The following is a 1,153,433-nucleotide window of genomic DNA, read 5'->3' as shown; positions in this document are numbered from 1 at the left end:
CCTTTCTCCTTCTCCTCCTCTCTTCCTCCTTCTCTTACCCTCCCTCCTACTCTAATTTCCCTTCCCTTCCTTCATCCCTCTCTATTGCTGTATCCTTTTATGCATATGGACTACTCAGAGGGCTGAAAAAGTTATTTCTGACTGGTCCTCGCACTTTTGACCAGTCCTCGAACTTACGACTGTCCTCAAATTTTATGTTTTTGCCCTATCTTGTCACCATGGTGAAGAGAAGAAGTTGTGAAATGAGTGACATGGTTGTTAAGAAAGCTGCATGGGCATAAATGTGAGGATAGTCATAAGTGTGAGGACCGGTCAAAAGTGCGAGGCCCAGTCAGAAATCACTTTTTTCAGCCCTCTGGGTAGTCCTTTTGTGCATATGGACTACTCAGAGGGCTGAAAAAGTTATTTTTGACTGGTCCTCACACTTTTGACCAGTCCTCGAACTTACGACTGTTCTCACATTTTATGTTTTTGCCCTATCTTGTCACCATGATGAAGAGAAGCAGTTGTGAAATGAGTGACACGGTTGTTAAGAATGCCGCAACGGGCATAAATGTGAGGATGGTCATAAGTGCGAGGACCGGTCAAAAGTGCGAGGACCAGTCAGAAATGATTTTTTTCAGCCCTCTGTAGTCCCTATGCAGATAGCCACGCCCACCGGTCACATGACCAGCTAGCCACGCCCACCCAGTCACATGACCACCAAGCCACACCCCAACTAAGCCACACCCACAGAATCGGTTGTTAAAAAAAATGAATCCCACCACTGGATATTGTATACTGTTTAACTTACATAGGCTCAGCTCTGGTTTCAGAGCAATTTCCACAGGAGGAATTGCTCATTCTAGGAAGCCTGATGCCCAAATACAGGACATTGCTGCATCTAGGATTGACACCATGGATGTGGGAGATCTTGTGTGCATGTAGATTACGAAAGAAGCAAAAAAAAAAAAGATCTTTATGATTCATGTTTAGGTAAAAACAAGATGACTTTTCATTGATAAAAAAAAAAAAATGGCTTGCAATTTTGAAAGCAGGTTGCATCCCAAAAGACAAACAGGACGATCAGGCATATGCACAAACCTATGTGTCAATATTTTTCTTCCAACATGTACTTCCAAGGGTTGCAAAAAGGATTGATGATGTCCAGAAGCTCCAACAACAATCTTGATTAGATTTAGGAGCAGTCGGTTTGGTCACCACGGAATGTGTGGCATCAGTATCCATAAGAAAACAAATACTTTCACCTCTCACTATAATAGATATTAAAGGCTTGGGAAGCACTAGGGTCATTTGAAGAGCCCGCCCCTGGCTGCTTCATTCCTGTTCTTCTAGCATAAGTAAGTTGAGATGGGAGATGTACACTGGCTACCCGCAGCCTGAATAAATCCACCTTGGGAATTCAATGGGCATATTTGCTGACAAATAGCACATTGATGGTTTTTATGAGGCACTCTGTGTCCTTGCCATACAGACACAGCAGGGGTGAAATCCAGCAGGTTCTGACAGGTTCTGGAGAACCGGTAGCAGAAATTTTGAGTAGTTCGCAGAACTGGCAAATACCACCTCTGACTGGCCCCAGAGTGGGGTGGGAATGGAGATTTTGCAGTATCCTTCCCCTGGAGTACGGTGGGAATTAAGATTTTGCAGTATCCTTCCCCTGCCATGCCCACCAAGCCACGCCCACCAAGCCACACCATGTCCACCAAGCCACGCCCACAGAAACAATAGTAAAAAAAATTGGATTTCACCACTGAGACACAGATGTAACATTCCTGGTACTGCTACCTTAACTCCTTGTCCCACCCCTTCCATGAAAATTACTTCCCCTACCTCATCTTTTTAAGGCTTATGCCAAAAATACAGTGCTCAGTCTGGCATCTACAGTAGATAGCAATAGCACTTAGAATTATATACCACTTCATGTCAGAATTCCAAGTAATAAATCCATAGCAAGCAAAACTCTGAGGCATGTAGATTCCCTAAAGAATACTTTTATTTGGAATTATCATATTGGCACATATCTGGTGAAAACCGACTCTGAGGTCTCCTGTGGTTTTCACCTAATTAAAAGTAAAAGTTTTCCCACTTTCCCAAAACAATCAGTCACATGGTCCAATCACAAAATGGGCTGGCAGCTGAGTGGCATCACTCCTCCTTCCTCTGACCAGGTGTGAGAATGTCATTGGTTCCCAAGATAAAATATGTTGTTTTGTCTATATGTTCCCCTCTATCTCAATTCCTCCCTCCCTATCCCTCAGCTCCACTATGGCAACACTGAAGCGGTCAAAAATGGCTTCAGTCAGGTCAGCTTTAGGGCTGACACTTCACAGTGCTTTACAGCCTTCTCTAAGCAGTCTACAGAGTCAGCATATTGCCTCCAACAATCTGGGTCCTCATTTTACTGACCTCGGAAGGATGGAAGGCTGGGTTAACCTTGAGTTGGTCAGGGCTGAACACCTGGCAGTGGGCAGAGTTAGCTTGCAATACTGCACCATGGTTGTTAATGCTCTTAGATACGCATGGAGGCTGTGTTAAGACTGAGAGGAAGATCAGTGGATCCACTTCAACTCTCCAGAAATAGTTAGCAGTCAGTTACAATGACAGGGCAAGAAGGATGTTTGAATTCACTTTTACTCAAAGATGCTTTTGTTCTCTATCTCAGAATTGTGGGGCAGGGAGGAAATAAAACCCCAAGGGACCTTAATGTGCTGAAGGGCAATCAGAAGTGAGGTGGGCTTGGGCTAGGCCTTTGTTTATATCCTCAAAGCAGTAAAAAATGTTTTTAAAACAACTTTCTATTCTTCATGATATATCTTCTTTTTCAAAAAGTAGTAGATGATTTAAAATGTACCAGAAAGCACTGAGCGTTGAGGGCATTCCAAATATATTTAATTCCCCACAGTAACCTTTATCTGTAGCCCTATTTTTGGTGACAATGGAATTCCATTCTTTCTTTAATTCATATGTGAGCTAGAGAGTGGAGCGTGTGTGACTGTATATATAGATACATACAGGTATAGTTATACTGTATAATATTTTATAACATTAAATAAAACAGTTTGGCTAATATAAGGTAACAATTCCCCCCCCAAAAATAAAGAAAGCAGGGCAATCACAAACCATGTAGATAGATGGCAGAAATGAAGAGAGAAAATAAAAACTGCCTGATAAAAAGCATGTACAGATCTAAATATTTGTTTTAAAGTAGTATTACCAGGCATACTGCAGTGAACAACATCTTTTGATAGACTTGGGCACCTAATGTGCAAATCAATCCTTCAAGTCAGTCTCCTTATTTTTAGCTGTGGAAGGGGAAAAAAATGCATGTTATCAATCTGCACAGCCTTTTCTTTTACCCCATAATGTAGGGACAAGAGAACTGGCAGGTGATGTATTGGATGATGAGCTTATGTTAACTAATGTGCTGGCTCAGGTAGACAGAAAGAAGAACTGTCCGTGGCATTATGCTTTCTTGCTTAATATTTACAAGGGTCTGCAGTTGTCATCAGAGAGTTGTGAAGGTTGTATATTGAATGCAAGGTTGAACAGAATTGCTAATGTGCAAAAATCAGGATGTTTATGACTCTGGCTTGCAAAAATTATTGTAGGAGAAATAATACTCTTCAACTCCCAGTTCCTCCATATCCAAGATGTTGGCTTACAGTGTTGGAGGGATATTAGTCTGAGTTGAAAGGAACATTACTCTAGAAGAAGATTGATAGAGAGGGTTAGTTTGACTGAAGTAATGAAGGAAGATGGATGATTGCACACCCATCTGAAGCCACATTAGTGTATTTCATGCCCTTATCCATGCCAGTAGAGACATGCATTAAATTTTGGAGGCACAACCACATCTTCAAACCATAAAATATTTCAGAGAGCTTCTACGTGGTTAGGCCACCAAAATTCAAGGGTTATTTCAAAAGTGAATGCACTGCATTCAGGAATACAATTTGAAGTTGGCAATAAAGGGCAGTATTTTCTTTCTTACAGCTAGAATTTTTTTAAAAGGATGTGTGTGGGCATTGTTAAATTATCCCCCCTCCTTTTAAATAATCTCTTTCCAATATGATTTTGAAACCCAAGGGTGTTTTTTAGCCAGTTCAGTCCAATTCATACAACTGAATTACTAAAAACATTTGGTAAAATATAGAATGCAAGTGGGAGACATGAGTTGAAAAAGATAACTGAAGCTCAGTGATTCCAGGAAGGGAGAGCAACACATACAGTTGCAAGACATTGGCAAGAATTGATGTTGAATTCCTCCAGAGATACAATGAGAATGTGGGTTCCATTCACTCAGAGAACAGCTGGAACTCAAATGAAGATCAGAATATGCATTGTTCCTTTATCCTGCTTCTGTGTTCCAGGAAGCAGATACACATTGGTCCTGGTTTTATTTTGCTAAGCTTCTTGAGTGGGTGAGGTATCAAAACTGTAACTGCAACTCTGGAGCAAGAGAAAGGACAATGAAGGCCTGCAGGGGACATACAGGAGAGAAAAGTGGTTGTAGGAAGCCTGAGCACCAAGGCATCTGATAGGCGACAAAGTGGGCACTTTTCACCTTTGCAAATAGAAGAAGAGTTATTTTTAGTTTGAAATTCTATATATATTTTCCCAGGGAGAAGTCCCATGGCATCTTATGTGGTTCTTCTCCTGACAAGGCTTTCACAGGTTGGAGTTACTGTCAAATCAATTTTTGCTTATATTGATGATACCACTATTGCAACCTTTTTGTTCCACAATAGAAACTTTGACCATAAGAACTACAAGAAGTATGGCTCTTGGGACTAAGAGCTTGCCTTTTTCTTACATAAAGACATTTCTGAAGACATTTCTTCATAGTTTGCTAAATCCTTCCAGGTAAATGGAAAGCCTTGTCAACATCAAGGTTTCATATGAAGATTCCAAATGAAGAGCATATAGGAGATATAGCCAAGAAAAACATATACATGTAGAACAGACAAGAAATAATCCAAAGTCATATTGATATTTCTACTGAGATTGACCTAAAAGATGACACTAATATGACAAGACAAAATTATATGAACTAACGTTCCACCTCTTAAATTTGATCCTCAGTAGCAGGGTGACTGTAACCTTATTGAACCTTTTCTAAGATGTCCAATATACATGAAACAATTTTAGTGTATTAATCCAATTTAAGATGTAAGAAGTGACCTTAATTGGTTTACAAAAACAGGACATTCAAATTCATTATTTCAAAGGAAATGTAAATAACTAATATCGGTTTTATCCCCCAAAACATGATTATTGGCTTAGGAAATATGACAAATTCCTCCAAGATCTCTAACCACTGTAGAACATCAGTAGTAGCAATAGCATGTGGACCAAATAACAAAGCTAAAGTTTATAAATAAATCACCAAAAAGCATTATGAAGAAAATTAAACTCATATTTCTTTGCAAGTGAAATGAGTGGCACATTAAAATGAATGAGCACAGAACTCAGCCTACCATTATCCATTCTGCAATAATTCTTAACTTTAAAAATCATATAGAAAAATACATTCTGGAATCCTGAAGAAATTGGGTTGTATATAAGTCTGTGTAATAAAAAAAATATGCAGAAGTACGGTATTTTGAAACAGAAGTTTTGAGACAGCCAGCTTTTTACAGTTCATGTTCAGCCTCTGCTGCTATACATTTTGAAAGCTTGATAAATAACATATAGATATTATTAGCAAGTATGATATAGAGATTAATCTACGTATCCCTATTCCAAATAGCCAATTTATCATTTTCATAAGGATCAAGTACTGTTGTTATGTATGTTTCAACACCCACTTAGAAAACTATATATGTAGACACAAGCTGGTTTAAAATAGCTTACTTTTTTTTTCCTTTTTCCTTTAATGATTTGCAAAACAGTATTTGCTCATCTCTCAGTCTAAAGTCCACTGCCATAACTGTTCCCATCTTATGAAACCTCAGAGGTGTGCCTACTCGATGGGACACTAGTCCTTAGTAACATCTCCCCACTTGAAATCCAAGGAACTCCTGTCATTTCAGCCTTCTGAAGGACCATAAAGACCTGGATTTTGCCTCAGATATTGGACTAGGATGTGAGGGATTTGCTGCAAGGATGATTGGTCTGATGCCAATGGATTCTTGTGAGCCATCTAGATCAGAGGTCTTCAAACTTGGCAGCTTGTGGACTTCAACTCCCAGAATTCTCCAGCCAGCATAGATTAGCTGGCTGGAGAATTCTGGGAGTTGAAGTCCACAAGTCTTAAAGCTGCCAAGTTTGAAGACCTCTGATCTAGAGTCATAATATGAGATGGGACCATATGACTCCCATAAAGAAACAAATAGGTGATTGCTATTTACCCTCACCTGCCTCCATAAAGATGGCATTTCCTTTTTTCCTTCCCCAGAAGTCCACTGAAGTCTGAACTTTTTAAATTTAGATTTCCCAATTTTGGGATGGGGGGGAGGTAATTAGTGATAGGGTTTTTAGTGGATTTTAAATTTAATTTCTCACAAGGGATGGGTTGCTTAAGAAAACCAACTGCAATGATTCATTTCACAACTGTGCCAAAACAGGTCACAAAGTCAGGTGTGACTCACTTAACACCTTGCTTAGTTACAGAAATTCTGGTCTTAATTATGATCTTACATTGAGAACTCCCTGCATTCTCTTTTTTATGCTCTACAGGAATAGAGAACAGCTGCCACTTCAGAACACTACTATAGAAAGTGGAATGGGACAACTCTCCACCGCCAACTCACCATGGCCAACTCACTGCCGCCATCTCACCATGGCTAACTCATCATAAGACAACTCGCTGCCAGTCAACTCAACACAAGATAACAATAATATTAGTAATAATATTAATAATAATGTTACTAATAATACTAAGAGAGGAATGGGTCTACAGTACAGTTATATCATATTAAGTTGGCCCGTGGCAAGTTGGCCATGGAGACTTGGCCATGGAGACTTGTCCTAGACCCTATAGAAAGTTGTTATGAACATGCTATGACTAGTCCATTTCTTCAGTTTCACAATTGTGCCATCTAACGTGTGAGACAGTATCATTATCTTCAGATCCTTTTGGTGGCTGGAGAGATTTTGAAAACAAACAAGGTGAACCTGTTTGATCTGCCATTAAATTTTGCAGGCTGCTAGCCATAGATGAGTGCTTTATAGAGCACTTAGGCAACTATTGACCTTTTACAGTACATTTGCATTTAAAGAAAGTATTCATGTCTTCTCAAAAAACCCAGAGTTTTCTTTTTCAGCCACCTAGGAGCCTGATTTGTCTTCTAAACAATTCATAGCATTTACATCCACAGCAAATTAGCCAATCACTAATTGAACTTCAGAAACCCAAGGGGTAATATTTGAAGATTATCTTCTGGACAAAGTCCATTTCTAAGTCCTGTGATAGGCCCACATGTCTCTGATTGTCTAATATATCTCTAAATCTCCTAGGCAATTTGTAATAGGGTTTCATTAAAATGCGTTCATTTCTAATCTGTTTAAACCCCCTCATTTAGGCCTTCGTGGCAAACATACACAAGCTTTTAAACAGAATGGATTCCAGGTATCAGATGTGTTCTTGCCCACAAACACTGTAATCTTCATGAAAATGCCTTACAGTATATCCACCCAGATTTTGACCTGTTATTTTTGAATTGGTACCTTTTTGTCAGGAGTGCAGATAAATTTGGGGCCTTTTTGAAATACGTATTTTTCTTCATGGTGTCAGACCTGGAAGCCATCTTTATATCTTTGCGCCTTCAGGCTTCAGGCCTGCCACAAATTCTACTGTGGGAAATTGGGTATAGAGTGAAGAGGATATGTAGTCAAAATAAAATTCTTTCTAGAAAGTCAAGGCCGTTGTGCCCTGCAGCTGTGCTGAGAAGAATGAGGAGGTATCTTCTGTTCTGGACGGTACCTGATTGGTTTGTGTGGTTGACATATGGATGAAGGGCAAGGGCTTGAACTTTCTTTTGGGTAAAGAAAACCTGGAAGCTTTCAGATTTGGGTTTTCCCAGATGTGCCAATATGACATCTCTAATAAAAATTTGCTTTGAGGAAACTCAAGCTTTGGAGTTTGATTTCGTTGGGGGTGTTACTTGGAACCCTGACACATGGTACATTATGAATATAGGCAAGTTTATATAAAAGCATGCTCAGTGGCAAATTAATAGCAAGACAATGCTGAGCTCTGAGAGTGAAAGATGATAATGACTAAATGAGCAGTGGGAGATTCATTAACTCAACTGCACTGAAATGAATACAGTGCTCCGATATGGGCATAATTCAATTAGATTTTCATTAGAGTGTACCCAAATTTCATTTCATTTCACAGAAATTACTGTTCCATATCGCAAATATTTCTATGTGAGAATCAATGCAGATATTCAATATTTAGCATTTGTGCCACAGTGAAAGAGATTAACTGCCTAGCTAAAGGGCTGAGTTTTTCTCTCCCCCCCTCCCCTTCCTCTTCACAGAATTTATTTCTCACACTATCATTTGATTTAACTCATCACAGTATACAAATCTTATGTACAAAGCAAGACTGGCCTAACTTGATGACTGCTTCTTTCTGTTTGGATTTCATTTTGGCTTTGGAAATTTACTTCAGAAACCTTCTACTGAGTGCCTGATTTTCTTGATCCCAAGATATACGCTAAACAATAAATTCAATATCTAAACATTCTTTTTGGTCTCCTTATTAATTAGTCAGAGATGGGTTAATCTTAACTAAATGACTAAACCATCAAGTGTGATGGTTAGTCTTTGAAGTTAAGAGTTTTTTTGTTTGTTTGTTTTGGGTGCTTTCCAGTCAGTATTGATTCCTGGCAATGGCCTTTTCTCAGGAAGAGTTTAGTAATGATTTGCCATTGTCTTCTTCCCAGGACTGAAAGAGAGTGAATGGCCCAAAGTCATTTAGATTGCTTTGTATCTAAGGTAGAACTAGAACTCACAATCATCCAGTCTCTAGTCTGGCATTTTAACCACTCTTCAAACTGACTCTCTGAATAATTTGGGTTGCAAGACTTTGAGGGAACATTCATAATTTGGGTTGCAAGACTTTGAGGGAACATTCATTGAAGAAGCTATCCAACATTGAAGAGAAGTTTCCATCTGTTTGATAACCTCAAAACGCTGTTCCCCATATGAGCTAGAAATCTTTAAGAATCATAATTCTAGCACCATAGCAGGATGCCAATCTGGAAAAAGACAATTTATAGTTTGGATACTGTCCATGCCATTGGCTTCTCTGCCTTACCCTTTCCATTCCAATCTGTAAGGTGCTTTTTCAGGAGCAACTGGACTTTCTTGTTTTTTCTTTGAAGACGTTTTATTTCTCATCGAAGAAACTTCTTCAGCTCTGACTGAAGATCCTTCCATTCCCTACCATCCCGTCAGAGCTGAAGAAGCTTCTTGGATGAGAAGTGAAACATCTTGAAAGAAAAAAACAAGAAAATCCAGTCGCCTCCTGAAAAAACACCTCTGGGACAACCATATCCTGGATGACTGAGAATCTCCATAGACTCATTCCAATCTCTTAAATTACTTTAACTTTAAATATAAATTACTTTAGAACATTTTGGTAAAAACATAAGAAGACTTCATTTACCTGTTCGCCTTTGAACTTTTTGATAATCTCATACATAGTGTAAAACAAATGCTACTGCACACCCAGGAGACACATCTGCTTTGCTATTTATTTATTTATTTATTTATTTATTTATTTATTTATTTATTTATTTATTACGTTTGTTTGCCATTCATCTCGCCACAAGGCAGCTCTGGGCAGCTTACAGTATATTATGCATAATATGTTTTAAGTCAATTATAAGCTCTCATCTGGCTACACTAAGGACTGTGACCTGTGGGCTACACTATGTAGCAAATGTGAGTGTAGAGTCTACAAGAAATGGTCTTATTCTCTGGGTTTCAATCCTTATATAGCCAAAGGAACATCATCTATCTTCCAGGACTCGGCATTACCAACTCCACCTGGGTTCAAGCCCATCTGTCCCCAGAAAAGCATGTTGTGCTAAGACATATTATTGACTGAAAACCTTTCTGCAAAGATTTTGTTTTCTTTATATACCATATCATGGAACTCATAAAGCCCTGGAGAGCACATTGGTTATCGTTTGACAATGTTCACTTTGGGTTTGTAGATTCTGAACGCTGTTAATTTACTCAGCAAAAATAGGTTCTCTTGTCTAGATGCTTCCTTGCTTCCTGTTTTTTTTTTTCCTTTCTTTTTCTTCTGATAAGTAAAGAAAGGGAGTATGATATTTTTTTACAGAGCAAGAACTTCACTTCTACGGAGTGAATGTACAAACATACCTATTCAATTCCCACTGAAATGGAAAATGTTAATTGCTTCTTCTTTTATAGGTGCTATTCACCCATTAGCAAGTCATGGTCAAGTCAAATTGAAATTAAACAGAAAAATATAGCGAATAGACTGTAAGCTCCCAAGGACAATGTTTCTCTGTGTTACATATTTATATGGTGCTGCAGTATAGTCAGATGATCAGAGAAAAAAAGGATGCTTACTCACAAAAAGTAACTACAGTATTAATAAATAATAACCAATTATATGATACATTTTATGCAGAGTAAAGGCAGCCCAAATGACAAGTTAATGTATATTTTTTGTTATCTCCATATTATTTACAGTGAATAAAATTTTATCTGATGCCATTTTCCATCTCTTATAAGCTCAAGGTGATTAATACTACCTGCTGCTCAAATAATTACTAAGTTATCCACATGGCCAAAGCAGATGCATCTATGGGTTAGAAAATATTTTGCCATATTTCCAAAGAATATTTAATTTATTTATTATTTATTTTATTTGTTTAAATTTCTATACCGCCCTTCTCCAAAATAGGACTCAGGGCGGTGAACAGCCAAAGTAAAAAACAATACATACAAAATTTAAAAGCAGTTTAAAATAATTAAATATTTTGGCCGTAAATTAAAACAACCCAATTTAAAATCAGTTTAAAATTAACTCAAGCCAGCCCAGCTAGTTGAAATAAATGGGTTTTCAGGGCCCGACAAAAAATCCGGAGGTCTGTTATTGTACGTATCTCTGGGGGGAGGTTGTTCCAGAGGGTGGGCGCCGCCACAGAGAAGGCTCTCCCCCTGGGGGTCGCCAGCCGACATTGTCTGGCAGACGGCACCCTGAGGAGGCCCACTCTGTGCGAGCGTACTGGCCGGTGGGAGGCTATTGGTGGCAGAAGGTGGTCTCGTAAGTACCCCGGCCCAAAGCCCTGATTAAGCAATTCATGTGGTCTGTGGCATTGTGAAAATAATGAAATGACTTTCATTATTCATACCATACCATTCATTCATACCATGAAGATGGTATCACAAAGACAAGCCGGGTTTCAATTCTGACAGCAAATATTTGGAAATCTTGAAGGAAAACCGTGACTTTCCCCAAGAAATGAGAGCAAATTGTAAAATATATGTAAAAGAATCATACAGTTTACTAATTTACAAGACATTTACAAGACAGCTGGTTTACTAAAATGAAATATATTTAACACTTCAAAATTTGGCATATTTCGGGCCAGAGCCGAGGTGGCGCAGTGGTTAGAGTGCAGTACTGCAACTACTTCATAGAAGAAACACATAAAAAACAACAACAAAAAAAACCCCTCTCCCTCTCTCTTTGTCTCTCAATAGTTAAAATCAATTGACAATATGATTCTAGATTTATTATTTTGCTTATCTTTTTCTTTGATTTGGCAATGTTATTTGCAGAAAAGGGAGTGATTTTCATTATCTCGTGACATTGCCAACACTGGGTGAGAAAGAGCAGCTTCCAGCTAGGCAGGTGTCAAATGAATGAAGGATGTGTTATAAAACACCCAGAATTTTTTGGGAATTGGGTGGTCTTCAAATCTAATATTGTAATAAAGAAATAAATGAAAAGGAAACAAAGAAACATACCACTCTCAAGACTATGAATTTACTTTTTTAAGATGCTCTTTAATTTTGGGTAGCCATCTGGTCTCTTCTGTGGGGCTTTTAATTGTTTGCATATCTCTTTCTAGCTCAACCAGTGCTTCTCCCATTATCTTTGTTCTTCATATACCTTCACTTTTGTATTTAGTGTTCTGGATTCTAAGTCTTGAAGTTCAAGTTAAAACAGGGCCAGACCCTTTCATTTTTTTTTAAAATTTGATTTATATGCCGCCCTTCTCCGGAGACTCAGGTTGGCTTACAATGCATTAAGCAATAAAAAATTTAAGTGCATAGTGCTTTATCTTCCATAGATATTCTAAATCTTTTTTGTCTACTACATATAACCAAGTTCCTTTGTTTGCCTGACAGAGTTGCTTCCATGCTACCCTCTGCTGATCAAACCTGTCAGAAGAATGGTTGGATGGTTGTTGTTGTTTTTTTTTTGCTTTGTTTTTTATTTTTATTTTTATTTTATTTTTTTCAATTCAACAGTGAGCTTTGCTTCTTTAACAAAACTATTCCTAGGTATTTTAATATTTTATTAATTCATCCTCTGCCAAACACTATCTTTCCGCTTTCTTTCTTTCTTTTCATCTATATGGACTTTAAGGCATACTTCTCACATGTGATACTCCTCAGATTTCTTTTGATACCAGCTCTATGAAGCTGTCTTGATATTTTAAGCTATCATGTCCCGCACGATCTAAACAGTACCAGTTCTTCTGTGTTCTCTGAATAAAGACTGACATTCTCTGTCTCTGTCTCTCTCTCTCTCTCTCTCTCTCTCTCTCTCTCTCTCTCTCTCTCTCTCTCTCTCTCTCACTCTCTGCCAGTCTCTTGCTCTCTCTGGTGTGTGTGTGTGTGTGTGTGTGTGTGTGTGTGTGTGTCTATGATTTATAGAAGACTTTGGAAAAGATAATCAAATGCCATGATAAGATCAGCATTCCCTGTGATTCGGTATGGAAGTGAAAGTTGAACTTTGAAGAAACATTTACACCTTGACTTTGAATATGCTCTTCACAAATTTCTGCATGTCCTTGCTATGTCAACTACAAACTTATAAACCTAGGCTGGCTCAGTCAAAATTTAGTATTTTAAGCTAGGGCAGGGTGTTTTTAAGAATAAATGGTTGCAACTTCTAACATAAGCTTATCATCCCACTTCATGACAAGCTCCTAAAACACCTTGGGGCCTTATAAATATGTTTCAAGTACTGTTGCAGATAAAAAGAAAAAGAACACTGAGCATTTCTTTAAACACTCTCCAAGTATTGAAATAACACACACACACACACACACACACACACACACACACACGCACATGCACACAAACAGACAAATAATTATTAATTCTATGTCATCCCTGCAAGGTACACCAATATTTTGTCTGTATTTTAGAGGAAGGGGTGCAGACTCCTATGTTTGAAACTAAGACGATTTGGATATCATAGATTTATGAGACTCTAACTCATTTCAAAGTTTGATAATGCCTACTGCTCCTATTATTAATTCTAGTGGGAATAGAAAATCAAGTCGGGATTGGAAAACTTTCATCTATCTCTAGTGAAAAGTACGTGTTCAGCGGAAACTATTTTAATTTAAATTGTTCTGTGATTTGTTTCTCTTAGAATGTATTGGGGAATGCTGAGATGTCATTAATGTTAGAATACCTAAACATTATTCATTGCAAAATACTGTTTGCCAACTGGGCAGCTCCATTTTTCCAGTGGTCATTTAATTAATGGATGTCTAATAGACCCATCTGCAAATCTTACAATGCAATATTTCCACCAACTGAAATAGAGCTTGCCACTGCAAAAATGAAACAGAAGGAGGAGGGAGGAAGACGGGGGTTCCAATTAATGATACAGAGACATACTTGATCTTAGGAGCCTTAAGGGTAATCAATAATGAGTTTCCTTTCTGAGAACATAATGTAGTTATAAGCACAAGATGATAGGCTTGAATTACTTGCATTCTGATGACCTTTTGCTATGTTTTCAGCTTCTTAATAAGTAAGAAATCTAGGCAAAGTTTGGTATACAATGAAATTATAAGACAACTCTAGATTTAAACCAAAAAACCTCAGCCGGCTAGGTTATAAAGCATTGCCCAGTCTGTGTAAAAATTAATAAGTACAATATTAATAAAACAACATGGGTGCTGGCTGAAATATATCTTCTGTCTTTTAGTTCCATGTACACAGAGCCAAAATATTTCATTGCTTGAGATATTATAAGGCTGACAGAAGCAATGGAACAGTTTCATTGGCTAATAAGAATTCTGAGCTGTGCTCCAGACTAGTTCCCGCCTCGGAATTTACGAGTTTCATCATTACATTAGCAGGAATTTCAAGTTCAGTGATTATAATCAGCACAATTTGTGAAAAAGAGGAATTTATGAGCCTCATCAATTTAGCAAGAGAGGCTGGGAGAAATGGAATGACCTGATTGGTTAAAAAGAAATGCAAGAGTAACAACTTCATTTCAGCCCCACGCTCGGGGATCTAACAACTGAATAAATATATGTTCCATATGGATGAAAAATACAAAGAAGGCAAGGATATGTTTCGATGGATTCTTTTTCCATGCATGAAAAATGGTATACTAAGGGAAATAGATGAAGAAAAATGTAATGTGGGCAGTATGAGGAATTCAGCTGTTCAGAAATGTTTCAACTTGTGGAAGAAACATAAGAAATTGTTTTTGCTTCATCACCCTCAGACCCAATATCTTTGTTAATGGTGCAGGTTTGCAAGGAAAGCGGAGTTCAAACACTTTGAACAATTGGACACCTGATCACTATAACAGTATTCAATAAAATATTGCTGGATTTGCTCTGAAGACTTTTCCCCTGAGGAAAACTGGAGAGGATGACTCTCCTATACTATGGTGTACACTCAAAGAAGCAGTCATGAACACAGGTTACCCTAGTTTGCTATTGATGAATTTGTTTTTTTACATTAGCTGCTGTTTTTTTTAAAGAGTGTCATCTTTTTGTTTTTTTTAAGTTTTATTGGTGTTTTTTTTTTTTAAAAAAAATATTGTCAGCTGCCCAGTATCATGAATTTGAGATGGACAGCTATACAAATTGAAATAATTTATTAGTTAATTTGGGGTATCCCATCTCTCCTCCTAATTCATAATATCTAGTCAAGCTAAAAGTTTATGAATAACTTATTCACAGTTGGAAAAGTAAAATATGGATAAATCAAAAGGATATATACGCTGATCCAGCGTGATTTTTCTTAGATCTCAGAAAAAAAAATGTGACCTAATATAGACTATTTTTCCACAGCACAGATGTCATTCTATGGGAGCCTAATCCTGTCCTTTAAAGTGTATTTGTTACTTATCTTGTTGGTTGCTTTAGTGAGATGGATGGCTATGTAAATCTGAATAATGGAATAAATAAAATAAAAGTGCAAAGAATACTCTTGACTCTCATTCTAGCCTCTATTGCTCCCTTATAAGCAGTATGTCATGTGCTCCAAAGAAGCAATAGAGGGTAGAGAGAAAGTCAAGAGTATCCTTTGTGCCCCGTCTTGGTTTATCACTCCGTCTAAGAGATTGCCAGTTTAAGGCATAGTGACCATATTTTCTTCAAAAACTTCAGTTCAAAAACTGAAAATAGATTTAAAAAAATATATTTTTTGCTTTAAATGACAATTTAAGAGCAAAAACCAAGTGATAATTTACAAAAGAGCATATTGTAATAAAAATATCTAAAAAGTATGAAAAGTTATGAAGTTATAAGAAGCAAGTATTTCTAAAATCAAACTGTGGATTAAGTGGCAACATTTGTACAGAAAAAATGACCAAAGCAAAAGGGAAAAATTGAGTTTTTGAAAAATAAATTAATCTAAAGGACAGCTTTCTGAAATAAAGGGTTTTGAAGAATGTATTTTTATAATAATATATTATAAATTATAAGGTTTAAGATTATTTCTTTCTGACTTTTTTCACATGGCCATGCCTTTTGATTCTCCTCATAGGAGAATAAAAATCATTTCCTTCTGTCTTTCTATTTGTCTATCCCGAATCACGTATTTTCTGTAAATAAATCTCCTTTCTATTATAGCTAAAAAACCTACTTTACTAAACTGTTCTTGTTAGAGTCCTGTCCCCAAAAATGCTCAATTACAGAATGCTTCAACCTCCAATAGATTTTTATTTAAAACATTATGGAATAGCTAATTCGATTGCATGACCATCCAAGTTTATCAACTATACCTTCTTTTAAGACAACGTAAATTAGTGGCTTCTAAATATGATAAATAAATAATAATTCCTAGTGCTTTTGGCTTCTTGTCAAACAAAGCTGAGCAAGGCTGAAATCCCAAGGGGAAGTGAATTGTCTAATGTCTACTGAATCTATTTGTTCTGAGCAATGAACACGAGAAAGCAGAAATATTCAATGCTAGAAATATTGCAGAAATTTCTTGAGAGCAATTTTTGGTATTTATTTAACACATGCAGTAATTTCTGCTGCTCTTCACACAAAACACTACAGACTCTTATATGCAATATAGTCCTTATTCTACAGGGTGCCCTTATTATATTGTATTCACAGTTACAATCTGGAAGACAGATCATTTCAGAGAACAGGAAAAATCTAGGGTGTATTTTTTCCCTGTCAAATACAGATTTGATTTATCTGAAAATGTGAATGTGAATTATAGATCTATTCAGGGATTATATTTATTATTTAGTAGAATATAGACCAGGCTTGGCACAACACGGGTCTGTCTTTGACTTCTTATGCTCCTCACTTTACATTGCATATAGAATATGGATAACTGCTAAGAGGGAACATTTCCTGTAATAGATGTACGCATACACTTACTTAAGAAAACTTACTTATACAATGAGGAAATATACTCTGGTCATGTAAGCCCTTTTGAGTCAACTAGATGCAACAGGACAGAGATTTATGCCTTGGGATTATGTATGCTTTAAAGATGAACTGAAAGAAGCATTTAGGCCTCACACAAACATGAGTGCAACACCTCACTGCTATTCATTAAACCAATATATCTTTTATTCAGGCTCTTATATTTACCTGAAAAAAGGGGGACACTATTTTATGAGTCATAAAGTGATTTTTTTAAAAATAGTTTCATCTTTTAGGGATAACAGAGATATGTTGCACTTTTCCTTATGCAGGGGCTGAAATACCTTTTCTGAATCACTTTTTAAACACATAAGACCCTGCTTCATTCTTTTAAAACAGAATAGCTACCCTTATCAGCCCAGATGAGAAATGATGCTTCATAAATAAATCAAACAAACTTGTGAGCTACTTGTCAAGCCCCATGCATCTGAGCAAGGAAGCAAGGAGTATACATATTTCAGTAAGGTATATTTAATGCTTGAAGAGCCAGTTTGGTTAAGGTGTCAGGCCAGAAACCAGAAAACCATGAGTTCTAGTCCTTCTAGGCACGGATCCAGCTGGATGACCTTGGATCAGTCATTCTCTCTCATCCCTAAGAAGCAGGAAATGATAAACCACTTCCAAAATTCTGGTCAAGAGAACTGCGGGAGATAGCCCAGGCAATTTCCGCCAGGATTCAACCCTGACTTAAGGCATTTCCCATCCTTCCCAAGAAAAGTCACCTTAATATTAGTCTGAGGGAAATACACAATCTTGGAAACTATGAGATTTATTTTATTTTATTTATTTATTTTATTTAATTTATATACCGCCCTACTCCCGAAGGACTCAGGGTGGTGAACAGCCACAAGATAAAAATACATCATACAAAAGTTAAAAACCATTTAAAAGTACATTAAATAATTTTGGCTCAAAAAACGAATTTAAAAACACCCAATTTGTATAAAACTTAAAAGCAAATTAAAAGGGAGAGTCAAGCCAGACCAGCCTGCTGGAATAAAAATGTTTTGAGGTCGCGGCGGAAAGTGCGTAAATCTGGGATCCTCCGTATCTCCGGTGGGAGCTCATTCCAGATGGCAGGTGCCCCCACAGAGAAGGCTCTCCCCCGGGGGCCGCCAGTCGACACTGTTTGGCCGATGGCACCCTGAGAAGCCCCTCTCTATGGGAGCATACTGGTCGATGAGAGGCTACTGGTGGCAGAAGGCGGTCTCATAAGTACAGTGGTCCTAAGGCATGGAGCGCTCTAAAGGTGGTGACCAAAACCTTGAAGCGCACCCGGAAGACCACCGGGAACCAGTGCAGCTCGCGCAGAGGGGAGTCACATGGGAGCGCCACATCGCTCCCATAACCACCCGCACGGCTGCATTCTGGACCAGCTGGAGCCTCCGGGCGCTCCTCAAGGGGAGCCCCATGTAGAGAGCATTACAATAGTCCAGGCATGAGGTGACGAGGGCATGAGTGACCATACGTAATGAGTCCCAATCCAGAAAGGGACGCAACTGGCGAATCAGGCGGACCTGATAAAAAGTCCTGCCGGCCATAGCTGTCAAGTGCTCTTCTAAAGACAGCCGTGAGTCCAGGAGGACACCCAACTTGCGAGCCCCATCCGTGGGGACCAACAACTTGCCCCCAATAGTCAGTGATGGCACCAACTGACTATATCGGGATGTCGGAAACCACAGCCACTTGGTCTTGGATGGGTTGAGTCTGAGTCTGTTTCTCCCCATCCAGATCCACAATAGCCTCCAGGCACCGGGACATCACTTCAAGGGCATCATTGGGGTGATCCGGGGTGGAGATGTACAGCTGAGTGTCATCAGCGTACTGGTGGTACTTCACCCCGAAACCACGGATGATCTCGCCCAGCGGCTTCACATAAATGTTGAACAGAAGGGGCGAGAGGACCGATCCTTGTGGCACCCCACATACAAGGGGCCTCAGGGTTGACCTCTACCCCCCTGTCAACACAGACTGCAACCAGTCAGAGAGAAAGGAGGAGAACCACTGCAACACGGTGCCTCCCACCCCCAATCCTTCCAACCGGTGCAGCATGATATCATGGTCGATGGTATCAAAAGCCGCTGAGAGGTCTAACAGGGCCAGGACAGAGGAGCAACCCCTCTGATAAATTTATAGTGAGTTCATCAAGGCAGAGTCTCTTTAACAATTTTGAAAAAAAATATTTCTAAGATTCTTACAATCTAGGCTAAGTTGCCATTTATAAGTTAAGCTGCACTTGTCCACTCTCTTCCCTTTTAGCCTAAGTAGACACTTTCCCATTAAGATATCCTGATGATGCTAAGACCTGTTGTTGCTAAAGGGCTGCAGGGTGCCCATTTTTCCCTTCCAGGGATGTGTACTAAGGACACTGGGAGGTTCCCAGTCCCAGGTCTTAGGGGTCTTGGTTTAGGAGATGGGGCTGTTATTGGGGTGGTGGAGGTGGGCCATAATATTATGATGGTGTTGGGCAGGAGGAGATATAGTAGGAGGCAGGGAGTGGACCATCCTTGGGGACTTCAGATCTGTTGTCTCTTAATGGTTCCATGCTCCTGCTCTTTAATCTCAGCCCCAATACTTTATCAGCAGACCTTTATGACCCTGGCCTCTGGCTGCTTCAACTGAACACCAGATCTGTCTGTACTAAGGGCCCCCTCCAGGGGTGAAATCCAGCAGGTTCTGACAGGTTCTGGAGAACTGGTAGCGGAAATTTTGAGTAGTTCAGAGAACTGGCAAATACCACCTCTGGCTGGCCCCAGAGTAGGGTGGGAATGAGATTTTGCAGTATATTTCCCCTGCCACACCCACCCAAACCACCCAACCAAGCCATGCCCACAGAACCGGTAGTAAAAAAAATTGGATTTCATCACTGCCCATCCATGATCCAATGCTCATCCATGATTTGATTGTTGATGAGAGGATTGACTTGGCATGTTTATTCTCCCTTTCCATTCTTTTTTCCAGTCTCCTTATAATCACTTCTACATCTAATTGACCAGCTTGCAAATTGTGAAGAAGTGCTATCATCTAAGCTCATAAAAAGAACAATTATGCTTTGTAGTGTTTCCATTAATGGATAGTGTTGGGTTCATGTTCATTTGGTATGGTTTCGATTGTATGTTTACTTTACTGACTTAAGCGTTTGTGTGAGGATTTCTACCTTTAATGGCTGCCTAAAACTACTTTGAAGAAACCAACTTGTTGAGTCGTGGGAATGAAGAGGCAGGAGCAAGGTAGTGACAACAGCTCTTTAATGTAGAGTGAGACTTCAGCAAAAGCTACAGGCAAACAGCTCCCTTTATATACCTTGCCGGCCAGGGAGCTGACCAATCACAAGTGACTGTTGTTGTTTAAATCTCCCGCCAAAACTGTATACATAACATCACTGATAAACAAAATGTGTGGTATCCAAACTGGAGGTTGCTTTTCTTCAAGATACTCCTGTAACTCAATCTGAAGACCTTTTATAAAAAATTGCAAAGGTCGTCTTAACTTCCATATTACATTAAAGAAACTTTTTGCAGCAATAATTTATAGCATCTTCATCGCATCTTTGCACTGAAGTGATTTAACATCTGTCTGCATTACTGTTATTTTTACAAAATGAAAGTTGGATGATTCTTGAAGACGCTTTAAATTGCTAATGCAGAAATGACCTTAAAATGCGTATGGAGAGATACAGGAACAATTATGCCCCAGGCCCCAGAGCTGAAATGGGGGGCAATGCGGATGTTGAGGGGCATGCAGAAACTGATTCCCCTCTTGAACTATCAAGTGCCTAGGGAAGGTACAGTCTGATATAGGGTTGCTGGACCACTGTGAGGATGTCCTGGGATGAGTGTGTATCTGAGATGAGTATTTGGAAATGAATTAAGTGGGTGAATTAATGAACATTAATGAATGAATGAACCCCTAGGGCTAGGAGATGAGAGTGAGGGGTAGGAGGGAACCTGGATTATATGGGAAGGCAAACTGGAAGATTGATGGACCATATTGGGATTGATAGCAGTGTCCTGGAAGAAGGCTGCTCTGGAGGATGCTAGGCAATGAGGTGGCACGCAGAGCCCTCCCACTGCCAGCTGGTCTTCGGGTCTCTGCCACGCATATGCGGGAGGCAGGGTGCATGTGGGGAACAGGCACGGACATGTGCCGGGGGGCAGGGGGCATGCACAGGGGTGCTAACATTGCATTTTGGGGGTTTGTGTGCACACGCCCCCCTGTATCCTGTTTTGGGCCTGAAAGGCCTCCTGCACCAACTCGGAAGCCAAAATAGGGCACGGGGATGGAAGAGCATGTGCGGTGGACATGCATACATGCATGGGGGGGGCCGCTCACATTGCATTTTGGGGGGTTGTGCATGTGCGTGTACATTGGCGTGCACACACACACACTTTGGGCACTCATCACTCTGCTAGGCTCACTGTTTGAGTGTACAGCAACACAATCTCTGCTTGGAGCCAAGTTATCAGAGCCCTGTTGCTGTTGACTGTAAGTGTGCCTGTAATAAACCTGACCTCATCCATGGTCTGATGGTGGATTCAGCCGTTAACCTGGCTTGCAACTCTTAAATCTGGGTGGGCCAAGGAAAGGTTTCTCCTCCTGGAGAGGTGCCCACCTGAGTTTTGGGTTTACCAGCTGTGACTCTGAGAAAAGGAGATGGGAGGTTGCAATTGTCATCCATGAATTGTTATTGGTTTTTAAAGTCTCTACATAATTAGATGTGAGACTCTCTGGCTGAAACTGGGCTCTAAGGAAAAGATGGGATTGTTATTGTTGTACTGCTCTCCCAGTTGCATTGCATCTTTTCTGCCTGAGCTGCTGGATTTTATTGCTGGGCTGATGGTTTAGACCCTGAGACTTATGGTTTTCAGGATTTCAATCTGCTGTCCAGTGACACTGATTCTAGAGCAGGAATTTATAGCCACCATGGCAACCTGGGATTATGGTTATGGTTAACCATAACCATAATCCCAGGTTATTAGGGGCCAATGCATATCAGTGATCTACATTAGGCCTAATCAGCTGAGATATGATCTGGTTTTGGAAGACAGTTTTTATCCCATTACAATTTTTGGCTCACTGTAGTGCACTCTTTCCCCAAAAGAACATCACTGGACCCAATGATCCTGGATAGCTAATTTCCAGTTTGCAATCTTCTCTTTTAGGGGAAAGTGATGGAGACAATAGTCAGGCTTCAATTCTAGAGAAGTCTGGAGGAACCAGATTATTTGGGCCCTTTTCAATTAAGCTTTAGGTCAGGATTCAATGTAAAGATTGACTTTTTTAATCTGCATTTTTATTTTATTCAATACAAAATGCAAAACTCCAAACAAAAAATCCCAGAGAAAACAAAAAGAAAAAAAAAACAAGCCAAAAACAATCATAAACTTTAAAAGGTACATCAAAGCAACAACAACACATATACACATACTATCCCCTCTAGTTGAAGACTGATTAAGACATGACTACAACATTAGTTCCCACCCCTTGTGAAACAGGCCCTCCCAAAATAAGATTGTACTGTTTATGCTAATTGATGACCTATGGCAGAACTGGGATGAGCAAGATGTATCCACTTTGTGCTCAATGACCTCTCAATGACTTTCAGTACGTTTGGCCATAGTATCCTCTTCAATCAGTTTTGGGGATTAGGGGAGGGGAGGTACTGTTTTACAGAAGTTCTCATTCTTTTCTTGTGGCTTCAATCAGTCTTGACAGTTGAGGGATCACATCAATGGCCCCTCACTTTTGAAGTTTTGCAAACTGTGACCATCTCTCCCCTCTTGTTTAACAATTACATGAAACTGCTGGGTGAGATAACCTGTGGGTTTGGGGCATTGTCAATAGGCAGAGGATATCTGATTGCATGTCTTAATCACTTATCTCCAACTTCCTCTGCCTGTCTTATTCAATCTAGTAGGGAGGTACACTCTGGGTCAATTAAGGAATGTCATCTTCCCAAATCCAGGATGTGTGTCTACTCTGTTGTAATACCTGCTCTCTCAAACTATCTTCCCTGCAGAGATTTATGTGTCTCCCACCCTTATGTTATTCAGGAAAATTCTGAAGTCTTGATTGTTCTCCCAATCAATCAAGAATGTTTGTGGAGTCCCTTTCTTGTTTTTGTTTTTGTTTTTGCTTTGTTTTAATTTGGTTTTAGTCTTCTTTTTCTATTTTGCTCTTCTGTTTGGAGACAAGATACTATATTATTTGTTTGTTTGTTTATGAGATAGAGATAGAGATGATAGAGATAGAAATAGAGAGGGGGGGAAGGAGGGAAGGAGGGAGAGAGAGAAGGCGGGGGTAGAGGGAGAGAATCTTAGCTGTAAATTGGCCAGAATCAGTTAAGAGTCAGGTGCCCTGTGAAGGGAGGAAGGAAAGGAGTGAAGGAGAGTATGATTCAGTATTTTAAATAGTCAGGTGAATTGATATGTTTAGTTCAAGCAATTCTCAAATCAGTTAAATGACAGGTCATAGTTATTTCGATATTCCAGGTATTTTACTCAGTTCTTTTTACTGTGCCACTAATTTCAATGCACAAAAAATACTAGTAAAAGAACTACATTGAGTGAGGATGTGTAAGAAGGATGGAAGAGATTAATTAATGTACTGATCCCAGCCTTTCAGAATCTTGAAAAGGTCTTATGATAATAGTGTTTGATCAGAGTCTTGTTTACTAAATTATGATACACTATGTCTATACATTTCAGAACAAGGGTAAAAAGCAGATGAAAAATTAGGATACTCCTGATATTTCAGAACATTCTTATTATCTCTATGTGCTTTTCTTAACTATCTTGGCATTGCAATTACCGTACATTTTGGATAATCTGAAGTTTTGAATGCCAATTCTCTTGTGCTGGTTAATGACTGCAATAAAGTTAAGTAAGTATAATCTCCAAGAAATAATATCTGTGATGAATCTAAGCAAAGTCGGAGAAGGCTTGAGTCAGAATGCCAAAGCTTTGTCTAGGCGTGGCTATAAAGCTTGCTTTCTAAGCTTTGCATTCCCACACTGGCATGATAAATGAAATAAGTAGCTTTATTGCAACGAATTAGGAAGCTATAGATAAAAGGAGGTTCTGTATGGCAGCACACAGAAACTTTGTCCTAACGAAATGTATATCACTTCCATCCTGGCCTACTCCTCTTATTGCTTTTTCAAGTGTAGATTTTTGACTGTTCTTTCATCAGCTGTAAAGCTCTCTACTCTCTGTCCATTGCTTATATAATGGCTGTCTCTAGCATGAGGCATTCCCCTTGTTAGCTTTATCAGCCTTTATACCTGGAGAGACCAAGGCATTGCAAGTAACACTTGGAGAAGGGGTTTAGCCTACTCACCTCATTGTGGTCCCTGAATGTACTCAACAAATAGTCCCAAAGGTGCTTTTTAAAGAGGCAGCTGGACTTTCTTGTTTTTCTCTGAAGACGTTTCGCTTCTCATCCAAGAAGCTTCTTCAGTTCTGACTGGATGGTGAGGAATGGAAGGATTTATATTCCTTGCAGACAGCTGGTCATTTGCATTCTTTTAGAGAGTTGATGAAGCCACTTGAAGGTTTAGCTGTGTTCTCAGGGTCACCTGAATAGTGCAAATGGGTGTGGAACATTCTTGGAACTGCTGAATGATCTGTGTTGTAGAGCTGTGCTTTCTGTAGGATGTTTTCTGCCCTGTGTCCCTTCACTGTTGAACACAGGCCCAGGCTGTTGGGGTAAAGTCTGTGTTGTCTGCATCTCAAACGGAAGTGCAAATAGTTCCTATAGTCTGCAATTTTTTTCTGGAAATCCATTTGTACTCCCGCACCATTCGAAGGATGTTCATCCCAAAGTGCATAGCTAAATGTTTACGGAGATTCTCAGTCATCCAGATCATAGCTGTCCCAAAGGTGCTTTTTCAAGAGGCAACTGGACTTAGAATAGAATAGAATAGAATAACAGAGTTGGAAGGGACCTTGGAGATCTTCTAGTCCACCCCCCTGCCCAGGCAGGAAACCCTACACCACTTCAGACAAATGGTTATCCAACATCTTCTTAAAAATTTCCAGTATTGGAGCATTCACAACTTCTGCAGGCAAGTTGTTTCACTTATTAGTTGTTCTAACTGTCAGGAAATTTCTCCTTAGTTCTAAATTGCTTCTCTCCTTGATTAGTTTCCACCCATTGCTTCTTGTTCTATCCTCAGGTGCTTTGGAGAATAGCTTGACTCCCTCTTCTTTGTGGCAACCCCTGAGATATTGGAACACTGCTATCATGTCTCCCCTAGTCCTTCTTTTCATTAAACTAGGCATACCCAGTTCCTTGTTTTTCTTTGAAGACATTTCACTTCTTATCAAAGAAGGGACAACAAAGGGACAGAAAGCCCAGCTCCACAACACAGTCCTTTCAGCAGTTCCAAAAAATCACCATACCCATTTGTACTACTCAGGTGATACAAGGACACAGACAGATCTCCAAGTGGCCTCAACGATTCTCTAAAATAATGCAAATGACCAGCTGTCTGTAAGGAATATAAATCCTTCCATTCCCCACCATCCATCAGAGCTGAAGAAGCTTCTTGGATGAGAAGCAAAATGTCTTCAAAGAAGAACAAGAAAGTCCAGTTGCCTTTTAAAAAAGCACCTTTGGGACAACCATGACCTGGATGACTATGAATTTCAATAGACACTTACCCAACAAATAAGCAGTTTTCTCTCACGTATTTGGAAAAACTAAAGGTCTGTACCTGGGAACATTGTCATGGGTATCTGGGAATTTTGTGCATGGAAACATTGTTGACAATTAACATCTGTTGGCAGATACTCAGAGTCTCATTGTCATAGCAGTATGGAGAGATTAGGAGTACAATATATCTCTGTGCGCATGGATTAACAATGAACAGATTGGTAGTTTATAATAACATTAATATAATTAAAAGCCTGTTTGGACAATTGTGAAAGAAGGGAGGAAGAGGAAAAATATAACATAAGACAGCAACCCCACAAAATTGTTATGTGGTTATAATCATCAGAAGGGAACTAAGTGCTGGTAATATTCATTATACAGTGGCAAAGTAGTTTTGAATAAGTCCTCGGGGGGGGGGGGGGCGCAATTATTTACTTTTTTCATATTTCAATGGTTCTCAATGGTTCGCATGTTAGTTATGGTATGGTCCCTGCTGCGACTCAATATGAAAGGTAGCCAAGCTTATCTTTTCCGAGGAAGTGATTTTTACTCTTTTAATGCCTTGTCTTAAAGAGTCGACTCTAAAGCTTTCCTCAGTTGTGTCTTTGCATTCAGGTGTGGTTCTCTTTGGATGATATGCGGCATCTGACATTGAAAACTTGCAGAAATATTTTGTCAGGGAGAGATTTACTTCAGAACTAATACTCAAAGTAGAAAGGGGGGGGAAGTAAACTGGAGAGATGGAGAAAAACATCTGTATTTAGATATTCAGTTCACAGCCGCAAAGAAACATACTTGTTTCTCATCTAACAGACTTGGCATTACAAAGACGCTTATGAAGAAAGTTAATATTACAGTAGGTGGGGTGGGGGGTGGGGGGTGGGGAATCTCAAACTGACATTGTCCTTCATGGAATGTCCTTTATGCAACTGAGAGGCAAAACAACAACTGCCAATAAAGCTTTTAATACCACATATGCTCAAATTGTGCTGGTTGTCTTAGATAGATTTGCTATCGATGTGACAGGTCACAATGCAATTTAGAAGCAATTAAAAGGTAATGAATGTGCTGAATGGAAACCTCGGCCTGGGAGGGTTTTTTTTTTTCCCTGTGTACTGCAGAAAGCAGATAGATCTATGCCCTTCAGTAATTTGGCCTGGTGGTGAAACAGCAAGAATGCTTGACTGAGAGGGCTTTGTAATGCTGGAAGGGCTTTTTGCAGATACTTTGCTGAGGCTGCATCATCAGTGGGTTGGAAAGAAGAGCTGATATTGACCCTGATGTTGGGAAGCTGCAGGCTCAGGTACACAGGTGAGGCAAAATGAATGAAACAGGGAATGTCAATTGCAGTTTGGAGATTATATCCAGATATGGAGCTCAACTGTACATGTCCTCTTCAATTACATCTGTACTTCTTGATTCATTTGTTCCCAAGCAGAAACTGAAGAGGCCACCTTAAGCCTAGGCCGAGGGAACTGATATAGGATTCCATTAAGAAATTCAGCAGGAGGTCTACATATGACCCTTTTAAAATAAAATATGTTATTGTTAGTCATGTGATTATCATGTGTGGGAAGCCACTCCCCCTAGAAGAATGAAATATTTTGAGGAATATTAAAAAAAGGAATATTAAATTTTCCTGAATGAGAAATGGAGAAACATGTTTTTTAGAGGCAGGAAGCAGACTCAGTCTTTCTTAATAGCCCCCAGCAGATGTTCTGTGCCCATTAAGAAAGATTGGGCCAGCCTATTCAGAAGCCACAATACACAATACGCAATACACGAGCACATAATAGATACAAACTTATGGTAAACTGCGCCAAACTTGATTGCAGAAAATATTACTTCAGTAACAGAGTTGTTAATGCCTGGAATGCACTCCCTGACTGTGATTTCTTCCCCAAACCCCCAAAACTTTACCCTTAGACTGTCTACTGTCAACCTCGCCCCATTCCTAAGAGGTCTTTAAGGGGCATGCATAATTGCACCAGCGTGCCTACCATCCCTGTCCTAATATTCCCTTTTATTCGTATCCATTTCATGTACTGTATTCATAGTTATGTTTATATTATATCTGTTATCTAATAAATGCTTGATGAAAATAAATAAATAAATAAATAAATAAATAAATAAATAAATAAATAAATAAATAACAAAAAAACAAAAACAAAAAACAAATAAATAAAACAGCCCCAGTCTCCCTGCCCCCAAGCAGAAACTGAGGAGGTCACCTTTTGGAAATGCAGATTTGGTAATCCATTCAAAACAGGATATTTGAAACAAAGGCAGAATGATAGGATTAGAAGCAGCCCAGAGCAGTCCAAAGCCTCTTCATTGCACCATCCCAGAGCAGTCCAAACTTCAACCAAATTAGCTCAGACAAGCACCTAGGATTTGCATTTCCTCTTTTGCCTATAGAGCCAGCTATGACCCCTACATGACCCCATAGGAATCTGACAACAGCCAATAGGATATATGTTCTTGCACAGGAACAGGAAGCTCAAATACAAAGCCCAAAGTAGGTATAAAACCCCTCATTCTCAACTCCATTTTGTCAGCTGCACCAGAACCATAAACGCTGGTGATTCTGTTCATTATTAAACCATCTTTCCAATCAGCCTCCATGTTTCCAGTATCTTTCTCCCAGCTTGGAAATGAACCAAATGGATATTTTTTCCAACATGTATTTGAACCTTAAGAGCTTTAAGAAATACTAAAGTTTTTTCTCCAGAGTTTTGAACTGGCCAATTCACACTTCAGGGAGTTCTTTTAGCATGCATGCATGTGCATATTCATTTATCCGAAACTCGACATAGCACTTCCTCGAAAAAGGCACTAGACAAGGATGTCCACTGTCCCCATTATTGTTTATATTGACATTGGAAGTTTTAAATAGAAATATTAGAGAAGAAAAAGAGATAAAAGGTATGATAATTCGGAAAGAAGAATATAAATTGCAAGCTTTTGCAGATGACCTGGTCTTTATTATTGAAGAACCATTAATGTCAATAAATAAATTGTTAGAAAGCATTGGAGAGTTTGGGGAAGTAGCTGGTTTGAAAATTAATAAAGAGAAGACAAAAATAATGACTAAAAATATGTTAAAAAAGCAAAAAGAAGAATTGATGGAGATTTCAAATATGCAGGTCATGAATAAGGTAAAATATTTGGGGATACAATTGACAGCAAGGTGTAGCTCTCTTAAGGAAAATAATTACAATAAGGTTAAGCGACAGAAAGATAGGACAAGATTTGGAAAAATGGGGAAACTTGCAACTATCTTTAATTGGGACAATTGCAACTATTAAGATGAATATTTTGCCTAGAATTTTGTATTTATTTCAGATGATTCCGATAAAGTTGAACAAGGATTTTTTTTACAGATTTGAATAAAATGATATTGAAATATATTTGGCAAGGGAAAAAGGCAAGAATAAAAATTAAGTTGTTACAAGATGCTAAAATGAGGGGTGGTTTTTTACCTAACTTTGAATTATATTACCAAACAGCTAGTTTAATGTGGATTAAAGAATGGGTAACATTGAAAAACGCTAGATTACTGAATTTGGAGGGACATGATTTATTGATGGGGTGACATGCCTTTTTATGGTACAAAGGAACTAAAACACAGGGGTATTTTAGAAGACATCAGATACGTGAAGCCTTGTTTTTGAACTGGGAGAGGATTAAAAAATATCATTATTTGAAGATTCCAGTCTGAGTATCTACAGTTGAAGCTTTTTCATATCCAGTGATATTCAAAGGGGAACAAATTGTTAGATATAGTGAATTATTGGATGAAAAGGGTGAACTTAAATTAAAACAAGACTTAGAAGATCAGGGATTTAAGATGGATTGGTTTTCATATATGCAAATATTTTCTAGATATCGTAAAGATCTCAAACAAGAAGGCTTTTATAATGTTTTGACTATTTTAGATAAGATATTAATGGGTTCTGATGACCATGTAATTAAAAAGTTATATGGATATTTGTTAGAGGTAAAATTGGAAGAAGAACAAGTTAAAGAATCAATGATAGCGTGGGGGAAAAATTTTGGTTATGGAGAGAAATGGCAAAAATTGTGGTCACATAATTATAAAATGACAATGTCTACAGCATATAAGGAGAATTTGTATAAGATGTTTTACAGGTGGCATTTACCTCTGACGAGGATAGCCAGAATGTTCAAGAACAAATTGGAGAAGTGTTGGAAGTGTCATCAGACCCCAGGATCTTATTACCATATGTGGTGGACATGCGTAGAAGCAAGGAGATTTTGGACTAAGATACACACGTGGTTGGAAAAAATGACAAAGAGACATATTGACTTTAAACCAGAGACATTTTTATTAGGGATCTTACCAGAGACATTTAATAAAGAATTGCAATATTTAATTGTTAATATTTTAATAGCGGCTAGAATTGTATTTGCAAAAAATTGGAAAGGAGAGAAGATAATTGTTATGTATTGATACTTTTAAGTGGGAGTTTCAAACCTGCCTATGTTTCTGATTGGCTGACAGTCCCTCCAGGATTGTATATAAGGAGGGCTGCAGCCTCTGAGTTTTCGCTGAAGTCTCACTGTAAATTAAAGAGCTGTTGTCACTTGCTTGGTTGTGCCTCTCGTTATTCCCGAACCACTTCATTGGCGACGAAGGTGGGATAGAGGTCACAAGAAGCGAACCAGTGAGACCACGAGCTTCAGCTAGGCGACGAGGCGAACTACACGAGGCATACCAAACATGTCTGCCTACGTTCCGCCCAAGCCTTTTGATCCGACCCGCGAAAAATGGGTCTCGTACCTGACGAGGTTCGAATGCTTGCTCGAAGCCAGCGACATGCAAGGGCTCTCCACTAATTGGAAGAGGGCCCTCTTCCTAAGCCACTGCGGACCGGACGTGTTCGAGATGGCAGAGTCACTGTGTGAGCCAACACCGGTCCAGACCGTCTCCTGGGACACCCTGATGGCCACGCTCCGGGCTCACTATGCTCCCGTGCCCTCCAAGTTCGTGCAACGATACCAACTCAGACAGCGCATTCAGCGAGAGGGAGAATCGGTCAGCGCATACATGGCCAGCCTGAGAAAAGCCGCAACCCATTGTGACTATAGAGACTTGGACGATGCGTTGCTTGAGCAACTTATCTGTGGTGTTCGGGACATTAGGCTGCAACGGCGCCTGCTCGCCAAGCCTGATTTGACACTTGCTGGAGCCCTAGACGAGGCCAGGGCTCATGAAGCCTCCACAAAAGCCGCAGAAACGCTGCAGTATCCGCTGACCAGCAAAGACAACCCCAAGTCTGCCCCGGTGCACAGAGAAGACGCCGGATCCAGCTCGGAGTCCGAGTCGGATGAGGACGTCTTCCGAACGGAGCACCAGAGAAAAGACACAGGCAGCCCGTGGCGAAGCTGCCCCAGCTGTGGAGGGCACCATGATAGACTGTCCTGCAAATACAGGGAGGCTATCTGCAGACGTTGCGAGAAAAAAGGGCACTTGGCGTGAGTCTGTAGAGCCATTCTGCCCAGAAAACACCAACCACGTGAGCGCCGCAGCCAACCAGAATCAACGCGCCAGAAACAGCCAACGAGAGAAGGCGGCGTGAAAAAACGGCGCAAATTTGAACCTCGAGATGGCCGCAGCATTCACATAGACCAGGCCAGCGCGGAAATCGAGGACAAAGTCAGCACGGTGGTCGAAATCAACGGCAAGCCATGCTCGATGGAGATCGACACCGGATCAGCTCTCTCCATAATGTCATGGGCGACCCTAAAGACCCTCCTGCTGTCGTTCCGGAAGGACCAGCTCTCCAAACAGAGACTGCGCATCCTAGACTACCAGGGGAACCGAGTCCCCCTCGAGGGCGTGGGCACGGTCCAAGTCACCTACGGAGACTACGAAAGAGACCTGCCACTGACCATCGTCACGAAGCAGCTTCCCAGCCTTCTCGGCATGGGGTGGTTCCGAGCCCTCGGCATGGGCTTCACCGGCGTCCACCAGATGCTCAAGTCATCGTTAAAAGACAGTCTCCTGACCGAGTTCCAGGATGTTTTCGGGGACACGTTGGGCAACTAACTCAAGCCCGGGTTCGCGAGAATACTTAGCTGACAAGCCCTGGTTCCAGCGCTGCCCCAGCGAGTCGCCACTCCCAACCGGGGATAACCACACCCCGGACAAAATCCAGGAGGTTCCATTGGCGGAGCCGGGAGAGACAGAAAGTCCCTCTGACCAGCTCGACGCCCCACCAAACACTGAACTGCGCAGGTCAACTAGGACGAGAACTCGGCCTGGGCACCTGCGAGATTTTGTGTGTACTTATGTAAATATTTGAATGTTAGTGCCTTCTGGGAAGGGAGGGGTGTTATGTATTGATACTTTTAAGCGGGAGTTTCAAACCTGCCTATGTTTCTGATTGGCTGACAGTCCCTCCAGGATTGTATATAAGGAGGGCTGCAGCCTCTGAGTTTTCGCTGAAGTCTCACTGTAAATTAAAGAGCTGTTGTCACTTGCTTGGTTGTGCCTCTCGTTATTCCCGAACCACTTCAATAATTACTGATGAAGAAATTATTAAGAAAATGTTGGATTGTGCTGAAATGAGTAGATTGACACTTGAAATAAGAGAACAGGAAGATAAACAATATTATTTGATATGGGAGCTATTTTATCAATGGATAGATAATAAAGCATGGAGATGAAATATTATATATGAAATGAAATTTGGATAAAATGTTTAAACACTTGTTTTTTGTTAGAGGAAAGAACATTTGTCATATAATGAGATTTTGAAAATTTTGAGAGTACAAAATGATTTTAACCGATTGAAATACTGTCTGTAATTGTTTGGAAGGATGATGTTTTTATGTTGTTTTTGTTTAAAAAATAAAAAACTTTTTGCAAAAAAACAAAACAAAAAACATAGCACTTCCTTCTTCAAATTTTCTCCATAGGAACCTTCTGAGGTAAATTGGGCTGAGAGAGTGTGAATAATTTATACTTACTCAGCAAGCTGAGGGTGGATCTGAACTGGAATCTCTCCAATCCTAGACCTCACTCATAATATCAAATTGCCAACTCGGTGCACTAATTCAACATGAAATGATCCAGATGAAACTACAAAACACTTTAAAATGAGCACTTTCTATTAAATAAAAAGAAAGAAGCAACCGTTAGATGAGACTGAGAATGGTGTCCCATGGAAACCATGTTTTGAATGATAGAAACAGCCAGCAGGCAATCCTGGGCCCAAAAGATAGCACAGTGACTTTGGGCCAGTCACTCTTTCTTAGTCCTAGCCTATGAAGTGGAACAACATCTATCTCCTAACCTGCACTGGACCAGCACTGTAGATTATGGTTCATATCCTTTGATGAAAAGCATCTGGCTGGCTTTGAAAGTTTGAACCATATAAATTTCTCTTGGCTTAAATTTTGTAGGGAATAGTGAAGGCAGTGAAAATTAAAATCTGCTTCCATTTTGGGAAATGGAAACAGATAACGTTATTTGTAATAAATTGTAGAGATGTAAGGCCAGTTTTATTTTATGTGCTCATCTTGGAAGCCACCATCCATACACACATCCATTGGTGTGTGCATACCAATATTTTTTTTAAAAAAAATTTAAATTTTGATTTATATGCTGCCCTTCTCCGGAGACTCAGGGCGGCTTACAAGGCGTTTCATGGAGAACATGGGGAAACATTTATGGATAACAATATGTTAGTTCCATTAGCCCAATTTTACTCCTTTACATTCATGACTAAACCATGACTTGGTTTAAATCCTTTTAGGGAAGAAAAGAGTGTATATGCACAAGGAATCTTCCAATATTTGAGGGTCTATCACAGAAAAGAGGGAGTCAACCTATTCTTCAAAGCATCTGAGGAATAGAAACGAAGCAATGAATGGATATTTATCAAGGAGAGATCCAGCTTAGAACTAAGGAGAAATTTCCTGAAAGTGAGAACAATTAATCAGCAAAACAGCTTGCTTCCAGAAGTTGTGGGTACTCCATTACTTTTTAAGAAGAGATTGGACAGCCATTTGTCCAGAATGTTATAGGGTCTACTGCTTGGTTAGGGGGTTGGACTAGAAGACCTCCAAGGTCCCTTCCAACTGTATTAGTCTGTTATTCTATTATTATTCTGTTAGTTTTATCCTGAACATCAAAAATATGTCTTGAAGAATAGGAGTACATAATGTTTGAATGCTTAAATATCCTAATACAGATAATAAGAATTAGGGAACTGGAGTGGAGAATTTGTACACAGAGACAGAAACAACATTTATGTTTTCTAATATCTTTATACTAAGTGATGATGTTAATTCATGTTTTCTGAAGACTGTATCAGTTGTGGGTCACCCACACAATTTGTACAGGCTACTGCATTGCTTCCGACAGAATTAATGGCCTGGTAAATGAGGCAGAACTGCCTGCACAGTTAATTAATGATAGTATATGTCAAATACTGATAAGATCAAAATGATGGATAATACATGAAGGCATGAACTTCAGACTCAGATTTATTTCAGACTGAATAGGTTAAGGCTACAATAGTCTCAAAGCAATTATAAACAGCCATTTGCTAATGCAATTTGAACCTATGTTATGGAGTCCATTAGGCCCAATTTTATATTAATTTCTTTTATGACCTAACTATAGGTCATAAAAGATACTGTTATCAGCATCTTAAATGTATCCTAATGAAACCTTATTGGAGCTCTCTAGTGAAAACATTTACAATGAAAACACCTATATTTCTGCCTTGCTGATGGATATTTGGATAAGGATTTTTAGTCAGCAAAGTTGACTAGGATGGCTACAAAATGAATGTTCAAATAGAATGAGAGTTTGAGATGGACACAGCAGTACTTTGCAACAAAAACACTGATCTCATATAGTCAGGGGTGGGCTGAAAAATTTTTAGCAAGGCATTCTCTGCCTGGTTGCTGGGTGGGCGGGGCTATGGTAGGCATGGCCTAGTCAGCCTCATGCACCACAGTGGGGGGAGGGGGGCATTTTTGCCCTCCCCGGGCTCCGGAGACTTTCCTTGAGCTTCCGGGAGGACGAAAATGGCCTCTCCAGGCTCCAGAGGCCCTCTGAAGGCTAGAAACGGGCCTGTTTCTGGCCTTCCTGAACTTCTGGTAAGCCCGTTTTTCACCCTTCCTGAGCCTCCATGCGCGCCCTGTACTTACCTGTATCCAAAACCGGCCGTGTGGGGACTCCTGGGAGGGGTGGGATGGGTGGGGCCAGCCAGGAGTGGGATTTGGGGGTTCTTCGAACTGCACAGAATCTTAGCTAGAGGTTGTCCCGAACCCCTGTGAACCCCCAGCAGCCCACCCTGGATATAGAGTTGACAAGACTGTGCAAACCCTCAGAAGCAAATGAAGTACCTGTTTGACTCCTTTCAAAGACTTGACAATGCTATTTCAAGAGCTTCCCCCATTGACTGATCCATGCATCAAAAATAGTCCTTCCAAAAGTTTACACAGCCTCATTATTAAGCTGTCTCTTAGTTGGTGATCAATTCTTGCTGGTGGTGCTATTATCTTCTGAAGGCCAGAGATCTAATTCTGATTTTAAATTACTCACTTTTATAACATATTTCTTCAACTCTCTTTTTCCATTTGAAACCTTTGGGAAGGAGAAGAGACCATGATAAAAATAGAGCACCTTCTCCTGTTATTGCTAACAGTAAGAGATTGATCCTCAATTTCTCGGAGCCCTATTCTTAGGTTTCACATTATGGATCCAGAAAAAAAACCCATAGAACTATCCATATGAGCAGTGTACTGTCCCAGTGTAAGTTATAGTCTTTATTTGCCAAGCCTTAGATAATCAGATCTTTTTATATACCTCATCAGGTATATAATTGATACTACAAATGCTTATTTTTTCGCTCCGTTCGTAGCTGAATGGATGTCAGACATAGTTTATTGGAACCATTTTCAATAAACTATGTCTGACATCCATTCAGCTACGAATGGTTCCAATAGCTTCCCTTTTTCCTAGTTCTTCTTTTTAATTTATTGGAGGATTTTGATGGACTGTTGATATTCCATCCCTTTTGCTGAAAAAAAAAAACCCTTTAAAAAGCTGAGCTATAATGAAGTGCAAATAACACGCACCTGGTTTTTCTCTTTAAACAAACATTCACATTTTCATTGTATTTACTTGGCTCTGGCAGCTCATGATCATTTTCATTGGTTACCAGTTTACACAGATTTACAATCTCATGCATAATAATAGTCATGCAAATTCAAAACCAATTCTGAATGTGCCGAGAAATAGGTTGAATGCTGTGACCCTGTGAACTCGATCCATTTATATTCTTTTTTCCCTGATTAGCTCCATGTTGTGAATCATTTCAATTTTGTTTATGTATAATTTTATTTCTTAATGATAGGTTGCATCCCAGAAATGTGTTCAAATGTTAAATAGAATCAGGGATTAAGCTTGACTGTTTTCAATGTGTGATCTGCAATTTGGGTCAGTAGTACTGTATGTATCATCTGACAAATGCAGTGTTTGTCTCCTGAACTAGTTTGAAAAGGGATGGGCCATTTAAAGGGCACACTAATCTTTACAGAGAGTCAATATTCTGAAAGACCCCAAACAATATTTGAAGTCCGCCCTTCAACTTTCTTCTCCATACTTTACATTTTATTTCAGTGTATTTTTTTTTCTCCATTTGTTTTTGGTCTTTTAAACACCAGTGGCCTTGTACACAATGGAAGCTGTCCAATATTAAACAGATTCCTGGGATGGTTGTTTAATTTTACTGCCATTCATGAAAACAATTGCTCCATTTAATCATTTCATATTTCAAACTGTACTTTAGATGAGCAATATCCTCATCTCCCAAACTGTGCAAGACCCAAGGTAATTTGTTCACTGCCTTCTTTAAACAATCATTGTTTAATAAACACTGCCTTCTTTATAAAAGATCTTCAGGATGATCTTAAACTCTTCTTTTTCCTATGCATTCCTCCTTGCAGTTGGTTATATGTTTTGTACAGGCTGTACTTTTACAAAATGTCTTTACTATAAAGTGATTTTAAAATAAATTGCAATGGTCAGAGCTTAGGTAGCAATAATCACTCTTTCCATGAGACAGATTGCTTATTGGTCACTAATTTGATATGCCATGCAGTTCTTCTCATGTTAGGCTCCTTCAAGTCATCAAAATTAGTGCCCTTCAGAAAGCTATACATTTGCTCCTTGTTTAGTGACTGAGTTATGTAACAACCAGGGGTGAAATGCTACTGGTTTTCACCGGTTCGGATGAACCGGTAGCAGCAGCGGCGGGTGGTCTGGAGAACTGGTAGCGGCAGCAGTGCAAGGGTCCACTCACCTGCCCGGACATCATTACTTCCTGTTTTAAACAGGAAGTAACCTGCTTTTTACTCTCTGCGCATGCACAGAGGGTCCAAGCGTGCACATGACTTCCCCGGTAGGGAAGGTAAGTAGATTTCACTTCTGGTTCCAACTACCAAGTCATTAAGTGAAATAATCACTAAGTGAATATGAGAGAGGGAGAGAGGGAGAGAGGGAGAGATGCTGGGAAGATCACTGGTTGTTGGCATCACATTCAGACAAAGCTCTCTTATAGCAATAGCACTTAGACGTATGTATATATACCGCTTCATAGTGCTTTACAGCCCTCTCTAAGCGGTTTACAGAGACAGCATATTGCCCCCAACAATCTGGGTCCTCATTTTACTGACCTTCGAAGGATGGAAGGCTGAGTCAACCTTGAGCCTGGTGAGATTCGATCTGCTAAACTGCTGGCAGCCAGTGATCAGCAGAAGTAGCCTGCAGTATTGCAGTCTTATACAGCTATATACAGCTCTTGTAGTAGTCTCAATCTGGTGTCACTTATCAGTAACATGAAATTTAGTCATAAATATCTGCATTATTAGAAAATGATTTTTTAAATTATTCCATTGTACATGTGAATGGTCACTAACTAACTTAGTTGCTAAATGAAGAGTGGGTATATACACATTTGCTTTGAAATATGTCGCTAACAACCTAGCTCCAACACCTTCAGCATTAATGTGATCTGAAATTCAGAACAGAATCATGCAATCTGTGACCAATACAGTGCTAGGCATATAAATATATAGCAAATTCTTGCTATGGCAGTTTTGCAGTGCAAGCACATCTTGACTTCCAGGTGAATGAACCAACGATGAACTTTTCCATGCAGACATGTAGTGCAACTTTCTGAGATCTTTTCACAACACACAAGAACTTTTTCCATGTTTGGTTTCTTTCTTATTTTATACAATATAAAAACAAAGGCTGTACCCAACGTTTATTCTGGTTGTTGTTTTTTTTTTATTCTCAGTGAAGCTGATGGAGGAAAAAATCAAGTTGGGCTTCTTTTTTAAGCAGGAAAAATTGGGAAATTCTTATTGGTGGGTGCAAGATTTTTCACTTGCTTCATCAAGATGGCCGACCTCAGAGCACAATATTCTTTTCAGCAGTTTAAAGACTTGCTGGTTTTTCAAATGTTGAGGAAATTATTCAATTGGTCCTTTTCAAACAAGGAATGTGGAAAGTCAAGTAGGCTACAAAACGATGGAAAACTATATAACTATAACCGAACAACATAACCAATAAAAGAATTTCTAAAGTCCTCTGTGAACAGGACTAGAACAATGGAAGACCATTTTTATAAGAAAAAAACCTATGGAAAGTAGATAACACTTCAGCAAATTTGAATACAGATGAAGCACAATTGGGCCAGCATTCCATCTCTCGAGAAGCTTTTTCAAGAGCTTATATTGAAGTCTTTCCAAGAGCTTTTATTGATGGATAACAACTGTTTCTTAGGATCCTTTTAATTCAGAAAATGCAGCAACCACACCATGACATTCATAATCAATAAAGCCACCGAATTATTTTGATCTTCAAATTCACCCTGGTTTAAATGAAAAAAAAAAGCTGTCTTCTTTCTTTCTGCCCATTTTTAATATCTTGACTCAGAGGGCAAAATGCAAAACATTCATTTGGATTGCTTTCTTTGCACTGCATTGCCAGGTTTGCAAAAACATTAGAAATCAGTCTTTGATGAAAAAAGCTGATTCTGATTTCTTCAGAAAAGGTCAAGGCCATGGCTTCTGGGTAAATTTTATCCCTATCTCTACAAAGAAAGAAAGAAAGAAAGAAAGGCTGCAGGCATTCTCCAACTCATATCTTGTTTCTACATTATGTTATGTGTCATAGAGTAATATCATATAACCCCATTTAATGGGATGTGTCATCAATTTTTTATTAAAACAATTTATTTCTACTGCCTCTGGAAACATTCTAAATGGAAAAAAGAATCAGAGCTACCTGTTGTAGAACATTTATGAATCGAGGTATCTTAGAGTGAGCTTTCCCCCCAAAAAAGATTGTCTCCATTGTTCAAGAAGAGATACTTGTCAATCACCAATCGTATAAGTACAAACCCGGGAAAAAAATAAATTTATCACCTGGGACACCGTCATTTCAAAAGAATGAGAGGTCTGAGCAGGGCATAGTAGAGTCCAACTACAGTCTGATGAATGGAAGAGGTTGATTGACTCAAATGATAAAGCTTGCCCATATTGTACTACTTCAGATTGAAAATATATAGGTGTCAAGGAGAAGAGGTGCTGCTGAAACAGCCTCTTGACAAATCCAGGGAAACGGCATTCAGGTTTTCTTTAAAAACAAAACAAAACTGGGTAATCAGCTAATATGTCTTAGAATCTCCTCTTGTGAACCTGCCACCCTTTCAGAGTTCAGAGAGTAGGTCAAGCTCATATGCACTATGACAGCTTTTACCTGTGAGCTGAGTTGAAAATGACCCGACAGGAAGTAGTTACCATGACAATTTATTGAGAAAAATATTCTTTTATAAATGGAAATACAACCCCCCCCCAAACAATTAGCATATCAGCCTTGTTAGCTTCAAAAAATGCTAATCTCTTTTGTCGTTGTTTATGATTTTCCTCTCTTTTTTTCTGCAAATCATACATTCAGTGGTAAGTCCTTACTCCCTAAAAAATAAATAAAAATTGGGAGAAAATGTTTAAAGGTTCTTTGAGGTTTAATTTTACTATGAACATATCTCCTTGGCTTCAGATAAAGGCCTTGTATTGTCTAAGGTTGTATACATTTTACAAGGAAACAATCTTGTGATATAATTTTGACTTGATTCAAGGAACTTTTCCAGGCAGGTATCCACCTCATGTGCCAGAATACACGATAGTTTAGACTTTTCTTCTATGACCTAAACTGATAAATGATGTCCACTTATCATGATCCAGAAAAAAAATCTGAGCATAACTGTTCCTGTCCCCCTCACTCCAATCTATACTGGCAGTCTCTGTGGGGAATCATAAATATAGGCTTCAACATATAGAAACAGGCCCAGGAGTGGGCTGCTGGAGGTTCGCAAGGGTTCAGGAGAACCTCTAGCTAAGATTCTGTGCAGTTCGGAGAACCCCCAAATCCCACTCCTGGCTGGTCCCATCCACCCCACCCTGCCCCTCCCAGGAGTCTCCATGCAGCCCATTTTGGATGCAGGTAAGTGCAGGGCACATATGGAGGCTCAGAGAGGGCAAAAAACAGGCCTACCGGAAGTGCGGGAAGGCCGGAAACAGTTCCGTTTCCAGCGTCCAGAGGGCGTCTAGAGCCTGGGAAGGCCGTTTTCGCCCTCCCGAAGGCTCAAGGAAAGTCTCCGGAGTCCGGGGAGGACAAAAACACACCCGCCCCCCCCCCCCCCCCCCCGCTGTGGTGCAGGAAGCCGACTAGGTCACGTCCACCATGGCCATGCCCACCCAGCAACTGGGAAGAGAACCCCTTGCTAAAATTTTTGAAGCCCACCCTTGAATAGGCCTCATACTCATACTTAAGGCATTTTTAGGTTTGTGGTGAAGGTTGAGCATACTCATGAACTCCATACAAACAGATTTGTGGAACTGGAAAGGAGTCACATATGTTAACTAGTCCAATTTTTTGCAATGTTCAGGAAAACCAATTAAGCCATCCTTGAGATGTGAGCCCAGAGATGAAGAATCTGTACTTCTGAAAGTACACTGTTGTATTGATCACGTCATCATTAATTTTTTCTTTATATTTAAACATAATATAGATAGCTGGAAATTATGCCCATTATTGATGGTCCAAATTTATATGGCAATGGAAAACAGTTGCTGGCCATCTTTTCTGTGACTTTCTGTTATTGACCTTGATATAATGTTTCTTTTCTGCCTTTTTTTTCCCCCCAGCCGGAACATTCCTTCAACCTGTCCTTATGGAACATTTAGGGCAGGGGTGTCAAAGGCCCGTGGGCAGGATCCAGTCCACAGTTTGCTTAGATCTGGCCCACGGGGCCACTCTGGAAACAGTGAAGGACCACTCCGTGTTGCCTCTGCCAGTGAAAATGGATCTCTGAGGGAGCCACATGCACCCCCTAGGTCCCATTTTCGGCCACAACAGCCTGCTGCAGCAAAAACAGAGCTCAAGAGGCCACATACTCCATTTTTGCTGGCAGAGGGCTGCAGGAGGATGTCATGGCCAAAAATAGAGCTCAGGAGCCCGTTTTCGCTAGCAGAGTATTTGGGCCACCACAGACGCTCCTGACACGAGCGATGTCAAGCTGGCCATGCCCACCCTGGCCACGCCCACCCCAACCCCCCGAGGTCAAACACAACCCTGATGCGGCCTCAGTGAAATTGAGTTTGACGCCCCTGACTTAGGGTCTTTAAACACATGTTATCATATCATTTGTTTTATTTTTATTTATTTATTAAATGTATATGCTGCCCATCTCCCTCCCTGATAATGTGACTGTGGGTGGCTCATCTTCATTGTATTACCTGCACATTATATTTTAAGCTCTGAACAATTTGAGGCCAGTGTATGCTAAAGTATATTTGCTTCTGTATGATTTTCCTACAGACTTCAGTTATCTGTTGGGCTTTTCCTCAAGATACTCCAGAAGGGGAAGTAGTGATGCCTCCTCAATTTAAGAGCCCTCTTGCTAAAACTCCCCCTAAGAGGACTGCCAGGCTAAGATATTCCTCTTTTGCCAGGGGTTTTTGTAACTTTGTCCTCATTCTAAACACTCTAAACTAGAATAGAGGATTTTATATGTTGTATATATGTTGGATGATATTCATTTTCATCTCATTGTCTTTCTTATTTTCTGTTTTTTAAAAAATGTTTGTACATATAGTCCTCAACTTACAACAGTTCATTTAGAGACTGTTTGAAGTTACAACGGCACTAAAAAAAAAACTTATGACCATTTTTCACACTTATGACCATGGCAGTATCCCGATGATTAAATGATTTACATTTGGATGCTTGACAACTGATTCATATTTATGACGGTTGCAGTGTCCTGGGGTCATGTGATCATATTTTGCAACCTTCTAACAAACAAAGTCAATGGGGAAGCCAGATTCACTTAACAACCGTGTTACTAACTTATCAACTGCAGTGATTCACTTAACAACCGTGGCAAGAAAAGTTGTAAAAAGGGGCACAAGTCACTTAACAAATTTTTCACATAATAACATAAATTTTGGGCTCAATTGTGGTCATAAGGTGAGGACTACCCATAGTAACTTACAATATTTTTTTAGTAACTTTGCAATTCACTGAGACCCTTTCAGTTGTTGTGTAGGTTAGAAGTATCATAAAGTTACATGTTGATATTTTGAAGGTAACCTTTGAAAGGTCGATCAAAGTTTCCTACTGAGGGGGTCAGTAAGAATCAATCCCATCAATATATGCCCACTCAAGCCTTCCCTTCTAGCCTTCTACATTCAGGGGTCTTCCCCAATAGATTTGTATGTGTCAAGCATAGATGTAGTCATAACTCACTTGTGCAAAGATAAAAGAATAGATCTTTCTCCATGATGCATATAAATAGGAATGCTGAAGCAAATAATATTTAGGGATAATAATACAAAATAGACAGCTCTTGGATTCATGGGTAGACTGAAATTTTATTTCCATAGTTCTGTTCTTCTTCAGACATTTTAGTGTAGTTATCCGGATGTAAGTATATTACAATATGCATTTAAACATGTATTTATTATATTATTAAATATCTGTCTTTGACAGCACATATTTAGGTTTTCTTTTCCTTTTTACATCATGTGTGTACCGTATTTTTTGGAATGTAAGACGCACCAGAGTATAAGATGCAGCTTAATTTTTGAGGAGGAAAATAGGGGAAAAAAATTCTGCCTACCAGGTATGCAGTGGTGGGTTGCCCCCGATTCGCACCAGTTCTATAGAACCAGTAGTAAAACCGGCAGGAGGCTCCACCCACCGACCTTGACGTCACCAAAATGCTTCTGCGCATGCGCAGAAGAGCGCGCTTGCACACGTCCCCATTGCAAACCGGTAGTAAATGTAAGTAGAACCCACCCCTGCAGGTATTCATCTGGCTAGCATCCTTAGTCTGGTCAGCTTCAGCACATTAGTTTGTTGTTTTTTATCCCCTGCTTGGGGATAAAAAACAGCTTCTAAAGCACAACTGATCTTTGGAGAGAGAAGCAATGAGAAAAGCAGGCAAACCATGGAGATCGGCTTCACTTGTTAGGGCAGAAAAAAAACTTCACAGCTGAAAGTCAGAGGGACCAGGCAAAGCAGGGAAGATCCTTCACTGAAAAAAACCTTAGCATGGCAATCGCTTCACTCGCTAGCGCCTCGCTAGGGCTAAAAAAAAGCTTCAAAAAAGCTACATTCGAAGTATAAGATGCACCCAAATTTTCAGCCTCTTTTAGGAGGGAAAAAGGTACATCTTATACTCTGAAAAATACAGTATTTTAATTGTGACAACAGAACGACAGTGAGAATTCAAATAAATGTGTCCATTTTGGATACGGCAGTTTTTCACTAAGCTAAACATTTCTCTTTATTCTTCTAGGCACTTGGTTTTTATATATGTGTCAGTTCATCCAGAGTTTTGTTTTCCTATACGACTTCAAAAGGATCAGGTAGAGAAGAATGACGGTGTCCCTGGCAACGCTACAGATTTTTCAGGGTCGTTTCCAAGGCTTATATGGTCCTATAAACATCAACATATGCAGCAATCATTTAGATGCACTAGGATGTGAATTTGCCATCTTCATCTCTAGTGGCTATATGATCAGAAAAATCTATGGCTGGTTGCCTGAAAGTAGAATGGCAGAATGCTTTTCTTGAAAATGATAATGATAGCTCTTTTTGATTCGTGCACAGACTTTTTTCTTTTCCTGACAAGTTTCTGTTTGATGTTCACTCCTTTAGTTTGTAATAGAGTGTATCCAATTCCTTCCAATGCACCATATTGTACAATCAGCTGCTTTTCCTGACAGATAGCATCCGATCAAGTGCTAACATCACTCATATGCTAATTGTAGTGTTTATTTTTTGTCCAGAGCTGCTTAAGCAGCCTAGCTTGCGTGTTGACAAAAAGGCACTCCTTCTCTTATTGAAAGCAGGTAGAATATAGAACGTAGAATAACAGAGTTGGAAGGGATCTTGGAAGTAATCTAGTCCAACTCCCTTCAGGAGACCCTATATCCGTGATGCGAACCTATGGCACGCGTGGCACAAGTGACACTCAGAGCCCTCTCTGCGGGCATGCCAGCCTTCGCCCCAGCCCGGCTCCACCACGCATGCATGTGCGCCTCCCGCCAGCCAGCTGGTCTTCAGATCTCTGCCGCACATGCGGGGGAGGGCACATATGGGGGATGCGCATATGCATGCAGTGCTCACATTGCATTTTGGGAGTTTTGTGCACCCCCCATGCCCTGTTTTGGACCTGGAAGGCCTCCTGCACCAGCCTGGAGGCCAAAATTGGGTGTGGAGGATGCATGCGTGGGGGGGGGGTCCATGTGCGGGAGACACACATGCATGCACAGGGGGTGCTCGCATTGCATTTTGGAGGTTCAGGCATTCGCGCACATGCGCGCTTTGGCCACTCGGCACCAAAAAGGTTAACCATCACTGCCCTATACCATTTCAGACAAGTGGCTGTTCAGTTTCTTCTTGAAAACTTCCAGTGGTTGGGTACCCACTACTTCTGAAGGGAAGGTATTCCACTGGTTGATGGTAATCAGGTGATGTTTAAGAATTTTTTTTTCATTTTCATGGGCCCTGTCCCTCTGTGGTAACTCTTGTTTTTCCATAAACTTCACAAATCATCTTCATAAATTTAGATTTGACAAAAACTGATACAGAATTATACATACAGAGCTGAATTTGGCTACTTAGGACATTGAGTCCAACTTTCTATTCAGGACAAGAATCCAAACACATGATTGTGTAGCCTGTGTTTGTACACATTCAATGAAGGGAAGTACAGCATCTCCTGCAATAAATCCTACTGTGAAGAAAGCAAGTAACCTTAATTTTGGGGCCTCCATAGATCTATCAGCCCCCAAGTTCAGGATGGAACAGGAATGGATATATGGAGATGTGCACTAAAACCTGACAATCAACTATCTGGCTATATTTTTCTCTTGAACACTATTGCTTTTTTTAAAGGAATACATTAGTACAACTCTTGCTTTGGACTTGAAGAAAGCTTGTATATTTCATTTCAAATGTCTGAATTTTCTTCTGTGCAGTTTAGTTTAGTTGCCCACTTGGAGAAATTTATTTCTTTAGTGGAGTTAAAAGACTTGCCCAATTCAAACAATGTGACTCTAGGTGGCAGATGACAACAACAATAACAAACAAACAAACAAACAAACAAACAAACAAACCTGAATAGCCTCCCCAAACAAACTCCACATAATATTAAAACAGGAACAATATATAAAAATGGAATACAAAATATAAAAAGATGACCAAAAGCAATATTAATAACAAGCAAAAGGTGACTGAGCTCAGCTGGACCCAAATCCCTGGAGGAAACATCAGGTCTTGATCGCTTTATTAAAGATAAGTAGAGTTGGGGCTTATATTGTTAGGAATTCTTTCTAGAGCACAGGGGCAATCATCAGAAAGACATGCTTCCTAGATCCCATAAGATGTAAAGTTTACAAAAGGGAATCTGGAACATACCTCCCTATGCGAGCGTGTTGGAAAGGCTGATGTTTTAGGAGAAGGCAGTCCCACAGGTAACCTGGTTTTATGCCATGTAGTGCTTTAAAGAGTATACCCAACATCTAGACCCCAAAGTCTATTGGAAGCCAGTGCAGCTCACAGAGTGGCTATGTTATATGGGTGTAATAAGATGCTCCCATAGCTATCCACACCACTGCATTCTGGACCAAATGAAGCTTCCAGATGATCTACAAGGGCAGCCCAATGTAAAGTGTGTTGAAATAGTCTAATCAGAAGGTGACTAAGAGTGAAAGATCATGAGCAGGACCTCCTGATCTAGGTGTGACTGCAGTTAGTACACAAGATAAAGTTATGCAAAGGGCCCCACAGACTGCAGCTGTTAACCTGGTCTTCAAGTAGGTGTTATGAATCCAAAAGAACCCCACATTGCATTCCAAGTCTGAGTAGGGCAACATCCTGCTATCAAGCACAAAAATGGAAACACTCCAATTTCGGAATCCAGAGGACCCAAAACTCATTCTTTTGACATAGTTGGTCTGTTATTCTCAATCCAGATCCTTACATCTTTCAGACGCTGGGGCAGAACCTCTACAACTTCCCTTGGAAGCTGGGAGCAAAGAAGTATAACTGGTATCATTTGCAGATTGGTGCTATGTTACCCTGTGTGGATGGGGAGCTTATGGCCTTCCAGACATAGTGGAAGTGATGACCCAAACCAACAGGGTTAATGACAAGGGATGGTAACAACTATAGTTCAGCAATATGTGGTGGGCACAACTACTCTACCTCTACTTGTGAAGATACTACATATGTTGAATATTTAAACACTGATGGAAAACTAATGTGTTTCTTCTCATTTTTTTTTTTTTGTGTGTGTCACATAATATTCCAGCCTTAAAAAAATTATATCTGTAAAAGATGACCTCTCTTTTAGGCTTTTAAAATCCACTTAATTAAGAGTCATCATTTCCAAATCTGGGAATATGCATCAAGCTCTTTTTTTTAAAAGGAGTTTATTTCCAGCACAGTATTTCCTAGAGCATGACATCTCTGTAACATCCTTCGATAATCAATTAAGCCTGAAATGAAGCCTGAGATGGACTTGATGCTTTTAAATCCTACTCACATCTTTTGAGTGAGGAAGGACCAAAATGAGGACATGTAGAAAACAATAGGAACAATATTAGACAGTTTAAAAGTTACACTAATCTAAATTCTTTTCTCAATACAGCAGCTTGATTTCATTTATTTTAGGAGAGAGAGGAAGAGAAGGAGAGAGGTAGAATTTGTATTACATATATTTATTTTAATTGTCAAAATAGCAACAAAAATATCTCATTCTAATCAACATAAGAAAACTAAACTATAATCAAGCAAATCCCAGAGGATTCTGTTGACAGGTTTGTCAATGGAAAGACTGCATTTGCTTTATCTGATGGGCCTGGACAGCTGATTGGCAGAGGCATTAATAAATGAAAATGCTGTGATATTTACAGTTGTTTTCTGTAAGGACTGATCTATCTTGATGGGGCCAAAGTGATGGAGAAAGAATATTATTATACATTGTTTTAACCTGAAATAGCAAAACAATAATTTTGAACAAAGAGACAATTTCCTATATGGAACAGACATGTAGAAAGTTGGCATCCATCCCTCTCCTAAAAGAATGAAATATTTTGGGAAATATTAAAAAAGGCAGAATATTATATTTCCTTAAATGTAAAATAGAAAAACAGGTTTTTTTAGAGAAAGAAAGCAGACTCAGTCTCCTTGCCCCCAGTAGATATTTTGTGCCCATTAAGAAAGACTGGGCCATCCTATTTACAAAACAAAAGTCCTTCAGCTTCAGGGTGATGGGATTAAGACATGACCCTTCAGGACATAATAGGATTAACCCACTACCATTTAGCAGAAGACACAGAGCTCACTACATTGCACAATCTCTTAAGGACATTGCATCACCCTCAGAAACTTCAACCAAACTTAGCTCATACAAACACCTAGGATTTGTACTTTGCCTATAGAGCCAGCTATAGAGCCAGCTATGACCCCTACATAACCTCTACATGGCCCCATGGAAGTATGACAACAGCCAATAGAATGCACAGGAACAGGAAGCTCAAATACAGAGCCCAGGGAGGGTATAAAAACTACCCACTCTCAACTCCATGTGGTCAGCTGTCCAGGATCACATGCTTGGTGGTTCTGGTTCATCCAATCATCCAATCAGCCTCCAGCCTCCATTTTGTCTCCATTGCCTTTCTCTCGGCTTGGACCTGGACCTGGAAATGTCTTTCAACAGACGTTATGTCATTTATAACACAAGTGTCAGTTAATCACTTTGGTAATAATGAAGGGAAATACTCTGATCACTTGAGCTGATAAGCAGATTAAAGATATGGTACAGTAGGTTCTTATTACCTGGATAAAAGCAGATGTTGGAGTGCTAGGACACATTTAAGATCAGCATCAATCACTGTCTTCTAAAACAAAATATATTACAAGAAATGAAGATTCCTCCAAAGGGCCTGTTTTAAATAATTGATCAAGGCATCAGCTGCATTTCTGTTGGTGGCTGTACAGAGTTTTCGGCATGCCCTCTCCCTGGTCATTTTCCTCTGTAGCTGATTTCAGGATATTGGCTTCTAAGGGAGGAACATGTGAATGTAATGTCTAAATCCTATTCAGTTTCATGAGGAGGAGCTTACTCCATTCTCTATCTCTGACCAGAGGTGTCCTGAATCATTGGTTCCTCAGTTCCTCTATGGTCCCATCAACCAATAGTCTGTTTAAGAATATCAGTGAACTACTGTTTCCTGCCCCTGTAGATGGACTGGTGCTTTAAAAAAAGATTCATCTGTGTACCAGTAAAAACTGAACTTTTCTTCTTTTCTGGAAAAGGAAATTGACAAGTGTTCTGCTAGTTCCTCTATAAGACCAAGAGATAAGAAGATGGCTCAACCATGGTTGTTTTCCTCCAATCTACCACCAGATGTGACAAATGGAAAAGTGTCAACTACAACGGCGAATCAGTGGAGATTCTCATATACAAAACAAGGAAATTGTATGTTCTCAAAGACACACCCACCTTCATGTTCTTAAGACATGAACCTGATGTGATTTGCTTTCCTGAGGACTGATAGTATCATTATTTACCTGATCAAAACTTTTGTATAAACTTGAAGCCTTGTCTGACAGTTTCCTGAACTGAAGAAGCTTCTGAACATATATTTAATGTGCAGAAATTTCTTTTGCCTCAAAAATCAAGGTGGTAAAATGTAGTAAAATGCTTTGCAGAGCAGTTTTGAAGGCTTGGTTCATTTTCTGAGCATATGAACTGTCAATCAGTGGAACAGGCTATCACGTGAACTAATGAATATTCCTTCTCTAAAAATCTCCAAACAGGCATGATGGTTAGTTGCGTTTGGAGGATGGATTAGGATGAGCTCTAAACATTTGCAACTGATAAATCTATGATTTATGCAAAGTTCCATTTTGAAGCTTTGAGCAATCCTAATTTCTTTCCTTCCTCCCTCCCCTCCCTCCCTCCCTCCCTATTGAATGATATAATGATTCTCATATTTTAAATCCCATAAAGTGTGACTGAAGGAAAACTGCCTTGAAATTCAGTATAAAAGCAAATTCTCTCACAACATTGCTCATTCAACTGTTGCAGTGTTCTGGTGCTCTGTGTTGAAAAAAGATGTGAAATTGGTTTGCATATACTTTGACCTCTTTTCTCTTGAAATCATCATTCTTCCTGGTGTTAAATGATTGTAAAATGTTTTATACTACAGCATGTGAAGGGGAGCCACACGAAATAATTTGCAATTGTAAAACACTACAGTTGGCCAAACTGCTAGCGATAATAGAAGGAAGGCCAATTATTGGACTGTAATGAAAGGGAACACCTTGCTCAAAAGGATATTAGCTTTTGGAGGAAGGGTCTCCACCCTTTAATAAAAAGAGAAAGACAAGCAATTCAAAATGGGAAACCAAGAGCTGTTACGATGCATTTGTCATCATGACAGAAAGAAAATGATTTTAGAATCAACATTACCGATGCAAAGCTTTCATCACAAAGGATCTGCAAAGCATGTGGGGTGCACATAAGGCAATCATCCAAACTTTAAACTTTGTTCTCTCTAGCAATACTTCTCATTCAAAAAAGTAACAGCCACAAACACACACTGGAATGACCCCCCGGGCAGCTCTTTTGCGGTGGTATCAATCAATGTCTCTTCAAAATAATCATAGAGCTAGAAGGCTAGAAGGCATACGCTGGAGAAGAGTGTGGAGCAATAATCAAAGCAAATCAACACCACTTCTGTCTTAACACCAGCAATAAGTGACCAGTTTCAAAAGATCTCCTACTAGCTGGTAGTTACAAGTATGAGAGGTATATTTCTCCCCACAAATAAGGCCCACAGAAGGGTCTCTTTTTATAGGGCCAGGCAAGGCAACACATCTTGAATATGAGGTTTTGAAGTGTAGGAAGAAATATCCTTCTGGGTTCAGCTCCAAGTGGGGAAAAAGACACTGGAAACATGGAGACTGCTTGGAAAGATGGTTTAATGGTGGACAGGATCACACGGCTTTAGTTTCTGAACAGAAAAGGGGTGAGACACAATGAGTCCTTGGGTTTTATGCCCTGTCTGGCTTTGAACTTCTGGGGCCCAGAAAGAGTATCCTGATTGGTTGTCAGACTCCCAGGGGGCGGGGGTCTTAGCTAGCCTTGCTGGCTGATGTAATCTTCCCAGGTGCCATGTAGTGAGTTTCTGTTGCTAAATGAGTCCCATTGTGTTGCAGATGATGGTCCTTTGAGAAAGATTGAATTTCTGCCTCTGGCCCCTTGACAAAGGGTGGGGGCAGGAAGATGGGAGCTGCTTCGTCCTTAAAACATGCTTCTTCATTTCTCATCCAGGGAAACATAATATTCTGCCTTTTTAATATTTCCCAAAATATTTCATTCCTCTAGAAAAGGGGTGGGTGCTAACTTCTTACAGAAGTTCTGAGTAATGTGTGTATAAGACTTAACATAAAACGAGCCAAAGGAACATAATGCCCTCTTTGATCTGCGGTTGCCATATTTATTCATTTGATTCTCCAGTTGAAGCAACAAGGATGGGAAAAATAAGCAGGGGAAGTCTGATTTAAAAGGCAGTGTACTGTATAGCAGGTGGCAAGTAACCTATTACAGTTTTGCAGGGAAATAAATGTATGTTTTTCACAGTCTGCTTAAAGAGTTTATGTCCAAGTACTTATACAAAACATGTCAACTGTAAAATATTTCTTCTTACATCCATTTTGTCAGTTTTCTTAAGGACATAGATTTTTGAAGGAGCATGATTACCCTTCAGATCTCTAAAGTGCCCCTATTTCACCATTTAAGCTCTTTTCAGAATAAGTGATTCAATATATTATCTCTTTGCAGGGAGATGAACAAGAGGATTCATTTTCCTTCAGAATTTCTATATAGTTACATTCCTTACAATATTAGGAGCTAAGATTAAATAAAACAACAGAATGGTTCAATAAGCTGTATGAAAATTTCTGAGGGAAAACTGCAGTTCTAGAAAATTCTGTAATTTCTTAAATTATAAGGTACACAAGGATCTTTTAAGAAATGGAAAATAAAGATATTTGTACTGCATTTAAACACAATAAAGATGGATGGTTATTGAGAGCCTCTAGAGAAATTCCTTCCCTCTCTTTCAAAAGTTGAGATTCAAGACAAGCAGAGAAAAATGGCAATGTATTTCTGAGTTTTAATATAATTTTGGAATCTACAGAATCGAAGTGCCCAACTGAATGATGCAAATATTTACAAATGCATACAATCATGAACTGAATAAATACTTTTGGATCTATGCAATTGGAGAAATCTTCTAAATTCAAGAGTTAATCCCTCTGTTTAGACTCACCATTGAAACCATCTTATTTGGGCAAACCAGCTTCCAAATTGTTTAAAAGTCTATCAGGAAATAACCGATATACAGATATGTTTACAAGGAAGAAGCACCTTTTCCCAATCATGGAAAAAAATCATGGAAAAAAATCAATTTTGACATCTGATGGAATGGTCACATATCTACATTTTCCATTATAACATAATTTGTTATTCATTGGTCACATCCCTAATAATCCTGAAAGCATGTACAAGATTATTTATTGACAAATTACATTCATAATCTATTCAAATGGCTTCCTTTATTCTCTATAGTATACTGATTATGTAGTAAGTATAACTAGTGGTGGGATTCAATTTTCTTTTACTACCGGTTCTGTGGGCGTGGCTTGGTGGGCGTGGCTTGGTGGGTATGGCAGGGGAGCGATGCTGTAAAATCTCCATTCCCACCCCACTCCACAGGAAGGTTACTGCAAAATCCCCATTTCCTCCCTATCAGCTGGGACTCGGGAGGCAGAGAATAGATGGGGGCAGAGCCAGTTAGAGGTGATATTTACAGGTTCTCCAAACTACTCAAAATTTCCACTACCAGTTCTCCAGAACTAGTCAGAACCTGCTGAATACCACCTGTGAGTATAACTGGTACTTACATGCATGAAATGAAACCAATCATGTGATTTGTATGAAAATATTATTTTCAGACTTGGGAAATGATTACTGAAGTGAAAAACGTGCTTCAATTTAAGCAACTATAAATTGATATATACCAAAACAAGGAATTTGAACATCAAGTACATATACTGATGGGCCTGAGGTGGCAGTGATGAGATAAAAAAAGATTTGGAGATTGCAGGGTGAGCAGCTCAGTAGAACTATTGACTTAGTAGTTGCTGTTGTGTGAAAAGCAAATTCCACAATAAAATTGCCATAACCCTAAAACATTTAAAAACTGTATAATGGCACCACAGTTGGAGAACTCTTTTGCAGTCCCTCCCCCTCCGTTATTCCAGGGTGAATAGATGAGAAACAGAAAGTTAAAATTGCCTTTGAAAATGGAAATATTTCTTCAGTTTAAAAATCAGTTGAATAAGGGCCTCCTGATGTTCTCACAAAGCTCAAGATATTTTATTTATTTACACAGCTAAGACATTTCTAGGTCCAGGATAATCACAACAGCTCACTGGCTCTTTTGTAGAGTACTGAGCCAAAGAGTAGCTCTAGCTCTAGTAACTTTTAGACCCTCCTGTTACAAGATTGTAATCTAGCCCGTTTCATAATTGTGGGAAGACACACACACACACACACACACACACACACACACACACACACACACACACACACAGAGAATGAAATGTTTTGGGGAATATTAAGAGGCAGAATATTATATTTCCCCAAAGGAGAAATGGAGAAACATGCTCTTAAAAGGCAGAAAGTAGCCCCAATTTCCTGCATAGTGAAACAGCCTCCAGCAGATGCCTGAAATCTTTACAGATTGATTTTTTGTGCCCATTAAGAAATCCAGACAGCCTATTCACAAACAAAACACCTTCAGCCACAGCTCCCCCAGGCTGGGATTAAAGTTTACATTCTCCACCCAAATTCTAAGAACAGGACATGACCTTTAGGACATAATAGGATTAACCCACCACCATTAGAATAGCAAAAGACACCAGGCTCACTACATTGCATAACCCCTGCAGCATTTCAGAAACTGTATAAAGCTCCTTGCACTCATCAAGATAATTTGTCAACTGTCCCAGAATTGCATGCTGTGGTTCTGCTCATCAATAAATGGAATCCTTCTTCCCAATCAGCCTCCATTTTATTTCCAGTGCCTTTCTCCTGGCTTGGAACTGAAGCAAATGGATTTTTCATCCAACATAATCCAGAGGTTAGTGTTTCAAATCCCAACAGGACCTTTTTATTATTATTGTTCTGTTTTCTGAGCTTCTCCTTCAGTTGGCTTGTTCATTGAAATTCCATTGCTACACCTATTGTCCAATCATCTAACTTAAAAAGTTTTGAGGTCCAAAACAGGTTTTTAGCCTGTTTGGAAAGCCAGTGGTGTTGCACAGACCAGTTCTGACCTCTGCAGCTGTAGGAAGAAATATCCTTCTGGGTTCAGCTCCAAGTGGGGAAAAAGACACTGGAAACATGGAGATTGCTTGGAAAGATGGTTTAATGGTGGACAAGATCACATGGCATGAGTTCCTGAACAGAAAAAAGGGCAGATACAGCGAGTCTCCGGGTTTTATGCTCTCTCTGGCTTTGAACTTCCTGGGGCCCAGAAAGATTATCCTGATTGGTTGTCAGACTTCCAGGGGGTGGGGGTCTTAGCTAGCCCTGCTGGCTGATGTAATCTTCCCAGGTGCCATGTGGTGAGTTTCTGTCCTAGATGGGTCCCATTGTCTTGCAGATGAGGTCCATTGACAAAGTTTCTCCCTCTGGCCCATTAACAAAAGGGTGGGGGCAGGAAGGTGGGAACTGCTTTGTCTTTAAAACATGCTTCTCCATTTCTCATCCAGGGAAACATAATATTCTGCCTTTTTAATATTTCCCAAAATATTTCATTCTTCTAGGAAAGGGGTGGGTGCTAACTTCCTACACAGCCAACAAAAAAAATGAGCAAAGACAATTATCTAAGAAAGCCAGTCCCAGCCATTCTGTGTGCAAATTCCCACTCATAACATTCAGAACATGCAAAGGCAAATTCACAAAGGTTTTAAGCAAAGTACTGGCTAAAGAAGATTTTTTTCAGCTCCCCTGTTGTTGAAGGCAAGCCTGTTTTGATAACAGGATTCAATATGGCACAGACTGCTTTACCTCGAAACATTTCCTGTTTATATACATACCTATTATAGCTTTATGGCAGCCTGCTAATTGTGTTGTAAATAAGAGCTGCCTGTGTTCCCAATGGAAGAAGCTGCATTTATTTTATCTGGAAAGAGTGTGTGCGAAAGGGGGGGAAAATATAACAACCCAGCACATTTACCAAAATGATATCACATTTGTTAGAAGCCTGGGGCTTTTCATTATATTTGACTTCATAAAACAGAAGGATTAGCCTTCTGCCAGAATTAGCTGCATGATATACACACCGTAGTAAGTCTGCAGTGCTCAGCTTCTTCATCCTGGAAAGCTAGCAAATTAGACAATTTATGAGTAGGTCGTATCCTATGATATTTTCACCTCTCTCTCTCTCTCTCTCTTCCCCTCCCTCCCTTGCTCTCTTATTTTAATTCAAAACATCTTCTGGGCTACTGGACAGCCTTTGCCACTTCTTCTGGATACCAACCTTTATTCCCTTATTCAAAGTTTGTCCATGTGAATCATCTGGATATATGCATAGTTCTAAAAGATTTAAGATCTGGATTTGTCTTCTGACTTTGGAAATGTCATTCTTTGCTATTTGTTATTCGTTATTAATTACTAGTATTTGCATATTCTGTTTTTCTTCCAAGCAGGCTAAGCCAATGCACAAGCATTCTATTCTGTATGCTGACCTCAGGAGTTAGATTGAGTTTTCATGACCAAAGCAAGAATTTGAATCCAGGGTGGCAGATCAAATGAAAATATGTCATGCTGGTTCTTGGATTTATCATCACTTCTCCTCCTGTGAGATGAAGAATGTGAGATATTAATTTAACCTTTGAATACAATGTCAGCTACTGATGTATGTATCAGAAGTACTGATCTTTTCAAGCAGACTAAATCCATTTAAGGAACAAGCTGCTGCACTCCTTATCTGAATCAGGCCTACTGTTCTATCCCTTATCACACTTGTCAGGATCCAGGACTTGTGTCTACATGTGGATCAGTTGAAAGGCTCTTTATGGTGACCCCTAGGAAGTTCACTGCACTGCTATTCAAGTGTATCAACCTCTGTTGAATTCAATAACATTCAATTCAATATTTTATTTGTGATTTATCAGTCATTAGTAGCTGAACAATATTAATGATAAGAGTACAGAAACTGAAATGAGAGGATGTTGGAAACAGTGTTTTAGTGATTTCTGAAGGAATGATAAAAGTATATGTTAAATACTATAATGTAAAATAAATAGGATTTGATTTATAGAATGCTTTGCACAGATATGTAACAGAATTTTTTTTAAATGAATGTAATGGAAATGCTTAGTGAATGGTATAATATTGAACTGGGAGTAAGCTAAGGTTGTGTGATGATCCTTTGCTTCTTTAATGTATTTATAAGCAGATATGTAAGGAATACTTGTGGATATATTAGTGGTATACTGGTAGGAGTCACAATTGTGCACATACTTTGAATGCAGATAATGCAGTATTGCTAGCCAGGAATTTGAATAATTTACGAAAAATATTACTGCTTGTAGAATGTAGCAAGATATATACATCTGAAAAATATCCAATATAAATATAGATGTATTTGGGTGGAGAAATTTTAGGTTATGCAAAATTTGGTTGAAAGGTAGAAAATAGGTACGTGGTATGTTGAGAAGAATGAACGATGGAAAGAATGAAGAAAAAATAGCCCTGAATGAAAATTTTCTCCTTGGTTCGTTATGTAGACATGAGATTTGGATATGTCAGGAGAAATGGGATACTAAAGAAATGTGTGTGATAAAGAAAAAGGAGAGAAGGTCAAGACTGAATGGATGCTGAATAAATGTGAACTGGCTATGAAAGAGAGAGATTGGTATGCAACAAGTATATTAAAGAGGAGAGAACAAATGAGGACTGAATTTTAAAATAGCAATAGCACTTAGACTTATATACCATTTCATAGTGCTTTACAGTCCTCTCTAAGCAATTTACAACATTAGCATATTACCCCCAATAATCTAGGTCCTCATTTTACTGACCTCAGATGGATGGAAGGCTAAGTCAATCTTGAGCCGGTCAGGATTGAACTCCTGGCAGTGGGAATGCAGAGTTAGCCTACAATACTGCATTCTAACCACTGCACCACCATGGCTTTGCACAGTTGAAATACAACAAAATCATACCTGGATGGACTTGATGAGATAACTGAAAAAGAAGAAAATAAATTAAAAAGTGATATATGCATATGGATGAAACAAGTATGTTTTAAAATGCTAAAAAGGTTTACAGTTGTAGTGAATATTGTTCATCAAAAACCGCTATCTGCACGCACTCTCACACCACCACCCAGCACAGATCAACTCCATAGCCAAGACACTTATCTCCAGAACAAAACACTTAGGTGACGAACAACACCTAAAAACCGAACTACACACTCTCATCCAACGGATTCCAAAGAAATAAGATTACCAACCTAATCCAAAAAGAAACCCCCACTAAAATCCAAGACAGAGAACAAGAAAACGGCAAAGCCCTCCTCCCATACATAAAAGGCACCACAGACAGAATCAGCAAGATCCTCCACAAACACAACATCAAGACAGCATTCTGCACAAACCAAAAAATATCCACCATCCTAAGAAACCCCAAAGACAAAATTGAGTTAGAAAATCAAGGAGTATATGAAATCCCATGCACCGCCTGCCCCACCACATACATCGGACAAACCAACTGAAGAATAAGTGCATGCATTGAAGAACACAAGAACTCAGTCAGAAAAGAGGAACCAACTTCTTCCCTGGTCCAACACCTTAAAGCCACAGGACATGAAATTGACTTTAAAAAGACTAGAACTATTGCCAAAACTGAACACTTTAACAACAGAATAATCAGAGAAGCCATCGAGATAGAAAAATGCCCACACAGCATGAATAAACGAGATGATACCTCCCGCCTACTAGCCATTTGGAAACCCGCCCTTATTAACAAACGAGTCCCTAACACAAAGAATGACACCAGACCCACACTCACGAAAACCACACAGGATGTCACCACCACACATCCACGCAAAAAGCAAACCCAAACCCACACCGATGAGACACGACCACATACCAGAAGCCAGACCACAGCTGCATCATTAGCCACTTTAAACCTCTCCAATCCATACATGAAGCAAACTGACACCCACCATGAAGATGTGGCACAACCACGAATACGAAGCCAAACAGCAGCAATACAGCTCACCAGCTTAAATCCCACTGCAAATCAGACTAACCCGAGCACAACCAAGCCCCCACCCAAACAGAACACCCCTCCATCCAATCAGAGCACAGCCAACCCCCCATCCAATCAGAGCACAGCCAAGCCCCAACCAATCAGAACACACCTCCACCCAATCAGAATACAGCCAAGCTCCCACCCAATCAGTTCACACCCCCACTGGCAGTTAAAAGGAAGAAACAGCTGCAATTACACATTGCTCCTAGAAGCATGAAGCCGAAGACACCAGCCTGAAGATGACAAATGGGACTTCATCGAAACATCGCCAAGACACTTCCAATTTTACACGGGAGAAAACCTGAATAACCAAAGACCTACATACAAACACCCACGAAAACCTCAGAAAACATATATCTCTATCTCTATCTCTATCTCTATCTCTATCTCTATCTCTATCTCTATCTCTATCTCTATCTCTATCTCTATCTCTATCTATCTATCTATCTATCTATCTATCTATCTATCTATCTATCTATCTATCTATCTAATCTGTGTGTTTTCTTTTCTTTTCGTAGGCCTTTATGTGTATTTCTCTTTAGCCAGGTTCTTCCTATGTAAACCAAGATTTTTATGCAGCCCTAGTTCAGTGAAATCCCAATCCACTAGTTTCTAGGCTTTTTTTCCAGCAGCCAGCAAGCGCCCTGCTGCCCATTGGGAGACTAAGGAGACTAAGATAGATCTATTTCAGATTTATCAGCCCTCATCAGTTAGCCACACCTTCATCCCATGTATCCTCCCTGTAAAGGTACAGTATTTGTTTTCTTTTCTTTTCGTGGGCCTTTATGTGTATTTCTCTTTAGCCAGGGAGCTTGCTGGCTGCTGGAAAAAAAGTCTAGAAACTAGTGGATTGGGATTTCAGTGAACTAGGGCTGCATAAAAATCTTGGTTTACGTAGGAAGAAACTGGCTAAAGAGAAATACATACATACATACATACATACATACATACATACATACATACATATGAACATATATATATGTTGTATAAACAGAATCAAAATCATGTGAAGTACTACTTTATAAAGTAGTAAGGCCACACCTAGAATACTGCATCCAGTTTTGGTCACCACAATACAAAAAAGTTGTTGAGACTTTGGAAAAAGTGCAAAGAAGAGCAACTAAGATGATTAAAGGCCTGGAGACTAAAACATATGAAGAACGGCTATAGGATTTGGGTTTGGCTAGTCTAGAGAAAAGAAGGACTAGGGGTGACATGATAGCAGCATTCCAGTATTTGAGAGGCTGCCACAAAGAGGAGGGGGTCAACTTATTTACCAAAGCACCGTAGGCAGGACAAGAAACAATGGATGGAAACTAACCAAGGAGAGAAGCAACCTGGAACTAAGGAGAAATTTCCTAACAGTGAGGACAGCTTGCCATCAGAAGTTGTAGGTGTTTCATCACTGAAGGTTTTTAAGAAGAGACTGGACAATCACTTGTCTGAAATGGTATAGGGTCTCCTGCTTGAGCAGGGAGTTAGACTAGAAGACCTCCAAGGTTCCTTCCAGCTCTATTCTGATTGAATTTATAAACTTTATTAAAACATATATAAAACACATAAAACACACATAAGAAAAACAAAAAAACACATATAAAAATACATTATACAATGAACAATTTATGAGTAAATCAATCATTTGGAGCATTTGTTTCGTATTGGTCTTTCAAGTAATACGGTTGTACTTATTCCCCTAAATCTTAACTTAATAATTTCATTTTACCATTTCTCCCTCCCCTCTCTTCTTTTCTCTAAGACTTCTACTTTAGTAATTTATATATCATACATTTAAAATTGTATCTTTACCTTTAGAGTTTCTCTCTGTAAGTTTATCTGCCCGTAAGAAATTATTTGTATGCGCAATTGTATTTCTATTCTATCTTACTTCTAGTTGTGATTCTTCAGTAGTAACATTATGCTATTGATATCATTTATTCCGAACTTTATAAAATTCTGTCTCTTCCTTTTCCTTTAGCTCTTTTGTTAACCTATCCATTTCAGCACACTGTGTAATTTTATCTATTATTTCTTCTTCCATTGGGATTTTTTCCAGTTTCCAATTTTTAGCATATATTATCCTCACTGCCGTTAGAATATGTATTAACAGGTATTTTATTTCTTTAGGATATGGTTTCGTGAAAATTCCTAACAGGAAGGTTTCGGGTCTCTTGTCTATCTGTAATTTGATAATTTGATCTAGCCATTTCTTGATGTTGGACCAAAATTTCTTCGCCGCTGGGCATGTCCACCATAGATGGTAAAAGGTGCCTTGTGGGTTTTTACATTTCCAGCACACTGAGGTATTTTTCAGATTAATTCTGGCCAATCTTGTAGGCGACATATGCCACCTATAGAACATTTTTAGCTGGTTCTCCTTGTATGCCACCGCCAATGTTGTTTTTATGTTCAGTCGCCAGAGTTCTTCCCATTTCTCCAATTCTATTGAATATTTAAAATTTTGCATCCATTTAATCATCGTGTTTTTAACTATTTCCTCCTCTATCTTATATCGCAATAAGAATTTGTAGATTTTACTGATTAGTTTCTCTTCGGAGTCTAATATAATTTTATCTAATTCCTGCATCTCTCTACATATTTCATACTTTTTTATATATTCCTTATGTTTTGATTGAATCTGTGAGAAAGTCCACCAATCAATTTCTCTATTCAAATCTGTTTCCAATTGTTGCTTGGTTTTCAATTTTCCTTGTTGATCAATTAAATCTTTATATCTAATTATATTTTTGGGTTCTGTAAGGTTAGGGTGTTTTAATGCTTCTGAGGGTGAAAGCCAAATCGGGATTTTTGTATACTGTTGTTTTTTAGTTTTTAGCCAAATTAGTAATAAAGCATTCCTAACTGTGTGTCTTTTAAAATAAGTATGTGATTTATACCTTTCATCCCATAAAAAAGAGTGCCAGCCCATTTGTAGGCCATGCCCTTCAATGGATAATATTCTGCTATTATTCAATTCCATCCAGTCTTTGACCCATACAAGACCCACCGCTTGGTGATAAAGTTCCCAATCCGGGAGTGCTGTTCCTCCTCTATCTTTTGAGTCCTGGAGTAGTTTTAATTTTATTTGTGGTCGTTTCCCCTGCCATATAAATTTAGAAATCACCTTATTTAGACTTTCAAAAAAAAATTTCTCTAATTTTATTGGAGCAACTTGGAACAGGTACAACAAGGTAATTGGACTTCCTTTATTTTTCCTTGAAGACATTTCACTTCTCATCCCCAAGAAGCATCTTCAGTTCTGACTGAATGGTGGAGAATTTATATTCCCAGCAGTCATCTGGTCATTAGCACTCTTTCTGAGAGTCTGTGCCCTCAGGGTCACCTGAATAGTACAAATGGGTGTGGAACCTTCTTGGAACTGCTGAAAGGACTGTGTTGTAAACATGAGATAGATGGTGTAGTATCCCTTCCCTGTCTCTGTTTTGGACAAGATCCACAATTCTTAATATTAAGAATTCTTAATATTCGAACTAAATGAAACTGAATTCAAAGACATATGAGCCATGGTGGCGCAATGGTTAGAATGCAGTACTGCAGGCTACGTCTGCTGACTGCCAGCTGATTGCAATTTGGCAGTTCAAATCTCACCAGGCTCAAGGTTGACTCCATCCTTCCGAGGTCAGTAAAATGAAGACCCAGATTGTTGGGGGCAATATGCTGACTCTGTAAACCACTTAGAGTGGGCTGTAAAACGTTGTGAAGCAATTTGTAAGTCTAAGTGCTATTGCTATTGCTATTGCTATATGTCTTGACATCAGGTTGCCTATGTCTTCTCTGTCTAGCTTAACTTTCTTTTTCTAACAGTTATGCATTATAAAACTATGTAACTCATAAAACTCATGGAAAAGATGTGAAACCCTTATGTTTTTCTGGCCCTTGTTTCTTAGCAACTGGCATTAAGCAGCAGCCCACTGCTTTGTTCCTTGAGGGTAATATATACAGTAGCTTAATGATCAGTTGCAATTGATAAAGTTACCCAACCCATTTTTAGAACAGTACAACGTAATGGCCTTTCTATTTGTGGCTAAATTCTGCCCCAATTTCCTCTCTTTTTATTAGCTTATATCTCTCTATAGTTAATACCTTTCCCAGCAATTTACAATAAATAAAAGAAAAGGTACATACCTCCAAGTAAGGATAAATCAGTGAACAATGAGAAATAATCCAGACATTTAAAACAGGAAAGTCTAACAATTATCCTGTAGATAAAAAAAGGCAACATAATAGCAGAAAAATACAAGGACAGAAGATGTACAAGAATAAAAAAGATCTCCAAGATGAAGAGGTAAGAAAGGCAGAAAGAAGAGCAATTACCTGAGCAGAATTGCATTAGCAATTCTACTCTGGTATCAGAATTTTGGTGTCCTTAAAAGATCTACAGTCTTATCATCTTTCCTAAAAGGAGATTAATGTCTTCATGTGATGTTTTTAAAAAGGTTTCCTGAACTGTTGGGCAGTTTTAATCAATATTGGCCCTATGTATGAATTCTAAATATCTCACACATATGAAAGTACTAGCTGGACGTGCATGATTTGCTACGAAACTATGTGATCAGGCGTGATAAATTGATACTTGAAGCCTGAAACTTAATGTAGAATGTGTAACTCCGTAGCATCAGAGCGTGTTAATATAAGGCAACTGGCAGTTGGGACAAGGTTCCTTTCAGGTGGGGAGAGGGAGTAGAACATCTAACTCCTTAGTATCAGAGCATGTGAATATAATACTGTATATGAAGTACTAATGATCTGATGGTCATTTCAAAAAATCCTTTCTTAGTGAGCATCTAGAAGCCAGTAGGAACATAGGTGCCAAATTTCAAGTTTGTAGGCTTTGACGTTCTGGAGATTTTGTGATGAGTGAGTGGTATTTGGCTTATATATATATAGATTGGCCCTATGTATGAATTCTAAATATCTCACGGATATGAAAGACCACAGAGAAACTTAATGTCTCTTTGTGCATTGACAGATCTAGTAATGTCCATGCTGTAAATCGTATTTTCCAAAAATTGAAGATCATACATTTATGATATACACATGTATTGTCAGACATGCACAAAAATTATGCAATTACATGCCCACATACTGTACATTCCCACACAAACATGTTGCTTTTGTGGCCATTATTTATTCAATAGTAATTACATAATAGATAACTATTTGAATATTAAATAGTTGGAATACTATTTAATTGGAATACTTTTAATGTGAACTGACCTTTGATATTGATTGCCATCCTTTCTGATCCTTACTTTTTAAAAAACTCCAACTTTTAATGAGTTCCCATAGACCATGCTGGATGTTTCTGGTATTATGGATCTCTTATAGTTCTGCAGGGGTTCATACTATGCTTTTCTAAGAAATGAATAAAATTAAAGCCAAGTTTTCACTGAAGTTATAAACCTATGCATCAATAAGTTCCTGCATTGTGTCATATTGCAGGTGAGATTTTGCTTAATGCACTCCAATAGGAAAACAGAGTATCTGGTATTTAGATATGGTATCTAATGTGCCATTATTCCTATCACCTTAAGTTTGGTGACCTTTTAGACAATCATTTAGTTGATTGGAGATATGGGTTGTTACATATTCTGGATGCTGTTATAATTACGAAAAGTATTAATAAGTTAATTTGTCATCTTTTGGGTACAAATATGTTAAATGTATATTACATTTTTCCTCCAGGAACTTAGTGTAGGAAATAGATCAGCTTTATGTCAATAATCATGTGAGATAGGGTGGACTGAAAGATGCCAATATCTAGCTTTCCCAACATCTAGCTTTCATATCACAGAACGACAAATTACAGTTTCCCCTAGTCCTACCACATTAATAGCGTAACAAGAATGTGATAAACAGCCAGAAAATTTGATGCAGGTAGTACTTGAGTTACCTCTATAATGGAGCCTGCTCATTACAGTTGCAAGTTGTGATAGTCATTAAGCAAGGTTCCCACCTGATCATCTATTTAATGATACCCAATCTCTGTTCTCCCTGATGCAAGTATGAGGTGCCTCAGGAGTGGGGAGGCCCTGGGAGGCCTAGCACAGGTCTAGACCAGGGGTGACATGTACTTACCTTTCCTACCAGTTCAGAAGTGTGAGCACCGTGCACATTCCATGCTCCGTGCCATCTTCACGGAGCAGGAAGTGCCATCTTCATGTCTAAAACCAGGAAGTAACAATGTCCGGGTGGGTGGGCGGAGCCTTGTGTTGCCAACACTACCGGTTCGCCAAACCATGCGCCGACGCCACTACCAGTTCGCCTGAACCGGAGCGAATCGGTAGCATTTCACCCCTGGTCTAGACTCATACTGTAGCAACTTCCCAGCTCATAATGTGGCCTGCCCTGGGTCTCCCAAGGCTTCCCCCCGAGGCACCCTGTGCTCCTCTGCCCTCAGGGTCCCCTTTGGGCTTGCTTTCTATCCCACTGGATACCACAACCTCTTTCTCACCATGGATTGATTACTTACCTTTTGGGTAGATCTCCTTCTAGAAAAATCTGCTCTACCACACAGCCTTCCTACACAATGGAGACTGAATAAGTCAATTCCAGAAGCAGATGCCACTTTGGGAGCAGCCACAGTGAATTGTGGCTATTCTGAAATGGTACTGACTTCCAGGATGGCACCACATGGCCTCCACTGTAAAGGAAGGCCATGGGACCTGCTCTTATTCCTGAACACAATCTCTGGAGCTTTGAGGTACCACTAATTTTTTTTCCATAAATTTTCACTGGCTTCACCATGTAAATGAAGATATGCTACTATATTCAAGGTTCACTCAGCCTTCCATCCTTCCAAGGTGGGTAAAATGAGGACCCAGATTGTTGGGGGCAATATGCTGACTCTGTAAACCACTTAGAAAGGGCTGTAAAAATCACTATGAAGCGGTATATATGTCTAAGTGCTATTGCTATTGTCCATTAAATTTTACTGGGTTTTTAAAATTAATACTGCACATCAAAAACACAGACAGATTTCACGTTGCCCTTATCACCATTTATTGACACTCACCTACTTTTTTATACCTCTTTTGTTTATTCAACAATATTTGTTGAACAATATTTGGAAAATGTTTCTAGACAGATAACAGTGATGCCTTAAGAGATATAATGTTCCAGAAGGGACCACTATGGGCAGGCAGCTATAATTTGCTCCCAGCAACATGTTATAGTACCCTTTCCATTTTCCCCCTACAATGAGTATCAACATTCTAATCTATCTTGTTCATACTTTACTCTTGAAAAAGCACTTTTGGGACAACCATGACCTGGATGACCGAGAATCTCCACAGACATTCATATTTTACAGTATGTACATACAGAGCTCCTGCTTTGGGATAATTTATTCTGTCCCAGATATAAAATATTTTTGCAAAACACAGATACATCCATCATACTTCCGGGATGTTTAGAAAGCATGAAAAAAATCACATTTCTCATTTAATATTTGCATGCCATACTTTGAAATTGTTCAATGCTTGAAAGTGCATGCATGCAGTTGAATATGGATTTATATTAGTTTCATTGAGTTTGACTGCATACATTTGTTTTCAAGTTGCAGTACCTTATTTTCTTGTCTGGAGTGGAAGACAGGCAGAACATAGTCTGAATTGTATAGGTGTCAGAAACGGAGGAAGAATACAGCTGCTATCCAACAATGCACAGAACCAGAAATTTATCAATATATCAAAGTTGTTTTGACTTTTCATAGACTTTCCATAGAAGCAGTGTACACTTGGATTTTACCACTTCTAAATATGATCCAACCAAAAGTAAGGATTTTAATTCTTCTTTATTTCAGTATTAAGATAATTAAGTACCTAATGCTGCAACCATATACCAACTTTCTTGGGGAAATGCTTCATTTATTTCAGTGGTACTCATATATCTTTTTTTAAAAAACAATCATATATTTTAGCATAAAAATGTCCCAGTTTTCACGGCTACTTTTCTTCTTCACCAATATTAAAATTCAGTTCTAAAGATATACATCGAAAAGAGTAAATGCATACTCATTGCAATACACGTCCAAATTATAACAGTTTATCCAGAATGATTTTTCCCTCTGGGTAAATATTCTACCAACTGAAAATTACAGGAAAATAATAGTTTGCAAATGCAACTTTGGATCAGTGATTTATTGATTTTCATGTAGTAACTGCTCATTTCTGGAACACTATTGTCCACTATTGGTTTAAATTGAAATGCCAGATTGTACATCTAATCCACTGTATGTTGTAGAGAGATGACATAGTATTAGTAAACATTTTGTTTGGGATATTTATCTGAAAACTGGCAGATAAATGTAAGAAAGCAGAAAACAAAGAAATCCAAACCATCTATGAATTTCTACCACAATAGAGGCAAATCAGGCTTCATCTACCCTTTTTCCCCGAAAATAAGACATCCACTGATAATAAGCCCAATTGGGCTTTTGAGTGCATGCGCTAAAATAAGCCTCCTCGTGAAAAAAAGCTCTCCCCAAAAATATTTAAACACAGAGCTGGAAATCAGGTAAGATGGCAGGAGGAGCCCCATCTTGCTCCATGTGCCCCAAAATAATAAGACCTCCCCAGAAAGAAAGCCATGCTCTTATTTCGGGGTTCAAAAAAAATATAAGACAGGGTCTTATTTTCAGGGAAACACGGTATCATTTTTGTTAAACTCTGACAGATCTCCATACTGAATTAAAGGAGCATAACACTTAAATTTGGGGCATCTGCAGTCATTTCACCATTGCTTAAAAAGCAAAAGAAATGAACACGTGGCATTTTCATGTGAGGGGTAAACTTCCTGTCTTCTTCTACAGGGAAGAATCATGACTCAGCTGAAAGGCTAATCCATTTCTACTTTATCTTAAACAACAGCTTGTAAGCGGTGACATAAGACAGGTAGTGCTTCTAAAAATGTGGCATTTTGTTTCATGATATTTCACAACAGAGACTTCTTTTTTTGAAAAATTGGAACTGTATATGCAATGATTGATATTTCATATGCATGGGATATGCTTAGATTGTTTATAGCTTTATTCTCTCGTTTGCTATAGTTTACTGACAGGCCTTTTTTGTACTGTTTTGGTATCCTTGTGAATTCTTGTTTCAAACAGTTTATGATTGATCTACCAGATAAATAAATGACCATATTTTGTAAAAAAAAAAAAAAAATGAAATAAAAATCAAATGAGCTCTATTAATCTTTAAAATTAAAAATACAAAGAGTCATGAGGCATATGATAATGAAGCAAAGAATCACTTTGGCCTAACAAAATGGACTCAGACAAAATAGCAGCTTGTGGAAAAGATAAAGGGAACTTAAGGAACAGTTGCTAGAACAGAGAAGCAGAACCTTAATAGCAGAATGGGATAACTTGCCATGGCCAACTCACCATGGCCAACCCTAACCCTGTAAAAAGCTTGCCAAATAATAGAATTAAAGCAAATGATTAAAAAAAAGAAGAAATTAAGTTACCAGGGAGGGGGATTTAGTTCCTAAGGGGTTCTGCCTTTGCTCAAGTAAAAAAGATCACTACATAAGCTTTTGCTTTGTCCATTATTAGTGAGCAGAACTCTCTATTCTCCCCTTGGGCACTTACAATATAAGTGACTTAAAGTAGGGGATATGGACTCCACTTATTCAAAAGGATGAGGGATTTGTTTTTCACCTGCAATAACTATAGACTTTTTCAGGCATACACCTAAATGTTGAAAAACCCAGAGTTTGGAGGTAGGTCAAGGCTCAATTATGCTTCCTCAACTTTACAACTTCAGGTGTTGAACAGGGAAGTTAGAAATGGTATACTAGAAACATTCAATTGAATGTGAGTCAAAGTCTTCACATGATTACAGTGCTGAACATTTGAATCCACTCTTATTATCAAATCAGACTGAAAATGATCAAAGCAGAACACAGGAGTGGAGGAACTAGGAAAGTGAGTTTGTGTATCAGATAACTCTAAGAAGTGAGTCTGAAAGAAAATACTCAACGGTAGGAGTTTTTGCGGCAATATCTTTGATTTTCAGCAGACATTTGAAAGGTTTTAATTGCAGCTTGCAATTTACAAGTCATCATTACCGCTGCACATTAACCAAGTCAGAGAACATTGAAAATGTGTTGAAAAGGCAGGAGGGAGGGGGTGGGAAGAAAAACCTCAAGCGGCATGTGGCTGAACAATGAACGTTAAACAGACATAATTTGTTTTAATCTTTGTACAGCTGAAAATGTGTTACGGAGAGTGAATATCAGCTCCTTTAATGGGTACTTGATTCAACATAGAGTTTATAAGCCTAGACCAAAGTAGAAACTACGAATAACTTGAATAACTTTATAAAACAGTCTAAATTGTGATATTCTCAAAATGCCCAGGCAAAAATGGTATATAAGTGGCAATTTTATTGAGCAAATGAGACAATACAAATATCTGGGCATAATATTTCAGGATTCAGGGACATGGTATACTCAAATCCAACAACAATTGCCCAAGATCTTTATTTTTTAAAAATAACTTTTATTAAACAGTTTGTCTTTAAAAACAACACAAAAAACAATCACACGTATATAAAAACAAAACATGTCAAAACATAAAGTATTGGACATTACATAACATTAATGGTAATTTTACAGCATTTCGTATCAACTTGCGTACTTTGCTTTTGTAGTTCTCTACTCTATCATTTCTATTTACTACTCAATAGTAGAATAATCGCATTACTCCAACATATATATACTGTATATACACATTATAATATTCATTTGTTCTTATCTACATATTTATATTCGTTTATATTTACCTCTCTTTATTTAATGTTGTTCAGTTACTTTAAGTTTCATCAATATTAAGTTTATTTTTATTTTTTTATTTTAATTTGATTTATATGCCGCCCTTCTCTGGAGACTCAGGGCGGCTTACAATGCGTTAAGCAATAGCCTTCATACTTTTGTATATTTATACAAAGTCAGCTTATTGCCCCCACAAACTGGGTCCTCAATTTACCTACCTTAGAAAGGATGGAAGGCTGAGTCAACCTTGAGCCTGGTGAGATTCGAACTTACAGTAATTGCAGACAGCTGGTGTTAATCACAATGCTATCAGTCTGCTGAGCCACCAGGCTCAGTTAAACACTTCTTGTTCTGATTTCTATTTTCGAGCCAACTGTACATTTTATTCCATATTTCATAATAGTCCAAACCCTCAAGATCTTTATGGCAAACAAACTTGCCCCTATAAACACAAAATCTTCCATCATTTTAAAAAAAGTACAATCTAAATTCCTAAGTGTGATTTTTAGTATTCCCTGTTTGGTATTCCCAAATGATGTTCTATGGACATTATTTTCAAAGAGTTGGCAAGGCAGACCTGTACATGAGCTTCAGATTAAACTGATACAGCATATTGTTCAGAAGACCTAGCCTTCTTAATTTGCATGATCAACATCATTCCATATGGATAATTTCATTAGAATCAAAACTAAGGAGTTGTAGTCTTTCTCAATTCTTATGGCGTCCACTGGACAAGCAAAAGCCAAACTAACATAAAATGGGATAGGATGTTAACAAACAAAACAAGTTTAGTAGAACCATCTAAGTACAGTTAGAAATCCAATTATGTTCTTTCCCCAACCATCTTTTTTACTGATAATTTTCCAAGGCACTAATATACTTTTTTTTTTTTTTTCGGGGGGGGGGGGGGGCTTTTCAATGTCTTTTAAAAAATATCAGTGCCTTTGAGTCAGTGATTCTGGTAATTGCAAGGACAAGTTCCTGCAGTTCTCTGGGGCAAGATTTTGGAAATAATTTGACATTGCCTTCTTGTTAGGACTGAGAGAGAGTCTCTGGTCCAAAGTCACCCAGGTGGCTTTCATGTCTAAGGCAGGACTAGAACTCACAGTATGCCATTTTGTAGCCCAGTGCCTTAACCAGTAGCTCAAACTGGTTCTCATTTCAAGGGCATTACTCTCTGCAATTATGTAATGTATCCTGTACAGTATCCTGCTGATATCCTGTATGATAAATGTACATTTCTTTTCCCCCCCTGGGATCTGCTAAATCAGTGACATACAGGGACATCCAACATCTATCCTAAGGAAATATCCAGCCAGATATTTTTCATGTCAACCTCCTTTTACCAGATTTAATCCCTTATTCTGTCTTTAAAGTGGCAACATTTGTCTCTGGCTTTTTGGCTATTAGAGAATAACAAAGGTGTAAAAGTGATATTTTTGCTTAGGTTCAACTTTTCTCTTGTTGCCTATATTCCAAACTTGACTTGGCTTGTTGTTTGCTCTTTATGCCTTCTTTTCCCTTATGGATCTTTGTTAAATTAAGTTGTTAAATTGTTAAATTAAATAAACCAAATCTACACTTTCATATTAGAGATGTAAATTCTAATTATTAGAATTTGTTATACTTGCTGATCTAGATTGTTTGATCTGCTGATAGCTTATAATCTTTAGTTTCATTTTATTCATCTTGGTTACTGTGTTTTATCAGTACCTTGCATTGTTCTTAGTATATAGTATATCTATGATTCATTTGGAGGGAGGATCAGTTAAAGTCAGCTATGTATTGCCATTATCTGAATACTGTTTTAGTAGTTCAGGCTAGTTACTACTTCTCTTTATCATTCTAAATTTAAAGGAGTGTGTACATTCCTGAATTACTGTAAATCAGATGGGTGTTTTGCTGAAACTATGGTGTATCCATTATAATAATCCACTAAAGCCAATGAGCATTTCGCCCAATACATATCTACTGTACTGAAAATCGCTAAAGAAGGGATGTGTTACTTATTTGATCTTCATCTAAGATTCCATTACTTGAAATAGTGGCTTTGGCAGAAAGATCCATCTTCTCATTTTAGTCTAAAGAATATTACCATAAGGGAATTATTTTCTTGCAGGTACTCTGATCAAAACTGTGATGCAGCCCATTAGAATCAGAACACTGCATAACATTTAGAAATTCCTGACAGGGAAAGTCGAAAGCTTTCATCAGTACAATTGCCATCACAGCATTTAACCAGGTAAAAGAAATACATGATTTTGATTTCCCAGGAATCAAGCCTAAATGCAATCTATAATCCCTATCATGTAAACTTACATTTCAGCTTAGTATTTCCTTAATGCAAACAGCACCATAGCTTTGTTTCTTGTATATTTAAAGAGACATATGTTGGATTTCTCAGGATTATATACATAGTATATTCAATAATATGTTTGCTTAGATTTGTCCCCATTTATTTATTTAATTAAAGTGGGGGGGGAAGGACATAAAGCAATAAAGTGAGGGGGGAGAAGAGTAGAACTAAATACAAATGATAGCATCTCATGCATTAATATACCTACATAAAGTTCAAACAACTGTTTTAATAAAGATGCTAATTTACAATTTCATTATATATTAATTCCAGTCAATTTGTTGAGGAGACATATCTTTTTCCTCCTGTTGATCTTTCATAGCAAAAGCTGCCATTTTTTGGGAAGTTCTGTTTCGCACAATAAGATTTGCACATGTACAGTATTCTACAACTATCCCTAATGTGTGAATGGGCTGGTAGTTTGTCCCTTGGCTGATAACTGATCACAACTTGTCTGAAAGGAAGTCATTTCAATGTTTGTTCATGCATCTCTCTCCCTCCTCCCCTCTTCTTTGGTCCCTCTCTCTCCCTCCCTCTCTCTCCCTCATTTTCTTTTTCTATCCATTTATCCATCCATCGTTCAAAGTTTGAAGGGAGACTCTGATCCCACAATTTTAATAGAGGATTCATGCATACCTATGCACCAGTGGTGGGTTTCAAATTTTTTTACTACCGGTTCTGTGGTGTGGCTTGGTGGGCATGGCATGGCTTGGTGGGCATGGCTTGGTAGGCTTGGCAGGGGAAGGATACTTTAAAATCTCCATTCTCTCCCCACTCCAGGGGAAAATTACTGCAAAATCGCCATTTCCTCCCGATCAGCTGGGACTTGGGAGGCAGAGAATAGATGGAGGCGGGGCCTGTCAGAATTTTTACTATCAGTTCTCCGAAGTACTCAAAATTTCCGCTACCGGTTCTCCAGAACTGGTCAGAACCTGCTGAAACCCACCTCTGCTGTGCACTGTTTCGTTATGTATAAAATGGAGAAAAACAAGTAAATATAGATACACAGTTTTAGTTGCATCAGCTCATTGCATTCTTCAGCAGAGTATCTCCTTTAAACACCAGGATATGTAATATATACTGAAATCATTTTAGAAAATATATAAACATCCCAGGGTAGATGAGCATGTGGGTCGATAGCAATGAAAAAGAAAGGTATTTTGAAAAGGCATTCCTAATGATCTTTCTGGATTTTCCTGACATTCTTTTAGCCCCAACATAGATGCCATTAATCCAGTGGAAAGGTAATTTGAGTTAAGGAAAGTGGTAATGAATTTTTTCCTCTCTCATTGAATTATTGACCCAGGACTTTATTACGGAAAATGAAGGATGGAAATCACATGACTTTCTTGTTTACTTGAAGAGCGCCCTGATTCTACTTATAGGAAAAACATTTAAAAATACACTCGGTGCCAAGCTTACAACTGTTCAGAACTGCATTCCATATTTATGCTGGGCGCTGAGTTTGAAAGCGAGAGAAAGAAAAAAAAAAAGGAAACCATTCTACTCCTGGGAAAGAATAGAAAAAGGGTTGGTGGTAAGAAGTGCTCCATTGTAAGCTTCTCGTTCTATTTTAACTCCAAACAATATGTTGCACAGAAGTGAGCTGAAGCTTTGACCAACAGATTATTTTTTTTTAAAGCCAGGAAAGGAGAGGGATAAATGATGCAAAGCATTTTCTTCCTTTCATTTTCCTGGTCTAAATAGTCCCACCCCGTAGTTGCCTTCATGTGAGTTTAAGGGAAGCTGTGTGATTTCCATTATTGAGGGTTTTTTTTCCCTCTTAAGTTTACTTCCATTGCAAAAGAAACTTCTGTGACTCTGCCTTGTTTTCAGAGAGATTGAGAATTTCTTTTTAAATTTCTGCAAGTGGTATTTTTGTTCTTTTTTTTTTTAATTTGATTTATATGCCACCCTTCTCTGGAGACTCAGGGCGGCTTACAATGCGTTAAGCAATAGCCTTCATACTTTTGTATATTTATACAAAGTCAGCTTATTGCCCCCACAACTAGGTCCTCAATTTACCTACCTTAGAAAGGATGGAAGGCTGATTCAACCTAGAACCTGGTGAGATTCAAACTTACAGTAATTGCAGACAGCTGGTGTTAATCACAATGCTATCAGTCTGCTGAGCCACCAGGCCCGTTTTCTTAATGTGTTATTGGAGGTAGCTGCTACAGCTAATGCAATTTTCTCTGTTGCAGTTTTCCATCGCTCTGAAAGCTTCCAGTCTGAAGAAGCGCAATGGAAAGAGAAGCCCTTGGGGATTGGATTGAAGCATAAGAAGACAATAAGGTTGCAAAGTACTGAAAATATGATTATACAATCAGAGAAACAGCATCCATGCATACCCTTTTGGTGCCTTGTTTTATAAAAGTTCAAGAATATTATACTGTACCTGTCATCAGACACCTGTCATTTCTCATCAATTCGCTTCCCCTATGAAATATTTTCTAAAGCAAATCCTCTTTCACCGAATTGGAAAAAAAAATGGCAGCAAAAATACAGACTTTTCTCTCTTGATGAGCAGTTTTAATGACAGAAACATCAAACTATTTGTTGGAATTTTGGAATTTAGACAATACCAAATTTACAATGAATTATCACATCCTTTCTCAAAATTTACAGTAGATTTGTTATAGGATTGAGTACATGCTTAATACATGGATTTTTTTTTATAAAAAAATACGTTTCTCAGAATCCTCTGCAGATCATATAAACCCAAACTTTGGAATTTGAAAGCCTCCTAAGTTCATAAGTACTTGAGAGACATCTGCTACTGGTAGTATTTCATCACAACAATCTGTAGGCAAGGGATCATCAACTAAACAGGCATTGTGAACAGAAAATATTCATATAATTCCAGATCCAGAAATTGGACATTGAATGTGAATTCTATGTACCCGAACATACCTACAATGTAATCTTGTATTAGATGAAAGTTTATTCTTGAAAATTGTCCAGAGGTAATATACACAGTGAAACACTATGGACCAAAGAGATAAAAGTGAAACTTGTTGAACCAGGACTTCAAAAAGAGTTCATGGACTTTAGCCCACCTCAAAGAAATATCTATGTTTACTGAAGCTCAGACAAAATACAAACTAGGGAATATATGTTTGTTCTTTAGGTTCACCATTGTAGAAGAAGATGAGCAAAGTCAGGTAGGGATTATGAAGGATTGGGCAGTCAAACCTGACATTACTTTGTCCATCTAAATCCTCATAAAGAGAGAAGAGCAAAGCTCAAAAGATCCATTTCAATTTACTAGCCACTTTGGCTGGGCAATCCTCTGAGTTAGTGCAATTTTCTGTGGATTTTTTTTTAAATGGACATTTGTCCATTTATTCATCTCATTCTCCTCCCACTTTTTAGAAGTTTGAATTTGATTACAATTAGATTTTTTTTAAAAAACACACACCGTATACCCTACAGGACCCACTGGTTTATGTAATATATGCAGCATGCACAATTCTGTAATAGATGCAGTTCAAAAACAATTTTTCACAATTTTAATATATTTGTGTTAAGTATTTTCATTACATTCATGAATGTATGCATTTTGTGTATACTTCCTGCTGGTATATGCATCTTTCTTTAGTTTTTGATTATGGAATTGCATTGTAAAAATATTTTAAAATTCATACCTTAAATTATAGCCTTTTCTGTTTGCCTAGAGAATAACTTCAAAGTGCAAAATTTAGGTAAGTTTGCATCAAAAAATGAACTGAATATTCTCTATTTTTGCACAAATTTAGCAGCAATGTTAATCCCAAGTGTTAATACTGATTTGCTTAGGATTTCTTTTTCTTTCTGACTAAATGAACCACACTTTTAAAAATAAAATACTTGGTCTTGCTAGAACAACCCACTGAATTTTATAAACTCTTTTTATAATATCTTATATCTTATGTTATGAGTTAGCAATATAAGATCTCTCAATTCTGTGAAATTCAGAAGGTTCAGTATTGAGGGAGTAGAGATGAAAAGAAATAAAGATATAATGACTAGAATAGCATGGGTAATTTTGTCTCACCTACATTATCTATATTTCATTAATTATGTTCCTTGAATACAATTGAACCATTTATTTGGTTTGGAGCCAATATACAAAATACCAATTAGCTTTGACTCTTCTTACCAACAGATTCTAAGGAGTCTTTAATTGGGTAGATGTAGTTGAGATGAGATAGTCCTTAATTTAAAATTAATGTTTTATACCGTTTCCATGTTCCAACTCTCTGAATTGGTAACTCCTGTTTGAAGAGTAGTTATGACTTGCACAGCTTCGTGTTGTGTGACAGTTTATTGTATTGCTGGACCAGATGGGTTTCCTGACAGTTATTAATTCTCTGGTCACTTCCCAGTTAGATTATTGCAACATGCTACACATGGGGCTATCTTGAAGAGTATTTGGAAACTTCAGCTGAAACAAAAGATGGCAATGCAACCTATTATGTGTATCTTTAGAATGGCACATGTTATACCTCTGCTCCATTAGCTGCATTGGTTGCCACTTTGTTTCTGGATCCAATTCAGTTTTGATCTTTATGGCATGGGGATGGATTACTTGAGGGATCATCTCCATATAATTATATCTGCCCATGTCATGAGCCTTGAAGAACTCAAGGAAGTAGTGAATTTATGCAAAGGCTGAATTGCCTGCCATGGTAGCATTCTGTGCTACTCTGTCATTGATAACCTTGACTGGTGTTTTTAATTGTTGAATGCTTTTTTGTTAGTTTTGAATGATGCCTTTTTATTGTATGCCACTCAGAGTCATGTTCCTTGAGAGGGGCAGCTATATAAATTGTGATAAATAAATAAATTTAGAAAATTTGGTTTTCTTCCAGAAAACTAAAGCGCTACTCATATGCAAAAAAATAAATAAAACAATAAACTGAAGGAGTTACCTTACTTGATATCTTAATCTTAAATACTAGATAGGTAAATTAATGTGTGTATTGTTGGCATTCATCTTAGTAGGATCAACTATCAAAGGAGTTAAAAACAATGCCAGTAGAGTTGCCACAAAGGCCTTGGAAAATATATTCATAGGGTGGAATGTGTCTATACCTTCAAAAATCAAAACTATGTTAGCAATGGTTTTCCTTGTGATGCTCTACAGAAGCAAAACTGAAGAAACAAGTTTGCAAGAGTATTGATACTTTTGACCTTTGAACAATGGATCATTGAACAAATCAACCCAGATTATTCACTCTAGGGACATATGACCAGTCTCAATTTACCAAACTTAGGATACAATGTGAAGATTTAGCTCTCTGAATCTGTATTTATATCTGAATCTGTAATTGTGGGAAAACTGGAAGAAAGAGAAGAAGATCAGCAACAAGATGGATGGACTGAATTATAGTAACAATGGGTAACAATGGGTAAACCATTGGAAGACTTGAAGGACCAGGTTAGATTTTCCTCGATAGAATCCATCTATGTGGTAATATCAGTAAACAGTGAGTTAACGTTACATAATCAATGATTCAATCAAACTAATTTGAGGCATAAATACCAAGAACATTGGAGTTTAGTGCTAACCTTGTTAAACCTATGTGGTTTACAGAAATAATTTTAAAAGGCACATAAACTTGTAATAAGTGAATTGCTACCCGACATTGAATCTTAGAAAAATAACCTTTAAATTATGGAGGAAAAGATATATAATGAAATATAATAAAAAAATTGAGAGGAGAAATATTGTTATGGATAATATTTCTGTTACAAGCTATTAAAGAATCCAATAAATTCATGACTAGGAATTATATCAAATCAAGAATTTTTGACTGATCATTATACTCAACACCTGGGTAATTCTCTCTCTCTCTTTGTTTAATTAGGAAAGAGAAAACATCAGAAATTCAAATCTGCCTTTATTGTTTGCAAAGCAAAATTGTTTTCACCTGCATTTCTCCCAATTAAGGAAATGTTAATATCATTTTTCTATAAAACTTTAACTTAAATGTTTTGAATAGCCAAATCTGTTTGAATGATTATAAGATATAATCATTTGTGCCTTTGATAACATTTGCATAATGATCAGGTGCAAACTGATGGGAATGAGACAGGGTAGTTCCTAATATTTGCATTGAACAGGAATAGTTTTCCTCATTCCTAGGTGGCACTGCATTTGTTCAATTTTTCTTGCTATAGTTTTTATTATTATTATTGATATTTGTTATAAGACAAATTCTTTGCGTTTTCAATCACAGTTGGCCAATAAAAATTCTATTCTATTCTGTTCTGTTCTGTTCTGTTCTGTTCTGTTCTATTCTATTCTATTCTATTCTGTTTATTTATTTCTTTTATTTATTTATTTGTTCAGCTTGTATGCCGCCTTTCTTCGAAGACTCAAGGCTATTGAATATTCTATTCTATTCTATTCTATTCTATTCTATTCTATTCTATTCTATTCTATTCTATTCTATTCTATTCTATTCTATTCTATTCTATTCTATTCTATTCATTGTTCTTTTAACTGGGTGAACTTCAGAAGACTTCTGCCAATTTCCCCTTTCCAGTTCAAGTGACAGGAAGAACAATAAACCTTTCCCCTCCCCACATCAGCCCTCCAAAAATAAACCCATAGGAGAAAAAACAATTGGCTTTTGTTCTTCATGGCCCAGGTAGGGAGGAAAACCAAGTAGATGGATCCATCAGTTGAAGGCAGTCTCAACATACATGTATGTACAGAACATCTCGCCATGTGTCTAAAATGAAAGAACGGCCTGAAATCCCAAAACCGATTTGATAAGCCAGCTTCAATAAATCAAATAAAATGTATTGATGGTCTAAGACCTAACAGGATAAAAAGATAAGCAATACAAGTCACTCTTTCTCAACTCTAGGAAGGAGGCAATGGCGAACCACTTCAAAAATGTTGACTAGAAAACTGCAGAGACTAATCCAAGCAGTTGGTAGGAGTCAACACTGGAAAGCAGAATAAAGCACAAAAAAAAAAAAAAAGTCTATAAGCTTTCATACTCTTTGGGATCAGGAATTTCAAGGCCAGCTTAATTTGTAGACAGTTTATGTATTGGAGACAAATGTAGAAGATCCCAGAATCCTAGCCTTTTGCGAATGGTTGTAGTTTTGGTAGGAAAAGGTCAGATCAAACCAGGGGTAGTATTCACTTACCTTTGCTACCAGTTCGCAAATGTGAGCGTGTGTGCTTGCGTGTTTGCTTCGCTCGCATGCCCTACCTCCACACATGCGCAGAGCCTTCCGTGCATGCACAGAGGGTCAAAACCAGGAAGTGATGACATCTGGGTGGGTAGGTGGAGCCTCCCGCAGCTGCCACTACTGGTTCACCCGAACTGGATAGAACCAGCTGAATACCACCACTGGATCAAACCAGTGGTGAAATCCAAATGTTTTTACTACTGGTTCTGTGGGCATGGCTTGGTGGGCGTAACTTAACAAACAAGTTACTAACTTAATATCTGCAGTGTTTCACTTAACAACTGTGGCAAGAAAGGTTGTAAAATGGGTTAAACTCACTTGACAAATGTCTTGCTTAGCAACAGAAATTTTGGGCTCAATCATGGTCATAAATCAGGGGCTACCTGTGTAGTAATTCCTCATCTTCTTAAAGATACCTCTGATATTCATCTATTTTCTTTCCACCTAATGCTCCTTCTCCCTCTCCAATCCCTCTAATCATCTAATATTCCATTGGTGACCAGCCTACCCTTCTCTAGTACTATCATATATCTTGAATTACAAGGCAAGGAAAAAAGATAAAAATTGGACCTGGACTGAAATAAAATCTTATGACCCTAACATTCATGGAGGACCACAAGATGAGGAAGATTCATTTTGTGCTATCTCTGAGAACTCGAATTAGTTGATTTCTTCTGAGATAGCTTTATTATCTTATTACTTTGTCAAATCATGTTAACATGTATCTTTGGCACCAAGCTGGGCTGTTTCTGAAAAGATAAAGATAATATTTGTACTTCTCCCTTCCATTTTTCTGGCCCAAAGAAGCCACAATTAAATTGTGGTCCACATATTATTATTATTATGGTCTGTCACCAAGTTAGCCAGATGTTCAGACTGGATTGCACATTTTTGTCCATCTTTTGAGTCCTTCCCAAGGACCTGGGATGTTATTATTATTATGGTTTGTTGGACAGTCAGCCAGATGTTAAAACTGGATTTGTCATGTTAACTATGTTATCTAATTTTAGGTTCTATTTAATTGGGCCAAACTATGTTATAATAATAATTTTAATTAGAAATTTTATGATGTTTGTGTATCTATATTTTTCTTGACTCTACACCACCTTGAGTCCTACGGGAGAAAGGCGGTATAGAAATATAATAAATAAATAGATAAATAAACTACCTATTGAGTGCTTCCCAAGAAATGGGATAGGCAGATGTTGTTTTTGATAGTGTTAAAGGTATTGTTGCAAGATGTAAGCTGTTACAAATAAAGCTGCCTTTTGCATTTGATTGATGGTTAGTTTGTCAATGCCGATGGTGTTCAAGTACTTGAGATGTTTTTCTGTTTTCAATTGTTGTATATTTGTGATGGGAAAACATTTTTTTCTGAAGTTGTCCTACAGCTGCTGACCCTGGTTGTTCAGCTAACAGTCCTGAATTTGTCACCAGATATCTAGAACTCCAAAACCTAGTTGGAGTTACTTGTTGATTTGAACAAAAACTGTTGTCAAATTCCGAACCTCCAGCACCAGGAAACAGCAAGCAACACAGTTTGTTTGATGCATTTAATGTAGGTTTAGACACTCGGCACAAAATGACTGCAATCAAAGTCAGCACTAACCACTGCTGCTTTCCCACTGCTTTAAACCCGTACGTGTGCCCTCCTCGCTCTACAGCTTCTGGATGCCAAGAAAAGCTGAGAAGCTTCAGCCGCATCTAATCCGTCTTTCTGCTGGCTTGCCTGCTGTCTAGCTAGCTCATCAGTAGATCGGTACTCTGAGCTTCCAGCTGATTGGCTCTCCAGCTCTCCAGCTGATCAGCTCCGATTCAGCCTGGTTCCTCTGCCACTGGTTGCCTCCCACGCCATATGAGTCCATATTAAACTGGCCTCCCCCTCCATGCCTTCTCCCCTATGAATGGAAATCTCCCCGCCCCCTAGAAGAGTACAAACTGCTTGCCTTCGCAGACGATGTAATTTTTATTCTGGAAAATCCAAGACTATCTGGACCCAGGCTGATGGCAATGATAGAGGAATACGGAGACGTTGCGGGCCTTAAAACAAACAAACAAAAAACGAAAGTACTGACGAAAAATATGATTCAGACACAGAGGTTGAAATTAGAAGAAGAATTAGGAATTCAAATAGTAAAGAAGATAAAATACTTAGGTATCTAGTTGACGGCAAAGGCTATTACGATCAAAGAAGATAATTATACTAAATTATTAAAAGAAATTAAAAAAAAATTGGAAATTTGGAACAGACTACAACTGTCACTGATGGGCAGAATTGCCTCTATAAAAATGAATATACTGCCAAGAGTATTATACCTATACCAGGTATAGCAGGTACAGCCAGGAAGAGACTTTTTTAAGAACCATAACAAGTCAATAATGACGTACTTATGGCAGAGAAAGAAGGCTAGAATTAAGATCAAAGGATTACAAGACTCACGAGATAAAGGAGGCCTGGCACTACCAGATTGGGAACTCTATTACAAGGCTGCAGCACTGACCTGGATCAAAGAATGGATGAAATTGGACGATAAAAGAATTCTATATTTAGAAGGCTTCTATCTAACGCGAGGATGACATGCCTTCATATGGGACGGACCGGACAAACGACATATGTATTTCCAAAGACATATAATTAGGGCTTCATTATTTAAGATTTGGCAGGAAATCAAGAAAAATCATTATACCAGAATTCCAAAATGGTGGTCCCCGATGGAGGCATTGATACACCCAAATACCCTCGAGATAGGAAAGATGATGCAGTATCAAGATCTATTAAATCAGGAAGGCGAATTTATCCCAAGACATCAACTCCAAAACGGTGGCATAGATATTGATTGATGGCCCTATACCCAAATGCAATCAAGATGTACAGCAGACAAAAAACATTATGGAATCGCGAACAACTTAAACGAACTGGACAAGATCTTACAAGGACCAGAACAAAAGATGATAACCAAAACATACAACTACCTTCTTAGATATAAATTATTAGAAGAAACAGTTAAAGAAAACATGATAACGTGAGCCAGGGATATAGGCCACAACATTCAATTGGCAGATTGGGAGAAATTATGGAAACAAAATATTAAAATGACAAGGGCCACAACATATAAAGAGAATCTCATCAAAATGTTTTATAGATGGCACCTACCACCGGCTCGACTAGCTAAAATGCACCCAAACGCCCCCTCATCTTTTTGGAAGTGTAAAACCAAAAAAGGGACGTATTTTCATGCTTGGTGGAAATGTAAAAAGGCCCAACAATATTGGCAAGACATCAAAAAAATTATTGAGGAAATAACAAATATACCAGTAGAAGACAGTCCAGAATTTTTTATATTTGGCATGACAACAGCACAATACAACAAAGAGACGAAATACCTCATTATACATATCCTGACAGCAGCACGATTACTGTTCGCTCAAAACTGGAAATCAGATCAACTCCTAACCAAAGATAAAATCATCTCAAAAATAACAGAATGTGCCGAGATGGACAGATTGACGCTGGAACTCCAGGACAAGGAAGAAAGTGACTATTAGCGTGTATGGCACCAATGGTACCAATGGCTGGAAAGAAGAACAAACACAACCGTAGACGATAAAAACTAGGGTGAAAGATTATTAGCAATAAGGAGAGGATGTAAATTTATCATAAGTCTTAAGTAGTTGAATCAAGAATCAAATATTATTTTCTTATGAATAGGTAATGGAAAACACTAGATGTACTGTTGATGACAAAAAGTATATATGTAGAATGTTGTGTGGGTGCTGTGGGTGGTGGGAGTTTTGTTTGTTTTGTATTGTCTTTGTATTTTTGTTTATATCTTAATAATAATAATAATAAAATAATAAAAGGAAATCTCCCCGCCCCCAAATGGCAACCCTGAAATGGCCCACTGGATGTTTACCATTTTGGGAGTTGACAACTGATTTAGTATGGATTTCTGTAAATTACATCCCACCATGTTATTTTTAAGAGTATTAAAGTTTGTGATAATAAATCTGACTCTCAATGAGATGTACAAACATGTCATTTTGGGACAATTCACTTTTGTCACTTTTAGAATGTTCTGGAATCTTCTCCACGTGACTTTCTGTTCACTGTAGTAATCAAACAGCCTTTGATTACTACAGTGCTTGAGAAACTATACAGTCCTAATGCTTCAATGATTTTCTGCAGGCCACACAAAATAAATCTAGAAACAAATGAAAGAATATGTCTGTGTCTTTAAATGGAAGGCAAACATTGATTCAGAGAATTAAATTCATTCCATCCACTTCACATTTTTAATTCCAAAGAAACCAGCAACAGTCCTTGTTTTCAAAAATCTGTCTGTGTGAAAAAGTTCAAATGGCATCCCTAAAGATTAGAGTCACTTTGGTAAAATGGCCAATGTAAAAATTGGATGGACTGATAGATGGATGAATAGATATATGATGGATGGATGGATGGATGATATAATCTGCACACATAGCTCTCATTTAATGTACACTTAGGATAAATAAAAAATAAAGTCTTGACTCATTTCTAGTGAAAAAAGTCAAAAGAAAAGATATGCACACAGTAATATAGCTGACATACAGTCTCTGATGCAATGCTGGAAATGTTGTAAAGGAAGATTTAGCTTTTTGAACACCTTTAATAGGCTTCCTCAGAGTTTTAATTAGTCAAAGTTCCAAGCAGTAGCTGACAGCTGGCAGAATCTCCCGTCTCCAGTTAAAGTCAAGCTAATTAAGATTCTAAGAAGAAAACATATTCTGTCCAGCACTCTTAATCAGTCAGCTTTGGTTAGAAAAGCAATATGGAATCTTTTGCCTTGACAACTTCATAACCTTGGAAATGTGGACCTTCTAAATAATAATGAACCAATTTCTCAACATGGTCACTGCAGGTATCTTATCTGATGTATTAGCTGTTTTCCCCACCTGCTATTTAATTTTCTAGTATTGAGTTTGTTTAGGATCTAATTTTGAATGAGAAACTTTTGAAAGAGAAGTTTTTGCGCAATAACCCAGACATACTGGACTGTTTCCCCATCTATTCATTCTCTGTCTAGGTTTATGGTCTACTTTGGGATTTGGCAAACTGTTGTTAAAGTCTATCTTGAAAGGAATCTGGGCTGAATTTTGCAGATCTTCTTAGGGAAGATTAACATTAGTAAACCCATTAGATATTAACATAAATAAAATATTTTCCTTAAAAAAACTGGTTCTTAACAAATAAAAAAAATAGAAATACATAAAAATAGAAACCAGATGACTATGAGTTCTAGTTTCACCTTAGGCATGAAAGCAGGCTGGGTGATTTTGGTCCAGTCATTCCCTCTCTGCCCAATTCACCTCACAAGGTTGTTGTGAGGGAAAAACAGGGGAAGGAAGCAGGGGTGGGTTCTAAATTTTTTTACTACCGGTTCTGTGGGCGTGGCTTATTTTGTGGGTGTGGCTCAGAGGTCATGTGACTAGGTGGTCGTGGCTAGCTGGTCAGAGTCATTTCTGGAAGGTCCTCGCACTTACGACCCGACTCATTTGTTTGCTTTTAACACTGATCAGCTGTAGGACGGCCCTTTGAAGCACCGCGGCAAGAGTTTAAACAGTTTTTTCCCCTCTAGCCATCAGCTGGGACTCAGGAGGCAGCAATAGATTGGGGGTGGGACCAAATAAAAGGTAAGAATAACGTGGGTGGGGGAGGTGGGGGGTGGGAGGGCGGGGGGGGAGAACCGGTTTGGTGACGTCATATCGTCACCGCTACCGGCTCTGCCGAACCGGACCGAACCGGGAGGAACCCACCACTGGAAGGAAGCAGCATCAGTATGTTCACTGCCATGAGTTCTTTATAAAATAATAAGGGCAGGATATAAGTAAATAAATAAATAATAAAACGAAGAATGAGAAGAATAAGAAGAATGACATTGTTTTAAATTTTTGCAAGTATTTTCAAAATCTGGCAAATAATTTTAATTTGGCAGATCCTAAAAGGAACTTGAAGGATCCCCAGGTGTTCTCAGATCACACTTTGAGAAATATTGCTCTAACAGCTGGGCTGTGAATTATATGGCTCTGGGGGTGGTATGCACAAATATACCTGCAGTCTCAGCCTCTGTAGAAAATTCCTTATTGTGTTATGTTTGGAAAATCTAAGGGGAAGAAAAACTTTTTTTTTTTAAAGTCTTTGGAAAATCTAAGGGGAAGAAAAACTTTTTTTTTAAAGTCTTTTGAAGAGAAGGACTAGAGGTGACATGATAGCAGTCTTCCAATATTTGAGGGGCTGTCACAGAGAAGAGGGGTCAACTTATTATCCAAAGCACTGGAGGTCAAGACAAGAAGTAACAGATGGAATCTTATCAAAGAGAGGTCCAACTTAAAACTAAGGAGTAATTTCCTGCCAGTGAGAACAATTAATCAGCAAAACAACTTGCTTACAGAAGTTGTGGGTGCTCCATCACTGGAGGTTTTTAAGAAGAGATTGGACAGATTATTTGTCTGGAATGGTATAGGGTCTCCTGCTCGAGCAGGGGGTTGGACTAGAAGACCTCCAAGGTCTCTTCCAACTCTGTTATTCTGTATTCTGAAAGAATGAAGCAGAAGGCGGTACTTTCAAACCATGTCAGGAAGTTTCTGGAGACTTGGATCCACTTCTTGAAGTTGGGAATAAGAGATCATACTGAACATGAGAAACAAATAGAGCATTTAAAACTATAATAACGAGAGCCAGTTTGGTGCAGTAGTGAAGGCTAGAAACCAGGAGATGTGATTTCTAGTTTTGTTTTAGGCACAAAGCCAGCTGACTGACCTTGGGCCAGGCACTCTCTCTCAGCCCTAGGAAGGAGGCAATGGCAAACCACTTCCAAAAATGCTGACAAGAAAACTGCAAGGACAAGTTCAGGCAGTTGCCAGGAGTCAACAATGAGTAAAAAAAAAAAAAATGGGGAAAGAGCCATTAGCCCTTCAGTTTCTCCTTCTGGAAAAAAGAGGTTCAGAAAAACCACAAAGATTCTCCTCTTTTTTAAAAAAAAAAAAAAATCACTCATGCAAATCAAGGGGGGAGTTTTGTTTATTCATTTTTCCAGATTTGATATCTTTATTCTTTATTTCTTGACTTAGGAAATGAAATTGTGTGTCTTGTTTCCCTCGTCATGCTTTGCTGTTAGGGGAGGTTGACCAGAGGTTTCCACTCATCCTAGAAAGACTCATCAATAATTTTGAAATGCAATGAAATTCAGATCAAAGTGGCTTTTTATTAAAAGGAAAGGACACACATGGCACTGGCAAGCTGAACCACTGACAGCATGGATGGGCCAGGCCATTGTCTGTGGAAATCTATACCCTGCTGTGAAAGTAATGGATGACATTTGAGTTTCAAACATCTCTTTCATCTAAAATAATGTTGGACATTTTTATGTCAAGGACCATGTTCACTCGTAGGTAACCTGTTGGGGGAAATATAATAGGCATGCTGAAGCCAGCTGTGGATTGGACCACAGCCAAATGAGATAAAGGATACTGATTTTTTCCCCCTTTATCTTTTTTGATATTCTCCTCCAATCAGGAGGCTGTGTGGAAAGTACAAATAACCAAAGGTCTAAATTAAGCTGTTGTTTAAATGAGCAAAAGTTAATGGGTAGGGACGTGCAAAGCAGTTCATCAGCACAACATTCTGATCTGGCTTTATAAGCCCTGAAACAAAATGTTATGTATGTATCTTGGGTTTTTTTGTGTGGCTTTCGGTGGCTTTTTGAAATCCAAAATGGCTATCTATCTAGTCTGAATCAATTATTTCTGAGTTGCTATTGGTTTCAATTGAATGGGATAATATGGCAGCACAGTGTTTAGGAGAAGACAGCCATTAAATAGACAGGCAGAATACTCACCACTGTACGCCTTTAGATTCTAAGTCATTTCCTGTTCTTTCTTTTTAATTCTACATGGAGTCAAAGGTAGATAAATATGTTCACTGCACGCTTGCATGCATTTGTGTGCATGTGCACCAGTAGTGGGATTCAAATCCCGTCGCTACTGGTTTGCTTGTGGGCGTGCTCACACTTATGGGCGCGCGTGCCGCCTCTGCACATGTGCCGAGACAACCGGGCGGGTGGGCAGAGCCTCCCACTGCTAACGGTTTGCCTGATCCGGGGTGAACCGGTAGCAACCCACCACTGGTCTGCACGGTGTGTGTGTGTGTGTGTGTGTGTGTGTATCTCCCTTTCACCCTCTGTCGCTTTATCATCTCTCTACATAGAGAGAGAGAGAGAGAGAGAGAAAGAGAGAGAGAGAGATAAAGAGAGAGAGAGAGAGAGAGAGAGAGAGAGAGAGAGCACTATGGTTTAATCTGCAGGAAGGTGATGCAAAGATATCTCTACATGTGCTACAATTCATGCTAATGCATGCATCTGCTAAAGATTACCAGAATGCGTTGGTTTGGTCAGTTGTTTTCTCTCATAAGTCTTGCGAAGCTAAATTCAAATTCATGCATTTTAAAATGTAAAGATGTTGTATTCATTTGGGGAAATTAGTTGAACTTTGCTATGTGTTTAACATCTTGTCTTTTATCGTTGGTAATAGTACTATTATTCATGCAATTAAAAAGCATTAGCCGTCTTTCTTTTTCAACCTTCAGCAATCCATCTGTACAAGCAAAACATTACTGTAGAACAATTACACTTGCTTTTTCTGCCCTTGCATCTGTCAGAGAGGCTAGAAACAAACATGCTAAATGTGTTGCTTGAACTTCCTTAAGCATTAGGAAAAAAATGGATAAGGGGATTTTTCTATCCTTGTACAGGTAGGTGCTAACTGAAGGAAAAGTTAAAGAGAAATTGCTTTGTTTTGTAATCTATTATCTCTGTGATTTGGAGATTTACTGAAATTTGGGATAACATTGAGAAGACAGTCAAAAATAAATCAGATTGATTCCCATGGTTTCCCATAGGAATGTATTTTAATACTTAAAAGCTGACGGTTCTTTCTCTGAACCTGTGGGTTGGTTTCCGAATGTTTCATTACCAGGCTAGATAACATCTTTAATGGAATTTAAAGCCCTTTTAAGCAGAAGAACACTGACACTGACATCCCCTAAATTCCCCTGAAGATGTTACCTAACCTGGTAATGAAACGTTCAGAATCCAACTCACAAGCTCTGAGAACGAACATCTATCCTCATCCTACACCCGAGCTACAGATATTCACCACTATCACATACTTAAAAGTTCTTTAAAATTAAACTTTCAGATAATTTTTTATAATATAGATGGCAAGTAGCATTTGACGTGGATTACAAGCCACTCTTGTGGTCCTGTTATGAAAACCAAAGGAGCAGAAGTTAATCCTGAGTCTCTGCTGCTGGAACACGGAATTTTTTTTGACTTTGCTTAGAACATTTAAGCTGTTTTGAATTTGTTTTATTTATTATTGGTTTTCCCCAGTGGTGGGGTTCAGGTGGTTCAGGCCAGTTCAGGTGAACCAGTTGCTGTTAAATTGCTGACTGGCCCCTCCACTCCCCTTCCAGAAGTCCCCACGTGGCCGGTTTTGGCTCCCAGTTAAGTGCAGGGAGACCTACTAGGCCCAAAACGGGGTGAGGGGGGGATGTGGTGCGGCCCCCCCATGGCCTCTTTTTGCTCCCAGGAGGCTGCAGGGAGGCCTACTAGGCCCAAAATGGAGTGTGGGGTGGAGGCACAACCCCCGTGACCCATTTTTGCTCCCAGGAGACTGCAGGGAGGTCTACTAGGGCCAAAACGGGGCGCGGGGGAGGCGCTGCCATCCCAAGGCCCATTTTTGCTCCCAGGAAGCTGCAGGAGGCCGAGTGCTGCTTGTCACAACCCCTGGCCACCATGGCCCCACCCACTTAGCTGGTAATTAGCGCAGAGAACCAGTTGTTAAATTATTTTAATTCCACCACTGGTTTTCCCCCCTAGAGCTCAACACAAAACAAGCTGATGGGTTCTAGATACAAATCACAGAGTATACAAATGTAAACATTCAGAAGACAGGGTAATAGAGTTGTGCAGTAGAGATGATGCAGTAGTTAGAATACAATATTGCAGGTTAATTCTGCCACAACCAGGAGTTCGATCCTGACTGACTCAAGGTTGACTGGGCCTTCTGTTCTTCTGAGTTCAGTAAAACGAGGACCCAGAGTGTTGGGGGCAATATGCTGACTCTGTAAACCACTGTAAAGCGCTATGAAGCGGTATATAAGTTTAAGTGATTTTGCTTATTGCTGTGACCATTATGCCGCACATACCACTTTTCTACATGGCATCTTGTTACATCATTTTAAGCAAGTATGTGGCAACATGATTGTAATGTTGCATTACCCCACAGCAGCAATTAGAAATTCAGGCACTCAGATTTAGTTTCTGACTGATATACATCTCTCCATGTTGTAGAGGTGGGAGAATTTAGGAAAAGGTCCTTCAAAAGCTAAAGTTTAATGCAGACAAATCGAAGACTGAAATCAAATGAAGTCAAATATCTTTATTACAGTCTTTGACCAGCCTTCGGAGCACAATAAAATGAGAAATAGTTTAATACAGCAATTTGTTTTAGGGAAGGGAAAAATAATAATAGACTAAAACAGCATACCTAATTAAAGGTTTTGCACAGTTGTATAACCTGGTGAAGATATTTGGCTACCAGATATGTGAGTGTAGAGTTAGCATCCTTTAAAAAATAATGAATATAAAATTTATCTGTATGGAACTCATATTTGGAAATGATTGGAGGGGGGTCAGAGCACATCTTGGGGCATCATAGAAAGGGCATTGTATGATGATATGACCTAGAGTTTCTACCTCCCTAGATCCACAAGGACAAAGTCTCTACAGATAAGGAGTTCCATGAAATCTTCCCATCAGTAGAGATAAGGGGAGGGCATCAAAGCAAGCTCTTCTATATTTGCTTTGGGTTAAATTGTAGATACCTCACAACAGAGGGCTTGTGGTCATCTAATAGAAATCAGGAGCACTGGTGAGGTTATTTGGGCAACCTATGTCCCTGATTCTCTCTTTTGCTCTTTTGCTCTTTTGCTCTTTTGCTCTTTTACTCTTTACTGTTAGGGATGGTTTAAGATGCTGGGCTTGTCAGCTGGAAAAGTGGGCAGCCTAGTTTTGAGACCCGAGTTCCACGTAAAGGGGTGAGTTCCCGTCTGTACACCAGTTCCTGCCAACCTAGCAGTTTGAAAGCATGCAAATGCAAGTAGATAAATAGGTACCACTTCAGTGGGAAAGTAACAGCGCTCTGTGATGTCATGCTGGTCACATGACTGCAGAAATATCTTTGGACAGCCCTGGCTCAATGGCTTTGAAATGGAAGTGAGCACTGCCCCCTATAGTTGGCAATGACTAGCAGAGTGAAATCTGCAAAGATTATTTCCCTTTCCCTTTTACTATTTACTATTCATCCTTCTCATGGTTAATTGGCCTAAATATTCAGGAGAGAGGCCAAGATTACAAAGTTCTGTTATATAGGTGTGATGCCCATGAGATTAGTAATTGTCTGACAGCAGCAGAGGCATCAGACCTGTAGGATCAAACATGAATTTAAATCCTAAAAATTAGAATCCTAATGCAGGCCTGAGCTTCAAGCCTCAATACTGCATTGGAGGTGCATTTTTAAGATGCCAAACAAGTTCCCGAGTTCGAAGATTCAACAATGAATATGTTGAATATAGTGCTGTATCAATCCAGTGGTCATCCAGGGAATCAGAAATAGCATAAAGTCAAGAAGCTGGGATGAATGTTTCATAGTTGTTTTCCAAAAATAGTCTGACTCTCAAGACTTTCTTTTTATAGCATTGACTCAGATATGTCTATTTTCCTGAGTCATACCTCTCTTTTGAACATCTCTTTTGATTCACTTGATCTTCCTGTATAAGGGCAAAGGATCTTTCTAGGTCAGGTGACTCAGCTTTCTACAGTGCTTCTGCAGCTGGTGGCTTACAAACCTGCCTGTTGCAGTCCCAAAGGTGCTTCTTCAAGAGACAACTGGACTTTCTTTTTAAAACAAGAAAGTCCAGTTTCCTCTTGAAAAAGCACTTTTGGGACAGCCATGACCTGGATGACTGAGAATCTCCATAGTCATCTACCTTGTAGGACTGCAGGCTCATTTTCCCACAACTTCTTCCTGTACACCATCTACAGATGTTTGAGAGCCTTCTGCAAGATCAGAGCCTGTCAAGGCTCATTCTTCCAATTCAGAATTTGACTCATCAAACTGGTCCATAACATATATTTTCGTTGGTTCATTTCTCACAGGAATTTGGCATATTACTCTTTTTCAATTAGTTCTAAGCACCGGCATATAATATGATTTTATTTGCTTTGAGGAAAAACTCCCAAAAGGACAACAACAAAAATCAACAACTAAGACTAAAGTAAAGTCTAAAGTAAATATATATTATTTGTAATGTAGAGGTAATCATGGATGATCATGAAACCCAATTTAGGTTTTTGAGAAACATTGAGATTATAGGAATGTTTTGTTTAGTTTGCTTTTAAAAATCAATATTTACTAAATATACAAAGATAATGCAATAATATACAGAGAAATAAGGGATCTCAAAGTGGAGGAAACTTAGTCTGTATTCTGGGAACTTTTCTGCTAGTCATTGATATGGGAGTTTTCTATAAATCAGTTCACACTTATGTTAAACAACTGCTTGGTATACTTAAGTATAACTATGTGTTTTTGTAAACCTCTCCTTACATTGCCTACCTTAAAAAAAACCACTTTTCTATGAATTGACACAATATGTAATTTAAAGCCTACCATTCTCAGAATTATATACAAACAAAAATGCAAAGAAATATATACTAAAAGAAATTTTGCGAAAAATTCATTTGAGATTATGCTGTTATCTTATCATCTGAAGTAACAAGGCAGTTAATTTTTGCTTTGCACAGCAATTTTAAAATTAATATTTTGAAGAGTAAAATCACAAATTACGATTTATACTTTCACATAGAATGGTAAATGATTCTTTGCTGCAAATCACTGTACATTTAATTAAGTATACATTTATTAAGTATGCAAGAAAAAAGGCGTAGATTTGTTCCTGCACCATTAAATTGTAATTTTATATATTATAATTAATCATACAAAGAGAAACATTTTATTTTGATTTCTATATTGGCATTTACAGTATTCTGATTGTTCCAAAGTTGAGTTCTGATATTGAAACCAGATATCCATGCTAATTCTGGAATGTATTAAATTAAAATTTGGAAGACTATTCCATAAGACATTTTTAGCATTTCTTAGGAATTAGTTCAAAGTTTGATAAAAAAAAAAGGGGGGACAAAGATAATAATGGAAGATACTACATAATAATGGGTTCAATAATGGAAGATACTAGAGAAAAATCTATCAGCAAAACTACTGATGATTAGTAAAATGGCATTTCTACCTCTTCTTTACTCAATTTATCCTTGAGATGAGAATCCTGGATAATAAATTTACATTTCACTCATTCAATTAATCTATGAAATGAATCCCTTTTTGAAGTCTGAAAACAGCCTGAGGCACAATTTGCAAACTCTTCCAAGCTCTGGGAAATATCTGTTCATAGCACATAAGAGGAAACTCTTTTCCAAAGCACAGCTCTGTAGGGAATACTTTTGGCCCTTTTAGGTCCAATTCACAAAATCCAAAAGCCTTAATGCTGGAAGTCTATTTAAGTAAGATTTGGATATTAATTTAGCCAGCTTTGGAAGTTCTCGGGGGGGGGGGGGGCAAAGGGAGGGAGGGAGGGAGGGAGAGAGAGAGAGAGAGAGATACTGTCCTGAAAATGTTGTAGCTTTACTTATGACTACAAAGGAACCCAAAAGTTCTCTTGCTAAGTAAAACTCTTGTTAAGTGAGTTGTGCCCATTTTTTACCACAGTTGTAAAGCAAATCATTGCAGTTAAATGAATTAATAATAATAATAACTTTATTGTCATTTACGTGTATACACAGTATACCCATACAACGAAATTCACTTAACACCCAAAGACCAGGTCCAACACACATAACAATCCCCAAGCAACTCCCACCCACTACAATTCCCCACCCCTAAACCACCCAAACACAACAGACCAAGTAATACTGTCCAACAGCTCACTGATGGTGCCCTTTAGTTCATTGTTGAGTGCAATTATAGCTCTGGGATAAAAACTGTTCAGAAAATGTGTGGTCCAAGTTTTAATTGTTCTGTATCTTCTGCCAGAAGGCAACAGTCCAAAAAGATTGTAAGCAGGATGGGAAGAGTCTCTGAGAAAGTTATGCATTTTTCTCCAACAGCGAGATTCAAAGATGTCATCCAGGGCTGGTAGGTGGAGTCTGATGATATTCTGGGCAGTTTTAATGATTCTCTGTAGAGCATTTTTGTCTGCTACAGAGCTGCTCCCATACCATGCAAGAATGCCGTATGTCAGGACACTCTCAATGGTGCTGCGATAGTAGGACAGAAGTAGATGCTGAGATAGATTTAGCTTCCTGAGCATTCTCAGGAAGTACAGCCTCTTCTGTGCCTTCTTCACAAGCATGTTAGCATTCATAATCCATGAGAGGTCCTTCGAGATATAAATGCCCAGAAATTTAAAATTACCCACCCTCTCCGCCTCCTCACCATTTATGTACAATGGTAGATGTACATCTCTCTTCCTCCTGAAGTCAATTATAAGTTCTTTAGTTTTTGTGGTGTTGGGTGTGAGATTATTTTCAATACACCACAATGTCAGCCCTTGTACTTCCTTCCTCTAAGCAGACTCATTGTTCTTATTAATGAGCCCCACCACTGTTGTGTCATCCACAAATGTAATAATTGTGTTGGTGTTATACAATGGGGTGCAATCATGTGTGTACAAGGAATAAAGGAAAGGGCTTAGCACACAACCCTGGGCGGCTCCTGTGCTTAGAATTATGTAGTCATTAAGCGAATCTGGTTTCCCCCATTGATTTTGCTTTATTTGAAGCCAGCTGGGAAGGTTATAAATAGTGATCACATGACTCTGAGACAGTGCAACTGTCATCAATACATGTCAATTGTCAAGCGCTCGAATTCTGATCATATGATGCTGCAGCTTTCATGTGAATTTTTTTTTTTTAAATTTTGATTTATATGCCGCCCTTCTCCGGAGACTCAGGGCGGCTTACAATGCGTTAAGCAATAGCCTTCATACTTCTGTATATTTATACAAAGTCAGCTTATTGCCCCCACAAACTGGGTCCTCATTTTACCTACCTTAGAAAGGATGGAAGGCTGAGTCAACCTTGAGCCTGGTGAGATTCGAACTTACAGTAATTGCAGACAGCTGGTGTTAATCACAATGCTTTTAGTCTGCTGAGCCACCAGGCCCTTGTCATAAGTCATAAGTCACTTTTCTTAGTGCCATTATAACTTCGAACTGTCACTAATGGTTGTAGGTTGTAGGTTGTAGGTTGACGACGACCTGTATAGTGGCCATCAATATCTTGAATTGTACCCAGAAGTCCACTAATAATCAGTGTAGCTCATGCCCAAAGACCAGGTCCAACACACATAACAATCCCCAAACAACTCCCACCCCTACAGTGTTACGTGACTTTACTATTTGCATTGCCGCATTCTGAACCAACCATAGTGTCCAAGTAGACTTCAAGGGCAGCCCCATGGAGAGTGCATTCCAACCATCCAGATAAGAGGTAATGAGACGGGCGTAAGTAACTATAACCAATCCAGGAATGCATATACGTGGCACACAGGACGGTCCTAAACCATGCTAACTGCTGTTCAAGCAGGAACTGAAGATCTAAAAAACCCTAAAATTACTCATTAGTTTTGTCTGGGAAAATGTAGCATCATCCAGGATCAGAGAGGAGAAGCCTTCAGATCCTAAGTACATTTACAAACAACGAACAACTACAACAGTTTAATATTTTTCTAGGTGATACATCAGTGTTCTCTTTCTGCTCTTATTTTTAGAGGAATAACCATCATTTTAGGCACTTTATTCCATTTTTTTATCCCTCGTTACCATTTCTGCTTACTAAACATTTTAGACTAACTTGCTGTGGTTTCTTCCTTAAGGTTTACTTATTTCTGTTAATCCTAGAATTCCCCAATGCTTATTGTACTCTCTCTGTATGTTCTGTACATCTCCCTCTGTTGTTTAATTAGTAGTTGCTTTGACTAAAAAGAATATACACTTAAAAAAGAAATTTACCAATATACAACACAGGGCTTACATAAAAATAGAATTACTTGAGATTCTAGAATTACCTCAGACAGAATTATCTGAGTGCTTCTTCCCACCTGTTATCTTTCACCAGTTGTTTTTTGCATCATCTTCTCTTCAAAATGCTATAGTTGTTTGGCTGTTTTTCATCTATTTATTATCTTTATTCAGAAACCTTTCTTTATATACTTAGCAGTTTTTAAGCTTATATTGTTTTTGTTGAAAAAAAAGAAACAGAAAAGAATAGTAATCTCCCTTTATGCTTTCACACATTCATGAAGTACCAGGTAATTGGAATTGTTTCTCTTTCTGTCCCTACTTTCACATATTTCCAATAATATTGGCCTGATATCCTTTTATAGATATATTTTAATGTCTTTTTATTTATTTACATTTATATAAATAAATAAATATATTTGCATATTCCTTTAATGACCTTGTCATCCTTTTATTTGGGGTGGAGTTGGGGTGACTGAACAGAGCTCAGCGTTTACTGGCCAGATGCCCTTCCTGATGCTAATGTGGAGTTCACAGCAGATACTTTCTCTTTGAGTCCTGAAACAGAAACATCTTTGCAATAGTGGTGAATATCTGTCACTGACTAGGATTGAACTCTCAATCTTCTTAGTGAGAGGCAAGCGTCATCACCATGCCACTCATTATATTATTAATATATATAAGGTAAAGGTAAAAGTTCCCCTTGCACATATGTGCTAGTCGTTCCCGACTCTAGGAGGCGGTGCTCATCTCCGTTTCAAAGCCAAAGAGCCAACGCTGACCGAAGACGACTCCATGGTCATGTGGCCAGCATGACTAAATGCCAAAGGCACACAGAATGCTGTTACCTTCCCACCAAAGGTGGTCCCTATTTTTCTACTTGCATTTTTTATGTGCTTTCGAACTGCTAGGTTGGCAGAAGCTGGGACAAGTAACGGGAGCTCACCCTTTGGCACTAGGGATTCAAACCACTGAACTGCCGACCTTTCGATCGACAAGCTCAGTGTCTGAGCCACTGAGCCACCACGTCCTATTTATATATATATTCATACATTAATATATACATGTATATAAATATATTATATATTTATATTTTATTATATTATAAATTTACTTTGGTCTCTTCATTCAAGAATTCCATGCATATTTTCTTTGACTGGCTTAGTTTTAGAGCAGGGGTGTCAAACTCATGTCATCAAGGTGGCATCTCATGATGTATCAGGACTTTTTCCCCCTTCAATAAACTAGGCATGGGCATGACCAGCTCATGACACATCTGGCCCACGGGCCCACAGTTTGATAGCCCTGTTTTAGAGGATTTACATACAGTATGTCATCTCCTTTCAATGGAAAGAAGAGAAAAATTGCACATTTTGATGCAAGAACCATTATTCTAAATTTGTAGGTTACACATTTAATTGCATTTGTTCCATAACCGCAAAGTTATTTATTATCTAAACTTAGTTATTTTTTTAACTATTTATCTTAAGTACATTAATTATATTCCCTACACGATTTACATTAAGAAAATATGATCTTCAAATTGTAGCCCTCATTTACATTAAAGACATTATAACTTTAATATGAATATGGCCCAGGGCTAGAAACAATGTGTGGAAAAACATATTAGGAAAATTGTTTGCAAAAATGAAATCTTTATTTCTGGAATGCATACACTGCCTTTCTAAACAGACTTCACCAACCTGACATGCAGCTAAATACATTAAAAAAAAATTAAACTGACATTTAAATTATAAATTTAAAATAGTGGACTAATGAGACTATAGACAAAGAAAACAAGTAAATTATCTTCAAAGACACTGAAAAAAAATCCATTAAAATTATCACCTACGGTATCTACTAAACATTTACAATGGTAAATATATGATTTATCTGAAGACCATCCTGCTGCTCATCTGTGGCAATTTGAATAAAAGGGCCTTAGAGAATAAAAATGTCTCAATCTGATGCTGAAAAGGCAGCTGAGAAGGGAACCAGATGCATTTCTCCAAGCTCTATTACCTTTTCCATTGACAAGGATCACTCCCAAGTGGTATGACCTGCCATAGTTCAAATGGGAGATACAGAGCTTTGAAAATAAACCTAGGATGCAGTATCTGGGAACACTCTGCTTCAAATACTGTCATCCTTTTGTGATAGAACCTGGAGAATCAGTGGATGGAGGTTTTGGCCACACAGAGCTTTGCCAGGGAGGAGGCAGTAAAGCTCATCAGAGAGAGGCCCAGATTTAGAGACTGCACAGTCCCGAGTTGGATGGGTGAAGGGGAAAGAGATTCAGAGTGTCCACACCTTAAAATATCTCAGGATATATCTAGGAGGTTAGGTTGTAGCTTTACTTTGGCAAGATTCTGTCCATTTGCTGTAAGCAAATAAAGGAATGGACTTGACTGGATTTTGCTGTGTCGTCTTTGGGCTTGAGCCTGAGAGCTTTATAGTCTAACAACTTAGATATGGACTTGGAAACTATGCTGTGATGCCTACTGTAATCATAATTTCCAGCTCAAATCAGTGCTCCAGTTGCCATATTTTCTACTAACATCGTTTCCTGAACTGAAGATCTAGCTGTGCAGTTCAGTAGTTGGTATATGAACCTAAACTGGTGAAAAGCAGTGAAACTTCTGACAATGCATTTGCCTTAATGGGCAAAGATGAATCTATGAGTAGCTATGAGCTATGAATTTGATCCTTTTATGATGAGTTGCAACCCTTTCTCAAACAGGATGAATGTCATTCATCAATCATAGGCATCATCTATTTACAGATCTTTTGTTTTCTCTGGATTGGATTTAGGAAAAGTATATAAAAATGCAAGCAGTGGAAGGGCAAACAAAATTATGCATTTTTTTTTTTTTTTTGGTGGAGGCTTTAAAAAAAATCATTCCAAACTCCAAAAACTCAAGACAGTGGAATAAACCTAATAGTTTTAAAAAAAAAAAATTAGAAGCTTTTGAAATCAAAACTGACAGTTCCAGCAGTTCCTGGGAATGACATTGCCTAGCAGAGCTGGATAGACCCTGGTAGTTTTGAATGACATATCATGCTCACTTCAGGCAGAGCAAGGCAATCAATTCTCATGAATACCCAATGCTTTTCAATATAAACAGAGGAAAAGAAGAAGGAAAAGTAGGACTCCCAGTCCCCCCTTAGAAGCATTTCCTGAATACAAAGAAACAACTGATGAAACCACATAATTTACATTGACAATTTATCATTAAATGCTAAGATAAATTAATAAACAGCACTTTCGGGTGCAGCCATTGCATTCAGTTTCTGCCATGGCTGATTACAATATCTGACTAAGCTGCAGTAAATTGCTGAATGTATATTAATATAAGATAGTTACTCTTTGTTTAGTAAGTGCCGAATAATTACTATTTATTCCTTCCACCAATCACCATTTTCTCATAAACACTGAATGTTTCTTTCTCTTGCTTCAACGTGGAAATAAAAAGGGTCATCATTCACATTTTATGGTTGCCCTGAATCTTTATGCTATTGTGAAATATAAGCATTATGTAAATTGTAATAAGTGACAAAGTTGCTTAACTAATCAGGTTTGCTCAAGAATGTATGATTAGCAAGGTCAGGTGAAAGCTGTACGCACAGACATCCTGTAAATTTAATTCCGGCATGCTCACCCACTAATTGTAGGAATAGCCCAAAAAGACATTTGTCACATCATTCTTTTTCATCAAACAAGAGAAAAAAAACCCCACTTGTGATTGATCAATGTACTATGCTACCACTGCTGCCCTTTTCAAAATAAGTTTAGGTCAAGCTAATTTGATTTCTCGGTTGTTGAGTTCCTTGAAAATAAAAGTTGATTTTCAAAGAGTGGTCTCCATTTTTTATAATTTACTGGGATATTGGCTGTTTCTTTTCCAAGTCTCCTTTTATACGTGCTAATGCAGTTTTGTTTTAGGATGCATGAGCGCCTCCATATATTAGTCTTCTGATCACTTCAGTCAAAAGATTTTCTTCTACATAGAATAGTGGTTTATTGCTATTCTCTGATCATGGGTTTATAATAGCAGTCTCTATTAAATATGCACTCCCCCAAGTCAGAAGATATCCAATCTAGTACCAGCAAACAGGGCAAATACTAATAGAACTGATAGCTTATGATGTGGCAACATTAAAGTCAAAAGGATATCAAGCTGCTGATGTGCCCCAGTGGCAAAACAAAAATTTAAAACTAGAAAGATAAATATGAAACGTCAGAACCACAAAAGATGGCAAGCATATTTCAGAGCTGTGATGGAAAGTACAAGAATGTGGTTTCCTAGGAGGGAGGGAGTGAATTCCAGAGGAGTAAGAGGCAACTCAGTCCAGAGAGATCTGTGGTGGCACAGTGGTTAGAATGCAGTACTGCAGACTAATTCTGCATTCCACTGCCAGCAGTTTGATCCTGACTGACTCAAAATTGACTCAGGCTTCCATCCTTCTGAGGTCGGCAAAATGAGGACCCAGATTGTTGGGGGAAATTGTTCTGACCTAGGCTTCCTGAGACAGTAAAAAGCACACAATTAGTCCCAAAAACCCTCTTTTTATTTCAATGGCTGTGAATTCTATTCCTTCCCAGCCCGTGATGAGTCACAAATAGTTTGTAAAGAGTATGACAAACATCTGCCACAGTCCTTCAGGATAAGGCTGATAAGCACCCACCTTTAATTCCCTTGACACGCTGCCAAAGACCTAATTGGCAATTAGCTTTGCAAGGCCACATGGAGCACAGTGTCAAAATGTAGCTTCAGAATTTAAACTGACCACAACAAACAAAGTTGCTTCCTGCAAAGGCTCATGTGCCTTTGCTCCTTCTTTATGTCTTATGGGAGGGGCCAATCATCTCCAAACTTTACTCCCGAGTCGCCCCTTTTGTCTTAACTGTTTTTGCCTTCTGGCAGCTCTCCGCATGTGCGCACTGAAAACAGGCTCCACCTGTTCCTCTGTATCGCTGACATCAGACTCTGGAGGTCCAGCGTCAGCACATAACTCCCAGATGGTCCTGGCCCCATCTCTGCCTCCGATGCAGAGTCCTCATCCGAGCCTTCCCCAGACTCCAGGACTGGCCCATATTCCTCCCCAGCCTCCTCACTGTCAACTCTGCTGCCAGCTCCACAGGTTGGAGGACCACAACAGCAATATGCTGACTCTATAAACTGCTTAGAGAGGGCTGTAAAGCACTGTGGTATATAAGTGCTATTGCTATTTATATGATGGAAAGAGGATTGTTGCGATATTTTCAGGATCAGACTCAATAAATAATTTGAGAATTAAGAGTTCAAATATATCTCTCTTTATTTACATAAGGCATTCTATATTCACTGAATATTCACAGATAGAAGCAAAGAAGAGATGTATGCAGCTCCTTATATATACAATGGGTGGAGCTAGATATGGGAGTGGTGAAGTATGAATACATTAAGAAGTGAAGAATAAGTTAACCCCTGATATCCTGTTCATGTACTATTTACATAATGGAGAATAAGGAATTTACTTGTGACAAATCCCCCTCTAAATGCCGATTCGATATACTACACCAATTACATTCAGATTCGGAACAATATAAAACATATAATTTAGAAGTCAAGTATTTATGTTGCTTAGAAGGCAAAGGCTTTGTTAATATGTCAGCTATTTGCTCTGATGTTTCGCAATGAACTGCTTTGATAAATCCATCTTGAGATAACTGTCTCACATGTTTAAATTTTATATCTATATGTCTGGACCTTTGTCCAATAGCATCAGATCTAGATATTTCGATAGCAGCTTTGTTATCTTCATGCATGATAAATGGCAAAGTGGGTTTTTTCCAAATGTCAGAAAGTAAATCATTAAACCATACAAGGTTATTTGCTGCTTTAGATAGACAAACATATTCTGCCTCTGTTGTTGAAGTAGCTACTAAATCTTGTTTGCCAGTGTACCAGTAAACTGGACAACCGTTAAGGAGGAATATATAACCAGATGTACTTTTTCTACATGAAGTATCGCCAGCCCAATCCGCATCGGCGTAACATGTGAGGATGGGCTCCTTGACATTATTAGGTTCCAATAACAAACAAAAGTCTAAACTATTCTTTAAATATCTTAATATCCTTTTGACAGCTTCCCAATGGTATAGTGTTGGTTTGCTGACATGTCTGGACAATAAGTTGAGAGGCAAGGCAATATCAGGTCTAGTCCAATTGGAAATGTAAAGAAGGGAACCTATGACTGACCTATAAAATGTATTATCTTTGAATTCAGGGGATGATTCGTCTGTATTCTTTAGAAAATCAGTTTGCATGGGAGTGTCACAGGGCTTAGCATCACTTAAATTACATTTATTCAAGAGTTCTATGATCTTATCTCTTTGGGAAAGTTTGAATCCCCTTCTGGTTTTACTGATTTGAACACCAAGATACTTATTTACTTTGCCCAAAGATTTCAGTGAGAAATGTTCATTTAGTTTTGTTACAAATGTTTCTCTCCTCTCTTTATGTTTACCTATGTACAAAATATCATCCACATAGATCAATACAAATTCTATGGAATCATCATCCTTTTTTACAAAGAAACAGTTATCAGCAGTAGTGGCACTGAAATCCATAGTTTTAAGTACTTTTACTAAACAATCATACCATCGTTTACCAGATTGTTTTAACCCGTATAAACTTTTGTTTAATAACCAAGTCTCATTTTTGTTTGTGTATTGACTGTGAGGTGCTCTTACATATATTTCCTTATCTAATTTTGCGTGTAAATACGCAGTCTGTATGTCATATTGGAACACATCGAGATTGAGTGCTGATGCTATAACTAGAGCTGTTTTGACACTCTCAGTTCTTACTGTGGGAGAGTATGTGTCTGTATAATCCTCGGGATATTTCTGTGCATAACCTTGTGCAACTAATCTAGCTTTGTATAGGGTATTGCCTCCCTCTAAATTTTTAATTTTATATATCCACCTAGTGCCAATAATGGTTTTGTCCTTTGGTGCAATTGCAGGTGTAAATACATTTAGCCCTCGTAAACTATCCATCTCTTTAGTCATTGCTGATTCCCATTTTTCCTTTTCTTTAGGAGGAAGTTTTAACACTTCCTCATATGTATTAGGTGTTGTTGACTCTCCATCCATATGCATTACATAATCCTTGTATTTGTTTGGCATTTGATTTCTGGTACTTCTGATTGTTTTTTCAGGCTTACTATCATTGTCATGTAAATACCTTGCTTCCTTTTTTGTTAATGAATCTGTCTTTATTTTGTGTTGACTGTTTGTCCATGTTTTGGTTTTGTTTCTATGCATGTTGTTACTGTGTTCTTCTATAGTCCTTCTTCCTTGGAGTTTGGTATCTGTGTTGGTGTTTGGGAATATTTCATTAAAATGTATTTTAGACCAGTTGGCCTGTTCATGGAACACAGCCGTTCTGGAAACTATAAATTTGTTATTATTATCGATGAATCTGTATCCTTTTGTACCTGTCTCGTATCCCATAAATCTAAGTCTTCTGGATACGTTTTCTCCTTTTCGCCTCAATTGTTTAGGTATGTGTACGTCTGCAGTGACTCCAAATATGTGCATGTGTGCTAATTTTGGTTTCCTATTATACATTACTTCATATGGTGTCTTATTTACAATGCTGGACCAAGTTCTATTTTGTGTGTAATTGGAATATTGTAGGGCTTCTGACCAGAATTGTTTGCCTAAGCCAGCATCTTCTAATGTGCATCTAATCATGGTTTGTAATGTTGAGTTCTTTCTCTCTACCACTCCATTCTGGAATGCGGAAAATGGGCTAGATGTGTAATGTAACATTCCTTTGTCCTTTAGCCATTGGGAGAATTCCTTAGACATGAATTCACATCCCCTATCTGTCATGATTTGCTTTATTTTAATATTGTGCTGTGTTTCTATACGTTTGTAAAACTCTTTAAATTTCTGAAAGGTTTCATCTTTATGTTTTAATGTGTAAACAAATCCATAACGACTATAATCATCCACAATTGTTAGAAAGTAACGTTTTTTATAAGTAATTGATGGTGTTAGTGGACCAACTAGATCCATATGTACCAAATCAAAAATTTTGTTGGTTGACCTTGTTGATTTTCTAGGTCTGGGACTAGTTTTGAGCTTTGTAGACTTACATACTGAGCATTCCAAATAGTTTTCACAATTTTTTATTTTAACACCTTCTGCGTGTTCAGTCATCTTTTGTACTACAGGAAAACTGGCATGTCCTAACTTCCTATGTAAAACATGAGCACACTCATCATGAATTGGCTTACCTATTTTAGGTTTTTTTTCATTATGTGTATCTTTGTGATTATGAGTTACTTTACATTCATCATTGTCACTGTTACTATTGTTTCCATTATCTATTTCAATGCTATCTTCCATATTTGAATCAATGTTGTGTAACCATTTCTCCTTTGTTATTAAATAAGGTAGGCCTCCTTTGATTATTACTGTACCTATATCTATTCTATTTTTCTCTAATGTTGCCTTTCCCTTTGAGAACACAATGTTAATATCAGAATCTCTGCTTAGCTTTATGGCACTAAGTATGTTATGAGGTATTTCAGGTATTAGTAATACCCCCTCTATTTTTCCTAGGCCAGGTAAGGTTACATTCCCTCTACCTATTACTTGGACTTTTTCTTGGTTAGCTACTTTTATTACAAATTTATCCTCTACAAATGAAGACAATATATTTCTATTATTTGTAGTGTGATTAGTTGCTCCAGAATCAATAAGCCAATTATTGTTCTCTGGTTGTTGTATGTTAGTGTTGTCTTGTTTGTTTAGTCCATTCAGTGAACCAGATTTTCTATCCTTTGAATTATCTCTGCCCCCTCTATGTTCTTTATAGTTGGGTGGACTTCTATACCTATGTCTATCAATGGAAGACTGTCTGTTGTTGTACTTATTTCTATATTCTGACCTATGTCTTTCTTTTGGAATTTTAGGGCAATCCCTCCTATTATGTTCTGTGGACCCACAATTGTGGCATCTAAATGTTTCATGATATCTTTCTTGAAATGCTACCTTTCTATATAGTTTGTGTTCTATGTGATTGTTAGAGCGACTCCTCCTTGAATTGTCTTCAGCTATTAACTTATTGGATAGACTTTCTATGGATAAGTATCCTAGATTGATTGTGTCTAAATGTGACATATAATTATCCCATGATGGGTCAAGTGAGTTGATGATAACACTTTTCATCGTTTGATCTGAAATCACCTCCCCCCTTAAATGCAGTTCTGCTCTAATTTTGTTTAAGGATATTAAATGTTCACTTATGGTAACCCCTGGTTTTATCCTAGAAGAGAAGAAATCTTTAGACATTCTTGTGGTAGTAGCTACACTATCACTGTGAAACAAAATGAACATGCATTGAATAATTTCTGAGACAGTCAGATTTTGCTTAATGCTGTGATACATTGCAGGAGATACACTGGAAATTAATAAGAAAAACGCTCTATGGTGTAAGCAATCTAACTTTAGAGTCCAAGGTCTTTTTGGGGGATTAGTGATAAAAAACAGTAAGTTTTCTTTCATAAAGACAACCTGGAGCTGCTGATACCACTCTTGCAAATTAATGCCATCTATTCTCAGCTTTGGGAAGTCACTGGGTAAATTTCCAACATTGTTGGGTCCATTACTTACAACCGGGGGTAGTCCGTGGTCTCGTAAATGCTGGAAGTTACAAAACGGCGTGGGAATGCTCACAACGAGTCTGCATGATTCTCTCCGCGTCTCATGTCTTCCTGGGCCGTCCGCGTAGTCTTGCGCATGCGCGTTGCTCATTTCGTTCCTGGAGTCGTCGTGAGAGGTTCTCGTCGCTGCGGCTCGTTCGCTTTGTTCTTCTTCCAATGAATCGGTCTCCGGCTCGATCTTGGGAGTCCTGGTGGTAGCGGGTGCTCGTTTTCTTCTGTTGAAAGCGCTAGTCCTTGGATCGGTCTGCGGCGTGGGGTGGTATCTGCAGGGCTCTCTGGGTTCAGGTGTCGGTGCTCTCGTCGTCTGGATAGGAGCGGGTAGATTTTGAGGCGTTGGCTTGCTTGCTTGTTTTTTGGTTGATTTTTTAGTAATCTTCAGTTTCGGTCCAAATGCAGCAAAAAGTGTTTTCATTGCTGACTTTATTTGCATGTCTGTTGAATCTTCTTCGTTCTCTGATTCTGATTCTTCTGAGGTATATATTTTTTCTTTTTCATTTTCTTTGTCGAGTAATGCCTTTCGCGCCAGAAATTTTGAATCAAGCTTTCTGATTGGCTCTGCTTCGCTCACCTTGGAGGTCTGTTGAAACCAAGATGGCTGCCATTCGAAATTTTGCGCGGGATCGTTGTTTTTCTTCTTCACTGCGTTTTTGTCTGTAAGCGTATCACTCACTATTTTTGAATCTTTTGGCTTTTCAGTAGCGATGTGCTTCTCTCTCGCTGCTCCGTTGTTTTTTAGCATATCTTGGAGGTTCGCGATGAGGCTTTCATCGCTCTTTTGGCTTTTTAAAAGTTTTAGTATCTCTGACCTGAGTTCGTTGTTTTCTATTTCGTTTTCCTCTAGGTCATCATTTTCATTTATTATTTCTTCGTCTTCTGTGGTGTATTCTTCAGATTCTCTCGAAATCGTGGACTCATCGATTATTTCTTTATCCGTTTCCATTTCTTTGCTGTATGCCCTGGTGTTGGGCCTATCTCTTTTAGACATATTTAAGTTTTTATTGAGTCAATTCAACCATCCTCTGCTACCAGATTGTTGCGATATTTTCAGGATCAGACTCAATAAATAATTTGAGAATTAAGAGTTCAAATATATCTCTCTTTATTTACATAAGGCATTCTATATTCACTGAATATTCACAGATAGAAGCAAAGAAGAGATGTATGCAGCTCCTTATATATACAATGGGTGGAGCTAGATATGGGAGTGGTGAAGTATGAATACATTAAGAAGTGAAGAATAAGTTAACCCCTGATATCCTGTTCATGTACTATTTACATAATGGAGAATAAGGCATTTACTTGTGACAAGGATAAAGACAGCCCCTCCCTAATAGTTCAGCCCTTCCCTAATAGTTCACGGTGGTATATAATACATTGTAGTATATCGTAGATATAAATAGTAGAGTGCTCAGTATGGCAAAGATTTGTTTATAGATGTGAAACAATAAAGAATTCACTGTGAAAAAATCACCATGTGTCATTCTTGGTTTTGGGCCTGACAAGTGCAGAAATCTCAAGACTGAACACTGACATTCAGAGAATCAGTGAAATGAAATGAATGGATCACTTCACAATGAAAAAGCATCAGATGTGCTATTGCTAAAAAAGAAAATCATGGAAGGAATGGAGCCAGCATCATTAGTAAGAAGGTGTTCAAATATCTCTCTCCAAAATTATAGTCTTAATCTGAGATCAATTATGCTATCATAGTCATCCATGTCTATGTTATCACAAAGTCACAGAAAAAAGTATAATATTTCCAGCAATATCTTGATGACAAAATGTCAAAAGATATCATTTTCATTAACAGGCAACAAAAATGATAAAGTTTCATATAAAATAGCCTACTGGATTAATAAGGAAATTTGATTTCAGTGTATAAAATGAAGTGGGAGACAGTTTTTATAGAAATATATCAAAAATAGAGTGTGTACAGCAATTATCTTCTTTCTAAAATCTAAAAGTTGATTCTACTGTAAACAAGGACATCACTGGATGGACGATATCAAAAAATCAGATTGACTAGACTGTATCATTGGCAAACAAAAACGGAGAAGCACTATTCAGTGAGCAAAAAAACCAAAGACAAAGAAAACAGCAATAGCAATACACTTAGACCTCTTTACCGCTTCACAGTGCTTTTACAGCTCCTATCTAAGAGGTTTACAGAGTCAACATATTGTCCCCCACTATCCGGGTCCTCATTGTGCTTAAAAATACTTTGCACCGTTATGGACTGTTAGGGACTATGAAGTAATAATGTTGATGGGAAAGCATAATGAAGCTAAATTGCAGAAGTTTAGGCAATCTAAGTTAAACATTATACAAGATGCAAGCCTAATCTTGGAACAGTCTAGAGGATTTAGTCAAAGAAATGAATCAGTTATTAAGAAAATAAAGGTTGTGGACTTAACAATTGGAACGAACATTTGTCTTTGAAATATATAAACACAATCAAAATGCTTTTTTTTTTTTTTTGCTTAAAAAGTAAATGAAAATGGGAGTTTTAAAACAGGCTAGGAAACAGCTACTGCCCAAGTGGAAGCAAGGCTTATCTAGGATACGTATTTTGCATTTCCCAGGCTTGTAGTAAGCTTTTGTGGGGAAATACAATGTTTTACCCAATTGCTAGTAGTGGCTGCAGTTGCCCATGCTTGGAGGAATCACTTTGCCAAGGGCTTCTCAATCTGGAACTGCAGCATGTCAGCCTCTCTTCCCTTTTCAATCATATTCATTGCAGCAACAGAATTCAAATTCTTAAAAGATGGAATGTGGGTTTGTATGTGTAAGGAGTGGGGGAAGATGTGGAGAATTTTGCAGATGTCTTTGTCTCTATGTTAGCTTTGTAGTGGTAAACTACCCCTTGACATAAGAAGGTTTATTCACTATCAATACCCCTTCTCCGCACCCCCACCCCTAATATTGTATTGTATGCATGCTCCTATACTTATTTTGTATCTTCGAAGTGATTTGTTTCCTTTAAGTGAGGCAGATTTTGGCTGCCACAGACCCCTTCCTCCAACTTTCTGCAAGTCTGTGTCAGACCCAGATTTTAGTAGGTAGTTCTGCCACCATTATCTGTTGATTGATATTGTTAAAAATGGGGACACTTCCACAGAGAGAATTTTAAAAAAAATGTCTGTGCGGCTCTGTTCTATTTGAAAACCAGCCACCTTTTATGCTTAAAATGTAATATGTCTGTGGAATAATGAGTACCATGATGATGCTTATGTTTCCTAAAATTCACAGAAAACTATAGAAACATCACTTTTTTTTTTTTTTGTTAAAAGGAGCACAAAGAAAGAAAGATCTTTCAAGTGAATTGAAAATTATAAGAGTATAATGGGGGCATACAGTCTTGAAGATTTTCCTAGGCTTGGTGATTAGGCCTGCTCTGTGTTCTCCCTGGTATCTGTAGTTTGGATGAGATATTTTCACGACATTTCTGTAAGTCTCAACGTAATGTATTAAATCCGTTCCTGGGGAGAAAAGTGGGATATTTTCTGAAAGGAGAAGAGACTAAACTAAGAAGGGATTTAGCTTTGCAAATGTGATTTGAGTAAATAGGACAGGAGGAAGATATCCAATACAGTAGAATATAAATAAGTGAAAAGGAGAAGCGTACTATTTTAAATAACTAGACTGAAAATTTATATAATTTAGTGCTGTCTTTTCAAAATACAGTCTGTTTAAGATTAGACAAGATTAGGATTTTTGCTCTGCTGAAGAAAGGCTGTGGCAAATATGGATATAACTTAAATAACTTCCAACATGTTTACTAATAATTTTGCAGGGTATTGGTTGGGAGTTTGAAAGTACAATTCAACAGTAGCTGCATTTGAGAATGCCTTGTAATATTCCTCTAAATTAGAGATGGGCAGTGTTTTAAAAATTAGTGCTTCCAATTTGCAAATGTTACAATTGAAATGATGGTTAGAACTTTTTTTTTTTTTTTTAAATTGGATGATAGAAAAAGCAAAACTCGTGGACACATTGATCAAGGTGGAAAGTTTTGAATGACGGGCTCTTGCCAACCTGGTTTGATTATTCAGCCATTAAGCTTCCCATTTATTTTCTGTAGTCTCCACATCTTTTAAGAATTATGTGGCAAATAGTACAAATTGACTTTCCTGATGTTTAGAAACCTCCTTAATTGGCTGCTGTAGATGGGTGGTGTGGTTGTTCAGCTCTTAAAAAGAAAAAAATAGAACATAAGAAAACTTGAACAAATCTTTGCAAGTAGCCCAGAACGAACTAGAAGAAATTAAACTAAATGGGGAGATGGAAAGTCACAGACCTTTCTACGTTGAAATGATGTGGCTTCAAAGAAGAGTGCTGCTGAGATTTAAATTCAGTTGCCACAGATTGAAGCAAAAAATATGGGTGAAATCATTTTTGGGGAATCACTATAGACACTAGTCTCTAGCATCTTTATTTATAAGAATGCCTCTAGATTCCATATAGCCTCACGAGTAGTGGGGAATCACATTTAGCCTCTGTGGGAAAGTAGGGAGGTTTGTGCCGTTTTATTTGAGCAGATAGCACAGTAGAGATCAGGAATTGCATAGTGCATATTTTTTCCAATATTCATATTTTCTTGACTTCATTTGTATCTGAGTAGGGAGTTACTTGACACCTACCTTGTAACTGATAATCTGTGATTTGAGTCTCTTTATTCCTGTACTGTGAGTACAGTGCAGTTTGTAGCTGGTGGTGGGAAAGGAGTCCTTCAACTTGGGAGTTTTGTTATGTTCTTTGTGTGAGCGACCAGGCTCTGAAGACTCTTCCAAATAAACTATTCTGGAGACTGAATATTGGGTCTTTGGTCTTCACTGAGTAGAAGGATGGACCTCTCTATTGAAGGGAGAGACAGCTGTAATGTTCTTGAGTTTTCTCCCATTTCTCCCAAACTTTATATAATAGGATGCCCCATGGAACTCTTATCTGTCTCAATTAATCAATGAATTTAAAAGATTGATGTGGATGGATGCAACTGATGTCTACAAATAGCTTTCTTTTCCAAGTAATTTAGCAGCGACTCAAACTTCATATCTTAATTCTACCTACTGACCCTATTTCTCTTCTCTGTGTCTGCATATCTGTATTTAAAGTTGCATTTATTTAACTTCTTTGAAGAGAAAAGTATGTCTGATCAGAACATATTCTGTTGTGAAATATGTACTAAATGTTTCTACCTTGTTATAATTGATAGGAAGATTTTCTGATACGTAGATTTGCTACATAAATTATTCATTTATTTTATTTATTATCAAATTTATATACCACCCTTCTCCCGAAGGACTCAGGGCAGTGCACAGCCAAAGTAAAAACATAAATACAAACATTAAAATATAGTTAAAAAGATGTATATGCATTTGGCCCCAAAGTTAAAAAATAGTAACAAACCCATTAAAAACATTTAAAAAAAATGTGTTAAACCAGCCCGGCTTGCTGAAAAAGAAAGGTCTTAAGGGCATGGCGGAAGGCACCGAGGTCTTGAATTCTTCGTATCCCTGGGGGCAGCTGATTCCAGAGGGCAGGTGCCCCCACAGAAAAGGCCCTCCCCCTGGGGGCCACCAGTCTACATTGCTTGGCCGATGGCACCCTGAGGAGGCCCTCTCTGTGGGAGCTCACAGGTCGGTGGGAGGGCATTGGTAGCAGCAGGCGGTCTCGAAGATATCCAGGTCCTATGCCATGGAGCGCTTTAAAGATGATAACCAACACCTTGAAGCGCACCCGGAAGACCACTGGAAGCCAGTGCAGCTCACACAGGAGAGGTGTTATGTGGGAGCGCCATGCGGCTTGTGGCCTGGTTTCAGATGGTGATAATGGGGCCACAAAGATAACAAATATATTCTTTTTAGAGGCCAGGATCTATAGTGTGAAACAATTTGCAGGTGTATGCCAATGGCCTACACACTTTATCCTGATTAAGCAGGATTAAGAGGACATATGAGGTAAACTACTTAGTATTGTTACATTAGCTCCTTGTCCACAAAGAGAAAAAGGGCAGTGAGGTATGTACAGGAGTTAAATCACTGCTGACCTATCCAGCAATTCAGCATTTACACACAATCAACTTTATACCTTCCAGTGAACTAGATATTTTATGGGGAGGCCAAAGTACAGCAAATATTATTTAAGCAAGCTGCATAATAATTCAATAGAGGAATCCCTTTTCCCACTATCATTTTTTATTGCCTATCACTGCTTAAAATGGATGGCCTGTACCCACAGTAACATTTCTCAGTTCAGCAACCTCAATATGTGTGTTGCTGAAGACGAATGGAGAAGGTGTTTAGAGTTAATGATCTGTATCATATTGCTTCCGTTTAGCTAAAGATATATAATCCCACACGGTTTGGTTTATATTGACTCTCATTCAAAGAGCCACGTTTGCAAAGGCCATCATGCTTCCCTGACAGGTTTGGAAGATTAAAATAAATAAGTCAGGAAAGTCGCTTTATTTATTTATTTTTTTTTTTGTTTTAGATCAACTCTCTGGAGAATTTGATACTTCTTTGCTCCTTCATGTTTTACATGGATATTAGAATTACCTATTGCCAAATTGCTGTCACAATGTGTTTTGTCATTTCAGCTGCGTTACTAGGGGGATAAAGGCGCGTGAGCATATTTCTGCTATCCAAATGTGTTTTATTCTCCTACCGTGATTCCAGGAAGATGCCACTGAACATGAACATATAAAGCTTTTATATCTCCAAGGGGATTTTGTAACCTAGGCACGGGCACTACAAGTAAAGTCAAAGTAATGGGGGATGCAGAACATGGATACGTCACATAAGAACTTCAAGGTCTTGCGTTCTTTTGTCCTCACTAAAGCAGATTTCTGTTTGGGCTTTTCAGTGTCAGAATGATCCTTCCTCAACCATTTTGTTCTTCACATCTTAAACTGAATGAACATTAACAATGGTTTCTGTTCCAAATCCAGAAGCTTCAGATTGTTCAAGGAAGAAACTTGCCAGAGTTGATCAACTTACTGCGCAATGTTCTCCTGTCTCAGAAAATTCAGAAAATAGTTGATATTGGACCAAAAGGGTGCCCCAGTTTATAAATGTAGAGCTAATTAGAAGCTGAGCTTAAGCCTCCCCTTCTGCTGTGTTAAACAATATTCCACTCCTCTTTCCTGATGGCACTTAAAGTGTATAACAAATTTTTTAAAAAACATATAAAATCTGATGAAAACATTTCGTTAAAAATCATTACTAATTAACAATTCACCCAAAAGACCCAGCTAAAGCTCATAAAGTATCATTTATATCTTTGGATATAATTTAAAACAGCTATTGGAAGGGAAGAACATTTTCACAGCAGTGATGAAGAACCTGACATATCTTATGTATATGACAGGATATCACCATTATTTTTCTAGATGTGAAGATTATGAGTATTGAAAAAGAAATAGCTCTTTCAATGTGTGTGTGATTGTGTAATATATAAAACTACGAAAACATATATATATGTGTGTGTGTGTGTGTGTGTGTGTGTGTGTGTGTGTATGTATATATATATGCATTACTGTTCTAGCCAGGGTTTTTCCTACGTAAATCAAGATGTTTGTATTGCCATAGTTAAGTGACATCCCAAATCACTTAACTATGGCAATACAAATATCTTGATTTACGTAGGAAAAACCCTGGCTAGAACAGTAATGCATATATAGACCTACGAAAAAAGAACACTATATATATATATATGTGTGTGTGTGTGTGTGTGTGTGTTTGTGTGTTTGTGTGTGTGTGTGTGTGTGTGTGTGTGTGTGTGTATTCTTTTCTTTTCGTAGGCCTTTATGTGTATTTCTCTTTAGCCAGGTTCTTCCTACGTAAACCAAGATTTTTATGCAGTCCTAGTTCACTTCTCCCAATGGGCAGCAGGGTGCTTGCTGCTGCCTGAAGAAAAAAAGCCTAGAAACTAGTGGATTGGGATTTCACTGAACTAGGCCTGCATAAAAATCTTGGTTTACGTAGGAAGAACCTGACTAAAGAGAAATACATACATACATACATACATACATACATACATACATACATACATACATTCTGTCTTTCCACAATAATTGACGCAGAAGGTTCAAAAATTAAAGCTCATTAAAAATGAAAAAAACAACTTCTCCCCCATATTTCACCCATAAAAAACACCCATCTTCATGTTAAATTCAGAGACCAAAGCCGCAGAATGAAGGTTTTGAGAGAATTTTCTTTAGAATAAACACACACTGTCTCAGTAATGTTGTAGCTTCATGTAAATGTTTATTCCTGTCAAAGCAGCCCCTTTGCTTATTTTTGAACTACCATTCAGTCATGCTGACCTCCCTGCAAGCATTCAGAGGTTGACTATGTCCAATTTAGAAGAGCTTTTGCCATGGGTTTATTTTGTGGACCACAGCAAGCCCTGGGAATATATAGAAAAGAAACCAGATTAAATTGCAGGGATAAGAAAGTAAAGGACAAAAATCAACAATTGCTCCAAATTAACCATATAGTAAGATAAAACAAAATCAGGCCTATTTCTGTTAAGTGGGCCTCATTTTAAATAATTTCAAGATGAGTGTGCCTAGCTTGCTCTGCCTCAGAATGGAAGTATTTTTTATTTCTCTTGGGAGATTTCTGCCCCACACGCTTCAGTTTGCTTATGAATGCTGTCTTCGTCATGTCATTTATTTATTTATTAACACTATGATGCCATCCAAAATTATCATCAAAAGCAGATTTTATGGCTTATCGGATGCACATCTGCTTCAGAATTTATTTCACCCTCACCCTATTCATAGCTATAATTTTGACAGGTTTATTGAATATATATATATATATATATAGAATTTTGAGTATGGAGTTACCAGATATTGCTGCTGTAGGCATAACCATCTGAGGAATGGAGTATTAATCCAGTGCCAGCCAACCCAGAATAACAGCCTGGCCCAAAGTTTGGGGAAGAATCAGGTCTTTGATGTACATTAAAAGGTCAGCAGGATTAGAGCCATTGAAATCTCAGCAAGTATATTGTTCTATTAGGGAGTTGTTTCCTGGGGCAAATTAAATGACATTGATTAATAGAAGAGACTCAGAATATGTCTAACCTCATGAAATGAGCAGAAATGATTACAGTAGAGACAGGGACTCTTGCAGACAACCTAGTCCTGTGTCATAAAGGGCTTTATATGTGATACCCTTGAATTGTATCCAGAAGCCCTTAGGGGGACCCAAGGTGAAGTGGAAGAACTTCTGCCCTATCTGTAGCTTCCATGTGCTTTTGGCTTCTGCTGTAATAATCCATGTGGGAGGTGTTCAAAGCATGATTGACAAGGAACACAGCCTCCCAGTTGGGAATGGGCCAGCAGTGGTATTCAGCCTGTTCGGACTGGTTCGGGCAAACTGGTAGCAGCGACTGCAGGTTGGCCTGCCACATTTTTGAGGCCGAGCGCATGCACAGAAGGCTGGGTGCATGCGCGGAAGGCAGGTGTTTGGCGAACCGATGGTAAGATTATGTGAAACCAGGGGTGAAATCCAGCAGGTTCTGACAGGTTCTGGAGAACTGGTAGCAGAAATTTTGAGTAGTTCAGAGAACTGGCACATACTACCTGTGACTGATCCCAGAGTGGGGTGGGAATGGAGATTTTGCAATATCCTTCCCCCAGGAATGGGGAGGGGATGGGGATTTTGCAGTATCCTTCCCCTGCCATGCCCACCAAGCCATGCCCACCAAGCCACACCACACCACGCCTACCAATCCATGCCTACAGAACCGGTACTAAAAAAATTTGGATTTCACTACTGTGTGAAACCCACCATTGGAATGGACACAAAAGGGGGGATCAGTGCAGATGCCCTCCTAGCCAAAGTGCTTCTTGAGCAGGAACTGGATACCTGAGAAACTCCTGAATTGCATAACAACTCTGTATGGATAAGTACTGACCCATTCAACATCATAAATGGTGCCTCCACATACCATTTCTGCATTCTTCAGGACAGAGTCCCTAGTATCATCTTTATATGCAAGACCTCACTTAAATGCCATGAAGAAAAAGAATAGTTTAAAAGAAAACAAAATTTAAATGTGGCCTTCTGCTGCTTTATACCATCTAAGATGACCTTTGCCTTTTTGGGGGGAACGGAAGGTAAATAGACACACAAAGCACTGGGACTGCAGCCATTTTATTTACTACCCATGAGGCTATATGGAATCTAGAGGCATTCTTATAAATAAAGATGCTAGAGACTAGTGTCTATCTCTGACCTGAACAATGTAGTTTTTTTTTTTCTGAGTGTGAATAGGCAGATGGCTCTCCACCATTGAAATCAGTTTGTTGGAATGATCATGACAGGGTATCTACCAAGTTGGGTAAAGAAAAGATGGCATGTGTTCAATGCATGCAATGCAGGGGTGAAATGCTCCCGGTTCGGACCGAATCGCCCTATTTGGTAGCGATAGTGGCGGGTGGTTTGGAGAACCGGTAGCAAAAATCCCTGTATCCCCCCACCCCCCATGCCCAGCTGAGCAGCATGATCATCAGAGGCTTTTTTTTTTTACTTTTAAAAGCATTTTTTCAACAACCTCTTTGGCCGAATAAATGTTTTTAAAAGTAAAATAAAAAGCCTCTGATGATCACACGGCTCAGCTGGGATTGTCAGAGCCTTTTAAATGCATTTTTTTTAATAATGCTTTTTAATTAAAAATGCTTTTAAAAGGCTCTGACGATCTCAGCTGAGTTGTCTGATCGTCAGAGGCTTTTTTTTGTTTCTTTTAAAAGCAAAAAAATGCTTTTAAAGAAAACAAAAGCCTCTGACAATAAGGAAATCAGCTGGGATCATCAGAGCCTTTTAAAAGCATTTTTTAACAACCTCTTCAGCTGAAGAGGTTGTTGAAAAAATGCTTTTCAAAATTAAAAAAAAAAGTTGACCACGCCCACCCAGTCACATTACCCCCCCAAGCCACGCCCACAGAACTGGTAGTAACAAATTTTACATTTCACCACTGATGCAATATATGGGACTTTGATTGCATGCTTGTGACCATTAGTTTGTCTTTTTTAACCCTCCCTGTTTTGGAACATGCTCTCCAAATGCAAAACCAAATGCCTAATGCCTAATGGGATCTGTGGCTGATTCTTCCATTTGCCCAAAGCATTGTACCATCCCTGTGTCCGTCAGGCATCAGGATGAGCTAATGTTTTGTCAACATTATGCAACATTAATTATGTAAACCTGCGCTTTAGCTCAAGAAAAATATAGATATGTATATAAAAATGCCCCTCTGTATGCTCATAACACCATTAGAAACCATGTCCTTTTAGTGCTAATGTTTAATTGTAATGCAAATTGCATGTGCAATTATGTTTATGTGAACAGCAGCTTTCGCCCCCCCCCAAACATCAAGGAATATCATAAAATGTTATGAGGTTTGGCTTCTATCATTTGACCAGAGGGGTTTATTAAAAGCTTATATATTTCAATACACATTACGTAGGGAATGAGAAACTTTCTTTGTTTTAATTAATATTTGTAGTTAAAAGAAAACCATGGCAGCTATCAAAGGAAGATCTTTTCAAAATTAAGCACTCTAGGACAGTGCCCTCCCCACCCCAATCTTTTGGGCACCAGGGACTGGTTCCATGGAGAGAGGTTTTTCCATGGACCAGAGGGGGCATGGTTTCATGTGCTGCCTGTATCCCAGGCTTCACTTGTTTATGTGGCTGGGCCAGTTGGCATGCCACAGACTAGTGCCAGTCCATGGACCAGGGGTTGGGGGACCCCTGCTCCAGGAGATCTTTTGAGTTCAATAGTGTTCCAATAATGGAGGGGCTGCCACGAAGAAGAAGGGGTCAACCTATTTTCCAAAGCACCAGAAGGCAAGGCAAGAAATAATGTATGGAAACTAATCATGCAGAGAGACAACCTAGAACTAAAGAGAAATTTCCTAAGAATGAGAACAATTAACCAATGGAACAGCTTGCCTCCAGAAGTTGTGGGAGCTCCATCACTGGAGGCTTTTAAGAACAGACTGGATAGCTACTTGTCTTGAATGGTGTAGAAAACCTTCACCTTCCAACTCTGTTATTCTGTTAATAAAAGTCTCAGGGTTTTTCCCACTGAAATTAGCAGGAAAACAAATGTAAAGACACCCCAGTCTAGTTCAGCTCATTTGTGGACAAGTCTATAGTTTCCTTGTCCAACCCTTTGGATATAGCTTGAAACTGCCTCTGTTAGGGATTTTTTTTTTCAATTTAGTCTACAGTGGCATGATGCTCTCTCATCTAAATACTGAACAGGTCCTACTTGCTGTTCTTTCAAAATTAGCCAGTCACTTCCATGTCACTACCTAAATTGAAGAAAATGATTTTAAAATCAGGGGTTTATTTAAGTAGACAGGTACAAGATTTCAACATGATGCTGCACTTCTTCATACCTTTTTACCCTACTGAATTTTAGCAGAACATTTTTCTGGATAGACATGAAAAAAAATTGCACTGTAAATTTTTGCAGGATTGCGCTGCACCTAACTGTAAAGTTTGGAATTAAGCCATGCATGTGACATACTTCAAAAGTGTATGTGTTCACTATGCAAATACTATCATTGTTGTTATGGTTGATTGCATTTAGACGGAATTTGGCATTTTGTATCTACCCATCAAGTCCTTTCCAAAGATCTTGGAAAAACGTATGTTTTTGTATTGTTGCAGGGTTTCAGCTGTTCCAAGTAAAATAATAATTATTACTGTTGCTAGGAGGCACTTTCTAAAGGTCAATTTGTAATTTTAAACAACCTCCTGAATATCATGTAGCACTTTGAACCAGAGAAAATCCTGAAAACATCAGAAATCAGGAATCATTATATAGTCTTCCCATGTCTAGAATGGAGCTACTGAAGCTCTTCATCTGGGATGAACCATCTCAGTAGATCATCATTTTATAAAACTAACAAGCTTTTGGAGAATTCAGAGGACCAATTTGTCCTAAAGATCTTCATTAAGCTGAAGCAGAGTCTTTATGTGGTAAGCAAATGTGGTTGATCCCATTCAAGCTTTCATCCTTAAACCCAGATGGATTGGCTTCAGAGACCAGTAAGAGGGTTATTCTTAGATTCTCTACAAATGAACTAGAGTATTATCCTAAATTGGAACAGGTGGTAGATTATGATACCCCAATATTCACTGTAATATTGCATGGTAAATTCTGAATATATTTCTTATGCCACCATTCCATTAACCTGATCCTGGTTTACAATTATAAGAGAGCAAAAATTCTCAAATATTGTTTCCTAGCTAATCACTCCTTACTTGCACAAAGTTAAATATTGCTAAATTCAAGTCAGATTAATAATTTTTTAAATTTTTTCAGTGTAATTTTTCAGTATGAAGATCCGTGGTTAAATTTGGGCCTGAAGACATATGGAATATTCATGGTTTTTTTGCATTCCTAATCATTTTCAAGCATTAGATCTGAGGTTTTTTTAGGAGGTTATGCCCTATATAAGATGGCTCTAATATTTAAAAGTCCATTAGAAAGTTAGAAGAATGAGATAGTCCTTATCAAATTGTGTCCCAAGTTTGGAACACAGCTGGACATGCATCTTTTCTGGAGCCAATCTATTTTACTTGCTTTAAGAAGGTTAAATTACTTTTACTTTCACTCTCTGAATTCTTTCTTCCTGTTAAGAAGTGGGGACAGAAAAAGTGCATACTTCTAAGGGAGATGACTTTTAAAATCTTAACGTAGGAGTTCACCTCATTGCAAAGTGGATATAGTTTCTAATCAGAGTTATACATTTTGGAGTTTCAGAATTACATCAGCTCAAATTTTCACAGCGGTAAGGGAAAATGTTGTAGAGTTCCAAACAATCTTTTTTTATCTAGCTATGACACCTGAGAGTGTTAAATTACAAAATAATTTTGAAGTTGTATGTCACACAAGGAGGGGGAAAATATTTTTTCTGAAAAGGAGGGAATGGGGCTTACCTACAAATAAGGTGAATTTTTAGCATAGTTACTGATAACTATGACAATTAAAAATATTCTTTCTTATATTAGAATTTATTTTTATTCTTATATAGGTAGCATCTTTAAAATTAAAAACATCAAAGAGGAAAAGACTCTGGGAATCAGAGAAAACATCACTGTGAATCAGACTTATTAGACTAAACTGGGATTGGATCCAGGTATTAGTTGTGTTCAGATTAAATCCAATGAAATGACTTAGACTTTAAAAATCTAAATTAAGGTTAATTTCATTAATTTCCAAGAGTTCTCACTAATCCACTTCTTCAAGGTTTAGAATAGAGGAGAAGAATCAAAAGGTTATTTACAGTATTTGATTTTATCCCACCTTTACTTTTAGGGATAAAACTCAAGGCAGCATACATATCTAATGATTCTGCCTCCTATTTCCCCCACAACAATATCTCTGTGAAGTGGATTGGAATTAGAGAAAATAACTAACCAAAGTCACCCAGCCAATTTTCATACATAAGGAAGGACTAGAACTCACTATCTCCTGGTTTCTAGTCCAGTACTTCAGCTACTACACCAATTTGGCTCCCAATAAATGAAAGATATGACGTTATAGATTCGTGATGGCAAACCTATGGCACGCGTAGCCATATCAGTTGGCGCGCCAGCTCAGCTCTGGGGTGCATGCGTGCGCCGGCCAGCTGATTTTCGGGCCTTCTGGGCCCACCAGAAGTAGGGAAACAGGCTGTTTCCTCCTCCAGAGGGCCTGGGGGTGCACGGGGGGGGGGGAAGGCCCGTTTTTCTTTCTTACCTGGCTCCAGATCCTCTCTAAACATCTGTGGAGGGTGAAAACAGCCTTTCCCACTCCCTTGGAGGCCCTCCAAAGGCCTGAAAGAGCCCATTTCCCAACTCCCGGTGGGACAGGAAGTGACGTTTCTTGCTGTCCCCAGCCTAGAGACGCTCTGGAGGCTGGGGACAGCAAAAAACATCACTTCCTGTCCCACCAGGAGTTGGGAAATGGGCCCTTTCAGGCCTCCGAGGGAGGGGGAATGCCTTCCCAGAGGCATAGAGAGGGTCTGGAGCCAGATAAGAAAGAAAAATGGGCCTACCTGGCCATTGCATGCCAGGAGAGGGGGAGGGGGTTGTGTGTGCATGTGCAGGGCTGGGCGCATAGAATTTGGGTGTGGGCACGTGCGCACCCGAACCTCCCCCACTCTCTTTCTCCTGGCACACAATGGCAAAAAGGTTAGCCATCACTGTTATAGATGATCTGGATTACATCAGCTATTGCCTTACCAAAATTGATTTTGCTCACTTTCATGCTCTAGTATATAGTTATCTTGGTTTTATGTATAGTGTTCTGCCTACTTGTGTCTCAGAAGGTGACGAAAATGCTTTTACTCCAGTGGAAGAACACACAATTCAGAAAATTTTAGAATGTGCCGAGATGAGCAAACTAACGTATGAGATAAATGAGAAAGAGGATTTGGAATACTATACAGTGCGGGGACTTTGGTAGTGTGGGGACTTTTGGATGGAAGATCGCATAAAGGAGGGATAAGAGATAGTGTAAATATTAGAATAAATGGGTAAATTAGGAGACACTATAATAAAAGAATGTATCCAATCTGTATATAAACTACCACTGTCTAACCGATTTCACTTGTATTGTACTACAATGTAACTCAATAAAAATTTATTTAAAAAAAAGAAAAGAAAATGCTTTTACTCAGTTGTGTCTTTGGACTTAAATAAGTGTTTCTTAATACAGTTTCCTCCAAATGCTTTGGGCTACAATTCCTATGAGCTCCAGTCAGTGAGGTCAATGATCAAGAATTAAGAGAGTCACAATGAAGAGCACACCAGATTTAGACCAGCCATGGGGTTCTGACCCAGCCTTAGTAGAAGCAAGAAACAGACTCCTTGTCACGAAAAACCCCTCTTTATTTACTTCTTGTGGCTTAATGGCATTCACCCACCAAAAAGTCCAAGCAAGAGTCCTGCAAAGAGTTAGATGCAGCAACAGACCCTATCAGTTCCTTGCGATAATTCCAAGGCCATGAGCTCCCAGCCAAAAAGCTGTAAATTAAGTTGTGGCAAGCAGTCTTTGATTCACAAAACACAATGAGCAAAATCTTCAGAAATACGAACTGTTGTCTCCTATGACAACCACTCCCCTTTCCTTCTATTTATTCCCCAGCCAGGGAGGGGCCATTCAGCGTCTGCATTTGCTTTGCTTCCCGAGTTGACTCCTTGTCCTCCGTCATTCTCCTCTCCTAACTGCTCTGCGCATACGTGCATCTGGAACAGGCCCCAGCTGTTCTTCCTCCTCACTTATCTCAGCCTCCAAAGGCAGCTGCCTCTCAGGTGGCTAGGAAATGTCAGATGGCCCTGGCTCTATCTCTGCGTCTAATGCAGAATATCCATCAGAGCCTTCCCCAGGTTCCAGAACTGGCCCAAGTTCCTCCCCAACCTTGTCCTCATCTGAGTCTGCCACGAGCTCCACTGGCAGTGTTGTGACTCCAACCCCTGAGCCCATTTTATTGGAGGGAGAAGACTCCGAAAGTGAAGGAGAGGAGTTGGCAAGGCCTCCCTCTCCAGGACCCTCCTCTCTGGCAATGCCTCAGGTGTCTTCCGAGGGAGAAGAGATAGGCCAGGAGCCAGGCACTTCCGAGCAGCCGCAGTTAGACAGCGACGGAGATAAGTCTTAACTGGATCACCGACAGTGTCAGAAAGACAAGTGCATGCAGCAGAGAAGGAGGCATGCCAGAGATTAAGCTGAGTCACTGGACCACACCCCACAGGGGATAAAAGGGGGTGTGGTGGCCATTCAGGCTTTGTGATGGACAAAACTGAAAGCTAGCAAGTCATTCTGCATTTCTGGAACTTTGTTATATGCTCTGCTTGGATTGATTTTTGGACTGGACTTGACTATTCTTTGGCTTTTGTGGACTTTGATGTTTCGGTCGGAGGAGATAAACCTCCCTTTGTAAGTAAAAACTTTTGGCAAGCAGCCATTGGGTTGCTGCCAATTCTATTATCAAAGTAAATTCTTGTCTGCTGGTTTATTTTAACTCTTGGTCGACTGCTGATGTGCGTGTGTGAGACGGGGACAGAACAGGCAGCTGGCGGGCCACAACACATAGAACATCACACATACACTCCCGATTTTGAGTACTTCTCATTAGCACCATCATATCGGTTGTAAAAGGTCAAAATGTGAAAGTAACAGTTCTTTGATTGTAATCAATCCATTTCAACAGCCAGCTAGACCAATCTGTCCAACACTGAACCACATTCAGGTGTTTTGTCAGAAAGTTTCATTGTTCGGTTAGACTTTACTGTGCTTTAAGGTTGTCTGAGGTTCAGTTCATTTGCATTTCAGGCATTTCTGTAAGATTCTCCTGGCAGAGTTAAAAAGTGTTTATGCGTCACCAAGTCAGAACAGTACTCATGGATGTGGCATTCAAATTTATTTGATTAGAGCCCTGCAGGCCTTTCCTTTCTGTTCATCATAACTGATGGCCAATGCAATAGGGAGACCTTAGAGGCTGAGAGCACATCAACTGATGCGATGCAATGAGGGAGATAAAATTCAAGTAAGCTTTTTACAAGGACAAGGATCTGTCTGGCCCTGTCTGTCGACTCCTACTAAATCTTGATTTAAACCTCTTCTGAAAGCTTTTGGAGTCAACATTACCCTTTTCGTTTCCATTTCTAAAAGTGGATTTCATTTCAAAGGGAGCTAAGGAAGGTTGAAAATAAAGGTTAACTGAATGCACTAAAGGCTTGATACGACTCTAAATGCAAATGTATCTAAGGTGCTGGTTTCCCAAACATTAGAAATGAGTTTAACTCTGCCAGGAAAGGAAGGAAGGAAGGAGGGAAGGAAGGAAGGAAGGAAGGAAGGAAGGAAGGAAGGAAGGAAGGAAGGGAGGGAGGGAGGGAGGGAGGGAGGGAGGGAGGGCAATTATTCTACTCAGCAATCTAAAATAGAGTGTTCATGAGAAATGTAGGGTTAATGAGACTTTTGAGAGAGATAATAATATTTTTTAAGTGTGCTTCAAGATATGCAGAAAGAAAGATGGATACCAAGCAATTTGCCCTTTTCCCACCCCATTGATTTATTATTAGACTAGCTGTACCCGGCCACGCACTGCTGTGGCCCAGTCTGGTGCTTCTGCTGGGCTAAAAGAGCGAGGCTGAAGTTCCAAACTCTCCACAAACATTTGGTGGGCGTGGCCAACTCAACGTCACTCACTTTCATCAGTCATATGACAGCCCCCGAGCCACGCCTATGCAGCTGGTGATTAGGGCAGAGAACCGGTTGCTAAAAAACAATGGGAACCACAAAATCGTCCCTCTCTGTCTCCCCCTCTCTTTTTGTATCTCTCTATGTCTCTCTCTCTCCCCCTGTATCTCTCTATGTCTCTCTCTCTCCCTCCTGTATCTCTCCATGTCTCTCTCTCTCTCCCCCCTGTATCTCTCTATGTCTCTTTCTCCCCTCTCTGTATCTCTCTATGTGTCTCTCTCTCCCCCTCTCTCTGTATCTCTCTATGTCTCTCTCTCCCCTGTATCTCTCTATGTCTCTCTCTCTCCCCCCTCTCTCTGTATCTCTCTCTGTCTCTCTCTCTCCCACCCTTTCTCTCTGTATCTCTGTATGTCTCTCTCTCTCCCCCCCGTCTCTCTGTATTTCTCTTTGTATCTCTCTCCCCCTCTCTCTGTTTATCTCTGTCTCTGGCCCGGCCTCTTCTGTATCCCCCGCCATCGCCCTTACCTTTTCAGGCCAGGCCTTCACAGCTGTCCGCACCACAGCATGTTATGTTAACAATATATTTGTTTCTACTCTCCTATCTATCTTAAGCTAGAGCCCATTACTTTAATTTACAACTATTTATATTTTATAGAATTATGAATTTCTATATCTAAGTTTCTATTGCTATGTTTGTAGCACTATATTTTTCTTATCTGGTTTTGAGCTCTTTAAATCTTTCCAATCGAATCCAATCAATCTTTAATACAGGTAGTCCTTAATTTACAACCACAACTGAAACCAAAATTTACGTTGCTAAGTGAGAAATTTCTTAAGTGAGTTTTGCCCCATTTTACCACTTTTTTTTGTTGCCACATTTGTTAAGTGAACCACAGCAGTTGTTAAATTAGTAACCCTGTTGTTAAGTGAATCTGGTTTCTCCATTGACTTTGCTTGTCAGAAGGTTGCAAAAAGTGATCACATGACACAGGAACAGTGCAACTGTCATAAATGTAAGTCAGTTGTCAAGCAGCTGAATGTAAATCACATAACCATGGGGATACTGCAATGGTCATAAGCATGAAAAATGGTAATAAGTCACTTTTTTCAGTACTGTTGTAACTTCGAATGGTCAGTAAGTGAATTGTTGCAAGTCAAGGACTACCTGAGTCTTCTGTATCTGGACTGCTGATATTGTTTTGTTGATATGTTTTGGAATTATACCTAGTGAAAAATTTGTGATTTAATTTTCAAAATTCATGTGGTAAAATGTTCATTTTCTTTCATGGCATTGCCAAGATTTGTTACTAAGTGATTTATCTATCCTGGAAATTATTGATGGAGTGACATTTCATAACCAGTCTGCTTTCCCCCAAAATTCCCTTCATCTGTGCTTCCTATAAGTATTCAGGTATATATGTGCAAATGCCCATTTTTAGACATTTCACTCAGTAAAAACACAACTGCAGCTGTGGTGTAGTATGTTTCCTCAGAGAACAGAGCAACAATTTTTATAGCATTTTTAAACATGTAAATGTATGTGCTACCTGAGTCTTCTGTATCTGGACTGCTGATATTGTTTTGTTGAATTATACCTAGTGAAAAATTTGTGATTTAATTTTCAAAAGTCATGTGGTAAAATGTTCGTGTGTTGGTTTTACGTCCAGCAGGTGGCGCTGTTTTTCAATGTTTTTCAATGTTTGTCAATGTCTTTCAATGTTTTCCAATGTTTTTCATGTTTTTACCTGTCACAGGTGTGACATGTATATAATATAGGTATATAAAAACACACCCGTAGTCGAATGCAACGTTGTGTCAAATTTTGAAAGCAATTGGTGAAGAACTTTCAGAGATGTGCAGTTATGTACAAACAGACATTCACATTTTTATTTATTCATTTATTTATTTTTAAATTTATATACTGCCCTTCTCCCTGAGGACTCAGGGCGGTGTACAGCCAGAATTAAAAAACATGGAATACAAATATTAAAAAGCAATTAAAATATATATAAATTTGGCCCAAAATTAAAAATACAAACCAATTAAAACATTTAAAAATTTCTTCTTAAGCCAGCCCAGCTTGCTGGAAAAAGTGGGTTTTAAGGGCACGGCGGAAGGCACTAAGGTCTTGGATTCTCCTTATCTCTGGGGGCAACTGATTCCAGAGGGTAGGTGCCCCCACAGAGAAGGCCCTCCCCCTGGGGGTCACCAGCCTACATTGATTGGCTGATGGCACCCTGAGGAGGCCCTCTCTGTGGGAGCGCACGGGAGCGCACGGGACGATGGGAGGTCGTCGGTAGCAGCAGCAGCAGGCGGTCTCGAAGATAGCTAGGCCCGATGCCATGGAGCGCTTTAAAGGTGATAACCAACACCTTAAGATCAACAATTAATACCAACAATTAAACACTTGTTTTAAAAGATGTTGTTTTGGAGCTTTTTAAAGAGTAAAGAGGATAAGAGTTCCGGCTGAGCAAGGGATGCCTTCTAAAGAACCAGAGAAGGATGGCTTCCAGGCTTGAGATAGCCAGTGGCAATTGTAGCTAAAGCTTACATGATTTCAGTGAAAAGGGGACAAAAAGAAGAATCCTATAGAAAAAGGCATCCTCTCAAGTTTGGAACTAAGCCATATAGATTTCTTATTTTTCTGCAAAAGATTAATAGAGCTGAGATGTTATAAATCAATACCACCATCTTCTGCCAAGAGAGTTGGGTGATTATCCAACTGGACCCAGCTGGTCCAATGTTTTCTTCATATCTCATCAACTTAGATCTTGCTAATGTGTGAACATTTGGCAGTCTTCTTCAGAATCAAATCCTGTACGGTGGGATTATTACTATTTTTTTTACCAGTCATTAATCTGTTATTGATCAACATCTCATAAAGCAGCTGCTTGTCATTTAGAATTTAAAACCAGGCATAGAACAGTTTTTATTCTTCATTAATAGAAGGTCTACAAAATGTATTCTTAAATGCCAGATCCAGAAATGGTCACTGCTTGGGAATCTTTTCATATGTTTGGAGATGATAAACAATAGTAGTAATTTGATTTAAAAAAGACAAAGATTATTTACAAAATATTTATCTAATTTCTCCTTTATCTCAATAAAGTTGAGATAAACTTCTCTTGATTAGCGATATAAAAAGAGAGATAGTAATAGATTGATACAAGATAATAGATTGATACAAGGCTTTGATATCCTCAACAGATTGCACAGTATCTTGTTTAATATAGGAGATTTTGGAAAAATAACCGGTAAAATTGTTTGCTCATCCATTTATATCGGCATTCAATTTCCAAAGCAACTTTAAGCTGGTAGAATAAAAATTTAAAAAGTAACAATAATTAATAATTTCAAAGATTGATTATTGCAAATTCAGCATTCATTGCCCAAGATCGGAATTTGTAGTAGGTTATAAAGCAATTCTAAAGTACTGAAAAGAAATTCCAAAATATGATATTAGAAATGTAAAATATGAACTGAAATCTCAACTATTTCTATTTGTAATTGTTCTAGAATAATTAATGAACAGTTTCTATAAACAAATATGTTGACAGCTATAGGGATAAATCTGGCACAACACTGGAAAAAGGACACTGCCAAAAATATCAGGAAAACTAAACTTGGAAACAGGCAGCAAGGGCTAAATTAACTAAATATTCATAAGCTTATCTAAATTCAAGCAAAAATGGCTACCTTACATGTCACATATTATTCAACACAAAGCCAAACCTAGACATTTAAAGTAGCCTTTCTAAAGAAAAAAGGCAAATTAAAATAGAAGATAGGATTCAAGGAGAACTGAGACATTTCTTTATTACATTGGTTACAATCAACAGCCATGATATAATCGGAGAAAGAGTACAATTAATAACAATTTGGTTCTTAGCTCTGCTAGGCTGCCGGTGCAGACTCCCGGGAAATACAAACAGCTGACACTCAGTAAAGCAAACCCGGTTTATTTTCATGCTACACGATAGCTTCTAGTCAACACTGGATTGATAAAATGAACAAAGTCGGCGCTGAGGGTTTCCACCACTCAGCGCCTCTTTATAGTTCCGCCCTGCTCTAATTGCTGGTTGTGCAGTTTCCTAAGCATATCCAGCTGATGGTCGTTTGTTTCGAATATGCCACCAATGCAGTCAGCGTGGTCGTGGGATAGTGACGTCACCGGCCTGCCATACATTAATCAGAGGTGCCTGCTATGCCTCCGATATTCGCTACCCTACACCCAACATGAGTCCTTCTATTCCCACCATTAGTGAGTTCATGGCCTACTTGTAATTATCCTATCCCCATCACTTTCACCAGTGCCCATCAACCCCCCTCCCGCATCGTTTGTTTGCTTGTGACATGATGGCTTTCCGTCAGGTCATCGAGGTGTCAAGGATTGCTTGACACTCGACTTTGGTTTTATAATATTTTTTTTAATTTTTATTGCATATCAATAAAATTGTGCCTGTTTGTAAATTTTATAATGGCTAATCAAAAACACATATAAGAATTGCATCAATTCCTATTGACACCAGATGAACTTTAAGAAAGACCATTACCCATGCTCCTTTAAAGTAATTCTTTCACTAGTGGTTCTCTAGGAATTTATTAAAATATAATTTATTTCATTTTATTCTATTTTATATATTTATGTATTAAATTATATTGTATCTTATTCCATAACTATTGTATTTTACCCTACTCTTATTTTAAATTGTTTTTATCAGATTTTAGTAATAATTTGTGTCTGGAACTCTACACTTTGATATGGCCCAAGGGCTAATCAATAAAGTAAAGTAAGAATTTATTTATTAAATGTTTATGTTACCTGTCAACCCTATAAGGAGATTCTGAGCAGAGCCCTACTGATGCAGTGGTTAGAATGCCGTATTGTAGTCTAACTTTGCCCACAGCCTGGAGTTCGATCCTGATGGGGCTCAAGGTTGACTCACCCTTCAATCCTTCCGAGATCAGTAAAATGAGGACCCAGATTGTTGGGGAAATATTCTGACTCTGTAAACCACTCATAAGAGTGCTGTAAAGCACTATGCGGTGGTATATAAATCTAAGTGTTATCGGTATTGGTATAAGGAATTTCTTCTGCTTCATTCACTGAAGTCTGTAGAGATTCTCTGTCATCCAGGTCATGGTTGTCCCAAAGTTGCTTTTTCAGGAGACAACTGGACTTTCTTGTTTTTCATTCACCAAAGATCCTCTGAACCAAAATAATAATAATAAAAGTGTAGGGAGGGAGGCTGGTACAACAGCAGCAATCCTATTCTGATCCTGAGAGCCCAAGTTCACAAAAAATGCCCTACATCCATGCATGGAGTGGTGGGTGGGACACACCTCAAACCTGCATAAGCCTGTAAACTGCTTTGCTCTATGCCCAGACAGATTTCAATTATATATGACAGGTGAACCCTTTCATCCATTTTCGACTCATGGATGAAATAACTTTATTATAGACCAATCTGGTGTTAAGTAGCAATAGCTGAAGTCCAGGTCTGCCTGAAGGAATTTGAATGGGAATTGAAGCAGAGAACTGGGGGCTGAAATACAGAATTGGTATAAGGCACCGAGATCAATTGTGAAATCCATTTTTTTTTTACTACCGGTTCTGTGGGCATGGTTTGGTGGGCGTGGTGTGGCTTGGTGGGCATGGCAGGGGAAGGATACTACAAAATCCCCATTCCCACCCCAGTCCTGGGGGAAGGATATTGCAAAAACTTCATTCCCACCCCACTCTGGAGCCAGCCAGAGGTGGTATTTGCCAGTTCTCTGAACTGCTCAAAATTTCCGCTACCAGTTCTCCAGAACCTGTCAGAACCTTCTGTATTTCACCCCTGACCAAGACCCCATTCCCTGAGGGTGGCCTGTCTTGTACCATAAGTCCTTTAAGCCATGGTGGGGCAGTGGATAGAATACAGTATTGCAGGCTATTTCTCCTGTCTGCCGGCTGCCTGCAATTTGGCAGTTCGAATCTCACCAGGTTCAAGGTTGACTCAGCTTTCCATCCTTCTGAGGTCAGTAAAATGAGGACCCAGATTGTTGAGAGGCAATATGCTGACTCTGTAAACTGCTTAGAGAGGGCTGTAAAGCACTATAAAGCAATATATAAGTCTAAGTGCTATTGCTATTGCTATTGGTGTTGCTACTGTCACCAATGATGTTACCCACTCCCTCAGTTTGGTTACTCTCAATATCATTTAATACCAATAACATTTAAATAATACTCAGAAGTGATTCAGACAGGCATCTCCCTAATTCACTGAACTATAAGGAGGAAGAGCAACATAATCAGACTTGCATGATTTTGTTATTATTGCCATTCTCAATAAATTCTCTCATGTAAATGGATCTGGAAATAATTGGTTACGAACAATTAGCCATATATACTGTAAATTATTAACTGGAAAAATAAATTGGCCTGGTATTAGATAGAAGAATAATACTCCACTTATGTTAGAACACGGATGTCAAACTGGCGGCCCGCGGGCCAGATGTGTCATGTGCCGGCCACAGCCACCCCAGCTCCATGAAGGGGAAAAATGTCACAAAACATCATGTGACAGCAATGTGATGCAGCGAGTTTGACACCCATGTGTTAGAGCAATCCAAATCTATCACTTCTGAAAGTTATAGGCAGTGAAAATGACACTTAATACATGGGCTGCAACCAATTAGATGATAACGCCTAGTTAAGTCTAGCTGGTTGGAAAAAGTTAACCACAGCAACAGATGTGCTTATTCTTTGGATGGGAAGCTGAAAGTGGATCTCAGGACTGCAGGCTAAAGTGAGGGGGTCAAAAACATTCTAAACATGCTACATTTTAATTTAGTCATGTTTCTGAAAATAGCACTCCTTCCTGCTCACCAACTTTGGTTGATTTTGCACAAAATAATGCAGTCAATGAAACTGGCTACTCCATAGAATTCAGTTTTTCAGGCCTATTCAGTTCTATCATGCAACAAACAGCTGATACCTAAAGCAGTGGTACTTAAACTTTTCTTCACCATCGACACCTTTTGTGGCCATGGACCATGGCCTTGGACCACCAAGTCTTAACTCCAGATTTAAAACATTAGACTGCATCAAGCCTTTGTGGACTCCCTGTGATGACATCCCAGCCCCTCCACAGGCCACAGGTTGAGAACCACTGATCTAAAAAGTAATAGATGTGCTGTTTTTTCACAAAGCAATGGAGAAATTTGGAAACCTCATGGGTTTTTTGCCCCCCTTCAATTAGACACACAGAGAAAAGCTTTACTCTTGATTGCTCTGCGTTTTGGCTTGCTATCAGGCCAAGGCAGTCCCTCCAAGCCCTTTCTGCTGGAGAAAAACAACCAATCCATCTGTTCTTCCCCCACCCTTAGAACACAGCTGTCCTAGTTCAGAAATACAGTAAAACATATGGACCAGCCCAGTGGTGAAATCCAAATTCTTTTACTACCGGTTCTGTGTGCATGGCTTGGTGGGCGTGGTGTGGCTTAGTGGGCGTGGCTTGATGGGCGTGGCAGGGGAAGGATACTGCAAAATCTCCATTCCCACCCCACTCCAGGGGAAGGATATTGCAAAATCTCCATTCCCACCCCACTCTGGGGCCAGCCAGAGGTGGCATTTGCCGGTTCTCTGAATTACTCAAAATTTCCACTACCGGTTCTCCAGAACCTGTCAGAAATTGATGGATTTCACCCCTGGACCAGGCTTACCTTTCCTGCATTTAATTAGCTTTCCTAATTGACCACACCCTACCTTTTAGAGGTATCACGGTATCTCTAGCTAGCTATAACCATCCCTGGCCTTTTTCAAAAATGCCCATATCTGATCTGGTTAACTTACCTCACTCCACCCAAGCCCTCAGTATAAGGGCAGTTTTCTGCCATAGATTTGTGGGAGGGGAATTGGATGGAGCTGCAGAAATTATGAGAAAGCATAGCTATTGTACTATATGACAGCAAGACAGAAACATCTAATACCCAGATCAAGAATTGTGGTGAGCAGCAATAACTTGGCTCTTTTCTCCAGGAGAGCTCAGCATGATGTTCAGCAGACACCCTGTTTAGGATTAATCTTGGACTTCATAGAGACACTGCCACACAACTTGAAGGCAGCTAACTCTGACACAAAAATCTTGATAGCACCCAAGCAAAGACTGGGACTGAATCTCATTTTAATCTTTGAGAATTTAAAGAGCCAGAAATATCTTGAGTAACTCAAAACTCAAGGCCTAGCCAAAATGGCTAGTTGAAATTTCAGAGGGTAAAGTTATTTCTGTGTGAACCCACAGGGGACAATGTGGAAAAGGGAGTTAGAGATTTGTATGGGAGGAAATCTGAAAATTAGAAAAAATTCTAGCCATTGTGAGTCCCCTGCACCCACCTCTCTAGCTATAGCCAAAAGAATCCCCTGCACCCACCTCTCTAGCTAAAGTTTGCATGGGATTAGGTGAGTGGCATTTCATCTGATGTTTCAAAAATATTTGTACAATACAACCCTCTGCAATATACTAATATTTCAGTAGAAATGAATGTAGTAAATATTAAGAGTAGGTTACAACACCTCAAAGTTTACCATGTACAAATTGGGTCTAAGTGTATTGTGAGTTGGGAAGCATAACTAAACTTCCCCTGTAATTTTATGTAAACTGAGAAGTAGTCTATTCTGAATTGTCCTTTTCATTAATTAGTTATTTAGAAATTCCATTTACTATCAGTCTAGGCAAAAGATATATAGAGTTATAATTGAATAATATAAGGAATTATAACTACCAACTGAAATAATTGAGGATTTTTATTTATATATCAAATTTAGATATATAAAGGTCCATCTCCCTCACAGAAGGACTCTGGGTGATGTAAAATGTATTTTTTTAAAAAAAAAATTGTACACTTTAATTTACTTGGACTTCAGTAAGGCATTTGACAAAATAGACCATAACCTACTACTTGGTAAAATAGAAAAATGTGGGTTAGGCAGCACACACCACCAGATGGATTCATAACTGGATGACCAACCACACTCAACATGTAGTCCTCAATGGAACTGCATCTATATGGGAGGAGGCATGCAGTGGAGTACCCCAGGCAGGGCTGAAATCCAACAGGTTCTGCCAAGTTCTGGAGAACCAGTAATGGAAATTTTGAGAACTGGTAGTGGAAATTTTGAGCAGTTCGGAGAAATGGTAGGGGAAATTTTGAGTAGTTTGGAGAACCGGCAAATACCACCTCTGGCTGGTCCCAGAGTGGGGTGGGAATGGAGATTTTGCAATATCCTCCTCCCAGAAGTGGGGAGGGACTCAGACTTAACCCAAACAAGACTGTGGCTGTGGGTATTGCCTCCTAAAGACTATGTTGATTGTCCATCCTTGGTTCAGTGGGGGGGAGATAAATTGTCCCCCTCAGAACGGGCTCACAATTTGGGTGTCCTCCTAGACTCACAGCTAAGATTAGAGCAACATCTGTCAGCTGTGGCTAGGGGGACCTTTGCACAGGTTTGCCTGGTGCACCAATTGCGACCCTACTTGGATCAGGAGGCTCTCCTCACAGTCACTCATGCCCTTGTCACCTCATGGTTAGATTATTGCAATGCGCTCTACATGGGGCTACCCTTGAAAAGTGTTCGGAGACTACAGTTGGTCCAGAATGCAGCCATGTGAGCTGTCGTGGGTGCACCTAGGTACACCCACATTACACCAATTCTCCGCAAGCTGCACTGGCTCCCTATTGGTCTCTGGTCACAATTCAAGGTGTTGGTTATTACCTTTAAAGCCTTACATGGCTCAGGGCCAGGTTATCTTTGAGACCGCCTTCTACCGCATAGCTCCCAGCGACTGGTAAGATCCCACAGAGTTGGTCTCCTCTGGGTCCCATCAGCTAAACAATGCCGGCTGGTGGGCCCATGGGGGAGGGCCTTCTCTGTGGCTGCCCCAGTTCTCTGGAACCAGTTACCTCCTGAGATCCGGACCATCCCCACCCTAATGGCCTTCCGAAAAGCGGTGAAGACCTGGCTTTTCTGGCAGGCCTGGGGCCGTTGATCTCGCTGTTGTGATCTGGCGAGATCCGGCCATGAATGGTGTGAATGGGTTTTAATTGTTTTTAATGTTTTAATTTTTAATGTTCTTATATATGGTTTTTAAATGCATTGTAAACCACCTTGAGTCTTCGGAGAAAGGCAGCATACAAGTTGAACAAATAATAATAATAATAATAATAATAATAATAATAATAATAATAGGATGGAATAGAACTAGAGAATGAAGAAATGATAAAGGCAGTAAAATCAGAAGAAGGCTACAAGTACTTGGGGATTTTAGAAGCCTCTGACTTAATGCATAATAAAGTCAAGGAATTAACTTCAGCCAAGTACATTCGGCAAATTCGTAAGATATTAATGTCCAAATTGAGTGGAGGAAACATCATAAAAGCCATAAATACCTGGGCTATACCTGTGATTAGATACTCTGCAGGAATAATTGACTGGACCCAGATGGAGTTAGACAATTTGGACAGAAAAACAAGGAAGCTTATGACAATGAATCATGCCTTGCACCCTAAAAGTGATATTGACCGATTATATTTACCAAGAGCAGAGGGTGGTCGAGGACTCCTACAAGTAAAGCAGACTGTGGAAGAAGAAAAATGCAGCTTGAATGATTACATCCAGAAAAGTGAAGAACCAATGATTAAGGAAGTAAATAAAGGAGGCCTTTTAAAGACAACTAAAACAAAAGCAGAATATAAGAAAGAAGTAACTGAGCAGCGAGCTGAAAATTGGAAACACAAAGCTCTGCATGGCCAATACTTGAAAAGTATTGAAGGCAAAGCTGACCAGAAACTAACTTGGAACTGGTTAAGATCAGGAGTACTGAAAAAAGAAACTGAAAGCTTTATTTTGGCAGCTCAAGAACAAGCCCTAGCCACAAACTGTATGAAGGCAAAAATTCAACATGTTACCACCAACAGCAAATGCCGCCTCTGCAATGAGAAAGATGAGACAGTCGACCACCTGATCAGTAGGTGCAGCAAAATTTCACAAACTGACTACCTACAACGCCATGACCATGTTGCTAAAATCATTCACTGGAAATTGTGCCAGAAGTTTGGATTTGAGTACAGCAAAAACCACTGGGAACATCAGGTTGAGAAAGTTTTAGAGAATGAGAAACTCAAGATCTTGTGGGACTTTAGGATTCAGACTGACAGGCACTTGGTCCACAACACACCTGACATAACAATAGTTGAAAAGAAAAAAGTATGGTTCATTGACATTGCAATACCTGGTGATGCACGAATTGAAGATAAGCAGCAAGAAAAAATCACAAAGTACCGGGACTTACAAATTGAAGTTGAGTGACTGTGGAAAAAGAAATTGTGTGTTGTCCCGATTGTAATTGGAGCCCTCGGAGCAATACCCAAAGGGCTACCCCGCTATTTAGAAATCCTAAATTTGCCGGACTTGAACATTTTGACTCTACAAAAAACCACCTTACTCGGAACAGCTTACATCCTCCGACGATACCTTAAAAGTTCCTAGGTCCTTGGTTAGGACTCAAGCTGCTGAGCTATTAACCAGCCTCAAAGGCTGTGAATCTCACTAAAGATTAACCAATAAATAATAATAATAATAATAATAATAAGGATTTTGCAGTATCATTCCCCTGTCATGCCCACCAAGCCACACCACACCACGCCCACCAAACCATGACCACAGAATCGGTAGTAAAAAAATTTGGATTTCACCACTGACCCCAGGGCTCTGTTTTAGGCCCAGTGCTCTTCAACATATTCATCAATGATTTGGACGAGGAGATAGATGGGGAACTCATCAAATTTGCAGACGACACCAAGCTAGCAGGAATAGCCAACATTCTGGAAGATAGGCGTTAGATACAGAAGGATCTTGACAGACTTGAACATTGGGGTGCTATCTACAAAATGAAATTCAGTGGTGAAAAAAGTAAGGTTCTACATTTTGGCAAGAAAAACAAAATGCACAGGTACCTTGCTCAATAGTGGTGACTGTGAAAGGGATCTTGGAGTCCTAGTGGACAATCACTTAAATATGAGCCAGCAGTATGCTGCAGCTGCTTTAAAAAAAATCCTACACAGTTCTAGACTGCATTAACAGAGGGATAGAATCAAGATCACGTGAAGTGTTAATACCACTTTATAATACCTTGGTAAGGCCACATTTGGAATACTGCATCCAATTTTGGTCGCCACGATGTAAAAAAGATGTTGAGACTCTAGAAAGAGTGCAGAGAAGAGCAACAAAGATGATTAAGGGACTGGAGGCTAAAACATATAAAGAATGGTTGCTGGAACTAGATATGTCTAGTCTTATGAAAAGAAGGACTAGGGAAGACATGATAGCAGTGTTCTGATATCTCAGGGGTTGCCACAAAAAGAGGGAATCAAACTATTCTCCAAAGCACCTGAGGGTAGAACAAGAAGCAGTGGGTGGAAACTAATCAAGGAGAGAAGCAACAAAGGAGAAATTTCCTGACAGTTAGAACAATTAATCAGTGGAACAACTTGCCTCCAGAAGTTGTAAATATTCCAACACTGGAAGTTTTTAAGAAGAGATTAGATAATTATTTATCTGAAGTGGTGTAGGGTTTCCTGCCTAAGCAGGGGGTTGGACTAGAAGACCTCCAAAGTCCCTTCCAACTCTGTTATTCTATTCCACATGGCATGCTAAGTATTATATGGTTTCCTAGCATTTCAATTCACAATTATTAAAGAGATCCAACATTTTTCAATAAAAAATACAGTAAAAAGTAAAAAGTCAAGATCACATCTTTCTTAAGGTGATTCCTTAAGTTGGTTCATATGATCTACTTGTCTCTCTTTCCAACTCAATTGTCCATCTATGGATATTTGCCAAGTTTATTTACTTATTCTCCTTTAACTTCCACTATAGGTATGTTTACAGTGTGTGTGTGTGGGGGGGGGCGGCATATTCAGCATGAGCATTCATAGAATTTAATTGTACAGCATGGAGGTACAATATGAGTTGGTGACTTGGCTTGGTTTTAGAGGATGTTCTCTGATTCTTTAAGCTTCCATACTTGTACCAAGTAGAGTAAACAGAAGCCACCGAAGGCTTCTATGTCATCAATGAATGAACAATAATGTAAGAAGCACAAGCTTCTGTGCAAACAAGCAAAGAGCTATTATTTTACCATTTGCCAAATATACTTCTGGCAGGTATAAAAGTACCCAGCAAGACTACTCCCTAAGCTGATACATTATGCAGACAGCAAGGCATAATGTTTAAAAAATCTCCTCAACATTATTATAGTAGCTAAAGACCATGCCAAACCTTCCTTCACAGAAGCCTAGGAAATTTAGCATCAGTAAGGAAATTCAATCTGAAAAGTTTGCTCTAACTTGACAGGTTCAATACAATCTAGATGAGGTGAATTAATTTTTTTTTAACATAATGAGCCCTTTCTTGAGTGTCATCTTCCTGGTCACACCATATCAAGATAACATTGACTGTTTGAGACTCGTGTCTTTCCCAGCCATAGCCATTAATGGCTTCTTAGCAATTCTGATTTAGAATATCTTTCTTACTTTTCAGTTCTTCACATTGTATTTGGGTGACTGCTGTGCATGCAACTTAAAAAAAGCAATAGTCCATATGGCTTTCAACCACAACTTTGCAGCCTGTTAAGGAATTCACAGAGCAACCCTTGAGTAGCAAGGGTGTGCACATGAAAAGCGATTGAGAGTAGTTAGGAAATAACACAGCCAACACACAGATACACTGAGTTGTGTTTACTTTCAGGAAATAGTAATAAGGCACAGTCCAATAAACAGTCCAGGTCATACACAGATAAAGCAGTAGATAGTAAAACAATAGTCCAGGGATAATGCAATAACAAAGTCTTCTTACCAGTCGTCATAGTCATACACATTAACAGTTGCAAACAGTAGCAAACACAGCAAACAGCAAAGAGCATCAAAGAGAAAACAAACCATGTTTCTAACTCCCTCTTAAGGACATTGGCTACAGAGCTAGCCAATCAGGACACAGTATGATGCAATGCAACAGTCTTAAAGCTATATTGATGGTTTAAATATTTCCGACCCAACAAGTTAGATAATAATCATTTCCTAACACAGCCTCTTGAAATAACAGTAACAGAGTTGGAAGGAACCTCGGAGGTCATCTAATCCAACCCCCCTGTTCACGCAGTAGACCTATACGAGGGATTCGCAGGTAGCTCTTGCGTTGTTGTTTTTTCAGTTTGAAAGTAATTATCTTGCTTTGGATGCCACAATTGTTTGCTTATTATTTTATCTGTAGCCAAAAATGTAGATTTTTATTTCCATTTCTTTAAAAAAGAAGCTTCATTCTTGATGTCATCCAGAAAAATCACAGACAGCCGATGCCTGTTTCTTTGTGTTAGCAAAAATGGAAATGCACTTGTGCTGACATATATATTAGGCAGAGTGAAATTAAGGTCTTATTAACTTCAGGTTTATGCATGCAAAGCTACTTGAAGCTGTCATTTTTCTTTCTTTCAATGATCTTGTTGCAAAAATTTTTGTGTGTGATCTTGACTGGGAAAAAGTCATCTAAGAAAGTGGGTCAAAGTGAATTCCAAGGTTAAACAAGCAAGTTACTAGTTCTATTTAAAGGACCAGGATTTTAAAGTGATCATCTAGAAATGGACAATTATAAATCTTCATTCTCCAGGTTTGTAAAGTGGTCTGAAGAAAGCAGACTTCTGAAATTTGATAATAAAAGGGGGGGAAAAAAATCAAAGGCTTTTATTTTGACACATGTGCTCACAATTTGCTTCAGTAGGCTGAATATTAATAAAAGGCTTCACTCTTAATTATTTTTCTTATAAAAGCCTATTGACTATAAAAGTGGGATTCTCTTTTGCCTCCAAGAATATATTATCTTGGATGGATGGATGGATGGATGGATGGATGGATGGATGGATGGGTAGATGGATAGATGGATGAATGAATATATGGATCCCACTTGATAAAAAGCGGCCACAAAAGAGACCTAAAACAAGATGGATTGATGACATCAACAAGTATTGCAGGCCCAATTGGCAAAACATGCGGAAGAGGCCCTCATCCCGTAGGGGATAGACAATGGCTAAAATGATGATGATGATGAAATGATTTTATTTATATATAAACTGGCCAGATGTCCTTCCTAATAACACATTACACACAACACACAATGCAACACACAGCACAAATAATCTTTACCTTTCATATTTCAGAAAGCTCTTGGAGAAAAATAGTATGAAGGCCAAATTAGATGGCGCACAAGATAGCCATGTTCTGTATCTCTCGTGAAGCATGGTTCATTTGCTGTAGAGCAGGGGTGTCAAGCTTGCAGCATCACGTTGTTGTCACATGACATATCATGACTTCCCCCCCTTTGCTAAAATAGAGGTGCTAGCGAAGCGAGCATGCACGCGGCGATCACGAGCAAAGTGCATGCGCGAAGAGAACTGGTGGTAACACCAGTTGGAACACATCACTGAACAGTTAGTAGACTTTATGCAATTGAGACTGGCAAGCAACAAAGCAAACTAAATGGATTTACTCTTCTATGAGCAATATAATAATAGCAAAAATATTGGCTTAAGGTTTCTTCCTAAGACATGCATAATACGCATTTGTTTTCACTTGGCAATCTGTCAGCAAAGCTCAACAAACAAATCAATCAATATGTTTTTTGCATTTGTAAACCAGAAAATTCAACATTAGTACATCTGTAATTTCGTATTTTTGGGGAAACAGGATATTAAAATGGTACTGAGACACTGAACCATTAATTTCTTAGTTAATTCAACTTTCCACCTGTTCTGCTTCTTCATTCCTATGCAGCAAATACTCGATGAAAAACCTCAAGGAGGGAAAATATTAATTGGTGGATTAAATCAAATAGTTCTACTGAAAAGTAAGCATTATAAAGCTATAACTGAGTTGTTGGATCTGCACTTAACAATAGTTATGTGAAAGTATCACCCATTTAAGGTAGACCAGAGTAGGAAACCAAAATTGCAAATGCTAATATTACGTTTATTATAAAGTTGCAGTAACTTTCAAAGGTCAATCTTGAGACATTTTTTCAAATTAGATGTCTGCCTTGGACTCAACATTTCTTTTTTTTTTTCTGACTGTTGTCTTGGTGGTTGCTGTTCCTCCAGGTAATGAAGATTACTCTTATAGCCCATTACTATGTTTTGCACTATCTATGACAAAGCCATAATTAAGGATGAGTTTCAATTGGGAGGGAGCGTTGCCTAGCAACCCCAAGAGTATAACCTGACTTCATTGTGTTGACCTTACTGTCTATTTAAAACTAAGCTTTGGAGTATTTATCATGTGCAAAAATGCTGATGTAATCTTTATGCTTTATTCTAGCAATAAAGCATTTATTTTACCATAGATATCTGTTAGATTTTAATAAAGTCTTATTTTGTTAGTGATGTTGTTTTGAAACTGTCAACACAGAAGTCAGCCCCATAAGGGGGTCTAAGTTATCAATAGGATAAAGAATGTCAATGTTCTGACTGATGAACCCAATCCAAGCAAGCACGGCTGAGATGATCCAATCTCTAAATGCAAAACTTTATTGAGTACATCATTTCGGTACAGATGAGAGAAAAAACAGATCTGGCTAATTCCTGCGCAAACCCACATAATTAAAATCTAAATTCTCCCTCCCCTTATTAGTCCAGCTCACATTGTCCAATTGAGACTCATTGTATTGTTATGGGAAAAAGTCTTTGACTTTGGCGAACACCTGCCAAAGTGTCCTTGGTTCTCACGGCTGTCTTCTTGATGTCTGGAGTCTACATTCCGTCTCTCCTTTCCCCTCCCCCAGTTCGTTGGCAACTGAGAAGCGAGAATGATTGCAACAGCAAAACCATACTTCAAAACTTGACAGGAAGTTCAGGCAGAACACACTAGACTTCATTCAAGACAGAGAAGCTGGATAACTGAGCTTTGGAGTTGCTGTGTTCAGGTAGACAAACTGAGGGCAATTGTAGGAGATTACTGGCAACTAACCTCCACAACAGCTACCAAGAATTTATAGTTAACCTTTGACTTTTTTCTAACTATTCCTAGATCCTTTACTTTCTGGAAATAAAAGCTTGATATGCTTGTTTGCTCACAATGTATATCTCATTATAGGTGCAAAGTCCAATTTTAAAGCTTTCTTCCTATCTTGTACAGAAATTCCACCCATATGCTAACCATATGCTAGCCAATATGTCTGTTATATAAACTAATACCTACTCCATGGAAGAGGTTGTTTGTATAGTTATCTGGAGTCATGTATTTGATAGATGAAGTAAATAAAGACTATAAGCCAGTCAAAAGAGAGTGGGATATATGAAACTGTGTAGAACACAACCTGCCATATTTTGTTCTGAGCTCAGAAGAAATAAAGGGATTGTTATCTTCCAAACTTTAAGTTGTACTTTCTCAGCCTGGAAGAATAATGCTGAGCCAAATGGATCAGATGGATGAGCCATGGTGGTGCAGTGGTTAGAGCAGTGGTGGGTTGCTACCGGTTCGCACCGGTTCGGGAGGACCGGTAGCAATAAATTGGTGAGAGTCACAGAACTGGTATTAATTGCTGACTGGCCATGCCCCCGAACCGGTCCCCACTCCACCCAGTCACTTTCTTTTCCTCCTTACCACCCGGGGCTTGCCTGCCTAAGCTGCCTTCCCACATGGTGCCTGCCCTGCACCCCAACTGAGCTGCCGCCTCCTACCTATAGGTAAGTCGCGCTACCCCCCCAGCATGCTGCGCCACCTCCACTGGGCTCACGACCTTACCTTCCCCGCCCCTTACAGGAGTCCCTCCCATGCCCTGTTTTGGCTCCCAGGGGCTGCAGGGAGGCTTGCTAAGGCCAAAACGGGGCATGAGGGGAGTGCCTAGCAAGACTCCCTGCAGCCCCCTGGCAGCAAAAATGGGCTGCGGGGGAGGGGGGGCTTCAAGGGAGAAAAAAACAAAGAAATCCTCACTGTTTAGGGAGATCCCCAGGTGCATTGAGCTTGAGTTGAGAGCTTATTGTAAGTCCTGCACTAGCTATCTTTGCTCAGGCTAAACTAATCAATAGTGGAGCTCTAAGAATGCCAGATTATCAATGGGCATGTTCTGAGTTTCAAAACGTCTGGCTTTTCTTCCTCCTACCAAAGACCTTCTGGGGTTCTTCACAGGAAGGGAGAAAGGAGAAAGGGAGGGAGAAAGAAAGAAAGAAAGAGAGAGAGAAAGAGAGAGAAGAAAGAAAGAGACAAAGAAAGATAAAGAAGAAGAAAAAGGAAGGGAGATAGAGAGAATGCAGGTATCTCTTAACAGAGGCTTGAATTTGCCTGAAATTATATCAAGCCCTACATCACTTAACCCAATGTATCAGATTAAATTGTTATTTAATTATTTTTGGTATATATACTACATTCTCTTGTGTAATTTAGTTATAGTGTAAAACTAGTCTATTATGTCTCAAAATAAAAGGGAGATCAAAAATCCAATTAGCGCCATGTAAATTCTGGAATCCCCAAAGACCTTTCCCATTGTATTTATTAAACAAATTTATATAGGTACCCAACTCATATACAGTGACTTTATCACTTTTGTGTTCTTTTCATGTAGTTCTCAATGTGTCAATCTCCTTGCTACTCTATTTCCTCCACCAAAATTCTATTATAAATAATATTACCACACATTACAGCTCTAATTTTGTGTATTTGCGCCAGTAATTTTCAGAAAAGGATTTATTCCTCTCTTACATAGTTATTTAGAAGTAGCTTCATATGTCAGTTTACTTTTACCATTAAAAAAATGTTTTGTTGCATTATATGACTGCAAAAGCCTTTTAGCAGTTTCATGTAACAGGAAATATCCAGTAACAATTTTGAAAGTAGTTGTCATAGCCACAAACACCCCCTCCCCAAAAAGACAGAGAAAGAGAGAGGAAGAGAGAAAGAAAGAGGAAGGAAGGGAGAGAGAGAGAAAAAAACCCCCTCTGTGCTATTATTTTTAATTGTTCCATTATTTATCACGTGTTAATATTTTACACTGTCCCTACACCTAGAATGATTTTACTGCCTTTCTATTGCCCAGGGCTACCACATATTTTTCAGGGATTTACATGCATTCAATGTCTATAGTCCAGAGCATAAATATGTGTGTGTTTATTTTGTACATCAGGTTGCATAAGTCCATCTTAATATGCTATTCCTGGTATGTGATGTTTTGTATACATACAGAGAAAGAAGCACACTTGTGATCTTTGACTTTTACGCTTGCTGTCAAACATCAGCCATAATACTAATTACTGTTTTGAAAAATATGCACGAATGGCTATTTTATATGTGAAATTATGACTGAAATATTTCTGCACCTATATTGGTTCTCACTGTCAGGAAGTTTCTCCTTAGTTTTAGGAGAAAAATTAACTTCTCTCTTTGTTCAGTTTCCATCCATTGCTTCTTGTTTTGCCTTCTGGTGCTTTGGAAAATACATTGCCTATACATTCTTTCTGGCAGCCCCCTAAAAACCTGTTGCCCATCACACTCTTGGGCAAAGCATGTGAGCCATTTCCTCCTTTCAGTGGTCCATGAAAGTACATCTATAGTATGTAGATAATAAAGTTGAAAAAAGGTGAACAACATTTTTACAGAACTATAGATACGTTGAGGCTGTGTGTGACAAGGAATGGCTGGGAGGGGAGGGGCCAGGTGAGGGACCCCTTGACGTGAGTGACATTGAGTTGGCCATGCCCATCCAGTCACATGACAATGAAGCCACTTCCACCATCACATGACAAAGCCACACCCACAAAATAAGCCATGCCCACAGGACCGGGAGTAAAAAAATTTAGAACCCATCCCTGGGTTAAAGTGCAGTACTGCAGGCTACTTCTGCTGACTGCCCGGCTGCCTGCAATTTGGAAGTTCAAATGTCACCAGGCTCAAGGTTGACTCAACCTTCCATCCTTCTGAGGTGGGTAAAATTAGAACCCAGATTTCTGGGAGCAATATGCTGACTCTGTAAACCGCTTAGTGCTGTAAACAACTGTGAAGTAGTATATAAGTCTAAGTGCTATTGCTATTGCTATCAAAATTCTAAGTATTTCTTATAGTTTTATGTATCTTCTGAATTATAGTATTTAAAAGATGCCGGGTAGAAATTTTTTAATATTTAATATTATAATTTATATGTTGTTAAACTCATGAATGATGATCTGGTTAATAGTTCTGGAATTTTGATATTAAAATGATTTGTTCTTTCAAAATTTTACAATAGCAGAGGAAGAGATCTTGATTGTAGGCAGGGCTGCTTCAGAACATGGATAAGATGTCACAAATGCATCGATTTCTTTGAGCAATGTAATTGGGTCTCTTCATGAGACAATTTACATGAAACATATGTAAAATTTATATTAACATATGTAAAAAGATTGGGGATTGTAGACTTTACAATTAGAATTTGTCAAACATGTCAGTTTTCATTTCTCTGTTTCCATTTTTCCCATCTTAAGTTTATAGATTTTTTTCATAAATGTTATATTTTTGATTCTAAGTTTGCCAGTAAGTTTCCAAATACAAACCTTTTTTTTTTCATTAATGTGCACATATTTTAGAATCACAGTTTGGTTCATTTCAGGTTTCTTTATTTAATATTCCTACAACCCCAGCAAAAACCATATTCTTTCTTTTTATATGATTGTTTGCCACAAATCAACATTTTGAGTAGGAGAGCTATTCATTCTAAATAGCTGCACTGACAATGTGAAACATCACTGTACTTTGAAGAGTTTAGTGACATTTTTTGATTTTTTCTAAAGAAAAGTTTAAAAGTTTAAAAATTCATTCTGAGCTCACCTGTTTGTTTTTCACTCTTGCTTGTTGAATAAAGGAACAGGGGCGGAGGGGAAACCTTCACATAGCTGCAAGCTTTTTCTATCTATGAAAGTCTCAGGTTTTGATTCCCATCCCAGAGTCCAGTGGTGGAATTCAAATTTTTTTACTACCGGTTCTGTGGGCATGGCTTGGTGGGTGTGGCATGGCTTGGTGGGCGTAGCAGGGGAAGGACTGTAAAATCTCCATTCCCACCCCCCTGCAGGGGGAAGGTTACTGCAAAATCCCCATTTCCTCCTGATCAGCTGGGACTCAGGAGGCAGAGAATAGATGGGGGCGGGGCCAGTCAGAGGTGGTTTTTACCGGTTCTCTTCTCTGAACTACTCAAAATTTCTGCTACTGGTTCTCCAGAACTGGTTAGAACCTACTGAATACCACCTCTGCCAGAGTTATGTGCCATTTGGTCAAGATCAGGTCTTCCAGTCTCATGATAATAGCACTGGAGCCATGAAATCAAGGTGCTAGCTTTTTATAAAAACCCTAGTACTGGCTTTAAGCTGGGAGCTTCTGCACAGAACCTAGCACTGGCCGCCTTTTGAAATATCTCAGCTGTCATTATTAAAGAGCTATTGACCACTTGTAAGGGTACCATTTTGCTTGGTGTGTATGCTTCTTATATTTTTCTTTTAAATCTGCTTGCTTAAGTTAATAATCAAGCATAAAAACTCTTTATTCACTAGTGTGCTTATAGTTTTCATAAGGGTCCAAAAGAACTAACTGTCTGGGCACCTGAACACTGCCCTGACATTTTGGCAAAACAATAGCTTGGAAATGCTGCTTTAGCATGAGGTAGCATTGTTTTGGAGACACAGTGGCTGAAGAAATGACTTGACTTATAAAAGAAGGTAGTAAGAAAGTCAAGCCCCAGGAAAAAAAAGTACCACAAAAAACTCCAGGGTGGGGGTGGGGGACTCTGGAGAAGCTCAGTCTACAGACAGAAAGTCTGGGCATAAGGCTTACAATGTAACACGCTTAACCCAGAGGCAGTTTCTGAAAACACTTAAAGCAGCAGGGCAATTAAGATAAGGATTAGGCTAGAAATACAGGCATACCAGAATGTTTCCTTCCTCCCTCCCTTGCAGGATTAGCCCTATAAAGTGGGAAAAGATTTCTTCCAACAATTGTTTTTTCCGAACTGCTCAGAAAATTAACATCCGGTTCGGGAGAACCGGTGCAAACCAGTAGCAGCCCACCTCCGGCAATCTCTCTCTAAGCTGAATTAATTAATTTTGAGTCATAGTGACTCCAAAATGAGGCTGGAACAGACCAGTTTGGTTCAGAAGAAAGGATACATGCTCAGGCTGTTCTAACCCAGGTTAATGTAAATTCCATTTGAGGTCTGAAGGGTTTAAGAGTTGATATTTTAGGACACATTTACTAAGAATTAAATGACAGCATGTTCAGTGGGGCTGACTGCCTAGCAACTGTATATAGAGCAGCAGTGTCATTACCCACAAGGATAGAAGCTTAGGTTTTACCATAGTATTTTTTTTCTCTTGCTTGAGACTAACTTTGCCCAATTGAGTTTAGTGAAAATTTGTCAAGATTGGCATTTGCTGGGTTGTGCCTAGTTCATATTTAATTAACTTAAGATTGTTTAAAATAAAAGGCTTCAGACTCCTTCAATTTCAAATTTAAAAGGACATTAAGCATTCTACAATTTTGTGTACTTTGGTGGAACTGTCACCTGGTATAAATATTTAACTAACCCCTTTACAATTTGTAGAGCAATAGGAAACAATTTATTTCTATTCTCAATTATTCTGAAGTTCAGAAATTAACACTGGAAGTTTTCAGCTTGCAAGTAAGTTACTATAACAATAGAGATTTTAAAGCCCCATGGAAAAATATGTTGGAAATTGCCTGTTCAAAGAAATTTATGATTTTATTATAGCTGCATATTGACTATTCCTGCAATATCCTGAAGGCAGAACGAAACAGTTTATTTATTCAAACTGCAAATGAAATTGGGCAAGAAAAGTAATTAGCAAGCAACAAAAAATAATGGAAAAGCACCATAAAAGCAGCTTGGAATTTATGTAAGTTGTCAGATTGTTAGAAAAGAACAGCTTAAAATTTAAAAGATCAACTTTTTTATATGCATACCAACTGCATACAGCATATATAGATTTATCCCAAAGTTCACTCAAAGAAAAATTCTACATCCTTGTTGAGGCAAAGATCCTGTTTCAACGTTGGGAGTACAAAGATCAGTTGTACTCCTGCACAATGAGATTCCCATGTACATTTGATCTGTCCCAATGCTTCATTTAATATTTGAGGTATCCCATATTCTCTTCTGATTGGATGGGGTGGACCAGCTCTGTGTGTATCAAGGGTGTATCACATGGGTACGTATGAGATGGGAACTGCCGGAGTGGAAGAGCACAGCAGGCAAATGAAAATATGATAGCAATCATGGAATTTATGTAATTATATCATTGTTTCAACATCAGTATTGTTTGCTGCAGATACCATTGGCATGAATATATTTCTGGGTGCATGAAGTTTTTCTATGGGAGAAATATGACACTCTGTGTGTGTGTGTGATGTGTGTGTGCGCGTGTGTGTGTGCCCTGTTTTCCCCAAAATAAGACCTATCCCCAAAATAAGTCCTAGCATGTTTTTACCCGTGCACCTAATATAAACCCTACCCCCAAAATAAGCCCTACTTAAGAGCCTGCACAGAAGGCCAGCCACCCATTCTGTCTGGTTGCTCATGATGCCATGGCCATGAGGCAAGGTGGGGTGGTGGTGAAGCTGCCTCACACACCCAACATTGACTTACCTCAGGGCCCTGCAGCCAGGCCATCCACGCCCCGACACCTGCCTCGCAGTGGCAGCACCAGCTGCCAGGTGCAGCAGGAGCCCACATGGCAGCTGGCCCACCTCTTCTGCTTGCTCGTGGCCACAACAGAGCAGGAGGCTAAGTAGTGTGGTGGTGCTGCAGCCACAAGGTGAGGCAGGTGTCAGGGCAGATGTCGGGGCATGGGTGGCATAGCTGAAGGGACCCTGAGGTAAGCCAGAACAGGGTGCATGGGGCAGCTCCACCCCCTGCCTCACAGTGGCAGCCCTGGCATGCCATGCAACTTCCTGCCCCGCCGCAAGCAAGCAGAAGTGGGCCCCCCATACATGGGGGAAAAAATAAGATATCCCCCAAAATAAGCCCTAGTGCTTATTTTGGAGCCCTCCCAAAAATAAGACTTCTTGAAGTAACAGTAACAGACTTGGAAGGCACCTTGGAACCCCTGCTGGTCTTATTTTTGGGGAAACACTGGTATTTTAAACACTCTTATCACTCTTATTGTTCTTTCATATGCGTTATCAGAGATGTTTTCAAAGTCTTATTGGGGCTGATAAAAAGATCATGGCAAGTCAACATTATCTTATCTGGACTTGTAGTTCTCAATGTCCAGAGCAACCAATTGGTCACTTATTAGTAAAGTTACTTCCAAGGACTTCCTTCACCAAACTATTATGTTTTGATTAAAGACATAATAAAGGTTTACCTACCAACCTATCATGCTAACATCTCTTCTGCTTCTATTTTCACCCAATAGTTGACATATTTCACAAACACAGTTATTAGCATACTTTTAAACCATAGCCATCAGAGTATTTATGGCAACCATGGTACTGAAGTCACATAAAGGTAATGATCCATACAACCAGATGTAACCATACCCATATAACCATATCAATACCAAGAGCATTGGCTATCTGCTCATATCAGGCATATTTTCATGAGGTTCAAAATGCAGGCAGTATCCTGACTGAAATCTAGCCATCTTCGCCATCAGAGTTATTTTTTTATGAGTGCCTTACCTTTAAAGGCAATAGTGTTAGGATAACAACTATAACAAATAGTGTTAAACCATTATCATATTTCTTTTCTGCATTCTTCAGAATGCCCTGATCCCTTTCTTTTTTAAATGCACATATTTGCCATTCTAAATATTTTCAAATGGGTCTTTTAAATAATGGTTTTAAAAGTATTTGGGACCAAGAATTTTAAAAATAGTTGTGGGTGTCTCTGGCAGTTCTCTTTTTGTATAAATACCTTGTTCTTATGGAGAAAATGATGATTATTAATATTCTAATGAGTTAGCCTTCACTACTGCTCAAAATGTAAGCAGATAGCCTGTGTTTTCTGAACAAAAGGGTCAAATCCTATACTTATTTCATTCATGCATTCATAAATCTTGGTATTCATTCACTTTGTACTATCAGTCTAATATATTATTTGTCCATACTTCTGTCCAAATTTGTAGTTGTATATGTCTTAATGATATGTATATCCAAATCTACTTTCCATCTTATTTTTCTGAACTGAATAGAAAAATGAAAAATTTAAGAACTGCAGGATTGATTTCCAACACAAGATCCCTATATCTTTTAAACACGGTAATTGAAATAATTTACCTTTTTCTTATTCCTCCTCATTTCAGCACAGTGCCAATTTGATTAGGATGAAAACTAAATAAAAAAAATCATATTCTACCTATTGATTTTTTTTTTTTTTGTACAGCTAGGACCATTTTTTAACAAGTAAGATCAATAGCGTTTGGAGCAAATATTTGGATGCTTTCAGTTTATCCCTGAGCTCTTTCCTTGATGGTTTTATTTTTCATTTTGGTAGAGGAGTAACTCAACAAAGGAAAAAAATGCAAGGCAAAGAGCAATTAACTAAAGAAACATCACCTTCTGTAATAGATAACGACTTTACCTCTATTGGTTTCTGTGGAATATATATGGGTCCAGAGCTAGACAACCTAGTACACTATGCACAATCAATTTTAAGGTGGTTAAATGTGTCTAATAGCCAGAATGATAAAATCAGTCATGAGTGCTTCAATAGTTATCATAAAGAAAGAAGCAGAGGAATCCGTTTATCTAACAAATAGAAGTACTGGATAATCCATTTAGAAGAGTAAAGGGAAACTTGTGTGGAAAAAAAAGTTGCAAATGAATATAAAAGACATAAAAATGGCTTAAATATCAATTGGAAATGATTTTCCGACTAAACATGGTGTTTCAAAAGATCAAACAACTGCTGAAAGAGAAGCCATGACTGAAGATGAATGAATCATGAGACCCATTTTACAGAGAGGGGGCTGCAACATTTTACTGGTTTGTTTAGATTTTTTAAAAATCCTATCTTTTTTATTTTCATAAATAACTCAAGGTAGTAAACCAGGGGTGAAATCCAGCAGGTTCTGACAGGTTCTGGAGAACCGGTAGTGGAAATTTTGAGCAGTTCAGAGAACCAGTAGTGGAAATTTTGAGCAGTTTGGAGAATAAGCAAATACCACTTCTGGCTGACCCCAGAGTGGGGTGGAAATGGAGATTTTGCAATATCCTTCCCCTGGAATGGGGTAAAAATGGAGATTTTGCAGTATCCTTCTCCTGCCATGCCCACCAAGCCATGCCCACTAAGCCACACCACGCCCACCAAGCCACACCCACAGAACCGGTTGTAAAAAAATTTGGATTTCATCACTGCAGCAAACATAGGTAATACTCCCTCTCCTCCTATTTTTCCCACAACAACATTATGAGATGGGTTGGACTGAGAGATAGTGACTAGTCCAAAGTCATCCAGCCAATGTTCATGCCTAAGGAAGGATGAGAATTCACAGTTTCCTGCTTCCTAGGCCATCACTGCTTTCTTAACCACTACACCAAAGTAGTTCATTACTACTACTATACCTTTCTACTACTACTACTAAATGGTGGTCACATGTTACTTTTTGAGCACGGAAAGGTTGCTCTGGGTAGCTAGTATTTTGAAGGGGCCTGAAAACCAAAACACATCCATCAAGATAGGAGACACAACAACTTGAAGATAACATTCTCTCCTTGCTACATGAAACCTTTTACAGATGTGAAAGAAAATTATTTCAATGACAAACTTTTGAATGATGAAGGCAGCTGAGATGTAGCTCCAGGGAGATCAGAAAAGAGCATGTAGTTTTAAAAGGAGATATTTGTCACCTTGAAACATTTGGGTTTACTTCATTTTCATTGGCAGATTCCACAGAAGTATTTGCTCTCATGTTTGTTGGCACTGACCTAAACATCGCAGAGAAAAAAAAAATGTAAGTACTACAGTAAATCTTCATTGTACTTCATTGATGACTAGAGCAGGGGATGTCCATTATGAAAAATGTCTGGTAAATTCTAGAGAACATTGTCAAATCCCAGAGATTTATACCTCCCCTGCTCCCGTAGTGGTATTCTGCCAGTTCTAATTGGTTTGGGTGAACCGGTAGCGGCGGTGGCGAGAGGCTCCCACCCAGATGTCATCACTCTTGCTCTGCGCATGCACAGAAGGCATGTGCGCACTCACATTTGCGAACCGGTAGTGAAGGTAAGTGAATACCACCACTGCCCTGCTCCATACATTCCCCCCTCCCGGTTTCCCACAGCACTAAATGTGGAAGGCTTGAAGATCCAATGCAAAGATGGCTTCCAGGCCTGACACTTATATTTGTCAAGAATGCATACTTGCTGTTGAGAACAAGAACATGGGTTAGAAGTGCAAGCGACTGTATATATCCTTGCTAAAAACATGGATTAATGTGAAAGCTAGCTACTCAGGGGCAAGGAATTGGACTTTTTCCTAATTGGCTGAATATAATACCTGTTTTCTGGAACGCTGACGATGCCTTATTTTGGAAAATCTGACAAGGCTGTTTTTTCGTGTATGTTATCTCTTGCCTTGTTTTCCAAGTGTTTTTCAGTTCCTTTTTAATTCTCTATCCAGCAAAGCAATCCTTTTCCTATTACTTAAAACCCAAAGTGGTTAATATCGTTGCTGTTGTTATTTGTGCCGAAAGGAGTAGGGTATGTTTTTTTTTTTTTTTTTTTTTTTTTTGTGAGGGTGCTATTTTATTGTGCTGTGTGGGAGGATGGTTTGTATGTGAAAGATGCTAGTGTCTCTCACACACATCTTAGGAATTGATTGAGGATCAATTAATTGTGGAAATGGACACTTGATTTTTAGGCAATTAGTTTTCATTTACTGATTCATTTATTTATGTGAGACAGAGCAGGGAAAAGCTAGAGTTTTATATTTTTTTACCTTGGCTTAGCAATATGTAGGATATTTTATTATGTTTTTTCCCCTTGTCTTTCCTTTATTTTGGGAGGGGAAGCGAAAAGTAGTCAATTAATTTGTTATGATAATAGGGCCACAGCATGTTTCCTAATTGACTAAAGTTAAATAAATGCAACATTTCCTACACAATTTTGCAACAAAACTTAACATTAGCATTTGAAACAACTGGGGAACAATAATAGGGCTGGTATGCATCCTTCTATGCATTATTTATTTTGATGGCTTTTCAGACAATAATGCTAAGTAACGCTTTTGCAAGTCAAATCAATTTATTTATTGATCTGTTGTCTACAATCTATTTCTACCTACCTATTGTAGAATAAAATGTAGAAGTCCAAGTCAGGTATATGGTAAGATTGGTAATTATTCTCCCACTTTATAAGTAAAGCAACAAAAGTCATTTCTGCTTGTGTGGGAAACTATATTGGACTTAAATGGCAGTGCCCATTTTCCTGAAATAAAAAATCTTCACCTATGGCTATTTTCTCTCAGTGACATGCTAGGAAGGGGATATAATTTAACTCTCTTCCCCATCACAGCAGTACATTCTGATTACGCCCTATTTTACATTTCACATCACTATTCTTGAGTGCTTCTGCAGTGGAACTGAGCCTTCCCTGGATGCAAGTTTGAAGGAGGAGGAAGAGCATGAGTCAAGAGGATCGGGGATTAGTGGGCTTGAGCCCGATGGAGCAGCCACATCTGATTGAACAAGCAATAGGCTGATCCAGGGGTGAAATTCACTTACCTTCCCTACTGGTTGGCAAATATGCACGCACCGTCATCTGCGCATGCACAGAGGCTTAAAATGTTGCAAAAAACAACATCATGATGTCTGTGCGGGTGGGTGGAGCCTCCCACAGCCGCTGCTACTGGTTTGCCAGAGCCGGATACAACTGGCTAAATTTCACCCCTGAGTTGATCCCAAGTGGAGAAAACCACAGCTGCAGTGAGTTGTTCAGGAGGCGCCAGGCTAGGATTGAGAGCAGCTGCCAGCAGTTAGTAATGAGGGAGGAGATGGAATCTACACCACCTTGATCCGAGGATGCACAGGTTGGAGAGGAGACAAACACAATGCTGGTAGCCTGACTACTTGCAAGGAGCATTTTGTCCCTATTGCCTATTTAATCCTGCTCTGAGGAATTGAGCATCGCTGGGATGTGTCGAGTTTCCAGCTGTGTGTTTTTGCATATTTTAACCTGTGACTTCCTGCTTTGACTTTTGGATTGCTCTCTTGGATTTAGATTGTGCCTTTTGGACTGGACTTGCCTAGTGCCTCTTGTTATGCCAGGTTTTTGGGACCAGACCAGTGGTGGGTTGCCCCCGGTTCAGACCAGTTCTATAGAACCGGTAGTAAAACCAGCGGGAGACTCCGCCCACTGACCCTGACATCATCAGAACTGATCTGCGCATGTGCAGAAGCTTCTGCGCATGCAAAGAAGCAAGACATGTGCACGAGGAAGCAAGCATGCACGCGCGATCCCATTGCGAACTGGTAGTAAAGGTAAGTAGAACCCACCTCTGGACCAGATCTGTTCAAGGTGTATGCCACCTGAAGACCTGTTGGGGGTCTTGAATAAAGAACTTAGAATTCTTCATGGTGTGTGTGAACGTGTGGGAGCAGGGCAGCACAACTTCCCATGAAATCATTCAAGTTCCATTGGCAAGAAAAATCCTCTTACTGTCTATAAATCTTATACTATCTCCATCTGGAAATCTCAGAACTGCAGGATTTAAAATGTAATGATCAATTAACATTTAATCAATCAGTTCAGCTCCCCTGGGTCAATCAGTGGAACACCCACCATTTTATTTGTAGTTCTTATGCATGAAAACACCATTTTGGCAATCATTTTGATTTTAATAGGCCAATATCATAGAATCATGTAATTGGAAGAGACAGTTTGGCTTTCAAATTCAATGCCGCATTTTGTGCAGTAAACCACATTAAAGCATCCATTACATCTGCTGATTCAGCCTTTCTTTGAGCTCATTCAGGGAAAGGAAGCTCTTCCTGGGTAATTGGGACCATTGTTGAATAGTATTCTTCCTATTAGAACATTTCCTAACAATTCACTGGAATTTGTTCCATAACATCTTTTGGAGGAAAGAGAAAGTTATGCCCTTTTTCTGTGACATTCTTTCAGATACTTTAAAATTATGATTGTATCTGTCCTCTTCTTGGGCAGAAATAGCCCAAGGTCTGTTTCTGTCTCTATTCCTCTGATTATGTTTACTGATCATTGAACTCCTTATGGTCTTCTGAATCCTTATTAAAGCATAGTATCTAGAACTGGATAGAATGCTTGATTGACTATGCAGAATAAAATGGGACATTTTATGGATAAAGCCTAACTTGGAATTGCCCTTCTTAGCAGCAAGTTAAGGCTATTGACTCATATTCAATTTACAACTATGTCAGCCTATTTCTCACAATTACCTAGCGAAACATTTATCTTCTTGTTGGAAAAAACCTGACCCAAAATAGGAACTGAGTTTTTTTTTCCCCTCTGTCTCCTTTTTATTACTTGTTAACGTTTTGCTATCCCCACTGATCTGGTCCTGAATGATGAACTGGTTCTCGTTTTTGAACATAATTGAAGAAGCTCTTTCCATTCTTAGCATCCTTTGTCACCTTGGCTTTGAGCTTTAATGTTTCTGATTCTGTGTGTAATGTATAATTATAGATAATCTCTGTGTCACTCCCTCTTTCCTCTTTCTGTGCTTTTTTTTTTATTGTTTGTAGATCTTCACAAAATTTCTTTACCATTTTTTCCCCTTGCTATCTTCCTTTTCATACTATTACGAACTATTCCTCATTGGAATAGTTTGCAATTATCCCTTTAGTATCTTTTCAAAGAGGAACTCTCACCATCATGAGCTACATTTTCCACTGACTCTACTTCTACAGAGCCCCACTTACTGTTCTCAGGTTATTAAAATCATTTTTTGAAGTTGAAGATACATGTTAGACTACCATTAATAGCAATAGCACTTAGACTTATATACCGCTTCACAGTGCTTTACAGCCTTCTCTAAGCAGTTTACAGAGTCAGCATATTGCCCCCAACAATCTGGGTCCTCTGCCCCCAACAATCTGGATATAAATTGTGGAAAGGAAACTAGGTACCTGTTTATGTTAAATGTAAATAAAATATTTAGATTAAGAGAATATATATATATGATATGCTAGAACTATATGTATAAGAGATAGATTAAGATAAGAAAGAGAAAATGTATAAATATAGATTACTGATGCGAAGATGTTGAAAAGAAGATGTAAATATCTATTTTTGTTTGTTTTTGTTTGTTGGTTGGTTTGTTTGTTTGTATTAAAAAAAAGTTCATTAAAAATATTTAAAAAAAAAAACAATCTGGGTCCTTATTTTACCCACCTCAGAAGGATGGAAAGCTGAGTCAACCTTGAGCAGCTGAGATTCAAATGGCTGAACTGCTGCAATTGGCAGTCAGCAGAATTAGCTTGCAATACTGCACTCTAACCAGTGCGCCACCACTAATTTCTAGGTAAGTTCACATTAAGAACTCCAGCAATATGTAGTTCATATTCTTGCTGCCTCCTCTTCCTTTTCTTCCTCATCTTTTGATGGTGATGAATGGGAATGTGTGTATAAGTCTTCTTTTTATGCACATTGTCCTTGGGTTACCTCATAAATCCCATGGTGTATGTAATTTTCATCTATGCCAGTTACATCTAATTCTACATCTGTGGTCCAGTATGTCTTCCTCCAGTGACGTATTTCTAGTGGCATCTAATCTCTTATCTTCAAGCCTGGGTCAAAACTCAATATATCAAAAACAAAATGTCTCATTTTCCTCTCAAATCCTCCTCCCGTTGTCAAACACTCCTGATGAGAGGAAAAGATCACCAATCACCCTCTTGAACTGACACAAAATCTTTTATTTTTTTTATATCCTTTCTCTCTCTCTCTCTCTCTCTCCTTTGTTCCCCATATTGAGTCATGTCACTTCTCCTTTACAACATTATAAAAATATGTTCTTTCCTCTCTAGCTCTTCAATGAAAGTTCTCATTCATGCCCTTGTCATCACTCACTTTTTCTGCTGTAGCCTTCTACTGTCTCACTTCATACTGTTAACTTTTCTCTACTGCTTGGCTGTCAACACTATTCTTCGCTTTTTTCTGATCACATATTGTCCCTCTGTAAATGCAAGGGCTGCCATTTTATCTTATTGTATCTCTGTCCTTCATGTTTATATTGCTTCATCCTCCCCAGGGGTCATTTCTTTCAACCAACTCTACCTTAGCCTCCTGAAATGAATGTATTTTACCTCTATTACTTCTGCCCTTAAAGTTCACTTGTTCTGTGAAGTCTTTTATTCAACTTCATAAGGTTCATTTCCACTCCAATTGATGCACATCTCAGACAGTTTATAATTATAAACTTTTCTACATAATGGTAGGTGGAAAGGGAAAACAAAATGCCCACAACTAAATATAATAGATTGAAAGACATAAGTTGGATTAGAAAATGGGAAAGAAATGGCCCAAGTGAATGCTCAGGGCTGGGAAGGGAGAAGGGAAAGAAAGAAACTCATTAAGATAAAATTAAAATCAGTGGGGAAAGAATAGCCTGAATAAAATAGATTTAATCACAGAGCTGATTGAGATGTCCATGAAAGCTCATAATGAGAGGCAATAAGATTTATAAGTAAATTAGGTATAATAAAAAGGTGTTAATTTTTAATGAGATGAGTTCTTCTTGTTAATGACTGAAAAGAAAGTCAGACATTTAAAGTTTTTTTTTTCATTTTTTTTTCCTAAAAAGAACTGAATTTGGCTGCCAGTATACTGTATATCAATTCCCTTAACACCTTTATTGCCATCTCAGGAAACTGCAAAATGTTTGTTTTTTTGTTTTTAATTGAATGCTTACACATCTACTGATAGCTTTATAAGGAATTTGTGAGCTATGAGCTATTGGATACAATTTTCAATTTCTACCTCATGGTATATACATGGCAGAAATTCCTTTTGTTTTGATTGCTTGCTTATTCATGTCAGTTAGCTTCATCTACCCCATATTACAGTAATGAAATTTCAACTGACCTTGTGAACATCTCATAGCTTCTCATAATGCTGAGGGAAGGAGTGAGTGAGAAAAAAAAATCTATTTTTTCTCAGAGATCGCAGTTTGGGTCTTAGCTCAATTAATCTGGAGAGAGACCACACATCCAGGGGAGCAATGAACTACTGGATGATGCTAGAGTTAGTCTTAAGAAAATACTGTCCAGGGATCATGCAACAATTACAAAAGGAATGGAAGAATATTCTCCTTCTCCTTCTCCTTCTCCTTCTCCTTCTCCTTCTCCTTCTCCTTCTCCTTCTCCTTCTCCTTCTCCTTCTCCTTCTCCTTCTCCTTCTCCTCCTTCTTCTTCTTCTTCTTCTTCTTCTTCTGCCATGTCCAGGGGTGAAATGCTCCCAGTTTGGACTGGATCGCCTGATCCTGTAGCAATGGAGGTGGGTGGTTCGGAGAACCGGTAGCAAAAATCCCTGCCCCCACCCCCATACCCAGCTGAGCCACACAATCATCAGAGGCTTTTTTCTTTTTACTTATAAAAGCATTTTTTCTACAACCTCTTTGGCCAAAAAAATACTTTTAAAAGTAAAAAAAAAGCCTCTGATGATCACGCGGCTCATCTGGGATCCTCAAAGGCTTTTAAAAGCATTTTTTTCTACAACCTCTTCAGAGGTTGTAGAAAAAATGCTTTTAAATGCCTCTGAGGATCCCAGCTGAGTTGCCTGATCGGCAAAGGCTTTTTTTCTTTTAAATTCCTCTGACGATCCAAGCTGAGTTGCCTGATCGTCAGAGGCATTTAAAAAAAAAAAGCCTCTGCCGATCAGGCAACTCAGCTGGGATCGTCAGAGCCTTTTGAAAGCATTTTTTTTACAACCTCTTCGCTGAAGAGATTGTAGAAAAAATGGCTTTAAAAGTAACAAAAAAAAAATTGGCCATGCCCACCCAGTCACATTACTCCCCCCCACCAAGCCACACCCACAGAACCGGGCGTTAGATTTCACCACTGGCCATGTCCATCATCAGACATTGGCGATCATGTTGGCAATCATATTTTTGTCAACAGGCATATGAAAAAGTGCTGCTGAGTTTTGTCCAAACCAGTCCCTTAGGTTTTGAAGCCATGATGTTCTTCTTCTGCCTGGACCTCATTTGCCTTCAATTTTTCCCTGGAGGATTAAGTGAAGGATGCTGTATTTTTCTGGGTGTTGCATCACATGTCCAAAATACTCTAACTTTCACTTTTTAATGGCTTTGATTATTTCCCTTTGCTTTCCCAGGTGGCTTATCACCTCCTCATTTGTGATTTTGTTAACCCAGCTTATACGTAACAGCCGTCTGTAAATCCACATTTCAAATGCAAAATATTATTTCAAAAGTTTCTTTAAGTGGTTTTCTGTCAGAGACCAATTCTCCACTCCGTAGAGCAGGATAGAAAAGATGTAACATCTGACAAGCCTCATTTTCAGTCTTAGGCTTGTGTCGTGACTGCAGAAAACCTTTTTCATTTTGGAGAATGCTGTTCGAGCTTTCTCCATCCTTGTCTTTACTTCACTGATCATGTCCCAGCAGGGAGAATATTACAAATCCAAATACAAGAAAGTAAGCATATTTTCAGGAATTAAGAAATTTGATGTAGAGGATAGAAAAAAAAATCCTCATTGAATTTACCAGTATTCATTCAGTACCATGTGTTCAAAAAAGGTTGAAGAGAGTTATGGAGTTTTCTTTTTGATTCTAATATATATAATAGTAGCCTGGCTAGTTCACCCTCCATATGGTTCAGGGATGTCAGAAGGAACTTTATAGATGGGCAATCTTAAAAGTTTTCCATGAAATAAATACACTGCTGCAATTGGGGGCCTTCTTCACGTTGAGTTCTATCCACCTAGATGGGCAAATAAAGGCTGACGCTTTCACCTTATCTTGAATATGGATGAAGAAGCTAGTTGCATTAGCAGAAAAAGTTTGACAGAAAGCTCTTGAAGTCTCATGCTTTCTTGCATTATTTCAGTATATTAGATTTATTTATTTGATTTATTCTGCCTCCAGTTTTTGGGAGTTCAAAGCAGTGCACATACCAAATGCTGCCACCTCTTATTCCCTTCTCCCCCCCCCAACAACAACCTTTAAGGCAGTGGTGAAATCCAATTTTTTTTACTACTGGTTCTGTGGGTGTGGCTTGGTGGGTGTGGTGTGGCTTGGTGGGCATGGCTTAATGGACGTGGCAGGGGAAGGATACTGGAAAATCCCCATTCCCACCCCACTCCAGGGAAAGGATATTACAAAATCTCCATTCCCACCCCATTCTGGGACCAGCCAGAGGTGGTATTTGCCGGTTCTCTGAACAGCTCAAAATTTCCACTACAGGTTCTCCAGAACCTGTCAGAACCTGCTGGATTTCACCCTTGCTTTAAGGTGAATTGGGCTGAGAGAAAGAGACAGAGCACCAAACTACATTCAATTTGGCCAATAAAAAAATCTATTCTATTCTATTCTACTCTACTCTACTCTACTCTACTCTACTCTACTCTACTCTACTCTACTCTATTCTATTCTATTCTATTCTATTGTTCCGTTCCGTTCCGTTCCATTCCATTCTATTCTATTCAGTTGGTTGACAAACTTCTTACAGCATATAAGACCATGAAGGGCACCATGTCACTGAAGATTTGTTTTCTGCATTCATCCTTGGACATCTTTCCCGAAAATCTAGAGGCAGTCAGTGACAAATGTGTGAAAGTTTTCATTAGGACATTGCCACTATGGAAAAATGGCATCTCAGGGCAACTGGAACCCATCAGTTGCTGGGTAACTATTGTTGGACCCTGCAGCAAGATGCATCAGACACTTAGCACAAATAAAAATCAGCAGGAAAAAAAAAGTTTTAGCTCCTTTGAACTCATGCAGCATGTCAAAAACATTATGCGATTAAATACATTAGTCATTAAATGTTACTTTCATATTTTTCAAATTTCCTCAGTGATTCTGAAACTATATTTGTGTTCGGTTCATAATCACCAAAATCTTTTCAGGAAGCAATTTTTTTTTTTAAGAAATGGTTGTTCAGGGATATGCAGCAATAGAAAAGTCTGTCACTATTGGTTTTTATCCTTTGCTAGATTTGAAATCTACTTGGTTCCTTTTCAGGATTAAGTCAAGGTGACTTTCGATACAACACTTTGCAAAGAGCCATGGCAATCAAACCCAGTGATGCAAAGCAGAACTTTTCTCTTTTCCCTTGTTCTCTACAGTAAATAGTATTGGCCTCTATGTATTCATGGTATTGATCGTTTTTAATGATATGCACAGAAAAGTAATTCCCAAATGTTTAGGCTGTCACTGTGACTAATCTCCCCTGCCCCCCATCTGGATATCACACCTTGAGAAACAGCTGTGTCAATGATGCTTTCCATTAAAGTGTCCTGCCGATGTCAAGAGAAACACATTAATGGCTAAAGAAACCTTATAAATGGCCAGTGTGCCATTTTAATGCTAAATAAAAGCAATAATCAATAGCAGGGGTAGCTGCAGGATATAAATTTGCCTTGTTTTTTAAATAATTTCCTGCAGTCACGTAAGATGAAAGTGCTGACTTTAATTCTCCTCTTCCCAAACTTTTCCAATAAAAACTTGTTTATAGTCTGCCTGTTTTATTTATTCACTTATTTATTTAGCAGAGCGCATGAGGCTCTTCTTACTTATGGAACATATTTAAAATAGTTCAATGATTTCAGTTATAAATAACAGTTATGGCTACAGGAGGAATTTGATATTAGTAATTAGTGAAAAAGTATTATACCACCGTGATAAAGTGTAATGATACTGGGGAAATTCACTTTCTGCTGAAGAATTTTTATTGAATGTTAAATCAGCATCATAACCTGTTTAACTGTGAGTTCAGTATTTACTATAGAAATAAAATCTCTATCTTTTGAAAGGTGACCAGTGATTTTATTATAGGAAACTTCTTAATATATTTACTATGTGTATTGATCTACTCAAACTGCAGAGAATCTGTTTTAGTCCTCATTTTGAAAAAGAGACAAGCAGTGCTATAGTCATTATTTGCACATATCCACAGAAAAGATAACTGGGAAAAAAAACCTGAGCCCTGGGGATATCAAAAATGGGGAGTCCATGTGAAAGCTGACTCTTAATTCAAATTCTGTCCCAGAAATACTCTTGAACACATGCATTCAGGTCAGTGGTGGAATTCAATTTTTTTTACTACCGGTTCTGTGGGCGTGGCTTGGTGGGCGTGGTGTAGCTTGGTGGGCATGGCTTGGTGGGCATGGCAGGGGAAGGATACTGCAAAATATCCATTCCCATCCCACTGTGGGGCCAGCCAGAGGTGGTATTTACCGGTTCTCCAAACTACTCCAAATTTCTGCTACCAGTTCTCCAGAACCTGTTAGAACCTGCTGCATAGCACCCCTGAGTCAGGTGCACATTTTATGACTGGAGCCTTATGAGCAGATCCTGATCACCTTGGAGCCCCAGGCATGACAACATAGCCAAGACTTAGGGGCTTTTGGATATACCAAAATGGAGTTAGTTCAAATTTGATGAGAAGAATGCTCCATAGATTAGGGCCCCATGCTGCATAGAATATAACCCAGCCCATGTTTGGTAATCTCTTTATTCCTACTGACAGCAAATCAGCAGGAGATAGAGATTGAGAAAGATTTGTAAACTTTGTCCAAAAATAAACTATATTCCACTGCTTGAAGAAGAAGAGGAATTCATTTAGATCAGCTCTTTCACCTCAATCACTTTGGGAAACAATGCAGGTTGGGTGGGGCAGGAGGCATTGCAATTCCCTTTCTAGCCTTTTAAGCATCAGGAAGAGCCAAGTTTAAATTCTGTAAGGGGTGATGGAAAGAAAATGCAATATTGTGCTAAGAGGTTGAGATCTTCTTTCCAACACTTTGTCCAAGAAGTTATTACACCCAACTTTTGAATCTAATGCCGTGTGGTCATAGAGGATCTAAAGCACTGCCTTTCCGTATAATAACTTGTGTGACTTCTAATATTTTAAGCATTTTATTTATTTTATTGCTGTAATATAGAGAAAGTAAGCAAAAAGGGAGAAAGGGGAAAAGTCTACAAAATATAATTTACACACAAACACAGAGGCAAGAACCAAAATTGAGCAAGAACAAAAAGACAAATAGAACATCCTGAGGAAATAAAACCCACAGATATGCACAGACATATATTGCAGTAGGTATACTGTATAAAAGAAATTCAATGTTTAAACATCAAATTAAAGTTTGACTGCACAGAATCATAATGAGCAGGCTTTCCATTATGCCAGTAGAGATCCAGTTCAGACTGAGAGTAAACACATTTCTTCTGGCCAGGATTTTAAGTATAGGGTAGTAATTTCTCTCCAACAGCACAAAATTATCTTTTTGGCTGTACTCCAGGCTCAATAAATCCAACCTTCTTCAGAGATGCACACTTGCTAAGATGTTCAATGGAGGCCCATGTTTTATGTCCCACCACTAGTAGATGCTGCTTTTGCAGCAATGGCAAAGTTGTCAAATGGTCTTGACCAGTAGTGGGATTCAATTTTTTTTACTACCGGTTCTGTGGGCGTGGCTTGGTGGGTGTGGCATGGCTTGGTGGGTATGGTTTGGTGGGCATGGCAGGGGAAGGATACTGTAAAATCTCCATTCCCTCCCCACTCCAGGGGAAGGTTACTGCAAAATTCCCATTTCCTCCCGATCAGTGGGGACTCGGGAGGCAGAGAATACATGGGGGTGGGGCCAGTCAGTGGTGGTATTTACCGGTTCTCCAGAACTGGTCAGAGCCTGCTAAATACCACATCTGGTCTTGACCCCCAAGATTAATGCTGCCCCTCTGTTAAAATTGTCATTCCATAGAATATTAGTACTTTATAAGCTTGGCAACCCTGAAGTTAAGCTAATAAGAGAAGCAGGGAGACAAATTCAGTTACATTCAGAGACAAAGTGGCTCATATACAATAGTGGCCAAAATTGTGGAAACCTTTTGGGAAAAGTGTATTTTCTAAAACTAGCTAATAACACCACATTTTTTTGGAGTAGTACCATAAAATTATGTATATAATGAAAATTTAATCAAGAATGTAATGCAATAACTTTTATGAAGGATTTGCTATTAGAATAGCAGTTACAGTATAAAGAAGAAAAGTGAAACACGTAGAAAAAACGAGATATACAAAAATCATCACCATGTCAGTTAATACTTAGTTGGGTAACCTTTAGCATGAATTACGGCCTTACAACGTCTTCCCATGGAGTGAACCAAGTCTTTTAGTTTTGCAGCTGTTATAATGTGAAACCAAGATTGAATGATTGCTTCTATTAACTGGGTTTTATTGCTGGTCGCTTCTGACTAACATGTTTCTTTAGTTGGCTCCATAGATTTTCAATTGGGTTAAGGTCTGGGCTATTCCCAGGCCATTCCAGCAGTGGAATATGTTTATCTTGAAACTCCAAAAAAAAAGTGGTGTTATTAGCCATCAAATCTCAAAAATACACTTTTCCCAAAACGTTTCCACAATTTTGGAAACTCATTTTCCAAAAAATGAGTAACTCAGTTACTCATTACTGTAACTCAACTAGACTTTGTGGTTAGTTTTTGTTTTAATGCAGATAGCATGGAATTGCTCGTTGATTTATTTATTTTTTTAATTGTTTTCTCTTACACCTATGTTTATATGCTGGCTGTAGGCTGCTGAAAGCAAGGGGCTGAAAATCAGCTTTGCTGAGCTCAAGATAATAAAGCATTTTCAGATTCTGTGGAAGCAACACTTTCCCAGGAGATCTTGCTTGGGGGTTGTAAGGCTACCATCAGAGGAGAGGGCTAAGATTTGGGGACAAGTAAGTGCTTATGGGGGGGGGAGAAGCACTGTTCTTACTTGAGGCTCTTCTCTTTGTTGAGACTGCATAGGACCCCTTCATTCACATTTAGCACTCTTAAAAGACCAGCATTAAGAGAATGAAAATGTGCTGAAAATATATATTTCCTGGGTGTTTTCTTTATCTCCTGGGTGTGGAGATGAGATTTCCTTGATTTTTGCTACAATTTATTGATTTGATTTGATCTCATTTCATATGATTTTTATGGCTGCTTATTTCAGCAAGAGATTCTGGGCAGTCATTCAGACAGAATAAATAAATAAATAAATAAATAACGCTGTTTATCATATCGATATGTATTTATGTGGTCTTAATGCTTTAAAATCACCATCACCATTACTATCACTGGAAGAATTCTACTGAAACATCTGAATTCCCCCTCTCCCCCTTTAGATTCCTCTCTAGCCCCAAAGACAAAGACAGATGAGATGAAATTTTCATTGGTTAAATATCTTAAGGTGTTTTTTTTCTTAGCTTCAGAATCACTTGTGTGTTTGTTGCCTTCCATATTTCAATCATCACTCCAGAAACGTGTAGTCTCCCAAGCTTTCTTTGCTTCCAAGGGAAGAGTTCATAAGGAAACTCCCAGTGGTGGGATTCAACTGGTGTAACAACCGGTTCACTGAGCATGCGCTTTGTGCGCTGCACGCATTGCATGTGCTCAGTGCATTAGAAAAGACCATTACAAGCAGTGTCAAAAGCACTAAAAACAGCTGAGACACAGCAATCTGCTCTGCCGCGCCAATCAGCTGGCTTCAAACAAATGAAATAAAGGTAGGTATAGCACAGGGGCCGGAGGGCCCAGCTGACAGTCGGAGTGAACCGATTTGCTCTCAGCTAATCATCAGAGCAATCGGCTTACCCGAACCGGACCGAATAGGCTGAATCCCACCCCTGGTCAAACTCCCCTGTTGAGTAATTTTGCAGAACAAAAAGCAGAGGAGGCTTGGGAGGCTTCAAAGTGTTGTTGGTGGTGGTGATGTTGGTGGTGATGATGATATGGTGGTTGGAGATGAAGGTCAAGCTGAGGTGGTATTTTCATGGGAGACCACCAGGAAATCCCAGCACCATAGATCAGGGAGAAGGAAAATAGTAATAGTGAACAATTTGATATTATTGCCGAGAAAACAATGGAGAACAAAGCAAGACTTTATCAAATGTCCTTGATACATATTACTTGAGAGTTTGGACTTTAAATGCCCATCTGTATATCTACTCCAATTAATTAGGCTTAATTTTACTTATGCATACTGTATATAAACCTGAATGAACTCAAGGATTCTGACCAGGATAACTGTGCTAAAAAGGGAGAAAAAACTAATTAGAAGCTTAGTTGTCTTGCAATGACAAGGCAGTCTTAAAATCATCACTAAAATAATTAAATGGATAAATTCTCTAAGATTGAAGTAAGAAGAAAGAAACCTCTAGGATTGGGGAAGAAAACCATTGACAGAATGAAAGACAAATTCCAGTACAATATTAATCGGCCCCACATCCATTAGAAGAGAGGTAGCATATTCCAAAGCATGCCAAAAATGGTGGGGGGGAACCCTGCCTTTTCCAATCAACCTGATGTTTTAAAGGGGAAAAATAGTTTTATCTGTTACTGCCCTGTGATTCACTGCCAACTGGAGAAATTCCATATGGGAGCTTTGTAAGCATAATTTGCCCACTAGTTGTCAGATCAGGTTTTCTAAAATCAGCGAAGCATTAAACAACAAAAGGTTTAAAATTTAATTTCGCCAAACTCACAACACTGAAGGGAAACCTTCACCAGTCACTTCTCTTATGAGAAAGCTAGATCAGCAGTGCAGAGTATTTCTAAGCATCACTTTGTATGTTCTGTTCCCCATAGGGTGACATGTGCTGAAGCCACATTTTAAATGTAAAGCGTTCCTAGCAGAATCACATAAACAACTTTTTAAATTTAAAAAAAGTACTCAGCTTGATGTGTGCCAACCTTCTCCCTAATCAACAAGCTCTTTCACAAATGTAAAATCTCAACAATTAGTGACTTGATGGAAGTAATGAAAGATTAAGCTCAATATTCCTTGCACTTTGCCATTCAGAAACTGCTGGTGATAATTCTGCAAAAAGGACCCTGGCTCTCCATGTATGTTTTACTGGATCCTGACCTTTAAGTTTTGACCAAGGCAGCCTATCATCTGAGCAGATAAAATCCTTTCATAAGAAAAATATATCTTTGGAAACTAAAGTTTTTCGTGTCTGAAAATTGAAATATATACCCTTAATGTCATATATAAATAGAATAGGATGATGGTCAAGTGGTGAATATGTTCGTCTCCTACTCGGAAGGTTGAGAGTTTAATACTAGATAGCAACAAATATTTTTTCTCTTAGGGCACAAAAAATATCTGCTATGAACTCTGCGTAGCATCAGGAAGGGTATTCGGCCAGTAAACACTCATCTCCATCCAGTTGTTCCAACTCTACCTCAAATTAAGGATCACAGGGTTGTAAAAAGTGAGTTATTTTTAATGTCATAGATAGATACATAAATAGAGATGATAGAAACATAGATAGATAGAGATATAGAGATATAGATTAGATTTAGATAGATACAGATATGTGTATACAGTATATTGCATATATAAATACATATACATATATTCATAGCAGTGGTGGGTTCCAACCAGTGTTACCACCAGTTCTCTTTGCACACGCACTTTGTGCATGATCGCTATGCACGTGCTCGCTTTGCTCACATGCGCGCCAAACTTGCGCTCTGCTCAAGCACATTAGATTTCTGCCCAGCTGAGGTGCAGCAATCCATTCTGCCGTGCCTATCAGCTAAAAAACGACAAATAAAGGTAGGTATAACGTGGGCAACCAGTCATAGAGAACCAGTTCGCTGATGTCACATCATCACCACGACCGGCTTGCCTGAACCGGACTAACCCGGGAGCAACCCACCACTGATACATAGGTAGTCCTCGACTCACACACATTCATTTAGTGACTGTTCAAAGTTACAACACCACTGAAAAAAATGATTTATGACTGTTTTTCATACTTATGACTGTTGCATCATCCCCCCTGGTCACATGATCAAAATTTGGGTGCTTGGTATTTGTGATGATTGCAGTGTCCTGGGGTCCTGCGATCATCTTTTGTGACCTTCTGACAAGGAAACTTAATGGGGAAACCAGATTCCCTTAACAACCTTGTTACTATTTTAACAACTTGAGTGATTCACTTAAAAAGTGTGGGAAGAAAGATTGTAAAATGGGACAAAATGCAACAACCAACTTGCTCAGCAATAGGAATGTTGGACTCATAAATTGAGGATTACCTGTTTATATGACATTGAAGAAGTTTCAATACAATAAAAAGCTTCTATATCAACCATTTATTGGCCACAAGATGAAGGTGATCATTTGATCTTCAATGGCACTTACAATACTGGGTAAACTTGGATAAACACTAGAATTGGAAATGCTTTTGTCAGATTCAAAAGGGAGGATAAAAGGAAGGAACTAAAAGGGAATTATCTGAATAGTGAAGGTGCATTACTACTATCTTTTATTAAAAGAACACATGTATATTCTATCCTCTGCAACACTGACAATACTCAGAATGACAGTTGTGTTTGATTTGGAAATATATATCAATCAAAGCTATAGAAAGAAGAATGGGTGAGACAGATAGACGTGTTTTGAAAATGGAGTATGCTTTGCTACATTATTTATATGTTTTAAAGGATGATAATGTGATATGGCACTGGACTGTTCCTTTTCCTGAAGCTATCTACACTTTTCTTTGATCTTAAAGCAAAAGCCAAAATATTGAACCTCCAGTTACTCGAGGGAATCTACAAACATTTCAGAAATGTTCCTAGATTAAATAAATTAATCTTCAGCACTCTGCTTCCCTTCATACTCATTCCTTCATCAGACTATTTAGCTAATCACTCTCTTCATTCCCAGCTAGAATAAGTCAGGCTATAATATTTTGGTATGATCAAAATTATTGCTCAAGATCCCTGAAACAGTGGTGGATTGCCCCTGGTTCGGACTGGTTCTATAGAACTAGTAGTAAAACCGGTGGGAGGCTCCACCCACTGACCCTGACATCATCAGAAGCAATCTGCGCATGTGCAGAAGCTTCTGTGCATGCACAGTAGCAAGGCGCGTGCGCGAGTGAAGCAAGCGTGCACAATCCCATTGCAAACCAGTAGTAAAGGTAAGTAGAACCCTCCCCTGCCCTGAAAGATATCAATTTGTAACTGAGTGCAAATTGGAATTTTATGTGCTTCAGATTTTGAGAGGCAGTTCTTGGTAGTTTAATTCCATTATAATGTTCACTTACCTGTGACTTTTTCAAAAAAACTTATGTACGGTGGTAGGTTGCTGCTGGTTCGGACCGGTTCAGGCAAACCGGTAATTCTGCCCAGCACCTGGGCCCATTCACCCACCCATGCACTATCACATCCTCTATGACAGTGATGGCTAACCTTTTTGCCATCGCATGCCAGGAGAGGGGGGCGGGGGAGGGTCGCATGCGCATGTGCCCATGTGCATATGTGTGCAACCCCCTCCTCCCTCCCCCCCCACTCCTGGCACATGATGGCCTGGTAGGCCCGTTTTTCTTTCTTACTTGGTTCCAAATCCTCTCTGTGTATCTGGGAATGGCGAAAACAGCCTTTCCCACTCCCTTGGAAGCCCTATGGGGGCTGAAAGGGCCCATTTCCCAACTCCTGGTGGGACAGGAAGTGACATTTTTTGCTGTCCCCAGCCTCCAGAACCTCTCTAGGAGTCTCTAGGAGCCTCTCTAGGAGTCTCTAGGAGCCTCTCTAGGAGTCTCTAGGAGCCTCTCTAGGAGTCTCTAGGAGCCTCTCTAGGAGTCTCTGGAGGCTGGGCACAGACGCCTAGAGAGGTTCTGGAGGCTGGGGACAGCAAAAAAATGTCACTTCCTGTCCCACCGGGAGTGGGGAAATGGGCCCTTTCAGCCTCCGTAGGGCCTCCAAGGGAGTGGGAAAGGCTGTTTTCACCATTCCCAGATACACAGAGAGGATCTGGAGCCAGGTAAGAAAGAAAAATGGGCCTTCCCCCCCCCAGGCCCTCCAGAGGCAGGAAACAGCCTGTTTCCCTACTTCTGGTGAGCCCAGAAGGCCCCAAAATCAGCTGGCCAGCGCGTGCATGTGCCCCAGAGCTGTGCTGGTGTGCCCACTAATATGGCTCCGTGTGCCACCTGTGGCATGCGTGCCATAGGTTCGCCATCACAGCTCTATGATCACCAGTTTTTTGATGCCGTATCATGCATAGAAGTCGAGTGCATGAGCCAAGCGAGTGTGCACATGCGTGAGCTCACATTTTCGGTTCCGGGCAAACCGATTGTCACAGTACATGATGCCCATCTCTGCTTATGTATTACATACATAATAGACTATTTTAAAAATCCAGAATAATACTACATAGATTCTTACTTTATAGTGAGGAAAGAACCTTCATGTCTATTGCTGGAATGAGCTATGCTTTTGGGAATGTGCACTCCTGTATGATCAGGCCATAATCAAGGGATTTGATTAAATATAATAAATTTCACTGGAGAAGAACATGACAACTAATTGCAGAATTCTTCCAAGTAAATCTAAAGGACATTCCAGCCAGGACAATGACAACATCATAATGAAAGATGAATCCCAATGATGGGAGGTACCCAGTCTGAAGAAGAGCAAAGCTCAAGGATGAGTAACATTGATGTTCCCAAAGGCAAAGGAAAATTCAGTGCTGCAATGATGAATCTGTTATGTGGAATATCACTTCCATGAACCAAACAAACTTTATGTTATCCAAGCAGAAATATCAAGATTAAAAACTGCCATTGGGAAATGGAAAACTGAAATGGACTAGAATGGGTCACTTCATATCAGAGGACATTAGATCTCCTGCAGACAAAAACAAAAACAAAACACAAAACATAGAACATATGAAGTAGTCACTAATATTAACCAAAGTGAACTTCAGTATTCAAAAACAACCCCAAATATGATAACATTATCTTGATTTGAGTTCAAGCAAGCAAATCAAATTAGAATGATCCAAGTCTATGGTCAAATCACAGATGCAAATTTGAATAATTCTGGATGAGTTGCAGCACCTTTTCAATACCACAGGTAAAAAAAAAAAGAATATCTTGCTCACTATATATATTACTGGAATGCTGAAATTAAAAGTAAAATAGCATTTGCCATAATAGAAAAATGTGCTGTTTTCAAAGAAAGCAGGAGATAAACTAATAAAGTTTTCCACAAGAAAACGAATGCCTTTTTCTGGAAACTTAAAGACAACTCTACACATGGATGGACAGTCCCAGAATCATGTTTACCATATATTCTGCAGGCAAAAATGGAGATTGATTTTTCCTTCACTTTTATTATTTTGATTTGCTTGTTGGGTTTTTTTTTTTTTAAGCAAGGAAAATAAATGAGAAGATGGGGTATATGTAATGGAAAAGTAAGGATTAGGCAGACTTAAATTAAAATTGAGTTCTGAGTTTTAGAAAGCTGTACTTCATAGCCCAAATCACAGTCATTGGGTCATACAATATGTCATCTAAAAGCCCTGTTGATTTAAAAGGTTGAAGACGAGAACCTCAAACCAGAATCACTGACCAAGTGGGTTTAATAAAAAAGCAATTTCCAGGGCAGGAGTTTGATTTGAACTTAGGAGATTGCCTTATAGCAAGTCAGGCAATCAATTCATCTAATTCAGTATTGTCTAGTAGTGTTGTGCAAAGCATTTGAAAGACGTATTAGTGCAAATGAAGCACATCTCTTCAGTGTTAAAAGAGTCATGCCCTTTGCCAGGTTTGCTCAGCTACTTCAAAAGCTCTCCCTGATTGTCTGCATCTCCCCTCGATATACAGATAACGTTTCCTCTGGGATCGTCAACAAACTGAATTAGCAGAGACAACTTTCGAGTCATGAGCCTTGAAAATGATGTAGCTGCTTTAACCTTTCAAGCAAAGGTACTTTGTTCATGTTAGCAGGATTTGCAAAGTACTTCGCTCAGATGATTCACAATACAGTTCTACTACTTACATTTGTGATAAGGTAAATTTCTGTGAGCTAGTGGCCTTCAGCTAGTGGCCTTTTCCAAGACTTAAAAAGGTAATGGTAAAGGTTTCCCTTACACATATGTGCTAGTCATTCCTGACTCTAGAGGGTGGTGCTCATCTCCTTTTCAAAACCAAAGAGCCAGTGCTGTCTGAAGACGTCTCCATGGTCATGTGGCTGGCATAACTAAATGCCAAAGGTGCATGGAACACTGTTACCTTCCCACCAAAGGTGGTCCCTGTTTTTCTACTTGCATTTTTACTTGCTTTCAAACTGCTAGGGTGGCAGAAGCTGGGACAAGTAACAAGAGCTCACCCCATTACATGGCAGTAGGGATTCAAACAGTTGAACTGCCGACCTTTTGATCAACAAGCTCAGCATCTTAGCCACTGAACCACCATGTTCCAAGACTTACCTTTAGTCATTTTCACATTTGTGACTTACAGTATTACCCAGTCTTTGTTGTACTCATGTAACAGTATTGAAGATAGGCTTTATGTTGCCTCAACCTTGGTTGGGTGTTATTACAAATCATTACAAGAAATGGCTGTTGACCATTGAGTCATTAAAGATATACAAGAAGTCTTCTTAGCTGCATTGCAAGAGGAGATGGACTGGAAGAATATCCAAAGACCACAGTGATTCAAGATGTCAATCCTCATTTTGTGAATGGCAAGGTAATTGTCTGTTTTCATAAAAAATGACCTCAGTCTGGTGCTGGAGGTATAAATTAGCATGTTGGTGCTTCAGATTTGGTTAAAATATAGAAAGAACAGAACTTTAATTGAAGGAGTTTCAGTAAGGAAAGAACGATAGAAGAATAATGTTCATTCACCTCTCATCTTTCATAATTTTCTATTGAAAATCACCATAATTTGAAGTTGGGTTTCCTCTAATGCATCTTTCCCTTTTCCCTTTTTTATGGGTGGATCATGGCCCTTTCCCTTTAGGTTGATAATCATCCCCTTGGCTCATAAGGGGAGGTGGAGATTTCTTGCAGAAGAAGAGCTGATTTGATTTCCCTTTATCCTCCTCAGTAATTTACATAGAGTTTAGCCCAATATGCTTTCACTTTTGTTGCTAACCAGATCTAGGATTCTCAGTGAATCAACCTAGGTATGACTTGTTTTTAACAAGTAGAGAAAATAATTTTATGATGTAAGCACTCTATTCCTCATTGCTAGTCTTTTTTTCTGTGTCCTCCTCTCATTTTTTTCCCCAATGAAGTCTAGCACAATACTTATGTCTGCTACCAGACTTAGTCTAATGACAGGAGGAGTGAGGGAGATTGACAGATCAAATGACTTATAGCCAACACTACATTGGCTATAGATCAACACTACAACACTGCAGTATCAAAACAACATCTAGATTTTTAATTTTAATTTCTACGGTAATTATTTATATATAAAGCTAACCTTTTGAGCTGCACTAATAAATGTAAACCTTTTTTGTTTTTGTTTGAATTTGATTTTAGACTTCTAGCCCTCTTCAGTACTTTGAGTGAGGAAAGGTAGGACACAAAGGGGAAATAACTGAATAAATCTTTCTTGCTTTATACTAAAAATAGGGTAGTTTTCCAAGAAGCGCATCTATCCCTATTGAAAATCAGAGAATATTACAGTTTCTGTATGTTGTAATATGTTCATTTCCCAATAATTTTGCACATCTGGATTTTGGATTGTTTCAGACTGTAGCACTGCTCTTCAACTTCCATGCTTTCTGGATAAAAAGCAGATAAGCAGTAACTTCATTAAAGAAAACATTATTTTTGCTTTTTACTACTGACCCTCTTATATAGCAAATATAACAAAGTAACATCCTAAATTAGTTGTTCTGGTAAATACTTATTTAGATATCCACAGTGAGATCAAGCATGGCTTGAGGTGACCCAGTTCTTCTAGATAATGTAAATCCCAAAAGCAGTTTCTTGCTTTCTTGCCCTAATTTGGTTTGGCTCATGCCCTCATCACATTTAAATTCAGAAAACAAAACAAAACAAAAAAAAGTTAAGTGCCATCAAGTTGGCTTAGATCTTAGTGATTCTACGGACAAATCCACATGAATGAACACTTGCTATCTCCACCTTTCCAATGTCATATTTTATGTTTTTTAAAGACATGTGTGTGTATGTGTATGTGTATGTGTGTGTGTGTATGCATTTGGGTACATGCAGAGAAAGACATCTTCCTTTTTCTTTCTTTTAACTTTGCCAAGCATATTAACTTTTCTTAGTCAAGAGGCACTTTTCAGAGTCAATGAATTTCTGCTTGAAGATCATTGCTTCAAGGGCTGACAAATTGGTTCTTCTTGTCGTCTATGGATTATTTGTTAGTAATCATCTCCAGATCCATAATTTGATGTCCTTTCTCTCACTCGTTCTTAGTGTCCACCTTTCAGAGCTGTGTTCTTTCAATATTCTTATTTTGTTGCTGACATGTCTTTACCCTTCCTCTTTTCTAAATTCGTCGCTCCCTTCCTGCTTCAGACTAATCTTCTCTTTACTTCCATAAAGTCATCTTCAGCTCTTCCTGAGTTCAAGAAAATAAAGGTGCTTACCAATTTCACTTCTCTGATAACTGCACACGTATGGAGATTGCAGGTTGATATTTTCTTTGATTTCTTAAATTTAATATTAACTGGGAATACTTATCTTCCACTTTTTTTTTTTTGCTTTCATAAGAACATGCAGGCTTGATAACATCAAATCCAATACAAAGCTGAACATCCAACAATTGAAAGGAGCTGTGCTTGACAGGGTAGCATGGAGAGCACTTGCCTATAAAGTTGTCAAGAGTCAGATACGACTAAATGGTGTCTGACTCTTGACAACAGTTATTTTAAGTCTTCTTGACTTTTTTGAATGGCTAGATCTTTCCAGACTATAGCAACCTGTCATATAAACATGTCTAATCACTCCAAGTCCACTACAAGCAAAATCATAGTATCTGTTGAAAAGGCAGAAAGAAACACCCAACACTTGTATCCTGAGAATAGACAAATATAAAACCTTTGATTTCTTTCCTCTGCAAAGGACAAAGCAGCTTTGTCTACAATAGCCTAATCTGACCAAATTGCAACTGTGACTCTTCTGCTGAGGAAGCCTATTCTTGAATAAGAGATTAAGTGTCAGGAGAGTCAAGATTTATTGGCCAGCTCTAGTGTGAAGCCTGACACTTTCAACTAATGAAATGATGTTATCTGCATATCTATAGTTAGTATTTTGACCTCCACTTTTGATTTCAGCTGTCATCTTGAATCCCATCCCTGTAATAAATACATTGGCTGTGTAAACATGCATGCTTTTCCATACCTTTTTAAAATTTTGAAGCACTTCTTAAAATTAAGTTCTTATAGCTGCTTTTGTTAAGTGTAAAAATTTCTCAGATGATGATAATCTCTTCTTATGGTAGTTTTACATTAACCATAATATGTTCCACAGTCTAGCATGATTTACACAAAGGTCTTGCTATGAATGAAGGAAGAATAAGCCACCTCCTATATCCAATTTTTGATCCATGCTAATGTTATTAAGTTAGTCCTGTGTTTTGTTATATTTATTTCAGCGGTGGTATTCAGCAGGTTCTGACCAGTTCTGGAGAACCAGTAGCAGAAATTTTGAGTAGTTCGGAGAACCAGTAGATACCACCTCTGACTGCCCCCCCATCTATTCTCTGCCTCCTGAGTCCCAGCTGATCTGGAGGAAATGGGGATTTTGCAGTATCCTTCCCCTGGAGTGGAGTGGGAATGGAGATTTTACAGTAACCTTTCTCTGGAGTGGGGTGGGAATGGAGATTTTACAGTATCCTTCCCCTGCCATGCCCACCAAGCCACACCCACCAAGCCATGCCATGCCCACCAAGGCATGCCCACAGGCACACCCACAGAACTGGTAGTAAATTTTTTTGAATCCCACCACTGATTTATTTATTTGACATCCATCTCAACAAGTGACTCTGGATGTCATTCATCATAAAAACAATTAAGAACAATGAAAACAATACAGAATACATATATTTGGTCACTGAGTAAAACTACTGCCATGAATGTTAATATAGCCAAGAAATGGCGACCTTAAAAACATACTTCTAACATTGATTTCTGAGCTATGTTGTTTGGAATCATAAATAAACAAACCAACAAATAAATGTATTATGTTAACTACCTGATCTCCTATACTTCTACCTTTCTGAAATCTGCCTGTTCATTTATCTCTCTAAGTATAACTTTATTCTCCCAGATAAGATCTTAAGCATCACTGTTCTTGCATGAGGAATTAATGCAGTGGTCTTGTTCTCTATTAATATGGCTAGTGTGCGTCGGTGATTATTTTCCCCTAATAAATATTATTTGTGTCATGTCCAACAATTCTAAATGAATAAATGAATCAATCAATCAATGAATGTCAGCATTCCAGTATATTCATTCTGATTGGACTTAGATTTGAGAAGTGGATTGGTAAATTCCTGCAACAAATTTATAGGTTGTATTGAACACTACCCAATATTACAATAGCTGTCAATTCCTTCATAATGAAGAATATAACTATCTTCAAATATAGTACAAATCAAAGATTGAAAATAAAAATATTTTTATAATCTGGTAGAGTTTAAATAATACAATAAATCGTGTTCTTTTGTTTGTCATTTTTTTTCATCTTCCAGACGTTTTCTGATGACAAGTACAACATGTGTAGCTGTGAGCCTTATGGATTATTTATTTATTTTATTTTTATTTTATATTGGATTTCTATACCGCCCTTCTCCCTGAGGACTCAGGGCGGTGTACAGCCAGATTAAAAAACATGCAGGACAAATATTAAAAACAATTAAAAGATATATAAATTTGGCCCAATTAAAACTCATTTACCAATTAAAAACGTTTAAAACATTTAAAAAACAGTTAACAGATTATATCTGTTTACTTTGCTTTTTTTCCTCCTTCTTTCTTCTTCTTCTTCTTCTTTACTTAACATCAATATGGAGAAAACAGAAGCATTATAGACTGGAGGACAAGGGGAACGAAGCATTTAATATTCACTCAGGCATCTTGCTCTGAGGAAAACTTACAAGCTCATAACTATTTTATCAGGTTTCATTTTATGAGTTCTCTGGGTGTCATCTAGCACTTTTGCAAGCTTTATGGTTGGAAGAGAGAGGATTATAGGCAACAGCAGCAAGAAAACCAACAGAGGTCTTTGATTTGATTCCAAAAAAAATTCTCTCCGCAGCATTCTTAATTCAAGCAACTGGCTATTGAGCATGTCTCATTTAGCAGTTTAGGTAGACCAGCCTAACCTGTATCTAAATAAAAATCTACACTCTCATCACAGCCAATATTTTATGACCTAAGCTGCTTAGTTTTCATTGACAACAGAATAAAGAAGTTATGATTAGAGTGCAGTGAAAATAGAGATTGGAAGTAATTCATTATGTTTAATCACTTGGAAACAAAGCCTTTTATGATCTATACTCAAGCCATGTTTTTGTCTTCCTGTATTGATATTACGTACATACAATGAAGTGAAATGGAGATCAATATTCATACAAATGGGGAAAGGTAATAAAAATTACTGAAATAGAAAGAGGTATTCTGTTCCTGCTGAAATAAATCTCTAGAATCTGCCTTTTACTGCAAGGTTAGCTGTTTTGGATGTAATCATAGATGGCTCTATTAATCCTTTGCAGGGATGTTGCTAGCAATGATTAAAAATGTATTTGATAATGATACGAATAAACATAAGAACACAATGGTTCATTGAAAGTTGAGTAGCTAAGAAGAAACAGCATATTTGTCAAAGCAGAAGGTCAAGGGACTAATAAGGTTTTATTTAAGCATTCAGTATTTATGGCTATTGAACACATGAAGAGGCCACCAGAAACTTTGCCTGTACTTGCTATGTCTTCCTGTTTGTCTGTCTGAGAGATCCCAATGCAGTGCAGTCTAAGGAGATGATATGGTCAGTACCTATACCATCAGATTAGGAAGCTACCCCACAGATACTGAACAAACAACTAAACTATGATGTATCCAATTTGGGATTACCATTCCTAACTATTGTTGCATTTGCTAACTAGGAATGTGGGAGTTCTAATCCTAACATATTGAGGGAAACCTTCTATAGCCATTCCATGACACCGGAATGACTGACATGCTGATCCTTACATGCATTCAGAACAAATTTATGGCAAGGTGTGTCTTACTATGTCCATGATACTACAGTATAGCAGGGTAGGCAATACTGTGACTGTGGACACCAAGCTATTAGATCGATTATTTTATTTTATTTTATTTTATTTTATTTTATTTTATTTTATTTTATTTTATTTTATTTTATTTTATTATTTTATTTATTTTATTTTATTTTATTTTATTTTATTTTATTTTATTTTATTTTATTTTATTATTTTAAAAAGTGCATTTTGCAAAACAAAATACCAGCCTCTACTGTCATATTTGGGCCTTACAAAAAGGATGGGAGAAATCATACAGAATAATAGAATTGGAAGAGACCTTGGAGGTTTTCTAGACCAACCCCTTGCTCAGACAGGAGACCCTATACCCGTGATGGCGAACCTATGGCACGGGTGCCACAGGCGGCACCCAGAGCCATATCTGCGGGCATGCGAGTGTTGCCCTAGCTCAGCTGCAGCGCGCATGTGCGCACTGGCCAGCTAATTTTCAGGCCTTCTGGGCCCAGTGGAGGGGCCTCCAGGGGTGTGTGGAGGGCCATTTTCACCCTCCCCAGGCTCCAAGAAAGCCTCTGGAGCTTGGGGAGGGTGAAAAACAGGCCTACCAGGCCCACCAGTAACCTTTTTGCCATTGCGTGCCAAAAGCGGGGTGGGGGGTCGGGGCATGGGGGCATTGAATTATGGGTGTGGGCACATGCACATGTGACTCCTCCCACGCTCCCCATGCTTTTGGCATGCGACGGCAAAAAGGTTAGCCATCACTGCCCTATACCATTCCAGACAAGTGGCTGTCCAGTCTCTTCTTAAAAGCCTCCAGTGATGAAGCACCCACAACTTCTGAAGGTAAACTGTTCCACTGCTTAATTGTTCTGTTGGTGATTAGTTAGTGTTCGTTGTTCTCACTCATCCTAAGAGGCTGTTTGAAATTTTGGTAAATTGTGTTTTGTCACTGGCAAGGTCGATGTTTTCTTGATGTGTGAACTCCTAGCATTCCCCAGCCAATGGGGTCATTACTGAGAACTTGAAGAATTTAAGTCCACACCTTTGGAAGGTCCACTATGGTTCCTTGACAGCTTTTTCTATAAGGAGAAGGTTCCTGATTTATTGGTGCATGCACTATATGCTTTGAAATTCCAAGTGAGAGGCTGAAATTGTCTATTTATCCCAGGAGAAAGGTCCCTCAATTGGGCACAAGAGTAAATGTAAATAAATCAGACTGAGCAAATAAATGTTTGCTCAAACTGTGCTAAAAAAAAGTGTCAGGGAAATATGTAAGCCTTTTTAAAGGACTGTCAAAGATATTTGCCATGAACCAGGTGTAGCTAAAGTGTCCTGTATGTTGTACACATTAATAACGGCAAAAACAACATTTTTTCTGTCCTTCACAATAAATTACCCAGATCTCTTGAGCTTCTTGCCTTCATAAAGGCATCAACAGGATGACAACAGGCTAGACAGCTGTGAGAGAACTAATGCCTGAAAGCTTGCTATGGTGATTTACAGTAAAAAAAAAATAAAAAAAAATGAGGAACATAGTGGCAAATTCTTTGTTTCTTGCAAGAACACCATCCTGCATTTGGGAGGAAAAGATGCAAACATCAAGAAGTAGAGATAATTATTGTAAAATGCTTCAGCTGAATTTACCCACAGTCCTCTCACCAGCTTTCTAGCAAGCAGTCCTCTGTGGTTCAGACAGCACTATTTCTGGAAATTATCACCCAATCCTGCTGTTCTATACTAAATCCAAGATTAGTAATTTGGGACATTGCTGAGTGACTGGGACAAAATATGGAATCATTTTACCAAGCAGCAAAACGAGGAAGCAAACATGAAAAGAAGAAGAGGAAGAAGAAAAACTTATGATAAATAACTAGGATCTCTCAACATGTATCTTCTAACGAGAATCAAGGGAGACTCACATAAATCAGTTTTGAGGATTATTTTTGGCATCAGAGGAAATGAGATATAGGTAGTTTCATTTGTAACCTTTGCCAAAAATGCCCTTGGTATGGGGTGAAAAGTAAATCTCAATAAATAGACTTTGGGTGGATTTAGACAATTGGGAATTGTACAATAGCTGCTTCAAAAGCCTCTGTTTTCAGACCATGAAATTAAGCTTAGAATTGAATGCAGCTGCTCAGATATCAAGGGAAAAAGAAAGAGATAGGTAAACCACATAGTTGAAGATAGAGGAATGATATCCAACATAGTACATTTTAAAAACCTGGGACTGAATTATCTTGTGCACTGTGAAGAACATTACACATGTTGTTTGAACTGTTAAAACTGAGAAGATAGGAATTAAACTTGACAACTGTGGCATTTCAGTTAAGATTGAGTTGTGATTCTTAAGATCATGATCCTGTGGACCACTTGAATGTTAATAATCATATAATTAAACAACCATCACATAAACAACAATAGTTGCTTATTAACAACAAGGTCATTTAGGCTTATTTAAATGATTTTAATAGTCCTGTTTCAATAGTCCTATTCTAGCATGGTTAAATCTTAATCAAACCAGTAAAACTGAAATAACCATAGTCAATAAGATTGTGAAAGAATGGTATATGGGGAATCATAGCAATTTATATAGCTAATTGGTGATTGATATAAGAGACAATGTTTTTTCTTCTTTTCTTTGCAACTGGAACATACATATAGATTGTATTAAAATCAGATGAGCCTATAGCTGAACAGAACTGTTCTTAAATATATTGAAACCAAAGATACTGCTTTTCGTTCTTTAAAAGAGCTGCGGTGGCGCAGTAGTTAGAATGCAGTATTGCAGGCTACTTCTGCTGCCTGCCGGCTGCCTGCAATTTAGCAGTTCAAATCTCACCAGGCTCAGGGCTGACTCAGCCTTCCATCCTTTTGAGGTCGGTAAAATGAGGACCCAGATCATTTGGGGCAATATGCTGACTCTGTAAATTGTTTAGAGAGGGAGGTAAAGCACTATGAAGTGGTATATAAGTCTAATTGCTATTGCTATCGCTTTCCTTGGACTTATTTCTGTATTTGTACTTTCTATATTTTTATTAATACTTGTTTCTATCAGTGGTGAAATGTAAAATTTGTTACTACTGGTTCTGTGGGCGTGGCTTGGTGGGGGGATCTAAAAGCCTCTGACAATCCCAGCTGAGTTGCCTGATCGGCAGAGGCTTTTTTTCTTTTAAATTGAACCACCCACCACCATCACTACTGGATCAGGTGATCCAGTCTGAACCGGGAGCATTTCACCCCTGGTTTCTATGTATTATAAGCTAGTGCGGAAATGCTGTTATTCCTGACCTGCAAGATTGGGAGTGTAATGTATTAGATTGACATGTTCATCTTCCTAAAACCCTACTGATTTTATTGCTGCTAATAGATATGGAATTTTGAAAAAAAAAAAAATCAGCAGTTCCTGATATCTTCTTTTCTATAGATTTGTCATACCCCTGTTGGAGCCTGAATCTGTGGAGGAGGATGAGCTGGAGCTGGAGCCGACGGAGATCGAGGGACAGCTTCGTTGGCTTCAGAGGAATGTGAGGAGGAGCAGGCTGAGTCAACCTAGGGCCCCTCAGGATTGAGACAGCTTGTTAGCAGGGAGGAAAGGGGTCAGGATGACCAAGAGAATTAAGCAGTGGACATGAGGAGCAATGGAGCTCAGGTGATGAGCAAGGACTTCCTCCTCTGATCCCCGAGCATGGAGAGTGGAGAGAAAGCAGGAACAGCGCAGGCCAACCCGACAACTCAGGAGGAAAACACCTCACCCCTCTTTGCAAGGCACACCTGGGACTGAGATTTAACAAAACGCTGTGGGGAGGGGCATTTGTCAGGAACAAATGCTGAATTGGTAGTTTGGTGTGCTGGTACAGATATTTAGAGTTTGCAGGACTGCTTGCTTCTTCCTTTATTCCTGTTCCTTTATTTTGCTGGACTGGGTGCAGCCAGATGCTTCCGTGTGTGTGTGTGTGCATGTGTGCGCACACACAAGTACACACAAACATGCTTTGCTCTGGAATTTGGGAGTGTTTGTGGGGAAATTTGGAGCACTAAAAGGGTGTTTGAACTCTCAGTTGGCTGTGTGACCTCCATGAAAGCTTCTCAGAGTTAACACATAGTTAAGGATTAGCAACATCATATCTATGGCATTCATATTTCCTTAGATGGCATCTGCGGGTAGATAAGTACAAATAGTCCTCACCATATGACCACTACTAAACCCAAAATTTATGTCGCTAAGCAAAACAGTTGTTGCGAGTTTTGCCCATGTTATGACCTTTCGTGTCACAGTTGTTAAGTGTAACACTGCTATTGTTAAGTTAGTAATGCAACTGTTAAGTGAATCTGGCTTCCCCATTGATTTTGCTTGTCGCAAAAAGTGATCATGGAACCCCTGGACACTGCAACCATCATAAATATGAGCTAAGCATCTGAATTTTTATCACATGGCCATGGGGATGCTGAAATGGTCATAAATTTGAAAAACAGCCATAAGTCACTTTTTTTCAGTACCATTGTAACTTTGAACAGACACTAAATGAAAGATTGTAAATTGAGGAGTACCTGTAGATAAGAATTATTTATAAAAATAAAAAGATTGAAATCCTGTAAGATTGACAGGTCTCATGAGATTTTGGTACTTCAGCTTATGATTTTAAAGAATTTAGGGTCTGAATTCCAAAATGTGACATTTGGAGATGACAGTTTATATATCTTACACTGATACATTAGTACCAGGGGTGAAATCCAGCAGGTCCTGACAGGTTCTGGAGAACCGGTAGCGGAAATTTTGAGCAGTTCAGAGAACCGGTAGCGGAAATTTTAAGCAGTTCAGAGAACCGGTAGCAGAAATTTTGAGTAGTTTGGAGAAGCGGCAAATATCACCTCTGGCTGGCCCCAGAGTGGGGTGGGAATGGAGATGTTGCAATATCCTTCCCCCAGGAGTGGGGAAGGAATGGGGATTTTGCAGTATCCTTCTCCTGCCATGCCCACCAAGCCACACCCACAGAACTGGTAGTAAAAAAAAATGGATTTCACCACTGATTAGTACCCAAAATATACACCTGGAGTTCACTGAGATAATTTACCATAACTCAAGTTTACTGTAATCCTAGGAAGGGTATAAAGTCCTAGAACAAAAAACTCAGCAAAAAACAATATGGGCAAAACATTTTCGATATGAAACACTAAGTAGACAGGTAAAATATCATTCATAGTCAGTAGGCAATCAGGAAAGGATTTCAACATTTTATATTTTCAGAATTTAAAATACAATACTGTCAATCCATCTGAACTGCCGAGGTAATATTAAAATCATTTAGATAAATGGAAATTTAGCTTAGAGGCAGATGGTTGCCGAAAGGTACAAACTGATCCAATTGTGAAATGTTAAGTTTGATTAGATATCTCCATGGTGTATTGCACATTCTCAATAGATTGCTTTATTTGCTAATCATCAAATTTAGTGCTTTAGCCATTGAAAATCTTTTTATCTTTTCAAAGCCATATTTGAATCTTGATTGTTCTCTCCTATTGATCGTAAACAGTGTAAGACCTATGGCACGAAAGCCCACAGGTAGAGAGAAAATATTCCTTGCAAATGCTGGCATTTTAATCAGCACATCTGTATGATCAGTAAGAATGACATAATATGGTGAAATAAAAATCTAATCAATACATTCTGTATTCTAGATGCCAATAGTGACATCTGTAAGTGACATCTGTAATTTCCTGCATTAAATAATTGTTTTTTTAAGTATATTTATTTTGTTTTATCATAAAAGGTAAAATACAAAACAGAAAAAAAACAAAAAACAAAACAAAAACATATGTCCAGCACGAACAACATTTGTACAAAAAAAGAAAAGAAAAAAAAGGTTATCCAAATACCAAATAAATTAACATTTAACATTTAGAACATATGGATTCATTTTATTTAATTTATTTTTAATGTTAATGTCTTGATTTTAATGCTTGATGTTCTAACTTTCTCACTTTTACTTGTTCATATTGTTTTAGGTTACTGCAGACCACCCAGAGTTTTCAATGGTGATATGCACAGTACGGTGGTGAGATTCAAAATATTTACTACTGGTTCTGTGGGCATGGCTTGGTGGGTGTGGCATGGCTTGGTAGGCATGGCTTGGTGGGCGTGGTAAAATCTCCATTCCCACCCCACTCCAGGGGAAGATACTATAAAATCTCCATCCCCTCTCCACTCCAGGGGAAGATTACTGCAAAATCCCCATTTCCTCCCGATCAGCTGGGGCTCGGGAAGCAGAGAATAGATTGGGGCAGGGCCAGTCAGAGGTGGTATTTACTGGTTCTCCAAACTACTCAAAATTTCTGCTACTGGTTCTTGAGAACTGGTCAGAACCTGCTGAATACCACCTCTGGCATATATAATCCAGAGAGTAGGGATAATAAATGTGAAGCAATGACTTTTGCAAGAAGTCTCTTGTTACAAAACACCATCAACATCTCCACATAAGATGCCTAGCAAGACATAGGCTGCATCTCACAAAATCTGGGAAGAATGTGCTCACAGTTCCATAGGCTTTATTATAAATCCATGTCCAGGAAATAGCATAATGCCAAGCATTGGAAAAAGAAGCAGCATGCAAGATTGTGTGGCATCCTATAATGAGCAAAAAAATATGGGAAGGAGTAGGTTAAGTCATACAACCTAAGATATCCATTGTCTCAATATATTTGAGGAGTATGGGAAAGAAACAGGAAGCCATTCTGATGCAAGCTAAGTAAATATAATTTAGTAGGTATTATTGAAACCTAGTGGCACAAAACTGTGCAAAGTTTAAAGGGTAATCCTATCCCTTATGCTAAAAAGAATAATTCAGACAAAAAGGGAGGATGACTGCCATTATTAGAAATATGAAGGGCGGGCAAACATGTACAGAAATATACTTGAATACAAATGTCCACTCAAGAGGATTTGGCTAAGAAATAGCAATTTATTAGCCAAACAAAGAAAACTGAAATAGCAATGATATAATTGTGTAGATCAGCTATAGTCTGTAGGCTAGACAGAAATTTTAGATAATGCAATCCTGGACATTACAGAAGTCACAGAAATTTCAGGGAGTAAAAAGAAAGCAAAACTTTATGAAATTTTCCAGGGAGGGTGGGGAGATTTTATTGAAATATGAACTCAGTCCAAACTGCAAAGTTCCCAAAATTTCTCATTGATCTTGTGGTTTTATTTTCCAGAACGTTTTGGAAGAGATAGGGATATCACCTAGGTCTAATCCCATCACAGCCTGAATATAACACAACTTTGTGACTTGGCTATAAAAACATACAAATATGATTCCAGGCTGACCAATAGAACTACAGTGTTTAGATGAAGAGATGTCATAATTCCCTCTTATTCTGCACTGTTCAGGCCATAGCAAACATTCTCATCCCACCATTTTGGATAAATATAGGAAAAGAATAACTGTAGACATTGGTTATGTTTAGAATAGAGAAGTCTATGAGAAGACAATGAAGCTGCCTTTAGGCATGAGAAGGGTTATCATAAAAAAGGTGGAAAACATTCTTCTGTGTTGTTCCAAAACACAAGACAATTGTTATCTTAAATTGCAGTAGTTTGCAACTAAGCATCAAGAAGCATCTCCCAACACAGAGCCATTCAACATTGGGACAAACTATCTTAAGAGCGGTGGACTTGCTTTCATAGGAAGCATTTTAACAGAGGTAAGAGAAACTATTAAGGATTCTGTGGTAGTAGATTCCTGCATGAGATGATGTTGTTCACTCCATTGTTGTTCAGAAGAACCATGAAGACCTGGATCTTGATCCAGGATTTTGGCAAGTGGAAAAGAGATCTCTGTTGCTTTTGCCATCTTTTATTGGTTTTACTGCAATTCTTTGATTGCTGCAAATTGTCCAAAGTCATTGGAAGTTGGGTGGCATACAAGTTTAATAAATTATGATCATCATCTCCAAGATCCCTGACAGCTCTTTCATTTTACAATTCAGTGATACAGAACAAAGAAAATGAGCAGAATTACTTTTTCTGACATGTACAAAAAGTAGTAGTGTTGCTAAGTGAAGCACAGAGCCTTGCTAGGGAAAAATGTGTACTTAATTTTCAGCATTATTATACCTAAAGTCTGATCTTCTTTGCACATTTTTTTTTGATGGTGTATGTTGTTAAGTCTGCCAGATTTTTATTCCTAGTGGAGGTTTTCTGCTTATAGCATCCACATGACATTTAACAGGATAGCTTTTCTTAGCATGGAGATTGTATAATGGAAGGAAATGTACTTGCTGATTTTTTTAAATATATAATTCAGTTGGTAAGTCAGTACAGGATCTGTTTGGATATGAAGAAAAGTGGTAATTTTAATATTGGGATTTTGAAAAAAAATTACTCAGTGATTGTTTGATATCTGTGCCTTTTATCCAGTATGGATGAAAGATTGGGTAATTCTGAGAAATTGGAATCAGATGGGCATGATTCCAGATTTGGGTGGAATGACTACGTATGGTATGACAATGTTAATGTAATACAGATTTTCAAAATAATTTTGCTAGGCATGCTAGGAAAACATGTTGGTCTGAAACACAGTGGTGGGATTCTACCAGTTTGGACCGGTTCGGGCAAACCGTTAGTTCCGACTCTCAGCCATGAGTGAACCGGTTCGCTCCAATTTTGAAGTGGGCCCGCCCACCCCTGCATTATACTCACATATATTTCTGTTTCCAAAGCCCAGCTGATAGGCGTGGTAGAGTGGATTGCCGGGCCTAAGCTGTTTTCCTTGCCGGCAGTAATGTGGAAAGTGAGTTTTCTCCAAACTGCGAAGTGCACGCTTAGCGAACCGGTTGTTAAACCAGTAGGATCCTACCCCTGCTGGAACATATATAACCAGGACTGACTCCAGTGGTGGGTTGCCCCTGGTTCGGACCAGTTCTATAGAACTGGTAGTAAAACCGGTGGGAGGCTCTGCCCACCGACCCCAACATCATCAGAATGCATGTGCAGAAGAGCATATGCGCGGCCCCATTGCGAACCAGTAGTAATGGTAGGTAGGACCCACCCCTATGTGGGTTATTCCCCATGTTATTCTACAATTGCCATCCCAAGAAGCCTTTTTTAGAATAAAATTGATAGTTAGACAAACTTAGTTGACTTATACTGACTTTTTCTGAAGAAAATCCTAAATTAAAAACAAAAGAAGGATTAAAAAAAATGAGAGTTTTACTTGTCAGTGGTTTGTTTATGCTCAGACTTAAATTGAAGCTATTAAGTTATTGTACGACATTACAAATGAGAAGATTGATTTTAAATTGGATTGGTGTATTAATTATGAACATGTTATTGCTAAGACTATAAACTTTTTATTGAAAATCAATACAGAAAATGAATAAGTTAAAGCAGGGGTGAAATCTAAAATTTGTTTCTACTGGTTCTGTGGGCTTGGCTTGGTGGGGGGGTGTAATGTGGGCGTGGCCATTTTTAAAAAACTTTTAAAACCATTTTTTCTACAACCTCTTCGGCAAAGAGGTTGTAAAAGAATGCTTTCAAAAGGCTCTGACGATCCAAACTGAGTTCCCTGATCGGCAGGGGCTTTTTTAAAAAATCAGGGAACTCAGCTGGGATTGTCAGAGCATTTAAAAGAAAAAAAACCTTTTTTTCTTTTAAATGCCTTTGACGAGCCGCGCGATCATCAGAGGCTTTTTTTTTTTTACTTTTAAAAGATTTTTTTCGGCCGAAGTTGTAGAAAAAATGCTTTTAAAAGTAAAAAAAAAAAAGCCTCAGATGATTGTGCAGCTCAGCTGGGTATGGGGGGGGGGGGGGGGCGGGAATTTTTGCTACTGGTTCTCCGAACCACCCGCCTCCATCGCTACCAGATCAGGCAATCCAGTCCAAACTGGGAGCATTTCACCCCTGTGTTAAAGACTGTATGATTCAATAGGCAATATTTTTGGGGTATAATATAATGCTTGATCAATGGGAAAATTTGTGGAGTAAAAGGTTGAAATTCACACCAAATTACAATTTGAAAGATAATTTTTATAAGATGATGTACCAATACCATTGATATTTAATACCTGATAAATTGGCACAGGTGTACAAGGGCGTATCAAATATATGCTGGAAATGCAATCAATCTGAAGGTACCTTTTAATCACCTTTGGTGGACATATAAGAAAGCTAAGTGATATTGAGATCAGATATGCTATGTCCTTATAAGGACATCCGCCCTGATTGGCTGCCAGCCATCGGGCGGGAGATTTGAATCCCTGTCTAGGGGCGGTGCGTCTGCCGGGAGCGAATATAAGGAGAGCTCCGGCAGCACACGAGCAGTCTTCTTTTACTTGTTACATTGTAAATAAAGCTGTTACATGTATCGAGCTGGTCACGTCTTCTGTTCCTGCGCCTGATCTAACACTGGCGACGAAGGACTAGAGAAGAGAACCTGAGAAAGACTCAAGGCACGATCGCCACAGAGCTGAAGTCACTACACCACAGCGACTTCCAGAATGGCTACCCCGCAAGCCCCGATGACCGCGCTGAACCCATTCGACCCATCCCAGGAGAAGTGGAGGTCATACATGGTCTGATTCCGGCAATTCCTGCGAGGTAATGGCTACCAGAACCTCGACGATGAGAGGAAAAGAGCCCTTTTCCTGGCTCATTGCGGATCAGACGTCCTAGAGATGGCGATTGACCTCGTGGCACCCAGGGACATTGAGGAGATGTCCTGGAACGACCTGCAGGAAGTCCTACAGGAGCACTACGCACCTACAGGCACCCCCATCGCAAACAGGTTCACCTTCCAGCAAAGAAATCAGCGGGAAGGTGAATCCATCAAGGAATTCGTGGCAGCGCTTCGCCAGATCGCTGCCAACTGCGAGTTCGACAACGTTGATAACGCAATCCGAGACCGCGTTGTGTTTGGGATGCGAGATGTGGGGCTGCAGAAGAAGTTCCTCAGCCGGAAGAGGATCCCGCTCAAAGACGTCCTCGACGAAGCAACAGCGGCTGAAACATCTGAGCAAGCAGCCGCCGCGATGGTAAAAGCAAGAGGGATCCATAAGATCCACAAGTCGGGCCTGACCTCATCAGACGAGGCAACCACCCAATCCGAGTCGGATGAGGAAATGGCCGTCCACAAGGTCTCCCGCCCCCCCAGGCGGGAAAACCCACAGCATGGCGACCGGGGAAAACGATGCGGCAGCTGCAGAGGCGACCACCCCAGGGCGACCTGCAGATGGAGGGACGCGACCTGCCGCCGATGCCTGAAGTGAGGGCACATTGCCGAGGCCTGCAGAGCCACAGATCCAGCCCCGGAACCATCCAGACCACGATTCCGGGAGAATCGCAAAGACAACCAGAGGACATCCAAACGGTCCTCAAACCAGTCCCGGCGCGGAGAGGAGGAATACCCCCGAAGTAGAACAGTGCACCAGACCACCATCGCTCACACAAGCGACGAGGGAACCACCAAGTTCCACGTGACGCTGCTGGCAGAGGGGTCACCGTGCAAGATGGAGGTAGACTCCGGATCCGCCTATTCCATCATGGACTGGCAGCACCTACAGCAGCTGAAGCCATCCTACAAAAAGGCACAGCTGAAAACCCCAAAGTCGAGGCTTGTGGACTTCAACGGGAACCCCATTGGAATCCTGGGCAGAGCCACCATCCACGTGAAGTACAACGACTTCAACGGAGAGCTGCCCATCACCATCGTGGAGCACAGCCGACCGAACCTGCTTGGTGTGGAGTGGTTTAAGCCGCTGGGGCTTTCCATCGAGGGCATCCACGAGATCCACAGGGACGAACTCGACACCATCATCGAAGAGTTCAAAGAAGTCTTCGATGGTAAGCTGGGGAAATTTGTGGGGAGGCCAATCTCTTTTAATCTGGATAAGGGAATCACCCCAATTAGGCTCAAGCCCCGCCGAGTTCCGTTTGCCCTGCGGCCTAAAGTAGACGAACAGCTGGATAAGCTGATCGCCCAGGGCGTCCTGGAACCGATCGATCATGCCTCATGGGAGACTCCCATTGTGACCCCACTGAAGCATGATGGATCTGTGCGCATCTGCGCCGACTACCGTTGTACCATCAACAAAGCATTGGCACAGAGCGCATACCCAGTCCCAGTGGTGCAACATCTGCTGCATTCCCTGGGAACTGGCTCAATTTTTGCGAAACTGGACCTGGCCCAGGCTTACCAGCAACTGCCAGTGGATGAAAAAACGGCGGAGGCACAAACAATTGTCACGCACAGGGGGGCATTCAAATGCAACCGCCTCCAATTTGGAGTCAGCGCTGCCCCCGGCATTTTCCAATCAATGATGGAACGCCTTCTCCAAGGCGTTCCAGGGGTGGTGCCATACTTCGATGATGTGCTCATCTCCGGTGGCTCAAGAGCTCAACTCCTTGAGCGGCTCAGGCTTGTCCTGCAGCGGTTCAAGGCCAAGGGCTTGAGGGTCAGGCGGGACAAGTGCAGCATAGGAGTACAGGAAGTCGAGTTCCTGGGCTACCTCATTGATAGCACTGGCATCCACCCCACCAAATCAAAAGTAGAAGCAATCCATGAAGCTCCAAGCCCAAAAAACAAAACGGAGCTCCAGGCTTTCCTTGGGTTGCTCAACTTCTACGCAATTTTCTTAAAACAGAAAGCCACAGTTGCTGAGCCACTTCACCGCCTGCTGGGGAAGTCGGCTGCCTGGAGGTGGGGCCAGGAAGAGGAGGCAGCATTCCGGGCCATCAAAGGACTATTGACGTCCAAGAGCGTACTCATTCAATACAGCGAGACGCTCCCCATCCAGCTGACCTGTGACGCATCGCCATACGGAGTGGGGGCAGTCCTCAGCCACAAACTGCCCAACGGCACGGAAGCCCCGATCGCCTACTTCTCTAAGACGATGTCCGGCGCAGAACGGAACTACAGTCAGCTGGACAAAGAAGCCCTGGCCATCGTGGCTGGAGTGAAGCGCTTCCATGAATACCTCTACGGAAGACGTTTCACAATAATCACCGACCACAAGCCACTCCTGGGACTCCTCGCAGGCGACCAACCCACCCCGACCTTCATGTCTCCTCAGATGACGAGATGGGCCATCTTCCTGGCCGGCTACTCCTATAGGCTCGTGCACCAGCCAGGCACAGCCATAGGAAACGCCGACGCGCTCAGCAGATGCCCATCTAAGAACCCAGTCGAAGACCCAGCCCCCCGCTCCACCTATTCCACATCGACGACGACGCCAGCTGCCCAGTCTCATCCGCAGATGTGGCCGTCCACACCCAGAAGGACCCCACACTCCGCCAAGTGAAGTCCTGGATCCTCAGGGGGTGGCCATCAGACAAGACGGAAGAGAAGTTCAGCCCGTTCGCCAGGAAACAGAAGGAGCTGTCCACCATAAAGGGCTGTCTCCTATGGGGAGACAGGGTGCTGATCCCAAGCACTCTGCAACGGCGGACTCTAGAGACATTGCACAAAGGACACCCGGGCATCGTCCGCATGAAGGCCCTGGCACAGAGTTACGTCTGGTGGCCCTCCATGGACAAAGACATTGAGCAATGGGTCTTCAGATGTGACCCGTGCCAAGAAGTCCGCCCAGCACCGCCGCAATCCGAAGTCGCGAGGTGGGAGACCCCCAGCAACCCCTGGTCGAGGATCCACATCGACTTCGCGGGTCCGATGCAGGGGCGACACCTCCTCATCGTGGTAGATGCCTTCTCCAAGTGGCTCGAGGTGGTACCCATGGCATCTACCACAACAGAAGCGACGATCCGAGCCCTGCGCCGCCTTTTCGCCACACACGGGCTACCGGACGTGCTGGTCTCGGACAACGGCCCCCAGCTCACATCCCTGGCCATGGAGTCCTTCCTGGCAGGACTGGGCATCCGCCACGCCCTGTCCGCCCCGTACAGGCCAGCCGGAAACGGACAAGCGGAACACATGGTCCGCCTCACAAAGGAAGCCCTTACCAAGATGGGCCCGGGGGACTGGTAAGACCGCATCGATAACTTCCTCCTCACCCAGCACATCACGCCGCATGCCACCACCCACAAGAGCCCGGCCGAACTGCTGATGGGCAGAAGACTGAGGTCACCCCTGGACCGGCTGCACCCCCAATACAGCCCGGAAGTGACTGCAACCGCCAGCCGCCCGCTTCGCGCCTTCAGCACAGGAGATTTGATTTTCGCGCTGAATTTCAACGGCTCTCCTAAGTGGCTGAAGGGGAAGATTGCCAGCACAACCGGCCCCAAATCCTACACCGTCGAGTTGGAAGATGGACAGGTCTGTAGACGTCACATCGACCAACTCCGGAAAAGGTGGGGGGGCACACGAAAACCGGCCTGACGAGGGAGGCCTACAACACCCAGACGAGGTAGGCCTACAACACCCCGGCGAGGTAGGCCTACCCCACCCAGACGAGGTAGGCCGACGACACCCCAACGAGGTAGGCCTACCACACCCCGACAAGGTAGGCCTACCACACCCTGGCAAGGTAGACCTACCACACCCCGACGAGGTAGGCCTACCACACCCCGGCGAGGCAGAGCAACGCCATCCCGACGAGGTCGGCCCAGCACACTACCAGGCACTGTCACGTCGGCAGTTCAGCGAGGTAGACCGGGGCCAACCACACGGGGGATGGCAACACCAACCCAGCCAGGTGGGCACCCGGCTCTTCAGGGCCAGGGACCCCCAACCCAGGCCGCAAGTAGACCGGGACCTACCCAAAGGAGGAGCGGCGCACCCCACCAGTGACGGCAGCCTACGCCAGCCCAGCCAAGGAGACCGCAGTTCCAGGCGAGTAGACCGGGACCCATCCAAGACGGGCACCCCGCAACCCATGGGCAAGGGTGGCACACGGCTCCCCGGCGAGAGGGACCCCCGCCCATCTCAAGAGGCAGCCAGAAAACAACACCCCGACCCGGATGACCCCAGGCACCACCCGACGGTAGACCAGGGACTAGGGGGAAGGGAAAGCCGACAACAACCCGGCCAGGTAGACCTGCACCACCCCGGCAGGGGAGACCTCCGCCGCCCCGCAGAGGTAGTGCCGCAACAACAGCCCGGCCAGGTCGACCACCATCAACCAGACGGGGTAGACCAACACCAGCCCAACCTAGCAGACCAACACCACCCCTGTGAGGTCGGACAACGCAACACAAGCCAGAACCACCCGCAGCCGGCGGGCCGGTCCAGAGGGCACCAAACAGAACCACCACCCACCCGGCACCAGGCCGAACCGCAACCGAACCGCAGCGCCCGGGAGACCAGGGAGGAGCAAACGATGGACTTACCGAGACTCAGACGCTCTTCCCGGGTCGGAACCGAGCCACCGAGACGAGGCGATAGATCCACAGGCCAGGAGGAAGACCATCAGAACCAGCCATCCAAGGTCTGCGGTCTGGCCGGAGGCGCTGGGGGTGACCCCGCTCACTCGACAGCCGAACCAAGCCCGGTTCCGGAGAGGGAGCCGGGAGACGACAGAGCCCCGTCCACCCAGGCCGGAGACGGAGAACAAGTGAGACTGCGCAGGTCAGCTAGGGTGCCGAGGCGTCCTACGTACCTGCGTGATTACGTGACTTTTGTGGACGAGATTTGACGGTCCAGACTAAGGGGGGAGGAGTGTTATGTCCTTATAAGGACATCCACCCTGATTGGCTGCCAGCCATCGGGCGGGAGATTTGAATCCCTGTCTAGGGGCGGTGCGTCTGCCGGGAGCGAATATAAGGAGAGCTCCAGCAGCACACGAGCAGTCTTCTTTTACTTGTTACATTGTAAATAAAGCTGTTACATGTATCGAGCTGGTCACGTCTTCTGTTCCTGCGCCTGATCTAACAAGATACGTATTCTAATTCAGAGAATTCTTGAAAGAAACTTACCATTGGAACTAAAGGTTTTTCTTTTAATTTGAATGGATAAGTAGCTTGGAAAAAATCCCATGGAACTCTGTTTTTACATATGATAAAATGCAGTGAGTTTTTGTATGCACAATTCTTCCACAATCGAAGAATAGTTGGTGAAACTGATGGAATTAGCTGAGATTGCAAAACTGTCTATGATGATTAAAGAAAACCTTGTTTTATTTTATTTCTACCTGGAAACCACTTTTGGACTTTTTGCTAGAAACTCAAAGGAATAAAACTTTAATTTGGAGATCTGGCAATTAGATCAGAGCCCAATAAAACAATTATGATTGTAGAAATACTGTGTACTATCTTGAATTATAGAGCAAGAGATCAATGTATGTTATATTTGTATTGAATCAAAAGATGGAAGTTACTCCTTTTTCACACATATACATACTCTTTTTATTTCCCAGACTTTTCACTTCTAATCTTTTTTGTTTTTATGCACTTTACTTTTTGTTGAAATTTAATAAAGTTTGGAAAAAAAAACAACCCTGAACTACTTTCTTCATTTTGCCTTTATAAATAATAAAAAAATTATAAATAAAATAAATATGTGTCTTCAAATAATAAAAATTATATATTCATTTCACTGTCATTCCATAGGTGTGTATGTGTATGTGTGTGTTTATCTCAACAAATCTAAAGCAAATATTTTGCTAAAACTATTTAATAATGGAGATATCATCAGTAGGAATTTCTTAGCGTTTTTCCAATTATGTTTCCAGAATTAAAATTCAATGTTGATAGGGTAATAAACTTCAACAGCTCTCGTGCTAGTTTTCTCCCAATTGCCAGTAGATGTCACTCATGCTAAGAGACAATCAAAGTGATTGTGTAGGATGGTAATCATCTGTTACAGTTATGGGCAGATTCTCTGCTTATGAAGAATTTTTAGCCTTGACCCTCTTCTCACCTTACCTCCCACTTTACTTGTTCTAATGACAACAGGGCTAGTAAATTAAACATGTCAGCTACCTTGCCTCCAGTCTTCCAAAATGCATGGGCTAAGTATAATTTATGGTCAATGCTTACATAAGAGTCATTGGCAACTCTCTGTCGTTATTACCGAGATATAACTAGACACAAAAATAAATGTTTCTACAAGTTTAAAAGAGCTCTGACATTGCCATAATTAGACCTATGATTCATGTCAGATGACTGCTTTCACAGGATCCCCTAACAGTTGCTGAAAGGAATTTTGTTCGGTTGATCGAGTAGAGTGGCAGAAGTTGTAAATGTATCTAGACTTTAGAAGTATAAGAAAAGAAAAAGAAAGCGGTGGGGGGGAATGCAGATATGATATTTGTGTGCAAGTTGCTTTGCACTGAACACGCATTTAGATTAGAATAGAATAACAGAGTTGGAAGGGACCTTGGAGGTCTTCTAGTCCAACCCCCTACTTAGGTGGGAAACCCTATAGCATTTCAGACAAATGGTTATCCAATCTCTCCTTAAAAACTTCCAGTGTTGGAGCATTTACAACTTCTGGAGGCAAGTTGTTCCACTGATTAATTGCTCTGTCAGGAAATTTCTCCTTAGTTCTAGGTTGCTTCTCTCCTTGATTAGTTTTCAGTCATTGCTTCTTGTCCTGCCTTTAGGTGCTTTGGAGAATAGGTTGACTCCCCCCCCTCTTCTTTGTGGCAGCCCCTCAGATATTGGAACACTGCTGTCATGTCACCCTATTCCTTCTTTTCATAAGACTAGACATATCTAGTTCCAGCAACCATTCTTTATATGTTTTAGCCTCCAGTCCCCTAATCATCTTTATTGCTCTTCTCTGCACTCTTTCTAGAGTCTCAACATCTTTTTTACATCATGGTGACCATGGTAATATCTGTGGTAATATAATGGTGACCATGGAAATATCATTATGGTAACATCTGTGTGCAAGTTGCTTTGCACTGAACATGCATTTAATACTTAATGCAGAGTCCTTCATGCATTGTGACATTCATAAAGGTGCCGAATGAGTGGTTTGAAATGTGAACAAAGACAGCAAATACCTCTCTGAAATTGTATGGAGTTTTAACCAAAATTAGAAGAAAGGCAAGGCCAGGCATTGATTTTGTGTGATTCTCTGCCTCCTGCTCCTTCCCACAACATTTAATAATGGCTTCTAATGAGCAAGTCATCCCCAAAAGAGACTGTCAGAAGACAAGGCGATTACTTGCTCTCATTGATCACACAAGTAGGAGGTTACAAGAGCTCAAAGAAGCAGCTGCTGAAAGGCAGTCCTGGTGAACTGAGATTTATAGCATCACAAAATGTCTGAAGCTATTAAATGGCCATAGCAATAAGCAAATCATGTTCACTTCATTCAAGATCATTTGAACTGCTCAGAGGTTGCAGGACAAGGTGTAGTCAGGAATAACAATGTAGCTGAAGGTCCGGGTCTACATATTGAAAAGTGATAAAAGCTTTGAAACAGGATAAAGTCTTTTCCATGCAATTCTGGGCCCCCAAAAAATAAATAAATCCGTAGATGACTGTGGAAATTCTTGGACATCTAGGTCATAGTTGTCCCAAAGGTGCTTTTTCAAAAGGCAACTGGACTGTTTCTTCCACAGGGAATATAAATCTTTAGCCACACAAACTGTCAACCATTTGAAATGTTCATAGACTATCCAATGAAAAGCTTGGTTGATTTGATCTGAAGGCAATAGGGGTGACAAAATCCTTGAATCATCAGTACAGATGCATGAAGAAAGGAGGGTAGCACTTTCATTGGCAAAGCTGGAGAAGGCATTGTGCTTCGTGGGTCATCTGACAGTGCTATTTTTGTGCATCATTCATGCTCAAATTGGTCCTTCTGTGATATTTTCCAGGTAGAACATGTGGCCTCTGATGTTTCACCAGCCAAAGCAGGACATATTAACTTTGATGGTTGAAGTGAGGTAATGTAACAAATTAAGCGGAAGGTGACAGTTGAATGGGGGTCCTTGATGTTCCCTGAACTTGGTTGTTTTCTTACAGATGTTTCATTACCCATAACAACTAGGTAACTTGGACTAGTATTGATGATGTTACCTAGTTTGGGTAATGAAACAACCAGGCTCAGAGAGCACCAAGGATGCCTCATTTTAGCCCTGAGCTACCAATATTCTCCTTTATCAGTCAGTTGGATACAGTGGTGGGATTCAAAAAATTTTTACTATCAGTTCTGTGGGCATGGCTTGATGGGTGTAGCTTGGTGAGTGTGGCAGGGGAAGGATACTGTAAAATCTCCATCCCCTCCCTACTCCAGGGGAAGGTTATTGCAAAATCCCCATTTTCTCCTGATCAGCTGGGACTCAGGAGGCAGAGAATAGATGGGGATGGGGCCAGTCAGAGGTGGTATTTACTGGTTCTCTGAACTACTCAAAATTTCCACTACCGGTTCTCCAGAACTGGTCAGAATCTACTGAAACCCACCTCTGGTTGGATACCTACCTTCAAAAAGGTGTCAATCCAGCTGTTGGGGTAGGTCTGAAAAAGCATTTTAGAGAGAATATGCCAAGCCACCATAAGACTAAGATATCCCTGTTACAGTTTTTAAGATTCAATATTACCCCAGACTAACATGAAAATAATCCTTCCTAAAATTTCATTTGGCTTTCCCTGGTCTTGGCAGCTACATGGGGATTTACAAGCCCCAACACAGGTTATGTCCAATTTGCACAATCTTAATGATACACATATGGATTTGGAAAGCATATTTTGAATGTGGAATGCTTTTTTTTTTCATGCAGAACTTCAATGGGAGGGAACAAATGTCAAAAAAAAAAAATCACATGAGGAAATGTTACAGGCCAGAAATCAATTAATTTTTCGTTATAGGCTGCTCCAGTCACAGTCAATTCCAAATTACATACAACTTTCCCAGTTTAAAACAAAATAAAAAATACAATGAACAAGTCACATTCACAAATGAACATATTTTTCTATCTTCCCAAAATAGCAGCACATTTGCTCTCTCTATTCATTAAGTACTTTAGCAAAGATTACTGTTAATGATATTATTTAGTAGAAGAAAAAAAAATTAAAAATTTCCTTCCTTCCCCCCACTCTCTCACTCCCTCTCTCCCTCCCTCCCTCCCTTCTTCCTTCCTTCCTTCCTTCCTCCCTCCCCCCTCCCCTCCCTCCCTCCCTCCCTCCCTCCCGCCTTCCTTCCTTCCTTCCTTCCTTCCTTCCTTCCTTCCTTCCTTCCTTCCTTCCTTCCTTCCTTCCTTCCTTCCTTCCTGCTTCTATCAAGTGTGGGAATTCCCTTGTTTAATTTTATCTTCGTCTTTTGATGGAAGTATGTTGAATCTTACATCAATTAGACTGGGAAGAACTGATTCATTCATTAATTCATTCAGGTAGACAAATGTGTGAATTTCATTTTATCCCATTAACATATATGTAATTTTAATTGTCAAATTCTTTCTGTGACTTTCATTACATTTTTTTTTTCCTGAATGTGGCTACATCCTCATTAAGAAAACTTTACTTCACCTCACCTCTTCAAGAAAGCCCAATCTAACAAAATAAAATCCTTAACCTGCTGCCCTGTCCAAAATCAATAGGCTTAACCGTATACCTGATGGAAGGATTCATGTTGTGTGTCATGTAGCTATTTAAAAATGAGGAGCCTACTAGAAAGCAAGAGATAGTAATTTAGCTGAATGAATAAGAATTCAAATGAAAACTCTGAAAAGCGTTAAGTCTCTATGCTGGATGGACAAATCTGCCACTGCCAATTTGCAATTAGTGACAGATGTACAAAAGAGAAAATGGAGCAGGGAACTAAGGCAGGCAACTGAGTTTTGAAAATTTTTCAGTCACATACTTTCAATAGTGGTTGGAATTTAGTCCCTAATTGTCTTAAATACACTTAAGCCAAAAAATGTTTTTGGAAAAACTTTCCTTTAAGCTGCAAGCCCTTGATAGAGAAGAATGTCTTTAATTTCAGAAATGGGCCAATAACATTTGTTGCAATATTCAGTGGTACACTTTCAGCAATTAAGCCAGTGTTTCTCAAAGTTGGCAATTTTCATATGCATGTATTTCGACTCCCAGAATTCCCCAGCCAGCATGGGGAATGGATGGGGAATTCTGGAAGCAGAAGTCCACACATCTTAAAGTTGCCAAGGTTGATTAAGCAAATGGAATGGGACTTGGAATATTCAAGGCTATCCTAATGATGGAAAACTCACTGGGTGATTAAGGGTTAGTTGCTATCTTTCAGCCCACAGGGTTATTACTGTGGCAAAAATTAGAGGCATGATAAAAATCAAAGAAACACATAAATAAATCTTGTCTCTCTATCTCTCCTTCCAGAGTAGCAAAGCATTCATTTATTTATTAATTAAAAGAGCTCTATTCCACTTTACATTTCATTAACCATCACAATCTCTGCAGCATTTTTCATTTTGCTAAAACCCCAGAACATTTTAACAGTAAGTTTATTAAAGATATAATCATGCGATACAATTCTGTCAAGCCATTCGGTCAGCAATTATTCAGGCTAGCTGGCAATAAAATAATTGGGGAAATGCCCAAGCATATAAACAAATGTTTAATTCTCAGTGACAGCTCCTGACACTTGTAGCCTTCCCCTCCCCCCCACACACAAAAAGAATTAATGGGAATATTATTACCTGTTGTAGCTGCCACAATGGAGAAATATCTTCTTCTGCACAGCAATCCAAGGATTTATTGACAAGTTGTGAAACAATAAGCAAGGCACAAGATGAAACATGTCCCCAAATGAACAGCCTTGAATCGGTTGTGCACATGAACTGCATTGTTTATTGTGTGTGCCATTTCTGTGGTGAAAAAAAAATATACTGATACAAATTAAAAAAAATTATAAGTTTTGATAAGCTCCAATGCATACAGTCTCATCATAAAAGGTATTTCTCTGTCTCTTCTGCCGACACAGAGACAGGGACAATCCACATTATTCTCCTTTGCCTGAGGTTACCACAATGTCTGGTTACAGCTTTGGTTCACATTCAGTGCCTTATAACAATTGAAAATTTGAAAACAGTCTTGAAGTCTTGGACTAGCGATCTCTAAAGTGAAAGGCAAAAGCGATCCTTCATAAAAAAAAATACACAGAGATAGCATTGAAAAATAAACATTACTTTAAAAAGTCATTTTAGAACTTCCTTTTGAATGAAGTTTGAAAGTGAAGAATTACTTGTTCTACCTTACATAGGCATTGTGACCATCAGAACCAGTCTGTTATCTGAACAACAGTAACAGGAGAAAGTTAAAACATATTTTAAATCTTTTTTATTTTACAACATATGCCATTTTGAGGACAGCTTTTTGGTGTGTTTCAAAGTTGTATAAGACGTACTTTTCCCACACCTTCATACGATTTATTTGGATAATTTGATTATGTCATTAAAGGCTGAAGGGAGGTACTTATTACATAGCTTTTAAACATACCTAGACTTTTAAAAATATTCCACCCACAAAAATGTCTTTTATTTTTAATTCCCCAGCCAGCATTTTTAATTCCCCAGCCAGCATAAACATGCTGGCTGGGGAATTCTGGGAGTTGAAGTCCGCAAGTCTTAAAGTTTTCAAGTTTGGAGATCTCTGATTTATAGCATTAAAACTTGATAACAACTTTTAATTATAAAATTAAATATAACTAAATTTAAAAATTCTACTTCATCCTCCAGAGCAGGGAGGCACGGAATGCTATGGGTTCCTTCTTTTAAAGAGGTCCATCTAGCAGGATCAAGAAGAGCCTCCTCTGCATCTCCCTCTCTGTGGAACATCATCCCTGCAGAGACAAGATTGCCCCACACTTTGACAAGTGTTTTGCAACACCCTGAAGACCTGGTTCTGCCAATGGGCCTGGGGAACCCAGGGTGATATGGAGCCCCTCAAGTGGCACCAGAGGGGTAGGAGTTATTTTGTACTGGGGATTTATCCTTGCAAGCTGCCTAGAGACACTGAAAGTGAGCTCAGTGCCCATATAAATTTTCTAAATAAATACAATTGGGAATAGACAATTGGGAATGACAGATAGAAAATGAAACTTGATTGATCCTGATCGATCAAATGGTCTACTGTTGGATTCTAATGTGGAGTGTCGCTGTAACACACACAAGTTAATATGGCAGCAGCTTCCATACTTCTATATTGTTTGGCCAGCTCTATCTGTTGTCCTATCCAATCACTCTTGAGGCAACAAAATATTTGGAGTTACTTCAGTAGTGAAATTCAAATTGTTTTACTACCGGTTCTGTGGGCATGGTGGGCTTGGCAGGGGAAGGATACTGCAAAATCTCCATTCCCACCCCACTCTGGGGCCAGCCAGAGGTGGTATTTGCTGGTTCTCCGAACTACTCAAAATTTCCACTACCAGTTCTCCAGAACCTGTCAGAACCTGCTGGATTTTACCCCTGGGTTGCTTAACAAGTATGAGCATTTCCATCCCTATGGCAGAAGCCCATAAAATGGTTTCTTTGAGCTCATCCCAGCTTCATAGTTTATGTTAGTACTTGTAAGTTAACAGCAGAAGTCAGTAAAATGAAGTCCTCCAAATATTAGTGAATACCAACTGCCATTGGGTTTAACACTTCAAGACAATATAGAAAGTCTTTGTGTTGCCCATCTGTGAGTAGTCAAGTCCAATTCATGCTTTCTTGAAAAAAAGGCTCTAATATTAATGATAATGATAATATTATTCACTCACCTTAATAATACCATCTTAGCTTATTTCTAAGTTGTGTCTCTTGTCTATAAACAATAAAATTGTTCATCGTGCCAAAATAGTAAAGATCACCAGAAGTAACAAAAGCACAAACAATAAAAACAAATACAAATGATAACATTTCTTTCTTCTAACACAATGTCTTTTACCTGCAGGGAATAGTGATATTACTATTTGATTGGAAATGACATACACGCTGAAAATGAGCATTGGGATTTTTTCCTCCTATTATTATTAACATTAATATAATAGCTTCACATCAGTCTTCCGACAATATTGTCAGTATGAGTTTGTCTGCCAATAATTCACTTCTGGAGCTTGGTTAGAAAAAGATGATCAGCTGACATTTTAATTAAAGGCAACAAAAGAAAGTGATGTGTTAGTGGAGTCCTGGAATAAAGATTCTTAAACCACAGTAATACAATGGAGAGTTTAGAATTTCCTGAATAAATAATCACTGGAATTTTCCTACCCTAATTGTCAATTATAAAACAGGTAAGAGGAAAAATTCAATCATGTGTATTTGGGGGATTGAATGATCCCTCCAATAATTTCTCAATAGTGGGCTCATCCTTAGTCCTGAACCAGAAGTGAAAAGGAGATAGGATTCCTTAGCATCTTCTCCCTCTACTCTCCATCCAACTCTTTTGGAGTTTCTCTGCAAGCTGTACCAATTTGCCATCTTAGATCCAGATTGCATTCTCCACTGTTCTGGGGCCTAAATTTATTTCAGATTATTGTGGCCAGAAAATAAGAACTGCTGTACAACAACAGTATCACTATCACATTTTGGAACACATTTTGTAAAGTTGCTGTGTTGTTGTTTTTTTGTAGTCAGAGAAGGGGAAAAAGCCTTGAGGAAATACAGTATTCAATTAGATTAGCTTTAGGGCATTTGTATAACCTTTCCTAGGATCAACCAGACAACACATCCAGACAAATAGCTATCTCTACATTGGGGTGGGTGGGATGTCATCTAATTGTCTGCTGCAGGATTCACTGCTTCCCCCCATTTTTCCCCTTCTTCTTCCTGGTCTTCAGCTTCATTGCAGCATTTCAACAGATAATAAATATTACCTGGCCACTGAGCTTGTTCATGCCTCACTTAACTTTTGGAAGGAAGGTTCCCTCTTCTTCCTCACATATTTCCCTTTAGATTTTATTTACGGGATCACCTTCTGCCATCAATAGCCTCCCACCGACCAGTTCGCTCCCACAGAGAGGGACTCCTCAGGGTGCCATCAGCCAAATTATGCCGGCGACACCCAGGGGGAGAGCCTTCTCAGTGGGAGCTCCTGCCCTTTGGAATGAACTGCCCCCAGAAATACGTACAATCTCTGACCTCCAGGTTTTTCGCTGTGCCCTTAAGACCCTACTGTTCCGACAGGCAGGGCTGTCTATTTAAGTGGTTTTAAATTAGAGTTTTAACTTGGGGTTTTAAATTTTGGCCGAAACATTTGATTTTAATTACTTTTAATGATGATGTCTGTATATTTATGTTTTTAAATTGGCTGTACACCGCCCCGAGTCCTTCGGGAGAAGGGCGGTATATAAATAAAATTAACATAACATAACATAAAATTTATTTGTTTATTTATTTAAGAAAATTTATAGGACTGCCCAACTCACTCTCCATGACTCTGAGTGCCTTACAAAGATTTTAGGTTTAGAAACAATGGACTTCAGCAAACGGAATGAGAGTATTTAAGTTAGGTAAAAGGGATAGCTGCAATATAGGATTAAAATGGAAGTCAATTAGTATATAATATTTTTTTTTGCTTTTGAATTTTCTGTGGGAATTTTTGTAGGTCTTAATACAAAAGTAGAATTCAATTTCATGAGCTAGTTTGGGGTAGTGGTTAAGGCACTACTAGGCTAGAAAACAGGAGAGTGTGAGTTCTAATCCTGCCACAGGCATAAAGCCAACTGGGTGGCCAGCAGGGCCAGTCATTTTCTTGTAGCCCTAGCAAGTAGACAATGACAAACCTCTTCCAAAAAAACTTGGCAAGAAAACTGCAGGGACTATCTATTCTCTAGGGGACAATATTCACAGAAAGGTATGCATGCACACACAAACACACACACACACACACACACACACACACACACAGAAAGATGATTTCATATTTTGCACTATTATTTTTTGTTATCATAGACACCTGGTTTTCTGGGTTTGAAAACAATTCCCTATCCCCGAAATAAAATACTGTATTATTTTCTTCAGTACATACTTACTCAAGTGTAAACTCTGTTGTGTTCAACATAATTTATTCTTAACATTTACAACTTTGGTAGTAAATCTCCTGCCTTACAATAATTTGGACTACAGTGTCATAAAATCCAGTCATGGCCAGTAGTCTGATATTAAGGAATAGTATCTTAAAACAAAGGGAAAACACAAAATTACCTATCCTTGGCAAACAATTTTTCACTTTCAGTATTACATCTTCCATGCACTACCCAGTACTTATTTGCAAAATATTAATATTAATATTATTATTATTATTATTATTATTATTATTATTAATAATAATAATAATAATAATAATAATAATAATAATAATAATAATATTGTATTATTCAGTGTAAAGCTGCATTTCTTTTCATGTTCCATCTCTTTCAATGAGCTTTGAGTGTTATATTTTGCATATAATTTGCTGCATTGCTGATGATAATAAAACCAGTTTTTCCATGAATTTTCAAAGAAAGTGACAGTAATAATAAAAGAAATCTGCTAAGGGTAAAGGCAGAAAACTACAAATTAAAACAAACAAAAGTGTTTAAAATAGACAAGAACGAAGGTAAGAGTATTTCACTCCTTTAACTGTTGGCGAAGAATATCATTGAGAAGAAACATAATTATTACATCCTTCTAATGATTTTACTATTCATTTATTGTAAAGCATTGCTAGTTGTGGAAAATATTCACTTTAAATAAGGAACCAAAGCATCTGAGGATAGATGCCACTAATACATCTTTGCTGCATTCTTGTTTATGCATTCTAAGATTTATGAACGCAAATAAATATATGCCATCTTATTCCATGACTTCATCATTAATTCTATAGCAATAGTAAGAGTATTTGAATTTATATACCACCCCATTGTGCTTTACAGCATTCTTTATAGCACTCAATGTTGGCATATTGCCACCAACAATCTGGGTCCTCATTTAACTGTCCTCAGAAGGACGGAAGGCTGAGTCAACCTTGAATCCATCAAGATCAAACTCCAGACTGTGGGCAGAATTAGCTTGCAACTTTAATTCTATTGTACTACCTTAACCGAACATAACTTTTAACTGCTTCCTGCATACCTGACTGTAGAATCAGATGAGAACATTGCATCTGTCGTCTCCTCTCCTATTTAGATTACTTCTTGAAATATCAGCTAGAAATATAAAACCCGATGAAAGAATTGTTAGAGTGAAAATTTTTAAAAGCAATTTGTAAGTTAAGGGCTGATGGCTTGGTGTTGATTCTGAAAAATCCACTAAAGGGAACAGATATATAAATGGGGAGAAAAATAAAATAATTTGGCACATTAGCAGGTTTTAAAGTTAATAATCAGAGGGCAAAGATGTTACCAAAAATACAAAAATAGAGGATCAAGCAGAATTGGTGAAGAACAGGTTTTAACATTGAGGAAGAAAGGAAAATATCCGGGTATCATTCTGACAAAAATTGTTAGGTTATTTCAATATAACGATGTTAAAACATGGAATGAAGCCAAAGTAAAATGATACGCTAAGACGGGAGAAATTACAATTGACCTTGTTGGGGAGAAATTCTGATAAAAATGAATGTTTTGCCTAGAATGATGTTTTCGTGTCACACAATATCCGTTATGACAAATGATGCCCCTTTTAAATAGTAGCAAAAGGATATATCTGTTGTGAACAAGGCCCAAGTAGTGATTACCAAACACAATTCAGTCCTGAACAAACTTATTTTATTAAAACAGCTGTTAATTAATTCATTCTCAGCTTAGTCCAAAACAAATTCTTCATAACCAGTAAGTCTTATGGGAGTGGCCAATCATCTTCTGGCCTTACTCTCGAGTTGTCCTTTTTGCTTCAGCTGCTCTTGCCTTCTGGCAGCTCTTTGCATATGTGCACTAGGAACAGGCTCCTATTGTTCCTCTGCCTCTCTGCTGTCCGACTCTGGAGACTCCGGAGTCTGCGCATCGCTCTCAGATGGCCCTGGTCCCATCACTGCCTCCGACGCAGAGCCCTCATCCGGGCCTTCCCCTGACTCCAGGACTGGCCATTGTCCTCCCCAGCCTCCTCACTGTCCGACTCCGCTGCCAGGCTGCTGGCAGACTACAACAATATCTAGGTTTGTATGGCAAGGCAAAAAAACAAACAAACAAAAAAAATCCCATGAGTTAAATATAAGGTGTTACAAGATGCAAAGGAAAGAGGAAGATTGGATTTACTTGATTTGAAAAAAATAACCACAGCAACTACTAAGGACATGCTACAGAGATCCCACCTGTGCTACATTCTCGTAACTTATCATGCTTATTAATAAAATAGCTGGAATATGACTTTAGTGGTCCCCCCCCCACTTCTTTCCTGTATTAACCTAATCTAATTATCCATATATCACGAAGTAAAATAATTTAATTTATACTTAAATATTATTGATAGCAATGCCTTACATCCTATGTAAAAGGCTAGCACTGTTTGCAATCTTACATTTAATTTTTAAATAATATTACCTGGCTTCTCATTTTCCCTTTAAGAAACATTGTAGAATTAAGCACATCACAGTATAGTAAGATTATCATTAGAAAAAATGAATACATTTTTTTTCTTAAAAATTGTAAAATAATTTAAACATTAAAAAAATCAATCCTCACTTAAGCTAGAAAATATTGCTGGAAAAATGGAATGGACAATCTGTTGGTACAAAAAATAGTGCAAGGATTCATATTGAAAGCTGAGCACCTTCTGTAAAACAACCATCTGTGTTTAACTGTAATTTAATTATAGGTTCATTCCTTTTGTGTGCATTGGAAAGAATCTCATAGGTCTTCTCCAGTTAGTCTGCAATCAACTTCTGGCATATTGCAAAAAGGAGCAAGCATATTTTTTTAGTAACACCTGCTAACTTCATTTCATTGCATTTTTGGTAAAGAACATATGGGATTTCACAATGATAGTGGCAGAATCTTTTTAAATTGATGGTATGTAATATAGTGTGTGTGGGTGTGTACACACATACACAGAAATCAAGCACTAGATTAATTAGTTGCAAGCGTTAAAAATAGTAGCACTGTGGACAAGATTCTTTTAATGAATTCACTCAAAGGTGGAGATAACAAAATGAGGCATATGTCTGTTCTATGGTAAACACTGGGGTTCAGATCCTGTCATTTGTGTGGATATTATCTCTGTGGTTGGAATTATATGAAGTAGTGGAGGCAACAGAGTTGGGGAGAGAGTAGTAGGCTTGTTATCACAACTCCTGGTATTTTACTTGATGATGCAGCAGAATTGAGTAAATGGTGTAATGGGCGATACATTACAGTCAGTGGTGGGATATATTTTTTTTTTACTACCAGTTCTGTGAGCGTGGCCTGGTGGGTGTGGCATGGCCTGGTGGGCATGGCTTGGTGGGCTTAGCAGGGAAGGATACTGTAAAATCAACATTCCCACCCCACTCCAGGGGAAGGTTACTGCAAAATGCCCATTTCCTCCTGATCAGCTGGGACTCGGGAGGCAGAGAATAGATGGGGGAAGGGCCAGTCAGAGGTGGTATTTACCGGTTCTTCGAACTACTCAAAATTTCCGCAAAATTTCTCCAGTACTGGTCAGAATCTGCTGAATACCACCTCTGATTACAATGCCATTACATAAGCCTTTTTCAATCATATTCTTATTCACTTCTAATCTGTCTCCATATTTCCTGAATTAATTTACTCACTAGTGAAAATATAACCTAAACATTCAGCTATTCTCCCCAACAGTTTCATGTACATATTCAAGAACATTTGAGTCCATAAATCAGATTATAAACATTAGCAAAATATTTATTTATTTTATTTATTTATATTTAAATTTATATACCGCCCTTCTCCCGAAGGACTCATGGCGGTGAACAGCCAAAAGTAAAAAACACAGAATACAAAGTTTAAAAACAATTTAAAAATATATTAAACAATTTGGCCCAACAATTAAAATACCCCATTTAAAATTCAAATTAAAATTAAACAATTGGAGAGTTAGGCTAGCCCAGCTTGTTGAAATAAAAAAGTTTTGAGGGCCCGGCGGAAAGTATGTAAATCCGGAATCGTCCATATCTCCAGGGGGAGCTCATTCCAGAGGGCAGGAGCTCCCACAGAGAAAGCTCTCCCCCTGGGGGCTGCCAGTCGACATTATTTGGCTGACGGCACTCCAAGGAGCCCCTCTCTGTGGGAGCATACTGGCCGGTGGGAGGCTCTTGGTGGCAGAAGGCGGTCTCATAAATATCCAGGTCCTAAGCCATGGAGCGCTCTAAAGGTGGTAACCAAAACCTTGAATCACACCCGGAGGACCACCGGGAGCCAATGCAGCTCGCGCAGGAGAGGTGTTACATGGGAGCGCCATGACACTCCCATAATCACCCGCATGGCCGCATTCTGGACCAGTTGGAGCCTCCGGGTGCTCTTCAAGGGGATCCCCATGTAGAGAGCATTACAGTAGTCCAGGCGGGAGGTGATGAGGGCATGAGTGACCGTGCACAAGGAGTCCCGATCCAGAAAGGGATGCAACTGGCGAATCAGGCGGACCTGATAGAAAGCCCCCCTGGCTTTAGGCTAATTCAGCTGACTGCTAGCTGCAGTTCGGCAATTCAAATCTCACCGGCTCAAGGTTGATTCAGCCTTCCATCCTTCTGAGGTGGATAAATTGAGGACCCAGATTGTTGGGGGGCAATATGTGGACTCTGTAAAACTGCTTGGAGAGGGCTGTAAAAGCACTATGAAGTGGTATATACTGTAAGTCTAAGTGCTATTACTATTGTTATATAAAAAGAAATACATTTAAACTTACAGGGTAAATCATTATATCTCAGAAAACTTTTTCATATGTAGGGTGACTGTATCCTCTCTCCTTAAATATGGGAGACTAACATGATGCCACTGTAACAAGCACAACCATACAGTAAAAAGTAAAAAAAAAAAAAAGGCTAGACATTTAGAACTTTGGAGAAAAATGTCAGCTTAACCATTAGGTACATTGATGAGAGTAAAATGTGTGCAATGCTCTCTGCCTGCTGATAACACTTGTGTAATTGCTGTCATCAACAAGGTTACACCAGATCTCAAGGGATCCTCAGGACTGTTGGAAAGACTTTAACTTTAGGAACTGTGCTACAGTCTGAGACTTTGATGTATCTTGACATTTAGCCAATTACATTTCCAAATCATTTGTATTTGTTTAGTTTGTTACCCATTTGCAAGTAGAGACTCTGATATGAAGTTACGGCACCAATGGGTTCTGTGTCAGGTACCCTACTGATAAAAAAAATAATTCAGTTACCAAACAGAATGATAGGTCACAAATGAAATATTAGGGTTGGCTGTGAAATGAACAAAGTTAACATAATAGCTTAATGTAAGGTATATTCCAATACCTTTGAAAATACTGGGCCACTGTTTTTATGAGATTAAAAGGCTTCCTATTCTCCCATATAAAATCAAATTCACTATACTTTTCCCAAAGTGAAGTTGTGATGAATGTAATATTCTTAACCATTGTCTATGCTAATTTGCAGAATTGGATTTGGTGCTGGGGATTGACAAAAGTGACCTTATTTATGGAACAGTGGTTCTCAACCTTTTCTTCACCATGGACCCCCTCCCCCCTTTAAATACCTTTTGTGGCTATGGAGCATGGCCATGAACCACAAAGACTTAACTCAAGATTAAAATAATAACATTTCTTCAAGCCTTTGTGGACCCACTGTGACGATATTGTGTTCTCCCAGGGATCCACAGACCACAAGTTGAGATCCACTGTTGTAGAGAATAACATTAGGTTATCATCAGGTTTGTATTCCCAGTGTGCTTTTTGTGTTTCTTTCTAAAAAGAGCAGAATTTCCATATATATTCCCTTGTCTTAAAGATGATGACCAAAGGAATCCTGTTTCTTCCTCGCTCTTATCCTCCTACTTTTAATTTGGATAACTTAAACTGATGACAAGCTTCCGTTGTGAAAAGTGCATGTTCTAAAACTCTGAAATATAATAGCAATATATATTTCATAATTATTTATGGTCTTGAATTAAGATGGACAAACTTTGTATCAAAGGATATGAGCAACCTGAGCTTGAATGTGGGATTAAACATATCATCAGTTTGGAAACATTGTGCAGCCATAAGAAACCCAAGCCCAAGCCCCAGTTAATTTTGACCTTTATCTAGCATCTATTAAGCTTTGACCATTAGTTGACATATGCTTGTGTATAGGTAGCAATAATGAATGGTTCAGTGCTTTGAACTCAGTGAGTATTCCTGATTCTTTGCACCTGACGTGTATGCTCTTATGTGCCAAAATGTACCACAGCAATTATTTTCTCCTAAATAGTTTTAGGGAAAGTTAAAATGCTCAAGATCAACTATTATAAGAGGCTCTAGCCTTACATAAACCTTTCATATAGTCTGGTCCTGTGATGGATGGTGTGTATGGAGAGGAAGGTGGTGATGGACTATAGAGAAACAGCAGTTTCCCAGGAAGGAGGGAGCACATTCCAAGGAAGGGACAAAGCAATAAAAACAATACTAGAATTTATTTTGATACTTTCTGAGGCAACATATGATTCTTCCAATGTGCCAAGCAGTGCTATAGATAGTCTGAGTGATACATCAATTTCCCTCTCCTGTCCTTAGAATCAGTCTAGTAAGATATATGTAGGGCACTAGACTTCCTTGGAAAAATAGAAAAAAGGTGGGGAGAGGGAAAAAAAGACTAGCAAAGAAGAATGGATTGCTTACATCAGGAAATTATCTTCTTCTCCTTGTTAAAGGAATCATACCTAGGTTGATTTACTGAGAAGCCTAGATTTGTCTGGCAATCAAAAATGAAACCATATCAGACTAAACTCTATGTAAACTCCTGAGGAGGATATTGGTGAATCAAATCAAGTCTTTTTTTTTCAAGAAATCTACCTCCCCCTATGAGCCAAGGGGATGATTTAAACAACCTAAAAATATTCCTGATTAATTTTTTTACAATAAAGGGCAGAAAGAAAGGAAGGAAGAAGGTAATAGCTCACTGCTATTTCTTGTCCCCAGTATATTCTAAAGAACTGAACTTTGGTTGGGTTATTGTATGTCATTTTTGAGTCTGACAGATCAACAGTTCAAATCAGAAAAAGTTCTACATGATCAATCTTGATCCAATATATATAGGGAAATAGCATTTCCATGTTCCCCAAATCCTGGATTTATGACAAATGTACAGTGTATATGGTACATGTTCTACAGACACACAAACACATATATTTCAATTATGTATTGAAATGCTTTTGCTGAACTTTATCCTTTGTCTTTCTCTTCACATGTACCAAGACAATATTTCTAGTTCTTGCAAACCTTGAATTTATTCTGTACACTTTATCTATCTCTACCTCTGTGTCTTCCTTTTCCCCATCAAATAATTTGTCAAAGCCTGCACGATTCTTTCTCTATTTTTTTCATCAGAGCTCTCTAGGATAGCTCCAAATCTCAGACCAATTTTTTTCTGTCTCAATTCCAATAGAATCAAATTATCCAACTCTCTCTCCATAATTCTCTATCTATAATTTCTGTTTTACTTTCCAAAATTTCTATTTTATGATTAATTTGTTTTATATCTCCAGGCATTTCTTATACATAATTTTCCATTTTATCAGGATTTTCATCTTTTTTTTAAAGCTATACATTTAATCTCAAATGAATCAGCCAAGCTATTATGAAGTTGATCAAATATTTTCTAATCTAATGGAATTGTCTTCTCTGTTCTAAGGATCCTCTTATTTCCTGCAATCATGCAGTCTTTGGTGTCACTAGGTTACAATCCAAAAGTGAAAGTGTTAAACAAGATAAAGAGAAAATCAAACTTCACTCCCTCTTTTCTTCTTTTATCATCCTATGCTTTTGATGCTGTAATTGCAGGCACAAAGCACATCTGCATTTCCATGGTCATAGTCAAATTTTATTTATTTATTTATTTATAATGCAATTTATATGCCGCCCTATCTCCAAGGACTCAGGGCAGCTCACAGTGGTAAAGATGCATAGTTCCTCATTAAAAGACAATATAAAATTAAAAATTCCAATTTATAACAATTTAAAATTCATTAAGAAACCCCCCCATCAGTCCAGGCTGCAGAACAACCAGGTCTTCAAATCGCGGCGGAACGAGCGAAGGTCAGGGGCCATCCAGAGCTCCAAAGGAAGTTGGTTCCAGAGGGTGGGTGCGCCCACAGAGAAAGCTCTCCCCCTGGGGGTCACCAGCCAACACTGTCTGGCTGATGGCACCCTGAGGAGGCCCTGTCTGTGGGAACGCACGGGGCAATTGGGAATTGTCGCTGGCTTCAGGGGGTCTGACAAATATCCCAGGCCTAGGCCATGAAGGGCTTTGTAGGTAATAACCAGCACCTTGCTCAGTGTACTGAAGTTATCTTTATGTTTTGTTTTGTAAATTCTACCAGTTATGTATATAGCCTTTAGTAAAAAAGAAAAAGAAAAAATAATATTCTCACAGAAGGGCCGAGTTAATTTCCTTATTCAATTATAGTTTTTTCAATTCAGGTTTGGAGAAAATTCACTGTATAAAAATAACATTCCCCTTTAACTATTTTAAATTTCATATATCATCCCTTGTTAAGCTTTTTGCCAAATATTCTTTATGCTTTAAGTCTCTAAATCTTCTTTTAATTTTGTAATCCAGAAAAAAATGAGACTTACCAAGAGGACTTCTTATCTCTTGGAAAATATAATTATTTTACAGCTTGAGAGAAATTATTTCCAAATGTGGCTAAGAAATCAGGCTTGGCTGATTTTATTGTCCATACAGGTGATACAAAAAAACCCTTCAAGTCCTGCAGTTTACTAATCGGATACAGTAGTCTGGAGAACATGATCTCACCTTTGTTCAGTGTTGTTCCTCTGGACTCCAGACTCCATTGTTGTGCATTTCTGCTCTTCCAAAGACAACTAGACCACCATTAATCCTAACCAAAAGACAAACTATGGCAATAATCTATCTCTATTAAACTTACTGCTTCAGACAGGAAGGTGGTACAGAGAGTGGTGAGGATGGCAGAAAAGATCATTGGTAGTCCACTTCCTTCTATCCAGGGCACAGCACATAAACAATGCTTGAGCAGAATCTACAGGATTGTCTGGGACATTACATAGCCTCTTCATGTCCTGTTTTCCTTGTTACCTTCTGGCAGGAGGCTTTGTGTTATCCAAAAGAGAATATCTAGATTCAGTCAAAGTTTTGTTCCATATAGCATCAACCTTATGAATTCTCAAGTTACCTCTTTCCGCTATGTGTTTAAAATGGATAGCAATATGTATGTATGTATGTATGTATGTATGTATGTATGTATGTATGTATATAGCATGGGTATATTTGTGTTATATATGTGTTTGGGTAGATATGCACTCTCTTGAGAGCAGGCAACAGAATTTCATTTTTAATGTGGGCCGGTGTGCTTGCAGTAAAAAAAAAATGACAATAAAAATTATCTTATCTTATCTATCTTACAAGTGCTCTTCCAAATGGCCAAGCATTGCTGTGATCATCATTATGCCAGGTCATAAATATTTTTGCAGAATGGTTGACTAAAGAATCAGAAATGGTAGGCCTGAACTACCATCAGAAATGGTAGCTCAGATCTGCTTCAGTGCCTCATCCAGACCTTGTATTTAGTCATATTCTTATTTGGTTTATGATCCATCCATTCAAGAAAGCCTAAAGTATTCTTATTTTAGGACTAACTTATCCAGAATGCAAAAAAATTGGATGGCCATTAGATGATGCTAAAGTACATCTAATGGTGGTTGGGATTTTTGTAGTGCTTGTCCTTGAATTGTCAGACCGCTGACCAATGGACTTTTTTAGTAGTATGGAAATTGATCCAGTACAATGTAATATGGGAAAATTCAATTAACACATGGGGACAATTGCCTAGATGTTGCAATACTGATTATATAGCAGTGTTTCTCAGTCTTAGCAACTTTCAGATATTTCAGGATGGGGAATTCTGGGACATACATCTGAAAGTTAGAATGGTTGAGAAACACTGTAATAGAGGATCTTACCTAACAGTTGTAAACTAAGAATTAATTTGTCCTTAGAATCTTAAAACAATATACTTATATCATATATACTTCAAAATTTCTCCTGCTTTGAATTTCTTTAGCTTGCTTAATTTGAAGCCTTGTAATTTTTTTAATCATTGAATTCTGTTTATTCAAGCCCTCTGATGACTGTGATATTATTCATGAATTTCCTATATAAATTTTATCTGAGTAAGAAGGTGATGTCAGAGTTAGAAATCTTGGCATTGCGCCTTTCTAAATTTCTGGAATAATGTAACGCGGCATAATATGTGCCTATATAGAATATAGAACAAAACATAATAGGGTTCTATTAGGGTCCTTGGAGATCTTCTAGTCCAACCTCCTGCTCTAACTGGAGACCCTATACCATTCTGGACAAATGGCTGTCCAGTTTGTTCTTGAAAACCTCCAGAGACTTCCGGAGGTAAATGAAAACTGGCCCTGAAGCTGGCAGACCCTATTTAGATCACTCTCCATATGAAGTATCTGATTACTTTTAGAGTATGTATGTGAAAATGGTGAATTTATTTCTTCATAGCTAACGAAGAACAATTCCTCAGACCCAAAAGACAATTTTGAAGGCAATGTCATACTTACACTACTTGTAGAAAACAATATACCTCAAAACATTGGCCCAAGAGATCAACATGTGATACATTTAGAACAATATTAACAAATTATGTATATAAAAAGGATTTTCTTCACCTTTGTAATTCTACCCCAATAATTTCCCTTTTGATCTTCATGCAACAACTGAAAGAAGTTATTTCTTCCATATTATTTGTTTGGCATTTTCACAATTTTTGGAAAGGAGAGGTATTTGAGAGAAAGAATTTTAATTACAGAAGCAATTAAGAAGATCCCAGGAAATTCTTATAATGAGCTAGAGTCATATGTTTTAGCATCACCCTAGAGCATTGAGGCACCTGCCATATGGTCTTCTAAAAATGGTATTTTGCTTTCAGAAGGACAGAAATGAAGCTATTAATCTATTAAAACTTTCTATAAAGTTAAAAAAAGTTAGTTTAATTCCATTTTCCTTATTAAATTTTAAATGAAAGCGAAATGTTTTATGTTCAGTATTTGGGCACATGCATTTGCATTTATGTGTTTGCATATACATGTTTGTGTGCATTGTGTGTCTATGTATAAAAAATGTTCAAATTTTCAACAATGCAGTTAGAAATTTTAGATTAGATGATCTAACATGAGTTGAATACTGAAAATTGTTTAAAACATGGTAATTTCAACCATGTGTTATTTAGTGACTACTTTCCTTAACAAACAAATTATCGGTCCTAATTGTGTATAAAAATGCACAAAATGGAGTATATACCTTAAAGCAAAAGGCAGTGGGACACATTCAATAATCCCACCGTCTTTTTCCTAGGTAACATCTCCTTTGGATTTCATTAATTCAGTGGTTATTGTCAAAGATCATATGTACCTTAAATATGTAGCCAATTAAAAATTAATTTGGCAGGGAAAAAAATCAAACAGAAAAAGAAAATTTGGGGATAGCATTAAATAGATAAACACTCTTCTTTTTATTCCTTTTCTTTCCATTGTTTTAGTGACTAACAGAATACATACAGTAGTTAAACCAATTATACAGATAGCTATTTTGATATTGTCCATAATACTGAGACTTGCACTGGAAGATTTCTGTTTGAATAGTATCATTGTGATAACTCAGTCAATGTCCTTTTGAAAACAATTTTATATATTTTCTAAATTCACAGGTTTCTCTGTAGTCCAAAATAAATACTGATTAACTGAATTCATAGATTAATGCAAAATATTAAAAGAATAACATAAGAAATATGCATATGCTTTTTTCCATTCTGACAATACAACAATTCAAGTAGTAAAGTTTAAATTAAGTTAATAAACTTAAATTTATGTAACGCTTAATTTTTTAAAAAAGTAGGATGTATATTTAGACTAACTAAAACATATTACTATTGTTTTAGAGTAACTATTAGACGATTAATTCATTTAAACTATTGTTTGCAGTAAACATTGGATGATTTAGAAGTTTTTTTTCTTTTTAAAATAATGTTTCTGAACAAAATAAAAAATGCTTAAAATGCATCAGATTCATTCAATTATAATTGGAAACGAGATGTACTGGCATAATTGCTGGTTAGTTTCTAAACTGGTACATAAAACTGACTTGCATTTCATGTAATTAAATATGCAATTTATCATTTACTTGTCACTAAAACTACCTCCCCAGAGAGCTTAGTCCTAAATGAACGTTATTAAGAAACTGTAATTCATTTTTACTTCATTAGCCAAGTCCTGAAAAAGAAGAGAAAAACAAATTCTAGCAAACACAGCCAATCAATCTCAGTTTTCATCATTTTGTTCTTAATGTTTGGGAGCCAACAGATAAATGATAAAAAGTCAGAGCAAAGATTAGACAGAACTGGTTATATAGACGAGAACTATACAGTTCTCTAACTAAACTCCAGTATCAAACTTCATTTTATCAAGAAAAGCACAAGCAAAGAAACTGATGGGAGATAAATAACACATGGGTAATATCTTAGCTCATGTCCTTCAAGAATATTTACGATCTCACTTATCTTTTAATCATTTTGACTAACCCCCCACCAAAAAAAAAGCTATTTGTATTTAGAGCTCTAAAAAGATGCTTAGGACAATAGTTCCTAGTTAGATTTTCTAGAATAATTTGTTGTAATGGGACCCCCAGCTACAATAAATGTGAAAGAAGAAAGCAGTTTGTTAGTTCTTCATAATTAATCTTCCCATATTTAGGATGACTCAGTTCTCATCTCCTAAATGTCTTTTGGACTTCTGCAATGAAGATTCTCAATCACAGCTTCTTGGATGAGAAGTGAAACGTTTTCAAAGAAAACACCAAGGAAGTCCAGTTGCCTTTTGGGGAAAAAAAGCAACACCTTTGGGATTTCATCTGCTAAATTCACATTTACTTTTGCTTTCCTTTGTTCTCTTATATTATTTACATACTAAAGTCACATACAGTATATGGAAGAAATGGCATTATTACTTTCAGACGAAGCACCAGTCTTCTTCCCCACTTAAAAGTCAGCTGAAAGGAAAGGAACATTCTATCAGCAAGGTCATCCAACATACTGTATGAAGGAAGATCCTACACTGTTTTGGGAATAATTTTGAATGAGGTCAATCATTCCAGGACAATCACCAATGGAATGTTCAAGTCAATTGAGTGGACGTCATCATTTCAAAGAGGAAGTGGAAATGCACATGATGAAATGCTGCCCAAAGGTGCTGCTTAAAGAGCACCAAAGCTTACTTTTCAGATAGTCCAAAGAGACAAATCTTCAATTCAGAAATGAACTCAGAGTGTTCAACTTCAAGTCCAAAGTTTAGCCAGATAATCTAAAGGAACCCAAAGGATGGAGATAAGGTCTCAGTGAGGAACAGAGGTGATGATAGAGCATTAGGAGCTGAAGACTGAAGGAGCTACTTGGATTGGCAGTGAAACGTTTCAAACCAAAAACAAAAGATGTACAGTCGCCACAACTCAACTTCCAAACATCAAGAGCAGTTTCTTTATGTAATCTGTTATTTCCTTTAGGTAGCCATGGCACCAGTGGTGGGTTCCTCCCGGTTCGGTCTGGTTCGGCCGAGCCGGTAGCGGTGACGATATGACATCACCGAACTGGTTCTCCCCCCCACCCTCCCACATTATTCTTACCTTTTATTTGATCCCACCCCCAATCTATTGCTGCCTCCTGAGTCCCAGCTGATGACTAGAGGGAAAAAACTGTTTAAACTCTTGCCGCGGGGCTTCAAAGGGCCATCCTACAGCTGATCAGTGTTAAAAGCAAACAAATGAGTCGGGTCGTAAGTGCGAGGACTGGTCGTAAGTGTGAGGACCTTCCAGAAATGACTCTGACCAGCTAGCCACGCCCACCTAGTCACATGACTCCAAGCCACACCCACAAAATAAGCCACGCCCACAGAACCGGTAGTAAAAAAATTTAGAACCCACCCCTGCATGGCACCCAGATTGCCTACTGGCTGCATGAGGCTTTCTTCTTTTAAGTGGAAGGCTTGACTTTTTACTTCTAAATTGGCAAGATGTTACTAGGCTTGGAATGCTCTCTAGCCCTGGTTCTGGATCAGCTGACCCTGACCTATGTCTCTGCAGATGCCCTCTCTTTGACTATTTTCTATGGTGCAGGCTGAAGCTCAATCTGATCAAGTCCTTCAGCTTCTCAATCTGAAAACACAGAATGATTCCTAAACTACACACTTAATCCAGGGTACTTAACCAACAATGCAGTTTGACTCTTACTGTAAATCTGATGCAAAGCAGGGGTCAGAAAGAAGAGAATCAGAAAAGTAAATTATCCCCTTTTTTGCTGGCTAAAATAAAAATGCTCAGACGAATCCTTCTGCAAGCAAAAGGGTAGCATCTTTATATTCTCCCAAGGTTCGCTGCATAGAGAGCAGATTTTTTATTATTATTGTTATATATTGTGGTATATTTTAATTTATTCTTTGAGCTTGGTGTCATATACGACTCTCCAATTTTCCAGGCTTTGGCACCTGCCCTCATTGCAAACCTTTTACCCAATGTTTTTATTAACTCAGTTTAATGGAACCTTTTTTTTCATGGTGACCTTAAGAATTTAATAACTCTTCAATGCAAGGACAGTACCACCTGCAGGCTCCCTGGGATTAGACTGCGGTAGCTCAATATGTGTGCAGGAACACATTAATGGGAAGCTCAAGAGGAGGGGGAGATCCCTCAGAAACTACATAAATAGGCCCCCTCAGCCCTGTGGGTGGATATTATGAGTGCTTATGATGTCTGCGCCAAGACGGAGAACATAAAACACTGAGTTCTGAGGCATGCAGTGGCTCACAGCTGCCTAATATTAATCTACCTTTGATCACGTCTATGTGCTCGCAAATTTTCCTTTCCACAGTTCCTCTCCCCTTCTCCCCTCTCTACCCGCAACAGACACTGACTGTCTTAAAAATTGAATCAATGCATTATTAGTCCACAAACTGACAGAGCCCCATAAATTAATCCCACTCTGTCAATGGACCTTCCCTGGTGAAACCTCATCCCTTGCAGAATGCAAGGAGGATCTTTTAATCCAATTATCAGGAGAATGGACTGCCCTCATCTCATTTCTCATCTTGAGAAGTTGCTATGAATGTGTTTTAAAGGGCAAGTGTGGCAGCATGGATAAAATAAGCCTTTGCTTGACTATTAAGAGCCAAGGTTATTTGCCTTGAATCAATACATAACTACATACACCTCTGGGAATGTAAAAATCTGTCAGTGTTGGCTTTTCTCCCATTTTTCAGTCTTAAAAAGGTTCTGTGCCTTTTTTTTTTTTTTGCAGCAGTCTGTAATTTGATTAAGACATCTGTATGACAATTTGGACATCCTTCTCATAGAATTTCTCCCAGTGCACACATTTTGTATATGCTTTAACTTTGTCTGCACATATTTCTCCAAGGTTTTTCCCTCAGATAAAGCACTTTGAACTTTGTTCTTATCCCATTCCATTTTATCCCCTGAAAGTGTACAGAACAGAAGTCTTCATCAGTCCTCAGAAAACTCACACACATATCACTCCTAAATTGAGTGATCCTTAAATCAGATAACTAATGATAGGATGCAATAAGACACAGGATTTGTTCAGAGGTCTTATTAGAGAACAAGAGTAATAATCAATTACTATATACTGTATATCGTTATCTGTTCAAACTATAACATTTAGTGGACATTGTTCCAGCTTAATCCTATTTTCCCACTTTAAAGGGATGTTAATTAAAGAGCTTGTTTTCATGGCTTTCTCTTTGCAAAGTGCCTTACTTGAGTTTAAAAAACAGTGATACTATTAAACAGTGCAGCAAAATTTTGATACCCTCTGCTTTTGGGAGAGCTCTTCTTCTTCTTTATTGCCTTTATTACTTTGAAAGTGTTTCTCATCTAAAACATATGGGATAAATGATGCAAAAGAGGTTGCACAAAGGTGCCTCAAGGAATTGTGCATTAGAGTTGATTTTCTTTTTTTATGGTTCATTGGAAACAAAATATCTGTGAACCAAAATATTTTTGTTTAATTGTGCATAAGTACAAGAGAATGAGAAGATGCTTAAAATGCATTTCTGATGCTAAAAGAAAGGTTGTTATTATAGTTTATTATTGTTGCCTTTTAAAAATGGGCCGCAGTATTATTAATCAAACTTCCAAAACCTATTTTCTGCACCTGGTTTTCATAACATATACACCCACATTACAGTAAAGTATAGAAGCTGCTACAGTATAATTTGGCAATGTCTTGTCCTGGAAGTTTGTAAAAGTTTACTTCACAGGCAGATACTTAATGGGCATGAAGTCCTTCCAAGCCCACTACCACACTTAGTGATTCTCAAAGAACTTTGGAAATGAGGGTATATTTCAGTGGCTCCAATAAAATAATTTGGAAAGGCAAATAACAGCCTAGACTTTTCTATCAGAAATGGATAAAAAATCCAAAAATGGATAAAATGGCCTAATAGTTATTTCTTGCCCTTTGTTGAAAAATTGAAGAAAAAAAAAGACTCACAAATTATATCTCTATATCTACTGTGAGCCATGGTGTCGCAGTGGTTAGAATGCAGTATTGCAGGCTACTTCTGCTGACTGCCAGCTGCCAGTTCGAATCTCACCAGGCTTAAGGTTGACTCAGCCTTCCATCCTTCCGAGGTTGGTAAAATGAGGACCCAGATTGTTGGAGGCAATATGATGACTCTGTAAACTGCTTAGAGAGAGCTGGAAAGCACCATGAAGCGGTATAGTTGTCTAAGTAAAGGGGTAAGCTCCCGTTACTCTGTTTGTATAAAAGAAGCACTTAATAACACTTATTAGACCTAAGAAGGAGATGTGGTGGCTCAGTGGCTAAGACACTGAGCTTGTCAATCGAAAGGTCGGCAGTTCAGTGGTTCAAATCCCTAGTGCCGTGTAACGAGGTGAGCTCCCATTTCTTGTCCCAGCTTCTGCCAACCTAGCAGTTCGAAAGCACGTAAAAAATGCAAGTAGAAAAATAGGGACCACCTTTGATGGGAAGGTAACAGCGTTCCATGTGCCTTTGGCATTTAGTCATGCCAGCCACATGACCACGGAGATGTCTTTGGACAGCACTGGCTCTTTGGCTTTGAAACAGAGAGGATCTCTGCCCCCTAGAGTTGGGAATGACTAGCACATATGTGCGAGGGGAACCTTTACCTTTACCTTTACTATTGCTATTGCTAGCCAGGTCTATCACTAACACACTGTGGTAGGCCAGTATAGAGCTATCTAGGCTAACTCATTTAGCCATTCCTCATGCCTCATAAATCCACAGGTCCTGATGGATTAATATTGGAAATAGTACTAAAAAGCATATATACTTGTTTGACATTCAATAATTAGTTTAAAATCACATTAACAGTCTAGTGGAATTCATTCCAAAATAGGTCCACAATTGTTGTGGCCCATCAGCGGCCTGTGTAGTTAGTAGCTGATTCTGACAGCAAGGAGGCTGGTGTGGTGCTGCGCCACAATGAGGAGGCTGGAGAAGAAGTGGTGCCAGAGTCGAGGATTCAGCCAGGGCCTTCAGAACTTCCAGAAGCTCCCATAAGTGAAGAGGAAGAAGAGGAGGAGCCTCTTCTCGATGCACGAGCACGCAGAGCTGTTAAAAGGCAGGAGTGGCTTCTCAGGAGGAGGTATCCTCGAGAATAGGGCTTGGGGCTAATTGGCCATTCTCTTAGCCTATTTAAGGAAGGACAACGACTGATGCAATTTGCAGGAAACAATTTCGTTCATATTCCTTCACGACTTGATTCCAGAAACGTTTGATTCGGCTCTTGTTTATGTCTTGTCAGTTTTCCTGCAAATTGCTTCTGGGCATTCTGCCAACTACAGTAAGATTACAGTTATCTGAAATACTGTGCCTCAGAATTGAGTTATTATTCTTTGGAATCTTGTCGGCTGTTGATGAAGTTAAATTAACAGCCCTTGTTCAGAAAAGACTGATTTAAACTGTACTTATGTTCGAACAACTACTAAGAAAGCTCATTAGTAGTCCTTAATTAGTAAACTAAGGTTTGTACGGACTTTGTGTGTGCTGCGTTCTTTGGGGTCCGTAGCTGGGGCAGAACAACAATAGTGGGATAAGCAAATGTGGCAATTAGGGATATGCAATAATTCATATCTAAACAACAACAACAACAAAAAAAAAGATGCTTTGGAGGGGACAAAGGCCCATGTGCTGCACTGGCAAGTGCCTTCTTAAAATACCTGGATGTTTCATCTGGATTTAAATGATACAGGAATATATACATCTGAGTCAGAGGTGGGTTTCAGCAGGTTCTGACCAGTTCTGGAGAACCAGTAGTGGAAATTTTGAGTAGTTCAGAGAACCAGTAGTAAAAATTCTGACTGGCCCCATCCCCATCTATTCTCTGCCTCCCAAGTCCCAGCTGATTGGGAGGAAATGGGGATTTTGCTATAACCTTCCCCTGGAGTGGGGTGGGAATGGAGATTTTACAGTATCCTTCTCCTACCATGCCCACCAAGCCACACCCACCAAGCCACACCCACCAAGCCATGCCCACAGAACTGGTAGTAAAAAATTTTGAAACCCACCACTGATCTGAGTTAAGGAGGCACCAGTAGTGCCTGATTAATTGTCACACATCACCTCCAAGGTCCCTTACAGCTCTATTCTGATTCTGATTCTGGACTGCCATCTGTCAGAAATGGTGTAGGGTCTTATGCTTGGGTGGGGGGGGTTGGACTAGATGACCTACAGGGTCCCTTCCAACTCTGTTAATCTGTTAAAAACCTCCTTAATACCTTCCTAACACAAATATGTGTTTCTCTGGGGCTACACAACTGTGTAAGTCCCAAAAATGTGCAGTCCATAGTCTCACTCAAAACACAATGCTGAAATATCCTAAATTGAATGTATTCTTAAGAAATAAAATCCTCATTGTTTGAACGTTTTCTGTTCTAACTTTTCAAATATTTGGATCACAAAAAACAACGAAAATTTGGCACAAGGCTCATCGTACGGCATTTTCATCCCAGATCTTATACAGGTATAATGTGGTTAATAAATCCCATGACAGGGTCACATTATTCAAATTTACACTATATAAAGTGATATTTCTGTGGAAAATATGTTAATTGATTCCAACTCCAAGCAATGAAAAATTGTAAACATAAATTTTATGGGTATATTAATGAAGTATTACAGTAAAGGATAAAAAGAATCTACTTATAATGTAAATTTATGGTTAACAAGGTAATAGAATAGTTATAGAAAGCAAAATAAAAATATAGACAATCTACCATACATTCAGGCATTCCAATATCTTGTCCTATTTTAGCATTGCTATGACTGTATTCATGCTATACAATTACATCAAGCATTTGTTCTAATGTTATAACAATCCTCTTCTTTTTTTTAACTAGTCCTGTTTTCTTATGGCAGAATCTTCCTTTTCTCCATTTTGCATATATAAAGATTAGCATTATCTAAAACCCTAGCTACAACTACATAGGTGCTAGCCACAATTGCACACATCTAGCCTCAAATTAGCTGCATTTTGGGTCGCATTAAACACAACCTGGTATCACTGTACAATTCACACTAAATCAACTATTGCATTATTTAAACTTGTATTACTTGTAATTTCAGAGATCATTCTATGATCTTTGAGTGGAGAATATAATTTCAAATATATTACAGATAAAAGGCAATGAAAGAGAAAAAAGGGAATTTTTAAATCTGTTTTGTTTTTCAGTTGAAATTTAATTAACAGAGTAAGCTTGTGCTTCTTTCCTAATCTCTTTCGTTTTGCACTTTTTTACCTGCGTATTTGATGCTAATCGTCTATGATCTTGAATCACAAGATTAGAAGATTTATAATACTGGTTGCTTGAATTGCACTTTTAGGTTGGACAACAAATATTTGGCTTTTGACTTTCTGGATCAAATTTTATAAAAGCTCTACCCAAAATGCTGTTAAGAAAAGGACAGGTTAATTTATTTCTTCATTACCAAAACTGTTGTGCTTGTGGGATTTTTATTTTATTTTATATCACAAGGCACTTTTGCTACATGTGTGTCACCAAACAGTGTCAAAAAAAATCACAAAAGTCTCAAAAAAGTAGGATTGTCAGTCACTTTTACTTGGGTCCTATAAATAAATCACCTTGTGCTAACAAAAAAGAAACTGAGAGCTACATCTGTATCCCAGCAGAGATAGTCTGACGATATAGCAGGAATCAGAAAGGGCAGCTGACAATGTACCATAACGTCATCACGGTACAATATGTCCTTCCTTCTACATGAACTACATCCTGATATCTTCCAACAAAAGAACTTTATACTATTCCCCTTATGGATGCGGTGACATTTGAGTTTTCATTAAAGGTTACAAAGATGATATTATTCTTTCTTCTCCTCCTAACCCCTCCCTCATGAATAGAGTTGCATGTGGGTGTTTCTAAGGCTGTTTTTTTTTTTTAAATTAAACATGAAAAAGATGTATATGTGTGTATATACAGCGTTAATTTTCTCAATTTGCCTGGGATGGGAAATTATTACTAGTCCCAAATGTGATAAAGTACAACAAGCAGTTTCTCTTCACTTTTGGCCATGCTAGTTGGGATTGCAGCAACAGATGAAGAGGAATAAGGTTCTCCATCTTTGTTAACAGCCACCGAGAGAATCAAATATCTGCCAAGATTTTCCAGCCTCTGAAATATTGAAAACATCTTGAAGATTTTGAAAATATTGAGAACTCTTACAATAGCAATGGTGGGTTCCTCCCAGTTCGGCCCAGTTCAGCCGAGCCGGTAGCAGTGATGATATGATGTCACCGAACTGGTTCTCTTTGTTCGGGAGGTGGGCCCTCCTGCCTGCCCCCGCATTATTCTTACCTTTTATTTGGCCCCACCCCCAATCTTTTGCTGCCTCCCAAGTCCCAGTTGATTGGCTAGAAGGAAAAAAATTGTTTAAACTCTTGCCATGGGGCTTCAAAGGGCCGCCCTACAGCTGATCAGTGTTAAAAGGCAGTGTGGTGGTAGACCGGTGCCTCCAAAAATGAATGAGTAGACCGGTGCCTCCAAAAACAAATGGGTAGACCGGTGCCTCCAAAAACAAATGAGTAGACCGGTGCCTCCAAAAACAAATGAGTAGACTGGTTCGGCTCTGAAAGCAGTTAAAAGCCTAGTAGACCAGTACCTCTGCTAAATCCTAAAGAATTGTCATGTGACCATCAAGCCACACCTACAAAATAAGCCACGCCCACAGAACCGGTAGTAAAAAAAATTTAGAACCCACCCCTGTACAATAGCAATAGTATTTAGGCTTATATACCGCCCCATAGCACTTTACAGCATTCTCTGGCAGGTTTAGAGTGTAAACATTAATTGCTTATTATCCCCAACAATCTGGTTCCTCATTGTACTGACCTCGGAAAGATGGAAGACTGAGACAACCTTGAGCCCTGTCAGGATCGAACTCCAGGCTGTAGGCAGAGTTTGCCTGCAATATTGCACTTTGACCACCAGGGCTCACCTTGTTTCTTCATATTCCAGCTTTTTAACCAAGTCGGGTCAACTCCCTTTCACTTCTTTATTATTGTTCATATTAGCAGCACAAGAAAACATTCTCTTTTCTCTGAAAGTAATGTTGAATTTGGATGTTAAGGATGACAAACTGGAGAAATCATTGAATGCTTGGATAGATGCCAGCTTGAATTTTGATCCTGACAATGAAAAGTTCATCATCCATTTCCCCCCACTTGCCTCAGAAGTACGGTAGCATTTCCAAATCATTTTTGGAAAAGGCTGGCAGACGTTTTTCTTTTTTTAACCCTTCTTTTTCCCCATAATGACATGGAATGTGGTACTGAGCCAAAATACTGTTCTTTAAAGTAGACTGTAGGAATGAGCAAGAGGCACTACTGATGGTCTATCAGGAAAGGGCCAGTGAACTACAAACTATCACAAAAAATACAGGAAAAAAGTGACTGTCTTCAGCAATTGTCTGCATGTGAATTGGTAGCAAATTTAAGGGAGGACTGTATACATTATACCTTTCTTAATGTATTTAAAGTATAAATGTTACACTCTGGTAAGAGAAAAATGGAGAATTTAGGAATACAGTTGTATTTCCATTTCTCATTTCCATTTTTCTTTATTTTATTTTTTTTCAGGTAGCTTTTTCCTAACCTTCATATCTGTAACCTTATCAAAGGGCATGTCTTTGATCTCTGCTATTAATCTTGGCCACTTTATGATATATTTTTCAAGGAATCAAATATAAAGTAGTGGTGCAGACTGAGTTACAGTACATGTAACTTTGATCAGTAGATTTTATACAGAATCTGATTGCAATGAAGTGGTGCAGGAATTTATGGTCAAAGCCCCAATAACAATATGTACATCGTGATATCATAAAATCCTAGAAAGGGAGACCCGAAAAATAATGACAATGAGGAGAAACTTCCTAACAGTAAGGACAATTAATCAGTGCAATAGCTTGATATCAAAAGTTGTAGGTGCTTCATCACTGGAGATGATGAAGAATCACTTGTCTGAAATGGTATAGGGTCTCCTGCTTGAGCAGGGGGTTGGACTAGAAGACCTCGAAGGTCCCTTCCAGCTCTATTCTGATTGATTGAGTCATTCATACAGCAGTATTGACAGACTTCACTTACCAAGGAATATAGGTAGAATGTTGTAAATACACCAGACAGTTGAAAAAGAAAAAAAAGACACTGGAGGAATACCTGGATAATGAAGAAGATGCGCTGAAGCTAGTATACCATGAAGACTTATTTGTCTGGGCCAAATTGTTTAATTCGATTTTATCCTGTTTTTAAATTTTGTATTTATGTATTTTACTGTTTGCTGTTCACCGCCCTGAGTCCTTCGGGAGTAGGGGGGTATACAAATCAAATCAAATAAAGATAAAGATAAAGAATACCAAAGATACCAAATTGGCCTACAAGAAAGTCCAAATCAAGAATAGAAAAGGAATATGGCAAGGCAAATTATTATATGGACAACATACACAGACACAGACAAAACGTAGCAGGCAAAGCAGGTAACAGCAAGATCTGGCAATGGTTGACAGCAGCAAAATTGAAGAAAACGACAGAGGGGCTAATTGCGGCTGCACAAGATCAAGCCTTAAGAACTACAAAACTAGAATTGAGAAGACAGCAACAGACTACAAATGCCATCTCTGCAAAGAAGCTGAAGAAACAATGGAGCAATAGTTACAAAGAAGATTGGACAGACTACCTACAAATAGTGTCATGACAAAATAGCAGCACTGGTGCACCGAAATATCTGTAAGAAATACCACAGGTCTAGCAATAACTGGTGAGACCATAAAATAGACAAAGTCAAAGAGAGTCAAGACTTTAGAATTTAAACAAATACCTGACATACAGGACTCCAGATTTAACAATAGTTGATAAGACCAAAAAAAAAAAAATCTGAATAGTGGACATTACATTGGACAATACTTTTAACCAATACTTTTAATCCAGTTCGGACCGGATCGCCTGATCTGGTAGCGATGGTCGTGGGTGGTTCGGAGAACCGGTAGCAAAAATCCCTGCCCGCCCCCATGCCCAGCTGAGCTGCACGATCATCAGAGGCTTTTTTTTTTTTTTACTTTTAAAGGGATTTTTTCTACAACTTCTTCTGCTGAAAAAATGCTTTTAAAAGTAAAAAAAAGAGCCTCTGATGATCGTGCGGCTCAGCTGGGATCGTCAGAGGCTTTTCAAAGCATTTTTTTCTGCAACCTCTTCCGGGGAAGAGGTGGTTAAAAAAATGCTTTGAAAAGCCTCTGACGATACCAGCTGAGTTGCCTGATCGTCAGAGAGACTTTTAAAATATTTTTTTCTGCAACCTCTTCAGCGGAAGAGGTGGTTAAAAAAATGCTTTGAAAAGGCTCTGAGATCCCAGCTGTGTTGCCTGATTGGCAGAGGCTTTTCAAAGCATTTTTTTGCATTTGCAGAAAAATACTTTGAAAAGTTAAAAAAAAAAAAATTGGCCACGCCCACCCAGTCATATTACCCCTCCCCCCACCATGCCCACAGAACTGGTAGTAACAAATTTTACATTTCACCCCTGCTTTTAACATCATTAAAAACATTACCTATCTCAGATCCTTGGGAAGGACTCAAAAGATGGATAAAAATGCCAGATCCAATCTTAACATCTGGCTCACTTTGTGATCAACCATAATAGTAAGGTATTAAATTTATATGCAGCCCAACTCCCAGCAACTAATCCAGTACTATGGATATAATTAGAATAATGTTACAGATTGCTTTAATACCACTAAAACATAGTGTTTGGTATAATAGTTAAGGCAATGGGTTAGAAGCTGAGAAATTGTGAGTTCTTGCACCACCTTAGGCACAAAGTCAGCTGGATGACCTTGGGCCAGTCCCTCTCTCAGGTCTAGGAAAAAGTAGGCAACAGCAAACCACTTCTGAAATGTTACCAAGAGAATGAAATGCTACAAATGAAAATAAAAAATAGTGGGAAAGGGGGAAAGAGAATAGGATGAAGGGGAAAAAATAAAAATAATAATAAAAACAAATAATATAAAATTATATTATATTGAAATCTTACCACGAAAACTTCAGGGACTGGTCCAGATAATCACCAAGAGTCAAAACTGACTTGAAGGAACAACAACAATAATAATATATGATAAAATGTATGATTAAAAATGCCAATTAGATTATGACAGTAATGTTGTTACTCACCTTCACCAACATATAAATTTTACTTCATTTTCAGCTATTCTTCAACTCAACCAAAATTGATTCCACAGTGGCTATAGTAAATATTATTTACACATCAATACTCTGTAGAGATGGACAGTACACATTTTTACCATTTCCATTTAGATCTTAGTGTTCTGAATGTATTTTAGCTATGACAAAGAAGAGCGAGAAAACAAATGTCTTTTGGGCTGCATTAATTTCTGGAGCTGTATTCAGTCAAGGCCCACAGAATGAGAGTTTAAAACTGACAATCCAATTTCTTAACTGTTTCTGTAAGAGACTTTAGCAAAGGTACCTGACAGATATAGAGAGAATATTTTTCAAAAGGGAAAGAAATAGATTTTCTGCTCAGAGCCAATAGGAGAGTTTAAAGTGATAGATTATCTGATTCATGGTTTCCTTGCCATTATTTTAAGAGGAGTTTTATATATTACCTTAACACCACTCCAAAGGTGTTTTTTTTTTTTTTTTAATATATCTTGCTATTTGCTACTGATGCCAGTGGAGACACAATTTCACTCAGTGGTTTTTATGTAGAATGTGATGTTCACTTGGGGATATTTTTAATTCTGTTTTGAATGTTTGATTCTCATTTTTCAGCCTCCTCTCATAAAAACCTAATACAAAATATGATTTTGATATATATTTATTAGACACCTGTGGGCCACAATACATGGCTAGCATAGTAGAAAAGTGCTAAGGAACACTAGTCTTGCTGGATTTTCAAATAAGGAAAGAAATATAGAAACTTGCTCCTCTGATTTTTATTTTGTTGAAATGCAAAAGGTTCCATTTTTTCTTTGCAGAATTTCAATTGCTGGCCAAATTTGAGATCTATCCATATGATTTTGGATGTTTGCTATCTGACCTAGTTGGAAGTCATTCACAGATTTACACAGTACACATTTCTATTTCTTCCTAAGAGACCAGCTGACAGGACGGAGTTGGAATCCAATACACAACCTTTATTTAACCGCAACAAGTACAACAGAATCAACATCCTGCGCTAAGCAGCTCCTTTTTATATCGCCGAGCTGTCAACTAACAACCAATGAAAGCCGAGGCTGCGAACGACCAATCAGAACACCCGGCAACTAAACTCAATATGTAACACCCCTTCCCACCAAGATGAGCGTGCACCAACATCAGGCGCATGCGTAATCACTTAAATAGGCTGGTCTTCTACAGATTCGCCCAGAACGCCAGATCTCCACCCCTTCCCCTGGAGCTGGCGGTGAATTTGAACTTTCCTTCTGGAATCGAGCGTCCTCTTGCAGTAGCCTATTGTCGCACCCAACCTCCCTGGCCCGGTCGCCCCTAACTGGTGATGGTAAGCCCTCTGACCCTACACACAGAACAACCACCCGGTGGCCCCAGATGAGGCAACCTGCTTGGGTGGACAATTCGAGGCGCCGCGTGGCATACGGTTGAAATTCCAGAGCGAACGGTCCCTGAGGCCAACCCCTGGCCATCCAGTCCATCACTTTAGTCAGGATAGCATCCTTTGCGGAGAATCGGGCGATGTCCGATGCGGTGATCAACAGGGGAGAGTCAGCCAGCAAGAAAACAGAGGAAACCGGAACTGGGTCCGCCAGAAGGTCTGGAACGGGGCAGCGGCTCAACGCGTCCGCATGAGCCAAGTCCTTGCCCGGATGGTGCACTAGTTTATAGGAGTAAGCGGCCAAAAAAACAGAGTAACGAGTCATTCAGGGAGACAGAATTTGGGGGGCTTGGCGATCCCCAGCCAATATACCTAACAAAGGCTTGTGATCAGTATATAAGACAAAAGGGCGGCCGTACAGGTAATGGTGGAATCGCTTGACCCCGGCCACCAAAGCGAGAGCCTCTTTATCCAGTTGCGAGTAGTTACGCTCTGCAGGAGCCAAGGTCTTAGAAAAGTATGCAACTGGGAGCTCGCGGCCCGAGGGCAAGACATGGCTTAGCACCGCCCCCACCCCATACGGAGAAGCATCACAAGCCAAGGTAATGGGGAGGTGGGTGGAAAATTGCGTGAGAACAGAATTGGAGATTAGGAGGCGTTTCATGGCCAGGAAAGCAGCCCCCTCCCTGGCACCCCAATGCCAAGTCGCAGTCCGGTGTAATAAACGGTGTAAGGGTTCGGCCACCAATGCTTTATGGGGAATAAAAACCGAATAAAAATCCCCAGGAAGGATTGAAGGTCAGCCTTACATTTAGGGGGTGGCGCATCCATAATGGCAGCGGTCTTTGCAGCCGTCGGATGAATCCCCGAACCATCTACTTGGAACCCTAGGAATTCTACCTGGCGTACAGCAACTTGACATTTATCTTTTTTGACCTTGAGTCCAGCAGTGTCAAACTTCCGGAGGACTTGCCTCAGCCGATCCATCAACTGTGATGTCGAGGTAGCCACGACGAGGATGTTGTCGAAGTAAGGAATGACCCTGGGGATTCCATGAAGCATACGTTCCATCATGCTCTGGAAAATCCCCGGGGCGACACTAACCCCAAACTGCCACTGGCGACACCTGAACGCCCCCCGGTGGGTCACAATTGTCTGTGCATCAGCAGTCTGATCGTCCACCTGTAATTGCTGATACGCTTGGGCCAGGTCCAGTTTTGCAAAGACGGACCCCTGGCCCAAGGAGTGCAGCAGATGTTGCACGATAGGTACAGGATAAGCATGACCCAAGAGGGCCTTATTTAGAGTTGCCCAATAGTCAGCGCAAATGCGGATTGAACCATCCGCTTTAACAGGTGTGACAATAGGCGTCTCCCAATTGGCAAATTCAACAGGTTCTAACACACTCTGGAGATTAATTTATCCAGTTCAGCGTCAACTCTCGCCCTCAAGGCAAAAGGAACCCAGTGAGGTTTTAGCTGGTAAGGGGGCACGCTAGGATCCAGGCTAAATGAAACTGGGGGTCCCTTATAACAGCCCAAACTGCCACCGAACACCGCCGGAAATTCTTGAATCAGTGAATCCAATTCGGATGAATGGATTGCATTTATCCCCTGAATTGTAAGCCCCAGAGCCTGGAACCAATTCAACCCTAATAAACTTGGTAGCGGGGCTTCCACGACCACTAACGGCAGGCGGCCAGAAAAGGACTTAAATTGGATCCGGAATTGTCCACATCCCAAAATGGCAATGGGGTTGCCCTGATAGTCCCAGAGTTGTAGATGACAGGGGTCCAGGCGGTGCTTAGACATGTGTGGTGCTAACCACTTAAGCATACTCCAGGAGACGATGGAATTGGCCGAACCAGTGTCCACCTCCATCAGACACGGACGGCCTTCAATGGAGACGGACACATCAATTTTTGGCCGGCCGGCAGCGCGCGGGGCGGGATACACCCCATTAACCCCCCAGGCTCACGTCCCCAACCCGTGTTTGTCCTCTGGCCCCCCTCCCTTCTTCGAGGCCCCCGGGAAGACCCTTGTGGGGGGGTGTCTTTTCCTTCAGCTTCTGAGAGCGGCATACTCGAGCAATATGTCCTTGGCGCCCACACCTGTGGCACGTAGCATCCTTGAAACGGCAGGTGGCTCTCATATGATTGCCCCCACAACTTCGGCAGTCTCCTAGTGCTTGTCTAGCCTGTCTCATAGGGCGCTGAGACTCCTTGATGCGATCCACATCACTATCCTCCACAGGGCAGTCCTCATCGCTATACTCCGTTTTGTTATAATGAACTGGCTCTGCATTACTTTTACTTCGACACTGTCCCCGGGGCAAATTTGCTAGCGACAGGGTGGCCAGTTCTGCGGCACAGGCTTCATCTACGGCTTCTTGGAACGAGAGCTCCGGCTTGGCTGTTAAACGTCGTTTGAGGTTCTCGTCATGCATCCCGCTGACTAATCTATCCAGTAGGTAATCATCTAAATCGGTGAACTGACAATGCCACGCCGCTTTACGTAATGCTGCAATATACTGACTTATTGACTCGCCCTCCGCTTGGTCCCGGTGATAAAAATGCTGGCGGCACGCTATTCGGGATGGTGCGGGGGCGTAATGCTTTTTCAACTTGGATATAAATTCCTCCCAAGTCCCCTCATGAACAGATAGTGGGGCCATGAGAGTCATTGCAGTTTCAAACATCTCTGGCCCGCATAAACTCAAGAAGTATGCTCATTTCCTTTCACTTGATAACTCACGGTAGTAATTGGCAATCAGGAAACACTCAAAACGGGTTATAAACGCTTCCCAAGACTCCGTGGCTGTGTTGAAAGGAGCAAAGCTCTGAGGCGACGCCATTTCTTCCCCTCAATGCTTCCCGATCCGCTACAGCTTGTGCCGGTCGGTGAGAATTTTATAGTCACGGGAACCCTTATAACCCAGTCCAACAGGGTTCCTACCGTGATCCCATCCTCGTCGCCACTATTTCATCCTAAGAGACCGGCTGACAGGACGGAGTCGGAATCCAATGCACAACCTTTATTTAACCATAACAAGTACAACATAATCAACATCCCGCGCTAAGCAGCTCCTTTTTATATCGCCGAGCTGTCAACTAACAACCAATGAAAGCTGAGGCTGCGAATGACCAATCAGAACACCCGGCAACTAAACTCAATATGTAACATATTCCTTCTCTTATTCCTTCCACATCCACAATCAATTGCTACACTGAATTCTTTTCATCAGTATCTTCACAAACAGAAATGGACAGATCAGCCAGATTCATCTAGTCTCTTCGCATAGATTCAGTTGTACATTTTTTTAATATCGCAGTACTATTATACAATCCTATTCTTACACATTCAATGGATTAAAAATATATTTCTCTAGGTAATTTTTCTTAAACCTTGTATACTAGTTTTGAGTTGTGATTTGCATCACAAAATATAGCATACGGACCATCCATTTAAAAATCCTGATGTACACATCTATGGTCTATTTGTATTAATATTATGAATTCACTCATACACAATCCAGCCAATATTTAAAAAGAGTGATATAAACTGAAAGATAGGAATTATTCATTAAATTATTATGGTCTGCAAAGATGACACTATTAATATCCTGAAAATATTTAACCATTCAAATAAGGTGAGAAAGAGAGAAAAAAATTAGTTTGTTTACAGGTATCTGTCTTGGTGTGATCTAGTTCAGGGTGCCTTTGAGAAGAGAGGTAACATAAATTAAGTGTCATAAGAGGGCCGAGCTTTAACAGCCTACGTTTTTTAATACACACACACACACACACACACACACACACACACACACACACACACTGACACTCTAATCCACAGGTGTCAAACTCGTGGTGTCACGTTGCAGTCACAAGATGTTACACAAGGTATAATGGTTCATTCTATATAATTTGTGGAAGGATGTTGCACAGAAATATTTGTACCCAGGTGACACACTGCTTAAGGAGAGATGAAATGTTTATATTTTTTAAAATGGAAAATAAATAAAAAACTTTATTTAAAAAAAAAGATGTATCACAACGTTTTTTCCCTTTACGGAGCCGGAGTGGGCATGGTCTCCGTGTGAGGCATCAGTTTGACACCCCTGCTCTAGTCTAACAATGTTCAGATAAAATTAAAGGATCCAAATTAACAGGAAAAACACCATAATAGTGGGCTTGAGTAATTTTCAACATAGCTCTCGGTTTTCAGTTGAGCGTGGAATTGGAAATTGGAATTGGAAAAATAGAAAATAGTAATCCAATGCTATTATATGGTTTTATCAGTGTGGTTTAAGGAATTAATAATCTCCCAGGCACTTTTTATAGCATCATAGCCAGTTTGATTTAAGTGCCTGCTCTTTACTGAGATAGTGGAGTTTACATGTTGTATATTTTCCTTGTGCTAGTTATTAATGGCATTTAATCATTTTCATTGTGATTCATATGTTCATACTATTTTTCAGTTTTTTGTAAAGGTTTTAATAACTTTTGATATTTTTGGTAACTTTGCAACCTACTCAGAGAACTTTGGTTCCATTTCAATTAGAAATGGAATAAATAATGAATATAATAATAAATAATATATCAGAAGAGATTAAATGATATCATAAATAAATGAATAGCATTGCAAGGATGTAGTGCTAAACATCATACATATTTGGAAATAATGTTCCACTCTTAATGGTTTTTTTTTTTTTTTTTGGCTAATGATGTATAAACATTATATTTTACAATTTTAAATTTCTGCAACCAACTTTGTATAATTGTCAAGGTAGGGTATATATCTCCCTTGTTACATTGGATTCATACATATGTCCTGAAACTGAATGCAACATAATATAGGTAGTTCTCAACTTACAACTATTTAATGACCATTCAAAGTTACAACGGCACTGAAAAAAGTGACCTATGACTATTTTTCACACTTACCACCTTAGCAGCATTCCCATGGTCATGTGATCAAATTTGAACTCTTGGCAACTGGTTCATATTTATGACGGTTGCAGTGTCCCAGGGTCATGTAAGCAGCGTTGGTGACCTTCTGAGAAGCAAAGTCAATGGGGTAGCTAGATTCATTTAACGACCGTGTTACTAATTTAACAACTGCAGTGATTTACTTAACAACTGTGGCAAGAACGGTCATAAAATGGGGCAAAATTCCACTTAACAAGCATCTCACGTAGCAACAGAATTTTTACTCTTAGTTGTGGTTTGTAAGTCAAGGACTTCCTGTAAACAGTCGTGATAATATACTAAGAGGAATTTTAAAAGTCTCATTAATAGAACTGATAACTTTGGTAAACAGCATTCTGGCATTTAAATGTGCAGAGCAAGAAATAGTCTGTGATGAAAAATCCATTGATTCAATGGATTCAAAGCACAGCCATGTGTGATTACTTGGTAAAATAGACAGTGATCTTGTTCTTAATATGGGATTCCAACTGAACATGAAGAGAGACACATTTGGATCTTAATGATAATTGAGGAAAACACTTTCATGTACATTGATAATATACCTGCATGATACAGACTATTAAGCAGTCAATGGTATTATTTCCTGAACAACAGAAACAAATGGAAATGATACCTATGCTCAAAGCACTGTCTTTTTTAGTGGTGTTCAATGCTGTTTGTAATAATTAATTTGCAGTAATGATTCCAAGATTTCAGTATCTGGCTGTCAGAATGCCTTGCTTGTCCCCTTTCCCATCCATTTTGATAATTATTTAAGCCAGTTCTACAGAGCATGAACAACTGTTCATGCATTCCTTAGAACCATAGTGTCAATTCTGAATCGAACCTGGCTGAAGCCATGTTGTGCTGCTTCATAATTGCCACGCACTATAGGGGAGGATGATGGGGAAATACCTAGACCGTCTCGAAGACAAAATAAAGAGCTCTCTTGTGGGAACCAAGGTCACCTCAACAGGTGGCAGTAGAAGGAGACAGAAGTGGTCAAGGGAGCCTGCCAACTGCTTTGATTGGACAATATGACCTGGGGGAGGGAAACATTTGCTCTTTTAATTACGTGGTAACCATGAGAAAATTTTAGAGTTGGTTTTCACTGGCTGTACCGATATGATGTGTCCAATACAATACAATTACTGCAATTCCCTCTACATGGGCCTGCCCCTGAGATGCACCCGGAAACTCCAGCTGATCCAGAATGCAGCTGCACGGGTTGTTATGGGAGCCCCTCATTAATCCCATATAACACCCCTCCTGCATGAGCTGCACTGGTTACCAGTGGTTCTCCGGGTCCGCTTCAAGGTGCTAGTCCTCACCTATAAGGCCCTTCATGACTTAGGTCCGGGATATTTGCATGACCTTCTCCTGCCTGCCTCTCACCATCCTGTTCGCTCACATAGGGCCGCTCTCCTCAGGGTTCTGATGGCGAGCTAATGTCACCTTGCTGTGCCCAGGGGTAGGGCGTTCTCTGTGGGTGCTCCCACCCTCTGGAATGAATTACCTACTGAGCTCCGGACGACTCCTGATCTCCGCTCCTTCTGTCGGGACTTGAAGACTTGGCTTTTCAAACAAATAGGCTGAGACTGATTCCGGGCTTTATTATTTACTACTAATTAATTATTTGGATTAAATTATGATTTTATTGTACTTGTTTATTAACTTGTGTTCGCCGCCCTGAGTCCTTCAGGAGAATGGCAGCATATAAATACATATAATTAATTAATTAATTAATTAATTGATTAATTAATTAATTAATTAATATGTTCTCTGAGGAACGTTCCTGCCTTGGAGTTCTGATTTCTTTGGATGTGTTACACAGAACACTGACACATGGAGACAAAGACATCTATTTCATGAGCAAATGGCAGCATTTAGTATTGGAACACCAGAATTATGTCCAGGGCTCCTATTTCCAAATCATATCAACCCAATGAAATAAAAAAAAAAGATGGGTTATGTTGCCATGATCATTATGATGATGATCATCATCATCATCCTGCAACAATATCTCTAACATCCTTAAACAACATCTGCCCCTCCCTTGGGAAGGACTTGTTGGGTAGATAGAAATGCCAAATCCAGTCTAAACACCTGGTTGAGTTACTGTCACGTTTAAATATCAAGATCTGAAAACTGAAGTTGAAAGATTATGGCATAAGCTAGCTGTGGTAGTCCACTGATTATTGACACACCAGATACCATACCAAAAAATGATGGACAGAATTGTCTATTGCAAAAGGTCATACTGTTCAGATCTACACATATACAATGCTGATACATTATGGCATTCTGGGCTCTTGGGAAGAACTTGATGAGTACGAAGACCAATGTCAACTAAATAATTGGCAACTCCAATTTCACCTTGCTATGTATAATAAACCATGGCGTGGCAAAGTAGCATCAATGGCACATTAGAATATCTTCAAGAAATGCCACTGACCTGCATGCAAGAACTGGTAAGACCTCAGAATAGGGAAAGTAACAGAAAATGAAGAAGTTAAAGTGTCCTGGGACTCAAACAGACAGGTGCCTGTCACACAACATTCCAGACTTAACAATTATTGACAAAAAAGCTGGATGTGGCAGTACCTGAAAACAACAGAACCTAAGAGAAAGAACTGGAGAAAATGTCAAGCTACAAAGACCTGCAAATAAAAGTAGAACAACTGCAAGAGAAAGCAAAGATAGTACCAATAGTAATAGGCACTTTGAGTGCAATCCCAAAACATCTGGAGCACCACTTGAACACCATTGGCAAAATCCCCTTCACTCAATTGCAGAAGGAAGCTTTCTGGGTACAGCTAACACCCTGAGACAATGATTTCGACACCATTTAACATCAAAGAGTTGCTATCCCAGATCTTTGGGGACTTGATAGGTGGATTAAAACTCCAAATCCAGTCTGTGTGACCAACCATAATAATGCTTTGGTTTCAAAAAGAGAGAAGGAGAAAGAGAGTCTAAATTCATCTTGTTACCAGTAACATATCTGGTAGCTAAAGAGAATGGAATTCTTTTGATATTTTCTGCTCACCTGCAAATGCCTTTAATAAATAATGAGATAGAAATCTGTGTCCTGGAGAGATTTGCTAAGTAGATACCAAGACATAATGACTGGTGGGTGGATAAATTCAGTTTGGTAGGTCTTAATTTGGTTTTTAGCCAGCAAAGATCAATGTTACCTTTAATGAGCAGATTCTGGCAATGGAAACCATCACTCTGAGAGCAATGAAAAGCTAGGAGAGCTTGATCACATGCCAGACATTTAAAAAAGCAGCAAATGAGAATGGTGGAACAAAGTCTACTTCTAAAGAGTAATGCTAGCCATTCTCTAGAGGTATTTTTTTAGTATGTTGTATGACATGAACAACCATTCATCAGTCACTAAGGAGAGTCACTAAAATCTTGAAATTGTTATAATTTCTGATCCTTCAGCTGGTCTATTTTTGACCTGTCTACTAATCTGATTTTGAATGCTGATCTTGAAATAGTTTACTATGGTCTGAATCAGAGCACACTAGCTAGGAATGCTGGGAGTTTTAGTTTACTCATTGTAGCAATGTCAAGGTTGAAAAGCTCTGATCTAGATATTGGCAATTCTCTGATTCCACTGATGATTTTAGACCAAGGCTTTCAAACTCACAGCCGACGGGCTGTGCTGGCCATGCCCACGTCCAGTTTAGCAAAGGGGAAAAAAGTCACGATACGTCACATGACGCTGCCATGATGATGCGAGTTTGACACCCCTGTTTTAGACTATGGCTTCAACTGTTGCACACTCCAGAAATCTTATGATTTACCATTTCTCATTTGATTCTCTTTTTTCTATTCACCATGATGTTTCAATCTTTGCTATCAGCTTTGGCTAACCTAAAATAAATGTTTGGTGTTTCTCCTGAATTAGACTCTGTCCCTCTGTCAGAAGACTCGCATACAGTGGTGGGCTGCTGCTGGTTCAGGCCAGTTCAGGTGAACCGGTAGTTCTGACCAGCGCCTGGCTCCGCCCACCCGCCCTGGTGCTATCATGTCCTATATAATAATTGGTTTTTCAATGCAACGCGCACTCACATTTTTAATTCCGGGAGAACAGGTTGTTACAACTGGCAGCAGCCCACCACTGCTCGCATATAACCTAATGATTATGTCACTGTATTTGCAAGATTGATATGTTCAATATTTAAGATATTATGGGTATTTCATTGATTTAAAAGAAACATTAAAAGTAATGAAATATAAACAGGCATGATCAAACATACCTGCAAAACACAAATGAGAGCTACAATAAGAGATAACACCAGCGTAAAGCCCTAAGACATTCTAAAATTTTAAAAATTGAAGAAATGAAATGGTCTTAATCTGACTGTGGAAAAACCATAATGGAAGCACTGGGGTGAACATTTTACACTGAGGTACTATCACTGAAAAGTCTTTTTCTTTAGGAGCTACGTACCACATCTCCCTTAACAGGGGTACTTTTGTTTTATTGTCACTGTTTCATCTATGCAATAACCTTCTTGCACTCTACCTTCCAACCCACTTGTTCCCACCTGTCTCGGAGGTCCTCATTCCATCCTCCCTGCTCTCTGTTTCATTGCTATCTTGTAATCATTTCTTGTAGGCATCTCATATTAAACTGTGGGGCTCCCAAGAACAGAATCTGCTTCCCACAGCTTTCCAATTAACTTTTATGGAAGAACGTTCTGTATCCAAGTGTGTCTCTCCCAAATCCACTTTAAAAAAATTGTGGGGACCTTCCTGAACAATGCAGAAAGGGCCATGGGTGTACTGTTGACGTTGGGGAAATTTCATATCTTTCCCTACAGTTCCATTCCATTCCATATTGTTGAGGGATTATTATAATATAGCTGGAAGACAAACCCAAATAACAACATACAATAACTATGCCGTAGAGGCTACTCTCCACACAGCAGGCTTGTAATGTGTGCAATCCCTAAATTCAATATTTATCTTGGAAACTTTTTCTTGTAATTCCTTGAATTTCATGCAATATTTTCCCCTAAGTCTGTCTTGAGAAAAAATTTTCTGCTTCTCCTGGGCCCCATTGAACATTTTCACTTAATCTGATGAAAATGATTCTTGCTTTTTCTCCTCCAAAGAAAAACTTTTGTGAAATTCTTATGGGTGGGACACAGCATCAGAGATGTGCGTGGAGTTGGAGGTGCATATGAACTGTCATTTTTAGATCAATCCCAAGGAAAATGTCATGAGGAACATCTCTTCTTTTAGACTGAAGATCACGGCCATCCAAGGAGGCTGCAAAGTGATGGAAAGATATTATCAGGCCTGCAATCTTCAGTATACTCCACTTTGCTGGGATCCTGCCATAAAATTCAAGGGAAGGGGAAGGCCATTAGGGAAGTAAGGAATGGGCAAGAAAAGGGATGGGGATGACAGGGAGACAGGAACCAGAGGTGCCAATCTGGAATAAACCAACAAATCAAGAATGGAGCCTGAGAACAGAATGTGAAACTACAGCAGAGAAGTGGCAAAGCTTAAAGTTGTTCCCGAAACATCAAAAACTAAGGTAATTGGACACTGATGGACTGGCCAAGGGGGAAAGAGCCAGGGAAAGGGGGGAAATGCAAAGTTTACATGGGAATACTCAGATCCAGCTTTGCTTACACTGCTGTAAACATTAATAAAAGAATCTTTCACTTCAAAGCTTGGAGTCGAGGGTCTCCTTTCCTAAATGTCTAAGTTGGGAACAGCCTGACAGATATCTAATAGAAAATGATAGCTGCATCTGCAACCCTAGAACAGTAAAGCTTTAAAAAAGAAAACAAATCCTCCTGAAGAAATAATAATGTAGACACACACACACACACACACACACACACACACACACACAAAGAAGTAAGAGCATATAGTGAAAACTTCCCCTCTTTTGCAGAAGATCAAAACTTTCACAACATTGGAGGACGGGTTTCAGAATGAATCTTTGTTCCAGGCTTCAGCAATGGATAGGACCTGTCCAGTCATCATTGGCTCCTTATTGATCTCTCTCTATCCAGCATGAACTGCTTGACTTGCTCCATTTCAGTTGCATTTTCATTGTTCAGCCCATCCAGCTGATTTTCTCCTCCTGCCAATGCCTTATTCATTCCTTTTCTGGCTTTTTTTTTTTTTTTGGTTGTTACTATCAAGAGTTGTTGCTGGTCCTCTTGGGCAAAGCTTGCCATTAATATGCAGAGCATATCACTTTGTAATCAGTAAATTCTGAAAGGCTGTTACTAATGTTCACCAAGGACTACTACAAATCATGAATAAAGAGAAAGCTTTAACCCATTTCAAATTAGTTCTCCATCTTATCTATTAAAACCTGCTTTATTTTTATTTATTTTTTTGCTTTCTGCCTTGTACACCTGTGGCCAAACCATACCCAAACTCAAGTGTGTGTGTGTGTGTGTGGTGTGTGTGTGTGTGTGTTTGTGTAATTTGTGATACTCCTGAATGTGAGTGTTATTGTCTTCTACAGTAGGTACGTTCATATATCCATAAGCCACCCCCCAAAAAAGGATACTTGCTTGCTTATTTACATGTTCTCCTTAGACACATTTCATTTTAAAAGCCCTTCTGGTGCAGTATCTTCTTTTATTATCTCTCCAAGGACACGTAAAAACAGTTTGATATGGTGACTTCTCTACTCTCTCTGACATAAATGCAGGAATCTTTAGTAATATTTAAAAACATCTCTTTCTATTTAAGCAAAGACCTTTAATGCTCTTCCAAGTCCTTCATCAAACATTAATGAGACTGTCTGGCAGAGTTTTGCAACGGGAGCCAAAAATAATGCAAACTATTGCCTGCCATGCCTATATTTTAGGCCTACAAGTTTTCTCTATGGGGGAAGTTTCTGAGGACTAGGAAAAAACCAATGCCTCTGATGCAAATTTCAAAGTATGTTGTTTTGTAGTTTTCGACCGAATTCTCTGATTTTACTTAAACATAAGCAGCTTTGTATTTCTGTGCCCCTGAAAGATCCAGCCCTCTGGATGCTGCCTTTTTAAAGCCAACCACTTCTGTTTAAGAGAATGGGTAGAGTTTGAAGTCATGGTACTTTAGAGATATTAGCATTGGCAATTCTAATTGTCTCAGCCACCTATCAATCAGCAACTGCTGTTCAATGACTTTACAAATGAGAGATTGCTTATCTTTGCCCAATTTGTCAGTTGTCACTATGATTGGGCTAGAGCAGTGATGGCAAACCTTTTCGGCATTGAGTGCCCAAACCAGAACGTGTGGGCATGCACATACATGTGTGTGCAATGGAGCACCGGAAACCCAAAGAGTAGCTGGCCGGCATGAGCATTCCTGTTTTTTGGCTGTTTTTTGGCCCGTTTTCAGACCATTTGGGGGGGGGGGGGGTTTCATGGCATTTTCCGGCACTCCAGCATTCATGAAGACCAACTGGCCGGCACACATGTGCACACTGGAGACCAGAAGAGCAGCTGGCGATGCTGCGTGTGCCCACAGAGAGGGCTCTGCATGCCACCTCTGGCACGTGTGCCATAGGTTCGCCATCACAGGGCTAGAGAGATGATGAGCATTGGGCTTAAGAGCAAGCATGCAAGGGAGATCCAGAGAAAGCCTACGATTCAATATGGCTGTTGCGTGAAAAAGAGAGTTGTCTTTTTGTCCTTTTTGGGTACAATCTAACAAAGGAATTTTAAGTAAATTCTATTGTGACATTCCTACTTAGATCCTGACCTTATTATGCAGGAGTTCATCCTGGATGAATGTGATGACCTGGCATGTTATAGACACTTGGCTGAGATAGATCTGGGAAGAACACGATCCACCATGATAATCTGTGATGCAACTGTTTATGTCTGGAGGATGAGTTGCTTGAATCTATGGGAACTCCATCCAACCAACTAGATGCTCCACCCAGAGATGCCAACTGCATGTTCACTATTGTGTTTAGGTGGCCAAATCACTGAAGGGATACCGTTAGTATATCATTTGCCATACTGCAAGGTAAGTAGTAACTCCTTCAGCTAACTGAGGTGATTTATTTATTTAGCATATGGTATAACATACATGGACTAGCAATATATATTAACATTTCACCTAGATTAGTGAAACACAATAAATTATAAATGTTAAGAAGATATATGTTCAAATATCAATGTCTAGGCCAGTGATGGCTAACCTTTTTGCCAGGAGTGAGGGGGGAGGGGGAGGTCACACACATGTGTGCCCACACCCATAATTCTATGTGCCCTGCCCCAATGCATGCACACGCAACCCCCCTGGTCTCCCCTGCTCCTAGCACATAATGGCCTGGTAGGCCTGGTAGGCCCATTTTTCTCTCTACCTGGGCTCCAGAGCCTTTCTAGGAGAGGGCAAAAACGGCCTTCCCCACCCCCCTGGAGGCCCTTCAGAGCTGGAAATGGCCTGTTTGCCAAGTTCCAGTCCCACCAGAAGTTGGCAAACAGGCCGGTTCCGGCCTCCAGAGGGCCTCCAGGGGGATAGGGAAGGCCATTTTCGCCCTCCCCAAGCTCCTAGAAAGACTCTGGAGCCTGGGGAGAGAGAAAAACAGGCCTTCCCCACCACCTCCCGAGGCCCTCTGGAGGCAGGAAACGGCCTGTTTCCCTACTTCCAGTGGACCCTGAAGCCCCAAAAATCAGCTGGTCAGCATGTGCATGTGTGCCGGAGCTGAGCTTGCATGCCCACCGATATGGCTATGCATGCCACCTCTGGCACACGTGCTATAGGTTAGCCATCACAGGTCTAGGGCATTCAATCAGCATTGTTTATATTTTTAAAAAATCAGATACTGGACCGGTATATTCCCTCAACTTAGAGCCAGTCACAATGTGATTTACAGTTTGTCATGGGACACTGCAGTCACACATAAGGGAGGATACTATGCCCCATTATACAGAGAATCCAGCAGATGCCTTATAAGGTGCAAATCCTATTTAGGATTGTCCATTGTTGACAATTGAGGTGATCATTGCTGATAATTGAGGTGGACATTTCTTTTATTGGGAGCTTTCAAGGTCCAGTTGATTAATCAAGAGTGGCTCTGGACAATTATTAACTATATACAATACTAGAATGTGTTGAAACTCTGATTTGCTGGTATTGATTATATGTGTCTTATTAATTAGTATTTACTTTATTACATGCATTTAAAACAATGTCACAACCATTAAAACACTTTTAAAAAATAAATAGAAACAAGATTACAGGAGACCGTTCATCCAAACACAGTATAAATATTAAAGGTTAGTCTGTTGTGACCTGCAGATCATTCTCTAGTTAGTTTTTGATTGGCAGTAGCTAGGTCTGCCAATCAAAAGCCCAGTTAAAATTAGTGCAATTAGCCCTGATGGATCTGGATGGTTCTTGGGGAATTTCCACCTTGTCTGTCTGCAATAATGCTGAAGTTCTAGACAATTTGGGAATCCAGAGATGGCCTGGGTAATCGGCATTATCACTCTCAAGTGTCCTCTTTACTCTAGTAGGCTCAATTGATGCATTTATAAGAGTGATAAATCAAATGATTTTTGTATGGAAAGCTCTGGCTACTGCTTGACACTGTTCAAGAAATTTGATACTGACATTTAAAGCTGTAGTTGGCTTAGGAGTTGACTATCTGTGAGATTCTTTCCCACTATGAACCTACCCAAATAGTCCAACCCACAGAAGAGGGGATTTTGAAGATGCCTCCATTACCTTATACGCCTCTATCCAGGTTATATGGGAAGAAGCCTTGACCTATATTGGGCTTCCAAGACAAAGGTATGTAGTATACACTGAAATGTTGTCAAAATCATGAAGCATGCATGATGACATCACAGTGCAAACACATTCCTTTTATTCTTACAGCTCAGACTCCTATGCTTCCAGATCGTGGAATATGCTCTTTCTTGAAGATATGTTTGGTTCACATTCTTTCAGTATATAGAAAGTTGTTTAAAAAGCCTTTTTTCCCCTCTAGGCTTATAACTGACAGTTTATTTTATTGTAACCTGATCATTTCAAGGGACAGCAGAGTTAACTGGGGGCTTCAGAAAGAGTGAAAAGACAGATCTTGTAACACCAATGATGGTGGGACTTGTTTTTATCCCATATACCAAATTCCAATACAAATACTTCTTCCATTTAAGTACCTTGAGAGAAAATACTTCAGAACTATGAATTTAAGTATGAAATTTCATATTAAAAATTATTGCAGATCACTGTAGAAATAGAGCAAATGAGGATGATGAATGAGTGAAAATAACTTAGGAAAGTAGTTCATTTATCTCAGATCAAAGACAATACTTTGGCGCAGACCACAACAAGATTAGGCATGTGCTTGGCCAACTTTTAATGTTGGCAATGATGTTTTCTAGATGAAATAGACTTTTTCTATAAATAAAAGTCTTGTTGAAACTCATTGTTCCCAGTACATTGATTTTTTTTTTTTGGAGCGGTATAATACTATTTAATTTGCACGATCAGTGATCATACATCAAATTAAGTACATTCTTAGAGGGAGAGTTAACTTCTGCTTCCCTCCCCCCTCAACAATTTCAGATAAAAGTCATAAATACTTCAGCCAATCCAGAGCAATTCATTACTGATAATGAAGTGGAATTGGATATTAATGTGCTTGAAAAGTTTGGAATGCTATCAATTAGCATAACCACCTAGCACATCTAATAATGATATCAGATGGAAAGAACATATTTGACATTTTTGAACACACTAAATTTTGTCAGGTCCAAAGAACACACTGAGTGACTGGCCTACAATTGTGATTAATGAATACATAAGGAAAGTAAAAAAGAAGAGGAAAATTATATCCTAAATGATGAGTAAATTACAAAACACTCTATTAAAAAGTAAGTTACAAAGCAATCTATTTCACCATAAATAAGAAGGTTCACCGGAAGCAGAAAGTACATTTTACTTCATTCAATTATGTGTTAGATATAATAGAATATAAAGGAGAACCAACTTGCACTAGAAATGTGGAGGAACCCTAATAGAACAGGCCAAGGCCTACCTTAAGTCACCATTTTTTTAATCTTAAAGAAGCCAGTCAAATGCTTCTACTGTGCTTATAAGCAGAAGCTAGAGATATCCTCTCCCCTGCCATTGTTCTCCCAGAACAATGGGTGTTAGGATATGGTTTGAGCCTAACTATGTTGTACAGGCAATATAAGTGTACTGTAACTTTAATCTGAAACTGTATAATGTGGCTTTAATGCTGAGTCATGCTGTAATTACATAATTACTGGTTGTGAGAATATTTAAGCAAGGTACTGCAACGTGTTCAGTTGCTGCTATGATATGCTGTTGAGAGGAAGCTGCAATGCTATGCTGCTATTGATAATGAAGCTGTGATGATAAGCTACCATTGAGAGGAGTTGTTATCTGCCAAGTATCATTGGATGGATCTGCAACCATTGTGGTTTGTGAACCAGAGTGAGTTTGTTATTCTAACCAACTACTGTTTGTTGAGTAAGAAGATTCTGTAACTACTGGACTGATTTACTGGCAAAGACTTGGAATTTGTTTAAAGACTATGAGACTGTTTTTCTGCTATAAAGTAAGCTTTTAATAAACCAGTTTGCATATCTCTTATTCATTGCTCTCAGCAACGTTTCTCTGTGCAATCTACTCTGCTGGTTGGTAACACAACAACAATAACCTTAACAATGGATATTACAGAGCTATTTTGGTCTAGTAGTTAAGGAACCAGGCTGAAAAGCAGGACACCATGAGATCTAGTCCTACCTTAAGCCATCAAAGTCATCTGGGTGACAGCTTGAGCCAGCTCTCTCAACCCAACCCACTTCAAAGCATTGTTGTGGGGATATTAGATGTATTGGAAATGTTCACCACCAGTAAAAACAATAAAGGTAGGATGGAAATAAATAAATGTGAGGGCACACTAGGCTCAATTCAGAGTAGCAATTAGTTTTGAATCTTCAAGACTAACGGCTCTCAATAGACTTGCTCTTCATGAATTTATTCAATCCTCCTGTAAAGCCAACCAAGTTAGTGATCTTCACTCTGTCTTGTAGTAGCAGGCTAATCATGCCTTGTGTAAACAAGTATTTTCTTTTGTCTATTCTAAATCTTCTTGCAACCAGTTACATCAAAGTTTCTAATGTTTTGTGAGACAAGAAAAAAAAAATTCCCTGGCAACTGCAGTGCACAGTTTTAGGTACTTCCATCATGTCACTTTTGATATAACACAATATTATATTACTGATTACTGTAGGTAGCTTAATACGTGATTTTTCTCTTTCCCTAACTTGTGTATTTTTCTTTTCTATATGTTTAGCATTTTACTGTGTATTTATGCTGGCTAAAACTGTACACTAAATAGTTGATAACAGCTTGTATTGTTCTAGTAACATATTTTTATATTATAATTTGAAAGAAAAAAAGGGGACAGGTGATAAATGCTTAGATGGCAGGAGACGCCACTCAGAGAAGCTAAGAAACAAACTGTTAGTCAAGAGAGGTCAAAAGGCAATGCCACTAATAATAAAAATATCTGAAGCAGTGAGTGATTGCATGATAATATAGAACATAGACCTCATCAACATACATCTAAAGGAAATGATGGAAACTGATCATACTTGACATTTATGGTTTCTTTATTTCTGAGTAGCATAAATCTAAGAAACAGAATGTCTTTATTTCTTTAAAATCAAACTACTTAGGTATTGCCTTTGATACACTGTTTCCCCCCTCATATTCATTTTCCTCCTCTGGCCCACCAAAGCCTTTTTTAAAAAAGGAACTGAATAAATGGATAAAGACAGTTATAAAAGGTTCAGTAGCAACGATCAAGAAAGATGTTGACTAACTTGCATTCAGCTCCACAGCAACAATATAGCACAGTTGCTGGATTTCAAATGCTCAACAGCCCCAGCAAGAGGGCTCACCTTGTCCGGAGTCTCCCAGATGTGTTTATCAGAAGCTGTATACATTTCTCATGACAAGATTGGGTTAGACAGTAGTCACGTTAAATTAGACTTAGGCGGGCATAGTTAAATACCTTTTCTTTACTGTCCCTCACATCTGGAAGCTAAGCTCCATTGTACTTCAGTGAAACTATGATTTGGGGCAATGGTGAAATCCACATTTTTTTTACTACCGGTTCTGTGGGCGTGGCTTGGTGGGCATGGCTTGGTGGGTGGCAGGGGAAGGATACTGAAAAATCTCCATTTCCACCCCACTCCTGGGGGAAGGATATTGCAAAATCTCCATTCCCACCCCACTCTGGGACCAGCCAGAGGTGGTATTTGCCAGTTTTCTGAACTACACAAAATTTCCACTACTGGTTCTCCAGAACCTATCAGAATCTGCTGGATTTCACCCCCGATTTTGGGGGGGTGGGGGGAAATTCAGGTGAAATTCTATTTTCAAGGGAAGTCTCTTAGAGTAATACTACATGGAAGCCATTAAGAATACTATTTAGCATTTTGCTAAATTCTTGCATACTACATCAACAACAGTGGGTTTAATGTTAACCCAACATGTGGCCACAAAGTAGAAGCAAACAAATATGGTTTCCCTGTGTGTACTGTATGTAGGGCTACAAGATCTGAATTTAAAAATGTGGATGATTACTAGATGGCAGCAAAGAGATACAGAAAATAATATTTCTTTGCTCCAAGCTAAAGGACATCTAGCTTTTTGAAGATTAGATGTGTTAACCTAAAGTGGGGGGGGAGGCATAGACATTCTATCTAAATGGGAGGATGGGGAATGGGAGAGAAGAGGAGAATTAGAATGGGAAATATGGAGAGGGATGACATCAAGAAGTGTAAGAATGAAGTTCCTATAGGATATCTAGAAAAGAATGTTCTCAACTAGCAATAGCCCAACCCTGAAAAATAGGAATTATGTTTCGGTGGAATTATAGGCCCTTTAATATTTGAAAGCCATAGCAAAAACCTAAATCTCATTCTGACTTGGTCTGGGCCCTTATTAGGGAAGGACAATTCTATCATATTTGTTTTCACTAAAATTTTCATTTGACTGAAGTTCTGTTCAGCCCAGTTGCTTGGAAAAAATGCCAGCATGAATAAAATGAAGTTCATATCTCAATTTCTTACACGATCAAACCCCTGCTTTACACTGAAATGTTCACCATTCGGTGGACAGATCCACCTAATTTATTCCAACCTTGACCCAGTTTCTCAGTCACTGGAGATTTATGGTCACATTAAACCTGTTGGAGTAACAGATCGCCATTTGCTATCTGACATATGAACATATTTCATTTATAGCTATAGCAACAGAAAATTAAAGAAGAGCATTCTTTAACCATTACCTATAAATTACTTCCTAATAGGAGTAGAGCTCAGTAATTAAAAATCTAAAGGGGATAGTAATATTCTGTTTTCTTAATCCTTTGAATTAAATAGATACTTATAAAAAATAAAAATAAAAGGATACTATTGAAATATTAATAGCCCCCTCATTCAGTGTGTACAGCAGGTGGCTCATAAAATCCATTTGCATTAACATTCTTAAATAACACTTTTTAATATTAGCATTAAAATGGACTAAATTTATTTTGAGAGCTTTTAACATTGAAATGGATAGTGACTTTAGACTGAGTTGACGGTAGAATAAACTTGGGATAAGTTTTAAATGAGATGCCTTTTATTTGTTTTCTTGGCTGCCACATAAGCAAGTTCAGCATATACATTTCAAGAACCCACTCTCACTACTGTGAAGTAGGAACTGTGGTTATGGATCAAGTACAGAGTGCTTCCTTAGCTCTCAAAGTAGTGAAGAGTATTTTTCAAATAGTTACAATAAAAATACTAGGCTAATTTTAGTTCTATATTTTAGAATTAGCCACGATAGCTACAGTACTGGCCAAACTTGTGGAAACCTTTCGGGAAAAGTATATTTTCGAGGTTTGGTGGCTAATAACACCACTTTTTTTGGAGTTTCAGGATAATCATATTCCACTGCTGGAATGGCCTGGGAATAGCCCACACCTTAACTCAATTGAAAATCTATGGAGCCGACTAAAGAAACTTGTTAGTCAGAAGCGATCCAGCAATAAAGTCCTTCGGGAGTAGGGCGGTATATAAATTTAATTAATTAATTAATTATTATTATTATTATTATTATTATTATTATTATTATTATTATTAATAATAATAATAATAATAATAATAATAAAAACACAGTTAATAGAAGCAATCATTCAATCTTGGTTTCACATTATAACAGCTGCAGAACTAAAAGACTTGGTTCACTCCATGGGAAGACATTGTAAAGCTGTAATTCATGCTAAAAGTTACCCAACTAAGTATTAACTGACATGGTGATGATTTTTGTGTAACTCGTTTTTTCTACATGTTTCACTTTTCTTCTTTATACTGTAACTGCTATTCTAATAGCAAATCCTTCATAAAAGTTATTGCATTACATTCTTGATTAAATTATCTTTCCATTGATATATAATTTTATGGTACTACTCCCCAAAAATGTGATGTTATTAGCTAGTTTTAGAAAATACACTTTTCCCAAAAGGTTTCCACAATTTTGGCCACTACTGGTGTAACTGGTACATATTACCCAAAGAACAATGCTGGATGTAGCTCAAAGTAGAGAAAACATTTCACCACAAGGGCTATGTTAGGTATGGTAGAGACATGCGTTCAAGAAAAAGTACATACATGCATATATCTAATTCTTCTTTCTACCTACAGTCACCCAAACACACACATCTTCCATATGTACAATGCATGTTCTGCACAAATTTCTCTCTCTCTCTCTCTTTTTCTCACATACTTCCACACAATGACATGCAGCCAGTCTACTATAGCATTTATGGGAAATTCATAAGCGCTTCCACCTCCACTGTTTTAAAATGGGGGGGGAGTGCTATTTTGACCCTTTTCAATGGGAGGACATGAAACAACTCACAAATGAAAAAGAACAAAATTGTTCCATTTTTTCTATCTTTTTCTGCAAAAATGGGATGTTTACTGCTGGTGGAGACAAACAGAAATAACTTAGTTTTGAAAACGGAGTACAATTGGCCTCAGTGTTGATAAAAGTCAACAAGTATAGCATTTTCTCTCCCGCCCCCCCGGCCCAGCTGATGATGGGCATATCATTCATTGCCTGGTGCTCATCCAGGTAAATTATAGGTAGATCTCACAAGGAATAAATAAATGAATTCAGGAGCATCTTCTTCATTCCAACTTGAAGAATGCAAAACACAAGCTTCAAAGAAGAGTGAATCAGGACTCCCAGGATCATTGAGGAGGGGGAGGAGGTATTGTGGGTTTTGTGGTTTAATGTAGGGAGAGGGACATGGTAACACATGAGAAGAATTTATCTTCTCTAGTTTCCTAGATAAAAAGAAATACAAATGAGTATTAATGATTCCAAGAACTGGATCAGATAAGAGTAAATTCTAGAGTAACACCCACTTCAGAAGGCTGATTATTACCTACAAAGCCTTGCATGGTGATACCTGGGATTGCTATGCTAAATATGGCTCTACCAGTTATCTTAGCTTGTCCAGTTCAGTTATCCAATTATATTAGCTTGTTGAGTGATTCATGTCCAAGGAAAGAACTGGCTGTTTCCATAGTAGACCCTGCACTTGGAACAAGCTGCCTCTGGAGGTATCCATTGCTCCCATCCTTCTGACATTTCAGAAGGCACTTAGCCCAAGAGAACAATTATCAGTGGCCATGTAGCTTTGTTATGTATTGTTAAGATGGGTTTCATTCTTCTTGTACACCACCCAAGATCTGTATTGAATAAGCAAACGAGCAGCAGACTGATGTCTATTTGGTGCTTAAATAAAGCCAGCCTTGGCATCAGAAACCAGGGTGCAACCAAGCTAGCCCCTTTTTCACATTTCCATTTAATATACTTATCTATAAGCGGGATACAGGAGAGCTTTCTTGGCAAGTCTAGAGAGAAGTAAGGAAAGATGTCCCCTGTTAAATTTTGGATGAAGAATGGAGGCGAGGCCATGATTCCTATTTCTAACAGCTCTTTATTCAATACTCCCTGTGAGGCAACTAACTCCCTGGCTGACACAGCTCCTTTTATATGAAACTGATCAACCAAACAACCAATCAGGAGAGAATGTTTTCCCGCTCCAACAGAGGACCAGAATGAGAACTTCAATGGACAACTATACACTATATACAATACATAACATTCCCTTAAATACACCTCCTTAAATTCTTTTCTATCATACAATAGCACTTTCCTCAGCAATTGAGTGGGAGGGGGAGAAGGAGGGAGGAAGCTTTTAAATCCCACCATTATTTGTTTGCATCAAGAACAGAAAACCCGGACAGGTTTTGAGTTGCGCAACGCAAGCCACAGAGGGAAGCCAAGTTGTTTTCCTCCACGCGCATCTGTTTTTGTGATACATCTTGAAAGTCATTACCGAAATGTAGCTGTCTTCATTCACTTCGATACCCTTCATGTGAAGTGCACTCCAGAGGATGCAATTAATGACTACAGTAGCTGTGCCAGAGTTAGCAAAGAAGGGCGTTTTTACAAGGAGCTGCGGTAGTCACCGGCAACAGCATGCTGCATAGAGTTCAGTCACAGAGCCCTCCAAGTACAGAGCTACAGAGAAAGACTCTTACCCTTGACCGCTACATCGGATGCGTTCTCCAAGTGAATGATGCACAATTGAAAGGGTGCTAAATAGCTAATGCTCAACACTAAAAAACAGGTATTCAGAAGTAGCGGAGCCTGCAATTTTCACTGACCTCAATTAGAGCTAGAAGTGCTTAGCAGCTGTAGAGAAATCAGAGCGACTTACCCTCTATTTTTATCTGAAGATTTAAGATACAGCAGAGCAAGAGATGAAAACTAGTTTTGTTGTAAAAGAACTGGCCAAAAAACAAAAACAAAAAAACAACAATCGAGGCAGAAGCAAAGCAAGTAAAAGCTAAGTGGAGTCTCTAATCGATGATGCCACAAGAATAATAATGGAGAAAGGACTGTAGAAATTTTGAGAATAGGTCAGTTATTGGGTTGGGGGGCAGAAGTGAAGAGGTCAATCTTTTCTTCACTATTTTCCTCCCACAATTCCCCTACTTATCTCCCCACATCAACCAATAGCAGTGTGCAAGAATGTGTTGCCTCTTAGTTTCTCATTGATTGAACCAGGAATGAAATCTAGCTGGTTCTGACAGGTTCTGGAGAACCGGTAGCGGAAATTTTGAGCAGTTCAGAGAACCGGCAGTGGAAATTTTGAGTAATTCAGAGAACCGGCAAATACCACCTTTGGCTGGCCCCAGAGTAGGGTGGGAATGGAGATTTTGAAGTATCCTTCCCCTGCCACACCCACCAAGCCACGCCCACCAACCCCACGCCCATAGAACCATAGTAAAAAAAAATTGGATTTCACCACTGGATTGAACTATACAGATTTCTACCTAGGAGTGATCAGGAGAGCATTTTCTGATTTCGTCTGTCCCTTTTCTGCTCCAATTAACAATGTCATTTACTATTTCTTATATTCCGCTTCAGGAAAAACAAGATCAGCCAGTAAGTTGCAAATCTGGTATTGAGAAAGAAATCCAGTTGGAGATAATTCCTTCAGGATTCCTACTATGACCTATTGTATGGAAGTTGAAAGATATCTGAATGCAGATGGTCACATTTTCTCCTGGCAGGCTTGACCTAGCCTTTCCTTCACATTTTAGCCATACAGTGGATAATTACAAGCCTCCTTTTGTAGCAGAGACAAAATGCAACTGAGAACAGGTTAGATATGTAAAGAGTGTCAAGAGCATGGGAGTAGACTGACTATTGATATGTAACAGGAGACCATATACACATCACCAATGAAGCCCCATTTGTCCCCAGGATTGACTTTTGTAAGTTAATTAGGCTCAGCACTATCCATGTTAGCTAAGAACATAATGTTGACTGTTAGATGCCTCCAGAAAGAAGAAAAGCTACTGGGTTTTATGGTGGAAAATATGCGCCCTATATTTCCCCTCCACCCTTTTTATGAAACATCTGATTTATTTCACTTAGTTAGGATGCTTCCACATGAAGGCTCTACACCATTGAGATGTCATCTATGTTCAGAAATTAAATTGATTAATTTCTGGCTTAGTAGTGGTACAACTATTTTTTTCTTTGAATGCCATGGCTCTTTCGATGGTGATGATGATGATTAGTGGGTGGGTGGTCTGTTTTCTCGCCTCCAGAAATTCTGCATCTGCTTTTCATCCACTGGGTTTTAGCTGCCCTAGGAGGTCTTTCCAGGGAAAGGAGGGCTTGATGGCTTTGCAGCTTCCCTTCAATGCAGCTGCTTGGACTTTTATTTTTTTTATTTTGCTTATAACCAAAAAAATATACCTAATTTGAGATAAGGAATTGGCAAAGGTGCAAGTAATTTATTTACCTAATACCCCTCAAATAAATAGGGTGGAGGTGAGAAAATGTTTGTGTCAGGCCTGGAAGCCATCTTTTGCATTGGGCCTTCAGGCCTGCCACATTTACTGCTGTGGGAAACTGGGAGTGGAGATTGTATGGAGCATGGGTGATATATAGTCATAATAACATTCCTTTCTCAGAGATTCAAGGACATCTTGCCCTGCACCTGGAGGGCTGGGCCTGGAAGGCATCTCCAGGTGGGACAGTGTCTTGATTGGACCATGTGATGGACATGTGGGTGCTGGGCAGGGACTTGGACTTTCAGTTGGATGGTGAAAACCTGGAAGCTTTCAGATTCGGGTTTTCCCAGATGTGCCAATATGACATCTCTAATAAAATGGAACTTTGATGAACTTCAAGCCTCGGAGTCTTCTTTCGTTGGGGGTGTTACTTGGAACCCTGACAGTTTGATTCTTCAGAATCTGAAGCAATTTGGAGCAGAATACATTATAGTTAAATCATCTGCTTTAACAGTACGAGGTTACTGAAACAGAAAATTCTTATAAGTGACTTTTGCAGAACTGGGGAGTAGAAAGAATGGCAGTGTTGAAAAACCATTTTGTTTGATATTTTATTATCAAGTGTATGAAGTTCGAAACCTAGATTTCCCCCCTGTTCTTTTAACTTCAGTTTGATTGCTTCCCTGTGCCATATCAAACTAACATTTCCTCATTTTAAATTAAGAATCGCTTCAGCAATGGAGCACTCATTCTAATTAGTTTTGTTCTTTTTTTAAAGAAAAAATATACATTTAATCCAGAAGCAAAGACGGTGTTAATTTTATCTTTGTATAGCACCTAGCCTTTTTGGATTCTTCACCAATGCACACTTCTTGTTAAGAAACAGCCTTTAAAAAAATTAAAACAATGTCAGGTTTCTTCAGAATTTACTCTGTGCCCCAGGGTAGCTAGCTGACCATTAAAACAAAAAACAAAACAAAAAGCTAGTTTTTTCCTTTTCCTTTAACATCAACTTGATTGCTTGCCTGTGCCATGTCAAACTAACATTTTTCTATTTTAAATTAAGAATGGCTGCAGCAATGGAGTTCTTAATGAGCAATCATAATTGCCCTCCCTGGATTTCTTTTATCAAGGAGCAGAGAATGAAATATGTGGAAGCAAATGCATAATAATTCCAGCAGCGATATAGAAAAGGAAATACTGAGTTGGTTATGTGGAAGATACAACTATAAATATAAACGTGGCCTCTACAGTATTATCAAGAATGGAAGCTCCTCAATTTTGTTCCCCTGTTTGGAATATTAAAATAGCAATATTTGATTCCTTGAGCTTCTGAAATGTTTTGTTAGAAGAATTTACTTGGTTTGATTTGCTGAGCCGGATTATGAATAAATATATAATACACAATCAACACAAATGGGCAGCTATTATTCATTCAGAGTTTATTCATTCAACCATGTACAATGGTTGAAGGTATCCCTCAATGTTAGGGGTCTACCAAAAGAGGTATATACAGAATAATGACAAGCAGGGTTTGATATTTAGATATGCAGATTGAGGAGCCTTGGGCTTTGATCTTGAGGTGCATGTTGAATGTGTGTGAAATCCGGAAAGGAAGATCATCCCTAGGGTATGGATTATTATGAAGGGATCTGGTGCCTTATCTTAAGGCTCCATTCTTTGATGGAGCCAGTGATTAGATCTAAGTGTTAGGATTATATGTTCATAGGGATGGACCAACTCAAAGACTGTTCTTTATCTATTTAAATTCAATCTATAAAGAGCCACTTTGACACAGTACTTAGAATGTAGTATTGCAGGCTAACTCTGCCAACTGCCAGCAGTTCGATCCTGACTGGCTCAAGGTTGACTCAGCCTTCCAGCCTTCCAAGGTCAGTGAAATGGGGAGCCAGATTGTTGGGGGAATATGCTGACTCTGTAAACTTCTTAGAGAGGGCTGTAAAGCACTGTGAACATACATTTAAGTGCTATTGCTATTGCTAATGCTATCTTACATACCATTTTTCTATTTAAATTCTATTCTATTTTAAATACTAACGGAAAAATCTGGGTCACTTACCCATATAAAGTAGTAATAATGAGATTGCAGGCAGGCAGGCAGGCAGGAAGGAAGGAAGGAAGGAAAGAAAGAAAGGTTTACATCTCTGCAATCAGAAAGATACCCTGAACCTTTTGTGCAAAATGTTGTGATTGTCTTATTGTTACATGGACTACAAATATTCTCTGCTGCTACATTGCAGAAACTTTACATCATGTAGGAATTTCTATATAGGTGATCCTCAACTTATAACCAGTCACTTAACCTCAGTTCAAAAGTTATGATGGACTCAAAAAAAGTTACTTATGATCTACACTCGAAGTTATGACTGCCACATCACACTCATGCTCGTGTGATCACATTTTGGGCACTGGGCAGCCAGCTTGCCTTTATGATCTGTTGCAGCATCCCGTAGTCATGTGATCATGTTTTGTGACATTTTTAGCTGTTTTCTGGTTTAAAAAAATCCATTGGATGAGCTGGATTCAAACTTACAACCACATGATTCACTTAATGATCATGTGTTCTCTTAACAGACACAGAGATTAGTTTAACAAGTATCATAAAAACAGTTGTAAAATTGGAGTTTGGTCATGTCGTAACTCGATTTATGATCACAACGACTTATAACCAGTGGTGGGTTCCTCCCGGTTCTGCTCGGTTCTGCCGAGCCGGTAGCGGTGATGATATGACATCACTGAACCAGTTCTGGACCCCCCACCCCGCGTTATTCTTACCTTTTATTTGGCCCCACCCCCAATCTATTGCTGCCTCCTGAATCCCAGTTGATGGCTAGAGAGAAAAAACCTGTTTAAACTCTTGTCGAGGGGCTTCAAAGGGCTTCCCTACAGCTGATCAGTGTTAAAAGAAAACAAATGAGTAGACCGGTGCCTGCAAAAATAAATGGGTAGACCAGTGCCTGCAAAAGTACAGGAGTAGATCAGTGCCTGCAAAAATAAATGGGTAGATCGGTACAGTTCTGCAAGCAGTTAAAAGCCTGGTAGACCAGTACCTCTGCTAAATCGTAAATAATTGTCACATGACCATCAAGCCATGCCCACAAAATAAGCCATGCCCACAGAACCGATAGTAAAAATTTTTAGAATCCACCCTGCTTATAACCAAAATTCTAGGCTCAACTATGGTTGTAAGTCAAAGACTACCTGAACAGTCACATGCACAGAACCCATTGTATAGATTATAACCGCTCAATTCATTGCCCCAATCCTAGCAGGGCCTCAAGAGATTTAGTATAGCATGTGCACCAGAGGTGGGTTTCAGCAGGTTCTGACCAGTTCTGGAGAACCGGTAGCAGAAATTTTGAGTAGTTCGGAGAACCGGTAGTAAAAATTTTGACTGGCCCCGCCCACATCTATTCTCTGCCTCCCAAGTCCCAGCTGATCAGGAGGAAATGGGGATTTTGCAGTAACCTTCCCCTGCCACGCCCACCAAGCCATGCCCACCAAGCCAGGCCATGCCACGCTCACCAAGCCACACCCACAGAACAGGTAGTAAAAAATTTTGAAACCCACCACTGATGTGCACCATGTTTTTTTAAGCATTAAAGCATGCTCAGTGAGACAGAGCGATACAAAAGCACATGTATTTGCACTATTACAGCATCTGTGCATTGTGTTGTTATAGTGAAAGTATTGGACCGGTGGGTCCCAGGTTTAAAGGCATACCAAAAGCTTTGACTTTGGCCCTGATATATTTTATCACCTAAACCTATCTTGCAGGCTTATTACAATAATATAATTAGAGGACAAAATGTTACCTACCTTGCCTTGAGTGCCAAAGGAAAGATAGGATAGACATCTAATAAATGAAGAAAATGAGCAAATGAGCAAACAGAACTCAGGTATGTGAACTCAATAGCTAAATGTCTATAGAGATTCTCAATCATCCAGGCCATCATTTTCCCAAAGATTTCCAAAACTGAAGAAGCAACTTATTTATTTATTATTTATTAGTCCAATTCATATGCCACCCTTCTCCGTAGACTCAGGGCAGCTTACAATGCATTATAGCAATAGCCTGCATATTTTTTTGTATATACCTGCTTATTAGGGCTTTCGCCCCCCCCCCCCAAGCTGTGTTGTTCTATACAAAGTCAGCTTATTGCCCCCACAATTCGGGTCCTCAATTTACCTACCTCAAAAGGATGGAAGGCTGAGTCAACCTTGAGCCTGGTGAGATTCGAACTTGCACTAATTGCAGGCAGCTGGCAGCTAAGTGCTAGCACTTAACAGCACTTTAGTCACCACTGAGGCTCTTGTGATGAGAAGTGAAATATTTCAAAGAAGAAATCAAGAAAGTCAAGTTGCCTTTTGGAAAAAGCATTTTTGGGTCAACAGTTAAACATCTTTTGGAAGCTATCCACAGCATGCCAGGCGAGAGAAATAGCAAACACAACCAGATCAAAGTCCCAGTGACCTCTTTGTTCCCCTCCATTGTGGATGCTTCTGCATCCAACTCCCAGCACCAAGGACAACTGTTCCTTCCCAGGTAAAAGAGAAAGGGAAGATAGGGGAAGGGGAAGGAAAAAGGGAGAGAGGAGAAATAATCTTTCACAGATAATGAAGAATTTCACAAACATGAGGACAGGAGAGGTTGGAAGCAATCTCATTAACAATCTGCCTCGTAGGATTCTTGTTGTGAGGAAAATAGAAGGGGGATCGTGTGTTGGATATGTTTGCTGCCTTGAGTTATCTGCAAAAGCAATTAAAAAGGTGGGATACAAATAAATAAATTAAATTAAATACTATCTCAGCTTCTTTCTCTCAAAGACCTTATGGTGAGATCATTTTGGAAGTGGACTACAGTGACATATATACATCTCAGCAATTTATATGGAGAGATTGGGAGAAAAGTTGCATTTTGGCAGGTGTACCCTAAAACTCTCCCTTTTTTCCCCCTAACTCACTGACAGCATTTGGAAATAGCGATACTGAACTTGGTTCACTAGGAATGATTCCAGAATCTGTCTGAATTTGTTTACTTTCATTAGGAATTTGGAATTCATTTTCAAACGATACACATCCTTATGTACATGCTCAAATGTCTTTGTCAATAACCTCATTTAAAAGAACATAACATTGTTTATTAATTCCAAAAAGGGCAGGGAATATTTGATTAAATTCAATGGTCAAATCAAAAGCTTGGAAAATAGCCCAGGTTGGTCTGGGTCACTATGAAGGTAGTTCAATCTGTTAAGACATCTTGATCCACAATCAGATTCAGAAACATGCATTTTTTACATTTAGATTTTAGATGTTTCTACTGTTATGGGTTAAATTTTTTAAAAATGCCACAATTGCTGCCAAAAATTAATTATGCTTTATTACAATATTCTTTTTAATGATTTTAACTGTGTTTTATAAAGTATATTGAGACATTCAGATATTGGGTGATACAGAAAAAATACCAAGATAAAGTTTAAGGATTTTAGACCAATGACATATGTTTTTCAGCACAACACTGTAGAAGTAAACTGAGAAATTTGTCACGTTGTGTTTGGTTTGATCCACTGTATTGTTATTATACTATTTCACATATGATAATATTACCTACAGGTATAAAAAAGAAAAAAATAGGCTGTATTTAGATTATTTACAGTTAAAAACAAATAGTACTGTATTAAAAGATAGTTATATTTCTTCCATTTCTTGTTAAAGAACCAAAATATTTCAAGAAGCAAATGAATGTGCCATGCAGTCACTGTCCCATTCATTAAAATTGATCTTCACCCATGAATCAAACAAGTTGATTAAAATGGGCAAGCCTTATAATTTTATATGTGCCATACTACTATTCAGCTCAGTTCTTCAGATCCCTTTTAGATAAAGCTTTTCTGACAGCATTTGGGTTACACACGATCTACCACACAACTGCCAGAGACAATAAATTACCATCCCTTCATTACTCTCTCTTTCTCCAAGGGATTTCTAAGACATCTATCACCCTAGTTTTGAAACAAAAAAAGCACATTAATAGCAGCATCAAGAGATGAAACAAGAAGGAAGGTCCGTCACATCAAAGAGGATACTATTTGAAAACAGACTTTTTAGCATTCCCTTGAGAAAGCAGAAGGAGAAATAAATTGCAAGGATGCTTTTCCTGAAACAGCTTTGATGCCCTTCCAACCCCATGTTAAAGAAAGGGCTCTGACAGTGATAGGTTTTCTTTGAGCTCATAGAATGCAATGATTCTCCGAATCATATCATCCACTTTAGGGAAAGGGCTAAGAATGATGCTGTATTAACCAGCAATGAAGTTAACACTGAGGGTAAAATGACTCCAAAAAATGAAAGAATGCATAAATATGAAGTGGCATGGCCAGCCTCAGATTTCCTATGTTCTCTGCCTTAATTAAGATGGTAAACTTCAGCTGAATCACATCCTGAAGATCCCCCTTATCCAAGATCTGTGCTTACTAAATGCTGAATATTTGATTCATCCTGATAGGTTTCAATTTGATCCAATGAGTGGTCGCTTCAAAAGCAGCATTCTGCCTTTATTAGTAGGTTCTGGATCTCATGAGGTCAAAGGAGTAAACAATAACAACACCAAACAAGTCATTTCTGAATTGATTGTAAGACAGACAATAGATGGAGAATCTAAGTGCAATACAGTTCAAATTTCAGAGACCTGAAGGCACACATTTCTTTTATATCTGCTGCAAAGGATTGTGGTGCGCCACCCAGGGATGTGGTGGGTTGGGTGTTTTGCCACAGTAAAATATGGGCAGGAGGTTTGTGCAATGAACAGATAAATGAGGCAGAAGCTGAAAGGAAAAGAAAGCAAAGCATTTTAGCTGTGAAATATAATATAGACAAGAAATATCCACAAACAATAGAATAAAATAAGCCATACAGGACAGAATAAGTCTGCACCTAGGAGTTAACAAAGGTTTATGTAGGATAGGACTATCTCATTTGTCACTTCCTTCCTACACAGATGGTTGGCCTTGGAAAGAAAAGAGAGCTAGCAGGCATGAGAAAAACCATTAATAGTGGAAATTATCTGAAGTGAGTGAACATAGAAGCTTATTTATTTTTTTTTTAGAAATCTAAGGTCTTACTCACACCACTCAGAGTCATTCATTTTGCAAGATGCATAGCTGTACAAATTTGAATAAATAAACATTCGGCTATGCTATGGACAAACAGAAGTCATTTTCTCTTTGTCCACAATACAGAGAGCAAGGTAAAAATGGATCATACTACATACCACCTTCCTGCCATTTCAAACACCTTCTACAATAGTTGGTCCTTCTGGTTCCCTCAAGCAAATATCTCTAAGTCTCCTTCAACATATAGACAATAATGTTCAATGTATCCAAAATTGCATGCAATTTATTTAAAACAAAATCAAGTAAAATTGTACCGGATGGATGGATGCAGGCAAAGAGGAAAGTGTATTTCAGACAAAAGGAAGGAAGGAAGGGAGAGGGGAGGGAAGGGGAGGGGAGGGGGGAGGGGAGGGGGTGGAAGGATGGGGGAAGGAGAGGGGAAGGAAGGAAGGGCGAGGGGAGGGGGAGGGAAGGGAGGAAGGAAAATTAAATTTATCAAGACACAGATTTGTCAAATTGCTGCTTGCAATAAGTCAACTTATTATTGGTAATAAAACATTTCAAACATAGCAGTATACTACTTAAATTAAAACTCGATGCATCAGCCATTGAAGTTTACATGTTGATTGGTACAATCTGTAGTTGCAAAGATTAAAATACAAAAATCTTATTTCCAAAACTTAACTGTTAATAAATAAATAATTTCTTTTCTGGATCAGATGGTCCCAACTAGTATGAAAATATTTAGATATAAACCAGTGGTGAAATCCAATTTTTTTTACTACCAGTTCTGTGGGCGTGACTTGGTGGGTGTGGTGTGGCTTGGTGGGCATGGCAGGGGAAGGATACTGCAAAATCCCCATTCCCTCCCCACTCTGGGGCCAGCCAGAGTTGGTATTTGCCAGTTCTCCGAATTGCTCAAAATTTCTGCTACCGGTTCTCCAAAACCTGTCAGAACCTGCTGGATTTCACCCCTGATATAAACATAGGAAAATAAAGTCTAATATATAAAATATATCATCAGGAAGGCTAGGAAAACGTTGGAACTCATTCACTGAAATCCCTATGATTTCTTTGTTGTCCCTTTCATACTGAGATTGGACCCATCAAAACAGTGACATTTGTTCGAAGATAACTTATTTCGTGATAAAAGAATGTTTTAGGAATCCCACAGGTGAAGCTATCTATGGTGAGCTTGTGTAAAATTGGTATGATCCTGGGTGTGGCCTTTGGATACCACTATAATACGAAGTGTGGTCCTTGGCTCAAAAAGGATTATACACTTCTCTCCTCTTGACATGATAATGTAATTAGAGGGTTTGGATTATTTAAGTGTGTTCTATCGGTTTAAAGTAATGAGTTTTATGCAGGGGTGAAATTCAGCTGGTTGTATCCGGATCGAGCAAAACGGTCGCGGTGACTGCAGGAGGCTCTGCCCACCTGCACGGATGTCACGATGTCACTTTTTTGTGATGATTTTAAGCCTCTGCGCATATGCAGAAGGCTTTGTGCATATACAGACAATGGTGCATGCAAGCGGAGCAAGCAAGCACGCGGTGTGCACACATTTGTGAACCAGTAGGGAAGGTAAGTGAATTTCATCTCTGGTTTTATGTAATGCCTTGAGGAGATCCAGCCCAGAATGAGAAGCAGTGATCAGAAAGGAACTTTTCCATTTCTTCTTTCTTGCCTGATAACCACTTTTCTTTCTGCATCCTGAAACTGGGTTTATGTATTTCCAAATTGCACTAAACTTTTATCTTACAAAGACTCATGCAAGAAGGGTTGATAAACCTACTTCAATTTCAATTTATTGTGATAAAAGACCAATACAGATAACAAACAAAATAAAATTTAAGACAGGGTTGAAATACATTTGTAAAACAACCAAACTAACATTTATAAATGTAATCCAGGATACAGCCTATATTAAGTTATAGTGTTAACGCTAAAATTATATTAAATATGACAACCCAATGAAAGGAATGATAACCCTATGATCCTATCTTATTGGACAATAAAAGGGTTATTTTTTTCAAGGAAACATAAAAAAACAGCTCCGACTAAATCCATGAAAGTTCCCATTCAGATCTGCCAACAATGTAAGAAATGTTAATGTAATTGCCACAGCAATATTATGCAGTTTTAGATGTAAGACTCATGATCAGAATTTGATTTACTATCCTTCTTTTCTAGTAAATGGGGAATTTATTCTTAAGTACCGTTTTAAAATTTCTGTTTGTACTATTTTTTAATCCTCTATAAAGTGTCATTTTCCTACTTGGTTTAGCAGCCGATTTCTTCGAAAATGCATTTTGAAATGTATGCAAGAGAATAAAAGGTCATTCTCCCATATACATTTTTCCCTGTGTGAAGCATCAGAAACCAAAGAAGGCCTGGAACATCTGATCAAGAAAATCAAAGAAGAAAATGAGAATGTTGGTCTCTTTCTGAACATCAAAAACAAAACAAAACAAAACAAAACAAAACAAAACAAAACAAAACAAAACAAAACAAAACAAAACAAAACAAAACAAAACAAAACAAAACAAAAACCCAAGCTCATGACCATTGCAAAGAAGGGAAGCATCAAAATAAAAATTGATGGTGAAGAGATAGAATGTGTAGGGGAAAAAAATCACTTTCCTAGCATCAGGGTGTTGTGGTCCGCCAGCAGCCTGCAGAGCTGGCAGTGGAGTTGGACAGTGAGGAGGCTGGGGAGGAACATGGGCCACTCCTGGAGTCTGGGGAAGGCCCGGACGAGGGCTCTGAATCAGAGGCAGAGATGGGGCCAGGGCCATCTGGGAGTTATGCACGGACTCTGGAGCCTCCAGAGTTGGACATAAAAGAGGCAGAGGAACAGGAGGAACCTGTTCCTAGTGCGCGCATGCGCAGGGCTGCCAGAAGACAAGAACAGTTAAAACAAAAGGGACGACTCAGGAGTAAGGCCGGGAGATGACTGACCCCTCCCATAAGGCTTAAAAGAGGAGCAAAGGCACGTAGGCCCTTTGCAGGAAAGCAATATTGTTAATTCTGTTCCCAGTTGGCGTCTCTGTTTGATTCTGGACTCCATGTGGTTTGCCAAGCAGGTCTTTGTTACGTATTCCTTGAACAGCAAAGGTGACTAACAAGCAAGTTCTGGAACATATAACACCAGATATGTCATTGGAAGGCGAAAATCACAAAGCTACGTTTCATTTATTTTGGCCATGTCTTGCGGGAGAATTCATTGTAGCAAGCAATTGTGTTTGGAAGAGTTAGGGATAAAAAAAAAAACAGTCTGTTAAAGAACATGGTGTTGTGACTCCGACCCCTGAGCCCGTCTTATCAGAGGGAGAAGACTTCGAAAGTGAAGGAGAGGAGTTGGCAAGATCTCCCTCTCCAGGACTCTCCTCTCTGGCAATGCCTCAGGTGTCCTCTAAAGGCCAAGAGATAGGCCAGGAGCCAGGCACTTCCAAGCAGCCGCAGTTAGACAGCGACAGAGTTGAATCTTGGCTGCATCCCCGACAGCGTTGGAAAGATAAGCGTGCGCAGCAGAGAAAGAGGCGTGCCAGAGATTAAGCTGAGTCACTGGACCACAGCCCACAGGGGATAAAAGGGGGTGTGGTGGCCATTCAGGCCTTGTGATGGACAAAACTGAAAAGTTAGCAAGTCATACTGCATTTCTGGAACTTCGTTATATGCCCTCCTTGGATTTATTATGGACTGGACTTGACAATTCTTTGGCTTTGTGGACTTATTTTGGTGTATCGGACGGAGGAGAAAAACCTCCCTTTGTGAGTAAAGTCTTTGGCAGGCAGCTACTGGGTTGCTGCCAATTCTGTTACCTCAAAGGAATTCCTGACTGTTGGTTTTATTAATTCCTGGCTGACTGTTTGTGTGCGTGTGTGAGATGGGGACAGAACACATGGTAGCTGGACACTATCAAAGCTGACATCAGCCAGAGGATAGAAAAACTCAAAGAAATAGTGCAAGGTTAGAAAATGTGGAGAGACCTGGCCCATAGAAACACCAAGAGTTGGGCTCGACTGAATGGATAACATCATTATGTGAAGTATACAAATAAATATGAGGCAGTTATTTCCTAACTTCTGTAGACCTTTTAATTATTTTAGATATTTTTAATCTAGCTCTTGCTTTCTAGCAGCTGATATTTACATTACGCTTGCTTGTGTTTCCAGAAACAGTAAACAGCAGTCAATACCAGTTGTCTTTGATAGACACTCTGCATGGTACAATAGTTAAGGTGCTGATTTCAGACAGGAAAAATGCAAGTTCACTTTTCTTTGGGCCAGTCATTCTTTCTCAAATTATTTATTTATTTATTTATTTTTGAATTTGTATACCGCCCTTCTCCCTGAGGACTCAGGGCGGTGAACAGCCAAATAAAAACATCAAATACAAATATTAAAACACAGTTAAAAAATATATATAGATTTGGCCCCATTAATTAAAACGATAAACAAAACAAAACAATTAAAAAACCCTTAAAAAGAAATTAAGCCAGCCCGGCTTGTTGAAAAAAGAAAGTTTTAAGGGCACGGCGGAAGGCACTGAGGTCATGGATTCTCCTTATCTCAGGGGGCAACTGATTCCAGAGGGTGGGTGCCCCCACAGAGATTAGAAATTAGCCCATTAGATTATTATGTTCTGCCAAAAGAATAGAGAAGGGAGTATTATGTATGCTGGCTTGAGTAATTGAAGGAAAAGCAGGATATAATCAATCAATCATTGGCAAATTGTATTTTTCCAGGGTTGAACTGTGCATTAATTAAGAGGCACCTTCATGCGACATGGTGTAAGAAATGAATATTTTCAAATCCACACCATTGTGGTATAATTTTCAACAATATTTATCAGATTGATGACATGTAGCGATGACACACAGCAAACATGTTGCGACTGAAAATTCCCCGCAGAAAGTCTTTTTTTGGGTTATGTGAATGAAGTTCTCAAGGTAGTTTGGCTGTCCTTGGAAGTTGTTTCCCATTCCGTGTACATGCCTTGCAAAGGCTACGTAGAATGTGGATCAGCATGTCCTCTGGCTTTGCATTTCAACTCGCTTTCCATTGAAGCCACAAATGGAACGCTTTTGAGTACCTCCACATTATCTGGAGACTTCGCCATTGGAAACCACTATCCTCTTCTTAAGGGTCATGCAGGGCAGCTTCAAACACATGCTTAGCTTTTTTAAAGTCTCTGTAAGAAAACATTATGCCAGCTTGAAAGTGATTTTGGACACATGCATAACAGAATACGAACGACAGTGATGTCCTTGTGACTTTGTACGGTGAGTTCACTGTAGCAATATGAAGGTATAATGTTATTCATTCTAATACCTGCTTAACAGAGGAGATGTTACTTGATGCATCTGTCATAATAATAGTGTTGTGTCAACAAGATGATTTAATGGAAGGAGGTTTGAGGAAATTAAAAAAAAAATCTGAAGGATTACATGCTTGATGCTTTAATAATGTGTGCCATCTAATATAAACCTCTAATAATTTTTAATCATCTCATGGCTTTGCATAATTCTAACTGAAGCTTAACTAGCTGAATTATGCTTAAAGATGAAGCAAAAAAAAAATGCAGCTATACCAAAGATTCATCACAACAGAATGGATTTATTTTTTTCATGTTTTGATTTTACTAGACTGGTTTTATTTTTGTTTGTTTATTTTTGAGAAGAGCGGAGGAATTGATTGCTAGGTTATGATTAATCATTGCACAGCATTACAATGCAAGAACAGTGTATCAGTTGTATAACGTTTGCCTGATGCTTGAATCAAGCAAACGTTGTGAATCACCTGAGCCCTGAAAGGATTCAACGTATAATTATAACATGCAATACTTAATATAATGTCTCAAAATAGAATCAACATTTCTTTTATCATTAGAATGGATCTTAATAACCATTTGTTTAAAATCATCTGATTATTTGAACTATCTACATAATAACTGACCTGTGTAACATCTGGAAATGTTCTGTCACATTATTGTGATTTTAATTCTAAACTGTAAGAAAAATTAAATTTATAGCAAGTAATCTGGTCTTTTCTTTAGAGTTCAAAGGCAATACCACATAAAGTTCTATGACTAATTTTATCCTTAAATAATCACCTTAGAGAATAGACTGATTATCTATTATCTATCTATCTATCTATCTATCTATCTATCTATCTATCTATCTATCTATCTATCATCTTTCTATCACCTCTCAGTAAACTTGAATAGGGATTTAAAATCTCCTCAGTCCCAGCCTTACCAATATAAAACTCTAGCTCAGCAATTAAGCACAATAAGCTACATCTATAAGTGGCAAGAAGAGAATGGCAGCAGAGTTATTGTAGGAGCTTCTGAACCTCCAGTATTCCATAGAGTGGTACACCAGCACAAACTAAATAGTGTAGCTCCAAGGGAACCATTATCCATAATAGACAGTGATGTATTGGCTGTGTACCACCTGGATGTCAATCTTGCCATTTTTCTCATAGTTCAGTAAATATGCCCAGAGTGATGGCTACATAGAGTGTTATGCCCTTAAACTTAAAAAATGAAGTGACTGGAGATCAGAAAGAAAGGTCTTATCAGGAAACAATGTGTCTGACAAGCTTAATTCAATTTTCTGCATTATAGCTTGGTAATTTTGAGTATTAGAACTCATTAGGATTCCATGAAAATGGAGCTTTCGTTTTCTACATTCCCCATTTTGATTTTGGTTCTTGGGTAGAACAGAATGCTCATTCTTATGAAAGGAAGGAAAATGGTGTGAAGATTTTTGCATTACAAGTAATTTGTGTGTGTGTGTGTGTGTGTGTGTGTGTGTGTGTGTGTGTGTGTTTGCCCTGGTGGCACAGTGGTTAAAGTGCAGTATTGCAGACAAACTCTGCCCACAGCCTGAAGTTCGATCCTGACAGGGCTCAAGATTGATTCAACCTTCCATCTTTCTGAAGTTGGTAAAATAAGGACCCAGATAATTAGGGGCAATATGGTGATATTGTAAATCGCCCAGAGGATGCTGTAAAGCACTATGGGACAGTCTAATCTAAGTCTAAATGCTATTGCTATGCCATTGTGTTTCTTGACACTCTGATCCTTGCTTGGGGTGAGAATCATCTCCTCCTTTTTAATTTATATTTATATACTGATCAAAACAGACCTCCAATCCTTTACAATCATTTAAAAGAAAACATGCAATAAAGTTCAGAATGATGAAAATAATATTCAGTGAAATATGACACAATATATATAACCCTAGATGTCATGCCTAACTGATCAGAAATGTGACATAATGACCCTATGGAAAATGACAGTCTTCACAACCTTCTGGAAGAATTTTTAGAGTAGATGCCAACCAACCTCTTGGGGTAGACTGTTTCTGAAGATGGGGTCACCACGGAAAAAAAGGAACATTGTTCCCAAAAGCCCATCTTTCTCATCTCATGTACATATGTGTGGAACTTTGAACCTTCCTTTGTGGATAAAACATACATGACAAACAATTTTCATGTGTTAGAGGTGGCCCTGTTAGAGATGGCCCTAAGATCTATGGGAGCCAAGCTGTATAAGGCTTTATAGATTTTTTAAAAATCTACCGTATTTGAATTACACCTTCAAATTTTTTCATAATAATGCCTTTGCTACCTTTGGAGCTGCGTCAGGTATTACCAACTATTTCCATTTCAATGCTGGAATTTCTTCATCCAGGCTTTGACTAATGTTGATTTTGAAGCATGGGATAAAATATTACCTTAGGTGTTTGTATTCTTTAAATTTACCATCCTTATTTTTAAACTACAGGTAGTCCTCAACTTGCAACAGTTTGTTCAGTGACTGTTTGAAGTTACAATGGCACTGAAACGAGTGACTTATTACCATTTTTTACACTTATGGCTGTTGCATTATTCCAATGGTCACATGATTTCCATTCAGATGCTTGACAGCTGGTTCATATTTATGATGGCTGCAGTGTCCTGGGGTCATGGGATCCCATTTTGGACATTTTAGTCTCAATTGTGGTCATAACTCAAAAACTACCTGTATACATTATATGGAAGTGTGAATTGGATATGTTAGGAAAAAGCTGAATGCAGTGAAAATAGGAAATGGAAGTGAAAACTCAAGAAATGTCAAGAATGAATAGGTCATGAACATCCATGAATGTGGATTAAATACAACAGTGAATGTTCAGAATGTAAGTAGACTCAGTTAGTTTGTTTGCATGAAGAGAATGAATAAAGATCAATAATAATCATAATGAGGATTGAACAAAGGATGAGCTGATGGGTCAAGAGGAAGAGGTAGATTGAAAGCATGGATAGAACCAATAAGTTCCAATAAGAGACAATATTATGAGAAATTGAAAGAACTAAAGTATAATTATGAAACGGTATTTGGACATGTTGAAAGTAAAAATGGGTTTGAAATAGAGAGAAGTATGGAGATGGGAGTATGATGAATAATGTCAATATACACTAGATTTACCTACAGTTTTTTTTTCCTTCTATCTTTAATTTCTTTGGCATATTGTTGTTGCTGTTGTTAGTTGCTAAGTCATGACCGACCCATCGCAACCCCATGGACAACGTTCCTCCAGGCCTTGCTGTCCTCTACCATCCTCTGGAGTCCATTTAAGCTCACACCTACTGCTTTAGTGACTCCATTCAGCCACCTCGTTTTCTGTCACCCCCTTCTTCTTTTGCCCTCAATCTTTCCCAGCATTAGGATCTTCTCCAGTGAGTCCTTCCTTCTCATTAGGTTACCAAAGTATTTGAGTTTCATCTTCTGGATCTGGCCTTCTAAAGAGCAGTCAGGCTTGATCAACTCTAGGACTGGCCGGTTTGTTCGTCTTGCAGACTAAGGGACTCTCAGGAGTCTTCTCCAGCTCCATAGTTCAAAGGTCTCAATTCTTTGGCGCTCAACCTTTCTTATGGTCCAACTTTCACAGCCATACATTTTATTTATTTATTTATTTATTTATTTATTTATTTATTTATTTATTTATTTATTTATTTATTATTTAACTTTGTATACCGCCCTTCTCCTGAAGGACTCAGGGCGGTGAACAGCCAAAATTAAAATACATACAATATAAAATTTAAAATAATTTAAAAACAGAATTAAATTGAATTGGCTTCCCAAAAAATTAAAACCCATTACCCTTAAAATAACCCATTAAAATTTTAGGCCAGCCCAGCTTGCTGAAATAGGAAGGTCTTCATAGCTCGACGGAAGGTCCGGAGGTCCGGGATCAGTCGTATTCCTGGGGGTAGCTCATTCCAGAGGGCGGGTGCCCCCACAGAGAAGGCTCTCCCATGGGGGTCGTCAGTCGACATTGCTTGACCGATGGCACCCTGAGGAGGCCCTCTCTGTGGGAGCGAATTGGCCATTGGGAGGTTATCGGTGGCAGAAGGTGGTCTCGTAAATAACCGGGCCCTAAGCCCCATTGCAATTGGGAAAACCGTAGCCTTGATAATACACACTTTTGTTGGCAGAGTGATGTCTCTGCTTTTTATGTGCATCCAGAGTTATTATAGCTATAATACTACCATAAGCATTTATTGCATATTTGTCCATAACCTCTTTGAACAGCAAATGGACATCACATTATCTTATTCCTTGCTCAGTGTTGAATCATTTCTAAGTCTTCTGTTTATTCTCATTCATGTTTAATTTCCCTCATGTTCTGCTCTTAGTGCAATCAGCAACCAAACGTCAGCTCCACATTTGTGCAAAATATTTCATTATCTAAAACTTTTATAATGTGCTTTTTCTAAATCAACACATTCAACTATGAACTCTTTTTTTCACATTCAATTATGCAATTAGAATCTTTTTAAACCAAGTTGTTAATACAATATTCTGAAAGTAAAGATGTCAGTACGTTCCCTTGAGCCATATCCTATCCTGCTAATATAAATTGATTGTCCTTGTTAGCTGAGCTAATAAGACAGCATCTTTTATATTTTAGAAAGAATTGCATGTTAAATGACTCTGTTATTTTCCTATAGAAACAAAATAGCCAAATCATTCAGCTTTATCATTACCATTAATTGAATCATTCTTCACATAACGAAATAAAGCGTTGCTCACTGCAATTTAGGGTCACGCGAGTAATTTTTGGCAAGTTACTATGTAGTTTTAATCTGGATGATAAGTAGATATTTTAAAACGCGTAACTTCATTCTGCCTCTAAAATTGCTAGGAGTGTTCCATGTGGTTAAATCCTGTGGTATCTCTTTACAAAAAGAATTCTTACGAGAAAGCTCTATCAGGGTAATAAAAAAAGAAGATGCTACATGGCAGAGAGAGCTATTTGTGATCAGTTAAGAAACATGTAATGACATGTCACCTGTCAACTGTTAAATGGGCAGGGAGAGGCTTAAATACATGTCTGGAAGACCAGCTGCTGAGACAAATGTAACTGATTGTTTTTGCCTAGTTGCACAAACAAGACTGAAGATACAAAAGAGAAAAAAAGTGCATGCCAAGAACAAGAAAAGGCAGATGTGTTCCAGAAACTGCTACCCAAGGGGCACCAGAAACAGGAGTTTAATCTGAAGCTTTGAAATATTGTTATAGAACTGGAAAAAATCCACAGACAATAGCTTAAAGTGAGAACTGAAGTAGGCCTGAGCCAAAAGGATATCTTCTTCCAAAGGAATCATTCATTTCCAACCAAAGAGAATAATTTGGGGACATATTCAGGAGGACATAATCAATCGCAGGTAATTTTCCACAAAGAACTGGAGAACTAATTATTTAGAGCAGGGGTGGGAAACTATGGCCCTTTTACGATGGCTGCCTGGCTCAAGAATTCTGGGAGTTGAAGTTCACGGATTGTAAAAGGGAACTATGACCCTTTTTGATCCGTGAACTTCAAATCCCAGAATTCCTGCATCAGCCACTCCCAGAATTCCTGAGCCAGCCTCAGGAATTCTGGAAGTTGAAGTTCACAGATCGTAAAAGGGCCATAGTTCCGCACCCCTGATTTAGAGGAAGAGACAAAAGTTTGTTTTTTCCCCACTTTCTCTCTCTTCCCTCCCCCTGTATTTTAGGAAACATGTATGTTACTATCTGAAATGACTGAATCTTCAGTGCTATAAAATGCCCCAGTGGGAATAAAGCTGTGTCCAGATGTTGTGCCGTTTCTTGGGGCACTGGATGGAGGAAGAAAAAAGATGGCTGTTCCCCCAGCTCAGTAGGGATGATCTATTTTTCCTTCAATGCCTCCAAGATATGACATTATATCACAATGTAGTCTCATTCCCTCTGGAACATTTTACAGGACTGAAGTCCTGGGAAGGCAGTTCATTACAACTCGGTCATTGCTTGAAGCATTTATTGGTCACCTTGCTATGATTTTTATTAGCTGCCGGTTGCTAACTAGACAAAAAGTGTGCTTAGTTCCCCCCTATCTTTGTAGAGTTTTTCATATGTTGGAACAAATGTTTGGCTCATTGATCCACTTGATCGTGGATACAGTAAAAAGATCCATAGCTTCCCAAAGCCATCCTAGTTGAAGGATAGGAATTTGTCTCATTCATAGTGGAAACTTTGGTATTAATAACCAGTGTATTTTACCATATGTGTTAAATTTTCCCCCATTTTATGAGCTGATAATCTACACTCTTTGACGAAATTCAAATTAGTGTGAGCTAGGGTTGAATAACCTTTTAATTGTATGTAAATACAATTGTTTGTAACTGTTTGTAAATACTTTGAAAAGAGTTGATGATACAAAGTAGGTAGCCCTGGGATTTTTTCCCCCTGTATTGAGAATTTGTATGTGTCTGTGTGAGAATGAGTGCACGTGTGTTGTGTTATTATGTATATATTTTGTATATATTTTGTGGGTGAGCTGTTTCAAAATGATGGGAAATCCAGTCAATTATTTTTTTAATTAGTCGCAGCAAAGGGGAAAGCTCTATTTATATATTTATAATCAATAAGGATGTCAGTGGTTTAACCCATTTACCATTTGAGTGTTGTACTTGCTTTCCTGAAACATATGAGGGTGTTTTTAATCCATATTCCACAGGGAGTCAGCTGGCAGCTCTGTTAAGGTGATCTAATCCCTTTTAAGTAAGGATGGTCTGGCGGAACATTTACAGGGTTACTGTGAGAATTATTCCAAGCATCTACTGAATAAAGTTGCTCAGATATCCTCAGAGTTGATTCTGTAGCTATACAAATCCTATGGAGATTGATTGATAATGTCAGTGAAATTTGGCAGACTCAGGATGGGTATAGGGGATCGATCCTGACCCTTCTTAACCTCTTGGCAGCATTTGATCTTGTCATTAATGATATCTTTCTGGACCAGCCTAAGGGATTTGGGAGTTGGAGGCACAGTGCTCTTTTATGATTCTTATATCGTTTGTAAATGTTTATATATATTTAAGGAAAAGTGGATTAATTTCTTTCATAGTAAGCTCGATAGTGGATTGATTGGGCTATTTGTCTGTGACTTCCTTGGGAGTGTTGATATTTTTCTCTTACAGACTTTGCACAGTTTATCATAGCTGCTAAAAAGTGTCACTGTTATCTTGCGACATCTCACTGGAAAAGTATATTTGGCAGGAAGGTTCCATTATATAATCACATTATCATTGCGTTTGACTAATTTTCCTCCTTAAAAGAAACGAATTATCGTACTGCACTCCATTAAGAATTTGGCAAAGTACCTTGGAAAGCACAAACCACACTGAGCTGCAGAAACGTTTGTCCATGTTGAGTTATGTACCGTATTCTGCTCTACAGTATTTATGAAGAAATCAGTAGGGATGAAACACAAGCAGGTGGTATAAATTCAAAATTTCTAAAATAGCAAATAGATAAGTATTATGGAATATTTTTTCAAAAAACCCGATATGCATATACATCTATTTTAGGATAATATGCCCCTGTATAGAAAGTCAGGAATGCTATCATTAAAAATACCTGATGATTGGGTTGATGGAAGATTCTATTTATATTGCTAATTTTATTAGCATCCCCCCCCCCAAAAAAATGCCTGTGTTGATTTCTACAGTTTGCTCTTATATGTTCAACAGGATAAAAATGCAAGGTTGATATAATAAAGAAAAAATATTGAATCAAATGCCTGTAACTGAAGCATAGCCAAAAATAAGCAGAAATACTTTTTATCACTCCACTGAAGTAGATGATCACTTCTGCTCTGTGTGAACTTTAGTTTCTGAATTCAGTTTTTTTTAAAGGCCTTGCAAAATGTTGAAGAAAATAATGTTATAAACAGAAGAGTTTTGAATACTGAATTCAATATTATATGCTATTAGAAGTGACTTGAGAATACCAAGAAGGAATTAAATCAGATGAATACTATATTTTGGTAGAAAATAATAGACATAATATAGAATCAATATTGTGGACACTTCTATAATTCAGGTGAAAGGCAATGGACCAGAAGTGGGTTTCAGCAGGTTATGACCAGTTCTGGAGAACTGGTAGCAGAAATTTTGAGTAGTTCAGAGAACCGGTAGTAAAAATTCTGACTGGCCCCGCCCCCATCTATTCTCTGCCTCCCAGGTCCCAGTTGATCAGGAGGAAATGGGGATTTTGTAGTAACCTTCCCCTGGAATGGGGAGGGAATGGAGATTTTATAGTATCTTTCTCCTGCCATGCCCACCAAGCCACCCATCAGGCCATGCCATGCCCACACTCACAGAACCGGTAGTAAAAATTTCTGAAACCTACCACTGCAATGGACATATCCATGACTATATCCATCTCTGGGCATCAACAAGTGAGGCAAGAGGACAAGTGAACTCATATGTGTCATGATGTTATCACACAAATGAAGCAAATTATTTCCATTCATTATTCATATCATGGCCTCATGACATGTTCCAAATTTCAGAATTCACATAAATGCCATGGCACATGTAATGTTGTTGTGCTTCTCCTGGACATCTGTTGATGCATCCAGATATTTGCTTCATTTAATGCATATGCTCATAATGAAATAATAAATGAAAAGTGTTACTCATCGGCAACCATGTAAACATTTCGTTATACCTTGGGCCGGGGTATCTACGAGACCGCCTTCTGCCACCAATAGCCTCCCACCGGCCAGTTCGCTCACACAGAGAGAACCTCCTCAGGGTGCCGTCGGCCAGACAATGTCGGCCGGCGACCCCCAGGGGGAGAGCCTTCTCTGTGGTGGCACCTGCCCTCTGGAACGACCTACCCCCAGAGATACGCACAATACCAGACCTCCGGACTTTTCGCTGGGCCCTGAAAACACATCTATTTCATCTAGCCAGGCTGGCTTGATCCCATCCTTTTCGGTTTTAATTTGAAATTGGTTTTAACTGGGTTGTTTTAAATTGAGGGCCGAAATTATTTAATGTCTTTTAAACTGTTTTTTAAATTTTATATGTTATGTTTTATCTCGGCTGTTCACCGCCCTGAGTCCTGTTGGAGAAGGGCAGTATAAAAATCAAATAAATAAATAAATAAATAAATAAATAAATAAATAAATAAATAAATACAGGTTATGAGATAAAACAGGCAGAGGGATATTGCATTAGACATCCAGTGAGGAATCAGTAGGGAATAATTTGATGACTTGAAGACCAGTGGTGGGTGGGTTTCAATTTTTTTTTACTACCGGTTCTGTGGGTGTGGCTTGGTGGGCATGGCAGGGGAAGGATACTGTAAAATCTCCATTCCCTTCCCACTCCAGGGGAAGGTTACTGCGAAATCCCCATTTCCTCCTGATCAGCTGGGACTCAGGAGGCAGAGAATAGATGGGGGTGGGGCCAGTCAGAGATGGTATTTACCGGTTCTCCGTACTACTCAAAATTTCTGTTACTAGTTCTCCAGAACTGGTCAGAACCTGCTGAAACCCACCTCTGTTGAAGACCAAGGTGGAACAGCACCACATACATAAAGGAGCATAGTAACAAGAGCTAATCTAGCTATCTTGGCACCTCTATCTGAAAACCTCTCCATAATGTCTACTTTTTGCAGGAAAATAGTAAAAAGCTAACAATTGGATGTCGTCTTATGACACCTTTCTTTACTCTGATGAATGAGGAATGAGGAAGATGGTAGAACAGTCATTTTTTTGTCAAACATTTTCTGAAGGAATATCCTCCAGGAAAGGGTTCTTCTTTCTCCTCTTCTGCTTCAGTACTTAATTACTGGAACAATGTATATTAAATTAATAAACACAAATGAGAAACCAAAATCAAATGAGAAAGCTACAAGACACAGGTAAGTTTAATTAAACACATGATTTTTTTTTTTGTCACCAAACAGCAAATATGTTGTGGAAAATGTATTTGAAAAAAAATATAAACTGTCTCCCTCATTGAGGCTCGGCCCCATGAAAATGTTATCATATGCTCCACTGAATATCTAAATCAGCTTTGAGGGTGGTTTTTTTTTTCTCTGTCTTTTCTTCACAATGTCACAACATTCTATGAGATTATTTTTATGGTTGAACAGGCAGTTACTTAAGTACCTGGCCTTTTCTTTACAGTGTACCATACTTCAGGAAAAAAAAAAATCAATTCCAAGTTTACAGACCTTTAATATAATCACACAAAACAAGTTCCCAGTATATCCTGAAGAATTAATGCATACATAGTCTCACTTACCATTACACTGAATGGACCTACTTAAAACTGTAGAAGGTCAGAGGCTGGTGGGAAATCATAACATTTTTAAATATAATGTGTACTGTAGGAATTTGTCATGGAAAAACAATATTGCCACCAAGTTTTCAAATTCCAGCTAAGTTGGTATTAATAAGATTAATCTTTTTGTTATTTGCAATTCAGTTGTTTTTCTATCCAAGTGCTAAAGCTGATAGAGAACAATTACACTGCAAATGTCTCAAAGATATTGCTTTTTATTTTTACTGAAAGCACTCACTAAATAATAAATGGCATGATGTTTCTACAGTGATTTATCTTTGAATATATTCCAAAATTCAAAATATTTTATAATACTGAAAAATATTTTATAATATTGAAAAATTAAAATCATATGGCCTTTCCCTTTTTTTCTATGTGGGAATGTATAATATTATAAAATATTTATAATTGGGATTACTATAGTTATTCTATAAAAGTTTTTGTTTAAGAATAGATTACAATAAATGCTTTGGATGGTATGTATGATTAAGTAATACTCATGTTTCAGAACTCTGTTACCAATCTCAGAGATAAGACTTATTTTGGAAATATTTAATTTGAAAAAATAAAATCAGCTAATCAACAGTCAAGATGTCAGTGTTCTGAGTAAATGCATCCAAAGAAATCAGAACTCCAAGGCAGGAATGTTTCTCAGAGAACATCATATCAGCACAGCCAAGTGAAAACCAATTCTAAAAGCTAGTTGAAATAAATGGGTTTTCAGGGCCCGACGAAAAATCCGGAGGTCTGTTATTGTACGTATCTCTGGGGGGAGGTTGTTCCAGAGGGTGGGCGCCGCCACAGAGAAGGCTCTCCCCCTGGGGGTCGTCAGCCGACATTGTCTGGCGGACGGCACCCTGAGGAGGCCCACTCTGTGCGAGCGTACTGGCCGGTGGGAGGCTATTGGTGGCAGAAGGCGGTCTCGTAAGTACCCCGGCCCTAAGCCATGGAGCGCTTTAAAGGTGGTCACCAACACCTTGAAGCGCACCTGGAAGACCACCGGGAGCCAGTGCAGCTCGCGCAGGAGAGGTGTTACGTGGGAGCGCCTCGTCGCCCCCATAATCCCCTGCGCGACCGCGTTCTGGACCAGCTGGAGCCTCCGGGTGCACCCCAGGGGGAGCCCCATGTAGAGAGCGTTGCAGTAGTTATCATATAATTAAAAGAGCAAATGTTTCCCTTCCCAGGTTTTACAGGTCACATTGTCCAATCAAAGCAGTTGGCAGGCTCCCTCTATCACTTCTGCCTCCTTCTACTGCCACCTGTTGGGATGACCTTGGTTACCACAGGACAGCTCTTTATTTTGTCTACGAGATGGTCTAGCTATTTCCCCCTCATCCTCTCCCCATACTGTGGGACAACTATGAAGCAGCACAAGATGGCTTCAGCCAGGTTCAATTCAGAGTCAACACAAGGTAGACAGGTACATAAGAATCCAGTTTGGTCGATCCAAAGATCCATCTGGTGCATTTGGTGTTATATACTGGCTAATCAAATGCATTCAGAAAGCTCACAGGGATACAACAGATAGCTATCCTAGCTTCTTGGCAGCTGATAACCAAGGAAGTTGCATGTAATCCAGGAAGTGGTAAACTATGAAAATTTCAGTCTAAATTGGTTGCCATCAGCACATCAGATAGCAGCAAATTCTGTAGTTCACCTGTGTGCTACATAAAGAAACATTTCTATTTATATCTCCTGATTCATCTCAAGTTATAGACACTGAGTTCTACCATGATCCAAGAGGAAGAAAGATATTATTTCCATCCACATTTTTGTACCATCTATCCTTTATATACTTTAACATGCCTCCCCTTGTTCATTTTTACTCCAATCTAAAAAGCCACAATAATCATTTCTTTCCTTTTGTGATATTTATGCTATCCCTCTAATAATTTCTATTGCCCCTGCTGATACTTCTTTTGTTCCACAGAATCCTTTTGAAATGTGGTGATCAGAACTCTACCCAAATGCAGTTGCACCACAGTTTTTGTAATAGCATTATTAAAATTGATAATTTTATTTTCAGTTCTCTTCCTGTTGATTTAAAGTATTTTTAAAGTATTTCTTTTTATATATATATATAGCAACCACACTTTGCCATGGCATCTTCACTAGAGCTACCCACTATGACTGCACAATCCCTTTTTGATCAATCACTGTTGGCTCTTTTTTTTTTTAAAAAAAAATGATTTATATGCCGCCCTTCTCCGGAGACTCAGGGCGGCTTACAATGCGTTAAGCAATAGCCTTCATACTTTTGTATATTTATACAAAGTCATCTTATTGCCCCCATAATCTGGGTCCTCATTTTACCTACCTTAGAAAGGATGGAAGGCTGAGTCAACCTTGAGCCTTGTGAGATTTGAACTTGCAGTAATCGCAGGCAGCAGATGTACGTGGATGTTAATTAGTCTGCTGAGCCACCAGAGCTCCTCATGCTGAGCCACCAGAGCTCATTAATGTTTGTCAAATTTATTTTTATGGCATTGACTCTTTGGGGAATTCCTTTCCTTAACTTGGCTTACAAAAAAAGACAGCATCATTTGCCAGCCTCATTACTATAGCAGAAGAGATTGGCAGTATGATAAAAAATAGCATGCCCCTGTTCTTTCACTTGATTTAAAGACTAATGACTAGCCTTTTCACTCCAATGTCAAAAAGAGACCAAAGCCATGATTTCAAGAGCCATGTCCTTTGTGACTATCCCATGATTATATTACCTAATCTGATGCATTCGTAACTGGGCGAGAAGTTTTTTTTGAGTTGGGTTGGGTTGGAGTAAATCCTGTGATGATCATAATGCACTCTCTTCTGATGACCTGGGAGAAGATGAGAAGATCAGACAGTGATTACTTATCAAATGAGAGAGCCGGTCAATCTTTGCTTTGGCAGAAGCCATGATGTGGAGATCAACATGGAAATTATTTATTTATTTATTTATTTATTTATTTATTTATTTATTTATTTATTTATTATTTATTTATTTATTTATTTATTTATTTGTTTGTTTGTTTGTTTGTTTGTTTGTTTGTTTATTTGTTTGTTTGTTCGATTTATATGCTGCCCTTCTCCGGACTCAGGGCGGTTTACAATGCATTAAGCAATAGCCTTCATACTTTTGTATATACCTGCTTAGTAGGGCTTTCGGCCCCCCCTAAGCAGTGTTCTTTTTTATACAAAGTCAGCTTATTGCCCCCACAATCCGGGTCCTCATTTTACCTACCTCGAAAAGATGGAAGGCTGAGTCAACCTTGAGCCTGGTGAGATTTGAACTCGCAGTAATTGCAGCTGGTGCTACTCTAATAGCACTTAATCAGCTGTACCATCAGGGCTCTTAGGATGAGCAAGGGGTCCATTTTTTATTTTTCCTGTAATACCTTATGTTATAAAATGGATGTCACTTCCAGGAAAATGTGGATGAAGTAGGACTAAGCAATTTATATGATTGTGATGGTTTCCAATGGCAGAGTCATTTTCCCAGACCATAATATCAACCATAATCTGTAACTTCTCAGTTGAAGCCAATGATTCTACAGGGACATTTTGCTCAAGACATGTGCTGTTAGCCACTATGTTGCATCAGCTCAAAGCAAATAAAGTGAAAATAGAAAGTGGGTCAAAATTCCAACCTCTGCTTGCCATATGGCCTAATTTTTAGTAGTTTTATGGAAACTAATTGGTATTTTAACAAATACCTTTGGTTGAATCCACACTAAATTAGATGCATTAGCAACTCCATCAAGATCCTATTTTGCAAAAGATTCTAGTTGCATTGAAGCAAAGATATTTGGGGAAATAGGATTTGTGGAGTTAGTAAATATGCTGAGGCATATTTACTAGATTTGTATCTAGGTTTGCATGTACCCCCTTCTGCTCCCACTGTTTTAGACCTCATTTGCAAATGTGACATGATATACTAGTCCAAATGTTAACATTTTGAGCAATGCACCCAATTAAATCAGGACTCTGACGCACAGATCAAACTCAAAAGTCCCTTTAATGAGAACATAGCATCGGCACTGAGTGAAGTAAAGCTAACTCTGCGGGATTACCGCACTTCAGCAACATAAGGTTTGGAACTCCCTGACCTCTCTGGGTGTTCCATGTCATGCAGGTTAATCATTGGAAACTCCTCCCACAGTCCGGTCTCAGCAGCTATTTGGCGTTATGCTCTTGATCCTCCTGCTGGTTCCGGCTGCTGTTAAATCCAGCTAGGTAAGGCATCATATCCCTCACTTCCCCCCTCTGTGGTTCATCCATCATTCCCCTCCATGCTGCCCCAATTCCCTCCCCCCCCCAATTGTGGCAACTCAGAAACAGAACGCAAGTCAGCATGGCTTTGACCAATGCCATTTTGGAATTTGACATGGAAATACATATCATGTCCCCCTTCTTTCTGCTTACAGATTGGGCTGACTAATGAAGCTTAGTTCTTGATCTAATACACTGAAACCATTTGGCTGTTTTTGCATGGTATGACAAGCAATGTGGAACAAACTAGTCTTACTACAACAGAAGGACTGTTGAAAGATTGCTTTCATTGATCCCTCCACACCAGACATCATTTGCTGCCTGTCTTCTTAGGACTAAGGCCAGCTCTGCTCAAGTATGCTACCTGAATGGCTGCATAGAGCTAAAATCAATGATTTGCTCAGGCAGATATTGATAATTTTGATGCAAAATGTCTTTCTAGAACTGTCATCTCTGTGGTTTTCAGTTTCTTTTCTGAGGCCTCTGCTCTTGTCCACTTAACTTGAGAGATGCTTTAGAATGGTTTGATAAATTGTTATTTAGAGATATATTTGGGAGAGAGCAGCCTCTGCAAAGACAATCAAGATAAGTACATACAAGTTTGAATTTGCAAGGGGACATCGAATCAAAGAGTTAATGTTCTACAATGTCAAAAGGATAGGTCTATGTGAATGAAGAACTGAGCTGAGGAAGTACAAGGACTTTCAAAAAAAGGACTGTATACAGAAATCATATGCTCATTCAAAAAGCAGCCCCAAGCCCCAATTTATCTAGCCATGTCTTCAGGCACTCACCTAATCATATAAGAGTTTAGACCTGATTTTGAAATTAGCAGTAGAGCCAGTCCTTCCTTGCTTTCATATCCATAAATGTACCATTGCCTATTTTCAAATACATTCTAAATAGGTAGGTTTTAAAAAGCTATTCTTATAAAAAATTAAGTAAGTCTCTTCCTAAAAAGTGGGGGGGGGGGCAGCCACGCAGAAAAACTGTGACGCAGCAATGGAGTGCTGGATTCAAATCATTTTCATCTATAAGTTGTGCAAATCAATTTTGTGGCTACTACCAACTATTGCAAGATTATTGTATTATATAGGAGAGAGGAAAGTGAAATATGCCACTCTAAGAAAAAAAAAGTGAAGTACATATAAGAGTCTCAGGTGAATGTCCTTGTACAGAAATTGTACAAGGACAAGAAGTAGGGATCTGCCTTTCATTGGCTGCTCTTCTGTGGCAACTACTGGTGTATGTATATATATATATATATATATATATATATATATATATATATATATATATATATATATGTGTGTGTGTGTGTGTGTGTGTGTGTGTGTGTGTGTGTGTGTGTGTGTGTGTGTGTATGTGTGTGTGTATGTGTATGTATATGTATATATGTGTGTGTGTGTGTGTGTGTGTGTGTATTGATTGCTGAAAATTTCAACCCACTGCTCTTTTATGCTTAACTTTTCAGAAACTGAATTGACTACCAACATTATTAACCATAAATACTAACTTAATATTATTAAATTATTAATGTTACTGGTGAGGGGGTTCTTCTCTTCTGCCTTAAAATGTATGAATGCAATTGCATTTTAGCACATCCAATATTACATTATTTAACCAATATAATTAGGGTGGCAGAATTCAAGGAGGCACAGCATATATTGATACAGAACCAGCTGTCCTTCTCTAACCTACCTGCAACTCTTCTCTAAGGTAACATTAAGTACTTCTGAGATATACTTTAAGTTCTCTGAACTGCTACTGAGTGAGGTGTCAAAGCCATTGTGAACGTCAAGTTCTCAACTTGACATGCACAGCAAGGAAAGGTAACCTTTAAAGCAGTTTCCCCAAGCAGGGGAGAACTTTGCTGTAACCTTGTACTATTTAGCGTGCAAACCAATTCACAGGCTAACAATTAGTTGCTTCAAATTTCAGTGTAGAACATTTGCAACATCAGTGCTTGCCACTACCAATCAAGGAAAGGTTTTTTCTCTGTCTAGCTGCATTACTGTTAACTGTTAGTTGACAATTTTCTTTGGAGAGCTCAATTCCACCATGCACAACCTTAATGTTGTAAGACTCTGGAAGTATGCCTTCTCTGCCACTGGCCACTGGAATGAGGAGTCTCCTCAGAGATTCAACCAGCTCCCACTCTTGTGGCCTGGTCAGTCCAACAAGACAGAACAGACTAAGAAACCAATGTCATATAGGTCAGGACTACTTTTATTGTAATAGCTATAGTAACAGAATGTGTGAGTTTGAACCTCCTTCTTCCCTTCCATTTATCTTAGGAACTAGAGAGGGGTCTGTCTGAGGTTACTCAATTACTCAAACTAATTTCCTGGCTCAAGCCTCATATATTGGACCATTGCCTGAGTAGAGGATCTTTCTCCTGTCCTTCAAGGCCATTCCTTCTTCCCTTTGTCGACATTTAGGGAACTGTTAAAAGCTTGGCTGTTCTCCCAGGCCTTACTATGTCTGCCAAATGGCTGGGTGTATTGTTTGTCCAGTCAACCAGGCTCCCATTTTACTTGTTTCCTTATATGCTTTGCTTTGCTATTTATACACCACCCAGAATCATTAAAGAGTCAGGTAGCCTCTAAACGTAGATGGATAGATAAATAAATAAACTCTTACATCTTTCCACAGACTGGCTGAAATGTAGACTAAGCATTCATAGTGAGGTCCTGGAAAGCCTGGATAGTGGACGTTGCAATATCTGAGACAGCAAGACAAGAGAAAGGATTGGGAAAAAAATATATCACAAAATACAAAGCCCTACAAATAACAATAGAATGGCCATGTCAAAAGAAAGCCAAGATAGTAGCAGCAGTAATAGGTACTTGGGTGCAATCCCAAAATATATGGAGCACCACTTGGGCACCATCACTATTGATTAAATCACCATCAGTCAGTTGCAAAAGGCAGCTTTACTTGGAGCAGCTTACATCCTGTGGTGATATATAGCATTATTATAGTATTATTATACAACAACATCTGCCTATCTCAGTCCTTAATAAGGACTTGATAGATGGATAAAAATGCCAAATATGGCCTAAACATCATTGTCGTCGTCATCATCATCATCATCATCATCATCATCATCATCATCATCTCAGATAGTTGAAAGGGCAAAATGTGACACAGAAGCTACTCTTGCCATTACCTCCTTGGTGTTGTTCTCCACCCCATAACTTTTGCAACTTGAAGCTGCTGTTTCATTTTTCCCAACAATAAAGACACCTTGTAGTCATATCCTCAGAAGCATCAGCATTTAAATGGACCTTTGAAATGCCTTTGCCAGCTTGTTTTTTTTTTCCTGAAAACTGCCTTTCATGTTGCTTGGGATAGTTTTTTTTTTTTTTTTAAAGATTGTGAACTATCGTACTATCATGACAAATCTTAAGAATCTGTAACTATAAGGTCTATATGGCAATCATTCTAAATTCAGGGCTGATGCTGCTTTGTGAGGGAATTTTAACCCCCTCCCCCAAAATAACATTATGTACAACAAAATCACAGGAAATTGAAGGTGCTAATAATAGTATGCACCATGCTGGTGGGCCAGTCTGCCAAATCACACAGGACTGCTCGAGATCCCAGCTGAATGTATTGGTGGGGGCACTTGGATCAGGAGGCAAACTTTCTCTGAGGGGATCCTGATGATCTGGAATACTATCCTCTCAGAGATATGCCTGGTGATGCCCAGGATATCCCCAAGGCATCCAAACTATTTTATTTGGAAGGGTTTCATCTGATCTACCAATCTGGAGTTTTGGTTTAGACTGTGAAGTTGCCTGTTTTAGATCATGTTCTATTCATTGTCTTGGAATTAGGAATGGTTTATAAATAATTGTCTCAAATCACCTCTCCAGTTCAAAAAGTGTATATGTGAAACTTGCCAAAAGTTATGTCTTCTTTCTTCAGTCTTCAATTTCAAGAAAAGCTTATTTGAAGGGGAAACTCAGTATTTGTTACTGGAAGTGTAACCCGAGACTGAAGCCTTTCAGATACTGCTGACCTGCAACTCTGGGCTGTAACTCCTGGCAGCTTTCATCATTGACTTAGCTGGCTGTAATTTTGGGAGTTCTACAACATCATTATCTGGAGACCACATTTTCCCATTTATCTAGATAGTAAGGACTAATAGAATATAGAATCAAAGAATTACAGGATGGGAAGAGACCTTAGATGTCTTCTAGTTCCAAGCCCAAGAAAGGAGTCTTTATACCAACATGGACCAATGGTTGTCCAATCTTTTATTGAAAACTTCCAGTGATGGAGCACCCACAATTCTGGGAGGCAAACTGTTCCATTGATTAATCATTTTCACTGTCAGGAAATTCCTCCTTTCCAGGTTGGATCTCCCTCTGATGAGTTTCCACCCATCACTTCCTGTCCTACCCTCAGGTGCTATGGTGAATAAATCAATGTTGTCTTCCTTGTGACAGCCCTTCAAGTATTTTTTTTTATAAAGTCTATTTTCATTTTTAAAAAACAATGCTTTACATATATACATACAAAATTATTGCTACTAACGTACACAAATTTGCACCTATACCACTAATACAGTCCATTTCATTTCCCTCTCTTTTTTTTCACCCAAATATACCATAAATTCCAACATTCGTAATAATCAGAATCTTTTTGGTTCCTAAGTAATTTCGTTAACTGGTCTGCCTCTGCGCATTCTGTAATTTTCCAAATCAATTTATTCTCTGGGTAATAGTTCATTTTTCCATTCTTGCGCATATAATATCCTACCTGCAGTAGTGATGTGGAGGATCAAGTACCATTTTTCCTTCGTTATTTTGTCTGGTTTCATTCCCAATAAAAAAATCTCTGGTTTCAGCTCTATATTATATCCTGTAATTTCCACTATCCAGTTCCGAACCTTAGACCAATATTTGCCTGCTTTGGGGCATGTCCACCATTGGTGGTAGTATGTCCCGCTACCATTCCCACACTTCCAACATGCCGGGAAGACTCCCGGGAACATTCTTGCAATTTTTGCCGGGGGGATATGCCAATGGTAAACCATTTTATATATATTTTCCTTGTAGGGGGTTGACAAAGTAAGTTTTATATTCCTATTCCATATCGCATCCCATTTATCTAGATTCGGGGGAAATCTGAGATTCCTCCCCCAAACGATCATGGTATCCTTAATCACTTCCTCACCAATCCATCATGATACCAAAAACTGGTAGCACCTTGAAAGTAATTTCTTTTCGGTTCCCAGTAAGATTTTATCTAGCTCCTGTAGTGACCTATAAATTCCCTCCTTTCCTTTGTCCCTTCTGACTTTCGATTGTATTTGGGCATACGCCCACCAGTCTACCATCTTGCCATGATTCATAAGCTCCTTACGAGTCTTCAACTTCCCTTGAGGGTCAAGCAAGTCCCTATAAGTCAGTAGTATTTCCTTATTATATAGTATTGAATGTGTTACCACCTCTAGTGGGGCAAACCAAATCGGAATCATTGAGAAATACCTATTCCTAACCCCCTCCCAGGATTCTAATAATATTCAACAAAATAGCCTTTTCTTCATTAGATTAAGCATACCTAGTCCGCTTAACCATTGATTGTACAATTTAGCCTCCAGAGCCCTTATCATCTTTGTTGTTCTTCTCTGCACTCTTACTGAGGCCTCAGCATCTTTTTTGTATCATGGTGACATATAAAGGTCTTCAACTGTAATTTTTTTTTAATGATACCTTAAATGTTTTCAAAGCTGTTTTTTAAAAAATCAAGGAATCATTTATGGTAGGAGATACTGTATGGGAAAAGGAGTGATGCAGTGGCCTATAGGTGGAGCTCTTGCATCACGATCAGGAGGCTGTGACTTCAATCCTAGGGAGCAGCAGATATTTCTCTCTCTGGACACAATGAGTTATTATTTGCTGCAAACTCTGCATTGGTGACAGGAAGGGCATCCGGCCAATAAACACTCAGCTCCATTCATTACCCCGACTCCACCCTGATGTAAGGGATTACAGGGTCATTAAAAGACCAAAAAAAAAAAAACCTGTATGTGAAAAGAATTTTTTTCTCTCCCTGATTCCTTTTCTTTTCTACTTTGCATTTATTTACCCAATTTATATGGTCATCCAATTTGCTGTGACTCTGAGTAGCCAACAGTAACCCAACCCCCCCCCCCCCAAAAAAAAACCCAACAAATAATTAGAAGCAATTACAGCTACAGTCAATATTCAATGCTCCAGAAATCCAATAACACCCTCCCATCTTAGGGTAAATAATAAACTGTAAGGGATGAAACTAAATCAGTTGGTTCTGATATGTAATAGCTATTGTCAATGGTATAAGTGATAATAAACTGACCTATGCATTAAAAGCTTCTCAAATCTTAACATCTCTTTAAAACAACAAAACAAACAGTGTTTGAAAAGTTTCCTAACTCAATAGCAGTTATATAAAGGTAATATTTGAATTTTACTTCTCTGTTTTACACTACATTAAACTTGATTTTTGCTAAAACTTGGTCAAAAATGCAGCACTTGGCATTATTTAATTAAAAAGTTAAATGTAGATTCAGACTACAGAAATGGGTGTTTCGGTTATCAGAATCTCACAATTCTATCCAATAAGTATACCCATGTTTCACCTTTAAATTTAATCAGAGCTTTCCACAGCTTTCCAGGTGACAGGATGTATAATAATGAAAGCACTGACAGAGTATTAAAAAGACAAAATCAAATATTCTTGTGACTATAGATTTACTAGAAGAAACTCTTGAGTGTTAAGCTGAATGTCATCATAAGATAAACCTTTCTTGAGTTATTATAATGGTTTTAGGCAATGATATTTACCAACTATGGTCATAATTGTCTTGTGCTCTCCATTTTATTGGATGAAAAATAATAATGCTTGAGGGGGGGAAAATCCTCACAGATATGAGTTCAAGTACTTTTTCTTTTTCTTTTTTGGTGGTGATAAAAAATTCATGGGGGAGAAATATAGATAAATCTCAGGGAAAAAATTGCTAACTAGAATGCTATTTGGGTATGGCGCCAAAATGAAATCTATTGCATTTTTCACCTACAACAGGTTGTGTTATTCTTTTCTTGAACATCTGGGTTCCCTAGAGAAATGAGTGCCTGCTTCATAAAAACAATGAGGTAAAATAACCACAGGTATCCAGTAAAATCTATCTAATGTCCCTTTCTTTTCTTTTAATCAAGTGGCATTGCAGATGCCTCTCCACTATCCACCTCTTTGCTCTCCTAGTAGCTCAGACTCATTATGAAATACATCAATTCTGAAGTGCTCCATAGTATAGAATTAGTAGTAAGTTGATAAGCACTGAGCCCTGGTGGTGCAGTGGTTAGATGCAATACCGCAGGCCAACTCTGCCCATAGCCTAGAGTTTGATCCTGATGGTGTTCCAGATTGATTCAGCCTTCCATTCTTCTGAGGTTTGTAAAATGAAGACCCAGATTGTTGGGGGCAATATGCTGACTTTGTAAGATGCTCAGAGACAGCTCTAAAGCACTATGTCTAAGTGCTATTGGTATTGTTAATTCCTTAAATTCTGAGTGCGACATTTTGTTGCATGTACCTCCTAATAGTGGGATATGGGCAAGAGACATTGATTTTTTTTCTAGATCACAGCTTGCATAGAATAGGTGAAGAAACCCGGGGCAAATTTAGCATTGTCTGAGCTTGTGACATATTGGCCAATGTGTGACAGAACTGACTAGTACTCTCCGTATAGTTAGAGATAATTTTAGTTTTGGAACAGGTACAACTGAAGTTAGTAACACAGAAGTGTTAGAATATCCTTCTCTATCTTAAAAAAAATAATATGGAAATGCCTGGATTGAAAAAGTTATGTTAAGAGATTATGGGAAGCGTAGGAGAATGTCAGAGTTCCAAGTAACACCCCCAACGAAAGAAAACTCCGAGGCTTGAAGTTCCTCAAAGTTCCATTTTATTAGAGATGTCATATTGGCACATATGGGAAAACCCGAATCTGAAAGCTTCCAAGTTTTTTCCACCCAAAGGAAAATCCAACTCCCTGCCCAGCACACACATGTCCATCACATGGTCCAATCAAGGCACCGTCCAAACTGGAGATGCCTCCCAGTCACACCCCTACAGGCCTCCCAGTCACACCCCTACAGGGCACGATGTCCTTGACTCTCTGAGAAAGGAATGTTATTATGACTATATATTACCACTGCTCCATACAATTCCCCCTCCCAGTTTTCCACAGCAGTAAATGTGGCAGGCCTGAAGGCCCAATGCAAAAGATGGCTTCCAGGCCTGACAGAGAGAGCTAGTTGAAAGAAATGGCAACTCAGTACAGGTATTGTGAGATCTGGCAAACCAAAGATTCTGTATTTATTCAGTGTAGGATTGAAGAGCCCTTTCTGAAATATATGCCAATTTTGCTTCCTTTGTCTTACCAGCTCTTTGAGGCTTGACAGCAATCTTAGTATCTAGTAATTTCTGAGCCTAGGTTATAGTGACTTAGTTAAGGTGGACTGTTGCTTCTGAGATAATCTTTCAATTGACTCTAGTACACATGTTTTCATAGTGTCTTACATCATGATGGATTGAAGAGGTGAATATCTAGGGTCTTATCATATCTTATGATTTCTTACTCCTTTTTTGTGTTTTACATAATGGTGCCTACACCCAAAAGGCCAGGTACATACAGTATATATGAAGTAGACAAAGATTTGTGGAAAATAAAATTATTTTTCAGTACATCAGAATTGATCAATTGCTATAGTCAGTCATATTTTTTCCCCACTCCTTGAATTCAATGCTCCATTGTCAAGAAGCAGCCCAGGGGGAGAGCCAAAAGTTTATGGAATGCAATTCTGGTCCCAATGTTATTTAGGTTTAAATGACAAGCAAATCCATGCTCGTTTCCCTGAGTGTTGTAGAGGGTAGAGGGAATGGCCTTGAATGATAGGAAGAAGAACCGCTAACAAAGCTACAATCAGATAAACAAGGCTTGAACCTGGGCCAAAAGAGTAACTTGAGCAAACACCTCAGACAAGCCCTACTTAGTTCACACAGATATAAAGGAAGGAAGAGGGAAGCACATTCAGACTTGCAAGATTCTGATACTAGAGTTGGGATAGTAAAAATGACACTGACTGACATGGCATTGGTTTCTTAGTTTGGTCTACTTTGTAGGGCTGACAGGCTTTTGGGGACTTCTCAAGGTCTTGCTGAATTGAGATTCTCCTGAATTTAATATGGAAATATAAGAACTGTTAGGATTATTGATTGATCCTAATTAATTAATTAGGGGATATTTAAAACACCAAGCAAAACAAATGATTAGTAGTCATGATTCACAAGAAGAATTCTGTTTCAGGAAGGAGTGGAAGACTTGGAGAGATTTGCAAGAAAATGCAGTATCCATACTACTGTACACATTCCAGAGAATTCATCCAAGAAGCCATCATATTTCATTGGCATTAACTAGTTCCTAGGCAACATCCATGCAGGCTCTAATGAGGTCTGCTCTCTGGAGAATTCTACTGCATTTTTTTTTTTTTTTGTTAAACCTTTAAGCAGAAATTAATTTTCACCTATTCCCCGGGGTATTCTACTCCAAATAATTAATCCAACAAGCAATTTCCTCTATGTAGGGAGAAGACAGAACTGCTCTACTCATGACCTACCATGAAAATAAGTGTACAATGTTTGGCCAGCAATATTTGGGCATGGTAAATACTTTTTTTTTCCTGTTCACTTTCTGGGCTGCCCATGTCCCAAGTGTTTTCCCTGTTCTCACTCATTTCTATTTTTATTTATTTATTTCTCAAGCATATATAAGATAACAGGTAAAAGTATAAACATAACTTGAATACATGAAAAGAGTAAGTAAAAAGGAATATTAGGACAGGGACGGTTGGCACGCTGGTGCACTTATGCATGCCCCTTACAGGCCTCTTAGGAAGGGGGTAAGGTCAACAGTAGACAGTTTAAGGTTAAAGTTTTGGGGGTTTGAGGAAGACACTACAGAGTCAGGTAGTGCATTCCAATCACTCTGTTACTGAAGTCATATTTTCTGCAATTGAGTTTGGAGCGGTTTACCTTGAGTTTGTATCTATTATTTGCTCATGTATTGTTGTGGTTGAAGCTGAAGTAGTCATTGACAGGAAGGACATTGTGGCAGATAATTTTATGTACTATGCTTAGGTCAGACTGAAGTCGGTGTAGTTCTAAGTTGTCTAAGCCCAAAATTTGGAGTCTGGTGGCATAAGGTATTTTATTGCGGTTAGAGGAATGGAGGACTCTTCTTGTAACATATCTCTGAACTCTCTTGATTGTATTTATGTCTGATATGCAGTGCGGGTTCCAGACAGGTGAGCTGTATTCAAGAATTGGTCTAGCAAATGTTTTGTGTGCTCTAGTTAGTAGTATAACATTACCAGAGAAGAAGCTATACAAGATTAGGTTAGCAACTCTTAATGCCTTTTTGGCAATGTTGTTACAGTGGGCTCTGGCACTTAGATCTTTAGAAATGAGTACTCCAAGGTCCTTGACAGAGTGAGGGTCATCTACAAGGTCATGTCCATTGAATTTTTATTTTATGTTTTTATTTATTTTTTTGCCAATGTGCAAGACAGAGCATTTGTTGGTTGAGATTTGAAGTTGCCACTTATTAGACCAATCTGACTCATAGTCAAGGTCTTTTTGAAGGGTAGTCTCTCCCACTTTTTATACTTGCCTTGAAACCTGGAGGAATATTTTCATCCCTTTCAACTACAATAGACTCCATTCCATACTTCTGATTGAGTTGCTTCTGTAGCACAGTGGAAGATTCTTTTTTTACCCATGTGTGATAGAAATGAGGAAATGACCAGGCTGAGCCTGAGGGATGACCAAACACAGCATTAGTCACGAGTCCCTTTTTGCCCACAAGAGATCTGAGTTCAGCCCACCATGAATTCACTATCTATCACCAAATTGTTTTGACTGTTAGTAGTTCAGATTCTTATAGAGAGCTTAAGCTTACAATAAATCTTTATTTGAACTACCTGGATTTCCTGATTTCCCTAGACAAGAACACAAATAAAGTAGGAGCTTAACAATTTTTTTCAGACTTATTTTGCTAATGATAGGCTTTGATCTAGTCTGCTGTTAATTTCAGATTAAATGAGAAATAAACACTGACTAAAAGTGACAATGGATTGCAGAGAACAATCACCAGCTATTTCTTTTACATGAAATATGAAGCATAAAACTAAGAGCATGAAGTATGGATGTATTAAAAATTGGATCACCATTTTGTTCTATTTGCTTACAAAAGTACATTATGTTGTTACTCTTTATGCATGAACTGCCAATCTAACAACAATAAGACACTGTTTCAATGAATACAAAATAATGTTTACCACTTAGCAATTCTTCTAAGTTCGCAAATTTACTCATTATTACGATCTCTACAAATGTCAACAAACATATATTAAAATTCATGCATCTTATAAAGCAAGGTGTTTATGTGATTTTTTTTTTTATTTTAGCCTAAAGTAAATTTATTTTATGTCTGCATCTGGGCATGAGTATATTGATCCCAGGTGTATAAATTAATGTAGCCAGAATAAATGATTAATTGAGGTAAGAAACGCCCAGTGAAGCCATGCCTTTTACACATTTTACTTTTAATTTGTTTACTTCTTTGAACCTTACTGCTCTTGATTTTTTCCCTAATTTTTCCCTGCCTGCAAAGTAGCGCTTCTGCTACTATATCAGAGTATCTGTTCTAAAATTTAGGTATGAATAAATTCCTTGCTTAGAGGATTAATCACATTTAGCTGGCAATCCCATGTGGCTAACAAAAACCTTCTTCTCTTCTCCCAGTACTCTGGGCATAGACATAATCCTTTGAAATTTGGACCACTTCTGTCTTTAGAGTTCTTCCCTTGGACCAGCACTCTTAGAATATTTTTGGTCTGCCCTGAAACCTGCAAACCTTTATCAGTTAAAACTCCCTATACAAGTACAACTTAGTTTCCAACCATGATCTATTTTGAAATCTCTTCAACTCTGGAACCTCAGTATAGCTATAGCTAATCCTCCTCAGCATATTTAAATTCTCTATCCCAAATTTACATGGCCACCGGTCAAGAACTCTAATGATGACATTTATACTCGAAAAAATAAAAAGTGTACAGAAATCGTGATTCTGTTTTGAATCAATAGGATGACCCGAAGAGCGGTGCCTATATTTAGATTGATACATTTTATATGCTTTGCTTCCTATTCAAATTCCAATTAACTTTTTTTTTAAAAAAAACCTATTGTTTTCTCCTAGGAACAGCAGTTTTATAACTTGCACAGAAGTTTTGAATAGTCTTGAACAGGAATTTGAACACAAATCGATCTTTCTGGTTGGCTTAAATATGGTCCAATCCTTGATTTTTAACACCATATCTAATTGCTTTAATGCACAGTACAGCAGGATGAATTTTCTGGGTCACCAAGTACATTATAGAAGGGATATGACTGCTGTAACTTCTGCTTGATGGTGGCGGAATGAATCACGGGAGGGGTTGAGTGAGCTCATTTGCTTCTCTTTGCAGATGGTGCAGGTTATAATCTAGCCTTCAGAGACACAATCTAGTATGCACAGATGGAAATCATCAAAAAGGTCATTTAATGACCCCTTTCCTCAAAAGTTAACTATTAACGTCCCGTAGCTAGTAAGAGTATTCCTTAAGAAAACGGCCAGGAAAACTATTAGAAAGGAATGCCTTCGATCTGACCATCAATAAGTAGCTTTAAAACAGGGTCCTATGCATACATGTCATCAGATGTTTTTCCAGATATCATGTTTACTGTTTGAATTGAAAGTACAGGCAGGTAGTTCATCACTTTAAGATGATGTACTTTGCAGGTAACCTCAAAATCAGGGGTGTTATTCAGCAGGTTCTTACAGGTTCTGGAGAACCGGTAGTGGAAATTTTGAATAGTTCAGAGAACCGGCAAATACTACCTCTGGCTGGCCCCAGAGTGGGGTGGGAATGGAGATTTTTGTAATATCCTTCCCCTTGGAGTGGGGAGGGAATGGGGATTTTGTAGTATCTTTCCCCTGGAGTGGGGTGGGAATGGAGATTTTGCAGTATCCTTCCCCTGCCATGCCCACCAAGCCACGCCTACCAAGCCACACCACAACCACCAAGCCACGCCCACAGAACTGGTAGTAAAAAACAATTTGAATTCCACCACTGCTCAAAATATAGTAAGGCTGTTATTTCATATTGAGCATAAATATTGAAGCTTTAAGTTAATGTCAGTTCACATTCTTACATCTGCTAATATTTAAGTGCTGATTCATACTATGTTGCTGAACTAATTTGGTGTATATATTTAAATAGTGTACAATAAAGGGGAATAAATCAGAAATAATATGAAAATAAAATAACCATCAATAAAAATATACTTCTAAAGAGGAATGCTTGCCTGACCCAACCTCTCTCCGTTGTTCAGTAACTTCAGCCATGGTATTCTGCTGCTATAAGAAATGGGAGATACCCTTTCAGAGTGCTTCTCCTACCTGATTGATAGGACCAGTCATTAGAGATGAGGGAAGAGGAGTTGAACTCTGGTGCAAGTTGACATACAGTTCAGCTCTCTCCTTTTCTTTTAACTCCTGAGACAGGGGGAACCATTGTTTTGTGATGAGTAATGAATTATTTATTACCAATCTGGGTCAGGTCAAGGATGTTGAGATGATAGAAAGTTTTCAATGGATCCAAAAGAAGCTCCTACTAAGTTCCTGGAGGGTGAAATGGTTTGTTCAACCTGGTTCAATCCCAATCCCTAAATTAGTTCTAGGTTTAGGTTGTCAATTAACTGAAAGACCAGGCCTGAGATTTGGGGGTCTTCTTGGACTCACAACTACTGGTCAAGCAACCAGTAGAAGCCAAAGCCAGGAGAGATTGTGTCCAATTTCACTTGATGTGCCAACTGTCTACACATTTTGGATAGGGGTGGGTTTTACTTACCTTTACTACCGGTTCGTAATGGGATCGTGTGCATGCACAAATTGCTGATGATGACATCCAGGGCAGTGGGTGGGGCCTCCCACTGGTTTTATTACCAGTTGTTGCGAACAGGTCCGAACTGGAGGCAACTGGTTTTGGACTGAAGTACTAATGCAGCACTCTTATCATCTCTCTTTGCAAGTAAATCATACAGGTTCAGCTAGAGGGAATAGTCTATTTTTTTTTTATGCAGACTTTTTTTTGGTCTTTTGGTTTCTTCTTATTTTCTTTTGGAGTTTGTATTTTAACTTTGGAAATAAAAAAAATGATGAGAGAAAATGTATGTATTACCAAATGCATCTTATTTTAGAAGTAATGCTCTGGAAAATGGTATATCCGCTTTTAAAAGTATTAACAAATTCATACAGTACTGGAAAGGAACTGTAGCAGTGGTGAGTTCTACTTACCTTTACTACCAGTTCGCAATGGGAGCTTGCACACACACTTCTGCGCATGTGCAGAAGCTTTTGTGCATGCGCGAATTGTCGTTTATGACATCCGGGTGGGTGGGCGGAGCCTCCTACCACTTTTACTGCCAGTTCCAAAGAACCGGACAGAACCGGGAGCAACCCACCACTGAACTGAAGGTGGGAAAATGAGAAACTGAACAAAATCGATTCAGACAGATTTGTCTATCCCAAGAACTGAACATGCCGATTAGATATTCTCTCGCTTCAGGGCTCTCTTGTCCCATAATCTGCTTTTAAATGTTGGCAGGAGCAACTGCACTTGGAGAAAAAGTCAATCATCCCAAGCAAGTTTTTTGCATGAAAATAAAATAATGTTGCCAGAAATATGTTTTTGTTTTTTTTTAAAAAAAAGAGACTTCACCTCCCATGAATGGGGGAAAAAAAAAATCTACATCTAAATGGAAGGATCTGCTTCCTTTATACTTGACTGTTGTAAGTATAGTTAAATTTGAATGTAGCTTATTAGACAGGTTTTATTTTATTTGCTAATCAACTGAATCTCACATCAGTGTGAAACAGTTTGAATGTAGAGAAATTGTCTTGTTTCTTCCCTAGATCTTTTCATGATATTTTTCCCCCTTTATTAAAAGTTCTTTTAAAAACAAAACAAAACCAAAACCCAAAGAGACTTTGTAAAATAGAAACTGAACCGGTTCAGATATGGCAATAGTTTATTTTCATCTTAGATGGAGTCAGAAATAGTAAAACTCAAGCACTTCTAAGTGGGTTTTTTTTTTCCCCTCTCCACTTCCCTAAAGATTCTTTAAAACTGTTTCGTGGATTCCTGGGCAGGCTAATGCCAAACCTCTTTCAGAGCATAGCCTCAGGCAGCAAATGCTCTGTGTCCTTAAATGTTACCCTTCAAATTGTTCAAAACTTGTCAAATGCTTGCTTTAGCCGCAGAGCGGGTTCTCACACTGCGAAGGGATTCAAGGCTAAATTGATCCAAATAGCTGGTCCCCAAATTCGTTCTCTAAAGAATCACCTACCAGTTTCTGTTTCAAACCATGGCTTCCTCTTTCCAATTGACAGCAAAGCCAGCCTGGCCTAATTTTCTCTCCTGTTTTAAAATTCTTTTACATCGAAATTTTAATTTGTTTTAAATTATTGGGATTTTTTTAATTGTCTTGGGCTAAATTGTTTAATCTGGTTTTAATTATATCTTTTAACTTTTGTATTTATGTATTTTATTTTGTGCCTGTTCACCGCCCTGGGAGTAGGGCGGTATATAAATCTAATAAAAGAAAGAAAAGAAAGAAAGAAAGAAATCCCAGTCAGAAAGACATTTAAAAAAAAATAAAAAAAAAAAGAACGGACTCCAGCTCAACTCCACATTTCAGGCTTCCTCAAGCCCAGAATATCTCTGAGTTTAGTATAAAAAAATAATGATAATATTGCTGCCATGTTTGGAGGAGGTCTAACCATTCTATCCAGTGGTGGGTTTCAAAATTTTTTACTACTGGTTCTGTGGGTGTGGCTTGGTGGGCATGGCAGGGGAAGGATGCTGTAAAATCTCCATTCCCTCCCCATGCCAGGGGAAGGTTACTGCAAAATCCCTATTTCCTCCTGATCAGCTGGGACCTGGAAGATAGAGAATAGATGGGGCCGGGGCCAGTCAGAATTTTTACTACCAGTTCTCCGAACTACTCAAAATTTCCACTACCGGTTCTCCAGAACTGGTCAGAAACTGCTGAAACTCACCTCTGATTCTATCTCCCGCTGTATCCTGGATTCTCTCCCTCCTTAAACCACGGTCCTGTCACCCTCAACAAAACTATGGTTTTTTTTTTTTACCCACAAGCCATTCTAGTTATTCCATATATCATTTTCTCCCATACCCCCATCTCTTCTTTGCTGTAACTATTTTGCTCTCCATTTTTTAGTTTTTCTCTACCCCCCTGCATAGGATTACCAGACAGTGAAAAAAAGTTCCAGTTTGGCCTAATGGTTCTAGTCCTGCCTTAGGGTGTCCAGTCACTATTTCTTGGCCCAACCAACCTCACAGGGTTGTTGTTGTGAAGAAAATAGGAGGAGGAAGACGTATTAGATAGGCCCAACATTTTGAGTTGTTGATAAAAATAATAAAGACAGAATATTACATCAATAATTTATTCTATTTTGTCTGATTACAGCATTTCACGCATTCTCACATAACCCCTGGCTGACATCTACTATTAATTCATGGAGAGTTGATACCATCAACACTATATCAGTCTAATTAACAATACCAGTAGTGACAATTATTATTCACCTTTACTGAGGCACATCACAGAAGAAAAGAAAAATAAAATGGATTTAAAAAATCAATAAAAGTTAATTTAATCACCAATCAGTTAAACAGCGTGCATATATGTATTTATGCATGTGCATATATGTATTTATGCATACCTAGATAGGTATAGGTACCCTGTTTTCCCCAAAATAATACATCCCCTGCAGTGGTGGGTTGCCCCCGGTTCACACCAGTTCTATAGAACTGTTACTGGTAGTAAAACCAGCAGGAGGCTTCACCCACCAACCTCTATGTCGTCAGAATGCTTCTGTGCATGTGCGTGGCCCCATTGTGAACCGGTAGTAAAGGTAAGTAGAACCCACCTGGATACCCTGATAATAAGCCCAATTGGGCTTTTGAGTGCATGGCAATAAGGCCAAGCGCTTATTTCAGGGTTCAAAAAAATATAAGACAGGGTCTTATTTTCGGGAAAACACAGTATATAGATATAGGTATATATATATATATATACATATACATATATATATGTATATGTAGCTATAAATGGACGTTGACTTACCTGAACGTCCCTTTTTGGAACACTGCATATACACTCCAGCATCGGGAAAATCCTCGTATCTGACAGCAACTGAGAGAACTTTTTTTTTCACTACTTAACTTCCTACTCTGTGCTCTCTCCACGCCCCTTTTGCACATGGATCCCCAGTCTTGAACGAAGACACAGTAGGTGAACCACAAAAAAACTTTATTAAAACAAGCAACCACAATCCCAAAACCCACAAAACGAACACAACAAAAGGGTGGGAAATGGAGTGTATACGCAGCGTTCCGAAAAAGGACGTTCAGGTAAGTCAACGTCCATTTTCCAGAACGCTGCTACTACACTCCAGCATTGGGACATACCCAAGCCTAACTTCCAGGGCCAGGCAAAACACTAGTCCCTTCAGCAGATCCAGAAACTACTGATTGCAAAACTCTCCGCCCAAAGGATGCCTCGGCCGAGGCGTAAGCATCAATCCAATAATGTCTTATGAACGGCGACAAAGAAGTCCAAGCAGCCGCCCTACAGATGTCCAACACCGAAGCCTGGGTAGCCCAGGCAGCCAAAGTAGCCGCACTCCGAGTTGAGTGAGGCAGAATCCTCTCTGGAACGGGACGACGCTGTTTCTCATATGCAGATGCAATACAAGTCTTAATCCAACGACCAATCATGGCTAACGACACCTTTTGACCCATGGAAGCGGGATGGAACAAAACAAAAAGGGCTTCCATCGTCCGAAACGACACCGTCCTACGCATGTAATGCCTCAAAGCCCTGCGCACATCCAGAGTGTGCCAAAGAACCTCACGGTGATGTCTCGGAGATGGACAGAAGTCTGGAAGAACTAATTCCTGCGCACGGTGAAACCATGAATTAACTTTGGGCATAAACACAGGGTCCAGCTGCAAGACCACAGTATTAGTGTGAAAAATGCACAAGTCCTTCCTGACTGATAAGGCAGTGAGCTCAGAAATGCGCCTAGCCGATGTGATCGCCAGCAGGAAAGCAACTTTGAACGACAGAAACTTAAGGGAGATAGAACCAAGTGGTTCAAACGGTGGCACCGTGAGGGCCTGCAAAACCAGAGATAAATCCCAAGAAGGATAACGATGAACAGTAGGCAGTCTCAGGTTCGTAGCTCCATGAAGGAACCCCTTCACCCACGGATGATGAGACGAGGAAGTGTATGGAGGAAAGGATAGCACAGTGGCCAGAGCCGCCACCCGACGTCTGAGAGTGGCAGGGGACAGACCTCTGTCCAATCCCGCTTGCAAAAAGACGAGAACATCCTGTATCGTCGCAGACGTTGGATCCACATGAGCAACCGCACACCAGCGGCAAAAGGCTCTCCATGAGGCTTCGTAGATCCTCGTCGTGGATGGCCTATGGGCCGATTGAATCATACCAATCACCATATCTTTCTTCAGGATGATGCGCTCAAATGCCAAACGGCCAACTGCAGCCACTGGGGCCCGGGATGGCGAATGGCCCCTTGACACAGCACGATCCGATGTGGAGGGATCACCCACGGATCTGTCACTGAAATCTCCACAAGATCCGCGAACCACAGCCTGCGCGGCCAATGTGGCGCTACCAGTAACATTTCCGCCCTCTCCGCTATCATCTTCCGGACCACCTGCTGAATCAACATGACGGGAGGGAAGGCGTACAGCAGACCGGTTGGCCAATGACACCGCAGAGCGTTTGTGTTCTCCGCCGATGGAGCCGGATACCGAGTGATGAACCGGGGAAGTTGGGCGTTGGCAGGACTGGCAAAGAGGTCTACCACCAGTCATCCGAAGCGAAGCAAAGCCTCCCGTAACAGACTGGGAAGCAGTTGCCACTTGGCCTGATCTATCACTTCCCTGCTGAGCCAATCCGCTTGGGTGTTGGCCTTCCTGGAAATGTGGTCTGCGAGAATCGATTCCAGATGTCTCTCCACCCAATTGAACAGATGTATACCGACTCTAGCATTAAAGACTGTGACCTCGTCCCCCCTTCCCGGTTTACGTGCGCCTTGGCGGATGTATTGTTCGTGAGTATCAGGACATGACGACCCCGAACCATCGGCCGGAAATGCAGAAGGGTGAGATGAATGGCTCGAAGTTCTAGAAGGTTGATACTCAGGACACGTTCCTCTGGAGTCCATTATCCCTGGCCCACCTGGGCACCTAGATGGGCTCCCCAGCCATGAAGACTGGCATCGGTGGTGATCACGACCCGGTCCAGTTCCAGAAAGTTGCATCCCCTCAGAATGGCTGGCGATCTCCACCAACGTAGCGACAGTCTGACTTGTGGAGGCACGAGCACCTTCTTCGCCGAGTTGGAACTGCCTTTCCTCTGGAAAGGGAGAAGTAGCCATTGCAGCGGGCGGGAGTGTCTGCGAGCCCACGGTACAATGCAGAAGCACGAAACCATCTTCCCCAACAATTGCGATAGTGTCAATAGAGGTACCGCCCTCTGGGTCAGGACTTGGTCTAAAAGCAACTTGATGCTCTTCACCCTTTCTGAAGACAGGAAAACCTGACCTTTCTCGAAGTCTATCAGGGTCCCGAGGTGTAAAATTGAAGTCGAGGAGATGAGCTGGCTCTTGTCCAAGTTGATGGTGAAGCCGTGCTCCCGGAAAGCCGAAAGCACTCTGTCCATGTCCCGCGCTGCTTGTAACTGGGATGAGGAAAGGACTAGAATGTCGTCCAGGTAACATAAAACTCTCACCGGAACGGCACTGAGAGTCGTGGCCACCACTGCTACCAACTTGGTGAAAGTCCTGGGAGCCGAGGAAAGACCGAACGGCATCGCACAATACTGGTAATGCCTGCCCGCATACTCGAATCATAGAAACTGCCGATGCGAAGGAAGCACTGGAACATGCAGATAGGCCTCTCGTAAATCTACCGACTGCATTAGGTCCCCCTGGCGAATTGATGCCAGAATTGACCGAAGAGAGTGCATCTTGAAACGACGGTAACGTACTGCTTGTTCAAATCCTTGAGGTTGAGAATTCCCCTGACCCCGCCAGAGTTTTTGGGCACCAAAAACAGGATCGAGTAGAAACCGATCCCCAGATGGTCTAACGGAACCGGTTCTATCGCTTTGATCTCCAGTAGGTGTGATATCTCCTCCACCATCAGGCTGCGAGAATCTGTCGACAGGGGAACAGGACACCGGATTAAACGTCATGGAGGCCGATCTGTGAACTCGATCGCGAGGCCCTCCGAAATCGTGTGATGCACCCACTCGTCCGGAGTGGACCGGGCCCACTGATGACGAAAGGCCTGGAGACGTCCACCCACGGGTCTCGGAGTCGGACCCATGATAGGGGCGCTTTGAAGCGATCTGAGGTCTGCCATGTTCTCTGAATCGCTGTCTGTCTGTGAAGCAGTCAGGAGGTTGGAACGACTGCCGGTAAGAAGAGGGGCCTCCCTGCCCCGAATAAGAACGAAAGGGCTGACGCTGCGTGTATGGAGTATAAGGTCTATCCTGTCTGCGGAAGGATGATGGCATAATTTTACGTTTGTCTTTGTCCTCTACAAGGACCGGCTCCAATGCAGCACCAAACAGGTTCGGGGCTTTATACGGGGCCGCCGCCAACTTCCACTTGGCTTTAACATTGGCCTTCCACAGCCGCAGCCAGAAAAGGCATTGCGATGTGACAGAAGTCGCCAGCGCCCAAGATGCAAACTTGACAGAGTTCAGTGAAGCGTCAGCCGAGTATTCTGTGGCTGCAATGATTTTATTAATATTGTGATGTAAACAGGTATCTTCCGGAGGGAGCCGTTGCTGAAGTTGACACAGCCAGATCAAGGAGGCCCGATTGAAGAACGAAGTGGCTGTGGCAGTTCTAACGGTCCAGGCCACGGCCTGATGTGATCTACGAAAGGCCAATTTGGTGCGTCTGTCCTCAGATTTTAGACCTTCAAGCGGGTCAGACGAAACCATCGATTGAGAAGTGAGGGCCACCACTGGTGCATCCACTGTGGGCAAGTCCAACATTGCCTCCAGCTCAGGCGCCGCACAGAACAGTTTCTTGTCTAGATTGCTTGGCGCAGTGGACAACCCTGGTTGGCCCCAAGGCACCTGCAGAACATCCGTGAACAGTTGAGGGCATCGAATAAAGTCCTTCTCCTGCTTGACTTGTTTAAATAAGGCATCGTGAGGACCGGTCTCAGACGGGGTTGTTGGAGGTTGGGCCCCCACAGACCCCAAATTAGTTGTCAGATGAGCCTTGTGAAGGAGAGACTTGAATAGTGCGGGACGAAACAAGCCCATGAAGGCCGGAGAGTCAGGTACAAGTCCTTCATCCTCGGAGAATTCGAGGTCTTCAGGGCCCTCCTTGTCATGGCCAGAACCCACAGACGAAATAGACTCTCGAGGAGAGGGGGAACGAGCCCTGTGTGACCCCGAAGTGGCCAACATGCCTGAAGAAGTTCCCGCCGAGGACGTCTGGGCTGCTGTTTGTGCTCCAGCCACCATTATAGAAGCTAATGCCGTAGACAGCATCATCTGGAAGTCGAACTGTGAAGGAGGTGGAGGATTGTCCATTGCTCGGAGGCCCGCTGCTGTGGGCGTGAAAGTGGCCGAAGGTTGGCGCCAAGGAGGTGGAAAAGATTCCAGACCCGCTATGGAAACATCAGGCATCGACTGGGACACACCCTTCTGCCAAGCCAAGGAAACTGGCCGGACCTCTCTCCGCTCCGAACAGGCGGGAACAGAAGCGGACTGCGGGGCAGATCCCGTATCTCGGCTAGATGATGAAGCCGACGCTTGTCTGGCTTTCTCACATTGTTTCTCCAATGCTTTATGACGTCTGAGAGCATCCTTATCGGCCGAAGTGGAGGCTTTAGAGTGGCGGGACTTGTGACCACCAGAGGCAGAGTGTTTGCCCGACTGTTTCTTGCGGGACTTAGTAGATCTGACAGGGCCGACCTCCTGATCACTATCGGAGGAGAACGAACAGTCCGCCATGCTGAGAACGTCTCAGGCAGGGCCAATTAGGCGGGTTATTTATTTATTTATTTATTTATTTATTTATTTATTTTAGCTCTGGGGCAGTGTTAATCTCCAATGTACCCAGCAAAACTGTGATGGCAATCCTTTCACGCCGAATAAGAGTGAGCCCTGCGCTCTGCCCAGGTGTGTGGGCAGGCTTTGCACCAGGAGGTGATAAAGGGGTGAGCGATAGCTTGAAAACGCCCCCCCCTTTCTTTTCTTATGGTGCTTATTTATTTATTTTATTTATTTATTTATTAAATTTTTATACCGCCCCCTCTCCCGAAGGACTCGGGGCGGTGAACAGCCAAAATTAAAAACACACAATACAAATATTAAAATACATTAAAACAGAATTAAATTATCTTAGGCTTCTCCAATTTAAAACCCCATTACCCATAAAATTCACCAATTAAAAATTTTTTAACCCAGCCCGGCTTGCTGAAATAAAAACGTCTTCAGGGCCCGGCGGAAGGTCCGGAGATCCGGGATTAGTCGTATCCCTGGGGGCAGCTCATTCCAGAGGGCGGGTGCCCCCACAGAGAAGGCTCTTCCCCGGGGGGTCGCCAGCCGACATTGCCTGACAGACGGCACCCTGAGGAGACCCTCTCTGTGGGAGCGTGTTGGCCGGTGGGAGGTTATCGGAGGCAGAAGGTGGTCTCGTAAATAACTGGGTCCTAAGCCATGGAGCGCTTTGAAGATGAGAACCAACACCTTGAAGCGCACTCGGAAGACCACCGGAAGCCAATGCAGCTCGCGCAGGAGAGGTGTCACGTGGGAGCGCCATGCCGCCCCCATAAGTACCCGCGCGGCCGCATTCTGCACCAGTTGGAGCCTCCGAGTGCTCCTCAAGGGGAGCCCCATGTAGAGAGCATTACAGTAGTCAAGGCGGGAAGTAACGAGGGCATGAGTGACCGTGCATAGGGAGTCCCGATCCAGAAAGGGGCGCAACTGGCGTATCAGGCGGACCTGATAGAAAGCCCCCCTGGCCACGGCCGTCAAATGCTCTTCTAAGGACAGCCGTGCGTCCAGGAGGACACCCAAGTTACGCACCCTCTCCGTGGGGGCCAATGTCTCGCCCCCAATAGTCAGCGATGGCACCAGCTGACTATATCGGGACGCCGGCAGCCACAGCCACTCAGTCTTGGAGGGATTGAGTCGGAGCCTGTTCCGCCCCATCCAGACCCGCACCGCCTCCAGGCACCGGGACATCACTTCAAGGGCATCGTTGGGGTGGTCTGGGGTGGAGATGTACAGCTGGGTGTCATCAGCGTACAGATGGCACTGCACCCCAAAACCACGGATGATCTCGCCCAGCGGCTTCACATAAATGTTGAACAGGAGAGGCGAGAGGACCGACCCTTGTGGCACCCCACAAACCAAGTGCCTTGAGGTCGACCTCTGCCCTCCAGCCAACACAGACTGCGACCTGTCGGAGAGATAGGAGGAGAACCACCGTAAAACAGTGCCTCCCACTCCCAACCCCTCCAACCGGCGCAGCATGATACCATGGTCGATGGTATCAAAAGCCGCTGAGAGGTCTAATAGGACCAGAACAGAGGAGCAACCTCTGTCCCGAGCCCTCCAGAGATCATCAACCAACGCGACCAATGCCGTTTCCGTGCTGTACCCGGGCCTGAAGCCGGACTGGAACGGATCTAGATAGACGGTTTCCTCCAGGTACTGGGGGAGCTGTCGCGCAACCACACTCTCAACAACCTTCGCCAGAAAGCGAAGGTTGGAAACTGGACGATAGTTTGCTAAAACAGCTGGGTCCAGAGAGGGCTTCTTGAGGAGGGGCCTCACCACCGCCTCTTTCAAGGCGGGAGGCAAGAACCCCTCACTCAAGGAAGCGTTTATAATCCTCTGGAGCCAGCCTCGTGTAACCTCCCGGGTAGCCAGCACCAACCAGGAGGGACACGGGTCCAATAAACATGTGGTTGCGTTCAACCTCCCCAGCATCCTGTCCACGTCCTCGGGAGTCACAGGGTCAAACTCATCCCAGATAACCGTCTCAAGACAGACCTCGGACAACCCGCCCGTACCTACCCAGTCGGAGTCCAAGCCTTCCCGAATCTGAGTGACTTTATCGTGCAGATAATGCGCAAAATCCTCAGCACGACCTTGCAAGGGGTCTTCCCGTGCTCCCAGATGGAGAAGGGAGCGAGTCACCCTAAACAAGGCAGCTGGGCGATTTTCTGCCGACGCGATAAGAGCGGAAAAGTAATTACACTTCGCCGCCTTTATCGCCACTAAGTAGGTCTTGATATAAGACCTCACTAGTGTACGGTCAGATTCGGAGCGACTGGCCCTCCAACTACTCTCTAGGCATCTTTTCCGGCGTTTCATCCCCCTCAGCTCCTCGGAGAACCAAGGAGCTGGGCAGATTCGGCGCCGGGTCAGAGGCCGCAAAGGCACGACCCGATCTAAAGCACCAGCGGCCGCCCTATCCCAGGCGGTCACCAGGTCCTCAGTCGAGTCGCGTGCCAGAGTCTCAGGAAATGGCCCAAGCTCCATTCGGAACCTATCAGGATCCATCAGGCGCCTGGGGCGGAACCACCTAATTGGTTCCGCCTCCCTGCGGTGGGGCATAGCGGTCAGGAAGTCAAGTCTAAGGAGAGAATGGTCTGACCATGACAAGGGTTCAATAACTATATCCCCTGTATCTAAGCCATTCAACCACTGACCAGAGACGAAAACCAAGTCCAGCGTGTTTCCTCCTATGTGAGTGGGGCCCTGAATTAACTGGGTCAGGTCCATGGCCGTCATGGAAGCCATGAACTCCCGAGCCGCCTCAAATGCTTCACCGATGGACGGCAGGTTGAAATCCCCCATGACTAAAAGCCTGGGGGTATCAACCACCACCCCGGCTATAACATTGAGGAGCTCGGGCAGGGCCGCTGCCACGCAGCAAGGAGCCAGGTATGTAACCAGCAGGCCCATCTGCCTCCCATGGCCCCACTTCACAAGGAGAGACTCACAACCGGCTATCTGAGGTACAGTGGCCTCCCTAGGATCAAGACCTTCCTTTACAATAACCGCCACCCCCCCCACCCCTACCCTGGGCCCTTGGCTGATGGAATGCGCGGAAACCCGGTGGGCACAATTCTACGAGGGGGACCCCCCCCTCCAGGCCCAACCAGGTCTCAGTAATACCCGCCAGGTCCGCTCCCCCCTCCTGAACCAGCTCACAGATGAGGGGGGCTTTATTAGACACGGACCTGGCATTGCACAGCATCAGCCTAAGACCCAGGCTCTGAGACTCCGGACAACCCAGGGAACGAGAAGAGCACTGGGGGCCGGAGCATGTCACCGCTTGAAGACAGCGGATACGTGCCCCCACAACATGATATGGCCCCCTGCTCCCACCATACCTGCCCCTCCCACCTATGGTCATGATGACATCGCCCTCCTCCCTACCAGCACCAACCCCCTCTGATCCCCGCTCCGCACCTCCCCTAGCGCGACCCTGTGCCGGGCCTGGTCCCCTCCCCAACAAATCACCCTCCCTATCCTTTGCCAAACAACCCTCCCCCCTCCCAAAACCCCTTAAAAGATTGGCAAATGACAATTTTAAAAAACCCCTCAACCCCCTCTTCGCCGCATGCCACTTCTCGGGATTCCAAAATCCGTCATCGAGGTAGGCCCTCGATAGAGTGGAGGGCCAATCCTGCGAGAGGGGGGAGTCTCGCAGAACAAGAAGGTCAGCTGCCGTATACATCTTGCCGTATACAGAGGATAAGTGCCCATGTCCCAAGGGTCAGATGGAAAATAAGAGGTCCAAAAGGGAGCAAATAAAGTGGGGGCATCCAGAATCCGAGGTCCAAAGTCCACTGTCCCCTCACCACAGTGGAAAGGATCTCTTGCCAAGTCGACACAGTTCAAGGGGGATACAATCCAACCACCCTCTCACGGTGATTGGTCTGATGGTCAGTCCCCTCTACTAGTGAGATGGAAGTAGTGAACCTTTGCAATATCAGTTCAGCAGGGGTTAAAGTCCATAGCCACCCTCTCACAGTGGCTGGTCTAATAGTCCGCAACCACCCTCTCACGGTGGTTGGTCTGATGGTCAATCCCCTCTGCTGGAGAAATGCAGATGATACCATACCGACACCGCTCGAGGGGCACAAAAAACCAAAAACCACCCTCTCATGGTGGCTGGTATGATGGACAGTCCCCTCTACCGATGGGATGGAAGAAATGAACCGGCTCCCATAAGCTCCCAACACAATTTACGGTCCCCCTCCACAGCCGGGGGAAGGGCTCTGATGAATATGAGCTGGATTTCAGTGCCAGCGAGTCCATAGACGGCAACCAGACCGAGACAGGTATAATGCCAAGGGGAACGATGGAAAAAGGGGAAATCTCCCAGCCCCCAAAAGACAGTGGAGGCCTCCCAACGACGTGAGGGGCTAACCCATCGACTGGGCCGCCCCCCCGCTGGTCATAGCCTGTCCCGGACGGACGATGATTATAGTTTGCCGTAAGTCCGTCAAGCACCACAGCAGGGTTGATGGCTGACGCTCTTCTTCCCACCGCCGCCAGACGGCCGCCATTGCAGCCGCAGCCGCCGCTGACGACTCTGGCAGCGTCCCTGGCCGGGCCTAAAGCACTGTAAGGGAGGCTCCCAGAGAAATGAGCTTTATGCCCTTTATGACAGGGCACGCGCTACCATAAGAAGGCCAAAATGGCGGCCGCCCCAACGTTCAAAATGGTGGCCGCGCGGTGGTGGTGTAGGGACAAAATGGCGGCCCACCCGCACTCTCCTGGATGACTCAGCGCTTCCCCTAGCGCCGCTTCCGCGGTCGCCCCTCAGGGAGGGTAGCCTGGCCAGCTGCTACACTGCGGGAGGGTGGCGAGCAACTGAGAGTCACGCCGCACCCCCCCCCAATGGCCACTTACGATGTACTCTTCAGGTGGAACAAGCCGATGGCCGCAGCACCGCCCGCAGACGCCTGACGGGATGGTCGCCGGATAAGCCTCCCGGAGGTAGAAAAGCCGCTGCTGCTGGCTCTTTTGAAACACCGCCGCTTTGCCTCGGAGCCAGAAAACGCGGCGGTCGGGGAGCAACTGCCCAGCCCCAACTCCACCGGCAGTAGAAATCCGGCCGGATCCGCCCCGCAGGGACAGAAGCCGGCGGTAGCAAGCGCAAGGGCACGAAAGTCGGAACGACCCGGATCCCCGGGCACGAAACCAACTGACAGCTGACTGGTGTGCAGCAGAAGAATAAAATCAACCTAGAAAGACGGCCACCTAATCCTCACCGAAAACCAAACAAGAAACAAAAAAAGGGGCTAATCAAAAATAACAAAAGGCCTAACGCAACACTCAGAGCACAGAGAAAACCCTCTCAGTCTGTCAGCAACTGAGAGAAAGACTGGGGATCCGTGTGCAAAAGGGGCATGGAGAGAGCACAGAGTAGGAAGTTAAGTAGTGAAAAAAAAAAGTTCTCTCAGTTGCTGTCAGATACGAGGATTTTCCCGATGCTGGAGTGTAGTAGCAGCGTTCTGGAAAATCAAACTTAACACTTAGATTTACAGTATTGCAGATTCAGAATCCATAATTAATATGAAACAAATAATCAGCTGAAAACTACCAATCTAAATGATATTAAACAGACCCTATTCATAGAGGAAGTATTTAAACCCCTTTTAGTGGCTTTTGGACTTTCACTAAAGTGATGCGAAGGAGGGAATTATCTCTGAGTTAGGGGTGCAGTTTCCTAATAGTCTGAACTGATGGTGGGTTGCCCCTGGTTCGGACCGGTTCTATAGAACCGGTAGTAAAACTGGTGGGAGGCTCCACCCACCGACCCCAACGTCATCAGGAAGCTTCTGCGCATGCCCCGTTGCAAACTGGTAAGTAGAACCCACCCCTGGTCTGAACCTGGAGAACATGATTTGGAAGAGAGAATTTAATGGTAACTCTTTTCAGGCTAACATATGAACTTTTAAACAATTTTTCCTAAACATTGCTTCTTCCATTCCTCTTCCTGCCACGCCCTGATTCCTTGTTCAAGAATCTCAGTATTACTTTACTGCTATGGCTGTGGTGCTTGCGGTACTGAGAGATAATACTTCCATCCTTTTTTCTTTTCTTTTCTTTCTTTTTTTTTTTTTGAGTACAAAGAAAACAGATCAGGTAAACTATCCTTCTGAGAACCTTTGTCAGGTTTTATGTGCATCACAAAACAGCTAGTGCTTAAAATTAATTACAAATAGTTGCCTAGGCTACAGCATCTTGTGCTTGGAAGTTTCACATTTTTTAAAAAAAAAATCTTAAAAGGTTCCACACCCATTTCAATCACTTGAGGGGGGAAAGAAGTCAAATGGGGAAGTGAGACTCAATGGGAAAAGCAAGCATTCTCCTTTTCATGAGTGCACTTCATGTTCCATGCTGAGTTTTCTTTTTAATTTGAACTTTAAACATCTACCTTAAAAGGGGGTATTCATCAAAGCCATGCTGTTCAAATCATAGATCAATTGGCCACTGCTAAGTTGATATTGATTTCATACATTCCATTAAAAGCACAGAGTAATACAACTTGCCTTGACAGGAGAGATGAACTGCACAGATGTTATTTGTGAGCACATGAGCGTGACAGCTAATCACCACTGATGTACTTCTACCCACATGGCATGATTTGTGCATCAAGCTATACCCAGCACATCTTTTGTTGCATTAATCGATTATTTAGACCAAAACAAGAATGATTTAGTTTTCCAAGAACTGGATGCTTGACACTGATTTTCATTAGGATCTGAACACTGGAGATTAACTCTTCTTTCTTACTTCAACATGCAAAATAGTTGTGGCATTTTACGAGGATACAAGACAGAAATGAGACTGTATATGGAGCTGAAGAAGCAAACAATGGATCTATAAGAATGTCAAGCTTTTCACATTTTGATATAAATCAATTCAATTTTCTTAGGCCAACACTTTGGTGTCTTCATTCACAAGGTTGCTCCATTCTTTAAACATTCGCATAAAATTAGTCACTACGTGTATATGAATATGTTTGGATATTGTGTTTTCTTTAGAGCTAAGAATAACATTCTGGGAATCTAGTCTTTCCATTCTGTGAAATGTGAATCAGAAGAATTTGCTTTGAAATGCTTCCAAAGTCACCAATGTTTTTTTTTTTTTTTTTTTTTTTTTTTTTTTAGGCATAGAGATCAGAAAAGTGGAGTCAGTAGAGATAGAGTTTAAATTTGGGTACCCTTTGTAACCATCTATACCAGTGGTTCTCAACCTTCCTAATGCCGTGACCCTTTAATACAGTTCCTCATGTTGTGGTGACCCCCAACCAAGGGTGGGTTCTAAATTTTTTTACTACCGGTTCTGTGGACGTGGCTTATTTTGTGGGTGTGGCTTGGAGGTCATGTGACTGGGTGGGTGTGGCTAGCTGGTCATGTGACCTGGTGGCCATGGCTATATGTATAGGGACTACTCAGAGGGCTGAAAAAAGTCATTTCTGACAGGTCCTCGCACTTTTGACTGGTCCTCACACTTATGACCATCCTCACATTTATCCCCTTGCAGCATTCTTAACAACCATGTCACTCATTTCACAACTGCTTCTCTTCACCATGGTGACAAGATAGGGCAAAAAACGTAAAATGTGAGGACAGTCATAAATTCGAGGACTGGTCAAAAGTGCGAGGACCAGTCAAAAATAACTTTTTCAGCCCTCTGAGTAGTCCCTGTGCACAAAAGGACTATCCAGAGGGCTGAAAAATGTGATTTCTGACAGGTCCTTGCACTTTTGACCGGTCTTCGCAGTTATGACTGGTCATCATTTATGCCCATTGTACCATTCTTAACAACTGTGTCACTCATTTCACAACTGCTTCTCTTCACCATGGTGACAAGTACCATGGCGCAAATACGTAAATTGTGAGGACAGTCGTAAGTTCGAGGACTGGTCAAAAGTGCGAGGACCAGTCAAAAATAACTTTTTCAGCCCTCTGAGTAGTCCATATGCATAAAAGGATACAGCAATAGAGAGGGATGAAGGAAAGGAAGGGAAATTAGAGTAGGAGTGAAGGTAAGAGAGGGAGGAAGAGAGGAGGAGAAAGAGAAAGAAAGAGGAAGTAGGGAGAAGAAGAAGAGGGGGGGAAGAGAAAGTAAGTAAGAAAGAAAAGACAGAGGTGGTAGGTTTGAGGAGAAAGATTGCTGTACAATAAAAAGATGAAAGGGAAGAAAGCCAACCCCAAACAAATATTAAGATATTAAAATAAAGAATGAATTGTTAAGCTTTAAAGAATAAAAGAGAACAAATAGCAATAAATAGCAATAATTAGAAACACACATACAAACATACAACGTATTTTCTTTGAACAGAGTATTTGGCCGGTTCACAAATTTAAACAGTTGTAGGAGGTTAGCACCCACCCCTTTCCTAGAAGAATGAAATATTTTGGGAAATATTAAAAAGGCAGAATATTATATTTCCCTACCTTGATGAGAAATGGAGAAGCATATTTTACAGACAAAGCAGCTCCCACCTTCCTGCCCCCCACCCTTTGTTAATGGGCCAGAGGCAGAAAGTCAATCCTTTGTCAAAGGACATTTGCAACACAATAGCAACAGAAACAAACACAATGGGCCCCATAAAGCCATGTGATCCTGTCCACCATTAAACCATCTTTCCAAGCAGTCTCCATGTTTCCAGTGGCTTTTTCCCCACTTGGAGCAGAACCCAGAAGGATATTTCTTCCAACACAGTATTTAGTCATTTCAATTAAATTTACAATTTCTATATTTCCTTTTTACCATATTTATTCCTCATCTATTTTTTTAAAAAAACAATATTACCCTTCATCCTCATCTCTAATCTTAATCAAATTCAATTTTTCCCTTCTATTCTATATTATACCCTTTCGCATTGTCATCTATTTTTATATCCATCCTCACATTGGTTAATTATGTAATACAGTTGTTTAATACAAATTCAACATTTTAATATAAATTTAAGATAAATATCAATTAGTTATATAACTATCTTTTTTGTATATTAATCAATATGAACATGAATATTCCAATTATTTCCATGCAATCCAATTTCTTACACATCAATTAATTATATTTACCAATAATAATAAACCAAATAATTTCCCCCAAATATTCCTCCAAACCACAACTTAACCAATTAATAGTATCTCAATTATTACAATTCCCTAGTTAAATAGAGCTTTTTTTCTTTTGTGTTTTAAAATCTTGGAACTCTCCTCTTTTGCCCTAAATTTCCCATTGTTTGCAGTTTTGCACTTACCTTTTTTGGTGAGGAAAAAGAAAAAGAAATTTCTCTGCCTCATTTTGTCATGTTGCAACCTGCTTACTTTCAATTTCGCTTTTTCAGCATAGCTAGAGGGAAAAAAATCTGCTCCAGGAATTTACCTCTTTGCAGCTAGCTCTTTGAAGCCCCGCGGCAAGAATTTAAAGTTTTTTTTTCCCTCTAGCCATCAGCTGGGACTCGGAGGCAGCAATAGATTGGGAGTGGGCGGGGTAAGCGAACGGCGACCGGGCGATCCAACAGAGGCAGAGGGTGAGGGTGAGTGAAGGCGTGGGGGGGGCGAGAGAGGGCTTTGGCGACCCCTGTGAAATGGCCATTCGACCCCCAAAGGGGTCGCGACCCCCAGGTTGAGAACCGCTGATCTATACTATAATGATTATGTGGGATGAGTTTGAAGAGAGAGGGCAATGAGGCAACCAAGGGAATAGTCAGATAAAAGGCAATTTAGCCCACAGCAGAAATATGAGTGATAAAAAGGGCGAGTAAGGGATCCTCCCTAACTGAGCTATAAATGGGAGGGTATGGGGACCCAAGTATCTTCACACGTATAAGATTCTGTTAATATAATCTAACAATAAAGCAGAATTAGCTCAACTAGTCATTTTTCTTGTCTGGTCTATCTCATAAAACCAACACAATCCCATCTCCACATATTATTGCACATGTATGGGGAACAGCACAGCAGCCTCTACAGTACTGTATAATTTTGAGCTTAAAATACAGCTTTTTTACTCAATCAATTACCTAGGTCAGAATAGTCTCTGATGATAACAAAGAACTGGAAACAACCCCTCTCAGTGCTAGTTTTTCCTTCCTTCCTTCCTTCCTTCCTTCCTTCCTTCCTTCCTTCCTTCCTTCCTTCCTTCCTTCCTTCCTCTCCCTCCCTTCCTCCCTCCCTTCCTTCCCAAGCTTTTATTTAGCTTGTCAATCTGTTTAGTATTCCAGAGTTCTTGTGATGCAGAATTTAATCAAGGAAGAATGATCATACATAAGTGATCCTGGGGTCACCTCAAAAAAGATGCAATATCTCATGGGAATTACATCAATTCACTTGCGTGGACCTGCTCCTTAAAATGAAGTTGTTTTTCACTTTTTCTCTCTCTGCAGAAAACTAGCTCCTTTTACTCTTTCTGCTGCAGAAACAAGAAGAGGAGATAAACTATTTGGTAACAGGCCAATCTTCCTTCCTTCCTTCCTTCCTTCCTTCCTTCCTTCCTTCCTTCCTTCCTTCCTTCCTCTCTCTCTTTCTCTCTCCTTTTTCTTTCTTTCTGAAAAACACATTATCATTCAAAGAACAAGAAGAGCTTTGTCTGCATTTTAAGCAGCTGCCTTCAGGTACCTTGTGCAATTTATGGATTGCTTTAACTTTAGAAACACACATGACAACCACAGAATCCCATTACTCTTACAAAGTTAACTAGCCAGACTTTAAATGTCATTTCATAATCTAAAATGGAATAAAAATAATTTCCACTATGAGTATTTACACAAGCGACTCTTCAATGAGAATTCTAAAAGCAATTATTCGCCGTGTATTTATATTCAACCACAAACCATTAGTGCCCACTGCTTTCTTTTCTCTGTAAAAAAAATTGCTTAAATGAGTCTCTTGGGGGGAGGGGGGGTGTATGTGTCGGTGTGCATATAGCACATTATCTCCCTGAGGGGAAATACAATAGGAAGTCATTCAGCCCATACATTTTCTTTCCTTGGGTTCTGTTTACAATGTCATTCTTGTATTTGTGAGAAACACTTGGTTTTCTCTTCAGGACAATGTGGGGTGAGTAGAAATTCAGGCTTCTGAAGGAGACAATTCAGCTGTTAAAATTCTGTCTCCTTTAGAAATTCCAGTTAAAAAACATGTTTAACTCTGCTGTTGACTTTATCTGTTAACTATGTTAACTAGATAGATATCAGGTTAAATGGGTTGGATAAACAGTGTTGCAGAAGTTTATAAATTGTGTGCCTGCTTTGCAAGGGGAGAGGGAAATTATTATTGTTGAAATATGCTTATTAGTATTCAATGGGGGGGGACAATTTATGTACATGCTAGTTTGATAACAAAACTAAGATTGATAGTGTAAAATGTTTAAGCAGATCTAGCAATTGGTGGACATAGACCAGGGGTCTGCAACTTTAAACACTCAAAGAGCCATTTGGACCCGTTTCCCACAGAAAAGAAAACACTGGGAGCCATGCCTGACTATTTCTTGAGCGTCCACAAAACTAGCATATGTAGTTGAATTAAACATTCTGTTTACATTCTGCACATTGGCAGTTGTGACAATATTTTGAGTGATAGGGAGCTGCAGCAGAGGGGTGAAAGAGCCACATACGGCTCCAGAGCCACAGGTTGCTGACCCCTGACATAGACTATAGGAAACTAAGTAGTGAACCAGTCAAATACAGATAGTTCTTGCCTTACAACAGTTCATTTAGTGACCCTTTGAAGTTACAACGGCACTGGAAAAAGTGTCTTATGACTGGTTTTCACACTTATGACCGCTGCAACATCCCCGTGGTTATGTGATCGAAATTCAGAGATTTGGCAACTGGCTCATATTTATGACAGTGGCAATGTCTTGGTGTCATGTGATCAACTTTTGCAACCTTCTGACAAGCAAAATGAGGAAGCCAGATTCACTCAACAAACTATGTTCCTAACCTATCAACTGCAGAGATTCACTTAGCAAATGTGGCAAGAAAGGTCATAAAATGGGACGAAACTCATTTAACAAATATGTCTTTTAGCAACAGAAATTTTGGGCTCAATTGTTGTTGTAAATCGAAGACTACCTGTAATATTTACCCTCTTTCCCCTAAAATAAGACATCCCCTGATAATAAGCCCAATCGGGCTTTTGAGCACATGCACTAAAATAAGCCCCCCCCCCCAAAAAATAAGCCCACCCCAAAAATATTTAAATGCATGCACAGCCGGTCTTCTGGTTAGGTTTAGGGAGACAGAGCTGGAAATCAGGTAAGTTTGCAAGATTGCTCCATGCGCCCCAAATAAGACTTACCCGAAAATAAGGCCAAGCACTTATTTCAGGGTTCAAAAAAATATAAGACAGGGTCTTATTTTTGGGGAAACACGGTATTTATATTCAAAGCCTTATACAAAGTAGGATGGAAGGTGAAAGAATTAACTATTACATGCTTCTGAATTTATTATTTGAGGTTAGTGAATGACTGAAATATGATATTTTCATTTCATTATTAAAATGACTTCACAAAAGTTGCTTCAAATAGCTTCAGTTTTGTAATGTAAAATCCCCCACAATTTTTCTTTCTTTTTTTTAAAAAAAACAACAACATATCAATTGAGCATGTCTGATGAGGAATTGCTGAACTACGGACTGATACATTGAGATATAATAATAAATTTGATGAGGCATCAGTGTGTGGTATTGTCACTCCTATAAGATATACCAGAAATCTGGAATAAGAAATCTGGAAACAATTGCTATAGGAATGATAATCCTCAACCATCCCCTGTGAAGAATTGGGGTTTTTAAAAACATGAACAGAGACCCAGTGTGATTCATAACCCTTTCATGGATATCAGAGGGAGCTGTGAATAATACAGTGTTTCTCAAACTTGGCAATTTTAAGGGCCAACGTCTCTGCTGGCTGGGGAATTCTGGGAATTGAAGTCCACATAGTTTAAAGATACTGAGGTTAAGAAACATTGCTCTAACAGACTGGGATAGAGTGGAACGTGTTATATCACCTCAAAGTTCTATGACAACTATAGGCAAAGGCTCAGAATTGTGAACCTTTCATTCTCTTTTAGGTGGCCCATCAATTCTCATACACAACTAGGCATACATGACTAGACAAAACGATCTCATTAAAAAGCTGTTGTCTCACATCATTCCAGCTGGCCAGTTCCCATTTTGCCTAAATACAAACTTTGGCACAAAGCAACATTGTACTCTAAATACCTCTTTCATTGAAATTCAATAAGAGTGAGAGGTATGCCATCTTTTTAAGCCACTAGATTCCAAAATATGTGGAGTGTGGCAAATTAAGCTACATTGGCACATGTTATTGATCTGGTACAATGCAGACACCACACAGCATATTAAGAAAAATGGAACAGTGGAACAGCTTGCCTTCCGAAGTTGTGGATGCTTCATCACTGGAGGTTTTTAAGAAGAAACTGGACAGCCACGTGTCTCAAATTGTATAGGGTCTCCTGTTTGAGCAGGGGGTTCGACTAGAACACCTCCAAGGTCCCTTCCAGCTCTATTCTGATTCTAATTTGATGTAACAATATTTTATCACTGGTAATAGATATTCGAAGTCCAAAATATATCATAGAGGTAGTCCTTGATTTATGATCATTCATTTAGCGACTGTTCAAAAAAGTGCTGAAAAAAGTGACTTGCAAACCAATCCTCACAATTATGACAATTACAGCATTCACCTCAGTCACCTAATCAGAATTCAGACACTTGACAATGGGCATATAATTATGATGGTTGAGGCATCCTGGAATCACCACTTATTCTCTTCCCAAATGGCTTCTGACAAGCAAACTCAATGGGGGAATCTGGATTTGCTTAACAACACGTGATTCACTTAATGACCACAGTGATTTGATTAATGATTGTGCCAAAAAAAGATTGTAAAATCGGTATGACTCATTTAACAATTGTCTTGTTCATGACAGAAATTCCAGTCCCAATTATGGTCATGTCGAAAACTATCTCTATCGCCTTAAACTGAGGGGCATCCCTTGTACTGATACCACCACATACTGATAATAAAATTATCCTACAAAGTGGACATGCTTATGTTTTATCTTTGAACTGAAAAAGTGGGATACCTTAAATCTAAATAATCAAATCTGAAAGTAAATCAGACTGTTAGGGTAATGACTTTTACATTGTGGTTCATTAAGCACACATATTAAACAATATGGCACATTATCCATTCTGTTTATGATGCCATCCAGTGTTACATACAAGTGTAGAACATAATAGCAGCAGGAGCAGAGATTGCTCATCTGTGTTTTATGATTTTTGCTAATGTAAAGGCACATGTTGCAGATTAAAATGAAGCACCCCAGTTATAGAGTAAGCCTCAGTACCTGCACGCAACTTCCAGCTGTGCTGGAATGCTGATTTATAAATAAAATGTGTGCTAATATACAATAGACTCCTAAAAGAACAACAAGGAAGCAACAGATTTCTTGCTTGCAAACTGCTCTTTTCTTGATGTGACTAAGGTCAAGACCTACTTCCAGTGTTGTTTAACTGGAACATAAATAAATAGTGATCAGTAAAATCAACATTTTCACTCATTACAATTTTTTTTTCATTTCTTCTTTTGAAAGGGCAAAAGTTTTTAGCTTGATCTGTCGTCTTTTCTAACGTTCATCCTAACCCCCTAATATCCTCCACTTTCTTGTTGCTCTATTTTAAATTTGACCCTTTGCCTTCAGATATGGAGAAAACTCAACAGAGAGAACTTTGACTACAGAGCTGTAAATAATTAGCATATAAAAAGCACCATAATTTTTTAAAAAATGTAGAGAATTATTAAACTTTTGAGCAGCATAAAGGATAGTTTTATCTAGTGGTTAAGACACTAGGCTAGTAAATGGGACAACACAAATTTCAAGTCCTACCTTAGCTAATTATGAAAACCAGATGGGTAACTTTGAGAGATGGGTCAATCTCTCTCAGCAAAACCCTCACAGGGTTGCTGTTGTGGGAAAACAGGAGGAGGGAAGGTGTGTTGGATATGTTCTCCACCTTGACTTATTTGTAAAAGTAATAAAGGTGGGATACAAATAAATTACTGTTTGAACTGCATGAGGGTCAAATATGCTTGCACCAGGGGTGAAATGTAAAATCTGTTACTACCGGTTCTGTGGGCGTGGCTCGGTGGTGGTGGGGTAATGTGACTGGGTGGGCGTGGCCAACTTTTTTTTAAAAAAAACTTTTCAAAGCATTTTTTCTAATGCTTTGAAAAGCCTCTTTGCCGATCAGGAACTCAGCTGGGATCGTCAGAGAGGCTCTTTTAAAAATACATCTCTGCCGATCAGGGAACTCAGCTGGGAGTTGCCAGAGACTTTTCAAAGCATTTTTTTTACCATCTCTTCAGCCAAGAGATTGCAGAAAAAAATGCTTTGAAAAGCCTCTGATGATCCCAGCTGAGCTGCGCGATCATCAGAGGCTTTTTTTTTTTTTTACTTTTAAAAGCATTTTTTCCATCGGAAGAGGTTGTAGAAAAAATGCTTTTAAAAGTAAAAAAAAAAAAGCCTCTGATGATCGTGCGACTCAGCTGGGCATGGGGGGGGCAGGGTTTTTGCTACCAGTTCTCCGAACCACCCACTGCCATCGCTACCGGATCGGGCGATCCGGACCAAACCGGGAGCATTTCACCCCTGGCTTGCACTGAGATAAAATGTTAGCCATGAAAACTGGCTGGGTAGCCTTGGGACAATCACTCTCAATTCAACTCACCTTACAAGGGGGTTGTTTGGGAAAAATAGGAGGATGGTGTACTGAATATGTTTCCCACCTTGAGTTATTCATAAAAATAGTTAAGGATAAATAGATGATAGATAGATAGATAGATAGATAGATAGATAGATAGATAGATAGATAGATGATAGATACTGTAGATGTTAGATGATAGATAGACAGAGAAATGATAGATAGATAGATAGATAGATAGATAGATGATAGATACTGTAGATGTTAGATGATAGATAGACAGAGAAATGATAGATAGATAGATAGATAGATAGATAGATAGATAGATAGATAGACAGAGAAATAAGAGATGAGAGATGAGAGAGAGAGAGATATAGAGAAATAATAGATGATAGATAATAGAGAGACAGACAGACAAGACAGACAGACAGAGAGTGTGTGTGTATGTGTATGTGTAATGCATAGGAGCATCTACAATCATTAAAGGTTTTGATGTAAGAGTGTACATGTGTAATTTCTTATATTAATTACTTTGATTAGAATGCATAATAAATAAAAAAAATTCTGTGAAAATGTAGATGTGTTAAAATGTCACTGGTGATGTGTCAGGTTTTGCTAGAAAACAGTTTCAATAGCAGCAGGTAGCTTGGAAACTAGGCAGGGGTTGGTCTGATGAGATATCACCAGGAAATCCCAAACTGCAACCTGGATTTGACATTTGGAAAAAAAAAATCTCAAAAAAGTCAATGGCACACTACTTGCATATTGTTGCCAAGAAAACAACACGGATGTGTCTGTGAATCAGCAGGAGGAAAAAGAACACACTTCAGAATGAAAAATGAGGCAAGCTAACCAGTTTCAAGGTTTTTTTCCCTTGGAAGTAGAGTTTAAAAAGTTACGAGGAATTTGTTGGACTTTCTGCTGGAGGCTATGAAAACTCGACAGCCCCTCTACAGACTGAGCTCACCACAACAGGTTTATCTGTGCCTGGGGTTACCAGATTTCTGAACAGGCAAAGAAGAATACAGATAATTTGGAGAGGAGGTTAAGAGGGTAAAGGAGTACACACTAATGGTTTAAACTTTCTTAGCATCCATGACTAAAAGTACAGTGAAAAACTGGGGGGAAATGTAACTTAGACCTGTGTGTGTGTGTGTGTGTGTGTGTGTGTGTGTGTGTGTGTGTTTGTGTGTGTGAGTGTGTATATATATGTGCCTTCTTTGGAAAATAAGTTGAACCCTTCTTCTTTCTGACAGCCCCTTAAATACTGAAATACTGCTATCATGTCACCCCTAGTCCTTCTTTTCTCTAGACTACCCATATCCAATTCCTGCAACACTTCTTCATATGTTTTTGTCTCCAGGTCTTTAATCATCTTAGTTGTTCTTCTTTGCACTTTTTCCAAAGTCTCAACATCTTTTTTTGTAATGTGGTGACCAAAACTGGATGCATTATTCCAGGTGTGGTCTTACTAAGGATTTATAAAGTGGCACTAATGATGTACTAATGATAACAACGTGCTTTTCAAATTTACCATGGAAGCCAACAAAGAGTCAATTGATCCTAGATTTGAAGCAGCTGGATGGAAGCTAATTGTTGGATTCAGGAAATAAATAAAATAAGGTACATCTTGGCTGCTGAGTTTGTCAATAGATGAAGGAAAGAAGGAAGCAGACAATTTATAAGATCACAGTAGACAGAATGACAACTATTGTGAAAACATGAAAATGATCCTTTTTTTTTTTTAAAGCAAGATGTCCAAAATGCTGGACAATATTTGATTTAAGCACTAAGGTGGCTGGCTGGGAGACATGAGGACCAAAAAAAAAAAAAAAAAAAGCGGGAATGTCCTCCTTTTGTAGGATTTCATAATCTTACCTGCACTCCTTATTAAAGACACTAAATCTTCAGAGACTTTTAACTGGTTTGTTATGTTTTCCATAGGAAAAAACTGGTATTTCAAATGGGCAGCTTTCTATAGATGCAATAAGGCAGGGGTGTCAAACTCAAGACCCGCAGGCCGTGGGGTGCTTAGATCTGCCCTGTGGGGCCACCCTGGAAACAGTGAAGGACCTGCCCATGGTGTCTCTGCAAGCAAAAAACAGAGTTCGGGAGGGCCATCTGCAGCCCCTCCCCCCCCCGAGCTTCGTTTTCGCTGGCACAGGGTTGCAGGAGACCGTTGCAGTCAAAAACTGCTCCAAGTGTCTCTTTTGGTTCTTCTGAGTATTCCTTAATAACCATTTTGCCTATATATACAAACTTGCACAAAGCAACATTATACTCTAAATGCCTCTTTTGTTGAAATTCAATAAGGTATGCCTTCCTTTTTGGAGCTCACTAGTGATTTGGAGTATGGCACATTAACATACATTGGCACATGCTGTAGAGTTGGTCCAATGTACAGTGCAAGCATCACATGGTACATTAAGAATAATTTGACGTAACAATGCTTTATCAGTGGTAATAGACCATAGATCATTGCAATTTCCCAAGCACCAGTGGTGAAATGCAGCCAGTTCTATCTGTCTCCGGCAAACTGGTAGTGCCAGTGGTGGGAGGCTCCGCCCACCCGCCCGGATGTCATCATGCACGTTTTTGATGCTCTGCACAAGCGCAGAAGATCCTGTGCATGCACAGAGGTGTTACATGTAAGCGCAGCGAGTGCGCACATGCACATGCTCCCATTTATGAACTGGTAGCGAAGGTAAGTGATTTCATCCCTGCCAAGCACCCATTACAAACTAATTGGATCCATAAAAATGCTTGGAGTTTAGTATTCCTATCAGCTCATCCTCCCTGTAGCAATTCACAGATTCAGTCTTCTTTGGCTACTTCAAAGAAAAAAAAAATTGGTCTACTTTAAAGATGAATACAATACCGCTTAGGCTAATTATCTCTGAGTAGGACCTACAAATGTAATCATTTGTTAGAACTGTCTTATACGCTCTTGATTTAGGAGCTGGCATTTTCTATGAAACTGATGAATTATCTTTGTGAATTAAAGTTGGGTTCCAGGTTTTTCAAGCTGGATTTTCTTGCATCCCTCTGCAAGGATTTATATCAGTTCCTCAGAACTAATGAGGGAGGGATCCTCTCAGTGAGAGATTAAATTATTTTTAAAATGGAAGCATTTAGCCAACTGCTTCTACTTCATTGCTTCTCTTCCCCTTTCACTTGCTATAGATTGCCATTCTTCCAAACCTACCATGCAGGACATGACTAATTGCCTTTCCCTTGCCTTGTGCATATTCACCAAACCTACCTCCTGGCCTTCCACAACCTTGAAAGTCATACAGTTTGAACTCTGCAAGAGCAATCCTTCCCTCTTCACTTTCCACTTTGCTCAAAGTGTATATGTGTATGCATGAGTGTGTGTGTGCCCTAGAGATCTGCTTAATGATCAAGGTTTATTAGACGTAAATGCCATTAAACTATGGGGGAGATGAATAAATTTAGGATTGCACCAAATACGTGAGACTTCAGTGGAATAAACATGTGAGAATCATTTTTGCAAAAGCAGCTAAGTAGGAGGAAGATGGCTGCTTAAGTGGCTTCAGCCAGGCATTCATTATGGGGGAAAATGTAATTTAATTTCACTATGTTAATCCACTACTTCTATCTATTCTGCATATTACAATTATGTACATCAGCATTCCTAAGTGAAGGATTTATTCTAAGTGACATCTCAAATGACAATTTTTTTTTTCATTTTCACAATATTAAACTGATGTACCCATCCTAGATATAGACCTTTTGATATATGTACATAATTTTTATTTTGTTTTGGATTAGGCCTAATAAATATTTATGTACACTAATGTGATTTCCCCCCCCTCCAGATATGGTTCATTCACTACGAGCTGCTGTAATTGCAGTCAGTACACAAATAGGTAAAAACAGAAAAAGCGAAACAAGTTTAAAACTGCTGTAATTGGGGCATCCATTATTGTGAAATTAAATAAGCACAATAAACACATTTCATAATTAAATTAAAACATGCACACGTTTTCTTTTATTGAATTTGATCACTAGTGATTTGCCTATTAATTAAGGTTTTTCTTTTTTTTTTTTTAATCAACAGATCTTCTGGCCAGAAAGTTTGAAAACCGTTGTTCTGGAAGGTTGGTGTTGATTCTCGTAGTCCCTTCCATTTCCACAATTCTATCATTCTTCATAAAGGAAATTATTTCTGGAGCTTCTCCTCTGCAAATGTTATTTTACCTCAATTTTTATCTTGGCTGCAAGCCTGGCATTGCTAATCAGATTTGTTTTGCCAAAAGTTCAGTTACACCTTAGGGCATCTTAAGGCAACCTCATCATTATAGTGAAATTCTGTTGCCCAATATAAACACTCATCTATTTAATCAAAAAAGTAGAGGGTTTTTTCCCCTTCCTTCTCCAAGTGCTTTTCTCATAATTTTGCCTGGTCATCATGATAGAAAGAATAACTAAAAATTAATAATACTGGAGAGAGAAAAGAAAGAGAAAATTAAAAAAAGGGAAGAAGTTATGTTTAAACAATTATTCTTATCTCAGCACTCATCTCTTTTCCAGATGTAGATGCTACGCTCTGCCATTTGATTAGTAGCCAAAGTACAGAAATATTTTATAATCATTAAAGAAATACTTGCACTTATATTAATGGGTAAAGTTTTCTACCCACAGAAAAGGGAGCTTGTAATATTTCACACTACAATTCAAACTTTTCCATATTCACACCAAATCTATTGTTCCAGAGGCTAGTATAATTTTCACTGTAATGAGATATTTCACTGGCTAGGTTTCCTAAGGTAATATGTCAGCATTGGACTGAAATGGCATTGGTTGTTTCAGAAATATTTGGAATACTCCCAAAGCATTGGACCGATTGGAAAAATTATTTATGAGGGTTCTTCCACTCTGGCCATTTTCTGTGTATTCTGATTTTTCCCAACATCTCAAAAACAAAACAAAAGCCAATCGCTTACAAAATGGGAATAAGGAAAGTGAAGATGCAACTTTCTTTTTTAAAAAAAAAATTATAAACTTTATTAAAACAGATATAAAACACATATAAAAACATATAAAAACATTTACACAACAAACAACATATAAATGAATTAATCTTTTGAAGCATTTGTTTCGTATTGGTCCTTCAATTAGTACAGTTGTACTTATTCCCCTTAGTCTTAATTTAATAATTTCCTTTTTCCATTTCCTCCTCCCCACTCTTCTATTCCCCTAAGAATCCCCACCTTATTAATCTATATACTATATATTTGGATTGTCCCTTTCTTTTTGAATTTCCCTCTACAGGTTTATCTGCCCGTAGGAAGTTATTTATATACATATTTACATTTTTCTTCTATCCTTCTTCTAACTGTATTTCTTTGGTAGTGGCATTATGCCATTGGTACCACTTGTTCCATACTTTGTAGTACTCTGTCTCTTCCTTTTCCTTTTCCTAACTCTTTTGTTAGCATATCCATTTTGGCACACTGTGTAATTTTGTCCATTACTTCTTCTTTCATTGGAATTTTTTCCTGTTTCCAGTTTTTGGCATACGTTATCCGCGCTGCCGTTAGAATATGTATCAACAAATATTTTATTTCTTTAGGATATGTTTTGGTGAAGATTCCTAACAACCAGAAAGTTTCTGGTTTCTTCTCTATTTTTAGCTTAGTAATTTGTTCCAGCCATTTCTTAATATTGGACCAAAATTTCTTTGCCGCTGGGCACGTCCACCATAGAGGATAAAAGGTGCCTTGTGAGTTTTTACATTTCTAACATAATGAACTGTTTTTCAGATGAATTTTAGCCAATCTTGTAGGCGACATATGCCACCTATAAAACATCTTCAGCTGGTTTTCCTTGTATGCCACGGCTAATGTTACTTTTGTGTTCAATTGCCAAAATTCTTCCCATTTCTCCAGAATCTATTGTATATTTGAAGTTTTGCATCAATTTAATCATAGTATTCTTAACTGTTTCCTCCTCCATCTTGTATCGCAACAGGAATTTGTAAATTTTACTAATTAGTTTGTCTTCTGAGTCTAGTATGATTTTATCTAATTCTCGTTTTTCTTTGTAAATTTCATACGTTTTTATGTATTCATTATGTTTCGATTCTCTTTTTAAATCTGTTTCCAATTGTTGTTTAGTTTTCAATTTCCCTTGATAATCAATTAAGTCTTTGTATCTAATTATATCTTTAGGTTCCATTAGGTTTGGATGCCTTAACGCTTCTGATGGTGAAAGCCAAATCGGGATTTTTATATACTGTTTTTTATATTTTTAATTTTGAGCCAGATTAATAGTAATGCATTCCTAATTGTGTGTCTTTTAAAGTAAGTATGAGTTTTATATTTTTCGTCCCATAGAAAGGAGTGCCAGCCCACTTGTAAATCATGACCTTCTATTGTTAATGTTCTGCTGTTTTCCAGTTCCATCCAATCTTTAACCCATGATAACACTGCCGCTTGATAGTAGAGTTCCCAGTCCGGGAGTGCTGTTCCTCCCCTGTCCTTAGTGTCTTGGAGTAATTTCAATTTTATTCGTGGTCGTTTCCCCTCCCATATGAATTTGGAAATCATCTTATTTAAAGTTTCAAAGAATTTTTTCTCTAATTTTATTGGCACAACCTGGAACAGGTATAACAGCTTTGGTAAAGTATTCATTTTAATAGTGGAAATTCTTCCCATTAAAGAGATTTGTAGGTTTTTCCAATTATCCAAATCTTTTTTTTATCTGTATCATTAATTTATCATAATTGTTTTCTCTTATTGATGAGGTTCTTGGTGACAGCCAGATCCCTAAATATTTTATTTTCTTCGTTGCTTGGATTTGTATCCTGTTCTCCAATTCTGTTTCTTGGATCTTCGTAAGGCTTTTTGTTATTAATTTCGATTAATTTCGATTTATTTTTAGACCGGCCACCTCTCCAAATTCTTCTATTTTCTTAAACAGCTTTGGTACTACTTCTAATGGTTCTTCTGCTATAAATACAAGATCATCAACAAAAGCCTGAGCCTTATACTCCTCTCGTCTTATTTTTAAGCCTTTAATTTCTTGGTCTTCCCTAATTTTTTTTTTTAGCAAAATCTACAATGTTAAAACATACAGTAGTGGAGAAAGTGGGCAACCTTGTCTAACCCCTTTTGTTATATCGAATTGATCAGTCGTGTCGTCATTCAAAATTACTTTTGCTGTTTGTTTAGTGTATATTTCTCCTATAATTTTTTCAAAGTTTGTTCCGAATTGCATACTCTCTAATTGCCCTTTTAAAAATTTCCAATTTAAATTGTTGAATGCTTTTTGGGCATCAATGAAAACCAGTGAAGTTTGTTTTTCCGGATGTGCTTCGTAATATTCAAGTGCATTTATTATTACTCTCATATTGTTCTTAATTTGGCGGCCCAGCAGAAATCCATTTTGGTCCATATGAATGTAATTATTCAGTACTTTTTTGATTCTTTCTGCTATGATTATTGCAAATATTTTATAATCTGTATTCAATAGAGATATTGGTCTATAGTTTTGAATTAATTGGTGATCAGTATCGTCTTTAGGTATGATTGTAATTATTGCTTCTGTCCAGGTTAGCGGGATTTTTGTCTTCTCTAAGGCCTCATTATATAGCTCCAGCATGTTCTCTCCTATTATTCCTTGTACAGTTTTATATAATTCCACCAGTAAACTGTCTGGTCCTGGAGTTTTGTTATTTTTTTGTTTTTTAAGTGCAGCCTCCAATTCCATCTTAGATATTGGCCTGTTTAACATTTCTCTTTGTTCGTCTGTAATTACTGGAATATCTGATCTTTTTATATATTGTTTTATCTTTTCATCTTCTACTTCTTCTTGTTTATATAAATTTGCATAAAATGTCTGGATAATTTCTTTTTTCGCTTTCCTGCTGTAATGGATTTCTCCATTTGCATCTCTAAGTTGGTGTATCATCCTTTCATCTTTATCTTTTTTCAGTCTATAGGCCAGCCATCTACCAGTTTTGTTCGCAAACTCGAAGTAATTCTGTTTGGCCATTTTTATTTTCTGAGCTAATTCTTTTTGATTTATCAAGTTTAAATTATGTTTAATTGTTTTCCATTTTTCTTTTATTTTTTTACTATGGGGATATTGTTGAAGTTTATGTTCTATATTTTTTAATTCTTGATACAATTTGTCTAACTGTTGTTTCTTTTCTTTATTCTTTTTCCCTATATATGCGATAGTCAGGCCCCTTATATATGCTTTGCAGTATCCCAGGTATCCCTAGTTAGTCCCTCGATTTTGTGCCCCCTCCTTCCTCGCTTCTCTGAACTGTTCGTCCCTTCTGGGGATTTTTCGCTCAACCACTCGAAACTGCAATCCACTCTTAGCTTCGCTCTAGGCAGCCGCCATCGCTCATGTCTGCCCTGAAGGCCGACTTCCTCTCCATCAGCTTAAAGACCCCTACAGGATCGGGAATGCTCATAAAAAGCTTCTAGTAGAAAGTTTTGGGTTCCAGAAACGGCAGCTCTGTTTCCTCACCCCGCTCACGATGTTGTCACCGCCGGAAGTCCGTGAAGATGCAACTTTCAAGCAGGAAATGACTTTCCAGAAGTTGCTCTGTGAGGGAGATGGGTGGTCTCTAAATTTGATATATAAATAAATAAATACATAAAATAAACATTTCAACAGAGGACCCACGCTGTAGAAACTGTACCAGAAATTGGCCAATGACCTCCTTCAGGCATTTTTTTCCTTCTAATTGCAGCAACATTATAAGAGTTCTTAAAGGATTTGAGTTTTTTGACATTTTTTTTTATCATGGAACTTGTGATTCATCATTCAAGGTCATTCTGCAAAACAAAACAACCCAAAAAGGGAATGCCAAATTCAGTTCCTTCTATCTTTTCTTAGATGATTATATTTAAGTTTACTGGTCACCCATTTCCAGTGGCCTCTTACAGATGTGAGAGCTTCTATACTTTGAATAAATGGACAGGAATAGAAGTCACAATGTTTTATGTTTTCCAAATTTACTTCCAAATTAATGAAAATTCAACTGATGCATCCCATTTTGCCTGAAATGAATGAACATTCTAGTTAGATACAGTGTGTTCATAGACAAAACATATTTTTTAGGCTTGGAGGGAGAGGAGTTATTTAAATATTACATTTTGCTGATAGTTTAGTAATTGTATGAGATAAATTTGTGCTTACATTTTGCAGAAAAGCAGAATTTGCATGATATTTTGGTCATGTCTGCCATTTTGCTTATTGAGAGGGGGTGAAAATGAAGACAGTTTATCAATGAAAGATGTGCCTTTGTAGAGTGTCTGCTAGTGATGCAGCTATTGAATTAGCAAATATTATAATAGAGTTGCTATAATATTTTCCTCACCAGCAATTTTATAACTAATGTTTGAAAGGGCAATTGCTTCACAGCTGTTGATTAGTCTAACACCTACCTTTCCCAATAAAGTTTAAATAATGCAACCACTGCCCAAGTTTTTATTGTGAACACTTAATAGTTAATTAATTTATAACTACTATTTTCCCTCCGTTTCTGTCTTTTTCTATCCTTTCTGTCATTTTTAAAGAACATCTTAAAATGTTTCTTCAAGTTAATAGAATTTCAAGAATATATAACCAAATTTTATTTTGAAATGTAAATACCTGAAACTTTATTATCTTAACTGGTTTGATTTAAAGTAGCAAAAAAAAAAAGTTTAGATTACAGGTATGGCAATTTAGTGCAGGCTCCCACACTAGTGAGCTTAATACTGATGTGTTTACATGAATATTTAATATTCTTAAATAACTCAGTATCCTAGATTAAATAAATATGACACATCAAATTAATTATAATTTAACCTCTAATCAGGTAAGATGCTTAATTAAATCATTACTCATAATTTGCCGTAATTCCAACAAGAATCCAGTGTTACACTGTAGGTATTTACCCAACAACACATTCAGCTGTGTAACATTATACAAATCTTTTCAACTCAGTACTTATTAATTATACTGCATGTGTAGGATTAACCCATACCAGTGAAAGTGGATTCGTCACTCTCTCCTGGTGTTCATTGCGGATTCCATTACCTACGGACTTTCTTCCTACCATCTAGGTGTATTAAAAAAAGCTTTAGGGTCACCAAGTTAATTCCTTTCTAAAACAGTCTGTGTTGTAAATTTAACTTTTACAGCATTCTAATTCTCAAGACCAATTAGCATTTTATGACTCCATTTGGAAAGTCTCCAAAGTTACATCCATATCACTATACTTCATAATTAGTCTGTTTAAACAGGGCAAGTTAGACCTTTGATACTCTTAGGTAATCTTCCACCAAGCTATGGAAGCACTTTATATATTAAACAGATGTCAGCCCCCGAGATTTTTAATTGCTGCTCTAATTCTATATACTGTTCACTTTGGTTCTTGAGACAGTCAGTGATAGACATACAGGACCGGAAAAACTATTTAAAAATATTTTAGAAATCTATTATACAGTACTATGAGAGTGGAGGAACAAAGTACATTGCTATTTGCATTCACAAGAGGTTCAAGGGATATTTGCTGGCTGTAGACAACCCATAATCCTATACCTTTTCTTTCTTTCTTTTTTTGTTAGAAAAACCTGCTTCTTTCCATAGACATTGCAAGCTCGCAGCTTTCATGCTCCTAGAGTAGGCATGACCAACATTTTCAGATTCATTTTTTTTTCTGTTTTGGGAAATTTGTGTAAGATTGAAAGACAAAAAAGAGTCTTCAGCACTGAAGCATCTTAAAGAAACTTAAAGCATCCATTGCACCTGAAGGTCTTCTCAATATTATGCTTGCATTTAACATCTTGGCAGAATAAAATGAGAACCCTACATCTAAATCTAAAATTTGTTACTACCAGTTCTGTGGGCGTAGCTTGGTGTGGGGGGGTAATGTGACTGGGTGGGCGTGGCCAATTTTTTCTTTTTACTTTTAAAACCATTTCTTCTACAACCTCTTTGGCGAAGAGGTTGTAAAAAAATGCTTTCAAAAGGCTCTGACGATCCCAGCTGAGTTGCCTGATCGGCAGAGGCTTTTTCTCTTTCAAATGCCTCTGCCGATCAGGCAACTCAGCTTGGATTGTCAGAGGCATTTAAAAGAAAAAAAGCTTCTACCAATCAAGCAACTCTGCAGATGCTGCAGAATTTCTGTAGAATTAAATGTGGTGGTGATTTGGATTTATTTGTTGTTGCAAAGTGGCAGAACTAATCCTGTTTTGTTTTAGCGTATTCTTTCTTAATTTCTTGCTGCAGTTTAGGAATCTTGCTGCTTTCTTGCTAATAGGAGAAATTTGTTCATTGGCTGTCCCCTTGGTATTAACAGAAGCGTAGGAAGTGAGGCAGCTGCAGAGAATAGACAGATAACTGTACACTGCAAGTTAGGAAATTGACACACAGCCTTTGGCCTCCTCAAAGATAAGACAGACGCAAGCAGTGATCACAGAAAATTGAATAAAGACAAAGCACCTGTTAGATTTAGTAAAACTTATCTCTGAGTAAACAGACACGGCATTCATTATTTATTTCCCTTTAGAAAACCATTCACACCAACTTCCACTAGGATCCGCTCTTAAGCAAAGAATATCCCCTCTCCAACCATATTTATTTGGTTTTATTTGTACAAATAAAATACAAATACATTTTTTAAAAATTAACTATAGGAATCCAGATCACTCCCCCCACTCTCATTTCTATCATCTATCTATCTATCTATCTATCTATCTATCTATCTATCTATCTATCTATCTATCATCTATCGGCAAGAAAATAAGAAAAATGCAGCTACATAGGATAAAAGCTTTAAAACCTAGAAATACCTTCCTAAGTAATATTCAGTTATTTGAATTACTTTTTAATTCATTAGATTTACAGCAGTACCAGGGGACATCCTTGTCTTGTACCCGCTTCCAATCTTATCTCTTCTGTCAGCCTTCCATTCACCTTCACTCTTGCACTACTTTTTTGATACAGTTTTGAAATAACATGTATAAACTTATTACCAAAACCTAGTACCTCAACAATTGTTTTAATAGTTTCCCATGTCGTAACTCGATTTATGATCACAACGACTTATAACCAGTGGTGGGTTCCTCCCGGTTCTGCTCGGTTCTGCCGAACCGGTAGCGGTGATGATATGACATCACTGAACCAGTTCTGGACCCCCCCACCCCGCGTTATTCTTACCTTTTATTTGGCCCCACCCCCAATCTATTGCTGCCTCCTGAATCCCAGTTGATGGCTAGAGAGAAAAAACCTGTTTAAACTCTTGTCGAGGGGCTTCAAAGGGCCGCCCTACAGCTGATCAGTGTTAAAAGAAAACAAATGAGTAGACCGGTGCCTGCAAAAATAAATGGGTAGACCAGTGCCTGCAAAAGTACAGGAGTAGATCAGTGCCTGCAAAAATAAATGGGTAGATCGGTACAGCTCTGCAAGAAGTTAAAAGCCTGGTAGACCAGTACCTCTGCTAAATCCTAAATAATTGTCACATGACCATCAAGCCACGCCCACAAAATAAGCTACGCCCACACAACCGGTAGTAAAAAAAATTAGAACCCACCCCTGAGCAGTACATACTATGCAATAGATAGTAGATGATAGATAGATAGATAGATAGATAGATAGATAGATAGATAGATAGATAGATAGATAGACAGACAGACAGACAGACAGACAGACAGACAGATAGATAGATAGATACCCATGACAAGGGAGCTACTGACTTGCAATCACTTAATGAATTTCTAGGGATTAATGAGAAACCAAAGTTGGACACCAATCTCACACTTCCTCCACTATGCTCTTGAAAACAAACTACCATTGGACTGCATGCTTGCAATCCGGGGGTGAAATTCAGCCGGTTCTATCTGGCTTGGGTAAACAGGTAGCGGCAGCTGTGGGAGGCTCCGCCCACCCATGCGGACATCATGACATCACTTTTTTGCAACATTTTAAGCCTCTGAGCATGCGCAGAAGGCTTTGTGCATGCACAGATGACGGCGTGAAAGGAAAGTGAATTTCACACCTGTTGCAATCCTAATATTGCTTATTAGTTTATTGCAATATAGTGGGGTCATTTTTTGATACGACTTGGTTTAGAGACGACTTATAAATAATATGTTTTGTGAAGAATGGATGTAATGTATTTCCAACATTTTTCGTCATAATTCTTTTCTTAATGAGACTATTAAAATTCACTTCTGCCAAAGTGGGTAGATGGCATACTTCTGCAAAATCTGCCTCCAGTATCATAAGCATGACACACTGCAGAAGGATGGACAAAGCTTTTCAAACCCAGCAACAGAAAACAATGTGAAATAGGTCCATTGGTTTGACTTAAAGTCAACGAGTTATTCAAGAGGTCATCAAGTAAATTGTATTTACTGGAAATAATTGCATTGGCCTTTGTGACAATAATGGTTTGTTTTATATATGGAAAGCTTATGTTCTTAAATCCTTACTGCGCTAAAAATGTTTCAGAATTACAGTACATTCATATTCATTGACAGATTTAGCCATTCATTAAGTTATAGGTGCACAATGTAACATTTTATAAGATAGCATTTTGGATAATACGTCTGACTTGTATCTGCTTGTCTAACTTGGGGTTTTTTTTTTTTTTTTTGTATTTTCTTCTCCTTGTTCCCCCCTTCCCAAAATTTCCTCCCTTGCAGGGGGCAGAGATTGCTTGAACAAACTCTCTCTTCTTAAACTTACAGGGCAGGTTGAGCTTCCCAGAAAGGTGTTAACCACCAATTAGCTTAGCTCTGCAACCTTGATTAGTTAATTAGCACCCAGGCCCAGCTTGCCTTGCTATCTGGAATTGTCATGATCTTAATCAATTTCACCCCAAAGGCTTCTTTTTGTATCTTAAGCAGCCAGGAGCACAGAGCCAAGGCATTCCTTTCAGCCTATCCCCCATTGGATGCTCGTTTACTCTCTTGTAATCTCATTCTCTTCAATGATTGTAAATACGAATATTGATTTCCCTTTGCTAATTATCACAGATAGGTGGGGATTTCCAAGGGTGGGGAAGTGGAGAAAAGAGCTATAAGATTTGTTCCTTTTTCCCCAAGTTCCTCCTGACTAGAGTTCAGGAACATGAACTTTCCCCCTGACACTGGAAATTTTTTATTTTATTTTATTTTATTTTATTTTATTTTATTTTATTTTATTTTATTTTATTTTATTTTATTTTATTTTATTTTATTTTATTTTATTTTATTTTATTTTATTTTATTTTATTTTATTTTATTTTATTTTATTTTATTTTATTATTTTATTTTATTTTATTTTATTATTTTATTTTAATTTCATCAAGCATGTATTAAATAACAGATATAAGTATAAACATGATTATGAATACATGAAATGGATACAAATAAATGGGGACATTAGGAGAGGGACGGTAGGCACACTGGTGCACTTATGCACGCCCCTTAAAGACCTCTTAGGAATGGGGTGAGGTCGACAGTAGACAGTCTAAGGTTAAAGTTTTGGGGGGTTGGGGAAGAAACCACAGAGTCAGGTAGTGCATTCCAGGCATTGACAACTCTTGTTACTGAAGTCATATTTTCTGCAATCAAGTTTGGAGCAGTTTATCATAAGATTGTATCTGTTGTGTGCTCTTGTATTGTTTTGGTTGAAGCTGAAGTATTCACTGATAGGTAGGACATTGTAGCAGATAATTTTATGTACTACTCTTAGGTCGGACCGAAGACGGCAAAGTTCTAAATTGTCTAAGCCCAAAATTTCAAGTCTAGTGACATAAGGTATTTTGTTGTGAGCAGAGGAGTGGAAGTGTCAGGTTATGTAAATTTAATAGCTGTAAACTGATGAGAGGTTGTAAGCAGAGGCAACTGAAAGCTGATGCAATGGGAATGAGGCAGCAGGGTTACTGCCACTTTAAGAAGCTGGGTAAGAAGCTGCCTATATAAGGGAAGCCATTAGAGGGCATTTCCCTTCTCCTCATGTTCTCTCTCGTCATGTATCTCATTGCTCTCCTTGTATCAGTAGCTATATTGTAAGGTATTTACCATGTATAAGTCTGTATATATTTAGCTGTAGATAAAACTACTGTTAATTATCTAAAGGCTCTGTGTACTGTGTGCTGTGTTTTGCTCCTGGATTTATCTCATAATACTAGTCATGCTGCCTAAACTCTGACAGGAAGACTCTTCTCGTGAAATATCTCTGGACTTGTTTGATTGTATTAATGTCTGGTATGCAGTGCAGGTTCGAGACAGATGAGCTGTATTCAATAATTGGTCTAGCAAAAGGGGAATATTTAGGGGAAATTTCTTAATAAACCTCTTTAAAGCTTTATTGAAGCTCCTGAATATCTCTTGGTGTTCTCCGTCTTTGGTATCCTTCCTGCAAATTCTAAATTACGTTCAACAGAGATTAACGGAAATGACATCATAAAATAAAAGAACCATATAAGGACCTGCAGGGCAGGGATCAGACAAAGATATACAGATTTTCTCCACCTTTCCCTATAACTTCTGTACACATTAACAACAATGCTGAAGCACTATAGGATCATCATAGGTAAAGTCACATAAAATGTTCCTTATCATTTTTTTCCCTTAATATAATATGCAGGGTATAATCTAAAGTAGAAAATGTGTTTGTTTGTTTTTAAGATGGGAAATCTTAAAAAGAAGGAACAGTATAAATGCAATTATGCTATTTTCCCCCCAATTAGTTTTCCTTAGGTAGATGGAAATCAGATTTAATTTGAACTAGTGTAATGTAGTGATTAAGATGCTGGACTGTCCCTTGAGAGACTATGTTCAAATCTACCCTCAACCATTAAACTTTACTGTCTGACCTTGGCCATTCACTCTCTCTAGGCCGAAATTACCTCACAGGGGTGTCATAGGAGAAAACCAAAAAGGAGGGGGAAATTTGGAATATGCAGCCTTGAGCTTTTGAATATATGGGATATAAATCTAATAAAAATGCACATTGTTTTCAATGGAAAAGAATCCCCCTCCCCATTTTGGGAGAAATATACAGGGTTTTCAAAAATGACTAGTATTCATAGTCACTGAGAAGAAAGGAAAAGAAGGAAAGGAGTCCTTGCAGATTTTACTCTGCTAATCATTGCTGACTATAGGGAGTGGCGCTCATCTCCAGCAAGAAAACAAACTCAAAAATTAAACCAGCAATTGTACCTTAAAGAAATGGGAAATTATTGCAAGAACAAGATAAAGGAACTGACTCTTCTTTTAGAAGGACAGATGACAGCCAGTATTAGTACATAGGATTTCCAAAAGTCTGCCTTTCACACATTGTCAAGATTCAGAAATAATTAATATGTGCCTCTAAACAATACCTTGAGACCAGCTGCAGAGTCTATGGTGTTTTGTCTAAACTACAGGTGTCAAACTTGCCGTGTCATGTTGCCATCACGTGATGTATCATGACCTTTTTTTCCCTTTCCCTTTTTTTCCCGGAGGCTCAAACTGGTCCAGAATGCGCTCCCATGTAACACCTCTCCTGAGCGAGCTGCACTGGCTCCCGGTGGTCTTCTGGGTGTGCTTCAAGGTATTGGTTACCACCTTTAGAGCGCTCCATGGCTTAGGACCTGGGTACCTACGAAACCGCCTTCTGCTACCGGTAGCCTCTCACCGGCCAGTATGCTCCCACAGAGAGGGGCTCCTCAGGGTGCCATTGGTCAAACAGTGTTGACTGGCGGCCCCCAGGGGGAGAGCCTTCTCTGTGGGGGCACCTGCCCTTTGGAACGAGCTCCCCCTGGAAATACGGAAGATCCCAGATTTACGCACTTTCCGCCGTGCCCTCAAGACTTTTTTATTCCAACAAGCTGGGCTGGCCTAACTCCTTTTAATTGCTTAATTTTAATTCGTTTTTTTAAAAAGGGGTGTTTTAATTAGTATGGGCCAAATTTGTTTAATATTTTTTAAATTGTTTTTAAATTTTATATTGTATGTGTTTTATCTTTGGCTGTTCACTGCCCTGAGTCCTTCGGGAGAAGGGTGGTATATAAATCCAAATAAACCTAAACCTAAATCTAAACCTTTGTGGAGCTGGGGTGGGCAGGGCCTGCATGTGACATATTTGGCCCATGGGCTGCCAATTTGACACCCTTGGTCTAAACAATTAAAGCATGTTGTTGCTGAATACATGGGAGAAATGTGTAAAACAAAGTGAGACAAAGGAGAATAAAATGAGTCAGCTTTCATTTGAAGACATCATTCAAAGGAGTAATGAATAAAGATTAATGTATAGATGCCATTGAGGGAAAGTCAAGGGAAAGAGGATTGGGATGAAGGCCACCAATGAGGTATAGTTATCCCCTTTCTCTGTGAGAAGGGGAACTGAAAAGGATCAAGCAGCACTTTAAGATGAATAGTAAAAGATCCAACCATAAAACACAATTAACCCCTTGGCAACAACAATAGGGATTTTCTGATGCCATCTGTAAGCGCTGGCCTTCAGGGGTTTGTAGGATCAAACAGTAATAACTCAAGTCCTGAATTATTGAAGGCTATTTTTAGGGGAAAGAATTTGAAGCACGGTCTGTTTTGCAGATTTCCAAACACAAGCACAGAAAATATTAAACGACAGAATGAGGAAAGTAAGTGGAGAATGCTCTACTGGAAAATTATTGTGTAAATATCTCCCTTCCCCTTCCCCTTCCCCTTCCTTCTTTCCTTCCTTCCTTTTTGTGTGTTCACAAAAAGCTGTACTGGTGATCAAAGGAGAAAAATCTTTTTTTTTCATTTTTCAGAAATGTATGGTTGGTTGCATAAGGATGGAGGCATTTTCAGAAAATTGCTGCTTGCAGATTTCTGTACAAAATGACCTGATGCTTGCCCTGATAAGGTGGTCAGAAATTACTATCCACTAGACTAGAGAATAGGTAATTCTCGACAACAAAGAAGGCATGCTATTTCATCTTTCTTCACAAACCTTCTGGTAATGAAGGGCTGCATAACAGATTCACAAAGGGGAAGAGTTGGTGTAATAGATAATGCTAAGATAAGGGACCTGGAATGCTACTTCATTGTTAGGATAATACAGAATCTTCAAACCCCTACAGAGTTTTTCTCTTTCTTTTCTAATACTAAAGAGCATCAAGGTGGGGTAATCTTGTTTGTTTGTTTTTTTATTTACCCCCTTCTGTTTATTTGGGCTAAGATGACATTTACATAATAATTACTGAATTTCTTCTTCAAGATGATCTCTGTACTCTACAATTCAATTTTACAGAAATGAAGTAGCAAAGTCTCACAATTTAAGATTAGATACACACGCACACATACACACACATACACACACACACATACACAGGAAACATATACTGTGAGCAAGGGCTGGGAAAGCAAAGAGAGCATGCTTTATGCAGCCTGGGCAGAAACTCAAAGGTTGCCAATTGGGAAATGTAAAGGCTTCTACCAGAAACTGGGGAACAACCAGAGGACTAGAAAAGAGCTGATGTAGTTCCCATCTTCAAAAAAGGAAAAAAATAGATCCAGGAAACTACAGACCTATCAGCCTGACCTCAATATCTGCAAAGATGCTAGAAAAGATAATTAAGCAATGAATCAGTGAACACCTACAGGCAAACAAAGTCATAACCAAAAGCCAACATGGGTTTGTTAGAAACAGATCATGCCAGACAAATCTTATTGCATTCTTTGACAAAGTGACAAAATTAGTGGACCAGAGGAATGATGTGGATATAATTTACTTGGACTTCGGTAAGGCATTTGATAAAGTGAACCACAACCTTCTATTTGATAAGATAGAAAAATGTGGGTTAGACAGCATCACCACCAGATGGATTTGTAACTGGATGGCCAACTGCACTCAACATGTAGTCCACAATGCATTTACTTGGAGGAAAGTATGCAGTGGGGCTTTGAGTATGAGGCTTTGTTTTAGGCCCAGTATTCTTCAACATCTTCATCAATGATGAGGGGATAGATGGGTAACTCATCAAATTTGCAGATGACACCAAGCTGGCAGAAATAGCCAACATTCTGGAAGATAGGCATTAGATACAGAAGGATCGTGACAGACTTGAACACTGGGCACTAGCTAACAAAATGAAATTTGATGGAGGGACTTTTAGTTGACGTCGCAGTGAGATCAGACACAAGGAGTGGGTCTCCACATTCCCGTGCTGAGTTCTCACCATTGGTGAGCTCCGAAAGGAGCCAAAGCCACCCTGAAGGGGTGGCGAAGCAAAGAGGGATACCCTGTGAGACCGTGGAGAGTCACAACTCTCCTGCTGGACCCTTGGGTTTTTTCCCCCTCTCAGCCAGAGGAGAAGAGGCAGCCTAAAGATAGCTGCCATGAAGCTGGGGCAGCTGAGGAACACCTAAGACTGGTGCTGGAGCGGAGTTAGTGAACAGCGTCTGGAACTGGGTGAGAGGATTCTTTCTTATTTAAAACCTAACCCCAAAAGGAAATAATCCAGGAAAAGAGAGGCTCACAATTATTTGCTAAAGCAGCGACTAAGCACTTTGAGAATTGAAAGAAAAGAATTAAGGGCAGAAAAGCAGAAAAATGCTGTTAAAAATACAGAAAAGTTGGACTTTTAAACTGAGCAGGCATTGTTCTGGAAAGGCATTTTAAAAATTATGGAACTATTTACCTTAAAAAGTAACTTTGTTTCCATATTTTGATTTATTAAACTGGTTAACATTGAAATCTAAACTGAGAGTGCCATCTGCTGACGAAAGGAATGTATAACATATTCTTAAATCCTGGAAAATTTTGACAAGGATACATTTTATCCATCTACATCTTGACTGCTGGAGATTTAAATATGAGAATAAGGAAGATTTTTTTTCATTAATGAGACCCCTGAATGCTATGATACAAGATTGAACACATAAAGGGGATTTAAGGAAATTCTGGAAAGCTTTTGGGATTACCTAAAGGAACAGATTGATTAACTATTGGATACAAAAATTGTGAACATTGAATTCTTTTTGGGGAGTGACTTTAGGCTTGAATATATATGGATTACTGGACAAGAGCAGGACTTATTAAAACAAGACGAGATGCTATATCAGGACAAAATGAGTGGAATTTGGAAAGAAATGGAATCAATGTTTCAAAACATCAAGGACATTCTGATAAGAAACCACAATGAGATTAAGGACTTAATACATGCCACAGATGAAAAACTGGGAAATATAATACAAAGGACAATGAGTGATCAAGACGCCCAGAAAAAGGAGGAGCCAATTGAAAGAGCAGATGAAAAAGCAGAACAGATTAACCAGCAAACAAAACAAGATGACAAAAAGGAGGCAATAACAAAAGCAACAATGACTGATAAAATAAACCAAGGGGAAAACATTTTAAGAGATTTAAAAAGGGAGACCTTGATAGTACAGGGGTTTAGTGCACCCTGTTATTACAGGGGTTTAGTGCACCCTGTTATTAACACAGCTGCCTGCAATTTCTGCTGGTTTGAATCTCTCCAAGGCTCAAGGTTGACTCAGCCTTCCATCCTTTCTAAGGTAGGTGAAATGAGGACCCAGTTTGTGAGGGCAATAAGCTGACTTTGTATAAAATATACAAAAGAATGAAGGCTATTGCTTAACGCATTGTAAGCTGCCCTGAGTCTCCGGAGAAGGGCGGCATATAAATCAAAAAAAAAAAAAAAAAGACCAGAAATGCAGGAAGACATTTTTGAAAGGGAGACAGGGGCAGGGGTAGATATTTTGAAGCTAGACAATAGAAAAGGGCAGAGATGGGAGAAATGTTTAAAATGAATAGTCAGGATTTAGATGCAGATAGAGATAAAGATCCAAAAGAGAAATATGGGAGGCAAGTTAAAAAATTAACAATTAAAGCTTTTAAAATGGACAAGAGATGATGGATAGAAAGGATTTGTTCTTAAATATATGAGGAATGTAACAAATATGATTAAAATCAGTATTTTTATTTGTACTAAAATGTATAGGTAGATAGGGATAAAGATTCAAGAGAGGAATATGGGAGGCAAGTTAAAAAAATGAACAATTAAAGCTTTAAGCGGGCAAGAGATGACGATAGAAAGGATTTGTTTTTAAATATAAAGGTGGCATGGTTAGAAGTTAGAAGAGGGATAGCAATAAGAGAGAGGTGTCTCTTATACAATAGGTGTTATTATACAATAAGACAAAAGTAATAATAAGAGGGAAGATTAGAAATTGAATGATGGTATTATTATGTATGTTTAAACAATATTGTGATTGGCAGTGGAATAACCTATTGAAACATTGAATAATTAAATAATGAAAGTTTATAATTTAATACAAATATGTGTATTAATACTAGAATTACATAAACTTGAGGAATGTAACAAATATAATTAATAGCACTATTTTTATTTGTACTAAAATGTATGATACCCAGATGCCACACTGTTCACACATTGATATGGATATATTGTAAAATAAAATAAAAAACTTGGGAAATTCAATGGTGAAAAAAGTAAGGTACTACATTTAGGCAAGAAAAACCAAATGCACCAGGTATAGTATAAGTGGTACCTGGCTCAATAGTAGTAATTGTGAGAGAGATCTTGGAGTCCTAGTTGGCAATCACTTAAATATGAGCCATCAGTGTGCTGCAGCTACTTTTTAAAAAGCCAACACAGTTTTTTTTTATTATTTTTAAATTTGATTTATATGCCGCCCTTCTCCGAAGACTCAGGGCGGCTTACAATGTGCTCAGCAATAGCCTTCATCCTTTTGTATATTTATACAAAGTCAGCTTATTGCCCGCACAACTGGGTCCTCAATTTACCTACCTTAGAAAGGATGGACGGCTGAGTCAACCTTGAGCCTTGGCGAGATTCGAACCCTGCAGTAATTGCAGGCAGCTGGTCTTAATAATCAGCTTAATAACAGGGTGCCTTAAACCCCTGTACTACCAAGGCTCTTGGTAGTCCTAGGCTGCATTAACAGAGGGATAGAATCAAGATCATGTGAAGTGTTCATACCACTTTATAATGCCTTGGTAAGACCACACTTGAAATACTGCATCCAGTTTTGGTCACCACAATGTAAAAAAGTTGTTGAGAATCTAGAAAGAGTGCAGACAAGAGCAACAGAGATAGTTAGGGGACTGGAGGCTAAAACATATAAAGAATGGTTGCTGGAATTGTGTATGTCTAGTCTAATAAAAAGACAAATCTTATTGCATTCTAGGGATGACATAACAGCAGTGTTCCAATATCTCAGGGGTTGCACAAAGAAGAGGGAGTCAAGCTATTCCCCAAAGCACATGAAGGTAGGACAAGAAGCTATGGATGGAAACTAATCAAGGAGAGAAGCAACCTAGAACTAAGGAGAAATGTCCTGCCAGTTAGAACAATCAGTGGAACAACTTGCTTCCTTAAATTGTGAATTCTCCCACACTGGAACTTTTAAAGAAGACATTGGACAATCATTTGTCTGAAATGGTATAGGATTTCCTGCCTGAGCAGGGGATCGGACTAGAAGACCTCCAAGGTCCCTTCCAACTCTTTTATTCTGTTCTGTACTAGAACAAATTATTCTAGTAAGGAAAATGATCATGATGAAGATAAGTAAACTCTGTTGCTGCCAAGGTGTATACAACAGCCAGGTAGCATTGGGAAGTTGTTTAGACAGACTTCTTATTTACTGAACTACAAGTCAGAATAAGAAGTACAACATAATCAAAGTTGGAGTAGTAGTTAGAGTAAATTTCAATAAGAGTAGCTTTAGCCTTCCTATGGAATTGATTTTTTTAAAATTTGGTTTGCCTAGTAGGGCTTACAGAAGAGGTCCAACAGCCCAGAATGAAATGGTTTCACTAAGCAGCAATCAGCTGTTGGAATGGTATGTGCGCACCAATTTCTGCAATTGTTCTGAATTGTGGCTACTAGCAGAACAGAATTAAACAATGGGGACTATCCCCTCTGAAAGGCATAAGAAGGCTTGGTGTTGAAGCTGGAAATCATGAATGTCAGGTGCATTTGTAATGTAGCATAATTTGTAATGTAACGGGAGGAAGATGATGTCATCTATTCTTGTTTTCAGTAAAGACATAAATGGCCAAGCAGGATCTGCCCTCAGGCTAGTGGTACCTAAACATGAGCCTTTTGAAAAGGGGAAATAATTTATTTCTGGGTTAGATTTATTTCACCTGTCTTCCACTATCAAGGTTACCATATATTTTGTCTCATGTTGGAAATTGGTATGAATTAGCCAATAGATTGCATATTTTAAAAGAGAAAGAAAACAAGGATTATTTGAGCTGCTTTTCACCCAAAAACCCTTAGAAAGTGAGAAATGTCACCTAACAACCACTCGTGCATCGCAGGGGGTTCATTTTTCACATCCAAGTTCACAAACCCGATCAGACTTGTGGATTTGGGATAAACATCAGCCATTTCTTGTCCTCCCTCTCTTGCTTCCATGCGCCACCTGACGAAAAGTTCTCAAGAATTCAAAAACTGCACAACATTTTGTGACCTTGAGTGTTTCTGTATAATTTTGGGTATACTGGCAGGATGTGAGAAACCTATAAATGCTTACCATTCAGAAAGTCTTTGCTTTAAGAAATTGCATGCTGGTTTTGCAGACAGATATGCCTAACCTACAATATCAATTTTTGGCTTAGAAATATCTATGGAAATCACATCCCAGGAATTGAAATTAGGATAGGAATGAATCCTGATCCTCTGTGGTAGCCTTCAACACGAGGAAGAAGCATACTTTGCTTTAGAAACCTGATGGGTTTGCATTTAACTGTTGTTATAATGTGATCTTTATTTGATTGTTAAATGGCTGGATGACCTTTTTTTTTTTTTTTTCCCAAAATCTTCATATAAATCCTTAGGGGTCCTTGTGTGCATTTGGCCTTCTCAAAACTGTCTTTGTTCTGTCATCTCACAATGACAAAATGTCCTGGTTAGTGATTTATGTGATGTTTCATATAAGGTTTATGTATATTCACATTCCACAGTTTTATTTTATAGCATATACTGACAATACAAGATAAACAATAAAGTCAATTTTAAAACAATTGCGCTTAAAATGCAGACACAAAAATTTCCCCCTGGAATTTATTTAGCCCTAATATGTTTTTATTCCAAGCTTCTCTGAATTGAAAGATTAAAAGAATTTATGAGATCACTTAAACCAAAATATGAATGGATTGCTTGTAATTTCCAGATCCTTTAAAATAATCACATCTCATCTCTCAGCAAGAGATATACTGTAGCTTGTGGTTTAGTAAAATGGAAACTAAACTAATTTCTAGGCTAAATAACTAGAGCATAGAAGTATCTGAAGAAAACAATTGCAGCCTACCCTAATGTTTAATGATGACAATATGATGAATCATGCATGGTTACTTAAGAAACCTCCTCCATTTGGATATGTCTCTGGTCAGCCCCACTAGCTAGACCAGATTAAGAAATCCCCTCCTCAGGAAACCTAAATCTGTGATAATACCAGAATCTTGCAAATCTGATTTTGCTGTACCTGTCAGGTGCAAGGAGTCAGAAGCCAAGGTAGAGTTCAAAAGTACTACAAGTATCATTCCTGGTAGGTCTACACAAGAGTCTGAACTACTACGGTCAAGGTGAATTAGCATCAGATAAGAGTCAGTGGACTTCAAAGAGAAGCTGGATATAGGTCTCTTATAGGAGCGTAGACTCTAAACTGATGACGTGTTTGACACCACCCTGGGGCTCAACCTGCTCATCTCTTACATCACAAATTCGTTCTCTTTCTTATACACCAGGGAATCAGTGAGTTGCCTGCCTGAGCTGCTTCTGAATGTTATCTTATTCTAGACAAGTATGTTCATCCCCTTTTGCAGGGGTGGGATTGAAAAATTTTAGCAACTGGTTCTCTGCCTGGTTGCTAGGTGGGTGTGGTCCTGGGGGCGTGGCCTACTTGGCCTCCTGCACCATTGGGGGGGGTGTTTTCACCCTCTCCAGGCTCCAGAGGCTTTCCTTGAGCCTCCCCCAGGCTCTGGAGGCCCTCTGGAGGCCAGAAACGGGCCTTTTTCTGGACCTATGGTACTTCCGGTGGCCTGTTTTTCGCCCTCCCCAGGTTCTGGAGGGTTTCTTTGAGCCTCTGAGAGGGCGAAAATGGCTTCCCCGGGCTCCAGAGGCCCTCCAGAGGCCGGAAACAGGCCCATTTGCGAACTTCCAGAACTTCCAGGAGACCAATTTTTCACTCTCCAAGAGGGTGGATCCAAGAGGATCCAAAATGGGCTGCGTGGAGGCTTCTTGGAGAGGCAGGAACCAGATGTAAAATTAGTATCCGGTTCACCTGAATCGGTCTGAACTGGCTGAATCCTACTCTTGCCCTTTTGCCTAGGCAACATCTGTCTATATCATTTTCCTTACTCCCTACATCCCAACCCCAGTCCTGAAACTCAGCAAAAAGGGTGAAAATTATACTGCCCTATTCACCATATCAGTGTCTGAAGATAAAAGCACAAGCCCTTTTAGGCCCAACTATTTTCTAACTAAATATAGTAGCTTTGAAGGATTTTCAATTGATCTTGAATCATAAATCACTTTTAACACTGTTTGACCAAATAGCTGTTACTAGACAATCCATGCACTATAGGGTCATTGTTTCAGAGATATTTCCTTACATAAACAGGAACATAATGACCAAGGGTGGGCAAAAAAGGAGTGGAAGCAGGAGTGACTTCTGACTTCCTGCTGGCATTCTTGTGGGAATCTGGCAGGGAGCCTCAGAAATCTCCTCTCCTCTCCTCTCCCCTTCCTTTTCCAATAGGTAGGTAAATGCCTGGGAAACTGTCATGGGACATTGAAAATGAAGGTCACATGACCCAGCTACAGCCCAGCAGAGTATCAGCAACTGTGTAGTACTGAACACAATACTAGTACTGTACTAGTACTAACTGTAGTAGTACTGAAGCAATCATAACTTCCTCAAATTTCATTCCCTCAGGAGTCTTAGATCTCAGATTCTGGACACATTCTGTAAGTTAGCTCATTTTTGACCTTGGCTCAAAAAATGTTGCCCTATAATGCACTGTTTTGCCAAGTTAAAGGTCATGACAATGAGATTTTTAATAGTATATGGATTACTGGGTGGGAAGAGGAATCACAGCTTCCTCCTTTGCAAAATCTTATTTTCCATATCCTAGTGTCAATGAAACATGTGTTTTGTTTCTAGTAGAAACTAATCATAGGAAATACAAGCAAGAAAACATGTATCAGAATGACATTAAGACACAGTGGAAGTTTAATAAGGTGCTATAAAGAGGTAGCATTCTATAGTTGTCGTATTCAGTTTAGTTTATGCCTTCCTTGGAAAAGGATAATGGCATTTGGAGACCTGAAGACTTTCAAATGTTGACCACCTGCTAAATTAACTATATTGGGGCTCCAGTAAAATCATAGATGAATTAAATATATTTCAGTAAGTCTCCCGTTATTGTAGATAGTCATGGAAATGACTTGGAGAAGCTTTGCAGAAATGGTTACACAAACAAAAGTATGCTTTAAATTCAGGAAATAAAGCATGAAAAAGAAAGTCACACTTGTGGTGCACACTATGGTATAATACAAGTGGGACAGAAAGGAAAACTCAGTCAACTTTCCAGACTCTGTTTCTAAGCTATGTCAGTAATGTACTGTTACATTCAAACTTGTGGAACCTGACTTGTCCTCCTCAAAGAGCTGAGAGTTACTTTGTTGGTAGATGTGGGAGCACTTGCTTTATTTGGTCTTAAATAAAGCTAAGTAACATTGGCCCTCATTAGATTTCTCATAGGACGTGACCCAAAAACTCCCTTGTCCAGTAATTATATTGGGAAACTGAAAAAAAAATATCAGAAAGAGACACAACTACTACTTTTTGTCTACTTCTACTTGTTCCTGTGGAAACATCGTGTGGTGGGTCTTGCTTCCTTCATCACTAATATTTTGGAGGGGATGGTTTGCAATGTTTTCACTAACTGCAGAGAAAAGATATCAAGAGGCAACATCATTGTTGGCTGCCGTGCCTGGAAGTGATAATTATTTGATGCCCTTTTTGCAAATTGAAATTTTCATAAAAAATCAACTCTGAAAAAGCCTGCATTTGCTTAAGCTTCTTGATGAAATTCTTGGCTGTCAATCACTGTGGAAGTAACATGAATGTGTTTCATGTTTCTCCTTATTTTCTTTCAAGCTTCAGATTTTGATTTCCCAAATGGATTCTAGCACATGCTTTCAATTTGGTCCATGCGAGGGGTGAAATCCAGCAGGTTCTGACAAGTTCTGGACAACCAGTAGTGGAAATTTTGAGTAGTTTGGAGAACCGGCAAATACCACCTCTGGCTGGCCCCAGAGTGGGGTGGGAATGGAGATTTTGCAATTTCCTTCCACTAGAAGTGGGGAGGGAATGGGGATTTTGCATTATCCTTCCCCTGGAGTGAGGTGGGACTGGAGATTTTGCAGTATCCTTCCCCTGCCATGCCCACCAAGCCACACCACACCCATCAAGCCACGCTCACAGAACCGGTAGTAAAAAATTTTGGATTTCACCACTGGTCCATGCTGAACAGAACTGCATTTTGGTTTTGGATCACTTAGTAACTACTTTGCCCTCTCTTTGTGTTTTGAAAAGATGTATGCTATTAATGAGAATTCCTTATGAATCTAGGCCTCTGTTCCTATTTTGCTGCTACAACACAATGTTTTTTTATCTGTAGCCCCAGGCTACAACTTTTAAATAGGTAAAAGTGAGAATATCAGCAAACCCAGGTTAATATGAATACAGAATAGAACTACAACTAATCAAAAGTAATATATTCATTTCAACATTACAACGCAAAAGGTGCTCTTATAAAATTAACCCAAGGTGCTGCAAATATTTTTGCAGTTAATATATTGTGGCATTGTAACACAAGAGAAGCTCTTCAATCAATAGGTGGTTAGAAAACAACTAAGCTCTTCTCTGTTGCCCCTTGATGCTATAAAGATCGCATGCCAAACATACGTCAAAAATTATTTGTGTGGTCTATCCCTGCATCTCTCTCACTTACCATTTGGAAACAATTACAAAGCTAAATAAATAAACTGTATAAGGAAATTAAAGCAGCATGTAGCTGGGAAAAATAACAGCTGTGTAGTCTCTGGAACCTATAGGTAACCAGATCCAAGCATTATTTTTATTATACAGCACCATCAGAGGAGCAGATGCTGAAGACAGCGGACAGAAATGATTGATGGAACTTTCTGCCACTGGTTTACACAGTGCTCCAAAACAGGAGGTGCAGAAGCAGTATTGGTAATTGAAGGAAATGAATGATGCTTAACCAATTGTGCCATGTTTAGCATATGCAAAAACACCATTACAAAATAATAGTTTACTGAAGTAAAATACGTTGTGGTGGGAGACACATAGCACAATGGAGCACTGCAGCATAGAATTTAGCTTAATATGTTAAGGGACTTATTTCTATTGACAGAGGAATAATGGGCAACATATAAATCAGCTAAGCTCAAAAAGATAAGGATAGGAAAGTAAATTTAAAGCAATACTTTTTTTGAGTGTAAATAATAATATCCGCCTTTTCCACTGGCTCTGGAATACTTAAAGTAGTTGGGGATGCAAAGAAATTGATAGGGTTTTCTATAATTAGAAACTCCACCATCTGCAGGCTTCATGAATTTCTTTCCTAGCTCCTTCAAGTGGCCAGCTAGGGCAGTTGGATCTGGGAGATAATTAGGTCTTCCCTGGAGAAAGATATAGAGCTGCCTGCCTTGAAGGATTTGTTGGCATTGCCTGAAAAAGTCCTTCCTTGTTGCAAATTTATTTTCACCCAGTCGCCGACCTTTTCAATAACTCCAAGGTTATTGAAAATGTGGTAGCTATTCAGCTACAATGTATTTTAAAAGAATGGGTTATTTGGATCCTGCCCAGGCAGGATTAAGACCCAGGGATGAACAAGGTGGCCTTCATCACTCTTTCAGATGATGATTTTGAGAACCAGATAGGAAGAATATGTCTGTTAGACTCTAGATAAAATCTAATGCCATGGATGCTGGTGTCCTTCTGGAATTGTGTCCAACATTTCCTGCTCCTGACTAAATGGAAGTCCCTGTCACTAGTTATGGGGGAAATGCTGACGAGTCCATGGTTACTCCAGTGTGGGTTTCTGCAAGGCTTGGCTTGGTGCTATCCCCATGGCATTCAATATCTACACAAAAGCACCTGGAAGTCTGTCAGAGTTAAAGTATGCATATTATATTGATATATATTAAGAGATATACTATATTGTTATCACCTGATTATACCTCACCAAGCCAGAAATGCCATGAAGTCCTGAAGCAGCCTGGAAGCTAGGAGGATATGGATCAGGAAAAGCAAGTTCAGATTATATCCTACCAAGATGAGTTGCTATAGAGTTGCAATTCCTCCAAAGAAGATGATCTCGGATTTCAGAATTTTCTTCTCTGAAGTAGCACTGGAAGCAAGATTAGCTATGTTCTGGAAATCAGTCTAGCTTGGCAATGTTTAAAATGTAAAACTTCAACTATCTAATCATAATATCAGACAAGAATGTCATCATGATGGCATTTGGTGAAGTGTTTATCTCCGCAGTGAATGCATCTGTAATTGAGAGATTGTAATTGGCACTGCATTTTGCATTTCATTTGACAGAGATCAATTAGAAAGTATTATAGGAATACGTATCATGCTCTTCCTAATTACATCTAATATTCACTCAATCATGTTGATACTATTTCTGCAAATGAACTAATGAAAACCTTTCCACAGAATTGTTGCAAAATACTGCAGAGTTTATAGAAAATATTTCCCTTTTTGTTTGCTAAAATTATTGGTGATGATATGAAAACATTACAAGCAGAATTAGTTAGGATTATACAGTTCCTCTAGGCAGAATCTGAAATTCAGGGACAAGAACAGATACACATTGGGCTCCTAAGGCAACTCTAGAAAAAGTGATTTGGAGGAAAAAAACTTATTGATGATGTGTACATTTTAGGTATGACTTTTTTTCTTCCTTAAAGCGATTATCTCCAAATTACATCAAAGGCTTCAAAAGTCAACAACCTTGCAATTTGTCAAGTATTTCAAAATACCTGATATAAATGCAAAATAGGCCGGTTAATCAAGGTATCCAGTCTCAATATAATTTCCATTAATCATCTGACCTATAATTGACTGGTCACATCGAGACTTTTCCAATAGCATCCAAGAACTATCCAAACCAGCTAGGTTGCCAGGAAAGAGATTTTTTAAAAAAAATCAAGTTTAAATTTAAAAAGAAGGAAGAAATTGTTTAAGGGAAAAAGAACTTCACTGTATATAAAAACTTAGAATGTCCTCTTGTTTGGTATTTTAAACAGAAAGTTTTCTACATAAAGGAATCAGTAGGACAAATCCCAATACAAAAAAGAAAGGAAGAAAAGAATAGAAAAACAAAGCTTTTTTTTTTTTAAAAAAAAAAAGCTTTTGAAAAGCTATACAGTTTCTACAAAGCAGCTTTTGCAGCAGTTTAAAAAGATAAACAGGGCTTTAAAGTGTAACTTTTAATATATTTTTTCCAACTCCATACCGCTCACTCAGATGACCTGTTGTTTTGAAAGTGACTGAGAAACAGTTCAGGAATCTGTCACTTCAACCATTAAGAAGTTAGTGGAAACCATTGAAGATGGAATAAGGAAATATCAGACTCCCTAAAATCGCCAGCTACATCATTTTTTAAAAAAAATAATCACATCATATTTTGGGTCAAACTATGTTAAAGGTCTCCTGAAGTCAACACAGTAGCAACTATGCCAATAAAATAGATTATCTGATCATTTATTTATTCATCACAGGTATGAGGCTGCCTGAGGCCATAACATTATGGATTATATATTATCTTTTGGAACTAAGGTTTAGTTGTAAGGCAGAAAGAGGGGAAAAAAATTCTCTCACTCTTTTCTGCACTCTTCTGGTGCAATGTTTTGCTTCATTCATTCATTTGACTTATAACCTACATTTATTTTCTTATATAACAAGTCAATGTCCAAATTATTCCTTTCTCTTACATTTTCCACAATGACAACACATGTGAAATGGGTTGGGACAAGTGTAAGTGATTAGACCAAAGTCATTTGGCTGACCTCTGTAAGGAAGGACTAGGAACTCCCAGTCTCTCATTTTGTATACATATAGCCTAACTTCTTCAGGGCAATGATAGAAGATTTTCCAAAGTATACATTTCAGTTAGGATAACTGAAAGTTTCTAGAAGCTGATAATAGTTAATGTTTTTTTTTAAAGAAAATTATCTCAAAATGCTTTATAGGCTTCCATAGCACAGTATTGAATCAAATACTGTTTTAAGTAAAATATAGAAAGTATTGGAAATAATGGAAGAACATTATTTGTCCAATTAGTCTGACTCTGAACCTCATTTATTTTCTCTCAAAATTTCTGGGAAGCATTTATTCTGACGGTCCCTCCAACTGAAGTTCACATTTTATATTCATATGAGACTTAATGATCAGTTGGAGAGGTGGGGAAACATTTGGAGAGTTGATAGCTAGCTCAAGTATTTCAAGGATTTTAACCCTCTTAAAAATCCTCAGAGTTGTAAATTGAGAATAAGCTCACCAAAATTCAGATCAAATTTTGCTTTAAGTGAATTCTTGGTGGCAATTTTCTGATTCTTTATTTCTTCCTACTACGTATATTTATGCCTCTCAGTCAGTCTTGTGACTGCCTGAACTAGTCCCTGCAGTTTCCTTGACAAGATTTTTGGAAGTGTTTTGCCATTGCATTCTTTCTAGAGCAGGGGTGTCAAACCAGTGATGAAATTCAAATTTTTTTTACTACCAATTCTGTGGGTGTGGCTTGGTGGGCATGGCAGGGGAAGGATATTACAAAATCTCCATTCCCACCCCACTCTGGGGTCAGTCAGAGGTGGTATTTGCCAGTTCTCCAAACTACTCAAAATTTCCACTACCAGTTCTCCAGAACCTGTCAGAACCTGCTGGATTTCACCTCTGTGTCAAACTTGCGGCCCATGGGCCAGATGCGTCATGCACTGTCCACCCCCACCTTCATTTTAACAAAGGGGTAAAAAGTTGTGATACATCATGTGATGACAATGTGACACAGTGAGTTTGACACCCCTGTTCTAGAGTCAAAAGTGATTGACTGGGCCAAGATCATTCAGCTGGCTTTGTGCCTAAGGTGGGAATTGAAATTATGGTTTTCCAGCTTCTAGCCTGTTGCCTTAGCCAGTACACCAAAATGGCTCTTTCTTAATCTATTAGGTCTTAGTCAATTTATTACAAGCTGGAAGAGATCATTCTAGAATAAGTCAATATTGTGACTTCTTATCACCGTCCACTTGACCTGTGCATTTGGAGAGTTGATTTCAGTCTTTTCAATCATTAAGCTACTCATGAACTTTGGAGATCCTGAACTGAAAATCAGTTCTGTAATTAAACCACTAATACCCTGTCACTTTATCACAATCTGTTATGCTGAAAATTAAAATGCTACACAGCTGACAGCCAGAAAGATGCAAAGAGGATATCCATAAGGTAAATGAAGACACTTTTAGAAAAGAAAAGAAGGAAAAGATTGTGAGAAAGTGACAAGTGAAGGAGCTTTGAATGATTGTGAGGATGCAGCTGTAGATAGGCTCTGCACTGAAGTTGGTTCCACCATAAGTAGAAAGCACTTGAGACCAGGGGTGTCAAACTGGCGGCCCACAGGCAGGATGCGTCACACACAGGCCACGCCCACCCCAGCTCCGCAAAGAGGGAAAATGTTGCGATACATCACTTTACCTGCATTTGAAGAGTTGATTTCAGTCTTTTCAATCATTAAGGCACCGTGACACCGTAAGTTTGACACCCGTGATTTGAGGCATTTGCTAATTATTCTCTAATTTACTCTTCCCTTGCAATCACCCCCCTACCAGGAAGAACGCATTAGAAACCACCAGAAGGATGCAGACAATATATGTCTGCAAAGCCTAGACTGTGTTTTGGGAGAGGCAACAAATTCAGCTATTGGCAAATTGGTAAAATAGACTGAAATGGTTGCAGTCTCTGCCCTCAATTATTGATGAGCCCAGGTGGAAAGAATGATTTAAAGATCTTTCTGCTGGTTCTAGACTTACAAGCATATAGACAACAACATATTGAATATGTCTTCCGTCAAAGTAGGGAAAATGTGGGTTGAATTTAATGTCTGTTAGGAATGATTTGCAGATGGAATGGATGGAGGTATGGCAAAACTCAGAAGACCGACAAATAACTGACTACTGTAACAGGAATCACACATATAATAATCCACATAATTATTACATTTATCTTTGTTTTGTTATTACTGCATAGAAATTGTGAAACTATGAAAACCACCTCCTCTCCTAGAACAATTGCATCATAATCTATAGAGAAAATAGCTAAAGTTGCCAATTTGTTTTGCAATAAGGCCCCAATGCTAAACAATTGCCTAAAAGGGATTTTAAAAACTTTCCCCCATCATCATTTCATGCCCAGGCTAACCCCCCCCCAAACCTACAAAACTATCTGCTAAATAGGTTTTGTTACCGATCAGAACTGAATTCCATAGAACAATGTTTCAGATATTACTGCCGGAAGCTACGTTTGAGAGAAAGTTTAACCATAGAGAATGAAAAATAAATACCGTATGCACAAAAGACTCCATTTCTCTTCCTGCTACAAACACTGAGCTGAAGGACTTTAAACAAAAAAATGTGATGCTAGAGATGATAGTTGAGAATTCCTAAGTCCTCCCTCATTTGGTTTGAAGTGTAAACCACTACAAGCAGCTATCTACTACTGCTTAAGAAAAGAGATGTTGAGACATCACTCCAGCATTATTATTCCAGCATATATGTAACTACATATTCTACAACAATGTTCAAAACAGACTTTGTCCAAAGATAGGCACAGTTAGAAAGCTAAGAGACAGTAGAAGAAAAGAGGTGGAGACTTTAGAAAACCTATAATATTTCATCAGGGATAGAACTACACTACACAATTATCTTGTTCTCTTAAAAATGTCAGTAAAGGAGACATGTTAATGCTCATGCTAAATTGCAATTATGATAGCATTATCTGACATAGCTTCCTTTGCTTTCTTCCCAAAATAAATTAAGAATATGAAAAAAAAAACAGAATTGTTCAATTTGTATTAGTCAGGAAGTTTTAAAACATGTTAAAAGTGCCTAAGTTTAACATTCTAAACCAGGGAAGGTTGACAATAATACTGCCCAATAACTCCCAGGATTCTTAAAGATTGCCCAATCTGGTTGGGAGGAATAGAGGTAGGCCTTGACTTAGTACAGGTTGTTTAGCCATGGTGATGCAGTGATTAGAATGCAGTATTGCAGGGTAATTTAACTCCGTCAGGAGTTCGATCCTCACCGGCTCAAGGTTGACTCAGCCTTCCATCCTTCCGAGGTCAGTAAAATGAGGATCCAGATAGTTGGGGGCGATATGTAAACCGATGTAAACAGCTTAGTGAGGCCTGTAAAGCACTATGAAGCGGTATATACGTTTACGTCTAATTGCTAGTGCTATTAGCAACTATTCAAATTTATGATGGATCTCTGAAAAACTACTTATGAACCAGTTTTGAAGTTTTAATGTTGGGGTCGTCTACACTCACATTTGGCCACTTGGCAATAAGTCTGCATTTACAACCATTTGCAGAGACCTGTAGGCATGTGACCAGAACTTGCAGTGTTTTTTTGGTGGAAATCAGCATTTAAGAGCCTCGGTGGTGCAGTTAGAGTGCAGTACTGCAGGCTACTTCTGCTGACTGCCAGCTGCCTGCAATTTGGCAGTTCAAATCCCACCAGACTCAAGGATGACTCAGCCTTCCATCCTTCCGAGGTCAGTAAAATGAGGACCCAGAATGTTGGGGGCAATATGCTGACTCTGGAAATTGCTTAGAGAGGGCTGTAAAACACAGTAAAGTGATTCATAAGTCTAAGTGCTATTGCTATTGCTACTTCTGGATTCCGTAACATCCTCTGTATGCTCTATATGGAGGCTGCCTTTCAGATGTGAAAGACCTGGTCCACACGTGAAATTTAATTAACTGATTTATTGCTAAAAGCCTATTTATAAGAATCTTTTCAATTAACGAGTGACACCTGCTTAGAATTAGCTAGGGTTAATGGCACTCAAGGGAGGTTGAATTTAGTTCTCTTATGCCTATGTAGGAATTCTAGGCTGATCTCCCTTTTCACACCACCTCCAGGTTTTGCCATACCTTCTCCTACATTGCCCCTAAAGAGTATTCAGAAGCTTCCACAAGTGCAAAATAACTGGTGCATGTGAGACCACTGTTCCACAAGCCACATTGGCTTCCAGTGTGCTTGTGGATTCAATTCAAGGTGCTGGTAGTCACTTTAAACCCCTCATGACTTGGAGCCAGGTTACATATGGACCACTTCTACCAAGTTGTTTCTACCCTTCCTGTCCAATCCAGCAGTAAGGATATGCTTTGGTCACCATCAGCTAAAAATTATTGGTTAGTGGATCCCAGAAGGAGATCCTTTTCTGCCATTGTCCATGCCCTTCAGAACATCATCGCTCTGGAAATCAAGTTAGCCTGGATCCTACTGGCCTTTTGCAAGACCTTGAAAAAATGATTTTGTGCCCAAGCCTGGGGCTCCAGATCTTAATAACCAGGAGATCTTAATACAATCTCCTGTTGTATTAAGAGTGATTTTTTAAAGAACACTTATCATTCTGCTTACATTTAAGTCCCACTTTCCCCCGCTGCTTTGATTCACATTTCTTCCTTCAGTTTCTTCAATAGTTCTTCTCTCTCTAAATTTAGGATAAGTAGAGGTATTATTCCTAATAAAAGAAAGAGGTTGGGTGGAACTGTCTTTGCCTATGTGCCAAAGGATATCTCTCCCTCTTACCCTCACAGTGGACAGAGAACATCTGAAAACTGATTGCAAATTCTGGTTTGCAGCTGATAGCCTGACATATTGATGAATGCGGCCTGATATTAACCATAGTATACATGTATACTCCTAAAAAAATGTGCATTTGTACTGTATATATAATCTTGCAAGCATAGAACTATCTACTTGTGCCCGAAGGAGAACTTATTTCAATTTGTTTTTGATACTTTTCAAGAAGGTAAATAGGAATCTGGTACATATAAACTTTATTATATGTAGTGTGTCCAATTTGCATGCCCCAAATTTGTCTAATAGATGTGTCTCTTCCTTTTTCAGGCTATTCAAAAGTTTGATTTCCCATGTACCCAAGTTCAAATCTCTGGATCTTGGAGAATTATCTTATCCCATGTCAACAGATCCATCAATGAAGTAAGAACAAGAAAGTCTATAACCAAGATAGTCTATAGATCTGGATATATATGTGAATCTTCTGAGTGTAAAACACAAAAGAATCAAAATACAGTCCCAGAATGCAGCAGTGATTGAAATGTGGGGAAACAATAGCAAGGAGACTTGCAAAAATGCCCGACCTAACTGATTTTGAGAATATAAAATGAAGCTGTGGTCAATTATAAGCCTCCCATATAATCTTCCAAGGTCATTGTACTAGCTCCATCAGGAATACATCTTCAGAGGCTTAATTCTAGGCTTGGTTTTGTCAACTCCATTAAAATAAAAAAAGGGCTTTGACTTCTCAAAACTGCAGAGACTCTTTCTTTTCTTTTTCGTCTTTGCTTAATCTTTCCTTTTCTTTTCCCCTTAAATCACTTGTGTGAAATCTTAATCAGATTCATACTGTTATTTAGAGCCATCTGCAGTTAATCCTAGAGATTAATTTAAAGTGGAAGCTGTCTCTAAGGAGACATCTTATTTTTATTTTATTACCAATCTTATTTTGATCTGTAATAAGCATCCTCCTTGAAGATTTGGTTGGGCACAGAGAATTATCTGCCATGCAACCTTCCTCACATATTTTGGCTTTTAAAAAGCTGCCAGGAAGGCTGAACCCATTTCTGAAAAAGCTAAACCCCTTGTCTGTGGGAATGATATTTTATTACTTCTACGTATTCACAATGCTCTTATACATACATATTCATATACATATCACAGTTATCCTGTAAAATAATGATCACAATTAAGTTCCTCTCTAAGCAGTCTGGCATGGGAAAATCACTCATTTTCATTTCATTTCCAGTTTGCATGTGTTCACCCATAAATTTGTTCTATCCTGTTCTGCATTAAGCAGGTTATTTTTAATTCTTAAACATAACACCCCCCCTCCCCCATTTAATACATATGTTTAAATACATTTGCCCTCCATGTATTTTGATACTGGATTTGGTCATTCGAAAACAAATAAAAAATTAGAAAGGGATTGAATGACTGATTCACAATTGATTGTGTGGATCAGGTTGATTTGTCTGACTATTCCAAAAATTAAATTTAACATTTTTAAAATAATCTGAACTGTGTCTCCATATGCAATAGAGAGATCAGCCAGACATTGAAGAATAATCATTTTGAAACCTCCTTTGGTTAAGCTTACCTCTTCACATAGAAATCCAGCACAATGAGGTATAAGCTTTCTTCTTACAGAATTTCTGGCATTATTATTTTTATTCTTTAGAATTAGCCAATATTCCATCTGAAGTGAAGTAGTATGTTTCACCAACTCTGGATTATTCTACATTATTCTGCCAGATAAAATGCTAGACCATTTTTTTCCCCTGTGAAAGTTGCTCTTAGCCTCATGCTTTAATTGGGTAGCATATAGTGAGAAAGTTAATTATTTTTATCCATTTATTGAATTCCAAACTGTGCATTGCTTTTACAAAATTACACCAAAAATACAAAATATTCTCCTGGGAAGATTAACTTCTTAGACTTCAAACTGAAGTATATTTTATTTTATTTATTAAATTTATATGCTGGCCATCCCTCAGTTTGAGACAAACTGGGCAGATTACAATATAATAAAAATAGTTATAAAAACAATTATAAACATAAAAGCAGTTTAAAAGTACAGAAGATTAAATACAGATTAAAGTCCAAGGATTTGGAGCAAAGCAGCAGTTGGTGCCTTCTCTGTCACTTCACCAACCATCTCCAGCCTTCAATATTTAGCTGGGAATATATACCACTGGTCTCCATTGGGTTTATGTTTGAGGAGACATTCATAATTTTGTTTTAATACAAAGAAGCATTATTAGAATCTCAGTCTCTTCTATATATATTTTCTTTCAATCTAAATTCCTGGACTTTGTGTGAAGTAGTAATTCTTTATAATGCTGTCTTCTCTCTATTTTGCCATTAATCAACTGAAAACAATCAATCATTGTGGCCCATGGCACTGGGCTTGCTGAGTGAGGGTAGTTCATAGGCTGAGTTCAAATTCTTCCTCAACTATACTCTTTACATGCACTTCATATCTCAGTAGGAGGACATTTACTAGAATCTTCCAGAGTTATTGGGTCATAGATTGCTTCAAAAATGTTAATCATTAAACAATTGCCCAGGTAATAAAATATGGTCCCATGGTCCTTGATGCTCGCTCTTCTTACAGGATTTCATAAGGAGTATCAAAGTGGCCAAGGAGTCACTTATTGAAAAAGATATTCATTTAAGTGCTGTCAAGAGAGCCCAATATTTCATTAACTTTGAGAGCAGAAACAGAGTCCCTGAATTATGCCATTTATATTCTTCCCCACCAAAAAGTCCTTAAAATGAGCAATCTCGAGTTAATCTGCAAAGCTCCTTTAAGCATTAATTTATTTTGATTCAGCTTCATTGTCAGATGAAGAACACATTAGACCTCAGAGGAGAGTGGATTCAGCTTTCGTACAACCGTCTAGAGAGTTCTCAATTACCTTTTAGAAGCACACATTTCAGGCAAAAATTATAAGGCCAAAACAGCAGCACAACATTATACGCAAATCACATGAACACTGAGGCAGATATGGCGTGTGAAAGCAATTTTTGAAATGATTCCTTGATGCAGTGGGTTTACTTGTGCTATCTGATTCCTGAAGGTAGCTCCTGCTATTATTATGGTTGCAGTCAGCCAGATGTTTAGACTGGATATGGTGTATTTGTTCACCTATTGACTCCTTCCCAAAGGCCTGGGAGAAGCAGACATTGTTGTTTGATGGTGTTAAAGGTATCAGCACAGAACATAAGGTGCTCCAAGCAGTGGTGGGATTCAAATTTTTTTACTACTGGTTCTGTGGGAATGGCTTGGTGGCTGTAGCAGGGAAAGGATACTGCAAAATCCCCATTTTCTCCTGATCAGCTGGAACTTGGGAGGCAGAGAATAGATGGGGGCGGGGCCAGTCAGAAGTGGTATTTACCGGTTCTCCGAACTACTCAAAATTTCCACTACCGGTTCTCCAGAACTGGTCAGAACCTACTGAATACCACCTCTGGTTCCAAGTAGAACTGTCTTTTGCAATTGATTGATATAGATAGTCCTCAATTTATGACCACAATTGACCCCAAAATTTCTGTTGTTAAGGAAAATATTTGTTAAGTAAGTTTTGCCCCATTTTAGACCTTTCTTGCCTCAGTTGTTAAGTGTATCACTGCAGTTGATAAGTTAGTAACCCAGTCGTTAAGTGTGATGACCTGGGGCGTGGCATGAAAACAACACAGCCAGAGAACAGGTCTAACTCCCCTTTATTGCTCCAACTTTGCCCCCTTTACATCCTCACATTTACTACAAGTCCTGGAGCAAAGCTCTCACATGCACCTTCAGCAGCCTCTGGCTGCAAGTAATCCAGTAAACCAGGTTAGCCAAACAGTAAACAGGGCCAGTAAGCAAGGTTTGCAAAACAGTAACCAGGGCCAGCAGTCCAGTAAACAAGTTTGCAAAACAGTAACCAGAGCAAGAAGTTCAGTGAAGCAGCAAAACTGGGCAAGACCCACAAAACAGAGCATAGTAATCTCCAGGTGACGGCAAGTGCACACGAGGCTCCACAGATTCAACGCTTGTTCCCGACAAATGTCCCTCCCACTGGCACCTTCTTACATCTTAGTTTACAGGTGTGCCTTGTGAAGGGGGGCAGGGCACTTTCCTCCCTCATAACTGGCTCAGTCTGCATTGTTCTCACCTTCTGTCTTCTCTTCGTGCTCTAGGATCAAGAGGGGGTGGTCCTTGCTCTTTGCCTGAGCTCTGTCTCTCCTGCTCCTCCCTGTCTGTAAACCTTTCTAATCCTGAAAAACCCTGCCTGGACTGACTCTGCCCTTCCCCAGTTTCCTCCAAAGCCAATGGAGCTGCCCTCTCAATCTCTGTTGGCTCTTGTTCTAGCTCATCTTCCCCCGACATGGGCATGACTGGCTTCCCCATTGACTTTGCTAGTCAGAAGCTCACATAAGGGGATCACATGACCTTGGAACAGTCATAAATATGAACAAGTTGCCAAGCATCTGAATTTTGATCACATGACCATGGGGATGCTGCAAAGGTCATAACTGTGAAAAACAGTCATGAGTCACTTTTTCCAGTGCCATTGTAACTTTGAACAGCTACTGAATTCCACTTGTGACTGCATGACTGTAATTTTGTTGCTTGTATCCTTGCGATTTATATTGATATTGATTGTTTCCTAGTATGATTTGATTGCTTATAGTACCATATGACTGTAACTGCGATTGTGATTCTTAACGAGTGTATCTTGTCTTTTTATGTACACTGAGAGCATATGGACCAAAGACAAATTCCTTGCGTATCCAATCAATTTGGCCAATAAAGAATTCTATTCTATTCTATTCTATTCTATTCTATTCTATTCTATTCTATTCTATTCTATTCTATTCTATTCTATTCTATTTTTTCTAAAAAATTAACGGTTGTAAGTCGAGGACTACCTGTGATGATTTTGTCAATGCTGATGATATTCAAGTCATGTTTCAGATGTTTGAGGATTGTGCCCAAGATGCTTATTAGTGTGGTTTTTGCTTTCTTTTGCCACATAGTAGTATCGTTCTACTACTATTTGCATATTGTTGTATTCTGTGATTTTTTTTACCAATTCCTTTTCTTCTATTCTGTTGTCTCTGGATACTACAACTTCCACTATCCAGACTTTTTTGTCTTCCTTATCAACAATTGTTAAGTTTGGCATGTTATGTGGCAGATGCGCACTCACTTATTTTTCTAGTAAGTAGAGTCTGTTAACATTGCTGCAGGAGTCAAGGGCATGATTCATTGTCATTGTTTTTCTGGTCTTCCTGCCTAGGACTCTCAGTCCTGCCTGAGCTCAGTCCACTATCCTAGCTGTGTATCCAATGACTAGAATTGCCCAGGTGTTGATTATCTTGATAGTATTTTCTCCACCAATTTTGGACTTTAAGATCTTCTTCATTATCATCTATTATATAATAATAATAATAATAATAATAATAATAATAATAATAACAACAACAACAACAACAACAACAACAACAACAACAACAACAACAACCATACTGGATTTCGTATCCCAAATCACTAGTTGAACACTTGGGAAGTGTTCAACTAGTGATCTGGGATACGAAATCCAGCATGGTCATCTCGTTTGCTGTGTATACTACGACTTCTACTTTCTATAATAATAATAATAATAATAATAATAATAATAATAATAATAATAATAATAATAATAATAATAATAATAATAATAATAATAATAATAATAATACCTTAACAGTTCCTAGGTCCTTGGTTAGGGCTTGAGCTGCTGAGCTATTAACCAGCCTCAAAGGCTGTGAATCTCACTAAAGATTAAATAATAATAATAATAATAATAATAATAATAATAATAATAATAATAATAATAATAATACTTGGTTGATACTAAGGACACTGGCAGCAACCCGTATCAACCATTAGCACTAGTCAATGGTATTTGTGACACATTTTTAAATGTCCAGTTTACTGAGTTTCATTTTTAATGAATAAAAGAGAATAATAATAATAATATTTCTGATGCATTTTTGAATGTTCAGTTGACTGAATTTCATATTTAATGAATGAATGAATGACGATGATGATGATGATAATAATAATAATAATAATAATAATAATAATAATAATAATAATAATAATAATTTTATTATGTTTAAGAGATAGTGACTGTCTCAAAGTCAACTAATTGGCTTTCAGCTTAAGAGGATTGCTTTATTGCAATAGAATAAGATTATGAAGCTTCCTGTACCTGGAAACATATGAGCCCAGTGTAAGAAAATTTACAATTGGCCTATTCATTAGCACAAAACATAAATCTACCAAATGCATATAGAAGCAGAAATTTGATCTGCTTTTGTACAATGTGGAAACATATTGAATGGCCTTTGTCAGAAGACGGTTCCTTCGGCCATTTGAATTTGAAAAGCCACTATGAACCTATGGACCTTTCTACTCCCAGATCAGAGATGGACATGGGTAACCTTTCATGATATGTTTGTGGACTCCACAGCTGGCACTTAACAACTTCCCTCCTCATTCAGTACTAAAGCAGCTGTTAATCTGAAAATTTTAATAAGAATTTTGCCCTGTAGAAGTGAAGATTCCTGTTCTGATCATCTGGATTCACAACTGAATGTGCCTTATCATTATAGGGCCTTGTAAGGAATTAAAATACTTCTTGTAAGGCTAAATCAGCATGCAGTTCTCCCATCATATAAGATGATGTATCCAATGATTTTCTTCAAGAAGAAAACATCTCTGTGTTTGGTGCAATTCACAGGAAGAGGGCTTCAGAAAACCAGAAGCCACGGGGAAGGAAAAGTTGGTTTGTCAGCCCCCCCCCACACACACACACATTTACTAGACTACAGATACAATGGATTGGATTACCCTCCAAGCACCCGTTCCCCTAAAATAATGGGTAAGTGTTTTGCATATGAAGCAATCAAAATAAATTTTATCTTAATTTTATGAATCTATGGTGAGTTCCATTATTTAGGTAAGAATATTACTGGTATCTAATTATGCATATGATGCCAATAATAGAAAGTGTATATTGTTAGCATTACACAAATGACATATATCACTGCATCGATATATCTTCATACTTCACGGGCATTTGGAAGTAATAAGACACCTTTCCCCTTAAATCACTGTATTTCCAGTAGGGGGCAGGAAAGCTGGGTGGGCCTTGGGGGGCTTTAATTTTCCCTTCCAGGTGGCATTACGATAGCTCACCAACTGCAGTATTTCTTCCTGAATATAACACTGCAGATTCAGAAAAAGAGCAATCAAGACCTCAAGTGGGTTAGAACAGAAACGGACATAAATTACTGTAATTTAAGGACTTATTCAGGAATCCATTAAACTTTTCTGCAGTGGGGAATTATCTGTTACATATATTGTTGTGATTGTAGTCATTTTCATAGCTTAAGTGAACGTATCATCTATCCAGCTGTCATAATGGAGGCAAACATGGTATCGCTATTATGATCCATACAATGTCCTCATGCAACAATAAACTCCCCACCTAGATCAAGTCACAAAGCTCTTTAATTTAACACATTAAACTACCTCCAGAAATGTATGCAGCCATTAGCATATCCACAGTGCCTTGGTTTTGTTGTCTCAGCAAACCTTCAGCTATTAGCTAGTCAAGAGTATCATAGCACATCCAATATTTGATATATGTGCAAATCTGCAGGATGCAATTTCGAAGCTAACATCCTCTGGGGACTTAAAAACATTTCTACTCTCCTGAGTTCTTTTCCAAACCTGAATAGCTTTTGCACTCCAAATTCTCCTGTGACTAAGAGCCTCCTTTTAGCTTCCTATCTCTCTCTTTTAAGCACATATTCAGAAGAGCCATAGGGCAATTTAACTCGTCTAATGGGACAGTTTGTCTCCTGTGTAATATTCATTTCAGAACCTGTCTACCTTTCAGCTGAAAGTAAAGTTACTATAAATCTAGTTGTCTTGATCAAGGTAAATCAACATTGCTCTTGTTTTAACAAAGGATTCCAATCTGAACTCAGTTTTACAGGACCAGCAAGGGTGAGATAATCCATAAATATCCCTGGACATATTTTTTAACTTGTAATGTAAATATCTTAATATCTTGCAGGCCCACTTTGGGAGGATCATAGTCATAATTCAAGGTAGGTGACAGACCCTAATAGCAATACTACAGGCCCAGTGTGGTGATGCTGACTCTTACAAATGACATCTCCATCTGCATGGTCTACAGTCAAGAGTTCATTAGTGTATTCCCCATTTGCAATCAATTTGATTCACTCTAATTATTTTCTCAGAGGTATTTCTAATAAGAATGTGAATGTTGTCATGCACTCTTTAGCTCTGTTCACCAAACCCCTTGTTCTCACAGGTAAGCTAGCATGACATACACAGACATACTGACAATTTCATTAAAGGAAAAATGGGATAATTATTCACTTATGAAGAGGAGCTCTCTAATCTTCTTATAAATTAAAATTAGTCAAGAAAGTGTCAGATGTTTCCCAGTCTCATCACTGATCTCCAGTCAACACTGGTACAAAAGGATTCTCACATTGTCCTGAATGTATAAAGGATATCACATCAACACGCACAGCATTTTTCAGGAATGAAGACTTCCATCCATACAATTTTGCTGCTCAAACATGTATTCAAAAACAATATTGGAGATAATATCTGAAGAGATATTTCATATTCCAAGCTTTGGACAAAAATGTAAAAAGAAACATAAAAATGATTTGGCTTATGTCTTCCCAAATTTGCAAAGGGCTGAACAAGCACTGTGCCAAAATTACATTCTGGAGAACAACCAGTTGCTCAAGGGCCAAATTGTCATCAAAGTCATCATCAATGCAGGTGCAGTTCTGTACATATATCTCAGTCTGAAGTAAAAGTGTCATATTCATCATTTAGTTTAAGAATCAGACTGCAGCAATAATGCTAAAAATGTTTCTTTGCTCTAAACATATAACAGCTGTCTGTCTTTTTGTGAGTTCCATTTTTGTCATGCAATGTATATATATCGGTTCACTTCAATGGATTCTACAGTAGGTTTTTTCCTTGTAGACAGAGTAATGTGATTCCAAGAGAGGATTGCACTGACTGATTTAAAATTATATAAAGTTTAGCTTTCCTTCTGCCAACATTGATTATCATCCAGGATTTAAAACTAGATTTTACAGAATTTGATAATCCAGATTGAAAAATTGCATAAAGAAAACTTTCTTTTCTTTTTTTCTTTACCTTACCTATTGCGTAGTAATGTTTAACAACCTGCTGTTAGATTTACTTGTACCATGCATTTTCTTAGATAATGGGATGGGTAAGAAATGACTCATTAAATAATTCTCAAAGAGTTGATATAAATGTATTGTTTGAAATACAGTGTATTTTATCATCTACTTAATGATTCTTTTAACACAGTGATTCTTGAAACTGATCAGAGTAGAAAAGTTGGATAAATAAATGTACCAGATATAGACCCAAATTTTCTAAAAATTGGGGCACGTAAGTTACCAAAGAGCTGTTCACATCTAACACTTGTGGGCTTTATATGCACTCAATGTACCACTGAGCCTAAGGAAACACAATATACATCTCAAATAGTTGCACAGCTGATATCCAACTGCTAAGTGTAATCATGTATTACTTATCTCCTAGCAACTTTGATTATTGATTGATATTTAAGGCAGAGATACTGTCAGGATTAAATTTTCTTTGATAAATTCAAGATGATTTATAACACAGATGGTAAATCTGTGGCCCTTCATATTCAATAGGCTGAAATTTTCATTAACCCTGGCTAACAGGCTTACTGGCCAGGACTAATAGGGGTTTGAGTCCAGCAGCCCCTGGAGAATCACAAGTTCCTTACTCAAATTGTGAGACCTGATGCAGTGAAGCCCTCTCCATTATCCTAGAATAGAATAGAATAACAGAATTGGAAGGGACCTTGGAGATCTTCTAGTCCAACCCCCTGCCCAGGCAGGAAACCCTACACCACTTCAGACAAATGATTATCCAACATCTTAAAAATTTCTAGTGTTGGAGCATTCACAACTTCTGCAGGCAAGTTGTTCCACTTATTAGTTGTTCTAACTGTCAGGAAATTTCTCCTTAGTTCTAAATTGCTTCTCTCCTTAATTAGTTTCTACCCATTGCTTCTTGTCCTACCCTCAGGTGCTTTGAAAAATAGTTTGACTCCCTCTTCTTTGTGGCAACCCCTGAGATATTGGAACACTGCTATCATCTCTCCCTTAGTCCTTCTCTTCATTAAACTAGACATACCCAGTTCCTGCAACCGTTCTTCATGTTTTAGCCTCCAGTCCCCTAATCATCTTTGTTGCTCTTCTCTGCACTCTTTCTAGAGTCTCAATACCTTTTCTACATCATGGCGACAAAAACTGAATGCAATAATCCAAGTGTGGCCTAACCAAGGCATTATAAAGTGGTATTAACACTTCACGTGATCTTGATTCTATCTCTCTGTTTATGCAGCCCAAAACTTTGTTGGCTTTTTTGGCAGCTGCTGCACACTGCTGGCTCATATCTAAATGGTTGTCCACTAGGACTCCAAGATCCCTCTCACAGTTACTACTATTGAGCAAGGTACCACATATACGGTACCTGTGCATTTTGTTTTTCTTCCCTAAATGTAGAACCTTGCTTTTTTCACTGTTGAATTTCATTTTGTTAGATAGCGCCCAATGTTCAAGTCTGTCAAGATCCTTCTGTATCTTGAGCTATCTTCTGGTTATTCCTGCCAGGTTGGTGTCATCTGCAAATTTGATGAGTTACCCATCTATCCCCTTGTCCAAGTCATTGATGAAGATGTTGAAGAGCACTGAGCCTAAAACAGAGTCCTGGGGTACTCCATTGTATACTTCCCTCCATGTAGATGCAGTTCCATTGAGGACTACACATTGAGTACAGTTGGTCAGCCAGTTACGAATCCATCTGGTGGTGATGCTGTCTAACCCACATTTTTCTACTTTATCAAGTAGTAGGTTATGGTCTGCTTTACTGAAGTCCAAGTAAATTATATTGACAGCATTCCTCTGGTCCACTAATTTTGTCACTTTGACAAAGAATGCAATAAGATTAGTCTGGCATGATCTGTTTTTGACAAACCCATGTTGGCTTTTGGTTATTACTTGGTTTGCTGCTAGGTGTTTGGTGATTGTTGTTTGATGATCTTTTCCAGAATCTTCCCTGGTATTGAGGTCAGGCTGACAGGTCTGTAGTTTCCTGGATCTATTTTTTTTCTCCTTTTTTGAAGATGGAAACTACATCAGTTCTTTTCCAATCCTCTGGCAGTTCCCCTGTGCTCCAGGATCTTTGAAAGATATAGTTCAGTGGTTCTGAGATCTCGTCTGCCAGTTCCTTCAGAAACTTGGGGTGTAATCCAGGGGTGGGTTCTACTTACCTTTACTACCAGTTTGCAGCGGGGCCGCGCGCTCGCTTTGCTCACGCGCGCATGCACAGAAGCATTTTGATGACATTGGGGTCAGTGGGCGGGGCCTCCTGCTGGTTTTACTACCGGTTCTATAGAACCAGTGTCTACCGGGTGCAACCCACCACTGGTGTAATTCATCTGGTCCTGGTGATTTGAACTCGTCTAGGGTAGACAGGTGTTCACTTTCCATTTTCTTCCCTATTTTAACTTGTGTTCCTAATCTGTTTTTTGTGGTGCTGTTTTTGATAGGTTAGACTGTTTTTTTTCCCCTTTTGTGTAAAGACAGATGCAAAAAAATGAGTTAAGTAGTTCTGCTTTCACCCTGTTGCTTGTCATCTTCTTGCCACTTTCTCCCAGCAATGGGCCAATTGTTTCCTTGACTTTTTTCTTGTTTTTAATATGTTGGAAGATGCTTTTTTTGTTATTTTTTTATCTTTCTCAAGGAATGTCTCTGTCTACATCCATACAAATTTGAAGTTATTGGAAGAAACTGCCATTCCCCTGTCTGCTTTATACCATTGCATTTAAATACTAAACCTTATGTCATTCATTATATACACAATGTTCAAACAACATACAGAGGAAAAACAAAGCAAGGCATATTATTCCTTAGCATATTGTGTGAAGCTAGGATAAAATTTCCCTTTTTCACCTAAATGCTTTAAAGCAGGGGTGTCAAGCTCACGGTGTCATATTGTTGTCACGTGATGTATCACAACTTTTTTCCCTTCGCTAAAATGGGTGGGTGTGGCCAGCGTGTGATGCTTCCGGCCCAATGGGCCGTGAGTTTGACACTCCTGCTGTAAATTAACTGAATTTATTTATTTTCACATTTCTGTTCCATGCATTCTATGAGATCTTCTGGTTTAAATTTTCATCCTGGTAATAACTTATTTTCCATTGTGCCTTACATAACAGCACACATTATGACTGCCATTATGAAGACCAGTTGCTTTTAATGAGGCTCAGATAAATGATTTTGAAAGCAGGTATAGCTTTGAATAGATGTGCAAGTGATCACCTGATTTGTTTGTTAACATTGATGCCTTAATTTTGAAGCTGACTTTGGCACATGAATTATATAGTAAATTACTTTTTATTGTTCTTCCTGTGCAATCTAGGTTTATCAAAGAGTGACAAGCCTCAGACTATAATAGGTTACTGATAGATATTTTAGATATAAATTAGCAGCAGTATATTCATTGGATATAGACAAAGCCCTTTGTTATGGAGCAAAAAAAAAATAATAATGATCAAATATGGATTTCCACCTTTTTATAAGGTGCAAGGGAATGCAAGAGATTATTTTAATCTTTTGATGAGGTTTATTATAAATGAAATATATATCAGGATGTGTTATGAAACTCATCAAAATGTGCTTCATCATCTCCTATATTTAATTGGGTATTAGAATATGGGCCGTGACATACCATGAAGTCAAATGACATGTTGGGCATAAATGTGGCTGCTGCTGAACAGAAATTATTATTATTATATGTTATTTTTTATTATTTGCTTGATTGATAATTGTGAACAGTGTTCACAATACATTATTAAGATAGTGTGTAAATGCTTGGTAAACTATCAGATTACACAATTACCTTGAATTTATCTCATATATACCCTCTACCTCTATCCCCAACTCTTCCAACTGGTGCAGCATGATACCATGGTCAATGGTATCAAAAGCCGCTGAGAGATCTAATAAGACTAGGATAGAGGAACAACCCCTGTCCCGAGCCCTCCAGAGATTATCAACCAATGTGACCAAGGCCGTTTCCATGCTGTACCCAGGCCTGAAGCCCGACTGGTACGGATCTAGATAGAAAGCTTAATCCAGGTACCGGGGAAGTTATCGCGCCACCACACTCTCAACAACCTTTGCCACAAAGCGAAGGTTGGAGACTGGACGATAGTTCACTAATATAGCCGGGTCCAGGGAGGGCTTCTTGAGGAGGGGCCTCACCACCGCCTCTTTCAAGGTGGAGGGGAAGAAACCCTCACTCAAAGAAGCATTAATAATCCTCTGGAGCCAGCCTCGTGTAACCTCCCGGGTGGCCAGCACCAACCAGGAGGGACATGGGTCCAATAAACATGTCCATATAACATATATATATTATTTCCCAATAAATTGCATTGTAGGTGCATTAGCAACAACCAACTCCTCAATTAGTATACAATAGATATTGAAATCCATTTTCTATTCTAAATTTTCAATATAAAATGAAATTCCAAAATTTCATTTTATATAGATAATTAAAGATATATTAAACATGAATGTTGGTGTTTGCAAATACTTTGCAATAAAGAATTGGGATATCTCACATTGACTAATCAATGGTTAAAAGTCTTATTCATATTATTATTTTAAACTAAATTTGCATTATCTTAAACTGAATCTAATTCAGCATTTTTTTCATTTGAATTGAGTAAATCACATTATGGTTATGAGGGATGGTAGCAATTTCTTTATTTTGGAAATCTGTCCCTTTAAACAACACAGCTGTTTCCTGTGAGTATGTTTTAATGTTTTCTTATCCCTCTCCTTTATTTTTAATTTTCAGAGGAGGGTTTTATATTGTTTAATGTTAAACTTGGGCTTCTGCCATTATTTGAATGTTCTCTAATATGCATACTAACCTAAATGTTATCCAGCTAAAAGTAATTGTTATATTTTATTCCAGTTCTGTTGATTTCAGCCAAAAATGTGGCAGGAATACTACAAATCCAAAGCATGGAGATGAATTTTCCAACTCCAATTCCATGTCGATAATATCCAGTCCATATTAAACTTTATTTGAGATGTCCAATCAAGATAAGTCTTGTTTGTTGTAATGGTTGTACTAGCTCCATGTTTGAGATAATAGGAAAATAATCTTTACCAGGATAAGCTACTCATGCTCAGTATTCTTGTGGCTGCAAAAATAACTACTATTATTACATCAACTTCTTTTGACTTGTTGTTTGAAAAAAAAAAAAGGATTACTGGCTGAAGAGCCACACTGGATTCTTTTATAGCCCTACATTGATATGGAACTTCAGAAGCAGCAATAGTACCTAGCTAAAATAGAACAGTTTACTCTGTGATGAAATTAATTGTTAATGAAATCTACCAAGGCTTATAAATCAGGTTGCAAAAATGATACTCAAACAAGTCAAACAGAGAACACAGCAGGTATGCAATTTAGCCCTTCAAGATTTTGACAACCAACCTGGGTCAATAAAAAGGTTTTTCAAATCTCATAAACCATCATATTAGGCTACGGGGAACACTATTTTGGAGACCTGTTATGGGCAACTTAATCTGCTACAGTTTATGCAATTATTGCTTTAATATAACCAAAGCAAAATTATGTAATGCTGTTCGCATGTAATTTCCCAGTGGTTTACAGTTTCAACACATCACATAATTAGCATAGATTTTAAAAAAGGAAAACAGGAAAAACAGTGGGCTTAGTTGTGTAAAGACTCCAAAGTGCAAAGTAGGTTTTTCCTTTTGCTAATAAGAAAACCGATTAGTGATTTAAATTGTGTTTCTGTAATATAACTTATTAAATCATAATCTAGTTTTCTTTAGCATCTAATAATAACTAATGTGCTGTCCACTTAATGTCTTTGCATATTGTATTTTATAGACAACAGAATGTTTCTGGACCACATGTTTCCTTCTACCATTAGAAATGGCTAAATAACGCCTGGAAGAATAAAATAAACATGGTTTTGTACTGTGATGAGCAAACAAGCCAGAGTTACAAGTTATTGCTTGTTCTTCCTGGATTGCCTAGTGAAGAAGCTAAGCAAGAAAGTTTGGAAGAATTCTTCTTTTCAATGATTCCAGAACATATCCACTTTTGACTATGTAATCATTATGGTACCTGTAATTCCTGAACCAAGATAAATCTTAGAAGACATTTTCTTCTTCAGTATGACTTCACGACAAGAAAATATTAAGAGCTGGATGCTATTTCAAGAATGTGACTCAGATGACATGTAATTCCATGGTTACAGTGAGTGTACAATCTTGGAATCCAGATGGTTTAGCCAAAATAAATAAATAATGATAAACAATAAATAAAATAATGAGTAAATAATAAAAAATGTACATGAGTACAACTCTTACATGGCAAATTGGATTGATAACATTACCTATCGTAGCAGGGCAATGTCTGTTGGCCCCAGTAACACAGTGTTTTGATATTTGGGAAGTGTGGTACATAATTATATTATGGAGCTATGAAAGATAAATGGATTTCAGTATGAATGAAATTTAAAAGCATAATGCTTATTGTTATCTAACTGGGGCTTTCGTTACAAAACAATGGAAATAATTATTGCTGAAATGAAGTACACACTGACAGATCTTTTTTTTTTTTTAATTTGATTTATATGCTGCCCTTCTCCAGAGACTCAGGGCGGCTTACAATGCGTTAAGCAATAGCCTTCATACTTTTGTATATTTATACAAAGTCAGCTTATTGCCCCCACAAACTGGGTCCTCAATTTACCCACCTTAGAAAGGTTGGAAGGCTGAGTCGACCTTGAGCCTGGGGAGAACTGAACTTGCAGTAATTGCAGGCAGCTGGATGTTAAATGCTGCCTTAGGAGGCATTAGCTTCCTACGCCACTCAGGCTCCTTTTTTTAAAAATCCTTTTTTTGAAGATATGTTGTTCTTTCCTCAGGCCCACCTAATTTATTCTGTTTCTAGATCTATAGTTCCACAAACTTAATCCTCTGCCCACAAAACATGCATTGATTTGTGCAAAGTGGTTGAGCAGATCTTCCAATCTCAGAGACATGTACCTGCTGAAGGAGATAAAATGGTATTCTTCTAAGAAAAGATACTTTGCTTTCTTCTAAAGCCCTCAATGTCCTAGGTGAACATCATGATCCTGACTTCACATTGCTAAATCATGCACTGACAGCATGGAAAAATAAAAGGATAACACTCTTCTGGGCCAGTGTTCAAAATAATATTTATTCTAAGAATAACCTTGAATTCTTGGCTCTGTAGACATTCTTAAAACATTAAAAGCCTGAGAACTGCAGTTTCATGCTTTGTTTCTAAATTTTTCCATCTACCCAGTAATAATGCAAAGTAAACCACAATATGATAATGGATATCCTGGAAGGCTAGAATGAACAACTGGGAATTTTGTCTTCTGCTATATTTTTTGTGATTGGCCTGTGGCAGCCATTTTGTGAATGATCAAGCTCTCTCTTGACAGTAATTTTCCTTAAGCACCCAAGAAATGTTCAGAAAATGTCAAACATGCCCACTGGGTTAAAAAGCATTGCACCACTGCCAGCAATGCACGCGATCTTTGGAGCCTTAACAACCACACTGTTTGTGAAAGAGAGGTCAGCATGGAACAGATTCAAGCTCTTTTGTTATTCAGTAGATATAACCCGAAGCTAAAAGAATAGGTTGGGATTAATTTGCAAATACACGGCCATCAATTGATCATGGCGCTATCAAATGATATCCTCACAAGTGAGTGAAGAATCCCTGATCAAACTCCATATTTTTAAGATAACCAATATTCCAACTATACACATACACCCCCCCCCACACACACACACACCTTTTTCAAATGAGAAAGGCATAAGTATTTTAGCATTACCTAATATGGAGAAATGAGAAAATACTGTGTATTTGATAATTGGAATGAAATCTCTGCTCTACAATGTTTATCAGGAAAATTTGCTCTATCAAATTATAAAACCTCCAGAGAGTTTGAGCAATTTAGTATGAGGAGAATGTGGTCTGGATGAAGACATGGCATCACGGAAGATTTTTCATTCTCTAATCTGCCATGAAAAGGATGAAAGAAACTGAAATTCAACACCACAGCTATGTAGTAGCTTTACATTTTCCACAAACTAGGACTAGCCAGAAGACATATTCTTTTATCTACAGAATAGCAGAAATCTGTATTTGTAATCTCTGCCTCACATTTAACTGAGGTTTTTAAAAAGATATCATTATTCTTATTTTATTTGATTAATTTTAAAAATATAACAGTATTAATTTTTTTAAAAGTCTGGGCTATCATATTTTGTTTTATGTTTTAATTATTTTAACTGCATATGTCAATATTTTAAGTTGCCTAGAATCTACTGGAGTGGGCAACCAAAAATTAATTTAAAATAATGATAATGTGATGATGTAATTGTAACACAGTGCCTATAAAGCTCACCATGACATTACCTGGAGATGGCAGAATAGAAAAGAAAGAACTTGGGGGGTTGGGGGGGAATCATAAAATACTCAGACCTGCAAATAGAAGTTGAACAACTGTGGCAAAGGAAAGCAAAATAATAGTAAGAGGTGCCTTGGGGGCAATCTCAAAACATCTGGAGCATCACTTGAACTGGATGCATATGAAGGCAAACACCAGTTAAAGAACTGACAGCTTTGACTTCATCTTGTTGTGAACAGATAATAATAATAAGGTGGATAAAAATGCCAACATCTGATTGACAGCACAACCTACCATAATAATATTAATAAGCTTGCAAACAAGAATTGGTGGAATCATAAAATAGAGAAAGTAATATGGAAAAAACGAAGTTAAATTGCTCTGGGACTTTAGAATTCAAAGAGACAGGCACCTGCCAGATAACACCCCCGACTTAACAATTGTCAATAAGAAAGACAAAAAAGTCTGGATAGCGGACATGTCAGTACTAGTTGAATGGCTGTGGCAAAAGAAAGCAAATGTATTACCAATATTAATAGGTGCCTTGGGTGCAATCCCAAAGCAACTGGATCATTACTTGAGCACCGTTGGCACTGACAAATTCAACATCAGTCAATTCCAGAAGGCAGCTTTACTTGGAACAGCTTACATCTTCCAATGATATCTTTAGCACCATCAAACACACACACTTGTCTATTCCAGGTCTTTGGAAGGACTCACTAGGTGGATAAAAATGCCACATCTAAACATCTGACAGAGTGTGAGAGCTATCTTCATAATAAATGGTATTGTATCACAAAAGCATTATAGATTTGTGTTTAAAAAATACAGCAAACCTGCAACCCTGGTTTATTTATGTTACAAAGTATTTTTTAAAAGTCCCTACATTGCTGAAATTTTGCAAATGTGAATAAACATTTTAGTCAGCTGAAAAAATAATTAGAGTTATCACATATTCTACCCTACATCCATCAATTGCAAGGAGACATGTCTACACAGGGTCTGTTTTAATTCACTGGGAAAGAACTGAGATGTGTGAATTTTCTGTGGTAACTAATTGATGGCTTCGTTTGCCATCAGGACTCATTCTTAAGTCAGAGCCTGACATTGCATTGATTTTTTGTCTCTTGCTGATTAGAAATTTGTTACCAATCAATTAAGGTATTGCTTGAGTAAGGTGAGCAAAATTGGGCTTGCTATGCATAAATAGTAGGTTCTCTCTTTCCTCTATGAATGCTGACTGAAGAGATCCAGGGAGTTGCGTGTGCAAATAGCAGACTTTCTGAAATTTAGGCCTACACCTTTGTTTATTATGCTTGGAAGATGACAGCAGAAAGGATAGTGCACAAACTGGTCTGGAAATCTTCAGGACACAGAGAATTTCCCTATGCTGCCTTTTTGGGAGGCATCTACAACTCCTTATCCTAGTTGTTGTGGTCCACATACTGTAGAGGAAAATATGAAGTGTGCTGGACTAGACATTCATTGTCCCTGCAACTTGAATTCTGGAGTGAATGCACACATAACTAGTACAGTACAAGAATCCTTTCAGTCAAGCTGAAAGAAATGACTGAAAACAAATCAATCTGAGGGAGGGACTCAGATTTTGGGGGAAAGAGAATACACCCTGGGTATTTGTAGCTCATTTAGTGCCAAATCAGACATGATCCTAATTGGTGATTAGGATTTCCTGCCATATTTGTTTTGCTAATTAGAGGTCTCCCAGGAGCCCTTGAAGGACCTGGCACACCAAGCTGTGAAAGTGGGTATTTTTATTTATTCTGTTTATTTGAGGTTTCATCAACATAAATGTCTCTTTCGCAGCTGCTATTAGTTCCTTGGGAGTAAAGGAACAGATACAAACTCTGTTTCTCCTCACATTATTACTAGCAAATTTGAGCAAAGGAATGTACAAGCAGAGAAGTACATGAGTGGAAATATTGGTCATCTTTTTTTAAAGCACCGTTGTACCAGTTCTCAAAACTGTCCTCCAAAGGCAACTGATTGCAATGCTGCAGCCACTTAGAGTCCTATCACCTGTGATGACAGTGTGGCCCCTAGGCCTTTGCTTGTAAAGGAAATCCAGAGTCAACTTCCACTGTAGATAGGCAGATAATACAAAGTGAGGTTGCCCCTCAATGGGAGAAAAATTATCTCCTCCTCATACCCATCTCAAGAGATCTGCCTAAATTCTTTCTGCTGGAATTCCTTCTCAAGTCCTAGCTGATTCATCTCCCCAAACAAGAAGATCGACTCTTGAATTGGATAGAAAACATTTCACAATACTATAAGGATGCTATAGATATCTCAACTGGTTTTGTTTCAATGCAAGTCAAAATAAAGAATATGGTAACTGTAGTTGTCTTGTGGGAAGCTAACTAAGGCACAGTAGCAGGAGTTACTATGAGTTTGAACTTTGTGTTCAAAGGAGGAGACAGGAAGAAGAGCTGCAGACTAGACTGGTGGCATCTTAATCCACAAAATAAACAAGGGGGTGGCAAACATCTCGGGAGGAACCCTCACTAGTTCCTTGGACTGTAAAGGTGGGGGTGGGGAGATGTACTTTCAGACTTGCAGGGTTCTCTTAATGTAATAAATTTAGAACCAGTACTTCTGGATGTGGAATGGGGCTACTTGCCACAGCCAACTCACTGTGGCCACCTCACCGCGGTCAACTCACCATGGCCAACTCACCGCAGCCAACTCACCATGGCCAACTTGCTGCAGGACAATTCATCGCAGGACAATTTATCAATTTAATTTAATTATTTAAAATATTTTTTTAAAAAAATTGTCATTCAGATTTCATTTTGTCCTTTTTGCATCCTTTCTTTAATGTTTCTATTCCACCATTTCTTTGATATCAATGTAACTCTTGTCCTGCAGTGAGTTGCCCCATAGTGAGTTGATAAGGGCAAGTTGTCCCATGGCAAATTAGCCACAGCAAGTTGCACCTGGTGAGTTGGCCATGGCGAGTTGGCTGTAGTGAAGTATCATAGACCCTTCTGGTTTGCTTCTTGTCTAGACTATTTAACAAAACTGGCAACTTCAGGTCACTAGGATGTTCTGGTAAATCTTCTGCCTATTTAAGAAGTAAAATACATCTCTCAGTTTTGTTGTGCCATTCTTGAAATAAGCATGAATTACTTTTTCTATTTAGGCACTTGCATCTCTTGCTATCTTAGAACCTGTGTTGCAAAAACATGAATGCATACAGAATTTTATTCCCCATGTGCAGAGACAACTGTACACCGACTTGGCAGACAGGGTTTAAATATAAACACATAAAATGGCAAAAGACTAGGAAATGTCTCTCTTTATTCTATATAAGCCCAAACAGTATAGCAGCAGTGGCTGCAAGAGACAGTCAAGAGGGATAGAATATTGAAAGCAGCAAAGCATCTTTGCAACAAAGCTCCATCTCTTTTGTAAGTATACAAAAGAGATGCACAAACATCAAAAGAGCAAACATGGTGGGCCTTTGCTGTTAGTATAGAAAACTGCCCCCTTCCATTCAAAGTGCATCATAAAGCTAGCTTTCATTATAATTGGATAGGTTGCCTTTAATCTTTCATAGAGACTTTAAGAATCCATGTTTAAATGACATTTTGTATCATGCTGAAATAGTATAGCTAAATATTACACTGGACGACGTACCCTTCTGAATTGGTTCAATGCCCTGTGGAAAATACACATTTCAAAATGTGTATCGCTAAAAGAGCCCTGCCTCTTTTATGACACCACACACACATCAAAAGGGCAAAAAGGACTTTGCTTTTTATCACTTTTTATCCTTTAGGTCGACCCATACAGAGAACAAGAAAGCCCCACCTCTTTTATAAGTGCAATATGACATCACACATACATCAAAAGCATAAACATAGCAGGCCATTTCTTTTATTACTTTATTTGGAGCCATACAAGGAGCCTGTATGGGTGTCCAACAGAGAAAGTTGTGTGAATGCATACTCAGAAATGTCTCCATGTAGATTAGATTTAATGAGCTCTCAAAAAAGCTACTCCAAAAAGCAATATACACAAAGTTAAGGGACATGTTTTTTTTTTCCTTTATGACATAGCTCCTATAATACACTAATGTTTAAAATATATTAACTATATGAAATCAGAGGCAGGTTCTTTTTCCCATTTTATCTTAAGTCTGACAAAGAAAGTCATGATTTTAATCATAACTGACTTTTGCTAGGTTGAATTCACAACCGAACCGTATATATTTTATTTCGAGTATTTTAGCAGTTATGAAATATTTATCTGTGAGACATTTTCAGCCCAGCAAATGAACATAAGATGATCTTCATATAAGGATAAGCAAAAAAAAAAAAAAAAAGATTGCGTAATATACATTTGAATATTTAAAATAAACATGCTCTCTGAGGAGGAAGTTAACAATCTAGTTGCTATTATTTTGCATTCCTTTATGCTGTTTACCATTTAGAAGACAATCTTTTAATTCCTGATTCATTTTTTCATTTCCTTTCATGAAATGAGACTGAAAACTGCGTTTTGGTGAGGTAAATACTATTTTGGAATCCCTTTCCAAATGTTGCAAAAATATATTCCCTCCTTCCTTTGTTGAAAGAAGAAAGTGGAAAGATTGGCAGGGAATATCATAGGACAATTTACAGCAGCCATGACTTAAATAGTTTTCTTTCTTGTGCTAATGGAGGAACTTCCTCAGGTACCAATGGTGGAAAGCTAAACAATTTTTTTGCTTGCTTTCTTTCTTATTGCACCTGCCAGTGTGGACTTGGGATTCAGGTACAATTTCTTTGTTAAATGTGCATTTTTCGCAGGGCATTGAACCGATCCAGAAGAGGGCCTCGTCCAATGTAATATTTAGCTATACTATTTCAGTATCATACAAAATGTCATTTAAACACGGATTCTTAAAGTCTCAGCAGCTGTGCAAAATTAAAGTCTACCTATCCAGTTATAATGAAAGCTAGATTTATTGAAGCCTGATGGACTTTGGATGGAAGGGAGCAGTTTTCTATACCAATTAATGCCATTTACGTAATAAAGCCATTATCCAAATAACACCAGTTGACACAAGTGGCTTAGTGTGAGACATTTGCATAATGATGTCATTATATAAATGGAACAAATTACTATGAATGATATACTCTCCAATTTAAAGGACATTAATAAATAATGGATATCCCTCCCTTTAGTTAGTCCATTAAATAAAGATTTTATAATGTTTTCATTTGAATCTCTCCAAATACCTGTTAGTTGATTGTTAATACTCAATTTTAAGTTTATTGTAAGGATTGCCTTTCCTTCCTACTTAAGAAAGTAAGAACTCTTGAAACCTGGTTGTTCAAAAGGATTCTTTTATTAAGCAGAAGTGAAAGCCATCCAGTTAAAGCACGATCTGAATACCCTTAGGCAAGACAAGTAGGATTAAAGCAGTAGAGGCCCCTCCCTTTAAGCCAGAATGCAGATTTTAACCAATACACAAGTGTGAAGGTGTTTTCTTTCCTAGCTTCCCTGAGAACCCGAACAACCATGCATTCACACTGTTATCCTTTAAAGTGAAACAACCCACATGGCTATCATAAAAATTCCTCCAGGTAAAGAGGATTTCAGGGCTCTTTGGCACCAGGATATAGGTTGTAAAATATCTGTTGACACAGGCAATGCTAATAAATCGAATCCAAGTCTCCCCCATCCTCCAATTGAATGGCAGTATCACTTTTAGGGATCTGACACTTATTGTCTTTGGACAATCCTTTTCTATTCACTGGATATTGTATTATGGAACCTCAGAACATCAAGTAGACAGGGCCGGATTTTCCTATAGGCTAACTAGGCTTCAGCCTAGGGCCTCAAGATCAAGAGGGGCCTACATTCAAATTGTTAGCAAAATTAAAATTACACTTTCACTATAGGTGAAAGGGCTTCATAAGTGGAATAGCCTAGGGCCTCTTTTCATCTAAATCTGGCCCTGCAAGTAGACCTTCTAAGAAAACCCACAAATTATCTACGACAGGGGTGTCAAACTCAGATTGGATGTGGCCACAGGGTGCTTAGTTCTGGCCCATGAGGCCACCCTGGAAACAACGAAGGACAGGCCCACAGCAATCCTGTGCTCCATTTTTGCTGGCAGAGAGTTGTAGGAGGCCCTAGCAGCTGAAAATGGAGCTCAGGAGTCCATTTTTGCTGGCAGATGCTCAGGCCACCCCCGGTGCCCCTGACACGAGTGACATAGAGCTGGCCCAGCCCACCCTGGCCACACCCATGAGATCAAACACAACCCTGATGTGGCCCTCAATGAAATTGAGTTTGACACTCCTCCTCTATAGGGTATAGGGCTGAGCCTGGACTAGAGGACCTCCAAGGTCTTTTCCAACTCAACTCTGTTATTTTGTTGTATTATTCTATGCATTTTCTGTGAACTGAGAGAATGAGAATGTGATTCAGAAAATGTCCTAGAAGATCAGTTATGAAAAATAGCATGGACACCATTAACAGTCTTCTGATTTTCTCAACAAAGAACCTAAAAAAGACTTCTAGTATTAAGCCACACATAGAGTTTTTATTGTTTTAGACTTTAACTGGTTCAACCTGATAGCCAGAAATCCAGTGCTTTAAGCCTTTCAAAATAATAACTGCTTCTCAGTGGAGTAAGCTCTCCCACTTTGACAAAAAAGACAACTTTTTTGTATAAGTAGTCTTTAAAATTTGACCTTAAAAATAAATCAACAACTTTCTTTATATATTTAATGGAATTGAATGAAAATTTCAAGCATAGGTCTTCCTGTTGAAAAATGAAGCATGCCCAATTTCAGGTAACTTTGTATAAGAAAGAACTCCCTTTATACGTGATTTTTTTTTAAACTGTTTTCCTATCCTCTACTCTCCACACTGTGGTGGGATATTTTTAAAGCCAATTTGGGGGTGGGTGGATGGGTGGAAACAATGCACATCACTTAGGAGAGAAACCCCTGGAAGAAACCTGCAAAGTTCAGAAGAATAGGTCTAGAGGTCAGGGCATTATGATGGAGGAAACAGTTCTTTCCTCCACTCAGTTGACTGCAGCAGAAGTCCTTGAAACTATGCACTTTGATAATTTGTTTGGATAATACTCTAGTGACAAAATATATAAACTATGCCATGTAGGGTTTATCCACTCTTAGTATGATAAAAGAGAACTAATGAAAGCTGCAGCATTTTTTTTAGAAAAAATGTATTCCCCCTTCATAAATATTATGCAGGCACAGTTTGTTTGTGGACTTTCTATGGTTCAGAAAGTGATTCTAGATTTTCCCTAATAATAAATAAATAAAACCACTGTGCTGCCAGTTATCTTTTCTTTCATTCTACTTTGCCAGTATTAGAGCTTTCTCTATAGAACTAGGCTCCCCCCCACCCCACCAATAATGTATCCAAAATAGGATAATTGGAGCATTATCATTTGTGCTTGAAATGAAAAATCTGGGTTGATTTGTTTGATTATCCATTGGTTTGGGATTTTTTTGGCTGTCCATTGTACTCTGAGGAAGTCTTATGTTATCTAAGACATAGACCATATTCCAGTAGTGATTTGTACAGCAACTTCAGATCATCAGCTAACAGTTAGTGAAATGAATTAGGTTACTGCTATTTTGGTATGACAATGATTGGGCTTCCATAAGATACCAGAAATTGTTAATACATAAACGATCATATAGCACGTAAGTATTTTCAGCCATAATACCACTCTCTTGCATATGCTATAAAATAGCATGATGTTGTGTTAGATTCAGCCTGAAGATAAATATTTGTAGATAATTACAGTTTTTGTTTGTTAGTTTTCCTTCAGTAACTAAAGTAACAAACTGTAAGGTTGTTTGTGTTTTGTTTTGTTTTGTTTTTGAATGTGTAAGTTATAACTTACGTAAGTTCTTCCAGGAGAAATGGTTACACTGAAAGATGCTAACAATAACATCATGGTGTTCTTACAACACATATACTCTATAGATTAATGTATAATCTTACACCATTTGTGCACTTCAACATCACCCTTACAGAATGAAATGAAAATGTAGATAATATCATTTGGAAAGAAAAGATTGTGTTGAATCTTCAATTTCATTTCTTGAAAAAATTCAGAAACCTTCAAATGAATGTGGAAATAAAACAGATTTAAGAATAGAAGTGAAGATAGAATTTGGCTGTCTGATATGTTTGTGCTTGTCTAAAGAGAGAAAAATAAAAATACAATCCAGAGCCTATGACTATGTATATATTATAATTTTGCTGATTCTTGTTTTTTTATTTTCTTTTAAATCTTCCAGTATAATAATCAGAACAAGATTGTTCATGTAATGATTTTATGTAGGGTTATTTGGATTCCTTTATAATTTCAGATAAACCCTGGTCATTTTCTGAAATTTGTTCCCAGATTCATTTTTTTAATGATAGGAAAACAATCCAATAAATTAACAGATCACTGAAATCAAGAACATTTAAATTAATTTCAATGGGGTAAGGCAATATTGTGTTTGTGAACATATACTTTTTGTTTGTCTACATGTGTTTAATTTTTAATTACTCTAGAATTTGAATTAATCCACTAAATATATAAATTTAATTGTAGTGCCACCAGGTGGCACTAATTTACATTAATATAGAAGGAAGAAGGTATAATAATGTATCGAAAATTGGCCTGAGGTATACATACTTATTTTCATAGTAGTTAAGATGAGATTTAAAATATACTTTTGTAAAGTAAAGTTTCCATGAAATCAAGTTCAAGTATGGTGACTATATGTTTTCTTGGCAATGATTTGAAACTTTATTTTTCTGGGATTCTTTAAAAAACTTCCCATTATAATATAGAACCATAGGATTTGCTGATAGTTTCCCATCCAAGTAGAAATTAAGTCAGCTTAGTTTTCCCAGGTCAGACAAAATCATCCAGATGCCATCAGGTAGTTGAAAATAGCTATCTATAAGCTTCTTCTATAAAAAGTATAGATCTAACCTCATGGTGTCATAAACAAGACAACTAAGACAACCAAGAATTCTATATTATATAAGCCCCTCCCCAAACCATATTAGAATGGCCAGATCATAGACCTTGGGTTTGTTAATACCTTCTTACCCCCCATTCCCCAAAGAAGCTAATTTGATTCATTATTATGTATGCAACAATACCAAACTATTTCCACAAGGGGAATTACTATCAGATTTACTTGCTGTCAGATCAAACACATAAAAATAAAACTGAACTAAATAGGAAAGTGGGAAGTGTCATGTTATCAGTAATTGTGAATGCAATATTACCTTGTGAATGTACAACTATTTAAAAAGGTATTCAGCTGGAAGAGATTAAATCAGAATATTATATTCTTAATTTAGACACTGAGTAGTATACTCCTGAGGAAGAATATTTGTGTGGAAGGAATTGGGACATTTAAAAATTGTCTTTCTTAATTAACCTTTCATATAGTACCCATTGGGTTTACCATCTCATCATTTTGCATCCATCATCGGCACATGACATGAAAGATTCATTGCAAATGGATCCCTCTGGGAAAACAAATTAAACCAATGCTAGCTCTATGGCACTGCTGTGACTTTCAGGGAAAAAAAGACAGGAAAAAACAAAACACAAGAGAGAATTCCTTTTTATTGTTTTTGATTGTTTACTTCACACACGCTCAGGTTGTCAGATGTAAATTGAGAATAAGACTGCAATTAATTCCTACCAAATGCATCTTGAAGTCACCGGAGCCATAATTTCTCAGACTGATGGTAGGCCACAATCATAACGTTTAAGATGGTTGAGACTAGTATGTATTGGGAAAGTAAAGCTTTGTTGGTCAAGGACCACAACCAATATTTTTATAGCAAAGAGGGCTAGAAAATGGATGGATGAAATTATATAAATATACCGTCCTTGATTTGGAGTAAATTCTTGGATCTCTAACTCTATTTTAAGAGTTAATCCACAATCTTGGAAAGTGTTGCTTTCCATTTTCATTGATCTTAGAATCATCCCTAAAGAATGCAAAGGATTCTTGCAGTTCACTTGCAGGTCAGGAATCAGGGAGTGTCCATTCCATATTTAACAGAATATTATATTAAAAGAGTTTTTCCAATTTTCTTTACATTTTCTTTGCATTAAAGAAGATCTCTATTTTCCTTTTATGGTGCTTCTTTCAATTTTTTCATGATGGTATTTCTGAGCACAACTTCTTGTTCAAGTATCGTATAAGTGTACAGTACTTGTTTTTCTGTTTTTCATCTTTTTATCCATGTCTTGGCTGCTCATGTACCCCGGTCTGGAAAATCCTGTATGAAGAGTTTCCTCATAAATAACTTCCCTTAGGAGGCTGCAGACTGTAGATGGCCTGTAGTAAAAGAAAGAGACCATTTACAAACATATGAAACACATTGTACCTAGGATAATTAGAAGAACCCCAACTTCACTGCTCATGAAAAATCTCACCTAGATTTCTCTTCTCCTACCAATAATATCAATTATATGAGAAGAATTTTGTTCGGTTTAGGACTTTATATAGCCAAATCCACACATTTCTTTACAAGTCAGAGGAAAGAATGTGGGAGGATTTTGTTGGTTTGCTTTTTTAAGTTGGCTTGCCATTTTACCTAAGACTTCTGGGAATTGTAGTTCAACACATCTGAATCACAAGGATAGCAGTCATTTTAGGATCAGCAGAATGGAGGAAGCTAGATTAGCCCAATCGATGGGTTGCTACTGGTCGCCCTGGATTGGGCAAACTAGTAGTGGAAACTCCGCCCACCTGCCTGGACACTTCTGTGCATGCGCAGAAGCTTCTGCGCGCACGGGCAAACCGGTAGCAATGGGATTGGGAACCTTCCGCTGGATTAGCCCCTCCTTAATGGTTGCTGCTGCCCCAATACAATGAATTATATAGTTAAACGTCATGTTTTCTATGCTTGACATGTTACAGAGTGTCAGTCCTTTGAGGCAGTCCAAAGCACAAACCATGAGTACAAATACTACCTTTATTATAAGGTTATAGTAATAGAATCTTGCAAGTCTGAAAGCACTTCTCTTCTTCTTTACTTTTACTTTCAATAAAACTAGGGAGGGTCCTTTCTAGATGCTTCCCATATCCCTTTTTCTTCTGTGGGAAAATGTACCTTTTGCATGACATTTGTCTAGGCTAAGACTCCATTTCATGTCTCCCAAGGTTATTCCCACATGATAATGTCAACAGGTTAATCAGTAAAATTTGTTATTTTCGTCAGCCCTGGAGGCCATCTTTTTCTTTGGATCTTCAGGACTGCCACATTTAGTGCTGTGGGAAACTGGGAGGGGGGATTGCATGGAGTGGTGGAAATATCTAGCCATAATAACATTCCTTTCTCTGAGTCAAGGACATTCGGCTTGCACCTGGAGTGGCGTGACTGGGAAGCATCTCCAGCGGGGATGGTGCATTTATTGGACCATGTGATGGACATGTGGATGCAGGGGAAGGAACTTGGACTTTCTTTTGGGTGGGGAAAACCTGGAAGCTTTCAGATTCAGGTTTTCCCAGATGTGTCAATATGACATCTCTAATAAAATGGACCTTTGAGGAACTTCTAGCCTCGGAGTCTTCTTTTGTTAGAGGTGTTACTTGGAACCCTGACAATTTTATTCTGAACTAGATAGACACCCCTAGCTGACTGGTTGGTCTTGAAAAACTAAGTAAAGTTATTTTTGATTAGCAGTTGGATAGAGAGCTCTAGAAAACACCATCTTTGTAGATGTAAGTTAGCTGAAAGTTAGACTCAGAATAGTCTAGACCTATCTATCTATCTATCTATCTATCTATCTATCTATCTATCTATCTGTTTCATAAAATCACCAGAGTTGAGCTTGACTTGATAGAGAGTCTTTATGTTATTCAAGACTATCAAGAAAACAACATATCTATGAACTTATTGGAATGAACCTCTACTGGAGGATTTCTTTTTTAATCTTTATTATTTTATATTAATTAAAGTGCCTTAGAACATGGGTCCCCAACTCCTGGGCCATGGCCCACTACCGGGCTGTGGCCTATTTGGAACCGGGCTGTATGAATGGTGAACTGCCACTTGTGCAGTCTGGTTTCCCTCTCCCTCCCAGGCCGCTAAGCCACAAAGGTTAGTGACCTTTGCCTTAGAGAGAGGGGGGGAGGGAGGGAGGGAAGGAGAGTTTGTCATGGATAAATGCCTTGCCTCAGATCCAGGGGTAGAGGCAGGGGGATGGACAGGCCAACCCCCAAGGTCCACCCTAACCCTATGACCCCTCCTTACCTTAGCCACGCCCTGGGGGTACTTAAGGTCCAGCCATGCGATCCTGTCTCAGTTCCAGATCTATACCTGCAATGATAAGATGCCTTGTGAATAAAGACCATTGATTTAAAGAATACTGGCGTGATGGAGTTATTGGGCTCGATCCTTGGACATCATTAACAAAATGGTAGCAGAGGATGGTTTAATAGCCCAATCCTAATACTCCAGGACATCCCAGGAGACTCCATGCAAAGGACCACGACGGACAGGGTGAATACCAGGGCATTCACCAAGAAGATGGCAGAACGGCCTGCCCCAACCTGAAGCCACGCAAGGAGAGGCACCCGAAATGAGCGGCCTACTCCACCATCCATGCACCCCAACCAGACGCAACGAGGGGTGGAAGGAACACGAGAGCCCAACGAGAGAGAAACACGATCTAAAAGAAAAACTCCTGAAGCTAATAGACTCGGCACAAAGCAACACCGACATCATCGTGGAACTCCGAAGCCTGGTCAAAGGCTGCGAAGCAGTGAGTGAGGAAGATGAAGACGAGTTGGACTACAGCGATGAAGACGCGGTAAGAAAGAAGAAGCCCACCGAAAAGGCCAAAAAAGAATTTGCGCCCTTTTCGTGGTGGCCATCTTGGGAGATGATGTCACCAAAGATGGCTGACCAACCACCAATAGACTCCCGAGATTTAAATCTCATGGCGGGAATCGGGGCCTACTCGAGAGTAACCACCCAAAACTACTGCGAGGAACAGGAAAACCCCAAGCCAAAACCTACGAGCTCGCCTACCGAGCCCGAGGTCAACAAAGCAATAGAGTTGATCACCGCGGCCCTAGGGGACAAGATGAGACTGCCGGACACACACCCCAGTGCCAGGCCAAAGCGCAGAGGGAACACTGACGCGAAGGGAACCAGCGCCGATGCCCACCCAGGGGAGCAGATCACTACCGTGCAGACCCAACACTACCCGAGACTCTCAGGAAGCCCACCCATGGGGATGGAACACCGAGGGCGATGGGACTACTCACCTGACCGGCGACCGGGATCAGATCCAGGATCCGCGGGACCGTCTGCAGGCAGGGGACGACCATCGGCGGGCAGGGGACTCGGCCCGACACCCGGAGGCAGCATCCACACGAGGCCGGGGCATCCGGGACCATTCACAGCCCCAGCGGGACTCCAGACCTTCACCGACGATCCTCACCGCTTCCCGGGGTTCCAGACGGCGATACGAGGCGACTTTGTCCAAGCGAGGCCGGCCAAAGAGGAACCGAAGGTCCATCCGGAAGATTGGGGCCTTCACCCGGGAGCTGCAGAGACGAGCTCCTCACTCCAAGGAGGCTGGGCTGGAATGAACTTCAGGCATGCGCAATGCCTTCCTGCAAGAGAAACGGAGCGAAACATAGAGCTAGACCGACGCAAGCACATAGAAGCAAGTCAGTTCAGACTTGCCACAGTCATCCCCCTGCCTTATTGCGAGTATCCTTACGTGAGAAACCATGGACAGCGACACAATGTAAGTAATTTAACTTACAATTCAGGGATTTTACCAAGTGACTTTCCCAAACTAAGACTAGATGGGGAGAATTTTCTGGACTGAAACCAGCAGCTCCAAGTCACCCTGCTGAAGGAAGACCTATTATCCCTAGTCACTGATCCCCCAGAAAAACCTTGGACTTTTGAATTAGATTGCACCCATCATAAGGCTTATTATATTGTTATTGCTAACATTACCCCCAGCATTTACTCTAGCATTAGCCACCACTTAACTGCTCTAGAGGTAATACAGAGGATGAACAAACTATTTTACTGCCAAAGCGTAACAAGCACCACCAGACTCTCCAGGGAGTTCTATGCCACCAAACTCAAGGCAGGGACCCCAATGAGCGAACATTTGTTATCCTTAAATGCCACCAGAGCCCAATTGACACAAAGGGGGGAGGTTATAAGTGAGAGAACCATGATAAGCATCATAGTGAACTCCCTGGACCCCAGCTGGGACACATTTATCACGCAGATAGATAACCTCGGCTGAGGGAAACTTACACTAGAATTACTAACCAGCAAACTCATAGCTGAAGATAGCATTAGGAAAGATCGCTCACTAGGCCGTAGAGAACAGAGACCCAGCAGGAAAATCGAACCACAGGGCAGGAACCACAGCAGCACAGAATGCTACATATGAGGGTCAAAGAACCACTACAAAAGGGACTGCCCTAGGAACGTTAGGGACAGGGACAGGCCACACCAGAGGGATAGGCCAGAACAAAGGGCGAGCTACAGCGACAGACACTCACCAGACGACAGGCACAGGCGCAGGGACTCCCCTAGCCCTAGGGACAGGAGGAATTACAGGGACAGCTCCAGAGAGAGCCAGACTGGGTCACTATATGGACTGGGGGACCAAGAACAACACACCAAACAGGACAGGAAAGAAGGCACATGGCTACTGAACTCGGGGGCCACCAACGACACCACATATGACCAGAACTCACTAACCTCATTCACGAAAGAAAACTTTATAATTAAAGTGGCTAACCAAAACAATGTGCAAGTAACAGGGAAAGGCAACACATACGTGCCAGGGATAGGAACAATACAGGGAGTGCTACTAGTGCCAAACATACCCTATAACATCCTTGCCACACTAAAACTGAGCAAGGACAACAACATTGAGGTGACATTCAAGGAAGGGAGGGCACACGTAACTAGAAGGGGCAAGAGCATAGGTGAAACAGTGATCAGTGGAGATTTGCCATTCTTCCACCCAGTCAGAGAAACACAACCCAAGGTAAACAACCATCGGAAGACGAAACCTGACAACTCAAGTAACACAAATAAGGAGAGCAACAATGAGGAAATAGAGGGGGTCAGTCATGCACGCACCACCAGTAACCCAAGAGAGCAGGGGCCACCCAGGGAGAGGAAGCCAGTGATAGGGAAGTTAATGCATGACAACTGCGCACACCTGTTACATAGGAAACTAAGGCATATCAGTTTTCCCGTGGTGCAGAAAATGATGGAATGCTCCAAAGGTGTAAAAATAAAAAAATGTGAGAACTATCTCGAGTGTTCTATTTGCAAGAGCTCCAAATTAAAAACCAAACCCAGGCCCAAAAAGTCAGTACGCACAACCAATTCAATTTTCCAACTCATACACATGGACCTAGTGGGGCCACTAAGACCCTCCATTAAATACAGGAAGAGGTTCTTCTTGACCATAGTGGACGATTTCAGCCACTATGGCTTCGTATACACCCTGAAACACAAAAATGAGGTATTCCAAAAATTTAAAGAATTCTATGCAAGGGTGGAAACACAACATAACACTAAGATCAGACAAATAATGACAGACCGAGGGTCTGAATTTTTGTCAAGCGATTTCTTGCGATGGCTGAAGGCACGCGGGATAGTCCATTACACATCTTCTCTGTTCTCCACCTTCCAAAATGGCATCGTAGAACGAAAGAATGGAACCCTACAGACCATGATGAGGTGCGCACTAGAGGATGCCGGTTTAGGGCAGCATTTCTGGTCAGAGGCACTCATCTATTCAAACTATACATTAAACAGGCTGTGGTCCAGTGTACTGAATAAAACTCCATATGAGTTGATGTACCAGAAGAAACCACAGGTGTCACACTTACATATATTCGGGGTCACAGCTGATGTGCACATCCCCAGGCAATTGAGACACAAGGGAGACAAAGTATCCAGAAGGTTGAGGTTCATGGGATACGAACCCGGGACGAAGGGATACAGATTCATAGACAGCAGTAACAGATTTGTGGTATCACGAACAGCTGTCTTCCACGAGAATGCCAACTGGTCCAAGATACACCTCAACGAGGTGTCCCTTAGCAAGGACGGACCAGAAGATAACCAAAAGGTGACAGGACAAAACACAGGAAAGACCACAGAACAGGAGAAGGGCAAACCCAAGAGGCAGGAAGTACCAGTGAAGGAATGGAAAGAGAACCACCCATGCATTAAAGTGGACTCACTCACAGAGAAAGAAGCTAAGTACCTACACAACACCGAGACACCCCCTGCCAGGCCAGTCAGGGCAAACAGGGGTAAAGCGCCAAAAAGATTAGAGGACTATGTTTTATCCCTCCACACTAACCAATTAACCCCCAACACATATGAGGATGTGCTGAAGTTACCAGAGGGAGAGAGAACAAAATGGGAACAAGCTATGGAGAGGGAAATGAACAGCCTAAGAGAACTTAATGTATACACCCCCTCCGAAGTCCCAGCAAATAAAACACCCATAGGCACCAGGTGGGTTTACAAAATTAAAACATTGGAGGGAAATAAAGCCCTCTACAAAGCTAGGCTGGTGACACAAGGGTTCTCCCAAAAATACCCAGATGATTATACTGAAACATATTCCTCCACAGTCAGGGCTGAAAGTGTGAAATGTGCACTGGTAATTGCATCACTACTTGGCCTAGAACTACACCAGTTTGATGTGCAGACCGCTTACCTGCATGCTGAGCTCGACAAGGAGATATATGTAAGTGCACCACCCAGCCAAAGCACTAGGAAGGGGGAAACCTGGGTCCTGAACAGAAGCCTGTATGGACTCAAACAATCAGGGAAACGCTGGTACGAGTGCCTGTCCAAGACCCTGAAATCCATGGGGTTCTCAGCCACCTCTGCTGACAACTGCTTCTTCGCTAAGAAGGTAGGCAACTCTGTTGAATATGTCTTAATATACGTGGACAACATATTGTACATCAGCGATCAGTCTAGCAAATGCAGTGACTTTGCCAACGAACTGGGGAGACACTTCTCACTGAAGATACTGGGTAAAGCGGATAAATATTTGGGGGTACAAATCACAAAGACTGACAAAGGCTTCCAACTATCACAGAAAGACAAAATATTGGAATTATTACATAAATGCAAATGACGAACGCCAAAACATGTGAGACACCAATGCAGCCAGATTTCATAAAGGACATGTACAATGAGGCTGAGGCGTTCAGGGACAATACATTATACAGATCTACCATAGGTTCCCTATTATACATTGCGGACTGGACAAGGCCCGACATAGCCCTGCCAGTTTACTTGCTATCTCAGCATGTAGGTAACCCCACTGTATACCACTGGGAAGCCATAAAAAGGGTATTGAGATACCTGAAGCATAGCGCCGACACCTGTCTATCACTAGAGCCCGAGAACGCCACAAGACCCACACTCACATGTTATGCTGTTGCTGACTGGACTGGGGACGTAAAAAGTAGGAAGAGCACCTCAGGTTACATATTCTTCCTCAACAATAGCCCAGTACATTGGTACACGGGCAAACAGGACCTGGTAGCCACATCCACAACAAAGGCCGAATACATATGTTTGTCCAAAGCTGCCAACAACCTGGTCTGGTTTGATGACCTGCTCACAAACATATGGGCGGAACCCAACTACCCAATTACCATACATGAGGACAATAAAGCTGCTGTGAAAATATCAAAAGCCGAAGCAGTTGGTCAGAGGTCAAGACATATCGACATAAAGTATAAACATGTTAGACAGTTCACAAACATAGGATTCATAAGGGTTATACACTGCGATACAGAAGAACAGACAGCAGACATTTTAACGAAACCATTGCAAAACAAACAGCATACATATCTGACATCCAAATTGGGTGTCCTCCCAAAAACAACATCCCAGGTGCACACAATCCAGGGCACCTCGGCCAGGCATTTAGAGGGGGTTTTGTCATGGATAAATGCCTTGCCTCAGATCCAGGGCTAGAGGCTGGGGGGCTGGACAGGCCAACCCCCAAGGTCCACCCTAACCCTATGACCCCTCCTTACCTTAGCCACACCCCGGGGGTACTTAAGGTCCAGCCATGCGGTCCTGGCTCAGCTCCAGATCTGTACCTGCAATGATAAGATGCCTTGTGAATAAAGACCATTGATTTAAAGAATACTGGCGTGATGGAGTTATTGGGCTCGATCCTTGGACATCATTAACAAAGTTAGAGATGCAAATCTTCTGCATTTTTACTATATATCTACTCTGCTCCACATACTGTATATGCTTCCAGACTGGGTATTCAAAGCAACCATCTTTTCCTTCACAAAACAGGTGCTGAATAAAAATGGGCAATAAGGCTATAAAACAAAGTAGATGAGGACATTTTTGTTTGCCGAAACTTAAAAGACGATCAAGCAGTATATTGCAATTTTAATAATAAATGAACAGAAAATATTAAAATGTGAGTTTCAGGCAAAGAGATAGATTGCAATTGCAGTGTAAAGGGTAAAGAAGAAAGGCAAACCTCTTGAAAAGAAATTAGAAGTACATTAGAGGATGAAACAATTGATGCAGTGAAAACTTAGAAGCTGCTGATTGCAAGTTGCAAATTAATTTGAGCTGTCAGTACAGATTTGGAATCTGCATCCATAAAACAAGAAAGTTTGGGCCTAATTAATTATTGGATTGGTGACCACCAGGAAATCATACAGCTAGAGGCTAGACCAGTAAATTAGAAAGGAACATTCAAAAATAATGCCATGGCTATTTCCATAAGGTTGACAAGAATGGCTATGTCAATGAATATGTCCCCAGGAAGAGAGCCAGTTTGATGGAATGGTAAAGCTGTTGCTCTCAAAACCTGGATAGTGTGAGTTCTAATCCTGCCTTAGGCATGAAAACCATCTAGTGATTTGGGGCCAGTCATTCTCTGTCAGCCCAACCCACCTCACAGGTTTGTTGCAGTGGGGAAAACAGGAGGAGGAAGGCATATGGATAGGTATGTTGGCTGTCTTGAGTTATTTATAAAATAATAAAGGTGGAATACAAACAAACAAATCAGGCTGAAGTTGAGGAAGACTCTATTCTGTTTTTTACACCAGGGGTGTGGGGAATTTCCTGAGTCCTCCCAGCTTAATGGCTACAGAATTGTCTTGTCTCCTATCTAATATACAGTTGGTTAGTAGGGAGATATCATTTTTCCCAATCTGGGGCTAACTCAAATCTCACATTTCTCTCTTTGTACTCACATTCAGAGTTTTCATCATTCAAATCTTCCTCTTTCAAACTAGCCAGAGGTCATTCAAGGATATTCTTACTTGTTTCCAAATCTGTAAGTCTGGGAGGAGCATCTTCTGCAAACAGGCTGGGCTTTGGGTTCCAGTCTCTGCAAAGGTAATTCTGGAGGGGAAAAAATCTTCTACTAAATATGAGATGGTTTGTCTCTACAGACTTAGACCAATTAGGACTCTGCAGAGAAACCACCTCGTGCTAAGTGAAAAAGTAATAGGCAACTTGCTCATCTTCTCCCATATTGTATAGGGGATATCCCTCCACTTACTGGCAAATTGATATTACCCTGACAGTCTCAAATTTTTAAGGAAAACAAGTTCTTTTTCTCTTACTTTTCTGTCATAGACTGCTTTATTCCTTTTCTGAAATCATGAAAGTCTCAATGGCTGAGTTATAGGTCTTTTCTTTCTTAGATTGTAATGGAAACTCATAGAAGTGCTCCATCAGCAGATATTCCAACTTGTAAGTCAATAGGTAGTCAAGTCTGTCTCTTTCTGTCTCTGTCTCTAGTTTAGTTCAGCAGGTATGGTGACATCACAATGTGTGTGCAATTGTACTCATTTTGATCCAGATTCTTTTTTAGACATTCTCAAAGTTCCTAGCACATGGAGCAAAATCCAGTTAAATCTTTAAAGTGGCGGTCTTCTTTGAGATGATAAGGAGGGGTGTAGGCCTTTTTCAAACCTGCTCCATTGAGCATCTCTCTTTTGATCTTGCTGTCAAAGTCCTGCCAAGGGCTAGTGCAGATCCTAGCTGGCAGGCCCTAATTTATAAATCTTATTTATTCATCCAGTCATTCAATTTCTGTAGCCATCCAACTCAACCAAATGACTCTAAGGAAGCTTTCAATTCTAAAATTCTAAAACAACCAAAACAATAAAACAGTAAAAATATTTGGAGAATGCCGCCATCATAACACATTTACAAAACAATTTCTGCTTTCTGGTCTTTCAGGTCTGTGTGTATTTAATGAAAATGGTAAAAGTAAGAGAGCATCTTCATCATCATCATCATCATCATCATCATCATCATCATCATCATCATCATCCATCATTTTTCTAATGTGAGAAAGTCCTTATGGCCCAAGGTCATAGAGAGACTGAGTATTCCAGTAGCCTTTTATGGCAACACAGTACTTTCCTTTTGATACATGTAGGACAAGTTTAACAATTGTTTTTAACATCTCTGGCTTCTCTAGAGGTCAGTTAAATCTATCTCTGTCTATAACACTTCACCTGTGTCCAGATATCCCATATTACCATGAAGGGCGTGTAAAGTATCTTGGAGCAAAACACTGAAGAAAACACTGTTATTCAGGGTGGACAGCAATTACATTTCTATGTCCTTTTTACAGTATCCCATTTCTTGCAAACAGCTTCTCCACTTTTTAATCATCAACTTATGTCAGGATGATTTTAGCAAAGAACATGGGGTTTTAATCTGTCTTTTTTCACCTCCTAACACTTCTCCAAATAGGAGATCTGACAGTTGGGCACATTTGATCTCTTGAGGGAAACAAAACTGCACGCCAGTAAATGATTGTAATAGGCAATAGGAATACTCTCCTGATATTCCAGCTTTTTCTGCAATAAATCTATCATTTTGCATCAGTACAATCAGCATTCCCAACTCCTTTGCATACAATGTCCTTTAACAATATAATTCTGATCAGATATCTCTATATGTCCAATTGTTTCTATTTACGTTATTTATTCTGCTGAAAAGAAATTACATTGTAAACTGCCTAGCAGAGTTGTTTTGTCCAATAAAAAGATAATATAAAACTTTTTTTAAAAAACCAAGTACATGTGGTTTAGAAATAAAGGTGTGTTTTTAATGTAAGGGGTGCAGATGTTCTACTTAACTAGCATAAACCATTAATTTTGCCAAATATTGGTTCTAGGTTTGTTATGAACTCAAGACCAATGGTAGCATCCAAGTACATAATCATATGTCCATTATATTAGATGGGGTCATTCATCACCATCAGAAATAATTTGTTTATGATGTAATCTATATCATGTGATAAATAGATCATTTGAATACCGGAAAGTGTAGACAACAACGTTATTGTGAGTTTTAGCAAAAAGAAAAAAAAATGAAGAGATTGACAAATGGAAAACAACTGTGTGACACCACAGCTTTTGGCTAAATTCTGTGATTTACATATCACACTCAGAATTGATGTGTATGACTTTTGTAATGCCGAATAAAAGGTTACAATTATTTCATAAGTTGCAGCATTGTTACCTTTAGGGTTTTCTGGTACTATATCAAAAAATTGTATAGGAGAGATGTCTTTGAAAGAAAAATGGAGCTATCCAGCAAACCTATGCTAAGCAAGCAGCGGAAACCTAGTTTTAAAGGCAAGTCTCGACTTTCATAGTGCATCTCTGTAATTGCCTGATGAATGGGGATTTTTATTTTGTGTGTCTACTTTAGAGGTGCTTAGAGTCAAATGCCAGAAGTGGCATAAAAGTACTATAAATGAATGGATGAATGAATGACTGAATGCCTTACAAATGCAGGACCCAGATGGGAACACAGCAAGTGATGGGACCACGAAAAGAAAGGCCAGTTCTCCACACAGGACTAACCAAAGGGGAACAACATCAGATGAGTAGCTGTCAAGCAAATGATGAAATACAAGTTGCATCATAAACAATGTGACTAATTACTAGGGTGCAATGCTGAGTGTACAAGTGGACATCTTTCATTTTTGCATCATTTTTCCAGACACCTCATCATCACCACGCCAGATGAAATCCTAGATCTTTGAGATCTAGGATTTTGAGATCTGTGATCTTTGCAGTTTAAGCTGGAAAAGGATAATAATAGAATGCTTTTATACATGTTTCCCCTGAAAGCAGAAATCTAGGTGACAAAGCACTGTTACAGGGCTTCACATGATTGACTTAGGTATACAGAAGCAAAAAGAGTCTGCTTGATTTTTTTTTTAATTTTGTAATGTCCAGATGCAATGAAATCTTTTTTTTAAAGCATAATATAGCATATTTACTCCTGCGCAAATTTTTGGAAAATGCATTCAGTTACATTTTAATTTGTTTTAGCATGAAACAAATTTCTTAGGGGCTTCCATTTATTAATCTGGCACTATCACTCCTTCAAGACTCAATATTGAATCTTTACCATCCCATCAGTAAAACACAATCTGAGTGCTATAGTTAAATCCTGGTTAAAAGATGGCAAAATGAATTTTGTTAAAAATTCCCAAGCCTTCTGCTGCCAACAGATTTAAGATGAAACATTGATTTTTCAGAATTATTTGATAATTATCATATGTTGCTCACTGATTGCATTCATGAAAGTCCATGAAAAGTTAGATTAGAAAAATATTGTTTTCTATTTTGAAGAAACTCTTTCATTTCCTGGCACAGTTTTTTTGGCTTATTTATTGGAGAAAATGAATGAAATATTTACAAAGTTCTATGAAATTCCATTAGAATTATTATGTTTATTTGATTGGATTTACATTCTGAATCTATTCTCTTCTCTTTTTTTATTCAGATGACCATATTAAATATAAAATGCACATGTCTCATGATGTATGGAAGTTTGAATACACATAAACAGTCCTCTCAAAATATAGCTAATGAAATACTGAATATATTAAACACTAATATTGAATATATTAAAAAACTGAAGTAGCTCTTTTCTGTGATGTACAAAATCTTCCCCATAAAATTCACTCATTAGTCCAAAAGATGTTGCTTATCAGGTAACTTCTGTGTAAGGATCCACAAATCTGAATACGTAGTCAATTTTTTGTTATTCACAGAGCACCGAAAGGTAAAAAAGAAAGATTTTTCTCAAGATAGAGGAAACATTCATTTCTGTATTGCTGGTTTTGATAGGCCTACTCAAGTGGTCTTCATAAAACTCTAATTACCATTATCAGGATTTCTGAAGATCAGTGGAACGACTTCCTCTAGAAGTTGTGGGTGCTCCAACAATGGAAGTTTTAAAGAAGAAATTGGACAACTATTTGTCTGAAATGGTATATGGTTTCATGCCTGACTAGGAAGTTGGACTAGAAGACTTCCAAGGTCCCTTCCAACTCGGTTATTCTGTTGGATGCTTGGCACGATTGTCCACTGTTGCTCATGTAGCCTCTTGTGGCTGTTGCAAAACCAGCAGAAATGTAGAATGATAATGAAGTAGCACTGCATTTTTTCTACAGGTAGTCTTTGACTTAAGACCAATCACTAAGTGATTGTTTGAAATTACAATGGACCCTGAAAATGGGACTTATGACCCAGTTTTTCAATGTCTGCCACCTCCCCTACAGTCACATGACCACATTTTGGGCACTAGCAACCAACCTGAATTTATGGCTCTGCGTAATGCCTACAATTTATTATATTTTTGCCACTTTTCAGCAAAAATCACCCCATAGTGAACAAAGGGTTTGTTTAATGACCGTAGCGTTTGCTTGATGACTGTAGAGTTCGCTTTCTGACCATGGCATTTGCTTAACAAACACTGCAAAAAAGTTATAAAATCAGGTCCAGTCATATGGTGATTCACTTTACAACCATCACAACTTACAACCATAATTGTGGGGCTCAATTGCGGTCAGAACTTAAGTACTATCTGCACAATATCATTACAATGTTATTGTAATTTTCTACTTTTTAATTATAGTTAATGAGAGGCACAGAGAGTCAGATTTCCTAATCAGTATTTATTGCCGAACTAAATTCAAACTGAATATTTTGGTCAGTGCTAGTTGCTAGGGAACATGAGCAGGTAAATGCTATTAGTTCAGTCTCATCCTTTTTGTGACTGACCTACAAACACCTTATTGGCTTCTGTGGTAGCAAGCTTTCAGCCTAGGGATTGTGATATTCTTGTTATGGTCTCTTTCAGATACCTTCTGCTTACAGTACAAGTTTCAACCTCGAGAACTGGGAAGGCAATCTATCAGAAAAACAAGATTTTTTAAAAAAATATTGTTTTAATTATAAGGATCTGCCAGGTACTTTTTTGGTGCTTATTTCATGTTCCTTACATCAGTTTATTCCCTTAAAAATGTAGAAGAAGGGAGCAAGTGTTAGAGATGCTGTTATGATTCAGTCGGCACCCAGATATCACCCAACACAGAGATTTGACAATAAGGTACTACCTTGTTACTGAGAGCCAATTAGATAAGGAACTGATGAAATGGAAGTAGTTATTTAATAAATCTCTGTTTTAAGCTACATTGTAATAATCCTCATTTTCTTTATTTTCAATTTTTTGGAGGCTGCTATATCCATCAATGAAAACATTTCAGTGGTGAGGGGCTAATTAACTAGTCTTTGTGTAGCACTTACTACAATTTGATTTTGAGTCCAAATAAAGTCATGGAACTTTATGGTACACCAATATCTTGGTAATGGACCAAGAACAATTCTCATCCTGAATTGTTTCCCTTATGACTGGAGGTTATAATAGTTAATATGTAAATCTCAGGGTTGTTGGGTTTTTGGCTAGTTTCTAGCTTTTATCTGCAGTTTTTCTTTCCAGTTCTTTCCCTCATTTATTTTGTGATGGATCATTTAGACTGCAAGACGAGAAGCAGAGATTTCCTCTTTGTTTTTGGCTTTTAGGTAGGGATATTGAGCTGAAGAGTGAGTTAAAAAATCCAAATAAGTAAATTGGAAATCCTGACCTGCAGATTATCTTTAGAAAGGTCATATGGTATCATCTCCTCCAAATAAAATGTCTTGAATAGAGACATTGCTTCAAAGCTTCAAATTCAATTCCCCCCCTCCCCCAGAAACATATATTAGAACCAGTGGTGAAATCCTCCACAGATTGTCACTGGTTTGCTGCCCGCGCATGCACAGTGCATGGCAAAGGCGTGCTGCTCACGTGCATGTGCAGTGCACAACAAAAACATCATGCGTGCACACACATCCACAGTGCACGCCAAAAGCACGCTGCATGCGCTTTTACAGTGTGCACCAAACGCGTTCTTTGCATGGAAAAAGGAGGCTTAACAGGGTAACTAGAACAGTGAGGAGGGGAACAGCTATGCCGCGTGATTTAGATTTGCTAGAAAGCAGGATTTTCTGCTTTCTAGTGAATATAAATCGTGTGGCACAGCTGATAGTCGGCAATACCAGTTTGGATGAACCAGTAGCTGTTATTTACTACTGGTTTGCCCAAACCGGTAGCTTTTAACACTACCGGTTCACCCGAACTGGTGCGAACCAGTAGCATTTCACCCCTGATTAGAACCTAAAAAAGTTGAAGGAAGGTCAAATGCCAAGGATAATTTATTCCTGGTTTTCAAAAAAAGAGATCCCTCATTATTGCTATTTTTATTATGAATACTAAACACGGCTGCATGAGTTTTAAAATGTGTCAGCCAATTTAAATTCAGTGGCAAGAACTGTTGCCAAAGTTGATGTCATTCTTTTATTTACCCTTCTCACTGTTAGGTGTGTACAGCTCTTGTTTAATATCCCTTGAGATTTTCCCAGTTGGCAGTCAAAGAGTAGCACAGAAAGATAGGGGAATTATTTGAACAATCTCTCCTTTTAAAAATAAAAAGAGTTTTAAAAGGGATTTTCAGGTGGAGCTCTTGTAGTTCAAACAAACTAAGGCACAGATGCTATAGTTTCCACTCTTGGAGGGGACTGAGAGCTGGCAGTGGGATATTTGCCACAAACCCAAAGGGTTCCTATTTAGCTAATCCTATTAGTTAGAGGATCATGCTGTGTACATCTGGCATATGGCATACCCTTATTGTTGGAAAAAAAACCCAGTCTCTCTTTTATTAACAAGCTCTGCATGTTATGTCCTAACCCTAACCTACCTACCTTCCTTCCTTCCTTCCTTCCTTCCTTCCTTCCTTCCTTCCTTCCTTCCTTCCTTCTTCCCTCCCTCCCTCCCTCCCTCCCTGTATACAAAATCCTCAAAATAGTATTTCATGAGTTTATGAGCATGGCAGTCAGATGGATGTTGGTAAAATTCACAATAGGGAGAATATTTGGGAAGAAAATTAAAAAAAATACAAGAGACACCAAGTTAGGAAAGAAATAGACTGGCCAAAAGTTCCAGAATCTTGGCCATTAGCTTCTAAGCGGAATGTATCATTTGTTTTTGGAATCCTTTAGCAGCTATAATAATGGCCACTGATTGGACATTTTTTAAAAGGTATCCACTAAGTTTCATCTGGAACCATGTTGATTTCTTTTGTTATTTCCCCCACTTACTGGCATTGTTTGCAAGAGAGGTGGGGAACTATGGCCCTTTTATGAATTGTGGACTTCAATTCCCAGAGTTTCTGAGCCACCATGGTGTACAACCATGCTTTTAGTATCTCATGGGGTGCTTAGATCTGGCCCGCAGGGCTGCCCTGGAAACAGCGAAGAATCGGCCCATGATGCCTCTGCCAGCAAAAATGTGCATGGCCCTTCTGGGCTCAGTTTTCGCTGGCAGAGGGCTGCAGTCCCAGCTGAAAATGGAGCTTGGGAGCCCATTTTTGCTAGCAGAGTGCTCAGGCCACCACAGGTGCCCCCAACATGAGTGACATTGAGCTGGCCATGCCCACCCAAGCCCTCAAAGGTCAAACACTACCCTGATGTGGCCCTCAATGAAATCGAGTTTGACATCCCTCCCTTGAAGAATATTTGGAAGCTAAAAATGGCACAGAATGCAATGCTGTGGATAGGCTTGACCTTCCCTAGGATGGGGCATGCAACACCACTGTTACACCAGCCGTATTGGGTGGCAGTTTGCTTCCAGTTCCAATTCAAGGTGTTGCTTATCACCTTCATGGCACAGGATCAGGTTGCCTTGTTATCTGAGGAACTGCCCTGCCCTAATAGTATCAGTCTGTACCACTTGATCCACCAGAAGAGGAATGCTGCAGGCCTCATCAGTTAGAGTTTTGGCTGGCGAGGTTTAGCAGGAGTCTCTCTCTCTCTCTTTTTTTTTTTGCTATGGCCCCTCCTCTTTGGAATATTTGCCACCTGAGGTGAGGTCTGCCTCCACTCTTTTGGCCTTCTGCAAGGGCATCAAAACATTCCTTTGCTAGTTGGCTTTGGGTTATAATGGGGTCACTTTATGTTGGAGGTGACTGGTAGACTAACACAGAAGATGCTACCACCATACTGATCTTGCCCTTTGTCCTGGTAATGTATTATGTAATGTTTTTAATATTTTAATATTTATCACTTTAACTGTAAGCCACCCTGTGTCACTTTTCAAGAGTGAATTGGGTGGCATATAAATTTAATAAATAAATAAATAAATAAATAAATAAATAAATGAATGAATGAATGAATGAATGAATGAATGAATAAATAAAATAAATAAATAAATAAATAAATAAATAAATAAATAAATAAATAAATAAATAAATAAATAAATAAATAAATAAATAATCAATCTCTTTTTAGGCACCCCACCAACGTCCAATTTTTCTCATCAGAGCCCATTGCTCCAGCCATGGGATTGTATTTATCATTGCTCTGAGTTCATTAAATTTGCTTTCGGGAAGTATAAGGAGACTTTGATAACTACAATCAGCTTTGACTTTATTTAAATTCAAGGACTCCAGCAACACATGGTAATTGTCCTCATTGTTCTACTACTTCCATTTTGTTGACAGTGTCTTAGTGGCTAATGTTTTAATCAAGGAGAGCTTATCCTCTTGTGTTTCCCTCCTTCCTCCGAAAGAGAACTTTATCAGAAACACAATTAGGAATTTCTTAGGAAGATTATCCTTGTCAGAACTTGTTTCCCAACAGATGTCAGGTTGATGCATGTCTCCCATCACAACTATTTTATACCTCTTTGAAAGATTTGCAATTTGCTCTTGGAAAGAATCATCCCATTCTATTCCTTGGGTGGATGTGCAAGAATAGACACCAACAATATTAGTCCTTTTATTTCTGCCGGCACTTAATTAAATGCAGATACTCACTGCAGCCACAATATTGCCAAGTTCATTCATTTGAATTTCAAATATTTCTAACTCATCTGCCCTTTCTATATATCTATTCTTTCTGAACAAATTGTGTTCAAGAATGGGAGTCACCCCACTGGGTGGATAAGCTTGTTAAATAAAATTTCACCTCCTGCATTAGTTTATTTAATAATAATCATATTTCCCTTTCTATACTAAAAGTTTATCTTGTTCAGTTTTCATATTATGAGTATTACTATAAATATTGTGAACTTTATGATGTCATGCTTTCCTTTTTTATTTTTAGTGGTTTTTATAAGAACCCGAGGTCCTTATCACATGGCTTTTATACCCACCAACAGAGCACTTAATTTAAAGCTTTTCCAGCTAGCTATTTTTATAAAATTTTGTGACTCTAACATCTTTTTATAAATCATGTGTCATGTCAATAGTTCAGAATGTGATCCTCAAATCCCATCTTTACCATCACATAGCCAGTTACTTAATCACTGTAGTCTTTTTTTTTTTTTTAAGGATTGAAAGACTGGCTGAGAAGACCCCATTTTATTCCTAGATCTTGAATATCTATGCCAAACCTGAATGGGCAATCAGCAGCTCTCAGAATAACCAAAGTCAGAGCGAAATTGAATATTGAAAATTAGTGTTATTCAGATGCATATGGGACTCTATGGCCATCATCCTCTTGATAAATTTTCTTCCCAAAATGAAACATTTAAAACTGGTTTTCCATGTCAAGAGATAATTTCTTCAATAAAGATATATTTGCTTCTTTTAGGCAAGAAGAAGCACATTTAATCTATAAAGTGGCTATCATTACTTTAATATAATCTCAACCCCACTGACAATGGTCAAGCAAACTGATGAAGGCCCAAATCTCTCCCCTAAGTCCAGATCTACACATTCAAGAGAATGTGGAAAAACACAATTATAGGTGCTAATCTTCTGGACTGAGGTTTCCACTGACAGCCTCATGGCTCCCAGCCTGATGGCATTTGAAAAGTTGTTTTTGCTTGTGTTGTTTGCTGGATTCACTGCCTATTTCTTATTTAGCTTTTGGATTATGTAGTATTTTTACCCTGTAAGTAACTTAAGTTTTCATCAGCATCAAGGTTGTAAACCTTTTTAAAGTCTCTGACTGAAATTGTTATTTTTCATTCCTATTTTAAAACAAGGTATCTTAAAAACTCAAAAGCAATTGGTTTTTTGTTTTGTTTTGTTTTTGGTAAGAAGCAAATGATTTTGCTTTTTGTTTTGCTTTTCCTTCCATTTTTTTCCTTCCTGATTTTAAAACAAAATTGCCTTAAATCATTCAATATTGAACAGAATGCATGAGTTAATTATTAGTTATGAGGGAGGGAGGGAGGGAGGGAGGGAGAGAGAGATCCTCAATATCTAGACTTATACTTATACTGCACTGGCTCCTGGTGGTCTTCCGGGTGCGATTCAAGGTCTTAGTTATCACCTTTAAAGCGCTCCATGGCTTAGGACCTGGGTACCCATGAGACTGTCTTTTGCCACCAATAGCCTCCCACCAACCAGTTCGTTCTCACAGGGAGGGACTACTCAGGGTACCGTCAGTCAAATTATGCCAACTGACGACTCCCAGGGGGAGGGCCTTCTCCGTGAGGGCTCCAACCCTTTGGAATGAACTGCCCCCGGAGATACGGAATATCCCTGATCTCCATGCTTTCCGCCGTGCCCTCAAGACCCTGATGTTCCAACAGGCAGGGCTAAACATATGAACATGTGAATGATTTTTTAAATGTTATCTAATTCTGGGTTTTATTTAATTGACCAAACTAAGTAATAATTTTAATTAGCAATTTTATGATGTTTGTGTGTCTATATTTTTCTTGACTGCACACTGCCTTGAGTCCTACAGAAGAAAGGCGGTATAGAAATATAATAAATAAATAAATAAATAAATAAATAAATAAATAAATAAATAAATACTTTGGATCAATTTCCCTAGACTGAAACTGAAGGAAGGTTAGACCTTACTTTATTAGTTCTGCCACTTAATTATTACACACACACACACACACACACACACACACACTGATCACTTCAACATTTGGAGATTTTTTCTCATTTATTACTACCCAATTTTTCATATTCCAGTTCAGAAGTTGTTTTTCCAAGTTGTCCACTTCCCCAGATGGTTTGAAGATGCCAGTCTCATGAGATGTATAAAATATGTAGTCTCTATTCCACTTGCTGTTTTTAATCTCACAAACCCCCCCCCCCCCCCCAACACACACACACATCAACTTCAGGATGACGGAGCACCAATTGGGATATTTTAGCAAATGCTTTTGAAAAATGGGGGCTTTCTGTCTGTTCTATTATGTCTATCTGTTAACACAGAGATTTTGCTAAAAGTATAAAGATAAGTAATTAACAGTTACTACATACATGAATCTTGTAATAACCAACTACAGTTTTAATCCCAGTGAACAATACAAGATATGAGTCCCTACAGTATAGCTGTTGGCTAGCTGCTATTAGGGTTTTAATGAGAATAAATTCTATCCAGTCCCCATTCCAAGCAGAAAATTCAATTAGCTTAAAATTGTGTTATAATGCCACAAGTAAATGGTACAAGTCAGCTTGCAACCATTCGCAGTTCTTTTCCTGCCACATTAAATAAGCAAGAAACAGAAATAAATGATTTTGAAAAGAACCTTTTCTTGTTAAATCATATAAAAGCCACATTTTAAAAATAATACTTTGTACTTCAAAAATTGCAAAGGTTTTTTTGTTTGTGTATGGGATTAGGCTGATGTGGTATTTGCAGATTCATGCTATATAGTCGTATTAGTAGAAGGAGTGACAAATAAACAAACGGGAAATTTGAAGAATTTTCCGCTAATTCATTTCAATCTTTTCCTCTTAGGAGAGCTAGAAAGTGATAGGATGGTCTAGACTGGTGGCATGAGAGTCACTTTAGAGGTGTAGCCTCACAATTCAATGATGTGAATTTGCTGAACTCTCAAAGAAAGAGTATAATAATAATAATAATAATAATAATAATAATAATAATAATAATAATAATAATAATTTTATTTATATACCGCCCATTCTCCCGAAGGACTCAGGGCGGTGTACAGCCAAAATTAAAATACAAATATACAAATATATAATATCTAGTTAAAATTAATTAAAATCATTAAATAGTTTTGGCCAAATTTTAAAACCCAAAATTAAAACCCAATTTAAAATCAATCAATTTGATAGCCCCGCCTGTCAGAACAGTAGGGTCTTGAGGGCGCAGCGAAAAACCCGGAGGTCAGAAATGTTACGAATATCCGGGGGCAATTCATTCCAGAGGGCAGGAGCTCCCACAGAGAAGGCTCTCCTCCTGGGTGTTGCCAGCCGACATAACTTGGCTGACGGCACCCTGAGGAGTCCCTTTCTGTGGGAGGCTGTTTGTGGCAGAAGGTGGTCCCGTAGATATCCTGGTCCTATGCCATGGAGCGCTTTAAAGGTGGTGACCAACACCTTGAATTGCACTCAGAAGACCACTGGGAGCCAGTGCAACTCGTGCAGGAGAGGTGTTACATGGGCATAATGAGGTGCGCCCATAACCACCCGCGCGGCCGCATTCTGGACAAGTTGGAGCCTCCAAGTGCTCTTCAAGGGAAGCCCCATGTAGAGAGTGTTACAATAGTCCAGACGGGAGGTGACAAGGGCGTGAGTGACCGTGTGCAAGGCATCCTGGTCCAGAAAAGGACGCAACTGGCGGATCAGGTGAACCTGATAAAAAGCCCCTCTGGCTACGGCTGTCATATGCTCTTCTAAAGACAGCCGTGAGTCCAGGAGGACACCCAGATTGCGAGCCCTCTCTGTGGGGGGCAGAGATTCACCCTCAATAGTCAGCGATGGCACCAGCTGACTATACCGGGATGCCGGGAGCCACAGTCACTCAGTCTTGGAAGGGTTGAGCTTGAGCCTATTTTTCCCCATCCAGACCCGCACGGCCTCCAGGCAGCGGGACATTACATCAAGGGCATCATTGGGGTGGTTTGGGGTGGAGATATACAGCTGGGTGTCATCAGCGTACTGCTGGACTCTCACCCCAAAACCACAGATGATCTCACCCAGCGGCTTCACATAAATGTTGAACAGAAGGGGTGAGAGGACCGACCCCTGTGGCACTCCCCAAGTGAGGCGCCTCGAGGTCGACCTCTGCCCCCCTGCCAACACAAACTGCGAGCGGTCAGAGAGGTAGGAGGAGAACCACCATAACACAATGCCTCCAATTCCTAACCCCCTCAACCGCTGCAGCAGGATACCATGGTCGATGGTATCAAAAGCTGCTGAGAGATCTAATAGGACCAGGACAGAGGAGCAACCCCTGTCCCGAGCCCTCCAGAGATCATCCACCAACGCGACCAATGCCGATTCTGTGCTGTACCCCCACCTGAAGCCCGACTGGTACGGGTCCAGATAGACCGCTTCCTCCAGGTACTGGGGTAGCTGTTGTGCCACCACACTCTCAACAACCTTCGCCACAAAACGAAGATTGGAGACTGGACGGCAATTTGCTAATAGAGCTGGGTCCAGGGATGGCTTCTTGAGGAGGGGCCTCACCACTGCCTCTTTCAAGACAGCGGGAAAGGCACCCTCACTTTATAATCCCCTGGAGCCAGCCTTGTGTAACCTCCCAGGAGGCCAGTACCAACCAGGAGGGACACGGGTCCAATAAACATGTGGCAGCACTAAGCCTCCCCAGAATCCTGTCCACATCCTCGGGAGCCACAGGGTCAAACTCTTCCCAGATAGAATTCTCCAAACTCACCTCTGCCTCCCTCCCCGGACTCACCCAGTTGGAGTCCAAGCCTTCCCGAATCTGAGCAACTTTATCATGCAGGAATTGCACAAAATCCTCAGCTCGACCCTGCAAGGGATCTTCCTGCACTTCCACCCGAAGGAGGGAGTGGGTCACCCTGAACAGAGAAGCTGGGCGGTTCTCTGCAGATGCGCTTTTATCACCACTAGGTAGGTCTTGATATAAGATCTCACCTGTGTCCAGTCAGATTCGGATTGACTAGTCCTCCAAACACTCTCTAGGCGTCTTTTCCGATGCTTCATCTCTCTCAGCTCCTCAGAGAACCAAGGCGCCAATTGAGATTGGCATCGGGTCAGAGGCCGCAAAGGCACGACCCGGTCCAAAGCCCCTGCGGCCGCACTATCCCAGGCGGCCACCAGGTCTTCAGTCAAGTCGTGTGCCAGAGTCTCTGGAAATGGGCCAAGCTCCATTTGGAACCTTTCAGGATCCATCAGGCGCCTGGGACGGAACCATCTAGTTGGTTCCATCTCCCTGCGGCGGGGGAAAGCGGCTTGAAAGTCTAAGTGAAGGAGCGAATGATCTGTCCATGACAAGGGTTTAATGTCTAGGTCCCCTCTACCAAGATCATTCAGCCACTGGCCAGAGATGAAAATCAAGTCCAGAGTGTGTCCTCCTGTGTGAGTGGGGCCTTGTACTAACTGGGTCAGGTCCATGGCCATCATGGAAGCCATGAACTCCCGAGCCACCTCTGACGTCTCACCGACGGATGGCAGGTTGAAATCCCCCATAACAATAAGTCTGGGGATATCAACCGCCACCCCGGCAATCACGTCGAGTAGCTCAGGCAGGGTCACCGCCACGTGGCAGGGAGCCAGGTACGTAATCAGCAAACCCATCTGCACCCCATGACCCCACTTCACAAAAAGGGACTCACATCCGGCTATCTGAGGAACAGTGGCCTCCCTCGGACAAAGACTTTCTCTAATAATTGCCGCTACTCCCCCATACATTGTATGTATGGCTCTCATACAAGTGGTCACCAACTGGTGGTCCATGGACCCCTGGTGATCCACAAGAAAATTTTGGTGGTCCACAGAAAAATTATTTGTATTTTTAGTGCAATATAAAAAATACAAATAATTTTTCTGCAGACCACCAAAATTTTCTTGTGGACACCAGTTGGTGACTGCTGCTGTAGACAGAGGATCCATAATAGTCTTCAAACTACAGCTCCTGGGACAGACCTCCATCGGGGTCTTTTTGTGCAGGTCAGAGAGGGGGAGAAATTCCAACTGGGAGTCTGCTTCAGCCTCCTGATGTGGAGCTTTGGGCGAAGGTTGAAGGGAAGTGCTGCTGGTGGCGAAGAGCTGGAGGGCCTTGTTCCAGTGGGATTGCATCATGGCCTGGAACTGGCTGACCATCTCAGCCCGCTGAGCCTCCAAGCGCCAGTACCTGGCCTTGCACTCCTGCAGGTCTTCCCTCTGCTTGGAAAGTCTGTGCTCATAGTCCTCAGTGAGGTGTTTCTGCTGAGCCTCCTTCTCAGCCAGATCCAATTTGAACTCTTTGTCATGGTGGCTGCTTAGCTCCAACAACTGCTTCCTGTTGAGGCCCTAAAGAGCCCGGGCGGGCAGGTGAGGAGTGGCTGGGAGGGGAGGGCAAGTATAGGCTGGCAAGGCACCCCTTGACATGAATGACATTGATTGGCCACACCCACCTAGTCAAATGACCACCTAGCCATACCCACCCAGCTGTTCATTAGGCAGATCGTATTAGTGGTCTGCGGGATTTAAAATTATGAATTTAGTGGTCCCTGAGGTCCAAAAGGTTGGTGACCTCTGCTTTAGAGGACATTTTCAGTCATGTTTTTCTCCTCCCATTTTTTTCTAAGTGAGTTACCTGTTCATTGCTGCTGTACAATAGCAAAGGTCAGTGATTGTATTGATCTATAAAATAAGGTTGTTGTACACTTGTGATCATTAAGACTCTCCAAGCTATTGTGCAAGTTTACAAATTGCTTACCCTGCTACCTTGGTAAAAGTTCTAAATTCTGAAATAATGATGGTCTACCTTCTTGAAACTTTTGCCATAGTTTCCATTGCTGAAGCATTCTTCATTTCTTGCCTTCCTGCACCAAGATAATGTAGATATACATAATGTAGCCATTAATCTATACAAAGCTTTCTATTGAAACTGAACCACAGAAACTGCATTGTCTTCAATTTAATTTATCAAAAGATAAATTAATTTTTATTTGACATGGAATTTTCCACTGATTGCCTCTGGATCTTCTTGAAAACTCAAATTATTTGAAGGGCACAGCATTGATGTGAAAAATAGGGGTAGGGCACACATCTATCTTTTTCTTTCTCTCTAATAATTGTCATCTATTCTGTATTGTTAACAAAGCCCATAAATAATAATGGTTAATGAGGGTTAAAAGCAGGTATATTTGGATGAGACAAAAATGTCATATAGAGCTAGAGGAGAAAAGGAACTATTTTGTTCATATCTGAAGTAGAGACTAGAGTGTCTTTTTTTAAAAAAAAATTATTCTGCCTTTTTTCCCATTTAAAACTCAAGGGATGAACCTACCAATATTCCTTCTCCTCCTCCCCAACAACAGTCCTGTGGGTGAGGTGAATTGGGCTCAGAGAGTGTGGCTGGCCCCAGATCACCCAAATGGTTTTTGATGCCTAAGGTGGGACTAGAACTCGCAGTATGCTGATTTCTAGGCCTGAACCTTCACTATTTGACCTCCTTAACCAGTTGTGAATTTAAACCTATGAAGCTGCCCTATGTTGAAGGATGGTAGTTCTTCAAAACCTGAGACAGAGATCTTTCCATCCTATCACTGTACATTGATAGTAACTGGGAAAGAATTCAAGCCTTTCAGAAGCAGCCAAAGTATGTCTCGCGACTTGCAATATGGACATTAATAAAGAAAGGACATGTGAAAGAGATAGTCAGACAGTGATAAGTTATGTATTAAAACTGAGAGGAGATGAAGAGAAGTTGATAAGAAATGAATTTGTGGAACATTATTTTAAATATTTAATATGTTGTTTCTAGTAACTCCTAAAGGAATTTTTCTTGATTAAGTTTGAATGATGAGGTTTTAAAGATTTGTTTATAGATATAAGGCATGCAGAAAAAAATTCATTTATATTTTTTTAAAAAAATGACGAATTTTGTGTACAGGAAATAAATATGAAATTGATTTGCTTGTTTAAGTTAATGTATATATATTGTTATTTCTGGTAGCTCTTAATGGATTTTTGCTGATTAAGATTGAATGATGAAGCTTTATAAAGATAAAGGATGACATATGAGATGAAGAGATCTTTGAAATATTGGAGAAGTTGTTAAATTACTGAAAATGTTTGTATTTGTATTTGTCTTAATAAAGGGGAATCATTTCTCTCTCTCTCTCTCTCTCTCTCTCTCTCTCTCTCTCTCTCTCTCTCTCTCTCTCTCTCTCTCTCTCTCTCTCTCACATACACACACACACACACACACACTTTTTGCCTTTTCTTTTTTTATATTTTTCTTAGTTTGTACTACCTTTTTTTTAACTTTGTATTTTTAAACTTCAATAAAAATTATTGTATAAACCAAGGAGTTAATACTGACTTAAAGGCACAAAAAATTGAAAAGCGAATGGGAAGAAATTCCAAGAGGATTGGCCACTCAAAGAATTAAAGGAAAACCTGATTTTTCCATCCTGGGAACATACTGTAGACAGAAATATCCAAAGCTACAATGACTTAACATTGAAGAGCCTATAAAGATGACCTCTTTCACAGAGTGGAGAACTCTCCATTATGCCTTTTGTCTTTCTTTCTATCACTGCTTTTCTCCAAGACTAAGATTAGGAGATATCTGCCCAAGGATGACATGCCCTTCTTATTGTTATTGTATCCCTCATCCAGCAAACATAGCTTTAAAATCTAATATTGTGTGGGGTTGGGGATTTTTTTGTGTGTGTGTGTCTTCTTTTTCTGGTATAGACTGTTTTCATAATAGTAAACACTGTAAGATTCACACATTGTGACCTTGTAAATTGTCAGTTTCTTTCTTTTTCTTGTCAGTTAACAGACTCAACAAGCTAAATTTAATTTATTTCTAGGTCTAGCAATAGACTTCAATCCGGCTCCTTCAGTTCTGTACATGATTTGTCCTATATTTCAATGGTGAAATTCGAAAAGTATGTCACTGTTGTTTTTATATTATTGTAGCATAAGTTCCTAAAAATAAAGATTTGTTGGAAAAATATTGCAATTGAAAAAGCCAATCTTTCTGAGGCTGGAAAAATAATTTCACATACATGCCAGCCTAAGTACATTTTTGCATTTTTGGCTATAATTTTTGTTTTAGAGTCCAAGGAAGTTAAATAGTATGTCCTCCTTTCCAATTTTACATGTCTTGCCTGTTCAGATATATGGTGTCCCTACTCAAGACTGAGTTTAAATAACATCCCGACACACAGAAATCAAGGTTGGAGGCTCGGGAATTATAGAGCAAACTACAAACTGGTGGAGCTAGATAAAGTATGGATTTAATGTAATTTCATTTTGTTAAAGGTTTGTGGTTGTTTAGTTCATGGATTGTAATGTGAGTTGTGAGACTGTTTTCTCTCCTTTTGTGTGAGTGTGAGCATGTGTGGATGTGTGAATATTGTGTGAGAATTTGGGCCTAAGGAAGCAGCTGACAGATTGTGTTGAAAAAAATATTGTGGGTGATTTCTACTTTAGTTTGTACAGAGCCCAGTCCTTATACCAGTGGTGAAATTCAGCTGGCTCTATCCGGATCGTGCGATCCGATAGTAGCGGCGGTGGGAGGCTCCGCCCACCCACCTGGATGTCATCATGTTCCGTTTTTGACCCTGTGTGCATGCCAATTTGTGAACCGGTTGCAAAGGTAAGTGAATACCACCCCTGCCTTTTACCGAGACTAGAGCAAGTGTACACACTCCTCGGTTCAGCTAGTAAAAACATAACTTAATGTTTTCTTTTAAAATTAATGATAATCAAGCCTCAGAAAAAATTAACTCACAAAATAGGACAAAAGACAAGTAAAAACAGGGAGAAAGATCCACAAAGAGGCAAGAATTTACATTTACCTGTATATTAAATATTTAAATCACAGAATTTTCCAATGCCATTGGAAGCCATACCAGAGGTGGTATTCAGCAGATTCTGAACAGTTCTGGAGAACCGGTAGTGGAAATTTTGAGTAGCTCGGAGAACTGGTAAATACCACTTCTGACTGGCCCCTCCCCCATCTATTCTCGCCTCCTAAATCCCAGCTGATTGAGAGGAAATGGGGATTTTGCAGTAACCTTCCCCTGGAGTGGGGAGGGAATGGAGATTTTACAGTATCCTTCCCCTGGAGTGGGGTGGGAATGGAGATTTTACAGTATCCTTCCCCTGCCATGCCCACCAAGCCATGCCCACCAAGTCATGTCCGCAGAACCAGTAGTAAAAATTTTTGAATCCCACCACTGAGCCGTACTGCACACAATTAGCATGGACAATTCCAAAAAAAGTGGCCTTTGAAAATTTCAGCCTTATTCTTTTTATGTACATAATGGCAGCCAAATAAAGATGGAGAGTAAGACACCAGGTGATCCCAACTTCTAGGGACAGAAATTATTTATCAAACAATTTGGGAATAGTTGTTCGTCTTGTTTCATTTCTTCTGCTTTTCATTCCTTTCAACCTTTTAAAATTCTGATAAAGGCCTTTATAGCACATATTTTTTATGTGCTATAAAGTTATGTGCTATATAACTTACCCATTTTTAAAATATGGGTATCTTAAATTATGGGTATTAATTCAGCCAAATTTATTTAATTCATTTTATTCGATTTTAAATTTTGTATATCTATGTGTTTTATTTCATGGCTGTGCACCGCCCTGAGTCCTTCGGGAGTAGGGCGGTATAGAAATTCAATAATAAATAAATAAATAAATAAATATTTCAGTCAATACCCTTGCCAGGTATCCACTATTTGAGCGGACAGTCCGCTTTTTTCACATTATGTTCACTATTTTTTTTCATAAAATAGTGGACATTTTTTTTATTCAAAAGCTTTATGATGAAATGGTACATAATCTAAAGCTGTACAGTCTAAGAGAATAAGGATAGGAGAATCACATTTTGTCTTTTTTTTTCATAAGTTAGAATGAGACAAAGATCGAATATCCATTGAACTCCATTCTCCAAAAAAATTAATGATGAGATTAAAATAAAAATATATTATAAAATTATGCACAGTTCACATTTTTAAAATGTATTGTAGCTTATGTTGACTGACCTAAAATGGCGTTGAGTGATAAGAGTGACAGCGGCGAGATTTCGAATTCTTTAAAATGAAAGAGAGGAGTGTGCAAATACACCAAAGACTGGGAAGCTACTTTTGCATGGATTACCAACAACAAAACCAACAGAACAAATACGACGGCCTACTGTAAATTGTGTCAGAAATCGTTCACAATTGAATATAATGGTATAAAAGCTTTCATACAGCATGCAAGCACAAAAAATCATTTAGATAAGGAGAAAATAGCTTCCAGCAACAAGCGAATCAATTCGTTTTTCATTGTTAAAGACTCCTCTTTCAGTAAGAAAGTGACTGTAGCTGAAATGGCTGAAACTTACCATGGGATCAAACACCATATTTCTTTCCTGGCTCAAGATTGCGGTATTAAGTTAATGAAGCAAATTTTTGATGATTCAGAAATTGTAAAAAAGATGTCTTGTGGAAGAACCAAATCATCAGCTATTGTCAATGAGGTTTTGTATCCTTTTTCTATTGAGTTGGTTCTCAATTATCTTAAAACTGGAATTCCATTTTCTCTCTCCACTGACACATCAAACAAGGGAAATCACAAAATGTATCCCGTTGTTGCACAATATTTTACTTGTGAAGGACTGTGTGTGAAAATTTTAGACTTTTATGAGGATTCTTTCGAAGATTCTACATCAATAAAAAAATCAGCTGTTTCGAGTTCTTAGTGATAACGAATTGGAAATAATGTTTCAGCTTACTCAGCAGATAATGCATCAGTCAATTATGGAGTGAACAAATTTGTTTACCAAAAATTATTGCTAGAAAATGACAATATTGTAGCTGCTCATTGCAATAATCACATTTTACACAACAGCGCAAAAAATGCATTAAAGCAGTTATCTTTTGATATCGAAAATGTAGTGCTGAAGGTTTTTGCCAAATTTTCGAATTCTGCGAAGAAACGAGAAGAGTTGAAATCATTTTTTGAGTTTTGCGAGTCAGAATTCCATGGAGTTTTGCGCCATGTTCCAACATGTTGGTTAAGTTTGTTTAAAGCGGTCAAAAGACTTCTTTTAAACTGGATACCTCTAAAATCGTATTTTATTTCTCTTGGATTTGATGAGTGCCATCAAGTTATCTGGAACCTTATTTCAGATCAGGAAAATGAACTCGCAAAGGATGATGAACCAACAATTTCAGAATTGTATTTATATTTCACGCACTTCTTCATGTCAATAATGCAAGACACCCTACTGAAGCTGGAAAGCAAGAAAATTATTGCATGTGATCTTCACATTATCATGTGTAAGCTGCGTGATTCTTTGCAAAAAAAATATGATGAGCAGTTTTTTGGAATGAAAGTTTTATTTGCCTTACGTAAAAAACATTTGCCTGAGAATGCCGTGCAAAAGTTCAAGAAAGAAGCCATCAACGTGTATCAAAGAGCCATTGCATACCTAGAAAAGTGGTATAATTTCACCGATTCAGTATATGAGACGCTAAATTGTTTCAATCTAATTGCTCGCAATAATCCTCCAACTTTAGAAGAAATGACAAACATCTGGTTATTATCACCATGGCGAGAAGAACTTCCACCCAACACTCTTTTCGATGAAATTTCTGCCTTAGAAGAAGTTTATGTTCATCTGCAGGGTGATTCATCCCTTGATAAGTGGACTTTTTCAAGAAAGAGCCAGTTCTGAGTTTACTGAAACTGTTCCAGTATTGTGCATCAATTCCGGTATCAAATGCAAACATTGAACGAATTTTCAGCGTCATGGGAAATTTGTGGACTGACGAACGTAACCGACTGCTTCTACCATCAGTTCGAAGTGAACTTTGTATATTTTTTAATATTTCTCAACGTTGTACTGAAATTAAAGAATTATTCCTTAAACACAAAGAATTGATCAAAGCTGCACAGTCAAATAAAAAATACACACGACAGCAAAGTAAAATGTAATTTAATATTTTACATATTATTGTAATATATTTGATGTTTTGAATTTTAAATCAAGTTTTGAAGTGATTATTTTAATACGTGTTAAAATGTTTGTAAGAAAATATATAATTTAATTGTAATTTTTTTTTATTTTTTTACTGCTTAACCCCCCCCCCCCCACTTGTCCGCTATTTTTTGGAAGCAGACCTGGCAACCCTATGACAGTCAAGCTACTGAAGGAAGATTGTTGCTTGTCCTCTCCTAAGTAAACCATGGCAGGCAGAAATTGTTCTGAAGTGGTTGGTGGTAGAATTATCAGAACAGATTTCCTGGAAGTCCTTAGAGGGGACAGAGTAGTAAGACAGAGAATGGAGGATCTGAAGATACACTCACACATGACTGAAGCCACCTCTTCCTATGCATTCATCCCTTGTTGTATGTTCCCAAATATTTTCCTCACAATTTCAGGTCATTAAGAGAGAGGGGGGGAAATCAGCTGATATTTCCAGTAACAGCAATACAAAAGATAAAAATAAAGAAATAAAAGTGATGCTATTCTCTAGTAAGGCCTCGAAATGTGTGAATAATTTTATTCTGTTTTTTGAGGTCTGTGAGATCAAGTGGCAGAGTGGATGGTGGGTAAGGATTCTTATTCTATTAATGAATATATAAACAAAGATTTTGGCAGCATGTCTTTTGCTTGTTTTTTTTTTAAAAAAATTTGTAGCAAAATAATGCAATTATATAGATTAGAGAGACGGATAGTGATGACAGAGATAGAGAGTCAGATGATAGAGAGTGATGGAAATGGAAATAGAGCTAATACAGAGATAGAGATATTGAAAGAAATAGAAATAGAGAAAGAGACACATGCATCATGAACATATTGTTCCTACAATAGCATAGTGGAATGTTAGTTGGTTTTAAACATTATAGAAATTGTTATGCTTCAGGTAATTATAATGAGATTTAATAAGGCAAGGAAGTCTTGCAGGCAGAGGATGATATAATACTATACCATTATTTGAAAATGGAGAACTTGTCATTATTTTTCTCCTTTTAAATTTTATTCCAATGCATCAGTTACTTTCTGACATTTATTTAATAAGTCTGCGATACTTCAATTGGGATTCCTGCAGTGAACATGGGGGTTGGACTTGATAGGTCTAAATGATGCCTTACAGCTGTGTGACTAGATTTTTTTGGGCCATCAAGTATCTTACATATCTGTACTCAAAGCATATATTAGAAAGGTGTATGAAAAGGCTTTATGGGAGATAGCTTCCTCAACGTTTGTCTGTTGCAGAAAACTATAGAACCATAAAAATTAGCAAACCTTTTATAGTACAGGCGATTAACAGCATCAGTGTCAGGTGCATGAAACCAGGAGATAGGCTAGAGTTCCAAAAACACTGGGAGTTTATTCCATACAACCTATATAAAAGAATCTGATCTATTGATGGTTAAGACAAATTGGCATCAGATAAGAATTTCAAGTGGAGCTGAACTTAGGTCTCTTTTGGAGGCATAGAAAATCTAGACTGATGATGCATTTCACCCCACTCTCAGGATCAACTTAGTCATCTCTTACATTCAGCTGTCATATAGATCACTTCACCAGAGATGAAAGGTTTTTTTCTGTATTTTTACATAACCTGACCAGAGTCACACTCTCTAAATATTATATAGACTGGAATACACACACACACACACACACGTTCGACGCTGCAAATGCCCACACTATATAGTCTGCATACTATAGCTGTCTATACTACATTTTGAAATATTCTCTCACTTTCTCTTTCTCCCATCTATCTGTCTGTCTGTCTGTCTGTCTCTTGTCTATCATCTATCTATCTATCTATCTATCTATCTATCTATCTATCTATCTATCTATCTATCTATCTCAGTCTACGTAGTGTGTGTATGTGTGTGTCTAGCTTCAAATTTATAAAACATCGGACATTTTAAGAAAAATAGTAAGTATGAGCTGGAGGAAAATGCATAGAGGAAATTTGATAAAGTTAGAGACAAGGTGATACAGACTTCTGAATGTTAAAATATGACTAGGAAGAGTCAGGTTCAAATCTCTTGCCATACTTCTTTTAGCCTAATTTATTTCACATAGTGATTGAAAGATAAGAAAAATAGTTCTGGCTGTGCATTCAAAATATTAATGTACTATTGAACCCCTAGTAGAAAGATAGAATACTTATTTAATTTTAATAGGACAAATAAATAACTAGTAATATCACATATGACAATTTACATGGTCCTGTTCTTGGATATCTCAACACAGTGTGGAAATATTGAATATATGGAAAATTGGAAATGGCCAGATTAATGCTGTCCCATCTCTTTCTTCTGCCCAACATAGGCAACTAAAATACTGCCCTATGAAGATAATCACATCCTTATTTGTTCTTAATAACCCAAGTTCCCTTAAGACAGGCATGAGCTACTTTGTTTTTTAAATTGATCGACTGAAGTGTGAAAATAGGATATTGTTGGGTCAAGAGTAAAAATAGGTGGGGTATCCATTCTAGATGTTCACCTCCTTTTCTTTCCCTGCCCTCAGTTTTCCCTTCTCTTTTCTGTCACAATTTTCTCTTATTTGATTCTTATCCAACCTTTATTTTGGGACAATGCAAGTAGGATACATACCTATACACACCTCCTATTTTCTCCACAACCACTTTATGGGGTGGGTTTGGCTAAGAGAAAGTAACTGGCCTGAAGTAACACAACTGGCTTTCATGTCTAAGGGTGGTCTAGAACTCACACTCTTCTGGTTTCTGAGCCAGCACCTTGATTACTACACCAAATTGGTTCGCTCCTCCTTCTACTTCTTCTCTGCCAATCCTGCTGAACTGACTGTTTCAGGAGCCCTATTCAATTAGACAGACAGCCTTGCATGGATGTAAGTTTGCAAGTTCCCCAAGCTTGCCTTAATATTTAGTGGCAATAGAGAGATGCATTTTACATTTTATTTCAAGTGCTTAACATGTGTAACATATATATTGATAACCCAGTGCAGGGATCTGCAACCTTAAACACTCAAAAAGCCATTTGGACCCATTTCCCACAGAAAAGAAAACACCGGGAACCACAAAACCCTTCCCGTGCCTGACTATTTCTTGAGTGGCCACAAAACTAGTATATGTAGTTGAATTAAACGTTCTGTATTCTTCTGAAACTTTTCTTTTCTTGGATTTATCCATGGTTGGTCTACTGGGTGTTGAAAAGCTCAATAAATTGCGTGCCGGCAGGTGTCACACATTGGTGGTTGTCACACATATTTTGAGTGACAGGGAGCCACAGCAGAAGGGTGAAAGAGCCACATGTGGCTCTAGAGCCACAGGTTGCTGACCCCTGACCCAGTGCAACATTATTAAAAACTGTTAGACCAGGATAGGTTACTTTCTAATTATGAAACTCTTTGGGCAATTTTGGGGCATCTATTATTTACTAGTGTATCCTTCAGAAGTGCTGTAAGGACAGTTTAAGAAATGTCAAATGTATACTAACTGGAGTATCTTGCAATACATTGATGATAAAATGGATTTCTATCTATCAATGCCAAAAATACACCTGATTTTTTTTTTTTTTACTACTGATCTGGATATATAAAGTTTTACTGTTTTTAGATATGTGATCTTAAATAAAGCCAGGAGAGGGAATTTCAAGGAGAGATTAAAAGTGAAGCAATAGTTACTGCTTGGGCTTTGCTTGTATCTGAAATGACACTGCGGATATGCTGTCTTCCTTTCAATGTAGTACTTGTCAATCAATGAAAAACCACTGAATAAAAGGAAGACAGATAGCCTTATATAGATGTGATAGCTTTTGTGAGAAAAGGAATTTCTTCTTAGCTAAAAAAAAGTGGAATATATAGATTGAGATGTGAAAGTTAATAGATTGAAAAAAGTAAGGTGCCAATCCTGATTTTCCCAAAGATTTAAGATGCAAACAGATCCCTTATTTTCTGTCAGGAAACTAGACCTCAAACTCTAGTTATGTTAAAAAAGGAGGAATCCAAATGTTCAAACCTTTTAAACTCAACAGAGATTTTTTTTTTATTATTCTTTAAATTGGAGATGGAAGTGATTTATAGCATCTATACATATGATCAAAGAATTCAAGTTAAATAATAATTGTAGCAATATATTACAACTATATAAAATCTAAGAAAAGCAAATGATTTGATTATAGGAATTTACTGAGTTATTGTAGTCCTTAAAAATTAATTTGCTAAAGAGCATCCAAGTTATACTAGAGCTAGCAGACCTGGTTGCAAAAATCAGAATGGCTGCTTGTTCTGTCACTTTTAGCTCTTAGACATCATTTTGCCAGGATTGTCTGCTAATAACTGCTTCTTCGAGTTCTTATAAGGTCATGCTTCCCATCATTAGTGACAGTAGCCAGCTGCCATGCTTCAGCCTCTTTTTCAATTGCCCTCCATTTTTCCAAATGATTCTTGCCTTCATATTATGTGTCCAAAATACCTAAGCTTTAGCTTCATTATAAGTGCTTTCACTGGGCAGATTGGTACTTCAACTAGTATTGAATGGTTTCAATGATTAGAGAATTCTGTATCTCTTTGCATCTAATGCTCATTCAGTTTTCTGTAGTCCAGTTGTGTAGTCATAAAATATATAATGTTACAAACAATTGAAGGGTTGAATTTGGATTTCTCATGCTGAAGCCTAAGCCGATAGATATTCCCTATCCCAATGGCCAATCTAGAAATCTTTACATGATAAAGGCAAACCTTTGCAAAGAGCTGTATCACACATTGGAGATGTTGATATACAGATAGGAGAAGTTTGGAGGTTTTAGTAAGTATAGTCTATGCAATGAATAGCAGCTCTGAACTGATTATTCTTTAGTATCTCAGATTACTGTAATTCCTATATAGCTTTATTCCACCCAAAGATTTACTATGGATAGACATTTTCACTTCTTAACTTTTTTTAAAATAACTGTTTAAAGGCCACAGACAATTTATCACCTTGTATTTCTGTGTATAGAGGACAAGGATATAAAATGAGCATTGATGTATCCTTATAATACTATTCATGAATACTACATCATTTAGCCTTATTCAATTCCTTCTTAATCTCCTGTACTTGCCTGATTCCCAATGAAATCTGTTTCTTAGATATTTCTGTTTCTCAAAGCTATATGCTTTGAGGAAAAAAAATGAAGCCGATACCTGTCTTTTTCTTTTAACAGCACTTAATGAATTGGTTGACTTCAACTGCATTTACAGTGATATCTAAGAAATTTAAATTCACATCACTAATTGTCAAAGATTGCTCTTTTATTAATATGTATATATCTAGTTGAGGTCACTCATCCAACTTAATTTCAAGCAACAATAGCCTTCCACTCAGTATTTTTAAAAGCTCTTTAGCCAAAATTTCAGATGCTCTAGTTTTTTGAGGTATGAATATGTTTGCTTTACTTCACCAGGAAATGTATTTCAAATAAAAACAGCAGCATTACTGTGCTGAGAAGAAAGTTAGTTAAATTGATAGGTCAGTTAAAGTTACCTTGTTTACATGGCTTTCTTCACTCAAGTAATAATCCTTAGCCAACACTTTGGATAAACACTTTGAAGTAATCAGACAAAAATTGAAAACCAGGAACAATTTGATTTGGAAAATCACAGCAACAGGCTGGGGAGCACAAGCAAAAACATTGTGTATAGAGATACAATCATTAGCATACTCTGTTGCTGAATACTGTGCACCAGTATGGGGAAGAAGTTGTCATACCAACAAGATTGATGTTTACCTTAATGACACAATGAGAATAATATTTGGAACTCTTAAATCCACACTGCTATCATGGCTCTATGTTCCTTCTAATATTGTCATTCTTGATCTCAGACAACAACAACAGACAGTTTGAGAGTGGAATAAGATAAACTCGCCATCAACTCATAGAGATCTTCCAATACATAAAATATTAGATTCTCTAACGCTCACCAGACTTAAATCTAGGAAACCAATTTGGAATAGCATGCCATAGTCTTACAATCTAGATGATGAATTTTGATTAAAATGGGCAGTTTTTAATAACCACAACAAAACAGATCTACCAGATCCAACAAAACCATTTCTAGGAATACAGCTGCCCTGAAAATATGAAACCAACTGAATAGAATCAGGACAGGTCATGCCAGAACTAAGGCAAAGCTCTTTAAGTGAGGAATGGCTGAGAGTCTACAATGTGACTATGATGCACCTGGATCAAACTATGATGGAACAAACTACAACATATATCATTCACAAATATCTCCTTGAGAAATTTCAAAGCGCCTGCGATGATCCCATCACACCCACACCACAACCAGTTAGCTAGTTAGCGTCTTTTGATATTGATTTATAACTTCTATCCAGTGGTGAAATCCAATTTTTTTTAATACCAGTTCTGTGACCGTGGCTTTGTGGGCATGGGCATGGCCTGGCAGGTGTGGCAGGGGAAGGATACTGCAAAATCTCCATTCCCACCCCACTCTGGGACCAGCCAGAGGTGGTATTTGCTGGTTCTCCGAACTACTCAAAATTTCTGCTACTGGTTCTCCGAACTACTCAAAATTTCCGCTACTGGTCCTCCAGAACCTGTCAGAAGCTACTGGATTTCACCCCTGCTTCTATCCCATTGCAGTTCAATGGTTCCATATTACAGTGATTTTATTATGGTTTCATCTTAATTTAATATTTTATCTCCTATATTGTATTATTCACATATCTTTTAAATATGTGTATATACAGTGTGTGTGTGTGTATGTATGCTTTATTTCAACGAAATTTGTATATCAGTAATTGCACGGACTCTGTAGATGCATACACTAAATAAATAAATAAATTCACCCAAGTCCCATTTAAATCTAGTTTATGTGTTGTAATAGAGTTCTCTCTCTCTCTCTCTCTCTCTCTCTCTCTCTCTCTCTCTCTCTCTCTATATATATATATATATATATATATATATATATATATATATATATATATATATATATATATATGTATATATATAAAAACATTATATATATATAATGTTTGTTTTCGTAGATTTTCACGGGTAGAGGTATGCAAGTTTTGGTGTATTCGGGGTCTTTTCCCGTGTAAGATTGAGAGTATCTTGGTGACGTTTTGACGAGGTCCCACTCGTCATCTTCAGGCTGCTGTCTTCGGCTTCGTGCTTGTGCGAGGAAAACGTAATCGGAGCTGCCGTCTCTCTATAAATACTGGTGGGGAGCTGTGGGGTGCTGGCTTTGTTGCTGTGAGCGGGTTGGTTGCCTGTGTTGTAACATCTTGATTGGTTGATGGAGTTGATGTTTGCAGATTAGTCATCTGTTTCGTAACATCCTGTGTGGGTGAGGTCCTTGATGTGTGCCCATTATTTTGTGTTGTAATGACCTGGGTAATGGGCTGTGTGTTAACATCCTGAGTTCTAGTTTGGGGATATCCTGAGTTTTTTGATGTAATGTCCTGAGCAGATGGCTGTGATGCTACATCCCAGGCTTTGGTTTGGTTCCGAGTTTGAGGTCTTGCCATGTGTTCATGGCATGTGTCAGTTTGCTTTGTGTGGGGATTGGAGAGGGGTGCAGCAGCTGGTGATGCTGCCATGGTCTGGCTTCTGGATCGTGATTGTATTTCGTCTATGGGATGGGTTTGGGTTTGAATTTGGTGAGGATGGTTGGTGGTGGTGTCATGTGTTATCTTGGGTCCGGTGTTAATCTTCGTGGCTGGGACTCTTCTGTTGACTAGGGCTAGTTTCCAGATGTCCGGTAGATGGGAGGTATTGTCGCGTTTATTCATGTTATGGGGGTGTTTCTCTATTTCGATAGCTTCCATGATTATTCTCTTGTTGAAGTGTTCCGTTTTGGATATTAATTTGGTTCCTTCAAAGTCAATTTCATGTCCTGTTGTTTTAAGGTGCTGGAAAAGGGAGGAAGTTTTTTCTTCTTTTCTGATAGCATTCTTGTGTTCTGCAATGCGTGCATTTATTCTCCTATTAGTTCATCCAATGTATGTGGCTGGGCAGATTTTGCAGATTTCGTAGACTCCTTGGTTTTCTACCTGGATCTTGTCTTTGGGGTTTCTTAAGATGTTGGCTATTTCTTGGTCAGTACAGAAGGCTGTCTTGATATTGTGTTTGTGGAGAATTTTGCTGATTTTATCTGTGGTGCCTTTGATGTAAGGGAGGAGGGCGATGCCATTGTCCTGTTCTGTGTCTTGGTTCTTGGGGGGTGTCTCCCTTTGGATTAGGTTGGTAATTGTGTTTCTTTGGAATCCGTTAGATTCCATTAGATTCCAGATGGCAAGACCTCAAACTCTAAGCCAAACCAAAGCCCAGAATGTGGCATCTCAGCCATCTGCTCAGGACATTACATCAAAAAACTCAGGCTATCACAACACTAGAACTCAGGATGTTAACACACAGCCCTTTACCCAGGTCATTACAACACAAAAGACTAATGGGCACACATCAAGGACCTCACCCACACAGATGTCAACTTGCAAAGCTTTCAAGTTGCCATGAGCAGGAGGGAGGGAGAACTGAAGTGAATTCCATACATTTTTCTGACCGCAATCAGAAGGAGGATGTTAGGTTTCACAGCCAGCCAAAGTGGTTAATTGGAGAATGTGATTTATGACCTAGCCAGGGGGGAGGGGAGAGAGAGGGTCATAGGGGAACGTAAATCTACATGGGATCAGTCCTGACTGCATCCGAGTATTGCCAAAATGTTGCTCCTAATAAATCACTATATTTCCTTTGAAGTTTGGATCATGGCTCATGAATTAATTAGGGCATCTTTTGGAAACTTGACAACAGGATGTTACAAAACAGCTGACTAATCTGCAAACATCAACATATATATATATATATATATATATATATATATATATATATATATATATAAAGAGAGAGAGAGAGAAAGAGAGAGAGAGAGAGAGAGAGAGAGAGAGAACTCACATATATATATATATATATGCGTGTGTGTGTGTGTGTGTGTGTGTGTGTGTGTAGTTAATATTTCGGGTTTCTTCCCATGTAATTGTGGATATATCCCTAAAAGGGTAGAAGCGATGTTTCGACAGAATCTCATCTGCCATCATCAGGCTTATGTGAGGAGTCTTTCTGCAATATATACATATATATATATGATGAAAAAAGAGGTAGCAATTCCAGTAAAAGGTAGAAGTAATTAAGAAAATGAACACTATAACATACAACTCAAATAGCATCTTAAAAAGCCAATTTGATCTAGTTTTTAAGGTACCTGAATAAAAATCAGAAGACTGTGATTTCAAGTCTCGCTTTAACCATGAAAGCTAGCTGGGTGTCTTTGGGCAGTTATTCTCTCGCAGTCCAATCTACCTCACAGGGTTGTTGTTGTGGGGAAAAATAGGAAGAGGGAGATGTTTTGGGTGAAGAGGAATGATAAAGGAATGATACAAATAAATAAACAACAACAGTGCGTCTAAAACTCATTCACTAATATTTTTTGCTTTTCTTCCAGATGGCCACTGTAAAATAGCAATCTATTTGCATTAATTTATTTAATTAGGCTCATTTATTTCTAGAGACATACTGGAAGAATGAAAAACATTTTTTTTAACAAAATAAATTATTAACAATAAAGATATTTGGCTAAACCATAAAAATACATTTTTATGGGCTTTCCTACTGACAAAGTTATCATTCCTTTGTGTCTATTTTTCTTTTAATTCAACATAGTCCCCTTAAACTAATAATAATAAAAACTTCATAAGGCCACATTATATAGCCTACAGTTATGTTTATTAGGAAGATAGCAATTTTGAATACCCAGACAATAGCAAAGAATTTGAAGTGATGAATTAAGAGATTTTTTTTCTAGATATTTATTTAAAAAGTTTTTACTCAGTATTTGAATAGGTAAGTGTAAGAAACAGGAAGACCCCTTTTATAAAAGTCTACTATAACTGTGATTTCATTAAAATGGGAGGAAGTAGGAAGCAAAGGGTAGATTTCTTTAAGGTTTATCACCCATCTTGTGGGATATACAGGTTCCAACCACCTATAATTGGTTATAATGTGGAAATGTGAAAATATATGGCTGTGAAAGTTGAACCATAAGAAAGGCTGAGCGCCAAAGAATTGAGGCCTTTGAACTATGGTACTGGAGAAGACTCCTGCGAGTCCCTTGGACTGCAAGGTAATCAAACCAGTCAGTCCTAGAGGAGATCAACCCTGACTGCTCTTTAGAAGGCCAGATCCTGAAGATGAAACTCAAATACTTTGGCCACCTAATGAGAAGGAAGGACTCACTGGAGAGGAGCCTAGTGCTGGGAAAGATTGAGGGCAAAAGAAGAAGGGGACGACAGAGAACGAGGTGGCTGGAGTCACTGAAGCAGTAGGCATGAGTTTAAATGGACTCCAGAGGATGGTAGTGGACAGGAAGGCCTGGAGGAACATTGTCCATGGGATCACAATGGGTCAGACATGACTTCGCAACAATAACAACTAATGTGAAAACAGATGTCATTTAACAAATATTCAGCACATCCAAATAGATCTAGTGAAGGCTGAAATATGAGTTTAACAGAGTAATAATACAACCTGACGCAACATAGTTTAGCATCTTCTTTCTATAACCAGTCAGTGATTGTGGCCATATTCTAACTGAGATGTAAGAGAGATAACCCAGTTAAAATTAAATTGTAGTGTGTAACTGATATAGATTGTGAATGAATGCAGGGTTAGAGTTAATAGTTAATCCATCATATTGTTTAGTAACAGATTTAATAGATTTAAAATCAACATGAAAGACTATTTTCCCATCAATTACAATTTTCTGAGAATTAAGTTCCATTAATTTCAGTTAAATTTATTTTCAGATAACTGAGTGAAGGTTTTTAACCTTAAACTTTTCCTTCGGGAATAAAGAACACCATACATACAGATATCCCCCCTTGTCCAGTGGTACAAATATGAACTTGTCCAGGGTGTAAATAAGAAATAGATCCAAATTTCTAATATTGTGGTATATATTTAATAGATTTCTGGTCAGACAACACCAGCTATTGCCTGCCTTTTCTCCAGTTCGAGTGGCTTGCAGGGACATTTCAGCCAAAAAAAGCAACTAGATGTGAGCTTCAAAGCCAAAATTTTCTTTGGAAGAAAGAGATATCTGGAGATTGCCCACAGGTACTTCAGATATCTGATTTTTGTAAGCAGCCAGTTCATTTTTTGTTGGTTTGTGTTGCAACTGTTTGCAATCAGCTGGTAGTCAGAGTTCCATTGTACTCTGAGCCATAAATGCAGCCTTCATGAACTCAAGACTTCACCCAACCTCATCTTTTTAATCATTTTGGAGTTTATTTTTTGAAAAAATATTTATAGGTACATACAGCCTATAAGTAACTGGGTGAGTTTCCTTTCAATCCATTTTTTTAAAAAAAGAAAACAATATCTTTCATTTTTTTTAAAAGATTGTGTTATTATTATTATTTCAATATACAGCAAAGGTGTGACTTTAGAGTTGTATCTAAAAAGTTTAAATGCTAAGGCTTTGTGAAACTGATTTAAAGAAAGATTTTGAAACTAGAAACAGCCTTTTATGTGGGAAGTCTGCTTTGTTTACATTTCAATGCAAAAGAAGACTTTGAAGGTTGATTTCTAAAGACATGATGGCTACTTTAAAGGAATTTTTTTATCTGTGGGTGGGAGAAGTGTTTGAACCTTTTAACTCTTTACTGGAACTAAATATTGTTACATAAGATGAACAAATTCCTTTAAACACAACTGAAATTGGATTCAAAGACTTAAAAATTTACAATTCACAAGAAAGAGATGGAAATACTGGATTTACAAATGGAATTGGATCATTTAAAAGCAAAAAAAAAAATGTACAAATAATGTACCCAAAGAGCAATATGGATTATCCTTTTAAAGTGAAATATATGAGATTTACTGAAGTTACAATCATGGAAAGTACAAATGTAATTGGATAAGGATTTCAAGAGAAGAGGCAAAGAAGCTAGGAGAAAACAGGAATTAAAATTTTATCTATGGGATTTAAGGAAGGCTAGGAAGAAAGAAGAAACCTACAAAATTGGTTTTTATGAAGGTGGTTAAATTATGATTTTATCTCTGGTGGTGTTAAATGGTTATCTGGATTGGATAGTTTCCCTTTTGGAAATGTTCAATGATGTAATGCATTTGTTTGGAATATTTACATTATTTTTTGATAACTAAATAAGGGATTATTGTTTCTGGTAATGTTTAATATCTTTCAATTTTTAATAGCATTTTTGTAATGTTTTATTATTTTGTAATGTTTAATTATCAAGAGAAGGATGAGGGAGATTTAGATTAAATGAAAAGGATTATATATTTATGCAGTTAGATATTTTTGTTAATTTTTATTGGACATTTGTTGATCAATAAGGCGAGTGGAAGATTTAGAGATGAGTTTAGGGAAATGGAGGAACAAAGAGATTCAAATTACAAACAGAATATTACAAGGAATTCCATACTTGGATACATCAGAAGTCATGGTAAGTTAAGCGTGCATATTAGAAAAATATGCGCTAAATACTTCCTTAGCTCTACTTTATATGCTAAGCTATACCAAATGTACAAACTTCCCTATTTTTCTACAACAGTGAGAGAAGCCAAAGAGTAGAAACCCTTTCAATCGTGAAAGAGGACAGGACAGAATGGAGAAATAGAAACACTGTTGGCCTTCCTGACATGTGGTTTCCCAGACATAAACATCATTTTTGTGCTTTGATAACTGCAAGGAAAGTGTTGAGCTGTGTAATTACACCTGTACATAAATTTTCCAGAGCAGTGTGTGAGTGTGTGTGGCAAGGAAAGAAGTGATGTGTTGGTAGGAAACAGAGAGGTGACTGAGATTGGGAATGGAAGATGAAGGCAGCTAAGAAAAAACTGTATGCTTTTTAGACAGTTTGGTTGTTGGTACTCAGAACAACCAAACTGAGGTGTTTCTGAAAGAATAGAAATCGAGCTGAACATGTGAGGCTCCATGAAAGGTAATGTTTAACAATTCTGTCTTTAGGATTTTATTTGAGAATTTATAGCATATATTTAGGATGCCATATCATTGCAATCTAATGAATTGCAGAAGTAAAAGAAGTAAATAATATAGAAATTAGAAGTATACTTGGAATAGTATTCCAGGGGTTCTGCACTGATTGTCATAATAAACCCTAATATTGATTGAGCACAGACCCTAAATGAGGATTTTTCACTAACTTCATAGCTAAAAGTTGATCAGAGCAGCAAATTTCATACTTCAGTTTTCATTACTTAACTGCATTCGAAGCAGAGCCAACTTAATTTTTATGTCCCCAAGGCGCACTAGGGTTGCTCCACTGGGGGTTTTCATAGCCCATTTTTTTCTTTTCTTTTTTTTAAATAAGACCCAAAATAGATTCAGTCATACTCTGGTAAACCTCATGTATCTATTCCGAGGCATTTAAAAAAAATAACAAAAAAAAAAAAAAACACCCTCCATTGCATTGCCCATCACACCCTCTTCATTCCTTGGAGGCTTAATTTTCTTCTATTTTATTTTTGCTCTGGCTTCATAAAAAAATGTCTCCCTATCTATACCAGTACTTTGAAATTAGTTTCTACTTGAAAACAAAGCTCTTGAAGTTTCTCCTCAGAATTCATCAGAAATCTGTCTCAACAGGAATATCCAATGAACTCCATAGACTTTGTTTCATGCCCATCTAAATTTATCCAATTCCCTTGCTAATATTACCCTACCCTCAGCCCAGGGGTGAAATCCAGCAGGTTCTGACAGGTTCTGGAGAACTGGTAGCAGAAATTTTGAGTTGCTCAGAGAACTGGCAAATACCACCTCTGGCTGACCCCAGAGTGGTGTGGGAATGGAGATTTTGCAATATCCTTAGCCCAAGAGTGAGGAGGGAATGGGGATTTTGCAGTATCCTTCCTCTGGAGTGGGGTAGGAATTGAGATTTTGCAATATCCTTCCCCTGCCATGCCCAAGCCACGCCCACCAAGCCACACACACAGAACCGGTAGTAAAAAAAATTGGATTTCACCACTGCCTCAGCTCTAGAAGAACTGAGGTATTTTTAACAGAAAAATTGTGTGTACATTCTCAGAGTGAAAGTACTCTTTTTAGTGGGAACTGATGGTAATGTTGCCTCAGTTCTTCAAACAAAACATACTTTAAGACTAATCATTCAGATCTCAATGCTGCCTCTTTCCACATTTTCAAATGGGAAAAAAAACCTATACAAATAATAAAATTGGACATCTAACACAATAGACTGGAGTGGGCATGTATTAGAGCCTCGCTGTTGGGGTGACAGGGACCTATTTCTTTCTCTTCAAATGCCCCATAAATCAAAACAATGGCACTGATGGTGTACCTTAATTGTCCTTGATATGGTGCAGCAACGGTAAGTTATGATTGCTTGTAAAATATGCTGTCAGAATGGCTGGCTGGTGAGGACCTTACTATTATTTATGGATTCCCCTACCGTTCTATCACCCTGTAGCCTAGTATGTATTTTTATTTGAACAAAAACACAAATTTACTGCGCTAACATCCCCAAATCATGTTTTACAATGCAGGCCCCAAACAGACAATAAGGTACCTTGTTATGTGATCTGCCACATAAATTAAATAAATAAAATTTGCCACCCGAGCGAAGAGGCTGACCTCTGTGATTTTGAATTCAGTTGGCATTCATCCCTTTCAATCATTTGGATGTTCAGCAGAGCTACTCACATCTCCATTTCCATCCTGTGAGCGGCTCCGTCAACTCACGCTACAAAGTACTTTTGAGAAAGGAGGGCTAGTTACAAAATAATTTGACATGAATTATTATTACTACAGGAAAATGACAATGCTGCTGCAAAAGAGAGAGAGATTGAAGCAGAGGGAGGGAGGGAAGGAGGGGGGAGATGGGAGAGAGAGGGAGGGAGAGAGGGAGGGAGGGAGGGAGGGAAAATATTTTAAAAAGGCAAACCTATTGGCTATGTTAGTGTACTTGACAGCTAAGAATATAAGTCCACAAGCCACACAAATATGGAAATTTTAAAATAGAAATTGGGTTTCCAAATAAGTGTGGTGGAATGGATAGAATACAGCTATTCTAAAGGAGTTGAGTTTCTTGACTTAAACAAATAGACCTCATTCTGGAAATCTTAGTGAAATAGGAAGATAATTGGAGTTGGTGACAATGGGGTAATCCATTAATTTCCGTAATGAAAGTGCTGATTTAACTCTGGTGGAAAAGTGAATCTACTCTCCTAATTTAATATTTATAAGATCACTCAAGGAATCTTCTCAGGAATTTATATTTCCTGTAATCAACAGCTTTTCCTTCATATTGATTAAGCCTTCTTCTAAGATAATTGATCATACAAGTACCACAAGCCTATATCATCAGCCTGACTTAATATTATAGAAATAAAGGTATAGAGAAGGTTTGAACAATCCTTTTTCTGTTAATAGTTGTATTTCTTTAAAGGTAATCTCTCAGAGGCTGTCTACCAGTGTGGGAAGAAACCATAGCCACCCCTGTTTCTCTTTCTGAATGACCCCCATGTCATATAATCTCTCTCAATAACTTTGGAGAGAAAAGAGAGGCAAAATGGAATCAGAGGTGGGTTTCAGCAGTTTCTGGAGAACTGGTAGTAGACGTTCTGAGTGGTTTAGAGAACCAGTAAATAGCACTTGTGACTGGCCCCACTCCTATCTATTCTCTGCCTCCCGAGTCCCAGCTGATTGGGAGGAAATGGAGATTTTGCAGTATTCTTCCTCTGCTATGCCCACCAAGCCACGCCCACCAAGCTACACCCACAGAACTGGTAGTAAAATTTTTTGAAACCCACCACTGTATGGAATGCTGTGGCAATGTAAGAGAAGAAAAACCAAGAGAGTATGGTAACCATTTCCTTCTTCCTCTTGTAAATTACATGGAATTTGATTGAGGAAATTAATGCTATTCTGGAATCACAGGATATCTGATTAAGGTGGGAACAAAAATTATTTGGAAACGCTTTTTGGACTTTTTGATGAAAAGGGACAAAAATAAATTGATGACTTACTGATTAAAAAGGATTGCTGAGGGGAAAATGGGAACCATGATATGTAATCTGTAAGGTAGTGAAAACAATTACTATGCTGAGAAGATCAGAATCAGAATGTAGATGTCATTTTTTTTTCTTTTGTTATCTTGTATTTTTTTAATTTTACTTTTATGTCTCCTTTTTAATTTTTTTTGCAGTTTTTAATTCTGTATGACATTTTTAATAAAAATACATATATCACTCACAGGATACCCCTTCTGTTAGTATGGATTTTCACAGGGAAGGTATATCCCAGTTGCAATATAGACTTTCCTGCTTATTGTTAGAGACTTAATTAAAAACTTGTCACTAGTTCTGTCTTGACAGGTTCCTTGATAGGATCAAAAGGTTTTGAAATAGGGCAGGAAAAACATGATTGAACCTCCTGAAAGAGGTTAGCCTAGTTATCCATTTCGGGGAAATCTCTTTTCCTTCTTTTGGAGGGCGGGCAAAAATATTGTCTTGGCAAATTTATTTTCTTCTTCTTTACCAAGAGTTTTTGAAATGCATCATTTATATATCTCGGTTGACACTCCTTTTTAAAAGTAGGTTAAACAAATTGCCTACACTTAGAAGCTGACAGACCGCCAGCCATACATTAATAGCTATTCTGTTCTCTAAAGTTTTCATTTAGCTACTGAGCATAGGCAGAAAGAGGAGGGGGTCCTGCAAGATAGATGGAGCTGTTTGATTTGTTACGTGTCATATCAGGAGCTGAAGAGCAATATTCATTTCTCAAGATGAGAGGGATATGAACTAAATGCTATAACAGTCTTTTGATTGTTGTGAATGGAAATATATTACCATAATAGTAAACATCATTTCTTTTAGAATTAACTGCAATAATAAAACAAAGTTAATAACTACCATAGGTTTATTTTGTCTTTTTAAACCTATTTGTTTTATTTGCTGATTTGCATGCAGCTCTCACTCAAGTCAGTATATATGATTTGTGATAAACAAACCATGTTCACTTAATAGGTAAAAAATAAGGAGGAACCAACAACATTTATTTCCCATATTTCTGGCATATTTTAAAAAGAGGTTAAGGCTTGTACAAATTCCAGAAATGAATTAAATATACATGCTGAAATACAAATCTAGCAGCTCTCATCTTAAAGATGTCTAGTCTTTTCCAGAAACAAAATGTAGGTTAATCTGATACAGTTGAAATTTAGATATTTATGCCAGAACATTTGCATAGCTAAGTATGAATATCAAAGAATTTATTCATAATAGATCTCAACTATGGTAAAAAAAGATTCCTCATTGGTAAGACATAGAGTGAGTGAATGTTTAAGGTCTCTGCACTTTCCCAGATATTGACTTTAATTAATGACAGGTAATTTTAATGCATTTTTTTCTGCCAGTTTCATTCATTATAAAGAAAGAAAAATTGCCTTGGAAGTATTTTGGAAAAAGAAGAAACTTTTGGAGAAATTCTCAGAGGTGAAATGTGTCAATGTTGCATTCCCAAATGCAAGTGATGTTCTCAACAATTATTCTTGCATTTATGTGGTGATCACTCTCCAGGAGCCTGGAGGATCACTGGATTGCTCAATTAAATCCCCAAAGAAGACATCATGAGGACATTTGTGTCTTGAGCTTTTTTCAGTATCTGCACAGCTATTGCCACTAAAGAGGAATCCAATCATTAAGAAATTGTTGGGGAAATATTTTTCAGATTTATAGGTCCAGAAAAATCTCTGGAGACAACAAGGTCTTGACAAGGTATATGACTCCCATAAAGGAAATGGGAGCTCGAGTAGGGCTTTCTCCCCCATCTTTCAGTTGGGGGTCATGGCCATAGGCATTCATTGCAAGTGTGTCAACATCTGCAAAGTGATGATTGTGGTCTCCCAATCCAAACCCAAATACCAAAAGAGTGGGCATGGGGAACCCACCATAACGCATTGTAAGCCGCCCTGAGTCTCCGGAGAAGGGCGGCATATAAATCAAATTAAAAAAAATAAAATAAAATTTGAAGATCTTGACACAAACCAGTGCAGACACATTGGTCATGGTGCAACAAGAGATATAAATATAAATGGCGTTGCTGAAAACAATTGTGACAATGGCTAATGCTATATTTAAAAATAACTAAGAAAGAAATGTTTTATAGACATCAGGCCAGATTCATCAAGAAATTGTTAAACTAGAATAATTTAAATTAGGAAGGTGAAAAAAAGAAAAGAACCAAAAAGGCAGCAAAAGACTGAGGCTCAGAATCATAATTTTTCAGGATACTGTAAAGGTAAGGCCAGTAAGCTGGACCTTTCAAACCTCAATTGTTTCTGCATCAAATGCACTGAATATAGAATATAAACAAGGAGAACTAGAGAGCCTGATTCAGAAAGTTTAATATTATATGACACAATTCAGTGATTAAAGCAGAGGTGGGGAATTATAGCCCCTTTATGACTTGTGGACTTCAACTCCCAGAATTCCTGAGCCAGCCATGGTGGTTCAGGAATTCTGGGAGTTGAAGTCCACAAGCCATAAAAGGCCTATAATTCCCCACCCCTGGATTAAGGCACCAAACTAGAAACCAGTGAGTTGAGTCCTGCCTTAGGCAAAAAAGCCAACTGGGTGACTTTGGGTCAGTCATTCTGTTTCAGCACAAACCACCGCACAAGATGGTTGTTATGGGGAAAAAAGAAGGAGGGAGGAGTATTGTGTGCTGTTTGAGTTATTTATAACATAATAAAGGCAGGATAAAGAAAATTTAAAAACATATTAGCACATAACATGGGAAAGCACTTATTAAAAAAAAAATCCAACAGAAATGGGAGGGAAGGCTGGACAGTACACACACACAAACGAACAATTACAAACACACTTGTCTAAAAGTTCAGAAATTGGAGCATGGAAATCCTGTTGAACATGTTAGGTTAATATAAAAGGAGATAGTAACAAAGGTATCAGGGGAGTCCACCTGGACAGATAGAAACTATGCCTGAGGCCTTTCTGAGTCAGATGATTGGATGTTCAGAGGGTTGCACAATAATAATAGTGGGAGATTTCAGTAATTTTGACCTCTGTTGGGGGTCTGCCTAAAGTCAGAGTTCCAACATACTCTAGTCCAGTTTGCTGACAACTTCATTTCTCAGAAGGTTTAAAACTATTCTGCATCTAATCTTCATCCACTGAGAAGAATTGGCTGAAAAAGTGAAGATGATGGGCACTTTACAAGAAGAAAGGATGGGACAAAGGTATTGATACATGCAGAGCTGTCTAAAAGACTGGAGAGGAAAAGAGACACTTATAGCAAATGGGAGGAGAACATAACCAAAGAAGAATGCAATTGCCAGAAAATGGATGAGGGTGTTGAGGAAGCAATTATCAACCTTCAAATGACAAAAGGTTGGAGGGGTGACAAATACTTTGGAGAAAAAAGGGAGGCATATCTGTTAAAATAGCAAAAGCTACCTTGAGGTGCATAACAGGAACATACAATCCAAATCATGGACTGGAATAGTTAATCTACTGTTCATAAAGGACTGGGACAAATTGAAAAACATTCAGAGGATGGCTACCAAGATGATGAAGAGTCTAAGCTCCATGAAGAAGGTTTGGGGTATGTTTTTTTGAGGGGGCTTCAAGTCAGTAATGGCTCCTGGACTGTATTGACAAGCAGCTTTCTTGGCAAGATTTTGAAATTGGTTGCCATTGCCTCCTTCCTAGAGTTGAGGAGGTGTGACTGGCTTTGCGCCTAAGGCATGACTAGAATTCACTCTTCCTGTTTCTGGCCCATTGCCTTAACCACTACACCAAGCTAGATATCTCTGGGTATGTTTAGTCTATAGAAAACATGAATGTGGAGAGGATAACAGACATATGTTGCTGACCAGTGGTGGGTTGCTACTGGTTCGCCCTGGATCCGTAGTGGAAGCAGCAGGAGGCTCCGCCCACCCACTAGGACGCTTCTGCGCATGTGCAGAAGCATCACGCACACACGAGCAAACTGGTAGCAACAGGTTTTGAAACCTGCCCCTGTTGCTGACATACTATATGTGAATCAATCTGAGCATTCAAAGGTGAAAGAAATTCTAAGTATTATTCCTATCAAACCCCAGAGCAACTTGCAAGAACAAAACCAAATTGTGAGTAAAAGAAGGATGCCATTTTCTTTTTCTTCACCCTCATGTTTTTCTGGCATACAATAACTCCTCAAATATATATTCTACTAAAGTTAGTCAATCACATAGTATTCTTGCATTAATATGAAGTCATAATTGCATGAAACCAGAAACCCTCCAATATCCAGACCTACTTAATTATGTTTTGGCCACTTGGTCTGTAAGACTACATGCCATCAATCCATGACTCTCTGTTTGCATCTGAAGACTGTATAACAGGAGATGAGAAGCAGCATTATGTCCAGGCACAACACCGCAGGAAATAGTGGTACTGGTAAAGGGATCAATTATAAAATAAATGTGCTGTTTTGGTGCAACCCAAACCCCCATTTGCAGGTGTTAAAATGCTAAAGACATGTGTGAAAGGGATTGAACTTGCATTACAACATTGTGATGCTCATTTCATCACTCTAATGAAACACATTCTATGACACTCTTAGTGTCCATCGGCAAGCTTTCTCATATCTTTGCTTTTCTTGTTTTCTATCATGAAGAATAGAATATAATTCTTTATTGGCCAAGTGTGATTGGACACCCAAAGAATTTGTTTTTGGTGCATATGCTCTCAATGTACATAAAAAGAAAAGATACATTCGTCAAGAATCATAAGGTACAACACTAAATGATAGTCATAGGGTACAAATAAGCAATCAAATCATACTGGGAAACAATCAATATAAATCATAAAGATATAGCAACAAGTTACAGTCATAAGTGGGAGGAGATGGGTGATAGGAATGATGAGAAGATTAATATTAATAGTAATGCAGACTTAGTGAATAGTTTGGCAGTGTTGAGGGAATTATTTGGTTAGCAGAGCGATGGCATTCAGGAAAAAACTGTCCTTGTGTCTAGTTGTTCTGGTGTGCAGTGCCCTAAAGCATCGTTTTGAGGGTAAGAGTTGAAACAATTTATGTCCAGGATGAGAGGGGTCTGTAAATATTTTCATATATTTTTTACTCGTGCAGTATACAGGTCCTCAATGGAAGGCAGGTTGGTAGTAATTGTTTTTTCTGCAGTTCTAATTATCCTCTGAAGTTTGTGTGAAGTCTGGGTGAAGCAGATACCCAGAAATGAAATAGTAGAAAAAAATAGGTCTTTGAAAACAAACTACATAATTTATATTCAAACAGACATTTCCCCATCAACACCTCCTAAAATGCATAAGCAGATATGCTTGAATCTGAATGACAGACACTACAGGGCAAGGAAATGTTTTCCTCAAGGATAGCAATTGAATGAGCCCATTCAAAAGTTAGCCTAATTTTTTTATACAGCCATTCACAACATGAAACCCATTTGCTAGTCAAAATGCTCTAGATAGTGTGGCTGATAAATAGATATTTTCTGTCTTGAACATCTGTAGTTGCAAAAAGAAATTAACCATCCTAACATGGCTAAACTCTTTGCTTTTTTCTTGTCTCACAGCTCATAAAAATATCACACCCTGGTAAGTACGTTTTAGGCCCAGTAAGGAGAAAAGCTGTAGCATGTGAAACAGATTTGAACAGAAAAATAATAGCAGATTGGTAAGGGTTAAAGAATCTCTCAGTTTGCTATTTCTTTTTTCATAAATCACCTTTTCTTTACCTGTTTCTATGGCATCAGGGTATATGAGTCGGTGTGCCGATATTTGCTCCTAGGCATAGGAGGCTACTGAGGAAATAAGGAGAATTCAAAATAGCTTCAAGTAGATTGTACCAGAGTGGTTTCTAGGAGTCAGTAATAAAATCAGGATTAATCTGAGCATTAAGGAGTCACAGACTCTTTTCAAGAAGGTGTTCCAATCAGACATAACTCCCCTGTCCAAATTGAACAATAAAGTCTACTACTAATTGAGAAGACTGATACTCCTTTCTCTCTTTTCTCTCCCTTTCTTTTCTTTTCCTCTCCTCACCCACCCCCTCCCCACACTTTATATCACCTCCTAATCATGCAGCTCAGCGTGTGGGCTTCATCTCTGCACAAGGACAAGCACAGTGAGATGCCTTATTAGCACCACACAGAAAACAGCAACAATTGTAAATCAACTGAATAGATTAGACTAGAGAATAAGCTTCCTCTGATTCAGGCACTCAAGACACTGCAACAGAAGACAAAGGAGTTTAGATTTCAGAGTATAGTAGAAGGGCTGCTAATGTTTACTTTCTTTCGTTTCTATTGGCAATACACAAAGCTGATTGTTTAATACAAAAGTTTAAAAAAAATAAAGCATGGGAGGATCTTAATACAACTAGTTGGGCTTCTATGCTCTTCATGATTCAGTGATAAAGGATCTTGTTTAATTCAAGAGCCTGGCCAATTATTTCTATTGTTTGAGAAATAAGGAAATTGTGTCTGATACAAATGACCAATCTGCTAGTGGTGCTGCTGAGGTTATAACTAATGCCATGTTGGGATGGCTTGGCTTGATTTTTCATGCTGTGTGAAATCTGTATGGGCATTTGTAGCCTAGCCAAATGGACTTTGAGGATGCATTTCTTTTTATTATTTATACACCACTTTCTATTATTGTAAATTTCGAACTTTATGTAAAAGGTTCTCCCTGGTAGTTCTGTGAATTGGCCATAACTGTAAAAATGAAGTCAGTCTTCTCATATCCTAGCAGGATTTCATACACCAAAATGAAAGCCTTGAATTTAATCCACAGCCAATACACATAACATTTGCCTGTTCAGGAGCTCCCCTCAAGAGCTGCACACAGAAGGTATCACAGTAATGTCTGGTCTTCATCTTCACTGAAAGTGTTACCTAGTTGGTCAATCAAACATCTGCCGGGAAACAACCAAGCTCAGAGAGCATCAAGGACCCCATAGTTCAACCCTGAGCTACAAATATTCTCTTCTCTATTACTCTGTCCTTCAGCTCATAAAGATAGTGCGAGTCAGGAAAGAAATATCTAATACACTGGTACTATTTGAATTCTGTTTTATTGTTACAGGATATAATAATATAAACTGCAAAACTCTTTCAAAGATTGCAAAGATAAATAGTATGTGCTCTGGGCTTTCAAGTTTTTCTATCCTAATGAAAACAACAATTCATTTCAATTTTAGTTACTTGATTGCTGTATAAGTTAAAGATATGTGACTTTCCTTCTCAACTCTAGGAAGTGGAGACACTTGGAGAAGGTTTCTTTGTTTCAGGCACATTTATTTATTTATTTATTTATTTATTAGATTTTTATACCGCCCCCTCTCCCGAAGGACTCGGGGCGGTGCACAGCCAAAGTTAAAAAACATACAATATAAACAATTAAAATACGTTTAAAACAGAATTAAATCTAAAATGGCTCCCCAATTTAAAATGCCTTACCCATACCCCTATAAAAAGACGAATTTAAAATTTAAAAATTTAAAATTTCCACATTTAAAAAGGGGGGAATATTGAATATTGAACATTGAATATTAACCAGCCTTTGTCTTTTAAAATTTGAGACAATAAGCCTTGATGCAAAACACATAACTTGGAGGTGGGTTTGGCAGGCCAACTCATAGATGCTTGCTCAGAAGTGGGTCTAGGACAGGCCTGTCAAATTGGCGGCCATAGGGCCATATACGGCCTGTGCAGGCCACACCTGCACCAGCTCCGCAAAGGCAAAAAATATTGTGATATATCATGATAGGGCCTGTGATGACCTGGGACAAGGCACAAAGGTCACACAGCCAGCTGAGAGCTCAAATTCCTCTCTAATGCTCCAAATTTCCCCTCAAACACTCCCACATTCTTGGCAAGTCCCAGAGCAAACTGCGCGCGCACACACACAGACATGGCAGCCTCTGGCTGCACCCAGTTCAGCAAAATAAAGGAACAGGGAAATGAGTTCATGAAACAAGGAACAAACAATGAATCCACAAAGTCAGGAACAAGGTACTGAGTCCACAAAGTCAGGAAGAAGGCACTGAGTCCATAAATAAGGAAGAAGCAAGTAGTCCTGCAAACTCCAAATGTCTGTACTGGCACACCAAACTCTACCAATTCAGCATTTGTTCCTGACAAATGCCCCTCCCTGCAGCATCTCCTTAAAACTCAGTCCCCAGGTGTTCCTTGTGAAGAGAGGCTAGGTGCTCTCCTCCCGAGTCATTGGGTTGGCCTGCACTGTTCCTGCCTTCCCTCCACTCTCCGTGCTTGGGGATCAGGAGGGGGAAGCCTTGCTCATCGCCTGAGCTCTGTCACTCCTCATGTCCACTGCTTGCCTTCTCTCAGTCATCCTGCCCCCATTCCTCCCTGCTAACAAGTCATCCCAATCCTGATTCAGCCTGTTCCTCCCCACATTCCTCTAAAGCCAATGAAGCCGCCCCCTCGATCTCCGTCGGCTCCAACTCTGACTCGTCTTCCTCCACATATTCAGGTTCCAACAGGGGCATGACACAGCCCATGATGCAAGTGAGTTTGACACCCCTGGTCTAGGATGTGGGGTGGGACACATGTTTCTCTCTGCCTCCTGTTATGCCAAAAAGAACCAAGGTGGGATAATCTTGAGTTTCTATCTCACTCTCTCCTTTTTCTTGGGGCTGAACTTATATAACTCATCTCCCATTTCTTCTTGAATGTTATCTCTGTTTTTTGTACACTGTCTATGAACAGCCCCTTTCAAGGAAGGGATGAATATTTGTGCTTGTTATTTAAAATAAATATTTGTTATTTATTTGTTTTTCAAAACTGAAAGAAAAACATTTCAACATTGTGTGACAACAGTGTATCATGGAATACACAATCTTATATGGATTTAACCTTAATTTCTTACCTTTAACTTTAATCTACCAGAGTAGCTTTATAGAAAACAAATCATGCTGAGTATCATCAATATTGATAAGAACCTCAAAGCTTTTTTTTTTTTCCTGGTGGTCCTCTGGTGAAAAAGGAGTAATAAGGAGATTTAATCCTACTTTTCATTTCTTTGGCTGAAATGCTGAAGTATTGCCAATTTGAGATATACAGTATAATGGGACATTTTGAGTAGAATTGGTTTGTTCCAAGTTTAAAAGACACATGTTTTGCCTTTACACCCATGCCTCTAAGTAAAAATGTTATTTACCAATAGCTTGGCCGCAAATAAGATGCTCATTGGGTCATTCTCTAAGGTTCAGCAACATGACCAGGCCATCACTGACTAGTAAAGAAAATAAGCTCCCCTATATAGAAACAGAGTCAATTATACTCCGATGTATTACAAGATTACTAAAATTGTAACTTTGTACCTTAAGACTCACTTCCCTCTTTTTCAAGTCTATCCAATGTTAACTAGGTGCTGCCACCTAGGATATTCTTGACCATTTTTTTCTGTAGATGAAGTGCTAGGTAACAACAAAATTTATCATACTTATTAAACAACTTCAGGCATGAGGATCTAGTTTTGATTTGTTTTTGCAGCTCAACTACTATAGGCATAAACACATAAAATCAATTAGAAGTATTTCTAATTTGTCTTCCTATATTTTGTGTCTATAAAACATGTTATAAATATAAAAACTATAAAAAATAATTTTACTCTTATGTAAATAACATTGCAGTTGAAATATGAATAACATTGAATTAAAATAACCAAAAGAAAAATTATATTCTTTTTCAGGCTGAAGAAACTAACAAAATCTGCATTTAAAATCATGTTGAAGCTTAATATCAGTACAAAAGTATGCATGCAGTATACAAAATCAATGCTTATGGAAGCAGACCAAACCAGCATCTAAGCCTTTGCAGCTTTTAATGTCTTGTAAAGCTATCTGTTTACAGAAAAGGCAGAACTTTACATATGCATGAAATCCAAATAATTTATAACAGAGGAGCAACTTACTTATCAGTTGGACAAACAGTCATGGAGCTCCAACCATGGAGCTAATTTTCACAGAAGTAACTCATTACAAACTCTACAATGGTTTTGCAGCCTTCAGCCATGATCTTAGTAACTGCAGCTTTCTCCAGCATCCTATCATTCACATAATTTGACCAAGAGAAGCAAGGGCATGACTGGTTTCTGCTATATATTCAATAAACAAGATTTAAAATATGCACACATAGACATATTAATTATGAGCCATAAAATAGAATCACAGTGCTCAGATTTTTTTTGTTTGTTTGTTTTTAACAGTCCTAAATCACAAAATTTATCAGGAGTTTTACACAACCAGAAAGTATCTTCCTACTATTGCAACAGATATTGCAAACATACAGCTACCTTGAGTACTTCTCTGAACATAATTTGATTAATTAATTTCTGGACCTTCAGTTCAGTCTTGACTCCTGGTGAATGCCTGGATAAAACGAGGTCATTATCGACAACATTTTCTTAAGTGGTTTGTAGTTGCATTCTTCTTAGAGCTGAAAGAGAGTGATTGGCTCAAGATCAGCCTCAGCCAGTTAACTTTGTGCCTAAAGCAACATTAGAACTCATGGTCTCCCTCCTTCTAGCTTGGTGCCTTAACCATTGCACCAAAGTGGTTCTCCTGTGAATAAGATTTTAGGTTATAAAATGAATGAACAAATGAAAGAAAGAATAAATGATAAAATTAGCATTGAAGCAAAGTTTATATCAAGTTGAACTTTGCCTACTGCCAGTATTTCTTTCCTAAGAATTTTAAATTCATTACCAAATTGCTTCAGATCACTTCTTTGGCATAATTTAATTTTATGGAGAATTACAGAGGGTTAAAAAAAAATCACACACACATTCACATGGCTAAGGAAGCACTTAAATGTTAATGGAAGTGCCTTAATATGTTCTTCTAAAGCTTTTGCTAATGCATTTATGATGTGTTTTTCTCTGGAGGTTCTTTCTTTCATTAAGAAATTCAAATAAAATGGTAGAGACTAAAGTGGTTAAAAAGAATGGAAAGGACTTGACACCAATCAGTCTAGTACATAATGCAACATGGAGATAGACTGTGATTGAGGCACAAAACAGAATCCTAAACCTTTGTAGAGTAAATGCTGTTTTTTCCCAGCAAAATGAAGTCCATAACAGCATTGCTTAATCTGAAAAACTAAAACATTAGCCTGAACATTCTATCCTTTGGAGAGAGCTAACCTCAAATGTGCTATTTTAACTATCTGTAAGTAACTGTAAGTATCTGTAAGTAACAGGGACTCGGTGGCTCAGTGGCTAAGACACTGAGCTTGTCGATTGAAAGGTTGACAGTTCAGTGGTTTGGATCCCTAGTGCCGCGTAATGAGGTGAGCTCCTGTTACTTGTCCCAGCTTCTGCCAAACTAGCAGTTCAAAAGCACATAAAAAATGCAAGTAGAAAAAATGGAGACCACCTTTGGTGGGGAGGTAACAGCGTTCCATGCACCTTTGGCATTTAGTCATGCCGGCCACATGACCATGGCATGGAGATGTCTTTGGACAGTGCTGGCTCTTCGGCTTTGAAACAGAGATGAGCACTGCCTCCTAGAGTCGGGAATGACTGGCACATATGTGCGATGGGAACCTTTACCTTAGTAACACCACCATGTTTTCCATTTGAAACCTTACTAAATTGAGTCTGAATAAAACCTTTGGCAAGGACTTATTTCAAAAATTCTTGCCATCTTTTTTGAGTTAGTCCATGGCTTAATTTTTGTATAATTTTGTATAATTGTATAATTTTGGGAAGAACTAGATTGCAAATGCAATATTTGAATAAAGCCAAAGTCCTAAATGCATTACCTATCTAATGCACAAACTCTTTGACTGATTTGAATTAGGTTTTATTGCATCAATGTCATTAATTTTAAGATGAAATAGTCTGAACCATACACTGCTCCATGTACAATCATTCTATTAATTTATGTAAAGTCATGATTATGTTCCATCTTTTTTTAAAAAATCTTTCTCACAGGTAATCTTTGTAAAGAATGTCTTTTTTTCTTTTCTGTACTACCACATAATGCTTCTTTCAAATATTTATAGCCCACCCGCTATCCAGAAGATTGCAAGGTGAATTTCAATGCTTTAAAGTAAGAAAATCCTGTAAAACTTGATAAAATAAATATAAATTAATGGAAAACCTATAGTTCTAAGTGATTGGGAGGAAGCTGAGAAAGTAACATAAACAACCAACAGATGGGAGAAGAGTTCATTAGTAGTTTATCTCCAGGCTGCCAAAAGCCCAGGAAGAAAAAAATCAAAATATTCAAAGAAATTCTGCCATAATTAACTCATTAATAGGAAAGAGAAATTATCACAGTTTCCAAAGTTCAGAATTTAACCCTAAATTTTTCATTAATGGTCATTTTTTTTTACTTTGACATGATTCTTGCTTACTTGAACATATCCTTTGATACACATATTGTATTTAACAATAGTATAGTAAATCCTAAATTTAACAAAACTTGCTTTTAGCAGCCCAGTGATCAAATTAAGGAACCCAAAAGGGGATCCAGCTGGCTAGAGGTATGACCAGTATATGAGATGTATACCCATCCTGTCCCTAAAGCTGAATTTAACACACAGGCACTTCTCACAAACAAGTTGTCCTATAAGATGAACATCATCTTCCCCCTCTAGTCTTAGCTTTTTGGTTGTTATAGGTACCAAAATCCAATCAGGCAGATTTCTGAAAAGACAATGTTACCACCTTTGTTCACACAGTTATTGATAGTACATGCCAGATCTATTTGCTTATCCACAAGCAGATTATGGATGAGAAGTGATTCTATTATGAATGAACTCATTTACCAGAAACACTAATAATCTAGCCACCAAAATTTAGGATTTAGATCCTCAAACTGGAAGTGAAGTTTAGCGCTATTACTTCTATTCTCTTTTGAGATAAATAGTGTTTTGTAAAGAATGAGAAAATTAAAGGGATGAGATAAGCCAAAAGGAAATAAAATGTATCTAATTCTGCTTTACATCAACACAATTTACTATACTCTTAATAGCTTTCTGCTTTTGCAAATTATCCTTACTTCTATCACATGCATACAACATTTCAAAACTTCATAAAATGCTTTTCATTCTTTAAATGTCTATGGAGATTCTCTTTGAAATCGTTGTACTTTCACTCTAATTTCATTCACTTATATCTTTTTTCCATGTCCATTTTCCCCCAGGATTCATACTTTATATTATCTATTAATTTATTTTATTTATTTATTTTTATTAAATTTAAATTTCTGTCCCATATTCAGAAACTTTTATCACTAAATGTCTAAATTGGTTATCATAAGCAATGGCATCTTACTTAGATTTGTTTCATAGAACAGAACAGAACAGAATTTTTTATTGGCCAAGTGTGATTGGATACACAAGGAATTTGTCTTTGGTGCATATGCTCTCAGTGTACATAAAAAATACATTCATCAAGAATCATAAGATACAACACTTAGTGATAGTCATAATCACTATCGTAATTATCAGATAGTAAATAATAAATCAAATCATACTAGGAAACTAAATAAAACAATATAAATCATAAAGATACAAGCAACAAGATTATAGTCGTAAGTGGGAGGAGAGAGGTAATAGGAAGGATGAGAATAATAATAATAATACAGTCTTAGTAAATAGTTTGACAGCGTTGTGGGAATTAGTGGTTTAGCAGAGTGATGGTATTCAGGAAAAAACTGTTCTGGTGTCTAGTAGTCTTGGTGTGCATGCCCTATAGCGTTGTTTTGAGGGTAGAAGTTGAAACAATTTATGTCCAGGATGTGAGGGGTCTGTAGATATTTTCATAGTCCTCTTTTTGACTCGTGCAGTTTACAGGTCCTCAAGGGAAGGTAGGTTGGTAGCAATTGTTTTTTCTGCAGTTCTAATTATCCTCTGAAGTCTGTGTCTGTTTTGTTTGGTTGCAGAGCCAAACCAGACAGTTGTAGAGGTGCAGATGACAGATTCAATAATTCCTCTGTAAAACTGAATCATAAGCTCCTTGGGCAGTTTGAACTTTCTGAGTTGGCGCAGAAAGAACATTCTTTGTTGTCCTTTTTTGATGACATTTTTGATGTTAGGTGTCCATTTTAAGTCTTGAGATATGAACAAACCTAGAAACCTGAAGGTCTCTACTGTTGATACTGTGTTGTCTAGTATTGTAAGAGGTGGTAGTATAGGAGAGTTTCTCCTAAAATCTACCACCATTTCTATGGTTTTGAGTGTGTTTAGTTCAAGAGCCTTGGTAGTACAGTGATCTAAGACACCCTGTTATTAAGACCAACTGCCTGAAATTACTGCAGGTTCGAATCTCGCCAAGGCTCAAGGTTGACTCAGCCTTCCATCCTTTCTAAGGTAGGTAAATTGAGGACCCAGTTGTGGGGGCAATAAGCTGACTTTGTATAAATATACAAAAGAATGAAGGCTATTGCTTAGCGCATTGTAAGCCGCCCTGAGTCTCCGGAGAAGGGTGGCATATACATCAAATTAAAAAAAAAATAAAGATTGTTCCAGTTGCACCACGAGGCTAGTTGTTCAACCTCCTGTCTGTATGCAAATTCATTGTTGTCTCAAATGAGACCAATCACTGTTGTATAATCTGCAAACTTCAGTACTTTAACAGAGGGATCTTTTGAGATGCAGTCATTGGTGTATATAGAGAGAAGAGAAGTGGAGAGAGCACACAGCCCTGGGGGGCTCCTGTGCTAATTGTGCAGGTATCTGATGTGATTTTGCCTAGCTTCACCTGCTGCTTCCTGTCTGTTAGGAAGCTTATGATCCATTTACAAGTGTGGTCAGGTACAGGTAGCTGATTTAGTTTAGTTAGAAGAATATCTGGAATGATGGTATTAAATATTGATTTGAAGTCTACAAAGAGAACTCTTGAAGTCTACAAAGAGAATCCTGTCTTTGGAAATTCAAAATGTTGTAGGATGTAGTGCAGAGCAGGGGTGAAATCTAAAATTTGTTACTACCAGTTCTGTGGGCGTGGCTTGGTGGTGGTTGGGGGTAATGTGACTGGGTGGGTGTGGCCAACTTTTTTTTTTTTACTTTTAAAATGCTTTTAGAAGCCTCTGATGATCCCAGCTGAGCCGCGTGATCATCAGAGGCTTTTTCTTTTTCTTTTAAAAGCATTTTTTCGGCCGAAGAGGTTGTAGAAAAAATGCTTTTAAAAGTAAAAAAAACAGCCTCTGATGATCGTGTGGCTCAGCTGGGCATGGTGGGGGGGGGGGGGGGGTGGAGCACAGGGATTTTTGCTACCGGTTCTCCGAACCACCTGCTGCCATCGCTACCAGATCAGGTGATTCGGTCTGAACCAGGAGCATTTCACCCCTGGTGCAGAGCCATATTAATAGCATCATCTGTCCATCTATTTGCTCAGTAGGCAAATTGCAAGAGGTCTTACAGCGGATCCGTGATGGTTTTTAGGTGGGCCAGCACAAACCTTTCAAAGTTTTTCACAACAACAGATGTTAGAGCAACCAGTCTGAAGTCATTCAGTTCCTTGATGGTTTCTTCGGGATGATAGTAGAGCATTTGAAGCAAGAAGGAACATAGCACATCTCTAGTGATTTATTAAAGATGCGGGGGAAGATGGGAGCCAGTTGGTCAGCACAAGCTTTTAAGCAAGAAGGAGTTATCTTGTCTGAGTCTGATGCTTTTCCTTGCTTTTGTCTGTGAAATAGACCTTGCACCTCATTTTCTGTAATCACCACAGGTGGTGGGCCCAATGGGATGGGGTCAGTTGTAGGAGGCTTGGCTATTATTGGTGTGTCTGAGATGGGGATTGTGGAGATAGGTGGCAGTAGTTTTCTCTCAAACCTACAGTAAAACTCATTCAGGTCATCTGCCAGTTGTTGAATTCCTTCAGCATGGGAAGGAGGTTTGCTGTAACTGATGATGTTTTTAAGAATTTTCCATATGTTTGCTGGTTCATTTGTTGAAAACTGATTCCTTAGCTTTTCAGAGTAGCTTTTTTTTTGCTACTCTCATCTCCCTTGTTAATACGTTTCTGGCCTGATTCTACAGCATTCTATCACCTTTTCTGTAGGCTTCCTCTCTGTAGTTGCTTATGTTTAGCTGTGAACCAAGGTTTGTGGTTACTGTATATTCACAGGTTTCTGGTCAGCACACATAAGTCTTCACAAAAACTGACATATGATATTGAAGCATCTGTGAGTTCTTCCAAGTCTGCAGAGGTATCTTCGAAAATAGAATTCTTTATTGGCCAAGTGTGATTTGACACACAAGGAATTTGTCTTTGGTGTATTCCAATCAGTGCAGTCAAGGCACGCCTGTAGCTTTAGCTTTACCCCATCAGTCCAAGTCCTCATTGATTTAATTGTTGGTTTTATGGTTTTAGGTCTTTGTCTATAAGCAGGTACAAGGTGAATCATGCAATGATCAGTGTTCCACAGTTGCTCATAATAAAGACTGATAAGCATCTTTTAATGTTCTGTAGCAATGATCTAAAGTATTCTTGCCTCTAGTGAGACAATTGACATGTGTACTTGATAAATAGACTTATGATGAAACCATGTATTTCAAACAAATGTTTATTTCTAAGTAAATATTCACCAAATTAAGTCTTAGGTCTCCAAAGTTTTTTTCATATTCTTTTCTCTTGTTCCCACATACCCTTTGATGTCCTCTAATAGAATGACCTTTTCCTCTAGATTCCATTTATTCCAAATGTCATACTTTTTTTTGCCCCCCCCCCAACATTCTTGGTTCTTTTGTTATCACCATGTAGTTAGCCGCAACCTATACATTCCTAGTTTCATATGCACAATAATCTAGATCAGCAGTCACCAATCGGTGGTCCGTGGACCGCTGGTGGTCCATGAGAAAATTTTGGTTGAGAGGAGGGGGAGTGCCTGAAGGACCCCATCCCATCACTGGGAGTCCAGGTGCTTCAGCAAGCAGCATGCTAGATTCATATTAGTGGTCCGTGTGATTTAAAATTATGAACTTGGTGGTCCCTGAGGTCCAAAAGATTGGGGACCCCTGATCTAGATGACACTGATTCATATGTTTTGACCAGTGGTAAAATCTGGCTGGATCTATCTGGCTCACGTGAATGGGTGGGAGGCTCTGCCCACGCACTGGGACTTCATTACGTCCCATTTTTGACCCTCTGTGTATGTGCAGAAGAGGCACCCATGCGTGTAGCACACATGCGCTCCCACATGTTCCTGTTTCCAAACTGGTAGCAAAGGTAAGTGGATTTCACCATTGGTTTTGACATACATTTTACCTCTTTCATTCACAATGAATCTACATCATCCTTCCATTCAGTTATTTACCAATTTCAACCCTTAAGGTCAGTCTGCTTTAATTCAAATCTGTTATAGCCTTCCATTTCATCTTTGTTTCATATCTATTGTACTGTATTTTATTTTATTTTATTTTTCATTCCTTTTGTTAATTCATGCTGTTTTATATACTCCACTTGCTTTTTAAATCATTGTCTTCCATATGTTATGGTTATCACCAATTGACCTATAATATTGAGTTTTTCACTATCCTTAACAGCTTTGGTCAATCAAATCTTTTAGTTCTTCCTCCCCTTCTTCAGCAATTTCAGAAACAACCCTTTTTATTCAAAAAACAATAATAAATTATATACAGTAATGCAGGTTGTTCTTTTTTCAATTTAAATATTGAAAGGACAAAAATCAACATAACACTCTGGCCTAACCAAGATAATACTGGTCAACTACAAAGAGAGAGAGAGAGGTCTAATATCTCTGTAAACAAGAGTTCTACTGTATTATGATAACATCTAAAAAAATAGTGAACACAACCTGAAATAGGGATTCAGGCTAAGATTTAAGAAAACCCATTCTATAATTTATATAGAGAAATTTCAATCTTAGACTTGCACAACACAGAAAAATGGTAAATTATTTAACACTAGTTCCTGACAAGACTTTTACCTCCCCCCCCCCAAAGTAGTAATTTTCTAGAGCAAATGTTCCTCTGCTTCTTTTATCTGCTGCTGTTATCTCTAACTTTTTGGGGAGACTCCATGTTAATAACAGTCTCTCTCTTCTCCAGTCTCTCTGTCAAGGCTTCCACCAAGCTATGCTATGATTTGTTCTTAAAAAGTGGTTTCTATTTCTAACACAGGGAATCTGATTTTGTGCATGAAAAAGAGCCTTCTCTCACTCATGGATAAGGCTGATTATCCAGCATGAAGCTGGCCAGCTGTGAATGTAATGGTTTGGAGTCTATGCATTCACAACAAATTGGAGTGGGCTTAAATTCTTATCCTCCCCCAAAGCCCACCTGCTGTTCCTCAGGAAGACTCAAAGAACAAAAGCATCCAGAATACCACTCCATATCTATTTAATCTCAAGGAGTGATATTAACCTTGTTATAAATAAGAGAAACCAGCCGACAGGCCATTGGCTGATCCAATAGGAATCTGTAAAGTTTCAGTACCAAAGCTTCCATATGATCTGGAGGATTAACACACTTGTTCTTCCTAATCTTTTTCTCAGAGCAAGATAATTTGTAAGAGCCACCATGGCAGTTTCAGAGTGAAACTTTAGACAGAAATCCTGGAATGAGTCCAAATAATTCCAATCCACTAAGAGCTAACGAAGTATCTCATCATACACCTTGCCCAAGGAATATTTGTGATACAGCTGTTGTTCTAAGTACCTCCAGAGTCATCCTTTGGGGAAGGCCTACCACTATATTGTTCCATGCTCATTAGAGCTCCACAATGGTTTTTTTTTTTTGGGGGGGGAAGCTGCTAAAATCAGAGTTTGTACACATAGTAAGAGAAACAATGAACAATACATATTAATGTGTTAATCTTCCTTTCTTGTATTTATGCACACCATGCTAAACATTATTCTCACACAGTGCCTTTTACCTTTGCAGGAAATGGAAATAGTTGGCTGAATTCAATTTTGTGAAGTTCCATTAAAATGCTAAATGCAGTTAAGGTTAGCTCAGTGGTGATGCTGATGCTGGTATTAAATAATTCAATCCATACAAGTCAATATGTCTGCCATATTTTGTATTTGAGCTTCCTGATCTTGTGGGAGGGATAAAATCTGGTAAATGAGTCAAGAGGTAATTTTGAGGGTCAGGATTATTCTACATGATCACGGTCAATGATACCAAGGGAAAAAGCAATGGGAAAACAAACGGTAAAGAAAATTCATCAGCTGCTTACTTAATTGTAAATCTTTCTTTACAATGACTTTACATTTTTTTAAAATGACTTTAATAAACAGACAAATCTAGCAAACCTTTTTATCTATTTGATTAGTCTGTCTGTGAGGGTTTTTATTTTATTCACAGAATCAACCCTTCGATATAAATACTGCAAACATGTGGATGCCATATGATGCAAGTCATCCCAACTCATACACACAGAGACAATTGTGGCCTGCTGTGGCCTTGAAGTGAATCAAATAAACTTCTTCTTGAAATATTGACAGGTAAAAAATTGGCATAAAATTTTATCTGCAAATATATAAAGATGCCTTCTTTTTTTTTTATTGCAAAAGTTTTACAATTACATTTTCACCCCTTTTCCCCCCCACCACCACCCACCCCAAACTTCCCAACCTCCCTAACCCTCCCTAACCCTCCCCTCCCCCCAGACTTCCACACAATATACTCATATCAAGTAAAAAACCCCCCTTAGTATAAAACTTGTATAAAACTTGAACCCCTCCCTCCCCCTTATAATTTTTCTTTTTATCTTCATTACATTAAAATATTTCTAATACATTATTTTCAAATAAAAGCTATTTGATACTTCCTAGTTTGATATTTGTTCTGAACATATTCTATCCACTTTTTCCATTCCCATTCATAAGTCTCTTGTGAACAATCTTTTAAGTATGCTGAAATCTTCGCCATCTCTGCAAAACTGGCCATCTTCAAAGTCCATTCCTCGATAGTGGGCAGAGCTTCATTCTTCCAGTATTTACCTATCAACAATCTTGCTGCTGTTATCATATACAATATCAATTTTGTTTCACCCAATGTAAAACCCTTAACTATACCCAATAAAAACAATTGTGGAGAGAATTGAATTTTTTTCTTCAAAACATTCTGCATGACCCACCAAATTTTTATCCAAAAAGCCTTAACTTTCCTACAGGTTCACCAAACATGATAATATGTAGCATCCAAACATTCACACATAAAGATGCCTTCTTGAACAAACCATATAAAATACATATATTAGAGGAGGGTTTTCAACCTCAGAATTTGAAGATGTGTGGATTTCAACTCCCAGAATTCCCCAGACAATTCTGGAAGTTGGCATCCACACATATCTAAATTCCTGAGGCTGAGAAGCACTATAGTAGAGAAAGTTACATGGTATATATACACACACGCACACAAACACAGAGGGAGATAGATTCCTGGCATTGTTTGTCTTATGCCAAGATAAGAAAATGTTGATATGAGGGGGCCATTTTTTAAAAAATCAATGAATAATTTTAATAGCATTACTTTAATAACTATTTTCACTTGGTGTCAAACTGTCTACTATTCTGTATCATTTTCTAATCCTTTGGTAGCCTTACCAATTTCATCATGGAGGTGGCAGATTTTTCAGAACCCTTTGATTAAGATGCAGGAAAACAAATTTCAGGTATTCCAAATTATAATACACATGGAGTTAACCATAGAGACTTACTGTATTTATTGATGGTAGAGTCTTCTAAACAATTGATCTGATGCGACTTTCTTTTGTAAACTGAAGGTAAGTTCTTATAAAGCTTTCCAGCAGGATGCAGGAGAAAGACATTAGACCAGGGGTGTCAAACTCGCGGCCTGCAGGCCAGATGCATCACATGCTAGCCACGCCTACCCTCGGTTTAGCGAAGGGGGGAAAGTTGCGATATATCATGTGATGACAATGTGTCATCACAAGTTCGACACCCTTGCATTAGACTGAAGCTGGCTTGATGTCATAGAAGCATTTTGCATCACTTTGAGCCTTTGATAAATTCAGTAGCCAGAAGAGACTTCTACACTTTCTTCTAGATTTACCTTTATAGGTAGAACATTTTTAACACATATTGTATCTGACACCATCTTAAAAAAGGTATACTGAGCCGTGGTTGCTCAGTGGTTAGAATGCAGTACTGAAAGGGTACTACTTCTGCTGATTACTGGCTGCAGTTTGGCAGTTCAATTCTTACCAGCTCAAGGTTGACTCAGCTTCCGTCCTTCCGAGGTGGGTAAAATGAGAACCCAGATTGTTGGGGACAATATGCTGACTCTGTAAACCACTTAGAGAGGGCTGTGAAGCACTGTGAAGCAGTATATAAGTCTAAGTGCTATTGCTACTTAGGGTTAAGTACTTACTTAAACTGCTTAGAACACTGTGAAGCTGTGTGTAATCAATTGCTATTGGTATTCTCTTCTGCATGAAGGACATTGGTCTCTAAGATGATACTTCCATCAATATAGAACTTTATATTTAAAATAATTAACAGTTTTAACATTGTTTTGAAATCTAATGTCATATCCTTAATTGTGCGATTTCCTTTTATTGACCAAAGGAACCAATCAATTAATAGCGGAATCACAAGTAAGCCTGGGAAGATCAATAAGAATTACTACTACAGCCACAGTTTGCAATCTTATGAATACTTTGCTGAGATATTTACAATAGAGTAGATGACAGAATTGCGGTAAAAGTACAGTTCAGATAATGTGCTTTGGAGAATATGTAATCTAGACTTGTTTCATAACAAAATAATAGAAATTAATCCATAGAAATAACAGTTGTACCTTTGTCTAATTATACAGTATATGTTTATTCTCTCCCCTCTCCCCTTTTAAAAACTTCTCTGGTTTGTTTTATCTCATAATGTCAATAATACAAAATGTGAAGAAATCAAGCCATTATTGATTTACAACCCAGATAATTATATGAATTCTGTCAATCATTTTCAAGCAAATCTTTTTCTTCATGTGTTTGCCAGAACTATATGATGGAATTCTTCTGATGACATTTGAGAGATGGTGACTTTGATTTCAAAGGAAATGTTTCAGGTTCATTTCATTTTCTTGGAAAAGTAAAAGCAAATTTGCCTTATAAAAAGCAATTACTTCTTGGCTGACCAGTACACAATAGCAATATAAAAAAGAGTTCTCATTCCACTATTCAAATCCTGAACTACCAAACTATTGTTTGATTTTGCTTTAAACCAATTTTACCTTGTTTGAATTGCAAAACCATTTAATCTTCATAAAGTATATTATTATAATAGAGATCATATTATATTGGTACATTATACTGACTATGGGACAAACAAAAAAACCACAGCTTTTTTTAATTGCTTCTCCTTCAGAAGCAGAGAAACATTATTAAATATGCAAGATTTATATTTACTTTGATTCTTATAAACAGTTGGGAAGTTTGTTAATCTTAGAATAAAAAAAAACACCATTAATTAGTCATAATTACTTAGCTAGTAAATTCTGGGGATAGATACAGTAACAGTTTGGGCTTCTATAGTTCAATCTTCAATACACAGCTGCTTCTCAAGTTTTGGAAAGAGCAAAATAAAAGAATGGGTCTACCTCAATTAATTGTTCACATAACTAGAGATGCTGATGTAGATGGGTGCTATAGTTTCATCAAATGTGATTACTAAGTTAACACAACAGGATGACAAAGCAAATCCCCAAATATTGTGAAACTGTGTAAATTGTGTTCAAATAACCATAAAAAGGATCACATATAAAAGGTATATAAATAACTATATTCAAATAACCATAAAAAGGTTATTTATAAAAGGTTTCTTGACTTGGGTATTTCAATGAAAGTCATATATATGTGAGTGTGTGTGTGTGTGTGTGTGTGTGTGTGTTTGTGTATATACACATACAAGTGCATATACAAACAAGCCCAATTGACACACATCTGGCCAAATTCAATAGCTATTCCAAGACTAGAGTGAATCATGCCATACCTATTGGCTTAAACAGTTGTTAAAATCATGCTAGTCTCTATGTGTTTGCATATATATCATGCTAGTCTCTATGTGTTTGCATATACATATATATACTGCTCAAAAAAATAAAGGGAACACAAGCAGAAGACATCCGAGATCTGAATGAATGAAATAGCCTTATTAAATATTTTGTTCGTTACATACAGTAGTTTATACACTGCTCAAACAACTAAAGGGAACACAAAACTACTGTATGTAACGAACAAAGTATTTAATAAGGCTATTTCATTCATTCAGATCTCAGATGTCTTCTGCTTGTGTTCCCTTTATTTTTTTGAGCAGTGTATATATAAAGTGTTTTTTTTTTCTATTGAGACACCTGGTCTACCCCAGCATGTGGGAGGGAGCATACTGCATCCCTTTCACCTTTCAGCTCCAATCCAGGAGCCCTCAAGCAGTTGCATTCACAACAAACCATTTTATACCAAATTTATATTTCACTGATAAAGAAATAAAGGGAGACTAGTATAGATCTATTTCAAGCTATTTAGCTCTCATCAGCTAGCCATAACCTTACTTGGATTTGAACTTGGGCTGCCTGCATGTTAGGTAGTTGAATTAACCTCTGAGTCACAAGTTCTCCTCCTTTCATCAGCTTGAGCCAGGGGAGAGATTAAGTGTTTTTCTATTGTGGTCCAACACCTTAAAGCCACAGGACATGATATTGACTTTAAAAAGACCAGAACTATCGCCAAAACTGAACACTTTAACAACAGAATAATCAGAGAAGCCATCGAGATAGAAAAATGCCCACACAGCATGAATAAACGAGATTATACCTCCCACTTACCAGCCATTTGGAAACCCGCCCTCATTGACAAACGAGTCCCTAACACAAAGAATGACACCAGACCCACATTCACGAAAACCACACAGGATGTCACCACCACACATCCACGCAAAAAGCAAACCCACACCGATGAAGCATGTCCACAAACCAGAAGCCAGACCACAGCTGCATCATTAGCCACTTTAAATCCCTCCAATCCATACATGAAGCAAACTGACACCCACCATGAAGATGTGGCACGACCACGAACGCGAAGCCAAACAACAGCAATGCAGCTCACCAGCTCAAATCCCCCTGCAACTCAGACTAACATGAGCACAACCAAGCCCCCACCTAAACAGAACACACCCCCATCCAATCAGAGCACAGCCAACCCCCCATCCAACCAGAGCACAGCCAAACCCCCAACCAATCAGAACACACCTCCACCCAATCAGAACACAGCCAAGCTCCGACCCAATCAGTCCACACCTCCACTAGCAGTTAAAAGGAAGAAACAGCTGCGATCTCACATTGCTCCTAGAAGCACGAAGCCAAAAACACCAGCCGGAAGATGACGAATGAGACTTCATCGAAACGTTGCCAAGACACTTCCAATTTTACGCGGGAGAAAACCCGAATAACCAAAGACCTACATACAAATACCCACGAAAACCTCAGAATATATATATATATATATATATATATATATATATATATATATATATATATATATATATGTATGTATGTATGTATGTATATATATATATATATATATATATATAGTGTTAATGTTATATTATATATATTATATATTAACTATATAGTGTTATATAGTGTTATATATAGAAAAACACTATACACACACACACGTGTGTGTGTGTGTGTGTGTGTGTGTGTGTGTGTGTGTTGGAGGTTGGGGGACTAGATGGAGAAAGACTCATAATTCTAATCAATATCACTAAGGTGATAATTTGTTTCTTTAATCCTAGCTTTATTTTATTCAATTATTATTTTGATATACCCAGACTTCTGAATCCTAAATATTCTATGTTTTCTGTTTAGATGGATGAACTATCAGTTTTGTTTCTTTCTGCTTTCATTTTTTTTTAAAAAATTCCAAGATTCCTTAATATTACATATCAATTCCATTCAGTTTTTTTTAAAGAATCAAACAAACTTAAATACTATACAGCCATTTATAGTTTAAGGTTCCAACAAAAAGACCAGTATTAGATAACAATTGTGAATTAAATTTCTTTGTTAGAATCTTCTGAAGTTAAAGATAGATTCAATGATGTTAAGTTGATTTTTTTCTATCTCAGTTATGAAGATTTGAGCTTCAAGAATTGTTAATTAATGATGGCTACTCAAAGACTTTGTGAATGTGAAAATCTTCAAACTATAAAGGAATAAGATGGGGCAGGAGTTTGAGTGAGAATTTTAACTGAGAACGAGTCATTTCTTCAGGTATTTGAATAGAGTATCTGAGACTTGGCTTGAAGGCAAAAAATAATATTTTTTTTTATTGTTTTCCTCCATTTAAAAAAAAAACCCAAGTATTTTCTCTTAATTCTTTCAGGTAAAGAGGCTTATCTTGATCTTGAACAATCACAATTTCTAAACACCCAGCAGTGTTTGTTGAATAAGTACATGTGTTTATTTCTAATGAGCTTTATATTACATATTTTCGTGAAAGTTAAGCCCCCAGTCTGGCTATGATAACTAACCAAAATTTCAAAATATCAGAAAACAGCAAGCAGTTTCTTTTCCTCAGTGGAAAGAGAAAACATATTCTAATTTGTGTGTGTGTGTGTGTGTGTGTGTGTGTGTGTGTGTGTGTTTTTCACCAGATAAACTATACAGTATCTATGGCAAAGTAATCCTTATAAGAAAACAAGAAATCTATAAAGATGGAAATTCAGTATGCTACAAGTTCTTCCTTATAGGATGTCTTCAGCTACAGTCTTTCTGCTAAATAATAACAGATGAGGATACCAAAGGAAAATCAACAGAAATATCAAATGCAGCTGTGTATAATTTACATAAAAAAAAGCAATAACTACAAATTGTATCACAGATTGTGCATATTTATAAATAAAAACCATGGGGCTCTATTTCAGAAATGGAGATTTCCCTGGTTTGATCTAATAAATCATCAAATTAGTCCAGAGAAGTTCATTTAAAAAAATGTAAAAATGACTATATGAAATATTAGAAAAACACAATTACTTTCTACATTATCATTTACGTATGATTGATCTGGCCAGGTTTTTGACACAGGACTGTTGAGAAGATGAATAGTGTCTATCTCATGAGTTAGGTACTTCATTATCCAGACTGGCAGGAATGACAGTCAAACTAAATTTTCCTTATACAAATAGTCATAGTAACACCATCTGTCTAACTTGGAGGAGGCAGAGAGAGACAATGATCAGTGAGATAACAGTAGAGTTTAACAACTTGGCAGATGCAGCCACCTTGTATCAAGTTAATCCATCTAGTTCAATGTTGCCTTCCAGCATGGTCAGGCAATCTGGAGTGAACCAGATGTTTTATACTTCACTTCTTGTAGTCTTTTGACCTGGTCATGTTGGCTGGTGCTCTAACACTTCTGGAAAGTATAAGAAAAATTATCGCTGGTCAAATTTGTAGTACATCCAAAGTTGGCTGTCTTTCTGAGTCCCGTAACATCATTTTTAAAAGCTTAAATTGTGTCTTTGAAAGCTGGAACTTTTTCTGAACAATGACAACAAAATGCTACAACTTTGAACAATGTTTGTTCTTTCCAGAACTGTCTGTCATTTGACTGCTGATAAATGTAACAAGCTGAAAATATTCATGACAGAGTGATCAGTAACTAGCAAAGAAGAGTATGAAGGTTCTAAGAATCATTCATACTTATAGCTGTCATGCAGGTCTATTTTGTCTTCATAGTAGCTTGTCACCAAATCTCCCAGGTGTGTAATTCACAAACATTATTCTTTGGATTTTCTTCCCATATCTTTGCTGAACCGCTAATAAGATTACATTGCTGAACAATCTTCTTTCATACTTTTTGCTATGAGAACAGTATAGAAATGTTTTTAAGTTAAAATATCTTGCACTAAGTTCCATTTTAAAGGGATCACATGTAACTCAATTTAAAAGCCCCCCCCCCACATTATGACAGAATGGCACATCTTTCCTACATATGAAGCTTTTTAAAAGAAATTCTTCCCTAAAACTATCTGATATCCTGGAATTTGGAGAACTTGTTTAAAAAGATATCTGTACTTTTATATTACTTTTACAGTAGTGGCCAAAATTGTGGAAACCTTTTGGGAAAAGTATATTTTCTAAAACTAGCTAATAACACTTTTTTTTTTTTTTGGTGTAAAATTTGGCGTTATATGATATATAATAAAATTATATATCAATGGAAAGATCAAGAATGTAATGCAATAACTTTTATGAAGGATTTGCTAGTAGAATAGCAGTTACAGTATAAAGAAGAAAAGTGAAACATGTAGAAAAAAATGAGAAATACAAAAATTATCACCATAGAAAAAACAAGATATACAAAAATTATCACCGTGTCAGTTAATATTTATTTGGGTAACCTTTAGCATGAATTATGGCCTTACAATGTCTTCCCATGGAGTGAACCAAGTCTTAGTTCTGCAGCTGTTATAATGTGAAACCAAGATTGAATGATTGCTTCTATTAACTGGGTTTTATTGCTGGTCGCTTCTGACTAACAAGTTTCTTTAGTTGGCTCCATAGATTTTCAATTGGGTTAAGGTCTGGGCTATTCCCAGGCCATTCCAGCAGTGGAATATGATTATCTTGAACAAAAAAAAAGTGGTGTTATTAGCCATCAAACCTCAAAAATACACTTTTTCCAAAAGGGTTCCACAATTTTGGCCACAACTGTATATAAGTGTCATTCCAGTAGAATAGAAATGAGAAACACTTTCTCTGTTTCCTTTTCCCCCAATAAATTTCTATTTAAACCATGAGAAGAAATTAATTTATGTTATTATCACAATTGGATCATTTCTCAATTTGTAGGTGGAATGGAGCAGCACTAATTTTGTGGTTAGATTTTGCTTCTCTGTTCCTTCCAACATAACAATCCAGCATAGATCTTGTGAATTTATAATATCATAATATTAATTTTCTTTAAAATTGTTACGAAAAAGTACAGTCCTTAAAAGAATCCCTCTAATACTTAGCCTTAGGGCAGCACTTACTTTTCTTCACTGACATCATCGGAAACAGAAATTCAATTTTACATGCAATAAGGATGTTTACTTAGAAGTCTGTGGCCCAGAATTTTATTCTAAAATATACTCACAGTTTACATAAGATAATTAGCAAGGCAATGTATCGCTTATGGATCAATTCTAAATTATATTGGGTAAATTTAGACTAATTATTTAGTTCTGTAATTAGAAGTAAGATTCTGAAGGACCAAATGAAATTGAACAGGGGTTACTAGAATGAGGCAAATAGCCACTTGGCAGTATTGATTATATTTTCCAGTATGAGGGGGATTAAATAGTACTGGAGTGGAATTGAATTGAGTGACTGATAGATGTATCGTCAGACTACAAGATGCTGTATCAAGGACTCTCAATTTACAATGCTTTAGGAGAGTGAAGTCTCGATTTCCTTAATAGCACACAACATTCAATTCTGTCTAAAATGCAAACATACCATTTCTGTTTTTTAATAAGTCACCATTTTAAAGGCACATTTAAAGGAATATTTAGAATGAATAGTGTTTAATTGTCAAATATTAACATGACTCTGTTACCTAGAACTTGGAATGTATTAAAATATACTAGAGAACAGCAAAGCAGAAAATTCACACATCACTAAACAGTAGCACTCATTCCTCATACAAGCAACATTTTATTATTTATTTATTTATTTATTTATTTATTTATTTATTTATTTATTTATTTCTCACTTTTATTATTTTTTACAAATAACTCAAGGTGGCAAACATATCCAACACATCTTTCTCTTCCTATTTTCCCTACAACCACTCAGTGAGGTGAGTTGGGCTAAGAGAAAATGACTGACCCAAGGCCACCCAGCTGGTTTTCATGCCCAAGGCAGGATTGGTACTCATGGTCTCCTGCTTTCTAGCCCAGTATCTTTACGACTAGGCCAAACTGTCTCTATTTTGCTTAAGAGCATGCAAAGAAGAAGATAAACATATATGAACATAAAGATATTTCATGAGAAACCAAGTGTCAGAAAACTTAAAGAGCTACAAGATTAGAGCTGGTGGGTAGTGTAAAGATCAAAAAAATAAAATGAGGAAGTTTGCCTTTGCTTCACTGACCACAACAGCCCTTGACTGTGTCAGAACATTGACTGATTGATTGATTGTGTCAGTTGTTGTTGACTTCATTAGGATGATCAGCTTCCAATGTACTCCTTCCAATGACGTACCCATTTCTATTGTAGTTGTGTCCATTTACCTTGCTCAGTGGTGGATTTCAAATTTTTTTACTACCGGTTCTGTGGGTGTGGCTTGGTGGGCGTAGCATGGCTTGGTGGGCGTGGCTTGGTGGACATGGCATTGGAGGGATACTGTAAAATCTCCATTCCCTCCCCAATCCAGGAGAAGGTTATTGCAAAATCCCCATTTCCTCCAGATCAGCTGGGACTTGGGAGGCAGAGAATAAATGGGGGCGGGGCCAGACAGAATTTTTACTACCGGTTCTCTGAACTACTCAAAATTTCCACTACTGGTTCTCTAGAACTGGTCAGAACCTGCTGCAACCCACCTCTGATCTTGCTACTGATACTCCTCTTCTCTTTCCTTCCCATTTTTCCAGTATTTGTGGACTTTTCAAGGAGATGAGCCTTCACTTTATTTTGAAAAAAGGTACATTATAGAAAGAAGGAAATTATGATGTAACCTTAGACAGAGAGAGGATAAAGTATAAGTACACTGTAACATCTGTTAAGATTAAAAGTCACTTTTTCTCCCTTTTTTGTACTTTTTTCTTTGTTTATTTTTTCACTTACTTATTTTTCTTACTTTGAACTTCAGATTTGTGCTCTTATTATTCTGTTTAAAACCTCTAATAAAAGTTATAAAAATAAATAAAATTCAGCCAAATTCGAGAGCTTTTTCAAATTAATACTGCAAAACAGCTGAGGCAGCAATGGTTGTTAAAATAGATTTTTTTTTTCACTGTTTGAGAAGAAGACATTAGATGCTCATTATTTTTTTTCTTTATTTTAAAAGTTCAAAGTAAAATATCTCATGAGACAAAGTATCCACAGGGAGAAAGCATTTTCAGAAGCGAAATGGAACTGTTCAGCTGATGGAAGAGAATAATAGAATCAGATAGTTTAAAAGGGGAGAAAAAAAAAACGGAAACTGTAAAAAAAAAATCTGTCAGCCACTTCCCACTCCAAATTCTCAATGAAAAGGATATTGCTGGGCCACCAAGAGGAGTGATGAGAAATAGTATATATAAAGGAAGAAAAGGGAACATCTTAGACATGCAATATAGTTTATTATGTACCTATTATGGACTCTTAACATTATGCCTAAATCTTATGGCAGTAAGTCTATTCTGTTCCAAAGTTCCCTTTTGCCTTCCCTGTTCAATCTGTCAGTAAGATATTAATGGACAATTCAGACTAACTTTAGTGTGCAATAGGAACACCTTTCTGCTATAAAATGGTCTCTGAAGGCCCACTCATTTTCAAAGTAATTGGACAGCCATCAGATGATAATTTACAACCAATGATGGTCAAGGTTATTTTCAAACTATTTTGTCAAAGGAAATCTGATTTACAGTGGTGGATTTTGGACCATAATTTAGTATGGCTATGCAAATCAGCATAATTTATTTGATTTGTGATTGGAAGTAGGCATGATTAGATTAAATACTGGAAATCTAAGAATCAGAGAGGGCATTTTATCTTTTATGTCAGAAGTGGCCGCTTTATGACTTGTGGATTTCTGGGAGTTGAAGTCCACAAGTCATAAAAGGGCCATCTTTCCCCACCCCTGTTTTATGTATTTATAGGTCTATACTTCTGGAATTCTAGAATTCTGGAATCTCCTTACATCAGGGGTGTCAAACAGGTGGCCCAGAGTTGTCCCATGGGGCTGTCCTGAAGACAGCGAGTGACTGGACCATGCTGCCCCAGCCCTGCCCCACCCTGGCCCCGCCCACCCAGTCAGCTGTGACAACCAGGCCACACCCACCCAGTCCCCCAAGGTCAAATAAAATCCTGATATGGCACACAATGGGATCAGATTTGACACCCCTGCCCTACAGCAATATTGAGAAGAAGGGGACACAGCCCCTAAATATTTTTATTTAGGACTGCAGAGTTTTGTTTGTTTGGTTTCAGTTTTTTGGCATTTTAGGGACTTTTGGAGAAAGAATACAAATTTGCCCTGGCAAGTGATTATGGGAAACCGAGAGGTATGTAGACCAATTCTTAGCACAACTAAGTAAGATATTCTGGCACATATTGAAATCACTTTTCTCTCTTTGTCTCTGGAGAGATCATCACTACCATATTTAGGAGATTTGCACTTCTCTACATCTGCCTGCTGTATAATGTAATGAATCTTTTCCTTTTGGTTTGTTAAATAATATTTGTGGGATGCACAGGAGAACTTTCTGGCAGTATAACAGTCTTTTCTATACAGCCTTTTAGCAACACTGCACTCTTCCAAATGTCACTGTAGACAGTTGTCTACTGTGAAAATACAAATGATTTTCTTCTCTTATAATTGTTCAGAGGGCACCATAATGAAATATAAGCATGGATTTAAACATGTTTCTGTGGTCACCAAATTACTCTTAGTTTATTTATTTATTTTATTTTATTTATTTATTAAATTTTTATACCGCCCCCTCTCCCGAAGGACTCGGGGCGGTGAACAGCCAGAATTAAAAACACACAATACGAATATTAAAATACATTAAAACAAAATTAAATTATCTTAGGCTTCTCCAATTTAAAACCCCGTTACCCATAAAATTCACCCAATTAAAAATTTTTAACCCAGCCCGGCTTGCTGAAATAAAAAAGTTTTCAGGGCCCGGCGGAAGGTCCGGAGGTCCGGGATTAGTCGTATCCCTGGGGGTAGCTCATTCCAGAGGGTGGGTGCCCCCACAGAGAAGGCTCTTCCCCGGGGGGTCACCAGCCGACATTGCCTGACAGACGGCACCCTGAGGAGACCCTCTCTGTGGGAGCGTGTTGGCCGGTGGGAGGTTATCGGAGGCAGAAGGTGGTCTCGTAAATAGCTGGGTCCTAAGCCATGGAGCGCTTTGAAGATGAGAACCAACACCTTGAAGCGCACTCGGAAGACCACCGGAAGCCAATGCAGCTCGCGCAGGAGAGGTGTCACGTTGAGCCAAGTTGAGCCAAGTTGCATTCAACCAGAGCTGTTATGACAATACTGTAAACATGGAATTACTATAGCAAATGGTGAGAATAAGAGTTGAATAACAAAGCTTTGGATGATGAACTTTTTAAGGAGCACAGCAGACTTTTCCCATGAACCTTTATTTGTACTGAATTCTAGCAGTTAATACTTTGTGATTAAATTTGCTTCCCTAGTTTGTTCATTTAAGGGTATATTTTTCTTATCCACCAAAGTTCACTCCTTTTGCTTCATGCTTTGTGTATATGTATTATCTTTTCATTTTTTTTCATTGCCAGGTTGGTATAAAAAATATGGCTGAAGGGTTAGCTCTATGCTTAGGAGTAGAACTAGAGAAAATCAACAGATGGAAACAGAGCTCTTTGTTCATGAGTTGCAATGAGGAACCTAAAAAAGGTAGACTGATTTCAGTTCTCTTCCAAGTCTAGAGGCCAGCCAAGCAGATGTCCCCATGCTGAAGATAGTAGCTTGAAAAATATAAAAAACATGGGTTCAGTTATTTTTTTTAATCAACAGAACAAAGGCAACAATTTCCTTTCCTCTTTTATTGACTACACCGATGAATTCAATGCTTATACTCTTTAGTAATATTATTAATAGTGTTGACCGATTGTTTATGTGCCATTGAGTCATTTCTGACTCATGGTGACCCCATAGATAGATTTTCTTCATGAGATCTATCCTACCCTTGTTTTTCAAGGCTGTCAACAGTGCACTTTAGTATAAGTAAGTCTATCCAAATTGCTTCTGGTTATCCTCTTCTTCTTTTTCCTTCCACCTTTCTGAATATTGGAGTCTTTTACAGAGAGCCAAATCTTTGCATTATGTATCCAAAGTAGGATATTTTCAGCCTGGTCATTTGTGCCTCAAGTGAGATCTCTGGATTCCTTTGTTTGATGTCCCATTTATTTGTTTTCTTGGTTATTCATGTCCATGGTATCTTTCCATGGTATTCTCCACATCAAAGTTCAAAAACATCAATATTCTTCCTGGCTTCTTTGACACAAGGACAGAATCCAGACATCATGAAAATGTGAGATGGTTTTAGATGGTTGCTGTTCTCCTGTAATCTTTTATTTATTTTATTATATCGATTATTTTATTTTATTTTATTTTATTATATTGATTGTTTTAAGTGTTTTAATAGTTGCAGCCATATATGTTTAATGGATGGATGGATGGATGAGAGAGAGGGGGAGGGAGGGAGACCTTAAAAACATCACAAGAAGTTGAGCCATCTGTATGTTTTAAACCTTGTCAAAGAGAATAGTTTTGGGTGAATCAGTAATCTCAGTTTATTTTTTACAGAGAAGATATTTGAAGCAAGATTATGTCTGAAGATCACAAGTTCTTCTAAGCCTAATTTGAAATGGGGAAACTAAAGCCTTTCACCTTCCCTCACCACCTAGGACCAAAATACCCCCGTATAGATTAGGGTGGAAACTTTTAAGATAGTTTAATTGCCTTCTTGTGATGTGGCGAGGTAGAGAGTCTTTTCACTGATAATAGGGAAATTTAACAGTCACCTGGACTATAATAGCTCTCCACCAGACAAGTTAAGGGGCTTCTGTAGTGAGGATTGACAGCTTACCCATTTTTCATAGCAATGGATTCTGTCCAATTTCAGAAATGAAGGGCAATGCTAAAGTGTGTCTCTCAATGTTTTGTAGTCAAAAGTGACAGCAAATGTCACTTTGCTAAAGATCTAGCAAATGCCACCTAGCCGCCACCTGAGCAGGCGATGAATTTCTATGAGCAGGATGAATGGGAGGGAAAAGTCATCACGGAAATGCTGAGTTTCAGGAACAGCCTAGAGGGAAAATATTCCCGGTCAGATCCTCTCTTAAGCTCCACCCCCCAAGAAATCATCACACTTGGTTAATTGGTTCTCAATATAGATTCTGGCTGCATTACAGCTAGAGGGTAACAGATTCCCCATTCTGCTATAAATGGAATCAGACCGCTATCTCCTGTCACCCATATTCCCATGAGGCATTGTCAAAAGAATGTTGCTGTTTTAGCAACATTTTGAAAAATGAATAATTGATTACGAAGTTCACTCAATCCCTTGTTCCATGCTAAACAAGGGGGGGGGGAAACATACCACAAACATGTCAGACATTCATTGATGCTGAACGGATGCCACAGCTCTGTCATTCATACACACAAACACACACATACATATATACAAATAAAGATGCCCACATACACACATGTACACAATATTCGGTATTTATCAATTTTTCATAGATACCCAATTATGTATATTTGCCTCCGATTTTTGTTCTTTAATTAAAACAAAAATGATCATGGTCAAATAATCATTCATTCTAGTGCTGTTATTTCAAAAACCTTTGCAATCCAAAGGCTTTGTCTGTGTGCATTTGTGAGTGATGGTAAAAGAAAAATCTTTAAATATTAAAGAGACCAGGAATGGATTATAGCAGACCCAGTTTCATAACCATAATGCACTATGCTTAGAGCTCAATAGCTTTCCCCCCGTTACGCATTTAAGCACCAGCTATCCAGAGGGTGCCTTGCATTTTAAAATAGACACAGTTTCATTACACTAGTTGTTTCTTCCCTTGTGAAAAAAAAATCAAAACAAAACCCTCACTCAGATATATATCTTTATTTTAATTTCCCAGATAGCAAAACCCCTGTGGGATAATCTCCTAGCAATCCATATGTGAAAGCAGGTTTTCAGTTCAGCAAATCCTCAAGTTATTTGATTTGATCTCAGAACAATTTAATTGAAACAACGGAAAGCCACAAAGTATAGTTCTTACATGCATCTCTTTAAGGTTAATGAAAGATAGTTTTAAAATAATGAAAACAACCTTATGGCCAATAGGTGAACTCATATTCATATTCATATTCAATAAATCCAGGATTTTCAATCCTCAAATAGCATATTAAATATAATCTTGGGAACTGGCTCACGTTGCATTGTGAACATTGAACTGATTGCATCTAGGCTGTTTTATAGGCAGCACATAAGCAAAATCCTTGGTACATTCAGAACAGCATGGTTAAAAAAATGTTTTCCAAGAACCTGATGGAAGGGCAGAATAGAAATTTCTGTCACTAAATAAACAGTAAAAATCAAATTATTAGCAGACCAGAAAAGATAATGTTGGTTGGTTTGAGACTGTGATATTGGAGTAGGCTCAAAGTTGAATGAATAGTTATTTCTATTTTACCTTATTTATTTATGCAATAGTTTATTCTCTACTTTTCCCCAGAAGCTCAAGGCAATATTCATCCACTTTATATTCACTGTGTTGTCCCATGAGTAGAACGTAGCTGAGAGAGAGAGAGAAAGATAGAGAAGGGGAGGGAGGGAGGGAGGGAGAGAGGGAGGGATGGATGGAAGGAGAGGGAAGGAGGAAGAGAGAGAGAAAAAGAAAGGGAGGGGGAGAGAGAGAGACCAGCCCCAAACCCAATTCACTTCCATGCCTAAAAATGGAATTGAACCTGAATCCCCCAAGTCCTAATGTAATACCTGGATTCAACATCACACTGCCTCTTCCTCTGTAATGAATTCAATGAAACTGAATTCCAAAAAGTAAAAGCAAATTCTGTGTGTTTATTTATTGCCGATGCCCAGTAGAGACTGAACAAAGCAAGTTGAAATAATGGCTATCACCTTGCTTCCTGCCACAGGCTCATTTGCCTCCCACAACAAGTCCTGCTTTCCATGGCAAGATCAGTGTGAAAATGCATCCCGCATCCTTACTGGAACTCCTTGCAAAACTTACTGAAAACATGACTGCATCACAATCCCTTGAGTCGATTTGCTGTAGTTGAGTTAACTGACCAGGGTTGCAGTCCTAGAGAGTATTGCTGGGTCGTTTCTACCTCTATTTCTTCTGCCAAAACCTTTATGTAATTAATCGCGCCAATCTTAACTAATTTGTTTAAGAATAATAAACTCATGCAGGTTCAGGATTCACAAACCTAAACCTTTGCCATGTTATATTAAATAACATGGATGACCAAGTGAATACTGTCCCTTCTCACGGTTATACATGATGTGGCCAAAAAGACAAAGAAATGGGAGTTTAAAAGATAACTGATTAAAAATTCCTCTATTTGGCCATTTACTAAGTTTATCTCGCCTTCAAATTATAAATGCTTTTCACTCATTGAATACTTGTATTGTAAGTGTTTAAAAATATTTGTGAACTACAGATGCATTCCCTTGAGCCCTTCCAATTAGGCATTATTTATTGAAGGTAAGTGTGTCTCACTTCTTAAATATACCACTCCATAAGGCAGCCAACAACCTAGCATCCCAATTTAATAAATAAATCAACCAGCCAAAGTAAAGCAAAGCAATTACCCAAAATAAAGCACTCTCCAGCTTCATTGATTCACTAAGAACCTCATGTTTCAGACTCTCTTATTGAAACCAATTGGATTCAAGAAGATGCAGCATCTTTCTCATTTGTAATGTTCTGCCAGGTAAATATTGCTTTTACAACATTTGGGAAAAGAGCAATATCTTCACAAAGTTCTGTAGGGATTTTGTTCTCATGAGCCATGAGAGAAAACAAATAGCGTCTGATTTATGAAAGACTTTAGAACTCATTGGAAGACAAAGCAACTTCTCATAACAGAGGTCCAAAGTTCAGTCCCTGGCATTCCCAGATAGAAGAATGGTCATTTCAGCTTAGAATATTTGCAGGTCACAGCAGACAGTGTGGGGCTAAGACGGCTTAAAGGTTTCTAAATATATTTCTTTTTTAAGCTTCACAAGTTAAGCTAATCATCCACTTTATTAACTTATCAAAGGAAAATTAACCAACCCCAAATATCGCTTCTAAATTCTACTCTTGCTAAATTTTTGAAAACAATTATTATTTTTTCTCCAGGCTGGCTTAAAATAATGGCTATTGTCCACATAACCAGGTTCTGCAACAATATCTTACATCTGGATATAATTCAGAGACATCCGTTAAACAAACACTTTATTATTGTTACTTTTCAAATAAAAGATGTTAAGCAACATTCAAGAATATTCAATATTTGGATAAAAATCCAAGGTTTAAATTCATGCTGAAATGATATGGCAATTGGCCACAGCCAATTTTTTTGGGGAAGAGGGGGCAGCAGGCCCTTCATAATCTGTATTACACAGATGAGAAAGTCCTCATATGCATATCAGGATGATATGCAGAACTTCTGCTAATCAGATACAGAGGACAATCCAGCTTTCATGTACTTATGTTTATGTGGATAAACAATGTTCAACACCTTTTGTCTGATATCTATGTTTGATTCCCTCTCCCCAAGCCATCCTCTCCTCCTCCTCCTCCTCCTCCCCCTCCTCCCCCTCCTCCTCCTCCTCCTCCTCCTCCATAGTAATTCAGCAGTGATGTTCCACTAAACTGCAATCAATTTATTTTATACAATATATTATTTCTTTATTTTGTAAGATTCCAAGCATGAACTCTGTCATCTGTCTGTTTGTTTGTCCATCCATCCATCCATCCATCCATCCATCCATCCATCCATCATATTTATATGGCCACCCATCTCATATACAATATATGACTTTGGGTGGTAGCAAGTAAAACAGAATAGAAATACTTTTGTACAAACAAAAGTAACACAATAGCTCCAACAGCACTCATACTATACCACAATCAATATAACCAAGTAAGAGGCTTATGCATACTACCAGGGCTCCAAACCTGATGGCAGAATTCTGGTTTTTAATTCCTTGCAAGTCAAAGCAAGTCTGATCTGGGGGGAATGATGTTTTTTAGAATGGGTACCATGCAGTGGTGGGATTCAAACTTTTTTTACTACCGGTTCTGTGAGTGTGGCTTGGTGGGCATGCATGGCTTGGTGGGTATGGCAGGGGAAGGATACTATAAAATCTCCATTCCCAACCCACTCCAGGGTTTACTGCAAAATCCCCATTTCCTCGGTTCTCTGGAGTACTCAAAATTTCTGCTGCTAGTTCTCCAGAACTGGTCAGAACCTGCTGAATACCACCTCTGGTACCATGGCAGAAAAGGCCCTCTTCTTGGATCCCACCAGATGGCACTCTCCTCATGGACCAAGATCATGTGTCTTCTGCAGATCTAGGAGTCCAGAAAATTTCTACAGTATGTGAATTATCTTCTACAAGATTCAAAATCTTTCACTACTTGCTCAGTAGCCAAATGTTGTGTTGCCACAAGGAAAATATAGTAAGGCATAAATAGTTACAGGAATAACCAGTGCTGACTTATGCACTATTTCAGATTAAATATACAGATTCTACAACTGTATTATTTTGTTTTAAGTGACATGTATTTTTGGCTTCATACATTATAGTATTTTAGATTTGTACTTGCAGAGTTTATTAAAATAGATTTTTACAATAATTTATATTACACTTTTTATTATAGAGACTTCTTGCTATGTTGTTATTTTACTTCATCTATTTCTTTGACTTTCATTGTATATTTTGTAAATTTTGCTGGTAACCTGCTGAATAAATTTTACTTACTACTAATCTACTTTTCAACTTTATTTGATGGGGAGGATTATCTTAACTTTAAGGTAATCTTCCTTCCATATGTAAAAATGTGTTTATTTCAGTTCCTTCTAGGTATGTAAAACTGAGAGTTTATCAAAGCTATTGAGTTTTTCCAAACTATAGATGCCCGTGGGATGATCACAGAAATTTATTCCCATAGAAGAACAGCAGATTCATTTGTGCCAATAGCAAGTGTGATTCACCATGCTGAAAAAACCCCACAAATATTTTCTATACCTATACAGAATAGGTAATAAAAATAAATGGTATTCAGAAAAACAATTGCCTTTTCTCCCACATAGATCCTGATTCTTTCCATCTAAAATCATAATCCTCTGTATGGAATGGTTGCTATAGACAGGATTAGAAAACTTCAAATCTGAAAATGATCATTTCAGAAGCAAATGATCTACTGCTTATAATATAAATAATACCCCTGCAACATATATTTGTATAACTTCTTGGTATATACAACAGTTCAGCTTTCAAAGTTTGGGATTTTTTTCCTGAGAATAATAATGTTACTTCTGGTTGAGTCTTGATTGTTTACAAACACAGAAAATTTTCATTTATCTCAAAGTGAGGTGGGATCCCATTGCTATCTGAGCAATGCCACCAATATCTGCAATCCATTCTATGGAAAGAGAATAGAACATCATTTGTGCTATCGTTTCATTGAGAGATTATGGAATTTCATTAATCATGTCATGAATTACACTGAATATTAGATAAAGAAGGAAAATGACAAAGCACGTGTGGTAATGCAATGGAAACCATGTGACTTACATTAGGTACTTGCAATAGACTTCAGAAGATTAAATGATTGGCATTTGTACCATTGTACCATGTGTAACATCATGGCACATGTTTGTCATGTTCATATATTTGGAATTTGGATACATTATATGTGACATCTTCACACTAGCGAGGACATACTCCTTGCTAAGTACACCCTATATATATAGTACAAAAATCTCTTAACAGGAAGAGATTGTTTACTATATATTGTTTTCAGAGTACTTTTTTAAGAGCTACCTTAGTAAAACTTGCTCATTGAGAAAATATATTCTTTTCACTACCTTTAAAAGTTTTGAATAAGCTTAAGCCCAGTGGTGAAATCCAAATTTTTTTACTACCAGTTCTGTGGGCGTGGCTTGGTGGGCATGGTGTGGCTTGGTGAGTGTGGCAGGGGAAGGATTCTGCAAAATCTCCATTCCCACCCCAATCTGGGGCCAGCCAAAGGTGGTATTTGCCGGTTCTCCGAACTATTCAAAATTTCTGCTACCGGTTCTCTGAACTGCTTAAAATTTCCACTACCGGTTCTTCAGAACCTGCTGGATTTCACCCCTGCTTAAGCCTGGATGGTCTTTGTATATTCAATGTTCCATTTTTCAAGGTTTCCTTCCTTCCTTCCTTCCTTCCTTCCTTCCTTCCTTCCTTCCTTCCTTCCTTCCTTCCTTCCTTCCTTCCCTTTCTTCTTGGAGTGTCTATGAGGTAGACACATATCTTTCTGACACCAACAAAAATACTGGTCATTTGTTCATCCTGTAACATTTATCTTCCAGTATTCTCCTTCTCCTCATCATGTATCTACTTATAAACAAATTGAGGATACAAAAAGAGGATGTGATTGGTGGAGACAAGTATTAAGTAATGATAAAAAAGAGGATGTAAATTCAGCTTTGTAAAGCATCTTACCCAACTCCCTTCCCAGTGCAGGAATCAGTTTTACAGCATCCTTGTCAACTGCCCATCTAGCCTCTGATTTCCAGTGAAGGAGAATTCATACTTCCTTGGGCAATATTTATTTAAAAAAAAGCTCTTACCACTCTTTTTCTTGAAGTCCAATTGAAATCTACTTCCTTATGGCTTCTTGTCCTATCTTCTAAAACAACAATGCTGCTCCATCTGCTACATAATAGCCCTCAAATGTCTAGAAGCAGAGGGGCGGCACAGAGAAAAAATGGTGATGGGAGAGGCAGGAATATGGCTGCCCATACTGAGGATGGGAAATATCAGTGTGCACAGAGGGACAGCAATGCAAAACTCTATGGAAGCATTACAGACAACATCCAAGCCACAGTGCCCCTCATCAGATTAGACATGGTTTGGAGGCTATATCTTTTATATCCCTAATTTAGGTATTACATAAAACCTTGGTTTTATTTCTAAAACTTTTATGGGACAACAACAATAACAACAAAAACATTTAAAAAGCTCCAACTCTACTTCTTGACAATTGCATTGATTTTACTGATGTGTTTTTATGTGCCCTGCTTTTAGATTTTTGATATTCTATGTTTCTATCCCTGGTATGGCTTCAGACTGACAATGGACACATGGATCCCACAAAGATCAATGGGAAAGTTAGACTTTGTTTAGTTTCTAGTCTGTGGATGTCAATTATCTAAAGTATATTTTGATGGAAACCTAAATAAATAAATAACCTCAACCATTTATAACACATCTTTTTCTTTCTAGTCCTGTGTTAGCTAGTTTTGTAAGACAAGTATATAAATGAATAATTAGATGGAAGAAAGCAATGATTTGGAAAACCAACACAGAGTTTCTAAAATGAATGAGATGAAAAGCCAGGGAGGGTGGGGGAATGAATATAGGGGATAAAGGAAGCCGGGGGGGGGGGGGAGGTACGATGACTAGTAAAACCATGCTGTTTTTGGGTTGGTTGGTTTTTTTAGCTTGGAGTGTGTAATTAAGTTAAAAGGTCTGGCAAGATTTCATTGGGCCTCTTCTTTTTAATCCTTTGTTTTTGAATACTAACATTTCATTTAAAAAAAAAAATCACCACATTCAATTAACAGTATAATAGTGTGCTTGACTGTTTTTTCAGCTGCATGAATTAACTACACCTGATATAACAACCTGGTCCTGTCTACAGACCAAAAATTTAAAAGCCCCACAGCTAATATTTTTTGCAGCTAGCATTTACAAAAGAGAGTTGCAATTTACATGTACAACAATTATCAGCTAGCAAGGTATCTATTTTTCTTTCATTGTATTTTATTTCCAGAAGGCAAACACAGTGAAAACCAATGCTGTTCATTCATGGACCATCAGACATCTTCACAACTGTTTAAATTACTGAGCCATTTGGAAATAATAGACACTATGGAATACATATAAGTAACTCTTAAGCTATAAATGATGTGACCTTTTCTCTGGGTCTAATAATGATTCCTCTTGAGATTCATTTCAGCTTTCTGCCTCAGGGAATCTGACACCAGTCACCTGCCAAAGGAACAAACTCTTCTTGACATATTTTAGCTTTCTATGAAGGTGTAGATTCCTGCGAAGGCCTCTGGTTATAACAATTCTGAAAGTGTCATGTGAATAGAGGCTGGTATGAAGGGTTCTGTAAGATTTGCACTCTCACTAATACTAGCATAGGGCTACTTTAAAAGTCTTACTTTTTCGACAAGGCACAGCCCGTTGTTTGGCCTTAAATGCCTTCGGTTCATTTTATGAGGAAAAAGTATAGATTTAAATTATACAACGAAGAAGCATATAAAAAAAAAAGCATGCATTTTAAATCAGAGTTAATGCTGTGCAGTTCTTAGTGGTCTCTGAGTTTGGTTGTTTTCTTGCAGATGTTTCATTACCCAAGTAGATAACATCTTCAATGCTAGAAAGGAACAGATTTGCTTCTGTTTATATATAGTGGCTTGTTGGTGGGAGTGTTGTTTCTTTCTTGGCAGTTCCTTGATTATAATGTTGGTTACTGTTTGATTATCAGCCTGGTATTAACCCCTGCATATCTGGTGTTGATTCATGGAAAGGAAGTTTTTTGCTCTTTTTGTTCCCTTTTGGCTTTTTAATTGACTCTTTTGAATCCTGTGTACATTTTGTTTATCTTGATGTGCCTGTTGATGGCTGATTTGTCTGAATGCTAGGCTTCCCGAAAACAATGATCAGTGAACGCCAAGGTCTCCATGATTCAACCTGAGCTACAAATACTCTCTTCTATTGGAGACAAAGTTTTCAGAGACTTTTATGTTTAGAATGGCATGAAGAAACTGTGATCCTGAAGAATGTTGAATTTTAATTCTCATCAGTCCTAGTCAGCATGGCCAATGAAGATCAGATTCCCCAACCTTAGATGCCTTTGATTGCTTCAGGATTTAAGCACATTTAATAATTTTAAGGTGTATTCATCACCTTCAAATGTAGCAGTGTAGTGCTTATTGGCTGATGCTAAGCCAATTTTGATTGCTATTATGTGGTGAAATATGAATCCTGAAACACATCATTCCCACAAAAGTGAATATCATGAATTGTCCAACATTTTACCTTTTGAAATGCTTGTGGTTTTATATGTTATTATTACAGTTCTTATAGAATTTTTTTTGTTTCAATTAGTTCTTCCTAGCCTCTCAAGATATACAAATCAGATTCATACAAAAGGAACTATCAACTCCCTCAACATGTTTTAGATTATTTGTCACTATTATCCCTTTTTGATGCAGAAGACCTATAAATATTCTGCACAGAAATAATACACTTAGTACTCTTCAGTTCACAAAACCTATACAATACTGGATATATGCTAGAATTTATAATTTATTGTTAACTAATCTTGTAGATATGGAAGTTATCAACCTTTCATATATACTGTAGATAATATTTTATGATGTGCAGCTGCTTTTTTTTAATACTATATATTTTATCTGTTTTTATCCATTTAATTGTAAGCCATCCAGAGTCATTTATGTGAGATAGGCAACTACAGAAATCAAATAAATAAATGACTCAATAATTGTAAGATTAAAAAGAAGATCCTCCTGCTTGAAGAAGTAATGACTTAACAAACTACTTTTACTGTTACAAGGGGACATTAAATTGAAGTGCCAACAGGAATTAAGCAGCTTTTTCCAAATCAATTTAACTTCTCATGTCTCTTTATCTACAATATGGGACTCTAGCAAAGCATTTATGAGAGGATTATTTCTCTCTCTCTGACATCAAACAGAAAGAAAACTATGCAAAAGAATGTTATAGGATGTACTAGTGAATGAGCTTAAGCAATTAGAATTAAGACATAAGCACAAGCCATTTTGAACTTGGAACTAAAGTTTAAAGTAATTTGCAACCAACTAGATTTAAGGGAAGTAAGAGACCTACTGGTATAGAAGTTGAAATTTGTCAGAGAGATACTTTTGAAAAAGGCCAAAATTAAGACAAACTGCTTGGTTATTAACTGCAAATGGAACCAGAAAAAAAGAATTATCATCTCTCTTTGGGATCAAGCGAGACATCTGTCTAAGTGAAGAATATAATAGAGCAATTTGTTAAAGGTTAAAACACTAATCAACATTATGTAGTACGTGACTATCTCACCTGAAAGAGATTGAATGCAAACTAGTTATAAAATTTACAACGGAAGAAAATGAATAATTTTTAACATTTATATAGAGTATTTTTAAAGAATGTAAGACCCTCAAGGTCATACTATATGGTTATTTATCACAAAAACATACCATAATGCAAGGAACCTTGTCTCTTTCCTTATTCTATTTCATGGGTGTCAAACTCGCAGCATCACATTGCCGACACGCGATGTTGTACAATGTTTTTTGCTTTGACAGAGCTGGGGTGGGCATGGCCTGTGTGTGACACATCCAGCCTGTGGGCTGCCAGTTTGATACCCCTGATCCATTTGATGTAGGAGCCATTGGTAAAGAAAATATGAAGAAAATAAAATTGCTGAAATTAGATGGAGAACACAGACTAAAAATATGCACAATTGGTATTGAATTTACAATTATTCAGGCTAGGAATTGATAATAGCAATATGGTTCAACTTCAAGATGTCAGATCAATAAGAATAAAACTGAAATGCTTGCATGCAATTTAACTGGGGGGGGGGAAGCAATGTTCGTATAATTGCAAATTTTGTAATTTGTATAATTGCAAACTGTATAATTGCAAATAATTGAAATGACTTTATTGCAGTCATTAACCAGCACAAGGCAATGATGATTATAATAACATGTTTTAATATCATTAGTAAAAAGATTAAATAACTAGGATTTATTTGGCAAAACCAATGAAGACATGTTTAAAATAATGATCAACTGATATGAAGCAAATATAACAGCAAAATTTTTAAGAAGTTTAAATTGTCTTGGTAAAGAAGAATTACAGCCATTACAATGAAAATTCTACTTAGACTTACCTTTTTGCTTCAAATAATTCCAATAAAATTGAAAACAGAATCCCAGACCACACAAATATCTTTGGATTGCTACAAACAAAAATAAGTTATATATGCTGATCTATGACCGAATGATTGAACAGGTTATAAGAGATGATGTAATAATAAGCAATGCATTAAAAGTTTGGGATCAATACTGGATATGAATCACTTCTTCCTTATTATTGCTTATTTATTTTCATGAAGAGGAAAATACAAATTTCACACAATGGAAAAATAACAAAATCATATAGACATACGACTTATTTCTCAGCAAGGCAAAGGTACATTCTTTGAGATTTTCTTTTCAGAAAGGTCAGTGCCATCTAATCAGTTTAAGCATCTTCAAATAAGCAGTAAAGCTTTAAAGGAACAGTAAAAATAAGGAGAGATGCTTAAGAGACTTGACTGAATTGGAAAACTTTGGTGAAATATGACTCAGAAACTGCATGCTTTCAAAACGGTATGATCAAATGGCTACACAGTTAGGTAGAACAATGGGAAAATAATCGGAACACTGTATTCCGACAGAGTATTACTCTTAGAAACAATTTATATAAGATGTTTTATTGGCATGCTTCAGATTTCATTGCAATGTTATTTGTTTATGTTTGTATGGTCTTTTAACTATTGTTGTTGAAATTTGTATGGGACTTGGATTTTAACAATGATTGATAGCTTTATACAATCTAATTAGTTAAAATAATGAAATATTGGGAAAAATTCTATAATGTTGTAATTACTTTGCGGTTTATTTTTCCTATTTGGTTCTTTTATTTGTTTATTTTTTGTGTATTTTTTCTTATTTTCCTTATTTTCTTTCTTTTTTTAAAAAAATAAAAAAATATTATTACATTTAAAAATACAAAGGTAGTAGGGTATGTGTATATATACTGCTCAGTGTCTCATAATAATATATTGTCTTGGGCAAGACTTTATTAAAGATTCATGGACCTACTCATTCTTTATTTTTTTCTCCTTCAAAATTCCCTTATAATCACCTTTGAAAATTCATAACTTTATTTTGGTTTTCTCCAACACCTTGACTACTTTTTCCAAGCAATCATCTATAGCCTTACTTGGACATTTTACTTAAAAAAATGACTGACAGATTAGCTAAAGGACTCTGTCTCAGTTTAACTTCCTCTGTTTCTTTGAAGTATCAAGACTGCATTCAATATTCACTATTATAAGATCTGGAAAGAAGGATGGTACATGCCAACCTGATAAATGAATCTTAATAAAGAATACAACTAACCATCATGCTTTATACCACTTACAAGCTACCACCATTAATTCTAATGTTGTGATGTCAGTACCAGGGAAAGGAAGACAGTTTATACAAGACTGCAAGATTTGTGCAGTCTTCCTTAATCTGGAAAATGGATCTCTCTCTCCCACTCCCCTCCCACTCTGTCTTTCCTTCATAAAGGGCTGTATCAAAATAAAAATGAAGAAAGCTATGCTTTAGTAAATTCAGAGATCAAAAGAGTTTTAAATGTCAAAGTCATAATTCTTAATATTTTTGTAACCTGATCCTCTTTTCTCTTGGTAAACCTGATAAGTATCTGTCAAAAACTTGGTTTTCCATATACTTGTGGGTCACAAATTTGACAGAAGCAAACAGCCTGAAGTTAGGATAGTCAATTATAAGAACTCCTCTTACTGCCCAGAAACAGAAGCACTGGAATCCTTTGTACCCTGCAAGAAAGATAAAGAGGTTACTTTGAATTGACTGTATACAAGCTTACATTTTGTGGTTGGTGGTCAGTGGACCTTGTTATTAAAGGTTCTCTTAGTTCTCATAATAAGCTAACTTATCGAAGAGCTGGGTTCTTGAATCAATGTCAGGGCAACCTCTGCTGCTACTAGTAGCCAAGAAAAACCTAGCAGCTATGTTTTCTGTAGACTGCCCTTGCCTGGTTGCTGGCTGTTCTGCAAATGCTAATATTCTCTTGTGGTTGCATACTGGTCTAGTAGTCAATTAAGATTGGAGTGACTTTTTTTTTAAGGAGAGAAGGACCAGCTTGACAGATATGTTCCAATGTAGATGCATGTCTATTTTCTTTACAAAACTGCCACTTAACATGGTTTCAAGTGCTATTAAGAGAGTTATCCCTGTCAGGGCATTTATTAATCCCATATTTGGCTCTGGGACTAATTACCCTGGTTTAGATTAGAGGAGATGAATCGAGGCTTATTCCTTGTTGCAATAATCTGAAAAGAAACGCGAGAAAGGTTTCTAATAAAACTCATTTATTTGTTATAAAGAAAATAAAACACCTCACTAACTAAGAAAAGTTAATTGTTACATTTTGGCAAGCGAGGTCTCCTGCCGGTCCAAGCCGGACCTTGCTGGCAGGAGAACAAAGGAAAGAGTGTGTGAAGGAATGTGGGTGGATGGACATGCGTAGTAGCTTCTGATAACAATTCTTGGCAAGGTACGGAAAGTCAGATAGTCCAGAAATAATGAGCTCAGCTGGTAAATAAAATAACGCAGTGACAATCCCTAAAGCAGTATTTCTCAACCCTGGCCATTTTAAGATGTTTGGACTTCAACTCACAGAATTCCCATGCTGGATTGGCAATTGTGGGAGTTGAAATCCACACAGCTGAAGAACTGGCCTAGAAACTAAATGTTTGTGCTAATTATATTTTATGTTTTAACATTTCATAAATAAACCACAGGGTAAAAGAATAATCCCATGAAATTATAGGGGCTAAAGTATATTTATTCCTCAATGGAGTTGAAGGAGTGTATGGTAAAAGGATTTATTTAAATCCAATGTATTTATGTTTGTGATGATTGGATGATGTTTTAGTGATGGCATTCAAGATCTATGCATTCTCAACTCTAGTTAAGCAACTTTCCTTAAGCATAAAAGATAAAAGTTTGGAAACAAAGAGGATTTTATAGTGACAATGACTTCACAAGTGTGTACATTGCACATCTTTGAAACAAAATTAATGACAAAATTCACAGAGCAGTAGAAAACTGAATATTCACTTAAAAGCACTATTTAAAGCTGGCATCATAGTATTCTATACAGAAATGTAACCAGGAACATGTTTTCCTGATTATATCTCAAAGAAGGGGTCTTCCAGTGACAGAAGGTGTAGAAAGGACTAAATTAATCCCTTCTCACACCATATGCTAGTGTGTATAGTATAAACTACCTTGAAAAACTCTTTGGTTGAAAAGCAGTTGAAAAACTTTAATTAGTTGACTGTCCAGAGAGTCTCATTCAAAATTGTTGAACAGATTTATAATTTATTTAGGAATTTAAGGGAAAAAGTACCAAGGATGGACACTGAAAATGTCAAATCAAATTGGACATCTTTGGTGAGATTCCGAGGGTGAATAATGTAAAGTAGGATGTCATCCAAAAAAAGATTAAAACTCTATTCAAATTTTACATCTGAAAAAGGCAGATAGTATGTCAATAATAACAACAATAATGAGAAAATCACCATCAGTCAATTGCAAAACTCAGCTTTACTTAAAATAACTTACATCCTGGAATGATTCCTTTAACACTATTGAATAACAACATTTGTGTATCTAGGGCCTTGGAAAGAACTCAATAGATGGATAAAAATGCCAAATCTAGTCTAAACATCTGGCTGACTGCGCAAAAATCCATGATAATAATATATAATCATTTTGTTTTCAAGATACATGAGAACAAAGCATACCTTTTAGATATATGCCAGTAATCAGACTGGATGCATGTTGAATTGGACAGTTTGGATCAAAAAACAAGAAAACTGATGACAATTCACAATGCATTTCATCTCCATGGAGATGTTGATAGTTTATATTAACCATGCAGAAAATGAAGGCTAAAATTTATTGCAAGTCAAACTGTTGAAGAATAAAGGCATGCATTGGTTAATTATGTAAAAAACAGTCAAGAACATGCATTGATGCAGGTTAACAATTGGTGTTTACTGAGTGTTCAAAAACCAAAAGGGTAATATCAAAGTAATGTAATAAAAACACAAACAGGATGCTGTTAAGGAAAAGCATTACATGGTCAATTTTTACTTCTGCAAAGTGGATAAGACCTGAAATGCTGGAACATTTTTAAAAAAGAAACTGAAGAGCTGATTTTGGCTGCTGAAGAGCAAGCTATTTGAATGAATGGAATCAAGGCCAGATTTGAAAAAGTTGTCAAAGGATTCAAAGTGCAGATTGTGCAAGAAGCAGAAGAAACAGTTGATCATGTGCTCAGCTCATGCAAGAAGATTGTACAATCTGATTATAAGCAACTGCATAACACAGTCACCAAAATGATTCACTGGAATATTTCTAAAAATTATCATGGGCAAGTAACAAAAAAAAAAAGGGAAAATAGATTTGGAAAAAGAAATAGTAAAAATGAGCAGGCTAAAACATTGGGAGATTTCTGAATACAAACAGATATTGTCTTGGCTGATAACACATCGGATCTAACTGTGATTGAAAAGAAGAAAATGTGAGTAACTGATGGGGGAATACCAGGAGATAGATCTGAAAATCAAAATTGAAATATTATGGCATAAAGTGGCTGTGGTGATCCCAATAATTACAGCCATATGGGGTGCCATAACAAAAAATATTGCATGACCGCTTAGAAAATATGTTCATCTGTCAATTGCAAAAGGCAATGCTGCTTGGATCCACATATATACTACGCCAATACATTACATTCTACGTTCTTGGGAAGAACAAATGCATATGAAGGCCAACACCAGTTAAAGAACTGGGACCTGTGATTTCACATTGTTGTATATGTAATAATAATAATTCTTTTGTTTTCAAGACACATGAAAGGAGAGCATAGTGTTTCAAACAGATGACATTAATCAGCATGGTATAAACTATGGGTAGATTCCATTTGCTGTACCACCATGAACCACTATACCACTACAAACTTGTAACTACCTTTATTCTCATGCCAAGTCAGTTGTCATTGCACAGCTTTCTTTGTGTCACTGGGCAATATTATAGGAGAAGAAAGGTGGAACTGCTGTTATCTCTAGTTCCATCACTAGTTCCAACAGGAGCTCTGTTCAATCATCTTGCATTTTTGAATGTTCATAGGAACCAGCAGCTGAGTATGTAATTAAGTTTTATGCTTGTCTGAGGCTGCCTTCATGCCATTGCTAACTGTATTATTAGGTGTTTTGCTATAACAAAGAGAAGAAAGAAAGAAAGAAAGAAAAACTGCTCCACTAACTTTCACATTCAAGTTTCTTATGGTTCTCTTGAGGATTACAACTTCCCCTTGTCAAGTAAAATGGCTCATCAAAGCAAAGTATAAAAGCAACCACAGACCACCATGTGTCTCCTGAATTTCATCCTGCACAAAGAAGCAAAGGATTGAGAAGGTAAGGAATGAGAAAGTAGGCAAGAAAGGTGGAATGTAGGTAGAATGACAACTCCTATTTATATAGAGAGAATAATGCTAACTGTTGCTGAATCACTTGCTCACCATCTATTGATGGAATTAATTCTATTAATTCTATGAGCTGTGGTGGCACAGTGGTTAGAACGTAGCATTGCAGGCTAATTCCTCCAGAGATTGGTAAAATGAGCACCCATATTTTTTGGGTGCAATATGCTGACTCTGTAAACTGCTTAGAGAGGGCTGTAAAGGACTATGAAACAGTATATAAGTCTAAGTGCCATTGCTATTGCTAAAGTCCTTCCAAAATGTTCAGTACTAAATGATGTATATGTTGATTCCTACATTTAGGAAAAAATGTGGGTTAGTAGTTTGGGTGGGTGTTTCTTCTCCTCAGTTTAAAGCAATCTATGTATCAATCGAGATGCCAGACTGATGTAGTGATTAAGGCACCAGATAAAAAACCAGGAGACTTTGAGTTCTAGTCTTGCCTTAGGCACAAAGCCAGTGTCTTTGGCCAGCCACTTTTTCACAGACCTAGAAAGCAGTGGTGGGTTGCTCCCGGTTCGGCCTGGTTCAGCCGAGCCAGTAGTGGTGACAATATGACATCACCAAACCGGTTCTCTTTGACTGGGAGCTGGTCCCTCCCGCCCGCCCCCACTTTATTCCTACTTTTATTTCTTGTTTTTTAGCCCAGCTGATAGTCGCAGCAGAGTGGATTGCTGCACCTCAGCTGGCCTAGAAACCTAATGTGCTTGTGCGGAGTGATCACATGCAAAGTGCGTGTGCGAAGAGAACCAGTGGTAACACCGGTTGAAACCCACCACTGCTAGAAACGAGACAATGACAAACCACTTCTATAAAACCTTGCCAAGAAAACTGCAGAGACTCGTCCTGGCAGTCTCTGAGAATCATACATGATTCCATGGAAGAAAAAATAATAACTGTACCAAAAGGACTCAAATGTATCAAGATAGGAAAGGAAAGATCTTTTTGCTATATTTTGATTTCCTTTTTTCAACCTGTAAACTAATAGATTCATTACTACATTCAAAATATTGTCCTGCTTGTTGTTTAATATATGAGAAAAAAAATATCGTCCTATGGGAAAGCAATATTAAAATACAAGGAGAATTTTATCAAAGCTGCTTGTAAAGATAAAACAGGAAAGGAAAACAATCTTTCCAGAAAATAAAATATGAAAATATTTTTTAAATGTTTAAATGTTTTATTAAAAATAAAAAAAGTTTTATTTTTAAGTTTTACATGTGCTTTTTATTTCTTAAATATTTAAATTGGCTCTCCATCAAGTCTATTTCTGGTTAAGGTCTTATATAATAGTCCCTACACCAAAAAAAATTTGGTTGTTTGGAATACATAGTAAATATTAGAGGATGTGATGTAGTGGTGGGGAGAGCTAGTAAGATATAAATACTGGACTTCCTTCCAAAAGATATTTGCCTGGTCCATTCCTAATCTCATTAAGTACCTCCTCCAAAATAGCAATAGCATTTAGGCTTATATACCACCCCATAGCACTTCATAGCACTATGTACAATGTAAGCCTTATTTGCATATTGTCCCCACCAAACTGGGTCTTCATTTTACTGACTTTGGAAGAATGGAATGCTGAATCAACCTTGACCCCCATCAGGATTGAACTCTAGCCTTTGGACAACGTTTGCCTGCAATACTACACTTTAACTACTGTGCCACCAGGTCCTTGTTTGACTCATTTAATACGTTTTTGTTTGCTTGCTTTACTGAAATGTTTCTCTTTTCCTTTCAGCATTAAATCTTTAGTTTTAATATTCATTATTTGCTTCTTATGTAATCTATTTGGGAACTATTGTTTTCTAAAAGGTACACTGGTAATATGCTTTTGTAAATTCATTTACAATACATTTCTGTAAATGTACATCATTCATGTACATCATGTTCAGGAGAGTTTATGGCCATATTAGTCAGTACAGGATTATGATCTTACACTAACACATTTAATTAAAAGACAGTTCTTTTAATTTGATAGGTGGAAAAGCTTTGATCGTGTTAATAAGTAATGGAGATGGGAGACAAAATAAATTAGATTGCCAATTTAATTTGCACTTTCTGAACTAAAATGTGGACCAGATCATAATTATCCTTCAATATTCACACTATTACATACTTTGTTACATTTTTCAATTTAAAACTTCATACGGAATGCCCACAAAATTGGAAAAACTCTAGACAAAATTGTGTCCATTAAAGTTATAAAAAATATTGGCAAATAGATATATATAGAAAAAAAACATGCATACATATATAATTTTCATGTTGACTTTAGAAACAATAAAAAATGGAGATATACAGTAAAATAAATCTGTGTCTGATTATATGTCCATTGCCAAGTACAACATCTCATAATTATTTGTTAATCATTTCTGTTTCACAAAGTAGGAAAAAGAGCTTAGGCTGAGTCTGCTATTTTTGGAATAACAAGTTCTTTTTTACAATACTGTATTGTCAGCATTCCCAGGTAGATGAGACAGGAAACACACTAAATGAGATAATTCTACTTTCTTGTAAGGCTTCATTAACATTACATTTTGCAAGTCTGAAAGTATAAATTTCCCACTGTCTCTTTTTATAAACTGATATTTAGCATGATCCTTTCTGAGTTTCTTTATCTGTCTATTATGCAGCTGCATCCTCACCCTTCTCAAATTGTTCCCTGGGTAGTCTCTCTTCTTCCTGCAATGTCTAGAACCATAGCAATCTATAGAAAAATAACCTATACTAATAAAGGGCTCAACTGCCAAAGTAACAACTCAATCTCCCACAGGATGAGCAAGAACATTATGCAGACAAGCACAAACACAATGTACCAACACAGAAAGGAGGAGGAGGAGGAGTAGTGCCCATGGATAGGGAGGCTTTTCTTGCAGATATGCAGTTTTTATGAATGGAGCGTATGAAAAAAGAATGAGGTTCCCATATTATGGGAACATACTTACTGGGGAAAAAATAGCCACTGAATTTAGTGGAACATTCTACAGAATAAACTGGCTTATTTTCTTGTATTTGTAGTCCAACACTCTGTCAACCAGATCCCTTTCTGCATGCAGAAGAAAAGAAACATTCAATATCTCAAAGATATTGAGTTTCTACCTAAGATTACACGGAAAAGGCTAGATTAAAAGAGTCACGCAGCAATTTATATCAGTCCGTTTCCAATCTAGCCACACATTCTAGCAGCTGGAGCTACTTTTCCTTGGACCGTGAAGAGACTGCTAAGCCTGTGAAATAGTTGTTAGATAAAATAATCTAGGGTTCAAAATAATAGCATATTCAACTAGCAGCTGAAAAATAATACTGTTCTCTTGCACTTGTGTGTTTCTCTGTGTGTGTGCATGTGTCCGTGTTATATATATTTGTTGTTGTTCTTCAGTTGTTCACATCATATGTGACGCTTCATAACCCCATACAGTACATATATATACCTACACACATGCACACACATAGCACAACAGGCTCTCCTGTCCTCCCTTGTTACCCAAATTCATGTTCATTGCATCAATGACACCTCTAACCATCTTATCCTCCTTTTGCTCTCAATCTTTCCCAACATTTAAGATTTTAAGATAAGATAACCTTTACTGTTTTGTTTTTTTTAAAATTTGATTTATATGCCGCCCTTCTCTGGAGACTCAGGGCGGCTTACAATGCGTTAAGCAATAGCCTTCATACTTTTGTATATTTATACAAAGTCAGCTTATTGCCCCCACAAACTGGGTCCTCAATTTACCTACCTTAGAAAGGATGGAAGGCTGAGTCAACCTTGAGCCTGGCGAGATTCGATCTTACTTTAATTGCAAACAGCTGGTGTTAATCACAATGCTATCAGTCTGCTGAGCCACCAGGCCCAGCCTGGTGAGCCACTTTTGAACACAGTGGCACACATCAAAAATGAAATTATGTTGCCTGCTCAAAAAAAAGTTTATATCTATCCATGCATATATAACACACATATACACATTATATATATAAGAGGAAACTTGAAAGTTCACAAGGTTGGTAGTATATAGAACAAAACTGTGATGGAAACTAGATGTTCTGCTTTGGATATCACAAAGCTTCATCCCAGAAGGTACCAAAGAAAGCAAGTCATGAAGAGGATATGTAGCGTCCCAGACAATACTGCAGATCCTGCTCAAGCATCGCTTATATGCAATGTCCTGAATAGAACGAATAGAAGGAACTACCAATAATCTTTTCTGCCATCCTCATCATACCTTGCACTGCCTTCCTGTAATGCTTCCAAACCAGACAGTAATGCAATATGACAGGATGCTCTCAATCATCCCTCTATAGAAAGTGGTAAGGGGAAGGAATATAAAAATCAGAGTCTTTTCCAATGAGCCCTCTCACTTCATTAGGTGGCCAAAGGATTTGAGCTTCAGCTTCACTATCTGTCACAGTCAGGATTTATATCCTTTAGGATTGACTGATTTGATCTTCAGGCAATCCTAATATATTTAGGGTTCCAAAGGACTCCAGCATCACAATTCAAAAACATCAGTTCTTTGGCATTCAGCCTTCCTTATGGCCTTTCACTTGAGGTAGGGCCTAGCTGGATGAGCATGTGAAGATGCTTCAAATGGTCAATTTAGCCAACTGTCAAGACACTCAATGAATAGGTTTTAGGTGTGGAGATGTTTCCCACCAGTGCCTTGTCAGTTCAATTACTCTTTTGAAAGAACACTAAATCCTTGTCCAAAAATAGCTTGTAATTCTTCTGTGAAAAAGTGGGGGTTATTAAGAAATAGAAATAGAAGGTTATTGGATCCAGAATAGAAGGTTATTGGATCCATGATTTGAGATTTGGATGGCATGGATACCCATGGTATGATAAAGTAAATATGAATGTGGATTTTAAAAATCATTATGAGTATGGAATAAATATAAATTCAGATTTTGCATGAAAGCTTCTTTTTGGCTTTCATCCCAACATGCATTTTATAGACGAGAAATGATAAGTAAATATAAATGGTTAATTTACCATGAGGTGCTTAAATTTTCTGAAGGGGATTGAAAGTGAAATCAAGAGAAAACTTTATAACAGAAGGATATTCATGTCAATGGTTTTGTTATGTACAATTATTGGAAAGATTTAAAGTGGATAAACAATTTTATGGTTAAGAAGAAAGTAAGACTGAATTGGAAATAGAATTATGTACTAATTATGACCATGTTATGGCTAAAATGTGTAAATATTTGTTAAAATATGAGATATAAGTAGAACAAGAATGCATGATAAAATGGGCTAAAAACTATAATATACAAATGGACCAATGGGAGAATATGTGATTAAAAGTACTGAAATGTACTCTATATTCAGGCCTTAAAGAGAATTTTTATAAAATGAGGTATTGTTGGTATTTGTCATCAGATAAACTGTCTAGAATTTATAAAGGCACTTCAAATCTTTGCTAGAAATATGAACAATTTGGATATTTTATTATGTTTGGTAAACATACAAGAAAATCCAACAAGTTTTGAATGCAAATAAATTAATCCAAAATATTTGAAAGGTTGAGTACAATTGAAACAAGAGTCTTTTGTTTTGGGATTAATGGATAGTCAGCTAGAAAAAACTCATATTTTTATATATGATCTGCAGGTGGACTATTACACACTTAAATGTGGAAAAGCTCAACACTACCACTCACAATGGACAAATGGCTGGTGAAGAACTCTTTAGTACCTGAAAGTTTGTTCTTCAGAACAGAAGTAAGCAAATTTATATCTCAGATTATTCAAATAGGGAATTAGATAGATGTGGGCCTCTGAGACATTACTGCCTAATTACCCTACTAGTGTTTTGCTCTGCTTTTATGACAACGGAAACTATTTCCCATCACCTGTTATTCTCATATTGAAAATAACATGCTTACCCTTGTTTAAGTTATAGCACATTTTTAAGAGGTATATTGATGCATATACATTTAATTACATACTTTATTTTACAAAACATTTCTACCTTTTTGGTAATGCAGTTCTTTTTTCTCTCTCTCTCTGCCTTTTTGCTAACACGTAATAACTGCCTGCTCATTGTGCCAGTTTATTTAAACAAATATCCTTCTCCTTTCTCTCAATTTATGTAGTTTTTCTTCCTCCCAGAATTCATTTTACACTGATTTATAAAGCACCAAAACTATCTGTGCTATTTTTTTCTTTAAAAATCTCCTTGATATTTCTCAGCTTTTCAAATTAGATTTTAAATGCTCAGAGAAAATTAGAGTTGATTTCTTCCAAACAATATACAGAGTGTTTCTTAAACATTTTAAACACTTTTGTTATTTAGTTCCCCATTTTTTCCAGTTAGTAATATTGCTTCATTAGAGTTTGCACTATGAATGATGATGATGATAATATCACAGTATGGGGTAGTGTGGTGATAACATTGCACATCAATAAATAAAATCAAACGTATCAATGTAATCCTTTAGATTTGGTTGTTATCTGATTTCACTTTGTAGAACAGAGACTATAACTCAAAAGGGTGAAGATTTTTCAGTGTTTGGGTAAAGTGGCATACAAATCAATGTATACATAAATACGTGAAAATATAAATGTTACAGAGACTTTTAAATGAAAGGCTCTTGCAGAAGCGGCTGTCGATCTTACAAAACAGTAAAATCTCTCTCAATTTTCAGAATGTCCTCCCCATGTCCTGTTTGTTAAGTTCTGGGTGAAGAATGGAGGCGAGGCCAGAGTGATTTCTAACAGCTCTTTATTCAATACTGCCTGTGAGACAACTGTTGCTCCCTGGCTAACACAGCTCCTTTTATAGGGAAGCTAATCAGCCCACAACCAATCAGGAGAGAGTATTTTCCCATTCCAACAGAGGACCAGACTGAGAACTTCAACTGACAACTATATACAATACATAACACTGTTGTCTTCCTTTGTGCCATTTTCACTTACCTCAAGACTGTAAAACAGGACAAAGCTGATATCTGCCATAGTTGCTGTCATTTGCATGTGATGGCATGCAAACAGAAAGGTGGGAGGGTTGTTTCCCTCAGTTGATGGATTAACCCCCTACAAAGTCTTAGAAAAGAAAAGTCCTACTTAATTTGCAATTGTTTGCACACGTACCTTGGATTACTGTCTACTGAACACTGCAAATTACTTCAGGTAGAAAAATGATTGCGTGTGATTGTGCTCTTAAGCTTTCAGCATAGCCCACTGGTTCTCCTATTTTATATTCAAAGATTATTTTCTCCATCAAAACATAACTGGCTGAATAATTTTGTGAGCCTCTAATTTGATTCCCATTATACTGTCTTTGTCATTGATTGAGTTAAATGCTGTGTGCAAACTGCAAGCAGAAAGCTATTACTACCTGTACATTTTCAAGTTTTATTTTTTTTCAATGCCTAAAACATCTCCATCTTCTGATATAAATAGGATCAAATATTTTAGCTCTGAGTTTTAAAAGGAAAATAAAATGTAATCAGTGCCTAAGTATTTTGAAGATAGTAGATGATCATCCTATTTCACAGCAATACAGTTTAAACCTGAGGAGGACCAAGTAGATTGTTCCAACACCGCATTATAGTTCAGCATTATCCCTTCTCTCATTTTATACTGATAATAGAAAGTCTTTTATTTTTCTTTACATACCCTTCCATTTGAATACAAGTAGTCCTCAACTGACAACAGTTCATTTAGTGACCGTCAAAGTTACAACAGCACTGAAAACCTATGATTGTTTTTCACAGTTACGACCATTGTAGCATCCCCATGGTCATGTGATCAAAATTTGGATACTTGGCAACTGGTTCATACTTATGACTGTTGCATGTCCCAAGGTCATGTGATCCCCTTCTGCAACCTTCTGACCAGCAAAATCAATGGGGAAGCCAGATTCACTTAACAACCAGGTTACTAACTTATCAGCTGCAGTGATTCACTTAACAGCTGTGGCAAGAAAGTTCGTAAAATGGGGCAGAACTCTATTAACAATTTTTGCACTTAGCAACATAAATTTTGGGTTCAATTGCGGTCATAAGTCAAGGACTACCTGTACATTGATGTTCTTCCCCAGCTACGGATCCAAAGAATGCAGCACACACAAAGTCTGTACAAACCTTAGTTTACTATGGTTGGCAGAATGCCCAGAAGCAATTTTCAGGAAGCTGATAAGATAAGCAAGACAAGACACGAAGGTATGTGAACTAAGTTGTTCCCTGAAAATTGCTTCAGTCGGCGTTCCTCCTTAAATAGGCTAAGGGAGTGGCCAATTAGCCCCAAGCCTTACTCTCGAGGAGACCTCCTCCTGAGGCACCACTCCTGCCTTTTGGCAGCTCTGCGCGCTCGTGCATTGAGGAGAGGCTCCTCCTCTTCATACTCTTCACTTAAGGGGGCTTCTGGAGGTTCTGAAGGCCCTGGCTGAATCCCCGCCTCTGGCACCACATCTTCTCCAGCCTCCTCATTGTCTGACTCCAGTGCCAGCTGCATAGGTTGCTGGCGCAGCACCACACCAGCCTCCTCAGTGTCTGAATCAGCTATTAGCTGCACAGGCCGCATACGGGCCACAACAATTGATCACTTATACCTCGAAATATGCTAAAAAGCACAAAACATATAACATATAATCCAGGGGTGAAATCCTACCGGTTCGGACAGGTTCAGATGAACCGTTAGGGATTATGGGCATCAGTTTGCCGAACCAGTAGTAATTACCCCTCCTCGGCCCCACCCACGCCCGGCCAGTCACTGCTCACCTCTTCTGGCCACTCGATATTCCACAGGATTCAATGTTAAATGCAGCAGAGAGAATGCTAACTTTTCTCCCTCCATTCAGAATGGAGCTGCTGCAGCCTGTCCCTTTAAGGTAGTCCCCAGGAGGGAGGGGGATGGGGGACCCTATCTGGAATGGAGCCGTTTTCGTGAAAGGCAGGAAAATGGGGAAGGGGATTTTCCTGCCTGTCATCCATTCCTCAATCTCAGCACAGACTGAGGGAAGGATGGTAGGCAGGAATATTCCCCTCCCCATTTTCCTGCCATTTGCAACAAGGAGTGGCTGGGAGGGGAGGGGCTACTTGATGTGAGTGATATCGAGTTGGCCACACCCACCCAGTCACATGACCTCCCCCAACAAGCCACGCCCACAGAACCAGTAGAGGAATTTTTTTAATTTCACCTCTGATATAATTGTGTTCTGTTCTGAAGTGAACACCCTTAATTGTAATGGATTGTGTCTCTAGAAACAGGCTTGTTTGAAGTAAGCACATCATAGAGGTTTTGACTTTGTGCATGAAAGAACTACACTGAATAAATTAGAAAGAAATCCAAAAACTTTCTGAGGATGAGGTAATAAAACAGAAGCCTATTTCACAGACCCTGTGGGAATCAACAGAATTTTTACAATACTAGAGGACATGATTTATACTATCTGTCTGACATAAACACAGAATGTACTTACTTATAAATTGTTGTTGTTGTTGTTGTTGTTGTTGTTTCTTTATTACATTTATATGCTGCCTGTCTCACTATCCCAGAGTAATTCTGGGTGGCTAAATAAATGCATAACAAATAGACATTTTGTTGCATGCTGTAGCAAAAAAGAGCATTCTGTTTAACTGGCTGATCCCAAAATAAACCTCCATGTTTCAGAAATTTTTCTTGACATTGACTTTGCTGCTGAATAGTAAATGTAGTAGTAAATGAATGTAGTATGTCATTATACACTTACAAATTACATTACGTTTTCAGTGCACTGAATAGCAGCCAAAGATCCCATGAGCTCTTGAAGGATGCCCTACATATGGAATCTGTCTAGATGTTTCTTCTCTTATTTATTTATTCAGATAGGTCCTCAAGAAATGTGGTATCTATCTCATATCCAAATTACATTTGAGAAATCCTAGCAAAAGAAAAAAATTTAGAGATCCAACCTGGAGCTACCATGGAAATAAATTGAAATATTGAACCAACAAAGACAATATCAACCACTTTATATTAAAGCCAAAATGAGAGAAGTACACAAGGCACAAAAGGGTGGGAAGGCATTTTCATTTGGCTTAAATTTGCATCAAGCTAGAAATATTTTCTTTTTTTTAAAAAAAGTTTTTTATTGTAGACACATTAAAGATACAATCATACAACATTTATATACATACACTCTTTTAAAAACAGCTCTTTCGAAATGGTCCTTTCTTACTATTTACACATATTTTAACTTTATCTTACTCCACATTGTTATCTATCTTCCTTTATTTCGTCTACATTTTACCTTGATCTTTAACACTTTTTTCTCTCTCTATTCCTCTTTCTCATTTTTCCTATTCTCCAACCATTCATACCATCTACACCACACTTTATAATATTCTGTATCCTCTTTCTCCTTGAGTTCTTTTGTTAGTTTGTCCATCTCTGCGTACTCTAAAAATTTTTTAATTAAATCTTCTTCTGTTGGTGAGTTTTCCTTCTTCCAATTTTGCGCATAGACTATGTGGACTGCTGTTAGTATGTGTAAAATGTGTTAAATATTGTATTTCCTTTGTGTAATTTTCTATGGGAATCCCTAGTAAGAATTGCTCTGGTTCTCCCTTTATTGATTTCTGTGTTATCTCCTCTAGCCACTTTTTGACTTTGGCCCAGAATTTCTTTGCCACTGGGCAAGTCCACCAGAGATGGTAGTATGTTCCATAGTTATTCTTACATTTCCAGCATTTTGGTGAATTACTAGGGAACTAGGGAAATATTTTCAAGCATGTGGCAATACTGTCAGCCTGGGCACAGGAGTTAAACAGGGCCCAACCTGGTTACTTTTTGAATAAAAATCCACCAGAGAATCTAACTTAGATTCATTCCAGAGTCAGTGTATTTCATAAAAACAAATGTCATTGATTCTAATGGGTTTTTCATATAAGTATGCTTAAATCTTTAGCTGAGAGAGAGACAGAAAGAGAGGGAGGAGAGGGGAGGGGGAGGGAGAGAGAGAGAGGGGGGGGGAGTCCATGATAAAAGCAGGAGAAAGCAATTCATTTTTTTTCTATTTAAGTCAGCATTTTATAATCATACATTCTGACAATATTTTAATCAAGTCTAACCATTTGTGTGTTTATTGTGGTTCAGCAATACTCCCTTCAATTCATCACCATCATTTCTGTAATTTGGGAGTCATTGCCAGGGGCGCGAGGGAATCACTCTAGTAATTAAACTTTTTTCTTAACGTGCCTGAATATAATATAATATTATATATATATATATATATATATATATATATATATATATATATATATATATATATATATATATATATATATATATATTCATGTATTCAAAACTTATAATGATTTATAATTTATTCAAAATATAAATCATTTTTTTATTCCAGCACCTTGGCCTTATTTTCTCTTTTTAACAAGAATGTTCAGATAAGAGAAGTGCAAAACTGGCACAATGAGGGACCCAAAAGCAAAGAAATAGTTTGCCCATTAAAAATTCCCTTTGCTACGGCAGGGGAAAAACATATCATTAAAAGACTGAGAACAGGCTCTCAGAAAGGAATGCTCTCTTTTCTCCTGAGATGCCATTTGCTGGACCGTCTAATGAGCTTAGGGTGGCCTACTTTTCCCCTTTCTATTTTACCATCACAACAGTCCTATGAAATAACTTGGACTGCAAGGCCCCAAATTGTCTAATGACCTTGATGTCTGACTGGGGATTTGAATTCAGGCTGTTGAGTCAGCTGAGAAACTGTTGCCAGATTCTGTTCAATAACAAACAGGATCACTCTTGTAAGATGCTTTGGATCTTAGTCTATTTGTACTCAGACACCAGTTGTCAGTCAGCATTCTCCATGCTGCCCTGACATCCTTTAGCTGCTTAAGGAGAATAGGCAATGGTGTTTCTAAGATGCCCAAATATTGTTGCCGGAGCTATTACTTTTTTTTTTTAATGGATAAAAACAGCCTTGTGCTTTGTAGAGCAAAGCTGTAATTGTATTGGCCTGCTTGATAATAAAGCAGAAAAAAGATTCTGCATCAACTAAGAACTTGAGGGAAGACAGAGATGAGAAATGTTTCTTTTGGTGCTCAATACTGGTTGAAAAAGCCCATCAGGGACCTTGAGTGGGATCAGAGAATTGGCACCAAAAAAAGCCCTCTTCTTCCAGTTCTCTCCCACCAAGCCATGGCAATAGTGTGAGAAAACTGAGGTTCATTCCCCTTTCTCTTGCCCCAGGTAGCAGGTGAAGGAATAAAACAAATATCAGAACCAAAACTTCCAAACTACAAGATTCCTGAACTCAAGCAGCCTCCTTAATAGCTTGCTTGTGAGTTAGTAGGTGCTGGCTCCTGAACTGACTTAAATCTACACTTGTATTTTTAAATAGGAACTAGGAAGTAACTATCCACAAAAACTGACCTGGGCTAAACTCCACTTCATTATTCTGCTTATCCCACTATAAGCAGAAAATCATTGTTGCTGGTCAGCATTTATTATGCAACTATATAAAGGTTGTTTGTACCAACCTTAAAGGGGCAAATAAACTTGGTTCAAGTGAATGGTTAGCTCTCCATTCATAAATTGGTCATGGGGAATTTTTAATCCCCCATTGATATGGCAGAGAAGAAGAAAAGCAGGAAGTCTTTACATCCTTCTCAGAACGGCTAAAGGCTGCAGAGTAACTTCCAGGTGGTTCTACAGCCAAACACTGCCTCCTCGAGTATGGCTTCTCCTCGTGACTTTAGCATTTCAGTGCTTCTGGAGAAATGTTTAAGTTAGTCCTGTGATTTCAGTACTATAGTTCCTAAATCAGTCAACCAGATGCAAAACACAGCTACATGAGCTACAGTACATCTACTTTATTGTAAGGCCACTTTAACAGAATCTTTGCAGAAAGTGCAAACTTCCTGCCCTCCATTTTTAACTGCTAAACCCATTAGAGCGGGTCTTAAATTTCTTTCTTTAACTGTTAAACAATTACAGGCTTCTGGCTCTCTTGTCTGGTGGTTTCCTAGTCAGCATCTCATCTCCCCTTTCTTCAAAGTTATCTGTGCCTTCCATTACAACGTTGGTACCTCAAGACCCTACACATGGGCTTATTACAGGGGTGACACCTCAGAGCTGCTTCCACCTTATTTTTCTTTGGAGGAGGTCTTTGGTGACCCAAGAGGGAGAAATGGGTTGTTTGGATGCCAGAAGAACTGGAGTTTGAGCTGGAGAGATGCAAGACCCACTTCCCTTTATTCTGTTCTGTTGTACGTGGGTTAGCAAGAGAAGTAGGGGAGACGGCTTTTTCTCCAACGGGAAAGTTTTCCTGCAGAAAAGGGGCAAATGGAAATGAAAATCAATGGCCAGGGACTGATGGGCATGCTTATAACTACCAGTAAACTCAGATGCACAACAGCAGCAGGTCAGGCCCCACCACTAAACTTAACTTGGAACAATTTGCTGTACACCAAGCTCATAACACAGCTTGTGCTGGCAGAAGTTTTAAAAACATCATTTTCTAGGAACAGGAGTTAAAGACAGGTGGAGGTGGCCTTTTGTAGTGAGACAATGTTGTATATGTGTGTCCTCCTCAAAATTAGTGTTGTTTCTTTGTTCCAGGCAAACAGATCATATAAATGAACTCACAGTGGAGCAAAGAGAATGGAATAGTGAGGAAAAATAAATTCTGATCTTGAGTTATCAGGAATCAATGGACATCTCTTCTTCAAGGACATCTTGTTTACTATCATGGCAATGCCAGTGTGAATGAGATAGCATTAGTTAGCTTTTACCTCCTTAGCTGAAGTGCTAGGCCTTGGTTAACAAAGATAATTGTAACCTGGATTTCCTAAGCTAAGCGACATAGTCAGGAAGTGCACATTATGTGAAGTTAGTGGAACTTCCACTTACTGTTAAGTGAATCCATGCCATCATTAAAAACAATGTCACATGATTGCCATTTGAGACTTCCTGCTGGCTTCTCCATTGCCTTTGCTTGTTGGAATCCAGCAGCAAAGCCCACAAATGACCAAATAAATGCAAGATGCTGCAATATTGTAATTGTGGGTGGTTGCCAAGCTCATGGATCATGATCCTGTGACTGCAGGCATTTTATGGTGTCCAAAGCTACAAGGATCAGTTGTGAGTACCACTTGTTCAGTGCCATTGTTCCAACGGTCACTGAACAAGTGGTTGTTAAGGAAGGGCTACTTGTGTACCATTTGGGATATCATTTGCCTTATTTACCAATGACCCCATGCTACTTATTCCTAGTTTTGTATTGCTTTCTTATGTTGTGAGACATTTGGATCACTTACAGTATGTGGGAGTGCAAAATAAAAATTAAAACAATAGCAATAATCCATAAGAAAGGGAAATAGGTCAGGTGAAAAGATTTGTGGACCAGAAATGGCCCATGGGCTGCAGAACTGTCAACCCTATTCTAACTGATGAATATATGTGGCTCTAAAGTACCTTTGTATCTGTCAAAACAAATCAATACTTAAACCCATAGAATAAAACTATGATTATGAAACTTTAACTATCTTTAGCCTAATTAATATTGCAAGTGATATTGTGACCGTCCTATTTAGGGCAACCTAACACATCTAGCCTTATTTTTAAATATATATTTTAAAGTCTTTAATTTTTCAAGATTAAAAGATGACAACACTCTCCTTGTTCTCCCTGCTGAGTTCCCACATCTTTTTCATCTTCATTTAAGCTGCAGTCCTCCACCTATTTATATGGAAGTAAGTATTGTTGAAATTAATGAGATTTCGTTTTGAGTAGGTGTGTATACGAATGTGCTGTTAGGCTACAGTATCTTTGGAAAGGGCTGTCTTTTCATAGTCTGTTTAAAGCTGTTAATCTTTTTTTTTTAAAGTGTGAAATGAATACATGGCATTAATAATAATTTAGCAGGGCTGCTTAAACAGTACAAATAAAGCACAAGGTTTATGGGCTGCTTCATGCCCAGTGTGATTTCTAAGATATGTCTGTTCTGCTTATTTCCCTGCTAACCAAATTCCATTATTAATCTAATCAAGCAGTCCTTTTTCAGCCACTAGCCTGCATCACAAACATAAAGTGTTTTCCAGCTAAAGTGTTCCCATTACACTGGTAGAGCTCGGAAATTAATGCAGTATTTTTGTCTAAAATGGAGTAAAACACATTCACCTGTCATCTTGAATTACAATGCATTCGGGCTGCACGTTTTGAAGAAGGCATTAGAAAATAATCCTTGGTATACCATTCACAAATACTTCTCCTCAAGACAATTCAGATTTGTGAAGATAATAACAGTATCATTTACTGAAACACCCACCGCAGCCTGCAGAAGCGAGAACTTTGGACCAATGCACAGAGCTCATAAGAAGGGCTAAAACTGTCTTGGCTGTGATGTCCTCATTATGGAGCTTTGCGCTTTGAGGAGGTCAAGCATCTTTCCAGAGGGTCAGCCTGCTGTGTAAAAGTTACACTCTGTAATGGTTGCTTTCCTTAGCTACGATTTTGATGGTCATGTTTAAATCATGTTTCGGTGTTGGCAGTAAGAAAGTCAATTATACAGAAATAAGAAAATTGTTGGGATTCAGGAGGCCCTTTGATATTATAATTCAGCTCGGATGACCCGGAGGAATGAAGCAGAAGGCAGATTGCAAGGCACAGACTTGCAGTTGAAGGAGAAGTGTGAAAAAGGGTCAACTTATCATAATATTAAAAGGAATGTCTACCCATTATATAAATCAGAGTTGACAACAAGATTGAGCTACCAGTCTCAGGGCTAAGATTGGCTGATTACCGTAATGCTGATATAGAGTCGAGGGCTTTTGTGTCTGTGTAATGTCATTAATTATGACTTTTGATGCACCTTTTCTATCTCCTATACTGCATAATCCCTTCTCAATATATTGTCAGTGTTCTTGGATTGTTTAAGGGCACTTTAATACAGAAACTTTGCTTCAACTCTCCATTGTTTGGGTGATCTTTTTGTGAATCACTATTTTTCCACAACATCAATTGCATCAGTTGCTTAAAATGTGCTCCTTTATTCAAATCTTGGGTGTGTTTGCAGTTCTGTTTGACAGCCATGTTTTTCATTCTTTATTTTTTTCCCCTTTTACCTGCAAGCTACCCTGCATTTATTTTTTTTAAAAAAAGGTACCACTGAAAATGATTCAACAACCACATCTGCGTATTTATATCCCACAAACATATCTAATGACATCTGTCACCAAGAGACAGCAACAATCTGGTCAAAGCAGGAATTAATAAACTGGAGTCTGTTGAAATTAAGTGGCATCTGACATGATACATTGAAGTTTTCTAGCATAGAAGCAGCTAGGCCATATTACTTCTGTCAGTTGCTGGAGACTGGCAGTGATTCTTTCTCAAAGAAAACACTTTCTTGAAATATTGTTAATTTTTAGAAAATATATTAAATTACACTGTACATCACCAGAGTCTTGCAGACTGCATCTCTGACTCATTACAATGCTGTCATTCCAGTCAATGTAGCTTTCCATTACAAATGCACCAAAGACATTATGCAATTTTCTTCCCCATAAAAATAAGGTCCAATTGACTAAACACAATGCTGGGTACTTAGCAGAATAGCATATTCTGGGGGACACACTCTGGACCTGATTTTTATCTCTGGTCAGTGGTTGAATGATCTTGGTAGAGGGGACCTAGATATTAAACCCTTGTCATGGACAGATCATTCACTCCTTCAACTAGACTTTCCTACCGCTTGTCCCCACCGCAGGGAGACGGAACCGACCAGATGGTTCCGTCCCAGGCGCCTGATGGATCCCGAAAGGTTCCTGACGGAGCTTGGGCCGTTTCCTGAGACTCTAACACATGACTCGACTGAAGAGCTGGTGGCCGCCTGGGAAAGGGCGGCCGCCGGAGCTTTGGATCGCGTCGTGCCTTTGCGGCCTCTGACCCGATGCCGATCTCAATTAGCTCCTTGGTTCTCTGAGGAGCTGAGAGAGATGAAGCGTCGGAAAAGACGCCTAGAGAGCATTTGGAGGACTAGTCAATCCGATTCCGACCGGACACAGGTGAGGTCCTATATCAAGACCTACCTAGTGGCGATAAAAGCGGCAAAATCTAACCATTTTTCCGCTCTTATCGCATCTGCAGAGAACCGCCCAGCCACCCTGTTTAGGGTGACCCACTCCCTTCTTCGGGGGGGAGTGCGGGAAGATCCCTTGCAGGGTCATGCTGAGGATTTTGTGCAATTCCTGCACGATAAAGTCGCTCGGATTCGGGATGGCTTGGACTCCGATTGGATGAGTCCACGGGAGGAGACCGGGGCAGGTCTTGAGAATGTTATCTGGGAGGAGTTTGATCCTGTGACTCCCGAGGATGTGGACAGGGTTCTGGGTAAGATTAGTGCCGCCACGTGTTTATTGGACCCGTGTCCCTCCTGGTTGGTACTGGCCTCCCGGGAGGTTACACGAGGCTGGCTCCAGGGGATTATAGGTGCTTCTTTGGGTGAGGGTGCCTTTCCTGCTGCCTTGAAAGAGGCGGTAGTGAGGCCCCTCCTCAAGAAGCCTTCCCTGGACCCGGCTGAATTAGCCAACTATTGTCCAGTCTCCAACCTTCGTTTTGTGGCGAAGGTTGTTGAGAGCGTGGTGGCACGACAACTTCCCTGGCACCTGGATGAAGCTATCTATCTAGACCCGTACCAGTCGGGCTTCAGGCAGGGGTACAGCACAGAAACGGCATTGGTCGCGTTGGTGGATGATCTCTGGAGGGCTCGGGACAGGGGTTGTTCCTCTGTCCTAGTCCTATTAGATCTCTCAGCGGCTTTTAATACCATCGACCATGGTATCATGCTGCAGCGGTTGAGGGGGTTAGGAATAGGGGGCACCGTTTTGCGGTGGTTCTCCTCCTTCCTCTCCGACCGCTCGCAGTTTGTGTTGGCAGGGGGCAGAGGTCGACCTCGAGGCGTCTCGCATGGGGAGTGCCGCAAGGGTCGGTCCTCTCGCCCCTCCTGTTCAACATTTATGTGAAGCCGCTGGGTGAGATCATCCGTGGTTTTGGAGTGAAGTGTCATCTGTACACTGATGATACCCAGCTGTACATCTCCACCCCAGACCACCCCAACGATGCCCTTGATGTGATGTCCCACTGCCTGGAGGCCGTGCGGGCCTGGATGGGGAGGAACAGGCTCAGACTCAACCCCTCCAAGACCGAGTGGCTGTGGCTTCCGGCGCCCCGATATAGTCAGCAGGTGCCATCGCTGACTATTGGGGGTGAATCTTTGCCCCCCACGGAGAGGGCTCGCAATCTGGGTGTCCTCCTGGATGCGCGGCTGTCTTTAGAAGAGCATATGACGGCCGTGGCCAGGGGGGCCTTTTATCAGGTTCGCCTGATTCGCCAGTTGCAGCCCTTTCTGGATCGGGACGCCCTGCGCACGGTCACTCATGCCCTTGTTACTTCCCGGTTGGACTATTGTAATGCTCTCTACATGGGGCTCCCCTTGAAGAGCACTCGGAAGCTCCAACTGGTCCAGAATGCGGCCGCGCGGGTGGTTATGGGCGCAACCCGTTATGCCCATGTGACACCCCTCCTGCGCGAGCTGCACTGGCTCCCGGTGGTCTTCCGGGTGCGATTCAAGGTGTTGGTTACCACCTTTAAAGCGCTCCATGGCATAGGACCCGGGTACCTCCGAGACCGTCTTCTGCCACCAATAGCCTCCCACCGACCAGTTCGTTCCCACAGAGAGGGTCTCCTCAGGGTGCCATCAGCCAAGTTATGTCGGCTGGCGACGCCCAGGGGGAGGGCCTTCTCTGTGGGAGCCCCAGCCCTGTGGAATGAACTGCCCCCGGAAATTCGTAAGATATCTGACCTCCGGGTGTTTCGCTGCGCATTGAAGACCCTGTTGTTCCGCCAGGCCGGAGTATCAATACAATAGTTTTAAATTGGGGTATTTAAATTTATTGGGGTTTTAAATTTGAGCCATTTATTTAATTATTTTAAATTTTATATCATTGTTTTGTTTGTGTTTTTAAATAGGCTGTACACCGCCCTGAGTCCTTCGGGAGAAGGGCGGTATAGAAATAAAATTATTATTATTATTATTATTATTATTATTATTATTATTATTATTATTATTATTATTATTATTATTATTATTATTATTATTATATTCTTCATCAGATGTAGGACTATGCTAGGGAGATGGCAGCATCAGCATTCATGTCCTTTTCTATTTAAAAACAAATTGCCCAAAATGCCATGGATCTCTACTCTTTTGAGAATGGGGGGTGGCTGAAAATTCCAGCAAGAAAGAAGTGTCTGCTAGAAAGAAAACATGGATGGAAGTATTGCAAACAAGAACTTTTCACCCCGATGTTCAAGAGGCAAACCATGTCAACATTATAATGATCTGGCATTAGCTGGTTCAATAGAATCACAGCATTTATCTATTTTTTTCATGACAGTGGATGCACTAGGATTGCGAGCTTCAGTTCCAGATAACAACAGAAAAAGCAGATTAATGGGAGGACCGTAACAGCCTTTTGAGATCAACCAGGTTAAGAAGCAGATCTTGAAAGCCCATCCAAGATTTTCATTGAGCCCTTTTTAAAGAACAAATAAGGTCAAAAAGAGCCTATCCTGAGTGTTTTTTCATGCTTTCTGCCTTCCAGATGGAGTAACTGTTTTTGTCTTCCTATTTCCTTCTCAAGACCAGAGCTAAATTCTTTTGTAGTCCTAATGGAATGACCTTGATTCATACAATAGAAACTGCAGTCCTTTCTAGACACTTAACACTTCTACCAGTTGTTCAATATAAATTGAGCATCACCAGGAATGCAGAATTAAAAGGTCAGGATTTATACCTCCATATGTGGATGCAGCTAAAGTAGTAAGAGTAGTAGTAATTTTATTTATTTGTTTGTTTGTTTATTATCATTTCCAAAAGACTCAGGATGGTGTACTACAAAATGACCTCGTAGCAGTGATAATAGTGATAAATAATCTGTAACAAAATGAATATTATTTTTTAAAAAAATTAGTTCTCTAACATTATTTTAGTGATTTTTCTTCTTTTTGCCTTCTTATATAATTGCATGCATTTGTTCTTTAAATAATTATAAGTAGTGGTGATACTAATATCATGTTCTAAATTTTGTAGAGATTTCTGTTGTTTTTTTAAAAAACGACCAGTGAACATAGTTCTACAGAAAGAATAAATAAATGAATGAATGAAATGTCACATTTCATGATAGTCATAATCTTTTGTTTATATGCTATTATTTTATTCCTTTATCTACTACACTTCTCTTTTTCTTTTTTCTCCTTTTTGTACTTACTCATTTCCCCCCATTTTTAAAATAAATTAAAGGAAAAAAAGAAGGAAAACAAATAACTCTCTTTCCCTCTTACACATACCCCAAAACAAGGAGAAAGTATCAAATAAAACCCTTCTAAAATAGATACCCTTCTTAAGTCAGCTGAGACCAAAATGTTTATGCATCCATCACTGAAGGAATTAAAATACCAATGTATATAATATAAAATACCAAGGAATTTATACCAGTGATGTCTTTTAGAGCAAAACTGCATTTTAGGAAATATATATATATGTTCTTAGAGTTTGGCTTCCATTATTCCAGGCCACGTGGCCCACACTCAGGGAACTGAAGGAAATTGAGAGGCAGAGTGGATTATCTAAAGGATTTAATTTGTTTGTGGCAGAATTATGTTGAAGCAAATTGTTTGGATCCGTATCTTAACAACATGCAGACCAACACTCAAACTGAGAAAACCCCATAAAAATGTAACCATCTTTGAGACTCTTCTTCTACCTGCTCAGTCTACATATCAAATAAGTACAAATTTGTTCCGGCACCTCTGGAATTCACTCACTGTGTACAATGGGGCCAATTTCCTAAAGTCAGAGGGTTCTTTTGTAATAGTGTGCTGAATGAATCTGAAATCTTAATCTTTCTTATGCCTTAATGCAGTGGTGGGATTCAGCCAGTTCGCACCACTTCAGGAGAACCGGTTGTTAAGTTTCTGAGCAGTTTGGTGAACTGGTTGTTGGAGGAAATCATTAAGGCAGAGAACCGGTTGTTAAATTATTTGAATCCCACCACTGCCTTAATGCCAGAAAACATACTGTACCTAAAATATGTGCATCAGATTCATACATGCCTTCACCTAACTTCCATAGGTGTAATAAGTAAAATAACATGGCAATAATCATATAAATAAGAGCAATCCTGCAGAGGGGACCACAGAATTTTCCACCTGTATCAGTAGATACTCTCATATGGAGTTCCTCAGCCAGATGCTTCTCTGTGGCTTTCTGTACAAGGAATCGCAGATACCATTCATCTGTCTCTTTCTATGGAAATACCTCAGCAGAGAATAGAAAGCTTATCTGTTGTATCCTCTGTCTGATGGCAATTCCATGCTGAATGATTGGACACTGGGCAAATATGCTGAGTAGGATTTATCCTGCTTCTTCTCACCCTTTATAAACTAATAGATCTTTTTTAGAAATCATAACTAACAATTGTTTAGTATAACCTTCTTCTGTTCTTCAGTGTTCAAAGGGACTTGAAAATTCATCTAGTCCAGCTTTCTGCTCAGTGCAAGAAGCACCAAAACGTATCTTAAATATCCTGGTCACCCTCAGCAGTTTTATTTTCAGATCCAAATGATTCCATTTCCTTAAATGTGGCAAAATTTTGTCATGGTGATGTGTAAGTTGCCCAGCAGTTTGATTGATCTGTTTATCTAATTGCTTAATCAATATCAGTGTTATGTATGAAGGGTGTTTTATGGATTGGTCATTGACTGCAGTAAAGATTTTTCTTCAATCACAATCTCTGACATCCAGTCTTTCTTTGAAACTAAAGGAGAACTTGCCACATTATGGACCAGATTGCTCCACTGGCTGACAGCTTGTTCAGTCAGGAGATGTCCCTTGATATTTACTTACTTATTTAATCAATTTATTTAATCACCCAACATACAAATTACAATATTCAGCCTGAATCTTTCTCCATGTAGGTTTAATCCCCAATTATGGTCCTGTCCTCCTAATCTTGTATGAGACTCCTTCAGATATTTGAAGACTGCCACCATATCTTTTCTCAGACCAAACATAACCAGGTCCTTTAATTTCTTCTTGCATAGCTTCATCCTTTACCTATTTGGTAAGCCTCTTCTGAACATACTCCAATTTGTCACTACTTTTTCCCTTGAACTGAACTGAAGCTCTGAATGAGGCCTGACTAAACCAGATTAGAATAATTGCTTCCCATGATTTGATCAATAAATATGATCAAATCAATAAATATGCTCCGGTTAATGTATTTGTCTTTTTTTTTTGGTGGGGGGGAACACCTTTTTCAACACCTTGATGACTTATGTATAACTCCACAATTTGCTATCATGTAGACAAAATGCAGTTCATCTTCCCTACATTTTGTTGAAAACAAGTGCTAGTGTTTAGCATTTAAAATAGTCTAGGCAATATTGTAAACTACGGATATTTGATAATGGAAATGAAAGATTATATTTCCCTTCTCAAATCCATGTTGGAAGTAGAACTGGAAAGAGCTAGCTTATGTATATGGCTCCTTTAGTCATCTGAGATTCTATGTCCCTCAACAGATTTGATTTTTACTGGAATATAACTGCAAACTTGCTTCTGAAAAACATAGTTTTGAGAAAATGTTCCACTTAAAAATCAGCAGTGAACTTTACCAGGAGTCTTTGTAATCATCATTTTTTGCAGTCACATAAGAAATACAAGTGGGATACTTGCCACAGTTGACAAGGTAACTTGTTACATATGCTTCTAAAACTATTAATAGTTTAAGTGGATTGTTTTGTTAATTTTCTGAAACACTCTCAGAGAACCTTGAAATCAGTATTCTCATATGAAACCTCACAGAGTTTCACCATTTTTTATGGTAAAAGATCTCAGCTTCCTCATGTGATCGGCTGCCCACATCCCTGAACCATATTGTCCAGTCTCTTGACATGTTTCAATTTTAAAACTTTATTTTTATTTACTGATGGGGAAGGGCTCCACAGGCTAATATTCCAATCTCTATGTAAAGAAATATTCCAGCCACTTGTATAGCCCCATACGCTCTCCCTGAGCCATGCCATACATCCCTTGCATATGTGCATCCTTTCTGTAATCCTCTCCGCACCTCTTTTTCACCCTATTTCATCCTTCCCAACCTTTGCTGTTCTTCCTTCACAACCCTGTGCATCTTTCCTACCTTCTGCAACCCTCAACATGCCTTCCACATACTCTCACATATCCTTGTGCAACCCTCATACTTCCTTCGCACCGCCATGCATCCTCTCACACCCTCCCAATCCTCTCCACACCTTCTTTGCACACTTGTACACCCCCACACACACCCTCCATGACCCTTGTTGCACCTCCATCACATCCTCGTGCTCTTCTTGGGTCCTCCCTCACCTGGCCACAGCCACTTACTTGATTTTTCTGCAAACAATGTGAGTGTCAACCATCCCAACATACTAGTCAGCAAAAGAAACTCCTGAGGCATTTTTTTTTTCTCCAAGAGTATATTTTACTGAAAAGCCATGTGGGCACAGAAGCGGAAAAGCCAGTTCTAACATTTTGCACCACAAAATATAAGATAATTTCCCCTTTTTCCTCCCTGGTCCTCCCATGGTCCTTTGTCCACCAATCAGTTACCCCTGGGTTGCTTTGACAACAATCTTTTTGCCTCAGACATTCTCAGAGTTGGTGACCTTGAGGGTGAAACTGTCTTAGGCTTCACGATGGCACACTTGCATTCCAGAGTGGCCCTCCCAAACTACCGTCACATTTCAATGCTTTTCCTTCCCCCTCTGTTGATGTTGTCTGGTTGGGAGCAGGCTAGATAGTGAGTCAACCATGACAATGACACAGCTATATATATATATATATAACTGTAATGTGGTGATCATGGGGTATTTATTAAGTTCAAAAGGATTCAATGAGAAATGATTAAAGGCCCAGTCATGTCATGTATGTTGGTTTCTGAGTCATCTATAGGCCATATTGGGCATGAGGGATACCTACTGTATTTCCCTAGGAGAAATGTTGAGGAAAATGATTTTTCAACAGATGTTTCTCCAATCTATGAATTCAAAGTACACATGTGATCTTTTTAAGGAATAAAATATACAAATATAAAATATTTTCTCTACTGTTTCTTTAAAAAACATTGTTTTAAAAAGAATAAAATACATAGACTAATAAGATAATATTTTCCTGTATGTATAGGTGTGCGGATGCACACATAAATGTCAGCAATATAAATACTGCTCTCACCCAATTATGATGATTGATGCAAGGTTTTATTTAACAAGGCATGCACACCATTATGATTAAATAAGTGTAACAAGGTAACCATAAGAGTTTAGACCTAAAGCAAGTAAGAGCAAAACATTTACAGGAGTAATGTCAGACAAGCAATTTTAGAGAGTGTAATTTTTTAAAATATTCATTTTTGTAAACATAAATTGAAAGGTCATTTCAAAAATAGGAAAAGTATACCCGATGACAAAACATAAATGTTATATTGATTGATATAGTGTAATTGTTATATTTTTGGACAAAGTTATCTCAGTTATATACATATGGCCAAATGTGGGTGTTTGGCAGGATGGAAGTTTAAAAAGGATATGGTTCACGCACCAAAAGGCAGCATAGTTTGCTTCAAACAGGTAAAGTGAATTTACCAGGCTCAATAAATTTATGACTATATTACAGATGGGAAGCTACTTACAAACACTTACACATCAGCATCTATAAATAAAAACTAAAACCGAAACCTACACCATAAAACAAAGTAAATAGCCACTAAATAAGATCTAGGAATTTTGAGGTCCACAGATGTGAGGTCACATCTGACCCATGGACTTACCCTGTCCAGCTTTTGGTGATGGTGGCAGGTGGTGGCAGCAGGGGCAGTGGGGTCAGGAGTGTGGCATTGGCAGGGAGGCATTGGCAGTGCAGCATCAGCATTGGCAGGTGGCCGCATTGGTGGAGGGCAGGATGGAGTTGGTGGAGTTAGGATGTCAGCAGTGGGGGGCAGGGTGTCAGTAGTAGGAGTATGGTGTCATGGCAGGGGGCAGGATGGTGGCTGTTCCCCACAACAATCCCAGTTTTTCATGTGGCCCATTGGGAAAATGAATTGCCAAATAGTCAAATTAAATATGCTGCAATAGGGTTCCCCTAAAGTGGCCAATTCATCAAAAATTGCTAGGACTGTCCAAAGGCTCAATGTTGGTATTATTCATAGTACTACAGGTAGTCATTGACTTACAACCATTTGAACAACTGTTTAAAGTTATGATGGCACTGAAAAAAAGTGACTTATGACCAGTCCTCACACTCATGACTTTCACAGCTCTCAGTCTCAAGGAACTAAGAATGGCACTATTAATTGCTCAGAGTAATTTCTTTATTGCTGTTCACCTATAGACAGGAATCTTGCCAGATTAAAGCACATTCTATATAACCATGAGATAAATCCTATTGAGATTTTTAGGGAAGATCTGTTCCTTTTAGCAAACCAAGGACTCATTGCCCATCTGCTTCTTAGTTCCCTGGGAAAGACCCCCTCCCTCCTGCATTCCAGCATCAGATTCTACCACAACAGTATCTATGCAGTTATGTCAGAGGTGGGTTTCAGCAGGTTCTGATCAGTTCTGGAGAACCGGTAGCAGAAATTTTGAGTAGTTCGGAGAACCAGTAGTAAAAATTCTGACTGGTCCCATCCCCATCTATTCTCTGGATATTTTACGGTATCCTTCCCCTGGAGTGGGGAAGGAATGGAGATTTTACAGTTTCCTTCCCCTGCCAAGCCCTGCCAGGCCCACCAAACCATACCTACCAAGCCATGCCAAACCTACCAAGCCATGCCCACAGAAGCAGTAGTAAAATTTTTTGAAACCCACCACTGAGTCACGTGTTTGTGACTTGGGCACTTAACAACCAGCATGTATTTCTCATAGAAATAGAAAGCGTTGACACTGAATAAGAAAATTTAGTAAAAGGAAGCCACTTAATTAATTTCTTATCTTTCAAATTATTTTAGAACAAGGAATATGACATCTAATTGTGAACAACGTGCATCATCTTACCAAGTATTAAATTGCAACTTGTTTTTTTGCCCATAATTAAAGAGTATGTTCACAGTCTTAAAGTACTGTAAGGGGCTTCCCATCCTATTTTTCAACTCTTCTGACAAAATCTGGACAGTTGGCAAATCTAATTGTTTCTCATGCTTTTTCCTTTAGAGGGAATTCTGCAGAAATCAAAAGGACTAGCTAGGTCAGGAATTAACCTCTAGCATACTTCCAGCAGATGAGCAGATGCATCAGTCTAAAATAGGAGGAAATGAGTAATAAATCTTAAATTGATGTACTCCAGGTCGCAAAGAGATCACATTCATCTCAAATAGAAAAATGGTTATGGAAAAACTGAATGTGCAAAAGATTTATTTTAAAAATCAGCTAATAACAACAACATCATCAACAACAACAATTATTATTATTGTGGAATTTGGTACCATGTTCAAGAATTTTACAAAACATTATTGCTTCCTGCAATAATACCAGTGGAACTGCAAAAAACTGTGCTACTCAGAACATTGTATATTTTAAGAAGATACTTGGTTGATACCTAGGACGCTGGCAGCAACCCGTATCAACCATTAGTGCCAGTCAATGGTATTTATTATACATTTTTAAATGTTCAGTTGACTGAGTTTCATGTTTAATGAATAATAATAATAAACAATATCGTGAAAATATCCAGTTCAGAAGAAATCAACACCTCTTCTATCAGTCACTTGATGAAAATCGAGTCCAAACTAATGTTCACCCATGTAAAGAAAAAACTTTGAAGTTTTGGAAAGAATTGTGGGAAAACCCAGTGGAACACAATAAAACTGCTTCCTGGGTCAAAGATATTCAAAAACAAGCAACATGAAACAGAATGGAGAATATTGTAATAATAACTGATATGGTTGCAAAACAAGTAAAGAAGGTCAAGAACTGGAGCGCACCTGGCCTGGATGAATTGCATGGATACTTGCTAAAACACCTGACCAGCTTCCATCACCGCATGGCCACTCAATTTGGCGAAATGCTTCAAAATGCATCAAGTGAAAGAATGGTTAACAGCTGGTCGAACATACTCTTAATGAAAGATCTAGAAAAGAGCACAGAACCAAGCAACTGTCACCCAATTACTTGTCTGCCAACAACATTCAAACTTTTTACAAGAATACTGGCAAATTCAGTATTCAATCATCTGATGGAAAACAATTTGTATCCAGTAGAACAAAAAGGAAATTATAAAAAATCAAGAGGAACAAAAGATCAGCTGCTCATTGACAAAATGATACTAAAAAATACAAAAAAAGAAAGAAAGAAAAAAGAAAGAAAGAAAAGAAAAGAAAAGAAAAGAAAAGAAAAGAAAAGAAAAGAAAAGAAAAGAAAAGAAAAGAAAAGAAAGAAAAATGAATTTAAATATGGCATGGATTGATTACAATAAGGCATTTGACTCATTACTCCACAGTTGGATTAATGCCTATCTGGAAAACTTTGGAATCAGCAAAAATATTTGTACATTTTTGAAAGCAAATATGCAAAAATGAAAACAGTTCTAAAAGCAAATGGGGAGAACATTGGTGAAGTCAACATCAGATGAGGAATCTTCCAGGGGGACTCCCTTTCACCACAACTATTCAACATCACATTAATTCCACTGACAATAATCCTATGAAACACAAAACTAGGATACCAAATCTCAAGCCAACATGGCAAGATAAACCATCTACTATACATGGATGACTTAAAAATGTATGCGATAAACCCCACTGAACTTAAATCAATACTCAACACAGTTCAACTGTTCAGCCGCAATGTCAAAATGAACTTTGGACTTGAAAAATGTGCTATATTATCCATGTAGTGAGGAAAAATGGAAAAAATAAAAGGAATAGAACTGGGAAATGGAAACATAGTGAAAGTATTAGCAAAGAATGACGACTACATATACCTAGACATATTGGAAGCAGATAACATCTTGAATGGAAAAGTCAAAGAGTCAATGCAAAAGGAATATATCAGTAGGATCCGCAAAATATTAAAATCAAAGCTGAATGCTGGAAACATAATTAAAGCCATTAATATAGCCAGTGATACGCTACTCAGCTGGAATCATCAACTGGACTTTGGCTGAACTGGAAAACTTGGACCGGAAAACGCGCAAACTTTTGAATATGTAACACGCTTTACATCCATGAAGTGACATCGACAGGTTGTACCTGCCAAGAAGAATAGGGGGCAGAGAGCTATTGCAAATCCACCAAACTGTAGAAGAAAAAGAAAGTTTGAATGACTATGTGAATCAAAGTACAGAAAAATTGCTACAGGCTATGAAAATGGAAAACATGATTAAAAACAACAGAAACAAAGGCAGAATATAAGGAAAAACAGCTGGGTGACAGATTAAATGGATGAAAAACCAAAGCTTTACATGGGCAGCACTTGAAAAACATTGAAGGAAAATGTGATAACAACTTGACATGGGCATGGCTTAAGATGGGAATCATCAAGAAAGAAACAGAAGGTTTAATACTTGCTGCTCAAGAACAAGTACTAAGAACTAACGCCATGAACGCAAAGCTACAAAAATTTACTGACAATCCAAACTGCCGACTTTACAATGACAAAGTTAAAACTGTTTCACATTTAATATGTGGGTGCAGCAAAATCACACAAACTGATTACAAAGCTAGACATGATCGAGTTGCTAAATTAATCCACTGCTCATTATGTAAAAAATATGACTTACCTGTATCCAAAAAGTCATGGGAACATAAAGTGGGAAAAGTTGTCGAAAATGAGAAGGTGAAGATCTTGTTGGACTTTTGAATACAGACAGATCATCATTTGGAACACAACACGCCAGATATCAGTTGTCGAAAACCAAAGTATACAATTTATTGATATCGCTGTATCAGGAGACGCCAGAGTCAAAGGAAAAGAACTGGAAAAAAAATCATGAAATATCATGACCTGGCCATCGAAACTATGCGATTATGGATGAAACATGTAACAGTGATACCCATTGTCATCGGGACACTTGATACCATGTCCAAGAATTTTACAAAATACATCAATAAATTGCAGCTTCCTGCAAAAAACTGTGCTACATGGAACATCATACATCTTAAGAAGGTACTTGGTTGATACCTAGGATGGTGGCAGCAAGCCGTATCAACTATCAGCGCCAGTCAATAATATTTGTGATACAATTTAAAATGTTCAGTTGACTGAGTTTCATGTTTAATGAATAAAAGAGATCATTATCATCATCATCATCAATATCCTATACATTTTGTGTAATACTTGTTTTTAGATGAACAATTAATTCAAAAATTGAATGTGCTACCCTTTCCTTTAAGATTCTAATTTACTACATATTTTTTATATGTCTAAAAGAATAAATCTCAGATATTATCCTGATAAAGAGCTATCTTGGTCCACATACATTGTGTGAATCTATTCAAAATGTCTCTATCATTATTCCTTATGTCAAAACAGAATTATTTCTGTCTTGGGGGAAAGTCTTAAACCATAACTAAGAGTCCCATATCATTTTTTTTTCTTGGCCAATGACCCATCAGCAATTTCTTCTGGCAAGTTACTTCAAATCTATGAGACTGTTAAACAAGAACATTAATTGGAATTCAGAGTGATTATTTCAAATTAATCAATAATTTTTAAATATCCTTATCATTTGTGCTCACCGACCATTGTTTTTCATATCTGCCAGAATAAAAGGAAAACAAGTTCGCAAGGCATCAGTAGCGGCAAGTTACCTTAATAGTGCTTTCAAATTACCTACAAGGCGCACACTGTAGATGATATTTCAATGATGTACATCAAATGATGCTTAGAAATACTTTAAGATGGGATGGTCATCTATCAGAGGTGATATAGCATGTCTTGAGTTTAGCAGGTATTTGGACTAGATGAAATCTATGGCTTCTGCTCATTCTTTAATTCTAAAAAGCAAGTTGAGAAATGCAAATTACAGCCAAGACAATTATGAATCAAAACTGATCTGGATGTCCATGTCTTTGTTTTCATTTAAATATAACAATATATTTTTTTCCTATGGGAAATACATTATTATATTTAAACCAACTCTCTCCCCACTACCAGCATGGACATCCAGAGTTAATTTTGATTTATAATACATAATAAATATAGCAATTTATTTCTTTGCTATGGGAAGCAGTGTGGTGGCCTAGTGGTGAAGATGTTTACTTCTCATTTGGAAGGTTTAGAGTTCAATCTTAGGTAGTGGCAGGGGTTTCTTTCTCAGGATGCAAAGAGAAAATATCTGCTGTGAACTCCACATAGGCATCAGGGAGGGCATTTGGCTAGTAAATGCTCAGCTCCCTTCAGTCACCTTGACTCTATCACGAATTAAGGTATTGCTGGGTTGTAAAAAGATAAGAAAAAAAAATCTTTCCTATGAGTTTTTTTCCTTGGTGACAGCTATGAAATTACCTGATAGTATCACATCTTAATACCATGCACATTGCTTTATCAAAATTATTTAAAATCAATAGATAACTTATGCTGACCTCTGTTGTGACACTGCTATCAATATTACCCAGACTTATTTCAGTTGGGTTTCAGGTCAGGATTCATTATAAAGAGTATATGAGTCATACTAATAGATGTTATGAAAGGAGGTGGTATATTCATCCTTGTGCTCTTTGATCACTCAGCAGCTTTGCATACCACGGACCATGTTATCTTTATGGGCTATCTCCTGGGATTGGGAGTAGGAGGCATCATGTTATTATGGTTCCCTTTATTCTTTTTGGGCCAATTTCCCAGTGGAATGTTGCTTAGGGAAGAGGGAGAGGTCACTTCTCAGGTATTATGCTGTGGGGTAGCACAGGGTTTGACTCTCCTCTCTTATTTCAAAATTTACATGAAATTTCTAGATGAGATTGTTTGTCAGTTTGAAGTTCATCATCAACATGCTGATGATACCTAATTATTATTTTCAACCCCAGGACAGCCAAGTAAAGCTGCTGGGGTTCTCTCTCAATGCCTAGATGTCATGCAGATCTGGATGAGGAGAAACTATTTCCAGATTATATCAATACTGAGTGTATGGATGTTAGACCCACCTAGATTTGGGGTCATTTGTCTTTGGTCATAGATGAGGTAGCACTTCCCTATTCAAGAATAGCACACGATTTAGTCACTTTCCTGAACTCAGAGTTTCTGTTCAATGAGCAGATGGCACCAGGAAGAACATTGCACAGGATCATCTGGTATTCAAGTTGTATCCTTTCCTTGATTGGGAGGCCCTTTAGACAGTGACTCATGCCATAGTCACTTAGATTGCTACAATGAGCTTTACAGTAATGGCCAAAATTGTGGAAATCTTTTCAGGTATTTTTAAGGTTTGATAGCTAATAACACCACTTTTTTTTTTTCTTGAGTTTCAAGATAATTATATTCCACTGTTGGAATAGCCTGGGAATAGCCCAGGCCTTAACCCAATTGAAAATCTATGGAGCTGACTAAAGAAACTTGTTAGTCAGAAGCGACCCAGCAATAAAACCCAGTTAATAGAAGCAATCATTCAATCTTGGTTTCACATTGTAACAACTGCGGAACTAAAAGACTTGGTTCACTCCATGGGAAGACGTAAGGCTATAATTCATCCTAAAGGTTATCCAACTATTAACTGACATGGTGATAATTTTTTTTATATCTCCTTTTTTCTATGGTGATAATTTCTATATATCTCTTTTTTTTCTACGTGTTTCACTTTTCTTCTTTGTACTGTAACTGCTATTCTAATAGCAAATCCTTCATAAAAGTTATTGCATTACATTCTTGATCTTTCCATTGATATATAATTTTATGGTACTACTAAAAAAAAAAAGTGGTGTTATTAGATAGTTTTAGAAAATACACTTTTCCCAAAAGGTTTCCACAATTTTGGCCACTACTGTATGTGGGGCTGACCTTGAAAACCATTAGGTATCTGCAACTGATCCAGAATGCAATGGCATGAGCAGTGATGGACATGCCTCAGCATGCCCATGTAACAATCCTGCTTCACAAGCCACATTGGCTAACAGTTTCCTTCTGGGATGAATTAAAGGTGCTGGTTATAACATGTAAAGCTTTACAGGACATAGGATTATTTGAGAGACAGCTTCTCTTGTGGTGTCATCTGGATTGGCCCGATCTACAATAACAATCTTGGTGTACTACACATTTCTTTAATAAACACGGCCATCTATTGGGGTCTTGGAAGTGTGTCTGCAGTGTTGCTCTTGCCTTCTGGAATACAATTCTCCCTGAGGGTTGCTTCTACCCTGATGGCATTCTGGAGGATCTTAAAGACCTAGCCCTCCTCCCAGGCTCTGAGCTAAAATGATTAGAGCATCTTGCTGGGTTTATGATGTCTGACCAGATTCAGTTTCTCACTTACTATTGTATGTTTTATTTTGATTGTATACTTGTTCTTTTATATATATATATATATTTTGAGCCACCCACAATCGATTGGAGTCAGGTAGCATGTGAGCCAAATGAAAAAAACAAGAAAACAAATAATAACAATAACAATAACAATAATAATAATAATTGTGGAAATTGTGCCAGAAGTTTGGATTTGAGTACAGCAAAAACCACTGGGAACATCAGGTTGAGAAAGTTTTAGAGAATGAGAAACTCAAGATCTTGTGGGACTTTAGGATTCAGACTGACAGGCACTTGGTCCACAACACACCTGACATAACAATAGTTGAAAAGAAAAAAGTATGGTTCATTGACATTGCAATACCTGGTGATGCACGGATTGAAGATAAGCAGCAAGAAAAAATCACAAAGTACCGGGATTTGCAATTGAAGTTGAGCGACTGTGGAAAAACAAATTGTGTGTTGTCCCGATTGTAATTGGAGCCCTTGGAGCAATACCCAAAGGGCTACCCCGCTATTTAGAAATTCTAAATTTGCCGGACTTGAACATTTTGACTCTCCAAAAAACCACCTTACTCGGAACAGCTTACATCCTCCGACGATACCTTAACAGTTCCTAGGTCCTTGGTTAGGACTCGAGCTGCTGAGCTATTAACCAGCCTTAAAGGCTGTGAATCTCACTAAATATTTAATAATAATAATAATAATAATAATAATAATAATAATAATAATAATATCATCTTATTTTGGATTTCATCCAAACAAATTCACAGAGAAGAACAGGCCCTAGAAGATTTTTTTTCCCTTGAAAAAGGTTGATTCTCTTGTTTTGAAAAAACAACTTTCTTCATTAATATTGTATGACTGTATAAATAAGTTTCAGCAGAAGAAGCACATAATACAATGCTTTAAAACTGACAGTAATGTGGAATGTTCTAAGGACATTCTCAGATGCATTCATGTAATATGGCCATAAAATGGCCATAACTGGCCTGGATATAGATTGGCCAATAAAGATCTAATTTAGCACCAGATCTTTAGTATTTGCTACATAAAGTTGAGGTTGCTATCTGCTCTTTTCAAAAATAGCTGCAGTCATGCAGACAATCTCCCCAACTCTGCCTCAACTCTGGCATTCATTCATTCATTCATGGCCACACCTTTGAGCAGAAGAAGCCTCACCCCACTGTTGTGGCCCACCAGCAGCCAGCAGATCTGGCAGCAGATTTGGACAGTGAGGAGGTTGGGGAGGAACATGGGCCAGTCCTGGAGTCTGGGGAAGGCTCTGATGAGGGCTCTAATGAGGGCTCTGCATCAGGGACCAGAGCCATATGCCAGTTATCTGCTGCCTTTGGAGTCAGACATCAGTGAGGCAGACAAATAGCTGGAGCCTGTTCCCAGTGTGCGCATGTGCAGAGTTGCCAGACGAAGGGAACAGCTAAAGAACAAGGGTCAACTTGGGAGTAAGACCGCAGGTTGACGATGAATGGCCCCTCCCAGAGGGAATAAAATAGGAGCGAAAGGGGAGTGGAGTTTGCAGGAGACAATTAGTTCATTACTGCATTCTTTCCAAGTATTGCGCTGTCTGAAAGATATCGATCTGGCCACTCTCCAAGCCTGATAAAGGTCAGTAATTGTGAACTATCTTGAAAGACTGTGGGAGAGGAAAGACTTTGCTGGAGAGGAATTCACTGTAAATTAAATAAAAGGGGTTTATTGGGACGAGGACTCAGCTTCATGCTGCTGGGGAAGCCTAAGTCACAACACCCACCCAGTTCTTTGAGCTAACACTTGCAAATGCCAAAACAGAATGAGAAGAGGGGTGTGTGCAGCAGGTTAAGTAAAAGCAAATGACCTGCAGAAAGAGAAGGGAGAAAGCTGTTCAGAGATTGGCAAGCAGGCAAGAGGACTTTCATTCAAGGGCTTGCTAGGGCCACAAGATAGGATATTTTGTTAGGAATCTTGCCTGGACCTTGGAGCTTTGCTAGGGCTCAGTAGGAAAGGAGCACTCACATTGAAACAGCAGCTCATGTGTTTGGAAAAAGGCAAAGGTTGTATGTCACTTTTAGACTTTTAAACTTTTCTTTGGACTGAGAATTAGCAAACTGATTATGAAGGACTTAGTATTCAAGGCATAATTACTGCTTGTGGCAACATCATCTTGCAAAATCCTAGAAAGGTGGAGTTGACAAAGAGAAACAGCCTGTTGTTGGGAGAGTCATGTTATAATAAAGTTGTCAGATGTAAATGCCTTATTCTATAATGTGTAAATAATATATGAACGGGGTATCAGGGGTTAACTTATTCTTCACTTCTTAATGTATTCATGATTCACCACTCCCATATCTAGCTCCACCCATTGTATATATAAGGAGCTGTTTGCCCCCATTTACTTGCTTCTACCTATGAATATTCAGTGAATATAGAATGCCTATTGTAAATAAAAGGAGATATATTTAAACCTTTAACTCTTACTAAATTTATTGAGTCTGATCCTGAAAAATATTGCAACAAGCTGGTAGCAGAGGATGGTTAATTGACTCAATAAAAATTAAAAATGTCTAAGAAAGATAGGCCCAACACCAGGGCATACAGCAAAGAAATAGAAACAGAACAAGAAATAATCAACGAATCCACAAATGCGATTTCGAGAGAATCTGAAGAATACACCACTGAAGACGAAGAAATAATAGATGAAAATGATGAGGAGGAGCAAATCGAAATAGAGAATAACGAACTCAGGTCAGAAATATTAAAACTATTGAAAAGCCAGAAGAATGATGAAAGCCTCATCGCGAACCTCCAAGATATGCTGAAGAACAGCGGAGCAGCGAGAGAGAAGCACATCACTAATGAAAAATCAAAAGACACCAAAATAGTGAGTGATATGACTACAGAAAATATTGTTGTGAAGAAGAAAACCAGTGATCCCGTGCGAAATTTTGAATGGCAGCCATCTTGGTTTCAACAGACCTCCAGGGTGAGCGAAGCAGAGCCAATCAGAAAGCTCAATTCAAAATTTCTGGCGCGAAAAACATCAGACAACGAAAATGAAAAAGAAGACTCTAACACCTCTGAAGAATCAGAATCGGAAAGTGAAGAGGATTCAACAAACAATCAAATAAAATCAGCAATGAAAACGCTTTTTGCTGCCTTTGGACCAAAACTAAAAATAACAAAAAAACTAACGAAGAAGCGAGCGGGCAAGCCAATGCCTCAAGACCTGCCCGCTCCCATTCTGACTACGAGAGCGACGACGCCCGAACCCAGAGAGCCCTGCCGATACCGCCCCACGCCACAGACCGAAGCAAGCACCAACGCCGTCAAAGGAAGAAGAAGAGCAGCCGCCATCGTCAAGACTCCCAAAATCGAGCCAGAGACCAATTCGTCTGAGGAGGAGCAGAACGAGCGAGCCGCAACGAGGAGAACCTCTCACGACGACTCCGTGGAAGAAATGAACAACGCGCATGCGCAAGACTATGCAGACGGTCCGGGAAGACATGAACTGGCGAGGAGACCGTGCAGGCTCGTTGCGAGCATCCCCACGCCGTTTTGTAACTTTCTGCATTTGCGAGACCAAGGACTACCTCAGGTTGTAAGTAATGGACCTAATAATGTCGGAAATTTACCCAGTGACTTCCCAAAGCTAAGGGTAGATGGCATTAATTTGCAAGAATGGTATCAGCAGCTCCAGGTTGTCTTTATGAAGGAAAACTTACTGTTTTTTATCACTAGTCCCCCAAAAAGACCTTGGACTCTAAAAATAGACTGCTTACACCATAGAGCATTTTTCTTATTAATATCTAGCGTGTCTCCTGCAATGTATCATAGCATTAAGCAAAATATGACTGTGTCAGAAATTATTCAATGCATGTTCAATTTGTTTTACAGTGACAGTGTAGCTACCACCACAAGGATGTCTAAAGATTTCTTTTCATCTAGGATAAAACCAGGGGTTTCCATAAGTGAGCATTTAATATCTTTAAACAAAATAAGAGCTGAGCTGCATTTAAGGGGGGAGGTGATTTCAGATCAAACAATGAAAAGTGTTATTATCAACTCACTTGATCCATCATGGGACAATTATATGTCACATTTAGACACAATCAATCTAGGATACTTATCCATAGAAAGTCTATCCAATAAATTAATAGCAGAAGACAATTCAAGAAGGAATCGTTCTAACAATCACATAGAACACAAAACATATAGGAAAGTAGCTTTCCAAGAAAAATATAATGAAACATTTAAATGTCATAACTGTGGATCCAGGGAACACAATAGAAGGGATTGCCCCAAAATTTCAAAAGAAAGACATAGGTCAGAATATAGAAACAAATACAATTATAGACAGTCTTCCATGGATAGACATAGATACAGAAGCCCACCAAATTACAAAGACAATAGAGGGGGCAGAGATAATTCAAAGGATAGAAAATCTGGTTCATTGAATGGATTAAATAAACAAGACAACACTAACACACAGCAGAATGAAAATAGTAATTGGCTTATTGATTCTGGAGCAACTAATCACACCACTAATAACAAAGATATATTGTCTTCATTTGTATAAGATAAATTTGTAATAAAGGTAGCTAACCAAGAAAAGGTTCAAGTATTAGGCAGAGGGAATGTAATACTGCCAGGTCTAGGAAAAATAGAGGGGGTATTGCTAATACCTGAAATACCTCATAACATACTAAGTGCCATAAAACTAAGTAGAGATTCTGATATTAACATAGTTTTTTCTAAAGGAAAGGCGACTTTAGAGAAAAATAAAATAGATATAGGCACTGTAATAATTAAAGGAGGCCTACCTTATCTGATAACAAAGGAAAAATGGTTACACAACATTGATTCAAATATGGAAGATTGTACTGAAGTAGATGATGGAAACATTAGCAACAGTGACAATGATGAATGTAAAATATCTCATGATCACAAAGATGTACACAATGAAAAAAAACCAAAAATAGGTAAGCCAATTCATGATGAGTGTGCTCACATCTTACATAGGAAGTTAGGACATGCCAGTTTTCCTGTAGTACAAAAAATGACTGAACACGCAGAAGGTGTCAAAATAAAAAATTGTGAAAACTATTTGGAATGCTCAGTATGTAAATCTACAAAACTAAAGACTAGCCCCAGACCAAGAAAATCCACCAGATCAACCAACCAAATTTTTGATTTAGTACACATGGACTTAGTTGGTCCACTAACTCCATCAATCACTTATAGAAAACGTTACTTCTTAACCATAGTAGACGATTATAGCCGTTATGGATTTGTCTATACATTAAAACACAAAGACGAAGCCTTCCAAAAATTTAAAGAATTTTATAAACGCATAGAAACACAACACAATATCAGAATAAAACAAATTATGACAGATAGGGGATGTGAATTCATGTCTAAAGAATTCTCCCAATGGTTAAAGGACAGAGGAATGTTACATTACACGTCTAGTCCATTTTCTGCGTTCCAGAACGGGATTGTAGAGAGGAAGAACTCAACATTACAAACCATGATTAGATGCACATTGGAAGATGCTGGCTTAAGCAAACAATTCTGGTCAGAAGCCTTACATTATTCCAATTACACACAGAATAGAACCTGGTCCAGCATTGTAAATAAAACACCATATGAAGTAATGTATAATAGAAAACCAAAATTGGCACACATGCACATATTTGGGGTCACTGCAGACGTACACATACCTAAGCAACTGAGAAGAAAGGGAGAAAACGTGTCCAGAAGACTCAGATTTATGGGATATGAGACAGGTACTAAAGGGTACAGATTCATTGATAGTAATAACAAATTTATAGTCTCCAGAACAGCTGTATTCCATGAACAGGCCAACTGGTCTAAAATACATCTTAATGAAATATTTCCAAGTGACAACAAAGATACAAAATCTCAAGAGAAAGGGACCATAGAAAAGCAAAACATCAACAAATATAAAAACAAAACCAAAACATGGACAAATAGCCAACACAAAATAAAGACAGACACACTAACTAAAAAGGAAGCAAGATATTTGCATGATAACAATAGTAAACCTGAAAAAACAATTAGAAACACCAGAAATCAGATACCAAATAAATATAAAGACTATATAATGCATATGGATGATGAGTCAAAGACACCTAATACATATGAGGAAGTGTTAAAACTCCCTCGTGAAGAAAAAGAAAAATGGGAATTAGCAATGAAAAAAGAAATGGAAAGCTTACAAGGACTAAATGTATTTACACCTGCAATCGCACCAAAGGATAAAACAATTATTGGTACCAGGTGGATATATAAAATTAAGAACTTAGAGGGAGGCAATACCCTATACAAAGCTAGACTAGTTGCACAACGTTATGCACAGAAATATCCGGAGGATTACACTGACACGTATTCCCCCACAGTAAGAACCGAGAGTGTCAAAACAGCTCTAGTGGTAGCATCAGCACTTAATCTCGATGTATTCCAATATGACATACAGACAGCGTACCTACACGCAAAACTAGATAAGGAAATATATGTAAGAGCACCCCACAGTCAATACACAAACAGAAATGAGACTTGGTTGTTAAACAAGAGTTTATACGGGTTAAAACAATCTGGTAAACGATGGTATGATTGCTTAGTAAAAGTACTTAAAACCATGGACTTCAATGCCACCACTGCTGATAACTGTTTTTTCGTTAAAAAGGGTGATGATTACATGGAATTTGTATTGATCTATGTGGATGACATTTTATACATAGGAAAACATAAAGAGAGAAGAGAAACCTTTGTAACTAAGCTAAATGAACATTTCTCATTGAAATCTTTAGGCAAAGTAAACAAATATCTTGGTGTTCAAATTAATAAAACAAAAAGAGGATTCAAACTTACTCAGAGAGATAAGATCATAGAGCTTTTAAATAAATGCAATCTAAGTAATGCCAAACCTTGTGATACTCCTATGCAAACTGACTTTCTAAGAAATACTGATGAATCATCTCCTGAATTCAAAGATAACACATTTTATAGATCAGTCATAGGTTCACTTCTTTATATATCTAATTGGACAAGACCAGATATCGCTTTACCCCTCAATTTATTATCCAGACATGTCAGCAAGCCAACAATGTACCACTGGGAAGCTGTTAAAAGAATATTAAGATATTTGAAAAGTACACTAGACTTTTGTCTAATGTTGGAACCTAACGATAATAAAGAACCAAAGCTTACATGTTATGCAGATGCAGACTGGGCTGGAGACACATCATGTAGAAAAAGTACATCTGGTTATATATTCCTCTTAAATGACTGTCCAGTTTACTGGTACACTGGTAAACAAGAATTAGTGGCCACTTCAACGACAGAAGCAGAATATGTTTGTTTATCTAAAGCTGCAAATAACCTTGTATGGTTTAATGATTTGATTTCAGATGTTTGGAAAAAAACTGCTTTACCTTTTATTATGCATGAAGATAATAAAGCAGCTATTGAAATATCCAGATCTGACGCCATTGGACAAAGGTCCAGACACATAGATATAAAATTTAAACATGTGAGACAATTATCTCAGGATGGATTTATTAAAGCTGTGCATTGTGAAACTTCAGAACAATTAGCTGACATATTGACAAAGCCTTTACCTGCCAAGCAGCATAAATACTTAACTTCTAAATTGTATGTTTTGTACTGTCCTGAATCTGAATGTAATTGGTGTTGTATAACGAATCGGCATTTAGAGGGGGATTTGTCAGATGTAAATGCCTTATTCTATAATGTGTAAATAATATATGAACGGGGTATCAGGGGTTAACTTATTCTTCACTTCTTAATGTATTCATGATTCACCACTCCCATATCTAGCTCCACCCATTGTATATATAAGGAGCTGTTTGCCCCCATTTACTTGCTTCTACCTATGAATATTCAGTGAATATAGAATGCCTATTGTAAATAAAAGGAGATATATTTAAACCTTTAACTCTTACTAAATTTATTGAGTCTGATCCTGAAAAATATTGCAACAAAAGTATTATGTACAGATTTACTATGCTGAATTGGGTCCAGTCCTTGGAGAGCAAAGAACCCTCACAATATAACAAGTTCATCTTTTAACCATGAAATGTTGTTGCACTATTTAAAGCTTCAACATCAGTAAAGCATTTTCCTCCACTACAGATAACAGCTTCAAATTAACATTATTTACCAAAGCACAATAAGCCAATCTCTCCTGCTGTGATCCTCACAATTATTGGTCTCTTTGTCCCAATACCTACTATTCATATTTGTTGCCTATGTGCTTATTAAAAGTAAAAATACAGTTAATCTAATAACCTCAATGAGAGAGCAAAGAGCTGTTGAGCATAATGGGACCAATTATATTCTCTTTTGAAAACATAGATATATCCTCTTTTGAAAATATGTATATATTCTCTCCAAGAAATGGGAGAATGATCTTGATGAACTGTATCTATTATTTTTAGAATTAAATGCTTATATGAATATCTTTTATCTCTGAAACAACTATTTTCTACAAGACAAAAACGCTTGTTAGAAGAAAAATGTTTTATAATAACATCTTTGCTAATGATTTTGTATATTTGTGTGATGAGGCAGACCTATCCTGTCTTCCAACTTTTCATCTTTTGTACTGATGCTGATTTTACATTATATTTTATATCAGTGTTAAGATGGGCAGAGCATATTAAAAAAAAACATACACACAGTAACACAACCTGTTTCTAGTTGGCATTTATGTCCAAGCTCTTATATTTATTTAAGAGTATAAAATGGCAAGAAAATTGAAAAATGTAATACAAAATGTAATGTAAAAAAATGTAATAAATGAAGAATGGGATTTGTCTTGCCATACTAAGATTAAACATTAGCCTGGACCATCTAGGATTTAACATCTAGTTATCAAAGCCACTTCCTGATTCTTATAAAGAGACTAGATTATAGCTTTTCCCAAGGTCAGAAAAGTCCATCCTGGCAAATGAGAGATTTAAAAGTGATTTATTGTTCAGCATCATAGATCTATGCATTTTTTATCTGTCTATAATATAAACACCTCAGAGGTGTTTGAAGCAATGTAAATGAGGATTCTAAATGAATTATAAATAGCGATAAAGTATAATTCAATTCACAAGAGGCAGGACTCAGCATTTCCACTAATATAGGGTGCATTTTAAAATAAGCAGATTGGTTTACTTTGATTCTATTCTATGAGAGAGAGAGAGAGAGAGAGAGAGAGAGAGAGAGAGAGAGAGAGAGAGAGATCAAGCTCATTTAAAAGGAGCTACTCAGACTGAAATAGAGCCTAGCTGTGACTTTGCATTTAGCAGTTTTGCATCTAGCCTGTAGATAATAATCAGCTGCAAAGAACTGTTATTTCAAGTCTGGCCTACTTGATTTTAAAAGCTCAGAAGGGCACTGTAGAAGTCTCAACCCTTGGAGCTTGTCCATATTATCTTTGTGCGTGATATTAGGGCTGTGCAGAGTCTGTTCTCTCTGCTAGACTAAATCATATACTTAGAAAACATTTACTCTGCCCCTTGCCATGGCATCCTTATCGGAATAAGACATTTGCAGAAAAATGGTACATGACAGATAAAATGCCAATAGATCAAAGAAGTGTTGAGATTTTGGAATTAACATTCTAATTCTGATTTACTGAAGTATCCATCAATTGCTTTTTTCAAGAAAAGGATAAAATTTATGGGACAGTTTGACCCACATTTGCTCCAGCAGTATTCCCCAAACTCCCAATAATCCTTTGGAAGCACAATTTGACTGAGCCCTGCTGCTTTCCTCAACCTCTTTGATGACAATGCCTAAAACATTGAGAGAGTGGTGCTTGCACCATAAATATGGCCAAAATGGTATTAGAGAAGAGAGGAATACTGTTCTGAAGGACAAATGAGTCATGGTGGTACAGTGGTTAGAATGCAGTATAGCAGACTAACTCACTGCTCATTGCCAGGAGTTCAATTCTGACCGGTTCAAGGTTGACTCAGTCTTCCATCCTTCCAAGGTCAGTAAAAAGAGGACCCAGATTTGGGGGGGAGGCGGGGGGGTGATATACTGACTCTGTAAACTGCTTAGAGAGAGCTGTAAAAGAACTAGGAAGCGGTATATAAATCTAAGTGCTATTGCTAAAAGATGAAACAAGGACAGACACACAGTGATAGATTTTAAGTTATAGTCTACTGCAGTGTGTCAGGATTCTATTCTGTAGGACAGTGATGACTAATCTTTTCCAGACCAAGTGCCCAAAGCATGTACATGTGTGTGTGAATGCTGGTAGAGAAACCAGGCTAAGAGGTGGAGGTGTAGATTTGGAAAGTGTAGTGTAAGGTCCCTGTGGAAATAGGATTAGCAGCCTCATTGTAACTATTTAGGAAATTAGTGAAAACCTGGGTGTTTAAAAAGGCATTTAGGGATTGGACTATGAAGCTATGCTAATGAGGTTGTCATTATAGTTCTCATTATGATGTTGACTTACTTGTATTATAGGCATCATACAGGTTTTTATTGTATACTGATTTAGTGAACTTTTGGAAATTGTCTTTTGAACAAAGTCTCATAAAAGTTCTTGTAAATATCTAAATATTTAGAAATGAATTCTGTGTATCCAGTCTCACTCTATCTTGTTTCCAGAGTAGCCACTCTTCTGTTTCAGGCAGAATTCACTTAATTTTACTGCCCTCAGTATTTTTCCATATGGCAATTTTAAGACATGGACTTCAACTTCCAGAATTCATCCGCCAGCATGGCAATTCTAGGAACTGATATCCACAAAGTTGCCAACTTAGAAAAAACACTGCTTTAATTGAAGAAACTGCAAGGTTAAGCAGCCTCAGGTTTGAAATTGTCACATATTTTCTATTTGTATTATTGTTTTATTGCTTGTGATTCCATGTACTTACAGCAAATATATTTACACAAATATATTTAAGTTCAAAATTAATTTGCTTCTCTGTTCTCTGACTTACCTTTTGAATTCCTGTAGCTAGCAATCTCTAGCCTGAGAACCTGGAAGCATTTATCTTTAGTCATCTCTTACAAAGGCATATCAATTGAATTGTTTCATAACTGGCTTTGGGAATCCAGTCTTGACTATTGCTGTGGTTTAAAGAAAATCGAATGGGGATGCAGTTCGCTGAAGTGTGCAGTAGTTGGAGATGCAAGCTAAACCTATGAAATCCTAGTTTATCATGATATTTTAGCTTCTGAATTCCTCTTGTGCAGTGGCCCTCAACCTTTTGGGCACCAGGGACCAGTTCCTTGGAGAGAGTATTTTTTCATGGATTGGAGGGGATGCTGCCTGCATCTCATGGACGGGGCTTCACTTGTATGCCCAGTTTCTGGCATTCCATGGCTTGGTGCGGTCCATAGACCGGCAGTTGGGGACTCATGCTCTATAGTTCCTGAACCTGCATAAGAAGATATTGCATCTAATGATAAAAGAGAATATTTGTAGCGCAGGGTTGAAATGAAGGGCCCTTGGTTATTTTATTGCAGACATTTCATTACCCAAGTTAGGTAATGCAGAAAACAACCAAGCTCGGAGAGCAGCAAGGACCTCTCAAGATATTACATTTTTATTTATTGTCAAGCTCATTGGAATATTTAACATCCAGACTATTCTAGGAAAAGGTACATATCCACACATTCCCTGTGAATGAAAAACCACATGGTGAAAACTGTTTTATTGCTGCTTTGCACTCAGGGTTTATTTATAACAATAGCACTGCTCATTCTTTTGAAGAGTAAATTAGCCCCTGCAGATGTTGATATTAAACAACAGCTATTCCGGATAATAAATCAAACACTGAGTAACACTCTTGATTGCTAGGTAAGTAAAATGTATTTGTAGCCATAAATTATATCAATTTATCCACAGACAAAAAGCTTAACTGAGGCAGATTTTTTTTTTTTTTTTTTTTTTAGCTAGATTCAAAAAAGAGTTTTTAGAATAGCATAGAATTCTTTTGGAATTGTTTTCCATATTTTGATAAAGTATCATAAAGATCCAACTTTTCAAAAGAAGAGATGAGAGAGTTGTGAAATAGCTTTGTACCCGTAAGAAATTGCTTCTGTGTTGAGCAATTTTACATGTTCTCCACCTCATCATTGTGTACTGGACCGCTATCTTCTGCAACACACAATATTCTGGAATGAAGGAATCTCTGAAAGGTCACTTGGTAGTGTTTATAGATTGACACCTATGAGTCTTTGTGACCAGTCCCTAGAGCTAAGGTCAAAAGATACATAAAAGGAAAGATTTTCACACATCATCCTTGTGCCTGTTTCTCACCTGATGGACAGTTGGTTAAATCAGTATCTGCGTTCAGAGAACAGGGAACTTTTGGTCTTTTGTGCTTCCTGTCTTCAGGATGTAGTTTAAATGGAAAGAGTAGTATTTCTATCTTCAGCAGTTCCTAATAATATATATATATATATTTATAGTACTTCAAGTGCTAGGAATATCTGCTAGCATTCCCTGATATAGACTAAGGCAGGGGTGGTATTCACTTTGCTACCGGTTCGCAAATGTGAGCGTGCACATGCACAGAGTGTCAAAAATGGGATGTGATGACATCCAGGTGGGTGGGCGGAGCTTCTTGCAGCCACCACTACTGATTCGCCCAAACTGGATATAACTGGCTGAATACCACCACTGGACTAAGGCTATATTCTGCATCCAAGCAATAGCAAGAACATCATCCTTTTAATAGGATGTTTTACTATTAATTACTCAGCATCCTTTTCCCACTTTGCTTATGTCTCACAAGGGGTCTTGCTGGATTCATATCTCAATAACCCAAGACACTCTGTGTGAGATATTTGTCTCCTATAAGCAGAAGGAGGTAAAGAGTTATAGCCCTAGTATTACCTCTGCTTCTCCCAAAAGAATATAAAGGAGAATCAGTTCCGAATTGTTTGTACCTATGAAATAATGTGAGTCCTTGAAATCAAACATATATTAAAATGGTCTCTGCTCTTGTTAACCAAAGATGTTTTACTTCCTTCCTATTCCAGATCATAATGGATATTTTACAATGCACATGAATGGAAGTGAGGAAATGAGGAAAGTTAAGCACCCTGCTAAGGAAGATAGAACTTCAATAGTTGGCATATTGTCCATATTTTTTTTATTCGATATTTATTCATTCAGTTTGGATGCCAACTGACTCCAACCCACTCCAAATGGCACACAATAATAAATAACACAAAAGGAGCATAGTACAGAAAATTTAATCAAAAGAAAATACAAAAATAACTACAGATTAATCACAATTTATCAATCCAACTCCAAAGCAAAAATACATCATCACAATCAAAGGAATTCTATCCATCCTATCACAAGAACGGGGTAAATAGTCAAGTCTGTAAAACTTCTCAGAATATTATCATGGTGGGATCTAGGTGCACCCTAGGGGGAACCTCAATCTAGAGACCAGATATGGTTCTCTTGCCATTACAATAGGAGAAATCATTTACTCCTGCCTTACCCAAAATGTTTTTTTTTTCAACCTCTTAGTCTAGTCTACAGTTCTGGAATGTTGTTAATAATCTCCCTTCCAAGTATAATCGAGTCTGACCTTCCTTAGCTTATTTACTTGCTTGACTTTAAAATCGATCAAGGCCAATTAGTTGCTTGTAATATAAGGTGACCAGATTTTAACATTGGTAAAAAGGGACACCATTGACCGGGTTGGGGGGGGGGGGCAGGGGTGCTAGTCAAAAATAACTTTTTCAGCCCTCTGAGTAGTCCATGTGCACAAAAGGACTACCCAGAGGGCTGAAAAAAATGATTTCTGACAGGTCCTCGCACTTTTGACTGGTCTTCGCACTTATGACTGGTCATCATTTATGCTCATTGTAGCATTCTTAACAACTGTGTCACTCATTTCACAACTGCTTCTCTTCACCATGGTGACAAGATAGGGCAAAAATGTAAAATGTGAGGACAGTCGTAAGTTCGAGGACTGGTCAAAAGTGCGAGGACCAATCAAAAATAACTTTTTCAGCCCTCTGAGTAGTCCATATGCATAAAAATATACAACAATAGAGAGGGATGAAGGAAGGGAAGGGAAATTAGAGTAGGAGGGAGGGTAAGAGAGAGAGGAAGAGAGGAGGAGAAGGAGAAAGGAAGAGGAAGTAGGGAGGAGAAGAAGGGGGGAGAGAAAGTAAGAAGGAAAGAAAAGAGAGAGGTGGTAGGTTTGAGGAGAAAGATTGCTGTACAATAAAAAAGATGAAAGGGAAGAAAACCAACCCCAAACGAATATAAAGATATTAAGATAAAGAATGAATTGTTAAACTTTAAAGAATAAAAGAGAACAAATATGAATAAATAGCAACAATTAGAAACACACATACAAACATACAATGTATTTTCTTTGAACAGAGTATTTGGCCGGTTCACAAATTTAAACAGTGTTTAGTCATTTCAATTAAATTTACAATTTCTATACTTCCTTTTTGCCATATTTATTCCTCATCTATTTTTTTAAAAAAACAATATTACCCTTCATCCTCATCTCTAATCTTAATCAAATTCAATTTTTCCCTTCTATTCTATATTATACCCCTTCCCATTGTCATCTATGTTTATATCCATCCTCACATTGGTTAATTATGTAATTATGTAATACAGTTGTTTAATACAAATTCAACATTTTAATATAAATCAATTAGTTATATAACTATCTTGTTTGTATTAATCAATATGAACATGAATATTCCAATTATTTCCATGCAATCCAATTTCTTACAAATCAATTAATTATATTTACCAATAATAATAAACCAAATAATTTCCCCCATATATTCCTCCAAACCACAACTTAACCATTTCTGCTTTCACACAATATACAATTAATAGTATCTCAATTATTACAATTCCCTAGTTAAATAGAGCATTTTTCCTTTTGTGTTTTAAAATCTTGAACCTCCTCTTTTGCCCTAAATTTCCCATTGTTTGCAGTTTTGCACCTACCTTTTTTGGAGAGAAAAAAGAAAAAGAAATCTCTCTCTGCCTTATTTTGTCATGTTGCAGCAAAGACCCTGCTTTACTTTCAGTTTCGTTTTTTCAGCATAGCTAGGGGGGAAAAAATCTGCTCCTCTCTTTGAAGCTAGCAACAGAGCCCTCCACAAAACAGCTGAGAGCAAATCAGCTGAGAGTCCAGAGGCTGATCAAATCAATTTATGGTAATTAACCTATGCTGAAGCTGAAAGGGGCTGTTTTTTCTATTTTTGCAGGCACCAGTCTACTCATTTGTTTTCTTTTAACACTGATCAGCTGTAGGGCGGCCCTTTGAAGCCCCGCAGCAAGAATTTAAACATTTTTTTCCCTCTAGCCATCAGCTGGGACTCAGCAATAGATTGGGAGTGGGCGGGGTAAGCGAACAGGAACCAGCGATCCAACAGAGGCAGAGGGTGAGGGTGAGTGAAAACCGTATATTCTCTTCCCGTTCTCCCACCGTTCCCTAGCTTGTCGTGCATTCTTTCCAAAAATCGGGACTTTTTAAAAATGCCGCGGGACGTGGGACAAATTGTTAAAAATTGGGACTGTCCCGCCAAAAGCGGGACGTCTGCTCACCTTATTATAATAATATTGTAATGGAATGTGTGAAAGACCTTGAGAGAATGGGTCGAGAAATGCTGCCTAGTAAGTAAGACAGTGATTCTCAACTTGTGGTCCATGGACTCCTGGGAGGGGGTGCATGATATCATCATAGGGGCTATGCAACGGGTTGAAGAAATGTTATGATTTATATCTTGAGTTAAGTCTTGGTGGTCCATGGCCACAAAAGGTATTTAAAGGTCTATGGTAAAGAAAAGGTTGAGAACCACTGAGGTAAGAGACAGCATAGTCTGCAGCTAAAGAAATCCCCACTGGCTTCTCAGACTGTCAAGGAGATGGAGGGTGAATTGTACTTTCAGACTTGTTTCTATTATTGTTGCCTTAGATCAGGGGTGAAATGTAAAATTTGTTACTACCGGTTCTGTGGGCATGGCTTGGTGGGGGGTTAATGTGACTGGGTGGGCGTGGCCAACTTTTTTTATTTAACTTTTCAAAGCATTTTTTCTAATGCTTTGAAAAGCCTCTACGGATCAGGCAACTCAGCTGGGATCATGAGGGAGGCTTTTTAAAAAATACCTCTCTGACGATCCCAGCTGAGTTGCCTGATCGTCAGAGAGGTATTTTTCAAAAATACCTCTCTGCCGATCAGGCAACTCAGCTGGGATCATCAGAGACTTTTCAAAGCATTTTTTTAACACCTCTTCGGCCAAGAGGTTGCAGGAAAAAATGCTTTGAAAAGCCTCTGATGATCCCAGCTGAGCCGCCCGATCATCAGAGGCTTTTTTTTAACTTTTAAAAGCATTTTTTCATCGGAGGAGGTTGATCGCGCAGCTCAACTGGACATGGGTGGGGGGCGCAGGGATTTTTGCTACCGGTTCTCCAAACCACCCGCCGCCATCACTACCGGATCGAGTGATCCGGTCCGGTCCGAACCAGATCAGCATTAAGAGTACTTAATTACAACCACAATTAAGCTCAAACTTTCTGTTGCCAAGTGAGACATTTGTTAAGTGAATTTTGCCCCATTTGATGAACTTTCTTGTCACATTTGCTAAGTGAATCACTGCAGTTATTAAGTTAGTATCACGGCTGTTAAGTGAAATGGGCTTCCCCATTGACTTTGCTTGTCAGAAGGTCACAAAAGGAGATCACATTTGCTCAGGACTCTGCAACCATCATAAATATGAATCAGTGGCCAATCATCTGAATTTTGATCACGTGATCATGGAGGTGCTGTAATGGTCAGAAGTGTGAAAAATGGTCAGAAGTCATTTTTTTTTCCAGTACTATTGTAACTTTGGATGGTCACTAAGTGAACTGTTGTAACTCGAGGACTACCTGTATCATGATATATCAGTAGACAGAAAGCAGTGATGCGCTTTTATTTTGAGGCAATGGCAACTGATGTTTTCACATGCTAAATGGCCTTGGTGTTTCCTTCAAGATGCCTTTTGCTGGAGGACAGCATCAATCAGCATGCATGTGTGCTATTGAACTCCAGGAACCTATCAAGAAAAATGCAAACTTAAAATTGCGGTAACCCTAGTAGGTGCCAATTCCTCAAGTCATTACCTTCTAAAAATTAAACTGTGAGGCAGGTAGAGTGAAGGCCCAGAATAATAAGGGAACAGAAAGTGGGAAATCTGTTCGTTCCTATTTCACAAGAAATATATATGTATATATTACAGAAGATTGGTAGCACTATCTGCATTTTCCATATGTTTGACTATCTGCCTATACAGTAGCTATTAAAGAGAGATGATTCTGCTTCATTTTAAATTGGTTGAGGGCTTAAGCATGGCTAGTGGGATAGTGCTAAGATATCCTGCTTATTGCCTAAAGCACTATTACAGGCAGGTGTCTCTTTACATCATCAGTTTGTTAGGCAAGAACTACAGCTAGAAGCTACTGCACATATTAATCACTTCTCTTAAATGGTCACAGTAGGCAAGCATGAAATTCAAAAGTATGGGACTGAAGCATGGCAGTGATATGCTGCTGCCTTTTGGGAGGAGGCAGATGTGTGATGGTTTCACAGGCTAAATGGACTTTGACAGATCTTCCAAATTGCTCCTGGGTGATCTTTCTGAGCAGTGCTTTGCTGTAGCTCAAGCAACATTTTGTCGTTTTGGGACAATGAATGAAGGTGGCAATATTAGAAGGAAATGAAAGACTTGCCACCTGGACTTCAAAGACACAATCACAGTATTCTTTTTATTTCTAGTCAAGGAATCAATTTCTGTTGATGACTGAAGCAGTGTGTTGGAAAGCCAACACAACACCAATGAAGTTTGGTACAAAAGAATGAACAACCTCATTAATTGTTTTCATGGTTGATGTGGAATGTTAGCAATTGTCAGAACACATCACTCTCTGCTTCTACTTGCTGTCATTGACACTATAAGAAGGAACTATAGTTTCTTGTCAGAATATATTCTTTGCACTGAAAGTGGTCCTGGAACTATCTATCTATCTACAGCATGTATCTATCTATCTTTCTATCTTTCTATCTTTTTATCTATCTATCTATCTATCTAAATGTATCATCATATTGTACAGCAGATGATTTGTCAAAATCCAAGACATCATCATCTCTTCATCATCTTTTCAATATCAAGTGAATATATATTTTAGTTACATTGGCCTTTTCAAGAAATTTCAGTTGTGTGATTGCTTTTGTTTTAATTATTTATTTTTATGTTGGATTTGTGTATTCCCACAATTTTTTTCCCCAGTGAGATGCTTATACAATACAATTCTTTGAATTTTGCTATGCATTATTTATAACAGAAATGCTTCTCTCTGAAACCAAGAAAATCAAAACTGTAGTGAAAGGATTCCTGAGTGGGTTGATTTATCAGCAATTTAATTCTGTTTAATTCTCAAGGTGGATGAATTTTAGAACTTTGAAAAGTGTGAAGGCAGGTGGAGTTCTTGCCAAGATAGTGGACTGAGAGTCAAAGAGCAAGATATGTTAGGGATGTATGTAATAAGCTGCAGTGAATTTAAAGGAGTAAGGGATACATAGATGTGAGTATGGAGCTGAGAAGTTCTAAAACATGAGCACACATGTTGCTTATCAAAGGTGCAAAACTAATCAGAACGTTTTCATAGACTACAAGATCTAGCTATGAAAATTCAGATAACCCCCAAGAGAAGCAAAGGGTTTGGTTTTTTCCATATCCCAGGTGCTTTCTAGTGGCCCTTTGGATTTATACAACCTATTTTGATAGCCCTCGTGAAATCATCAGAAAATAAAATAAGAGATGTTGTTAACTTTGTGGAAAAGCATATACTCTGCAAGTGAAAAATCTCAAATTTAAACCTTGTCAGGTGATTGCCAGATATTGTAAGGCTAGCCATATTATATGAAATTTGAGAAGCACTTCATGATTTAGAACAGGGATTGGCAACTAATTTTCCCAAGGAGTCACATGAAAAACTGGGACTGCTATGGAGGGCCACCACTGTGCCACTCACTGTACTGCCATGGTTCCATCACCACCCTACTCTCCACTATTCTGCTACCCGGCCCCTTGTTGTGGTGGTTCATTGACTGCCAGCAGAAATGGCAGTCAAGTCAGAAGAGTCAGAGGAGATGGAGGGGGTGTCTGGGTTACCATCAGAGCCGGCGGAAGGGTCTGAGGAGCAGGAGGTCTCAAAGCCAGATGCAGGTCAGGGCCTATCTATTCACACTCAGGTGGAGAGACAGGTGTTTTCAGGGCCTGAGCTGAGCAAGGGGGAGGAACAACTGGGCCCTGTCCCAGATGCGTGGAGAGGAGACCAATGCAGGACAGATGGCCAGCTATCCAAGAAAAAAAGGAGATGTTAACAAGCCCCTCCCTGGCTGAGATATAAGGAGGAGGGATGTGGGAGGCATGATTGTCAGAGACATCCATTCATGCTCCAGAAGAATTCCCTCTGGCGGATTCCTTGCCTGGATTTCCTTGCTACTAACCATGTTGATCAGGACTCTATGTTGAGATTGAAGTGCTAATTGAGGGTCCCTGTGGGAAACTCAGAGACTGCTACGGCTTGTGAATCACCTACGGATGTGTGACTTGGAGCTTTGTCAGTGATTGCTGTGTATTCCTGCTTTTCTAAATAAAAAGGGGTTTCTCCTCAGAAGTAGGATGTTGAGTGGGGCTCGTGAAGGCTGGGTCAGAACACCCCTTTCTGATGCAACCCTGCCCTGAATACTGATGCTGCCGATGTTGTGGGCTGGACAGGGACAGCTGAAGGGCTGGATGTGACAGAGGGGCCATAAAATGGTGCTGGTGATGACCTATAAAGCCCAACATGGCTTAGGACCAGGATATTTGGCGGACCACTTACAGCCAGCAACTATATCCCATCGCCCGGTTCGCGCCCATAGAGAGGGCCTACTCAGGGTGCCGTCGGCTAGACAGTGACGGTTGGCGGCCCCCAGGGGTAGAGCCTTCTCGGTCGGTGCGCCCACTCTCTGGAATCAACTCCCCTTGGAGCTCCGATTAGCTCCTGACCTTCGCACCTTCCGCCGGGAATTAAAAACTTGGCTTTTCAAATCCCTTGACCTGGACTGATGATGGGGTTTTAATTGGTTTTAAGGGTTAATTTTAATTTTTTTTTAGATTTTAGTGGCTTGTATTTTATTGTTGTGAGCCGCCCTGAGTCCATTGTGAGATAGGGTGGCATAGAAGCTGAATAAAATAAATAAATAAATAAATAAATAAATAAATAAATAAATAAATAAATAAAATATCCAAGTCTGATTTAGTGTGTACAGTATAAGGTTAGCCAGATGAACAATTCACTTTGTATAAATAAGATTTGTATATTTGATGTACTTAAAGTCATCTGTTTGCTCCATGAATTAGCATGAATATTCATATATTTCCATAAGCATCCTAAGTTCAAACTTCTCAGTGTTTTTTGTGAATATGTATGTATGTATGTATGTATGTATGTATGTATGTATGTATGTTTGTGGACTATGGTAATATTTCAATGACCAAGTGAATGAAGTGGTGTAAATTTTTATGTTTAGTAACATTTATAGTAAAAGAACATTATCTCAGTATTCTCATAAAATTCCATCAAGACCTCAAAAAGTTTCACCTCACCATCACTTACCTACAAAAGTCATCTACTTTTTGATGGCACAATCAAACCACACAATGGAGACATTAAGAATACATTCTACAGGAAGCTTATAGATGGACATTCATACCTGCCACAGCTTCCATCCACAACCCACCATCAGCTCCATTGTCTATAGCCAGTTTCTACACTAAAACTGCATTTATTCTGAACTTCTGGACAGAGATGCTCAACTGATGGAATTAAAGCAGACATTCAAGAGATTGAATTACCCACTCAGTGAGATCCCTGGACAAATCAATAGTGCCAAACCAATTCCCAGAGAGAGCCGACTAAATGGCAGACCACAAAAATAGAACAACAGTATATCACTGTATTGTTACCTACAATACAATCACCATTTTTACCCACAAGTCATAGCTCAAATCAATAAAATGCATTATTAATAAGTTAAACCCAGATTGATTAATGATATCATCCTTTCTCAGGCACAAAGTGGCATGCCCATACTTGCAAATAAACAAATACCCAACCTGAAGCAGATTCTCACAAGCAAAAGAAACACATAACAATTGCACACATATGGGAACCAGATCCTTCAATAAACCCAGATGTCTATTTTGCCCCCACATTTGCATCAACAGCACTATCAAAAAAGCTATACATCCTTTTTGTCTAATGTTGTATATATCTTCATCAGCCACCAATGCCTCTCTGATGATTCTGGACAAATAAGTCAGACTTTAGACAAAAGAATTGAATAAGTTAACATCAGATCTCAGAACAAAGAGAAAATAATATCAGAGCATTATAATTTCCCAGAATGTTCCAAACAAGATATCAAAGAAGTAGTTTCAAAAGAAAATAAGTTTATCAGCACATTTCTACATGAGACATCAAAAGTTTCTGGCCATCTCAGGAAGTATCAGAAACCTAACAGGTTTTTAACCTATTGCAATTGTTAATGTATAAGGTATTTGTAATCTCTCTCACATGCAATTTACAACAGAATAATATTTTTTTCTTTCTTTCTTTCTTTCTTTCTTTCTTTATTTTTCATATTTGTATACCGCCCTACTCCCGAAGGACTCAGGGCGGTGAACAGCCATAATAAATACAAATACATATAGAAGTTAAAAACTATTACGAAACAGATTAAGTAATTTAGGCTCAAAGATTAAAAAACATCCAAATTTATCTAAAGAGGTTTAAAACCCAATTTAAAAGCCAGTTTAAAAGCCAATTAAAAAGGGAGAGTTAGGCCAGACCAGCTTGTTGGAATAGAAATGTTTTCAGGGCACGGCGGAATATGCGTAAGTCTTGGATGTTTCGTAACTCCGGGGGAAGCCCGTTCCAGATGGTGGGTGCCCCCACAGAAAAGGCTCTCCCCCTGGGGGCCGTCAGTCGACATTGTTTGGCCGACGGCACCCTGAGGAGTCCCTCTCTATGGGAGCGAACTGGTCGGTGAGAGGCTATTGGTGGCAGGAGGCGGTCTCGTAAGTACCCTCACCCACCCCTTTATCCTCACCCACCCCTCTTGAATCATCACTATTTTATTTCTACATTTGTTTAACCATTCCATGCTTCTCATGTAGTAGGCTACAGTTCACAAAAGCTTACTCTCAACCATTGCTCCCAAACCAGGGTGGATAAAAATCAATGATTTTTTAAAAAAAAAAATCAAAAAAATCGGATTTTTTTGATTTAAATCGGATATTTTTGATTTTTATTGAATTTATTTTAATAAAAAACTTTTGGGGTAAAAATCTATCATAAGATAGTTTTCTATTTAAGATACATAAATAATTTAGTTTCTTCAGCATGAAATGGAGCTTAGTTATGTAGCATGAGGCTGTATATTCTGCAACACTGGGACTATCGGTGAGTCAACAGTGGGTCAAAGGAGTAGCAGAGATGACAGTTGCTCTTTAAAAATTATGATTTAAATCGAGTTGATTTAAATCAAGCCTTTTTACTAGTGATTTAAATCATGATTTAAATTGTGATTTAAATCAACTCGATTTAAATCAAATCCACCCTGTCCCAAACTCATCTTGGTATTAGTACTGGTATTAGTACCGCTTTATAAAGCCTTAATAAGGCCACACTTAAAATACTGCATCCAGTTTTGTTCACCACATTATAAAAAAATATGTAGAGACTGTGGAAAGACTGCAGAGAAGAGCAATAAAGATTAGGGGGCTAGAAACTAAAACGTATGAAGAACAATTGCAGGAATTGGGTATAACTAATCTAGTGAAAAGAAGGGCTAGAGGTGACATGGTAACAGTGTTCCAATATTTGAGGGGCTTCCACAAAGAAGAGGGGGGGTCAACCTATTTTCCAAAGCACTAGAAGGCAAGACAAGAAACAAAGGATGGAAACTTATCAAGAGGAGAAGCAACCTAGAACTAAGGAAGAATTTCCTGATAGTGAGAAAAATAAACTGGGATGGCTTGCCTTCAGAAGTTGTGGGTGCTCCATCACTGGATGCTTTTAAGAAGAGACTGGGCAGCCACTTGTCTGGAATAATATAGGGTTTCCTGCTCGTGCAGGGGGTTGAACTAGAAGACCTCCAAGGTCCCTTCCAACTCTGTAATTCTGTTCTAGTATTTGTAATCTTTCTCTTGGTTCACTGCTAGAAAGTTGTGATAGCAAAAGCGGTGCTACTTCTGGAAAGTTAGAAATAGTTGGTTTGAATGATTAGACTATATAGCCGTGATGGCGAACCAGTGGCACACGTGCCACAGGTGGCACACGTAACCATATCAGTGGGCACACCAGCTCAGCTCTGGCGCGCATGAGCGTGCCGGCCAGCTGATTTTCGGGCCTTCTGGGCCCACCAGAAGTAGGGAAACAGGCTGTTTCTGCCTTTGGAGGGCCTGGGGGTTGGGTAGGGAAGGTCCATTTGCAGAGGGTGAAAACAGCCTTTCCCACTCCCTCGGAGGCCCTCCAAAGCCTGAAAGGGCCCATTTCCCAATTCTCGGTGGGACAGGAAGTGATGTTTTTTGCTGTCCCCAGCCTCCAGAGACCAGGGGACAGCAAAAAGCATCACTTCCTGTCCCACCGGGAGATGGGAAATGGGCTCTTTCAGGCCTCCGGAGGGCCCCTAGAGGAAGTGGGAAAGGCTGTTTTCGCCCTTTCTAGATGCATAGAGAGGATCTGGAGCTAGGTAAGAAAGACAAATGGGCCTACCAGGCCATCGTGTGCCAGGAGCAGGGGGGAGGGGGGGTTGCACACTCATGCGCAAGGGGAGCACATAGAATTATGGGTGTGGACACGCACACGTGCAAACCTCCCCCACCCCCACCCCCTCTCCTGGCACGTGATGGCAAAAAGGTTAGTCATCACTGCTATATAGAAAACAGAACCCAATCACAGTTACTAAGAAGTAAATAGTGCTAGTTATAGTTCAAGACTAATGGTGAATAATATAAACCTACACAGGTCTACTCAAAGTCATTTTAAAATTAAGTCAGTGATAATTATTCCTAGGGAAAGGAATGCAAGATTGTGACTTCAGTCATTGTGGGTGCAGCTTATCCAATACCCATAACTGAGGATGTACCAGAAACACTTGTTTCTCAGATATGTGGCCATGTTTTGTTGCCTCTTATGTAACTAGATTTCTGACTTTGCCTCTCTTTTTAAAAAAAGATTTAATTAAATAAAGTGGAGCAATCCAGTTTTAGGTGTTCTGCTCTTTGAATTGATGAAAAAGGGTGTACCAGATGATAAGCGCTTGAACTTAAAAGAAAATACATCTTTGATGTTAAGTGTGTCTAAAGGATTCTCAAGGAAGAAAATGGGCTCAGCACCACTCAATCTATTCCCCATAGTTACCTGCCAGTTTGAGTGCCTCGGTACCATTATAAAAACCTGTCAAGCATTCAAAACCAATTACATACAGGATGTCAAGAGCTGTCATACCAGATGTCCCTTCATGTCCAGAGAGGTTCTTATTGCCCACTTTCCTTTTCCTTTTTATTTTTTTATTTTAAACTGCATTCAATTCTAAGATTATATTTCTAAATGATACTGGAGTATACAGTGTGAATTTGTAACTTGATTTAACCTCACAGGACCAATTCCATGACAAGAAAAAAAAAATACTGAGAAAAATGTTCATATACCTCAAGCCCATTTCAGTAGAAGGGTTTGGTTGCCAGCTGGGTTCAAGTGCCTATCTTGAGATGATAGCCTATCTTTTAGGATGGTAATACAGATAAAATGGGAAATTTGATTTGACTCAAGTCTTAAGGGCCGTAAAAACGCTGAATTTAAAGCAGCTCACCACACTGCAAACCCTATAAATCACCTGTCAGTTAATGCAAACATATCAAGATAATATACAAATCACTTTCTTATAGCTGAACAGATAGTTATATTCAAATACAAAAAGATATAATTCAAAATTTCTTCAGTCAGTAGCTCAAATATAGCTTTATGATTAAGGAGGCCTCTGGACAGGGAACTGTAAAATAATCTGAATGTAAAATATATTTTTTTTAAAAAAACCAAAATATAAAGCATAAAGTGCAGAGATACAAGAATAATATGTCGATGCTAGGCACTTCCTTAAGTTATCCATAATTTCTGTTATGCTTAGTTTCCGTGTAAATGAGCACAAAAGTGCAGTCTAAGACTAGCAGAAAACTCATTTCAATAAATCTTGTGTTGGTTAATGCCTAAAGTGAAGTGGTTTATTCTTTTATTCCTTAAACAGGGACTGCCCGTGGACCTAGCCTTCTCCAAGAACTATTTCATAAAGCACCAAGGGTTATCTAGTAACTCTTAGCTTAGCCAATACTTCATTTCTCTCACAGGTATATAACATAACATAACATAACATAACATAACATAACGTAACGTAACGTAACGTAACGTAACGTAACGTAACGTAACGTAACGTAACGTAACGTAACGTAACGTAACGTACCGTAACGTAACGTAACGTAACATAACATAACATAACATAACATAACATAACATACATAACGTAACATGACCAGGACCAGGACCAGGATCAGGATCTCTCATTTATGGTGCCCTAATCTCTTATAATGAATAAAACCAAGTTAAAATCTTGCTCTGATTTTGGATTGGAGGCAAAACACTAATTCCCAGTGCTGTAATTCTTCATTTAAACACACCCACCCACAGAGAGAAAGAGAGGGAGAGAGAGAGAGATGAGAAGAAAAAGCTACTCTCCCCCCCTCCATCCAAAGTGCTGAATTTATGCTGCTTGAAATATGCAGGTAGTCCTTGTGTCCCAATGGCAATTCTGACCAGGACTGCTATTACTAAGTAATGTGATCATAAAGCATGACATCATGTCACCACAGTACTTAGCAATGACAATTCTAAGCAATCCCAGTTGCCATCTTTGTTCCAAGAAACTCAGGTCACTAAGAGGCAGAAGTCCCAGGTAAAAAATGCTGAAGTGCCACAGGGAAGATTAGGGAGATGGGGAAGGGGTGTCCCATTTCAGGTTTTAGACTTATGCAGTTGCTAGGTAATGGAAGCAATTTACTCAAGGCTAAGCAAATAACAGCAGGCAAGGGAAGAAATGCAAATCAAAAAGACTCTGAGAAAGAAAGATTGCCTGGGTAGCTTCAGTAAGAACATGCAGAAGAGAAGTCAGATTCAGAGAGCCAAGCCAGATTTGTTAGGTCAGAGTCTTACAAGCAGGGTTCACAGGGATGACACACCAGAGCAGAAAATCAAACCATTGTTTCCAGTTGAAAATAGGATCCGGGCTGTCTCTTAAACCAGACTCTAAGAAGTTAGTCCTTTGACTGGCAAGGAGAGGAGCAAGGAGACTCATTGAGACTTTTGCTCTCTTCTCTGCTCTATTTGCTGAGCCCAAGACCTTGTGGGCTATACCACATCATCTGATTACTCTAGCTGTTCTGATGGTACCTGTGTTTGCTCAACCTCGGGTGATTTCTGGCTTGGTGTTTCCTGAAGCTGACATTTCATTGAAGCTTCTTCAGTGTCAAACTCTTGAGCCATGGGAGAGCGAGCCTGGGAGGCAGTGCAGGAGTGGAAGGCTGTTGTGGACAGGAGAAAAATTGGGAGCAAATTAGAGTTACTTGCAACCTTTGCTGCCAGCTTCTCCATTGACTTTGCTTGTGTCAGGCAGACAGGAAATGTGGCAAATGGTGATCATTTGATCACAGCTCTCTGTGACATTGTCATTGTTAGTCAGTCAACTTGGATCACAATCATATGACCATGGGGATGTTGAAATGATCAGAACCACTGGTCTAACATTCTTTCTTTCTTTCTTTCTTTCTTTTCTTTTCTTTTCTTTTTTTTTTTTTTTGCAATATTGCCATAATTTTTAATGGTGACTGAACAATGAATGTAAGCTGAGGAGTACCTGCAGCCATTTTGCTTCCTTGGTAATATTCTGCTATTGCATCTTCCTCAATATACATACATATGTACATCTATATTCTACTAAGAGTCTTGTGTCTGTTTGACATTTTATAGTCTTCAATTGAGTGGCACAATGAATCAGTTTTTGAATTGACTTTCTCTTCAACTATGCTAACTTATAGAATGTGTCCAAAGTAAAGGACTCATGATTCCTGCAGGATTGAAATTTGGCAAAGCTGTGGCTGCTTCAGGGTCACCATGTCTTCCAACTACACTTCCTACAAAATCCATAGGTTGCACAATGGAAGATGGGAGGGACATATCCTTATGCTCTTTCCCACCTCCTTCTGTCCTGTCAGCACCCAATCAGCTGATAGTAAAGCCCAATGGGTGAGCAGCCACTGGCAACTTTGGAACTATCTTAATGGAGGTTGCTGATGAGGGAAGAATGAGGGAGTGGATACCTCATTTTTGGATACTTGTTAGCAAGGTAGAGTTGGCTAGGGGCTAATGCATGAGTCATCTTCCTCCCTGGAGGAAAAGGCCCTTGGGGTCACTCCAGAATGTGGAGCAGGGGTGTAGTTTTCCTTGCAGTCTGCCATTCCCTTTGTTAGCCCTCCCATCAGCAAAGTGGCAAGCAGTTCCATAAATCATCTGAGGAAAAATAAAAAAGGAGAGGAGCAAGCTTCTTAAGGGGTCTTCTGAGGGTTGTGAGGGGAGGAAGGAATGGTGGAAGCCTATATTTTATGTGAAAAGAAGAATAACCCAATTCTACATTGGAGTTGATAGTACATTTTGACTGCACTAAAATTTCAAAGGAGACCTTCAGTAAATATTGCAGTGTTCTTGCACTCTTATATTGCATTTATAACATGAGTTCTGATGAATTTGCATTGGAAGAATACCGTCAGTTGTGATATGTCTTGGCAAGTTGTGTTTGTGTCTTTCCTGGTTGCCGAGTGTCTGTGTATGTCTGGCTGCAGATACCAAAAGATATTTAAATTTATAAAATTATATGCTAAATATTACAAGAGTAGTTTTAAAATATTTTAATATCAATTCCCACTTGCTATAAAATCTAATTTTTTTAGATAGCTTATCAACAAAAATAAAGTTCACCAGGATTATTAGACTTTTTTGGGGGGAAAGAGCTATATAAATTGTGCAATTGTTTCAGTAATCTCATCAAGGAAAAGACAGCTTTGATAAAGTACAGGTGATTAAATTTAATTCTCTTGTTCATTCAGCTGAAGTTCACAGCCTGCATCTCTTAGCTGATATCCAATCCAAGGACAAACATTAAAAAGATAATATTTTAGTAGCCTGACATTATTGACTACCAAAGAAATAAATAATATCAACACAAAAATAACAAATATTAGAGGCACAATCCAAACAGTTTAATTAATTTGTGATTTGTTAGTTTTTAGTTCCTCCATAGAAGATTTCATGAAAAAGCAGCTATATTTACTAGGAAATTTAAAAGCATATCATTAAAGGTTTGTATTTCTCTGAACTGAAAGTTAAAAAAAACTTATCTTGTTTTTTTCAGACAGAGGGAAGGAAGGAAGGAAGGAATGGAGCTAGAGACAATTCTAAGGAGGAAATTAAGATGATTGAGGAGCTGTAGCAGGTTTCCTATAAGGAAAGATTTTGATATTTGGGACTTTTTACTCTAAAAAGCACTAGAAAATGGTGTGAAATGAATGATGTATGAAAGATTTATGAATGGTATAAAATGAATTAAATTATGTGAATGAAAAAAACAAAATTATAAATGGTATGAATAAAGTGGACAAGGAAAAGATATTTTCCCCTTCCTAAAATATTAAAACCAGAAGTCATCCAATTAAATTGAACCTTGAAAGAATTAGTAGACAAAAAAAAAATTCCCCACACATCACATAATTCAACTTTCAAATTTACTACAAGATTTGGTGCTGCTTGCCATCTTGGCTGGCTTTAAAGATGAGTTGGACTAATTCATGGAAATCATAAGGATTATTGGTTATTACCCTTGTTGGCAATGGGGCTGCCTCTGAAGGCTATCTGCTGGGGTTCCTTGAACAGTTGGATGTCTTTTGTGAGAGCAGACTGTTGGATAAGATAAGCCCAGGGGTCCAATCCATCACGGTACTGTTTATATTCTTAATGCCCAAATATCTTTATACCAGGGGTCGGCAGCCTTAACTACTCAAAGAGCCACAAAGGTCTTAACTGGAAGTCCCCCATTCAATTCTGGAGCTGACTGGAAGTCCTGTTCCCTCACCATAGAGTCTCCTCTTAGCATGGCATCCTTTTTCCTCTGCCAACCAGAAGTCCGGTTCTTCCATCATAGAGTCTCCTCCTAGCACATCATCCTTTTTCCTCTACCTGTCCTAACCGAAAACCCTATCAGTGGAGCTGACCAGAAAAACCGCCCCTTGCCATAAAGTCTCCTCCTGCCATGCCATGCTTCTCCATCCCCCCCAATCAGAAGCTCCTCTCAAAATTGTGGTGCCAACCAGCGACAGGGAGCGCAGCAGAGGGATGAAAGAGCCACATGCAGCTCCAGAGCGGTGGGTTGCCGACCCCTGCTTTATACAAACAACCTTCAAAAGAGAAAATATCTGCTTTTGTTAATATGGTAACTTTACTATTCTATAACAGAATCATTTTATTTATTGAACTTCTAAATGATCTCTTTCCAATTAGTAAGTAGTTTTCTAATATATGTCAACTATGCTGCCATTAATAAATGACCTACTAGTGATTTATTGCTCGAAGAAGCATTTTGATTTATAAATAAATATAGTAAATCTTTTGAAGGTGGCTAATAATGAACTTAATCTCCTGAAAAACTTTAAATGTGCAACCCTATTTCATTACCATTATATAAGTACTGATGACTAAGGATCATCACAACTCTCCATTTTGTGACTTTTATCATATAAATAAATCTCAGTGGTGCGTGCCAATTGCGTATTTTTCAGGAATTCCATCAATCCATTTACAGTCACATTTATTTTCAGGGTTATTTCAGAAGAATATGAGTTTAAATTAATGTAATATTAAACATTCCTTGCTACAAAAAATGGCAGCAAATATTTGGCTGCTTCTTTCAGTACAGTAGAGTCCAACAGAACATGGTTGACCAACTGATATGGGCAGTATTCATGAATGAAAGGATCACAGCTACTTTTTTTGAGCATTCAAAGTTTATTTTGCCTCTACTTCTAGGCATGTGAATGGGGATGAAAATTGACTTTCTATTGGTCTTTGTTGCCCAACAAAGAGCAAAGAATCATATATGGTACTATATGTATGACTCTTTACAGATTGATTAATGTTCCCCACAGAAGCTGATTGTATAAACAAAGCTCAACATTGGGATTTTTCATGACACCTCAGGTCATTCCCAGGTCTCACAATGATAGTGGTTGAGAAAAAATATGACTTCCCCAGAACATTTTGCAACCTTCTTTTTTTTTAAAAAAAATACAAACTTTATTAAATTTAAAAAGATAAAAATATACAAATTATTTTCAATCATAAAATTAGATATACAATACAAATCATTACAAACAAACTGAATATATGTACTTATATATACACACATATACAAACAGTGACTTATTACCTACTCTATCTACATGACGGTGCCTATTTATTACTTTTAATTTTTCTAAAATTTTGTCTTTACTTTTTTCCCTTTGATTTATCCACTTGTACCATCTATTCCATACTTCAAAATATTTTGAGTCTTCCTTGTCTTTTAATTCTAAGGTTAATTTATTAATTCATTCTGTAAGAAGAACCTGATTTTGTGCAACATTGTGGTAATGAGTTGTTCCTTCATCCCACCTTATTTACTCATCTAGGACACACTGGTGTTTCACTGAATTGCTACTGCTATGATAACAAAGAAGATGGATGGATGGATGGATTGGAAGAAGGGAGGGAGGGTGGGAGAAGGAAGGAACCAGAATAGGATTATCTTTTCTCCCCTTCCAGTTCTTAAACAAAGTCATATAGTCTTTAAGAAATAAGCAGTTTTAAATATAATAAATGTTCCCAGGAATGTAGAGGGGACAATTTTGTCTCCCATATTGCCATCCAGAGACACCAAATAACCACAGTGCTAATTCAAAGAAAACTATTGTTTCCTACAAGGAGAGAACTTCAAGAAATAAAATGCAGCCATTTCAAGGGTGTGAATACTCAAAAACCAAACTAGAAAATTTCAACTTCACTTATAAAAAGACCAATTCTCAGAATTATGTCACATTTTAAAAATAGAATCTGGTGTGAGCAGTATAAATTAGAGATAGAAGTCTTGTTTATCAGAGTAATTTGGGTCAGAGAACAGGTTTAACACCTGCCCTATTATGTTTTCAGATTCAGCTCTCCATGGTTTTCCTCCTGGAGGCTGGGGAAGGATAAATGAATTACTGCTTTTGAGAAAAATCTTGTTCATAACACTGGAAAATGGAAGACTATCCAGTGTAGGCTCTCTGGAAACTACACAATTGTTTGTCAGTTGCTATCTGGATGGGGTGATTAAAATTGGATCAAAACATCTGGATCAATCTACTGCATCATCCTTTGAGCTGCTGCAAATTCTGAATAAATTAAAATCCACTTCATAAGAAGAAGGAAATTATACTGCCCATACTTATACATCTATTCTATTCAGTCTTTGGGACATTGTGTGCATTTTTCTAGCCAAATACAACAACAAAAATGTATCTATGGAGTGGTTGCTAGGATTCTATGCTCCTAGAAAGGTAGCATTACTTCTGTTTTTATTTAAACACAACCTTGAAGCTGGAAGAATTCTTGTATATAGCCTTTTTCAAACCAAGTACTTCCTCCCATACCTCTCCCCATAGGCTTTTATTCTCAAGGTGGCAAGATTAGAGAAGACAGTTGGATAGACTTAAACTCTTTCAATTATTTATACATTCTTGCAAGTCTTTCTACATGCCCTGCAAGCTAAAAAGAGAAGTTGGGAAATTGACAATAATTATGTTTTCTCCTTTGTCTTCATTTGGGGCCAGCCAGTTGGGAACCACCAGACTATTACTAGGGGTTTCTGAGTTTGCTTCTTGCATTTGACTGCTTTGAAACAAATCCTTGAAGACTGCAATCTACTTTGAAACACTATGGCAGAGATGCAGGACATCCTCTTTACAAAATCAGTTGCCCTGTTCCCAAGAGGGAGGACGAGCTCAAAATTAGGGGATTTACAGGATAAAATATACAGTTTAACACTTGAACATTTTGGGAAACCCATTCCATATTTTCAATTCTATCTTTCCCACTGCCCAAAACTGATGGCTGGAAGAAAAGATGTTTACCCATCACAAATACACATATATTTTTTTTAAAAAAAGATCTGTTATTACAAGTCATGTCCAACAAAGACACAATATCTGAAAAGAATGCACCAGTTCATGAAAGAACATCATCCAGAATCAGAACAGAGACTAGCAGATCACTGTTGATTTATAATATGAAACAAAGTGCTTACAGAAATAGAACTGGAAGAAGTGAAAAGTTCTACCCAGGGCAAAGAAATCAAAGCCTTGCCAGAAGTAGCTCAGACTGTAAAGGGAAACCTGGGAGTCAACAGTAAAGAAACCCAGCATAGATACTGAATCTTTTTCATTCCCAAACCAGGCACCTTGTTCTCTGCCTTCTCTTCAGAAAGCACAAAGCTTCTTAACTAAGAAAGAATTGAAACAATAATAAGAATTGGAACCGTGATGGTAAACCTATGGCATGAGTGCCACAGATGGCACACGGAGCCATATCAGTGGGCATCCGAGCGTTTCCCTAGCTCAGGTCTGGCATGCATGCGTATGCCGGCCAGCTGGTTTTCGGGACTTTCGGGCCCACCGAAAGTCGGGAAACAGGCTGTTTCTGGCCTCTGGAGGGCCTCCAGGGGGTAGGGAAGGCTAGTTTTTCGCTCTTCCCAGGCTCCAGAGCCTTTCTAGGAGCCTGGGAAGAGCGAAAACGGCCTTCCCCACCACCCCGGAGGTCGACCTCCGGGGGGTGGGGAAGGCCGTTTTCATCCTCCCTGGACTCCAAGAAAGCCTCTGGAGCCTTGGGAGGGTAAAAAATGGACCTACCTGGCCCACTGTGCCATTGTGTGCCATTGCGTGCATGCATGCCTCACGCATGCATGGGGGGCGGGATGTATTGAATTATGGGCATGGGCACGCGTGTGCATGATCCCCTGCACTCCCCCCGCTTTTAGCATGCAACAGCAAAACTGTTAGCCATCACTGATCTAGAACAACAGAAAAACAACAGAAAAGGCTGCCTGCATTGAAGCTTGTTCCAAAGAAACAGCTAGCACAAGTGTTTCAAGATGCCAATACTAAACTATCAAATATAAGCAGCTCACTGCAAGAAACAAACCAATGAATATATAGCAGGCTTGCAATTATGATTAAATACCTGGAATGTACAATCAATTACAAAAGCCCACACTGTTTAGATCCACATATACAAAGCCAATACATTAGGACATTCTAAATTCTTGAGATCCTAGATTCTAAGTTTGAATGAAGGCCAATGTGATTTCACATTGTTATGTAACATATATTATAATAATTTTTCAATTGATTAACTGCAGTATGAAAAGTGGTTATGGACTATAATCTACCAAGCTGCTATGGACCATAACCTACCAGGTTGGTCTAGTGCAGATTGGTAAATAGATGTTTTTCAACTTCTCAGTCTATGGCTGAATGAATGCAATGACCAAAGTCAACTAGCTAGCTAGCTAATGTTCATACTGAAGGAAGGGCTAGAATTCACAATCTGCCAGTTTCTAATCCAATGTCATTAACTACTATACTATAGGAAGAACTGTGATGGTGCAGTGGTTAGAATGCAGCATCTGCCAACTGCCAACAGTTAGATCCTGACCAGCTCAAGGTTGACTCAGCCTTCTATCCTTCCAAGATCAGTAAGATGAGGACCCAGATTGTTGGGGGCAATATGATGATTTTGTAAACCACTAAGAGAGGGCTGTAAAGTACTATGAAGTGGTATATAAGTCTAAGTGCTATTGCTATACTGCTGCATTAACCAGTATATTGCTTAAATTATTCACTAGTAAGTCACTTGTTTAAAGAGGAAGGTTCTGAGAAATGCAGAAAGGAAAACAGATTTTCATAAAATAAGTACAATGCAAAGGTGGTTAATAATATACTTGAATTCAACACATTGTTTGACAGAAACAGGCAACTATCCATTAGAAATGAAACTGGAATAGTAAAATGTACATATCTTTGAAAATTTTATGTAGCTGTACAAGATTTTTATGCTTTGACTGTCCCTCCTGAACTTCCATCTAAAGAGGTTCATCACTGCAGGTTAAAAAGGAATGAAAAATGTTGTTTACTTGAAGAGATTGTCCCTTCAGTGACCCCATCAGAACTGACAAATGTCACCTTCTATCAGAATCACAGCTGTGATACAAAGCAGATATCCTAACAACAAACAGAAGAAATTAGATGTGTGTGTGTGTATGCGTATCTATGCATGCATATATGTATGCATGTATGTATGTATGTATATATGTATGTGTATATATGAATGAAATAAATAGGAAAAGTTAGACATTTTTCTTATAAACAAGGGTAATATTTTTGCTGGAACAATAATGCTGTGGTTGAATACAGGCATACATAGTGAGAGAATAATTTCAGCATTCCTTGGGCAACAATACAAATTGTATTCAAATCAGACATGAACATTCAAGTGATCTTGAGATTTAACTACATCTGAAGACAATTAATCATATTTAATATACTGTTCTAATTTTTATTATTATTATTTTAAATCTGGCTGACATTCATTTTGTTCTTCTGAACTTTCTTTGTTTTCTGAACAGATAACCTAGATTAGGTTCTGACAGAGACATGGAATTATTATTTTACAAATGGACAGGGCCTTTCTTTGTAAAAATAAAAGGTTGCCCATGGCCATAGAGGTAGTTTGCACTAGTATGTGCAAAAGTATCAGTAGTGGTGCAAGCAGATGTTTTGTTCTTTTTTTTTTTTCATTTAAGCTATGTATATGTGGAAATTAATAGTATTATTTAGTGCTTTGAAACTTTTGAGGATTAACTGTTATTTCTTCATTTGCCCTATCAAAACATGTAGAATTAGTGTTCCCAGATGCACTGATTGCTTGCTCCTTTTTATAACTATATTCACAGATTCAGTCTAAAGGGAGATGTGAAGAATAAGAAATCACACTCACACTGATCTTGCCTCAGATATCCCTGTGAATGCCTACACAAGTGACTTCTCTGTTCTTAATCTTGCCATATTGAATTTCTAATTCAGAACTGGGTCTATTCCTATTCATTGAATGCAAGAGAATTTGACAAGATTGGGGTACTTTAAAAAGATATTTCTGACATCATGACCTCCTGATATATCTCTAAATCTCCTAAGGAGTTGGATTTAAAAGCTGGATTGCTTCAATTAAAATATTACTTTCCAGGTTATAGTTAAAATAAGTGAATGTTGCAGTCCTAGGATTGCAATCCACAATGGTGGTAATATAGAAGTCACATGATAAACCTGCTTATGTAAAGCAGTTTTTTCTTCTAATTCAAGAAAAGCCTTTTCAGATATTCATTTCCCAATCTAGCACTTTGCTTGGTGTTGGAGGATATGTGATAAGGTCCACTCTAACCCACAGATGCATATGGAAATGTGTGAATAGATCTATGTATCTGTGTTCTCTTCATATGAAAAACAAATGCTATAAGTAAGGAACAGAGAATGACAATTTTCATTGGTGTGTGTATTTGAAAAGATCAAGAATAGTGATCTCTACTTAGAATAGTATTAGATTATCTTTATAACTATTGTTCTGTATACTTATTATTTATTTGTTCAAGTACTTTGGTCATTTGCATTTGTTTAAATAGAAAGATATGTTTTCCATGTTAGGAAATAATGTTAGGGTGGAATTTAGATTAGAAACAGAATTATGTCAGTAAAATTGTTCCCCCGAGACCATTCACCATTTATGTCACTGTTCAATAAGATGTAATATTATTCTCAAGATAATATGGTTTAGTTGCTTAGCAACAGGTTCTACATATGTGACAAAGTCCTTGGCTAATTTGGATACGCGTTAAAAAATGTTATTAGTAACTACAATAGGTAGTTGTGTTATTATTTGAGACCAAGTGGGAAGTAATAATTGTTTTTATATACATTAATCTTTTGCCACTTGTACATATGACATGGAGTTGGTTAAAGATTTTAAATGGCCTGACACCCAAGAGGCCCATTGATTTTTAAAGGGGCAATACACTCACAATGTGAAGATGACACATTGTCATCTTAATCACAGCTTAAAGACATAATATAGGTTTCTCCCATTTATTATGATGGAAAATCAAAATTCCACCTGGAAGGATACTCAGTGTGAAATAAAAGTATCACACTGAAGAAATAATATGAAACAGATGGAATTTCTTCTTCAACATCTGGATTCTTCTTATACAAGTGACATTGTTGCACGGTATCCAGAGGAGCACAGATTGGTTCTATTATGATATTTGAAAGTCCATTAGATTTTCGTCATGGTTTTCTAACAAAGGCAAAAATAAGAACAGTCACATTTACAATAAGATTGGGAAAGGGTAATTGATTGTTGACTGTTAGTAGACTATTGTGGAAAAAATGCTCAATAAATTCCATAGGTTGTTAATTCTATTAGGCCAATTGTTCCATAACACTTTTCTCAAAAGACATTTTGAAAGATATGATCCCTGTATATTTCATAAATAGTAGAAAAGCAAAATAATCTAGTTTATTTCATAAAACAAAATTTTAGAAGGAAGCATAACAATGAAGAACAGGGAGAAGAAAGAAAACAACAACAACAAGTAGCCACTGGGCCCATTATCTGCTACCCATGTTTAGTAGTCACCTGGGATTCAATAAATGTTCAGACTTTGATTCTTGTGGTTTGTATCTAGCTGGCCTTCTCATTGGTGAGAGAAGTTTATTCTTCCAAGCCAAAAACTTTGAATATGTGCTCTAGCAGGATTGGACAATTTATGAAATTTGCTGTTGCATTGGGAAGACTTTCCTTTTTGGAAGCAAGAATGTAGACAACATGATTTCTCCAATCCTGTTTCTTCAATCTTGCTACTTGCAAATTATGATATCAAATAGGAAGAAGAGGGAGAATTATAAATAATGTTAATGTTATTAATGTTATGTAAATTTCTTTTGAGAAAAAATAGTATAAAGCTTTCTCCTGGAAAAAAATTATGATAATTATAGACTGATGTTTAAACCTTCCTCTTTCTCAAGTGCATGATAGCGGAACCAGATTATTTTGGAAGAAGCTGTTTTTCTAGATTTACTTCAGTTGAACTAGCTATGATTTGGCCACTAAAACTGTTTTGATTATCTTGTGGGATGACCTTTGCCAGGAGAGAGAAAAAGAAGTGTGATCTTTCTAATTCTGCTTTATGTTTCAGTGGCTCATGATACTATCAACTGTACGATTGTTTGAAAGGTCATCTGTATTGCATATTTATTTATTCAATTGATTTGTATCACTGCCTATCTCACAATAATAGCTTTAAAAAACCTAAATAAAATACACACACTACTAAAAAAAAAAATAAGATACACAGCAGCCAGACTCATAAACTAATGTTAACACAACCAAGAGGCAGCCTCTGATATACAGTTGGGCTTTGGGCACAAGTATAAACTCAAGTTTTCAAGACCTTGTGAAAAGCTAGATAGGTTAGATCTGGTCTGACCTCTGGAGGGATGATGTTCCATAGAGCAGGAACAGAAGTATAAAAAGCCCTTCTTCTTGGCCCTGTCTGCTGAAATTCCTTAGATAAGGAGCATTCTCCTCTTGCCAAATTGGGTAGAATGGACAGGGGTGGGTTCTACTTACCTTTACTACCGGTTCGCAATGGGGCCACGCGCGTGCTCTTCTGGCATGTGCAGAAGCGTTCTGATGATGTCGGGATTGGTGGGCGGAGCCTCCAACCGGTTTTACTACCAGTTCTATAGAACCGGTCCGAACTGGGGGCAACCCAGCACTGAGAATGGATAAAAACAATTAGGAAGTGACAGTCCTATGCATTACCCAATCCCAAGCCATGAAGGGTCTCTAAAAAGTACTAGTAGTGCTTTTGAATTGCAATGCAAACTAGTATCCAGTCCAGCTCACATAGAAGGGTGTCTTATGTGTCAAATAATTGGTTCAGTCTGGAGATCACCAGATCATGAGTGACTATGAGTTGTTGCAAAGCAACTGTCCCAATTGGGAGCAGATATCAAACAAAGAATTAGTCTGGAATCGTTTACTACATATTGATTTTACAGTAGATAACGTTGAAACCAGGGGTGAGTGTCAAAACCCATCACTACCAGTTTGCTCATGGGCACAGATGCACTCACACATGCAGAAGCTTCCGGGTGGCTGGGCGGAGACTCCCACTGCCACTACCGGTTCCCCCAATCCAGGGAAAACCGGTAGCAACCAACCACTGGTTGAAATGGCACTACGTAATCTAAAGCCATCTCTATCTCATGGTCCTGATGGATTGTGTGCCTACTTCTTAAAAAAGCTTGCCACTGCCACAGTTGAGCCTCTATGCACAATCTATGAGGTAAATTTCAGAACCAGCTCCTTGCCGGACCTATGGTCATTAGCCACAGTCATACCTATCTTTAAAAAGGGAGACCCTAGTCTAGTAGAAAATTACAGACCAATCTCATTGTGTTGCATAACCTGTAAAGTCATGGAATCAATTATAAACCAATCCATCACCCTCCACTTAGAGACAAACAATGTTTAAGGGGCTGAGTTTTTGTTAAATAGAGCTGTGGTGTGATTACACCCAGCGCTGACTTTGAACCAAAACACCGACTTGTACTTTACTTTTGACTGCAAGCTTATCATTGCCAAAGTAAACCCTGATTCTCTCTGTGTTACTGGTGATTATTTCCTATCGCAGTTCTGAACGAACGACAAGCCGAGACCTGCTTTCTAACAAGCAGTTTGGTTTCAGGAAAAATTTGTCCTGTAATCTGCAACTCCTACACTGCAGAAACATTTGGACCACACATCTTGACCAGAATAAAGCAATAGACACAATTTACATAGACTTCTGCAAAGCCTTTGATTCAGTGGTGCATGACAAACTACTGTTAAAACTAAGTTCTTACAGCATTTCCGGATCCCTGCACAAATGGATAGCTGTGTTCCTGTCAAACAGGCAACAAGTAGTCAAAATAGGGAGGGCCTTATCAAATCCGGCACCAGTTAACAGCGGTGTCCTCCAAGACAGCGTTCTAAGACCCACACTCTTTCTGCTTTACATCAATGACCTATGCGATCATATTAAAAGCAGCTGCATCCTCTTTGCTGATGACGTAAAATTATTTAACACCATTGACAATGCTGCTGCCCTACAAAGGGACCTTGACTGAGGTGGTATTCAGCGGGTTTTGACCAGTTCTGGAGAACCGGTAGTATAAATTTTGAGTAGTTTGGAGAACCAGTAAATTCCACCTCTGACTGGACCCGCTCCCATCTATTCTCTGTCTCCCGAATCCCAGCTGATTGGGAGGAAATGAGGATTTTGCAGTAACCTTCCTCTGGAATGGGGTGGGAATGGAGATTTTACCGTATCCTTCCCCTGCCACTCCCACCAAGCCTTGCCCACAGAACCGGTAGTTAAAAAAATTGAATCCTACCACACAGAACACTATTTAACATCCAAGTGAGTTTTGAATAAGGCTGCCTAAAGTTTCAAAGTGCCATCAAAACACTGAGAATTGGATACTGGTCACATCATCTCAGTGTTATATCAATTTCACTGTCTTCCAGTTCTTTTTGCATTGAATTTAAAGTACTGCAATTTACTAATAAATAGAATTTGAAAGAGCAGACTTTCCTCTATATTCATATCTGTCTGTCTGTCATCTTCCTATGTAGTATCCAGGGGTGAGTTCTAAATTTTTTTACTACTGGTTCTGTGGGCGTGGCTTATTTTGTGGGCGTGGCTTGATGGTTATGTGACAGTGGGCATGGCTTGATGGTCATGTGACTGGGTAGGTGTGGCCAACTCAATGTCACTCACATCAAGCGGTGCCTTGCCTGGCCCCTCCCCTCCCAGCCATTCCTTGTCACACCCAGCCTCAATGTATCTATAGTTCTGTAAAAATGTTGTTCACCTTTTTTCAATTTTATTATCTACATACTATAGTTGCACTTTCATGGACCACTGAAAGGAGGAAATGGCTCACATGCTTTGCCCAAGAGTGTGATAGGCAACAGGTTTTTAAAGGGCTGCCAAGAAAGAAGAGGGGGGCAATGTATTTTCCAAAGCACCAGAAGGCAAAACAAGAAGCAATGGATAGAAACTGAACAAAGAGAGAAGCAACCTAAAACTAAGGAGAAACTTCCTGACAGTGTGAACCAATATAGGTGCAGAAATATTTCAGTCATTTCACATATAAAATCCCTATTCCCTCCCCGACTCCAGGGGAAGTTTACTTCAAAATCCCCATTCCCTCCCCACCCCACTAACCTGCTCTGGGAAGGAATCAAACTCCCCCCTCTTCATTTCCCCAAATAAAATATTACTCATAAGAAAAGCAAGGAAAAATCAAGCTGCTAAGAAGGAACCTGCCTGATACTCATTCCACATTCCTGCCAGCTGCATAAAGGAAACTTTGTAAGAAGAAAACAGCTACCGGTGTTTAGAGATAATAGAAAGTGGAAGCTGGAAGTTCTGCTCCATTTACAAGCAGGCAGAAAACTCATTCAAGACAGGATATTTCACAATGGAAATCGCCCAAACCTTTTTAGAAACACAAAGCCCATGTTGCACAAACCCCAAAACTTCAAAAACATAGGATTATATAAGAATCCCTCCTCTTATCCAGTTTGTTGTTCAGCTGACCCAGAAACAAACTGCTGATGTCACTTCACTTCTGCAAGCAAAAACTTCCTTCCAGCAGCTGCGTCTTGGCTTGTCAATTTAAAGCGATGGCATCTTTTTTTTTTTCCCCTTCTTCTTTGCCTGGCTGAGAAGCGTCCTGATTTTTTCCTTCTAGCCAATCAGTTGGGAGGCTTCTTGGCTTTTCAATTTAAAGCGACTGTGTCTTGTTTTTTATTTCCTCTTCTTTGTCAAGTGAGTCCTGATTTTTTCCTTCTAGCTGATCAGCTGGGAGTCAGGAGGCAGCAAATAGATTGGGGGCGGGCCAGGCAGGTGGTATTTATCGGTTCTCTGAACTACTCAAAATTTCTTGCGAACCTGGGAGAACCGGTAGCAACCCACCACTGGTAGTATCTATCTATCTATCTATCTATCTATCTATCTATCTATCTATCTATCTATCTATCTATCTATCTATCTATCATCTCCTAACATTTTAATTTAGTGTCCCCATAAGCTATGGTAGCAGGTCTTGTCAGTGGTGGCACTCAACACTATTGTGAGAGACACGTTTCATCTGTTCTATTGTCTTTTCAACATGAGGTAACCACTCTTTTATTCCCTCAGACATTTTCATTTTAATCTCTGCATGGGTACTGCAGTGGGAACATCTATGAAGTTGCCTAATTACTTTTCTTCCTGCTGCTTTAATTTCAGTTCTTTATCTGCTTTTCCAACTCCTGTTAACTGATTATTTTAAAACTATGTTTAAACTGCTTTAGGATTTCTTCATGCTCTGGTTCTTGAGTTAGTTATTTAGATACATTATTTTTAAAAATATGATATTAGTTGAAGGATGCCTTGGGAATTTTTTGGTTGAAATGGAGCTTATCTATTTCCAACTCAATATATAAAATATTTATCAAATAATTCAACTTTTTCATATATCCTAACTGCAATCTAAGGGGGAGAGAGAGGGAGGGAGGGAGGGAGGGAGGGAGGGAGGGAGAGAGAGAGAGAGAGAGAGAGAGAGAGAGAGAGAGAGAGAGAGAGAGAGAGAGAGAGAGAGAGATTTGGAACCCCAAAAGAGACTGTAGCTTGCCTTGAATCACAAGCATAACATTGAGCAAAAAGTTAGATGAATATCAGAGGTTCCTTGGGAAAATAGAAACTGAAAAATGTTTTCCACTGAGTATTCAGACAAACAAAGAGCAGTTGGTACCAGAAAACAGATGCTTCCTATTTGACTGAATGATACTTTGTGGAATTATTGTTGCACCGAACGCTAAAATCTTCCTATTACTCTCTGTGAAATTTATCTTGACAATAGGTTGAAAACTTAAGAATTAAAACCACAGCATTCCTTCCCATTCTCTTATAAAAAGCTCTCTGAAAATATTTACTCAAACACTGTTTCCTTTAGATGCATTATCTGTAAAAATGTACATGTCACAGTATATTAATCCATTTTCCTCTAAACTTATAAGAACTTTTTCAGAAGTGCCCTATTACATCATTATTAAACCATAGGTGGCTTGGGGTTTTATGATCACTGGGTATAACTGAGTTCTGAAGAAATAGCTTTATCACTTAAAAAATGATGAAATTAAGAATTCCAGATTTTCCAGAAAATGCCATTTTGCAATTCTCATCTGACATATACTGATGGGGCTGCTGTGTAAATCTTAAGCAGCAAATGGAGAAAATAAGAAAGGAAAATAAAGGAAAAAAGACCCATCAACCTGTTTCCTTGTTTTTTTTTCTCCTTTGTTAAGGTGCTAGTAAAGTAGCTTTTATACTATTGAAACCTGAATTAAAGATTCCTTCCCCTTTTTAATTGGATAAATACCATTAAAATCAGTGAGTAAAGTACAAACCAACTAGCTGCCCAAGTGGGCAAGAATGCAAATGTTGTAAAAGAAATATGTCTCATGACGCAGAGTTCTGGTATTTTATATCCTTCTCAGGCAAGAGTTAACTAATTGTACTATTATGTAGACACCAAGAAGTCCAGCTACTGAGTTGAGTCAAAGTGAGAGGAAGAATTAAGATAATGAAAATAGAATGCAAGTGCAGTGCAAGGTACTATTTTTTGATTTGTTTTATAAACACACAGAGAGGGAGAGAGAAAGAGATGATAAATAGATGATAGTCATAGTTAGTTTGTTAGTTAATTGATAGATAGATAGATAGATAGATAGATAGATAGATAGATAGATAGATAGATAGATAGATAGATAGATATAAGTGCCATGCCCCTGTTGGAGCCTGAATCTGCGGAGGAAGATGAGCCAGAGCTGAAGCCGATAGAGATCAAGGGGGCAGCTTTGTTGGCTTTGGAAGAATGTGGATAGGAGCAGGACAAGGCAGCCAAGGGCCCCTCAGGATTGGGGTGGCTTGTTAGCAGGGAGGAACGGGGCAGGATGACCAAGAGAAAGCAAGCAGTGGAAATGAAGAGCAAAGGAGCTCAGGCAATGAGCAAGAACCACCCCCTCCTGATCCCTGAGCATGGAGAGTGGAAAGAAGGCAGGAACAGCACAGACTGACCTGATGACTAAGGAGGAGAGCGCCCCCCCTCTTCAGAAGGCACACCTGGGGACTGAAATTTAAGGAGATGCTGTGGGGAGGGGCATTTGTTGGGAACAATCGCTGAATTTGTAAAGTTTTGCGTGAATTTGTAGACATTTGGAGTTTGCAGGACTACTTGCTTCTTCCTTGCTTTGTGGACTCATTGTTTGTTCCTTGCTTCGTGGATTCATTGTTTGTTCCTTGCTTCGTGGACTCATTGTTTGTTCCTTAGTTCATGGACTCATTTCCCTGTTCCTTTGTTTTGCTGGACTGCCCGTAGCCAGAGGTTGCTCTGGGACTTGCCAAGAATGTGGGAGTGTTTGGGGAAATTTGGAGCATTAAAGGGGAGTTTGAACTCTCAGCTGGCTGTGTGGCCTTTGTGATAGATATAGATAGATAGATAGATAGATAGATAGATAGATAGATAGATAGATAGATAGATAGATGAGAGATGGGATTAGAGTTCATAAACAGCTATTGAGAAGGTTTAACTGATCCATTTCCTCAACACAGACACAATTTTAACTGGAAAAGTCTCTCATACTGAATCTATAACAAGGTCAAAATAATTCAAACACAATCCATTACAATATTCTCAGTAATCTCCAATATAAAATATTTCTCCCCAAATGGAAAAATGAGTCCCAAGGCTGGCCCACAAAGCAGAACAGCCAGTAGATGGAACCAGAGCAAATCTAACTGATGAAGCAGTACTGGGAATACTCAAAACCTATGGACAGTGGTTGTTGTAAATGGTGGAATAAAATCAAGGAAAGACTTGCTATACAGCAGAATTAACCGACTCTTTGCAGACAACATTATGAGGTGAAAAGGAAGGGATATACTGTATGAAGAGAAGAGGTAGTAACCAAATGGTGCAGAAACAGTTTTAAAATGTTGGCTGCAGTGGGAGTTAGGATCCCCTTGGATCTGCACTTTTGTTCTGCCCCAGCTACGGACCCCAAAGAACGCAGCACACACAAAGTTCGTTCAAACCTTGGTTTACTGAAAACCAGTCTTTAACAACAATGGCTGTTAATTAATTGCATTAACAGCTGCCAAGAATTCAAAGAATAATAACTGAAAACTTACTATGGTTGGCAGAATGCCCAGAAGCAATTTGCAGAAAGCTGATAAGATAAGCAAGACAAGACCCGAAGGTATGTGAACTAAGTTGTTCCCTGCAAATTTCTTCAGGCGTTCCTCCTTAAATAGGCTAAGGGAGTGGCCAATTAGCCCCAAGCCTTACTCTCAAGGAGACCTCCTCCTGAGGAGCCACTCCTGTCTTTTGGCAGCTCTGCGCGCCTGTGCATCACGAAGAGGCTCCTCCTCTTCATTCTCTTCACTTAAGGATGCTTCTGGAGGTTCTGAAGGCCCTGGCTGAATCCCTGCCTCTGACACAACATCTTCTCCAGCCTCTTCATTGTCCGACTTGAGTGCCAGCTGCACAGGCTGCTGGCACAGCACCACATCAGCCTCCTCGCTGTCTGAATCAGCTACTAGCTGCACAGGCCGCATATGGGCCACAACAACTTTTGAGAGGAAATGTATTATATATATATATTGAGGTGGGGGGGAAGCAAACTCCGGTCCTCATTCCAAACTCTCCCCTTGGTACTTCAAGATGTGTACAGTATCTTCTTTGTTTTTTCCTTACGAATGAAAGGTTGCTATTCTTTACAGATAGTACTTGACTTACAACTGTAACTGAGTCCAAAATTTCTGCTGCTAAGCGAGACAGTGGTTAAGTGAGTTTGCCCCATTTTACAATCTTTCCTGCCACATTTGTTAAGTGAATCTGGCTTCCTCATTGACTTTGATTGCCACAAGATCGCAAAAGGTGATCATATGACTCCGGGACACTGCAACCGTCATAAGTATGAGTCAGTTGCCAAGCCTCTGAATTTTGATCATGTGACCATAGGGATGCTGCGATGATCATGAATGTGAAAAATGGTGATCTTACTTTTTTCAGTGCCATTGTAATTTTGAACAGTCACTAAACGAACTGTTGTAAGTCAAGGACTACCTGTATTATGCAAAAACTAAAGCACTACCCCCAATTGCTTTCAGGAAAAAAACACAGGTACAATCCCATACCAACAATCCTAGGAGAGCTGAAATAATGCACCCTATCCCAAAGTACAGACCTATAAATATAAAATAATTCCTCTCCTCTTCCTCTTCCCTAAAACTGCTGTAATATCAATAGGCCTTGTCATCAGTATGGAAATAATTTCATTGAGAAAATATTCATTCAATGTGTTAAATGTAAAACTTCAACTCGTAAATTGAAGTTCTTTTTTTTTTTCACTTTTCAATTTAAAAATTAAAAAGGAAACATGCTTTGAAGTCCTACAGTACATTCAGATCAGGATTGCATAGGATTTTCAGTAACCCAAAATACTGAATTATTTTCCCAGCCAGAACATTTGCATTCTTTTCTCTAAAAGAAAGAAAAAGAAGAAAAGAAGAGAAAAGAGTCTTACTTATGGTTGTGGATAAAACTACTCCGGGTCCCCCAAGCGCCCTGTATAAAAGAGTAGTCATTCAACACAGCTGGGCTTTGCATAGTGCAAATTAATTTTTTTTCTTAAAAAAAAAAGTAGTCTGCATAAATCAAGCTTTCAGATTAAAGGATTTCATAGAATGAAGAGTGGATAAAAAATAAAAGTGGATAAAAAATAGAAGTGCGGGAAATCTTTCAGCATCATGAATGCTACATTTGAATTTGGATCCACTGAAAGTAAAACGTAAAAAAAATAATAATTCACTGATTAAAGTTTGAGGATTAATCTATTTGATGTAGCTGTCATATTTTTCACATTTTTGGCAGAAAGAGGATTTAACTGCCACAAAAGCCTTTGTTCTGTTCCTCTGAGTTGAAAAAAGAGACATGAATAAAGGCTGGAGTCTTTGTTGTTTTCCTTCTCATCAGTTCTTCAATACTGTTTGTTTAAGCTCACTTGGAGTCAATCACACCCCAAATCAGATAGCACTTTGCACAAAGGTTATTCCAATTAAATGCCATCAAGAAATACAGTGCCAGCTCTTGGTCAATATACGTATAAGAGTTCTATAGGTGTGCTATGCTCTAACAGACTCGTTTAAGGAACCTGCACAGTGATCCAATGTTTATTGACTTGCATGATCAATTTGCTGTAGAGAAGGAAGTATTTTGATGGCATTGCATACAATACACAATATGGTTCAAATGTCTATTGACCCTATAGTCAATATCAAATCATCCAAAAAACTTTTGAGCAAGAGTTGGCATTACCCATAGGCCATTTTAGATGTAGGACATCATGGCCTTCTACCTTCTCCTGAATTTAACACTTCTTGGGAGATTCCTTCACTGTAAAAGGTAAAGGTTCCCCCTTGCACATATGTGCTAGTTGTTCCCGACTCTAGGGGGCGGTGCTCATCTCCGTTTCAAAGCCGAAGAGCCAGTGCTGTCCGAAGACATCTCCGTGGTCATGTGGCCAGCATGACTAAATGCCAAAGGTGCATGGAACACTGTTACCTTCCCACCAGAGGTGGTCCCTATTTTTCTACTTGCATTTTTATGTGTTTTCGAACTGCTAGGTTGGCAGAAGCTGGGACAAGTAACTGGATCTCACCCCATTACACGGCATTAGGGATTTGAACTGCTGAACTGCCGACCTTTCGATCGACAAGCTCAGCATCTTAGCCACTGAGCCATGAGGATGATAATCCATACATTTGCATTTTGGATCTTCTGAATTCTTGCCCTCAAATCTAACCCTGACTTCATAATCTATATCTGTAATATTATTTAGTAGAACACAATCAAAACTCATCAGGGCGCTTAGAAACCCATAGGGTCTCTTACACATATTGTGGGAGACTGCTAAAATTGTTCTGCAATTTTCCTCTAGTCCTACAAGGAGGCGCTCTTCTCCAGACTTGTTTCAGCCAACATATTCTAGAACTGAGTCATCCAGACAGAAGGGGGTAATTTTGTGGATGGTTTAAACTTGTGCATTAGAATTTCCTTGCGCCCTCAATAGGTCCTTTGTGTGTGGCTTTGACTCAGTTTTGACTCCTGGAACCTATATAATACATACCATTTCCTTGGCGAGAATTCAGAAATGGCTTGTGTTGTGTTTTTCCTACGGCTGGGAAAAAATGAAAGCCCAAAGACACATAGCTAGCTTCCATGCCTAAGACAAGACTAGAACTCACAATCTCCAATGCCCTTAAACCTACAGTATCTTGTTGCATTTCAATATTTTTCATAATCAGACTCCAGAGAATTCTTTTTTTATTGTTATAAATTCAGTTTTCCAATTTCCTATGACTTCTGGTTTTTCTCTTTCACACATACAGTACTTGTCTTAAATGTTAATGCTGGTTTCAGTTATTGAGCATGCTGACTTTCTCTGTCACTAAAACAGCACTCATGACTGGCTTCAATCTCATCTCCTCACTGTCACTTGGTTTCATAACTGACACCTAGAGTTGAAATTCTGACAGGAAGTTTATTTGGCCTTACAAAATTTTGTGAAATTGTTAGTTGTGAGAAACAGGAACAGTGGTAGTATTAGCACACAACCGATTTATGAATTGAGGGATTTATTTCCTCAAATATTAATAGAAAGATCTGCACTTGCTGGTTTCAACTTTGACACTGTAAACTTTGTTTTAATTTTCTTAAATCAGCCTTTGAACTTATTTAAACATTTGAACTTATTTTGTTTTATTCAGTTTACTAACTCCTATGCTGAGGAAGGAGGCTAGAATTTCAATCCTTTCTTTCAGACCCTTTCTTTGAAATTTTCTAGCTCAGGAGAGAGTAAAATAAATGTTTTGGTAGATGTTTCCGTTTCAACCATTTGATTATTTTATGAGGTTGTCTTATTTTTAACTATTCATAATGAAAAACAAATCATCTAGAACTACAATCCTGGATTATTTTTTGTGATTTAATCTGGAATATGTTCCAAACACAGTTGGCTTGGAAAGTTATCAAGTTTGGGTTCTTTCTTTGACTTCAGCATCAACAAAAATTCACTTTTTGCCTTCATTCGAAATAATTCACTGATTGACTCAGTTTCTCCTTTGCATAGAGTACCCCAAAAGCATGTAGACCCTAAAATGAACCTTAGGGTACCTATGCTACTTTTTCAAAGTTGGAAAGAAAAATATGGATGATTTGCTCAACCCCCCTATCCCTCTCCCAATCTCAGAACCAGAATACCTTTCAAAATCCCTGGTGAATCTTTTTCTAACTTAAAGCCTTTTTATTGAAGTAGAACTATATCCCTGCATTATAGAGATATTCAGAAATAAAGAAAATTCTCCTCTCTTGATCTGGAACCGTTTTGACAAGCCCTCCCCTCATATTTCTTTTCATCATATGGATCCTTATTTTACTTCTTATAACATTATAGTGAGGAATTCACTTCAGCATTGAGGAAAGCTCATTAAGATTATTTAACCACAAGGTAGATTTCCTGTCTGACACTGAACTGTATCAGTTTAAAATGATCACCGGAAAACTGATGTTTTTTTTTTTTCTCTCTGACTTTACTAAGATTATATTCATACATGCAAAGCCAAACTACTCCTTTTTTCTGCAAACCATAGAAAAGAAGTAAGGAATAGTAAACCAAGAAATAAAACCTTGGAGTAAGAAAAAAATAGCTAAATCTACTGAATGCATCTTTTTATACTGTTGCATCCTGCAAACTCTCACCTCTTTCCTTTTCAAGATCTAAGCAACATCATCTAACTACAACTATCCTCAACTTCTTTTTCCTCCTGACCCATTGATTCTTTCTCTGAATACTTGTTTTGTAATTCAGTCCACATTTATTCTCACTATATAACATTAAAGATCTTTTTAGTTGAGCAGTCACTTTTGTGTTAAATCATTCATTTAACATCCATTCATTCTTGCCCCTATCTTTTCTGGTTGCGTCACATACACCTTTTAAATTTTCCATTCCCCACTGTATTCAACTTACTTGTAAGTTTCTCTTGACATACTGAATTTTCACTTTTGTGTGAAAGTAGATAGAATTATACATAACCATTTTGGCAACTTTCAATAAACATTCATTCTTTACATTATCCACATCCAGTGGTAGGATTCAGCGGTTGTAACAACCGGTTCTCTTCACGTGCCCTCTGGAGGCCGGAAATGAGCCTGTTTCCAGACTTCTGGTACTTTCAGTAGGCCCGGGGTTGTTGTTTTTTTTTTTTTTGCCCTCCCCAGGCTCTGGAAGCTTTCCTCCGGGACAGTGAAAACAACCTCCCCCGGGCACTGGAGACTCTCTGGAGGCTGGAAACAGGCCCATTTTCCAGTAGACCCATTTTTTGCCCTCCCAGACCCTCCGTGCCCACCCTGCACTAACCTGGCATCCAAAATGGGCCATGTGGAGACTCCTGGGAGGGGCAGGGTGGGTGGGGTAAGCCAGTCCTTGGAACAACCAGTTTGGCAAACCAGATTAAAATTAACATCCAGGTCGCCTGAACTGGTGCAAACTGGCTGAATCTCACCCTGTCCACATCCTACCTATTCTCTTTCCATTATTGCTCCACCCATTTTTCTAACTTTAGCAAATGCTTTATTAAGGTACACAAATTCATTTACTTCCTCTAGATTTTCATAATTTATGTACAACTTGAAATGTTCACTCCAGATTCCCTCTCAAATTCATTGCCTTTGATTCATTATTTCTCAGATCTATAATACTCTTTGTTGCATCATACAATATATTTTGTATTTACTGCAAACATCTTAAGTTCTCAGCCAAGACTTTAATATCCAGAATGAAAACAGGATACAAAATAAAACAGAAAAAAAATGAGAAAGTATACTAATTATATAAGTCTTCACCTCAAAATGAAATTTTGATCATTTTTTCCACTATATCAATAAAGAGCCTGACCAAAAAGAGAAAGAAAATACATGTAATCAGTAAAGCAATGTAAATCCAGGGTATCACTATCTCTCCATGGTCAAAGAATTATTCTGTTTGCTATGTCTCCATGCTTTCATATTTACTTAGTTCTTCATATTATAATAAATTCCATAACATTTGGAATATAAAAATATAATTCAAAATCATATACACATTTTCAAATGTTATTAATGCTTCCCAAATAATATTAACCAATCTTTGGCAAGTAAACTAAAAGATTGTAGGACAAGCTTACATTGTATTCCTAGTTCTCTCTTCCATCACTTTAAACTTTCAGTGAACTTCAGCCTTTTTAAAAAATAATGATTTGAAATGCATTTTGCTGAATTAATTTAATCTTAAAAGCTTAAAAAACACACTTAACATTTGTTAAAATTCTTAATCATTGATTTGTTAAAAGGGTGTGTTTAGTAACCACACTCTTTTTATTGATTATTTGTTAACCAAGCAAATGTGTGTGGTTATTTTCTCTCATACAAGAACCTGCATAACCATTAGAAGGCTATGGCCTTGAAGTGGCTTAAACATCTAATAGGGGAGTGAGTGAGTGAGAGAGAGAGAGAGAGAGAGAGAGAGAGAGGGAGGGAGGGAGGGAGGGAGGGAGGGAGAGAGAAACAAATTGTGGGTCTATAAGAAAAATTAGATATGGCACATAAATATTTTGAATCAGGGCTGCTTCTAGGACCTAGGCAACTTTGGCAATTACCTAGAGTGCCAAATTTTAAGGGGCTAAATCTGATAGAGCGAGTTGCATGACTGTAATGCACACAGTCTGTGCACCAGCATTCTTATTTGTGCGTTACATACAACTTTGCGGAATTGCTGCTCTATGTACAACAGTGGGTGCGGATGTAATTAACAAGATTTACGATTGATTGTAAAAAGGGTGAAAATGTGGGGCTGAAAATCAAAAGTGTAAAGCTTAAAACAAGAAAGAAAGAAAGAAAGAAAGAAAGAAAGAAAGAAAGAAAGAAAGAAAGAAAGAAAGAAAGAAAGAAAGAAAGAAAGAAGGAAGGAAGGAAGGAAGGAAGGAGGGAGGGAGGGAGGGAGGGGAAGAAGCAAGCAAGCAAGCAAGCAAGCAAGCAAGCAACCTTTTTTGGAATTTGTAAGAAAATTGGAAGACAAGCCAAACCATGGGGGAGCCAGAATATGACTGACTCTAGGATACCAAAATATCTAAAGTTGGCCCTGCCTGAATGTTTTTTTAAGCATCAACTATTCATCAGATACCGTAATTATGTCTGAAGGTTTTAGTCAAGTTTCAGATTTGTCTTAGACCACCATACTCTTCCAGCTAAATGCAGATCTCATACATGGAAAGTGCTACAACCTTGCACCTTGGTTTTCAATTCCATATTGGATTTGTTCCTGGATTGATCATTTATTGCTTGATGAGGTAGATAAATGTAATAGAGCTTACTGTAATATCCAGTCATACTGCAATAACACTTGCTATAAGATGAAAGCACTCTATATTTTCAAGACAGGTCTTAAATACTTCATTACTACAGGATTCAGAGTTTAATAAAACAGATGAAGCAAAGTTTGAAAGATTCTGTTTGTTCGTTCCAATATATACTCTGTAAACTTAATGATTGTTTGGAAGGCTTTTTAACAAATATATTTTAAGGTATATTACTGCTTTTGCTTCATGGAAAAAAAAGTTAAGAAATGATTGAGTATAGCAAGACAGGCTATCCAAGAATTATATAAAACTTTTATATCTGCTAAATTGGAATTTAAGAGCCTTTATATATGTCCAATAAAGAATAATCATTGAATTGCATTAAATAAAGATATTGGGAGTGGGAAGAATTTTTGGCCACTTGACTAGAACAGGAAATAAAATATGATCATTTCTACTATTAAGGATGTTCAAGAAAAAGTATACAATGACTCTGATCTAATCAATTAGCATTTTATTTTTAAACCTTGCCATACAAAGTCAAAGACTATTAAAGTAAAAAATGGTAATTAAAAAATAATAATTCATTATTTTGAAAGATTACACATAACCAATCTGTTAATTTAATTACACTTTTAGCTCTTTAGAAATTTTAGAAAAAATTAAAAATTTTCCAATCTTATCAACCTCGTGTCTTTTTCATAAACAGTCAAATACATTGTGCTTTGTGTGCAGGTGAATAATGCTTAAACTACATATTAAACAATCAGACCTTTGTCTAAGCAGATACTTTGTTTTAGCATTTTCAGATGAACTTTTTCTGTACTTGCTCATCTTGTTTCTATACGTCATCTAGTGAACGGTTCTCCCAGCCCAAAAGACACACGTCAAAAATCTTCAACTATCACATTCCATTGGAGTGCAGCATGTAACTATCCCCATCTATGGATTACTACATACATATGGATGGACACCTAGTTGACATTAATTCATACTTTGTGACATTTGCACTTGTAGACTATATCTTCCCTTTACCATAATCAATTTCATTTCATAGGATCAAACCACATTCATTCAGATCAGTTACATCTTTCACCTTTCTGTTAACACACACATACATACATACATATATACAGTTTCTGTTATTTTACAAATTGTTTAAAACAGAGATCCCCAACACCCCCCCTCCCCGTGGATTGGTACCGGTCCATTTGCTGATGAGCTGACAAATGGACAGAGCTTGAGCTATGGAGACATGGATGGGATAGGACATTGAATGAATGATATTCTTTGAAGAATTGAAGAATTTGAGATTAGAGTAAAGTAGAGTAGGGTAGGGTAGGGTAGGGTAGGGTAGGGTAGGGTAGGGTAGGGTAGGGTAGGGTAGGGTAGAATAGAATAGAATAGAATAGAATAGAATAGAATAGAATAGAATAGAATAGAATAGAATAGAATAGAATAGAATAGAATCTCGAAGGGACCTTGGAGGTCTTCTAGTCCAGCCTCCTGCTCAAGCAGGAGAACCTATACTGTTTCAGATAAGTGGCTGTCTAGTCTCTTCTTAAAAACCTTCAGTGATGGGGCACCCACGATTTCTGAAGACAAGCTATTCCACTGGTTAATTGTCCTCACTATTAGGAAGTTTCTCCTTAATTCCAGGTTGCTTCTCTCTTTGGTTAGTTTCCAACCATTGTTTCTTGTCCTGCCATCTGGTGCTTTGCAGAATAATTTGACCCCCTCTTCTTTGTGGCAGTCCTTCAAATACTGGAATACTACTATTATTTCACCTTTAATTCTTCTTTTCTTTAGACTAGCCAAACCCAAATTCTGCAGCCATTCTTCATATATTTTATGAATTAATTAGCTCATTGTATTTTCAGCATTTTGACATCAACAGTGGGGAAAATGGAGCATCCCATGTGTATGTGTGAAGACTAACGCAATGTTTTTAAAGCTTACCTTAAATTTAAAATTATGTTTTCACACAACATATGGATCTCTTCTACGTTTGTATGAATGTTTGATTATAAAATTCATTGTGTCGCTTTTGAGCATTAGCCAGTTACTTCAGTTTTCTGTGTTTATGCCTATGTTGTAATAAAGGAAATGGCATTAAACAGAATAACATAAAATGAGGCACCATTTGAAGGCAAAATTGTATGTTTTTCCCTGTCTTGGTTAAGACATAAACTAAACAAATACGTAGATTTCCTAAAAGGAGATAAATTAGAATGCCATTTTTTTTCCACTGGGATAATGGTTCATACGTGGATTTTTATCATTTTGTTCAAGAAATCTCTTTTGCAATTTACAAAATAAGCAGCATGTCTATTATTGGCATCATTACAAACTCTGGATGAATCACTGTGCTAGTTACAAAGATAATAAATTGTGACAGAAAACAATGAGAGGGGGGAAATGATCTTTAGTAGCCTGGCTGTTATTGTGCACTCTTTGCTACATGCTGGACCTTGTGTCATTCCTAAGAGGGTAAAATGACAATCAAACACACACACAGAGACATTTGCATGAAAATTATGTGCACAAAGGATTGTGTGTTTGTGTGTCTGTGTCTCTGTGTGTGTTCTGAGGAAAGAATGAGTAAAGGAAAACTCTCAAATATTTTACAGAGAGATTTCTCTCTGGAAATTTAACTTCTGCTGTACTAGATATTTTAAATAAGTATAATAAGTATAATTAAGAAGAAAATGATTTTTTTTCTCAATGATTATTTGAACAAGCTACTAAATTGAGGGAGATTCTCCCCACTCTTGGCTCTGCCTGTACTTTCCTCCAATATCTATGTGGGAAGGGGAAAAATAATCACTAAATGCATTTAATAAGGTTGAAGCTATATTGATACATAAAAGGACCTTTTAAGCCCATATGCTGTTTAATTGAACAGCACGCTGATTATAATAAAAGCCAAAAATCACTAAGAATCCAGTTTCCAGTAGTTTTCACTTAAAGGAATGACAGAGGCAATACAAAAATGAGACACCTGGTGTTTTTCACACAGTTTTGGAGCTTTTTACACGGTTTATTTCCTGCCCCTGCCTCTAAACTAGGGTCCTGGTCACAATAATGGAGTAATTTCTTCTTTTTAAAAATTATTATTTGAGTTTTCAACACGCAGCCAGTCTTCCACCGTTCCAAAAGATCCCTAGGAAGAGATAGGGACATTTTAAAAAGAATTATAAGGACAAATTTGAAGGTATTTGAATTTACTCAGTAATTTCCTTTGACATTTCCAATTGAAAGCTATATATTATCTAATATAGTGAATGAAGAAATAAATAGAAAATAGAGGTTTGCATTTGTGAGTCTCTGTGTGGAGTATTTTACAGAGAAGGTACTAATGGCATTCACAAATTCCCCCCCAATTGTGGGCAGAATTTTTTTGTGAATGATTTCTCAGAATTCTTCCTTAAGGAAGCATTCTCCTATAAGGGTGCAGGGTGTAATCAAGATAAGTTGACCTCTTTACCTCTGCATTTTTTAAAAATTCGAGACAGCCTGCATCTAGATGAAATAGAAAAAAGGAAGCATATATGCAGAAAAACAAAACAAATGCCCTTGTGCTCTCGTTATTGCTCTACTGATATTTTTATTTATTTATAGGCAATATGGAAGATTCAAAAAAATTTCACTTGCAAGTGTACAGCGGCATTCAACTTAAAATCAGTAATTCCAGGATCAGGAAAAGCACTAAATGCTTTGTTTTGTTTTTGTTTTGTTTTGAAGGAAAATGTCTTTCCAAATCTTTTGCCAATCAACTGCAGATTCATGACATAAAACCTGATGTGCCGTAAGTTTCCTTTCGACCTATGTGTAGGTAGTCCTCTGTCGAGCACCAGGAAAATCAGGAGATTCAGGCAGTTCAAATGAGTATAAAGATTTATTACAAGCTTAAGCTCTCTACAAGAACCTGGACTTTTAATGGTCAAGGGAAATTAGCAGGAGTTAAGAATAGAAAGAAATTCAAGGTGGACTGGAGTTGGATCTCTTGTGGGCACGCAGTGCCTCATGACTGATGACATGTTTGACCTGTCCCTTGGGCTCAGCCCTGCCATCACCTACATCCTCCATTTACAATTATTCACTTAGCAACGCTTAAAAGTTATGACAGGCTTCCCCGTGGATATTTATGGTTAAGATTCAAAGTTCCAATGTTTGTCGCCTCCACCCCCCTCACCAGTCATATTATTGCATTTTGAGTGTTCAGCATCCAGCATACATTTACGGCTATTTGCAGTGTTCCACAGTCATATGACTCTGATTTATGATTTTTTTTGCTGGAAACCAATCTTTACTTCCAGTTGCTGGCAAAAAAAAAAAAAAAAAAAAAGTCCACTGCAGACAATAGATTTACTGAACTATTGCAGCATTTGCTTATCCATGGCAATTGCGACCACACGTTTTCTTAACAACTGCCACAAAAAAGATTGCAAAATTGGGTACAGTCACGTGATCTGCTTAATGACTGGCATGACTTACGATCATAATTCTAGGTTCAATTACAGTTGTAAGCAGAGGACTAGCTGTAAAGAAAGCTTATTGGGACCAGGCAGAAATATCTGGTAAATTATTAGTTTCTAAGTAAAAAAAAAAAAATCCAACAAAATGTCATTCCTATAGTTAAGGATTTCAGGGACAACATGCATGATGGTTTGAATTCAATAAATTGACTTTTTAATTTTTATATTGCTAATTCATCAAATTTAGATGTACAGAGTTAAGATTTATTTTAATAAAACAGATTTTCTGAAAATTATTTATCCCCCCCCCAAAAAAAATCTAAAAAATAATCTCTGAGGGGAATGAGTCTGCCTATAGAGGTGAGGTGGAACAGTTGCTTTTGTGGTGTGGAGACAATAACTTGGTCCTTAACACAAATAAAACCAAGGAGCTTATAGTGGACTATAGAAGGTATAGATCAGACATCCAGCCCTTGCTTATCAATGGAGATCGAGTGGAGCCAGTCAGGGGTGGGTTCTACTTATCTTTACTACTGGTTCGCAATGGGGCCGTGCGCACGTGCTTGCTTTGCTCGTGCGCACGCTCCTTGGAAGAGCTTTATAGCTCTAGCTGCCTTAAGAAAGTTCAAAACATTCTTAAAGATCCATCTCATCCTGGGCACCCTTTTTTTGAACTATTACCATCTGGCAGACGGTACAGGATAATAAAAACAAGGACAAATAGGCTGAAAAATAGCCTCTATCCCAGGGCAATAATCATATTGAATTCTACTGTATAGTGCAATATCGGGCTTTCAATTTCAATTATATAGAATGTAAAGGATGTATATTTGTGTTTTTATTTTTGTAGTTATAATGTACACTGAAGACAGCATTTAATTTCATTGTACCATGTGCAATGACGATAAAGTAAAGTAAAGTAAACTACCAATACATCAGTTTAATTCAGCAATTTAACTTGGGATGGGCAGCCCAAGCGGTGTGCAATAGGGGAGGAAGCAACAGGAGCTAGGCCTCCATCAATTAATGACAGAGCTAATTATAGGTTGGAGGTGGGTGGATGGGCCTATGATGCGCGCAATGGCCAAATTGATCAATGATGCATAATGGCGAATATCTCTTTAATGGTAGTTTTTACACTGACGATGTTAGCGGAGGCTACAGTTCTGGAGAACCGGTAGTGGAAATTTTGAGTAGTTTGGAGAACCAGTAATAAAAATTCTAACTGGCCCTGCCTCCATCTATTCTCGCCCTCCCAAGTCCCAACTGATCGGGAGGAAATGAGGATTTTGCAGTATCCTTCCCCTGGAGTGGGGAGGGAATGGAGATTTTTCAGTATCCTTCCCCTGGAGTGGGGTGGGACTGGAGATTTTACAGTATCCTTCCCCTGCCATGCCCACCAAGCCACACCCACAGAACTGGTAGTGAAAAAATTTGAAACCCACCACTGATTATATCTATATCTATATCTATATCTATATCTATATCTATATCTATATCTATATCTATATCTATATCTATATCTATATCTATATCTATGTATCTATCTGTCGAGGGAGGGAGGGAGGGAGGGAGGGAGAGAGAGAGAGAGAGAGAGAGAGAGAGAGAGAGAGAGAGATGAATAAATGTAGTTAAAATAAATGTCATCTGCTAGACAGATTCATTCCCTTAGAGACAATATGTCTCCTGACTCAATATATTCCCTTAGAGGGATTCTTTTTTTAAAAAAAAAATTTACTAATTCAAACAGATTGACATGTTGAAAAAGATCTTACAGGATCATCATTCCCTTAGATTTTCATTATCTAAATTGTGACTTTCATATGAAGATAGCATTTCAATTTTTCTTATTTCCAGCTTTGTCACTGAGCTTCTATTTTGACTTCTATTTCTTCATGGAGAAAAAAAAATGTTTATTAACTTTATTAGATATCAGAAAATATGTCATATACATTGGATTTCACCTTCTGTGTACTGGAGCATTCCTACTGTTGGGGGACATTGGTTTGGGTTGATATTCATAAAATTCTTAATTGACATTAAATCCCTGGATAGAAGATACAGTATATGCTTATCTGGAAAGTTCAATCAATATTATTTTTTTGGCCATTATTTCATTCAAATTTTAAGAATGGAAGGCATCTTTCTCCCTCCCTCCCTCCCTCCCTCTTTCTTTTGCTTGCTCTACATATTATTCTTTTATTCATTACTATTTTTCTTATTCTTATTTTTAATTATATTTAGATAATAATTTTCTTTTTATTTGCATAATAAAAGCAATATTAAAAAAAAAATCAAAACAGGAATCATGCTAAGGAGATAACTCCTAGTATGAAATCATCAGTAGAATTGTAAATTTTCTGGCCATTTTTAAGCAGCACAGGAAATCTTCATCACACTTTTTTAATAAGAAAAAACATTTTTGGGAAAAAGTGGAAATTTATGCAAAATTCATCTGTAGCAGTCTGTACATATGTGTAGTTTGTGACATGTATGTATGTTTTATAAAATTCATATAAAATTGAAAATCATTTATCCAAGCATTAATGGAGACATATTTTTGAATTTATTTTAAAATGTGTTTACCTTTTGTTACAAAAACATTTTATTTTTGTTACCAAAAACTGGAGCTGTAAGACACTGAACTGTAAAATAGGTAGTACTCTTAATTTGTGCTTATCTAAGAAAAGAAGGCAGGCAAAACATTCTTATCAAAAACAGATTAAACTCCGATGTTGTAATAAAAAGGAAACAAAATGATTTTCTGGCCACATACCAAAATTTTCAAAAGAGGAAGAAACTAAGTTTAAAAAAAAAAAAGCCAAACACCTTGGTCCTTAAAGAACATACTGGAAATTGTTAATACTCCTGAGAAGGAGATTCCATCTTTTAATATCGTCAAGTATCCTATACTGTAAATGTGTTAGACTTATTTAGACAGAAGGTATAATGTTTTCTCTCCTTTCTCCTTCTTATCGATACTTATTATAGAAGGCTAAACAGTGTGTAATTTGCTTATGGGAGTATTCTGAGGTAAGGTTTTTTTTTTTATTTCTTTTTGGCTGGGCAGGAGACATAAAACTAATGTAAATGGATTTTCACAGTGAAGCAAATTAAACAAGAAGTCTTGAAAAGCCTCCCGCTGCCAGTCTCTCCACAAATAAAAGCCTTCTGTGTTTACTTCTGTACCCCAGTTTTCTTTCAGCAAGTGTACCCCAGTGGGTTAGTATCGCTGAAAGGCAGCAGTAACCTTTGCAGGAAGCTTTATGTGCCTATTTAGTCCACTGTTCAATAAAAATACCCATTAGTCACTTGCATTTGCTACTTCACATGGTGTCTGTGCTCTTTATGAGACACCAAAAGAGTCTCTGAAAGGCGCCTTGACAGCTATGCCACATGGAACACCAGGTTGCCTTATAATTAATCTCTCTACGAATTTCGTTCAGGATGGGAAAATTAATGATCATCACATTGAGGACTGCAGCATGGAAATACATTGGGGAGGGGTACAGAGAGAGGAGTCTAAAGTTCTACATTTTTAAGTAAGTATGAATGAATGCAGACGCACATATAAATCAATACACACATGCATACACACACCTTTGTGATGCTACACTACTGATATTTCAATACCACAAATGAATCAAGATCAACCCTTCTTGGCTTCCCTGGACAAAAATCAGCCAGGTATTTTTACTTGTGTGATTTTTGTGTTATGTGGGCATTTCCCTCTCTCGCAAGCTCTCTTTATAGACATACACAGATAGATTCATTTATTAATTCAACCTATAGTGTGTCTCTGAATAATAGTTTTACTTTTTGAGGAAATCCAGCCGAGATTTTTATCTGAAAATGTTCCAGGGGAATTTGAAAAATCAGGAACCCAGTGAGAAAGGAATACCTCCTTAACCATCCTACAAGGAACGCAATGGTGGTTATATAAACATCATTATATTTAATTAATTCACCTTGAACAAGAAGAGGAGGTGAGGTGGAAACTCAAGATTATTTCACTTTGATTCTCTTTTTGGTACAGAATGAGGGAAGGAGTAACTCTGTCACATTTTTTTTATTGTACTCCGCAGCAATAAAATAGAATTTCAGTAATCTTTGTGAATTTTGTTTCCTGATTGGTCTGGCTTGAAGGACAAGTCCTTGGAGGCAGGTGGGCTATGATCCACTCCATTGGCTGTTTAGATTTATACTTTAGTACTGTACTTTAGGGGACGCGGTGGCTCAGTGGCTAAGACGCTGAGATTGTCTATCGAAAGATCGGCAGTTCAGCGGTTCGAATCCCCAGTGTCGCATAACAGGGGTGAGTTCCTGTTACTTGTCCCAACTTCTGCCAACTTAGCAATTCGAAAGCACGTAAAAAATGCAAGTAGAAAAATAGGGAACACCTTTGGTGGGAAGGTAACAGTATTCCATGCGCCTTTGGCATTTAGTCATGCTGGCCACATGACCACAGAGACGTCTTCGGACAGTGCTGGCTCTTCGGCTTTGAAACAGAGATGAGCACTGCCCCCTAGAGTTGGGAACAACTAGCACATATGTATGAGGGGAACCTTTACCTTTATCTTTACCTTTACCTTTACTGCTCCTAGATCTTGTTTTCTTCTTTTCCCAATTTACTGTGAGATTACTATTTATTTTTATTGTTTTTTTAATCTTAATATTATGTAGAGTTACTTTTGTGATCTAGTACACATTTACTAAATATATAAATAAATGTCATTACTGATGCAGCTATTTTAAAATCCCATCAGTGAAGCTTCAGTCCACTTTTAATTCTCCTTAACAATATTTTCATGTAGCTTTGGAACTTGTTTAGCACATTAATTTATACTGAGCTGTGAATATATGATAATCTTCTATCTTATTCAACCCCCCTATGAAAAAACTAACTTAATTATTCTCAGAGAAAAAAAATCTCATCTGTTTAATTTTCTTTCAAGAATCCTATTTATTGGCTCAAATATTTCTTTTCACAATGATTATTTCTTCTAGTTTACTTCTGCATTTTGGATTTATAAGAAAAAGTTTCTCTCTGTTTCTTTTCTTTTATCACTACATTTCCTTTTTGGGGTGGAAGTATCAGGAGATGTATTGTTTTTGTTCTCCCCTTCGTTTCTGTTGCTGATACTCAGTGCTTTGAAATACACTCCTTTTATGTTTTTCAAGGTTCTAAACATTATTCAAAAGTGTAACTCCTAACAAATTCACAGAATGTGACCACTGAACAGAGAAAAATATTATTTTTAAAAAATCAGTACGGCCAAAATATTTGACCAATTCATTTTAATATTGATTGATTGATTTAAAGTATGTATATGACTGCCCAACTCAAAAAAAATGTCACTCTGAGCAATGCCAAATCAAAAAATACAGAAGAAGAAAAAAAGTATGCCCTTAAAACAAAACAAAGTAATCACAACTAAAACTGAAGGTATCCTACCAAATGGGAACCCTGTACATCTTCACTTAAGCCTATTTTAATTCCTACCGGGTCAGGGCCAACAGTATTTGCGCCATCAAGCAATGACATCTTCTGGACCCTAAATGGTTTCAGAAAAGGGACTTGGAATGTTTCCTTCCTGTTAGAGGACATGCAGAACTGGGTTGTGCAAACAAGCAAAGCTCTATCCATGGGATGCTGGCAGCACAGGAAACCACACCCCCTCCGGTCCATGGAAAAACCTTTCTCTGTGGAACCCATCTCTGGTGCCCAAAAGTTTGGGGGCCACTGTGTTAAAGTATATAGGATGACATATAGTGAGAAGAGTGGTCACACAAGTAAATACAATCCTATGCCACGCAAGGCTTTAGAGATGGTAACCAGCACCATGAATTGTACCTGGAGACATATGGGGAACTGGTGCAGCTGCCAGAGTAGAGGTATTACATCATCGTAACTATTCACACTGCTGTATTCTAGGCCAACTGAAGATTCCCAGTAGTCTTCAAGGGCAGTTCCATGTAGAGGACATTGCAATAAATCAGTCAGGGGGTGATTAAGGTCTTGACCTTGAACAGATCCCATCAATCTTGGAATGGGTAAAATTGGCACATAAAACAAAGTTGTGAAAATGCCCACTGGTCACAGCTGTCATCTCATCTTTGAGCAGGAGCTATTCCTTTTGCTCTTCACAGCTACCACCTGTTCTTCAAGCAGGAGTGCAAGTTTGGCGCGCGTGAAAGCAAAGCGGGCATGCGCGCGGCGATCACACACAAAGCGCATGCGCGAAGAGAACCTGTGGTAACACTGGTTAGAACCCACCACTGGGTTGTAAGTATGAAAAATGGTCATAGGTCACTGTTGTCAGGGTTGTTGTAACTTTGAACAGTTGCTAAATGAACCGTAGTAAGTCAAGGACTACTTGTGCAGTATCACTTTAAAATAAAAGTAGTATTACAATGGTATATCTTGAAGGTCTGGTAGCAATTGTCTTTTCAGGTTAATTGACAAATTGGCTGTCTTTCTTCAGATGGAGGTTATGAAAAGGCTTTTTTTTGTTGTTTGTTTCTATAATTTTGGGGCCAAGTATCTGGTCCTGATTGTAAATGTGTGTGGCTCCATTCACATGTTCCCACTGCAATTCTCCTACACATACATACAGTATAGAAGATTAGAACTGGATGACTTAACAACAGTACACTTGCACCTTTCTATGCCTCACTTTCCCATTGCTTGGCATTAGCCAAATGTTTTATCCCTATAACCTACTGACACAACAGCTATGAATATGAATAGCACAATCTTGTGCACCATGACCCTGAAATACACTCTTAGGGAGGTTAGGTTTGAATCCCAGCCAAATCCAGAACACTGGGATTTGCCCAATTAACCTGCCTGTAATGGGATCAATAAAAGTAGCGCACAAGTGAGTTGAATCATCATTCTCTGTCTTGCTTCTATGGGTAGGGTAAAGAAATGTGTTGCTGAGCAGCCAAAATTGATAACTCACAATCTCAATAAATTAGCAGGAGCTTCTGAACTTAATGGTTAAGCAGAATGAAAAAACAAAACTAAAGTCCTTGCTTGGAAGGCTCCATAGAGACATAATGTTCTCTTGGACATTGATGTGGGGCTCTAACCAATGCAAAATAAAGTAGGTACTTTTACTTCCAGTGATTTGAAGCTAAGCATCTATTGATGCAGCCTAAAATTGCATTTTTCTTTTTCTTTTGGCACATGATTTCTGTTTCACACCCAGCAAGTAATCAATTGCTATTCCAAGACTAGTTCTATTGCCACATCAGCCTCTCTGTGCCCCTCCAACCAATTCCATACAGTTTGATTTCTGTTTCTTGGGTGAAGAATTTTGCAATTACACACTACATAATAATAATACGTATTATTCCATTATTTTCAGCTCACTTCTCTAATCAATCAAGATGATGCTATATGCCATTTCAGTTTTCAAGAGTAAGAAGTATCCTACCAGGATTAGTGTCACTTGTGGATTTAATGAGCTTTACCTCCACTCTTCACTCAGTCATTAATAAGATCTGAAAAATACAGAGTCCATATTGGAACCACCATAGGACGGTGTCCCCTAACTCCTCTAGCCGGTGCAGCATGATACCATGGTCGATGGTATCAAAAGCCGCTGAGAGGTCTAATAGGACTAGGACAGAGGAACAAGCCCTGTCCCGAGCCCTCCAGAGATCATCAACCAACGCGACCAATGCCGTTTCCATGCTGTACCCAGAGATACGGAGGATCCCGGATCTGGCACGTTTTGTCGTGCTCTCAAAACTTTTTTATTTCAGCAGGCTGGCCTGGCCTAACTCTCCTCTTTTAAATTTTTAATTTGTTTGATTTTATAAATTGGGTGTTTTAATCTGTGTTTCGGCCAAAATATTTAATAATTTAAGGGACTTTTAATATTTGTATTATCTGTATTTTATCTTGGCTGTTCACCGCCCTGAGTCCTCCGGGAGTAGGGCGGTATAGAAATTTGATTAATAAATAAATAAATTAAATAAATAAATGAAAATGAAAGTAAAGCAGGCTGTTTGCTATTTGCTGCAATGAGGCAAAATTACTGGGAGAGGCAGATTTCTTTTTCTTGCTTTCCTCACCAAAAAAGGTAGGTGCGTCTTATAGTCTGATATGTCTTATACTCTGGAAAATATGGGTGTATATATATATATATATTTGTTTTCTGAGGTTTTCGTGGGTATTTGTATGTAGGTCTTTGGTTATTTGAGTTTTCTCCCATGTAAAATTGGAAGTACCTTGGCGACATTTCGACGAAGTCTCATTCGTCATCTTCAGGCTGGTGTCTTCGGCCTTGTGCTACTAGGAGCAAATTTGCCTATCCAGTTGTGTCCAACTCTAGGGAGTTGTGCTCATCTCCATTACTTAGCCAAGGGAGCCAGGGTTGTCTGAAGATGTTTCCCCAGCATGACAGCACTCTGTGCTGTGGCAAAACACTGAACACTGTTACCTTCCCACAGAAATTGTATATACTTGCATTTTCAATCTTTAGAACTGCTAGGTGAGCAGCAAATGGCAAGGAACTTGCCCTGTTGCACAGCACTTGGGTCTCAAACTCGGACTGTCCTAACCGCTGAGCCATCATGCCCCATTATCAGTGGTGGGTTGCCCCCAGTTCACATCGATTCTATACAACTGGTAGTAAAACCGGCGGGAGACTCCGCCCACCAACCCCGATGTCATCAAAATGCTTCTGCACATGCACAGAAGCTTCTGTGCATGCGCAGAAGAGCACGCGGCCCAGTTGTGAACCGGTAGTAAAGGTAGTAAAGGTAAGTAGAACCCACCCCTGCCCCTTTTATATGTGTGTGTGTGGGGGGGGTCTTTAGGCAGTGGGTTGTCCTCCAAGCTTGCTGCTTAGCTCTCAGACATTTTTTTACCAAACTAGGTAACATCTTCAGTGTGAGTTACCTGGTTTGATAATGAAATGTCCGGGAGCCAAGCAGTAAGCTTGGAGGACATACTTCTGCCTAAATCCACAACCTGAGCTACAAATATTAATAAATGTTAATGAACTAATTTCAATCTCAACTCCAAAGTAACACATTATTGTTAGGCATGCATCCACTGTGGCTCCATCATAAAATAATATCCTAATTCTATGTTCCATTCATCGTAACTGTCAGAAATTCCAACTTTAAAGGTATCTTTTCAAGTTTCTGATGTAGACATGAAATAGATTTGATTTGAAAAGTAGACTTCATCAAAAATAAAAGCAATCCCAGTTTTCTTTGAAGCAGGAAAAAATATCTGGTCCATATGGAGTTATCAAAACATGTTTTAGTTGATTACACTGTTTAACTAATTGTGTATTAGGGAAAACAAAAACAAAACAAATCACATATCACAACCTATTTGAAGTCATTGAAATTCCTTAAAATAATCATTACAGAGTAATTGATTTAAAGTTTCTGTTCCAGACTTTGCTCATTTACCCCAATAGAACATCTTACTACCTATTTTTAAAGCAGAATTTATCCATAAAGCTTTAAACATTCATGGGACCACTAGTCTATGCTTTAATAAAATGTATTCTTTATTTAAAAGAAATATAAAATATAAGTGAAATATTAAGATTGCCCTCAAATACCACAACTATAATGAAGTTAAACTAAGCACTCCATAAAAATACAAAATATTTTTAAAAATCAGGAAAAGAGGGAGGTGAACACAAACAAATAAAACTCTGCCTTATATGTTAAACTTATATATAGGCACTGGTTTACAAAAAAACCCAAATAATATTATAATATAATTATAATATAATAATAATATATATTATTATATATATTATAATAATATAAATAATACTATAATATAATATTATATTATAAATATGTATTATAATCATATAAAAATATTGTTGTTAAAGTACAAATATCTATGCCCAAGAAAATACTTTGCTTCATTCATGGATTAGTGAAAAATATCATCTCTTCCATGACAGATAAGTTACATATTTCCAAAAGGCAAGCCATTAATATCTGGAATAACAGCATTTTTCAATTTCTCAGTATTATTCTTTTAACTATGATAAAATGCATAATGCAATCATAATTCCTCACAAACAATCAGATTCAAAAGCTTTTGTGTATGATTCACTATCACATTATTATCTTAAACATTTATGATATTTTACATTAAATAGATGTATATTTACTTATATACATTAAAATATATTATCCCAGAAAAGTGGCAGATAGTCACAGGACTATATCCTGTGGATCAACGTAATTTTTTTATATCTTCAACAGGGGAAATCTTATATCTGTCCTTCTAAATACACTCTGGGGAATCCAGCATATTCACCAATATAGAACATATGCATTTTTTGAGAATCAGTGTCTCAACTGATTCATATTTATGACGGTTGCAGTGTGCCAGGGTCATGCAATCATCTTTTGTGACCTTCTGATGAGCAAAGTCAATGGGGAAGCCAGATTCACTTAACAACTGCTGTGTGGCTAACTTAACAACTGCAGTGATTCACTTAACAACTGAGGCAAGAAAGGTCATAAAACTGGGCAAAATTCACTTAACAACTGCCTCACTCAGTAGCATAAATTTTGGGCTCAATTGTGGTCATAAATTGAGGACTACCTATACTATGGTAGATTAAATTTTAATGTGCAAGAAAACCCTTTGGTTTTGTTATAATTGACTAATACAACTAAAGTTCTGTTTCTGTTGTAACATGTCCAGAGAATAATGGTCTTGAATTGAGTATTAATCCATTTATTTATACCTCCCCTACACTAGACACCTATCCAAGTCATTAAAAAAAAAATCCAATACTTTTTGCAACCTATTGCAGACTGCCTTTAAAAACTAATATGGGGAAGATCGTATGCCTGAAATAAAAACCTTTCTGTGTTCACAGAACTAGTTTCACAATTTAACCAGTGTTTGTTTTTGTTTCCTTGGTGTTTCTCACAGTTAAATATTGCATTAAATAATTACATGGTTTGGGCAAAAAAAGAATTTGACATAATCACCAGCAAATATATTAATATTCTAATTTTGCAGCTTGCTTAGAATGTACATGATGTTACATTTGTAAATTAATTATGCAGCAGTTCATCTTTTGTGTATTAAGCACCTTTACAAATAATGAGCAGAGGGAGAAAAACAAGGAGAAATCCACATTATCCGAAAAATTCATTTCACCGCACCATTCTTTGATCTGCTTAATATGTGCTATGCATTCATTAACTCTTCATTATATTTTCATGATTATATTCTATGTGTTGCTGAGGCAAAGCCAACTTCCTTGAGGCAAACATTTGCAATGTAAGGAGGTCAATTTCTATAAACATAATCAATCTTATGCATGAAATTTTAATAGCAAGGAGGAAAAAAAAAATCCTCTGAAGCAGCATAAATTTCAGGCTCCTTAGTCATTGCTAACTAGCCCATTCAATTTGTGGGGTGGAATAATTACAGACTGTTAATGCGGCTTTGTGGTCACATAGATTTGATGTAGCTTCAGATTACATTTGATTACCATAATATATGAGTTATGGCAGAGTACCATGGGCAGGTTGAAATTAGCTTTTTATAATTGTCATGATATCATTGAATAAATTTAAGAATCATATGTCTGATTGTAAACTATTTGCTAGCTGTCATGTCTGTTTTCTAGATATCCTTATGGCTCCAAATTGTCTTGTTTCTCAACATCTTTTTTTTATTTCATTCCATTTCATTGTTGTCTATTCCTTTTTTTTTTTTTAGTTCAATGGCTTTGCCTTCAGATATGTTGTCATGTGATAGTGATTCTAGTAGAATCACTGTGAGAATTCTAATTGGCTGGATTGTTGATATTATTGATCTGAGAAGCATAGCTGGATTTATCCGTACCTGTTGTTATGATGATTGTACCTTGAAAGTGACTTCATTTCCTAGCTGCATCTGTTTTATTACACTGAATTGCAACAACACTATGCTTCTTCGATTAATCCTAAAAAAAAAAAATATCCCTGTGTGGATTTTTCTATGCTGTATAAAGGAGAGAGCAATTAATGCAGGATATACCAGTAGAATATAGCATTATTTTTATATCTATATGAACAATGAACAAGGACATACATTCAATTTTGCAGTTACTAAGATTGTTGGACGAGCAAGTACAAAAACAGCCAGGGAAGTGATTGAAGCCTGGGAAACAGGCCTCTTGTCAGTCAACAGGAATGCTGATTTAGTTGTTTGATTTATTTATTTATTGAATTTATATTGCCACCTATTTGCCCATGGCGACTCAAGGCGGCTTACAGAATATAAAACCACATTTAAAACAATAAAACTAATAAAAAGAATCAAATAAATTAACATAGTATAATATAATAAAATCATAATATAATCACCCCCCCACCTCCACCCCTTGTCCTGGCGACAGCAGATCACATGAGCCATTTAATGGGCTCCATCTTACTCTGGGTTTCCCAGGCCCATTGGCAAAACCAGGTCTTCAGTGCCTTCTGGAAGAGTATTAGAATGGGGATCATTCTAATCTCTGGGGGAATGATGTTCTAGAGAGAAGGAGCCACCATGGAGAAGGCCCTTCTTCTGGGTCCCACCAGGTGTATCTTCCTCGGGGATGGGACCCACAGCATTCCCTGCTTCCCCACTCTGATGGGTTGGGTAGATGTGACCAACAAGAGACGGTCCCTCAGATAACCTGGTCCCAAGCCATAAAGGGCTTTAAAGCAGTGGTGAAATGCTACTGGTTCACACTGGTTCAGGCGAACCAGTAGTGATAAAAACTATCGGTTTGAGTGAAGCGGTAGTAAAAAAAAAAAAACTACCGGTTCCTCCAAACCAGTATTTCCAACGATCAGCTGTGCCGTGCGATTTAAAATTGCTAGAAAGCAGGAAATCCTGCTTTCTAGTGAATCTAAATCACATGGCACAGCTGATTCCCCCCCCCCCCCCGCTGCTCTACTTATCTTCCCAAGCCTCCTTTTGGCACGTATTGTGCATGCATGCATGCAGCACGCATTTGGTGTGCATTGTGCATGTGCGTGCAGTGTGTATTTGGTGCACAGCGTGCATGCGTGTGCACACAGCATGAGTTTGGCACACAGCGCGCATGTGCAGCCAGCGAATCGGTGGCACACCTGTTCAGATTTCACCACTGCTTTAAAGGTGACAAGCAGCATCTTGAATTGCGTCCGGAAGCAAATTGGTAGCCAATGCAGGTCCCGCGGGAGAGGTGATACATGTGCACACTGGGGTCTGCACAAAACCGTGCGGGCCGCTGCATTTTGCACCAACTAGAGCTTCCGGATGTTCTTCAAGGGCAGCACCATGTAGAGCGCATTGCAATAGTCAAGACGGGATATGACTAGGGCCTGAGTAACTGTGAGTAGGGACTGTTGGTCCAGGAAAGGGCATAACTGGTGCACAACCCGCAGTTGTGCAAAGGCCCTCCTGATTTACCACCAGCCTATCAAGTATTTAGAAGGCGAGGGCTGGGCAGCACAAGTAAACAATAGCCAATGACTTAATAGCCAGATATCAACACCTCAATCAACAGCTACCAGGCACTATATAAATACAACACAGAGACAGCCCAAAGCACACACTCTGCTAGAGAGAAATTCCCTGAGAATGGCTCCAACACAAGTCCAAAAACTTGAAAGACTAAACCTCTGATCCCAGTAACTGACTCAGATTGGATCCTGCAATCAATTTGGAGTATATACATATATATTTAGACTATTTATAGTCTAAAATGCCTTTGAAACATGCAAAGGATTTGAATCTTCCAAACAATGATTCTATGAGCAACACCATTCACTAGCTTGTTCACAGCTCCAGTTTAAGGTGTTCTGATTGCCTTCAAATAAAAACTAAAGATATTTCTCTTTAGACAAGTGTTTAACTTTACTGTGGCTTAACTTTATTTACTGACTCCCACTTTTCATCCTTTCTATGTTCGTCTTTCTCATTCCTTTTACCTTGTTGCAAATGTGTTTTCATTATTTCTGGAAGTGTTTATGCTTTTATGGGCTGCAAATTATGCTAAGCAGCTCATTGGAAGGAAAACAAAACGTATACATCTTAGATCAATAATAGCAATCATTTATTGAATTTCTCTAGAAATAATGCCTCTGTGGAAGTAATGCCTTATTGATAGAACTAATGTTAGGGAGTTTTTAAAAAAGTACAAGAAAAGGAAAAAAAATGTATTTGCCATACATCTATCTGAAGGATAGACAGGCTCAGCTGAGATTGTCTTCCTAAATACAGATCGTCCTCAACTTACAACACTTCATTTAATGACTGAAGTTACAACAGCACTGAAAAAAGTGACTCATGATCATTTTCACACTTACCACCATTGCAGCATCCTTGTGGTCACATGATCACACTTATTACTATATAATAAAATAAGTGTGATTTATTACTATAACCACGTTGCCTGTATCTTTCAATTTATATTGTTTTTATTTGTTTCCTAGTACGATTTGATAGCTTATTAGTAACGTTGACTATCACTAAGTGTTGTATCTTTTTATTCTGTATTTTATTCTCCTTATGTACATTGAGAGCATATACACCAAAGACAAATTCCTTGTGTGTCCAATCACACTTGGCCAATAAAGAATTCTATTCTATTCTATTCTATTCTATTCTATTCTATTCTAGTCTAGTCTAGTCTAGTCTAGTCTAGTCTAGTCTAGTCTATCAAAATTCAGGTGCTTGGCAACTGACTCATATTTATGATGATTGCAGTGGCTCGAGGTCAAGTGATCACCTTTTGCAACCTTCTGACAAGTCAGCCAGATTCATTTAACCACCATGTTACTAACTTAACAGCTGCAGTGATTCACTTAACAACTGTAGCAAGAAAGGTCGTAAAGTGGAGCAAAACTCACTTAATAGCTGTCTACATTTAGCCACAGAAATTTCGGGCTCAGTTGTGGTTGTAAATTGAGGACTACCTGTACACTATCTCTGATACAGGTAGTCCTCGCTTACTGACCAAATTAGGAACAGAAACTCGGTCACTAAGCAACAGTGTTGTTAAGTGAGATATTATGTGACTGCAACCTTTACATTGGAAGCTAACTATGAAGATTGTAATGGCAATAAGATAACTACAGGAATGCTGCAATGGCTTGTGAGTTGGAGGTCTGCTCATAAACCTACTTTTTCAGTGCTGTCCTGACTTTGAAGTGTCACCCAATGAAGCAGTCAGTGAGGACTACCTGTATCAGAGGTACTCATCAGTAGGTCTGAAACACACAAGGTTTCCATTAACAGCACCAGTATTTGGCCATGCGTCATTCACAAGAAACTTCACAGCTGCCAAGCCAGAAAAGGGGGCCTGGTTGTACTACAATGCCAATAATCCTGGCACAGCATTATTCTGTAGACAGGAAGACTGCCAACTGTCCCAAGCAGACTCAGATAGCAGGTGGGAAAAAAATCTTACCCTGAAAGATTCAGACAAAATTATAATTTGTGTACACCAATTAATAAGTGTTAGCAATTCCCAACCTCGCTTTATCTAATTATAAGGATTTTGAAGATAATAGAACAAAATGTAGATTTCTGTAATCCATACTGTTCATCTCATTAGCACTTAATCTGTTCTCGATCCTCTGATTTAATTGCAAATGTTTGGTTCAGTGAAACTAATATCTTTCTTGGCATCGCTGCTCTGTTAAAATCAACACAACTTGGGGGAAAGGTATAGATTACCAATAAAGGTTTATCCTTTTTGTAATTACTCTAAAGCTCCGCACAATCAAACAAGAGGCGCTATTATGCTAACTAAATGAGATGATAAAGGATCCCGAAAAGCCGCGTATCATGATGAACCAATTCCAGGGGCTTTGTCTCTAGAGTCACCTGGCTAGCTTTCAAAGGGGGAACTTTCGAGCCACGAGCAGCTTGCTTATTTAATGTAAGACTGCAGAAATGTCAAGACACAGGCATCAGCAACTGCCGTCTGAGGTTGCATCTCTTCAGCCTAAACGGCTTGCACGTAGCTTCGCAGCTGTGGATGCTAATATCTCCCTTTGGGGACTCGCTTATAAATCAGCTAAGCAAAAATTGATCATCCTACATGCTGAAGCTCGTATTTTTAATTGCTGTTCATGGCATTAGTAAATCTTGTAAGGCTTTTTAGACATACAGGATTGCTCATAATTTGCACGTTGCTAGTCCAAATAAGCAAAATCACTGAATTAATTCAGCCATCCCAATAATCCATAGTAAAAAAAAAAAAAAAACCAAAAACCCTTATATTGCTCAGCAATTCTGAAAACAAGAAGTTGCTCCCATGGCAAAATTCATGGTCTCTGTGATTCTTTCCGCAACCCTTTAACTGGCCGATTGTGATAACATAGTATAGGGGACATGGACACAATATGTACATCATCATCAATCACATCAGCAAAGCCAAAATACAGGTAGTCCTTGACTTATAACCACAGTTGAGCCCAAAATTTATGCTGCTAAGTAAGAGTTGTTAAGTGAATTTTACCCCATTTTATGACATTTCTTGCCACAGTTGTTAAGTGAATCACTCCAGTTAATAAGTTAGTAACCTGGTTGTTAAGTGAATCTGGCTCCCCCATTGACTTTGCTTGTCAGAAAGTTGCAAAAGGTGATCATATTGGGATACAGCAACGATCATAAGTATGAACCAGTAGCCAAGCATCTGAATTTTGATCACACGCTCAAGGGGATCACACGCTCATGGGGAGACTTCAAAAGTCGTAACTGTGAAAAACATAAGTCATTTTTTCAGTGCTATTGTAATTTTGAACAGTCACTAAATGAACTGCTGTAAATCAAGGACTATCTGCATTTGGTTTTTATGCCCAATAGGGAGGGTTTTTTTGATAGGGAAGGGTTGCTTTGTTTGGGATTCATACCAATGGTGAAATCCAATTTTTTTTACTAATGGTTCTGTGGGCATAGCTTGGTGGGCGTGGTGTGGCTTGGTGGGCGTGGCTTGGTGAGCGTGGCAGGAGAAGGATACTGCAAAATCCCCATTCCCTCCCCACTCTTGGGGGAAGGATATTGCAAAATCTCCATTCCCAACACACTCTGGGACCAGTCAGAGATGGTATTTGCCAGTTCTCTGAGCTACTCAAAATTTCCACTACCGGTTCTCCAGAACCTGTCAGAACCTGCTGGATTTCACCCCCATTTATACTCAAAATTTACATGATCATTTTATTGTGTGTATTGCCTCAAAAGGGTGAAAACCAGGAGTGAAATTCAGCAGGTTCTGACAGGTTCTGGAGAAGCAGTAGCGGAAATTTTGAGTAGTTAGGAGAACCTACAAATACCATCTCTGGTTGGCTCCTGAGTGGGATGGGAATGAAGATTTTGCAATATCCTTCCCCCAGGAGTGGGGAGGGAATGGGGATTTTGCACTATCCTTCCCCTGCCACACCTACCAGACCATGCCCACCAAGCCACACCACGCCCACCGAATCAGTAGTAAAAAAATTTGAATTTCACCACTGGAGAAGGCTTTAAGGGTGTCAGAAAAGGATTGGCATTCAAGTGTGATTTTTCCACCATGTGGAAAGTACCCCTTTCAAACTGTTTCATGAAACAAGGTGGCCTTTCTGATTTTAAAGAAATAGGCCATAGCTTACCTTCTCTCAACTGAATGAGGCTTCAGAGTGGTCCAAAGATCTTCAACAAGCAAATTGTTTCACTTTGTCGCTTCACTGAGGTACCTCACAGCTACCTCACACACCCATAGATTATAATAAAAAATATCATTTCCTAGATAAGGATGATGCTGTCATTGTAGAATAATATTTTATAAATGATTCTCCCTAATATATTAATATCAGAAACAGGGCTCTGACATCCTTAGAAAAAAATAATCACAGGGATTTCAACATTCAGCTTTATAAAGCAGCTGAACAAAGGCAAAATAATCTAAATAACATTGGAATATTTTTAAAGTGTTAAAAATGGGAGAAACATTTCAACACTGAGTAAAATGAACATCGGGTAAAAGGTTTCAGCTCAGCTGTTCTGCATAGTCCAGTTGCCCATATCAATATGAATTGCAAGCTTATCAAATGTAAATTAATCTACTTGCTAAAGCTTTGCAGGGAGAAAGTGAAATATTTTGAAAATTCCATTTCAAAGCAAGACAGGTATTTTAGAGAGCTGCTTTATAGAATTGTCCCTTTGTGCTATTAAATTGTTCTATAAAAGAAAAGGGTGTCAGGGTAGTTGGTGGTGAAATGTATTTGAAGCTAGCAAATACAGATCAGGTTTTCACAGCCCAGAAAGAAGTGAGAAGGAACTCCACAAATAAAAAATAAAACCTTTTAGCTCACAACAAAGCAGGGAAAATATGAATTCCAATATTTTCAAGTTAACAATATTATTGAACATGTTAACACTCTGAGATAACAGCCTGAAAGCAATATGAAAACAAATCACATTGGGTTATCAAAAGACAAAGTGTAAAAGTGTAGTTCTAAAATATTACTCCAGGATAAAAAAAAAAAAAAAGCTTGGATAGAAAGTCAGTAGGACAAGCATCTTGTATTGCACCCGGAGCTCATCAAAAACAATGCAGTTCCAGCAGCAAAGATGTTTCGTGAGATATCAATGCATATCCCCAACTTTTCACATGCTTCATTTTGGACTAGCTGTAGCTTCCAGGAGATCTAGGATATCCTCATGTAAAGTCCCTTGTAATCAGAGGTGGGTTGCTACTGGTTCGCCCCAGATCGGGTGAACCATTAGCGGCAGTGGCGGGAGCTCTGCCCATCATGGATGTCTCTGCGCATGCGTAGAAGCATCGCATACTCACAAGCAAACCAGTAGCAACAGGATTTGGATTGTAAGAAGGGACCTGCTCTCTCCAGAAATAAGAACAATTAACATGCACTGGACAGATCTGGGTGAAGGCCTTCCTGGCTACAACTACCACCTGCTGTTCTTCAAAACCAAGAAAACTCCCAAATACTAGTTCTGTCAGGGAGAATTACTGATGGAAAAATCCATAATACTGGAAGAACAGGAATATACAGCCTCCCAATCATGTCAGTGTTGAACTTAAGTTCTTTCCTACACATTCAAACTCCAATAGTGTCTAGGCACTGGAGTTATAATATCAGTTGATAGCTCAGGGTCAAGTTATACATCAATATCAATATATTGTGGATATACTGTATTGTGGATACCTGATCCATATAATCACTAACCATACCAGCATCTTCATGTAGATTTTAAACTGGAAGGCAAGCTCATTAGCCCTATAGTATATCACACTAATCAGGGACTTTGATCCTAACCCATTTCTTCTGTTAATACTCATTGGAGCTAGCCACAGAGAAGTGAGAAGAACCATAACACAGATCCCACCCCACTTGCATTCCCTATAGTCAGCCCAGAGGATGTCATGATTGATGGTATCAAAAGACATGAGATATCAAGGAGAACCATAGTTGCCCTACCCCAGTCCCAGCTTCACCAGAGGTCATCAACGAATGTAGCTAGCCTTCCCGAGTAAACCAAATAGGAAATATGACTAGGTGCGCTAATTCCATTATACTGTGAGTGTCAGGCCCGGCTCAAAAATGACAAAGAACAATCCAGCCAAAGTTCAGTTCTTTATCTGCTTATACCACATAAATAGAATCTTGTCACATTAAATCTATACTACTCTATCCCTAATGGGTATATCCTGGAAAATTCTAAGGAGTGGCTAGCCTAAATCTCTTCCTATATCTCCAATCCAACTTCAGGCTGTGTTGTCTTTTGTTTCATCCCCCTGCTTGGAATGTGCTTCCTCCTTCCTGGAAAACCGTTTTGTCAGGGTAGTGATTTAAAAGCTGACCAGCTGCTACAATGATGCACTGATGTAATGATGGGAATAAGTCAGCAAGAGTTTTTGACTTTTATCCCTTTAAGAGCCTGTATAAGAAAAGGTCCTGATAGGGCATCTCTCTCTCTCCGTGTGTTCTTCCCTGCTGTAATTTACTGATTGTTTGATTTCTGCCTGTAGCACGTGTATCAGGGGTGAAATGCTCCTGGATCGGACCGGATTGCCGGTCTGGTAGCGATCTTGGCCATTGGTTCAGCGATCCGGTAGCTATCAGATCGTGGAGCTATGAAGCTCCACCCACCTGCCCATGTGTCATTACTTCCTGGTTTTAACCAGGAAGTAATGTGTTTTTACGCTGAGTGCGCACTTCCGAACCAGTAAGGAAGCTAAGTAGATTTCACCCCTGACGTGTATGTATAGTATATATTCTTTTGTAGATAAAACCACTATTTCTTACAAACCTCTGTTTGCTGTTATCACTCCTGGGTTGTCTTCACTATAATCCACCACACCACTTCCCCATTCATAAACAAAATCCATCACAGTAAGGCTAAGTCAACAGAATTTTGCAGAAATCTGAAAATACAAATCCACCACCATCACATTTAACAGTCTGATATAACAGTCTGATATATTTTAAGTTTCTTTCTTTGCATGCTATATAGTGTGGGCTCCTCCCCTTCTTATCTGATCATTCTCTAGACAGCATCTCTTCCCTCTAGGTCCCTCTACACCATTCCCACAAATCATTACAATAGAGAGAGAATAGAGCCCACATTATATTTTTGGTGGTTTTCTTCTTGGTCTGAAAATTTATAGCAGAAAGGATTTGATTACAACCGTTTTGACCCAATTTAACTCACACTCTCTTTGCAACTGAAGATTAGAGAATTATATACAAATATGTTTCACATCCTTTACATCCCTCAAAGGTTGTGTTTTTGAAGAGTGTTGCTTATCACAGGAAAGAAGCGAGTTACAAGTGATTCACAATTAGCATTTTTTACTGTAGATTAAACCAATGGAAAACACTCAGTTGATCTGGAAAAAAAAATGGATGCAAGGAAAGAAGGAACTATTGCTTCCTTTTAAATGAGTACTTTTAAATGAGATAATTGGTGCAAATATGCTTGGATCTGAAGCACTGCTTTTGAAAAAAAATTAATGACATTGATAATGTTTTTTTTATTTTAAAATTACAGTTTGTAGATGTAATTGTATAGTTTGAATTTTAATGATGCAATGTTTCATTTTTTATATGTAATTATTTATTTATTTATTTATTTTTATTTTTATATTATCTTAAATATAATCAATCAATCTATCTATTTTCTGCATATCTGATTAATCTGATTCACTTTCATCATGCAAACCTTCCTCAAGCTTAAAAATGATTCTGATAATCAGTTCTGTAGAGAATTCATTTTTTATTCCCTTAAACATTCTTTTTTAAATGAAACTCCCTGGAAGTAGTTGACCATTTTGATTTTTTTTTTCCTACAAGGAATGCAATATGTCTTAAGTATTTTTTTTTCCTTATTAACATGCCAACAGAGGGTCAGGTCTAGTAAAGTAGAAGCTTCCCTCTGTAGCCACAAAGAAATATAACCACAAAGACAATACTGGTTTCACCAAGAGACAATAACCATTTTATTGCTATCAGAAGAGAATTGCAAACTTAAAATATTTGCTAGTAGTGTAAACAAAAGAAGCCTAATCTCCATGGTAGGATTAGTAAAGGGATAAAATAGCTCTTGCTCAATGAATGTAATCATTGAGCAAGACAGCCACTGGTGCCCCATTATTAGCTGCAGGGGAGCCCTCTTTACCAATAAGAGAAGGAAATCCTGCCCTTCTATCCCTAAACTGATCTCTCATTCACAGGAGAGAAGTTGGAGATTTTTATGGAAACACAAAAAAAACCTGAAGCTTCCAGCCAATCTCTTTCAGGTCTGATTTGCTCACTTTGACACCAGCTAATGTTATTTAAGACTAGACTGCTTACTTCACATGTAGAAATAGGAATAGGAATAGGAATAGGAATAGGAATAGGAATAGGAATAGGAATAGGAATAGGAATAGAATAGAATAGAATAGAATAGAATAGAATAGAATAGAATAGAATAGAATAGAATAGAATAGAATAGAATAGAATAGAATAGAATAGAATAGGTTGGAAGAGTCCTTGGAGGTCTTCTAGTCCAACCCCCTGCTTAGGCAGGAAACCCTATACCATTTCAGACAAATGGTTATCCAATCTCTTCTTAAAAACTTCCAGTGTTGAAGCACCCACAACTTCTGGAAGCAAGTTGTTCCACTGATTAATTGTTCTAACTGTCAGGAAATTTCTCCTTAGTTTTAGGTTGCTTCTCTCCTTGATTAGTTTCCATCCACTGCTTCTTGTCCTACCCTCAGGTGCTTTGGAGAATAGCTTGACTCCCTCTTCTTTGTGGCAACCCCTTAGATATTGAAACACTGCTATCAAGTCACCCCTAGTCCTTCTTTTCATTAAATTAGACATACACAATTCCAGCAACCATTCTTTATATGTTTTACCCTCCCATCCCCTAATCATCTTTGTTGCTTTGTTGTTACTTGAGAAAGTGTTCAGTGTAAAAACTGATTTCATTAAAAAGAAAATTCTGAATTTATTGAATATTTTCCTCTGAACTGATTTTTCCAGTAAACTTTCTTTTGTCCAGTTATTAAATTACCTGTACACTGATTTTACATACACCTAGTCAGCATGTTTTTTATTTTAAACAAAATTCATATCAGATAAGTATATCCATATCAAAAAAACTAGCCATAAGCCATTTATATTTTCTAAATAAACAGATCATTATATTCACAACATGTATACCTTTACCATCTGCCCATTCCTAGCTCAGTGGTTCTTTAAATTGAGTCAATATCTGTTTTCCTGGTGTCGAATAAAGTCATTATTTCCCCCCCCCCCCCCATTTAAAAAAAATACTCACAAGCCTCTCAGCAGGAGCAGGCCCAAACCAGATCCTCAACGCACAAGCATGCAATTAGATATTATTGCATTACCCTCAGGATATGCCCCAATAATCCCTTGAGAGTAATTGCCCTCAGTCTAAGAACCACTGTTCCAGATGATGATTCATTCCACCATAAACCTTAAAAATTATGGAAGAAATTAAAATTTGCTCTTCGGGTCAGCAGAAGTTTTATCTAACCCAGCATTGTGGTCTACAAGATACAAGCTGGAAGATGAAGGCAGCAACTCACAGTTAAGTCCCGTTGCCTTTAGTTGTTGGAAGTAATATATATATATATCCCATTTATTACACTCATTTCATATTTGCCTTTTAATTTTCCCAACATGTTTGTAAACAAACACTATTTTCAATTTACAATTAAAAAATATTAATCTCACATCACAGATGGGATACCATCTGAGCTGAGGTACAAGAGAATATACTAGAGACTATTAGCTGATTTTCTGGCTGCAACTAGAGACTATCTACCTTCCTATATACATGAAACATTTGTACAGTAAACCAAGCTTTAAACCTGGAAATAGTTCATATTTGGGGATCATAAGACCACTTTAATCAAGAGTAAACATAGGTTTTTGCTTTATTTTATTATTTTGTTGCATTTAATACCTTCAAATTAGTCTTGATTCCAGAAAACTGTCTGGATAAGTCCCTGCTCTTGGCAAAGTCTTTTGGAAGTGGTTTGCTATTGCTTTCTTCCCAAGACTGAGAGACAATGACTGTCTCAAAGTCATCCAGATGGCTTTCCTCCTAAGCCTTCCAGTTTCTAACCAGGTGCCTTAACCACTACATCAAACTGGCTCTCAGGCATAGATAAGTGGGGCCAATATATAAGCAAAGAGGTTCCACCATAGGAAAAAGAATACCAAAAGATTTTTTTTTTTTGAAGAATTGAGAAATTATAGTCTGCATGTTTTCTTTGGAGTCAGGGAACACATCTTTATTATTCTTTATTAGCCCCCTTCCTTCAAGTTCTTTTCTTTGGCTATATCTGGATAGCAACACACATATTTTTTTTTAATAAAGTTTATTTTCATTTTTAAAAATACAATACTTTACATATATACATAAAAGGTTATTGCAACTGACGTACACAAATCTGTGCCTATACCACTAATACAATCCATTTCATTTTCCTCTCTTTTCTTTCACCCAATTATACCATAAATTCCAACATTTGTAATAATCAGAATCTTTTTGGTTCCTAAGTAGTTTCATTAATCAGTCTGCCTCTGCGCATTCTGTAATTTTCCAAATCAATTTATTTTCTGTGGGTATTAATTCATTTTTCCATTCTTGCGCGTATAGTATCCTAGCTGCAGTAGTGATGTGGAGGATCAAATACAATTTTTCCTTAGTTATTTTGTCTGGTTTCATTCCTAATAAAAAAATCTCTGGTTTCAGCTCTATATTATATCCTGTAATTTCCACCATCCAGTTCCGAACCTTGGACCAATATTTGCCTGCTTTGGGGCACATCCACCATTGGTGGTAGTACGTCCCACAATCATTCCCACACTTCCAGCATGCTGGAGAAACTCCCGGGAACATTCTTGCGATTCTTGCCAGGGGGATATGCCAATGATAGACCATTTTATAAATATTTTCCTTGTAGGGGGTTGACAAAGTAAGTTTCATATTCCTATTCCATATCTCATCCCATTTATCCAGATTTGGAGAAAATCCGAGGTTCTTCCCCCAGGCAATCATAGTGTCCTTGATCACCTCCTCGCCAATCCATCGTGATACTAAAAACTGGTAGCACCTTGAAAGTAATTTCTTTTCAATTCCCAATAAGATTTTATCTAACTCCTGTAGTAACCTATATATTCCCTCCTTTCTTTGGTCCCTTCTGACTCTCGATTGTATTTGGACATACGCCCACCAGTCTACCTTTTTGCCCTGTTTTGTAAGCTCCTCTCGGGTCTTCAATTCCCCTTGAGGGTCAAGCAAATCCTGGTAAGTCAATGGTATTTCCTTATTATATAGTGTAGCATGTGTTACTGCCTCTAATGGGGCAAACCAAATCGGAATCATTGAATAATGCCTGTTCCTAACTTTTTCCCAAGATTCTAATAATATTCTCCGAAGGTAGTGTCTCTTAAACTGTCCACATTTCTTGCCCCTCTCCCTCCTTAGAAAATGGTGCCAACCTTGACACAAATCATAACCCTCCAATGTAAGAGTCCTCTTCCTATTTAACACACATATTGAATCACTGTCTGATACATTTAAGCAGGCCTGCAAATTCTGGGGCTATTACAAAATATGTGGCTGTTTTCTTTGTATTGATGTTGTTTTAAATATATGAAATATATACTTTAAAAAAATTAAGATATTCTATAGTATTCAAATATCTGTTTGGAAGATCAAGTTCAGAAGGTTTGATAGTTCTTTTGTTTGCACTTAGATGTCTCAACATTTGGAAAGATTTTTACATGAAACTTCGGGAAGTCCTGGTTTTGATAGACATAGATGTCCGTCATACAGGAAAAACAAATAGACCTGCCACCCAACTTAAAAGAGAATTGTCTTGTTTGCAACAGAAGTGTGAGGAAGGATCTATGAGAATTCCTTCCATGTGAGAGATAGATTTCATGACAACGGTAGCTCATGCAGAAGATTGCATTTTCAATTTAAAAGGAACAGGCAATCAGTGTTTTGAAAGATCTGCCTGAGTCTCTGGAGAATCACTAGAGATCTCCATTGGCTAGCTGGAGAGAAGGTCTGATCTAATATTATAAAGCAGCTATATAGGTAACCGACCTCTCTTGCTAATGATCAATCATTAGCCTGCTTAGCATAATAAGCAAATTGCAAAGTAGGTATTTATATAATAATCTCTTTGAGTGGACTGAATCAGAAAATATTTTGTCTGAAGAGTAAACAATTTTTAGAGCTGGATGCTCAACATTAGATTATGTCCCTATTTTGCAATTGTGATCCAAAAAGAATCCTTCTAGGCCAGGATCTGTACTATATATGGCTTTTATCAATTTCAGGTTCTAGACAGAAAATACAGTGTATGCTTAAGAACTTTACGGAGTAGCTGCTTCAACTTATAAGTGGTACTTCACTATTCATCGTTAAGTGGAAAGGAGCAATGAGTACCAAAAATGATGAGTACCGAACAAATTTTTCTCATAAGGAATAATGTAGTGAGTCACAAGGCAGCCAACACCAACAAGTTCTAGTTTGTGTGTTGAGTACCAAATGAACAATGAGTATCAGGACAAAATTTTCACATCAAAATGTGTTAAGTATCAAATTTGATGAGTTTCAAAGCAGTTGAATACTAAGGTACCACTATACTTAAATTTTATAAGAATTCTTGTTTCAAACCTGGGTGCCATTTATGCTAAGGAAATTTTTATCAGCAGGGGAGTTAGGTAGGTGTATAATTTAGCACCCCTACCATTTAATCTGTACATCAGTCTCTTTGTGATGAAGATGAATCATTTAGATCAGTAGTCAACAACCTTGGCAATTTTAGTATAGGTGGTCTTCAACGTCCAGAATTCCCTAATCATCAGGTATCAAACTCTGGAGGAAGACATACTGTGATTGAAGGGCTGAAATTGGTACGTTAGACACATGATTTTGTACATTTGAGCTTTTTGCATAATTTTGATACTGTTTTTACTTTGTTTTATAAGTGGATTTATGTATTATTTTCAATCTATTTTTGCTTAGTGATATTTATTTTAGAAGCATTTATAAGGAATGTAATCAAGGAAAAGGCAGAAAAAAATATATTGGAAGGTATAGTGCGCAAAAATGATAAAGTTCAAAAAACTGAAATCATACACATCAGTGAAGTGAAGAATCTAGGAAAGAGCAGAATGCTACAGTGAGGGGCAGATGATGCCCCAATGGTATGGAAAAGTTCCCTGTATGGCACATCACATCACCAATATCATCACCTAACAAAGATCTTATTGGTGGTGTAACATACGTGAAACCTTGGTGAAATTCTGTGAAGGCACCACCATCCCTGTTCTTTTGCTACTCATTTCTGAGATTGATTCTGACAATATATGATGAGGAAGAACATTAGAATTCTATCCTATTGACAGATCTAAATCTATTACTCTGGCTAATTTGCTCATAAAGCAAAACTAAAACTTCTTCCAAATAAACTGTTTACAAATTGTCTTTTTATCATTCAGGTGGCCTATGTCAAAATATTGTCATGACTAGGATGGAGAAATAATTTAGCTTGGATAACTATTGTTTTATCACCCGAGTATAATGAAAAATATATACAGGTTAATGTGTGTTTTTCGCTTTACTGATTTTATGAACTGAGTTAATTTATGAACTTCTTCATGTTTTCCATTATACCTGCCAATATATAATGACTGAGGGCCATTATACAACAGTCTTATATAATAAGTACCATGTGCTTTGACCCAATCAACATTTTATTTCATATATTTAGGTAGAATTTGCTGGGTCACAATACTAGTTGGGCTCAAACAAATATTGCTTTTAAAAATTTTATGGACCTAATTTATAGCACAAGGCAGCCGCTGACTTGATCTCGTAGCCACACAATTTTATGTTTCCATTTCAGCAGTATTGCCTAACACAATAATACCAGACCTGCAAATCTTAAATATAAGTTAAGCTAACATGATCCATTGCCTTATAAAGCAAGAGCACCCTGTGGAGTCATACTAAATATGCCAAGTGATTTTTCAAAATTTAATCATCCTAAATGTCAGATAAAGGTACTATTGCTGTCATTCTTTAAAACCAAGAAGGGGGGGTGGGGATTCATGACCTGCCTACAGGTTATTTAGTAAGATTGTTCCAAAGTAGCTATCAAAAATATAGGACGGCCTTAGGACGGCCTATGTTTTCATTATGAAATTAGCATTTTGTGAAATTCAGAAAGGGTTTATAAAAAAGCCTTATCATTCTCCTTTGATATTCATGGTTACATTTTTTTTTAACATTTAATAGGACATTTTTCCCTTTGACAAGTGATAACCAATGAGCCAGGGATCATGGCATAAACATGAAGTTATTGTGATGTTATACAATAATCTAATTAGCTAGATCAGGAGCAGACAATATTACTATGGCCCAAGGCCTACCCTTATTCAATCAGCCTCCAAAGATCACAATCATTTTGGCAATGAAAAGATGTTGCATCCAAATGATTCAGGGCCATTTTTTTTACCCTTTAGAAAACATTTCCAGGGGGATGGATTTTCTAAAATAAATCACAAGGAGACTTACAAAATCTACTTTGCTTACTATTTTAGCACACAGACACAACATTGTGGCACTCAGTTGACTGCTGGAGGAAGGAAGTGTAAAAAGTAAACACAGTCAAGAATATATTTTATTTTGGATCTAAGCAAGGTTGCAAACAGTACCTTGCCTTGTCTTATCAGGAGACTATCTTATCCAAAACTATTTGGGAATCTTTTTGTGTGTCCTTTTTTTTCCCTTTTAAATAACTAAGAAATATTCATTGCCATTTGGATACAGTGCTACTATTTCAGTTGAAGAAAGATGAAATAATGACACCATACCAAGTGAAGATCAGTGAGGGTGGGGAATAGAAAATATGGTACATAGCAATAGCACTTAAACTTATATACCACTTCACAGTCATTTTCAGTGCTCTCTAAGTGGTTTAAATATTGCCCCCAACAATCTGGGTCGTCATTTTACCGACTTCAGATGGATGGAAGGCTGAGTTCCATATAGTTGTTTTATGATCAAATTACTACATCATTCACATTAGGCCCAGAGGTGGGATTCACATTATTTAACAACTGGTTCACTCCAGCACCGAAAATGTGAGCACGCGCATATGCATGCTCGCTTCGCTCACTCGCACTCCTTCCACACATGTGTGCAGCCTTCTGTGCATGCGCTTTGCTCATGCGCACATTTGCACCCATGTCTGCGGCTTAAAAACTCAGCTAAATAGGACGCCATAGCGCCGGGGTGGGTGGGCAAGACTCCCGCAAGTCACAACTACCGGTTTTCCTGAACCGACTGAATCCCACCCCTGATTAGGCCTGTTCATACTCATCCATTTCTGGAATTAATGTAGCAAAATCACTAGTTGGAGATTATTCACATGAACATCTGGATAAGTGCATCTGCATGTATCTTGAATTGATGTTGCTTAAGAGAAGACCTAAACATTAGTAAAAACTGTACTCTTCCATTAACGATTTCCAGAGTGTGAGCTCAAAATTGTTAGAGTAAGATTTTTTTGTGACTAGGAGTAAAAGATTAAGCAACGTTCTGGAAACGTTGCTCTCCAGATAGAAGATCTTGTCTGTGCTCTTAAGCAATTCCTGTCAGACTAAAGGTATGGACATTTGCTTACATTTATTATTGATCATAATGTTTGCAAAGTACTGAGAACCAGCACAACCAATATGTTTTTCTTTTAATTGCACAAAAATATTTAATGGATAAGAAACAGAGCAGAGAAGGTGGAAATAAAGTCCAACATTTGAAATACATTATATGATGTTAGGGAGCCTATATATGGTAACAATCTCTTTAGTGCGAATATGTATATGGTATGGAACAAAGATGGATTTTAGCAGATTCTGACCAGTTCTGGAGAACCAGTAGCGGAAATTTTGAGTAGTTCAGAGAACCGGCAGTAAAAATTCTGACTGGCCCTGCCCCCATTTATTCTCTGCCTCCGAAGTCCAGCTGATCGGGAGGAAATGGGGATTTTGCAGTAACCTTCCCCTGGATTGGGGTAGGAATGGAGATTTTACAGTATCCTTCCCCTGCCTTGCCCACCAAGCCATGCCCACCAAGCCATGCCATGTCACGCCCACCAAGCCACACCCACAGAACTCATAATAAAAAAATTTGAAACCCACCACTGGTGTGGAAGGTACATAAAACTGAAATTTTCCACCACTGGCTATTTTAGTTACTAATATTTTAAATAATTGACCCAACTTTTTTTCAAATTGTGTAACATTTTGAGAGACAATCATTCTACATTAGGGCCTAAAAGATTGTCTTTCACATCCTGACTTGAGGTCAAAGATTGGCTGACAACCAATTTATATGTCACCCATCAGAATGGTAAACTGAAAATGGCTATTATATATAGCTTAGTATAAAGCCATATATTAAAATGGCAAATATACTGCTCCTATATACTGCAAATTAATGCTCTAGTTTATTTTGTGAGGTTAATGCTTAGAGTGGCAACAGTAAACAAAAACAAAGTGGCTTGAGTGGATTTGTGTATTTAGTGATGTCTTTAAAATATGTACCCTATTCCTCTTTGTGTGTACTATTTTACTTGATAGCAAGAATCTTTTGTTGTTGGTTCTGGCTCCATAAAATCATTTACAGTTGATTTTGGCAATGTGAACTCTCCCAAAGATAAACTTCAACACTATAGAAATACAAACAATTAGTGTTTGTTGATGATTTCATTTTTCACAGCTTTGCTTCAAGTTTTAGCAGACCTCGGAGCACCATATTTCTCTTTCCACCTACACTATCAAAGCAGCAACTCATACCACACTTGTTTCCCTCAGTTCAACATTACATGAAGCACAAAGGCACAAAAAATTAGACCGTGCAGGGAAAAAAAAAATCCCATCAGGCTGAGAGATAACTTATTTCAGCCATTTCATCAAGAACCTTCACATGGCCAAGTGGCAGGCTGGCTTATGAGTCAACCAAAGGATTTAGATTCCATAGCCTTCTGGCTTTATCACTTACAACTTAATTACCGAGCTTAAGTTTATAATACCAGGAAGAAGATTCACCTGGGATCATTCCTGACAGAATTGTTATGAGTGCTTCATAGAACCAGTCTATTTTAAGCAGCGACAAATTTTTTATCTCGCTAATGCAGGCTGATATATATAGGACACAGACCACCACACCGAATGCATTGTGTCAAATACATACTTGCAAACAATGGGATATTGTAGCCTTTACAGGAAAGAGCCCCAGTGGGATAAAACCCATCAGATAATACTTGGAAGATATTGTGTCGAACAATACAGTTCATCCTCAAATTAATACTATTAATTTTCATTGAAATACGTTTGATTCCCCCGGTTTCTCCATAATCTTCAATCCCTCAAAGGGACTTCACACAGGGGTGGGCTGCTGGGGGTTCGCAGGGGTTTGGAAGAATCTCTAGCTAAGATTCTGTGCAGTTCAGAGAACCCCCAAATCCCACTCCTGGATGGCCCCACCCCGCCCCTCCCAGGAGTCCCCACATGGCCCGTTTTGGATGCAGGTAATTGAAGGATGCGTGTGGAGGCTCAGGGAGGGTAAAAAAACAGTCCTACCGGAAGTTCGAGAAGAGCCTCCAGAGCCTGGGGAGGCCATTTTTGCCCTCCCAGAGGCTTGAGGAAGGGCCTCCAGAGCCTGGGGAGGGCAAAAATCCCTCCCCTGCCATGGTGCAGGAGGCCGACTAGGCCACGTCCACCATGGCCACGCCCAGCCAGAAACTGGGCAGAGACCCCCTTGCTAAAATTTTTGAAGCCCACCCCAGACTTCACACCACCATTGCTTCCACTTCCCAAACCCTCAAAGGCAGAGACTAATTTCTTTGAAACTTCTGTCTTCAGAACACTTAAAACAAAGACTCAGCGCCCAGGTCTGAGCTACTGAAGTTCCTACTTTAACAAAATTCTCACTCTGTGCAGAAGGAAGTGCTTTAATCCCTTCACTGACTAAAAGGGGAAAAAAATGAATTGAACAATATAAAATCTTAATTATTTCATCTACCATTAATTAGATAACCATATTTATAAAATAATAATGAATATGTAATATGACCTATTATTACAAATCAAGTCTGACAAGAAGGGGACATTTGAAAAGAATGCACCATTTCTGTAAAGAACAACATCCAGAATCAGAAAGAACAGAACAGAGGCTAGCAGGTCAATGTCGATGTATAATAAAGTACTCACAGAAGCAGAAAACTGGAAAAAAACAGTAGATACACAACTGGAATAGTGGACTGGACCCAAGCAGAACTAAAATTCATGCATAGGCAGATGTTGTTTGATGGGGTTAAATGCATTGTCACAGGATGTAAACCACTCTGAATAAAACTGCTTTTTGCAATTGATTGATGGTGATTTTATCAGTGCTAATGAGGTTTGACTGGTGCGCCAGATGTTTTGAGATTGCATTCAAGGTGCCTATTGCTATTGATACTATGTTTGCTTTCTTTTGCCACAGTTGTTCTGTTTTTATTTGCAGGTCTTTATATTTTGTGACTTTTGCCAATTCTTTCTCTTCTGTTCTGCTGTCTTCAGGTACTGCTACATCTGCTATCCAGCTTGTCTCCTTTGCAGAAGATCCCATGGCATGAGAAGCAGTACATGCCTGAGGATTGGAGGGCAAGGCGCGGGAACAGGAATCATGGGTTCCTGTGGAGGAACATATTGAGTTGTTGCATGCAAATCCTTCAAGTGGCAACAATTAGTTCAACTTCTTGTTGATAAGAGACATAACACTTCACATCCTATTCCAAATAATTAGTCAATTTTCATTGTATATCAGTTAGAAGCCACATGGTTTAGGGATGGCTTACCTAAACATTTAATAGGTGGAATATGGTGTTCCAAAACTTGAATTAGAAAATGAAAGTTGTAACCCAAGATGACAGGACTAAGCTCTTACATTTAATACAGGTAGTCCTCGACTTACAACAGTGACCATTTGAAGTTACAGCAGCACTGAAAAAGTAATTTATGATCATTTTTCACACTTATGTCCGTTGCAGCATCCCCATGGTTATCTGATTTACATTCAGATGCTCGACAACTGACTCACATTTATGACAGTTGCAGTGTCAGGGAGGAGGCATGTGATCACCTTTTGTGACCTTCTGACAAGGAAAGTCAATGGGGAAGCAAGGTTCATTTAACAACCGTGTTACTAATTTAACAACTGCAGTGATTCACTTAACAACTATGGCAAATCATAAAATGGGACGAAACTCACTTAAGAAAATTTTCACTTAGCAACATAAATTTTGGGCTCAACTGTGGTTGTAAGTTGAGGACTACCTGTAATGTAATCTAGAAAAAAATGCACAATGTCCTGATCAAATGGAACACACTTGTAAGAAATAAAGTGAACCATTTTAGTAAACAAATCAAATACCACAAAAAGAAGGTCTACACTCTTTGGAAAAACAAGATTATTTTCTTCAGGATGGTGGAAAGGAAGGATGGGGATGGAAGATCACATTCAATTTTATGGAATAGCTTACCTGGTAGTTTGTTTGTGAACCAAGAACAGAATGATATAAAAATTGAAATTGGAGGAAAATAGTGCCCACCTGAGCCTGACCGATGGGGTATAAGGGACTGTGCTTTCTATAAGGATTCCAAATTCTTGTGATCTGTGCATACTTTTTTGGATGGGTTGTTCCCTTTGAATTATTATTATTATTATTATTATTATTATTATTATTATTATTATTATTATTATTATTATTATTATTATTATTATTATTATTATTATTATTTTGCTGGAACACCACTTTCATCATAAGCAACTCTATTGAAAATGGCATAGTTCCATTTAGCTGGAATGAACAATCTGGAATGAATTGTACATGATTCCCCCCTCCCTCTAGTCTTTCCATACCTGGAGGAAAATGTCTCCTGGTGCTGTCTCTGTCTTGGAGGTATCCTTGAGAAAAGATGTCTGGATGTTTTACCAGCAGTTGCTTATGGAAAGTACCATATTTTTTGGACTATAAGATGCACTTCCCCCCCCCCCAAAAAAAGTGAGTGGAAATGTCTGTGTGTCTTATAGACCAAATATGGCCCTGTTTTTCGCCTCCTGAAGCCCCCTCCTCACACGTCCTGTTTTCACCAAAAACAGGCCCGTTTTTGGTGAAAATGGGATGCGTGAAGGGTTTGCAAGATCTGCAGAGTGCTCCTGGGGGCTGGGGAGGGCAAAATTGGGATGTGTGGGGAGTTTGGGAGGCCGAAAACAGGCCCATTTTTGGCAAAAATGGGACATGCAGAGGGTTTGGGTGGCCTGCAGAGTGCTCCTTGTGACTGGGGAGGGCAAAATCCGGACATGCAGAGGCCAAAAACTCTTTTTTTCTTGTTTTCCTCTTCAAAACCTAGGTGCATTTTATTTATTTATTTATTTATTTATTTATTTATTTATTTATTTATTTATTTATTTATTTATTTATTAAGCTTATATGCCCCCCTCTCTCCAAAAAGGACTCAGGGCGGCTCACAGCAATAAAATAGACAAATCAATATGAAATGTTAAAAACCATTAAAATTCCCCTTAAAAACCCCTTCAGTCCAAACCGGCCTGGTGAAATAACCATGTCTTAAGGTCACAGTGGAAAGAGCGCAGGTCAGAGGCCACCCGGAGCTCTGGGGGAGTTGATTCCATAAGATAGGTGCGCCCACAGAGAATGCTCGTTCCCTAGGAGTCGCCAGACGACACTGCCTGGCTGATGGCACTCCAAGGAGGCCCTCTCTGTGGGAACGCACTGGGCGATGGGGAACTGTCGCTGGCCGCAGATGGTCCATCAGATACCCTGGGCCTAAGCCATGTAGGGCTTTATAGGTAATAACCAGCACCTTGAATCTCACCTGGAGGGCAACCGGTAGCCAATGCAGGTCGCGCAGGAGGGGTGTAACATGAGAGTGTCGGGACACTCCCATCACTACCCGCGCAGCCGCATTCTGCACCAGCTGAAGCCTCCGAGTGGTCTTCACGGGCAGCCCCATGTAGAGAGTATTGCAGTAGTCGATCCGGGAGGTCACGAGTGCATGAGTGACTGTACGGAGGTCATCACGGTCCAGGTTTTATACTCCGGTGCGTCTTATAATCCTAAAATGTTGCTTCTTTTGAGTAGACCATTCGAATTTACAAAATAATAATAATAATAATCCAAATGGTCTAAAGAAATTGAGAAAGCAATTTTGTGTATTCCACATAATTAGAGATATACTATCTATAAACACTTGCAAAGTCCAAAAAACATCAGCCAGGAAAGTACAGATTTCATCTTTGCAGGATCCATCTGTATTTGTCTGCTACACCTGGTGGACAAATCTCTCTCTCTCTTTTTCTTATCCTGCACAGCCTTAACTGGAAGCAAATGCTCCCCAGTTCCGTAGGGTGAAATGTTAATCCACGCCATAAATGTGCACATCATGATTTCTTTAAACACAGACTTAAATTTGTCTCACCAGTGTAAATACAACAAAGTACTAAATTCAGATTATCTACATATTAATAAAGCAGTTGTGAATTCAGATTTTATTTGTATTTCTCACTTTGCTTTACTTTGTGTTATTTATTTATCTTATAAAAAGCTGAATACAAAAATAAATGTTATTATTTTCTCATTTTCTTTCTTCCTTGCCTCAAGCATTCAGGTTGGCTGACATGCCTTTCGATTCCATTTGTAAACAATCATGGAAGAAGAACTGGCTAAAAGAAAGCCTCCTAAAGACAACAAAAATTGGGATATTGGCATTCCAGATACACTGGATGCTCTCTAGATCCCTTGACCCATTCCCCTGTCCCCGAAATTTAATGGACAGCAAAGCTTAAATATGCTTGCCGTTCCATTATTATTTGCAGCTTCATAGATGTTCACCCATCTGAATTTCTTTCAATTTGTCACACCTATGTAATGCTATTCAAATCTTCCTGCCATATCTGTATATTCATGTGGTATTTGTGTAGGATTCTGCTTTTTCAGATCACATGCATGCTTTAAATACCTCAACCACACCATCCTCTCCTTGAAATTATGGGCATATGGAAAATTTAACAACATGCTGGTTTTTCCTGTTTCTTAGAAACAGACTCTATAAAGGAACCTTATAAAAGAATGGAAGAAGAAACAGTGATGAAATCTAACTTGGCATATTGTATACATTCTGGATAAAGACCATATTGTATTTAAAGCACTTTTCATTATATTGTGATAATGAAATACCATTGTCCCTTGTCTTTGGCTTCATGCTGTTGCTCCAGAAGGCAAGTATGAATATATAAAAAGAAGGTGGCTCTGCATTTACCAGAGAAAGCTCAGAGGTCATTTTGTACATGAAACATTCTGACATGGGAGTATGCTGCAAATAAAAACATAAAGAGGAAAGAATTATTACAGTTCTAGTGGAATGTCCAGCCTAGTGATTGAGAGGCTTACATGAAGTCCGCAAATAATGCCGTGAGCTTGGCATACAAAAATGTATTACAGGGTTTCATTATGTTCCTTGTTAATGGAAATGGTTCCATTCACAGTCAATAGTAGCAAATATGTTCACTGAAGCGCTATTACCAAAATTATTGATCCCTAGGAATGGTGATGATGATGATGATGATGGTTGGTCACACAATCCACCAGATCTTCAGACTCAATTTGGCATATTTATCAACCTATGGAGTCCTTCCCAAGGACCTGGGATAGGACCTGATGTTTGATGGTATTAGAGGTATTGTCCCGGGATATACCGGTAAGCTGTTTCAAGTAAAGATGTCTTTTGCAATTGACTGATAGTGAATTTGTCAATGCCGATGGTGTTCAAGTGGTACTCCAGTTGTTTTGGGATTGCATTTAAGGCACCTTATTACTATTGGTACAACCTTCGCTTTCTTTTGCCACAATTGTTCTATTTCTACTTTCAGACCTTTGCATTTTGTTATTTTCTCCAGTTCTTTCTCGTCTATTCTGCTGGATCCATGATCCAAACGTCTTTGCCTTTATTTATTTATTATTTATTTATTAGTCATATTTCTATGCCACCCACTCTCCGAGGACTCTGGGCGGCTTACACCAAAGACAGTATACTAAATAGCATATTGCCCCCTAACAATCTGGGTCCTCATTTTACCCACCACGGAAGGATGGAAGGCTGAATCAACCTGGAGCTGGTGAGATTTGATCCGCTGATCTGCTGAACTAGCAGTCAGCTGAAGTAGCTGCAGTACTGCACCCTAACCACTGCGCCACCTCTTTTTAATTAATTTAATCGGCCTTTCCTATTAGCAGTAGTTAAATCTGGGATGTTATGTGGCAAGTGCCTGTTTGAATTCTAAAGTCCCATAGTACTTTAGCTATTTCATTTTCTATTACTTTATCTATTTTATGGTCCAATTATTATATTGTTATCACTATTTTTATTTCTGTAGAATAAACTGCTGCAATTTTTGCATCTGGGACATATTAAACAGTATTGTAATTATTGATTTCACTGGGATACCAGAATCTAATCTAGAATCTAACATAGGGTAACTCTTAAAATATTATTAATCAAATACATGTATTTGATTAATGTATCTATTCATATATTGTATCATTCAATACAACACATAAAAATAATAAAATAAGATTTAATTAAAATATATTTCCCCTTTTATTTAATTCCCTTTGTTGTTTGTGATGCAGCGCTGAACATAAGGCACTGACCATAACATTCAGTGATCTACTGTATATTGTGTAGGTCTTTTTTAAAAACTGAACTTTCTTGAGAGTATTTTAAATGAAACCGTTTGTAGGACTGTGCCAATATATGTGTATTTATTTATATGTAGATGGCTTTTTTCAAATGATTTTATTAAAAATTATATATGAAAAGAATAAAAGTGAATGCAAACAGAAAAATATAAACAGAAAAATACAAACAAGAGGGTATGGAAAAAGAAAAGAAAAAGAAAAATAAAAAACTTTTTTAAAAATTGCAGGTAAAAGCAATTTTAATAGCTTATCACCATCTCTAGATAAAACATAATCTGTCTTCATTGAACAGCTCATTTCTTAGGTAAGGAAAACAAAATCAAAATAATATGTCAATCAACTTTTGTCAACTAAAATCCACTAAGGGCAACCAGATACAATTATTTTCTTCTTTTAACCCTGATCAAACAAGCTACTCCTATAAATTTTTACTGATTTGTTTTAAAAAAATATTCTTTCACCTTTTCAAAAATAGTTCCAAAGGTAATTTGCTGCTCATCTGTGTTTCAAAGCAAAAATAAATTTTTAAAAATTCCAAAAAAGGGATTAAGATATAAGGCTCAGCCAAGCTCTCAAAGAAAACTAAGCAGTAGGAAGAAAGTAGTATGTAGTAAAATACTAAAGTAGCAAAGCAAAGCAGAGCAAAGCAGAGCAAAGGTAAAGAAAATAATGTCTGGTTTTCAAGTTTAAACTTCATGTAAATCCTGACAGTTTCTATGGTTTGCTCATGAGGAGCAGCTGTCTGGAGTCACATGGATGATCTCGACAATCTCTCCTTTGTTCTGGAGAGGATTTGCTGACCCAGATCCAGTATCCAGCAGCAAGTTCCCTCACAAAACTGTCTTGCTAGCTAGCAAAACCAGCAAGGTGCATCTGTCTCGCCATGGCACTTACAGGAAGTGTGTAGACAGCTTTCTTAAATTGATTCTTGTTTATATAAATTTTTGACAGAAGAATTATAAACAGTAACAGCCTCCATTGTTGCCTTTCCATGCTACAATGGGTTTTTGGTAGACCACAGCATTTTGTTTCCATTCCAATTCAAAGTAGACCTCAAAAAAAAAAAATCAAATCAGTGGTAGACCTCTATTTTAGCTGATTGGCTTTGGAGTAGTTTGTTGTGGTTCATCGACTGCCAGTGGAGAAGGCAGTCGAGTCAGATGAGTCAGAGATGGAGGGGGTGCCTGAGTTACCACCGGAGCCAGCAGAAGGCTCTGAGGAGCAGGAGATCTCAGAGCCAGATGCAGAGCCGGGCCAATCTGCTAATGCTCAGGCAGAGGGACAGCTGTTTTCAGGGCCTGAACTGAGTGAGGGGAAGGAACAGCTGGCTGGGCCCTGTCCCAGATGTGCATATGAGCAGAGAAGTGTGGAAAGGAGAGCAATGCAGGACTGAGGGCCAGCTATCCAGGAAAAGAAGGAGATGTTAACAAGCCCCTCCCTTGCTGGGGTATAAGGAGGAGAGGTATGGGAAGTGTGGTTGTCAGAGACATCCATTCATGCTCCAGAAAAGTTCCCTCCAATGGATTTCTTGCCAGGATTTCCTTGCCACTATCCAGGTTGGTCAGGACTTTCTATGTTGGGATTGATGTGCTAATTGAGGCTCCCTGTGGGAAACTCAGAGACTGCTACGGCTTCTGAATCACCTACGGATATGTGACCTGGAGCTTTGTCAGTGATTGCTGTGTATTCCTGCCTTTCTAAATAAAAAGGGGTTTCTTCTCACGAGTAGGCTATTGAGTGGGGCTCGTGAAGGCTGGATCAGAACACAGTTGTCACAGATGAGTAATTATTTCCTATTGTTGGAGCAAGACCATACTTAAGACCAACTTTAAATTTCAAGTGACTTTCTTCTACGCATACTTGGTTATTGTTGCTTATGGTTTTTTTGCTTATGAAGGAAAGAAACCAGATGTAAAACAATCATTACTTTCCAAGCCAATGTGAAGGATCAGCCATTATGTTTTATAGATATTTGTTAGTGTCTTCACTTGTCTAGTCAATAAGTGACAAGTGATTCTTTAATCTATTAATCCAGGGAGTTCTTAATGTATCAGATTTACACTAAGCAATCTTAGGGACTTTTGGCAATGCATTAATCTTCCATCTACACCATCCTTGTTTGCTATACAAGCAAATGTTCTGAGCAGTATTGTTATCTAGCCTGTGAAGCTGATATAACATTAAGCTCTGCACAAGAATGCCAGATTGGCAACTGAGATGAGTACATTTTGTCATGGAAATAAGCTTTTTGGAATACTTCGATTTTGTATTAAATGTCAGGGTGAATGTACTATGTCGTAATGGAGGCCCTTCTTCATATTTCTGCCCATGCACAACTATAATCAAACATTTGAAAAATGCACTTATGTTCTAAGTAACTAGGGATTTGCTCTGACTTCAAGAAAACTGTAATATCACTTTGGGAAAGCTTGAAGAGCAGGAAGTTGGAACGGGCACCCTAACTGGCACGACACCATCTTCAAATCATTCTATTTAGATTTGCTATAGTAACCACATAAACGTCATCACTTGGAATAATTAACTATTTGGTATGAGTGTGTTTGTGTGTGGAGCGAATTTAAAGGACAGTTTTTAAAAGAGAACTCATCTCCAAATTAAATCCATGGAAAATGGAATGGGATAGGAGTGGCTTGTAGAAAGGAGAATATTTGTGTGAGTAATAGATACAAGACGGGACAGAACAGCACATCACATCATTCTTACCTCTCTGTAATCCTCTTTCTAACTATAATCAATAAGATTCTAGTGTCTTTTGTGCTGAGTGAAAAATAAAGACAACCTCTACTCTTGATTTGGGATTATTTGTTTGTTTATTTTTTGTTTGTTTCACTGATTGATTGATTTATATGGCTACCCATCTCAAATACATGACTACATGACTCTGAGTGGCTAACAAGATTAAAAACAAGATTTAAAAAAATCATACACAAACCTCCATAAAACATACGACAGCTGAGAAAATAATTGCAAAATTATCAATCCAGTCTTCAGGAAGAGTGTTGGCTCAAGAGGTTAGAATGTTGGGCTAATGATCGCCAGGCTCATGTTTGAGACCCGTTGCTGCCATGGGGTGAGGTGAGTTCCCATCACGGGCTCCAATTCCTGCTGACTCAACGATTCAAAAGTCATAGACTGTGAGTGGATAAATGGGTACCACGTTTGTGGGAAACTTCACAGGGATGTGAAAGGAACCCTCAACTGGGCATCGCCTGGGCAATGGTGATGTCATCAGCAAATCCTTTCACCACAGAAGCTCTTTGGTGCTTCCAACATGCAAGTATTAGTATTAATCCAGTCTTCAACACAGCTAGGAGATGGACTCCATCATGCACCTGGGGCTGCAGGCATGAGCTCAGAACCAAATCTTCAAGGTGTTACAAAAGACCAGTGGGAAGGGGCCAGTCCACAGGAATGATTTTTTAGAGAACAGGCACTATGACAATAAAAGCACTTGGACCTTGCCAACTGGTAGTCTTTAGCAAATAAGACCTGAACAATTCCTCGCTGGCCAAAGTGGATGGAACAGGTAGATACATTTGGACAGACACAATCCCATAAGTAATCCAAGCCATGATTGGGCAATGTGTAACTCCTTTATTAACATGAATTCTGTTTGAAGACTATGAAATACTAAAAATTTGGATAAGTTTTCAGAAGCTGTCTTAACATCGATCTAAATAGAAAATCCAGTTATCCCAGCTTTAATTATATATTTATAGGCCATTTTTACATGAATTCTTGGAAATATTAGTGAGGGGAAAAAAACTATGTCTATGGTGGAATGCTTAAAATTACTGACTTTAGAAAAGCATATAGAACTTTAACCACATTAGTTGAGAATTGTGGGTGAGAGAGCAGTTAGTTGGAGAAACATGATAGAGAATATTGAGACCTTGATATTTCAGCTTCACTTAGTTCTGTGTGTGGTTTAAACACATCACTAGCTAAAATATCTGAGTGTATTTTCTTCTAAAAAAATCACAACCCTCAGCCATCTCTTTTGGTGACCAATACAGATAGTGGGAAGTTGATCAAAGTTTCATGAACCAAATTTGTTAGATCAGAAGGAGCTTGGGACAATTTTGTTGGCTCAGGTGGAGTTTAGGACAATTCTCCTTGTTCTGTCTGATTCAAATTTACAATAAAGTGCCAATTTGGAGATCTCTAAAGACATACCATTCTTCAAATACAGTAAGTTAAGCCTGAAGCAAGGTAAAGCTAAGGAATATGTGCATTTTATTTAGCCCATACACATACATTGAAAATAACAAAAATAAAATTACAATATCAATAAAATATCGCATGCACTTCGAGCATGAATGTAAGTTTCTGGATGAGGAAATCATTTTTTTTTCAGAAGTATTTATTAGTTTGTCAAACATGTACAAAATAGCAGGTATGAATATGAACATGGACATGAACGAGGGAAATGAATACAAATAAATGGTTGAATTTTCTCCGTAAATAGTTTAATAGTTAATAGAAAAGTAACATGCTGAGAAGATATACATAATATTCTCCATCTTTATAAACAGTAACAGATTGAGATGGTTGGATCAGAGAAGAAGACAATTTTCATTGGAGAAAAGATGAAAATAATTAATTCCTTACATTAAATACAATGAATAGTCCATAGCAAAGTTGGTATCCTTTTTTTTAAAAAAATCCTTTAACTACCAGGAGAATGAGGAAAAAAAATACTTTCCCACTTAGGGAGAGGTTCATTGAGCATAAGAAAGTGATAGGAGATTTTATTCCATTTCTAGTAAAACCCATCAATTAAAATTCACAATGATCACAGGACTTTGGAGGTCTTCTAGTCCAATGCCCTGCTCAAGCAGGAGACCCTGTCCAATCTCTTCTTTAAAACCTTCAATGGTGGAGCAACCACAACTTCTGAAGGCAAGCTGTTTTCAATTGTTGTAACTGTCAGGAAATTTCTCCTTAGTTCTAGGTTGCTCCTCTCCTTGATTAGTTTCCATCCATTGTTTCTTGTTCCGCTTTTAAGTGCTTTGGAAAATAGGTTGACCCCCCTCTTCTTCATGGCATCCCCTTAGATATTGAACCATTGCTATCATCTCAACAGAAAAAAAGCCCAGAAGCTTGTGAATGAGATTTCACAGAACCAGGGCTGCAGAACAACTTAGTTTACATAGGTAAAACCTGGCTAGAAAGAATATGCACATAAAAGCCTACGAAAAAGAAAAAGACATATATATATATATATATATATATATATATATATATATATATATATATATATATATATATAATATAATTTAAGGAGACATATATATATATATATATATATATATATATATATATATATATATATATATATATTCTTTTAATTCATAGGTTCAAATGTATAATACTTTTTTAGTCAGGGTTTTTTCCTATGTAGATCAAGTTGTTTACATGGCCATAGTGGGGTGATATCTCAAATCACCACTTTCAGGCTTTATCAGACATCTTGTGTTGTTTGTTCTGAGACTTATGGGAGACTGGGATAGCACTATTTCTGTCTTTTTGGACTTCATCGGCCAGCCACACCCATATTTTATGACTCCTCCATGTAAACAACTTGATCTACATAGGAAAAAAACCCTGACTAAAAAAGTATTATATATATATATATATTTGATGTATATGCCGCCCTTCTCTGAAGACTCAGGGCGGCTTACAATGCGTTAAGCAATAGCCTTCATACTTTTGTATATTTTATACAAAGTCAGCTTATTTCCCCCACAATCTGGGTCCTCATTTTACCTACCTTAGAAAGGATGGAAGGCTGAGTCAACCTTGAGCCTGGTGAGATTTGAACTTGCAGTAATTGCAGGCAGCTGATGTTAATAACAGTGCTTTAGTCTGCTTTAGTCTGCTGAGCTACCAGGACTCCTACTATTTATTTAAAACTTTTACGTAGCCACCAATCTTATATTAAATGGTGGGATGCTCCCAACCAGCAATTGAAATAACATCAATAATAATCTTACAAGTGCTCTGAAGAGTGATTAAAATTTGAATCTTCCAGAAGGTCTTTGGGGAAGATGGGTATTTTGATTGCTCCTAATGACAATTGAGATCCTTATATATTTTTCTGGTTAGCTGTGTTATTATATGATATGCTTAAACTTTATTAGCTTATTACTGGAGTGAAAGTACTTCACTGTCAGTTTTAATTGGAATTGCCCATAAGCCTAAATAAATAAACCAAAATAAACATTCAGTCTGCTTCCACAGGATGTTCCCAAACACTGCTGTGGCCAATGTAGCAGAAAAGCCTTCAGACATTCATACATTTCTGTGTAAGCAAGACTTTCCTCAGTTTTCTTGTCCTATAGAATTCAATGCATGCAGTCATGTGCTGAGAAGCTTTCTTTATAAGTTTGTAAAAACAGACTTTAATTAAACTTAGTGGGATCACTTCTTCCCTTCCTAGCCTCAGTTCTCCTAAATATTGCCTCCCTGCTATGGCAGGTTTTTTATGACTTAATAGGACACTTTTACTATTTTCAGTAAATGCTCTTTGGGGAGGAGGAAGACATATGGCTAGTGAATAAGCCTCTCTTTTTTTCTATTACAACCTGGGGCCTCCCATAGCATCAATTTTGTTGAGACCTTAATGCTATAGGTTATTCATAAGATTTCAGTTTATTAAACAGACTTCTCCGTAGTTTAAGCACTCCAAAGCTGAAGCTATTATTATTAATCAGTCAGTGCAATATATTAAATTATATGTTTGACTAAGGATACACAGGGCAATCAAATAATAAGCAGTTGACAATCTATAGGGAATGTAGCCTAAAGAATATTGGAAGCTGATACTGTAACATACAAGGCAATGCAGTAAGAGAGCAATTAATCTATACAGAATTTAAAGCATTCACGTCAATGAGAAAAGAGGAAAAACTGGATTCAAAAATGGCGGGGAAGCAGAGCATTTCAAACAGTGATTTATTTTGATGGAGCATATACAGAATTCACCTGTCAATGGGGAAAGGAAAAATTGATACTAAAAATGAAGGTATAACATTAAAGTTTTCCACAGCAAGAGAGAAAAATTTTATTTCAGTAAAGAAGGCAAATTATTTAAGATATTACATCCACACTTAGATATATGTGTGGAAGAGGTGTTGCTGTTGAATACCATGTAGGGCACAGTTTAATTTAGAAATAAGTTATGGTTACCTTCCTGATAAGGAAATTGGGAAAGGTTTTATGCTCTACAAGACAAAAAAATTAATACTTTTCTTTCTTCTGTTATACTTGCTGACTTTTGCTGTCTTAATAGTTAATAGACTATTGGATGGACAATGGATTAGCTTCTTTGGGCTAAGAAGAAAGGAGAGAAGGAAAGTGAAAAAGAGAACAAGAAGTTTTTCATCTGAGTAAGAATCTCTGTTTTTCCCTTTGAGGACCATTTTTAGACTGCTTTAGATTTATTAGTAAAAGAAATCCAAACCGATGCCTCACTTCAGGATTTGGAAAACTGCTAATAAATGTCAGTCAGAAAGAAGAAAGTGCTTTTCTCTTTTCCTTCCTGGATTGAAGAGATGAATTAGCATGCTAGGGATGCTGTCAGTCATAATTCTAATAAGGCTTGATCAACAGCTGCAGGAAATAACAGATTTGGACCCTGGACTGATCAATTCTCCCATATCTCAAGATTTAGCCTGCTTCCCTCGCTTTTAACATCATAAATCCCTTAAAAGTTATTTCTCTGTGTAAATAAATACATAAAGCAAGAAGAAAATCAGAGTAAACATTGAGTCAAAATCAATGGGGAATTCAGATGAGGTGTGAGGAAGTTGTCAGCTTTCTGAGAAAAGGCAAGCCAGGAAACAGAGTCTACAAGAGATACAGGAACACTATTTTATTGATATAGCCTATGGTAAGAGTATCTTCAAAACTTGACAGCATTTTCTTTCTCTCCCTCTTATAACAAAGAGAGTTAAGAAGGAGACAGTTTAAGTTTCTTTCTAATATTCTCTTCTTTTTCTGGGTTTAAATCATGTTTTGCCAACAGTTCATCTTGAGGTACTCAACATCAGGTAAGGTTGTCATATTGTATAATAGAACCTGGAGTAGAATGTTCTGCTGAGCAGAAGATCAAAAGGAAAGTTACACTTATTTAATGTAATGTGTAGTTTGACCCTATGTCAACTCAGATTCCTTCAGGCTCTTTAAAACAGAATGATCACTTGCTCATGTAAGCCAAACCAAGCAAAATAGATGTTGTGATTTACCAACAGTTCCTAAGTTTTCTTTATTTATTTTTTATGATGAACCAAGGGTATTCATCTACTAAGTGAAGGAATTTTTGTCTTTATAATCAACACTTGAAGATGATTGGTTAAATTCACCATAAACTCTATCATCCTAGAATTGTTTTGGCCATTTCCTGCTGGCAAATTGGAAATTGGGCAATGACAAAATTGCAATTCTTACTTGTTTTAAATAGCAAATTATAGCACCATGTCAGGAGTGTCAAAAGAAATCAATAGCCATATCACTTTGGTAATATAGGAACAAGACTGGACAAGCCTAACAACTTCTTGTCTCTTAAAAAAAATTCAATTTCCCCTCATAGACTTTTGAGAATAGTACTATTCATTCATCTATGGTGTATTACCTACCCCTGTTGTATATTTTATACCCATGATTTGCTTTTAGAGATTGCTGCAGAATCTGCATTTACTTTTCTCTCTATTTTTAATTTTTTCCAATCTTAGATTATTTTTGTATACTTTAACTAGCCATAGGCCTTAACAAAAAAGTAAGTCTGTATGGAAGTACCTAATAAAGTAAAGGCATTCCTCGAATTAGGACCAAACTACCGTATTACCACACCAGAAGTGAGGGGAGATATTAATCATTCTCCCAATCCACTTTTTGTTCTGAAAAAAAAAAAAAAAGAGGCACAGGTAGTTCTTGACCTACAACCAGCTGCTTAATGACTGAAGTTACAACAGAGTCCTGAAAACTTACTTACTTATGACCTAATTTTGAAGTTATGCACCTCCCCTACAGTCACAAAATCACATTTTTGGCATTTGGCAATTGGCTCATTTTTATGGCTGTTTGCAGCATCCTGTGATCAGAAGACTACAATTTTCAACATTTTTGGATGGTTTCTGGTATTTGTTTCCAGTTTCTAGGAAAAAAAGTCAGTACAAACATTTATGTTATATGCACAGGAACCTGTTTTGATGCTGACTATGTTCAACTATGGTATCTAGTGCCTGGATAGGGCATTTTTCCTGATGTATAACTTATACATCAGGAAAAACCTCAACCTTGTTTTATTCCACAGAAAGAGAATCCTCACTTCAGTTAATTTCAGATTTAATATTAGGCAAAAAACAAATCTCAGATCAATATATTACAGAACACAAAAGACAATAATCTCAAACAGAGTTTATGTATTGCAGCATAGAGTTAAATTACAACATTTTAAAGAAATAAAAATTAAGCAACTTATAAAAGACAAATTGATGAAATGAAAATATTATTTTTAAAAATGTCATTTGAATATCTGTTTTTTTCCCCTTTAATCTTCTTGGAAAAGAAAGCAACTTTGCCTTCCACCCAAACTGAATTTGAAATTGTGATAATGTCTCTCTCTTTGTACCGACTCCAGAAACAATCTGATTATTAACAGCAGCTGAACCAAAGCTCATAATATTTTGCTACTCTTGAAATGTTGCTAAGGAGCTGAAAAAATATATTCAGGAGCCTCATGACAGAGCTGACATTTATCATTTTGATATTTGGATAAATAAAAATAAACATTCTGTCAGTCTAGTGTTCTAATGCTTCCACAGTTTATCCAGAAAAGTGAACCAAGAAATAGAGAAAGCTCTATCCCAAGTTCTAACCATTAGCCTATTGACTGATTGGTGTGTTGATGGCTGATGATTGTCTGTCGTTTCCTTGTGCTGTCAAGTCCACGGCTCCTAAATATTTGATAGGCTGGTGGTAATTCAGTACTCCTGTTAACTGACAAGGAGCCTGTTTCCCAGGTTTCAACCACTTTCCTGGCTAATCAGCAATCAGCCAATAGGAACACTACTCACATAACAGCCCAAAGCATGTATTCCAGTAGAGAAATTCCCTGAAGATGGGCTCCAGCATGAGTCTGAAAGCTCGGAAGTGTAAATCTCTGGTCCCAGTGACCGATCCAAATTCCATTTCACATCATTATCCTGGGACCTGTACATTTGCCTTCATTCCTATCTTTATTGTTTTTATATATCGTTCGAAGAAGCAAATATATAAATACACTTTCTTCTTCCTATTTTCCCCAAAATGACAACCCTGTGAGGTGAACTGGGCTGAGAGACAGGGACTGCCTAAGGCAGTGGTTCTCAACCTTCCTAATGCTGCGACCCATTAATACAGTTCCTCATGTTGTGGGGACCCCCAACCAGGGGTGGGTTCTAAATTTTTTTATTATCGGTTCTGTGGGCGTGGCTTATTTTGTGGGCGTGGCTTGGAGGTCATGTGACTGGGTGGGCGTGGCTAGCTGGTCATGTGACCGGGTGGCCATGGCTATGTGTATAGGGACTACTCAGAGGGCTGAAAAAAGTCATTTCTGACAGATCCTCACATTTTTGACTGGTCCTCACATTTATGACCATCCTCACATTTATGCCCATGCAGCATTCTTAACAACCATGTCACTCATTTCACAACTGCTTCTCTTCACCATGGTGACAAGATAGGGGAAAAAACATAAAATGTGAGGACAGTCGTAAGTTCGAGGACTGGTCAAAAGTGTGAGGACCAGTTGAAAATAACTTTTTCAGCCCTCTGAGTAGTCCATGTGCACAAAAGGACTACCCAGAGGGCTGAAAAAAGTGATTTCTGACAGATCCTCGCACTTTTGACCGGTCTTCGCACTTATGACTGGTCATCATGCCCATTGTAGCATTCTTAACAACTGTGTCACTCATTTCACAACTGCTTCTCTTCACCATGGTGACAAGATAGGGCAAAAATGTAAAATGTGAGGACAGTCGTAAGTTTGAGGACTGGTCAAAAGTGCGAGGACCAGTCAAAAATAACTTTTTCAGTCCTCTGAGTAGTCCATATGCATAAAAGGATACAGCAATAGAGAGGGATGAAGGAAGGGAAGGGAAATTAGAGTAGGAGTGAGGGTAAGAGAGGGAGGAAGAGAGGAGAAGGAGAAAGGAAGAGGAAGTAGGAAGGAGAAGAAGGGGGGAAGAGAAAGTAAGAAGGAAAGAAAAGAGAGGGGTGGTAGGTTTGAGGAGAAAGATTGCTGTACAATAAAAAAGATGAAAGGGAAGAAAACCAACCCCAAACAAATATAAAGATATTAAGATAAAGAATGAATTGTTAAACTTTAAAGAATAAAAGAGAACAAATATGAATAAATAGCAATAATTAGAAACACACATACAAACATACAATGTATTTTCTTTGAACAGAGTATTTGGCCGGTTCACAAATTTAATCAGTGTTTAGTCATTTCAATTAAATTTACAATTTCTATATTTTCTTTTTGCCATATTTATTCCTCATCTATTTTTTTTAAATAAAACAATATTACCCTTCATCCTCATCTCTAATCTTAATCAAATTCAATTTTTCCCTTCTGTTCTATATTATACCCCTTCCCATTGTCATCTATTTTTATATCCATCCTCACATTGGTTAATTATGTAATTATGTTGTTGGAAGAAATATCTTTCTGGGTTCTGCTCCAAGTGGGGAAAAGACACTGGAAACATGGAGACTGCTTGGAAAGATGGTTTAATGGTGAACAGGATCGCATGGCTTGAGTTCCTGAACAGAAAAGGGCAGATACAGCAAGTTTTTCGGGTTTTATGCTCTCTCTTGCTTTGAACTTCCTGGGGCCCAGAAAGAGTACCCTGATTGGTTGTCAGACTCCCAGGGGGTGGGGGTCTTAGCTAGCCTTGCTGGCTGATGTAATCTTCCTAGGTGCCATGTGGTGAGTTTCTGTCTAGATGGGTCCCATTGTGTTAGTTTCTGTTGCTATTGAGTTGCAAATGTCCTTTGACAAAGGATTGGGTTTCTGCCTCTGGCCCATTAACAAAGGGCGGGGGGCAGGAAGGTGGGAGCTGCTGTGTCTGTAAAACATGGTTCTCCATTTTCATACAGGGAAACATAATATTCTGCCTTTTTTAATATTTCCTAAAAATATTTCATTCCTCTAGAAAAGGGGTGGGTGCTAACTTCCTACAATGTAATACAGTTGTTTAATACAAATTCAACATTTTAATATAAATCAATTAGTTATATAACTATCTTTTTTGTATATCAATCAATATGGACATGAATATTCCAATTATTTCCATGCAATCCAATTTCTTACAAATCAATTAATTATATTTACCAATAATAATAAACCAAATAATTTCCCCCATATATTCCTCCAAACCACAACTTAACCATTTCTGCTTTCAACACAATATACAATTAATAGTATCTCAATTATTACAATTCCCTAGTTAAATAGAGCTTTTTTTCTTTTGTGTTTTAAAACCTTGAACCTCCTCTTTTGCCCTAAATTTTCCATTGTTTGCAGTTTTGCACCTACCTTTTTTGGTGAGGAAAAAGAAAAAGAAATCTCTCTCTGCCTCATTTTGTCACGTTGCAGCAAAAGACCCTGCTTTACTTTCAGTTTCGTTTTTTCAGCATAGCTAGGGGAAAAAAAATCTGCTCCTCTCTTTTCAGCTAGCAACAGAGTCCTCTGCAAAACAGCTGAGAGCAAATCAGCTGAGAGTCCGGAGGCTGATCAAATCGACTTATGGTAATTAACCTATGCTGAAGCTGAAAGGGGCTGTTTTTTTCTATTTTTGCAGGCACCGGTCTTCTCATTTGTTTTCTTTTAACACTGATCAGCTGTAGGGTGGCCCTTTGAAGCCCCGCGGCAAGAATTTAAACGATTTGTTTCCCTCTAGCCATCAGCTGGGACTCAGGAGGCAGCAATAGATTGGGAGTGGGCGGGGTAAGCGAACGGTGACCGGGCGATCCAACAGAGGCAGAGGGTGAGGGTGAGTGAAGGCGTGGGGGGGGGGCGAGAGAGGGCTTTGGCGACCCCTGTGAAATGGCCTTTCTTTAGACTGATGATGAGTTTGGGCAGAATAGATTCACAATGTGAAATTGTCATGGATGACATATAGATTGATTTGTCAGGCAGAGAGAGACTGAGGGAAAAGTGGCAAATATGAGAGAGCTCCTATGCAGCATGATGCAGTCTTTACAAAGCCATGAGTACAGCTTAAACAGCTTTCTCCAGGCTCCCCACCCCACTTTTGGAAGCTGACTTTTGTGGCCCACCAGCTGCCAGCGGAGCTGGTGGCAGACTCGGATGAGGAGGAGGTTGGGGAGGAACTTGGGCCAGATCAGAGCCTGGGGAAGGCTCTGATGGATGCTCTGTGTCAGACACAGAGATAGAGCCAGGGCCGTCCAACATTTCTCAGCCACTGGAGAGGCAGCTGCCTTTGGAGGCTGAGATAAATGGGGAGGAAGAACAGCTGTTCCAGATGTGCGTATGCACAGAGCTGTTAGGAGAGGAGAACAACTGAGGAGAAGGAGTTGACTCGGGAAGCAAGGCACACATGGATGCTGGATGGCCTCTCCTTGTCTGGGGAATAAATAGAAGGAAAGGGAAGTGGCAGCAACAGTCATAGGAGGCAACAGTTCGGATTTCTGAAGATTTGGCTCATCATGTTTCGTGCCTCAGAGACTGCTTGCCAGAACTTAATTTGCAGCTTTGCGGCTGGGAGCTCACAGCTTGATAATTATCGCAAGGAACTGATAAGGTCTGTTAGTTAACTCTTTGAGGGACTATTGCCTGGACTTTTTAGTGTGTGAATGCCATTAATTCACAGGAGATAAATAAAGAGGGGTTTTTCATGACAAGGAGTCTGTTTCTTGCTTCTGCTAAAGCTAGGTCAGAACTCTCACCTACTCATTCCACTAAAATCAAAGCTGAGTTTCTGGCCCCTTCCACACAGCATCTTTTCCTCATTCTAAGTGACTTGGACGGAAGTCAAACATTCCAGAAAAATATAAAATCAAGGCAACTGCTGAATACAGAGATGAGAAGTTACTTTATTAACCACTGTATTGTGTACAGTATTCAACTTAAGACAAATATAGTTTCAAGCAAGCAAGCAATTTTTTGGGCTCCAACACTTATTATACTGTGCTTTTGATTATTTTTAACTGTTCAATTTCAGGAATTCCTAACTTGTTTGCTTTATTTCAAGCACAGGGATATACTGTACGTATTACAGCTACAACTTTTTTTTTCTAAAATGCTAAATAACTCCTGATTCACAAAATGCAGATTCTCCCAAAGTGAAGCTTATATGTAACATAACAGACCCATAGTGACAAATGCTATATAGCTGTGCATGCTCTTCTTATAATTGCATTATAAAAGAGCACATTTACATCACAGGTGGAATTCAATTTTTTTTTACTACTGGTTCTGTGGGCATGGCTTGATGGGCATGGTGTGGCATGGTAGGGGAAAGATACTGCAAAATCTCCATTCTCACCCCACTCTGGGGCCAGCCAGAGGTCATATTTCCCAGTTCTCTGAACTACTCAAAATTTCCGCTACCAGTTCTCCAGAACCTGTCAGAGCCTGCTGAATAGCACCCCTGATCTACATTGTATATGTATACTTCTCTTTTCTGTCTTAACTTGGGGAAGGGGGAGGTATTTTGTGAACTTTCTTGTCTACTCAAATGTGCAGATGGGTTTTTTTTTTCTTATTTCATTTTACTGGTCTCCCCTCTTCAGAGCTCTTTGAGCACATCTTTCATCTCTGATAAAAACTAAAAACAAAACTGATCACTGCTATGAATCTCCACTGCCTCTGGCCCCAAGTAATCATTAGTTATGAAACAAACCCAGAAGCCAGTCCTTCTGAAATTCCTCCTGTCTTGTTGTATGGTTGGCTTTTTAGCCAGAGTAATTTGTAATGTATTCATGTAGTCCTTCATAGCATTCTGGAAAGACTGGCATTCAAACTAAGAGAGATGGAGTGAGATAATGGCTAAGATATCAGATTGGGGCCCAAGAGACCCAAATTCAAGTTCCCAGGCAAAATCTATTTGATGGCTTAGATCAATCACTATCTCTCAGCCCACGGGGTCTTGTAGGAAAAAAATGCAACGTGGGAATGCTGCATATACAGCCTTTAGTTCCTGGAGGAAAGGCAGAGTATAATCTAATAAACAATAACATCAGCAGGCCATGGGAGAGTTAAACATCCAGCTCTGAATATATCCAATGCTTATGTCAACCTAGTTAAAGTTTTGTCTTTTTTCAAGAGAAGGTTTTTAAATGCAGTGATTCTGTTTTATATGATTGGCAGGTCTAAAGAGCCTGTAGTACAGTGGACTAAAGCACTGTTATTAACATCTGCTGCTTGCAATTACTGCAAGTTCAAATCTCACCAGGCTCAAGGTTGACTCAGCCTTCCATCCTTTCAAAGGTAGGTAAATTGAGGACCCAGTTCGTGGGGGCAATAAGCTGACTTTGTATAAAATATACAAATGTATGAAGGCTATTGCTTAACGCATTGTAAGCCGCCCTGAGTCTCCGGAGAAGGGCGGCATATAAATTAAAGCAAAAAAAAAAATTGTCCTTGACCACATGGAACTAGCTCATTTGGCTTAGTGATTAACACACAGAGAGACCCACATCGTGTGGCTATTGGATAACTATTGCAAGAAGACTACTCCTCACCCATGAGAATTTCTTTTTTTTTTAAAATAGTTTTTATTGAATATAAATATTAAAAAAGACATACGTAACATATACACAACAAACATTTATACAACATATACACATAAAGAGTGTAATTTCTTCTTAAGCATTTTTTTCAGAGTGACGTTCTACAATTCTACTTATAATATATTCCTTCACCTCTCTTTAATCTAATAATATTTTTTATTAAATATATATATGTATCAATCGGTAATATATCCCCTATATTTTTTGTATATTTCTGATTTTTAACCAATTATACCAATTATTCCATATTTTATAATAGTCTGATTCTTCTCTTTCTTGTAATTCTTTGGTTAACCTATCCATTTCAGCGCATTCTAAAATTTTCCCTATTACTTCTGTTTCACTTGGTATTTGTTCTTGTTTCCAATTTCTTGCGTAGGTTATTCTTGCAGCAGTTAATATGTGAATTGTAAGATATTTGATATCCTTAGGGTATGATTTGTTAAAGATTCCTAATAAAAATGTTTCTGGTTCTTTTTCAATCTGTGTTTTTGTTATTTGTTCCAACCATTTTTTGATGTTAGACCAAAATTTCTTTGCTGCCGGGCACGTCCACCATAAATGAGAATTTCTAACACAAGTTCTCCTTCCTCAAACTGAATGGGAACTGGCAAGAGAATTTGCCTTACCCCAGTGCTAAATACATACCTCTGGAAGTTATTAGGGTTCAAGTCAGTGGTGGGTTGCCCCCCGGTTCGCACCGGTTCTATAGAACCGGTAGTAAAACCAGCGGGAGGCTCCGCCCACCGACCTTGCCATCATCAAAATGCTTCTGCACATGCACAGAAGCTTCTGCACTTGTGCAGAAGTGCGCGCACATGCGTTCGCTTCGCTCACGCACGCAGCCCCACTACAAACCAGTAGTAAAGGTAAGTAGAACCCACCCCTGGTTCAAGTTAGAAATGTAGATAGCTGTGGGGGGGGGGGGTGAGCTACAACAAAATGGCCTTTGGGTGCCCACCCCAGCAAGTAAATTGCAGGTCTTCATTTATCAGTAGCAATTAACATCCTGGGTCACACTTTACCAGTCTTGTTCCTGGGAAATTTAAGATATTCCAACTGAAGAGAATATCTGCATGATTGAACTGTAGAATCCCTGGTGATCTCTGAGCTTGGTGTTTGCTTGCAGATGTTTTATTACCTGACTAGGTAACATCATCATATCTTGCACTGATGATGTTATCTAGTTGGGTGATAAAACATCTACAAGCAAACCACCAAGCTCAGAAAGCACCAGGGACCCACAGTACAAGATATTATATATTGGACATTTCCTCTCCCCTTGGCTGTCACACTCTCAGGACCTCCTGCCTGGACTATCTGCCCCATTCTGCCTATCAATAGGACTAGCAAGACCTCAAGGATGAAGAGAAATTCTTTATTTTACAAAGATTTTCCTTTATGTAAGATTATACGATATGGGCAAATGAGACAGACAGAAAAGTGTTGTTTATCGATTGGGTTACAAATTTTTAAATGGCAATGGGTAAATGAGCTATCAAGCTATTAGACATTGCCAAGGTTAAGCTAAAGGCCATTCCCAGAAACGCTGCAAATAGAAGCATCTTTTATGTTTTATTGTTGATATTTAGCTTAATGTAGCTCTTATAGAGAAAAATGCTTTTTATCTTGTTTGATGGTAGGAGAGGGGCAAACAAAACATTTTTATTAATAAAGGGTTTTATGCAGTTTGAGCATTCCAACATATGAGTTATAACATGGAAATTATTACTATTGTGTTTGTGTATGCATTAAGCTTTAATGAGAGGATGACCATTAGTTTATATTTCAGAAAGGGCCTCTGAAAACAAAAATCCAGTGTGAAATTTCATTACTTATTCTTTATGCTTAATTAGCTCACAATGTAGTAAAAATGTAATTTGCTGCATTATAAGCTGATGTGTTTAAAATGAATATTGGAAGGCGTTGGAAAATATCACACTAATCAATGCCATCTTTTTGTATATATACAGCTCTTGCTTAGCTTCATTCCCTAATTTTTCTTATAACAAATTTGAAATGGTTTGTCACAAATATTTGATCATAGTTTTAACAAGGAGCTCATTCTCACCAGCCTAATAATTACATCATTTGCCTTACTTTTGAAGTACCTACTTATCAAGGCCAGATTTTAATTAAAGTGATCATTAGCTCTCAGTCAAAAATGTAATTTTATCTTTTATCCTGCTTTTTCCTGCTTTGAGGGACAACACTTAGAAAACGATTTATCTAAGTGACAGCAAACCACATTCAGATAGATATCAAAGATCTAACAGACAAACCAATCCCTCAATTTTTTTCACCTTTGGTCCAATCTGATTGTATGAACCAAAAATATGGGAATGTGTAAACACTAAAAGGAGAGAAAAAAACCACCCCCAATTATAGCTTCAGAGGAACTGCTCTCTGATGGCATGGCTTGGTTATTTGTTGAGCTTGATTGACAACAATTGCTCAACCAATGATCTAAAAAAAAAAGTAAATAACAATTGCATTTAGACTTATATATTGCATTTTAGTGCTTTCAGCAATCTCTGGGCAATTTGCAATGGTGAAGCCTTGTTTGCATATTGCCCCCAACAATTTAGCTCTTCCTTTTACCAACCTTGGAAGGAAGGATGGAAGGCTGAGTCAATCTGGAGCCCTGTCAGGGTTGAACTCCAGACTATGGGCAGAATTTTTACCTGCAATGCTGCATTTTAACCACTGTGCTGTCAGGGCCCAAATTGTTATTACTTATTGGGAATCCTGGAGAATTTAATAGCTTAAAATAAAAAAAAATGATTTTTTTTTTTTTAAGTAAACAGGGTAAGATTAACATTTGGGTTGAAAACCATCAGGAAATAAACTAAGAAGTCAAAAACACATTCCAAAAGACATAATCAAAAACCATTCCATACTGTGTCCATGAAGTCACAAAGAGACAAGTCTTCACTTTTTAATCTGCTCTTAGCTGCAGAAAAAATGAAAAAAGTCAAGATGACAGCTTCAACCATGCAACTGAAAACATGCCTGTTTTCATATGTATTGTAATGTACCTAAAAAATTAGTGGGCTTCAAATGCATGGTTATGGCTGCCATTTTCACTTTTTTTTTTTAGACCATTGCCCTGCTGTAACCCAGAAGCTGGTCCTGTCTTTGGCAGCTGATTCTTCATAGATAGCTTAGAGATGGGATTGCTCTCACCTGGTCTTATAAACAAGCCTTCTGCCCAAGCCTTCACTCATAATGCTGCTGTAAAGAGTTAGAATTTCTTTCCCTTAAAGCAGAGGTGTCAAACTCATGTTGTCATGGCAGAGTCACATGACATATTGGGATTTTTTTCCCCCTTTTGCTAAACCAGGCATGGGCATAGCCAGCACATGATGCATCCAGCCCATGGGCCGGGAGTTTAACAACCCTGACTTAAAGGCATTCAGGAAGAGATAAAATATAACCCTCCTCTACTTGAGAATTTTTTATATCATTTCAGAATATCAATATCAAAGGTATGAATCACACAAGGAGAATAGCCGTTTTCAACAAAGCTAACACAATGACTTCAGCAAGGATTAAATCTCGTCTACCCTCTTCCTCACACAACAGCCTAAAGTGCATAGCTAAAAGTCTATGGAGATTCTCAGTCATTCATGATTTGGATGACTGAGAATCTCCATAATAATAAAAATAACTTTATTGTCATTGTACGTGTATACACATCATGCAACGAAATTCATAAACATAGACAACAGCCTAAATTGTCTCCCTACGTGTTAAAGCACAGGACACACTCAAATAATCCAACTGTAGCCCATCTTTGATTAATGTCTTACTGTAACAAATGTTTCTGTTTGGCAGATTTTGTTGGGTCCTTAGGTTCTGTGAGTTCGGTTGCCTTCTTGCAGATGTTTCATTACCTGGCTGGATGACATCATCAATGTGAGGGAAAGAGTGAATTTTTATGTACTAGCTTCTCTGCCAATTTGGGGATGCAACTTCCTACTTGATGGTTGTTTCACTGGGTATTGTTTCTTCTCTGATTGTTTAACTCTGCTTACTGGGTGTTGATGACTAGGACTCATATGCTCTGGGTATTTGTTTTCTTCCTTGATTTTGGGTGGCATCTTCTTTTTTTAGTGACATATAGATTGGACAGATCACTATGTTCTGTAACTTTCTGTGTTATCGGACTGGCAAGTTTCTCTTACTGTCTTCCTGCCCTCTCAATCCCTCCTACAGGCCTAAACCTCCAGTCCACTTCTCCCAGCATTCAGCTTCCTCAAATCCAGGCAATTACTGTAGCTAGGTGAGTGTTGGCTGAGGAATTCTGGGAATTGAAGTCCCTACACCTTAAGATTGTTGAGGTTGAGAAACAAACCATATCTTCCCTGGTAAAAACATGTTAGCTTTTTTCCATCCATGTTGGGCAATCTGCCAACCCACACTCCGGTATTATTTGCATTGCGAGGAGCAACATCCCATCTAAGCAAGGTTCTGTGGGGAGAATGCTGCATGCTTTCTACAAGTTACCTCTTACACACACTTAGTCTTTCTGCCAGCAGATGGGGATTCATTGCTCAGCTGGTGCAAGACACCTTTTCCTTTCTTTTTTCCTCTTCACCCTGCTGCAGTAAGAGCTGGTGGTAGGACTTTTAGCAGTTTTAGAGCTAGCTGCCTATTTCCTGAGCTAGCTTTTTTCTCCTTCCTACTAACACAGTCAGAGTGAGATGAGTGGCCTATAAATTAGAAGATAGATAGATAGATAGATAGATAGATAGATAGATAGATAGATAGATAGATAGATAGATGGTAGGTGATAGATAGATGATAGATGATAGAAAAATAGATAGATAGATAGGTAGATAGATAGATAGATAGATAGATAGATAGATAGATAGATAGATAGATAGATAGATGATGGATGGATGGATAGATAGATAGATAGATAGATAGATAGATAGATGATAGACAGGTGATAGATAGGTGATAGATAGGTGATAGATATAAATAGATAGATAGATAGATAGATAGATAGATAGATAGATAGATAGATAGATGATAAACAGGTGTTAGATAGGTGATAGATAGATGATAGATAGTTAGATAGATAATAGATAGATAGACAGACAGACAGACAGACAGACAGACAGACAGACAGACAGACAGATAAATATTGATAAAATACTATCCTCTCCCACCATTTTTCCTATTTAGAGGCTGGTTAGACACACTAACATGATCTGTCTAGAACAGGGGTGTCAAACTCACATCGTCACGGCAGCATCACGTGACATATCGGGACTTACACCCCCCTTCGCTAAACCGGGCATGGGCGTGGTTAGCTTTTGAGGCAGGCAGCCCATGGGCCAGGAGTTTGACAGCCCTGGTCTAGAAGATCACTTGTTGCATCCTGTGATTTAGCTTAACATGTTAACCTTATCTTGACTTTCCATGGTGTTACATCACCTTGAAGGAGATTTTGCATTTTTATGGCAAGGATTCAGCAGCTGCCTTTGTCAATATGGTGGACCACCACATTCCTCATGGCGCTAAGCAGAGACTTTGGAGTCCAGCCTCCTGATGTGAACAATGAAAATAGCCTTGCTAATGCTGAATTCGCCAACTCTGCATGCCTGAAGGAGACCAGATATTCCAATTAAACTGTCATTGGAACTGATGATTTCAGGAATTGCCTCTAGGACAGGAGAGGTATATGCAAGTTTTATAGCGTCTGCATTTTTCCAAAGGGATTCTGAAAATAGAAAGCAGATTTGTGTGCATTTTTCTTGGAAGTACACCTTTTTGTGTGTATTTTCCCCTAGGAAACACATTTCTGTGCCTGGAAATTTCTGAAATGCAGAAACAGGCTATTTGGCCCGGGGGGCGGGGGCGGGGGGGGAGAATCCAAAATAATTAAGAATGTATTGAAGAAACATACCAACATTGCAGTTTGAAAAACATTATTCTAGAAGTAAGCTCCACTGAATAAACTGATGTACATAAGATTGCTTGGAAAGTATCCATCCTATCTACAATATTTTTAGGTGGCTTTATTTAGCTTTTTTGAATGGGCTTCTCTTTCTTCCTGTTTTATTATCGGACAACAAATTAGATTTTTTTTTTCTTTAGTAAACTGGATTTTCCTTCTAACAGCCTTTTCAGTTAGTTCAGTGGTCCTCAATCAAATTCTATATAAGCATCTGCTTGAACATGTGCCAGTTGTAAATTTTAATTTCCTTTCTGCTAATTGAAAAAGAAAGTCAAGAATGCCAAACAATTTACACTCAATGATGCCCACTGCACAGCATCTGTTTAATTTCCTCTTGGTGGTTCTTTTTTAGAAACACATAGAAAGCAATCCCGAGTTATGCCTAGAGTGAAACTATTGAAGTCAACAGGATGTGTCTGATCATTACATGATAATTAAGAGTAAAACCAATGTATATATCTCTTAGATTCATACTTAGGTTATAACGAATGTGATTTATTTGCCTTTGTCAGGAAAGAAAGAAATGCTTTTAATATTGTCCCGAAAGAGTAAGAATTATATTGCTTACAAACATCAAAATTCTGTTGAGGTCCAAACATGCTGCATAGATAAGTTTCATTTCATATTTCTGAAATAGATCTCCACCTAAAAATGTGTTTTCTTTCTAGACCAGGGTCAATTCAACCTCTATATACAATACAGTGGTGGGTTGGCCCGGTTCAGACCGGTTCACAAGAACTAATAGTAAAACTGGTGGGAGGTCCCGCCCACCACCCCGGATGTCGTCATCGGCGATCTGCACATGTGATCCCATTGCGAACCGGTCGTAAAGGTAAGTAGAACCCACCCCTGATACAATAATGTTCAAGCAACCTATCCTCAAAATAAGTTACTACCAGTAGGAATTCTAGGACTGTAGCTTGTGTTATTAGGCTTATTAGAATCTGGCAAAGATATATATTTAAAAACTTCTGAGACCTCCTCCAGAGGGTTAGTTGTGCTTTTGCAACATGCTGCAATTGTGGTATTCACTTTTTCATGTTAACTGGCTTCATGGTTTCAGTCAGAAAGTTTTGCTTGAAAATTTGTATAATTCTTTGAAACACGTTCGCTGTAACACTTCATATCATTTGGAATACTTACAAAAATTCAAAGCAAGCCAGATAATTCTGCTGCCCTCCAGGGGTCTGTTCCTTTCTGTTGGGTTATGCTCAGGGTGTGGTGTTTGAAGACCATTGTTCAACAGCTAGATCATCAATCTATGATGCTTCAGGAGGTTTTATCTTGACCCAACATCCTCATGAAACAGCTGGTAGAGCCAGTATAAACTGAGATTTGGAATGGGAAATCATTAATATTCTGATGCTCCATACCATCCAATTCCATGGAAGCAATTGTTATCATTAATATTTTCCCAATGTTTGAGAAATGCCTGAATGGAAAAAAAAACACACACACATACACACACTGAATTTTAGTGTAGACAAGATAATAGCAATGCTGGTAACCAGGAAACTAGATTCAGGGATGGATATACATTCTGCTTTGATGGGATTACATTCCCCCCAAAAAGCAGGTTCACAGTCTGAAAGTGGCTTTTAATCCTCAGAGGTTACTGATCCATAAGTAGCAGGTGCCACAGAGAACATATTTGCTCAATTACATATAACAAAGCCACAGCTTCCCTATGTGAGCTAGCTGGATTTTCCTATGATAGTTGTTCTTGAGATGCTTTGTTTACATTTCTTCTTGGAGTGTTCAAGAGGGTAGCCTTGAAAAATGTTCAGAAGTAGTATTAATTGGGATAAATACAGCAGCAGCTCACCTGCTAATCGGCACAAAGTAAAGAATCCTTGAAGACTGTACAAAGAATCTGAAATGATTGCCCGTTGGTTTCCAGGTATAGTTTAAGGCAGGGGTCTCCAACCTTGGCAACTTTAAGACTTGTGGACTTCAACTCCCAGAATTCCTCAGCCAGCTTTGTTGGGAGTTTTGAGAGTTGAAGTCCACAAGTCTTAAAGTTGCCAAGGTTGGAGACCCCAGGTTTAGGGTATTTGTATTGACATTTAAAACCATAATCATCTTAGGGGTTAAGTAGCAAAGAAACATCATCTCCCATTACAAATCTAGCAATTGTTAAAACCAGAAGAAGGGTCCTCTTGGAGTAGCCATGGCAAGCAGGAGAAATCATTCTCCATCATTCCAAGTCTAGAGAATGCTGTCCCTCAACATTTGTGTTTCATCCCTGCTTTCTTGAATGTAGGAAATCTCTAAAAGTCCATGCTTTTAACCAAGCTTTTAATTTGCTAAATGATTTTAACCCTCTGCTGTATTTTTTTTTTAGTTAATTTTTTTACTGAAGAAAATTTTTGTAGAATAAAAAGAATATGGATTTAAAGAAAAAGTGGCAAGAAAGAAAAGACAAAAAGAGAAAGAAAATAAAGATATAAGGAAGCAGCTTCCGGTCTTCTTCACAGCAATTAACACATTTATATTTTATCCTCTCTCTTCAACATTATATTATGACTTCCTTCTTCTATCGTCAAAGCACGATTTTACACTCTGTTTTAGTGTTACTTTTCTTTTGTACTTTTAAAGTATTTTTTGTACTCTAATTTTCTACCCCATTTTTGTTCTTCAGTTGTAGCTACCTTGTGCTCATAAGGCTGTATTTCAAGGAAGGAAGGGAGGAAGGAAGGAAGGAAGGAAGGAAGGAAGGAAGGAAGGAAGGGAGGGAGGGAGGGAGGGAGGAAGGGAGGGTTTCATACAATCCTTTGCCATTGTCCATGATGTTGGACTTGATGAAATCCATACCAAGAAGAACACCAAGTTACTTAGCCATGAAAATATCCACTTGCATTTTCACTTCAAAAATATTTAATAAGCCACTACAGACTGTGTCTATTCTGACCATCAGTGCCTTGCAGCAATATATCCTTGATTCCTAGCTTTCTCCTGCTACAGTAATTGTTGAAGGCAGCCCTCTATCAAATTACAATTTACCCACATCTAAGGTTTTATTGCACATTACTGCCATTAAAAGGGAGTGAATATGCCCTGATTGTATAAGGTAGAATAGTGTGGAACTGCACAACTCTTCATAATGATCCAATTTTGTATGAAATTCAGTTTCATTCTTGAATCTCCAAACTTGGAGATATTTGTGTAACTAATTACTGATGGAAGCACTAAGCATTAAATTAGCCAGGACCAGAGGTGGTATTCAGCCGGTTCGGACAGATTCAGGAGAACCGGTCAATCAGTGCCGACAATCAGTTGGCCCCACCCACCCGCCCCCGCTATATCCTGTCCTTTATTTCCGGCGATAATCATAATTACCATGCCGGCGCGCTATTTAAAGGGCGTTGGGAGGCAGCCGCTCCCAACGCCGACTTTGCTTGTATACCATCAGCTCTGCCGTGCAGCGTGTGAAGGCATCATTAATAAAGAACTTGCAGCGAGCCTCGGCTACGTGTGTTCCTTTCACCTTGCTCACACGGAAGCGCAACGCAGCACTGATACCTACTTTGTAGCTCATCTCAATCGCGCGGCACAGCTGATTTCCCTCACCGCCTATTGTTCTACTTACCATTGCTAACTTGGAAGGTAAGTAGCTGAGCTTCTAAATGCTCCATTTTCAGCGCTGCATGCAATCGCCTTAGGCCCACGAAGCACGCACTTACCGAACTGGTTGTTAAACCAGCAGCATTCCACCACTGGCCAGGACCAATTAAATATCAGAGACTGGACTTCAATAGCACTTTGATGTGCCTTAAGTAAATGTATTTCAAGGCAATCAGTGAATTCACACATTTTGCTACCACTGCATGTATGACCTGGCCCATGATAACCTCATTTCTGCACATTTTATTGAAACAGAAATTTTGCCTTCTATGTGTTGGGTCTTAACGGCAGATTAATTGAAAACAGAATTTCTGGATGTTATTTTTTTTACTCAGGTTTCTACAGTTGCCAATGCTTCATTATAAACTTATAACACAATAAAACGTTCCATTATCAAAGCAAAGACTGCAATAAACATAACTAGAAGATCAGACGGCATCTACACAATGGCATTTGGAGTTTTCCTAGCACCTGCTCTAAAGCTACTGTAAAAAAGGTAGAAGGTCTCCTGAAGTGGGGAAAAGAAGATTTGGAAATATCCTCCCTTCCCCTCCCTTTGCTAATACACTTCACACCTTTGTAAACCGAAAGACCATTCACTCACAGCAACATCACTGGGGATCCATGCCATTTGGATGATTTCAAATGAAGCTAGAAAAAAAGTGAAGCAAAATTAAATCAAAGCTACTTTTTGTTTTTGTTTTTTTGGCAGCATTCTAATTCCTTGTAGATCAGTAATATTCCACCGACTGGAATGGATAATTGAAATATGCCTCCCAAGCCGATTGAGTAGGTAACAGATTTTTCATCATCTCGTAGGAAACTGCCTCAGGAGAGTACTTTGCTATGTAAGTACTAGAGAAAAGATTGTGCCATGATAGTATGTTACAGACAGCAACTGTACTTGCCATGTTCTGACAGTGTGTTGTATAAAGTAATTTTGTAGCCTGGGGAATATAAAATGTTTAATTGAATGTGAAGCTGATCATATGCATATTTAACTCAAATGTTTTTAGGGCATATTTAGGAAGGTTATTATCTTGATTTGAAAAAGAACTGAAGTAGAAGCAGCAACAGAAATCCTCCTAGGACTAACAGATATTGAGACGGTGACACCTACAAGGATTCATTTGCATGCAAAGAAAAAAAAATGTTTAAGAGACTTCAAAGTAAATAAAAAAATATCCATAAATTATGTTTAGTTAAGTTGCAGCACGAGAACAAGATTGTCCTCGGTTAACAATGGAAATTGGGATAGGGAACTCCATTGCAAAGTGATATGGTTGTAAAATGCAATGTCACCTGCAGGTTAGCAAGAGCATTAGCAATAGCACTTAGATTTATATGCTGCTTTACAGTGCTTTACAACTCTCTGAGCAGTTTACAGAGTCAGCATATTGCCCCTATCAATCTGGGTCCTCATTTTACCCACCTCGGAAGGATGGAAGGCTGAATCAACCTTGAGCCTGGTGAGATCTGACCTGCCAAATTGCAGGCAGCCAGCAGTCAGCAGAAGTAGCCTGCAGTTCTGCATTCTAACCACTGTGCCACTGTGGCTCATAGTAATTAGGAATGATGTCATGTGAGTGCCACTTGCCACCTCTTGCGGTCTTCTCAGTTGACTTTGCTTATTGGAAGCTAGCAGTGAAAATTACAAATGGAAATCATGAGTCATGAGCTGCAACCATCATAATTGTGAGGCAGTTGCCAAGTGCCAGAATCTCAATCCTATGACCATAAGGGACGCTGCTGTGGCCTCAACTATGAGAACCAACTGTAAGTCTCCTCATTTCGCACCATCATAACTCTGAATAATAATAATAATAATAATAATAATAATAATAATAATAATAATAATAATAATAATAATAATAATAATAATAATAATTTATTATTATTATTATTAATTATTATTATTATTATTATTATTTATTGAATTTGTATACCGCCCTACTCCTGAAGGACTCACAAATAAAAGTGAACAGCCAAATTTGGTGAACAGCCAAATAAAATACATGTAATACAAATGTTAAAAAACCATTAAAATACAATTAAATAATTGGCCCGGAAAATGAAATTTAAAACACCCCAAATTCATAAGACAAATTTAAAATTAAAAATATTTAAAAGTTTTGAAAAAACAGTTTAAAAGAGAGGTTAGGCCAGGCCGGCCTGCTGGAAAAGAAATGTTTTGATGGCACGGCAGAAAGCGTGCAGGTCTGGGATCCTCCGTATCTCCGGGGGGAGCTCGTTCCAGATGGCGGGTGCCCCCACAGAGAAGGCTCTCCTCCTGGGGGCTGCCAGTCGACATTGTTTGGCCAACAGCACCCTGAGGAGCCCCTCTCTATGGGAGCGTACTGGTCGGTGAGAGGCTACTGGTGGCAGAAGGCGGTCTCGTAGATACCCTAGTCCTAAGCCATAGAGCGCTCTAAAGGTGGTAACCAAAACCTTGAAGCGCACCCGGAAGACCACCAGGAGCCAGTGCAGCTTGCGCAGGAGGGGGGTCACATGGGAGCGCCCCGTTGCTCCCATAACCACCCGCGCGGCCGCATTCTGGACCAGCTGGAGCCTCCGGGTGCTCCTCAAGGGGAGCCCCATGTAGAGAGCATTGCAGTAGTCCAGGCGGGAAGTGATGAGGGCATGAGTGACCGTATTTAACAAATGGTCGCTGAATCGTATCCCACTCATATCGGAAGTACTGAGGCACTTCTAATTTGAAAGGGTTAGCCGGTGACATCACTGTTGCTCGGGGGACACCAGTTGGGGACTCCTTTCATATTCCCAGCAGGAGCTGAAGCAAAGAACAGGAGCTCACCCGACCCCACGGTAGCATTCGGTGTTGAACGCAGGCTTGCTCTTTGTCAAACCAGTATCCTGTCCACATGAGCCACTATGCTCCCAGATCATTAAATTATAATCATGGAGGCTACCTGTATTCTGAATTTAAATTTCAGTATCCTGAAATGATGTCAGCATATAAATGATGGAAATCAAATTGTGTTTCTGATCATGGGCCTGGAATCAACCTTAAAACCCCTTTGCTCAGAATGCAGCAAGATGTTGCCTGAACTTTAGCACTTTTTAGCACTTTTTCACTTCTTTTTCTGCATGCATGCGCTTCGCGTGCACGCAGAGAACAAGTAGTAAAGCCGGTTGGAACCCGCCACTGGTCAGGAGACTGCAAAACGTGATCTTGATTGGATGGTACATGACACAGATTAGAATCAAAAGTTTGAGACTTTCTCAGCAAGATAAGCTTTAAAGCTCCCCACTTCTTTATTCAGTAAACAAGATTAGAAAATAAATATAATAAAATTAAGCAAGCCACCTCAGAACAAATTCTAAACTTCTACACTTTTCTTAATATGAAGGAAAAATCAAAATATGCCACCAGCTCTTTGAAATAACAAAGATCTTCTGTATTGCCACTACAAAACTAACTTGCTTTATATTAATCTGGAAGACACACCGGGAGCTTTTCAATGTTTTTGTTCTTTGATATAAAAAAAAAGCGAAGTAAAAGAATTTTTTCATACAAAGGCAAAACTCAGTATTAGAAATAAGGACAAGGTCTTGATCTGACTATTATGAACCTCTCTATTAATTTCATATTACTTAGAAGCAAATTTCAATTGTGCCATGTGAAAGAATCCTTTGAATCCTAAAGAATTCTGCTCCTTACTTTATTTAACTACACAACCAAATATAGTGTTGGGATTGTTGACTATTAAATGCAGATTCTCATAAGCTTTCATAGAAAAAGGTGACATTTTCTTTCCAATAGCCCAAACTGAAATTGAACAATAGGACCCAGCTCTAAACCTTCCATGATGCAACTAAATGCTTGATCTTATTTGGATCACCTTCAGAGTATGCTTTCTTGGCCCTAAATAAATTCTCAATGCAACATCCATTTGTACCTTGTGCCCATTAGCACACTTTCAAAAGAAGATGAAGGGGAGCAGCTATCTTGCCAGAGAAAAAAAGGAAATAGAAAAACTGAAGAAAGAAAACTTAGAACATGGCTGACTGCCCTGCTTTCCAGTGTTTCCATTAAATAATCAAGAAACTTATACGCTTCTTTCTTTGAAACTTACAGTATATGGAACCCTTTTCAATAGAAGGACTTATGAACTATTCCATCATATGGATCGTTTCAGGAAAGTATCATTTTGTTATGTGAAAACAGGTCAGTATCAGAATAATTTGTTGTCTTTTCAAGGCTGTTTAATTAAGACTTGTAGTTCATGGCTTTGCAATTAGCAAAACTGTTGATTTATTTATTTATTTATTTGTGATGTGGATGTTTTTGGAAACCTGGGATGTACATGGCTCTAAGTGTGAAGATAAACTTATGATCAATTTCTCCCCTGCTTGGTGTGACATTGGCTCAGAAGGATTTTTATTTTTTTTAGCCTAAAACTTTGCTGGTTGTGGTTTACTGGTCTCTGTGCTGAGATATTCTTACCAGATAGTGATTTAGTTTCAAAGTAGCCCTTTGAAAGAGTCAGAGTGATTTGTTTGTAGCAATTTTCCAGCCTCCCACTGTTTATGCTTTTTGTGTTCACATCCACGCTGCAAATACTAGGAAAACCTTTGTTGTTTTCTGATAATTTTGATTTATGAGCACTTGAAGAAATTTGAACAGGAAATTGGATCTGATTGAGCAGTCATTTTGAAAATCAATAAAAAGAAATAGGCCTAAAAATATTTGGTTTTGCTTTCCTACCTTCCTTCAAACTCTCTGAAGATGGCAATATAATGTGCTAAACAAAACAATGCCATATATAGCACACCTAAAATGACATAAGAGTTATGAGGCTAACAAATATATTATGGCTTAAGCTTCTGTGATATTGTGGCTTAATTTCTGTAGACTACAATCCACTTCATGACATGCATAATATCATATTAACTATTACAGCCAATTTTCCAAAACTATTAAGCTTTACACAATTGGGACAACCCATACTTGACAACTCAATTTTGGTATGAATTTTCCAAAAGCAAAATTAATTTGTGAAATAACTTATGTCATTTGTGGTTAAAAGACCATGTCATATTAACTAGTATTGCATATTTTTTAGCAATTCAATGAAGCCATCAAAAGCTTCCGGAAAAGATAAGTATCTAATCCTCTTTTTAAAAAGGACACGGATCTAATGGACATAAATAATATTTAAGTCTTAAAAACTTGTGGCACAGACATGCCGAAATGGTTCTTCATTTCAGGATACTTGAGTTCCTTATTCTATATGTCCTTATATGTTTGAATATCTAAGAGTAATGTCTTCTAACAACTGTTTATAATCATTTTAAGGCATATTATTTTGGGGGAAAAACCCAAAAGTGTTAAATCATGTAGTACTATAGAGGATTCTGAAAATGTCAGCCCTTATCTAAATGTCAAAATATGTTTGAACTAAAGTTATTGCCATCTAGGATTTCTTGGCAAGCAATACTTATATTACAATTCTTTTAATTAAAAAAAACCTTTCTAATTCTATTAGTTAATCCAATATATATATATTACCAACCTAGTTCAGTATGAGTGAATAAATACCATGTTGTCCCAAAAATAAGACCTCCCTAGATAATAAGTCCAATCAGGCTTTTGAGTGTATGCGCTAAAATAAGCCCTCCCCGAAATTAAGCCCTTTCCAAAAATATTTAAATGCGTGCGCAGCCGGTCCCCGCCATTTCCTCTGGGTAGGGTTAGGGAGACAGAGCTGGAAATTAGGTAAGATGGCAAGAGGAGCCCCATCTTGTTCCATGCGCCCCAAAATAATAAGACCTCCCCCAAAATAAGGCCAAGCGCTTATTTTGGGCTTCAAAAAAATATAAAACAGGGTCTTATTTTTGGGGAAACACGGTACCTTTGTATCAGGGGTGTTCAAACTTGATAACTTCAAAACTTGTGGAGTTCAACTCCCAGAATGGGTGGCTAGGGAATTCTGGGAAGTTGAAGTCCACAAGTCTTAAAGTTTCTTAGTCCAATTTATATGCCGCCCTTCTCTGTAGACTCAGGGCGTCTTACAATGCATTATAGCAATAGCCTGCATACTTTTTTGTATATACCTGCTTATTAGGGCTTTCGGCCCCCCTAAGTGGTATTGTTCTATACAAAGTTGGCTTATTGTCCCCATAATCCGAGTCCTCAATTTACCTACCTCGAAAGGATGGAAGGCTGAGTCAACCTTGAGCCTGGTGAGATTCGAACTTGCACTAATTGCAGGCAGCTGGCAGCTAAGTGCTAGCACTTAACAGCACTTTAGTCCGCTGCACCACCGAGGCTCTTTAAAATAGCCACTTTAAGCAGTCTTTTGACAATCTTTAGAGCAGGGGTGTCAAACTCACATCATCACGGCATCGTCATGTGACATATCACGACTTTTTCCCCCTTCGCTAAACCAGGCATGGCCATGGCCAGCATGTGATACATCCAGCCCGTGGGCCATGAATTTAACACCCCTGCTTTGGAGCCTGATTGTAGCCATACATATCAAACTCAATATCTGTTGAACTTGTGTGACAGAAGGTTGTCTGTCTTCTTGTCACATGGTCTCCCAGTCAAACATATCTTTCTTGGATTATGATGAACACAGGCTGGAATACTGATCTGAGAAATATACTGAGATAACAGGAAGTTCTGAAACAGGAAGAGAAGATTACTTCAGCATGAAGTTGAAGGAAGGATATTTCTTGAAGCTTTTCAAGAGTGTTGGCTGTTGAAGGCTTGCCTGTTCCAGATTAGCCTGGTATGTCACTAATTAAACATTAAGAGTAGCCTGAGAGAAGTTGGCAAGAGAAAGAAGATGGACAGTGAGATCATTTTGGCAAAGGAGAGCTCAATACTGCCAAGATTACCCATAGATATTGGTCTTGTTTAACTCTGAGGAGGCTGAAGAGTTTTAGAACTAGATACAAACCAAGAGTTCAAGTTAGCAAAATCATACTTACTGGGGAGAGAAATGATTATCCTAAAATGCTTGACAAACGGACAATAAATAAAGTTCCTTCTTCCTGCAACTTTTTATGAGGCTAATTAGACTTAAATAGCTAAAATGAAATTAAGCTTTTTCTATTTGATGTTATGAATTAAAGTGAGGGGAAAACCTCAAGATTTTCCAGACTGGCACTATCTGATTATTTCCACAAACTCAAAGTTTTGTAACACTAGCTTAATTCAGGGTGCATAACTTCCAATAAAGCCAAGGGCATAGGTTTCTGCAGGGAAAGTCAAAACAGTCAAGATGGGTTTTTTCCACTTTAAGACTAGCTCAACGCAAATTTGAATTTTGACAACCATGTAATTGAATCTCCACTCTTTTTTACCTGCAATTCTCTGTTTTGCCACATTTAACTTTTACAGTTTAGGAACATTCTAGGGCTGTAACCAAGGCTTTGGAGAAATGCATACAGTGTATGATGTCAGAACTTCAGGTTGTGCATCTCTTTACTAGGATTTACTAGGATTATTCTGTCCCCCAAATCTTATGACAATATTCTTAATCTTACTTGGAAAATGTATCTGCAACATTGACTTAAATGGGCTACTGTATACCATGAAAGTCAAATAAATGATGTTTGCCCTCTCCTTTTCCCAAGTGGTGGCCTTGATTCTTTCAGTGATCATTGTGAGACCAATTATGGTATGGTATGCTGGTCTAACAGCTGCGGACAGGAAGGCACTACAGAGAGTGATCAATTCAGCATAAAAAACCATCGGTTGCCCTCTAACACCACTAGATGACATCACAGGTCTCACTGTTTCAGCAGAGTAAGGAAGATACATAGGGATGATTCACACCGGCCAGTATCTCTTTTCGCTTCCACCATTGGGCAGAAGACATCGAAGCACAGCCAACCGGACAAACGGGTTTAAAAACAGCTTCTACCCATAGGCTGTCAGACGCTTGAACACAATCACTCCACACACATATGGAAATGTATGACTAGTCTTTTCCCCCCAATTATTTGTATAGGGATTATTCTCTATACTATTTATGTTGTTTTGCATTTTCTTTTATGGATTGCACCATGGAGGCTAAACCAATTTCATTGTATATATTATGTACAATGCAGGGGTGGGTTCTACTTATCTTTACTACCAGTTTGCATGCACAGATTACCCATGCTGACATTGTGGCAGGTGGGCAGAACCTCCTGCCGGTTTTACTACTGGTTCCATAGAACCGGACCAAACTGGGAGCAACCCACCACTGGTACAATGACAATAAAGGCTATACTATAATTACATTTTTGCAACAGTAAACTTCATATTTTTTCTCTGGATGAAGAGAATCAGGAAGATGATAATTTGCTCTTGCTGAGGCACCTAGAACTTGTTTATACAATGCCAGCTCTAACCTAAATGTTACATGAAATGGTTGCTAACACCAGAATAAGGAAGAGAGCACAGACAATTTAAACTAATTTATATATTTATTTTATTTTATTTTATTTATTTGGCAGTATTTATATGCCGCCCTTCTCCTGAAGGACTCAGGGCGGCGAACACAGGTTAAAAACATACAATGATAAAATAATAAAATCCCGTTAAAACCACATTAAAATCAATAAATAATAAAACCCCAGAAACAGCATCAGCCCATTCATTGAAATAGCCAAGTCTTCAGGCCTCGATGGAAGGAGCGGAGATCTGGGGCCTTCTGGGGCTCGGTGGGTAGTTCATTCCAAAGGGTAGGGGTGCCCACAGAGAACGCCCTACCCCTCGGCATCGTCAGATGGCATTACCTGGTTGACAGTACCCTGAGGAGAGTGGCTCTGTGAGAGTGGACAGGATGGTGGGAAGCAGGCAGGAAATGGTTCTGCAAGTACCCCAGGCCTAAGCCATGTAGGGTTTTATAGGTCAATACCAGCACCTTGAAGTGAATCCGGTGGACCATCGGTAACCAGTGCAGCTCACGCAGGAGAGGTGTTAGACGGGAGTAACAAGGAGCTCCCGTAACTACCCACGTGGCCATATTCTGGATCAGCTGGAGCCCCCTGGGTGCACCTCAAGGGTAGCCCCATGTAAAGGGAATTGCAGTAATCCAAGCAGGATGTAACCAGGGCATGAGTTACCGTGCGAAGGGCATCAGGGTCTAGGAAATGGCGCAACTGGCGTACCAGGCATACCTGTGCGAAAGCCCCCTTGGTCATGGCTGTCAAGTGTTCTTCTAAAGACAGCCGGGAATCCAGGAGGACACCCAAGTTGCGGGCCCTTTCAACGGGGCAAGTACCTCCCCCCCCATCAAAAGTGATAGGACCTCTAGAGCACGTGATGCCGGCAACCACAGCCACTCAGTCTTGGAAGGGTTGAGTCTGAGTCTGTTCCTACCCATCCAGACCCGCACCGCCTCCAGGCATCGGGATATCATGGAAAGGGCATCCCCAGGGTGGTCCAGGGTGGAGATGTATAATTGAGTATCATTGGCGTACTGATGATACCTCACCCCGAAGCCATGAATGATCTCATCCAGCGGCTTCATATAGATGTTAAAGAGTAGGGGGGAGAGAACTGACCCCTGAGGCACCCCACAAGTTAGGGGCCTCAGGGTGGACCTCTGTCCCCCCACCCAAACAAACTGCGAGCTACCTGAGAAGTAGGAGGAGAACCACTGTAAAACAGTGCCTCCCACCCCCAACCCCCCAAGCCGCTGCAGTAAGATACTATGGTCGATGGTATAAAAAGCCGCTGAGAGGTCAAGTAAGACCAGAATGGAGGAACAACCTCCATCCTGGGCCAGCTAGAGATCATTCACCAGGGCGACCAGTGCCGTTTCTGTGCTGTGCCCACACTGGAAACCCAATTGGTACAGGTCTAAATACTCCGTTTCCTCCAGGAACTGTGGGAGCTGTTGTGCCACCACGGTCTCAACAACCTTCACAATAAAGCGAAGGTTGGAGACGGGCCGATAGTTATTAAGTGAGTCTGGATCCAGGGCAGGCTTCTTGAGGAGGGGCCGAAACGCCGCCTCCTTAAGAGAGGAGGGGAAAACCCCCTCCCTCAAAGAAGAGTTGACAATTGCCTGTATCCAGTCCCCAGTCACCTCCCAGGCGGCCGAAACAAGCCAGGAGGGACACGGATCCAGCAAACAAATGGAGGCACCCAGTCTACCCACAATCCTGTCCACTTCATCGACGGAAACAGGGTCAAACTCAACCCAGATGTTATTCCCAAGACATTCCCCAGTCTCCTGGATGGATTCCGCCCAGTCAGAGTCCAAACCAGTCCGGATCTGAGCAATTTTATCTTGCAGAAACTGAACAAAATCCTCAGGGGGTAGACCTGTAAGGGGTCTACCCCCATCCCCTGATTAAGGAGGGAGTGGGTCACCCTAAACAGGGCCGCTGGGTGGTTTTCTGCAGATGCAATGAGAGTGGCGAAGTAATTCCGCCTCAACGCTTCCATCGCCACAAGATAAGCCCTAATATGGGTTCTTAACTGTGTTCGATCAGATTCAGACTGGGAGGATCTCCAACACTCCTCTAGGCATCTTTTCCGGCGCTTCATTTCCCGGAGCTCCATGGAAAACCAAGGAGCCACACAGGATCTGCATCAGGTCAGAGGCCGCAAAGGTGCGATTCGGTCCAAGGCCCTGGCAGCCGCCCGCTCCCAGGATGCCACCAGTGTCTCGGCCGAGTCACAGGATTGAGAAGCGGGGAATGTCCCAAGCTCCATCAGGAACCTCTCAGGGTCCATCAGGCCCCTGGGGCGGAACCATTTTACTGGTTCGGTCTCCCAGTGGCGAGGGTTGGCGGATTGAAAGTCCAGTCTAAGGAAGGAATGGTCAATCCATGACAAGGGGGCAATAGAAAGTTCCCCCTTACCCCGCCCATTTATCCACTGCCCAAAGAGAAAAACCAGGTCAAGTGTGTCTCCTCCCCTATGAGTTGGGCCCTGAATAACCTGAGTCAGGTCCATGGCCGCCATGGAGGCCATGAACTCCCGGACTGTCTCAGATGTCTCGCTGATCGAAGGCAAGTTGAAATCTCCCACAACAGGCTGGGGAGTTCAACTGCTACTTCGGCCAGCACATCGAGCAGTGCGGGCAGGGCTGTGGCCACGCAGCTGGGAGATAGGTACGTGACCAACAAGCCTGACTGGACTCCAGGGTCCCACTTCAATAGGAGAGACTCACACCCGCCAATCTGAGGGACAGTGGCCTCTCTAGGACTAAGACTTTCCCTAACAACCACCTCCCTTTCCCTGGAGTCGTGGCCAGTGCAGCACACGAAAGCCTGGGGGGCATAAATCAGAGAGAGGGATTCCCCCCTCCTGCCCCAACCAGGTTTTCGTAATACAAGCCAGGTCCGCTTGCATTTTTATGTAGAACAGGGATCCACACCTTGATATCATTGGGAACTTTGTGTTAGGTATGTTTACAGGAAGAGATAAATGATAGCACAGTCAAAGATGATGCCAATAGCCACTCTTTTTGAGTCATCTTTCTTTCCTTTTCCTGATATTTACTTATAACCCTACAGGTAGAAGGAGCATACCGTCTCGATCAAGCATATGATTTTAGGCTGGGACCCATAGCTTGTGTTCTGCCCCAGCTATGGATCCCAAAGAACACAGCAGACACAAACTCTGAACAAAACTTAGTTTACTCAAATAATGCAGTTTTAGCAAATGCCGGCTGTTAATAAGCATTCTTAACAGCCTGCCAGAATTCCACAGATAAGATAGTCAGAGTCTTACTGGAGTTGGCAGAAAACCCAGAAGCCAGGTTGCAGAGAAATCCCAATGCGATGATTAGCGAACTAAAGTTGTTTCCTGCAGCTTGTTGCAAGCTGCATTCTTTCTTAAATAGGCTAAGGGAGTGGCCAATTAGCCCCAAGCCTTACTCTCGAGGAGATCTCCTCCTGGGGAACCACTCCTGCCTTTTGGCAGCTCTGCGTGCCCGTGCATTGAGAAGAGGCTCCTCCTCTTTGTCCTCTAAACTTAAAGGAGTCTCTGGAGGTTCTGAAGGCCCTGACTGAATCCCTGCCTCTGGCACCACATCTTCTTCAGCCACCTTGCTGTCCCACTCGAGTGCCGGCTGCACAGGCTGCTGGTGCAGCACCACACCAGCCTCCTCATCATCAGGATCAGCAACAATCCACACGGGATGCTGGCGGGCCACAACAGCTTGCCTGCCTCTTGACACCAAAACAAAAAATCAACCTGATTGAATGTTTGCAATAATTGGCAAATGATTTCACAGAACAGAGATTTCATATTGGTCTGCTGATGACTCGACTGACTAAGATGAAAATTATCGATTAGAAGACACAATGAAGTCTTTTTTCCCCCAAGCTCTGCTAATATAGGTAGTCCTCAACATATGTGCACAATTGTTCAGCTGTGGTCATTGCTGAGTGCCAGAGCTGTAAAGTGAATCATTGCAGTTGTTAAGTTGAAAGCATGGCTGTTAAGTGAATACGGCTTCCCCATTGACTTTGCTTGTCAGAAGGTTGCAAAAGGTGATTTACATGAACGTCATAAATATGAGTCGGTTGCCAAGCTTCCGAATTTTGATCACCTGACCATGGGGATGTTGCAACGGTCTTAAGTGTGAAAAACAATCATGAATTACTTTTTTTCAGTGCTGTTCTAACTTCAAGTCGGGGTGAAATCCAATTTTTTTCCCTACCAGTTCTATGGCAGTGGCTTGGTGGGTGGGCAGGGGAAGGATATTGCAAAATCTCCATTCCCACCCCACTCTGGAGCCAGCCAGAGGTGGTATTTGCCGGTTCTCCAAATTACTCAGAATTTCTGCTACCGGTTCTCCAGAACCTGCTAGACTCCTGCTTCAAATGGTCACTAAATGAATTACTGTAAGGTGAGTACTATTTGTAAAAGTCACAGTGCAGAATGAGGAGCAGCAAACTTCTTAGCTTTGGCTTGATGAAGAAGATGACAACTTCTGGCAAGGAAGAGGGAATAATTATTGAGAAACAAATGAAATTGTCTGAGACTATACTATATAAGTTAGTTCCAATAAAGTAGTTCTGATTACAGTTGCCTCTAGTAAAATCCAAAGTGGAGGCTCTAGGAAGAGTGTGTTTGTTTGTTTATACATTTGTATGGTTCTCTAGTTCAAACTATGCAACTCAAAAGACATCAAAAAAATGTTGAATTTCTAGTGAGGCTTGAATGAGATACTTCCTTGTTCAAATCGCCAGGATGCATTGCAATCACACTTCTTTATATGCAGTCAAAACAGAGACGAGAATAAGGGTTCTTAAGAGTAACAAAATAAAGCAAAAAATTATTTCAGGGAAAAATACCAATAAACCATATGATTTTATGGGCAAATAAGCCCCTTTTATCAGAAACGCACTCAATTTCATTAAATGTGTAAGAACTTGGGTGCTAATAGAGGCGGCATAGCTATAATGTGATTAGAATTGAGTGCCTCGCCAGGATTAGTTACTGTTAAAGTGGCAATCTAATCATATCGCGTATGGAAACAGCTATAAAAAGAATTGACACTTTAATGGCAAAGATAGTTAGAATTATCCAAGAACAAAAAAAAAAAAGCAGCTTTTATTTGCAGCAGCAGTTTTAGTACACAAAGTAGATCAGGTTTTTCCATTCCCTTATGTTGTTTGTTAGTTCGATTGTAAACTGAAAATGATGTAGCTAAAAACTGAAACAAAACAACATTGAAATGGAAACTTTCTGGTGCTGTAAATCTACAAGTTTAGAAGGGACAGAATTTTAGAAATCTTTTTTTTATTATTATTTCTTTTATGTATGAAATCAACAAGTTTTTTTTTATTAAATTTATTTCAAATAACTGAACCCATGAAAAACTAAGATAATGAACTTGGATGGTATATGAATATGAATAATTATTATTTAAATGTTTCTTTCTGAAATATGTGTTCATTCAGCATATATTCCATGAAGAATATGAAAGTGCCAGTGCTTTCATCTAACTTTTCAATTTGAAAAGATAATAAATGAGATGCCACAGGGCACTTAAACATATATTTATTTAAGGGGGATAGCAAAGCAGGCTATGGCATTTACAGAGAGTAAAGGAGAAAAATATTTTAAAATGATGACTAAACAAGAAAATTGCAAGGAGCATATAAAATTTCTTTAATTGGTTTTGAATGATTGAAATTCTTACTATATTTGAAAAATGCAGGTCATTATTAACATTCAAGCTACATTTTATATCAGGAGCAGTATTTATCGTATGGTTATGTTAAATATAAATAATACATTAAATTTTAAGAGTTACAATAAATTCTATCCATATTAATAATCCAACTGGCCACCACATGGGAAGAAAGAGATACTGAAAACTGCAATTTTATAATGGTCATTTTGATTCAGTGATTCATTTTGGAGCATGAGTGAACTTGAAAAGTCTCAACATGACATGTTAAACCAGATAGCATTTTTAATTAGTGGCATTCACTGTAGCATATGGTCCCCAGGAAGTGAACTGAAGTTAGTTATCTTCTTTCTCCATCCTGAGGAGCATTTGTCTTTATTTCCTCTGAGAGCTGGCCTTCCCTCTTGTTCACTGACTGCCAACAGACTTTCTTGTGTATTTTTTTAAAAAATGTTATGTAACCAAGCATACGATGAAGAGGAGAGAAAGCTGCCTTATTTATCTTCCTCATATCCCCAGTATGAGGAACACTGCTATGTTCCTAAAAAGTTTGGCAATGTGATCAAAATGGTATGACATTGCCACTCAAATATATATATATATATATATATATATATATATATATATATATATATATATATATATATATATATATATATATACTTGTTGGCTTTTCTTCTTTCTTGTGACCTTCACTGGACAGGAAACCTTCACAGTGCTGTTAATCTTCAGTATATATATATATATATGTAAAGAATTGTCCTAAAGATGCGAGTTCCAGGTATAGTTATAGAAGAGGCAATAGACATCACGATCTCCGGAACGTTTAAAAGTTTAAAATTTTTTTATTTTAAAACTTGTGCTAAGCTTTTGTCGGCCCCTACCGACTTCGTCAGAGTATAAAATCCCCATTGAGGAGCTGCTTGCTTTTATGTAATGCTGATCAATTTAGTCATTGCGCGTGTAACAGGCCCCCACCCTTGCGTTCCCCCTGTAATTATCTTTTTTTCTGCCTTAGTCATGCTAACAGATGACGATGCACTTCTCCCTGCCTCCTTCCCCATTGTGTGTTGCCTCTTTCTGTCCCTGGGGGGTAACGCAGGGTTATCAGGCATAAATTTCCTCCTTTAGGCATGGAGATTGGCCCAATGAAGGTGTGATAAACCCTGATAGAGGTCAAGAGAGTAGGTTAGGGAAACAGCAGAATGAGGAAGATGGGGGGGGGTAAGGAAGAACAACGCAGACCCATCACAAGATCATGGGCAAAACAAATGGGTTTAGAGGAGGCAACGTGTGCGCCTAAAAGGGAAAGGCATAACAATGAGGGAGAGAGAGCCGGGAGAAATACCTTCAAAGCAATGCCTGATAACCCTGCGTTACCCCGCAGGGAGAGAAAGAGGCAACACACAATGGGGAAGGAGGCAGGGGGAAGTGCATCGTCATCTGTTAGCATGACTAAGGCAGAAAAAAAGATAATTACAGGGGGAACGCAAGGGTGGGGGCCTGTTACACGCGCAATGACTAAATAGATCAGCATTACATAAAAGCAAGCAGCTCCTCAATGGGGATTTTATACTCTGACAAAGTCGGTAGGGGCCGACGAAAGCTTAGCACAAGTTTTAAAATAAAAAATTTTAAACTTTTAAACGTTCCGGAGATCGTGATGTCTACATATATATATATACACATGCTGAAGATTAACAGCACTGTGAAGGTATCCTGTCCAGTGAAGGTTTGTGAAAGAATGTCATTCACAAGAAAGAAGAAAAGCCAAGAAGAATAGTCAACATCCAATCCATGGATCAGAAATAAGGGTAAGCAAATCCATAGATATGTACATAAAATCACAAGCAAGCACCATTACCAGTGGTGGGATTCAGCCAGTTTGGGCTGGTTCAGGTGAACTGATAGTTAAATTGCTGGCTGGCTCTGCCCCACCCCTTCAGGAGTCCCCACACGCCCTGTTTTGGCTCCCAGGTAAGTGCAGGGAGGCCTCCTAGGCCCTTTTTATTCCCAGGAGGCTTCAGGGAGGCCTCCTAGGCCAAAAACAGAGTGTGAGGGGGGCGGTATGCACCCTATGGCCCATTTTCACTCCCAGGAGGCTGCAGGGAGGCCTACTAAGGCCAAAATAGGGTGCAGGGGTGGCACATCCCTCCTGTGGCCCATTTTTGCTCCCAGTGCTACCTGTCACACCCCCTTGCAATGCCCACCCATGGCCATGCCCACCCAGCCAGACATTAGGGCAGAGAACTGGTTGTTAAATTATTTGAATCCCACCACTGACCATTACTAAGGTGACCAATCGTCCTCCTTTAGGGAGGACAGTCCTTCTTTTGTAAGTTCTGTCCTCTCTTGCAAAGTGTTATCCTACATGCCCTCATTTTCCATATTTGAAGACTAATCTGTAAATCTCCGTATTTGAATGATGCCGATCCGATCCGTTGCATGTGATGTGATGTATTTGTATTTGACATGACGCGACTATGAGACACATGCGCTCTGCACAGGATAATTGTTTTGAGGGAGTGTGTCACACGCAAGAGTACGCCGCACACAAGTGGCTTTGTTACAAGAGCCAAGCTGGCACAGTGGTTAGAGTGCAGTACTGCAGCTACTTCAGCTGACTGCTAGTTCAGCAGATCAGCAGATCAAATCTCACCGGCTCAAGGTTGACTTAGCCTTCCATCCTTCCAAGGTGGGTAAAATGAGGACCCAGATTGTTGGGGGCAATATGCTATTTAGTATACTGTCTTTGGTGTAAGCCGCCCAGAGTCCTCGGAGAGTGGGCGGCATAGAAATACGAATAATAAATAATAAAATAAATAAATACTTTCCGAAATACGACACGGCACACACACATGCATTAGACTCACTTCTTTCTCAGTGAATATTCAATCATACAGAGGTGAGCACAATAATTCATGTTTTATTCATTCATTATCTATTTAATAATTTCCAAATATGTATAATTTTATTTACAAGTTTATTTGCTTATGTTTATAAGTTTATGATATTTTTTTCTTTAATTTATTTGTGTCCTCCTTCTCATTGTAAAAAAGTTGGTCACCTTACCATTACCATTTGTATCCAACATTTAATTACAGACAATTCCATCATATTCAGATGACAGCCAGTAGTTCAAAAAGGTTCAAGATCCTGACTTCCAAGGATTCTTTGCATGTATGTTCTTCTACTAGATTGGTGCAGAGAGACTGAGAATGGTGAGATTGTTTCAAGAATAGGCAGGATTTGAAAAGGTAGGCTTTGGTTTTGTCCTTCACTTTCTGGCTAGTATCAAGTTCTCTAGAGAAAAATAGCCAATCTTCATTCTCTTCTTCTGATGGAGATTCCTCAGAGAATAATCCCAACCTTAGCTCTAATTTGAATTTGGTTAACTTGGATCATCTACTGAATATGATGACTGTAGCAGATACATGATAGCCAGGAACATGTTTGCAATAATTTCTAAGAAAGTAGAGTAGAGTAGAGTAGAGTAGAGTAGAGTAGAGTAGAGTAGAGTAGAGTAGAGTAGAGTAGAACAGAACAGAACAGAACAGAATAGAATAGAATTTTTTATTGGCCAAGTGTGATTGGACACACAAGGAATTTGTTTTGGTTCATATGCTCTCAGTGTACATAAAAGAAAAGATATGTTCATCAAGAATCATAAGGTACAACACTTAATGATAGTCATAGGGTACAAATAAGCAATCAGGAAACAATATCAATAAATGATATATTAAATATTACTGAAACCCTTTTTATGTAATATATGTATTACTTATAAGTACTTATACTTATTGCTTATATTTATATATAAGTATAAATCACCACATTGATTCTGGGATATGTAAATAATAAATTCACATTTTGAACCATTTATTTTAGGACTAGTACCCATTTTCTCTGTGTAATTCTGTCCCTGACTAACTATTTAGCCTTGTCTCATGCATTTTCAAAAGTACCTTAACATCTTTAAAAAAAAAAAATCCAAGACATTAATTGAACATGTAATTGGCCCCATATGTGTCCTTATCAGAGGGTACTTTCTTAAAAGAATATAATAAACTTATCCATTAGTGGGAATGCTTATCAAAGCCTGGGCTAAGCCATTAAGTACTGAAGCTTTGGAGGAGCTAGAAGGAGGAAATAGAAGCATTTGTAGCTACCCATTTATTTGGTTACATTGAGAGGGAAAATAGGTATCTGCCTTTGCATATAATTAGTGGGATTTCATTTAGATCAAATCACTCAAATAGTTGCTGTAAAATTTTCCTACACTCTTAGGGTTATCACAGAGAGTTGGATCTGACCTAACCTTTTCATGCCACTTTTAGAGATTTTCTGAAGGTTTTTTGTTTTTGAAGGTTAAGATTTCCATAAACAGTTGCCTACTCTCCAAGACTAGACTTTAGTTTTAGAATTTGGAAAAATAACCTTGAACAAATACGTTCAGTGCTATATCTGGCCAATCATCATTTGATGGGTTGCTCTCCTATCTATTCAGAATTAATGTTCTAAAACAGTACTGATTTTCTCTTGAGAAAGAAACTCTTGTTTGACTTATCAAAAAGGGAACTCGAAATAAATGGCTGGAGTAAACAGATGGGACCATCTAAAAAGAATTTGCTAGGTTCAGGAACCTCCATATCAAAATCTGCACAATGAAGTATATATTTGATAAATGTGTAACAATATAATTCTGCTTATTTACAAACACTGAATATGAAAATGTATAGATTCATGGTAATGGTGTTATTTCAGAAGTTTAATCAAATAGCAAGCATATTGTTATAGTAAAAGTATAGTAATACCCACAAAGAGGAACATTACTTGTAAAAAAAAAAACCCTGCAAATTCTCCAGCTTGTTTAAACATACAAGATGGACCACATAAAGTAAACTGCACATTAAGATCTGTCATTTTATATAGACCTGATTCATGCATTTCCTTCATTTAGGTTTAAAATTATGTCAATTATGTCTTGAAATGCTTAGGCTTTTTTCTAAAATGTCTTGCATATTTTATCTTGAAGGAAAATCCTCAGCTTAAATTGTTTCTGGATGCTTTTTAGGGCTTCTGAATGATAGAAATGTAGTACCATCTTATTCATATGCCTGGAAGGCTTTTCTTTCTTTTCTCCCCCTTTCTTTTTATTATTTTCCTCAAGTAGTTTGCTGTTGCCTTTGCCTGATCAGTAAATAACTTCACTTTTTATTATTTCTATTTTTATTTCTGAAGAAACTCTGAGTTTAGCTCCAATGACTTCAAGGACACACTTTCTCAGCTTAGATTCAGTTTGGATCTATCACTCACAACTCACTCATGACATTTCAACCTACTATTCCTAAAGAATAATGCACGCAAATTCAAAAGAAAGTATTCTCAATCCACCTTCTTGGTGTATACATTATAATTCTCTGCTTCTTCGTACCATAATAGAAACATGAAGAACCACCTTACCAGTCTTGGACACTAATCCTTTATTCTGTCAACATTAAGAACACAACTACCATGCTTTTGTTGGTTTTGGAATGGATGGACTTTTTTGGCACTGTAAGCATTTATTCACTATCAAGTCTGATAATACCATTAATTTCTCTTAATTCTTGTCACTAACACTCACAAACAAATATTTGCTACAGCTAGTCAGCAATCTTTTTTTTCCCAGAAGAAACAAAGATCTAGTTACTAGGAACAAGGTGAGCGAACTCAGACATGGTTGATGGAAAAAAACCCAGCAAACAATTAAAAGGGTAGTTCATACAACTGCACAGAAAATGTGAAGAACAAACAAGATGATGTTTTATTGGCTTAATTAGTACCAATTCTTTGGCTATGAAGTTGATTAGCTTTCAGTTCTTCCAAGATGGATGCCATCTATGAAGGCTGAAGTCCCAGAGCCACCCAACATGGAAGTATTTCAGTCAGAGTTGAGGGCCAAGTCTGAGAGGGACCTTCTCTTGCAGCAGTGGCTCAAATGATTTGAGTCCAGTGGAATTGTTTTATTGAGGTGGAGTGGCTTGTGTCTCCATTTTAGCAAAATAAATGAAGTTGTCTCCTCACTCTGAGCTGCTTTGTTGAAGCACATCTGTGTGACTTCATACATGCCTACTAGCTAGAAGAAGCTGACAAGCTCCATGAGATATTTTGTGACAGAGACCAGCAGACCAATGGGAAAGAAGTAGGCATGACATTCATAGCATTTTTACGTCCTATTCTTAAAATCACTAAATATTTGGGACAATAGTTATAAGTGTTAACTTGAAACAACTTCACATGGCCGGGAATTTAAACCTTCCATTACTGAATTGAAACAGGACTGGTGAAAATGCTGAAAATTGAACCGAGCACCCAGTTTTGTTGACCAAGATCAGCCAGAAGTGGAATGTTAGCTATCATAAAAGGGAGCAAAATTAAGGTGTTAAAAGTGTTACATATGTTAAAGTACTGATTGCTGAGCAAGTGAAAGAGCTCTGAGAGCCAGCAAATCTAATGCAGTTATCAAATTCATTGGCCAGCTTTGAAGCACTTCAAAGCTGCACAATCCTATATTCCAGGATTCATTTGCATAAGCAATATTTTTAGCTGAATCCAAAAGTTCTTTCCTATATTAAAATAAGAGTAATTTCAAGAGAAACAAAAATAACTTTAATAAGACAAGCTACATTTTTTCAGATGGAACTTTGAACCCGTTATAGATCTAAGATGCCGAGATTCAAATGTCATGCAATGATATGATTCTACCACAACATAACATAGATGCTAGAAATATAACATGCCATACTTTATATGGTATCCTTGTTTATTAACCTACACCCCAGGGTTTAAGACTGAACATCCTAAATGATTCATATAATAAGACTGGAAATGGTTCAGATGATCTTTGTTTCATTAGGTCAAAGCTCTGCCAAGTTTTTTTTTAAAAAAGTCTGCATTATATAATGTGGAAATTAGCCTTATTCAACAATAGTCTTATAATTAGAAGGCTAGATGAATCAGTTTACTCACCCCTTAACTTCACAAATAAGGGACCAGAGGACATGGGATGGGAAAATCAAAGCATTATTAAGAATGTAAAAAAGAGATTGCTAAAGACTGGGGGGTGGGCGGGGAAAGGAAGCAAAATAAACTGGATATCAAAATAGAGAAGAGAAGCCAAAATAAAGGAAGATAAAGATCTCCAGAAGAAAGTTTACAAAGAATTTTAGAGACCCGCTAAAAAAAAAAAATCAGAAATCCCGTATCACCTTTTCCAACTAACAACTTTTAATTAAAAGGCATACTTTTTTGTGAGCTACTATTTACTTCATCAGATGTTTCCATTTTTTGTCTTCATAGACTAATGCAGTTCTCTTCCTAGAATCTTAGAAAAGACAAGAAGCAGTATAACAACATCTGTAAAGACATCAAAGATGAAAGCAGTCATGAAAAATAAATAAATAAGGAAAGCTTTCCAAAACATCTCTGGAGGTTCCAACTTCAAATTGCTATGCTAAAGGACTCCAATTAGCAAATAATAACAGGTTCAAAGAATATCAAACAGTGATGGTAAGAGTATGCTGAGATTCTATACAGTAGAAATGTCAACATCCAAGACGTCTTAGAAGATATTCCCTATTTACAAAAACTAAAAAATGTTGTTTGATGAGCATCCCACTCATTACCTAGATGGATGGCTACAGGAAGTTATGGAATATTTAGAGAAATATGATGAATGACAGTACAATAATAATGAAGTTTTTAACCAAACTATGCCATTAAATCTGAAAAACAATAATAGTTTGGAAGAAGTCAGCCTATATACCAATACTAATTGATTATGAAGAGCACACAAACCGTCACACAATATCCTTAATTTCACATGCTAACAAAATAATGATTAGGATTACCCAACCAGATGGAAACCCTGTATGGAAAGGGAAATGCCAGATATTCAATCTGGTTTATACATGGATAAGAAGCATTGTCTCAACAAATCACAGCTAAATAGATTGACTCCATGTTGACAAAGGAATAAGATATTGCCTGTTCTCTTGTTATTTATTCAAACTCTTCTTATTTATTCAAACTATATGCTGACTATCTATTGAAAGAGGCAAAATTAGAAGAAAATGAGCATGGTTTTAAAACTGAGAAAGAAGCAAATGATTCGCATTATGCTAATAGCATAACACTGATAGTTGAAAATATTAATGAACTGCCCATTATAGAAATGAAAGTCAAGGAGCATAGTGGGGAAAATGAGACTAAGATTATTGGGGGCGAAAAGACCAAACTAATAATAACAGATACAGTGACCAGCCTTAGAATCAACAATGAATATACTGAAGTGGTCCATACTCTCTTCTTTTAGGATTAACAATTAATAATAAAGGAACCAGTGGTCAAGAAATACGTTTCAGACTAACATTTGGTAGGATAACGGTGAAGGCTTTGGAAACAATATCCAAATGCCATGGTGTTCTATATACCTATCCAAATCAGAATTATCTTCTCAGTGTACTCTGTGACTTCTATGGAACTGAAAGTTGGACTTTGAAGAAACAGGATAAAGAAAGAACTAAGGTTTTTGAAGTTGCTGTTCAAGAAGACTCTTGAGAATACAATGGAAAGAAAAGAGAATAAATGTGAATCATGGAACAAATCAATTTAGAGTTCTGCCTTGAGGCAAAAATGACCAATCTCAAATTAATATATTTTGAATGCATTATGCACCCCATTCATAAGAGGTCTGTAAGGGGCATGCATAAGAGCACCAGCGTGCCTACCGTCCCTGTCCTAATGTTTCCTCTACTTGTATCTATTTTCTGTATTCAATTCATGCTTATAATTATATAGATTACCTAATACGTTCTTGACATATACATATACATATACATATACATATACATATACATATACATATACATATACATATGCATATGCATATGCATATGCATACACACACACACACACACACACACACACACACTATATATATATATATATATAGTTGAGGGACATGAATAGCCCGGCTACAGATACAGATGCTAAGGATCAACATCAACCTGATGGCATATAACCAGTAAACAAGACAATTATTTTCCAATAGGCTCAGACTAAATTCTGGTGGTATGATCCACTCAAACTTTTCTTGACACTTCTGTTAAACAAATGATTATAAGGAATATCCAGTAAACTAACAAGGGGTCTAGGTCAAAAACCAGCTATATATTTTAATGTATTCTCTATTGTGCTAATAAATTCAGATTTACCAGGGATTACAGCAACCTAGCAACAGCAAAACCTATTGTCTTTGATGCATCACACAGCAACTCTGGCACTATTGACATTTTTTTTTTAACGCAATGGGCATAGTGAAGATTAGATGTAAATAAAAATGAAATTCATTTTTAGGAGATGGGAACCAAACATTGTGGTAGAATTAAAATAAGTCAGTGGAAAATGAAAGGCTATTCAGGTAGGAAATCTATTATATAAGGAACATAAGGAACCTCCAATATTTAATCCAGTATCTACACACATCTGGATAAATCACTCCAGGGAAAGTGTATCTAATCATGCTTCCATTCCCTCAGTGGTGAAATAGATAAAACATTAACTCAAAAAAAATATGTATAGATAGGTAGACAGATGGCTTGGTAAAAAATTATTTTCATCTTTTGAGGTAATGCAGCCACAATTATTTATTGCCTCATGATGTGCTTCATGAATTTGAGATCAGGGTATTTTATAACTGTATGACACATAAATACTTGGTCACTTTCTATGGTATGCATATAACAGCAGAGGGAAAATTGCACATAACCCCTAAACATATTTACTTAGACATAGGTTCTCTTCTTTTAAGTGAATGTATTTAAACATAACTTTGAATAGGATCCCATCCTTGTAAGCAAGGATCAAAATACTTTGCGTGTGTGTGTGTGTGTGTTTATTATTTTAAAATGCTTTTAATATTTTTAACTGTTATATATTTTTAGAATTGTAAGCTGCCCAGAGTTATTGACTGAGATGGGCAGCTATGGAAATAGAAATTTCTAAAAATAACTAAACTAAACTGAAACTAACATTTCTAGAACTTTTAGAAATAACTAAAATAAAAATAAATGTATTTGGTGAATAATAAAATATTAATCTATATTGAGATGATTGAGATGAATCATTCAAATGATTCTTCTATATAATAATTCTACCTTGATCAATCATAAGAATGTAGGTGACTGAAGAGTTCAGTCGATTTCTGACCCTAATGAGTTTGGCATCGAGTTAGACTCATGTCTATTCTATACAATTACTTTTAAAAAGGAATCTTAAACTTAAAAATGAGCACCTTTCTATTAAAATGTATGTGAACATTTCCTAAAATATTTTTACTTGTATACATTTCTGCTAATATACATATTTCCTCCATATTCATTCATTTTTGGAGCTGAGAATTCATGGCACCACTTGGATTCATGCACACACTTTAAACTTAATTGGGTTCCCATCTGCCCGTTAACTTGGCAAGGGCAACTTCAGCCAATGCTTGAAAATGATCACCAGATCATCTTCTCCAGCATCCTGAGCAATGTGGATGGAATAAGAACCCTATTCAGGAATTCTCCTTTAGGAAAGGTTGAAGCTGAGAGAAAGAAGAGTCAAAACTAGCAAACTGGTTCTACTCAATGTTGTTGCCTTTTCAGCCATTCTTCCTGCATTGGGGGGCAAAATTCTGCAAGTGGAAGGTTGGACTATTTCAGAAAGCCTTTTGTGCAATTTATAGCTCTTACTTTCAGGATTTTCACTCTCATGTCAGAGTCTATGGCAGGAAGGACAAAAGAACAACTTTGCTGTAGACATTCACTCTCAAGAGGTGGGATGGCAATGAAAACCACCAAAACCTCCAATTTATCTTTACTTTCTCCCTTTACATGCTCATTCTACCTCAATCCAGAAAGGTTGAACAAGGTTTATGTCATAAAATGTTCAGCTGATCTCTAGATTTATTGATAAAAGCTAGAATTGCATTAGACCAACAGGTTTCTAAATTAAGAATTACAATGTACATACAGGATTTCAGTTCGATGAAATTTTTCTATTACATCATTCCTATTTTTTTATGCATTTTATAAAACTACAGTTTCACACTCAGGTAAATTAATTCTGAGTTAGTGTAGAAAAGTTAAAAAACAATGTTACGAAAGAGTGAAAATCTTTCATTTTAGAATTAAGGTATTTGGAACAATGCATTGTCATAAGATCTATTTTGGTTATAACTTGAACTAAGCAAATCCTAATGGAAATACATACAGAATTTACTCACTAACATTCACTACCAACATTCTAATGTTCTAATGTGATTAAAGAAGCTCGCAGAAATATACGGCAGGTTGGGTGGTCATTATTTGGCTCAAGAAATACACCTCTGCAGAGTTCTTGTAGATTTTTCAAGGTTTATTTCTCATTTACAATAGAATAAATGTTCCTGCAGAACTTGGGATTTTACTTTGAAGCCTACTATTTATAAACAGCATCTAAATCCCTCGTGAGGTTAATTGAATAACCACAAAATACGAATCCACTTTTCTTCCCCTAGAAAACTAAAGGAGGGGAAAAAAAGAGAGAACAGAAGAAATTAAAGGAAGAGCACATTCAAAGATGATATTTGCTCAAAACCTGGGAAAAGTTGCTATGGAAACCATATTCTTTGGATCCATAAATATAGTTAACATAAGCAGAAGCAGAAGTCAAGTCCAGTTGGAATGAGGTCAGAAAACAAGGAAGATTTGACAATGGGAGTGATTTTGAATCTCAACGTTGTTCCCTCCCTTTTCCCCACGCTCCTATCCTAATATTTGTTTCTCAGTGTATCTTTTTAATCTAAACTGTTATGTTTTAATGGAACATTCTTTATGCCTTCCCTCTCAGTTTTCTCTTACAGGAACATAAAAAACTGCTTTTTCGTACAAACAGAATAAAAGTGACTATTTCAAAACCCTATGGGGCATTCTGTGCATTATCCACATATTGGAAAATAGTGGAGTATTTTTCTTCTGTTTCAACGTATTTGTTAAGGTTCACTGGGAACCTCAGAGAAGACTACACACCAGTGGTAACCCAAAAAATTGAAAAAGATATGTCCTAATGGGAAATATATTTTATTTATTTATTTATTTATTTATTTATATCCTGTTTTTATTATTTTATAAATAACTCAAGGCAGTGAATATACCTAAATACTCCTTCCTCCTCCTTTTCCCCCTGTAATGGCAACCCTGTAAGGGGAGGTGAGAGAGTGTGACTGGCCCAAAGTCACCTAGCCAGCTTTCATACCTAAGGCAGGACTAGAACTCACAGTCTTCTGGTTTCTAACCTGGTGCCTTAACCACTAGACCAAACTGACTCTATTTATTTATTGATATAGATCAGGAGTGTCAAACTGGCGGCCTGCAGGCCGGATGCATCACGCTCAGGCAACACACACCCCGGCTCCGCAAAGGCAAAAAATGTCGCAATACGTTAAAATACGTTACATGACACGATCGGATTTGACACCCGTGGTATAGATCAATATGAGTAACTTGCATTGTATGTAATTCCATTTTGGGGACATACCAAATTCTTGGAAAATACAGTGCTGAAAAATAGCAGTATGTTTCCCACCTAATTTTCAGAAAGAAATAAATGAAAATCATGTGCAAACCATCATAACAGTTTAAATATAACAACAGCGATGAACAACAACAAAGGCAGAATACTATTCTATTGTCCAATTCTCCATTGCAGTCTTTGACCATGAAAAAAATATATTTAAAAGTACAGCCCTCAACCATTAACAGGAAATCTACCTTGATGTAGGCCACCCAGATTCAGTAAATCTCTTACTTTAATAATCATTTCCTTATTTCAGAACCTGGTTTATGGGATTAAGCATACCGCACTGGTGTCCTGACCAAGAGGTGCTTGGGTTGGAAAGACCTATGGGATAGTCTGCACCAGGAGTGAAATCCAAATTTTGTTCTACTACCGGTTCTGTGGGCGTGGCTTGGTGGTCATGGTATGGCTTGGTGGGTGTGCCAGGGGAAGGATACTGCAAAATCTCCATTACCATCATACTCCTGGGGGAAAGATATTGCAAAATCTCCATTCCCACCCCACTCTGGGGCCAGCCAGAGGTGGTATTTGCCTGTTCTCCAAACTACTTAAAATTTCCGCTACTGGTTCTCCAGAACCTGTCAGAACCTGCTGGATGTCATCCCTGGTCTGCACACACAAATATCAATTTTGCAACTCTTGATAATAAAAGGACTCCATGAAATTTTCAGCAAGTTCAGAACATAAAAGTCCTAGTGGACAACCATTTAATATGAGCCAGCAATGTGCAGCAGCTGCCAAAAAAGCCAACACAGTTCTAGGCTGCATAAACAGAGGGATAGAATCAAGATCACATGAAGTGTTAATACCACTTTATAAAGTTCTTGGTAAGGCCACACTTGGAATACTGCATTCAGTTTTGGTCACCACGATGTAAAAAAAGATGTGGAGACTCTAGAAAGAGTTCAGAGAAGAGCAACAAAGATGATTAGGGGACTGGAGGCTAAAACATATGAAGAACGGTTGCAGGAACTGGGTATGTCTAATTTAATGAAAAGAAGGACTGGGGGAAGTATGATAGCAGTGTTCCAATATCTCAGGGGCTGCCACAAAGAAGAGGGAGTCAAGCTATTATCCAAAGCACCTGAGGGTAGAACAAGAAGCAACGGGTGGAAACTAATCAAAGAGAGAAGCAACTTAGAACGAAGGAAAAAATTCCTGACAGTTAGAATAATTAATCAGTGGAACAACTTGCCTCCAGAAGTTGTGAATGCTCCAACACTGGAAGTTTTTAAGAAGATGTTGAATAACCATTTGTCTGAAGTGGTGTAAGGTTTCCTGCCTAAGCAGAGGGTTGGACTAGAAGACCTCCAAGGTCCCTTCCAATTCTGTTATTCTATTCTATTCTAAGTTGTTATCCAGAAAACTATTTACTTGTTGATGAAATGTCCATCCTGAAAATAAGTTTTCATCCAGTTAAGGAGACCTTGCCTCAAAATAAGTGTGGAGTTACAAGCAAATTAGTTTGAAGGAACAAATAACATTTTTGAGTCCATGTACATACTGGTTCTGTTTCTGCATTCTGCAGTATGGAACACTGTGTTTTCATTTACATTCAAATTAGATTACCAGCTCAGATGCATTTGGGCAAAGCCTCATATTCTGAAAATCTCTTGACATTCTTCTCCAATGGTATCCTCCGATTCTATATCTCGTTTGTTATGAACACATTTCTGCTCCCCTCTCTTGTATAAAGTGCTATTTTTTTTTTAATAAATCCTGTTTGGATTTTAATCCTGTGGGATTAAAATTACGCTATGGATTAAAATTGCCTGTGTTCACAGACCTCAGCAAAACCTTCTAAATTCACAGGAGCATTGCATTTTATTTCTTTATTTATATATCAAATTTAGAGATCATCCATCTCACTCACAGAGCGACTGTGGTTTTATCCCATGATTGCCTATTCTCATTATAGAAAAGAAATAATAGTTTGGTAGTTAACTATTCATATGAGGATATAATAATTGCTAGCATCAGTATTAATAAAATCTCAGGTGTTCTTTCAGAAGTATGATAGACTCCCCCTGTCAATCAGTGTAGGTAACATTGCCTAGATAAATTCATGATCTCATTTGGAAAAGTCTGATTTATATACTACATAAGAAATGATATATTGAGCAGCTGCTTCCTGGAAAAAAAATATATGTCTGGCAAAATATCCAGAGAACATGGATGCATTGCTGATGCCTTTACTAACAGATCAATGAAAGCTAGGTGCTGAAATGTTTTCAGTTCAAATCTTCCCAGTTTGTTCATTTTTATCACTCTTGCCTGTTTTCCCTTCATGTGGCAGTATGTTCTTCTTTAGGATCTTGAAGATTCTCTTGGGAGGATCTGCTGAAGGCTTCTCCCATGGGAAAACCTTGGGTTTTGCAGTTTGCAAAAAGTAATGGCAGGATTGCTCCCTAAAGTGCTCTATGGGTAAAAGGTATCTAACAAACATCAGAAAGTATGATAAAATTCAGGCACACCCTTAGCCTCTATAATACAGTATCAAAAACAGTTCAAACATCTTGTGCTAATTATCTCCTCAGGTCACAATTTATTTTGCTTTTTTTTTTTTAAACAAATGGAACTTGAAGAAAAGGAATAAATATATGTAAGACTAAAAACAGGAAATGAATCCATTGTGGTTAACCATTGCCTAGCATTTTTGGAAATTGTACTCCAAAATACTTGGAGGTTTCAGGTTCTATAACTTTACACTTTATTAACATATTGAAAGTAACCAGATGATCAAATTCAGATGGTTGCCATCTAATTCTGAGGTGTTTAAAAATAAGTATGGATTTGATGCAGGGTGAAATCTACTTACCTTCCTTACCAGTTTGGAAGCGCACACGCCACACATCATGTGCACAGACCTTCTGCGTATGTGCAGAAGGTAAAAAACACATTACTTCCTGGTTAAAACCAGGAAGTAATGACACCCGGGTGGGTGGGTGGAGCTTTGCTCCGCCATTGCTACTGGATCGCCGAACCACCGGCCAAGACCGCTACCAGACCAGACGATCTGGCCTGATCTGGGAGCATTTCACCCCTGATTTGATGACCTCATTCAAAGTCATTTCAGTGGTGGAAACTGAAAATGGCTAATGTAACTTCAGGGTTGTTGTTTTTTTAAAGGTTCGATGTGACTCTAGATCACAGGTATCAAACTCGCTGTGTCATGTTGCTGTCACGTGACTTATTGCAATGTTTTTTCCCCTTCGCGGAGCTGGGATGGGCATGGCCTGCACATGATGCAGCTGGCCTGTGGGCTGCCAGTTTGATACCCCTGCTCTAGATAATGTCAGATTCACTTGATTTACATCGCATCTGAATAAACTGGTGAAAACCATGATTAAAGAGTGTAAAAAACTGTTTCAGGAGGTCAGGTGTCAAATAAGACTCATTGTATTGTGGTGGTAGTGGCAACCACCACCATTAGGACAGAAAATAAAAGTCAGAATAGATGTCAGTTTACAGAGACTTAAAGGGAATGACTAAAACTCCCTGGAACATTGAGTTGCAATCTTCCAATAATGAGACTCCAATAAACTAGGGTCCAATTAAATTGGACATCAACATAAGCTAATAAGAATAGCATGGTTTGTCACAACAAGTTCATAGTGCATCTACGTATGGATCATCACGACAGAAAAATAATAAAACTTTTTTTTTTATTATGGATTTTTTATGGATTTCTTTATATGCAAAGTAGCTAAATAAGAAACAGCAGTTTACAGAAAGGTTGAATGAAGAGGGATGTAGATGCTGAAAGTTGGTTGAGGACTTTATGCAGGGTGTGGCAACATCATAGTAAGTGAACTGCAAATACACTAGATGGCTCAGTGGCTAAGACACTGAGCTTGTCAATCAGAAAGGTCAGCAGTTCGGCAGTTCGAATCCCTAGTACAGGTTTCCTGCATGAGCAGGGGGTTGGACTAGATTACCTCCAAGGTCCCTTCCAAGTCTGTTACTGTTACACACCTGAATTTAGTAAACCTGAAATATGTCCACAAAGGAGAACCAGGAGAAGAGACTGAATTCCCAATGAAGAACTGAACTAGCTGCTCAGATAAATCAGTGGCTGGAGGCATCTAATTCAAGTAACAGAATGGGATTTGAAGATTGGAGGTCCAGTAAATGAATTTTTTTATTTTCTTTGCTCATTGTGTCAATCAATATTCATTCATGTTATTTTTCCAATTTTGATTTTTTTTTTTAAAAAAAAAGTACAAATACGTTTTTAATAATAGTTTGCCTTCTTTTCCTGCAGGCATGTGTTATCTCACTGCTACACATTCTTTGTCTATTTTCAATCCCAATAACAAACACTTTCTGAATTGCATCTTTTGTAAAGAAAAAAGAGCCGTTTTTTAACATCAGTTTCTTAAAGAAGCAGCCAGGTTTTTTTTTTTTAATGGTCAAGCAATTAATCGTTATTGTAAGTAAACAAATGTGATATCTATAATTAAACATTTCCAGTAATCTGATGTTTTAGTAAGAGAGTCTGTTGTATGAGACCAAAAATACACGTAACGTGGCTAGATATTTTACCTTATCTTAATAATAGAACAGGGGACGCGATGGCTCAGTGGCTAAGACACTGAGCTTGTCGATCGAAAGGTCAGCAGTTCAGTGGTTCAAATCCCTAGTGCCACATAACGGGGTGAGCTCCTATTACTTGTCCCAGCTTCTGCCAACCTAGCAGTTCGAAAGCACGTAAAAATGCAAGTAGAAAAATAGGGACCACCTTTGGTGGGATGGTAACAGCATTCCATGCACCTTTGATGTTTAGTCATGCCGGCCACATGACCACGGAGACGTTGTCAGACAGTGCTTGCTCTTCTACTTTGAAATGAGATGAACACCATCCCCTAGAGTCGGGAACAACTAGCACATATGTGTGAGGGGAACCTTTACCTTTACCTAATAATAGAACAGCCAATAATTATTCTTGCCACCGAGATCAAAATTATTCTACCTCTGAATGTACCCATCCTGCATAAAATTTATATATTTTTATTGAAGACATAGCCCACCTTTCTTTTCAGACAATCCAGTTGACAAACCACAAAATATAAATTGGAAACAAAATATAAATTTTAAAGCTATTTAAATCTAGACTTCTTGTCAACAAAGCCCTGAATTACAACTTGTCTCTGATGTATCTGTGCTCAGAAGTGAACATCCCACAGACTTCAATGGGGTTTACTCTCAGATTAGGGGGAAAAGGTTTGCTATTGTAATGATATATGTTCTTGTGTCTTTCCTGATGCTGTCTATATTTTTCCCAGATGATTCCAAATTAAGTTGCCTTCCTAATGCAGCTCCTCATACATTCTTTTGAATCAATATCCCGAAACAAGATAATTAAATTTAAAATGAATTACACATTGTCATTTACAATTTAGTTACTAGCCTGAGACGTCAATAAGGTCTCTGCTCCTTAGAAACTTCTTTGAGTACCAGAAACAATGGAAAGCTTCGTTTGAGACAGAACAGAGCAGAATAACAAAGTTGGAGGGGGCCAACCTCCTGCTCAAGCAGGAAACCCTATGTCACTTGAGACTAATGGCCGTCCAATCTCGTCTTAGAAACCTCCAGTGATGGTGCACCCACAACTTCTGAAGCAGGGGTGAAATGCTCCCGGTTTGGACCGGATCGCCCGATCCGGTAGCGATGGTGGTGGGTGGTTCAGAGAACCAGTAGCAAAAATCCCTGCCCCCCCCGCCCATGTCCAGGTGAGCCGTGTGATTAAAATTTTTTTAAAAATTAAAATTTTAATGGGTTATTTTAAGGGTAATGGGTTTTAATTTTTGGGTAGCCAATTCGATTTAATTCTGCTTTTAAATTATTTTAAATTTTATATTGTATGTATTTTAATTTTGGCTGTTCACCACCCTGAGTCCTTCGGGAGAAGGGCGGTATACAAATTTAAATAATAAATAATAATAGTAAATAATCAGAGTCTTTTTTTTTTTTTTACTTTTGAAAATAAACCTGTTCGGAAGAGGTTTAGAAAAAATGCTTTTAAAAATAAAATAAAAAAGCCTCTGATGATCACGTGGGATCATCAGAGCCTTTTAAAAGCATTTTTTCTACTACCTCTGAAGAGATTGTAGAAAAAATGCTTTTAAAAGGTAAAAAAAAAGATTGCATGCCACAGATGATCACCCCCTGTCGTACACTGTTCTATTTACCCCATGCCTCCTTTTGGCATGGATTGCGCACGCGCGCACCTCGCATTTGGTGCGTGATGCGCACTGCGTATGCGCAGCCAGAGAACTGGTAGTAAACCGATTTAGATTTCACCACTATTCTGAAAGCAAGCCATTTAGGCAAATATTTCAAATGTTCTAACTGTAGCTTTCCACCTTCCAAAGTTTATTACATTTAGGAATCTGTTTCACTTTTTTATTATTTTTTTCACACTGTGGAAAACAACACAACTTATAATATGTTTATCAGACAAATATTCAGAGGATTGCACACCAAACCTGGCATGACAGTCCAAGCATCATCTATCTCACGGTCCTTACTGAACTTCTGTTATATCTGTTGGCAATTAAGACATCAAAGACTCTACAGAAGCCTCTGAAGAGTTTCTGCAGAACTTTCTAGATGTTTTCCTCAACATAACATTTTACTTTAAAAAAAAAATCTTTTATAGATAAGCTTTCTGCCACTACTCTAACATTAATGACAATTAGGAGGGGATTTAATTTTTCCTTGCATAAGGAATAAAACAATTTTGAACTCCAAAAGCAGAACCCAAAAGGATATATTATAGTCCAGATGGTCTTTGTTACTATCTTTTCTTTTCTTTTTTAGGTAGACACGCTTCAGCTCTGCCTCAGGAAAGCTTGATGCCTGTGAGAAACTTTCTGAGTTTCTTTTTCGAAGGCAGCAATCTTTCCCACTGGGGAAGATTTTGAAAAACTCTTCTCTGAACTGTGTCAGTTAATGCTAGGACTGTTTATTCATTGTCTAAAAACAAACAAACAAAAAAAAAAACACAGAGACACAGAAAAACAAAACAGATTTTTCTGTTGGGCAAAAAAATGACTGCACATTAGGGTGATGCAAAATAATTTTAGTTCCCTTTGATGAAAAGGAATGAATGCATCATGGAGGCAATATAATTCTTTTTATTAAAATGAAAAGAGGACAGACTCTTTATAAAATAATTTACATTGCCTTAAACCATTGGTCCCATGCCTGGGAAAAAGGCTTCTTTGAATAAAGTGCTTAAGGCTGGCTGGGTGACTTGGGTACGCACTGTCGGATGGATGGATGGATGGATGGATGGATGGATGGATGGATGGATTCATTCATTCATTCATTCATTCATTCATTCTATTTATTTGCACTTTATATTTCTTAATTACCCATCTCCTTCAGATATCTTGCAATACCTCCTCCCTCAACATATATTGATTGGGAAAATCTTTGGTACATGCCAAGAGGGTCATGCTCATGAGTGTGTGTGTAGTCTTATAAACCCAAAGAATGTTTATTTTTTTTTGTAACGCTCCTCTGCATTTGAAGCAACAGTTCCTGCATATTTGTTTGGATTGTGTTTCATTAAATGATTTATCATATTGCCAGCAAGATGCATCACATTCACTAGAATTGTTCTTTGCTAATCAAAGGAGTATATGCTGAGAATGCATATTCAGATGGATTCCAGAAATCTACATTATCTTAACAAGTTCATAGTGTGCCAGAGGCATTTTCTCCCCATTCTTTCCATTTTTCTCTATTAAAAATTATTTGAAGCAATTAAAAGGGGTGAGGAGGGGTGGGTAGATTCCTCATCAAGAAACATGAATAGTCTCCTCTCTATTGAAAACTGTACCAGTCTGGTTGGGAGATAAAATTCTATTTCCTGCCTCTGTTGCTTTGGTCCTACTATATTATGTTTCCTTAATAAACAACACAAATGCCTTCTTCCTGAACTTGGGTTCCCTTTTGGGGTTTGTTCAGCATTTTTATGCACCATGGAAAGTGATGAATGCCATGGGGTTGAGATTTTGCAAAGCTGGCAAATCTCTGACAAGAGAAGGGTGGCATAATAGAAGAGAAGGCACCGATTTATTTTTCAATGCTGAATGTATGTTTTCCCTTTATGCTTTGTGATGCTTACATGTTTACGGTGATTCCTGAAAGGATCAATAATAGGCCAGAATATTTAGAAACTTGTAAAGTTAGCACACATCAATGACTAACTGTGGCCTCTTTATGTTGGACTAACTATTGAAACAAGTTCTGAAGTATTTACAAGGATTGGGTTTTGTTCACGTGAAGTCATCACATCACATCTTTTTGAGTTTGGATCAGCAATTAGTGTAGCCATTCTGTTGTAAAACAACTCTTATGGCTTAACAGACTATGCAAACCCAGTCAATTTCTGCTTTTTTTTTTTTTACAAATGATAGTTACTTTACAAGCCACAGTTTACTTTCATATATATGAATTAAGTTTATCTGGAATTTCATTGAAGAATTAATTTGCCTATAGTTGTCTCCAAGTGACATGAGCAGCATACCAGTTGACTAAATAAATAATAAAAAATAAAAATGTGTGGGAAAAATTGATATCTGCTTGCTGCATCCATGCTTTCTGTACAAATGTGTTCACCAGAAATTAATTAATCACATTTTCCACTTGCCAAATATTCTGATATACTTATCATCAAATAGCAATAGCACCAATAGACCAATGGTGGGTTGCTACTGGTTTGGTCCGGATCTTGCAAACCAGTAGTAATGGCGGCGGGAGGCTCCGCCCACCCGCCCAAACGTCATCAAGACAATTCTACACATGCGCAGAAGCGCCACACGTGAGCTCCCATTGCGAACCGGTAGCGAAGGTAAGTGGAACCCACCCTCGACTTAGACTTATATACTACTTCACAGTGCTTTTATAGCCCTCTCTAAGTCAGCACATTGCCCCCAACAATCTGGGTCCTCATTTTACCGACCTTGGAAGGATAGAAGACTGAGGAAACCTTGAGCCTGATGAGATTCGACCTGCCAAATTGCAGGCAGTTGGCAGTCAGCAGAAGTAGCCTGCAGTACTGCACTCTAACCACTGTGCCACCATGGCTCTTATGTCTGATAAACATATTTCAATGTTTAAATCTACCGTAATTCCAAATAAATGCAGAAGTGGGTGGAGCAGAGAAAGATAAAGTAAACATAGAAGAAATAGGTTTTGGATGAAATCCTCAACTTGAAACAATTTAGATTTAAAAAAAAAATTAACATAATCCTTTTTGGATGTATGTTATCTCACAATTCAGTTTGCCTCTATGAGCATAATAAATTCATCCATTTATTTCTGATGTATATTTTTATCCCCAAATACCATTTCTTGTATACTACTTAGTATCTTTGGGGTTGGCGGAGGCAGTAGGGCGAGGTTTGAAAAAAAATCAGAGGAGTGAAAATGTCAAGGACAATTAAGGTCTAAATAGCACAACAGGAAATAGATTATCTTGGTCGCTTCACTTAAAATGTGAAATGAATGACATCTCCAAGTACTTCTGAGTCTCAATGGCTCCCCCCCACCCCCATTGTTACAGGTCAAGGTAACAATTTCTTCTTTCCCACTAATCATTCTGCAGCAGTTGCTGTAATTCCAACAAGAAAACTGATTTACTGCCCACCACTGATCTGCTTCCTCTCTGGGAGGCTGCAGTGCTGTCACTTTTTATAAACTCAAGCTCATTGTCTCAATTTATTTATCATTCAGTGGGCAATTCTGCACAAGCTATTTATGACTTACAGTTATAAGAACTGGAAAAGGAAGCAAGGGGTTGCCTTGTGCCTAATGAGCGAGAGTACCAGTTTAAGAAGTTGATTTTTAATTCTCAGATTATCATTTCTGTGGATGCTCTGATTAATATCAGCAATGTATAATTTTTAATAGGTAAATTATTTATTTTAACAAGTGCCTATTAGCTGTCGGTCCTGCATTTTCACTAAAAAAAAAATCCCTTATTAAATATTTTGTATAAAACATGAAGGGTGTTGGGAATGAGCAAATAAGTCTTGTCTCTTGCCTGTGTTAAGGACTTTGAAGATGAATATCTGGTTTATCTTAGGATACTTTAAAAAACATATATTTTGTATGCTCCACAGACACAATGAACACAGGTGCATAATGAGCGTCTTCAAGGAAAGGGGCAGGGTTATCAGTCAGGCTTCCTGATGGAGCCATGCACGTAAGTTTAGTTTCTTTCAGGCATGAAAGATCAAGATCACACATAAGTTCTAGTTCTAGATTTATTGGTTAAAGCCAATACAGTAGAGTGTGGTCAACTAGCATACAATATACTACATTGGCACCAGATAAGGTCAATGGAATTCAAAAGAGGTTAGACTTGGACCATTTGTGGGAACGTAATGATTCTAGGCTGATCACATGCTTAACTCCACCCTCCAACAGCTCTGCCTGTTCTTCTACAATTTCAAACTTAAGAGAATTGCGCTCTGAATGAAGTCATGAATAGTATGAGCATTGGTAGGGATAGCGTACCCGTTTGGACAAATAAAGAGTTCTCCTAAAGAGCCAAGATACTTCAGGGTACTACATTTCTGGAAAAATATCAATAACAAAACCTAAAATAATTAAAAACACAGATTCATGATTTGCCTTGGGCAACAATAGCTGACCGCTAGTCAAGGACCATTCCTGTGTATCAGGATCTAAGAGGCAAGTTAGGATTTTCAAGATCAAAAGCTTTGTGTTCAGTGCTAAAAATGACTGCTGGGATATATTTTATTTTTATTTTTCCTCCATTTAAACATGGTTTTAGTATTTCTTTTTCACTCAGGAAGCCTTGAATGAACATGTTTCAAATGCAGTAAAAAGCAAGCCATCATTTTTCCAGATCACCACCAATACTATGCTTTTGATGTTATTGTTCAATTGCTAAGTTGTGTCCAACTCTTCATGGACCATTGCACACCCGACTCTCCTGCCCTCTACCGTCTCCCTGAGTCTAGCCAAACTCATGCCTACTGCATTCATGACACTGTCTAACCATCTCATCCTCTGTTATCCTGTTCTCCTTTTGCCTTCAATAACCTACTATGCAGCATGTCCTTTTTTAATCTATTTTTTTATCCCTTGATTTTTCTTTCAATATGTCCAAATATTTCCTAATTCCCCCCTCCCTGCCTATATTTCTAGAAGGAACATAAGATACTCTCTCTGTTTACTCTTCTGCTATTTCAAAGTCTTATATAAATTATCTTCTAACTGAACGTGAATCTGATATTTGCTTTTGGGTCACTTTGGGAGCCACAGTTGTGTTACCTGGGAGATCGGGGGGAGGGGGGGAGAAGCAAAAATGACTTTGTGATGAAACATCGCACAGTAGTAAAAATGCAAGTTACTAGGAAGAAGGAAAAAATGCTTTAGAAGTGCATAACCAGGGGGTATACAAGATCTGTCTGGCAAGCCAAAACCCCTGCACAATTTGGATGTGCAAATAAATTGTTTTGGCATTTCCACCGCCAATATGTCTATTAACGTTCTGCAGTTACAGAAGTACCACAGTACTTCAAGCAGGGTCTGGTTTAAGATGTTCAGAAGGAACTTCAGAATATCTCAACTTCAGAGCATAGAAATCCCTTCCTATGTTGAAATGAATACAGCAAAGATAAATTATCAGTTGACCTCTTTTCTTGGCTGAACAAACTGGTAGATGTCGGGAGGCGGTGAGTCATCCACTGTGATTCAGCACAATCAAACATACGTTGGAGCTTCTTTAAGGTCACTTCTTTGGGCCTCTTTTCCATCTTCATTTACCACTGTATTTTCCAAAGAGGAAGCTGTGGAGGGGTGGGGGTGAAGAGTTATTTCTTCCTAAACCCCAGGGCAGTGTGAAAAGGCCTTCCAAAAACCTTACTGTGATGAATTTGCAGGATACTGTGCGAATAAAATGTGATTTGTATTTCACACCGAGAACTGATTCTTCTAAGATGATTGAAACAATCAATTATTCAATTTTATGGGACAAGTTTCAGTTTGTTCTGCCTGAGGACGGGGATAAGTTCCTCAGAAGAGAGAAATGGAACATTTGGTCTTTGTACCCCTATTCATCCTGGCTGATACAAGCCAGCAGTAGTGAAGGTGATAAATGTTTCTTTTAAAAAGAGGAATTTACTAATCCCTCTAAAGAAACAGTTGTAGGACCCTGACTAAAAAGTTCCATTGGTTTCCACTGCTTTGGTTAATGATCTGTCTACTTTCTCATTTACCCTTTTAAGGTAAGGTTCTCAGATATTTGTTAGTGATACATTTCAAAACTTTCTTTAATGTACATGGATAATTAAAATTTCTGTTCTTTATTCTGAACAGATTTGGGGAAGGGGAATTTTAATGAATTCTCACCCTCCCCAATTTCTTTTAATTTTTTCCCATAACATTCATTGATGCGTTGAATGCTTGCCCAGTCCCATTACTGGATAATTACAGTGGATAGAGGTAGGAAAATGATGGCCCTCATTTTAAGAACAAGGATATGACAATGCTTAGTGACAGAATACACAGACATAAGACTCTATGGATCTCAATCTAAAAGAGACAGCTGAGTTGTAAAAAGGCAGGAGAGTTAAATTAATGTGTTCATGTGGGTATAACAGAACCATGATTGTGTGTAATTAATAGTTATGACTGTGGGGCCCTTGGTGCTCTCTGAGCCTTGTGGTTTTCTTGCAGATGTTTCATTATCAAATTAGATATCATTATCAATACTTTCAAGTGTTCAGTGATCAGTGCACACAGAGAACTGAGATAAGAGCACCAAGGACCCCATAATTCAACTCTGATCTACAAATATTCTTTTCTGTCGGTACAGTCATTATTTCCTGCATGTTACTTTTATTGCTATTTTTAAAGAAAAAAATAGGCATTCCCCATATATACAGTATATATGGCATCTCAGTGTACTCTGGTTTTTAAAAATATTATCTACTTCCTTAAATATTTTTACCAAGTTACACAATTTCTTTCCCAAACAGTCAACATTTAAAAATTACTCTCCTGGATATTTCTCACTAGGAGTGTGTGTGTGTGTGTGTGTGTGTGTGTGTGTGTGTTTGTTTGTGTTTGTGTTTGTGTTTGTGTTTGTGTTTGAATTTAGCAATGCAGCTCAATGTAAAAGCTCTGTCTCTTTGTTTCATACTCTTGAAGTCCATCTACTCTGTTCAGTCTGGTACAACTTGACATACATTTAGAATTAAAACATACTAAGCATCAGAACAGAGGATACAGTTCTTTTCAAGCTTTCTTCATTTGTATAGTGTAATTCAGGAGAGGAGCAAGCCCTCTTGTTATCCTAATTATTATTGCCAATTTACTGCAAATATTCCAGGAAAGTATTAATAGAACCCAACCTACCTTCTGCCATTTCTGCAGACATGGCTTTTTAAAAATTCCTTTCCACCTGGCTGCAAATACATGTATCGCTAATTACTTTAAAGCGTAATATATACATGACTTACACAGCTATCAGTTTTTCTCATTAAGCATTTTGTTCCAATTGCTATATAATTCTGAATAATAATGTAAGACATTCTATCTCCCCCACAGTCTCTATCTGTGTTATTTTTCTGCTTCATTGTTACAAAATTTAAGAGTGTGGTGTTTTTTTGGTCAACTGAGATAAAACATATTCCTACGGGAATCTGTTGGAACCTATGTGATCTTTTGAAATATACTTTGATTTTATACTTCTTTAGAAAAGGAATAGGAAATAGATCGCATAATAAACTCTACTTTTGAACTCGTTTTATCTATTATTAGCCAGGGCCTGAATCTGCATAATCTGTATAATATGTCAATGCAAAAGTTGACATATGCAAGTCCTGATTTGAACAATGGGAGATGTATTTGGAATTACATTATACGTTTCTTTGAGTTTATTGAAAAAAATGATTGGCTACTAGTGAAACAAAAAATATACTATGGGTCATAGATTCACATCAAGTTTACCTAGTGCAGATTTGTATTTTTAAGTAAGTATTTTCAAGTGGCACAAATTAGCTCCACAATGAAACAAACATGTCAACATTTAAGCAACTTTCATGATCTGGTTATAGAGTAGGAAGAGGCAACCCTACTAATACCACATTGTGGCTTTATTTGGAAAGTTTTGATAGTCTTGAGAATGTTTTATCTTTAATTATAGTATATAATTCTCTGTAATTCCAGAATAAAGGATAAAAACAGCTGTTGGGTGGTTGAAGTTGAGGAGGCTATGGTAATATTATAAAATAAGGATAGTTTTTTTAAAAAAAAACCTGGAGGAAAAAAAAGTATTTTTTTTTTAATTTTCTGCTTCTGATTCAGAGCCTTGAATTGCAGAAAGAGTAATAAGAATCTTTGGGAAATTGTTCCTTGCTTTTTAAAAATGAATCATCATCATTTCTTCCACTGCTCAGGGTATACTATCAATAACCTGCTAAAAAGAGATTATATCATGACGGTAGTATAGTCAACTGGGCATCAGCATACTTAGATACTTCCTGTGGTTTTATTATCTTGTTTGATTGATATTACTAGAACCAGAAGCAAGTGATTATCTTGTGTCTTGTTATCAAAGAAAGAGAGTTCAATGTATTGTTTAGAATGATGACACCTCAGAAAATTTTGCCACACATCTTACCTGCCCCCTCAGACAATGATTTCAGAAACTGGGAAAGATATATGTTGGTCTTTGGAGAGAGGGAAGGGAATATAAAGAGTATTAAAACAATTGTTTACTTTATAAATACCAGATTGGATGTCCCCAAGAATACAGGTAGTCCTCGATTTACGACCACAATTGAGGACAATTGTGTATGTTGCTAAGTGAGACATTTTTTAAGTGAGTTTTGCTCCATTTTATGACCTTTCTTGCCACAGTTGTTGAGTGAATCGTTGTAGTTGTTACAGTGGTGAAATCTAAAATTTGTTACTACTAATTCTGTGGGCGTGGCTTGGTGTGTGGGGGTAATGTGACTGGGTGGGCGTGGCCAATTTTTTTTTTACTTTTAAAACCATTTTTTCTACAACCTCTTCGCCAAAGAGGTTGTAGAAAAAATGCTTTTAAAAGTAAAAAAAAAAGCCTCTGATGATCGTGCAGCTCAGCTGGGCATGGGCGGGGGGGAGCAGGGATTTTTGCTACCGGTTCTCTGAACCACCTGCCTCCATTGCTACCGGATCGGGTGATCTGGTCCGAACTGGGAACATTTCACCCTGAGTTGTTAAGTTAGTAACACAGCTGTTAACTGAAACTGGCTTCCCCATTGACTTTGCTTATAAGAAGGTCGCAAAAGGTGATCACATGACCCCAGGACACTGCAACCATCCTAAATATGAATTAGTTGCCAAGCATCTGAATTTTGACTGCAAGACTATGAGGATGTTGCAATGGTTGTAAGTGTGAACAATGGTCATAAGTCACTTTTTTCAATGCTGTTGTAACTTCAAACAGTCATTTAATGAACTGTTGTAAGTGAGGATTACCTGTAGAATATCTCAGCTGGAAGAACAGGAAAAATACATTAACATCTTTTTATCTGTTTTAATGGAGTCTAATATGACTCCTTCAGGACAAAATCATGTATTCAAAATTTCATTCCTGAGAATCCCATTTAAATCAGTGGTGAAATGCAGTTATCTTTACTACCGGTTCGGGTAGTGCCTCTTCTACGTATGCGCAGAGCCTTCTACGCATGTGCAGAGGGTTAAAAACAGGACGTACCATCGTGACGTCGGGAGGCTCCTCCCACCCGACATCCCAGCAGATGGGTGGAGCCTCCCACCACCGGCGCTACCAGTTCACATGAGCCGGATAGATCCGGCCGGATTTCACTGCTGATTTGGCGGCTCCCTAAGTGGCTCAGTGGCTAAGATGCTGAGCTTGCCAATCAGAAATGTTGGTGGTTCAAATCCTTCATATAGGTCTCCTGCATGAGCAGAGGGGTTGGACTAGATGACCTCCAAGGTCCCTTCCAACTCTTTTACTGTTACTTCGATTTAAATGTGAAGAAATCTCAAAACCAAAACAAGAGAAATGGGCCTATTCTCTTTATAGAATACATGAAGTATCAGCTCTGCTAGAAGATTATCAGCTAACTATTTAGAGGACTCATTGCATTTCAGCCTCTTTTTTTGTACTGATAAGCCTCAATTATTTATCCTAAAGCCTTTCAAATGTGATGGAAAGGGAGATAGCTTAAAGAAAATATCTAAAGGTGTTACTGAATGGGAAAAAATAAGTCCCATTTTACATTAAGGAGAGCCAATAATATATCATAGAGAAGTGCTAGATACACCAAGAAATCGGACTAACTTTGTTCTTAAATCATTGGATAAAATCCAGGGATATTTTCACATCCCCGTAGAAGCCAAAGCATTCTTGCTACCTTAAATTCCTGCTGAGATCTCTTTAGAGGATTGAAAGATGTTTATGTTTTGCTATGGTGATGGCTATCAAATCCAAGCTGTCAAATTATTTATTTTCAGTGACTAATTAGATATTCTCATTTTATATACTTGACCTTCATTAGAAAGAAAAAAAAAACACAATAGTTTTTTTTCCAAGTGTGATTGGCTTTTTCCTTCCACCAGAACCTACTTTTTTTCTGTTCTCACCTGGACTCATTCAAGATCCATATATTTTCACAATAACTTCTTAAAATAATAGAGTGTTTTGGGCAAGGCTCTGCAATAACCCTGAGTTCCATAAATCAGTTATACATACAGAAACTCACAAATATGTATGTGTGTGTATATAAATGCACATTTATGCACGTGTGTGCCAGGGGTGGGTTCTAATCGGCTTTACTACCGGTTCTTTTTCTGCGCGCGCTTCGCACGCGATTGCCTCTTCGGTCGCGCACTTTGCACAAGCACAAAACTTGCGCTTTGCACAAGCACAAAATTTGCGCTTTGTGCAAGCACGTTGTAAATCTGCCCAGCTGAGGTGCATCAATCCGCTCTGCCGCACCTCTCAGCTGGGCAAAAAAAGAAGAAATATAAGGTCGGAATAAAGTGGGGGCGGGCGGGAGGGCCCAGCTCCCAAAGAAAGAGAACCGGTTCGGTGATGTAATAGCGCCACCGCTATCGGCTCAGCTGAACCGGGCCGAACCAGGAGCAACCCACCACTGGTGTGTGCAACAGAAGTTGCAATTTTTATAGTAGAATTTAAAACCTGATAGTTTTTAAAAAACCACATAAAGATTGGTTTAAAATAATTGTTAGATTGGGACATCACTATTTGGCATCACTGAAGCCATATGATTCAAATACAGACACTTCTGAACTTATTTTCAACGCTTACACCATGTCAGTGGAATTTATCATAGTTGGAGGAGCAATAAACAAAGTTTTAAAGTCCCAGTCCCCAAATTATACTCTAGATACATTATAATTTGTAAGATTTTAAATGCAAATTTTAATCTAATTCAGGGGTCCCCAACCTTTTTGGTTCCACAGACCAGTAGTGGCTTCAGCGGTTTTGGCAGCAGGAGGAGGAATAGTTTTGTGCATGCAACCTAAATCCTGTGCAAGGGCAAATGAAGCTTTGTGTGCTCACCCGTTGCTTTGGCAGCCCCATTCCCAACAATGGCCCAGGAGTTGAGGACTCTGGATCTAGAGGATCTACAGCCGAGATGGCGCAGTGGTTAGAGTGCAGTACTGCAGGCTACTTCAGCTGACTGCTAGCTGTAGTTCAGCAGTTCAAATCTCACCGGCTCAAGGTTGACTCAGCCTTCCACCCTTCCGAGGTGGGTAAAATGGGAAGCCAGATTGTTGGGGGCAAGATGCTGACTCTGTAAACTGCTTAGAGAGAGCTGTAAAGCACTATGAAGCAGTATATAAGTCTAAGTGCTATTGCTATATTAATCATTTTATTAATCCTTCTTAATGTGAAGATCTTTGTTCTGTACAAATATACATATTGTTTTCATTTAATTATTTCCTCATATGCTGTTCTTTAGTATCTAATGTTAATTCAGAGATACCATAACTATTAGTATCATGCTTCTCCGAACAGGATCATTTGACAACAATCGGCATATATTTTAAAAATGACTTTTGAATGTGCCCTTATTTAATAATAATAATAAGTATTAACCTATTTGAACAGGACATAGTAGCATTTACTTTCTTTTTAAGCCAACCAATACTGGGAGGAAAACGATTATATAAAGATGGTCAGGACTTCCTCTGTTTATCTGTTCATCAACAATAACTCTCTGACAGTGAATAGAATTTTTTTAAAAAGGTGTGAGTGGGGAATAAATTGGCAAAAGAAAGATCAAGTTTGAATGTGAGCTGGATCCAGTAGGGATCTACAGAAATTCTAGAATCCTTGATTTTTCTAATTCTATATCTGCAAGGACTTTGAAGAATGATTGCAGAATTTGGGTAGCCTAGTCTACCCAAAAGAAGGACTAGGAGTGACATGATAGCAGTATTCCAGTGCTTCAGGGACTACCACAAAGAGGAGGTCAACGTATTTTCCAAAGCACCAGAGAGCAGGACAAAAAACAATGGATGAAAATTAACCAAGGAGAAAAGGAATTAAGGAAAAACTTTGTAACAGTGAGAACAATTAAACAGTGGAACAGCTTGCCTTCAGTTTTTTTTATTGAAAAGTTTTACAGAAGAAAAAAAAGATTCCCCCCCACCCTTTCCCTCCCCTCATCCCACCTTCCCCCCCCCCGACTTCCCAGAGCAAAATACAAGGTATTTCAATTAACAATCATAAGCTAAATTAACCTATCTATCCTTAGACTACTAAACCCCCCACCCTGAAACCTTAACTCCACTATAGGTAACATACTTCTAATACTTAACATTCATTCATAAGCTATTTGATATTTTCTTGTCTGATACTTATTTTGAATAGCTTGCCTTCAGAAGTTGTGGGTGCTTCATCACTGGAGGTTTTTAAGAAGAGACTGGACAGCCACTGGTCTGAAATGGTTTAGGGCAGTGATGGCGAACCGAAAAGGTGGTATGGAAATGTTGCATGTGCACACACAGCCTTGTTGGGGCTGCACTCTGGAAAAGCTGAATATCTGGATTCTAGCGCACATGCATGTCCGATGATCAGCTGGCTGGCGCACATGTGCAGGCCGGTTTTCGGCACTGCCACATGCATGAAGGGATTTCGCTCCTGAAAAGCCAAACTTCTGAGTTCTGGCATGCATGCACACCCAACAATCAGCTGGCCAGCGTGCATGTGCATTCCAGCTTTCAGCACTGCCTTGTGCACAAAGGACAGCTGATCATCGCATGTGCATGCACGCCAGAAACCTGGAAGACAAACAGGCAAGGCCGCACGTGCTGGGCAAAATGGCTTCGTATGCTACTTTGGACATGCGTGCCATAGGTTCGCCATCATGGGTTTAGAGCAGTGGTGGGATTCAGCCAGTTTGCACCACTTCGGGAGAACCGGTTGTTAACTTTTTGAGCAGTTTGGCAAACTGGTTGTTGGAAGGAATCATTAAGGCAGAGAACCGGTTGTTAAATTACTTGAATCCCGCCACTAGTTTAGGGTCTCCTGCTTGAGCAGGGGGTTGGACTAGAAGACCTCCAAGGTCCCTTCCAACTCTATTCTGATTGTGCTTTGTATGATAAATACCTTGGTATCAAAATATCAAGATGTGGAATTTTTTTTTGATGGAGATTACTCATAATAATCATTATACAACATTCAAAAGACTAGACTATACTTGACTTGAATCATTTGCTAATAGCTATCATAGATAAAAGCAATTGATTTCTAATATATATGATCTAGCAGTATTTGAATATGGGATAATACATTTCTTTTCTTTACATAACCCTTGATATATGCATTTTTTTCTATTAGCTTCAGATAATAAAATATGTTACAAAACAAATTATATAATCAGATAAATTTTAAAAAATGGGTTTGTATACATGAAGTGAATCAAGTTTAATATTTCTCTTGGACTTTAAAACAATCTCAGATCTTTTGAACTTCTGAGAGAGATATCCTTGAGAGATGTAAGTAGGTGGGAAAATGCACTCAATATAAAAAAGACTTCTAAGCTGCTCTCAGGACCTCAACAAAGGATTGACCTTTGTTTTCATCTACTCTCTTCTACAAATTAAAAACTCTTGACTCATGGTAAAAAATAGTCTAGTTTTTTCTAAAAGTGATGTTTTTTAAGATATAGCATCAAATCTGATAACAACAATGTAACGGAGAAAGGAGAAAAAGAGCAAAGAGAATTAAATTTGGATTTCAGAATAAATTGGCAGTTTTAACTGGGTACTCATTTCCATTTTACTAACCATTTCTACGAAGCTCCATAAACATGGTGTCTTTCTTTCCTTTTTTTTTTTTTTTTTTAGCCCAAGGATACGTTGAGAAACTCTTAAGAAGAACATCTCATTAACAAAGTCACAAAATTCATCTCGATCTCTCGGTAAGAGTCACAGAGCTTGCACAATGTGAAAGGAGAAGCGTCATTTACACGTTTATAGAATAAGTTGTTTGGAAAAGAAAAGACAGAATGATTGAGAGGAAACAGAAAGCTATACTGAATAGCTTGATTTTCAATAATAACACTACATTGTTTCATTAGCTTCCAACTGAGATCTTCTCTTTGTACTGTTGGTACCACCAAAGAAGAACATTCATTAACAAAGATGAAATGGTACACTTTCTTCTCTCATATGTCCAGATGTATTGAGATAGCGTGCTGGAAAGTTTTTCCAGAATTCAGGTGTTTCTTGCCCATCAGTTCTTCAGAGTACAGGTAATCCTTGATTTATGACCACAATTGAGCCCAAAATTTCTGTGGCTTAAGTGAGACATTTGCTAAGTGAGTTTTATCCCATTTTACGATTTTTCTTGCCACAGTTAAGTGAATCACTCCAGTTGTTCAGTTAGTAACAACTGTTCATTAAATGAATCTGGCTTCTCCTTTGACTTTGCTTGTCAGAAGGTTGCAAAACGTGATCGCATTACCCCGGGACACTGCAACTGTCATAAATGTGAGTCAGTTGCCAAGCATCTGAATTTTGATCACTTCATCATCGGGATGCCGCAATGGTCATAAGTGTGAAAAAAAAAAAAGGCCAGAAATCCCTTTCTTCAGAGCCATTTTAACTTTGATCGGTCACTAAACCAATTGTTGTAAGTCGAGGACAACATGTATAATTGATAAATTTTGAAACGTAGGTTATATTGAAACTCAGACTTGAGAAAATAATTACGGTTTGCCTCTGATCAAATTAAACCCGTTGAATTCTGGAATACAGGTAGCTTTTGAGAGACTTCCAGGTGTCCAAACTGTGAGAGTTATATGTTTCTGCAACTTCCCTTACATCACTGTATAGCCAGCTTTATAATATATAATTATGATACTACATATGTCTTTTCTGAATCTCAGTGATGCCAAAACAATGAAATTTGTGTCGAGATCACAATGCAAGCCTCTCCCTTTTGTAATTGGGTTTCAGTATTGCACACAACTATGTGGTGAGACTGTCACAATGTTATGAAGTATGTTTTCTCTCTTGCCCTCTTTGCTACCCTCATGGATAATTATGGACAGCAGGATCAGGGCGGCGTCAAAATAGGCAAGATGACAGATGCAGTGTCACAATCCAAGCCTTGGCCTTTTGCACAAGTGTGTGATATTGATCCCTATTTTGAGACGCGTCTCTGTAGATGCCATTGATGCGCTACATTAAAGGGGAAGTGAGAAAGAGATAGCAAATGTGAACAGAAGAAGTTGAAGAGCCCCATTTGTTTGTGCTTGTTGTCAGCCCCATTATTGCTTTATTTATGTTTCTTCATTTTAATGCTGTGGTATTATTACATTGTTCTAAATTATTCCAAGAGCATCGGTAAAGAGCAATACATCAACTAAGCCAACAAAATACATAACCGAAGTGGCAGTTTTGATGAAATATATTCATGTTTGTTCAAATCATTCTATTGAAAATAGTTCCTAGCTGTCGGTACAACCTGCCGTTTTTTAAAAAAATCCATGATTAAAAGAACTTTTCTTTCTGTTATAAGCAGAGGTATAAAAATGAGCACTCATTATTTTACTTTTATTATTCTTTAGAATGCTCATATCTGCTGCTAGTTTGGTATGTACAAAAACTTATCAGCTGTTAGTCATAAAATCAACGTTCTGCAAAATAATAGCAATAAGAGCCGGTGTAGTCATACTCCACTCAATATCAAGGATGCAGCTGTAGAGGTGGTCAACAGTATTAAGTATCTGGGGGTGCAGATAACTAACAGTCTGAACTGGTCTCTCTGCACATAATCCTTAGTGAAGCGTGCAAACCAGCGTCTGCATTTCCTGTGTCGGATGAGGAGAGCACATCTTTCTCCTTCTGTTCTGGCCACTTTTTATAGAGGTACAATTGAGAGCATTTTAACAAATTGCATCACTGTTTGGTTTGGTGGTAGCAGTGCTTCAGATAGAAAGTCCATACAGAGACTGGTAAGGACAGCTGAGAAGAATATAGGAAGCTCCCTTCCTGTCATTCAGGATACTGCTTATAAGCACTATGTGCTTAGAGCTCAAAGTATTGTTAGAGACCCCACACACCCACTTCACGGTCTGATTTTGTTGCTCTTCTCTGAAAGAAGGTTTCGAAGTATTTCTAGCAGGACTACCAGATTCTGTAACAGTTTTGTTCCCTATGCCATCCATCTGCTAAACTTGCAAGATTCATTTTTCTTGCCATGTACATGTATACATCTGAACTAGACGGTGTTGTTTCTCTGTGTTATATAATATATGTGGGTATGTGTACCTATGCATAATTTTTTGTCATGTTTATACAGTGTATGTTGGAGGTGGTGACCCTTTGAGAGCTGCATGCAATGAAATTTCATTTTAATGTATGCCGATTAGTGTACATTTAAAGTGACAATAAAGTTATTCTAAATAGCACTTAAACTTATACACTGCTTCATAATGCTTTACAACACTCTATAAGCAGCTTACAGAGGCAGCATATTGCTCCCAATAATCTGGATCTTTATTTTACTAATCTCAGAAGGATGGAAGGCAGAGTCAACCTTGAGCCGGTCAGGATCGAACTCCTAGCAGTGAGCAGCGTCAGCTTGCATTCAGGTGAAATGCTACCATTTTGCCTGAACCAGTAGTAAAAAAAAGCTTTAAAAAGTAAAAAAAAAAAAAAAAAAAAGGTTCTGATGATCACAGCTGTGTCGCACAATCGTCGGAACCTTTTTTAAAAAAATTTTAAAGCATTTTTTTATTACCTATTCACCCAAACTGGTAGTGAAAAAATGCTTTAAAAAGGTAGAAAAAAGGTTCCGATGATCACGTGGCACAGCTGATTGAGAATCAGCTGTGCCGCGTGACAATTGACAATCAGCTGATTGTCAATTGTCAATCAGTTGTGCTGTGCGATATTTGGAACCTTTTAAAAACTTTTTTAAAGCATTTTTTTTACTACTGGTTCAGGCGAATAGGTAGTAAAAATGTTTTAAAAAGTAAAAAAAAAAAGAGTCGGCCATGTCCACCCAGTCACATGACCCCCCCCACCAAGCCACACCCACAAAGCCACGCCCACAGAACCGGTAGCAAAAAAGTTTACATTTCACCACTGATTCTAACCATGCACCACTATGGCTCAAGTAGGCGCTACAACTTTCATGGGAGTTACAAGAAAATGGATGAACAATCACTTGAGTGTCTTCCCTGAAAATCCATTCTGAGCAGAAATATCAGTCTGCAAAGTGATGTAGCAATTCTTGATTACCAAGCCTGAATGTTTCCTCTCTCTGTCTGTCTCTCTTTTTTTTAAAATGTAATGTACTGGCCTACAATGTTTGAATTGAGGAAAAACTTGTAAGAGAATGGGAGGGATTTACAAGCATGAAGTACCAGGTCAAAAGGGAAAGAGAAGATGGCCCATTACTGTTATCTTAAGAGTCAGTTTAAGAGTGCTAGGACAGAGATTGCCTAAAAGTGTTTACAGCCTGCCAGTGTCTGGCAAGCTGCAACATTTTAAAAACAATTTATGAAAAACAAATTTAAGGCAAGAAAATAGTTATAGTTATGAGATCCAAACTGGACCAGTCACTGGGACCAGAGGTTTGGTCTTCTGAGCTTTCAGACTTGTGCTGGAGTCCATTCTCAGAGAACTTCTCTGTACCAAAATGTGTGCTTTGGGCTATCTATGCATACTGTTTATGTGGTATATGGTTTTGTGTGTCTTTTTATTTGTTGATTGGGGTGTTGATAGCCAGCTATTAAGTCGTTGGCTGTTGTTTCCATGATGGCTGCCAAGTCAGCCATCAACTATGTTCAACACCCCAATCAACAAATAAAAAGCCACACACAATCAGGCACCATATAAACACTACACATATAATAGCCCAAAATACACATTTTGGTAGAGAAAAGTTCCCAGAAGATGGGCTCTGGCACAAGTCCAAAAGCTCAGAAGACTAAACCTCTGGTCCCAGTGATTAACTCAGATTGGATCCTGCAACATTATCCTGGGACACATATATTTACCTTCATTCATGAGTTATAGTTATATTTCCACCACCACCCCCGATTTTGCTAAATAAGATTGGCAGTTTCCCAACTGAAACCATATTTCAGGATGTACATAAAAGTAAGTGTGGAAGGAGACATTACATATTTCTGATTATGAAGGCTGTCCTAGTCATATGCAGGAGGCTGGAAAGATTGGTGGCACTGAGAATATTTGTGTAGTGGGTATGATGGAGAAGAAAGTATGGGATATGAAGAAAAGGAAGAAATTAAAAAAAAATTAGTGAATGCTGGCCCTGAAAATAAGAATAGAAATTTTCTTTCCTTGAGAGAATCTTACTTTGCTCCATACATCATCACTTCATAATTTTTGTAGCCTAAGATAAAAGGATTTCACCTTTATTTCCCTAGAAGACAGATAACCTATTGGCTACCTGAGATCTGGGAATGAAACCCTTTATATCAGGCAGGGGTGAAATCCAGCAGGTTCTGACAGGTTCTGGAGAACCGGTAGTGGAAATTTTGAGCAGTTTGGAGAACCGGCAAATGCCACCTCTGGCTGGCCCCAGAGTGGGATGGGAATGGAGATTTTGCAATAACCTTCCCCTAGCAGTGGGGTGGGAATGGAGATTTTGCAGTATCCTTCCCCTGGAGTAGGATGGGAATGGAGATTTTGCAGTATCCTTCCCCTGCCACGCCCACCAAGCCACGCCCACCAAGCCACTCCCACAGAACCGGTAGTAAAAAAAAATTGGATTTCACCACTGATATCAGGTAACAAAAACAAAAACAAAAGAAGCAGAAGGAAAAGTAGGAAATTCAGTGAAAGAAAAATAAGATTTTTCTTTAAAAAAATGTTTGTGCTAGGTTTCATTTTTTGCAGCCGTCAATTTACAAGGCAAGCTCTATACCCCTTGTGTCATTACAAGGTTTGTGGTATAACTGGTAAGCACTGGCTCACTGGAAGTTTTGCCTTTGTGAAGTAGCCTATGAACTAATCGGCTTAATATGCAATGGATTGAAACGTATTATTCAAAATGGATAGGAGAGCTTAAGGCAATATAACATGAATAATGGTAAAGCTGAAAAATGTAACCTGAGATTTTGATGATGTGTGGGATGTTAACAAAAGGCAATGTCATTCTACCATCCAGAGATGGTTGTCAGACCATCCTGGCAGTAGGAAACTGAACCTTATAGAAAAATCTTTTTGCTATAAGAAAAATAATCACTGGACATTTCTAATCAATGTATTTTTTTAAAACCAAGTTCATTATTGCTATTGGTATCTCAAAAATCTTGTAACATAAAATATCTTCACTAAAATCTTATAAATGTGAGCACATCACATTTGTTTTGTTTTAACACCACTTGCATATCTGCACTTCTGTATGTCTCATTGGGCTTATTGTTAGATTGTTTTTGCGAATCAAAACAGACTTTTAGAATAATCTTCAATTTAAGTCAAGACTGGGAATAGGAGCAAGAAATTTTCAAACTTTTAATTTGTAAGTGTTTTACTATCTGTAAAACATGTTATTTAATTTTCCTTTAAATTATAGCATGGAGTAAATTTTAATGATTAATAGCTTTTTCCATTGTCCCTTCTGATTATTTCTTTGATACTTTGCATTCATTTATCATGAAGTGATAATTTTTCATTTGCATTTATTTATTTATTTATTTATTTATTTATTTATTTATTTATTTATTTATTTATTTATTTATTTATTCAACTTGTATGCCACCCTTCTCTGAAGACTCAAGGCGGCTTACAATGCATTTAAAAACCATATAGTAAAACATTAAAAATTAAAATATTTAAAACAATTAAAACCCATTCACACCATTCATGGCCGGATCTCGCCAGATTGCAACAGCGAGATCAACGGCCCCAGGCCTGCTGGAAAAGCCAGGTCTTCACTGCTTATTGGAAGGCCAATAGGGTGGGGATGGTCCGGATCTCAGGAGGTAACTGGTTCCAGAGAGCTGGGGCAGCCACAGAGAAGACCCTCGCACACGGGCCCGCCAGCCGGCATTGTTTAGCTGATGGGACCTGGAAGAGACCAACTCTGTGGGATCTTACCGGTCGCTGGGAGCTCTGTGGTAGAAGGCAGTCTCAAAGATAACTTGGCCCTGAGCCATGTAGGGCTTTAAAGGTAATAACCAACACCTTGAATTGTGACCAGAGACCAATAGGGAGCCAGTGCAGCTTGCGGAGAATTGGTGTAATGTGGATGTACCTAGGTGCACCCATGACAGCTCACGCGGCTGCGTTCTGGACCAACTGTAGTCTCCAAACACTTTTCAAGCCCCATGTAAAGCGTGTTGCAATAATCTAACCATGAGGTGAAAAGGGCATGAGTGACTGTGAGGAGAGCCTCTTGATCTAAGTAGGGTCCCAATTGGTGCACCAGGCGAACCTGTGCAAAGATCCCCCTAGCCACAGCTGATGGGCATTAACTGTATCATATCTCAATAAGAGTTTACTTAATTTTGATGGCTTGTATTTTTCAAGAATCTGAAGGTTTTGGAAGAACTGTAATGAGTTGCAATCCTCGTACAGAAGGGTATGTTACATGTTACAATTTTGGTTGATTATGTTTCAAAAGTTCAAGCCTTAGGACAAAAGCGGTAGGGAAATTAGAAAGCATTGTTTGATGCAGCACAAAGCATTTAACAGAATAAAGAGTTGGAAGGACCTTGGAGATATTTTAGTCCAACACTCTGCTCAGGCAGGAAACTTTATACCATTTCAGCCTATGATTTGAGATGCTCAATCATATCATATTTCTAAAACATCATAAGTCCCACAGATGTGCTTTATTCAGGGCTTGGGAATTTACAGAATTTTTGTTAGCTCAATCATGGTAGTCCACATACTGAATGATGGCTACAGTCCATGTAATGGGAGGGTGATTATACTTCTACTAAAAGGAATTCAATACATTTCTGAGCAGTATCTCATAAACTTCCAAAGAGAAAGCATAATTCACTTTTTTTTTGCACAGCATTTCCCAGTAATAACCAATTTATTTTATTGGTTCGATTTATATGTCGCCCTTTTCCAGAGACTCAGGGCGGCTTATAATGCGTTAAGCAATAGCCTTCATACTTTTGTATATACCTGCTTAGTAGGGCTTTTGGGGCCCCCCCGAAGCAGTGTTCCTTTTTATACAAAGTCAGCTTATTGCCCCCACAAACCGGGTCCTCATTTTACCTACCTCAAAAGGATGGAAGGCTGAGTCAACCTTGAGCCTGGTGAGATTTGAACTTGCAGTAATTGCAGGCAGCTGGTGTTACTTAACAGTGCTTTAACACTGTTACTTAACACTGCTGCGCCACCAAGGCTCTTCGCCACCAATTTTGCCACCAATTTATTAAATGGTTATGATTATATCCAACTTTAAAAGCTCAAAGCACCACTTCAGGATCCCTCTGTGCATGTCCAAGATGCCGGTGTCTGCCTGAATCGCAGCCTGAGGATGATGGCCTATTCGCCCTGTTGGTCCTTTAGGGGGTCGATTTGACAGCTTACGACCCCAGACCCAGCTAGGGGAGCTCTTCGCCAGCCGGGTGTGGGTTCCCCCCCCCAGAGCATCGTGACTGGACTAGGGTTGGCGACGTCGGCGTCAGTGAGGGCTAGGATGGCGGCCGGCGGATCGCTTCATTTGCACCAGCTGGGTGGCGGCGTGGGCGTTTCTGAGTCGGAGGCTTCGGAGGCTGGAGCGGCAGCAGCAAACGGGTCCGCTGGGGGCGTTTGCAACTTGGCGATGCCCCTAGCCTGGGGGGTTCCCCTGGTTGTTTTGGGGACTGCCGGATTCCCTGGTGAGCTCTGGGACGCTGCCAGAACTTTTCGTCTGGCAGTGGGAGTGGCAACGGCAATGGCGGTCTCGGCTGCAGCTGCAATGGCTGAAATGTTGGCCATCCGACGATGGCGAGGAGGAGAGCGCCCGCAGTCAGCACTACTGATGTGGTCGATGGCAGGCAAACATCTATTGCCCGGGATTGACTGGGATCTGCATGAGGGCTCCCCAGTTGATGGGTCAGTCCCTTGCAGACTTTGGGAGGCCCTTGCTGTATTTTGGAGGCTGGGGATTGGAGAATATCTCCCCCCCCTTATTTATCATCATCTTCCTCTTGTCCCATGCCTATCCCGGACTGGCAGCCACTTTTACTGACTTTTACTGACTTTCTGACACAGAGACCTGGCTTATTTTCATCTGAGCCTCCCCCCTAGCTGTTTGGGGGGGGGATTGTCAAATACGTTGGGATCCCATGTGAGCCGGTGTAATTCTTCCATCTCACCAGCAGAGGGGACTGACCATCGGACCAATCCACCGTGAGAGGGTGGTTTGGCTTGAGCCTCTCGGGCTGAGTCGTTATGGTTTTGCTCACCATTTGTAATTTGCCAGCAGAGGGGATTGACCATCAGACCAATCCACCGTGAGAGGGTGGTTTGGTCCTTAACCCCTTGGACTGTGTTTGATACTTTGGCATCAGTTCACTACTTCCATCTCACCAGTAGAGGGGATTGTCCATCAGACCAATCACTGTGAGGGAGTGGTTGGATTGTATTCCCCTTGAACTGTGTCGACTGGCAAGAGACTTTGTCCACTGTTGTGAGAGGACAGTGGCCTTGGAACTTACACTTTGGATGCCCCCATCTTATTTGCTCCCCCCTGGACTTTTTTATTTACCATCTGGACCCTTGGGACTTGGTCACTTCATCTTCTTGTAGCAAAATGTATTCAGCAGCTGAGCTTCTTGTTCTGCGAGACTCCCCCCTCTCGAGGTTTCGCCCTCCACTCTATCGAGGGCCTACCTTGATGACGGGCTTTGGAACCCCAAGAGGTGGCATGGTGCAAGAAGGGGGTTGAGGGTTTTTTTAGCTAAATTTTTAATCAAAATTTTAAGGGGACCCGGGAGGAAGGGAGGGGGTTATAAAAGTGGACCCGGGGGGGTTCAGATAGCAACTGAGTGGGGTGATGGGTCGATTGGCTGCAACAGAGGGGTCGTGAAAGGAAATTTAACCGGGGAGCAGGGGAACGATAGGAAGGGCAGTGTAATTGAAACAATGAGTGGGAGGGGCAGGTATGACGGGTGCAGGGGGGCATATCATGTGCTGGGGGTGCGTACACGCTGTTTACGAGCAATTACGCACTCTGGCCCCCAATGTGCGACTCGTGTCCTGGGTTGTGCAGAGTCTCAGGCCCAGGTCCACGGCTGATGTTGTGTAATGCCAGGTCGGTCATTGATAAAGCCCCCCTCATTTATGATCTTATTTTAGAGCGGGGTGCGGACCTGGCAGGTATTACGGAGACCTGGTTGGGCCAAGAGGGGGGGTTCCCCTCATTGAAATGTGCCCACCAGGTTTCTGTGCATTTCATCAGCCAAGGGCCCAGGGGAGGGGTGGGGGAGTGGCGGTGATTATTAGGGAGAGTCTTTGTCTGAGGGAGACCACTGTTCCTCAGATAGCCGGATGTGAGTCCCTCTTTGTGAAGTGGGGCCGTGGGGTGCAGATGGGTTTGCTGACTACATACCTGGCTCCCTGCCACATGGCAGCGACCCTGCCCGAGCTACTCAACGTCATTGCCGGGGTGGCGGTTGACACCCCCAGACTTATTGTCATGGGGGATTTCAACCTTCCGTCTGCGGGTGAGGCGTCAGAGGTGGCTCGGGAGTTCATGGCTTCCATGACGGCCATGGACCTGACCCAGTTAGTTCAAGGCCCAACTCACATAGGGGGACACACTCTGGACCTGATTTTCGCCTCTGGTCAGTGGTTGAATGATCTTGGTAGAGGGGACCTAGACATCAAACCCTTGTCATGGACAGATCATTCACTCCTTCACTTAGACTTTCCTACCGCTTTCCCCCGCCGCAGGGAGATGGAACCGATCAAATGGTCCCGTCCCAGGCGCCTGATGGACCCCGAAAGGTTCCTGACAGAGCTTGGGCCAATTCCTGAGACCCTGGCACACGACTCGACTGAAGAGCTGGTGGCCGCCTGGGAGAGTGCGGCCGCTGGAGCTTTGGACCGCGTCATGCCTTTGCGGCCTCTGACCCGATGCCGATCTCAATTGACTCCTTGGTTCTCTGAGGAGCTGAGAGAGATGAAGCGTCGGAAAAGACGCCTAGAGAGCATTTGGAGGACTACTCAATCTGATTCCAACTGGACACAGGTGAGGTCTTTTATCAAGACCTACCTAGTGGTGATAAAAGCGGCGAAATCTAATCATTTTTCTGCTCTTATCTCATCTGCAGAGAACCGCCCAGCCGCCCTGTTTAGGGTGACCCACTTCCTTCTTCGGGGGGGAGTGCGGGAAGATCCCTTGCAGGGCCATGCTGAGGATTTTGTGCAATTCCTGCATGATAAAGTCGCTCGGATTCGGGATGGCTTGGACTCCGATTGGATGAGTCTGGGGGAGGAGACAAGGGCAGGTCTTGAGAATATTATCTGGGAGGAGTTTGATCCTGTGGCTCCCGAGGATGTGGACAGGTTTCTGGATAGGATTAGTGCTGCCACATGTTTATTGGACCCGTGTCCCTCCTGGTTGGTACTGGCCTCCCGGAGGTTACAGGAGGCTGGCTCCAGGAGATTATAACTGCTTCTCTGAATGAGGGTGCCTTTCCCACCGCCTTGAAAGAGGCGGTGGTGAGACCCCTCCTCAAGAAGCCTTCCCAGGACCCGGCTGAATTAGCTAACTACCGTCCAGTCTCCAACCTTCATTTTGTGGAGAAGGTTGTTGAGAGTGTGGTGGCATGACAACTGCCCGGGCACCTGGATGAAGCTATCTATCTAGACCCGTACCAGTCGGGCTTCAGGCAGGGGCACAGCACAGAAACGGCATTGGTCGCGTTGGTGGATGATCTCTGGAGGGCTCGGGACAGGGGTTGCTCCTCTGTCCTAGTCCTATTAGATCTCTCAGCGGCTTTTGATACCATCGACCATGGTATCATGTTGCAGCGGTTGAGAGGGTTAGGAATAGGGGGCACTGTTCTGCAGTGGTTCTCCTCCTTCCTCTCCGACCACTCACAGTTCATGTTGGCAGGGGGGCAGAGGTCGACCTCGAGGCGTCTCGCATGGGGAGTGCCACAAGGGTCGGTCCTCTCGCCCCTTCTGTTCAACATTTATGTGAAGCCGCTGTGTGAGATCATCCGTGGTTTTGGGGTGAAGTGTCATCTGTACGCTGACGACACTCAGCTGTACATCTCCACCCCAGACCACCCCAACGATGCCCTTGATGTGATGTCTCGCTGCCTGGAGGCCGTGCGGGTCTGGATGGGGAGGAATAGGCTCAGACTCAACCCGTCCAAGACCGAGTGGCTGTGGCTGCTGGCGTCCCGATATAGTCAGCAGGTGCCATCGCTGACTATTGGGGGTGAATCTTTCCCCCCCACAGAGAGGGCTCGCAATCTGGGTGTCCTCCTGGATGCATGGCTGTCTTTAGAAGAGCATATGACGGCCGTGGCCAGGGGGGCCTTTTATCAGGTTCGCCTGATCCGCCAGTTGCAGCCCTTTCTGGACCGGGACGCCTTGCGCACGGTCACTCATGCCCTTGTCACCTCCCAGCTGGACTATTGTAATGCCTCCCACCAGCCAGTTCGCTCCCACAGAGAGGGTCTCCTCAGGGTGCCATCGGCCAAGTTATGTTGGCTGGCGACACCCAGGGGGAGCCCCTTCTCTGTGGGAGCCCCAGCCCTGTGGAATGAACTGCCCCCGGAAATACGCAAGATCTCCAACCTCCGGGTGTTTCGTTGTGCATTGAAGACCCTGTTGTTCCGCCAGGCCGGGCTATCAACATAATGATTTTAAATTGGGGTATTTTAAATTTTTGGGGTTTTAAACCAGCCAAGTCTATTTAATTATTTTAAATTTTAATCATTGTTGTGTCTTGTGTTTTTAAATTGGCTGTACACCGCCCTGAGTCCTTCGGGAGAAGGGCGATATAGAAATAAAATTATTATTATTATTATTATTATTATTATTATTATTATTATTATTATTATTATTATTATTATTATTATTATTATTATTATTCACAAGTGATGAAAATTAATTTGCTTTCCAAAATCTGTGAATGTGTTAATAGATATTAGCCAGATAATTTTTGAATGATTTATCATTAGACATCCAACATGTGTTTGTTTATTTTTGAGAGCAACCAACATTCTGCAAAATCTATTATACAACATATGATATGATATGACAGCTTACAAGTTGTAGTAATCAGCATTACAATCTGACACATATCAATGAATGTTTTACAGTATCTGACAGCAAACTTGTATTAACACTTCTAAAAATATTCTAACTTCCATGATTTATTTAACAAGCTAGGAGACATCTCCTTAACTGGGTTAATAAAAAATAGCAATCTGACTGAGAAGTAAAATCTGTTTCATTCCTCAAATAATAACAGATTGGAAAATCAAAATCCAGATTCAATATCTGATTTAAAAACAATCAATAACCAGTGCTCTTGGAATTAATCTCTTCACTACAGGAAAATTTCAAAATAAAACATAAAAGTAAATGCTATAGTGCATAAGCATAACCTATAAAAAAATTTCTTACATAATCTGTAAGAATTTTAAAATGAATGAAGGAGAATATTATTAATTTTTCTATGATGCTGCATTGGATAAGCTATAAGCAAATTAGGCAACTGACTCAAATCTTCCATGGGAATGTCATTTATTTATTTATTACTAAAGACTGTAGATAATTTAAAAAAGACAAGAGATCAGATTCTGCAACAGCATTTCAATATAGAATTGAAGATTGATAATGCAGATATAATTCTCCTGAAACACATCCCTATCAGACTTTTACATAAGAGAAAAGAATACTCTTTTTTTATTGAAAGGAAAGCAGAAAAATAATTGATTTCACTGGGCTAAATTAGTAGGTTGAATTTTTACTTTTAAATAGCAGAGATTTCAACTGAATTCTATTCAAAGGCAAGGGAAGTTTTAGAAAATTTTAAAGGAGAACTGGAAAAGGTACAAACAGGGGTCACAGAGGAGACTATGCAAAAAAAAAAAAGAAATTACAACAGAGAAAGACCTCATCTTAAAGAGATGATAGTACTGGATGCTACAGGTGTTGACTTTCCTAAACTTTTGCTTCGACTATGGATTTGAAATGTTTAACATGGAATATATAGTAAATGGAGTGCCCCAAAAGAGGAGGAAACAATATTAAGAAAAATCTGTGTGCAAAGGAATAAAATTTTTATAGCAAGGGGGATTCAGTAAAGGATCACATCAATGGAAGAACACATACAGGTAGCCCTTGACTTACAATTATTCATTTAGTGACCATTCAAAGTTACAACGGCACCAAAAATGTGATTTATGACCGTTTTTCACTGTTATGACCTTTGCAGCATCCCCATGATGATATGATTAAAGTTCAGACCCTTGGCAACTAACTCATATTTATGACCATTGCTGTGTCCCGAGGTCATGCCATCACTTTTGCAATCTTCTGACAGGCAAATTCAATTTGGGAATCCAGATTCATTTAACTAACAGAGTTACTAATTTATCAATTACAGTTATTCACTTAACAACTGTAGCAAGAAAAGTCAGTAAAAGTAAAACCGGGCAAAGCTCACTTAACAAATGTTTCATTTAACTGCAGAAATTTTGGACTCAGTTGTGCTCCTAAGGACTACCTGTACGTTATATGCCTGAATCCCAGGTTCATTGGATTAAGATGCTGTATTATGAGAAAGATTTCTAAGATTTCTAAGAAGTTAGAAGGTAAAAGGTATCAAGTTGATGGGCAAATAGTCTGGCATGAAATAAGGCAGAAGCCTTTCAACACAACACCATTTTCAGATGTTTAATTTATATCAAAATATGCCAGCTCTATAACTGGAAGCATTCTATTGCAATCAAGGACATTTTTTTCCTATTCTGGGGAGGGAAGTATTACATTTTCTTTTACTTCCAAAATTAGTCTTTATTTTATTAATAAATAATAAAATATGAACTCTATGAGCTCTTTTAAATAGTATATTTTGGTTAAGAAATGGTAGTTCTTCTTTTCTTTAAGACTTACCACTGTGCCTTTGATTCTTTTGTATATTGATAATCCTGTATTCAAATCCCTAAAGAATTGAAATATATATATATATATATATATATATATATATATATATATATATATATATATATATAATTTATGCAACTATTTTCCAATAACTTTGATTAATGATGATGCATTGGTGCTGTATTCTTACAGGCAACATTCACCTGAAACTAAAACCCATTGAACTAAATATGAATTATTTTTGGGTAGATATCAGTGCAATTGCACTTGTTTAAATTATTCAAGTCATATAGTATGTTTGGATGCATAGGCTAAAATAGAATTCAGAAGCATGCAATTTATAAAAACAGTAGTTGTCCCCTTAGTAATATAAACAATGAAATATAAGTTTGGGTAAGACTTATTAGGACATGAATAAATGAGTTCTTATAGGGTTAACCCCTGATTATTGTGTATAGTTTGCAACCCATTTATCTTTGCTTATGAGCTAGGTTTCCATATATATTGTGTGAATTTTTTTTACAAATGTTGAGGGATCAGAGACTCAGAGAACGGGTCTGGATTTCTGTGGCAATCCTAATCACGCAGATGAAGCTTAATTAAGCTTGTATCCATTTCATTCAATCCTAATATTTGCTTTGATCTGTACATATTAATACAATTAGGTCATGTTAGTCTTTGGAGTTAATGGTCCAATCAGGAAAGAAGAGGACTCCCCTTTAAAAAGTAAGGTGTGTGTTGTTTATGTGTGTGTATATGTATGCTTCATGGGAGGGGGGGCTCTTGTTCATGACGGTGAGAAAGCTCCTCTACCTTCAAGTTTTTCTTTGAGAGCATCATTATTCATTCAATTTTGCTTTATTACTCTAAGACTCCAGTAAAAATGTCAGCATTTCAGGTTTCATTCACCTCTGATAAGGATGGACAAGGAAGAACTTGCTTAGGTGCTCCTTGGTCTTCAGAAGTTCCTTCTACTTTTTTTTTTCTGGATTATATCACACATGTAAGTGGGACTTCTTTGTTCAAATCAATATGGACTATTAATTCTTTTAAGATTTGCCTGTTGGTTTCTCTACTCAGCTGCCTCAGTGTCTTCAATACTTCATGACATCAGATCATTCCTGCCCAACAGTACACATCTCATTTGAACTTGAGGCTGTGTGTCTTATATTCTGATGATACAACAAGATCAATAGCATATTATTCTGTAACACAGTGGCCCCCAACCTTTTGGGGGACTGGTTCCATGGAGGGAGATTTTTCCGCAGACTTAAGGGAGTGTGGTTTTGCATGCTGCTTGCATCCCACAGATGGGCCTTCGCTTCTTTGCAGAAACCCAATTTCTGGCATTCTGCGGACTGGTGCCAGTCCATGGACCAGGGGTTGGGGACTCCTGCTGTAGCATACAGCATGCCTATTAAAAAATATAGGAGCTGGGAGTCACCAGCCACTTGTAGCTCTGAAAATCTTCAATTCCAATTTGAATAAGTGCTATGGTTGCCTAATGACTTTTCCTGGTGGCATATATAATGATTCTATGAAGAATCTGCATATTTTCAATCTGTTTCATTTCATCCTTACAAAATCCACAAAAAAAAAAGAGCTATCTTTATGAGAATGCAATGCCTAGGATTCTTCCTTGTAGAAGACATAGCAGTATTGCTTTAATGCTCCAAGAGGACAAATCGGTGACAGGATCAGTATCCTATTATTATTTTAGAGAAGAAATAAAAAGAGAGCGACAAACTTGCAAACAAAAATGACAGCAGAGTTGTCAGCACGGAGGTGATAATTCAGTTGTAATCTCAAATAGAAATGGGTCAGGCAAGAATAAAGAACAAGAGCAACTGAAAAGCTTGATTCATATCTGGTTAAAACAAAGTATCACTTAGCACAGCTGGAAATAGACTTTGATGTAGGATTAGAAAGAAGTGCAAGAATAGTGGAAGCTTTGAAAATTAGCCTGCAGTTAGTGGTAATGGAGGAGGAGAAGACAAAAAAGACACACCTGCATTGCTTTCTCTCCCTTTTAAAGGCTCTGTAATCAACTTGTGTCTTTTTCAAAAAGAAAAAAGAGAGAGAGAGAGAGAGCACAAGAGAGTGAGAGAGAAAGAGCTACATGCAATTCATTCCAGATTCATAACACAATCCAAAGCATGGTACTTTTGCAGAGAGGACAGCAGCAACCTAAGCTGCTGATGCTGCTGAAAGAATTGTACAGACATGGTGAGATCATCAAGTAAGTGCTACCATTATAAATGTGTGTTCCGACATCGGATGCCACTCTGTGTAAATTGTAGCCTTCGCATAATGATATGGTCATATTATTTGTCACATTATGTGGACCCCCATGAAAAAATAGCTTTAAATACATTACAATTAATTTAGAAAATAAATAACCATGACTCGCAATTTTCTGCTGGCTCTCCCAATTGACTTTGCTTGTTGGAAGCCAGCTGTGAAAGTTGCAAATCATGTGATCACTTGACTGCAGGAAGCTGTGACCACCATAAATGTCTTCTGGTTGCCAGGTGATCACGTGATCAAGTTTGAACAGTCGTTAATTGAGGCAGACAGTAAATAAGGATTTTATAGGATTAGTCATTATCAATAAGTTTCTTATCTAGTGATGTCCCACTTAAACTTGGTAAAATACCTGTGAGTTAAGTCTGGTCGAAGGACAATGATTGACAGAACTGAACTTTATCTGTAGAATTCTCATTCCCAGAATGCCAAGTTTCTTCATCCTTTTTTTAAAAAGCAAGAATTAAACAATTACAGTGTTTTTTTCAGCTGAAGCATGCCAAATGGCCTGCAGTAAAAAAACGTTATTCTAAGTTTAAAGATGTTCAACATTCATAAATATCATATAACAATACTGGGGAACTGCAAATGAAAGAAGAAAAAATGCCATTAAATCAAAACAGATAAAATGGCTTATAAATTTGGAGGAATGCGGTTCATATTTTTCATTTTAAGAAGTCTTGTCAGTTGTGATTTTCTTTTAAAACCCCATATTGAAAGCATTTATTCCTCTCAGAAGCTGCCTAGTTTCTTTGCAGTGGTAAAAGTATCAATCTCCAACATCCTTGTTGGCAAATTTTATGATGTGATTTTTTTTTCTCCAGATAATTTTAAATTTATACCTAAGGATCTTCAAATGGTTGCACTGATGAATAGCATTTTTATTCATTGCTGGGACAATTTCTTTGTTCTCTCAGTCTGATGGAAATTAGTTGATATTTATTTTATCTTACCTTTACTTTTTTATAAATAACTCAAGGCAGCAAACATACCTAATACGTCTACCTCCTCCTATTTTCTCCGCAACAACAACCCTGTAAGATAGGCTTTATTTAGAAAAATAGTTTCCTCATGTTCAGTATTTCATATCCTTTATATGAATGGCCTTGTTCTCATTCAGATTAGCATCAAGTCGAGGTCATTACATCTCCACTGAATTTAGTGCTGAGTCTAAACAGCTTGCATTTAGTGTGCAAAAAGTGTGTTTACTATATTATTATATCCAGATGTATTTTTTGTTTTTTACTTTTCACAGTAAGCTGACAACATCAAAAAAAAGTTTGAGAATAAGAAGTACAGTGATACCCTGGTACTCATCGTTGATTGGTTCTGGAAGCTGCAATGAGTACAAAAAATAGATTGACAGCATAGATTAATTCCAAGGTTAACTTCAGTCAAGTTAACAGTCAAGTAAACAATACCCCAATCAAGGAACTGCAAAAGAGCCATCAGTAAACACCTCAACCAAAGAATCTCTAAGAGATTCCCCCACCCACACAGTCAAGCAAGTCTTTAGAATGCTTTAGAACAGGAGCGTCAAACTCGCAGCCTGAGGGCCGGATATGTCACATGCTGGCCACGCCCACCCCCATTTTAGCGGATGGGAAAAAAGTCACAATATGTCATGTGATGACAATGTGACACCACAAGTTTGACACCCCTGCTTTAGAATAACAGAGTTTGAAGGAACCTTGTAGGTCTGCTAGTCCAGCCCCCTGCTTAGGCAGGAAACCGTATACCATTTCAGATAAATGGTTATCTAATCTCTTCTTAAAAACTTCCAGTGTTGGAGCATTCACAACTTCTGGAGGCAAATTGTTCCACTGATTAATTGTTCTAATTGTCAGGAAATTTCTCCTTAGTTCTAGGTTGCTTCTCCCCTTGATTAGTTTCCACCCATTGCTTCTTGTCCTGCCATTTTTCTCCTGCTTTGGAAAATAGCTTGACCCCTTCTTCTTTGTGGCAACCCCTGAGATATCGGAACACTGTTATCATGCCACCTCTAGTCCTTCTTTTCATTAAACTAGACATACCCAATTCCAGAAACCATTCTTTATATGTTTTAGTCTCCAGTCCCCTAATCATCTTTGTTGTTCTTCTCTGCACTCTTTCTAGACTCTCAACTTCTTTTTTACATCATGGCAACCAAAACTGGATGCAGTAATCCAAGTGTGGCCTTACCAAGGCATTATAAAGTGGTATTAATATTTCACGTGATCTTCATTCTATCTCCCTGTTAATACAGCCTAGAACTGTGTTGGCTTTTTTGGCAGCTGCAAAACAAGCAAGCTAGAGAGAACCACAAGGATCCCTCAGTACCAAAAAATGATGAGTACCAAATATTTTTTTTTCCCATAAAGAATATTGTAGTGAGTCACAAGGCAGCCAACACCAACAACTTCTAGCTTATCTGTTGAGTACCAAACAATGAGTGTGGGGGAAAAAATCACATCAAAATATGTTGAGTATCAAATTTGTTGAGTTTCAAATCAGTTGAATACCTAGGTACCACTGTAGATTAAAAACCAACAGAAACTGTGTGGGCAGAAAAAGAAAGATATTAAGAATTATTAAGTATGGTAGTCTTGTAGGAAAGTGGGTGGACACAGGTTAGCTTAGGGGGAAAAAATTTGTATTTGAAAAACTTTTTCAATTAAAAAAAAAAAAACCAACAGAAACTGATAAAATCTGAAAAGACCTGTAGGTAGACTGAGAAGTGGCCAATGCCAGATTAAACCAGACAATCCAGGAATGAAATCCAGCAGGTTCTGACAGGTTCTAGATGACCGGTAGCGGAAATTTTGAGCAGTTCGGAGAACCAGACTTCTGGTGGCCCCAGAGTGGGATGGGAATGGAGATTTTGCAATATCCTTCCCCCAGGAGTGGGGAGGGAATGGGGATTTTGCAGTATCTTTCCCCTGGAGTGGGGTGGGAATGGAGATTTTGCAGTATCCTTTCCCTGACACGCCCAGCAAGCCACTCCACATCCATCAAGCCATGCCCACAGAACAGGTAGTAAAAAAAAATGGATTTCACCACTGAGACAATCCTAATAACAAACCTAAGAGCTGCTTTCTATTGAAGGTGATCGTGATCCCTGTGCTTTGCCCATACCTATTGAAGCTTTTGAAAAATTCATCTGGAGTGTCTATTTTGCTCTTTCTGACAAGCAATTAATACTTGAGGTTTGGATGGGCAGTAGATGAAAGCTTTAAACTGGGCAGTTCAGGCTATAAATTTAATTGGGAAGTCCAGAAAAAGATATATATTTTATTCCTGGAATGTTCTCTAAAGATGTTCCCAATTGATGGCTCCCTTCCAAATTAAATTCAGATGCATTTGCCCAACAATAATTGTATTTATTTAATCTTATATATTTCTTGTATTCGTGTATCAAACAAATGTGACTATGCTGTGGACGATCATATTCTACCTACACTGAGATAACTGTTGTACTTTGGGATAATCCCATACATTCCCTGCAGCAAAGTCAAAATCACAAATGACAGCAGTTAACACAACTGAAAGTTTACTAAATCCAGCCTTTAGGAACCTGCTGCTATCTAGCAAATTGCCTAATATTCTACATAATACATACTTAATGTTTGTATAGCACATCCAGGTGTTCACATTCTTTATTTAGTTAGGATGGTAAGAATTGTAATGCATGGAAAAAAATGTAGGCATAAATAAAGTTGGCTGTGGATTTTTGGAGTTGGAAGTCCACCAAAATACACTTGCTCATATATATATGAGGACTGATATATATATATATATATATATATATATATGTTTATGTAAGTTTTCACGGGTATGTATGTGTGTATAGTTAATATTTCGGGTTTCTTCCCGTGTAATTGTGGATATATCCCTAAAAGGGTAGAAGCGACGTTTCGGCAGAATCCCATCTGCCATCATCAGGCTTATGCCAGTAGTCATTTTGCACTAACTGACGTTGGAATTTCAAATCTGGTGTTGGTATTCTGGGATGGCTCCACCTTTTCATTCTGATTGGTTGGGAGTCCCAGTATGTGTTTATTGGTTTGGCTTCGGGTGTATGGTCGGTTTTTCTCCACTAGGTGGCAGGGCTTCATCTTTGTGGCTGGTTTGAATATGATTTGGTTGGGATTTTTTTGTGCAATGTTTGGTCCATCTTCCACATATGGTGTCAAGATTCGTCTATCTATGAGAGCAGGTTTCCAAATAGTAGGCAGACGTGAAGTGTCATCCCGTTTATTCATGCAATATGGTCTTCTTTCCATTTCTATTGCTTCTCTGATTATCCTGCCATTGAGATGTTCTATTTTTGCAACTGTTTTTGTTTTATTAAAATTAATGTTGTGTCCTGTTGTATTTATATGTTGAACTAATGATGATGTGTGTTCTTGCTTTTGTATTGAGTTTTTGTGTTCCTCGATGCGCACACTCATTCTTCTGTTGGTCTGTCCAATGTATGTTGATGGGCAGGAAGCACATGGGATTTCATATATGCCTTGATCTTCTAATTCTATTTTGTCTTTGGGGTTTCTCAGAATGGACGATATCTTTCTATCTGTGCAAAATATGGTTTTGATGTTATGTTTTTGTAGTACTTTGCTAATTTTATCTGTTGTACCCCTTATATAGGGCAAGATGGCTTTCCCATTGTTTTGTTCCTCTTGTTTTTTATTCTGTCTTGGTGTTGTATGTTTGATCATATTGATGACTTTATTTCTACAGAACCCATTTGATGTCAGTACATTAGTTAGTGTATATAATTCAGTTTGTAAATGTGCTTCATCAGCCAGACGTTTAGTTCTTGTGGTTAATGTTTTGGCAACAGAGTTTATTTGTGCTGGATGGTGGTGTGATTTGGCATTGAGATAGCGGTTCGTATGTGTCTTCTTTTGATAGATGGTATGTCCTAAGGTGCCATCAGATTTTTTATAAATTAATACATCGAGGAAAGGTAACTGGTTTTCTGATTCTATCTCCATGGTGAATTTTATTTTGGGATGGAGGCTGTTCAAATGTACTAAGAAGTTTTCCAATTTATCTCTTCCATGTGGCCAGATCACAAAGGTGTCATCAACGTATCTGAGCCATAATTTTGGTTTGTTAACAGTTTTTTCTAAGGCATTGGATTCGAATTCTTCCATGAAAAGATTAGCGATGACTGGTGATAATGGTGATCCCATTGGTGCACCTTCTACTTGTTTATATCTCTGTCCTCTGTGTATGAAATATGTGTTGGATAAACAATGTTCTGTTAAGTTTGTGATATGTTTTGGTAGTTGATATTTGTTTTTAATTGATGACAAGGCTTCTTTGACAGGTATTTGTGTGAATAGTGATACAACATCAAAGCTTACAAGAAGGTCACTTTCTTTTATGTGTTGCTTTTTTATTATTTGTATGAAATGGTATGAGTTCTGTACATATGAAGCAGCAGATTCTGCATAAGGTTGAAGATGTTTTGCTAAATATCTGGCTAGATTTTGTAAAGGTGAGCCTATGGAACTTACTATGGGTCTGAGAGGTATTCCATCTTTGTGTATTTTTGGGAGGCCATACAGTTTTGGGCATTTTGATGATTTTTCTCTGGGGATAATTTTTTGTTGGATTTCTTTACTTATAGTACTTGATTTTATCTTTATCTTCGTGGTTTTTTCTAGATATGTTGTTGGGTCTGTGTTTATGGGTTTATATGTGGCATCTTGAAGTAAGTCAGACAGTTTCTTTTCATAGTCCACTGTGTTCATTACTACTGTTGCATTGCCTTTATCTGCTGGTAATATCATTATGCTATTATCATTTTTTAAAACTTGCAGTGCTTTTTGTTCTTCTTTTGATAAGTTGCTTTTAGGTGGTTTACTAGTACATAGAATGTTGGTGACGTCATGTCTGACTTTATCAGCATCATCAGCACTGAGTTTCTTTAGGCTGGTTTCAACTTCGCATATGATGGTTTCTATTGGAATTTTATTGGGTGCCACTGCAAAATTAAAGCCCTTTGCTAAGACATTTGTTTCTGCTGTTGTTAATTTTCTATCGGAAGCATTGTATACTACTTGTTTTAAATGATGTTGTGTTGTGGTTGGAGGTTTTTTATGTTCTAATTTCTTAAGTTTCTTTGAATGTCTGTAAGTTTTATGAGTGGTTTCTATTTCAGATCTCCAGGTGGCAAGCTGTTTTATTTTGTCCCATAATATGGGGTGAATAATATTGCTTATCTTTAAGTATGAAGCTAATAGATCCTTGTTTACTTGATCTAACAGGAATCTTTTGCTATGGATTTCATTTCTAAGTAATGCCATTTCAGTTCTTTTAAGAATACGTTGGATAGATGTTGTGTGGGTATGGAACTTCAATTTAAAGCAAGATGGTATTATATTTTGATCACGACATTGACATAAAAATGTTAAATCACACAGTATTCGAGATCTTTTTATCTCTAACTTCTCATAAGTTCTGGTAAGTTTATACATCTCCTCCCCGTAGAGGTTTGATATTTGTTTATGTAAGTTTTCACGGGTATGTATGTGTGTATAGTTAATATTTCGGGTTTCTTCCCGTGTAATTGTGGATATATCCCTAAAAGGGTAGAAGCGACGTTTCGGCAGAATCCCATCTGCCATCATCAGGCTTATGCCAGTAGTCATTTTGCACTAACTGACGTTGGAATTTCAAATCTGGTGTTGGTATTCTGGGATGGCTCCACCTTTTCATTCTGATTGGTTGGGAGTCCCAGTATGTGTTTATTGGTTTGGCTTCGGGTGTATGGTCGGTTTTTCTCCACTAGGTGGCAGGGCTTCATCTTTGTGGCTGGTTTGAATATGATTTGGTTGGGATTTTTTTGTGCAATGTTTGGTCCATCTTCCACATATGGTGTCAAGATTCGTCTATCTATGAGAGCATATATATATATCAGTCCTCATTAACGTCCTTGGTAATGTTGAGTTTTGCAATTCAGACATGAATACACAACTGGTGCAAATCTTTTGTGGGAGAGTCAGGCACGACTGTTAGGTGACAGCCAAGAATTAAAACTTTCTGAATTTCTCTCTCTCTCTCTCTCTTTTTTTTTTTTAGTTTTATATACCGCCCTACTCCCGAAGGACTCAGGGCGGTGAACAGGCACAAAATAAAATACATAAATACAAAAGTTAAAAGATATAATTAAAACCAGATTAAATAATTTAGCCCAAGACAATTTAAAAAATCCCAAAATTTAAAACAAATTAAAATTTCGATGTAAAAGAATCTTCTGTCTTCCAGGGACTGTTCAGAATTGTATAGCTCAAATATGGCCTGATTCAATGAAAGAACAATGACTTAGTTAATGAAAGAAGTGTCAGTAGAAAAATTTGAGGCATCTGCCCTGGAAATCTTTAGAATTAATATGGTATAAAAGTTTATCCTGCTTTTTTTTTCTGGTGGGGCAAAGAATCTTCTTATGGAGAGCAAACAAAGTATGTATGCCTATCATTCAAGTCAAAAACTTGTATTATGATCATAGAACAATTGAGGGCAGAAGACAAAGGGGATGACAGAGAATGAGGTGGCTGGATGGAGTCATTGAAGCAGTAGGCGTGAGATTAAATGGACTCCAGAAGATGGTAGAGGACAGGAAGGCCTGGAGGAATGTTGTCCATGTGGTCGCGATAAGTCAGACACAACTTCACAAGTAACAACAACAACAACAACAACAAATGCTTGTCATTCAAATCAAAAACTTTTATTATGATCATAGAATGCATGATTTTCACACACACACACACACACACACACACACACACACACACTATATGACCATCAGTCTTTTGGCTCCCTAAATTTTGTCAATTGCCCAAGTCTGTTCCATAAAATACAAGTGAAAGACATCATGAGGGAACTTCTTCCTTGTGCCTTTTTTCAAAATGAGAAGCGTAAACAGCTAGAGGGGCTGAAGAATACAGAAGTATATCCACACAGGTACTCCTTTCAACTTTCCAACAATAAGAGTATGCTCAGAACAACATCAAAATAAATACTCCAGGTCCATGGGAACGAGATCAAAAATAACCCTCTTTCCTGAAGGATGAGAATGCTTTCAGGAAACGAGAGACATGTTTCAACAAGGCTCTGTTTAAATCAGTGTGGATGCATGTGTATACAGAGCCGAGGTGGCGCAGTGGTTAGAGTGCAGTACTGCAGCTACTTCAGCTGACTGCTAGTTCAGCAGATCAGTGGATCAAATCTCACTGGCTCAAGGTTGACTCAGCCTTCCATCCTTCCGAGGTGGGTAAAATGAGGACTCAGATTGTTGGGGACAATATGCTATTTAGTATACTGTCTTTGGTGTAAGCCACCCAAAGTCTTCGGAGAGTGGGCGACATAGAAATATTAATAATAATAATAATAATAATAATAATAATAATAATAATAAGTACTTGTATGTATATTCAGTGTTTATCCATGTATCGTAAACAAAACAAATCATCCTCTCCACCAAAATGGTCACTTTGCAGAATTTTCACCTAATATTTTCCAACGTTAAGAACAAAACCATCATAATTCTCCTCTTACGCATCTTAAGGATGACAGTAGCCTTGTATTATTGTAGTTTGTACAAAATTGTTCTTGCTCTTAGTACCAGTGATGGAGAGACAAGAGACAGTGGGCAGAAACAGGACAGGGAGGGATGGCCAGCAAACTGTGGGTGAAATTCAAGCCTTGGAGAAATGCAAGGAAATAGTCCTTCCCACTCATCTCCGAAAATCTGTTCCTATAAATAAGATAAAGAACAGCACAGTTTCTCTTCAAACAAGGAGGACAGCGCCATTATTTATCCTTCCTTAAGCAGTAGGTTATTTATCACTCCACCAGGAAATATTAAATATAAGGTATTGAAAATCTAAGGGCAAAAGCTTGGGACTTGGTGAAGGAGGGACACTAATAGATCAGCACACCATTAGCAGGCTTATCTGACAGGTATTTGTTCTTTACACAGCTGGGGGTTATTTAGTCTTGAGTCAATGAGCCAGAAAGGCTTTTGAGATCTCTCAGGGAGACATATTCCTTGCTGTTGAATAAATGGGCCTCTAAAGTATACATACCAGCATTTACCGTCTTGATGTGCATGATTTTACTTTTCTCCTTTTAAAACCCATGGAAAAAAATTGATTTCAGCGTACTGGCATTGCAGGCTGTTGGTACATTTTGTTCCTGTACGTAACAATCCAGGCTGTCTCTTTAGAAATCTGTTTCTAGCTCAACAGTTGAGAACAAGAGTAAAAAAGCTTTCTTGATGAACACGTACACGTTAAGTAGACAGGTAGATAATAGTCCCTATTTATCCACAAAGTTTCTATGGACAGCTGGATCACCTACTTCCATTTAAAACAAGCAAACCACTATCTTTTTTATGGCTTTGAGAAGAGGGAAAAAGTATTTAAAAATGTTTGTGAGGGCACTTCAGAATAATAAAGGACACACCCAGAATTGGGAGGAAGATGGCAGGGAAGCCAGCTGGCTGCAATGTGACTTGGAAAAAAAAATAAACATTTTATTCTTGGTTTATACAAATATGAGAACCTGTCCTTCCATGTCTCAAATATTGCTGAGACCATCTGCTCCTTTTGTCTTCCAATACAATAGCAATAGCAATAGCACTTAGACTTATATACCACTTCATAGTGCTTTTACAGCCTTCTCTAAGCAGTTTACAGAATCAGCATATTGCCTCCAGCAATTTGGGTCCTCATTTTACTGACCTTGGAAGGATGGTAGGCTGAGTCAACCTTGAGCCAATGAGATTTGAACTGCTGAACTTCAGCTAGCAGTCAGTTGAAATAGTCTGCAGTGCTGCACTCTAACCACTGGGCCACCTTGGCTCCCTACAGGTGGATAGAGCCTGGATGAAAGACCTAATAAGATCTCAGGTACAATATCTGCTAATACATCATGGTGAAAAAGGCCCTGCATTCACAGAGGTTGTAACTACAGCTCTCAAACAAGGTTTTGATTTATTTGGCTTATTTAATACCGTGACATGCCACTTTTTCAGGCCAAAGCTTGCTGAATTAGCTGACAATTGTTTTAATTTAATTTAATTTAATTTCCAATTTATATACCGCCCTTCTCCCTGAGGACTCAGGGCGGTGTACAGCCAAGATAAAAAACATAGAATACAAATATTAAAACATTTAAAAATATATATAAATTTTGGCCCGAAAGTTAAGAATCACAAACTAATTAAAAGAATTTAAAAATTTCTTCTAAGCCAACCCGGCTTGCTGAAAAAGATAGGTTTTCAGGGAACGACGGAAGGCATTGAGGTCATGGATTCTTCTTATCTCCGGGGGCAACTGATTCCAGAGGGTGGGAGCTCCCACAGAGAAGGCCCTCCCCCTGGGGGCCACCAGCCTACATTGTTTGGCTGATGGCACCCTGAGGAGGCCCTCTCTCTCTGTGGGAGCGCACGGGTCAATGGGAGGTCGTTGTTAACCATATATCTGTAAGAAGATTAGCCAGGTTATTGTTGGTTATAATAGCTCCGTTCCAATCCCCAAATCCTAAAAAATGGGAAATTCCCAGGGCTCTTAATTTTTATACCTTAGTAAGCTCACTTGAAAACTGGTGAATGCCATCTAATATCAAGTTTAGATCAGTGGTGAAATGCAAATTTTTTTGCTACCGGTTCTGTGGCCATGGCTTGGTGGGCGTGGCTTGGTGAGGGGTCATGTGACTGGGTGGGCATGGCCAACTTTTTTTTTTTACTTCGCCCAAACTGGTAGTAAAAAAATGCTTTAAAAAAGTAAAAAAGAAAAGAAAAGGTTCTGACGATCGCGCGGCACAGCTGATTGTCAATCAGCTGTGCTGCGTGATCATCAGAACCATTTTTTTTTACTTTTTTAAAGCATTTTTTTACTACCGGATAGGTAGTAAAAAAATGCTTTAAAAAAGTAAAAAAAAAAATATTCCAACGATCACACGGCACAGCTGTGATTGTCAGAACCTTTTTTTTTTTTTTACTTTTTAAAGCATTTTTTTTACTACTGGTTCACCTGAACTGGCAGTTTTTATCACTACCGGTTCGCCCGAACTGGAGCGAACTGGTAGCATTTCACCCCTGGTTTAGAGATGAACTGGAAATATTAACATGGAATGTATACACTTGTTGCTTCAATCACAGGCAATCTACTTTGCTCCTAGCTTTCAGTCAAGTTCCAGCTGAGTTCAGAATGTTAGTGAATATTCTGAAAGCCATATATATATTGAGGGATATAGGATTTTCCTGCTGGTGTGTTTATTTTCCTGTGCATTTTGTACCGCAGGGGAAATGCTACTCTATTCATTCTGTTACCAACACAGCATAGACTCATAAGCCATCACTTCTGCATTAGTAAGCACGCTTTGGAATTCATTATTTATTAAAGGTCATCCAATCACCTCTTTATTAGCATTTCAGGACATAGTGGTTTTTTTTTTTTAAAGGCCAGGCTTTTAAAGAAAGTTCTGTTCTGGTTGAAAGTATTTACAATTGTTTATTTTCAATACCGGGAGCTTACGAACGACATGGTTGTATTTTTAGCTAGTTTGCTTCTTTACTAAATATGGTTTGTAGAATCTTTTTCTTCCCCCTTTAAAAAAAGGTATTTGTGGAAAGGTTTTACATCCAAGTTGTTTTTCAGATGTGTTTCCTACAAATGATTTAAATTACTGCATGTTACTTTATTTACAAGATAATGTTATTTTATATACTATACGACGTAATTTCTACTCCTTTAGGTAGTAGAAATCATTGCGATATATAATTCTGATATGTTAAAAAAAAACCTATGAGGAACATTTCAATATAACACCATCTACGTAATGAACTCTAGAAAACCCTTAAAATTATGTCTTAAGGGCTTCTTGAGATAGGAAAGACAGTTTTACATTGTTCAAAAAATCTTAGATAAAATATTTCCTTCATTCTCAGGCAACATTTCCTATAACCTCAAATTAGTACGCTGTTAGATTTATCCCATGCCATTGCAAGTTTAGATTGCCTAACACAGTGCAATTGATTAAAAGAGTGCAAAGCAATCTACAGTAGTTTTCTATTATTGATCTTCTATCCACGCAGTCATCGCTGATGTAAAAAAAAAAATTGACTAGATAACCATTGACCGAGCTGGACTAATACGATCTTTGACCTAACACTGTTTTTATCTAACTCAGTAACATGATGATATCAGCAAGTCTTGCAAACACAAATTCTACCCACTGCACTTTTATTTCCTTTTTGCATATACAATTGTGTATTTCTATATAAACATATTTCTATGTATTATTTCATATTGGCCCAATAAAGCATAATTCAAAAAAATATTCCAGAGACCTTTTACTAAATGCAAAAGGATACATAATTATTATACCATTCTAAATGTATTTATTTTAATCCATGCAGGTTGTAACCTGAACATTCTTACTTAAGCCTGCCTTTGGTTCTGGGTGATAAATTTCTCCTTTCACACAGCCTCCTTAATCAGATATTCTTTGTTAAGAATGCAACAGGATCACAGGGAGAATTTATATAAGCAACAAATGAGATGGCGACAAGTTAGATAATCACCCAATCCAATGTTTTCAGAAAGCTAGTAGAATATATTAGTTATAGTGTTGGATTGGCAATAGGTATACCCAGATTCAAGCTCATCTTCAGACATGGAAACTCAATGAGTGATTCTGGGCAAATCATTCCATCTCAGCCCAACGCACCTGACACGGTATTTGTGAGGAAAAAAATAAGAGGAGGGAGCACTGTACAGTAGACAATTCTTATCAGAAGTGAATCTGCCTACCTGGTTCAATCTACTGTAGAAAGCCTGCCAAGAATACTTCCCTTGAATGAGATATGAGGCAGTGAAAACATGGCAGCCCTCCCCCACCCTCCAGACTATTCTCTGCTAGCTTTCCATCAACATATTAAAGGTGAAAGACAAAGATTTCCTTGTCCAATCATGTCAGAATCTAGGGCTCAGTGCTCATCTCCGTTTCTTGGCCAAGGGAGCCAGCATTGTCCAAAGACATTTTCTGTGGTCATGTGGCCAATATGCAGGGGTGGGTTCTATTTACCTTTACTACCGGTTCGCAATGGGGCCGCGCATGCACGGCCACTTCGCTCGCATGCATGTGCAGAAGCATTTTGATGACGTCGGGGTCAGTGGGCAGAGCCTCCCGCCGGTTTTACTACCGGTTCTATAAAACCGGTGCGAACTGGAGACAACCCACCGCTGCCAATATGGCTAGACTCCAAAGGTGCACAGAATGCTGTTACCTTCCCACTGAAGTGGTAGAAGTAGCAATAGCATTTAGACTTATATACTGCTTCATAATGCTTTACAAACCTCTCTAAGTGGTTTACAGAGTTAGCATATTGCCTCCACAATCTGGCTCCTCATTTTACTGACCTTGGAAGGATGGAAGGATGAGTCAACCTTGATCCAGTCAGAATCGAATACCTGGCAGTGAGCAGCGAGTTAGCCTGAAATATTGAATTCTAACCACTGTGCCACCAAAGTGCATTTGCTTGCTTTGGAACTGCTAGATGGGCAGGAACTGGGGCAAGGAACAGGAGTGTACCATTTTGCACAGCACTTGGGTCTCAAACCCTGGCTTTCCAGATGACAAGCTCAGTGTTTTTAACCACTGAGCCATTGTGCCCCAATAATCATATTAAAACGTCTTTATTTCAAGATGCCTTCATTGCAATTGATTGAAAAGTGGTGCCTATTATGGTGATTTGCTGTTTCTTTTTTAAATCAGTGGTGAAATCCAATTTTTTTTACTACCGGTTTTGTGGGTGTGGCTTGGTGGGTGTGGTGTGGCTTGGTGGGCGTGGCTTGGTGGGCGTGGCAGGGGAAGGGTACTACAAAATCTCCATTCCCACCCCACTCCTGGGGGAAGGATATTGCAAAATCTCCATTCCCACCCCACTCTGGGGCCAGCCAGAGGTGGTATTTGCCAGTTCTCTAAACTACTCAAAATTTCTGCTACCGGTTCTCCAGAACCTGTTAGAACCTGCTGGATTTCACCCCTATTTTAAATGTATGTATTTGCAAAGCATTAAATATCAAGATGGAAGCTGAGTTAATTGTTGTTTTAACATCATTTATATCATATAAATGAGCAAGCCAGCGGCTCTCATCCTCATTGGTTCTTAGTAGAATGGCTATTGGATACCACTGTTTCTGTTTCCTAATATTCTCAAACATATTTGAAGTTGAGTCATCTTCACTGATGCCGATATATGCCTATATTGTTATCACTATTACTATGCAGTTATCATATATTTATTGATATGTATCTGTTTGGTTTCCATAGATATATTTTATTCTATATATGTATAAACAGGTATGAATGGATTTATGAGTACATGAAACCATTGGGGCAAAAGAGTTTGTTTTAGATTTAAAAGAGGTAGCTTTGAAAATAAGAGACAGTTCTCGAAACACAACATGGTTCTGAAAACAATAGTTCCTCTGTGAATTGGATAAGGTTACAAATAGAAAAGTAACAGAAGTGTGAGAAGAATACTAAGCTGGAACTGACCAAACTAGTCAACATTTTTTAAAGTGGTTGGGAAGTGAAGGGAAAGATATTTCAAATCCATCATGGAGTAGGAGATACCCTAGAAGGTGAGGCATTCACTTTGAATCTTCTGGAACTCACACTTTCCAACTGGGAGGAAATTGGATTGATTCCAATTAATACGCAGCTGTCATAAATACATACCAGTTGCCAAGTGCCCGAATTTTGATCACGTGATTACGTGACCATGGGGAAAACCAGTCACAAGTCACTTTTTTCAGTGCTGTTGTAATTTGAATGGTCACTAAATGAATAGTTGTAAGTTGGACACTACCTTGTATAGATTTCATGCTTGAGACAGAAAAAAAAAAAAAACTTTGGAATTTGTGGATTAGTTAAGTTTGTTGTTATAGAAATAGCTTGTGGTTGTTGTTAGTTGCAAAGTCGTGTCTGAACCATCGCGACCCCATGGCCTTCCTGTCCTTCACCGTCCTCTGGAATCCATTTAAGCTCACGCCTACTGCTTCAGTGACTCCATCCAGCCACCTCATTCTCTGTTGTTCCCGTCTTCTTTTGCCCTCAATCGTTCCCAGCATTAGGCTCTTCTCCAGTGAGTCCTTCCTTGTCATTAGGTGGCCAAAGTATTTGAGTTTCATCTTCAGGATCTGGCCTTCTAAAGAGCAGTCAAGGTTGATCTCCTCTAGGACTGACCAGTTTGATCGCCTTGCAGTTCAAGGGAAATAGCTAGTATATATTAAATATGCAAAAGTAAAAAGTTGAGGTTTTAATATTTTTATTCTACTGCACTGAAAAAAGTTGAAAGTTATTTTTTACTCCCCCCCTTTGTTCCACATCTATCTCTCTGCCTTCTCCTCGTTCCCTATTTTCCTCCTATCTTTATTTTCACTTGTATTTTGTTTTTTGATAAGTTTATTAAAATTATAATAAAAATAAATGTAACTCATGCACACACACTCACATATAAAATATATTCATTTATGTTTATTATTTATTTATATCCCAGCTTTATTATTTTCACAAATAACTCAAGGCAGTAGACATATTCAACACACTTTCCTACTCTTGATTTCTGCACAACAGCAATCCTGTGAGGCAGTGGTTCTCAACCTTCCTAATGCCGCGACCCTTTAATACAGTTCCTCATGTTGTGGTGACCCCCAACCAGGGGCGGGTTCTAAATTTTTTTACTACCGGTTCTGTGGGCGTGGCTTATTTTGTGGGCGTGGCTTGGAGGTTATGTGACTGGGTGGGTGTGGCTAGCTGGTCATGTGACCGGGTGACCATGGCTATGTGTATAGGGACTACTCAGAGGGCTGAAAAAAGTCATTTCTGATAGGTCCTCGCACTTTTGACTGGTCCTTACACTTATGACCATCCTCACATTTATGCCCGTGCAGCATTCTTAACAACCATGTCACTCATTTCACAACTGCTTCTCTTCACCATGGTGACAAGATAGGGCAAAAACGTAAAATGTGAGGACAGTCGTAAGTTCGAGGACTGGTCAAAAGTGCGAGGACCAGTCAAAAATAACTTTTTCAGCCCTCTGAGTAGTCCATATGCACAAAAGGACTAGCCAGAGGGCTGAAAAAAGTGATTTCTGACAGGTCATTGCACTTTTGACCGGTCTTCACACTTATGACTGGTCATCATTTATGCCTATTGTAGCATTCTTAACAATGTGTCACTCATTTCACAACTGCTTCTCTTCACCATGGTGACAAGATAGGGCAAAAACGTAAAATGTGAGGACAGTCGTAAGTTCGAAGACTGATCAAAAGTGCGAGGACCAGTCAGAAATAATTTTTTCAGCCCTCTGAGTAGTCCATATGCATAAAAGGATACAGCAATAGAGAGGGATGAAGGAAGGGAAGGGAAATTAGAGTAGGAGTGAGGGTAAGAGAGGGAGGAAGAGAGGAGGAGAATGAGAAAGGAAAAGGAAGTAGGGAGGAGAAGAAGAGGGTGAGGAAGAGAAAGTAAGAAGGAAAGAAAAGAGAGAGGTGGTAGGTTTGAGGAGAAAGATTGCTGTACAATAAAAAAGATGAAAGGGAAGAAAGCTAACCCCAAACAAATATAAAGATATTAAGATAAAGAATGAATTGTTAAACTTTAAAGAATAAAAGAGAACAAATATGAAAAAATAACAATAATTAGAAACACACATACAAACATACAATGTATTTTCTTTGAACAGAGTGTTTGGCCGGTTCATAAATTTAAACAGTGTTTAATCATTTCAATTAAATTTACAATTTCTATATTTCCTTTTTGCCATATTTATTCCTCATCTATTTTTGTAAAAAACCAATATTACCCTTCATCCTCATCTCTAATCTTAATCAAATTCAATTTTTCCCTTCTATTCTAATTATACCCCTTCCCATTGTCATCTATTTTTATATCCATCCTCACATTGGTTAATTATGTAATATTACAGTTGTTTAATATGAATTCAACATTTTAATATAAATCAATTAGTTATATAACTACCTTTTTTTGTATATTAATCAATATGAACATGAATATTCCAATTATTTCCATGCAATCCAATTTCTTACAAATCAATTAATTATATTTACCAATAATAATAAACCACATAATTTCCCCCATATATTCCTCCAAACCACAACTTAACCATTTCTACTTTTAACACAATATACAATTAATAGTATCTCAATTATTACAATTCCCTAGTTAAATAGAGCTTTTTTTCTTTTGTGTTTTAAAATCTCCTCTTTGTCCCTCAATTTCTCATTTTTTGCACCTACCTTTTTTGGTGAGGAAAAAGAAAAGAAATCTGCCTGCCTAATTTTCCAACGTGCAAAGCCAACAGCCTGCTTTACTTTCTCTTTCGTTTTTCAGTATAGCTAGGGGAAAAAAAAAACTGCACTCTTTCCAAGCAAGCAGAAAAGCCCTGAGCAAAACAGCTAAGAGCAAATCAGCTGGGGGTCGGGAGCCGATCTAAGCAAGGGCTAATTAGCCTATGCTGAAGCTCCGGGGGCCAATAAAATTACAAAAAAACACAGAACCCTTTGTTAAATTGCTGGCTCCCCCGCCCCTCTCCCACCACTATTTATTGGCAATAAATAGTGGTGCGGAGGGGCGGGGCAAGCCAGCAATTTAACAAACGGTTCGGCTGCACCACTGGCTATAGGGCGGCCCTTTGAAGCCCCGCGGCAAGAATTTAAACAGTTTTTTTTTTCCTCTAGCCATCAGAGGCAGCAATAGATTGGGAGTGGGTGGGGTAAACGAACGGCCGGCGATCCAACAGAGCAGAGAGTGAGGGTGAGTGAAGGCGTGGGGGGGGCGAGAGAGTGCTTTGGCGACCCCTGTGAAATGGCTGTTCGACCCCCAAAGGGGTCGCGACCCCCAGGTTGAGAACCGCTGCTGTGAGGTGAGGTGAGGTGAGGTGAGGTGAGGTGGACTGAGAGTGACTGACTGACCCAAGGTCACCTAGCTGGCTTTCATGGCTGTGGCAGGATTTGAACTCACAGTATCACACTTTCTAGCCTAGTTCCTTAACCACAAGACCAAATGGGCTTAGAAAGACCCTCCTATGGGAAGAAAAGCGATTGGCAAAGTTTTTCCAGCAACAGAAGTGTGGGTGGGCCCAGCAGTATGGAATTGTCCAATGGGAGGATTATCTGTAAGTAATACCTTGCAAGCTGTTGCCAAATTGTTTCTGTCCGGACAAGAGTCTCTTAAGCCAGCAGCAGCCTCATAACAAGAGCTATGGACATGTCCTAAAATGCTACCTTTCATGGCAGAAGTGCTATTCAGCAGGTTCTTACAGGTTCTGGAGAACCGGTAGCGGAAATTTTGAGTAGTTCAGAGAACCGGCAAATACCACCTCTGGCTGGCTCCAGAGTGGGGTAGGAATGGAGATTTTGCAATATCCTTCCCCCAGGAGGGGAGGGAATGGAGATTTTGCAGTATCCTTCCACTGCCATGCCCACCAAGCCATGCCCACAGAACCGGTAGGGAAAAATTTTGGATTTCACTCCTGTTTCATTGCCTTTTAAAGAACTGCCAAATAATAGCATCCTGACTGCATTAAGCCTAGGAACTGAAATCAGGGTGATTTGTGGAAACCAGCCCACTAGCAAAACTTTCCAGATTTCACTTCAATTGCAGCTAACAATTAAGTGCCATATACTAAATAAATCATCCATCCATCCATCCATCCATTTGATTCAGATGACAAGTAGATATTGCAACATGAGCCACTACAAATTCTGAAATCGGATAAAGACCTTATGTGAAAATGCCCTTTGAGTGTAGCTACTTATTCTATATTATGCTGACAAGTCTCACTGTGCAGCCGTAACTCAGTCAGATTTCCAGGGTCAAACAAAACATTACAGTAAAACTGTACTTGCGAGTTATCTCTCTTCCTTTTTCTTTCTGACTCTGAACTGGGAATTATAAAGACATTCTGCCATTGGTGTAATGCTCAGTGGGTGGAAGAAATATTAGTTGGAAAGAAAGCATGCTAGATTTCATCTTTCCCCTGGGGGGGGAGCCTACTATAAGAATAGATAGGCATTGCGCTTACTTTCTAAATTTTATGAAGTGCTCAGAGTCTCTTGTGCCTTTTCAAAAACCGTTAAAGATCCTCTTGTCCTTAACAACGATACTGGGTTCTTTGAAGAAGAGAAACATCTTTGCCAATATGATCCATTTGCTAATGCTGTGTCATTTTTAGGTAACTGTGATGGAAATTAATCCAGAGTCGTAGGAGGGAGGGGGGTTTTTCCCAGGGAGCCAAGAGACATTGTAATTTGGAATCTTTGGTATGCGGGAAGAGGGCGAAGATGAATCCCACTAGCAATTCATAAAGAATATCTAATATTTATATATTCTAATATAATATTTATATATTCTAATATTCTATTCTATTTATGCAAATAATAGCAATAGCACTTATATACTGCTTTACAGTGCTTTACAGCCCTCTCTAAGCAGTTTTCAGAGTCAGTATATTGCCCCCAACAATCTAGGCCCTCATTTTACCCACCTCGGAAGGATGGAAGGCTGAGTCAACCTTGAGCCTGGGGAGATTAGAACTGCCAAATTTCAGGCAGACAGCACAGAGCAGAAGTAGCCTGCAGTACTGCATTTAACCACTGCACCACTGCAGCTCATCAGATAAGTCCTTTAGTCTGTCAAGATTTCTCTCCATAGGCGACCAACAATAAAGAAACTACTCTGAACTACTCATATCACTCTTGGTTCCTTGGGCCTAATAGTAACCCACCATCTGGTTTCCTGGTTTAATATGCATTTGCACTGATCAGGAAGAGGTTGAATAACTGAAATGGATCATTTGATGAAAGGCACATTGTTATTGTTTCCCAATAACCCCAAGTAATTGTATCTCACAGGATGTGGTCACTGTTTTGACCAGCAAAACAATTCAATTGCTAGACATTAAAGGCATGCAAAAAGAACTAGCAGTCGAATCAAACTAGAGGTGCAGTAAGTCTCCGACTCCGACTCCGATATGTATTTTATCGAATGATGTTACTCCTAAGGCAAAAAGATAAAAGCTTGCATCTTTTTTTTCATTTCATTTCATTTTATTAAATTTGTATACCGCCCTACTCCCGAAGGACTCAGGGCGGTGAACAGGCACAAAATAAAATACATAAATACAAAATACATCTGGATAACATGGCAACCCAAAGGTCAAAGAAAGAATTGGAAATAGGAATTAGGTCTCAGAATGGGGGGGGGGAAATGCTAGGGGAAATCATAAATATTCAGAACACACCCTCAGTCTAACTTGGGTCAAATAAAGACTTGCTTAAACATTACACAGCCAAATCTAACAAAGAGAAACAAAGCAGATCCTCTTCAATTTTCATCTCATCTTCTTATCTTTCTCTATGAGAATGTGCTAATTTACAATCTCCTGAGTACAGGTAGTAAACAAAGATCAAACAGTTACCTCTAATTGTCTCATCCTGGTTTCTCTGACCAAGCCTTCCCGTAACATAAAAGTAATCAATAGCTGAGTAATTTCCCCCTGTGCTTTGTCACTCTAATGAAGACCATCCATGGTTTTATATCACATGGGATGAAAAGAGTTTGATTGGACTCTGTGTTGAACAGAAAACTAACATATTGATTATTCCTGGGCTATCTTCTGCTTCTTTCTTTTCAATTAAATTTAGCAGTTATCTTAGTAAGTAGGAACTTTAGAATGATTCTTGTGAATATTCTCAAAAAAGGGAAGTATGCATATCTTGAGATCTTCATACTCACCTAGGCAAAAAAAAGGGAAACAGCAAAGTGACTTGTCTTGCTATGGCATGGCCTTAGCTGTTTCCTATCCTTCTGGGGATGAATAGGATGATTGCCATATGTGAAAGAAGACTATGCTCAAATGATATGCCTGGCAGGACCATTGTACACACCTCTTCCATCACTATCATATAACAATCCAAGATTTTTTGGAGCCATGGTGGTGCAACGGTTAAAATACAGTATTGCAAGCTAAATCCTACAGCCAGGAGTTCAAGGCCAAGCTCAAGGTTGACTCAGCCTTCCATCATTCTGAGGTGGGTAAAATGAGGACCCGGATTGTTGGGGGCAATATGCTGACTCTGTAAACAGCTTAGAGAAGGCTATAAAGCACTGCGAAGCAATACATAAGTCTATATGTTGTATAGGTCAAAATCAGCAAGATGATGGTTAGAGTATCACAATAAAAACCTTTCTTTTTGAGAATGTGCGGAACTCCCATATAAAAGTGGTAGGCTATGATTCCTCCTATATCTTGTGTATGATGATATTCACTGTGAAGGCTGCATCCATGCTCTTTTGTCCCTAAGAAAAATTAAATCTGAATCTAAATGCACGCACGCACGCGCGTGCACACACACTGCATAGGTACAATAACAAAAATGAAATTAACCAGGTACACCTTTTTGTCCAGGGATTCTATCTGTTTTGATTTTTGGCTCCACAATCCAATCTTCACTGAGTTAATATTCCAACTCAGAATATTCAGTATTTACTAGGCTGTATTTCCCATCTGAGTTCCCGCAAGATTCTTCTGCTTTTTTTCCAAACTGAAGCCTCCTAATCTCTCCCTCTTGTATGTGGCTGATAACTGGTGTTTAGAGATGAGCTACCTATGAACATATATGATACGAATATATTGTGGCAAGATAAGCAGCACTGCCTTCACACAATGCACTTTTATTGTATGGAAACTATTATACATAATGAAATAAAGTATTGAGAGGTGAATTTATTGACTGGATGTCAAAAAAAAAAACAGGGAAAATACAATCAATTTTTGAATGTCAAATGGTCTGTCTTTCTTCCACCTTGAGATTTCTGTTTCTATTCTTTCTTTATATTTTATGTCGACTGGTTCTTTCAACCCCCTTGGAGACCAGGCTGGCTCTACAGCCTACAGTATGAATATGCCTGCTATACTCTTGTTTGATCTCCTTCCCTTGATGTGTCAGTTTCTTTGTGGCTTGCCTACTTGTCAAACCATTTTTACTCTTCAAAACTTTGTATGAATTTTTAAATAAGCAGCACAGATCTCGGGACATTTGATGAATTTTTCATAAGCTAATGATGCTCCAATACCACAAACACAGCTGTTTATGTGTTTAATGTACTAAGGACAAACATTTATGTACAAATTTCTTCACTTATAAACCAGTCAGCCTGTTACAAAAAGGCATTCATATACATGGTAGTGCAAGTAATGAGGTGATCATAAGGTCTGTTTTTACATTAATGAGAATAACTTGACTTTATACATAAATGTCAAAAAGACCAAGGATCAGTTAGAAGAGTAAACAAATGCAGTGGAGAATCTTTGAAATATAACACTATTATTAAAAACCAACCAACAAATGGCAATGTTTATCTATTTTAAAAAGGGAAGGATTACCTACTTTTCAGTTTGGGGTAATGAAATAGATTAAAGTTTAAATTAGTTCATAATTAACCTACATAATTTCTGTAGAGATGAATGCTATCCTCAGGGGTGGGTTCTACTTACCTTTACTACAGGGGTGGGTTCTACTTACCTTAACTACCGGTTCTCAACGGGATTGCACATGCGTGATCGCTTCGCTCACGTGCACATTGCTTCTGTGCATACACAGATCGCCGATGATGACATCCAGGGTGGTGGGCGGGGCCTCCTGCCGGTTTTACTACCAGTTCTTGCAAACCAGTCCAAACCGGGGGCAACCCAGCACTGCTTTACTACTGGTTCGCAAGAACTGGAGAGAACTGGGAGCAACCCACCACTGGCTATCTTTTCTGTTAGTTGTTTTCAATATTAACTGTATTAATTTATTTAAACAATTGATAGGGCCACCTGTCTCTCATAAATAAGTCTGAGCAGCATCTAAGACTTAAACACAACAGTAACAGTTCAACAAAAACAAATGCCTATGGTCACAAACAATTTAACTCATAAAGAATAGCATTCACCCAGTTGTAGGAGCCTGAGAGAGTCTGGAATCTGGATCGGGAAAAACCAGCTGCAACTCAACCTTTGGAGTGACATTGAGTTTTTGGCACCCAAGGATGTGTTATCTTTGACTCTGGACAGAGTAGCTCTCCCCTGGACTGAGCGGGTGTATAGTTTGAGTCTCCTCCTGGACTCAAGGCTCCTGCTTTTGATTATTCACCCTTGAGTTCCAGCAAGCCTGATCCTCTTAACTTTCTGAAAGCCATGAAGAGGTGGCTCTTCTCCAAAGCACTGGAATACGGTGAAGGCACAAGCTGGAAGAAACTGCTTGGTTGTATCAAGGAAGTTTGGCTGTGGAGTCAGGTTTCTGTTTTTGGTTTTTATTGGGTTTTGGATTTGTTGTTGTATGGTTTTGGATAATTGCTGTGAGCTGCCCAGTTGCGGGTTTGAAGATTGCTGACCATAAATAAATGAGCAAACCAATATTAAACAGCACAGCTCACCTAAGTACACAAATCAAACCCTTGGAGGAACAGCTAGGTTTTTAATGTCTTAGGAAAGGCTTACAGGGTCAGGGCCATCTTCATCTCCAGTGGGATACTGTTTTGTAGAGTAAGCGCTGCCACAGAGAAAGCAGGCTTCACGATAACCTACTTTTATTAAACCTTATCTAAAGAAAGGGACTTGGAGCACGTCCTTCCTGCTAGATCCAATGGGACAAGCAAAGATGATAGGAGATAAGTGGTCCCATAAATAGCTTGAGCCTTATGCCCTGAAGAGCTTTATAGCTGACAACTAGCATCTTGAATTACCATTGAAAACTTACTGGAAACCAGTACAGCTCACAAAGGAGTGGTGTTATATGAGCATAAACAGACTTCCCAAACAATGTCCACACTACTGCATTCTGGAGCTGCAACAGCTTCTGAATGCTCTTTGAAGAGTCCCTTGTGCAAATCCCTTGCTTTTCTTCATACGAAAGGTTTCCAATATGTTTTAAAGGAATACCTCAGTTTGAGCCATTTCATAAAAACACAGTTTTCAATCAGTCTGTGACAACCCTGTAGAGGCCATAGTGTTGATGCTGGCTAGTTATGTCTACGCACAATATTTCTGGATGCTGGAAGGAAGAGAGAGTAGCCTAAACAAATTCTCTCTTCTAACTCTGTTATTTTCCTTTACTGGAAATAGGATTAATTTAGTTGCTCCTATAGTTTTCACAAGAGAAGGGGTTGACAACAAGAAGAAAAGTCTTAAAGATACCCAAAAGAGCAGGTTAAGATCAGAAAGATTCTGGGGAAAAGAAGCGGACTAATCAAGGATTTGGTTGGAGACTGGTTAACATGGATTAGATAATTACAATGGGGATTGAAGACACATTATTGGTCTGTTGGTTTCTTTCCAGGGTACAGTTAGCTGATAAACATAAAATGCAAAAGATATTAAAACAAATAGCACCAACACTATCAAATGCTGCTAACAACAAATATTATTCTAGGAAAAGAAGGGCAAATATTCTAAATGTTCAGTGAATTGTGGGCCAAACACAATTTGTATGCACATGGAAGCAACAAAAAGGACCTCTTCCATACACTGGATTGGCAAGCCATTAATATTATCAGCTTCTAAGAGGCATCATATCTAGATCTTAACAGCCAAAATCTTCATACTTCTACCTTGGATGATAGCCACACTGGATTTTCAAAGTCGGTAACAAACTGGCCATCCCTGCAGAACCTTCTATAAAGATGTCATTCAATCTTTACACTACTTAGTCAGCAAAAGCATAAATAAAGTTATATGTGCCCCAATGTTTTCTCTCAGATGGAGATCACCCATTCTAGCATTAGTGTTATCAGCTGAAATGCTCATTGGGGCAGATCCATTTGGATGCCTTGATGCTGCATACACAAGCAATTCTTGAAGAATACTGGCAGCACTGTAGCTTGGGAGGCCTTCTCAGAGATGAATCAGTCCTAGGAACTTCTGTCAATACTAAGGGTACCATATCTAGACAGCCACTAGATAGCAGCAGAGGGTTAAAGTTTCTACGTATCTTTGCTGCCATCTAGTAGTCACTGCAGTCCCTGTGAATATAGGTCATCTACCATATTCCTTTGTACACTGCTTCTGCCAGCCATTCCATAACCACTCATCATGTGATCCTCCCCATACCCACCAAATGCAATGGTTCTTATATAGGCACAAACCAGCCCTTCAAACTCCAAATCTAGTTCTGCAGCAAAGCATGACTAAATTTGGAGTTTGAAGGCTCAGTAATGTCTCTTGGGCCTGCAAGGCCGTTGTCCTTTTCCTATATTTATTTTTTTTCCCCTTAATTGAAGAGCTTTGCGTTTTTCTTTGTTTAACTTCATTCTGCTAATTTCAGCCAACAACTTTAATTTATCAATACCATTTTAAATTTTGCTTCTTTCTTGTAGCATCACTTTCTAAATTAGTAGGTGACCCTTTAATCAGATCATGGATTGCTCTAATCATAACATCCTAAGGAGTGTAGTAGTAGAGAATGGAGGTAGCATCCTTAATTTAACCATTCATTTATCTCACTGTTCCCCATTGCTTATCTTTAAGTGGCTTTTGTAGCTGTATTATTTATATGGTTGGCTGAATAAATGTTTGTTTTTGAGCTAAATAGAGATCTGGATTTGAACTGCAAAATGTGATTTGGAGTAAATACACTGATAAGCAACTTTGAACAAAACTTTTTCCCAAGATTGTGCATCAGTTGTGGACAATAGCCACTTCAGTCCCAGAAAAGGTACAGGTGCTTTCAGGGTTCTTGACAGGTATTATATGTGTGGGAACATCTGCTCCAAATTAAATGTTGAATTCTGGGTCTCTGCACAGCCCTGACATATGACTTTTGAAGAAAACATGCGTGGTTTCTACTTCTAAAAAGTGTGAAGGAAAGTTGCTGAAAAATGTCCCTTTACTGTAGCTGCCTCCTTCATCATGTACTGTGGCCTGAAGAGACTTCTGGTATATGCAACTATCTGTACAAGTCTTTTTAGCTACTGCAGCCTCAAAGTGTTTCAGGCTGTATTGATAGGTGGGGCCTGAGTAAGGAGCTGTAGTGAAGCACTTTATTCAAGCAAATTATAACAAACTTGCACCTTATGGACACTTTTTAACCACAGAATTGAAAAGAAGGTAATCTGATCATCTTTCCACGGTTCATTGTATAGTTAGCTTCATCCTACTGAGCTTTTTCTTCAATTATTGTTCTGGTGACAATAAAAAAAAGTATATTAGAACCACTTCAAATGATATTTCAAGTAACTGATCTATTTATGTATTATGTTCTAGAAATTTTGCCATGTTTTCTCTGGATTACAATTTATCAATCTGGATGAAATTATAATGTATCTTCAAATTAGATCTCATTATGATAACAAGTGCAGAGGAAGGTTATAACAATTTCTTAATATTTTTACCATGCAAGATTATGGGCAGGTGGAATCCAACTATTAACAAATAATATTAAAACACTGTGAATAACTCAAGGTAAGCTATTCCATAATGTCTGTATAAAGCAGTTTGGATACTTATATTATACAAATGTCTAGTATGTTATTGCATTTATATTTAGTAAAGTTCTACTTAAGCAATTTTACATCTGTTCATTCATAATATCAGGGCTGTGTTGTATTATTCTGGTTGACACTAATATTCCTCCTACCAACCCACAGGGCAAATGCCATCACATATAATGAGTATAAACTCATTAAGAGTCACAACCAAGACCAGGCTCAGACAAAACAAATTTGTGTCTGAGACATACAGTGGTACTTCGGTACTCATCATTACTTGGTTCCAGGAGGTGTATTGAGTACCAAAAACGATGTGTACCAAACAAATTTTTCCCATAAGGAATAATATAGTGAGTCACAAGGCAGCTGACATCGTCAAGTTCTAGCTTGTGCATCGAGAATCAAACAAATGATGACAACATTTTCACATTGAAATGCTTTGAGTACCAAACTTGATGAGTTTCAAAGTTGAGTACCAAGGTACCAAGTAACTTGAGAAAATGTCTCAGGCTTGATCCTGCATAATTAAAATGGGGAGAGGAGAGACAAATTGATATAAGGAAGGTTGGTGTCAGTCTTTTGAGGTAGACAAGACTCAGAGTTATGAATACTAATAGTAGTTTTATTATATAGTTACAATTTATAATAATAGAATCTTGTAAATAGTCCTGCCTGGGCTACTGTAATGCTTTCTACATGGGGCTCCCCTTGAAGAGCACCTGGAGGCTCCAACTGGCCCAGAATGCAGCCGCGCGGGTGATTATGGGAGTGTCATGGAGCTCCCATATAACACCTCTCCTGCGCGAGCTGCACTGGCTTCCGGTGGTCCTCCGGGTGCGATTCAAGGTATTGGTTACCACCTTCAGAGCACTCCATGGCTTAGGACCTGAGTATTTACAAGACCGCATTCTGCTACCAATAGCCTCCCACCGGTCAATTTGCTGCCACAGAGAGGGGCTCCTCCGGGTGCTGTCAGCCAAGTAATGTCGGCTGGCGACCCCCAGGGGAGAGCCTTCTTTGTGGGGGCTCCTGCCCTCTGGAACGAATTGCCCCGAGATGCGGAGGATTCCTGACTTATGCACCTTCCGCCGGGCCCTCAAGATGCTTTTATTCCAACAAGCCAGGCTGGCCTAATTTTTAAATTTTTTAATCGTTAACTCTTAATTTTTAAATGTCCAAAACAGGTAGTTTTATTTTAATTAGATATGGGCCAAATTATTTAATATTTCTTAAATTGTTTTTTAAATTTTATATCTGTGTATTTTATTCTGGCTGTACACCGCCCTGAGTCCTTCTGGGAGAAGGGTGGTAAGTAAGTAAGTAAGTAAGTAAGTAAGTAAGTAAGTAAGTAAGTAAGTAAGTAAATAAATAAATAAATAAATAAATAAATAAATAAATAAATAAATAAATAAATAAATAAATAAGCTTGTTGGCAATATGGTTCTGTAAGAATAGCAGCTGCAGAACTATTCCTGACAGCTTCCACAGCAACATAAAATCAAAAGGCATCTCTGTCTGTCCAGTGAAATCAGGAGAACACATAAGATTATCGTTGGGATTTGGGAGAAGATGACACAGAACAAAGCCATCATGAGGGAAAATGGGAGAGAGACTTATGAAAGGAAAGAATAAGAGGATTTGTTGTCTTATGTGTTTGAAACTCATTCCCAAATATATCTAATATACCTCTGATTTGGAGCGTTTGAACTATTGCCTAATTCTGCAAAAGACATTCTATCTTTCTGTGGAACTTAATACTTGGAAACTGAACTTTCCATATACAAATATGCTGGCCAAGCTTTCATATCTGTTTTTAAAAATATAGGAGGGTCTATTTATTTTCTCAGTTGGTTCTTGACAGTGCTTCCAGATGCATTTGCAGAAGATATAATGTGAAAAATTGCCTTATTTTTTTTAACAGCTTTATGTTTGAACGAGACATTACTCAACATTATTCAATGCACTTTATTCAATCTACATCTTCTATTTGAAGCCCAGTATAAAGAAATAATAATAATAATAATAATAAAATCCTGATGCCTGATTTCTCCATTTGACAATTTCACTGTTTCCAGCTCTGAATAAGAAAACTAGAGAATGGTAGGTTATTATGTTGAAAGCATGTTTCAAGCTTGGCTCAGCAAATGTTTGCCTAAAAGTGAATTAATTGCATGATCACTTGAAGGCAAGTGCTTATAATAAAAACTATTTTCTCAAAGTTCAGCTGAGAATCAGAAAGAAAATCTTGCATTTTGTTCAAGTATAATGTTTTCGGCAATAGCTGGTTGGAAGGTTGTTAAACTGTTACAAACTTCATAGAATTACAGACCTGGAAAGAGCCACTGAGGACCCTTCAAGTCCACCCCTCTTAATATATCATGCTGGAATCTAAAATAAGTATTCCTGATGGATGACTGTCCAGTTTTTCCCTCAATGCCTCTCTTGATAATGAGTTTTATTGTAAAACTATTCGTATTGTTAGGAAAAAAATTATATAACACTGAACCTGAATCTGGCCTTTTGAAATCTTAAAAATCTTAAAATCATTATTCTACAATTTCTAAAAGTAGAACATTAGTTTTTTACTTTCTTCTGCATGACACTCCTTTAGGCATTTGAAATGTAAGGTTATATTCTCCTTCTGTTGTCTTTTCTTAAGGCTAAGCATATCGAAGGACCTTCCATCTTTTCTTGTAAGACTTAATTTCCAGAACCTTGTTCTGGCTTCTTGCCCTACTCTACACCTGCTCCAAGAATTCCTCTCTTAAATTTCAATGCAGAGGCAGGTAATCTCTCCATTTTTAATGGCTCCTGTTTCTTTTTACCAAGTTATATTCTTCAGTTGTTATATACCAGAGATGGCTAACCTTTGTGCCATCGCTTGCCAAAAGCAGGGGAAGCGCGGGGGGAGGGGGGAACAAGCACACATGTCCCCACACCCATAATTCAATGCACCCTATCCTCCCGCACATGCGCGCATGACCCCCCACACTCCCCCTGTTTTTGGCACATGATGGCCCGGTGAGCCCATTTTTCGGCCTCCCCAGGCTCCAGAGGCTTTCTTAGAGCCTGGGGAGGGTGAAAACAGCCTTCCCCACCCCCTCGGAGGCCCTCCAGAGGCTGGAAACAGCCTGATTCCTGACTTCCGGTGAGCTCGGAAGGTCCAAAAATTAACTGGCCAGTGTGCAGATGCGTGATGGAGCTGAGCTAGGGCAACCCTCACGTACCCACAGATATGGCTCCGCATGCCACCTGTGGCACGTGTGCCATAGGTTCACCAACCATGAGAACTATCCCACCAGCTCTAAATGATATCTATTAGCTCAAATTTACCTTCCTGCAGTAAGATTTCAAAAGCTTATTTGATTTCATTTCAATATATTAAGAATTATTATATAATAAAATGCACAACCTGTGGGGGACCATTGCTTAAATGATTCCGCGCGTGTCAATTGAAGCTGGTCCATTAACCTTCACTAAGCAACACAGCTTTACAATGAGTTAGGAATACAACTGAATTTAATATTTTTGAGTTTCCATCTCCCAACCCCTCAGCATTCAAATTATAGTTTTCATAATTACAATTGATATGTTTCAGTCAAATACATTCTTACAAACCTTTTCAAATTTGTATTAACTTGTATTAAATAAATCTCTTCTGTGATCAATGAATCATGGTCCAAGGAACCAAATCTCTCCCTTTGATTAATTGTCTTTTAAATAAGTGTTCATGACTGATTTAACTGAAGTAAATTTCCATAATGCAAAAACCCAAATAAGATCTTCATATTTAGAAATTTATGGGAGATAATTTGCATATAAATAAAGAGAAGTAACACTGTTTTGTATTCATCAGCCTTTTCTTCAAACACTTTGCTGATTTACTTTTATAAGAAGAGCAAAACTATTCCCAATCTGGTGCCTTCCACATCTGACAGGATTTGAAGTTCCTAGAATTTCCATTTACACTTTGGCATGCCTCTTTTATCCTCAAAGGAGAGTTGGTTTGGATGAGAGTTACAGGAAAGGATGGGTTAATATTTCTTTCTTTAGCTGTGACTCCATTAAATGTCCCACAAAGCCCTACCCAAATGGGAGCTAAAGAAAAGCTGTCTAAAGAAAACAAATCAGGACCGCATTCAGAATGCAAACAATGTTGACTATCTTCAGCAGAATTCTCGATCTTACTATACACTTAGCTAGCTAATGCAAAGTGCGAGTGATTTGCTTGTTACCTATTTAAAATGAAATGGATGATATGGATGAGCACTGGTTTTGGTGCAAGCCCAGATCCTGAGGCTGAACAATATGATTTGGAATAGATTTGTGTTTATTCATAGTGGATGGGTTTGATTCCCTCTGTTTCTGGGCCTCCACAAAGCTTCCCATCTGTTTTCTTTTGAACTTTGGAATGCTGCAAATGAGATAGTGTGACAGCTGTGTCAAAAAGAATTAAAGGAAGATTTCATCATTCATGTAAAAAGCTGTGATAGAAAAGTGACAAAATAATAATATTGGATGCAGTTATCTAACTTACCTTCAAATAAAAGAGACTCTTGAATTTCAACCAGGGTGCACTTCAAGGTGTTTGTTACCACCTTTAAAGCGCTCCATGGCATAGGACCTAGTTATCTTCGAGACCGCCTGCTGCTACCGATGACCTCCCACCGACCTGTGCGCTCCCACAGAGAGGGCCTCCTCGGGGTGCCATCAGCCAAACAATGTAGGCTGGTGACCCCCAGGGGGAGGGCCTTCTCTGTGGGGGCACCTACCCTCTGGAATCAGCTGCCCCCAGAGATAAGGAGAATCCAAGACCTCGGTGCCTTCTGCCGTGCTCTTCAAACTTTCTTTTTTCAGCAAGCCGGGCTGGCTTAACATATTTTTTAACATATTTTTAAATATTTCTAATTGGTTTGTTATCTTAAATTGGGGCCAAATTAATATATATCCTTTTAATTGTTTTTAATGTCTGTATTGTATGTTTTTATCTGGCTGTACACCGCCCTGAGTCCCTTGGAAGAACTTCAATTTCAATTCCATCTCTAATTCCACTTGTTTGTGTAACATCCTTCAATGTTTATGTAATTATGTTTTCTGAGCTATGTTAGCTAGGTAAAATCATATATGAGTTGATTTAATCTATAGAAATTACAAATGATTTAATCCGTTAGACTTCTGTCTTGGTCCCCAACCATTAGTTCCATTCCTTTCATCAGCCAACATTATTATTCTCTACTAACGCCCACTAACTTTACACAAAAAGCATTCAATCTTGGCACGAATGTTCTTTATCACAGGAGCTGATATCATTACAAATTAAATCGCAATCTATACAAAAGGGTTTTTTTTGTTTTGTTTTTTTAAAAAAAAACAGCCTTCAATGGAATAAAACTCAAAAGCCTCCACACCAATTTCTATTATATTTAGTATATTCCACCTGCACATCAAGTTTTAATTTCATTGCATTATGTTGAAGAAACATTTATGTTTTTGCTATACTAGATGATGGGAGGTCCTTTTTGTTGAATCTAAATACAAGCATTAATCAGACTAGAACATTTTAAGACATTGGTGCCAAATAAGGCTATTTTATATATTTCCAGATCAGCCCTAAACTAAACTGGGATGTTTTTGCGCAACCATAGTTTTAAAAAATGACATGAGAAATGTAATTTTATTTTTAGAGTACTTTCCTAATCTAAATAGAATTCTACATACACTTTTTTCTTCTTCTTTTCTTTTCCTTCTTTCTTACTTTTTGGCATACTGTTTACATTTGTTTTTCAGTAGGGATATGCAATTTTGTCACAATGAAAAGTGCACAGCTGGATAAGGCACACAGGTCCTAGGTTAGTCTATAAGTCTGAAGGATGAGATTTTCTTCTATTCCTAGCTCATAGCCTAGACAACATTTGAACAAACTTTGAGATATTATGTCCTATGTATCAATAAGGTAATAAAAATAAATGTATACATCAGCACACATTGGGAAAGTAGATGTTGCTATGAATGAAGTTAGCAGAATTATTACTAATACCTTAAACCTACTTCTCTAGATAAGCTCTACCATCTAGTCCGCATTGTCCCACCTGCTATTCATACACAAAAAACAGCAGCATACAGAAAGAGGCTTAAATAATCTATAACACCCTCTCTATGGCCTACAACAAGCTGATCAGAGATTAAAATCCAAGAAAAGGTTTCTTAGGTCAATGGAAGACTTTGAAGAATTTCAAAGCAGAGTGGACCTATAGAAAATAACAAAGAACCAACACTGGATGGAACCAATGAAGAAATGGGTCTGGTGAAAGCTGGGAAGTATAGAAATCGTTGAATAGACTGTGTACGGGTACAACAAGATCCAGAGACAACCTGAACAAATAGGGTGCCTTCTGCCCTTTGTGATTGTGGTGATGTGCCAACAACAACAAATATGTGTACCTGTCCTTTGAGTCCTGCTCAGTATATACTTAAGCACCTCAGAACAGCATGACATTAATGTTGCTAGTTTCTGGGCAAGATCTGTTTAACTTGTACATATTTTAACCTTGTATTTTATATTTTATCTTGTACAGTATACCTTATTTTAATTGAGATGCTTCTGACACAAATAAACAAAGATAGTCTCAAGTATTATTTCCAGAAACAAAATGTTTCTAAAATAAGAACCTCCTGATTCTAACGGCATGAGATCCTGTTCTTTAAGCATCATTCTTGAGTTTCCAAACTGCATTCAGAACCTGCAGTGTTATAGCTGTGTGAAGCTTTAAAGGAACGTTTGACTTGAAAAAACTTCAAATGAAGCATTCATTCCATTGTTCTTATCAAGATTCTGGTAGCCTTCTGGACAGGAAGTGGTTAATTCTAACAAAAGGTTGCTTTTGGTTTGATTTTATAATAGAAGCTACTGTAGGTAGAAAAGACCAGGTGCAAACCAGAATGGACATCTCAGTTCATTTTTTTTATTTATTTAACAAAGTTAAGCACTAGGTGTGGCTATATAATTGAATAAGTAACTTCTGAACTTTCAGAAGCCTGCAAAAACAAAGTATTAATTTGGAATACAGAAAAAAAAAATGTAACAGATAAGATCAGGTTAGTTTAATTTTCAAATTTCTTAAAAGACTTCCGAAATAATGTTTTTTTTATTCTCATCCACATTATTTTATACATATTTGTGGATGGAACAATTTTTTTTTTCAAGTAGTAAAACTGATTTTGGATGCTTGTCCCAGAAATGCCATTTTATTTCCTCTAGAAAATTCATCTCTGACATTGAATTACAGAAATACAATAGTGGGGCCTGTGGGACCATTTTTCTAGCAGTCCTAATTATTATTCTCCTGAATGTTTCCAAATGGCACAGTTTGGGGGAAAACAGTGTAAGGAGCAGAGCTATTAGTATTAACTCTACCATTGCAGCCATAGTCATCAGATACAAAATAAAACAATGAGAAAGAAAACACATATAAAAATGAAAATAAATTACATGAATATTGATCTGCCAAATAATTAATGAAGCAACAAACATTTTAATAATGAAAATAAATGGAATAGTGAAAGTTGTTGCATTACCCCAGAACACAAATGGTTCATTGACCAAGATTTCCAATGAGTGGAGACAACCTTTTATAAAACCAAATATATATTTCCTTAAGATTAGAATTACCAAATTATATTATTAAAATGCCAAGTAATTATTTGGAAGAAGAGAAAATACGATTAGCTTTTATTTTTGTTTTTATTAATTTAAGACCTGGTTTTAAGAATCATTCACTTGTACAAAATTTTACTTAGGTATTTTGGGGGGGTTTTGAATACACTGAACAAATTATTCTAAATGTGCTTGCAAAGATTAACTTTACTGATTCTGTTTAAAGTTATCCTTTCTTCAGAAATGTGAGAACTGAATATGCCTAGTAGACAGAGATGTCTTGTAGATATCACACTGGGGTTTCATATCTGTTCTTCAACCACTATTCACTATGATTAACATTTTTGTTAATAACCTGTAGCTGTCACTGTTTACTATGATTAACACTTTTGTAAATAACCTGTGGCTTCTGATAAAAATCATATGTATCAAAGGGGAAACAACTCTGAATGTGTACACACACACACACAGTGTGACCCCTTTCCAACAAGCTATTATATATATATAAAATTTAATATCTGATAGGAAATGAAGCGCGTATAATCTTTTGACATGAAGAGAGATTAGGAAGAAAAGAGATTAATCTGAGATTTGTTTATATCATTCCTACAAAATCTTTTCAGGGAAACTCTGAAGTTGCTTTGTACAGTAATCTATGATTAAAGTGAATAGCACTTCTCTGGGGTTCTAATTATTTTCTTCCTGTTAAATAATGTGCATTTTAAAACGCACGTTGCATTTTTAGATTCTTCATTTGAAATGTTATGTAGTTTGTATCTTTACAAGGATAGAGTAATCAATCAATTCCTTATAATAATATACTTTAGCTCATAATAATATACTTTAAAAATGCAAACAAGCGAAACCTCTATTTATCATCTGTCATATGAGGAATGAGATGGAGACAGAGATGGAATTGTTCAGGTTGATATCAGCATGTGACACACTTTCACAATTCTTCTGGTGGTAACTTAAAGGTAACATGTTTTGTATTGCTAGATTTCCCCTTTCCAATGCAACTGCTGTTGCAGACATTCTTCTGCTTTTTGCAGCCATTCTGTAGGAATCACAAGCCCCAGGGATTTATACAACATATGTAGCTAACTGACAGAGGTCACTGCCCCTGGTTATTATTTATTATTTATTTATTATTTGTAAACCCACTCATTTCCTCATTTTTGTATGATTGGCAAACTGGTGGCAATTTCATACTGGCATACAATTGGCATACAACCACCTTATCTGAAGCAGAATCTCACAAGTAACAAGTAACAATAGGAGAATGATGTTAACTTGGGGACAAGAATCTGCAACAAATTCAGATTCCACTTTGCCTCCAAATCCACACAAATAGCACCACCACAGGCCCCAGCAAGTACATACACAAAATTGGAGGTCCCTTCACAGTATGTAATATGTGTTCTCATCTTCCAGCACTATTCCTTGGGTTCTACATAAGTTAAATGGGATGGACTTTGCACAAAAAAATTAAAGGACAGGAGGTGGCTATCAGGACTCAAATAAGGACAAAGTGTCTAGTCTATTGCAGATCTTAAAGTGATCACTTTGGAAAACAATCAGACTTTAATAGCACTGTTGAGCAAAATATTGGTAAACTCACATACCTCAAAAAGTTTCAGAGACTATCAAAAGAATTTAACCATCACAATGGGTTTTCAATGCATGACATTGTTAATTGACAATTGATCAGTTGCACAAGTCACCTGTATCTGCAGAACTAGCCTGTTATAAACTCATGAAAGCTTATACTTTTAAACAAAGTTCAAAGAAAGAGCTATCAGACCCCATCTGACTTTTTTCTGCTCTAACCTAACAAGTCTCTCCTTCATTGGCAACCTTAGTAGGTGACATAAGTATTCAACACTTGCTGGGGCGAAGATCGCAAAAAATTAAATAAAATAAAACTTCTGCTAAGCTAATCATGTTTTCCAGACCTCCAGACACTGATGTTTAGAAATAGATGCTGTAGTTATAATTATTTTACAAATATATTTTACAGACTTCTATAGGTCCCTTCTAATAAACATTGTCATCTATCCAGACCTAAAAATGTGCCTTGTCTATTCAGCACTTATACTTTGGAATAACATTCCCCCAAAGATCCTTATAGCTCCCACCTTGATGGCATCTGTGTAGGAAAAAAGCAGGTTGAGTTGGAAGATGGGGTTAAATGTGTCATTAGTTTGGAGTCAGTGTGTTGACACAAGAGACCTAAGTCACGCTCTCCCTTGAATTCCATTGACTCTTATCTAGCACTAATTTAGCTTTTACCATTAGTTGACTAGATTCTTGTATATAGATAGGAATAATAAACTCTTCTATGGTTTGAACTCAACAAATGTTCCTGGTTATTTGTGCCTGACAATCTGAATGTCATTGGAGACTTAGCTTAGATTCCAGGCCTTTACGTAGAAATGGCTGCTGAGTTCTTGCAACTTTTTCTTTGGAAAGTTTCATGGGATACCATGTTTGTTCTTAGGGATGTTCAGGATTTTTTTTTCTCCATGACTTTCCTTCTATGTATCCCTTTTATTTCAAAATGTCATCCACCCAGACTCATTTGGAGCTGAGCAGCCTCTACATTTAAATAAATGAATAAATACATAAATACCACAGTTGTGCTTATTATTTTCTATAGCGAGAGCGAGTACTGCTGTTTCTTACCTGGAGGCATATAGAAATAAAAATAAATGTTCTTCTTTATGTAATGATGTTAAACCTTGGTAAAATTATAACCATGGCAGTCTTTGTTTAAATAATAATTTCCCCCGTGCACCTCAACTATTTTTGAAGTCCATGAATTAATTTACTACAATGAATTAGCTTTTACCTTTGTAATGCAGTGGTACTTTACAACTGTTCATCTTTCACATCATTCCTTTACATATATAATTTTTATTAAGAGTTTTAGATAGACAAAGGGCAAATTCAGAGATAGATAGCCAAAGAAGTTACTTCCTCTCCTTTTTAGCAGTTGCAAACTCATTATCCCTCCTTAACATTACAGTAATTCCTTATTCAACCCCTTATTCAATTATTTTTCAATCATTAAATCCAGAAATTACCTTTTTACTTTTTTTCCATTTTTTTCCCCATTTTCAGCAACATGAACATTATAATGTAAAAAGTGTTCCTTGACATTACTAATTTGTACAGGATAATCATTTGCTTTACAGAACTTCTTGATATAGCTGAAAAGGGTTGGATTGTGAGCTGAGTCTACATGTGCATATAAATATGTTGGTTGATATACCTACCCTTGCGGTTCCAGACACAAAGCATCTTCTGTAGTGATCTTGAGGCAGCTGCAATTGTTACCCAAGGGACACTACAGCTTTTTCTACTTCATTTTCATTTGCCTGCCGTTCCTGATGCAGTGTTAAATATGCCTCTGCTTTCTTTCTTTCTTTTTCTTTCTTTCTTTCTTTCTTTCTTTCTTTCTTTCTTTCTTTCTTTCTTTCTTTCTTTCTTTTTTTTGAAAAAAAGCTAGCTACTACATGGAGAAGCTCTTACGGCTGCTCTGCTTCTCTAGAAAACAGAAAGGATGTGTTTTTTTCAGTGGTAAGACAGGAAGGGACGAACCAGCAGCAAGACACTAAGAACAGGTTACATGGGGGTCTATGGATGGTCCTACCCTATTGCAGAAAATCAAAGGACTCGGACTTTGAGATCAGGAGAAGTTTTATTTTGGCCAAAGGTTCAGACAGAAAAGATAACCATCTAACATCTGAACAACGTTCTGATCAAAACACACATTCTCATAGTCTCCAAAAGCAGCAAAACATGGAAATACATTAAATCATTCCTATTGGCTAGGCCCCTAAGCTGATTATATCTTGTGTCTGAGACACAGGTGTCATGCAGGAAGTATTGACCCATGTGGTTTTTAGTTCTGCATTTTGACATGTAAGTGAGAAAGTTAGCTAACTCTGCGGTTTGACTTTTTGAACTCAGAAACTGTCTCTTACAATAACTAGGTCGAGGGACCTTTAGAGATCATCCAAGCCAACCCCATATCATTTCACTCTTATATCCAAATCTCACTTTACGTCCTACTTTAACCCTGCCTTAGATATTTGCAGTCTTAAGTCACAATATAGAGAAAGGAAGAGAAAGCCAATGAAGAATGACTGTGAAAAATGCAGCTACAGAAATCATTCTTTTTATTTGAACATTTGTAGGGCTAAGGAAGGGGAAATGAAACTGAAATGGCCTTATCTTTCCATTTTTATTTACCAATCTCATTTTGGGGACAGCAGGGTATACAAACCTCCATCACCTATGGAAGTTTCTTCCCTAATCTGGCTTGTTATTGCTGAATTGGATAGACACATTGAGGAGATTGGCTGAATTCCTATCCACGCTTTCCTTTCCATATAAGTTAATTTTACTACATGCTATGAAAGAGCAACAAATTGCAATTCTCCTTTGCCTGAGAGGCCCTGCTCAAGGGCAGCCTACTCTGGTGAGACAGTAATTGAGTGAGCAGCAACCTAGCAATTTCTCAGAGTGTTTAGGAAATGTGGCATGGGTCACATTGGATTGTCTTTTTTGATTGTGATCTAAATTGGCTATGATTACTTTGGTTAGTGATTCTCATTTATGCATTATCAATGGTCCTTTCCCTCCTTTTTATTAGGGGGGTGGGTGATAAATCAGAAACATGCCATTGACCTACACAGTGTATGTAGTACACCGTAGTATCTGCTTACACTGCAGGATTGTGCACTGGTGTTTAAAGTGCTTCCTTTGATTCAGTGAAGTTCAGCCTTAATTGTTTATCAGCTCATTCAGAAGGGGATAAAACCAATGAAAAGATTAACTCATAGTCTCAATATATTAAAATGTTTAACAGCTTTTCATATATCTGCATTGTTCTGGGATTCCTACTTCATTTCCATGTTTATCTCCCTATTTTATTATTACTCTCAATACTAGATTTACTATTTTAATATTTTAAGTTATAAAATGGAAACTGTAGAAACTATTATCTATCTTTTCACACCATGCACAAGGTTTTGTACTGTGTGGAAGTAAAGCAGGTTGATGAGGGGGTTGATGAAATGCAAGATATTTCCACTGAATTCCATTGTTTTATTCCACACAAAATATCTCAGAGTAAAGACTCTTCACTAGAAACATGAAATACTGTAGCCTCATGTGTTTAAATGTTCTCATTAAAGCAGTGTCATTTAACAAAAATTAATAAGCCTAAAGCAAATAAGACATAGCTGTGTTAAATACATATGTAAGGAAAATTGGTTTGATAGAATTTCTCCAGCATTCTCATGAAAGGGTCCTTGCTTGTTTGTTTTAAAGAAGGGGGAAGACTTTGTTGAATCTTAAAAGTTAAAAGCCCAGCCTAGTACATAGTCAGCAGTTGAGGAAAGATAGAAGGAAAGAGATTTCTGTTGTCTTTTACAACAGCTTGCAATCCGATGTTTGATCTTGAAGTACTGTAGCAAGATATGAGAATCTGGGACCTTAAGCTTAGGCTAAAAGCTACTAATTTTTTTTTTAGAAGCTAAAAGCTTTCAAAATTTCCAAAACCTGTAATCAGGAAAACTGCCCATATAGTCTATAAAGACTGTGAAAACCTGTCTATTCCCTCAGGCATTGAGGACAGGCTGTTATTGGAACCAGAGGTGGGTTTCAGCAGGTTCTGACCAGTTCTGGAAAACCGGTAGCGGAAATTTTGAGTAGTTTAGAGAAGCGGTAGTAAAAATTCTGACTGGCCCCATCCCTATCTATTCTCTGTCTCCTGAGTCCCATCTGATCGGGAGGAAATGGGGATTTTGCAGTATCCTTCCCCTGCCACGCCCACCAAGCCACACCCACAGTAAAAAAAATTGAAACCCACCACTGAATGGAACCCCATATATTTGTGATATATAGTGAATCACTTGTGAGGTACAGTATTTTTTGGTTCTGCGTGGTTCTGTTGCTTTTTTATATCATTGTTAGCCAATCAGCCAGAGTTAATCACTTAGGTCAGGTGGCTGTACACATTTTCTACACTCTGCTCTTTGGCCAGTAGCCAACCTGGTGAAATCCTTTTTAACAAGTTTTTAATAAACTTGTGAAAATCACTGCTTCTCACACTGCTCTTCTGAATGAAAAAGTAACTATGTTAAGTGTGAATGGCTTTTAATTAACTGTGTTAACTAAAAGACATTAAAACAACCAATAATACACAGTAATCACTTCCAAACCTTAAGGTTTTATTTGATTTGGGCCACAAGCAGAGAATCATGCCACAGCCTTGAAGCAGAGTTTTCTTTCTCACAGTGAGAATCAGTGGTGGGATTCAGCCAGTTCTGTCCGGTTCGGAGGAACCGGTAGTGGTGACTGCGGGAGGCTCCGCCCACCCATCCGAATGTAATGCACGAGCAAAGAGCATGCACGGAAGGCCGTGCGCCTGCGCAGAAGAGGCGCGTGCGCTCATATGTGTGAACCGGTAGGGAATCCCACTTCTGGTGATAATGCCATAAAAAGAAATACATTTTCCAAAAACAGGGCTTCTGCCTAGGATATATGCTTAGATAAGGTATGTAGTTTATCAAATAATAAAGTAAGTCCTTGGCTAAGAATGACTTTCTACTAATATTTTAGGGCAATCTTACTGGACATTCCTAGTACTTAGTCTTCGAAATTGTAATGAGAATTATGTATCATTGAAGAACAGTACTCAAAACATTCTGTAATTCAGCCGGCTTGTGCACACATTTATCTTAAATACTTCAGAATTTTTGCAAGTTTTCCTTGACAGTTGAGTACAGATACCTATGGATATTTAAATCAGAGGGGGAAGGGGACTGAGAGAAGAGATAAGAAAATTTCATCCTGGCGGCAGCAGAGTTTCCAGAAATAGACTTGATAACATAAACCAGTTACTTGGGAAAAATAATAACATGAAGGCAGAAAGAAAATCTGATTCTGACAAATGAATCTGAGCTTCATTATCATAGTTTCTAAAAGTTCTACTAATATGACTGTTAGGTTTTTAAGTCTATTATAGTATATATATATTAGGGGAAATTATGTTTAAATGAGATTCAATAGATATTCCTGCAAGGCTTTTAAAAAGAAGTCATAAAACTACCTTAAAAATACTTATAAATGAATATATATGAAAGTGCTACATATAAATTTAGCTTCATCAATATCTGGAATATACAAGAGATGGGTATTTTGTTCAAAGCAAGGTTCCACTCCTTTTAATTTTTTCTTTCTCCTCGGTAGCCACAGTAAGAAAAATATTGACACAAAGTAAAGTAGTTAGTTTTTAAATCTAATTTTCTCTTGGGCTATTGGAAGTTATTTGGCAGTTTGGTATCAAATTCAAGCAAGGTGACCTCCAATGGCTACAAAGAGTTTTTAGGGGCACTTGGTATTCAAATCTGATGTAGTTCCAAACCTAACACTATGACATATATTTCAGTCCTCTGAATGAAGTGCCTCATCAAATTTCTCACTCAATCTCCTGAGGGTCTCATCAAATTTCCATAGTTGTGTTTTGCAGTTGTCCCATATTTCAATGGTCTGCTCATTCCTGCCACTCTGCTCACCTTATTCTGATGGCCAAGCCATCAATACACGGCACAGCAAAGGCATTGTTTATCTGTCACAGGGCTCAGTATTGTTATGGGCCAAGAGAAAGTGACTGACCCAAGTTCACCCAACTAGTTTCTGTGCCTAAAGGAGGATCAAAACCCAACATTCCCATGCTGAAACCATTGATTTAACTGGTGTTGACTCAGAAGTATATGGTGTCCCTATGTCAGTGATGGCTAACCTTTTTTTCCTTGGGTGCCGAAAGCACACATGCCCACACCCATAATGCAATGCTCCCTGTGTGCCCTGCCCCCGGGCGCATGCATGTGCGACCCCCCCATGCCCTGTTTTTGGCCTAGCAGGCCTCCCTAAAGCCTGTCCAGGCAGTTGTCAGGAATCAACGCTGACTCTAAGGCACACACACCAAAAAGTCCTACCAAAAGTCTGTGTGTGTACATCTCCATTTTTGCTTAGATTAGTTTTGGCCATGATATATTTTGAATGTGATAATAACATAAATTTGTAATGTACAAACATGAAGAAAGTATGCTATTTCATTTTATTAAAATCATTTTTTTTCTTTGATATTCTAAGGTCTATTCACATTTTCCAACATAATTTGTGCATATTCTCCAGACAATAAGTCCTGTGTTTCTCTGTGCATAGGCTTTGGAGAGTACATATTTTAGCAAATATAATGTTCTTCAGTTCACCTTAACCTACAATGTATCCTTATTCAAAGGATAGTTGGATTATGAACAATTCTGTACCCATAAATACTAGAACTTTTATATTTCAGGGATGTTCTTGGTATTAAATCTACTTTCATAAATAATCTACTTTATCTTTTCTATGTGGAAAGGAGAACAGATTATTTGCCCTGACTTTCATACTTTGTTCTGTTTTAATCTCTTGGCCAACATTAGTGATTATAAAACAGGCAGATCAGGTTCTGTCTGAAATAATCAGTGCCTTTCTTCAAAACATACTGTTATATTATAACACTAATTCCAAACAGTCTGATTAATTGTGCTTACTTTAAAGCAGACAGTCCAATTTGGACTCTGCTCTTCATTTTTCCCCTTCCTAAAAATTATATACTTTTAAAGAAACAATTAAGTGTAGTAACCAAAAATTATTCTAAAACAGCATGACCTACAATAAAACAATCATTTGAACAAGCTGTGAAACTATTATTAAATAATGAAAATAAAATGAATACACAGACTCATTACAGGACAATCAAAGAGTCAATTTTCAAAAGCCCGGAGGTAAAGGATTGGAAACCTGAAATTTGTCAGTAGAGTGTATGTATTTCATAACTAATATGGTATATTGTAGATTGGCTTATAGGCTTGACTCTGCTTTAGATATCCTAGCTAGCACAGAATAGTATAAACTTGCTTTGGATGAAACTGGGCTTAGGTTATAACTGCACAAAATGGGTTAAAATTGAGGGACACTGTTTAGTTTACATCTACTCTGTCGTACTAAAATGTCTTATGTGAAAGTCTCACTTGATCAAGGCCAAGGTAGGCAGAAGAATCAACGTCAGTGGCCACATCTATATCATGGAATACGAAGGATTGTAGTTTGAACTGTCAGAAGAGCAAATGATGAAAAGCATGAACTAATAAATGAAAGAAAAATAGATATATTGAGTATCTCCAAACAAGGAGTAAAGCAAGGGGTATAAGAGATCCTAATGAAGGTGGTTTGATCACGTGGTGGTGGTGAAAGCACACAGGGAAACTTAATTGTGAGGTATAGACAAAGATATGGAATAAGATAAATTGGGTCAAAAAGAAGGGCAAGCATTAGTTGGGTAGAGTTCATGAAATCTTGAAAATGAATGAGGAAAAAGTTTAAAGAAAAAGATAAAAGTATGAAATGGTGGGAGCAAAAATAATATGTTGGGATAGAAAGGCATGAGGAGATATGATTGATATTAGTGCAAACTAATTCTAAATCTAATTTCTGTTCCTTTTCTCATGTCTTTAATTTCATTTATCATTTTTATGTCTTCCTTTCATGCACTCTGTACTGTGTAAGTTTGCTTTCTTCACAATGGAAAAGAGAATAATGTGATCGGTATGTATGCATGTATATAATACTAGAAAAATAGGTAATTGTATGGAATTGACAAGACTTTGAATAAGTTCCAGGCAAATCTCACTGTAAGATTTTTTTTTCGATTAAGGTACCTTGTGTGTGTGTTGTATATTCCTTCCAGCATCAATGGGAAAACTTTAAGAGTACAAGCTTGAAGTACTTCATTAGAGAAATGCAGAACACCCCAAGCATATTATATTTGTATATCATCAGAAATAAATCAATAAATTTCAGCTAGGGAAATAATTAGGCCTCCAAATTCAATACACAAACAAACAAATGAACTAGTAGTGATGAATGTTGCTATAAGGAATAATAGTTGCACTTGTTCTTGTATTTTAAACTTACTTTTCCTTGTATCCTATGATCCAGTGGTGAAACTTAACTATCATTCCCATAGTGCATTGAAGACCATGTTTATTTTCCCTATCAATGTTCTTTCTGTATAAAGAATAGCATTCACAAAGCAGAGAAGATTTTTTTGTTGTTGACATGCTGGCTCCTGCCTTTCTATTCAGTTTGCCTTCTGCATAAAAATGACGATAGCCTCTGTCTCCATAATATTCTTTGAGAATGTTCTTCCCCTTAGGGACACAAGAATGGGCTTGAATATATATTTAAAGCAACTCAAACTTTGTTGGTTTGAAATTTACTCAAGATAAATGACAGATAAGAAAGAGTTCAGGAAGAGGAAATGGATATGGAGGTAAAGAAAGGATAAAATAGAAAAGGCCATGATTTCAAGAGAAAATCAGAGTAATAAGGAAAATAGAACATTAGCATAAAACATAGCTACCATCAGAGAAAATGATCCTCTGGATATTTAGCTCATAGTGTCTACATTTCTTGTTTAGCATGATCACAAAGAGTTTAATTCAATGAAATTGAATGAAAGGCTTTCTCGTGGTGTCCAGCAAAAGATTTAATTCAAGAGACATGAGTTGATGATATTTTACTCCTTCCAGTCCTATGGGTATATACTCTCTATAATGAGAGGTTGCTTCTAAATCATTACACTCTCCAATTTCACATAAAGCAGGAACATTTTGTTCTAGCCACGGAACAATGGGAAGAAATCAGATACAGAAGCATTATTTTTCTTTATTTATACTTGAAAGTAGGTGATTGTTCCTAATCTAAGTGCAAATGCTAGAGCTGGTGGGTCAACATATTTTTGACAAATGGAAATGGCCCATTTATTAGAGACCAGAATGGGACACCTCCTTATTTCTTTGACATAGCAAAGGCAGATTCCTTGGCTTTTATAACTGTTCTTCCTTTAATAGCTCTAAGTGCAGCATATGATGCTGTCAAATCAGCGGTGAAACGCACTTACCTTTGCTACCAGTTCGGGAGTATGAGCGCACATGCGCTCGTTACACTTGCACGCACCTATTCTGTGCACACGCAGAGGGTTAAAAACTGGATGTAATGACGTCCGGGTGGGTGGGCGGAACCTCCCACCACTGACGCTACCGGTTCACACGAGCTGGATAGATCCGGCCAGATTTCACTGCTGTGTCAAACCATAGAATATTGTTAAACAATCTTATTGAAGACAATAGGGTTATTGGCATTCTCCTACAGAATCAGAGATTTTTTGTGACACCAAATGGTAAGAATAGTAGGTGGAGGTTTCAGAATGCACTGCCACAAAGAAATGTATTATCTCTGATGCTGTATAACATATATATATGAATGTTCAACCAGTCCCTGACAACATATTATTTATTTGTGCAGATGGTACAGTAGTGACCACACAAAGTTCAAGTTTTGATGAGGTACCTAAAAGACTTACTGTATCAACTTGAAAAATTAGGGTGGTATTATATCATCAATTATTTGAGGCCTAATCCAAGTAAGACCCAAAGTATGTGCTCTTCACCTTTGAAACCAAAATGCAGGGGTTGAGTTGAAGGGAATTGAATACAGTATTGTCCTACCCCAAAATATCTCAGTGTGACTGTTGATAGGATGCTTTAATTTAAACAACACTGCCTGAACACTAAGGCTAAAGTCTGTGCAAGGAATAACATTATCAGGAAATTGACAAATTATGCTATACATGGGGGGGCCCAGCCACCCATGCTACAAATATTGATTTTGGCCCTGACTTTTTCTGCAGCGAGGGTCATGGTGGCTTAGTGGCTAAGACGCTGAGCTTGTCGATCAAAAGGTTGGCAGTTCAGCAGTTCGAATCCCTAGTGCCGTGTAATGGGGTGGGCTCCTGTCCCAGCTTCTGCCAACCTAGCAGTTCTAAAGCATGTAAAAAATGCAAGTAGAAAAATAGGGATCACCTTTGGTGGGCAGGTAACAGCATTCCGTGCACCTTTGGTATTTAGTCATGCCAGCCACATGACCACAGATATGTCTTTGGACAGCGCTGGCTCTTCAGCTTTGAAACGGAGATGAGCATCGTCCCCTAAAGTCAGGAACGACTAACATATGTGTGAGAGGAACCTTTATCTTTACCTTTATTTCTGCAGCAGAGTATGTGCAGAAACATGTGAACATGTTGGCATTGCTGTCATTGAAGCAGTATGCATAGTGACAGAATGTTTTAAACCTACACCAACTGAGAAAATGTATCCTCTTGTTTGTATTGCTCCAGCTAGGATTAGGAGAGAAGTAGCAGCAGATGCCAAGAGAATCAAACAAGGGAATGATCCTGGCATCCTCTAAATGTGCCCCAAACTCATCAATTTAGATCTAGGAAGAGTTTTATGGCAAGAACAAATATTCTTGAAAGCACGCAGGAGCAAAACCAAATTAGAAGATGAAGTAGAGAACTAACAGAACAATTCCAGAGGAGAACATGGCTGAGGAATCTGATCTCCCCTATGTTATTTGGAGGACACTGAATAGGTTGAGAATAAGAGTACCTAAATGTAAGACCAATTTACTCAAATGGTGGATGCTGGTGGATAACAACACACTGTGAATGTGGAGATATTCAGAGTCCAGTCCATTTGTTGATTTGTCAATTACTACCAATAGAATGCACCAAAAGTGATTTGTTTCTGGCCATTATAAAACCAAAAAAGTGGCCTCGTTTTGGCAGTTTAAGATTTGATTGTTCTTCCTTCAGTCCCAAATGATAGAAAGGTGCAGTGATGTAATTCCAATAAACCCTAAATTCCTGGACAGATTGATAAGAAAGACTCTAACCTGTAGGTAAAATAATGGCTGCTTTCATTCTAAGATAAGAAAGCTTCTAACTGGCAAAGTCAATACGGATTGCAAAATAATAAGATGAAGAAAATGATTAAAAAATAAAAAGTAACACGGGTGGCCTCACAGTTGAAAATAAGAGTAGGGAAATGGATCATTTTCTCCATTGAGTTTAAGTTCAGATACGATAGTTCTTTTTCGTTTGATGCTCACAGAAACAAATTTGATTAAAAGGAAGAGAATGGCCAAGATTATCCAGTCAGCATATCTGAATTTCTGTAGTTCTAGTCTGACTTGGTTGTCCCTGCAACTCTATAATTCTTCTTTAAAATAGTTTAGTTATTTGGAAATATCTGAATCCCTCATTTCTAGACAATTGTTGGGAGAAGTAATAAGTATCATGACACAGGGTTAATAAGCAAGGGGAGATTGGTGGAAGAAGAGGAAGCAAAAGATCCAATTTTAGAGAGTAGCCAGATTATGGCTTTGATGGACACCAAAATCAGCAACAAGCATATTGCCGTGATGGCGAACCTGTGGCACACGTAGGCCACCCTGCCAGCATGCAAGCCCTCGCCCCAGCTGAGCTGTATATACATACAATAGGAAGTGCCTCACAGGAGCAGATAGAGGTAAATCCTAAAGAGGCAGGAAATGCATCACTGAACAATGAGATGAATGCTAGAGAGGAATAAAGCTGCATACAAGGCAAACATAACACCTGTAACAGCGTAGGTATGCAGGGGAGGGTGGGGAGCGCAGGGTGTGTGTGTGCCCCCCCACACCCCGTTTTTATTCCCAGGAGGCTTCAGGGAGGCCTACTAGGCCCAAAATGGTGTGCAGCGAGGTGGCACGCGCATGTGCAGGGGGGGTTGTCATGTGTGCATTGTATTATGGGTGTGGGCATGCATGCGCATGTTTTCGGCATGCAAGGACAAAAAGAGTAGCCATCACTGGCCTATTGTATGAAGGACAGGGACATTCTTACTTTAGATTTCTCTTCCTTGAATTAGTCAGTTTATATATAGAGAGAGAGATTTCTCTTCCTTGAATTAGTCAGTTTATATATATATATATATACACACACACACACACACACACACACACACACACACACAAATAGCTGCTTTACATTTACAGTCAGTCCTCGACTTAGGGGGCTATTAAGTTCAATTGACCCCAAAATTTCTGTTGCTAAGTGAGACAGTTAAGTGAGTTTTGCATCATTTTGCGACCTTTCCTGCCACAGTTGTTAAGCTGAATCACTGCAGCTTTTAAGTCAGTGACATGGTTGTTAAATGCATCTGACTTTCTCATTGACTTTGCTTGTCAGAAGGTCGCAAAAGGGGATTACCTCAGTGGTGGGTTTCAAATTTTTTTACTACTGGTTCTGTGGGTGTGGTTTGGTGGGCGTGGCATGGCTTGATGGGCATGGCTTGATGGGTGTGGCTTGATGGGTGTGGCAGGGGAAGGATACTATAAAATCTCCATTCCCATCCCACTCCAGGGGAAGGTTACTGCAAAATCCCCATTTTCTTTCAATCAGCTGGGATTTGGGAGGCAGAGAATAGATGGGGGCAGGGCCAGTCAGAATTTTTACTACTGGTTCTCTGAACTACTCAAAATTTCGGCTACCGGTTCTCCAGAACTGGTCAGAACCTGCTGAAACCCACCTGTGGATTACATGATCCTAGGACACTGCAAATGGTCATAAATATGAGCTAGTGATCACAAGTTCAAATTCTGATCATGTGACCATGGGGATGCTGCAACAGTCATAAGTGTGAAAAATGGTCATAAGTCACTTTTTTCAGTGCCATTGTAACTTTGAATGGCCACTAATGGAATGGTTGTAAGCTGAGGAGTATCTGTACTGTGTCTTGCTAGCTCCAAGTATTTCAAGCATCATTGGATTGGTCTGATGTAAATGTAGATGTAGGTACTCCTATAGATACATAAGAAGGGAGGGAGAAATATCTACTTGTATCTATTTCATATATACTACGTGTTCTTTTATGTGCACATGTTTTCCTCCACAGTAAATAAAAAAAAAATGAATGGATTCATTTGGACCAGGTATTTATTATAACTTACATGGCTGTTGATATTATAACGCAGAGTTGTTTGACAGGGAACCTACAAATATGTAGAATGAAAAAAGAAACAAGGCCAAGTATAAAGTGATGTAAATTAGCAGAATTTTCATAATTGCCTTAGGTCTCAGCATGCACTATTGTGTTGAATAGAAAAGGCAACAGAGAAAATGCCTGGTTGTGAGGGAAGTATAATTATAACTACATAAATAGTAATTTTGACTGAAATGACAGAAAGCAAAGGAAATGCTTGTTCTTTGATTTGCATAAAGATCTAGCTGTTCTAATCTCTCTGAGCAGGGGAAGATCAGTTTTAGAAACAGGAGGGAAAGGCATGTTATGTAAACTTCCAAACAATTAATTATTATGCCTTAATTCTAGATCAAGGCATAATATAAAAATATTTATGAAACATGGGGCTACAGGTAGTCCTTGACTTACCACCTGTCATTTAACTACCAGTTAAAGTTACAACAGCGTCAGAAAAATGATAACCTATATCCGTGATGGCGAACCTATGGCACGCGTGCCACAGGTGGCACGCGGAGCCATATCTGTGGGCAGGTGAGCATTGCCCTAGCTCAGCTCCAGCATGCATGTGTACACCAGCCAGTTGATTTTCAGGCCTTTTGGACCCACCAGAAATCAGGAAATGGACATTGGTCTTACCTGATATGTCCTTTCTCAGTGTGGGGAAAAACGTCAGTCAGAATGGGGACATGCCCAGTCTAGCCAATGACCGAGTCCTTCCAAAGATAAGGCACCGCCCTTCGAGGCTGCCCCAGTTCTTCGACGAGGCGAAGTGACGGACTCAAACGACGTGTCCTCCTGAAACGATAGACAGTTAATCTCACCCCCCCAACCACCACTAGAGCACATCCAAGGGTGGGACTGACTGACGTTTTTCCCCACACTGAGAAAGGACATATCAGGTAAGACCAACGTCCATTCTCCAGCTAGAGGGAAAAACGTCAGTCAGAATGGGGACATACCAAAGTCTGATGTCACCAGGGAGGGAAGAAACCAGTCCAGAATACCTCAATCGAGATGGACCACCTGTAGAACCCTTCTGCCAAATGCCGCATCCGCAGACACGAAGGAGTCCACCTTGTAATGTCTGACAAAAGGGCTGATAGTCGTCCATGTGGCCGCTCGGCAAACTTCCTCAAGAGGAGCTTGAGTGGACCAGGCCGCTGATGTAGAAGCACTCCTCGTTGAATGCGCTGTGATAGATGGAGGAAGGGGAGAGTCAGACTGATGATAGGCCAAGGCAATAGTGGCCCTAATCCAGCGACCCAAGGTAGTACTGGAAACCCGAGTACCAATCGATGTAGGATGGAAAGCCACAAAGAGTGCTTCTGTCTTTCGGAGAGATGCCGTTCGGGTTATATAAATCTTCAACGCACGGCGGACATCCAAAGTGTGCCACGATCTTTCCAGCCGATGAGTAGGGTGAGGACAAAAATCCGGGAGGACAAGTTCTTGTGCCCTATGAAAGGGGGAAATTATTTTGGGCACAAACGAAGGGTCCAGCCGAAGGACTACCCTGTCGTTATGGAAGATGCATAAATCCGCCCGCACTGACAAGGCAGCCAGCTCTGAAATTCTGCGGGAGGAAGTAATCGCTACTAAGAACGCAACTTTCAGAGACAGGAAGCGTAGGGAAACAGAGCGAAGAGGCTCGAAGGGAGAAGACATGAGAGCCTTTAGGACCTTATTTAGGTTCCATGTAGGAAAACGATGTACTGTAGGCGGCCGTAAATTTGTTGCTCCTCGAAGGAAACTGGTAATAATTGGATGGTGGGAAATGGAATCCTTTGAGCCGCAAGACAGAACAGAGGCAATGGCGGCTACTTGGCGACATAATGTGTTTGGTCGAAGTCCTCTTTGAAGACCAGCCTGGAGAAAGGACAACATGTGAATGATCGAGGCCGAGGTAGGCAACACCGGCACTGAGGAACACCAAGACATAAAGGCTCGCCATGTGGCCTCATAAATGCGAACCATAGATGGACGGCGGGCCGCTTGAATGATGGAAACGACCTCCGGCGGAATCCTGGCTCCCGTTAGGAGGAGCCGCTCAACCGCCAAACGGTCAAGCAAAGCCAAGCCAGGTTCGGATGGAGGAGCGGACCTTGCGACAGAAAGGCTCATCAAGTCCACGAACCAGGGGCGCATGGGCCAGAAAGGGGCCACTAGAAGAAGTTGTGCCCGTTTCTGTAGCAACTTCTGAATGACCTTGGGAATCACAGGCAAGGGAGGGAAAGCATAAAGGAGCCCCAAAGGCCAAGGTCTGTGGAGGGCGTCCGTGGCTTCCGCTTGAAGGTCCAGGAACCTGGAAAAATAACGGGGAAGGCGATGATTTGTACGAGAAGCAAACAAGTCCACAACAGGGCATCCAAACCTGGAGATGATGTCCTGAAAAAGAGCAGGGGAAATGGACCACTCGCCCTGATCCACTTGCGAATGGCTAAGAGCGTCAGCCTGTACATTGTCAGACCCCGAAATGTGATCTGCCCTAATGGATGCCAGATGCTCCTCCGACCAGGAGCAGAGCAGAAAAGCTTCGTCCATCAAAGCCCGAGACCTCGTGCCCCCCAACCGATTCACGTGTGCTTTAGCTGTAGTGTTATCTGTCAGGACCAGGATGTGTCTACCTTCCACTAAATCCTGGAAATGCCCTAAGGCGAGCCGAATGGCCCTCAATTCCAACAAATTGATGCTGAGTTGAGACTCTTGGGGTGACCACCGACCTTGGGCCATATGATGGAGAAGGTGGGCTCCCCAACCAGATAGACTCGCATCCGTAGTAAGCTGAAGACGGAGAGGTTCTCTGAAACAAGTTCCCTGAGACAAAGCAGGAGAAGTCCACCATTGGAGAGAATGGAGAACCTGGGCTGGAAGCCGAATCCAACGGGAAGAGCTCTCCAGTCTTGCGCGTTGAAATGGCAGCAAGAGCCACTGAAGCTCTCTACAATGGACGTGGGACCAAGGAGTAATACCGAAGGTGGATACCATCATGCCCAATAGCCGAGAAAGAACTAAGACCGTAGCAGAACCAGAAGACAAACATTTGCGAACCAAGGAGAGCAGGTTGAATTGGTGTTCAGGTGAAAGACTAACCATAGAAAATGCTGTATCAATAGAAGCCCTCAAATGTAGGATACTGGTGGAAGGGGACAGGTGACTCTTGGTCCAATTTATTGAGAACCCATGAGCTTGCAGGGAGAGTAGAACAAATGATAAATCCCTCTGGGCTGATTGTAGGGAAGAGGACATGACCAAAATGTCATCCAAATAAAATTGAAGCCGAATGGGGTGGGAGTGAATGTGACCAATTAAAGCGGCCATAATTTTTGTAAATACCCTAGGGGCAGAAGACAACCTGAAAGGTAAAGCCCTATACTGATAGTGCGCCCCCTTGAAAGCAAAACGGAGGAATTGGCGATGGGAGGGCAATATAGGAACATGCAAATAAGCCTCTGTCAAGTCGATGGAGAAAAGGAAGTCGTGTGGGCGAATCGATTCCAGAATCGACGACAGAGACTGCATCTTGAACCGGCGATATCTGATGTGCCGGTTCAATGCTTTCAAGTCTAAGATAGGTCGCCAACCCCTGAGGCCTTCTGGACAACAAAAAGGCGGGAATAAAACCCGTGGCCCTGTTCAGAAACTGGAACTCGTTCAATGGCAGCAATTTGCAAAAGGTGGTCAATTGCCGCTGAAACCCTCCCCGACTTAACAACAGGACATGAAATAAACCGTGAAGGAGGAGGGGATGAAAACTCCAAAGTTAAACCCAGGGAAATCGTATCAAGAACCCATGAATCCCAAATGGAGGAAGCCCACTGATCTCGAAAAAAGGCGAGGCGACCCCCGATAGGTGAATGAAAAACCTGTCTATCTAGCCCTACGAGACCAACAGCCCCCTCTACCTCCTCGGCTTGCCCTACGAGGGGGAAATCTGGGTCCTTGCCTAACCTGGGAGTCCGGTTGAACTCTGGAGGAAAACGATCGCTGGACCCGAGGCTGGAAGTTGGAGGAACCAGAGGCCCGAAAGGACTGAAATCTAGAGGATGGAAATCGAGCCTCATAGCGACGAGAAGCTGGAGGGAGAATTTTTTGATGATCCCTGGTCTCCACGAGTAGGGGCTCTAAGGAAGATCCAAAGAGAGCTCCGCTAGAATAGGGCGCAGATGCCAGTTGCCACTTACTACGCATGTCTGCCTGCCAGTTTCTGAGCCATAAAAGTCGATGTGAAGTCACGTTTGATCCTAGGGCTCTGGCTGAGAAACGAGCCGAATTTAACGTGGCATCAGCCGAATATTCGAGAGCTGCGGCAATTTTATTCAGATCTTGATGAGATCTCGTATCCGAGAGAGGGATCCTGGCTTGCAGTTGTTTAAGACAAAGCAAGGCCGCCCTGTTAAAAAACGAAGCCAATGTCGAGGCTCGTATAGACCAGGCCGTGGCATGATGCCCTTTAAGAAGGGTCTTCTCTGCCCTTTTGTCCTCAGGACGAAGGGAGTCTTCAGGAGGTCCGGTAGGATGGGACAAATCAGTTAGGGCCACTATAGGAGGATCCATAGGAGGCGCTTGCAAAATATCCGCCATAGAAGAGGCGGAATTGTACAGTCGTTTGTCCAATCCATTGGGACTAGGACCAGCCTCTGGTAAGGCCCACTGACGTTGAAGTACATTGGTGAATAGTTTTGGCGCTGGTATGGTCTCTGGGTCACTGGTGTGTTCAGCAAACATGGCCGCCGCTGGGTCTGATTCCATTGAACTAGAGGCAATCGAGGGAGGAGATCCCAAATGAGTAACAGCAATGGCTTTAAACAGCAGGGAGCGGAAGAGTTGAGGTTTAAACAAACCAATAAAGGAAGGCTGGTCAGGGCCCAAGCCTTCATCATCTGACCAGGCTTGGTCTTGAAATTCCTCACCCTCTGAGACTGAAGCTTGGTCTAGGGAAATCTGGAGGTCAGAATGTCCTTGGTCCAGAACTGCATCCCCCCGGATTCCCGGGTGGGATTGAGGCAGAACTCCTGAAGGTGGTGGAGCAGGAGCCTGAGCTAGACAGTCAGTAATTGTTTGGCGGATTGCCCTAGCGATAAAGGCCTCTAGGGAATCAGCCATAGGGGTTGGAGGCACTGGAGGTGGGAGGGGCGGCGGGGCAGGAGCTGAAACCAAAGCTGGAGAAGATATGGAATCTGGAATAGACTGGAAGAGCCGCTGGGTTTCTGAAGGAGAAACTTCCTGGCAAATACCAATTATATCGGGTGAGAGTTCCCTCACCGAACGAGGAGAGTGTGTCAGAGGTTGAGGCTGGGAAACATGCCGCTCCGGAATTAAGGCCTGAACCTGAGCCTTTTTGAAAGCCTTCTCGATGGCTTTATGCCGCCTTTGTTCCTCTCGAGAAGCCCTAGCATCAGAGGATTGAGTATTATTCCGCTTAGAGCGGGATTTCTTGCCCGGGGGTGGCATAGAGGCAGAAGATCCCTCGAGGGGATCGCTAGGATGGCACCGGCGGGAATCCGCTGAGGAGGAGCGGCCCTGATTAGACTGCATAGCGTCCGCCATTATGAAGCTATTAGACGCAGTCGAGGCTTGAGGAGCGAAGAAAAGATCCGTTCCAGCCACTAGCCCTTAGTTAACAAGGCAAGCCTTCGTCCCTGCTCAGAAGCGCTCAATTTAGTCCCCCGATGGTGCAGTTAAAAGTCGCTAGCTGTCCGGCTTAAAACGCGACTTACAGGGCCTGGCGCTTAGTCACGGCTGTCAGTAATTAGCTGCTAGGCAACGGCCTTTTAAGCGCAGCAGGGCTAATCAGACGAAAACTTTGCTCCCCGGCTACAGCTGACAGGCGCGAAGCCTGTCGCTAGAGAGTACTTGCCAATCTAAAGGAGAAACGAGGCTTTTTTTCTCTTTCTTTTAAAACGAAGCACAGTCTTGTCTAAAGGAAAAAACATTCTTCAGATGAGGACATGTCCTGTCAGGCGAAGACCGAGACGAAGAACAGGGGCAGCCTCGAAGGGCGGTGCCTTATCTTTGGAAGGACTCGGTCATTGGCTAGACTGGGCGTGTCCCCATTCTGACTGACGTTTTTCCCTCTAGCTGGAGAACGGGCCATTTCTGGCCTCTGGGAGGGTGGGGAAGGCCATTTTTGCCCTCCCCAGGTTCCTAGAAAGCCTCTGGCACCTGGGGAGGGCAAAAACAGGCCTACCGGGCCATTGCATGCCAAAAGCGGGGAGAGCGTGGGGGAGTCACACGTACATGCATGGGAGGCAGGGCACATTAAATTATGGGTATGGGCACATGAACACTCAGCCCCCCGCCCCCCCACTTTTGGCATGCGATGGCAAAAAGGTTAGCCATCACTGACCTATATAAAAAATTATAACCTATAAAAATTATAACCTATCCTCAAGATTATGACCATCACACCACCCCTATGGTTACATGGTCATAAATTGAGTACTTTGCAACTGGCTTGTATTTACAACAGAAACAGCATCTTTTACGAGATCATAATTTGCAATCTTCCTGGCTGGCTTTCAACAAGCAAAGTCACCTGGGGAAGGTGGATTCACTTAATAACCACATGATTCACTCAATGACCATGTGATTTGCTTAACAGCTATGGTAGAAATGGTTGTAAAATCGGGCCTGATTAGGGAATGACTCATTTAATGATCACAACACCAAAACTATGGTCCCAATTGTGGTTGTAATTTGAGGACTACCTTTATGCAAGATGGCAAAATCAACCATTTCCATGCTTATTTTTTAGCTTCCAATACCACTTTATTTACATTGGCAAATGATAGATATTATGATCCTGTTAAGAGCTAAAATATATGACATTCTACAGTCCTAAAACTCCAAACACCATAATATGGATCTTGTTGATCTGCCCTCCCTAAAGCCAGCTTGTTTGCCAGAAATTTCTTCTATTCTAACCAGTCCAGAAGCTTACAGGTAAGAAAAAGTACAAATAATTCATGGGTTGTACTTAGATGACTTCTTGGACAATTGTTGCAAGAGTCCATGGTGTTGTTTTTCTTGTAAATGGAGCAGTTATAGAAAGATTTCAGTCCCAAAGCACTTGGAATATGTTATTAATACATGTGAATAGACAGGCCAAAGGATCAGAAATTTTGGTTAAATGTATTAAAACAGCAAGGGCCTTTGCTGTTTCTTTGATTTGTTTCATTTCATTCAAGTAAGGCAAGGTAAGGTAAGGTAAGGTAGAAGAAACTTCAAAGATGTTCCAGTTGACACCTAATTTTAGAATGTGTGAATTGATGTACTTTTATTTAAGAGAGACCTCATGTTTTGTTCAATGAACAAAAGTGTTCAAGAAATATCTCAGTTTTAAAGGACTGAATGTTTCTAAGTATTACTAAGTTGCTGGGGAAAAAAATAACTGAATTCTTTTTCTACCACTTGTAGAAGAAAACCAATTAATATGAACAAAGTCAAGAAGCTGGAATAAAATACAGTTGTTGGTTTAAGGGGAAAAAAGGGCAGAGTTTCTGGAAGCCCACATTAATGCCATTATTAAGGAGATAACTAATTGTTTACATTGATATGTGTGGATAGAGTCCTATTTATTATCTGGGCTTGAAGGAGCACAATATTTGCAATTTCTGGGGCATTTGACAGCTGATGGGATATTCAGCATAGAAGTTCCTTAAGAGTAATTTGCTTTCTTGAAATTCAAGAAAGAGCATTGGTGGCTCAGTGGTTAGAATGCAGTATTACAGGCTAATTCAGCTCACTGTCAGGAGTTCGATCCTCACTGGCTCAAGGTCTATGGAGATTCCCAGTCACCCAGGTCACGGTTGTCCCAAAGGTGCTTTTTTTCAAGAGGCAACTGGACTTTCTGGTTTTTCTTTGAAGACGTTTCACTCCTCATCCAAGAAGCTTCGTCAGCTCTGACTGGATGGTGGGACTGGATGAGAAGCAAAACGTCTTCAAAGAAAAACCAGAAAGTCCAGTTGCCTCTTGAAAAAAAGCACTTTGGCTCACTGGTTCAAGGTTGACTCAGCCTTCCATCCTTCTGAGGTCAGTAAAATGAGGACCCAGATTGTTGGGGCAATATGCTGACATTGTAAACCTTTTAGAGAGGGCTGAAAAGCACTATGAAATGATATATGTCTAAGTGCTATTGCTATTGCTCTATCTTTCCAAAGGATGTCCAATATCTTCTTAAGATTTCCTTTGATACTAAATTCTATCAACTTCAAATGCTTATAAGAAAAGTCAGATATATTTAGCATTTTTCCAGGGACATCTGATTTGTGGATATTATTATCATTTAACTTTTGACTACCATATTTTTGTCATAAAAATATTTATAGTCACTTGATCAGATTTAGCAGAGGAACAAATGCATTGGTGCATTTCAACTGTTTAATGTCTTTAAATCACTTGTAGTTGACATGCATTTATGCATGTCAAAAGACATTTGCTTTCATGGAGCGATCAGTCTAAAAGTGTGGCTTTCAATAGCTTTTTGAGTTAGGCAATAAGCCTCACAGAATTTCATGCAAAGTGTCAGAGTCACAGCAGTAGACTTGTACCAAGCAGAGTTTTCAGCAAGGTTGGTCCCTTCAACTTAAATACCAGGTTAGTTGTTATGCAACGTAAGCATGTTATCCGAAATTTAATTTTGGATTAAAGTATTGACCTGGAGATACAATTGGACTCGAGGGTGAAGATGTGCAGTACATCTCACTATTCCTCTTTACATTTTTGGAATTGCAGGACAGCGTAATCCTATTAGAATTCTCTGAGTTTGGGCACAGGATTGGGCATTTGCAAAATATTACAGGATCATAACAGATGTACATTTCTTTATCCTGTTTGGAAAACAAGTAGCAACTTTTCCCCTGCATCAGGAGACAATTAGGAAGAATATCAAAGGTGTAAAAGATGCCCATTAAAACATATTCCCTGAATAAATGGGGGCCAGATATATATAATTAGCTTCCAAAAATCTATATCCTGACTATTTTTCTTGGCAAGATATGTGATTATTCGGATTTGTGAGAGTCTAGCTTTCTTTGTTCAGAGTGACTATCACAAACCTCACAGGAACTCTTGATTGAACATGGCTGATTTATCATTTATCAGTTACGTCTTGGTTTCATATTCCAGCATCCAAAGACACAATAACAAACAAGAGAAAACACAGAACTCCAGATAGGACAATAAAGAAGGTGGTAACATTTGAATGCTTACTTTCCTTCAACAATTCATTGAGCATTTAAACAAAATATATGGCTTTGCCCCCAATTCATTGGTTTTCCCATGGCTCCCAAATACCTGAGCCTGGCCAGGTGTGGCTAAAATATATTACAGAGCTGGGCTATATACTAGACAATCAATCTCAACAAACCTCAAATATTAGCTTTTTCTGCTATTCCATTCCATTTCTACATCCATCTGCTATTCTTTGCCACTAACTTGGATGGCTTTATAAAGAAACTGGATGAGAGCATGGAACATGTGTTTGTCAAGAGCCATTAGAATTGAGATTCAATGTTACCTTAATATTGAAGGCCCTCTATATTCTAGTTGCAGGGCAACAGAAATATTTTTTTGGCTATTATTTTTCCACATCATTCCTCTTCATAACACATTCCAGACTGGTGATCCCATCTATGATTTGGTTTCTTTGAAATTTCATTTAAATGTATTGCTAATCAGCCAGATTTCCAATGAATCAATATAATTATCATTCTATTCACAAATGCATCCATTTAACCTTTAGTTCGCATGTGGACACCAGAAAATAATCTAGTAAGAATCTTTTATTAGTGCAGGTTGAAAAAGGTTAAAATAGCTATCCAAAATCTCGGATATGGACCTTTGGGGAAAGATACACAAAGAAATAACATTGATTTGCACATAAATGTTTTCACTGAAAAAAAATCAAAATAAAGTAGCACTGAGAACAATAAGGCAAGATTCCCCACAATAAACCAGTCACAGTGAACTTCACAAACTAGGATTAAAATTTTCCAACACATATCAGATTGCCTTACAGAAATTTTTCATATCTGGTAATAGATTCCCTGTGGTATAGCAAATCTTTTATCACCGGACACTGGGAAAAAATACTTTTTTTTTAAAACAGCAAAGGAATAGGTCAATAGATACAATAATCTGAAAACTCTCAACATCATTTCAACCTTAGTCTGAAAATACAACAAAATATTTAAATTGTTTTTTGATATATTTCTAGAATGCTGGTAATAAATTAAGACCAAGGTAAAAGATAAAAGTAAAGGTTCCCCTTGCACATATGTGCTAGTCATTCCCAACTCTAGGGGACAGTGCTCATCTCTGTTTCAAAGCTGAAGAGCTAGTGCTGTCCGAAGACGTCTCCGTGGTCATGTGGCCAGCATGACACAACACCAAAGGCACACGGAACGCTGTTACCTTCCCACCAAAGGTGGCCTCTATTTTTCTACTTGCATTTTGGTTGGCAGAAGCTGGGACAAGCAATAGGAGCTCACCCTATTACACGGCACTAGGGATTCGAATCGATGAACTGCTTTCGATCGACAAGATCATAGCCATTGAGCCACTGAGTCCCTAAAAGACCAAACAAGACCAAACTAGCTTTCAAAATGATTCACAAGGGAAGTTTCAGAATGCATGTTATTTTCTAGATTAAAAAAAACACAGTGCTTTAAGAGTTCCATTAATGAAGTGACTATTGTAATGAGTTAACTTATTAAAGCTGCTGCAACAATCAAGGTAACCTTGGAGGGGGGGGGATAAAAAAGGAGTAATTACAAATATGCAAATGAAGCCTTACTCCTGGTAAAGCTGACTTTTCATCCCAGCTCAATACAGATTTTTGTACTTTATCAATATTTAGCCATACAAGTTCTCTATTTGTGTCAGTCCATGCTTGTTCCAAATACTCAACATTTATAGAAGAACAGCAATAGGATTAATGATTAATTGGTATAATGTAAGAGAGATATGGAGATGCTGATTTAGTATACCCTTCTTTCTGTTCACAACTCAGCCTGGGATGCTGAGAGATTAGGCATGTTATTTTCTGAGCTTCTTGAGAAATATATCTCTCCCCCCCCCTCTTTTTCTTTCTTTTTAATAATTAACTCATCACAATATCTGTTTCTTCCGCACTGCTATTTTTAATTTCTGCATTTATAGTCGGGTCAAAAAAGTAAATCAATCTCAAAGAACCATTTTCATTTTGCCTTCTTTGAGAACCATCATCAGTCAGAATTAATAAGTTAGATTCAGGACTTTGGAGTTGGCTGACTTTCAATACTTTGTTCTTGGCTGGGAGGGATAGGATATTGAAATGCTGGAGAGGATGTTAAAATAGGCATCAGTGCAGCAAAGAAAGGGGAGACAATAAAGGGAGATTTAAGTGACTTTTGAATGGGCCCACATCGTGTGGCCTCTATGGAGAAGGTGCTTGCTTATTTTACATTTGATTGATCTGAGACCTGTCTATATATACTGCTCAAAAAAATAAAGGGAACACAAGCAGAAGACATCCGAGATCTGAATGAATGAAATAGCCTTATTAAATACTTTGTTCTTTACATACAGTAGTTTATACACTGCTCAAACAACTAAAGGGAACACAAAACTACTGAATGTAACGACAAAGTATTTAATAAGGCTATTTCATTCATTCAGATCTCGGATGTCTTCTGCTTGTGTTCCCTTTATTTTTTTGAGCAGTGTATATAAAAAGAAAAATAAAACTGCTTATTTTATTTTCTAGAAGTGATAGCTATAGATTAGACACAGATAATGTCAACAGAACTCGATGTTTTGCAACTCAGAAACTTTAAGATGGGTGGACTTCAACTCCACAATTCTCCAGCCGGCATATTTTTCAACTCTATTCTATTGCCATTATGTACATAAAAGAGTTAAAGCTGCAGTAACCAAAGACTGCCCCTTTTGGGATTGTCTACACTATTTTTTTTTTCTCCAGAGACTCAGGGTGGCTTACAATGCGTTAAGCAATAGCCTTCATACTTTTGTATATTTATACAAAGTCAGCTTATTGCCCCGACAAACTGGGTCCTCAATTTACCTACCTTAGAAAGGATGGAAGGCTGAGTCAACCTTGAGCCTGGTGAGATTCGAACTTACAGTAATTGCAGACAGCTGGTGTTAATCACAATGCTATTAGTCTGCTGAGCCACCAGGCCTGTTATTGATTGACCACAGTATTATTTCCAGTGGTTTTGGAAAGTTCTATGCCTTTTGATGCGTGTGTGTGTGTAATGTGTGCTTACTCTGATTTTCATAGAGCAGGGCTGTTAAACTCCTGGCTTGTGGGCCAGATATGTCATGCACTGGCCACACCTACGCCCAGTTTAGCGAAGGGGAAATAGTCCCGAAACGTCATCTGATGCCGCTGTGGTGACGTGAGTTTGACACCCCTGGCATCGAGGGATTGACTAGGAATCAGGGTCTCACATAAACCCACATAAACTGGAAATTACCCTCTGTAATTTTCAAACAATATCTGAACTTCAGCCTCAAATAACTCCCTGCCTTTTCACTTCAAATAGCCATAGATATCGCCTCTTAACATAACTAAATTGAAAAAGGTGGATCTTTAGATCTATTGTCCAGGAATTTCTGGGATTTGCAGTCCTAATACATTGAGTTTGTGCCAGGTTAAGGAAAGCTGGTTTAACAATCTCAACAGACTAGGTCAAAAATATTGAATTCCTTGAGCATCACAAGAACAAATGAGGAAAATCTTGCATCAAGACCAAAAAAGTCAGGGGCAAGCAACCTTCACATTTGTGATTCATATGGGAGGAATTATTTTCTCAAAATACTCTTTTCTTTTCATGAACTCTTTTCTGTTTTTTTTAAATTCAGTGAAGTTCCATGTGAGCTGGAAACTCAGTTTTGCTATAGGCAAAAATCAGGATCAGCTTTACATATGTATGAAGTTCCCCTTTTTTGTGCCAAGTGTTGCTTCAGACTTCATTAAATTATGCTAGACTTACTAAAATAGTTTCTAAGATCTACTTTAAATCAGTCATAAAGGAGGTTAGTGTGTAAATACAAAATTAATGTCCTAAAAAACAGAGTAATGTAATGGATATGTTTAAATGCAAGAATGTAGCTATTTTAACAACAAAAAAATTAATCTGGAATTGGAATGATTTCTTTTAAAAATATTTAACTATCAAATAAACTAAGTTTCATAATTGAGCATAATAAATATACCAGATTGCTGCAGTATATTTCATTTGTATTTAAAATGCTATCATATACTTCATAGTACTTCACAGTATAAATCTATAAAAAGATTTTTTTAAAAAAAAAAATCTGATACTGGAGAAAGAAATCTCAGTTCATTCATTATTCTTTATAACGAAAGAGATTGGATAATGTAGCCAAGATAAAATATGAAACTGTGATATATTACTTTTATAGCGCTGAAATAGATTTCCATAAAAATTCTAAGTGAATTCTGTCTAACATTTTATTTATTATTGAGAGCTGTCTGACTCCCAATGACTTTAGAAGGGCTTACCATTTAATAAAAAAATGAATGAATGAATGAATGAATGAATGAATGAATGAATGAAGTACAAAACACAAATTACAGGTGGCCTGAAGACAAACAAATAAACCTCCCCAAAACCATCCTCAACCATCCTCCTGCCCAGGGGTGTGTTCTACTTACCTTTACTACCGGTTCGCAATGGGGCCGCGCACATGCGCAGAAGCTTCCTGATGACATCAGGGTCGGTGGGCAGAGCCTCCTGCCAGTTTTACTACCGGTTCTATAGAACCAGTCCGAACCAGAGGCAACCCACCACTGCTCCTGCCCCAAAGCCTGGGTGAAAAGTGAGATTTTTAATAGCTTCTTAAACATCATCAGGGTGGGAGGTAGTATGAGATATAATTGCGGAGGAGAGATACCACAACAGAGAAAACATGCTTCCTGAGTCTTATTGGATGACACAGCTTAATCAATGAGACCCAAAGTGACAGACATAATCATAGATAGACAGTTCTCAAATAAACATACCTTATTCCATGAGAGGTTTTATTGGTGACAATCAGAATGTCGAATTCCATCCATAAGACAATTGGTAATTAGTGCAGCTCACAAGGCAGTTGGCTCAGATAGATATAACTGTACTTGCCCATCATTACTTGTACCACTGCCTTTGGGACCAAATGTAGTTTCCAAGTGATCTTTAAGGGCAGCTTTATGCACAATACAGTAAACCATAAATGAGGAGACTAGGGCAGGAATGTCTGCCCAAAGGATTTTCCAGTCCAAGAAAATTCACAACCTTAGCCATAGCTGCCACAGATTCTTCAATCAAGAACTATGAATCTAAGCCACCCCAAAATTATGTACTTGTCTTGAATGAACTTCATCCAAGACCAAAGCTGAAAAATCCTCAGACATTTGGGGGGGGGGGACGGAGCAGCCCTGTCAGAATTCAGCCTGGCCTGTTCTTCCTAAACCCGATCCACACAGCCTTCAAATACTATGAGATTAAAAACATCATTAGATTAGAAACCAGGAGATTGTAAATTCTAGTCCCTTCTTGGGCATGAAAGCCAAAAGGTGACTTTCAGTCTCTCTCATTCTCTCTCTCAGAACATCAGGCTTGCTCAATAAGCCAGCAGTCAATGGATCAACATTTGGTTAGATTTTCAAAAGTGGACCTTGCACTTGTGGGAGGAAAAAAAAAGAAGATTAAGACCAAGATTAAAAACAAGACCAAGAAGACTAATTCAACTCCAAGTTGAATTAGTGAATATGTGATTTTAAATTAAACTCCTATTGTTTGCTTTTGTATGTTTCCTTTCAACTTAAAACTTCCTGGAGGCATAAACTGAAAGCAACAGTGAATTAATAAGTTTTCAGACATAAAAGTGCAATCACATTCTTAAGTGGAAGATTTTGTCAGGACTGGAAGCCATCTTTTTTGTTGGATCTTCAGGCCTGCCCCATTTACTACTGTGGGAAACTGGGAGGGGGGATTGTATGGAGCCAGTGTGATATATAGTCATAATAACATTCCTTTCTCAGAAAGTCAAGGACATCTTGCTCTTCCACGGCTGGAACTGGGAGGCATCTCCAGTTGGGATGGTGCTTTGATTGGACCATGTGATGGACATGTGGGTATTGGGCAAGGACTTGAACTTTCCTTTGGGTGGGGAAAACCAGGAAACTTTCAGATTCGGGTTTTCCCAGATGTGCCAATATGACATCTCTAATAAAATGGAACTTTGAAGAAACTCAAGCCTCAGAGTTTTCTTTCATTGGGGGTGTTACTTGGAACCCTGACAGATTTCTCTATATTCAATTCCCATTATATCCTAATATCTCAGAAATCCCACATTTCATTTCCTTTACATCCATTTATTGGGAAAGAATAAATTTCTCTTTGTCATTTCTGCCTGAAATACAGTTCTTAAAGGAACAACTTTTTGCATCCTTTTATCTCATTAAACACTGGGTGGATTAAAAGTAACACTAGCAAGCAAGTGGCTGTCCTTTTTTCCTCTCTTTGTCTCTGGTTGCTTTCCTCTTACTGGAAGACTGATACTCTAAGGCACTCCCTTCAGACTTATTTTTATAGGAAGAATACACCATTTCTTTCCTTTTCTTCTCCATTAGTTCCATGAAGACAGAAAGCTCACAGATGCAGGATTTATTTCTATGTCAGTAACTTCATAAACAGAACTTATCATTTTGGATCATAAATGTCTATGTGTAGACAATCTTTAAACCCGATTCTGTTCACATACATAAGTTTTGCTAAATATGTACTGCATGTCAGGCCATGAACTGCAGGATTCCAATCAGTGTTATCTCAATTTCTTGTCCAATTTTTTTTTTTTTTAGAAGACACAAAATACAGCGTGCAAAGGCTGGATGACTGTTTTATGAAGATAGCACATTGTAGATGTGGTGATGGCTACCAGTTTGGGTAACTTCAAAAAATGGTTGGACTAATTCTTTGAAAGTCATGGGGATCAATGGTTGATGATCAATGGTGAAGCTGCCATCTGCTGGGAGATTGATGGACTACCTTGTATAGTTGGTTGGGCACTATGAGACCAGTTTGCTGGACTAGATGGGCCAGGGGACTCCTCCAGCAGGGTCCTGCTCATGTTCTTATGTACAGTAAAGCTACAAAAAACACCTACTTTGTGCTGGAATTATATAGCTTCTTGCCATTGATCATGTTTGCAGCCTAACAGTTATTCAAGTTTCAAAAAATAAAGAGCAGCATGTTGCCTAACCCATAGCAAGACTTTCATAAGGGTACCACTTGTTCTGACTTTAGAAGTTAAATGTTGTTTTTATGATTCCTTTAAAAAAAAAAATTCTGGAAAGTTGACCTTTAGTGAAACTAAGAAAGAAATAAATTTTGAAGACTACAGTCTGGAGCACACTTCCCTGGAAGAAGGTCTCTTGAGCTCTGCACTGAGCAACTATGCTTTGATTCACTCTAGTTGTCTTCTTCTTGGATTACCTTCTAATCCTGATTCTCACAATTCCTTTTAGCCTGGCATCAACTACCCATGTTACCTTTTAGCTGCTTTTGCCATTTGTGGAAATGGTAATATGCAGATCAATTGCCCACACTGATTGTCTGAATACATTGACTTTTAGCCTGGCATTCTGGAAAAAAGACTTGCTGAGAATTTTCAGTGGCATGGAAAATGTCAATACCCTCAAAGTTCTTCTAGGCTTACATAGGACTACTGTGAGGAACATCAGTAGCTAAATATGAGCATAAGAAGCAGCTCCAAATTAAGGCTGTGAGAATCAGTCTTCGTTTGTACTTATTCATATCACTGTTCACTTAAAAATAAAAGTTTGATTTAACACAACGAAAAAAAATTAACAAGAATTTTGTTATTCGACTGAACTTGAATACTTTACAACACAGATTTGAATAAAGTATTTGTTGGGCCTTATTTATAAGCTATCAGTGAAATATGACTCAGAAACTGAATAAAGACTGTATGATTAACTTGACACAGAATTTAGACACAATAATTGCTGTGCTATAATGGGAATTTCAATGAAATAAAAATTTCAAATATTAAATTTATAGAGAATATTATAGAGAAATCTGGTATTAGATGTTCTATTCTCTAAAAGGGCCTGTTCGTTTTCTAAAACAATGTTCAAAAATATAATCATCAGGTCTAATCATTCTTCTACATTTCGTGGCTATGTTGCAGAGCTCAACCATTTTGAAAAATGATTTATAATAGAATCAGACGCTAAATGCTGGGTTTCATTCCAATCTTTAATATTAAATATTACTAAACCTTATATCTCCACAAAGTATATCAAACAAGCTTTGTACATGGTAACTGCTGCACAGATATTTTATGCTTCTTAGTGATTTACATATTAATTGGATTTTAACAGTAAAAGTTTGTATATAGATAGGATTGATTCCTTTCAAACTGAACTAAAAAAAAACTAAAAAAAAAACCACCTCTGTTAAAATGCAATAGGTTTTGGGGCCGCTGCAGTAATTTTACAATTCTATGTTCTCTAAGCCTAGAAAAATTATATGAAAAGGGTTGTAGTGTCATTCTTTTGAGTCCTCCGAGAGAAAACTTTTATCTAGAAATAGAGAGTCAACAGAAATAGAAGCACTGGTTTCTTAAATTCTTTCCCTAGAAGATATGCTTTATTTCTTTAGACATAGTAACAATCTGAAGACAAACACCATGCCTGCTTACCAACATTCAATATCATCCCAATATATTCACCAATAGCCACATCAAGAGTATAAACGTAATGAATAACTTCAGGATAATAAGGCTGTTTATTTACAAAAGAAATATGCATAGGAAGGGCAGAGTCTCCTTCCTTTAATAGCCTAACCAAAAAGGAAGGAGTGAGCTAAGGTTTAGCCCTTCCTCCCAGAATCAGCATTACCGCCTCATTAAATAGTCGTTTTCTAATTACATACAGCAAATCAAAGATCATTAAAAAAGGGGGGGGGGAGAGAAAGAATGGTTAACTGCTTGTGCGAAAACTGTTCTCAGCCAGCTACTTCATCAAACCAGGATATCCTGCAAAGACACATGGATAAAACCTTAATAGCTCAGATCTCAGTTTACAAAATGAGGCAAATGCTATACCATATCTAGTTTCACTAATCATAACGTGGATATTTAAGCTTCTTTTCTTACCTGGCTTCCAGCCAGCAAGAGAAGAGATGCTCTCCTGAGAAACAAAGACCAAAAAGGGAAAAAATATATGTAGATTTCTCCACCATTTACAAATCAACAACAACTCTTGAGACTGGAACTCTTACTTCTGTTTGGTTCCTTAGCCATTAGTTTTTCAAGGCTTTAATTGCCTTTACCTGTTTCCTAAATTGACCTGACGTTGACCTTTTTCTGGAACTCTCTTGGTATCCAAACATTTTGGAATGGAATTCCCCCCATTTACTACTGGTGTTCAAGGCAATAGCCCAGATTACTCCCCAGATCTGAAATAGGCTCAGTCATGCACGTTTTGATAATAAAAGCTAATGTGAAAAGTAATCCTTGATTCATCTATCATTCTTGTCAGATATAAATTTCAGATCTTAAAGGGAGCTGTAATGATGGACTTTCCTTAATAAAAAGAAAAATGGTAAGCACTTTCTATACCTTAGTGGATCTCCTGAGAGAAAGATAATGCTTTCCTTGTCCCTTGAAGTTCACATGTCTTGAAAGAAGCCTACTGAATTTTCAAGACATACAGAACTAATAGACCATCAAGGAAGATAACTGATAATGCTTCTTCCATAATGCTGGGTTGGAAGCAGAGACTTAACAGAAATCAAGCACATTGAACTCATGGCGTTCATGCACTTACGTTCATGCATTGATGATGTTACCTAGTTAGGGTAATGAAATGTCTTCAGGAAAACAAGCAAGCTCAGTGAGCATCAAGAACCTCTCATTTCAACCCTGAACTAAAAATATTCGCCATTATTGGTACATTGAACCAATTGCCTTAACCAATTGCTGTCCCACTAAATTCTGTGGATATGCATAAAACTTGAGTTAGGAACCAACACATTGCTTTTCTGTGCATCTGATGGGAAGAACCATTCAATTCTCTGAATATGACTGTGGTCCAAAGTAGTTTCGGATAGGGAGTCACTTTTCAATTCTATGGGAATTAACCCATGAAATCAATAGCGTTATAAACTTAATTTATTCTGAATTTTTTCTGACATATATCAAGGATATCTATAAAAACAAATTCTTTTTTGAACTCAAATCTTTCTCCCTTCCACAAATTCCTTAATTCTTAATACTTGTTTTATCTACCAATGTTTTCTATTATGCTTCATAATTGCAGGGGATACAAAACCAAAATCTCAGACTGGTTCAACAGCTAAACTGGGGCTGCTTACAATGTACATATTAGGGCAGGGGTCGCCAACCCCCACATGTGGGCAATGAAGGGATTGCAACCGGGCTGTGGAAAGGGCCGGCAAGTGTGCACACACATCCTCACTTGAGTGAGCAGCGAGTGAGCGGGTGCGTATGATGTGCTCCATTTGTGTGAGCCGCAGGTGTGCATGCACACAGCTCACATAAATGGAGCTGCACACCCACGTGCTTGCCAGTTGCTTGTGTGGAATCATACCCTCCCCTGCTGGTCCAAAAAAGCCAGAAACATTGAGGAACTCTGTAGTAGAGAACAGAGTAGTTACATAAACACCTTATTCTTCTTCTCTTTACTTCTCAAAAGTAGTGAGTTTAAATGTGTACCAAAACCTTCAGAAAGGTTTTTGATATTTTTTTTACAGTCTGTAAATCCACGTACTTTAAATCATACACACATGTCCACTGACTAGTAGGACTGACTTTCTTTACAATTTAGAGCCACTTAACAGAGTAATCTTTCCCCTGATTGCAAAGGTACAGCTCAGAATCGCACACCAGTCCATGATGTTAGATAGATGAAGGCAGTCATGGTTTATAGAGGGGAAGAAATGGGTGGATGGTTTACAGTGCCAGGGGTGTCAAACTGGCAGCCTGCGGGCCGGATGCATCACACATAGGTCACACCCAACTCAGCTCCACAAAAGGGAAAAACAAACACGATATGTCACGTGATGGCAACATGACACCACACTAATGTAATCTGTACACTAGTGTGGTGTAGTGTGGTCTACACTATCAGAGTAGTATCACTATACAAGTGAAAAGGACGATTCTTGATAGGACAACTATCAAGAATGGACTTTCAGGAAAAGAGATGGTGGGAGTTATCAGGATACCAAATTGGATTTTTAAAAAGTGCTTTTTGGAGCATTTGTCTGCAACTTTGAAAAGCAATTGCGTCTTTATTTCTGTGGATAAAGCCACAGAAATTAAATAATAAAGAACTGTAGTTAGATGGTACGCTTGTGACCTTGCACACTCCAAAGCCTATATTAGGAACTGAATCCACAGTGCTGCATAGAACCATCAGAAACTGCTCGCCCACAAGGTGCCAGGCAGTATGATGATTACGTTTTTATTTTAAATAATCAGTGAAAGATTTTTGGTTTTTTTTGTTCACAAAGAAGAAATACTATCAAAAGCAATTCAGAGAAAATAAAAGGAAGACACTTGCTTTTCCAAAACAACATTTTATTTTTTTTAAAAAAAATCACTTCAGAGATGAAATTATGCTCTTAAATGGCAAGTAGAGGGGAGAATGAAGAATTTTGGATTTCCTTCTCCAAATCTAAACAGCATCCATCAATGTTTGAGATATATTTAGGTCTGTGATAATCAATCATTCTGACTGTTCTGAGTGTTCCAGCTTCCCAAATGTTGCCGTACATTTCATGCAACTACTGCATCAAAATAGGACTTTAACTGTACATTGTAAATATGAAATTCTTTTAAAAATATAGATTTGGGAAGAAAAGGGCTAGGAAGATAGGCACACTGCAAAAGTAGATTGGTTCATCCTTTAAATCTCTGTTGTAAATATCCATTTTTCTCCCCAAATAATTTAGTTAAATTGAAAACCAAATTGAAAAGTCAGACTTAACAACAATAGAAACCACTACTAAATAAAAGTATATGAAAAACATTAAAAGTAGCCTAAACAATAACACAAATTAAAAAAAAAAACAATTTAAGGACCATAACTTAAACTACAATATAATCTGTAGAATATATACATCCATGAGTCTGATTAAATTCGTTACTTGTACATGGATCGGATATACATGCATGCATGTAGAAGCAATTTATATTTTTTGGACCTAAATATAGCATAATTTTTTTTAAAAAAAATAATCACAATTTGGCATAATTATATTAGCACATAGAAGATTGGTCAGTCATTGCTCCTAGATTTCTAAATGTGTATATTTTCTCCTAATGAGAATTTGACTAATAATTAGGGATTTTTCCCATTTTCAAGCAAGAAAAAAAAAATCTCCTTAGAGAGAGTTGAGGGTTTCTTTCAATTTATAAACAGCTTTCTTTTAAAGCTTTAGGAAAGTGCACATATACATTACAATGAGACTTTACTCCTTTATGTTCACTATTTTAATTAGGCATCTGAATTGTTTTTGATGTGTCGTATAATGTGCTAATGAAATTGATACTTAATATCTTAAAAGCTCAGTGACCGTGGAAAGAATCGGCTGCATTTATGGGACAATAAAATGAAGAGAGTAAAAGATATATATTTAGAAGGTAAGAAACAGCTTTTTAAAACTACTTCTGTTTCAGCTATGTAAATAAGCCAGGAGAAACTAGAAAACTTGTGATGGCAGAGCAAGGCAACTTTTATTGGAAATACTTCAATAGAGAGTCCTCTATCTATATCATCTATATCTAATATGTATTATATATTATTATATATCATCTATAATTACCGTATTTTTTGGAGTATAAGATGCACCTTTTTCCCTCCTAAAAGGGGGTGAAAATTTGGGTCCATCTTATACACCCACCCACCCACTGGCCCCCACCCTTTGGCCACGGCCTCCCACCAATTTACCTCCTTGCAGCAAGCAGCAAGAAGAAACAGCCCATTTCAGCTTCAGCACAGTCTAATTAGCACAAGTTGATTGTCCGTTGGATGGGCCTTTGGAGTCTCAGCTGTTTCAGGCTGCAGGGATTGCCATTGCCTATTGCTGCGCGGGCCTCTGCTGCTTGCTGCAAGGAGGTAAATTGCTGGGAGCAGATTTTCTTTTTCTTGTGCTAATCAAGCTATGCTGAAAACGAAAATGAAAGTAATGCAGGCTGTTTGCTGCTTGCTGCAACGAGGCAAAATTGCTGGGAGGCAGAGGCAGATTTCTTTTTCTTGTTTTCCTCTCCAAGAAAGGTAGAGGCTTCTTATAGTCTGGAGCGTCTTATACTCCGAAAAATATGTTATAGAGAGGATAAAGGGTGCAAGTGACAAAGTGATGGGATTCAGTTGGTTCCCACCACTTCAGGAGAGCCGGTTGTTAAGTTTCTGAGCAGTTTGGTAAACTGGTTGTTGGAAGAAATCATTAGGGCAGAGAACCGGTTGTTAAATTATTTGAATCCCACCACTGCAAAGTACATATCATGGCTCATGCTTGCATGAGAAATTGCTACATATTATATATTTCAATTTATTATTGCCAAAAGGGCCAAAAGGCCCAAATAGCAAATTACAAATCTAAAATCTAAAATTTCCCATTAAGTACAATAGTTCAACAAGGTAAATATTTAATAAATATTAAATAATATAGTTAAAATCCAACTCATTGATGTGTTACCAAGTTACATATTGCATTAACTGTTTGTATGGACTAAGCATATAAAGAATTCTGCCATAAATTCCAGCAGAAACAAATTTGGCCGTTTGTTCCCCCGAAGAAAACGAACATTATACAAAGCACTGATCATTACATGATCTAAAAAACAAAACAGTTAAAATGACACCATCCTAAAGGTTGAATGCAAACTTCAAAAAAATAGTTTACAATGGAAAATTCGTATTTTAAAACTCTCCATTAGGAAATGTGTGCTTCAAAGAACGAAAGCAGAACATTTACATGTAAAACTAAGGATTGGGAATAAGCCAGTGGTGGTATTCATCCAGTTCTATCTGGTTCAGGCAAACTGGTAGCGGTGGCTGAGGGAGGCTCCACCCAACCACCCGGACATCATCATGTACCGTTTTTGACGCTCTGCGCATGCACGGAAGTCTCTGCACATGCACAGAGGCGCGCACACTCACATTTGCAAACCGGTAGCGAAGGTAAGTCAATACCATCCCTGGAATAAGCTATGTAAATGAAGGGAAAGATTAAGTGCTACCAATAAAGGAGAATATTTGTAGCTCAGGGTTGAAATGAGGAGTTCTTAGTGCTCTCTGAGCTTGCCTTTTTTCTTGCAGACGTTTACTTTCTCAAACTAGGTAACATATCAGTGCTAGTAGCAACAACAGTGCTAATTACTAGCACTGGTTATGTTATCTAGTTTGGGTAATGAAACATCTGCAAGAAAACAAGCAAGCTCAGAGAGTACCAAGGACCCTTCAGACTGGTATTACTGTAAATCTACAGTGCATAATTGTTGTGTGATGTTGTAAATGTAAAATATTATGATTTCTATGATTTTCTTTTAATTCAATAGGAAAGCAGTCTGATTTGAATATTTTACTAATATGAACAATAAAGGACACAAAATTTTCAGCACAACAGAAATTTATAATGTAGATGAAGACCATAACAAAAGGTTTGATAAAAGATCGAGAGGGCAGTATTAGGAACTTTATCCTTACATTAAAAATGCCTGATTGATGCACATAATACAATGATGCATAAACTGAAACAAAAACAACTTACTAAATGAAATCCCTTTCCAGTAATTTAAAAATATTTACCATTTTCATGAAATGAACATTGGAGTTGTGGGTAAAAAAATAGCTTGCCTGTCATCTCAATGGATTTGCATCAAGTAGTTTAGTAATCCAGAAATTGAGAAAACATTGGTTTCTTTGGGAATAAAGATTAGAAGAGCTTCTGCTAGCCTGACAGATGTGTTGAACTGAAGCTCTCCTCATCGTCTGCCAATTTAGCCAAAGGTTATGTTAGAATCATGCTTTCTTTCACGTTGTATTTTTTGTGACCAACATGGGAAGTTACAGCTGTGATTGAAGATACCTACTGTAGATCGGTCTAAATTTAGTGTATATCATAATTGCTTTTAAATAAATTATTTAAAACATACGATCAGAAGAAAATTCATATTTGGTTTTGTGAACAGTTTTCTCTAAAATACACATTTCTCAACCTCTTCCCTAATAAAAATGTCTTCAGGAGTCTGGAGTGCTTTTTCAGACTATGCTGGTGAAGTGAGTGTTAGCTCTTGAAAGTTTATGCCTTTTAATAAAATCTGTTTATTAATAAAACATCTAAAAAGGTGCTATCAAAATCTTTCCAACTTTTGGCCTCCAGAGACTAGCATTGCTGTCTTCCTATGATATCTAAGAAGAGAAGCAGCAAATTCTGTACGATCTTTAATATACGTTACATTTAATGTAACTATCTCGTCTATGCTTTATTGCATGCAACTGTCATTTGTACGCGTGTGTGTATGTATTCCCCAATTATGTATTCAGGTTATGAAAAAAAAAAAACCACGACAATTTGTCACAAAGTTCTTGCATTTATGCCCTGACTTTGTAACCAATTGGTATGGATACTCAGTTCAAATGCAAAGTCAATTTTTATAGCTCTGTTTGTGGGGCGGCAGTTAAATACTGAAGAGGTGGGTCTGTGGTCTATATGAATTTTGAAAAGTTATCCAACATTGCTCTATTAATGGAGAACAAATGGTTCAGAACAATTCATACTTTAATTATTTTTCAAAGTAGTTGGATCTATTCAATCTTTTTATTCTCTCTGTGTGTGGGGGTGGGGTGGTAGTAGGGAGAATGTAATGAAGGCTGTGAAGTTCCTTGTAAAAGCAGAAATGGGGAGTGATTGGAATTGTTAAACTATGCATAGCAGCATCTCTTCTTTTCAGGCTCAGCATCCTTTCTCCCTTAGATGGCTGGTTTGCATTTCCAGCCAAAACCAAGAACCACAAAATGACTCTTTGGTGATAGCAAAGATTTACTTCTACCAACCCTGCTAACTATGTCCTACCTCAGATCGACCATTTAACTAAATGCTTACAGAAAACTCTTGTTAACTAAAAGATTCATAAGCTGACCATCAGAGCAATCCTTCTGAGATAGCTTACAATGCAATTTAAAACCACAAAACATAACAAATCAGTAAGAACGTTAATAAAACACCCCATAACCTCTGAAACTAAGTATTTAAACCAGAGACGATTCGGTATCAATAAAATCCTAATCTCATTAGAACTACAATGAATAGGCAAATTCGTGCCTGTATTTGTTCAGCTTTTATGAGATGATGATGGCACTTTTGACTTCCAAGGAAGAGAAAAACAGTCTCTGCTCCTTTCCATCCTGCCCACCACTCATATACTCATAACAGTGCAATCACTTTCCACTCTGAAGTAAGACTTATTGAGTTCAAAGCACCTTACCCCCAGGACGTTGTTTTAAACCTGCATTCTAAGCAGCCCTCTTAGGAAGCATTTCTGAGATTCAATAGAATTTTCATGCCAAATGCATGTCAGTTGCCATGGAAACCACTAGCAAGCAGGTGAGGTTCAAGGGTCAACTCCTAAAAGGAATGAATGGTGTCACACTTAGAAAAAAGGTTGCCCAAGAAGTACATCATTCACAGATTATGAGTACTCGGTTGCTTCAAGTTTCAAAGACTGACCCTGGAGATATTTTTAAAAAAGAGAGGCAGAAAGTCTATTTTTGACTCTGAATTAAATAACAGAAATTATGTTTACTTCTAGATAGCTGTATATTCCCTCTGCATAATATCAATCTAAAAGTGTGTGTGTTGCAAGGATGGCTAGTTCCTGATTCTTTTGTTTTTCTTTCTTCATGCTGCTTCAAATTTCTAATTGAATTATGACCTCCTAAAGACTAAAATAAAGAACTGGGCATTGCATGGATTCTTGAATATATACTTTTAAGATACTGTATGCAACCAGAATAAGAATCAAAAGCAGAAAAAAACTTATTTTATACCCGACACCTGGTCCTTCAGCCTGCGGCTCCCTTGCTATGAAAGCCTTGTTTACTCTGTACCTTAGGCGAGGTTGATCCAGAGCAAGTATTCGGTATGCTCCCCTGCTCCCTTCCCACCATCAAACAGACAATGATAGCTGCAACAGTTGCAGTTCCTTCCCACAGTCAGGAATCATCATTATGACTATAAATTCAGGCAATCCTTGCCTGCAAACCATCTTCATATCTTTTAGCTTCCAATATAGGAAGGTCAAGATGGAGAAGGTATATGTAGCCTAAAGCTCCCCAACAAAGAACAATTCAGAGCAGTTGAATAAGAATATTCTCCTTGATATTCTGGACTGAGTTAGTTTGTCCAAATCCAATTTCCAAGGGAATCTCCTCTATTCTGAGGGAGACACATCCTGGAATAGTCAATGTGACCCTTTCAGACATATTGATATCTCCTTTGACATCTGCCAAGCTTCTTGGCCACCTGGTTTGGTTTTATTTTCTTTTGTTCATTTGTTGAAGCACAGTCCTTATTTCAGTCATGCTACTTTACTCAATCAAACCGATAGAGACATTCAAAAACAAAAATCAAAGGAACTGCAGCTTGTAACTGTAATTGCCTCCTTGGAAAAAAGTGAAATATACCCAGGTGGCAAATGTTATCTTGAGAGGCAAGAGGAGCTGGTAGGGAATCACCTCATGGTTTCCCCTAGTAATGGGTTGTTTTGTGCCCATCATGACAGCCATTTTGTGAAAGGGCCCATTAAAATCTCTCAAAATTCCAAGCGTGGCTACTGGCCTGAAAATATTGGGAGCTCTTAAAATGACAGAAAACTATCTTAGTCATTGGAAGAATTAACTTTGTTTCCTACAGTTTCTTATATTGCAGTATGGGAACAAATATCTATGGGGTTTATTTATTCTTTTAAGCCCCATGTTTGCATCTTCCTGTTAGAGCTGGACTGTTGAAATGAAGGGACAGATTTATAGTAGCATATTTTTTTAAGTGGGAAACAAAATAAAATGCATAACGTCTCAAAGAGTTCACCCAAAAATATTCTTTTTTAATGGCCCACATCTCCCCAAACAGGGCAAATGATCACTTGTGATGGTATTATGCCACCAGACCACCTTGTGGATGTCACTGTTAGGGAAAATCATAAATAAAAATGCCACCAAACCTTTGTCAGCAAATATTTTATAAACACCATCCTTCAAAACAGACAAAGCGTAAATGTATTTTCTGTCAGATCTTGGGATGCTGTACTACCTCCCTGAAAATTTTATTTTAGGAAAATGCTATCAGTTCTAATATTTTAATTCCCCAGCTGTTTGGATCTTTTACAGGCATCAGAAAAGGAAAATCATTTTAGGCTTAAAACTTTTTAAAGATGAGCACTGAAAATGCCTTATGTCTAGTGAGAGACCATTTACCAGGTAATAAATTGTCTTGACTGACAGCCTTTGTCCACAATTTCAGGCAAAAGAAAAAAGAAAAAGAAAAGGAATTCTTCAACTCACAATCTTTTTAACTGGAGATGCCAGGGACTGAACTGTGAAATTTTACATGCAAAGTAAGCATTAGGTCACTAAACTGTGACAATTTCTATTATATTTCTGTATACATTTCAACTGCATAGCACAATGAGGAAGAAAAAATGTGTTCATGAATACAATACCAAGAATACAATACCAAGAAATTTAAAAATTTGTATATAATAATGGAATGATGATGATTTTCCTCTTTCTTCACAAATGTTGAATGTATCTATATATAATAAGAGAGGATATTGTGTGGAAAAGGAGCTTGTGATCTAAAACTGTATCTCTCACATGAATTTTGTGAGAGTTAGTGAGGAAAAAGGAAGCTCCCAGAAATAAACACTATACATTAGATGCTAGTTCTGAAGGACAAATCCTGTTGTTTTATTTCTCCTATTTTCAAAAAATTGATCTCACATTCCATCCTCTTTATAAATAAGTTTACAAATAAAAAATAAATTGGATGGCACTTTTACCCATCCACAACAGTCAAGTAAGGCTTCATCATCATATTCTACCTTCAATACTTTAAGTACTGCCATCTCAAGAGAGATATAAACAGGTTTTGTTCTGTTTTTAAAGTAAAGATGGTAGCCACAACTGTACATGTGAAGCCAGGCTCCTGTTTTACATGCATCACACTTGTTATGCATATAAAAAAGCAGTATGGCTTGGTCATTTGATTGTGCCATCTTGGGTTTTTTTTTTAAAAAAAATGGCCTGTTGACTGTCCTGTTTACAACTGTTAAATTTCAAACTCTTTGATTAGAGATCATCAAGAATCTTTAATATATACTAGGAATACCCAGGACACACAGTAGCCTACATGTGAACTCTCTTCTATCATTTTTAATTGAAAAAAAAACAAACATGCAAGGATGCAAGAACTAATTTAGAAGTTCTCTAAATATCCATCGCCTATGAGTGCTTTTCAGATTTCAGCAACTGCATAAAACCATATACTGACTCCAAAGGAAAGCCAGGAGAAATGTTTGGCGTACTGCAGTTTTTGTGTTTCCTCCCCTTTCTCGAAACAATAACATTTTCCTTTTAAACAAAAGTGGCTCTTTGTTTCACTGCTATTAATGAGAAATAGGGAAATTACAAATGAAAATAGATACACCCCGCATTTATTGGGCACCAGATGGACTCTGATATTTTGCAGCAGGACTGTGACAAAGCAATAAGCAGAGACCTAAGAGAACAGCTTGAGAAAAAGGTCTAGGCAGGCTAGGGATAAAACACATTAGATAAGGTCAGCCCAACATGTCTAACCAGAGGGGGCAATCAATTATCTAGGCAGAAGTCAAAATCGAGATAAAGTGGAACAAGCTGAGGATGAAAAGGCAGGAGGTCAGAATGACAGCAAAGAATATTAAGAATATTATGAATTTACTGGTGGAACAGAACACTGTTCATTGAATTTAGTTTCCTATTTCCAGTAGTGAAACAGGAAGGCCCTGAATGCATAATAATTGAATAGCTGAATAACAGAGTTGGAAGGAGCCTTAGAGGTCTTCTAGTCCAACTTCTCACTCAAGCAGGAGACCCTATACCATTCCAGGCAAATGGCTGTCTAATCTCTTCTTAAAAGTCTCCAGTGATGGAGCACCCACAACTTCTGAAGGCAAACCATCCCACTCGTTAATTGTTCTGTCAAGAAATTTCTCCTTAGTTCTAGTTTGCTTCTCTCCTTCATTAGTTTCCATCCATTGCTTCTTGTTCTGCCTTCTGTTGCTTTGAAAAGTAGATATATTTATATATACCTATACCTATCTTTATAGGTAGGTACAGGGATATATATATATATATATATATATATATATATATATATATATATATATATGTCTTCTTAAGTTTTCGCGGGTGTGCATATGCAAAAAATTAAAATCTCGGGTCTTTTTCCTGCGTCATTATAAATAAGTTGGTTAAAATATAAGGATTTTAAATATTTTAACCAACTTATTTATAATGATGCGGGAAAACACCCAAGATTTTAATTTTTTGCATACACACACACACACACACACACACACATATATATTCGAACTAACATGCAGGAAGCCCAGGTTCGAATCCGAGTAAGGGTATGGCTAGCTGATGAACGCTAAATAGCTTGAAATAGATCTATACTAGTCTCCCTTTATTTCTTTATCAGCAAAATATAAATTTGGTATAAAATGGTTTGTCATGAATGCGACTGCTTGAGGGCTCCTGGATTGGAGCTGAAAGGCAAAAGGGAGCAGAATGCCCCCTCCCACATGTTGAGGTAGACCAGGTATCTCGATAGAAAAACACACACACACACACATACACACACACACACATATGTATATGTATGTATGTATGTACATGGCAATAAGGCCAAGCGCTTATTTCAGGGTTCAAGAAAATATAAGACAGGGTCTTACTTTCAGGGAAATACGGTGTGTGACTGTGTGTGTGTGTGTGTGTGTATAAGAGAAGGAACCTAAAATATACCTATGTAAATACACTGCTCAAAAAAATAAAGGGAACACAAGCAGAAGACATCCGAGATCTGAATGAATGACATAGCCTTATTAAATACTTTGTTCGTTACATACAGTAGTTTTGTGTTCCCTTTAGTTGTTTGAGCAGTGTATAAAATACTGTATGTAAAGAACAAAGTATTTAATAAGGCTATTTCATCCATTCAGATCTCGGATGTCTTCTGTTTGTGTTCCCTTTATTTTTTTGAGCAGTATATATAGGTGTATTAGCATAGCTTTGTCCCAGCTACCATTTATTGTATTACTAATCTCTGGGTTTCCAAGAACAGGCATAAGAAAGGCTAGTCACTTAACTGAATCTTCATAAAGTCAATCTCCTGTGAATTTGTGTATTCATTTACAAAAAGAACCCCTATGGACTTTAATATGTAATATTTAATATGTATAGCACATTATCTAGTAGTAAATTCTACATAGTAGCTATCTGTAATTAAACCAAATTTGACCAAGTCATTATAGCCACATTTCCCCAGAATCTTATGTAAAGTTTAGCTAAGAGTCTTGGGCTGAGGCGAGGAAAATGCAATTGGTTTTTATTATTGTCATTTGGAGCCAACTCAAGATATTAGCAAATCTCACTGGAAGTGATAGCAGCTCTAATTGTTAATATAGATATTGGTTATGCATGCTTAAAGTCAGAAGGTAAAGAAAATAACACACTAAAAGCATCTGCTGGGAACAAGAGGGCATTGTCTTGATCCCAACACCATACTTGTGTCAGACATTGGGATGCAAATATGGGAGAGAACAGATTGTATCATGGCATCACTGCGTATGTTCATCTCTTTGGTGCAATCTCAGTTTGCAGTGATTGAGTACGATATGGTACATATCAAGACAAGAAACCTTGCTTTGAATGTACTGTAGTTCCTATAGTTTACAACACCTATCATTATAAACAATGTTATCTGGAGCTGATGGAAATAGCAATTTAATTAGATATGGATGACCAAAAATGTCCAATTCCCCTCACTGTATTTTGTAATTACCTAAGAAAATATATAATAAAAATTGCTGATTGCTTAAAGAAAGATAACAAAGAGGAAGGAAAATATCACATATTGTAACCCAGCATTATTCGGATTTGATGAGCTCTTCAACAGGCAACCAGCATTCATACCATTTCTAAAGTGAAATGAGTAAACTGTCATCCCAAACAAATGATAATGTAATATGAGGCTGCATGAGGTTTGTGCAGTGTAACTGTGCTGACCATACACATTTTGGAGGCTACTCATTAAGCAGCTATGTTTCCTAATTCAAGTCCACAGAAGAGAGAGTTCAATCCCACCAATTCCTGAAGATTTAACTTTACTACTGGTATTTACAGAGGTACCACAGGATCATAGGAAACACAATGCTAGATCAGAATTGAGACACAGCTTTATTTAGTTTTCCAGATTGGCCAATTAGACCTCTATGGGATGCCCACAACAGGATATAAATATATCCTCTCCTGTTCATGTTCCTTAGCAACTGATACTAATAGAGATATATAGCCTCTGAAATAGGGAATAATATGTAGCCATTGTGACTTGTAGTTATTTGAATGTTCAATGTGAAGCAGCCGTCAGATAGTCAAAGGACCAAAGGATGTACAGAGATTCCAGGAAACTGCAAGGGCTGAAACAGAACTTAACTACAACATTGGGGAAAAAAAATGGTCTAGTCCAATTAAATATAATTCTTTATGGAAATGGTTGCATATGAATAAGATACTGATTTTTTAGTCTAGGTTTTAAATTGGACTTTTGAATATGGTGGTGGGTGTTCACACATCTTTTGGGGTATGATGTAGAATTCAGTTTTAATTGGAAAGCATTCCTAGCCTATATTTTAATACATGATTTGTACCACAACCAAAATATGGCTTTTTCTAGAGTCTATAACTCAGCTTCATGGAAAATTAGATTTCAGTACTGATTTAATTCATGGTAGTATACACTTTTTCTCATGATTTATATGGTGTTCATAAAATATTTTAATGTTTAATAAGTATTTTCAGTTCTTTCTTCAAAAAGTTATGAGAGTAATTAATGAAAAGTGCTACATAAGTAATTAATTAAATATTAGAAAATTGTATGTTTATAATTTAGATCCCTTCTTACATATTCATATTCTAATATTTTTACCCTTTTATTCCCCTGACATGTTTTCTATTTCTTTATTATATTATTTTTAATAATACCCTTATAAAACAGGAACAAAACAAAACAAATATTTTTGTTTAATTTTTGTAGTTTGATTATCTCTTCTATAATATACAGAGAAAAGGTTCAATTTACATCAGGGTGGATAAAAAACAATGATTTTTTTAAAAAAATCAAAAAAATCAAATTTTTAAAATTTAAATCGGATTTTTTTTATTTTTATCGAATTTATTTTAATAAAAAACTTTTGGGGTAAAAATCTATCGTAAGATAGTTTTCTATTTAAGATACATAAATAATTTAGTTTATTCAGCATGAAATGGAGCTTAGTTATGTAGCATGAGGCTGTATATTCTGCAACACTGGGACTATCGGTGAGTCAACAGTGGGTCAAAGGAGTAGCAGAGATGACAGTTGCTCTTTAAAAATTATGATTTAAATCGAGTTGATTTAAATCAAGCCTTTTTACTAGTGATTTAAATCATGATTTAAATTGTGATTTAAATCAACTCAATTTAAATCAAATCCACCCTGATTTACATGCCTCATTTGTTTAAGATCAAACAAATTATAGCTTATTGGATCAAAGATGGACTGACCAATACAAACTATGAAGAGGTGGCATATATCAAAAACATCTCAGAAACAACTATTACAACCACACAGCATCAACCTAGTACACAAACCATCTAAAGTCTCCAAAACATCACAAGAAGCCAGAAGACTCAGTAGCTCAACAGGAAAATCCAGGAGTCATCTAAGTATACAGTGCAATGACTAACAGCCACTGTTGTAGGACAGGCAGGCAGAAGACTAGCAAAACATATTCATGAACATCAACTAGCAGTCAGAAAACACAATGAAATTTCCTTAATCACCACAACACATGGACAACTCAACCATAGTTTCAACTGGGAAAGTGCAGGTATCCTAGATTAGGGATGTCAAATTGTCCCTAGTCAATCTGGCATCCCACTGGACGCATCACGTGTAGCCCATGCCCACCCCAGATCCATGAAGGGAAAAAAGTCACAAAACATCATGTGATGGCAGTGTAACGCTGTGAGTTTGACACCCCTGTCCTAGACAAAGCTAAAACAAAAAATGCACAGGAATTCCTAGAAGTTAGGCATTCAGACAAATCAGCCATCAAAGGCACATAAAGATAAGCCACATTTACACATCATTTAAAGGAGAAAATAAAAAAGTTAAGGAAAGAAAAATACCAAGCATTCTCTCCATCAAACAACATTCAGATAAGCAGGGATTAATACTAGACAATCAAGAAGAAAATAATGCTATAATCCAGGAACTATCAATGAGTAAATTGCACCCACTACTACTACTGGATATAAATAGGGAACAACCTCCATGCTCACAAGCACGGATGATATTACTCTCTGTAAGCAATATAGACAAGCTCACTGAACACTAAGTATTCTCTGGTTCAAATGTGAGCTACATATTATTCTACATCAGGGGTGTCAAACTCAAGGCCTGCTGGCCGAATCTAGCCCACGGGATGCTTAGATCTGTCCTGCAGGGCTGCACTGGAAACAGCAAAGGACTGGCCCATGATGCCTCTGCCAGCAAAAATGAAGCTTGGGAGGGCTGTGCACAGCTCTCTTGGGCTCCATTTTCAGCCGCGACAGCCTCCTTCAGCCCTCTGCCAGTGAAAACAGAGCTCAGGAGGATCGTCGCAGCAGAAGGCTGCGGGAGGATATCCCCAGCCCCACCCAGGCCACCACAGGTGCCCCCAACACGAGTGACATTGAGCTGGTCACCCTGGCCATGTCCACCTGCCCCCCCAAGTCAAACACAACCCTGATGTGGCCCTCAACGAAATCAAGTTTGATACCTCTGTTCTACGCAATATGAACATGAGATTTCTTTCTCAATAAATATGTGAATCAATATTGAAATTACATGACTTTTCATGCATCCGAATGAATTGAGCTAAAGATATTTCATTTTCTCTATAAAAGTCTTCCCCCCACCTTTCCTCAAATCGTTGCAAAAAAGGCATAGATATCTGGAGATCCACTAGGTCATAGTGTAATTGCTTGCTCATTCTCAGTTGTGTAAGGTTTAACGTAATAAAGAAAGTCAAGAGGAAAAATAATTTAATTTAATTCAATAATAAGCTAGACAAGGGAAATTATGGTCACCTTTCAAAATCTCTAAGTTTTATATATTTAAAATGATGAATTGAATCTCTGTAACAAGGAACAGATCTCCATTGGCACATCTATGTCCATTTACTTTTTCTGTCTATTTAACAAGCTGAGAGAAAACAGAGACTAGTTGTGTTTGATTAATAAGCCAACCTTAACTAGGAAAGAAAGATACTGTTCTCATCTGTTAAGTTCAGTTTGGGAAAAAAAGTGAGAAAATGATTTTTCTCTATAGGTTTAAGGGCCATTTTGTGACATCAGGAGCCAGTACTCTAATCACCTTTCACTGCCTGTCTCCTCATTTGTATATTGGAGCATTCTCAAGTTATAAAAGAAAGCTTCAGGTTCTAAACCATCCCCATCATTCTGCATACATTTTGCTAGATTATTCCCATGTATTATGGAATTTATTTCAAGTAACACTCTATGGAGATTTCTTCCTGTGGTCATGTAGCTTTACTGCAGTTTCTAAAAGGTATTTTTAACAGTAGCTTTTTTTCAGTCTATTCCATTTTCTTTTTCTCCCAATGGGGGATTATAGGATCAAGTTTAGATTTTCTTTTTCTGCCATTCAGGCTCAGAGAAACATCAAGTAAAACCCAAGCAATGTAGGAAACAATGAATGCAAAACTCATCTCTATCATCCTTATTCTGAAAACTTTCAGGGAAGGCTATGGCATGAGCTGAACTGCATCATATTTCATAAAGCAGAAAATAATTTAATTTAATTTAATTTAATTTAATTTAATTTAATTTAATTTAATTTAATTTAATTTAATTTAATTTAATTTAATTTAATTTAATTTAATTTAATTTAATTTAATTTAATTTAATTTAATTTAATTAATTTAATTTAATTTAATTTAATTTAATTTAATTTAATTAATTCAATTTATATGCCGCCCCTCTCCAAAGACTCAGGTCAGCTCACAATACATTTAAAGAAATCATTATAAAAAAACATTTAAAAATTAAAAACATTAAAAACTCATTCATGCCATTCATGGCCAGATCTTGCCAGATCACAAGAGCGAGATCAATGGCCCCAGGCCTGCCAGAAAAGCCAGGTCTTCACCACTTTTCGGAAGGCCAATAGGGTGGGGATGGTCCGGACCTCAGGAGGTAACTGGTTCCAGAGAGCTGGGGAGCCACAGAGAAGGCCCTCCCCTGTGGGCCCGCCAGCCGGCATTGTTTAGCTGACGGGACCCAGAGGAGACCAACTCTGTGGGATCTTACCGGTCGCTGGGAGATATGCGGCAGAAGGCAGTCTCGAAGTTAACCTGGCCCTGAGCCATGTAGGGCTTTAAAGATAATAACGAACACCTTGAATTGTGACCAGAGACCAATAGGAGCCAGTGCAGCTCGCGGAGAATTGGTGTAATGTGGGTGTATCTAGGTGCACCCACGACAGCTCCCGCGGCTACATTCTGGACCAACTGTACTCTCTGAACACTTTTCAATCGAACACCATCAATAAAATGGTGTACGATTATATCTATGCATAATGAAACATTAGAAAGGCTTCACATTAAACAACATTGCAGTATATCTAGAGTGACAATGTTCTATTTTTGTTTTAAAATAAAAAAATGATTTTCGAAGAAAAAGAGTGACAATATACAATAAGTGACTATACCATATTTTTTGGAGTATAAGACACACCGGAGTATAAGACGCACCTTAATTTTTGTGGAGGAAAATAAGAAAAAAGTTGATTGGTGGGTGGATCGGCCTCCCAAAATAACCCCAATCAGCTGTTCCCAGAGGTGAATTTTAGCAACAGGTTTGTTGGTTGTGAGCTCTGTGCCTTGCTTTTTTTTCTATCTCTGAAACTTCTCAGAAAAAACTTTTTTTTTCTGCCTCTGAAAGCCTCTGAAACAGAGCTTCAGAAAAAAAAGCTTTTTTTCCAAAGCTCTGTTTGGAGGCTTTTTTTCTGAAGCTTCTTTCAGAGGCTTTTACTCTGAAAGACTATCTGTACTCTGTTCAATCTCCTTTCTTTGGTATTGGTATATAGATTAACCTCTTCTGATCTGTTGGTTATTGTGTCATTCGCCAGATTTGTTAGTATAGTTTGGTTAGAACCTTTACTGATTCTTCTTTTGTTGCTTGCCATATTATTTAGATGAAAGCCTTTCAGAGGCTTTTTTTCTGAAGCTCTGTTTGGAGGCTTTTTTTCTGAAGCTTCGTTTCTGAAGCTTCTTTCAGAGGCTTCTTTCAGCCTCTGAAATCTCCGTTTGTGAGGCTGGGCAGGGCTACATTCAGAGTATAAGACGCATCCAGATTTTCACCCTCTTTTTTGGAGGAAAAAGATCCGTCTTATACTCCAAAAAATATGGAAAGTAAATCTTGGGTTGTTTATGTGATCACCCATGACATCATTTGGATATATTGTGGAATGCCACTGCTTAGAATGAAATTACAAAGAAAGGGATATATTCATTTTTAGTGGTATCCAACTGATACTTTAATGAGTGCTTTTACTCATGAAATTTAGAATGAATTAATGCATTTAACTCCAATTCTGGTCACCATCCAGAGGCTGAAATAGATGTCTTTTGGAGTTATTTTGTCTCTTTTTGATTGTCAGTTTTATTTTATAATTTTTTAAATTATTATTCCATTTCTTTATGCTGCCAGCCATCAAGTATCTGTATACAGTTATAGCAAGGTATAAATGTCATATATAAATAAAATAAAAAATAAATATCCCTCTTTAGAATTGTTTTAGACTTATTTACGGGGGGAAATGCTCTTGTCTTGGCGTTTAATCTGCTTATCACCTAAAGTTTGGGACAAGGGAGTGATTTGCAACAAAATGCAATGCAGTTAGTTTAGTTTCAAATAAGGTTAAGAAAACAAAAATACTCATGCTTCTTCCTTTAATATGCTTTTTAATAAAAGGAAAAGAAAATCCAATACCCATGCCTTTGCGCAGTGTTGTTAATCAAATCCTATGGATTCAGATATGACTCCACAGCACAGAGGGACGGCAAATGGACCATCACAGCAACACAAAGTTAGAACTGCAAATAACAAGCACTGGATGAACTAATCAAACCAGCTAAGTAAGGATTGTGCTTGAGACATGCTAAGTAGGTAAATTGTTGGGGGAAAAAACTTAGTGACAATCTTTTTGTTTTGTACACAGGGATTACACCACTAGTCTCAACTCCTGCCTGTCACTCAGCTATGTCTTTCCTCTTATGCCTTCTGACATAGGAGTATACTTTTTGGCTTGTCTTATCCAGTAGACGCTGTTTACTTTCTTACCTTATTCAGGACTTATATTTTTATGGCTTCAGCTGTGTGGCTATTCTTTTCCTGCTTAACCTGCTGGTTAATTCTCACAAAACTGACCAGAATGTGAACAAATTTGGTATGGCAGGAGAACCCAGCAAAAGAAAGTTTGAGTTTGAAAGTGGACTGAATCTGGCTGTAAAGGAAGAAGGAAAAATAAAAACAGTGAATGAGAAAGGCAGTGGGGTTGAGATTCTGTGTAACAGCTCCTCTACCCTAATATTCTACGCATTTCACTGTTTTCCTCCCCTTTGAGGATAACATCAGGAATAATAATAATAAATGAAAGCTGTAAGCCACCAGATGCAATAAATAATTTTCTTTTTCCCTGTTGGTGGATGGAAAAGAGGAGAGCCTCAATGATATAATACCCACTATGTATGGACAGAAAAAAACTATAGTTTTTTTTTAAAAAAATTGCTATAGCTACCACCTATAATCATAAATATAAAAAAATGTAACAATCAGCTTTAACATAAAGATAAAAACAACCTGAATGCTAAAATAAGTTGCAAAGTTAATGATAAAATAATAAAATACAGAGGAACAAGAAATAAATCAATTCATAAACACTGAATGGACTTTGGGTTTCATATGGCACACAAAACCCAAATTTGGCCTTTGAGCCAAGAAGAGTTGTACTCCCTGGTGTAGGATTTATAGTCAAAGTGATTTGTGTGATGTTATTCCATGACCATTTCCTTGTTGCATAAAGGGAATTGTAGACCCAATGTGTGTATGAATTGAGAAATAGTGTTGGGAATCCATAAAACTTTCCTTGACTTTCCTTTCTTTAAAATGAATTCCGATTATTAAAACTCTGGCACTGAAACATTCAAATATTTTAAAGTAAAATTTAAGTGCTTTTTCTAAATTGAATTTGCACAAGTTACATTGTTGTTATGTCTATATGGATTTTATCTTTCCTGCTGTAATGGACTGTAAGTGCATTTACAGAAAGAAAGTGTAAAAGAAAATTGTTATTTAATGTTGGCTTATTTATTTAATTGTGCAGCAGGGAGAAGATTTCTTCCTATTTTCTGACATATAAATCTATTTAGACAAAGACATATGGAGAAGTCCCAGCTTAACTAACAACCCCTGAGATTATGTTCATACACAGGGTTAGAAGACCAAATCCATCTGTGTCAAAAACCTGATCTGTTTTATTGAAACAGTCTTGCATTTTGTATCTCTTATATCTGGTAGTTGAGTCTGTTTGTTTAGTGACTGTTCAAAGTTACGATGGCACTGAAAAAAAATGACTTATGACCGTTTTTCACATTTACAGCCTTTGTAGCATCGCCATGGTCAAATAATTTAAATTCAGATGATTGGTAACTGACTCATATTTATGATGGTTGCAGTGTCCCCGGGGTCATGTTTTCACCTTTTGTGGCCTTCTGACAAGCCAAGTCAATGAGAGAAGCCTGATTCACTTAACAACTGTGGCAAGAAAGCTCATAAAATGGGTCAAAATGAACTTAACAAGTCTTGCTGAGCACCAGAAAAGTTGGGCTCAGTTGCGGTCACAAGTCGAGGACTTACCTGAATTTAGTACCCCATTTACTCATTAGGCAGATGAGGTTTGGTTTCGCAAATAATTTATGGTTGATTTGCATTTAAGTTGCCGCTCTCTGTTGTTGAAACCAGGGGAAGGAGCAAGAAGCACAAATGCTTGGAAACATCCATGCTTCCCCAACCTGTGAATGCTTTTGAACATCTGGCTGCAGACCAGCTAGTGCTTGCCTGGTGAACTTTATCCCTTTTTGTAATGCCTAAATAGGACCTTCCATCCTTTTCTTTCCTTTCCATCTGCTTAGTTTTTGCTCCCGTTTTTCCTCTGTCCCTTCACTTGTCTTTCCAACGCAATTATCCCTTCTTAACCCCCTTCATCCTATTTTGCTCTGCTTTGCTGTTTCCAGAGGGAAGAAAAAGTATCTACCTTGTTTCCCTGAAAATAAGAGCCAACTGGAAAACAAGCCCTAGCATGATTTTTTCAAGATGCTTGTAATATAAGCCCTATCCCAAAAATAAGCTTCAGTTAAGGTTGTCAGCCAGACAGACACATTTAGTACCGTATTTCCCCCAAAATAAGACGTAACTGGAAAATAAGCCCTAATGCACCTTTTGGAGCAAAAATTAATATAAGACCCAGTTGTATTTTTGGGGAAACACAGGTATGCATGTGTGTCAACCGGTGTGCTTTGGCTATGAGAGTGGGTTGTGCATGAGGGAGAATAGTTGACAAATGCAGATAGGGTCCATTTTATAATTGGGCTGCCCTACTTATAGACAATTCATTTCAATCAGTAGTTATTAAATCAGGTCTTGCTCTTTCTTGAAGGGTGGCTTCTAGCAGTCAGATGTTCTCATTGACATAACTGCATGCAGAGTCTTGGGCAAGACATGTCTTTACTGAGGAAGGGTTAATCTCTAGGAATGCTTTAGGCTGAAGCTGAGAACCTTATCTTTGGCACGATAAGGGAAGCGACTTTCAGTTGCTGTGACTTTCTATGCAATTTTTCAATCTTCCTCTCAATTAAATACAGCTCGTTCCTTTTCTCACTATGTACTCTATACTGCAACGAAAGAAGTACTGAACTATTTTCCTCACAGATATTAGAAATAAAACTCTTCCACTATGTTTTTTTTTTTTTTTTGCAAATGAATATCCATCATTCAAATGTCAACCTTCAGATCTTCTATATCTTTTGAGCTTCTACCGCCTAGGTACCTACCCTGAGGCACAAGGATCACATGCTATCCTCCGAACTAGGTTTGCCATTGAGAATGTTAATACAATGAAGGGAATAATGTAGTTGAATGAAGAAATGTGAGTGAAGAAAAGAACATCTCATCTATATGCAATACCCCTATATCCTGTTGTGCTGCCACATTGTGGCAGAGGTTGTTCCTAGGAGGGATGAGTGAAGAACACCAGGAGTGTGTGCTAAGAGTACATATTCTAAGCAGGGTCACCCAAGGCATGACGGTATCCCAGCTGCCCACTTAAAGCAAGCAGACACTTAAATTAGGCAGCACTGACATATGAAGTTGCCACAGGGAGACGATCACTTTACTGACAACAGCTAAGGCATCAGTTCACACTGTGCAAGAGGAGGCAGAAGTAAACCACTCTTGTATTTTTACCAAGAAAACCTCACGGATAGAACATATAAAATAATTGACAATGTGCTGGATGATGGGCCCCTTAGCTCAGATGATGCTCAACAGGCTACTGAGGAAGAGCTGAGAGTCTTTCAGAGTACTAACGTTATTTATGACATAGTTAGATTAAACCCTTCAGGTCATCTAGTTGTGTTGCTGTACAGGGAAAAAAGATCTGAAGCTGCAAAGACACTAGGAACATGGAACATAAAGAAGAAAAGTTCAAGACAATGAAAGATGAAAGGAAACAATTACAAAGAATAGTATTTGGTTACAATGCAATTGATGATCAAATAATATTAAATGGACTTCGTGGACAATCATTCATGTTTATGCTCCAGCCACTTTTACTTTACTTTACTTTATTCCTACTCCTGAAGGACTCAGGGCGGTGAACAGCCAAAAGATAAAACACACATAATACAAAATTTTAAAAAACAATGTAAAAACACATTAAATAATTTGGCCCAAACAAATTAAAACACCCCTATTGTTTTAAAACAAATTTAAAATTAACAATTAAAAGGAAGTTAGGCCAGGCCAGCCTGTTGAAATAAAAAGGTCTTGGGGGCATGGCGGAAAGTGCGTAAATCCGGGATCCTCCGTATCTCTGGGGGGAGCTCATTCCAAATGGCAGGCGCCCCCACAGAGAAGGCTCTCCCCCTGGGGGCCGCCAGTCGACACTGTTTGACTGACGGCACCCTGAGGAGCCCCTCTCTATGGGAGCGTACTGGCTGGTGAGAGGCTCCAGGTGGCAGAAGGCGGTCTCGTAAGTATCCAGGTCCTAAGCCATGGAGCGCTCTAAAGGTGGTAACCAAGACCTTGAAGCGCTGATGCAGCAGAAAAGGAAGTTGATGAGTTTTATCATCAAGTTCAATTTGACATCGACCCAATATATCAAAAAGGTGTGATGCTTATGATCACAAACTGGAATACAAAAGTTAGAAACAGTAAAGAATAAAATGTAATTGGACCATATGGTTTATTAAACTGAAATGAAGCAGAAGCCTGATTTACCAATTTTACCTCTCCAATGGTTTCTTTATAGGCATCTCATAATCAGTGGACTTAAATTTCAAAACTCCATTTCTTTTATTATTTTGATTAAAGGGACTTAAGAATTCCAAAGGATTCCTTAAACTCCACTCCCCTTCAGGTTGATTTCTCTGCTTTTTCAGTAGCTAAGATATAACGTTTTAAGGCATCACTTATGTGCTTTAAAGCCTGCCCACCCTCTCCCCTAAGAAGTAAAATATCCACTGGAACATTAACAAAAATGCTGAAATGGATATAGGAAAAGACCATCCAAGTCCATGTCTACTTGTTGTTATTTGTTTGAACATCCATTCAAAATCAATAGTGAGGAAGTTTCTTTTGAAGAAAATACTAAACAGAATAAGTTCCTCAATTTAGATACTTCTTGTTACATCGGTATTCCTGGTTATAAAAGCTATAGAGAGGAATCCTATGCAAATCAGACCTGTTTTAGATTTAAACTGGAGATTTGAGATTTGAAGAGGCCATAATTAAATTTTAGTCTGCAATTCAGGATTTAAGGGTAAATGGATTTAAGTCGAGCTGCCTCAAGATTGGAGATTAAATCTGAGGAAAAGATTTATCCAGAGGCTGCAATGGGGATGCATCAAAATTCCTTCACTCCTTTATTTTTGGCAGCATGGAAGTATGCATGTATGGCAAAGCCTTTACGGGAAATCATTTTAAGTTTCATATCAATACCTTCAAGGCAGAGAGAACATAGACTTGACTTATTCTTAAAAGCAATAAACATTTTGGCAAGTGTGCATAATGGATTGTCAGATAATAGAGCACAGAGAGATGAGTTGAATGTTCACTTATGTTGCAGAGAAATAATGTTCCATTAGCACAACTGAGAGCAAAGTTAAAGTATAAGAGCTGAGAGCAGGGAAAATGGAGGAAGCCCAAAGCAAACTTTTGCCATTTCAGAAGAATTTGAGGAAATGACAGAATTGGCTATTGTTGGTCTATCAGAAGCCTATCCTAACCTTATTAGAATTTTCCATATATGGAAGTAAAATGCCTGGAAAAATCCCTGAATTCGTTGCGGGAGTTGGGTTGGAGAGGAGCCCACTATGGCTGCAAAATTGTATGGCCACCCAATTGGATTCACTGCTGAGACATTCTTCCCTGCTTTGATGTAGAAATCTGCCCTCAGACAGGCAATTTGGCCAAAGCTTCATTGAAACTGCACAGCCTTAAGAGAAAATCAACACCGGGGTCCCAACAGCTACTGAGGAGTTAACTTGAACAGCTTGGCCTGCATCTGCTTCCCTTTGATATTTCTAAGAAAGGAAAGCATAACCGGAGGCATCTTCAAAGCCTTGGGAGCAGTTCCCAGAACTTGCTATTGAACTGCAACTTTCAATCAATTCAGTTGCCTAGAGGATAAGCATTTTACTTTATAAAGATGGAATGGGAGAAGGCAATTTGTTTTTTATCCTGGTCCTAGCACTTTCTTTATCTTGGCCCCATTTGCCTTTTGCAGGATGGCCTCAGTGCATTACTCAAGACCACAGTGGTTTTGGAGCCCTAAAACAATGTACGCTCCTCCTCTAAAGCACTTTCATTTAGAGACAGCTCTCAGTTGTGCGTGATCTAGTTAAACAAGAATTTAATTTAACATTTCACTGTAGCAATTTTGTGAATCTCCTTAGGCAGTAAAGTACTTTTCCGACTATTATAAGTATAAAAGGGAAAGGCCTGATTGAAATCTGTGGTGTATCTTTGGTTGTAAAGGCAGTCACACTAATAGAATGTTTTTTCAGGAGCATTTCAAGATAGTTAATTTCATTGTTTCTGCAGTAGTGCTTAGTGTTTTTGGCTGGGTTGAAAGGACTGAGGTCAGCTAAAGGTCCAGAAACATCCAGAGACAGGTTTTCTCAATCTAGTAGCATAAATCGTTGCTTGCATATGATGCAATGTCTGCAAAGACATTAACCTAGTGTAACACCTGAACTTATAACCCTTCTTATGACTGGGTCTACAGTCTTACTTGTTTAAATCCTGTTCTCAGATATCTGTCTCTGAGACCTATCTTTGAACTGTGTGCTAAAAAGGGAAAATGGACTGTAATTACTGCTGGTGTCGGCTGGGACATGGGATGTCAACATGACATCCCCATTTGCCTTTTGATGCAGATAAAAAAAAAATCCACATAGACTTTATAATCACATTGATGATTCTTTGTTGCTCTCATTTAAATGAACTTATCTTAGAAATCTTAGAAAAAGTTTGAGCTAGTGGCTAGAAACCAGGATACTCTGAGTTTTAAACCCATCTTGGGCATGAGAGCTGGTTGGGTGATTTTGTGCTTTTCAGTCATGCTTTCCCAACCCAACTCATCTCAGGGGGTTGTTGTTGTGAGGAAAATAGTATATGAAAAGAGCATTGGATAAGTTTGTCACCTTGAATTATTTACAAAAATAATAAAGGAGGGAAATGAATGAATGAATGAATGAGCGAAGGAATGAATGAATACAAGGGCTAAGCATAATAGCATAAGTGTCATAAGCTGCTCACCAAGCTGGCTCGCACCATTGAAAACACGACTTGTAAGCAAAACACGAGGTTGTAGATGGGTTTACTTTTCATTTCTTGGTGTAGTCACATACGACCGTTAAGGATAACATAAAGTCAGCATTGGGAGCGGCCGCCTCCTAGCACCCTTTTAAACATAACCAAAATAAGCCGGGAGTTTCAATAGCCAATCGGTGTTACTTCCGGGTTCAGCCCTTTCCCCTTACAGCGGTAGAGAACGCCTCCCTATCAACTTGTTTTGCCCTGTCTCAGCTGCGGAGTGACCGACCACCTACAGATCCGGGCTTAACACCCCACCACTACCATCGTGCGGGGCTGCAGTCAGCGGTAACACCCCCCACCACCAATGTGTGAAGCTGCAGCCAGCAGGGACTTCTTCACTTGGTAAGATTCCCCACGTCATCGATGGATCTGCCGTGACTCCCTTCCCCACGCTATGTCGAGTCGGCTTGACACTTGACAATAAGATGATGTGAAGAAGAAAAGGGGGAAAGCAGCAGCATTGCTTTTACTATGATGATGATTACAGTATTCAGGGAATAAATATTAGTAGAATACAAAGAGTGAAGTTTATTTAACATGTACCCTTTACTCTTACTTTTCACCCACACTACGTTATCTCAATGGTGTTGTTCCTAAAACACTGTACTGGATTAGATCTTTGTGATAAGAGCAGCTATTGATAAACTAATTGAACTACGTTATAAAAGCACTAATCTTGTCCGGCTTCTTAGCTTTCTTATCTTTGGCAGTCACTATCTAAATAATTCTGTGTATAAATTGAATAGATTAACTGTAATTCATACTTCTTGATAATCCAATTAGTGCCAAGCTCAGGAGTAAGGACATTTTAAGATTATCTCTTTTGGTTTCTTTCAAGGTTTCCAAATGGGCTTAATTTTAGCTATAATATTTAGCCATGTTATACAAAGCAGCCTATGTGATTAGTTTATTGTTCAGGATGTTATCCAAACTAGAAAAATGGGTTAGTTTACATAGTTACATAGTTCCATTAATAATGGGCAATTATTAATAAGCCAAGCTAATCTATTGATTATATTAATGATTAAATGCATAATAATGCAAAAATGCTTAATATATTTTATTGGAAAGACTGAGATTCCTAAATATAATTTTGCTTAGAAAAACAGTAGTTGGATAATGCAATTTAGCTTATTGTTGCTTAATCAAATCTTTGTTAATTCTGGTTAACGTTATCTATTTAGTGATATTTTGTCAGATTATTCATGAACTGGCAGAGACATGGTAACAAAGTCAGCAAGTGGGAGCTGAGATAGACTGGAGCCAGGGCGTGCCTTAGTCTACAGCTTCTGAGTCTGTGCCGAGAAAATGAAACTAGTCTGCTCTGCTGAAATGAAACTAACTGTTCTCTCCTGCCTTGTATTTTGCTTGTAATTGCTACATTGAATGAATCTGCTATTGGTATTGTAAATTTACTTCGTGTTTTATTATGTATATAAAGAAGTTAATGAATCCTGTTGCATCAGTCTGCCTGTGTGTGCTTTCTGGATTTGATTTTTGCAACAAACTCTGACATATTTGTATTATTTTTACAAAAGCAAGCCATTGTCAATTCGTTTTTCTTTATCCTATTGTGGTGCTTTACCTTTGCAAGTTATCACATACATTTTATAATCAAATCTATTATGATGAATAAGGGGAGAGCTCTATCTCACCCTAAACAGCATCAAAGCCATTGATAGATTTTCTGTTTTCAGCTTGGAAATAATATATTTGATTTACAAAGAAACATAGATTATACAATGATTCGCCTAATGTGCAAATTCAGACATGAGCTAATAGTGAATTCATGTAGCCTTAAAGCTTTGCAACTTATTTTATAATACTTTGATGTTTTTCTGTGGAGTTAAAAAATTTGAACACACTCTGCATGTGTCTGTGTGTATATTTGTGAGCCTTCTGAATATTAGTCAATCAGTATAAGAGATAAATGAATTTCAGAAGGCATGTATAACATAGAAACAAAACAAAATAGGAAAAAATCATGACAAAACAGCAGAAAAACACAAAATTACATCTCATTCACAATTCCTCTGGTTCTCAATCAATGAAGTTCAGGACTTCAAAGCAATTTCTGATGTTCTTGAATGGTAGGTATATATTCAAGATCATATCATGGAAATTGACTGGCTTTTTTCTTCAGGATGATATTCAAAGTGTCCAATTTCAGTACATCTCAATTTGCTAATAACTAAGATGTAAATTTGTAGTCAATTCGTTTCATCTTTTCAGTATATTGAACTTTCCTGCATTCATGCTTTTTATGTTCCATATTCCTACTATATTTCTGTCTTGACAGCTTTAGATTTTCTTTTCTTGCATAGCAACATCATCAACTAAACATCCTGAAGGCTTTAATCTAGCTACTGTATGTCATAAATGCCATTAGTACTTTGAAAGACGCTTAGCTCTTCCTCAGTAGCATGTTGAGTGCCATCTGAGCTGAGGGGCCCATCATCCACCACCACATTGTCAATTATTTGATAATTTCTATCCATTTGGATTTATTGGCAAAAAAAACAAAAAAACAAAACAAAAAGACAATACAGGAATGGTTTACCATTGTCTTCTCCTGCACTTTATGAATTGATGTTTTCACCATTGTTACTAAAGGTCTTACTAAATGCTTCTGTATTATTGCTGGCCAGTGTCTGTTTTAGACCCAATATAGATGTCTGCTTGTTTAGCAGGGCAGTTGGGATCACCTTCACGACTTGGGGGACTCTGCAGGGAATATGTACTTTTGGCCTACACTCCTGATTATTTCCACTTATCCCTCTCAAGAACAATCTTTTCCATGATGAGCTGGCCCAGTAGGGCTTGGGGGTGTATATACATGTATAATCAGAACATTAATCCACAAAAATTTTTATCATTTGAAAAGGGTTAGAACTTTTGTAAAAATGCTTTTTACATCCCACTTTTTAAAATCTGCATGCAATTTTCCAAATATGAGCTTGCATCATATTTGATGCCAGAAAAAGAATTCCTTCCAGGTAAAATCAAAAGAACAATGCATGACTTCCCCTTCCTTGCAGATGCTTAAGCAAAAGCCAGCCAATCGTATATTAAAGACTATTTAATTTGGATTCCTACATTCAGCAGAAGGCTGGATTTCATGGCATAAATGGCTTCTTCGAGCTGTACAATTCTATAAACCCCCTTTAATGTTCTGCTTTAAGTTCTTTGCTCCACTGGCCACTTTTTTTTTTTTTTTGCTATATAACTTATCTTTTATAAGGATGCATAAAGTTTCTAGTGTTTCATAGCCAAGCTGGATGAACATCTAGCTTCAAGATTCTAAGAGAAGCTTCAGATGATTTATAATGGCAAGGCTAATTGCAAGTAGAGTACACAATAAGGCAATTCTTGACATAGTCCTTGAGCTATGTAGTTTTGAAGACCTCATAGTAGAACATTCCTTAGTAGAGCTCATAGTAGAGCATTCATTATTACAGTGTGCTGGAATAGTATTAGGATGTATTCCTTTACATTCCTGATCACTTGTTACATTTATCTGGCTTACATTTATCTGGTTTAAGAACTAGTTTTGGTCGCCACGATGTAAAAAAGATGTGTAGACTCTAGAAAGAGCGCACAGAAGAGCAACAAAGATGATTAGGGGACTGGAGGCTAAAACATATGAAGAATGGTTGCAGGAACTGGGTATATCTAGTTTAATGAAAAGAAGGACTAGTGGAGAATGATAGCAGTGTTCCAATATCTCATGGGCTGTCACAAAGAGGAGAGAGTCAAGCTATTCTCCAAAGCACCTGAGGATAGGACAAGAAGCAATGGGTGGAAACTAATCAAGGAGAGAAGCAACTTAGAACTAAGGAGAAATTTCCTGACAGTTAGAACAACTAATCAGTAGAACAAGTTGCCTCCAGAAGTTGTGAACGCTCCAACACTGGAAGTTTTTAAGAAGATGTTGGATAACCATTTGTCTGAAGTGGTGTAGGGTTTCCTGCCTAAGCAGGGGGTTGGACTAGAAGATCTCCAAGGTCCCTTCCAACTCTGTTATACTATTCTATTCTAAGATGCCAAAAAATTTGATAGACCCTTGAACTGCTATTCTACTGTTAAAAAGAATGCTGCTCAAGTTTACCCAAAGTTGCCCTGTGCTTATATATATATATATATTATTATTATTTTGTTTGCAGTTGTTCAAATGCATGTGTGCGTAAATGAAACAAGGAAATTGTTCTTTTCAAGCCTGGCTCAAATATAAATACTTTGAGACAGCCAGATATCGGGAAGGCAATGACAATAATATTACCATTGGTTATATTGCAAGGGAGAGTTCTGGCTGAAGATGACATTAACTCTATCTAGTCATTGAATCTGTGTGCTTGTTAGGGTGACAGCCACACAATAGCCTCAATCAGGTATGCTCTTCCCTGCATGACTCAAACTCTTTTATTAGCGCCCTCAGTGTCATTCATCAGTCTGACTTGCTGGCCTAACTGCCAACTTTAAAATGCTTTTGCAGATTCCATGGGAAAGTGCTCTCAGTTTCAAAATGATAAGTCTGTCAAGCAAACATACATTAAGCATCAAAGGCACGTAGGGACAAATCCTGTGATGGCTCACCTATACAATGTGCAATAGCCTACCCCATTGAAATATTTTTTTAAAAAAAGATGTAGGAATTCATGTTTGGTCATCGCTTGGTCAAGCAAAACAAAAGATTGAGTCAGCTCACAAATCAGTGAATTATCTCAGGCAACGGTAAGTTTTCTCTGTACATTAATTTAACAGATATGCTTTAGAATGGAATTATGATCTACATGTTATGTGCCATGGCAAGTTCTTTTCCATTCTTTACTTTCAGAAAGCATAATGTGGAGTAGTAACATTTTGCTATGGCATCCCAATGTGGGCTGTGTCATTGGCTGTGGAGGATGAGCTTGTTATTGGGCGACTGTTTGGGGCACTGTTATTATGGGCAGCAGTGGTAGCAGTAAGGTTGGTGATCAAAGCAGCATAATATTTAGTTCTATCACTTATAATTACAGATCGTCCAGTTGTCCATTGGCCAAATTATTTGGCTCAGGATCAGTTTGTAAATTTACGTCCAACCAAGGCCCCACCAAGTGAAGTTAGTCAGAGAAATCTGCTTTATTTATTTATTTATTTATTTATTTATTTATTTATTTATTTATTTAGTCGCATTTCTATGCCACCCAACTCCCAAGGGACTCTGGGCGGCTTACAACAGAGAATAAAACAATGCAACAATATCCCATACAAAAGTTAAAAGAAGACATTAAAACATTAAAACATTAAAACACATACACTCCAATTTGTGGCCGGGTCTCGCAAAATCACCGTAACGAGATCAATGGCCCCAGACCTGCCGGAAGAGCCAGGTCTTCACCGCTTTCCGGAAGGCCAATAGGGTGGGGGCGGTCCGGACTTCAGGAGGTAATTGGTTCCAGAGAGCTGGGGCAGCCACAGAGAAGGCCCTCCCCCACGGGCCCGCCAGCCGACATTGTTTAGTTGACGGGACCCGGAGGAGTCCGACTCTGTGGGATCTTACCGGTCGCTGGGAGCTATGTGGTAGAAGGTGGTCTCGAAGATAGCCTGGTCCTGAGCCATGTAGGGCTTTAAAGGTAATAACCAACACCTTGAATTGTGCCCAGAGACCGATAGGGAGCCAGTGCAGCTTGCGGAGAATTGGTGTAATGTGGGTGTATCTAGGTGTACCCACTATAATGCGCGTGGCTGCATTCGGGACCAACTGTAGTCTCCGAACACTTTTCAAGGGTAGCCCCATGTAGAGCATGTTGCAATAGTCCAACCGTGAGGTGACAAGGGCATGAGTGACTGTGAGGAGAGCCTCCTGATCCAAATAGGGTCGCAATTGGTGCACCAGGTGAACCTGTGCAAAGGTCCCCCTAGTTACAGCTGTCAGATGTTGTTCCAATCTCAGCTGTGAGTCTAAAAGGACACCCAAATTGCGAGCCCATTCTGAGGGGGGCACTTTCTCTCCCCCCAGAACCAAGGATGGACAATTGACATAGTCTTTAGGGGACAATACCCAGAGCCATTCGGTCTTGTCTGGGTTAAGTCTGAGCCTGTTGACTCCCATCCAGATCCTCACAGCCTCCAGGCACTGGCACATCACATCTACCGCCTCACTGAACTGATGAGGGGTGGAGATATACAGCTGGGTATCATCAGCATATTGCTCTTAATAAGTTCTTATTAAGAATTCTTAATAAGAGTTAATAAGAATAAAAATTGCAGTAGGGAGAAGTCTGTGGAGATGAAACATGTCCAGCTTTATAAAAATAAGCACAGGATTTTGAACCTACCGATAAGTTTCTATAGATTTTAATTCTCCCCCCCCAAAAAAAAAATCCCTACATAGTTCATAACTTTTTGTTGATGGATAGAACAAGCTAGCTTTGCAGGCATACAATATTCAATATCCCTTCCTCAAAGGAGAGTGATTGGAGTGCCCCGATGATTACTTTTCTACAATTACTTTGTTGTATTTCTCTCTCTCCTCTCCTTTGAAGTTTTTTTTAAAAATATCATTTGACAAAAAATAAAAATCAACATTTTGTTCTTGCAAAAATAGCATCTGGAAGGAAAAAGTGTGCAAAAATCTCATGACAATTTTAATTGGATTCTGATCACTTTGTAAGAATCCCCCTTTCACCACATGGAGCCACAATATCACTCTGAACTGGTTTGATTGGGGATTTGGGACTAAGCAAAAGACAAAGCTGACTTTATTAGTTAATTCTTCTAGAACAAATTGAAATCTAAACTATTAAGCAGTTATTATTTATAATTGGATAATTAATTTAATATCGGTTTCAAAGCCATTCTCTCTCTCTGCTGATGCTTCTAAATTCCCCGCCCACACATATGTATATCCATGCGCATATATATGCACCCAAGCATATACATTTTGAGATTATGCAACTGTGGCTCTCTTTTCTGGGGCTTTAAGCTTGTTATTGTTTAAGCATTTTTCTGGCCTTATGAAATAATGCAGATTTGTTGCATTTTAAAGCTGAGAAAAATTACAATGTCCCAAACTCAAAAGAAGGAGTCTTCATGACACAATTTTCCAAATACTGCTTGATAGACAAAAATATCTGACATGTCAGGATACCCAGGATTGTCTGCTGACAGACAAATTAGGTAGCATCTTCTTTGTACACCTGGAGCAGAAGTGGGTTTCAGCAGGTTCTGACCAGTTCTGGAGAACCGATAGCGGAAATTTTAAGTAGTTCAGAGAACTGGTAAATACCACCTCTGACTGGCTCTTCCCCATCTATTCTCTGCCTCCCAGGTCCCAGCTGATCAGGAGGAAATGGGGATTTTGCAGTAACCTTCCCTTGGAGTGGGGTGGTATGGAGACTTTACAGTATCCTTCCCCTGCCATGCCACCAAGCCACGCCCACAGAACCGGTAATAAAAAAATTTGAAACCCAACACTGGCCTGGAGATTCTTATTCTGATAGCACTTATTTCAGATGCTTGGAGATTCTTGTCCTGTTGGTAATGAAGTTCTGGTTCTGTTACTAATTTCTTCTGATATTTGGAATTTCTTGTTTTGGTAATATCTTCTTCTGATTTCTGGAGGATCTTGTTCTGGTAGCATCTTCTTCAGATTTTTTAAAGTTCTTGTTCTGGTAGAATCTTTTTTTGATTGACAATTCCTTCTTGTTCTCTCTAAACAGGAACAGACCAATTCTGTTGGCCAAGGTCCATATAAACCAAAGTCTGTTTTGCTTATTATGATGATCACTTGCATGATATAAATAATCAATGGATCAGAATACTTTTTCCTGCAAGCTTCCACACTGCTTTGAATTCTTAGAGGGCTTTGTTTATGTCTATATTCAAACTGAATATGCATATAATAGGACACTAGTAAAAAATGTAATTATTTGAACATATGCGCATCTTTGCAAAGAAAATACATTTTTAGGACACAGATTGAATTGATTACATTTGGGAATTTGGTTACATTTGGGGAAAGTAGGAATAGCAAGAAATTATTTAAGGAAATGACAACTGAGGCTAGGAAAAAGATGGGAAATGAGAAGCACATAGACATGTAACAGAAGCAAAATATATTCTCTTTCTTAAAAAAGTTAAAAACTACGAATGTAGAATTAGGTGGCATTTAAACTTAGCATCCAATCCTCTGTTCAGCATAGGAATCCAAATTCATCCCTACTCAAAAATTCAATTTCAGATCTTTCTAGAAGAAACCTACCACCTCCTTGACAATGGCCCCAGGCTTCCTGAGTTATTAAAACACACAAGTAGTCCCAAAAACCTCTTTTATTGCAACAGCTGTTCATTCACAGCTGAGTCCCAATTAGTTGCAAAAAGTCCTTCAGGAGAAGTCCTTCGGGATAATCACCAACCTTTATCTTCCTTGACATGCTGCCAAAGACCTACTTGGCAAAGCCACACGGAGTCCAGAATCAAACAGAGATGCCGACTGGGAACAGAATTAACAACGTTGCTTTCCTGCAAAGGGCCCACATGGCTTTGCTCCTCTTTTAAGCCTTATGGGAAGGAGCCAATCATCTCCAGGTCTTACTCCTGAATCGTCCCTTTTGTTTTAACTGTTCTTGCCTTCCGGCAGCTCTGCGCATGCACACACTAGGAACAGGCTCCTCCTGTTCCTCTGCCTCTCTGATGTCCAACTCTGGAGGCTCTGGAGTCCACGCATAAATCCCAGATGGCCCTGGCCCCATCTCTGCCTCCGACGCAGAGCCCTCATCCAAGCCTTCCCCAAACTCCAGGACTGGCCCATGTTCCTCCCCAGCCTCCTCACTGTCTGACTCCGCTGCCAGCTGGTGGACCACAACTGCCCTTACATATGTGTGTTTGTTGACTATCTTTTTGTATACATATGCTGTGAGATGTAGCACAAGATTCTTCAAAAATTGGCGTCTCTCCCACATTGGTATTATAAAAATTATAATAAGGAGTCCATTTTGCAGCTGGGGCAATGTACTGCTGTTTTCCTGTAGGTTTTATCTATTATTCTGTCTCCAGAATTTGGGGGTAATAGAAGTCAGATCTTGGCCTTCTTGAAAGGGCTTTAAATAGCCGAAGATATCCATTGTCAGTTTTCTTGCCTTCTTTCTACTTTTTTGCAATTTAGTTTTCAGTTTTTTTAACGTTCTTCCTGTCCTTCTCTGAACCTAAATCTCATTTGTTTGAATCCTTCTGAATGTGTAGGGTCTGACTAATGCCAAGCAGAATGGAAGCTATGTACTTTGATGGGAACAATTCTTCCCTTGATGCAGTTTAACACGGTGTTTTTTGCATTTTCAAGCTATATCACTCTGCTGACTCATATTCATTCTGTGAACAACAATAATGCCAACATCGTTTTCATACATAACATATTGGGTATTCCCCATCCTATATTTCTGCATCTCATCTCTGTTTTCTAAATAAGTAACTTTGTACTTGCCTCTAGTTTCAGCCCATTTTTCTAATTTATCAAGATCATTTTGAATTTTATTTCTTCCTCTTAGGGTACTACAAATATATATAAGGAGCATGTATAAATTAGGTTTCTATATGGCTCAAGACTCATATAAATACTAATTATAGTACAGCGTTCATACAAAATGCAGTATGCATAATTGTAACTTAGGTGTAATTTAGCAAACCAATACAGTGGAGTATTCTTAACAGCATTCATTAAAAGCAGAATTTATCTTAAAAAATTGTGAAAAACAGAACAGAGAAAAGAGATCTATCTATTCCAAACTGTCAGCTGACTTCTGGAGTCACTTTTTAAAAAACTCTAGATAGCAAACAACTCAGCTTGATGTAGGGTTTTTCCTTAATGAAATCTTATAATTTAAAACTTTCAGGATGTTTCCTTGTGGTTTTGTGGGTAAGTTTATTTGTTTAATTTAAATATTTATATCTCCCTCTTCTGTCCAGGAACTTACAGGGGGAATGCATAGTGTAAGTATACACTACATTTCTATTGGGGTGAAATCCAAACTTTTTCCCTACTGGTTCTGTGGGCGTGGCTTGGTGGGCATGGTAGGGGAAGGATACTGCAAAATCTCCATTCCCACCCCAGTTTGGGGCCAGCCAGAGGTGATATTTGCCGGTTCTCTGAACTATTCAACATTTCCGCTACCTGTTCTCCAGAACCTGTTAGAACCTGTTGGATTTTACTCCCAAGAACTCTGGGATAAGCTAGAAAAGACTGTCCCTATGTTACCCAGTAAATATCCATAGCTGGCTGAGTGTCTATGGAGATTCTCGGTCATCTAGGTCATGATTGTCCCAAAGGTGCTTTTTCAAAAGGCAACTAGACTTTCTTTGTTTTTGCTTGAAGACGTTTCGCTTCTCACCCAAGAAGCTTCTATAACAGGTTTGGCTCCATCTTGGGTAACCTTCTGGAAATCCCTCAAAACATGGCTATGTCAACAGGATTGGGGGAAAATTGTGAATTAGTGAAATGACTACATTGTCTATAACGTCAAACATGCCTTCTTATACTCTATTTATAATATTGATTTTTTTAAAAAAACTTTTAACTATGGAATGGTTTTTCATGTTGTCTTCATTATAGTTTGTTTTATATGTACACTACTCAGAACCATGTTTGTGAGATGGACAGCTATATAAAAAATTATTCCTTCCTTCCAGTGGTGAAATGTACTACCAGTTCTGTGGATGTGGCTTGGTGTGTGTGGGGGGTTAAAATGACTGAGTGGGTGTGGCCAACTTTTTTTTTTTTACTTTTGAAACCATTTTTTCTACAACCTCTTCGGCTGAAGAGGTTGTAAAAAAAATGCTTTTAAAGCCTCTGATGATCCCAGCTGACTTGCCTGATCGGCAGAGGCTTTTTTTCCCTTTAAAAACATTTTTTCTATAACTTCTTCAGGTGAAGAGGTTGTAGAAAAAATGCTTTTAAAAGCCTCTGATGATCCCAGCTGAGCTGCATGATCATCAGAGGTTTTTTTTAACTTTTAAAAGCATTTTTTCGGCCAAAGAGGTTGTAGAAAAAATGCTTTTAAAAATAAAACAAAAGCCTCTGATGATTGCGCAGCTCAGCTGGGCAATGGGGGGGGGCAGGGATTTTTGCTACCGGTTCTCCAAACCACCTACCTCCATCACTACTGGATCGGGCAATCTGGTCCGAACCAGGAGCATTTCACCCCTCCTTCCTTCCTTTCTTCCTTCCTTCCTTCCTTCCTTCCTTCCTTCCTTCCTTCCTTCCTTTCTTCCGTCCGTCCTTCCTTCCTTCCTTCCTTCCTTCTTTCCTCCCTCCCTCCCTCCCTCCCTCCCAGAGACATTGTACATTGTAATTTATAGCTTTTAATATAGCCAGGCAGCATACAAGTTTAATATGTTGCAGTTGTTGTTGTTCCTGCTATTGTTATTGTTGTTTGGGTTTACCAGAAATTTTTAAGAATTCATGAAAGGCAAGAGATAAATTTTGTATTATGGATTAGTTGGACATCTACAAGAAAATTAATTTTATAATATCCACTTCTTCTGTTCCCTTTCTTAAAGATTGTCACATAATTTCATAACGGTAGATTTTTCCTTTACAATTTATATCAAAAAGATGTTTATCTTTTCATTTGTTGGGAAACATGTTAGGTGCTGTCAGAAGAAACATTTTATAGAGTCTTATTCGCATTGGATGCTAAAATATATTCACCGTGGATAGCTTTTTCTTCTTCATCTTCTCCACTCTCCCCAATCTCCATTGCACCCTTTTATGGTTCTTCAGTTGTGCTAAAATTCAGCATAAATATTCTAGGGAAAAACATGCTATAAATATTTACATTTATTCATGTAAATAAGAATAATCCAACTACATCCCAATGTGCTATTCTAAATATTTACACTGCTACATTAGCTGGTAAATGCATTGGAGAAAAGAGCTATCATTCTCAATGTTTGCAAACAATAAAAGGTTTGATTAGCCAAGGGGAGTCAACTCTCATAGAGCTGAGATAGACAGTTCAATGTAAATGTTTTATGGTTTATCATTAGAAATAATTGTGGTATTAAATTACCCATTTTTTTTTTTTTGATTAGCCAAGGGGAGTCAACTCTCATAAGAGCCGAGATAAATGGTTAAATGTAAAAGTTTTATGGTTTATCATTAGAAATAATTGTGGTATTAAATTACCAAATTACTTGCTAGTTATTTACTCAACTCTACTATGGCTTTTTCTCTATGCTAATGTCACTTGATGATAAGCAATAACACTATGTACTCTTTCAGCCTCTTCTATGAACAGGCGAGAGAGTTTGAATAAGACTTCATCTGCATAAGTTGTGTGTTTATTTATTTTATTTTATTTTATTTTATTTTTATTTTATTTCAAATTTATATACCGCACCTTCTCCCGAGGGACTCAAGGTGGTGTACAGCCAGATAAAAACATACAAACATTAAAAACGATTAAAAAGATATATATTAATTTGGCCCCAATTTAAAATAACAAACCAATTAAAAATATTTAAAAAATATATTAAGCCAGCCCAGCTTGCTGAAAAAAGAAAGTTTTAAGGGCACGGCGGAAGGCACCGAGGTCTTGGATTCTCCTTATCTCTGGGGGCAGCTGATTCCAGAGGGTAGGTGCCCCCACAGAGAAGGCCCTCCCCCTGGGGGTCACCAGCCTACATTGTTTGGCTGATGGCACCCCAAGGAGGCCCTCTCTGTGGGAGCACACAGGTCGGTGGGAGGTCATCGGTAGCAGCAGGCAGTCTCGAAGATAACTAGGTCCTATGCCATGGAGCACTTTAAAGGTGGTAACCAACACATTATCACTCCAATGCAAACTAATAACAATAATACTTAGACCTACATTCTGCTTCATGGTGCTTTACAGCATTCTCTAAATGGTTTACAGAGTCAGCATATTAACCCCAACAATGTGGCTCCTCATTTTACTTACCTCAAAAGGATGGAAGGCTGAGTCAGTTTTGAGCTGGTCAGAATTGAAGTCCTGGCTACGGGCAGAGTTAGCATGCAAACTGCATTCTAACATTATGGCTCTAAACTAAGAACATTGCATCAGATTAAGTGTAGACCTAATATCTGGAGTTTGACTTAGTGAATTATATGAATTCAGTTGCTGTGATTTATAAACCCTAGATTAGAATGCATTTGTTTTGGGTTATATTTTACATATTACTTACTTTATAATACATATAATCTGCCCCAGTCCTAAAGTACGGGTAGTGTATAACATCAAGAAAAAGAAAAACAACACTAAAATAACAAAATCGATCAGAACAATGTAAAAAAAGTCAAAAGTAATCGCAAAAAGCAAAGACAAAGACAATTACTGAGATACAGTAATTCCCAAAATAGTCACCCTCTAATGACAAAAAGTACATTGAAATAAAATAGCTTTAACTTGTTTATAGAACTGAAACTTGGCAGGGAATATTCTTCTGGGGAAGAATATTCCATTAGGTGGCAATTATTATAAAGATGCTTATTATTGCACCTCCTGCAGATCTTACTAGGGAAGGGAAATTTCCCAGGTCCTCAGACTGGAAGAGCAGATTTAATTCTGCCAAGGCATTGCTTGATGTCTTCAGTGCTAGTTCATTTACCACTTAAGAAGCAAGTTGAACTGACAATCAGTATAGAAATTTTAATAAAGATGAAATGCTGTATTGGAAGGATTATGGTGTCAAGTAGACTTGTCTTTGTAAATTCTCTCCAGATAAGGAGAGAACTTAAGCTCACCACAAGTGCTCCAGTTATGAGGAGATGACAAATTTAGATCTCTATGAGACAAAGAAATGCCCATTTTGTTCAAACTATGACACTAGGTTTGCATACTTCTTTTCCTAATTATTTCCATAAATTGATTGTTAACTGCTTTTCAGCTGTTAGGAATCTTTGGATCAACAAGTCAAAAAATATTGGGTGAGTTTCATTCAACCCTTAGCAAATGATATTTTAAATACAAGTTTAAGGTCTCCATTTCTCTCTCTCTCACACACACAAATGGGGGAGGGGAGGAACTAAGGATACAGATGGATTTAAAATTAGATTTTGGAATTAATCATAAGAATCTTTGCCATGGGAAAATGCTTTTCTTTTGAATTCTCTTTTAAAAAGATATGGTAAGTTGAGACTTTGAAGGTTGTACACTAGAGGGAACCAGGAAGAACTGAAGGTTACAATTAAATTCGATTTATTTATTATTTATTTGTAAAATTTATTGGCTGCCCATCTTACTTCAAGGTAACTCTGGCCAGCTTATAATCATAACAGATAAAACTACTGTATATAAACTAAAAGAAACATAAATTGTTGTCTTCTTCAGCCATTCAATCATGTCTGATCCTAAGCCACTCTATGGATCAACACTCTTCATGCCCCTCTGTCTCGCATCATCTCCTATTTATTTATAACATAGAGTCAAAGGAAAAAAACTGAAAATAAATCAAGTTCTAAGGACATTATTTGAAGGGGCAAAAGATGAAGGTTGTTAAAAGTAAGAGGAAGAATATAAAGTTGGTTTATTTGATCCCAGTTCAAAAAGATATATTACTTTCTCTGGTAATGGACCTAATGGACTTTTACTGACATCAGGACTAAAATGATGAAACTTTAAAGATGTGTCTATAGATAACAGATGGAATGAGGGAAGAACAGCTTATCTGTTGTATATTAAGAGAAGGCAATAGGTTCCTAAAATTTGTTCATACATGTTGTGATGAAGCAGGAACTCATTTCTTTTATGTATTTCTTTTCTTTATTATATTCTTTTCTTTTTCTCTTTTCTTTCTCTTTTTTCTTTTCTGCACCTTCTATTTCTTATTTTTCTTATTTTATCTTTTTTTAGTTTCTATTAATTTTTATTATTGAAATTGGATTTTTCAAAATAAAATTGCACACTTGCTAAGGCAAGTGTGACCTCGCTTCTTCAGTCTCACAAACGTCCACACTTCTACTGCAGAAGTTGTGATAGAACATTACATTTTCTGATCACATCCAAAAATTGGTATACAATTTTCCAAACCCAGGTGTATAGTTTCATAGCACTGAAACAAGCTATAGAAAAATTAATTTAGAGAAATTTAATTCAGACTTTCATAGTGAAGTCAATCATCATTTTTCCTCTATTGGACCACTGTTCCTACTCCTCTTAATCTATTTTCCCTTTTTCAGGATGATATGTCACTGCAACAGAAATTCATTCTGTTTTAGAATCATCAATCATCCTTGGACTCGTATTACATGTGTTTTGAATCCATTTTTCAGCAATAAAATCTTTTTGTTTCAAAAGCAGTCCTTCTAGATCCCGATATTATCTGGCACAGTCTTTTTGTTCATTTTACCTTCTGTCTTTTGGTAACTCACCTGTTACAGTTGACTGGTGCTTTGCTATTGTTTAATATATAGCAATACCCCAAAGATCTGGATCACAAAATCAGGAAAATATCCTGCTGTTAAATAGAGAATAGTATTTGGTAGGTAAAAATACTATTAAGCATATTAAGAATGAGGGTATAGAGGATTGCATCACAGTGAAATAGACAAACACAGCTGTAATTTTATGGAAAAATTTTTTTTAAAAAAATTATAATTATAAAATAATTATAAAATTTATAATTATTTTAATTCAATAGTAATCCTTCAATGTTGCAATGAGTCTGATGCAGATGCAGTCATAGTTTCAACAACCATATTAAAAGTTACAAAACTTAGTATACTCCAAGCATGGTTACATATGGAAACATCCCACGTTGTTGTATTGGGCAATGTATGACAACAAATGGTATACATGTAGACTCCTTGGAGATAGGAATGTCAAATTCATTTGGTATGGATTTCTTTTAGAATTAAATGACATGATCCATCAATAGAAAACCTGTTGTGGCACATGGTCAGTAATGCCTGGGGATTGCTCGTAGCCACTGTTTGTGTTTTATGCACTTTGCACAAAACAGCTTCACATTTGAGCACTCTACATAAAAACAATCATATCTTATGGTTAGTTTCATTTTAAAAGAATGTACGTTATGGAAAATTTCACCCTTACAAAGATATATATTAAGGGTTACTTTCTCTTATGGAATCGTGTGTATATGTGATATAATTGGAGAGTAAAATTACATTCAACTATGAACATAGCTCTTTGTCCAGATGTGTGTGTGTATACACACACACACATTCCTTTGCAACCTTTAGATTTCAGGGAATGTCTCAATCCACTTTCATGCCACCCTGTAATTAACTGCTGAAATATGGCAGCAGCAGGGTTCACTAACTGAAAATTGACGGGGTTGATATTTATAAAGATGTTAGATTAATATCATCCTTTGCCTCCATAACACTTCTCCGCTTATCCAACACAAAAGGCTGAGCTTAGAGCATGACTGAGGGTGTGGTTAGCATGGACTTAAATCCAGCTTCTGATTTTTAAGTAATACAATGCTCGCTCTCTATTGAAGCTTCCAAAACAATTTAAATAATTTGCTGATGAAATGTGCCCTCATGTTGGAACACTAAATGCTAATGATGATGGTACAAAAAACAATATGAATTCTTGAGTAGAGCTGGGGAGGAGAGGGAGAGGCATTTTAGGAAAAGTCTGCACTTTGGCTTTATTTGATTTTTTTCCCTTAACATTTCTTTTTTCATAATTCTACTTAACATTTCCCTTAGATCTGCCCACTTTTGCAGCAAGGACCCACCTTTTATTACAGGCTAAAGAGATGATGATGATGATGATGATGATGATGATGATGATGATGATGATAATGATGATGATGGTGATTAGTTCAATTTATATGCCACCTTTCTCCGGAGACTCAGGGCGGCTTACAATGCATTTAAAAAGCCATTATAAAAATATTTAAAAATTAAAACATTAAAACCCATTCACACCATTCATGATCGGATCTCACAAGATCACAACAGCGAGATCAATGGCCCCAGGCCTGCCGGAAAAGCCAGGTCTTCACCGCTTTTCGGAAGGCCAATAGAGTAGGGGTGGTCCGGACCTCAGGAGGTTAAGGTGAAAATAGATAATTTGCAAAACTGACCCAGTGAATTTTGCACCGTTCCTGTTTTATAAACTCTCTCTCTCTCTCTCTCTCTCTCTCTCTCTCTCTCTCTCTCTCTCTCTCTCTCTCTGTGTGTGTGTGTGTGTGTGTGTGTAGGTGGGTGGGTGGGTGTGTTTCCCCACCACCTCATCTGACTGACTGAGAAAATTTGCTCAAGCCTGTCCAATGAAGATTTTGACTTTGCCTCTCAGTAAACAGTGCATGGAGTGCCTTGGATTGATCTCAGATGGGCCATGTCTGTTCAAAGAAAACTGGGCCTAACTTTTAAAAAGCCAGGTTTGTTTGATCGAAGGAGAGACACAATGATGTGTAGACAGAGGAAGACAAGGTGTTGGATATCTGAATTATGAGCCATTAATGCTGTGCGAAAATCCTCTCAGTAGTTATTTATAAGCCCAAACAAAGAGCATACAGTTACTCTTTCACTCTTAATGTTTTTTTTAAGATCCAGAACAGCTAATGCTCTTATAATAGCTTCTTGTTGAATGGACGACTGTTGCAATCTGAGGCTTAGCACCAGTAAAAGAAAAAAGATCATCACCTTGTTTTATTATTTGATAAAAAAAAAAAAAAAAGCAGCGTGTTAGCGGTGGTTGTCATTGTACTTACTTCCTTGTTAGAGGTGAGCTTTCAATGTATCTTGTAACTAGCATTTATAAATGGCCACACACTTCCTTTTAATGGAAGGTGAGTTCTTTCAAGACCAAAACCATAAACTTTATGAGGAAATCTGTCTCTTTAGAGCGATAAATGGGAAACTTGAAGCAGGTAGAACTTTCTTCCTATTGCTTGGAACTGCTTGACTTTAGGAAGCTAAAAGAGGCCATCACATTTCACATTTTTCTCCTAAAAGAAATCTCAAATTGCACTCTGAGTGCAGGGGAAGAAACAAAGAGTTCCCACATTTCCGTTCTTAGATTTTTGTATATTTTTTTTGTAATGTCATGTACATCAGAAATCCTAAATAGCATAAAACAATGTGAGCATGCTTGGGATAAATGGGCATCATATGCCACAGGTAGGAATAGGATTGGCAATCTGTCTATACAGGTAGTCCTCTGCTTACGTTCACAATTGGGCCCAAAGTTTCTGTTGTTAAGTGAGACATTTGTTAAGTGAGTTTTGCCCAGTGGTGAAATGTAAAATTTGTTACTACCGTTTCGGTGGGTGTGGCTTGGTGGGGGTTAATGTGACTGAGTAGACGTGGTCAACTTTTTATATATATATATATACTTTTAAAACCATTTTTTCTACAACCTCTTTGGCTTGTAAAGAAAAAATGCTTTTAAAAGCCTCTGACGATCAGGCAACTCAGCTGGGCTCGTCAGAGGCTTTTAAAAGCATTTTTTCTACAACCTCTTCGGCCGAAGAGATTGTAAAAAAAATGCTTTTAAAAGCTTCTGATGAGCCCAGCTGAGCCATGTGATCATCAGAGGCTTTTTATTTTACTTTTAAAAACATTTATTCGGCCAAAGAGGTTGTTGAAAAAATGCTTTTAAAAGTAAAAAAAAAAGCCTCTGATGATCATGCTGCTCAGCTGGGCATGGGGGGTGGGGGGATACAGGGATTTTTGCTACCGGTTCTCCAAACCACCCGCCACTATCGCTACCAAATAGGGCGATTCGGTCCGAACCGGGAGCATTTCACCCCTGCATTGCATGCATTGAACACATGCCATCTTTTCTTTACCCAACTTGGTAGATACCCTGTCATGATCATTCCAACAAACTGATTTCAATGGTGGAGAGCCATCTGCCTATTCACACTCAGAAAAAAAAAAAACTACATTGTTCAGGTCAGAGATAGACACTAGTCTCTAGCATCTTTATTTATAAGAATGCCTCTAGATTCCATATAGCCTCATGGGTAGTAAATAAAATGGTTATTTGGCTGCAGTCCCAGTGCTTTGTGTGTCTATTTACCTTCCGTTCCCCCCAAAAAGGCAAAGGTCATCTTAGATGGTATAAAGCAGCAGAAGGCCACATTTAAATTTTGTTTTCTTTTAAACTATTCTTTTTCTTCAGCCCAGAGCCATGCGATCATCAGAGGCTTTTTTTTTTACTTTTAAAAGCATTTTTTCAGTCAAAGAGGTTGTAGAAAAAATGCTTTAAAAAAAAAGCCTCTGATGATCACTCGGCTCAGCTGGGCATGTGTGTGTTTGTGGGGGGGGAGGGGGGGCAGGGATTTTTGCTACCAGTTCTCCGAACCACCCGCCACCATCACTACTGGATTGGGCGATCCGGTCCAAACTGGGAGCATTTCACCCCTGGTTTTGCCCCATTTTACAACCTTTCTTATCACAGTTGTTAAGTGAATCATGACAGTTGATAAGTTAGTCACCTAGTTGTTAAGTGAATCTGACTTCCCCATTGACTTTGCTTGTCAGAAGGTCACAAAAGGTGATCGCATGACCTTGGGACACCGCAACAGTCATCAATATGAACCCGTTGCCAAGGGTCTGAATTTTGATCACGTAACCATGGGGATGCTGCAGAGGCCGTAACTGTGAAAAAGGGTCATAAGTCACATTTTCCAGTGCTGTTGTAACTTTGAACAGTCACTAAACAAACTGTTGTAAATCAAGGACTACCTGTACTTTCTGTATCTTAAAAGTAAATGTAAATTTTTCGCCTGTCCAGTCATGGTTTCCCCCGTCCAGTCATGTCCTTTTCTAGGGCAGCGGTGTCATGGCTGGGGTGGGTGTGGCCAGTTTGACATCACTCAGGTTGGGGGCACCTGTGGTGCAGCCCTCACGAGCTCCGTTTTCAGCTGCAATGGCCTCCTGCAACCCTCTGCCAGCAAAAATGGTTTTCGCTGGCAGAGGCATCATGGGCTGGTCCTTCACTATTTCCTGGGTGGTCCCACAGACCAGATCCAAGAACCCCATGGGACAGATGCCACTATTTACTATTTCCACAAATTTTACTTCATCTTATTCCATATTGCTATCTGTCCCCATCATTTCATTTACAATATATTTCTTTTTTTCATTTCAATCACTAAGTTGTATTTTACCATTTTTTCCCATTGTTTTTGACATTTCTTTAACTCCCCCTTATTTTTCTTGTTCATTTTTCCTTTCCTCCAACCACTCATACCATCTATACCAAATTTTATAGTATTCTGTATTTTTCTTTGAGTTCTTTTGTCAATTTATCCATCTCTGCGCATTCCAAATTTTTTTTTTTATCAACTCCTCTGTTGGTGTATTTTCTTTTTTCCAATTTTGGGCATAAGCTATGTGGGCAGCTGTTAATATATGTAATATTAAATATTTTATTTCCTTTGTATAATTTTCTGTAAAGATCCCTAGCAAAAAAGCCTCTGGTTCTCCCTTTATTGATTGTTGCGTTATTTTCTCTAGCCATTTTTTGACTTTGGCCCAACATTTCTTTGCCGCTGGACAAGTCCATCAGAGATGGTAATATGTTCCATAATTGTTGTTGCACTTCCAGCATACTGGGGATTTGCTCAGAATCACCTTGGCTATTCTGGCCAAGCTTTATCCAGAAACTTTGATCAACCCAAACTACATTGGGCAGTAGTGTGAGACGCTCTTTGGTGATGATTACTGCATATAGAGTATTGTGCGCTGGAATGAACAAAAGAATAATGCAGGTAGTCATAAGACAAGCAGTGAGACAAGCAAAGTCAATCGGGAAGCCAGATTCATTTAACAACCATGTTACTAACTTAACATCTGCAGTGATTCACTTAGCAATTGTAGCAAGAGTAGGGCCAAACAACTGTCTCACTTAGCAATAGAAAGTTTGGGCTCAGTTGTGGCTGTAAGCCAAGGACTATCTGTAGAGAAATACCATGACAGAAAGATAGTACATAATGGGTATATAGAAAGAGAAAAAAAAATAGTTGTAAAACATTGAAGTGTGGGGGTGTAGAAGGAGTATTTTAGTAATGTAAAAGAATGATGAGGATATGTCAAAAAGTGGGAGTGAATAGCAGAATACTAGATATGTTAGTGTTATAAAAAAACTTGTACAAAAGGAAGACAAAAATACAACTGATGTTGAAAAATGGTGAAGCAGGTGATTTTGATGGTGTAACCGGGGAACTTTTTTTAAAAAAAAATGGGTGAATATGGAGATATCAGTAAGTAGACAGAGCTGATTTTTTTAAAAAAATATTTTATTTATTTTATTTTATTTCTGCTCAGGTTTGGGAGTTAAAAGGTTGAAACGGTACACAAGAGACCTCAAATCTTTAAAAAGCAAAACTAGGACATAAGTTGCATTGGTGAAATAGACAGCTGCATTGCCAAAATTTAGCAGTATGACCCAGGCATGGTTTGGGGTCTATAAAAGGAGCATTGGAAGCTATACATCAATCATTGTCCATAGGTTGTTCATTCTTGGCTCTGTCGATCAGTTTATGCATATGTGCTTCTGTGTGTGTATACATACATGTGCTTGCATGCACACATGTGCGTGCACACACACACACACACACACACACACACACACATACATATAAGGCATGGTGGCCTAGTGGTGAAGACACTTGCCTCTTCTTCAGAAGGTTGATAGTTCAATCCTAGGTAGCTGCAAATATTTCTTTCTAGGATGCAAATATCTGCTGTGAATTCAGTGTGGTGTCCAGAAAGGCACCTGGCTGGCTCCATCTAGTCTCCCCAATTCTACCCCAAATTAAGGGATTACAGGATCGTAAAAGGGAATACATGTATACATGCATACAATCCAGGGGTGGGTTCTACTTACCTTTATTACCAGTTCGCAACGGGATCACGCATGCTTGCTCGCTTTGCTCGTACCTTGCTTCTGCACCTGTGCAGATTGCCGAAGATGACATCCGGGGCAGTGGGTGGGGCTCCCGCCGGTTTTACTACCAGTTCTTGTGAACCAGTCCGAACCGGGGGCAACCCACCACTGATACAGTCCCCCCCCCTCATCTATCTATCTATCTATCTATCTATCTATCTATCTATCTATCTATCTCTATCTATTAGACATTGTCATATGTTTTGTGTAAGGTAGTCTGAAAATCTGTTTCCATCAGGAGATTTTTTCCCAGCTCCTTTTATTTATTTATTTATTTATTTATTAGATTTCTATACCGCCCTACTCCCGAAGGACTCAGGGCGGTGCACAGCCAGACAATAAAAACACATACAATACAAAATTTAAAAAATAGAATAAAATCAAATTAAATAATTTTGGCCCCGACAAATTTAAAACCCCAAACTTTTAAAACCAATTTAAAATTGAATATATAAATACTAAAAGATATTTAAAATTTTAAAAATCTTTTATAAAAGAGGGGGAAAATTAGGCCAGGCCGGCCTGGTGAAATAGTAAGGTCTTTAAGGCGCGGCGGAAGGTGCGCAGATCCGGGATCCTCCGTATCTCTGGGGGGAGCTCGTTCCAGATAGTAGGTGCCCCCACAGAGGCACCTACTATCATTATTGTCCCCCTTTCATTATTGTCTCCAGTAACCTCCCCAAGGGTGAGGGAATCCTATGAAATTAGAACTGTAGCTTAATATATACAACATATCAAATGATGCTAAAATTTTAAAATTAAACAAAAATGATTTAACATATATAAAACATAAATGTTAGCATTAATTGATAAAATACTTGTAAACTGACTGACATATCATTTATTTCTGCATAACCTAGCTAACTTCCCCTTCCTCCCCCCACATCAACTCAGTTTCAATCCCACATTACTCCAGCCACTCTACGGATCTGATAAACTTTGCTGCTGCTGCTTACAGAAGTGTATGTCTTTTAATAAAATGTGATGGAAAATATGCTATTAGACTCCTCCTGATTTTTACCAAAAAGTGGTTGCAGTTCAGTTTAGCCACTCATTGTCTTAGCATTTGGTGTGCAATGATGCCCTGACCTGAAGTCATAATGTGGTTTATTTCTTTGATCAGTATACATTATGCGTGATTAAGCTTGTGGGTTTAAGTGTATTGTGTGAATCCAGCCAACGTGTGATAGAGCATGAGGAAGAAGTGATGTATCACAGTCAGTAAAGAGGCATTTCTTAACCAGAAGCTCCTCTCAATTCATGTAAGGCATTTCTCAATCTGAGTCATCACGGTGAACACAGCAACAAAAACTCTAAATTTCACCAAAGTAGTTTGCAGATTCTGAAAGCAAAGTAACCTATTGTACTTCTAAAGTTATCTCCATTTGACTGAGTTTACTTTATTATGGTCATAGACCAACTCAATACATTCCAAAATTAAAACACACAATTTCCCAAAGTAGCACAGGTAGTCCTCAATTTACAACTATTTGTTTAGTGACTATTGACAATTACAACAGACTGCAAAAAGTGACTTATGACTGTTTTTAACACTTACAACCGTTGCAACATCCCCATGCAGAGGTGAAATGATCCTGGTTCGGACTGGTTTGGCTGAACCAGTAGTGATGGCGGCGGGTGGTTCGGAGAACAGTAGTGATGGTGGCGTGAGGCTCCGCCCACCCACCTGGTCATCATTACTTCCTGGTTTTAACCAGGAAGTAACCTGTTTTTTACCCTCTGTGCATGCGCAGAAGGGTTTCCGCTTGCGCAGAGGGTCCGCGCGTGCACATGCACTTCTGAACCAGTTGGGAAGGTAAGTAGATTTCACCCCTGTCCCCAGGGTCATGTGATCAAAATTCTAATGTGTAGCAACTGGCATGTATTTATGATGATTGCATTGACCCGGACACATGTGATCACCTTTGGCAACCTTCTGACAAGTAAAATCAATGGGGAAGCCAGATTCATTTATCAATTGAAGGGGGGGCAAAAGGTCGTAAAATGATTCAAACCTCACTTAACAACTGCCTTGCTTATTAATGAAATTTTGGGCTCAGTTGTGCTCATAATTTGAGGACTGCCTGTAATGAAAATGAACAATAATATGCAAAATTGTGAAACTATACATCCTTTTTTTAAAAAGCAAAATAAATAAAAAAAATAAGCCAACTTGTTTGACCAAAAAGATATATAGCAGCTGCTTACTGATATATTATGGCAAATAATAGACAAATAAAACAGTATTTAGCTACATTCATTGGTCAGATTGGTCAAACAGCAATAGAGCTAGATAAAATGAACCTGAGCAACCAGGATAGTTGCCTCACAGTGGGAATAATAGCTCCTGGTGTGAAGCAGCATAATGGAAACAATACAAATCAACATGAGTCAATGTCTTGATTGATCAAGTGCCACAGAGCATAGTCTTTGTTCAGACTGAATGCCCTGGTATCTCCCCTCAGTGACAGCTGTCAGGAGGGCATTAAATTTAGTCAAAGAGAAAGCCTCCTAAATGTAGGATCTAGATGTTTGTGCGGGTAAGATTATCAACCTTGCTGTCAAGCAAAGCCAAGTGCCGGAAAAGATGCCTAGAGAGCAGTTGGAGATCTAGTCACTCCGAATCCGACTGAACACTGGTAAGGTCTCATATTAAGACCTACCTAATGGCGATAAAAGCGGCAAAATGTAACTATTTTTCCACTCTTATCGCGTCGGCAGATAACCGCCCGGCCGCCCTGTTTAGGGTGACCTGCTCCCTCCTCCATCTGGGAGTGTGGGAGGATCCCTTGCAGGGTCGTGCCGAGGATTTTGTTCAGTATCTGCATGATAAAATCACTCAGATTCGGGAAGCCCTGGTCTCTGACTGGGTAGGTACAGACGGGATGATGGGTGCCGGTCTTGGGACTGCCATTTGGGAGGAGTTCGACCCTGTTGCTCCCGAGGACGTGGACAGGATACTGGGGTGGCTGAACGCGACCACATGTTTATTAGACCTGTGTCCCTCCTGGCTGGTGCTGGTCTCCCGGGAGGTTACACGAGGCTGGCTTCAGGGGATTATCAACGCTTCCTTGAGTGAGGGTGTCTTGCCATCCGCCTTGAAAGAGGCAGTAGTGAGGCCCCTCCTCAAGAAGCCTGCTCTGGATCTGGCTGTTTTGGCTAACTATCGTCCGGTCTCAACCTTCCCTTCTTGGCGAAGGTTGTTGAGAGTGTGGTGGCGCGACAGCTTCCTGGGTACCTGGATGAAGCTGTCTATCTGGATCTGCTCCAGTCCAGCTTCAGGCCTGGGCACAGCACGGAAATGGCATTGGTCGCATTGGTGGATGATCTCTGGAGGGCGCGGGATAGGGGTTGCTCCTCTATCCTGGTCCTGTTAGATCTCTCAGCGGCTTTTAATACCATCGACCATGGTATCCTGCTGCACCGGTTGGAGGGGTTGGGAATGGGGGGGCACTGTTTTGCGATGGTTCTCCTCCTATCTCTCCGACCGGTCGCAGTCGGTGTTGGCAGGAGGGCAGAGGTCGATGCCGAGGCACCTTGCTTGTGGGGTGCCACAGGGGTCGGTCCTCTCGCCCCTTCTGTTCAACATTTATGTGAAGCCGCTGGGCGAGATCATCCGTGGCTTTGGGGTGGAGTTTCATCAGTACGCTGATGATACTCAGCTGTACATCTCCACCCCAGGCCATCCCAACGATGCCTTTGAAGTGATGTCCCAGTGCCTGGAGGCCGTGCGGACCTGGATGGGGAGTAACAAGCTTCGACTCAACCCTTCCAAGACCGAGTGGCTGTGGCTTCTGGCGTCCCAATATAGCCAGCTGGTGCCATCGCTGGCTATTGAGGGCGAGTTATTGGCCCCACGGATAGGGCTCGCAACTTGGGTGTCCTCCTGGATGCACGGCTGTCTTTAGAAGAGCATATGACAGCCGTGGCCAGGGGGGCTTTTTATCAGGTCCGCCTGATTCGCCAGTTGCGTCCCTTTCTGGATCGGGATTGCCTACGCACAGTCACTCAGGCGCTCGTCACTTCCCGCCTGGACTACTGCAATGCTCTCTACATGGGGCTCCCCTTGAGGAGCACCCAAAGGCTCCAACTGGTGCAGAATGCAGCCGCGCAGGGGATTATGGGAGCGAGGGGCTGCTCCCATGAGACACCTCTCCTGCGTGAGCTGCATTGGCTTCCAGTGGTCTTCCGGGTGCGCTTCAAGGTGTTGGTCACCACCTTTAAAGTGCTCCATGGCATGGGACCTGGGTATTTGCAGGACCGCCTTCTGCCGCCGATAGCCTCCCACCGACCAGTGCGCTCCCACAGAGAGAGACTCCTCAGGGTGCCGTCAGCCAGGCAATGTCGGCTGGCGACCCCCAGGGGGAGGGCCTTCTCTGTGGCAGCTCCTGCCCTCTGGAACGATTTGCCCCCGGGGATACGAAGGATATCAGATCTCCGGGTTTTTCGCTGTGCCCTAAAAACTTTTCTTTTCCATCAAGCAGGGCTGGCGTGAAACCCCCTCCCCTTTTTAGTTTTTAGCTTTTTAAATTGTCAAAGGGGTTTTAGTTTCAATGTTTTAAATTTTTGGGCCACAGTTATTTAATTCTTTTAATAATTTTAAATTTTGTATCGATATGTGTTTTAGTCTGGCTGTGCACCGCCCTGAGTCCACTTGGAGAAGGGCGGGATATAAATTGAATAAAATAAACAAACAAATAAATAAATAAATAGTGCACATACCATGTGCACTAATCAAACAGGTGGCAAGAAAGCAGGGGCAGTCAGGCACAACACAGGTTATGTAGACAGTAACACAGGGTCAATCAAAATGGACTCAGATGTCTATACACCAATGCATAGAGTATGAGGAAAAAACAGGGAGAATTAGAAACCAAGTAAATGAGGGCAGATATGATATTGTTGCCATTACAGAAACTTGGTGGGATGAAACCCATAAATGGAACATACAGCTAGAGGGATTTAAATTATTTAAAAGAAGTATACCAAATAAAAGAGGAGGTGGAGTTGCACTATATATAAGAAATAACTACATCTCTATAGAATTTGAGCACAACAATGACAAAAATTATCTTGAATGCATTTGGGTCAATATTAAGATTGGGGGGAATGACATTACCATAGGTATATACTATAGGCCATCCAACCAAACAGAGGAAATAGATGAACTTTTTGCTAGTCAGCTAACTGAGGTATGTAGGAAGCACATCACAATAGTAATGGGGGATTTTAACCACCCTGACAGCAACTGGGAGACAAACTCTGCACCAAGTGGAAGATCCAACAGGTTCCTAACAAACCTAGCAGACAACTTTGTTTCCCAAAAAGTAAAGAAGAGAACAAGGGGATCAGTGATATTGGACTTAATTCTCACTAACAGAGATGAAATGATAGAAGGTGTTGAAGCTACAGGAACCTTGGGGGAGAGTGATCATGCAATATTGGAATTCCACTTTATGCAAGCACAAGCAATAGAACAAAGTCAAACTAGTCTTGGATTTTAAGAGAGCTAATTTCAATAAACTGAGAGAGAGCTTGGGAAGGATTCCATAGATGAGAATCCTCAAGGGGAAAACAACTTAAGAAGCTTGGGATATTTTGAAAAGTGAGATTATAAAAGCCCAGTCTAGCATAATACCAATGAAGAAGAAAAATAACAGCTCTCAAAAGAAACCAGCATGGCTGCATAAAAAACTCTCTGACAAATTGAAAGACAAAAAGGACAAGTAGAAAAAGTAGAAAGAGGGGCACATAACTAAGACAGAATATCAGCAAATAGCCCAAGCCTGCAAAGATGAAGTGAGGAAAGCTAAGGCTCACAATGAACAAAGGCTTGCAACAAAAGTTTAAAAAATAACAAAAAAAGATTCTTATAACATATTAAAAACAAGAAAAAAGGAAACAATTGGTCCATTGCTGGGAGAAAATGGCAAGAAGGTGACAAGCAACAGGGAGAAGCAGAACTATTTGACTCGTTTTTTGCAACTGACTTTACACAAAGGGAAAAAACAGTCCAACCTATGAAAAACAGCACCACAAAAAACAGATTAGGAACACATTAAAATAGGGAAGAAAATGGTAAATGAGCACCAATTCAAATCATCAGGACCAGATGGATTACACCACAAGGTTCTGAAGGAACTGGCAGATTAGATCTCAGAACCACATATCTTTCAAAGATCCTGGAGCACCAGGGAACTGCCAGAGGACTGGAAAAGAGCTGATGTAGTTCCCATCTTCAAAAAAGGGGGAAAAATAGATCCAGGAAACTACAGACCTATCAACCTGACCTCAATACCAGGGAAGATTCTTGAAAACATAATCAAGCAACAAATTAGCAAACACCTAAAAGCACACAAGTAATAACCAAAAGCCAACATTGATTTGTCAAAAACAGATCATGCCAGACTAATCTTATTGCATTCTTTGATAAAATGAAAAAATTAGTGGACCAGACGAATGCTGTCAATATAATTTACTTGGACTTCAGTAAGACATTTGATAAAGTAGACCATAACCTACTACTAGATAAAATAGAAAAATGTGGGTTAGACAGCATCACCACCAGATAGATTTGTAACTGGCTGACCAACCGCACTCAATGTGTAGTCCTCAATGGAACTGCATCTACATGGAGGGAAGTATGCAGTGGGTACCCCAAGGCTCTGTTTTAGGCCCACTACTCTTCAACATCTTCATCAATTTGGATGATGGGGAACTCATCAAATTTGCAGATGACACCAAGCTGGCAGGAATAGCCAACATCTTAAGCCTTAAGATACAGAAGGATCTTGACAGACTTGAACATTGGGCCCTATCTAACAAAATGAAATTCAATGGTGAAAAAAGTAAGGTTCTACATTTAGGCAAGAAAAACAAAATGTACGGTACAATATATGTGGTACCTCACTCAATAGTAGTAACTGTGAGACAGATCTTGGAGTCCTAGTGGACAACCATTTAAATATGAGCCAGCAGTGTGCTGCAGCTGCCAAAAAAGCCAACACAATTCTAGGCTGCATAAACAGAGAATCAAGATCATGTGAAGTGTTAATACCATTTATAATGCCTTAGTAAGGCTACACTTGAAATACTGCATCCAGTTTTGGTCGCCACAATGTAAAAAAGATGTGGAGACTCCAGAAAGAGTACAGAGAAGAGCAACAAAGATGATTAGGGGACTGGAGGCTAAAACATATGAAGAACGTCTACAGGAACTGGGTATGTTTAGTTTAATGAAAAGAAGGACTAGGGGTGACATAATAGCAGTGTTCCAATATCCCAGGGGCTGCAACAAAGAAGAGGGGGTCAACCTATTCTCCAAAGCACCTGAGGGTAGAACAAGAAGCAACGGGTGGAAACTAATTAAAGAAAGAAGCAACCTAGAACTAAGGAGAAATTTCCTGACAGTTAGAACAATTAATCAGTGGAACAACTTGCCTCCAGAAGTTGTGGGTGCTCCAACACTGGAAATTTTTAAGAAGATATTGGATAACCATTTTTCTGAAGTGGTGTAGGATTTCCTGCCTAAACAGGGGGTTGGACTAGAAGACCTCCAAGGTCCCCTCCAACTCTGTTATTCTATTCTAGATGAGGGAATAGAAGGAGAACTCAAGCAGGTGACACTAAGCTGGCAGGAATAGCCAGGACCAGGAAGAGAAATGCTTCAGGACCCAGGGATAAGAATATATTATTGCAGGGTATTTTGTCATTTATATTTTGGAACTGTAAAAGGAAGAAAAAAGTAATCATCATGTATAAAATCTTAAACATCTGAAATCAACTTTTATACTTTAAGTGAGAAATTCAGCCCCAACTTCCTGGTTTTCAATGTCTGGAAGCTCAACAAGGAAAAAACATTTTGCTTGTAAAGATGGTATTCTTATAGAATGTGAATTAAAAAGGAATGGTAATAGCAGAGATTGGCTATTTTCACAGCTCAGGTGCTTGGCATTTGGGTAAGTGAGCAGCCTTCTGTGTTCCGTATATTTTTACTATAAGTACACATATTTCATGGACCACATTAAGCAAAGAGCAGATATGCTGATAGCTATCAGCAGGCTCTCCTAGATGAGCCAACTCTTTAGAATAGCTAGATGCTTTATTTTAGCCTGCCAAATAATTAGAAGAAGGTGCAGATATCTAGCAAATTAATATCTTTATCTACTATACATACATTGTCCAAATATAGAGCCCAGTAGACTTCATGTTACATGTAGTCTTTGATTTACAACAACAATAGAGGCTGGAATTTCAATCATCAATCACATTCAATCAATCAAGTTCTTATGATCGTAAATCGGAGTCACCATGCAACTAGACTCAATTTTATGTTTCATGATGGTTATTGAGTGAATCACTTGGTCATTAAGCAAGCCATGTTAAACAAATTCAGCATATCCAATACACGTTTTCTGTCATGGTCTGCTGGAGAAATGCCTGATCACATGACTGAGAGAATATGTGTGTGGCAATTGTACTTTGAGGACATATTATAAGTACCCTTTTTAGGTCCACTGTAACTTGAAACAATTGGTAAGCAATTGATTGTAAATTGAGGATCACCTGTAATCTTATAGCTATGATTAACAAGAATGTTTTTAAAAATGTAACTGTAGAAAAGCCTGTAGGGCAGCAGATATTCTCCTTCCCTGATTCCAACTCATATAATCTCTCTGAAGTTGCTATTTGTATTTCTTAGGGAAGATCCTATTTTTCCCCTAAAGCAATTTGAACTTTAAAGGCAGAAACATTGATCTCTTTATCTTTTTTTTAATTGGTTTTTTATTCATTGATCTCTTTATCATCCATCCATCCTTTTTACTTATCCCTGCTTTCTTTTATTCACCCAAGAAACACCAAGACCAATAAATGCTTGTTTGAGAACACGTGAGAATCTTCCAAACCTAAGTGAGTGAGGAGTTTCAATCAGGAGAGACCAGGGATGCCTGCGCAAATCCAATCCTTAGCATCTTTTACATTTACTGAGCTCATCCTCTCTTTTTTCAGGCTAGCTTTACAAAGCTGTAAAATCTGTTGGCAACGTGTGTTGTGCAGATGTCTAATCTGAATTATACTGAAGATTCCACTTACATGGGAGGGAATAAGAGAGAACACTTCTCCAGACCCAGCTGCTTAACATGGGAAGTCAGAGTAGGGAGAATGGAACCAGATGCAGGCATGAAGGCTGAGCAATAATCTCTCTTTTTCCATCCTAATTTTTGTTGGCAACTGTTTTCTTAAGGGAAGTAAAGTACTAGCTTTTCCACAACCCATTTTAATTGCTGTTCCTGTGCCTATTCATCTAAAGCAGTAGCCCCTTGTGTAGTTTCAGATGCAAAAGATAACTTGTATTTCGTCTTTGCCACTTTGATTTAGAAAAAACATATATTTCATCCACCAGTTTTAATTTTTCAATCTTCAAACTGTCCATAGCTGTGAAGGGAAATGGCCCTTGTAGCAATATGCAGTGGCAAGTTTACAGATGTAGAATTTAGAAATACATATAAATCTATAAACCCAAACCCTGTTCCGAGCAAACAATGATGTGTGAAGAATTGTTATATATCTGTAAGAGATGGGAAAAACTGTAATGCAACTAGATGAAAAGCCCATTAGAGAGATTAAAAGGATAAAAAAAGAGAAAAGGATCCAATATGCATTTTAATTACTAGAACCTTGCTAGACAAAAGGAAAGGACATAAAACCATTTGTGCAACTGTTATTGCCAATATATTTAATATGTATAACTAATGACAGTCAAACAGAAATAGATGTGGTCTAGAGTCCTGAATGCTTAGATAAGAATATATATACATTACATTTTGAAGGTAAATTAATATAGGAAGAATGCACTCAGAAAATTCAATTACAAAATTGTAGTGCTTATGGTCTAATGCACTTAACAGCTAACAAGATGCAAAACAGGCAATAGAAAAGTGTGAGACGGCTCATATACCATCAGAAATACTAGTCTGGGTTTACTTAACAACACTGTTTGTTTATTTATTTAAGCTATGTTGTGAAAAACAACTAAGCCTCAAAATATAGTGGTGTGGTTAAATATTATGCAACATAATATTTATAATATTATTAATTATTATGCTGAGCCTATGTTTGTTTCAAAAAACTTGCCCAACATGGAAAAATGATTATTTCTAATAGATCTTAAATTTTGAAATAACCACTTCCGATTGTCATATTGGCATAGACACACACTCACATATAGTTCTCTATGGACTGACTCATGCCTGCTCAAGAGTCAAGAAGGCTTGTGCAACCAGACCACATAACTTAGTTTGATTCAACTGGAGTGCAAATCTGCCATAGGATTTTGTATAAATAATTATGCCCATATGATTCTGACCAGAACAAGGGGTAAGCTCACTGGACTTTTGATACACCCAAGAAAAGGGGAAGACAATTAGTCTGTCAGAGAAATGAAACTTGTAGCCTTTCTTGTTGTCCCAAGTTAAGGCTCCCTCGCCATACAATAGGCAGACCAAGTCATCCTGAAATCAACCAATCTGGGATTATTGCAAACCTGAGTGTCATCTCACCTTAAACTCATCTTGAGCATGTTTTGGTACATGCAGTCTCTGGTTACCTCAGTATCATATTGTTGCAATACGTGTCAAAATTGTGATCTTTGGTATTGCCAGTTTGGGTTTTGTTTTGCTGAGCCAAGTCCCCAGAGAGAGATGCTCAGAGTGTATCTTTTATATAAATCTCTCTCACCCTATCCCCCAAAGCAAAAAAGCATCAAAAATTCAGATTACCTATTTCAGTAAAAGCTTCATGTCTAGTATGGCCTCTGCAGCCAAGGATGGAACAAGTAAATAAATAAGTGTGTCCTTCCCAAAGGAATAAAGTTGTCTTAAATAAACCCAGCGGGTATAAACTAGGACGGATAGTCCTTGCTTAGGGATGAGACAATCTTCTGATTTGGTTTCGCTGCATTTTTTAATCTCACTGGCTGATGGTTCTGTTCAATTTTGCTGTTTACAATCCCCCTTATGTTCTCAGTTTTATAGATGTTTATGCACCCTAGGTTCAAAGCACCCCAATTTCTTTCTCTGAGTTCACCGCAAGTCTGTCTTTGGTTTTAATTTTGTGGGAGTGATTTTTGGTTGCTTGTGTTTCTCAATCAGCCAGCACAAAAGGAAAGATCAGAACTGAGCTGTTCCAGCAGCCCATGATTACCTTTGGCTCTCCTTTACGTGTTGCTGTTCTACAGAGACGCCACTCTATCAGACTGTAGAGAGGAGGGATGCAAAGTCAAATCTTTCTAGCTGCTTTAATTTCCTCCTGCCTTGATTTTGAAGGTTGCTTAGTCGTATTCCTATCAGAATGGTCCATTGCGAATGAACTATGATTGCACTACGAAATCAATTGGCTCTATTGTCCACAAGTATTGGATCCTGCCAATTCTGCATAATATAAGAAAATGTTACCGCAATTACAGACCCACAGTGGCTGCTGCATTCGTTAAAAGGGACATGTTGAAAACTTTAAAAGAGTAATTTGGTAAATTTACCATCTAATAAAGCAGACGACAGAGCATTGAAATATATCCTGGGAAATGTTTTTTTCCAGTCTTTGGGAACAGTGAACATAATACCCAATAGTCGATTTCCAAGTAAGATTCAGGTTCCAAAATTTCTGAAATTGAAATTCCCGGTATTTTGCTTAAATCACTTTTGTATTTTGTATCCTAAGTATAAACCATCTGTCTATACCTTTCAGATTTCACAGGTAGTAGAAGCTTGGTAAAAGATCCCTGAAAGCAGCTTTCATGCAGCTCAACTGAAAATAATCAGTACCGACTAAAGCAGCAGCTCAATTGGGAGAAAATTTAATTGCAATCACTAGTTAAGCATGAAGAGCCAAACTCTGCCTTAAAGTTTGAAAAGGGGTCCTCAGGAATTTAGACTGTAGTTTCTTGAGCAACGTAATATTTAAAAAATGATTATAATGGGGTTTCAAGAAGAAATTGGGTAAGTGATTTTTGGTCAGAAATAATTATGGAGTGGTTGGTATAAAATAAACTTTTATTTCTGAGCAGAAATAAAAAGCTATTGCCCTCCGAAGGGTGACATAATTTTTTACTTGAAATATTACACCAAGATATTTAAAACACTTAAACTGACAAGTCTGCTACTATTAATAATTCATTTGTAGAACTTTGGTCTTTACAAAACTTTTGTTTTTTCAAAGGTGAGTAGTGGTGCCATTTTGAATTACATTCCTTTGGGTTTTCTTAAGTGCATCATAAAACTGTGTTAGGACTATTGTATCATTGGTGCATTAAAAGACTGACATATGTTTCCCAGCTAATTTAGGGACATGAAAGTCTTACCCTTAAAGACATTTAATTCTTTAATAATTATTATTTATTAAAAAAGGGTGCAGATATAACATCTGATTTAACATTTTCTGAGATGGAACAGTATCAGGAAGTTAACCACTGGGGTATATCTAAGTTCCAGTTTTGTTTTTTTAATGTAATTTATATATGAATCAGAACAATTACTTATCTATTAACAAGACCTTATGTTTTTCTAAAAGGATTTCTTTTAAGATTGAATGAAAAGCAATCCTGAAATCAACAAAGGCTGCATCAAACGGCTTGAAGAAATAATTTTCAATCTGGTGCTATAAATTAAGTTCTAGATCAACCGAGGTTGCTTTTCTTGTAATATTCCTAATCCAGCCAATTCTAACATTTCCAACTAATGTGCCTAGTCTATAACTTAAACATATTGTAGAGGAAACGAGTTTCTAGTAGCAGGGTTCTCTCTATTACTTTTTTTCTTTTTTATATGGAAAAAAATGAAAGTTTATTTTTACAGCATAGTCCCAATAAGAGTGGGTAGTTTGGTGAAACTATTTAGAAAACAATGCAGGAATAGCCCCCAACAATCAGTAGTTGTCTCACTACTGTTAGGATACTAACAGTTAAGCAGGATTTGTCCATTTTCAGTAAATCAGGGGTTGTTGTTGTTGTTGTTGTTGATTTCAGAGACTGAGACAGCTGGCCAATCAGATAAACTGCCAGTAGTAAAATCAGACACGACAGAATAATCACTATGTTTGTGGTACTCCAATGGAAAATAAGCTTTCAAGACTCCTATAGGGATACGATAGGCAGCTCAAATCATGTCTGGGCCAAGCTGACTAGTGATAATTACTGCCATAAGTTCAGGATAGCAGCTTTCTTTTTGTCCTTGAAGAGAGATGCATAATTTCATTTCCAATTGAGTGGATATAAGTAGTATTTGGGGAAGGATTAAATTTATGGGCTTTAAAAATCATCATAAGGCCAATACCCAGCCAAATTGGTTTTAGTATCCCTAAAAGAATGCTTTACTATTTGTGTTGCAACCTCATTATCCAGGGAAACTGATATGATGGTAAACATATAGAATTAAATCATTGATATCACCTGGCTGAATGTTGATAAATATAACTCAAACAAATTAATAGATTCTCCCCCTCTTGTCTGAGGGGTCTACAAATATAATTGTAAATTTTCCCGTCTATACTTACTAAATTACCATTTTAAACCATAATTTCTTAACAAATATTTCAAGCATAAAATAGAGAGAACTCTGGTGGCCCAGTGGTTAGAATGCAGTATTGCAGGCAAACTCTATCTACAGCCTGGAGTTTGAGCTTGATGGGGTTCGAGGTTGACTCAGCCTTCCATTCTTCTGAGGTCAGTAAAATGAGGACCCAAATTGTTGGTGGCAATATGCTGACATTATAAATTGCCCTGAAAGTGCTGTAAAGCACTATGGGGTAGTATATGTGTCTAAGTGCTATTGCTATAAAATTATATTATCTGTCAATCAAATCAACCCAATCTGTATAAAATTCAAAGTCCTGTTTCAAATTCCAAAGTTTTTCAATCAAAATGGCTGTGGTTTCAAACTTGAAACACCACAAATCTCAAATTCTTTCCACCCACCCCTATTTAGATGAGTCCCTCTAATTACAGTGTTTTAGGCAACTGGCAATATGGTTATTTAATTAACTTTATCAACTTTGGATCTATGGGGTTTTTGTTTTGTTTTGCATTGCAGAGATGGATACACCTTAATGAATAGCAAACAGAAATATTCAAACTTTGAAAAGCACTCCAAGTCTTAATGACCATGAAAGGGCATCCCTTTAATATCCTTTGGAGATCAGTAGTAGAAATCAAAAGCTCCAGACCACCCTGGGATTCTCTCTTTCTCACAGAGGATGCATAACTATCTAGGCTCAGTTCTCCTTGATGTTCTAGTTTCTTGCAGAAATAAAACTTCAATTTTGGATAAATACACAGTAAAAGAATTAGCACTTTCAACCAATCATATTTCATGGGAATAAAAGAAATATTGCATAAATGCACTAAATTAAATCAGGTTAGTTAGATGCAGCTAATTAAGGGAGGTTGTGTTTAAGCACCAGGAATCAGACTGTAATCTGAATTAACTGATTACAGAGGGAGAGACATTCTGGAAGCTTATTCCTTCTTAGTTTTGACCTGCTTATTTCTACCTATTCAACTGATGTAGCTTCCTGAAAAGGTCTTCTTTTAGAAGAGGCCAAGACTGATCATGAAAGTGAATAGCTAAAAGCCTAGTCAAATTTTCTATGCATTTAATTTCTATGGTTCTCTGTTCCTTTTAGATGCATTCAATCACCCATAGCTTATATATATATATAAATTTGATTTATATGCCGCCCTTCTCCGGAGACTCAGGGCGGCTTACAATGCGCTAAGCAATAGCCTTCATTCTTTTGTATATTTATACAAAGTCAGCTTATTGCCCCCACAAACTGGGTCCTCAATTTACCTACCTTAGAAAGGATGGAAGGCTGAGTCAACCTTGAGCCTTGGCGAGATTCGAACCTGTAGTAATTGCAGGCAGCTGGTCTTAATAACCAGGGTGCCTTAGACCACTGTACTACCAAGGCTCTTATTTGCAATTAATATGGAGCAATCAACGCATTGAGTGGATGTTTCTGCCCGTAGCACATGTTATTTTTAAGCATGACTTTAGGTAAAAGATTAATAGCTTCCTGTTCGATGAAAATTAGAACTTCGTTTTCTTTATATGGCAGAAGGCTTTCTGCTATGTTCCTGCAAGCAACCTGAACCTATTGTGAATTGGGGTGGCCATGTAAATTTCTTTAATAAATAAATAATGTATTGTGTATAAATGAATAAATTAAATATATAATTATCACAATCAGTGAAAGGGAGACAATTTTAATTGAACAGGCGGTGCACAAAATTGCCATCAGTGTGGATTTTAGTTTCTCAGGCTTGAGATGATTTCCTTCGGTACCGTCGATGGCAGATTTTAATAAGAATTTAACAAGCTCTTTTTCCATTCTGTCCCCCGAGGATATTCCCACTTTTCTCCCTGTTGTTTGACCTTGTGGGGAAGAATAACATTAGCTCTGTCTGATCAAAAGTATAATCTTTTAGTTTTCCACCTGCTCCTAAACTGCTTTTATTGCCTGCACAGTTTTTATTCTCTCTCCTTGTGGGAACAGAAAAGGCTTTGCATCTTTAAATACCCTAACTGGAAAGATTTGGGAACTCAGCAAGTACATTTCCATCTTAAAAATCATATAGGGAATTATAAACTGATTGAAGGATGACAATTATTTATTTTGTCCATTCCGGGTAGTCATCCAGATAATTTCCTGCAAAGAGACTTGGGGCCCATTTAATTTGAGATCATGTTTTATAAACTGCCATTCTGTAATGCCACTTCCCTTTACTGATATTATTCTTGCTATCTGCAAAATCATTCTTTTTAGTTGGAGGGAAAGATAGTGTCTTTGGCGGGTATTAACACTAGCATTAAGAAAGTCTTATCTCAGTTTAAAGGTAAAGGTTTCCACTATCCAGTCATATCTGACTCTAGGGGGCAGTGCTCATCTCTGTTTCTTAGCCAAGGGAGCCAGCATTGTTTGAAGATGTTTCTGCAGTCATGTGGCCAGCATGACACATAGCTTCAGTGCAGAGCATACGGCGAAACACGGAACATTATTACCTTCCCACCAAAGTGGTACCTATTTATCTACTTGCATTTTCATGCTTTCAAACTACTAGGTGGACAGGACCTTGAGCAATAACAGGAGCAGGTGTGATGACTTAGCAATTAAGAAGATGAGCTTGTCAGCTGGAAAGCTTACAGCCTGGGTTTGAGACCCTAGCTCACCCTGTCGCACAGTGTCTCAGGTCTCAAACCCAGACTGTCAGCTTTCCAGCTGACAAGCTCAGCTTCTTAACTGTTGAGTGATCACCCATTCACCCCCCCACACACACACCTCAGTTTAGGAGAAGGTAATTGTTTAACAATTGATTTTTCAATCTCTTTTTCATATTAATTCTTTCTGGCTGCTTAGCTGTGGTGGCATAGTGGTTAGAATGCAGTATTGAAGGCTAATTCAGCTCATTGCCAGGAGTTTGATCCTCACCAGCTCAACCTCACATCCTTCTGAGGTCAGTAAAATGAGGATCCAGATTGTTGGGAGCAATATTCTGACTCTGTAAACTGCTTATAGAGTGCTATAAAGCACTATGAAGTGGTATATAAGTCTAAATCAGTGGTGGGATTCAGCCAGTTCGCACCACTTCAGGAGAACCGGTTGTTAACTTTCTGAGCAGTTTGGTGAACTGGTTGTTGGAAGAAATCATTAGGGCAGAGAACCGGTTGTTAAATTATTTGAATCCCACCACTGGTCTAAGTGTTATTGTTATTGCTATTGCTATTCTCCACAGATTGCTCTAAGATACTTTCTGCTATTTCCAGGTGCAGAGCAATTTATCCCCATTCATTTCTCTTTTGCCTGTTTCTTTAAGAGTTTCCCTTTCTGACTTCAGATCAAAACGTCCATTAAAATTTTAAAATCAGCCAATTGTATTCATAACTGTTCAGAATTGGTCATAAATTGATTCCATCAAGGAAGCAGTGTCAGCCATTAAATTTAATCAGGTTGCTGGGCAGAATTCTATTGAAAAAGGAGTTGATTTAAAACATAATCTCCCTCTTCATTCACTAAATCATCATTAAAACTGTTAAAAGCATTTTGATTATTATCGTCATTTATCAGTTGCCTTCCATTTTTGCACTTATCTGATCTGTAAGAAGAGTTCAGTGACTTGATCTCATTAAATGGATTGTTGAAAGACAGTAAATAATCTGCCTCTTGCTGCTCTGAGCTCTTAGAAGCCATCACTTTATCCAATCCTTTCCTGTACCATTTGTTTGCAGTGGAGGTTTTTGTCGTTTTGTTAGTGTTGTTACTCATTTGAACACCAAAGTCCACCACAAAGCTCTCCTGATGGGCTTCTGAAGGGAAGGTGACTCTCATACCACAAAAAATATAGTTAGTGCTAGTTTTCTGCCATCTTGACTACAGAAACAATATGTTTGTACTCACAACACTTAGCCCTCTGACTAATTTTGCAATTAAAGTCTGTCTCGTTTCAGTTTCATGAGGAGCGCATGGATACTATCCTCTGATCAAATTGATAATAAACTCTTCATCTTGGCTAGAGATGTCCAGGATGGCCTGAGCATGTTTCCTTAGGAAGACCACTAGGTTTGAATTTCCTGAGAATGAGATAGACAGCAATAAGCAAATTTGGGAAAGAAACAATTTTTGTGTGTGTGTAATGCTGCAATATATGCTGACAGAAAAGCACAACATTTGAAGACACTGCCATCTTTGTATCTCAGAGAGCTTTCTGTACAATCAGATGTCGTGGTTACTATAGAAACCAAATTTTAAACAGCGGCAGGCTTGTGCCTGGACCTTGATAGGTGACTTCTTATCCTGCTTTTTTATTTCTCACTTTCCTCTTAAAGCGTTACATTGTCATTTTGTAAAGAGGACTCATAAGGAACACAACAAAGTGACAGATAAAGGACTACGGCTTCAGCAGCTTATAAAACAACCATGTGGTTTTGGAGAACAAGGTAATGAATCGTTATAAACCACGATGGTTTACTGTGTCATCTTTCATCTGAGGCTCACGTGTTTAATTAAATTATAAAACATCCTAGTGAGATCTCTTTTTTATGTTACACAAATTACTCTTTGGGTGGTTGTTGTCGGCAACTGGATCTCTAAAAACTGACTGGTGATGATGGGGTCAGTGTTCCAACTGAATGAATATAATATTGTTTAAGCCTGCATTTGTGTACTATAAATATGCATGTGCTCAGTGCAAGTGATACAGAAAACACATCAATCTGGAGAAACAAAAGACTTTCCATATTCTTAGGAAACACCTATATACATATCAGAGCTATGTGACCCTTTGAACTGCTATTGTTTTCATACAAATAGAATACCACACAGGCTGGTGTCATAGTGATACCAACCAATTAATTATAAGTCATTTCCCCAAACTGATACTTACCCTAGGAAATGCCTCTAATCTTAAAGAAATAATTTGATTTTTTCTCAGAAGGTGTCTCACCTGAGCAGTGTCCCCATCCTCTCTTTTTAAAAGTTAGCTTTAGGCAATTGTTATTTTCACTTATTGTAAAATGTAACTGCAACCTAGCTCAGCTTGCCAAAAAAAAAAAAAAAACCAACCCTCTTTCCAGGATTTTGGTTAATTATTTTGGGTATATTTGCTAATGCACTGTGTCACACACATCTTCAAGTAGCTTGTTATAATGCTAGCTTTTCAAGGCGTGGCATCATTTGATGTTATCACATTCAATAAAATATTCACAGAAAAGCAAATAGGGTCACCATAGAAAAGCTGTCTGAAACTAAAAAAATATTTATCTATTTCAGTCTGTATTTTTAAATAGCCCAATTAGGAATATTGCATCAGAGATGCAAAAATCCAGATGTTCAGAAAAAGGAAATAAACAAGAGTTTTTTATTCATTTAGATTTTGCATCCCAACATATGGCAGCTCCAAGCTTACAGATTATAGTTCAACATTTTGTGCAATTCCATTGACTGGTATGTATGTATGTATGTATGTATGTATGTATGTATGTATGTATGTATTCATTTTCCCTTCTTCAATATTTGGGGTTAGCTGGTTGCACTATTAATTTTTATCTAATTATTATAATAATTTTATGTTGCCTAAATGTGACATTTATAACTGTTTTGTGCATAGTTTTAATTGTTGTGATATGGTTTGCTGGTCCAAGTCAATTGGATTGAGATGGGCGACAATAGAAATTGGATAAATGAAAAAAAAAAAAAGTAAAAATGAGGGCACTGGTAAAAAAAAAAAAGTGAAGAGATCCAACTCCCTTTATAAAGCAGCCTGATCATTATTTAACAACCATAACCAAATCCATCAGGTGCTGAATTTGTTTGGCTTCAGCTCTCATATTCAGTTTAGATCATTTCAGATATGTAAATTTTCTTTACATAGTAATCTGCTTTACAATTTTTTGGCAAACACAATTTTTGGGAGAAGAAATGTGACACTGACTATTAGTAAGTGTGATACAGGTCAGTTTCATCCATGCCAGTTTGATAGCTTTTTTACAATTTTGTAATTGTGATATAGAGAAATGTGTGATATAGATGATAGATAGATAGATAGATAGATAGATAGATAGATAGATAGATAGATAGATAGATATGAGAGAGAGAGAGAGAGAGAGAGAGAGAGAGAGAGAGAGAGAGAGAGAGAGAGAGAGAGAGAGAGAGAGAGAGAGAGAGAGAGAGCGCATATGACACAATGTAAGCAAAGGTAAACAGTATTTATGGTGTTTTAAATTTTATATTTCTATTCCATCATAATCAATCTGACCTTTGGATGCATTGTAAAAATCTTCCTATGGTTTATTAAAATTCAGCAGCTATTTAATTTGTCCAGCATTTCTTAGTGTAAACAGTGATCCAAGCAGCTGACAGGACTATGTAAAACAAAATAGTGATCTCTGTATGTTTCTATTTAAAAAAAACAACAACACCCAAAAATATTGTTTCTTTATACTTTGAAGATGTTACAATATAGGTATGTATTTAAGTGAACAGATATGGCTGAATAGCACTTTTTTTTTCTGCCTCCAAACCTTTATTTTGTCCAATTTGGTGGGTTTTGTTTTTTTTTAACAGGGGCCACAGGAATACATGTAAAGTGATTGCTCTGTGTTACTTAGCTATGTAAATAAATACACCTTTCCCATAAATGTCAAGTGAGAAAATGAGTAATCCACACTGGTCACTTTTCTTCCAAACCCCAATGCTAATATAGTCAGATGCTGCCAGGTAACATCACATCACTTTTCATATATTATCTCCATTATTGCACATGGTGTACCTAATCAAGAACCAGTTTTCATCATATTTATTCTAAGCCCTGGTCCTTTCCTGTGTGGCTTTGTTCGAATTCCATCGTAAAGACCACTCAGGCAGGAATGTGAATGAAACCCAACACAGAGGCATAGAATCAAAATCATGTGAAGTATTAGTACCCGCTTTATAAAGCCTTAGTAAGGGCAGACCTGGAATACTGCATCCAGTTTTGGTCACCACATTACAAAAAAGTTGCTGAGACTTTGGAAAAAGTGCAAAGAAAAGCAACTAAGATAATTAAAGGCCTTGAGACTAAAACATATGAAGAATGGTTGCAGGAATTGAGTATGGCCAATCTAGAGAAAAGAAGGACTGGGGGGTGACATGATAGCAGTATTCCAGTATTTGAGAGGCTGCCCAAAGAGGAGTTCCTAACAGTGAGGACAATTAACCAGCTTGCGGTCAGAAGTTGTAGGTGCTTCATTACTGGAAGTTTCTAAGAAAGGATTGGACAGTTACTTGTCTGAAATGGTATAGGGCTGTGATGGCAAACCTATGACACGTGTGCCACAGGTGTCATGCATCATCTTGTCTGTGGGCATGCGAGCCATCACCCCAGTTCAGGTCCGCTGCGCATGTGCATGTGCCTCCCGCTGGCCAGCTGGTTGTCGGGTCTTTGCTGCATATGTGGGGGGATGAGATGCGTGGGGGGGGCTGTGTGCGCATGTGATGGGATGGGGCGCATGCAGGGGGCACGTGTACATGCATGGGGGCATGTGTGGGACGTGCGCCTGCACGGGGGGTTTGGAAACATGCCCAGGACCATGCATGCATTGCATTTTGGAGGTTTGGGCGCACGTGCACGCATTTGCACATGCACGCACTTTGGACACTCGGTCCAGAAAAGGTTAGCCATCATTGGTAGAGGGTCTCCTGCTTGAGCAGAGGGTTGGATTAGAAAATCTCCAAGGTCCCTTTCAGCTCTGTTCTGATTTGCAGCATTCCAAGATTTTTGGATTAATAGCTAAATGAATCAGCTGTGACTGACAATGACCATATGTTTAAAAAGATTTAGCATGACACATTTTGCAGGAATAATTTCTTTGAAATTGTGGGTGGTTGGCAGCAATCTAATGGCATAGAATTACTTTGATTTCTAATTACAGATTAGCTTGCTTTTCCACTTCATGTTGAGGAAAAGCGAAAAAGACAAACTGAAGCCACACAAATATTCTTTTTTATGTATGTCCATGTGTTTGAAAGACATCACATTTCTTGGGGATTTAAGATTCCTAAGTGGCAACTTATATGTTTGATTGCCATTTAACTTTATAGGATCAATATTCATATATCCAAAGAATTTCCTTTTCTCCACTTAATCCTTCTCTTCCTCCTCCTCCTCCTCCTCCTCCTCCTCCTCCTCCTCCTCCTCCTCCTCCTCCTCCTCCTCTACCACCATTATGAAAGACATTTGGCTCATTTGATGTTTGGAAAATATGTTGCAATTGGAATATTTTAATTGCCAAAATACTTTGCACGTCTCCAAATTTTCCATCTTAAAACTTCGGCTAATTTATTAAATGTGTTGCAATATTTTTCAGGATCAGACTCAATAATATTAGTAAGAGTTAAAGGTTTAAATAGAGTTCCTTTTATTTACAATAGGCATTCTATATTCACTGAATATTCACAGATAGAAGCAAGGAAAAGGGTGGAGGTAGCTCCTTATATATACAATGGGTGGAGCTATAAGTGGGAGTGGTGAATTAAGAATACATTAAGAAGTGAAGAATAAGTTAACCCCTGATACCCCATTCATATACTATTTACACATTAGAGAATAAGGCATTTACATCTGACAAATCCCCCTCTAAATGCCGATTCGTTATACAACACCAATTACACTCAGATTCAGGACAATACAAGACATACAATTTAGAAGTTAAATATTTGTGCTGCTTAGAAGGTAAGGGCTTTGTCAATATGTCAGCTAATTGTTCTGAAGTATCACAATGCACTGCTTTAATAAATCCATCCTGAGATAATTGTCTCACATGTTTAAATTTTATATCTATATGTCTGGACCTTTGTCCAATGGCATCAGATCTAGATATTTCAATGGCTGCTTTATTGTCTTCATGCATAACAAAAGGCAAAGTAGGTTTTTTCCAAACATCTGAAATTAAATCATTAAACCATACAAGGTTATTTGCAGCTTTGGATAAACAAACATATTCCGCTTCCGTCGTTGAAGTGGCCACTAATTCTTGTTTACCAGTGTACCAGTAAACTGGACAGTTGTTTAAGAGAAAAATATAACCAGATGTACTTTTTCTGCATGAGGTGTCTCCAGCCCAGTCCGCATCTGCGTAACATGCAAGCTTTGGTTCTTTATTATCATTAGGTTCTAATATTAAGCAAAAGTCTAGTGTACTTTTCAGATATCTTAAAATTCTTTTAACAGCTTCCCAGTGATACATTGTTGGTTTGCTGACATGTCTGGATAATAAATTGAGTGGTAAGGCGATATCTGGTCTAGTCCAATTAGATATATAAAGAAGTGAACCTATGATTGACCTATAAAATGTGTTGTCCTTGAATTCAGGGGAAGATTCATCAGTATTTCTAAGAAAATCAGTTTGCATAGGAGTATCACAAGGTTTGGCATTATTTAAATTGCATTTATTTAAAAGTTCTATGATCTTATCTCTCTGAGTGAGTTTGAATCCCCTTCTAGTTTTATTAATTTGGACACCAAGATATTTGTTCACTTTGCCTAGAGATTTCAATGAGAAATGTTCATTTAGCTTATTTACAAAAGTTTCTCTTCTCTCTTTATGTTTTCCTATATATAAAATGTCATCTACATAAATCAATACAAATTCAATGTAATCATCACCCTTTTTGACAAAGAAACAGTTATCAGCAGTGGTAGCGTTGAAGTCCATGGTTTTAAGTACTTTTACTAAACAATCATACCATCGTTTACCAGATTGTTTTAACCCGTATAAACTCTTGTTCAACAGCCAAATTTCATTTTTGTTTGTGTATTGACTGTGAGGTGCTCTTACGTATATTTCCTTATCTAGTTTTGCGTGTAGATACGCAGTCTGTATGTCATATTGAAATACATCAAGATTGAGTGCTGATGCTACCACTAGAGCTGTTTTTACACTCTCTGTTCTTACTGTGGGGGAATACGTGTCAGTATAGTCCTCCGGATATTTCTGTGCATAACCTTGTGCAACTAGTCTAGCTTTGTATAGAGTATTGCCTCCTTCTAAGTTCTTAATTTTATATATCCACCTTGTACCAATAATTGTTTTATCTTTAGGTGCAATTGCAGGTGTAAATACATTTAATCCTTGTAAACTTTCCATCTCTTTCTTCATAGCTAATTCCCATTTTTCTTTTTCTTCACGAGGGAGTTTTAACACTTCCTCATATGTATTAGGTGTTATTGGCTCACCATCCATATGCATTATGTAATCCTTGTATTTATTTGGCATTTGATTTCTGTTGTTCCTAATGATTCTTTCAGGTTTACTATTGTTATCATGCAAATATCTTGCTTCCTTTTTTGTTAGTGTGTCTGTCTTTATTTTGTGTTGGCTATTTGTCCAAGTTTTGTTTTTGTTTTTATATTTGTTGATATTTTGTTTTTCTATGGTCCCTTTCTCATGAGATTCTGTATCTTTGTATTTATTTGGAAATATTTCATTAAGATGTAATTTAGACCAGTTGGCCTGTTCATGGAACACAGCTGTTCTGGAAACTATAAATTTGTTATTATTATCAATGAATCTGTACCCTTTAGTGCCAGTCTCATATCCCATAAATCTGAGTCTTCTGGATACGTTTTCTCCTTTTCTTCTCAACTGCTTAGGTATGTGTACGTCTGCAGTGACTCCAAATATGTGCATGTGTGCTAATTTTGGTTTCCTATTATACATTACTTCATATGGTGTCTTATTTACAATACTGGACCAGGTTCTATTTTGTGTGTAATTTGAATAATGTAAGGCTTCTGACCAGAATTGTTTGCTTAAGCCAGCATCTTCCAATGTGCATCTAATCATGGTTTGTAATGTGGAATTCTTCCTCTCTACAATCCCGTTCTGGAACGCAGAAAATGGACTAGATGTGTAATGTAGCATTCCTCTATCTTTTAACCATTGGGAGAATTCCTTAGACATGAATTCACATCCCCTATCTGTCATAATTTGTTTTATTCTGATATTGTGTTGTGTTTCTATGCGTTTGTAAAATTCCTTAAATTTTTGAAAGGTTTCATCTTTGTGTTTTAATGTATAAACAAACCCATAGCGGCTATAATCGTCTACTATTGTCAGGAAGTAACGTTTTCTATAAGTGATTGATGGAGTTAATGGGCCAACTAAGTCCATGTGTACTAAATCAAAAATTTTGTTAGTTGATCTAGTAGATTTTCTTGGCCTGGGACTAGTTTTTAGTTTTGTAGATTTACACACTGAGCATTCCAAATAGTTTTCACAATTTTTTATTTTGACACCTTCTGCGTGTTCAGTCATTTTTTGTACTACAGGAAAACTGGCATGTCCTAACTTCCTATGTAAGATGTGAGCACACTCATCATGAATTGGCTTACCTATTTTTGGTTTTTTTTTTTTTGTGTGCATCTACGTGATCATGAGATATTTTACATTCATCATTGTCACTGTTGCTAATATTTTCATCATCTACTTCAATACAATATTCCATATTTGAATCAATGTTATGCAACCATTTCTCTTTTGTTATCAGATAAGGTAGGCCTCCTTTAATTATCACAGTGCCTATATTTATTTTATTCTTCTCCAAAGTCGCTTTTCCCTTTGAAAAAACTATATTAATGTCAGAATCTCTACTTAGTTTTATGGCACTTAGTATGTTATGAGGTATTTCAGGTATTAACAATACCCCCTCTATTTTTCCTAGACCAGGCAGGGTTACATTCCCTCTACCTAATACTTGAACCTTTTCTTGGTTAGCTACCTTTATTACAAATTTATCTTCTGCAAAAGAAGACAATATATTTTTGTTATTAGTGGTGTGATTAGTTGCTCCAGAATCAATAAGCCAATTATTGTTCTCATTTTGCTGTATTTTAGTGTTGTCTTGTTTATTTAATCCATTCAGTGAACCAGATTTTCTATCCTTTGAATTATCTCTGCCCCCTCTATTCTCTTTGTAATTTGGTGGGCTTCTATATCTATGTCTATCTATTGAAGACTGTCTATAATTGTATTTGTTTCTATATTCTGACCTATGTCTTTCCTTTGAAATTTTGGGACAATCTCTTCTATTGTGTTCCCTGGATCCACAATTGTGACATTTAAATGTTTCATTATATTTTTCTTGGAAAGCTACTTTCCTATATGGTTTGTGTTCTGTGTGATTGCTAGAACGATTTCTTCTTGAATTGTCTTCTGCTATCAATTTATTGGATAGACTTTCTATGGATAAATATCCTAGATTGATAGTGTCTAAATGTGACATAAAACTGTCCCATGATGGATCAAGTGAGTTGATAATAACACTTTTCATTGTTTGGTCTGAAATCACCTCCCCCCTCAAATGCAGCTCAGCTCTTATTTTGTTTAAGGATATTAAATGCTCACTTATGGAAACCCCTGGTTTTATCCTAGATGAAAAGAAATCCTTAGACATTCTTGTGGTGGTAGCTACACTGTCGCTGTGAAACAAATTAAACATGCATTGAATAATTTCTGAAACAGTCAGATTTGGCTTGATGCTATGATACGTTGCAGGAGACACACTAGATATTATTAAGAAAAATGCTCTATGGTGTAAACAATCTATTTTTAAAGTCCAAGGTCTTTTTGGGGGACTAGTAATAAAAAACAGTAAGTTTTCCTTCATAAAGACAACCTGGAGCTGTTGATACCATTCTTGCAAATTAACGCCATCAACCCTTAGCTTTGGGAAGTCATTGGGTAAATTTCCGACATTATTTTGTCCATTACTTACAACCTGAGGTAGTCCGTGGTCTCGCAAGTGTAGAAAATTGCAAAACGGCATGGGGATGCTCGCAACGAGTCTGCATGGTCTTCTCGCCAGTTCATGTCTTCCCGGACCGTCTGCGTAGTTTTGCGCATGCGCGTTGTCCATTTCTTCTTTGGAGTCGTCGTGGAAGGTTCTCTCCATTGCGGCTCGCTCGTTCTGTTCCTCTTCAGACGAGTCGGTCTCTGGTTCGATTTTGGGAGTCCTGATGACGGCGGCTGCTCTTCTTCTTCTTTTGGGGGCGTTGGCGCTTGTCTCGGTCTGTGGTGTAGGGCGGTATCGGCAAGGCTCTCTGGGTTCGGGCGTCGGCGCTCTCGAAGTCAGGATGGGAGCGGGCAGGTCTTGAGGCATCGGCTTGCTCGCTCGTTTCTTCGGTAGTTCTTTGGTAATTTTTAGTTTTGGTCCAAATGCAGCAAAAAGCGTTTTCATTGCTGATTTTATTTGGGAGTTTGTTGAATCATCTTCACTTTCTGATTCTGATTCTTCTGAGGGGTTTGAATCTTCTTTTTCATTTTCGTTGTCTGATAACGTTTTTCGCGCCAGAAATTTTGAATTGAGCATTTTGATTGGCTCTGCTTCGCTCACCTTGGAGGCCTGTTGAAACCAAGATGGCTGCCATTCAAAATTTCGCGCGGGATCACCGTTTTTCTTCTTCGTAATGACTTTCTCTGCAGTCATATCACTCACTATTTTTGGGTCTTTAGACTTCTCATTAGTGATGTTTTTCTCTCTCGCTGCTCCGCTGTTCTTCAGCATATCTTGGAGTTTCGCGATGAGGCTTTCATCATTCTTCTGGCTCTTTAATAGTTTTAATATCTCTGACCTGAGTTCGTTATTCTCTATTTCGATTTCCTCCTGGTCATCATTTTCATCTATTATTTCTTCGTCTTCAGTGGTGTATTCTTCTGATTCTCTCGAAATTGCGTTTGTGGATTCGTTGATTATTTCTTGTTCTGTTTCCATTTCTTTGCTGTAGGCCCTGGTGTTGGGCCTATCTTTCTTAGACATTTTTAAGTTTTTATTGAGTCAATTAACCATCCTCTGCTACCAGCTTGTTGCAATATTTTTCAGGATCAGACTCAATAATATTAGTAAGAGTTAAAGGTTTAAATAGAGTTCCTTTTATTTACAATAGGCATTCTATATTCACTGAATATTCACAGATAGAAGCAAGGAAAAGGGTGGAGGTAGCTCCTTATATATACAATGGGTGGAGCTATAAGTGGGAGTGGTGAATTAAGAATACATTAAGAAGTGAAGAATAAGTTAACCCCTGATACCCCATTCATATACTATTTACACATTAGAGAATAAGGCATTTACATCTGACAAAATGTGTATTGTTACTTTTGTAATTTTATTTGGAATCGCTAAAAATCTTTCCCCAATTGTTGAATAATCCAATAATACATAAGAAACTCTCGGGTATCAGGTATTATCAGCCAAGTGAACATTGTGCTTCCCGACTGACATTTTTCGTGACATCAGTCTGTTTAGAAGACAGACAGTCCTCAAATTATAACCATTTGTTTAGTGATCGTTTGAAGTTATAGCAGCACTCAAAAAAGTGACTTACAACCATTCCTCACACTTACAACCATTACAGCATCCCCATGATCACATGATCAAAATTTGAGCACTTGGCAACCAGCATGAGTTTACAATGGTCGAGTCATATGATCACCACTTGCAACCTTCCCAGTTGGCTTCTGACAAGCAAAGTCAATGGGAGTAGCCAGATTCACTTAAGGACCATGATTCAGTTAACAGCAGTGATTTGCTTAACAACCATGGTGAAAAAGGTCATAAAATTGGATGTGGCTCACTTAATAACCACCTTGCTTAACAACTGAAATTCTAATCTCAATTCTGGTCATAACCTGAGGACTACCTGTACTTACCTTGGACTTTGGTGTCCAGGATCCTAATCCACTATGCCTCAGATTGATATATAAGGTTTGCACAGGGAACATTTCAGTGTGATGAAGCATCTCAAACAGATGTGGTATTCAGCAGGTTCTGACCAGTTTTGGAGAACTGGTAGCAGAAATTTTGAGTAGTTCGGAGAACCAGTAAATACTACCTCTGACTGGCCCCTCCCCCATCTATTCTCTGCCTCCCAAGCCCCAGCTGATTGGAAGGAAATGGGGATTTTGCAGTAACCTTTTCCTGGAGTGGGGAGGGAATGGAGATTTTACAGTATCCTTCCCCTGCCATGCCCACCAAGCCACGCCACGCCCACCAAGCCACACCCAAAGAACTGGTAGTAAAATTTTTTGAATCCTACCACTGATCTTAAAGTACCTCACTGAGGCAGACTGAATTTTCACTACAAAGCATTGTATTAGAGCAGGCACACTGCTTTGATCTAGAGCAGTAGTGTCAAATTCGATCCTATCGTGAGCCATATCAAGATTTTGTTTGCCCTTGGGGGCCTGGGATGGGCGTGACCCGGTCATCACAGCTGACTAGGTGGGCGGGGCCAGGGTGGGCCAGGGCCAGGACAGCACTGGCCGGTCCCTTGCCATCTCCAGGATGACCCCACGGGACAATTCTGGCCCTATCATGGGCCCTATCCAGCCCGCAGGCCAAGTGTTTGATATCCCTGATCTAGAGTTACCACTGGCAAGATAGGTGGCATACAAGTTTAATAAATAAATGAAATTTTTAAAAAGGGACTGCATGTTGACTTGTTCTCTATCTTGTACAAGGTGCCTCATTGGGACAAAGTGACCCAGTAGGAAGTAGTGACTCACCTCTGCAGTAGAAAAGAGCCTCATCATGGCATTTCACGCCTTAAAGAACCATTTAGATGAGCATCACTATAACGGTTCCCATGTATATAGAAAGGGCCTCCTTTATTCTGACCTTATGTGCTTGTACAACCTGCCCTCCCACTTTTAAGAAGATTATATGATTCAGGGTACAAAGAACCCCCTTGTATATGAACTGGGAAAGGGAGTAGTGCTGAGGCCTACATGCCTTTTAGTGAGCAGGAACCAATTTTTCTTCATATGTACTCTTCAAAGTTTATGTGAATGAATAACTCTAGAATTACCTTATGAATGTCAAGGTGACAGTTTGCAATTATCTATGCATTATGTTGCTAAATAAACTAGGAATTAAAGTGTGGGAGGAAATGCCAGGCCAGGTGAAGTGTTTCTCTAACTGCTGTGATTTCTTCTGTACAACCCAACCTCAACAGCTTGTAATTCTCCCGCTAGGTTGATTTTTCACTTCTCAAGTGTCAGTCATTTTCACACCAATGGATTTTTAACTTGGGAAATATAGATGGTATTACCATATAGATTTTTTACTGTTATTTTAATGTATGTTACTTCCTTCTTTTTCACTGCAAAAAAGAACAGCTCAGAGTTGCTCATTATGTGTGTGTAAATATATATGCAGGCACACATTATTCCAACCATTCAACTATACTTGTAATAAAGCAATAGTATCAGCAAAGATAAAAATGAAAGGAGCCCAAATTGACCGTCAATACATAGAATTCACCAACAATAGATCAAATGCTTGTTGAAAAGAAAGTGTCCTCAATTACCAGGATAAATCAGATAAAGAGGAATTATTATTTACTTCTTGTGATAGGGAGCTCTACGCATCAGATATTACCACTCAGAAGGTCCTCATGTTTATAAAAATAAAAGAAATCTGTTTCAGTCAGAAAAAAAGTGATTCATTATACAAGATTAGTTGTAAATAACAATGAAATAAATAGGATTATGGATAGGATTAACATGATTAATCCTTAAAAATGCTCATTACATTCTTCACTTGCACATTCAATGACTTCACAGCAAGCTTAACCTGGTTACTGGATTAATTAATTTACTGGATTTGCACAGCACAATGAATCATAAACTAGGATAATGGGATGTATTTCCATCATATATTAAGCTAGGAAAAAAATTAACCAAGGTAAAAATATGATCATTTGAATATTATGAGAATGAAGCCGCTGGGTTTTTATCTGACCCATGTTGAGTATGTTGTCAGAATGTAGCACTAAAACAAAACATAAACCTTTTAGTATGTGATATTGGTACTATAGTTATAGCAGCTATGCTAAGTGAAGGTCAAATGCCTACAAACAAATCAACACTTCAAGCAACCCCCTCTTTCTTAGTGCTAGCACAATTGATTAAATTGACATAGTGGCCATAAAACATGACTCAAGGAATACCTGTAACCTGTAAGTAAGGAGGCATATTATATAACAAGAGTATGGGCAATATCTATGATGATACATACAATTACAGCGAGCATCTTATAGCTTCTGTTATTTTTTCCTCAGTAACTTTTTTTAAAATCCAATCTTGACCCTCTTCTATTTTTGGTCCACAATAATTTGCTCTCTCTCTCTTTTTTAAGATCTCTCTCTCTCTTTTAATTTCCAAACTTGGCAACCATTTTACAATATTTCTATTTTTAAATTTTATATACACACACATATATAATATCAAAAGCAGACAAGATCTGCAGATAAATGATCATTGGCATCCTCCAGAATAGCCCAGATTACAAATCCACAACTAAATAAATGAGCCTCTCTTCCCAACAAGTTAATGTAATTGTCTTGCTTCAAATTCTCGTAGCCTGTCATTTTTATCTTTCTCGTTAATGCATTTGCAGTCACACTTGGAGAGATCATTTACACTCTGCAGCCATTTTTTTCAGCTCTTATCACCTGCACACATCTTCCTGTGTCTCCTTGTAATGCAGTTACAGAGTCATTAGTGGCTATAGAGTTATCCCCTACGTCTCAGAGGCATATCAATAGGACTGAATAAAGCATGTTAGACTAGAATATTCCCCTGAAGATTTAGTGGCTGCAGTAAGCTGAACAAAATATGCATTACAGCAAGCAGTCCTCAATTTTACATAATCTTTTGGCAGCCTGGAGAAAAGAAAAGGACAACAATAACTTCAGACTTCATCACTAAATTACGACTGAATAGATCAACTAATCAGAAGCCTATTTTGACTGTCTATAAGCAGTGTCTTCCGTTAAGGTTGTGTCACTTCAAGAGCTTATTTAATTGACCTGAGGAGGTTGGTTATGCTTTGATTTTTGATCCCCCTCTTTTTCCCCCCTTTTTGTCCTTTTAAGCAGATCTGAGTTGAAAGTGGCTACTTTTCACCAATACAGCTGCTGCTTCCAAAATTGTTTTTTTAAAAAAATCCTTTTTATATCCCTGCACTTTTGATATTAAAGGTGACGGTTATTTAAATTGACTGTGTCCTTGAATAGTGAAATCACATAGTCTTACTGGCTGGGTAAGATGCTGTGTCTCAGAGCCGGTTTCACTAAACTAATTCTGATGAACAATATGCAATCATTAGATAATCATTTGCCATTGCTAGTGAAGTTAAGGAAAACAATCTGAAAAAGAAAAAAAATAAGAGGTAGTGTTGGAGAGAGAAAAAATTGCAGCAAACGTCTTCTGTGGTGAACATCTCACAATCTATAATTATAGATTGTTAATTAGGATAGTTAATAAATAGTTAATAAATAATTAATAATTAGGATAATTAATAAAGGATAATTAGAACTGCAGAAAAAAACAGTTGTTACCAACCTGCCTTCCATTGAGGATCTGTATATTGCATGAGTCAAAAAGAGGGCCATGAAAATATCTACAGGCCCCTCACACCCTGGACATACATTGTTTCAACTTCTACCCTCAAAAGACGCTATAGGGTACTGCACACCAGAACAAATAGACACAAGGACAGTTTTTCCCCAAATCCAATTACTCTGCTTAACAAATAATTCCCACAACACTGTCAAATAACTTACTAAGACTATATTACTATTCTTCTTCTCTTCTTTACTAGTATCTATCTCTTCCCACTTATTACTATAACCATGTGCTTTGTGTCCTGGTTAAGTTGTTGGACCTGGGAAAATGAAATTTGAAGCCCAGCCTTTAGTAACTGAAGTTCACTGGATGATTTTGACCATTCACATATCTCAGTCCAACCCTACACAGTTTTCTTGCAGGGATAAAATAGGAGAAAGGGATACTTTGCATGATACTTGAGTAGGTGTATAAAAGCAGAAACAAATATTGAGAAAAACAGAGCAAAAGGGTAGGGTTGACTTGCAGTGAAAGGGATATGGATGTGCCCCTTCCATATTTTAGAATGTTTCCCCATGCAGGTCCTTGGTGTTCTCTGAGTTTGTTTTCTTGCAGATGTTTCATTACCCAAACTAGGTAACCTCATCAGTGCTAGCTCAGAGAGCATCACTACCACTTGTGGAGCTAGAGGAGATTCCCCTATGATTTCTGCACCATGAAAAGCATGTGCCCACAGTACTGTGAGAGGCTGTGTGCATCATTATAAGCAAGGAGATTTTATGTGTATTATTTGTACCCATCTTAATTTCTCTTCTACTGATCAAACTGCCCGTAAGATTTCTAGCTGTACCTGGCAGGGTGCAAGAGAAAAGTATTTCTCAATGACAGTGGATATTGGAACCTAATAATTAAATTAACGGGGGGGGGGAAAGGCCTGGTATGTTTGAGGAGGAAGAGAAGAATAGCTAGAAAAACTCAGAAAGGGTTCAAAGGAGCTATACATAAAGGGGTATTAAGCCTACAAAATATAAAATTTTGAAATGAAAGCAGACCAAGACTGAGGAAATGAAATCAATTTAACATAACAGATTTCAAAATGCATATTGATAATTGAGAATAATATTGAGATCTCATATCTGTACTCAAACTATATGTACTCCTCCTCATGCTGAAATTCTGGAAAAAGTGCAGAGAAGAGCAACAAAAATGGTTAGAGGGCTGGAGGCTAAAACATATGAAGAGTGGTTACAGGAATTGGATATGTCTAGTCTAGTGAAAAGAACGGGCAACCTGATAGCAGTGTTTCAATATTTGAGGAGCTGCCAGAAAGAACCTATTTTCCAAAGCACCAGAAGGCAAGACAAGAAGCAAGGGTTGGAAACTAACCAAGGACAGAAGCAATCTGGAACTAAGGAGAAATTTCCTGACAGTGTGAACAATCAACCAATGGAACAGCTTGCCTTCAAAAGTTGTGGGTGCTCCATCACTGGAGGCATTTAAGAAAAGACTGGACAACCATTTGTCTGAAATGGTATAGCGTCTCCTGCTTGAGGAGGGAGTTGGATTAGAAGGTCCATTCTAACTCTATTATTCTGTTATTCATTAGGAATGAATAAATGACTTTAGTCTTTTAAAAGAGTCCTTAGAAAATCTTTAAACATAAAAAGGTGTCAAACATATTTATGTTCCTATACAACCTTGAAATATTATGTTCCAAATAAAGGTAACTGAAGGCAAACACATCATATATTAGCTATGTAGGCTCAGAGCAGGAGGAAAAGTGCTGCTAATGTAAAATCTTCTGCAGTGCTGCCATACTTTCTAAATGTACTCTCAAGCTTATTCCAAGATAGTAAGAACTTTCTTGTTCTTCTGTAACAAAAGGTAGGGTGGATCAGGTCCAATCAGAAAGTGAATAAGAGTCTTTTATTCTGGATTGGAGCTTTGGCCCAGGTTCTTGCGTAGACTGATGTTCCCATATTCCTGGACAACTGATAGGCCAAGAAGTAAGTGTTGAAGATACACTGCATTGTTTGATTATAGGCCAGACTTGTCAACTCCAAAGGCTGGCATTTAAAATCACTTTGAAGAGTAATCACAACAGCTTGCTGTCAAGAAGGCAGGGACTTTCCTAAGATGAACAACACAAAATGCCAGAAGACAAACACTCTCCCTGTAAGTAATGAATCACACAAGTTATTCCAACCAACCTGGAATTGCCCCTTCAAAAAATTCCCTAGTGGAAAACAAAACCCCTTTTGTATAACTAAGAATTGTCAGCTATCTCCTGTATATATTATAGAGAGACTACATAGTAATTAGAGTTCCTTCCTGCTCCCTCAAGGGTTTTGGTCATTCCAGAAACTTATTTAAAAAACTTCAGTCTGGGTTTATAAGTAGTATATAGCAGAGCAGATCATTTAAACAGACAGAGGGCTTAAATCCCAAGAGAATTCAATGGTGAAAAAAAAGATCAATGGTCATTTTATGATTAAAAATCAATTCCTTGAGTTCAAAGCTCAAAGTGAAGTAGAAGAAAATAATGTTGCTCTGTTTTTAGTGGAAAGGCAGAGGCTTTTTTAGGTGATGGTTACCTGAGTTTTTATAAAGTCCTTAGGCAAGTTATTTAAAATTTTCCAAGGTTCTCTCTAACCACAGAGCTGACGACCTCAGTTTTAGCCCCACCGATCTTTCTTCAATGCAGCTCCAGTAAATTCCCAAGCCTTACTTGAAGCACAAACTCCATTGCAGAAAATCAAGCAGAAAAACTCTATTTAGAAATAAATTGTGTGTAAAATCACCACCGTTTCTATTCCTCCCCTTCCTCGTAAAATGAAGGGTGGTTTTTTTAAAAAAATATTTTTTATAAAAATAGTGTGATGAGTTTATGCTTTGTTTACCCAAACTGAAAGGTGTTTTCTAAAAGATAATGTAGGTAGATTATCATAGTGACAATTTCTTCAAAAGGAGTAATTTTCTGCCCATGTGCAGCTGTGCCTCTTTATTGTGTCTATAATTAAACATTCGCTTTCTAGCTTGGATGTCTCTACACACTATTTAGTGCTGTGCAAAATGAGGATTCAGGTATTTAGAAGAATGCTGCCAGTATTTTGCCAGCTATCTGGCATTCCCATGTAACACCTCTCCTGTATGAGCTGCACTGGCTCCTGGTAGTCTTCCAGGTGCGCTTCAAGGTTTTGGTTACCACCTTTAGAGCACTCCATGGCTTAGGACCTGGTTACCTACGGGACCGCCTACTACCACCAATAGCCTCCCACCGGCCGGTACGCTCTCATAGAGAGGGGCTCCTCTGGGTGCCGTCAGCCAAACAATGTCGACTGGCGGCCCCTAGGGGGAGAACCTTCTCTGTGGGGGCACCTACTATCTGGAATGAGCTCCCCCCAGAGATACAGAGGATCCCAGATCTGTGCACCTTCCGTTGCGCTCTGAAGACCTTTTTATTCCACCAGGGGGCCTGGCCTAATCTTTTCCCTCTCTTCTTTTTAATATGCAAATTTTAATCTGTTTTTTAAATGATTGGGGTGTTTTAATTTGTCTGGGCCAAATTGTTTAATTCGATTTTATCCTGATTTTAAATTTTGTATTTATGTATTTTACCGTTTGGGTGTTCACCACCCTGAGTCCTTCGGGAGTAGGGCGGTATACAAATCAAATAAAGAGAAAGAGAAAAAGAAAGATATCTATTTACCTCTATTAGTTAAAGAACAAAATAAGCATAGAGATACAGCCCATTATTATAATATCTACTGATGTTTGTGGTTACTTTTGCCTTGGGTCACATAAGAGCTTTTTATAAGTGGCTTTTCCTCATTCTCTATTCCTCTTTTCCCTTTATGGAAAAATGAATAAAGATGTTTCATCAAATGTTTCTGAGAGAGGGAGAGAAATCATGTAACAGATAAGGGAGGAGTACTATTAACAATATCAATAATTTTATAATAGTCACCTTTTATTTGACTAGCATAGGAAAGAAAAACAAATCCTTGAAAGCTGCAGTCTGGCCCTGGTCTAAGATAACTCACCGTAGCCAACTGGTCGTGACCATCTCATTATGGCCAACTTGCCATGGCCATCTTGCCACAGCCAACTTGCCATAGGACAACTCACTGTGACACAATTCCAAGCGGGATAACTCAATGCAATAAATATTATCCACCACTGTTTCCTCTACATGATTTCCATTTTTGTCAATGTTGAAGAAACAATGGTGGATCATATTTATCCCATTGCATTATACCATTTGGAATTATCCCATGGTGAGTTGGCCATGACAAGTTTGCTGCAGTGAGATGGTGTGCCAGGTTGGCCATGGTGAATTGTCCCATTCTGGTCTGGCCCAGGAATAGAAATGGTGGACCTTCCATCTCAAAGTGCCTGCTTTATAATGTCAGGCTCATGGCTCGTAAAATACCCTTATACAGTATAAATTTTAATCCTGTAAAATGTGCATGTATTACAGTGATCTCAGAAAGAAAGGGGAAGATATTTTCTCCCAACAATGTGTGCTGAGATATTCTGTTTACAGCAGGCTGGGTTGGAGAGTGGAGAGACTAGTTTGGTGGAATATCATCTTACTGACCAGAGGCTCCATTGGACAAATGGTTACATTTTGTCCATTTGCTGCTATGTTGAGATGGCTAGGACTACTTACCTTCCTAATACATCTTCTTGAGCTACTCAAAGCGATCTCCAGCATGGCAAACTATATCAGGCTACTTGTCTCAGATCTGAGTGTCCATGCCAATTTCTACTATTATATTTAAGCATCCTTTTCTTTCTAACAGGGCTCAAGCAGCAATTTGGTTTACCAGTGAAGTAGGCAGACAGAAGGTTAGAGCACAAATGGAGAAACTCTTATGATAAATTGAACTGTAAAGCCTATTTGAGGGACATTTAAAATCCTACTTTGTAGAAGTGGGTGTCTTATTCCCTGCATCGTACACTGGCCAGGTTGGTACTATTTTTGCATACCTGCCAGATGCCTCCATCAAATTTTTTGATGGGGAAGAGTTGGAAGCAATAAATGCTCATAATAAGAAACTTTTATTATTCTTTGAAGACAAACTCAGATTTCTCTCAATTTGGATTCCAGTTTGGAAACCAGTTTGCTGTGACATTTTTTTTATATGAAGTAACAGATGAACAATTTAGAAGCTCTCTGTCCTATTTTATACATTTTTGCATAGTAAAGATGCAGTAGCAGAATCTTATTTAGAAAGCATCCTTACATCCTTTTATTGCAATTTAAAATGTACTTTCTGTATACCTGAATGAACACACAAACACGCACACACATACATAAAATTTAGATCAACATCATAGAACAAAAGGTAATTTTCTACAGTAGTGATTTTTTTTTAATTAAAGTATATTCTTTATACTTAGAAAGCCTCCTTACCTCCTTTCAATGTAATTTAAAATGAAATGTCTATATACCATGCAGATCAACATCATAGTTATGTGAGTGTGTGAGTGTGTGTGTGTGTGTGTATGTATGTATGTATGTATGTGTGCCTCTTTATATCCATTTTCTGTGTAAGACAGGGGTGAAATTTAGCCGGTTCTATCAGGTTCGGGTGAACCGGTAGCACCGGCTGTGGGAGGCTCCGCCCACCCATGCGGATGTCATGACGTCACTTTTTTGCGACATTTTAAGCCTCTGTGCATGCACAGAAGGCTTTGTGCATGTGTGGATGACAGCACGCACAAGTGGAGCGAGCACATTTGGAAGGGAAGGGAAGTGAATTTCACCCCTGATGTAGGAGATGTAGACATGGATGATATATTGATATAGCCATATAGCCATGTTTTGGTAGAGATTATCCAACAATTTCTAAATGATTCGTTTTGGGAGGAGGATAACAGTATCTCACTCGTAGCTCATCTGATATGGCTGCTGATCAGGGATTGGGAAAATTATAACTCAAAGCAGCCAAAACCCACCCAATCCCCTCCCCTGCTATATAAACCTCCCCAAACCAGAAATTCAGTAAGAAAATGTCTAAACAACATTCCTGGCTTTCCCCTCATGATTTTCCTTCTCATTTCTTACACATATACACAGAGAGAGGCATACACATGCAAACCTGTGCACACTGATACAAGCTTCATCAAAATAATACATTATAATTTGCCTGCAAACTCATTTGCAATTCTCTCGTTCCCTTCCTTTTGGACACAGTTGCTCTGAGCTCAGTGCATTATTCCTATTTATATAAAAACTGCTTTCGGTAAACACTCTTCAGTCCACAATAACCAGATGCCTGTTATAATCAAGAATGCTTTGCTGAAAGCAAGAACTATGGGACTGAATGTGCAAGGAACTCTTTTACAAATAATACCAATATTGTGCACGTCATTTTCTTTTATTCATCTTGTCCTTCTTTTTCGGTAATAATTTTATTTAGGTAAATATGCCCCCCCTTTAATGGAAATGAAATGTTGCCATGCAGAACATTGTAGCACCTATTCAGTAGCCCCTACCTCATAATTATCCTAATGGTCTCTTTTCTCAAAGCATAGCAAAAGGAGGAACCCATTTATTTTTCTCAACATGCCATTTGTCATTCTAAACACATTTCTTCAAGAATGTTTGTTTAGCAAGGTCAGTAAATATGGCTTCACCTTCAGGTGGAATCACAACAAGCTTAGGAACTCAAAGACTGAGGAACCCATTTATAGTTCTCCATTATCTAAAAGAAGGTGTCAGATGAGGAGCTTCTAGACTTGGGGCTGATATTCTTTAATATGTCTATAAATTATAAGAAGGCGCAAAGTATGTTGCTATTAATTAATTCAAAGCAACTGTAACATTTAGTGAATGCATTTCTGTACTGTTGCCCTTTCTAAACAGCTGAAGGCCATTTACATTAAAAATTCAATCATTTAAGTGCATTAAGACCAAATAAAGATATCAAAATCAACATTAAAATTTAGATTAAAAACCATTTAAAATTGATGCTACACTTAATGAATTTCATTTGCAGTGCAAACCTATTAATGTCTGTCTCACCGAGCTTTACTCTAGTGCATAAGATTGTAGTTTAATCTGTTGACTGATTTTACAGTTTAATCTGTTAATGTAGAAATACATATCAGCTTTTCCAATGACACCTCTGAATTGCTGTTATAAAGTAGTGGATAAGATCATTGTTGTGTCTTTTGCACTGATCAAACAAAAGATACCAGGATCAAGAATAGTGTTTCGCTATTTTGTTATCAAAATAACTAAACTAAAAATACAAACCCTAACTCTTCTGAGCCTGGAAGAATATGTAATTAAGTCAAGGTAATCACAAACAACATGGCATGCTTAATAAATAATATGTACACTACAGGTGTGAGCTTGAGAATTTCTTGCTCCACTCATTAATTTCTTAGGTTGGCTTGGACAAATCACAGTTCTCCCATCTTGAACCTCCAGTACAGAATACAGATAGGGGAATTCAAGAAGGTTGTTCTGTACATTACTATTTATTTATTTATTTATTTTATTAAATTTTTATACCGCCCTTCTCCCGGAGGACTCAGGGCAGTGTATAGCCAGAGATAAGACCCACAACAATATAAAAGTTAAAAGACGAATTAAAAATATTAAATAATTTGGCCGAAAAAACTAAAATAAAGACAACCCATTAAAATAGCATTAGGCCAGCCCTGCTTGATGAAACAATAGCATTTTGAGGGCGTGGCGAAAGGTGCGAAGGTTGGGAATCCTACGAATCTCCGGGGGCAGCTCATTCCAGAGGGCAGGTGCCCCCACAGAGAAGGCTCTCCCCCTGGAGGTCGCCAGTTGACATTGTTTGACCGAGGCCACCCTGAGGAGTCCCTCTCTTTTGGAGCGTACTGGTCGATGGGAGGCTATCGGTGGCAGAAGGCGGTCTCGTAAGTACCCGGGTCCTAAACCATGGAGCGCTTTAAAGGTGATGACCAACACCTTGAATCGCACCTGGAAGACCACCGGGAGTCAGTGCAGCTCGCGCAGGAGTGGTGTTACATGGGAGCATTGAGTCGCTCCCATAATCACCCATGCGGCCGCATTCTGGACCAGTTGGAGCCTCCGGGTGCTCTTCAAGGGGAGCCCCATGTAGAGAGTGTTATAGTAGTCCAGACGGGAGGTGACGAGGGTGTGAGTGACTGTGCGCAAGGAGTCCCAGTCCAGAAAGGGATGCAACTGGTAGAACAGGCGGACCTGATAAAAAGCCCCCCTGGCCACAGCTGTCAAATGGTCTTCTAGGGCCAGCTGCGAGTCCGGGAGGACACCCAAGTTGCGAACCCTCTCTGAGGGGGTTAAGGTCTCACCCCCAATAGTCAGCGATGGAACCAGCTGACTATGATGGGATGCTGGAAACCACAGCCACTCGGTCTTGGAGGGGTTGAGTCTGAGCTTGTTTCTCCCCATCCAGATCCGTACGGCCTCCAGGCACCGGGTCATCATGTCAAGGGCATCATTGGGGTGGCCCAGGGTGGAAATGTACAGCTGAGTATCATCAGCGTACTGATGGAAATGCACCCTAAAGCCACGGATGATCTCACCCAGCGGCTTCACATAAATGTTGAACAGGAGGGGCGAGAGGACCGACCCTTGCAGCACCAACTTGGCGCCTCGGGGTCAACCTCTGCCCCATTGCCAACGCAGACTGCATACAGTTAGAAAGGAAGGAGGAGAACCACCACAACACGGTGCCCCCCACTCCTAACCCCTCCAACCGGCACAGCATGATACCATGGTCGATGGTATCAAAAGCCGCTGAGAGATCTAATAGGACCAAGACTGAGGAACAACCCCTGTCCCAAGCCCTCCAGAGACCATCAACCAAAGCGACCAATGTTGTTTCCGTGCTGTACCCATGCCTGAAACCCGACTGGAATGGATCCAGATAGTTCCAGTCGGAGTATCTGGATCCGTTCCAAGTACTAAGAGTACTTGGAATAGTAAGTAGCATTGTAAATATGCTAAACAGTAATGGGGGAACCTGGATGATACTTGATAAAAATTGTAACCCAACATAACAGGAGACTAGATGATTGGCCAACCCTTGCCTAAACTGATTAGACAAATGCAGCATTATCATTCATAGCATTTTTTTTTTTTTGGTAAAATAAATAAAATGAAAAAAAAAGAGATTTTTCTAATATGACCCAATCATGTTTTGAATATAGAAATATTATGGATAGGACTCAAAGTAGGCTATTTATCTTCAGGTAATCTGCAGCAAATGAAATGAGTTAGTCATGATCAACATTAATTTCATGAAGCTGAGAAGCCTTCCCTAGGGCGAAATCTTCTCTCCCAGCCCTCTTGTTTATCAAAAATCTTTTTTGTGGGTGCATGAAGATTTGTTTCTTCAATCAAATAAATAAATAAATAAATAAATAAATAAAGCTAATGGAGATTTAGAAAAACATGGGAACTGTGTACCCTCCAGATAGGATTTAACTTTATCTGAATAAAGAATCTGGGGATTAATATAAACTTCTCACTTTCTTGTGCATAATGGATTCCATCCAAATCAAGTCTTCTATATGATTTCAGTTAAATAAATAAAAGACAGGGAAGAAATTATATGAATGTTGTATATATTCTCTGATTTCAGGGGTGAAATGCTCTCGGTTTGGACAGGATCGCCCGATCTGGTAGTGATGGCGATGGGTGGTTCGGAGAACCGGTAGCAAAAATCCCTGCTCCCCCCATGCCCAGCTGAGCCACGCAATCATCAGAGGCTTTTTTTAAAAAAAATTAAAAGCATTTTTTCTACAATCTCTTTGGCAGAAAAAAATACTTTTAAAAGTAAAAAAAAACAGCCTCTGATGATCGTGCGGCTCAGCTGGGATCGTCAGAGGCTTTTAAAAGCATTTTTTCTACAACCTCTTCAGCCGAAGAGGTTGTAAAAAAAATGCTTTTAAAAGGCTCTGACGATCCCAGCTGAGTTGCCTGATCAGCAGAGGCCTTTAAAAGAAAAAAAGCCTCTGCCGATCAGGCAACTCAGTGGGGATCGTCAGAGCCTTTTAAAAGCATTTTTTTTACAACCGAGGTTATAGAAAAAATGGTTTTAAAAGTAAAAAAAAAAAGTTGGCCATGCCCACCCAGTAACATTACCCCCACCCCCACCCCCACCAAGCCACGACCACAGAACCGGTCGTAACAAATTTTAGTTTGCACCACTGTCTGATTTAGCCTTTACTTGAATACAGATTATTGATTAGTTTCAAGTTATGAAAATCGACTCTTCCCAAGAGACATCTTCAGGATCAGAAACCTTGATTACCATTAAAAAAGCAGCATTGCACAGTTGCAAGGTAAGCTTTGTTCTTTTTATAATTATCTGCAATGTCAGAAAACAGAGTCTGCATTGTAACCGCACAATGCTGCTTTCAACCATTGTCCACCCTATTATCTATCCAACCCCCATAGATACCTCTCCTCAAAAAAAAAAAAAAAAAAAAAAACTATTCTCAGTATGTAAATAAAGTCATCTTCTGACACGTGTTAATAATTTTTAAAACTCAATTTTAGGTACGGCATCCCAAAATGTAGGGTTGCATAATTTATATTTTCAACTGTATCCTTATGTAAAATGCAAAAGGTCTGAATCTTTCTTATGTACTCATGTTGGGACCCTGAATAAATTTGCAATGGAAAATATGAATGGGATCATGGTGTGATACACAATGTTAAATTAATCGGATTTCCTCATTATAGCAATGCAATTATTCATGTTAGTGGCAGAGAGGCTTCTGAATCAGCACTAACTTAAACAGAGGCATGCAAAAAGGGATTTAAAGATTTTGCTAGGGACATGCAATTTATATACTATACCTCTCAGTTGTGCTTCAAGCTGAGCTAGAATTTTGTACTGTATATTAGTATCAAATTAAGTGTTCATAACTTGGCAATACGTTCAACTGGTTTAATAAGAATTTAAGAGTTTAGGAAATTCTGGTTCAAGAAAAAAAACAATAACGATATTCAGATTAACTATTTAATGCTAATAGAGACTAGTAAACTATTGAGTTTCTCCCATTGATCATTAAAGTATCACACAGAGAATTAAACATCGCTGGTAGCGATGGTAGCAGGAACACAATTATATATTTTTAAAGGCACATTAAAATCAAATTTTAACTTCATTCCACGCATCAGCAAGGTGATGAGAAAATAATTTGACCTTAAATTGTGGTAGCACATGCAGCATTAAAGCAGAAAAATGGCTTGGATAACAAAGCTTGGGAACACAAGACAAAGCAAAAGTACTTTAATGCTGCAAACAAATCAGTGCAATTTCTATGCTAATTACATGGTAAATTAAGAAAAAGAGGACCTTGTAACAGCGGCTAATCACAGCCTTGACCATAGAGCAGTTTCAGCCTGATGAGCTGCAGACATACCAAACAATTTCTTTTGACTGAAGGTGGCAGAATTAAGTTAGGTAAAAAACACTGAATTTATCAATATTCCACAGTAGTGAACTCAGATCTTTCTGGTTCACTCTTCTCCTAGGCTTCTTGGAAGATCTAGACCTTTTCTTAGGCCAGGTCTCATTCAAGAGTTTGGGCTAATATTGAGATCTTAAACTAATAAATGGAGGGTTAAGAAGGGTGAGAAAGGATGTGTATTCTCTCCCCAACTTTTATGCCATCAGTTGGAGATCTGAAAGGGAGACATGCTCATACTTGCATTGACTATAACACTTTGTATTGATCTCTTTCCTAAGGAGCACAATGGCTCATCTTAATTAGAACATTAAGTTGGAGATTAGCAAACCCATATTCGAGACCCAGGTGCTCCTGCATGGCAGGGTGAGCTCCTGTTGCTTACTCTAGCTCCTTGATGGAAACATGAAAAGAGCCCCCCCCCCCAGGGATCCCCCAGGCAACAGTGATGTCACCAACATCACTTAAACGGTGCCTCTGAAATGAACGTGATAGAGACCTCTTTGCTTAACCATGGTCCCAGTTCCTATGGAAGTGGTGTACCTGTAGATAAATCAATCTAAGCACACCTTATGTGCTAATATTGTCAGATAAATGTACGGAGGCTAAGGAGAGTACCATAGTGGGTAGGTCTGCATGCATGTCTCTATTCTCTCTCCAGTTTGAAGTTTTCTTTGCACTCAGTTTGAACCTCCAAACAGAAGCCATCTTATGAGCAGATAAGTCAACAAATAGAAATACATTATTTTTAAAATATAACATGAGCGCAGCCGTTAGAGTACAGTACTATAGGCCACTTCTGCTGCCTGCTGGCTGCCTGCAATTTAGCAGTTCATATCTCACCATGCTCAAAGTTGACTCAACCTTCCATCTTTCTGAGGTGGGTAAAATGAGGACCCAAATTGTTGGGGGCTATATGCTGACTCTATTGTAAATGGCTTAGAGAGGGCTGTAAAGCAATATATAAGTTTAAGTGCTATTGCTATTTAATTATAACATTTCACTCCAAACTATTACATTTTGTAATTTGACATGGCAAAAAAAAATAAAAATGTCTTTCTGGCATGTGTGAAAAAGGAGTCTCATAATATTACAGATCAAACTATGCTATTAGAATTAGAATAGAGCTGGAAGGGACTTTGGAGGTCTTCTAGTCCAACCCCCTTATACAATTTCAGATAAGTGATTGTCCAATCTCTTCTTAAAAACCTCCAGTGACAAAGCATCCACAGCTTCTGAAGGCAAGCTGTTCCACTGGTTAATTGTTCTCAATGTTAGGAAGTTTCTTCTTAATTCCAGATTGCTTCTCACCTTGATTAGTTTCCATCCATTATTTTTTGTCCTGCCCCATGGTGCTTTGGAAAATAAATTGACTCTCCTCTTCTTTGTGGCAATCCCTCAAATACTGGAATACTGCTATCATATCACCCCTAGTCCTTCTTTTCTCTAGACTAGGCTAGAGAATCCTGCAACCATTCTTCATATATTTTAGTCTCCAGGCCCCTAATTATCTTAATTGCTCTTCTCTGCACTTATTCCAAAGTTCCAACATCTTTGTTTTGTAATGCAGTGACCAAAGCTGGATGCAGTATTTCAGGTGTAATCTTACTTATAAAGCAGTACTAATATTTCATGTACTTTTGATCCTATGCTTTTCTTTATACAACTAATATACAATATTAGGCTTACTGGAACTTGGAATTATATAACACATGACTTGCATTCACATTTTTTGTCATATATACACTTCAATATGTAGGTCTGTGGCAGAAAAAAGACAATAGCAGCAAATCTCTGCCAGCCCAAAGCTGTCAAAAAAAGTAAATATAACAGAGGAATATTTCTCCACTATACATATCCTATATCTGTTCTAGATCCAGACCACACACAGACCGAAATGTTTATTCCATGCGCATAAAAATCTGTATATTAAGAATAAAGGAATAGAAAAATGAGCTTTCAATGTTTTCACTTGACATGTCATGAAATTTCAGATAAGAATACTGAAATCTTTTTAGATTTGAAGGAGAGTACTATAATATAGACACCTAAGGAAAATGCCAAAATTTAACATTCTTGAATGAGATTCCATGAGATTTTAGCCATTTCATGTGAAACTATAGAATACCTTTTAGATGACCTTTGATGATCTTGTTGGACTTTGGTTCTTTTACAAAAATCACTTGGCAGCTATTGCATTTTACTAAATTTACCAACCACTTCCCCAGGATATAATGGGGGAAGCATCTCATTTTTCCTATTTATCTCATGTAATGTTTAGGGATTGTGATAATATTTAAATATTTCTTGGATGAATGTATATTTAATATGACATGCTACTAATTATTGTGCTCAGTTCAAGAAAAATGATATATTCTCAGAATCAACTACAATTATCATCTTTATGCTTTGCTGGCAATGGTCAAGTTACTTTTGAAGTCTGAAAGGTAGTAATTTGGGAATCTCTTTTTAAAATAAGAACTTGGAACATTTGAGCTTTATTTCAAACTTCCAACTATATGATCTAAACAGTGCGTTGTCTCCATTTAAATCTGCAGAAGGCATTCACTAATGTTAAAAGAATATGGCAAGTAAACAATAAGCTCCATCATGCATCAAAGAGTCTCAACTATTTCCTAGTCATTAAATTTTGTCACAATTGTTTTTGAATATGGCATCAAGTCTAAGAGCAATAAATGAGAAATTCTTCTTTTCTATGGGGAACTCCAGATTACTTCCATCAATCCATTTTCACTAGGATAATAGTTGTCCATGTTGTGAACATTATGAATGTAGTGGATAAATGGGAAGGCATTCCAATTAATATTTTTATCTACCTGAAAATACAATACATTTTAGCTTAATTGATTATGACTTCTTTCTTGCCAGAGCTATATGAATGCAGCAATCGAGATTGCAACATCTAGTGACAATATGCATTACTGTCTAGTGACAATAACGCAAAATACTTGAACTGCTTAAAAAAAGAGGAAATATTTACTACAAATAAAATTTTAGTTGGAAAATCTGTGGCCTTCCAGATTTTGCTGAACTAGAGTTCACAGCATCTCTCATCATTGATTCTATTTGCTGGAGCTGAAATGGCAATTCATCTCAACTTGGATACTTTTAAATATCTATAAGTATATTTTAGAGCATACTCAAATATACAGTATGAGAAAGTTGAGAAACAATTCTGGGAACTAGACACACATTCCCCCACACAGAGAGAGAGAGAGATCATCAATCTTCTAAACACATAATTCCCATAGCACTGCCTATGCCTAAGGATATCTAACCATGTAGCAGGGCTGTATTACTATTATCCTTCTCATCTTTCCTATTGCCTATTGCCTACTCCTATTTGTATCACTTTATTGGTTGTATCTTAGTATTTATGTTTGTATCTTATGAATTATGATTTATCACTTTGTTGCTTGTATGTATACTGAGAGCTTATGAACCACACACAAATTCCTTGCTTCCCAATCACACTTGGCCAATGAAAAATATTCTAGTCTAGTCTAGTAGCTTTGGTGATATAAACCTTCCTGCTCCTATATTCCTTTCCTTACATAAATTACACAAATTAATATCAGCCATTCTGTAAAATGGACATATAAAACTAAACATGGGATTTATCCCAAGCTTCATTTTATCCTTTGGAGGCAAAATTAAGCCACGGTTTTCAATTTCAGAAGTTCTAGGTTAAGCAACATTTAAAAAAAAAAACAGGCCAAAAGGAAATGTAAAGTAGAACAACAAAATCATTGTAATATAAAGACACTCATTATTTAAATGCAACACTCATCTCTGACCACCCAGAGAAATATTGATTAGTTTTCCGTTCCATTAAGAAAGAGCACGTTCATAAGCCGAGAAAAGAGCACATACCATCATTCCAAGATGTTAAGTGATTTTGGCTTTCCCATTGACTTTGCTTGTAAGAAGGTCACAAAAGATGATCATATCACCTCAGGACCCTGTAAACCATCATAAGAACATGCCAGTTGCCAAGCTTCCAAATTTTGATCACATCAAAATTTGACCATGGGGAAGCTGCAATGGTTGTAAGTGTAAAAAATGTTCATAAGTCACTTTTTCAGTGCCATTGTAACTTTGAACAATCATTAAATGAACTGTTGTAAGTCAAGGACTACCTGTCTCCTAAGTCCAAATTTGGAGTATATAATTCAAAGTTATAATCATATCTTTTAATCTTATTACCCTTCCCACAATCATACTAACAAAGTTAACAATATTAAAGAAAATGACAAGAAAACCATATCTTATGTAAGACCCTAACCCAGCCCAGCAAAACTTTCCAACACAAATAAGCAAGTATGTTGCCACTAAACAGTTTATATTTCCGAGCGACAGTTTTCAAACATTATCTGAAGTCTCCAAAATAAAACACAAAAGCATCTTTTGTTCAGTTAATCTCCTAAAATCCTTGAAAACATACTTATTATTCTTTAAAAACCTTTCGTATTGATTTGCAATAAAAGGATGTTCCAATTCTTTATTGCATAGTTCTTTCAGGTATGCAATATTTACCCTAACAATGCTTTTTGGTTGTCAATACAAAAAATAATAATAATAATAATACTGAAGATATGGAATTGTCCAAAATACATGTCAGTGTTGACAATAATTCAAGAGCTTTTCAATGCTTCTATTGTCTTGACCAAATTGTGAAAGCAAAAGCAAAAGATGTTTTAATGGGGGATTTCGATGGCAAATATCTGCCTGCATTCTCAATATTTCAGACTGTCATTCTCATGGCAGAAATGATCAGTCAACATTCCCTCAGGGAGATTATCTGAACCTCCCCCTCTCCTTCTTGCTAGAAATAGCAACATGTGGTGTCCTTTTAAATGAAGGCTGAAGATTTGCTGTAGATAGACCCTGGAAAAAAAGGGCTATCTAGCTCTTGTGGAATCTCATAATTCATTTTCTAGAACATCCAAGATGTAGAAAGACCAAGAGAAATTTCTGGTTCGAAAAAAAAAGAGTTAGTTCTCACGACAGAGGAGGGGGGGAATTTTTTTTGCTAATAAATTGCTAATAAATTTAATCTGTGTTTTGCTGTGCCTGCTAAAGCCTTCTATCTGTTTTTGTTGTTGTTCCTCTATACAAGCTCAGAAATTGTCTTAAGGGCAAGAGATGATGGATAGATATACAGTAGAATACATCTTAATATGGGATTTGTTTTATTAAAAATTAGAAAATAGAGCTAGAAACTAGAAGCTGGGAAAATGTTATTATGAATACTAATATTATTGGTATGCATAATAACATATATAATATATATACATAATAATATATATAATAATATATATATATTATCTGCTACAATGTCCTTCCTGTCAATGACTACTTCAGCTTCAACCACAACAATAATATAAATTTGTAAATAATAGATACAAACTCAAGGTAAACCGTTCCAAACTCGATTGCAGAAAATATGACTTCAGTAACAGTGGTCAATGCCTGGAATGCACTACCTGACTCTGTAGTTTCTTCCCCAAACCCCCAAAACTTTAACCTTAAACTGTCTACTGTTGACCTCACCCCATTCCTAAGAGGTCTGTAAGGGGCGTGCATAAGTGCACCAGCGTGCCTACTGTCCCTGTCCTAATATTCCTTTTTACTCTTACTCTTTTCATGTATTCAAATTATTTTATACTTTTACCTGTTATCTTATATATGCTTGACAAATAAACTTATGATTATGATTATACTGTTACATGATATAAGTTACTATAATAACTATGTATAAGTAAATGTTAGAAGCTGACAGACTACTATCATGTATGTTTAAATAGGAAAGAGTAAGAGATGATGGATAGATACATAATACTTTTTAATATGGGACTTGTTGTATTAGGGGTTATAAATAAGTGGTAGAAAGTAGAAATTGGGAAAATATTACTGTGTATACTGCTACAAAATATAATACATTATAACGACCATGTATTTGTAAACCTTGAAGCTGAATGATTATTATTATGTATATCTAAATAATATTACTAGTATTTTGTATAAAACAAATTGACCCAGCCAATGTACTGTTCACCAAGTATTATATATGTTGAAGAAAAAAAAAACATAAATAAAATTACACACAAAAAAAGTCTTAAGTCCATTAATAAATAACTTCTGTTTAGATGCTTTTCTTATCTGTAAGAATTAATTTGAAGTTTGGCAGAATGTACATTTCTACCAAAAAAATAGCATCTTGGGATTTGCTTGGAACATTGCTTCTTCATTTGTAAATTTTCTTTTTTTTTTTAAAAAAAAAAAAGGGGGGGGAATCAACATTTCTGTAATTTATCTCCCTCACTACCAAATGTAAGTGTTTTGGCTACTCAAAGATAATATCAGGTGTCTGCTATTGTTCAAGTGAAAGAGGAAGCCACAGTACAAACTTGCCAAACATTTTCCTGTTTTTGAACACTGCATACAAATTGCCAGAGTCACTATCAAAACATTGACTTTGACATGTCACAAAGAAATCAGAAGATAGTGTATTATGAGCAGAATCTTTACAAGGTCTTAAAGTCACAATAACAAAAGTTTCATTAATGGATGCCGATTTTTTTTTCTTATTCAGAAAAGTATAATTGCAATTTTCCAGTAATATAGAGAAAGTAAGTTACTCTTAACCATTAGGAACAGCAGTTTTCCTTGTTTTCATAGGTTTTATTGTATCTATTATTTTGTGAATAGGTATAGGTAAAGGTATAGTAGAATAATCATTCTCATCACGCACTATATAATTTTTGGAAGAATTATAGTTATTACTCAGTAGCCTTTGACCAGAGTAATAAAAATGTTAAATCTGTATTTATTAGATCAAAGTCATTATATACTTTGCTTTGAGCATCCCTAAGAGTAAAAATGATATTATTCATTCATGGTGTTTGGTGTTTCCTTAAGAATAGAAATGATATTACTTCATTATTGATGTTTTTAGCTGACAGGACAATAACTTGTAGGTCCTTTCCCCTTGTTTTCGGCATGCTTGCTTTATGTGATTAAATGAATATATTCTATCATATGCATAAAGAAAATTAGGTTCCCATTTAATACTCATGAAAGCTGTATATGGTTATAATGTAGTGTGTACAAAAGTTTCTTAACTATATTTTCCAAATTGTCTCATAGTTATGTTTTATTTCTTTCCTATGAATCATTTGCAACATTATGGCCACCAATATATGTGCTAAAAAACAACTGAATCGGCCATTACAGTTGCAGTGCATCTGTTTATTTTTTAAAAGCAATTTAATCTTTTATTTCATCTGCTTTACAAAAAGTTTATCTTTTGATAATGAAAGATTTTAAATAGGATGATTTTTTCTTATATTGTCTGAGAGGATTACTTCAGCATGATTAGATATTGTAATGAGATGTATATTACATCAAGCTATCCAATGAAGAAACTAAAAACTAAGGAATAAATCACTCGAGAATAAGTCAGATATGGAACTGGAAAAGAAAAAGTATATTCTTTCTGTGTAGGGTTTTTTAAATTGCCATATATCCACCAAACTAAACTCTTAACACAAAAAATGTAGTATTTTCTATGTATATAATTATATTGTTTGAAGCAGTCATGCATCTGAAAAAGGTTCTCAAATGTGAATAAAATCTCCAGCTATGATTAATTGATTCACAGCCAAACTAAAAAAGATTTCAAAATACCTATGTAAAGCATCCAGATGGTCTATAATGGAGGTATAACAATTAATAGATACAATATAATTATTAGACTATAATCACTAATATTAAAAATCATCTCTAGATCATTTATCTCTTGTTCAACTACAAATTTAGAAGATTTACTCATCAAATTTACAATAATTCTAACTGGTTTTTGAACTTTCACTAACATGTATTTTTATTTTCTAGATAAAAGATTTTTCTCACGTGAAAAGTTATGGTTAAAAAAAAAAATAGAGTATAAATTGCCCAGTATCTTAAAGCTCAGGAAGGACTTTTAAGATCTTTCTTATTCAACAAATATCTCAAATGACATAAATGAAGAAAAAAACCTGAAAATAAAGAAAATAATACTTGCACGTATTAAGAAAACTATTTTCATTTTAATCAAAGAAATAGTTTAAAGAACTAAAAAGAAAAAAATATGAAAAACTAGAGATAAAACTGAGGCACCAAGTATAAACTAGAATAGAAATCAAAATTAAAAGAGCCAAAGTAATCTCCCTCTTTCTAAAATGCATGAACAGAAAAATGTTTAATATAACAGACTGCTGTTTCTTTGCTGCAAATTATCTCAAACAATAAAACCTTTCTACAGCCACTTGATCACAACATCTGCTCCACTATAATCCAGAGATAAACAAAAATTGTTGGAAAAGAATACAAAAAGCTTTGTTTTGTTCTTAAACAAGTTTGTTGAATGGCTTGAGGTTTTGTTTATGGAGAATTTTTTTTTATCTTCTTTGCATTCCATTCCAAAAATCCCATTTATGGTGATACTGTAGGATCTAACCTCGTATTATAGATCTTTAAAAAAAAAAAAAAACTCACAGGTTTATATGCTGAATGGAAATAGAAATCTACAAAATAAGCAGTTTTGATACTTAGCTTACTTATAATTTGACTACAAATTGTCAATGATTTCTGCATAATAACCCCTGTAAATGGATCATTTAATCTTGTTATCTGCTTTTTTTTTTAAAAAAAAAAGTTTAAAAACCCCTGTAATTTACCTGTAATGCTGTTTGAATGTGTGTGGTATATTGTCTATCATAATTCTCAAGCTGGGCGAGTCTTGCTTCATCTGAGTCAGCTACTATGAAAAAAAAAATCTTTAAGAAAATAAGTGAATCCAACAACTGTGTTGTTTTCTGTGCTATTTTATTTTGTGGGTCAGGGAGGTTCTCCATTTCAACTATTCCTCAGTTCCAAGAAACTGCTCTCACTTGGTTTCTGTGTCTTTTCATCTTTCAACCCATAATTTACCACCACAGAGTAGTACCTTAAATGAAAACAAGGTGTTTTCCACTTACTAATTAAGCGATAATGACCAGAAGACAGCCCTTTAACCTGGCAGAAGACCAAGTTCAAAAATTCAGAATTGCCATGCTAAGTGGAAATAACTAGCTGTATCCATGAGATAATTGGCACAAATAGCACAGTAGAAAGGGAAGGTAGAATTGGAAAGGCATACCATTATCCCTAGTTTTTTTTTTTTTTAAAGATGACTGATAAGAAAAATCAGCCCTGTTATGATTGGAATTAGAAATTCAAAGCATGCATGATTTAATTTAAGTTTCTAATTCAATATTCACTGACCACCTAAGACAATCTGCTTCCAGATTCAAAGTTCAATTTCAAAAAACATTTGTTCATAGTTTATAATTAAACAACCCATGATCCATTTCAGAGATATTTTCTTATTAGATTCCTCACTGCCTTCAACAATGTTGGAGTTTCTAATGTTCTTGAAAAAAATATTAAGAATTCAGAGAGATATTCAGAGATGTATATATCTTATATCTGCACTGAAAATGGCCTGGGTACATTGTGCGGCATTGTCAAACATCAGGATTTGAACACAGGAAATATTTTTATGACATTTTGCATTACATCCTAAAATGTTTTATATTTTAAGTTATAAAAGATTTTTTATAAAATTTGCAAAATTTCAGTTCACTTCAACAGAGTCATGGATCCTGGATTTTGGATGCATTGTGTAATTTAGACCAACTGAAGTACCTTGGCTCAAAAATTGTTACCCCATGGTGCATCATTTTGCCATACTATCAAGATTCTCTCCCAGGGCTGAAGGCTGTGAGACTTTGAATGGAGAGGAATTGGCTCCAAGACAAACTTAACAAGATTGAATGACTCTGGATTTTAGCACTGTCTAGATCTGGTGAGCATACTTATTAATGCCAGATTGGGTACCATTCCCCAGAGTGAGTTAATGGGCAATCCAGGCTCCTCAGTTTCTGTTTGAGGAGCAGGTTGCAACAATAGTCAAGAAGGCCTTTGATCTGGCATAGCTGAATGGCAAGCTTGGTTCATCCTGGAAATAAACCCTTAATGATTGACAGCATTGGTCATGTTGTGACTGCGGCTAGCTAGCAATACTCTGTTAGGAGAGAAGCCAGATAGTTTGTTGAGAAACAGGCAAGCTGAGAAAAATAAGTCTAAAATGTGGTATGTGTAGCTTTGCCATCTAACTTTTATTTCTGGAGCAGAATCATCCACCTATTGCTAAAAGGCATATATCTGCCCAGACTGTTCAGTATTTCAATATAATTTTAGCTTGTATTCAGAATGCTGAAAGTGAGTTGAGTCCCAGTTGTGCTAGCAGGACCAGCACAGAAGGGGAACATTTCATTAGTGCAAAAGAGAGGAAGGTATTTTTTTTTAAAAAAAAAATTGAGAGCTGAGGACATAAATGAATCCCAAAGTAATGTTAGCAGTGCCATGCCAAAAATGTTCTGATAGGCAGACCGTGTAAAGAGGTGATAAAGTCATCTGAAGTTGACAATATGTTGAAGCTTAATTGGACATGGGAAAAAAGTGTGATGGGAGCTTGGTAGAATGTGTGATAGAGAAGGGAAGGAGACAGCTTACATCCTGAACCGTGGCAAGCTGTCTTCGGTGAGGCACATTTCAAATAAATTCCAAGATTTAAAAAGTTTTAAAAACATTTTAAAATGCAAAATATGATGACAGCAAAATCAGAGATGACATCTAAAATGTCCTTTGCATATTGAATGAATGCTTGATTCAAATCTAATTTATTGAAGTAGAGCATTTCATAATTTTGGCACAACCCCTGAGAAGAGCATTTCTCCTATCTCAACTCTACTGTTTCCAGCACTGATACAGTCCCCCCCTTGTTCTATCTCCCCCTTTTTATTAACAGCCATAAATTAAATATACTTTCCTTTTGCCGACACATACCCCAAAAGAGGAGCTGACTTTTTGATACCAATTCAAAGACTAAACTCTTAAATAATCTGAGCGTGATAGTATAAAAATATTGCATAAAAGACCATATTGTGGAAGATGAAGAAGAGTGACAAAACCCAATTCTTTAATATTTCTCACCATACCCAACAATTCTCTATATATCTACTCCATTTCAATTCAACACATATTATTATATTATGTAAAATAATAGCCAGTGCAAGCTGAAACTTTTTTTTCTTCAGCAAGAGACAAGTATCAAACACACCCCAGTATGAACCCCAGCTGCAAAATAAGGTTCTGAGACTTTAACAGCTGCAAAAAAAAAAAAAATGCTGCGAGTTTTACTAGAATTAAGCTATGAAAAGTTTTATTTGTAGGAACTTCTCTACTTTTACATCTGTTCAAAAGTTCCTGAGGAAGGAAGGAAGGAAGGAAGGAAGGAAGGAAGGAAGGAAGGAAGGAAGGAAGGAAGGAAAAGTAGAGCTGGTTAACATTGATTAAAATAGCATTTGTAAAGCATCATTTTGATGAGGATTAAGTGGAAAAGATCGACAAATAAAATAATTGAAAACAGAAATTCTCTTTTTCCTCTTTTCTCTTCTCCCTCCCCTTCCTCCCTAAAGCTGAAGTTTTAAAATTCCTCAGCAATACACTGCTTATCCGCAAAGCCTTGAGGGCAATACTGTGCTTCAGGTACTGAAGAGAATTTCATACTTAAGAAAAATCATCGCATATGGTAGTTTTCTACCTCAAGAAGGAAAAAAAATAGGAAAGGAAAAGAAAGGACTCTTTATAGATCTTAAGTTGAAATCTTTAAAGTATTAACAAATGCTTTATCTGAGGATCAAACACCTTTTGAAGGATGGGAAGTGAAGCACAGCAGAGTCTCCCTTGGTTTGGGGTTGTGAAATTCTCCCTCTAGTTCAGGTGTCATTTTCTCAGCAGCAACAGAGGAATATTTGGTTTGACTTCCCAATTCCTCTCCCGTGTATTGGTGCTATGCAACAAGCGATGAGGCATAAACAGAATGTATTCCAGTCTTGTTGTTAAACCACTAAGTCAAGGGCCTTGAGTTTAAAGTTCTATCCATCTGCTTTTGACCCTGCAGAAAAATCTGTACCTGTATAAAATTTGCTATCCCCCATCGCTGATCCCTAACCTGCCCCAAGGTAAGGATTAGATGCAATGCCAATCTAAGCATATTTGTGGAAATTAGTTTATAACTCTTAAATTCAAGCTCTCAGATTATTTTTTTTTTCTTTTCAAAATGTATTTATTCTCCAAAGGTTAGGCAGATTTACCGTTTCTCGCTGCTCCAAGACATGGAAAAAGAATGATGCAAAGCCGCCATCTGGCTAAAAATGGTACCATCATGAATCACTGCCAATGAGCTTTTTGAGCCTAGAGGTAAAGAAGGCTTTATGGCCTGGATGGGCATTTGGCAGGTGAGCAGACTGGCAACATAAAACTCGGTCTTTCCAAGAATTTTCCATGAAACCTGCAGGGAGACAGGAATAAGCATTCTGAAACAAAAGCTATGCATTCCCCAAAGTCATATTCTTACCTATAGCAAGAAATTTGTTTTTTTTTTTAATTTACAAAAGATGATTTTTTTTCAATCTGTTTCTTTTTAAAAAAAAAAAAATGATACAGTGCTTCTTTCCTTTTTTTAAAAAAAAAAAATTAATCTTCACCTTGTAACCAGCTGCAGTTGTTTAGCTAAAGAGCAACATCAATTATGCCCCGTCAAAAGTAGCAGCAGGTTGCTGTGAATATAACATGTTCCTTATTCAGATGTCATCTGACTTCCCATTCTCACTTCTGGATTCACAGCAAGAAAGTGATATTGCGAGGGCTAATGAACCACACATTTTTCACATGAATAATTTAGGGATCCACAGATCCAGAAAGAAATGCACATGTGTGATTGCTTCAGATGCATCATTTAGGGGCTCTAGCAAAGATGCTAGGTATCCAAGGCTTCAGACCTACTGAAGAAAGAAATCTTCTACCTTAAGAGGTGGATTTTCATCTGAAAGGAAGCCTGCTTTTCCAACAATGTCCCTAAGGGGCTGCCACAAAGAAGAGGTGGTCAACCTATTCTCCAAAGCAGTGGTCCCCAACCTTTTTATCGCCGCGGACCAATCAGCCTTTGATAATTTTACCGTGGCCCACTGAGCGCGCGCAGGGGTGGGGGCTTTGGGCCACACGTGCGTACCTGCGCGGGGCTCTCTTCCCTGGAGCCTTTGCGCACGGCCCAGGAGCTTTTGCGCACGGCCCAGGAGCCTTTGCGCTGCAGCGTTCATGTCCCCCGGCCGCTGCGCGGCCCGGTGCCAGGTACTCCACGGCCCGGCACCGGTCCGCGGACCGGGGGTTGGGGACCACTGCTCCAAAGCATCTGAAAGCAGCACAAGAAACAATGGATGGAAATTGATCAAGGTGAGAAGCAACCTAGAACTAAAGAGAAATTTCCTGACAGTTAGAACAATTAACTATTGGAACAACTTGACTTGTGGGTCACTAGAGGTTTTTAAGAAGAGAATGGACAGCCATTTGTCCAGAATAATATAGGGTTTCCTGCTTGTGCAGGGGGTTGGACTAGAAGACCTCCATGATCACGTGACCCTGGGATACTGCAACCGTCATAAATATGAGTCAGTTGCCAAGTATCAAAATGTTGATCACATGACCATGGGGATGCTGCAAGAATCGTAACTGTGAAAAACGGTCATGAGTCACTTTTTTCAGTGCCGTTGTAACTTTTATTTTTTTTATTTTATTTTATTTTTTATTTATATGCCGCCCTTCTCCGGAGACTCAGGGTGGCTTACAGTGCTTTAAGCAATAGCCTTCATACTTTTGTATATTTTATACAAAGTCAGCTTATTGCCCCCACAAACCGGGTCCTCATTTTACCTACCTTAGAAAGGATGGAAGGCTGAGTCAACCTTGAGCCTGGTGAGATTCGAACTCGCAGTAATTGCAGGCAGCTGAAAACTAAATACTACCTTTTAACAGTAGCATTAGTCTGCTGCGCCACTCAGGCTCCTCTTTTTTTTCCACTCAACTTTGAATGGTCATTAAATGAAGTGTTATAAGTCAAGGACTACCTGTATTTTGCCTATTTCTCCAGGATCATAAACTCCCCTAATTTCATTGGACAGAGGATTATGGGGGGAAATATGTAGTTGATACTTTTTTAGTCACAGTCCCAAAGTTTTGCTCCCTGAGGTGGAGTCACAAATGATGTTCCAAATATGGGAGGGAGCATACTGCAGGAGCCCTCAAGCAGTCGCATTCACGAGAAACCATTTTATACCAAATTTATATTTATGATGATTTGCTTATTTCTTTATCAGCAAATATAAATTATATCATTTGGTATAGAGGAAGCAATGAAATGTGAATTGCTTCCATTAAGCAAATTCCTGGGACTTAAACTATTTGTAGATATATGTGTGATTTCTTTTCTATCTCTACCCATTACATTTGTTTGGACATTTTATGTATAAGCACAGAAAATATGAAGTTCAGGGTACAATTTAAAGAGCTACCAGATCAGGAACACATGGGGGTGAGGAGAGATGGCTAAAGGCTCTCCTTTATATTTAATGATATTTTCTTGTTTCAAGAAAGATCTAGTAATGCTATAAATTGATTTCTATTCATATAAATAAAAGTCCGATATGCAAAAATAAGAAATTAACTTCCTGATGGGTTTTTTTTTAATTGTATGGTAAATGGACGTTAAAAAGAGAAATGGGTATCCCATTTAAATGGAAAAACTGGCTCACTTCAAGATAAAGAGTGCTATGGCCTCCATGCCATAGCATAAGAGACATAAAACACACAGCATCTGGGAATTATGAAAACTCATCATTAATGTCACCAACAGGCAGACTTTGTCCCTGATCTGAGGCCCTAGGCTAGGACACAAAACCAAGTTTTTAAAGCTTTGAGAAAGGCCAGCAGGTTTAAGCTAACCTGACCTCTGGAAGGATGATGTTCCAAAAGGCAAGGGAAAGGGGTAGAGATAATCTACTTCCTCCAGGATTCTCTAAAGCTATAGCTGTGGTGGCGCAGTGGTTAGAGTGCAGTACTGCAGACTACTTCTGCTGCCGGCCAGCTGCCTGCAATTTGGCAGTTCAAATCTCACCAGGCTCAAGGATGACTCAGTCTTCCATCCTTCTGAGGTGGGGAAAATGAGGACCCAGATTGTTGGGGGTAATATGCTGACTCTGTAAACCACTTAGAGAGGATTGTAAAGCACTGTGAAGTTGTATGTACTGTAAGTCTAAGTGCTATTGCTATTGCTATTGCTATTGCTACAGCAAGACGAATTTCTTACATCCTTCCCCATGGTGGAAGTTGATCAAAAGTTTTCTGATACTGATAACAATTAATCAGTGGAATGAGTTGCCTCCAGAAGTTGTGGGTGCTTCATCTTCTTTAAGAAGAGATTGGACAGCCATTTGTCCAGAATTGTGTAGAGTCTCCTGCTTAAGCAAGGGGTTGTACTAAAAGTTCTCCAAGAACCCTTCCAATTCTGTCATTCTGTATTCCAACATAGAATGTTAAGGTCCAGCGATGGCCATCTGAGATAACATCCTCTCTCAAAGCAGAACTAGCCATCACCTGGATTCAATTCCATGTTCCCTCCCAGTTTTTAAACTAATGATTGGGTTCCAAAGCCACACAACGCCCAAATGCCAAGGTGGATCAGGAATATTTAGAAAAGATTGTCATTTTATCATGCACAGCTGATCTCTCAAATCTATCCAAAATCACCTGCAAAAAGTCTTATTCTAATATGTTAAACCAGTGCATTACAAATGTTATTCTTTGTGAAGGAGGGAAAAAAAACATCTGGCACTTCTATAAAATGTCACTGTGGGAAGAGAAAGAAAAAGCAAAATTGCATGCAGTGATTGACAAGTCTGTCCTCAAATCAAAGTGATTCCTGGTGATCAGACTACTATTGATAATCTCAATCACAGGATCTTGGACAGGTGATAAGAAATCTGTTCATGGCAGCAACAAGGCTGTGGCTGTTTTCTCATTTGAGAACAAAAGAAAGAAAGACAGGCATAAATTCAGTAGGGATATTTCATGATATAAGCATTTTTCCCTATACAAATAAAGCTTGTGTGTGACCTGGATCCAGTCTGGAGTATTTGCGCAAAGTCAAATATTTTATTTTATGGGAAATAGACTCCAAGAAAGTATTCTTAATACCTGGTAACATTTAAAAAAAATAAAATTAAACTGTAGTAGCCCATCCCTAAGTCAAAATCTAACTTCACCTAACTTCACCTGTTTATTCTGATCTAAGGCCTCCCTGACTCCCTACATGTCAATTAAATTCTAAAGGAAGGTATCACAAGAGAGATACCTTGTTATTCTCTATTACTCTCTATGAAATCTGCCATCTGGTCTTGGGATGGTCTAGCCATAGCTCAGGGGTGAAATCTACTTACCTTCCTTACTGGTTTGGCTTGCTGGCTTGCTTCGCTCGCACGCACTCATGGATCACATGCACACACAGACCCTCTGCGCGTGCGCAAAACCTTCTGCACATGCGCAGAGTGTAAAAAACACATTACTTCCTGGTTAAAACCAGGAAGTAACAACACCTGGGTGGGTGGGCGGAGCCTCGCACCACCATCGCTACCAGTTCTACCAACTACCACAATTGCTACCGGATCACGCAATCCGGTCCAAACCAGGAGCATTTCACCCCTGCCATGGCTACTTAGTTGTGTCATTCAGTGTATGATGGTCCTGCTGCATCTTACACCCTGTCACTATGTGTTGGAATATCTGATATAGACAGATAGATGGATATACAGATAAATACCAGACCCTCCCAAGATGGAAAACTCCACAGGAGGTAATGGAGAATAACAAGGCTCAGATCTTATGGGACTTCCAGAATCAGAGCTGAAGAAGCCTCTTGGATGAGAAGCAAAACGTCTTCAAGAAAAACCAGAAAGTCCAGTTACCTCTTGAAAAAGCACCTTTGGGGCAACCATGACCTGGATGACTGAGAACCTCCATAGACATCTACTCTGAAGATAATCTTAGGATAGGCTGGATCCTCAAGAATCATTTTAAAAAAATCCCTATTTTATTCTCACAGTACAGGATGTGAAATATAGTAATTTGACCTTTAAAAACTGCAATAAATGTTACAGAAAAAAAGGATCTTCAGCTTTGTGTTATGTTCAAGTTCATATATTGGGCAGGAGGAACATTTAAACAAGCCTGGTATTCCTAAACACGCAGTAGGAACCAGAATTTCCTACAAATACCATCATCATTCACTTTTTGTTTTGTTTTTTTGTATATGTGTTTAAAGAACAATCCATGGCCTCTGATTTAAAGAGTTTCATAAAACAAGTAAATGATATTTAAATAGGACTTTCAAAAAAGTTTGAAAGAGTGTGTATGTGGGTTTCTAGTTACTCTTCCACGAATCCTACAGAACCATGAGCTCACATTTTAAGACTAAGTTGACATTAGTCATTGCCTCTCTTGAACAACTGAAGTTGAAACAACCTAGAAGTAAAATTGCCACTAAATTTCACATAATAAGAAATGTCACAATGCATTTGCAGATCTTTACCAGATGAAATTCAATAGAGTTCATAAAGGCTTTTATAAGACAACCCTATTCCACCAGTTAAATTTGATCAGAAATGGTGTAATGGGTATGAATTTCATTTGACTATATGTTTGTTAACTTCTTTCTTTCTTTCTTTCTTTCTTTCTTTCTTTCTTTCTTTCTTTCTTTCTCAAATGTATTCATAAACAAGAGGGAAAACAAAAACATGTATTTTTTAAAAAAAATGAATCCAAGGGAATGTAAAATATTTAACTCTCTGAGAATGCATATAAATCTTTAACACTGTTATTTGAATTGCGATGTATTCAGCCACTAGAATTCCCTCTCTTTTTCTCCCTTTTGAAAAGAATTTATCTTCAAAAGCGATATGCTTTCATTGTGGGGGACAGCTGCACCCGTTGCACTTATCTAGAGAAGAAAAATATATTCTGTTTAGTTCAGTTTTTATAATAAAAATATCACAATTCAGATATGTGGGACAGGAAAAAAAACTCGAGCTTTTCAGTATATTAAATTTTGGAGAAAGGGAAAACATGGATTGTACACAACTCCAATATTTCAAATAAATATTTAGATCATGTTTCTTCTCACAATGGAATAATTACTATAATTATAAGTAGAAGAGTGATAAATTTTCTACAAGCAACCCTCCCCCTCCCAAAAAAAATGCAAAAGAAAAGTTGATGTGAAAAAAATAAATCTTTTTTCAGGAAAAAGAAAAGAAATCTTTTTCTTTTTTCATTTCTTTTTTTTTTTAATTACTCAGAAATCTTAATCTTCCTCAGTGAAAAGCAGAGAAGTTGAGACTTAAGATAAGCTAATTTTCTTCCCCATTACCCTGGTCCATATTTAACTGCAAAATGCAAACATAGATTCCCTTCCAAGTCTCTGGGATTAAAAAGCTGCACCAAAGAGCAGTTGTTAGGATGAACAAAATGGCGGAGAATATCTGAAGCAGAAAAGTCACTTAAAGTTAGTTAAGCTTAAAGCTAGTCAAGCTTAAACTTGAAGTCTTCCCTGAGATTAATGAAGAACTCGGGAGGATTTCCTGCTCACCTCTCTTGAGATGGAAGCAGTCCCCCTTTAGACATATTTTTGTACCCAGTGAATTTTGCTGCCTTATCTCTCAGAGACACCTTCCTCAAGTTCCTTACGTTTACAAAAATTACTCTGATGTTTTATCAATAGAATATTTATACAGTAGCTCGGGACTGATCTGTGGAGTCCCTAGTGTGCTCTGAACTGGGTTGTTTGCTCGCAGAGGTTTCATTACCCAGCTAGCTAACATCATCAGTGCTAGTGAGGGTGGGTTTTGCTCCCTGTTTATATACAGTATATAAATATGTATATATTATAAACATGTCTTACATAATATATATAAACAGGAAGCAAACACCATACTCACTAGCACTGATGGTGTGACCTACCTGGGTAAAGATCAGGGATGGGTTCTAAATTTTTTTACTACCGGTTCTGTGGGTGGGGCTTATTTTGTGGGTGTGGCTTGGAGGTCATGTAACTAGGTGGGCGTGGCTAGCTGGTCAGAGTCATTTCTGGAAGGTCCTCGCACTTACAACCAGTCCTCGGACTTATGACCCGACTCATTTGTTTGCTTTTAACACTGATCAGCTGTAGGACGGCCCTTTGAAGCCCCACGGCAAGAGTTTAAACAGTTTTTTTTCCCTCTAGTCATCAGCTGGGACTCAGGAGGAAGCAATAGATTGGGGGTGGGACCAAATAAAAGGTAAGAATAATGTGGGTGGGGGGTGGGAGGGCGGGGGGGAGAACCAGTTCGGTTACGTCATATCGTCACCGCTACCAGCTTGGCCGAACCGGACCGAACCGGGAGGAACCCACCACTGGTAAAGATACTTCTGCAAGCAAACAACCAAGCTCAGAGAGTAGTAGGATCTCCACATATTAAAGTTTCCCCATCAGATTTTAATTGACTGTTCTTTGGGGCACATACGTCAGTGGAGCAAGGATGATATCATGATGGTGCCCAGCATGCTGCATTTTCTTGACTGTCATGGTTTCTGCCACTTTCTCCAGCTTTCTGCTACCTTCCTGCTCTACGTGATACATAATTGGACACACGTCCTTGTAAGCATTCGAATCAGATTTCAGCCACACTATGGATTCAATATCTGCCACAAGCTTATTATCCAGTATTCATTTTAAAAATGTTATTTTTTTAAAAAAAATCAGAGTAATACGATCTACAAGAACAGTCTCAAAAGCAATCTCAAAGAGAAGCATGAGAAGAATGGAATGATTATTCTTAAAATTAAAAATGAATGTTTACAGGCAGCATCTAGCCACAATCCCTTCCAACTAAATTGAAATTCAGTGGTTTTATTTCATTAGCGTATTGTTCTGTTTTTTGTTTTTTTTTTAAGATGAGAAGAAACACTGGACCTTTCATTTAAATGGGCAATGAACTGTATGGTTCTTTGAAAGAGCTATGGGGGAAAAAAGATCGAAGGGGTGATCTCTCAACCTTGACCATTTCCTTTTATAAAATGATTTCAGTGCTTTCATTGAAATTGACAAAAATCAAGAGATGATAATTACTTAACTCTTCTCCATTCAGGGAAAAACGGTAAGGTGGAGTGGACTAACATAAATGTAAATATCAGAACTCTTTGTTTCAATTCCAAATGGATTTGTGAAAGGGAGAAAAAAAGGGGACAGCATAGGAGAGAATGATTAGTGAAAGTAGATTCACTTTCGTATTACTCTCATATGGTTAAAGGTAAAGCAAAACATCTTCAGAGAAAGACCAGAAAATCCAGTTGCCTTTTGTCATCTGGTTAGGGTTCTGAATTCAGCAGCGAAGGCAAAAACAGTAGAAGCACCTCTATATAAAGCAACAAAAGCTCCATCACTCACCACAAATGATCCATGATTCCAAAACAGTGATCATGTATGGAAGGCACCAACTAAAACATAGCCATGCCCCACATTAACCTTGCTCAAAAGCCTGAGAAAAATCAGTGACACTATCAGAGGCATTGAACCAGTTTCATTCCTAGTAGCCACTGTTAATGTTCAGGAAGACTGAAATAATTTCAGGACAGGAAATTTGAAAAATTGCTTCTTTCTATCCTCTGGAATTGTCATCAAAGACCCTGTTATATGTCATTCAATCTAGGAAAGATGTCGGTGTGAGCACCTGCAACAGCGCATTATGCTTTACACTCAATTTATAATGGGTTAGATTAGGAGTTTACTATACACTGTGCTGGCAAGATTTTAAATGTTCCTGTTTAATTAGAACAAATGCCCATTGTCTGTTTGTAGTTGATTGTTAGGATATGTTTGTTTTATCCCACTTGGAATTGCTTTTTGTATTTTAATTTTCCATGTCCCTTCCCATGCCCGGCAGATCAAGGGCTGATGTCAAATGAATAAATGCCATCAAAGCAAGTTTAATAAAAGAGATTAATTAAATGGAAGTTCCTGTGCTAAATATATATTTGTTTTATTTGTTCTTTGGTTTGATTTATATCTCACCTTTTCTCCAGGAATTTAAATCAGCATGCATAGTACCAGGGGCAGGTTTCAAGACCCGTCGCTACCGGTTAGCTCATGGGTACGCACGCTTGCGCACACACAACACTTTTCCGCATGCGCAGAAGCATCCGGGTGGGTGGGCAGAGCCTCCTGCCACTGCCGCTACCAGTTCACAATCCGGGGCAAACCAGTAGCAACCCACCACTGCATAGTACCCATTTTTTCCTACAAACATACTTTGAGCTAGGATGGGCTGTGTCAGCATAGCCAATCCAAAATGAACCAGTAACTATCCATGGCTACGTGGGACGTGGTTTCCTTAACTGCTATATCCCACTGCTTCTCAAATAGCAAAGTGTGAGGGCTGATTTACATCAAGATTACAGCAGCTGTTCTTTTTCAATCATCAGTCAAATCAGAGTAGGAATCAGTTATAGCTCGGGAATAGAACATTTGCTTTGCAGGCAAATAACCCCAGGTCCAATTCCATCATCTCTAGATAGAGTTGGAAAAATCTCTAACTGGAAGATGACAAAGTTCCCTCAGCATCCATAATTGCAGACTAGATGAACTAACAGTCTGACTCAGCAGAAGGCACTTTTTTGTGCTTCTTGTTCAAGGTTTAATTTTTCAACATTTCCCATCTTTCCGTCTCCAAAGTAGGATAGATAAAATGGGATGAAGGCTTTAGGATGAAGTCCAGTGGCTATGAATCACATATCCCAAAGGAGATAAAACTTGCCCCATTCCTTAGGGTTCAAGTTGCTTTTCATAATAATAATATTAAAAAAAACCTGTCTGGAGACTTCAACTCTGATGTTTCAGAAGATAGTTTGAATTCTTTTTAAGGTAGATTACGTGTTTTAGTTTTCTTGTGCCAACACCTTTTACACAGCGAAATCCCTTCCATCAAAAAGCAATTTAAAATGATTTTCTAAATTATTCAGCAAATCATTAAAATAAGCAAGAATATCCATAGTTATACCTCCATAAAACATTCCTTAATATGGAGATTTATTTAGACTATAATTAACCTAATATCTTTATGCAGCTGCCCAAGTACACATATATATTTTATGCAACTATACATAGTTATATGCTATGTTTATGCAATTATCAAAATTAATTAAAAAAAATAGAAAGAAAGAGAGGAGGGAGGGAGAGAGGGGGTGAACAAAAAACCAACAGAAAATTGATTGTTGTTGTGGTGGAATCCATTTAAGTAGATACAAAGATAAATGCAGAATGAAATCTAAGATAGTATTCCTTTATATTTCTAAATCCTACAACTTCTTGAGGAACTATATAGTTGTTAAGATGATACTAAGTGCCATTGTGGTTTGTTTATGACTGAAGAAATTCCAAATACCAATTCTCACTTAAACATGGTAAATTTATGCTAATAATTATCTCTTGGCAAAATCTATTTCTCAGATTGTTCTGATAAGGATATAAGCTATTTAAGCATCCTTGAGGGGAACTTCCTAGAGATAAGGCAGGATATGAATGAAATGCAAAAATGAATATTAATTCATATCATTGGTATTTTAGCCATGGCTGTATATACAGTCTCACCTTGTACTTTCTACTTCAAAATAAAACCCTTGAAACTTTGTGAAAGAGCCAGCTTGGTGTAATAACTAAAGGCCCCAGCCTAGAAACCAGAAGACTGTGAGTTCTTATCCCACCTTAGGCACAAAGCCAGCTGGATGACCTTGGGCCAGTTCCTCTCCCACCGTTTTAGAAGGAAGAAAGCAATGGCAAACTATTTTCAAAGTCTTGCCAAGAAAACTGCAGGGATTAGCCCAGGTAACAGTCAGGAATCAAGATTGTCTCGAAGACACCAATACACAACAACAACCCTTGTGAAGTTGACTGCCAGAAAATCATGCACTTGTACAGCACCTTTAATGACCACTTCTTGTTCCTAGAAATGCTAGCCATGCCAGAATTACTTATATGGATAGGATTAGCTTTCCATTGTATAACCTGCCCAAAGGGTGGGGAGGTGTTAAGTTGATTCAGGTGAACCTCCCCTTCTTACAGATCACTATGTGGCTTGCAGAAAAGGACCACACAGAGGAAAACAATTCCCCTTTGGCAGCATCCCCAGAAATATTGTACCGGCATTTGAAGCACTGTGGCGTTGGCAGATTTGCAAATGACAAACACTGAACTGAAGAACTCAACATTGTGATACAATGTGACAGCAAAGAGCTGGGCTAATCACCCCTATCACCATCTGATTGCTTTTGCTGTCAAAATTATCTCACTGAATCACAAATAGGCTTCCCCCCCGCTCCCTTCTTTATACAGACACACACATTCCTGGGCACAGAGAGACTACATTTCATTAATATATGACATAAAGCAGGCAGGAAGAGATCCGTTTATGCTGCTGGTGTCAAACATGCCGGTATCCATAGCATCTGGAAGGTTTCTAATGTGACTTGAGAACCTGTTCATGACTTCAGACTTAGACAGTAGTGAATATTTATGGACAATCTGAGCTGTGAAATGCAACAGCCATTCGGTTATATGATGAAATAAATAGAGATGAGTCTCAATATCAGGAAAAGCTATTCAGAGCAATCAGAAATCCTCAGCTTGGCTAGCCCATCTTGCTTAGCTTTTAGCAAGGGCAGTAATATTTCACATTAGTAATATGCCTCCAAATCTAGACAATCCTGACAGGAAGCCGTGATGTGTCTTATACATACAAAGATTAGAACCGTGCAAGACTTGGTATTCCCTGTGACACTATCAAAGATAAGGATGTGGGGGGAGGTGGACATGATAACCATCTTCCAGTACTTGAGGGGCTGTCACAGAGAAGAAGTGATTGACTTACTCTCCAAAACATTAGAGGGCAGAACAAGAAGTAATGGGTGGAAGTTTGTTAAAGAGAGATCCAACCTAGAAGTAGGGAGAAATGTTCTGACAGAGAGAACAATTACTCAATGGAATAGCTTGTCTCCTAGAGTTGTGGTGCTTCATCATTGGAGGTTTTCCAAAATAGACTGGACAACCATTTGACTGAGATAGTATAAGGTCTCCTGCTATGGGCAAGGGATAGGACCAGAAGACCTCCAACATCCTTCCAGACATATTATTCTATGTTCCATGTTCTATGGACCCTATGAAAGAAAGCAAATTGTTGCCTAGTTCAAATTTAACATACATCCCTGGTCTTTTGAAAGATATATCAGGGAATTACTAACCACACTGAGTACCATTTTGCAGAATATATATCTAATAAATAAATCAATACTTTCCTTGGCTGCTTTCAACCATGCAGTGTCTCTTAGTGTAGCTTGGAGTCCTCCCTTAGGCTCTCTTTTCCTGGTAACATCAAATATCTTCACAACAGAGCATTTACAGGACATCATAAGATGCCACTTTCTAAGCAGCCATGCTTTAATTCATGCCAGACAGACTGACCTAAAAGAAGTGAAGACTTACCCAGGGGAAAAGAAAAAGGAAGAACTTTGGTCTGGCTTAATGCCCTATATCTGAATACCAGAAATCTCTTGAATCCTTAAACTGAGATAATTAATTTTGATCCCACTTCTATAGTTTCCTAAGCACATAGGAGAGAGGGAGGAAGGGAGAGAGGGATATGGAATAGCAACAATTGATTCTTCAGCATGGTTGTCCCCAACCTGGATTGTGACATTCCAACACAAATTACATGACATATGTACTTGTGTATGCACTTGTATCTCATAATTCACACAAATCTATCTGTCTATCATCTCTCTCTCTCTCTCTCTCACACACACACACACACACACACACACAGAGAGAGAGAGAGAGAGAGAGAGAGAGAGAGAGAGAGAGAGAGAGAGAGAGAAACACACACTCATTTATCCTCTCTCTCTCTCTCAACCCATCTTATTAAACAGTTTTTCCAGGCAGTAAAAACAATACAAATTTCAAGTTAAAGGTAAAAGAAATAGAGAAAAATAATAGAAAAGAGCAAAAGAAATGGGGAATAAATGATAGAAAGGTAGCAAAAAGAAAAAAGGAAGAAGAATAAGCAAGTGGCTTCCAAACTTGTTAACAGTTGGTATAAGTACATTTATATTTTGCCTTTTCTCTCTTAAGATTACATACAAATCATCATTTAAAAACAACATGATTGGAATTAGAAATATGACGACTGCAGACTTGACTTATAGTTTTTATTTTGGGGTATTAATTATTGGATTAATGATTAAGTTTTAGATTTCTGAATATAGATTTAGATTCAACTACCAGTTCCTATCAGAAATTTTCCACCCCCATCTGAAAAATTCCTTGGGGATTTCCTTCTCAATTCAGTGTGTATGTAAATTATTGCTAGGAGTATTCATTAAATAGCTAAAAACACTAAACATAGGCTTCCTAGAAAATACGCAGGAGATTGATTGCATATTTTGCATCTACCCCTGTTTCTAAAAAGGCTAGAGACTAGTATTTTCTGATGCTAGTAAACTGTGAATTAGGGAGCATCCAGGGGAAACTGCTCCCTCCCTTGGAAATGTCATGTCTCCCACTGATGCCAGCCTAATTGAAGAAATTATGCCCCCATTCAATTCCCTCTGGCACCCACTTCTGCTATGCTAACATAGTCATTTTTCATTGTCATGAAAATAAACATTTGGCTTGGATTTAACTGTGCTGAGTTTAGATGGATTCCATCAGGTTTCATTCAGTGCTGGCATTTGAATGAAAATGCTCTCAAGTACCATTCTCAACAAGCAAGGCTTTTTAGAAAATGAGCTGTCCATGGTGCTGGTTATCAAGCCTATTCAGTTGTCATGATCTTGTTTAGTAGAAAAATGCACATGTTTCTAATATCCAGCTGCAGCCAGTCATTTCCTGGGCATCTGAACACAAGAGCGCATTTGATTTTCCCATCATTTCAGTACTCCTTTAGACATGGCTCTTTCTATCATCCTAGTCCTACAATTACAATTAGTAACATTCCAGATGCTTACTTAAAATTCCATGGATGGACCTCTTCTGCTGAATATTCACATGCTTTGTACCTATTAGAATTCACATAGGATATTCTGGGAAAGGATAAGAAGCACTAGTAAAAGAAAATTGATTTGAGGAAAATATATAAATACATTTTGTACCTAAAATGAGAACAGAGATAGAGAAAACATTTAATTCATGGTTCATAAAATTGTAAACAGGCTTTTCTAAAAACTTACAAATAATATCAAAACCAGAAGAGAATGACACTGGAATGTTACTTACTGTCATTTCAAACTAAGGTGGGGCTGAAATATCACCTAGCAGAAAATTCAAAGATAAAATTTGAAGCTTGAGGGACACGGAATCTCAATATCCAGCCTTCAAACAATAACCTTACAGAAATACTTAACTCCACAACATAACAGAGAAGTTTTCCCTACGCTATACTTAATAGGGCAGCTCTCTTCAATTTCCAACAATGAACAACATCCCAACTCCACACCATGATATCATTGCTGAAAGCAGCCTAGAAGTGATTTGTTTTTGCTCCATGCTACATACCAGATTCTTTTCCCACCAAAAAAATTCTAGATCCAAGTATATTTTTGTAGAGACTTATTTGGGGTCCTAGTTCTGCAAAGACAACAGTTTGGAACAGAAAAGCCACTGTATTGAAAAAGAAATTAGAAATTGCTTTTGCAGCTTTTCTGTTCAAAGTAACCATCTTCCCAAATAACTATAACATCTCCAGCATAATTTGCATATAACGTACACAAACTTTTGTTTTTAAAATAAAACTAAAGGTCCAGGTGATGTTTGGGATTTGAAACATTTTAAGGAAAAACTTTGGATTTGCTGGGATTAGTTTGAAATTAGGGTATGCATGAAAAAAATGATTATTTGTTACTGCACAAGAATATGTCCAGTTAATCAGAACAAAATCATTTGAGGCAAGGTATCAAGAAGAGCTCATTGGCATAGGAATGAACTGTTTCCTCCTGAGAAAATGAGTCAGGGTGAAATGTGCCCCTAAAGCAGGAAAACTGGTCAATGCTGACTGACTAAAGCAGGGGTATCAAACTCGATTTCATTGAGGGCTGTGTTTGACCTGGGGGGCCGGAGTTGTTGTGGCCAGGGTGGGCATGGCCAGCTTGTTGTCGCTTGTGTCAGGGCACCTGTGGTGGCCTGAGCACTCTGCCAGAGAAAACAAGCTCACAAGCTCTATTTTTGGCTGCGATGGCTTCCTGCAATCCTCTGCCAGTGAAAACAGAGCTCAGGAGGGCCTCTGTTTTCACTGGCAGAGGCACCGCAGACTGGTCCTTCGCTGTTTCCAGGGCGGCCCTGCGAGCCAAATCTAAACACCCCGCCGGCCGGATCTGGCCCCCAGGCCTTGAGTTTGATACCCCTGGACCAGAGCATACATCTGATATGATAAGGCTGCTCCTAGGACCCAAGTCTATCTAATCCCCCACCCTATTTGTCACAAATTCACTTAATGATTACTCAAAGGATTGTGTTCTAACTGAAACAACAGTCATTTCAGTAGGTAGATCTTATTTATCATATAAAAGAAAAATGAAAGTTCCACTTTACCCAAATTATTAAAATATATAGTATATGGATATGGAGGCTCTCTCTCAGACACACACACACACACACACACACACACACACACACACACACACACACACACTTGTTTGTCATTTAATCTCTAAGTAACTGAAAAATAATGAAGGCCAGGCTGACCCAGCAAATTTATTTTATTTTAGGAAACTGGATTTTTCAGGCTCCTCCAGGTTAAAAATATAGAAATATATTCAAAGAAAAAAAATAAAGAAAATGAAAACAACTATTATTTATACCCTCATCAGCTCCCAAGGCAGGTAGCCCTCCCTAACTTGAAAGGGAAAAAAAAAACATTGCAATCTAATTAGGAATTAAAAGCTCTGCCCCATATGTATTTTAATTCTTCTTTTTGTATAATGTAACTATTTTGTGCAGGGGTGTCCCTGGAGGAGGGACCACAAAAGGCAGCAAAATGTTCAAAGTTCTACCCCTTTTGAAAGTTGTTCTACTATATGATGATGTGGGCCTTGTGTTAAAGGGGAGAGTACTGACAAACATATACGTATACAGTAGATGCTGATGGGACATGATGGCTCAGTGATTAAACACATTGAACTTGTCAGCTTTCCAGCTGACATCCCAGGTTTGAGAGCCGAGCATTACATGACGGGATGAGTTCCCATTACTTGCCCCAGCTCCTGCTCATCTAGCAGCTCAAAAGCATGAAAATGTGAGTAAATAAATAAGGTACCACTTTGGTGGGAAGGTAACAGAGTTCCATGCACCTCAGCATGTATCATGCTGGCCACATGGACACAGATGTGTCTCCCAACAACACTGGCTCCTTCAACTAAGAAACGGAGATGAACACTGCCCCCTAGAGTCAGACACGACTGATCAGGATAAACCTTTACCTTTATAGATGCTGATATGTGAGAATTGATATCATATATTAGAAGATGGCCTTAGTCTGTGGGCATGGATTTTTGAGAATGGAGGTGAATGGGTGACAGTCACAATATCTGAAGTCAACCTATCTCTTACAGCTGTTTCTGGATGATAAAACGAGGGGATTTATTTTGTGCCACTCTATAAGAGGAGCTCTTCTGTGGTAAGCAGCAGTAGAACCAATAAGCAGAAAGCCTGTGAAAAATGGGTGGAGTCTGCATCCCAGCAATATTGCCTAAGGCTAGGCCCTTCCCTGCATTTCCCCAATGCCATCTAGCCTGCTGATCTCTTTGCGCCAGACATTTCCCTCTCTCTCTTTCTCACATGAAATTAGATCAAATGTCCCCCATTTCTTTTGTTTGGCTGGGCGGGGGGGGGGGGGGAGAGGAAGGCATTGGCTATATGTCTGCTGATAGAACTTGTTCAACTGTTTCACTCACAGTGGAAGTGAAATGCTCTCCAAGTTCCTGCCACTTGGTGACATGTTTTTCAAGCCCCCTTAGGCTTTTTAGGCATTTGAGCTTTTTAGCTTAAAACTGCTTGCTGTTCTGGGGAGTGTTGCTCCGTTAAAAACAACAACACAGCAACCAGCTAAAAATCTTCTAATAATCATAGCTATGCCATCCCTAAAAACCACTTCTGCTTCCTTTCACACTCTTCCCCGTGACCCTCCAGAGACCAGCAGGCCATCATGGTGAGATCTAGGCTGTTTCTATTACACAAACTTTCTTGAGCCTAGCAAACCAGAAATACCATCTTTCCTTTTCATAAATATAAGCCTTGTTTTGAGCCTGCCGAGCTACTTTGCAGTTGCCATTCGCCAATCCCATTTTTTTTTTCTCAAGGGCCAAGCAGGATTAAACTGATTAACTGAAAGTTTAAAAAGAAAACAAGAAGTTTGGGCTCTCCGATTAAATTAATGCCTTCCCTGCTCCTTCCATCCATACAAAAATGTTAAGTATTGTTCTTAATACTTTGCTTGAAATAATTGCCTCCCGTGCTGACAACTTGTCAAGAGTTAAGATGATGCAATTTGAGAAGGTCTAAAATCTTCTTTTTATTATTATCTATTTTGTACGAGGTTATAACTACAAATTTAGTCCAGTGTTAAGAGCTGTAGTTTTCACTCGCACATTAATAAGAAAGATCACACTTTTTTTCAAAAGATTGCAATTAAATGCCTTATGAGATTTTTCCAACGTATTTGCAATGTTCAAAATATCATTTAATTGGACACTGATTATGAATGTTTTATTAAACCTATTTCTTTATATTCTGTTAAAAACGCTGAGATCTCCATTCAGATAATCATCATGAAGTAAAGGGAAAACTTTAACCCTTATGTCATGCTATTTTCTCAATGCAAACCTCCGTGTATCCAGTGCCATTATTTGCCTGCCCAACCAATTTAATAGATAGATAGGGTTTATTTTTTTTCCCACCAGCTTTTATTAGGTTTATAAATAACTCAAAGCTGGGAACAAATCTAATACTCCTTCCTCTTCCTTTTTTTCTCACAACAAAGCTCTGTGAGGTAAGTTATTGAGAGAGAGAGTGACTGGCCTAAAGCCACCCAGCCAGCTTTCATGCCTAAACCTGGACTAGAGCTCAGGGTCTCCTGTTTTGTTTTGTTTTCGCTTGGTATCTTAACCACTAAACCAAATTGGCTTCTAGATAGTTTAAAAAGAATTTCAGAGTCTTCTACAAGCATGCCTAAAAAGAAGAGATGAGCTTCACAGGCATCTTCCAGGCCTTTGGTAAGGATGACTTTCCTCTTTTTTGTTCTCTCTGAGTTTGTCTTCTTGGTCCTCATTGTTCTATCGCCTCATGGTTTTTCTGCATTCTTTTGTTGTTGTTTTTTCTTAAACCCAGAGTCACTTGGAGTCAGGAGGGATATAAATGTAATTAATAGTAATAATAATAGAGAGCTAGTTTGTTGTAGTAAGGCTTCAGACCAGTGGTGGAATTCATTTTTTTTTACTACCGGTTCTGTGGGTCTGGCTTGGTGGGCGTGGTATGGCTTGGTGGGCGTGGCTTGGCATGGCAGGGGAAGGATACTGCAAAATCTCCATTCCCACCCCACTCTGGGGTCAGCCAGAGGTGGTATTTGCTGGTTCTCCAAACTACTCAAAATTTCTGCTACCAATTCTCCAGAACCTGTCAGAACCTGCTGAATAGTACCCCTGCTTCAGATTCAAAACTAAGATAACATGAATTCTAGTCCCACCTTGTATATGAAGCCATCTGTGCTCTGGGCCAGTCATTTTCTTTCAGCTCAGGAATGAGGCAATAGCAAAACATTCTTCAAAACTTTTGCCAATAAAACTACAGGAACTTGTCCAGGTAATCTCTGAGAATTTGACATAATTGAATGGAAAAATAATCATGATAACAATAATAAAATTCATTCTCTGTTCCTCTTTTACTGTACTGCCTGATTCCATTTCTTTGCAAAACAGAAGATTTTTCCCATGCTTTAGAAGCAAATAGCCAAGGACAACTAGAATGGGTCTATTTGAAGAATTTAGAACCATCAGCATTATCTGTTTCAGAGCCACCTAAACTCAGATTGTTGCATGAATTTGTAAATATACCTAGAGATAATAAGACAAGACATGAAAACTTGGACATCTGAGGCGATAATTCATTGTTAATAACAAGAAAAGATCTAAATATTTATATCTGTCCAAACTTCATCTAGATAAGTTAATAAAGACAATCCTGACCAGAGCTTAAATTATAATAAAGGTAAAGTTTTCCTGTCCAGTTGTGTCCGGCTCTGGGGTGCAATGTTTATCTTTGTTTCTTGGCCGAGGGAGCCAGCATTGTCCAAAAACATTTTCCGTGGTCATGTGGTCAGCATGACTACATACCAAAGGCTCACAGAACACTGTTACCTTCCCAGCAAAGTGGTACCTATTAATTTACTCGCATTAGCATGCTTTCAGACTAGTAGGTGACCAAGAGCTGGGACAAGGAATGGGCGCTCATCCCCTGATGTGGCACTCTGGTTTCAAACCCAGGGAGTCAGCTTTCCAGCTGACAAACTCAACGACTTTAACCGCTGAGCCAACACACACCCTGGTAATAACAGGAAGAAGTAATTGGGGATTCTTAAGATATTTTATAGTTTTGCATCCTGTGTCTGCAACATAGAGCATAATGCCTTGTATGGAAAACAATATCCCTACAAAAGAAAGGGATCATCCCTACACTAGATGAATGAGAAAGACTGATTTTTTTATGAACTGTCACACTACACTGAATAGAAAATGATTGACAGAATAATGTCAATCAAACAGGTTGCTTGTATTTTCAAATATCTGTGGAAGGAAAATACAATAGCTGAAGAAGGAAATTCTTTATTATCACCAGAGATGTTCTAAATCTTCTTTGGAGTCAAGAAAAAGTTTGTTCAAGGCTTCAGTGGATCATATTTCAAAACTCAATCAAATCAAATCAATTTTTTTATTACAGGTCAGCAACCAAAACTGAATAAAACTTATTAAATTAAATAGAACCGATAAAGTACTTCAAAACTCAGGGGGCTTAGTGGAATATTTCTCAACACTTAAAGGGATACCTGATTGTGTAAAGGTAAATAATATGTTGATATTTGTCCAAGACATATTGTGCTCCCTCAGGAAACCTGGCATAGAAGTGAATAGACCAAAAAACTTTTGTCTCAACTACAATAGTAAGTTAGAAAATCTTTATCAAAAATATTAAACATGGACCTAATTTGCCGAAACCTTATACTTCATCTTTGAGTTAGGATTCAGAAATATAAGGGAGTAGGGAGTTGAAAAGATCAAAAAAGCTGATTGTTAAACATTATGGTTGCATTTTCTGTATCTCTTTTCTTTGGTCTAGTCCGGGTGTCGGCAACCCAGAGCTGCTTGCGGCTCTTTGGACCCTCTGCTGCAGTTCCCTGTGCCATTACTGGCTGACCCCACCCCTCGCCCTCCCCTCCCAGTCACTCCTCACCTGGCCTGAGAAGGTAAGGGTGACGATGGGGGGTGGAGAAGCAGCCGGGGCTGATTTTCCGGTGCCTCACTCTTGCTGGAGCTTCTTCGGGCCCTTGTTGGTGCTGAGCATGCCTCGGACACATCTGTGCAACCTGCTTTCCACCCCAAGACACTGGCCCAACCTGGCCTGACACTGGCCCGATGCCGGCTTCATTAACACAAGGGCTGGCAGGGTGAGAATGGGGTCCGGGAGGAGGGGACAACGGAAAGTGGTACAGGCCCGCAGCACCCAGCTATGGCTTTAAGAAGCTCAGGGCAGCAGGAAAAGGGGGCTGGCCCTGCTTGACCTTGCCTACCCACCCTGGGGGTCAGGAAAGCCGAGGCTGGGCCAAGCTGGCAAGCTGTCCTTGGGGCTCCTTGCTATTCCTTTTCTTTCTTCTTTTTGGAAATCTGGGCTGGCTGAGAAATGAGTGCGAAGCGCAGCAGAGGCTTCCCTTTAGGTGACCCTCCTCCTCCTTCTCCTCTCGCAACCCCCTGGCTGGTTGCAGTTTGACTGAGCCTGCCGGCTCGCTTGAGGAGGGTCTCCCCACTTGTGTGCACACTTCCGGCCCTGCCACAGCTGGCCAGGGGGTCACAAGAGGAGAAGGAGGAGGAGGATCGCTTGAAGGGAAGCCTCTGTCAGCCCGGATTTCCAAAAAGAAATAAGAAAAGGAGTAGTGAAGAGCCCTAAGGAGAGTTTGCTGGGCTTTCCGAGAGAGTGAGAAGAGACACAGACACAGATACAGAGAGAGACAGAGACAGAGACAGAGATAGACACATACACAGATAGACAGACAGACAGACAGACAGACATAGAGAGAGAGACACACACACACATAGAGAGAGAGAGATACAGAGACAGGGAGAGAGAGAGACGGGGAGAGAGAGAGATGCAGAGGGGTGAGAGAGGGGAAGAGAGGGGGAGATAGAGATACAGAGAGAGGAAGAGAGGGGGGAGAGAAGGGGAGGGGGAGAGAGATACAGAGAGAGATACAAAGAGAGGGGAGAGGAGGAAAGAGATACAGAGAGAGATACAAAGAGAGGGGAGAGGAGGAAAGAGATACAGAGAGAGATACAAATGAGGGAGAGGGGGAGAGAGAGATACAGAGGGGGGAGAGGGGAAGATAGAGAGGGAGAGAGGGAGAGAGAGACATAAAGAGATACAGAGGGAGAGAGGGGGAAGATAGAGAGGGAGAGGGGAGAGAGAGAGAGAGAGAGAGAGAGAGAGAGAGAGAGAGAGAGAGAGGTGGAGGGAGGGAGAGAGGAAGGAGGAAATTCAGAAAAAAATGTTCACAATGGGAGAGAAGGGTTTTGTGGTTCCTGGTTCTATGCCCTAATGAGCTGGCTGGGTAGGTGTGGCTGGGGGGGGCATGTGACTGGGAGTGAGTGATGTTGAGTTGGCCACGCCCACCCCAGTTTTGTGGCTCCTGGTGTTTTTTTTCTGTGAGAAACATGTCCAGATGGCTCTTTGAGTGTTTAAGTTTGCAGACCCCTGGTCTAGTCAGTGTCTTTTATATGGGTAGAAAAATGTAATTGGAAATTTATATCTGTTTAGTGAATAGCTTCTATTTTTGGTGTTAATGCTTTTGTTTTTAAGATAATGTACATTTTTACTAGGGAACCATAAAATATCATTAATTCAGGAGGAAAATGATATTGAGAATAGAATAGCTATAAATCCAGCTTACAATAATTTTTTTTATCATGATAGCTGTTAAGTTATGTTAAAGTACTTATCTGCTCCTTATTTGAAGTTAGAATTGTTATCATGGGAAGGTATTGAAAAAATTCAGCTCCAAATCAATTCAGCCTCCTCTGTCACTCTATCAGATAATTGCAAGATAATGCTGGGATCCATCAAGGACAGTTCAGACAAATGGGGTTGCTGCATATTCTTTTACTGAAAAAACTCTACATTTCAAATTACGAATGAACAGGAAATAGTTTTATTGTGAGATATATATATATATATAAAATTTATATTTTGCTAATAAAGAAATAAAGGGAGACTAGTATAGATCTATTTCAAGCTATTTAGCTTGAGCCACAAGTTCTCCTCCCTTCATCAGCTTGAGCCAGGGGAAAGATTAAGATTAAAATTAAGAAAGATTACTTAATCTTTCCCCTGGCTTAGGATGATGAATTTGTGGCTCAGAGGTTAATTCAACTGCCTAACATGAGGAAGCCCAAGTTCGAATCCGTGTAAGGGTATGGCTAGCTGATGAGAGCTAAATAGCTTGAAATAGATCTATACGAGTCTCCCTTTATTTCTTTATCAGCAAAATATAAATTTGGTATAAAATGGTTTGTCGTGAATGTGACTGCTTGAGGGCTCCTGGATTGGAGCTGAAAGGCGAAAGGGAGCAGAATGCCCCCCACACATGTTGGGGTAGACCAGGTGTCTCGATAGAAAATCAATATATATATATATGTTTTCTTTCCTTTTCGTAGGCTTTATGTGTATTTCTCTTTAATACACATAATTAATACACATAATACATAGGAAGAACCTGGATATATATATATATATATATATATATATATATATATATATATATATATATATATATATATATATATATATATATATATATATATATATATATATATATCTTTTTTGTAGGCTTTTATGTGCATATTCTTTCTAGCCAGGTTTTACCTATGTAAACTAAGTTGTTCTACAGCCCTGGTTCTGTGAAATCTCATTCACAAGTTTCTGGGCCTTTTTTCTGCTGACAAACTGCAACTCTGTGTTGCTCTCTGGGAGACTCAGATAGCTATTTCTGCCTTTTAAGGCGTCATCAGTGAGCCACACCCCACTTCTCAGATATCCTCCCTGTAAAGGGAGGATATCTTTACAGGGAGGATATCTGAGAAGTGGGTGTGGCTCACTGATGATGCCTTAAAAGGCAGAAATAGCTATCTGAGTCTCCCAGAGAGCAACACAGAGTTGCAGTTTGTCAGCAGAAAAAAGGCCCAGAAACTTGTGAATGAGATTTCACAGAACCAGGGCTGTAGAACAACTTAGTTTACGTAGGTAAAACCTGGCTAGAAAGAATATGCATATATATATTTACGTAGGTAAAACCTGGCTAGAAAGAATATGCATATATATATATATATATATATATATATATATATATATATATATATATATATATATATATATATAACAAGCGATAGACATCACAATCTCCGGAACGTTTAAAAGTTTAAAAATTTTATTTTAAAACTTGTGCTAAGCTTTCGTTGGCCCCTACCGACTTCATCAGAGTATAAAATCACCATTGAGGAGCTGCTTGCTTTTATGCAATGTTGATCAATTTGGTCATTGCGCGTGTAACAGGCCCACACCCTTGCCTTCCCCCTGTAATTATCTTATTTTCTGCCTTAGTAATGCTGACAGATGACGACTTTGTGCACATTAGGGTGATTGCTCTCGTTGTGTAAAATGTGATCTGTGCTTGTGGTCTTTCGGTATACTTCTGTGTCGATGCTCCCATCTGGGTTGCGGCTGATTTGCACATCCAGGAAGGCTAGGTTATTATTGGCGTCCTCTTCCATTGTAAACTGGATATCTGGGTATATGGAATTGAGGGTTCCCATAAACCTGGTGCTTTCCTTTTGTTTAATGATGGCAATCACCCTAATGCGCACAAAGTTAGCTGCATTCAGGCATTATTTAGCAGGATAGATACCCATTGCAGCACACGGGCAGCCAAAGCAAAAGAACGTGCACATCTTCACCGGGTCTGTACTCTCAATGGCTATTCGAGGGATTTTATCCATCGATGTATTACACCCTGGGCCCGGCAGCCCATGGAGGGCGCATGCGGAACATCAACGTGGAGAGTGCTCCCATACATACAGGGGGTGTCCGAAACTGCGGCACGCATCCTTGTACCACATGGGGTTAAAGTGGCACACAGACCTGACCAAACACTGAGGAAGAGAGTAATGCGCCCGAAAGAAGCTTTGCCGAAGGAGGAGACTTCCTCAATAATCTATCGTATTAACTGCAGCAATTGCGCAGGTCATTACATAGGAGAAACATCAAAACGACTGAAAACGAGGGTGCATGAGCACAAACTAGCGGTCAGATGTAAAGAACAGCACTCCCAGATTTCGATGCACATGGAGGAGCATGGTCACGAATTTAACTTCCAAGAGACTGAAGTCGTTGCCTACAATGAAACAAAAGGAGGGTGCCTCTTGAAAGAAGCCTGGTTCTCTAACAACAATTCCCTCAATAGACATATTGACATACCACCGGCATACCAGGCTTTACGGCACCAGGAAAGATTTAAGGAGGACTGATCACTAAGACTGAATGGAGATCGGGGACAAATCTCCTCCTCTAGGCATGGAGAGTGGCCCAATGAAGGTGTGACAAACCCTGGCAGAGGGCAAGAGAGTAGGTTAGGGAAACAGCAGAATGAGGAAGATGGGGGGGTAAGGAAGAACAACGCAGACCCATCACAAGATCATGGGCAAAACAAATGGGTTTAGAGGAGGCAACGTGTATGCCTAAAAGGGAAAGGCATAACAATGAGGGAGAGAGAGCCGGGAGTAATACCTTCAAAGCAATGCCTGATAACCCTGCGTTACCCCCAGGGAGAGAAAGAGGCAACACACAATGGGGCAGGAGGCAGGGGAAAGTGCATCGTCATCTGTCAGCATGACTAAGGCAGAAAATAAGATAATTACAGGGGGAAGGCAAGGGTGTGGGCCTGTTACACGCACAATGACCAAATTGATCAGCATTGCATAAAAGCAAGCAGCTCCTCAATGGTGATTTTATATTCTGACAAAGTCGGTAGGGGCCGACGAAAGCTTAGCACAAGTTTTAAAATAAAATTTTTAAACTTTTAAACGTTCCGGAGATCGTGATGTCTATCGCTTCTTCGATAACTATACCTGGAACTCGCATCTCTAGCCAGGTTTTCCCTACGTAACCAAGGTTTTTCTGCAGCCCTAGCTCAGTAGAATCACATCCACTTGATTCTGGGCTTTTTTCTTTTCTGGTAGCCAGCAAGTTCTTCCTGCTAGGTAGGAGACTTGGCTAGAGGAACCTGCTAGGTGGGAGACTTGGCTAGAAAACCTGGCTAGAGGAAAAACACACATAAACCCTACGAAGAAGTAAGAAAACAGATACTATACCTTTACAGGGAGGATACATAAGATATGGGTGTGGCTTACTGATGAAAGCAAACAAGCTAGAAATAGATCTATATAAGTCTCCCACCTAGCAGGAAGAACTTGCTGCAGAAAAACCTTGGTTACGTAGGGAAAACCTGGCTAGAGGAAAACACACACACACACACACACACACACACACACACACACACAAATTCCATTGTAAAAGGAAATAAAAAGAATTAGTACTTTTTAAAAATCATAACTGCAGTAATGCCTCCTGAATCACAAACCAGGTTAATTGCTAGCAGATCTTTCTTTTGGACTATAATGCTAGAGCAGGTTGAATGTCCTGTTTTCCTTTCTGAAATGGATCCTAACTCCAGTGTTCTCCTATATACATATGCACACAGATTTGAAAGTATACAGGTACGACCACAAGTGAGCCCAAAATTTCCATTGCTAAGTGAGACAGTTGTTAAGTGAATTTTGCTCCATTTTACAACCTTCCTTGCCACAGCTGTTAAGTGAATCACTGTAGTTGTTAAGCTAGTAGCACAGTTGTTAAGCGAGGGGTCTTTGGTGCTCTTTGAGTTTGGTTGTTTTCTTGTGGGCATTTCATTACCTAAACTAGAGAATATCATCAGTGCTAGTTGTTAAATGAATCAGGCTTCCCCATTGACTTTGCTTGTCAGAAGGTCGAAAAGATGATCACATGACTCCAGGACACTGCAACCGTCATAAATACATGCCAGTTGCCAAGGGTCTGAATTTTGATCATGTGACCATCGGAATGCTGCAACGGTTATGTGAAAAATGATCATATGTCACTTTTTTTACTGCCGTTGTAAGTTCGAATGAACACTAAAGGAACGGTTGTAAGTTGAGGACTACCTGTAATGAGAAGTATTCAGTCTATAACCACAATCTAAACCTAGCACTCCTCTTCTTATAAACTTAGCCCTTGACAATGAAACACTACTTAAACATTATTTTGTTATAAGAAACCTGCATGCTAAACAGTGGAGAACCTAGTTAATTTAGATTTGATTTTGTATCAAAATAACAAATGTTCCTTCCGGCTTCTTAAAACTGACTCACTTGATCATAATTATATAAAATACCAGTATAAATAAGAATAGGGGTGACAACCATTGTAATGAAATTAATAGGAAGCCCGCTACCTTTGTTTTGAAAAACAGTGCAAACTGCTGTGCTGCATTTCACAAGGTATGAGTTGCTTCCAATTTAAAAATGGTGGGGAGCAATTCTCTAATTTATAACAGTTTCTGCAGTAGATTGTACTTTAAACTTCATGTACTGTAAGGGAAAGCAGGTGTTTATGCTGAATACAATATACCTTGCATAAAACTATGAATGATTCTGCATAATGTTGGTTGTTATCTGCATGTGGCACTGCAGTTTTCTCCACTCCAGGTGGATTTATTTATTTGTATTTATTTAACAAAACTGTATGTTGCCTAGTTCATTATGACTTGTGGGGGGGAGAGTGTTTGAAAGCATTGCACGGATGAATTTAATGTGTCGGCCTGCTCTCTCTCTCTCTCTCTTTTTTTCCTGTGTCTATTTTATTTTTTGGCATGTATCCTAGCTGCAAAAGACTATGGATAACTATACCAGAGGTGGGTTGCAGCAAGTTCTGACCAGTTCTGGAGAACCGGTAGAGGAAACAGAACCGGAAGTAAAAAAATTTGAAACCCACCACTGAACTATACAGATTGTACTGAAGGTCCTCCTGTATTTATGCATATTTTAACCTATTTGTGAATGTTAAAACGCAAACCCCAAAGTGACAAATTAGCAAAAGACTGTTTACAATAAACTAGACCAATTAAAATATTAATAATTCAGAATAAATTTCTAAAAAAAAAATGTTTGAATCTAAAAACTCATATACCAGGCAAGATCAGGATAGATTGGAAGGCTGAAGGGGGTTCCTCTAACCCAAAATAGACTAAGTGACAACTACATGATGCCATAGGAAGGGAATTCCAGAACTGTGCCTTGAATGCTCTCTGCTGACTCATGAGAAAGCAAACTGCTGGCAGATGCAGAATTCTCAAGAGAGCATCTCTGTTAAAATGGGGCTGCTTGGCAGATATATAAGACAGCAGGCAATTTTACATGGTGTTGCATATTGTTGCAATGCTTTGAAATGAATTCTGTAGCAAAGGGGTAGCCAGTTCAAAGCTTTCAGAATAAATATTATACACTTACAGGAGGGGGACTCCTTCAGCAAACCAGCTGCTGCAGTTTGGACTGGTTGAAGCTTTTGAGCCCAATTCCAGGGTAGTCCTACAATACATCACACTGCAATTGTTCAGCCCTGAAGTTGCCAATATACTGTATATTAATCACTGGGGCCAAATGATACCTGTCCAGAAATGATCCGAGTTGATAAGTAGTGAAAGTAGTGAAAGAAAAAAAGCTCTTCATTCCAAAAAGACCATTTGTGCTTCCATTTTAAAAGATGGTTCTAGGAATACACTCAGACTGTTTGACTTCTTTTTAGTGAAATTAAATTCAAACTATGGAAGTCCCTTAACTGTTCGATAAATGAACTGCCAACAGACAGTGCCTATGCCTTTGGAGGATTCAGCTGCGTGTTCCAGTTTTTCGTCCAACCTATCCAGTGGTGAGATTCAAATAATTTAACAACCAGTTCTCTGCCCTAATGATGGGCTAGGTGGGCGTGGCCATGGGGTTGTGGCCATGGGGTGTGACAGGCAGCAATCGTCCTCCTGCACCCCCCGGGAGCAAACGCAGGCTGTGGGGGGCATTGCTGCCTCCCATGCCCCATTTTGGGCCTAGTAGGCCTCCCTACAGCCTCCTGGGAGCAAAAACGGGCCATAAGGGGGAGCCACCCCATGCCCTGTTTTGGGCCTAGGAGATCTCCCTGAAGCATCCTGGGAGCAAAAACGGGCCACGAGGGGACTCCTGGAAGGGGCGGGGAGGGGAGGGGCCAGCCAGCAATTTAACTACCGGTTCGCCTGAAACGGCCCAAACCGGCTGAATCCCACCACTGAACCTATCCCACTTCTAGGTACTGGGTCAGCACTTACACATGTGTATAGATGATATATAGAAATAGTTTGACAATGGCATGGATTTGATTAGGATCATAGAAGTATTATTCCCACCAAAGAATTAACTTAAAGTTGTAGATCTTATTATTCTCCTTTTGTTAACTAACAATCTTTTGATTTTACTGGGAGCCTGTATATCACTTGCAAGATGCAAGGGAGGTGAGAATTAGATGAGGGGGGAAAATGGAATTGTTTTTCCTGCCATAATCTGTCTTTTTAGGTCAAGGCTTTTTTAAAAAATTAAGAAAATATTATGTCTCTAGGAGATTTGTCAGATAATCTCTCTGCATGTTGAAAAATGAATTAGCATGTGAATGTTAAAAGAAGTGGCTTCTTCACCTTGAAAGCTGTGGATGGTTATTTTTTATGGTTTTCATCAGTGGTGGGTTTCAAATTTTTTTACTACCAGTTCTGTGGGTGTGGCTTGGTGGGCATACCATGGCTTGCTGGGTGTGGCTTGGCAGTGTTGTGGCCCATCAGTGGCCTGTGCAGTTAGTAGCTGATTCCAACAGCGAGGAGGCTGGTGTGGTGCTGCACGAGCAGCCTGTGCAGTTGGCACTCGAATTGGACAATGAGGAGGCTGGAAAAGATGTGGTATCAAGAGGCGGGGATTCAGCCAGGGCCTTCAGAACCTCCAGAAGCTCCCATAAGTGAAGAGGAAGAAGAGGAGGAGCCTCTTCTCGATGCACGAGTGTGTAGAGCTGTGAAAAGGCAGGAATGGCTCCTCAGGAGGAGGTCTCCTCAAGAGTAAAGCTTGGGGCTAATTGGCCACTCCCCTAGCCTATTTAAGGAAGGACGGCGACTGATGCAATTTGCAGAAAACAACTTCGTTCAAATTCCTTCGCGTGTTGATTAGAGAAAATGTTTGATTTGGCTCTTGTTTCTCTCTTAGCAGTTTTCCTGCAAATTGCTTCTGGGCATTCTGCCAACCACAGTAAGATTATGGTTATCTGAAATACTGTGCCTCAGAACTGGGTTATTATTCTTTGAATTCTTGTTGGCTGTTAATGAAGTTAAATTAACAGCCCTTGTTCAGAAAAGACTGATTTATTGTACTTGTGTTCGAACAACTATTAAGAAAGCTCATTAGTAGACTTTAATTAGTAAATTAAGGTTTGTACGGACTTTGTGTGTGCTCCATTCTTTGGGGTCCATAGCTGGGGCAGAACAGGCAGGGGAAGGATACTGTAAAATCCCCATTTCCTCCCGATCAGCTGGGACTTGGGAGGCAGAGAATAAATGGGGGCAGGGCCAGTCAGAGTTTTTACTACCGGTTCTCTGAACTATTCAAAATTTCCGCTACCAGTTATCCAGAACTGGTCAGAACTTGCCGAAACCCACCTCTGGTTTTCATATTCCCAGAATTCTACCAGAGAGGTGAGGCTATCCAGCAATTGATGGACTCAATGCAATTTTAGAGAGAGTTTGAGGTTTTCATAGTGTGGCAGAGATTTTTGTTGTGGTTTGGAATAAACATGGCAAGTACCCTGCATTGGATTACATCCATGTGCATTCCCTGTGATTGTGGATCTCCTAGAGAACCATGATTTACCAGGTCCAAAAGTTGAAGAAACATGAGTTCTGATGGGAAAAGACAAAGGGAAGCCAGCCAAGCACAGGTAAGTACCTTCTAGATTTAAGGGTGGTGAAGCAAACCTTTCTGTTTTTATTGTGTTTTTAGCTAGCTAACTAGCTAACTAGCTAGCATTCCTTTTGCAAAGCTCACTGTAAGGAATATTCTCAATATCTGTCAGATAAAGTCTCTATACTTTGCTTTTCCTCTTCCTCTTCCTTTCTATCACTTCTGTTCACCATTTTAACTGTGCAACTGGGTGTGTTTGGAACACATTTAATCATGGTATGAGATTCTGATCATTGTTTATGTTCTCCAAAACAGTATTTGTTTGTTTATGTGTTTGTATACTGCTGGATTTAACCCAAATGTCTCCCGGTGGCTTACAACATAAAAAACTTAAGAACAGAATAAAAACATAAAAGCCAATAAAAAGGCAAGCAACCATAAAAGCAGTAAGTGTAACAGCAAGCGTTCAATCCCCATAGGTCGTCCAGAACAAGTATGTCTCTAACCATTTCTGGAAGGCCATCAAAGAGGATGCCAGTTTCATCTTGGGGATTAAGTGTCCCATAACATGGGACTGCTATAGGGAAACATTGCTTGTGAGGCTTAGTCATCTTCATTTCTCCTACATGGAAGACCATTAAGACAGCCACTTATTTTAAAGAGATTGGAAATTCCGAACAGACACAGATCTAGACATAGGAGTAAACAGCTCTAGAAATAGATCTGTTCACATGAGGCAACGCTCCCTAATCAGATTTATAATTCATGAATGATGACTTAGATGGAAAGTTTTTGGCTATGAAAAGTAACAAAGGCCATTATGGGCTAAATTAACATGGTTGGTGACATAATAGGTCCTAAGTGGTTTGTCACCTCAAGCACTGCATTTTTTTTTAGATGTCTAACCAAGAAAAAGGAAACCTTGTCCCCCGCCCCTCCATCTCCAGAAAACTTCTCTCAAGTGAATTTATTAACTAGAACCAGTTCCACAGAACCAATTAGTATCTTACACCAGCTGCCCTGCAAGCTTATGAGGCTATCCATCACCTGTCCATTTAACTATTTAGCATTTGTTGCAGCAATTTGTCACATGTCAGAATGCAAGCATTTCCAAAGAAGAGTTTTTGGTTGAAGGAAATCTCACTTAGCAACTGCTGATATTTATCCTTTAATAAGATTTACCAAGATGTACTTTTCTATTGTGCTTAAACTTGAAACACTTCATTGGGGTAAGAAGAATGAGCTTTTATATTTCAGCAGGCTTTAGGTTTTGTTTTTTCACAAAAATGATTTCCCAATATGTAAAAAAAAACAATAAACAGAAAAATAATGGATGTTATTCAAAGTTTGCTCACATGTTAAAGTCCATCCTTCATGAAACACTTTATCAAAGAGATATCTTGCCTGTGTACCTATAGCATTGAATAAAGCATCTAAAACGTAAGAGCTGCAGTGGTTAGAATACAGTACTGCAGGCTACTTCTGCTGCCTGCCGGCTGCCTGCAATTTGGCAGTTCAAATCTTACCAAGCTCAAGGTTGACACAGCCTTCCATCCTTCTGCGGTCCATAAAATGAGTACCCGATCTGTGCCACCCCACATGCGCCTTCCATGACTTATGCGTCACCTTTTGCACCCCACCATTCACTGTCCCTGACCTTTCCTGACTCACATGATACCTCTCACATCCACCTGTAAACCTCATGGACCCTTTTGACCCTCATTGCCCTCTGGGTGTCCTTCCCAATCTGTGTACCTTCTCTGATTCATGCAGCACCTCTCACAAACCTGTGACACCCCCCCCCATGCACTCTTTTCAATGTGCACTTACCCGACCCACATGATATCCTACCTGATCTATATGGCACATCTTGTACACCCCAAGCATCCTTTCTGACCCATACCCCACATGCACCCTATTTCCTCCCCCACTTGGCAGCAAACACTTACCTGCCTACTGGCTTTGGATTTGCAGCTTCCTGCTGACTTCCCTACTTTTTCTCTGCAAGCTTCTCACAAGGAAGTAAATGGGGAAGATCACAGAAATTTAAGGAAGAGAGGGAGGCAGTGAGATTTCTGATCTTCTCTGTTAACTTCCCACAAAGAAACGCAGTGGGGAAGCTGGTAGGAAGTCGAAAGACACTCCTGCTCCCAATGCTTTTTTGCCCACTCATGGTTATGCTGGTTCAGGAAATATCTCTGAAATAATGACCCAGGTGGGCATGGGTTGTCTAATTGTACAAATAAAGCATTACAAAGCAGAAATTGCAGCAACCTAAGTAGCCTTTCAACACTATGTTTTAATGCACAAGGAAAATGGTGGTCTGCCAGATATCTAGTTCCTAAACATATAGCAGAGGTGTCTGCAGATGGAGTCAAGAAAGTCAAGATGGAAGATACATGATAAACAGGGATGAGGCTTTGATTGTTTGGCTATGCTCTCCATTTTGATTTTTCGGACATTTCCCTGATACCCCTAATACTCCCCAATTTAGAAACATATTTGGGATCAGAATTCCCATTGCTAAGGAAGGCCATAAAGGAAAGGAAAAAGCATCAAATTGACTCAAGTCACTTAACAATTGTTAAATGAGTTGAACTTGATTTTATAACCTTTTTTGCTAAGTGGCTGCTAAGTGAATCATTGCAATTATCGGTAAATGAATCACACAATCATTAAATTAATCCAGCTTTCCCAATTGATTTTGCTTGTTGGAAGCTGGCTGGGAAGGCCACAATGCCAATCCTATGATCCCAAACTGTTGCAACCATTGTAATACATGCCAGTTGCCAAGTGCCCAAATTTTTATCCCATGACTGTGGGGATGCTGCAACAGTTGTATATGTGAGAACCACTCATAGATTACTTTTTTCAGTGCCTTTATAACTTTGAATGGTTGCTAAAGGAATGCTTATAAGTCATGCACCATCTATATATAGGATTTATATTTTATCACTATCAAAAGAAATAAGATCAGAGGTGTTTTTCATTTTTTAGAACATGCTATTATTTATTACATTTATTATATATTACTCATTTATAAATGGATGGTTTCCAAAGTTCATGGATAGAATTCAAAATGAAGTACTAATAATTAAGTCCAATTTCAAGTTAAAAGAGCTTATATTAGCTGTGATATGTAATTGTTTCATTGTTTTCAGTGGTTGTGCTCATGTTTATGTTAATCAGAATGTTACCCTATAATAAACAACATTAATATTTTCAAAAAGATATCATTAAAGGAAAGCAGCAGAGTTGTTTAACAATAACATCTCAAGCAATTTAAAAGCATAGCAAGTTAAATTAAAATTGCTTGTTGTACTTCTGGTACGTTTCTTATTTTCCCCGAGTATTTTGAGTAACGCTTTACAGCAATTAAAAAAGCTTTTTCATTCATGATTATGCCAGATCAAAATTCATACTCATAAGAAGCTCTCTCTTTATTACTTCTATGCAACATCAACTGCAGAGTTCACTCCTTTTATTCTCTATGTGGGATTTTTTTCTCCCCGTTGTGAACATTTTTTTCTGAATTTCCTCCCTCCTCTCTCCCTCCCTCCACCTCTCTCTCTCTCTCCCTCCCTCCCCCTCTCTCTCTCCTTTTCTTCCTTTCCCCTTACCCTTCCTCTTCTTATTTCCCTTACTCCAAGATAAATTTTAGTCCTCTGGATGAAAATCATTTGTTCCACCTTAAGGTACTGTGGACTCTCCCAATGCATTAGCCTCTTGGGCACTTGAACAGACCAAATTATTATTCAATCAATGCGACAGAGATATTGACATGTTATGCATCAGTTATGCATAATGATTTTATCTGGGTTCCATGGTACTACATGCTAGTGAGACTTGATATTATTTGTGCCTACTCTTGCATCCAAAAATATCAGCTTTTACTTCAGCCTGTTGTGATACTATCCTTTCATCAGCTGTTTTGGAGACAGATTTTACCAGTGATGCTCATGAATACTCATGTACATGCTCATGAAAAAATCAGAAAGCTCAAACTGCCCAAAGAACTGCTGATTCAGTTCTACAGAGGAATTATTGAGTCTGTCATCTGCACCTCTATAACTGTCTGGTTTGGCTCTGCAACCAAACAAGACAGACCCAGACTTCAATGGATAATTAGAACTGCAAAAAAAACAATTGCTACCAACCTACCTTCCATTGAGGACCTGTATACTGCATGAGTCAAAAAGAGGGCTCCTACAGACCCCTCACATCCTGGACATAAATTGTTTCAACTTCTACCCTCAAAACGACAGCATATACAGTAGGGCACTGCACACCAGAACAACTAGACACAAGGACAGTTTTTTCTTGAATGCCATCACTCTGCTAAACAAATAATTCCCACAACACTGTCAAATTAACTAAGACTGTATTACTATTCTTTTTCTCATCCTTACTAGTACCTATCTCTTCCCACTTATGGCTATAACCACATTGCTTGTATCTTTACAACTTATATTGTTTTATTGTTTCCTAGTATGATTTTATTGCTTATTAGTATCCCATGACTATCACTGAGTGTTGTACCTTATGATTCTTGACTAATATATTTTATTTTTTCTTTATGTACACTGAGAGCATATGCACCAAAGACAAATTCCTTGTGTGTCCAATCACACTTGGCCAATAAAGAATTCTATTCTATATTCTATTCTAGTAGGATCTCTGTGATAAAGGTGAGACTGTGAGCCTTGTGTTGTTGACGCTTGGGCTCACCTCATATTTAACACATTTTCTGGGCAGGACCGAGTATGAGTACTTCAACTGAATGGTGAAATCCAATTTTTTTTACTACTGGTTCTGTGGGCGTGGCTTGGTAGGAGTGGTGTGGCTTGGTGGGCATGGCTTGGTGGACATGGCAGGGGAAGGATACTGCAAAATCTCCATTCCCACCCCACCCCAGGGGAAGGATACTGCAAAATCCCTATTCCCACCCCACTCTGGGGCCAGCCAGAGGTGGTATTTGCTGGTTCTCCAAACTACTCAAAATTTCCACTACCAGTTCTCCAGAACCTGTCAGAACCTGCTGAATTTCACCCCTGCTTCAACCTCTGATGTCAATGAAGATTCTCAGTCAATCAGGCAAAGTTGTCTGAATGCTGAGTCATGGCAACTGGAATTATTTTCTTGTTAGTTTGAGATATTTCATTGCTCATCCAAGCAGCTTTTTCAGTCAGAGCAAGTTAGTTAGTTAGAGAGTCGTTGGAATGTTCCAATTCTTCCCTCAGGTTTCTTCTCTAAAATGCATATGCCAATTAAGGTTCTCAGTCAACCAGGCAAAGTTGTCTGAAGGTTGAGGAAACTGGATTTATTTTCTTCTTGTTCAACCTCTGATCTGAATATGGAGATCTTAATTAGCAGAGCCAGATTTGCTATACCAGCTATGATTGAGGGAAAGCCTGGAGTGGCTTCTTTGTAGTGACTTATTTATTATTGATGATTTTTTTTTATTTCCAATTTATATACCGCCCTTCTCCCTGAGGACTCAGGGCGTGTACAGCCAGAATTAAGAACATGAAATACAAATATTAAAAAACAATTAATATATATATAAATTTGGCCCAAAAATTAAAAATCACAAACCAATTAAAACATTTAAAAATTTCTTCTTAAGCCAGCCTGGCTTGCTGGAAAAAGTGGGTTTTAAGGGCACAGCGGAAGGCACTGAGGTCTTGGATTCTCCTTATCTCTGGGGGCAACTGATTCCAGAGGGTAGGTGCCCCCACAGAGAAGGCCCTCCTTATATTTATATGGCCACCCAACATTGTGTACATTAAAATTACACTTGGGCATAATAAAACATGACCCCTGAAGCCAAAGTAATAAACCCAACTGAGAAAGGCAGAATTATCAGCGGATTCACTTAAATTTCTGTAGAAGATGGAATGGCAGAACCTGGAGGCAGAGTGAAAAGTAGGATCAGCCTAGAATCATTAGTTAGCCACAAGAGAACTAAATCCAGCCACTCTTGAGTACAGTTGGCCCTTATCTAACTCAGGTGTTGACCATTAATTGAGAAGATACCTGAGCATAGGCTTTAATAATAAATCACTTTAACTGAATCTTCATGTGTAGGCCTGATTTTCAGGTCTGAAATTTCCTGGCCCAAAATTCCTGGAGAACCACCAGCTCTTGAGTCCCTTGTGAAAGGCTAACAGCATCAGGACCATCCATTTTAAAACAATGTTATTCATCTTTAAACAATGTTATATGTATTTTGGTCTATCATTTTAATGAATGAAATGGTACACCATTTGTTTTGATATGTCTAGTTTATTATTATTGTATTTTATTATATTATGATATTATATTATATTATATTATATTATATTATATTATATTATATTATATTATATTATATTATGATATGTCTAGTTTATTATTATTATTTTAATTTGTTCTGGTTTCCTTCCTTCTGCCTCCTACTTTCCTTTTCACACTGAGCACAAAATAATGTCAGAATGACAGACAAAATCTATCTGTACACTCTATGTAGAGAAGAAAAAAAGAAGATTTCCTCAGAGTAGGCCATACCATTAGAGATGTGGTGGTTTTCCATTTCAGGTCTACTCTTCTTTCACTGAACCTATGGAAAATTTTATTTTACTTGAACAAAGAGGAAGTCTCCTTAATTTCGACTGTGATTTATTCCATTGTTTCGACTGTGATTTATTCCCTTGTTTTTGTTTGTAGTGATTGCCGGGTGAAATGCTCCCGGTTTGGACCGGCTCGGGCAAGTAGGTAGAGATGGCGGCGGGCACTTCAGAGAACCGGTAGCAAAAATCCCTGTCCCCGCCCCACATGCCTAGCTGAGCCGCGCGATCATCAGAGCCTTTTTTTTTTTTAAATGGCTCTGATGAGCCAAGCTCTGACGATCCCAGCTGTCTTTTAAATGGCTCTGACGATCCCAGCTCTGATGATCCCAGCTGAATTGCCTGCTAATCAGGCAACTCAGCTGGGATCGTCAGAGCCTTTTACATGGTTTTACATGTAAAAAATGGTTTTAAAAGTAAAAAATTGGCCACACCCACCCAGTCACATTACCCCACCACCAAGCCACGCCCACAGAACCGGTAGTAACAAATTTTAGATTTCACCCCTGAGTGATTGCCATTTTCTCTCAATAAACTCCATAAAAACAACAGGCCTATGAAACAGTGGAAAATTCATCAACATGATTAATGCCATTTTGAAATTTATTTAGCAAATTTAGATACCACACACCTCACTCTCAGAGTGATTCCTGTTATTAGTAGCAGTAGTCTTTTAAAAAAAAAATCAGACAAAATTTAAACAGATTTTTAAAAGTCCTCAAGGGGAAAATGCTCATCAGTGTTAATAATGAGAGCTGTTTCAAGCTAATTTGACTTTCCATACTTGCTCCAAAGATTTACTTTGCACATATTTATTTTTGCTGCATAATACAGCCATGAATTGTAAGCAGTCATCTCCCCACCAATTTAGAAGTCCTTCAGTTTACAACCCACAATGATTTTCCTTATGGGACTTGATGAAGAAAAAGGAAACAAAGACAAAGATTCTTATGACTTGAGAAAAGAAGAAAATGTTATTGTTTTATTCCTATGGACCAGAAATCCAAAATTTCAAACTTGGTCTCCAGTATCCTCACACCCACACACATCCTTGATTTGTTTCTCTTAAAAAAATTGAGATTCCTTCTACAGTGGCTTTCAACAGAGAGTCCTGAGAATCAAATGTCATAGCTAGATCTGAAGGCCATTGAGCAGTTCCCAGGGTATTTTGTGTTCACTTGCTATATGTGCCTGTCGCTAAACTCACTCCAAGAGATAAAATGGAAAAAAACCCAAGCTCCTGTGGGAGGTTCTGTTGAGTTAAAAAGAAAGAAAAAGAAATATTTGTTGAAGCTTTCAGAATGTTATAACTCAATCAATCATCAAGCCATCAATCTGGAGGTTCATTACAGCTGATGAGAGCTTGCATTATCAAAAACAAGATGGAAATGAGAAAATATTGATACAGTAGAAAAGACAGGACATGTTTCCATGATTTTGGTTGGAAATTTAAATATTTTCTCATTTATTATGCTGCATTGTTAATCTTTCTGTATGCTAGTTCATATTTAAAAAAAAGGCCTCCAACAAATCTTACAGGAAAATTAATATAGATTTTTTTTTTTAATTTGATTTATATGCCGCCCTTCTCCGAAGACTCAGGGCGGCTTACAATGTGCTCAGCAATAGCCTTCATCCTTTTGTATATTTATACAAAGTCAGCTTATTGCCCCCACAACTGGGTCCTTATCTTGACTTTTTCTTTTACTAATTTAAAAAATGCATATATTTTCCTTTAGCAGAGATTTCAGAGATTTCAGAGTGAAAGGGAAAGAATCACATCACATGGGGGAGGGGGGAGAGGGAAATGAGGCACACTTTTTCTCAAAAAGGCTCCCCTTGAGGAGCACCCGGAGGCTCCAACTGGCACAGAGTGCGGCCGCGCGGGTGGTTACGGGAGCAACATGGCGCTCCCAGGTAACACCTATCCTGCGCGAGCTGCACTGGGTCCCGGTAGTCTTCCGGGTGCGCTTCAAGGTTTTGATTACCACCTTTAGAGCGCTCCATGGATTAGGACCTGATTACTTACAGGACCACCTGCTACCACCAATAGCCTCCCACCGACTGGTACGCTCTCATAGAGAGGGGCTCCTCCGGGTGCCGTCGGCCAAACAGTGTCAACTGGTGGCCCCTAGGGGGAGGGCCTTCTCTGTGGGGGCACCTACTATTTGGAACGAGCTCCCCCCCGAGATACAGAGGATCCCGGACCTACGCACCTTCCGCCGCACCCTCAAAACCTTTTTATTCCATCGAGCTGGCCTGGCCTAATCTTCATTTTCTCCCCTTTTCCTTTTAAAATGTAATTTTTAATTTGTTTTTAAATTATTGGGGTGTTTTAATTCTGTCTGGGGCCAAACTGTTTAATTCGGTTTTATTCAGCTTTTAAATTTTGTATATATGTATTTTACTTTGTGGCTGTTCACCGCTCTGAGTCCTTTGGGAGTAGGGCGGTATATAAATCCAATAAACTAAACTAAACTAAATTAACTAAAAGTGAGAAAATTTCAAGTCATTATGGAAGAACTAAATACACACACACACACACACACACACACACAGCTAGATTGTAAAATTAAATCTGAACTCCTGTATGCATTATTTTCCACTGGTGGTTAAACACAACTTGAAATCCAGCATTTCACATCCAATTGCATGGATCTCACATTACAGCTTTTAAAGGGATTTGACAAGGACAGAGCTATCAGCAGCTACTAATAATGGTCACTATTACGCTATCTTTAAAATCAAAGATAACAGTGTTCTGTATGTCAGCAGCCAAAGAAAACTATTACCCCACATCTTGCTTTGGGGTTTTACATGGGTGTGTGGTTGACACAATAAGAAATAGAATATTTAGAATAGTCCTCTGGCAAATTCCAACAGGGCTGTAGTGTTTTAAGGATTATTGGTTAGATGCCTTAGTTAGTACAATGAGAGAAATAACGAAAGAGAGGTATGAAAATCCCTTGCTGGACTGGCTCGGTGGATGAATCTAATATTGTGGATAGGGATATGCATCCGATCCATGTCTGTAAATCATTTGCAATATTTTGTTGCATGCAAGTAGAGCTGGTTGGTTTATTAACACATGCCATAATCCATCATATCTATTAAAGGAATTAATTACACGAAATTTCATGCAGGGAATTTAAGCTTGAATCAATCTGTTGCTGATACAGATCTCTAACAAATCTGGGCCAGCAAAGTCTAATCCTCTTCAGCCTCCATACATATCTTATAGCATACCTTAATTTTTTTTTAAAGCTATAGTCCTTGCAGAAATAATACCATGTATTTATTTTATACAATTATAAACACACAATCAGAAAACTTGCACTGCAATTTAAATGTAAATGCTTCAGTCTGTATCCTTTGCAACGAACTCAGTACTTCACACCTAAAGCTACGGCACGTTTTTGACAGGTTGCTGCTGAGCGAGTCACTGGGGAATTTGAAGGGGAGCTGAAATAATTGTATCTGGATTGGAACATTAGTAGGGAATATTACTGATCCCTGCCTTCATGGCAACAGATGACCTGATGCAGTTGCTCAACTTGCATTCATTTTGACTGGTCTCCAACAATATCCTTGCTAAAATGAATGGCAGTAAGGGTCAACTCTATCATTAAGCCAAGTGAGACAGCTGTCTCGAACAGTGAATGATGGGTGGAAAGGAGCAGCTTTCTGTGCCCTCCCTCAGCCATTATGCCTGAACTGAGCTCTCCCCCAGTCATTCTGTTCTGCCTCCACCACACAAGGCTATTACAATGTTTAAAATTTAGTAATTCCAATGGTGACAGTGTTCATTTGCCTGGATCAATTGACAGACTCACCTAGTTACCTTTTATACTTACAATGCCTTATGAATCCTGACCCCAAACAGGTTTTTACACTTGAGAATTCAGCTCAAGAGGCATGTAAAAAAATGTAGAACGGTTTTTTTTATATAATCCAACTGAATATTGATTTTTTATTTTTTCTCATGCAGTTGGTCTTTGTACTTTCTTCTGTATTGCCACTTGAGATCAGGGATTGTATGAGGAAGGAGGCATGTGCTATGTAAAACATTATGAAAAGTTGCTGGTAACCAATACATAAATTTTGAATTCAGAAAGTTATGGGTGTTTATTTTCATTTCACTCATCTATACATTTTGGTGATGTTTAAAACAATACTGTTATTTAGAATTGTTAGAGCTGATGAGTTGCCCATTAACTTCCAACAAGTATTGTTGAACTAGTTTGCCTTATATATAAGTATGCCTTCAAAAAGGGAAAAGTAGAGGTTTCACACGTTTTAGAAAGCTCAGAAAGTTTGAGTTTGGTCTGAATGAAAATCATATCCGTTATATTAAATTCCATCATGAGAAAAAAATAGGGATGGTGGTATTTGATGGTTAGATTCCTTCAATTTCAATTTTTTTGTACTATAAAGATGAACATTCAGTGAAAGCTTTGCATGACAATTTACAAGGTTTTTTTTTTCATAAACATATTATCTTAATGTATATATTGTCTTTGTACCTATCTTTATGAAATTATTGATGCAGCCAGGTGTGTATACATCTAAACTATATTAAGCATCCAAATAGAGATAAGGCATCAGACTGATGACGCTACCTACAAAGCCAGGCCAGAAGGCATAATATGCTTCAAAAATATGAACATTACCTCAAAATAAAATATATACGTAAGTTATATAAGTTATATAAAGTTAAGGAAGAATGAGCAGAAATTAAGCTACCAGTTCACAGGTGATCAGGGGTGGGTTCTAAATTTTTTTACTACTGGTTCTGTGGGTGTGGCTTATTTTGTGGGCGTGGCTTGATGGTCATGTGACAATTCTTTAAGATTTAGCAGAGGTACTGGTCTACCAGGCTTTTAACTGCTTGCAGAGCTGTACCGGTCTATTCATTTGTTTTTGGAGGCACTGGTCTACCCATTTATTTTTGCAGGCACCGGTCTGCACTACCACACTGCCTTTTAACACTGATCAGCTGTAGGGCAGCCCTTTGAAGCCCCGCGGCAAGAGTTTAAACAGTTTTTTTCCTTATAGCCCATCAGCTGGGACTCAGGAGGCAGCAATAGATTGGGGGTGGGGCCAAGTAAAAGGGAAGAATAATGTGGGGGGGAGGGGGGGTCGTCACTGCTACCGGCTCGGTGGAACCGGGCCGAACCGGGAGGAACCCACTACTGCAAGCGATCATCCTGGCATTCAACCAGAATCTGAGATGGTTGTAAATAATTAGGCGGGCAACATGATGATCTTAGAGAGCATTTACTTAGGATCAATATAGATCAGTGAGGCCTTGAGAAATCTTAAATATAATTTCTAGCTTTTTAAATTGTAAATATCTTGATGGGTGCAAAAAATTCAACTAAAATGTGAACTCACATGAGCAGTATCAGCTCACTGATGACTTATACTTCATACAATATGTATGATGAAGACAAACATCACTCTCTCTCACATACAAACATACACGTTTTCTTGTACTTCTAAATAAGTGAAAGTGATCTTTCTAAAAAAAAAAGGTTATTTCAGAGAGACTACATTTTGTAAACTCTTGCTCTGTAATTCTAGAAACAGCATAAAATCTGAATGGATTAATGTTTATGAACCGGATTGTTCCCATTCATGCCACAAGCACAAAATTGATATCGTCTGTCACCCCGCACAGACATGGATGGATGTTCTCATAAACATAACTGCCAAAGGCTACATATCTATTTTCATTCTTTCCATTTTCCTTTTTTTCTTCTTCCTCCCTAATGTTCTTTCTATAATTGGAATAGTTCTGTGACTTTTGCATGACATCAGAGAAAGTTCAGGGCTTTGAAATGGGAGAAGGTTGAACGAATCATAGATAAAATGACTGCTAGAGCCAATAATTAAAATACATCCTTGCCATAGAAAATACAATCCTCCAGTTACATTTTTTTTTGGGGGGGGGGTTAATATATTTTTTTTTTACTGTTCTTAAGAAAAGAAAATTTAGTATTTGTAATCTCTTAGTTGGCTTGGAACTGGAAGCTATTAGATGCACTGTATTTCCCAGTTCAAGGAGAATTTACTTCTAAATACTTTTATTTTCCTTTTGCTTTTTAAATAAAAAAAAAGCTTCTAGTCATTATTATTTTTATTTTACACTTATCAACTTCTCTTAGATATGTGATTAAATGCTGAAGAATACAGTGGAGAGGAATGATAAAGGTCATGAAGAATGATTGGCGGTATTGGTTATATTTAGCCTGGAGAAGAAAAAAACTATGAGAAGATATCATAGCTGTCTTCAAATATCTGAAGGGCTATCTTATAGAAGATACCACAGAAGTGTTCAGGGTTGTTCCAGAAGAAACAATAAGTTGAATGTGTGAAACAAAAACAAGAGTTGATTTTGGTTAGATAGCCGGGAAAAAGAATCCCAATGGTATGTACTGTTCAACAATGGAGCAGAGAGCCTTAGAAGGTGTCTAATCTCTTTCATTATAAGTGTTTAATCAGAAGCTGTATGGCCATCTTTTGGGATCCAGCATTGGGCATTGGAAAATGTATTAGGCTAGATAGGCTCCATGTAATTCCTAACTCTATTTTCACTTCTATGAATTAGAATGTAAGACTAGATTGATTAAACACTAAGATCTGCAGAAGTCAGGAGAGTAAACACACCTATAAACAGTGACATCTGCAGCAAACTGCAATGATACCGAAAAGATGAGGCACACAGCGTGAAGTCATGATGCAAATATTGCCATGGCATACTGCGTCCTTATGCCTGATGCCTGACAGAAATCTGTAAGGCAAGATGTTGTCATACCCACTGATCATTTGTCTTTCCTTGCTTCCCTGCAATCACTATGCTTATAAACCTTCTTCTGATTAGGAATTGCAATAAGGAGGGGATCATACTGTAGGTTGGTTTAGCAGCATATGCACTTAAATGTGCTCCCAACCCCCTTCAGGTTTTAGATCCAAGTTCACAAAGATCTTTAGGAGGGCTTGATACACTCTCTTAGTTTGGTTCAAACCTACCTAATCTTCCCAACTTTTTTTAGCATTTATATATAAAAAGCTATATGTAGACAGTACTAAGATATAATGTTCCATTGACTTCAGAATGATCGTTCACAAGATGGACTTGTTGAGGTCTGAGGCTCTAAGCATTCTTAACTCAAGGGTTATCTGGATTTATAATTTTATGTATTCTTCCCTTTAATTTCCCTAACGGTGAACTACTGAAGATGTAAAATGCGCCCAGTAAATAAAATGGCCAAAGGCAGTTTGGTCTTTCCTTCTCCTACTCTGTTTTCTTTCTGTATTTTCAAGTCTAAATATTGGCTTTAATTAACTGCTACTAAAAGTTTGTGAGCACCACAAATCTGAGAATGCTGTTTATTCAGGTGGCGTGCTGAAAACTCTTATGGTTCTTGTTTAAAAGGCTTTGATTTAATGATTTTCCTTTAGAAGCCTCTAGCGAAAGGCGCTTCCCTCAAAGTGACTGATTTAACTGCAGCCTCAAAATATTCCCCTCAGGGTCTCAGTCAAAGCTCATGATTAATTGACATCAGAATGAGGCATAACTGGTCTCAATGGGCTGTGGAAATAAAACACATTTTATGGTTTTTATACAAGGGCTTCTTCCATTTACTAGTAACCACCTGCTACTGTTACTATGTAGAAATTTTAAAGGTGTGAGAGTTTTCCTTATTCAAACAGCCATTTTGTTTGAAACGGTATAGACTTTCTTGCTTCAGTAGGGGGTTGGACTAGAAGACTCCAAGGTAGCTTCTAATATTGTTATTCTGTTCTGTCCTTTAAATTTCTCATTTCTTTTTCTGGATCTCATCGATTCCAATTTGGACATTGATTGCTAAAAGGGCGTATCTAAGAGATGTTGTACTTCCTTTGGAAATTTGATAGAAGCAACTTCCAGAATATCCAGACCTTTAAGGTGATGGGCTTTATTTCTAACATAAACCATTCATTTGTAGGCCTGTTTGACAAGACACTGCATGAGATCATATTGCTTAATATTATTATCCTGGCAGAGTTCCTATTTTAAATTAAATTTTCTTTTATCACAGCCATGCTGGGTAATTGCATGAGGCATGTGAATGTGCACATCTAGCAACAGAAGATGGAGTAAAAAGAAACCTTACATGGTATTCTTAACTGCCTCCATCTAAGTGAGGTAAGTGGAAATGTTCCGGGATCCTAGTGCTGACGATCCCAGCTGAGTTGCTTGATCGTCAGAGGCTTTTAAAAGCATTTTTTTACAACCTCTTCAGCTGAAGAGGTTGTAGAAAAAATGGTTTTAAAAGTAAAAAAAAAAAAGTTGGCCACGCCCACCTAGTCACATTAACTCACCACCAAGCCACACCCACAAAACCGGTAGTAACAAATTTTACATTTCACCACTGAGGAGAACCTATATCATTTCAGACTAATGGTTGTCCAATCTCTTCTTTAAAAACCTCCAGCATCCACAACTTCTTAAAGCAAGCTGTTCCACTGGTTAATTGTTCTCTCTGTTAGGAAGTTTCTCCTTAATTCCAGATTGCTTCTCTCCTTGATTAGTTTCCATCCATTGTTTCTTGTCTTGCGTTCTGGTGCTTTGGGAAATAAGTTGACCCCCTCTTCTTTGTGGCAGCCCTTCAAGTACTGGAATATTGCTATTATGTCACCCCCAGTCCTTCTTTTCTCTAGACTGGCCATACCCAATCCCTGCAACCATTCCTCATATTTTTTTTGTCTCCAGGCCCTTAATCTTCTTAGTTGTTCTTCTTTGCACTTTTTCCAAAGTCTCAACAACTTTTTTGTAATGTAGTGACCAAAACTGGATGTAGTATTCCAGGTGTGGCCTTAGTAAGGCTTTGTAAAGTGGTACTAATACTTCATGTGATTTTGATTCTATGCTTCTTATACAACCAAGGATTGTATTAGCTTTTTTGGTTGCTGCTGCCCACTGCTGGCTCATGTTAAAGTGATCATCCACGAGGACTCCAAGGTCTCTCCCATAATTACTGTTTTTGAGACAGGTTTCACCTAATCTATACAGGTACCTTTGGTTTTTCCTGTGTTATGTCCTTATATGGGCACCCGCCGGGGATTGGCTAATCCTCCGGCGGAAAATTCAAAGAGCTGTCATTGGGCGGCTGAGCCTGCCGGAGCGTATAAAAGAGCTCCGGCAGCCCAGCCGCTCGTTTTTTTCCTGTGCTTGAATAAAGTGCTGAATTGGACCAGAGCTGGTCGCGTCTTGCTTTCCCTGCGCCGATCTAACACTGGCGACGAAGGACTAGAACCAAGCGACAAACCTCGTGGCGCGAAGCCAACCTCATAGAGCTAAGTCACTGAGCAACTGAGTCACTTCGTAGGGATTTCCAGAGGCATGGCATCAGCTGAAGTCACCTTGCCAGCCCTTGCTCCATTCCACCCAGGGAAGGACAAGTGGAAATCCTCGTGGTCAAATTTCGGCAATACCTGAGAGGAAACAACATCAGGGATGCTGATGATGACCGAAAAAAGGGCATTTTCTTGGCCAACTGCGGCTCCGAAGTCCTCGATATGGCAATCGATCTCGTAGCACCACGAGACATCGAAGAAGTGCCATGGACAGACCTGCTGCAGATCCTGGAAGAGCACTATGCCCCAACTGGAACACCAGTGGCGAACCGTTTCACCTTCCATCAGAGGGATCAAAAGGAAGGTGAGACCATCAAAGAATTCGTGGCCGCCCTGCGCCAAATCGCAGCCAGCTGTGAGTTCGACCACGTGGACAACGCCATCGCTGACCGCGTGGTTTTCAGCATGAGGGACAGAGGCCTGCAAAAGAAATTCCTGAGCAGGAAGAAACTTGTGCTCAAGGATGTGGTGGAGGAAGCCACCGCATCCGAAATCTCGGAGAAAGCGGCTGCCACAGTAAGCAGAGCAAAGGGAATCCACAAGATTCGCTCCACAACGCAATCATCAACTGAGGATTCCACAGCTGGATCAGAGTCGGAGGAGGAATCCACCATACACAAGGTATCCAGACCCCCAAGGCGGGAAACCACCCAAAAAAGTTACAAGGGGGAGTGCTGTGCCAGCTGCAGAGGGGACCACGCCAGAGCCAGCTGCAAATGGAGAGACACAACCTGCCAGCGTTGCAACAGGAGAGGGCACATTGCAGAGGCATGCAGAGCTGAGGAACCAGCCCCAGAGCCCTCCAGCCACCGCCCTCGCGAAAACCGGGAGGACAACACGAGGGCATCCAAACGGTCCTCCTACCAATCCAGACGGGGCGAGAGCGACGGGAACCGGAGGAGAGCGGTACACCAAACCACAATACACCTCTCCGACAACGACGACACCGCCACCAAGTGCCACGCGACCGTGCTGCTCGAAGGGACCCCATGCTCCATGGAAGTAGACTCTGGCTCAATCTACTCAATCATAGATTGGAAAAACTTAAAACGCATCAAGCCAGATGTCCGCAAGAGGGACCTGAGACCCCTGCGCTCCAGGCTGGTGGACTTCGGAGGAAACCACATCAGAATCCTGGGAAGAGCCTCGCTCCACGTGTCTTACCAAGAATTCCAAGGCAACCTCCCCATCACCATCGTCGAGCACGACCGCCCAACCCTGCTAGGCATGGAGTGGTTCAAGCCACTAGGGCTCGGGATAGTAGGGGTTAACCAAATTCGTCAGGACGAACTCGACACCCTCCTCGAAGAGTTCAAGGAAGTCTTCGACGGTAAGCTGGGGAAATTTGTGGGGAAGCCCATTTCCTTTAATCTTGATAAGACAATTACCCCCATTAGGCTTAAGCCCCGCAGAGTTCCGTTTGCCCTGAGGCCCAAAGTAGATGCCCAGCTAGATAAGCTGATAGCCCAGGGCGTGTTGGAACCGATCGATCATGCAGCATGGGAGAAACCCATTGTGACCCCCATGAAGCATGATGGATCTGTGTGCATCTGCGCCGACTATAAATGTTAATAAGGCCCTTTCGCAGAGCGCATACCCAGTTCCAGTGGTGCAACATCTGCTGCATTCACTTGGGAGTGGGACAATATTTGCAAAACTGGACCTGGCCCAGGCTTACCAGCAATTGCCAGTGGATGAAAAAACTGCGGAGGCGCAAACGATTGTCACCCATAGGGGCGCATTTAAGTGCAACCGCCTCCAATTTGGAGTCAGCGCAGCCCCAGACATTTTTCAATCAATGATGGAACGCCTTCTCCAAGGCATTCCAGGGGTGGTGCCGTACTTTGATGATGTGTTGATCTCCGGGCACTCTAGAACCCAGCTGTTTGAGCGACTTAAACAAGTTTTGCAGCGCTTCAAGGAGAAGGGCTTGAGAGTGAGGAGGGACAAATGCATCATTGGGGTCCAGGAGGTCGAGTTCCTGGGCTATCTCATAGATGGCACCGGCATCCACCCCACCAAAGCTAAAGTCAGGGCGGATCGCTCCAGCCCCCCAAAACAAAGCCGAGCTTCAAGCATTTTTGGGATTGCTAAATTTTTATGCGGTGTTCCTTAAACAGAAGGCAACAGCCGCTGAGCCACTCCATCGATTGCTGGGGAAAGCGGTTCCGTGGAGATGGGGGACAGAGGAAGAAAACGCCTTCAAGACCATCAAGGGGCTCCTATCCTCCGACAGCGTGCTGATCTAGTACCACGAGACGCTTCCTCTGCTGCTGACCTGCGACGCTTCACCATATGGGATTGGCGCAGTCCTCAGCCACCAGCTCCCCAACGGATCAGAGGCACCCATTGCCTACTTCTCTAAAACGATGTCCAGCACCGAGAGGAATTACAGCCAGCTGGACAAGGAAGCCTTGGCCATTGTGGCTGGAGTCAAGCGCTTCCATGAGTACCTATATGGCCGGAACTTCACGGTCATCACTGACCAAAAGCCACTTTTGGGACTATTACCGGGTGACAAACCCACACCCGGCTATATGTCGCCCAGGATGACACGCTGGGCCATATTCCTTGCCGGGTATTCATACAGACTCATTCACAAGCCCGGCAAAACCATCGGGAACGCAGATGCCCTGAGTAGGTGCCCATCCAAAGAGCCAGTAGAAGACCCCGCACCCACCATAAGCCTCCTCCACATTGACGCCAACAGAGACTGCCCAGTGACGTCAGCAGATGTGGCCACCCATACCCAGAGGGACCCCATACTCAGGCAAGTGAAATCCTGGGTCCTGCGAGGCTGGCCAGCAGAGAAACCGGCAGAAAAGTTCAGCCCTTTCGCACGGAAGCAACAGGAGCTGTCCACCATGAAAGGCTGTATCCTATGGAGAGACCGGGTGCTGATTCCCAGCGCGTTACAGAAGAAGATGCTCGAGACGCTCCACAACGGACACCCTGGCATCGTAAGGATGAAAGGACTGGCACGGAGTTACGTCTGGTGGCCATCCCTGGACAAGGACATTGAAGAGTGGGTCACCAGATGTGACCCGTGCCAAGAGGTACGTCCCGCCCCCGCCCAAGCCCCAGTGTCAGAGTGGGAGACGCCCAGCAGCCCATGGGCACGGATCCATATTGACTTCGCGGGTCCAATGCAGGGACACTACCTCTTAATTGTTGTGGACGCTTTCTCCAAGTGGCTAGAGGTCATCCCCATGTCATCTACCACTTCTGAAGCCACCATCAGGGCACTCAGGCGCCTATTCGCAACACACGGGCTGCCAGATGTCCTAGTCTCAGACAATGGCCCACAGTTAACGTCCAAGGCCATGGAAGAGTTCCTGGCGGGACAGGGCATCCACCACGCCCTTACCGCATTTTACAGGCCAGCCGGAAACGGTCAAGTGGAACGCATGGTGAGACTCACCAAGGAGACGCTCACCAAGATGGGTCCGGGCGACTGGCAAGAGAGGATCGACAACTTCCTCCTTACACAGCACATCACCCCGCATGCCACCACCAAGAAGAGCCCAGCTGAGCTACTGATGGGCAGACGCCTGAGGTCACCCCTGGACCGGCTGCACCCCCAGTACAACCCCGAAGTGACAGCAACGGCCAGCCAGCCGCTCCGCGCCTTCACCATAGGAGAACCGGTGTTTGCGCTTAACTTCAATGGCTCTCCGAAATGGATAAAGGGGAGAATAGAGAGCACAACCGGCCCGAAGTCCTACCGAGTCGAGCTGGAAGATGGACAGGTCTGTAGACGTCACATCGACCAGCTCCGGAAAAGGTGGAGGGGATCGGAAGGAAACCAGCCTGACGAGGTAGGCCTACCACACCCCGACGAGGCAGGCCTACAACACCCCGACGAGGTAGGCCTGCAACACCCCGGCAAGGCAGGCCTACAACACCCCGACGATGTAGGCCTGCAACACCCCGACAAGGCAGGCCTACAACAGCCCGGCGAGGTAGGCCTGCGACACCCCGACGAGGCAGGCCTACAACACCCAGGCGAGGCAGACCACCGACACCCCGACGAGGCCGGCCAAGCACATTACCATGCACTCACCCATCGGCAATCCAGAGCAGTAGACCGGGACCTGCCGCAAGAGGGATGGCATCACCAACCCGGCGAGGTGGGCATCCGCCACTCCATGGAGAGGGACCGCCACAACAGTCAAGGGGTAGACCGGGACCCACCCAGGGGGGGGAGAATCGCACCCCTCCAGCGACGAGTACCAACAACAGCCCTGCCAGGGAGACCAACGCTCCAGGCAAGTAGACCGGGGACAACCACACGGGGGAGGCGCACAACACGCAACCCGAGCCGGCCAGCAACCGACCGGCGAGGAGACCCCAACCAGCATCCAGACCGGGTCGACCAACACCAACCCTGTAAGGTTGACCAATACCACTCCAGCAAGGGAGGCGCACACCACCCAGACCAGGTCGAACAGCACCACCCCTGCGAAGCCAACCAGCACCAACCCAGCCGCGGAGATGAACACCACCCCGGCGAGGTGGGCCACACCAGACAGCGACAGTGATGGGAGCCACGGAAGCCCAACAAAACACCAATGGACTTACCGGGTTTCGGACGGCACCCACCGGACAGCAGCGACGTCCAGCCGCGAGGTTCCAGACATTCCGGGCGAGGGAAGGACCAGCGACTCCAGCACGAACTTCCAGATGTTGCGGCCGGAGGTGCTGAGACGGATCCCGCACACTCGACGGCCGGAGCCCCGGCCACCCCCACCGGGGAGCCGGGAGGGACAGGAGCTTCGCCTGCACAGGCCGGCGGCGAAGCTCAGACTGAACTGCGCAGGTCATCTCGGGCAAGCAGGCGCCCCGCCTACTTGCGTGACTTCATCACGTACATTAACTGTGATGGACATTTTTCAGACTAAGGGGGGAGGAGTGTTATGTCCTTATATGGGCACCCGCCGGGGATTGGCTAATCCTCCGGCGGGAAATTCAAAGAGCTGTCATTGGGCGGCTGAGCCTGCCGGAGCGTATAAAAGAGCTCCGGCAGCCCAGCTGCTCGTCTTTTTCCTGTGCTTGAATAAAGTGCTGAATTGGACCAGAGCTGGTCGCGTCTTGCTTTCCCTGCGCCGATCTAACATCCTGCCTAAGTGTAAAACCTTGCCCAGCTGTAAAACAACCTGAACTAAACTATTGAACAAGGATTTGAACAAGATGAATTTAGATTTCCAGACAGAAACTTCCTTATCATTTATAGAAAAGGATGTGAAATTTCTGCATATTTTCTTCTCAAGGCTTTGAGTGTTTGCTTTCTTTAGTCTGCAACAAAACTGCTACTTATGCAGCTAAAGAGTGTTGGCACTTTCATAGTTCTCTCTTATCTCAGTGGCAGTACATCTCTATTTGCCAAGGAAAAAAGCATAATGGAGAAATCAACAAGTCTACAGGAAAGCAGGATTAATAATCAAGAACATCTATAGGTTTGATTCATCAAGTCTGGGCCACAGGCACACAGAAGTCAAAAAACAATCCAGGTTCACAAAAGCCAGGCTGAAACATGCAGAGTTATGGTAGGAATGGTTGTATACCACACAGGGTTAGCTGACAATTGTTAGCAGCAACAAAAGCTATTAGGTACAATATTGAATTCTGTAATAGAGGGTGAGTGCAGGTGTTACTAATTATAGGACAATAGCTTGGTCCAATCTCAGCTTGGTCTGGAAGCTCTACCTTGGCTAGTTCTGGATCACGCATCAGCAATTGCTCTCCTGACTTCCCTCCGAGAATGGACCAGGAAGCATAATAGAATGTGTTTACTGTGTAAAATGTTTGCACAATTAGTTTATGAAAAAAATTCATAAATCTTTAATTCTTGCTGAAGGAAAAAAAAAACCCTGTGCATAGTTCTATCTATCTTGACATATTAATCAATACCATCTTAATCAAAAGCACATTGTAAGCTGAAAAAGCAAGCAAATCAGCATGCTTTCAAAATGGATGGCAGCCATGAATTGCCCATGAACTGGCCAAACTGGTCTGCTTTTATCAAACAATGAAAATGCAGTAAGCTTGGCCCCAGTTTCATAATATGTATTCAACATCATGAGTCACATACAAAAAGAGTGGAGGTTGTATCACAATCACATAATTCTGCTTTGGTGATTTGTTCTATTCCCACCCCATTGCTCACCACTATAGATGTCTTTCTTCTCACGAGAGGAAAGCAGAACTGAAGTGTCCTGAGAGTGTCTTGTGTTCTTCAGCATCTCTTTGCCGTTTGCTAGCAAAAACGTATACCAATTGCTACCCAAATTTGATGGCAACCACTTGAAAATAACCTCTAGGATGTTTAGCACTATAGATAGTCCTTGCTTAAAGACCCATTGGGTCCCGAAATTTGGTTCTAAATTGTTGTAGTTCTTAAGTGAGTTATCAAGTGACCTGACTCAATTTTAAGATTCTTCTTACAATGACTACAAAGTGAGATATTGTGGTCATTAAGCAAATCTCATCATGGTTAAGCAAATCCATTCTTCTGAATAATAATAATAATAATAATAATAATAATAATAATAATAATAATAATAATAATAATAATAATAATAATAATAATAATAATTTTATTTCTATACCGCCCTTCTCCCGAAGGACTCAGGGCGGTGTACAGCCAATTTAAAAACACAAGACACAACAATAATTAAAAATTAAAATAATTAAATAGATTTGGCCGATTTAAAATCCCAAAAATTAAAATACCCCAATTTAAAATTATTATATTGACAGCCCTGCCTGGCGGAACAACAGGGTCTTCAGTGCGCAGCGGAACACCCGGAGGTCGGAGATCTTACATATTTCCGGGGGCAGTTCATTCCACAGGGTTGGGGCTCCCACAGAGAAGGCCCTCCCCCTGGGTGTCGCCAGCCGACATAACTTGGCTGATGGCACCCTGAGGAGACCCTCTCTGTGGGAACAGACTGGTCGGTGGGAGGCTATTGGTGGCAGAAGACGGTCTCGAAGGTACCCGGGTCCTGTGCCATGGAGCGCTTTAAAGGTGGTAACCAATACCTTGAATCGCACCCAGAAGACCACTGGGAGCCAGTGCAGCTCGCGCAGGAGAGGTGTCACGCGGGCACAACGAGGTGCGCCCATAACCACCCGCGCGGCCGCATTCTGGACCAGCTGGAGCCTCCGAGTGCTCTTCAAGGGGAGCCCCATGTAGAGAGCATTACAATAGTCCAGCCGGGAGGTGACAAGGGCATGAGTGACTGTGCGCAAGGCGTCCCGGTCCAGAAAGGACTGCAACTGGCGGATCAGGCGAACCTGATAAAAAGCCCCCCTGGCCACGGCCGTCATATGCTCTTCTAAAGACAGCCGTGCATCCAGGAGGACACCCAGATTGCAAGAATGGGTGTTGTTCTTTGTCAGCAACCAACCAAAAAACATAGCAAAATGCAGTTATAATTCAGAGGTGGTATTCAGCAGGTTCTAACCAGTTCTGGAAAACCGGTAGTGGAAATTTTGAGTAGTTCGGAGAACCGGTAAATACTACTTCTGACTGGCCCCACCCCCATCTATTCTCTGCCTCCTGAGTCCCAGCTGATTGGGAGGAAATGGGGATTTTGCAGTAACCTTCCCTTGGAGTGGGAAGAGAACGGAAATTTTACTTCCTTCCCCTGCCACACCCACAGAACCGGCAGTAAAAAAAATTGAATCCCACCACTAAGTTATATGACTGCAGCTGGTCATAAATGCAAATTGGTTACCAAACCCATGGAAGGCAATCATGTTACTACTGAGGATGAGTGCAGCCATTGTAACTTTGAGAAAATGTTGTAAGTAACTTTTTTTTAGTCTTCGTAATTTTGACTGGTCATTAAGAACCGGTCATTAAAACAGGACGGCCTGTCAGCAAAGTATTAAAATGTCAAAATAGAAATTCAAAAACTGTAGCATGGTATGAATTTAAGATCTGTAGATTTATTTATTTATTTATTTTATTCAATTTGTATACCGCCCTTCTCCTAGTGGACTCAGGGCGGTGCACAGCCAGAATTAAAACACATACCAATACAAAATTTAAAATTTTTAAAAGAATTACATGACTTTGGCCCAAAATTTAAAACATTCAAACTAAAACCCATTGGCAATTTAAAAAGCTAAAAAATTATATACCAGAGATATTCTCCAAATGACCTGTTTTACTATTTTAAAAATTACCCACTTGATAACAAAGGAGTGTATTTTTATTTGTTTTAAGTATACAGGTGGCTTTTATCAGTTTACTTCCCTTTGTAAAAAAAATAATATTGGACAGTATTGACAAATGAATCTATGACAGTGTGCTATTCTGTCTACTAAGATTTTCATGCTTTTTTTCCCTAGACCTCTGAAGCATCTGATTGGTCATTGCTGAGAAAAGGTTATCATACCCATTAGTTCATTCAACATAATACATATTTAAATAGTTATTCATATTTATTACTTATGAATCCATATCCTAATTTTTTATTTGAGCCCACCTACTTCTCCTTATGGCCCCGGCTGTGTCTTTCTGCCACAGGCACTTATATGTCATACAACATAAAATGCTGCTGTTTTATATAAAAATACTGCCCGTACTAAGCTATTAAATGGAAACACCTCATCCCGAGTTACATAATGAGTTGGAACCATGCCAAGATTCAATATGCATGTTTATATATCAGTCAGAAAATATATGAGAACTCTGGTGCAATTTTAGAAATAAATTTGGGGCATGAGGAATTAGGGCTATACGTATATGTTTAAATGCTTTCCTCATAGTTCTTGCCACCTAAAATAGGCTACAAGTAACTCAAATATCCAACATATAGAGATCAAAATATGATTGTTATCACCCTATGATCACATAAAATAACCATGAAGATTATTAAGTGACTAAAATATTTCCTTTGTCTTAGAATGAGAATGCTATTGACCAGGAGAAATGAAATCATGGAGGCAAAATATATTAATGTCATAATCACTGCCAAACCTTAAATAAAAATCTGGAGGGAGAAACAAAAACAACAGTGCAGTAATTCATGAAAGGCAAATATAATTTATTTCATATTTACTTAGACAAAGTGGAAAACCCTCCTGCATATTTTTACACTGAAGAACAGTTATATAAACTCAAGAGCACTTTACAGCTTATGCCGAGACAGAATGAAAATACAATTGAAATTGTCAGATTGTGAGCAACCAGATAAAATGTTGAGGCTGTCTTATAAAATATGCATAGAAGTCACTACAAGAACTAAGGCTGGGCTCAGATGCCCCCATTTCTCCTAAAATTCAACTTTGTTTGCAAAAATTATAAGTATCATAGATTTTAAAGAAATTATAGTATCTCATCATTAATGGTATTAATTGAGAGAAAAGAATTGAAATACTATAGAGTGAAATTTAGTTCCAAGGGAGAATAAGTAAGCAATTTATTTGGTGGGATTTATGTTCAAAATAGTAGATATCTCTGCCCTGGTTGACATTCAATGTGATGTTGCATCTGATGTAATATCATCTACCAGCACACCTGGTTTAGCATATTGTCATGAAGACCCTTCCCCAGCAAGGCAAAATGCTAAAGAACTAGCTTATGGTGTTCATATGTTTATATGGTTCACATTTTTAATTATAAAAACACTAGTATGTCTCTACTTTTATATATTATGTTCTTTAAGCAATTCATAGGGCCACCCATCTCAACAATGATTCTCGGCAACATACAAAAATTAAAACCAAACCATAATCAAGCAATCAGCCACATTACCATGGTCAAGAAATAAACTCCCAATTTCGCAGAGCAAATTAAAACAAGACAACCAATCAACTGGAATAGTTGATCAAAACAGTGGTGAAATCCAATTTTTTTTACTACTGGCTCTGTGGGTGTGGCTTGATGGTTGTGGTGTGGCTTGGTGGGCGTGGCAGGGAAAGGATGCTGCAAAATCTCCATTCCCACCCCACTCCAGTAGAAGGATACTGCAAAATCCCCATTCCCTCCCCACTCCTGGGGGAAGGATATTGCAAAATCTCCATTCTCACCTCACTCTGGGCCAGCCAGAGGTGGTATTTGCCAGTTCTCCAAACGACTCAAAATTTCCACTACCAGTCCTCTGAACTGCTCAAAATTTCCACTACCAGTTCTCCAGAACCTGTCAGAACCTGCTGGATTTCACCCCTGGATCAAAATCCCAGCCTAAATGCCTGTGGGAACAGGTAGGTTGTGAACATCTAGTAGGGTGGGAGCTATCCAAATCTCTTGGAGTTTGCTAGGAGGATGTACTTTTCTTTTAATGAGTTAGATTACTCTCCAACATTCGTTCATGCTATTCAAATCCATTTAAATTTCTCCTTTTGCACCAGTTCATCTCCATTCAGAATATGCAAAATATGATAAAAAATATTTGGCTACGAAATTTAATAAAAAATATACAGCATTTAAAAGTTTAAAAAGAAACTTGCTGTCAGTGTGGTTATGGAGTTTAGCTGCCAGATTCTTAGTTGAAATCCCCCAAAGACTAAGCTCAATTTTGGCCTCAGCTCAATTTTCAAATAGTTTTCTCTTCTGTTTATTTATTACACACTTCTTAATTAAATCAAACTTTTAAAAACCGACTCAGTCCTTTAAGACTTATCAGGAGATGTTAATTTTATCTAACTCCAAATCCTCAGGGTTCATTTTTGTTTTATATGGATTTATTTAATTTGGTTCAACTCACGTTAGACATTATATCATAATATGTACAACAATTCTTTCCCCTGCATATTATTTTTTTAACCCCAAGTCGCCTTGACTAGGATATGTATTCAAAAAAAAAGAAGCATTAAAGAAAAGGTCATATTGTCACATCTCTTGCATTTCTTCATTTTGCAATAAATAACTCACCGAAGATGAGGCAAACGATAATACTAGGCAAGATTTCCTTAATTGCAGTATCTTCTGTAGAATCATCAGTAAGTCTTCCCTGAGGCCTGGAATGAAGCTTACATGTTTCCTTTTATTTTAGGCTTTTTTTAAAATTTATTTGATGCCAGCCAATAACCACAGTCCTTTGGATTGTGTAAATTAAAAGGATACAATAAACAGCTCATTGTCCTCGGGAATCCAAGACAAAATAAGGATTTAATCCACAGGAATGAAAACAATGTAGAATATAAAAAAGGTAAAAGTTAAACCAGAAGCAAAGATAAAATAGATAAATGTCTAACACAATTTCTAACAAGCCTGGGAAAAGGATCTTTATCGTGGATTGTAGCTACAGCAATATAAAGAACTATTGTGCCATTTGAGAAGAGAATGAAGTGACATATGGGTGGCTATCAATGAAAGACCTTACTCATTTGGTTGTGCATATGAAGGATCCAGGGAGTTAAATGTACCTACCACATTACATTTTGAAAGGATCTAAACAACTTTTTAAATAGAGGAACCAGTGGTGAAATTCAAAATTTTAAAATAGCAGTTCTGTGGGCGTGGCTTGGTGGGCGTGGCAGGGGAAGGATACTGCAAAATCCCCATTCCCTCCCCACTGCTGGGGGAAGGATATTGCAAAATCCCCATTCCCACCCCACTCTGAGGCCAGCCAGAGGTGGCATTTGTTGGTTCTCCAAACTACTCAAAATTTCCACTACCGGTTCTCCAGAACCTGTCATAACCTGCTGGATTTCACCTCTGAGAGAAACCACTTATTTCAATAGTATAAACTCAGAAGACTTGGTCTGGTAGTCTTGGTGTGCTCCAGTTTCTTTCAATTAAACAATGCCATCTATCAGGACCCCAGAAGTGTGTCCCATGAGGTCATTGGTAAGGGTGAGTGAAGCCCCCTTTGGGTTGTGTGAGTTTTTCTTTCTTTCCACCTCACCTATGGTACTGGAATGTGGAAAAATTGGATTATGCAATTTTAATTTGATTATGGAGGAAGCTACTTTCTTTTTGTTGTGTCAAAACACTTTAGTTTTACTTAGCAATTTATACAATTTATATTTTAACCATAACAAATATAAACATTTATAATATGGTTTCTAAGGAGACCTAAATGTTTATAAAGACTGCAAATTTACAAAGGGAGAAGTTAAAAACCAAATCACTTTTAAACTTTTCTTCTATTGATGTTATTGTTATTGTTGCTTTTTTGTTTTTTAAATATACATAAGCAACAATAAGTAACATTACAATTGAGACTTTAGTATTACAGGAAGTATTAAGCTTAAGATGAAAATCTTTATTATACAATAAATAATTTAATGTATTTTGCAGTTGTTTATTAATGCCATATCTAACCTTAGATGTAAAATTTAAGCAACCACATACTTATCAATATAAGTTTTAGAAATTATAGCCAATATTGATATAAACATTCTTTCAAGTTATCTTTAAAAGCTTATCTATATACAGTATCAGAGTGTTAAAACTATCCTTGTACCCATATAACATCATACACTATTTGTGTTTTATAATAATGCTATAAAACAATATAAAATGGGGGGAGCTGAACAGGGGTGGGTTCTACTTACCTTTACTACTGGTTCACAATGGGGCCGCGCGCGTGCTCTTCTGCGCAAATGCAGAAGTGTTTTCATGACGTCAGGGTCAGTGGGTGGGGCCTCCCGCCGGTTTTACTACCAGTTCTATAGAACCGGTGGGAACTGGGGGCAACCCACCACTGGAGTTGAACCCATAACTAAACCTATGTCTAGGGTTTTGTCTTCTGATATTAAGACTACTGTATTTAAGTTTTTTAATTTATGTATTTATTTATTTATTTTCAGATATACATCAATATCATTATATGAACAGTGAGCAATCTGAATATTATTCATTTAAATACAAATAATAATAGTAATATTAATAATATTTGTTACATTAATCATACATGTAATTGTGGTATTATTATGCATATTTGTATTAGAGTGTGTTCCTTCATTGTTTAGTTGTTCAGTGTTTTTGTGTGCCATTTTAATAACAATCACAATATTATTTAAACATACATAGTGATACCATAGGGATGTGGTGGCTCAGTGGCTAAGACACTGAGCTTGTCAATTGAAAGGTAGGCAGTTCAGCAGTTCGAATCCCTAGTGTCGTGTAAAAGGGTGAGCTCCCGTTACTTGTCCCAGCTTCTGCCAACCTAACAGTTCGAAAGCATGTAAAAAATGCAAATAGAAAAATAGGGACCACCTTTGGTGGGAAGGTAACAGCATTCCGTGTGCCTTTGGCATTTAGTCATGCCGGCCATATGACCACGGAGACGTCTTCAGACAGTGCTGGCTCTTCAGCTTTGAAACGGAGATGAGCACCATCCCTTAGAGTCAGGAACAACTAGCATTTATGTGCGAGGGGAACCTTTACCTTTACTTTTACCTAGTGATACCATCTTTCAACATCTAATCTTTACATCTAGCTATTGCTTTTAGTATAAAAATATGTATAATAATATTCCCCTTGATCTTGTTTCTATTTCTATTCTAGCTCTCAATAAAGCCAATCTTATATTAAACAGCAATCCCTTTCTAACCATCATCTCTTGCCTGCTTTAGTATTTCAATTCTTATTCATTTTTTGACTTGCCTCCCAAACTCCTCCCTTGGGTCTTTGTCACTGTCTACATCTTTCCTATTTAGCCCAAATATTTCTTCCATCTCTACTATCTCTTGCTGCTGTACCTCCCAAGGTACAAAATCTAGCAAATCTAAATCTAGCAAATATTTATTTCAGTTTTTGCAAATATTCAATATTCAGACAAATAATTCCAGCATTTTAAAATGCCTTACCAAAATATTGCCAATAAAGTTTGTAACTCCAATTCTTCTATATTTTAAAGATTTTGTGCTCTCCCTTTAGTTCCTTTTCTTTTGGGTCTATATTTTTTCTCTCTGTAATTATTCGCCGCTTTGACAAGCATTTCAAAGATTCTCTTTTCTTTGGGGTTAGGTTCTAGGTAAAAAAAGCATCACTTCACCCAGTTACAATCACTGTTCATCTACACCAATCCAGCACGTTCTTTGTTTCTTTGGCTGCCCCAGCTTCTCCTTTTCGTCGTTGGATGGGAGGGAATCCTTGGGTCCAGCTGGAGAGCCGCCACTCTCCGCAACCTGCAGGGTGCCCCTTCTTTCTTTGCCGGCCCTACAAGGTGACTTTAGCCCCTTGGGGGGCCCTCCAACGAGAAGGATTTGGCGTGAGTTTACGAAGCCCTGCTCCTTGCGTCCGATCTCACTGCAATGTTAAACCAGAAGTCCATATTTAAGTTTATTTCATACAACATCCCTTAACTAAAAGGCAATATAAAATATTTGACTAGGAGATAAATAAAACAAGCTCACACAGAGAATTTGAACAGTGGCTAGTTAGCTTTCCCTAGGTGTGAAGAGAGAGAATCTGACTTTCACCACTTTTCTTGCCCACATATTAAAATGAAACTCCAAAAAGGACTCTATACTGTTGAATGAGTTGAATGAAATGAGATTGGTGTACTGCCTAGTTAATGGTCTTACCATTTAATAATCATTTTTGACTCTACTTTTATTATTTATACTGACATCAGTGACAGTTGGCCTAGGTGCCAATAAAATATCACTTTCATTGGACTAACTACAAGCTTATACTTTCCTGGGATTTATTTAGGCTCATATATTTGAAACACCTGGCTCTTAAATTTTAGGATATAATTAGCAAGTTATGCAACCTGCCATGCATTAGGAAATCTTTTGTACTTCTGTACCTATTGGCTACATCTGTACATGGTGGATAGTTCTATACATAGCAGAAAGAACAACAACAAAAAAAAATCAGGTCTCAGAGTTCCGGAGAAGATTTGGAATATCTAAGCTAAAAATAACAGGTATAATTTTCTCTCCCCTCCTTCCACTCGTTTCTAAAGTTCTTCATTAATGTATCTTAATAAACTTGTTTTATTGCTAAAGGGTTACTTCAGGGGAAAAAAAGTTTGGAAGAAAATAGAAATAGTGTTTAGCTTTCTTTTCATGCAAAGGAAATGTAACTTTTAAACAGCATTGTTTTAAGAATTGCTAGACAACTCTGTGCCTCCATTGGACATCCTCTGAGAGAAAGGTAATGCAGTTTGGTGTGACCAGAATAAACATTAAATTTTAGGCTAATCAAAAAAAAAAATTATCCCAATGCTGAACAGTCCTAGGATCATCTAAGAAGAGTATATATATCATAAATAGAAAATAAATGTAGCACCAAATAAAATTCATTAATGTCAATATTTACTTATCTAAACAGAGAACCAGAATTACCACAGGCAGACAGAAAAATCAGTGTGAGCAATGTCTGACTTCTCACCAGCTTCCTCATTGACTGCTTGTTGGAAGCTCTTAGGGACTATGATAAATCATGGTAACTTCACCATGGGGATACTGTAGCAGCTACAACTTTGCAAATAAAACTGGTCTGAATATCATGGAAATTTCAATTCCACAGGTGTAACAGGTCCTGGCTTTATTACACATTCTTTAAGTTAGTTGGTATTAGGCACCTTTAGGTACCAAAAATTGTGGCAATAGAATACATCATTTGGGCTAACTTTAAGGTACAAACAGAGGAACAGACAAACAGGATGACAGTTTTAGTACTATATAGGCAGAAGAGCACAGCAAGAAAAAAATTGATCGCCATCCAATATTATGCTTTTGGATGTTTTATTTTACTTTTATCAAGGCAAAAAGAATTAAAAGAACATGCAAGGAGGTTTTAATAGTCATAAATGCTTGGGTTTGAAAATGTTTGAAAAATACTTGAGTTGCAATTTGATAAAAACATAATGTATTGCAAGGACTTATCCTTTCCCAAATATTATGTCATAGGCTCATCCATAACCACCTACAGTGGTTTTATGAAAAAAGAACCTGAAGAAATGCCGTATTTTTGGACTATAAGATGCACCCCCCCCAAAAAAAAAGTGGGTGGAAATGTCTGTACATCTTATAGAGTGAATATTGGGGCAGGGGGGTTGGGGGTTGGTGCAGCACTGATCAGCTGTTCTAGGTGGTGGGGATCATCTCTGCCTCCGCCTATCACAGCCTATCACCACCACCGCCCTTCATGGCGATTGCCGGCAAACGGGCCACAGTAAATGGGCTGCTGCAACAGCGAATGGGCTGTGGCAAACAGCTCACAGCAATTGGGCAGCAGTTAATGGGCTGTGGCAAATGGGCCACAGCGAATGGTCTGCGATGCCGGCGAACTGGCCGAGGCTAATGGGCCGCAGTAGTGGCAAACAGGCGGGGTGAATGGGCAGCAGTGAATGAACCGTGGTGAATGGGACATGGAGAACGGGCAGTGGTGAATGGGCCATGGAGATGGTGAACAGACAGCGATGACAGGAACAGGCCACGTTGAACAGGCCGTGGAAGCAGAGGCAGATTTTTTTTTTCTTGTTTTCTTCCTTTAAAGCTAATATGCATCTTATAGTCTGAAGCATCTTACAGTCTGAAAAATACAGTATTTACTATAATTATACCATGTATTGAGCTACTAATTCCTTGGGCCATTGTTTTTTGCATACTGATTGGCATATCTTATCCAAGATTGTTTGTCTCTCAATGGGCTGGTTCTTTGCTTAAGACCTCTCCAAGGCAAAACCTTAGATTTGGCATTTTATTGCACTTTTCAGGAACAGCTAAGCGTTTTCATGAGGAGAGGCAATGAGGTGAGAAGAACTGCCAGTCATTCACTCCCTGCTGCAATATTGCATTCTATACTGCACCGCCAATAACAAAAAAATATTGTTTGCATATCTTCTAAAAGATAAAGGTTTCCCTGTCAATCACATCTGACTCTAGGGCACAGTGCTCATCTCCAAGAGAGCCAGGGTCATCCGAAGACAATTTCTATGGCATATGGCTAGCATGTTATCGTCCTACTGAAGTGGTACTTATTAATCTACTTGCATTTGTATGCTTTTCAACTACTAGGTGGGCATAAACTGGAGCAAGTAAAGGGAACTCACCCCATTGAGTGGAGGCTCAGGTCTCAAACCTGGGCTGTCAACTCTCCAGCTGACAAACTCAGTATTAACCATTGAGCCATCATGCCCCGAATATCTTCTACTTAAATGTTATTTTCATTTTTATCAGCTATGAAGAAAGAGGACTATTCCTGAATGTCTCACACTAGGGAAATCAATCTTTTATATAAAGAAAAAAGAAGTTTTGAAAGATCTGAGGTCATTCACTTTAAGTGGGAAGTCCAAAATCAATACTTTAACAGATGTCACTCTGTTCTTTAATCTACTGGGACCGGGGAGAGAGATTTTCATACACGTATGAAAGAGGGGATTATAATGACACCCCAATAGGGTGTCCCAGTAGCAACTGAAACTGATAATTATCTGGGTCTCATAGTGAAACAGTTTATGGTTTATACCATATACTTGGATATGTAGTTGAATGCTCTTCCACACAAGATTAGTTCCTGCAATTAAAATTGTAGGAAAAAGTTATTACAGGAAGTCCTCAATTTTCAACAGTTCATTTAGTGACAGATCAAACTTACAACAGCACTAAAAAAAGTGACTTATGATCATTTTTCACAGTTACAATTTGGGCAGCATTCCCATGGTCATGTGATCAATATTCGAATGCTTGGCAACTGAATCATATTTATGATAGTTGCAGTGTCCCGGGGTCATGTGATTGCCTATTGTGACCTTCTGACAAGCAAAGTCAATGGGGAAGCCAGATTCACCTAACAACAGGGTTACTAACTTAACAACTGCAGTGATTCACTTAACAACCGTGACAGGAAATGTTGTAAACGTGGGCAAAACTCGCTTAACAAATGTCTTACTTAAGAACAGAAATTTTGGGCTCCATTGTGGTCATAATTTGAGGACTACCTGTATTTCCCTTATTGGTAGAACCAGATACAAAATGTGAATATAAAGAACAAGTTGGAACTATAGGAACCACAACATTTGCATAGCATATTGTAAGCCGCCCTGAGTCTCTGGAGAAGGGCGGCATATAAATCAAATGAAAAAAACAAAACAAAAAAAAGACATTTGCAACAGAACAAATTCAAAAGCAAGACTCCCTGTTCCTCTAACTAGCCCAGGGAAGGTCATGTGTGCTCAAAAGTAATGTTAACTTGAGTTTGGGGGAAAAAAAACTTGAGTTGAAAAGTGCAGCTTATAGAAAAGCTCAGTTGGTTGACTTTTGGATTCAGAACTCTGCAATTAGGAGTAAGGTCTTGCTGTAACTTTTGTTTCAAGTCTATATCAAGTCATTTGAAGTGACTCAAGAACTGGAAGTCAAGGTCAAAAGCAAGTAATAAGCAAAATATATAAGGCATAATGGAAGGGTAAGAAGACGTGCCATAACCCAGATAGATCTCATCACTTATAATTCCACCAAGATGGACTAATCCACTGAGCTGGACTAATCAGAATGGATAGAATCAATCATACGGACTTTCAGTAAGAAAATATGGTGACAAAGAGTCGTGAATTTCACAGGGCACTTCTAATAGTTGTAGTTGTCTTCTGTATGACACTTCCATTAACAGGGAATTTTGTACAAAGAAGGAACATTTATACATTTAGTTCTCCAGCAATAGTTTGAAATGACTTAGCTATCAATAGAAACTTGCATCTGTTTCTTCTCTAAGGAAAGAGTTGAAATCTGAATGTAATTCTCAATGAAATCAGCAGAAGTTATTTCTGAATAGATGTGTAGATTGGACAGAAAGCTGTGGGTAAGAAAATGCAGGAAAACTTGCAGAGATTTTTTTTGGGAAGCAGGATGATATTAAAATGAAATGAAGCCAGACATAATTCACAAAGTTACTAAAGGTAGTCCTTGATTTATGACTATTCATTCAGCAACCATTTAAGGTTATGATGGCATTGAACAAAGGGACTTATGAGTCATGTCTGATATTATGGTAGTTGCAGTGCCCCTATGATCACGATCAAAATTCAGACACTTGGCTGCCCACCAAAATTGCAAATTGCCCACCTACATACTTTTCCACCCAATCAATGTCTTTCTGGACACTGTAGATAGGACTCGGTGGTGGCAGTGTTGGGGCTGGGGCTGGGGCTGAAATAGAGACCAGGGCCTTCAGCTGTCTCAATCATCTGTTAATCTTCCCCAGGCCAACACTTCAGTCCTAGCACTGCCATGCCATGGAGAAATGCCACCTCAAGCTCCATATTACAGCCAGTCACCCCAGTACCATGTACCAAGACCCAAGTTGAGCCTGCCATTCTGAGCTCCATAAGTCTTGCCACATCCAACTGAACTTTGCTGTTTTACTCCTACTGCTGCTCAGGCATGACAAGTCTGACTCTAGTGTATGCAAGGCAGTTGTTTGCCGTACCAGGCTTCCTTCCTGAGGCTGCTCATACCAGGGTCCTAGCTCCTTGTGCCATCCATTCTCCAAATCATGTGCACCACCATTCTCCAAATGGCATGACTCATTCTTGCAATCCTAGGGAAAGCTTCTGATGTATTCTGAAGCATCACAAGACATGTGGTATGTCAGAGTTCCAGAAAAACCCAACTCCAATTAAAAACTCTGAGGCAAGCATTTTCTCAAAGTTCCATTTATTAGAGTAGGTATACTGGCACATCTTGGAAAACCTGAATCTGAGAGTTCCGGGTTTTCCCTCAGTAAATCAAAACCCCCAAAACCATCCCCTCACTCATCAGTCTATCACATGGTCCAATCACCATTCGTCCTATCTCGAGACATCACTCCAACCACTCCTTTTCCAGATGCAGGATTGTCCTGACCTTGACTGAAAGGAAGCGTGCTATCTTGTCTAACTACACTCCCTCTACTAAATTCCCCCTCATACTTTCCCACACACAAGAAGGTGGCAGTGTGGAAGCTTCTGATCTAATATGGCTTCCAAAGCTGACACGGTTCTTGAAATAACACACCTTGCAAACCCAGAAAAGACCATAAGATTTCTGAAGGGTCGCAAGAATGTCATAAAATCTTGCTTTACGACTACATTGCATAGTGATGGAAATTCTAGTCCCAATCCTAGTTGTAAACCAAATATTACCTGTACTCCCTATCTCAAAAACATAACATCCAAAACTTGAGGAAAGATATGCATCTTAGAGGGAACTGTATATGAGAATGCACGAGAGTTTATTTATTGCATTTTTTTAAAAAATCAGATTAATATTAGAATACATGTCATACTGACACTGCTGACATGTCATACTGATGCATATTTATTTATTTGTTTGTTTGTTTGTTTGTTTGCTTATTTATTTATTTATTTATTTATTTATTTATTTATTTAGTCGCATTTCTATGTCGCCCAACTCCCAAGAGACTCTTGGGATATAAGATGATACAGACAGCCTCATAGGAGAGACATAGGACAATAAATACAGCTACTTTATTTCAGAATGACTGTATGATAGTACTCCTTCTTGATCTAAATTCATTTTTTTTCCCCTAAAGGATGATTGTGATATATTAGATTACCACTGCTATAGCAAGGATTTTTTTTATATCTGGCATCTTTGCCTTTGAACCTAGATTTAAAAAGCAATATACATTTTTTTTGCTATTTATCATTTGCTGAATCATTTTACTAAATTAAAATTCAAAGAAATGTTCAAAGACCACGAATGTTTCAAAGGATGTAGTTTTTGTGGATTAGCTCTATAGATTTTCTCTTTTAAATAATGGTTTAATAAGGAAAAATGAGCAGTAGGAATGATAAGCTTGTCGGGGGCGGGGGATGGGGAAAGAACCACTTGTTCCCAGTCAGGTTTACTAAAATCAGTCATGAAGAGAGGAGATGTAAAATGCATCAGCTGCCTGTCCTCTGTTCAGTCCCAGTCTGACAGTTCAGTACCTCCAACATCTTCTAAGAATGGCAGTCCTTCAGCCATGAATAAACCATGTCTGTATGCAAACTGTCAAAGAAGACTTGGCATATCATTAGACTTGACCTCCATGACACCAGTGACAAGAGGGACCGTTGCAGCCAATTGTTACCTGCGTTAAAATTTTCTCTGTGCAACTCCCAGCTCCACTGTTTTTAAGCAAGTCCCACAAATAGCAGCCATTGGATGAAGTATCAAATTTAGCGAGATCATCTTAACCCTTTGGAGATGGCAGACATATCCTCTGTGTGTCGCAAGCAGTTGTTATTCTTCACAATCACATGGTGCTTTCACAACTTTGACTAGCTCTTCTTGGAGATTTATAAGATCTGCAGGATTTAAGATTCAGTTCCATGCTGGAGTACTAGAATTAATTTGCAAGAAACAAAGGTCGGATGGATTTCCAAATGAATATATATAGAGTTGCCTGATTTAAATGTGTGTGTGTGCTAAGGAAAAAAACCCTGAACCAGAACATTTTATTCAGGGGTGGGCTTCAAAAATTTTAGCAAGAGGTTCTCTGCCTGGTTGTTGAGTGGGCATGGCCATAGTGGGCGTGGCCTAGTCAGCCTCCTGCACCATGGCGGGGGGGATTTTTACCCTCCCCAGACTCCGGAGGCTTTCCTTGAGCCTCTGGAAGGGCGAAAACAGCCTCCCCAGGCTCTGGAGGCACTCTGGAGGCCAGAAACGAGCCCATTTCCAGCCTTCCCAAACTACCAGTAGACCCGTTTTTTGCCCTCCCCGAGTCTCCGTGCGCGGGTGGGGACTCCTCGGAGAGTCGGGGCGAGAGAGTAGGTGGGGCCAGCCAGGAGTAGGATTTGGGGGTTCTCCGAACTGCACAGAATCTTAGCTAGAGGTTCTCCTGAACCCCTGCGAACCCCCAGCAGCCCACCCCTGATTTTATTACTAACATAGAGACATAAGCGGGCTTTACGCTTGCTCTCCTTTTCCCAGGAATCAGGATAGTTGTTTCCCAATGTTAATAAAATCAGGATGGATGCTTCCCAACGCTAATAAAATGTAGATAAAAAATGATCTTCAGCAAGATTGCAATGGGAGAAAGAAGAGAAGCTTTAATTTCACCTGCATTAAACAAGGCTGAGTTTTGGGAAAGGATGGATAGCTGGGCTTTCTTGGCGCATTGTCTTTCTGAGCACAATTGCACATCAGATGCACAATTGCCAGGTGTGCCACTAGAGCTTTTATCCAGAGCAATAATGTCAATAGCAATACAAAGGCAATGAATTAAAGAGCATTACAATGTCAGCATTCATATTAGGTCACATATGAAGCCTAAGAAAGTGGCTGCAACTGCCCTTAGGAAGCAGCTGAATATAATATGAATTTTAAAAGCTTGCTTTGCTGAGCAGTCCCAAAATTAAACAGAATTGCATAGCCTTTTTCCTGCATATATCAAACACTAATTTAGTATTCATAGCCATTTATAAAAATCACTCATGATAGATATTTAAACAACCCCCCCCCAAAAAAAAAACCCATAATTTTTTTACAGTTAACTGGATTTTTTTTTCTCCTTTCAGACAATTATATTGTCCACAGGGACTTTCGCAAAACAAGTGCCTAGATGTCACCCGAAGGCATTAAAAAGAGAACCTTAATTGAGTTTTATTAAAAATTCAGTTTTATACATATTTCTAATTTAAAGAGTTTAAATTCTGTTAATTTTATTATTATAAATACTGAATTTCTCGTATTTTGAATAAATGTTTAGCAAGGAAGATATGGCATATGGAATACTATATGCATCACAGTTCCATAAAAAATAATTCATTAGTGATCCCGAGTAAGATTCTCATTGCCCTGGCCTTCATAAACAACTTTTTACAAATAAAGGCAACTGCTCAAAGTCATTCATTCTCCTAGGACTGTGATGGCGAACCTATGGCACGCGTGCCAGAGGTGGCACACAGAGTCCTCTCTGTGGGCACGCATGCCATCGCCAGCTGCTCTTCTAATTTCCGGTGTGCACATGCGCGCCAGACAGCTCGTCTTCATGGGCATCAGAGTGCTGGAAAACAGCCTGAAAAATGGCCAAAAAACGGGCATGCACACGCCAGCCAGCTCGTCTTTGGGTTTCCGGTGTTCCGGCGAGCACACATGCACGTGTGTTCCGGTTTGGGCACTCGGTGCCGAAAAGGTTCACCATCACTGTCCTAGGACCTAGGACCTAGTCTAACATTTTAGCCATTACAATACATTGGGTTTTTTGTTATAACTTATTAAAAATTGCGAATATTTATATTAAATATAATAATATAATAATATAAATATAAATATATCATTATTAAATATAATAATGATATATTTTAACACACTTGCACATTTGTTTAACATGTATCATTTTTGTTCCTTTCACTATAGTTTTTTGGTATGTGATTTGCAAAATAATACACTACCAGTTATAAGCAAAACTCCATAATTTTTCTTTCAGACATCAGATCTTGAAGAAAATGTTCAATATTAAAAAAAACACTGCAATAATTTTCATTCTGGCTTAGATTTGAAGCAGCATTCATTCAGAGAATGCATTTCTGAATTTTAAAAAAGCAAATTGAATAAACTAAATTAAAATTCCACAATTCAAAATAATAGACATTTGTCAGATAATTTAACTTTTTCCATTTTATTCCCCCATATACCTCAATATTTAAAAGCCTCAATAAGAAATCTGTAATTTAAATATAAGTACAAAATCTCTATAAATAAGGAGTCCCGTGAAATCTTCCCACCAATAGAACTGACGGGGACATCATAGTGGGCTCTGGGAAAAACCCACCAACTATATATGTTTAGGATTAAAATGTTGATACACCATAACAGAGGCCTTGTGATTGTCCAGCATTTGGCAATAAAATTCATTTAAGCAATCAATATCCCTATTGATTTGGCCTTCTCCACGGTTAACTGACCTAAATATTCAGAAGAGAGACCTAGATTGCAAAATTCTGTTATACAGGTACTATGCCAATGAAATTAGTAATTGTCTGACAGCAGCAGAGGAATCAGATCTATAAGATCAAACATGATTCTAAATCATGAGATTAGAATCCGAAACCAGGCCTGAGCCTTAATACTTGGCAAGTTAGCTTCAATTTTGGGGCACCGAATAAAATCCTATGAAAAATTTGAGTTAATGATTTCATATGGCCTCAGGTTTCTGTGTATGGGCCAAATTGTATCCCATAATAATAAATTGGGCAACTATAGGATTTGAGTGGTATGCTGGGCAGCATACCGGTAAAAATAGCTTGGGCTAAAACAAAATCGTAAGCAGAGCCAGGATAAAAATTGATATTCATGTTCTGACCTAGGCTTCCTGAGAAAGCATAAATCACAATTTTAGTCCCAAAAAAACTTTTTTATTGAAAGCCTTTTAATTCACAGCCTTTTATTGAAGGCTGTGAATTATGGTCATTCACAGCCCGTAATAATTCACAAACAGTCTGTGAAGATTCCGACAGATGTCTTTGATAAGCACCCACCTTTATCTCCCTTTATCTCCCTTGAAACACTGCTAGAGACCTAATTGTCAATTAGTTTTGCAAGGCCAAACGGAGCACAGAGTCAAACGGACTTCTCGGAGCTTGAATTGACTATATGAACTAATTGCTTCCTGCAAAGGCTCACGTCCGTTTGCTCCTCTTTTATGTTTTATGGGAGGAGCCAATCAACTCCAAGCCTTACTCCCGAATCACCTTTTTTTTTCTTAATTGTTCTTGTCTTCTGGCAGCTCTGCGCATGTGCACACTGGGAACAGGCTCACACTGTTCTTCTGCCTCACTGATGTCAGATTCCAGAGGCTCCAGAGGCAGCACATAACTACCAGATGGCCCTGGCCCCCCTCTCTGCCTCCGATGCAGAGCCCTCGTCCAAGCCTTCCCCAGACTCCAGGACTGGCCCTCCACCTCCTCACTGTCCGCCTTTCCTGCCAGGTCCGCAGGCCGTCAGTGGACCACAACAATTCAATTTTATTTAAAGCAGATGTTTAAAGCTTCAAAATTGCTTTTTAAAAGGGTTACTTGAAAATTTACATATTGATGGCAACTTTCGGAGGTGCTCTGAGACCACACCCAAGGCTCTTGGACAGTATATATGGCTCTGAGATCTTCTCACCCTCCAAAATACAGATTACATAACATGCAATGCTATATATTTGAATTCATCCATGGGAGGGGCATGAAACACCCATGATACAAGCCCCACCTCTTTTGTACTTATGCACAATGTTGCATGTATGGATATAAGGATTGGAGATTGCATTACAAAATGATGGTGCAAGTTTCATCATTCTGGCAGAAACTGTGGAGATTTAAAGGTGTGAGTGCAATCCTCAATGGTTCAACTTTAAAGTAAGGCTGACTAACTGAAGTAGCAATTTAAAGGCAATTTTCAGGAAAAATGTCTTAATTCATAATCTTCCAGAAATCCCTATAGTACTTTTAACCTATCCAGTTTAGAGGTGTAACACCAAAGAGCAGAGGAATCTTAACTCTTACACAGACAAGGAATTGTCTAGGTAAACCAAGTTTCTTTTTGTTATATAGGAAATCAGAGCAAGTTTGGGTCAGGTCTAGCAACCCTGAAATGAGTCTGTTTGAGTTGTCTTTTCAGCTCTTCTTTCAGATAAGACTTCTTTTCCAACTACAAAATGAACCTGTGTATTATTTGTATAACAAAAGCAAATCAGTCAGATGTTTTGCAAACCCTTGGCCTTTACACAAAGAAATCTTTGAACCATCCAATGTGAAGTATTACTGGCTGTCATGTCATTCTACTGCTAATAAGTCTTGGGTTATAAATATATATAAATATATTATAAATATTCATGTGGTTCATGAGAAAACATAAGAGATAAAAAATAAATTTTACCTGATGGAATAGGAGGTTTCAGTTCTTTTGTGGTGCTTCATCACAAAAACAATATGGCAACCATAGATGTATATCTCATAACAAAAATCTTGTGGGACAGGTTTTATAAGACAATTTTATCTACTATGATGAGGGGAGGAAGACCAGTGCTCATTTATTTTGTTACCATTAGAATATAATTAAGATGACAGCAAAGTCAGTGTTCTCTCTCTCTCCCCCCTCTCTCTTTTTCTGTCTGTCTGTCCGTGTGTCCGTCCGTCCATCCATCCATCCATCCATCCATCCATCATCCATCCATCCAACTATCCATCCATCCATCCATCATCCATCATCCATCCGGCCGGCTGTCCATCCATCCATCCATCTATCTATCTATCTATCTATCTATCTATCTATCTATCTATCTATCTATCTATCTATCCACACACATAAATACACACACACACCAGTAAAAATAAAAATCACATTTTTAAAGAAATGAAAGCAACATTCAAAAAATAGATGATGAAAATAAAACACCACTGCTGTACACTTTATACATTTTATGACATAGAATGGATTGTAAGAACTAAGTGTTTTCAATATATGTGCAAAAATCAAAGACAGATATAACCTCCTTTTTTGAATCATTCTTTTTAAAAAACTAATATATACCGGGGGATGGGGACAGAATAAAATAAATTTAAGAGCGGAGAACTAACATCTTAACTAAGGATTTACTCTGTCAAGTGTTCCATGTTGACCCAGAATTTTTCAGACTTTTAATCAGATGATAGAACCCAATAATACGAGAAAGGCCTCGGACGCCAAAGTGAATTTATTCTACCTCATTTTTTTTTGAGACAGACTATTACATACTGAAATCTGTCTTTGCTTCTTGAAAAGGGTACACAACAATTTTAGACAGTTGTGTGAATAGGAAAAGTCTAGCAGAAAATCAGATGTGGCCCGAAACATCAGTGGGGAGGCATTTGTGGCAGTGATGATCAGAAGAACAACTATAGGCAATGCAATTCAGTTGATCCTTATATAGCAGACCAGAGTTGGTAGCTTGTAGTTCCTGGAAAAAAATTTTTTAAAAAAGTCTTCCAGAATAGGAGCATGTGGCAAAAAGTAAAAGGGAAAACTATAGATGGCCTGAAATGATGATGCCTGGGTAGAGAAATTAACTGAGCAATAAAAGAACTAAAAAAAAGAACTTTAAAAAAAAGATTTAAAAAGATTAAATGTCTTGCTGGCATTTTGCATGTAATAGAGGTATTGCTCTAAAGTGGTATTTATTCTTACAGTTTCACCATCTGACTGTGGATGTTGAGGAGATGTCTGGCAGAGCTTCACATTCAATTTGAAACAGAGTAATGCTAAATGTGCTTAATAATATTTTATGAATAGAATAGAATGGGAAGGGAAGGGAAGGGAAGGGAAGGGAAGGGAAGGGAAGGGATGGGATGGGATGGGATGGGATGGGATGGGATGGGATGGGATGGGATGGGATGGGAAGGAATAGAAGTATGTCAGGGTTGAATTGTGGAGTCCAAGGGGCCCTCTGAGCTTGGGTGTTTGCTTGCTGATGTTTCACTATTGACTAATACTTTCAGTGAGAGTGAGTATGGAATTTGTTCCCTGTCGATATACATGAAGCATTTGAAATGTGGATTTATAGACGGCTGTTATGTATAAGCTGGGTTAACAAAATCACAAATGAGGAGGTGACAAGCTGCCTGGGAAAGCAAAGGGAAATAATCAAAGCCATTAAAAAGCGAAAGTTAGAATATTTTGGACATGTGATGCGACACCCAGAAAAAAACAGCATCCTTCACTTAATCCTCCAGGGAAAGATTGAAGGCAAATGAGGTCCAGGCAGAAGAAGAACATCATGACTTTGAAACCTAAGGGACTGGTCTGGACAAAACTCAGCAGCACTTTTTCATGTGGCTGTTGACAAAAATAGGATTGCCAACATGATCGGCAATGTCCGATGGTGGATATGACACAAAAAGAAGAAGAAGAAGTCCATATACAGAAGTTTGCCATGCCAGTATTGGTGGGGATGTGGTTTTTTTTTCTTTAGAGTATGATCAAAATTCAGCTACTTGGCAACTGGTTCATATTTATGACTATTGCTGTGTCCCAAGGTCATGTGATCACCTTTTGCAATCTTCTGACAAGCAAAGTCAATGGGAAAGCCAGATAATGTTAATGGGTTATTAACATTAACTGCAGTGATTCATTTAACCATTGAAGCAAAATAGGTCATAAAATGGGGCAAAATTCACAAAATTTTCACAGAAATTTTGGGCTCAATTGTGTTCGTAAGTCCAGAACTACGTGTATCTGGTAAAGTATTAGAGTGCATGTATGTATCAATTGATCCCATGTTCCATTTTAAATTTCTTGTCTAGGGTAAAGAACTCCTCTCTTTTTGTATTTGTACATTTTATGAACTTCTTCCACTGTTTTTACCTATTTTATAATCTACCTTGAATGTTCAGTTGCAGCAAAAATGGAATCTAAAATTAAGTAATAAATAATAAATCAGGCTACTTCGAATGTGACGTACCTAGCATGGAAAATCATTCTATCATATGTCTATTTCTCTTCCAGACATGCCCTAAATGTTGACCCAAGTTTTAACAATGATTTTAAAACTTTTTTTTTTTTTTACAAAGTTAAATGAATTGGATGACAAGCCTATATGTGTCACAAATTTTCAATTTGTAGATAAGAACAACCTGGAAAAAAAAAGCTCCTGGGTGCTATTGAATGAAGAGATAATTATAAGGTAGTTAAAATGTAAAGTTAAATGCAGCAACTGAAATGTACATAATGAACAACTATTATTGTTTTTATGCTTCATCTGCTTACAAAATTATCATGCAAGACAGCTGCATGAAGGCGATAGTTATATCATTCGGACTCATGCCTGCACCAAAGTAACCCCAATAGAATCCTAGCATTGTGCTGCCAGTTGTTAGTTTGTACCTTGAAAGACAGATAATTGATTTTGTTGTATAATACATTATGAAACCTCAAGGTAAGAGTGCAGGCTCGGAAAACATTGAGCAGAATAAGCAGATAGGACTTGGTGAGACTAGGAAATATGATTGAGACTAAAGACTCAGAACAGCATCAGAAGCTTTATAAAGTTTTATTTAGTTCTTGTATTATTTCACAACTGCTGAATAAGAACCTACATGCCATATTCTGCAAAAGATCCAGAAAAAAAAACAAAACTTTGGAGTAGTTTTTCTCCCCCAATAAGAAGCCATAGAAAATTAGAATGAAAGATTCATGCATCTGGGCTAGAAATAATAGCCTACAATAAAACCATAGTGTAAATTATTACTTGAGTTCAGTTATTATAGGATATTATTGTTTCATAGTCAAGGTTTTTATTTATGATCAACAATCACTGTTTCTTTTTTTTAAAAAAAAACTCATACACATCAATAAAATAGCATTTCACTGTGGTTTTCATAATCTAATACTTCATTTTCACTGTGGCTTCACAAACATTAATGTGTAGGCAGTGATTTTTTATTTATTTTTTTTGTATCAGAAAGAAGAAACTTAACCTACATCCATTCTGCTTGAAAACTGATATATTGGGGCAAAATATAACTTTTACAAAGATTCTTATAAAAGTTTTAATAACAATGTTGTGTTGATTCACATGGGTAAGTGTACTCAGCTAGTGACATTTCTACCTGCGGAAGTATATTATAGAAAAGAATATATTGTGCCTTGCCCTGAAAGATTGTTTTCTTAATTAAGGAAAGGTGAATGCATAGTGCATAGAAACCTTTCTTTTTTTTTAATTTCTTAGGTAAACCTTACAACCTCTGATTTCCTACTCAGAGTTTCAGTTGACATTCATTCAGATATTCCAATTTAGCCTTGGGATTAACATGTTCCTATTCAATGGAAATAAGGAATTGTATTAAAAGCCTATAAGTTTTCAATCAGTTGGTGCTTATCTGCCAGAGATTAGGGGCAATGATGGTGAACCTTTGCAGGTTAGCATATCAACAATTAAGGAAATGCCTAACTTAGCACTACTTGTGTGTCACACAAGCACACACACAGAGAGACAAACAAACAAAAAGAGAAACAATTCTCTATATATTCATTTATTTTTAGAAATTCAGACAAATTAAGGCAGCTCCAGATTGCATGAGGCTTTTGTTCTTGAAGGCATTTCAGAAAATGCCCTTCTGCAGCCTCCGAAAACTGCACAAAAACACATTCCATTCTTGTACTGCCTCTGTAGCTTCCAGAAATCACATGAGAACAGGGCATGCTTTTGAGAATAGTTAGGTGTTGATGAATATTGGCATGTCACCAAAGTACTTGGCTTGTTACCTTTGATGCACATGTCACGGGTTCACGATCATTGGCTTAGGGCAATAAACCTTTGGAGAAGAATTTACTATTAAGCCAGTAGCTGATAATGTGCTTCTAAGCCACGGGTGTCAAACTCGCGGTGTCACATTGCTGTCATATGACGTATCGTGATGTTTTTTCCCTTCACGGAATTGGGGTGCGTGTGTCCAGCACATGTTGCATCCGGCCGGTGGGCAACCAGTTTGATACCCCTGTCTAAGCTATCACTTAAATATCAGGCATTCCATTTTAGAGTGATACATTGGATGCCTGATTTAACAGATTAACAGAGTTGGAAGGGACCTTGCAGGTCATCTAGTCCAACCCCCTGCCCAAGCAAGAGATCCTACATCTGCCTCTACCTAGGATCGAACTCACAACCTCCTGATGGTGAGGCAAGTCTTCATGGATTTTGTTCATACTGTTCCTGTTGTGATTTTTCCATAGATTTTTCTATGACTTGGACATCATAGAAAATTTGGACCAAGGGTTTGTCCTCAAAAGTTTTAATGCAGTGATATTAATTTTCTACTCTTAATGAAGAATGTCTTGATGGTTCTTGAGGATTTCATTGCCAGCTGGGTTATATATTCATGGTATTTTTTCCATATTCCTATAAAATGGAATGGCAGTCCCAGGTTTTTAAAAACATTATCTGTTCAATTCCATTCCATCCTTGCATTTTTTTTTCTCAGCAAATAACTTTTTTTAAAAAAAAGGTGGAAATTGATAACTAGTTTGTTTTGGGTCACTTTTTTCAGTGGGCATTGTAATGGTCACTAAACAAATTGTTGTAAACAATTTTGTAATTGTTACAACAATTTTGTTGTAAAGATTAACCGTATTGTTATTTTGGCTGTTCTTTCCATCTGTTGCTCAAGGCCTCACTCTGGTCAAAGGCAGGCACTCAGTCTTGTAGATCATGCTGCACATCTAGTATACATTTGAATGCTTACTCCCGCATGTCAGTTGTAAATACAATAACTGCCCTAAAGGTAAAAATAATTTCCCTTTCTATGATTCCCTGTGAGAAGGGAATTTAGTAATAGTTCTCCATGATGTATGCTTCAAAATTCCATTTCTGTAAAGGATCTTTTTTAAAAAAAAAAATCAACCTGGAGTGTAATTATATGTTAGCCTTGCCACTGTGGCAAATGCTGTACCTCAAAAAAAGTGTTTTTAACCTCACATTTGTTAACCAATGCTATTCACATCCTTTCTGTAATAGGATCTAAATCTAGCTGTAAGAAAGGCAATCTTGCCCACAGAGTTAAGGACTGTCACGGCTCCTACTGTACTTTCTACAATCTATAACCCCACAATAAAAATGTACTTGAAACTCCAAATTCACAAACACATTTCAAATAAATATACTCCCTCCCCCCTCCTGGCTCTGCTTTAAACATTTTAAAATACTGTAGTTCATTCAATCCCTCTATGTTCCCATTATGCTTTTGCAAAAAAAAAAAAAAAAAAGGAAGGCAAATTTGTTGAGGGCAGGAAAAAAGTAAAGGAAGCGTTTCCCAGAAATCCAGTCTATCAAAAATATGTTTGCAATAATGTCTAATTGAAAACAGTAGAAAGGAATTTCATACACATCCAATTCAATCCAGCAGTTTGATTCCATAATAAGAAACCATAGTATTGTTTCTGGCTGTGAAAAGCTAACATTAGGAGAATAATGGAGCAGGGAATTTTTAAAACCCAACTGCCTTTTCTTAATCAGGACAGTTTTTGTTTCGTTCTTTCTCCCATTTTCTTTCCGAATGTCATCTATCTGTTAAAACCTTTGGGAAGCTATTAAATCAGCCAGCTCAAGGCTGGATAGACTCAAACCTAAAACCATATGGGAGAATGAAGTGTTTGGATCCAAGATGGACCCCAGGAATTTTTGAAAATTGCATTGAGTATCTCTGCTTCAATTGTCCCTTTCCTCTGTTTAAAAGAAGGGCACTTCCACATCAAAACAGACATTGGAAGGAGTAGAATTATGCTATAACATGCGACAAAATTGCAAACACATTGGTTTCAATTGGATTAAGATTTAATTAGCTGCTATTTTATTAATCCCAAATTGCATTTCCATAGAAAAATAATAAAGTAGTTTATAGGATATTAAGTTATTACTGGAGTCCTGTCAAAGGAAGATGAAAACAAAACCCCCCACTCTTTTCATTAAAATATGCCTACATTTTTTCCCTCTACATTTTTGATAATAGCAAAGAAAAATGTTTTACTTTCTGTCAGAGATATTTGTATATCAGCCATCAAAGAACCATTGATTTTCTCTAGAAAACAGGTTACTGCCTCTGTCCAATAGCTAACTTTTCATTAAAAAAAAAAATATGACTCCTCTAGTAGCTGCAGTGCTAAAAAGACATCGCTAAGGTCCAGTATTGTGTCATAAACTATCTCCTTCCCCCTAAATATGGAATTATCAACATTTATTTAATAGCTGTCACCGGGATTTGAAGGTCAGTGATCCATGAACTAAACCTCCTTTAAGAAGCCCTGAATGTATTATTTGATGGTTACTACAAATAAACTGTAGGTCTATTGAGCAGATAATTGCATATTTATATAATGGGTTATAATGGAAATTACAGTCTGTTACGTGAACTCTCAAAAATGTACATGGTGTTTTGTTTTGTTTTTTTAAAAAGCCCCTGTCTTGAAAGGATGCTATGAGCCTTGCCTGGCCTTTTGACCTGAAAGGCAATGAAGCAGCTGCTTGTTTCACAAGACACTGCTCTAGTAAGAATAAGAATAAAAAATTAGGGAACATGGAAAAATAATGTTGAAGTCTTATGACCCACTGTTCCATTTGAATGCCATTAAGATACACTCACATGGATTTACCACATGCCTCCAATGTTCATCAGCTTTAGTAGTGTGAACAGCGTCTTCTGGTATCCTTGGGGCATTCTTACAGGTAGTCCTCGACTTACAACAGTTCATTTAGTGACCGTTCAAAGTTACAACAGCACCGACAAAAGTGACTCGTGACCATTTTTCACACTTATGACCCATTGCAGCATCCCCCATTGTCACGTGATCAAAATTCAGACACTTGGCAACTGGCTCGTATTTATGACAGTTGCAGTGTCCTGGGGTCATGTGAACAACGCCTTTTGCAACTTTCTGACAAGCAAAATCAATGGGGAAGCCAGATTCACTTAACAACAATGTTGCTAACTTAACAACTGCAGTGATTCACTTAACAACTGTGAAAGTGGTGAAATATAAAATTTGTTACTACCGGTTCTGTGGGCGTGGCTTAGTGGCGGTAAGTAATATGTAAGTAATTAGTAATATGACTGAGTGGGCGTGACCAACTTTTTTATTCTTTTAAAACCATTTTTTCTACAACCTCTGAAGAGGTTGTAAAAAGATGCTTTTAAAAGCCTCTGACGATCCCAGCTGACTTGCCTGATCGGCAGAGGCTTTGTTTTTACTTTTAAAAGCACTTTTTCAGCCGAAGCGGTTGTTGAAAAAATGCTTTTAAAAATAAAATAAAAAGCCTCTGATGATTGTGCGGCTCACCTGGGCATGGGGGTGAGGAGGGATTTTTGCTACCGGTTCTCCGAACCACCCACCGTCATCGCTACCGGATTGGGTAATCCGGTCCAAACTGGGAGCATTTCACCCCTGAACTGTGGCAAGAAAAGTCATAAAATGGGGCAAAACTCACTTAACTCGCTTAGCAAATTTTGGGCTCAGTTGTGGTCGTAAGTCAAGGACTACCTGTATTTGTTTTATTTCTATATTGCTTCTTCTCCCAGAGGATCCCAAAGCGGATTAAAATAAAAGAGATTTTATTTTAAAAGCATCACAATAAAAGCATTAATGTTTCAAACAATCAATGCAAAAATTAAAACAGGTGTCATGTTTGAAACGAGAGCAGTAGAAAAGCAAAAGAAGTAGCAAGCAAATTTAAAGCCATTTTAGTTCTGGAGAGCTGATGATCCCATAATGGCATGGATCTATGCATCTGTTTCCACTCATATCTGTCACTTTGTCTATTTCGTCTGGGTAATCTAGGGAATAGAAAAAGACAATGTTGTCACGTGTTTGCTTATGAATTTTATACTCCATGTTTCATTCAGGAGCTCTAGGCAGCAGACATATTTTTCCCCACAACACCCCTGTGAGCAGGGGTGAAATCTAAAATTTATTACTACCAGTTCTGTGGACGTGGCTTGGTGGGTGGGCGTGGCCATTTTTTTTTCTTTTAAAACCATTTTTTCTACAACCTCTTCGGCTAAGAGGTTGTAAAAAAATGTTTTCAAAAGGCTCTGATGATCCCAGCTGAGTTCCCGGATCGGCAGAGGCTTTTTTAAAAAGCCTCTGCCGATCCAGGAACTCAGCTGGGATCATCATAGCATTTAAAAGAAAGAAACCATTTTTTTCTTTTAAATGCTCTGATGATCCAAGCTGAGTTCCCTGATCGAAAAAACCCTTTTTTTCTTTTAAATGCTCTGACGATCCAGGCTGAGTTCCCTTTAAAAAGTTAAAGGGAACTCAGCTTGGATCGTCAGAGCATTTAAAAGAAAAAAAGGGTTTTTTCGATCAGGGAACTCAGCTTGGATCATCAGAGCATTTAAAAGAAAAAAAGGGTTTTTTTCTTTTAAATGCCTTTGACGAGCCACGCGATCATCAGAGGCTTTTTTCTTTTTACTTTTAAAAGCATTTTTTCGGCCGTAGTTGTAGAAAAAATGCTTTTAAAAGTTAAAAAAAAAGCCTCTGATGATTGTGTGGCTCAGCTGGGCATGGGGGGGGCCGAGGATTTTTGCTACCGGTTCTCCGAACCACCCACCTCCATCGCTATGGGATTGGGCAATCCGGTCCGAACCGGGAGCATTTCACCTCTGCCTTGAAGTAGATCAAGTTGAGAGAGAAAGATTGGCCAAGTCACAGAGTGAGCTTTTTAGTTAAGAACAGAGAACAAACTGGGTGTCACTGTTCCTACTTTCCCATAAGATTAGCCAAAGATTTGGAAAATAAGACTACAGACCTAGACATGACTTTGTGAGTGCGTATTCACATTAAGCTCAGTGGGCGTTCATTCTGATTAGATGGATAAAAGATTTATCCGCAAAGAACATGAATGTTTAAATATTAGGCTGTTTGTGAATTAAAATTAACTGGAAACTTCATATTCATGTATTTTCCAAGTGCGAAATCTTCTTAATAGAGTGCCCACCTGCCCTTCAACACCTGGAAAGGATAATCTTTGGAATACAGTCTTGCAAGAATGGGGAAAGCTATAAAAGGCCAGCTACTACCATTTTCCTCTAATGTTTTTCAAACGTTCGAAAAGCATCAGCTAATTTATAACACGGATGGCCCGCTGCAGGTGCCACTGCCCCCAATCTAAAATTTCCAGCTTTCAATAATGTGCTTCTCAGTGGCTTGCTGAGCACGAGACTACTGTGGAATGGAAAAAGGATGGCTGTTTTCCTGCTGTTTTTCTACTGTCCATACCACAGTTGTGGAGAAGGGGAGCTCTTGAAGGTTGCCACTGTAAACACTTTAAATCAATATGGCTCCATGAGAACAGTGGACCTAAGAGGCTAACATCTAATGAAATATTTCAGGAAAAAAACAAACTTAAAATGCAATGATTTAAATTACAGCTCAAAACAACCATTTGATTCTAGCAGCCGGCACAGTAAATTCTGCAGACACTAATAAACTCATTGCTGAATAAATGTTCACAGCTATACATGTAAATTCACAATTATGGATTAGACCAAAAGCGGAGAGATGGATCAAGTGTGACATAGATCTATCAGATAATTAAAGAGAAACTTTAAGTGAGATGAAAGAATTACCATATTTTTCGGAGTATAAAATGCTCTGGACTATAAGATGCTTTTTTGGGGAGGAAAACAAGAAAAAAAATCTGCCTCTGCCTCCCAGCAATTTGCCTCCATGCAGCAAACAGCAAACAGCCTGCTTTAGTTTCATTTTCATTTTCAGCACAGCCTGATTACCACAAGAAAAAAAAAATCTGCCTCCCAGCAATTTGCTTCCTTGCAGCAAACAGAGGAGGCCCGCATGGCAATAGGCAATGGCAATCCCTGCAGCCTGAAACAGCTGAGGGTTGGGAGGCGGATCCAACCGACAATCAGCTGTTTGTGCTGATCAGGCTGTGCTGAAGCTGAAAAGGGCTGTTTGCTGTTTGCTGGAAGGAGGTAAATTGCTGGGAGGCAAAGGCCTGGCAGATGGGCAGGACTACATTCCAGTGGTGGGTTCCTCCCTGTTCGGTCCGGTTCGGCTGAGCCAGTAGCGGTGATGATATGACGTCACCGAACCAGTTCTGCCCCCCCGCCCCCCCTGCCCCCCCCACCCCCCTGGGTTATTCTTACCTTTTATTTGGCTCCACCCCCAATCTATTGCTGCCTCCTGAGTCCCAGCTGATGGCTAGAGGGAAAAAAACTGTTTAAACTCTTGTCGCGGGGCTTCAAAGGGCCGTCCTACAGCTGATCAGTGTTAGAAGAAAACAAATGAGTAGACCGGTGCCTGCAAAAATAAATGGGTAGACCCAGTGGTGGGATTCTACTTCGGTAGAACCGGTTGTTAAGCAGTTAAGTAGTTAAGCAGTTCGGAGAACCGGTTGTTAAAAGAAATCTCTTTTTGTTTTTTTCCACTTTACAGGGTTAATCCTGTAAGGATTAATTACAACATTTGGTGTTGTTTCCTAGCCTAATCTTTATTACAGAAACTGCCTTTCCGGCAGTATGCCTAGACTACTGTCATTTTCAGTTGTGGGGGCTATTTTTTTGCTTGACTTTCTTAAAGGGGAAGGGTTGTTTTAAGCTTTTTACACCGCTGTTGGAAGGAAATACTCCCTTGTCGGAGTTCTTCCAGCGAGGGTGCAATCATCAGCACTTTGAAGAAATAATTGAATCCTTTTGTGCATATGGACTACTCAGAGGGCTGAAAAAGTTATTTTTGACTGGTCCTCGCACTTTTGACCAGTCCTTGAACTTACGACTGGCCTCACATTTTACGTTTTTCGCCCTATCTTGTCACCATGGTGAAGAGAAGCAATTGTGAAATGAGTGACATGGTTGTTAAAAATGCTGCACCGGCAAAAATGTGAGGATGGTCATAAGTGTGAGGACCAGTCAAAAGTGCGAGGACCTGTCAAAAATGACTTTTTTCAGCCCTCTGAGTAGTCCCTATACACATAGCCATGGCCAACCAGTGGTCACATGACCTCCAAGCCACACCCACAAAATAAGTCACGCCCACAAAACCGGTAGTAAAAAAAAATTAGAACCCACTCCTGCTACATTTGGTGTATAATATGCAGCCAAATTTTCACCCTCTTTTGGGGGAGGAGTGTGTCTTATGCTCTGAAAAATATGATATATCAATGTGACAAACAAATGACCATAGCTTGCCATGTCTCCTAAGGAACCCTCAACCCTCATAAATCTGAGAAAAAATCAACAAGAACTTAGTTCAATAGAGGTAATTTATATCTGATAATTTGAAGTAAACCTTCAAATTGTAACTTTTAGTTACAATTAGTTAGAAGCAAGAGGCCATCCACAGACTCTACCCTTGAGGTTCCCAAATATGCAAACATATAAAAAGTTACAAAGTTTCATGAATGCAAGTTATTTGGGACATTCAAACTGAGGATTCATTAATTTTGGAGCTGGTGTATTATGGACTGCTTTAAGGTCCTCTGGGTAATTCAAGTTGCAGATTTGTAAAATAAAATGAGCATTGAATAACATCCTTAAATTTAATTTAATTTACATACAGAATATGCAATCACAAGTATCTTTGGACTATTGTAGCACTTATCCTTTTGTACATTTTATACATTATTTTAAATGTCGTATAAAAATATGAGTGTAATTCAGGTTAGCCTTTGCCCATTATTATTTACTTCAGACTTAAATATTTGCTGTTCATAAATAGTTAAATGATGCAGAAATAAAGGGAATCATGTTTAGCAAGGGAAAAAAATATCTCCCCTCTTATACTGGTTTAAACCGCTCAAGCATACATGATGTTTGCTGCTGACAGTATTATTCCTAAGAGATTAGACGAAAGTATATTGCTTGTTATCACCTCTTCAAGAATTCTTCTGCAGACCTTACTTTCTGGAATGGTTCCAAGAGCAGCCTTATAGACTATGTAATTGTATCTGGAAATCCTCTACACTTTCTTGATCATTTTAAAGTTTTCCCCAAGTTGACAATGATCACTCCAAATTTATTAGCCTTACTTCGACAAATCCCCATCAAATTAATGCACCAATGTGTAATGTTTTCCCAACTAGTGATGATACAGTCATCCTCTTGAGGATATCCATCGGACTCAAGAGAGCGTAAGACACTTTTGCACATCATTGTAAAGAGAGCCAGCTGGAAATCAACTACGCTAAAACTAAAACAATGGCACTTGCAAATCAGCCCCCACCCCCTCAAGCACTCCTGGTCTATTAACAACCATGCCATTCAACAAATGCAATGTTATATATACCCTGGGGTAATCCTCCAGGCTAAAGGAAATAAAACGGCCCGTGCTAATGACATTTCATAAAATGCACACAGGAATACAGCAGTTATTTTAACATCATATCGTCACCGCTACCGGCTCGGTGGAACCGGGCCGAACCGGGAGGAACCCACCACTGATATGGTAGGCTATGTTACAGCACTGGCTGAAGCCAACATGTTTCCCTATAGGTTTAGTTCCATAGACATTAAAAAGGTAAAGGTTCCCCGCGCACATATGTGCTAGTCATTCCCAACTCTAGGGGACGGTGCTTATCTCCTTTTCAAAGCCGAAGAGTCAGTGCTGTCCAAAGACGTCTCCGTGGTCATGTGGCCAGCATGACTAAATGCCAAAGGCGCACAGAATGCTGTTACCTTCCCACCAAAGGTGGCCCCTATTTTTCTACTTGCATTTTTTACGTGCTTTCGAACTGCTAGGTTGGCAGAAGCTGGGACAAGTAATGGGAGCTCACCCCATTATGCGGCACTAGGGATTTGAACCGCTAAACTGCTTACCTTTTGATTGACAAGCTCAGCATTTTAGCCACTGAGCCACCGCATCCCCTTTCCACAGACATTAGGAGACAGATTTTAAGTGAGTGGAGTAGAAACAACTCTAAGCTCAAGAAACAAGTTCTTGCAGGACTTTTCCCCCACTTACTTACTGTCTCTGGGCTATGAGCAAGCAGGGACCAGATTCAAACTACATTTATTCGACATAGATTGTCAAACAGATACTGGTAATACCACTCAGCTTTCCATGGCAGATAGCCTGAGATACAATCCGGTACCAGCTACTGTATGTATTACAACACAGGTTAACATTTGAAATCATATGTTTGACTGGATGATACAAAAAGATATCTTATCCATTATGAATATATTCCTGAGATTCAGGACAAGTCGAAACTATTGAACAGTTTTATTTAAAATATTCTAATTACACTATTCCAGACCAGCAAATCAGAATTCACCAATCAGCGGTAAAAGCAATTTCTACCTTCCATGATCAACCCTGATTTGAGAAATAACATACAAGGTAGCTAGGTTTTTGTGTGGTGGCATGCAAAACCAGGCAAAGAATAAATAAGAACATTTGAATCTGCCTGAGTATTGCTAGCTAGGAATGACTCAGGTTTAGGATTAACCATGTGTAACTGTTTAGTTTCTTGAGGATCTTGATGCTTCGGTGTATATTTGCCATGTCAGCTGTTGTAATATATTCCCCTCAGATTTGAAAGAGGTCTGTAAGAGACATTTATAACTCTCAAATCCCATATGGATAATTTTATTGCTTCATATATCTTTTTTTTGTGTGTATTTTATGTTATAATTTTAAATTTTAATCTCTTTCCTCTTTTGTCAGACATATACAGCCTGAGCAGGTAATTTAGCATTCTTTAATATTGTTTTTAGACAAAATTCTTTCTGTGTATCTTTCCTAATTCTCCTGGTACAGGTAGTCCTTGACAAATGATTGGTTGTTTAATGGCCATTTGAATCTATGATGGCCTCAGAAAGGGTGTTTTAAAGCCTATAAAGCACTTCCGGCCATCATAAAATATTGTGTTATTCCCCAGGGTCACATGACCATATTTTGAGTGCTTGCATTTACAATGAGTTGCCAGAACCCACAGTCATGTGACCAAAATTTACAATGTTTTATGACCAGTGTCTGGTATTTTTTCAGTTTCAGCAAAAAAAAAAAAAAAAACCCAACACATTTAGGAGAATCGATTCACTTAGCGTCTGCTTCATTCAACTTACAACCATGTGATTCATTTAATGACCACCATAAAAACAGTTAAAAGAAGTTGGATCCATTCATGTTGCATGCCTTGGCTTATGACTCTAGGGTGCCTTGGCTTATGACTGCAATGATGTATTATGGAACTTCTAGTCCAAATTGTGGTTGTAAGTAAAAGGCTACCTGTATTATCAAATCAGCTTGGATATTTACATACCAAATTGCTGGTGCTAGTTAATAACTATAATATGGTTTTTCAGCTTTTAGAATTTTTATAGATACACTGCGTGATTCATTCACTAAAGCTCTCTCTCTCTCTCTCTCTCTCTCTCCCTCTCTCTCTCTCTCTCTCTCTCTCTCTCTCTCTCCACACACACACACACACAGAGGGAGAGAGAAAGAAAGAGAGAGAGAGAAACAGATTTCCAAATGAATTATCATTTGCCACATTAGTGGACATTCTGTACAGACTGTATACTTTAAATATTTTTAACAGTTTAAAGAAATGGATAATTTTATTTTAAAAAGCTATACTGAATATGGCCAGTGGCCCATCCACCTCACCCTTTTTCACTTACTAGCAATAATGAGATGCTACATTCAGATTCACTAGTGTATTATGGCATGCTGTAATCCATGATATAGACTTTATCTGAACATCTGAACATCTGAATTTTGGCAAGTTCAAACCCTAACTGTTAGGGATTAACAGATATTTCAGAAACAGTTTTTACAGTGTGATAGTTGCCAAAAGAAATAACTTCATTTATGTGGTATCAAAATATGTTATTTATGCAAATTAATTTTTCTCCCTTGGTTTCTGTTGAAAATAGTTCAACAGGAGATGAGAAAGGAATAGTCCAAACTAACCTGAAATTCAAGATCATATCACAAAAAGAGTTGTTATATCATCTCTCCACACAAATTCTATTATCTTTCATGTCCTTATTACCATATTTAAGATCCATCCAAAATCTAAAATAAAAAAATCCTCATTGTTTTAATCTTATACTAATTGTGGTTATTAAATAACATTAAGTTTTATAGTTATTTGTTACGAGTTGCCTACAGTTTCTATTGTTTGGCAATCTGAACATTGGAACAAATAGATAAATTAAAGCTCAGATGGTTCAGCAAAATAATGGGAAATTATTTGCTGTTTTCAACATTCACCTTACATAAATAAATATGCTGACCCTAGGATACTTCCACCTCTCTTGTTCTGAACACCTATAATTTGTAGGAAAATAGAAGAGTTGGGTTTTAGTCAATCAATCTCTGAGACACATTAAATAATTAATAGGTCTCTTTCGTTTCCTCAATCATCACATTGATAACAAACAATATTGTTATCAAAAGATTTTATTGCACTCTGAAGGATAAGCATCGAAGACTAGATTATTTCTCTGCCTTTGGAGAATGAGGGATCTATTAAATTCTATTTCCCGTGGGAAACTTCCCAAAGGAAACAATATTGTCCCCTAAGCTTGATTAATTATTATTTCCATTTTTAGAAAAGGCATTATTACATATATCCTATTGAAACTGACAGGAGTATTACAGAGAGAACTATATCTTGGAAGTCAGCTATTTATTGTATTATGTGAAGCTTAAAGTGTTAAATAATTAAATCATGTAATATGTGTTGTACAATCTGCCTGAGGTAAGCTTTTTAATAAATATAGTTATACATATCTATTTTTTTTCCACATGAAGCCCAAGAGATTTCGTCGTCAAGTCAAATGTTATCTTTAAAGGCTCTTTTTGTTGCTTTTTTCAGACTGAGGTTGATGTTTCATTTAAGATTTCTATTACAAATAAAATTATTTTTCTTCTGAACTACTGAATATTTTTCTTATGCACATAAATGCAATTAATTGACTTAGTTTATGCAAATACTTACATAAATGAATGAAGTTACATAAATGCTTGGTTAAACATGTAAGAGAAACAGTTTGGTGTAGTCTTTAAGATGCTGGGCTAGATAGCAGGAGACTATAAGTTTTCGGCCTGGGTAAGTCACTCTCTCTCAGCCTAATCCACATTGCTAGGTTGTTGTTCTGGGGAAAATAGGCAAGTGTATTAGCCATGTTCACCTCCTTACCAAATATTAAAGAAAAAAGTGGGATAAAAATATAATCATCATCATCATCAAGTTGCTAAATTAGTCCACTGGTCATTATGTGAAAAATACGACATACCTGTATCCGAAAAGTCATGGGAGCACGAAGTGGAAAAAGTTATCGAAAATGAGACAGTGAAAATCTTGTGGGACTTTCGAATACAGATGGATCATCATTTGGAACATAACACGCCAGATATCACGGTTGTTGAGGGCCGAAGTGTACGGTTTATTGATATCGCTGTACCAGGAGACGCCAGAGTCGAAGAAAAAGAACTGGAAAAAATCACGAAATATTGTGACCTGGCCATCGAAACTACACGGCTATGGATGAAACATGTAACAGTGATACTCATTGTTATCGGGGCACTTGGTGCCATGTCCAAGAATTTTACAAAACACATCAAGAAATTGCAGCTTCCTGCAATAACACCAGCAGAACTGCAAAAAACTGTGCTACTCGGAACATCATATATTTTAAGAAGATATTTGGTTGATACCCAAGATGCTGGCAGCAACCCGTATCAACCATTAGCACCAGTCAATCGTATTTGTGACACAGTTGACTGAGTTTCATGTTTAATGAATAAAAGAGATGATGATGATGATGATAATAATAATAATAACTTTTTTATTATTATATTTATTATATTATATATTATATATTATATATTATATATTATATATTATATATTATATATTATATATTATATATTATATATTATATATTATATATTATATATTATATATTATATAATATATAATATATATTATATAATATATAATATATAATATTATATATATATATATATAAAATATTTAATATATATTATATATTATAATTATTATATTTAAATAATTATATTTACCAAGAGACGAGGGTGGTCGAGGACTCCTACAAGTAAAGCAGACTGTGGAAGAAGAAAAACGCAGCTTGAATGATTACATCCGGAAAAGTGAAGAACCAATGATTAAGGAAGTAAATAAAGGAGGCCTTTTAAAGACAACTAAAACAAAAGTAGAATATAAGAAAGAAGTAATTGAGCAGCAAGCTGAAAATTAGAAAAGCAAAGCTCTGCATGGCCAATACCTGAAAAGTATTGAAGGCAAAGCTGACCAGAAACTAACTTGGAACTGGTTAAGATCAGGAGTACTGAAAAAAGAAACAGAAAGCTTTATTTTGGCAGCTCAAGAACAAGCCCTAGCCACAAAATGCATGAAGGCAAAAATTCAACATGTTACCACCAACAGCAAATGCCACCTCTGTAATGAGAAAGACGAGACAGTCGACCACCTGATCAGTGGGTGCAGCAAAATTTCACAAACTGACTACCTACAATGCCATGACCGCGTTACTAAGATCATCCACTGGAAATTGTGTCAGAAGTTTGGGTTTGAGTATAGCAAAAACCACTGGAAACATCAGGTTGAGAAAGTTTTAGAGAATGAGAAACTCAAGATCTTGTGGGACTTCAGGATTCAGACTGACAGGCACTTGGTCCACAACACACCTGACATAACAATAGTTGAAATGAAAAAAGTATGGTTCATTGACATTGCAATACCTGGTGATGCACGGATTGAAGATAAGCAGCAAGAAAAAATCACAAAGTACCGGGACTTGCAAATTGAAGTTGAGTGACTGTGGAAAAAGAAATTGTGTGTTGTCCCAATTGTAATTGGAGCCCTTGGAGCAATACCCAAAGGGCTACCCCGCTATTTAGAAATTCTAAATTTACCGGACTTGAACATTTTGACTCTACAAAAAACCACCTTACTCGGAATAGCTTACATCCTCCGACAATACCTTAACAGTTCCTAAGTCCTTGGTTAGGACTCGAGCTGCTGAGCTATTAACCAGCCTCAAAGGCTGTGAATCTCACTAAAGATTAAATAATAATAATAATAATAATAATAATAATAATAATAATAATAAGAAGAAGAAGAAGAAGAAGAAGAAGAAGAAGAAGAAGAAAAAGAAGAAGAAGAAGAAGAACTAGAGAAGGTAATAAAATACAAAGACCTGCAAATAGAAACACAATGATAGTGGTGAAAGAAAGCAAAGGTTATAAATTACAAAATATTAATAGGTTCCTTGAGTGCAATCCCAAAACAACTGAAGCACCACTTGAATGCCATCGGCATTGACAAATTCACCATCTGCCAATTGCAAAAGACAGCTTTACTAGTAACAACTTACATCCTGCAACAATACTTCTAAACATCATCAAACATCCACACCTGCCTATCCTAGGTGTGTTGGAAGGATTCAATAGGTGGATAAAAATGCCAAATCCAGTCTGAACATCTGGCTGACTGTATGACAAACCGTAATACTGAATGATATTGTTGAGGTGCAAAGCAATACTCTGCAGCTAATTACATATATATTTGGAAACTCCCTGAATTTGAAGAGAAGCTCAATGCAAAACAAAGTTAACAAATGGAGCCACTTGTTTGAGACAAGCAAAATCAAAGCTTTCTTCATCTCAAGCATTGTTCTTCAGTTCAGGACAATGATAAAAAACTGTCTACAGGTAGTTCTCAATTCATGACCATTCACTTAGTGACCATTTGAAGTTGCAACAAAGCCACTCCTCCAAGGCACTTACAACCCAATTCCAAAGTTCTGATGGCCAGCCTACCCACCAATCACATGGTTGCATCCATGCCCTTGGCAATCGGGATTCATTTATGACCATTTAACATGTTCCACGGACACATGACTGCATTTTGGACAGTCCAAAACCACTATTTACTTATGGTTTTCAGCAAAAACGGAACATAGCAAACAATGGGTTCACTTTATGTCTGCAGCATTCGTTTTATGATTGCTGCAACAAAGGCCATAAAAACAGGTCATCTGGTGACCTACTTTACAAGTATCCCAATTTACAACTATAATGGGCAGGCTCCATTGCAGTTGTAAGTCAAGTACTATCTGTATGCCCAGACAGGAGGATTCACATGGGGCATGTTCAATAAATCAAAATGGCAACCATGTGATTTATATGTGTGTATATATAAAAGGAGAAAGGGTGGCAATTGTATAGTTGTGGCAACCATTTTTACCTTTTTGGACTCCTTTCCTTTAGACACCTCTTGTACATTCAACCCCACCAACAGGCAGAGCAGAATAACATGGCTAACTTAGGCAGCAGATTGGGGATATCATGAAATGTTATTATAGATTTTATTGTTTCTTCACTAGTTTATCTCAACAACTTTATAGATCTCAAGTATTTTGCACGCTGACATGTTTACAACCAAGACCAAAAAGGAGTAACAATTGCTTTCCGACTTGAGATTACAAAATAACCTGGTCGACTTCTGTCTTTATCCAAAAGGAAACTATTACTTTTCCTAAATTGCTTTAGACAGAAAATTCCCCTGCTTTCTACCAGGCGATTATGAACATAAAATTACACCAGAGAAAGTCATACAACTTTAAGCTGGGTGTATTTGAAATTTTGTGGGTAATTTTGTGGGTTCTTTTACAACAGGACCATAGGAGTGGGGACATCCTTAAAGGTTGTGTGCAACTAGGTCGTTGTTTGTTTGTTTGTTTGTTTGTTTGTTTGTTTGTTTGTTTGTTTGTTTGTTTGTTTGTTTGTTTTGCAAAACAGTTCTCAGCCTTCCTAGCTTGGATCATTGTTCACACAAGCATTTTCGGGTTTAGCAAATATCCTTCCTACCAGAGCTCATAAAAATGCATCAATCGACATTAGATTACTGCACGCACATGTATTGAACTTAATTTTCTTCTAACCTGAAGGGATGGAATACAAGAATCCTTAAAAGTGAAAGAGCTCTTCAGCTGGAAATTCACACATTTGACACTTCACTTCTTTCCAGTCACACATGCCCTTGTGTGCTGCTGGCAACGTTCCAGCCCTCACCTCCCACACAGCCTTCCTACACTTTACTGATTTCAAAAAATTTGCAGGAAAAGATGCGGCTCTGAAAAAAATGACTACTTTTCATGAATGGTTTTCCCCCCCTCCTTAACTAATCTAGGATGCTTTTAATGCAATCTTGTCCCTTCAGTGCTATTTTCACAACTCACTCATGTAGCAAGCCAAGGGGTGGGAGGTGTGGGAAACCTGTTAACAATTATATCTCTTTCCAACAATGATACAGTTGCTGCCAGAATTATCAACAAGGGAGCACATAAATTCGGCTGGATAGGGCTCCTTATTGACCAGGATAAAAACACATGAACAAAATGTCAACTCTGAAAACCCATTCACACACCCAGATGTAATCTTTAAATACTGCATGCTGATATTGAGCTAATGGCCTCTTTCTGCTATATCTCTCTTAGTTCTCTATCAAGAACTATCTCTTGAGAGAGATCCGGCATATTCAGCCTACCTACCCTACCTACAAAAATCATAATAGTTAGTAAGAGAATTACACACACCACATCTTTTCTGAGAGTAGAAAACAAGTGCTGTATTACATTTGAATTTTGTCAAAGTGTGCAAAAATGTATCCATGATACTACATCATTTACCTTCACAACAATTCTTCATAGTACAGGTAGGCCTCGATTAGTGTGGTTAATGAATCCCATGAAATGCTCACATTATTCAAATATGCATTATTCAAAGTGTTCCATCTCTATAGTCTAACCAACATTTCTAACCAATCCACTTCATCATATTTCACTATTTTTTTTTCTGTTTCAAATTTCAGTAAAGGTTTATACATTTACATGTTCATCATTTGTACACAATACTATTTCAAATTCAGTCTTACAATGTTCAAAACACTTTTGTCTACTTTTTAATAACTGTAAATAAAAAACAACCACCATTGGCAAATGTAGCCTTCGGTTCTGTACTTCTCTTGATTTTATTTTACATTCCTACTGACAAAATTGTAGTATCTCACAATGAGTTAGCCATTTGTGTCTGCCTATTATTTCTCATCTATAAATTGTCGAAAGTCATAAAAATGTTTTCAGGCACAACCTGCATTTGTTTCTATTCCATATTCTTAATATGGCACATCTAACCTAATGATTCAATATAATGAAAACCCACATTAACCATGACAGATATAGAACAATAATATAAATAATGAAAAAGGAACACAACCACAATACATCAGTATGATAACCAAAAAGATGGAAAGGTGGAGAGCAGAGAGCAAGAGGGGAACGTGGAGTCTGCTATCAATCCAGCATTCACTTCAGTGTGGAACTCCTCCATTTGGTTCCCAGGCCAATGACAGATCTCCGGGCTCTTGCAGAAGGATAGGAGGGTAGGGGCAGGTAAGATATAAGGTAAGATCTTCCAAAGACGCAGTGGTGATATTCAATTTTTTTTACTACTGGTTCTGTGGGCGTGGCTTGGTGCACATGGTGTGGCTTGGTAGGCATGGCAGGGGAAGGATACTGCAAAATCCCTATTCCCTCTCCGCTTCTGGGGAAGGATATTGCAAAATCTCCATTCCCACCCCACTCTGGGGCCAGCCAGAGTGGTATTTGCTGGTTCTCCCAACTACTCGAAATTTCCGCTACTGGTTCTCCAGAACCTGCCAGAACCTTCTGGATTTCATGCCTGGATGGATGGATGAATCAGTTTATATAGAGAGAAAATATTACATTGGACCTTATGTTTGCAATACCTATACCAATATTCTCAAAAGCAACAGATACTAAATCTTATTTTTTAAAATGTTTATTGAAGAATTTTTAACAAGATAAAAACAATGGAAATTCTAGAAAAGAAATTAATAAAGATCTCCTTGATCTACAGATGAATGCATAGCTAATGCCCTAAACAATGAGACTGAAAGCATATCCATTCTAGCGTACAGTTTCCTATGATTGATAATGCCAGTTGAGGAAATATTACTTGTCAGATATTAAAAGCGACAGCACATATTAAAGGCTGTCTTGGCACGACTTTAATCTTCTGGTAAAGGACATAGCAAATGTGAATACAATGAAGAGTATGTGACAAACTGCCATTCAGATATTAAACCATAATCAGACTTTTTTTAAAAAAATTCAAAAAAGAAGAAAAAAATACATAAGTACACTTGTTCAGTTTTGTCAGAATCTGAACAAGAATCAGCCCTAAAATGTTGAGGGAGGTGGTTTATCATACAAAAACACTCTCTTTCAGAGTTCTTCTTTAGATAATATAGTATCTCTGATTATTAAAATAAATAATCTGCAATAAAATGCCAGAGTACTTCCATTCTGCTATAGAGCCAGTTTGGTTTAGTGGTGAAGGTGCCTGCATAGAAATTGTGATTAAAAACTGTGAATTCTAATCCTTCTTTAGGAATGAAAGCTGAGTGGGTGACTTTGGGCCACTCACCAACCCATCTCATAGAGGAAAGTAGGAGGAGGAAGTATTATGTATGCATGCCGCCTTGACGGGATATAAATCTAATAGATAATAAATGTCCTGGACACTTCCTTATAAGGAAATTGTCTTTTTACGATCTTGTAGCCCCTATTCTGGGTAGAGTCAAGGCGACTGGATAGAGCTGAACATTTACTGCCTAGATGTTCTTCCTGATGCCTATGCGAGTTCACAGCAGATATTTTTTCTTTGCTCCCTGGGAAGCTGCTGAAATCCTGCTACCTAGGATTTCAATTTCAGTCAATTTATTACAGTCTTAGACCAGAGACCAGAACAAGTAAAAATGCTCAGTAAATATATAATTAAAAATTCTAGTATAAAATAATAAATAACTAAAATCTATAATAAAATCCAGTCTTTCAATTATACATGATATAATTAAAATTTATAATTTATAAACTACAATTACAATCCATAAACTGTGTGGCCTGTTGTAGGTTCAACGCTAAAAGGGAAAGGACAAAGCAGTGCAAAGGGTTTGCCATGTTTGTTATATATATATAACCGTGGAGGAGAAGACACGTGTTTGTGACGAATCCCCAGTGCTGCTGCACAGAATCTGGCCATCTGCACTGTAGTTATGGACTGTTCATCCTTAAGCAGCCACTGAAGATAGGTAGTGTCGGAATGGCCAGGATACCTGGGATTGAACTCTCAACCTTCCGAGTGGGAGGCAAGCATCTTTACCACTGGGCTACCATGCCATTCATACTTCCTTATAAGAAAGATGGGGCAGAAATCCAAATTGGGGGCAGATGGATGAGGAGGGGTAGAGAGGGAGTTGGCAGTTGGACATAGTATAAAGAAAGCAAAAAGAGGCAATCACTATAAATAGTTTTCTTTTAAAGAACAAAACAGACTAGGCACACTGGTGGCCCTTTAACAATTATCTGAGTAATGAGCCACAATATATAATCTTGGCCCCCAACCAAAAATACTCCATTACAGGAAATGAGCTGCAGGAAAGGAGACAAAAACTCTCCAGTTTCCAATCTGAAGTGATAGCAGTGAAATCTATATTTATGTATGTCCCAAAATAAATTACGGCACTTCTGACTAAACAAATTGGTTTTGCTACATTTCCCATTAACATTCAGAAGCACATTTTATACAACAATGGGTTCCGAGTTAGTCAGAGAAGAACGGCATTTAACAGAAGATAAATTCTCTTACTGCTCTCAAAATAATTATGGAAGTGGCCAAGAATATGAAATAATCACGAAAACTGATATCACTGTGTACAATGCAAAAGCAAAACTCTGGAGCAAACGTATCATTTAGAATATGTTCCATGGCCTGCAATCAGGATAACAAAAGACCTTAAGTTTTCCCAGATTGTGAGATATATCTCCCTTGAGGAGATGCAGACAGAGTGCAGGAGAAGTGTAAAATACCTTTTAATTACATTGTTACAATAAATCCACCTTTCTTAAAATTTTGTTATATGCATTGTTTTCATTGCCCATATTGGTATCTGGATTTTTAGGGAGATGTATATATTAAAATTACACTGTGAAGGGAGAAGGTGTGATGACATTTCATTCTGTTTCTCCATGTTCCATTTAGACATCATGACACCATGTTCTATCTGTGGCTTTCTATTCTATGGAAAGTTTTCTCATAAAGACAATGAGATGTTCTGGGATTCCCATTTTCTTGGTGTACATTCCATACAGTGGTGGGTTCCTCCTGGTTCGGCCCGATTCCGCTGATCCGGTAGCGGTGACGATATGATGTCACCGAACCAGTTCTGCCCCCCTCCCCCCGCCCCCCACCCTCCCATGTTATTCTTACATTTTATTTGGCCCCACCCCCAATCTATTGCTGCCTCCTGAGTCCCAGCTGATGGGCTATAAGGAAAAAAACTGTTTAAACTCTTGCCGCGGGGCTTCAAAGGGCCGCCCTACAGCTGATCAGTGTTAAAAGGCAGTGTGGTGGTAGACCGGTGCCTCCAAAAACAAATGAGTAGATTGGTGCCTGCAAAAATAAATGGGTATACCAGTGCCTGCAAAAATACATGAGTAGACCAGTGCCTGCAAAAATAAATGGGTAGACCAGTGCCTGCAAAAATAAATGAGTATGTCTGGTCTACCAGGCTTTTAACTGCTTGCAGAGCTGTACCGGTCTACTAAAGAATTAGTAGATCCTAATCCTAAAGAATTGTCACATGACCATCAAGCCACACCCACAAAATAAGCCACGCCTGATTCCATAGTTTGATACGGACAACAGAATTAAAGGCTTTTGACTTCCGGTTTGGTTCCCGTCATTGCCAGATGGTCTTTTTTCGGACTGCCAGCCCCGTCGCCTGTAAAGAGCCGCTTCGAGAAAGGAGAAGCGGCTTGGAAAACTCCGAATTCCAAAGGAATTGTGAGGAGAGCCGGCAAGAACAGGTAGAGCCCCTGTGGACCCCCGAGATTGCTTTTTTCTGCTTCTGGGGAGGAAACAGGTGAGGCTCCCTATCCAGCTCGCCGAGGCTCTGGACCTCGGGGACAATTCTACATTCCGTAGAACTAGATGGCGTGACCAACCCTACTAGCGAAAACAAAGAGAATTTTCTAAATGAACAGGGTGAAATCAGGACTTGAACTTCAAAACAGCAAGTATTTGTGCTAGCCCTGTGATTAAATTTAAGTGAAAGATTGAAAGTCTCCTGAAAATGGCGCCCAGCTTCAGCGCTAGGGAAAGCTGAAAGCGAAAGTGGATTTGCATAGTTATTTCAATACGCTACAAAGTAGAAAGAAGAGCGATGAAAATTTCTAGTGATCAAAAGGAAAGAATGAGTCAACCTATAACAGTGGAGGAGATTACTGCCGCAATTAAACAATTGAAAACAGCTAAAGCACCAGGGACGGATGGTCTAACTGCGGTGTATTATAAAACTTTACAAGCAGAAATGATTGAACATCTCAAAGATTTATTTTGTAGTATACAACAAGGGGGTAAAATACCTCCTTCATGGAAAGCAGCTTATATTTCATTGATACTGAAAGAGCAAGCAGGTCCTAAAAAACCTGAGAATTTTAGACCAATATCTCTTCTGAATAATGACTACAAACTTTTTGCAAAAGTATTAGCCAACAGGTTAATGCTAGTTATTCAAGAGGTGATTCATCATGATCAAGCAGGATTTATAGAAGGCAGATACATGAAGGATAATGTAAGGCAAATAATAGACTTATTGGAATATCTTGAGAAGAATAAACAGATCTCTGCAGTGCTGGTGTTTTTGGATGCGGAGAAGGCCTTTGATAGAGTAGATTGGAACTTTCTATTAAAGACTTTAAGAAAAATGGACTTTGGGGATCAGTTTATACAGGCGGTTTCAGCAATTTATCAACAACAAATGGCACAAATTATCATTAATGGAAGTTTGACTACAAATTTTAGTATTGAAAAAGGAACAAGACAAGGTTGTCCGCTATCCCCATTGTTATTTATTTTAACATTAGAAGTCTTGTTGAATACAATACGGGACTCAAATTCTTTACATGGCATAGTTATCAGGCAAGAAGATTATAGGACTAGGGCATTTGCAGATGATCTGGTTGTTACCCTAACACAGCCGATGGAATCAATAATCCAGATGAAAGACATTATAGAAGAATATGGTATGGTATCAGGATTTAGACTGAATCAGAAAAAAACTAAGATGATAGTTAAAAATATGACACAAGATCGAAAGCAGGAACTTGAAAGCAAGGCAGACTTTGAAATAGTATCAAAGGTTAAATATTTAGGAGTTCAAGTTGCAGATTCAAATATAAAATTATTTCAAAATAATTATGAGGTGTTGTGGTGAGAGGTACAAAAGGATATGGAGACTTGGAAAAAACTGCAGCTGTCGTTACTTGGAAGAATAGCAGCAGTTAAGATGAACGTTTTGCCAAGATTTCTCTTTTTGTTTCAAATTATTCCGGTGCTTAAAAGTGATAAACAATTGAGAGAATGGCAAAGAGGAGTGAATAAGTTTGTCTGGAATGAGAAAAAGCCGAGAGTTAAATTGAAAGTTATGCAAGATGTTCCAGAAAGGGGAGGCCTTAAACTTCCAAACCTACAATTGTATTATGAAGCAGCAGCTTTGACGCAAGCAAGTGATTGGTTTGGAAGGATAAAGACTGGAATATTGAATATAGAAAGTCATGATCTTGAATTTGGTTGGCATGCATATTTATTCTATGAGAACAAAGTGGATAAAGTATTCAAAAGCCACATACTTAGGAACTCTTTGATGAGAGTCTGGAAGAAGCACCGATTCAAATGGGATTATAAAATATAGTTATGGCTGGATCTTGGTCATATTATGTGGAATACAAATATAATGTCACTTGGGGGGGTGTTATACAAAGAAGTTCTTTTTATGGATGGGGGCAGATGGCAACTAAAGACATTAGAAATACTGTTGGAAGAAGGGGATTAATTTAACTTGGCTACAGTATAATCAACTTCAACTGAGATGGAAAGAAGATCAAAAACTTGGCATAATGATGCATGAAGAAGAATTGGTTAGACATATAAAAGAGAAAGGTCCAATGCATATTAAGAGGGTTTATAATGTTTTGTTAGAAAGAAACTCGGAAAATGAATTGGTTAAAGATTGTATGATAAAGTGGGCGCAAAATTTTGCAGAACCAGTGATGTTGGAAACATGGGAAAAAATATGGGTCCAGAATGTTAAATTTACACAGTCGCAGAATTTGAGGGAAAATTTTTATAAAATGTTTTATAGGTGGCATTTAGATCCTAAGAAACTGTCGTGTATGTATCCTAATGTTCAACCAAAATGTTGGAGATGTGATTGCTTAGATGCCACATATTATCATATATGGTGGACCTGCAAGAAAGTGAAGGCTTTTTGGATAAAAATTTGGTGGGTTATGCAAAATGTTTTGAAGAAAAAACTTCAGTTTTCTCCACAATTGTTTTTATTGGGTATAGTTAAGGGTTTTACATTGGGTGAAACAAAGCTGATATTGTATATGGTGACAGCAGTGAGATTATTGATAGGTCAATATTGGAAAAATGATGTTATGCCCACTATTGAAGAATGGACTTTGAAGATGGCCAGTTTTGCAGAGATGGCGAAGATCTCAGCATATTTAAAAGATCTAAAAGAGACTTACGTATGGGAGTGGAAGAAGTGGATAGACTATGTGCAGAATAAATATCAAACTAGGAAATATCAGATAGCTTTTAGCTGAATGTATTATTCAGGGATAGATTAATTAAATTCTATGAAGATATAAACAGTACACAGGGGGTGGAGGGGTTTAAGCTTCATAAAATGTGATTTTGATTTGGATTTCATCCTGAGGAAGTCCTGGGGGGAGGGGAGGGTTAGGGAGGGCTTGGGGGGGGGGGAAACGGGGGAGAAAATGTATTTGTAAAACTTTTTAAATAATAAAAAAAGAATTAAAGGCTTTTATGTAATTAATGAAGCAGACATTAATTTCTTTTTGGTATTTTTTTTCACTTTGCCAATTATCCAGCATGCATCAGCCATGATGTTTCTTTTTTCTATCTCTGTCTGTTCTAAAAATGATTTGAACATTTGTCTGCTTCCTTTCCATGTAGGGCTCTAAACTTCATTGGATGATCCTAGGCTTTGTTTTTCAAAGTGGTACCTATTTATCTACTTGCATGTGCAGGTTTTCAAACAGCTAGGCTGGCAGGAGCTGGGGCAAGAACGCTAGGGCACCACCCCCCATAATGCTTCAGATATACAAATATAATTGATTTATTTCATCTTTTGCTATATTGCATTTTCCCACATTCATTCTTCTTATGTTCTGTGTTCCTACTGCATTTCTATCTTTTGCAACATTGCAAAGTACAGGATTTGCAAAATATGTTTCCTGCAACATCAACAAGTGCTGTAGATATATGAAAGATTTGAAAGATCCTCAGCAATTCTTCAGTAGCAGGTAGCATGTTGAGTGCCATCCAGTTTAAGAGCTCATTACCTGACTGTTTTTTAGTCAATCACTTTATCTTGTCTATCATAGAGGGAATAAAGAATAGCCTAGAACTGTGATTGCGAAGATATGGCACATGTACCACCTGTGACACGTGTAGCCATATCAGTGGGCACGCTAGCTTAGCTCTGGCGTGCATGCACATGCAAGCCAGCTGATTTTCAGGCCTTCTGGGCCCACCAGAAGTAGGGAAACAGAGACTCCTAGAGAGTCTGGAGGCTGGGGACAGCAAAAAAATGTCACTTCCTGTCCAACCAGGAATTGGGGAATGGGCTGTTTCAAGCCTCCAGAGGGCCTCCGAAGGAGTGGGAAAGGCTGTTTTCATCCTCCCAGATGCATAGAGAGGATCTGGAGCCAGGTGAGAAAGAAAAACAGGCCTACTGGGCCATCGCGTGCCAGGAGCGGGGGGGAGCGGGGGTTGTGCGTGCATGCGCAAGGTGGGGTGCATAGAATTATGGGTGTGGGCACACACACGCGCGAACCTCCCCTGCTGTCATGCAATGGCAAAAAGGTTATCCATCACTGGCCTAGAAAGACAGGAAGAAGAGTCACTACCAAGGCAATAGTCAAATAAGAAGGGTTTGAACCTAGGCCAAGAAAATAATTTGAGAATATTTCAGACAAACCCCTCCTTATCTAGCTCACATAAAGATAAAGGGAGGGAGGGAGAAGCACATTCAAATTTGCATGATTCTATTGCTACAGATATTACTATAACAATAGTTCTAACTTATGTAAGGTGACCAGACGTCCCGCTTTTGGCGGGACAGTCCCGATTTTTAGCAATTTGTCCCGCATCCCGCAGCGTTTCAAAAAAGTCCCGATTTTTCATTCTGCCTCCTCAGTCCCGCTGCCTCTTGAGCCCCAGCTGATGGCTAGAAGAAAAAAAAACTGTTTAAACTCTTGCCGGGGGCTTCAAAGGGCCGCCCTACAGGCAATCAGTGTAAAGAGTTCCTGAAGCAGTTTTTTTTTCCCCTAGCTAAGCTGCAGAAACGAAACCCAAACCAGGATCTTTGGTGCAACGTGACAAAATGAGGCAGAGAGAGATTTATTTTTATTTTTATTTTTCCTCCCCAAAAAAGGTAGGTGAAAAACTGCAAACAATGGGAAATTTAGGAGGAGAGTTCAAGATTTTAAAACACAAAAGAAAAAAAAGCTGTATGTAACTAGGGAATTGTAATAATTGAGATACTATTAATTGTATATTGTGTTGAAAGCAGAAATGGTTAAGTTGTGGTTCAGAGGAATATATGGGGGAAATTATTTGGTTTATTATTATTGGTAAATATAATTAATTGATTTGTAAGAAATTGGATTGCATGGAAATAATTGGAATATTCATGTTCATATTGATTAATATACAAAAAAGATAGTTTTATAACTAATTGATTTATATTAAAATGTTGAATTTGTATTAAACAACTGTATTACATAATTACATAATTAAACAATGTGAGGATGGATATAAAAATAGATGACAATGGAAAGGGGTATAATATAGAATAGAAGGGAAAAATTGAATTTGATTAAGATTAGAGATGAGGATGAAGGGTAATATTGGTTTTTTAAAAAAAATAGATGAGGAATAAATATGGCAAAAAGGAAATATAGAAATTGTAAATTTAATTGAAATGACTAAACACTGTTTAAATTTGTGAACCGGCCAAATACTCTGTTCAAAGAAAATAAATTGTATGTTTGTATGTGTGTTTCTAATTACTGCTATTTATTCATATTTGTTCTCTTTTATTCTTTAAAGTTTAACCATTCATTCTTTATCTTAATATCTTTATATTTGTTTGGGGTTGGCTTTCTTCCCTTTCATCTTTTTTATTGTACAGCAATCTTTCTCCTCAAACCTACCACCTCTCTCTTTTCTTTCCTTCTTACTTTCTCTTCCCCCCCTCTTCTTCTCCTCCCTACTTCCTCTTCCTTTCTCCTTCTCCTCCTCTCTTCCTCCCCCTCTTATCCTCACTCCTACTCTAATTTCCCTTCCCTTCCTTCATCCCTCTCTATTGCTGTATCCTTTTATGCATATGGACTACTCAGAGGGCTGAAAAAGTTATTTTTGACTGGTCCTCACACTTTTGACCAGTCCTCGAACTTACGACTGTCCTCACATTTTACGTTTTTGCCCTATCTTGTCACCATGGTGAAGAGAAGCAATTGTGAAATGAGTGACATGGTTGTTAAGAATACTGCACGGGCATAAATGTGAGGATGGTCATAAGTGTGAGGACCAGTCAAAAGTGTGAAGACCTGTCAGAAATGACTTTTTTCAGCCCTCTGAGTAGTCCCTATACACATAGCCATGGCCACCGGGTCACATGACCAGCTAGCCACGCCCACCCAGTCACATGGCCTCCAAGCCATGCCCACACAATAAGTCACGCCCACAATGATGTCCTTCTTACCAATGTTAAAATCTGTTCACCTTACCCTATACACATAGCCATGGCCACCCGGTCACATGACCAGCTAGCCACGCCCACCCAGTCACATGACCAGCTAGCCATGCCCACAAAATAAGCCACGCCCACAATGTCCCTCTTTACCAATGTTAAAATCTGGTCACCTTAAACTTATGCGACATTGGTTTTTAAGTCTGGTCTAACTTACTATTGATCCCTACAGTTTTCTTAGTAAAGCACAGGACTGATTTACTACTGCCTTATCCCTTCAGGTATGATAAGGTGCTCTTGCTAATCATCATTCTCACTTTTACCTGGACTTTTGGAATCACCTTGAAGCCTTGGGTAACCCTACTAGTAAATAGATAACTCTTGGATTAACACTCTCTATGTTCTTCAGTTAATCATCCCAGGGGCACATGATAAGGCAGCAGAGAAAGACTTAGAGGAGTTCCCATTATTAGATAACCATGAATTTTTAAATTGTACATTTCCAAAGAGATTCCATTTGGTGAAACTGCATTCCTGATCATCATCCATTAGATTACAGTGGCTCATATATTTGGTGATAATGAACCAAAACAAAACTAAAGATCTAAATTCCTATAAGGAATTGAGTTATCCATCCTGAAAATTACACAAATTAAGTAGAGAATAACAGAGAGTTCAGCACTGCTGTCCCCTTATAAAGTATAGAATACTGCCATTCACAAAAGTGATTTCTGGTAAACCAACTGCACAGAGCATATATACAAAGTGGCCCTGGTTGCACAATAATTGGATATGACAGACATCCTAAGAAACTTTTATATAATAGCAAACCCATCAGAAATTAAGACTGTACAACATGTATGACAATTCCTAAACTTAGAAATGTGGTAAAAAATATATTGCATATGTTCATATAGTATACATTCCGTGACAGTCATATACGTATTGACATCTATATCAATGTAGGTAAACATATTTTTATTTATTTATTTTATTTTTATTTTGATTTATATGTCACCCTTCTCCAGAGACTCAGGGCGGCTTACAAGGCGTTAAGCAATAGCCTTCATACTTTCGTATATTTTATTCAAAGTCAGCTTATTGCCCCCACAAACCAGGTCCTCATTTTACCTACCTTAGAAAGGATGGAAGGCTGAGTCAACCTTGAGTCTGGTGAGAATTGAACTCACAGTAATTGCAGGCAGCTGGAAGCTAAATACTACCTTTAACAGTAGCATTAGTCTGCATTAGTCTGCTGCGCCACTCAGGCTCTTTTCAAAAACATACAAGTTTTTGGATAGGATTTAAAAGACTAAGAATTAATCAGTGGTGGAATTCAATTTTTTTTACTACCAGTTCTGTGGGCGTGGTGTGGCTTGGTGGGGGTGGCAGGGGAAGGATACTTCAAAATCTCCATTCCCACCCCACTCCAGGGGAAGGATACTGCAAAATCTCCATTCCCACCCCACTCCAGGGGAAGATTACTGCAAAATTTTCATTCCCTCCCCACTCCTGGGGGAAGGATATTGCAAAATCTCCATTCCCACCCCACTCTGGCACCAGCCAGAGGTGGTATTTGCCAGTTCTCCAAACTACTCAAAATTTCCGCTACCAGTTCTCCAGAACCTGTGAGAACCTGCTGAATAGCACCCCTGGAATTAATGTTACTCTTATTTTTGGTGTAGTTGCTACAGTCTACAATTTCTATTAGAAAATGTGTGTATATAATAAATCCCCCTCAGACTAAAATGCAATTTGAAATTGATGAGTTAAACAATCTACATTATCTACATGGAGAAACAAAACATATTGAATGCACTTAAACTACCTCTAAGTGAATGACACAGTTCTTGAAGCAAAATAGCTGTAATGATGGAAAAACAGAGAGATAAAACATACACAATGTAATTCTTTTAAGAGCTCCAGCTTCTCTGTTAACAATAAGCACCTGTAATTAAATTTAAAAGAGAAGAGGCTCATGCTGTGTATGCAAAAGATCCTATCCTCTCAGTATATTACCTGAACAAGGATAGAATTTTCAACTCTCTCCCTGTTCCAAGTGCCATTAATTTTGTTTGTAGTATTGCACCCTTCAAAATGTGTGGATACAGTATATGCAGGTAGTCCTCGGTTTGTGATGGTAATTAGGATTGGAATTCCCATTGCTAAGCAATACAATAATAAAAGCATGGCATCACATGACCACTTCATCGCTTAGTGAAGGCAATCCTGGCGGTCCCTATTGCCATCATTCAGTGAGAATTGTGGGTCATTGAGTGAGGACATCATCACAGCTTCTTGACAAACAAAGTCAAGAAGGAAGCCAGCAGGAAAGGACAAAGAGGTCCTGAGCTGGAATGGGTGTTGTTGGTGACAGGAAGGTGCACAAGGGGTTGCTACAATCTGGCACAAAGCTGCAAGTTCCTTAGCACAGCAGCACAGTGTGAGGCTTCAGGCATCCCAGCAGCATACATGGAATACTGCATCCAGTTTTGGTCACCATGATTTAAAAAAGATGTTGAGACTCTAGAAATAGTGCAGAGAAGAACAACAAAGATGATTAGGGGACTGGAGGCTGAAACATATGAAGAATGGTTGCAGGAACTGGGTGTGTCTAGTTTGATGAAAAGAAGGGCCAGGGGTGACATGATTGCAGTGTTCCAATATCTCAGGGGCTGCCACAAAGAAGAGGGAGTCAAGCTATTCTCCAAAGCACCTGAGAGTAGGACAAGAAGCAATGGGTGGAAACTAATAAGGAGAGAAGCGACTTAAACCTAAGGAGAAATTTCCTGGCAGTTAGAACAATTAATCAGTAGAACAAGTTGCCTCCAGAAGTTGTAAATGCTCCAACACTGGAAGCTTTTAAGAAGAGATTGGATAACCATTTGCCTGAAGTGGTGTAAGGTTTCCTGCCTAAGGAGTGGGTTGGATTAGAAGATCTCCAAGGTCCCTTCCAACTCTGTTATTCTATTCTATTCTATTCTATTCTATTCTATTCTATTCTATTCTATTCTATTCTATTCTATTCTATTCTATTCTATTCTATTCCAGTGCAAAGCCATAGCTGCCCCAGCCATACAGTATGGGGTGAAGTACTAGGCCAAGTCATCCAACCATCTTGTACTCTGAGACCCCTACTGTCCTGCACTCCACCAGCTGACCATCAACTTTTATTCTTTGAGACATGCCAGACCTGGTCCTTTCTGAGGCAGCTGCTGGCCATGCAGTGCTTTCTCCTTCTCATCAGCAATGAGAACAAGAAGATGGCAAGGATCAACATTCCCTGAGGCCATTCCCTGAGGCTCTGACTCACAGCTCGGCTGAGGAACTGGCGACCACCTGGGATAGTGCGGCCGCCAGAGCCTTGGACCGCGTCGCACCTTTGCAGCCTCTGACACGGTGCCGTTCTCAATTGGCTCCTTGGTTCTCCAAGGAGCTGAGAGAGATGAAGCGCCGGAAAAGATGCCTAGAGAGCGATTGGAGGTCCAGCCGTACCGAATCTGACTGGATACTGGTGAGGTCTTATATCAAGACCTACCTAGTGGCAATAAGAGTGGCAAAATTCAACTATTTTTCCACTCTTATTGCATCTTCAGAGAACCACCCAGCTGCCCTGTTCAGGGTGACCCGCTCTCTTCTACAGGTGGGAGTGAGGGAGGATCCCTTGCAGGGTAGAGCTGAGGATTTTGGACAATTCCTGCATGATAAAATTGCTCAGACTCAACCCCTCCAAGACTGAGTGGCTGTGGCTCCTGACGGCCCAATATAGTCAGCTAACACAATCGCTGGCTATTGGGGATGAGATCTTACCCCCCTCAGAGAGGGCTCGCAACTTGGGCATCCTCCTGGACTCACAGCTGTCTTTGGAAGATCATATGACGGCCGTGGCCAGGGGGGCTTTCTATCAGGTTCGCTTGATCTCCCAGTTGCGTCCCTTTCTGGATCGGGATGCCCTGCGCACAGTCATTCCCGCTCTCGTCACTTCCCGGCTGAACTATTGTAATGCTCTCTACATGGGGCTCCCCTTGAGGAGCACCCGGAGGCTGCAGCTGGTCCAGAATGCAGCCACACGAGTAATAATGGGGGCGACTCGTCGCTCCCATGTAACAACCTTCTTGCGCGAGCTGCACCGGCTCCCGGTGGTCTTCCGGGTGTTGGTTACCACCTTTAAAGTGCTCCATGGCATAGGACCTGGTTATCTACAGGACCACGTTCTGCCACCGATTGCCTCCCACCAACCAATATGCTCCCACAGAGAGGGCCTCTTCAGGGTGCCCTCGGCCAAACAATGTAGGCTGGCGACCCCCAGGGGGAGAGCCTTCTCTGTGGGACCCCGGCCCTATGGAACGAACTGCCCCCGGAATACGAAGGATCCCCGACCTCCGCACCTTCCATCGTGCTCTGAAGACCCTATTATTCCAGCAAGCTGGTCTGACGGGATAAAGGATTTTAAATTGGGCTTTGATAGGGGTTTTAAAATGATTTTAGTTGGGTGTTTTAAATTCAGCCAATGATTGAATTATTTTAATTAAGTTTTTAAATTTTTGTTGTATATTGTTTTTACCATGGCTGTTCACCACCCTGAGTCCTTCTGGAGAAGGGCAGTAATAAACTAACTAACTAACTAACTAACTAACTAACTAACTAACTAACTAACTAACTAACATGGCAGGGGTGGCAAACAGCAGAAGCAGCAGAAGCAGCAGAGTTCAGGGGGCTAAAAGTGCAGAAATGGGGAGAGATAGGCAGATGGGGGTTGTAAAACATACCTTGCAGTTTAAATATGGGTTGGTTGCTAGATCAATGACTACAGACACACTCCAAGAGCCATTGCTTTGAGGACTGGGCATAAGTACCACTCATTCAGCATCATTGCACTTTTGAATGGTCACTGAATGAATGGTCCTTAAAGCAAGGGCCATTGCATGTGGATGCATACTTCTGCACCTCTATTTTTCTTGGAAAAGTATTAAAACACAATTATGTATATAATTAGATTAATCTTTTCCTCTGAGCTAAAGACAGGAATCCCACTGAGAATAGACTTTATATGTCAGATTTCTACTCAGGTGGAGAATACTGAATGGCATGGACTGCTTCTGGGGAACTTTTGAATCTATTATAACCTTGTTGTTTAGCGTATTGCTTTGTGCAGCAAAGAACTGTGCCTGACTGAATATAGTAAGTTTGCAAGCAGGTACAATATATAATTCAGGGGTGACAAGGGTTTTGGTGACTAAAGTCTACACCGAATGACTGGGTGGATCTGAAAGCCCATCATGAGTAGGCTGAAGATGCAAATAAGTGGAACCAGGGTGTTTGTTTTTTTCTTTGTTTGGGGGAGAATTTTCAAATATATATATATATATTTTAAGGAGGTGGTTTTAGTCTCATGTGTCTCCTGTCTCAAAGCAGCAGAAAGCAGATTGCCGAGTTTGGATTTGATTTTTAAAAGGTTCTTTGGAGCACAAGGGGACATGAATGTAACACCCTTTTTTTCAGATAGCACAGTTGCAGACTCTTGCACACACTAATGTGAATTTTGGAGATGTATCCAAAAGGCTGCACAGTCTTAGTCGAAACCACATCACAAAGCTCAATTCATTATGGACAGAAGAGGTTTTAAAGGTTATGGAAAAGGGCCTTGGAGACCATGAGTAACTCACATGCCTTCCACCAGGTTGCCTTCCACCACTTCGAGGTCCATGTGTGGGCAAACTCGATCCAGCTTCAGCTTCTTATGGCATAAACCCTTCAAGGCTTGTCTGTGCAAAGCATGTGAAATGGTTTGCTGGCTTTTTTTAATATTCTTAAACAATATTATTACTATTTGGATAAGATAATTAGCCTGGTCTGACATGAGCACACAAGACTTTTCTCCGTCATTCCTATACAATTTATGCAGGAGTAGTATATTACGATATTTAAGTATTCTAACAAGTGTAATTTAACAGGCCCCGCCTGCCTGCTAAAATGTTTATAGATTACCGCTGAGTAGATAAACTGAAAATATATTGAATCTCTAAAGGACTGTTCTCGTAAACATGCTTTACTGTGAGACTTCAGTGAAGCCATTGCATTCATAATCACTGCATCATCACACGGATAAATGTAATGTTATGAAATATATAGGCAAGTATCCTATTCCCATCTGTGATCACATTGTTTTGAAAGAAGCTGGGTTTTCTTTCAACTTGCTTCAATCAGTTTTGGTAATTTCAAAATATAAATGATTTTAAAACATTAGCAAGATAGGAATTAATACTGTGTCTATCAATGGCTCTGGACCTCACTCTTATCTGGAGCACAGTTCTCACGCTCTCCAATTATGATGACCAATAACACAATTCACACAATTTCTAGCCATGATGCCCGTGACACAACTATTACAATCTCTGGCCATGATGGCCAGTGACACTAACTGAAGAACACTCTGGACATCAAAACAAGAAACTGCTATTCTATTGTGTTAAGGCAGGGGTCTCAAACTCACGTCGTCATGGTGGCATAACATAATGTATTGCAACTTTTTTCCCTTCGCTAAACCACGCATGGGCATGTCCAGTGCATGACACATGTGGCCCACAGGCCGCAAGTTTGGCAGCCCTGTGTTAAGGAATCCCTCTAATGCATAAGTTCACCATAAGACTTGTACAAGTGGTCTCTTTCCTATAAAAATGAAGTTATCATAATAATAGCTTGATTACTCTAAAAATACATAAGAACATCAACCTGTTGAAGCTCCAAGGTCATAATATGGATTTTCTGTGCCACTCTAAGATGACACTTAACAGATCTACTATGACCTAAAGGGCAGTTTCCTTTGCTCTGCCTCTGGATTTTGAAATCTATCCTTTTGCTGAACAGAAAATAAGCAAATTAGCCAGATTTCAACTCCCTTTACCATTACCAATGTTTCTTTAATTTTAAAATGGCTTTTATAAGTAAAAGTTAACTAGAAGATAAAGTTAATTAACATCTGTACTTGATTGCCATGCCAAGTTAAGCCATTTGGGGCTCCTTGACACAGATTCTTATCCTAATGGTGCTCTTTGAATCAGTGAAACTTTCAGCTAGAATGCCAGATGATTTGTGGCAAATGATAACTTCATTGCAATCTGGGACCATCAGATTAAAAAAAAAAAAGAACCACTAAAAATGGGGGAATAATCCATGGGAAAAAAATACCTATCATGCTAATTAAGCAGCAAACCATAGCAATCTATTGTACTTTGTGTGACTCTGTCCCTCCTGTGAACTAGCCTGCTTCCTTTCCCATCATGGGGATTCCAAAATTTTAGTAGCTGAAGACTAGCTAATTATGATGTTGTATGCTTGATGGGATTTACTGTGTCTAGCTTCTTTCTTTTAAATAACAGCTATGGAAAAGAATCAGAAAAAAACACTGTGAAAATTAGAACAAGTCTGTTCTAAGAAGTCTGACTCAAATATGTAGGTTATAGAATTGGTGTGATAGCCTCATCACACACATATTGTAATTTCCCTTGTCTCTGACTGAAGATGTCTCTAACTTTAGTTGAACAAGAATTACACTATATGATTATTCTCATCCTGTGCATCAGGTCCCAATTAAAACTTCATTTTCAACTTATTATTTTTAATTGTTTTTCCTTCTCCTTTGAGTTCTATTTTCTTATAGATAACAGTGGCTGGGGGTGGGGGTGGAATTCTCTAGAACAAACAATTAGAGATCTTTCCAAATTATTCAGTGAAGGAAATGAAATCCACTGTTTTGTTTTAGTGAGAAGTTAGATCAGCACTAGACATGCGAATAACAGCTAACTAGGAGCTCCAGAGCTGATCCAAATATAGGCCATTACAATGCTAGCACAATTATGGCCGCAGTACTTCTTTCCTGCCTCCACTGCTATCCTCCATCCTCCAAATAAGGACAGAAAATCCATATCTCTGCTAATCAGCTTGTGGCAGCTATCTCATCAGATGATGATGATGATGCTCTAGCAATTTTTGTACCACCTTTGTCTGAAATTCTAAGCATATGTATAAAGAAATCAGCCCTGTGCAATCTGGCTGGGACATTATTCCTTCTGTACCTGAAGGAATTCATTTCCATTTATATGCTCTTTATTATTTATCTATAAAGTCATAAGAACTACTGTGGCAAGAACGGTGGGGCCAAAACTCACTTAACCAACATCTCACTTAGCAACAGAAATTCTGGGCTCAATTGTGGTTGTAACTCAAGGACTATCTGTATGTATTATATACATTCCCTGGTTCTGCCAAAGAGAGTACATGATACTCTAACTCACTCCCATGTTATACTCATAATAATCCTGTAGGATGAGTAAAGTTGAGATACTGTGGTTGGCCCTATGTATATGGCTGAATGTGGATTTTACTCTATGTCCATGATGACGAACCTATGGCATGCTTGCCACAGGTGGCACACAGAGTCATATTAGTGGGCACGCCAACTCAGCTCTGGGAGGAGGCCTGTTTTTCTTTCTTACCTGGCTCCAGATCCTCTCTATTTATCTGGGCTATCCCCAGCCTCCAGAGACTCCTAGAGAGGCTCTGGAGGCTGGGGACAACAAAAAAAGTCACTTCCTGTCCCGCCAGGAGTTGGGAAACGGGGCGTTTCAGCCTCCATAGGGCCTCCAAGGAAGTGGGAAAGGCTGTTTTCACCCTTCCCAGATAAATAGAGAGGATCTGGAACCAGGTAAGAAAGAAAAACGGGCCTATTAGGCCATCACGTGCCAGGAGTGGGGGGCATGCACGCACATGCATGTGGGCACATGCGCGCATGACCCTCCCCCGCCCCCCCTCTCCTGGCATGCGATGGCAAAATGGTTAGCCATCACTGCTCTATGTCTTGCTATTTCTAGTAGCTCATCCTGGATCATATTACAAGGACAGCAAAACAGCACTTTCTTTAAAATACAGTATATTTAAGATACTGGTAGAGTTTTCAGAGGGCAGTTTGATACGCCCACTTTATGTTAACATAAAGAATGACATTCTGGAATGTTTATGTAAGCTGAAGAAAAACATTCAGCTAAAAATAAGGAGGGTATGAATCTTAAACATTTCAAGCTTTTACAGTTATTTTTAAGTCCATTAAGACTTAAAATGAAAAACTGAACATGGAAGTTGTAAATTCATTAAACTGAGCAGGAATGGACTGCAAAATTCTCTGAAACAAGAAATTACATGCTGTTCTGTCATTATGGATCTCTTGGCAGCAGCAATGGCCCCCATTGGTCCCCAATGTCAAACTTTTTTCTAGAAAAATATCAGTACTATTCACTATATAGAGATTACTCATCACAGTACATATACCCAAATGCACATATGCACACACCCATAGAAAAACACACACAAATGCAAGTTTGTTGCTTTGCCAAGTCTTTATCTGATGAGACAGATGCATTGTGGAATAGAACAAATAAAATATAGATTCCACAACATCTGTCTAGCTTTCATTTAACTACATATTTGAACATGCTCTTTAGAGAATGGCTGAAAAATCTCCTTTCATTGTTTTTTTTTTTTTTAAAATAGACACCAAGAGCCATGTAGAAACAAAACTATTTGATGGAAAGGCAGGCATGGTATTTTCACATTTTTATGATTTGAGGAAGAGGATTAAACCATCAATAAGCTTTTTGAATTCAGGTTATTCAATGTTATTGCCAGCATATCCGCAATTGGGCAAGTAACATCATATCATCATATTGCATATGTCACAAATTGTATCCTGTACTTTCATGTAACAAAATGACTAACACAAATTACAGAATGCAGTTCATTTGTGTGAGTTCTACTGATTACTATGTACTGTATCAGAGGTGGTATTCAGCCGGTTCTAACCAGTTCTGGAGTAGCAGAAATTTTGAGTAGTTCGGAGAATTGATAAATACCACCTGTGACTGGCCCCGCCCCCATCTATTCGCTGCCTCCCGAGTCCCAGCTGATCGGGAGGGAATGGGAATTTTGCAGTAACCTTCCCCTACCATGCCCACCAAGCCATGCCATGCCCACCATGCCACGCCCACAGAACCGGTAGTAAAATAATTTGAATCCCACCACTGTACTGTATCTATTATTCAGAATGATAAAAACTGGAGACACCCTATTAATGCGACACAGTTTACAGTTACAACAGCTGTCAGATGTGCACCTTATACAGAAACATGTATTTAACAAACAAAATTTCTGCCATCAATTTACAAGTATGGTATAGTGGCCTCTAGATGGAGCAAATATAAATTATGACAGTCAAAGAAACATTCCATTGTGGAACATCTTCAAAGGGACATTCTTAAAACAAATGAGTGTAGCTTGACTGGTAGAAGCTATGATAAATTCATGATTTGCTCTCTTGGGAGTCACAATTAGTATGAATGAATTATTTGAGAGAGAAAAAAATGAATATGCTGATTTTCACATAATTATACTATAGGTTCATTTTCTGCACACAATAGCCTACAGTCAAAACTCCAGGAAATCAATAGTCCTTAACAAATGTAATTGTGTGCGTGTTTGTTTTTTTGCAAACAACATTTTAATGCCAACAATTTTTTCAACCTACAGTATCTTCACCATATTCCAGTAATGTAGAATATTCCAGTTTTTATTTTTTTTATTAATTAGGTAAAATGAAGAATAAAAAAGTAAAAAAATAAAAGGAATCCATATACATATGGTACAGAACATAAATGTTACACTGGATTGGAAGTAAAAATATATAACATAATTAATAATTGATTCTGCTTGTATGATGATGATTATTTAAATAATATGATGAACTATTGGGGAAGGCATAGCGAGCTAAGGAGAGCAAAAGAAGTGACAGTGGCAAAGAATGAAGAACTAACGAATAGATTGATTATTCAGAAACTCTCCAGACAAGTATAAGATAGGAAATAATTCCAATGTACTCTGGATGGCTACTGCTTATGAGGAAATTGCAGGACAGGAATCTCCCATGGGTCTAAGAACTAGACGATAAAGAGATTGCAACTACCGCTGAGCTTTTAAAGGACATGGGTTTTCTAACCTCACTTTCTAATCACTTTCACAAATTGTTCATTTAATCATCTAAAAACTTTTAGAGATCTTCAGAATGCCAAGTTAGAAAAAACATCTGATAAGTCTATCTTCATTTCAGAGGAAATGAATCATTAATTTTAAATTTAAGAACTTAAAGAATTTGAAATAAACGATAAAAAAAAACTAAAGATTTTGAACTAAGGACACTATAAATGAATTAAGGATACAGAGATTAGAGACTAGAGATATGATTTAAATTGGGTAGTAGATGAGATAAAAATTCCAGGCAAAAAGAAAAAAAAGTGTAAACCTGCTTTTGGTTTTGATCTTGATTGAGGTTTACAAAATGACACAAAATGCTATAATATTTGAAATACTGAAGGAGATCTTTGAAGAATGGGGCCAGAAATTAGTAGCCACAGTATCAACAATAATTAGTAACATTATCTATGTCTACTTCTAGAGATAGTCTATGTTTAAAAGATGTTGGTGAAGAAATGACAGATGTAAAACAAATCTTGCTGGATGCAAAAAGAAAATCAGAAATGTGTGAACAATGTAGGAAATTAAAGTGGAAATATAAGTGAAAGCCCAAAAGAATTACCAAGAGCAGGCCTCTTTAAGGACATAAAAATTAAGGGGAAAATGCAAATGATAAATCAAGATAATAACCTGGATAATGTATTTTATTGGATTTACAAAAGAGGCTTGTTAAAATCTCAAGAAGCCTTTGTGACAGAACAAAGTAGAATTGAAGAGATAAAATCCCACAATATTTGAATGAACTAAAGATTAAGACTATTAGAAGTAAAAGGAAGGAATATAAAGTTCGTGTATTTGATCAAGGTTAAAATAAAACATTTATTTGCAAAGTTCTGGCAACTGTTTATGGACATTTTGCTGATATCAAAACTGAAAAATTAAGGTTAATTTTTGCTTATTGATAAGGGATGAATTATGGAAAAAAAGAAATATATGTTTGTAACCATATAAAGGACCTACCAGACTTGTTTGTACTTGTTATGATAAAGATTGGAAATTACTTGTTTATATATATATATTTCTTTTCTTTTTATTTATCTCACTATTTCTTTTTATTTACTGATTCTACCTTTTTAACTTTTCTTTTTATTTTTCTTTATTTTTCTGAGTTTAGCTACTACTAGATTTTATTAAATTTAAAGATTTATTAAAGTTAAAGATTTAAATGTAATTTAAATCTTTAATAAAAATTATATATATATATATATATATATATATATATATATATATATATATATATATATAATTATTTAAAAAATTAAAAAAGCAAAATAAACAAAAAATATAGGAAGGAGCATTTTTGTACCTCCCCTTTCCCCCCTAACTTCTAATTGCTACTTAAATGTTTTTATATTATGTTTTGGACATTTATGATCATTGCAGATTTCTATTTGGATTGTTTTAATTATTTTTAGCAGTTTCTCCTTTTTGTTCAAACACCATATTCAAAGTATGTTAGCATGCCTTGCTGTATAATAAGTGATATAATACGTTCCTTACTGCTTCAAATGCTCTACTATCATCCCAGTGCCGAAGAAACCCTCCATCAAGGAACTGAATGACTTCAGACTGGTTGCTCTAACATCTGTAATTATGAAGACCTTTGAAAGACTAGTACTCAGCCACCTGAGAACAATCATGGATCCTCTGTTAGACCCCCTTGCAATTTGCCTACCGAGAAAATAGATCGACAGATGATGCTGTTAATATGACTCTGCACTACATCCTACAACATCTTGAATCTTCAAAGACCTATGCAAGGGTCCTCTTTGTAGACTTCAGCTCAGCATTCAATACCATCATTCCAGATATTCTTCTAACTAAACTAAATCAGCTAGCTGTATCTGACCACACTTGTAAATGGATCATAAGCTTCCTAACAGCAGGAAGCAACAGGTGAAGGTAGGCAAAATCACATCAGATACCTGTACAATTAGCACAGGAGCCCCACAGGGCTGTGTGCTCTCTCCACTTCTCTTCTCTCTATACACCAATGACTTTATCTCAAAAGATCCCTCTGTTAAAATACTGAAGTTTGCATATGATACAACAGTGATTGGTCTCATTCAAGACAACGATGAATCTGCATAGAGATGGGAGGTTGAACAACTAGCCTTGTGGTGCAATGAGAACAATCTTGGACTAAATACACTCAAAACCATAGACGTGGTGGATTTTAGAAGTAAACCTTCTATACTACCACCTCTTACAATACTAGGCAACATAGTATCAACAGTAGAGTCCTTCAAGTTTCTAGGTTTTATCATATCTCAAGACTTAAAATGGACACCTAACATCAAAAACATCATCAAAAAAGCTCAACAAAGAATGTTCTTTCTGCGCCAACTCAGAAAGCTCAAATTGCCCAAAGAGCTGCTGATTCTGTTCTACAGAGGAATTATTGAGTCTGTCATCTGCACCTCCATAACTGTCTGGTTTATGGAATCAAGCAAGACAGATACAGACTTCAACGGATAATTAAAACTGCAGAAAAAGCAATTGCTATGAACCTGCCTTCCATTGAGGTTCTGTATACTGCACGAATCAAAAAGACGGCTGTGAAAATATCTACAGACCCCTCACATCCTGGACCTAAATTGTTTCAACTTCTACCCTCAAAAGGATGCTATAGGGCACTGCACACCAAAACAATTAGACACAAGGGCAGTTTTTTCCAGAATGCCATCACTCTACTTAACAAATAATTCCCTCAACACTGTCAAACTACTTACTAAGAATGTATTACTATTATTCTTCTCTTCCTTACTAGTATCTATTTCTTCCCATTTATTACTATAACTATGTTGCTTGTATCTTTCAATTATATTGTTTTTATTTGTTTCCTAGTACGATTTGATAGCTTATTAGTAACATTGACTATCACTAAGTGTTGTATCTTTTTATTCTTGATGAATGTATTTTATTCTCCTTATGTATACCGAGAGCATATACACCAAAGACAAATTCCTAGTGTGTCCAATCACACTTGGCCAATAAAGAATTCTATTCTATTCTATTCTATTCTATTCTATTCTATTCTATTCTATTCTATTCTATTCTATTCTATTCTATTCTATTCTATTCTGGAATCATTCTTGCTTGAATTAGACTTCTGCTGTGAATATTATATTGTTGATTTTTTACACTGCCACGTATTCTCTAACTTTAGTCCCCCAGTTGCCAAGGTTTCTCTTTTCCACTGTTGTACCAGATTCATTCTTACCACTGTCAATTTATATCTTAATAAATTGTGATGCTTCCCAGTAAACATTATGACTAAGCAGGAGTTTGAAAATGGATGTATCCTATTAAAGGTCAATAATCTAAGCATTAAATTGCTAAATAAAATAATAGCTTGCATAAAAGGCCATTCAGTTAATTTTGCCAGTTCTTGTAGTATCATCATCAATATAATACTTATAATTGTACATCTTTCCTTACAGATCTTACAAAAAAGTCAAGTTCAACAATATCAATAAATAAAAGCATACTTTAATAAAAGTTTAAAGATCTAAAATGACCACTTGGATTTTTCCCGTAAGGCAGTTGGTGGAGTTAGCAGAAGGGAAATTCCTGGGTGAGCTAGCTCTAATTTATTTTTCCTATATTTTTAGTTAATTGGAAATTGAATTGTTATAAACTTTAGGAATGTTTGTATATAGCTACAAAGAAAAGAAAAGCATAGAGGATCTATTTTTGTTTTGCCAGTAAATTCTGCTGAAAGTGAAATATCAATATAAAATGTGATAGCTTCTGTATAGGCAAAGAGATGAGGACTTCTAAGAAATAAAAAACAGAGAGGAAATAAAATAATGCTAGTGACATTTCTCAAGGAAAGGAGACATGATACAATACATCATTACCTGGCTTATAGATAAAACATTAGCATGAATTGTTGGTCACATGTGTTGTAGATGTCAACTGCCTCATATTTTTGAACATAGAGTTGACAAATAAATTCTCCACATAAAAGCCAAAGGCTTTATGCTCTGGATTTAGAGCTATTGTTCCTTTTTTTGTGAATTTAAAGGATCCTCCTTGGGAGTCATGTTGATAGATTCGAAGCAACTTTTAGTGTAGGGTATTTTACTTGAGAAAGAAAAAAAGCTATTTGAGTTTCTTGTTCTTGAAGATCTTGAAGATTTTTTTTTAATCCAGCCTCATCTGGTCCTTGGATGAAAGGGAGATAAATTTCTGAAAAACAATAACATTACAAACTACCAAGAAGCCTTGGAAACCAGGTAGGCATGCATACATACATACATACTGATCATATTATTCTCTTTTGGGGTAAGCAATGTTATGCAAAACCTAAAAAAAGAGGAAGAAATAGCAAGCAAAGGAATTCAAGGCATGAGATAAAAGAAAAGGAAAGGAAATATAGCTCATTCTAGTTCACCCCCGGCATTATCTGATATTTATCTCTGGACATTTCTATCCTTGCAAGCCATCTGTGCTTCTACATAGTACCACGACCAGTGGTGGGTTTTTCCTGGTTTGGCCCGGTTCCGCCAAGCTGGAGGTGGTGACGATATGATGTCACCAAACCGGTTCTGCCCTCCCGCCCCCACCCCCCCCACCCTCCGCGTTATTCTTACCTTTTATTTGGTCCCACCCCCAATCTATTGCTGCCTCCTGAGTCCCAGCTGATGGCTAGAGGGAAAAAACCTGTTTAAACTCTTGCCACGGGGCTTCAAAGGGCCTCCCTACAGCTGATCAATGTTAAAAGAAAACAAATGAGTAGACCGGTGCCTGCAAAAATAAATGGGTAGACCAGTACCTCTACTAAATCCTAAATAATTGTCATATGACCATCAAGCCACGCCCACAAAATAAGCCACGCCCACAAAATAAGCCACACCCACAGAACTGGTAGTAAAAAAATTTAGAACCAACTCCTGACCACGACTTTGTACAATATTTTGGAGTTTTTAAATATTTTGCCTCTTTCTTTTTCAGAATTACAAGCACAACTTTCTTATGCTTCCTGTTCTTCTTGATCCATTCACCTTTCCTTCATATATTTGTTTTGTTTTGTGATTCAAACTTAAATTTTATTCTTTCTACGGTATGTGACTAAATTGCCACAGTAAATTTCTTGCATTCTGTTACTCTTTTTTTTTTTAATTAATCCACATTTTTACAGTCCCCATCCCTATCTTTTCTCTTCTTGTATTATCACGGCACTTCTTTAGTAACCCATCCAATTTCTCACATTAGTAAACATTCTACAAAGGTATACAACTTCATCTATTTGCTCTAATTTCCTCATAAATATCTTCTCTGTTACAAATAAAAATGAGCAGGCTTCACTGCTCATAGAATGGCTCCAAAATCTTTTGAGTACTTGAAAAAAAATTCTACCAGAAAATTGTCTGATTTGGATTATCCAAGATTATTGCTGCTATCTGTTTATCGTTTTTAATATAGAAACAAAGTAAGTAGGATTAGATATGATTAGTGCTTGGATGCAATAGTAACCAAGAATTAAGATTGTATAATAGATTTAGAGGTCAGAAGGAGGCAGTGGCAAATCAGTTCTTCACTATTCCCCACAAAATTGTATGATCATAGCAACAAAGTCATCATGAATTGTGTTAGACTCAAAAAATACCTTAAGAATTTTATTATGACTGGAATGACTTCAACATACAGTAAATCTGAAGGAAATTCAGCACCCATCAAGCAGGAATATAGACACACAATTTTTAAAATTATTTTGGATAGCATTAGCAGCAAGCTGTTGATTGGTGCAGATCACTATTAACACAGCAAAATAAGTGCCTTTTTGTAATAACGTGCATGGGATTACTGCTTCAGGCTGACAAGGACAATCATTTTAATTCATTATGGCCATCATGAACCTTGATGTATGTCAAACATTTGTTCTGCTGTTGAGTTTTCTTTTTTAACTATATTCATTCACTTCAATCAATGAGCGAGGTTCTCATGATCAAAGTGTCCTTGAAATCTGCAAGGGTGCTATTTTCTTTCCCTTTGTATTGCAATGTACAGTTGACTATGTCCAATGGAAGACATCAAGACATCATTAGGACACTGAAAGTATATTTGATACCAAGGATTACAGATGGTCAAGGTGGATGCAGAGAATGTAACCATCAAAGCAAAGATGTCTTGCAACAGTAAAGTTCAAAACTCTACCCAAGAACTAAAAGATCTTCTAAAGTTCCTCTACAACATGATAGAAAAAGCAACTTTAGGGAAGTTATGGTGCTGCAAAGCCTGACACCCCTTGGCTTTAGTATGAAAATTTAATGTACTACCTCCAGAACGTCCAATTCTTGACTTCCTACACATAAAAAGATTTCCCTCTTTTTATGAGCAGCACATCAAGTTGTTTCAGTCCCTTCTTTTGCCTGCTTTCCTGGTTTTCCTTTGATATGCATTCAAAAATGTTGGCTCCACCCTTATCCCAGTGTGGCCATTGTCTTCTCTATTACTTCCTTTTGTCATCACTTCCTCAAGCTGCATGGCTACATGGACCCCCTTCATTCTACATCACACTAGCAAACAGAGAGCAAAAAATTCTGCTATTGAGCAGCATGCAAACTTCCAGAATACTTAAATCGTTCCCCCCCCCCAATTCTGAAGACCCTACACTTTACTTTGCTGGAATAATTAGTTGTGTTTTGTTTTTAAATTATGTGTACATCTAAGAGAACATGCGTGGCGTTTGTTAGCAAGGTGTTTGTTTATGTTAAAATCATAATCCCACTCCTGGAAAGCAGACATATGCATAAAATCTAGTTAGTAGCTATTCACAGTAGAAGAGCTCACAGCTCCCTTAGCAACTGCACAGGCCTCCTCGGGGTTGCTGGCTAGCAAATTTCCATCTCTAACCTCCACTTGTTCTTTTATTGAAAAGTGCCAAGTGTTAATGTTGGGATTGGAGAAGTGAAATAACAATAAGGAAACTAAGTAGAAATGGTTAAAAGAGCAGATTTCCTGTTGTCTGTCCATATGTATGTTTAGATCTATCCATCTGTTGGCAATGTGCAAATTTTTAAACATGTTCCTTTCAGCTGATTTATACAGTCTCTTAAACTGTCTTTTTCCCCCCTCATCAGTTAACGATTAAGAACGATTTGGTTTAGATTTGGTTTAAGAACATATATTTTTACGAAACTAGACTCCCTTGAAATGAATGAATGAATGGTGTGTGGAGGATTTTTTGTGTGAAGTATGTGTGTGTCACATTTCTGTATGTATAGACATATTCATTTTTTGTCCTGATTTTCTAATTGTAATAAATGTTTCGTATCTGGTCTGATAGGAGTAAGATTTTATGAGGAAGGAAGGAAGGAAGGAAGGAAGGAAAGAAGGAAGGAAGGAAGGAAGGAAGGAAGGAAGGAAGGAAGGAAGGAGGGAGGGAGGGAGGGAGGGAGGGAGGGAGGAAGGAAGGAAGGGAGGGAGGGAGAGAGGGGTTAACTTAAAGTTCCCATAGGAAGTTCCAAATGCAATTCTTATTTGTTTTGAGTAAAAGATTAAAGGTAAAGTAAATTTAGAGGGTTGTCACAGGGATCAAAGAAGCATCAAAGAGGAAAAGGACAGTTAAGAATGAAAGTGGAAAAAAAGGCCTTTGGGGCTAAGGTATATGACTACTGAATTACAGAGTGGCTGGAAGATGGCCTGCCAGAAAAGTGGAACAAAATTGCACTGGCAGTGCTGGTTGTCTGAGGAACACTACAAGACCATTAGTATTGTTACACTGCATACAGGGAGGTCCTCTCAGAGTCAGATTTTACTGAGGCAACAGGTATTGATTTTGGTCTGCCAGAAACAAGAGGAACGAAAGCCACTGTCATATCCATATTTAGAGGGCACAAAACATTGAAATTAATTAAATACTGCTTTACCCGTTTTTCTTTTTGATTTAAAAAAAAAGAGAGAAAAGAGAGTCACAAAATACATTTTGCAATGTCACAGCTGACCTTCAGTTTGTCTTCGTTTTACTGATTCTCTGTCTCTATTGGATTGCTCTTTGCTGTCCATATTTTAAAATTCCAAATATAATGGACTAAAACATGATAAATTTGTTTTCCCTCAGATTATTCAAGGAGGCTGTTTGAGGCAAAGATATAAAAACTTCCAGCTATATTGCTGATTTTTTTTTCACCACATAGAAATGGGCAGCTACTACTGAAAAGGTCTGTTAGGCACAGAGTGAGGGGTTGGGGGATGCATTAGTATCCCATCAAGTATGCCTGGGTGGGTGCACACCCTTGCAATTAGAATAGGTGCCATCCATATGTCTGGGGAAATAATATTTCAAAAAATAGCAATCAACACTCCACAGACCTTGCAATGTGTCAAGCCCAGATTTCCAAAAGGAACTTTTGAAAAAGAATAATAAAAACTGTAAAAGTAAGATTCTGGGCAGACTAATAGTAAGCCAGTTAAGATGGAGCTTGCTTGAAATGTTGCCTCAGACAGCGAGATGGATGGCATAAAAATTTATTTATTTAATTAATTGATTAATAATCCTTTTCCGGCAGACCTGGGGCTGTTGATCTCGCTGTTGCGATCTGGCGAGATCCGGCCATGAATGGTGTGAATGGGTTTTAATTGTTTTTAATGTTTTAATTTTTAATGTTTTTATATATGGTTTTTAAATGCATTGTAAGCTGCCTTGAGTCTTTGGAGAAAGGCGGCATACAAGTTGAACAAATAAATAATAAAATTTTAGTTTTCCTTGGCATCCATCTTTAGGCTGGGCTGCTTCTTATTACATTCACTGCACTCCTTCTCAGCTTGGTTCCTACACCTCAGGAGGAATACCCAAGACTCTTTGTCTTGACCGGACATGGCATATTTATTTGTTTGTTTGTTTGTCAACAAGTACAAGGAAACAAGTAACAGTATAGACATAGACATGGACACATGAAAAAAATTGGCACAAATAAAAGGATATAAATAGGCAAATAGCCATAAACACATAGAATGATTACATATAAATGGGGACAGTAGGACAGGGATGGTAAACACACTGGTGCGCTTATGCACGCTCCCTTAGGGACCTCTTAAGAAACATGAAAGGTCCATGGTAGACAGTTTAAGGTAAAAGGTATGGGGGTTAGCGAGACTAACAACAGGTTTAGGTAGAGTGTTCCAGACATTTACTACTCTATTGCAGAAGTCATATTTCCTACAATCAAGATTAGAGCGAATTACATTGAGTTTGAATCTATTGATAACCCTTGTGGGTTTTTTTGAAAAAAAGTTTTATTTTAGATTAAAATAGAATAAAAAAACAACAACATAAAAATATAATCTTTACAATTATAGACAGCATACCAGTCGGTTAAAATCATTTCGCGCTTACAATTTTCCAAATCTCATCATATAACAATTATTCTTTACTTGAACTGAAGATAAATATTTTAACATTTCATATATGCTATCTCATCTCCATACTTTTTTGTCAAACCATTGATAAAATATCTCCCATATCAAATAATATTGTTTATCTTCCTGTTCTCTTATTTCAAATGTCAATCTACTCATTTCAGCACAGTCCAACATTTTCATAATAATTTCTTCATCGGTAATTATCTTCTCTCCTTTCCAGTTTTTGGCAAATACAATTCTGGCCACTGTTAAAATGTTCACAATTAAGTATTGTAATTCTTTATTAAATGTCTCTGGTAAAATTCCTAATAAAAATATTTCTGGTTTAAAGTCAATATGGATGGGGAGGAACAGGCTCAGGCTCAACCCATCCAAGACCAAGTGGCTGTGGTTTCCGACATCCTGATATAGTCAGTTGACGCCATCACTGACTATTGGGGGCGAATCATTGGCCCCCACGGAGAGGGCTCGCAACTTGGGCGTCCTCCAGGATTCACGGCTGTCTTTAGAAGAGCACTTGAGGGCCGTGACCGGGAGGATTTTTCATCAGGTTCGCCTGATTCGCCAGTTGCGTCCCTTTCTGGATCGGGACTCGTTACGCACGGTCACTCATGCCCTTGTCACCTCCCGCCTGGACTATTGCAATGCTCTCTACATGGGGCTCCCCTTGAGGAGCACCCAGAGGCTCCAACTGGCGCAGAGTGCGGCCGCGCGGGTGGTAATGGGAGCGACATGGCGTTCCCATGTAACACCCCTCCTGCACGAGCTGCACTGGCTCCTGGTGGTCTTCCGGGTGCGATTCAAGGTGTTAGTCATCACCTTTAAAGTGCTCCATGGCTTAGGACCTGGGTACTTGCGGGACCGCCTACTACCACCAATAGCCTCCCACCGGCCAGTACGCTCCCATAGAGAGGGGCTCCTCCGGGTGCCGTCAGCCAAACAATGCCGATTGGCAGCCCCCAGGGGGAGAGCCTTCTCTGTGGGGGCACCTACTATCTGGAACGAGCTCCCCCCAGAGATACGGAGGATCCCGGATCTGCGCGCCTTTCGCCGCGCCTTAAAGACCTTACTATTTCACCAGGCCGGCCTGGCCTAATTTTCCCCCTCTTTTATAAAAGATTTTTAAAATTTTAAATATCTTTTAGTATTTTATATATTCAATTTTAAATTGGTTTTAAAAGTTTGGGATTTTAAATTTGTCGGGGCCAAAATTATTTAATTTGACTTTATTCTATTTTTAAATTTTGTATGTATGTGTTTTTATTGTTTGGCTGTGCACCGCTCTGAGTCCTTCGGGAGAAGGGCGGTATAGAAATCTAATAAAATAAATAAAATAAATAAATATGTCTCTTTGTCATTTTTTCTAACCACGTATGTATCTTAGTCCAAAATCTCCTTGCTTCCATGCATGTCCACCACATATGGTAATACGATCCTGGAGTTTGATGACACTTTCAACATTTCTCCGATTTATTCTTAAATATTCTGGCTATCCTCGTCGGGGGTAAATGCCACCTGTAAAACATCTTATACAAATTCTCTTTATATGCTGTTGACATTGTTCCGTCCTTTAATATTGTAAAAGTTTGCCTTTTTTCACATTCCTTTTTTTTATATAATCTATTATTATACCTCTAGCATAGGCCTTCATTGTATCCCAACGGTTTTGTATCAATGTATCTTCCTTTTTATTCTCCTTAAAAAAAAATCTAGCTCTCTTTGCATTTTCTGTATAAATTCTTTTTCTTTTAAAATTGTATTATTCAAAGTCCATCTAGCTTTCCTTTTTTGGCCTTTCCAGGTTACTATCACTGAATTATGATCAGCCCATAAATTAGTGTCTATTTCCACCTTTCAATTTTCGGAATCAAGTCCATTGTTGTCCATATCATATCTAATCTGGACCAAGATGAGTGCCTGTTTGAGTAGAAAGTGTATTGTCTATTCTTCCCATTTCTAATTCTCCATATATCTTTCAAATTTATTTCTTTTGTCATTTTAAAAAAAGAATTTGGCAGTGTTTTTCTATTATGCCTTCCTGTTTTTGTTGTTTTATGGTCCAATTTTTCATCTACTATTCCATTAAAATATCCCATTATACATATATTATCATAGTCCATTTCAATTATTTTTATATGTAAATTTCGATAGAAATCACTCTGATTGTTATTTGGCGCATATATTGCAACTAGTAGTATCTTCATATTATTATCAATTATCTCCACTATCAAAACTCTACCCTCTGAATTGGCATATATTTGTTCCGCTTTTATTGAATTTTTAATGTATAGAACAATGCCTCTCTTTTTGTTTTGCGATAATGATGAAATTGTTTTTCCAAGTTTAGTTTGTGCCAATAATTGTTCATGTTGCTTTTTAATGTGAACTTCTTGCAAACAAATTATATCAAAATTTAGCTTTTCTAACTTATGAAAAACCTTTCTTCTTTTCACAGCTGAATTAAGTCCATTTATATTTATTGAAATTAAGTTCGTTGCATCCATATTCATATTTTATATGTAGGCTTTATTGCTCTAGTTGATCTTACTTCCCATTGTTCTTTGAATTCCACAGTCCCGCCAACAGCGCCCTCTATTGATTCAATCATTACCATTTCCTCTTCTGTAGGTTTTGTCGACATCAGTGTAGCTTGTGTTTCTGTTTCCATTGCCACTTCCTTTTCCTTTAAGAAATCTTCATAAAAAGCTCTCGCTTTATAATAGCCCTTGTGTTTTTACACAAGTACTCATTTACAGGTAGGACATTTTGGTAAATAATCTTATGAATTAAACATAGGTCGGAACATAGACGGCGTAATTCAAGGCTATCCAGACCTAAAATTTCAAGCCTTGTGGTATAGGGAATTTTATTTCAAGCAGAAGATTTGAGTACTCTTCTAGTAAAATATCTCTAGTAAAATATCTATTTGATTTGGACAAGGTCAAAGTTTATGTCTCTCTACATATAAAGTCATATATTGATCAAATTTAATGTAGACCAAATTACATGTGCACAATGAGACTACTAAATATCAGTTAAGAAGCTACAATAATAATTGGTGTTTGATTTGGGAGCTCCTTGTTAAAGATCAGCAGAAAGTATTAGAACTATACTAAGTAAAAGATCTCTGCTGACAGAAATACCTTCCCATTTTACTTGACTTAATCGGAGGGCCACTGGTTCAACTCTCTCACAGGTCTTTAGACTGGTCTAAACTAACTGAACTCCCACCTAACTCTTTAACCATCAATCTATTTTAATGAAGTCCTGTTATGTTTGCTACTACAAACATATGAATTCTCAGGCCCAAGGAAACAACAATGACACAAAGAGTTAATTCAGAGCAGTCATTAATTCAGAGTAGTTTCTACAGACATAAATCTTGCCAGACTAAAGCACTTTATCTGCATAACTATTAGATAACCCTGTGAACTGCTAGAATGGATCCACCTGTGCTCTCTTCCTGCTTACCAAAGATTCCAAAATATGTTGTCTCTTTGCTTCCTGAGAAAAAAAAAAACCTCTTCCCTCCTGTGATTCTGGATTCTACCACACTAATATAAATTGGGACTGAAGCCACTCCTCCAATTAAGAAATGTGAAGTGGAAACAGAGACTAGAAAGTAATTGCAAGTTGCTGGAAGAGAGACCTGTGTGCCACATGATCTGACATGTGTTTCTTCAGTTGTATTCAGGTGCTGTGGAGGGTCTATCACATCTTCATTACTGAAGAAAGATTCAGCTACCTGAGCTGTCAGCTTTTGTAGAACTAGGACAGCAGTTCCATTTCATTCTTTATCACAAATAGAAACCTCTCTTGGCCCAATGAAGATTGTAGTATGGGACACAAAACTTTACTACTTAACTCTCAGACAGGGGTGAAATGCTCCCGGTTCGGACCGGCTCGGGCGAGTAGGTAGCGATGGCGGCGGGCAGTTCGGAGAATGGGTAGCAAAAATCCCTGCCTCTGCCCCCGCCCCCCATGCCCAGCTGAGCCGCGCGATCATCAGAGCCTTTTTTTCTTTAAAATGGCTCTGAGGAACCAAGCTCTGATGATCCCAGCTGAGTTGTCTGCTAATCAGGCAACTCAGCTTGGATCGCCAGAGCCATGTAAAAGAAAAAAAAACTTTTTTTCTTTTAAATGGCTCTGATGATCTGCTAATGGTAGCAAAAATCCCTCCCCCTCCCCTCCCTCAGCTTGCTTACCTTAGCTGCTGGTCGCAACGCCTTGCTGTAATTTCTGCAATCAATTGCATCAGCAAGCAACTGAATCTCCCTGCCTGCAATTAAGCAGGCAGAGAATTGTGGACTTCAACTCCCAGAATTCCTCAGCCAGCAAAGCAAAGCTGGCTGAGGAATTCTGGGAGTTGAAGTCTACAAGTCTTAAAGTTGCCAAGGTTGGAGACCCCTGTTCTATTGGGTAAGTTTTTTCCCCCTTTGGGAGCTTTAAAAAAAATAGTTAATTGGGTTTTTTTTTAGTTGTTCTTTTTTTAGACCTAGCCATTTAAAGTTTAGGAAGTTTTAAATTTAGCTGTTTTTATATAAAAATAAAAATAAAATAAAATAAAATTATATTTGTGCAGCTTTCTGAGATTTAGTGTGTTTCTGTAGTGTTTCACTCTAGCTACACAAACACACAAAATCTCACAAAGCTGTATGTGGAATTTTGTGTGTGTAAAGTGTGAAAGTTGGTTTTGGGGGGGCTTTTTGTGGCTGTGTGAGGTTCCTGCTTGTTGCAGGGGACATTTTGGGTCTAGCACAGCTGCTTTTACATTGTGGGTGAGCCAGTTGTGTTGTGTTGTGTTGTGTTGTATTGTGTGTGTGTAAAGTGTGAAAGTTGTTTTTGGGGGCTTTTTGTGGCTGTGTGAGGTTCCAGCTTGTTGCAGGGGCCATTTTGGATCTAGCACAACTGCTTTTATATTGTGGGTGAGCCAGTTGTGTTGTGTTGTGTTTTGTAGGTTAAAAAAGGGCAAAGAAGTGACATTGACTTGGCCATGCCCACCTTACCACCAAGCCACGCCCTCCCAGTCACCTTACCACCAAGCCCCACCCACTAATTAAGCCACGCCCACAGAACCGATAGCAAAAAAAATTAGATTTCACCCCTGCTCTCAGGTATAACCTGAGTGCCATCTTCTTGCTTAATCTCAGAAGAATTATTTTGCTCAATGTTCTCTGTATCATTGTTCAATAATGGTGATTTAGCAAGATGGAAGAGACATTTTACTGTGAACCCCAAATGGTCTCTGGCCAGACTATCTGAAGAATGATCTACAAACAAATCATACAGCTCTTTCTGGACCGGGACGCCTTGCACACGGTCACTCATGCTCTTGTCACCTCCCGGCTGGACTATTGTAATGCTCTCTACATGGGGCTCCCCTTGAAAAGCACTTGGAGGCTCCAACTGGTCCAGAATGTTGTTCCACCAGGCCGGGCTATCGACATAATAATTTTAAATTGGGGTATTTTAAATTTCTGGGGTTTTAAATGGAGCCAAATTTATTTAATAATTTTAAATTTTAAATTGATGTTTGTCTTGTGTTTTTAAATAGGCTGTACACCGCCCTGAGTCCTTCGGGAGAAAGGAGGTATAGAAATAAAATAATAATAATAATAATTATTATTATTATTTATTTATTTATTTATTTATTTGTTTAAATTTCTATACCACCCTTCTCCAAATAGGACTCAGGGCGGTGCACAGCCTAAGTAAAAACAAAGCATACAAAATTTAAAAAACAGTATTAAAATAATTAAATATTCTGGCCGTAAATTAAAACAACCCAATTTAAAACCAATTTAAAATTTAGCTCAAGCCAGCCCAGCTAGTTATTATTATAATAATAATAATAATAATAATAATAATAATAATAATAATAATAATAATAATTTATTTATTATATTTCTATACCGCCTTTCTCCCGTAGGACTCAAGGCGGTGTACAGTCAAGAAAAATATAGACACACAATCATAAAATTGCTAATTAAAATTATTACTTAGTTTGGTCAATTAAATAAAACCCAGAATTAGATAACATTTAAAAAAATCATTCACATGTTTGTATGTTTAGCCCTGCCTGTTGGAACATCAGGGTCTTGAGGGCACGGCGGAAAGCACGGAGATCAGGGATATTCCGTATCTCCAGGGGGCAGTTCATTCCAAAGGGTTGGAGCCCCCACAGAGAAAGCCCTCCCCCTGGGAATCGCCAGTCGACATAATTTAACTGACGGTACCCTGAGTAGTCCCTCCCTGTGAGAACGAACTGGTCGGTGGGAGGCTATTGGTGGCAAAAGACGGTCTCGTAGGTACCCAGGTCCTAAGCCATGGAGCGCTTTAAAGGTGATAACTTTTATTATTATTATTATTATTATTATTATTATTATTATTATTATTATTATTGTTGTTGTTGTTGTTGTTATTATTATTATTATTATTATTACTATTATTATTATTACACATCTCAGTCTTCTGATGCTGATAAGGAGAATGTAGGAATAAAACTGATACTATAGTGGCATCTTATGTTTAGAAGTGCATCGGGAGGGGGGGGAGAGAAAGTTCCATTGCTTTGCTGGGTTTTAACATAATAACACTTTTATATCAAGTGACAATTATATCATTTTATCAGAATCTTACCAGACCAAAATTAAATTCCAGTTGTTTTCATGCATGTTTCATTATATATGATTTGTTGTTTTTAAAACTGTTAACACTACTTACATTTTATAGCATGAAGGTCTTAGGGCAGATACTGTACATCAGGAAATGGAACATTTTATTTAATTCAATATGATTTTGATTGATAATTGGTTTAATGAATAATAAAATATTAAACAAATTAGGAGAAAAAGTTTCAGTTGAAAGTGAGTATCTGGTATTTGTGACTCTACAGACTAATTTTACAATAGGAAAATTGTGTCAATGACTCTTGACGGTATTTCACACAAATGTATAGGAAGCTGGCAATCTATTTTTAAAAAATCCTTCTGGCAAATGATCAGAAATGAACAACTGGAAATTCTGGCCAAGTGAGGAAGTTAGAGCAGGCAGGGATGCCCAAACCAAGTAAAATTTGTGATGGAGACTGGGAGGGAAGTGAGATGCCCTTGAAAACAGTTTAGGAATTCAGTTGGTCTATAATTTGACAACAGAGCTTTTATTCAGGGCAAACTGTATGGAACACATTAAACCATTATTGAACGTGTTCTAGTAGTTATCAAACAGTTTCTGGGCTTTATTGATTGGGCTGGTATTAACCTTTAAAACTGTATAGCAGCCTTTCTCCAGCTAGCATCCATAATTATTATTGTATTCATATTGTGCATTGCTTTGGGGAGTCTAGTTAAAAAGCCAACTCTAAATAAACAAATGGTGCTTTTCCTGCATCCATCAATATCTCAGCTGCATTATGGACAAGAAGGAATCTAGGATGTTGCTTTATATCGAGTCAAATCATTAACCCCCCCCCCAAATATTATTTGTTTCCCTGAGTGGCAAATGCTCTCTGGGCTTTTAGATTACTCGATCAGGAGAATTGAGGACTGAACCAAACAAAGTTTATGTTCTTTCAATTAACTACAGCTCATTCCCTGACCCATTTTTCTCTGCAAGCCTGGATCAAAGATGTCTATAGGCATCTTGCATGACCACTGTGGTGCCCACAAACACCTTTGGGCCCGAAGACACTTCCTGGTTAAATAAACATAAAATAAATAATATAAAATAAATAAACAAACATAAAAACATCAAATGAAGAGCTGGCACGCTCCAAAGCAAAATTCCAGCTTCAAACATAATCATTATTTTCAAAATCGTTTCTGGCCCCTGCATTTATCTTGGAGGCATTTTGTTAAAAATGAAAATAAAAATAATAGATTGTGATAAGGATTTCAATACACTGAGACATAGGCCTATGTGTTAAAAAAAAAAAAATCACAAGCAAGCTAAAGTGAGAACATTATGGAAGGCTTTAGGGAGGGGTAAAGATCAATCTCACCTATTGGTTCCCTGATAATAATATATTGTATGAGTGAAACCATCACCAATCCTAAAAGCCATTTTTGACTGCTCATTAAATACCCTCAAATTTCAAATTATGATCCCAAAGGTTTAGAAACCCTTGGGGGTGGGGAGGAATAAAGAAGAATCCTCAATAAAGACAAATCCTTTAAAATTATATTTCCATACTCAATACATACATACCTTTATTAGTTTCAACATTGAACTCCATTCATGTGCTAATTAATCCAGTACATAATTACTAAAAACTACATGGCTAAGCATGAATATTATCCCCATTACTGAATTTTTTATTATTTACTATACTTCTAGGTAAATTTCACTATAATAGTTATTAAAGTAAAGGTAAAAAGTAAAGGTTCTCTTGAGCTGTACATAGCCATATATCTTTCTTGGCAATGATTTCAAAACGATCTGTCATTGCCTTTTTTCAGGATAATTTTTGGATTTTCCAGTCTAGTTCCAAATATTGTATTTTCTTCTAGTCTCTGATCAAACCATCCTTCAGTTGTCCCCCTACTTAGCTTTGAAAGATGAGGAAAGGGCAATAGTTACCTAAAGTAAAATATTTTTAAAAGGATCACATATTCCCATTTCTTCAGTCTAAAATCCAGGTGCAATCCTTTATGTGCATCTCAAGATGCCTGGATATTAGGATATTTGAGACCTCAGAAAGGGCTTTTCCTGTAGCTCACTCATGAAATTTTCCCTCATGCTGATTCATTTTGCACATTCTCATTTTAGTTGCCACAGAAAAGTTATCAAATACTCTGACCAAATGAATATATTTTCCCACAGATAATGAATTCTTTGAGACGTATGAAGCATCATTGAACATCTTGCCTTCAGAAGTTGTGGGTGCTCCATCAGTGGAGGTTTTTATGAAGAGATTGGACAGCCATTTGTCCGGAATTTTGCCAGGTGTCCACTATTTGAGCAGACAGTCTGCTTTTTTCACATTATGTTCACTATTTTTTTTTCACAAAATAGTGGACATTTTTTTTATTCAAAACCTTTATGATGAAATGGTACATAATCTAAAGCTGTACAGTCTAAGAGAATAAGGATAGGAGACTAAGGAGAATCGCATTTTGTCTTTTTTTTCATAAGTTAGAATGAGACAAAGATCGAATATCCATTGAACTCGATTCTCCGAAAAAATTAATGATGAGATTAAAATAAAAATATATTATAAAATTATGTAGTCAGTTCACATTTTTAAAATGTATTGTAGCTTGTGTCGACTGACCTAAAATGGCGTTGAGTGATGAGAGTGACAGCAGCGAGATTTTGAATTCTTTAAAATGAAAAAGAGGAGTGTGCAAATACACCAAAGACTGGGAAGCTACTTTTGCATGGATTACCAACAACGAAACCGACAGAACAAATACGACGGCCTACTGTAAATTGTGTCAGAAATCGTTCACAATTGAATATAATGGTATAAAAGCTGTCACACAGCATGCAAGCCCAACAAATCATTTAGATAAGGAGAAAATAGCTTCCAGCAACAAGCGAATCAATTCGTTTTTCATTGTTAAAGACTGCTCTTTCAGTGAGAAAGTGACTGTAGCTGAAATGGCTGAAACTTACCATGGGATCAAACACCATATTTCTTTCCTGGCTCAAGATTGCGGTATTAAGTTAATGAAGCAAATTTTTGATGATTCAGAAATTGTAAAAAAGATGTCTTGTGGAAGAACCAAATCATCAGCTATTGTCAATGAGGTTTTGTATCCTTTTTCTCTCTCCACTGACACATCAAACAAGGGAAATCGCAAAATGTATCCCATTGTTGCACAATATTTTACTGTGCAACAGTAAAATATTGTGAAAATATTTTGTGAAAATTGTGTGTGAAAATTTTAGACTTTTGTGTGTGAAAATTTTAGACTTTTATGAGGATTCTTTTGAAGATTCTACATCAATAAAAAATCAGCTGTGTCGAGTTCTTAGTGATAATGAATTGGAAATAAATAATGTTTCAGCTTACTCAGCAGATAGTGCATCGGTCAATTATGGAGTGAACAAATCGGTTTACCAAAAATTATTGCTGGAAAATGACAATATTGTAGCTGCTCATTGCAGTAATCACATTTTGCACAACAGTGCAAAAAATGCATTAAAGCAGTTATCTTTTGATATTGAAAATGTAGTGCTGAAGGTTTTTGCCGAATTTTCGAATTCTGCGAAGAAACGAGAAGAGTTGAAATCATTTTTTGAGTTTTGCGAGTCAGAATTCCATGAAGTTTTGAGCCATGTTCCAATACGTTGGTTAAGTTTGTTTAAAGCGGTCGAAAGACTTCTTTTAAACTGGATACCTCTAAAATGGTATTTTATTTCTCTTGGATCTGATGAGTGCCATAAGGTTATCTGGAACCTTATTTCGGATCAGGAAAATGAACTCGCAAAGGATGATGAACCAACAATTTCAGAATTGTATTTATATTTCACGCACTTCTTCATGTCAATAATGCAAGACACCCTACTGAAGCTGGAAAGCAAGAAAATTCTTGCATGTGATCTTCACATTATCATGTGTAAACTGCGTGATTCTTTGCAAAAAAATTACAATGAGCAGTTTTTGCCTTACGTAAAAAACATTTGCCTGAGAATGCCGTGCAAAAGTTCAAGAAAGAAGCCATCAACGTGTATCAAAGAGCCATTGTGTACCTAGAAAAGTGGTATAATTTCACCGATTCAGTATATGAGACGCTAAGTTGTTTCAATCTAATTGATCGCAATAATCCTCCAACTTTAGAAGAAATGACGAACATCTGGTTATTATCACCATGGCGAGAAGAACTTCCACCCAACATTCTCTTCGATGAAATTTCTGCCTTAGAAGAAGTTTATGTTCATCTGCAGGGCGATTCATCCCTTGATAAGTGGACATACTTTTTCAAGAAAGAGCCAGCTCCGAGTTTACTGAAACTATTCCAGTATTGTATCAATTCTGGTTTCAAATGCAAACGTTGAACGAATTTTCAGCGTCATGGGAAATTTGTGGACTGACGAACATAACCAACTGCTTGTACCATCAGTTCGAAGTGAACTTTGTATATTTTTTAATATTTCTCAATGTTGTACTGAAATTAAAGAATTATTCCTTAAACACAAAGAATTGATCAAAGCTGCACAGTCAAATAAAAAATACACACGACAGCAAAGTAAAATGTAATTTAATTTTTAATTTTACATATTATTATAATATATTTGATGTTTTGAATTTTAAGTAAAGTTTTGAAGTGATTATTTTAATATGTGTTAAAATGTTTGTAAGAAAATATATAATTTAATTGTAAGTTTTTTAAATTTTTTTACTACTTAACCCCCCCCCCCCCGCTTGTCCGCTATTTTTTGGAAGCAGACCTGGCAACCCTAATGGTATAAGATCTCCTGCTTGAGCAGGGGGTTGGACTAGAAAGTTGCAAGATGCCTTCCAACTCTGTTATTCTGTAATCTATTCTGTATCTACCTAAGTTACCTTATGTTTGATTGTACATTATTATAAACGAGGAGAGAGAAAATGTCATCTGTTTTCAGGGACATAGTTGCAAGTATTCCTATTGGAATTTAGTTTCCTAGTAATTTAATCACAAATTGATATCACTTCCAGAAACATTAATGCTGCATTTGACACTAGAATATGATCGGATTTACTAGCAATATACTGTACTATAGATCTGGTTGAGCTTGTGTTCTTTCAAATGTTCTTTCTCCAGCTCTGAGTTTATTCATAAATTAATTTTTAATTCTTCAAATTTTGAAAAACATTATCATTTTCCATTTGATACAGAACAAATGGATTACATTGCAAATCATCTGCCAAATTTTAGATCTTAGGAAATGTTTGTTCAATTGTCTATGGAAAATATTTATTAAAATTTTCTTATATTACCATTAAGGTCACACAACTTCTTTGGGGAGGGTACATAACTGGATACGCAACCTCTCTGGGTGACAGGAAGTAAAGGCCACATTTTGGACTGCTTAACAATAGATTTCAAATTTAATTTGAAATTTTATGTAAGTTTTTTATGAATTAAAGGCAGTTAAGATGGGCTTTTTTCAGTCATAGTCTTAAACATTTTCTGTACCTGATATGTACTTTGTGGTCTGCACTCAAGATTTGGGGATTAAATGCAGCTGATGACATTGGATTATATTCCTCTGTCCTATCTATGTTTGGGGTATGATGATGACAATGATACAATTTACTGAATATAGGCAACATACCCAATAAATTATGTTTAAAAATCAGAATGATCAAGTCCATACACTGAATTTATTTGGTTTATCTAGTTTCGATATGTGAAGTCAGCCTATAAGAGACCCATTCATAGGGAATACATAATTCCATAATAGGAAATAATATGATATAATAATAGGAAACAAATGATCATATAAGCAAACTTCAAAATTTTGTGAAGTCCCTTACAAAAACTTTGAAATCTCACAATATTTTGGTCCTTCTCATGCAAGGTTTCATGATAGTTCAGTGTTTCTGTATGAGATTTAAATTCTTAGGTGATTTTTAGTGGGGGAAGCTGGGAGCAGAATAGATTATTGACCTGCGGATAGGAATTGACCCAATAATATGCAAATTTTCCATAGAGAAAGTTACATGAAAAGTCATCTGCCTGTTGTCAAGACTATTGTGTCCAATGAACCAATGACATGTGATGCCAGTTTACAAGATACTGTCTATTTACTTTTGCAATGCAGTATTTGAATGTTCTTTGCCAAGTTATACTTCAGACTCATGAATAAGAATTTCCCAAACCTTATTAGCATATTTTTGGGGAGGGTGGAGGAGATGGAAGCCATATCTCCTTTTCTAAAGATCACTCCCTTAAGAAGGTCAGAGGAGAAAAGTGTGCTCTTTTACATATAAATCCTAAATCAAATCTAATTGAAAAAGCTCTTTCTTTGAACCTGAATAATAAAAAGGACTTTCGTGTGGTAGGAAATATCTTGGGAAAAGAGGCGGATACTCAATTATTAAAATATCAGTCAACATAGTAGAAGCAGTAGACCACAGGAGAGAGAACTACTTTAATATTCCTCTTTGAGCAGCAAATATACAAAGAAATATTAACAATTCTAGTATGATGGTATATATTGCAGAACGGGTGAAATAAATCTCAGCAAAAAAAGTGTTACTAGATGTTAATGCTCTGTTTTTATGCACACTTATTAGAAAATTAGTTCCTGCTGAATTTAGTAAGATGCATCCATGATTTTGGTTTATATATATATAAATATTAAAGAAATATTTCTCACAATATGAGGTAACCCTCAGAGTTGGGTGAGATATTCTACATAGGAGAAACATTTGCTCTCAGTGTCTCAGAAGTTATTTTCTTTAGTGAGTGAAATATCATGCAAATACTACTGTAAGTCCAATTTACATATTTTGAGTAGGCAAGTTTCATAACAGAAAGAAGAATAGATTGGATATATATAGGCTGGTTTGTCCCTATGGTGAAATTCACCATAATTTCAATTCCATCCTTTCAATCCTTGACTGAAAATGCATTCAGAAGTAAGGAAGACCAAGGAAATGGTGGGGAATAACAATCAGATTTATATACCACCCCATAACACTTTGCATCATGCAGTTCACCATGTCAGCATATTTTCCCCAACAATTTGGGTCCTCATTTTACCAATCTGGAAGGCTGAATCAACCTTGAGCCCCATCAGGATCAAACTTCAGGCTGTGGGCAGAGTTTGCTTGCAATATTGCCTTCTAACCACTGAGCCACCAGAGTAGGGATAAGACTGCAGCAGCACTGGGCAGAAAAGAGAGATGGGGGAATTAGGGGTTGTTACAAGGGAAGGGAAACTGGAAACTTGATGCTGGATTTAGCAACTCTGACTCTATGAACAGTGCTAGTCTGTATATATTGAACATCATATTTTGGAAATTGGTTGATATTGTTCTTTGATTTTACCTTGATTTTGAACTTCCATGTGATCGTAACAACTTGCCATGTTTTACTTTTATAATTGAAGTCTTCTACCTTCTGGAACTAACAATATAGTTTAATTTGACTTGTGAGTTCCCCATTAGGTAATGGCTATTTATACAGGCATCATTTTGGTTTTTTGAAGAATTAAGAAATCATTAGAGTGGCGGAACCTGGTCAGGTGTTCTGCTTCATTTCTGTTTCCTAGGCCACACAACCCAATTATATTTTCTTCCTTACTGTTTTTGACTTTGTTGTTGTAGTCTCAAACTCAGTGCATGAAACTGAGACAGAGCTTCATCATAAAACTTGTCAACCTCCTCTTGTTCTGCCTCAAAATTTGGACCATAAAATTAAATAAGTGTCATATATAAGGGTTACCAGTGAACTCTAATTTATATTATTTGATTTTTGAATATATTGTACAATGTTGTTCCTTCCTGGATTCTCATGTCCTGGTTAATAATCAGCTTGACTTTCTGAATTTGTAGCTGATTGAAAAGTTATCAAATACTCTGACCAAATGAATATATTTTCCCACGGATAATGAATTCTTTGAGACGTATGAAGCATCATTGAACATCTTGCCTTCAGAAGTTGTGGGTTTTTAGTGGAGGTTTTTATGAAGAGATTGGACAGCCATTTGTCTGGAATGGAATAAGATCTCCTGCTTGAGCAGGGGGTTGGACTAGAAGGTTCCAAGATGCCTTTCAACTCTGTTATTCTGTATTCTATTCTGTATCTACCTAAGTTTACTTTATGTTTGATTGTACATTATTATAAATGAGGAGAGAGAAAATGTCATCTGTTTTCAGGGACATAGGTGCAAGTATTCCTGTTGGAATTTAGTTTCCTAGTAATTTAATCACAAATTGATATCACTTCCAGGTTAACAATCAGCCTGACTTTCTGAATCTGTAGCTGATTTGTTTCATCTTTCACAATGTGGATGTTTTCCATGAACATGTTTTTACATTCATTATTTCCACCGTGATTGTCTTTGCAGCTTCAGATTTTCCTTTCCTGCATGGCAACATCAGGAACTAGACATCCCAAAGGCCTTAATCTGTCTGCATCGTAAACACCATTAATACTATGAAAATCCCTCAGTTCTTCCCCAACAGCATGTTGAGTGCAGGGTGAACATCATAAGGCACTATATCATCAATCACTTTAACCTCCACATGTGGGTTGTGGGTGTTTCGTTTGATTTTTGTTTTGCTTTGCTAAAATACAGGTGTAGTTTATCATTTTACATGCAGCATGAAATTATGCCTTTGCTGTTGTTATTAAAGTAATAATCTATTCTTAGCATTTTCCCGTATCATTCTCCAATATAGATCTCTGGGCAGCTGTGATGACCTTCACTCCTTGGATGACCCTTGATTATACTCTTGGCATTTGTCATACATCCCTCTCAGAAATGCCTTTTTGCCATAAGGTAGAAGCATAGGATTTGAGGAGGGATTTCTCAATTACTTGGTGGAAAGTATGAACAGGACTTTGGTTAGTTTGATTAAAGTACTTCAAAGGTGGTTCCAGAGAAAGTATACGAGGTGTTCAAGTTAAATAAATTTTAATCAGAATTTTAATAAAGTTATCAATTCAATTGTTGAATTGTTATCAAAATTTAATAATGCATTTAAATCTCATTGATTTCAAATACATGAAATGATTTTAAATATAAACTGAGAATATGTTCCTTTTCATCCTTTGTGTTTTATGAATGAAGGCGAATATCCATGACCCAGGATAATGTTGCAGAATCCAATCTGGGTCAGTCACCGGGTCAGACGTTTTGTCTTCCAAGCTTTCGGACTCATGCTGGAGCCCATCCTCAGGGAACTTCTCTCTAGCAGAATGTGTGCTATTCTGTATGTGATATTTATAAGTTATATGCCTGTTGTATGTGGCTTTTTAGATGCTCTTTGGGGTGTGTTGATGGCTGGCTTTTAAGTCGTTGGCTATTGTCTGCTTGTGCTGTCCATCCCTCACCTTCTAAGTACTTGATAAACTGGGGGTCAATCAGCACTCCTGTTGACTGTTGAGGGGCCTGTTTCCTAGGCTTCAATCACTTCCCTGACTGTTTTTGTGCCTGCTCGTTCAACAATCTTACTGGCTGCAAAGTTGAATGTGTGTCCTTGTTCATTGCAGTGTGACCCTACCGATGAGTTAGGGTTTTCTCATCTGATTGCTCTCTTGGGTGGGTTCTCAGCAAGTCCAACAGTTGGAGAGCAGGTACCTACGTGAACAATTTAAGCAAAAATGGGTACCCACAATCATTTGTCAAAGATGTCTGCGCAAGACGGTGGGGAGAGGAAGAAGAAACAAGATACAAGACCAACCACATGGCACAATCTGCCATACATCAAAAACATTTCGGAAGCTGTAGGACAGAGCTACCAAGATCTGCAATTGGGCATTGCATACCACTCAGAGGCTACCATATGAGGACAAATTATGCATTGTAAAGATCGCTCAGAGGTGGGAGATACTTCCAATGTAATCTACCAAACTCCCTGCATGGATTGTCCCTGTCATTATATAGGACAGACAGGGATGAAGCTAACCATTAGATTGCAAGATCACAAGTGAGTGTTCAGATGAGGAGACCCAAACTCATTGGTAGCCTCACCAACAAACAAGGACATACAGGTGGCTCAGTGGCTAAGACACGCACCCTCATCAGGGCTGCACTCCGGAAAAGCCGAACATCTGGGTTCTAGTGCACATGCACGCCCAATGATCAGCAATCAAAAAGGTTGACAGTTCGGCAGTTCAAATCCCTAGTACAGGTCTCCTGCATGAGCAGGAGGCTGGGTTAGATGACCTCCAAGGTCCCTTCCAACTCTGTTATTGTTAAACATTCAACTTTGCAGCTAGTAAGATTGTTGGAAGAGCAGGTACAAAAATAGCCAAGGAATTGATTGAAGCCTTGGAAACAGGCCCCTGGTCAGTCAATAGGAGTGCTGATTTACCAGCAGCTTATCAAGTATTTAGAAGACGAGGACTGGGCAACACAAGCAAATGATAGCCAATGACTTAAAAGCCAGCCATCAACACAGGCACTGTATAGATATCACACACAGAACAGCACACAGTCTGGTAGAGAAGTTCCGTGAAGATGGGCCCCAGCATGACTCCAAAAGCTCAGAAGACAAAACCTCTGGACCAGTGGTGAATCTAAAATTTGTTATTACTGGTTCTGTGGGCGTGGCTTGGTGTGTGTGGGGGTAATGTGATTGGGTGGGCATGGCCAATTTTTTTTAAAACCATTTTTTCTCAACCTCTTTGGTGAAAAGGTTGTAAAAAAAATGTTTTCAAAAGGCTCTGACGATCCCAGCTGAGTTGCCTGATCGTCAGAGGCTTTTTTTTTTCTTTTAAATGCCTCTGACGATCCAAGCTGAGTTGCCTGATCAGCAGAGGCTTTTTTTCTTTTAAAACCCTTTGACGATCCCAGTTGAACCACGCGATCATCAGAGGCTTTTTTTTTTTATTTTTAAAAGAATTTTTTGGCCAAAGAGGTTGTAGAAAAAATGCTTTTAAAAGTAAAAAAAAAAGCCTCTGATGATTGTGCGGCTCAGCTAGGCATGGGGGGGGGGGCAGGGATTTTTGCTACTGGTTCTCCAAACCACCCACCTCCATTGCTACCGGATCAGGCGATCCGGTCCGAACCGGGAACATTTCACCCCTGCTCTGCACCCAGTGACTGGGACAGATTGGGTTTGTATTTTATAGCATATGAAAAATTTTCCATGTCTTACATTCAAAAACTATTATTTGTTTTTGGTGTTTGTTGTACTTGTTTACAGAACCCTACTGATTTAACCACAATATTAATTGCCACAGGGCTATTACCACAGTAGAAATAATAAAGTCTTTTGGAGTGGATATTCATAATAAATTTAACAACAACAACAACCCTGTTCTGGTTTTGAAAGACCTCTTAGATTCAGGGTTACTTTTTATTCTTTTTTTTTTTTGTTCTGATTTAGTCTTGTCATTAAAGGATCTTAGTTGTCTCTAGTGAGGCCTCTGATGATAGTCAAAACAGAAAACATTATAACCAATCATAAATCAAGTAAGCATGAAACTGAATCTCAAGTCTAGTGGGCCAAATGCTTCTGTATTACTCACTTTTCATTGAAACTAGAAATCAATGTTCATCATAATATAGCATTCTTATTTTGGAGTGTGGATTGGGAGATAAAAAAACAATGAATTTTTCATGAAATGTTAACACTATGTTCCAGATACAAGTGTTTTTGATTGGTATAAAAAAGAATCTTTAGATTTCTACCAGGCTGCACCTTATTTTCCTTAGTGACCTTAGAAAGCGATTGGTTAATAAAATGATTTTTGTGTAGTTTTCCCTGTACAATCCGTGATTGACACCTTCTCTTGTACTAGAATTGGGGCTGTTGCCTAAAGCCTATTTGGCTGGCTCCTTTGTTAATATAGAAGCATTATTCAACATTATCCCATGATATAGAAGCAGAATTCGGGTGCTGGGATTATGACTAGTTTACAAGTTTACCTTAATGAAATCTTACATAGGTACACAAAATGTGGAGGAAAATAATTTTAGGAATTCAAAAGATCAAATTTCATCAGTAATTTCTAATGATATTAGCATAGCTAAAATAGCTAACTTTTTTTAAAAAGGGTAAACTATTCCAAATTCTACCCATTGCTTCTAATTCACCATTTCCTTTTCTCATTTTTTGGAACTTTTTTTTCATGCTCTTTCAAAAAGACAGAACTAACAATGGTCTATTTTTGTGTCAGTGTACCATACCAATGACAGAACCATTCTTGTTTACAAACATACTAATGCACAATAATTAGGATCATTTAAACTGAACTAACATGCTTATTCTCCATCAGCCTAACTCCCACAAAGCTGTCCACAAACAAAATGAAATGAAGGAAATTCAAAGCAATTCACACTGAAATAACTGGTAACCTCAGTCACATAGCTGCTGTGAGTTGCACTCATCAATGGCAGACTTGAGTGACCCTTGAGTCACGATTGATAGTTGTTTTATATGTTTATATATGCATGAACATAAACACAAAGTAAGCAAAATGGGTGTTGGTCTTACCTGATACGCCGCTTCTAGTCACTAGGAAACGCCGGTCACGAAAGGGTTACAACTCCTCCAGTAGCTCTAGGACCGAGTCCACCAACAAAAGAAGTCCCGCCTCTTCCTGTATCCAGTTTGAGACGAGGACGCAAGGTAGACTGTCGTGTCTGTAAAAATAAAGAAGAGGTGAAAAATCCCCAGGACCCACCCCCTGTCCGTCAACTGCCAAAATCCAACACGAGAGGTGCCAGACCAATCGGGAGGGGGTGACCGATGTTTCCTAGTGACTAGAAGCGGCGTATCAGGTAAGACCAACGCCCATTCTCAGTCACGGAGGAAACACCGGTCACGAAAGGGATATACCAAAGCCCATGTACCTATTGGGAGGGAAAAGGCCGGCACCTCTCCTGGTCCTGAGAAGATACCCTCTGCAGTACACGTCTTCCAAAGGAGGCTTCTGCCGATGCATAAACATCCAACCGGTAATGCCGGATAAATGGAGATGGGGACGTCCAAGTAGCGGCTCGGCAGACCTCTTCGAGTGAAGCTTGGGTAGACCAGGCAGCCGAAGTAGCCGCACTCCTGGTGGAGTGGGCCGTAACACCACGAGGCACTGGCAACGATTGAGCCTCGTAAGCTAAGGAACTGGAAGCCCTGAGCCATCGACCCAAGGTAGTAGAAGAAACCTTTGACCCCATGGACTGGGGTTGGAAAGACACAAAAAGAGCCTCAGAGCGACGAAAGGAAGACATCCTGGAAATATAAAACTTGAGAGCCCGACGAACATCAAGCTTGTGACACACCTTCTCCAAGCGATGACGGGGGGAAGGGCAGAAGTTGGGAAGAATGATCTCCTGAGAGCGATGAAAAGCTGTATTGATCTTTAGAATAAAAACATAAAAAAAGAATAAACGCATAAAAAAAAGGAATAAAAGCATAAAAAAAGAATAAAATCCAATCGCAAAACTACTCGATCAGCATGAATAATACAGAGATCCTGGCAAACTGAGAGGGCAGCCAACTCTGAGAGTCTCTGCGCCGAGGTGATCGCCACGAGAAAAGCTGCCTTAAAAGACAAAAAACTTCAAAGAGACTTCCCGGAGAGGCTCAAAGGGAGGACCAGTAAGAGCCAATAGAACCTTATTCAGGTCCCAGGTGGGAAACCGATGAACGGCCGGAGGACGTAGATTGGCTGCGCCTCTGAGGAATGAACGGATGAAAGGATGAGTGGACACAGACTCAGCGGTGCCGCAGGTGAGGATAGAGGAAATGGCAGAGATTTGCCTCCGGAGGGTATTGGGAGAGAGTCCCGATTTGAAGCCATCTTGAAGGAACCCTAGAATGTCAAGAATGGAAGCAGCAGTAGGAAGGACCTTCTTACGTCGACACCAGGCAGAGAAGGCCATCCAAGTGGCATTCTAAATACGGTTCATAGACCCTCGACGAGAGGCCTGGATCGTAGATATTATTTCCGAGGGCACCCTGGCTGAGGACAGGAGGAACCGCTCAAGCCGAAGCCACTGAGGGTCTGGATGAGCCAGACGGCCCTGCCACAAAGATATCTCGTCGGACGGGATCTGCCAATGGGGAGCGACGGAGAGAGTCATCAGATCCGCAAACCACGGTTGTCTGGGCCAGAAGGGAGCCAGAAGGATGGCCTCGGCTTGTTCCTGCAACAGTTTCCTGATGACCCTGGAGATGAGGGGAAGAGGTGGGAAAGCATAGAGAAGAAGACCACAAGGCCACGGGCTGATCAAGGCGTCCACAGCTTCGGCTCCTGGGACAGGGAACCTCGCGTAAAATCTCAGAAGCTGGTGGATGGATTTGGAAGCGAAGAGGTCCACTGCTGGAGGGCTGAAGTGATGCACGATGTCCTGGAACAGAAGTGGATCGAGGCTCCACTCCGTCTGGTCCACCACTGAGCGACTGAAAGCCTGTACATTCGATGACCCTGAGATGTGAGAGGCATGAATGGATGCTAAGTGACTCTCCGCCCACCTGAAGAGACGAGATGCGTCCCTCATGAGAGCCTTGGAGCGGGTCCCTCCTTGCCGGTTGATGTGGGCCTTGGCCGCTACGTTGTCTGTTCTGATCAAGACATCCAGACCTCGAAGGAGAGGAGCGAACCTGCGAAGGGCTTGGAAGATGGCTCTGAGCTCCAAGATGTTGATGTGAAGTCCCCTCTCCTGGACTGACCTCTGCCCTTGGGCCAGTTGAGACCCCAGGTGAGCCCTCCATCCAAAGCGGCGCACGTCCGTGGTGATGCTCACGCGCTGAGGCACTCTGAACAGGCACCCCTGAGTAAGAGCCAGAGAAGTCCACCATGCCAAGGACCGGAGCTGCTGGGGTCAAGGGGACTCTGGCCTCTGATGAGTTCCTGCGAGACCGTTGAAATGGAAGTAAAAACCACTGAAGTTCCCGGCTATGAAACTGAGACCAGGGCGTGATCCCGAAGGCAGAAACCATTTTCCCTAGCAAGCGGGAAAGCCCCAGGAGGGAAAAAGAGTGAGAAGCCCTAACCTGACCTACCAGCTCAACAATGCTGTCTTGACGTTCCTGAGAAAGGGAAACCTGCAACCTGACAGAATCAATAACAGCCCCTAAATGCTGAATACATGTGGAGGGAACTAGGAACGATTAACCAAAAAACCATGGGATTGCAGGGTCTGAAGGGTGACCTGAATATCCTCATTACCCCTAACCTCAGAGCTAGACAAAATAAGAATATCATCGAGATAAAACAAAACTCTGACAGGAAAGGATCTCATATGGCCCGATAAGGCAGCCATGATCTTTGTAAAGACCCTAGGAGCTGAAGAGAGGCCAAAGGGAAGGGCTCTATACTGATAATGCCTACCCCGATAACAAAAACAGAGGTATTTCCGATGCTTCGGAAAAATGGGCACATGGAGATATGCCTCCGTCAAGTCGATGGAGGCCAAAAAATCACCTGGTCAGATAGAAAGGAGAATGGTCTGGAGGGATTCCATCTTGAACCGACGATAGAGTATATATCGGTTCAAGGATTTAAGATCCAATATGGCCCTCCAGCCTCCTGAAGCCTTGGGAACTAGAAACAAACAAGAGTAAAATCCCTGGCCAACTTCCCCTTGGGGAACACATTGAACAGCCCTAATCTCCAAAAGATGTTGAATGGCCTCATCTAGCAGAACCCTCTTGGTCCTGACCTGTGAAACAGAGCACCTGACAAACAAGTTAGGAGGAACAGAAGAGAACTCAAGGGTCAAACCAAATCTAATTGTACGTCTAATCCAGGGGTCTGAAACTGAAATATCCCATTGGTCAGCAAAGAATGCTAACCTACCTCCAATTGAGGAGTCAGGGAGAGGTAAGGAAGAACTAACGGGATCTACGGAAGGAAAGGCCCCTACCACCCCTGAAGGGTCTGCGGGAAGGGAAACGGGACCCCTGCCTGACCTGGAAATCCTGCTGTTGTCCGCCCCTGAGCTGAGAGAACCGCTGAGGCCTGGACTGGAAGGAAGAGAAGTCGGAACGAAAGGAATGGCTTCGAAAGGAACTCTGCTGACGAGGATCAGATCTCCTCGATACGGCGGGCAGAATCTTGCGATGATCCTTCGTCTCGATGAGGAATGGATCCAAGGCTGAGCCAAAGAGATTGTTCCCCGAGAAGGGAGCTGATGCCAGTCTCCACTTGTTCCGAACATCTGCCTGCCACTGACGAAGCCACAGAAGCCGTCGAGAAGTGACTGAAGCCCCGATAGCCTTAGCTGAAAACCTTGCAGCATTCAGAGTAGCGTCAGCAGAGAACTCAACAGCAGCTAGGATCTTGTTGATGTCCTGGTGAGATCGCACATCAGAAGAAGGCAGCCTTTCCTGTAGTTGGCGAAGCCAAAGGATGGAAGCCCTGTTAAAAAAGGAAGAGGCCGAGGAGGCCTGAATGGACCAAGCTGAGGCCTGGTGGTCCTTGACCAAGGAGCATTCAAACTTCTTATCTTCAGGGCGCAGGAATTCCTCTGACGGGCCAGTAAGAGGAGATGCAGAAGAGAGGGCCACAACAGGAGCATCTACAGAAGGAACTTGAAGTATGTTAGCAAAATCAGAGGCCATATTATAAAATCTTTTATCTAGACCATTAGGAACTGGGCCAGAACTAGGAGAAGACCACTTTCTTTGAATGACATCCGAAAACAGCTTGGGAGCTGGAACGACCTCTGCACAAATGGAAGGTTCCTGAAATAATAATGATGAAGAGGGATGCTGAGAAGAGGATGTAGAAGCCCCTTGAGAGGAAGAAGCAGAAGAAGTTCCCAGGCCAGTAACATTTTGATCTTTATGTCAGATGTAAATGCCTTATTCTCTAATGTGTAAATAGTATATGAACGGGGTATCAGGGGTTAATTTATTCTTCACTTCTTAATGTATTCATAATTCACCACTCCCATATCTAGCTCCACCCATTGTATATATAAGGAGCTGTATGCACCCATTTTCCTTGCTTCTATCTGTGAATATTCAGTGAATATAGAATGCCTAATGTAAATAAAAGGAGAAATATTTAAACCTTTAACTCTTACTAAATTTATTGAGTCTGATCCTGAAAATATTGCAACAATCTGGTAGCAGAGGATGGTTAATTGACTCAATAAAAAATTTAAAAATGTCTAAGAGAGATAGGCCCAACACCAGGGCATACAGCAAAGAAATGGAAACGGACCAAGAAATAATCGACGAATCCACAAACGCGATTTCGAGAGAATCCGAAGAATATACCACTGAAGACGAAGAAATAATAGATGAAAATGATGATCGGGAGGAAATCGAAATAGAAAACAATGAACTCAGGTCCGAGATATTAAAACTATTAAAGAGCCAGAAGAATGATGAAAGCCTCATCGCGAACCTCCAAGATATGCTGAAGAACAGCGGAGCAGCGAGAGAGAAGCACATCACTAATGAAAAACCAAAAGACCCAAAAATAGTGAGTGATATGACTGCAAAAAAAAATACTGTGAAGAAGAAAAACGGTGATCCCGCGCGAAATTTTGAATGGCAGCCATCTTGGTTTCAACAGACCTCCAGGGTGAGCGAAGCAGAGCCAATCAGAAAACTCAATTCAAAATTTCTGGCGCGAAAAACATTATCAGACAACGAAAACGAAAAAGAAGATTCAAACACCTCAGAAAAATCAGAATCGGAAAGTGAAGGTGATTCAACAAATAATCAGATAAAATCAGCAATGAAAACGCTTTTTGCTGCATTTGGGCCAAAACTAAAAATTAACAAAAAGTTAACTAAGAAGCGAGCGAGCAAGCCAGTGCCTCAAGACCTACCCGCTCCCATCCTGACTACAAGAGCGCCGACGCCCGAACCCAGAGAGCCCTGCCGATACCGCCCCACGCCACAGACCGAAGCAAGCACCAACGCTCTCAAAAGAAGAGGAAGAGCAGCCACCATCGTCAGGACTCCCAAGATCGAGCCAGAGACCAATTCGTCTGAGGAGGAGCAGAACGAGCGAGCCGCAACGACGAGAACCTCTCACGACGACTCCAGGGACGAAATGGACAACGTGCATGCGCAAGACTACGCAGACGGTCCGGGAAGACATGAATTGCTGAGAAGACCGTGCAGGCTCGTTGCGAGCATCCCCACGCCGTTTTGTAACTTTCAACATTTACGAGACCACGGACTACCTCAGGTTGTAAGTAATGGACCTAATAATGTCGGAAATTTACCCAGTGACTTCCCAAAGCTGAGGATAGATGGCATTAATTTACAAGAATGGTATCAGCAGCTCCAGGTTGTCTTTATGAAAGAAAACTTACTGTTTTTTATCACTAGTCCCCCAAAAAGACCTTGGACTCTAAAATTAGACTGTTTACACCATAGAGCATTTTTCTTATTAATTTCTAGTGTATCTCCTGCAATGTATCACAGCATTAAGCAAAATCTGACTGTTTCAGAAATTATTCAATGCATGTTCAATTTGTTTCACAGTGACAGTGTAGCTACCACCACAAGGATATCTAAAGATTTCTTTTCATCTAGGATAAAACCAGGGGTTTCCATAAGTGAGCACTTAATATCTTTAAACAAAATAAGAGCTGAACTGCATTTAAGGGGGGAGGTGATTTCAGACCAAACAATGAAAAGTGTTATCATCAACTCACTTGACCCATCATGGGATAATTATATGTCACACTTAGACACAATCAATCTAGGATACTTATCCATAGAAAGTCTATCGAATAAGTTAATAGCAGAAGACAATTCAAGAAGGAATCGTTCTAACAATCACATAGAACACAAACCACATAGAAAAGTAGCTTTTCAAGAAAAATATAATGAGACTTTTAGATGTCACAACTGCGGATCCAGGGAACACAATAGAAGAGATTGCCCCAAAATTTCAAAAGGAAGACATAGGTCAGAATATAGAAACAAATACAATTATAGACAACCTTCCATGGATAGACATAGATATAGAAGCCCACCAAATTACAAAGAGAATAGAGGGGGCAGAGATAATTCAAAGGATAGAAAATCTGGTTCACTGAATGGGTTAAATAAACAAGACAACATTAACATACAGCAGAATGAGAACAATAATTGGCTTATTGATTCTGGAGCAACTAATCACACCACTAATAACAAAAATATATTATCTTCATTTATAGAAGATAAATTTGTAATAAAGGTAGCTAACCAAGAAAAGGTTCAAGTATTAGGTAGAGGGAATGTAACCTTACCTGGCCTAGGAAAAATAGAGGGGGTATTACTAATACCTGAAATACCTCATAACATACTAAGTGCCATAAAACTAAGCAGGGATTCTGATATCAACATTGTTTTTTCTAAAGGAAAAGCGACTTTGGAGAAAAATAAAATAGATATAGGCACTGTGATGATTAAAGGAGGCCTACCTTATCTAATAACAAAGGAAAAATGGTTGCACAACATTGATTCAAATATGGAAGATTGTATTGAAGTAGATGATGAAAACATTAGCAACAGTGACAATGATGAATGTAAAATATCTCATGATCACAAAGATGCACATAATGAAAAAAAACCAAAAATAGGTAAGCCAATTCATGATGAGTGTGCTCACATCTTACATAGGAAGTTAGGACATGCCAGTTTTCCTGTAGTACAAAAAATGACTGAACATGCAGAAGGTGTTAAAATAAAAAATTGTGAAAACTATTTGGAATGCTCAGTATGTAAATCTACAAAACTAAAAACTAGCCCCAGGCCAAGAAAATCTACTAGGTCAACCAACAAAATTTTTGATTTAGTACACATGGACTTAGTTGGTCCACTAACTCCATCAATCACTTATAGAAAACGTTACTTCTTGACCATAGTGGACGATTATAGTCGCTATGGATTTGTTTATACATTAAAACGCAAAGATGAAACCTTTCAGAAATTTAAAGAATTTTATAAACGCATAGAAACATAACACAATATCAAAATAAAACAAATCATGACAGATAGGGAATGTGAATTCATGTCTAAAGAATTCTCCCAATGGTTGAAGGACAAAGGAATGTTACATTACACATCTAGTCCATTTTCTGCGTTTCAGAATGGAATTGCAGAGAGGAAGAACTCAACATTACAAACCATGATTAGATGCACATTGGAAGATGCTGGCTTAAGCAAACAATTCTGGTCAGAAGCCCTACATTATTCCAATTACACACAGAATAGAACCTGGTCCAGCATTGTAAATAAGACACCATATGAAGTGATGTATAATAGGAAACCAAAATTGGCACACATGCACATATTTGGAGTCACTGCAGACGTACACATACCTAAGCAATTAAGAAGAAAGGGAGAAAACGTGTCCAGAAGACTCAGATTTATGGGATATGAGACAGGCACTAAAGGGTACAGATTCATTGATAATAATAACAAATTTATAGTTTCCAGAACAGCTGTGTTCCATGAGCAGGCCAACTGGTCTAAAATACATCTTAATGAAATATTTCCAAGTAACAACAAAGATACAAAATCTCAAGAGAAAGGGACTATAGAAAAGCAAAATATCAACAAACATAGAAACAAAACCAAAACATGGACAAATAGCCAACACAAAATAAAGACAGATACACTAACAAAAAAGGAAGCAAGATATTTGCATGATAATAATAGTAAACCTGAAAAAACAATTAGAAACACCAGAAATCAGATGCCAAATAAATACAAAGATTACATAATGCATATGGATGGTGAGTCAACTACACCTAATACATATGAGGAAGTGTTAAAACTTCCTCGTAAAGAAAAAGAAAAATGGGAATTAGCAATGAAAAAGGAGATGGAAAGTTTACAAGGATTAAACGTATTTACACCTGCAATTGCACCAAAAGATAAAACAATTATTGGTACTAGATGGATATATAAAATTAAAAACTTAGAGGGAGGCAATACCCTATACAAAGCTAGACTAGTTGCACAAGGTTATGCACAGAAATATCCGGAGGACTATACTGACACATATTCCCCCACAGTAAGAACTGAGAGTGTCAAAACAGCTCTAGTAGTAGCATCAGCACTCAATCTCGATGTATTCCAATATGACATACAGACTGCGTATCTACACGCAAAACTAGATAAGGAAATATATGTAAGAGCACCTCACAGTCAATACACAAACAAGAATGAGACTTGGTTGTTAAACAAGAGTTTATACGGGTTAAAACAATCTGGTAAACGATGGTATGATTGTTTAGTAAAAGTACTTAAAACTATGGACTTCAATGCCACCACCGCTGATAATTGTTTCTTTGTCAAAAAAGGTGATGATTACATAGAGTTTGTATTGATCTATGTGGATGACATTTTATACATAGGAAAACATAAAGAGAGAAGAGAAACATTTGTAACTAAGCTAAATGAACATTTCTCATTGAAATCTTTAGGCAAAGTAAATAAGTATCTTGGTGTTCAAATTAATAAGACTAAAAGAGGATTCAAACTTACTCAGAGAGATAAGATCGTAGAGCTCTTAAACAAATGCAATCTAAGTGATGCCAAACCTTGTGATACTCCTATGCAGACTGACTTTCTAAGAAATGCTGATGAATCATCCCCTGAATTCAAAGATAACACGTTTTATAGATCAGTCATAGGTTCACTTCTTTATATCTCTAATTGGACAAGACCTGATATCGCTTTACCCCTCAATTTATTATCCAGACATGTCAGCAAGCCAACAATGTACCACTGGGAAGCTGTTAAAAGAATATTAAGATATCTGAAAAATACATTAGACTTTTGTTTAATGTTAGAACCTAACAATAATAAAGAACCAAAGCTCACATGTTACGCAGATGCGGATTGGGCTGGAGACACCTCATGTAGAAAAAGTACATCTGGTTATATATTCCTCTTAAATGACTGTCCAGTTTACTGGTACACTGGTAAACAAGAATTAGTGGCCACTTCAACGACAGAAGCAGAATATGTTTGTTTATCTAAAGCTGCAAATAACCTTGTATGGTTTAATGATTTAATTTCAGATGTTTGGAAAAAACCTGCTTTACCTTTTGTTATGCATGAAGACAATAAAGCAGCTATTGAAATATCTAGATCTGACGCCATTGGGCAAAGGTCCAGACACATAGATATAAAATTTAAACATGTGAGACAATTATCTCAGGATGGATTTATTAAAGCAGTACATTGTGAAACTTCAGAACAATTAGCTGACATATTGACAAAGCCTTTACCTTCTAAGCAGCATAAATACTTGACTTCTAAGTTATATGTTTTGTACTGTCCTGAATCTGAATGTAATTGGTGTAGCATAACGAATCGGCATTTAGAGGGGGATTTGTCAGATGTAAATGCCTTATTCTCTAATGTGTAAATAGTATATGAACGGGGTATCAGGGGTTAATTTATTCTTCACTTCTTAATGTATTCATAATTCACCACTCCCATATCTAGCTCCACCCATTGTATATATAAGGAGCTGTATGCACCCATTTTCCTCGCTTCTATCTGTGAATATTCAGTGAATATAGAATGCCTAATGTAAATAAAAGGAGAAATATTTAAACCTTTAACTCTTACTAAATTTATTGAGTCTGATCCTGAAAATATTGCAACACTTTATATAAAAGGGATCTGAATAATTGAGGCTTGAAAAGACCAATGAAGGAAGGCTGGTCTGGTTCTAGGCCTTCATCATCTGAGAGATATTGATCAGGGGCAATTTCTCCCTCAGACAGGGAACCTTGACTTGCATTTTCCTGGGAATCCACCCTTTCTTCACATTGCACAGGATCAGCAACAGTCTGGGCCCTCACAGAACGACTCTGCTGACTCACATAACTGGAGACCTCAGAGGAGGCCCTTTGCTGCAGGCCTTCAGCAATACCCTGCCTAATTGAAACAGAAATAAATTCAGCTAGGGCAGGAGTTAAACTCACTGGAACCTTAGCCCCCTGAATGCTGGATTGAGCTGGAGCCTCAGAAGGATCTTGCCTTGGGGGGGCCTGAATAGAAACAATTGGAGATAGAGGCCTAGTAGCAGGAAAAACAGAAGAGGCATCAGCAGCAATATTCTCACCCAGAGTAGACTGATCAGGAGACAAATCATGTTCAACTTGAATTTGGGAAGAGGGAACAGCCACATTGGAAGTGGGGAGGGCAGAAGATTTAGAAGGCCCCACAGCAGGAGATGAAACTCTAGAGGCCTCAGAAGCAGCTTTTTGAAAGGCCTTTTCCATGGCCTTATGCCTCCTTGTCTCCTCCCTTGATGATGCAGCAGGATTAGCACTCCTGGAGTGAGTGGATCTAGTAGAAACTCTGGCTGCCTTGGGAGGAGCAGGATCCCCTGAGGAACTTTCTTTAGGATCAGAAGAATGGCCCCTTTTTCCTTTGCTCTGGGATTTAGTGCTCCTAGCAACAGCCATTTTGGAGCAGAAATTTACTTTCACAGCTCAGAAAGAAATGCAAAGGAGGGAATCACCCTTAACTGCACCCACAGGGGATAATTGGTGGTTCAGGAAACTCACTGTGCCAGTAGAGAAGCTGAGAAGAATCCAGGAGCCAGGATGATTAATCAGGAGGCAGGAAATGGCCGCTAGCCAAAGGGCTTAAAAGCGCGGCAAAATTAGGCGCGGAAATGCCTTCGCGCCAGAAATCTGCAGCCACAATGCTCCAACAGCAGCAGGAGGCAGGGAAAGCTCTCCGAAAGCCTCAAAATCCTCTGAAAGTGCTGCAAATAGTCGCGGCGGTGTAAAACGCATGTGCGAGCTGCTGTGGGGCTGCTCAGGGCCGCCAGAGCGTTTCTAGCGCTCCCCAGCTGATTCCAATTAAGTTTAGCCGCTTTTGAAGAAAACGCCAGCAATTTGAGCAGAAATGAGCAAACTAAGTAGAAATAAGCCAGCAATGGCCAAATAAACTCTCCCACGAAGAGTTAAAGAGAGAGAACTAAACAGACACGACTGTCCTCTACCGGACCGAGTCGAAAAACTGGGTACAGGAAGAGGCGGGACTTCTTTTGTTGGTGGACTCGGTCCTAGAGCTACTGGAGGAGTTGTAACCCTTTCGTGACTGGCGTTTCCTCCGTGACTGAGAATCACGATATTTCATATATTTGTTTATCAGTGTGTGTATGTCTATATAGAGGGGGTGTACACATGCACGCATGAGAGGGGGGATGGAGGGAGGGGGAGGGAGAGAGAGAGAGAGGGAGAGGGAGAGAGAGAGAAAGAGAGAGAACAGAGGAATGATATTTGTCAGATAGTGAAAAAAGGCCTTTGCTTAAATACTATCAGAATTGCAGTATTATCTGATCCTATAAAAACAATAGTCCCTTTTCACAATCTTCATGAAGCATGGATAAACCCAAACAATAGCTGAAACAGTCTAATACAGGGGTTCATGACACTTTCATTCATTTCCAGTCATTACACAAAATCACAGAATTGGAAAAGGGCATTTGAGCCACTGAATCCAGCCCCCTTCCTAGAATGGGGATTCCGAGGAAAGGCTGCCAAATAGACAGCCGTCTATCTTCTGCTTGAACACAACCAGTGAAGTAGATTCCACTCTGCTCTAAGTAATTAGTTCCACTGTCAAATCATTCTTAAATGTAGGAAGCGGGGTTTTTTTCCCCATAATTTTCAATAAGAATCTGTCTTCTTCCAATTTGAATCCTGTGTTCTGGAATAATATAGAAAATATCTTGACATTCTGTGTGATAATCTTCCGGCTGTTTGAAGAGTGCCATCGTATCCCCCATCCTCTCAGGATTCTTTTTCTCAAAGCTAACCATTCCCACTTCCTTCAATTTCTTTTCATATAACTTTCTAGTTTCCTGTCTCTTGATCATCCTTGTTGCTCCCCTCTGAATCTGTCCTAGTTTGAATCCTTCAAGTAATATTGAGGACAAAACACAGTCTTCAAAGTTGGATCTGACCAAACAGAATAAAGTAGAACTATTCTCATCAGTTGGATATTACATTTCTGTTGGTACAGGTAAGAATGAATTTGATATATTGCAACCACATTATACTATTGATTCATATTCAGCTTGTTATCAACTACTATTCTGATTAATAGGACTTCAAACACTCTTACTAAACCATGTTTTTTACCCCTACCTATATGTGCATTTGATATTTTTTTTTGTTTCCTAAATGAGGAGCTCCACATTTTTTCTGTTAGAAATTCATTCTCTTGCATTCAGCACTTTTTCTGACTGTAAAGATCATTTTGAATATTATTTCATGCACTTGTTTGTTTTTTTATCAGAAACCCAATAAACCTTCCTTACAGTTTTCTCATCAGACTACAAATCAGGAGCCTATGAGTTCTAGTCCTGCCTTATACATGATACTTAGTTGGGTGTTTTTCACCAATCTCTCTCTTTCAGCCCAACTCATCTCCTAGGGTTGTTGTGGGGAAATCAGGAGGATGAAGGAACATTAAGTATGTCCAACACATTGAATTATTTATAAAAAAATAATAGAATAAAAGTAAATAAACAAAAAAAGTCATTACAGTTATTAATAAAAATAGTGAAGAGGACATGGTCCAAGAGTGAATCTTATGACATGCTCACTCAATACTTCACTCGTGTTTGATGAAGAATGAGGAACGAACATTCCTTGAGACCCATTTTTGTTCTAGCCATAATTCCACACTACTTCCATACCATCCAGCTCATATATAACTAGGCATTAACCAAAATTATTTTATGAATAGACATTTAGGAAAATGACATGATCTCAAGTTAACAGATTTCCCTATTCTCCATTAGATTTTGTCTGACTAAATATATGATATTTAGGACTTTGGGGTAATGCTTAGGGTTCCATAATCCACTCCACTCATGGTACATTTCAAACATTATTGCTTCTTATGTGATAGAATTCTCTCACTTGATCATTGAAGTTTGGTTCTAATTGGAAGATTTCTATTAAAAAGACCGCATTTCAATTATCTAAAACTTATGATAGTTTAGTTTTAATTTTACCTTAAAATATTTACACTGTACTGAAATATAAAATGTTGCATATTTCATTTTATTTATTTTCCTTGACTATTTATTAATATATCTTATCTTAAGAGTATTCATATACTCTTTTCTAAACTGCTCAAGGAGCCCTTATTATTGGCTGTTTAAATAAAGGAATAAATACTGCAATTTCAACATAGGATACGGCAGGAATAACTATAACCCCAGACTAAACATCTGGCTGGTATGACCAACCATAATAATAATCATATTAAAGAAGATTGCACAGAAGGCACGAAAAAGTAGAACCAACGGTGCATTAGAATATTTGCAAGAAATGCTACTTGCCTGAAAGCAAGAACTGGTGGGACCATAAAATAGACCAAGTAATAGAAACTGAAAAAGCTAAATTGCTCTGGGATTTTAGAATTCAAACAGACAAACACCTGCCACATAGTAGCTCAGCCTTAACAATTGCTGATAAGAAAGTCCACAAAAAAAGTATAGTCAGTGTATGTTGCAGTACCTGGAGACAGCATAAGAGAAGAGAAAGAACTGGAGAAAACCATAAAACACAAAGACCTGCAAATAGAAGTAAAGAAAATGTGACAAAAAGAAAACAAATATAGTACCAATAGAAATAGGTGCCTTCGGTGCAATCCCAAAACAATATGGAGCACCATTTAATTTAATTTAATTTAATTTAATTAATTCAATGTATATGCCGCCTCTCTCCGAAGACTCAGGGCGGCTCACAATACATTGAACCATTGAACACCATCAGCACTAACAAAATTCCCATCAGTCAATTGCAAAAGGCAGCTTTACTTGGAACAGCTTACATCCTGCAACAATACCTTTAATACTATCAAACAACCATCACCCATCCCAGGTCCTTGGGATGGATTCGATAGAAGGATAAAATGCTAATACAGTCTAAATATCTGGCTGACTGTGTAAGCAATCATACTTCATTAAACATGCATGCCATTTGACTGTCAGTGACTTTAGGTGGCTCACAACAATCAAAGAAATTATAATAAAATACATAAGCATAAAAGATAAAGTTAAAAGGGGGCAAACAGAAAAAGAGAGGGGTCTAATTTTCCACCATCAAAGGCCTGGTTGAAAACAATGATAGCATGGGCAAAAAAAATTTGGTTGTACAATTGAATTGGAGAAATGGCAACAATTATGGGAGAGAAATTATAAATTAACAATGGCAACAGCATATAAAGAAAATTTGTATAAGATGTTTTATAGATGGCATATGCCACAGGAAAGACTAGCTAAAATGTTTAAAGATAAATCAGCTAAATGTTGGAAATGTCATCAATTGCCGGGATCATATAATCATATGTAGTGCACGTGTAAGGAGGCAAAGAATTATTGGGTTAAAATACAGATATGGCTTGAGGGAATGTTAGAGCGATGTATAGAGCTAAGACCAGAGGAATTTTTATTGGGAATATTACCGTAAAGAAGATACATATTTGATTATTCATATAATAACTGCGGCTAGAATAATATTTGCAAAAAATGGGAAAGCTGATAAAATCCCATCAGAAGGTGAGATAATAAAGAAAATTTTAGAATGTGCAGAAATGAACAGATTAACATTGAGAATAAAAGAGGAATCGATGTATTTGAAGACATGGGGAAAATTTTATGCTATAAAAAGTGCACATGAATGATGAAATAATTGTAATTATTAAACAAATGAGAAATTGAAATGAAGATGTATATAAATAGAAAATCGGGGCTGCTCGGATACCATTCTAGATTGAATTGAAAATGGAAACAACAAGGGAGTGGGAAAAGAGAGAGGAGCAGAGAAAGGTAGGAGGGGAGAAGACAGGAAAGGAGAGAGAGGGATAGAAAAGAGGGAAAAGGAGAGGAAGAAAGGGGAGGGGAAAGTAGAGTAGGAGAGAGGGTTAGAAAAGGAAGAAGAAGAGAGGAGTGGGGGAAGGGAAGGGGAAGGAGGAAAGGGAAGGAGAGGAGGAATGAAGAAAGTAGAAAGGGTCAGAAAAAGGAAGACAAGGGAAGAAGAAGAGGGAAAGTTGTGGTAAAATAAAAGAGAGAAAATGGTAAAAGGGCAGCCCCAAACAATTAATAATTAATAATTAAAAATAGTTAAAAGATGAGATGAATGATTAATGATGGATAAGAGACTGTACATTTAAATATGTTTATGAGAAATAAAAATTAAAAATTTTCAAAAAAAAAAAGAGGCCTGGTTGAACAGCCAGGTCCTTACTGCTCTCCTCAACAGCAGCAGAGCATGAGCCATCCAGATCTCAGGAGGAATCAAGTTCCAGAAGACAGGCACTGCTACCGAGAAGGTGTGCTTCAGAGATCCCCAATCAATTGTGTCAAACTGATGGCCCACGGACTGGATGTGCCACACGCAGGCCATGCCCACCCCAGCTCCGCAAATTGGAAAAACATCATGAAATGTCACATGATGGCAACATGACGCTGCAAGTTTGACACCTGTGTGCATAGATTATATTCTTTAATTGAAGGAAACCAGACTGACAACCCTGCAGGATCAACTAAGCAAGGCAATGTTATGGGAGATAGGTAATCCCTTGAGTAATTAAGGCCTATGCCATATAGGATTTTATAGTTAATGCTTTGCTATGCTTGGATCTTTAAAGTTTTGTTTGTTAGTTGCTTGCACCTCCAAAGAGATCGTTCTCTGCTATTTATTTAAGCACAGCCTTCCATTCCTAGGCTAATTTTAAATATCTTTGTGGTGTGATTCAGATTGAGAGTACATATGTAGCAGTGTCCTCATTATATCTGTTACCTTACGGCTTTAGCAGCTCTGGTTCACACTTGAAGCCATTTGAAAGTCCTCCAAGGCCTTCCCTATTAGACTCTATTAAATCAAATAAAATGATGTTATGCTTGTAGAAAATACCAGCTTTAAGTGAGGACAAGTCAGCTGCATCTTTATTACATAAAGGAGGAATTTGGGGGGGGGGACATTGCTCTCTTTCAATATAGGTTAGTCATTTTAAATTAAAATTTAGGAAATTTAAGGGAAACCTTAAATGTTCTGGACAGCGTTTTTAACAGGTTTGCTTAAACGGAGCATGAATGCTTTTTGAAGTGTGCAAATTAGATGAGTGGATATTCACACTTCAGCTTATTAATAGAGCCATTTCTCGAGGGAAGTTGGGCTAATGAGCACAATCATACAACCAAACAGTGTAGAGCATTCACTTTTTACATGTTTAAGTGTTTACTGAAGTATGAAGTGACCCTAAGAATTACTGGAGGCATAAGTGAAAACAAATGTATGAATAGGAATGCAATGAATTGGAGATATATAATGAGTAGAATAGTGTGGGCTTTAAGAGTTCTCCAGGTGATACAGCACAGATAACCTAGGATAGGCCACAAAAACCCACAAGAAGAGATAACAGGGAGCTGAATTGTCAGATATGTAGCAGGGGTGGGTTCTGCTTACCTTTACTACCAGTTCGCAATGGGGCCACATGCACGCTCTTCTGTGCATGCGCAGAAGCGTTCTGATGACATCGGGGTCAGTGGGTGGAGCCTCCCACCGGTTTTACTACCGGTTCTATAGAACCGGTGCGAACCGGGGGCAACCCACCACTGATATGTAGATAACTTCCCACTCACTGCCAAATGATCATGGTTATATGAAGGCATATCCCATATGCAGTGTTTCTCCAAACTTTTACTTCTTGCAATCAGTCATGCTCTGTATTTATATTTGTAGGCAGGGACAGGAAAAGACCACCTGACACCCACCATTCTCAATAAAACCCTGAACCCCAATAATTGGGTAATACCTGTTGAAAGAAAAATGTGTTGAAGGGACTGAATGGGATAAGTAAAATAAGACAGCAAGCAAAATGAAACACTGTCAAAGCACAATACACTTCACTTATGAAACATTTATTAATGTTGTGGCCCACCAGCAGCAAGCAGAGCTGGCAGCAGATTTGGACAGTGAAGAGGTTGGGGAGGAAAATGGACCAGTCCTGGAGTCTGAGGAAGGCTCGGACAATGGCTCTGAGTCAGAGGCAGAGAGGGGCCAAGGCCATCTGGTCAGTGGTGGGTTGCCCCTGGTTCAGACCAGTTCGCAAAAACCAGTAGTAAAACTGGCAGGAGGCTCCGCCCACCAACCAGGACATCATCAGGAAGCTTCTGTGCATGTGCAGAAGCACGCACATGCGCACGAGCGAAGCAAGCACACACGCTGTCCTATTGCGAATCGGTAGTAAAGGTAAGTAGAACTCACCCCTGCATATGGTAGTTCTTTGCTGCTTCTGGAGTCTCCGGAGTCTGACATCAGCAAGGCAGAAGAACAGCGTGAGCCTGTTTCCAGTATGTGCATGCGCAGAGCTGCCAGGAGACAGGAACAATTAAGGAAACAGGGTCAACTTGGGAGTAAGGCTTAGTTGATTGGCCCCTCCCATAAGACATAAAAGAGAAGCGAACGGGACTTGAGCTTTTGCAGGAAGCAATTAGTTCATCTGTCCGATTCAAGATTTGAAAATTCTGTTTGTGATTCTGTGCCAAGTTTGGCCTTGCCCTGTGTCTGGAAATTAGCTCTTTGGCAGCGTTTCACGTGAGATAGATAGGTGTTGATAACCTTCCTCTGAAAGACTGTTTATCAAGCCTTGCGGACTATAAATGAAAGTAATTTACAGCTGTATGAATTAAAGAGGTTTGCCGGGACTAAGTTTGTGCTGTTTAATTTCTAAGGAAGCCTAGGTCTGAACAATTAATGTTGCACATACCTTACAAGAAGTCAAATAATTAACTGTGATGGGAGTGGTTGTTCTCTTGTAAGAATAGAAGGGTTGATGTCTGAGTGATGTAAACAAGTTAGTAACAATGGCATGACATTACTTAAGTATAGTTATTCTCCATCCCAGCCACCTTGCCATCCCGGATGGGACAGGTGCAAACGGCAGAAAGCCACCTTTGTAAAGTAGCCTGAAGTTTAATTGTTGCTTGGAAACAGAGTTTTGCTTGTGTAATTTTGATACACTGTATCTTAAAAGTACCCTCTTTCTTTTTCCCTGTCCATTCACCACTTTCCTTCTCCATCCATTTTCCATTTCTTCAGCTACCTTTTTCTTTCCTTCCCATCCCACTGCAGTTACAGGTATCCCTTTCTCTTAGCCAATCTTAAAGGCTACTGATTTGTATGTAAGCATGCATATGTGTCGTATGCATATCTTATGCACATATAAGTATATACTGAACACAGATACCTACAGTATGTCCCACATGAGTGAGAATCGTTAGAACTGTTTTCAGGTAAAATTTGCCCCCATTTGCTAACAATCTGGGGAAACCAGGCAGGAGAATTGTGTTTTTCAGTCCACTATTACTTTGGAAGGGAATTGCCTTCAAAGTAAGGTTTATTTGCTTTTATATAAATAAAAGACAAAGGTTCCCTTGAGTCAAGCGTAACTTCTAATAACTACATCTCCGTATACTTTTTTTGGCAATATTATGGAAGTGATTTGCCATTGCCTTAATTTTTTCCCCAGACTACACTACCATTTTGGGATCTCTTAGTAGTTTTCTATCTAGGCACAATTAATTTTTTTTCAAGATCAATCAAAGTACATGATGCTACTTGTTCTTGGTAAATCTGTGTGTATATGCCGTTCATTGTCTTTGTGAGGATTTTAATGTAAAATTAAATTAGTACGTTCTTGAGATGGTTCCCTCCCAAATCTAATATTTTGTATGCCATATGTTTTTTAAACATTTTAATATTGGTTTTTTTTTTTTTTTTTTTTTTTTTTGACATACAGTAGTGATCAAAATTGTGGAAACCTTTTGGGAAAAGTGTATTTTCTAAAACTAGCTAATAATACCATTTTTGGTTTTGGAGTAGTACCATAAAATTATATATCAATGGAAAGATAATTTAATCAAGAATGTAATGCAATAACTTTTATGAAGGATTTGCTTTTAGAATAGCAGTTACAGTATAAAAAAGAAAAGTGAAACACGTAGAAAAAATGAGATATATAAAAATTATCATGTCAGTTAATACTTAGTTGGGTAACCTTTAGTATGAATTACGGCCTTACAACATCTTCCCATGGAGTGAACCAAGACTTTTAGTTCTGTAGCTGTTATAATGTGAAATCAAGATTGAAAGATTGCTTCTATTAACTTCTATGGGGTTTTATTGCTGGGTCGCTTCTGACTAACAAGTTTCTTTAGTCAGCCCCATAGATTTTCAACTGGGTTAAGTCTGGGCTATTCCCAGGCCATTCCAGCAGTGGAATGGTTTCCACAATTTTGGCCACTACTGTATGACATTGTTTTATATCTTTGTTGTACATCATCCAGAGTCACTTCTTGTGAGATGGGTGGCTATATAAATTTGTTAAATAAAATAAAATAAAGTATTTCTCTACAATGTAATTTGCCTCTTGGTTATACTATTTTGTCCTCATTATTTGTGGTGATGTAATTTAATGATGACGAAATACCATTAAAACATTGGGCTGAAATGACTGCACAATACAAGCTCAGTGCATTTTCAGTAATTAATGTATCCTGCATTTTATTAGGAATCCATGATGGAACAAATGTTAGTGAAATTTGGCTAACATTTGCCCTTATCTGTCCTTAATAAAATAAATAAATAAATAAATAAATAAAAATTAATAGTGGCTTAGGGTTGCGTATATTTAATAATGTGCTAGATCATGGGTGTCAAACTCGATCGTGTCACGTGATGTATCACAACATGGTGTGACTTTTTTGCCTTTGCAGAACCAGGGTGGGCGTGGCCTGTGCATCCAGCTCGTGGGCCACCAGTTTGACACTCCTGTGCTAAATGGTGAATTAAGTTCTTCCAGCTTTATTTAACTTATAAAATCTTCAGTACACCTAAAGCAGCATCAGACACTTAGATGAAATAATTATTTCCTTCTCCAAAGCTTCCCAGAAGATCATGTAAAATGGCCATAAAATTATTTCAGGAACCACCAAAAAGGGAAGAACATTTTCTTGTAAATGTCTTGGACTTTTTTAAAAAAAAACAAAAATGGATGAGTACTTAGTCTTCAAAAATCAAATCCTTTTCAATCACCACTTGCTTATACAGTCTTTTTGCTACAAGTTAAAACATTTCATTTTTTAAAAAGTCAGGAAAATGTGAGTGATACAATGAAGTGGATTTTTCAGGATCCATACTATCGTGCCTGGGTGAGAATAATTATTTGGCTTTCTGAATTAAATGAATTTTCTTGAATTTATTATTCTTGATGTTTGCCTCTTCATCCTTGCTTTCTCAATGTAATTTGAGACTTTCCAGCTTTAACTACAAATCTTCCCTGCTTTCCATATTAAAATGATTTCTACCCACTATTAACCCCAACTGGATCTTGCCAAAACCATTCACAGCAAATTCCTAATATGTGAATTTTAACTTAAACTGTCATGTTAGGGAAGGGCATGAAAATAAATGATCAAAGAAAACTCATGAACTGTAAATTGAACAAGGAAGATAAAGGAGCAGCTCTAAGAGTCTTGCAGTTCTGGAGTGTAATCAGCTCAATTATCTGATACAAAATATGGTCTGAAGGGCCCTTGTTATATTCCAGGAAAAAAATTAATCTATTATTTCTCTCCCTATTAAGACTGGACATTTGTAAGGCTAGTTTTCCTCATAGTTAGCACCAAATACAACTATTTTTGTGAGTATGCAAAGCTAGCTTTTGTTTCTTTTTCCCTATTAATAGCATCAAGTAAGCATCCTGTCACAGTACAACAGAACTGAATGAATTGGGTTTTTAAGTTCACAGAAATTATGGTGTCCCTTGAATATTACATATTCCTCGATAAGAATACAAGTAAGATTGTTGCTAAATAAGTTTTCTCAGTTTACTAATATTTTACTCTAATGTTCAAGTAACTATCACTAATAGCAGGATTAAACAATGAAATTATGTACAGGTAGTCCTTAACATATGACTGTTCATTCAGCAGCAGTTCAAAATTACCACAGCACTGAATGAAGGGACCAATGACACCTGCCCAAAACTTCAACTGTTGTAGTGCCCCCATAGTCACATGATCAGTTTGGATGCTTGGCTACCTGCCTACCCTTAAGACAGAACATTGCAACTCACCACCACCATAAACCAGTTGGCTAGGTGCACCTAGATCAGGAGGCCTTGGCTAGCTAGGGTTACAAGTGGGCCTTCTCCCTGCCCCACCACACCTGAGAAATTAGTAATTCTGGGAAAGGTGGAACAAAAGAGAAAAAAAATAAACACTTCAAGGTGGATTGACTCAATTATAGTGGCAATGGATGCATGAAGGCCAAGTTGGGATCAGATCATCCTGTAGAAAATCTATATGTGGTTGCTGAGATACTGATTTGATGATATATAATCAATGTATGCAGATGGTCCTTGATGTACGACCATATTTGGGTCTGGAATTTTCATTGTAAACTCAATGACTACAATCCCAGGTCTCCCCATTGCAGGCCTTAAGTGATCAGATGGATCATTAAGTGACTGCACAGGGGTGCCTCGGGGGGGGGGGGGGGGTTAGGAGACCATTTTCATAATATGTACAAAATATAATAATTTAAGTGTAGTCATTTGCAACACGAGTAAGTGCTCTAGATTGAAGTATTCTATAATCCATTTATTTGTTTTCTTGGCTATCTCAGAAGTGCTGTCCTACATCCAAGTTCAAAAGCAGCAATCTTGCTCTTTCATCCAGCTTCCTCAAATCCAGTCTTTTTGTTATTAAAATAGAAAAGAGTATTTAATTTATTTATTTATTTATTTATTTATTTATTTATTTATTTATTTATTTATTTATTTAATTTGTATACCACCCTTCTCCCAAAGGGACTCAGGGCGGTGAACAGCCAAAATTAAAAGACATACAATACAAAAGTTAAGATAATTAAGAGATTAAATCAATCGGCCACCCAATTTAAAACCCCAAGTCTATAAAATTTAAAAATCCCATTAGGAACCATTTAGGCTAGACCGGCTTGCTGGAATAAATAAGTCATTCAGGGCCTGAATGTAAAAATAATAAAAATAGTAAAATAGTAAAAATAACTATGAATAGACTTAATTCTATTGCTGTATTTTAAAGTTTATAATTTCCTCCATACCTTTTGCTGCTGTTATTTAAAATCAAATGAAATCAAAATAAAATATATGTATAAAATAACAATAGATGAATGGCAAAAAATACATATTTACAGTTCTCCTCAATTCTGACAAAGTTGTAGCATTACACACTTATCTGGAGAGGATATTCTGATCCTTCATAAAAATAGCTCTGTACCTGGTATGCAATCTTCTTGCCTTATTAGATTAGAGCAAGAATCAGTTATGTGAATCCAAGCATCCTTCAGATAAATCTAGTTCCAAATTGTTTAAGAGTTCCAACGCTTCTTTAGTATTGGAAGATGAAAATGAGAATATGGTTGCAGTAATCCACACAATCCACACTACAACAATTCAGAGTGATATGCTTTGTGTAACTCCTACATATTCCAAAAGACCTCTTCCAAAGGATTTTCACAAGCATACTTAACACTGGGCCTGCACAGCTAAAACTCCATAAGGTGGTTCAGTAGAGGATCATTGTCAATAATATTGAAAGCTACAATTTTTCAATTGTAGCTTTTATGGAAATTGGGTGGGAGGGTCTGCTCAGAAATCATCCCATCACTGACTTCTTTGAAAGATGTCTCAGTGAACTTCATATTGTATCCCACATTCTATTAAAATACAGGAAGATCCTTGACATGCAAGTTAAGTAATACTTCTCTAAAAGTAGAGAACATGAATAGCACTGGTGATTTCATACAAATTTAATAATATATAATGATCTAATAATAGTGAGGATCCTTATCATTATAGTAAGTTGTAGTGACTACAATGATTCTCATGTGTCATAGGAACGATCAAGAAATGAATTAAAGTGTCAACTGTGGAGGGCTGTCATATATTCATTCAATACAAAATTGGGCAGTTGCTGATGAATTATTAGAGATACATGTATATATACAGTGAGTATTTTATCAAATCTGTTTTTAGTTTAGAATTTTGGAAATATGTCATTGGGAATAATTGGGGTGTGGGTTCCTGCATTAAATCTGGACTGATGGGGTTTTATATGGGTTTTTAACTTTTATCTGGTTTAATTAGGTATTTTAACTTTGTACTGTGGTCATTGTGGATTTTATTGTTGTGAGCCGCCCTGAGTCTGTTGGAGATAGGGCGGCATATAAGTTAAATAAAATAAAAAATAAATAAAATCCATATTGGTACAAAATTGAAGTAACATTTGATCTTTCTTAGGAAAAGAAATCATAGTTGAGTCATTTTTTTCCTTTCTCTTCCTTTTTAAAAGCCTGGAAGCACCAGACTTTTAAAAGAAGGATGTGCTCTTTGTCCATTGCTTCAGCAATTAGACATGTTTTCAGGAAACAGTTCTGATGACACAACAATTGGTCATAACTTTGGAAAAGGATGCTTCCTTATGTGACCAGTATTAGTCAGTGGGTCCATTAACATAATTTCTTCAAAAAAAAAAAATTCTAGGATACAGCTGTACTATTCACCATGTTTTTTTTAGTCTTTTCTATGTGAAAAATAAAATTCACAAGCATTGTTGTTGTTTTTGTTGTTGTTGCTTAATTTCATACTGGTGTAAATTAGAAATAATAATGAAGTCTCAAAAGAGACATAGTACTACTACAGACAGAAATCTTGACAAATTAAAGCATCATTAAAGCTATAGTCTGAGCACCTCTAGGGAAGAGCTGTCTTGACCCTCTTTCTCCCAACCAAACTATCTAAACTTTGCTGTCTCTTTCTGGAATGTAGCTTCACCCTTCTGGGAATCCAGACTACATTCTACTACATCAAGGGTCTCCAACCTTGACAACTTTAAGACTTGTGAACAGAATTCCTCAGCCAGCAAGCTTGCTGGCTGAGGAATTCTGAGAATTGAAGTCCACAAGTCTTAAAGTTGTCAAGGTTGGAGACCCCTGCACTACATCATGTTTGAAAATATTTTACTACTTTATAATGTAATAACTAGTCAAAAGTCTAGTCAAATTTTCCTGTGTAAAGAATAATTGAAAGAACACTAAGAAGTTCCTGGTTTTCATAGCTTTGCAGAACTATGTTTTGTAAAGTACTTGTGTTTAATGCTTTATTAATTGCTTTAATCAGCATAACCTGAAATCACATAATCTTTATAATTAAACAAAAGAATATGATGAGCAGAGTTTTTGGTGTGCCCATGACAGCAAAGTTCATGCATTTTAATTATAAATATTAATAAATGCTGCAGATATCAAATTATACACTACTTGTTCCTACTTATTTAGAAATACTTGACTATGAACGTTGTAATTTAAAGTATGAGTCAGCATTAATGTGCTGTATCATGGCTAATATACTGCAACTGAATATTATGTGTATTCAAAGAATGTATCATTTAAAAGAGTAGAAAATATTAAACCTCAATGTTAGCTAATTGCTACACCACACAGATGGTTAACAATAAAAATAGAAGACTAAAAATGCCAACAGAATCCCAAACATGTCAATCAGAAATAAATCTCAAGGAGATCAATTTGACTTTCATAGTATATATGTCCAGGGAAGGAGTATCATTGAGTAAGAGAAAATATTTTAAACAAACAATTCTTATTTATGCATTTAAGAGACATGGTGGCACAGTGATTAGAATGCAGTATTACAGGCTAACTCTACCCACTGCCAGGATTTTGATCTTGACCGGCTCAAGGTTGACTCAGCCTTCCATCCATCCAAGGTCAGTAAAATGAGGAGCCAGATTGTTGGGGACAATAGACTGACTCTGTAAACTGCTTAGAGAGGGCTGTAAAAACTGTGAAGCACTATATATATGTCTAAATGTTATTACTATTTATTATTCATCTACCCAATTAAGTTGGCTGAAGCTTTGGAGTCAGATTATTAAGTTACTTAAATGATTAAAGTAGATAGCAACATTTTTGGCTTCCAAATAAAGACTATGGTGGCTTAAAAATCCCTGTGAGCTTCTCTGTGAGCAAGGGTGGCATTGGAGCAAAGATCAGTGAGGCAGCAAGTTATGACTGGCAAAATTCTCTCTGGAATTTTTTGAGAATAACATTAATAAAGGTACAGAAGTAAGAATGGTTAAAGTTTGTATAAGAGGACATTTCAATGAATTTAAAAAAGAAAATCTTGGATAAAATTTAAAAAAATGAAAAAGAGTTTTCAAAAAGTCCCCAGAAAGGAAAACTGTTATCCACAAATTAAGTTTCTGCATAGGCAATTAGCAATAGCACTTATATTTATTATATAGTGCTTTACAGCCCTCTCTAAACAGTTTATAGAGTCATCATATTGCCCACAACAAACGTGGTCCTCATTTTACTGACTTCGGAAGGATGGAAGGCTAAGACAACCTTATCTTAGGCCCACCCGGGGGAGGGCTTTCTCTGTGGGAGCCCCAGCCCTGTGAATGAACTGCCCCCGGAAATACGTAAGATCTCCGACCTCCGGGTGTTTCGCTGTGCACTGCGCACTGAAGACCCTGTTGTTCCGCCAGACCGGGCTATCAACATAATAATTTTAAATTGGGGTATTTTAAATTTCTGGGTTTTAAATTGAGCCCAATCTATTTAATCATTTTAAATTTTTAATTGTTGTTTTGTCTTGTGTTTTTAAATAGGCTGTACACCGCCCTGTACACTTCCTTCGGGAGAAGGGCGGTAATAATAATAATAATAATAATAATAATAATAATAATAATAATAATAATAATAATAATAATAATAATAATAATTATTATTATTATTATTATTATTATTATTATTATTATTATCTATAGTGAGAGAGATGGCAATAAAGATGAATAACATGGAACAAAATTTTGAATCTGCAAATAAATAGGGGAAACTATAAGGTGCAAAAGCAAAAGCAAAAGTTATACTAAAATTGCAAGAAGGAAATACTAACAATATTAACAGATAATTCAAACATGCAAAACATGCTTCACCAGTCTTATTCCACTTTATAAAGTCAGGAAATTTCCTTGGAAAAACTGGATGAATATTTATATAAACAGAATTTGCTGAAGATTACAGAAACAAATTTTGAATGGAATTATAACAATAAGGGAAGTTTGTGAAGTTACTAAAAAATGACTGACACAGGAAAGGCACCTGGCCCAGATGGTCTGCTAGCCTCTTATTGTAAATGCTTTACCACAAACAGTGAATATTATCTTACAGAATGGAAAGATTTCTGACAGCTAGAAACAGAGCAATGGTTCGAGGTGGGTGTCATAAATAAAAATATTTGTACATACTGTATATACATTAATGTACCATTAATAGTTAAAGATAGCAAGGGCTTCAAAGGAAGAATAAACAATTATTAATGGACAATTAACACAACCTTATGGGATGTGGTGGCTCAGTGGACAAGATGCTGAGCTTGTCGATCAAAAGGTCGGCAGTTCAGCAGTTCAAATCCCTAGTGCCGCATAACGGGGTGAGCTCCTGTTACTTGTCCCAACTTCTGCCAACCTAGCAGTTCGAAAGGACGTAAAAAATGCAAGTAGAAAAATAGGGACCACCTTTGGTGGGAAGGTAACAGCGTTCCATGCACCTTTGGTGCTTAGTCATGCCGGCCACATGACCATGGAGACATCTTTGGACAACGCTGGCTCTTAAGCTTTGAAATGGAGATGAGCACCGTCCCCTAGAGTCAGGAACAATTAGCACATATGTGCGAGGGGAACCTTTATCTTTACCTTAACACAATCTTGTGAGATTCAAAAGAGGACAAGACAAAAGAGCCTCCACACTTGTTCATTTTAGTTCTTGAGGTACTGAATAGAGACATAAGACAAGATAAGAGAATCAAGGGAGTCAAGATAAAAAAGGAAATTTATAAGATCAAATAGAACTGATAGAGAAAACTAGTTTTTAGATAGAGAAAAAATATTTTGGTATTATTATAAAAATATGAACTGTATGTTATTTCAAAATAATTATGTTATGACATGGAATGAAATTAAGAAGGACATGTTTAGATGGAAGAAATTAAAACTGTCACTGTTGGGGTCTATGATAAAAATTAATGTTTTACCTAGATTTGTTTCAGACAATAGTTGTTTTGACAACTGATGTACCATTAAAGCAGTGGCAAAGATATTCTAAATTTGTATGGCAAGGGGAAAAATACACAAATTAAATATAAAATATTACAAGATGCAAAAGAAAAAGAAAGATTGGGCTTATTGAATTTGACATTATATTTTGTAGCTTGTTTGGTTTGGATGAAAAAAAATGAGACACAAAGGACTTTTGGACTTAGAAGATCATGGCCTGAAGTTTGGATGGCATGAATATTTACGGCATGGTACAATAAAGTTAATGTGGATTTTAAAAATCATATTATTAGATGGGCCATATTGAAAAAATGAATAGATATAAACCCAAGCTTTACTTGTAAACACCTCTATGAATCTCAGCACAAGGTATTTTTCAGAAGAGAACAACAGGGAAAAACAAATGGTTAATGTGCCAGGAATTATTGGAAAATCAGCAAGGGGAGTATAAAATTGAATTAAGAGAGAAACTAATGGCAGTAGGATACAGTTATCAATGCTTTTCCCATTTACAATTATCAGAATGATTAAAATGTTTAAAAAGACTTATGGTGTGGCTCAAAGAATGTCAAAATTTAAAATGCAATTCTACCAGTGATGAACATTTAATTGCTAAAACATGTAAAGCTTTGTTGAAATTTAAAATCAGTTTAAATGGAAGAATAGGCTAAAGAATGTATGATAAAATTGGCTAAGTAATTTGGTTATAATACACAGATGAATCATTGGGGAAATATGTGGTCAAAAGGATTGAAATTTACATTATATTTTGATCCTAAAGAGAAATTTTTATAAAATGATGTATAATTAGTACATAACATTAGAGAAATTAATAAATAACATAAATATTCCGCCCTGCCAAGCAGCTAGTTCGAAAACTTAATTATGATGTGGAGAGATCACCTGTGAGTACTTCCAGTCTATTTAAACCCCATGCAGCTCCACCGCTCAGGTGACTGCTGTCGAGAAAATTGGTTCAAGTCTCAATCATATGAAAGAAGATTGTACAATGAGATCAGTTTATGGGGACAGGATAGAAAATGGAGAATTATGGAGGAATTTGTCTTTTTATCTGTGTCTTTGTTTCTGTATGCATATCCCACAGACCATTAATATATGTCCTTCCTTAGATCTTTAAAATGATGTTTAATGGTCCAAATCATCTTATAATCAAATTAATCTGCTAAATGTCTCCTCCTCCTCCTCCTCCTCCTCCTCCTCCTCCTCCTCCTCCTCCAGCATGTGAGTATCTGTCTAATAATTGTCAATGCCAATGGTTCCCAACTTTGTTGCCACTCCAGATATTTGCTCCTCCCTTCTGGGTAGAGAAAGAAAAAGTCTACCTTTTCTCAGCTAGAAAAGAGGCTCATTCTCATGCAAAATTTATGATAAGGTCAAGCATTTTGCCTTTTCTGTCATCTATTAGTTTAGGGAAATGACATTTATCACCATTTTCTTTTTGGTCTTTTGGGCAACTTTGAGTTGATTCAGTGGTGGGATTCAACCAATTCGCACCACTTTGGGAGAACCGGTTGTTAACTTTCTGAACAGTTTGGCAAAGTGGTTGTTCGAAAAAATCATTAGGGCACAGAACCGGTTGTTAAATTACTTGACTCCCACCACTGAGCTGATTACCTTCATTGTTTGGATAATCCCACCAATTACAATCCCAAATCACAAGAAGAAGGTCTCTTTCTGAATATTAAAAACTCCCCATCTCTGACAACTACATTGATCCCCAGCTTGTACCCAGCTTGCACCTCTTGATCCCCAACATAACCCTTGATGATATTTTATATCACAGAATAGAAGTCTATTTAGCCTATTAACCAAAGGTCAAAATCCAAAAATAGACAAAACTTTTTTTTTAAAAGAAACGACAAGACATTCACATGGCCATAAAAGATATTGTATGATCCAGGAGTAGATATGGATAATAGGTAGATAGCCCCTCGTGGTAACTTGATTGAGCATTGCTTGTAAAGTCCCTTAAGAACATATGCTGATCCAGGTTGAACACGGTTGGAGAAAAACATATGGGACATCAAAGCTGAGAGTGACTTTCATGTGGGTGCAGGTATATACTGTCATTTGCCAGGCTTTTGAGAATGCTGTTCACATCTGTGCCTTTACATTTCAAAGCCCTGCTGCCTCTGTTGCTCTGGGTTTCACTCACAAAAAGTCTGCTTTCTCATCCTGTACATTATTAATAATTGCATGCTGTCTTCAGCAAAAATGCTACATGGAGGTCCTTTCCACCTTCCTCTGGTGGCTGTTCATGTGGAAGTAAAGATCCCATCACATTTTTTTTCTAAAAGAGCGGGGCTTAACCTTAATGTGAATCCTGACCTTAATTTCAAGAAAAACATGTAATCTCCAAGGCTGTTATTTCTGAGAGCAGGATTGCTGAGCTGCCAGACTTGATAGCAAACTATTGCATCTCTTATATTGGATTTAGTATTGAAATTCTTAAACTGATGATGACAACAGCCACAATTTAAGCATATTTTAATATTTGATTTCTTGACCCGAAATCATTACATAGATCTTTTGTGGTTTGTACTTCTTTTTTTTTTTTCACTCAAAAGCAAACTAGGAAAGTGGGAAAATCCAAGAAAAATAAAAATGTTTACCAGCGCCATCTAAAATCTAATCTAAATTGATATAAATTAATGTTACTATTATTTGATTAACAATGACAGTACTGCCATAGATATTACTGTTTGCCACTGGTTGACCATCCTTACTCATTTTCCCCTCTGTGTGAAGTTCCCCTCTTCAAACACCCTTTGAAGAATAATTCTATATTTAAAATTTAAAAATCAAACATGCCAGTTCTGTGTATTTTAAATGACAGAATCATTTAGCAAGATTCATTCTATCTCTTATATGGATAGAAAGTAGAAAATAGAACCCTGAGAGAAATATGCAAGAACAATTATGTAGGCACAGGGACAGTGGTGGGATTCAAATAATTTAACAACTGGTTATCTTCTCTAATGCCGGCTGGGTGGGTATAGCCATGGTGGGCATGGCCAGGGAGTGTTACAGACAGAACTCAGCCTCCTGCATCCCCCTGGAAGCAAAAATGAGCCATGGGGGGGACATGCCGCCCCCGCGCCCCATTTTGGGCCTAGGAGACCTCCCTGAAGCCTCCTGGGAGCAAAAACAGGCCGCAGGGGAGCATGCCGCACTGCCCCATGCCCCATTTTGGGCCTAGGAGGCCTCCCTGCACTTATCTGGGAGCCAAAATGGGGCACGAGGGGACTCCTGGAAGGGGCAGGGCAGAAATTTAACTACCAGTTCGCCCAAATCAGCTGAATCCCACCCCTGCAGAGGGGAGTGAAATATTATTAAGCCCTGAGACACAAGATAACGTTCCAAGCAGCTCAGAGAGTTCCCTGATTCACAGCAGAAAAGAGGATGGGTAGCACACAGCACAATCTGACTTTATCTTTATCTTTATCTTTATTCAAATTTCTATACCGCCCTTCTCCTTTCGGACTCAGGGCGGTGAACAGCCAAAAAATAAAACATTTTATATACAAAAGTTAAAATAAATTTAAAATAATTAAATAATTTTGGCCCATTAATTTAAAACATTCCAATTAAAACCATATCAAAATTATTTAAAACCAATCATAAAATCAGGACAGCCCGGCTAACTGAAAAAAATAGGTTTTGAGAGCCCGACGAAAAGTCCGGAGGTCTGGGATCACTCGTATCTCTGGGGGTAGATTGTTCCAGAGGATGGGTGCTACCACAGAGAAGGCTCTCCCCCGGGGGTCGCCAGCCGACATTGCCTGGCCGACAGCACCCTGAGGAGGCCCTCTCTGTGGGAGCAAACTGGCCAGTGGGAGGCAATTGGTGGCAGGAGGCGGTCCCGTAACATTGCAACATTCTGTTATTATAATCAATTTCAATAAAAGTAGTTCTAGTCTTCCTGTGGAGTTGATTTCCTGGTCTGCTCTATTTAGTGAGGCCGACAATCTTCTTCCCACATATAAAGTTATATAAAAAGGACTAAAAATCTAAATTAAAGCTATGATTTTACACTAATTTTCCAGTCACCCTCTGATTATTAGCAATTGCATCATTTTAAAAAATGGTCAGTTCACGTAGTCCTCAACTTACAACAGTACGTTTAGTGACCATGTTACAATGGTGCTGACAAAAGTGACTTATGACCATTTTTCACACTCACACTGTTGCAGCATCCCCATGATCACGTGATCAAAATTCGGACACTTGTCAACTGACTCATATTTATGATGGTTGCAGCAATATTGCGACATGTGATCACCTTTTGCAACCTTCCAACAAGCAAAGAAATGGACAAATCAAATTCACTTAACAACTGTGTTACTAACTTAACAACTGCAGTGATTCACTTAACAAGAAAGGTTGTAAAATGAGGCAAAATTCACTTAACAAATGTCTTAACATTTTAACAACAGAAAATTTGGACTCAGTTATGGTCGTAAGTCAAGGACTATCTGTATTCTGGAATCAATAATCATATTATTTTTTAAAAAATGATTAATATTAAATATATGAAGATATTGTTTTTCCAAATCTACAACTTGTTTTTGACTTCAGAATAAACATAAGAATCGTAAAAACATCAATGTTACGCTAAGATTTTGGGGAAAATTGGTCAGTTTCACACACACACAGGATCACAAGTAGGTTAATCCTTCCCAAATATCTAAAGATACATTAGACTACATGCTCATCCTGAAGCCCTTGTAACCATCAATGCAAAAATGACCACTATTGTGATATTTTGACATCTCGTCTAGTTTAGAATACTTTTGATTTTTTCGGGAGTTGTTTGAAAGTTTTGGGGAGTGCATAATAGGATAAAATTAAGGAACAGAAACCATCCCATGTGGATATGCTTGAGACAGAATTCAATATTTTAAACTCTCTTTAAAATACCCAGAATTCACAGTTGAATCTGGTGGCAAAAGGCTCAGCTATTAAGTTGTGTTGAACTCGAGAAAGAATTTAATCAGTAGAACCATTATATAAAGAAAAAAAGAAGAAAAGAAGAAAAGAATAGAAATACCAATTAAAAAGAGAAGGAAGGGAAGGGAAGAAGGGGGGAGAGAAAAATACACTGATGACTGAAGACAAGAATTAAGTTAAAAGGAATCTGAGACAGGCTTATAAAAGCCCAGATTTTAGCCTGAAGTGAAGCAATAAGATTTCAGCATCTATGAGAAATATTAAGCCAGTTCAAGATACATAAAATTGAAAAATCTGTAAAAGCTCCCTTTTGAAATGGGAGTTTGATCTGAGTTGATGGTGACAAGGTAGCCATTTTTAGCTGTTTTAGGTTGATTTGAAGGTATTGAATTTCACCATGGATTGTGATGTTATGTTGTACTGTTAGCTGTCCAGAGTTGACTGATGGGGGCAATATAAACCTTGTTTATAATATCTAAACAACATGGAGCCACATCTTTATATACTGAGAACATGAAGGTAATTGACGAGTGACAATTTCTCAATCAAATCTACGTTAAGATTATTTTAGGATAACAGAGAGGATAATAAATAACATCTAAAGGTCTTTGCTTTAAATACAATCACATTAAAGTGGCAAACCCACATTTACTTATCGAAAATCTATTAAAGGAAAATATGATGTGTGTACATTTATTCTTGGAATTATGAACCCTGAAAACAGCAGAGGTCCCAATCATTTTTATGGAGTTTCTAATCATACATATTATCCTGTAGGTAGGCTAAATGAATAGGGTTTCAGATTTATTATGTAGGATAATGGGAGAAGATAGCTTTCTTATTAAAACTGATTATTGGGTATATATTACTGTTCTCTCACAATTTCTGATTCATTTCTATTCAAACCTGGGTGCTAGTGACTTTAATTAAAGCATTGTACAACCTGAAACATTTGATGCTATGAACATTTTCAAGCCTATCATGCAACAATGGAATTCCAGCTCTATAGTATATCAAAGCACTCAAACCCAGCCCCTTGAGCCAGACGCTCAAAAGATACAGAGGTATGACTTCACTGTTGGAGAGAAGACAGTTTTTGGATCATTAGGCTTCATCAGAGAAGCTTTTTGACTTTCCACTTTCCCTTTCCTCGCTGCCACACTCACTCCCACAGAGATGAACAAAGATTATATGGCCAAACTTTACTGCATTCTCTCTGTCAGTTATTCATATTATTATGGCTTGTGAGCTCCAGGGCTCTTCAAGAAACTCTTGATTTCCAGGACTTATTCAAGCAACACTAACAGCATTATTGTGAATACCAGTGTACCAGAAACTCTGGAAGGAGGGAACCATATACAATATAAACAAATAGATGAAAAGGAAAGATGAACAAAACCATTCATACCAGTTTATTGTACTATTTGACCTAAAAATGATGGTTACATTCATAATCGGGATACCCAAAGAATCTTTGAGTACCAAGCACAAAGGAGCTTGTTGTGAATGGAAGAACTCAAAAAACAATGTTTTTTTCAATAAGAAGGGAGGAAGGGAAAGTTCTTAAGACTTGTTAGATAAAAAAATCACACTGTTTATGGCAATTAAATAATGAGTACATAAAACTAGAAAAAGAAGTCTAGGCTTACAGGGTTGCACATATTGAAAGAAATCATTCCTATCTACAACTTTTTGAAAATAGGTTCAAAATGTTTGGCTCTGGAATGACATGCAAATTTAGAGGGTAACATTGGGACAGCTTCTCTCTGAGCCCAATTGATCTCCTGGCATTGTTTTGCTGCTAGGACACTGATGTGATACATGAGTAAGAATCACAACAAAGGAGACAACCCAGTTCCATAAACCCAAAGGCAGAGAATAATCTGTCTTCCCAGGAGGAGATTACAGTTACTCAAGCACCATAAGAGCAAAAGTACTTTAGGTATGAATCAGCGAAGATTGACTCAATCATTTTGTTGCTTTTTCTGAGCCATTTGCAGTTGTCCTAACCTGAGCATGCAAACATGAAAATAAGAGGAAAATAAGACACAATCCTAACAGTTTTCTTTTGACAGGACACCTCTCTCTCTGCTTATGCCATCAAGAAAGCAGTGGGGTTAACTGTGGAGGTCCTGGGGTTATTTGCATTGGGACTGAGCAGTGCAGGAAAAGGGCAGATATATTGTAACCTGGAATATCTCTGCAATAATTGCTGATTATATCCTATTGACATATGTAATTAGTGTGCATACTAGAAACACAATTCTAAATCGACTGAAAGTGCAATAGGCACTTTCAACAAAACGCAATCAGATTCTAGTTTTTGATCAGCATTTTGCACATGCTCAAAATTTTAGGACAGTTTTCAGTTAAAAAATGCACCTAAATCTGTATGTACAATATATGTCCTGTTAAAAAAAAAAAACCTACAAAATTTCACTTTTTAAGATATCATACAAACATAGAAACATACACATAAATCATATGACTTGTGCAAGTAATATTATTTTATTTGGAAATAGGACAGATCTGAACTCATACAGTACAATGATATATATTGTGCTTTGTTGGAGGCTTTAGTAAAATCCAAACTGCGGAAAAATGTAAGGATACTAAGGTTTATCTTATATTGAAAAATAATTATTCTGTAATACAGGGAGGCAGAGATAATCGAAAATCCAATATATTTCACTGTCTTATTTGTAGGGCATATTTTTACTTTGATTATATGGCATCAAGTCAATGCCAGTTGTTAGCAACTATATAGATCCTAAAAGGCAGAAGATACTCATATTCTAAATATTTTCATTTATTTTATATTTATTTATTTCATATATATATAGAGAGAGAGAGTTTGCAGATAATTTGTATTTTCAGCTGTTAGATTAGTATCATTAGCCCAGGGCAGATTATTGATGTTTTTTTCATCTGGTTTTAAAACCATTATCATCTTTTCCAATCCAGCCTCACTCAATATATATTTCGTATCCAGGCTAAATAAATGGAAAGGAGCATACAGCCATGCCTTACTCCTTTGCTAGCCTGGTAATGAATGGTTTCATCTTGTCATGTGTTATGGGTTTTTGCATGGAAACAATGAGATCTAAACACGTTCCACAGCCTGATATAATGGTTAATATAATCAATATCCTTCCTTACAGTCAATGAAGCACACATTGACTTCTTTTTGGCATTCTTTGTATTCCTCAATTATCCAGCAGGCATCAGCAATAAGGTCCTTGGGTTTTACTAAAATCAGTTTTAACATCTGGCACACCGTTGACAGTTTCAAGGAACAATTAGAACAAACTAGGATGCCAGAAGACATAACAAGTCTGACAACTACCATCAAAATCATATCTCTAAGACACTAACTGCTTAACCTAAGGCTTACAGGTAATAATATACCTGAACCTCATTACATGTAGGTTGCCTCTACCCATACCCTATCAAATGATGTCTTTGTCATTGTCACCACAAAGTGACCATCCACATGCAGCATCTTTTAATATTGCTACTACCCAATTTAGGTGCATGTTTTCTCTAGCTGGGCATGACTTTTACATCTTGAACAATTCTGCATTCATTACTCTTTACTCCCAGTAACAAAACCTCTGCCACAATGAGGCAGCTAAAAGGAATCAGAGAGGGGGGGCATCATATTAAGGAAGGGAGGGAGGGAGGGAGGGAGCGAGAGAGGAAGGAAGGAAGGGGAGGAGGAGGGCGGGAGGGAGGAAGGAAAGAAGGAAGGATGGGGAGGAGGAGGGAGGAAGGAGGAGGGAGGGAGGGAGGATGGAAGGAAATAGATACTGACACAAATTTTATTATTCAGCTTTTGGAGGATGGGTACTTACTATTGAAAATAAATGAAGTGAAGATGTTTAGGCTTTGCTGTGGCCTCATGATCCTTTCAGAAAGCTCTTTTTTTAAAAAAGGAGCTTCTAAGAACTCAAGGTTTGCTGTGAAAAGAAAATAAGGCCTTCGGTCTCCTGATGCATTTTCAGATTTTTTTTCTAAGACAAACACTCTCTGATATTTGTTTCATATTAGTCATCATTAGCAGTAATAGTATATACAATCTATATAGTGGTGGGTTACTACTGGTTCGTCCCGGTTTGGGCAAACCGATAGTAGCAGCAGTGGGAGGCTCCACCCACCCACCCGGACATCATCAAATACGCTCTGCACATGCGCATAAGCATCTGTGCATGTGCAGAAGTGGCACATGTGTGCGCACAAAGTGAGTGCGTGCACGCAAGTGAACCAGTAGCAAAGGTAAGTGAAACCCGCCACTGAATCTATGGCAAAATTCGTTTGCAACTCTACTTTTTAAGGTTCACATTCAAAGCTAAAAATTATATCATTAAGTAATATTTCTAATAATCCAATGACAATGTTGAAAAATAAGCACTGTTTTAAGTAAATAGAGATAATTAGAATTCATCGTATACTGTGTTCGACTCAGAGAAATTACCAAAATCTGTGTCCTTTCCACGTGTAAAATAAGCGAGAGTAAGTAATTACATAACAGCATAATTTCAAAATTCAGTGATTACTGGTGTTTTCTTTTTTTACATGTGTTTCTCTGCAGTTTATTGCAAACCTCATTCGTGTTGTAAGAGACCTCTTAATCTAATTAGGGGAGAGAAGTAATACTCTGTGTCTTATGTAGGTGCCAACAGCCAACCAAATATCAGACACTGAACAGTCACAACAAACTGTTTGCAATCAAAGCACACCATTAAAAAAAAAACACGGTGGATTAAATTTGAATAATGAGCTCAATGGAAGAAACTGCAATCTGCTCGCAGTTGTTACACAAGTATACAAGCAGAAAGAGCCTTGATTTCTTCAGTAAATTATGCACTGCAAATTAGTCATTCATCAGCTCTAATTAAAACATTGGAAATTGTAAGCTCGAAGACTTTGGGTGTTCCAACACATCTGCCTATTTTAGAACAGTTTTAATACATGTTTTACATAAAGGGTTAGACTAATGCTCAATGTATGCAGCTTTGGCCCATTATTTAGCATACACCAGTGCAGACAGACTTGGGCAACTGGGTTTGTCAGACATTCCACTGTATTTTTCTCATCATTATTCAGCATACAAATCACCCGTAGACACCAATTTATCACATGATAAATCACCAAATAACAGGGTCCATGTATTCTCAACGCAGGTAATGGTGTTCTTTTTTCTCTCTCCCAAAAGATTGTCTCCAAATTAGAAAGGACTATATTCATTTACAATAATTATATTTAAAAAATGAAAGAGGTCTCAAAAACACTTTCAGGAAAGAATCTGCCCTCCAACTGACAGAACGCTAATACTTACTTATTAGCTTTATGGGTTTATAGAATTTGTATGGCAGCAATGCAACTCTAGGTGGCTTAAGTGAAACAATCAACATGACAATCGAAAGTCAATAATAAATTACCTAAGTATGTCAGTTTCCTACTATGTTAACTATGTATTGGACACAGATGAGATTTGTTGGGTGTGCAGCCAGAACATTTCAGCACTTAGTCTTTGTGGATGTACAATAAGTAAGATAACCCTACTGGTATGTCTGCCAGTTGAATCCGAAACCAGTTTAAGCAGGCAATCCCATTCACTAAAGAGTTTGGATGGGATTGTACCATCCAAAATGATCATATTTATGGGGGCATGTGGTCTGAATGAAGCATGCAGCTCCTAGACCCTTTTGCAACTCCAAGAACCCCCTGAATTCACATGATTAAAAACTATGGCAAGCCACATCTATGGAGATTCTCAGTCATTCAGGTCATGGCTGCTCTAAGGGTGGTTTTCAAGAGGCAACTGGACTTTCTGGTTTTTCTTTGAAGACATTTCGCTTCTCATCCAAGAAGCATCTTCAGCTCTGACTAGATGGTGGAGAATGGAAGGATTTATACTCCTTGCAGACTGTTGAAAGGATTGTGTTGTAGACTAGAGATCGACATCATCTATCTTGCTATTTGATTGTTTCTCTGAATTGGTGGTTCCTTGATTGGGGTATTGTTTATTGCTTGATTGTTGGTCTGATATTAATCCTGGTGTTAATCCCTGCATATATGGGTGTTGATTGCTGGCGAGGGGATGTTTTGGAACTTTGCTTTCCTTTCTGGCTTTTGGATTGTCTTTTTTTTAATAGTATGTAGATGTTGTTTATCTCTATGTGCCTGTTGCTGGCTGATTGGTCTAAGTGCACAAATTGTACAACATGTGTACAGTCTTAACCAGAGTTTCAACTGGGAAATTGCGTATCCTGGACCAAGCTAAATCCAAAAAAAGCTACAGAATTCCTGGAGGCCTAACACTCTTTTGGTTACATAGCCCTTAACTGGAAAGACTGAGGAAAAAATTACCTGTGTGTTCCCATTTCTACACCTTCCTGCATAAGGCTCGGAGTCTTCAGAGATTTTTTGAGGCTTCTTCTGGCTATGTAATTTATCTCTGCATGGAACTAAAGGAAATGATAGTTGTTGATGAATTTGAACTCTTCTATCACATGCTGCGTAAAAGCTCTTGGAATAGTCATCCTAGAACATCATCTGTGGTCTGCACAGAGCCACATCAGTTTCTTTTAGAAGGGTCTCATCCACCAGCATGATAAGCCTCTTATTTCTCAGTGTGGCTCTTCTTTCCCATAGTGGAATTTTTTTAACTCACGGGGGCACAAATGTTTTCTAACATCTTCTGTGTCATGGTTTGTTCAGGTGATTTTAAAGGGAGACTCTGATTGGTTGATTCTTTGAATCATATTCTTCCATATGTTTGTCTCTATCCCAGATTTATTTTCTCCTGTTTGATGTCTTCTTCACTTCTAAGTGCCTCCTGGAAAGCTTCAGCTGCCCTTTTCACAACCTTTCATTTCTGCTGATGTATTTCAATATAGCAACTCTTCCCTCAAGTCTCTTCACTTGGTCCTGCAATAAGAAAATAAGCTTGACTTTTCAGCAAGTACCACAAGGGTTCTTCTCAGGTGAAAAGATTGTGATTATATGTATTTTTTGGGTTGCAGTGATGTTTCCTTTATGATCCATGTTGCTTGAAGCCTTCTTGGCCTATTTCTTGAGTTTCCACACAAATCTGCTTTGCCTTTCTACAGGAAGGAAGGAGGGAGGGAGGGAGGGAGGGAGGATCTCCTCTTTGATTTCCCATGCTAAATTCCTCTTTGTACTTCATGTTTGATCCCTTAAACTAAACCAGCAAGAGCAATTCTCCAATCAGGCATAATCAGAACACTATTTGCCATCAGTCCACAGTGTCTATGGAGATTCTCAGTAATCCACGTCATGGTTGTTCCAAAGGTGCTTTTTCAAGAAGCAAACGGATTTTCTGATTTTTCTTTGAAGACATTTTGCTTCTCATCCAAGAAGCTGCTTCTTCTTGGATGAGAAGCAAAATGTCTTCAAAGAAAAACCATAAAATCTGGTTGCCTCTTGAAAAAGCACCTTTGGGACATCAGTCCAAAGCACTCACTAAACTATCAGCAATGACTGGCAACCATTCAATCAGCAGTAGCAAAGCAGTCAGCAGTCTCTCCCTGTCCTTGGTTCTCCTCTCTTATTCTTCTCCTAACTCTGTTGCCAAACTCCCATTTATCCAGTAATGTTTGTGGATTTTGGTTTGTCTTCTATTTTTAAATGTATAACTCATTAACTAGTTTCATTCTATTTGATAAATGAATTGTCCCCTTCAAAACATGCAGAATTAAAAGATGACAGAATGATTTCATTTGAACGTTGAAATGTTCTTAACAAGAAAGGCTGGAGTTTTAAAAAAGGGAAATTCAGAAAGCCCTGAATGCAATAAGGAAACCTCACTACAACATTTATAAGGCTAAAGCAGAAAAAGACAGGAATATCCATGCAAGGCCTATTTCCGTGCATTTAGCCTGCAGGTCTGAAAGAAGGTTTGGGGAAAACACTCATAAAACATGACACATGGGAATCCTGCTGCATTGTGATTTCCAGTCCTTCGGAGCTATGGAACTGAATTCAATATGTTTTGTGCAAAAATGTTTTAAGCAGCAGGATAGGTGGGATTTGAGATAAGGCCCATTTCTGATTATACTCAGAATTGTAGAACTCCCTTTCTCTCCTTTTAATGTTTCTTACATTTATTTTGCATTGCCTTTTATTGTAGCTGAATGTTCGTGCAACTGGAGGCTTATTGAGTATTCTAATCTGCTATCATGGTTAGAATTACGGGATGAAGAATGGCAGAAAGTAACTCCACTAAACTACTACTAACCGATAAATATAGATGCTGATTTGTATTTGTATTCATATTGGTATAATGAAAAAGAAAGCTTTGCAACTTTTGTTAACATTTTGTGTGCATATACCACAACACTCTCCAGTAATTAATAGATGACCCTACTACAACAATTATCTTCTATATGCACATGCCATTTTTCTGTTAAAAAACAAAACAGAAGCCACCATAAAAGGATATTTGATAATAACACTGTATTATAAATGCATGGAATCAAATGCAATTCTTCCATTGGTAAACTAACACAATTGTCTCTCAATGTCCTGGCTTCTTTCCTACTGATTGCATATTATATATACCGATTAACTTTATCTAAATATATTGAGAATTTTTTTCAATATTTAGAAATTTTCCATAACTGAGCCAAAAATATTGCAATATTTTCTCTTTCCTCATATCTTTTCTACTGAGTAAAGACAATATTATCCAACCATTGCTAGCACCAAAATCCTACATTTCTGGTTATTTTTTTAATAGGACAGCAATCAATTCCTATCAGAAATAATTTGAAAAAGAATTGTATTTTTTTCTGTAAGATGAGAAACTTCCTTCTCCAGATTGAATATAGCAATTACTTCTATGACTGTATATGAATTAGCTAAAAATACTGAATAGGGTTTTATTTTAAAATGGGAATAACTGTAATTATATTTTCTTTGTGTCCCACTATCTAGAAAACCTAAAGATTTGTTCTTTTTTTTAAAGTTAAAATTCAGTATCTGAGGATTATGGTTTATCAAATGAGGGCTAAGTGATCTCTGTCACCTCTGATTTTTCATTTTCTTCACTTTCTTTATCTATTTCTTGTTAATTCTTGTGACCAGTTGTAATAGGGCTACCTGCTTTCAGATGTGAAATGAATTATGTGTAACAGGGGTCTTATAAAATAGATAACTGCTATACAGTTATGTAAGTACAATTATTTTGTGATTCTATGACTCTGCAAACTGATTCATTCGTGTCTTGGCCTGCACCAAAGTGCCAGAACTGTAATTGCTAGTAATTCTACAATAATGCAGATTACCTGTACTTTTATAACCTGAGCTTGCAACATAATGCAGTTTCAGTTCCCAATATTCTGAACAAATAAAGAGAAGTTCTGCTTTTTTATTTCTGTTGAGAAATGATCTAGTGCTCATAGAGCTGTATTGCAAAAGCCTTTGGAGGATTTATTAATTTAAAAAACCTATTTGAACATGGAGTATAAATTAATGGAAACATTGATTAGATTACTCATCTGGAGCATTGTATATTGCCCTGATACTCAAAACCTCCTTACCAACCATAACAAGATAATTTCATGCATCTACCAGTATTATTTGGCACTGCTTCTGAATGCTGATGTTAAAATTGCTTCCAAGATCTTATTACTTTCTTTCACCCTTTTAGAAGACTAGTATGACATTTAAGAAATGAAAATCAAACTCAAAAGGAAGCTTTGGTTCCTAGTGTCTTCCATTAAAAAAAAATGATTACAGAAAAATGCATATATATAAAAAGTTCTCTTTCAGAACAAGCTTCCTGTTGCTGTTAAGATTTGTTTGGGAGTATAGCTAAACAAAATTAATGAAAGCAAGATGCTTGTTTTGAAACCAATGTTTAAAGAAGGTATTAAAATGCTAGTAATCTACCTAAACTCTTCAGGTGTTTTATTTCTCCGTACAGAGAGAGATGAAACTGGTTGACATTAAAAGAAATGAAAAGAAAGTCAACTTAATCCCCTGGAACGGGGAGAATTTCTACTAAGATAAATAAATACAGTGCAAAACGAATAATGTGCAAAATATATTAAAACTAGAGTAGAGGAGGAATTGTTTCAATTTGCCATTTCTCAAAGACTAAAATTCACTCATATATCATTCTTTGAGCTAGCAATCTGTTTTGGGTGCCATACTGAGAAATTGGGTTCCTTTAATCTGTATTTCTTTGCACAGCACCAACATAGGAACCCAACCACAAAATCTATTTTTTGATCAATGTGCAATTAAAAATCTAGATTATTGCAATCCTTTGGAGAACAGACAAATACATACCTCTGTTATTTTCCATAGCTAAGATCTGTCATACCAATAATATGACAGACATTATAATTTGTAAGATGTAGAACAGGAAGCTCATGCACTTTTAAGATCAAAGTATACTTGAAACTTTAGAGAACAATGTAATCTTATTTGTTTGTTGTTTGTTTGTTTGTTTGTTTGCCACCCATCTCACTATTCAAAGTGACATCCTACTTATTCTGAAATAAATAGAAGAAACAGACACTGCATATTTGTTTCGGCCTCATATTCCTGGCTGATTTCAGGAACAATAATCCTTCAGCAACTCATACTTACTGTGAGATTCCCATAAATGTGATCAGTAAGGTCACAAATCAAACTGTCTTATGACAATAAATAAAGTCAAAATTTTATTCATTATGGCTTGTGAAACTCACAGTACACCTTTTCAGGGGTCTTTTATGAATGTCTGAAATGGCTACAAGAACACAGAGGTCCATCAGTCCAAAATTGTATTATGTTTTAGCAGCACTCCCGGATTTTCAGTTTTATAATATAGATGGTAAACAAGTTCCTTTAATACTCATCAATTTCTTGTAGGATCAGAACCATTGAGAATACATGAAAGGGTACAGTTTTCTCATAAATGAACATCTGAAGACGGCTAATTGCTTAATATGGAATTTAATCAATCAATTGATGTATTGTTTATGTGCCATCAAGTTAGTCTCGACCTTTTAAATTTATATTTACTGTGATTTTGCATAAAGTAAAAGATAAATCTAAAGAAAAAGATATAAAAGAAATAAGTGCAATCAAAATAAATAGGAGAGAGAAAAATACTAAAGCTATGGAATATAATTACTTTCAACCTTCTCTTCAATAGATGTTAACAAATCTACCATTTCTCCTCCCTCTTAACTCTTCCAGAATAGTTCAACTCCTTATATTTAATTATCATTTGCTTTAATCATTAAATCCACAAACCACCATTTCAGTTCTTCTTTTTAGAAAAAGTTCATAAAAGATTCAGATTGGTCTCAACCTACTGATTTGTCATCCGTCTGACACTTCAGACCTTCCAAGAGTATATCCATCACTGCTATCATCCAGTTCATCCACTGCTAACTTTCATATCTCTCTACAAGCTTTCTTTTCACAACTGCCAGCTAATATTTAGGAAAAAGAAGACATACAACATGACATCGTTACAGTCAAGGCTTCCATACTCCCTACTTAAAAGTCAGAGTGAAACTAAGCACGACAACAACATATCATGTCACTGACTGGATGTTATCATCAGAAATCTAAGGAGGAGTTGCCAGGAAATGTTTTGTTTGGCCTAACTTATTTCAGTGATATTTTTGTTTTTTAAAAATAAGATGTAAATAAAAAGGGGAGTAACACCGCTCCAAACTCGAATGCAGAAAATACGATGTCAGCAACAGAGTGGTCAATGCCTGGAATGCACTACCTGACTCCGTGGTTTCTTCCCCAAACCCCCAAAACTGTTACCTCACCCCACTCCTAAGAGGTCTGTAAGGGGGTGCATAAGGGCACCAACGTACCTACCATCCCTGTCCAAATGTCCCTTTTTATCCGTATCCATTTCATGTATTCATAATCATGTTTATACTTTTATCTGTTATCTTATATATGCTTGACAAAATAAATAAATATCAATGCGGAACATAGTTTCTAAAATTTTAATAAACATTAAGTTGCTTTAATTATACAACAAAAGCTGTGGATAGCATTGGTAGACAATTGTGAAATCCATTTAATTGTATCGTATAAAAAAGGTTCCCATCTTAGTTTACAGTATTTTTATGAAGTAAAAAGTGGGATTTGGACTTCCCCAAACATGATGTAAATAGCAAAACAGATGATTAGAATACTGAAAAGGTACAGTTGTGCTCATAAGCTTACATACCCTGTCAGAATTTATGATTTCTTGGCCATTTTTCAGAGAATATGAATGATAACATGAACACTTTTCTTTCACTCATGGTTAGTGTTGGCTGAAGCCATTTATTATCAATCAACTGTGTTTACTCTTTTTCAATCATAATGACAACAGAAAATACCCAAATGACCCTGATCACAAGTTTATATACCCTAGTTCTTAATACGGTGTATTGCCCCCTTTAACATCAATGACAGCTTGAAGTCTTTTGTGGTATGTGTGGATGAGGCTCTTTATCTTCTCAGATAGCAATACCCAAAGGGCTACCCCGCTATTTAGAAATTCTAAATTTGCCGGACTTGAACATTTTGACTCTACAAAAAACCACCTTACTCGGAACATATTATTATTATTATTATTATTATTATTATTATTATTATTATTATTATTATTATTATTTAATCTTTAGTGAGATTCACAGCCTTTGAGGCTGGTTAATAGCTCAGCAGCTCGAGTCCTAACCAAGGACCTAGGAACTGTTAAGGTATCGTCGGAGGATGTAAGCTGTTTCGAGTAAGGTGGTTTGTGTAGAGTCAAAATGTTCAAGTCCGGCAAATTTAGAATTTCTAAATAGCGGGGTAGCCCTTTGGGTATTGCTCCAAGGGCTCCAATTACAATTGGGACAACACACGATTTCTTTTTCCACAGTCGCTCAACTTCAATTTGCAAGTCCCGATACTTTGTGAGTTTTTCTTGCTGCTTATCTTCAATCCGTGCATCACCAGGTATTGCAATGTCAATGAACCATACCTTTTTCTTTTCAACTATTGTTATGTCAGGTGTCAGTCTGAATCCTAAAGTCCCATAAGATCTTGAGTTTCTCATTCTCTAAAACTTTCTCGACCTGATGTTTTCCCAGTGGTTTTTGCTGTACTCAAATCCAAACTTCTGGCACAATTTCCAGTGAATGATCTTAGCAACACGGTCATGGCGTTGTAGGTAGTCAGTTTGTGAAATTTTGCTGCACCCACTGATCAGGTGGTTGGCTGTCTCATCTTTCTCATTGCAGAGGCGGCATTTGCTGTTGGTGGTAACATGTTGAATTTTTGCCTTCATGCATTTTGTGGCTAGGGCTTGTTCTTGAGCTGCCAAAATAAAGCTTTCTGTTTCTTTTTTCAGTACTCCTGATCTTAACCAGTTCCAAGTTAGTTTCTGGTCAGCTTTGCCTTCAATACTTTTCAAGTATTGGCCATGCAGAGCTTTGTGTTTCCAATTTTCAGCTTGCTGCTCAATTACTTCTTTCTTATATTTTGCTTTTGTTTTAGTTGTCTTTAAAAGGCCTCCTTTATTTACTTCCTTAATCATTGGTTCTTCACTTTTCTGGATGTAATCATTCAAGCTGCATTTTTCTTCTTCCACAGTCTGCTTTACTTGTAGGAGTCCTCGACCACCCTCTGCTCTTGGTAAATATAATCGGTCAACATCACTTTTAGGGTGCAAGGCATGATTCATTGTCATAAGCTTCCTTGTTTTTCTGTCCAAATTGTCTAACTCCATCTGGGTCCAGTCAATTATTCCTGCAGAGTATCTAATCACAGATATAGCCCAGGTATTCATGGCTTTTATGATGTTTCCTCCACTCAATTTGGACTTTATTATTATTATTACTACTACTATTATTATTATTATTATTATTATTATTATTATTATTATTATTTTATTTCTATACCGCCCTTCTCCCAAGGGACTCAGGGCGGTGTACAGCCTATTAAAAACACAAAAATATACAGACATCAATTAAAAATAATTAAAATTATTAAATAATTTCGGCCCAAATTAAAACCCAAAAATTTAAAACACCCAATTTAAAATCATTTACATTGATAGCCCGGCCTGGCGGAACAGCAGGGACTTGAGGGCACAGCGAAATACACGGAGGTCGGAGATCTTGCACAATTCCGGGGGCAGTTCATTCCACAGGGCAGGAGCTCCCACAGAGAAGGCCCTCTCCCTGGGTGTCGCCAGCCGACATACCTTGGCCAATGGTACCCTGAGGAGCCCCTCTCTGTGGGAGTGGACTGGCCAGTGGGAGGCTACTGGTGGCAGAAGTCGGTCTCGAAGGTATCTGCATCCTAAGCCATGGAGCACTTTAAAGATGGTGACCAACACTTTGAATCGCACCTGGAAGACCACTGGGAGCCAGTGCAGCTCGCACAGGAGAGGTGTCACACGGGCAGGGATGGCTTCTTGAGGAGGGGCCTCACCACTGCCTCTTTCAAGGTGGCAGGAAAAGCACCCTTGCTCAGAGAAGCATTTATAATCTCCTGGAGCCAGCCTCGTGTAACCTCCCGGGAGGCCAGTACCAACCAGGAGGGACACAGGTCCAATAAACATGTGGTAGCACTAATCTTACCCAGAACCCTGTCCACATCCTCAGGAGTCACAGGATCAAACTCCTCCCAGATAATATTCTCAAGACCTACCCCTGTCTCCCCATCCTGGACTCACCCAGTCGGAGTCCAAGCCTTCCCAAATCCGAGCGACTTTATCATGCAAAAATTGCACCAAATCCTCAGCATGACCCTGCAAGGGATCTTCCCACACTCCCCCCCCCCGAAGAAGGGAGTGGGTCACCCTAAACAGAGCAGCTGGGCGGTTCTCTGCAGATGCGATAAGAGTGGAAAAATAGTTAGATTTTGCCGCTTTTATCGCCACTAGGTAGGTCTTGATATAAGATCTCACCAGTGTTCAGTCAGAATCGGATTGACTAGTCCTCCAAATGCTCTCTAGGCATCTTTTCCGACACTTCATCTCTCTCAGCTCCTCGGAGAACCAAGGTGCCAATTGAGATCGACATTGGGTCAGAGGCCGCAAAGGCACGACGCGGTCCAAAGCTCCGGTGGCCACACTATCCCAGGCGGCCACCAGGTCTTCAGTCAAGTCATGTGCCAGGGTCTCAGGAAACGGTCCAAGCTCCATCAGGAATCTTTCGGGATCATCAGGGGCCTGGGACAGAACCAGCTAGTCGATTCCGTCTCCCTGTGGTGGGGGGAAGCGACTGGAAAGTCCAAGTGAAGGAGTGAATGATCTGTCCATGAAAGGGTTTAATGTCTAAATCTCCTCTACCAAGATCATTCAACCACTGACCAGAGACGAAAATCAAGTCCAGAGTGTGTCCCCCTGTGTGAGCGGGGCTTTGAACTAACTGGGTCAGATCCATGGCTGCCATGGAAGCCATGAACTCCCGAGCCACCTCTGACGCCTTACCGGTGGATGGCAGGTTGAAATCCCCCATGACAATAAGTCTGGGGGTATCAACCACCACCCCAGCAATAACGTCAAGTAGCTCGGGCAGGGTCACCACTACGTAGCAGGGAGCCAGGTATGCAGTCAGTAAACCCATCTGCACCCCACGAACCCACTTCACAAAAAGGGATTCACATCTGGCTATCTGAGGAACAGTGGTCTCCCTCGGACAAAGACTTTCCCTAATAATCATCGCCACTCCCCCACACCTCCCCTGAGCCCTTGACTCCTTCTTTAGAATTAGAATTCCAAGGGCTCAGGGAAGGGGTGGGGGAGTGGCGATGATTATTAGGGAAAGTCTTTGTATATAGAAAACTGTATATAGAAAATAGTAAATCTTATCATAGTAAGAAGAGTGAACAGTAAATGGGGGGGGGGGGAATTACCATTATAGAAACAGAAGAAGAAAAAGCCTCATCCTCAATGCTTCTCACACAGTAAACTTTTCATCCAGTAAAAATGAGTTTTAATATAGTGGAATGTATCTGTTAAACTGCATTCAGTTAAACAAGCAACAGCCTCTCGCTATCTCACCAGGTACAATGTGGCAGGTCATTAGTAGCCATTAGTAGCCACAGTCACAAATTGACTGTGTAACAGGACTGTCATTTCCTTAACATGTGAGATGTCCCTATCTTTTGCAGGCACTACTCCCTGGAAAGTAATTCTCGATGCCCTAAATAATAGTAAGCAAATGATTGCTTTCAGTATCCCGCTGTGCAGTAACCTTTTGCTTAATTTTTTTGGCTTTGATTTCCTAGTTTGTATTTAGTGCATGTATGGTCAAAGATATTAATCTATAAAAGTTAGAACACAGCTGCTACAACAATAAGAATCAAATCAAAACATACCATGTTCTAAAATAACAAACAAAAGGGTAGAGGATTTCTCAACTCAGATTTACTTGCTTCTTTTTCATCAATGCTTTTAATTTAAGTTCTTATTTCTGGTTCACATTTCCACAAATAACTTTTCTACTTAGCTTGTGCTATTTCTTTCTAAATTGATCAGACATTTATTATAATTATCATCACTGCCACTGTCTTTATAATCTGATCAACTACTACCGGTAATTATCTAAGAATTCTATAGAAGAAAGAAAGAAAGAAAGAAAGAGAGAGAGAGAGAAAGAAAGAAAGAAAGAAAGAAAGAAAGAAAGAAAGAAAGAAAGAAAGAAAGAAAGAAAGAAAGAAAGAAAGAAAGAAAGAAAGAAAGAAAGACTCTCCCTCCATGGAGGTATCTTCATACAGTCAGTACTCTGGAGGTGGTTTCTTTTACAAGAAAGTTCTCCTGACAAACACTGAAAATCCAAAATGGCCACAGAGTCTTCTAATGGAGTTCAAGCTAGGCAAAAAATTCCACTCGGTGCTCATACACTGTTTATATTTTATAAATATTCATCCTCTCCAAGTAGGCTCATTTCTTTTTAAGTATGAGTGATGGAAGAAAATAGTATTCTATTCTCAGATCTTCCTGCAAAGAATAACTTGTATTTTTTCCCTCTGTCTTTTAAAATTTCTAAATCCTATGGATACAATCCTATCCATTTCAGTACTGGTTTGGTTAAGAAAACTGTTCATTAGATAGTGGCCTGCTCTGTGACGGAACAGTCCTACTGATTTTTTTTGCTACACCTTTCCTGTTTATTTAATGGTGGGACTTAAAACCAGGGGTAAAATCCAGCAGGTTCTGACAGGTTCTGGAGAACTGGTAGCAGAAATTTTGAGCAGTTCGGAGAACCAGTAGCGGAAATTTAGAGTAATTCGGAGAACCGGCAAATACCACCTTTGGTTGGCCCCAGAGTGGGGTGGAAATGGAGATTTTGCAATATCCTTCCTCCAGGAATGGGTAGGGAATGGGGATTTTGCAGTATCCTTCCCCTGGAGTGGGGTGGGAATGGAGATTTTGCAGTATCCTTCCCCTGCCATGCCCACCAAGCCACGCTCACAGAACCGATAGTAAAAAAAAAAAAAAAAAAATTGGATTTCACCATTGCTTAAAACTCACGTAATAAAAATAGGGATTCTAGGTTTGCTTGTTTGTTTTAACACTGCAGAGATTCTAAGAGCAAAGCAGGCAGCTTTTTATGCAATTATTTATGAGGAAAATACAAATATAAATGAAAAGATTAACATGAGCTTCACAGACAAATTGCAGGCTGATTGTTAACTTGATCTGCTGTTCCTGACCTTGAAAGGTTTCATATTAATTGTTAAAGATGAAATTCATATTTCAGTGCTTTGCTACTTTAAGTTCCATTCACTAGTAATGATCTTTCATTTCTGCCTTGAGACAGAAAAGCATTCTGGATATCAGCCTGGAAGACAAAGTTGAGTTTAGCCTTTAGTATTGACAATTATTAAATCATGGATGGTTCTTCAGCTTTTTCTTCAAAGTTACCTTGTTGGTCTGTAAAATAACAGATTTATTTTCTTTTTTTCTTCTTCTTATTTCCACCTGCATTTGTAATGGTGGAAGCTTGATCAGATGCCTCTCTAGGCCTCCAAAAGAACAGCCAAGTAACTACTTACTCAGAGGAAAAAAATCTTAGAACTGAAACCTTGGAACACAAAACCTATATAAAGACATTGATTTTTAAATACCACAGCGGGCAAATCTGAGTATACAGTATATAGCTGCACTCTTGCCTGTTCTAGCTGAACTTTTCACTGAATAAATCAATTTCTGAATAAGTGGAGGACTGAGATTTCCAGCCAAGATTTGACACCATCATTCTTTTGCTGTTTATAATACTCAAATCCCTATGTGAACATTTTGATCTAACCTTTTTTAATATCTGTTTTTCTCTGTCCTGAATTCTTTTCTCCCTTTGGTTATTTAACCGTTCCTCCATTTTAACCATTATACTCTGAACTCAGTATCACCTCCTTGCTTCTCTTCTGTAGCTCATCTCCCAGGTTACCTAGCATTACTGGGTATAAATTGTATAAATCTCCTCCTGAGCCACTTCCACTGAATTTCACAATCTAACCAATTTGTATATAATGGCATATTGCAGTATTAGTACAGTTATACTTTGGTTCTGCTCAGTTATACAAGAGAAAGAATTCATTTCAATCAGATTTTCCAAGTTTCATATTAGCATGGCAAAATCACCCAAGTTATTTCCTGGGTTTTTTTCTTCATGAATTTAGGACATCAGAAATAAGCTTAAAAGAATGCTATCAATAATGAGAATATTAAATTACGAATGAATTCCTATACATAATTCCCCTTCTCCTCAGAAAATATTTCTTCCCTCATACTTCCTCATACTTTTTTTCTCTTTCCTTAGCAGAATTTTCCAAATTTGTCTCAGCTTTCCTTTAGAGTGAACACAACTTTCACCCTAACCTGTCTTCTATTGCCTGAGCACTGATTCTATTTGGAACTGTTTAATTACAATTCTTGTAGCAGTCCCTGAGAAAATGTTAAAAAAGTAATTTGTTCCTATTTACTTCTCAGACTTTTTTTTTTCTTTCTTAGAAAGTGATTCTCCCAATCATGGCCAGTCACAAACCACAGTTGTGGGGGGGGGGGCATTTCTGAATGACTTTCTATTGGGTTCCCAAACTGAACTAAAAGCTTATAATCAGCTTGTCACTGCGCGTAAGCAGTAGAAATGCTGGAGTATGAAAGCACTTCACACGGCTCTTCATTAAGAGGTTTCCTTTTTATTTTATTTTTTATTTTATTAAAATTTATATGCCGCCCTTCTCCCGAAGGACTCAGGGCAGCTCACAAATATAAAATGACAATAAAAACAATATCACTAAATAGCATTAAAAGTCCAATTTAAAATCCCACAGTTAACTAAAAAACCCAACCAGATCAGGTGATTTGAATAAAAAGCCAAGTCTTAAGATCTTTGCGGAAGGAATGGAGGTCAGGGATTGTCCGGAGCTCAGTGGGTAATTCATTCCAGAGGGTCGGCACGGCCACCAAGAACGCCCTCAATCTGGGGGCCACCAGCCGACATTGTCTGGCCGATGGCACCTGGAGGAGGGCAGCCCTATGTGACCGCACTGGGTGGTGGGAGGCTGGTAGGAGGTGGTCCTGCAAGTATCCCGTGCCCGTGCCATGTAGGGCTTTATAGGTGAGAGCCAGCACCTTGAAGCAGATCCTAAAGGCCACTGGCAGCCAGTGCAGTGCACAGGAGAGGTGTTACAAGGGAGTAACGAGAAGCTCCCGTAACAACCCGTGTGGCTACATTCTGGACCAGCTGGCGCCTCTGAATGTACCTCAAAGGCAGCCCTATGTAGAAGGCATTACAGTAATCCAAACGAGAGATAATGAGAGCTTGAGTGACTTTACGGAGGGCATCCCTGTCTAGGAAAGGGTGCAACTGGCGCACCAGGTGAACCTGTGCAAAAGCCCCCCTTGTCACGGCCGTCAGATGATCTACCAAGCACAGCCGGGAATCAAGGAGGATGCCAAGATTGCGAACCCTTTCAGAGGGAGTAAGCAACTCCCCTCCCATCTGCAGAGATGGGGATACTAGATCAGGGGATGCCGGCATCCACAGCCACTCAGTCTTGGAGGGGTTGAGTCTGAGCCTGAGTCTGAGTCTTGCCATCTTTTTGTTGCCTAGTTGTTAATCTCCTCTTTTACTCAGATATGTTTCTCTCGCTTCCCCTATCGATTCCTTGTAGTTTTTATGTACAGCACAAGCAGATGTGATTAATCCACAGGACCAGAGGGGTCCAACTGCCTTCAAAATTTCCTTTACCATGAGCAGCTGTGGGACACTCTGATCATTGCATGATTCACCTTGTACCTGCTTACAGGCAAAGACTTAAAACCACAAAACCAACAATTAAATCAGTGAGGACCTGGACTGAGGAGGCAAAGTTAAAGCTACAGGCCTCCCTTGACTGCACTGATTGGAATGTTTTCAAAAGTACCTCTGCAGACTTAGATGAACTCACAGATACTGTAACATCATATGTCAGCTTCTGTGAAGACCTATGTGTACCGACCAGGAACTTGCGAATATACAGTAACAACAAACCTTGGTTCACAGTTAAACTTAAGCAGCTACATTGTTCCAAAGAGGAAGTCTACAGAAAAGGTGATAAAATGTTGTACAATCAGGCCAGAAATGTATTAACAAGGGAGATCAGAGCAGCAAAAAGAAGCTACTCTGAAAAGCTAAAGAATCAGTTCTCAACAAATGAATCAGCAAACATGTGGAAAACTCTTAAAAATATCACCGGTTATTGCAAACCTCCTTCCCAGGCTGAAGGAAATCAGCAACTGGCAGATGACCTGAACATGTTTTACTGCAGGTGTGAAAGGTAACTACAGCCACCTATCTCCACAACCCCCATTTCAGACACACCAACAACAGCCAAGCCTCCTACAACTGACCCCATCTGAGACACACCAACAACAGCCAAACCTCCTACAACTGACCCCATCCCATTGGGTTCACAACCTCTAGTGATCACAGAAAAGGAAATGCAAGACTATTTCACAGACAAAAGCCAGGAAAAGCTCCAGCCCCAAACAAGATAACTCCTTCTTGCTTCAAAGCTGACCAATTGGTCCCCATCTTCACCTGTATCTTCAATAAATTACTAGAGATGTGCTATGTTCCTTCTTGCTTCAAACGCTCTATTATCATCCCAGTGCCAAAAAAGTCCGCCATCAAGGAACTGAATGACTACAGACCAGTTGCTCTAACAACTGTAGTTACGAAAACCTTTGAAAGGCTAGTGCTGTACCACTTGAAAACCATCATGGATCTGCTGTTAGATCCCCTGCAATTTGCACACTTAACAAATAGATCAACAGATGAGGCTGTTAATATGGCTCTGCACTACATTCTACAACATCCTGAATCTCCAAAGACCTACGCAAGGGTCCTCTTTGTAGACTTTACTTCAGCATTCAACACCGTCATTCCACACATTCTTCTAACTAAGCTAAACCAGCTAGCGGTACCTGAACACACTTGTAGGTGGATCATAAGCTTCCTAACAGACAGGAAGCAGCAGGTGAAATTAAGCAGAATCACATCAGATACCTGTACAATTAGCACAGGAGCCCCACAAGGCTGTGTGCTCTCTCCACTTCTCTTCTCTCTATATACCAATGACTGCATCTCAAAAGATCCCTCTGTTAAACTACTGAAGTTCGCAGATGACACAACAGTGATCAGTCTCATTTGCAACAATGATGAATCCGCATACAGACGGGAGGTGGTGCAACCAGAACAATCTGGAACTGAACACACTCAAAACCACCACAAGAAATGGTGGTGGACTTTAGAAGAAACCCTCCCATATTACCACCTCTTACAATACTAGACAACACAGTATCAACAGTAGAGTCCTTCAAATGTCTAGGTTCTACCATATCTCAAGACCTAAAATGGACACCTAACATCAAAAAGTCATCAAAAAAGCACAACAAAGAATGTTCTTTCTGCGCCAACTCAGAAAGCTCAAACTGCCCAAGGAGCTGCTGATATGGTTCTACAGAGGAATTACTGAGTCTGTCATCTGCACCTCTATAACTGTCTTGTTTGGTTCTGCAATCCAACAAGACAGACACAGACTTCAGAGGATAATTAGAACTGCAGAAAAAACAATTGCTACCAACCTGCCTTCCATTGAGGACCTGTATACTGCACGAGTCAAAAAGAGGGCTGTGAAAATATTTACAGACTCCTCGCATCCTGAACATAAACTGTTTCAACTTCTACCCTCAAAACGACGCTATAGAGCACTGCATACCAGAACAACTAGACACAAGAACAATTTTTTCACAAATGCCATCACTCTGCTAAACAAATAATTCCCTCAACACTGTCAAACTAGTTATTAAGTCTGCATTACTATTAATCTTCTCATCATTCCTATTACCCATCTCCTCACATTTATGACTGTATGTCTGTAACCTTGTTGCTGGTATCCTTACAATTTATATTGACTGTTTCCTAATATGATTTGATTGCTTATCTGTTCCCCATGACTATCATTAAGTGTTGTACCTTATGATTCTTGATGAATGTATCTTTTCTTTTATGTACACTGAGAGCGTATGCACCAAGACAAATTCCTTGTGTGTCCAATCACACTTGGCCAATAAGGAATTCTATTGTTACAGGAATTGTGGGTTCGAGTCCCATCTGGGGTGCTAGCTGTTACAGGAAAAATGACGGACTAGAACAAGCTCTTCAGTGCAGGAAAAAGTTTATTTGCGCAAGGTTCAAACAGTCCGAAAGACCGCGAAAAGTCTGAACAGTGGTGACTGATTTCAACCAGATATTTATACAGTATAAAGACAAAGTTATTACGAAGAGTGCAACATTTCGCACGTAGAAGTTACCCTTTAATCTATCTCTAGGAAAGACATAACAGCCTGATTCCCACAGGCTCAGGTTCTCAGCTCCGGAGCTCAAGACATAATAAAAGAGGAGATAAGGGGCTCAAAGGCGCCTCAAGAGCAGTAAAAAGGACAGTAAGGGAAGCAGTTTTTCTTCTCTAGGATATACATGACATTTGAGGTGTAATAAACAGTAAACAACAGGATGTATCTGTTTAGGGTCAGTTTGCCCTTTTACAATGCTATACCTACGTCAAATACCTTGTATCAATTCAGCACCTTGGCACGGAAGAGGCACTTCTGCCTTGACCAAAGATTTGGATTTCTAATATTTAAGTTTTATCCCAATATCGAATCCTAGCCTGGCTCACTATTCTACTCTATTCTAAAAAAACAGGGATTGTTTTTCCTCAGCAGAAGATTGTGATGCCTGATAATAGCAACAGCAGTAGCACTTAGACTTATATACCGCTTCAGAGTGCTTTAGAGCCCTCTCTGAGTGGTTTACAGAGTCAGCATATGGCCCCCAACAATCTGGGCCCTCATTTTACTGACCTCAGAAGAATGGAAGGTTGAGTCAACCTTGAGCTGGATGAGATTCGAACTGCCAAATTGCAGTCAGCTGGCAGTAGTCTGCAGTACTTCATTCTAACCACTGCACCACTAAGGCTCTTAATCTTTGTCAGTTTAAAACTTTGTACTATGCAGGGATATAAACAGAGCTGTTTGGCTCTCAGGCCAGAACATCCCCTGATTAATCATCAATTAAAGAGCAGGTAACTGTTGTGAGGGAGCAGTCATGATACCTAGAGCTTTCAAAAGCCCCTCTTGGAGAGAAACAGAAACAAAGTACTCTGAAGGGTGCTTAGTGCTCTCTAAGCTTGTTTGTTTCATAGCAGATGTTTCATTATCCAAACACGATAAAGTATTAGTGTTAGTACTCATTTGGCAAATTGCATTTGAGTTATATTCAAATGACCCCTAGATGGCAGTAATGTGTTACTTTTTTTTCCTGAATCTGCTACCATCTAGTGGTAGCCATGACAATAAACACTGAAACTAGCTGCTGTGGTTATCCACAGACATTCTGCCTGCCACTCTGTCCCCAATCAGCCTAGCTTTCTTTTTAGGTGCCTAATGGCTCTAGTTGAGTTTCTTAGGGCCTAGCAAGGGCATCCTGTTCTGCAGGTTCCAATCTGCAATAATACCCACTTCCAATGCCTTGACTGTGACTTATCTTCAGGCTGTGGATACTGTCTTTAGATATGTTGCCAAAATGAAACAAGTATGCTGATTAAAGCAAAATTTCAACAGTGCTACTTGTAACAGTGTGGGAAAGTAGGAGAGGGGATTTAGTAGAGGGGTTATCTTTAGATATAATAGCATTCTTCCTGTCGGTCAAAGTCAGGCCGATCCTGCATCTGGAGGCAGCACTCCGACCACTCCTTCTCCAGATGCAGGATCAGCCTGACCTTGACCGACAGGAAGAATGCTATTATGTCTAAAAACAACCCCTCTACTAAATCCCCCCCTCCAAATTTCCCACATATGAGAAGGTGGCAGCATGGAAGCTTCCAGCCTAATATGGCTTCCAAAGCTGACACATGGAGTCTCTGAGCAAAGTAGCAAACTGCAAAATGCTTGGGATTTTAATTCCCTTCTGCAGTTAAACAAATTGAGGTTACAAATGCAATTATGTAACAAAGCTGGGGCATCCTGTCACCAGCCTCCTTTCTGTCTCTCCCAAAGGTTTGGGTGCTCTACATGTAAAGTTCAGGAAGAGGTTACGCCAGACATATTCACCAAACCCGCTTCTATAGCCAAATTTGATCATTGGGCTGACAGGATAATGTTTTTAACATTACCATTTTTATTTGGGCAAAATTGATTAATTCCTGGCGTGTAGTTCTGCTGCTTCTTTTTCTTTTCACAGGCTTTGACAGGCATCAAGCTTCCCCTCACAGAAACATCACTCCCTCTTCCCCCTCTGTTCCCATGTGAGAGGCCTGTTTTTACTGTATGATTTGACATGCTTCACTCAGGAGATGATAGCTGGCCTTCTAAAATAGAAGTCAGAATCACTGAAAAGGCAGAGATAGTAGTGAGTTACAATACATGTAGCACTCCAGTCTAGACATTACTGCTGCTCTCTTGCCCTGCCTGCTTTAATCTACAAAGAAATTTTCAGTTATCCCTTTTCACAGGAGATTAATTCTGCTATGGCCTGACAACAGGGCCTAGTGACGGCTCATAGTTGTTTATTAATGTATGGGATTTATATTTTGCACTTCCGCCAGTGTGTGATGATATTCAAGGTAGCTAACAAAGCAAAACAAAACATAAATAGAATCAGCCTTTTTAATTAAAGACATTAAACTCCCTTTTTACAAGCTGTAATCCTTTAATTCAGGGTAGAGTTGGGAAGACCAGATGGAACTGAGTGTTTACTGGCCGGAAGCTCTTCCTGACACCATGCAGGATTCACAGCATTTTTTTTTTTTTGCGCCCTAGGATCTGGGCGCAAAGATATTTGCATGATATATATTTGCTGCTACCAAGGATTCACTCTCTACCATCCAAATGGGAGGCGAACGTCTTCACCACTAAGCCACCACACCACTCTTTTTAATCAAAGACTATATGTATATAATCCAGGGTTGATTCAATTTAAACCTATGTATATATCAAAGACTTGTCTGAATAAAATACTGTACATCTTGCTTGTGAAAAAGAGTGACTATTCACTACCCCTTAAAATTCATTCCAGAACTTGGATGCTCTAAGGGATGAAGCCCTTGAAAGGATGGAAGGACAAGATTGAAGATATAGGCTTCCAAAGCTGACACATGGGAGTTTACACATATACATATACATATACATACATATATATGGAGGGGGTCTGCAGTAAACAGGATTACATATATATGATTTTGTTCTTATGTCCTATACAGTACAACATCTTACTTAGTTGTGTTGCATCTATTAAGCTTCTATTGTTGGCTACTGATTGAAAGTCAAGTCAAATTAAAGTCAAATTTCTGGATGAGAGATTTAAATCTTATTCTGCCACTGTGGCATCCCAGTTGAGTACCATGAATTGTACAATCTGCCCTCTTCTGGATTTATGATTTTGCCACCATCATCCTAAAGCTCTTCACCAATCGGTTTCCACATGCATTTGGATGAATCCGATGATTAGACTGATGATGATAACCTGTGCTTTAGTATAGCAGATATTTGAAGGAAACAACACACATCTACCCTTGCAGTTCCTTCTGATGTCTTTAAAAACTGCGGGCTTCCGGTTGGCACCGCCGGCGTTGCGGACAGTCTTCTTGGACCGCCAGCCCTGGGATTCCGTTGGAGCCGTTCTGACAGCGCTAATCAGCTGTCAGATGGCTCAAAAACCTCTCCTTCGGGAGAAGAAGGAGAGGAGAGCCGGTGGGCAAGCGTAGAGCTCCCCGGGAGCCCCTGGATTAACTCCAGGGGCTTGGAGGGTGAGAGCTCCCCATTCAGCCCACTGAAGCTCCGGATCCATGGTGACTCCGTTTAAACGGAGCCAGACGCCGGCGACCACCTCTGCTTCCAAGAAGAAGATTAATTGATTTCAAAAAGCAGACAGAACGGAAGCAGGAGAACAAGCTTTTGCAAGTATATACTTAACTCCTGGGATACATTGTCTCTACTTGATTTTGCTGAGCTGGAGCTGGAAATGGCACCTTTGTTGTTGGTGTGAAAGTGAAAGTAGGAAATGAAAGTGCTTGTTAATAGACTTGTGCTTAGAGACTGGATTTAAACTGTTGGATTTGAGAGCTGGATTTAGAAAAAACTATCTTGCTTGATAAACTACAAATAAATCAGAGAAAGCTGCTTGAGAGACTTTATGGCTGTGAAAAGAAATTTTTTTTCTAAAATAATATGGCTTCCAAGGAAGGAGTTTCTGAAAGTGGAGGCTCTTTAATGGTGTTAGAAATGACACAGAGAACTGAAACACAGAGCCAGGAGGTTTTCTTTAGAGACCTTGCAGAATTCATAAAGGAAGCCATGAATAATCAAATTGAAATTATTAATAACTTTACAGCAATCATGGAACAAAAATTTACAGAATTGGTGGTGGATTTTTCATTGCAAACTGATCGAGTTAATTCTTTGTTCTATGAACTGACTGTCTATACAAGCAAGAAGAGTCGATATGGGGGCTCTAAATCAGAGGAAATGTTTCCGAGAAAGGGACAAGTCTTAAAGATACATCAACCCCCACTTAAAATTCAAAACCTCCTCAAAATAAAAGAAGAAGGGAGGAAGAAAGATTGGAAAAAATACAGAAAGAAAGGAAGAAGGGAAGATTAATTGTTTCTGGTTTAACTATTGATGTATTAATGATTAACTACAATGATTAACTAAATGAATTGAGAATTCAATTAATGATTAATTAAGGTTTAGTTATTGTTAAAAATATTTGAATATTGAGCACAAAAGTAGGAGGAATACTCAAATGATTAAGTATGTATTATCTACTAGTATTTGTTATTGGTTTTTAAAAAATTTTTAGGGCTAAAGGATTATATGTTATTTTGTGTTTAAAGGGAGGTTGATGAATAATCTGTAGAAGGGGAGTTAAGGGGTCTAGGGAGTTTTAATGTCTTGCATTAATTTAGCATATTTTAGTGTATGTTTGGTAAAATCTATACCCTGTTTTTCTTCTGGGAAGTCGGGGGAGGGGGGAGGGAAAGGGGGGTTGCAATGCTTAAATAGATAAGTGATTTGTTTGATTTGTTTGATTTTTAAAAAAACAATAAAAAAATTGTTCAAAAAAAAAAAAAAACCTGCCAGGACACTCCTACCCCTCATATCAAGTAGTAGCTGCCTCTTGTGCTGCTTGTTGATTAGGAGCACAGATATCAAACTTGCCCCGTCACATTGCTGTCATGTGACATATTGCAAATTTTTTTCCCTTTGTGGAGTTGGGGTGGGCGTGGCCAAGTGTGCTGCATCTGGCCCATGCCCACGGGCTGCCAGTTTAACCCCCCTGGGGGACAAACTCAAGAAAGCCAGACTATGAAAAGTAAGACTATCCCATTTGTAGTTAAAGAAAGGGTACAGCTAGTTTCCAGGATCCCCCAGATGCTACAAAAGTGTGAATTTGTGAACCCAGGTTGCTCAATTAGACTGAGGCAAAAATAAAAATGTAATAAATCATTGCTAGACTCTTCTTTTCTGGCTTTAATTTCTTCCCTATTTGTCCTTTATCTTTGCTATCCCTTTATCATTTTCTTTTTTTTTTCCCTCCCTGTCTGCTTCTTTTATATTTTGCTTTTATTCTCCTCTTTATTTTTCCTCCTTTATTACATTAGCTTACAGCAGATGCTGTATTATTTTTCCATTTATTTTGACAATCCTTGTAGTATTATAATTAGAGTTCACATACTAATATTCTCTTTTGATACCATAAGCATTACTTTAAGAATATATTTGAATACACATGGAACATTTCCTTTCTAGAGAACAGCTTCTAGATAAAAGAGCTAAAAAGAAATACCACTAGAGATGGATTAATCTGTTTTACTTTCTATTGTACTTTTAATTAAACTTACATGTGGCTTTTCTAGTAAAAAATAGTGCCCAAGTGACTCTCAATAAATACAGATAAAATAACATAAGAATTAATTAAAATATTAAAGCTTGTCCAATAAAATTTCATCAAATAAAAACAATCCAACAAGAAACAAATAACAGCACCCATGAGATTACCTCATACTTCAGCAATAAGTCATCCTAAATGCCAAAAGTCTCTCTGAATTAAAACACCTTTAAGACCAGAGGGAAAACATAACATTTGCATTCTTTAAAGCATATGCCTGTCATTGCAACTGTAATAGTGAAGGCCCCTTCAGAATCAAACCATGTCCTTCTCTTCAGGCCCTTCCCTTCTGAAATTATCCCCCATATGGAGATGGATGGTGACTAGAAAATTAGGTCCCTTGGCTTCCATCACTTTCTTTCCAGCCCTCTATGGAGCCAAAATTCTCACCTCATCTTAATCAGTCTAAGTCAGGGGTCCCCAACTCCCGGTCCATGGACCGGCACCAGGCCACAGAATGCCAGAAACTGGGCTGTACAAACAAGCGAAGCCCCATCCGTGGGATGCAGGCAGCATGCAAAATCACGTCCACGTAAAATTGGAAGTGTCTTGGCGACGTTTCGATGAAGTCTCATTTGTCATCTTCAGGCTGGTGTTCTCGGTTTCGTGCTTCCAGGAGCTAGTAGACTGAGTCGATGTCAATGTGTCCATTTATTGACTTATTTGGTAGAAAACCAGGCTTCAAGGAATTCTCTTTCTCTCCTTGATTTCACCTGGGTTACAACTGTGGTCCCAGTTAGATCAAATTTGCGACCTTCTGAACCTTCTTGAACTGGCATGAGGGATAGTGGGCAGTGGTGGGATTCAGCTGGTTCAGGCCGGTTCAGGTGAACCAATGGTTAAATTGCTGGCTGGCCCCGCCCCGCCCCTCCCTGCCTCACCCCTTCCAGGAGTCCCCACGCACCCCATTTTGGCTCCCAGGTAAGTGCAGGGAGGCTTACTAGGCCCAAAATAGGGCATGAGGGGGAGTGGTGCGCCCCCCCATGACCCATTTTCTCTCCCAGGAGGTTGCAGAGAGACCAACTAGGCCCAAAATGGGGCACGGGGGAATTCCCCCCATGGCCCATTTTTGCTCCCAGGGGGGTGCAGGAGGCCGAGTGCTGCCTGTCACAACCCTTGGCCATGCCCACCATGGCCCTGCCCACCCAGCCGGTCATTAGGGCAGAGAACTGGTTGTTAAATTATTTGAATCCCACTACTGATAGTGGGTCATGTCTTTTGATAGCCAGGAAGTGCTCATGCAGTCTGTTTGATAGCTTTCTTCCTGTTTGTCCAACATAGGTCTATTCATTATGATTTTTTTGAGTCCTTATCCTAATATACATATAAAATGCATATAATTAAACATTTCACTCATGCCATTTTTGCTGGCATTTTGGACATTATTTGATGTTATGCAGGCCTTTAATATATACTTTTTATTATGATTGGAGGTTACCATCACAAGCTTCAAAGAAGAATGAAAACTGAAGTGTAATGATTTTCCAATTTATTATCTTGATCTGGGAAACTGGTTCAGTTCATGAATTAAATACTGGTCCTTTTCTACCTGTCCATTAGACAAGGAGTTTCAGAAATAGTGCTTCTGCCCAATCTTGTCTCTAATGAGCTTTCTCTTTTAGATGTTGGTCCCCCTAGGATTTACTGTATGCTTAATGAAGTTTGTTCAACCTTTTCCACTGTGTTATTTCTTTTAAACATTTTGTGCAGATAATATTTGTTTAGTAAAGCCTTTGGAGAGAAGATTAAAAAACGCACCATTATATTTAAAAACAACCTAACCTTTACGATGGTGGCGAATACCTGTAGCTCGGGTGTAGGAAGAGGATGGAGGTTCGTTCTCTGAGGTTGTTGGTTGGTTTCCAAATGCTTCGTGACCAGGCTAGGTAATATCTTTAACAGAGATTAGGGGATGTTTGTGGTTTTTTTGCTTATAAATACTTTGTGTAAGCAGTAGGTCTTGTGATGGGTCAGGAGGGTCTTGTGGTGGATCTTGTGATGGAGAGGTCAAATCAGGTGAGGGTCACTGGGAGGTAAAGTGCTGGTTGTGGGGAAGGGAGTTGGTTGAGGGTTGGTGCTGTCGCTGGTTGGCTGGGTGATTGATTTGAATTCTGAGGGGTTCATAGGCTGGTTGTAGGTTGATGTGTCTGTTGATGGAATTGCTTGTGGAGGTCCTTTGCTTTCATTTTTAGTATTCACTTTTTTACTTTTACGCTAAGAGTTAAAAAATAGGATTCATTCAAACACAATCAAATGCTTTGCCTTTTGATCAAAAAAATATTTTGAGGCTTTTTTCTTTAAATGAAAGAATTCTGTGCCCTGAAATAAATTGAAAACCTCTATATTAAGTGATGAATTCTTGACCAATCAAACCATGTGCAATCTTCTCTACATTATGTACACACATGCACCCCCCCCATACATGCATACTCAATCATTTACACTCAATCATTCCTCATATGAGTGTAGCTGCTTTGCAGCTCTGGTGGAGCAATTTTAGAATTTTATGTCAAGATTCTAGCTTTTGTGATCTATATATAACTCAAATATAAATGTAGAATTTTACAGGTAAACCTATACCTCAGTTTGAGGGATGGGAATCATAAGGTGCAGTAATATGTAACTACTTTTATTTCATAATTTTTGCATGTGGCTATGATTGGCCAATTATTTACCAGGGAGATATTGATATATGAAAATATAAATGCATTTCCTAGTAAACCTATGTTCCAGTAAATAGAAAACACTACTAGAATATACGAAAAAATACCTCATTCCAAACCTCATTAAACTGTATTTACTTTATAGGAACAGACAAAACTTAATCTCTTTAAAACATTAATTTAAATCATGAACATTTTTCCCCATGCTGGTTTTTTTTCATTTATACCTCTTTAAAAATAAAATTACGCTACCTTATACAAACAGTGGACTCAAGGGAAAAAAATATTAAGAAAGGGAATATATTGCACATGGCATTGTACAAAATGAGGTACCCATTATTAATATTGTGCCTCTTGCACTCAAGATGCCTGACACAGATTGACACAGTAATAATCATGTAATATACCCTTCATCTCAAAGAGCTAAGGAGTTGAAGACAGTGACAATAAATTAGGGGCAAAGGCCAAAGTCAAGTTCAGGTACTGGAAAATAGAAATGGCATAATCTCACACATACATCATTTACAAACAGAGGGTGCATTTTAAGGGCTACACTTATAAAATCAGACATTTTGATCCTTGAAAGAGAAATATGAAAGAGAAATATGAAAGAGAAATATCAAGAACAATTGAAAAAAAAATCTATCAAGTTGACCAGTAGAAATTACAACATCCAGTTTAATTTCTCAACTGCAGAATCAAATTATAACATATACTCTTTACCCAACCTTTTCTCCATTTGACCACTCAGAAATGGAACTCATGAATTGAGTCTAAGGCCAAGTAATGTGTCTGGGGGTTGGGACTACCCCTGCTCTATACTGTTAGCTGCTTCATTGACACATGAATGTTGCCATTTGATGTTGTGGCCTTCAAGAGATGAAAAGCCTTGTTTCTGAGGACATCTAGAAGATACTTAAGGAAAGGAAATTAAAATGTTTCATGGAGAAGGGGGTAACCCCTGAGATAAGAATTTTGTCTTATCTCATTTATTTTCCATTACTTGTATTCTGTCAAAATCTCCTATCACAAGATGGTTCACAAATCAACACAATACAAAAGAAACGATATTGCCGCACCAATGATTTGAAAAGCACAGATATCAAATTCCAAAGGCATGTCAGAACTTTGATGATGTAACAGCTTTTCACAAGATTGACTAATATAGAAACCAGCCAGATCTCAATTTCTCTGACCTTCTGATTTTAGAGAGGCAGAGAAATAGTGGGTAATCCAGGGCACTAACCCCTTCACTGAGAATATTTAGGACACGTCTTATGAGTGCATAACCTATAGTAACTCCCAAACAGAACAATCAATCAATTTGAAAGAGCTAGACCATGGGTGTCAAACTCGCCACATCACGTTGTGGCAAGTTTGACACTCATGGTCTAGCTCTTTCAAATTCACATGATGTTTTGTGATGTTTTTCCCATTTGTGGAGCTGGGGTGGGCGTGGCCTGCACGTGACGCATCCAGCCCATGAGCCACCAGTCTAGCCCTGAGCTAGACCATAGTTATCCTGAGCCATACCTGTAAAATTTTGAAAGTTAAACCAGTACATTGATTTGCATTCAGCAACCAATTGGAAAACAGTGCAGTACCTACAATACAGGCATTATTCTAATGAATGAGACCACATTAGTCAGCCTCCAGCTGCATCAGTTTCAATTGCTGTTTCAGGGCAAGTCCAGATGGTTAGCATTTCACTAATTTCAGTCTGGTTAATAATACCATGAGAGACTGTTCCCACTGCAAAAAGGTCCACAGTTGATATATCAGCTGTAACTGGGCAAAAGGATCTCTGACCATTGCTTCTACCTATTGTTTTCAGTAGAGCCACAATTCCAGGAGTATCCCATATTTCTGGCTAAGCCAGGATTTCAATCTTAGAAACAAAGTTACTAGGTCAAATGATTTCATACAAGATGAGGTCATTCAGTGCCTGTGTCTGCAAAGAATCTACATGGAGCCACCAGCATTTGTTCACTCTACCTATCATGGTGACTAATGCCAAGAAAAGGCTGTTATACTTTACAGCTAACTTCCTCTTACATTTTGCCATCCAGAAACTTAAACAGCAGTTTGCTGCTGTGACTTCTGAGTAAAAAGGACAGAAAATCATTAAAGTCAAAACAAATCTAGCAAAGGTAACTTTAACAGAAAATTACATCAATCACCTTGAAAGTTGTGTTTTTTTTTAAAAAAAAGATTTCAATTGATGTCATTTGTTCCTGGTCTAATAACAGCTATATTTTTTAAAAAAGTTAGATTGGTTCTGAAGAAAAGGAATCATTAAATATTAAGCCTGCCTTCAACAAAGATTTGGCTCCCCTGTGAACAGAGAAAATATTATCAGCTATTTCTCTTTTGACAGTCAAAGGTCACAGGGACCAAAGGTCACCAGAATGGACAATTTGTGATGGAGGAGAAGAAATCTTTTCTCTGAAGTTCCAGCACCTAGCTTAACAAACTAATTCTTAGTAAGAGGATTCAAATTATTCAAAATGAGTGCGTTTTTAAAGCATTGATATCATTCCATAGGAGGGGTTTTTTTTTCTGATTTTTTTTTAATCCATACTTTCTTTTTTCGTAAGCAACTTACTTGCTGCTTTCCTTACGGTAGGTGTGGAAATTTTTTTTTCAAACACTCACATTTTTAAATGCAATTTTTGAGTAAAAAATATTTCAACACCTAGAGTGATGAACTGCCTGTATATTCTTGTTCCTGCCATGATAAATTCTATTTTTAACAGAGCATGTACATTTTCTGGAAAAGAAATGCATAATGGATTTCTCTGACACCTGCACATCTCCATAGCCTTGTTTTCCACTAATTGGTCCATACTGATTAAGCCATAAATGGCAAAAAAGAAATGTCCTTCATTTTATTCCTTTCATGCTTTCTTGACTTCTTCAAGCTTACAGTTTCTTCCTTCCCATTTTCAGTTCTGTGTAGTAGAGATAATGCTCAAATTTAGACTTCTGTTAATTTTCTGAATACTATGCAGCTGCCAACTCAAAACAAATAAATGAGACTCATGAACAGAACTCACTTTTGTAACCTTTTCTACTTCAGCCAAGGCTGAGCGTAAGGGTTTTTTCCCCCCTAAATAACTAGCCCTTTTTTTGTCTAACTCTCAGTTATGGTACTTCTATTAACCATTTTAATAATTATTATTCTTCCAATAATTTTTTTCTTGGCTTCCACATTTTCAAATCCCTTGTGTGGGCTTTGTGGGTGGGTGTATATATTTCTCTGTGTGTAGACACATACACATGCACACATAGCTATATATACCACTATATTTAATGGCAGTATCGTTGATGCTCAACAAGATCTTGAAAGATAATTAGGAGCATGTTTTTCAACCAGCTGTACAACCACCAATAATCTAACAAAGAGTCTGTAAATCAGGGCTGTCAAACTCGTGGCGCACAGGCTGGATGCGTCATGTGCTGGCCACGCCCACGCCCAGTTTAGCAAAGGGGGAAAAAGTCCTGATATGTCACGTGATGCTGCCGTGATGACGCACATCTGACACCCTTGCTGTAAATCAATATGTAGCTAACCTAACATCCAGTCATGAACAGCAGCCAACCAATTGGGAGAATAGTCAGCTTCCCGTATTATGCACAACACCAGAAATTCAGAAATACATTCTCTACCCTTTGAGCAGTAGTGATCCCTCTAACTATAGGTCTCCTTGCTATTCTTTTAAAATGGCAGGCATAGCTTTTTTGAAGCAAAGTGGCCTTTGAGTGGAATATTGGATACTGTGGTCCAAAAAATTAGATTGGGGCCGAGAAGAAAAAGCAATGGATCTGCAGCCAGAACAAACATTACAGCTTTGCAGTTATTGCAACTTACCAACCTTAAAAGACCTTGGGAAGACTACACCTTAATGTTAAAATTTAAACAATGAAATAAATCATATAAACAATATCAGCAATAAAGACACAATTTGAAACCAAACCTCTTCTAAGATCAACACAATAGAAACCAATCCTTTTCTAAAATCAACAGCAATAAAATGTACCCAGGGTTAATATCTGGTGAAATAAATCAGCTCCAATAGAACATGTGTAACTCAATGTTGAACTGTGGGGTTCTTGACATTCATTGGGCTTGGTCATTTGCTTGCAGATGTTACCTAGTTGAGTAATGAAATGTCTGCAAACAAACAAGCTTAGAGAGCACCAAGAACTCCAGAAATAAATCTGTTTTTAAAGATCTTATACAAAACACAAGGAGGGGGGGAGTTTTATAGGCTTTTAGAGGTGAGGAATTCCAAAATGTCAGGTCCATCACAGACTGTTTTTTTGTCGATGCTTCCACATCAGACTTAACAGATTTTCCCAAGATGTTCTGACCAGATGGGCAAATTGAATTCTTTAAATTCAGTATGCATCAGCTTAAAAGTTTAACTAAAGGTAAATTAAATTCAACATAATTAATATGATTACCCCTCACATATATAATGATTTTGCTTTCTGTCACATTAAAAATTAAATTAAGAGAAATCTTAAGGAAGAGTTTATGTACCTATTGAAACAAGAGGAAAGATTAAAAAGATATGGCTAATCCCATATTTCCAGGCAACATATTTAATAGGTTAATGTGTTAATGTGTTTTGTATCTCTGATGGATGCCCCTTATTAACCAAAACTATGTGAAGAATAAGTAAGGATATATACCTTGTTGAATGGGACATTTTTCCTTGTTTAGGAAAGTGGATGCACAAATCCTTTCCAGTTCAAGTGTAGCCAGAAAACAGATGGATACACTTGAAGTAGTTTCTCATAATGCCGAAGACAGAACAGGTCTTATAGGAACTCTGCTTATGACTCTCATTGCTCAGGTAGATTATCATTTAACTGCCATATTACTTGCTAGTTTCCATGGATCTCAAAAAATATCAGTGGGATTTTTTTCCTGTATATTTATTTCTTAGTTATTTATTTATTTTATATGCGGCCCATCTCGTTATCCAAAGCAGCTATTCTATTACATAAAAATTATGCAATTGTTATTTTTAAAAAATTAACAAGCTAAAAACAATAAAAAATAGAAAAGAAATAAGGTGAGCCTTGAGTTCTGAGCCCAAAATTAAGCCCAAAATTTCTATTGCTAAGCAAGAAAATAATTAAGAGAGTTTTGCCCTATTTTATGACCTTTCTTGCCACAGTTGTTAAGTGAACCACTCTAGTAGTTAAATTAGCAACATGGTTGTTAGGTGAATGCGGCTTCCCCATTGACTTTGCTTGTCAGAAGGTCTCAAAAGATGACCACGTGACCCTGGGACATTGCAACCACCATAAATATAAACCAGTTGCCAAATGTCTGAATTTTGATCACATAACCATGGAGAAACTGCAATGGTCACAAGTGTGAAAACCGGTCATAAATCACTTTTTTTCAGTGTCGTCGTAACTTTGAACAATCACTAAAAAAACGGTTGTATGTCTAGGACTATCTTTAAAGAAAAGAAAGAAAAATATGAATAGACAAAGAAAAAAATAAGGAAAATAGCAAAGAAGGAGAAAGAAAAGAAAAAGCTATAAAGAAGTAGCTTTGGATTTTCTTAACAGTGGTTATAAATGCATTTGTATTTTACTTACTCTCTAAGATTGCATCATAATTTTAAAATATACAGTTCGTTACATACAGTAGTTTTGTGTTCTCTTTAGTTGTTTGAGCAGTGTATAAACTACTGTATGTAAAGAACAAAGTATTTAATAAGGCTATTTCATTCATTCTGATCTCGGATGTCTTCTGCTTGTGTTCCCTTTATTTTTTGGAGCGGTATATATAGAGCAGTGAGATTTCTGTCATACAGGATTGGGGTCTTTCTTTTCAGTGACTCAAATATATCCTGTACAGTCAGTTTGTGAGCTAAACCCAGCATTGTCAGGTGACTGTGGAATCTGAATGCTGCCTTCTTACATTTTTATGAGTAATGGATTACAATAGATTCAGAGATAATTAGCCCTAAATACTCTGTGTGCTTCAGAGAAATGTAAGAGATTTGGTCCAACTGATAGGATTTCTTAAAGCTCCTGCCAATACTTTCATCACAGAAAGGATTTTCCATTAACTCTGTGTAACTTGAGCTTATTAAAAGGGAGACTGGGGTGTTCTGTCAATGACATCTTTACAGTGTCCTATTTATAATTTTTATCTCTGTTCCTCTTTAGACTAGAACAGTCACATAATTTAATGAGACGCTGAAGCAAAAATGAATTGTACACATTTTCTACCTTCGCAAGAGTAGCACATTTGGGTTGTCTTTAAAATAATACATTGGATATATTATGATATATATTACACTTATAAAAAAAGATAAGTCTTGTTTCCTATAAAAAGCCAAATGCAATAATTTTCTTTCTTTTCTTTCTTTTCTTTTTTTTTAAAAAAGGAAAGTTATTAAAATAAGCTCTGCCTGCATGGCAGGGCCTAGCCATTTTTGATGGATCTCAATAAGTTAAATAGAAACATGTCTTCTGGGAGACTCAGAAAACACCAGTTTTAGTTTAGATTGTAAACTAAAGTTTAGTTTAGATTGTAAACTAAAGAGCCACGATTGTGTAATGGTTAGAATGCAGTATTGCGGGCTAATTCTGCTGATTGCCAGCAGTTTGATCCTGACCAGCTCAAGGTTGACTCAGCCTTCCATCTGTCTGAGGTCAGTAAAATGAGGACCCAGATTGTTGGGAACAATATGCTGACTCTGTAAACCATTTAGAGATGGCTGTAAAGCACAATGAAGCAATATATAAGTCTAAGTGCTATTGCTATTGCTAAACTAGGGAAATTAGGGGGGAAAAAACAGATTTTTTTATTTGATTTATATGCCGCCCTTCTCCGGAGACTCAGGGCGGCTTACAATGCATTAAGCAATAGCCTTATTGCCTCCACAAACTGGGTCCTCAATTTACCTACCTTAAAAAGGATTCAAGGCTGAGTCAACCTTGAGCCTGGCAAGATTCGAACTTACTAATTGCAGACAGCTGGAGTTAAATTACAATGCATTAGTCTGCTGAGCTATCCAGGCTTCTCTAAAGCTGCCAAGAAAACTATATGGAAAAGTCTATATAATCACCAGAAGTCAACTTCAGTTGAGGTAGTCTTGACCTCTGTTAAGTGAACCAATACAAAATATTGTGTCTGTTCGTGAACAGAAAAGATGTCATTTATACATTAACTCATCTCTATCACTCTAGGATGCTCACCAACTCCACTCTAGAGAAAGTGGGATCTGGAAAATGCAGAGAGGTACAGGTGAGAAGAAATTCCTACTATCTGAGCTGGATCCTGTTTTATGGTGGTAGGAAAGAGTACAATGCAACTCAAAATTTCATTAAAATGAAATAAATAAAGTGGAGAAATGGAATGGATGCATTTAGTGCAGCCAGAATGCATTTTGCAGCATAGCAGTATCTTTAAGAGATCGTTGTGACCCAGGCCCAAGTAAGTAGTAGGAAAATCAGTCAGTGAAAAAACAAACTTTATTCGAACAGCTGATAATTACTTCATTCCCAGCATCGTTCAACTAAATTAAAGCAAATTCCTCCCAACACAAATTCCTCAGTCTTATCGCAAACTTTGGTCCAATTAGGCAAACTGCCAAAGGGCTTTCTTGGCAAACGTTCAGAAGTCACAGATACAAAAATAAATACAAGGCATAGACTAAGAAGAAGACAAAACTACCAATGTTGTTTTCCGGCAAAGCCCAAATGCCATTGCTGGTCTGTTTTAAGCCTTATTGGAGGGGCCAATCATCTCTTGGCCCTACTCCCGAGTCCTCTTTGCTTGAGTTGCTCTTGCCTTCTTGCAGCTCTTCTCATGCGTCCATTAAGAACAGGCTCTTCCTGTTCCTCTGCTTCACTCCTATCAGGCTCTGGACGTTCTGGAGTCTGCACCTCACTCCGTGATGGCCCTGGCCCCATCTCTGCCTCTGACGCAGAGCCCTCATCCGGGCCTTCCCCAGCCTCCAAGACTGGCCCATGTTCTTCCTCAGCCTCATCGCTGTCCGACTCCGCTGCCTGGTCCGCAGGCTGCTGGCGGACCACAACCAAGATTGAAAAAGTAAAACTTAACTTAAAAAACAATAATAAAATGGAATCAGCTTTGAAATATCAGCATTTGAAAAGAAAATATCGTCTTTTCTCATAGCCATCAAGGTGTGAAGAGCAAAACCCCTGTCTCTTTGACTTCCATAATCCTGTTCATCCTGAGGACCATATATTTGCATATACACATGTGCATTTAATCAGCTTGACTACATCACTTTTAAAGGTAGTTTGAACAAGCAAACCAGTGGTGAAATCCAAATTTTTTACTACCGGTTCTGTGGGCATGGCTTGATGGTGTGGCTTGGTGGGTGTAGCAGGGGAAGATACTGCAAAATCCCCATTCCCTCCCCACTCCTGGGGGAAGGATATTGTAAAATTTCCATTCCCACCCTATACCAGCCAGAGGTGGTATTTTCCGGTTCTCCGAACTACCTAAAATTTCCGCTACCAGTTCTCCAGAACCTGTCAGAACCTGCTGGATTTCACCCCTGAAGTAAACCCTCCTGGTAAAACTTTGTTGTGGCCCCGCCCTCTGAGCCTGTCCCATCGGAGGAAGAAAGCTCCGAGCATGAGGAAGAGGAGTCAGCCAGGCCTCCCTCTCCAGGCCCCTCCCCTCTGGCATTGTCTCAGGTGCCGGCCGAGGGAGAGGAGATCAGTAGGGAGACAGGTGGCTTGGATCAGAGTGACAAAGAAACATCATTCCTGGACGCACGCCTCCGAAGGCGTGATAAACGTTTGCAGCAGCTTAGGAGGCGTGCTAGGGATTAGAACTGAGTCACTGGACCACACCCCAGAGACTATATAATAGAGGGTGGTGGTCAGGGATCCTTGTGACGAACAAAGCAAACCTTGGATAGTCACTAAAGCCTCGTCCGGAATTGCTGAGAAAGTTTTCTTGTTGTCGGACATTTGGACTCTTGAGTATTTAATCTTTCTGTTTTACTGTGAAAATAAAGGCACTTGGCAGACGGTGTGTCTATCGCTGCCAAGTGGGAGATAAAGAAACTGGGTGCGTTCCAAAGTGTTTCCTTAACCCTCGGCTGGCTGTGTTTGTGTGTGTGTGGGTACGGGGACAGAACAAACTTTCTACCAGGAATTGAACTCATAGGCCCTTGCCTTTTCAGATGACTGGATACAGGATACAGCACATTACCTTTTAGGAGGTATCCAGGTTCTGATACTCAGGGATGTTTCAGGAGAGGATATATATAATCTATCACAGTGGTACATATAGTTCATTTTCCCCTGAAGCTTTCACAGAAAAATATACATCTTTATATATAAAGATGTTGCACTGTGGCAGGAGTCTCCAACCTTGACAACTTTAAGATTTGTGGACTTCAGCTCCCAGAATTCCTCAGCCAGCTTTGCTTTGCTTTGCTGGCTGAGGAACTCTGGGAGCTAAAGCCCACAAGTCTTAAAGTTGCCAAGGTTGGAGACCCCTGCACTATGGCATGCCCCTATACATGTGGTTTTATTTATTTATTTATTTAATTTATATACCGCCCTTCTCCCAAAGGGACTCAGGGCGGTGTACAGCCAGCATAAAACACACAAATATAAAATTTAAAAACAATTTTAAAAATATTAAATAGTTTGGCCCATATCTAATTAAAATAAAACTACCTGATTTAGACATTTAAAAATTAAGAATTGACAATTAAAAAAATTTAAAAATTAGGCCAGCCCGGCTTGTTGAAATAAAAGCATCTTGAGGGCCTGACGGAAGGAGCGTAAATCAAGAATCCTCCGCATCTCGGGGGGCAATTCGTTCCAGAGGGCAGGAGCCCCCACAGAGAAGGCTCTACCCTTGGGGTCACCAGCCGACATTTCTTGGCCGACGGCACCCAGAGGAGACCCTTTCTGTGGGAGCAAATTGGCCAGTGGGAGGCTATTGGTAGCAGCAGGCGTTCTTGTAAATACCCAGGTCCTAAGCCATGGAGTGCTCTAAAGGTAACCAATACCTTGAATCACACCCGGAGGACCACCGGGAGCCAGTGCAGCTTGCGCAGGAGAGGTGTTACATGGGAGCGCCATGACATTCCCATAACCACCCGCGCGGCTACATTCTGGACCAGTTGGAGCCTCTGGGTGCTCTTCAAGGAAAGCCCCATGTAGAGAGCATTACAGTAGTCCAGGCAGGAAGTGACAAGGGCATGAGTGACTGTGCGTAGGGAGTCCCAATCCAGAAAGGGACGCAACTGGCAGATCAGGTGAACCTGATAAAAAGCTCCCAGGGCTACAGCCATCACATGTTCTTCTAAGGACAGCCGTGCATCCAGGAGGACACCTAAGTTGCGAGCCCTCTCCATGGGGGCCAACAACTCACCCCCAATAGTCAGAGATGGCACCAACTGACTATATTGGGACGCCAGAAGCCACAGCCACTCAGTCTTGGATGGGTTGAGCTTGAGCCTGTTTCTCCCCATCCAGATCCGTATGGCCTCCAGACACCGGGACATCACATCAAGGGCATCATTGGGATGGTCCGAGGTGGAGATGTACAGCTGGGTGTCATCAGCGTACTGGTGAAACTGCACCCTGAAACCATGGATGATCTCACCCAGCAGCTTCACATAAATGTTGAACAGAAGGGGCGAGAGGACTGACCCTTGCAGCACCCCACACATGAGGTGCCTCGAGGTCGACCTCTGGCCCCCTGTCAAAACAAACTGCGACTGGCCAGAGAGAAAGGAGGAGAATCAGCACAGCACGGTGCCTCCCACTCCTAACCCCTCTAACCGGCGCAGCATGATACCATAGTCAATGGTATCAAAAGCCGCTGAGAGATCTAATAGAACCAGGACAGAGTCCCGAGCCCTCCAGAGATCATCAACCAATGCGACCAATGCCGTTCCCGTGCTGTACCCAGTACCCAGGTCTGAAACCCGACTGGAATGGATCAAGATAGACAGCATCATCCAGGTACTGGGGGAACTGTCGCGCCACCACATTCTCAACAACCTTCGCCACAAAGCGGAGGTTGAAGACTGGACAATAATTCGCTAAAACAGTCGGGTCCAGAGAGGGCTTCTTGAGGAGAGGCCTCACCACCGCCTCTTTCAAGGTGGCAGGAAAACAACCCTCAGTCAAAGAAGCGTTGATAATTCTCTGGAGCCAGCCTCGTGTAACCTCCCAGGAAGCCAGCACCAACCAGGAGGGACACAGGTCCAATAAACATGTGGCCGCGCTAAGTCTACCCAGAATCCTGTCCATGTCTTCGGGAGTCACCAGGTCAAACTCCTCCCAGATAACACTCTCAAGACTTTCCTCCATCACCCCGGCTGAACCTATCCCATCAAATTCCAAGCCTTCCCGAATTTGAGCGATTTTGTCATGCATATACTGTACAAAATCCTCAGCTCTACCCTCCAAGGGGTCTTCCCGCACTCCCAGATGGAGCATGGAGTGGGTCACCCTAAACAGGGCAGCTGGGCAGTTATCTGCAGATGCTATAAGAGCAGAAAAGTAGTCAGACCTTGCCGCTTTTACCGCCACTAGGTAGGTCTTAATATGAGACCTCAACAGTGTTCGGTCAGATTCGGACCGGCTGGCCCTCCAACCACTCTCTAGGCATCTTTTCCGGCACTTCATTTCCCTCAGCTCCTCAGAAAACCAGGGAGCCACCTGGGATCGGCACCGGGTCAGAGGCCACAAAGGCACAACACGGTCCAAAGCTCCAGCGGCCGCCCTATCCCAGGCAGCCACCAGGTCTTCAGCCGCGTCATGAGCCAGAACCTCAGGGAATGGCCCAAGCTCTGTCTGGAACCTATGAGGGTCCATCAGGCACCTGGGACGGAACCACCGGATCAGTTCTGCCTCCCTGCGGCAAGGTGTAGCAGTTTGAAGGTCAAGTCGAAGGAGAGAATGATCTGACCATGAGTTCTGCTGACGAGTACATTCAGTAACTGGGTATAGTCCATGGCTAGGAGTCTATCCCAGTGATCTAAGGTCCCGTGGAGAAGATGCCAGTCTCAGGTGCAAATCATTAAACTTCCACTGCCCTCTCATGGCAGTGGGAGAAGTCTTAACCATTTCGGGCTCAGATGTAAACACCAGCCACCCTCTCACGGTGGCTGAATAGGGGGAGAGGAACAGCAGCCTTGGTCCGGCTCCTTCAGTATTTGCACCTCAAGATGCATCTCTCCATACTATAGGGAAGCACAGATGGAATAAACCAGTCATTAGGTTCAGGAACAAGGGCAGTCTATGGCGACCACGCAGTAGGCAAATCCAGAGAGACCAAGATGAAACAAAAATAGGAGGACTCTTTTCTGGCAGACAGGAAACAAACCTGGATGGCAGGTGATCACAATAAGGCCTAACACTAGGCCAAAAAAGGGGCAGAAAAGATGAAATAAGGAGGGGGGGAGCAAAGCAGTGAGGTATCAGGGGCAAAACACCCCAAGGTAGTCACCATAGCCATCTTCCGGTCCCCTTAAGCCACCCTCAGCTCTTCCATAGTCAGCAATGCCTCTGGCTCAGCCCCCCCAATCCCCCAACAGGGAGGGGGCCCTCTGGGATGGCCTAGGGCTGACCCCTCAACAAAGTGGGTCAGCACCCTATGGTCCCCAGGGAGTTCCAGCTGGAATAGCTGCCAGGCAATTCCCCTGCTCTCTCGCTCGCGGCCTTCTGGCTTCCGCCGCTCCCACTGCCACCATCTTAACAGCCACCATTCCAGACGCCGCTGTCGATGCCGACGCCATCATTGAGCTCTCAGCACCGATTCCGTCCACCACTGGCCTCCGCAGGCAGCTCCTGCCACCACCAGGGTCCAGCGAAGTCCCGCTGAGAGTGTCACATGGCCATCACTGCTGCATTGCCACCGCCGCCACTCCGGCAGCCGTCGATGGACACAGGATCAGGCACCACGAAGCCTCAGGTTGATCCCGCTGTCCTACATTGCCGCCAACATCACCCCTTCCTAGCCGAAATGCTCTCAAAAGACGTTCTGGGGAGCCAAAATGCTCTCAAAAGACTGGCAAGATGCTCCTCTCATTGGGCACGGGCCATAGGTAGTCAGTCTGGCCCTGGGGGACCCCCTAGAAGTCAGGACATTACCCCAGTAAAACCGAAGCTCCACCATCTTGGGCATGCGCAGAAGAAGCAGCTTAGGAGGGCTTTACATAGCTTCCATCACCATCCTTTCCAAGGTAGGATGTCATTTTCCTATTTTCTCTATTGTTACAGTGTGGTACCTTTAAAAAGCACTACCAGAAGATACACTGCCACATCTTAAGAAAAGTGTATACTTAGCCTGATGTTTAGGCAGCAATGAACTGCCTCAGAACAACTTTGGGATGTGCCCAAAGGTTGAATACAGGTAGTTCTCAATTAACATTTGTAATTGAGCTCGGAAACTCTGTCCCTAAGTGACAAAGATATAAAATGTAACATTACATGACGATGTGATGATTGCAGTCGTGGCAATTCCACTTGCGGTCATTAGGCAAATTCCATGCAGTCATTAGGGATGATGTCACATGATTGCCATTTGCAATATCCTACCAGCTTCCCCATTGTCTTTACTTGTTGGAAGCCAACAGTGAAAGTTGCAAATGGTGATCACATGACTGAATGATGTTGTGACTGTTGTAATCGTGAGCCAGTTACCATGCACCTGAATCATGATCATATGATAGTAGAGATGCTGCAATGGCCACAACTTTGAGAACTGGCATTATGTCTCATTCAATGCCATTGTAATTTTAAATTACACTGAACAAATAGTTGTTAACTGGGGACTATTTGTAATTTTGTGATAATTTCATTGCAATACTTTTTAACCAAGTAGGAAGTAGGTAGTGATATAGTTGACTGTCTTTCTCCAAGCAACACAATACCCAGGTAAAGAACATCTGACTTAAGGACAACGTCTGGGTACAAATAGGCTGTCTATTAGTAAAAATGTCCTTCCTTAAGCCAACAAAATGCTGAAGCCACACAAAGCTTTTGGGAACCTGAAGCCACACGTTTTTAATATACATTTTTAATATACATCAGGGTGAAATCCAGCAGGTTCTGACAGGTTCTGGAGAACCGGTAGCGGAAATTTTGAGTAGTTTGGAGAACTGGCAAATACCACCTCTGGCTGGTCCCAGAGACTGATGGGAATGGAGATTTTGTAATATCCTTCCCTGCCATGCCCACCAAGCCAAGCCACACTCCCAGAACCGGTAGTAAAAAATGTTGAATTTCACCACTGATATACATCCTGGTTTTGGTGATTTTCAGTGGTTTCTGAAAGCATTGTGCAGCTTCAGTGCTTCATCAGCTGAAGGAAGAACACTTTCATCATTTTTAGTAACAGGCAGTCCATCTGTAAATATGAATTCTGACCGAAATACAAATTCAGGTTAAAGACAGAGATGGGGAAGCGAACTCATCCTTAATGACTACCTGTGAATCACAATTCTTACTCCCTATTATTTGGAAACAATTCTTCTCTCAAAACAGCCTAAAATTGTATTTACTTTTTTTCTGTTTTTTTTTTTTTTACTCCCATCAACTTTTCCACTTTTATTTCTTTCCGTGATAATTGATTCTCTTGTGTCCTCCTTCACCCTCTGAAAAAGAAACACGTCAAGAATTTTCTGGAATGAACGTGGCAAAGTTTGTCTTCAATAGCTGTTAGAGAAATTAAATCCTCCATCACTTCTGTTTTATGTATTGTTTAAGATTTGCAGTTTACTTTAGGAAACCTCACCTCCATCCTATTATCTGCCAGGCAGGCAATGTTAGATACAGTACCAACAATAATATTGCTTTTATTTATATCTCATATTATTATGACCTTTGCAATGCCGCCTCCTCCATTCACTTGTGTTTCTGAGCAGGTATGGATATTTTTAACATCCAAACTCTCATTCTGTTCTGTCTGTTCCTTCTGAATAAATTGTATCCTTCAATTGCTATTCCAGTCATGGGTGCTATCCTACCAGATCTCCATTATACCTATTAAATCATATTTGCCTTTCCGGATTAAGAGGTCAAGTTCATCTTGTTTATTTCCTGTACTCTAAGCATTTCTGTATAGATAATGAAGGCCATAATTTTTAGGAGTCAGTGCTCTTTCTGATTATGAACAGTTTAATCAGCCTCATTACAACAATAATTCTATTTTTTTTATAGTGCACAGGCCTTTACCTGGGAGCTTTATTTGGATTTATTTTTCCTCCCAACGTTTATTAGATTAAATTAAAAGACCTCCTGATCAAGCTGACCATGTTTCAGCCAGATGCATTTTTTGCTTGCGTTTATGATATATGAACAATTTCATGCTAGCAAGTCATTCAAATAATTCAGACCATGGTCCCCGAAATCAATTCTCTCTAATTTATACCATTTAAATAGCTATTCAATTTCTGTATTCTTTGCATGTCTTGCTTCTGGCTATCATTTTCCTCTTGAACCTTCATTAGCATTTTATCAGCTGCAATGTGGCCCTTCAGTGCTGCAGTCCTTTGACTTTTTCTTCAAGGGTATAGTTTTTGCAAATATACAGTATATCAAATTTCTTTCCACACAAACATACCAAAACAAAGCAAATCACAATTGTTTCCTAAGGCACCGTCAGTAAAAGTTTGAATTTCTTGTTCTTTTTAGTAAAACTGAAAGAGCCAGTTTGGTGTGGTATTAAGGCATGTGGCTGGAAACCAAGAGACTGTGAATTCTAGTTCCACCCTAGGCACAAAGCCAATTGGGTGATCTTGGGCCAGTCACTCTTTCTCCACCTTAGAAAGGAAGCAATGGCAAATCAGTTCTGAAAAAGCTTGCTTGAAAAATTGCAGGAACAAATCCAGGTAGTCCATAGAAGTCAAAAACTGTCTCAAAGTGACTTTTTTTTTTAAAGCTAAGTGAATATAATATTCACAATATATTCACAAGCTATTCACAAGCTATTCACAATATATTCACAAGCTAAGTGAATATAATATTAGCTTAAAAGGAAGAGATTGTTAGGGCATAAACAATATGAAGGATATGGAATATTTTCAAATTAATTGTAACACTCAGCATTTGAGTGATTGGTAGAAGGATATATTTCCAAAACTGGGTAGATCCAGAATAAAGAAATAGATTGTGAGAAGAAAAAGACATTACAAATTTATCTATTGATAGTTTGTTAATGCAAAGTTTTGGTAAGAAAGAAAGAAAGCACTACAAATACAACAAATTTACTACTTTCCATTAAACAACAAAAACATAAGTCTTTATAGCTTAAATATTAGTAATGTTAATCAATCATAGTTAACATTCCAATTTTATTGTTAATTTTTATAGAATTATTACTATCATTTACAACAAATGACAAATGTTCCACCACAGTTTTTCTTGCCTTTTGGTGTTTGATGACTTCACTTCTGGGAAACTTTTATATTTTGTAATATTTTTCCACTTCTTTGTCCCCAGGTACTGCTGAAAATATCCTTATCCACTCTCTCTTGTCTTTCTTATCATGTGTGTTATGTGGCAAATGCTTGTAAGTTTCAATTCTGAACTCACAGAGCACTTCAGCGTCTTCATTTTCTATTACTTTCGTCTATTTTGTGGTCCCACTGGTTCTTCCTTGCGGACACAGGCTATTTTCTTGCAGATATTCCAATGTACCATCGTTTCTACTTTATCATGCTGTTTGCTGTTTGCTGTTTGTATTCAGTCTGTACAATCTTCTCGCAGCAGCTAACTACATGGGACACTGTTTCTTCAGATTCTTTGCAGAAGCAGTGTTTGCTGTCCATTGTGGTCTTTTCTTTTCTTTTTTTTAATTTTTACTTATTTTTTATTTATTAAAAAAATACAGACAAAACAAAACAAATAACAACAAAATATACAAAACGTGTAAACATGTAAACAAGAATTCAAATATACATCATATCAAATTTGTCGCAACTGTACTGTCTGTTCTTATTTGTGCTTTTGACTCCTCCTTGTTTGGTCTTTCTCTTATATCTATTTTTGTAATTCAGTGTTAACCTGAATAACCTGAATTAAGAGCCTTGGTAGTACAGTGGTCTAAGGCACCCTGCTATTAAGCTGGTTATTAAGACCAGCTGCCTGCAATTACTGCAGGTTCGAATCTCACCAAGGCTCAAGGTTGACTCAGCCTTCCATCCTTTCTAAGGTGGGTAAATTGAGGACCCAGTTGTGGGGGGAATAAGCTGACTTTGTATAAATATACAAAAGGATGAAGGCTATTGCTGAGCACATTGTAAGCCACCCTGAATCTCCGGAGAAGGGCGGCATATAAATCAAATTTAAAAAAAATAAAAATAAAAAAATAAAAATAAAAAACCTGCATTAGTAGTTTATGTTCCTATTTTTATATTAGTCACTCCACTTACTTCATAATCTTTTTTCCCTTTTCTATCTTCCAACCATGTGTACCACTTTTCCCATACTAGATAGTAATCATGTTCCTCTCTGTTTTGTAATTCCTTTGTGAGCCTGTCCATTTCTGCACATTCCATGATTTTACTAATTACTCTATCTTCTGTTGGTATGTCACTACTCTTCCAATTTTGGACAAAAATTATTTGTGCTGCTGTTGTTATATGAATGATTAAGTATTTTATTTCCTTTTCATATTGTCCATTTATTATGCCTAGTAGAAAGGTTTCTGGCCTCCTTTCTATTCTTTGTTGTGCAATTTCTTCTATTTGTTCTGATCTTTTTAATTCTGGCTCTGTATAAATTTATTCCTAATGCTTGGTCTTGTGCAACCAGAATTAGAAAAGTCTCTTTTCTTCAACTTTCCTGTTCTTAGCTATTGCCAAGTTTTGTTGTCGTCTGCTTTGCTGCTAGTATTTTGGTGCACTGGCATGTAATATTTTGCCTTGCCATGCCTCTTCTTTATTCTTCATTTAGTTTTTCATGTAAGCTCTAATATTCAGCTTGGTCTCTCTAATATTCAGTAAGCCTTCATGGTGTATTAGCTTCAGTGCACTTTCTTCCCTGTCCTTCAGATATTCTTCCAATGACCTTTTTTCTTCTTCCACTGACTGGTGAATTTGAAACATTCTGTTATTTTTAATATTATGTTTTACCTGATTCTTATTACTATATGAGTTTTGTTGTCTTTTCTATCATTCTAAGTTTCCGTGATAAATCAATTCATTCCTCATCTTCCAAATCCATCCCTATGATTTCCTTAGTCCTGTTTTAACTTCTTAGCTAATATCTATTTCTTTGAATTAATGTAGCCCACTCCTCTTTCCCAGTTCTAGTGCGCATTTGTAAAGTACACTCTTTGAACTGTTCCTATCTTAGGCAATATTTCAGAAAGGAAATATGATCCATATCTCCTTGCTTGTAGACTTGTGTTGTGTTTTTCTCTCTCTCTCTCTTTTTTTTTTTTAACTGTAAGGTCATTTTACCTCCTGGGCTTTGCCATGAAGAAAAATTAAGTGCTAAATTATTATGATATATAGAGACCTTCGCTATGGCTTCCTTCTGAAAAGAAAGAAGTCAATGAATCAGAAGCAGTGGATATATTTTAGAAAGGGTCACCAAACACACTATCACTCTGTGTCTATTATTATTTGGTTCTGAAACTGGATCATTTTAACGTGGCGTGGTAATAGCAGGTTTGAGTAAAAAGCAATGGCCAAAGAATTAACTGAAGTATCTTCCTTTTCAGTTCAATTGTTTGAGGAAGAGACGGAAACATGAGAATGCAAAAACATTCATTCATACCCATTTCCTAGTCATTATTTCTGTTTGTTATACTAGTTATTGATTAGAGTTTTCCATTCTCTGGATAAATGAGGTGCATTTCCTAGATGTTAATATACCTTAATGTTCTCTCTGCACCTACTGTTTAGGTTCTATGTCCTTCCGATTGCTTGCAGTCTGCCAGGTTTAAAACTAATTATTGAAATAAGAAAAATACCTATGAATGAATGAATTTTTTTTTTACATCAAGATCAACAATTTTAGGAGAGGATTCCCCACCCCCTGAAAAATAGATATGTTATTGGTGTGTAGCATGCCTTCCTGGAAAAGTCTTATCTTTTTTAAATCACATTTTTATTTCTTCCCACTCCTAAATATATAAGAAGATGATACTTGATAGCTAATAAAGACCAAATCAGTGGGAATAGCTGGATCCATTTATTTCATTCCATGTCATTTTTGCATATAGTAACTACAAGTCTGCTTCACCCAGTTTCCAAACAAATACGCCAAAAACAATTACCGGTTCAAAAGTGCGCCTATGTGCTTCAACTTATTTTATCTCAAAATATGCCTCTTTTGGTGTTCTTTAAATTGGTGAAATGGATACTTTCTTCTCTAAGCGGGGCATGGCCGTTCCATGATTCACAATGCTTTAATTTGCCAGCAGAAAGAAGGAAGTTCAGTCCTAAGCAATGGAAATCAAGAACTTTCTTAGTTTTCTCATTCCAAAGTATTGTAGACTTAAAAGCCTTCTGATGGTGCTATCTACGTTTAGTCAATTTCCCACTCAACAAATGTTCTTACATATTTATGGAATGCAGAAGTCAGTGTATGTTTCTTATACCTTTGAACCTTTGTTATATAAAGATCCTTTGTATCCTAATGTCATGCTGACATTAGCCTGTCTAATCTAATATATTGTTGCTATGACTGAGTTGCAAGTGTACCAGATGTTCAGTATTAGGTTCCATCAGGCTCAGCATTGACATCTAGTTATCCTGGTTTGATCCCAAGTATCTTTGCAGGTTTACTGACTGGAAGTGCTACGCCACCACCCTATATACATCATAAGGACCTGGAGAATTGCTATATTAGGTCATTATGTGCAACTGTGATGGTAGGGAACTGTAAAGATAGTTATGCTGCTGGAGGTAGCCAACAACAAGAGAGAAAGCCGACTCCGCTGGTGTGGACATGTCCAGAGAGCAGCATCTTCCACCGTAGCCAAGATTGCCTACCAACTAGAAGTCAATGGTCGGCAACCTCGCAGGCATCCAAAACAATGATGGCAAGACACCATCAACAAAGATATGCAAGCCATGGGCCTGTGCCCTGGAGACACAGATGATCATGCAAAGTGGCATTCAATGATCTGAAAAGCAGACCCTGCACCTGCAGGAATACACTAGGAAGAAGAAGAAGAGGAGGTAGCCAACAACAACAAAAAAAACCAAAACATTTTACGTCATCATATCTGGAACATGACCTGGCTTAACCATAATTAAATTGCAGAGTTATGTTTTACATAAGTTATAAATAAATCGAGACTTTGAATTTAATTCTTCTTTCACAAGAAAAATAAGTTTGATGGCTGCTGTGTTCACCTCTAGTCTGGGATATGGCTGTTGCTGTAGCAAACCAGTCTGCTTTTTTATAGCATGACAATTAAAACTGATTTTAGGATAGGGTTTTTTCACTCATTGCTCTAACTTTTGCAGCCTCTTTGCAAGGTCTATAAATTACAATCGTGAAATTTCTTGGGATAGACATTTCAAATAACAAAGTTTTCTTTAAAAAAAAAAGAGTAAACTGCACAAATGCACCAGCGAGAGCTGTCTGGATAATTTATGGTTGTAAGTACAATTTTTTTTAAGAGGTATTTTTCTAAACACATTGTAGATCTATGATTAGTAAGCATTTTAAAAGTTTAAAATGTTTCTTAAATAATACCAATAATTGTGTTAGGGTTGTCATGTTACAAATCTGGCTAAAAGGAAATACCATTGAGGTCAGTGATGAAATCTGAACCAATTTGCTACCGGTTCACTGGCCACGCATGTGCAGGGTGTGCGCACCGAGCACACCCTGCATGCATATGTGCAGTGCGCACCAAACACATGCTGCGTGTTTAAAAAGCTACCAGTTCAGGCAAACTGGTAGTTTAAAAAAGCTACAATCCGACGATCAGCTGTGCCGCACGGTTCAGCTTTGCTAGAAAGCAGGATTTCCTGATTTCTAGCAAAGTTAAACCACACGGCACAGCTGATTCCCCCCTCACTCTTCTACTTACCTTCCCAAACCTCCTTTTGACGCATAATGTGCGCGTGTGCATCAGAGCGTATTAATAATAATATAAGAAATACTAATGATCTGATGGTCATTATGAAAAATCCTTTCTTAGTGAGCACCTAGAAGCCAAGAGGAATATACGTGGCAAATTTCAAGTTTGTAGGCTTTACTGTTCTGGAGATTTCGTGATTACGGCATGAGTGGTTTTCGCTTTTATATATATAGATTTTTTTACACTTATTTTTTCTTTTTGTATTTCTCTCCTATTTTTATAGCAATCATTGTCTTATGTGCATTTTCTCATTCATGGCCTCTTTCACTGCATCATTTCATCAAGTATTTTTTTCAATCCTCTTATTAGTGTCACCCCACTTTTTTCTGTTGTATTTTAGAACATAAATCTTTTTAATTCAGTTTTGAGAAGCCTTCATACCCTCTTTTGTTATGTCCACTTTCAATTCATTCTTTTGGGAGATTATTCAGGGGTGAAATCTAATTTTTTTTGCCACAGGTTCTGTGGGCGTGGCTTGGGGGCGTGGCCTGGTGGTGATCTTGTGACTGGGTGGGCGTGGCCATTTTTTTTTACTTTTTAAAGCATTTTTAACTAGTAAAAAATGCTTTGAAAAGTAAAAAAAAAGTTTCCGATGATCAGCACCTGACCAGCCTGGCCCCCCTCGCCAAGCCAGATCCAGCGCCTCCTAGCCCCAAAGATTGCAAGCCTTTCTACCTCAGCCACCCAGTCTGGGAGATGACCGGGGGGGGGGGAGAGAGAAACAAAGTGCTCAGCTGCTCCCCCTTTTCACTCAGCCCGAGCTTCCTGTTGCGGATTTTCACGCCTTGCTTCACACACCCGGGATTGTCACCCTCGTCTTCTTCTTCCTCCTCCTCTCCAAGTGGAAAAATGCCAGGAGCGCAAAAAGAAGTGCTTGCTTGCTCCTGCCATTTTTCCAGGAAGCTTTTGTACCTTGTGAAGGCAAGTCTGGCTTCCTGTGCTAAAAATCTCACCAGTACCACTGTGCGCGGCTTGTGTGTGTGTGTGGATGTTGGGCATGGGCTGTTGCGAAGACCAGAAGCAAACACACACACACACAGAGGCTTTAAAAGACCTTTGAATGAAGGTGAGGGTGGATTGGAGGGGTCATTTCCCTCCCCCCTGACTCCGCACCAACATTCAGTGCAGCACACACACACACACAGGCTTTAAAAGACCTTTTGAATGACTTGAGGCTCCTTCAGGTTGGCCTCCAAAGAAAAGAGGAATTAAGATGGGGGTGGATTGAAGGGGTGAATTCCCCAACCCTGGTTCAGCCAGCTGGGGATGGGATGGCAGGCACAGGCTGCTGCGAATGACTAGGAGCAAAAACACACACATACCCACACACACTGCATGCACAGCAGTACTGGTAAGGTTTTTAGCGAGCAGCTCAGGAAGCCAGACTTGCCTTCACGAAAGCTTCCTTATAAATGGAAAAACGGCAGGAGCAAGCAAGCGCTTCTTTTTGCGCTCCTGGCATTTTTCCACTTGGAGAGGAGGAGGAAGAAGAAGATGAGGCCGACAATCCCAGGCGTGTGAAGCAAGGCATGAAAATCCACAGCAGGAAGCTCAGGGTGAGTGAAAAGGGGGAGCAGCCGAGCACTTTGTTTCTCTGGAGCCGGTAGAAAAAAATGCTTAAAAAGTAAAAAAAAAAAAAAAAAAAGTTCATACGATCATGCATCGCTCAGCTGATCGTCAGAACTTTTTTTTAACTTTTTAAGCATTTTTTTACTACTGGTTCTCTGGAAGTAAAAGCAGGAAGTAACGATGACTGGGTGGGTGGGCGGAGCCTTGGGTTGCCATTGCTACCAGTTCTCCGAACCACCGGCCGTCATCGCTACCTACTTGCCCGAGCCAGTCCAAACCGGGAGCATTTCACCCCTGCTTCCAATGCTTTTCATATAGAAAGTATAAAAAATATAAGAAATACTTTTCATATAGAAAATACTTTTCATAGAGGAAAAAGAGCGGTAGTTAGAATGCAGCATTACAGGCTAAATCTGCCCACAACCAGGAGTTCGATCCTGACTGGCTCAAGGTTGACTCAGCCTTCCATCCTTCCAAGATCAATAAAATGAGGACCCAGATTGTTGAGGGCAATATACTAATTCTGTAAACCACTTATAGTGGACTGTAAAGCACTATGAAGCAGTATATAAGTCTAAGTGCAGCTGCTATTGCTATATGTATCTAAGTTTCTTCTACTTCTTTCTTTCTCATCTATATGATAATTGGTGCACATTCTTCTATTTGTTTTTTTCTGATCCATTCTTAACACCACTAAAAATAATCTGACCCACATACAGAATATCTCACAACTCTTGCGTCCTTTATTAATTCTTCTATCACAAATAACCATGGTGATCATAATTTTAAATGTATGTTCATTTCTTTGCCATCCATACATGTGAACGAACCTATACTTAAACTACATATTTGAAACAAACAGATTAATACTGTAGTGATATGTGGGAATGGCCTTTTAAGACTGGACCTAAGACTGGACAAAAGACTTGGCAAAAGTCAGATAAGAGACAACAGGTGAATTGGGGAGGAGGGTGAGAGTCTCACCTTAATTTCTTGAGCTTTAAAAGAGATAGAATTATGCGTTCACACTTACTATTAATGTGGCCTACAATAAAGTAGAATTAGGTAACTCATTTGTCTGAGCCACTTGGTAAAAATTGTAATTGCCACCTGGCAAACATAATTCTCCCCCATCTCCTTTACACATTGAAAAATTGGAGAAGAGTCTTCTCCATTCCATTATCTAGCTATGGACTGCGTTGTCTTTAATCTGACCATTCCCTAAACAGTGTTGCAGGGCCCAGTCTTCTAACGTCATCCCCACATACTACTTTAGTAACTAATAAAACAAACAACATTCTCATAGATTGTCTGGTAACTTTCATTGAATTGTCACACACCTCATTTCATGTTGTCTACCAGATTTCTGTTTGAGAGGGCTTGCTTTGAGACATAGGAATGTTTGCAAAACTCTTTCATTTGAATTCTTACACACCTTGAAATGAACAATTAAAATGTGCAATCTGCATATTCATCTGGGAATGAACATTATTGGAAACAAAGGGATAGACAGCTGTATAATCTTGAACAGGGCTATTTTGCAGGCCAAAACTGTTGTACTTTCTCTTTTCTTTCTTTTTTCTTTTTGGTCCAGTCATGACCAATAAATTACAAATCATATCAATCAAGGTTAAGGTATCCTTGACTTACATAAAGGTTAATATAAAGCTGTTTGAGTTATTCACTGTCAAATCACATTTGTTTAATGGCTTTTAGATTACAGGACAAGCTGATGAAATCACTACATTCCTCTTTCATATATCCTCCCCCCCCCCTCTCAATATCTGAAAAAAAGAGTTATAAAGGAATATCAAACTGCAATGCAGCTACACCAGTGGTGGGTTGCTACCAGTTCGCCCCAGATTGGGTAAACCGGTAGTGGCAGGAGGCTCCGCCCACCCGCCCAGACACTTCTGCGCATGTGCAAAAATGTAGCACATGCACGCAAGCGCATGCACACCCATGAGCAAACTGACGGGTTTTAAACCCGTCCCTGAGCTACACATTTATTTGGAACAAAGGTGATATCAATTCAGACTTAATTTGTATAATAAATATGTTTATATTAGTACATATAGTATATTCCTTAGGTGGAATTCACAAATTATATGCCCAATCAAAATGGGCAGAAAAAAAAATCCGCCACCACTATCACCACCCCTAATTCAAATAAAATAGCAAAGTTATAGAACAGAATACATGCATTTTTATTGGGTGACTCTATAACGGGTCTCTTTCCTATTTGATCAGATTAGAAATAATGAAAGGAAGTTACTGAGATTTTTTCCAGTTCAAAAATTAACAGCAAGACTCTATGCTCCATTGCTGGAAAAGATCACATAGTACACTTTAAGATGTACATTTTGTAATCCCAGATCTTCATTCAACATAACATTGGGAAAATAATAATTACCCAATTGAGTAATCTATGAATTTAAGGCTAAGAATCAAGAGTACAAAATAGGAAAAGATCAAAAATTGTTTTTAATGTATTTTTTATTTTTAAAAAAATCAACCAACAAGGCTACATACAGTAAATTCTAATAAATTCTTTCCTGAAAAATTATCATCACAATTGAGACTTGAGACCCAAGAGTGTTTTTCATGGAAATCAAAGATATAACTTCAGTAAAAAAAAAAAAGAGGAGTAATCATCAAATAGAAATAAGGAAATCCATTCCATCAATTCTGTATAAGTCTTTAGTAGAGAATCAAACATTGGTTTGTAAGTTGAAATCTTTTGAATTTATACAACTGGAATTTATAATTATTGGATAAGCCCTTGCTTTTCTTTATTTCCTCATTAACCCTTATCCCATTTAGTTTTATTCATTTTTATTGCATATACAATTGTCCCCACTCACACTCTTTTTCTTATACTTCAGCTCAAAGTGTCATTGTATCTTGGTACCATCTTACGATCTTTTGCTATTTTGATTGTACAAGATCATTATTGCAGAATTTGTGAAATTGGAAGTCCTCATATTATTGAAGTGAGGGAAAAAACCTGAAATAATCATGCAGTTCCATGGTCTTGTTTTATTTCAGGACATGCCTTATCATATTTATCTGGAGCTGGGAAGAAAAGCAAAATCAAAAAGTCTTGTAGAAATTGCGCTGTCTAAGCCCAAGAACAGTAATAGTTTTATTACATTAACAATAGTGTAATTGTTATGAAACTCGAACCTGCAATATTATTGAATGGTTAGGTTACAAACTTGTTTAGTATTTCATTTTTAAAAAATAATTAAATCCAGTCATTTCTTTTTCTGGAACATTTCATTTTTACTAAGTCCTACTAGTAATGCTGGATACCAATTAAAAGTAAGAACAGCTGGCTAAAATCCAGGATTAAGCCAAATAACTGCCTTTATTTGCTTGAATTAAGTACTTCATTAAGTCCTCAAAAGCAATATCCTGTTTTGCACAGAATATGATGCAGGCTTTAATGTTTTCCAGCATGTTTCCAGTTTCTATCTGGTTGGAACAAAGTTGACTTGTAATCCATAGAGAACTTGCTAGTTTAATTTGCCCCTTCGGCGGCATACCAGTTTCTTTTCCTTACAATCAAGTGGACACTATTTTGGAAAAGTGGAAGTGCACTACAGTAATACAGAATATTTTATTAATTAGATCTATATCCTGCCTTTATTTTGTACAAGCCAGATGGCACACATAATTTCCTGTCTAATATTTTCTTCATACCAACATATCTGTGAGTGGATTGGACCGACACAGAGTGACTGGTCCAAAATGACCCAACTGGCATTTATGCATAAGGGAAGACTAAAACTAGAACTCATAGTCTTCTGTTTCCAGTCCATCTTCTTAATCATTACACCAATCTGGCTCTAAAACATAAATATGCCATGCAGGCCTATATAGTCCAATGGTCATATCAAATACGTGTTTCTCTTGAGCTATGACTAAAGGTATGCAAACCACATAATATCAAAATTCTACATTATCGTGGTATAGATTTTAGTAGTAGTAAACGAGCAGACAGCCAAACTATTTTTAAACTTCATTATTTCTTTTATCCATGTAGCCTAATGCACAGTAGGCAATCTGTTTATTTATTTGAATAAATTTACAGATTTACAGAACATACAAGCCATTCCAGTCAACTGATTCTTAGCAACCTACAATTTTCCATATTCATAATTTGTCCTGTGAATTTTTCTCCTTGGTTTTGTTTCCCTAATCAAATTGAATGTTTGTCCACTGCATTGTTTATGAGATGTTTAAATCAACTGTGATGCCACAACAGTTTGTTTATTTTTAATGTTTCTATCCTACCGCAATCAAAAGATGTTCAGGGACTTACATAAAATAAAACACCGATACAACATCCATGTACAACATTCCATGAAAAACAATCTAACAAATATATAAGTTAAAGAGGCCATGATAAAAATCAGGCAAAGGCTTGTCAAAGCACCTCCTCCATCTGTAAATCTTCTGAAATATCAACCAGGAGAATTGGACATGAGGGCTGATTTAAATTCAAGCAAGATCCAAAGAGCTGCCTAGATGAAAGCTAATGCTGGGAACAGCTGTCTGGCTTCCTCAGCTGGATTGGCCATGCCAGTTTCTACCAGGTTTCATGTTGGTTGTTTTGGCATTTATCGTTTCTTAGGATATTTTTAATACACATATTATAGTCAGAGAATGTTGGTCCAAGTAATTATATGTTTATAAGCATTCATTTTATTAATTTTCAAAAATAGATTATTTGCTTCAATAAATCAGTTGTCATTTCCAAGGAAATGTCTTTAGCATGAAGGCTGTAGCCCAAGCTCCATTTTATGTCTGTATCTGTGATGATATAAGAAAATAGCTTTTATGTTTGTTCTTGGGTATCAGAAACACTGAAGTGATTGTAATGCATGGAGTAATAAGTTGTATTAAAGACGAAATGAAAATTGTGTGCTCTACAACTACAGCAATGCACAAAGCTGTTTTAGGTAAAGGGATTGTTAAATCACTATGTCTGGAATGTAAAATTGCTAATCTTAGTCTTCTTTAACCTGGTGCCCTTCAAATGTGTTCAGCTTTTAGTTCCCCAAATGCCACACCAGTATTTGGACAAAACCAGGCTGGAGAAAGTTGACTTACATCAATGGCAATCAGTGAAAGTTTCATGTAGCTACTACTTAGCATCCAATTTAGAAGCAGCAGACCTAAACATTCTGATCAAAACTGTTGTTATTTTTTCAGTGCTGTTCTTGTTGCTGATTAAGGAACATGCCTTGTCGCAGCTGATTATGTACCATGACACAGTACATGGCACTTAATTAGAACAAACCATTCTAATAATTTATTGGTATATCTCTCGGGAAAGCTATTTAGCTTAATGACAGTGTGTACCAATTCCCTGTTTCTTATTTGAAAGAGCACTGGCATAAAATGCGCCTAATAGAAACTGCTTTGAAATGATAAAGCGATGCTTATTCACATGTGCATTGGGAAAGGGGGGAGGAGAATTGAACTGCTTGGTAATTTTGCAGTTAAGGAGTGAATGCACAAAAAGGCAGCAAGTGGAGGCAGAGCCTGTAGTGTAACAGAATGCAGAAGTGTAAAAAAAAAAAAAAAAACCAACCTCCAAATGCTGAATTGCATCTGCCACTTTTCAAAGGTTCTGTTTTACGGCTCATGGAATTGGAGGCTTGAAGGAATTCCTGCATCAGTAATAATTAAGCATTAGATAAGTCTTAGATAAACAAGAGATCAAGAATCAGCTGACCCCTGATGGGTTCTATCAGGAATTACTGGCTATAGGGGGGTCTATCAGGAATTACTACTTACTGCTAAAAATATTCTATTTCAGATTGTTAGTAAAGGGGGGAGGGGAAGTAATCTGCTCCTCTATTTCATTATTTATTCTCTCTGTTTACTTGTGGGCATATTTACAGAAATACGAAGGCAATACTATGAAAGCATATTTCTTGGAGCTGCCAAGCAAGTATATCCCCAGTTCATTGATAAGAGCTAGCTTCCCTGTTGGTGGGGATATTCAAGGTTGATTTTCCTCACACATATTAACTCCGACCTCAACTCTCTTCTCAGCAAAAACATCTTGGAAAATGTGTGTTTCCACTGTTCAAAGGGATTATGGGAAACTGTTTCAGTAAGAAGTAAGGAGGTAGTTAAGTGTTCTATCTGGAATGGTGGAATATACAGTACATTGAAATAATAATAATACTTATCATTAATTGATACAGCTGCCCACTCACCAAAAAGACATGCAGATTAATAATAAATTGTGACCCTTTGTCAACCAACTTCAACACAATATGAAGGAACAATGAAGGAACAATGAAGGTCCCTCTTTTTCTCCTCTTTTTCTTTTTTCTCCCAAGTTTCAATCATAGCACAAATCCTGGACTAGTATTTATAGTTCTACTGTATTGTCAATGTTCATAAAAATGAATTTATATAAAAAGTTTATAAAATATTAAAAAGGTATTTTAAAAAATCTAGGATATAGATCAAAACTTTGTCTAGCCAACAATGTATAAACCATCCGCTAACAGAATCTACCTTTCAGAGACTGATCAGTAATTAGACATGCACAAGTTGTTGAGTTTTAGCAGGCTCTACAACTATTATATACAGTATAAACTCACCCAACAGTCTAATATGCATAGTTAGCCCTTGCCCCAATCTAAGCAAAAGTAAGTAACTACTAGATAGTTTAGACTAATTTGGGAGGTCATATGACACCCTGTAATATTTAACCAGTTACACAAACTGGGTTTTGGTTCAATGTGTCACCACTGGGATGTGTATAGTGAATGTGTTGAATGCCTAACTTATTGAAAATACAGCTTGATACATCCTTTGCACATCTTTCAGATATAATCTTTAGAAAAGAAGCATTTTTGATGTAATTCATGTAATACTTTTCTATTTTTTTGGATTATTAAAATAATGAAGACACAACAGCACATTTCCTTGATGGGAGGAATCATATTAGATACTGGATCTAATGCCTTTCCACTTTCCATAATCCACACAAATCAAATGTAAATCAGGAAGATATTATAATCCAATTTTATTTTAATACATATAAAAACCAAATAAAACATTTTCAATTAAAATTATAGTACATGTAGGTTAGCTGTTTACCATTATCAATGGGCAAGCTGTAAGAACAAAGAAGTGGGGGAAAAACCAGAATATTTCATTGCTACCATCAAAACACAAGAAACACAAGAAATTTGCTATTAAATAAAATATTACCTGTGACACAGAATTTGTCATTTACATGATGTACTGCCTTTGTGGTGTAATATATGTTTCTAAGATGCCTACTGAAGGTCAAAGCACTTGGATACAAAAGAATACTGACAGAGAAGACAAAAGTTTGCCTGTGGCAAAACATTTCATTGAAAAGGAGATCTCAAGTATCCTCAAATCGAGATTTATAAGAATTCAAAATATCTCTCCTGTACACATGCAAGCCATACACATACCCAATTATACCATACTATAGAAGGCTCCCTAATGTTATTTCCATGGGTATATGCTCAATGCAATTACAAAAAAGCACTTGTAGTTTAAATTGATTTGCATAATGTTGGAAATAAAGTTCAAATGAAGGAAGTCTGGAATAGTAATTTCCTCTATTCAGAAATCCTGAACAAATTTGGAACTGAACTCAGGCAGCCATGAACTGCTACCTGCCAGTTATAACTACAGATGGTAGCCAGATTTCCCTCTTCAACCATCACAGGACTGTTTCACTGATCTTCCCATTCTCTAGTCAATCTTATTTTGGAGACTCTCTTAATCATCTCTCTTAATCTTCAATAATTACAATATTAAAATAGACAGATTATGTGAAGTCAATGTTGCATGGGTTTATATTCCCCCCACAAATAACCAAGTAGAAAAGGTAGAAATTCTCCTGGACCTAGCATGATCTGTGAAAGAGGCAACTCATGATAGCATCTCAGTTCTTGCTATGTTATCCATCCTCACCTTGGTTACAACCAAAATACTTAGTCAACTTTTTTCAATTAAATAAGGAATAATAACAATTTATTAAATTTATATGCCACCAGAAATTCTGGGAGGTTTACAAATTGTTCAAAACAATTAAAACAAGAAATCAACACAAACAAAAAAGGGAATAAATATAAATATCCAATTCAAACTGTCAAAGGCATTTTCAATATTAAAAAAAAAACACTGCTTATTTATCATTACGCTGTTTTAAATACTCTATTATATTAACATATCTTGCATTATCCCTTAGCTGTCCTTTTGGTGAAATTCACATAGATCTTCAGGTATAAAGTCCTTCAAAACAGCTTTCATTCTTTCTGTTAAAACTGCTATGAATTTTTTTAATAGACATTATTTAACAGTGAGATTGGATGGGAGGGTTTTTTTTGTTTGTTTGTTTGTTTTTGGTAAAATTAGATTTTGATCATCTTTATGCATTAGAACAATATTTGCTGCTTTTCCAAGATCCTGGAATGATTCCTTTTTGTTTAAAAAAAAAAAAGATTATTACTGTTTGTAGAGGCAATAGAAATTCATCTTCAAATTATTTTCAATACCTTGTAGGTAATCCATCGTTGTGTCTGGTGTTTTTTCCAATTTGCTATTTTCTATTGCTTCTGTTTCTATTATTGTTAAAGGCCCATTCAACATCTGTTCTTCATTGTTCTATTCTTTTGGCAATTTTAACTTTTCCAGATATTTTCTTCTCTTGAAGTTCCCCTACATTATACAATTTTGTGTAATTTTTTTAAAAATATTTTGCATTGATTCCTTTATTGTGTATTGCAATATCTATTCCTTTATGCAACTTTAGTATCAATTTTTCCTCTATCTTTCCTCAATTTTATGCTAAAAATTTTCCTACTTTATTTGCTGATTCATTCATTTTTGTTTTTGCAAAAGTCATTTTCATTTCATTTGTTTAACCATCAGCATAGAAAATCATTGTTGCAAAAATTTAATTTCCTTTGAAATATTTTTTATTTCCTGGAGAATGTTTAAGTTCATTTTCTTTCTTATCTCAACTGAAATCTTTTGCTTCTTTTCATCTCTTTGTTTTTTCATTCTTGTATACCATTTAATAAATTGTGCTTTCATATAGGCTTTACTTGCTTTCCATACTTCCATTATTTAATTTTATTTATTCAAATTGATTTTTTTTAAAAAAAAATGTTTTATTTGTTCTTTATAGTATTTTATTATTAATTCATTATATTCATTTTTATCCTTTATATTTCTTTTTAAAAAATCAATGTCATTGGATTACAATCAGAAATTTTTGGGGATAATATCTCTGCAAACAAATTATATTGTATAAATTTTTAAATAATACAAAATGTATTATTTATCCCATTTATATTCCAAGTTAAAGTTTTAAGTTCCATGTCTCTATTATTAGTTTTGAAATATCCATGGCCGTGGCCTCTAGTGAGGCTTCTAAGTCCTTTTCTTATTGCTGACTCACATTTTTTTCTTTCAACTACCCTTCTCAAAATTCATCTTTGAACTTCTTATAGAATTCTTGCTTTAGTGCAGAATTCAATTTGTATCTTTTTTTATTGTACATCAAAATAATTCTCTTCATTGTATTGAAACAAAATGGCTGCCCTGTTACAAAGGAATAATCTTTACTTTTCCATAAGATCCTGACTAGTATTTCTTTCAACACAATGACATCTTTATAATCTATCTTGAGCCTATTTTTAAAATGCTCTTGAAGATTTGATCTCTTATCTTCTTCCTTACAAAGCAAGCATATCTCTTGGAACATTATTTTTCTTGGCATATCTGCAGTTGATCCTGTAACCTTGTCAATTTCTTCATCCATTTTTTTCTTTTTCCCATACAAGTAGATTTAAAATAAATTCCACAACTTTCTGCCTTAATTTTTTTCCCGTTTCTCCTTAATACTTCTTAGTCTTAAATAATATTCTTTCCCTCTTAATTCCAATAGTGTAATTTTAGCCAAAGCTCTTTCTTTCCATTTCTTCACTGGTTTTTCTGTCTTATTTTCTAAAATCTCTATATGCTACTCATTTTATTTCTTTCTCAGTTATTTTTTCAAAATTTCTTCATTATTTCTTTTTTAAATTTATTCAGTTATACTTCTATCACTTTAGTTGTGACTCAATAACTGCTTTAATACTAATGTTATTTTTTAAATTTCCAATGGATGAATGTTCATTTTTATTTGAGATATCAGATTTTTCATTTTTTACTCTTTGAAAAGTTTCATCCTATCATTTTAGCTCATTCTGTTTTATGCTTAAACATTTTATATTTTAAAAAGCCTTCAGGAAGCTTTTCTTTGAAAAACAGGAAAAAATAATTAAAGAAATAAAGAAAGGACCAAGCAAACACTGAAACTCCTGAATCTATTATACGGTATATTCCACTTCTATTTTGCATATGTTCCATAGTAATGTTCAAATACTTTTCTTTTCAAAAACCATTAATGGAGGGGGGGGACAACTAATAGGTATAGTTTAGTTTATTGAATAGCCCGAAGGCCTTTTCAAACAAAACAGAAAAGAAAAAGGGAAAAAGATAAAACAGTTACAAAAATAGCAATCTAAAAATATATGATAGATGACATTAAAATTTTACAATATCAAATTTCAATAGTTAAGTTGCCAAGACTAGATAACCCAAATAGGATAGCTCCTCTCTAACTGAGCTCATCTTTGATTTACAATCGATAAAATTTTTTTGGATATAACTGGCTCGTATTGCCGTCATTCTTTTAAGGTATCGAGTGATCGCTCTTACCAGGGGAGGAGAGTCAGCCCTCAACAGAAATGCTAATTTTTGGCTTATATTCCAGTGGGGAAATTTATTTATAATTGGGGACAGATATTGTTTTCTTACTTCTTGATAGAGACTACATTCGAATATTATATGCGCCGTGTCCTCCACGACGTTTACTCCACATATGCACAACTAATAGAAATTGAATCAGGCTGAAGGAACTTCATTCAACATAATAGATTTGAGATGCATCTGATGTTTTATTTGAAGAATTATATATTCTAAGTGTGGGAGAAACAGAAGTACAAGATGAAGTATACAAGAACATATTTTTAATCCTGCATAACCCTCACTGAAATAAATTAAGTCCCAATTAAGACACAACTCTATAACAGTCTGTAATCTAAAGATTAATACCTATAGCAAAGCAAAACCATTAAATTCATCATGAAAGAAAAGCAACATAAATAGAGCTGTGCATTTTCATATTATGGCTGGTCGCACAGTCAGCCAGATGTTAAATTGGAATTGGCATTTTTGTCTACCTATTGAGTCCTTCCATCAGACCTTGATTAGGAATATGTAATAATTATGTAATAATATTACACCTATTGTTGCAGTCATAGGGCATGTCAAATTTTTCAACTTTCAATTTCCAAACATTATGGGTGCTCAAAAGTTGTGACATGCCTTGTAGATTGTAAAGATATTTTGGTTACTTTAATATATTTTAGATGTGCTAAATTTTGCTATAATTGTTCTATTTGTATTTGCATATTGTGTATATTGTGACTTTATTCAGGTCTTTCTTTTCTGTTGTCTCCAGGTATTATTGTTGTTGTTTAGTTGTTGTTGTTGTTGTTGTTGTTCATCACACAATCAGCCAGATGTTCAGATTGAATTTAGCAGTTGAGTCCTTACTAAGGACCTGGGATAGGCAAATCTGGATGTTTGACGGTGTTACAGATATCGTCGCAGGATGGATGCAGTTCCAAGTAAAGCGGCCTTCTGCAATTGACTTATGGCAAATTTGTCAATGCCTATGGTGTTCAAGTGGTGCTCCAGTTGTTTTGGGACTGCACCCAAGGCACCTATTACTATTGGTACTACCCTTGCTTGCCTTTGCCATAGTCGTTCTATTTCTATTTGTAGGTCTTTGTATTTTGTTATCTTCTCCAGTTCCTTCTCTTCTATTCTGCAGCCTCCAGGTACCGCCATGTCTACTGTCCAAACTTTTTGGTCTTTCTTACCGACAGTTGTTAAATCTGGCATATTATGGGGCACGTGCCTTTCTATTTCAATTCTAACGTCCCAGAGCACTTTAGCTTCTTCATTTTCTATTACTTTGCCTATTTTGTGGTCCCACCAATTCTTGCTTGCAGGCAAACGGTATTTTTTGCAGATCTTCCTATCACCATTGTTGCTACTTTGTCATGCCATTGTTTGTAATCAGTCTGTGCAATCTTCTTGCAGCAGCTAACCAGGTGGTCCATTGTTTCTTCAACTACTTTGCAGAGGCGACCCTTGCTATTTGTTGCCGTCTCCCCAATTCTGGTTTTGTATGCCTCCTAGAAATAGAATTATCTCAGTGTGACATGATTCTTTGAGAAATTATTTGGAGTAAAGTGAAGATTGCTAATTCACCTGAATCAGCTGACTGAATTCTTCCCAAATTCTGTTTCAAATCTCTATTTATTATGAAGCTCTCCATGGCTATTTTCTCAGAATCAATGATTTGTAGATCTAGAATACTTGATGTCTTATCTCAGTCTTACATTTAAACTTCTAATCACTGTACAGACTTCAATTACAAGAAAACTGCCAGGATTATCCATGATAGTAATTATAGCTGCCTATCCTGCCAAATAATCATTTATACATGGTGAAATAAAACAGGCAGAGCATGTCTTCCAAGATCACTAATGCTGCCAGTAGTGATACCTATTTCATTTTGAAATTAAACTTCTATTTGCAATACTCAGATATTAGCAGTTTATACCATGTTCTATGTGGTGCCTATATGCCAAACTGAACTGAAACTTATTATTTTGATATTTATTGTAATTAGAATGTCCAGACTTTGCAATAGTTTGGTTTGTCTATCCTAATCTATCTTCCCTGCCCATCCATATCTATCTATCTATCTATCTATCTATCTATCTATCTATCTATCTATCTATCTTATTCAATTTCTATGGCTGCCGACCTCAACCAGGTGATTTTGTGAAGCTTACCATTCCAAAATTATAAAACAAATTTAAAAACATTAAAACAAAATAATCCTCAAAATAAATAAGTACAAGCAGCAGCCATGATGGTTAATCAACTAATAGTAAAGCCAAATAACAGAGCCCTTAATACATTTTGAGACTCAGGCCCCAGTACATAATCAAGTTATTAAAACCTTGTGAAAGTCCAACAGAGTTGGAGCCAATTTCTGAGGGGAGAATATGCCACAAGGCAGGGGCTACAGAAAGGCATCAGACAACATCATGAGTCTTCCCTCTGAATTTTTTTATGCCTTTCCTGAAAAGAGAAATTCTATTATTTATCCTTTGTGTTTTGTACATTATTTATAAAGTGTTACAAATTCTAGTTTAGGTTTTGTAAAAGGTAAAAATACCTATTTAAATTATAAATTAAGATAAAAAAATAAATTATTTCTACTTAATATAGTCAAGGAATCTGCCTGCCTCTGCCGGAATATTGCAATATTACTTAAGATGACATCAAGCATGTTATTAACCAGGGTAATGCTCTTTCAAAATATTAACAAAGCAAGAACTTTTGATGGTCGATGGAAGATTACAAAAATGACAGCAAAGTCAATAATTTAAAATTTAGGAGCCAATATATTCTTTTCATGATGCTTTGAATGCTATGGCTCAACATACTGTATTTAAAATGTTGATCCTCTATTATTTCCCAATTTTAAACTTTTTGTCATATAACTGAAAGGTGATTTTCACAAACTCTCTTAGATTGGCTTCCTTTGAAATTGTAAAATTGTGAAGCAGGAGAAGAAAATTTCCAATTTAAGAATTGTGTAACCACCATTCCTCCAGGTTAGCAGTCACAACCCCAAGTGCTCCTACCACCACTACTTTGGGCCTTTACTTTCCACATCCTCTCCAGTTCCTCCTTTAGCCTCTGGTACCTCTCCAGCTTCTCATACTCCTTCTTCCTGATGTTGCTGTCACTTGGCACAGCTACATCAATCACCATTGCTGTCTTTTGGTCCTTATCAACTACCACAATGCATGGTTGATTGACAAGTACCTGGTTGTCTGTTTTGACCTGGAAGTCCCGCAGAATCTTAGCTTTCTTATTCTCCACCATCTTCTGTGGAATCTTGCATCTGGATTTAGGAAGGTTAAGCCCAATTTTTATATGTAGACACTAGACGTAAAATAGGTTCTTGGTGATCTTCCAGGGTTTTACTACCTGTGGTTATGTTGTTACTATATAAATCTCAGTATCTCAAATCTCTACAGTATTTCAAATATTAGAAGAAAAGTTGCCCTAGGATCCAAGAGTAATTCCTGCCTTGTTTATGGATTATTTCAGATACATGTTTTCAGAAATTACATCCCATTTCACATTCCACAAGTGAAATATATACTAACCACAAGTTAAACTTAATACAGCAATGTAATTTGTGATCAGGAGATCAACAGAACAGGCATTTCTTTGCATGGGTAACCTTTCTACAGATATCCAGAAATACTGAAGATACAAATAGAAAATTCTCCAGAAAAAGATTTCACTTAAACCACCTTATCCATTGTATTTTTCATGTGAAAATGCTGAAAATCACAGATAAACCTTCAAAACCAAAACCATTCAGAGCAGGGGTGGGTTCTACCTATCTTTACTACCGGTTCGCAATGGGGCCGCGCATGGGCGCACTCTTCTGTGCATGCGCAGAAGCATTTTGATGATGTCGGGGTTGCTGGGTTTTACTCCCGCCAGTTTTACTACCGGTTCTATACAACCAGTGCGAACCGGGGGCAACCCACCACAGTCATAACTGGTGAATCTTGACAGTCAGTATAAGCTGTTGTCAACATTAATGTTTATGTCTGAAGGAAAATCATAAAATTAATATATTATTCATCCCAGTTTATTCTTCCTTACTCCCTTACTATTTAACTTTTTCAATAGTTAAAATGAAATTTGGACAATAGTGATTTCATTTATTATTTCTCTCTCTATCATCTATTATTATTATTATTATTAACAAACAACAACAGCAACAACAACAACAATAATATATTGGTCAGATGTAAAGGTAGATCTACTGTATGAGGTTTAATCAGATTTATTAAATTGGGTTTAACTTAAAGGTAAATTAAAAGTAATCTATTCACTAAAGTTTCAACTTTAATTTGTTTCAAGTCAATATCCATATTAAACTCCCAATGTAAATTTTTGCACGTTCTTAAATTGTTCTTAAAAACAATTCAATCTTTTACAAGCAACGAAATTTTGTTTTATTGGGCCATTTTCCTTCCACATAGAAAGCTGACATTTCCACTCATTAAACTAAATGGGTATGCCAGTGATAAATGTCCCAAAAGATTAATAAAATGCCTTCCTGTAATTTAAAGCCACACGGTGCATGGTAACATTAATAGTATTAACTTACCTTGAACAAAATCCTAGTCTTTTAGATGTACTTAAAATTGAAGGGATTTTTTTTCTCCAACTACAGAGGTAAACCCTGTAGGATACTGTAATTGCTGAGCTATAGAACATTATCTTAAATACAATCTGACACCTTTCCCCAGAATTTCATTTGGGGGGGGGGAAAGTAGAGGGCAATCTGTCTCAGGATTAGTAGCTAAATTCAGTGTGTGAGTATAGTTGGCAGGAGTAGGGATGGTTTGACAGAACTCTTTTACCCTGGAAAATGTAATAAAAGAAAAACTTTTTCCGTGGGAAATGGAAAATCGATAGATTACGATTAAAATCCACAGAAGGTCTTTGCTAACAGAGGGGAACAGCTGGCCCTTTGAAGAACAAACTAACCTTCGGTGCCCAAAGGTTGTTAACCTTGTCCCTGAAAGTCAATAGAGGAAGGCAAGGGCTTCTCTTTTTTTCAAACCATGTGTTTCTCTTCCTTGTCCTCTTTAATATACTTGACTCAGTTTGAGTGAATTGAATTCAGTCCTTGAATTGACATGTTGCACCTGATTAAGCTTGGCTGAGCTACACAATTCCAGATTTTGTATTTGTTTTCCCATTCTTGGGAAGAGCAGTTAGCAAGAGCCAGGATGGAGGGAGGATTTTGTCTTCAAGCCTTGCCTAGTTTCCAAAGGGGGTGGGGGGGAGAAGAAACTGGTTTATAATGAAAACATGGTGGCAGGGGGAGTTTACCTCAGAAGCAAAGGACCTGAAGCAGTGGTGAAATCCATTTTTTTTTATTACCAGTTCTGTGGGCATGGCTTCGTGGGCATGGTGTGGCTTGGTGGGCATGGCAGGGGAAGGATACTGCAAAATCTCCACTCCCACCCCACTCTGGGGCCAGCCAGAGGTGGTATTTGCCAATTCTCCAAACTGCTCAAAATTTCTGCTACCGGTTCTCCAGAACCTGTCAGAACTTGCTGAATTTCACCCCTGATCTGAAGGGAGGGAAATGGTTCAAATCCTTATACCAGAGCCAATCCCTAATTTTCATCCAACCTACCACTCAGAATGCAAGGATAATTTGGAAGAAGAAATGCCACCCAACGCCTTTGTGTTCCTGGAGAATGGCAGAAGTACGACCTAAGTAAATCAATAATGTACTCCACCTCTTGGATTTTCTTTTTCAGAGGCTTCATTCAGCAGTGTGCACACACAAATACACACATACAGAGACGTGAAAAGGAGAGCTCCTTCACCAAAAGTCCCTGGCATATGTAGTCAGGAAACAATTAAACAAGAGAGGAAAAAATAAAACTTATGCCCACTTAGATATAATGGACTAGAGGGAACTATAGCTTGCCGTAGGCCACCATTATCAGAGGGTTGTAGTCAGACATAATTGTCCCCAACGACCACCATTACCAGCTAGGGCATCTAAAGATTATTCATTATTTGGTAGGCATTTATTGTATTTATGTTTGCTTTCTTCGGAGATCAATCTGGTATACATGGTGGTTTCCATTTTATCTCCAAAACAGCAGCCTTGTAAGGTACTTGGGTGTAGTGTGAATGACTGATGTAAAGGAAGCTCTGTATCCATGTGGGGATTTGAACCTGGGCTTTTCTGAACTAAACCCAAGACCTTTACTGCTACACTATATTGATAAGCCATAAAATGTTGGCTCTTTTTGCTAAACATCATCTTGAGGCCAAGACATTCCCCTCCTCGCTGTCTATGTTCAGGTGATTCAGCAAAGTAAGCAGTCATTTTTATCTGCAAAAGGATTGCAGAAAATGACAGTAATAGAGAATATTTCAGATACTTTTTTTGCATTTAATGCCAAATATCTTATTAGTAAAAAGATGACCTTCAAGATTACTTTTTTTTTCCCTCTTCCAAACATTGTGACAGACGCTCTTGGGCTTGTCATTCTTTTCTCTCTTTTTTTATTCTCCTTATTTTCCTTACTAGCCATTGGGGGGGGGGGAGAAATCATTATGAGACACTCACTTTTGCCATTAAAAAACATTAGGTTAACAAAAATCTTTTCAAAAGATGAAATAAGTACAGTAGATGGAATTTTGCTGTAACACTCATTGATCTGTGTCTACCAATAATGGCAAACTTCTTAAAAAGACAAAGTGACTGATAGGCACTTTGTAATTCCTCAATAGATCAGTCAAGCAATTTCAATTATTTTCATTAATGAGAAAATTCTCTCTTCAGTCACCATTCCCTTTAAGGGTTTTTTTTTTTCTTCTTCTTCATAAAGGTTTCCTTCACAACCACCACCACCTGATTTACTCTTTTAAAAATGGGGAAGACAGACAGGTCATCCATTCCAAAATATAAAAAATACTGGAAGTTTGCTGCAGTCTATAAGGTCAGTGAATCAGAGTGAATATTAAAACATACGCCGAAATGAGAAGTGTTTGAACCAGCCACAACAAGAATCCATCTAAGTTTTTTAAATCATGTTCACTGGGCAAGCAGATGGAGTGTGGGAAAACCCACTTGCACAGCCTGAATAGATTCATTTCCCTGTCAATTTTCTCTATATGCAATTTATTTCCTTCATAAACGATCAAATGAAAGCCCACAATTCTTTTTCAAGTAGATAATTGCACTTCACTTTTCGGTACTATGTAAGAGATTACACTGCCAGGTGGGACCAGGATAAAAATGGAATCTAGTTACATTGGAACTTAATTTAAATACAGGTAATCCTCATTCATTTGTTCATCCATCATTCATTCATTCACTCATTCACTCACTCACTCCATTCATTCATTTAAAAACACTTATATAGCTGCCCATCTTGGGGCAGCTCCAGGGGTGGGTTCTATTTACCTTTACTACCAGTTTGCAGTGGGGCCGCATGCGCAGAAGCGTTTTGATGACGTCGGGGTCGGTGGGTGGAGCCTCCCGCCAGTTTTACTACCGGTTCTATAGAACCGGTGCGAACCAGGGGCAACCCACCACTGGGCAACTCCCAGAGTGGCTAAGTGGCTTAATAACCACTTATTCAGCAACAATTCAACATTTTGACAGCACTGAATGATGAGGACGTCAACTGATCTTTGAAGTTGCAGCTCATACAGCGAATCTGCATGACTGTGATTCGGACATTTAACAACCAGCTAACAAATATGATGGTCAGAGCATCCTGTGATCACCCATTTGCAAACTTCCCTATCAGCTTCCTAACAAGAAAAGTCAAAGGGGAAGCCATCAAGAGGTTGCAAGTCACTCCTGCAAGTCACTCCTGTTCCTGCCACTTTTTCTCCTAAGGAGCCCCTGGGTGGCATGGGGATCTTGTACCCCGTAAGCCATTCTCTGTAATGCCTATGTGCCCACAGATCTCATCTGCTGGCTTCAGACATGGTTTCAGCAGCATATGCAAGAGCTTCTGAATTCCCACCAACTGCAGTCACATGAGGTCCTTGCTAAACAATGGCAATGAGCCTGCTAAGGGATGAAGTCATGATGTACTTTACGACTGCATCACTTAATGATGGAAATTCTGGTCCCAACTGCTGTCATAACCCAAGGACTACCTATACCTCAGTCATCTCAGTCCCTTCTCTAATTTATTTGATAACTTTTTTTCCTGATGTTTTCAGCCAAATCCACAATAATATATGCTATTAAATAGTATGAAAAATGCAGCCTTTTCTCTATTTTCAAAATAGTGGAAATAGTAAGCAGCAGCATCTTATTTTTATAAAGATATTACAGTAAGTATACCTGACATGGAATTCTGTAAGAACAAAATTATAGTACAGGTAGTCCTCAACTTCCAACAGTTCACTTAATGACTGTTCCAAATTACAACAGCACTGAAAAGAATAATTTATGGTCACGTGATTTACATTCAACTGACTCACATTTCTGACGGTTGCAGCGTCCTGGAGTCATATGATCACCTTTTGCAACCTTCTGACAAGCAAAGTCAATGGGGAAACCAGAGTCACTTAAAAACTGTATTAGTTACTTAACAACTGCAGTAATTCACTTAACAAATAATGGCAAGAAAAGTCATGAAATGGGGCAAAACTCACTTAACAAATTTCTCACTTAGCAACATAAATTTTGGGCTTAATTGTGATCATAAGTTGAGGACTACCCGTATTCTAAAATTGACTCCACAACAACACAAAATTGCAGCAGTGGGAGACAGCTGGTATCCAACAATTTTGTTCAAAACCCCCAAAAGTTTAACATTTATTTCTGAAACATGTGTGCTAAAGTTGAGAAAAGCTAGGAAAGCTCATTACAACACATGTAAATTAAGTTTTAAAAGAAGGCACGTTAGGTATATTTGTACTGAGAAAATTTACAATATAATGCATGCATCATGGAAATTTGCATTTGGAAAAAAAAGTTACTGAGAAATGTTCCATGAAAAAAAGCAAACACATTAGAGAAAGCTGCATATAAAAGTGCCTTTTATAAAAGGGAGTTCCATCTTTGCAAACATAGTTTTTTGTTAAAATATCTGCTAAAAGCACTGACAACCATGATAATTTTTGAGCGTTCAGGGTCTTATATTCTAGTAAGTATGCCACTTGGCCTCAGCAATAAAAGATTAAGTTCTCTTTTACACATGTAAATGGTGTACATTGTGCTAAATCTTTTGATATGACTGCATTCTGTAATCCCTTATTCACTGATGTCAGAGTCCTGAGTCTACATTTGAAGGGGTTTTGCTCCTATAGAAGTATATTAAAATTTCTGATTAGATCACAGTGTCAAGCAGATACATTAAAGCAAATCTTCCTAGTGAGAATACCATTAACCAAAGGAACATAATATTTCTTTACAACCTGTGATTAAATTACTGAACTTGGTTTTTTAAAAAATCGTAAATATCTGTTTCAACAAAATATAAATCTAAGGACTTCCACAGAAAAACAAATTAATGCATCTATTTTCCACTTCCATTTCTATGTTTATCAGCTAAATTTCAAGTTTTAGATTACATATATGACAAAAGTGTTAAAGATTTCAGTGTGGGACACCAATTAGACAGCTGGAGCTTTTGTGCTGCGTATTTTGAAACATTAATGCTACCATTTGCATGCTAAAGAAATGAAAATTTGATTTTATAGTGACCACCAAGGATTAATTGGGTAGAGTTTAAATACCCTCCCAGGAGGTCTGAAGGTTAAAAAGTAGATTGTGCTTAATATTTAAAACATTTAACCTTTTTAGTTTGATTCAAATAATCTTAGGAAAGTTGTAGCTTGCTTAAAATTTAGGTAGTTCTTTTTTGTAATGCTTGAGGTTCTGTATGTAATGCTTTTACCATTTCTATGTTACCTTTGTAATAACATTTTAAATCAGATGCTGATGCATTTTTCAACATGCTAGGTATCCATAATGTGCAGAAGTTAGGGAGGGATGTTAGGTATGCTAGGTGTAGAACTAAGTGTGCTAGATGTCCTATGTGCTACTGAAAGCTAGGTGTCCTTCCTGGATGCTAGGTATACTTCATATGTGCTAGGTGTGCTAGTAAGCACATCTAGCAAAGCACAAGAATGCAAAAGTGAAGAAGGAATGGAGAAGGTTCTCATCAGCAGTGGAAGGCAGAACGAAGATGCATTGAGCATGCAACCACTTTTATTTCAACTTAAATAGATCATTTTAAACTAAAATTGTGTTCATTTGATTAACATGTTTGGATGTCACTTTTATTTTCCTTAAAATCCTAGGGTGGCTTATAATATGTTTAAATATATAGCAGTTTGAAAAATAGTAGACTATGAAAATTATCATCAACCCACCAAAAGAAACCCCATCATAAAATAAAGTAATAGTCGTTAAGGGTAGCAATCATACAGTGCACTCAACCGGGGTGGGCTTGAAAAATGTTAGCAAGGGGTTCTCTGCCCAGTTGCTGGGTGGGCGTGGCCATGGTGGGCATGACCTAGTCAGCCTCCTGCACCACGGCGGGGGGAAGGGGCGTTTTTGCCCTCCCCAAGCTCTGGAGGCTTTCCTCGAGCTTCGGGGAGGGCAAAAACAGCCTCCCCAGACTCTGCACCTCCGGTAGGCCCATTTTTTCTCCTCTCTGAGCCTCCGCACATGCCCTGCACTTACCTGCATCCAAAATGGGCCTCATGGGGACTCCTGGGAGGGGCGGGGGGGCAGCCTGGAGTGGGATTTGGGGTTTCTCTGAACTGCACGGAATCTTAGCTAGCGGTTCTCCTGAACCCCCAGCAGCCCACTCCTTCACTTAACTGTTATTGACATCTGACAATTTTTTTACAAAATATAAAAGTAGTGTGGGGAATCTCTCTTTTTCTTTCCTACCTGTTGGCGAAATATAGCTTTAGGCTATGGCTGCAGTATGCTTACAATAAACTTACAATTTATTCAGAATGTTCTGATTGGAAAGGATTCCTCTCATTCAAAGTGGGAACCCAGATCCTTAGTTTATTTACTGTTTTATAATTAAAACATCAAAGGAAAATAGAAGAGAAAAGTTGATTGGACAGGATAAAAGTAACCCCTTCTTTGATAGAAATTCAGTTATATGGAGTTAAATGTATTACATTTAACAACACACATGCCCATTTAAATGAACTCTGACGAACGCAGAGGCATAAAATTTAAGATGTTAATGAGGAAAAAAAGTCATAAGGTTGTTTGGAGTTCACAGAGAGACAACCCAGATACCAATTAACTCTAACAAGCTGTCTCTCTTATCAGAAGACAAACTCCAGATAGCCTATTAAAAACAAACATGGTCCCATCCTATCTTGACCTGGAGTTTTTATTTTTGCAGTTTAGGGATGTTAGAAGTTATCAATCAATCCATACAAAAATACGATAAAGAGTTTTCTACATTCCAGTCTGCAATGGCTTGAAAAACCAAAAAAAAAAAAAAAAGTCAAATTAAAATACAAAATAACAATGTTAGCAAGTACAACAATACTACAAAGTCTATGTTGCATGGCCCCCACAGTCCTATATTTCATGAGAGCTATCATTCAGAGAATAAGGGACGTGTTGGCTCAGTGGCTAAGATGCTGAGTTTGTCGATCGAAAGGTCAGCAGTTCAAAGGTTCAAATCCCTAGTGCTGCGTAAGGGAACTTGTCCCAGTTACTTGTCCCCGTTACTTGTCCCAGCTTCTGCCAACCTAACAGTTCGAAAGTACGTAAAAAATACAAGTAGAAAAATAGGGACCACCTTTGGTGGGAAGGTGACAGTGTTCCATGCGCCTTTGGCGTTTAGTCATGCTGGCCACAGGACAAGGGACATGTCTTCGGACAGTGCTGGCTCTTCAGCTTTGAAAAGGAGATGAGCACTGCCCCCTAGAGTTGGGAACGACTAGCACATATGTGCAAGGGGGACCTTTACCTTTACCTTATCATTCAGAGGAAGTTACTTTATTTGCAAGTAAGACAAAGGTGGAATGACTTCTAGAAAATAGACCCATTATTCTTGCCAGAAGTTTGAAAAGATCATTTGCAGCAGAGTTTTACAAACTGTGTAGTGATTTTGTCTTCTGATAAAAGCTCTTCATCTATATACTACTTAGATGTTCATTCCCATAAACTTTAATTGGATGAAACAGTGCATCTTAGAACATCATTTTTTGAATCAATTACCTCACATGGGCTACTGTACAGAATGCATCCAAAATCCAGGACCTGTGACATGGGAAGGAAGGAGGGAGGGAGGGAGGGAGGAAAGGGAGGGAGGAAGGGAGGGAGGCAGAGGTGGTATTCAACAGGTTCTGACCAGTTCTAAAGAACCGGTAGCGGAAATTTTGAGTAGTTTGGAGAACTGGTAAAAACCACCTCTGACTGGCTCCGCTCGCATCTATTCTCTGCCTCCCGAGTCCCAACTGATCAGGAGGAAATGGGGATTTTGCAGTAACCTTCCCCTGGAGTGGGGAGGGAATGGAGATTTTAGAGTATCCTTCTCCTGGAGTGGGATGGGAATGAGATTTTACGGTATCCTTCCCCTGCCACGCCCACCAAGCCATGCCCACAGAACCGGTAGTAAAAAATTTTGAATCCCACCACTGGAGGGAAGAAGGGAGGGAGGAAAGATTTCCAACTATCCTTGCCAGATTTCCACAAGGAAACTCAATGGGGAAGCTGGCACAAAGTCAGAAACCACTTCCAATCTCACTACTTTTTTTGCCCACCCATGGTTTCCCTTTTTAGGTAAGGAAATATTTCTGAAATATTGATTGTCTAGTTTTATCATAAAGTGCTAGTCCAGAGGTTTGCTCAACACACACAAACACACATAGATACAAGCACATATTATATCTATATCTATAGATAAAATAGGGAAAATAGATAGATGATGGATGGATGGATGGATGGATGGATGGATGGATGGATGGATGGATGGATAGACAGACAGACAGACAGACAGACAGACAGACAGACAGACAGATAAAAGTACAGAGAGAAAATATAAAATGAATATTTGCAGGAGTGCAAAACACTGATTTCAAATTATAAATTGGTAATGTCTTCCTCAGAATATTTTCCTGGCTTCCTCAGAATATTTTCCCGGCTCAAGAAAAAGAATAGTAGGGCAAGATCCTAAAAGAAGTATCTCCCTTGTCAAAGCTGATATCAATCATAGTATGAGATTACTGATTTCTTCCTAGTGCTGATATGCAGGTGTTCCAGATGAGTAACTCTACAGATTTTTCTGTAAATGTCAGTTCTTAGTTTTGATGTCTTTCCAGAATTTCTTGACATAGCTGCTCTTCTATGAAAATGAAAAATAAAGGGAGGGCAGCACTTTAGAGGTATTGATTGAATGTTTCTGCATTTTTGGAAGCACTTTTAGTATTGTCATTCATAGATTTGAAAAAGGAACCTAAAAGATTAAGAAGAATTGTGCTGGAAAACAGAAAAAAATCTATCTGTACAGCACTCTATTCCTTCACTGGTCAACAAATTCTTTAAAGAGAAACTGCAACAGACCGCAATGCAGTCTACAAAGAGGGCAGTACTCACACTACAAATCATAACCCAGCATAATTCCTAAATTCTAATCCAGGATAGGAAGCAAAGCAGGTAAACTTGCTGCTGGTTTTTATTTTGAATTAATAATCATCACTGTGATTGAAATATGGCCTGGAGAAATTATGGATAATTGAGTGGTGTCATTCCAAATTCTACTTTTCCTTCTCAGTTAGGAGGAATTCCCCCTTTCTCTTTCTCTCAGCATATGTCTTGGGCTGGAGGGGGACATATTATACTGTTGCTCAGAAAGTATTTTTTTCTTATGCCTACCAGATCTGGCCTGCACTTATCCAGTCATTCAGATAGGCCTACTTTTATATATGGTAATAGTCTACTTTTGCCAAGACAGCTGAGGGTAGAACTAAGACTAGGATGCACGCTAAGCCTAAGGGCTACTACATAATTGAAGGAACACAGGGAAATTGTTTGTTTCTTAAATATATTTCCATCCTTTCTGCCAAAATGGTAGGGAGGTTTACAGATCAACATCAATAAATCAATTAAAAGAATTAAAGTGCATTGGCAAAAAGAAAGCATCAAATTCGGAAACTTCCCAGCTGACAATCTGCTTAACTAATAAACACCAGAGTAAGAAATTCTCCCTGCAGAAGGCAGAATTGTCAGGAAGGTACAAAATCTGGGAGTTTCTAGATAGACCCTCTTTCTTCCCTTTCTACGAAATAAACCTCAGATGGATTTGAAGGTAAGAGGTTCTTAGAACTCAGATAGGTTTCTCAGAGAAAATGACAATTGTCTAATCCCAAATCATGTAGATATTAACATCAAGAACCTATTTATTTATATTAAGAATTTTGCATAACGTAAAAGATAAATTTGAGGGAGGGAGGGAGGGAGGAAGGAAGGAAAGAAGGAAGGAAGGAAGAAAGGAAGGAAGGAAATTGAAGTTATAAAATACAGTGCTTCTGACCCTCTCTTCAACAGATATTAGTTTTATAATCCCTCTTTTTCCTTTTAGATACTATACAAATTCCTTCAGCTCCTCTCTTAATCAACATATTTTTAATCTTCAAACCCATACATCATCATATCATGTTTTTTCTTCTTTCAGCAAAAGCTCCATACAGCATAAGGTTTCTAGTAACACCTAGAATCAAAGTACCATATTGTTCAGATTATAAGATGCATCTTTTTCCCTCCTAAAAGGGAGTGAAAATTTAGGTGCGTCTTATACACCGAATGTAGCCCCACCCACCCACTGGCCCTTTGGCCTCTGCCTCGCAGCAGTTACCTCCTTGCAAGCAAACAGCAAGAAAAAACAGCTGGCAGCAGTTGATTGGATCTGCCTCCCAACTCTCAGCTGATTTGCTCTCAGCTGTTTGGTGCAGGGCTCTGCTGCTTGCTGCAAAGAGGTAAATTGCTGGAGCAGATTTTTTTTCCCCCTTGTGCTAATAAAGCTATGCTGAAAACGAAAACGAAAGTAAAGCAGGCTGTTTGCTGCAAGAGGCAAAATTGCTCAGAGGCAGAGGGAGATTTCTTTTTCTTCTTTTCCTCACCAAAAAAGGTAGGTGCGTCTTATATTCCGGTGCATATTATATTCCGAAAAATATGGTATATGTTTAGGGGAAATGGACAGAGGTGTTGCAGTGGTGTACTATACAGGAAAAAAAATGAAACTTGACTCTAAAATACAGATTCAAGTAAAAATGAAATGAGGTGGATGGGAAAACTGTCTTTTAAAGTCAAGTTGATTTGTAGGTGGATGGATCAGCAAATCTGAGTTTAACTGCATCAAAAATTAAATTAGATTAGAAAAATCAATAACAATTTCAAAACAATAAAATAAAAATAATTTTTAGTGGATTCAAGTTGGGTATAAGCCATAAACTTAGACATATTCCATACTTGTATTTTTGTGCTATATTGTTCAAATCATGCCCAGTATGATAGAATGGAAGGGCTGGAAAAGACCTGGGAGATCATCTAGTCAATCCCACTGCCTAATACAAAAATCTACATTAAACTGTGCCTTTGATTAGATTACTACAAGTAAATGAAAATTCTTGTACATTAATTTTATATCTGCAAAATTAGATTTAGATCTGAAAATCTGAATTGTTTCTAAAATCACTCAATATTAATAAATTATCTATAAATGATAAATAAATGATGTGGAATAAGCAATAAATATTGTTAAGGCAATAAAAGATGTTCATGAATAAATTTAAATAAAATCCATTCCATTATGGGGTTTTTTTTCTTTCATATAATGAACCAGGCAACAATCTTAAAGTGAAGCATGCAACTTATTCTGTATCAAGAGAGTCAAAAGAACAAGTCCAAACCACATTAAAGTAGTTAACACTAAAGTAGTGTTTGACTCTGAATTTCATATCATTCAAATTCATTCAGTTGTATCAAATCCACACAGCGCAGATCTGAAGGTGAGTACATGTATCTTTTGCACACCGTTGTTGCTGAGTTTCACTGTTAAGTCCCACTAATTAATATCCTGTAAGTAAAGGAGAGGACAAGTCTTGAACAATTAGTTCCCATACACGTGGACTAGCATTGGCCAGAATTCTTCTTCAAAGGTAGCAGCTGTTTGCATATACATTGTACAGAGACACACAGTATTGGATCTAAGTTGGACTTATTTTCTGGAGCTGTAAGTTCAGAACTCTGGTAAAAGCAACCTGTTCTGATGGAGGAAGGCAGGGAGAGGAGAGCAGGAACAAAACTGACAAATCTCAAAGAAAAAAGTGACTCAAATATTCATTTATTATATCTAATTTAACCCTAATGTAGAGATGAAGCTCTACATTATAAATTACTCCCAAATAAAAGCAGCCTTTGGTAGAAAACAAATAAAAACAGCCTTTGGTAGAAAACAAAATCCTTAACTATCCATTATTGATTGTTCTAAGCTAACTAGAGGTGGGGCTCTTTCCTCACAATCAGGAGGTTGTGAGTTTGATCCTAGGTAGAGGCCAGATGTAGGGTCTCCTGTTTGGGCAGGGGGTTGGACTAGATGACCTGCAAGGTCCCTTCCAACTCTGTTACTCTATTAACTCCCAGATAAAAGGGCCTGTAGTCTCCCAGAATAAGTCAGCCTTATGGGTTTAGCACTTCAATGTACAACTGTCCTATGACTGAGAAAAGGGCTGGTTTTAGAAAAAAATTGCCACTATACACATACATATACATACATACATACATACATACATACATACATACATACATGAAAATTATATATATATATATATATATATATATATATATATATATATATATATATACTGTATTTCCCCAAAAATAAGACCCTGTCTTATATTTTTTTGAACCCTGAAATAAGCGCTTGGCCATATTCTTTTAATGACCATTCAAAGTTACAACACTGACTTATAATTGGTCTTCGCATATATAACCGTCGCTGTCAAACCTCAGGAACTTGACAACCAGCATGTATTTATGATAGTTGTAGTGTCTCAGGCTCATGTGATTGCCATTTGCAACTTTTTCCAGAGGGCTTCTGACAAGCAATGTCAATGGAGAAAACCGGATTCACTTAATGACTCATGATTTGCTTATTGACCACTGCAACAAAGGTACTAAAAGTGGGCATGACTCATTAACAACTGCATCACTTAGCAACACAACTTCCAGTCCCAATTGTGATCATAAGTTGAGGAGTACCTAAAACGATGGAATTTTCAGATAAATTTCAGAGAATGTTATGATGCCATATATCCATACTATCAAAAATTTATATGATGGTCTGAAAGGTGTTTGAAACCAAGAGAGAAAGTCTGTATCTTTTTATCCTTCTAATGAAAAGTGGATTTCATGTTTCACAAAGCAGGGAATTCATCATTGTTGCTAAACCAGACATAGCAAGTGAGCATTTAATATTGCTTGTTTGCGCAAAAGTAAAGGTTTGGTTCACCAAGTTTTCAAGCGCACTTCAAGATTTATACTGTATTCTAAAATGATTTATTTTAAAAAATGGATAAATATTAGCTAAAGGAAATGATGAAAGGATATTTGAAGACTGTTAAATAAATTAAATGTTATATGACACAGCTAATATCAATGTATCTGGCTTCAGCTACCTGCTCACAAATTGGAGAAATAAGCGATTTTTATGTTTATTGGAAGGTGCTTTCAGAGGAGCTTTAAATATTTGTGACTTGAGTTTTGAAATGCACCTGAAGAGAATTGTTTTTGCAATATTGTGAAACATTCATTTGTGAAACAAACTTAACAGCCAGTTTGGTCTAGTGATTAAGATGCTGGCCTAGAAAACGAGATTGTGAGTTCCAGTCCTTCCTTCCAACGAAAGCCATCTGGATGACTTTGAGCCAGTCATTCTCTTTCAGCCCAATCCACTTCACAGGGTTGTTGTTGAGGGGAAAATAGGAGGAGGCAGGAGTATATTCATTGCCTTAATAAAAATATTAAAGGCAGGATAAAAATATATCAAATAAATACATAAATAAATAAATAAATATTTTTTTTAAAAAAACAATAATAACAAGTTGGCCGGGGTAGGATGTTCTGAAAGTAAGGTGTACCAAATAGTTCTGTTCCACAATTTACTTCAAGCATTTCTTACCACAAAATCCACCATTATTTAGCATTTTCAGGTGCTCAGTTCATTTTCTTTGTTTATTATACATATTGGTAGCATCAGAATGAGCTCACAGCTCGATCTGTGTTAAGCCATAGAAATTGCTATGCATACTAGAGCGATATCTGGGAATCTAATAGAAATTTCCCATTGCCATTGCTGCCTCCATTACCAATTAATTTAGGATCATGAATTGAAGTGATAGCATATGGCTAAAGGACAAAGAAATCCACATAAAATTAGGTCTGAAATTAAGCGGCTGAAGTTCATCACAGCAGTAGCTTGGGAGAAGGTGACTGAATACAAAGATTAAATCATAAATCCTATTTCCTCTTTTTGAGTGACTATAGAATCTCTAAAAGACTCTTCCATCCTTCATTTAAAATTCCTAGTTTTCCATTTACCCAGGGTGATATCTTGATGATTATCCATATATTAACATCTATTTATCCACAGGATTAAGATTTGGGGCTATCATCTGAAATACTGCCACACAAACAAAAGATAAACACTCTATTAAAATGTTGACAAGAAACCTTGCGAGAAGCATTTTTATGGAGCTGTAATTTTTGAATTGCTGTTGACAATGTGCGAACATGAATAGCTGTTTCCTGACACAAGGCCAGGTTTGTTTCAATCCATTTGTTTCTGTGCAAGAACAACACTGTCAACTGGTGAGTAATCAGTATTGGAACATGTGATAACACCTGAAGCTTTAATTAATTAATTAATAATTAAATGAATTTATTAAATTTATATACCCTCCATCCAGAGTGACGGGAGCTTCCAATGGCATAAAAGCATAAACATAAAATACCAATAGCAATAGCACTTAAACTTATATACCACTTCACAGTGCTTTACAGCTTTTTCTAAGAGGTTTATAGAGTCGGCATATTGCCTCCAACAATCTGGGTCCTCATTTTACTGACATCAGAAGGATGGAAAGTTGAATCAACCTTGAGCCGGTCAGAATCAAATTGCTGGCAGTCAGCAGAATTAGCCTGCAATACTGCATTCTAACCACAGCGCCACCATGGCTCATAAAAGCATTAAAATTAACAACAGGTAAATAAAATGTTAAAAAGCAAGAGCATGGATGGTCTATTGGTGAAATGTTGTCTCTCATTCAACCAGCCAACCACATCCAGCTTAGCATGCCCCCATTAGAGTCCCAAGCCAACCTGCAGAGCCAGAAGGCCAGAAGGGTGGGTGCAGATTTTACCTCCAGAGCAAGATATTTCAGTGGGTGTGGGCCAAAGCATAGCTGGATCTTCAACCCAGCTAGTCAAAATTCCTTAGCCAATGGATTTATTTATTTATTTATTTATTTATTTATTTATTTATTTATTTATTTATTTATTTTTATTTTTATACCGCCCTTCTCCCGCAGGACTCAGGGCGGTGCACAGCCAAAATAAAACATAGTATACAAAATTTAAAAACTATTTAAAAACAATTAAATAATTTTGGCCCAAATAATTTAAAACAACCCAATTAAAACCGAATCAATTAAAACTGAGAGGATGGGATCAAGCCAGCCCAGCTAGATGGAATAAGTGTGTTTTCAGGGCCTGACGAAAAGTCCGGAGGTCTGATATCGTGCGTATCTCAGGGGGTAGGTCATTCCAGAGGGCTGGTGCCGCCACAGAGAAGGCTCTCCCCCTGGGGGTCGCCAGCCAGCACTGTCTGGCCGACGGCACCCTGAGGAAGCCCTCTCTGTGTGAGCGAACCGGCCAGTGGGAGGCTATTGGCGGCAGAAGGCGATCTCGCAAATACCCCGGCCCTAAGCCATGGAGCGCTTTAAAGGTGGTCACCAACACCTTGAAGCGCACCCAGAAGACCACAGGAAGCCAGTGCAGCTCACGCAGGAGAGGTGTCACGTGGGAGCGCCCCGTCACTCCCATAATCCCCCCACGGCCGCATTCTGGACCAACTGCAGCCTCCGGGTGCACCCCAAGGGGAGCCCCATGTAGAGAGCATTGCAGTAGTCCAGGCGGGAAGTGACGAGTGCTTGAGTGACCGTGCGTAGGGAGTCCCAATCCAGAAAGGGACATAACTGGAGTATCAGGCGAACCTGATAGAAAGCCCCCCTGGCCATGGCCGTCATATGCTCTTCTAAAGATAGCCGTGCATCCAGGAGGACGCCTAAGTTGCGAGCCCTCTCCGTGGGGGCCAATGATTCGCCCCCAATAGCCAGCGATGGCACCAGCTGGCTATATCGGGATGCCGGAAACCACAGCCACTCGGTCTTGGAAGGGTTGAGTCAGAGCCTGTTTCTCCCCATCCAGGCCCGCATGGCTTCCAGGCACTGGGACATCACTTCAAGGGCATCGTTGGGGTGTCCTGGGGTGGAGATGTACAGCTGATTCCCAAGAAGTCCACTTCTGCCAGAGTGAGTGGAGCGAGCCAACCCCATTAGAGTGGGACTGTTCCTCAAATAACTTGATCCTATGCCATGAAGGACTTTAAAGACCATAACCAACATCCTGAATTGGACCTGGCAGCAAACTGGCAACCAATGTAGCTCATGCAACATGTATCATCCTAGGGGCCCCCAGAATTGTTTGCACTATTGCATTCTGTACCAGCTGTAGTTTCCAAATACTCTTCAAGGGTAGCCCCCTGCAGAGTGTGTTGCTATAATTCAAATGAGAGATGTCTAGGGCACAAGGCTAAGATATTAAATTCTTAATTTGATGGTGATTTTCCTTAGGATTGCTAATGTTTTCAAATATATACATATGTGCATAATTTTGACTTCACTGTACAACAAGCCACTCTGGAAAGCTCAGGCTGATTTGGTTTTGTAAGTAAGTTGACCGGAATACAAAATAAATAGCAGCGCATGTAATTTTCTAAAATTATTAGTACTTTAGATGTGGGGGAGACTCTCACTTCTTTAGGGAACAACTTTCATTCTAGTGGCCAATTATCAAGAAAAGTCTAATTTTTAACCAGCACATCAGAGACTAGAAACATTCGTGTAGTTATGCATGAGGAATATCATTTTTGCAGTCTCCCAAGAAATGAACTGATCCATGAACTGATGTGTGCATTAGAACAGTTATCCATCAGGTTTTCCAATTCCCAATTGTTTTAACCCAATTATTGGACTAAAAAAACAGAATATCTTTTGAGATGGGTATTTGGGGGAGAACATTAGGGCTGTGCAAATCCATCCAAAGGTGTTTTGGAAACACAGAAGCTGAGGGTTTTTCATATGGTTGCTTCAGAAGCAGTTCCTGGTTGTTTCTTAATTTGTGTGACTCTTCCCTAACAACTTCTTTCAGAGCAATTGTATAGCTCCAAAGAACTTATCTTGATAAATACATTTTTTTAAAAATGCAAATTAATATATACATATCCAGAATGAATTTATAGATGAACACATGCAAAATCATATAGAATATTTACTCATTCATTATTAATAATATTTATAGACTGCCAAATTCCTAAGGATTCTTGCAGTTTATGGTAGAATAGAATAGAAATAGTAATGTTAATTCTTAGAAGCTCTGAAAGCATGACAAGTATCCTGGGTCAGGCTTCCCCAGCCTTGTATGCTGGGGAAAGAAACCATTTTTTCTTGGGTAGGATGAGAAGTTTCTATGTAGGGAGCAACCTACACTTAGTAAGTTCACTGTAACAATGTTCTTCCAGGGGTGAAATCCAGCAGGTTCTGACAGGTTCTGGAGAACCAGTAGCAGAAATTTTGAGTAGTTCAGTGAACCAGCAAATACCACCTCTGGCTGGCTCCAGAGTAGGGTGGGAATGGAGATTTTGCAATATCCTTCCCCCAGGAGTGGGGAGGGAATGGGGATTTTGCAGTATCCTTCCCCTGCCATGCCCACCATGCCACACCCACCAAGCCACACCACACCCATCAAGCCACTCCCACAGGACCGGTAGTAAAAAAAAATTGGATTTCACCACTGTGTTCTTCCATGAAGGATCCCCTACATGTATCTTGCAAGATCCTATATATCTTGCAAGATTCTTTCCTAGAAAGTTGCCTGATGTGTCTTAAAATACCCTCTGTTTTACACATCCATTCTGCCTAAGGAGTTTTCACATATATATGTGTAATTTTGAAAGGAATTGATGACTTTCCAATATGTGTTATAGATTTACTGCTACAAGAAAGTCTGATTAAAACAACTGTTCATGAGGCCTGAACCCTTGCTAACTTTTGGCTATGATGGTATGGAATTCTGCAAACAAGAGGGACACATCTGCAAAGATTGCACAAAAAGATATCATAGTAGATATCATATTGGGCTTCAAAGGTAAATACTTTCTAAAATATGAACAAGAGCTAAGGGGGAATTAGGCTAGCTCTTAGGAACAGGAGAATGTTATCTGTGACTATACTTGTTTAGAATTTAGCTGAGAATAAACACTATTGGACTCAGCAGGATTTACATCTGAAAATACAGAGAGTGAGGGATGCGTTATGAGTCCTATAACTTGGACAGTCTGGGAATCTGAATGTTGTGAGCGTGTAAAGTATGCATCTAGTGCTGTACTACAGAGATAAATCCCAATCTGGAAAGCTGTATTACATTTGTAGCAGGCACCAAAAGAAAGAAAGAAAGAAAAAAAGAGGTGAAGGACACAGCTATAACTGCTCTAAAAGGCTGTTACTGTAAAATGCTATCAGCATAAGAACAAGGCATATGCGAAGATCAAACTCAACAAGCTGCAAGATATTTAATACTTTCTCAGCATAACAGATCTCTGTCTGAGAAGCAGTAATCCGCTGAACAACCCACAGTGATTTCATCAGAATATTTGCATCAATGAAATATCAAGAGTCACACGATTTACGCTTCGTGTTTTGCTTTTCTTTGTTTCGCCCTTTATTCGGGCTGCATATATCAAGTCAGGATATTCCACAGCATAAGAATAAGATGCTTGCATTTCACTGAAATATGTGACAGTCCAAGAAGTTCTTTAGCAGGTAATGAATTTTCCCAATGAAAAGAGTAATTGCCAGATAATGGGGAAGGCGACCTTTTCATTGAACACATAAAAGAATGTGAACACAAGAGGATAATGGGTAATAGACAAAAATGATTTTTAAATTCATAAATGGATTGCAGCCTATTTTGTTAATTCAAAAAAAACCAATAGAGGCTCGTCTTTTTATATTTAATATAAAACTCCATGGTAAAGAATTAGTAAAATGGCCATTCGCATATTATTAGTATTTTATAAACTTGCATAGCGTACAGTTTTATGGATGAATAGTTATCATAGGGTCGGGTCCAGAGATCCTTTAGCAGAATTCTGTTGAGAGAAGTCTCCCATTCATGAAAGGACAAAGGCAATTTTCTCTTTTTTGTTCCATGTGAACCTTAAAACTAACAGCATGCATGTGGAACCTGGAGCTGAGGAATTACATAGGATTTTCATCTTCTCAAATTGCATCCTGTGAAGTTTCCAAAAGATCCTCCTACTTTTTTCACTGTCCTACTGATCGTTTCATCAGTCTGTGTACAAGTCAGTAGGAAACGGAGAACTGATTTCACATTACCTTTAGCAGCTGGTTGCTGATAAACAAAACAGCACACTAGTGACCTTGCAGCAGACGGATGTCAAGTTGTACATAGATCACAAGACTAAGGAGCCAAGAACTACATGGATTTTAGTAAGATATCTTTAATGGTAGACTGGAGTAAATATAAAATATTGGAAAGTGTAATAGGAATTTCTGGGACTCAGTTATGGTGAATTAATAGTACTACTTTATTCGTGCCAGAAGCATCTACCTGTTGTGGTCCACCAGCAGCCTGCAGAGCTGGCAGCAGAGTCAGACAGTGAGGAGGCTGGGGAGGACCATTGGCCAGTCCTGGAGTCTGGAGAAGGCTTGGACGAGGGCTCTGCATTGGAGGCAGAGAAAGGTCCATCTGGGAGGTACGTGCTGCCTCCGGAGCCTCCAGAGTCGGACCTCAGTGAGGCAGACGAACAGGGGGAGCCTGTTCCCAGTGCGCACATGCACAGAGCTGCCAGAAGACAAGAACAGCTAAAACAAAAGGGACAACTCAGGAGTAGGGCTGGGAGATGATTGGCCCCTTCCATAAGATTTAAAAGAGGAGCAAAGGCACGCGGGCCTTTGCAAGAAGCAACATTTTTTTCATTCAGTTCAGCTTAAAGCCTGAAGCTCTGTTTGATTCTGGACTCCATGTGGCTTTGCCAATTAGATCTTTGGCAGCATATCAAGGGAGTTAAAGGTGGGTGATTATCCCAAAGGGCTTCTCCTGAAGGACTCTTATAACTAATTGGGACTCATCCGTGAATGAACAGAATTCAAAGCTGTTGCAATAATAGAGGTTTTTGGGACTAGTGTGTTTTTAATGACTCAGGAAGCCTAGGTCAGAACACTACCAAGGCACTTCTGGGTTGAAAGAATTAGCTAATTACATCATCGTTGTCCGGGGGGCTCCTTTCATGTCCCTGTTATTTTTCCCACTGAAGTGGTACCCATTTACCTACTTGCATTTGCACGCTTTTGAATGGCTAGGTGGGCAGATTGGTGGGAACTCATTCCCTCATGCAGCTCGCTTTCTCAGGTTTTGAACTGCTGAGTGTTGACCTCTCAGTGGTATTCCTAGCTACATGAGCCAGTGTATGTCCCCCATTAATTAATTGAATAAATTAAAGTTAATTGAATTAATTAAAGTTATTTAAGGAGCTTCTTTGAAAAACTTCTCCTCAAACCTCTCACCACCTGAGCTGAATTGCCATTTATGAGATAATCATCAACTGACTTGCCTACTACATTCCCAGCCTCCTCATAATCATAATTGAGAAAAAGAAGAAAGCAGTATCCCTGCAGAAAGAGAAGGCCGTGCAAAGGTGGAAAAGGATGATATGTAAATGGATATGCAGTATGTTATCCAAAACCTGAGTGGCTTTTAGAGTTTAAAAATATTGACAATTTCTATTCTAAAGTACTTATATAAAGCACGTTATATATTTATAATGCTTTAAGGACCAAACAGATTTCTTCTAATAAAGAAGATGAAAAAGTAAAGAGAAGCCAACAGTGAGAGCATAAGTATACATTTTGAATGTCATTCCTACTGCAAGAGTTGTCTGGAAAAACATTTTATCCCTCAAAAAGCTTCAGGACTGAGACTTTGCAATAAAATTTATGTGTACCATATTTTCGCTTTTTCACCTGGATAAAAGAGGTCAGTAGTTCCATAACACAAGCCAATATTGCTGCCTGTCAGTCTCCAAAAACCAAGAAAGATATGTTGTGATTCCTCCAAATAGACTTCTTTATTATTCCATACCTATAGACAGAATCTTGCCAAAATGAAGCAGACTACTACCCACATGAAGCATATACTATGTTCTGGGAACAATTAGGGAGGGGCTGTCCTCATCGTTTTCCCTCACACAAACTATCTGAATTGAATTGACTCGTACTCCTCTTGAATGCATTCCCTCCCTCTTGAGAATCTAGACTACATTTCATCACATCGTCCTAGAGAACCAAATTCAAAATTTTGCTTTTAAGGTATAAGGAAGGCACTAAATACATCAGAACCATATTACCTAGCAGAATCCTTTTACATCTACAGATCTGGTCAGTGAGTAAGAGCTGATCTTTCTGCATGTACCAAAATCAACAGCATAGCATCTTGCACTCATTCATGAGAATGACACTACTCTGTAGCATCACTTATACTCTGGAATACCCTTTCCCAGAACTGTTACCTCTTATTTGAATTTGCTGAAGATCACTGTCTTTGCCCACACTGTCCTTCTATAAATGTTGGCTGAACGATTCCATTTTATTTGTTTTGTTATTATATTTCACAGTTTAATGATGTGTTTTATATTGTTTTATATTTATAATGATGTTCTAATTATCACTAAACATAAGATAGATTTCTTATAATTTAAATAATTTGTTCTTTAGAAAGTTTCAAATTATTGCATATATCTGTACAATTTTGGGAAGAAACTGTATAGTTAGGCCTCTTAATATAATGTTGAATTTCATTCCTAAAACATGGAATTTATAGTCTCACATAGAGCTTTAAATCTATCAAGCTTAAGGTACAGCAAAGAAGATAATTTTATGTAACTAGAAAGAAACTTACTGTCCATATTTGAAAGGCTGGATGACTTTCAAAATGTTGCTTTTTGAAAAGTCCCTGTGTTGTGAAATGAAAAAAATAATGTTTCTATATGGTCTAGATTGAATGATAAGCATAAGAAATGCATTAACGTTGTATTGCCAATCTACACCTATTATATGCATATTTTCCTCTTTTTTCTGTTATCTAGTTTTCTTTTGTAATGTTTATTTTAATCAGTATGATGTATCTAGATTTTCGTTATTGTATAATCTCTAGCTTTTTCATATTTCACTATTATTGTTATTATTATTATAAACTTTTATTCATTAAACATGAAACTCAGTCAACTGAACATTTAAAAAATGTATCACAAATATTATTGAATGTTGCTGATGGTTTATACAGATTACTGCCAGCATCCTAGTATCAACCTAGGTATCAACCTTCTTAAAATGTACAATATTCCAAGTAGCACAATTTTTTGCAGTTCTGCCGGTGTTATTGCAGGAAGCTGCAATTTATTGATGCATTTTGGAAAATTCTTGGACATGGTACCAAGTGCCCCAATGACTTTGGGTATCACTTTACATGTTTTATCCATAAACATGTTTGATGGCCAGGTCACGATATTTCGTGATTTTTTTTCCCCAGTTCTTTTTCTTTGACTCTGGCGTCTCCTGGTACAGCGATATCAATAAATTGTATGCTTCGGTTTTTGATAACTGATATCTGATATGTTGTGTTCCAAATGATGATCTTTCTGTATTTGAAAGTCCCACAAGATCTTCACCTTCTCATTTTCAACAACTTTTTCCACTTTATGTTCCCATGACTTTTTGGATACTGGTAAATCATATTTTTTACATAATGACCAGCGGATTAATTTAGTAACTCGGTCATGTCTTGCTTTATAATCAGTTTGTGGGATTTTGCTGCACTCACATATTAAATGTGAAACAATTTCAACTTTGTCATTGCAAAGTCGGCAGTTTGGATTGTCAGTGGATTTTTGTATCTTTACTAGCATTTCTCCATGAAGTAAAAGAAAGAGAGAAGTCCAACCTCAAAAGAATGAAATCCAGTACCACAAATTGTTTCCTTCTCCACTGATTTGTGTCTTTTAAGTCTGACTTGAGTAAAGGGAAAGAATCTATCATTAAAGGCATGATGATGATGATGATGATGATGATGATGATGATGATGATGAGTCACAAAGTCAGCTAGATTAGCCAAAAATTGGTATTTCTAATCCACCTTTCAAGCTCTTCCCAAGGGATAGGCAAATGTTGCTTGAAGATGTTAAAGGTATCATTGCAGCATAGAAGCTATTCTAAATAAAGCTGTCTTTTGCAATTGACTGATGGTGTCTTTGTCAATTCCTATGGTGATGCTCCAGTAGTTTTGGGATTACATCCAAGGCACCTATTGCTATTGGTACTATCTTTGCTTTCTTTTGCCACAGTCATTCTATGTCTATTTGCAGATCTTAATATTTTGTGATTTTCTTTTATTCTACTGTCTCCACTATCCAGATATTTCTTTTTTTGTCTTTCATATCAACAATTAAGTTTGTAAGTGTTATATTTAAAGTCCCAGAACACTTTGGCACCTTCATTTTCTATAACTTTATATTTTGTGGTGCCACCAATACTTGCTTGCAGTCAAATGGTATTTCCTGCAGATCTTCCAATGCACCATTGTTGCTAGTTTGTCAAGTCATTCTTTGTAGTCAGTCCGTGTGATGTTCTTGCAGCAGCTAACTAGCTGCTCTAGCTCTTGCAGCTGTTTCTTCAGCTTCTTTGCAAAAGCTGTGTTTACTGTTTGTTGCTGTCTTCTCAATTCTGTTTTGTATGCATTTGTTCTTCAGGTGTGGTCTTGTGCAGCCAGAGTTAGCTCCTCTGTCTCTTTCTTCAACTTTCCTGCTCTTTGCCTTCTTTTTTCTTTTTTTCTTAATGTTCTGGCCATGTAATACTTTGCCTTGGTATGTCTGTATACTATTTTTCATTTGCTGTTTCTTGTAGATGAGTTTGGTCTCTCCAATACTCAGTAAGTTTTCCTGATACGTCAGTACATCTTTTCTACTGTCCTTCAGATATTCTTCCAATGCCTTCTTTTCTTCTTCAACTGTCTGGTGTACTTGCAACATTCCATGCCTACCTATTTTCCTTGGCAAGTAGAGTCTACCAACATTTCTGTGGGGATGAAAGGCATGATTCACTGTCATTATTTTTCTGGTCTTCCTAGCCTGGCCCTTTTTTTCTGCTTGAGTTCAGTCCAGCTGTGTATTTAATGAATGGAATTGTCTAGGTGTTAATTCCCTTGACGGCATTTTCTCCACTGAGTGTGAACTTGTAAGCTATTTTGTAATGCTATTATATGGGATGCAGCATAGAATATAACTACGCGAAGAAATAAGGCATGCAAGCAGGAAGCTGTTTAAGAAAATAAAAGTTTGCCTGCACATTACAGTTGCTATTTCATTTTGCCTATAGCAAGCATTGAAAATGACAATGGCGACTGCTGTAATTGTAAGCCTGGCAAAAGCAAGTATGTTACTCTTGCAGATAATTATGTATTTGTTTTTTTTAAAAAAAAAAAACTTCCATGAAGGATGCTGTCTATTGGTACTTCAAACCTATATTATTTAGGACAAGGGGATTACTAGCATTTCTCCATGAAGTAAAAGAAAGAGAAGTCCAACCTCAAAAGAATGAAATCTAGTACCACAAATTGTTTCCTTCTCCACTGACTTGTAGCTTTTAAGTCTGACCTTGAATAAAGGGAAAGAATCTATCATTAAATTCAACAGGACTGGAATGGATTATCAGTACGCTGGTTATAAAGCCCTCTCGGTTTTCTAGTATCTCCCTGTCACTAAAAATATGGCATAAAACCATTTCAGTATTAGTCTCAGCTGGAAATTTAAGGATTTAATATAAGCCTGCTGTTGTACAATTTTCATTCATACAGAGCATGTGCATACTTCACTCCTAAAAACACATTTACATGCAAGTACTGATATCAGCTGTGCACAGTCACCTAACCTTGTGTTTCTCAACCCCAGCAACTTATAGATGGGTGGATTTCAACTCCCAGAATCCCCCAACCTGCCTGGCTTGAAATGCAACCAGAAAAATAGTCACTCTATCTTTGAAAGTGTTAGTGGCACTCTGGTAGGCAGCCCGAGAGGTCTCTATGATTACTTCCTATAACAGAGCCTATCAGCTTCATGGGAACCATATTTTTAACAACTGCAGTCACAAATTTAGCAGGGCTTGTAATGGCAGCATGAAGTAAGGGAGAGAGTTGTAAATATAGAAAGCACATTAAATTTTGGGCTTTTGAACTGTTTCTTTGTTTTTCTCCATCTCCCTCTTGCACTTTTTCCCCCCTCTCATACATCTCACACAATTATACATGTACATATATAGTCATTCATAAATACACATAAATATTTTCTGATTCAATTCACACATGTGCTAGGAAATAGGAAGAGAAGGTATATACAGATATATATATATGTATGTATGTATGTATGTATGTATGTATGTATGTATGTATGTATATCACCTGTACTTCTATTAGTCTTGTTTTTGATAACTAACTAAAACAATAAAATCGCCATCATCCCTGTAAAGTACAGGAAATACCCATGTATCAAGTGCAATAAAAGGGAGCCTTTACTGGCAGTTTTACTAAAAAGAGTGATCATCCCCATGAGAAAGGTAAGGGAAAAAGAAGGTAAGACTGCAGTAACAAATTTACACTGCAGTAACAAAGTTACATATCCCTTAATGCATTTTAGATTATGATCCATATATTCATAGATCTCTAATAATATTACTAATAATATTATACAAAGTCTGGCCTTTGGTGTGTCAGAAGTATTTTCCTTTTGGCGAATTTTGTTTTTTATTTTTCTTCTCTATTAGCAATACCCCTTAGACTTATATACGGCTTCACAGTGCCTTACAGCCCTCTCTCAGCGGTGCTTGGAAATTCTTTTATAATATTGTTCACTGGTGTTTTTGAGCTTGCCTTCTTGTTGCAGGGATTTTGTCCCCAATCTCTTTATCACTCTGTAACCTGTCTAGCAATAGCAACAGGCCCTTAAACTCACATTGTCCCCAACAATCTGGCTCCTCATTTTGCCAACCTCAGAAGGATGGAAGGCTGAATCAACCTTGAGCCAGTGAGAATCGAACTGCCAAACATCAGGAAGCCAGCAGTCAGCAGAAGTAGCCTATAGTACTGCATTCTAACCACTGCTTCTAGCTGCCAATGCTTCTGGAAAAGGCTCAAGTTACCCTCCAACCCTTCCAACTTTTTTTTTTTTTTTGAGTTTAACTGAAGCATGAAAAAGTAGGGGGTTGGCCAAGATGATTGTACAGTGAAAGATGGAGTATTGGCACAAATGTCTCTTGGCCATCTCCTAATGAATAAATGCAACAAATGTGAACCCACTCTGAGTATTTTTTTTAATCTTCTATTTTGAAACAAACCAAAATAATTTCTTTATTAAATTTAATGGAAGTTGTTAGAGAAAAAAATGAGAAGAAATGTTCTTCACACTAGTAGCTGTTCAGAGTATCTGCTGAATTTTGAGATTTCATCAAATTGATATAATATGCATGGTGATGTTGCACCAAAGTTAAGCAATGTCAAAATGAACATACTAAAGAGAAAGTTTGCCCTGCATATTTTGTTATTTGCTCTTCTTGACATCTCGCATATATCTATAGAGCTGTTATAGAGCTTGGTTGTAAACGTTTCATTACTCAACTAGGTAACTGATAATGTTACCAAATTGGGTAATGAAACATCTGCAACGAAACTCAGAGAGCACCAAGGACCCGACAATTCTTACCTATTCTTGAATTTTGTTAAATCGCCTTGAAATACAATCCTTTTCAGTGGAAACAGTTTGTTCATATACCCAGATGGTAATTATTAACACTAGTTCAATGGTATCACTATCTTGAACATTCATCTCACCAGTAAAATAACTGGACTGTAGGTGAACAGTTCTCACAATTTCTAACCAACTGATAAAACAAACTGCACATTCTTGCTAAGTTAGTTAGATGCTATTAGAATTATGAGTGGTTTATTTCTGAGTTGGTCAGGTCCTGACATTTTTTTCAGAGTTGAAAGTGCTATGAAAAAACAGCAGCATTACAAATGCTGCATACTCACCTTCTGTCATCTCTTTAACAGGTTTTTAGAATGCTTCAAAAGATGGCAAAATCTGTTTCAGCAGTGAAAGGATCTATTCTTGTAAATACGGTAGATTGTGTTTGATTCTAATCCTATATATGCCTACTCAGACACAAAGTCTATTAAATTCATTAGGGACCTAAACCAGAAAAGTCAGCACAGGTACTCCTCAAGTTGCGATCACAATTGAGATCAAAATTGCTGTTGCTAAGTGAAACATTTAAGTGAGTTTGTCCCATTTTATGACTTTTCTTGTCACAGTTGTTAAGTGAGTCATTGCATTTGTTAAGTTAGTAACACGGTTGTTAAGTGAATCTGGATTCCCCATTGATTTTGTTTGTAAAAATATTGCAAAAGTTGATCACATAACCCGTGGGACACTGCAACCGTCATAAATATGAACCCCTTGTCAAGCATTGACTTTTGATCATGTGACCATGGGGATGCTGTAAGGGTCGTAAGTGTGAAAAATGGTCATAAGTCACTTTTTCCAGTGCTGTTGTAACTTTATAAAGGAACTGTTGTTAAGTCAAAGACTACCTGTATAAGACTTATTTGGGCTATAAGCTCTATTGAATTCAATGAGTCTACCTTATGAGTAGATATCCATAGAACCTATTAATCAAGGATTTTAAAATTATTTTTATTTTATTTATTTTATTGCCCCCTGGAAACCTATTAAATGTAAGAATTCAACTATGGATATTAGTTGCAAAGGTTGCTATTCATATTTTGGCAACTAATTTTGGCTGGACTGTCTTGTATGTATACAATTAAAAATTGATCTCATATCTGATGTCTTTAAATATTTACAATTTAAAAGTCTCTCCCTCCCACTCTCTATAGGATATATGAGCATGATAACAAATTCTTAGTCCTGATGGCAATGCACTACATATCATCTTGCAGATTTTATGTACAACTTCTACATAAAAAAATACTATTACTATTATTCCAGGAAATATTAGCAATTTTTTCTCCAATGAATAGGATTTAAATCCTCCTTCCCCATTAGTTCCAGGTTGTGTATTTCTATAACTGTGTGCATGAGATAACTCATTGCCCTCAGCATAACAATTTGGCATTGCTGTCTCTTCTGTCACTTGGCTTTGCATCAGACGATATACCAGCGAGGAAAGAAATAAATCCTATGCCATTATCCTAATCAGGAGTGGGAGGAAATGGAAGCAAAGGAGAAGGCACCTCGTATTAAGCTAGTGATGCTCAATCTTAAACTAAGGGTCTACATTATGCATTAATTGGGAAGCATTATAAAACACAATGTCCTTTCATTTATTTATATCTGCTTTATGCCTCTCTATCCCATTCCACCTTCTACATCCTGCCAGTTCTTTCCATCTGGTTCAAGCCCTTTTCCGCTAGTACCAATTAGAGACCAGAAAAACAAGCTTAGACAGAACTTCATGTATCAGGAAGCAAAATTATAGTAATTGATTTTTATGTCCTTTAGAAGGAAGAATGTTGTCTCCTATCTCAGAGCTACAATTATTCTTTCTCCTCGCTCTCTCAAGCCTTTTGGATTTGCAAAGCTTGGAAGCCAACCGTTGAACTTCTTTTGCTGCTCTGTCTTGAAATGATGCACGTCTCTCCTATTCGGAAAAAGAAAAATTGGAATTTTTGTGGTGCAACTTTTTAAAATACCGGTAGATACAATCAACCAAGCCAACAATTGAAAATGTTAAAGGGCTTTTTCAAAATTTGATGCTGTGGACAAAGGCCAAATATTTATCAAAAGAGACGTATCAGTTTGTGACATCCAAAAGAAAATAAGAAAAATAGATAGGGGTCATGGTATAGATTCAGAAGACTGTCATCTGAATTGCTAAGGTCAGACTAGTTTTAATATCTGAAATCTGATGTCAATGGAATAATTCGTTTGATTGTATCTTCTGTTGGAAAACATCTTCAAAATTCCATCTACTTCTGCAATGTCACCGAATACTACTGGAAAAGAAATTTAGTACTTGTCTAAGCAGAGAGAGGGAAAGAATGAAAGTACATCGATCCAGAGATTCCAGAATTGGTTTCACCTGGAACCTCCTGCTGGTTTCATTTTAGTAGACTGATAGCATATACTTGCACAGTGTTTAACCTTCATATATGAGAGTTAAATATGTGATAATATTGTTAGAGGAAATGCCCTTCCTTCAATATATCTGTGTGCATTGCTACTTCTAAAGGGGGGGAAATTAGAAATATAGTCAATTCAAATCCAGCCTGTTAAAGGTATGAAGATCTATGAAACCCAGTAATAAGGCCTGAGGGCTAGAAACCAGTAGACCATGAATTCTAGTCTCATCTTAGACACAAAGCCAACTGGATGCCTTTAGGCTGGTCACTGTATCTCAGCCCTGTATAATATGGTTAGCAAGGTAGATGGACACTGCTTGCAGTGATGATGGTGCACCATTGGAAGACTTGAAAGACTAGGTTAGGGATAAAATCATCATGGAGAAAGGCTTTGTAATCAGTAAGAGTCTAAAAGGCTCACCAATCAATCAATGGAATAGGTAACTAAAATATCACTTGATATCATCAAAATTCTTAACCAGAAGGGTCCTGTCCTAGGAGGCAATGAGGCATGTCAAACTATTTCTTTGAGCATAAACTATGAAGCTACTAGGTTGCATAAAAGGTTTTGTAGCTGATCCTGAGCATAATTCTGCCCATGTCACAAATGTGCATACAGTTCATCCTCAATTTACAACCATTTGTTTAGTGACTGTTCCAAGTTAAAACAGCACTGAAAAAGTGACTTATGATGGGGTTTTCTAGACTTACAACCATTGCAGCATCCTCATGATCACATGATCAAAATTTGGATGCTTATCAACTTGCATGTGACCCTGTGACAAGCAAAGTCACTGGGGAAGCCAGATTCACTTAAAAACCATGCTAGCAGCTTAACTGCATTGATGCGCTTAATAATTGTGGCAAGAAAGATTATAAAATGAAGCAAAATCCACTTTACTACTGTCTTGCTTAGCAACACAAACTTTGAGCTCAGTTGTATCCTGTTTCCCCCAAATTAAGACATCATCTGATAATAAGCCCAATCAGGCTTTTGTACGTATGGCAATAAGGCCAAGCTCTTATTTCAGGGTTCAAAAAAATATAAGACAGGGTCTTATTTTCGGGGAAACACAGTAGTCGTAAGTTGAGTATTATTTGTATAGATGCCAGTGCACTGAAAACTTTTGCAAGGCAAAATGCACCATCTTTCAGTCTGACCCTCTCCACTTAAAAAACAACAACTGAACACCATCCTGAAATTCTTGTTTTACAAAGCAGATTTGTCTTTGCAGATAAAAAATTAAAAAAACTAAAAGTACAGCCTTAGGCTGCTGTCATCTTCATAAGGATAAATGCTGAACTACTGCAACGTATTGTCCATAAGCCTCAAAAAGCTCACCGTGGCCACTGTTTTAATTCTCTAAAGATTGTAACACATTTTCCAATGAGGGTTTAACAATATCTCAAGAGGAGAAATGAATACTTTACAGGTCCCCAGCTTATTAGCTCAGAAGGTATTTTTCCTTCACATATTCTCACAGGTGGTCCTCAACATATGGCCATAATTGAGCCAGGAATTACAGTTGTAAGTCATTAAGTTGAGGCATCACGTAACCAGGTCCATTTTTTTGTGGTGGTCAGTAAACAAATCCGTTTTTCCCAATTGGCATATTTTGCTGGAAATAGGAAGCAAACCTTGGAAACCAGCAAAAAAACATTACAAAACACAGTGATGAAGAGGTGAGTTGTGGCCATTGTAACTTCAAAAATGGGTTGTTCATAGATTTTTGGGGGGGCTCCATAATAACTTTGAACGGTCATTAAGCAACTTATCTATAGAGCTATTCCATATGCAATAGCTGTATCATTCTGAAACCAATGGTCTTTTTACATCTCCACAATGCTCTGGGTTTTCACCCATCTTTATATGTAGAACTGATTAACTTTGGAAATTAATTAACTCTGCTGTTGTTCCAGAGGAAATGCAGCAAGGGTAGATATGAACTCATCCCTCATCACACAATCTGGATCCTTCGATTCACTTTAGAATCAAAGAGTTTGTTGCTTTCTAACTTTCCCTGGATGCTTTCAGAAAGTGGTTTTGCCCATTCATATGCAGCAGCAGCAGGACTGGGGATGGGGATGATATTTTTTAAATTATTATTTTGACCACAGAAAATTATAGCAAGAGAAGAGCAATGAAGAAGTATTTTTCAGCTTCTATGTTTAGTGCTCCTCTGTTGGCCAGCTTGAAGGAGCAATGGCCACCACAAGAGGGAGAAAATTTAAAGGGAACAGCAAAAAAAATGCCTCTTGAGAAAGCCACTGGCCACAAAGAAGGCACCATATAATCAGGTGAGCCACATTAATCCTATTTAATGGATAATCAGACAATTTTCCTGTCAATAAGAAGTGGTAAGGTCCAGCCTCTCCCCCTTATTCAAGAAAGTAAAGACTCTTGAAACTTGGTATTTCAAAAGGAACCTTTTATTGAAAACGGATGATAGCAGGACAGAATCAAAGCAGGCTCTGAGGACCCTCAGGCCATACAACTAGGATAAAGGAAATTAAGAACCTCTCCCAACAGTCTGATGTGGATTCAACCAATCCTCAGATGTGAAGATGTTATTGTACTAGCCACTCTGAGAAAGAGATAAGAGGACTTTCTCAGGGCCATTTTCCGGCGTCGCAGTCCACATGGCCCACCCTCCCCTTATATTTCCCAAGAGGTGAGAAATTTCCAGGCAACTAAGGCACCAGGCAATGGTTATAAATTGGGTGAAAGGTTATAGAAGAATGCAAGGCAGGATATAGGATACCTAGAAAGGAGAAGAGAAAGTAAATCCATGAAGAACCAAATCCCCTCTTCCTCTGAAGAAGGGCAGATACACGGATCTGACAGAAGTAATGAAGCACTCTTCACCCTTAAATATGCTCCAAGAAATATTTTGTTATTTGACATTGATAGCTTCTCAAAAAAAAAAAAAAAAGCAATCCTATGGAGGAGGAACTGATAAAGAAAAACATTCCAAAGTATAGAAGCTTGTGCTGGATTGAAGAGCTGTCAACAGAGGAACCTCTTTAAATACAATTCTTGCTCTTTGAATGCACTCTTGACCAAAAGCAATTGGAAAGGCCATTGTTGGTGATTTGGTCTACGCTATACACGACCATCAAAACTAGGGATCATCACTTTTTTTTCATCGTTTTGAGGAACACAGAATACAATCTTCCCTAAAAATGGGATGATTCAATCCTCACTCTCTTGTTCTCTTTTCCTCACTGTCACTTACTGAAAAGACTGATATGTAAAACATGATAGGTCTTAAAGAGGACAATGTAAAGGCAGTATTAACATGGTTAATGCTGCTTTACATAACTACACCTCATTTCAAGAAGCTCAAATTAAGATATTTATAGCTTCTCAGCTCCTGCTTTGTCTATGCAGTAATATCCCCCCAGTGACCAACTATTTGTGAGGCCACTGACAAAAGGACAAGCTCTCTGAAGGACAGGAACCCTTTTAAAATGAATTTGTGTGTCCTTGTTTCTCAACATCTTGCATGAGGAAATAAAAAGGAATCACAGTCACAAATGGGTAATAAAACAAAATGACCATATTTCTATTTATCTAAGATGACTGTAAAATGTAGCCAAGTGGATTAATTCCCATGGTAATGCAATAATTTAAATCTAAAGTGGATTATCAAGTAGAAGAGAACATCTGTAGTTTAGGGTTGAACTGAGGTCTCCTTGGTGCTCTCTGAGCTTGGATATTTGCTTGCAGATGTTTCATTATCTAACCAGGTAACATCATCAATGCTCATAAGGATTTTTCTCTCTGTTTTTTTTTTTTTTGTTACTAGGTCTCTTTTGAATGGTGTGTAAATGTGGTTTATCTCTATATGTCTATTGATGGCTGATTTGTTCTGCCAAATTCCAGGAATTCCCTAGCATTTTTGGATTCAGCTTGATCAAGAATGCTCACAGTTTCCCAGTTGACACTAGAAGTCTGTCTGGTTGAGTCTGTCCATGTGTTGTGAGATTAAGGTGATTTCATTATGTCTTCTTTGTTGATGTTCATGGTTGCATTTTGCTAGTCTGTCCTACATTGCAGCCGTTACAGTCCTTACACTCTATGTTAAAGATGATTCCTGATTTTTATTCTTGAGTTACTATATCTTTTGGTTTACTTAAGATGTTTTGGAGGAGGTTAGTTGATTTGTTTGCTACAGTGATGTTGTATGGTTATAATAGCCTTTGGTTGTTTCTAAGATGTTTTTGATGTATGGTAGTGTTATCTTTTTTTCATAAAACTTTATTAAAACAAATGCCTGACCACTCAAACCACTATAGTACAACCAATATAAGCTATGAAAAGAATAACATTTAAATCAAAATTCCTGGAAGTTTGACATTCAAACAATCAGTCATTAATAGACACATAGAGATAAACCACATTTACACACCATTCAAAAGAGACCTGTTAATCAAAAATTGGGCAGCAAAATGTTTACAAGCATTAATGGTGTTACCTGGTTAGATAATGAAACATTCTGCATGTAAATAATCAATGAGAAAACAATACCCTAATCAAGGAACTACCAAGGAGAAAACCACACATCTAAAGCAGACTAGGAGGGCAAGCTATTGTATTAAAGGAAACAGGGAGTAAATCTCACACTAACATTAAAGATTTTTCCCAGTTGGGTAATGAAACATGTACAACAATGGTGGGTTGCTACTGGTTCTACACGGATCGGTGAACCGATAGCAGCAGCGGCAGGAGCTCGTGTGCAGAAGCATCGCGCACAAACGCATGTGTGCAGGCATGAGCAAACCAGTAGCAACGGGTTTTGCAACCCACTACTGATGTACAAGCAAATAACTAAGTTTAGAGACCACCATCTGACTTCCATTTTACAGTGGATAGTTAAGATTTAAGAGCCAAACAGGAGCTCATTATGGCTTTAAATTATTAGAATTCACTGCAGAAATTTTTAAGAAATATACAAAAGAATATCAGTGAGCCGATTTTCAAAGCTTAAGTACTGGGATAGAAAGTGAAAATGCATGCACAAGATAAATTTCCCCTACTTCCACTCCAAAGTTATTTTTCTCTTTTCTTCTTAAAACTGAAAAGCAAGCCAAGTAAAGTATATAAGCCACTTGAAATGACTCTAGGCTTATACTTCCTGACTCAGCATAAACTAATCTGAATCACTGGCTCTTTTTTAAAAGATATTAGTTGTACCACATTTAACTAGAATGTCACTAAAAGGTAGGCAGCTTTAAATTCTCTGCATAGTGCTGAAGACAAATAAAACATCTATAAGCGGTAGAGGTAATCTGAATACTCATACTGTGTATAGTTTGATCTGAAACAAACGCCACTTTGAGTATAATTCTGCATCATCATCAAATTGTTATTATAGTTCTAGACTAGCACAAACAATTCTGCAAGTTTCGGGTATTTGGGGAGAAGAGAAAGAGCACAGAATTATTTTGAAGACAAGTTAACCATGAAACTTGTACATACAACTTTTAAATATTAGATGTCCCTATAAAATTACTAACATCTCTTCTCTGTTTCTGCAGAAATGCATACATGATGTTTATGAATTCTCTTGTAAAACAGTAGAAGAGGATTGTATATGGTTAATACATATATGATATCTTAAGATAACTACAGGAATAAAAGAGCTATTTAATCTCACATTCTGGAAATCACCAAGATCAGGGGTGTCAAACTCACATCGTCATGGCAGTGTCACATGACGTATTGGGACTTTTTTCCCCTTTGCTAAACTAGGGGTGGGCGTGGTCAGTGCCTGACACATCTGGCCCACAGGCCAGGAGTTTGACAGCCCTGACCTAGATGACAGAAAGAATCTCTCATACAGACAAAAATGCAAGCTCAAAACCACTATTCTCCAAAAAATTCCCAGCAACTGACATGAAGATATCATAATTTCACATGTAGCAGAAGGAATATATCACCATTCTGACGAGAAATCATTGGTAACTTTGGACTTGTCAAATCCCTTTTGAAGCAATCCACGACCACTATATCTTGTTTTCAAACCTTTTAATAACTAATAACTAGGACAAAAGAACCATGGGCTGAGCCAACCATCAGCCTTCCTGGTCCAAGCTTTCTATAAAGATGGGTGAAAGACTCACACAATAGTTTTTTTTCCCAGCAAAAGGTTCACTGACCGTGCAGGCAGGAAGTATGCCCAAGGAAAACAAGGAATGATTTGCAAAGAGATGCAAGAGGTAACAGAAGAAAAGAGGAACTTCTCTTTGGTCCAGAATTTAAAAAGGTAATGTTAAATTACCTTTAATTTAATTTAATTAATTTAATTTTAATGTTAAAACCATGCTGTGGCTCAGTGGCTAAGATGCTGAGCTTGTCGATCAAAAGGTCGGCAGTTCAGCGGTTTGAATCCCTAGTGCTGCGTAATAGGGTGAGCTCCCGTTACTTGTCCCAGCTTCTGCCAACCTAGCAGTTCAAAAGCAAGTAAAAAATGCAAGTAGAAAAATAGGGACCACTTTTGGTGGGAAGGTAACAGCGTTCCGGGTACCTTTGACATTTAGTCATGCCGGCCACATGACCACGGAGACGTCTTTGGACAGCACTGGCTCTTCAGCTTTGAAACGGAGATGAGCACCGCCCCCTAGAGTCGGGAACGACTAGCACATATGTGTGAGGGCAACCTTTACCTTTACTTTAATGTTATTGCAAGTTGAAACAATTTAGGAAAAAATGTTATGCATCATCAATTTGTCTATCCTTTTTCCAAGGTGTTCCATCCTCCCTTGCAACATTGTAGATGCCAGGCCCAAGCTCAAAAATGACACAGTGAAATCTAGCGAAGTCCAATCCTTTATCTGCTTGCACCTAATGGACAGGCCAAACTTGCCAAACTAAAGCTCTAAACTTCTATGTTGCTAGATATAGCTTGACAGACTCTAGCGTGTGACTCTCCTGAACCTTGCACATGAAGCCCAGCACTGCACAATCTCTTTAATTGGGTTTCTCTCTAATGCAATGTACTCCTTCCTCCATGGGAAAGCTCAGTGCAGTGGAAACTCATTTCCACTGCTTCTTCAAGTGCACATTCCATCATACCCATAAATGTAGGTTTAGTTTATATTCCTGTATCATGGAAAGGCAATCTGATGCCCTCCAAGGATTGGCCTTGGATTGGCCATTCACATCAATTCCATCCAGCACAGTGAAAGGTCAAGATGATGGGATTTGTTGCCCAACCATGGAGGGTATTAACTCCTGCTAATAACTAATATAAGGTAAAGGTTCCCCTCACACATATGTGCTAGTCATTCCCGACTCTAGGGGGCGGTCTAATCTCCGTTTCAAAGCCGAAGAGCCAGCGCTGTCCGAAGATGTCATGACTCAGTAGTCATGTGGCCGGCATGACTCAATGCCAAAGGGACAGGGAACACTGTTACCTTCCCATCAAAGGTGGTTAAAGTTTTCTACTTGCATTTTTTACGTGCTTTCGAACTGCTAGGTTGGCAGAAGCTGGGACAAGTAACGGGAGCTCACCCCATTATGCGGCACTAGGGATTCAAACCGCTGAACTGCTGACCTTTCAATTGACAAGCTCAGCATCTTAGCCACTGAGCCACCATGACCCTAATAACTAATATAGCTAAGACTAATATAATGACTCACTGGAGAAGAGCCTAATGCTGGGAAAGATTGAGGGCAAAAGAAGAAGGGGACAACAGAGAACGAGGTGGCTGGATGGAGTCACTAAAGCAGTAGGCGTGAGTTTAAATGGACTCCAGAGGATGGTAGAAGACAGGAAGGCCTGGAGGAACCTTGTCCATGGGGTCGTGATGGGTTGGACACGACTTTGCAACTAACAACAACAATATAATGACAATTATTTTAACAATGACAATTCCTGACAATTCTTACCTGTCAGTCCCAACTAGCAATACGAATAAATTATCTTCCAATTTTCATTGATGAGAGGAGAGATGGTAGCTTTCTAAATCATGATAACATTATTGCAGTTGGACAGAATCCTACTATTATTGATCAGCAAAGGGGGGGAAAAAACTGATCCCTGAATTATAAAGCACCACCAAGTATAAACAGCTATTTTATAGTCTTTATTTGTTTATTATAACTTATTATCTATTGCATGTATGAATATACAATTGTCTAAGTGGCACATACAAAAATAAACAAGTACAACATCTAAAAACGCATGTAAACACTTTCCAATAATACTATTTTAGTAACACTGCTTAGCATTCTAGAAAAAAGTTATGGATAAAGCAGTAAGAACTCAAATCATGAAATAATTGTAAAAAAAACCTAAAAGACAGAGTTGAATAAATCTTTTTATATACTGAAAAACAGGATACACTACATTTATATTTGTATTTATTCCCATTGCTGTTGCTTGGATTAAGATTTTCATTTGGCCCTATATATTATCTAAAATAGTGTCACAGGTTTTCTTCCATCTGGATTCAAGCTAAATTTCAATATAATAGAAGCAAAATAATCCCTAGATACTGAAGTCATCCTGGTGTGAAGTTCAAATGGTTACATAAATATAACATATGTAGGATGGAGATATAAATGCATTTTGGCTCTGTAAGTTTGATATCAACAAAACATGCATGTTATGCATAGCCAGCTTGTCAGTTGTTGCAGACAGTGGCACTTGTCATAATCTCATTTGGTTGAAACACGAGTTATCCACAAACACTGCTACTTTTCTGCAGCCAATGCAGTACTTTGAACATTGGCTTGGGTGAGCAACTTAATTGAATAGAAACCAGTGATGGAAAAGATGTGGTATTTTGTAAACTGAGCTGACATTTTGCACTAGGAGGGGAAGATACTTTCAATAAAGCAGGATCCGAACACTGGAAATCGATAGAAGAAAAATGTGAGTAGCATGAAAATTGTGCACTGTACAGAGGTATATCTGATTTCTATTGAAAATGAAAGACAAATCATTACTCTAGGTATGAAACTGTCACGGGGCAGGTTGAACCAATGTGGTCAAACTAAGATGATATATTTTTTTGTGTTCATTTCATAGATATTTGCCACTCTGGAGCTACAAAGCATATGATGAAATCTTTTTTTAAATTTTTTTATTAATTTTACAATAACAACACAACACAACATACAAAACACAAACACACAATATGTGTTTCTTTTTACGTATCAGTTTCGTTCCATATGATGAAATCTTTAGGCATTGCAATATTATTACCCCCCGCACCCGAGAAAAAATACCAAGACATAAATCTGAAATATATAAAATTACCCGCTTTCATTGTTAAAACTGTATTCAATAGATTAATAAGCAAGCATTGAATACAGAGTGGCAGACTGATTGATTGTGGCTTATCCAAATGCCTCGGATATTTCATCTATGCAATAAACTCTGAGTTTATTTTCCTCTGTGCTTGAGGCAAAATCTAGGGACCATCTAGAAATGTAGAAGCCTCAAGACATGTCATACGTGTTATCAAATTTACTCCTCAAAACCCTGAGTCACATTCTTCCACAAAAAATCTTTGCCATATGGTGATTTGCTACAAAGCACATATACTCAACTGGTTAGCATTTAAGTCTCATTCTGTGTTCAAATTTATAGTGAATAGAATTTATCATTCTCTCCTCCCTTGGATTTCTAATTAAGTCAATGTAATTCACAATTTGTCAGAATTACACAAACAACTGATTTGCAAACTGGCTTGCCACTGTCTACAGTTGAGTGGAAATGACTAGCTCACAGTCACCCAGCTGGCTTTAGTGCCTAAGGCAGGACTAGACTGCTGTTTTCTAGCCTGATGCCTTAAGCATTAGACCACACTGCCTATCATGGAATATTGGTATGTGGAAAATGGAAGGATTAGTAGATCCTACGAGCAGGCAGAGCTGGCTCAGGTGTTTATACTGCAAAATTTTGTCTTGGTTCTACTTTGCAGCAGCAGCAGCAATAAATATCCTTATTACCAAAATGTTTATCTGGCCTTTCTGAAGAGAAGTCAAACTAATATTCTCCATCCTGCAGGGAGAAGAAATGGGTGAAGCCAAGTCAGAATGATGTTGGAACGTGTGGGGAAAAAAAGATATGATTTAAAATGAGTTTCACGTTTGCAGACCAGTCTTTTAGCCGCTCTGCTAAATAAACACTCAGTAAAAGACATCTATTTTTTTTAACGGCAAAACACAAAAGAAAAAATTAAGAAAATAAAGCCTGAATAAAAGCAACCAGGCTGTCCTTGTTAAGAAAACTTTTAAAGATATACAGGTAAAGTGACTTTGCAGTTACATTCAGTTGTTCTCTAGGTAAAAACTGTTCTCCTATGCTAATAACACTTCTGTGATGTGCCTGGCATTTGTAAACTATTTCTGGTCATCTTGCAATCTCTTCAAAGCATCTCTCTGTCTGATATGTCAAAAATGGCTGAAGCAAAATCTGACAAAACTGGATGACATTCACTGCCTGATGAAAGTGAGAGCAGCGGTGGTGAGGAGAGGAAAGGAGAAAATCTCCAGAGAACATTAGTAGCACAGGCCAAGAGTTTTGGAATAAGATACCACACGTGCACACACAGAGAACTAATGGTTTTCTTCAGCTCCTAATTTGGAATTTTTTAGTGAAAGAAATTATGGTATATTTTACTACTGAGGCTTTCTCCCTCCCCAAAGATGATTTGTAGTCCCATTTTATATCTTGAATGGTCCTGAATATGTTGTCACTATCATTCCAGTTTGAAAGCCTGTTTGGTGTAGAGGTGAAGGTTCTGGCCTAGAAACCAAGAAAGTGTGAATTCTAGTTCTGTTTCTGCATGAAAACTGATTACGTAACTTTGGGCCAGTCACTCTCCCTCTCAGCCCAACCCACTTCACATGGTTGTTATTGTGGGGGAAATAGGAGGAGGAAAACTCAAGTGTATGCTTATCACTTTGAGTTACAAAATAATACCCTGTTTCCCCTAAAATAAGACATCCCCTGATAATAAACCCAATTGGGTGTTTGACCGCATGCACTAAAATAAGCCCCCCTGAAAATAAGCCCTCCCCGAAAATATTTAAACTCGTGAGCAGTTGGTTCCCACCATTTCTTCTGGTTTCCTCCATGCACCCCAAAATAATAAGACCTCCCCAAAAATAAGGCCAAGCACTTATTTTGGGGTTCAAAAAAAGTAAGACAGGGTCTTATTTTTGGGGAAACACGGTAAAGGTGGGCTGAAACACTAATAAATAAAGATATTTCATAGAGTTACAGTAACAACTTGGTACTCATTGTTAATTGGTTCCAGGAAGTGTGATGAGTACTAAAAATGATGAGTACCAAACAAACCACATGATTTACCATGTGACTCTTTGTTTTAGCCAGGAAGAACTTCCTGTCTGTCCCTTTCCTATATCAGCAACCTTCTCAGCATGGCCAACTTCCTGTCCACCTTCTGTGGCCATCCTCCACTTCCTTTTGCAGCAATCTTCTTGGTATGGCCAATTTCTTGTCTGGTCTCCATGGCTGTTCCCCCTCTTCCTATCACAACATGTCCAATATCAAACAAACAATAAATACTGAGACAACATTTTTGTATCAAACTGCATTGAGTACCAAATTCAACAGGTTTTGAAGTAGTCAAGTATTGAGGTAGCACTGTACAGTCAATTTTATGTCTACTGCTCGCTGTCCTTTCACAGTGCTATCGTGTAAAATACAGGCTGTATAAATGTGTTGGGAGATGTGCTGATAAAAAAGTTTCAGAGAACTGTGTACAAAAGGATCTTGTTTGCTCTTACTAAAGACTAGATATGGTTGATTTATAACAGGGACTGGAAAACCTTTTAGCTGTGTAGACCACAGTGGTTGCCAGGCCAGGGGCAATCACACAGATATTCATTTATCCTTCATATATATTGTGGAAGGTAACTTCATTGCTGTCTGTTCTTCCAAGAACCTGATTTTCCATTTCCATTAGCAGTAAGAAACTAATCGTTGTAAGAAAGATTACTATAAGAAGTCTCAACCTTTTTTCCAGCAATCCTACTCAAAATTTATAAAGTATTTATTCCATGTCTATGAACAGACAGGCAATTAATTTTATTTCAGCATTGGAGAGATCATAATGTCTTCAATCATATTGGACTTTAGCCTGTACCTTTTTTCTGTAGCTGCCTCTGTTTATTTATTTATTCATTTATCTCTCCATCTATTTATTTGTTATATTTTTACACTAGCACCCTCCATAGACACATGGTGATGTAGAATAAAAACTACCCATCATAGAAATATAACAGTATGCCAAAACATTAGGAGATAAAATTATTGAATCATTCCCTCCAGCTTATTAAGTTGATAAGTGCCAATGAGAAAAATTTAACCAAAGACATATCTATTTTTCAGTTTTTCTAAAAGCCAGAAGGGATGGCAGGAGATGGATTTCCAACAGAAGGCTGTTCCAAAGAGTAGGAACCAACTAAGAAAAATAAATCCTTTGATCTCCTCCAAAACTCTTGAAGGCAGGGAGGAACTCTTTACATCTTCAACCAGGACATGTAGGACCCATTTGGAGTATATGGCCCTGCTTTGTAGGACAGATAAAAAGGGTTTTATAGGTCAAAACCATCACTTTAAATTATACCTGGAAACATACTGGTAATCGGTATAGAGACTGCAGCATGGGTGTTGTATGTAGGCTGATGCATGCTGGACCAAGTTCAACTTCTATGTAAATTTCAAAGGAAGTCCAATATATAAAACAAAACAGTATTGTGGGAATTGATCTGAGTTGGAATTAACTGTTGCCAGGGCTTTGGCAACACCAAAATAAGTGTGCCTCATTATCTTATTGCAACTATGAAAGCTGAAACATGAACTCATGCCCATATTCAATCAAGTTTATTACATGCCAACATACTTGGCATCTCTTTTACCACTTTATTTCTCAAAGCTTTTCAGGAAACTAAGGAGTCCCTCAGGATCAGCACAAAGATAAAGGCCATTTGGAAACAATCTTATCCACTTTCTCCCTAACTTTTTCCATCCTCAGAGTGCTATAACAACTCAGCATTGTTCACTTGCTAAATGCCAACTTTCCAACTTCAATACCCGGAAGGACTCAATGATAGTAGTGATGGGTGTACTGATGGAAGAGATAAAAGGCCAAGTTGGAGACAGATCATCTTGGAGAAGGTCTTTCCATGTGGTCACTAACAATCAATAACAACTTGATAGTACACAATCAATCAATTGATCAATCAAACTAATTAACTAATTTGGTTTAGAAGATAAAGGAAAGGTCTGTTCCAGTGGTGAAATGTAAAATTTGTTACTACCAGTTCTGTGGGCGTGGCTTGGTGTGGGGTAATGTGACTGGGTGGGCGTAGCCAACTTTTTTTTTTTTTTTTTTTACTTTTAAAAGCATTTTTTCTACAACCTCTTTGGCCAAAGAGGTTGTTTAAAAAAATGCTTTTAAAAGGCTCTGACAATTCTAGCTGAGTTGCCTGTGTTGTGACACAGACCCAAGTAGTTAGTATTAAATACAAACAGTTCGAAAACAAACAGACTTTATTAGAACAGCTGAGAATTAACTCATTCTTAGTGTAGTCCAAAGTAAATTAAAGCAAATTCTTCAAAACACCATTCCACAGTTTATCACCTGACCTGGGATAATTAGGCAAACTGGTGGAGAAGCAAAAGACGCCGACAAGAAATGAATACAGTGAAACAAATCTCTCAACGTTGTTTTCCGGCAAAGAGGCCAAGAGCCATTGCTGGTCTTTTAAGCCTTATGGGAAGGGCCAATCATCTCTTGGCCCTACTCCTGAGTTGTCCTCTCTGCTTTATCTGCTGCTGCCTTCTGGCAGCTCTTCTCATATGTGCACCAGGAACAGGCTCCTCCTATTCCTCTGCCTCTCTACTGTCAGCCTCTGGAGGCTCCAAAGTCCGCACATCACTCCCCGATGGCCCTGGCCCTATCTCTGCCTCCAATGCAGAGCCCTCATCTGGGCCTTCCTCAGCCTCCAGGACTGGCCCATGTTCTTCCTCAGCCTCATCACTGTCCGATTCCGCTGCCAGCTCTGCAGGCTGCGGGCGGACCACAACAGCCTGATCGTCAGAGGCTTTTTTTTAAAAAAAGCATTTTTTCTACAACCTCTTTGGCCAAAGAAGTTGTAGAAAAAATGCTTTTAAAAGGCTATGACGATCAGACAACTCAGCTGAGCCACGCGATCATCAGAGGCTTTTTTTTTTAATCTTTAAATGCATTTTTTCTTTCAGCTGAAGAGATTTTAGAAAAAATGCTTTTAAAAGTTAAAAAAAAAAAGCCTCTGATGATTGCACGGCTCAGATGGGCATGGGAGGAGGGGCAGGGATTTTTGCTACCAGTTCTCCGAACCACCCGCCACCATCGCTACCGGATCAGGCGATCTGGTCCGAACCGGGAGCATTTCACCGCTGGTCTGTTCCTGAGATCTTAAGGCCAGGGAACAGTGGAAAATCATGGTGAGGCACGTCCCTTACCATCAAGTACATATTTCGTTTCAGTTCTGCCATTTTAGTCTTGTCTTGCGTAGAAATGCTGCCCTCTTTCATATCCTTTTCACAGTGATTCAGAGAATAATCTCACAGATATAAAAATGCTTTTTGTAAATTTAATCCTACTATGCTGTCAGCCCTATTAGGTAGCTCAAACCATGAAATCAACTCCACATGATGTCTACAACTACTTTTACTGAGATTGGCCATAAGAGCAAAATCTTG

This window comes from Pituophis catenifer, unplaced genomic scaffold, assembly GCF_029215685.1.
Source record: "Pituophis catenifer annectens isolate HBS135680 unplaced genomic scaffold, rPitCat1.0.hap2 SCAF_3, whole genome shotgun sequence".
Classification (NCBI taxonomy): Eukaryota; Metazoa; Chordata; class Lepidosauria; order Squamata; family Colubridae; genus Pituophis; species Pituophis catenifer.
Note: the sequence above shows the minus strand (reverse complement) of the source record.